Genomic DNA, 981168 nt, shown 5'->3' on the forward strand with positions numbered 1-981168 from the left:
TATTTTTAAAATTGTGTAAGCCAGTCGTTTTCAAACTTTCTTCTGGATAGCTGGAGCTCTGATAGCTCATCCATCTTCAAGCTGAACCACTCTGTTTCATTGTTGTCTCTTGAAGAATATGAAAAAAAATAAGGTTTATAAAATTACTGATTCCTTCGTACACTTAAATGCCATTTATATACCCATAATGTATCGGGTAATGCAGTGGGTGTGAAAAACCAGTGATGCTTAAGAGTGAGGAGATCCCTGCTCATGGGAGGTTATATTCTGGTAGGAGAGGCAGACAGTAAACTTGTAAACAAAATAATAATTAACATAATTTCAGGCCATAGTATGTGCCATAAGACTGTATAGGGAAGAGTACACTGAAAAGATAACCTTTGAACTGAGACTAGGATGAGAATAAAATGCAATCACTGTTAGCTCTAAAATAGCAACAAACTGGCTTTTCTTGAGGAACAGAAATAGCCAGTAGCTGGAGCTTAATGAATGAGCAGGATAGTGGTATGAGATGCCATAACAATTGAAGGCAGTGTTCAGGATATGTAGACAATACTAGTTTTAAGGTTTTTTATTGTTATAATTAAAAATATAAGGAGAAGGAGTCATTAGAGGATCTACGTTGGGAAATGACACAACTCGAGTCACTTTTAAAAATACATCATTCTGACTTGGATGTGGAAAAATGATTGAAAAGGTGCAAGAGTGCAACAAAAGAAACCAGTTAAAAGATGGTGTCATAGTAAGATAATAGTGGCTTAGGCTAGAAGTGTGGCAGTCGAAGTAGAAACAATGAGAAAGGGACAGAAAGGGAATATATGTTTCAGGTAGAGCTGAAATCTTCTTTGTTCCAGACTAGATGTTCAGGATAAGGAAAATGATGATTTGAACAACTGGATGGTTGGTGGACGCCAAATGCTAACATACAGAAGACTAGGGGAAAAAATCAAGAAATCTTTGTGTTTTATTAATTTTCTATTACTGTGTAAAATGTACCACTCACTTAGCAGCTCAAAACAGCACATATTTATGATCTCACAGATTCTGTAAGTCAGCAGTCTTGGGCACAGCTTTGTTGGGTCCTCTATAAGGTTGCAATCAAGAGGTCAGCTGGACTGCATTCTCATCTGGAGGCTTGGCTGGGGAAGAATCTACTTCCAGGCCTACTCAAGTTTTTGATAGAATTCAATTCCTTGTGGCTGTGATTGTGAAGGCCCCAAACTTCTTGCCTTTGGCTGGGAGCCAGCTGAGTGCCTAGAAGTCTCCTGTAGTTCTCAGAGACTGCTTGTGGTTGCTAGAATTATTCACAGTTCCAAGTCATGTAGGATTTCCCACCATGGCTGCTAACTTCGCAAACCAGCAAGGAAAGCATCAGGAGCAACTCTTTTAAGTCTGAAATGACATATCCAATTGCCTTTACTGTATTCTCTTGTTTAGAAGCAAATCACAGGTCCTATCTATACTCAAGGGGAAGGGGCAACAAAAAGACTTAAATACTAGGACATGGGGACCATGTGGGGCTTTGCTGAGTCTCTCCGCTATGTTGCATATTTAATCTTTGAAACTAAACTTCAAACTGAATAAGTAAGTTTTGAAAGCAGGTGAAGGATCAACACAGAAATACAAAAATAGACAAAACCTTTTTGTCTAGAAATAACTAAAACATAAATAGTAATTCTTATAAATTCTAACTACCAGTTGATACTAAAACTTGGTCTCAAATGAACTGTTCTTAACTTATGGCTCAGGAAGCTATGAGCTTTAGGAAATTGCCTTTCAAGACCAAACAAACAAACAAACTCCAAAACCAAAAAAAAAGCCCCACCCCCAAAATGCTGAAAATTGACATCACTAACACTTTCATCCTGATATACTGTTTATAATGGCATGAAATAAGCAACAAAATGGGGGAAAATAGCTATTTATACTTTAATGTGTTATCCAGGTATAATAAGAAAGCTGGAGGTCAATCAGTATTGTCAGTTCACTCCCCACATGTCATCTTTTCTTAAATCTTATTTTCACTCTGCTCATCCCAAGTCAGTTGTTTCCATAGTAGTGCTTAAAGATCACCCAGAGACATGGTCAGTACTGCAGAGGAATTGACAAGAGCATCTGGCAATCTGGTAAACAGATATCTTTAAGGAGGAAATTCTGCAGAGGCACGTGTGAGAGAGAGAGAGAGATGTCTACTCTCTGATGCCAGCTTGACTGACATTGCTGTCTTTTTGCATCTAAAGCATCAGTTACATATGTTCAAAAATAATTGGTACCTGTTTAAGAAATCAAGCACTTGAAAATTTTTTTAAATAAGTAAACTTTCAAAGATTTTTAAAATTATAAATAATTTCAGTATTGGGGAGACCATTAGCTTTGTTAGTGACGTGCAAGAATCGCTTAGAGTGGGAAATACGGCAGTTTGACCTGGATTTAGGGAATGCAGCTAGCTGGTTTATTGCAGATGTCCAGGCATGAGTTGATATGGTTTTGGACAAGTTTGGTAGTGGCAGCAGTGAAAAGAAAAGGATAAGCACCACTGACACTTCACAGAAAAACTGGCAAGACTTATGAGAAACGATAAGAGATAAATGAGAAATTAAGTAAAATGTAGTGTAAGGATTTGATTCTGTTGGTTGAATTAATAAGACTGTCACTGACAGGAGAAAAATTTATATAAGTTTTATACATTATATATTGCTCATATTGTAATTTATATTTTATCATATATTATCTATCATCTTTTGGCTATTCTTATACAATAACAAAACACATGAAAGATGTTTACAGGGAGTGAGTTTGGCATATAATAAGGCTATTTGGTTCTTCTAGACATCATAAAAAGTATATTTGGGTGAAAATTGATTGAAGCTGGTGCAGCCTTTGGCAGCTGAATCTATGTGTATTGTATGCCTGTTTGTGTTGCTGAGAAAGTCACCACAGGAACTAAAATTCTGTGTCAGAGTTCTTAAGTAGAGTTTTTGAGAAGAAACTTTGTAAAAAAGAGAACCAAATAATTTCTGAACTAGTATTATTCAATATTTTGGTGCAACCATTGAAAATGATACTTTATTTCTGAAGCAAATGAATTATGGGTAATTTTCTATTTCCTGTATAATCAACATAACATCAGTTAAAATTCACTAAATTTGATATTAGACTCATACATTTTATACAGAGGTTTCAGTCACTCTGGTTTTTATACCAATGTGTTTGGGGACACTGCAATCTGAGTTGCGTGGAGGTAAAAGAACCTTTGGAATGAGGGTTGATAGTGACTTAATCTCAAAGGCACAGAGAATTTCTGACATGTCGATCACTGATAGCAAGTCTAGATGTGACCAAGAACTTTAGTAGGTCAGAAATATTTGGTAAGTTTATGGTGTCTTTCATTTACAATAACAGATTTCATATAGATAATTCTAGATTTCCAGTTTGTTATATTCTAAGTGAATTCAACTTCTTACTCAGGAATTTACACCACAAGGGTATTCAGTTAACTTTATGTCAAAGAGGAACAAATCCTGGGAAACCCTTTGAATTAGGTGCTTTCTGTTACCCACTTCTAAGAGATTGATTACTTGAGGGACTAAGAGATTAAGTTATTTATCCACAGTGGCAGAGTCAGGGAGTTGTGGAGCTAGCATTTGAACCTGGGTAATTTGGCTTCAACGTCTTTGCCTTTAATCACTTAGAGAATATGATATTTCAAACCTTCATCTAGTCTTAAGATTGTGTAACATATATTTAATTGGAATAGAATCATGTATATGTATTATTGCTGTGGTTTGGGTGAAGTGGAAATACCTTCCATTTAGACCCTAATTTAAATCCTGGTACCAGTTCCCAAGAGTTGTGTGACTTGAGGCAAGTTGCTCATTTCTCTGAGACTTTTCCACATCTACAATATGTGAACAGAACCATGACTTTGAGAAAGTTGATACGATGTTTAAGTGTGATATAACATGTCAAGTGTTTAGTACACGTTTATATTAAGAATATTGGCAATTAGGATTGCTGTTTATCCATCATCTGATTCATGTATCCAAAGGCCTGATTTTGCCCTTTAATCACCTAATGCATCTTATATACGTCCACTTACATAAGTGTCAGCCCTGAAAGTTGGCCTTGCTTTTTGTAGTGCAAGTGCCGGACCTGAATTTTGATTGCTAAGGCATCCACTTCAGAGATGACTATCTCCAATAAGCACATTGCCAGCCACACCTAGATAAAGAGCCAGGTGGTTCCTCACCCCTCCTCCTTTTGCTTTAAAGATCTATTGATTTTAATAACTGACCATTTGGGCAGTTTGCTTTTTATCTTCTTGAGTTTTAAATTCACCAATGAAGAGAGAACCCATTAAATCCTAAGTCCTCACCTTTAACCCCAATAAAAGTAGAACCCCAGGCCCTCTGAGCTTCCCCCCAACCCTCACTCCCTGCCCTGTGACTTTGCTGTGTGGCCACAAGTATGCTGTGTAATTTTCCAGATTTGTAGGTATTAAACGGAAGGAAGATGAGAGATGAGATAATTTTCTCTTTCCTCATCCCTTTTTCCTTCTGCCTGTGAACACCTTCCATTTTGTACAGCTCCTCAGAGCTCCTTTCTACTTGCAAGATGGGATGCTGCCTGGTTCATGAATCATTCATTTAAGCCAATTAGATCTTTAAAATTTAGTCAGTTGAATTTTTTCATTTAACAGAAGATTGCCTGAGTCCATTTTTAAATGTACTCGCTATATCAAATTCATTGACATGTATCAATTTAATTAGCCATTGAGTAAATATTTATAGTGGAGTTTCTATAATGCCAGGTACTCTGCTCAGTAAATTACTACACTTAGGATATAGTAGTAAACAGTTTACCTGGCCCATGCCTTCATGTGAAGTACATTCTCCTGGGAAGATGCACAATTAGATAAATTAGTAAACAATGATGAGTTATATCAAATAAAACTATGAAGTACAATGGAAGTGGGGAATGGAGGAAATTAACTCAAATTGTTAGGTTGGAGAAGGACTCCCTGAGGATTTTACATTTAAACTAGACTTGAAGTATGAGTAAGAGTTAACAAGATGAAGACTGAGGGAAGTCCTTTTCTACAGAGTTTCAAAGGTACTATGAAACTGACATCAAATGGTATAACAGGGAATGATCTTTATCCAAATGATAACTTGGGAAAGTTTTAAACTATATGTCAGAAATTTTGGAAAATTTCTGCCAAATATAATATGAACCTTGTGATTTTCTATGTGTAAAGTGAAAGTTTTCTTGGCGAAAAGTAGAAAGGAACCAGTATACTTCATGGAGTTTAGGTGAAGGATAAATTCAGGGCAGTTGGTGGGTGGACCTTTGGATCTTCTCCACTGGTGCTGGGCTTCCACATCAGGACTTTTCACTTCTACTTTTCATGGAAAGCATTTTAAGTAAGCAATAGCCTTGGCAAATAGTTCTTTAGTAAGCCAGTTCCAGACGGGTTTACTGTCCTAGCTAACTTGGAGCTATCATAGCAGGCAAGGAGAATTAACTTTTAGAAATACATGTAAAATTTCACATGAAAACTGCATCTGCTTAACATTCTTTTTCTATTCTCTAAATACTATTGAGTATCTAATTTGGAAAAAAAATCCTAAAGTAAATCTAATATGGTTTCTTGTCCCTTCATCTGGTTGAACAATATTGAACAAGTACCTTTGTGATCTCTAACAAAACATGGCTCAATTTCTAATCCTGGTCAGACACACATCTCTAAAGAAGATGAGCAAACAGAGAAAATCAATAAATATATATTAAAAATATGATAGGCTTATGGTTGATTTTTTTTTGTTTTGCCCAGTTCTTTTTAAATCTACAGTTAGCAAATACTATTTTAAAAGAACAAAAATACCATTTTCCTAAAATAAACTTTTAACAAGTTTACTTATTTTAATTTTGAAAGATTATCAAAATTCACTAATAGTTCCAGATTTTTTTTCTTCTAAAATTTATTATTGGGTGTCTACAAGGTTCCGGTAAAGACCAATCATTTCCCGGGAAAGGGTAATATGGGAATGTATAGGGTAATCTTTAGGATTAAATTTGCATATAATGGAATAACAAAAAGAACAACATAAGTGACTTAGACAGATGTTCATTTCTCCATCACATAATAAGTAATATTAAAATTTATTTTCCATTATATAAAGTGAATTTGTAATTAAGCAATTCAGGGCTTGCATGGCCTCTCGACAGAGTTGTCGTGGACTCTTGCAGTTCACTAATCTGCATCAGCTCCTCCTCATGATCTGAAATTGTGGCTAGAGCACCAGCCATTATGTCAAAGCTCCAAGCAAGAGGATGAGGGGAAAGAATGAAGAAGGTTATGTCCTTCTGAGCATAATTTCTCATAGTGCCTTTTGACACTTCCACATACAATTCACCAGCCGTATTTAAAAATAAGCAAGGCTGGATACTTAGTTTCAAACATACCCAGTTATAAATCAGATTTCTTATTGCCAAGACAGAAAGCGATAACGAGAACAAAGTAACAGCTTGCCACATAGCAATAAATACATCACTGTCTCTGTTGTATAAAAGCACAGAGTCTAATAAGAATGTTCATATATTTTTTACATTACGGTAATACAATTAGAAGAATGAATATCTGCTGACTGCCCTCCACATGTCAGACACTTGTATTCTCAGTTAATACTTGTATTGTCTTGTGAGATACATAGTATTCTTCTTCTACATAAAACCAAACAGGTGAATATGTAATGGAAGGCCAGTTTGCCTCATCCAGAGTCTGAGAGTTTACTCAGTGTGGTATATGGCTCCCCAGAGAGACTTACTGTTGCTAGTGTTCTAGGATAGATGAGAACTGGCATTGAATGAGGGTAGAATAATACTGATGCATTCTTCTGAGCGTATCAAAAGAGTATGGTTTATCAGAGCTAAGAATTATTCTCCTTTCCAGCTTCTTTTTTGGGTGGTCCAATTGATAAGGTGACTCAAAAGCAAGCAGGACCTATGGATGAGCTAGGATAAGAAAATGGTTGAGGACAACTTGTGAATTTTTATTATATCAGTCAACATGCTGGTAGAGGGGACAGCCTGCCAGAACAGTTTTTCTCAATTTGAGCTGAAAAATCTGATTAAACTTTGACTTCATCATAATGGTACTGAGAGGCTGAGTACGCCCAGCTAACTTGGTGCTGGGGAGAATGGGCCTTTTTAAACCCTCTTATCCAGAGGATGAGTGAAATACAATGCTTATTTTCTGTTCTATTATTTAGAATTCAATTTTAAGTTCATGAATGCCTAGTCATATCTTAGAGAAAATAAAAATGAAAAGGAAAGTTTTATTCCCCCTGGGTCATGTGTCAGACTGTGCTCTATCCGGGGAGATGTTTCTCTCTCTGCTCTCTCCTGGAGAGGCAGCTCTCTTAAATTCCTCACAGCTGACTGCAGACCTGGTACACATCTGCAGGTTGACACCTGAACAGCTGAAGTACTAGCTTTTACACACTGGCCTCCACTTTTCAACAACATACAAATAAAGTGACCAATACATTTCTGTTCACCTCTTTTTCAGTGGTAAAAGTAAGTTCCAGCCAGAGCCAATTACATGTATCAAGCATACCTTTAAGCACATATGGACTATAGAAAAATATTGTTTGCTTAAAGGAAACTTCCTTTTTTATCTGCCATTACTACTTGTGGGACCAAATTAAGTAATCAATTCAGGCAAAACTTTCCAAATTTTTACTTCTATGGGTACGACTTTCACTCTACATGAGATTAAGGCAACTGCTTTCAATATGGCTTTTGCTCCTAGACTGTACATAATAACCCTTCCCACGGCATTGTCAGGTTCTGCAAAGAAGGCACTGTCCTTATCTTGGAGACCATAATAAGCCAGTGGGATTATTTATATGTGAGCACAACACACTGCTGAATTTTTTTTTAAAAGGTGAGCTAAATACAACCAGAGACAAATAGGTAAAACAGTAAAACAAATACAGCACATGAGAAACATGAGAAAAACTAGTGAAGTGAGAATTGGGGTGGCTCCAGTTTATTGGTGAGATTAACTTGGAGTTAATATCTTGCTTGCATGTGGTTAAACACAGGAGAGCTACAGTGCTTAGTCATATGACAATGATTATCTGACCCAACTAAAGATGCATGAATCTTGACCTATTATTTTATACCGATCGAATTAAAACTCAAATACATTGACTGAATTGAAATACACTGACTGTATCACCAGTGGTTTATTTTGTTCATAAGCAGATGTAAGCCAGTTCTTCGAAATTCATGCACACTCTCCCTGGAGCTCTTTTTAATATGTATTACCAAGGTGAAATACAGATGAAGTGTATTTGGAGGAGATAAGCAGGCTCTTGGCCTCATGTGTGATGATGTGCTTTAATGGCTTCAGGGACCACATAGGCTATAAAAGCTACTTTAGAAACTCACTTTTTTTTCCCCTTAGACAATTCACTTGTTCTGGGAGCATTCACCGAGACCACCTCTGGTAATTGCTTCAAAGGACCAAAAGTTGCGGTCAGAACTGTTCTTAGAATGAGTCTTTCTGGTTCCCTGTACTTACAAACATGCTTAAGGGCACTTACTGAATAACCTTTCACTGATGTACACCCTTTCATTACCACCTGGGCTTAGAAGCAAAAGACATAAAGGTGAGAATTATTTCCTTACTGGTTCAGCTCAGCCCTGCAATAGCAGTGGCACTTTGTAGATGGCGTCTATCAGTGGGAGGAAAATTATACCTTAGGTCATTTTAGGCAGAGCAGACCATAAAACGAAACTCTGTAAAATCCTTTGGTTTATAATAGTACCATGTCATAAATTCTCCCTGTGGAGAGACAGCGCTGGTGCCTGCTTTACATTTATAATGTATGCCATGGAACAATGCGCTAAGAATATCCTAATTCAGGAATTATTCTTCCTATATTATTAAAGAAATCACTTAAATGGTTGGGCACATGGGTTTTGCATCTCACTGTGGGAGTCTTACATTGGAAACATACCGCACACACAAATACACACACACACACACACACACGCAAACACTTCAGTAAGGTGTAGCCTATTTTAAAATAAAACCAAAACCAAAACCAAAAAAAAAAAAGTTTCCCAGTTTAGAGAATCCAAATCAGTTTGTCTTGAATGAAGAAATAAGAAAACTATTTTTGGCTTCACAATAAGATTTCCTTCCTTCCTCCCTCCCTCCTTTCTTTTTTTCTTTCTTCCTTCCTTTTTCTCTTCTTCCCTTCCTCCCTTCCTTGTTTCCTTCCTTTCTTTTTCTTTCTCAGTAATTCCTTGTGAATAATTAGGAGGGTTAGATCCTAAGAGTATAAAGATTTGAATGTGCCAAGCCATAAGAGTGGACTCAAGGCAATGGTAAAGGGGCCCAATTTCATACCTTCCTCCGTTTGGCACCTAAGTGATGCAATGTGCATGAAGGCAGGGACCGGACCAAGAAACTCTAAGAGGTTAAGCTTTAGCAGTTCACATCAGCTTTACAGAGGAACTTTGACTTCCATAGGATGTGGACTGGGATTCAGAAATAATTTATCAGCATATCAAGGGCTAGCTGATACATTTACTGTGTATAATACTCTGTGAAACAGTCAGGGCATTTGAGGACTACCCTTCAAAATACACCAATTAAAACTCCATTAGTTACACTAAACTACAGAGGTTAATTACAGATTAATGAGAAATATTCCCTACCATAGGAATCTAAGTTACAGAGTAAGGGAAACAGAGTCAGTATTACGATATGCATACATTCCCATCAGCCCGAATTAGACTTCTGTTATCTATGTCCCTGAAAACTTACTGATCTTGGAAGACTGTTCAAAAACTATCTCGTGTAAAGCTTGCTCCCGTTCTACCATACAGGTTAGTTTCCCTTTTATATTTGTTCTCAAAACACATTGTGTAATTATTTGTTCACATGTTTTCCTCTTCCTCTCAAAGTAGAGAATAGGCTGAAAGGTCATTTGTATTTGTATACCTGGTATTTCATGTGGTTCTCCAATATTATCTGTAGTTTGAGTGAATACATTCCATTTCATCACTTCAAACCTACGAACTCGGTCTGTAAGGAGCAAATTTGTTCAAACTGTCAAGGATTACGGCTGGTTTCATAACCATAATATTTGTCTGAATGCTTGAAATGGGAGAGAAATAACCAAACAATTGTACTACCATGGTTCTCCCCCTTTTTTGTGACCTCCTGTCTCTCTTACTCATCTCTCTCTATAATCAGGAAAAGACTGTGCATTCCTCTTTCTACTGGGAAAATAATCATTTTTATCAACAGTGCAAGTTTCAAATACTCTAGCCGTATTCAAAGCATGACCGTATCGCTCACATGTCTAGGTGTCTGAATGGATCACCAGACAGAACCTGGAGAAGTGAGACTGCCCCCAGTGTATCCCCAGTCTTGGGAAAAGATTTCTTGAAGTGTATTAAATACTTTGGTATCAACACTTTGATTAAAAATGTATTAAAAAATCATGGTCCTGTGTGAGGCCTAGTGATGTACTGGTGAAGATTTAGAGTAATGGTAGAGAAGAGGTATTAAGTATTTGTTTATGGTCCAGTCAGGGCAAGTGATGGTTCTTTGCAGTGTCCAAGTGCAGTCCCTCTGGGTCAGATGCAGGAGCTGTCTCTTCGTGCTCTTTCCTTTCCAATGTGTCATAGCTGGCTAATTTCATATCTGCCACCATGAAAAGAGGTAGCAACACTGTTATTACTCAGAATGTCATACTTTTCAGCACCTGTTTCTGTTGAAACAATATAGATCTGCCGGCTACAACAGTCCCTTAATACCATTTATGTAGTGCTGGTTGCACCATTACTCAGAACACTGCACCATCCATCATACTGCCCAGGGAACTGGCTTCCAATGACTCTCTCCAGGGATGTTACTCTGCTGTTTGAAGATGACCAAATATCAAGTAGAATAACATTTTTCAGTCATGGAATCTTGAGGCTGTGATCACTTCATCCTTAAAATGTAACCTGTTTTCATATACCACTGCCAGCTAAGAGTGCAGGTACAGGGTCTGTGGAGAGGGTGAGAAGTGTGGCCCCATTCAGACAAGGCATGTCCTTCCTTTATATTGCATGTCTTAAGAATAACCCAGGAGAGCACAAAGTCACCATATAAATTGGAAGTAAGAGGATATTGATCAAAAGGTTCCTTTGGCATTAGGAAACAACAGTCATGGAAAGTCATCAAAAAATGAAGTGACAGCTCTTGGAAGACTGACCAACATACGGTGTAAAGCCTGATAAGGGATGGGTGCTAGTGTTGGGTTGGAGGGGGACACGGGGTAAAGGGTGCCTAGGATCACCTCTAACATCTTTGGATACTATAGACCCAGGGTGGCATTATTCTTGGAACACACAGGCAAATCCAGTGTTTGGGACCCATAGGGAGGTTTAAGCCCAAAGTTCTGGGGTGGTAGTTCAGAGTCCTTAACTGTTTCTATGATGAGATTGACAGTCACCCCAAATCAGCATGTCAGCACCAATGTCACAGCCTAATCTCATATGCTGGAGAGGCACTTAATTAGCCAGAGGGAGCAGTTCACTTGCTAGGCTGCCTTCCTAAAAGCAGGACGTGGTGACCTGGCCAGAGGACCCTTGGATGACCCCATAATTTCAAATCCCAGAGCTTCTCAGGTCATCTTAAAGACTCCAGTTTTGGTGAATACAGAGGGTCAGAGAAACCCCACAAATAGAAATATAGACCAAGGTCCTTGTAGGGCCCAGTCTGGGCATGGGTGCTTGGGGTGCCACCAGCCCAGCTTCTCAGAGACACTAGAACAGGATGTAGAAAGTTTTGAAGAAAGCATTCCAAATAGTAGGGGCCACCTGAAAAACGGGGGCTCTTCTCCTGGGTATAAGAGCAGTATTGTGTACAAAATTCTATCTCATCTCTAATTTCCTCCTTACTGAAGCATCTGTCCCCATATTCTCACCTTTCCATGGTCCCCTTCTCGGTTGCACACCATATGAAACTCCTCTGTACCCTCAAAGACCCCCAGCACACGCATGCACGCACGCACACACACACGCACACGCACGCAAACACACACATATATACACCCTTCCTTTCCTTCTCATATACTGTTTCTACAGATCCTGCCTCCTGCTTCTTGCTTTTCACTGTTCATCAGTCTAAAGAAAGGTGAGAAAAAAGCAAACGTGTTTCATATCTGCCTGCACCTAATTTGTTGGTCAGTCACAGAGACAAATGGCCAAGAGAATAAGAAAAAGGGCTATTGAACTGGTTCTTACTCAGGCTAATTATAGGAAAATGGGAAAAATAAAGGATCTTTGAGAGCCTTTTTTTCCCTTTCTTTTTGTTTGTGCTTGTGTGTGTGTGTTAGAAAGAGATAAGGCATGAAACAAGAATAATACACAGAAAAAAAATGATAGAATATTGATAGTCAAAACAACAGAGAACAAATTAATTAGAATTTTTAGGTGCAGGGAATAATTCTCTTGCAAAATGGAGAAAAATAAAAAATACTCCTTTTTTAAAATGTATTTGAATTTCAAAATCCCAAGTATTTAAGTGAAAATGAATAAAGTTTCTTTGAATATGAAAGTATGAGAGAGAGGAAAACACAAATCATGCAATATTATAGGTATATAGGTAAAGGAATAAGATACTACAGATCCTCCAAAGAAGGTCAAGCAACAGAAGAACAACGCCGAGAAGGCCAGAGTAGAAACCTCACTCTAACTTAAAACAGTAGAATCCCAATTTAAAATTAGATTTAGAGATAGCAAACCATCAGAGATTGCAGGGAACAGACTCGATTCGATGTAGTTTCCTGCAATGAGATAGCTGACTAATGGCCACAGCAATCTGAATTAATTAACATCAATTTGTTTTTAATAAAAAGCTTCTGAAGCCCATTTTGATAATGAATGCTGTCTAGAGGAAAATCAAACAGCACTTTCTGATATATGTGGAGCCACAGCTGTACATATTTGACCCCTATTTTACACAGTTGCGCCTCATTGATTTCTTCTGTTAAACCCCAGCCTGAGCACTGAACAATGGCGGCAGTGCTCATACATCTTCCACAGAGACCCAGTCTATGAACTGTAACCCTTCAGCAGGGCCAGGGCGTTCCTGCACCTCCAAACACTGGCTGCCTGTCCTGATGACATATAACCCAGATGCTCTCCTTAAGAGCTAACAATCTAAGAAGTCAGGCTGTGGAATCAGTCTTGATGGATGCAAACAAAAATAAAAGACTTGAGGCAAAGCTAATGTGTAGCTGAGCTTCAGGTAGGTTGGCTTCTACCTGAAATCCACGTAGAGTGGGCTTATTACAAAAGGAGTTCCTGTGTGTAAATGGAATTCAAAATAGGACAGGAAACAGAGACACTTGAATGTGTTACTGTGAATATGGAGTAAAAAAAAAAAAAAGGCTACTTCTATTAAAGGAAAAACTTGTCTGTCAGTATTTCAATGGAAGTTTCCCCAAGACTTTAAGAATAGTAGTTCATCTACTTATGTGAGCTTATTTCTCGTAATGATGGTAGTCGTGACATAGAAATGAATGATTTACATTACTTTTATTGTATCTCACACTGCCTTTTCCATGTGGATTGAGAAGTAACTGCTTCAAAAACTGCAGACAAACCTTTTGTACATGCTTCTCTAACTGAAATGACATGACATGCCTGCTTTCAATACAGGGTGGAGGGGTAAAGCGAAAATACACAAATAAATGAACAAAAAGACATGAGTGAAGAGGAGGCCAGAGGGTTTGGCTTAGAAATTCTGATAACAAAAGGTATGAATTAGTGTGGTCACTGTTGGCTGAGTGATGTGGCCTTTGTTTCTACTGAACACCTAGGGAGAATGACAACCTGGAGTTATGAAAAGCCACCTGAGTACTTTAGAATGGTAACGTGAACAGTCTACCTCATTTGTCTAGGAAATCAGTAGCTAGAGTTCAGGCACTGGTCTCCTTTTACAGGTGGTATGATTACTTTATAAAGGTTTGCACTGTCTATGATTCTCCTTTTGTTTCTGCAGTTTCTGGCCTCTCATTTCAGAAAAGTCCTGATTATTTTAATAGGGTTCCCATTTGCATGAAGAGTTCTTTTAAATGCACTATATATTGATACTAGATCTACTAGTTTAATCAAAAAGTATATTTAATAAAAATAGGTTGTTTATTGCTCTCTGTATTGACTTATATTGGAGTAATAGAGGAATGCCAAATATTATCACATAAAGTAACTTTCTGGAGTGCAGGATATATGACTACCCTATGTCTTTCTTTGATAATTTGTTCCTGGTTGGATCTCCATAAACATTTGTTAACTAAATAAATGCTGTTGACACTTAACAATAGTTAATTACTAAATTTAAAAATTGGCATCACATTTATCCTTGAAGCTAACTGTAATACAGACAAGTTGGAAACAGTCTCCTTACTCCTGGTTGCCATCACTTTCCTCAAATTGAAACTTTTTCCTTTTTTTTTCAAACTTGGGTCTCATGTCAAAATGCTGGTCTGTGTCTTTAGCAAATAAAAAGGGCATTCATATGTAATTTAATTGAGATATTATTAAATAACTTAGTTCCCTAATACTTTGAGACTTATTCTTTATAAGCAATAAGGAAATATGTTTTATAAAATATTACATAAAAAAGGGCTTTTTAAGACATAAATCCTTGTCCTACTTCTCTCATTAATTTACTGTGTGAATTTGAGAAAAGTAATCTGTGTTCCAAATTCTTTAACAATCGAATGAAGAATAATTTGTACTCTAGTACTCCCAGGATCAAGGAACATATAAAAAAACACTTCACAATGCATTAAGAAGCATCCCGTGTAAGTACAGAAATAAGGATTCATGTACAGTTGATGGGAATATAAAATATTTTAATTTGTGGAGAGGCTACATTAGCAAAACAACAATCTTGAAAATATTCTGCAGTTTCACTTCTAGGAATTTACTCTTAAATAAAACTAAGATGTTTATAAATATATATAAGATATATGTGCTATATTATATATAGTTACAGGTTTTATGTATATATAAAGCTAATAAAGATAAATTTACAAATATTAGAAGCATTTCTAAAAATCTAACAATAAAGAATTGTCTGTATATGAATATTTGCCCATATATATGTATATATATGTATGTATGTATATATATATGGCAAAATACTGTGTAATCATTAGCAAACAGGTGCTCAGAAAACATTTTACAAAGTGTTGTTTCTTAGGGTGTTTGTCCATATATTTTTTGAATGGAATTTTTTGCCAACTGTTAAAGACATAAATTTCCAATTCTCCAGTCCTTTTAAAAATGGGAAGCTCTATGAACACCAGACCTTCATTCCTGCGTAGCCACTGCCTCATAGTATTAGTAGCAGTTTTTTTCCTTTTAAATGGTACTTTCACTCCACAATTTACCATAATTAGTCTCAGACACTCTTTGAGGTTCTTGGCCTGGAAACTTTAGGCATTTAGTTTGAGATTTTTCTCCATGTAAATTTTGATAGAAAAAGAGAAAGATACATGTAGCAAAGTGGGTGATAAAACTATAGGAGAATTTGTTTTCTTAGCTTTTTTTGTATGAGTGTGAATGTTTTAAATTTTTTTTCTGCAGTGAACATGAACTATTTAATAAAATAAAGAACCACACAGCTATTAAAGTGTAAAGCTTTCAATAGATGGAATAATTTATTTTGTGTGTGAAGCAGCTTTGCAACAGTCATGATTCCGGTTGCTTCCTTGGTACAACTGTTCAGTCCCCTGGATTAATCTTTCTAAATTACAGCTTTCAAAAAATAACTCCCCTACTAAAAATATTTCAGTGGTTTCTAAGTTACCTTTTCCATCTTCTCTCTTATTGCTCACAAATATTCTAAACCAAATATAGCTCATGCTTTCTTGATTCTATACCTTGTGACTTGACCTTGACAGTACCTCTGACCTCATCTCAGAGTATATACTCCACTTCCTGTGTAACTATGCAGATCCTGCTGATTAAGATAAATATCCACCTTTGAAATAAACTATCTTCACTATTTTAATCTACCAGTATATACATGTCTTCCTCCTGTAAACACTTCACATAATTTAATACCTATAGTAACCATTTAATAAAGTATCTGTATAATGCTTTACTTAGTATATGTGAAATTTTCCATGAGTATACGATTTATTTAACTGAATAAAAGTGTAAATGTTTTGGGAGTAGAGTTTGAGGCTTTGCATCTGAGTTATACAAAACAAGGAAGGACAGTGTTTCCAGAAGAAAAAAAGTAGTCACAAATCACATGTTATAATTAAGCCAGGTTATATAGATTGCTGAAACATATTTATTGCTTTGGACAGTTAAGAAGTGACTTTTGCATGGACAATACCAGATGGACTCTGAGGCCAGTAAAAGATTTGACCATTAAGTATTGTGTTTGAGGAAAAACAAACAAACAAATCTTTGATGTCCAAATGATTACCATTCTACTCAGTATAGTCACTTTAGGTTTGCAAATATTGATTCTAAAGACATTTCTACTGTCAGATCTTTTATTTTTTTAACCACTTCTTTCAAATTGCTCTTAAAAAAATGAAAACTTTACCATAAAAACCAAAAAACAAACAAAAAACTAAGGTTAACTCTAAAAATTCTACCTGTCAGTCAGGGACCTAGTAGGAAAACTCACTCTGAAAGACAAAGTGGGGGATTAAAATGTGCAATTAAGAGATTTTCAAGGTTTGGAAAAGGGCTTCCAGGAAACTGATAAGGGATGGTGCAGGATACCAACTCTTGTCTGTGGTAGCTACATTTGTGAGCAATCAGCAACCCTAAGGCTAAGGCAGAGAGGTCTTAGTTAATGATAGTATAGTTACATGGAGAGGGCTAAGTGAAAGATGCTTTTTCTTTTTCTTTCACCATCCAATCTCCAACTACACACTGATATGTTTAACAGCTAATAACCTTTTAAAATTTTGTTATCCTGTTTGCATATGGAATAAGTAGATAACTTAAGTAATATAGTTGCTGTAATAGCAAATTCATACATTATTTCTAAGATGATATAAAAGGATACATGCTTCAAATAATTGAAAATTTCCACCATCTGAAGGGGAGCAGAATATGCCACCCCAAAATATGCTGCTTTCACATACAGATGATTTGAGCTGATTATTAAAAAAATAAAATTAAAAATTAAAAAAAGGAGAAGCTATGAAAACAGAGAAGTTACCCTTTTATAAAAGATGCATGCATTTCTAAAGTAAATCTGCATTTGTAAGGGTATCTTCCTCTTTGTACCAGGAAGAGAAGGGTGACTGTAAATCTCCAGAAATTCTTACCAGTGAAGAAGGCAACATCTTAAATCTGGCCTGTATAACAGCCTTATGCTTGTTTACTGTTCTCTGCCTGATAATCTCCCATAACTGCCCCCACCCCCCACTTCTTTGTTCTTAGCTAGAGATGGTATTTAAGGTGGTGATTTGGAGCATTTTGGGGAGTTACTCAGTTTTCCTAAGTATCTCCCCTGTATATAGAAGATATACATGTTATTAAACTTCTGTTTGTTTTTATCCTGTTAATTGGTCTTTATTACAGAGGGTCTCAACCAAGAACCTAGAAGGATAGAGTAAAAATAATTTTTCCTTCCTTAAACACCCAATACTCTAAATTTTAAAATGCATACAGGCATGGTGTCTGTAAAATATTAAACTTGTTAAACAAAAGCCAAACCCACCAACCTCCAGAATTTCAGAAAGTGTGTCAGGCTAGTTTGTCTAAATAAGTTTATAGATGACTTATTTTAAAAGCCAATAATGAACTAGTTCACTGTGGTCTGGCCTGTATAAATGCCCACACCCTTGCTGTAGACACCAGAAGGGGACTCCCAGATGTTCTAGTCATGCACTAACACTCTCCCTGCTAATGGCATGAAGATGGAGAGAAACCCCTAACATGGGTGTTATCTTTCCAGGCATCCACAGATAACCAAAGCATCTGCTGCCTTAGCTTTTTGGCAAATGGTGAGAACATACGGTGCATTCACTGGCACAGCCTACATAGCTGAAGAGTAACCCTTGCTAAATCGAAAGCAAAAATCAAGTAAGGGAGTTTTATCCATTGTTTTTCCACTACTTGTGGGTTAAGAAATGTGTACGTGTAGTCTGATTCCACTGAGCCCATCTGGAGAGATGCTCCTTTCCTTCAGTATGTGTCTTTCTAAATGCCCCTAATTACCTCTCTTAAAAAATAGGAAAAATTATTTTTAGATAGAACATTCCACTGTCCATAAGGTAGGATAGTTTTAAATGGGAAAGCCCTGGAAAATCTTATCTAATTAATATATGATAAAGGACTGGATTAGATTAGATTGGACTGGATTAGAAAAATTATTGTCTTGTCACTTTTGTGAATCTATTTATATGTTTGTTGTCAGTATACTTTTTAACTTTGAACTCACTCCTTGAATAAAACAGATGAAAATTATATGTTAAAAATTATAGGAGAAAACAATGCAATTTAAAACTCTTTCATATAAATTTTGTAGTAATGCTTTCAGTTTTAAAAGGAGCCTTCGGGGATATAAACTAGAAATGAACTTTAGCAATTTCTGTTCCCAAGGCTTCTTTCATTTCAGCATTTCCTACTTTCCATCCCCCTGTTTGTCATTCAAGTCTATATTTCAAGGGCATTTTTGCAGAGCTAATGGGGCTCAGCACTCATGTTATTAAAACTGCCTGGTTTTACTTTGCACAGTGTAGGCTCTCCTATCTGTTGCTGTCACTCATGGGAGCCCCCATGTGCTGCAGGAGGCAACACTCTGTAAACAAGGTGTTGCAAGGGTCACTTGCTGTGTTTCCAGTGAGGAAAGTGAAGAAACAGCAGAAAACCAGAGACATACTGTGAGGAACGATACATATGTTGTAAAGTTTAGGTTTGCATGGGGCTTAAACAGAGTAGTTTAACATTCATATCCCCCAAGTTTTCACTTGTCTTTACCAGCGAGAGCACGGCTTCTTCCCTCTGCTGCCTCCTCCACACATTCCCCTTGTTTTCCGAGCACCTAACAACGCAGGCCCAGCACCATGCAGCCAACAAATCACAGAGCTTGCCTGCATTCCGCTATGTATCAAAGTCTCTTAATATGCCAACAAAGTTCTCCAAGGTCAGGAAAGCAGTTTATCAACCTTTTATATAGCTTATAGCAGCAATAAATTTATTCCAGTGTGGGGCCTATGAATATTTCACATGCTCTGTGAGAAAAATTCTTTGGCTTAAGACAGTCGTGTACCCCAGAGTTTGGGCTCAAGAAATCCATTGTTTTCTTCACCACACTTTTATTGCTGTTTAGCTCCCAGTTCATACAAAGCTTTTCAAGGTACTTTCTGTTGCACCTTGCTGTTTAATAGAATTCATTTGAATGAATTTTTCATTTCCCAAAAAATACTTTAATTATTTTGTACACTTTTACTTATTGCTGATTATGTGCTACATTATATTTTTAAAGAAATACAGGATTTTTTTCCCCCTCAAACATCCCATGGAAAATTAGTCTTGTGCTTTGAGTTTCTGTCTATATTTTCTTTCTTTCTTACCGACTAATGTAAGAGGTCCCATTACAATTTAGGATTTAGAAGATTGTAATACAGTCATGTAGAGTCTTTCATCTGCCTTTCAGATTACATGACACTAATGTTTCATATATTTTTCAGATTAGGTAATGTTAATTCTCAGGCATCCTCAAAAATTCTTGTATAATGTCTTCAAATTAGAAAAGAATTATTCCCAGACATGTTTGGAGCAAAAATTTTTTTCAAATGCTAGTAATGAGGAAGGAATGGAAGTAGAAACATTCTACCTATTCAGCCAGCTTCAGAAATTATACACTATCATGCTTCAGGTATGAGTCAAGGTTGTTTGGGGATTAATGGACAAGAAATTAAGTTTTACTCTTTCTATTTCTTTTACATGCACACAGGCCATTTCCATACTCCCTCTCCTCAGGAAATTACTCCCAAATACTTAACTCCTCCAGTCAAGATCTACCAAGTAATATTTGTATGAGTTACTCATTTAAAAAGGTTCTTAATGAATTTGGCTTTAGTGTGAACCCAGCACATTTGAAGGTTATTTTTGTTTTGCTTTGTTTTCCCTTTCATATACAACCCATTCCTCCTGACTATATACTTTGCCCATACTTATGAACTTGTCCTTACACAAAACTTTGTTGTTTTGAACCTGCTGTCAAGTTCCTCACTTGATTTCCTGACAGCTTTTTAATAAAATTTATTTTTCATATTCATGACTTTCCTTCTCAAAAGTGTCATCTTCAGACATGGTCCCTAATATCTGCTCTGAACTTTTGCATCTACCTGATCAGTTCTATGTTTCTGATGTTATATTTTTTAATTCACCGCTTGGTGCTGAAATTGTTGATATGAAGATTAGCTCCTCTCTACATAACTCTTTCCTTTCTTGTTAGATGTACTACCAGCCCACATATCATCTGTGCTCCAACAAGGCTGACTTGGTTTGACCTTGGGACATTATTTGTGTATGAGCTCTCTGAGATTACTTCTCTTTTCCTTTCTTCATAATTTGAACCCCCTGGCAGAGTTACATACAAATAAGGATAAGGAAAAATACATAACTGTTTTCAGTCATACTGTCTCTTCCAATCTGTGAGCAATTATGATTTCTTAAGTGATCAGCTCTCCCTCTCACTCATGCTATCTAACAGGAGACATTAAAAATTAGCAAATTTTTTTTAAAAAATTGATTTATAATACAGTTACACACAAAACATAAATATTTTCTGTAAATTCATACAACACAAACTCATGTGTATAACCACTACACTGTTGTTAAAAAAGAACATCACCAGCACGCCTGAATCTCCTTTCCTGCCCCTCTTCCAGTCATTACACCCTTCTTCTCCAAAGTTAACCTGCCTTTAAAATCACTGTTTAGCTTTTGCCTGTGCTTGAACTTCATATATATGGAATTACCCATCTAGGTTCTGCAGTCGATATGTTTTGTGACAATTAATCCATGTTGTGTAGCTGAACTTTCTTTATTCAGTTTCATTGCTTTATCATTATTCCACTGAATGAACATTTATTTGTTGATTGTAATGTTGATAAATATTTGGGTTGTTTCCAGCTTCTGGCCACTAGAGGTAATGCTGCTAGAGACATTGTTGTGTATGTCTCTTCCTGCATTTCTGCACAAATTTCTGTTAGGTACATACTTAACAGAAGTATGAATAATGGAATTTCTAAGTCTTAAGGAATACATATGCTCAACTTGAAAGTCAAATCATTTTCTAAACTTACAACAATTTACATTCCTGTTGCTTCATAATCTGCACAGACACTTGTTAACTTTAGCTGTTCTGGTGGAACTGTAGGTATCTCATGTGCTTTCAATCTTCATTCCCTAATGATACTAAGGTGAGCATCTATTCATATGTGGATTTATCATTTGGTATACAATAACAGTTAATGTCAATTCAAGTCTGTTTTTGAAATTCTCTTCTTCCATCCTTTAAAAAGTGGTATTAAGGTCTTTAAATATCTTACAGACATGAACATGAGTTTCAAATATCTTCTCTTACTCTGTGAGTTGCCAGAACCTCTTAGTGACATCCTTTGTTGACTAAAATGTATTTATTTTAATGTAGTCAAATTTGAGAATCTTTTCCGCCATGAGCAGTATTGTTTTCCTCATCTTTAAACAATTTATTTCTGTGGTATGGAAATGAAGATCATCTTCTGTAATATCACACAGTAACTCCTGGTTAATACAAAAGAGTAAAAAAGTCTCAAAACTTTGTGAATTTCCAATCTGCCGTCTTTGTTCTAGTGGCTTGTAGTAGTTGAGGAACTGCCAAGACTCATCAGTGTCCAAAAGGAGGATCATAGTCAGCACCTGGGTGAATACTGATTAGAAGCTAGACTCCAGGTGATTTTGAGGCTGGTCTCCCTTATGTGGTAGCTGCAAAAGCTGGAACACCAGAAGTGTGTCTAAGCTCCCCCTGGGAAGGTACTGGTAACTTGATTTTATTGTTCTAGTGTGCCAGAGGGAGAAGGCAAGGGGAATGTCACCAGCCTCCCTAGTCTCTGGGGGAGGACTGCAGCTATCCTCTAGATGTGTGCTAAATTAGAAGTTTGGCCCATTGTCACTGCTTTTATTCAGTGTAGTTTCAGAAGTCCTAGCCACAGCGATCAGAGAAGGAAAAAATAAAAAATAAAAAATAAAAAAATAAAAAGGACTCCAAACTAGAAAAGAAGTAAAACTGTCACTGTTTGTAGATGAGATACTGTACATAGAAAATCCTAAAGACGCTACCAAAAAACTTCTAGAGCTCACCAATGAATTCAGTGAAGTTGCAGGATACAAAATTAATACACATTTCTATTAGATTGTTTTTTATTTCTGTTTATATGTTACAAAGAAAAAATTATGTCTGCTAATATGGTTACATGTCTAGATAACATAAGATGAACTATGAAATATGCTTTAAATTCACGAGAGAAGGATAATGTTCCTAGAAAAAATAAAGAAGCAAGAATAAATAGTTTTCCCGTAGGCTTGAAATTCTCGTAAGTTTTCTATTCACAGTAGCAACAAAACAAATGAGAACCAGTAGAGAGTAGGATTTATGTAGAAAATGACAATTTACTGAACATACAAAAGGAGATTGTAATGAATTCATTCTAATAACTTGTTCTGGAGGAACAGGTTAAATGTGTTTTCCCCACTTTACATTTACATTTATTTTTAATTTTAGAAAAATTGCTTTCAAATATGTTTTAAGTGTTTCGGGAGAGATGCTTTGGTCTTAATTAAAATAATTGAGAAATGAAGAAAGCAAAAAACTTTTTTGAGAAAGAAGGAATAAGGAGGGATAAATTTCAGTGGTTCTTAAAAACCATGTGGGCATGAAACAAGTTTCAAAGAATAAATAGATTTTAAAATAAACTCTGTTAGAAACAAAATATATATTATAAAGGGATTTACAGACACATGCAACTGAGAAACTTAGTTATTTATTTAAAAATAAATGTATGGAATGATATTAAGTAGGAGATATATAACAACAACTCATTTTTACATTATGAAGAACAGCTCTAAACACAAATGAAATGGAATATAGCAGAAATAAGAAGAATTGATATACTCAGCTATATAATACTTTTAAAGTATCTTTAAAATAGTAAGAAATTTAGGTAAACGTATAAGAAAAGAAAACATGCAAATAATATGACAGATATATACTTGCTAACCTTAATATACAAAGACATCTTATGAATTAATAGAAAAAGTGCTTAGACCTCATAAATGGGCAATGAATCATAAGATGTTTTATCAAGGATAATAAAAAATCAATAATCATAAGAAAAGTGTACTTTTCAGTGATAAAGAAAACTTTGTTACTGTAACTCACTTTTTTTCACTTGCAAGTGGGTAAAACTATTTTAAAAATGATAACCAATTTTTATAAATTTGTAGAGAACCAAAAATTGCATATACTCCTGTTGGGAGCATGATATGATACAACAGTTCTGGACACTAATGCAGGAATATCTGTCAAAAGCCTTCGAAACACACACATACTTTTACCTAGTAAGTCTGTATCTATGAATCTTCAGAGCTTTGTTTATCATAGTGAAAATGTCAAAACACAGTAAGGTCCAAAATGTCAAGAATAATGTCTTTATATGAGATTTTTGTATTCTACTTTTCTCTACAAAGAAATTCTATACAATGGACATACATTTTTTTTAATTAGGGAAAATTTAATATTAAATTTCTTGCAAATATTATTATTATGTGAAGCCAAAGAGCAGAGAACATAGGGATAATATATATTTTTAAGCTCCTGATAATAAAGGAGCTTATATGTTAGTAACTTGCTCAAATAACTATTGTGAGAAAAAAAAAAGATACAAAGGATAGAGCAAGCCAGTCTGAGGAAGATAAGTTGACAAAGGGATAGTATAGAGAATATTAAATAACTTGCAAAAACTAGTGTGAAAGATTTTTAAATAAAAATAGAGAAATGATATGTGGAATTCTTCCAAAAGGAGAAAAATTCTAAAAGCCATTAAAATAATAAAAGGATGCTCAATCTCATAAACACTTATGGAAATAAAAAGTAACATGAGAATCCTATTTTATACTCATTAAATTGGCAAATATTTTAAAAGTCTGACAATATCAAGTATTAGAAAGTGTTTGCCTAGTGGGAACACTCATATACTGCCAGTCACCAGTAAAGTATCCAATAATGTTGAACAGGTACATTTTTATAGAGTCTATAAATTCTAAGAAAAATGCAGAGCCTCATACATCTATTCAAATATGTCATTGCAGCTTTTTATGTAATGGTTCCACACTGGAAACCACCCAATATCAAGAATAGAATGAATAAATTGTATTATAGTCTATAGCTGGACTCTATAGAAAATGTTGAATGAAAATTGAGAACTGGAGAAAAATGTATAAATTACCAAGGCTCATATGACGTTTAAGAACATTGGAAGCATGGCTGTCTATTTACAAATCTGTCTCTGTCCATCTGTCATCTATCTATCTTTCTATCATTTAAGAATTCATGAAGTAAAAACGTAAAAAGTGGTCTGAAACAAATCCAATGGAAGGTTGCAATCTGACAAAGTTTTTGAGTGTAGATTTGCAAACGTTTATTCTGTACATGTCCCATACTCTTTTACTTTTATAAAAGAAAGTAAAGGAAATAATAAAGGAGATATCCAGGTGAGGTGTCTTGACCAAGAGTATGACAATATGTAAATACCTACCCAGGTCACAGCATGGCTTCTGGAGACCAACATGAAGTAAATCCCACAGTGCTCTATGGGATTATTGAAAAATCTTAGTCTCATTTAATTTGACAATCTGGATATTAATGATAGATACTAGGGAAACATTTTGTGAAGGATTTGACTCTTACTGAGTATTGTTTATGAGACGATCTCTCAAGTTAGCCAAGCATTCAATCAACCAGCTAGCCTTTTGTTCATTTATTGAGGACTGGTCACGGTAGAAAGAATAGAAGTGGGTTGAAAGAGAGATAGTATGTTGTTCATTTTATTTCAGTTCTTCCTTTAGTGTCTGAATAATAATTATGGTGTTACTTTTTGTGTTCAAGGTGCTATAATAAACAATGCATATGCTTCACCTCTTAATATTCAAATCATTCTATGAAGTACATATGGTCCTATCTTTATTTTATTTATTTCTTTATTTTTATTAAAGTATAATCAGTTTACAATGTGTCAATTTCTGGTGTACAGCACAGTGCTTCAGTCATACATGAACATATATATGTTCATTTTCATATTCTTTTTCACCATAAATTACTGTAAGATACTGAATATAGTTCTCTGCACTATACAGCGTGTACTTGTTGTTTATCTACTCTCTCTAGATCAGTTAGTATCTGCAAATCTCTAATTCCCAATTTATCCCCTCCCCCTGCCCTCCCATGCCCCCAGCCCCTGGTAACCACAAGTTTGTTCTGTGTTTGAGAGTCTCCTTCTGTTTTACAATTAAGTTCATCTTTTTTTTTTTTTTTTGGAGATTCCACATTTAAGTGATATCATATGGTATTTTTTCTTTCTCTTTCTGGCTTACTTCACTTAGAATGACAATCTCCAGGTCCATCCATGTTGCTGCCAATGGCATTATTTTATTCTTTTTTATGGCTGAGTAGTGTTCCATTGTGTAAATGTATTACAAATTCTTTATCCAGTCATCTGTTGATGGACATTTAGGTTATTTCCATATCTTGGCTATTGTAAATAGTGCTGCTATGAACATTGGGGTGCATGTATCTTTTTAAGTTAAGGTTCCCTCTAGATATATGCCCAGGAGTGGAATTGCTGGATCATATGGTAAGTCTATTTTAGTCTTTTGAGGAATCTCCGTACTGTTTTCCATAACGGCTGTACCAAACTAGATTCCCACCAACAGTGAAGGAGAGTTCCCTTTTCTCCACACCCTCTCCAGCAGTTATCATTTGTGGGCTTTTTAATGACTGGTGTGAGGTGATACCTCATTGTAGTTTTGATTTGCATTCTCTGATATTTAGCGATAGTGAACATTTTTCATGTGCCTATTGGACCTTTGTATGTCTTCATTGGAAAATTGCTTGTTTAGGTCTTCTGCCCACTTTTGGATTGGGTTGTTTGTTTTTTCTTATTAAGTTGTATGAGCTATTTGTATATTCTGGAAATTAAGTCCTTGTGAGTCTGTAATTTTTGCAAATATTTTCTCCCATTTTGTAGCTTGTCTTTTTTTCTTATGGTTTCCTTTGCTGTGCAAAAGCTTATAAGTTTAATGAGGTCTCATTTGTTTATTTTTGCTCTTACTTCTATTACTTGGGTAGAATGCCCAAGGAGAACATTGCTGACATTTATGTCAGAGAATATTTCGCCTATGTTTTCTTCTAAGAGGTTTATAGTGTCTTGTCTTATGTTTAAATCTTTAAGCCATTTTGAGTTTATTTTTGTGTATGGTGTGAAGGGAGTATTCTAACTTCATTTATTTACATGCTGCTGTCCAGTTTTCCCAACACCATTTGCTGAAGAGACTGTCTTTACTTCATTGTATATTCTTGTCTCCTTTGTCAAAGGTTACTTGACCAAAAGTTTGTGTATATTTCAGAGCTGTCTGTTCTATTCCATATGTCTGTTTTTGTACCAACACCATGCTGTTTTGATTACTGTAGCTCTGTAGTATTGTCTGAAGTCTGGGAAGGTTATTCCTCTAGCTTCATTCTTTTTCTTCAGTACTGCTTTGGCAATTCTGGGAATTTGATAGGGATGGCATTAAATTTGTAAATTGCTTTTGGTAGTATGGCCATTTTAATAATATTAATTCTTCCAGGCCAAGAACATGGGATATCTTTACATTTCTTTAAGTTATCTTTAATTTCTGTAGTCAGTGTTTTGTACTTCTCCATGTATAAGTCTTTGACTTCCTTGGTCAGAATTATTCCTACGTATTGTATGTTTTTGGATGCAGTTTTCCATGATAAAAATTTTCCTTTAGAGAAATTCAGAGTATATCTTGGTTATACTGCTACTAAGTAGTCTAAATAATATTCAAAACCAGGAAGTCTGACTCTAAAGTTCATTGCTCTTAATAAACATACCATAGTGTCTCAGCCTGAAATATATTTTACAAGAGTAATGAAATAGATAAGAGACAGGAAGGAACTGTAGAGTGTTGCTATCGTGTGTGTGAGATTACATATGGAAAAATACAGGTATTATGATTAAAGTCATATGATTTAATCCTTATTTTTGTTACAATTTCATTAGATTTCAACTTCTGGGATCTTTCCTATTTATTAAAATCTGCTCACATTATTACTGTTGTTGACCAGAAGATAGAGAACAATGGATCTCATCTTTGCTAATCCTATTACATAGTTGACATATAAACCACAAACTATTCTCATCAGAGCTAAGGGATAGGGAGTGTAATGGGGAATTGAGTCCAAGTTAACGATGCAATATGAAAATAATTCAGTACCAAAATCCCAGTAATGGGTCAACTAACCCATTATCAAAAGAGAATATTTGCCATTCTGATTTAAAAGTGCATTGTCTCCAGAAAACTGACATGGGTAATGCTTTCCAAAATAAGGACACAGAGACAAAAACCCATACTCTATTACCAGAGATGTGTGTGGTAGCCTTGGACTTTATATTTCCAATTTGCCCACTGACCTAACACCACGGAGCAAAGAGTAAGACATTAACAAAGTGAAATGGCTCATTAAGCACTCACATAATCCCTTGGCAGTGTTAAAATCTTGCCATTTACTGTGTCATTGCCTAGTGTTTCCCTTATCGGCAAGGAGGGCCATAGAGAGTGGACCCAGCGGAAAGGAGTGTGGACGGTCCTGCACCATTAACTTCAGCTCACTGAATCAGTCCATCATATAAATGTGGCCCTATCTAAACAGAAAAATTCATAACATGATATATTTCTTCTCTATCTAGAGAGGAACAAAGTGAAGTAACAGCTGAAGGAGCAGACACCATAATTCCTTGTTACATCAGTGTTCTTTTTTTTCATATTTTACAAATAAAGTAAAAAATGTAACATGGGGAACACTAAGGAAGATTCAGTTAGGCCTTTGAGGGCTATCAAAGAAAGTAAAATGACAGTTTTTCTAATCACTTAATTTTACAAGAGGAAGAATCTCATTAGCTGAAAAGCATAAGAATGTATTTTAAGAGAAAGATAATACTAAAGTGTGATCTAAGAAATATAACTTCTTGGCAAGTTAGATGTACTGGACACATAGCTTAGATGTAGCAAAATGGAAAACTGCTGTTTTCTGCAAAGGCAGGCATGTCCAGAAAATCTGTAAAAGTAATGATCATCAATAAAGTTACATTTAAAAAATGATACTTTGCATTGTTAAAATAATCTTGATAAATTTCTCAGGATATGTTACATTAAGCAAATTTCAACAACCATGAACAAGATCAAAGACTTACATTGTTAACTATATACCAGGCACTACTCTATACCTTGGAAATATTCAAGAAGAGGAATTTAAGGCAGAGAGAGAGAAGCACTTTTTTCAGAGTTACCCAGTTACAAGTAATGTTGCCAGAACGCCCATCAAATCTTTACACTCTTCTACTATGTTAGAGATCAGTGGAAGTTTTCACATGGTAACTATTTTAGGCTTGCAGGCCATAAAGTTCACTGTTGCAACTACTTAACTCCTCTGATTAGGAGCAGTTTCCAGCCACCACTGTCAAAACAAGTGTCATCATCAGTTTTGTGTAACTAGATTTATCTTAATTACTTACAAAATCTTGATATAATCAGCAAATCCCTCAAAAATTTCCTCAAGATAACCTGCCATTTTGATAGTAAATATTTTCTGTGAGATAGAAACAGGAATTTAGTATTACCTTGATCATGACAGAAGAACATAAGGTTTAGCTGCAAATTTTTAACAGGACTTTGCCAGGCAGTAGAAGAAGAAGGGTGGAATCAGTGTACCTTGTGTACTGGTATCCTACAGGTAGAAGAAAGAATGAAACACCAGTTCTTCCTTAGTAGGATCTTCAGCAGATCAAAGAAGGAGCCTTTTACCCGGCATAATCAGAGCTACTCAGCAACAGCAAAACTTGTGAATTTGAGAGATGCTCAGTTTCATTTCATTTATAGAAAAGAAGAGATGCTGCTTATTGCATAGAGGAGGTGTTGTTAAGACCATGATACTAATTAAGGGAATTTATTCTTTATTTGAGTAAGTTATCTTTAAAAAAAAAACTGTTATTCCAAGTAGTTTTTTTGAGAACTCTGGCTTGTGGCATCTAAGTGATTATGTCATCAGTGATGGCTGAGACAACTACTCTTAGATTGTTGAAAATAAAAGGCACATTTATATTTTTTGAATTTTATAAATTATTTTTAAATCAACACCTCATTCAAAAAAAAAAGAATGTATATAAAGCACAGTCATGACAATTACAATAGTAAAATTAAAAAGCCTCACACATCATTGCCCACCTTTGCAGCAGAACGTTGCTAAGGTACTTAACGCCTGACCATCCTTTTCTGAATCAGTCTCTTTCTCTCTCCCCACTTCCCTGCCAGAGCAACCACTAAACTGAGTATTTTCTTTATTCCTCTCTTACTTTTCTTTATTGTAGTGGTTTTCAATCTTGGCTGCACATTGAAATTACCTAAGGAGCTTGGAAAAGTACTGATGCTTGGGATCCACCCTAAGAGCCTCTGATTTTATTGGTAGAGTACAGCCTTCATATCCTGGAGCTAACTGATAGGATAATATTATTTTCCATGTACAGCCTTAGCTCATGAGAGTTTTATGTAAGGGGTAGTCAGCATTGTAAGATTCTGTCAACGTGCCTCAGATTCCATTATGAAAAGAATAATGCTGAGGACATGATGCAGTTAGCCCCAAACTCCTCCTCTTTCAAACAAGACTGCATGACAAATCAGGATTCCTGTTTATCCTCTTTACCTCCCATTTTTCTTCCAAAGTTCCTATTGCTTCTTATTACTTAGTTGTTATCAATATTGAGCATGGAGCATCGGGGAATGGGAAAGCTGACTGGGAGAGCGGGTTGCCTGTGGAGGAAAGTAGCAGCACACGAGCCCATCAGGTAGGAGGAGAACAGTGAATGCAGGCTCTTTAAGCCATGCGCAAAGGACTGGATGGACTCAGGCAGAAGACAGTGATAAAGACGGTGTCAGGGTCTTCCAGTCAAAGACCACCAGGACAATTGAAAAGCTCAGTTTCTTGCCGCAGTAGGGGATGGAGAGGCACTCACATGGGGAAGTCTCAGTAAGGGATGTTAAGAAAAGCCTATGATAGAGTTGGGTAGGCAATCTGGGGGGTTTATGGAAGTAGAAGTTCACTCTAGATGGGGTGCTATCAGAAAGAGGGGCAGTTCTATGATTGGGTATCTCAGTAAATTTTGTCAATAAGGAATGTAGACTAGAGCATGGACAAAGCTGTCATTGGTGATGAAGCAGTCACTCATTTTAGCTGAAACAGAGATGGCGTGGGTTTTGTGTCTTACACAGCGACCATGTTTTATTTACTTTATAATGGTCCCAGAGTGACTCTGTCTGATGTTTATGCTCTTGAAGCTTGTTTATGTCCAATTGGAAAAACATATGGCCCCACTGTGAGCATCAGACCATTCCCTGGAGATGAAGGTTGCTTTTTTTTTTGTTTCACCAAATTGATCAGATTAATGATTTAACTTGCAGAAATGTGGAGAATGGTTTGGACCAAGAAAAGACTAAAAGCAGAGAGACCAGGCGAGAAATTATATGAACAGGGATTAAAATCTCTTAGAGGGCCAGAGCTGTAGAGCTGTTTAACATTATAAAGACTCTAATTTCAGGGACTGTGTGAGAGACAATTGATGTTTTAATGTGATGTAGTAACAAGATCATTCATTAATTTATTCACAGTATTCAATAAAGTTTTCATTAAACACTGGCAATGTCAAGAATTTATGGATTCTGAGGAATTAAAATAGAAAGCTGACCTTTTTGAAATTGGGTTATTAAATATTTCTCATTTTAACCATGTTTCACACTCTAGCTAAGTATCTTAAATAAAACATGGTTTATGTGTATATTTATCTGTAAAATGGTAAATGAAATGTTCACTTAATGCATGAGCACTTCAGTAGCATGGGGATATTTTTAGAAGTTCATTGTAAGAAGCTAAGACATTTAAAAATAGGAAAAAGACCATTCAGTTTAATAGAGCTGCTTTTCATCAAAGATATTAAATGTATTTTTCACATGGCAAATTAAGTGAACTGTTACACTGGGCCATTTTGATACTATCTCGCTGTTGTAAAATAAAAAGCCTAAATGTATTGCCTAGGTTAAAACAGTCAAACTTTACAAATTTTATGCTTAACAGAATTTAGAAACTTGATTGCTACAGTTCATTTATTGCAGAAGATTTTAAGAGAAAAGCGTCAACTCCCACACTCTTAATATTTATCTGTCATTGAACCATTTAAAGAAGTCAGATTCTATACATTGATTAAAACATTAACTTTAAAATATACAGAAAAATTCCTTAAATGTGGGAGTATAAGGGTGAGTAAAGATCAGTGAAGCCTGAATGCTCTTCTTGAGAAGCTCCTAAAACTCCAAATATTGGCTATAAACAGCATTTGTAGTTTTATAAAACAATTGGGAAACACCTAGAAATCAAAATGATCTGGGTTTTTTTTCCTGTCCATTCCAAATTTTTGGCAATGTGTTAATAATGTAAAAATTTTGGTGTAATATTTTCCCTTTTTATACTCACATTAATCAGAATTTACCAAATACAATTTACCAAATAAGGATTTGCAGTGTTAAGATGGCATCTAAAAATAAGAAATTCATAAGACCTATAGAAGCAGCAGTTGTGGTTTTGGTAATATTTTTGCCAAATGAAGTGGTCAAATAGTCAGGTATTCAGTTGCTAAAATAAAAAAATAAATAGAGACCAGCCTTGAACATTTCCCCATGCAGACAAAACCAGGTTAGTCATATAAAGTTTAATTTGGTTTATTTCGTAAGGCAAACTTGACCTGAGTTATTTCTTGTTTATGCCTCTGGAAATCATAAGTAATCTTAAATTGTTTCTCAAAGCTGATATGAGGTAACCACAAAAAATTCCCTACCATTTAAGAAAATTCGAAAGAATAGTCACTGCCTGTTCACTTTGGAAGCTGCTTTGTAACAATACACCCCTGAACCTCATTCCCCGTTTTGGTGTGGGTGCTTCTGGGTCTAGAACTGTCACTTTGGTATGTGCATGATAAACTTTTACTAACTTTTACAACTTTGGTTTCATTGGCTTTACTTTGGCGACTTTAAAACTTTTGACACATGAAATTCTGACCTAATACATAGAAAAGATAATAATATTTCTTCCATATGCTCTTTATTTCCTGCTGATCTTTTGTTCATCTCTCCCAGTCACTCTGTCTCCCTGCTTCTCTGTTTTACTCTTTTACTTTTTTTTTTTCTGTGACTTTATTTCTGTCTCTTTTTTTCTTTGAAATTTTCTGTCTTTATTTGTCCCTAATTTATGTCTCTCTTTATGTGACTCCCCCATCTGCTCACTCTCTACCCATCTCTCTCCCTAGGAAAATATTTTAAAATCCATTCACACCCTCAGGAGATATCCCATGCCCTCAGCTAAGACATCTCATTTACTACATTTTACAGATCCTGGTTATTTTACATTGTAAACAGAAGGACTTCTCAATTCTAGTAGGAAAATGGCAGCTACCTAAACTGGAATATTTCCATACATCCTTCTCTAGATAATAAAGAAGAGGGAAAAAAACAAAACCAAAAACCTACCCATGCATGCCTCAGACCTACAATATGACTAGGAAACAAAATATTGCAAAATTGAGTTTGCGTGCAAGTAGTGAAATGCACAGCTCACTGCCATAGAGCCAGCTAGCTGCATAGCCCTATCAGAACCAAACATCCCAGCAGACTCAGTGAGGTGGAGAATGCAGGCCAGCACTGAGCAGGAGGGATGCAGAAAATAGGGGAAATAATGAAACAGCATCACAGCCCTGGAGGAATTAAAAGGAAGGTGACAGAGGTTTTGGACAAGATCAGAGGTTTCAGTCTCCGGAAGGCTTTGCTTCAGGAGAAGTTCAAGGAAGGGGAAATACAAGCCACATACAAGATAAAAAGAAAACTATCCCTGTGGCAAACTAACTGATTCAGACAATGGATGTTAAACCACTGGGTTAAAAGAATGGTTACACAGTCTCAGAGTACTTCCCCGTAGGTTAAATGTTCAGTAACAAAGGGAGAAGTGTCTTTACAGTACACAGTCCAGTGGAAACCACGTTAACCAAGCGATCACTATTTTCATGACCACTAAAAGGACAAAATGAGGGAGATCTGATGCTCTAAGGAAGACATGTGTCATTTTGTGGCATTCCTGCCAAAAATGTTCAACCTGAATCTAATCCTGACAAAGTAATCAGACAAATACAAACTGAGGAAAATTTTCCGTAACACTTGGCCTGGTGTCCAGAAAGATAAAGAGACTCTTCTAGATTGAAGAAGACTTAAGAGACATTAAAAAATAAATTTAAATATTGATTACAGTATTTTTTCTCAATGTTAAATTTGTTGAATTTGATCATTTTATTTGGTTCAGTAAATTCCGATCTAATACAAGATAAAAATAACAATAACATATTTCTTCTGTTTGCTCTTTTAATTTCCCTCCTTGTTCTGTGTTTTAGAGATGAAGGGCTGTGATACCTACCAGTTACTTCAGCTGGCTCACAAAGTAATAGTAATATTAACAATCTGTAGTCTAAATGAAGGCTATATAGCTCTTCAGTGTGTTATTATAAGTTTTTTGGATTTAGCATTTAAAAAAATTAGAAGTTAAAGAGTGCAAATCTGTGAATATGTGTATTAATTATACCTGTTACAGTTAGAAAAAAGTTAAATCGCTATAAATAAGACCTGTATGTTTTTGTATATATCTTATTTGTGTTTATGAGTAAGAGCTTTAACATTACTTACGTTTAGAGATGGAATATAGTTAGGTAGGTAGGTAGATAGATAGGCAGATGATAGATAATTGTATAGCATTGTTGTATTTGTTGCACTAAACATGTATTACTGTTTAACTTGAAAAGTGCTTAACAAAAATATTAAAATTTAGAAATAAAATAAAGATCTTAAAACTTAATAACAAAATTAAAAATCATCCTGGAAGCAGTTGAACTAAATGATGAAAATTAAATAATGTAAGTAATAGATTTCTTCCAGGATGCAACAAAAAAAGTTATAAAAAAAATGAAAATGATCAAAGAAACACTGAAAAGAGAATGGAAAAGAATAAAAATGTGCCCCATTTATGTTATAAGGAAAGGACACAACTGAATAAAATTCAAACTAATCAAAGAGGACATAAGAGAACTTCCCTGAGGTAAATATAATTTTGAATATATAGATATATTACATTCTAGAGTGAATCAATAAAAAGAAATAAATATAAAAAATCCTGGAACTCTTGTTCTTAACCTCATCTATACAATCTTCCCATTAGAGAAAAACAGAAAATGTCACATAAATAAGCCATTAGTATAAATGGATTTTTTTTTCATATTTTGATTGGCTTTCACATAATCAATGGAGGAGGAATTATCCTCCCCATAAGCCTTCTGAATATACCACACTGAAAATAGCTCAGACAAATAAAATCCCAACTATCTTTGCCTCAGGGTGAAAGCACCTGCCAGTAGGGGCCCAGGTTTGAGGGCATCGTACTCGGCTCAGGGTTACACAGTTCTGATCTCAAGTGGGGCTTTTCAGGTGTGGCATTTGCTTTCTGCTCAGACAGGGCGCCAGTCACTCAGCTGGAGTACTACCTTTTACGATTATAACATTTGGCTCTATCTGTCTCATTGTTTTTAAAGGATTTTTATAAAGTAATAACCCTGAGAACCAGAAATGTCCTTTGTATGTAATATACAGTCTTAGTTATGTAGTTTTACCTAGTCCTGTTTTCTGTCTTAAGACAAATGATAACCGATCACATATTTGAAAACTTCTTGAGGCTCCTTTAGCCTTCTAGCTCCAGGTTTTTAGTCTTTCATCATGTGCCTCTCTGTCCAAACTGTATACATTGTGGGGTATTTTAAGACAAAATAAACAATTGCCTCACCATATCTACAAACACCAAAAACCCTTGTTCAACCATTACTGGGAATTTTTTTTAATGTCGTAACTTTCCATAAGCTGAAATAAAAATGGAAAACAGAAATGGGTTTAAATTCTGAGACTGAAAGGATCTCTTAGCCTCAAATTACAGATTAGAGATGGAGGCGGTCCTGAAAATATAGAGATAAGGGTCTCCATCTATTGTATTTAAAAAAGAAAACAAAAACAAAGGATTTGTTCAGGGGAAAAAAAAGCTGAGAGTCATGTGTGTCCTTCTCATTCTTTTACCACTTTATGCTTCGGATTCTTATCAGATGATTATAACCTCATCTCCCTTCAATATGCAGCCATTTCTAAGGATTCAATGAAAGTGGACAGTGAAAATCATAAAAGTGAAAAGAATGAGACACCATTTCATTTATTCCCCTTCCTAGATTTATTTCACACAAATTTCCTCTAGAGTGTTCATAAGGGCCTTTGGCAGAAATACAAAACTCTTAGGAGAGCCGTAGTGCTTTTCTAAATCTCCACCACGGTATTCATAAGCAATTTTCTATGTGAGCACAGACTATTTACCGTCTGTTGTTTTCCAGTTTTCAAGTTAAAATTTAATTACCACTGCAACTTAAGTTTACTTTTCTCAGTTCTTCCCCTCTATTCTTTCTGGTGTTTTACACAGAGGCTTGGTAATTTAAGATGAACACCCACACCTAATTAAGAGAAACCACCAATTAATATAAAAATCTTTTCATAATAATATGCTTTTTTGAAAAAATGCTTTACTGGACATAACTGATACACAATAAACTGCACATTTATAAAGTGCAAATTTTGATATATTTTGACATATGTATACATCTGGAAAAGCACCACCGTAATCCAGATGAGGAGCATATTTATCATCCTCAAAAGTTTATTTATGCCTCATCACAATCCCTCTCTTCATAACTCCCCTGTCCTGCTCCACTCCTGGGCAGCTGCTGATCTTCTGTCACCACAGATCAAGTTGTATTTTGTAGTTTCATATAAGTGGAATCATACACTGTGTATTATTTTCCTGTCCTTCACTTGGCTTAATTATTGTCAGATTCACAAACAGTATTGCATATATCAATATTTTAGCCCCTTTTACTGTTGAGTGGTATCCCATTGTATGAACATACACAGTTTTTAATCCATTTGACTCAATGCAGTTAGGTTTTTCCTAGTTGTTGGCTCTTACAATAGATGTGCTTTGAACATATGTGTGGGTATTTATATACATGTAGTTTTATTTCTTGTAGGCATATATCTAGAAGTGGAGTGATTTGATCATGTGGCAGGTTTAATCTTGAATTTTTTCAGAAATTGTCAGACTGTTTTCAAAAAGATTATGCCTTTTTACATTCCCACTAGCAGTGTATGAGCATTCCAGCTGTTTTTACACCCTTACCAACAATTGGTATGGTTAAGTCTTTTTAATTTGATCTAATTCTAATATGCTTGTGGAGTTGTCTCATTTGGGTTTCAATTTGTATTTCCTAATAATTAATAATCTTGAAGATTTTTTCATGTGCTTATTTTCTGTCCATTTTTTGATGAAATATCTGTTTAGAACTTTTGCCAATCTCTATAAAAACATTAATTTGTTTTCCCATTATTGAATTGTGAAAAATCTTTATATGTTATGGATATAAATCCTATGCAAGATCTATGATTTGCAAATTTTTTTTTTCAGCATTTGGCTAGTCTTTTCATTCTCTTAACTGTTTTAAGTTTTTAATCTTGAGTAAAAATTTTAATCTCAATGAAGTCCAACTTATCTTTTGTGTGTGTGCAGATCATGCCATTGTTGTTGTAGATAAGATGTCATGGCTGTGTTCATTCATTTCTGAAATCTCTATTTTGTTTCCCTGATCAATTTAAATATCACACTTTTTTTGTGTGTGTGTATATATATATATATTTTTTAATTGAAATATAGTCAGTTTACAATGTTGTTTCAATTTCTGGTGTACAGCATAATGCTTCAGTCATATATGAACATACATGTATTCATTTTCATGTTCTTTTTCACCATAAGTTATTACAAGATATTGAATATGGTTCCCTGTGCTATACAGTAGTAACTTGTTTATCTATTTTATATATAGTAGTTAGTATCTGCAAATCTCAAACTCATGGTTTAGTCCTTCCTCCCCCTTCCCTCCCTTCCTCTTTTGGTAACCATAAGATTTTTTATGCCTGAGTCTGTTTCTGTTTTATAAATAAGGTCATTTGTATCATTTTTTTTTTTTAGATTTCACATGTAAGTGATATCATATGGTATTTTTCTTTCTCTTTCTGGCTTACTTCTCTTAGAATGACAATCTCCAGGTCCATCCATGTTCCTATAAATGGCATTATTATTTTTTTTATGGCTGAGTAGCATTACATTGTATAAATATATTACAAATTCTTTATCCAGTCATCTGTCAGTGGACATTTAGGTTGTTTCCATGTCTTGGCTATTGTATATAGTCCTGCTATGAACGTTGGGGTGCATGTATCTTTTTAAATTAAGGTTCCCTCTGGATATATGCCCAGGAGTGGGATTACTAGATTATATGGTAAACCTATTTAGTCTTTTGAGGAATCTCCATACTGTTTTCCATAATGGCTACACCTAACTACATTCCTACCAAGAGTATAGGAGAGTTCCCTTTTCTCCATACCTTCTCTAGCATTTGTCATTGGTGGACTTGTGAATGATGGCCATTCTGACTGGTGTGAGGTGATACCTCATTGTTTTGATTTGCCTTTCTCTGAGTTCTCAGAAACTGATCTAGTAAGCATTCCATCTTCTTCAATATTCTGGACATGTTTGACAGAATTTGTACTATTTCATTCTTAAGTATTTAATAGAATTCAGTAAAGAAGTCATCTGAGCTTGGCATTCTATTTGTGAGACTGTTTTTAACTACCAATTCAATTACTTTATGGTATGGGGCTTGTCAGGTTATCTATTTCTTCTTGAGTGAGCTTGGTTTGTCTCTGAATAAATTTGTCCATATCATCTAACATACCAAGCTATTTGCCTGCAGTATTAATATTTTCCTGTTATACTGTTAATATGTATGGAATCTGTAGTGATGCCATCTACATCATTCTTGGTATTGTGATTCTTCCTTTCTGACAAGGCTGACTAATATTTTAAGTTTATGCATCTTCTTAAAGAACTAGTTTTTAGTTTAATGGATTTTTTTCTTTTGCTCTTTTCTGTTTTCTTATTCCTTGCTTTTCTCATTGATCTTTATTATTTTCTTCCTTTTGATTACTTTGTGCAATGACTGGAGGTTTATGTTCCCCCACCTCCAGTTCATATATTGAAGACCTAACCTCAGCATAATGGTATTAGAAAGTGAGCCCTTTGGGAGGTCATGAGGGTGGAGCACTCATAAATGGGATTAATGCCTTTATAAAAAGGATTCTCTAGGGCTCTCATACCTTCTTTCCACCATGTGAGGAAACAATGAGGAGATGGTTGTCTCACTTATAAAATTACACTTACATGTGGCCACTTGAAGTTATTTCACAGTTCAATTCATGCTCTGTTCATTTTTCTCTCTCTCCCTCTGAGTTTCATTTTAATAGTTTGTCTTCCTATGTCTTTAGATTCTCAAATGATTTCTCCTTAACTATCTAATCTGCCATTAATCTCATTCAATGCATTTTTTTTAAAAAGTTGGAAGAGTTATGAAGTTCTACTTAGAAATTTTTAACTTTGTAAAAAACTTTAAAGAACATACCTTCCGTGTTTCTAATTAAAATAATGATCTTCATATTCTTGTCTCCTAATCCTATCACTATGTTATTTCTGGGCCGGACTCAATTGATTTTGTTTAACCTAATTATGGGCCATACTTCTCTGCTTCTTTGCAAGTCTACTGATTTTTTTTTCTAATTGAATGCCAGTCATTCTGAATTTTACATTGTTTTGTGCTATATATTTTGATATTATTATAAATAAGCTTGAGTATTGTTCTGGAGCAAAGTTTCTTGGAAGTAGTGTGACCCTTCTGGATTTTGCTTTAAGATATTTTAGGAGCAGTAAGAGTAGAGTTTAGGCCTAATTTTTCCCTACTATTAATTCGAGACCCTTCACACCTTCTTAGTAGTATACTCAGTGCCTTCTGAATTGTGGGATTTTCAGTCTGGCTGGTAGGAATAGGTGCTGTTCCTAGCCTTTTATTATTAGTCCAGGCACCACTTTTACAGGTGGTTTTCTTTTTCCTTTGTCCTCAGTTCGTGTCCTCACATGAACTGATGAGCCTATCAGTATTCTATTGAATACATGAAGGAGATTGGAGTTCACTGTGCAGCTGTCACCTCTCTGCTACTCTGTCTAATGAATTCTGTCCACCTGTTTTTCCCACACTCTCAGCTCTTGCTCCTCTGCTCCTTGAGCCTGCTGGTTCCTCCTTTTGCTGGTGCCTGGAAACTCTAAGGCATTAAGCGGTGGCAATTGTAGGACTTAGCTTCTTTGTTTCCTATTTCTCATGGATCACTGTCCTCATTGCCTGATACCCAACGTCTTGAAACCATTTTTTCATTTACCTTACCCAGTTTTTTAGTGGTTTCAAGTGAGGATCTATCTGATCTCTGTTACTCTCCTTTGGCAGGACTTGAAAGTGTTCTTGCTCCCTGTCATTTCCTATGTCTTTGAATGGACTGCAGGAAAATTTTTTTCTGACCTGGAGGTTGATGGTGAGCAGGTAGCTGAGGGAAGCGCCTGGCCAGTGCCCACAATTCCCACCCTCTATCCCTGATGTCCTCATGCAGGCTGTAAAAGACAGATAATGTCTCACATGGCAGAGGCTGCTGTCAGGATGCTATTTTGCTTTAAGAGTAGCAGTTCAGAGAACACTGCCCTAAGCCACTTTGCACAGATAAAAGTCAGACACAAGAATATGGATGTTGCACTGAGGCTTAATTAATTTCAGATGCTTGTTCATTTACTAAACGTTTACTTTGATAAATCAATTGAGAGTGTCTGTGGAATATAAACTCAAGGAAAGCCTTCGGAACCAAATCTTTGAAAGAGATTTAAAATCTTTTAAAAATATCTCGTGATGTCAAATATCTCACAAGTGAGTCTGGCCCTTTACCGTAGACTAAGGATTACAGAAATTTGGAGTTTTCATCAGTTGTGTTTGTTGATGCAATCTTTTCCTAGAACATGATTCTCTCAGAATTTTGTGCACAATATTCAAGTTTTCCCTTTAGAAAATATTAAGGAATCAATAATTAAAATGGCACATGTCAAGAACCAGTGAAAAGTAGTTTTAAAAGGTTGGATTATTTTCTTGGGAATAAAGTGAGGAGCTCTACGTGTGTTAGCTCTAACTAACTTTAAGCTATTATTTTAATGATGTAATGGGAATATTGAAACTTCCTCTGTGTTTTCCATTGTTTTTGTGATGAACCAATAAGCTAAGGAAGGCTAATATTCTTTGTAATTATACCATTATTAATGCATACAACATAAGCTTTTATTGTTTTCAAAATCCTATATTCTTTTTGTTTTAGACATCGCATTTGGCAAACATCAAAGCCCAACTGGAGACTATTTCTTTTTTTTTTTCTTTCCTTTTTTTTTTTCCCACAATCTAGGTAGTTAGATTTATTTATGATGCAAGAGGGATTTATTAATAGGTTCTTTCCATATGATGGTACCCAAATATTATTAAATGAGATAATTTAAACAGTAATTTCTCTGTCAGTTGAGAGCATTTAGTCCCAGCCTCTCAGGATAATTTAACATCATTGAACATGATTTATTCCTTAAAAAAACACCATTTTCCCTTGGTTTCCTTGACACCATAACATCTTCCTCATGGATTGCTTTGTCTAAGTCTAATTTGACAGGTACTGTATTCTGCCCACGTGTTAAATGTTACAGTTTGTATGAACTTCATTCTGAATGATCTTCTTTGTATACTCTATATTCTCTTGGCTTAAAATGTAATTCTCAACTCCAAAATTTGTCCTGCAGCTGAGACTTTCATTTAAAAAATTCAAACTCTTGTATCTAATCTTCTATAAAATCTGATCATGCCACTTTTTTTTTTTTGCCTACAGGTTTTCAATGGCTTCCCACTGCTCTTAGAATAAAATCCAAACATTTTTCATCACTTATCTATTGCCACATAACTAATAGCCCCAAATTTAGAGTCTCAAAAATTACTACTATATCTCATAATTCTGATAGTTTACTGGGTGGTTCTTCTAACGGTCTTACCTGCTCTCATCCATGTAGCTATGATCTGCTGGATGAGAAAGTCCAATCTAATCTTCCTCATGTGTCTGGGCCTGTGGTGCTGGCTGTCTGAATGAGTGCCTGGCTTCTTCTCCAGGTTGGCATCTCATCTGCCAATAGCAGTATGGCCACAGGGAGACAAGGTTCATTGGGAGCCACTATAATAGCATTCTGTCACACTCCTTAATTAGGTTAGGATAGGCTGTTATTAGCAATAAATTCCTCAAATTCAATGGCACAATAAAATAAAAATTATGTAACTACTTTGTGAGGGAATTTGGATTAAACAGGTAATCTGACTCTAAAACTAAAGGTTTTCTTTCTGAGAAATTCCTTACCTCATTCCTTTCTTGCTGGCACTAACCTGCTCAGCAGTACAAGGTCAGTTGCCTAGACTTCACCTTTGATTTGCCAAAGGAAGTGGCTGGCAAATGTTTCTGGCTTTGTTTATTGGGTTGGGGAAACCTGTAGCTCAGTTATTATAAACTACATAAGATAAAACTAATTGAATTCATTTTTTTCTTTTTTTATTGAAGTATAGTCAGTTACAATGTGTCAATTTCTGATGTACAGCACAATGTCCCAGTCATGCATATATATACATATATTCATTTTCATATTCTTTTTCATTAAAGGTTATTACAAGATACTGAATATAGTTCCCTGTGCTATACAGAATAAATTTGTTTTTCTAATCAATTTTTACATATAGTGGCTAACGTTTGCAAATCTCAAACTCCCCAATATATCCTTTTCCACTTTACACTGTCACATAAAGCTAATCAGTGCTTATATTTGCTTTGCTGATAATCCAGTCTTCAATACAAGAGAGGGAAGTATACATGTATAGAACCAAAGAATTCTGGTAGGAATTGTATAATGCTAACTCAGATTAATAATGTGAATATCAGTTCATTTAAAAATATTCTTCATTTTGTCTACTAAAATGGCCTAGAAACAATGTCACCATAAGAAACCCTGACAAATCAAATGATTATAAATAAACATTTTCCATTTTTGCTATAAGAAATCATGTCTAGGACATGGTTGAACTTGGAGTATCTGAAATATCTTACTGATGGAAAGTAAGAACATTTTCCAAGATTCATGAAACATAAACACAAAATGATCTCCTTAAGCAGAAATCTGTGATAATTTGAATACTCAGAGTAGAATAACAGTAGTTGATAATTAAATACATAAAATCTGTAAGATGCCATGAATCCATAATAATGCACAAAAGAGAAAATTCATAAGGTGTTCTCAAAGTAGAGTGATAAAATAGAATGAAGAATCTTTTTACTCATTTATTATATTGATGGAGACTATAGAAATTAGTAAATGTTAAAGAAGCTGCACAACTGTTATAATGACATATATCACATTTTATTTTTTATGTATTAAATTAGCCAGCTTTTTAAGGCTTTTGCTAGATTAGGTCTCCTTCTGGTTCACCTCCACTTCACCTAACTGTGTTTTAAGGCCCGTAGGACTTGGCAGGTCAAAGCTTGATCTTTCTTTCTCCAGCAACATAGGACCATTAAAAATTCAGCACAAGGGTCATGTCTGTGTGCCTTCCCAACTCCTGGACCTTGGCCTCGTAGTACCCAGCTGTCTCTGTAGCTGTCTGCTTTCTTCAGCTGGATGTTTTTAGTAATTCACATGACTGTTATTTGTATTATTGGTAGATGTATTGGTATGCTATACGTGAGCCCATCACAGGCAGAAGAAAAATGAGTGACATATTATTTATAAATGTTTTACGTTTTTCAGCTATTATTTTTTCAGTATTTTTTTTCTTCTATGTTGATGAATAAGACAAACTATAAACTTTTTTTTTCCATACTGTATTTATCCAATTTTAAAGCTCTGGTGGAAATTCTTCTGAGGTGAAAAAAGCTTTCTGCTTGTCATGTTTCCAGGGCTCACATCCCAAGGAGCATCCTCTTCTACACTCAGCTCTGACTCTGGTTGTGGGACATCAGCAGTTGCGGTGCTGTAACCGCACTGGCTTATGCCTGATGCCACAGTTGGTGCTTCAGTGCACAGGGTCCATGGAACTCTTCCACATCTGTGCACAGCGCTTGCTGTCATTTCCGAGTTAGCTGTGACTGAGATTGGAGAAGGAACTTCCAGTGCTTGTGCATCGTCAGGCCTATAGATTTGTTTATCTTCCTCTGAAGATGAAGTTGTGTTTGTACAGGATATACATTTTTATTTTAAAGCTGGGATATAATTCTTCTGCTAATACTATCAATATAGTCTATTTGGTGTTGTCTAGGACAGGCTAATATGTTGACTTACACTCAGCTTGTAGGCTATTATTTTTCATTGGGAGAAAGGAAAGCCCTTTCTTTGCTCACAATCTAAATGTCTCACTTGATTGGTGATTTGGGCATTGATTATATGAAGAGCTACTGACCCTGATTCTTAATTTTGTTTACACTGGCATAGACATGTTACAGTATCACTAGTTCTTTATGCATTTACTCTGTGCATTTTCCACTGAACTCACTAGAAGATTCTAAGCTAATAAAATGTTCCTATGAACTACCCTTTTCTAGGCTTCCATAACCATTGGAAGCACTCATGTGAACCAGCTGTAAGAGAAGTTTGTGAATTTTCTTTGTAATTCTGTTATATCTTTGTTATAATTATTCATATTTTTGTTATGGTAACAAAATACCCTCCTTCAGTGGACTTCTATAGACTTTATGTGAACCAATAGCAAAAGAAATCTTCTTGCTCCATGAGTTTGCAAAGTTGGACAACTGGAATTTAATATAATATAATGTTCATTTGAATACAGAACCTAATGAATGAATGTCCAAAAGGAGACTGGCCTAAAAACAGCAAGACTCTTTGGTTGTATGGCAACAATCAGGGAACTACTTTCTGGCTACAAATACTTTAAGAATGATATTTTGACCAGATCCCGAGGGAGGTCATGCAGCAAAGTCAACATGCTTTTATTTGCTCAAGGAAAACATACCCTGGGGTGTGTTTTATGGTAAACACCACTTTATATACTAGTGTATGAGGAGCTTCATTACCAGAGTGAGTCTTCTTAACCAGTGTGAAATAGCAAAATTCAGTCTCTGCTTGGGTAGAGCTGTGCAAATAGATCAAAGAGGAAATTATCTAGAATAGGAAATAGTATCTCTCTTGCTCTCTGCCTTTACCTCCATGGATCATGCAGAAAAATAATTGCATAGGAGCGTATTTCATACTGTGAAGATGCTTTCTGGGTACAATTATTTCAGAAAGGAAGCTGGGTCTTGGCATTGTGTGCATAGAACACTCTTACATCTTGAGAGCAACATTTCAACACAATGAGGGGACTCCAAAAAAGCCCCCCCCTTACAATTCAGAATTAAAATGTGTGCTCAAAAATATGAAGTAACCTTCCAGACAGAAATGAAAAATTTCCACAGAAGTGTCTATGTGTTTGGACCTATGCTCTCAATCAGTAGGGTCAAGGGATTCAAGACTGTGCATGTCTGCTTGAGATGCTCCATTTTTCAAATTAGGCAAATCTGTTTGCTTGTACACTATGCACACAGTGAAGCGCTTGGTTGAAGCTCACATAAATGGGTGGTTTACTGTGTTTCTATGATGGGAGGTCTGTTCTCATGTCCTGGATCACCATCATAAGTTCCTCAGCAAAATTTTCAGTCATGCTGTTTATTCTGGTACTGTACGGTATTTTCTTCATTTTCCCAGATCTTCTCATTCTAAATTGTCTGATTCTTTTTCTGAATTTTCCCGTAAGCTGTTGCCACTCTCCTCATATTTACTCAGCTGTTTGAGTTTCTGACTCTGTATTTCACCAGATTCTTTTTCAAGGGATAAAATATCACTGCACTGCATTCCATTAAGTTTGTGAGGTTCATTTCTACTTAAGTCATTGTCATGAGATTTACTGATAGGTGATCGTAGATCTTCACAGTTGTCAGTCTTTTGCTCTGCATTCCTCTCTTACGTCGTTTGCTTCTTTTTAAATTTTATAATCTCTGACAAAATTTCTGATTTGGGCCCATGCTGTCATATTAGAGAAAATTATCAGTCATCACGCACTGAAAATTAATTACCTACACTCCTCTTGAGGTCTGTTTATCCTCTGTATTTCTACCCAGAGTAGGTATAGTTGCTATCTGCAGCAAGCTCTGTGGGCAAAGGGACCATGGTATTACAATATGCTACTGCAGTAAAATGTGCTTTTTTCAATAGTTCATATAAATTATGCAAGCAGTGTTGATCAGGATTGTAACTATGTTGATAGTGAGAAGTGACTGGGTTCAAAGGATATTTTGGAAACAAAACTGACATTTTAATGATAGGTTGGATTTGGAGTATAGGGGAAAACTAAAGAGACAGAGATGCCTAAGGCTGTTTGGCCTGAACACTTGACAGAATAAAGTCACCATTTCAGAGATAGGCAGATTGTAGGAAGAGGAGGCTTAGGGGTGGAGACCAAAAGTTTCATTTTGGAGGTTTAAGTGTGAGATGCTTACAGTCCCTTAAATAAGAGGGCACAACACTCTCTTTTCTGAGTATAGGTAGAATACAGTTAAGGAACTCTGTCTTTGAGTACATTACTCAATGGGTAAATGGATATACTCAATAGGTTCGTGAAGATATTGATAGTCATGACCTTAAAGTGTAATTATGTTGGGGAAAAACCCCTTTAGAGATGCTTCTGATTGACTATTAGTTATCCTTCAGTTTGTTTTTCTTCTTTGAAATTTAAACACAAATTAAATAATTAAATGTGACAATCCTAAAGCATGTTTAGAAAGTATTTATAAAATTGCATCCATTTATTCCTTTTGATATGAGCATAGAGAGACTGTTGAAATGATAGTCAGTAAATGCCAACAGTTATATCCTAGTGGTAGAAATATGTGATTTATTTATGTGTTTATTTTTATTTGATTAAAAAAGCTTATCTGTATTTTTTGCAGTTTTATCTTTTACAGTAAAAATATTTTTCTTACAATAGCACTATGTATACTAAAATGTAGAGGAAAGAACACAATTGCTAAAACATACTTTAACTAGAAATTATGATGTCTTCACGGGATTTGAGCAAAAGAGAGAGCTTGGATAATCACCAAACATGCAGCATCCAGGCTCCTCGCCGTCTCTCTGGGAGACAACCTCTCTCCAGGTAGGAAGTAAGCACTGAGAATAGTCATAGCCTTTAAGAGAAGAGAATTTTCAAAATAATTATAATAACCTTTCCATTTGTCCACATAGAAAAATATACAGCTAAAACAACAGAATAGCCCAGACCAAAGGATTAGGACCAAGATAGAACAATGTCAGCAGTTGATAATTAATTCAAAAAAGGACTGAGAAGGAGCAGCTACTAAAGCATAAGAAAAACTGGAATTCAGTGGAGTGAGAATTTTCTATTAAATGTGGTAGGCTGGTCCTTTTCCATTCCAAATGAACAGAAATCCTGGGTAAACATGACAAACAGACAAAAAGTAGTAAGAATTCCCAAGTGCCAAAGACTGAGCATGGTAGTACTTACGGATAAATGACTCACAGGATACCTAGTCCTGTGGTCTTAAAACTGGATGGTAGGGTTGAAATGTCCATGTGGGGCGGGTGATGGTATGTCTGGTCTGTTCAAGTCACAAGCTGGAACTTACCTTTCTGACTTAAGTGCTCATCCACAAAGAACCACCTAACTTGTTCAGTGTGCTGGAAAACAACATTCACTAGCCCAGGGCAGAAGTGAACAAAAATGAACTTAAATTCTATATAGCTAAACTACTGTTTGAGGACGAGAGTGAAATGCTGACATACAAACCTTCCTAATCATTGGAAACTTACTGTATATTTACTTCTGAGTATCAAGAATTTCTTTCTGTGCTTTGCCACTTCACATCGGATTCTCATTTGCTTTTGCTGTGTCTTTATTTTTTTCCTTTTCTAGCACATGTATGCCTTAGTGCCAAGCTGCTTCCTTGCTAGTTACACCCTGCAGTTGAAAGTGAGCCAGCCGCTAGTTGGAGTATTTCTGCCTCATTGTGCCGACAAGGCAGCGTGAACTGTTCCACTGTTCCATTCAACTGCTGGTCTCATAAACCCCCTTAGCAAGAAGCTATCACAGACTGACGGGAAAACCTTTTTTAATGTTTGGATCTCAATGCTGTACTCTGTCCTTCTGCTCTGTTTCCTTCTCCCACATCTCCTTCAGTTTGTAGACCTTTTGATAGTAGCTAAAGCATCACTGGGAAGTGTGCTTCCACCTCCCCTGCTGTTCTGCAAGGTTGAACGGGGAGAACCCAGGGGTACTTCCCATTCAGAGAATGTCTCGCCCACCCTGGATCTTATCACTTCAGAGGTCATTAGTAGAGCCTTTCAAGGTTGAAAATTGCTTTTAGCTGAGTCTGTATCCTTCCTGGTTTTGAGGAACTCTATGTCAGTTTCATGTGTTATCCCAATTTCCTTGTTGGGTAGATATTCTTTATGATCAGGGGTTTAGATTTGGATTATTTCTTTTTAGAGTTTGATTCTTTTTTTAATATTTAATAAGGCTCAGGGGGATGGGAGTGGATTAAAAATACCTTCATTCAAAGCAGGCTTTTTTTCATTTGATATATTTTTATACCCTGATTAATTTTCAAAGGGCAGTATTATCTCAGCTAGTGAGTCTCAAAATTAAGTAACAGTTGAAAAATTATTAATAGCTAGGTTTGTTCAGTGCTTACTGTGTGCCAGTCATTTATTAACTGCTTTACCTCATTTAATCCTTAAAAATTCTAATAGCATCACTATGCCAATTTCACATCTGTAGAAATGTAAGATGATGTGATGATTTAGTGGAACTCTCACTGCCAGCAGATTGCCAAACTGTGATTTGAACCTTTACAGTGTTACAGTATAGATTGTATTGTAACCTTAATGCTCCTTTTTCATGATTCAAGGAACTGTATCTATAATTGCCTTAAGTTAGATGGGCATTCTTAAATCTCAAAATAAAATGAGTGTAAAGGATTTTAATTAATGGAAAAAAGGATGTTGGAAGACTAAGATATAGATATAGGAAAATCAAAGTAACCATCCCACATCAGCCCCGTATCACCCCTGGAGTTATGTCCCTGCTTCCTTTCTACGACTCATTGTTAACGAGAATAGCTAACAGTCAGAAATGAGTGAGTCCTCATTTATATTTCAACTCTCTAGAGTTTGGAGAGGAACTCTCCAACACAGATCTGCTGTTGACAAGGTTGGAAAAATTATACTATAAATTTGCTTCTTAGGTAGTGAGTGGAAAATTAAGAAAGGATTAAGCTAAGTAAATATAACAATAAAAGACAAGGACTTTAAATTCTTTCTTATTACAGTAAAATCTCATTAATTCAAAATAATCCAGATTTCATAATGATTTGCATTCATGCTCTATTAAAGCTTACCTTTATTTTTAAATTAGAAGAATTGCTAAGCAAATTAACTTTTTAAATTGGCTTGTAGCATTTCGTGATGCTTAATTTAATAGGCTATTTTCAGGTACGCTAATGCTGTGCTTTAAACGGAAGTAACACTGCTCATTTTCTGGTCATGATAGCTGCTGTGTCAGAACCTCTACTTCTCTGAACTTTGCGCTCCATTTGTTTAAATCCCTCCATGTATGTGATAGTGAAACAAACAATGCTGTCTCCTTGGAAATATGTAATCTAAGGTTTTTATTGACTCAGGAAATTTTAGTTTCAAGTGTTTTACATTCTACAATGAGATTAACATGCAATAATTTTCCTCTCTACAAGAGAACAGTCCTCACATTATAAAGATTTTACTTAATGATCAGTTCTGTTTCGGTGCAGCACAGTATAGTCTCTTATTGAAGCCTAGATGACTTCAACTGATGTACTTACTTATCAGGAACAGAGTTCTGAGTACAGGTATTTCTGCAGGAAGGGATGAAGCAGGCAAGAGGGAGGAGGATAATTTTGTAAACTTCCACTTGGCTGTCTGAAACATAAACATGTTTTGGAACCAGTAATCCAGATAGGGGCTTCTATGTAGATGTTAATCATAATCATATAAATCAGAACATTTGGATACTAGGTACACCTGTGTCACTTACAAGCTATGGAACCTTGGGTAAATCACTTCATCAACTGAGTTTTTAGCTTTTTCATCTCATCTAATTACCAAGAGCATCAAACTAAAAATGCATATTTAAAATTTCTATAATGTTAATTTGTCACTTCTAAAAAGTGAAAGTGTTGATGTTTTAACCCATGAACTAGAAAAGAAGAATTAATCCCATCATTTCAAACTTTTATACTCAGAAAAATCTGGGGCAACTTCCAACTTCTATATTCTGTAGCCTGCTTGATGGTGCAACTGGTCTCCACGCTCCACTTGATAAGCAAAATGCATGTTAGGCTCATTCTGCTTAGTTACTTTTTAAAAAAATCTGTCAAAAGACCACTTCATTACTAATGATTTGTATCCCTACTAAAGCGTAGTCATGCTTAGAATATTGCTATAGTGTATTGACAAAGCATTTTATTGCTGCCAGTGTGCTAATTGAAACTCTTTATACTACAGTTAAGTAAAACAAAATTGAATAAATCTAGCATAGCAACTTGACCAATAAAACTTCCCATATATTGCTGCCTTTCAAATTCATGCAATTAAAACATAGCAGAAAGTTAGGAAATTATCTGCATAATGTGAAAAAAATGTTTAGTGAATAATTTCATAGCTGCCCATGCTATTTTGGATGGTATATGTGATTACTATCTGAGATTCAGACTCATAGAAATATCTTAATTCAGAATTATAAAATATATACTTTTTATATTTTTAATATTTTGGGTCAGAAATATACATATGTTTACTCAAGAACTGTTAATTGAGCATATATGGTTCAGGAGGATGTGGCAGTAAGCAAAGTGTATCAAGTCCTTATTCTCATGGATCTGATGAGGTTATAACCAGGAGGAGTTACAGAAACATAATAAAATGCAACTTCACAAGGACTATGATACGGGAAGACTTTGGGAGGACAGAAAGGAGCATTTACTTAATCATGTCTAGTAGGAGAATAAAAGTACAGAGAAGCAATTGGCCAACAAGTCAAGAATTGACCTCTATAAATGGACACTTGAAGGAGAAGTGGTTAACAGTAGAGGAGGAAGTGGGGAGAACGTTGAAAACAAAGGAAAGAATGTGCATAAAGATCCAAGGAAAGCTTGGTGCATTCAAGGACTTGACAAAGGAGAAGTAAATTTAGATTTTAATAGGTGAGAGCTCAAGTTGGGAGAGTTGAGCCTGAGCCAGACTTAGAAATATCCACTTATATAAGGTTGGCATTTTCTAAGCAAAGTAGAAGGTGGAGTATAGCTATTACAGTAATAAAGATGAGCTCTCAACGGTGTGAAAATTAAATAACTAACCAGTATTTTTTTCCTAACTAAATCCAAAAGGAAGAGAATTAACTTATAATAAATAGTATCAGTATAAGCAACCCACTGAAATAAGGACTGAGGCTGGCGAAACAACGGTTACACTCATAAACAAATACTAAGGGGTAACTTGTGGGAAACTATTGCATGGGGACATTCAGACTAGCTTGAGCTTCCTAGTACCCAAACTAAACACAGGAGTATGAGTTGAGTGTTCAGTAAAGAGCACAGACATGCCCCTTAGCACTGGATGCCAAGATGCATCGAGCAATATAAAGTAGAATTGAATTGAAATGCTGTACTTCTATATTTTACAGAAATAGGAGACACTGAAAAATGTGGTCTGTTTTTAGACTGAAACTGATAAAAAGGCAGAAATCATTTTGCTGTCCATTTGTTATGTGACCTTTGATTATAGTAAAGTTACAGAAAGTGACCATATTTTTTGAAACTTCTCTGCTAGGAGCTAGAATAATCCACTTGTACAGATTTCCTGTTGGAGAGATTTGATACTGGACTTTTGTTAGGTAATGGAAAAGAACTTGTTTTTTTCTATTCTGATTGCCATTTTAAATCATACACAAATGAATTGCCTTAAGGGATGACAAGCCTCCAACAGAAAATGCCTGTTTGCAGTGGACTGTTAAGAAGAAAAGTGGGGCTAGGGATGAAGCAGCCCACCGGATGTGAAAATCATCCTCACCTAGCCTAGTACAAATTAATGCACCTTAAATAAATAAACAGTATTTGTCAAAGTTACTATTTATTTTATTTTATTTATTTATTTATTGCCAGTGCGGAGCACTGTTTATCCACCCCCAGGCTTTTTTTAATTTTTATAAGATAAATAAACATTGTGTTCTGACTATGATTTAGACTATGAGCACTGAGACATCAAGAGCTGTACTAACAGCAGTTTGAATTTAGAACCCTAATCTCTCAATGGGATTTAAGAGAGGCCCCAAAATTCCGCGTCCATGAGGTAAAACTGCTATTCCTCTCCCACATGCCCCCCACCCCATAAGGAGTTTCTTGCCAAAAAGCCCACTCAAAGTAAGCAATTCATAATTCAACTGATCCCCACCTTCTACTAAGTGACCATTATCGGTACTTATCTCCACATGATGTACGTGCTCATTTCCTCAGTGCTGAGCAGAATTCCAAGGCATTAAGTTACCCACCCAACTCAGACATGTAATCCCATATATGTCTGAACTCTCACTTTACCACCTCTATTGCCCACCTCAACCTCCACTCTCACTTCTGTGAACTCTTCCCTTCACTACCCTCGAATCCATTTATTCCACCATTATTTATAGAGTATGGCCCAGAGGCAAATTTCCCTCCTGAATTCACTGTCCCTCTCTCTCTGAGATCCACAATCTCAGTCGTCTTCTCAGACCTTTACTATCCCTCCTCCTTCCCCACTTTCAGTTGGATATCTTGCTTCCTATTTCACTGAGAAAATAAAAGTATCTTTACATGTTCAAAATTAACAACTAGGTACATATGTACCTATATGTTCTTTCTGTCACAATGGGTGACCATGCCAAGGACAGCTCCTCCACCTGTGTACCTGATCCATTCACATCTCCTTCATAGAAGGTTTTTGCTCCAGTATATATGCTATTCTTTCTCCATCATCAATGTATTCTTCTCTACTGAGTGTATTTCCATTGTAATATAAACAGGCTATAAGAACTCCCAACTTAAAAATAATTATCATCCATTTTGCCTAATTTTTTTACCACTTTAATTGAACCCACAGTTCTTACAGCATCTGTATCATCTGTTTCACTTCATAAAAGCTTCTCTCAATTTAATTTTTAGACCTCACACTCCCCTAGCATTTTTCATGATGTTGTGGTCACAATTTCTTAAAATACCTGGTTGACTCCTCTTCTTTTCAGAACTCATTCTGAACGGCCCCAGGAAATAGTCCCCTAAATCTCCTCTTTTCTCCATCTTTATTCTCTCCTTAAGTGGTATCTCTGAGTTCATAACTTTAAATATCACTTTATGTTAACTTCCCAATTTTTATTTCCGTATCTGGCCGCTCCCTTAATCTCTAAATTGTATATCCAATTGCCAACTAGAAATACTTTCTTGGAGGCTTAATAGACACTTTAAATATCCAAAATGTTAACTCTTAGTTTAATTCCTACCCAAATTTGTTTCTTCCTCAACATTTCCCTATCAATTGTGTTGCCCAAACCAAAAGCAGAGGTAATGTTTTTTATTTACCAGCTCTTCTTCTCAGAAAATTCTATCAACCATAATGTTAAAAAAAAAAATATCCTCAATCAAGCCATTTGTCACTTGGTGACTATTACCAGAGCCCAGGTCATTATCATCTCACACCTGGACCACTCACTATGTTAGCCTCTCATTTCCTGCTTTCAGAACCTAGTCTCAACACAACATTTTTTCCAAAATATCATATTATAAAAAATGTAAACAACAAGAACATAGAATGATAAAAGGAAGCTTTGTGTATTCACACTCATCTTAACTAAAAGGAAAAAATACATTTCATCAGGTACTTTATGTTAAGGAAATAGAACATTGTAATTTTGAACATCCAACAATATATTCTTTCCTTATCCCCTTTCCCTCCATTCCCAACTGGATAAAAACTGGTTTAATATATTAAATTATTAGATACATATTTACGTAGCCATAACATATGATAGTTTTATACATGTTTTGAAGTTTTATATAAATTATATTACACTTATATACTATATACCTTTGGCAACTCACACTTTTTTTTGTACTTAAAAATATCTTACTTTTGAATATTTATCTATAGTGTTATTTATAGTTCTCTCTCATTTATCTTAAATGCTGTATAGTATTCTATGAATATACCATAATTTACTTGTTCATTCTCTTATTGATAGACATGGTTTTGTATATTTGTTTTTGATATTTAAGACTGCTGCAACATATACTCTTTTATGTATGTGACAAGAGGACATTTAAAAGTTTTAGATACTGTCACATTGTTGTAAAAAATGGTTGTATCAATCTCTATTCCACCTGCAGAGCAGGAGGCTGCCTTACTTAAAATCTTTATATATGCCAATATGATGTGTATGCGATAGCACCCAGTGTAGTATTATCAAGGTTACAGACAGGGTAAAGGCAATGTTTTGATTGAGCAGTTAAATAGAAACTATAAGAAAGAAAACAGAGGCAAATACTAGGAGTACAAATGCAAAGGCACACACAGAGTAGGACCCACAATAAAATCAAGATAAAGGAGAGCAAACTTAAAATGTTCCTGTTAACACTGATGAAACTATGTGAGAATGAGGGGGAAGTCCAGTGCCAGAGTAAGTGAAGTCTTTTGGCAACAAGAAAAGAAGAGATATGTGTTTTTCTGTTGTCTGTGCTAATTTTTTTAAAATGTACAGTTAATTACTAGTGAAGTTCAATCCAAATTTTAATTGGCTTTTTGTTTTTCCTCTTTTTGTAAAGGCGTTTTCATGTCTCTGGCCCATTTTTAACTGTGGGGCTTCAATTGTGACAGTATTCCTTATATACGTATCATAAATTATTTCCCAAGTTGTTGCTATATATTTGCATTTTTTTTTACAAACTTCATATAGAAATGTTTTTTGTAGTCAAATTTTTTCAGTCTTTATATTTTTCTTTCTTTAACATTATGTTTATAAAATTCTCCCATAGGGAAAGATAAGATAAATGGACACGCATTTTCTTCTACTAGTTGCAGGCTTGTATACTTTCATGAGTATTATTTAGCTACACCAAGCCAGCAACCTAAAGCAATAAACATTTATTACTCACAGAGACACAGCGACACAGCTTAGCTTGGTTCTCTGGCTCCGAGTCTGTCACACAGCAGTGACCATGGTGCCAGCCAGGGCTCTGTGTGTCTCACATTCCCAACTGTGCTCATTCATTCTTTCAGCACATTTTTATTAACATCTACACTCCTAAATATATAAATTTGAACAAGATGAATATAGGCTCTGCCCCGTGAAGCCCATCAAACTTTTCTGCTTGTAAGTCGATTCACCTGATACTTTCTCTCGGCTTTATTTGTTGTATACTTATAGCCAGTACCAAGCTCTTCTTTCAAAATGCTCTATTTTAGAGAACACTTACTTTCTTACAGGAATTTGTAATGTAACTATACATCCCCTCAAATATCCTAATGATTTTAGTCTTTTATAACAGACTTGACTTTGTACACAGCAGTTTACATCATAGAAGTTTATATCATATCAATAAAAGCTTTTCTATCAGCCTTATTACTAAATCTTAATATTTACTAATTCCAAGAGTTACTCAAATAATACTTCTGAAATCGCCAATCATATCAAATACAAATATTATTACTTTAATCCTTTTCTTTAGTTATTATACATTGTAAGAATGATTATTTTGTTAATTACTATACTTGAGAATATCAAGTGATACCACAGTTAGTATTTTTGTGTTTCTAAAATTGACATTAGGTAGAGGCAATAATTGTTATAAATGCTACCCACTAGGCTCTCATAGATGTTTTAAAAATAAAATAAAAACCTTTCTAGAAATGGTTATTTTCCAAATACTTTTTTCATGTTTTTAGAGATAATTCATAATGTCAAAAATCCATCAACAAAATAGCATAATTAATTTCATGGATTTCCAAATGTTAAACAACAATCTCCATATCTTAAAAATAAACACCATTTGTAATGATGTTATTATTTTAGTATAGTCCTAAGTTAGTTTTTGCTATTTTAAATTTTAAATTTTATTTTTAAGTGAGATTGGCTTAGAGTTCTGCTTTCTACTATTCTCGCTAATTTTGTTACATTTTGTTGGCTTAAAACATGAACTTTAAAAAATCCGTATTTTTCTATGCTTTTGAACACTTAAAATATAATAGAAGAGAACGGGTTCTTTAACTCCTGAAGGAAAACTGGCATTGCTTAGGAAGTAGTTCTTTGATGTAATTTTCAAGGTCTTCCGTACTGCAGGCTTTAGGTGTTCTAATTCATAGACTAGTTTTGTTCATTTATATTTCACAGGAAAATCATTTATGTTTTCTAGATTTTTAAATATATTATAGCATATAGCCTGGAGATTATTTTAACATATTTTAAAAATCTTTCACATATCTGTGTTTATCTTCTTCTTTTCAATTGTTTTTCTTTTGAAAAAACCTTATTTCCAGTATTATCTCTACGTTTTTATGTCTAGATTATACCTACTAGGTTTATGTGGATGGTATCAAAGAAAACCTTAAAATATCTTAACCAATAAGTACTTAAGCTTCCCTGTTCCCTGATTAGTTTCTGCTACTTAGAGTCTTAATTTCTCCTTTTCGCTTCCTTTGGCACTCTACATCTAATTTGTTGAGCTAACTACTTAGTTTATTATTTTTCTTTTACTTGCAAAACTGTGGGAACATTTTAGGCACACCACATTTTCTGCCAAGTACAATATTGGCTGAATACCATAAAAGAAAACACAGTATTTATGCTGTAATTATTTTCTAAATAGACTATACTCACACTTTTAATTACCATTTTAACCCAAGATTTAAGGAAATATTCTTTATTTTCCAAGTTCTTAAATTTTAAAATGTTATTATGTCTAGTTTTACAGTTAGGTGGTCATAGAGTATGACCTCTGCAGTTTCTACTTAGAAAATGTATTGAGCATTTATTTCTTTGTGGCCTGAAAAATAATACAATTTTGTAAGTGTTCCACAGACACCAAGGAATAAAGAATATCTTCAGCTTAGAGAATACAAACTTGAATGTATAATTATTAAGTCAATAATGTTAATTATGTTATTCTAATCTTCTAAATTAGGTTTAAATATTTTGGGGTTTGTGGCAGCTTTACATGGCAGTGCATTTAAAGAGATTAAAAGATTGAAAGTGACATAAAACAAATCAGCTTTAATAACTATGCCCTCACCATTACATTTGAGCAGTGCTGTCCCATACTGAGCAAATCTGATTATAACCATCACTGAGACTGTTGAGTGCTTAGGATGTGACAGGTACAACAGCTCCATGTGATTCACATGCATTTAATCTGTGCACAACACACCTGTGAGCTAAGTAGTATTACTAGCTCTGTTTTAAAGATGAAAAATGAGGCACAGAGGTTAAGCATAGTTGTCTACAAATATGAATAGTGTAATAATCGTATTACTTATTATTTTTGCTAAAACAGTTATTTAGGTGAGTGATAACTGAAGAAATACGTTATTGTACTTTTTGGAAAACGAAAATATAATTCATTCATTCACTTTTTAATACGTCACACATTTGTTGAGTGCTTATTATGTGCCAGGCATTGTTTTAGGCCCTAAAGACACAAAGTTAATACAAAAGTAGCCCCATCATACAGAAAGAATATAAAGGAGAAACTGCTGCTTCAACTTACTAGGGTTGTTGAGAATGGGATTTGCAATTGAGAAGGCAGAACTGTGATAACAGAATTTCCTCCTTTGCGTCCACTCCTTTTTAGAATACCAAACTAAGGTTACCTCTCTGTCTCTGTCTCTCTCTCACACACACACACGTCTTCTTGACTGTCTTTCAAGCAATTGTTGAGTGGGTCATGTGTAAACTGAACCAAGTAATTTTTTTTTCAATAAACATCAGTAGTCTCAGGTAGCTAAGGGTGAATGGAGGATTTGTGTCTCCTTGCAAAACTTCACTACTGGGTGGTGCTTTACAAAGTAACCATATTCTGCCAAACATACACACGTTTATTAGCAACAGGTATGCATTCATAAACCGGTTTTTCTATTCTCAGGGTTTACCTAGTCTCTTTCTACACTCAGGGAGGTGTACCCTGAGATTAGTACTGTGATCTTCTAAGGGCATAGTCAGCTGACATGGGTCATGAAAGAGTTCTCCACAAAATGAAAGTCCGTGGGACCATGTAGGGATGCACAGGACCAAACAGAGAATTTAACTGCTGCTCCGTAGCTCCTAGCTGTCAGATGGTACAAAGGTGTTGGCACCTATTTTGCTAAAGAAAAGTATTTCTAACATCTGTATACTAATTAAAAACAAAAACAAACACTCCTTCCTCACCATCAAATCTCTGGTTCCCATTTCAAGGACAATATTTCAAATGTTTCTATAACCCATGTTTGCATTGTGGATCCCAAATTTTCTTCAAATGCTGAGTACCCCTAAGGTATAGGTAGTCGGCTTCCACTCCCAGAAATCATGTCTGTAATGGCACATGCTGAAGTAATTATCATATGGACAGTCTAACTAGAATCAGTTTCATGCCATCCTCAGCTTTCTGTTGGCTAGTATAATTATCCAACCAGTGTGACAGGAAAATGGATAAACTTTCTCCAGCAGTTCAAAGGATTATATTATCAATTTCAATAAGAAGAGGAGAGAACATAACAGGCTTCTCTACCTTTTTGATTAGCAACAACAGTTTTTCAGAAAAACTATTTTCTTAATAAGAAAATTAGGAAAAACTGTTGGAAACTCTCCATGTTGAAACTTATACGATAAATTTATAATGCAAAATTATGAACGGAGGTGAATGGCAGGAAAACAGCAATAAATTATCTGTGTGTGGAAGTCTACACAGAGAAATATTTACTACAATCCAGAAGAGACATGTTTCAAATGAACATTCCTTTAGCAATATTCTAAGGATGTGCATGACAACTCCAGTGCCATGCTTCAAGAGAGGTGCAGTGATAGCAAGAAATTTAAAGTGAAAAAGGAGAATAGTTTTACATGACTTTGGCTGATTTTTCATTGTCCCTTTTTTTGCCTTTGAAATCATATAAACACATTGACAGGGGCCTCTGGAGTCTTGGGAAGGGTTCATGTAAATGAGGCGTCCTGACATTTAATATTTATATTTTCATAGTAAATGTACCTATGCCTCAATGAAGTATTTATAATGTTATCTAGCTATTTTGCTCTATGTAGTCTTTGATATAAACTTTACTGCTGAAATCATGTTTAAATATTTGTATTATCCATGGAAATACAAGAAAAATAATTATTTAGTTGTAGGTATTTAGTATACATATACTTAAGAGTGTAACTATAACTTCCCACGTGCACAGAGTATGAAATGTGCATTTTCTTTCTTTTCAGTTTCCACACTAGGTATTATGCAGTTTGTAATCCAATGAGCAGGCAACAAATATTGACAGAATAACTAAATGGAAAAAGTAACTGGAAGGAAATTTTCTAAAGACATTTGTGTAACACCCATAACAAGCTGTGGTTTGTAGCAGGGTTTTAATAGATTTTCTGCTTTCAGTGAACTCACTCGTTCCATTTGCCCAGTGTACATGCTATTCATTTAGAGAACTATATTCAGAATTAGTTTCGTAACCTGTAACTAGCTCCAGTTTTTGTTTTTTTTTTTTAATGAACGAGAAAAGCTTCTGTTTGGGGGATTCGATCTCCTTTCTTTCCCTACCTCATCTAAAGCTAAGTATAGTTGAGGAAAATGGTCTCTGTTCTTTAGAGAAATGTTTTATCACATTTTAAATGTTGCCATTTATGAAGCTACATAAAAACATATAAGAAGGTTTCAGTTAAAATGCTGATCTTAGGTGTAAATAATTTTACTGGGGGTTTCTTATTCAGAACATGACAAATGAAAGTGAATGGCAGGAAGACGGCAGTAACTTGATTGTATGTGACAGTGTACACAAAAATGTTCTGTATCAAAAAGAAAGAAATTCTGGAGTCTAGAATTCTGAAATCAAGGAGTTGGGAGGGTTGGTTCCTTCTGAGAGCTGTGAGGGAGAATTACTTCCACGCCTCTACTAGCTTCTGGAAGCTTAGGGTTTCTCGATGTAAATAAGAATTGTGTTTTACACTGACATCCTAATGACTTCATCTTGATCATATGCAAATGCCGTATTTCCAATTAAGGTTGCATTTACACGTACTGGGAGTTAAACACTGATGTCTGTTGTGGGAGACAGAATTTAGCCTATAATACCATGTAGCTTCTTCGGCCAATGACATGTAGGTGGAATCACCAGTATGCCAGCTAGCTGCAACCCTAATCACATAAAGGTTCTCATGTGCTCGTACTTTGTTACATGTCTTTCACTGCCATGAGAAGCATACAGGTTACTGTTCTCGGAAAGAAAATGAAAGGAGAATGAGGAAGACAAAGACACCTCAGCCACCACAACCTGAAACAGCTACATGACCACACTCAGCCTAGATCAACTGAATCACAGCTATTTTGCAGATGTGTGAACAAATATTTTAAACTACTTAGTTTGAGGACGGTTTGTGATGCTGCAACTTTTAGCAATAGCTGACCAATAGAGTTGAAATTTGCTGTGGTGGTTTGTCTTTCAGTGACAGAGACTTTATCTGTAGAGCTGTCATTCAGATGGAATGGTTTTTCATTCCTAGAACAGCCCTGCCATCTTGAGTCATCATAGCCAGAATATTTTTACATGAATTTCTGCAAAAGAAGACCTGAGTATTACCTGTAAGCTAGAAAGCCAAACACAACTGCATTATGTACTCCATCTACTGAAAGGAAACAACCATAGAGTGACACAGTAATACCCAAAGATGCTCTCCTCCGTAGCGATGACTGACAGCTCCGATACATGAAATAATAGATTTAAGTCTGGTATGCAACTGAATCTAAATGTGAATTTATATTATCACCTATGAAAACTTCAATCTAATTACAGTTTTCAGTCTGTTACTAAAATAGGAGAACGGAGAAACACACTTTTTTTGTGTGTGTTTCAATAGAACATCGCATTGTCATTATCTGGTTATTTAACTATCTTGGTTGTCATGTCATTTTGGTCAATGTATTTTCTTTTAATTTTCTAGAGTTATTGTAAAAGTTGTCTCCTGTTTTCCTCTTCACCTTGAAGGTGAAGAGACTCCCTCAGTGGAACAGTTCTCTGTAGCTGATTTTTATTTTTGTTTTCTAATCTTCATTTGTTTCTCATTAGTTTGAGGAGATTTGAAAGGCATAAGAAATCACTATGTATTTCCTAAATGTCAGTAAAGAGATTTTACATTTTACCCTAATGATTTGGGGAACATTTAAAAATTTCACTCTTGTCTAACTTAGCCCCAGTCACCTGGGTATAGGAAAGTCACATTATCATAGAAAGCCAAGGCTCTGAAACCTGTATTTCTATAAAGACACTAAAGAAACAAGTAGAATCACAGAAAAGAGGATGGTGGGTAACAGCCATGACATAGAAAGTGTATTTTATGAAAAAATCTGTATTGGATTTGCTTTGTTTAAAAAGACTAATCATTTCTATAACTGAACAGAAAATAGTATCACTTAATTTAGCAAATATTTGTCATATACCAATTTTTCTATATTATACTTGTCATTATTAACATTCAAAACTATCAGCAAATTAAAGAACAAGCACTTTCCAAGACATTTTGCAAAGCAAAATTAGATGCAAATGGCAGCATGTTTAGTTAAGTTTCAATCCCATAAACATTGATTTTTTAAAACAAGTCCCTCAGGCCATCCCTAGTATGTAGGCATTCAGCCTGGCAAGGTCTCTCCAAAATTTTATACAAATCAGCAAATTAAGAAAATTAGGAAGCAAATAACTTGGTTTTCTATAGTTCAAGACATTATTTCATATATCAGGCAAAAAAATTAAACAGCTGAGCTTAAAGTTTGGCAGGCACTCAGCCCTTAATCTCGAACATTTACTATATTTAAAACATAAATTAAATTTCTTGCATCTGGATACATTATGAGAAACTGGATGGAATCCTAATGTAACTTCTCTGGGAACAAATGAATTCCCCAACCAACTAAATCAGCCAAATGATTTTTTTCATAGATTTATCTTTGTTAATAAGGCAAGACAAGCATTTTCCAAGTGTAGTGTAGTATTTTTTGCTACACATTTTTCTCCTCCTACTTCTTACTCTTGACTACACAGCACATGCATAAGCACTGAAGTTCTTATAGGGAAAAGCTTTATCTTTATTTAATAAATAGACTCCTAGAATATTCACAAAGCCAAACCTCAGCATGCACTCTAGAACCTGGGACAACCTCGTATCTCTCTGACAGATAACAGAACAGAAAAATATCACAATTTTATCGAACATTTATCATATACTGATTTTTCTATACTAAATTTATCATTGTTAACACTCAAAACTATCAGCAAATTAAGAACAAGCACTTTTCCAAGATATTTTGCAAAGCAAAGTTAGATGCAACAACTTACTGATAAGGATGCACTACAAGAGCAGATAAAGCACAGTAAGCAAGTGTAAGACCAGGGTTCCACTAACTAGCTAACATGCAAGAATGTCTTCTACATATCTCTGGAACTGAAAAATAATTTTCAAAACATTCAGCAGGTTTTGTTTTTGCATCAGATTGCACAATGGGGCTATCAGTACCCTTGAAAAAATAGCTAAGAAATTAAGTAAGATACCATTTCCTCCCATTAGACTCACAAATAAAAATACAATACTGTATAAAAAAGCATTTAAATAAATAGCTACAATTAAGCAATGATTGTGGCAATATACATAGTAGTGTTGCTATCATAATGTTTAAGTAAAATAAAGGATGTTAGACTTTTATGTGCTACTTACATATGTGATTCCAGTTATAGTAACAGATCTTAGTAAAATAAGTGTGGATATGTACAGTTAGAGCTGCAGAGATGTCCATTGAGGACATCATATATCTAATGAAGGAAAACTGCAGACAATCTAAAACCACAACCATAATGAGTTGATTCAGAAAGCCATAAAATTACACAAGAAACTAGCTTTAAAATATAGAGAACAGAAGTTTTTCCGAACTTATTTAGCACTTGTATTTTTCCCCCAAATGAATGTATGTAGTGCTCAATTCTCTAACCATGAGGAGTAAGACACCCAAGGATGCTACTTCATTTTTTCCTCCCATAAATAGTATTCCATGAAGTAATAACTGCTGTGGGACCTAGGTGCACCCTGGAAGTCTTTTGGGGAACCACGGCTACAGAAAAGTATTTAATAGGTTTAAATTTGTTTAAAACATGTGGCTAATAAATAAAACGCAAGTTACAAAAGACAAACACATAAATATCTGTAGGAAAAAGACTAATGTGCATACTAAAAATTCGTAATAGGAATTATCTTTTAGAGATGACTTTTTCTCCCCTGCATAGTCTGTTCTCTCAGAAGTGTCACCTTCTCAGGTAGGCCTTCCCAAACAAGCCTATTTATAATTTGACTATAATTTTACTCTTGGATGAAAATCATTGTAAATATTTTCTTAGTTGTTTGGGAATTATAAATTAGAATTGCATAACTATCTAAGAAATACAATGCTGGGCCATTGGTCTCAAGATCCCTGTGAGGCAGGAGTAAAACTTTTCCACTGATGATGAAAAAGAACACATGTTAAAAGTCAGCCATATAGAAAGTTATCATTTTTAATAATTAGAGTGGCCATATATCTGAATTTCTACATTACAGTCCAAAGACACAAATCAGTTAGAAAAGCATTAGCATCTGTTCTAAGTTAATAGTTATTTTAAGAAGATGGTGTTTTGAAACCTAGTCATTTCAAGTTAAGGCAAAGGACGTTGCACGAGACCATCATTTCTACTCAAACAATGAGAAAAAATTTTTTTTTCCAGCAAACATTTTTAAACTATTGTAGATGTAAAAAATCTAAATGAACTAAATTCCAAAGAAGTACGAGCCTTCTTAGGTGAGAAAAGAACAATGACCTCTTTTTTTTTAACCCTGGGAGCCATATGGAAAGAGTCAGCACTAGTATAGGGGAGAGGGAAAAAGCCATAACTCTTATCTGTCATATATCTTAATTAAGGTTGACTTTATTTGATGATAAATATAAGGTCAACTTCAATTAAAATATATGCATCTTTTATAGAAGATAGACTTTTGCAGAAAGGTAGGAAAAATTGCTATCAAAGAAAAAAAACTTGTTTACAGGTTAGGAAATTGAGCTCTAGTCAGAGATCTGGAGACAACTAATGCTCTGAAGGGCATATCAACTTATTTGAGCTTGATGTCTTTGCCTATGAAATGACAGGGTTACACTGATTATTAAGGAATCATCCAACTTAACAATAGGTAGTTCAGTGATCTACAGAGCAGTTAGTTAATAGCCAACAACCACAAATACGTGAACAAGCTTTATGTAAAATATATAGTTTCTTTCCCATACTAACATCAGTTAGAAACCACTCCTAAGAACTAGTCATATTTTTTCCCCTAAAATGTAGCATGAAATGAAAATAAAATATACTAAGAACCTCTAAATCAGTGTTTCCTAGATCGTATCAAATTGTAAATCAGCATTTTTCAAAATTCAGGAATAAAGCTCAAAAATAATTGGCCACCACTATGATACAGACAATTTGATAGGAAAAGGAACCTTTAGAAACAAGAAAAGAAATCATTCTTAACAGTAGTCAAGGGTGATGGGAAACACGGCTGTAGAAAGTACTCATGATGAAAAATGGACGATGGTCCACAAGGTCAAACTGAAACCATAAAAGAGGAAAAGCTCAACCTGGAGCAGTTCGCTGCAACGTAAAGCCTTAAATACATGTAAACAGTTAGAGATAGATCTGCAATGTAAAGAGCAGAGCCAAAGGGAAGTAGCATCCAAAAACCAAGGGTTTGAAATCGCTATACTAAGAGTCAAGATTGGATGCAGTGTTGCATCCGGTATTTGATGACTTCCTGATCCCGTGAACAGCTTCCCCGTATCATCTTTGATTACAAACAACTAATGTGATAACGTGACGTATCTCATTATCTGATACAACCTATGACTGTGATAGCTAAACAAATAACTTTTCAAAACTTCCTGCCAGAACTTTAGTGCACAAATCATATTCTAATTCCTACTCAGCTAAGATTCTTTTAAAAAAGCAGAAGTAGGAGACTTTTCCCTTCTTTTAATAATTCAAGTAAGCTTAGAGTCAAGTTGAAGTCAAGGAAGACTTTGTGATAGATATCTTAAAATTTCTGAAATACTTATTAGGTTATTTTATTAAGGGTAAATATATAATAAAGGATTGGTATCAAAGTGAACGAGAACTTCCAATTAGCTACTGTGTTATTCTCATATCTCTTCTGTAACAGATTCAGAAAATGTTCCTGAAACTACGATTCCTTGTGATTCTAAATTAAGAAGATCAGTAAATAATTACGAACAATGTGGTCAATAATAAGACTACTAGATGACAAATGCAGTACTGGGAAGCTTAATGCTGTGACTAATGAGCTGTGGAAAAATTTTATAAGAACTCCTCTTTTAATGGTTCAGAATTATGCTAAACTAACCTGAATTTGTACTTTGGGAAGAAGACAAGATACAGAAATGTAAAGAGCACAAAATGAAAGTGTGAGAGCATAACAAGGCACCTGCAGAAAGGTCAGCCACAGGGTCTTGAAAAACTCTCCAGTAAATTTAAAAGCAGCTTTTCATGTCGTGGACATGGGGGACTTTTCTCACTGAGGAGCCCCCAATTACAGTACAGACTCAAGGACTGACGGAAATCTTCATGTTCAGATGAAGTTTGGAGTCATTCATATTTCAGCCCTAAGACAAATAAAACAAACCCTTTGACTATGCTGTCATCCAGTCATTTTTGCCTATTTTAATTCAGTTAGCCACCAACGTCCTGATTTTGTTGTTATGGAAGATTGGTGGTTTGTAGTCTGAAAAACTATGGTTCATAACCACAGTTTATCCATGTTTTCTTTCAATTTCTAGGTAAAAATGATCTGAGTAAGACTCTGATGCCTCTAACTGGTGACAGGAATTGGAAAGTTTCCAGAGTTTCACCTCATACTGTTATGGCATCACATTAATCTCCACAGTAAACAAAACACACATACACAGCAGGACTTCGGCATTACCAAGTGAGCGGATTTATCTTATTAAATTATTTTATCATTTTCAGTCATAAAATTAATTGGTATAGGCATTCAAGTATATGATTTTAAAACACTAAAAATATCAGTTATTCCCCAATTAATCTATAAAATCAGTGCAATCCAATACCATTACAATCCAGGTTTTTTCTGTAGATATTGATAACTTGATATTAGATTTTATATACAAAGTTAAAGTACTTAGAATTGCTAAACAAATTTTGAAAGAGAACAAAATTAGAGAATTTGTTACCTGATTTTAATGACTAGTATAATAATTGAATATCTATTAAATTATGGGCCAATTCCTGTGGTGCCTTGGTTTTATATGGCCTAAGAGCTAAGAATGGTTTTTACATTTGAAAGAGTTGTAAAAATAAACAAAGAATAATATACAACGTGGCCCCTAAAGTGTAAAATATTTATTATCTTGCTTTTTACAAAAAATTAGCCAACTTTTGGCATAGAGCATCAAGTGGTCATCCTGCAGAAAGTAACAGCAGAAATATTTAATAGTCTGTCATTTAGGGAATTACTTTTGTGTATGGCTTACTCTCTTTGAAATGTAAAAATCCAGACATGGCAACCAAAATGGTCTGACCTGAATAAGCTTAATACATGCTTTCCAGTGAGGCAAAAAGCAGAGGAAAGAGTTCTTAGGCAACGGAATAAAAGCTGGATATGTTTTGTAAAAGAGTATTTTGAACACTGGAGTGAGAGGTCCTTATAATCTTAGACATGCTGACCGAAGTGACACATTTTACATTTGGGGGCTTGTGAGAGCCCTGGAGAGTTGAAGTCCCAGGTTACTTCATCAGGGACATAGTTATACGAGAAGGAAGGAACTGAGCAGACAGAGAACAGAAGGCAAATGTCACAAGAAAATCAACTTTGGTGAGGGCGGATGTACAATTTGTTGAACTAGTTTCATACTTCCCTAGAAAAAAATATTTTAAATTTACTCCCCAAACTATCCTTAATTTGAGATTTTTGGTTAAAAGCAGTTTATCCCTAAATTACCAAAATTCCCTCCATACTCCATAAGCAAAAAGCAAACAAATAAAAAAAAACTTTGTATCTTCTTTCTATGCATAAAAATCAGTGATACTGGATCTATGCAAAGCTGGTGACAATGTTGAAACTTGTAGAATTTTGTCTTTTCTACTTTCCATTAGGTAATGTGAGTCCAGGCCTGAATCAATCCCACCCTGAGTTCGTACAGGCAGGGCTTTACGGATGTCTGAGGATCCTGAGGTCTTACTTTGTCATGCCTTACAACCCTAAAAACAGTGATAACAGTGACATTAGTAAGAACTGTTCCAACATATTTTATTTCCTCACCCTCTCTTTATGGTGAATATTTTTCACGTTGACATGAGTTTTGTTATAAAGAGAAGTGAGAATCAGGTGTTCAAGGCCAAAAGGAATGCTGCTTTGGTCAAGCAGGAAGGGAATTGGTTTGACTTTGCTCCAAGCAGGCAATTAAGGGATGATGAATTAGAATCTCCTCAAAGTGGGAACCTTATTACTCTCAGACATGTCATGCACTCTGAAGTGTAAAATGCCTGATCATAAATAATAATGTCACTAATTGTGTTTAAAAAAAACAAACCTGAAAACAAATACTGTTGCTATGTGTAAGTGGCATCACTGATTGGAAAAAACTCATCTCAAATTTTCTTACTGTGGTCGTAAGCACATAATTTTACTCCTAAAATACTAAAATACAAGTGGAGGAACATGACATCATACTAAATGTTTTAGTATCTGTTGCTTTATCCAAAACTTCTAATATACTCCAAACATTTCTGTCATCTGACATATGGATCACAGTAACTTACTAAAAAATCAAATTGACTACATTAATATTTGAGTTAAACTCAAAAAAGCCTAGTGGAAATTTGTACAAGTATGATATGAATATAGGTTATTATGAGATTTGATATTCATTATGGTCATAAGCTGTGTTAATACACTACAGTATGCATATCCTAGGTATTGACTAAATCAATAAATGATTAATGTTTACAACAGATACAAATGTTTATAAAATTAGTAATTTTGTTCATGTTGCTAGAATAAAAATTTTTCTGTTACATCTCAGCCACATTTTTGTCAAATGATAATATGAGTTTAATAAAAAATTACATTTATTAAGTTTTCATTCTTATCCACATAATATAACCTTTGAAATTTGTTCTTTCCAAATTTAGGATGCCATTTTATTCACAAATGATACACTGACAGTAGTCAGTAGATACTCTGGAAGGTTTGTATCTGTGACATTAAAACTTGAGTAAATTTTTAAAAGACATTCTTCTCAGCTTTATTGAGATCTAATTGACATTTAACATTGTGCAAGTTTAAGGTGCATATGTGTAGGATTTGATTGACATATATATTGCAAAATGATACCATGATAGCACCAGCTAACATCTCCAACATCTCATCCCCACATAAAGGCTCGCTGAGATTAAAAAAAAAAAAAAACAATCTCCATCATAGCTTATTTGAGAAAATTTTGTTTTCTATCTTGATGGAGAATTTGCTATGTTAATGCTATAACACAATAATTACACAGTAATAGGAGAAGCACCTTTGTCTTATTCCTCTATCCCAGCAAATATAAAGCTTATGTGTTTTGAGTAATCACGTTTAAACTTCAGGACCACCATTCTAGGCATGTATTACTTTTGGAACGTTAGTGATGAAAAGCTTGAGACTTACACATGTTCAGTAACTAGCCAAGTTCACTAAGGAGTGGCAAAGCTTAGATGCCAGTCTACTCTAGCTGACTCAAAAGTCTGTACTTTTTAAACTGCTTAATACCAAGTCTAATTTAGAGAACCATTTAGAAAACACTTTCAAGCCTGACGACCAGCCAGGGTTACCTTTCCTTTCTATATATTCTTATTCTTGAGACTTTCAAGTTTTACATCCAAGCAGATCACCTTCTTGTGACCTGCCTTTCTCTAAACGTACTGTACAATCTATTAGGTTTCCATTTTAGTTACCTGTACACTAAGGCTACGAGCTAGACATTTTGACTAGACTTGGGTATTACCATAGTCCTTAGTTGCCCATTAGCTGATAATCTCTTACTTTGAGAGGTGATCAGTCTCATTTCTTGTATATATATTTTTTGAGTACACAGGGCAGCTTGCTCTGCCTCATGCATTAACTATATAGTTACAAGAGGTAAAGCAACAGATAATAGAAAGAACATAGACTTTAATCACGATTTCAAATTAAACTGGCAGTTTTTTAGTGCTCACAATACCTATCTGATTGTGAGAGAGCTACTAAACCCCTCTGAGTGCTTCTTTTATCATCCCTAAAGTGTGGATAATCCTATTAAACTCAGAGTTACTATGAGGATTAAATTAGAAATATACGAGTCTAGCACAGTCTTCAACATATACTTGTAGCTAATGCAGTATACCCAGAGTGAAAAATACCCTGCTCCCAGGTTGGTTGAGAAGATGGAAAATCATATATGGGCCTGACACAGAGAAAGTGTTCTCTAAATGGTAGCTCTCACGGTTTAAGAGCCATCTCTTACCAATTCCTTAGTCAACTGTCACCTGGGGCTAAACGATTTGAAAAATTTCAGTCATGCAATAGGCAGATTTCAAGTACCAGCACTACTGCAAGAGTGTGCTTACCCTCACAGAGGAATTGCCTGCAAGGAACACACAGTACAATTTCATTATATCCATTAAATATACAGTGGATATATAATTATATATATTAATAATTATGTATATTTACATACAAGTTACATATAAGTAACTGTAGTACTGTACTATGACTGAAGTGCTAAAATAGTGTTTTGAGATAAGAAAAGGGTTACTGCTTTAGAAAAGCTTGAGTATCATCCCTTAAGTTCATAAAAAATTATGAAATTCTATAAATTAGTTTTAGTTAATAGTATTTGATGGTTAGGATTTTATGTTTTGTTTTTGCAGTTTTCCTTCTAACATAATTAGAATGATTCATACATTCTGGCAGCGTTGTCTGTGTAATGGTACACATACACACATCTGTATACAAAGAGAATAATCTATTGGCAAAACACATCTTCAGCTGTCTTTTGTTTGATTTGTATTTGCTTTCAGGCTTAAAACTTAATTCAGTTTTATGTGTTCAATTTCTAAGTCTTCTTAAGAAGGACAAAAAATAAATACTCCATAACTTCATATTTTACCATAGTGTGTATGCTCCTTCTTGGTATATTAAACATTTTAACACATTAATGGTTTTCTTCTGCCTCCTCTTATAGAAGTGCAGATACATTTAGGGAATATTGTACATTGGAAGTAAAAATAATAAAAATAGAACCCAGGTAGTTAGTAAAGAAGTCCTGTGTAGAAGATTCAGGTCAAGTAACAGAATAACTGTGGATCTTTCTTTCATAAAAAACCAAGTATATTTATCAGGTGTTCACTTTAGTAGAATTAGGTGTGTGTTTAAAGTCATTTTATATTCTAAATCCTTTTTTGCTGTAGAATATAAGTGGTGGAAATGTGACAGCTATGCTAACTGAGGATGACAATAGGGTAAAGGACAAGGAAAAAGCCTTTTGTAATTTAATTTTAAATGGTACCATCATTTATTTTCAGATGGCATTCAATTTTCGATACATTCACTTTAAAATGCATTACTGTTTAGGTTTCAATGTTATGGTAATTTTGGAGTTGACTTAGCTTTTCTCAGAGTCACAGATATGAGGCATATTAATGCACATGAGTTCCAGATGACAAATGGTGCTTGAAGTTTCCATGTCTGCTAATTCATTTTTGATTATAACATGGATGTCTCCTGAAATATAAATGGCATTTGCCTAACCAAACGGTCATCTGATTTGAACATATGATGTGCTGCTTCACTGATGTTTGAACTTTGGAGTCATTTCAAATTCATTGATACTAGTGGTTATAAAGGCCATGTTCCCTGACTCAGAATGAAATAAACTAAGAGACTGTTTCATCTGCTTCTCAGGGACAATGTTCCTTTAATCTGTTTCATTTATGAAAAGTATTTGGAATTAATTTAGCACTAACCTTTGCAATCAGAGGATGTTTCTCATTACTTACATTTTCAAAACCAAATTTAAATAGTCCAGATTGTATTTTGTGTCAAAGGATTCCAACTACATTAGTTGTCATGATTTTAGTTTTTGACAAAAAATAATTGGCAGCTATTAATATCCATTAAAAAAATGACAACCATTCAAGGTAAACTTAAATTTTAAAAGTAGATTCAGTTTTTTCCTTAACTATCTAAATCATCTTGAGATTGAGAAAAGAAATGGTAAAAGTTGTATAACTATTTTTATACCTTAAATTATTTTCAAGTATTTAGAAATTTCTTACACATTTTGAAAATTACTACTGTATCTACTAAAATTAAAACGGTCAAAAATATTTGAAAAATTTCCTTAAAAAAATCATACTTCTTGAAATTCTTACTGCATTCTAATTTTCTTAACTGTCTTAAGTGCCTTCATGAGTGTTAGTGTGCCATCAAACACCATCACACTATGAATTCACAAAGATTCAGTGATGTGCCTGAAACAAGGCTGGACTATGAAAAGTGGTCTCTTGAGATCTTAAAAACTGACTAAATGTCAATTTGCTTTTTATTATCACCATGATTCTAAACAATCAAAGATACATTATTCCTCCTTGGAATAGTCTTTTGTTTGTATACCCTCTAACTCTTTGCTGAGTTGAGTTGAATTTTACTAAAACACTTTAAGCTTCAGCATATTTTACTACTTATATTTAGAAAATGTTCTCTTCTATGAGGAAGTTAATTTGAAGAAATTCTAGTGATATAGTTAACTATCATACATAGGGACTTGGCTACGTACAGTTGTTTTGAAATAAAAATGATAGTCTGATGGTTATATGGAAATAGAACTTAAGCAGATTGAATTTTATTATTATACAGACTATCTGAAATGTTTATTTGTGTTAGATTTCCTGGAATCTGTTGAGAAATTCTGTTTTTTAAATTATACAAATAGATAGCAATGTCTTAAATATATCTGTTGAATCACATGAAAGAAACTTTTGAAATTAAGGTTTATAAGAAATATTCTTCAATAAAGTATGAACTGAGGCTGACAAATTGGTTAAAATAATTGAAAGAAATATGCAAAAACTATCCTTTTGACAAAGTCCTTGATGAACTGACATAAATTAAGGCTCTTAAACAGCAACTTGAACATTGTTACTTATTACTATAGGAGATCAATATTTTAAGTATAACTTATTTTTGAAAAATAGATTTATGGTATTAAAATATTAATCTTCATTTTCCTTTTTTGTACAGTAATGTTTATTTTTATTGGCATAATTATATATAAAGTAAAATATAATAAGTTTCACTCTTTTCTGCCCACTATTGTTCATTTCCTCGTATAACTAAAAATAATTTCTGTAGAGGCGAAACTGCCAAAAAATTATTTTCTACAGGAAAATATGTCTGGTACACTATTGATGGAAATGTAAAAAAAAAAAAGTCTGGAAAAATATGTATAAATAAAACTAATTCAGCAACTTGCTTAGAAGAAGTATATACCTGCCAGACTTTGTGTGTGTGTGCATTTCAAATGCATTGCAAATCCTGTGTGGACTATTGTTTTTTTAAAATATATCTGTAGGTGAAAAAAACTTAAGTGAGGGAAAGAGGTAAGAGCCCCTTAGCAACAATTCTCTAATTTGTTCAGCAATATTCTGCTAACTTTTATGACCTGTTACTAGTTTTATATTGCTAATAAATCAACAATTACATTTTTTATTTTTTTAAACTTCATTACATTTGAGGGGAAAGGTAATTAGGTTTGTTTATTTATTTATTTTAATGGAGGTACTGGGGATTGAACACAGGACCTTGTGCATGCTAAGCACGCATTCTACCACTGAGCTATACCCTCCCACTTCATTAACATTATTTTAACACTATGAATTTTAAGTTTCCTCACACTTGCCCCTGTTTAGGTGGTAGTAGAATGGACATAATATTATGTGGCGAAGAAAAAGCGTATTTTACATTGAAAAGATGACAATTCAAATCCAGATTTCAAGTAAGTGGAAACAAGGTAAGTATACTGTCTAAACTGTAAAACTGAATTAATATTACTCTGTACAAGTTTGCTATGAGATAATGTATAAGAAGGTACTAATATATAGAAGTACATTTGAATTCCTTTTCTTTAAAGGATTACCATATTTATCTGATATTTTGACATTTAAATATATACTTATTAAATCATTGTGTTTCATTGTAACATATTTTACTGAGGTCATATATGGAGAATTACTTTTGGTTACAGTTAAATATTGATGCTATTTTCCCTAAGAAGTTAGAAACAAACATTTTTATCCATTCTCAACAATATCAATAAATCAGAAAACAAATTTCTATATTCTAGTAGATAAAGCAAGGAAACTCCTATGTCTGAAAGTATGTAGTTTCCATATGTTTACACTCTAAATATCATTTAGGAAATGAATAATAATAATGGAAATTAGCTTCTGAATGTAGTCTGTTAAACTGAGATACAAAAAATGCCTGATGATATAAATCTACAACATTTACATGAAGCTACCTATATGAAATATTTTTCAAAGGTTCTTACGAGCTCTCCTGAGCAAGCACTGAGCTCCCTATAAATAGCAGGCATTGTAACAGGTGCCTAGTACTCACACATAAAGAAGAAACTACAGTACTCAGATATCTGCAATCTGCTGAAAGGGTCATTTTAAAAGGCATCATCATCAACCACAACAAAAGCAAGAAAGGTAAAAACAACGTAAGTCCAGACCATAGATCATTCAAGGAAAGTAACTTGATGGTAGTGACCATAAGAGATTATTACATATCAAATTTGCATTCAAGAGAAATATTTATGTATTTATCATGTTGAAAAATATATTAACCTTCAAAAAGTGAACCTGGTTAAAGAAGCAATAGTTGTCTGTTAAATCAAATGTAACAGGGTAGATACTGGTTATTCTTCCAGAAAAGAATGTGAAGGTTGAAGAAGTTGATAGCAATGGCTTATTGAAATTGCATTTCAAAGATAATTCTGATTTGGAAAGGTAAAAGTAACAGATCTTTTAGCTATATAGCATAGAAAAAGGATTTGCTCACAGTCTATTTTTCTATGCATAGGATGAGATTTGATGTGACAGCTCATGTGTTATGGTTTTGTTAGATATAATAAGTATGGAATATTTGAAAATTGACAACATTTGTTAATAAAAAGTAGGGCAGATAAGCTAACTATAAAACAAATTCAGTCAAAATATATTGGGTTTTTATATTGGGGAAGCTCTGCAAAAGTTGGAAGTAGTCTAAAATCTAATATTACAAACCTTGTCTTTCAACGTCAGTTCAGGTTAGAAGATATATTTTACCAAATACATTCCAAGCACACATTTGTTTGAAAATTAGACTATAAGATAAATTTAATGTAGCTAACACTACTGCTCTTGATTTATGAGTGCATACTAAAAAGTTAGTTCCTTTTAGGGAAATTATTCCAAGCTTTGCAAGTTGCCTACCTATTTTGCAATTAGTTTAATTTCCATTGAAGGGGGGAGGATATAGCTCAAATGATAAAGCGCATGCTTAGCATGAGTGAGGCCCTGGGTTCAATCCCCAGTACCTCATTTAAAAAAAATAGTAGTTAAATAAATAAACCTGATTACCTCCAGCCCCTCAAAAAAAATAAATAAATAACTCTACAACTTTGTCCCTTTGTCATGCAAAAATTATAAAATGCACTCAGTAAATTAGTAGCCTTGTTTCTGACAAGAAAAGTTAAATTTTCCAGGTCCCCGTAAATGCTTCTAAATGTGTTATTTTGTACACAATGTAAAGATAAGTAATAAATCTAAGTGTTCTGTATAAAACTTCCTGACATATTCCATTATTTTATGCAGTTTGATAGGTAAACTTTTAATAGTCATCCTTGAATGTTTATGTTAAGAGAAATATATAGCAACCATTTTTAGGGGGAGAAGATCAGAGAGCAGACTGTTGATTTAAACTATATTTAAAACAAACAAATACACAGATTTGATTAGGAAACAATCCATTTACGATTTCATTTGGACCAGTCTCCTGATAGTCTGAGAATTTTTGTGGTCCCATTGACACTGCAACTGCTTAATCTTTTCTGAATCTCCTTCAGAATCTCAGACATACCTGTTCCTGCTTCTGTGGCATTTAAGGTAACTAGTGCTTATTTTTTAACCATTTGTAGAATAATTAGTTTATGACAAAAATATAACTACAAACACATGTCATTTTCCTTTGTTTCTCCATCTTTTGACTTACACATGTGTTTGGTTGATTGATTTTTATTGTATTTTTAAAATATATTTATATTTACTCCTTAAAGAAGTATGTGAAGGTACACTGTTTTGAAGAGGCTAAAGTATTTTTGGCTTGTTTTGTGTTTTTTTGCTATTGCTGCTGCTGTTTTCTTTTAGTGTTTGCCCAACTTTATTTTCCATTTTTTTCTGATAAGAGGATCTCCCCTTACAGGAGAAAGAACCACTCTCCAATTACATGTGTTTATGGGGATGATGATTTTCTAGCCACAGGTATGGACACAAAAACCCTGAAGGTCCTTGGATTAATATGGATGTTGGGTAAAAGAGAGTCTTGTTTTCCTCTGGGATCTTTGAGGTAAGCTTAAAGTTCTTGGTGCCCTTGTTGCCCCAACCTGGGGGACATGTATATCCAACAAAGAGAATGACAGAACCTAGTAATGATGGAGATTGAGAGGGAGAGAGAGGAAGAGAGAGAGTAACACCCACTGAGGCTTCTGTGTCGCTTAACCGAATTTGGGTTTGAGTTTTTGGTTTCTGTTATTTCAAACAACAACAATAAAAATAGTTTAACATAGCTACTTTTTAATAATATTGCACCTATATACATGTTTTACAGGTGTACGTACCACATACGTGCAGCACGCACCTCCTTATTTCCTTGCTTCCATGAACAATAGCTTATCCTAAAGGATCATTATATTGTTAGAGGAACTAAGTGTCTTTATCTTATATACTTTAGAAACATTGTGATCCCTTTTATAATATATATGGAATATTTATGTAGTGTATATAAATGTATATATAGAGACAGATAAAACACATGAGATCTATCTATATCCATCTATATGTATATAACTGAACTACCCTCTTGCTTCCAAAGCATTTCAGTTGATTGACAGATCTACTACAGGAGTTATTGCCTTCTTTCTTGTATTGGTGTTGTTTATAGACGTGTTTACATATAGATTTCAAATTCCTTGGGTAAAACCTTTCTTATATGAGGCACCCAGGGCAAGACTACAAATGAAGGCACCAATACTAAATACTTAGAAATCATGAATCAAGCTAACCTTCTATTAAATAAAGCATGTTTTAGCCTCCTAAGTAGGTCACTATATATTTGTAATGAACTGGAAGGCCAAATATTAAGTAACAAGTATAGGATTGCCAGTGAACATTAGAAAACTGGAATTAAAAAAAAATGCTGCTACTCGTGAGTAATAAACTATCCCTTTTCTTTGATCCATGAATCCTTTATCTTCTGACGGCTTCTCTGAAACTGAGGCAGGCTCACCTGTTAGCTTCCAGGTAGGGTAAAATTCAAACTCTGGACATGGAGCAGATTGGTGTGTGTGCTAAATGACATATATATTTGCTAAATGGCTGTAGAAATTATTTTCTTACCACAATGATCTATTATTTAAGGCATTAGGTACTAACTTAAACATTTCTTTGCTTTTTTTAATTTTGTCTGTTTTTTGGATAGTGTAGTACAGATATAAATATTTTCATTAAATAAAAAGTAAAACCATCATGGGTAAGATAAGAAACTTGCCCAGTGTTACATGAGGAATATATAGAATCTGGATTGTCTTAGTCTCTGAATACCTCCAATATCATGAAGTATCAGCAAATCTACCAATAACGCAAGTTATAACTAAGATCACTGTAATTTGACAATAACTTACATGCTAGGTACAAAGAGAAAGCTAGAAGAAAAAATGTCACTCAAAATATTTACATCAACAGCATTAGAGCATATTTATTCGCCATTAGCAGTTATAAAGAAAGCACTTTGATGAAAGGATATTTAAGTCCTTTCTCAACATTATAGATAATAAAGCACTTTATTTGCAAATAGCACACACTCTGGAAATCATGTTACTGGCTACATAACAAAATTCAATTAGTTACTTTATTCTCTGCTGGACACCATTAGTTTCTACTGAATGAACTCTCATATGTACTGGCACCTTCAAACACATGCTTCTGTGAATGCATACTGAAATAATTAAAAAGTACTGCTTAATGCGTATTTAGTGGAAACTCTGTACATTAAAACTATATAAAATTATTAGAAGAATAGGAAAACACACCTTATCTCTGATTTTAGAGATTTTTTCCTCCTGCAGGCATATTAAATTCAGTGTTGCTGATAAAGGTTTCATACATTTTTCTTTTTGTGATTTGAGCACAAAATGTGTATTTCAGTGACGCTTTCCCTCTCTGTTATGTGACCTTGGCCAAACTAACAGTCTTCCTCTCATGCTTAGTTTTGGATGAAGCTTAGAGTTGGCATTCACTGAATGGCATTTGATTGGCTGGAAAATGATATGTATGCCTTTAAAATGCTAAGATACCAAGAGTACTAAAACAATTTTTGTGATTTTAATATTTAGTCTCCAAAATGTATTTAATTTTGTTACTTGAAATGATCCTAACATGAAAGTCCTCACTATAATTATAGTTTGGCTCTGATCTTGTTATGAACAACACTTTTGTATATACAGTAAACACAGCATGAGAAAACACAGAGCCAGCACTCTGTCCTAAACTCAGTGGACATAAATCTGATGTCCTAACACTACATACTGTGGTTTGAATGGTACAAATCATCCCATCAACCTTCCAGGCCATAATCCTTCTCACTCGCTTCTACTTGACTTGGTTGAGTTCCCTTGATACCAGAACAAGATAAAAAGATTCTACCAAAAACAAACAAACAAAAAACACAAGGCCAATATCTTTGATGATTATACCGGTAAAAATTCTCAACAAAATATTAACAAACTGAATCCAATAACACATAAAAAAGATCATACACTATAATCAATCTGGATTCACCCCAAGGACACAAGGATGGCTTAACATGCAAATCAATCGACGTGATACACCACATCAACAAAAGAAAGGACAAAAATCATATTATCATCTCAGTAGATGCAGAAGAAGCATCTATTGATAAAATTCAACGTCCATTCATGATAAAGATTTTAAAAAAAAGAAAAAAACTGTTACCAATACATGTAAAGGCAACATATCCCAAACAAATGAACGCTATTTATGACAAACATAATAATCAATGGTAGTAAGCTGAAAGCCTTCCTGCTAAAATTTGGAACTGGACAAGGATACCCACTCTTACCACTTCTATTCAACATTGCATTGGAAGTCCTAGTCCTGGCAGTCAGACAAAAAGAAATAAAAGGGATCCAAATTAGAAGAGAAGAGGTAAAATTGTCACTATGTACAGATGACATAATACTATCTATAGAAAACCCTAAAGATTGAATACAAACACTACTACAGCTGATAAACAAATTCAGCAAGGTAGGAGGATACAGGGTTAACATAGAGAAATCTCTTATTTCTTTATGGTAACAATGGAATATCAGAAAAGGAAAGTTTAATAAAATCCCTTTTCAAATTGCATCAAAAAAAGTACTTAGGAATAAGTCTGACCAAAGGACTGAAATACTTATACACAGAGAACTATAAAATACTAAGGTAATTAAAGACAACTAAAAGAAATGGAAAGATATCCCATGCTCTTAGATTGGAAGAATCAGTATCGTTAAAATGGCCATACCGCCCAAGGCAATCTACAGATTTAATGTGTTCCCTATCAAGTTTCCCTGTACGTTTTTTTATAGAACTAGAACAAACAATCCTAAAATTTATATGGAATCACCAAAGATAACAAATTGCCATGGTAATACTGAAGAAAAAGAATGAAGCTGGAGGCATAACCCTCCCAGATTTCAGACAATACTACAGAGCTACAGTAATCAAAACATCATGTTATTGACACAAAAACAGACATATGGAACAGAATAGAGAGCCCAGAAATAAACCTACACACTTACAGTCAATTAATCTTTGACAAAGAAGACAAGAATATACAAAGGAGAAAAGATAGTCACTTCAGCAAGTGGTGTTGGGAAGGCTGGACAGCCACATGTACATCAATGAACTTAGAACACTCCTTCACATCATACACAAAAATGAACTCAAAATAGCTTAACAGCTTAAACATAAGACAATGCACCATAAACCTCCTAGAAGAGAACATAGGCAAAACATTTTCTCATATAAATTTTAGCAATGTCCTCCTAGGGCAGTCTACCAAGACAATCTACAAAAGGGGAGGAAATATTTGCAAAAGATGTGACTGACAGGCCTTAACTTCTAGAATATAGAAACAGTTCATACAAATCAATTACAAAAAGAAACGACCCAGTCAGAAAATGGGCAGACAATCTAAACAAACAATTCTCCAATGACAACATAGAAATGCCAAATAGGCACATAAAAAATGGTAAAAACCCTAATTATCAGAGAAATGCAAGTCTCAAAACTACAATGAGGTATCATCTCACACCACTCAGAATGGCCATCATTCAAAAGTCCACAATTGATAAATGCTGGAAAGGGTGTGGAGAAGCTGGTGGGAATGTAGTTTGGTACAACCATTATGGAAAACAGTATCGGGATTCCTTAAAAGACTTAAAATAGACTTACAGTATGATCTAGCAATCTCATTCCTGGGCATGTATCTGTAGGAAACTCTAATTCAAAAAGATACATGCACCCCAATGTTCATAGCAGCACTACTGACAACAGCCAGGTCTGCTGATACATGACTGGATAAAGAAGTTGTGGTATATATATAATGGAATACTACTCGTCCATAAAAAAGTATAAAATAATGCAATTTTCTGCAACATGGATGACCTGGAGATTGTCATACTAAGTGCAGTAAAGCAGAAAGAGAAAGACAAATCATCTAAAAACAGGACACAAACTTATTTACAAAACAGAAACAGACTCACAGACATAGAAAACAAACTTATGGTTACCCAAGGGGAAAGGGGGTTGGGAGGGATAAATTAAGAGTTCAGGATTTGCAGATACTAACTACTATATATAAAATAGATGAACAGCAAGGTCCTACTATATAGCACAGGGAACTATATTTAATACCTTTTAATATCCTATATTGAAAAGAATATGAAAAGGAATATATATGTATGTACAACTGAATCATTATGCTGTACACCAGAAATTAAAACATTATAAACCCACTATACTTCAATAACAATATGTAAATAAATACATAAATAAACAAAAGTAAGGCAGCAATCTCTGTACATCCCAAACAACTTAAGAATACGATGGCATTCAATAAGCAATCAAGCTTAGGTAAATTCTGGTTTCATACCAACATCAGCCAAAGCCAAAAAGTGAGGGAGCCAGTTTTAAGCAGGATTTCTTATGATGCTATGAAACCATCAACTGTGTTTCATCAACCCTACCTCTCAATCCTCCTCAAAAAGAGGAGGTTGAAGGCGTAAAAATTTCTTAAAAGAGAGTAGTCAGCATTCTACTGCTCATCTCTCCGATTGATTCTTAGACATTTGGTGGGTTGTGGGTTTCTCTCTCACCTTAATCTGTGTCGGAAGGGTTTAGGGAGAACACCACCCAGAAGACCCCCTTGGAGAGATTGGCATGTATCTTCTTGAGTAAGGAAAATAAAAGGAATGTTATCTAACTTGCTTTAAAATCCCAAGGTCTGAGAGAGGCTGGTTCAAGTGACCTGCCTGAGAACAAGAAGATAAAGTATGGCATGGAAGCTTCCCTTTCAGAGCATGTTTGGACAAAAGTGTGAGTTTCCTGTGATTCAGATTCGGACTCACGAGGCAGTCCAAAACACCTTCGTGGATAGGCAGATTCAAGGCCATGGTTTCTGGTGCTACAGTTGGTGCCCCACAAAGAGGCTCAAGCTAGCTCACTCCCCTAATCACATACCTGCCAGATGTCCAGGCCTTCCTCCACACCCATAACTAAAACTGAGTGACGGTTGTGTACCCAGGACTCACCCACAGTCTTACCCAGTGTCCTTCCTGGAAGCTCTTATAATTACTCAGGAAATTGTTCCTTGTAATTTGCAAAATAATGTATTAACTGATAGTGGAGCGCTGTCTGAATGAAGTAGCCTTAGATAAAAGTGTATCCCCAGGAGCAAGGGGCCGACAGGGTCGTGCTAAGTCACCCCTTGGATAAGGCTTCATCTGAAACTAGGCACCTGAGATGGAACATTCCATTATTTAGGGGTGTCTAAAAAAAGAGAAAATGAAAGGGAGGGAAAAAAGGGGGGGGGGAGGGGAGAACACCTTTTGAGTGAAAGAGCCAGTGCATGAATATTCTCCCAGAGGATGCCAACACTGGTTTACAGCAGTGTAAGCCATGTAAGGTTTGATTTTTCACATCTCTCTCTCTCCTGCCCTTCTCCTTGGACTCAACTCCAGAGTGGAGAATGTAGTAGCTGCAGCTGAAAGATGCCTGTGGCTGGGAGAAGGGAGCAAAGAGACCTCCACCACCCCTTCCCTACTGCAAGCTTGGATTCTGACTGTGCATACCGTGGAGATGGGAGGAAAGCTCGTTGAAGAAGGTCTGAATGACATGAATACGTGTATCTTAGATTAGACTTTTTAATACCTTAGAAAGTGAGACTAATTAATACCCGTAAATCATGGAGTAACCTATGAGATCTGCCCAAGATTTTATCAAGGAATAGGAAAGAACAAGCCTTCAGAATGTGTTCCAAGAGAATAAATGTGAGAACAAACAAAATTATTTTTTGTTCTCAATCCACTAAGTTCAATAAATACATCAAATCCACCAACATAATTTCTATCAGTTGCTTCTTTCTTCTAAAACTGCTAAGCCTTTTTTATGGGTTTGCTTTGATTTCCCGAATAAACTTGAATTAGTTTTGAAAGTGCACTTTTTAATTCTCCAACCATGAAGTCTATCAGATAATAGCTAAAAACAATTAAAAAATACTTTAATTTTGTTTACTTGATATTATGTCAATTAGAATCTTTATCAACAGGCCAGTCCTATTGCACATGTACACTGTAATAGTTGGTCTCCTCAGAATGATGTGGTGACCTCAAAAGATCTTTTGTTACTATTAAAATGATGTCAAACTATATTCAGAATTATTTTAGAAAAAAGACACTAATGAACTCATCTACAAAATCAGAAACAGACTCACAGACATAGTAAACAATCTTACAGTTACTGGGGGAGAAGTGGTGAAGGGATAAATTGGAAATTCGAGATTTGTAAATATTAACTACTATATATAAAAATATATTAAAAAACAAATTTCTTCTGTATAGCACAGGGAACTATATGCAGTATCTTGTAGTAACCTTTAATGAAACAGAATGTGAAAATGAATATATATATGTATATGTATGAAACATTATGCTGTACACCAGAAACGGACACACTGTAACTGACTATACTTGTTTAAAAAAAGGATTATTTTGGTGTTAAGTGTTTCTTATTGTATTATTAAAAAAAGAGAAAATGCATGTAATGTATGTGGTTATGATAACTGTATTTCCCAAATCCCAAATCAAGAAATGTGATCTGACAAATGGTTTTTGGGCTGCATCCACATTGTTACCAGTTTAGTGTTTCTGACTGAATGCCTTTGGTCTAAAGAGCTGACAGAGGGAATATTAAAAATATGAAGTGTACAGGGAATATATCTGAATTATGTAGGGTAGATCACTTTAAGCGGATGGCATGACACTATCCATGAATAACAGAACCTTAGCTTGCTTTTCTTGCCTCTGCCTTTTTAGGGCTTTTTTAAAATCTGAGTCAGTTTGAGGGAAAACCTCCATTAGATATTACATTAACCAGTTTGTTTGCCTATTGACATTAAATCCCCTGGCATATTGCTAGATACAGAAACTTTGTACCACATCGTTCATTCAAAATTCTGTAACATGAAGGATGTAGGCCAGTTGGGGTAATCATATTTCCAGGTCTTGTTAATGCACAATTATTTAGCATTTTAATTCAAGTAATTTTCATTGGATAGAGATCAGTTATTTTCCTTTGTTTTGTGCTTATTTTCAAGTACTGTCATTCAGTATTTGTGTGTTCCATTCTTCCATTACTGTACTCCAGCTCAGAAAAGGAGACGGGGATAGTTTGGATCACTAGATCAAGCATTATCACAGTTCTTAATTATGTTTTGAAATGATTCCAAATGGCAGTATTCATCTAAGAGTAAACCAGGCATTACAGTGAAAGAGGTGTGAAATAGCCATATGAACACTCCTGATTCTGGTTCATTTTTCAGTTTACTAATAAGAACATCATTAACAAGAAAGCAGCAGGTTTTTTTTTTTTTCCAGTTGAAAATAATTACTGGAATACTCCAGCATCTATGTAAAATATCAAAAGTCATGGACTGAGAACGAAATACATCTGTATATATCTATACATTAAAAAGTAGTCAAACCTAATTTCAACCAATGAACACATGACTGAGTAAGGGGAATAAAATGCTCTTCATTAGTTATAAATTGAGAGTTTGGCCAAAGAAAAAGAAAAGTTCCAAGGCATAATGGACATTCTTACTTGACAGATACCCACTACCGTACTACAAATGAATCATCCAAAGGGAACACTCTGTCATTTAATGGTTTCCCTCTTAGATGTTTTCACTAATTTCATCAGAGTTTCTTAAATGTCTTGTTTTAAGGTCTGAGTATCTAGGTTAACTGTCATTCATTTTTATTATAGAACAACTTAAGTTCATATAATATTTTTTATCTTGCTTAGGGGGACTCACTAAACACAGCATTCCTATGATTTTTTTTTTAATGTCCTCAAGCATTACTTGGCAGTATAAGCTAAAATATAAGAAGTCAGTTTGGCTCAAGTTTGGATAGGGCTCTCCCCGCCCCCATGTCAAGAAAAAATACAACCCACAGTTTAGGTATTAATCCTGGCTGAATTTTTGTTTGTGATTTGTTAATAATACAAAGTAATACTTCACTAATTAAGGAAATATTAATTAATAAAATGTACCTCTTAGGAGCAATGCAAATTATAGTAAAAGGAATACAGCTGAAACACAAAAACATAAATGTTTAAATAGTCCCACAGAATGAGTTCCAAATAACGTAAGCTTATAATTTAAAAAGCCCTAAGGAAATGAAACCATTATGAATAAAAATCATCCTGTGTGTGGGGGTTGGAAACTCTCAGTAGAAAGAGACCTGCAAAGATGATATATATTAGAATTAAAATGTTTGTTTCATGTTTAAAGAAATAAAGGATATATTACTAATATAATGGGGTTCCCCTCTCACCTGGGATAAAGCTGGAAAAGAGTATTGCTCCTACTATAACAACAGGAAAATAAACTGTATCAACTATAAAATTACTATGTTTTCATTCCATCGAAGAGCTAAGTTTAAATTCCCAGAGCAGAGAAGTCCAAATTGGTGAAACAGAATACATGGCAAGAGAATGCAGCTCCAGCAGGTAAGAGGAAGTTAGAATTTCGTCACATTGTTAATAAGATGAATGTGGGCTAGCCCAACAGTATAGAATCCTTGCGGGCCTCAGATGCAAGGGAATTTTCACTCAGTTGGTGGCTGTCTGTGGACCTCCACTGAATGCTCGCAAGAAAGCTTATGCAAGTCCGAGAAACTGGAGAAAGCCTCCTGTGGGTGGTACAGGCACACAGGAGGAAATCACTGATCACTACAGGAAGGCCATGAAGGGGCCTGCCTGGATATGAAACACTGAAGGGGCTGCCTTGGTGCTCACTACCTGCCCTCGCCAATCCCTATGCTCACCTTCACCCTTAGGATGTATGCTTGGTCCACAGCCCATCCCCTGCCACCCCCAGAGACTACACCTCCAGTGGGAGGAGAAGGCAGCTCACCTGGGAATGGTGTCAGTACCAGCCATTAGTATCACAAAAATCATCTCTGATGTCACATCTCTCAATAGCACCTTTGAAGTATTATCAGCCCACTTTATAGATGTGGAGGTGAAACTCAGAGCATTATAGTCACTTGCAGCTAGCTGAGTGGCAGGACAGGGGACTGACCACAGACCTTCCAGGCTCCCAGAGCAGTCACCATTCCACTAACTCCACTCAAACACACCACGGCAAGATACTGTTTTCTGTGTATCAGATTGGCAGTGTTCAACAAGTGTGGGGACACTGAGGTGGCACAAGTGTCAGGAAGCAGGCACTGAGGTTAGAGTGTAAATTGATACATCTTGTGAGAAGAACTGGGCACATCTATCCACAGTTGGTAGGTGCATACAGTGGAATTAAATAGGCACAAAGCCACTCATTGCATGGACACTTGAAATAGCAGAAGGCTGGAAACCACCTAGGCATCCATCCACTGGGAACTGGTCAAATAAGTAAGCAATGGAGAAGCCATGCAGTAGAAACCTTAAAGACACTAGGGGAAGAACAGCAAGTCCTGTCACTCTCAAGGCACAGGCAGATACCTATTATTGCTACAGGAAAGGAAGCAGAAACAAACCTGTTCTCCTGGGGAAACGGCAGGAGGAGTTCAGCACAGTGTTCTATGCCAATAGCATTAGAGACTCAGCACCATAGAAGGAACACCTTTCCCTCGTGGCTGAAGTGTAGAGACTTGCTCTCACGGGGAGGAGGTGCACAAGTGGTGAGAAAACTACAAAGCCCAGGCACAGGGCTGACCTGAGATGGATACTGGACCAGGGCAAAAGGGAATGGCCTCTGCTGTCTGTCCCGCTGCCCAGCAAGCTGTAAGTGACAAGCACTAACGTTCTTCCTTGGGGAAGGAGCAAGAGTCTTCTCTTAAGAAAGACCCTCTGTGTTGCAGTTGGGCAAGGATGGCTGAAAACTGAAGTTGAAACAGAAACATAGTTTAAAAAAAAAAAAAAAAAACAACCCTCTGGTAGCTTAGCTCCCACCCTAAAGACAAAAAATCATTTGAGCAATTTGAATTCTGTTCTGCACTAAGGGTAGCAACAGCAACCACACAACGTATATTTAGCTCAATTCCCAACCGGATGACTCGTCACTTTAAACCAACATGCTCACAAAAGAGCCAAGCCCATTTCCAGGAATAAGTCCAAATTATCTAGGTATCTACTATTCACATGACACCTAATAGTCAATTTAAAAAATGTTATACACAGTAAAGAAAAAAGAACTTTTAGTTTGCTAAGATTTTTTTTTAATCAGAAATGGATTTGGACTTTTGAATAAATTTTTCGTTTATCTATTAAGATGATCATGTGTCTTTTGTTTTAGTTTAATACAGTCAGTTGCACTCATTTTCAAATTGATAAGAGAACCTTGAATTCCTAAAATAAAATCTACTTCGTCATGAGTATTATATTTATATATTGCAGGATTCAACTTAGTAAATTTTTTGCTTAGAATTTTTGCATCTAAATTCATAAACAACATCGGTCTTTTCTTTACATGTGATAGCTTTGATCATATGTTTTTACTGACCTCAGAGAATGAGTTCAGGACTGTTTTCTCCCCTTCCATTATTTGGAAGGAATTATGGATTTTGGTATCATTTCTTTTTTAAATGTTTAGAAGAAGTTATCTATGAAGCATTTGAGCCTGAGGTACTTTTTTGTTTGTTTTTGTTTTATGAAAGGTTTTAAACAGAAATTCAACTTCTTCAATAAATATTGACTGATTTAGTATTCTAATTCTTCTTGAGTACAGTGATAAACTGATAACAATGTGCATCATTTAAGAACTTTGCTATTTCATTAAAATTGCCATGTTTATGCCATAAAGTAGATCATAATAGTATCATACCTTTAACATCTGTCAGTCAGTCACCTTCTCAGAATTGATAGGGATATTCAGGGCCTTCTCTATTATTTTTCCTTATCAATCTTGCTAGAGTTGAACAGTTTTGTAGATCTTTTCAAAAAAAAAAACCAGCTCTTGAACTTATTTTCTCTTTTTTTCATTTAAAAACAGCTTTTGTGTCCTCACTAATGCAATACATTTTAATATTAATCCTTGCTTTTGACCTACCTCACAGTGATTCACCTGGAATCATCTAAGCCAATGAACATAAAATTCCTCAGCATTCTGTTGTATGTAAATTTTGGTTTGGGTTGCTTTTAAAAGTTTTTTAATTGCATTTTTTGCACAAAAATTAATATGTGACCTGTAGCTGGCACTTCATTTTGATGAATTAACGAATGCATATACCAGAAAACAAACATGAATGTTTCTGTTTTTACAGGTAATATGGCAGAGTAGACTCACTGGTTATTATATGCATCCTTTTAATTTCTCTTTACATATTCTTAGAAAGGTAAATAGGAACACAACACCTTTCAGAGTTTTCTGAAGGACAAACCAAACGTGTGTTCCATGTATTACCTCACACCGCAGGGCGAAGGGGGACTGCGGGGTGGCTGCAGCAGTTTGCTTTCTGGCTTGCACACAGGCAGCCTGTTTAGACTGTTGCTCTGGGCTATCCCAAGTGCCTTTGCCAATGTGAGCTGGAGAGACTTGCCATCAGCGGTGGTCATGACTAATGTACACCTGCACTACTGGCCTAGCATCTCCTCTTAATTAGTTTTGTCTGTTTTATGGTTCAGTAATTAAACAAATTGTTATAAGTCACTAAAAAATGGAAGCCAAGAAGCCCATTTCTACAGCTGGCAGCCTGACACATTAGAAGCTGAATCACTAAAATGCTTTGTCAGGGCCAAATTCTTTTTTATCATTTTCCTAACAATTACAAATGAGAGGGTGGGTAGAAGTGGCATGCTGGGGGCTGTAAGAATTCTTTTATGACTGATCCCCCCACCCCCAGAAATATATTTGTTATAGTGGCTGAGTTGCATGGGAATGGATTAGGATAACCCATCTTTTTAAGCAGGGACAAATCTTTAAATCAGTGATACTTGCTGCTACTAAAGAGATTTAAATAGTCAGAATTAGTCTGGTTACTTTCTCCAGAGAATTATCCGATAAGGAAAAGAGGGTTGCATTCTATTCTTTGTCAAGTCTCTAGAGAACAGACCATCTTTGTATGAGCTTTTACCCACTGCTGTGAATGAAATTCTTCCTATGCTGTTCTCTTTCTCTTACCTTAAATAAAGACCTTAACACTAACAAACAGGCACATCCTTCAGACACACAGATGCCCAGCTCTATACAAAGCAATACAGCTTCCTCCCGAATTCAGATGCTGTTTCTAAAACCATTCAATTTTTATTCTCAGTTTTCTACACCTTAAAGTTAATAGTCACCTGTATTATGTGCATAAAAGTATAAGAGAAAAATATTTGTATGGACAAGAAGTGGTACTATTTGGCAAATCACAACTATAATGAGATATTATCTCATACCAGCCAGAACGGCAATCAATCATTAAAAATCTACAAATAGCAAAGGCTGGAGAGGGTGTGGAGAAAAGGGACTCCTCCTACACCATTGATGGGAATATAGTTTGGTGAAGCCACAATGGAAAACAGTATGGAGATTCCTTAAAAAACTAAAACTAAAAACCTAACCACATGATCCATCAATCTCACTCCTGGGCATGTATACAGAGAAAATTCTAGTTGGAAAATATACATGCACCCCACTCTTCACAGCAGCACTATTTACAAAAACCAAGAAATGGAAACAACTTGAATGTCCATCAACAGGTGAATGGATAAAGAAGATTTAGTATATGTACACAATGGAATACTATTCAGCCATAAAAAAGAATGAAATAATGCTATCTGCAGCAACATGGGTGGACCTAGAGATTATCATACTAAGTGAAGTAAGTCAGAGGAAGACAAATACTATATGATTTTACTTATCTGTGGAGTCTAAAATATGACCCAAATGAACTTACTTAAGAAACAGAAACAGACTCACAGACCTAAGAAAAAAAAAAAAAACACTTATGGTTACCAAAGGGGAAAGGCAGTGGGGAAGGGCTAAATTAGGAGTCTGGGATTAACAAATGCAAATTACTATATATGAAATAGATAAATAATAAAGTCCTACTGCATAGCACAGGGAACTACAGCCAATATCCTACAATAAACCTTAATGGAAAAGAATATGAAAAATAATGTATATATATGTATAACTGAATCAATTTGCTGTACACCGGAAACTAACATGACATTGTAAATTAATTATATTTCAATAAAAAAGAAAAGGAATAGATACTACTTTCTCTTTACTATGCTGAGTAGGAAAATTTTAATGGGACTTATGGATTTGTTTGTTGTAAATTATGTATTTTTCTGAGAATTAAAGTAACACATTGTTTAGTTTTAAAAATTGGAAAATATATAATTGAAAAAAATAAACATTCAAAATCCCACTCTGGAACATCAGATAACTTCTCAGCAAATACTTATTTTGTTTTTCCTTAGAGTATACCTCCTGTACCACTGAGTTTGGGCTTGGCCATGAATTTCCCTTTGCCTGGAATGTGGGAAGAAATAGCAGTTTGAATGTGGGCAGAAGTGCTAGTTAAAGCTTTCAGAGGCTTACACTCTTGTATTCCAGATGTCCACCATGGCCTGGCCATGCCTCAAACCAGCCCTTCAGTCTGGGTTCCAGAATGAGAGACATGCAAAGCAGACCTGTAGAAAATGCTGATGTGATCCAAGCCAGATCTAGCCAAGCTCCAGCTAGATTCTTTTTGAGCCTGAGATAAATGTCTCTTATTATAAGTCTGGGAGATCTGAGGTTTCCTGTTACACAGCAAAGTTGATATATATACCCACCTTTCCGTGGAGATTTTATGTATGTACAGACACATACACACCCATACGTACATACATACAGTCTCCATATTTTCTTCCAGACATCCACTGTTTCTTATCTTTCTCAGTATGTGTGTATGTATAAAACAGTATGTGTCAGGCTATATATAGGTTATATAAATATACTCTTTGTATGTGGACATATGAATAGAGTAAATCACATACACACACACAGATTTAAAATAGATCTGTCAAAGCTATGAACTGATTCTAGTCTGCCTGGAACTTTCCTGGTCTTAGCATTAGAAGTTCCCTGTCCTGGGACAATCTTCTGTCTCAGGTACAAGAGGACTGTTATACCCTACTTTTTACTTTTTTTACTTAAAAAATCCACTTTTCTAGTTTAATAGCTCTTGAGCAAAAACCTTTCAAATTCATTGAATGTTCTTACTAGTTTGATAATAATTTCATAGTACCCCTAGCATAGGAACATATTAAACACCTGATTTAACCAATCACCTAGTGTTAGACATTTGTTATTTTTGTCATTTTTTTCTTATAAATTTAAAAGGATTTATTTCAAACTCTTTGATTCAGTTGTGGGTTATTTTTTCTTATTTTACTATTAGTCATAACAGAATTTTATAATTTGAAAGACTAAATTATTTTGTGAATATAACAGCCTAACTTAAAATATTTTAGTAGAAGATAAAATGTTTTGAAGCAATAGCATTGTTATAATTTATATCTCAATACAGTTTTACTCAAATTATATACATAGCAAAGAGAATCTAATAGACTCAAAAGCCATTGAGCCTCTCATGTTCTTTCTACTCAATATGTAAGTCTTAGTACCTACTCTAGTTGAACTTTCAAAACAAATGTATAAACAAAATATGCACATCTGAGAAATAAATTTACCATATTAAAATATGGGACATGTAAAGGATGATGCTGATATTAAGAGGTACATGATTTTTGAGGAAACAAACAATGTAGTTAAGTGTTTTTAAGCAAAGCTTCCTCAAGAAGATAGAATATGAAGTTAAAGAAACAAGAGACATGATATCTGAATTTACTTTCTATTTTTAAAATTATTTATATGATGCAAAGTGAAATTAGAACTCTCTGTAGTAAAATTCGTATGGGATGAAGCAATAGGGGAGTATGTTTGAGAGAGAAAGCATCTGAGCTAGATCTCTAAGTCTTTTTCAGATGTGGTGAACAAGCCATTTACATCTCCAGTATCTACAAATAAAATAATAAATTAATAAATAAAAATGGTGAAGTTTCTGAGATAAATTTAGCATGTTTTTAAGAAGAAACAGTTCATGAAGATATCCTGACATAATAATATTTAAATTAGACCTCTAAAAAGCCTTGTCAAATACTGGGTTAAAAGGTTTATATTTAAACCATAATTCCACTTTTGAATCTCTTCTTCATTAAATTTCTAAAATGCATATTATGTTTTAGACATACTGTTTCGTTCTTTTTAGTATCAGTAAAAGTGCTGATATATTTTGATATACAGTAGTAAAATGGCAGATTTTTTAAAGTCCAATTACTGGAACAGTCTTATGAAAATCTGGTGTTCCCTTTCATGGCATTACAAACGACACCAAATACAGCAGTAAACAGTACCTTGCCAGATCTTACTAGGAGATGCAAGAATTAGACATTAGAGATAAAATGCTATACTGCATGGAAAACAAAACAAAATAATACTCCTTTTTATCTTATCCATAGCAACTGTCATAGACAGGTGGGTGTTGACCATAACAAGAATGAAATCACTCCCAAACATACAATTTAAGTAAACCAAACAGCTAGTCGTATAACACTTAAAGGTGTCACATGTGTTTCAAGAAGAAAAAATATCCTGTACAGAATACTTTCTAGATCAGGCTGAAGATTTATTAGTCAGCCTCCAGTACCTTGAGAGCAATTCAATTTGTCAGAGCTCAATATCATTGCCATTTCCCACAGAATCTTGAGTTTTAAATCAAGGCCAATATTGCAACTAACCTTGGAGGGAAAACACAATTTATAGTATTGCTGTAAGGCCCATGTCTCAAAGGGATTTAAGTCATTTGAATAATCCATTCTTTTTTTTCTCTAGAGATGTAAAAAGAAGACAGCTACAAGTATGTTAAACATTATACGTAATGATACTACATGAGTAGCAAGAGTGTTCAATGGAATAAGTTATGTTTTAAGCTTATTAAATTTTGGGTTTAAATAAGGAAAAAATGTGTACATATAAAGTACTTTTGTTATTGCTGAAGGTGTTATTTAAATTTGTTTACCTACTCAAATTTATGGGAAGGCCATCATTCAAGGAGTATCTTAAAACAACCAACCAAAAATATACATGGGGGAGGTCAAAGAGACGTGAGTGGCTGGAAGAGGGGCATATCTTACTGTTATTCTGAAAAATGTAATACATTAAAGATTGATTTATTTATGTTAGGCATTTTATACACTGGTAGAAGTTTGGTCTTAAGCTCCTTTTTCATATACTCCAAAGAATTAGACAGATTGGGGCATTATACAGATTACAAAGAAAATGTAATTATGCATTTGTCTTAGTTATTCAGATTGTTTAAGTCAATTATACTTAAGATCTGAGTTTTCTAGTTTACTGTGTACCTATATGAATTTTTAAAAAGTTTCATTAAAAAAAGTAAGATTTAGAAGGCAGTCATTTATGCTTAAAATATTCAGTGACCAGTTTAATGCTCCTTCCTATTTTTTCCCTCTCCTTCACTCATTTTCCCTTTCCCTCACTCCCGCATCCCTGGGTTTGCACTGTATTGGTCAGCTCAGGCTGCCATAACCGAATACCATAGACTGGGTCACCCAAACAATAGAAATTTATTTTCTCTCAGTTCTGGAGCCTGGGAGTCTAAGATCAGGGGCCAGCACGGTCAGGTTCTGGTGAGAGCTCTCTTGCTGACTTGCGGACTACAGCCCTCACACTGTGCCCTCACATGGTGTCTCTTCCACTTCTGGTAAGAGTACCAGTTCGATCAGATGAGGACTCCACCCTTATAATCTCATTTAACTTGAATCACCTCCTTAAAGACCCTATCTCCAATACAGTCACGCCGGGGGTTAAAGCTTCAGCATATGAATTTTGAATGGACACAAGTCAGTCCATAGTACATACCTTAAGAAATATTGACACAAAAATATTTGCCTCAAAATCTGCTTCCTTGGAACCAAAACTAAGATTGGATTCCTTCAAAATATATTTGAGCACTCTTACATGGTATATACTGGTAATAATAATTCTGTAATATTCAGACATGCATATATATAAAAATAATAAAATTTGGTTCTTTAATAAATCATTACAGTTAGCTCAAAACATCATTTTTTTCTCTCAACCATTTTTCTTTGATGCTACTTCTCTTCCCACTACTGACTTAACATTTTGCTCTTCTTGGCATTCGCTTTCTCAGAGTAATATCAAAACTTTTTAATTGTCCCATTTATCTCCTCTGATTCTCTCTTAAACCTCCTCCCATCAGAACTTCAGTCCACTACTATACTGATACTGTTTTTCTTTTTCATCCACTGCGATAGATGTTCTTCAGCATCTCTGCCATCAGTTCCTTGTTTCCGGTACAAGCATGCCGCCCCTCACGTTAATAGGGGGAGTCTACCTCAACTACCCCTGAGTCTGGGCTCCCCTTAGTTAATTATTTCATCAGTAGCATGTAGCAGAAGTGACATGTTGAGACTCCTGAGACTGTACTGTAAGAAGGCTTGCTGCTTCTGCCTAAATCTCCGGGATAATTTTCCTTAGGGTGTTGCCTCTGTAAGCAGTCTTCATGATCAGAGGCACCTCAGCCAGATGAGGAGGTGACAAATAAAACTGCCCTAACAAATTGCTACAACCTTAGAATCTTAAAACAGAATAATTATCTTTCAGGTCAGATTTCTGGAATCTATCTGCCTGAGCTAATATCAAAGTGCTGGCAGGGCTACACTTTCTACTGGAGACTCTAGGGGAGAATCCATTTCCTTGCCGTTGCCAGTTTCTAGAGGTCACTTGCATTCCCTGACAGGTGGCCCCCTTCCTTGACCTGCAAAGCCAGTAATGACTGTTTCCTTCCTCACATCACTTCAGTTCATATTGAGTTTTCTGCTTTCCTCTTCTGCATTTAAGGACCTCCGTGATTACATTGGTTTCAGTGGGAAATTTTCCCTACCTTAAGATCAAGTGATTAGCAGCTTTAATTCCATCTACTGCCCCTTTAAATCATAGTTAATGTTCCCATCTTTGGGAGGTCACTTTTTTGCCTGCCACACAGCCCAGCCTGAGCATCAAGGTGACAGTCAGCATCGACTGTTAGTCATGTGAGTGATCCGTCAGAGATGTTCAGACCATTCGGGCTTTCAGATGACTACAGTTCCAACTTATACCTTACTGCAACTGCTTGACAGACCCCAAGTGGGGATCACCCAACAGGGATGAGTCAACACACAGAACCAGAAGACATAACAATAAATTCACGTTTTAAGGCCTGAATTTTAGGATGGTTTGCTATGCCACAGTTCATAGTGGAAACCTCATCTTGCTAACTGAACAGTTTTCTTGCTCCTTATTTTCCTTGAGCTGTCAATCAGCACCATTTGACAGAGTTGGGAACTCCTTATTTTTTGGTATACTTTCTCTGCTTGACTTCTAGCACATCACACACTTCTACGATTTCTTTTACCTTGTTGGTTGTTTTCTCAGTCTCCTTTGCTATTTCTTCCTCTTCTATCTAACCTCAATAATGTTGGAGTGATCTAGTGCTCTGTCTGTATCACTCTTATGTATCTGCATTCCATCCTTTGGTAACATCAGTCTCAAAGACTTAGATACTAACCATATGCCATCTCCCTGTTTATGCCTCCTGTCCAGAATTACCTGCAAGATGATACTGATACATCTAATGGACTACATGACATCTCCACTTGGGTATGAATTACCATCTCAAACTTTACATCTCCAAAACTCCCTCTGAATCTGCCTCTAAACTTGTCCCATGCACAGCCTTCCTTATCTTCACTGTAGGCAAATCCATTCTTCCAGCTGCTCAGGGCATGTGCCAAGTAATCACCCCTTTTCTCTCATATTTCACACTCAAAACAGAAATCTACCAGGAGTTATGAAAGGGAGATAGATAGCTGATTGGTTATGTACGGTTTCTTCACGTTCCTGCCTCTGAATGACACACAACACTTCTACTCAAAGCCAATTGATTAGAGCTAATCATCTTCACCTGCAAAATGTTGGCAAATGTGGAGGAGTAGATGGATTATTTGGGAACCACCACTGTCCCTAGCATAACTTCTTTACAGTCTACATAAAGAACTATAATACACAAATCTCACATATTGTTTCCCTTAGTTTTCCCTCATACTCTGAATTTGGAGAGTAGGTACTGCTGTCCCTGAGGAATATTTAAATGATTAAAATGAAGTTCAAGGTCTTTTGCCAGTAAGTTGTAGAATCATGCATGCATCCTTGCCCTCTGATTTTTAGGTCAACGTGTCTTCTCATATGATACACAGAAGCACATAATTACTTACAGCTCTTGAAGTTAAGTAAACTCCTTTATGACATTTTCCATTCCCAAAAAATAACATGGTTTTATAAGATTTCCAGTGGGTTTATGGCTATCCTGTAGTTTTTGCCTCTCTTTTTACATGCTACTGCCTATAACAGAGGCAAACACGTAGTCTTACTGTTCCCAGAGAGCTCAGTACTGTACACATATATTTGAGCCCTGTCCCCAGTTTTACCAACGTGCTCAGATCCTAAGTGTCATGTATGCTGACAGTGCCTTGGGGAAAAGTTACGATGACTATGAGTAGACATACTTTCATAAAGAACTCAGGAGATTTCATTATACTGGTATAATGAACACGCTCATTCCTAAAAATAAAAATGTCCACAGCACCTTTACTCTTCTATGCGTATGAGCACATCTCCATCCATGATGACAACTGCTACATCACTCATGGAATATACATTTGGCTTCTGGCACACAGGAGTCAGTGTGACTGTTGCAGAATTATTTCTCATTCACAGAAGGACCATATGTGCATATCTTACCACTAAATACCAGAACTTAGCATGCTGCTTAGCACAGAGTAGGCACTCAATAAACTATGTTGACTGAATTAATAAAACAATGAAAATATTAAGCAAAATTTTACTATATGGTAAAAAACCAAGGCACTCATAAAAGCAGAATTATCAGAACAAAGAGTAATCCTCTAAGATATACCACTTATTAACTACATGATCCCAAACGGTAACCTGCCCTACCTGCATAACACCTCACGTAAGGCTGACGTGAGGATTAGGTGAATGATGCATCCACATCACCTAGCTTGTGCCTGCCACACTGGAAGAATTCAATACACGTTTTAAAACAAAAATGGACAGCATCAACAGTAAAGAAATAGATTTTAGAAATTTCATTGGAAAGGAAGGCTAAGAGATATTTTCCTAAATTGTTTATCCTAAAACCTTGAAAAAATAATATTTGTAAGAAATACGCTGTCTTTGCAAGAAATGCCAGCTCATACGTTTATGAGTACACCAAACTTTGCTAGGTTCTCTGTCCTAGACCCTGTCAGTAAACAATGAAAAAGAAAAAGTACAACATACTCAAAATATTTGAACTTGATAGCACGCTCATCATGAGCTCTATTAACTTCACAAATTCTACAAGTATGTGGCATGCACGCTATTAATTTTTTTTGACATACTGCTCATATGCCAGAGATTATGAAGTGTTTTTCACAAACACTGAGGACTGAAGTAGCCCTTTCTCTTTTTATATAAGCATTGCTTATAGACTCTGTTTTTATTCTTAGGAAAAACTAGACACATACCTGTTATTCCAGGGCTCTGGGCAGTGTTCAGAGGAGCACCAGGCTTCTTCCCACATTCTCAGCTTAACATGTATCCATCTCCTGGATCTGGGGAAAAAGAAAAAAAAAAAAAAAAGGACTGATTTTAGTTTCAGTCATCGTGGAAGATAGACTGTAACATGTAAAATTTGATCATTTAAAAAATAAAATTTAGCCTTTTGTGTGTGTGTGTGATTTCTGCCCTCATTCCCTGGTTTACTTTGAGGTGCTTTCCTTCTCCTTCCTCAGTTTTTTTTCCTTATTAGTTCTTCCCAGAGTATGAACACATCCATCCTCTCCCAGCCTTCATAAGCTCTCCCTGAACCTTTTCTTCTTTATTCAAGCCTCTTGAAAATATCCTACACATGCTAGCTTCTTTTACTCATCTTCTGTTTCTCCCTCCCCAATTAGCATCTTAAAAGATCCCTAGCTAAGATCATGGGAACAAAAAGGGGGAAGAACTGTTTTGAAAATAAAGGCTGTTTTACAACCGTGTTAAATACCACGGAGAGGACAACAAATGGATGCTGTTGATACATAAAGAAAATAAAACAAGACTTGACCTTTCATAGTCTCCCCAATAATGTCACTGCCATTGGTGACATCTGTCCCCTTTATCCATATCATTGCTAGCATTAAATTTCTGAAATGAAAATCTTCAAATATCAACACGATGACACTTTTCAATAGTTCTCTTAACCTGCGAATTGGAGTCTGATCTTAATCTTGAGGATAAGCCCTCAAGATTTCAATAAAATATCTTACCACATGCCCCTATCAACAGGTAACAGGAGAGTCAAATTCCTCCTTGCTCTCTGCATGCATCAGGTGATTTTATGCTATGGCTTGGGAGGGTCTAGAAACCCGCTCAGATCCTCTTCTAACTGGTAAGACACTTTTCCATCATTAACAATCTTCCTTAGAGATCACTGACTCTGCATAATCTCCTGACTCTCTAGACAAATTTATTTATCTGCTTCTCTTTCTAGTCATTCACCTTACTTCTGCTGTGGTATGAGTACTTTTATAATAATAATTTGTTAACTTATTTTTCTCTGCACTGCAGTGTAAGCCACCTCCAGGCAAGGAATGTATGTTTCTTCCTGTGTGCTGAGGATACAAAATGACTGATAGAATCACTGTGTTCAATAGATGCTGATCCTGAAATAAAAGATAGCATATGGCTCTTTTCTTATAATGTTTAAATTATTTTACATTCTCTAATTTACTATTTGTGAGTGCAAGACGGTTGGAGTAAAAATGGTGTGGCATGGGGTCCTAGGTGAATAATATAAGGTCAGATTGTTTACATGCTTTGGTCTCTGGCCCCTCATTTGCTACACACATATATAGATTTTTTATGTCACAGTTGTGTTATACCAGTAACTTCCTTGCATGATATATCCCACTGCGTATGCAGCAGGCGCTCAGTAGCTGCTACTACTTATGTCCTACCAAGTGTTTTGCCTCTATAGTCACTACTGGTTTTCTTTGTAAATGAAAATGCCTTTAATACAAAAAGGACTGGATAATACTAAATTAAAAAAATGATAATTTTTATTCACATTAAATGCTAAAAACCCTCTATATTGGGCAAGGAATCCAAGAACTCTGCATTTCTAAGATCTGTGAAAGCCAGAGCATCAGCCTTGTGGGCCAGTCAGCTTGTTCTGTGTGTACAGGCATTTGTTTTGGAAAGATTCACAACGAGGTAATTACCTATTCACTTTAACAGTCTTGGCTGTAGCTACCAGTGAATCAATGTAAATTAATGTAGCAGATCAAGTTTTTTTTTTTTCCTTTTAGTTAGTTTTCTTCTAAAACAGTGAAAGATAATGAGTAACAAAAGATGAAAGCACAAACATACACACACATATATAAAGGAAAACAGTTCATCTTCTCACACTAAATATGCAGTAAATGATGCAAAACACAAAATACACTTCGCACAGTATTTCTCCCCGACATCAAATTTAGAAATAAATCCAAGATATGACTTAAGACTATGAATTTGGCTAGATTTTAATGCTAGAATAAGAAACCTATGGTCTGGGAAAATTTCCAACCTTAGTGAACATAACTAGAAGTAGCTTTCTTTTCTCTCTGGTTTTTATTTCAGAAGCACGCTGCCTTCTTAGAGCCACAGTCATGGTATCCAACTCCTTGAATTAAACACACATTAGAGACTCTTGAGAAGTCACAGACGATGGATCACCTGAGATCAAGAATGCAAGAAGATACTTCCCAATGAAATCTACCCTTAACGGTAATATTAAAGCACATCATCATTCTCCTGATGTTCAGAGTAAAATGAAGTGTACTCTTATTACCTTGCAGAGTTCATTCTGGCATGATATCATTATGAATTAAGGTATTAGCCATCAGTTTTGGCGATAATAAATGAAAAGAACTACAGGCAGTTTCACTCTTCCACCAATATATAAAAACAAAAAAAAAAAGTAAAGCAGTCTGCAGTTAGGCAGTATTTATCTGTACCAATACATAATGTTCAAGTCACTCATGGAGGACAGAATTGCCCTTTCACACAACTATGGAAACAAATGAGAAATCCAACAACAAAAACAGTGTTCCTTTTCACAAGTGTAGTTGCTTTGTGAAATATCAAGCGAACACGCTGGTAAAAGTCAGTAGATTCATAAATAAAAAATAATGTATTATTGATAGAGATGAGGCTTTTTCACTTTGGACAATGTATCTGAATTGTAATCAGTAATGCTGTTTACTATCAAAATCATCTCAGATTTGTACATCCAAAATATAAATAATGAAATATGCACATCTTTCCACAAAAATCAAAATAAACTCTACAACAGCTCCAAAACATTAGAAAGGATACAGAACTCTGTAATTTGCTATTATATATATATATATATGATAATTAACTGGCTTTTAGAAATTCACTTAAATCTTTAGGAAACATATTCTACATACATATTCGAATATTATGCATGAATATAAAGAAATCATGTAATGTACACCCACATGCCCATTACCTCAATTAGATGTTACCTCTTCTGTTACTTTAAAAAAAAAAAAAAGTTTTTTGATGGCAGCAATCTCCTGGTCCCTATTACTGTTAGAGGCCTAATTTTCTATCTATAAATGTATTAATAAGCAAGTCAAAATTGGATGTATCATGCTACAATTACTGTCAAAATTTAAATACCTATATATTCTCTGTGATGGCAATAAAAGGACTTACAGGAAAGGAAAAAAAGAAAGAAACATTGACCTGTTAGCAATAGTATCTCCTACTCAGGGACATAATTTGGGGGCAGGGGGAGGTGCCCAAATATCCTATTATGTGTAACATTAAATGGTAAGCTTTCTGACAGAAACAAGTTCTCCATCAATTTCATCTTTCATAGTTAAACAGCTTCTTATTTGATGTCTGAGAATAATTAGATATTAGAAAGACATTCAAACGTGCCTTTGACAACTTCAAAATAGGCTTTGATCTTTCAAATCAAGATGTCCTATTAACAGTTCGAAATGTGGTTCCAAGTTTAAGTTATTCTTCCTATAGAATATATAAAGGAAATTTTTGATAAAAATAGAAAAAATGATACATTTAACTAATAAAATGTAGCTATGCCAGCAGATACACCAATAGTTTTCACCCAGATGTCTGATACTCTATGAACTGCAGAACCAAATATATAGAGATTCTAACCAAATTCTAAAGCTATTTCTTAAAGATTAAATCAATGTTATTCTCATCATAGTGAGAGATATTACATAATTCTTCATGGTCCCTATGATAAATAGAAGGGAAATATTTTATTAAGTTTTGAAACAACATTTGGTGTTTTTTGGTGTTTTGTATCTGCACCACCCTCCTCTAGGCCAAAAACTCAGGAAATCATAGTAAATTGCAGTAAATCAAAGGTTTATAGCAGTTCAGTGAGAAGTAACTTATTTTAAAAAATAGTGAACCCTGGTCATGTCTATTTTAATTTAAGTTCATTATGACAATAAGCTTGGGAAACTAATAGGGCAAATAATTTGATATATGTAAAGTATGTGAGATTGATTTGTTTCTTTAACTATTAGAATGGTTTTATTTTTAAATCAGGGCATTTCACGATTATAGCTCCCATGTAAGAGTCTACCTGATAGTGGATACTGAAGTCTGTGCACATCTAAATGGACTGTTCATTTAATTTCTGTACAATTTAAATATTTAGCAAAATGCTGAAGAAAAGATAAACTGTTCCTGTGATACTCACATGCAATCCCTTCAGACAAATGTTCTAAAGACTCACAGTTACTCCCTATAATTACTAATGGTCCTCTGAAAAATTAGGAGGAAACATTCTGGTAACGCTCCTAGTTCTACCTGTGCTGAAGCCCCATCAAGAAAGTGTTCTGAGCATTCATTAAAATATATGGACATTTATATCAGTGAGGAATAGGTTCAAGTGCTTATAACAATAAGAAGTTGAATTAAACACACTAGAATTTATTCTCTCACATTAAAATGAAAACAAAACAAACATCACCAAACAAAAAAAATAATAAAAAGCCCCAGCAACAACAATAAAAAAATAAGGCATCCTAAGATGATATGAAAGCTCCATAAAGTCATTTAACTGCTCTCTGCTAGGCTGACTTGCACACTCAAGGTCAGAGCACACACTACTATACACGGACAGTACAGCCACCATGTTCCATTCTTCCAGACAAAGAGAAGGGAGGGAGAGCAATCCAGGTGTGCTCAACAACTGGGTCAGCACTGTTAATCAGCCTTCCTAGGAGTTCCATGTAGCATTTCTGCTTACAAGTCCTCGGCCAGAACTAAATCTCATTGTCACCTCGAGCTGCAAAGGAGGTTGGGAAATACAGACTAAGATACGTGTCCAGGTGAAAAACGGGGCTCTTTTACAAAATAAATGGGAGAAATTTGATTTGGGGTATAAAATTATGAGTCAGCCACAAGTTACTACTAGATCTACATCTGGGCCAGTTCAGCTTTCCAGATCAGGTTCATAGGTGTCTTCTCAGCATCTAATAACCTGTAAACTGAATGGTAACTCATCTGGTTCAACCTCACTCATTTCACATTGATGGACAAGGAGCAATACTGCTCATTAAAACTCCTTTCTATATGAGGGGTAAAGAGGTAGTGTTTAGCAGTCGCTGGTTCCTGGCCACCAACAATTAGGTCACCCTAAACATAACTTATGTGCTTAGAACCAGTTTCGCGCTCCAGAATGCTATTCCTTGTACATTACCCCCTTTGTCATATCAAAACTGGAGTGTGGATTCTAACTTTAACTGCTAATCCTCTCCTGATGCAGGGCACCAAGACAAGCTTCTGCAGGCTAGGATTGGAGTTTCTTTTATAATACAGTTTCCTCAAAGAAATTAATAAACTCAGGGTCTGTATTATTTTTGTCAATATGTGTTTGAATAACTACAAATTCTATCAGGCAGTAATTTTTTAAGCTTAATGTCTCAGATCTTTACTTACTATCTTCAGGGCTTTCCCTATCCATCTCTCATCATTTACTGGCCAATGCCACAAAGTGTTCTTAAATAATAGGCTCTGTCTTTACCAGTAGGCTCATCACTTTGTACAATGAAGCACAAATTTTCTCTGTTGAGACTGCATTTTCTAAATCTGCCAAGCTCCAAATTACAGCACTCTAAGTCTCATATTACAAATTCTTTTTATAGAAATTATGTTTGGATGTTTTCTTCCATTTTTTGTTTTGTTTGAAATATCTTTTTTTTGCCCCCTTGGGCTAGAAATAAATAACAGTTGTATGCAGAGAAGGGTGAGAAGTTTCAGTGGCTTATAATTTCTTAAATCAAGAGCACCCTCTTCTCTTGATTTAATACATTAAGTTTCTTTAGCATATGTGTTATTTTACAGAGAGAAGAGGGGTTGCATCATTCAGTTCTTGTTTCTTTTTTTTTTTTTTTCCTTCACCACCCAGATTCAAAGGGCCATCTCTGCCTTCCAAATTACTTCTCTCTTCCTGAGGAGCATTGCTTTATCAGACTGCCACCTCTGATCTCTTTCCATCTCAAACCCCTTTTGATTCTCTCATACAGGCGTCAGCAAACTATAACCCAGGAGCTAAATCCAGCCCACTGCCTGAATGGGTAAATCACATGTTTTGGGGACATAAACACGCTTATTTATTTATGTATTATCTAAGACTGTGTTCATGCTACAAGGACAAAATTGAGTAGCACCCCAGAGACTGTTACGGACTGCAAAACCTAATATAATTACTATGGGGTCCTTTCCACAAAAACGCTGGCAACCCCTGCCATGGTCGCTAATGCTCTGAATCTACCAGTCTCAGAACTATTTAATGTATTTCTCAACTAAGTAGGTAAATTAGTTTGCTGGGCTGCTGTTGGAATCAAGTAACTTTTCCAGTTGCTTGTCATGAGTTTGGCATTTTATAAAGCTGTATAAGAATAGTGATGTGTATGTGTTGGCTTTTGATTATTTTGGATGGAATAGAATGGCTTTTCTTTTTGAAGAACAAAACCTAGAGCAATTTAGAGGTTTGAGGACACCTATTAGCCTTTATCTGCCAGTTAATTACTCTTCACGTTAAACTGCTGCTCTTCCTGGGACAGTTAATCAAACTGAACCAAATGTTGCCGGATTTGCATGTTAATAATTATAAGATCACACAAAGTTGAATGATTGGTGCAATGTAATTTGCAAACAGATATGAGCAGAGCACTACAAATGATTTCCTGGGAAAACTGTCAACAGCCTATGCCTTCCGAGTACTTAAAGTTCGATTATGATTTTCAGGAAATATATAGATTCTTTCTTTATGTTTCCTTACAGGATATTTCTAAGGAACTTCTAAAGAAAGAATCTTTCTTAGTTTATAATACAATAGACAAAACAAACAAACACATACACATAAAAAAAAATAAAACAAAAAATAAAGCCAGATAAAACATTGAAAAATGTTACTCAATTAATTTCCACCTAAATTTTTTATTTTGTATAGAATGTCTTTTTTCTCTTTGTGTTATGCAAATATAATTGCTGATTAACAGGCATAGTGGTTAATAGGTTAGAATTAAAATGCTGAACTTAAATAAATCATATGAAAGTTAACTATACTTAGCTTACAATACAGTTTATACAATTTCTTAACCAGAATTACATTAAATATTGTGCCTCATCATCAATCTACTTTTCAATGCCTAGAAAATTCTAACATAATATTAGGTAATATTGGTATTATTGAAGACCTATTGAAATGAAGGAAGCAATTTAATAATGTGCTACATGCTCTTGGATCTGTAACTGTGAAAGTAAAAACAATTAGAAGCTTAAATTTTGTTTTGGGAAGTCACTTAGCATACTATAAAAATCCTTATAAATTAAATGTCAAAAGTGTGTTCTCAGTCTCATATCACTGATGCACAGACTTACTTTCTTAACTTCTACAATTTACTATTAGGCTTTTCCACTGTATTTGGTAATCTGACTAAACTTTACATAGTTTTTGCTGTCATTTGAGCAAAACAACATCTTTAAAGCATTTGTTTTTCTTTTCTTACTTTCAGTTGGGAATTAAGCCCCTGTGTGTTGTCATTTCTCTTTATTCATGCATAGAGCTTTTTTTTTTCTGTGTAACTATTCAAGCAGTCAGTACAAAGTGCCATAAGGGCAGAGTATCAGTAACAGGATCAAACAGAGGAAGCAATACTACTCTATACATACACACACACATTTCTGCTTGCTCCCCACCGTTTCTCAACAGTTGTGCTATTTTAAAAATCAGGAACTCGTTGTGTGTGCGTGCGTGCGTGCGTGTGTGTGTAGGGAGAAGAGACTTTATTACATTAGTGGACTAACTCAGTACTGTGATTGATTTTTACACCTGTTTGTTGGTCTTTGGTATCATCCATATAGGCTGGCAAAGACCTTGAAAGCATTTAAATTCTATTATGCTTATAACATAAAACAGTGGTTAATTTTTAAAAATAAATAAAATATTTAAACTAAAACCAAAAGAATAAAAACTAAAGAAGGTAATGTCAGAATGACTGTAATTTCTATCTCAGGTTGGATTATTTTATCATGCTTATAGCACATATTATAATGTTAGAAAAATTAAAGATTAATTTTTGAAAGATAAATACATAAAATATTGAAGCACTGGCTTTCTCATCACTTATCAATTTAATAAACATTTATTTGGAATATAGTTTATAAATGCTGTGTTAGAAATTGGGCATTCCTTGGGACTTTATAAGAGCTCTGTCTTCAGAAAACCTGATATCTATTTGGAAGACACATATAAATAAAATAATTATGCCTTCTTATTAGTGGTGCAAAGGGAAAAAACAACCCTATAGTAGAGAATAATGAACTGCCTGTTTGAAGAGACCTGCATTTGGCAGAAATGGCCAGACTCTGGTACTCCTGCCATCCACAGTCATTGTCTGGGGCTGCCTGGGAAGAATTCTGAGCTAAAAGGCTGAAGCAGGTCTTGAAGGCACTAAGGCTGAAGACTGTCAGCTAATTTCATTCCTTGCAGCTAAATGGCAATTTCTTTCTTGAAGAGAGATCTGAGTGGCATATTTCCATGACTGCTATAAGTTAAAAGTTGCATATGAAAATCTTAAAGCTGCTTAGATTCTGAGCAGTACAGAAACAGAAAAGTGTCACTTGGATTTGGCAATATTGAGGTCTCTAATGAATTAAAAGGGATTTTAAAGAGTGATGTGTAAGAACTATTTAAATGATGGACTGGAATGGGTCGAAGAGTATATGAGAATTGTCAATTTTAGTAAGAAATTTGGAAATAGCATGATATAGAAGGGAACAAAGAAATTACATAGGATTTGTTTACTGAAGAAAGGATGTTTCCAATTTAAATTTTTTGTATGATTTTATGAGATAACAAAGAATTTGTGGATTTCAATGGGATTAATTTAGTAGAGAAGAAATGAATGAAGATGAAGTTTATAAGGAAAATCATCAAAAATATAAGAACCATTCAGAGACAATAGAGAATTAGGCTCAGGACTGAAATGGAAAGAACAGAAATTTGATAAGCAGAAATGCTTCTTTTATTATAATGTGGAGAAAGAGAAGTTGGGTACTTTTGCAAGTAAAAAAGTAGATTTGTTGGTGGAAGGATAAGGGAGTTTCAGATTTCTGGCTTATATTTTCTCAATGGATTATGACAGAGAAAGTCATCACAGAAAGTAGGAAAGCAAGCGTAAGAGTAGAGAACAATTGGTTTTTCAGGCAATGTTATGTGAACCACATAAAAACTCTGAACACAAGTAACATATAAGGCTGACTTTGCAAGGCAGTGTAAACAGGAAGTGAGAGAGGAACTGAATTTTCAAGGGTGTGACTAAAATGATGGACAATACATTACAATTAATGTTTCTTGAAGTCAAAGAATTTTAGTCGTGTATGTACTGGAACAACTCATATGAAAGGATAGGAGATGGTTGGTGTAAAGGGTAAAACATTCAAAATAGAGATTTTTAGAAAAGATTCACTTTCTGGCATAAAACTGGAAGTGGTATGGGCAAAACTGTCAGAAATAAATACACCAAGGAGTGGAGAAGTCAGGGAACTGAGGGATCACTTGCCAAGATGATAGGAGTAGGCACTAAAGTAACAATTGTTATACAGGGGCTAAAATCTTTAAGAAACCAAGTAGAATGGCTAGAAGATTAGAATGCCAAGGGTCATGGCCTGTCAGGACGGATAGATGGTATCCATATACTCTGAGGAACAGGATTGATTTCTTTCATTTCCTTCCCCTCTTGCTCCCCAGGCAAGAGGTGAAGAAACTGAATGCAAAGTCAAATGGGGAACCAGAAGGTCACCAACCTCATCTTACATTTGCTTACAGCTCAGTGTCAAGTTTATGAGGTCACTGATATTTGGATAAGCTTCAAAAAGTGATGGTGGTGAAAACAAGGACAGGAAAAAATGTCTAGATCTAGTCTTTATAAGAAAAAAGACACTAGCATGTTTTGCTGAGCCATCAAATTTTAGAGGTTATTTAGTCTATATCCTTAATTTCACACAAGAGAAAACCAAAGATTGTATAAATTAAGAGACTTTCTCAATCTCATGCAACTTGTCCCTGGGCAAGTCTGGACTAACCCAGGTTTCTGACTCCCAGTTCATATCCCTTCCCCTCGGCAGGTCTGTTCTCCAGTAAGAAGGATTTTCCAGGTACAGCATATGTACTAGACTAACTTCAGGATATACAGTAAAGTTTATTCTATCATAAATCTTTAAGAAGCAAGAAGTAATTCTCTTTCAGTATGAAGAATATTTAGGATTCTTATTTATAAGGATTCTCGACAATGAGGAAATAGTGACAGCTCTAGCATGCATCCTTTCATTTGAACAAAAGCATTTTTTAAATTCTAAAATTCCATAACATTTCTACAATTTGATGCTAGTAAAGCAATAGCATCACCAAACTGTCATTAATACAACCTCAAGGAGAGTGTCTTTGCAGCAAGTTGTTTTAACAGTTTTATCTCCACCTGAAAAGGTTTTTTTTTTTCCTTGATAAAAGTAACTGGGAAGAAAACACAATGTTCTTATTTTTGGTTTAGAGACTGATCACAGCAGTGCTACATCTATAAATAAGCTTCTATGAGAGTCCCAGAAGTCCTGCCACAAGTCCACTGTCACAGTTTATTGGCTAATCAGCAAAGAATTGAAATCTTGATTGGCTTTATTTGTTGGCTGATTGAAACACTGAGATAGGAAGTAGTGGACAGATTAATTAATTTGTGCTGGGGAATCCAAAGTTAATCTAAAAAATACTGTCACTTTGACTGATGGCTGTGTGAGAGAAGAAGCCTTTAAAATCCACCATGAATCGTCACTCTACGGGCACATAAATACAAAGTTTTGTCTATTTAACTGATTGAATTCTACTGAACGATACAGAATACTAATGTTTCTGTGTGCATCACAATTACCACATGTTTTAAAAGTGGCCTACACAGGACCAAGAAGAATGGACAAAGAATATTAATAAAAACAAACAATTGAATCTTTGAACATTATCATGTTCAAGAAATAGGAATTACCACTTTACTAACCTATTATCTATGCAGTTTTTTGATGAGCTTTTTAACCTGATTGTCAAAATAATTTATTTTACAAATTTGTAGTATATTCTAATTATAAATCTACAATTGCAAGATAGCATTTTTTTCTAAAAGAACCAGAATAAGGTTTTTATACTTATACAGTCTTTGAGAAAAGCAAAGAAAAAGGAACACCTAATATTATTAGCATTAAAAAATCTTTGTGAAATGTAACTGACATACAGTAAATAGAGCATATTTAAAGTATACAAATAGAAAAGTTTTGACATATGCATACACCTGAGAAATTCTAACCATCAGGGTAAATAACACATTATTATCTTTAAAAATTTCCTCATATCCCATTTCAGTTCCTCGCTTTTCCTGCTCCCTGGTCCCACTGGATTTCAGGCAAACACTGATGTGATTTATGCAATTTTCTAGAATTTTATGTAAGTATAATTATAGGGTATGTGTTTTTGTTTTTTTTTTTTTGGTCTGGCTTCTTTCACTCAGCATAATTATTTTGAAATATATAAATGTTGCTGCATATAAAAGATTTATTATGTTTTATTATTGAAATAACATTCCATTGTATGAATATGCCATAATTTGTTCACATGTTAAGGGGCAGTAAGGTTGTTTCCAATTTTGGCATATTTCAAATAAAGCTCCTATGAACATCTGTGCACAAGTCTTTATATGGACTGATGCTTTTATTTCTTTGGGGTAACTAGGAGTAATGTGAATGGATTACACAACAAATGTTATCTTTAACTTAAAAAGAAAAACTGCCAAACTTTTTTGCAAAGTATTCCATTTTATTTTCCATGTATATATGGGCAGTATAACAGAATTCTAGTTCTTCCACATCCTCACCAACACCTGCCATAGTCTATCTTTTTAATTTTAGCCTTTCTACTAGGTATGAGTAAAGTCTTACTGTGTTTGTAATATGTGTTTCCTTAATGACTTATGTTGTTATGCATCTTTTCATATGTTTATTTTTCATTTACTTATCTGATGAAAAATATCTGTTCAAACCTTTCTTTTTTTGAAGTAGTGGAGTTTTAGAAGTTCTTTATCTATTCTGTACATAATTACTTTATCAGATGTTTGATTAGCAAACATTTTCTTCTAGTCTGTGGCTTGTCTTTTCATTTACTTGTTACTTGTTTTTCTATTTGCCCCACCAGTTCTTTGTTCCCTTTTTCCTCTTTTTACCTTCTTTGGATTAAGTATTGCTCACAATTTCATTTTAACTTCTTTATTGGTGCAAAAGCTATAACTCATTATGCTGCTAATTGAGTGCTTGTTTTAGCATTTACTGCAGACATTTTTACTTGATCAGAGTCTACTTTCAAGTGATATGATGCGGGATGCAGCAAAAGTAGTCCTAAGAGGGAAGTTCATAGTGATACAGGCCTTACTCAGAAAATAAGAACAATCTCAAGTAAACAACCGAACCTATCACCTAAAAGAATTAGAAAAAGAAGAACAGACAAAACCTAAAGTTATCAGAAGGAAGGAAATAATAGAGATCAAGGAGGAAATAGATAAAATAGAGATTTAAAAACAATAGAAAAAAAGAATGAAATCAATAGCTGGTTTTTTGAAAGAGTAAACAAAATTGACAAACCTCTGGCCAGGCTTACCAAGAAGAAAAGAGCGATACCTCAAAGAAACAAAATAAGAAAGAAAAATGGGAAAATTACAACCAATACTACAGAAATACAAAAATACATAAGAGAATGCTATGAAGAACTATATGGAAACAAATTGGACAACCTAGAAGAAATGGACACGTTTCTGGAAACATACAGTCCACCAAGACTATTTCAAGAAGAAATAGACTACTTGAACAGTCTGATTACTAGAAATGAAATAGAATCAGCAATAAAAAACCTCTCTACCACCAAAGCCCTGGCCTAGGTGGTTTCACTGGGGAATTCTACCAACCATACAAAGAAGAACTCATACCAATTCTCAAACTCTTTCAAAAGATTGAAAAGGAGGGAATACTCCCAAACTCATTCTATGAAGCCACCATCACCCTGATACCAAAACCAGACAAAGGCACTACCAAAAAAGAAAGTTACAGGCCAATATCATTGATGAACATTGATGCAAAAATCCTCAACTAAATACTAGCAAACAGAATCCAACAGCACATAAAAAAGATCATATACCATGATTAAGTTGGATTCATCCCAGGGACAGACACAAGGATGGTTCAACATATGCAAATCAATCAATGTGATACACCACATCCACAAAAGAAAGGACAAAACCACATGAACATCTCAGTAGATGCAGAAAAAGCATATGATAAAATTCAACACCCGTTTATGATTAAAAAAAAAAACTTGTACCAAAGTGGGCATAGAGGGAACATACCAAATGATATGATGTCACAGTCTACGTGGTAGGCAAACTTTACACTAGCATACTTTCCTTTCATACCTTCTGTTTGGTGCTGGAGTTTTCAAGCAAGTTGCTTTTACACGTATTGCAAGTTGCACAGTAAATTGTTATTTTTGTTTAAACAGTTGATTATAATTTAAAGATACTGAAATAAGATGAAAAATACCTAATTTATTTACCCACATAGTTACCATTTACTGTGTTCTTCATTTTTTATATAGATCCATATTACCTATGACATCATTTTTCCTGTCTGACCAAGTTCCGTTATTCTTTCTTGTAATGTGGATCTGCTAGTAATTCTCTCAACTTTTGTGTGTCTCAAAGTGTCTTTGCTTTATCTTTCCTTTGCATATTTTTGCTGAATATGGAATTCTGAGTTAACAGTTTTGTTTCTTTCTTTATTTTAAAGATTTTAGTTATCTGCTTTTTCACTTGCATTATTTCTATTAACAAATCTTCTGTTGTACTTATTTTGTCTTTGGTTTAAGGTTTTCTGTTCATTCCTGTTTTGGGGCATGTAGGTTATGATGTGTCTTGATAAAATTTTCTTCATGTACCTTACCTTGAGTTTTGTTGACCTTCTTCAATCTGTGGGTTTATGGTTTTCATTATATTTAGAATTATTTTTGCCATTATTTCTTCAAATGTTTTTTCCTGTCTCCTCTACATTCTTCCAGGCTTCCAACCTGACACACAGATTAGTTGTTCATTTTTTTCCCTATATTTAATTTAGATAGTTTGCATTGCTATATTGTCGCTTTTACTATCATTTTCTTTTATAATATCAAATCTGCAAATAATTCCATCCAATGTAATTCTCAGCTCAAAGATTTTTTTCAATTCTAGAAGTTTAATTTGAATCTTTCTTTCCAACTGTCAACATCTCTACTTATCTCTTTTATAATATGGACTGCAGTTATACTATTTAATGTTTTTTTTCTACTAATTCTAACATCGGTATCAGTTCTATGTGGGTTTCAGTGAATTGTTTCCTCTCATTATGTCATATTTTTCTGTTTCTTTGGATGCTTCTCGTCTATGGATATCAGGTATTGTAAACTGAACCATGTTGGGAGATGGATATTTGTGTATTCCATATACACACACACACACACACATATATATTTATAGTATATTATGCCTAGATTAGCTATATGTATTATTACCTTTGTTCAGGGATGCACTTAATTTACTGGTTAAGAAAAAAGGGGGGGTGATTTGTTAAGCAGAAACAGAGCATCATTTTATCTAGTCACTCCTTACTTACTGAAGCAAGAGCCTTCCTGGGACTCTAGCCAATTCTTTGTGAGTTTTGACATGTTCTAGTCTAGCTGGTCGAAACAGGTATTACTCCAGCTCCTTTCTGAGTGCTGAGGGTTCTTTTCCATTACCTTTCAGATGATTCTTTCCACATCTTCAGACAGCTGCCTTGTCTGCGGGCTCTGATCCCCCCTGTGCTGCCTGCTACGTCTGGACTCAGCAGAGCTCTGGGATTCTCTTCCTATGTAGCTCTCTTTGCAGATACTTTGTCTTAGAAATTTTAGCCACCTTGACCCTTCATTTTCTGTCTCTCAGGAATTTCTTTCCTTTTTTGTTTTAATTGTCTAATGTCTAGTGCCTTGAACTCTATCATGTTAAATTTCATGTGTTTATTGTTGTGTGTCTGTTTCAGATGAGAAGGTAAACCCAGTCCCTCTTATTTCATCTTGATTGAAGGCAGAAGTCTGTCCTCTTGTACTTTAATGTATCTAAAACACAGATTGTGATTTAGCTTCCAACGGATGAGAAGAAAATCATGTAACAAAAGCTCTGAGCTCTTGAAGACAGTGGTAAGTTAGGATACTTAAGTAAAAAATAAAGCAAAAATGCTATATTAAAACAAACACATTCGTACAAAATGCTTCAGAGCAGGGAAGAAGGACAAAAATAAATCCTCATGAAGACATGATTTGAAAAAAATTTGATTAGATCTATTATGTCACTTGACAAATAATACTGCTTATTTTTTTGACACTGAATTTACGAGAATCAAGAGGATGCCCTGCAGTGAAAGCCACCCTCCTCTCTTATCACTGTGAGTGAGCAGAATCAGTGGCAAACCCATAGGTAGTGAAACAGCACGTTGTATTAGAAATTGTAAACAGCTCTGTATTGTTGAATATAATGTGTAAAATGAAGAATGGTAGAATATTAAACTGATGTTACAGTCAGGTCGGGACCAGAGACCTATGCCAGGAAGACGAGCTTAGGATTTAGCCTAGACACACGAGAATCCAGTGAAGCTGTTTCTTCTGTTTGTGTAATTGTTGAACATTTTACACACACAAAGGAGTATGCAAAAATGTACACCTCAATAACTTTTCACAAAATCCACACCTATATGGAACCCCTTCATAGGTCAAGAAGTTGCAACAGTGCCAGACCCTAAAGCAGCCCTTGAGCCACTACCAGTCATTAACAGGGCAGCCAGTTCAAAAGTTACCCAATAAACTCCCTGGGGGAAATATGTCTACTTGGAGGCCTAGAAGACTGAAACAAGTAGTTATTTTCTTTCTTACATTGCCTTTAACAAAGAGAAAGAAAAGAAACATCACGAAGTAGAAATAAATTCATAGGACATCACAAATGAATGCAAACTGAGACAACTCAAATTTACACCTTTGTGCCACGCTAAATTATTCCATGCAAAAGGTTCATTCTAGCCCTCAGAGACATTTAAAAAAACAAACAGCAAAAACAAGGAGGGTAATAAAGACTTCTTACATTATTGTGCTATAAATACTGAAAATATGTTTCCAAATGTGACAAGAAATATTACGAGCGATTGCAGATGCATAAATGGAGCAAGTGTGATGCTCTTTCCTCAGAGGCACAGATAAAAAAAGACTATTATAAAGCACTACAAAATAATTTCTTTATCCAAAAGCTCTGAAGCAGTTATTAAACCAGCTGTTTTCAAAAGTACACAAATCTGCTAAGTTGCAGTTGGGTAACTGTTAAATGTTAAAGCAGTGAATGATCAGCATGGAGCAGATGGTCTGGGAATGGGTGAGAAAATGGCAATGTTAATACCACCAGACTGAGATGTTCATTTGTGCTGTGGTATGCACAGACTGGGTGAGTAATGAAGGTTCTGTAATAATTGTGTAAATCCCAACATTATTAAATTGATTCAGCCGGGGTTTCTTAATATATGTGAAGCACTTGATGTACTTGGAGAAATACCTCCTCTTTGGCTAAAGCTGTTCTCATTAACTCATACTGCTTTATTTGCGGTGACCTCAGTGTTCCCGTTAAGTAATGAGTGGAATAAGAATTAGAAATCCACTTTCAGTCTAAGTATTAGAGAGGAGGGAAAATGTTAAGAAAAGTGTCAAAGCGTGAGTGTTGCAAGAGATTGGCCCACGGCGTTAATTTACCTATCAAGTTCAGTTAGTGTTTATTTTAGACTATTTAAGAGTTTATAATTAGCCTTGCCCTTTTGGGGTTTGAGAAAGTTGCCTTTCCCCAGTCAATGTTTATTTTACCTGAAAGGGAAGAAATCCATATTAACGTATCTTCTGCTTTTCAGTTTAACCTGGGCATTCCCAGATTTTTACCACAGTATCACATCAGAGATTTGTGAAGAGGCTTTGTGGAAAGCACAATCAACTCCAGCAGTTTTTCTCAACCTGGGCTCTCCTGATAATTGTTTTGGGGGCTGTCCTTTGCAGTGTAAAATGGTTCACAGAATCTCTGGCCTTGACCCACTAATGCCAGTAGAAGCCTTTTCCCCCAAATTGTGACAACCAAGAATATATCCAGATATCTCCCCCTCCTCACTGAGAACCACTAGTCTATAAACCCAAAGGAGCATGTGGCTCATGACCTCTGGTGGAAAAAAAGAAAAGACAGTGAAATGCCATGACAGTGTCAAAAACAGTAGGAATTTTTCATTGAATTTGGTTTTAGGTAAAACACCCGTATACAGAGTCCTGTAAAAAGACTAAAATGCCTAATACAATACTTCAGTATTGGGCTAAAACAGAGAGTGTTTGGATGTCTATGGAACCGTTAGACCCCGAGATCTCTTTCATCTGCCCAAGTATCCAGGTCCCTAGTCCTCCCTAATTCCTACCAAAGGCAAGAGGCTCTCATGCTGAAGACGTTTATCGTGGAGGTTTTATACTCAGTGAAACCAGAACAGGTTAGGGAGGGAGAAACTTTTCTGCAAATAAGGATATAGCCTCCAGTCCAAACATGTTGCTAACTAAACTTAAACTCATGAGGCATAAGAATTTGATTCATCTTGTGGGAAATGGACTATAAAAAGGAGCAATAAAACACCAGTCAACAAGACCTCTATACTGTGGCCCTGTACGAACACCAAGATTATAACATTTTTAATGCATTGCTGTTAAATGAAAGTGGATAGCTAAGGATCACCAGATGTCTGATAAAATCTTTTAACATGAATGACAGAAACAAAAGTAATAAATAGAATAAAGGAAGTCAGAGGAAAGAGGAAACTCAACGAGCAGAAAAAAACTTAGGCAAAAAGTCCTGTATATAATGTTATAGATAAGAGAAGATACTGCATTATGAGACAAAACAAAGTACTATTGAGAAAAAGAAAAACATTGAAGTAATGTAGGTCAAGAGAATTTTCCTAGAAATCAAAGATTAAATTCTAACTTAAAAGTCAATAGTTTGTAGTTCAAATTTGAGGAAATCTCAAAGGAAAAAATTCAGAGAAAAGAGAATGAAAGTAGAGAGTACTTCTGACAAATTTAGCATCAGATTTGTACAGCTCCTCACTCCCCTTGCCCCCACAAAAAAACAGAGAAAAAATGGAGAGGAGGAGTTTATCAAAGAAATAATATGAGGAAAAATTTCCAGAAAACATGAGTTTATAAAGCATGAAGTCTCCAGTACCTAATGCAGGAAAAAAGACCAATATCACTACACTATCATAAAATTAAAATACCATAAATAGAGAGATAATCCTGAAAGTTTTTAGAAATAAAAAAGTGAGATCTATATAAAAGTTCAGAATTCAAGATCAATTCCATAACAAAAAACAATACATATCAGGAAAAAAAATTATTTTAATCTAGAATTCTAAACCCAACCAAATGATGAATCCAATGTAAAATTAGAATAAAGGGATTTCAAGCATATAAATTAAAACAATTGATTTCTCATAATCACTTTTTCAGCAACCTACTGTAAGGTATTTGCTCCTAAAATAAGACAGTCATCTTAGAAAGGAGCTATAAGATCCCCAAAAAAGAGGTGAAGAGAAAGAGGTGAAGGAGATTCCCAGGACAGTATTGAAGGGAAGTCCCAGAATGCTAGCCACTCTTTGGCCCTAGAGATCTAGAAGTTCTAAAGAAGTCACAAGGCTAGGGTTACTACTAAGATGATGAAAAGAGAACATCAGTCTCCTGATGATAAGCAATCAAAGGGACTGATCGACTACTTGAGTTGTTTGACCATACAGGAAGTTTTATATTTGGAAGGTTATAGTATATAACAAATTTGGCCTTGGGATAGAAATAAGCAGAGAACAAGCAAGCAGATGCTAATGAAAGAAGTAATTAGTAACTCTAGGGAAAACAAGCATTTTTAAGAAAAGAAAGGTGAGCTTAGTATGTTAACAGTTGTGTGTTGTATGTTAATAGAAAGGGTGTTGCCTAATACTGTTGGAGGAAAAATAAATTTGTATAGCATTTTTGAAGAACTGCTTATTTAGTAATCATCAAATTATAACATGTGAATACTTTGTCCTAGCAATTCCTCTCCTAAGGAATACAACATATAAAAATATTCTTCAGAAATATCCAGAGTAGAGGCACAAAGATCTTCATGCTAACAAATTAATAATGGTGGGGGGAGAGAGAATTTAAATATGTAAGTATATATTAGTAGTACTACAGAATATTGTATTAGAAAAGAGAAAGAAAAAGTTTTATGTACTAATATGGAATTCTGTCCCTGCTATAAGTGAAAAAATTGTAGACAATGTTATAGTCTTATTTCATCTTTGTAAAATAAATATATATGCCCATGCATGAGTGTGTGTATGCTGTGTTAAGAGTGAGCTTGTATGCATGGATGTGTGATCCAGATGTACCTATACCAGATTGTTTTCAGTGATTATTTCTGAGACTTGGAAATGGGACTTTGCATTTGCACTACTTTTTGGGTAAGAATGTGCTATTTTGGTAATAAAAATTAAGATACAGAAAATCAAGACAAGAAGAAATCATACCATGTGTCTTTGCTTCTGCCAACCATTCTACTTCTCTCCCTATATAATCATTTTCGACAAAGTATAGGAGGGTGCAGAGTGAAATATTTATGTCTAAGATCCATGCAATCTGTTATTTAAAAACTGCAGTTTTCTGGCTATATATAAATGTGTCTTTAGTATATAGAGAAAGGATATACAATTAGGGTCCCTGGTATTTCCACATATGTTAAAAAGGCACATTAAGATACTTAAAATAGCGTGATGGGCTATTTAGAGTCCAGATGATTATATGTTGGGAAACATGTGCATGTTCCACTTCCTAACTAATGGACATTATCATCCAGATGGATCTGGCTATAGATAGAAACATTCTCCTACGTGGTAATCAGTGCCTTTTGATAAAACATAAAATTACTTCTTGGTTGAAATAGTTACCTCAATTCCAGGCAGCTTCAGTCTCTTTCCAAAATATCTTGCCAAAAGAGTAGAGTAAGAAATATGTAAGAAAATTATGTATTTAAGTGAAGCTTCTGTGGAATTTAGAACCTAGCGGCCAGAAAAATGTCTAAGCTGATTAGAAAGCCAATTGCCTGGGGCACCTTTGGAAAGTTACTTTCTATGACATATAGGATGCTGGGTTTTATCCAGATTTTATATATATATATATATATATATATATATATATATCTTACATATTAATAATGAGGAATACCACATTAGTTACACATATGTATATACATAAAACTTTAATTTTGTTTTGCCATGTAATTTAACATATTCACAGTTTCTGGGGCTTAAAACATAGAAATCTTTGGGGAAACTTATTCTGCTTATCACAGAAGGCCTCTCTGATAATATGATATTTAAACAGTGAATGAGAGGAAGTAAGGGGACAAGTCATGTAATTATTAGTGGAAGAACACACCAGGCAAGAAGGTGAAGAAATACAAGAGCTCTGAGGTAGGACTGGGCTTGGCCTGTTCCAGGAATAGTAAGGAGGTCAGTGAGGCTGAAGGAAGGGAACAAAGGGAGTTACAACTGTGGTCCTAGACCAGTGGGTTTGTGGAAGTGCAATCACCGGGGCTGTAAAACAAAGTAGAGACTCGGAATTCTACTCAAGTGGGAGGGGAAGTAATCCAAAGTTTGTGAGCAGAAGAATACCATAAACTGATTTTGGTTTTACATGGTATGAAAAAGTTTATGAGATAAATCAATGTTGATATATATAAAAGGGAATGTAGCAAATTTTAAAAAATAGAATTTAAGGAAAAATATAAACTATGACCACAATAAAAGACTAAAGAAGTCTATTGATAAAGCCCTTCAAGACAATCTAGTCTTAAAACTGTGAATCATATATATATAGACATATGTATACATCTGTATATGTATGCATCATATATACTTATTTCAAAGAGTGAGAAAAATATACAATCCACAATAACTGGAAGACTGACATGTTTTGAATATTGACAGAATAACAAAAAATTTCAAATTTAAGATACGTAAGTATTAAGTAATAGAATTTAAAAAGCCTGTTAAATAGATAATAACATGTTGGAATCAATAAATAAGGAATGAACATTTATTTCAAACATACACACATACACATATAAAGACATGATAGGAAATAACATGTGCACCAAGATAAAAGTTTATGTATGTGTGTGTGTGTATAAATTATTCTGGATCTGGGTCTGAAGTTTGTCTACTTTCCAAGAGCACCTTTCTTCTCATGTGGATGTGAACTGTTTTTAGGCCTTTTCGTGCTTTGTGTAGCCTCAGTAAAGCCTGAGAAAGCTACCCCAGTTTCCTCATTACATGTAACTAGGGCTTATTCTTCAATGAAAAACACTATTAATATGTTTTTAAGATACTGGAAGGACAAACATCAATTATATGCTGTTCTGCCAACTTATATAACCAACCTTCTAGATTCTTTATGAAGTACAGAAACAAACAGGAACACTTTGTCCTCATGGAGAATATTATTTAGTCATAAAGAACTAAATAAGCAAACCATGGTGGATGTGAGTGTCCTATAGGAGTGATCAGATACCAACACTCAGTGGTCCTTCAAGATGTGCCTCAGTGAAAAAGCTTTAAGAGATGAACCAACTAAGTGTCTCTACCTCCCCAGCTCCAGGTTATCATGTAGAGCGACTGCTGTCTGTCTTCCCTCCCCTAGTACTCTCCATAGCCTCACGAAGCATCAAGTAGGTAGTTTCTTTTCAGACACTGACTACCTGTATCTTTATAGTATTGTTTTGGCCAAATTATTCTGTTCATATTCAATAAGTCACCTCAGAGGTGGAAGTATCAATACCCTAATGTCTCTTGACAGTCATATTTTCTCTGTCTGAGCTTTGTCTCTGATTACTAGAAGTAAGTCTCATATTCCCTTATCTGTCATTATCTTTTGGTGTAAGACTTAAATCATAATGGGGAAATAATTTTAATGAAGAGGAAGATTAAAATGATGTGGTAGATTAATCAGAAAGTGCCTGCATATAATAAATCAATGTCTAACTACAAAGACTTGCCATAGTTGGAAAAATACTCAGAGATTCTTCTAAAATAGACATCTTACACATTTGAGAAGCACCAAATTGATACAAGTTCTCAAAATTTCAACCAGGAACAATATTTACTCAATATATTAACTACATTACTTAAAGCTGTATTAATATAAAGTAGTATTATTTGTGTATTTCTCTTTTCTTTCCTTACACATGGGTCCAGATGGCTCTGAAAGACTGTAGTTTTTAGGAGTTTTAATAATGTATTCTGACTGCATAATAGAATGTAGTAGGATAGAATCTCTAAATTAAAGTTGTGAGAATATTTTGTGGTAATCTAAAATAGGGGTTATTTTCAGATTTAATTTATATAATTTGAGGCTGAATTTATATGACAGAGAAAAAATTTCAATAAGGCTAGAGTTTCCAGATTATAGTAAAAGCAAGATTTAAAAACCTTACTGAAAAAGTAATAGTTAAGTAAAATAACAACTTAAAACTATGATACCTAGTCATAAATGTTTTTAAACATTTTTAATATGTACTGGTCTCTATGGTAAAAATTAAAATTAAAATAAAAACAAATCATGCTTCTCCTCATAAAACTGACTGCTATTAAAATATAATATTTAAACATGGTGAATGTATGAGTAAATGTTCCCTATTTTATATCTTGTAGCATTATAGGCAGGTAAAAGTTCTCTAGAGTAAAATTTGGCTAAGTATAGTGGACATTATGAATAATTCCAATTTTACAAATTCATTAAAATGAATCAGTCAAACATTTTCAATAAGAACTGGTTGAAAGATGTTAATGAAAAATAGGGAATAACTTAAATCTTCAACATAAAGGGCTGGTAAATTAAAGAATATTCATTAATGGAATTCTAGGAAGCCATAAAAATGCTATTTTGGAAGGATATTTATTTCCAATTTACAGTTTTTATAAAATGTCAAAAAATGTATGACTATTAGCATATATGTAACACATAACATTAAAGATGATGTAAACTTAATCATAACCACAGGAGATTTCTCTAAAGAACATTTGATTTCCTTTTTTTAATATTGTTGTATTTGCATATTTGTAATAAATATAAATAACTATTAATTTTATAATCAGGAAAATATCTTTAAGATATGATTTGATTTTAGAGACTTCTTGGTATTAACATCTTTTGACCTGATAACAAATGCAAATATCCCTAAGTATTTCTACAGCTCAGAATACATCTGTAGTTTTGTATTAACATTTCTATACATTAGGATTATTGATCGACTGTTTATTCTCCCATATGATGTGGAGATAGCATAAAGATTTTTCTAACCATTTAAACTGTATGTATAACAATTTTTTTCTCAGTTTAAGAAAACCACTAGCAAAGCATGTATGTTGCATCTTAACCTCCATATGGATAAACAGACCTTTAAAATTAATAGATAATAAAGTATTAGTACAAGAGTAATATATATTACAAATAATAGGATATAATTTGCAATCCAAGTGAATACATTCAACAAAGATCTGGATTCTTCACCTGACCTCTAAGTTTCCAATAATCTTTCAAGGAACACTGTGCCACTGGAAGATATATCCCTATGGTACTTAATTTCACACCATGTGAATCTCCTACTTTCTCACAGAGAGCCACCTACAGAAATTTGTTTCTCTTGGCAATAACAAAGGTGTGGTAACCCAACCTCAGAGGCAAACAAACCAATCAAAATATATCAGTGAAGAAGATAGTAGGTGAGTATTAGCAATGTTACTAAATAACAAGGTTGACGTCAAATGATATTAACACTTTAAAAAATGCAATTTTATGTTAACTAGACTTATCATGATCATTTTTTAATGTACAGGAATATCAAATCACTATGTTGTGCATCTGAAACTAACAAAGCACTGTAGGTTAATTATACTTCAATTAAAAAATATTTAAAAATCAGTTTTTTATACTTAAAGGCAGTCATAATTTTCAATATGTGAAACCATTGGAGCTTAAAATTCTTATTTTAATGTATAATTAAAACTTGTTTTTAAAACAAAATATTAACTTTAACATGTAGAAAGATAACATTTTTTGTTTTTTTCCTCCAGTATGCCAATATGATTTTTCTTCTAATCAAAGGACTTCCTTTTAAAGAAAACATTAAACATTATTTTCTAATAATGTTTCTTTTTGTATATAGGCCTTGTTTACTTTTTTGTTTTGTTGTCTGGCTTACTCTGTTCTTCACATTTTGTTGACTGGAATTCTCTTTTGTCTTTAAAATTGAGAAGGGATAAGGCCTTTTGCAAATGTTATGTCAACACACAGCAAACAGCCATACAGGGGGAGAAAAGAACAGAGCACCATTTGGTATTGCAGCAATTATCATAAATGTGCATGTGCAACACAGCACACTCCAAATCTAGTTATTAAAATGAGCAACAGAATGAAATTCTATGGTGTTCTGAGACAAAGTTGAAAGAATAACTATTGTCAGCTGCAGCATCATTTATCATTTTTTTCTCAGAATTCTAGTGAAAAATATACAAAATGAAAACAGTTATCACTTTTCTCCAGTAGCGGTTCTGCCCATTTTATCCCAAATGGTAGATGGAAGCTGGTTTATAAACTTACAGTGATCCACTACTTAAAATTCCTTCTAAGAAGACAGATAACGATCGTACCAAAGAATACATAAAGAAAAGGCTATAGACAAATATAATCCTGAATATCAGTGGAAATGAAAAATTAATTTAAAAAACAGCAAGCAGAGTACAGATTTTCATTAAAAGAACCATGCCCTATGAATAATTAAACCTCCCTAAATGTCCAACATTAAGAAAGCATTAATAAAATTCATTGCATTGATTGTATGTTTCTCAGAAGAAAAACAATATGGTCACCTCCACAAAGACAAATAAAGCACATAAAAAAAAGTATTCTTAGTTGAAAAAAAAAGTAAGTAAATAAATCTAAAACTCAACTAGATGAATAATTCCTTTACATTATGTTTAAAAACAGGAAAGAAGAAATAAATGATAGAGGAAATAACTGTGAATAAAAACATATTTGAAATAAATATTACAAGTAAAAAAGATTAACAGTGTGGATACTATCAAGGAAAGCTGGTGTTTCATTATCTATTTCTATAAAATAAATGCTCATGACCAATAAATTATTAGGGTCAAAGAGAACCAAAAATTAATGACTGTTGAAATTTTAAAAACATGAAGTTCTGGGGGAAGGGTATAGCTCAACTGGTAGAGCTCATAATTAGCATGCATGAGGTCCTGGGTTCAATCCCCAGTACCTCCATTAAATAAATAAATAAGTAAAACTAATTCCCTCACCCCTACAAAAATTAAAAACAAAACAAAACAAAAACATGAAGTTCTGACAAAGAAGTCATTATCAAATTTATAGAAATTAATCAGTATTTAATGGGCAATATATTACCTTGAGTAAATGTGTAGAAAGAATATTTTAAAATTATATATTAAAATATATAGACTTATGAATATATACATATATATTCAACAAAAGAGATTAGAAAAGAAAAATACCAAAATCTAAGAAAAAATTTAATGAAATACAAAGGAGTAAACAGAATATAGCAAAAGTTACTTTAAAAAGAGTAAATAAATAGGCAAATATTGAGGTATTTGACCAATAAGAAGTAAAAAGAGAAGTTGGTAAGGAAGATTAGGACAATGAACATTACACAATTAGAAAACTAGGGACATTAAATAATTAGTTACATAACACTGCAAATTTGCCAACAAATTTTACATTTTAAATAAAACTGATGGTTAAAAATACAATTATAGATATTGACTAAACTGAAAAAAAAAATAGACCTAAAAACATTAAGTAAGTATAATCAACACTAAAAAATTTACCTAACTATAGATTTACAAGCAGATTTTATTAAAACTTCAGGTAATGTTAGGTCCTGTATTTAAAATATTCTTACAAAGAAATAGGTTAAAAGGGAACTATATTCCAATACTAATATATCTTTAGCAGAATCAATTATAAATGGTTTAAAAAGAGAATTCATAGACAAATTGTTCTTATTAACAGAATTGCAAAATTCTGATATGAAAAATCCACATAAATACTTAGTAGCTTGTAACAAGATGTATTTCTCACATGATATATTCATCATCATTCACCTGGTCAAATCCTACACATCTCACTCAGATTCAGGTCACTGGAGCAACCATCTCAAACTTTCCCAGTGACCATTGCAGAGGAAAAGAAGAGATGTACAAAGTCTTACAAGTTAAGAGTACCGATCTGAATATCACTTCTACTCACAACTGAATTTCCAGAAGAAGCCATATGAATGTGCCCAAATACAAGTGGGCTCAGAAATATGGTCAGGAAACACACATGGATGTGCACGTGCGCGCGCACACACACACACACACACACACAGGTAAGAGACCTCAATAAAATAAAGATGTTATTTCTTCCTAGTAAGATTCAACCTAAGCATCTGCAGAAAATACTGAGAATAATGTAAAATAAAAGGATTTATGAGTGACCTACTCTTACTACATATTTGAATATATTATTATCTCTGGAAATATCTAGCAAATAATAAAACACAATTACAAATTCAGATATGCAGAAAAATAAGTGGAATGGAATAGAGAGCTCAGAAGTAGATATAAGGAAACAAAGGAATATATGAGAATATAAAGTTGACATTTCAAAGTAGTGGGAAAATATAAGGGCTTTTCAATAGGGATGATATGTTCAGCTTGTCATTTGAAAACAAAGATTAATGCTTTATCACTCCTTGAAAAAATAGACTTCAGATGGATCAGAAGTATATTTTTAATTAAATGAAGTTGTAGAATCATACAAAGTAGAGAAGAGACATTTTTTATAAAAAGTACTATAGTGAAACAGTGGTTCAGGTTCCCACACAGCCAGCAACTAGCCAGTGATCTTGTGCTGCCAAGTCTCTCTAGATCTAGTTCTTGCATCTATAAAATGGACAGATCAAAAATCACTAATTCATATAATTTTGTGAGGACAAAATAGAAAACTCAATGTGCCTTTCATTTACCATAATATCTACCAAAAAGCATTTAATAAAAATAATACTAATTATTAATATTGTAATCACAATTGCATTATTAAAAAGGCATTTCTCATATATGGTCTAGACTTAATTTGTGAAATTGAATTGGGCACAAGTTCCATGACACCTTTCTGGTTAAATAAAAGGTAACTGAATGGAATTACTAGAAGTTTTTTAAAATGTAAAGAGCTTCATTTCATCAATCAGGTCAATGTTCTAAATTAAGCAATTACATATCATTAAATTAGCATTTATGAGATCCAATTAATAATTCATCTCTAACACATTTACTTAAGGTTCTTCGGAATCACTATATTTATTCAGTGAAGAGTGAAATAATTTAATTTGCCAAGCATTCACAGTAAGGGTCATATCACTCTCTTCATTAGAAAGAAGCATTACGTGCAAGCAAACCGAGGTCACTCTGGAGGAGGGAACCTCTTCTCTGTGGAGATTTGTGAGATTTGGAAACTATTTTTTCTAATTCTTCAACCACACACTGTTTGTCTAAGATACAGGTTGTCCACCTGCCTGTTTCCCTTGAGAAAAACTAGAGGATGAAGCCTAATATAGAAACCCTTCGACTTCAGTAATATTTTGAGTATCTTTCCCTGATGAATGCCTTTCTTCATGATTAACTATTAAAAAGCATCAGAAGCTTTATTTTATTGAAATCATTTTCAAGAAGTTCTAAATGTCAGATGCCTTTACGCTGAAATAAACAGCTGTTTGCCATTGAATCACATGTTGCAGATTTAGGAACAGAGAATCACCAAATTGGTACATTTGTGATGTACTTAGATTGATTCTTACTCTGTTATGTGAGAGAAATCTCAACAAATTGAAGATACACAGTTGAAGACATGCCCTAAATCAATGAACGATTTTGGTAATCTCTTCAAGATTGGTCTTTATTAACTGGGAAGAATGAAGTTGTGCTTTAATATTTCTTTCATATAACTTTCAGAAAACATAGCAATTGATGATAGGCCATGGTTTCCTCTTAAGAAAGAAAAATGCTCAAGGGAATTAAAGGCAGTTAATCTTGAGGGAGATGGAACTCAATGTAGCAAGACTGGGTGGGAAGGATGTGCTGGAACATAGAACCAGCTCTATCCAGAGGATTTAGTAGGTTCTTGGGAAAAACATTGCTAAGTTAGGCAGGCAAAACATAAAGGAAGTGTAAAGCACAGTGAACACGTGGTAATTACGGCAAAGGGCAGAGGGAATCCAGGAAGTAGACAGGGGCAGAGAACTCAGTTCCCAGAGAGAGCCCAGCAGGTATGAATTAGGGCCTCAGTCATGAAGGCTGTAGCTTAAGGTTTCCTTTGCAGGGATTGAGACACAAAGAAGTAAGTGTGAGGCCCAGTTATTAGAACCAGAATTCATCACAGTTAGGTGAGAAGCCCAAGAGACAGTGCAGAGACATTAGAATCTGTCAGGCCTACGTTTTTTTAATTATTTGTGTTTTTATTCATACCTATTACTAGGAATTTTTAGACACTTTGGGAAATGCATTGAGGTATGATTACTAAATTATACTTACAGCAACAGAGTTTTATGATTTTCATAATGATGATAATACTTTCATATCTTTCTGATGCAAATAGGAGCAGAGACGTGCAAGAAAAATGGCTTCAATTGAAGGAAAAACATAGTTAGAAAGGCCTGGGAAATATGCAAGAGGAGACAATGAGCAAAGAAGAAAGGTTAATTTCAAGAGACTCATGTTAGCCACATACACAACTTAATGCAATATGTTAATAGTAAGACAGTTTACATGACTTGGAGATAACTCTGAATACATTTTTGAGGAACTTCTCTCTTTTTAGTATGTATCTAATTTGCCATCACAGAAATGTACAGATAAATCCAAGGAGAGAACATTTTCTTTAAGACATGTGCCCTTGATTTTCTTTCAAGTCCACTTACGGTTCTTTTATCTGAGAAGCAATTTATCTGAACAATCTGGATTTCTCATATTCTCAATTTGGATTTTCTCTTTTCAGATCAAAGAGGCAATCTCTAGTTTCACAAAGGTTTCTTGGTTTATCACCTTGATGGACTTTACACTTAATAAATGCTAATCCTCACAAGCTTACAAATAGCTGAACACATAATTACCACCATTACATTTCATTCGGCAGCCGCCACAGTCGGTGTTTGATGTAGCTGACGCTGCTCCCTGGGCAACAAGACTGGCTCTCCTGACTGAAGTCCAGGAGAGAAAGACTGCTACACTGACTCCATTTCACAACCCTGCCCATATCATATCATCCTTACTAAGCAAATAATGTGGATCCTGATTCAAATTTTAAAACTCTGATTCTTGATAAATGCCAACCTCAAAGTGTACACACAAGCTAAGAAAGAAAGGGGTTGGGTAACAGGTAACTTAGGTTGATATTTTCAATTAAAATAGTGATTAAGTAAAACTATGGGGATCTGAAGGTGCTCCTTTCCTGACATACCAGATAAATCTCTTGGTTAGCTGGGTTGTGTTTTGCTATACATAAACTTTTTCTAGTCCATGTAAATGACATGATTCTTTTACACCAGTGCTGTCTCTTTCTGAGGAGGAGGAGGAAGAGAAGGTCAGGAGGAGGAGAAGGAAGAAGAAGCAAACAGGGAGATGAGGTGCACAAATTGATTTTTATTGCTTTCCCTTGACTGAGGATTAAGTCGGAGGCTCTAAAAAAATGACGATCTGGGAAATAAACCCACCATCTCTCAGTGGCCTGCATTTTACTCATTAAAATTAAACTGTGCACATAAAGAAGGATGCTGCTTCCTTTCTGACCCGCATATTAACGTTATAGCCCAATTCCCACATATTCTTTGAAAGCTGATGAATTTTTTAAATGTAAATCGGCGTTCAGAAAGCAACTCATAAGTGAGTCTAAATTGCCAAAATAATCTTTAATTATCTGGGAGAATCTAGCTCAGTATTAAAGGCAATATGCACAACTGAATATTTTCTTTCTTGCCCCTATCTCACTCCTTTTTGACTGGCACATAATTTTAACCTCATAAAGCTTTCTTAGTTATTTTTCCTTTTACAGTCCCTTTGAATTACTGAAATCATAACTTGGTTTAAAAAAGCAAATGAAAAAATATATATATATACATAAATTAGTAATCACATGTAGCCCCACCTGCTTCTTACACCCAGCTAGTGATAGCTTTGTTAATATTTTGGTATATTTATAGCTATTTTAATGGCTATAAACTATTTTATTCTATAGATATATCATAATTATTAAATAGTTAGCCCGCTGTTGGACTTAAGGATTTTGTTTTTACTAGTACAGAAAATCTGTTTCTTTAGTTTTGGCTATCTCTGTAGGACAGATTTCTTAGAGAATGATCACTAGGTCAAAAAGGCTGTGAACTTTTTTAAAAAATTGAAGTCTAGCTTGCATACAAATCTATTTATGCAGTTCAATAACTTTCTATGGATATACTCATGGGAACACCTCTCAGATTGAGACATATATGTTTTGAACTCCCTAAAAACTTCTTTGTACCCCATTTAATTAATAACCGACCAAAACATAGCAACTATTATAAACTTCTAACATCATATATCAGTAGGCTCTGATTTTGAACTTCACATAAATGGAAAAATCATTATGTAATTTTTTGAATCTGGCTTCTTTAACTCAACATGTTGATTTTGAAATGTATCCATATTGTTGGATGTATCAGTTTCTCACTCACCTTTAATGCTGTGTAATATTCCTTTGTGTAGACATGCACTAGTTTATCAGTCTACTGTTGAAAGACATTTGAGTTGTTTCTAGTTGGGGCTGTCAGGAATAAAGTTGCCATAAACATCCTTTTTGTAAGTATTTTGGTAATAGAAGCATTCTTTCTATTTCTCAATGCCCCACAATGGAATTGCTACTTCATAGGGTAGGCTAATAATTAGTTCTAGTAGACATTGTCAAATAGTTCTCCTAAGTGTTTGTACCAAGGGTTTACAGTCCTTTCAGCAGTGTATGAGATGTCCAATTGCTTGACCACCTAACTGACATTTGTTAATGTCTATCTGCCATACTGCCGTGGCACACTGGCATCTTATTACTATTTGAACTAGCTTTTCCCTGATAATAAATCATGTTGAGCACCCTTTCACATATTTGTTAGCCACTTAGATATCTTCTTTGTGAACTTCCTGATAAAACATTTCACCTTCTCTTAAAAGGTGGACATTTTGTCTTTTCCTTATTTTTTCCTTAATCTTTAGTAATTCTTATTATGGAATGCAAGGCACTCTTTCCTTATCACCTTAAGTAGAGGGGGACAGAACATGTGCAGTCTATTTTTGCCTCACACAAACACATGGAGTTGCCCTCCATGAACCAGGATTTCTTTTTCACCAGCTGGCTATGGACATGCTCACACGAGGTCATAGGCATGAGCTGAATGAAAGGTAATAGCGCATTAGAGGCAGGTAACAGGAGTGTCTGGGCTGTATGTTTATCTTTTTGTGAAAATTAAGTGTAATCTCTAGAACCTCTCAGACTCAGCCTCAAATGTGCAATTCAATTGTGCACTGGATTTCTGCTCTCAATTGCTCTTATGACTAGGTTTATCTGATAATAACCAGCTATTTGATAAGCACCTCCAGTCTCGTGATTCCTTAACATTCAATAGTCTGTCACTTGGTCTCCACTAGAGCCCAGTAGCATACCAGGAGCTTCTTTATGCACTGTGGATAATTTTCTTCAAAAGATAGCATGGTTGTGCTCCAGAACTCCAAGGATATGCAGTAGGATTCTGGTATTATGGCTTGCCAGAGTTTCCACAATTTTTATCAACAATGAATACCTTTAGCAAATGAGATCTGCCAGGTTATATGATTCAATGGGTAGGGCCAACTGCACAATAGCCTGAACCTGCTGCACACCTTTCTTTTGCATTGGGACCCACTCCAGACTGGAAAACTTCTGGGTCACTGGAAAAATTAGTTGAAATGATATCTCCAAGTATGTTACATACTTTATCTAAAATCCAAAAGACCTACTAAGTGTTATGCCTCCTTCCTGGTATTTAGACATGCAAGTTACCTTAAATTTGCTATTTTTCTTGGAGAGTTTGTTCTGGAATACCCAAGATCACTGGACCTCTATATTATCCTCATTATGGGAATTCATTACATCTTTTAAGGTTTATCTTCCACTATGTGACACTCAGTATGTCTTACTAGCATAGTCAGAAAAAGTAGACTTCCCTCTTATCAGGGTACAAGTAACATGATGACATTAATTCCATTTGATGTTCTTAAGACTATTCAGACAATCAAGATCCCTGTGACCGTATTGTGAGAGAGACCAAGAAAATTAACTTAGCCCTGGGGTAAGATTATTAATGTATAATGTTGATTGCATTAAGTAAATAAGAATTTCTTCTGATCTTCTTCCCTGACTGGAATTGAAATGAGTACATTTACCAAATCAATAGTCACATACCAAAGTAGAAGCTGTACTGGGTTTGCGCAAGTGAAAAGAAAGTCTGGCACAACAGCTGCATTGGGAGCTATAATTTTTTTTTAACTCTATGAAAACCCACTGCCTTCTGCTATAATCTATTTGGTTTTGAAAGGGACTGGACTAGTGACTTAAAGACTGATGTAGAGCAAAAGCAGTCCTAGGAGGGAAGTTCTTAGCAGTATAGGCCTTCCTCAAAAAACAAGAAAAATCTAAAAAAAAACCCAAAAAACAAAAAACCTAACCTACCACCTAGAAGAATTAGAAAAAGAAGAACAAACAAAACCTAAAATCAGTAGAAAGAAAGAAATAATAAAGATCAGGGAGAAAATAAATAAAATAGAGACTGCAAAAACAGTTTAAAAATCAATCAAACCAAGAGCTGGTTTTCTTTAAAGGGTAAACAAAATTGACAAACTTCCAGCCGGGCTCACCAAGAAGAAAAGAGGGCTCAAATAAAGAAAGTAAGAAATGAAAGAGGAGAATTAAGATGAAATAAAGATCTTTTCAGATGGAAAAAAAAAAAAGAAATAGGAGAGGGAACACTCCTAAATTTATTCTATGAAGCCACCATCATCCTAATACCAAAACCAAACAAAGATATTACCAGAAAAGGAAACTACAGGCCAGTATCTCTGATGAATATCTGCAAAAATCTGCAGCAAAATACTAGCAAACTGAACCCTAACAACACATAAAAAAGATCATACATTACAATCAAATTGGATTCCTCTCAGGCATATAAGAATAGTTCAACATATGCAAATCAATCAATGTGATACACCACATTAACAAAAGAAAGGACAAAAATCACATGATCATCTCAATAGCTACAGAAAAAACATCTGATAAAATTCAATATCCATTCATGATAAAAATTCTTACCAAAGTAGGTACAGAGGGAACATTATCTATTTATGACAAACCCACAGCCAACATAACATTCAGTGGTGAAAAGAAGAAAGCCTTCCCACTAACTACTTCACATTTAGTCTTTTAAGGTACTATTTTATACTTAGTACCTAAGCAATTCACTAAATGATACTTTATTTAGTTTATTTTAAAATAGTTCACATTTGATAAGTTTAGCTGTGTATAACTTAGAGTAGACGTCATCAGACTGGCAAGGAAATTTGGGATATTAAATCTTTAAATCTTAAAATAATTGATGTACTCTTCAGTCTGTCTTTTGTATTAGCTAGCAAGCTTATGAGCAACCTTCCAAATGAATAGTTTTCATTGCTAATGATCCTGTCCAATTTTTTTTAATTTAGTTAATATATATCACTTTCTGCTACTAACAATATATCTCAATTGTGGATGTCCAATTAATTCTAGGCAAAGAATATAATAATGTTAAGAAGACTTAATGATAATACTATGGTTGAGTCTATGAGAATGGTAAAGCATTTTTCATTAGTTGGTTGCAATCATTCCTTCATCTCTATAGTTAGTTTAGGGGAGTGGGGAGTCTGTTACTTTATTATAATATTCCAAATAACCAAGCAGGAGTTTTAAAGGACTACCAGTTATATGGGTGACACTAAAGTTCAATTGAACAGCAATTTATTAAGTGTGCCAGAAATTGAACTAGGAATTGTGGTACAAAGCAATCTGCATGAAGTCACTGTCTTTGACGTGTTAAATCTAACTGATGAGATTTCCATTTCGGAGAAATGGAAGAGATCAAATAAACAGCCCATGTGAGGGGAGGAGGAGAAAAAATACATGTAATTATGTTTATCAGACTATATGAAATCATTGCATAATTTGCACTACTTTCTGTTTGATTCTAAAATGAGATTGGAGTGGGGGAAGGGAAAGTTATTAAAATGGATGAGTTATTACAGTTAAACAAGTATAACTGTCTGTATTCTTCTCTAACTGTATGGATATGCACTCTTTCAAATCTTAATATTCTTTATAAATATGTATATATCTTCTTCTCCCTTTACATTTCAATGTTTCTTATTGTGCTTTGATATGATATTTATATTTCTCTTTGCATATTCACACATTAAAAATAAAAACAAACAACTGTGTATATATTCCTGTATGCTTATGATTCCAGTCATCATAAACATGATACTGTATATTTATTGAAAATAAAGATTAAGCCAGATCTTACTCTTAGGAATAGTGTATTGAAATAATCATGTGTTTAAGAAAACAATTAAAAAATAAAATGTCACAAAAATCCATTTAAGTAACACCTAATTTTAGACAAAATAATCTGATATTGCAAATAATTGGCTTGTAGGTTACTATCTTGTGAAATCACACTGTAACTCAGTATCAGTGAACTCAGCCTCAGAACAAAGAGGAAATTTAAATTCATTTAATTTTTGCAGTCAAATATAGATCTTTTGGGGCAGACTGCCAGCAGTTTCCTTGGGTCAAAGAAAATAAATATTGTGCCACTCCTATCACAAAGACAAAAAACACATCCACTATTTTGAATTCCGTGTCTACTGACTTTTATTCCAGTATTCAAATAAGCAGTATCATCTTCCGGTGGAGAACAAATTCCCCTGCTAATTAGAGTATAAAAATGTGATGGATATAATGCAAAATGTGACCATCTGCATTTCTCAGTCTTGTCTTTCCCAGTTAGAACTCACAGGTGTCTTTTAAACAATGATGAATTAGAAGGAAGGCTCTTTTTTTACTCATTTGTTTGTTAACTACCTTTATGATAATAATGCATTTGCATTTTTAATTTCCTCAGTTGTAAATGAGCACCTCTGAACCACTTCCGAATTATTTTACAATTTTCATGTATTGTTCATTATTCATGCTTTCTATTTACTAAATAAAAATGACTCTTCCTCTGAAGGACATTTGCAATTCTTATTATACCAAACATAGATCATTTGGCTCCATATAAGAAATAAGAAGGAAGAAAAAACATAGGGACATGGCAGATAACAAAAACAATAAAATGGATGAACCTGTTCACCTATACATATAGAACAGAGTGTAGGACAGGGTATATAATCTGTTATATTAGAAATCATGCTTATTAACTTCGAACTGATGATATAAAGCTTTATATTCAACTCATTTTATTTCAGAGACTGGCAATCCATAAATGTGAAGACATTGTTGGCTAGTAGTCAATGCAGATAGGAACCTATGTAAAATATTTTCCTATGGACTATGTACATAATTTAAAAAAACAGTGATATTGCAAAGGATATTGTAAAAGAGCTTATCAGCTGCCTGGTTTACATAAATATGTAATCCACATTAAAAAAATAGGAATAAACCTGACCAAGGAGGTAAAAACTGACATATGAAGAACTATAAAATGTTGATTAAGGAAATTAAATATGATTTAAAGAAAAGGAAAGATATCCCACGCTCCTTGGGTTAGAGGAACTAATATTATCAAAATGGCCATATTACCCAAAGCAATCTAAAGATTTAATGTGTTTCCTATCAAATTACCCAGGACATTTTTCACAAGACAAGAACAAATCATCCTAATATTTATATGGAATCACAAAAAGACCCAGAATTGTCAAAGCAATACTGAAGAAAAAGGACAAAGCTGGAGGCAAACCCTTCCCAGACTTCAGACAATACTACATAGCTACAGTAATCAAAACAGCAAAGTGTTGGCACAAAAAACAGATATATGGATCAATGGAACAGAACAGATAGCCTAGAAAGAAACCAACATACGTACAACTGTCAACTGATCTTTGACAAACTGGGTAAGATTAAACACTGAAGAAAAGACAGTCACTTTGGCAAGCGGTGTTGGGAAAGATGGACAGCTGTATATAAATCAGTGAAGTTAGAACATTCCCTCACACCATACACAAAAATGAACTTAAAATGGCTTAAAGACTTGAACATAAGAGGACACTATAGGCCACCCTGAAGAAAACATAGGCAAAATATTTTCTGACATAAATCTTAGCAATGTTTTCCTAGGGCAGTCTACCCAGGAAATAGAAATAAAAGCAAAAATTAACAAATGGGACCTAATTAAACTTAAAACTTTTGCACAGCAAAATGAAAGGACAGCCTATGGAATGGAAGAAAATATTTGCAAATGATGTGACTGATAAGGCCTTAACTTCCATAATATATAAACAGTTCATATAACTATGTAACAACAACAACAATAACAAAAAACAATCAAAAAATAGGCAGAAGAGCTAAACAAACATTTCTCCAACAAAGACATGCAGATGGCCAATAGGCACATAAAAGAAAGCTCAATATCACTAATTATCAGAGAAATGCAAATCAAAACTACAATGAGGTATCACCTCACACCAGTCAGAATGGCCATCATTAAAAAGCTCATAAACTATAAATGCTGGAGAGGGTGTGGACAAAAGGGAACCCTCCTAGCACTGTCGGTGGAATGTAATTTGGTGCACCACTATGGAAAACAGGATGGAGAGTTGTTAAAAAACTTAGAAAGTTATCATATGGTCTAGCAATCCCATTCCTGTGCATATATCTGGTGGAAAATCTCATTCAAAAAGACACATGCATCCCAATGTCCATAGCAGAACTATTTACAATAGCCAAGACATGGAAACAACCTAAATGTCCATCCACAAATGACTAGTTAAAGAAGATGTTATATTATTTTATATATATATAAATATATACATATACACACACACACGCACACATACACACACACAAATACATACAATGGAATGCTTCTAAGCCATAAAAAGAATAAAATCATATGTCATTTTTAGCAACATAGATGGATCTACAGATTATAATAGTAAGTGAAGTAAGCTCGAAAGAGAAAGAAACACACCAAATAATATCAGTATATGTGAAATCTAAAAAAAATTACACAAATGAACTTATGTACAAAACAGAAACTGACTCACAAACAGAAAACAAACTTATGGTTAACCAGGGTGGAAAGCAGGGATGGATGTACAAATTGGGAGTTCAGGATTTGCAGATACTAACTACTATACATAAAATAGATAAACAATAATGTCATACTGTATAACATGGGGAAATATAGTCAGTACTTTGCAGTAGCTTATAATGAAAAAGAATATGAAAAGGAATATATATGTGTGTATATATAAAACTGAATCAGAAAATTAAAAAATTTTAAGAAGATTGGTAGCTTTCTATGCAAAACAAAAAGAATGAGATTGAAATAAAGGTAAATGTTACTGTTTTTGATGATAGCTTTAACTGACTGGCATTTTTTTACTCACTTTTTTTAATTGAAATGTATTCAATTTATAATGTTAGTTTCAGGTGTATAGCAAAGTGATTCATCTATATATATAGATGTGTGTGTGTATATGTTATATATGTATGTATATACATTTTTCTACATGGACATACACAATTGCTGAGAGGAATACCGCTGTCTTCTTAGGAGAATAATATGACCAAATAAATTTGTATTATATAATAATCCTTGTTGCTCCTTTTCTCTTACTCTCCATGGTATGTCCATATAAGAGTTAAATCCGTCTTCTATAATGGTTGTGTTACTGTAAAAGTTGGTAGTGTTTTCATCAGGCTACTTGAATTAGAAGAAATGTGTAGGTAGGAAATTAGGAACCAAAGAAAGATCAAAGTTGAGTGACTTGTTCTAAGGACCAAAATATGTAAGTCTATTTTAACTCTGGTGGGAAAATAAGTTACTATTTGTATGTAGCTGTTATATGTACTTATTATTATGTAGCTATTATGGGGAAATATTTTTCTGGGCTTATCCGTCAAGAGCCTATTCTTGTCAGCATCCCTTTAGTACAGGAGGATGTATCCAGGTTTTGTGAAGTCTAAAGTTTAAACAATTTGGGGATCTTGCCATAAGAAAAATGATGCAAAACTATGAATATAAAATTAATTTTAAACTTGAATAATTAAAACACAAAAAGAAACTACAAAAAATAGTGTATTTTAAAATCCTGGCAAATACCAGCAAAATCACAAAAGATAGAAAATTATGATCTGTTTATTAATTAATATCCTGGCATACCTCTATAATATGTCTCCAACATTTCTGCCTACATTCTCTTTGTTGTCTTTCCATATTACAATTTTAAAACAGCTTTCTATAGAGAAAAAAGAAAGAAAGTTAGCTTTTTCTCAGGTGATCAGAAAGTGTTTATTATCACTAATATTTTGATAGGTTTTCTCCTTTATCTTTTTGAGTGACAGCATCTGAAACTTCAGTTTCATAGTTAATAACAAATTTGCCTCTGGATATGAAATAGTTATATGGTGTAAGTTAAAATTTAAATATCAAGCCACACCCCAAATTGCAAGTATACTAAAATGTTTTTAGCAATAAACAAGAAGGTAAGTTGTAGATTTAGCTTCTCACCATCCAGTAAAGAATTAAATGTTTATGTGGTACATGGTACATGGTTTAGGATCCCTCTCTTTTTCCCATTTTCCCACTTTCTAACTTTGGACCTTAGGATAGGCAGTAATTAGAAAACATTTGAGGCTAAATGCAGACTCATCGTGGTAACATGTTTAACGTAGTCTAAATTTGAACATATTCATAAACCAAATCATTTCATTACATACTTTTACTTTCCCATGTTGCATATTCTTATTTTGTTAGCATAATTGTCTTTATCTAATTTTTTAAGTTATAACTTTTATACACTATGCTGATTAAGTTTTTTCATGATTTTTCATATTCATATTTTGTGAACAAACATTTCAGAAGTGCTTATGTTGTTTATAAGGAGTATTAATATTTTTATTATTATTTGTTTTGATTTATATTATGCTTTTTGTAACTACTAAACTTCCATACTTAACTAGTTTATTTTGCAACATATAAAGCCTCCACAATAAAATATGTACTCTGCTAGATCCTAAGAATAATGATAAGAATAAATTTCTCATGCTTTTATATTTTTATATTAAGATCTATAGTTATATTAAAACAATTTGTTTTGGGGATTTTCTTTTTTTATAATTCCCACCAGATGGTAATAGTGCATTCAGTTACAGAACACAAATAACCAATTCAACTCAATAATGAAGGACCCTAGGAGAAATGTTAGCAACTTATCCAGTCTTTTATGAGCTATTTTTAATAAGCAAAAAATGCAATTTTAATTTAAAAATAAGAGTTGCAAAACCAATTCTTCATGAGATATTTCAGAAATTATATAAATATTTATAATTAAATGAAAAGAACAAAATACCCATCCATCAGTCTTCCATAGCAGCAATCAATATCAAGTCGATTAAAAAAAAATCTAAGTTGGTAGAGCGACTTTCACTATTGTCATATTGTGAGCCCAGCTCTGTACCTTCTGGCATGAGTCTCAGCTTAGAACAGCTCATATATCCCAACTACCTAAAACAGGGTCAATCACCCTTAATTAATTTGTATGCCTCATCAGTAAGAAGCATCCATTTGATTTATTAATAGGTCTCTGGAGAGCAAATTAGCTTCCTTGGCAGTTCCTGACATGCTTTGAATCACAGTACAAATAGAAATTTCTCTTGCTAACTCTCTTTCTGACTTTGATAAACAAAATCCTTTACAGCCAAATAAAGATTTACACAATAGCATGGATGTGTTGACAACTGCAGAACTGTAGAGATTTAGGTATAATCTAACTCAGCATCAGTGGTGTTTCTATTAAGGAAATGGCAGCCCAAAGAAGGTAAGTGATCTGCATGAGTTTCTGCTGCTAGCTAATGGTAAAATGGTTACAACACCCCAGATTTCTGCACTCTCTGTTTTATGAGAGCCACACCCACCCCTCTCATCATTGTTTTAAGCTAGATTCTTTTAATAAAGTTGACTTGTGACATGCTCCCTAATATCCCGTAAGTATACTTGCCTACTCACTTAGAAGTATAAAAAATTTATATGCCTTGTGAACTTCAGGTACTCAAAAAAATATAACATGAATCTAAAGAATTAATACTATTATTATGACAATAATGACATCTTTCACATAATTTCATTTCTCTAAAGAAAAGTATGGTCATGAAAGGTGATTCAGTACATTTTACTAACTACAAATGCTATACTCATTTACACATTTCCCCCTTCTTTACATTAATGTTCTAAGAGAAGAGACGGAGATACTTTAGTAGTAATGTATTTCTGGTTACGTGAGAGCTACATAAAGTACTGTATCAGGGAAATGGCTCAGTCTTGACTTGTGAGCCTCTAGGACAAAGTTAACCCAGCCAAAGTTAAGGAGTCTATGGGCAAAGGAGCAGACAAAGGTCAGACACTTAAAAAGTTATGTTGTGAGGGGAAGCAAATGAGGAAACTGTAATTGTAGCAGAGTAAAGCAGAGGTGTGGAGGAGGTTTCTGTGGTAAATATTGGGAGAACAATGGACTCCAGCTCTGCCAGCGTTAGGTAAGGCTGGAGAGGTAGCTCTCCATCACATAGGGATATCCAGCTGTATCTGACTGTCATCCCCTCTAACCTGATGCAAGCTCACAGGTTAATGTCTTCATGCCTAGTTTACTGACTCCCCACTGGACTTAGCCACACAGAAATGAAGCTTAATTTTCTCCCAGCAAGATTCAAAGTTATTTTTAGGAATTTTAAAGTTCATTTTCAAAATAATAAAGCAGAGGCACATGGGCACCAAGTTTCTTGCCCAAGGCCATGCAGTGAATTAGTGGTAGTACAGCTATGAGACTTGGGTTTCATTATGCACAGATTACATAAGTGGAATATACCGGAAAATCCACAAGTGGGTTTTGGTGTTTTCTAACTTCAAATTACTAGATCAGTGTTCTAACTAGCAAACACAGGATTTCAGATTTTTTTGGTTTTATTTCCAAAGGAAAAAAAAAATTCAATCCTAATTACATTGTCCACTGTGATTGTGTCTAGAATAAAACATGTCCTGCACTGTCCATCACTTAGTATTTATTAAGTACTTATTCTCTAAATATCCTCAGGCTCTGTTATTGAGGAGACACTTCTGTTTAGTTTACTTTGTAACTATCATCTAGCCCTAATATGAGATGGCACATATTAGGAATTCAATACATTTCAATAAATTCAAAAATTGTATTACTTAACACCTATTAGAATGATTATTATTTTTAAAAAAGATAACAAGTGTTGATGAAGATATGAAGAAAAGGGAACCCTTGTAGTAATGCAAATTGGTACAGCCATTGTAGAAAACAGTGTAGGGTTTCCTAAAAAAATTTAAAATGATCAAGCAATCCTACATCTCAGTATAAGGAAATAAAGAAATGAAATCAGTATCTCACAGCAGTATCTGCACTCCCATGTTCATTGCTGCTTTATTCACAATAACCAAGATATTGAAACAACATAAGTGTCTGTCAACAGATGAATTGATACAGTATATATACATATATTCTGTATCCATATAAAAATTATTTAGTCATGAGAAAGAGGGACAACCTGCCATTTGCAACAACATGGATGGATCTTGATGGTACTATGCTAAATGAGGTAAGTGAGGCCAGGTCAGATACTGTATGATATCACATATATGTGGAATCTAAAAAAGCCACATTCATAAAAACAAAGAGTAAAATGGTGGTTACCAGGGTAGGAGAGCAGGGAGATAAGACAGATGTTGTTTAAGGGTACAAACTTGCAACTTGTAATGAATAAATCCTAGAGATCTAATGTACAATATAGTGAATACAGACAACAATGTTATAATTGTCAAACTTGCTGAGAGGCTAGATCTTAATTTTTTCAATCACTGGAGAGAAATTATAATTATGTGACATGACAGACATTCTAATTATTACTACAAAGGCAACATTTTGCAATATATAAACATATCAAGCCACCATGTTGTATACATTAAATTTATACACTGCTATATGTCAAATATATTTCAATAAAATGACCCTCCTTAAGGAAAACAAAAGAAGCGCATCTAGATGGTGTCTGAGATTCTCAAGCAACCTTTCTAACCTTTATCCCAGTAGCACTGAAACTGTCTTTAAAACCACAATTCAAATGTTGATGACATGGCTTACATATTTCAGTTTTCTTGATTACTAAATGGTTTATAACCCAGATTACTAATTCAACAAAGCTTTATTTTATGTCTACATGTAATACTTCATTTATGTAATTTCCACATAAATTCCCTGAGATAACATTTCACTGATTTCTGCTCAGTTGAATTATCTTCCTTTTCCTTTACTAGTATTGATGAAAATGTTGGAAATGTAATCAATTACCTTTGCACATAGAATTTCTTTAAGAGGTTTGATTTCAAAATATTATATTACACCTTAATTATTCTGTGAAGACTTCATCTGAATTATCAAGAATTCTGGGGTTATTTTAGCCTATAAATCCAATACTCTCCTGTAAGTGTAAAATATTTTCCATTCCCTAGACTGGCATGTGAGTCTTGTAAGGACAACAGTTTTTCTTCTCAGTCTCCTGAGTTTCTCAGCTGTCCTTAGACTAGTGTCTGTGCCGACTTCATTGTCCTTTACTAAATAATTCATATGACCCATCTAGTGCTGACCCCAGCATGTAGCCTGCATGCAGTCTTTGAGTTAGCACGAGTACCCTCTCTGTTCACTGCAGCTGAACTGCCATTCTAACATCTGTGTTATACTCTCCGCCTTGCTTAATCTGTGTTCTGTTTTGTTTCTGGCCTTCTGAGAACACAGAGGCCAAAGCATGTTTGCTGCTTGCTCATCCTAAATGATGCAAAATTCTCACCCTTTTTTTCCAATCAGATAATTTTATTGGTGCCTTTTGTTTCTCTCTTTCTGTGGTTTTCCTTTCTTTCACCAGAAAAATACTGCCAGTTTCTCATCATCTTCCTTTCTCATTAACTGGTTTTCCAACCTTCTTGCTACTCATTCTCTTCTCTTCTACAGGCTCTAAACTTATGTCTATTAATTATTACCTATATTTCAACCATTATTGGAAGTGCTACCTTAAACTGTTATAAGAAGTTCCACCTTCAAAAAATGTGAATTCATGCTCATGTTTAAAATGTAAGAGAGCTAAAGTAAGGTAGAGAACATTTGCAAGACAAAATAGTTTTATATTTCTTAAATTATTTTTGTCAGAACACAGGTACAGTATGTGCTGTAAACACTTTCCTATAACACAATATGCACTGAATTGCCACTTTTATTGCTCACAAATGGAAGAAGGAAATAATAGTGAGAGAATGAAAATTACTGACTGATTGTGTTGATTATATACATTTGCTATAGGGTATTCTACATAGTGTCTAATGGGGAATCCACCCAACCATTTCATTCGATGAAGAGAAAAAAATTATAAAGTTGCCATTTGCAGGATCCTCTAAACTTTTAAAATAGAAATAAATAGATTTTATAAATGTTTTTCTTAACCCCGATAAAATAAAATGTTCCTAGCAGGGTGTCTGGTAACAAACTGTCTTCTGAAATTGCGACAGGACATTCTACATGCCTACTGGCCATTTAATTTAATGGGATTTTTATTAGTGTACACACACTGGTTATTTAAACCACAGGGGTCTTTGCAGGTATAGGCACGAAGAGAAAAGAAAAGAAAAGCCAAAAGCTGCAATTTCAGTTTTTAAAATTAAATACTTACATTTTGTATTCATTTATTTAAATTATATTCCTACTAACTTGTTTTTCCAAAGCATTGGGCAGAATATCACTTTTAAACAGGTGCAAACAAGTACACAATATAAGGGGTTTGTTTTTAAGTCACTCATTTCTTTCAACTCCCAAAGCTGGTATTGCTGTAAACAATTTGTACCTACATTTTCTTTCAACCTGGTAACACACAACTCCAGGTAAACAGAAATAAACTCATGTTTCTAACAGAAGCTTATTTTTTATAAATGTTCCGCTATTTTATTTTCTTATGACTCATAAAATGTCAAAGGTCTGTGTTATGGTTTAATGTCATACGTGTAATTATATTTAATATTCAGATTCTCTGTAATAGAAATTCTGGAATTTTTAAAAATGTGCAATTAGATTCCACTTAGTGTCAACTGAATACGTGTGCTCAGTGAGGCAATCTAAAGAGCCCATATTACCATTAAACCAGCATGTTAGTGAACAAGTTTTCTTTGAATTTTATTCTTTTCTTTTTCACTCTCTTAAAGCTCTGCAAAAATGTTTTATTTGAACTAAGTGTTAAGATCATTAAAGGACTAACTCAGAATATAACTGAAGGTCATTTTTGTGGTGTTATAAATTTTAATTTAAAAGAGTGAAAATGTGTTAAGCAAAATCATTTTATCCTTCTTAGAATTAGGATATATTTCATCACTTTTCAAATTAATTTTTTTTAAATGAGGGGAAAAAAGGAAAAGGAAGGAGAAGAGAAGAATGGTGATGAGGACAATGAGGAGAAGGAGATTTGATTTTGGAAAAGAGATGATTTCTTCTGATTCCAAATCAAGGTTCTCTGCTCTTTTCTAAGTCCCCTTCAAGTTGGGATAGTTGCTGAATATTGGATTTCTTGCTTTGTTTGAGTCATCAGTGTTTCTGCATTAGTTTTGATTCACTGTTTGATGAAACTAGGTTGACACATACCACCCAAACCAAGACACTTTGAAAATTGAAAGCAGTGCAATTTACATTGGGACACAAGATATTAACTAAGATTATCTTGGAAAAACCAAGAGGTATGATCGACCTCAGCTTCAACCATCAAACTTGTGGCTCAGGTCTACCAAAATAATATGATATGCAGTGCTTAAGATCAGATTAAGCAAAATAAAAACTTACTTAACAAATATATGTGACAATATACTATAATAGTTTTAACAAAATATGTGAGAGATGTGATATGAAATAGATTTGAATGATGGGGAGGCTACATACATACAAAGTAAAAGAAGAAAAATTTATAGAAAAAAGTAAACAAAATGAGACATTTAAAGATAGGAAAATTTCATTGTCACTTATTTTTCAAGTTAAAAAGGACTCCCAACCTGTTTCTTTTTAAATAAAATTAATCTTTTCCTTTTTAGAACTGTCACAATAACTTTAAGACTGCTATTATATGGGCCAGTATTAATACCTTCAGTATTCATTACAAGAAGCGAAGAGAAACAGCAGTTCTGAATGAAGTTTGCCCAGGACCCAGGAATAAAAAATGGTAAGTAACTCTCCGACACTTGGTCAGAGGTTTATCTCCTGCATTAATTTACAGAATGTTTTGAGAGCAGTGACCTGTTGCAATTCGTAGGCCTGTCTCCTTGGTTTGAGAGTCAGTGGAGGTAGGGGATGATTAGAAGTCAAATAACTCTTACAGAACTCTGCTCGTCATAAAGACGAACAGTTTGGCTTTATTTCCCTTGTGACTTATCAAATCTATACAAAGCAAAGAGGGAAAGTTTCAACAAAACATCCTAATATTCCAATTAGATTTTTCGGTTTGATTATTAAAAGAAAAGAGGCTACACCCATAACTCAATTCTGAAAAGATCTGATAGAGAGAATTTTACATAAAACAAAATCTGATTGTGTTCTACTTAAAAAGACAGGTACAAAAAATTCTGTATTTGCTCTTTGTTTATAGTCAACTATACATGGTATTTAGCATAACATATGTCTTAGTGTCGAATGTCTTGAGTTCACGCTTTAATCAGGGTAGTTTATTTTTATTGAGCAGAAAACCTAGGAGGTAAAGACACATGATTTTCACTGAAATTGAAGCTTCACTAGTGACTTATTGATTATATGTATTATAGTTAAGTGTTCAGAACAGTATTTGGAAAGTGCACAAAATTGTTATCTAATATTGTGACCACTTAACGGCAACTAAAAATCTAATAAAGGATTTCCTATTTTGCCCAAAATTGAGAAACAGAAGACTAAATTTATCATCCCACCTGCAACTAAAACAAACAAACAAATGAAACCATATGAGACAATGGTTTCAATGCATGGAGTACTAGGCAGTGAAGAATAATGATCACTGATAGAGGGAGGAATGATGTGAATCCTGCACGAGCCCCAGCTACAGAGAGAGTATCCAGGGCAAAATGTAGGACAAAGGGATACAGACAAAGCCCAGTGGAATTGTTGAGTTGAAGAGATGGAATTCAGAGTCCAGAGAGATAAATACTACTAGAGTTTATAAAACAGAACACTGCAAGAAGAGAATTGCAAAGTGAATTCCTGAGATCTGAGCATGGTCCCCTTTGAGTATTTAGGTGAGTGCTGATCAGTTTATATATCTGACAAAATGACCTAATGCTGGGTAAAGAACCACCAAATGGGTTAAAGGCAGCAATCCTAGCTATCATAAAAGAGCTGTAGTTTGTGTGTATCTCCACCAGCTAGACTGGAACTCATAGTTCACAGGCACTGAGTACTCAGAGAATATTCAGAATAGTATTGGTACTCAGAAGAATATTTAGAAGTATTCAAAGTACTGCCCCAGTAATGGGGTGAGGGAAGAGCCATAGACTAAACACTGGTGTGTTCCTACTTCCAGGAAAGGGCAATAACTTAGCTGCAATCCAAAAAAAACTCAAGAATATTTAGAGAAATTTAATATATCAAGAAAATATAAGACTAAATACACAGTGTCTAGAATCCAACAAAAAAGCAATGAGGCATGCAAAGAAGAAGGAAAATATGATCCTTAATGAAGTTCAATCAAAGCCAAACCAGAATTGACACAGAAACAGAGTTAGCAAACCAGACATAGAAACAGTTATTTTAACAGTATTGGACATGTTCAAAAAGCAAAGAAGAGATAGGAATATATTAAAAAGACCAAAATAAAAAATTCAGAGATGAAATGTACAATAATTGAAAAAAATATACTGGATGAGATTAATGGAAGAAAACAGGGAGAAGAAAAGATCAGTTAATATTAAAGTATAGCAATATAAATTATCCAAAATGAAATAAAAAATCAAAACAGAATAATAAAATATGAAAATAGTATCAGTGGACAATGGAACAGAGTCAAACTGCATATAGTTTGCATATATATATGCATATAGTTTGTCACCAAAAGGAGAAAAAAATGAGAGAAAAAATATTTGAAGAATGACTGCATTTTTTCCCCCAAATTTTATGAAAACTATGAAACTCTAAACCCACAGATCCAAGAAGCTCAACACATACAGGATTGTGAAGAAAACTCCAGAAAGGTAACTTATAACCACATCGCTCAAGTGAAGTGATAAAGGAAAAATCTGTCAAGTAGCCAGGGAAAGAAGATGTGTTATGTATAAATGAACAAGGATAAGGGTAACGATAAATTTCTCTTCAGAAACAATAAAAATTGAAAATGAGAAGATAATAGTACAATGTCTTTGAAGTACTAAAATTGCGAAAAACAATCAACCTAGAATTCTATACTCGGCAAATATATTTTTCAAAACACAAGGGCTTAATAAAGATTTTTCTTCAGGCACATAGAAGCTGAATTACTCACAAGCAGATCTGCACCACTGTAAGAAATGTTAAGGAAATGTTAATGATACTGGATGTAAATATAGATCAACATGAAAGAATGAATAAGAACACTGGGAATAGTAACTATATATGTAAATATATCATATGCTCTTACTTAGAGCTCTTTAAAAGATATTTGACTGTTTAGACAAAAATAATAATAATGTAATATGGAAATTATAATATATGTGATTAGAATATTAACAATAGAATAACATCTGGGAGAGTAGAAACTGAAGTATACTATTTAAGATTCTTACACTAAATGGTAAGTGGCTTATTATGACTGGAAGGAAGACTTTAATAATTTAAAGATGTATGATTCAAACCCTAAAGTAGCCCCTAAAATAATAATAAAAAAAAGACAACAAAGATTCATAAATAGAATCATAAAAATAACAAATAAAAGAGAAGACAGAGAAAGGAGAAGGGGAGCAAAGAAAAGATAAAATGAATGAGAAACAACTAACAAGACAGACTTAAATCTAACTCTATTGCTATTCACATTAAATGTAAATGACTTAAAATCCACAATGAAAAAGTACAAATTGGATAAAATAAATAAATATCCAAGTATATGCTACTTATAAAACACACACTTTAATTTTTTTAAAAAATGGTTAAAAGTAAGAAAGTGCAAAAAGATATATCATGCTAACACAGATCAAGAGAAAGGTGAAATGGTTATATTTGTATCAAAGGAAATTTGAGAGCAAAGAATATTATCAGTAACAAAAAAAGGTTATTACATAATGTTAAGAAGGTTAATTCATCAAGATTACATAATAATCTTTAACAAAAATGCATCTACTAGCAGTTTCAAAATAAAGGAATAAAAAATTAAAAGACTGGAAAGGAGATTTTGACAAATTTGCAACTCAAAGACTGTCAGCTTCCTCTCTCAGATGTTGTCTAAAGAATCAGAAAAAAAGGCAAGTAAGACTTAGAAAAAACTATACACCAACTTGACCCATTTGACCTTTTCAAATCACTTAACCCCCAAAACAGAGTTCGTACTCTCTGCAAGTGCAATGGAACACTTAACACAACACATGACATTCTGGTCTATAAAATTAAATGCAATGAATTTAAAGGAATTCATATCTATAAAAGTATGTTTTTTGATCACAAATAAGTTAAATTAGAAATAAATAACAAAATCTCTGAAGAATCTCCAAATATTTGAAAATTAAATAATCATAGGTCAAAAAAGAAATTAGAAAGTATTTTGAACTATACAAAAATGAAAACATGTCATATAAACGCTTGTGGGATGTCAACAAAATAATGTATGTGGGCAAATTTGCAACACTATTGCTGTTAGAAAAGAAGAAAGTTCTTGAAATAATAAACTCAACTTCTACCCTAAGAAGTAAATATTAAAGGGTAAATTAAACACCAAATTGTAAAGAAAATAAAAAATAAGATCAAATTGGGAATCAGTGAAACACAAATCAGAAACCAATAGAGAAGAAAGATTACAGAAGAAATCAACTTTTCTTTTTTCAAATATGACATGGCTGTCTATATAGAAAATTCATGGGAATATATATTTTAAAAGCCACTTGAATAAATACTTGAGTTTAGCAAGTTGTCAGTACCATACAAAATTATTTGTAGTTCTGTACACTAGTAACAAGCAATCATAAATAAAAATAAAAATAACAGTCCTTATACTATCACATAAAATGTATCAAATACTTATACATGAAATCAACAAAAGATGTTCAATACCTGTACACAGAAAATACAATAATAAACATTCCTTAGATAAATTTTGTAAAGCTATGTAATTGAGGAGATAGACCAAATGCTGGGCAGAGAGACTCAATATTGTTATGATTCTAGTAATCACAATTTGATCCACAGATTCACTGCAATGCAAATCAATATCCCTAGCATCCTTTTCAGTTCAAACTGTAAAGACAAGTCTAAAATGCAGATGGAAATTCAAAGGTCCTAGACTAGCCAAAATAACTTTGAAGAAAAACAAAATTAGAGGAATAATGCTGCTTACTTTCAAGGTTTCTTTTTAATGCCAGAATTAAATGTATTAAATGTAGTATTGATGTCAAGATAGGTAAATAGATCAATAGAACACAAAAGTTGAGTCTAAAAGTAGACCCAGGCACATGTGAACAAATCATTTTCAACAAATGTTTAGATATTTCAATGGAGAAAAGATACCAGTCTTCACAATAAATGGTGCTAGAATACTTGGATATTTATAAGTTAAAAAAACAAACAAAACAAAACTTTGATACATAACTTGAGTACATGCAGAAATGAAGTCAAATGGATCATGGACATAAATATAAATTGTAAAACTATAAAGAATTACTTTTAATATTTCTAGTAATAATTCTGGGCTAGGTGAAGATTTCTTAGAGATGTCTTCAGAAGAGTAATCCATAATTGAAACAAAAATGATAAACTGAATATAAAAATTTAATATTTTGCTCTACTAAAGACACTTAAGAAATGAAAATAAAAATAAGCAGACTGGAAAAAAATATCTGCAATGCATATATCTGATATTAGACTTGTGTCCAGAGTGTGTTTAAAAACTCTCAAAACTTAATAAAGTAACAATCCAATACTAACATTGGCAAAATATTTGAATAGATATTTCAACAAAGATAGACAGATAACAAAGAAGCACCTGAAAGATGCTCAACATTATTAGTTGCTAGGGAAACGGGAATTAAAACAAAAATTAGATAACATTTAAAAATACAAAAACTGATCACATGAAGAGTTGGCAAGGATGTGGAAAAACTAGCAGCCTTTTATACTGAGGCTGAGGGTGAAAAATGATGCAACCACTTTGCAACATAGTTTCATACTTCCTTAAACAGTTAAACATAACTTCTACCACATGATCCGTCCAAACCACTCCCGGATTTTTGACCCAAGAGAAATGAAATCAGCTGTCCATACAAACTCTTACACACACATACAAATATGTCTAACAGCTTTATCTTTAGCAGCCAAACCCTAGAAACAAGCTAAATGTCCATTAACAAATGAATGGATAAATAAACTGTGGCATGTCCTTAAAATAGAATGCAACTCAGCAATAAAATGTGAAGATCTTTAGATACTTGCATCAATATGGATCGCAGTAAACTGAGGAAAATAGACTACACAAAGAAGAATACATACTTTTAAATTCCATTTATATAAACTACAAATTTCAAACTTATTTCTAGTGATACAAAGCAGATGAGTGGTTTTCTGGGAAGGCATGAAGGTGCAGGGAGGTGTGGAACTGGAGTTACTATAAAAGAGAGCAAGGAAACTTTTAGAGGAATGTCTATGATTACTATCTTGATTATGAAAATAGCTTCATGTGTGTATACATATGTCCAAAGTAATTAAATTAGACATTTTAAATAAGTATAGCTTATTGTATATTAATTCTACCTAAGCTTCTAAAAACAAAACAAATAATTTGCATCTATTTATATAACATATAAAACACCATATCAAAAAACTCTTCAGTCCCATCTAGAATGCCTCATACTTAGGATTGGCAATGCTGAAGGAAAACAGGACATATGTGTGAAAAAATGTCTTATGACAGTTATCACCTGTAACATTTTTCTTTTAACTAAACTCCTTTAACATAGCTCTCTGAATTGTGTTGACTTTTATTATCAAATAAGCCCTAAAAATGATATTGTTTTTCATTTCAAACTGTGAACTGACAGCTGTTTTGATTAAATTTCTGATTACATCAGCCTTAATAATTTTCAAAATTTTCTGTTATGGAGATACTTTTCAATCTTTATAATTCTTTTGAGGAGAACACAGTGATCTTTCTAGATGCTACTATGTCCAGAAAAGTTTAGACTTCTTTTAGTATATTTCTTAAATTTACCCACTATAAAAACATTGACTGAATAAATCTAAATCTACATATAAATTTTATAGACTTAAGGATTTTTAAACTTACCAAGTTAATTAATTTCAAAAAGAGAAAATGCACAGACTAATAATTAAAGCAAGGAAAATATATAGATTTTGAGTCTCTCTCTTCAAATTTGAATTACAAATAATTTCTTAAGATTTATTTGTGACTTTATTTGTGCTCATGAAGTATGTTCTATGTTCTTCAAAAAGAGGATATTAAAACAATAGCCCAAGGTCAGCTGCCCTGATTAGTTTGGTTGAAAAGAAAGAGGTCATTTTTATAAAGAATAATTACAGTAAATATCCTTATCTTAATCACCATAATGTTAGATTTAAAGGATAGCATTACCCTTTGTCATATAGGTTAACTGTTGTTGAGTTTTATTTTTGAAGTCTTCATATTCTGAAAAGCATACTTTTAAAATGTATGACTAGAAGTCATGAAGAATTCTCTGGTAATGATGATTTTCAACTTGTAGAACACTGACATACTGAAACTTCAATCTACATGTTCACTGAAAAATAGGAACAGCCTCCCTATATCACCTAGTCTTTTGAAATAACTTCCTAACTTTTCTCTCTCCTTTGATTTTTCTTTCCTCTTAAGAGAGCTTCTTTATTTCTCGTCAATATGACCCACTGCAAAATAAAATCTTATCTAGTTTATGTCCTCAAAAATATTCAGTCTGACAAGACAAGAATGTACGTTCTTTAGCATCGGCAAGAAGCCCTTTGAAATGTAAGCCATTTGTACATTTACACCTTATTGTTTACTCAAATAAAACTGAAGAAAATTAATACAGGCATGACATGAATCAGAACAGCTCAAGAAGAAAGGGAAGCCAAGGAGAAAGAAAGTCAGGTAAAGAGGCTTTTCAGTAATCTAGATGAGATGATGACAAACCACGACTGTGGGAACAGTAAAGATTAAAGTTTGCAAACAATTTAGGGGTTATAATTGACTGACATTGTGGGGGATGGGACAGAGTTTATTATGACCACAGAAATTTATCTGAGTGACTGAATGTGTACAAAAAGGAGAAAGTTTGGTATTATGGGGGAAAATCATTTGTCTTAAACATGTGTTTGTTAACTGTGTGTGGCATTTTCAGATTTTTATATTGGCAAGGCCTAGGAATATATGCCAAAATCTTAGAAAAATGGCAAAAGTCAAAAACTCGTAATGGGATTCTTTAGAGGACAGATATTAAGCCAGATAAAGAAAGTGAATTACTCAATTACTCAAGTGAATTTACTTAGCAAATATTTTCAGTCTGAAAGAAGACAACTGAAAAGAGATTCCTAGTGTGAATGGAGGACCAGGAGAAGGAAAAGGAATGGTTAGCGTGCTAGGTTAAAAACCAAGGGTAGCAGAGATAGTTACTGTCCTCCACATATGTCACCAAACAATTCCTTGCAGTTAGATAGGGCCATATGAATAACTCTGGCCAACAGATTCTGAGCAACAGTGACACAAGGAAGTCAGGAGCCAACACGTTTCTTCCTTTGCTCTCTTCCCTTGTCAATGCAACCTGGGAGACCAAATGCTCCAGATGGTGTAGAGTCAAGATAGAAAACTCCCCAAACATCCCACATTAAAACTGGCAGAAGCAAAAATAAATCTGACTATGTTAATTCACTGAGATTTCAGGGTTCATTTTTCACAGAAACATGGCCTATTTTGTCCTGTCTAAAATGACGGGAAATACAAATGTCATACAACCAAGAAAAAAGTGGATTGCAAAAACAGGCAATTATCATACATAAACTAAGCAAAATAAAACCCAATATGAGGCTACTGTAGTGAGCAATCACATGGGAACTGGTGATGTTAGTGTCAATTTTCTGTGATTATCAGACACCAAAGCCAGATAGTTATCAGTTGTAGAATAAAAGGAGAGACACAAGTAATCATAAATTGTTCTTTCAAATATTTGATGATAAAATGAAGGAAAAACAATGGCTGAAGGTGTGCCAAAATAGGTAAATTACACCCACATTTTTGTTAAATTAATATGGGGTTGGAGTGGTTGCAGGGATTTTAAAAATACTCTGAGCAGTGATGTTATTGAAAATGTCATCATTATAGTAACTACATTACTCATATTTATTAATACTCTGACAATAAGAAAATGTACTCTCATATTTTCATATGGAAAAGTAACAGGCATTTCACTAACAAGCGAACAGTAATAACCAATTACTTTGATAAGGATATGGAAATGCTGGCATTTAGAAGTTATTATTGCTGATTTAATTTTAGTTCTAAATCTCATGAATCACTATTTAATAAAAACAAATTTTTCTAAAGTACCTTATTTTTATCACCAGAATTTAGGAAGGCAGAATGCAATTAACTAAGTTGGCATTTTTCCAGTATACTTTTATTTGTATGAAAACAGGTTTAGAATTTTTATATTACCATGAAGTCCTAGTCCTCTGTTTTATGTTTTGTTTTGATCAAGAAATATGGATACTCATGTTACACTACATTTTACATTATATGCTTTAGGCTAAAATTCCATAAAAATTTTCCAGATAAAATAGAACTTTTATATTAGAATTTATTGAGTACCTATTGCTTTTATTAAAAACTACCTGAGTTTACTGAGTAAACTACAATGTGCTTATTTCCACCTTGTTAGAAGAAACAATCTACTAGAAGTTAATTTTGCAGGAAGAAAATTCTATAATAGAACTTCACACAGGGGTTCTAATTGAATTTAGCTGGAGCAAGACTAATGTACTCTTTTAGCAGATCTAACCCCTCACTTTCTTGACTCTAAGGAACATTCCCTTACTATTATTCTGCTCTTGGCCAGGATTTTAAAAGAATGGGAATGGGCATGGATTACAAAACCAGCTTCTGCCTTTCTCCTGGTAGTGTCAGTTTCTAGTAGGGAGGTTAGGTGATTACTGAGGCAGTGACAGAAGTGACTGCCCATGTTCCGTGAGCCCATGATGCCACAAGTAGGTAACAACCATTCTCTGGACAGCTATTTTCCTCTTAAAAGAACCTTTCTAACAAAAAGGGACTACAGAACTGCTTGAGCTCTGCTAGCATAAATAACATCACTGGGGTCAAACTCTTAGAGCTAAACTAGGACAGGTACCATCAATAATCCATGTTTTGTATTTGCACACTGGGGCACTCTATTATGCCCCAACGACAGTTCCCCCGACATACACATTACACGTACATTTGTTCATGTGTTCACACATTAGCCTGGAATCTATTGCCTACCATTTGTGCTAGAAACTGTGCTAAAAATACAAAATGTATTAAGACAGAGTTCCAGCCCTCATTTGTTCACAGTAAAATTGATAGAGACAGATGCACAGAAAAAGGATGAATACAAAATGTAAAATGTAATTGGCACTATGATAGTACTCCATATATGAGGCACAAAAGAGAATGGCATCAACTCAATCTCAAAGGTCAGTAAGTACTTTATAGAAGTGTTTATGAATAAATCTTAAAGTTCCATGCCTACTATGAGGGCCATAGTAGAGGCTAAAGGTAAAGGAGACAGGTAACATGCCATTTTAGGTATGGCTGAAGCAGAATGCAAACAGAAGCAAGTTGAGAGGTAAAGAGCGGGGACTGGGAGTCTGGTTGCCTATGTAGATGAAATGAACATTGATTTATAGTCATTTGAGAGTCAACAAATACACACATGGTTCAAGTAAAAGCTCCAATTCATACAATGTATTATTATCTCTGTCAGTTTGTGAAAAATTACTTCTGTATTTAAAGTACTGTCAACAAAACAATTAAGGAATTAACAGCATGCATGGTAGGAAAAAAATGTGGATTCAGGAATCAGATTGCCTGGGTCCAAATCCAACTATAGCTCCAACTAGCTGTAATATTTGTGCCTGCTTTCTCATTAGTACAATGGAGAGAAATGTAACAGCTAACTCATGGGGCCACTGTAAAGATTATTATGATTTAATATAAAGAACTAAGAAGTATAAATGGAACTTCACTATGTGCTAAATTATATAACCAATAAAAAGGTCTTGGACCATATTTTTGTAAGGTTGATCATTTGTGAAAGAAGCCTATACAGCTAACAAAAGTTCTTGTCTCACTTCCTAAAAAATTCACTTATTACATGCTGAAGCACAGATTCTTTAGCATAGGAAAAAAAATCCTTCAAAACCGAAACCCCATACTTTTACAGCCTCTTCTCTTGCTCCAGTGCAGCTTATAAAAAAGGAATACAAGTATGAAATACATGTATCAGTTATAACTGGATATTTTCCATCCAAAGATAAGTAAAATTAAATTCTCAAGAGTTCAACTCACAAGCTTTCAGAGTTATCATCATTAAAACATGTGTACAGTTAATGCAGTCCCTCTCTAGGATTGCAGATGTGGGGAATTGAATTGAGAACAGTGCCAAAATACCTAGGAAAAGTATCAGCCAATATTTATGGCCCAGCTGCATTAAGAAAGGGCAGCCTGTTCTGTGGAGTAAACTAACAATACAACATTAAGCCCAAATAAATACATGCTCAAAGGAATGCATACCTTAAGGCTACACTATAGGACTGTCATACTGATGAACATATTGTATAAAATGTACAATATCTAATACTTTGATAAGTAATTAATTTCCCATGGAGAGAGCCCAAGATGGACCTGTCTGAGGAAGAACTGGTAATGTAACTGATTTTCATGCATGGTTTTCCTGGTACATTTTATTCATTTAAAGTTATATTTCATAAAATATTTTATATTGTAGTTCACATTATATTTTGGTTAAAAAGAAAAAAATATCACTTAGGAGTATTGGCTGCATATGTGCTAGTAGAAAATTATACTGCAGAAGCTATGATTTTGTGCTTTTTAAAAAATCGAATATGAAATGTTTAAATTATATTATTCAAAGATGATTCATTCAATGGATATTTGTTAAGCAGTTTCTTTTTCCTAGACTTTGTTCTAGGTTGTAGTTATTCAGTGATGAACAAGATTAGTGTTGTTGGCAGGGAGAGTTGTAAGTTCAAAGACCTAAAGGGTTGAGAGGTCTTGCCAGGTTTGAGTGATTGAAGGAAGCAAAGCCTGAAAGAGGAGTATAAAGGTGGATGAGGTAAGGGTCATGCATGAAGAACTTTTTAAGCCTTACTTCGATTTGAATCTTACCCTAAAAGCAATGAGGGAGATGTTAGTGCTCATATTTCCTCCACTCCTTCAAAATCCCACTGAAATGAATTTCTAAATGTGAAAATAAGACTAAAGGAAATGTGTAGTCCTAAACAATGGGAAATGGTGAAATCAAAGTGCCTGCCTGTTTAAGGAGCTTCTGCATATGGAGTAGAATGCATTGTATTATAAGAAGAAACAAGACTGACTAGCCCAGGTTTCAACTCTGAGCTAGAGGGATCATAGAAGCCCATGAGATGTTACGTGTAGGAATTTTTCAAAGTAACTCCAGGCTCCAAGAAGAGATGGAAACATGAGCAGGTCATGGGGCATTTGGTAATATGTGGCTACGAGCAAACTAACACTCTTAGAACTGAACCAGGTGCTTTATCCAGAGCAGGGGCCATCTCCAGACACTGCACCTTCATGTATCAACAGTGACCACTGGCAGAAATTAATGAGTAAAATGGAGAGAGGTGGAGGAAGAAAGAAGGAGCTGGAGCAAAGTAAATCATGCATTGTTGTGGTGGGTTCCTAATAGTCAGTACTGCTAGACAGAGAAGCTGTGCAGTATGTGATGCAACTTTGTGTCATCTGCTATGACAACAGCTGATTCAGGAAGAAGGTTGGGGAGGAAGGCTCAGCACGGGTATTCGTTCCTATTATTTCTTTGTTCTCTCCACTTACAAGGATGCCCTTTTGAACCTGCAGCTCAAAACTGATACCCATAAACTTCCCAGGAGCTTCTGAAGCATTTTCCCCACAAAAGAAAGAATTCCTGCCAACCTGCGCCCCCCTGCCCCTGCCCTGCACCAGGATAAATGTTCTGTAAGATCCCTCAGCCACTTATCTCATCCTAATGATGATTTGCCCTGGTTATTAACCCACAAAACTAACAAATGAGTGTATTTTTGACCTTTAAGGATCCTTCATTTCACCTTTCTTATTTTATAAGTCAGATTAAAGGAATCTCTACTTCTGACATAGCATCAACAGTATTTTTACTCTGTTTTAATCTTATGCCTAAAAGCCCCATGTATTACAATTTATCAATTCCTTAGTGAATGAGAAGTTGACAGAATGTGTCACCATTTCAATAATTATGACTTCTTTTCCTAGAGGACATGAGAGCACAGAAGTAAAGTCAGGAAAGCCTGAAACTTCAAACAATCACCCCCTAGGTATTCCTGTTTTCACGGGCTTGGGAATCATTTTATACTTAATGAATGATTAATAGAAATACAGATGTGTTCTGCTTTGAGAAACTGAGTATATAAAATTCAAATGTTCAGAATAGATGGTCAGTTTCATTATATTTATGGTATGCTTCCTTTAGTGAGCTCCTTTAATGTGTTTAAATTATAATTCAATTTACCAGTAAAATTAGTTTCTCTTAACTTTGGGGATATGTCTATCATGAAAAAGAAAGTGGAAGATATATGATTTGCCTTTGTTTTTCCACATAGAGTATGTTAGAAATGAAAGTAAGAAGCAAATGCCACTAAACTCTGGGTTTTGTTTCGGTTCTTTTTCTACCTTACTGTTAGCTGTATTCACAATGCTGTGTATTAGCTACCCAGGACGTATTTATCTCCTAACTGGAAGTCTGTAGTCTTTGACCAACATTTTCCCACATATGAATAATATCATACACTATCTATCTTTGTGTGACTTATTTCCCTTAGTACAGTGCCCGCAAAGATGCCATCCATGTCGTCACAAATGGTAGGATTTTCTTCTTTCTCATGACTGAAAAATATGATATAGATGTAGCTATCACATCTTCTTTATTCATTCCTACATTAACACATTCCACTTAGGTTGTTTCCATATCTTGGCTATGGTGAATAATGCTGCAGTGAACATGGGGTTATGGATATCTCTTTGAGATTCTGTTTTCATTTCCTTTGGATAAAATACCCAGAAGTGGGACTGTTGGGTCATATGGCCGTTCTAGTTTTAATTTTTTGATGAACCTCCATACTGTTTTCCATAGCAGCTATACCAATTTGCATTTCCATCAACAGTACCCAATGGTTCCCTTTTCTACACATCCCTGCCAACAATTGTTATCTCTTGTCTTTTGTTGAAAGGCATTCTAACAGATGTGAGATGATATATCACTGTGGCTTTGATTTGCATTTCTATGATGATTAGTGATGTGTGGAGTATATTTTTCTATCCCTTCTCTTTGGGCTATGTGTGTCCTTAAAGCTGAAAGAGTAGTATTAATCTACAAATTTATCAATAATTATCACTGGCCATAGCTTATTTATTTTATTCACTTTATTTACCCCTATTCCTAAAATATAAATATGCCTGTTTGGCAGTAAAAGTATAGAGCAAGGATGATAACTCTGTTTTAAAGCATTTGCATTCATAGAAAATACTGTGACTTACAATTATTATTCTAAAAAATAAGATGGTTGTAAACACTAAATGGAATATAAATATGAATTCAATGCTATTCACAGCCAGATTTGAGGTACTTCACCTAAATTAGTAAATGACAACATCACTAAACTCAAGGGTTTCTCTTATAAAAATATTCTCTTTTAAGTATCATAATTTTAATGTATTATTTGCCAAACAGCTTTTGCATTGTTATTTTACTCATGGAGCCCCATTACTACCATTAACTCTATAACAATAGGCAGGTCTTGGGACTTTATAACGTAACTCACAAAAAAAGACATAAGTAATTTCTAGACTAATGAGTTTTAATGACCAGCTTTTCAAGCCATGCTCTCATATATTTCATGGCAGTGCAACTAAACCTTAAATATATTTTTGTATTATTAAATGCTCTGAAACATAAGATATTTACTTGGAAATTTTCAAAATCGTTTTTTTGGAGGGGTTGGTAATTAGGTTTTTAAATTTTTATATATTTATTTATTTATTTTAACAGAGGTACTGGGGACTGAAGCCAGGACCTTCTGCATGCTAAACACACAGTCGTATTCTACTGCGCTATACCGTCCCCCCAGATTCTTTAGACAGATAGATGTATTTCCTTAGCTTCAAAGAGGAAGACATCAAGTAATGAATTATTGCATCATTACCTGTATAATGTGTGGTGATCTAAATGTGCCAAAAGACCCCAAGGCGGCATCTGTGAACCAGAACTCATTACACCTGATTTATCAATGCAAACTGTTGAATGAGCCCAGAACAGACCACACTGCATGAGGTTTACCAAGAAGAGTGAAGGCAACCTTCCTAATTTTTTGACCACTGCATATCCCAGTCTGTACAATAAAATATTAGAACTGTTAAGTATTTAAAGGAAGAGATAAAACTGCCATTACTTGCACACAATGATTGCATACAAAGAAATGCCAAAAGAATGTATAGACAACTTTCACAAATAATAAGGGAACTAATGAGGTGACTGGACACACAATATATAAAAATCAAATATATTCCTATGCATTGCCACATATTAGATGTCTCATAACAACAAAAACTGGCAGTAAATCAGATGAAAATACGTAACATTTCTGAATAGAAATCCTCAGAAATACTACTGTGAAACATTTAAAGGGACCTAAATAAATGACTAAATATACTTCATTCATTCATGAACTGGGAGACTAATATAATACAAGGATGTCAATATGCCAACATTGATTTAGAGAATAAACTGGATTCTTGTCAATATCCTAGCACAATTTGTGGAAGTTGATAAGTTTAAAAATGTATATGGAAGGAAAAGGACCAAGAATCACATAGATAATCTTGCATAAGAAAACTTGAAAGGTCACACACTCTCACCAAGATCTACTAGTGTTAATGGACAATATGTTATTGGCAAACATATTGGAGAAGAGGAGAAGCAAACAGAAAAGGGGACAGAATAGAGACTTCATAAACAGACCCTAACTTTATGGTCACCTGATTATTAAGAAAATTGCTACTGCAAATTAGGATGAGAAGGATGACCACTTAAATAAACAATAATGCAAATACTCCAAATAGAAAAAAATAAAATAAAATTGATTCACATCTGCTACCTCACACCATACATAAAAAATAATTCCAGATAGACTGCAAATTTGAGTGTGAATGGTAAAGCAATAAAGATTACAGAAGATAACACGGCGAATATCTTTATGACCTTACAGGGGGCAAAACAGGTCTCAAAATTCACTAACCATAAAAATAACATATTGATAAATAGGACTGCAATAAAATTAAAAATTTATGTTCAATAAAATTAAAATAACGAAATTAAAACTATGTGTGATATGTATATTGACTTGTATATATGGCACTTACCTCTAATATATAAAGAATACCTACAAATCAATAAGAGAAAGACAACCAATTCATAAAAGATGCTTGGGGTGGAGTGGATAAAACCTAAGCAGGAGTTTTACTAAAGAAGTGTGGTCAATTAGTATATGAAAAAGTGTCAACATAATTAATTAGCATCACTAATAAACAAATTAAACTCATGATATGATAGAAGTATACGCCACCAGAGTGGCAGAATGGTCAAAATGAAAAAGACAGACTAAGTCAAGTACTACATTTTCCAATTCATTAATATCAGTTTTTAAAAATCATATTGTTTTTTCCTGGGTCTCCAGGTTTATCTTATTGCTCCATCTCTAATTACATTTCTTGCACATGTAGTTTAATAACTGTTAATAGTTTTTCTTTCCAAATATTAGCGCTTAAAGCTATACTTCTCAAAGTTTAACTAAATTTTCAATAATTTGAGATGTCTTATTTTCATTTCCTTTCAGTTCTATTTTAAATTTCTACTATGAATTGTTCTTCTTTTTACTCTTTTATGTATGAGTTATTTAGATGTTTACTGTTTAAAGTTTCAAATTCATAGCTAGTTTTCTTAGCATCTTTTATTTTTCTAATTTATTTATATTCAGAAAATATGGCTTACATAATATAGATTGTATGATATAAATTTTTATCAGTGTTACATGTTTGCTTGAGGAGAATCTGAATTCTCTAACTGTTGGTACAATGTTATATCTAAGATACCTAGATTAAGCTTGCTAATTTTTTTGTTTGAATCTTCTAAATCCTTCCTGATGCTCTCAAAAACAGGTAGCTGCGAAAAGCTGGGTCTAACTCCTCCCATTATTGATTTTTCTGCTTCATTTTGTAAATATGATAATTTTGATTTTGAGAATATTTTTGGTGTATACATATTTGGAACCATTATAATTTTTGAAGAAACTGAACTTTATTAACATTATGTATTTATCCCTTATATTTCTTTTACACCTTAAAATCTATCTTAAATTATATTCCATATATATGAATATAAGTGATACATACATGTCTCTATATATATACATACATATACATATGTAAGTTGTATGAGCTGTTTATACATATATATATATGTGTGTGTGTGTGTGTGTGTGTGTATATATATATATATATATTTCTGGAAATTAAGCCCTTGTCAGTCACATCATTTGCAAATATTTTCTTGGAAGTCATCTGGATGTGGTTGAAATGTGAAATACTCAGATTGGGAAAAGGTTGAATTAGGAAATACATTTATCACATTTTCACTTCAGCATGAAAATAAATCTTTCCATTAAGTGAAACCAGCCATATAACTATCTGCTTCCTTTAAGTGGAAAGATACCATAAAATCTAATCTACTTTGCCAAATAGGCTTGCATGAGGCTAAAATAAGCAACAATCTCAAACTGACGAAATACTGAAGTATCACCCATTCAAGCTCAATTTCAAAGAAAACACTGTAAACAATTAAAATTTCTACACACACACAATATTTTCACAGCAAATCTCCATATCTTAGGGTTCAAGTTTTTCCATTCCTCTTCACTGTGGCCATGCACAACTGGTAGTCATATATTCTTAGATGCTTACCTTGACGAGGGAGAAGCTAATGCATAAAAATGTTGACTAGCTCACTGAAGGTCATTTTAGTAGCAGTTCAGCTAGGAAGACACATGGACTCCCCCTCTCTTGCTTGGGACTCAATTTGTGCCACTCATATTCCTCTTATAAAGGCACAGATCATAATCATATTTCAGCTTAAAACTCTACAAGTCATGCTTTCAGTTTACTAGCTCCCTGTCCAGAGGAATCAGATGGAGAAGAGGAAGAATGGTCTCAGGGCCCAGTTTGAAGACTTAACAGCTGACAATCTGACCAAGTCATGAATCAGGTATCATAAATCAAGGTTTACCCCTGTATATCATCCCAACAATTTTCCTATAACACAATATATATATATTTCTATTAATATGAATGACAATCAGAATGCAGCTCACAAGTATTAGAACCAAAATGGGAAGTCTGGTTCAGCTGATTTCAAAACCTGTTTGTTGAGCAGTTTGACACAGTCTCCCTGGGGACTTTGACAGACTTCATAAAACCTGCCTCAGAGTAGACCATGTTGAAGAGACCTCATGTCAGGTTTGCACACCTACTTGACAGCATCCTATCTCAAGCGCCTTCAGTTCTTGGCCTTAGGGTATTGCCTTTCTAGAGGAGCATGCTCAGACAGAGGAATGTGAGAAGTACCAGGGTGTGAATGTACCTAGGCTCAGTCCAACAACAGTGGGCAGATAAATATCACAGGTTTCTTCCTTTTTCAGAGGAGGTAGGCAATCAGTTGTAGTGTTATGAACATGATTACTGTATTCAGAGGCTCTTAATGCAGCTGCTACCATAGTTAGCATATAGAACTTATGCTGTAAGATTCCACTGAACAGGTGATTCTACAAGGAAGGCTTACTAGTGAAGCCTGCAGTGTCAGAGGTAAGATTGCAAGTCATTTTAGGTAAGAGAAAATAATAAGAAGAAAATTCATTGAGTCTAGAATAATCTTTGTTTTTTTTTTTTAAAAAGAATCACCTAAGTGGAGAAAAGAATCTATCTTGAGAAGTAATGAGAGATTAGGCTGAATAGATAAGAACTGTCAGGGAGCAAAATGATAAATTAAAGATTTTAGGATTTGATCTAATGAAACTTATATAATGAATATAGATTCTTGATTAAGGAAGCTCTACTCAGAAAATTATAATGTAAGATTAAACTAATATCTATTTTAAAGAGAAAGGAACCCATAATCAAATCACACCAAAATATATTTTCAAGTATCTACTGTAGTATTTTTAATATATAAAAAGTATATACCATAAATATGACTAAACTTGAAAATCTGCCTACATAGTGACTTATTTTTATAAATAATGCCACTTTAAAAAACTTTAACTTAGTGTTACATGAGGAAGCAATAAGGTAGCCATGGAAATTGTACTTATTCATAAATAATAATGTTTCACCATTTTGGTGGGCAGATGCATCTTGTTAAATAAATACACGACTCTCAAGAAAGTTCTCGAAATACACGAAGAAGACCCTTAAAGGGACCAAAAGTGTAAGGTAGTCATTCTTTGGTATATTGTGTCATCAGTGACCCAATTTATCAGATTCTACATATCATCAGAAAGAAAGATCATTTAAAGAAGGGGGAAAATCAAGAGTGTTGTGCAGCTTTACCATCTGAAACAAATATGATAAGTATATGGATGTTTACAGCAGAGTTTTTAAAAGTTGACTGAGATACTAGAAAATTTTCAGGAATTCTACAATTTGTTACTATAATTTTATTTTGTCACTTTTTTCCCTCTCATTGATTGAATGATTCCTGAAAAAACAGTCCATTTAGAAATTTTTTATTTTAATGAGATATTAAAGTGATATATTAAATAATGCTTCTATTAAAAGTAAAAATGTATCTGCCTTTGCTATATAACAGCTAATATTTTCTATCTTAAGTCAAAATTTAAGTACAGGAAAAAGAATTAACAATGGAATTATAAAGTGTTTTTTTAATGAACAAATGAGGGTAGTCCTAAATATAACTTAGAATACACAATCAACCTCATTTTTTTAAAATTGGGGCACAAATCCTTTGCATAAGGCCAATTCCAGTGGCATTGTACTAGGAATTAGACACTACCATTTAAAAAATTCTTTTGTTTTCTAAATTTTTACATGAATAATTATTAAAATTTTTAGTTACTGAGGAAATTATGATATATATGCTATTATGTAATTATATAACTATAATTTTAATGATAAAGCCAGTGACAGACCAGTGATAGTGACCAGATATGACTAAATATGTTTTATGTCACCATTAGATGAGTCAGAAATCCAAAGTTTCCCCACTATTTTAAAAATAATGGGCTGAAAGCACTAGCATACCCTACCAGCATGGCTATTAGAATATTTCCTAAAATATCTCATCATAAAACATATATAACCCTTACCTGGCATCATTTTAAAAGGAGTAACATTACTTCACCTTGAGATGCTCATAATTAAACAATCTCACATACTATAACTTTCAGTACATCAGAATACAGTTGTAGGATAGACAATAATTCAAAGATTTGTGCCTGACCTGATTGATGTTCTCACCATTACTTTCCAACGCATGCTCAATTTCGATCCAATTTATCTTTTCCATACTTCTATCACACATAAATGAAGAATCTGTATACATTTTTCATATACCTATAAATTATCACGATATAGCAATTTTTTGATACAATTAATCAGTGTAACATAAAGTGAATGGGCTACTATGGGGTCAAATAGTATCCATGATTTTTCAGGGAATGGCACAGGACAAATGACAAAAACTACAAGTTAGTCTTGGTCCTACAACACACTAGGAGTGTTATATTGGAAAATTCAATTAAACTTTAACCTGTAAAATGACCTTGATACATATATTATATTCCTCACATATTGAATGAGATAGCTACATTAATAGAAAGTATGTAAAATATCATGATCATTCTCTGTCTCATGTTTCTCAGACCATCAAATTGCTCAATAATTCAAGCTTTTACTTTGGCCATCATTAGTAGAAGTCACTTAGGGATTCATGATCGCTAGTGTAACAATTATCTGGGTTTCCCTTATGGCTAGGAGGATATTTCCAGGAGGAAATGTAGTAATCTCTTGAAGCAGCATATTTCTGTGTGCATGCTCTTGGCCTTAAAGCAAGAGGAGTCTCTCAGTCACAGTAGACAATCCTAATAAAGTCATTCATTCATTCATTCACTCATTCAACATTAACAGTTGTTTTCCAACTAGGCATTGTGCTAAGTTCAATGGAAATTGAAAGAAATTGGTATTGGTTCTTGTGTAAAATAAATTGAGAATTCATCTAGATCAGGGTCAGCAAGGGTAGGAAACAGAATTCACTCCTACTAGTTAAGATGAAGAAACTTTAAAGGGGGATGCCTACAAAAGTATGACCAAGGTTAAGCAAACACATGAGGGATGGTAAAAGCTCCTGCTACCCATAAGGCTGAAAGAACAAGTTGTGGGAACAGAACTAACATAACTCAAAGAGAACTGGAACCATCTAGAGGAGGGATCACATAACAGGAGCTACTGGTGGGAGGACCTAACTCACACAGATGGGATTGAGGGGGAAATCAGGAGCAGAAAAGAAATAACTTTTTGTTCTTAACTTTCACTCTCCTTTTGATGCCATTAGCTAAGTCCAACCACTTACTATCAGGAGAACCTGGGTGATGCAATCAAGAGAGGTCAGCCTCTAGGGTCTCAGAGTAAAACAAAGAAGGGTAAAAAAAAATGACGGAAGTAGTCAGATAAATAAGACTTTCCAGAGGTCCCATGAAGCCCACTGACTACCACAGACACTATAAGCAACACTGGGTACACTGAGTCATTACGACCAACTGGCAGGGTTGCTTGTACCACAGTACACATCTTCAAAAGAACTCTTCTTCCTTTGAGCCTCTCTCAAAAAGACTTTCCTGTTACTTAATAACTTGATACAAGATTCACACTCAAATGTGACAAATGTTGCTTCTAAAATCCAAAGAGGTCCAATAAAAACTATGCATCTTTTTTTCATGTGAGAGAATCAAGGTACAGAAACTTGCACTTCATTTCAGAAGAAATACTGCAACATGACCTAACCTATGGAACTCTTAGAAATTTCACCAATGTGGAAAGCTGTGGCAGGGCATTTATATCTCACCATATGGCATGTGTGATTCTGATAATCTAGGGATTCTGTATCTAGGGACACGCAACTTTTCACTCATCAGACATAACTAGCAAATTTCCATTCATATAAGGGACTAGCCTAAAATCTTAGGGATGTCAAGACATTTGTGTTTGCTCTGGGCTGTGACACAAAGAGGGAAGGAAACATAGTCTTGAGGCAAGAAAATGAAGACCTACTGTTCTCATAGTCAGGTGAGAGACCATGCTCTGGCATAAGTGTATTAATCAGAATTGAGAAAAAAGGCCACATAATTTATTATAAGCTAAACAAGAACACGTAGAGAGTTACAGGGAGCACTATTAGTAATGAAAGCAGAATACCAGGTGTAACATGGGGCTACCCAAGGCAAACTGGGTTACATGGTTACACATGATTCTGACTTGCAGGACTTTGGATAGAACTTCTAGGGTTTAGGGTGATTTTGTTAAAATATTATCTGTTTGACACACTACAATATATTTTGACATTGAAAGGTATGTTCAATTTACAAGCTGTTCCATATTATAAACAGCAGTTGAATTTACCTTAAAATTATACACCAGTTTTTTAATAGTAACTGACTGGCCCAGTATTTCCTTGATTTTGTGGCTGTATCAGAAATGTGATAAATACAGAACTGTAGTAAAAGTAAGCATTCATACATCTTTGCCTAATAATTCTCATGTTTGTGATGTGCAGATGTTTTTACATGCATAATAGTTCTGGTATTTTTTGCTAAACTCTCACTTTTACACTTCATAATTTCTTTCAGCTCACCAGCTACATGAATGCACCGAAGCATTTTGATGGTATTACAAGTGACCTCTGTATATTTCCCAAGTATTTCAGGAACAATTTCATTGAAATTCAGACCAAAAATGAATGCAATTTACTTTTGCTTAATAATAAGGGATCATCTGGCTTCAGCTGGGTTCCTGTGACAGAACTTAATAAAACATTTGATGAAATCTTGATTAGGCCACACAAAGCATGGTATTTGGGAAACATCAAGTGTGATTTGAGTTTTTATATAACTCTAACCCTGATGTCCCTTGTGCTGAATGAAATAATCAGTTTAAATGTATGTACACTAATGATGTGTTTGTCATGAAAACAGAGCATACAATTCCTTCATCAGTGTGGCGGGGAGGACAACTGATTTAATTCACTGCTGATTTCTAAATATTTTTGTGATGGAATGCTTTTAAGAGCTGTGATATTTTTGAAATGATCTATTGTGTCTAATTTGTATAGTCCATGGATGATAAGCAAGGTTTTACCCTTAGTGGCTTTGTTTTTCTTTATTTTCAGTTTGAGAACTTTGAAAGACAAACAGATAATTGGATGCACAGAGATGAAGCCAAGATGTTTCTTTAAAAAAAGGTAGAAACCTCATTGCTTATGTGCCCTTTAAAAAACTTGATTTCTTCTATTAATAACAGCCATTTACAGCTGGGCTTTTAGTTGCAAAGCATATCCTTACCTCAGAGTTTTTGCATATTTCTGCTCCCTTTCAACCACGTTCAAAAGAAATGAGAGTCTTTGAGAATGTGTACGTATACATGCTTGTCTGTGTGGTTTTGCGTGTAAGTGAAAAGGTATGTATAAGAGACTGAGTGCGTGTTTGGAGAGAAGAGTAGGTGCTCATGTTAGATTAACTGAAATATAGTGATCAGTGAGACTAATAAATGCTTAATGAACTCACAAAACTAATGAGAAGTTTTGTATTTATAGGATATCTTTTTTTTTTCCCCAAAGAATGCCCAATGAGTTTTTCTTGATCTTATGCAGGGAATATTTTCCACTGAATAATAAAACCCATTGTGTTCAAAGAAAAAAAAAACTTACTCTAACAGGATTTATATTTGGTCAAATTATACTTTAATTATAGTTTAACAATTATTTGAGAATAAACTGCAGTCATAAAAATCAATGATAAGAGCACAGAATAAAATTTCATGAGATTATCAATTGATTGACCAATACCTTCTAGGACCTTCTAGGATACTCTACAATGTATCAAAAATATTCTAGCAAACACCTGTTTTTTCCCCCCTAGTGTTCTGTACTCAAACGTCACTATAGAACATTTAAAATATTATAGAAAAAAATCTCTTTAGTTCATGCAATTCAGTATCATAATATAGGAAAGAAGCAACCAGATTTAAATACAGCACAATAATAAGAAGGATAGAAATAAAGTAGTCCACAGATAAATGCCCAGATTAATAAGGATCTCTTTAGCAGACAGTATAATAAAATGAAGTAAATTCTTCAGTGCATTCTGGGTAAAATCCTCTGAATGGAGATGTGGACCCTCAGATTGGAACATCGAGAGAAAATGAGTCATAGGTCCACAGGGAAATATTTATACAATTGATGGCAGGTCATGTGAAGCAGCTACTTCATATTTGATTCCTAAAGCTTATTTTCAAATTAATGTCTCTTTTTATTTGAACCAGCATTATTTATTTTATTATAACTAGTAAGATTTTTTTTTCTTGTAAGATAAGCTTTAACTTACTGTTTTCCCTAATGCAATGTCCTATTGCCCCAACCATTTAATTAGTGGGGTTTTTTTTTTTTTCAATACTATCATAAATGAAGTTCCTTAAACCAAGATAAGAAAAGAAAGCCATAGTCCCCATTAACTCATTGTCTAGCAACCTCCTCAAAATACTGTCATTCAGCAAACTGTCCTGTTGATTTCTCTAAAATTTATGACAAGGTTGTCATTGGTACTATATAGAATGGTCATAAAATTAACTGCTGGTCAAAACTGGCATTGCTCCACAAATTAATTAATCTTTATTAATTTAATTAATAGTTACAAGATTGTAACTATTCATATTGGAGTAGATCACAGAGAGCTGCTTATGTAAAAAACAGCCTAATTGGAAATTAGGTCTAAAATTTGTGATATTTTTCTCTTGACAATGTTTTCTTCAGAGTACACATTTGAAACCACTGCATATTTTCTTTATCCATCTTAACAAAATATGTATATAGCACTTCTCACTCAATTTGCTTGAAAGAGTATCTTTCATCTCGGTTTCAGAAGCTTCTTTGAAATAACTCTCCAGTGGTCCCTTCCTTCATGCACACATGCATGCATGCCTGTATTTTCTATAAGATGATCCCAAGTTTAATATCTGTATTAGATTAAAATCTGATTGGGTATTTTCCTGTCATACAGTAAAAGACAGAGACAGAAAGTTAGGTAATTTATATAACTTCACAAAGTTTCAGCATCTTCACAACCCACTGTGTTCCAGAACATGAGATGCCTCTCCATTTATTCAGGTTTTCTTTCATGTTTTTCAGTAAAATTTTATAGTTACCCTCATATAGGTCTTACATATTTCTTGTTAGCTTTCCCTAGATATCATATGGTTTGCTTTTCCTGTGAATAGATCCTTTCTGTTCATTTGTTTTTAGGACTGGCTATTTTCGTTGTGTTGAACTTCTGCATTTGCGTTTCGTTTGCTTGCTTAGTTGGTTAGTTGACTTTGTGTTCAGCTACCTTACATTTTAATTACTCAATTATTTATTTATATTTACTCAAAATATAAAATTTAAAATGGGACTTTAGTTTTTCTATCTAATTTGTCACTTCCACCACTTCTTACCTCCCAAATCTGCTTCAAAAACCATGTTTTATTAAAAGGTCAATATTATATCATATTGACAGATATTATATCAATATAGACATGAACTTATAAGAACAGAGATTTCAGAAAACTATTTAGGATCATTTTCTGAAATATCTGTGAATCACTATGGGTTCTGTACTGTGCTTGTACTTTCTCCAATTAAAGGTTTTTTGACAGAATTTATTAGAAGCAGAATATATCCACAGCCTAGTTTAAGTCATTTTACCTCATTTTGTCTGTACTTCCTCTCCTTCTGTTTAAGCTCAGGATCCCTGGCTTTTTGCCTGGCAACAAAAACCGGTATAGACAATACTTTTTCCTCATTCTGTCAATCATATTCAGTAATTAATTAATTTAAGTTGTGAAAAATTTGCAACTGTTATCAATGCCACTGCCTTTGGAAGTATGAAATTAGGCAGCAGCAGCAGTCAACTAATTTTTAGAGCTTCAAAAGCTATGACGCTGATGATCCCAGTTCCTAGTCTTGACTTCGTTCATTTAAAAAACTCTTTCTGTGCTCATATTTAAGGCTAAAATTAATTACTCATATCTAATAGAAGGTGGTATAAACACTATGCACACCATTCATATTACTTAGTTTGAAAGCCTTTTATTGTTTTTAAATGATTACTATTTTGTTTTGAAACAAAAATGGATTATAAGAGTGAACATAGCAAAACTTTATCCCATTTTTTGAAAATGTGAGCATGATTCATATATATTTATTTACTTATCTAAACACTGAGTAAAACTTATAGAAAGTATTCATGATGTGCTTTTTTAAACTGTCTAAAATGTCTTATATATGTTTTAGTCTATCACAATTCCCTTTTCCTATTTCCTTACCATAAAAATTAGACTATAAAATTATTTGATAAATATTAGAAATGAAAGTACTAGAATTATTAAATTATTATAAAATTTTTTATCAGAAGATCTTATTTCAATTTTAATTTCACACTGATAAACTCAACTTCTAGGAAGTAGGAATATATTCTATTTTGTCTTATTATTCTATTTTGTGTATTACTATATATATTTTATACACACATGCATATACACACTATATTTATAATTATGTTTAAAAGCCATGTCAAGTAAATTTTAAAAAACTATGAATAGTGACAGATGTTAACCAGACTTACTGTGGTGATTATTTTGTAATATATACAGATGTTAAACCATTATGTTGCCTACCTGAAATTAATATAATGTTATATGTCAATTATACCTCAATGAAAAAGTATTATATATAAATTTTAAAAATCTAAATAGAAAGATTACTTCATTTCTGATTCAATGAAATATAATCAAAATACCAACAGGCTTTTTATGTGTATCTGCTTAAAATTTTGTCTGGAAACTGACCAACTTCAAGTTGATTAAAATTTATATGAAAATGCAAAGAATCTAGAATATTCAAAACACTCTTGGAAAAGGACAAAGTAAGATTTACCCACTTTCAAAACTTACTATAAAGCTATAATAATACAAAGAGATTGACACTGTCATAAAGATAGATGAATATCAATAAAACTAAATATTGTTCTGAAATAGATCAGCCCATATAAGAATAATTTTTGATCTATGTATTAAGACAATTTTATAAGTAAAGGAAAAATTTTTTTAATAAAGCATGCTGAAAAACTGGATATCCATATGGAACAAAAATAATTTTAACCCTTATTTCATTTTACTTGCAAAAATTAATTTGTGATAAATCAGAGTACGAAAATGTAAGAGCTACCACCAATTTATGATAAAAACTCTCACCAAAGTGGGTATAGAGGGAATATATCTCAACATAATAAAAGCTATATATGACAAACCTACAGCCAGCATAGTTCTCAACGGTGAAAGACTCAAAAGCTTCCCACTAAAATCTGGGACAAGACAAGGATGCCCACTATCACCACTCCTATTCAACATAGTCTTAGAAGTCCTAGCCACAGCAATCAGGCAAGAGAGAGAAATAAAAGGGATCCAAATTGGAAAAGAAGTAAAAGTGTCACTATATGCAGATGACATGATACTATACATAGAAAACCCTAAAAGGTCCATACAAAAACTACTAGAAATAATCGAAGAATTCAGCAAGGTAGCAGGTTACAAGATTAACGTTCAAAAATCAGTTGCATTTCTTTACACTAATGATGAATCAACAGAAAAAGAAAGTAAAGAAACAATCCCCTTTAAAATAGCACCCAAAGTAATAAAATACCTAGGAGTAAGTCTAACCAAGGAGGTGAAAGAATTATACACGGAAAATTATAAAACACTGATGAAGAAAATTAAAGAAGACTTTAAAAAATGGAAAGATATCCCATGATCTTGGGTTGGAAGAATCAATATTATTAAAATGGTCACACTGCCCAAGGCAATCTACAGATTTAATGCAATCCCTGTCAAATTACCCAGGACATATTTCACAGAACTAGAACAAACCATAATAAAATTTATATGGAACCACAAAAGACCTAGAATTGCCAAAACACTAGTGAAGAAAAAGAAAGAGGCTGGAGGAATAACTCTCCCAGACTTCAGACAATACTACAGACCTACAGTAAACAAAACAGCATGGTATTGGTACAAAAACAGACATATGGACCAGTGGAATAGAATAGAGAGCCCAGAAATGAACCCACAAACTTTTGGTCAACTAATCTTTGACAAAGGAGGCAAGAATATACAATAGAATAAAGACAGTCTCTTCAGCAAATGGTGTTGGGAAAACTGGACAGCAGCATGTAAAACAATGAAGCTAGAACATTCCCTTACATCATACACAAAAATAAACTCAAAATGGATCAAAGACTTACACATAAGACAAGATACAATAAGCCTCCTAGAAGAAAATAAAGGCAAAACATTATCTCACATACATCTCAAAAATGTTCTCCTAGGGCAGTCTACCAAGCAATAGAAATAAAAGCAAGAAGAAACAAATGGGACCTAATGAAACTTACAAGCTTCTGCACAGCAAAGGAGACCATAAGTAAAACAAGAAGACAACCTACGGAATGGGAGAACATTTTTGCAAATGAAACCGACAAAGGCTTGATCTCCAGAATATATAAGCAGCTCATACAACTTAATAAGAAACAACCGAACAACCCAATCCAAAAATGGGCAAAAGACCTAAATAAGCAATTCTCCAAGGAAGAAATACAAATGATCAATAGGCACATTAAAAAATGCTCAATATCACTAATTATCAGAGAAATGCAAATCAAAACTACAATGAGATATCACTTCATACCAGTCAGAATGACCATCATTCAAAAGTCCACAAATGACAAATGCTGGAGAGGATGTGGAGAAAGGGGAACCCTCTTACACTGCTGGTGGGAATGCAGGTTGGTGCAGCCACTGTGGAAAACAGTATGGAGATTCCTCAAAAGACTAGGAATAGACTTACCATATGACCAGGAATCCCGCTCCTAGGCATATATACAGAAGGAACCCTACTTCAAAATGACACCTGCACCCCAATGTTCATAGCAGCACTATTTACAATAGGCAAGACATGGAAAGAGCCTAAATGTCCATCAACAGATGACTGTATAAAGAAGAAGTGGTATATTTATACAATGGAATACTATTGAGCCGTAAAAACTGACAACATAAAGCCATTTGCAGGAACATGGATGTTCCTGGAGAATGTCATTCTAAGTGAAGTAAGCCAGAAAGAGAAAGAAAAATACCATATGAGATCTCTCATATGTGGAATCTAAAAAACAAAACAAAACATAAATACAAAACAGAAACAGACCTATAGACATAGAATACAGACTTGTGGTTGCCAAGGGGGTGGGGGGTAGGAAGGGACAGACTGGGATTTCAAAACATAGAATAGATAAGCAAGATTATACTGTAAGCACAGGGAAATATATGCAGGATCTTGTGGTAGCTCACAGTGAAAAAAAATGTGACAATGAATATATGTGTGTTCATGTATAACTGAAAAATTGTGCTCTACACTGAAATTTGACACATTGTAAAATAACTATAACTCAATTAAAAAATGTTAAAATAAATAAATAAAATGTAAGAGCTAAATTTATAAAACCTTTAATATAAACCAGAGAAATTTTTTGTGATTTTGGAGTAGGCAAATAATTTTTGAACTAAGATGAAAGTCACTCATGAACAATAAAATTAAAACATAATAATTTTGGACTTCATCAAAATTAAACATTTCTATTCATCAAAAGATACCAATAACAAAATTATCTATCTAATATATAATATCATATACATGTATGTATGTGTATATATATGTATACACACACATACACACAAAACAAATGGTAGAAGTTTATCTCTAGACATATATCTGACAAAAGATTCACATCCAAAGCATACAAGTAACTCCTACAAATCAAAAGTAAAACACAATAGAAGCATTTAATAATGGTGAAGTATTTGTGTAGACACTTCAAGATGAAGGGGGATAAGGCAAGTCGTCCCACAAAAATTTCATCACCATTTTTAGAACTCAGGAAAATGCAAATGAAAACAAGACTGAGAGATCTTTTCACACTTAGTAGAATGGTTAAAATAATGGAAAGAAAAAAACTGATAGTACTAAACTTTTGTGAAGATATAGATCAAATGGACCTAATAGAACTGTGACTAGAAGTGTAACATGGTATAAGCATTTTGGAAAGCTGTTGGATAGTTTATTATTAAGCTAAACATAGTTCCACTATGTGGCCCAGAAATTTCACGTCTATCTATTCACCTCCAAGCTGGAAACAAACTATACATCCATCAATAGGAGAATGTCACTTCACAGAGTTACAATTCAGCAGTAAAAGATATAAAATATTAACACACAAAATAACACTGATGAAGCTTAAGAACATTATGTTGAGCAGAAGAAGTAAAACATAAAATAATACATATGGTTTCTTTAAATATAAATTAGGTACAAGAACTAACAAAATTAAGCTATGAACACAGATATGCAAAGGTCATGATTCATCAAAATGAACACATTAGTTTTGTGCATTTTAAATATAAATTGTACTTCAACCAGTAAGTGTACAGAAGACTAAGGACAAAGTTAACTAACAAGGGAAACAGTGTGGTGAAATGAGACCACCTATATTTGATTGCCAAGAATTGCCAAGTCTTACAAATGCAATGATGAGTGAATAAACATACATAAAAGAACACATGACTTAGGATTTTGTTATATAAATTTGTTTCAAAAAGACAAAATTAATTCATAGTGTTTAGGGATTCGTGTTCATATTGTATAGCTGATAATGGAAAGCAAGAAGGTGATTATCCAAACAGTCAAGAGAGTTACCATATTTTGGAAGAAGTGGGAGAAGCGATCAGGATATTACACGAAGGACCTTTCAGGGTTCTGTCAATGTTCTGTTTTTTCCTTATTTGTTGGTATATTGGTTTTCACTGTGGGATAAAAATATTGAGTGTGGGAAAAAATGGAGAGATGTCCACAAGCCAACCACACAAATGAAAATGTTGAACAGTCTTAATTTTTATTGGATCTTCTAACAAGATGAAATATCATTCTAAAATCAACCTAAAAATAAATAAAATAAAATAAAATAAAATAAAATAAAATAAACCTAATGTGAAAGCTGGACTGGAATACTGGATTAAATGTATTTCTTTAAATAAGATAACATATTGACTACATGGATTTAAATTATTTTCTTCCTCCATCAGATGTAGTGATATATTAATGCTGCATTTAAGACATAGAATAGAAGGGTGTTGGTGGTACTTATATGCCTATTCCAATTATATCTGTTTATCCATAATGATGTACAGGGCAAACTTATGACAAATCAAAAACAAAAACAGAAACCTCTCCATAATATCCATCCATCAGAGACTATACTCAAATAGACATCTGTTTACATACATCACAATTCTTCATATAGATTTAGAGAATTCCAGATGCTTCTGAAATTATATGCTGAATAACAGGTGAAGAACAGCTGCTACCAAAAGGGAAAAAAAAGGAGGCTTGCACATTTATAGAACAGTAGCTGACATGAAACTTTTTGAAGGTTTGCAAGTGTCTAGTAGAGTTTTTAATTAAAAAATCGTGCTTGCCTTTGCACTTTTATGTTCCAAAAAGAACTAATACAGTTAAGAACTGAAATAGTGTAATCCACTCTTGGCAAGATTTACAACCAGTTTTTGAGACCTTAGAGGCTCAAATATTTTAGTCAAGCAGCATTCTGAAACTCTCAACACTGATCTCAGCTTTCAGATTTAGTTACTAGTACATGAAGTACTTGTGCATCTAAGATGTCATTTATCTGGTATAGCCTAAGTGGAAAGAAATTATCACTAAGAGGAAAGAATAAGAATAATTTTGGACTCTGATGCAAATATCAATTCAACACCAGACAGACATCAATTGCAGGTCTTGCAATTCAAGAATCACACCTTAGGAAACATGAATCTAGGGAACGAAGAGAAAACAAAGCTATGTAGTTATAGCAAGGAACACATGGTATGCGGACTGTGTTCTAGAGTGCAATTTGTACCTTTATTGGATTATGTAAAACAACCCCAGAGCTATGCCTAATTATAATCCCAACAACTCAAAAGAAAAGAACACTGGAAACTGCGTTTGTCCTCTAACATTAGCATTAGAATGATCCTTTATCGTGTTCCCTTTTTATGTAATAAAGAAAGGAATCAAACCATTTCAGGCTGTCTCCAGATCCTATTAACCAGTTTCTATATAGTCTCTAAAGTAGACATTGATATTTCTAGGTTTAACTAATTTAAAGAATAAATAATACACACAGGAATATTATTTGTAAAGAAACTCAAAGTATCTATTTCGAGCAGATGGTAATGAATTGGACATTTATTCTTTCTCCATTAACCCCAATTTTCCCATGGAGGTTAAGCACTCCATATTTTAAAGAATAAAGAACATCTGACTGATAAGACAGAATTGTTGAAATAGACTATATTATACTATAGCAAAAGATTATTTACATCAATTGTCTATTTATCAAGATAATTCCACTTCTAAGAGTCTATATGGAGAAACAAAACAAGAGACAATAGTAAAATGTATTCATTTATATGTTCAATTTACAATCATTTGTAATAGCAAATAATAAAAGTAAAACTGGAAAGAACACAAATGTCCAAATAATAGGATTATTTACATAATTAAAATATATAAACACCAAGAGAATATTATGTTGCCATTAGGATTGTACTTTTGAGTAATTTTTAACATGGGGAATTATTTTATCTGTAATAAACATATACATATTTGTATATTCTAGAAAGAAGAATATACAATACAATAATGATAATTATAGCCACAATTTGTGGATCAAAGTATAAACAGTAATTATTTCTTAAATTCACGAATTTTCCATAGATAAACTATAAAGTTTTCCCTAAGTAGCTTGATACTTTGCAGAACTAAAGGAGGATAATTTTTCACCCAGCTTCATGGATTAAGAGCCTGGCAGGGAATCAGTAATTTCTTACTTGTTAAAATACTGTAAATGCCCACTTAGTAAATGTCTTAAAGAGATTAATCAGATTAGCATTCAGAATCTATCACCTTTACGCAGACAAAAACCAAGTTGACATTTTTAGATGAAATTTACTTGAAGAATGAAAAAGTATGTCTTTTGCCTTTTGACTTGTTCAAATTTTTGTTTGTGGGGCTGGTTATTTTGGAATTTAATACATATGAAGAACTGTCGGGTGGGAAGGGATAGACTGGGATTTCAAAATTGTAGAATAGACAAACAAGATTACACTGTATAGCACAGGGAAATATACACAAAATGTTATGATAACTCACAGAGAAAAAAATGTGACAAAGAGTGTGTATATGTCCATGAATGACTGAAAAATTGTGCTGAACACTGGAATTTGACACAACATTGTAAAATGATTATAAATCAATAAAAAATGTTAAAAAAAAAGAACTGTCAATACTCAATAATAAGAATACAAATAATATAGATAGATAAGAGGTGACAAAAGACACTTTTCAAAGGAGGATACATTAAAAATAAGCTAATGAAAAGAAACATTAGCCTTTAGGAAAATTAAAATTAAAATCACAATGAACTATTACTACACATTATAATTAAAAAAAAAAAAAAAGGAACCCTGACAATACCAATATCACGTGTAGGCAAGGATCCAGGGCAACCAGAACTCCTGTACAATCCTTATGAGAATGGAAAATGTTCTGCCAATGACATTTGTAGGTATTTACTCTTAAAAGATTTAAACCTGTGTTTATAGCAACTTCATTTGTAAAATTACCCCCCTCCAAAAAATAAAAATGGAAACACTCCAAAAATTCTTCAATAAGTGAATGCCTAATGTATGGATATAGTACATTCATACTATAGAATATTACATAACAATAAAAGGAAACTGTTACTAACATTCAACAGCACTGACAGATATCAAAGACATTATGCTGACAGAAAGAAGCCAATTTTAAAAGACTGCATGCCATATGATTATGGAAAGAGAAAACTATAACAAGAAAGATGATCAATGGTTGCTAGCATTGAGGATAGAAAAAAAGTGTGATTTTAGCGGGTTAAACAAGTGAGATTTTTGGGGTGATGGAAAGGTTCTATATCCTGTTTGTGGTTGTAGTTACATGTGTCTATATGTGCACTAAAACTTCATATAAACCTTGCCACAGAATCTCAATATCACTGTATATTAATTTAAAAAATTTGTTTACAATAAATATGTAATTTGCCCTAATATGAAGAGTTTCAAGCTTAAAAAAAGAGACTAAGTAAAATGTAAGGATTTAAAAAATATTTACAATAATACAGAGTCAGAAATAATATATAAAAAGCAAAAAGCATTCTAACTGACATTTTTGAGACTCTTTATCAAGTATAATATAAGTGTTCCAAATTAAAGAATACTGGTAATTAAAACTCCTATTAATCAAAAAGGTAGATTATTCATATTGGGTTGTATTTTAATTCAGTAATTTATATGAACATTTATAAATAAATATTATGATAGATGCATAGAATATTTCACTATTTTTAACTTCAATTACTACAGGTATAATAAGCACTCTCACTTTGCAACTCCATACTTGAAAATACAATTTTATGTTGTACTATTTTAATAGAGTTTTCAAATGGATACATATTTAATTTCAGTTGTTTGTTCTCTGAAATCAGACTACTGAAAATATGCTTGATATGTTATTCTCAAGTAATTCTATATTAGTGCTTTGTATTATGTAGATTTTTTAATACTATGCTATAACTGTGTTTTTATGCTATAAAACTCCAGTAATCGTGTATTATGTATGTTTTAGAATTAATATATTTAGCTTTATCTCAAGGGCAAAAATGATATACAATGGTGTTCAATATGAAAACTGCATTAGAGTACTCAGCTGTATTAATGATATTTTTGCAGTGACACTACGCTTCTACAGGATTTTTGAAAGAATGCATACTATATCCTGTGCATTTACATGAATAAATATAGTCTCAGTATATTGTGGGCAGAAACTCTATACATTCACTTTCAAGAGTAATTTTTTGCGATAAAGGAAATAGATTCTTTTTTCCTTTTTTCTTGGTACTGATCCTTTAATTTATGTTGGACATTTTTTCATTATATGTTATCCATTTATGAAAGAGTTGCTTTTCTCAAATGGCCAACTTTAGCAATTTTTCTTTTCCTTTAACTTTCTCTACCCATTCTTTTCTTCATTTAATCAACCAATTTGTTGAGAATCTATTAGGTTCCAAGCAATGTGATAGATACCAGGAGTAAAATAAAGTCACACACAAAATAAATAATTAATACAATAGTCACAAGGATGCATGAAGTGACGCTTATGATTTTCCTTGGCTGTACAACACCAAGCAAATTAAATAAGCACATTTTTATTACATGGTTGAAGGTAAAAAAAAAAAAAGAAGGAAACACTTCACAATTGATTTTCAACAGAAATAACTCTTGAGGAAGTCTCAGAGCAGTAGATTCATTAACCTCCCACATACAATGAAACTATGTAAGTTATATACAAGTCAATAAATGTTTCATCTGGGAGGTAAATGGTTAAAACAGAAACATGAAAACAGGAAAGAAATAAAAAGAGAAGTACAAAGATAACAGGAAATGACAAAATAGAAGATACTGCATAGAAATTGAATGTATTTTTTCCAGGATATCATGTAAGACTTTACATTATAGCATCTGCATCTTTCTATTTATCTGCCAGTCTATAGACCTAACGATAAATACGTATGCAATAGAAAATAAAAGCAACAAAATATTGTTGATTTTAGTCATTTGGAAAGTGTTATATTTTCTGTTAAACATAAAACTAGAAAAGAAAGTGGTGGGCTTGAAAGCATTTTTGAGTATTTTATTTGCCATTCAGCATACTCTTGTGTTCAAATTGCTAAACAGGCTTATAATGCAGTTTCTTAATGTGGACTGTTATTAGCAAATGAAGGGTGGGAAATGAAAACAAGAAGTCATTTATATAAAGTACTTTCTTAAAAGAGTTGTTCTTTTGCAGCTTCATATTTATGGTGGAAAAATTAGAACTCATCTTTGGGCATGTTTTACACCTACAGCCCTTCCTGATTTTGACCTTAGTCCCAGCTAGCAGTTTGGATCAGCTCCATTTCAAATGGGATCCTTTCACACTTCCTTGTTTTAATCACCCTTAGAGTGGAATTGGAAGTGGAATGGGATGTATAATCATTTGGTGATGCCAGTGCTTGCCAGTCTGTCTCATCAGCTTGAGTCCATCTAAGAGACGATTTTGAAGTAAAAAGGGTTACTCTGTTTACCAAGTAAACAGAGGGAGGTAAGCAGTTTTTCCCAGAAATGTAGGCGTGGTTTCTTCCTAGGAGCCTACATACTGGAGAGAGTCGCTGACTGAATTCTCCACAGCAATGTTCCAGGATTCATTTTTAATAAAGTTGTTTATTTCAGAGTATAAGCTCCATATTCGTGCAAAATGCAGAAACCAGCACAGGAGGTTAAAAAAGCTGTTCTGCTGTAATAGTGTAATTCGTTTCTTGGCCATTAAATGAGAATGCTGGGATTTTAATTCCACTATTTGGTTTCCAGCATCTACTATAATTAATTTTCTCTTATTTTGTTGCTATAGAATCAAATGGAAACTAATGAGGTGGAACCCAACGTTGTCAAGGCAGTGATGAGCTTCATCTACGAGGTAGGGAAGCTCCTCCATCTGACAAAATGGCAGATGACTTGAGCGGTTTCTAACAATGCCGGGGTCCTGTGCCTTGTGGCGACGTTCTGCTCGAATTAGACCACCTAGTGATTGCAGTTCCAAACCAAAGCTGTTTTAAATCTTTCACTTGCTTGCTTCTATACTCCTTTGTCAGCTTCATAACATATTAGCTTATTTTGTATGCACTTTCTTTATCTGACTTTTTAAGAACTATAAAGTGTGGGGCACCTTAATAAATGTTTCAGTGTTTCCTGATGCCACTATGTTGATATGTAACAGTGTTTTTAAAATCACTACAAAATGGATTTTATAGATGCTCAATTCTAACTGATGAAAGAAGATTAGAAACCTTTTATAAATGAATCTAAGATATTCAACAATAGGTCATTCTGTTCTTCAGAAGGCACTGAAAGCATGAAACCAAGATAATCCTATTGACTAATTATTGATAGCAAGGAAGAAATTCTTGATTAGGTGGACATGAGAACAATTCAGAACTGCTTATGTTATCTTAAAGCTTGTGAATATCAGAAAAGAAAATGTTAGGCATTGGTGAATTAAGATAGTTTTTGAAATAGATAGTCAAGGCACTGTTAAATTCAAATTTATAAAGAAAAAAATGGTCCAGTAAGAAGGGGATGTTGATATATATACTCCAAAAACTCTCCTGTGAGCTTAGAAAATCTTGAGGTTTAACAATCTTTTTAGAACATCATAAGAAATTGTAATGGGATATTAAGGAAGCCAGCCAGTCTTGTGAAATTTATATTTGAACTAAAATATGCAGGATTAGTAAGGGTTAGGTGGAGTATCATGAAGGAGCTGAGGTAGAAGAGGTGTTCCAGGAAGAAAGCTTTGAAAAAGAAAAGAGCACAAGGACACAGTGTTTTGGAGCAACCTATAGGGAACCAATATGGTGGGAACACAGCTGAAAAAAGAAAGACTTGTACTAAAGGGGGGAAGCAAGGCTAGCAGAGGCAAGACTTAGCAATGTCTCGGTATAGGCAATTCTAAAGATGTGTGGACTTCATACTAAGTGAAATGCAAGCCTTTACAACTTTTAGACAGTGGAATGGCAAGATCAAATCTGAAGTTTACTAAGATTATTCTAACTAGATTCTGAGAAATAGTTGAAAGAGGAGAATGTGGAAAGCATGTTGAAATGAGAGCAGTGAGATAACCATTACAATATCCCGTGTAAGCAAAGGTGATGGTTTTAACTAGAGTAACGATAGTGGGAAGGAAGAGAGAGGAGTGGATGGTGCAGATATTCAGGAGGCCAAAGAAAAATATGATATTAAGGGATAGGATGATGTCTTATCCCACTTTCTTTAGAAAACAGAATATGAGGAAGATTAAGTAGTGACGTTTTATTTCAGAAGTACCGCTACAGTTGTACAATGAAGATAACAAAAAAAGCTAGGGGTGATGAGGTGAGGAAAGACATGAGCCACTGTAAACAGACATAGGAATCTGTTCTGCAAATAGGTCTGACTGACTAGTAAAACTTCTCTAACTGGGTTGCAAAAAGAAACTGCCTCAAGGTATTCCTTAAGAGTGAGGAAGAAGGAGATGTTATCTTCCTGGTTTTATCCCATCTTTTGTTTCACAGTAGCCAAAATCTTCTCCACGTGGAGTTAATCCCCCAGTAATACCAAGGGGAATATAAGGAGATGCCAAATAGTTATGACTAACAGAGTCTCAATCAACAAATTCTCCTTGACCAATGGGGTGAATGACAATACACTTACTGTGATGCACAATAGAGAAGCGTTTCATTTTATGAGGAACAGATGAAGTTCTACACACGTAGAGTCTGATGTAACTATGGGATAGGTGGATTACACCTTGGTTGGATATCAAGGGGAGGGATTAAGAAAGTTTAGAGTTCTGAATCAAGTTGACATGTTGTTGGCAATCACAGCCACGAGTCAGAAGGATGCGCCACCTACTCTTACCCTCCACAAGACCGTCTAAAGTAAGAAGTCAGAAGACTAAGGAAGATAATCCCATACCATGGTTGGTTAGAAAAAAGCATTTGAAAATAGAAGTGAACAGAAAGCTGAAAGAAAACTGTAGCTGTGTCTGATCAGAGAAAAAGAAAGGTGAAAGTGTTCTAATGATGGAGTGATAAGCTGGGCCAAATACTGCTCAAAGATTGAGAAAACTGAATTTCATAACATAGTGGTCACTAAAAGTTTCAGGGAGTTGTAAGGAGTGGTGAGTAATGTAATCCAGATTTGAGTTGTCTGAGTAACAAATGAGAAAGAATCAAATTTAGAACATTCTGACTGAAACGTTATGCTGTATGCCAGAAATTGACACAACACTGTAAACTGACTATATGCCAACTAAAAACACGGAAAAAAAAAGAAATTTTAAAGATGACCAAAGACAACCAGTTAACTAATAGAGTTTGTCTATTTTAATAAGATAGAGACCATAGGAAACAGGAAAAGTGAATACAAAGGGGAATCTGAAAATAAAGAAGGGAGAACTGTAATCAATGGCATTGAGTTTTGGAAAATTGGAAAGAAACATCATTTAAAGCTTTAGACAGGTTATTTATAGAGAGGGAAAGAAATACATCCTTTATTTTTAGTATAAATACATAAGAGAAAGAGACTGGCGATAAATATAGATAGGTATGCCTATTTGGTCCTAATTTCTGATAACTTCTTTTTATTTTATTTTTTTTAAAGCAAGAGTAAAGAGGATCTGATAAAATGATGTAGTGATTTAGATAATGTCTTGAATTTAAAGAAGAGTAGAAATATTTAAAATACTTTTGATAAAGAGAGTGGGGGGATAATCTGAATACAGACAAACATAATTAAAAGGGAAAAAATTAAGGTTAATGTTATGTATTGAATTGCATTCTACTGAATTCTCCCACAAAATTGAGACAGGGTCTTTTAGAGGTAATCACATTAAAATGAGTTCATTAAAGTGGGCTATTGTCTAATACGATTGGTGTTTTGTAAAAGGGAGATTTGGATGAAGAGGCAGAAACGTATATAGGCAAGATGTTGTGAAGAGACACCAGAAGATGATCATCTAGAAGCCAAGTAGAGAGGCCTGGAACTGATCCTTACTGCACAGCCCTGAGAAGTCAGTCTTGTTGACACCTTGATTTTGGATTTGTATGCTTCAGAATCAAGAGCCAATAAACTTCTGTTGTTTAAGCTACCCAACTTGCAGTACATTGTTAAGGCAGCCCTAGCAAACTAACACATTTGATATGCATAAATTTATTATCACCAATCTGCCCAAGGGTGAGACTGTTTTCACAGCACACTAGGACATGCACTATGGATTAATACAGAGTTTGGGTTTTACTAACAGGTTGCAGCAAATTGACAAAGGACAAGAACACTGAGAGTATTGTGAATAGTGAAACATCGGTGCTGTGAGTCATGGAGCAAAACTGAGAAGGGAGGAAAGTAAAGAGTCCTGAAATATGTGGAGGTGGTAAGTCCTAATAGGTCAAAAGAACGATTCTACAAAAGGAGTTTATGATTACAACTCATATCCAACTGTGAATGTAAAAATCAAAGCAAAAAAAAAGTAACAGAATAATTTCTGAAAGGCAAATATAAAGAAAGGAAAACATGGAAAAACTCTTCAAATCCAATTCAAAAGCCACCTCTCCTTTAAAGCCTTCCTGATACTCTTAACAGAGTCAGTCATTCCTTCCTATACGTGTCCTCAAATTACATTCATTCCCTTTTAATCCAACTTTTCAACTTGCAGTATATTTACTCAGATGTGCTCTGTGATGTCATAGTCAGGCATGAATATTTTCTGCCCTATAACATCCAGTATGTGTATTTAATAAATTAGTGACATGATAAAAGACTTTCTAAAAGTGGTATTTAGAACACACAAACAAAAAAGAAAAAGATAATGGAAAGATGGGGTCTGCTATTAAGAACTCATGCTGCAGGTTAGTAGATAGCAGAAAGCAGAATTACTGAACTTCTTTTTTGCCTCTGTCTTTTCTGTCAAGGGGAATGAGCACAGGTCTAACTTTTGGAAGAGGGAATTTAAGCCTGAGATAAGTGAGGAGATAGTAAGAGGCCAGGTAACTGCTCTAAATGAGTTTGTCTCTTGGTTCAAATGAGTTATTTCCCAGAGTACCGAGAAAACTCAAGTGTATTAAACTGTTCTTCATGATATTTGAAGAATTGTAGAGAAAGGAGGAAATTCTGGAAAACTGGAGATAAACACCTCAGTTAAAAAAAACATTAAAGGAACTATAGATTAAAATGACAGGTGTGATTGAGGCAGATGTTAACATGGAAAGGAAACAGCATATGTAACAATCTTGGTGTCTTCAAATTCCATCTTCATTTTTAAGTAACTTTCAACAACTGAGATTTACATTTATTAAAAAAATTCCTTAAAGTTACTTATGGTATATGAATTAGTCATTTGAAAAGCTTACTCTATTTGTTTTTACTTTTTCTCTTATGTGGATAAATGAAGACCATAAAATTTCCATTGTTGTTCTATTTTTTTCTATCTCACTGTATCTACATTTTAAAAGATTAACTAATTGAGAAACAAAAGTTTGGATAATTAAAACATTAAAAACAATAATAAAAATAGTTGCATATGTTCTTAATTTATTTAATGCAATTGAAAAGAATAATAGTGGAGCAGAGACGAGGCCTTAAAAGAAAGTTAATTTTTCAGTTTGCTGTTTAAAATTGGACCACCTTTTCTTATAGAAAATGCTGTCAATACAGTTTAATTTAAACAGCCAGCCCACCTGTTTCTATTATAAATTTCTGAAAGTGGACACAGTACATTGTCTCTAACATCTACTATAGCATACTCTATTCAGCCTTGTGCTCTTCAGCTCATACTATCTTGCTTACTAGAATGTAACCTCTTTGTTAACACATATTCTTAAGACCTCATTGTGTACCCTGTATCTTTTATAGAAAGAAAGAATGAATGAGTGAAATGCAGCATCCCACAAACAGGATCACAAAATTGAAAACTGACAAATAAAAGTGATTCTGTGATGAAACTCTTCAGCTCAGGAGGTCAAGAGTAGATTTCATGTTTCTTTGACCTGTTGCTCTAGCAGAGTAACTGAGCACTCTTACCTCCTGAGAGTAACTGAGAATCCACTAGGGACAAATTTCACTTTCTGGGATTATGGGCTCTATCTGGCATGGAAGATACAAGTGAGTAGGTAGACAATGGGGAGGAATTGTGAGCAAAAGGAAGAAGGGATAAAAGTCATATGAGATCATCTCTAGACAACAACTTTGGTTAAGTGAGTTACCTTGGAAAGTGCAATATGTTTCCTTTCTCAATATTCAACCACACAACTAGGCTTTAAAATCTTATCTCCTATCATTCATCTCCCTATAAAACCACCACAAGATTGTGAACGTGGAGATCTACCCTTTATCTTGTAAATTCATTTAAATCTTTCAAGAAAAGGAAAAAACACAATTAGGGACAACAGTAATGACTTCTAGACATGTCTAATGTAATATTATCAGGAAAACTCCTATCCTTTTGAGGAGCTTTCCCTCATTAGAACCACACTGTATTTCTTGGAGGGTGAGAGACTGGGATGGTTCTGGTGTTCGTTTTTGCTACAGGCTCACTCACAGGCCATTGGCAGGTGGGTAACAGAATCAATGAGTCCTAGGATTTCCGGGGAAGGATCCTAAGTTATAGGATACTGAAAGCCTGGGAAGCTGAATGGGAGAAAAGGAGAGAAATTCTAAGTAATGGCAAGAAGTCAAAAGGTTTCCCAACGAAAAATCCCAATCCCACTTAGTCTTTCAAGCAGTTTAGGGCTTTGCTTCATACAACCCACAGATGCAGGCAAATTTTATTTGCTTCTTTGTTGATTATTTTAAAGTATTCTCTTTTGAGAGATGTCTTAGCAGGATTACATTAGCAGATTATATTAGTGGGATCCAAATATATTTTGAAAGTGGTAAGCACATGTTCATTTTTTGATAACTGATCTTATCAGGGGACAAAAAAATCTCAATAATAAGAAATACATTCTTAGTTCAAACTTATATTTGGATGCACAACCACCATGGCTTCTTGGCAAAGGACTTAACACTTGATTTAAAGCAGATCTGATACCATGCTTATATGAAAGTGTCAGACATGACTTCCTACTTGGCATGATTTTAGAGAGATGGCAAGGCTAATAGTCAACACACCCCCTTGACACTAGCTGGCTGAATTTCAGCAGGATAGCACTGACATTTTTAGGGTTTCGTATCTCCACTACCATGGAAGCTCTACTGGGGAAGATAATGGTAATAATGACTTCAACTTGCATTTTAACTCCACATATTTGCTAATCCTTGCATAAATGAGAGGTGGATTTATACGTATGAGAAAGGTTACATGAAGGAAGTTTATGTGGCAGACAAGTTTTATATGCCACAAAGCAAGAAATGACATAACTACCATTTCAAAACACAAGTTTTCTTTTTATGTGTTGTTTCATTGGACAATTTTCCTGGATCCCAATTTTCAAATCATTAAATAAAATCTAAAACTAGATGTTATAACAATATTTCTCATATGGTTTCCATAAAGACTTAGAGTGCAATGCATTTCCCAGTGCAAAGTAAAAGTTCAGTTAAGAGTAGTTATTTGTAGAATCAAAAATTTCTCTTTTGTGGTCAAGTTCAGTACAGCAGATTTTAGCCTTTGAGGTATACTCTTATACACTTCTTTGAATTAAAATGTTACTTTTGAGAGAGAAAGAAAAGGAAAAAGTAACTTTTCACCAAAATTTTGCTTCTGAGTTTGATGGATTGATGTTTTAAAATAAGCAAAGCTACTGTTGCTTTATATAGCAATAAATGCAGAGCTGTGTAATAACAGCAAGTGTGTCACGCTCCTCTAGAGACTATTTCATAACCACATAAGCCATAAAAACAAATGTTTCTAAAGAGTGAAAATTGCTTAGAAACGTTGTCAGGAGTATATTATTTAAGTAATATAGAAACAAATTCAAGAACAAAGTATTTATTATCCCAGAGTATTTATTCATATAACAGAGTGAAAAGCTGATCATTGTAGAATTTTGACTGTCAACAAAGATTAATGGTATTACGTAATTATGTGACTCAGAAAATACTATTGAATTCACTATTCAACTTGAAGTTAAACATACAGAGCATTGTGAATACTTTTGTTACAAAACAAGATAAAACATTAGAATTTCAAAACTTCCATCTATGGCTGCTGACTGAGCTCATTGACAGGTTTTGTAAATAGGTAATCAGTCTTCTAATTTACACTCTATATGACATAGATGGCAGATCTTATTTTTCCCTTTTCTTTACAGGCATTGCTTTAACCTGAAGGATATTTTGCGGATTGCAATTCAGAAATTCTTTATGACTTCATCTTAGAGTTTTGCTATAATGCTATACTGTATACAGGTAATCAAAAATGTTTGCATACTTTGGATATGAACTAATCAAAATACCCATTAAGCATGCTGACAAGCACACCTGTTATCACTATCAGATTTATTCTCTAATTTTATATGATTACCACAATCAAAAGGTAAAAACAAATGACGATAGCATCATCTTTATAAAGTGTGAGTAATTATTAGTGTAAATAGTATTAGTAGCAGTTATAAAAATAAATTCCCAGGAGTTATATGCTTACCTAACAGTACTGTCATTCATAAACAAGACTTTTTACAGAGGAGTAGTAAGGCCTTTCTATGGATTCTCATTTATTTTCATTGAAGTACACAAAAGGATACTTAAAGATTCTAGACAGTATTACTATCAAACTCCTATCTCCTGCGTTTAGATTTAGAGCTATGAACCATGGACTATTCTTTGGTTCTCCCTTTCCTACTCTACGAAATTATTTGCTTTCATTCTTAACTGTTTCTTTATTTGTATTTATTACAGAAAAGAATCTGTTTGTCTTTGTAGTTTGTTACTGTGTTTCAGATAATTGTTAAAATAATTTTCACATAATGACACTTAGGATAGGACTATAATATTTCTATATGGCTTATTTGCTTGCTCCAACCCCAGACCCTGATAAGCAAAACTAAAAATCATTTCACATATATGTGTCATAAATGATTCTTTGTTTTGGGACTTCTGGGGGATAAAGTGGTATTTTAATCTACTAATAATATGCAGCTCTACATTAAGTGTAGTTAGGCCATATGATAAGTATGGATATTAACTGTACACAAATATTGTGATTTTAACAGAGTGAAAATACCGTGTAGGTTTTATCCTCACCACAATAGTTTTGGCAAATGTTAGTTGCCAATGCACAATAGTGTAGTATAATTTTCTAATGTTTAAGCAAAATAATTAAAATTGAAGAATAGAAATGTTTCTCACATTTCAAATGAAAGAGAAATGTTAATCAACCAGGATAATGCTGAAACTCAGGAATGGATGTAGGGTTGGAGCTGGGAGTAAATGTAATGTAGAAGGAGTGGAATCAGGAAAGAAAGCCAGAAGTGAGAGCAGGAAGTAAGCTGTTCTCAGTAGAGGTGTCAATCAAGAGTGGATTGGAGAAGAAACACTACTTGGTATTATAGTGTGGGTAGAGTCAGGATGGACTGATCACAGAGAAAGCAAATTTCCTGTGGCACCAGAGATGATGGTTCCTCCACTTGGGCCTGTTTCATGAGCAGACCTCCTACAGTCCTCAACTTTTCCAGAATGAATCATTAATGACAGTCATTTTAAGATTTCCTTAGTTTTATTGGGTTCTTGATGCTTTAAATATTTTCTTGAGATTTTTTACCAGAAAATTAAGCAACAGTTAAGATATTTAAGTCCTAGTCAAATTTAATATAGATTCTGAGTTGTTAGGAATAAGGATCAATCATCTTTGATTGTAGGAATATAGATTAAGTTCTAAATTTAAAAACGGTTAAATTTAACCGTGTGAGAAAGCCAAACATTATAGATCAATACAAAACTTCCATTTCCAACAGCACAGACCTCTTCATCTTCATGAACATGACAACAAAATTTATTCATATCAAAATTAAAGGTCACTGAAGTACTTTATGAGCACAGACTGACAACTTCCATCAACACTAACATTTCTAATCCTTTTGTGTTCTTAGAAGTAAGAAAATTTGAGTTTTATGCCTGACATGTCAAATGAAAATATACTACAAAGGAGAAAGGAAACGTTTTGCCAATTATAATGAATTTAACTGATTCTAACGTATGTAATTTTAAATTTAAAATGGGATTGTTGACTAGCAATTCTTTCCATATGAATGAAAAGGATAAACTGAAATTTATAAAACTTCTTTGAAAAGCAAAATAAAATGGTTAATTAAGTACTTGGAATGAGGGGTGAAAAACACAAGGTTTTTGAATAGACAATTTTTCATACTAGGTTTAGAATAGTGGAAGGAAGCTTGTTTGCTATTTTATTTTATTTTATTTTATATTTTAAATTAATGCCTGATGGAATCAGGACATGTTTCAACCAAGATAAAAAATATTTTCCTTTTGTTAGACATCTATATTGCTATTAGCTTAAATTCCAGTTAATATGGAAAAATAAGGGTCTGTTTCTTGCTTTCAGTCCTCATGTGTAATCTGTGAACTGCAAGAATACAACAGTCAGGTACAAGGATATTTGATTATCATGTAGGCAATTTTCATAATTTTATCCCTGTGAAAGTAAATCAATATATAATTTCTCACCACACATTTTGCAAGGTAGATTGCTGAGGGCTCATAAGCTAAGAGTTTGCAGAGGCAAAGATGACTCAGATATGGATTTAATTGGTCAGGTACATGAACCAGGCATTAATATTTTATTTAAACCTACCACTTGATTCTGATGAGCAGTCAGTGGTGAGAACTAGATAAAGCTTTTCATAAAGCTGCTCTATTTTATTTCATTTGCTACCACACTTGAAGACCTTCTCTTCTTTCCTTATTAAAAGAATTTCAGTGTTGGTAAAAAAAAAGGGATATTAAAAGTGATTTTTAAGAAGTTTTCAGTAAGAGTGCTGCCGATGTCTTTGATGAGATTTTAAATTTGAAACAGATAATGAGATGCTATTGCTCATCATCACACAGTAAAAATAAGCTACTAAACCAACTGTTTTTAAATGGTTACATTACCAGAGGAGGTGCTTTTGGCCCATCATGTATGTCATATAATTAGATTCTGAAAGCACCAATAGAATCCCTTTGGAAGGCTGCAGATTTTAATGCCCCAGGAATCTGTTTCCTCAACAACCAACAAAGGACCGAAAAAGAAAGGAAAAGAACTTAACAATATGTGCACTTTCAGAAAACTGCTGGATGCTGGTTCCTCTCAAAACACATGCAAAGCTGTCATTAGTAGTAATAGAAAATACATGTGCATATGGAATTTGAAGAGGATATGCAAAGGTTCTTGAATGTTATGTAACATTTTATATGATGCTTCCTTTACAGCTTTGATTAGCAAAAGTGAGATTCAAATAGAATTGTCAGTTGTAAACACAGTTCATATCCTTAGATATAGAGAAAACAGGGAGAAATTAGAAAGATAAAGTATGAGAATAGTCATATATAAACTGAAATCCTCTGCTGAAATTTTAAAATGTGTGTGGCACTTTATGTTTAGAAATTAAAAGTAATAGGTAATTAATTTATTTTCTGATTCAGATCTACTCAGGGAAACATACAATAAGATACATTTAAACACTCTGTGCCACCACCACACACATTATCCTATTCTATTTAATAATTATATCTGAGGTTTTGTATTTTTTAATATTTATAACTGTTAGTAAATAATGGATAACACTGATATATCAATAAATTAAATTTAATAAATCACTTATTCATAAAATTTCATCAAATCATAACTATGAAACAGATAGTTACTGTGAGCATTGAAGAGTGAAAAAGGACTGCCCTCAATCTTAAAAACAAAAAACATGGTAGGTATTTATGGCTCTGAGAAAAAACAAAACTGGTCCAAAATTTACTAAGAACCTGTTTGTATTTAATTTAAAATATGATGAAGGCATCATACTAAGGGCGAGATATAGTAATAACAACTCTCTCTATATAAATTATGTGTGTGCGTGTGTGTATATATATACATAATTGTATAGGATCACTCCCCAATAAACTAGGTATTTGATATACTCTTTACGTGTATATAGTCTTCAGCAAAATGTTATGCTCAAAAGAATAAATTTCACTTGTAGGAAATTAATATAAATATGTATATGTCTATATGGACTTTTTTCAAATAAAGATCACCCCATTGTGTTAAAATTTCCTTTTGATTATCAAAGAAAGATCTGTATATGATAAAAATTTAGGAAATGTCTCAAGAAAGTATAAAATTAAAAGCTCAACATCTAGATAATATCAACATGTAAGTAATAATGACAATCTATATTTTCCATAAAATATATATTAATTTCTTATGCTGTTAATTAACTTCTTATGCTGTTACATTCTGATTTTCTACTTTATATCATTTTTAATGTGGTATCAGGGCAGTGATCATTTTTTGTTTCTATGTGTAATTTTAATGAATAAGAGTATATTGTGCATGTACATTGTAATCCACTCTTCTAATGTTAGACTTTTATACTGCTTCCAATTTCTGCCATGTGAATAATGCTGCAACAGACAACTCTGTGTCAAAGTAGTTTTCTACATTTTTAGTGATTGCCTTTGTATAGATACCTAGAATCAACATTATTTAATAAAGGGAAATAATTTTGACTGAGCAGTCTTCTATGGATAAGGGGAACCAATGCCACTGGGAACTGACACATTTCTTCTCACTCTACTAGGTTTATCTTACTAGATTTATTATGCCTATCTACTTTGAAATTTTTTTATTCATGGACTATGAACTACTGTATCAGCTCATAGATTAATGGCAATGTTTCTGTGTCAATAAAGTGTGCTTCTACAAATTATTCTTGTAAAACTTCAAATCACATTCTGAAGCTATATGAAAGATAATGGAAATGATCACTATTTCTACTTTGTTATAGATTTTAATTTTCATCAATTAAAATCATCTTACTTACCTCAATAAACACTATTTTCTCATTATTACTGTCAGACTTGCTTCCTATTATTATGTTTGGCTATTTTGTATTTGTCCATGAATTTTAAACATATACATGGACATTTATATGTCAATATTTTTGCCTTTGCTTTAGTTAAAATAGGAAGAATGATAGGATCATATGAAGAATACTTTTCTGAGGCTTACATTTGTCCTCCATGATTATTTTGTGGCAATCCACTGTAGATCATCATTTTTAATAGCCATATACTATTTCATTACTGTTTAGTTTTACTCTTCATTTTTATAAGTACTGTCAAATTAAATTCTATTTCTAATACAATCAGAATAATTTTTCTTTAGGAGAAGCTAAGAGTTTTTATGTTTTAAATTACTTGATGGCTTTCCCTTATTCATGCCTTTATTTTTATGCTATTTATTGTTTCTTGTGGTTTTGTTAGTCAGATAAACTTATTTTTATTAGTTTCTTATTATATACTTAGGTTTATTAGGTATGTACATAATGTATACTTTTGGAATAAAACAGTGATTTTTACACTTCTCTAGCTAAATAAGAATTCAATATCTATCTACCATTTATTAAAAGTTCTAGTATTTGAAATTTTAATTTGGAATATGGCCAGAATTTTATTAGATAATAATTATATTTAAGCTCACACATATTTTCTTCAATTCCTTGTCCTTTATAGTTATTTTACAGGGTTTTACAATGTTTTTAGATGATGTGTATCTAGTTTTAGTCATATTCATAAATATTGTACATATTTAAATATGTACGCAATTGATTTCAAATCTTACAGCAACATTTAAAGTATGGCTTTTTTTGAGTTCTGGATTACCATTTATTTCTTATGATATACAAATGTATTTTATAAACAGAATGATACTAGTTTTCTGAATTCTTGCAAAGTATCGTTCATTATTATGTCTTGATTTACAAAAACTTATCGGAGCTCAAAAGCTGTAGTCAAAAATCTTTGTTCCTTAAAACTTGTAGACTCCACCTTCTTTTTCATTACCATACTGGATAGCCATATTAATTTTACAGTCAATATGATTGCTTTCTTTCTAGGTACTTACACATCATATCGTTAACATTAAAATTATAGACTAGAAATAAATCTGCATCTATTTAAACAATTTTTATTAACTGAAGCTATTATTCTGTTTAGGGTTGTGCTCTCTTTCCCTTTTTTTAACTTAGTATTTTCTTTAATACATCTTAAAGATTTTTTCCATATTATCTGATATCTTTCATAGGCAAACATATAATTTTTAACATGGATCTCTATTTTCTAGTTAAGTTTTTTTTAATTGCTTGTTTAAATTTTTAAAATTTCTTCTTTTCATCTATTACATGAGAGCTTTTCATATTTATCCTCCTTGGCATAGACTTGTTATATTCCTATGATATGTCTCCTTTTACTGCCTTCAATGTATATTTGAATTATTCTGTTATACTTTACTAGTACTTTAATTCTCTCCTTTTAATTTCAGTCATCCATTTATTATATACCTTACTGAGGTTTTTGTGTATGTGAATATGTGCTTGCCAGTTTATAGAAAGTACAGATACTTACACTTTCAAAAAAATAATTTTATTTTTTCTACACTTTTACTGTTTTTCACAATAAAAATATTTTCAAAACTGAAGGTAAAAGACCTGTACTCAGAAAACTATATGCCATGGATGAAAGAAAGTAAAGATGACAAAACAGATGGAAAGATATACTGTGCTCTTGGATTGAAAGAATCAATATTGTTAAAATGACCAAACTACCAAAGGCACCCTACAGATTCAATGCAATCTCTATTAAATTATCAATCACATTTCTCTCAGAACTAGAACAAATAATTTAAAATTTTGCGTGAAAACACAAAAGACCATGAATAACCAAAACAATCTTGAGAAAAAAGAACAGAGCTAGAGGAATCACAATCCCTGATTTCAGACTATACTACAAAGCTACAGTAATCAAAACAATATGGTATTGGCACAAACAGACACATTGGTCAATGGAACAGGATCGAGATCCTGGAAATCAACACACACACTTATGGTTAATTAATCTACAACAAATGAGGCCAGAATAGACATTGGATAAAAGACAGTCTCTTCAATAAGTGGTGTTGGGAAGACTTGACAGCTACATGGAAAAGAATGAAATTAGAACTTTCTCTAATACCATATACAAAAATATACTCAAAATGGATTAAAGACCTAAATATAAGACTGGATACTATAAAATTGCTAGAGGAAAACATAGGCAGAACACTCTTTGATTTAAATTGCAGCAATGTATTTTTGTATTCATCTTTGGGAGAAAATATTTGTAAGTGATATGAACAATAAGGCATTAACATCCAACATATAAAAACAGCTCATACAACTCAATATCAAAAAAAACAAGCAACCCACCCAATTTTAAAATGGACAGAACTAAATGGATATTTTTTCCTGCAGCCTTGCAGATGGCCAATAGGCACATGAAAACATGCTCAACATCACTAATCACCCTGGAAATGCAAATCAAAACCACAATGAGGTATCACCTCACACCTTTCAGAATGACTATCCTCAAAGATTATACAAGTACAAATGTCAGCAAGGATGTGAAGAAAAGGGAACCCTCACACATTGTTGGTGAGAATGTAAATGGGAACAGCCACTGTGGAAAACAGCATAGAGGTTTCTCAAAAAAATTAAAAAATAAAACTAACATATGACCCAGCATTTCCACTCCTGGGTATATATAAAAAAAAGCCCCATTAATTCATAAAGATACGTGCATTTCAATGTTCATAACAACATTATTTACAATTGCTAAGATATGGAAGGAACCTAAGTATCCAACAACAGATGAATGGATAAAGAAGATGTGGTATAAATACACAGTGGAATACTATTCAGCCATAGAAAAGAACAAAATTTTGCCATTTGCAGCAAAGTGGATGAATTTGGAGGGCATATGCTACGTGGAGTATGTCAGACAGAGAAAGACAAATATGTAGGATGTCACTTACATGTGCAATCTAAAAAAATACAACAAACTAGAGAACATAACCAAAAAAAAGAAGCAGACTCACAGATACAGAGAGCTAGTGGTTATTAGTTGGGGGGAGGGGCAACATAGGGATGGGAAGTGGGAGATACAAACTACTGAGTTTAAGATAGGCTCAAAGATGTATTGTATAACACAGGGAATATAGGCAACATTTTGTAATAGCTTTAAATAGAGTGTAACTTTTAAAAATTATGTTTAAAAAAAGAAGGAAAAGGACAGACTAACAAAACCTAAAGCAAATCAACAAAATATTGAATGAAAAAGAAATAAACGGTGCTTCAATTTAACCTAAAAAAACTATGCCCATGTTTTTACTCTGTGCTAATATATGTTAATTAATTAATTTTCATGAATAAAATTTTAAAAATATTAAGCATAAAAAAACTATTTGTTTCAATATCCTAGAAAACACTGCTTTTTTGTTTCTTGCAGAATCTTTTTTTATAGACAAAAGGATTTTCCTATTTTAAAAAATATTATTTTTATTCACCTTTCTCCAAAATACGTTAGTGTAGCTAGAGTCCCTCAGGCAGCTCATCACTGTACACTTACACTCTGTTAGCTCCTCATATTTATAGTCTCATAGTATGTAGCTGTAAGAATGTGATAAGATCATGCCCTAGTCTGTTAGATTTTTTAACAATTCTCAAAGGTCAGATTAAGTGTGAGGATCTTCATCAAGTTACATAGTACACGAAAGAACGGACATTGTGGCATGACTGATCCTGTCTCTTTCCTACCTTAATAGGTTTATAAATTTTCTCGAAATAAAAACACATTAAGAATCTAATGTCCTATAATTTCACTACCTCATCCCAACATAATGATGCATTCTGGAATTTGTATTTTTTGAATAAATAAAAAAGTGAGAAATGAATAGAAAAGGCAACCAGTGGAGAGAAATAGAAGACATATCTCTTGATATCTTCAGAGTATTGTTTGAAATCTGCTGATTTCTGTTGTCTTTTTTCTTTCCAATCATGTTAATGTATTGCCAGTTGTATCTATTAACTGGTAAACCCACTACTTTGTGTGACATTTAAATACAATTAGCTACTTGATTCATAATATGAGGAACCAAAATAGTCATGATTGATTCTTTGCATATGATATAAGAATAGAGTTTCTTCTCATTAAAAAATTCTCATTCTCCGGGTATCATTAGATATATCCTATAATCTGAACAGCTGTCATTTGTCTCTACAGATCCACTCTCCATCCTCGGATTGCATCAAAGATTTGCCTTGTTCTCCAGTGTGACAAACATGAAGCAAAAGAGGGAGGTGCTGAGGCCAATGGAAGAGGGAGTTCTGGGTATTTATTTTCTCAGCTTCCTCCCAAACAGGTGACAATGGGTTTAAAACATCCCTCTTTTAATGGCTACAGCTCCTGTCTGATGGCTTTTACCACACATAAACCCAAGGTTATTGCCCCATCCTTTGCCATTTTGGAAATAACAACCTCAATAAACTGTCCTCAAATTAGCTAATTTGAATGTGTCATAACTTTCTTGCTGTGACCTCAACTGATACACCTTCTTAGAGAGAGAACACACTACCTGAAAATAACATAGACACTACCATTTAGAAGTTATGTGATCTGGTTAACTTGCTTAGCATCATTTAGCCTGTTTCTTTATCTGTAATTATGGTTAATAACATCTACCTATGAAGATGTGAGAAGAAGACATTTGGGACATGGCAGACATAAAATAAATAGTATCTGGTATATACAATTTTTATCTTTCATTGGCCAAAGTAGTCTAGTAATTAAGAATAAAAACAACAGAAAAAAATACATAGAGTTAAAATTCATGAAATACTGTGTAATTGATGCATCCCACTGTATATGGCAAAATTATAAAACTGTTGCTATTTTTCACATACTCATGTATAATTATCTTATATACTGTATCAAAATGGTCTATTGTGCCTGAGATTTCACAATGCATTAAAGATTTTTACTTTCACACAGCATTATCGTCTTCTACTCATTTCCAGGCATGAACCACTTCTGAAGCATTTACTACTCAAAATATCAGCACTATAAATTGGCATTAAGTTCAGTCAATAAATGTAATGTAAACTTAAACATTAACATCAACATGGATTTTATTAAATATGTGTTATAGTTTTATAGGATGCATGAACAAATCTTTGATTTTTCCACTTCTGAGTTTTAATATTGCTGTAGGTGTTAAAGATCTCGTTTATAGCTAATTTTGCTCCTAACATCCTCCCACAATTGTAATCATAAATAACATGTACATAACCACTTCAACCTAAAAATGCTTTGTTAGGGGTGTTTTAAAGAGTGAAATGCACATAGAATGTTTCCATATATAATGCCATCCTTGTAAAATGTATACATTTTGAACACTGTAATAAAAACATTTCCATTTGTTATAAAATGAACATAACATAAAATTATTTATGCATTTTTATGCATAGAAGCATAACAATTATTTAAGAAAAACTGAAAGTTCTTAAAATACTTTCTTCATTTTGGGTAAAAAGTTTAAGGGAGGATTCAAAAGTTAGGATATACTTCATCTACTCAACAAACATTTTAATTCTGTGCCATGAAATGTGCTAAGCATGTATCTTGGACTAATTAATGTTTGAAAATATTTAGGAGACCCATTAAATATCTTTGCCATAAAGCTGGTAATCAAAGTAGCCAGAAATGAAGCCCAGACAGTGTAACTCCAAAAACTACCATCTCAACCACTAAATCACACTTTTACCAAAAATCAGTGCTGCAATTTACTTTTTATAAGATTCCAAAATTAAAATGAAAACATATTCCCCAAATCACACAATACAGTAAACCTAGGTTTACGATATATGTAATATCTATAGAAATGTTCTTAGTATTTTCTTTCAGCTACTGCAAAATAATTATAATTATTTTGATAACCCCAAAGTCTAGTAGTATCTTCTTAGTAGGCAAACAAATTATAATATATTCAGTGTAGTTATGAGGCTAAATGTTTTAATATTTTAATTATTTGAAAATTACAGAATCCACATTTGAAATAATCTTCCACTCTTTATAATATTTATCTAATTAGAATACACATTCCTTGAATATATTTTATAATGGTATATGGCTCTGCAGCTTACGAAACAGAAATATTTTGTTTCAGTGTGACAAAAGGATAATACGCAATGCTAACTGAAATCTTGCCTTTAGTATTTTAAACCTTGGGGCTGAGAAATACCTCATGGGATTTGAAATCATCATGAGAATATATATAATGGCCCATAATTGGGATAGAGTTTTTCTTACACCTGGAAATGGAGAATTCCTACCTTCTTAATCACTGTTAGATTAGATACACTTGAAAAAAAAAAAGTTAAAGAGAAAAAGCATTTCAAAAGAAGATCAGTAGCCTAGATGCTACTAAGAAAATGACATGTCCAGGATTTAAAGTCATTCAAACATGGAAACAACCTAAATGTCCATCAACAGGTGATTGGATAAAGAAGCTGTGGTATACTTATACAATGAAATACTACTCAGCCATAAAAATAACTAAATAATGCCATTTGGAGCAAAATGGATGGAACTGGAGATCATCATTCTAAGTGAAGTAAATCAGAAAAAGAAAGAAAAATACAATATGATATCACTTACATGTGTAATCTAAAAAAACAAACTTATTTGCAAAACATAAAAAGTAGAAAATATAAAAAAATTAAAAACTAACTGTATATCTACTCCCAAAAGATAACTTCTTTAATATCTTTCTTACTCTCAAAATGTCCCAAATTAGAACACACTGTCTTTCTTCTGTTTTCCCTCCTATACAGATCATGACTTCACTCTCCTCATAGCTGCTAAAAAATGGAAATGTAAGCACCAGTCCAAATTTCCTCATTTCCACCCATCCTTAGCATCTAATTAATCACTTATTTCTATAGACACTTACATCTAAATATCTCACTCTTTTTTTTTTAACATCTCTTAATGTCTAAACCTAGAATGATGCAGTCTATTAGCATTGCCTGTAATGAAGAAAAGAGCAGAGTCACCATTTGGATATATTTTTTCATTCTGAACTATATTTTGCTAGATATTTGTAATTCTTGTTTGGACTACAGGTATTTGTTAACGTCATTAATACCAGTAATATTTATTCTTTCTAGTATAACTAAGTACAAATACTTAATATTGAATATGAATAGTTTAATACTATCAATATTTTAAAAAACTTTTTATGTCAATTTTGACAATTTTTTTTTTTAGGAACTGTGGTTGGTTTACATTTAAAAATCAGTCACATTAACAGAATAAAACAGAAAATATATAGTACTATTTCAACAGACACAGGAAGGCATTTGACAAACTCCTATGTATCATAAAAATTATTACCAAATTGGGAATACAAGGAAGTTCTTAATCTGACAGAGCACAATTAAAAAAACAGTAAATTTCATATTTAAAGGGAAAATATAAGTTTTTCCCTAGATAATAAAAATTCCCTGATATAGATATTCCCTGGAGAATAAAAAAATAAAAAAAGATTGTCTGCTATTATCTTTTATATTTTACTGGAGACTGTACACAGAGTAATCAGATAGTCAAAATAAACCAACTTCATATGGACAGGAAATGAAGAGATTTAACAGTCATAATAATAAGCAGAAAACTCTAGGGTCTATGTAGAAAATTCAAATAAATCTATGCATCAACTATTAGAATTAATAATTGGCTATAAGTTTACTAGATAAAAGATCAATACATAAAAATCTATTTATATACTGGGCATAAATCATTAGTAAATATTTTAAAAATGGCTTTTATACTACAATAAAAAAAATTTAAAAACTTAAAAATAAATCTAATGAAGCACATAAGTACTTTACACGGATTGTCGAAGAATATTTTTAAAAGAAATTAAAAACCTTAATAAAGATAAGATATAGCATGTCAGTATTTGTGATGACTTGGTATTATAAAGATACCAATTTTTCCTAAATTAATTTAGAGATTAAATTACTTGCCAGCAGCTTTTTTTTCATGGAAGTTTAGAAAACTAATTTTTAAATTTACATGGAAAAATAACCCATGCAATGTTGAAGAAAGAGTTTGATATAAAATCTTACATAACAGTAAAGTAAAATGAGTACATTAACAGTAATTATGACAGTGTGGCATTAGTACAAGTAGTGTATAAAAGGGAAAAAAAAGAGACCAGTGGAGAGGAAGAAATAGTACAAAAACAGAGACAGGTAGGTAGGCAGTTAGACAGACAGAGGAAGAAATGGTACAAAAACAGAGATAGATAAATAGGTAGGCAGTCAGGTTGATCGATTAATAGACAGACAGACAGACAGATAAAGAGCAGTTGTGGAAGGATAGTTTGTTTTGTAATTGTTCTTGGGTTAACTGATTAGATACCTGAAATAAACCTTGACCTCTTTTTTACACTACTTTGAATATCTGTCCCAGGGGAATTGTTGATCAAAAAGGGGAAAGTGAATAATTATGATTCTAGAATAGGAAATATCTTCTTGACTATGGAGGAGAACTCTTCTTAACTATGAGACAGACTACAAAATATACTAACCATAAGTAAAGTGACTTATGAACTGGACTACATTAGGTATAGGAAATTCTGAAATGAGTAAGCAAAAAATAATTACAATATAAGAAATAATATTAACAAAGATATATATCAATAACCAAAAAAGGAATGATCAAACTTATGTAGCAATCAATCATTTTAAAAGGCAATAGAGATACATACAAGTTATAAAATGATTCTACAAAATTGTAACTGAATTGAATTGAATTTTAATTGAATTGCACTGAATGACTTATACAATCCACAAAGTCCTTATATGGATTTCTGGCCTCAGTATTTCATTTTGATAATCTGGATCTGTTACCATCCCAGACAATATACAAAAAGAAAACAAAAAAGCTATTTGTATTGCTCTTTTAAACTTTACCATTCTAAAATTAGTATACAGTTCTCAGAAGAAATACAGATTCCAATGATAAAAGATGCTACTTATATTAATCATTAAGTTGTACCATTTTTATATTTTAATTTGCCAAAATCTCAACTCAAGAATTGTGTTTTATCTAAGAAGAAAACACATTAGTAAAAATTCTATGTAAATACAAATATTTGAGGCATGGTCTGTAGATTTCTGTATGTCTCTTTCCCAGATATAGTTTTATTTTTCATGTAAAATATGAAAACATTCAATACAAATGTTCTAATAGTATTGACACAAATATAATTAGCATAAGATCATTCAATGAACTAAAAAGTAATAAAGATTTTATGAATGTGCCTAGATTAAACTTTATATTCAATGCCTCACATATTCATAAAATGATATTTCTTCTATTGAACTGCAGTAGTAGAAAGATCCAGCAAAAAAGGGATCAAGTTCATAATGATCCTTACATAGTAATTCAGGACATCAAACTGCAGACTTGTTGCAACAGAATGTAGATTATAAGTAAATGTGGAATGTGCATATAGGTTAGATCTGTTAGTTAAATACATATAGCAACTGGTACATATGAACTACTATAAGTTAAAAAAATTTTTTTTCCTCCTAGTCATCAAAGAAATACTTGAGGAGGGTAATACTATCTTTACCTCAACAAGAGGGATCTGCCGCTTATTTGGGAACTTCCCCAGAATCACAAAACTAATAAATGAGAAAGTTACTTAACTCTGGGGGCTGTGTGATTACAAAGCTATGTAGCAAGTTTAAACATTTTAAAATGTCTGAGTATTTTTGGAGTTTTGCTTATCCAGCTATTTGTATTACTAAAGAAATTAATATAAATTTAACAAACACTGGGTTATTTTGATGACTCTTTGCACTGATCAAATTAACCAGACAACTGGTAAATCCTGGATCAATGTACATGCTGATATGAATACCCATTTTCATCAAAAAGGTACTTTTTTCATTTGACACAAAATAAACATATTGGAGAATGGTATAATTGGAAAAAATGTCAATTTATTGGGAAAGCTTAAGGTAATATGCTAAAACTATACATTTTATTCTCTAAAGTACTATGTATTTTTCCCAGACTTAATTTTTATAATGAATAGTGCAATAAAAAGTATATGTGGTACTTATATTTTATAGTATTTTAACCTATATTTATTCAAAAAGATCACAAAATCTGTGTAAGGAAAGAAGAGGAAAATTCTTTTCACTTTTTCAAAGTTCAGCAAGAAGAGGTCTCAACAGATTGAAAGGCATTGAGAAACAAAAGTGATATACTTTTATTCCAAGTTTTCACTGTTCTTCCAAGCACACTATCTATCTTGTACCAAGGCTTAATTTTACAAAGTTTGTGTTTTTATCTTTTAAAATTTTATTTTGTATTTCAGTCACCTGAGAGAAGTAGGGTTGACATTATCAGGCACAGAAAGAAGCTTACCTGTGCACTGATGGTGTTGAAGTAATTCTTTTTAAGGCTTACAGTACATGATGCCATGTTAAATACTGGATATGGGTGAGTCCATATTGTGGCTTTCTCTCTAGTCTAAAACACGCTTCCTATTTTCCCCACACCTTCATAGTAACAACATAACAAGGCATTTAGCTACCCTCAAGTGGAGCTACTACTCTCCTGTTACATCAGCTACATTCATAAAATCTGCTTAGATTTTTTTTTGTATGTTGATGTGATACGATTTGTTATTGCTCATGTGGAAGGTGGTAGTGGTGATGATCATGGTGGTCAAGTGTAAATGCTGGGTCAGAGAGTCTGAGAAAGAACAACAGGGGTCCCGGTGGTGTCAGCCTACATCTGGGCCACTAGGATAGGGTGTAAATCTTTACAGTTTGAGGGATAAAGACTCGTAAAATTTTTTTTTTTTTTGCTTTTAATGACTGGATAGTATTTTATTGTATGATTTGTACAATTGTGTATATAGTTTTACTAACAGGCATAGAGGCATTTTAAATTGCTTCAGGTAATTAATTATTTTTGTTTTCCATTCTTCTAATCTTCCCTGTGATTGAATGTTGACATCTTTGTTACATTTAAATGTTAAAATAATGAACACTTAAGAATAAGATCTTATAAAATATGTATGCATAGAAATGTATGCATGGAAAAAAACAATATCAAATGTTGAGTCCATTTAGCAATTTTTTTTAAGGAATCATGACTATTTTGTTTGTTCATATGCTATTCTACATTTTTAATATTCCTCAGCAAATCTATGATTTTTAGTCATTATATATTTGATGGATTAATTAATAAAATAACCAAAACTTTATAATATGCAGTGGATTTTTGTTTTAGAAATTGTTAGAATGTCTCTCCATGTCTTTTTTTTTTCTCAGCCTACATTTTGCCTAATATTTGCATTTTATAATAGATTGTTACTCCCTAGGGCTCCCTTCTCATTATCCATCCATTCTTTTTTTTTTTAACATTTTTTATTGATTTATAATCATTTTACAATGTTGTGTCAAATTCCAGTGTTCAGCACAATTTTTCAGTCATTCATGGAAGACTCGTAAAAATTTAACTTGAGATATTTTAGAAGATCCTGGAACAAGCAGAACTTAGGAATGTGAAGTATAGTACAGGATCAACAAAAAAATCTATTTTCTTGACCCAGATTTCAGCACTGTTTTGATGACCCTAAGTTTGGTCAGTAACTGTGGAACCTGGGGTAATACAGCACCATTGGAAGTATGGTTGCTGAGACTACATAGGCTGTGAAAACTGCTGGGGGAAAAAAAAAGCAGCAGGAGGTGCATAAGAAGAGATACAAAGAACATTCTGTGTCATCAGTGGTGTGCTGATTAATGTTCAACAACTGACTTTCAGGGAGGAAAAATGATTTGTAGCATTTGCCAATCCTCATGGTGTAAACATTCCCACCATCAGTGATTTCAAATTACCAACATGAGGTAATTTAACAGAGTCTGGAAAAGGTGGCCACAAACATGTGAATTAGTAAAAACTCACTCAAGCACAGAGGTGCATGCAGTAATTCCAGATTAAATGGTGATAAATAGGGAGCGTTAGTGTATCCACGCTTTTTGGTTAGTCTCAGACACACACTGCAAATGTGTGTGTAAAGTGAACACAGTTTGAGCAATTTGGGTATTCAGGCCATTGCAATTTGACCAAAAACATTGTAACTGGACTCTAGGCAACATCTCAGTTACACTTAATATTTCCTGACATAAAATGTAGTTTGAAATGTTCTAATCTTATCCTTTGGAACTTCAAATCCTATCAGCTCTATTTTCTAAACAAATCTTGGGTCCCCTGCCTGTCTGCTCATTAGCTCAACTTTATGTCCCAAGTACTCGTCATGTCACTGGGAATATAAAGGAATATAATGATGAAAAAGACAGGCAAGGTTCCTGCCCTTATCATTTCTTGCTTCAACTATGACAAACCTTCTGATTTGTTTCACTATATCTACTGTTGTCATTCCATTTTAACACTGTGGCAGATCAATTTTTTTTCCAGACTATAAAAATGATGATCTAGTTCTCCCAATTATATTCCCCAAAAGTCCCTCAAAATTATCCCCTCTCTGTCTTATTCCAATATCTATCCCTACTCTTCCTTACTAAAGTCATGCCTCTTATCTTGTCACTTTTTCAACATCTGATAAATCCAGCTCCCTTGCTTTGCACATAACGTACTTTCTGCTTGAAATGCCTTTCCCATTTCAGACTGGAAAAACCTCACCTTAGAGTTCAAAAAAGATAACCTCCTCTGTAAAGCTTTCTCTGACTTTTCCCAGGAAAAATTAGGTCCTTCTTTTCCTAACCCTACATTCTCAGAGTGCCCTCTCTAACAAAGTACTACACAGCCTCAGAGGACTCCATTCACATAAGAGTCTATGCAATGATTAACGAAGTGATAATCATAACCTATATAAATGGCGAACCATTGCAACATGGCAACCTTGATACTGTATTTTCTCACAAAATGTGAAATCACCATGGAAAGAAATTGTGTCTTGTTCACTTGTAAAACCTACGTATAAACTACCCGGAATCCAATTTTTGTTGAAATGACTTCCTGAACACAAAGAAGTGTGCTTATCAGCCTCTTATATGAATATGTACTTCTAATGATGTGGCCATAAGGACTGATGTGCAACTTATCTCTAATCCACCTCATGCAAGCTCTTAATTTGAAGTGTTTTCAAGTTGTTAAAAAATGACCACATTTTAAGTTGGTTGTAGTTGGTGCTTTATTAACTTCTCACATATCTCTAGATTCGTGTAATTGGCATGTTGTTAAACTACTCCTTGTACCTAGAAGATTTTCATATAGCAACAGACAATAGTCTCTGATGAAGCTTTGATTCACAATTAATTAGAACAGCAAAAGGTTGTGCTTTTGGCTCTGTCCCTTCAGTATGTGATATGACACATATTTGCATTTACTCAGCACAGCTGGTTTTCATGAAAAGAGCACTTGCCCTCAGAATAATTTAAAGCAAATGCAGAATGGCTTCATTCCTAAAAGAAGAAAACCATCCTGCAAAGCAGGTGGCTTAAATGTGTTATGGACAAATAATATTTTCCAAAGGAATAATATTATCCTAAGGAATCTCTTTTAAGAAGCTTTTTCTTATACACCAGTTGAAAATCACATAATAAAAGATAAATATCATGCAAAATTCTCATGTAATTCCATATTATAATATTCTTTGAAATGCAAATTTTATACACTGCAATAAGACCATTCTATAATATTTTATCAGATAAAGTTATTCTAATCAAGGCTATTAATCTATTCTGTTGGAGAAAAAAATCTTGTGGAAATTTAGTGAATATTAATTTTCAAGTGAATTTAAATCTGATTTGAATACATGTATGATATATATATATATAAAATTCTTTAAATCTATAGACTTTCTTGAATTCTCATAATTTTCAGCATTTTATATAAAATTAACATTTTTTCTCAAATATAGTTTATATTTGTGGTTTTGTTTCCGTTAAAACATGAACCTGAGATTTTAACATAATAATTTCATTGCACCATATAATTTGAAGAAACATTCAGATACAAGAAAAATGATGTGTGGGTGTGAAGACATACTTCTACTGAAAATGAACTAAAAATACCTTTGGAGAGTTATAATTTTCCAAAAGCTTTGAATAGTAATCACAGAAGGTTCTAGCATTTCATTCTAATAGTATGTATCATCATTATACCAAACTAGTTTTTTGCCACATATGTTAACATTATGTTTCAATGCACTTGGGCAGTATTAATATTTAGTATTATATAATTCAATTAATTTGGGCAGGTTTAATGTTTAGAATATTACAGTTATTTATATATACCATATACATACTCCTTAATGCAGGAAACTATAAGAAAACATTCGCCTAAAGGCAGTATCGTCTTTGATGATTTCCTTTACTCATAATGCAATAAATTAGAAAGAATAAACTTAACCCTATATCAAATAAAACGTAACCATTATTGAGGAAAAGCCAAAAATTTGTTTAGGATTTTTAACTGATTCTTTGTTTTTTATCTTGTGTATCATTTAAAAGACAATATAAAAATATTATTATGTTTGAATATAGTTTGATGTGACTTTCAGCAGTATTAACATATAACTTGGAATTGCTTGTCTTGCTAAATCTGAATGAATTTATTAAACAAGGTTTCATTGCAGTTCTGCATGTGTGGCCACTTAGCAATGTTAAGTTAAACTGCTGAGGACACTTGACAGCATGGTAAAGTTACTGCCGGGATCTGAATACCTAAGGGAAAATACCACCTTAGAGAGAATCTTCCACTGCTGGGTCACCAAAGGAAGACTAGAAAAGGCAACAAGGTGTCAGAGTTCATCATTTACAGTCCCTGACATCTATCTGCCAATGTCATAGGATACTTGTTTAATTTGCCTAGAGTCTATCCAGGCTTGTCATACCCAATTCCTTTGTCATTTTTTTCAGCTATTTGATTTTAAAGCCCTTGCTTTATTTCACCGTTAGTAGAAAAACACCAACAACACTTCAACATATCCATATGACGCTAATAGGAATGTATACATCCTTATCATTCTCTCCTCCCTTTTAGAATACTTATTTCCCTGTCTTATGAAAAAGAAGCAATTAATCTCTAACTTTCTTTCTAGGTCAGAGCTAGTTATTTTCCAGGTCAGAAGAAGGTCAGCAAATAGCTCTTTGGTACCTACTTCTGTAGTAACTTGGTAGCAAGTCCTTGAGAAAAAGATGTCAATTGCTGATCAACCTGGTTTAATGTGTGTTTGCCTGATTTCAGTAAGAGTTTTAACTCAGTTTTAGAGGAACCTAGACATGAATTCCACTTGAGCAGAGGTGTCCCCTGTCAGAGGTGGAAGGTGGTGAGGCTTTCGCTGAGGTGGCAAGGTGGTTGGCTTAACTAAAGCCCATCTCATGATCAGACATGCACAGAGCAAAGTGAAGAGAGCTGTGTTTTCTTACAGTTTTGCAGGCCAGGCCTAATTTTAAATTAACAGCCTGATGTGTTTTGAAAATATTTGTATGACACAATATTTTAAAATGTGTTCCCACAATATGGTGAGATTTTCTTTTACTCTGAATAGAGTTTCCTGCTAAAAGAAATATTTTAGATGAAAAATATACCCAATCTGTTAAGAGACTGCATATTTACACTGAGCCTGCAAATGTAAAACTGTGTGAAAAACAAGTGGCATTCAGTGTGGACCAGGCCTTTAAGCAGAATGAGTAAGCTGTTTTAAAAATTTTCATCTCCTTGTCTGTAGAGAGAAACATGCACCTAACAGGATATTTATCTCCATATTTATCTTCCCTGATATATACCACTGGTATATTATACATATAATATATAAATTTATTATTTTCAAATGATAATATTATTATATATTTTTGATGTATCCATGATGCTAAATAAATGATAACATGACAAAACACTAGTAAAGCTAAAGTTCTAGGGACAAGGATAAAATAGAGTCTCTTTTTTAAATATACTCTTGGTAAAATGGCTATACTGTCCAAGGCGATCTACAGATTTAATGTGATCCCTATCAAATTACCTATGACATTCTTCCCAGAACTAGAAAAAAAAATCTGAAAATTTATATGGAATCACCAAAGATCCAGAATTACTAAAGCAATACTGAAGAAAAAGAGTGAAGCTAGAGGAATAATCCTCCCAGACTTCAGACAATACTACAGAGCTACAATAATCAAAACAATGTGGCATCTGCAGAAAAACAGACATATGGATCAATGGAACAGAATAGAGAGCCCAGATATAAACCTACAGACCTATGGTCAATTAATTTTTGACAAAAGAGGCAAGAATATACAATGGAGAAAAGACAGTCTATTCAGCAAGTGATGTTGGGAAAACTGGACAGCTGTACACAAATCAATTAAGTTAGAACACTCCCTCAAACCATACACAAAAATAAACTCAAAATGGCTTAGACTTAAATGTAAGACAAGACACTATGTACCTCCCAGAAAAAAACATAGGCAAAATATTCTCTGACATAAATCTTAGCAATATTCTCCTAGGGCAGTCTACCCAGGCAATAGAAATTAAAGCAAAAATAAACAAATTAGATTAATTAATTAAACTAATTAAACTTACAAGCTTTTGCACACAAAGGAAACCATAAGCAAAACAAAATGATAACTTATGGAATGGGAGAAAGTATTTGCAAATGATATGACTGATAAAGGTTTAATTTCCAGAATATATCAATAGCTCATACAACTTAAAATAGAAAACAAACAATCTAATCCAAAAATGAGCAAAGACCTAAACAAGCAATTCCCCAATGAAGACATACAAATGGCCAACAGGCACATGAAAAAATGATCAAAATCACTGATTATCAGAGAAATGCAAATCAAAACTATAATGAGGTATCACCTCACACCAGTCAGAATGGCCATCATTCAAAAATCCATGAATGATAATTGCTGGAGAGGTTCTGGAGAAAAGGGAACCTCCTATACTCTTGGTGAGAATGTAGTTTGGTACAACCTTTATGGAAAACAGTATGGAGATTCCTCAAAACACTGAAAATAGACTTACCATATGATCCAGCAATCCCACTCCTTGGCATATATCCAGAGGAAACTATAATTCAAAAAGATATATGCACCCCAATGTTCATAGCAGCACTATATACAATAGCCAAGACATGGAAGCAACCTAACCATCCATCGACAGATGACTAGATAAAGAAGCTGTCATATATTTATGCAATGGAATACTACTTGGCCATAAAATAGAAAATAATGTCATTTGTAGCAACATAGATGGACCTGGAGATTGTCATTCTAAGTGAAGTAAGCCATAAAGAGAAAGAAAAATACCATATGATATCACTCATATGTCAAATCTAAAAAAAAAAAGAAAAGAAAAAAAGAGGACACTAATGAACTCATCTACAAAACAGAAACAAATTTGCAGACATAGTAAACATCTTATCCTTTCCAGGGAAAAAAGGGGTGGGAAGGGTTAAATTTGGGACTTTGAGATTTGCAAATGTTAACCACTATATATAAAAATAGATAAAACCCAAATTTCTTCTGTATAGCACAGTGAACTATATTCAGTATCATGTAATTACATTTAATGAAAAATAATATGAAAAAAATACATATATACACACACATGACTGGGACATTATGCTGTATACCAGAAATTGACACATTGTAACTGACTCTACTTCAATAATAAAAAAAAAGTATATATACTCTTTGAACCATTCTATATATGTCATGTCAATAAAAAGCTTATGGAGCATCTTTTTATTAATTAAAGAATCAATAATTCCACCAGAATAATTAAATTTAACAGTAGCACATTCTATGGGAGCTGAGAGATATACAGACAGGTAGATAGACAAATATATATAGAATAGATAAATTGATGTGTCTGCATACATACATATATTTATATAATGACTTATATAGACATAAATGTGCTATGATCCAAGCTAATGATAATTTAAATTCTTAAAATCTTTAGAATTAAATAAATGTATTTGATTATTTATACATTTGAATGATATTTTTAAAAAACCACAAGTATCAATTTATAATATTGATCAGTAATATACCCCAAAGAATTTAAAAAGGAGTGTGAGGGGGTGAACGTATGTATGAATGTGAATGTGAATAAAACCTTGGCAAATTTTATGGCACTTTCAAACTGACTTCTTCTCTCTGTTATCTGTGTATATCCACTGACAGGCAAAATGGAAAAAAAAAAACCTCAGATACTTATTGTTGAACATGACTAGAACAAATTGGCATTAAAGTAGGCTGAGACAATAAAGTAAGAATCAAAGATAGTAAGTTAGTGATATCTACTTATAATTATCCAAATCATGATGTAACTGAAGATTACGTATTGCATTAGTTTGTACAGGCTGCCATAACCAAATATCACCAAGTGAGTGGCTTAAATATCAGGAATTTATTTCTGACAGTTCTGGAGACTGGAAAGTCCAAAATTATGTTGCCAGCAGATTCAGTTCTTGGTGAGAGCTCTTTTCCTGACATGCACACAGCTTCCTTCTTACTGTGTCTTCACATGGTAGAGAGAGAGAGAAAACTCTGACCCCTCCCTCCTCTTATAAGGACATTAATATTGGAGGCCCCACCCTCATGACTTCATTTAAACCTAATTATCTCCCAAAGGTTCCACCACTCTACACCATCATATTAGGGCTTAGGGCTTCATCACATGAATTTCACTGTATTTCCAACATTTCATTATTCCAGAAATCTGAATAAATGTTGTAGTAACTGTATAAATATTAAACAACTTTTGGCAATGATGATTTAAGTGGTTTTTATTATCTGTGTTGATTGAAAATTGCACAGTTTTAAAATTATTATCCTTGCTTATATTAAAAGCTACCTCAATCTACTAGCTCATTTCTGTAGCCATTGGGCCACGATATGTATGAACTGGTATATTTGGTAAATCAGGCTGTCAACTTCATCTGTCTAGATCCACAGGACTCAACCACATAGCAATTTTGAAAAAAAAAAACACATTAGACAAATATTTTCAAGTCCCTACTATGTGCAGAGTATTATGATCTGTTCTCAGTGATCGCACCCAATTATTTAACCCACCAAAAATGTAACATTATTCAATTCTCTGAATTCAGATTTAAAAAGGCTCAATTTCAACTTCACTATATTTTCTTGCCCAGATTTCTTCATTTCCTAATAATTTTCTCAAAGGGAAATTTAAAAATATACAGCAAATTGTATAAGTAGGAGTGACAGGGTGAACAGGTTGTGAATTAATACTTAATATATATTTGATTGTCTTAAACTAGGTGTGACATCTGTCTATGTAATATTTACAGATGGGTATCTTTATTAGCCACTAATAAGTCTTTTGCCTTTATTATCCTCTATTGGGATACTAACATCTGCTTAACCTATTTTTAAATGTTTTGTAGTATAAACTCAGTGATACAGTTTTGAAGAAATGTTCACATCCAAAATAAAGAACTTTATTCTTTCAGAAAAGTTTTATTCCTATTATATACATTGAGTTTAATAATGCATTATTCAGTATAGTTCATTAACAAGTGTGATTGATTTAAAAAATGGTAAATGGTAAACTTGGATATAGAATTTATTTTTATAAGATAAAAACATAAAAAAACGAGCAACAAAAGAAAAAATAGCTTGGGCTTTACCAAAATTAAAAACATTTGTGCTTTTAAATAGATTATCAAAAGAGTGAGACAATGACCCACAGAATGTGGGAAAATATCACTAATTATATATTTGATTAGATACTCATATGTGGACTATGTGAAGAGTTCCTACAGCTCAATATTAAAAACACAAATAATCCAATTATAAAATGAACAAAATATCTCAATAAACATTTCTTCAAGGAAAATATACAAATAGCTGATAAGCACATAAGATGCTCAACATCATTACCGTCAACGATATGAAAATCAAAACCACAATCAGATAGCACTTCATACACACTAAGATGGCTAGAATCAAAAAGTCAGATAGTAACAAGTGTTGGAGAAGATATGGAAAAATCAGAACCCTCACACACACTACTAGTGGGAATGTTAAATGATACAACCACTTTGGAAAACAGATGGGCCGTCCCTCAAACAATTAAACACAGAGGTACATTAAGATTCAGCAATTGCCCTCCTAGGTATATACCTAAGATAACTAAAAACAGGGAGTCAATTTTAACAAAACTTGGGCATGATGCATATAGAGGTACTATTCATAATTGCCAAAAGGAACAAACAACCCAAATGTCCATCAATGAACAAACGGATAAACAAAATGAAGTATATTCATACAATGAAACATTATTCGTTTATAAAAAACATTAAGTTTTGATACATCCTACAATTTAGATGAATCTTGAAAATATTATGCTAAGTGAAAGAAGTCAAGCACAAAAACTCACACAGTATATGATCCTATTTATATGAAATGTAGAGAATTGGGAAATCAATAGAGAAAAAGTACATTAGCAGTTGCTAAGGGCTTAGAGGAAAGGAGTGAAGAGAAGAGTGAGCACTAAAGTGTAGGGGGTTTCCTCAAACTGATGAAAACAGTCTAAAATTGACTGTGGTAATTATTGCACATCTTTGTGAATATACTGAAAACCACTGAATTCTACACTTTAAAGGGTTAATTGTATGGCATGTGAATTATCTCTTAATAAATCTGTTAAAAATATTGAAATAAGATTACTTAAAATGTTTTCATACTACTGGCAAAAAAAATAACTTAATATAAAACACAAAAAAATGTATCATCAATCATTCCCTGATTAATATCTTTTGATGTCACTCTTTTGCTCACTTCACAAAACAAAGCCCAGACACAGTAGCATGGCTACCACTTGTTGACCCTTCAACATCCATTTAGCCATGAACAGATACACCCCAGTTTGGCTTCAGGTAACCACCTGGTTATCACCTAGTTCTTTGGTTTTTAGGAGGATGCAGGTCCCATCTCCCATGGTGAGTCACATCTTTGGTTGAGCCGGGCAAGAGAGCTTTAACAGGGAATTACAGAAAATGACTTTCCTTTTTCTTCAAAGAAAATCACTTGATTAACCTGTAAAGGTTGTCCCAGGAGTATAGTGATTTCAATAATACAAAAAAGAAGGCAGGGTCTAGAAAATCATAGAGTAAGCAAACTGAGTGGAACATCCCTGAATCAGGATTTTTTCCCAGCTATCTTAGGATACAAGTATCTTTAATGATTCACACCTATGTGAGTTCACTTTCCTTTCACATTCAGCTAGAAGCAAGAGTTTAGTCTCTACTCTGCAATTCTCTGAATATTCTTGCCATTAGCCTCTAATTCTACTCTTGTTCACGATTCACAGTTCTGAACAAATACTTACCCTTGCACTGTTTTAGGCCCTAACACATCTTGCCTAGCTGGGGACTCCTCATTTCCCATGTGAAAAATTGCTTACTCTGGAAAAGCTTCCAAATACCCATAATGATCATCTCAGTGAACTCTTCCCCTATCCTAGCACTATGCACAGAGTATACTGTCATAGATTTTCCTTTGAGCTCTATCTGTGAATACTCATTCAGCTCTACTTCACTGGTAGAGTGGAAGTGGTAACCATCGCAAGGGCAAAGAGCTATTTTTGTGAATAAGTATTAACTTTTTAGAATAGTGCCTAGCTATTTGTAGACACTGAGAAAACATTTGTTGAAGGAATTGGTAACTGTAAGTGAAATGAATACAATAGCAATTGAGGTTTTTAATTTAGGGTTTTGTTTCCAAAAAAGTCTTTTAAAGTAAACAAAACAATAATGACTTGTCAATAGTTATATATCATACGTTTAATTAGATGAGTTGTCTAAAGTTCAAAAGGCTATGAAACCCCAAGTGCATGTTTAAAAAGAGACTGATAACTTTTGACTATGAATTCATGCTGGCTTACAGTATGTTTATTTAATGTTACATTATAATGAATGGATTGAAAATCTATCTAAAACAAATCTATTGTGAAATATGAAAGCTTAATAAGGGAAATCCTTGAGGACAGTAACTATTTATTTTGCTTTATCCTAGATAGTCAATTGTATTGTGATTAAAATATGGTAAAACACAGTCAATGTTTCAACTGAAGAAAGTCTAAACCAGCAATGCTAGTTAATTATGGAATAATAATATGTCATATTGAGGTCTAAACTTTTTAACAGTCAGGAAAATACGCTAGAAGCAGAAAATATTTAAGGGGTTTGAATTTTTTTACACATTTAAGGACTTAATATGTACATGCTTATAAATGAGTAGAAATACCTCATGTTTACCTTACAGAGTTGGTAAACCAGGGCCTGCTGGTCAAATCTGGCCTACCACCTGTTTCTGTTCAGCCCACAACTAATAAATGTTGAAGTTTTACATGGCTGAAAAATCAAATCTGAATAGTAATCTGTGACACATGAAAATTACATGAAGTTTAAAATTTTATTAGGACACAGCCATACTCATCCTTTAGTCTGTCGTCTGTGGCTACCTCTGTGCTTCTACGGCAAAACTGAGTAGTTCATCAAAGGTTATATAGACCACAAAGCCTAAAATACTTACAGAAAAAGTTTCTTCACCCCCTACTTTAGAGAAATATAAATTACAAGCCACAATTTTCAAAGAACTTCAATAAAGAGGTACATTATTTTGGTGTCAACTGTATTTTGACCTTAACATTATTCAAGACTGCATATTAGGACAAGTAGAAATCTCATCTGGGATTAAGTACCTTTGGAAGAAGTATAATTTGCGTGGTAGGCAAAAGATAGGGTTTTAGTATTAGGAATTTAGGAACTGTGTTGTTTGACTTTAGGGGAGAAAGGGAGAAGGTTGAGTGAGTGGTGCAGGAGTTGTTAACAAATCAGGCTGCAAGACAGTGATGGACATAGAACCTCTAGCTCCCTTTCCATCTGATGCTTTCTTCAAGGGTCCAGATTGAAAATCAGGACTATAATTAAATGAGACAAAGTTGTTTTGTTTTGGGGCAAAGACAGGGTACCAGAACAGTATTACACAGACTTGTCTTCTAATAACTCTATTTTGAGCTACACTGAAAAATATATTTTGCTGTGTTCTCCTAGAGCTAAGTAAGAGGGTGGAAGTGACTGGGGAGATTAAATGATGGATAAGCTATGTATTTAAAAACTCTTTAATGATGTACCTATTTAGATGATATCACCCTCCAAAGCTGATAGGTGATTCTCTTATTCCTCATACTTGAAATTTCTGGCTTTAGTTGAGTTTTAAAGTAAGAGATTCCAGGAGCTGTACTATGGAACTGTTGTTAAATTCTAGGGGATTTAAAGGGACTAGAAAGATGTAAGGGTCTGTTGTGACTAAAATACATTTCTGTTATTCAAGGCAGGCACCAAATCTGTAAAAGTCAAGTTCAAGGAAGTCCATTTTCACCACCATTGATTTTCACTGAAGGCAGACTGTTTTCACCTCATTGATTTTGATGTTGATTGAGTCATGTTCATCTGGTTGGTCAGTATTTGGGAGCTTGTTCATTTTTGATGGGTTAATTTGCCTAGGATCACTGATCGGTTACCTTGATCTAGAGCTACTGTTATTCAACACTTTCTCAGGCCACATATTAAGAAACTTAAAGAGCTATTTAATTGAACAGAATTTAGTTTCCTAAAGAATTTATGTTAAGTCCAAACAATTAAGTTTATTTACCTTTAATTACAAAATGTGGATTACATATTACTCTTTAACCAGATGACATTGTGAGGCCATATAAAACCGACATACATGTTATTCATGTAATAATTCATTTAAAAAACAGGGACTTTAAAAGGAAAAATGACTTCTTCAGAAATGTAAGTTACAAAAGTCACAAAACTGTGATTGACCACTAATGCTTGAAAATGGAAAGCAAACTCTGCAGATAGGACTAACAACATTTAAATAAATATAAAAATCTAAAACTCATGATTCTGCTATTGTCAAATTATCATCATTCATAAACCAGCTTCCCTACCTACTGCATACATAACCTGTCAAACAGAACCTTCCTGTCTAAATGAAAATTTCTCTGTGAATATTAATATGCAGTTCACAGGAGAGCATCTGGCTTATATCTGAGATAATAATTATCTTTTTGTGACACATTTATGAGTTTTTCTTTCATTAATTTTTATCTTGGAAGTTTTCATTGTTCTGGTGGTCTAGTTTTAGAACAAACACCTGCTTTTTACAACTCTTAGATGAATCCTTCAAGATTTTATGCTTAAAACATCTGACAATTCTATATATGATTTTTGAGATTTTGTTATTCCAGCTGAAACTGTCCCATCTATCTTTCCTTTGTTTCCAACTCTTTTATAAAAATATAAATCTATAAGTAATTTAGAATGAATCGTGAAAAAAACCAGAATAAATGGTGAATCAAAATTTGCTTTCTTCTATATCAGCAATGTCCTCCAATTAGCTTTTGTCCCATAAAATGCAAATTGTTTAGATTCCTTATAGAAATGTATCTGAAATCTCCATCAGGTCATGCTATTTTGCACTAAAACTTTCTATAGTGCTGCTGTTTCTGTTATGAGAAGTGACTCATAACACTGGAAACACATTATTATTATTATTTTCATTATCAGTTTAGTTTACCATCTACTTTGTATGTCAAGTAAAATCTAAAATGTGAAACTACATTTTAGCCATAAAAATTACATATTGACTAGTATACTCCTAAAAAGCTAGTCTCTTAACTATCATTAGACATCCAGAGAGACATCATCTTATTTCCAGAATGCTCAGAATTTCAATTATTTCCGTATTATACTTATGCTAGATAGATACAAGGCAATATTTCTGTTATATTACTTCATTTACTGGAAAAGATTTACATTAAAGATTATTTATGTTAAGATTATCTTCTATGTATATGTGTAGACTACATATATACTTAGTTCTGGGAAAGGTAACACCTTTAATTTTAGGTAGCTACAATTCTTTTATGTAGAGAAAGACATGCAAATAGAAAAAAATAATATATGTTAATTGTAAGTAATATCACATGGTTATTTAAATTTACTGTCAGATAAGAATTTTAGGCTATTAATATTATTGATGAGGAGGTTAGTTAGTGTACTATAATATCATAATAAGAACTTCAGATTTTACTCTAACTGAATTGAGAAAACTATTGAAAGATTTTAAGCAGATAGGTACCATGGCTTGACTTGCTGTTTAAAAAAAAAATCACTGTTATTTTAGTTAAGGCAATTATATCATTCCAGATTCTCTATTCAAAAATTCAGAGTCATCTTAGACTTCACTCTCTCAAACCCTACATGCAGTCTCTCAGGAAATTCTGCTAGTTCTTCTTTAAAAATATAGCAAGGATCAAACCATGTATCATTATACCTTTTGCTACCATTCAGATTCTAACCACCCAAATCTCTTAACCTGAATTATCTCAATATTCATCTAATTGATTTCCCTACTTTTTGAAGATGTTATCCTTGAAACTGCATTTGATTGTTAGGTTCTGCTCTTCTAGTTCCCTTCAGAAGGACTTGTGATACTCAAATACTATGTTACTGCCACTGTCTTGGCCCAAGAAGAATGCATTCTTCCTATTTCCTTCATTCTACTCTAAGCTTTCATCTCCAGAATTGAAATAGATCTTGGCCAAGGTAAACAGTTCTACTTTGCCAAATGAAACGCTCAACTCAGACCCTTCTTAATTGGCCAGTAGTGCATTTGCTATGGTCGATCACTCCCTCCTTCCTAAAATGCCTTCTTCAACTTGACACGCAGAACACCATGTTACCTATTTTGGTTTCTTTCCTTGTTTTATAGGGTGCCTCTTCTAAGACTTCTTTGCTTGTTCATCTTTATTTTTCTGAGTTCTAAATGTTTGGGTGCTCTAGAAATCAATTTAAGAGTTGGCATTCTTTTAGCCTACTACTTCCCAAAATAAATGCATCCAATCTCATGACTTCAGCTTTAGTTTTACTCCTTAATTTGACTCTTGTATACCCAATTAACTACTTCCAAAAAGATCTCATGATCTTCTGTCAACAAATCAACTCCTGTGGTCTATCACATCTCAGTAAATATCAACTCCATTCTTCCATTTTTTCATGCAGATTAACGTAAAGTCATCCTTGACTACTGTTTATTTTTCTTCCCATTCCACATACATTCCATTAAAATAGTTTGTTGATCCTATATCCAAAATATAGCCAAAATTTGATCATTTCTCACCACCTCCATGTCCAACCCCTGGGTAAAACTTAAGATATCTTTATGTTCTAGAGTATTCTATCAACACAAATATAATGTTTTTTTTATAATTTAAACTAGGTAATATCACTCCTCTGTTTAAAACATTCTAGTATTTTTTATCTTACTCAGTGAAAAATCCAAAGACTAACATAAGTTATACATCCCTAGATGAACTGGCTCCCTCCTGCCTCCTTGACTTCATCCTCTATCACGTGTTCTCTCTTGTGTTTCAGCCACATTGGCTTTCTAGTGTCCTTAAATACATCAAGTAGGCTTCCATTTTTAGACACTTGTACTTGTTCTGCCACCTTTGGGACATGCTTCCCCCAAAGTCTTCAAAGCTTTCCATCTACTTCCTTCAAGCATCTACTAAAATGTTAATATAAAGACATCTTCATTGGACGCTCTGGAAAAATGAACAGATCCCCAAAACTGAAATTCTTTAATATCCCTGACTCTGCCTTATTTTTTTTCAATCCTTAGCACCAGTTAAATTCTAGACCTTGGCGTGTTTATGTTTATATTCTGACTCCTCATTTTACTGTGTATGATTCATTGGAACTTATGATTTTTGATTTTGCCTAATGTGATATTCCCAGTGCCTAGAACATATCTTGCTCAATGGAAGATGTTTAATAAATATTTTGATAAATATATCTCAACACTTATATTTCATAAATCCTACCTTTTGACAGATTTTTTTCAGGTCTAGTTTTAACAAAATATGAAACTATCACTTTCATTTCAACCCAAGTAGAGGTGGGAAGGGAGAAGGGCACCACTTCTATATTCTCCAAATTTCCCTAAGAAGAGTTAACCAAGATTAACTAACACAAGATAAATACTATCTCTCTCTCTCTGTCTATCACCTATCTATTGGAGAGGAAAAGACCACTTGCATGTCATGGCAAAGGTTTCATAACATGCAACATTCATCTTCTATTTCCTCTCAAATAAAGCATCTGACAGGTGTTGTGTTTCAAATGCAACTTTAAATTTGCCACAGCACAGATGCACTGATGAGAAAATTCTATTCCTCCAAAATGACAAAACACCTTAGAAGTTTTTCATAGGCTCTTTTTTGAACTGCTGTTTCATTTTGTGTGTTTTCAAGTGGGAGTTTAGTGTTCCAGATAGAAACATAAAATCCAGCATAAACAGACACCAATAGGCTTTTATTTATTTGACTATAAAATTCATACAACTGGAGCTTGCACAATTATCATCACAAGCTGTCAGTTTTCAAAATAGTTTATGATGTCATGGTTTTAGGGAAGCAATAACTTTATATTGAATGGTTTTATAAACATTATAAATGTATATGTAAACATTTATAAAATATATGTAAAAGCAATAAATCGTATTCATGGAATTATATGTTTAATTTTGAAGGTCTTTCATAAATCTATGATAGTTTGTAAAGTGACTTTGGGTTTTGAAATTATCTCATTAAAATATTAGTCATATATTTTAATATAATAGATACTAAAGTTAGTATGAGTTTTTAATCTATTCACATAGTCTATGAAGTAAAAAGAATAATTTGGATCTGTTAAGTAACTAGTAACTATCTGGTGGTTTAAGCAGAGACATTATTTTGAATAGGAAAAATCTTAGTCTCAGTTTGTTCGTTTAATTGGTTGAGGATCTCAAGAAACTCTGATTAAACTCAACTGGATTATGTGAATGGAGGAATTTTAACCTTAGATCAGAAATACTTTGCCTAGATGCCTATCTCACTGGGTAACAGGAGTAATAAGAAAATTTAGTATTTACTTAATATTCGTTGGTCAATGTGAATTTAAGGTTTTCAATGTGGGATTCCACTGGAATTAACATTTATTGAAAACTGTAGTTTCTTAAGTAATTTGCATAAAATCTGAGGTGATTGTCAGAGAAACCTTGTAAGGCAGTTTAGTATTACTATCTCATTTAAGATGAGAGGACACAGAGCTTAAATAATGTGTTCACAATTGGTAAGTTTGTAAATGAGGAGCAAGAATTTAAAAATTAATCTGTCTCAAAGTCCAGAGATCCTTTAGTTTAATACTGGAAATCATTACAGTATATCATCTTGGATTTTGCATAGAGTCAGTTGGTAGACAAAAAAAATTTCTGGAAGGGTAACGTTTCTCAAATACTGCAACCATTAAAGCAAGAAAAGGAACAGCACTTAGCTCTTACCCTCCCATTTGTTATCCCATCCTAAAGGACTCGGCACTGCTTTAGTTCCAAAGTGACCCTGCATATACACAGTGCACATTCTGCATAGCCAGACATGGTGATCCTAGCAATCTTTGATGAATCATTCTTATCCAGATTTCTTTATAATCAGTATTTTCAGCGACTTCCTTTCAGTGATTGAGGCATTACCATTGTCAAAATACACACACACACGCATACAAAGCCTTAGGAAGACATTTGAAATGTTTTCCTAGCAGCTTGGGGAAGGTGTTGCATCACTGCTGTGGACTCTCTGCCTCACCTCTGGTTGGACACTGACTCACTCATCTGTATTTCCAATATCTGGCTTAACTGAAAAAAAATGTTGAAATGACATATCATTTCGTGGGGAAGGATCTAAAATTAGTAAGTTTATTTATACCTAGAAAATAAAATTCCCTTCTTTCTGGAGGTGTTTTTTTTTTAAACAAAGTTCAAATAAATGGTAATCAAATATAAAATAAAAGAGTTTTTGTATTTATTTTTCTGTCTGAGCATCTAATTAGGCTCAAACACCTAGAAGTTGGCATGCATATGGTACCTGATCTCACCTTACTGAAGGAGATACATTTCCCACTCCAGGAGCCAGGAAGAAAGCCTTTCCTCTGGCTTTTTTTTTTTCTTTTCCTCTCCTTTCCCACTGGAAACTATTGCATCAGTAACAGAAAACAGGAGAAAGCCTGTTTTGACAGAACTGCTAAGTCTACTTTATAGTTCACTTCCATCCCTTATTTTGTCCTTGTCATTAATTCAATCTGAATGGCTTAGCCACATTTGGAGGGAAACTATCTTCAATCTCTGGATTAAATGAAAGAATAAATGTCAGGTACTCCTCCACATGCCATTATTTTTTTTTCCCTTGCAGCTATCACCTGAATATCTCTTTCCTTTAAAACAATTTAATTTAGAAGTTCTCATAGACATTATATATCGTCAGTATGGACTCTGAGACACAGAAATGACTGTGCAGGGTCACCTCACTCCTCATATGCTCATTCCACGTAAGAAAGTGGGGAATTTTCTCTTACACCTTAGACTTGTGCTACAATTGTGTGGCTGCTTTATTTTCAGTGCAATCAGATTCTGTACACTAATGATACACACGTGCATTTGTTAAATATGAAAACTGGTGCTATACAAAATGATTTTCTGTTTTACACAAGTAAGCAAGAATTATTACCAAAAGAAACTGGATGTACTTAAAGAAGAAAAAATGGTCAGAATGTTTAAATGAGTCTGAACATAAAATATTTTATGGGAGTGTCTGTTTCTTTGTATTATTCCTGGCAATTTTCCCTTCAAGTCACAAAAAAGTAGCCAAGAACACAAAAATATGTGTTTTCTTTAACAAAAATAATGGCACACATTCAGTGATGTGTCATTTATGTCAGCATATGTACAAATAATTAGTTTTCAGAAAATTTTGAATGTCTCTAAAAATTGGCTATATATAATCATATATATATATTATATATATGATTATTATACAATCATTAAAATTGTAGCCACTACATCACCATTATAAATAGTATTAGGCTGACAACTCATGCCTTTTTTGGTAACACAGAAATTGTTTGATTAATACTAGATTAGACTATTAGTTCACTTGGGGCAGTAAATAGACTACAAATTTCTGAAAAGCAGCATCTAAATTGTCAAGAACAATTCTATCTTATTACTAGTAGATATTGTGCTCAATCTTGTATCAGAGGTAATTCTTATATTACTTGCATCTTACTTGCGTTTACTACTTATGTACTCTCATTTCCATTGATACAGTTATATTCACCCTCAGAGATCATGTGGCTCTCCCAGGTCTATCTTGCAAAATCTTAGGAAGACAACATATTCTAACAATTAATTGGTTGGGTAGCTATGTCTACATACGTTGTGTGTGTGTGTGTGTGTGTGTACATGTGTGTGTCTGAGAAACAAAGGAAGATGAAAAGAGAAAGTGTGCAAACTTAAGAGTTTTTCATTTGTCTGAATTTTTAAAGATGCTGTAAAGTTAAATCTTAAAAAATTCAGGAACATTAAGATTAGAAGATTAATTTGATTTATTATTGACAATATTTCCATTGGCTTGTTTTATTTCCTTTCCTATTATGGATGTGTTTTTAAAAAGATTTTATATTTCTACCAACGTCTTCTGCAAACATAATGTTATTGTTCATTTTGCAAAAAGACCCAGGCCTGCTGTGCTACAATAGCACCACATGGTGACCAACTCCTTCTCATGAACAACCCCAGGCCTTGCAGGCTTTGGAATACAAGCCAAGTTCTAGGTCAATGATTTCCTGTTGCTTTATTCTGATCTTGCTGGTACTGATTTCATTTCTTACTGGGCAAGTATCATTCAAAAACAACAACAAAGTCCTTGCCTAGAGGATTTAACACAGATGAACCTAGTTATATGTGCTGTTTTAAAAGAGCTAGCAGACTCTTCACCTTTTGTTATTTAGACTCTCATTTTCACATCAGCTTAGAGTGGTTTACATTATAATTGTACCAGTACAGTCTTGTGTATGTTGAAAATTCATAATCTAAAAGCTTCATGATATAAAAGCATTTTAGACAGATAAAATGCTCTAAGTTTTTAGTACACTCTCACATAGGGCAGAAAAGTAGAAATGAAAATGTAAAAGACCACTAGATAAAGTATCAAAAATGAAATACTATCATGAAGCCATGACTAGACTAAGAATAACATATGCACCAAATAAAAGATATGTTAAAGTCAAATTAAACTTATGGTACCTGGTTATTATATCAAGCTGATAAAAACTGTGAATATTTATTTTAACTGGATGTACATAAGTTGAATATTTTAAAATTTTTTCTTCTATGTAAGATTTAAAAATTTTTTCTATATGGAAACAGAGAAAATGATGAGTACTGTATAAATCCAGATTGGTAAGATTTTATTTTATTTGTTTTTTTTGAAGGAACTTTTTTTTTTAACATTTTTTAACCTTTTTTTTTTTTATTCAGTTATAGTCATTTTACAATGTTGTGTCACCGTATAGCACAGGGAAATATATACAAGATCTTATGGTAGCTCACAGAGAAAAAATGTGACAATGAAGTTACACATGTTCATGTGTAACTGAAAAATTGTGCTCTACACTGGAATTTGACACATTGTAAAATGATTATAAATCAATAAAAATGTAAAAAAAAAACAATGTGTCAAATTCCAGTGTAGAGCACAATTTTTCAGTTATACATGAACACAGATTGGTAAGATTTTATTTTTGCCTGTCTATAATAAAGTAAATTTGAGGGGAAAAAAACCCTCAAATAAATCAAAAAACAAAGAGAAAAATACTCTGGGTGATGAAGCTAACTTATTTGTGTACAATTTGTGTACAGTTTTCAGAATTGTTTTTTCCCTACTAAGATATTTATGGTACTCTTTCATTGATGTTTTATATACAAGATTTAAAAGTACCTTTAGTTTTACCAAAAACAAATGCTAAAAGTTTTAGATAAGCTGCTTGCTTTCAAAAATAATAAAGAATGCAGAAAATGAAAAAGTATTTTATATAGAAGGACACACTGACAATACTAATCAGACTTATTCCTTGTGAAAACTACTTGGTACAAAATATATTTCAAAAGCATCTACGTAATTAGAAATGGTTAAAAACTTAACCAATTACTGTAAACTGTTGGTTAGAATCAAGACACTTTAGTCCTTTAGCAACAATGATCAAAATTTGGGGAAGATAGGGTCTCTGAGGATGGTGGTAATTAGGATGGGTTGTTATAAAGATGCAAGATATTTCTGATTTTTCTGCTTTATTTTTCATGAAACAATATAAACAGTAATTATAACAATTTGCAGTTGCAGAATGCTTCATTATTTACTAAATGCATCACATTTGATACCACATCTAACTATGTCAAATGCTTTTAGACATATCTTACCTATTCCTATTTTAAAAATGAAGAAAAGAAGGCCTATACAGCCAGTAGCTAATGGACAGCAGGGTATTCCAATACCCTGCCCCACGCTCTTTATAGACATTACTTTATATCCTACATCATCTTCCCTTTTTTGCTGATAAACACTATCATAATTATTATTCCAATTTTTAAAGATATTTAGATGCTAATACTAGGCAAAGTGAAAAGAATGTAGTGACAGCAATGATGTGGAATATATATGGTCAAGCATGTTTTTTGAAAATATTTTTTAAAAGCAAGATAACTATTTTTATACAATATATTTTTATGATAACTAAAGAAGATAAAACAGAGTAGGTTCCTACTAAAATTTAGAAGAGAAGTGGATGATTATTTAAATTATTCCATCTTTTCAGAATAGATGACTACTTGATGTTTGGGGGTTATTATAGGAACAATTGTAAAATAGGCAAGCAAAATCATTCAAAACATTGAATGTGTCTTTTTAATACCTATACTTCTTATTATTGATTGCTACTAATTTTTTTTTCATTAAAATTTGGAAGAGGAAAATAGAACACTGTCTTTTACATTTCAATCAGGAATAGTTTGGGAGTTCTCAAAGAGTAAGCAAAGTGCCAGGAATCTACTTTGGCAATCATTTCCTATTGCGAGAGGACTAGTGAAGAAGAACAGAATAGCTGAACTACATCAAGATTGAATTTACTGCTGATAATGCCCTTGCAGTCCTGTCCTATTTTAGACAACTTTCTTGGTTGAAAAGCAAATTTGGAAATCGGCTCAAGGTTAGAAGATTTGAACCTAAAAACTATTCAAAGATTACAACATATTCCACTTTTTGATGAACATTCCATTCAGAAATTTAATTTGTTCAAAACTTGGATTTTAAAATTAAATTGAGAAAATATGGTCAAAACTTTAAAAAAATTGTATCACCACCAACTCTTCAATTCAGTTTTCCTACTAATCTTAAAATTACCTCTTTCAATATAAGCAATGCATCAAGCCAAATATATCAGATCTCTGTAGTGGTTATGAGTGATGAATGTTAAAAGTAATAGCTTTCTGAGATGTTTCTCAGATTTCGTCACCGACTATCTCCAAATTTTCAACATATCTTTCCTCTCTTGGTCCTCAATCCAGGTATACAAATATAATGAACAACAATTTCAAAATTCAAAAGAAAAACTGTTTCACAATTACTTTAAATCTATGCTTCTATACCAAGAATTCAATGAGGCAGAACAATCAGAGATCAGACGGGAAGATTATGTAATACTTGTGGGCCATAATTTCTTTAACTGTAACAAAGGAACAAACAAAAACATCTATGCCAAAGGAGTTCTCCCTTCCTCCCTCCGCTCCTTCTTTTCTCTTTCTCTCTGTGCCTCTTTTTCTCCTTCCTGACCTTTTTTCATTTTCTTTTCTTCACGACACATGTGATAATATAAATGATAATGTTTAGTATAATGCATGTAAATAATATGTCCATGAAATTGCTGTCAAATCTACATATGATTGAAAATGAACCAATTTTTAGACCATTTCCCTGGATTATTATTTTACTGTTAATGAGTTTGTGTATAAAAGTCTTTATCAGACATATAGTTTGCAAGTATTTTCTCTCAGTCTAAGGTTCGTCTTTTTCATTTTCTTAACCATATCTTTGAAACAAAAATCAGTTATAAAGGTAAATGGCTCACTACTAGCTCTCTGGACAAAGCATTCTTTTTTTTCTAGCCTTTATTGTTTTCCCTGAATAAATATTGTCACCATGGGCTGTTGAAAGCTGTTATGTAACAATTCACTCACAATACTCCTAAAAATTTGATGGTTCTTGCAAGCCTATATAAACTGAACCCACAACCCACTGCCTAAAATCTACTATTTAGTAATTAATACTGAACCTCACAAATATTTTAATACTTTAGAAAATAATGATTTATTTTGATTATGGTTCTAAATATATGCTAACTAAATACAAGAATGAATTAACTATTTTAACCTAAATGTTCATCAACAGATGACTGGATAAAGAAGTTGTGATAGATATATATAGAGAGACAGATACACAAGAGAATAATACTCAGTCATAAATGAGAATAAAATAATGCCATTTGCAGCTCCATGGATCGACCTGGAGATTGTCACACTAAGTGAAGTAAGCCAAAGAAAAATTCCATATGATATTACTTATATGTGGAATCCCCCCCAAAAAGGACACAAATGAACTTGTTTACAAAACAAACAGACTCACAGACATAGAAAACGAACTTGTGGTTTTGGGGTGGGGGGAAAGGGAAAGGAGGGGGGATAAAATAGGAGTTTGAGATTTGCAGACACTAACTACTATATATAAAATAGATAAACAACAAGGTCCTATTGTATAGCACAGGGAACGATATACAATACCTAGTAATAGCTTATAATGCAAAAAAAAAATGAAAATCCATATATATATATGTATAACTGAATCACTATGCTGAACGCCAGAAATTAACACAATGTTGTAAATTGACTATACTTCAATAAACAAGAGTAAATGAACTGTTTTAGAGTATATTTTGCAAATGAAAGCAGATATAATTATTTGGGGGAGGGAAGGTAATTAGTTTATTTATTTATTTTAATAGAGGTACTGGGGATTGAACCCAGTATCTCGTGTGTGCCAAGCATACCACTAAGCTACAACCCCCCACCCAGATATAATTATTTGAATAATCTTCCTACAGGTAATTATATAATCAGAAGTGTTTCAAACTACAGTTTTGACCAAACTTTTAAAAGTCATGATCCAATTTCAAGAGCAATGAACTACAGCGCACACATCAGTGGTTCTCAGTATACTCAGTTGTGCAATCACCCACTAATCAAATGTAGATCATCACCACTCCCAAAATAAATCCATACTCCATTATCAGCCATTATTCATCTTGTCTCCTCCAAGCCCTGGCAACTATTGGTCTACTCTGCCTCCCTGGAATTGCCTATTCTAGACATTTCACACAAATGGAAGCATATAGTATATGACCACTTTCTTTCACTTAGCATAATGTTTTCAATGTTCTTACATGCCATATACATCAGTATTTCCTTCCTTTTTTTGATGAAAATATTCCATTAGATAGACATAGATATTTTGTTTATTTACTCATTAGTTAAGCACATTTATGTTGTTTCCACCTTTTGGCAATTGTAACAGTGCTCTTATGAAAACGCATGTATAAATTTTTGCTTCAATACTTGTTTTCAATTATTTTAGGTATATACCTGGGAGTTGAATTTCTAGGTTATGTGCTAACTCTATGTTTAACTTATTGAGAATTGTCAAACAACATTCTGAAGTGGCTGTACTATTCAACAATCCCACTATCAATGTATAAAGACTCAAATTATACTACATTCTTTACACACTTGTTATTATCTTCTTCATGTTAGCTATCATAGAGGGAAACTACAGTTGAAAACATTTTCGTTTTGATTTGCATTTCTCTAATGAATAATGATGCTGAACATCTTTGAATGTGCTTCTTGGCCATTTTTATACTATCTTTAGAAAAATACTTATTTAAATCATTTGCTCATGTTTTAATTGGGTTATTTGACTTTTTAAATTTGAGTTGTGTTATTTATATATTCTAAATACAAACCCTTTATCATATACATGATATGCAAAGAGTTTCTTCCATTCTGTGCGTGGACTTCTCATTTTCTTAAAGGAGTTCTTTAAAGCATAAAAATTTTAAACTTTAATAAGTCCAACTTACCTATTTTTATTCAATTGCTTGTGCAGTTAGTGGCATCTCTAAACAGTCATTACTAAACCCAAGGCAACAGAGATTTATTTCTATATTTCCTTCTAAGACTTTGATTGTTATAACTCTTACATTTAGATCTATGATCCATTTTTAATCTATTTTTGTATTTTGTGAAATAAGGCCCAACATTTTTTCTTTCTAATGTGGATATCCAATTTTCCTGGCACCATTTGTTAAAAATGCAATTCTTTTTTCATTAAATTGTCTTGGTTCTTTCGGTGAAAATGAACTGACCATAAATACAACGGTTATTTTGTGAACTCCAAATTCTATTTCATTGATCTAAATATTTATCTTTATTTCAGTACCACACTGCCTTGATTACCATAGCTTTTGGTAAGTTTTGAAGTTAGAATGTGCAAGTGCTCCACATTTGTTATTTTTCAATATTATTTTGGACCCTTTGCATTTCCACACGAATTTTAAAATCAGCTTATCAATTCTGCAGAAAAAGAAAAGGTGACCAGCATTTTGGTAGGTATTAGATTAAATCAATAGATCACTTTGGAGAGTCCTATGAACATGAGATGTCTTCCCATTTATTTGTCTTCTTTAATTTCATTCAACAGCACTTTGCAGTTTTCAGTGTAGAAATATTGAAGTTCTTTTTAAAAAATTTATTCTTAAATATTTTATCTTTTTGGATGTCATTATATGGAATTTTCTTCTTTTTCACATTATTTATTGCAAATGAATAGATTATATAATTGATTTTTGTATATTGATCTTCTATTTTGCAAACTTGTTGAACTCATTTATTAGTCATAAGTGTTTGTTGGTACATTTCTTAGTATATTCTATATGTAATATCAAGCATTCTGTGAACAGAGAGAGTTTTGCTTCATCCTTTCCAATCTGGATGATTTTCATTCCTTTTTCTTGTATGCCTTTCTGATGGATTGACTCTTTTACACTTTTAAATTTTCTTCCTTGTCTCTAGTAACAATTTTTGCCCTAAGAGGTCTGTCATCTGATATTAGCAGTGCAATTTCACCTCTCTTTAGATTACTATTTGCATAGTACCTTTGTTACATCTTTCAAAGTACTTGTGTTTCTGAATCTGATGTATGTCCACTGTAGACAGTATATGGTTAGATCGTGGCTTCTCCTTCATTCTGCCAATTTCTGCCTTTTGATTGGGGTATTTATACCATTTATATTTAACATAATTAGTGGTGAATTAGAATTTACAATTGTTATCTTTCTAGTTGTTTACTTTAAACCTTAGGTATTTTTTTCCTCATGTCTTCCATTACTACCTTCTTTTTAGTAAATAACACTTTTTGGTGTGACATTTAATTCCCTTATTATTCCTTAGTGTTCCCCCTGAAGATTTCAATTAACTCCTTAACTTAAATCATTATTTCTAGTTAATATCAATTGATTTTTAATAGTATATAGAAATTTTCTCCACTGTAGTTCCATCCATTACTTTCCACCCTTTTTGTGCTATAAATATGGTCAAATTATGTCATTACATATTATAAGCCCATCAGCAAAGTTTTATAGTTATTATCTTATGTAATTTTCTTTTAAATTAGATTAGAAAAGACCTACAACCAAATACATATCCATATTATATTTACATTTACCTGTATAGTTTCCTGTACCAGACTATTTCTTTTGTACACTTGAGTTATTGTTTAGCATCATCATTTCAGGCTGAAATACATCCTTCAGTATTGTCATACAAAAGGCATGCTAGGTATGATTTCTCAGGTTTTTTTTTTTAATCCAGGAATGTATTAATTTTCTCTTCTTTTTTGAAAGGTAGTTTTTCTAGTTATAGGAAACTTTCTTGACAATTTTTCTTTCAGCAATTTATATTTATATTTAAGCTGCCTATCTATGCCCATGTCTAGATACATAGGGATTCTCAGAGAAAGAGGCCAGTTGTGGGGCCACTGCTACTGCAGGTCATTGGGAGGCACAATGGCAAGGAGACTGAGACTAGGAGCAGGCTGAGTAGGTGGGTATGGCACAGCGCCAACACGGCCAGCATAGGTAGGGCAGGAAACTGGGAGATGCTGGAGGAGATGAGAGCAGTGACCATCATGTGGGCACAGAGAGCCTACTCAGCACTTTAAAGATGTCATTCCACTGCATTATGCCTTCCATAGTTTTTAATGAGAAGTTAGCTGTTAATTTTATCAAGGATTCCTTGTATGTAAATAATTAATTTTCTCTTGCTATTTTCACAACTGTCTCTGTAACTTTTGACAGGTTAGCTGTGATATGTCTGGATGTAAATCTTTCTGATTTTTTTCCTACTTGAATTTCATTAAACTTCTTAGATGTGTAGATTAATATCTTTCATCATATTTGAGAAGTTTTTAGATATTATTTCTTCAAATATTTTTACTGTCCTTTTCTCTCTTCCCTCTCCTGTTAATACCATTATGTATATGTTTGTATGCTTACTGGTGTCCCACAGGTCTGCAGTTCTGTTCATTTTACTTTGTTCTCTTTTCTTTCTGTTCTTCAGATTGTGTAATATTAACTGACTTACCAGAAGTTTGCTTATTCTTTCTTCTGCCAGTATAGATATGTTGCTCAGTTCCTGTAATGAATTTTTTATCTTATTTACTGTAATTTTTAATTCCAGAATTTCTTTTTTTTATCATTTTCATTTCTTCATTGGTATTCTCTATTTTGTGAGGTATTATTCTCATATTATCCTTTACTTACTTATAGATGATTTTCTTTAGTTCTTTGAATATATTTACAATGGTTGATTTAAAGTCTTTATCTAGTAAGCCCATTGTCTGGAATTTATTCAGAACAGTTACTATTGACTGATCCTTTTTCCTATGTATGAATTATACCAATTTTCCTGGGTATGCAAAATACCAACTTCCCTATTTTTTTGCATGTCTCATTCTTGTCTTATTTTTCTGGTCAAAAACTGAACATTTTAAATAATACATTGTGACAGCTCTGAAAATCAGATCTCCCCCTCCTATGTTTACTGTTTTTACTATTTGTTTAGTAACTGTTCTGGTCTTGCTCTATAAAGCCTATATCTTTCTCAGATATGCTGACTGATGTTTTAGCTTGGTTTGCTTAGCAGTCAGCTAGTGATTGGTCAAAAATTCCATTTAATTCCTTAATGAAACAAGTCTTTCAGTATTTGTCCAATGTCTCTGTGCATTTGTATTATGGCATGACTTCAATTCTCTACTAGTTTACAATTCTGCTTAGCCTTCACTTCCTGCTTGCATAATGCTTCAAGAGGTTTTTGTGAAACTCCTCTATAGATGTCTCATTACACATTTTTTTCTTTTAAGTTTTTTGATCAACCATTTATTTTCCCCAACTATTACTGCTGCCTTAAACAGTTGAATATGTATATAATTTACACTGATTTTTAAAATTTTTATACTATTTAAAAAAAAATTTGTTGGGGGCATAATTGAACCCAGGCCCTCACACATGCTAAGCATGTAGTCTACCTCTGAGCTATACTCTCCCCTCTTATTTTTATTTTTTGATAATGATTTTGTGGATTAACTATTCTTATAACTTAAGCTCTAAATCATGTCATATAAAGCTCCAAGGAGTTGTCACAAAAGGTGTAGTAGTGGAAACCTCCATATTTTTCATGTTTGGGGAAGCTCCAATCACATTTTGTACCTTCACTAGCTGTTACAATATTGTTTTTCACAACTACTATTGTGAAGCTGCCAGTTTTCAAGCATACATGTTGCTAGAAAGAGGGTTAGGACAACAGGGCAAGGTCAAAGAAAACAAAGCTCACTGTCCTTTTCAAGATTCAGGTATGTTACTTGAATAAACACTCCTTGGACATCTGTAAGCCTTTGGCTAATTTTCTGAGTTCTAAAAAAGTTGATTTTGACATATATGTCAGTGGTCTTGTTATTTTAATAGAGTAGCAGATTTTTGGAGGTCTTCACTCTATCATTCTAAAAGTCCTCTTCTACATTAATGCTTTTGGTTGATGTTTTATATTTTAATTTTTACTTTATTAAACAAATTAGGTCTTACATAAAAACACAAAATTTGTTCCTGCGTAAAAATTAGGTATAGGAGCCTAAAGATCAAGAAACACAATTCCCTACTAGTAATAAATGTCACTTTTAGAGCCCTTAGTACTGCTATAATTTTACATATAAAAAGTAAATTCTAATATAATTTTTATGATGTTTTCAAATTAATAAACTTTTACACATAATAAAATCAATTCATATAACAATACCTAACACATTTATTGAACACTTACTATATCACAGGCATTGTTCTAAGTTCCATAATTCCAATACATTCAACAAATATTTCATCCCTGGCATGTAGAAATTGTATATGCATGATCTCTTGCTCATATACAGCTTACATCTTGTGAAGATAGTAAAATAAATAAGTACATATATGAGCAAGACAAATTGGAATGTCATAAGTAATATTTTGAAAAGGAACAAAAGTATTTTGAGATAGTGAGTAGGGGAAGGGGTACTAATTTAGAATGTTGTCAGGGAAGATCTCTTTGAATGAACATCATTTGGTGTGAGGCATGACGAATAAGGTTGAGAAAGACACATGTATATCAAAGACAGAACATTTCACACCAACAAACCAGGAAAAAACTTGTTTTTGCCAAAAACAAGTTTGCTATATTCACAAAATAGAAAGATGGCCATTGTGGCTGATGCATAGTGAAAGAAAATAAGACTAGAAGTTGAGACGGCAGAAAGGTAGGCAATGACAAATCATGCAGGGTAATAAAAAGTAATTTTATTTTTACTTTAAATACAATGGGAAAAGACAGAAGAATTTTAATCAGGAGCATAATATTATCCAATTTACACTTTGAATGGATATTTCTGGCTGTTTGGTGGTAACACAGTAAGAGAAATTTAAAGCGGAAAAGGGAGTCAACCGAGAAGGCTACTGCAATATCAACTACAACCAATTTCTCTCTGTTGGTTGTAGTAATGGAGAAATTGAGTATATTGTAGAGAATAAGATAAAATATGGATACAGAATAGATAGAACTTTTTGACATATTGAATGGTAAGAAGAAACCATCCAATGTGACTTCTAGGTTTTCACCTGAGCAGCTAAATTGATACTGTTGGCAGTTCTACAAATAAGATAAATAAAGGAAGAGTTGCTTTTGCAGGTAAAATCAAGTTTTCTATTTTGGTCATATTAATTTGAGGTATCTACTGGTAGGACTGGCTGTTTGTGAAACCCAGTATAAAATGAAAATTTGGGGCCTCAGCACATAAATTACTAAGAACTTCAAAATGGTGACAACGAAGCGTTAAACCAAGTATGAGACTTTCCTAAGTACAAGGCTCTGTATAACTGCATACCTAGAATATGCAGTTCACCCCTTCCTTTAGACACTCAAGAAGAGACTTACATCAGGCAATTAGTAGTATGCATATTCATTAGGTCGTGATAGGACTTATCAGAGGAAAGTCATCCAATTCAAGGTGGGCTACTTACACACCACTGGCCAGGTCTGAGGATAAAATTGAGGTTATCAACCTATAATTCTGTAGAAGTTTAAGTGTAAGGATGAAGGAAGACCTTGAAGAGGTGAGAAGTTTTTATAGGATTAGGAATACTTTATCCAACATCGTTGAAGGGAAGGGAAAGAAGTGAACAAGTGTACTGGGAAATTAATAGATTTGAAAATGAAAGATGAGGGAATTTATATCTCTCTTTTCTGAGGAAAAATGAAAACCAATTCATTGGCTGAAAGTGTATGTGTTCTTAAGTACATTTGTACATGAGAGTGGTGTGTGTATGAATGAATTGGATAGAGATTTAATGACCTAGAAGGAGTGAAATGATAGTCTTGGGGCGTGAAAGTGCAAATCAGAGGACACTGGGCATTTAGGATACTGTTGGATGCTTATTTGAGATTTGCGGCAGTTATTTTAAAATGTGACCAGTCAACACACTTGTAAGCTTTTGTTTAGGTTACGGCAGCTGCAGGACAGACATCAAGTAGATGAATCCGGGGAGTGTAAGAAAGGGAGAGTAGGACAAGGGGATTGAGACTGGATGCAAAGAAGTGTTCATGGTGATACATCATGAAAATACAGTGGAGATGCAGTGAGACTGGTTGGAAATAATTAACAAAAATGCCATCATTTTAGTGATGTACCAATTATGGTAAAGATAAAAAATTTGGAAGGTAGGGGTTTCTGAAAGAAGAGGAAGGAGAAACAATTTGGAAAGAGCATTATATACAAGTGTCACCACATCTCTGCCTTAATTACAGATGGTGCATTTGAGAAGGCTCATTGGGAAGGTGTGCAAGGACACAGAGGACCTTAAAACTGGATCTAATTAGTGTATGTTCAGAGTCCCAAGATCTTGATAATGGTGATGATGATGATGAATTGATCCAGGAGGCAAGGAATTCTGCTGATATCTCTCATAAATAGAAATAAGACACAGGGAATAACTCTTTTGATCTATTATAGGTATACTGAGTATGAGCTAAAGCCAAAAGCCCTGGAGTGACTGGTGACAGACATCTCTTGAAGCATGTAGTGAAAGCCAAGGCAATGACTAAATCATGGCCCTCTTTTACTGAATTGACCTGCAATGCTTAAACAGGTAAAAGAAGCATGGAACACAGCAATCTCTATAGGCCTGTAGCTTTAAATCTATGCTATCATTCAAATATTCATACAACTTTCTGAAGTAAATGCTTAATTATTCCTTTTACAGAAAAAGAAACCGTGGCTTAAAATAAATTAGAAAAATCTTGTCCCAAAGTACTCAACAACTGGTGGCAAATCCAGGACTTAAACTCATGTCTTTGACTCTGACATCTTTAATCATCACACAAACTGTTTCCCTTCTGATCTCACATGGGATCTGCAGGACAATACTGGTATGTGGATACAGTATATTTAAAGTATACGCCCCATTTTCCAGGCAGGGAAACTAAGTCAGTTTAGGATAAGTCAATTTCTTAGACATACAGCTCATAATTGATCCAGACAAGAGCTGAACACCTTGCCCAGACCTGTAAGGTGAGATTTTTAAGATTCTAAGTAAACAGTACCTCTTACATAGATCTGTTGTTAAACTGTACTTGTTATAGATTGAATACGGTGTATGAATTTAAACCTCTAATTCAAAGCAAGAAGTAGGAAACTGTCTACTTGTCAATACTTTTGTCTCACAATGCAATAAAGAGAAAGAGTTTAAATGAAAAGCTCCCACAGATTCGAGAGGGTTCATCCGAGTGTAAAAGTGCTGCAGTGACTGAATGTGTTTTATATATTGTAGCATTTTAAGATCTTGCGAGTATTACAAGTAAATGATTTAACTACTTTCAGCTGTCCTGTAAGTTGTTCATAATCACTGATTTTGCTTTTCAGATGAGCATAATAAAGTTCTCAATATAGCTCTTTCAATGGCAACAGCAATGCTGACTCTTCAGTATGAGATGGCTCAGTCACACAGGATATCTTCACATCCAAGCAAAGCAAAAATTAAAAAAAGGAATGAAAGTCCATGCAGTGACAGCCTGGTGTGTCTTTAGTTTCATTTTTTGTTAGACGAAGGTTGCTGAGTTTTTGAAAAGTTAGATGCTTTTAATCAAATTTGTCATGATATCCATGGCTTCTGAATGCAATAATTCTGGTAAAATGACTGTTTTTCAATTTGGCACTTTCTGTAGGTCTGATTTACAAAACAATTCTGATATTGTCAGATTACAATGTTGTGTGCCACGTGAAAAAAATTAACACTATCAATACACCTTCACCAATGGAACTAAGATACCCTTGTATGTGAGAACACCTGTGTCTCATTTTGATCACTAACTAACCTCTCCTAGGAAACTAGAGAAGATAACAAGACAATGTGTAGTGACAGAAGGACTTGGGTCAAGAATAAATCAACTGACCCTGGTCAGTGAATATCCATTTGAAGTTGCCCCACATTCCTGGGTTTAGCTTTCAGTATAGATCAAATAATTCCACATGATAGATAGAAATGTGTTCAAGATAGACAACGTAAAAAGATTATTTTAAAAAATGATTTTAGGGTTTTTTTTTTGGTATATTGCATTTTCATTTTATTGATGGTTTCCTATATGGTACAGAGCTTTTTAGCTTGATGTAGTCTCATTTATTTTTGCTTTGGTTGCATTTGCTTCTGGTGTGAAATCCAAGAAATCATTGCCAAGACCAAAAAGTTATTGTCAAGGAGATTATTCCCTATGTTTTCCTTCATGAACTTTATGGTTTCAGGTCTTATGTTCAACTCTTTAATTCCTTTTGAGGTGACTTTTTTGTATGGTGTTAAGATCCAGCCACATGACAGCATGTGGCTGTCATGTCATAAAAGTAGAGACTATATTTAGTATAGTCCCATTCATTTAATTAATCATTCAGTACAGATATTTAATATATAAATATATACAGTGTATGGACCTTTCACTTCCTTGGTTAAATTTATTCTTAGGTATTTTATTCTTTTTGATGCAACTGTAAATGGAATTGTTTTCTTAAATTCTCCTTCTGATAGTTTGCTGTTAGTGTATAGAAACAGACTAATTTTTGTATGTTGTATATCCTGCAAATTTGATGAATTTGTAAGTTCTAGCAGTTTCTCTGGTTTTAAAGTTTTCCACATACAATATCATGTCATCTGCAAATACAGACAGCTTTATTTCCTCACTTCTGATTTGAATGGCTTTAATTTCTTTTTCTTTACAAAATGCTCTGGCTAGGACTCCCAGTACTATATTAAATTAAAGTGGTGACAGCTGGCTTCTTGTCTTTTTCTTGATCTTAGAAGAAAATTTCAGGTTTTCACCACTGAGTATGAGATTAGCTGTGGGCTTGTCATATATGAACTTTATTATGTTAAGGTATGTTTTCTCTATATCCAGTGTGTTGAGAATTTTTATTATGAAGAGATTTGAATGTTGCCAAATGCCTTTTCTACATTTATTAAAATTATCATATGATTTTTATCCTTCATTTTGTTAATACAGTGCATCACACTGATTGATCAGCAGATGTTGAACCATCCTTGTACTCCTGGAATATTTCATTTGATCCTGTTACATAATCCTTTCAATGTGCCATTGAATTCAGTTTACTAAAATTTTGTTGAGGATTTTTGCAGCTATATTCATGAAGAATATTGGTCTGTAATTTTATCTTGCTGTAGTGTTCTTATCTAGCTTTGGTGTCTTGGTAATGCTGGTCTTGTAAAATGAGTTTGTAACAGTGATGCTATCTACTCCTGGACTTCTCTTTTTTGGGAGTTTTTTGATTACTAATTCAATCTCCTTACTAGTAATTCATCTCCTCTTATTTTCTATGTCTTTGTGATACAGTCTGGAAGGTTGCATGTTTTTAGGAATTTGTTTTTATTCTAGGTTGTCCAATTTGTTGGTGTATAATTGCTTATAGTAGTTTTTCATGACCCTTTATATCTGTGTTATATCAATTATAATGTCTCCTCTTTCATTTCTGATTTTATTTGAGGCCACCTTTTCCTTTTTTGTGGCAAGTCTAGCTAAAGTTTTGTTTATTTTGTCCATTGTTTCAAAAGGCCAGTCCTTAGTTTTATTGATTTCTTCTGTTGTGTTTTTAGTCTCTATTTAGTGTATTTCTGCTCTGATTTTTGTTATTTCCTTTTTTTCCCCACTAACTTTGGGCTTTGTTTTTCCCAAATTTTTAATGTAAACCAACCTATACGAGTCCCATCTTTAAATTTCTTCTACATGATTCTTCTCACTTAACACGAACCTAAAATCTTTAACTTGGCCAAGAAGTTGCTGCATGATACATCATCTGTCAAATTCATCAATCATACATCATATTATTCTCCTCCTTTTTGTTTTGCCAGATTGGTCTCCTTTTAATTCCTTGGCCGTGCATATATTTTTCCCCCTTCATGGTATTCACATATGTAATTTTCTTTGCATAGAATGCTCCTTCTGACCAACTCTTCATAAAATTCAATCGTTTATATTTTTCTGAGGGTCATAACTGACAGATAAATCCAAATTAGATTCCCTAACTGCAAAATCAATTTGGCATTCATAGCATTAAAAATAATAAAGTATCATTTATTACCACTATGAGGAGATCCATAATGTTTGTTTTATTGACCTCTATATACCCATTATATATCACAGTATCTGGCATATAGGGAGAAGACTATAAATATTTACTTGCAGGTGTATATATTTATGTATTAAATATCTGTACTGAATGATTAATTAAATGAATGGAACTATACTAAATATAGTCTCTACTTTCAAAAATTTTAAGTGGTTTATATTGATAAAACACAATAATATGTTGACATCCTAAATATTTAGAATAAGAATAAAATCTTAGTCAAAATAGTTTTTAATAAAACATGACAGGCTCTGAAGATTCAAATATAATCAAAATTTTACATTCAGACATATCTGAACCTAGTAGCTCAAGTAGGTTAATCTATATCTAAAAAAAACTCTTAATACAACTAATTGATTCATGAATATAGTAATGCTACTCACTATGTATATTTAAGTCATTAGGGTCTTCAAAATTAAATTCTAGGAAAATTAGCACACTCAATGAAGTATTTTCAATGTGTGGAGAATGGCCTACCACCAAGCACTAACTTGTTCCTAAATGGATATGGTTGCATCCTCAAAGATGATTAACTTGAATACTTAAAAGTATGTATATTGGTTGGGAGCCAGAAGCTCAAAGGCAACATGGAAAAAGTTATACAAATACTCCATTACTGTCAACAAATAAGACAATTTTGAACCAGAAATAGTACCTTTTTCATTATAGGTTACTACAAGATATTGGATATAGCTGCCTGTGCTATACAGTATAAACTTGTTGTTTATCTATTTTATATATAGTAGTTAGTATATGCAAATCTCAAACTTTCATTTTATCTCTTCCCACTCCCTCCCCACCTCCCCTGGTAACCATGAGTTTTTCTATGTTTGTAAGTTTGTTTCTGTTTTGAATATGAAAAGGAATATATATATATGTATATGTATGACTAAAACAGTATGCTGTACATGAGAAATTGACACATTATAAACTGACTATACTTCAATTAAAAAAGAAAGAAACAGTATCTTTTTTCAAATTACAGACTACTATTCCTAGCACTTATTACAACAAACAAAAAAATACAATCTGTAATGAGCTCACTATGTCCAAGTTTTATGGTACTTAATTTCAATCATTTCTCCCGACATACACTGAAGAAGGTATTACTATAATATCCTTTCTACAGAGAATTGAAGCCAGGGAGATTAAGTAACAATTCCAAGAACACATAGCTAAAGTGACTATTGTGAAGAGAACACAGACATGGGTTATTACGCAAAGGACCCAAAAGAAAGGAAAAAGGACTGAAATCAGGGATTCCTGATTTTTAATGCATTTCTAACCTCTGTACAGTACCAAATTAATACATGCTTCTATAAGGTGTTTATTATTATAAACTGAAGTCTAATATTGTAATTAAAACAAATTATGTTTTTAAAATAATGATGGTATAAAATGCCTATATTTGTTTTCTATTGGAAAAATGCAAATTATACAAATAACACATGTACAGTGTTTAAAATGAAATCATTCAACTCCAACTTATCAGATCAGTGAAGTGCTTGTGGCAGTCTTACCTACCTAGCAAACTTAGATAGACTAAGTACAATATTACTTATATGATCATGTTTGCTAATACATATAACACCTCACTAAATAAGCTATTAAGAAAAATCACTCTCAAATTGTATTCTCAAAAATAATAAAAAGAAAAATCAATTCCAAGACATAAATAGACCATTTTCCAATTAAATGATATTACATCACAGTTATGAAAACAAAACAAGATGTAGAGATTGTTCATTCTTGCTAACTAAATTAAGAAAAAAAAAAACAACTCTAATAGATTTAAGAGTAAGATGTACCACGTTGGGTGGAATAAAGTTTTATTCATTAACATACCAAAGTTTTGACATTGCCTTTTTGCTGTTTCAAAGAAAATACACAGTTTCATAAACACTGTCACATCAGCAGTAGTTTAAAATATATTTGCTTTAGAGATTATTTTGTTCATGAATTTGATGCACAATGGTTGACACAAGAGAAAGTATATTGTCAAAATATTGTCAAATTTGAAAAAAAATCCACTGGACCAAGGATCAAGTGAATTTCACTTAAACACCAGATTTCAGAAAATTGCACCTTGCCATACATTTTTTTTTAACTAGCAGTAAGAATCTGCAGAAGTGATAGCACATAATCTAACTTTCAATGTAGTGTATGTCCTTTACATACTTCTCTTTCTCTCTTTTTTATATAAAGATTCCATTTAAATCAAATATATTATATACATCTTTTCTTTGTGGGTAGCATCTGTTAGTAAGTCACCTCATCTGAAGTTACTTGGTGGATGTGTTTGTGTGTGTGTGGTATATATTCTCTTTTCCTCTCTTCCTTCCATGCTTTCCTTCCTCTCTCTGTTCTTTCTTTTATTTTAGATGTTTCTAACTACAATAAAACTTTCAATTTTTTTCTTCTTTAGATTTCAGCCTTAGTACCTGGTGGTTAAGAGGGCTTCTACTCATACCAGTGAGGAAATGTGGCCATTCTCTTCATTACCTTGTTCACTGATAATATCCTACTTATGCACCAAGTATCAACATTTAAAAATAACTCACAATTACAACTCTGCATTCCATGGCTTTTTTTCTAAGTTGATATTCAAAAATTAGATACACAGATTTTTATCTGCAGTGTCAGAATTGCGAGGTACACCATTTATCAAATGGAAAAAGTAAGGGAAGAGCAATCTGGGCTTTCCTGGGTCTCTTTTTATAGTTCTTCCATTGACTCACTCCTGACCTTCAGCAAATGGAGCTCAGTTGATCTGACTGTAAAACGAGGACAGCCACACTGACCTGTCTTCCAGTGGTGTTACAAGACTCAATAAATCAGAGCCTACAAAGTTCTTTAAGGTTCTCAGATGAATTGTGCTATATAAGGGTGAAATGTCAGAGTAGAAAAACTGCTTGTACCTTTTGTACGTCAGTTATTACCAAATGGGCACTGCAAAATAGTGTCACCTTGCACCTTCATAAAATTATTCTCAATTTCTGAAAGAACACTTAATTCAGACGATTTAAAATAAGATGTTTAATAGATTGTGTTAACCTCAGAAAGCTATTCCTTATCTCAAGTATTCAATAAAATTGTTTTCGCCTTGTTATCTCTGATAACTAACATGAATAAGTCCTTTTAAAACAAATTATGGATTAATAAATGAATTTTATACATTAGCATGTTGTACTGTCTTTGCTTGCTTTTCAGATATGCTATTTGGAGTTGATTAACAACTACAGAGCCTTTGCCAGCCCAGTATATAAGAAGTTGGTTGTGTATTTTTAATCATCTATATTCAGAGTTGAAAATTAATTTTACCCTCCTGTTTTTTTAAACATCTACTGATTAAACTTAAGCAGCTAAACATCTTAGGCATTTAACTTCAATGTTGTGTCCTCCCCTATCAGAGCAAAATTGGGCATTTTCCTATACACAATAGAGGAAAAAAAAGCAATTACTATCAATCAGTGACTAAGCAACAGATTGGAGTATTTAGAAAGACTCATTCATACACAGATTTGCTGCAGTGTTCAGCTCCTCTGATTAGATTCCATAGATTTTAAATTGTAGCTAATTAGGCTGTCATCGGTTCATTAATGGCTCTACTGATTCAGCACTCCCTCACCTGCATGCATATTAAAGCTCATTAGCTCCCTTGTCTAAAATACCACCTGCATTAATTGCTGCCGATGCACCAGGACTCTTCAGAAGGCTCTTCTGACAAGAATTCTACCTGCCTGGAGTGCCCCATGCCCCCTGCAAGCTCTTCAGAGGAGCTCACACATAAAGTTCACGGTGCTGCACACGTGGTGAGGCTGCAGCTGTTGTAAGGGCAGTCAAGCCTGTTTCACGCTTAACAGCAGGATATAAATAATTAGTGATGCCTCTGCTATAGGGCTTAACACAGTCCACTGTATTCCATTCTAAGCTTCTACTAAACCATACCTCGCAACAAAATAAGCTCCCAAGTCCTTTCTTTTGATTCTTGATTCTTTAAGCGGCTTCCACAACATGGTAAGACTAAGCCAGAAGAGAAAGAATACTGTATCTTTCTTTTACTTCATGGTCACTGCCCCTTGTGAATGCAAGATAAGTCACTGAGTAGGACATTTAGAACACTCTAAGTTCAAAGCTGCCTCAGTAAGTTACCAACATCAATTAACCAATTATAATCTCATGTGTTTTAAAATAGCTTTTGTCTATAAAGTCAAAATAGTCTTTCATTTATTTACTTACATTTTATGTTGATTTTTACTCCCTTAAAGTGGCATCTTTGTGGGAAAAAGATGTTGAATTCAGAGTTATCAACAGAAACCCTGATGAGAATTTCAACTACTCACGTTAAGAAAGGAGTGCTACTGAGGGTAAGTTGGCAAAAACCGTGATAGTTTTGAAGTTGGCCAATGATAAAACCAATTCTTATTTTCCAGCTTTTTCATTCTTTAATTCTTTCTCCTCAGTGCTATTGTTTTAATAGCAGGCTTCTACCAACTGCTACTTACTGTTCAGAAAATATTTTTGCGTCTTCCAAAGACACAGGATCTTGGTAATGTCTTTTGATTTGGGAGTGATCTTTTGATTTGGGAGTCTCAATTGCAGGTTCAAAGTGTCAATTAGAAGAATTGTATGATGTCAAGTGCACTGAAAACTATTTTTTCATACTTTGTTTCCAGTTTTTGATAGGTTCAGGGGAGAGGGCATATTTTGTCTCTAAGGCAAAAAAAAATCACCAATAGAGGATATTTGAAAAAAAATGAAAGAAGAGAAATTAAGTGCCTAGTAATTAGAGAGTTTTTGTTGTTGTTGTTGCTGTTGTTTTAATGACAACTCAGTAAAGTGAAAAGCAGTTGGTTATTTTTTGGTAGCTTCTATATGAACACTGACTCTCCTTGTAATAAAACCAGTTGGTAGACACAAACAAATCCTTTTTAAAATTTTGTTTTCTTTTCTCATACTATCTAATGCTTTTAAGGCCAGGTTTGTCAGCGACCATTGATTGCATAGATCACGGGATATTTACTATCTACTTGTATCAAAAGACAAGGCTAAGTCATTTGAACAAGTAACAAAAGTTTGTTCTACAAATGCCCATTTATACTCAAGAGACTGATATATTTGTAAGTTAAATTTTCTTGAGAATTTGAGGATTCTGTAGATTTTTTAGTAGTTTTTTTAATCTGTAAAGAATGTTATTTTCTATAAGGCATATTGAATGATACTGACATTTATTATGAAAAATAAAATTGCCAATCTAATGACCTGTCTAGTGGAAGGAAGATGGAGAAAGGAAAAGGTTACTGGAGAGTATTTCTTTTAACTGTTACTACACATACATTACTGTGTGTTTTCTGTCACTTTTCTATCAACCAGTATCTACCACAATTAAAAAGCATCACCTATGCTACCCAGGGCATGTGCAGACTGTAAAGCTCCAACCTGCTAAAATATAAATGGATACAGTGAACCCAAAACATAAATGAACAATTTTTGAGACCTAGATTCTAGACTGGCATTTTGGATGAAAGTTATAGCAGCTCATAACAATTCTTCAACAGGCAACAAATTACATTGTGCATGGATCTAGGAAATCAACTACCAGCACTTCATTTCATGCTTTACTGTCCTACCTGGAATAATACAAAGAGGTGTCTAAGACCTGCATCACCAACAGCTCTTTCAGAACTGGAGTTCAAAACCTCTTTCAATTTTCAAATTCAAGAAAAAAATATCTTAGTTGCTTCAGGTTTTGAGACATATCTCACCACCTTTGGCTCAATTAGAAACATTTGATGAGGACATACGATGTGCCAGAGATTGCATTAGGTTCTGAATGTGATGCTAGAAATAATACTATATTTATATTATCAGGTAATTATAATTTATAAAAATTAATAATATAAAGTAATTTTATTTCTATATTATATAAAATGTTATATACATATTATGCTATAATTATTACTAATTATGTTGTTAATGTTATAATGAACCATATAAAATTGATTTAGAAAAAAATGATACTTTCATGTACTTCAACTATAAAAAGGGGCCAATAAGCTCATGGCCTGAGAAGAAAAATAATGTCTGACCATGCTTAACATATAGATTGATAAGTATAATTAGAAATAATATTAATCATATGAATGCCACAAAGATAATGAAAGGGTTAACTTTTTTGGAGAACAGGATCCTGGGAGGCTTTACAGAAAAAACAGACCCAGGAACTAGGTTTTTATGGATAAACAGGAGTTCATGATGATAAGAGAAAGAAGACATGTGCAAGGCACAGGGTCATGACATGGTAAGCTTTTTCTGGGTAAACAGACAAATTTGGTATTAACAGAATGTAAGGAGGGAATAGGCATGCAAGTAGGAGACAGATCTTAAGACTTTGAATATCATTTTGTGTTCATCAGTCTAGAACCCTATCCCCAACCCCAAATATGTCCATGATGTGTAAAATACCCACCAAAGATCCTTCAAAGACTACAAGACTACTCAGGTATGCCAAACTACAGGTACAAACATCCACTAATAACAGCTTTCTTTTTATCCTTCCTATTAATCCTGATATGTCTGCAATTTCAGTGGGATTTTTGTCTGTTATATTATTTTACTTGTCACTTACTGAAAGACTGACTTTAGTCTACGATTATATCTGTCTCAAAATGAATAAATCAGTAAAGGAACTAATTATTCATAGAAACAATGCTACAAATGATGGCTAAACTTTCTGAGTTATACCATCAAAAGTAATAAACCCATAATCATTTACTGATTCAACAAATATTTTTGAGCATTTACTGTGTGTAGACAGAGTTCTGATTTTGTCCCTAGACTAGACTGTCAAATTATTTCCTGCATAGGACAGTAAACGCTAGGAAACTTCAGTAAACTAGCTTCTTTGAAATGGCAAAAGAAGGGCTTCAGTGACAGGGGTTTTGAGTGGAGCACACAAAAATTTGCACATATATATTACACATTTTACCTGCCACATGAACTGAAGAGTGAAAGTCTATGTAAATAAATTATAATAATATCTGTACCTAAAACTTATTATCCTTAGTACCAAAAAATAAAACTTTGGAGGCCATCCACAACATTAAGAGAGTCAGATTTGGGATATTCTAAATATGTGCCTTAATATTTTTGAAGGAAAATGTGCTTCTACTAAAGGAAGCATAAGTTAGCTTTAAATCTTACTCTTGATGAAGTAATGTATTAGTTGGTGATGAACAGAGCACAGTATTGATATAAAAGCAAACTGATATACAGTCAACTCTCAAGTACGTGTGAAGATATTCCTGGATATGAAAGTATTATTATGGTCCTCATTTACAATTTCTGATACCACTATATATTAACTCATAAAAGAAACCTTTCATTTAAGTATGAAAAGATATATGAAAGATATTTCTTTTCTGCTATGCATTCATTATACTTCATATATTTCATAGGCAACTTTATTCCACTTTTGAAATACTGACAGCTGCAACTAAGTATGTGATTTATAACAAAATATTTCACTATATACAATCCACATATATTATAAGTCAGAGAATCACTATTTCAAAATTTGTTCAATGTAGAGTAATTGACATCACTCAGATAAAAATGACTGTTATAATATCTCACATATAATAAGTTTTTGCTAAATACCCACAGAATGCATTGTTGAATGACTATGTTAAAGTACTTCACAGGTAATAATACTGAATTTATAGCAGTTAGTGGTTGTATATTCAAAACACAGAAAAAACATGGTGAGTTTGAGCCTGTTAACACTGGCTTCATTATCTCATCCACTTATTCTGCTCTGTTTTTCTTCATAGCATTTGCCATCACCTGACATACAAGTTTTTGTTCATCTGCATATTTTCTGTTTCAACCTACTTTAATGAGTCTATGAAAGCAGAGGCTTTGTCATTTTCTATAGTGCTGTAATCTCCACAGCCCAGTGTTTCATATTGAATATCCATTAGACAAATTGTTGAAGGGATAAATACATAAGTGAGTTTTTAAACTCCCATATGACAGAGCTTGTACAATTCAATCAATGATAAATCATGACAGTGACTCAGTCATGATATCAAAAACTGTAAGAACAAAACTGGGCCTACATCAAAGACTTTCAAATTCCCTTCTTTACTGCGTGAATGTGTGTTTGGCAGGTGAGAGGGATTTAGTTTTATGATTCTGATTAGCAGTAAGCTTCATTGAAATGTTATAACTGCTATTTAAAATGAATGCTTAGATTAGTATTAGATGATCTAGAATCCCAGACTTCACAACTGGCAGCTATTAGGATGAATCTCTGCCTTCCACTTATTAATTAAACTGCTATTTATTTTTTCCATTATTTAGGTACAGTGATTATATAATATTGAAATTATAATTTTACCAAAGAAAAAGTATTTTAATTTACAATAGTTTTTGCAGGTGTAGCATTCTAAAGATTTACTTCTTGTTCTTTATTCAAAAAAGCAGAACTACACTTTTGAAAACCTTTAAGAGATCAGACCTAAAGGACAAGTCTTGGATTCTACAAAAATGTTTGAAATATAATTTAATTAAACAAGAGAACTATGTTTACCATATTCACATTATTATGGACTTTTAAATTCTGTGTATGTATAAGACATATGATAATCTACAGATTACTAATATTGGATACATTCAGAAAAAAATTTTGATCTTAAAAATTCAAATCTCATTCACAAAAGTACTAAAAGGATAAGTCACTGGCAATCAAATTTTTTGATAGTTTGAAGCTACAGGACAACCAAAACACTACATAAACATAAAGACAAAATGATCCACAATATTTTCCATGTCTTTGTAAAACTTTGCTTAATAATTTTAAGCTGACACTGTAGGAAAATGAAGTCAAGCCATGGAATTAAAGCCATAAACTTCATGTGTAACATAAATCTCTCATGTGATTTTAATGATATTAAAGAATTTGTATCATCTATTAAGATGAGAGCTGAGAGCTGATGATGCTTATACATCAGATTTTTAGAAAGAACTAAAACAAAATTTCATTCTTAATAAGGATGACCTAAATATAAAGTGCAATCTCATTGGCAGACTATATTTGGTGAGAGCTTATCTACCATATCTACTCCCAGCTCCATATGAATTAAGTTAGTTCCCAACTATTCTATAATTTGGAAAAATGACCCTAATGTCAATCAGACAGGGTTGTTTCTAAACAGCAGCATGGTGGCAACTGCTAGGCTGACTTGCCTTGTCACACTTCCATAGATACACCTGGCGATAATGAGTACACATGGATTTAGACAGCTTTACCACCTACAGCAAGAGTAAACTATTGGTGTCATCTCCCTGATCCTTAATTCCCATAGAGTAATGTGATAAGGCTCAGGTATATGCAGTGGCATGCATGAAAAAGAGAAACCCTGAGACTAGGAAACCCTGCTATCTTATTGGAAATGCAGGCAAACCTGTTTTTCCTCCTGTTGAGGGGAGGCAATACCTTTATTATATTTAAATGCAATCAAGTATCTTCAGAAAGGGCAGGGAAATATCTTCACCTTTATTACCTTGAATGTCCTGAGGAAATGGGCAGTCTGTTTATCATAATGGAATAAATTTGATCCAGAGGGAGTCTTTGTCTCTACCTTTCCAGGAAGGCCTAAGCAATTGTCTAAGCAATTTTTGAAAAGATAATTCTGGGGCAGATGGTTGGTAATGCCAAAATGTGTATGTGAGAGATTCATGAAGAATTGTCTCCCAATACCTAATAAGGTACTAGAAATAATAAATATTTATATATGGTTGTAACTATACATTATCCAAGACTCTGGAACTATTCTAATGTTTTCCTTACTATAACCAAAGTTTTTTAATTTGTATTTTTTAAAATTTTCTAAATAAGTGAAAATTTGTGGGAGCTTTGTAAGTTTACTTTTCCTCTTTTTTAGTTATTTGCTTTTGCCACCTATGTCAGTGCTAAAAATTTTTTATGTAATTAGAGATCTACACATTACATTTTCTACACATTTTTGTGGCATTGAAGACATAAAAAATGTAGATATCTTTCTTATTTCCTGAGAATGGGAAGCACAATAAAAATTGTTTCAGTAGGGCTGAATTAATGTTGCAATGGGTAAGCCCTCTGCAGTTCCTACTCCATTATACTTCAGAACATAGAAGTCTCACTAACAATTTGTGAATTTTTATAACTTGATAAGCAAAATGCTATCTTGTTTAGTTTATATTTTTAATAAAATTGAGGTTGAATATTTGTGTAGGGATGTGAAGGAAAAACCAGGGTGGTCTAACAAGATCACTCACAAGTCTAGGAATGTGAAGGCGAGGCTTGGCTGGGCTAACAAGATAACTCACAAATCTAAGTACTGGAATACTGATCTGAGTTCTGCTAGACTAACTTGTAAATCTAGGTTAATTAGTGTTGGTTTGCTGTTCATGTTTTTTTGCTAGCCAGCTGGATTTTCAAAGATATATATCTGGCTTTGGAATGTTGGTTTGCTGCCTCCCTGCCTCCACTTTTGTGATAATGATTCTGCTAAAGCTGTTCCATGCCTGTTGGCCGAATACCCCAAGCTTGTACTTTACCCTATAAAACCTCATGCACACGTCTTGGAGGTGCTCAGAGCTTCGGAGCAGAAGCCCCTCTGAGCCCGCCGGCGTAATACATCTGAGTACTCCAACCCTCCGAGTGGTACTTGTTTCTTGGCTGGCCTGTCATTTCCATAACAGGGATATGTATGCATGTGTGTAATAAGTTTGTTTTATATTGTCACATTAGTATAATGTTCCATTTTACTTCTTTTCTTTAAATGCTTAATAAATTCTTCAAGTAAAAGTATTTAAGCCTGAGTTTTTCTTCATGGAAAGATTTTAAATTACCAATTCAATGCCTTTACCTGATGCTGGTATATCCATATTTCTGTTCCTTCTTGAGTCAATTTGTATCTTTATAGAGTTAGCATATTTGATTTATTTAAATTGTTACCATGAAGTTATTCATAATATTCTCTCCTAATTACTTAAAATTATTTAGGCAATTAGTGACATCTCTTGTTTTGTTAATAGTTTTGATAATAGTTATCATATTTTTCCTACTATCAATTTAAGTAAAAGTTTATTACATTTTTATGCTTTCAAAGAACTAACTTTTGGTTTATCTGTCTTTTATGTCATTGATTGTGATCTCTATTATTTCTTTAGTTCTACCTACTTTGTGTTTACTCTGCTCTTTTTCTACCTACTTTATTTTACTTATTTAAAATTTTATTGAAGTATAATTGATGTACAAAATTATGTAGAGCTATAGTTATAAAATATAGTGATTCACAATTTTTAAGTTTATACTTTATTTAGCTATAAAATATTTTCTATGTTCCCTGTGCTGTACAATATATTACTGTAGTTTATTTTATACATAATAGCTTTTCCCTACTATTAAGAGGAAAGTTTGGTTATTGATTTTAAACCTTATTTCCTTTCTAATATAAACATTTAAAGCTATAAATTTCCCTCTAAGTGCTGCTTTATCTACATCATACTAATTTTGACAAATTGCTTTTCTGCTGGGGTATAATTCTGTGTGTTCCCAGAAACCTGTGACTTAGAATATTTATTCATTGCCTTTGAAAATTCTCAAATTGATTTGACATTTATATCCTAGCAGTAATTTTATAACTTACATAATATCCTCCACAAAATTTAAAAAAAAAAGTGAATATGACCAATATTGTAAGCCTCATTTTCACCTTCAATATAAAAAAGTTTATAAAAAAGTCTTATTTGAAAGGGAATGTGACATTCTAGTTTTGATAAAAGCATGATCTTCAAGGAAGAAAAAGAAAAAGGATAAAAGAATACAAGAAAATACTGATGAATGCAGACTTCTGCCACATAAGCCGGCTCCCCAAGAAATTGTACTAATCCATCAGTGTATTTCCCTTTTAAGCCGCTCTAATTATTAGCATAGCAAAGTTTCTCTATACTGCTCTTGAATTTCAGAGAATAAGTCCAAGTTTGAATTTTTCCTTTGATCTTCAGAACAAGGTTAGATTTTGCTTGACCCTCTTACGTATGATTTGAATTTTCTGAAAAGCATATATTATCTCTTTTGCATTCCCCAAGAAAGATTTCATGGTGTCTCTGGCAGGAGGAGAGAAAAGGTAATCACTTTGAAATACACCCAGAGCATTCTCCATAACAAAGACACACTCTCCAGTGTAAACTCATCAGAACTTTGTTACAGAGGCCTGGATAAGGGCAGTATTCTCATTCCCGCCTCCTACAGTCCTGTTTCACGTAAGGGTGAAGATGAACTATACAAGAAGAAACACTTGTGAAGGTCACAAGCCAGACACATGGGCCCACCATAATATTGAGATTTAATTGGAAGATAATAGAGTACCCTCCAACCCCACTCAATGTATACGAATACTTTATCACCCCACCACCAGAGGGCCGGCATTATAACATTAAAATGCAGCTTAAAGAATTAAAAAATGCAGACTCATTCTGAGGAGAAACACTTAGAGAGGGCCAAAGTAAATAGAAAAGACAAAACCAAGAATACTGGAGGAATATAAAACCTCTGGCACCTATAGAAACAGCAAACATTTTTAAAAGCACAACTACTTAATAGAACTTCTCACAGTAGCGGCCTATGTACCTCAGTTCCTACTATGCAATACAAGTGTAGCTTAAAATGAAAAAAAATTATAAGGTATATTAAAAGAAAAAAACTCCACAGTTTAAAGAGAAAAACTGATCATCAGAAAAAGACTAAACTATGACATATATGTGGAAACTATCATACTGGTAGTTAAAAATAACTATGATTAATATGTCAAGGACTATTAAAAAAAGCAGAGAACATCTAAGAACAGATGGGTAATTTAAGCAGAAAGATAGAAATTAAAAGAAAGAATAAGCCAAACTCAAAGTGACACAGAGTAGATTGGTATGTGAGGAAAAAGGGAGATTAAAAAATAGAAAAGAATCAAAAAGAAATGTTAGAAATCAAAAACACTGCAACAGAAATAAGAAATGACTTTGATGGGCACATTGGTAGACTGGGGTGCCAAGAAAATAACTATTCTTTGTGCTTACAAATAAATGAATAGACGCTTCCCAAATTGAATTTTTTTGTTTTAAAAAAATAGTTAAATAAGAACAAAAAATTTCAAGAATTATGGAGAGAACATAACCATAGGAAAATGTAAGGGAACAAACCCCACAAATTTCAGAACTGACTGCCTTCCATCTTAGGATAAGATAGGAAACTCACATAAATATGTGTAAGTTGTTTTTCCTGAAATTCTGAAAGAATATACATGCATAAGAATTTTATAAATGGAGTGAATGGATGACGGATGGTGGGGGACAGGTTTTTCACTGTCAGAATAAGGACATTAAAAACAGGCAAAGAGAGAAAGCTAAAATGATTTATATGGTGATGAACTAAAGCTGGAAACATCAGTATGAACGCATGTTTAGCTTCAAATAAATATATGTTATATTACATATATAAAGTAGATATATAAATAAATTTATATATATACACATATGTATATACATACACAACCTAAATATTTATAGATATCCAAATACACACATGTATTTCCTCTGTCAGGTTAGAGGACCTAGAAACAATGACACTCCAATAGCAACTAGCATATCTAGTGACTGGATTGTGGTTTATAATAAAATTTCTATGAACAGAGACCAAGTCTCTTTGAAGGAATAGCTAATTCTAGGACTAGGGCAGGAAATATATGAATCTGGAGTATGTTTTAGTCTGAGAAAGTAAGAACTACTCAGGAAAAATATAAAGATGGAAGTATGTGGAAAGGAAAGAGTTCCCCATGGTCAAAGATGGAATAATTTGAGCAAAAAAATAAATACCAGTTTACAGCCCAAAATATAAAATAAATATCCATAAGTCTATATTGATTATAATAATAATTAAAATAAGTAAGTTGAGGAAGAATAGACACATCCCTATAGAGAAAACACCCAAGTAATTTATGTAGATATTCCACCCTGTGGAATTTGAAGCACAACTCTTCACCCTTTAAGTATCTGCTGCACATAGTTCTTTCTTTCCAAAGATTAAAACACAGTAAGAAGGAAAAAGAGTAACTGCAATGGAGAAGACTGACAAACACTATTCGGCCAGGAGATTAAGATTAACTTTAACAGAGATAAATAATGTTGAGATTATGTACCCTTGATATGATAGGATGAGTGGCACTTTGTCTCTGTGGGTTTTTTCTCAAAAAAAAACAGTAATTCCTATTTACTTATAAGAAAAACAGAAAAATCCCCACTGAAGCACATTCTACAAAATACCTGATGAGTTTTCCTCAAGCTGTTAAGGTCATCAAAACAAGTAAAGTGTGAAACTTTTGTAGGCCCAAGGGAGCCTAAGAAGACATAAAACTAAATGTGATGTGGTATCCTGAATGGAATTATGGAACATGAAACGGATGTTAGGTAAAAATTAAAGACATATGAATAAAGTATGGAATTAGTTAATAACAATGGATCAAATAGGTTCATTATTTGTGATAAATATATCATACTAATGTAGACTTTAATAATAGAGGAAACAGTGAGGTATACTGGAATTCTCTGTATGATGTTCACAACTTTTTTGTAAATCTAAATTTATTCTAAAATAAAATGTCTACAAAATATAAAGCAAAGGCACCAGAGAAATCTACAAACCAGTAAAAGTCTATGTAAACTGATGTAATTTTGTTTTGTGATTAATTACTCCTCTGTTTTTTGAATTACTGTTAATTTAACATCCTGAATGAAAATATTACTTTATTAAAAAAAATCTTGAAATATGGTAGGGATTTTAGCACAGATAAAAGACATAAAGAAGAAAAACTTAGGGAGCCATTATGAAGCGTATTTATCTACAGTCCACATGGCTTGGTAAAATGATTGGTATTTCTTTTCTCATATAAAAGTAGGAATTTGCATTGGGTTTCAGATAAAACTTTCATCTGTCCAAGTAACTGTTTTTAGTTCAGAATAATGATTAAAGAGCTATGAGTCCGTCTATCTTTTGATCACTAATTTCTTTAACATATTCCATTGAAGCATCCCATTATGCAAGGTAAGTAGAGACAATCAGCTAAAGAATGCAAAGTGTGATACACTTAGCACCAGCCAAGTGTGATACAATAAAAAAGAAACTGAAGAGGGGATTATTGCAACATAAAAGCCTTAAGCAAATATAAACTGAAGACTAATTAGGAACACTCAGCTGAGAATATTAGCATTTTCGAATACTTATACATTTTATCCTTGCAAAAATTGTCTTAAACTCAGTTGTAAAATGACATTGACAGAATAAATGAGAATGATTCAGCAGCCTGTTATGGGAGAGATTAATAGCTTCTGTTCTCAAGCTAATCTTTCTGTAAAAATATAGTGCCTTTAGGTTACCTTAGAAGAAAAGAATTAAATACTTACATGATAGATCTTTGTGCATGTGTGATTCACCAGCTGTACTAATTTCCTATCAATGTTCTCTTTCAGAGAGTGAAAATCTTTGTGTATAACATATACTATGTAGTCAGCTATCTAAATTATGTTAAGGTCGTAAATTAGTTAACATTAAGGGAATTAGAAAGAAAATAACTGTAGACTAAGAGACACTCAAAATCAAGAACCTAGCTGACTTCCAAACTTACAGAAGGCATCCAATACATTCTTATTTAATTTTCATTAACAATCATTCAATAATAAAGCTATGAGAACTAAATTTTTCATTAAGATGTGTATAGAATATCTTAAGGAAAGAACATGTCAAAAAAAAAAACGATTTTAAAACACCATTCTTATTTTTTCTAGATAGAGTTGCAACAGAAATAGAAGACAAATTCTTTGCCATCATGTCTGTATGGGGATATAATGCCCTTCCATTGAAAAAGATTTAATGAGTTAATGAACTTTATCTGTCATTCAACCATAACACAGCAATAAACAATCAGATTATATCTATTCTGAGGGAGTCCAATCAAAACAACCAAAATGAGATAGATCAGAAGTCAACAGGATGGTTCCTAATCAGAGCAAGCAACCTTTCATATAATAGTTAGAAGTCATATATACTGAAAATCAGAATTGCCTGTAAATTTCTTCAAGGCTTCTAAGCACATTTCTGATAACCAAAGATCATATTATCAGCACCAATAACATTCAAAGCACAATTTCTATCTGGAACTGTACTTTTAGGGATTAAAGGTCATTTGCATCTTTACTGCCACTTAAAGAAAGGAAAAAAGTAGAAAAGAATTAACTTTTATAGAGCATCCAATACGTGCTAGGCCTTATGCTAGAGGCATTATATATATAATCATATTTATTCCTTATGAAAGTAATGATATAAATCAAACTCACTTGACAACAAGGAAACAGGACAAATGTAGTAAAATTACATTTTATGGCCACAGAACTGGCAAATAGTAAATAATAAAACTGGCAACAGTAAAGCTGAAATGTAAATGCAGACCTTTTTGACATCTAAGCCTATATATTACAAAAAGACATACACTAATTAATATTTATTAGTTTAACTAGAGTTGAAAGCAGATACATTGGAATCAGTGAGTGATGGTGATTGAAATGCCCTAAACATTGAAAATTAGCTTAGATGAAATCTATTAAGAACTGCAATAGCTCTTATAAAGTAAATCTGCACAAGTCTCCTAAGATACATTCTGGGCTTGCCCCTATCCGTGCAAAGCTGGCAATGCCAGGTTATGTTCTGTTAGATGGAACATCCATTACAGCACTTTCATTGGTGCGCTATATACATTTTCTAAAAGATCTCATTCTGATTGCTCACATTCTATATTTTTCTCAAAGCAAAATGGAGCAAGTAGGATCACTGAATCAGCCATTTTCATAAAGTAAGAAAGTATACACTCCTATATTTTTCTCAACAGTAAAAGGAATATACGTGCACAAATGTATAGTATGCATACACATATAAGCATGTATGTTTATATATACACACATGTGTATGCATGTGTGTAGGTATATATGTATCTACATATAGGATTATCTTTTACTTTGCATTGTGTAGGCCTTTCTTTTGCTAACTGATAATAGAGAATACTTCTCAAAATTTAAAAGATATCTAGAGAAACATTAAAGTCTACCTCACCTTAACATTAAGCCTTAAATGATTTTTCGTTTGTCTTTATCATGTATTCTTAAAAAGAGAAGCTGTTTTAACTTATCACTGACTCCTCTTAGCTGAAGTGCTAATGAACAGATAAATAAAAGATTTCAAAACATACTATTCAAGTAATATATCCCCAAATTGTAGCTCTTTGATTCTTCAAGTGGCAAAATCATTTCTAGAGACCTAGACATATTGTGAACACTTTAATTCAGGATATATATTAGGGATTTAATTTTAATTCAGCAAGAATTCCTGAATCCTTTTTTTTTTTCATTAGGAACACACTGCACAGTACCAAAACATGACATTTGAATGTGCATTATACCTAGATAAAAGTGATTATAAAAACTTGGATAAAGGAAAGATAAGGCCTTGAGAACCCTATTCATTGTGCATAAAGACAGAGAATATACTAAGGGCCAGCCGTAGATCCACAGGTCACTGATTTCAGCATCAATAGCTCACTCTTTTCAGTCAGTAATCACCAGATAACTGCTTCTGATTTAGAAGAAATGGATCGCCATGAGAGATATGGTATGTGGAGAGGGAGGAGATGCTGGGCACCAGTCACCCCAACTGCCTCCACCAAAATTCTGCCTTTCATAATCCTATTCTTCTTCTTCAGCAAGAGCAAATGAACACATAAGCAAAAATGACTGAATATGTAGCAAAACCCAAGTAATTAAAGTGATGCTTTTAATATTCATATATATTATTCTAATAAAAATGTACCTGCTATTTTATAACTAACTTTTATCAGAACTGTAAGAATAATTACTTTCACAGCAATTAAAGATATTTATAGTGGTTAAAGATTGTATTTTGGTAAATTTAAAAACTGATGAACCATGTTTTCAAGAAAAAGAGATGTTCCTTCAAAAATCTATTGGGTATATCATAAACCAACAGATTAAGTAATTGGATCTTTTAATTCAGAATTAAATTGAGTGACACATCACAGGAGGAGCAAATACCTTAGTTTTGATAGATAAACCATTTGTTTATAGCTCCCATTTCCTCACTAAAATCGTTGTTATATATACAGATTGTCTTACTTCCTTCAATAAAGTCTATTACACAGATCTTACTCGAGTTACGATGGAGTTACAGTCCGATAAACCCATTATAAGGTGAAAATACAAGTTGAAAATATATTTAATGTACCTAATGCACAGAATGTCAGAGCTTAGCCTAGTCTACTTTAAACATGGTCAGAACACTAATATTAGCCTACAGCAGGCAAAATCATCTAACAGAAAACCTATTTGATAATAAACTGTTAAACATCTCATGTAACTTATTGAATACTGTACAAAAGTGAAAAACAGAACAGTTGTGTGGGTACAGAACAGTTATGTCTATCAGTTGTTTACTTTCATGATCACATGGCAGACTGGGAGCTATAGCTCACCACCACTATCCAACACCACAAAGAGTAGTGTACCATCACTAGCCCAGGAAAAGATTAAAATTCAAAGTATAGTTTCTACTGAATGCATATGACTTTTGCATTGTAGTAAAGTCAAAAAATTGTATGTTGACCCATCCTGAATCTGGGACCACCTGTACTATACTCCATCTCATCCTCTCCTATCTCCGTGGAGGGAGTCCTCCATGTGTGCCTAGTCACTCCTCGGATCTTCTGTTCTCCTTCTTTTCCTTTCTCAGCTTCTAATCTCAATAATAACCCCTCAGATTCTTAGATTCAGTTGACTCTTACTCCTCAAATAAGTCTGAGAGTTTCTTTTCTAACTTGAATATTGTAATGGCTTTGCCACTTTTCTGCTTATTTTCACAATCCCAGAAGATCAGTTATTCCTCCTCATGACTCCAGTCTTAAGTTATCCTCCCCACCAAAGCACACACAGATGCATGTGCATGCACACACACACAATTATTTTCATGTTTATTAATCTAATACTACTCCAGATTTCAAATTTGGTCCATATTTCTCTATGTTCTGTAGATTCTTTCTCTGAATACTTTAATTTATTCCTAAGGCTTCCACATGTATTCTAAACCCTACAACTATCTCTATTAACTGTATCTAGAAGTCTTATATTTATTAAATTGGACCTTCTCTTTGTACCCCTCCAAATCAGACTTTTTAAGGGGCATTCTTTCTCTCAGTTAATGCTGACACCATTCTACCTAGTCTCAAGGCAGCAGCAACAACATCCCCAGGAACAGCCTCTCCACACATCATGTAATAAAAGTATTCCTAAGGCTGTTTATCTTCTGGAGAGTGGGTGTGTGGAGTGGAGAAGTGACTCAATGATAATGTAGGCACAGAGGAATTCAGCAACTTTTCTACTTAGTGACTTTATCTTTGCTTTCGATTTGATTTTAAAGGTAATAACAAACAACTATTAAGCCTCTATTGTATGTCAGGCATTCTACTGACTGTTACACTGATACATTGTTATTTCATCTTGGCAGTGATTTTGCAGGTTGGATAGTCTAATTTCCCTGGGTAAGGAAACTGAACCAAGGTTAGCCAAGTATCTTGTCCACAGTCACACATGCACTTTTCAAGTGTGAGTTCATTTGCCTCTTAAGACTGTTTTATCCCTACAATATCTGTGTCACCTGTAGCCACCAACGGTAATTTGGGGACTTGAGTTCAAATGCCTGAAACTGGCACCTTGTTCTTATTTAGTTTAGAGAAACTGAACTATAGGAGGTACCATTTAAAAACAGTCCTTTTCATACCACAATAATTTGAAGTTCAATACTTACTGCTGAATCATGAACATTATTCTATGGAAAATCATATCATGAGATTCCATTCATCAACCTTTATGCTTAAGCACTATTATAATAACTGTTATTCATAAAGGAAAAGTGTGTCTGCATCAGTGGAATCTGAAATACAACCATTGGTCCTTGGAATGGTACTACCAAAAGTTAAGAATCGGTTCCAAGCAGATTTGGGTTTGTTTTTGTTCTGTATAGGTGAAGCTTTGGTCTGTTCAATGACTAAGAGCATCTTTTAAGAAGGCAATAGTTTTGGTCCCCAAGAAAAACTGCTTCACACAAAGAAATTCTTGTCTTATAAGTATGTGTGTGTTTTTCTATGCCAAAACCATTTCATAAATACTCTGCACCAGTCCTTGTACATAGAACATTGTGAAATATTTGTGGGACTGCTCTGTCATAAACAACTAAACTACTAAATATGGAAATATGTTCTCTCTCTCTTTTGAGCTTCAACACAGTACAAGGCTATTCTTCCCATTTTAGAGGTAAGAAAACTCAAGTTTAGACGGTCAAAATAATATTCTCAAGGTAAAAATTAGAAGCTCTTAAATAGAAAAGTCAGGATGTGAATATGACTGTAAATACACATCATAATATTGGTGACTCTGTAATGTCAGTTTTGTATGCAAAGGACAGTATGATATTGCTGTCACTCTATAATGTCATATTATGGGTTATAGCAATAAAATTAGTTTATAGCAGTATTTTATTATTGCTCATATATCAGAGTATAGGTTTAAACTATATGGAGACACAAGAGGGTGTTAACAGATAAAGAGCTTCTGAATATAATGCAAAATATCTCTAGGTATTCAACAACTAAAATTGGTCTTTGAATTGTTCCTTCTCAGTGACAATTCAAAATGAAGAACTCATAATAATATTCCAGACAGTTGTCCACATCAGAAAAAAAGTCAAACCCACTAACATTTAGACTTATTAATATTCTAAAAATAACACAAATGGAAACTTTTGGTCTAGATAGAGAGGCCATTGCAGACTAAACTTACAGTTAACACAGTTCTTATTCAACAGAGTTGAATTAAATATTTAATCCTTTCCTTTCATATTTAATCATTTATATTTTCAGTTAAGAATACATGTGAGATTGTAATTATGTAATTTGACATATCTGTGCATTTCTAAATTTTGAGAATTTAGAAAATGAGACTGAATATCCTTGCATATTGAGGTGTGTTTATATTTTTCTGACCTTCGAACATGTTTTCAGTTCTAATGCTTAAATGTGACCAGCAGTTAGTCCACAATTTACTCTAATCATAGATGATCAAGGGAATGAAGTTTAAAAATCAGATACTGTGCATGTGGCAGCTTCTTCTAGCTGCAACTTGCGATGGTTCTACAATAAACACACAATACTTTGACGTGATTGTTGCAGGCCTCCAACTAAGAGTTGCTAACTTAACAAGAAGCTAGCAAATTCTTTGAAAAAGAAGGACTGTGTTTGGATATCTCCTGCTGTGTGAAAAATTTTAACTGCAGTAATTAGCAGCAGGTTTTTCCATCTTCCCATGAGAGGTAGAAGAAAGGAGCCTCTGGGAAGAGAATAGGAAGAAAGCAAAAACTAGAGGGGAACTGTAACAACTGAGCAAGTGCCATGCTGCTTGATCGATGGCCACAATTGTCATAAACATGTTCTATAGTGGGATATCAGAACTTTGTACAGTGAAACACTCTAAACTAAATCCATAAGGTATTCATGAATTAGAAAATAATGTCTCAGCTCTGGGATCTTTATGTTGAAAAAATGATAGGTACAATTAGGCACACATTGATTTAATGCTAAACATTGGAGAGAATGTATTTGTTTATTTGATGATTTTAAATATAGTTTCTGACTTCTGTACAAATCACAGGTTTGATCTATTGGAAATTTTTAAATATAACATCCAGAGCATTTTCTTTTTTAAAGATAATACATCACAAATCAATACTTTAAGATCATAAAAAGAATTTAAACAGTCATTTTAAGAAGTAAATTATTATAAGTATTTTTCTTAAATGTAAATTATTGTAAATGAGCAAAAGGGTTAATAATGCTAAATATTTAAATATATTTTTTGAAATATACCTTAAGTAGATTCTAAAAATGAATGAGACATTTAAGAAATATCTCCAAACTATTAAGAATGTGTACCTGTTTTGTTTTTTGGGTTTTTTTTGCAAGGCTGACTTTGTAAACCTTAATAATCTTTAGTCTGACAGGAATTTGAAATCAGAAAGAAAAAAAATTATCTATCATTTTTGTATCAATTACCTAGACATCCATCCATCTCTCTGTATAAAATCTATGTAAAAGAAGAGTTTACTATGTGAATTATTATCAGTAAAACCACTAGTCCTCAGATTACTATACCTGGAGCAGACATATGTTATAAAAGATAATGAAATTTGTTTTAATTTAAAGAACTTATCCATACACACCAGGTTGAGCTTCATTTCTCAGCAGCATCTATTTTTAGAACAGGAATAAAGGAATAGCCATCATTTATTTTAGCCCCAAATAGTGAGTGTTTCTCAATAAAAGGGAAGATTTTTATAATTTTTTTAAGAAGTGAAATAACCTCCCCAAAACTTCTTGTCAGCACTAAAACTGTGTATACATAAATCCTTTCCAATATTTGAGCAGGAGATTTCATTCTTCTCTAATTCTGCTTAGGATCCACTTTAGTAATACTTTCTGCTTTAGATTAATTACCCTGATCTAATTCATTTAGTGGAGGACAGCTGTGGTACGTGGGTTGCCCACTGATGTATTGTGTTAAATGATGCCCATCTGTCATTGCAGCATATCAGCATGGATTCAGTGTCATTCACTTCATTGGTTCTGCTGAGATGTGAAGTACAGCTACAATGTTTACTACTGTTGTTAATTTAATATCTACACCTTTAATAACCTGACTGCTGTCACTCGCTCAACAATGATACATGATGGCCAGCAAAGAACCAGATAGAAAGCATTAACAGCACAGCAGATCCTCTGGTACAGTTAATTAGAACACTTCTGGGCAAAGTTGTTATTGAGGGCCCTGTAACACATTCCCTTGGGAAATTCTTTACTGAGAAATGAAGTTAAAGGATGCTGTGACAATAGTAATTTTGACAAATTTAATCAGTAATATGTTCTCTTAAAAAGAATTATTTTTAATAGTCATCTTATCTTTTAAAGAGTTCATCATGAACCCTTTATTTTTTCACATTGTTTTGTTCTTATTTTACCCCCACTTGTCAAATTTGCAATAAACGTGTTTCTTTGGCTTTGACTGATGCAAATGTAATACAACAAATCTAATGGGTTGAGTTTGAGGTTTTCTTTCTTGGCTACACTACCTTAATCCAAACTTTGGGGGGAAGATCCAAGGATTACAGAGTATATGTATATTATGTATAATAGTTTTTCTATTTTCAAAGAGTAATTAAATATTATATTTCTATGGCATGTATATGATTGCTTACATAACATGATGAAATGAAAATTAAAAATATATAATATGCATGTTTAAATCCTAAATACATTAAAAGATGATTTTTTAAAATATTTTAAATTATATAAAAAATTGATAGAATGAAAATCTAAACATAGCATATTTTGATTTTAATACTTCTAAAATACTTTAAAAAATAGACTATTAGGCAAAGAACATATAATTTGATTTTTTTGCTTCCTTTTGGCTCTAGTTTTCATATTTTTCCATGTTAACCTGACTTGCTGATTTACATTAATATTCATATTTTAACCTTTCAAAAAATATCAATCTCTTCTCCAAATGTTTCCCTCTACTTTTTTATTTTTAAATTGTAGTGCTCAACACCACTAGTCACCAGGGAAATGCAAACTAAACCACAATGAAGTATTATCTCACACTTTTTAGGATGTCTCCTATCAAAAAGAAGATAAATGTTGGTGCGGATGTGGAAAAAGAAAACCTTTGTATACTGTTGGCTGGAATGCAGATCAGTATAGCCATTATATAAAACATAGGAGGTTCCTTAAAAAATTAAAAATGTAACTGCCATATAATCTCATATAACCACTTCTGGGTATAGATCCAAAGGAAATGAAATCAGTATCTCCAAGAGATATCTGCGCTCCTATGTTCACTGCAGCATTATTCACAATAGCCAAGACAAGATATGAAAACAACATAAATGTCCTTCAACAGATCAATGGACTAAAAAATGTGATACACACACACACACACACACAAAGTGGAATTTTATTCAGCCTTAATAAAAATAAATTCTGCTATTTGTGACAATATGTATGAATCTGTAGGGCATTATTATACTAAGAGAAATAAGCCAGACAAAGAAAGATAAATTGCATAATCTCACTTACTTGTGAAATCTAAAAAAGTTAGAGAGTAGAATGGTAGTTACCAGAGGTTAGAGGGCAGGGAATTTTTTCTTTACGTTGTTTTATGTTAAGCTACATACTTATAAAATGGTGATTGTTTTTTCTGTCATCCTGCATGTTATAGTTGAAACATTTTCTGAACTATCCAGTTGACCATATTGCCAGAAATAGAACTTTCTCCCTTGCTTTTTCAATTGACTAAAATCTCACTCTTATTTTTACTGAAGATGACCTAGGGAATTAATAATGTCATATATCATTTTTTCCTATGGAAAATTATAAAATTCCTTATATCTGACTTACAAAGTTTGAAACTCAATTCATACATAAACTTGGCCCAGCCATAGGTTCAGTAGATCTCCTGAAAAACTATTTTCACAGACACAGTTAAAGAGTATGTTAACATAAAATCTTCTGGGGCTCCGTTGTGAAACTTAATCACCATTTGTGGAAAATGCTTTACACAAACTCCCAGAAATATTTAAGCTTTGCTAAAAAAAAAAAAATTCTTCAATAAGTCCATGCCAGTTATAGGAGGAGGCACTTCTTTTTTAATTGAGTGTTTTTCTCCTGTAGCTGAATGAAATGTCTTATTTACAACAATTCTAGAATAGTGGTAACATATACACAGGATACATTGTAAAGAGAAATGAAGTAATTCCTAGTCTGAAGTAATAACAGTGATGCTTCAATCTCCAATTTCTGTGTTCTATGAAAACAAACCTAAGCTTGATCTAAGTATTTACAGAAGAGCCACTCAACTGAGATTTTCAGGGAGAAGAAAAGCCCAGTCAAAACTGTAGAAGTTAATGAGCAATGAGCTATTTTATTTAACTAGAAACTCCTGATTATTTTTTCTTGAGTTTAAAAATATTACATTTGTTTACACTCTGTACCTCTTGATATCTCATGACCCAAACAAAAGCAAGTAAAAAGAGAGATTTTTTTTGTCCTTCACATTGCTCTAATAGAATGTCTTCGTTCAAACATCAAGGAACACTACTGATGTGTTGCTGTGCGCTAGAGACAAGTCAATCGATTTGCTTTACTGACCTCTAGGCTTTTAATGCTTCATTTTGAACCAAAAAGTAAGAAATGATAATAAAGCAAAATGAAGTATGTCAGAGGAGACTATGTGAAACCAATTCAAACTCCTTCAGGGGCTAAAAAACTCTGTGCATATCGACTTGGAACATTTGCCATTTGAACATGACGAATATTATTTACTGAATTTTCTCAGAAGAATTCAACTGAAGTTATGCTTTAGACATTATATATGTTGAGTATAATCCAAAAAACAATGTCTCACTTAAAACACACATGGTGGGGGTTGTATCTGTGTGTGTGTGATGTTTATAGATAGTTCAGCTCCAGGTCAGTTGACAATGCAATGTGGTACATTATATTTGTTAATTACATAAACTGTGTAAAATGTTCATGTGTGGGATGTAGTGAAGTCATTCGTCTAGGGTTTTGAGGCTGGTTCTAATATTGTTGACTGAATGGTCTCTGTTAAGCTCCTAAATTTTTGTGCCCTAGTTTCATCATCTAAAAAATAAGGATTATCTTACTTACCTCTGAAAAGACAGTTGTGAAAAATTCCATAGAAGAATTCCTACATAGCTCATGGCACAGTATTTAGCACCCAGTGAAGCAGTCAATATATTTAGTATGTAAAATTATTATCATTACTATCATTATTATTATAATACTATAGTGTGATTTTCAGTTTTCCCAATCCCTAACAAAGTCCATTGTTTCTATGAGAAAACTCACTGTAAAATTTAACTTGAGGCTCCAGTCAAGTAGTCACAAGCTTATTGATCTCAGAACCATTAGAGCTGGGATTTAATTCAAGCTCTGACATGGCCTGTGATGTTGCACGCTTTACTTAGCTGTTTGGTATAGGAGATGTGTCCCCTCCACCCACCAATACATTCCAACTTAGCTCTCATCCCTGTGTGTTTATAAAATCCCTAGATAATACTGTGTTTGCTTTCAAAACATTCAAGCTATATACTTACAAACTTAATAAGACATTAGAAGATACAGAAAAGGTAATAAAGGATAAATTTCACGGCACCAATTGTGCCAAACATTTGGCGTACAGCCTCTAGTCAAGACTGTCCGACAGGAAGGATAGCCTGGGTGTAGGGAGTTGGGAGCACTCTTTGTAGGTAGGGGATGTCAGTATTATATTCATATACAGGGCCAGACATAGAATCCTTCAAGTCCCAGGCATCATTTAGTGAAAAAAATATTAACAGTCAGGGCACTATGTTAACTATTCAAGCATCTGAGACACACAGTTAGAATGTATCTGAGTTTTTTCCCCTTCCTACCTCAGGACTCTTTACAACAGCAGTGAGGACAGCACAAGCATCCTAAGTATTTCTAATCCTTAACACTAATAACAGCAACACCTTAACATTATTAAGTGTTTATTATATGCCAAAAACTGTGTAAAGATTTTTATAAACACCCTTTTTAAAAAAATTTCTCAGAACAATTGACAGATTAGGTACTACTGACAACATTTGAAGACTCTAAAACATGGAAACATTGAATGACTTTGTTACGGACTGAGAAACAGCAGTCCTACTCCAGAGACTGAGAGCTTGACTACTGCCTTATAGCACCACTATAATGCTTCCCTTTTGAAATAAAGGAAATGACTTTTGTAGCACTAACTACCACCAACACAACTAAGCTGCCCGCAATTAAAGTGGGAAAGGGATGACTAAATTAGAAAAAAAGGAAGTGGGAAAGGAAGAGAGAGTAGGAAGAGGCTATAGAACCAAATGTCTATTAACTACTGTATAAATTACAATGCTTTTATATAAAAAAAACAATGTTTATTATAATTTATTGGAATTTTCTAATGATAAATCTATATTAAAATTCTGCTTGTTTTTAATGTTTTATTCTTTTAATATGAAATAAATAGGTATATAGGTTATATTTGTTGATCCATTTCTTAAATATACCTGAATCTAAATAAACCTTCCACTGTTCAGGTATAACTGACAAATAAAATTTATGTATATGTAAAATGTACAACTTGATGTTTTGATATACATACACATTGTGAAATAATTACAGCAATCAAGCTAATTAACTTATCTATCACCTCATATGGCCATTCTTTATTTTTCTGTGGTGAGAACACTTAAGATATATTCTCTTAGCAAATTTCAAATATACAATACAATAACTGCAGTCTTTTCTACTTTTTGTGAAGAATTTTATACTTTATTGTAATTGTTAATTTTCTTGATCTGTCTGACTATACATTTTTTCTTAATTTTCACCTTTGCAAATACAAAATCTACCACAAAGAGCATATAGTGTATGCTCAATAAGTTTTTGATGAATATATTAATAGCTGGGAGAACATATATTTATATATATTTAAACCTATCTTATTTTGAATACTTAAAATATTATATAGTTTGGAGTGTCTCCAAAACACAAGTGAAAGCCAACTAGAGAGGTCTTTCTTAGAAATTCAGAATTGAATGATCTCATTAAGTGTTCTGCAAGTAGCAGAAGTCAGCTGTTTATTCCTTTTGTCTGGTATTGTAATCTGCAACAGTAGCAAATTCATATGATTATATTCTTGCCTTCTTTACTTATTTAAAGACTACAATAACATTTGAATAGATGATTGTGGCTTGTTTATTAACCACAGTTCATGGAGATGAATTTGTTCCTTTAAGCTGCTTTAGTTTTGAATGTATTCTAAGGGAAGAAAAGTTAAGAGTTTCTGCTGTAAATAAAGCTGCCTACCAATAAACTGGAACAGCTTACTCTGTTCTATAACTGTTTTCACTTGAGATTATCATTGGGGGCTGAGCCCATCTCACTTCAAAATATATAAATAATTCCTACAAGTTGTCAAAAATATTTGGGAGCTGACTTTAATATCAACATTATCCCTCCAAAAATTAAAATCAATCCAGAATGAAGCAAAAGATAAATTTCCACAACTTATAAGCAAAAATTGAAATAAATTATAATATAATTAAAATTAATTTTTAACAGTAAACTATAGTCACCTATAAATATACAACTTATTGAAGTCTTTTTTTCCCCTGACATTTTAGTAAAACCTAATGAATGTTCGTATAAGCCAAGATCCCCAGGCAGCCAGTACTATACATTATGGTAAAAAGAAAAACAATGGTATCTAATTGGTTATTTTTTAAATAAGTTCTATGTCTGTTTTCCCAAAGATCTACAACATGGTTTCTTCAATAACCATCATGACATTTGGTATTGTTTTACACAAATAAACTTTTCTCACCTCACCACCCACTCATTTCATTCACTTTCCCCTAGTCTCATCCATTTCATTAATCATAATGTTCTTTGAATTCTGAAATTTACATTTCCTTGAGCAAAAGGAAAAAAAACTGAAGAAGCAAAGTCTTCGATGAACCAATTCATCACATTTACTAATATGGGGTTATAGTTTTGAATTCAGACACATATTTCTAGCTTCTACCACTATGCTTTATACATACAACCTATGTCTAAATTCTCATGGTCTCAGAATAAACCATATGTGGATCCATTCTTTGGATATTTTAAAAACTGAACTACCTTGACCACTATAAAAGAAATACTGTATGACAATGTAGGAATAATCTGACTTGGAAATTAAAACTTATGAATCCCATTCTCGGTTGTATTCTATATAATTTATGGATGGGTTACAAGTAAACATGGATCAGTTATAAAACTTCTTTGGGTCACAGTGTCTTCAAAGTAAAATGAAGGAACTAAAGTTTAAAGTAGTATATATTATGTAATAATAAATTTCATGTACCACAAACTTTTATAGAATATACATGCCCTAGAAACAGTCCCATTAGAAGTATAAAGTGTTTTGTAAGCAAGATCACTAGTTTCCATACTTTACTGCATAACAGAATCGAAATTTGTGAGACTAAAAACAATCCTATTATTACTTCTGCCCAATATTTCATATTTTTTAACAGTACAAAGAATTTGTTCTTAAGAGAAGTAACTGTCATTCCTGGACCCTTCTATATATGATATGGTAAGAATTTTATAAGTAATATTGTTTTGCTAATTTTGGTACTTTGGGGGATATTTTTTCCAATTTTGCCCAATGTTACTTAATACATGAATTCGCTTGATACTAGTCTTGAACTTCGTCTTATTTTCAGTTCCTTAGAAGCCGACTATGATACAAGTACCAGTAAGGTAGTGGAGAAAATAAAACAGAAGAAAGGACAATAAAATTTGTAACAGGAGGAATGAGCAAGTGAGCTCAATTTTGTAAGGGAAACTCTGAGTAACTGTAGAGCATGCTTCAGTACTGTCCCACTAATGGGGAAGCAGTGATATTTATTCACTCATCTCTTTTCTCATTGTTGAGGAAACTTGTGGCCGGGGGGAAAAAAAGAGAGAAGACAAATATTATCAGTGTCAGAAATGAGAGGCAACATCATTATACAATCCTACATATATTGGAAGAGTAATAAGAAAATACAAGCACAGCTTTCTGCCAATAAATGTGACTATTTAGATGAAATGGATAAATTCATTAAAAAGACACAAACTACCAAAACTCACTTGAGAAGAAATAGAGGTTAAACAAAAAGTAACATCTCCAATGTTAAGCAGTTGGAGTAGAGGCACAGGAAGGAGAAGTACAGTCAGTAAGTGAAAAGGAGAAGAATATATCAAAGAAATAGAAAAAATCTTTGAAGATACAATGTCAGAAAAGTCAAAAGAGAGGAAATGTTTACAATATGATTAAATATTTCAAGATGTTTAATGGTGACAGTGTTCAGCAAGTTATGGCTGATCTATAGGAGAAAGGTTTCAGTAGAATACTAAAGATAGATACCAAATTACAGCAACTCAAAGAATAAATAAACAGTGGGAGCAGTTGAAACAACAATATACAATTTAAGAAGCATATCTATTAGTTGAAATTTGGAGAAAGTAACTTAAGGGAAATCAGGTTCAAGAAAGTACTTCAATAGTCTATATTCCAGTCATTCAGTATCAATATGGTAATGTTCCTATTGCATATACTATGTGCATGACAATTATACTTATCCAACCAAAACTGAGATACAGTTTCTGAAAAGTAGTATTATTAGTCAATACAGACATCAGAGTCAGTTTGGGAGATATACTATAGGATGAGCCAATGTTTGAATTTTTGCAATAGTCTGAAGATTAATGGGAATAATGAGGTTATTTTGGAATATAAATTGGCCTATAAAACCAAAATCCATAATTGCTATGACTGTGTACATGGTACTTTTCTAGGTGGTAGTGAATCAGCAAAGAATGAAATACTGTCTTTGCCTTCAGGGTCTCACAATATATAGGCAGAAACCTAAACAAATACATACAATATAATGTCTTAAGCACTCCCATACTACTCAGAAACCTGCCTCTGTGGTTCATCAGAAAGAAAAATTAATTTTTCAACAGGGAGTATGTGTAGTTACATATACACGGATGCATGAGTTTATTGAGACTGGGTAGTTGTGATTCCAGGAGGACAAGGTATGTAAATCTGACCTGAAAGCCAAGTGTAAGGATTACTCCTCCAAATAACCAAGTGACATCTGTTTTAAAGAAGTAGAAAATACAACAAAAAAAAATCTTAGACAACCATGGAGATACTTGGAAAGGTGCTTCCGTGAAGAACAAAACAAAAAACAAACTTGCTGAGGTTCCCAGGGACTGCATCTGCTTTTGTAATTGATCACAGATTTTTCTCTTACTTACAAGTATCTGATCTCTTGTCTTGGCTCTAAGAGTGAAATCTAACACACAGCTACTTCTTAGGACTGAAGCAATTATGGCTCATCCTGCTGCCATCTTCACAAAATACCTTGGACTTCCTAATTCATTCATGCTAGATTTGCTTTTATTTTCTTGATATAGTCATGACAATTTACTCCAAACGTCCTCAAATGCATTATAATATTTTTTTAAATTCCGAGACTTCACAATTGCCATTTTCTCTTCATACAATTTGTTTTCACTCAACTCATCCTCCCTTTACCTAGCACATTAGATAGGATGTAGACTTTTCCACAAGTACAGATCAAAGGAGAGATCAACTTAAACAAGATTGAAAGTAATCTTACCAGTTCACAGATGGTATGTCAACTCTTGTCCATGAGGTCATCTGTAGATGTAGACTTCTAACTTGTAGACTTCTCTAAGCCGGAGTGCTGCCACAGAATAGAAGAAAAAGGGAATTACTTTGCATCTTATTACTTGGCTACCATAAGCACATTTCCCTTCACATTTCATTCACAAGGATTTAGGCTATTAGTGACAACTAGCTGCAAAGGACACTAGAAAAGGAGTCTTTATTCTTGGCAATCATGTGTTCAGCTAAAAAATCAAGAGTTTTCTTCCTATGAAAGAGAATAGGAGAAAACACTGGAGCATGGCTAGCTGCCTCAGCCACATTCTATCTTTGGAATATCTGAATATTCAAGTATGTGCCTTTGTACAAACACAGAACACACTCACCCTCCCCTAACCCTTTCCCAAGGAGACTACCACACAAGCCCATTTAGCGACTGCATCACTTCAAAGTCAAGAGTGATGGATAGTCCTCTTTATCAGATGTAAATATTATTCTCATGACCTAGAAAATTATAAAATAAGAGCACTTTGTCTGTCCCCATCATACCAAGATACAACCATGGAGTAGAAATAAGATAAGTACAATAAAAACTCCCATTCAGAAAAAGGAAAAATGGCAAACACAGGAATGACTGATCAACAATAATAAAATCCTATTAGACGATGACTGTGGCAATTCAGTTCTAAGAACAGAATGAGTTCTTTGGTGTGACAATCAGGTAGCCTCTCATTCAGCTCTTTCAGAGGAATTTCCTTATTCATTTTCATCTGTAACCCTCGGTTTTACCTCTAGGAGGTCTTCCCTTATCACTTATCCTCAGTGGATATAGCAGTGTTGGCAACTGAGGGTATATCCTTTGTAAGCCTGCACATTTAGACTAAGTCATACAAGAACACATTTGAAGCCAAGGAGAAACTTATATGTAGAGTTGGCTTTAATAGGTCAACCTTGTGATTTTCTGCAAAAAAATCTTTGGAAGTAAGAATTTTTCTCCCTCAGATTCATGTACATATACCAACACTCAAATATTCTTATTCAGAAATATTTTGAAGCCTAAATACGACATTCCTTTACTTTCTGGCCTCTGTGCTCTGCTCTTTCCCTGTCAACTTAATGAAGGCACCAGGAGGCCACTGGAAACAATAGTCTTAACTGGGACAGCAACACCTTAACCTGATTTTTGTCAATGGTCTGGTTCTCATGGACTGGCAGATAATCTAAGCAGGAAACGGTTGAAAAGCTTTGGGAAACAGGCTTGTCTTCTTTTATGCTACCATTCTGGTTAACAACCACATTAGTTTCAGGACTGTAAGCTGTTGGTTTGTCCATGTGGTTTTATCAAATTACCAGGTTCTAAGTTAATTTAGACGTATCAAGTTAGGTAGTGCTTGAATTTACATTAATTGACTACTACTCACTTCAGTTAAAAATTCAACAGTACTAGCCAGACAGGGATAGATTAAGGACTTTTGAACAAGTGTATTTATATTCTAAGTCTGTTGTTTTTCTAATATAACAGAAATTTGAGAGTATAAACTATGACTACCAAACATGTAGTTTGACTTGTTCATTTTACACATGCACAAACTGACTAGGCTGAGTCTAATTTCAAACTAAAGTCTTCTTATCCTGTGTCTAGTGCAATTTCTATCATAATGCATCACTGCACAATTGTTTGCATAAATAACATTGTCTTGATATGTTTTAAAAATTTTATTGATTATAATGTATGGTTTAAAAACTAATAGGCAGTAAATTTCTGTATTCTGCTGTTTCTGTGGCATATAATATCTTTGATCTCTTAGGATTAAATATATTGAAATAAGAAAAATTATTAAAGGTTAAGAACTGTTTTTCATTATAAATTTTCATTTCACTGTAATGAAAAATGAAAAAGCAGATTAAAACCTGATTTAAAAATTAATCCTTAAATCTCTTCTTCAAGTGATTTTGCTTTTCAATTAATAAGATAAAATTTTAAGATTTCATATTACGTACAATGAGATTTGTGTTATTGTCATGGTCTTTGTTGCAAATAATCTGGGTTTAGTTTACTTTAAAAATGAAAACAATCCTTGAATCTCATTTTAGTAAGAGATTTGATCAGTAGTGATAAATCATTAATCTGTATACTACATGTAGTCACACTGTCTTGCCTTTGGAAATACTATTATATGTATAGGTCTAAGCTAGAAAAAAATGAATAGACAAAAGTAAAAGAATATTTGCAAAGATAGGAATAAAGTTCTAGGGAACCATTGATATTTTGGCAAAATAATTACACTATATACACAGTTCAAGACCTCATTTAATTACCTGCATAAATAATCTTCTACTAGATGCTAAATTTAACCTTTCTAAAACCACTTAAAAACACTGAGTTTCAAGTTCGTAATATGTAGCAAATAAAGAAGTCTGTATAGCATATCTTTTAGAAGATATGCATGAGGGCTTTCTTCTTTTCAGGGAATAGAAACATCATTAACCTTTAGAATAAATGATAGTCATAAATAAATATACAGCAACTCTGTCAGAGATTTATTGATTTTCTCCTATAGGATTAGCACTGTATGGGCAAGGGAGTACGTAATTAGAGAAAAGTTTGTAAAGTAATCCTACCTTCAGTGAGTTTACAATACATTTATGCAGACGTGATCCAAGGCTTGCAAGATACATTAGTTACTGATAATTTTCTAAGTAAGCATAAAGGAGAGAGGAAAGATAAAAAATTTGGAGCTAGACAGAAGGGGGTCTTAATATTGAGTCTTCTGTCTATCAGTTGTATAATTTTCCACAACTAACTTAACCACTGAGTCTTAATTTTCTTACCTATAAATTGAGGACAATGATGCCTATCATTGGGTATTATTTTAAAAGTAAATGTGATATGTTTAGTAGGCAGTAGTTTATGAATATTCAATTAACACAAGCATATAGAGAAGATATTATCAAATAAATGATATGTGCAAAATACAAATAAATTGAGAAAGTAGATAAAAGTCATCTTGTGCTATAATGATGGTATATCCACAGAAGAAACCTAGGGGCAGTTTTCAGTACTTACAACAAACACCTAAGAAGCATTAGGTACTATTATTACCCAAATTTTGCAAAGGAGAGAACTGAATCACAGGGCTTAAAGATCTGCCTTAAGTTGAGTAGCTACAAAGTGAATAGCTGGGGTTTCAACCCAGAAAGAAAGATAAAGAGTTTGAACCCTTAATGAACATGTCATACTGCTTCTTATTTGCATTTGGTAAGTTGAGAAATGGAAATTTCATCATTTTACTTAAAACTGTGTACAATTAGTAAAAGTCATAGAGAAAATTGAAACAAAGAAATAGCAATTTTGAGAAAAGAAAACTGAAAACAAGAGGATTATATTAGTGAAAATATATTAAATTTATTTAAATAAATTCAAATAGGCTGAGCTCACCTATGGAAAGGAAACAAAAAACACTTTAGAATTGATTAAAAGATAAAATTCAACCATATGGTCTCTACAACTTGTATAGTTTGCTGTGAATGATTCAGACAGTTTAAAAGTAAAAGATTAACAATTTTATGGGTTAAATGCAAACAAAAGGATAGACTAATGAGACAATACCAGACAACTCGTCTGTTTCCTGAGACCGAAACCTAGAAACCCTGATGATTACCATTGACTTTGAAGTCTGTTTACTTTGATGAGTCTAGTTTGCATTTCCAGGAGCAGAGCCAGCCTGCTTTTCTCTAAACTGCTTTTCTGGTTCCTTCATGTCATTCCATCTCTGCCAACCAGCTAGTACCTCAGACAGAAATCTGAGAACCAACTTCTTGCCTCCAACTTCTCCTTCACCACCAGTTGCAAATCAGTCCTTAGGTCTTATACCTAAATATCTCCTAAATTCATTATCTTTTCTACACTTCACTCTATTACTATTACATTTCCTTTCAGAAGAATAATGCGACACTGTTTTTAATCAGCCTTTTGGAATCCTTGCTTCTCAGCCATAAACATCCCAGAGCCTATACTTTCATGTCTTCTTTCAGCAGCAACAATAAATAAACGTAAATTAAATGCATACTGTGTGTCAAGCATTCTGCTAGGTATTAGGTCTGTAGGGGAGCGAATTTTGCTACCCTAATCTCTTTGGCACAAGGATTAATTTAGGCTGATTATTTTTAAGGCCCAAAAGACTCAAGAAGAACCTTTGACCTTCCCCCCACTAACTGTCTAAAGAATGTAGATAGAGGACCTGTTCCAGGAAAGGAATTGTCACCACAGGTAACTATAATATGAATTAGGTACTAAACAGGAAGGAATCTAGCAGTCTGTTTACTAAAATTCCTCTCTGTGTCCCATTGTCTCTGCCTGGACAGCAAATGCCTGTTTACCAAACATCTGCTTTTCCATCTTGCCTTTCCATATTGCCTTCCTCCTCTCTGAACTCCCAAACTACTACCTCCAACACACTCATTTGTCTTTAGCTAAAGATGGTATTTAAGGTGAGGGTTTAGGCTATTTTGGCAAGTTACTCAATTTTCCTGGGCCTTCCCCATGTGAACATGTTACTGAACTTTGACTTGATTTTCTCCTCTTAACCTGTCTCATGTCAACTTAATTCAGAAGAACCTAAAAGGATAGGGAAAAAAAAAAGTCTTCCTCCCTGACAGGTCTACAATGATGAATAAGTTATACACAGCGTCTGCCCTCAGAGAGCTTTCAGCCTGATGGGGGAATGTGTGCACACACACACACAGCCTACCACCTTATTTAGGTGTTTAATAAGACTTGACCAAGATGGCCTTAATGTTTCCCTCAGCTTGACTTGCTTTTAGACAGGCTTCTACCTGCCTTGAGACCCATGACTTTTCTTTCATTTTAGGCTGTACAGAATCCAGGTGGCCTAAGGACACAGACTCCTGACCTCCCTTTCCTTGGAGCATTTACTTTAGAAAACTCTGAACTTTTGAGATGTAAATCTTTTTGAAAGCTACTTGCCAGTTTCACAACAGAATACTGTCTTTCTTAAGGATCTGGGAGCCATTCTTTGACTGTTTCACTTTATCAGGTGAAATTTTTGCTTCGACAGAGTTAAGAAAGAAACAACCTGGATTTGCTTTCACTGACCCTTCAGGCGGATGGCTTCCATTCATCCCTTCAGTGTCAATTCATATATCATGTCCTCAGAGAGGCCGCACCTAATTGGTTCATTTTCTTTATACTTATCCTTAGTTGTTAGTATGTATTGATGTGTGCTTACTCATTTAATGCCCTTACCTTTACTACTAGACTGTAACCCGAAGTTTAGCATAACGTCTGGCTCACACCATTATTTGAGTTGAATCAGCACATAACCTCAATAATCTGAGGTTTTAAGATTTCCAGGGATGAAGGAAACTTTCCTCTAACTTTCTAGGTTCTTCTAGCTGGTATGAAAATCAAATTGACATAAGACATATTAATAGGAGAAAATAAAATTTGATTTCATACATGAGAGAAGCCCACATACCTAAGAGGCTTAGAGAAAGAAAGGTAAAATGAGGTGCATATGCCATCCTGAGCAAAAGAATGGGGTAGAAATCTGGGGCTTCAGGGACAAGGGGGTCATTCACAGAATGACCAAAAGATCACATGTTTTGGTAATTAGATGTTTGCCATGCCATATGGATGTTACCACTTAGATAAAATTTCTCTTTGGTAATAACTATTTTCTTGGAAGAAGTCCCCAATTTAAATTCTTCTAGATCCTTAAGGGAGAGGCAGTAAATTCTCTTGAACCCACAGAGTAATCATTGCCTTTAACTCAAAATAATTCTCATGCTAAAGTGACACATGTTGGGCAGGGTTCTTCCTGAACCCTTACAAGACCACTAAATATGACTGATAAGTAGGAGTTATTTATGTAAAGGGCTTAGGGGTGAGATGAGGTGAGAGTGTTATAAGAGGAAACAATATGGGTATATAAACCTAACAGGAATAATGAGCCTGATGCAGTTCAGGAGCTTTGCAATGAACAGTGTGAGCTGCAGACCAGGATAATAAAAAGGAAAGTTTCACCAGATGAGGGTGCTGAGACAGGCTGGGACTAGTCTGCACCATTGGCACAGGTTAGAATGCAACTAGACTAATCTTTCTAAAGCATAAACCTAATTATGCCTTTTCTCTGCTCTCAACATTCAACGGTTTCTCCTTTTCTTCAAAAACCCATGACATGCAAAAGCTTCCATATCCTATTTCTTAACTACATGTCCAGGTTCTTCTGTTACCTTGTCCCTCCTGGATCCAGAACTTAAGTAATACTAAACTGCTTGCCATTCTCCTACTGTGCCAGGCTTTCTAACTCAACCTCTTGACATATTGTTCTTTCCTGAAGTTTACACTTGGCTAATGTCTATCATTATTTTAGAACAAGTGCCAGATATTCCTATAAGATTTCTGAGCCACGCTCCACTGCAGTTAAGTTAAATGGAACTCTCCTGTGCTTTTCAGCACTCATGATGTTTCTATGTTACTCATCACACCATTTTCTACTTAAGGTTTGCCTCTCTCTGCAAACTATGACCTCCTCCCACACTACTATGAACTCTTGACCAGAGGAACAGATATGCGTTAATTGTCCTTGTTTTCCCAATACTTCCCACCATACCTTATACACAGTAGACACTCTAAATATTTAATTGATTAATTTGCTATTGAAATAATGAATGGTTAAGAAAAGGAGTGGCTTCACAAAGGGACAGGGTGAAAAGGCTGCCACCACTTCTATATTGACCGTCTGTTCTACAAGCAAAAACCATTGCCTGATATTTAGATCCTGAGAGAAACCTGTTTTTCTAGCTAATCTGCTGCCCTGTGAGCCAAGTTCAGAGTTGAAATTATCATTTCATATCCAATGCAGCATGCACATAATGCCAGCTATCTAACTTAATAATTCTTGGCTAATAGGATTTGAGTGAGTCATATGGTGACAGATAAAGGGATAGGACCAAGAAGGTAGAATCTAGGAATCTATATTTGCTTTCTTTTGCTGGTGTAACAAGTTACCGCAAACTTAGAGGCTTAAACCAATACAAATGTATTATCTTAAAAAGTCCAAAATGGACCTTACTAGGCCAAAATCATGGTACCTGCAAAGCTGCATTCTTTCTAGAAGCCCTGGAGGGAAATCTGTGTCTTGCCTTGTCCAGGTACAAGAGGCTGCCTGCATTCCTTGGCTTATGGGCACAACACTTGAACCTCTGCTTCCATCATTTGCTCTAACTCTCTTGTTTCCCCTTTTCCCCGAGGACAGTAGCTCACTCAGATACCAAGGATAATCTTACCATCTCAGATCCCTAATCATATATGCAAAGTCTCTTTAACCATGTTTATTAGTTTCCTAGAGCTGTCATAACAAATTACCATTTACTGGGTGACTTGAAACAAAAGAACTGATTTGCTCACAACTCTGGAGACTAGAAGTCTGAAATCAAGGTTTTGTCAGAGTCTTCTTTTTGAAGGCTAAAAGGGAATATCCATTCTATGTCTCTCTCATAGGTCCTGGTGGTTGCCACAAATCCTTGGTGTGCCTTGGCTTGTAGAAATTTCACTCCAATGTCTGCCTTCATTTCATATGGCATTTCCCCCATTTAATATCTATATTAACATGACCATCTGCTATCTGTATGTACTTGTGTCTCTGTTTACTCTTTTTATAGGGATACCAGCATTGGATTAGGGCCCATGCTAATCTAGAATGACCTCATATTAATTAATTACATCTGCAAAGACCCAATCTCCAAAAGAGTTTACATTCTAAGCTTCCAGATGGACATGAATTTTGGGGGACACTATTCAACCCAGGATACTATATAAGGTAACATATTCACACTTTCTGGGGATTAGGATGTGGATATCTTTAATGGGCTATTATTCTGCTTACCACAAAGGCAATATCAAACTGAACACAGAAAGAACATGCCAAGTGTGAGAAGAAGCAAGAAACAATGAACACAGAGAAATCAGAAACATTCAAAGCGAGGGTACAGATGCTAGACAAACAAGACTAAAGCAGGAACATCAAGACTTTTGTAGGGCCAGAAAACATTCTGGCAGCAGAACAGAAGATATCATCATTAGTGGCAAGAATATTCCACTGAGACAACTTGCCTGAGACAGAATGTTTCAACTAGCATAGATAGCTGGCCTAGAAAATCTAGCCCTAATATCTCCGGTTAAATCATGCTACAGATGTAACTTTCCTCCTTCAAAGACCTCTTTGGTTCTCATTAGCTGGCCTGAGTCTATCCCAGCCTTCAGAGGGACCTAGAGAATGTTCTATAATTAAGGTGATCTGAGACATGAAAAATTGGGTAGTCTGGGGATAGGTAGGGGAAACTTCTGTTGTTACCTTGTAATTCTTTTTAAATCTAAAACATGTTTGTTAAATATTACAAATAACAACCTAAGGAGTTAGAATACAGACTTGAGAGAATGTCCACATACCGATATTAACCTCAAGAATCTGGAGTGAAAATTGATGCTTTTAATTACTAAGTGATTTGGAAGAAAGGGGGAGGAGAGGAGGAGGAGAATGACAGGGAGAAGGAATGCAGTGAGGAGGAGGGAGAGGGAGAGAGAAAGCTGAAAGAGGATGAGACTTGACATGAACACCATTATCAGGAAGACCATCTGGGAAGACTAAGAACTGCTTCTACTCCAGCAAGATGACTCTGTTATTTCTTCTCAATATTCACAGCATCAGCACCACAGTCAGCCTAAGAAACCATTGGGACTCATTCCACTATGGCTTACATCCCTGCCTCCAGCAACACAAGAAGCTGAAGTCTCTCCAATCATCCCTCTTCTACCCAAACGTCAAGGTCTAACTTACCCAGTCTTACACCTGCATTTTCACACTTCTGGTGTGTATATGTGAACTGATGCTCTCTGCATAGCTAAATATTCTCTCTTGTTTTTGGATGTTCACTTCAACTACCTGTTCTAACTGAAACTTGGCACTCCACTAAGGACATTGCTCGCCCTGTTTAAAGTAGTGAACGTTCTATCTCACTTATCCCTAGGGCTGAAGGAGGAGTAAATGCCCACTTCTTACTTGTTTTATACCACATCAGTTTGAATCATTCACTTCATGTTTGGACCATGGCTTTTTTTCTTCTTTTAAACTGGGGTAGGGAGAGGAGAGGGATAGAAAGTGGTGGCAATTTCTAAAGTTCTTTATTTTCTTTCTTGATGTCTGTGCCTTATCATATTCTGAATTCTTTCCTAACTCTAAGTTATATGAAATCTTACCTTGAATTGTTATCTTAGAAAACTTTTTATCATAACATTCTTTTGTCCTTCTCTATTTCAATTGGTTACCACTAAATGGTACTGCTTAGCTGTTATCCTAGGATTTCTTTTCTGTAATTTTCTGGATTAGAACCATTATTAACCTGGATCTTACATTCTTTCTTGTTATTTACTCTCATTTGGCTCAAGTACACCATATATTTTAGCACACATCACACATACTGTTTATATGCTATATACCTTTGGTGTGATATATATTAATACATGTAATTATTCCGTATGTACTGTTATGCATGTCAATATGAAAGGACTGTGTCTGATTTTGCTTGTCCATGTCATTGGTAATATTTCTAATTCTACATCAGCATACTTCTATTTTAAAGCTTTATTTTCTAACTTTTGTTTTAAAATACAATAATTAAAATGAATATATTATTATTCAAGCAAGTAACCCAGACATTTAAGCATCCATCCTTTCCCTCCCCCAAAGAGAGGTAAGCCCATAATGCAATTTGCATCACCAAAACTATAAATACACAATAACTACTGTTCACTTAACCTAAAAATGAAAGAATGAATAAAGATTCTTTTACCTAGAGTGAGATATAATTAGAGTAAAAAAATAGAATATAATTATATTTTTATAGCAAGTGTTGTTGAGCTAATCAAGACACATAGTCATTGCTATTGTATTTGTTTGCCCTTAGGCTTTTCACATAGGTCAGGGGATAGTAAACTAGTTATTAATTTTAGCAAAATGTTCAAAGTGTATAACAAATGGCTTAATTTTTCCCTCTGCTCTGTTTATTTTATCTGCAGATGATATATTACTTTGTTGTTCTAGAAATGTCAAAGACAAATTTGAGAATTTTTAAACAGGTTGTATTCTGAATGAACAAATTACTTACGGATATTTGCAATAGAATCAGGAAGGTTGTTCTTTATATATTTAATCAGTAACAACTCTTTAAAATAATTTCTTGGGGTTCAAGTTTTAGGAGGAGAATTTTTTTCCCTACAGAATAGTAGAATCAGTGTTTATAAGACTAGCATTCTTGGGACATTTTTTACAACTATTATATTTGTGAGCTATAAAGAATTTAATAAGTTGAACAAAAGAGGGGCTAGTTCCTATATGACATCAGGGCACTGAGGCTATAGTGAAGGGAGGCATGCATGCCTGGCCTCTTCATCTCCCTACTACTACCTATTGCTACAATAGCACAGTTTGCGCTGTTTCTAAGAATAAAGGCTATTTTGAGGGGAAATACTACACTTTTCCTATATTCATATTATTCCTTTCTTATCTCAGCAGAGTCCTAAAACACAATACAAATCATACTGAACATACATAATGAATTAAGATTAAGGAATTTAGGTAATCAGAAATAAAGTTGGTTGTCTAGGTCAATAAAAAGAAAAAGAAATGACTGTGGTTGAAAAACTGATTTGTCAATGTCCATGTTCTCTTAGAAAAGTGTTGTGTTCCAAATTGGAAGAGAAGAGGTAAAATTGTCACTATATGAGAATGAAATGATACTATATATAGAAAACCCTAAAAATGCCACACAAAAATTACTAGAGCTGATAAAATAATTTGGCAAGGTAGCAGGATACAAGATTAACATACAGAAATCAGTGGCATTTCTTTACACTAACAATGAAATATCAGAAAAGGAAAGTGAAGAAACAATCCCTTTTAAAATTGTATCCAAAAAATAAAATACTTAGGAATAAATTTGGCCAAGGAGGTGAAAAACTTATATACAGAGAACTACAAAACATTGACTAAGGAAATTAAAGATGACTTAAAGAAATGGAAAGATATCCCATGTTCTTGGTCTGGAAGAATCAATATTGTTAAAAGGTCCATACTGCCCAAAACAATCTACAGATTTAACATAATCCCTATCAAATTATCTAGGACATTTTTCACAGAACTAGAACAAATAATTGTAAAATTTATACGGAATCACAGAAGACCCATAATTGCCAAAGAAATAATGAAGAAAAATAATGAAGCTGGAGGAATAACCCTCCCAGACCTCAGACAATATTACAGACCTACAGTAATAAAAAAGCACGGCAATGGGACAAAGACAGACATAAGGATCAATGAAACAGAAGAGAGAGCCCAGAAATAAACCCACAAACTTTTCATCAATTAGTCTTTGACAAAGGAGGCAAGAATGTGCAATCAAGAAAAGACGCTCTTTTCAGCAAGTAGTGCTGGGAAAACTGGACAGCTGCATGTAAATCAATGAAGTTAGAACACTCCCTCACACCATACACAAAAATAAACTCAGAATGGCTTGAAGACTTAAACATAAAACAAAGCACCATAAACCTCTTAGAAGAAAACATAGGCAAAACATTCTCTGACATAAATTTCAACAATGTTCTCTTAGGGCAGTCTACCCAGGCAATAGAAATAAAAGCAAAAATAAACAAATGGGACCTGATTAAACTTACAAGATTTTGTACAGCAAAGGAAACCATAAGCAAAACAAAAAGACAACCTACAGAATGGGAGAAAAAGTTTGGAAAAGATGAGACTGACAAGGACTTAATTTCCAGAATATAGAAACAGCTCATACAACTTAATAAAGAAAAACACATACAACCTAATTCAAAAATGGGCAGAAACCTAAACAAGCAATTCTCCAGTGAAGACATACAAATGACCAATAGGCACATGAAAAAATGCTCAATATCCCTAATGATCAGAAAAATGCAAAACAAAACTACAATGAGGTATCACCTCACACCAGTCAGAATGGCCATCATTCAAAAGTCCACAAATAATAAATGCTGGAGATGGTGTGGAGAAAAGGGAACCCTCCTACATTGTTGGTGGGAATGTAGTTTGGTGCAGCCACCACAGAAAACAGTATGGAGATTCCTCAAAAGACGAAAAATACACATACAATTTGATCTAGCAATCCCACTTCTGGGCATAAATCCAGAGTGAACATTAATTTAAAAAAATACATGCACCCCAATATTCATAGCAGCACTATTTACAATAGCCAAGACATGGAAACAACAGATGACTGGATAAAGAAGCAGTGATATATTTATACAATGGAATACTAGTCAGCCATAAAGAAGAATAAAATAATGCCATTTGTAGCAACATGAGTGGACCTGGAGATTGTCATTCTAAGTGAAGTAAGTCAGAAAGAGAAAGAAAAATACAATATGATAACCACCTATACATGAAATCTTAGAAAAAAAAAAGACAAATGAACATATTTACAAATCAGAAACAGACTCATAGACATAGAAAACAAACTTACGGTTACTGAGGGGGGAGGGTGTGGGAAGGGATACATTGGGAGTTTGGGACTTGCAGATGCTAACTAATATATATAAAATAAATAGCAAGTTTATATTGTATAGCACAGGGAACCATATTTAATATCTTGTAGTAACTTATAGTCAAAAAGAATATGAAAACAAATATATGTATGTTCATGTATTGACAAACTTTATGGTGTACACCCAAAATTGACACACTGTAAACTGACTATACTTCAATAAAATATATATGTATATATATATACAAAAAAAGAGAAAAAAGAATAGAGTTGTGTTGACTTAAAAAAAATGCACAGTATAAGAGTTGTGAGTTTAAGTTTTACTCAGTCTTACTGAGGACTATAGCCCAGGAAATAGTCTCTCAGTACCTCTGAGTTGACTGCTTCTGCTTCATAAGGGAGAAGTCAGTATGTTTATGATTTGGCTAGGGAACTGCAGTCAAGCATACATCTTGGGAAAAGATTACTGCTAGTCACAAAGAACAGGTACCTGAGTTAATGATTTTGGTGCTTTTTCTCTGTATGAGAAGATGCAAGAATCTGGATTCATTAAAATTCTTCCTGAGCTATACATCTAACTACCTCAGGGCCTGTTTTCCCAAAGCACAGAGCACCACATCCTAGATTCCCCTGAGAGTGCACTGCCAGCCAGCAATGGCAATGCCTAATGAATTAATCCTTGTAGACCTGAATGGTGAGCAACATTATTTGTTTTCCAGTTGTGTGGGAGAATATTACTACTTGCTAATTTACCAAAAAATAAAAAATAAAAGAGAGAGAGAGAGAAACACAAACAAATGAAGAAGGATCTTAATTTTGAGGATGACAATAAAAGCATGGATATGACTCTGCGTGTGTACACATGGAAGTGTGTCAAAAATTGTCTTATGAGTATATCATATGTATCTTAGACTCAAAAATGTAATGAATCAAAAAAGTATTTCTCTACGTTCCTGATTCTACTAAAACCATTATCTTCACAACAATTAGCAAATACAGACTTAAAATTTTATTAGTATACCTAGGAATTTTTTTTGATGTATTTCCAAATCTTTTCAAAAAAGGCAAAAACAAGAAAGGAAACTTGTATTCACGCTAATAATAAATAGAGGAGCAGAATCCAAGGAGTAAAGTAACTTCCCCCCTAACTATTGGGTTCTTCTCCCGCAAAAGACAAGTAAAGAATAGAATGTAATTTCTAAAATGGACCCTTTTACAAAGTCACATTGTGTTGCTTGATGACACGTAGTTCCTGATGAGCATTCCAAATTACAAGGTAGTTGCTCAAATAGAGTTTAAACCAAGGGCTTCATTGATACGCTTCCTAAAACAAGGGGCTCTTTTAATTAGAAAAGTCTATGCTGCTTTCTTTCCTGGCAGCATTTCATGAGGGCTCCCACCAGAGAGTTCTCACAGCAGCCAAATGCAGGAAACACACAGAGATTCTGTGCTTTGCACAGTTCTCTCACCCTCCACATTCTCCCTATCTACCAACCTTCCAGAGGACAGAGATCAATGAATGTTTTCCCATTAGATTTCAAATACTCAAGGGAATGTCTCTCTGTTATTTAAAGTGCACAGAATACAATACATATTACTTTATTTTCTCTTTTTATTAGCCTAGAGGCATGTGACACTACTAGCGGCTCACTTGGTCTTTGTTCGCTGTACTCAAGGGAAAGGAAGGATAATTAGCAAACATACTGCTCCATATCAATTATACCTTCCTCCCTTAATCACATTTGATCATTTTGCTCTCTTCACCACAAAAATGCTGACAATTGCATGCATATATGCACATGTGTTGGAATCATCTACATAATCTGCATCTGTCTACCCAGACAGTCTCCCTTATTTGAGCCTTTTCAAGGTCTGTAGCTTGATAGCTCAATCATTACCTGATCCATACATTTTTATATTAATAACATTGGTTCTAGCGATATACTAGTAATGTCTCTGAAATAGCCTGTTACTTCCATGGCAACAATACTGAAATCCCGTATACCCTTTACTCAGTTCCCCTAATGGTTACATCTTGCAATATTATAATACAATTCTCACTCATGACCAGGATACTGACATTGATGCCATCCACCTATCTTATTGAAAAATTTCCTCAGTTTTATTTGTATTTACATGTGTCCACATGTGTATTCAGTTCAACACAATGTTATAATGTGTAGATTTATGTATCTACCACCATAGTCAAGATTCAGAACATTTTTTCCAAAATAAGCATCCCTCATTTTACCCTTTGTTAAGTATACCCACCTTCCTTTCTCACCTCCATCTCCACATCCATAAGCCCTGGATAGCATATTTATTTTCACAATCACATTTTATTTATAATCAGGACTACTGATTTTAATCCTATTACTGATGTAGTTTCATTTTTGAACAGATTTAATGTAAATTTTCATAAATATACACAAACTTAAAAAAAAAAGAAAATTATAATACAGGTGATATGGGGATATGGAAAATACATGGAAAAAACAATGAAGTTTAGGAAATATTGCAAATGGTGATAATGTGAAGATGACAAAAGAACTAGGATGAAGAAATTACTTTAGTCAGAGCACATGATATAAATTCAGGAGCTAGAGCAGCAGTGGTTCTCAGACTTTCATGTAATTAAGCAGATATCAGAATGACCTAAAAGATGCGTTAAACATTGATTGCTATGCCCCACTGCCAGAGTGTCTGACTCAATATGTCTGAAATGGGGTCTCAGAATTTCTATTCCTAAAGAGTTCCCAGGTGATGCTAAGCTGCTAGCCCAGCTTTGAGGACCACTGGTACAAAGAACAGAGCTTATGTTGAAGATGGGGTCTGTGAGGTAGGGCTTTGCATGAAGAAAAATGCCCAGCAGAGGAGTCTCTATTTTATAGACAAAAGTAGAGCCACTGTAGCTTTCAGAGTAGAAAACATGACTGAAAAAGACTTTAGAAAGAAATTATCAAAACTACAGAAACAACGTAGGAGGAGTTAGGAAATTAAATACAGTAGCAAACCATTCAGGTAAGAAATAGATAAAGCCCCAGAATCCTAATTAAAGAGAAGATATTCAATACCTAATCAGAAGGCAGTGGTGGGGAGTGAGGTTTATATTGACCAACTCCTTTTTCCTCATTTCTTAGCTTTTCTGTGTCTTCCTTAGGTCTATTTCCCAATTTCCCCAAAAATAATCTTTTCAGAAGGATACATACCCAAAAACATATTAACCTTTTTAACGGAAAATCATAGCCTGAAGCTAACATCTTGTTGAGAATGACTACTGAAATTCGAGAGGATTGAAACTGTGGTTTGCAATTGTGGTTTGAAAAATAAATATTACCTGGCTTAATTGGCACTTGGGGGTCATGAACTAAGCCTATAAATTCTAAATTCTACATTAGTCATTTTATTTTTCCTGCTCCTTTATCTGTCATTCTTACCTCTGTTTTATTTTTTTTCTAACAAGGTTGTCAAGTAGACAGTTTCTTTCATCAAAACAATTGTAATTTTAAGGGCAAACTACACTACAAAGAAAAAATGTTAGAGATGACACTGCTTTAGAATTTACTGTAGAAAGGTTCTGAAGGGATTTTAAAACACTATGATTTAAAGAAGTGACAACCCATTTTGCTTTCCCTTGTAAATTCAAAGCACAACACAAGCATTTGATCCTCTTCTGACCAAGCTCCTATACATTTAATCTTGTCCAGGATTTCTGAGAGCTCTGGAACACTGATTGGAATACTTGGTTGTGTATCTGAATCAGTTACTGAATTTACATACTGATAGACAAAACCCCCAATTTCCTCCTGTGATATTTTTCTGGGAAAAAGTGATCAAAGAAATTAAGATTTATAAAAGCTGCTTATATCAGAGACAACAGAAAATGAATATAAATTAGACATCACTCAGCAAGAGCTACACCACAAGTGAAGAAAACACAGGGTACATCACTACAGAAATAAACTGTACTGTCTGCCTAAGGTAGTAATAGCTCTCTCTATGCTGTCTATAAAATCCAAACACAAATATCAGCCTGGAATGTCTTCCAGGAGAGCAGTGCCTCATTTCAAATTTAGTTATACAAGTTTGAGAAACTTATCTCAGGGTAAGAAAGACTCAATTTTTCATTGCTGTATAGATAAAACAGAAAGCTATCTAAAAGGCTAGGACTGCTGGGCATAGAAAAACTAACGCAAACTCAAAGAAAGGTATTGCATCTGAAAGTCGGCAAATCTTACAAGGTTGATGGTGGCTGTGAATTGTCTTACTCTGATAATCTAAGATTTGATTTTAGGCTTGCAATAAAAGTGGGCTTTGAAATAATTAAGAGTTTCTTTAGATAACTTTTAGTTGAGTCATGGATACAAAGGGGTAATTTCAGAAGAGAGAAGTAATAGGACAAGGGAACTAAGTCCTATTGTTAACTTTGATTCTGTTCAAATTCTACTAGGTTCAAACACCTACTTGGATACTGGTCATACATTATGGTCAAAAGCTGCTTTTCATGCTTTCTTCATGAGCCAGCTAAAATGTTTTCAAAGAGGAAAGAAACAAAAATATTTGTTTCAGTTTTTTCCCTTTTTGGTAAACTAAAACAATTTGATTTAATGGGCCAGTTTCAGGGATGTTTTGTAAATTTTGAAAATAGAGCATGAAATCTAGGGCTATAAAACAGGATGTAAAGATAGGTGTAAAAGCAGGAAGGGTCAATGCCACATTCCCACAGTTTCCAATCTTTTACCAGAGAAATATCTGTCACAATTGTCAAAACTTATAATTAGCTTAGATTACAGGTAAAAAATGGTCAGCTCTCTTAATGTTAATTCCTTCATTTCCATCGAACTTATTTTGGTTGCTTTCAGTTCTGCACTGTGAATAGCTGTCTCTACTATTTTATTGCTATTGCTTTACTACTTCTGCACCTTTAGGATCTAATGTGTGCTGAGTTTCTAACTCTGGGGTTTGCCACTATATTTATTGGTAAAGAAAAAAAAATCCTCTATTCCTAATTGTGGGTCTCATTTTAATAATAATTAACATAAAATGGCAAAATATCATTTACATTTTCCTGTAATCAAGCATTAGAACTTATAAAGAGCTGGCGTTTACCACATAGATCAGCCTGATTTTTTTATGCAGGGTTTTATTATATTATCCACATTTAAACTGATGTATAAAATAAAAACTTCAATGTGTTAATCTACAATAAGGAATACAGTAGCTAGAAGTTCAGCTATTGGAAACACTTGCTAAATTTGCTTGATAAGCTTGGAATTCAAACAAAGGAGTTATTATTTTGAATTTTTAAATAAGCTGCCATCTAAAAAACAAGTAGATGAGACTGGCTGACTCCAAGGCTAGGCAGCAATCTACAAAATAAGTAGATGAGATTGGTTGACTCCAAGGCTGGGCATATATTTTGTTCTTAGGACCATGCATGGATCTTCCTTCTTAACAATTTGAATGTGCCCACTTGGATCTATCTCAAGGGCCACCACCTTAGTTTAGTCTTTGCTGGTTTCATTTGGCTTATAGTTCTGGTTATCTATTGCTGTAAACAAAAGCACCCTCAAATAGTGGCTTAAAACAATAACATCATCCATTTTGCTCCCAAATCTGAGGTTACAGGGCTCCGCTAGGCAACTGTTCTTGAGATCACACTGAGCTTTAATTAAATGGTGGCTGGGGTAAGGTATTCTTTAAAGGCTTTTTCACTAACACTTCTTGTATTGGGCTGGGACGATTCAAACAGCCAGGACTCCTTAGTAACTCTTTCTGTCTCTATGTGGTCTCACCATGGCTTTTTTTACATAGGCCTGCCACACTTGTTCCATGTATACTATCTTACAGAAAACAAAATATACATGAGACAGAAGCTCTACGTTGACCTCATCCAGAGGAGTAGCACAACTTTTTTCTGGACAGCAGTGACTTTTTTCAACAAATACATTTCCTGTGCAGGGAATGACCAGCCTAGAGAGAAGGCACGCATGAGTAAGTCTCAAAATTTGTCATCATCTCAAGCATTCCCTGGTATGGCCCCAGGAGACAAAATTAAAGTTTCCCAGACTGCAAGGAAGCCAGGAGATCAGGCATTTACACTCGTTTCACATCCAGCTTCTTAAGCAGTTTTACTGCTAGATTTTCCTTCAATTCATATTTCAAATGGAATTGAAAGACATGGGTACAAACAGACCAAGGAACACAGCCAGTCTACCAGCATCAAAGTCAGACACAGTTGTTGACACATGTTTTTGGGCAGGCATCACAGTCTGGTTTATAGTGCTAATAAAAACAACAAAACAACAAACAAAATAACCAACCAAACTAAAAAACAAACAAAAACCAGGCTAAGTGTCACCTACTGAAAGACTTGCACTACTGGAGAGAGAGTCTCTGTCCTTATCAGCAACTTACTGCATCAAAAAGCTGTCAGTCCTCTCTAGTGTCAGGCCATCTCAGACAAGATAGTTTTTAACTTATAAAGGATACAAGTAGAGAGCCAAGATATTTCCCCAAAGGACATGTAGCTACACTGAAAGATGTTGGTTTTCCAATGAAGATATGAGCAAGAGATGGTACAAAAGAGCTTAGGTTTCCTCTTTAATTTCTGTACCATCATTTCAAATGAACATCACTGTATAGATCTTTCACCCCTTGGTTAAACTCATTACTATGTGTTTTGTTCTTTTTGATGCGATTGCATATGGGATTGTTTTCTTATTTTCTGGTAGTTCGCTATTAGGATATAGAAATGAATTTTTGTATGCCAGACTGATTTGTGTGATGGTTAGTTGCATGTGTCAACTTGGCTAGGCTGTTGTACTCAGCTATTCAATCAAACACTACTACAGGTTTTGTTGTGAAAGAATTTTTTAGATGTGGTTAACATGTACAGTTAGTTGACCTCAAGTAAATGAGACTGTTCTTGATAATGCCTCATCTAATCAGTTGAAAGGCCTTAAGAGCAAAACTGAGGTTTCCCTGAAAAATAATAAATTCTTCCTTAAGAGTACAGCTTCAGATCCTTCCCCAGAGTTTCTATATTGTTTGTCTGCCGATTTCAAACTTGCCAGCCCCTACAATGGCTTAAAGTAATTTCTTTGAAAGAAATCTATCTCTATCTATATATCCTACTGGTTCTATTTCTCTGGAGAACCTTGACCGATAGAATTGGTAATAGAGTGATCATATAATTTATCATCCAAACTGGCTCAATTTTGAGTGTGAAAGGGGCACTATTAATAACCATGCCAGGAAACTGGCATAAACCAGAACTTTGCCAGGCAAACCATGATAAAGGGTTCCCCTAGGTAAAATAAATCTTGTTCACTCAAAGCTATAAAATAATCCGACTGAGTAAAGTGGCACTACTGTTCTTTTTTGTTTGTTTGTTTTTAAGGAAATCTAGTTAGTTGTCAGAAGCGTTCTGATCTAAGGTAAAGAAACAAATCACTACAAAATTTGGAGAGAAGCCACCTATTGGCATTATAGAAAGCATTTTCCCCTCTTTTGACCTTTTGTAAAGGTCAAAAGTTTGAAATCCTACAATTACTTTGCATTTGAAAAGTGATGAGTCAAAAGGTAAATCAGAATCTACCCAAACAATGGCAGGCATTTAGACCTGATGGATGGTCTTAATGCACTTATTCAATTAGCTAAATTTTAACCCTCTTCATTGTAACCCTATTCAAATCTGTTTCCTTTGACAAGGATAGGTTTGCTACTAACTGTCTGAGAATCAAGAAAAAAATGATTTTTTGAAACTGAATGCCGTTAGAGCTTCTATTTAATCTGTATTTGTGTCAAGACTGTCAACTGTAAATAACTTTGGCAACTGGGGAATACAGTCTATCATTGCCAATCAGTCTATATCTGCACTTTTTTTTTTTTTTTTGAAACTAGTGAATGTGACTCCAGAATCTTATTGTGGCTCTCAGATGCATTTGACAAAGAATGAGCCACACTGATGGCTAGGACCTCTCCATATCTAACTACCTTTGCCATACTGGTGAAAGTTGTGGCTTGGTATGGTACTGCTAAAATCTCTGATAATAATACTGGAAATTACATGATTACTAGATATTTTTAACTTCATGTGATGCTCAGAAAATCTATTCCCACGTTTTGGAAAATACCAGTGTATACAGCTGATCATTTAATTAAGTAAAAAAAAGTCATACTCTGGACCTTGTCTTCACACTTACTCCTCCTTTTATGCATCCTACACAATGGGGCCATAATGATTGATTGGCAAAAGATCTCTTCTTCTCATGAGAATTTTTAGAAGGAAGCTTAAATACCAAAAAGGCAGAAAGAGCCAGAGAGGCAGAAAGTAAGACAGAGACAGAGAGACAGACAGAGATGGAAAGAGGGACAGAGACAGCCAGCCACATAGAAATACAGAAAGAGTGAAAAGAGTTGGACAAGTTCCCTAGGAAAGTAAGATTGCATTCTATAAGTAAATTTCAATTCAAAAGACTTTCATTAACTATCAAGTGGTAGATAATGCCATCAAATATATTTTATGGTTGCTTTGCTAGATGAAGGAATAATGTCGTATTTAACTGACAGATTAGTTAATATTAAAAAGACACAGAAACAGCTAGTGACATTTCAAAATTTCTTTATATTTTTAGCATATATATGTATATACACATTTTCTAACATAATCCCTCACCTGGTCTCACTTAGAATTTTTACACTTAGGAAAACCAAGTCCACATGGACTAACTGCGTCTAAATAACACTGATAGAAGACATGATATAGAGCTGTGATATTTTCAGATTATTGATGAAATATCAAAATTTTAGGAGACTGCACTGGTTGATCAATAAAATTATCAACTACATAAAAATTGTATCTCAAGGGACCAAACAGAAACAAAAAGCAATGAAATTATAAGACAATAGCAGGCAAAAGAGAATCTGAGGATAATTTAAATCAAATTTGATTAGAACTATAACAACGGACATCAAATGGACATAAAGTTACTGTTTTACTTGAAGTTTCATTTCTAATTTGTTGGTTAGCACTAACACAATGTCCCTAGGGAATCTCCTGCTTTTAAATGGTTTCAACTACTGTACACGCATGTAATTATTTACTCATCCATGTCTCCACATGGCAAGTTAAACAACTGAGAGCTAGCGACAGTTCATTCTTGTCCGATGATCACCCAGCTGTGTGATATTTGGTGAGTAAATCAAAACGTCTGAGTCTTAACATTCTCAAATCTAAAGCAAATATTTAACTATACACTTTCTATGTCCCTAGTATTTAAGAATTATGCCCAGGGAGCACCTAACTAGTTTTAACTGTGCATATTGGTATTCAGGTATGAATGCATAAATATTTTATGTAACAACACAGTTATGAGTATAGAGTTTAAGTGGAATGATCTGGAGTGAGTGATATGCCATCAACTAAGTCATGGTAAATCACAACGGTATTTGATTGATGAAAGGAAAGAGCATGATATAACAAGAATTTTTAAATTACAAGTACAAAAAAGGAAAATATTAAATGATGCCATATGAAATATCTACAAGGAATCTGAATGTAAAAGAGGAGAATTAATTGCTGAACTTCTAAATTTTGTGGTTTTATGGTTTGAGGTCACACTATATAATTGTAATTTTGTATTAGGTTTGGTTAAATTATTAAAAGAGCACTGTCTGAAATTATCTAAATAAAAATTAATACATTTGTATATACATGTTCATGTATGTACATACAGAATATTTAAAACTTTTAAAATCATATTTGAGCAATAATAAAACAAAAGTAAGCTCAAAGCACAGAGAGAGAGAGAGAAAGAGAAACCAAACAATTAGAAAACACTACAAAAACCTAATGAAAAGTTTATAACTATAAATTTGAGAGCAATGTCTATTAAATTGAGGCAAAATAAAAATACTGTAAATATAAAGATTTTATAAATTAATTCTTAATATTACCTATAGCATATTTGTTTTTCCTTTTACATCTTAAAATGAAAACTTCAGTGACCAAGTTGTTTTTTTTTAATCAATTAGTATATAGGGAGAAATGCAATTAAAAAAAGGTAGCCAAAGAGCAAGTTCTCTGAGAAGACTGATAAAATGGGAAAATTGCTGACAAACAACATTACAAAAAAAAAGAGAAAAACAAGACTGTATAATTAACATTAAAAATGCAAAGGAATGTGACTTTATATTTGGAGTAAAGATGTTATAAGAAATATACATAAATCAGTACTTTGAAAATACTTAAGAAATGAATAATTTAAGATAAAATTTAATTGAAAATGATTAGTGAATGGCAGAATATTTTAATATCATGAGAGTCAAAATTTGAAAATTTTGAAAATTTGAAAGAAGTTACAGTACAAAGATAAGTCTAGTTGTATTACTAGAGAATTCTTTCAAACTTTCCAGAAAAAGATCTTATGCTTTTTAAACTGTTGCAGCAAACAGAAATATTTGGAAAGCATACAAGTTCATTTTGTAAAACTAGCATAATGCTAATTTTAAAATTTAATGATAACTGATCCTCATTCCTTCACCCTGTTTCCTTCTCCCAGCTCACACACAAAGCTGTAGACTGATACTACATAGAAAACACAGGAGAACATAGGTTAATAGCTATATAATTTCAGAGGAGAAGATGAGTTTTTGAAGATGTCAATGAAGACAGAAATTATAAAGAAATTTAGAAAACAAAAAAACAGGCATAGAGTGTGATTAATTAAAACACAAATAAAAATTCACCAAAACATTAATTTCAGTATTTGTTAAAGAGTACATATGTTTACTAAAAGTGGGCAAACCTCTTCCACTGCTATTTTATATCCAGCACAGTCGCTCCAAAACACCAAATCACATTTTCTGGCAATTCTCCCCGACATGAAAGCTATCAGAGTATTCAGCAGTGGTTCCAGTTACCAGATGCTTATTGAAATAACCCAGGAGCTTTTAGAAAATAGCTACTTGGGTAATACACAGACTATTCCATTGAAATTTCTGAAGAAGAGATGTAGGTATGTTTTATACTTAATTTAAAGTAAAATTATTTTCATAAGTGTTGGCTGAAGTTTTCTTTAACATTTTTAGAGACGTTAAAAACCATCACTCAATTACTATACAGTCACAAAAGCTGCAGATGCCTGCTTAATATTATATAAGTAAAATGCTTTTCCATTTTTTGGCATCCAAATAACCCTAATCTAGTATTCTACCTTGTAATGTGTGAACGAAAAATACTGCAAACCATATCAGTAAACAAAAGACGCTGAAACCATCAAGTTATCAGTGGGTGCCGCCACCCCTCAGTGAAGACACGCCTGCAGCCCAGCCTTGGGCTTGCAATGTGCCACTTGCAATGTGCACTCTGAGGGGACTCAGAATAAGAAAGGATAGGATACTGGTCCTGGATAGCTAGGTGCTTGTCAAAGGAATGACTTCAGCAAGCCCAAATGTTTGCTTCCTCCCATACATAGAAAAGTGGCTGAATTCTTTAACTTGAGATGCCTGCTTTTCTTTAGTTAGCAGGTAATCTTTTAATGTTCCAACTACCTGGTCTTTGTTATAAAGCTCCTATATATCCTAGCTCCTCCCCTACCTCTTCCGAGCAGTCCCTCAGAGCGGTCATCCCGGGCTCGAAGGGGTTCAAGTCCTCAGAAATGTCCACCAAATAAAACATAACTCTCAACTTTTACGCTGTGCATTTATTTCAGTCAACAATAGATGATGCTAATTTTCATCTGAAATGTATTAAAATAACTTAATTATGTATCTGTTTATTGATGCCTTTTGAAGGAGTGTGGTGGTAAGGGTAGAAAAGAGAAGGGACAAGGTTAATACAGTGAATTTGAATACACATTCAAAATATATTCTGTAATTTCCCTTAATTTATGTCTCTCCTCAAAGTCTATACAGCAGCTGACTTCAAGTACCTCCTTTCTCTGTTCATAATATTCTTGCTTATTAAATTCTCAGAGTGTGACCTACCCAAGCTTTCTGCCCTGCCCTCTTCCTACTGGTTCAGTTCTTTATTGTATGGATCATTGTCAGAGGTTCTTTGAGATTTCCCAATTACTACTTAAGTACCAGAGGAGTACAGAACCTCAAAACCTCCTCAGGTTCTGGGAATAGGAAGAGTGAAAAAACTTATTTTTATTTCTATCACAATTATAAAAGTCATATTTAGTAAAATTGATCACAGTTTCCAATAAAGAATAAAAATTTTATTGTAATGTGACACATTATTTTAAGATAGATTAATGATAACGGAATTGATGTGGTAAAAGCATTACATTATCAAAAAGAATGTTGAATTTTAGTGTTATATTTTAAAGAAATCAAGAATAATTTTTCAAAAAGTAGGGAAACTGGAAGATAAATTTGTAGAAGAGTTGTAAATAGAGGTGCTATGTGTATTTCTCATTGATGACAAAATATATACTTATTTCATTTCTCATAAGCACATTAAAGAGTTTCAACAGTCTGGGTGTTGGGTACAGAAAGACTGATGCCTTCTTTAAGGCAGAAACCATGTATTTTCTTCTTCTGTACTTATATTTACTCCCCATACCACCTAGAGCAGTGTGGACTACAGGTGAGCACTCAATAAACATTTTGAGTGAATGAATAGTACTAATATAGCATACACTAGGAAAAGAGATAAAAGATTATCAAACAGTGACAGAAAGGATTGTCAGGAGTAAGATAGCAATTGATCAGTAGTTGCCAGAAAGCATTCAATATTTTTCCCACAACAACAGAAGAGAACAAACATAGAGAAAGATCAATTTTCCTTTTTATCATGTATTTCTAAAGCAAAGTCTCCATCACTTTTCCCCTCAAATGTGGTAAATGCAAAAGGGCACTTTCACGCTGTTCCTGCATGAGGCAAATTAGCATCTTTACCTATTCAGGTCCCTTCTGCCTCCACTACCTCCCAGTGGCATTACCATAAACAAAGGGAATGTGTGGAAAGACACTTCAAGTGATGCAATCGACTTCAACCTCTGTTGAAACGTACTTTACCATTTGGGCCACATATAGCAATGTATTGAACTTCCTCTTCCAATTTTTTCTTATTTAAAAAGTGGTATCCCTATAACTATGCTTTTTTTTTTTTAAACAGGTACTCTATATATTCAAGACAGCCTTGCTGATTTTACAAACATTATCTGAAAGAAAAAACAGCATTTGTACAATGTATTAGTTGCTGGGAGTATGGATAAGATTTGTCGGAGAGGAAGAAATTATCCTCCACCCTTCTAGGTTCTTCTGGCTGGTTTAAGAATTAAATTTAACATGAGACAGATTAAAAGGAGAAAATAAAATAAAATTGTAGTATCATGTAAACATGGGAGAGATCCAGGAAAACTGACTGGCATGCTAAAATAGCTTAAAACTTCACCTTAGATATCATCTTCAGGTGAAGACAAAACAGGATGTTGGAGGCAATTGTTTGGGACTTCAAAGGGGAGGAAGGCAATTTATATGGGGATGAAAAAAACAGATGTTTGGTAAACAGATGCTTGGTGGGCCATGCAGAGACAATGGGACACAGAGTGCACCCAGATCTCTAGGCCCTGCCAAGTGTTCCTCACCACACCTAGTCCGTATTCACTGAACTGGGCAGCTCTCCTCCAGGAGCAGGCCCTTTATCTAAATTCTTTAGGCAGGTAAGGGAGAGGTAAAAGAAAGATTTTGTGAACGAAAAATACTGCAAACCATATCGGTAAACAAAAATTGCTGAAACCATCAAGTCATCAGCAGCTGCCACCACTCCCCAGTGAAGACAAGCCTGCAGCCCAGCCTCTGCAGCCACTCACACTGGTGCACCCTAAGGGACTCAGAATAAGAAAGGACAGGATACTGGCCCTTGATAGCTAGATGCTTGTGAAAGGAATGAATTCAGTGAGCCTAAATGTTTGCTCCCTCCCATACATAGAAAAGTGCTAAATTCTTTAATTTGAGATGCCTGGTTTTCTTTAGTTAACAAGTAATCTTTTTATGTTCCAACTACCTGTTCTTTGTTGTAAAGCTCCTATATATCCTAGCTCCTCCCCTACCTCTTCCGAGCAGTTCCTCAGAGCGATCTGAGAGGCTGTCATCACAGGGTAGAAGGGGTTCGAGTCCTCAGAAATGTCTGCCAAATAAAACATAACACTCAACTTCTAGGCTGTGTATTTATTTCAGTTGACAACTTCCTAGTCTTCTGTTTCTTACAAATAATCAGCCTAAAATAATCCTCATGCCAAAGAAAGAAATTTTAGGATGGCAAATTTTGTTCCCCCACAGATCGAAGAAGAAAAGAATAGGAAAGAGAAAAAATAATTACTGGGAAGCTGGTCTATAATGAATAAACATTATATACAGTAGGGGAGGAAAACCTTTTCCTTCGTCCATTATAGGTTCTCCAGCTGGTCTAATAATTAAATCAACCTAAGACAGATTAACAAGAGAAAACAAATGTAATTTTGTACATACAGGATCCCCAAAGATATGAGGCTCAAAGATGTGACCAAAGCAGATAGCTCTTACACCTTTTAGGCAAAGAAGCAATGGATTTGTGAAGAATTGACAAAATAAAGTTGTTTGGGTCTCAGGTAGCTAATTAGTGAAGAAGTAACAGGTTTATACAGGCTTCTCAGTCCTGAACTCCCTTTCTCTGGCGAAAAGAACGTCACTACCTCTGGTACAGGGAGGATACTTTTCACCTGTTAGATTTATTTGTTGCTTTCAGAAGGACAAAGGAGGATCAGAGTATCCTTCTTATACTTGCTGTTTCTTAAGTAAAATTAATTCAAAATAATCAATATGCCAAAGTGGCATATTTTGTGGTAGGATATTTTGATCCCCTCATTATATATAAGAGAAAAACAAAATGAAAACAAAAAGGCAGTGGATAACACTACCTTCCCAAAAAAGTTATCTTCCACTGGTTCTTGAGAGAGAAGTAGTATCTAGCACTACAGTGTCGCACATGCTCTCATTTTTTTTTTGAGTTAGACCACAAAGAGATACCTCAAAACAGTAACAACTTAAAGCACATATTTTCCATACACTATCACTTGAAACAGAGTTGAGCATTACATGATTTATACTTTGATTAACAGTGAGCAATAGAACATTCACTCATTCAACAAACATTTTAACTCTTATGCAAAAGCCCTTCCATAGCAAAAGACAAAACACTGCTATATGAAATACCAAAGCAAAGGCCTCCTAATGTGAAGGAAAAGCTGGTCTGGTCTAACAAGCTAACTCACAGGTCTAGGAATGTGAAGGAGAGGCTGGGCTGGGCTAACAAGATAACTCACAAATCTAAGTATTGGAATACTGAGTTCTGCTAGACTAACTTGTAAATCTAGGTTAATTAGTGTTGGTTTGCTATTCATGTTTTTTTGCTAGCCAGCTGGGTTTTCAAAGATACATATCTGGCTTTGGAATGTTGGTTTGCTGCCTCCCAGCCTCCACTTTTATGATGATAATGCTGCTAAAGCTGTTCCATGCCTATTGGCCGAATACCCCAAGCTTGTACTTTACCCTATGAAACCTCATGCGCACGTCTTGGAGGTGCTCAGAGCTTCGGAGCAGAAGCCCCTCAGAGCCCGCCGGCATAATACATCTGAGTACTCCAACCCTCCGTGTGGTGTTTGTTTCTTGACTGGCATGTCGTTTCCGTAACACTAATAGAAAAAGGAGGGAGTGATTAAAACCACATAGATGAGTCAAGGCTAAGGAAAAAAACAGAGTGAAGGGGAGCAGGATATGCCACCCCAAAATATGCCTCTTTAACACAAAGATTATTTTGAGCTGGTTATTTAAACGAACAAAAAACAGCAGACAAGGGAGAAGCTCTGAAAATCAAGTATCCTCTCATGAGAGGCCTTAATATTTATAAAGAAAATCTGCATTTGTAAGGGTGTTTCCTTCTCTGGATTAGGAAGAGGAGAATGTCTAAATCCCTAGAAACTGTTTTCAATGGAGAAGCCTATGACTTAAATCTGCATATGGACCTTATCCTTGTTTACTGTGCTTTAGTTAATACCCTCCCATAACCTTTTTCTCCTACTAAACATCTTTTGTCTTAAGCTGGAGATGATATTTAAGGTGGCAACTGTGACTTGGGCCATTTCAGGGTGTTACTCACTTTTTCCGTGTCTCTCCCAAGTACACAGAGGGTATACATATTATTAAACTTCTATTTATTTTTCTCCTATTAATCTTTCTTTTTCTTATAGGGGGTTCTCAGGCAAGAACCTAGAGGGTAGAGGGAAAATTATTTTCCTTCTCTACAAGAGCTTGTATGCACTGACTTCCCAGGAGGAAGAGGGATTTGACAGGTGACATGAAGCACAGAGGGAGAGAATGAAAGAGGTGAGTAGAAATTCCCAGACTAAGAGAACAGCAGAGAAAGTAGTCAATTGCAACTGGAGTGCAGAGCAGACTGAGTCATTTAGCACTTGTTGCTGGAGATCATTTGATTAAAGCATGAAAGTCAGAGAGGCTGATGTATTGGAGAAAGAGAGTCTGCTTAGGTAATTTTTTCAATAGCCATTAGATAATTCTATCTGAGCGGAGCAAATCTGACCAAGAAACACTCAATTAAAGAGTTGTAACTTAAGATACACTATGTAAACTATTTAGATAATAGTATTAAATCTATATGGAGTGGATTTTATTCATTCATCCAAAACACATCTATTAAATGACTGTCATGTGCCAGGAACTGTGCTCACTAAATTGAGGGGTACAGAAGTGCAAAGACCACCAGTCAAGCAGTGAACATAGGATGAAGCATCAGAGTAAATATAGGGAAGTGTCAGAAGCAGCATCTTATGGTTCTTAGAACTGGGTCAATTTCCCAGATAAATGCAGCCTAATAGCATATGCCCCTAGAGCCTAATGAATAAGATGGTATCTTTTGGGGGGTGGGAGAAGGTAGAGAATAGAGGGGAAAGTTGACAACGTGTAATTTCTTCGTATCGTTTTCCAGCCTAATGACAGGTAGAAAAAGCTTTGGAACAAAGGCTCTAGAGGGTCTTTACTGATTTAATTAAAATTATATGCTCATATTTCTGACATTACATGCCTTTTTTTATTTCTTGATATTCCTTCACAGATAGAAATTAGCACTTGTCACTACAAATCTTCAGCAGTACACAGGCAATTCAGGAACTTTGCCATTTTTGTTTCCTAGTCAGCTCTGTAACCCAACCTAACGTGTGAAGTAACACACAGTTCCTAAGAAGGGGACATTTTAAAGGGAAAAGCAAAGTCCTTAGTCCAAATTCTTTGTGTTTAAACTTAACAGTGTCTTTGAGACAGGGGCTATCTCAGGAGAAACATTTAAGATTTTCAATATCACAAGCAAAGGGTAATAGACAGTTTCAGGATGACAGTGGGTGCGTTATTACTCTGTCCCTCCCCTCCCCTTTCCAACCTTCACCCATCCTTTCCCCTCTAATATTTAGGTTTATACTGCTTTGCTTCTTCTAATTCTCATTTGCAACTGGACATAACCCTAGCCAAATACTATCTGGCAACCAATGTATGTGTGCAATATCTTGGAATTACGCATGTACACACACACACACACTCACAGACATATGCCTCTAAACTAGTGGGATTTTGCAATTTTTTTTTCATCCAGTTCTACAAGAGCTGGAGTTGTTTTCTCCCTGCTTCACTTTTTGATCTGCCTACTTGTACTGAGACCAAGGACTCACCATCAATTCCATGGTTAAGTCAGATTCCTATCAAGACAAAGTCACAAATAAACTACCTTCCCTATTCACCTGTGCCTCTGACTAGCTAGCTAGTAGCTAAAGCTGTAAGCCTCCATTTTCCATACCTAAAAACTTCTTAGATTTGTTACTAAAAATTAATTGGGAAAATGTATAAAATGTATTGATGAGTATGTATGTATCTAGTTCCCATTAAATTCAGTTATTTTTATCATCATCATCAACATTTTCATTGAAAAACTGAGAAAATGAAAACTTAATGAGCAATCCTGCTTCTCATCAAGTTCTTTTTGCCTTTTAACAGCTCACTTTTGGGATATTTTTTATTGTGTTGGGCATTTTCCTAAAATTTGTCCTATAAGTTTCTGGTTTCCAAATTGTGGGCTGAGGTACCCCAGGGGAGCTACAGAGAGCACTCTGCGACATTTTAAGTTTTCAAGAGAAACAGAAACTACTAGTTCATGATCATGGTACATTTCTTTCAATGGCATCATCTCTCTTCAAAGGTCAGATTTTTACTAACTGCTCTCTTAAAAGGCAAGTACAGTGAGAAAAATCAGTGTGGAATAGGAAATAAGGTGGAGAGCTTCAAACTGAATCCAAGTTCCGAGGAGTCGTGCATTGCCTACAAAGTGCACACATGCCAACAGTAAGTAATTTTGGTTATTTAAAAAAGTAATAAAAGTATTTTCTTCTTTCAACTTATGTTTATCAATTTTTGAAACTACTGTTAAGTTGCTGAGATATAAATATGTATTAAGATGCTTGGAACTAATACTCAAACAGAACATTTAAGTGGTTTGCTTATTGACATACAGTTTCCAAGGAAAAATTACTGAGTGACATGTACCAAGAAAATTTGGAATCCCTTGTGGAAATGATCCTCAATCTGGGCTGCTTAACAGCATCATGTGGAGTCATTACAAACCAGTGTAGCCTCACAAGGAGATTCTGCTATACCTGACAATTGAGAACTACCACTGTAAACCATCCATTTACTAGAAGAGAAAACTAGAGAAAAGAAAATCTTCTTTTATAAATAAGTTCTTATTCCAAAGTCAAGCCCATCAAAATTACATTCTCATGAACTCCCAAAACTGACTTCTCACCACTGCTTACCCTCTAATTACCCATTATCTATTTGACTGCAATATTGACTACTATGCTAAAACAGACTTTAAGACTTTAAGAAAAAGGCAGGTCTTTTAGAACACAAATTCTCAAAGTTTAATTATCTTTCTCTAGAGGAAGCTGTTAAAATGCTGATTCCAACTCCCCTTTTTCAGAGATTCTGAAGCAGGTGGTATTAGGAAAACACCTCAGAAAGTCTGGAGTAGAGAATACACGGAAACAATTACCAAGAGCTCCCCAAGAACTTGAAAATAATAAGTACTTCAGGAAATTAAACCACAAAATCAGAATATGATTGATCAGAAATAAATATAAAAGGTCATTTTAAAGTTCAAAAAATTAAGATATTGTTGTAATCTGATATGTTTAATATATTTAAAGAAAATACCCCCAGAAGAAGAATAATTTTTCAGTAGTGGAGGCTTATAAAGCAGTATCTGAAAGTAAGGCACTGCAGTGGTTTGACAGAGGCTAGAGCTGGCTTGTGAGTGCAGGGCTGTGTACATCTCTTCCCAGCCATACATTAACTGATACTGGTAGCTTGAACTTAGCTATGGTGATAACATATACACCACAGAAATTGGCAAACACCACAAGTTAGGATTTTTTTCAAGAGCCAGTTAAACATTTATCAGCAGGCCACTGGATACTCAGAGAAATTACCAAAAAATGACTGAGGAAAGAAATTTCCCCAATGGGCAAGATGGAAAAAGATATATCTACCTAGCACAGCTATCCTTGTGATGACAGACATAAGTCTATACATAAGGTCTGAAGACCTTTAATATTCATATTCTATAAATAATTTCTCTTGCATTATTTTCAAATTTTGATAATTCAGCCTCACATGAAAATTTCTCTTTAAAAGAGTTAACACTGGACCACCTGATGTCTATTCTACTTGATGGCAATATTCCTCAGTGTAAATGAGTATGCTGCAACTTAATTTATTTTACAGTGAGAATTTTGTAATCAGTATTATCAGTTTACATCCAAGAAATCCTGGGTACTGACAATATTGTTTCTACAAAGTGACCCTACAGTCAAGGCTGTCATATAAAGGTACTTCATAACCAGCCAGCCGGCCTTCTCTGAAGACACACTAGCATCAACACATAACTTCCTTCAGAAGCAATCTATCTAAGATGATTAGAGAGCAGAACTTCCTCAGACTAGACCAACTGTACTAGACCAACTTCACAAAAAGTTGTCAGAAATGACAGATTTTCATTTTATCATGTAATATTCACATCTGTTAAATTTGTATTTAAAATCATCTCTTCTCTTTATGGCCATTCTGGGTCCTCACTGGTGGCAAGATAGGCATATGTCTTCAATCACCAGGCAGTGAAAACACAATCAGCAGAAATAAAAATCCATACAAGCTCAAAACTTCAAAGTGACAGGACCTTCCTGATTACTTACTAATTTAGACACTTGAATTTAGATCAGTACTAGAAATATCTCAGGTATAAAATATCTACCCTAAAGGAGCAGAATAACATCATTTGTCTAATTATTTCATCCTAGGGGTTCTACTGATTTGGTAAGAAATGTGAAGCTAAAACTCCCTTGATGATTATCAGATTTATCATGTTCATTACATGAGATTACTACTAAAGATTTTTTTAGAAGAAAATCCATTATAAATCGGGGCTTCATAATAATGTATGATTATGTTTCCAAAGATGACCTCTGGCATGTATCTATAGATCCATACGGATGATTTCTCAGGCCTAATGACTTACCGTCATTGAGACAAATGAAAAAATAATCCTATAAAATTATAATTACTTACTACTTCTTAATCTAGATAGGTTTTTAATGATAATGTTTTATGAAGCTATATTCTTCTGATTCTAATGCACTATTTCAAAACAAACTACTTCAATAGCAAATGAACAAAAATGATTAGTGAGACTAGGAAAGATACACAGAGCATCTAAATAAATGGAGCATTTTCATCAAAACTATTAAATTGATAAATTAGATTAAAATGTCACTACCATTAAACTCTGTTTAATAAATGTCAAATAAATACTTTAGCAGTGTTGTACAGCCTTCATGACTGTTACTATATCTGTTAGGAAAGGCATTACCAATTGTTTTGGCATTTCTGTGTTCTATCTAATAAAAAGATTTACTTTCCACACATGATTATAATTTTCATCCCTGCTGATGAAACCAAATTCTGAATACCACTGGGCAGGAAAACTCTGGGGCCAGGTAAAAAATTTCCTGCTATAGTCTATATATTAATGTCTTTCTATAGATCCTTTCAAGACATACACATACACAAAGATATCCTAGGGTTATTGTTGGGGCTCAGAGCAGGTTGTTCCAAAATATGCCACAAAGGCATATTGATTATTTTGAATTAAAGTTACTTGAGAAACATTCAGTGCAAAAAGGGCAGTCTGATCTTGCTGTCCCCCTGAAAGCAAGAAATAAATTTCCTGTGTGAATGGTACCCTCTCTCTATACCAGGAGGTAGGAAGGCAACCTGATTGCCAGAGACAGGAAATTCTGGGCTGAGAGTCCTGTATAAACAAACCTTGTTACTTCTTTACTAATTACTACCCCAAACCCAAACTCCGTTGAGATTCTTCACTAACACCCAAAGCCTAAGTTTCTTTGTCCTGTGAATTTCTCACAAAGTTACTCTTTGTTTAAAGTGTTTAAAAGCAGCCTGTTTGGGCCACTTTTTAGGTCCAATTTCTATGAGACTTTCATATGTACAAATTAAGTTTGTTTCTCCTGTTAATGTCTTGTGTCAATTTAATTATTAGACCAGCCAAAAGAACTCAAGAGGGATGCCAGGGAGAGATTCCCCCTCCCTGACTCTATTTTTTCAGTACTCTAGATAGAGCATGTGTGTTCAACATCTCAAATCCCCAGAATAATCAATCTATGTAGCAATCTTTGATTCTCAGATCTTCAAGCAAATGGGGATGATTTTGCTCACTGAGGCAGAGCTAAAACCTCAGGTAGGCTTTCAGGAATAAAAACACTAGACATAGGAAGAGGGCAATCTGCTTTAAAAGCTAATGAAATGTCTTTCAGCAGGAATACCTGAAGACTGTGTGGTTTGAACTGCAGAATGTAAACATGAAGGAGATCTGTGTTACTTAAAGGAAGGAGTACCAATCTGCATCCGGGGCTGTACCTGAGAGATGGGTGTTAAATTCTCTCACTATAATTTTGAGTTTGTCTTATCTCCTCTTAGTTATGTCAGTTTTTCCTTTATGCATTTTGAAGCTCTACTATGAGTAGTCTACACATGTATGATTTTATTTCTTGCTCATGAATAGACTGCACATTATCATTATGAAAATTTCCACCTTATCTTTGTAATATTTCTTTCTTGAGACCTGCTATTTCTTATATTTTCATAGCCACAATATATTTCTTATGTATATACTTTGACTAGAGTACTGTATTCCAGCTTTTACATTCAATCTGCCTGCATATTTGTATCCAAAATGCTTCTCTTAGATAGCATATTCATGACCTGCCTCCTCCACCAATCTGACAATACTTTCAATTGGAGTTTGTCTAATATCTTACGATTTGAATTCCATATCTATTTTTATTTCTTTTTGTACTTTACTTCTGTTCTTTTTGTATTTCCCTTCAGGTTAATCAAATATTTTTTAATATTCTATTTTATTTCTCTACCATCATTTTAAAGATGTTATTATATTGTTCCCCTGCATATGTTATTTCTAATGAGATATCAGCAAATCAATTTTGTTAAGCATTTCTCTACATATGATGCATCTTTTTTCTCTAGACACTTCTAAGATTTTTTTTAAATTTTGGTTTTCAGCATAGTGTGCTTAGGTATTGTTTGCTTTTTATACATCTTGTTTATGGCTTTCAGGTTGAATCTGTAGGTTGATGTTTTTCATAAAATTTGGGAAACATTTACCCATTATTTCTTCAAACAATGTTTTTTGCTCCATTCCCTTTCTTCTTTCTGTGACCCCAGTGGCAGATTATTAGATCACTTAATATTATCCCATAAGTAACAAATTTTGATCAGTTTTTTTCCAATCTTAATCTTTTTCTCTTTGTTTTTCAGATTGGATAATTTTATTTAATTTTATATATCTTTATTTCTATACTGTATGGGTATGCCATAAGTTTGTTATCCATTCTTCTTTGATAGACATTTGGGTTGTTTTTAGCTTCTGACTATTGCAAACAAATCTGCTATAAACATTTGTGTACAGAAATTTATGCAGACATAAGCTTTCACTTTCTTTGGATAAATACCTCAGAATGATATGGCTGGGTTTTATTTCAGGTGTATGTTTAACAGTTTAAGGAAGCCTCAAACTGTTGTCCAAACTGGTTCTACGTTTCCCCTTCCAGTTACTCCACAATACTCAGAACTCTCAACTTTTAAATTTAGACTGTTCTAATGGATATACTATGATATCTTGACTAGTAACTTTTAGTTGCTTGAGTAATTTTGTGGGAAAGATTTGAGAAATATCCGGATAGAGGAGAGAGAGTAAATAAATAGAGGACAGAGAGAGAAGGAGAAGAAGAAAACTAGAGAAAGAAAGGGAAACAGAGATCTCCTGCTGGGAAATACGGTCATCATTATCTGCATAGTTCAAATAATTTCTTTTCCACACCACTTCAGGTTTGGATGACAACAGGAGAATTCAGACTTTTTCTATAATTCTTACTATGCAGATGATAGTTTATTTATGTGAAGCCATGGATTAAATGACTAGTTGCCTTTTAGAAATGATCAAAGTAACAGTTTATTCCCTTCCTTAGCCTGAGGGGAAAAAAAAGCTTATTTGCAACCTATTTCTGCTTTCTTGATTGTCCTGAAAATAATAGCAGACCATCCAGGTAAGCTACAGTGTCCAGTAGGCACTAAGTGTTGCCAAAAAAAAAAAAAAAAGTTCCAAGAAAAGGCTAAAATCTGGTTGTTAATAAAAAAAAAAGTATTGTCTCCCCTTTGGCACTACAAAATAGCTAAATGTCTCTTCTCCTTAAAGATAATACATTGTATTTACACAAGTCCAGCATTTTTATCAAAACCTAATTAATGAATATTTATGTTTATGTATTGTTGATACATACTCATGAATTTCTACATTTGGAATGACCTATAATTTATTTTTTATTTCATTATTTAGTGCTCATATTGTCGCATATGTGGTCAGTAGGAGCCTCTGCAAAGTGGCTTCTTTGTCTTTTTGATATGTTCCCATCATTTCCTAAGTAATTCCTTACTTTTCTGCTTAACAATATAGTCTAGGCTCCTTCTGTGTCTTTCTTTTTCCAGTCTTGGAATCAGCCAATTTCCTGAGAAGTACTGCTTTGAGTAACACTTTTGACTGTGTCATGGGATTAGAATAACAGCCTGGAATCCGGAGCTTAGTAAGACAAGGTAACTCTGCTTAAACACTTCATTTTGGATGAGAGCCTTAAAAGACATTTTAAATGTAGGTATTCAATTATTCAACTCTCTGTTACAACAGGGATAAGCGAAATATAAGGTTATCTGCTTAAGATTTTTGTTTTGTTTTGTTTTATCTATTATAGGTATAGAATATATAACAAAATTTATGCTTTTAACCATTTTTAAGTCAATAACTTAGGATTTTTGAATATACATGTATAACTGGGACATTATGCCACACACCAGAAATTAACACATAGTAACTGACTATACTTCAAAAAAAAAAAAAAGAAATTGATTTAAAAAACCAGGATTTTTAAACATATCAAATTGCTTTAAAATTGTATAGATCAGGAGTTGGCTGACTACAGCTCACTCACCAAATTCAGTCAGTCATCTATTTTCATAAATATACTTTCACTGTAACACAGTCATGCTCGTTTATTTACATATTGTCTATGGCTGCAGAGTCAAGTAGTTGCAACAGAGGCCATATGGTCTAGAAAGCCAAAAATATTTTTTATCTGGCTCCTTACAGAAAACTTGCCCACCCTTGGTTTTGAATAAATAAAGTTACTGCTATCACTTAAGAAAATTAAAAGATTGGTATGTTGATAAAAGACTCATAAGCCAGGTCTACCATTAACTGACTGTGACAACTAGAAAAGTCCCATCATTTTTCGGTTATCAGGCTTCCCAAACTACGTACGTTGGATTAAATAATTTCTACAATCCCTTCTAACTTAATCATATATTTATTAGAACATTTAATTATCCAGAGGAGGTTGTTAATACTTCTGGCTTTGCTTAAAGAAGAATAAATTCTTCTTTGTTCTTTAAGTCTTTGGAGATAGAAAAACATTCAATAAATGAAATTTATTTCATTTAAACTGAACACATTGAATAAATAAAAATTTCATAATGCAAACTATTGACATTTAAATTATTCACTGAAGTTTACAACACCAATATGCTAAATACATAATGTTAAAATTTTAACATTCTATAATTAGCATAATTTAAAATAATAAGCTAATCATATCTGTATCTTATACCTTCAGCAGCTCAGCTCTTTACCAAATGCTGTTATAAGTGAAAACAAAGACCTGGCATGTCTAAGGTTTAGAATTACTTCACAGAATCACCCTAGCTCTGGATCAATTTAAACCACACAGATTTGTATTTGGTAAGCTAACAACCAAAATAAGTGAGTTTTATGAAACATGATAAATACAACAAACTGCCCTCTCAGTCATGCTTAGAGTAAAAGACAAAAGGAAGAAAGGAACATTGATGCTATTGAAAGCAGACATATTGTTAAAAAATTTTAAAGAAAGAGAAAACTGGAAACTATGTGGCTATGATCTTATTTTCATGTTTTCTACAATGGAGAATGAAAATGGACTGATTACAGGGAAGATGAAGTCACAACAAGTGAGATAATGGAAAGAAAGTACCTTGCACTTTCATTTAACACAAGTCTTCAGGAATTAATATTCCAAGAGACTAAGGTAACTTCCAGGTGAAACCACAGAAACACTCTTAGTGATGGTGATTTCTTACATATCATGGAAAACAGAAAGGTGACAGAAGATGTGAGAATTTCAAATGTTCTGATTTGCACAGAGAGAATAAGAAAATTCTAAAAATTATAGATCAGAGAACATGTTGTTTTTCCCTGACAAAATGTTAATACATATATACACACATACATAACAAAGTTCCGTATTTATATACACTTAGGAAAGGATGAAGGAAACCATAATCTCTAAGCTTGTCAAGAATATGTTATGGCCAAAAAACTGCATTGAAGTAGAAGATGAGGTTATCAGGAGAGCAAAGGACATTATGTTGCTTATATTCAGAAAGATATAGGGAAATATCTTAGCAGCAAAAGAATGCTTTAAAAAAGGCCTATGTAAACATACACAAAAACTTCTACCACCTACAACTGCAGTTTGCATATTTAGTCTTTTTTTATTCAACAACTAACATGGAAACAAGAAACACGGTAAAGGTTTTGAATAGATGAATAGCCTGCTATTAACCAGAAAATTTTCTAAACACTACTCTTCCGTTATATTAGTGAGTAGATTTGCATTTCTTTGAGTAACATAGAAACTAATACAGAAAACAAACTGCTGTTGACATTTATTGATTCTATTGACTTGAAACATAAAAGTCATCAACAACAAACACAAGACTTTCGAAAGTATGAAAGAACTTATAAAACATTTCCTAAAGCCATGGTATTCTACCAATGAAGAAATTAAGTCTCTATAAGGTAAAAATAAAGCTTGAAATTCCCACAGATACCCAGGCCAACTGGAACCCTGTCTCTATGTCTGTTTCACTTAATCTTTATGTTGAATTTGCCAGTTGGTTAACATAGCTAAACTACAAAGCATAATTAAGCAAAGTAATCGAAATAAACTGCACAGTCACTTTCTTTTTTATATATTCACACATTGAAGAAATTACATCAGTCAAAACAAATAATCTTCCTTCATCTTGTATTTTACTCATCTTACAGTGTGGGGTGGGCAGGGGGGAAATTTTTCTAATTAGTCATCAGACCTGTCTCATCATCAGTAGTAACTAAAGCTGTGCACATATGTCACTAGAAAAATTCCTAGAAAATTATGAAAAAGAGACATGACATAAAATGATTTATTTAAAAATTCTGAATGGTGGTCAATCATTGGACAGAGGGTTGTTCACCACCAGAAACTAAAACTAAGCATCAAAATGTCTGAGATTTTTAATCTTAGGTTTTCCTTTTTGTTGTTTTTTTTTTAAGGCTACTAAACACTCGGGTAAAATTAAAGAAACTAAAGTTAGAAAGTAATCAACACTGTGTTATCTCCTTTAATTGAAAAGGAAAATGCAGTTCTGGTTCAGCAACTGTGGCTTAGAATTTCTTTTAATTCCTCTCCCCACCCCTTTCTTTTCAACAAGGTTCTTCATTTAGCTGGTAGAGATAACTAGTAATGCAAGTTTGAATTAACAAATAAAAAAAGGCATTAATAAAAAAGCACTGCATCCTCATTTCTGATATCAGAGTTTTATTTTTTCTTTATTCAAATCAGAACAAAGGTCTTTTACCCTTTCCATAAATAGGGTCATTATAATGTCTTTGTACATTTTTTAGGGTTACCTAGATATTTTCTTCCCAGTTCATTAGCTTCATAGTAAGTTTTCCTTTTGTTTTATGATTATTCATTTTACCAAAGATCAATGTTTTATCTTCATAGATAGTTTTATAACTTAGGCATTTTAAATATCCCTAGGTTTTGCTTGGTGTTTTTAAGAGAGAGCTTTCCCTTCTATCAATCAACCTCCTATCCTTCTTCCCCACCAAAGGGAAAAGAGAAATCTGGAGAAGAGATGCATGAAGGTCACCACTAAAGAGTCATAAACCATTGCGAATAATGTCAGAACTATAATTTAATTAGTGCCCCATCTGTCACTTTCTGTTTGACGAGCACTAAATGTCCAATTATCATTTAATATCTGCTCTAATCAGTTCTGGCAAATTTTGCAGGCACACAAGAGATGACATTAATAGATGAAAGTGAGGCTACTCTTGCCACATTATCAGGAAGAAATCTTGAACAGCACTGACTTACAATCAGGAAGGTAAGAATTTATTCCAATTAGTGGTAATAACATTCTATATCAGTGATGATGTGGGGCATCTAGAAAATAATTCTCTTTGTTCTCACAAGAAGTTAAGGAAGTAGCCCTACCTATGATTCTTTAGGAATTATTTTATGGATTCTAAAATAAAAATAAAAATACCTATGCAATCAGCCATCCTCCGTGCAATGTCTTTGAAAGCCATCTACTTCTGTGTTAGTCATCATCTCTAGTAAACTAGTTTTTCCACAGACAAAATCATTATTAGGGTACACTGAATCTGTAGGAAATTTTGTAAGTAAAGCCTACATTAGTCTATTTTGGACACTGTCTTCTGTAAAATAGGAACATGATTCAGGAAGAGACTCTCCACTTAAAAATGGTATTACTTCAAATTTTAGCTAATTTATATGATAGAGAAATGAGTAGAAATTTTACAAATTTGTTTCCCACTGCCAAAAAATTTCAACAGCATTCCATTTATGGCTACTATTGACCATTTTGGTTTAACTTTTAAAAACTGGAATTATAACCCAAAGGCTTTTAACTGTTATGAAATTACTAAAGGCATGTAATAATCAATGCATCATTCTTATTAACATTTTCCCTGGTGATTCTTCTCTTTTTTTTTAAGTTGGGGAAAAAATAAATTTTTATTGTTGATTGAAAAGGTGAAAACCATCAAGAAACCCCTCATTTTCCAGAGAATAACTTCAGCAGAAGAGGTTATTTTAGAAATAAAAAACTGAGGTCAAGACAGTTGCTTAACTTGCTTAACACTAGTACCAACAAATAAAGTTTTTTAAATTACTTCTTCCTACAATTTTTTATATTAACTATAAATATCTTTTTAATCAGAATTTAATATACAGTATATATCTCCAAGATAAATAAAACTGCACTCTATTCAATCAACAAAAAATTTTTAAAGATCTATTTTGTCCCTAATGTGCTAGATGCTATAACCATAGAAGAACTGGCTGGGTTAATTTCATCTGGATTCAAAATAGTAAAATTCTGAGTTTGAATTTTTGGGATTATGGACTAGTTGAGTGGCCTGTAATAAAACAAAAATTGCAACAAAACATAGAGTTTTAGATCATACAGATTATCTGTATATAGTCATAAAGTAAAAATTTGATAAATATTTGACACATTTTAACATATGGTCTATTCATTAGTCTTTAGAGACTAATCTTCCTCCAGCCATATCTCTCTTCTTTTGCCCAATAATTTATAAGCTTGAATGAAAAAGAAGCAGCAATGTACACCTGCCTGCCTAAAACTTAATCAATGATAGAAAGCAAATTTTCAAAGAAAACCTCATGTGTCCCCAAATGTAAATGTTTACAATCATATGACATTGTTTCTTCCTTGTAATTTAAAATTCAATTTTTAATTTTTCCTAATACATGTTTTCATAAGTGATCAGTAAAGGCTTTCCTTGCCTAGCTTTTCTCTTTAATGAGAAATATATTTCATAGAAAATTTGGGGCCCAATTTTAATTTTCTTCCTAAATAAAATGACTTGTATCTTCACAAGTGATCCTTCACACAAAGAATCTCTCGGCAAACTGAACTCTGTATGACTCTGGTACTTGCTCGTAAGACAAAGAAAGGTTTTAGACAGGTCTTCTCCAGTGATCAGGACTAAAAAATTAAAATACAGCTCATGGCTTTACACTATATATTAAAACTGTATTTCTACTGGGAAAAATATCACTAATAGATTTATATTCCTGGGATTGAAGCTGAGATTGATATGACTGATTGTGGCTTGACTTCAGGGAAAATCTATCAGGCTGTTGTGCTTATGTTGACTCCTAATTATTCTGCCCACCCCAAAACAGTTAGACTCAAAGTATTTCAAGAACAGAATCTTGCTTTTTGTTATAATGGTAGAAGTTGTAGAAAAAGACTGTACCATTACTGTAGAGGGAGGTGAGTTTTCATTCTGTGCATCTCTACGTGTATTTGTTGACCTATAACTTGTAAAAACCTGCTGAGCTTATGAGTCAGAACTTTTTGGTCACATTTTAAAAGCACTAGCAGGGAGATCCTGAGTCACAACGTAAGAGAGTTCTGCTGGGAAAAATAAATGTAGAATCAAGCAGCAAATTTAAACCCTGAAGTAATCTTTCCCCATGGGAACAGATCACCATATGAGCCCTTTTCTATGAGATGGAATATTATTGATCCAAAATGCCACCTTTACAGTACATGCTTCAAAGAGCAGCTTCAATTTCAAAGAATAGTGTAAGACTCTATTAAAAATGTTTCAAGACTCTTATCCCTATATTAATGAAACATGTTCTATTTTAAGTGTTTGGAGCCAAGAGGCTCATTAACCTAACTCATCACGGTTTGTCTGTTTGTGTTCCTTAACTAAGTAGTTAAACTAGAAATATTTATCCTAGATACCTTGACAAACTACTAGAGGACACTTCCCTAAACAGAAAAAAGGACACAGGCTTCATCTTGGTTTGGAAGTCAATCTGAACACGTCTGGTGTGATGCCAGAAGAAATACCACCTTTAAAAGCAAAGCATAGACCTAAAGACCTAAAGATGATCCCTGTACTAATTTACTCATTAGCTTTTGCACTCAGTTCCCCAGTGTTAACTTTCTGTCCAGTATCAATTTAGCAAATTCGCTTAGCACTAGATGTGTTACTTACAGGAAACTAGACAAAATAGCCATGGTATACGGGAGACGTGCTAACTCCTAGGAGGAGATCATGCGGTCCCTGCTGTCTCTGATTTTGGTGGTTCCACGGACTAGGAACATCCTGGGAGGTATCATGGGGGAAGAGAAGCTTCCAAAGAGTCCACAGCTTTCTAATCAACAATCTTTCATTTCCCTCCTTCTGAAAAGTGCAAAATCACCTCACAATCAGAGGGCATTCACTTCAATTCTCTTCAGGATATTGCATACTAATACTTAGTAATTAAACACATATTTAAATCAAAAATCAAATAACACAGTAGATGAAGTGTTAAGAGAGGGCATTTCTCAATTTTCTAAAGTTCTGTGAATTTTAATTAAGATCTCTGAAAATCTATACAATTCTGTAAATTTATTCTTTTCACTCAATGACTTGAATTTAGAAGGGAAATCCTTAGGGACAGCAGAGAGAACTGGGTGGTCAACCATCTGAAACATTCTTTTTGATAATCTGCAGTCCTAACCTTTCTGCCTTTCAAAACAAACATTTAACTGAATGGAAACAGTGTCATTGTTCTTACTTGTTAACATTCTCTCAAATCCTACATTTCAGGAATTATAACATACATTATTAATTGTAAATGTCTAGATTATAGTTTTCTCCTAATATGACCTGTTATAAGCAAAAAGTCATCAGGACAGACCTGAAGGAGGTGAGTTCAGATACATATTTCACTGTAACAGTAACATTGTTGAATGTAACTGTTATTCTCTTAGTAGGAATTTGAATTAAATCTGAAAGAGGTAATAGAACTTCAGAGGACTAGAACTCAAGCTCACCTTAACTATCTAAAAAGGTTTCCTAGGAGACTGAGTAAATTAAGTTCCTTGTTTAAAATCTAGTATGCATCACTTTGGATTTGTAAACACTAAGCTCTCAAAACCTTGAGTCTCACTGAGTGCCAACATTTATTTCCAAGTTCTTCAGAAAGGCAAAGGTAATTTGACCCATTCATAGAAAGAATTACCAAGAGAGGGAAAACACTGGGAAATTTGTAAGAACATGTATAGTAAATAATATTCCCTTATTAAAATTCAGTAATTCAAAAATTCAACTCTATAGCTACTAAATCACATGGGTAAGAAGAAAATTTTACATTGTTTATGAAAGAAGATAGCTTCTTTATTTTAAGAAAAGAAAACGGAGTTTGGAAAACATTCTGAAAAACAACAATATAGGTGATAATTATGAAAACTTACTTTAAAGAAACACAAGCCCCAATTCTTTTACCATAAATTTAGACTTTCAAATCTAATGTGATTTTATCAGAGTGAAAAACTGTTTACATTGCAAGAAATACAACACTATTATAAATGTAAAAGACATTTTCCATATTAATTTCAATGAATAATGAATTTGAATGTTAAATTTAACATTGAAGGGTAAAAAAATAAAATATATGGGAAATGGATATTGTGCTTTATTAAAGTGTGTATGTGAAGGAAAAGCCAGGCTGGGCTAACAAGATAACTCACAAATTTAAGTATCAGAATACTGATCTCAGTTGTGCTGGACTAACTTGTAAATTTAAGTTAATTAGTGTTGGTTTGTTGATTCCCTGTTCATATTTTTTTTTTTTTTTTTTTTTTGCTAGCCAGCTGGATTTTCAAAGAGATATATCTGGCTTTGAAATGTTGGTTTGCTGCCTCCCTGCCTCCACTTTTGTGATAGTGATGCTGCTAAAGCTGTTCCATGCCTATTGGCCAAATACCCCAAGCTTGTACTTCACCCTATAAAACCTCATGCGCACGTCTTGGAGGCGCTCAGAGTTTCGGAGCAGAAGCCCCTCTGAGCCCGCCAGCGTAATACATCTGAGTACTCCAACCCTCTGAGTGGTGCTTGTTTCTTAGATGGCCTGTTGTTCCCGTAACATTTCTGGAGGCTCCAGCGAGATACAACCATGCTGGCCCCTTGAGCCACTGGGCTGGTGACTCTGGCCGACCGGGGGACGGGACTCCGGCAGCGAATGAGGTGGCGCCGCCTGACAGTATTCTGGGTTCTCCTTCGTGAGGGCAACTCGGCTCCCCGGGGGGCTGGGCTGCAACCAGAGCCAGACTTTGTGGAGGGGCGGACGGACTCACTAGGTGGCTGTCCGGACAAGGTAGGCTCCCCTGGGAGGAATCAGGACCTGTACCAGTGGACAGAAGAGGAGGCGGATCCCCTCCTATAGGAAACAGAATACTGGTATTGGTGGGAGGACTGTTGTTAACCTCTGTGCATGTGTGTGAATGAATGAGCGGCCTGTGAAGCATGCGATCAGGCTTGAGTTTGTAGCTCCACGGCATTCTGCTACGGAGTTTGAGTGAGTCCCAACCTGCGGTTCCCTGGTGACCTCATACGGCTCAGGGCAGTATCGGTGCCTCAGGATCCTGATTGAAGTCAGCAGCTTATACTGACCCGCCAAAGCTAAGAGGCACCTTCGTCCCCGCGAGGGGAGCGGCCAGGCGGACGCAATGAAAACCCTCCCTTGTCTTGTCTGCGACACCAGCACAGGGTGGCTACACTGGGAGGGAAAAGGACACAGCCAGCCAATGAGTCAATGCCCCTGTGCCCTCAGAGGCTAGGATGCTATTTCTTTGAGAAAGTCTCCTACCTGATTCTGTCACAGAACACCGGAGACTTAGTGTTCCCCTACTGAACTGACCCAAGTAGTGCCCCTTCTGCCTAGCCCCAGACCCCCAGGACTCAAGTTTAGATGACGAATTCCTTCAGGACCGGGTTCACTCAGCCTTGGAGGTCCCTTTTCTAGTCCATTTATTTTACCATCCATCGTCAGTCCCACGCCCCTGATACGTTAGTTCAGGATATAGAGAGGATTTAATGAAGAAAGTCCCTGGAACTGCTTGAGGCCTTGAGCTCCAGAGACATCAGCTGTGACTGGAACCCAGACTCCCTGACCAAGTTAGCCTTCAAACAACTCACAGACCCAGCAAGAGAGCAGTCTCTCTGGGAACTCTGGTGTTTTGAAGAGTGAAGAAGGAAAAGATATAAAGGCTACCTTCCCAAACATCTAAAGCAACAAATCTATTATCCTTAAACATCTAAAAAGAATGGGAGGCTCTAAGTCAAAACCCACCACTCTAGACTGCATAATTAAGAATTTCAAAAAGGGGTTCTCAGGAGACTATGGAATTCGAATGACCCCTGGTAGGCTCCGCACTTTGTGTGAGCTTGAATGGCTGGCCTTTGGAGTTGGGTGGCCCTCAGGAGGAACTCTGGACCTAGCAACAGTGTGAGCAGTCTATCAAATAATCACTGGAACCCCAGGCCACCCAGATCAATTCCCTTACACTGACTCCTGGCTGAATATCGCCCAGACTCTACCCCCATGGATTCGGTTCTGCTCAAATGGACCTGGACAATGCAAGATATTAGCAGCTCACCCAGTCCAGGCCAAAAAGACAGACAGAAAAAAGCCTATTTTCCAGGAAAACACAGAAGAAGAGATGTGCCTACCCCCTCCGTATGCCCCCAGGGCACAGACACCTCCAGTCCCACTGGAGACACCACCACCCTCTGTGTCACCACCTCCCCAACCTGAGGACCCAGAGGCAGAGCCCAGCCCCCAGCCTGAGCCTGTGGGAAGGAGACTCCACTCAGCACAAGCCGGGAAGCCAGCACCACCAGCCCTCCAAATGCCGCTGTGGGAGACACAAGGGCCACAGCAAGTTGGGGAAGACAGGACTGTTCAGCCCGAGTACCCCGTACTCTACTACCAACCCTTTAGCACCACAACCTTCTCAATTGGCGCCATCATACTCCTTCCTACTCTGAAAAGCCGCAGGCTATGATTGACCTTGTAGAGTCTATCTTCCATTCTCACCAGCTCACCTGGGAAGATGTCCGCCAGCTGCTTCTGACTCTCTTCAATACAGAGGAGAGGAGACGCATTGTCACTGAAGCACGAAAATGGCTGCAGGGCAGAGCCCCTGGGGACACAATGGATTTTGAGGGGTGGGCCATGACACATGCCCCTGACACCAGACCAGATTGGGACTTTAACACCCAAGAAGGAAGAGGAGCACTGCGTGAGTACCGGGAGGCCATCTTACAAGGGCTAAGAGCGGGAGCCAAGAAGCCAACTAACATGTCTAAAACGACCACGTCACCCAGAGGCCAGACGGAGCCCCCACTAACTTCTATGAGAGACTATGTGAAGCATTCCGAGTCTATGCTCCTTTTGATCCTGAGGCCCAAGAAAACCAGCGGATGGTCAACACTGCCTTTGTAGCCCAATCATACCCAGATATACACCGAAAACTCCAAAAACTGGATGGATTCACAGGGATGAACGCTACACAGCTGCTGGAAGTAGCAAACAAAGTTTTTGTAAACCGAAAACGGGAAGCCCAACGAGAGGCAGACCAGAGAATGAAGCAGAAAGCCACACTCCTTGCAGCAGCCCTGGGGAAAACAAGCCTCAGCCAGAATCCTGCACCAAAGAGGAAAGGATGGAAAGAGAGCATCCCCCTAAAAGGCCTACTTATCAGCTGGAGCCACCAGCTAGTAATCACACTGGACTGGCTGGGATTGACTCAGAATAGGAGAGACCGGGCTCCCTGCCCTTGGGCCCCTGGGAGCCCAAGGTCAAGATGTTTATAGGGGGCCAACCAATGACTTTTATAGTAGACACAGAAGCAGAGTATTCTGTGGTGACCCAACCTGTAGCCCCCCTGACCTAGAAAAAGGCGACTTCTATAGGGGCTACTGGGGACTCAGTTGCCTGCCATTTCTGCCAACCACGATCCTGTCAAGTAGGGGGCCATCTAGTGACACATGAATTTTTATATTTGCCTGAATGCCTGATAGCATTGCTCAGAAGAGACCTTCTGTCTAAATGGGGGGCACAAATTACCTTCGTCCCCGGGAAACAGGCACATCTGACCCTACAGGGAGAGTCTATGATTCTAGCCATCTCAGTTCCCTGAGAAGAAGAGTGGCATCTGTATGAGAGCAGAGAACTCCAAGAAAATCCTAGCAAACTCCTGGAAAACTTTCCATTAGTCTGGGCTGAAAATGGACCGCCACACTTAGCACATAATCAGGCACCACTGGGCGCCATACCCAGACCTCAAACCTGGAGCCAGCCTGGTCAGACAGAAGCAATATCCCATGCCTCGAGAGGCCCACCTAGGAATCCAGAAGCATATACAGCGCCTCCGACAAGAAGGAATCCTGAGTGCAGATCTCCTTGGAACACACCATTGCTCTTGGTAAAAAAAAAAAGCAGAAGGAACAGACTATAGGCCAGTGCAGGACTTACGAAGAGTGAATGAAGTAGTCACTATAATACATCCAGCAGTGCCAAATCCACACACTCTTCTAGGCCTCAATCTGGCAGATGCCAAATGGTTTACATGCCTAGACCTTAAAGACGCTTTCCTCTGTGTTCGACTCTCACCTGCGAGCCAGCCCATATTCGCATTTGAATGGGAGGATCCCCATACAGGAGGAAAAACTCAACTGACATGGACACGTCTCCCCCAAGGCTTTAAAAACTCGCCCACCTTGTTCGGAAAGGCACTAGCCGCAGACCTTGTAAAATTCCCGGGGGAGACATTGAAATGTACTCTGCTCCAGTATGTGGATGACTTGCTGTTAGCCAGCCCCAGTGAAGAGGACTGCTGCAGAGGAACTCGAGCCCTCCTAGGGTTACTCCAAACAACTGGGTACAAGGTCTCGTGGAAAAAGGCCCAGATCTGCAAAAAGACAGTCAAATACCTGACATTTATTATCTCAGAGGGACACCGAGCCCTAGGACCAGACCAGAAACAAATTAGTTCCGCCATACCCAGACCGGAAACAAAAAGAAAACTACGAGAGTTCCTGGGCGCAGCTGGGTTTTGCTGGATCTGGATCCCCAGGTTTTCAAGAATAGCCAAGCCCCTCTACGAAGCAACTGCTGGATCAGGAAAGAAAACCCTCAAATGCGAAACTGAACAAGAAAATGCCTTTAGGCAATTAAAGGAACTACTAACTCAAGGCCCAGCACTAGGCTTACCAGATGTAACACGAGAGTTTAACCTGTTTGTACATGAAAGAGACCAAACTGCTCTTGGAGTCCTAACTCAGAATGTGGGGCCATGGCAGCGCCCTGTGGCCTATTTATCTAAAAGACTGGACCCTGTAGCATCAGGATGGCCACCCTGTTTACGGGCCCTCGCTGCCACAGCCCTCCTGGTCAATGAGGCAGACAGACTCACACTGGGACAGACTTTAAATGTAAAAGTGCCCCATTCTGTGGTGGCCTTGATGAATGGCCCAGGCTACAAATGGACAACTAACACAAGGATGACCCACTACCAGGGGCTTCTATGTGAAAATCCAAGAGTCCGTCTAGAGACTGTGCGAACCTTAAACCCAGCCACATATTTGCCTGAGGGAGAAGGGCAGCCTGACCACAACTGCAAAGAAATCATCGAAGAGGTGTATGTGAGTAGACCTGATCCAACCAACAAGCCCCTGCAAAACCCAAACCTGGAACTTTTCACAGACGGCAGCAGTTACATGCAGGATGGACAATGGCGAGCAGGTTATGCTGTAACAACAACCCGAGAGGTAATAAAGGCAGAGTCCCTTCCCCCAGGATGGTCTGCTCAGCGAGCAGAGATCTGGGCACTGGCCAAGGCACTAAGGGAAGGGAAAAGAAAATGAGCCTATATATACACTGATTCCAAATATGCATCTGCATCCTTGCATGTACATGGAGCCATCTATAAGGAGAGAGGACTTTTGACTGCTAGGGGAAAGGAAATCAAAAACAAAGAAGAAATTTTACAGTTACTGGAGGCAGTATGGAATCTAAAGGAAGTGGCCATTATTCACCGTAAGGGACACCAAAAAAGGAGATGACCCTGTGAGCCAGGGGAACAGGCTGGCTGATCAAAAGGCAAGAGAGGCAGCTGCCTGGGAACACACAGTAATTAAAGTTATGGCAGCACCAGAGCTACCCACTGCCCCAGAATACAGCCATGATGAAAACAAGTGGGCACAGGCCGAACAAGGAAAGAAAGGAAAGGACGGATGGTGGATCTTGACGGATGGAAGGGTTTTCATCCCAGAACAACTAGCTTATCGTATAGTCCAACAACAACACGAGGCCACACATATGGGAAAACCGGCTTTGGAGGCCCTCTTAAAGCGATATTTCCTAATTTCTCGTCTCCCTACTCTGTGCGCATCAGTCTCCCAACGCTGTTCGCTCTGTGCACAAAACAATCCAAAACAAGGGCTCACTGGGCCAGTGAGAATACAATGATGCGGACTGGCTCCTTTCGAAGATTTAGAAGTGGACGTTACTGAACTTGGGCCCAGTAAGGGATATAAGCACCTACTGGTTTTCGTCTGCACCTTCACAGGGTGGGTAAATGCCTACCCCACCAGGACAGAGAAAGCAAGGGAAGTGACAAAGGCTCTCCTTAGGGATGTTATCCCTCGATTTGGAATGCCTGCCTCCATCGGGTCTGACAATGGACCTGCCTTCATGGTAGAAATTGTACAGCAAGTGGCAAAGGGACTGAGCATCCGCTGGAACCTGCACACAGCATACCAGCTTCAAAGCTCAGGGAAGGTAGAACAAACGAACAGAACTCTAAGACAAATGATAGCTAAAATCAGCCAAGAAACCCAGCTCCCCTGGGTGGACATTATACCCCTAGCTCTGTTGCGAATTAGATGCACCCCAAGATTTAATATTGGGTACTCTCCCTTTGAAATACTCTATGGGCAACCGCAACTTTAGTCAGGATGGGAAATCCCACCCCAGAAATAAGAAATTTAGGGCTCCACCAACAACTGTTGGGACTAGGACAAGTACTACAAGAAGTTTGGGGTTGGGTAATAGAGAGAACCCCCATTTCGTTAGGGGTCCAAGTGAATCCCCATAAACCAGGTCACCAAGTATGGGTGAAGGCTTGGAAAAAGGAACCTCTCAAACCAACATGGAAGGGACCATATTTAGTGGTATTAACTACCCCTACAGCTGTTAAAGTTGCAGGAATCATCCGTTGGATCCACCACTCCAGGGTTAAGAGAGCGACTTCACCTCAGACAGAGGGTCCCTAGAAAACTGAGAGTGTCCTGGGAGACCCGCTCAAGACCAAGATCAAGAGGGAACAGAAAAGGATCGACAAGCCCTGCTCTAGCCACACCCAGAAGCTGGCTAGTCAACGCACCGCCAAAGCTTGAGGAAAGCTCAACGCAGCTGTTAAACGTATTTCTTTTGTGCTCCCTTGCCTCTTTGTTTGCTATACTAGACTGCATACTAGCAGTGGGGCTAGCTAGTGCTGCCCCACCTGACTGGAACACAGGCCATAGAATCCTGGTAGCTATTTTATATCTTGTTATAATTAGTGCCATCACTGCAGCATCATGTCTAAGATAATCATAAGGCTGATGTTACTGACACTAATGCCCTCACTCTCCTGGGCTGTACAATGCACCTGCACGGAACCTGGTGACAGGTGGTCCATGTACCGACCTGTATTTTCAGCTTACAGGTGATTTCAGCCACTATCTCCAATGAATAGCAGAAACCCTGAGAACTCTGCAAAATCAGATTGACTCTCTGGCCCAGGTGGTCGTACAAAAAAAACAGGAGGGGTCTGGACCTACTCGCGGCCAAAGAGGGGGGACTATGCCTCTTCCTAAACGAAGAGTGCTGTTTTTATGCCAATCAATCAGGAATTGTCACAGGGATGGTTCAAGAGTTACAAGATGGAGTAGAAAAGAGAAAACATATTTTAGATGAGCCCATGGACATGTCCTGGGGGCTGAACCTCCTTGTTGGCACCGTTCATAGGTCCCTTGCTCCTGATTTTTGCAGTTCTGCTATTTGGGCCCTGTGTCCTAAACTTCCTGACCCGCTTTGTCAATGAGTGGATAGAGGCTATAAAACTTCAGATGCTAGCCTCCAATTATGAGCCCCTATAACAGATAATGATGATGCTTACTCCAACTAGGGTTGTAAAAGCATCAAGAGAGGAGAATGTGAAGGAAAAGCTGGGCTGGGCTAACAAGATAACTCACAAATCTAAGTATCAGAATATGATCTGAGTTCTGCTGGACTACTCATAAATTTAAGTTAATTAGTGTTGGTTTGCTGATTCCCTGTTCATGTTTTTTTTTTTTTTTTTTTGCTAGCCAGCTGGATTTTCAAAGAGATATATCTGGCTTTGAAATGTTGGTTTGCTGCCTCCCTGCCTCCACTTTTGTGATAATAATGCTGCTAAAGCTGTTCCATGCCTGTTGGCCGAATACCCCAAGCTTGTACTTCACCCTATAAAACCTCATGCGCACGTCTTGGAGGTGCTCAGAGTTTTGGAGCAGAAGCCCCTCTGAGCCCGCCGGCGTAATACATCTGAGTACTCCAACCCTCCGAGTGGTGCTTGTTTCTTCACTGGCCTGTCGTTTCCGTCACACATAACTTTAATAAAGTCAATAAAGAAGTAAAAAAAGATTTTTTTCTTTATTATGTTCATCAACAACTACCTTATATGCAATGATGACATACATGTTTTGTAGGAAAACTGAGAAGAGACTGACAGTTTTTGGAAGTGGAAAAAATAACTGAAAAATTGGATTTTTCCCCTCATATTTTTAGTAAGAAGCCTACATTGGTTACTTTTATATTTGTAATATGAAAAAGAAAGTATGAGAACTGTAACAAACTCCTACTGTTACACTTAAGTTTTAAAAAGTTTCCATGAGTTTCAGAAACAATAGGTAGTCTAAGTCTCTTTTTATGACTTTAAATGGATAATACATAAGTGTAATTTTAACATATTTTAATAAGGTAATTTTAAACATATCACTTTAATGAAAGACATGGGGGGGCAGGTAAAATCAACATTTTAAGCTGTACTCAGAATACTCCCAATTAACTTATTTGGGTACAAGTCAGAATTGAATCAATGGTGTGAAAACATGGATATGATTTTAACAGCTAAATGGAATAACTAATTTATCTCTATAAGTATATATTTCCCTGTATATGGAAATATATCTATTCTCCCTGCACAAAATAAACATAATATGACATAGAACTGACACAAAATAGTTTTAAATGATAACAGCTTATTGATATATTAATGACTGTCAGAGCTAGACACTATTCTGGGCACTGGGCATTCAGCAGTAAATGAGAACAAGCCCCTTCCTTCATGATGCTCATAATCAAGGCTCTACTATCAATTCCTATTTGTTCTTTATGTTAAAACATTTTTAGTCACTTATTCTTAACTGGAGCCCACCATAACAATTTATGACATGGGCAGAAATATTTATTTTAAGGCTAATATGATTGCTGTTTATAAACTGATTTACTCTATGCAAATTAATACAGTCAATTTTCCCCCTTCTCAATTAAAGAAATGATTTATTGGAAGGGAGACTAGAATTACTTGCATAAATTCTTTTTCTCTTCATTTTATTTTGCCACAAGGGCAAATTATTTTATATTCAAGAAGCATAAGCCACACAGACAACTCAAACATAATATGAATATATAAAAGAAAATGCACCCAAAGCTCACGTGTGAATTATAAAGGATATGGTAAATTTCATGTTTTGGGTTCCCAATATAGAGGATTATCTTGCTCTTTCTAAAACAACAGGAGGTCTTTCAACTGAATGAAAACAGATAACCATAATCAACCTACCTATTAATAACAGCTGTCAGTCTCAACGTTTTAGGGGAAAATGGCAATGAAGATATAACACATACATATTAAGGGAACTATTTTTGGTTTGGGAACCTGTAATTTTCACGTAACAGTTAAAGCGTGCATCTGTTCTCTTATTTCCAATGAGGGAAAAACATGATCACCATCTGAAACCACTTTAGTGTATTTTCTAAGCAAATATGCTTTTTACCCAATGATAATTCATTAGAATAGGCATAAAATAAAAATGAAAAGAGACACATGGGAATTTACAAATTAAACACTATGGCAAGTTTTCCACTTTCCTACATTAACAAAAGAGCCATTTGTGTGAATGTAGGCCTGCTATTGGTCTGTGAATTTATTACCATGGTCAGGAGTAAGCACTATATCATTAAGAAAAAAAACCTCAAAGCCCACTTCTTGGGAAAAAAAAAAAAAAGTAAATAAAGATATCCTTGTATCCTTTTACTTATCTCAAAGACTCCTTTTTCATTCTTCATTTCCCTGTCTTTTAAACAGCTGTGCCATCATCAAGTAGTACTCATGCGTCCATTTCCCTCTACACATCCTACTCCCAAATCCTTTTAACGCTGTACATCAAAACATACATGGCCAATCTTTCATTCTCTCTGAGTCTTTAAGATGACTGATGTGCTAACAGCATATATCTTTCAGAGGGAGTGTCCTACAGAGCTTGAGAACAGGCTGTGAATTATGTTCATTGTCTGGAATGTGCACAAAGTATCTCATCTTCACTCAAATTATTACATCATTAGTAGAGATGCAAGTAATGTTTTAAATTTCAAACGGTCTACCTGAGGTTAACTTGTGAATTCCACATAAATACTTAGTCCTGCAATCTTGGTTACGAATAGGCAGAAAGTAATGAAGGGGTTGAAAATCGGGGGAAAAAAGAGAACAAATTCCAATATACACCTTGAACAATTGCAATAAGGAGTTACGGTTTCCCAGTTTCCAGTTTACCTTGAGATTTTTTTTAAAATCAATATAATGAAAGTGTATTTGCTCATGTAGAAGGCCCAGTCTGCTGAAAATGGTTTCATAAAAAGACAGTGTAACTGTCTTGATGTCCCCTTCCCCTCCCACATCCACTTTTTAATTAAACATATATATTAAGGTACATAAACATTTTAAATAATGAAGTTAGCATTTCAATAAAATATTTTAAATTGGTCTTACTATAAAGTCAATGAAAAATTTTAAATTATCTAATGTATTATTATAATAGGAAGTTTCCCAGGGGAGGAAGTGATACTAAAGACAAGAATAATTATTATTAATTGAATTATTGACCAATGAAAGCAGACCCAGGACTATCTGAACAAAATACAAAAGAGTAGCAATATAAATATGCCCTCCTGAGAGGAGGTTTTGCCATCCAGAAACACAAAACAAAGGCAAAGCAAGCAAATTCATATTTTTTTCAAAGAGGAAAAGGAGACTGTTTCATAGCTTCAGATTAATTTTGAAGAAAGTCAGCAAGACAATCAAAATATCTCTGAAAATTATCTTAATCTCATTGGTACAGTGTCTCAGAACAAGTACATAGCACTGGAAGATGACATCCAGGCACCCCAAGACTGTATTTCCTCAGGTTATTGACACTCATGGCATTGACACCTTATCACTGCATAGGTTTTCATGGAAGAAAATGTTGCTTTGGGTTGGAAATTTTTAAAAACTCATTTAGTGCCACTAATTTATAGAGGTAAGTATAAAATGGCATACATACATATATAAATAACTAAACTTTCTGTAAATATAAAAGGAAAAACATATGTCCTTAGACATTTCGCAAAGTAGTTTTGTTACTTCTAATATAAACATTGCTCAAAGAATGAGGACCAACACCAAGTGCCAAGAAGTACTCCCATGAGCGCATGTTCTCCACAGTTTTCTGGGGACTTTTTTGTATATTTCCTTGTGTAACACAATCAGAACAAGTAATCAAGAAAAGTTGATATATGAAACTCTTCCCATGATAAAAAAATTAATTTTAGACAAAAATTAAGAAAATGATGATTGCTAAACCATTTGCATTCACAGACTTGTGCGCTACTTGATTATTTGCCAAAGATCTGATATTTTGATTGTATAGAATAAGGACAAATCAACTGAGTATATATAAAATGATAGCTAACAACAATCCACATTTGTTATCTTTAGACATGTTAGATTTCGTAGAATATTCTCATATTTTAGTCTGTAGGGGAAAATGTACATTTTAGGAAATAAAACGTTCATAGCTAGACAGAATTTAAAATAATTTTTTAGTAGAAATCTGGATAAAATATGGAGTCAAATAGCTGTGAGCAATAGTATAGAAAAGAGACTGAATAAATTAGCAAGAAGGCAAAATCAAAAGGAGAAGAGATTGAGTGACTGAAAAAAGAAGGTACTATTAATAGCAAATACCTATGTAGTGCTTGCTGTATGTTAGGTAGTGTTACAGGATTATATGTGTGTGTATACATATATATTCTAACAGCAAACCTATTATGTTCATTTTGCAGTAAGACAATTGAAATATAGAGATAGTTACTAACTACCCATCATTAGCACAGAACTGGATTTGAACCCAGGAAGCTGACTCCTCAGGATGTGATCTTACATGCTATATAATACATCACTTCTCAAGAATGCTATCAAAGAGGATGTATATAAAATAATTTAGAAGACCAAGGAAACACAAAAAATATAAAAAGATTAAATATGATCTTGGGATTAGATACTGAGACAAGAAAAATAGTTCACATTCTTTCTCATAAAGCAATTCTAAAGTTGCATCAGTGTCAAAGAAAGGACAGGCAATTTTGTCCTTTGCCTTTGGAATCCAATTTATGATGTCCAATGCCGTAAATATTCAGCAATAGCTGTGATCTATAAATATTTAATACAAATGAAGTCATAAGTATAACTCAGACTTAATGCTAATTAAAAAATATAAAAAAGATTGGTAGTTACTTTTCCCCCCAAACTTCCAGATGGTGTTTAATCAGTATACGTGACTCTATTTAAGAATAGCATAATTGAAATCATCATTTAAAAGCAACTTGTCAGTTACAGCAAGCAGCACTGGTAAAGATTCTGTGACTTTATCACAGTCCTTTCACTATAATAGTTCTTCTACAATTACCCACTTTACCACCAACTTTGCTGCTGTTGGTTTAATAATTCTAAAACAGTCAGTCTTCAGGCCTTGAGAAAACTTGATACATAAACCACTCAGAGCTTTAAAAAAGCTAGACTTATTTAACTACAAGCTATGTAAGAGGGCTCTAGTCATCTTTTTAACACTCTAATTATGTTAAATAATAATCCCAAAGATAGAAAATCATCTCACAAATAATCTCAAGTGGAAGACATAGAATACATTCAATCAGTTAAACTTCCAAGAACAACTATTAACTGATATCACTAATATAATTACATGTGTTCAACCTAATTGGGCAGAGATTAATGAAGTGTACATTATTTGATTATTAGTTATCCCTGTTCAATTAGGTGTTATGTATGTATGTATATACATATGTATGTGCATACATATGCATGTATATTATAGATTCCCAAAGTTCCAATATCAATCTGATCTCCAGCTGAACTTTTGGAATAATAAACATAAAAAATTAATTCACTAAAATTAATGATAACTTGTTTATAAATTCCAATTAATGTTTATCTATTTGGTTGAGTGAACATTGATTGAATTTTAATGTGCAAGGCTTTATATATGATATAATGTAATGCTAGCTTCAAAAAAACTGGATAGCTCTCCTTTTATAAAAATTTACTTCTATCTCAACCATAACTAAAATCACGAAAATTCTCATTGAAAAAATAAAAGGTTGTAAATTTATAAATGCCCTGATAGAAAACTTTGTGATGTGGCTAAGAAAATGGTGCCTGAGAGTGCTTGAGTTTAAATAAAAGAATCTAGGAATCAACTAATTTGATGACATTATTATACAAATAACAAACTAAAGTCTGGAGAGATTAAGTGATTCCATGAAGTTTTCAAAACCAGTTTTTGATAGAATTGAAACTAAATACCATGCTCACTGAACACAAACATGGCCCTTTAAGATTTCTTCAGACCCAGTTTCTGAAACTTTGGCATTTATAGCCAAAACATGACCTTCCTCCTCTGTAAAATTCAACAATTACATTCCTAAGTTATATGAAAACTGATTTCAACAAAATCTCTGCTTTAGATCAATTTATAGAAGTTTGCACTTTTAAAGATACTAAATAAAATTAGAACCATATATATATACCATGAGACAATCAAAAAGAGGATGCAAGGTGAATTCCATTGAGAAACTAGCACTTTTAAAGTGAGCTAAGACCTATGGTGGTTTTTGAACCTGTGATCTACTGCATGGTCTGGGTACAGATGAACGAAGGGACAGTCCTGTCATAGAGAGACTTTCCAGTTACAAGAATCAATCAGCTGATCTTTAGACAATATGAGCTAATGAAATATATTGGAAGGAGAAAGAAACTCATATATTAAAATAAATTTCTCACCCCACCAATTCTCCCTTACCTTCACCCTAATTTTGCTGAAAAAGATGGCAGTGGGAAGAGAACTAGAAAGCAGTGAAATATCTTGCGTATCATTGCACTGCTTAGGCTACGGCACCCTGCTAGAGTTGAATGTACAAGTGAATTAAAATAATCTGAAACAGTATATCCAACCTATTCCCAGCTCAAAGGGGAAAAGTCAAATGGCAGGGGTGTTGGGATTTTCCATGTGCCTACTGGCCATTTGTATGTCTTCATTGGAGAATTGCTTGTTTAGGTCTTCTGTCCATTTTGGATTTAGAAGGATATTGAAATGAGTTTGAAGTTTTTTCTCTCTACTTTAAGTAAGACATTTTCTCTTAGTTGGGGAAACAACCCTACAGTCTCCTGCCTATGTCCAGTCCCTTGGGAACATTCTTTATTTCCTGGGCCACTTTTCTCAGCCATCTTTCTGTAGGCAACAGCCTTCATCTTTATGAGCATCAGCCTTTGTCTTTGAAGTCAGCACCAATTCTTCCCCTAAAGAGTACAGATTTGAAAAGCTGAAGCAAAATTTTTTAAAAAGTGCTATCCAAAACCCAATAAAATGATTTTGGATGGCGCTTTTTACATTCTACATTTACATTTTAAAAGGGGATTTCATTTACTAGCTGTTGTATGTGGACCATTTACTTGAGTAACTTCTGAGTTCCTGCAAAATGATTGTTAATATTAGGTAAATTCTACTGTGCTTAATCAAAGATTATATTAAAGACTACACATATACTGAAGGTGATAAATAAGTAACTTTTACTAAAGAATTGGCTGTCAGTATCATCATCTCTGTGATTCTGGTCACCATCTTCATTATAATTGCTGCTGTTGTTACTGTTTTTCCTAATCTGGAATGCTTAGTTCTCATTTCCTATTGTTCCATTAAATTTTACATTTTCCAAAAACACGTTCACCACCAACTACCCTCCTCAGACGTACATACAAATCTTTCCAGGAAAGTTTGGGAGTTTTTTGTTATTTCTTTCTATTCTGAATTGTGTAATTTGAATGCAGTTCCAATAATTTTGTTAGTAGTTACACATTTCCTTGAACAATATTTTAATCGTATACTCAGTGTAATTGCACTATGTTTTATCTGTGTTGATAAGTTATGAATTTTTATAGGTACCTGGAAATATCCTTCTAAATTTTTGCTTCTGTCCTCCATGGTATCCATTCACTGATTTATTCATTCAACAAAAATTGCACAAGTGCCTACCATGTGCAATCAACCCTACCAGGTGCTAGAAACACAGACATGAGCAAGACTGGTAAAATCCATGTCTTCATGAAAATAATGGTCTTTTTGTAGTATACATCACTTAAGTTTCATTTTAATTTTAGAATTTATTAAATAGCTTTCTCCTATGTCAAGACTAATTACTATAAACTCCAATGGACTCAGAAACCAAAAAACCATGTTATAACAACTAAAATTGTTTTCATATTTTTCTACAATGATAGCATACATTCTGCACACTGAAGTTACTTCTAAATCATCAAGTGTGCATTTATTTCCATCATCATCATCACTTTTGTTCTACTGAAAATAGTCTTTTGCATACATTTTAGTTATACGCCTTCGGTTTTTCACAAGAAATGAGAATTCATTTATTACCAAAATTCATGAATAAAATGACAATCTAGCCAAATGAAACTATTTTAAAGTACATAGTTTATACAGTAGGCACTGAGTAAGTATTAATTATTGTTGTTAATGGAGCATTTCTACAGACATGCTTATAAGCTTTTGCACAGCAAAGGAAACCATAAGCAAAAAAAAAAAAAAAAAAGACAAGTTACAGAATGGGAGAAAATACTTGCAAAAGATGAGACTGACAAGGGCTTAATTTCCAGAATATATAAATAGCTCATACAACTTAATAAGAAAAAAAAAACAATCAACCCAATCCAAAAATGGACAGAAGACCTAAACAAGCAATTCTCCAATGAAGACATACAAATGGCCAGTAGGCACATGGAAAAATCCTCAGTATCACTAATTATCAGAGAAATGCAGATCAAAACTACAATGAGATATCACTTCACACCAGTCAGAGTGGCCATCATTCAAAAGTCCACAAACAATAAATGCTGGAGATGGTGTAGAAAAGGGAACCCTCCTACATTGTTGGTGGGAATGTAATTTGGTACAGCCATTATGGAAAACAGTATGGAGATTCCTCAAAAACCTAAAAATAGACTTAACATATGATCCAGCAATCCCACTCCTGGGCATATATCTAGAGGGAAACTTAATTAAAAAAGACACATGCACACCAATGTTCATTATTTACAGTAGCCAAGATACGGAAACAACATAAATGTCCAATGACAGATGACTAGCTAAAGAAGCTGTGGTATATTTATACATTGGAATACTACTCAGCCATAAAAAAGAATAAAATAATGCCATTTGCTGCAACATGGATGGACCTGGAGATCATCATTCTAAGTGAAATAAGCCAGAAAGAGAAAGAAAAATGCCGTATCACTTTCATATGGAATCTAAAAAAAAGACACAAAAACTTATTTACAAAACAGAAACAGACTCACAGACATAGAAGACAAACTTACGGTTACTGAGAGGGGAAAGAGGGTGGGAAGGGATAAATTGGGAGTTCTAGATTTTCAGATACTAACTAATATATATAAAATAGATAAACAACAAGTTTATACCATATAGCACAGGGAACTATATTCAATATCTTGTAGTAACCTATGGTGAAAAAATATAAAAACAAATATATGTAGTTCCTACATGACTGAAGTATTGTGCTGTACACCGGAAATTGACACAACATTGTAAACTCACTATACTTCAGTAAAATTTAAAATTTCTACACATACACAAAAATATACTGGAATTTTTAAAAATAAAAGTTGTTTTGAAAGTGGTTCTGAGTTTTATCCATTCTGGCTTACTTATCAGTTTATAGAGAGCCTTATTAGGATATCTAACTTTTTGAAAGTTAAAAGCTGATTTTAGTATAAATTTGTGACTTTAAGAATCTGGTACAGAAATTATTATGGAATTATTTTCTTTATAATAGACATGTTTATCTCTATTATTGTAAGACATATTTTGAAGTTTTTCTCTTTTTGTATGTTAGAGTCAGGCCAACTTTTGCTACCTAAGTTTATGTTCGACGGTATGAAATTGAGATTCAGTAATTTAGCTGGGTTATCAATGAATTATATAGCCAACCCAGATGCTTTGTTACCAAAAATTCATGTGAAGGGTTGCATTATTCAAATCAGTCACAGTTTAGTCATCAACAGTAATCAAATTAATTGGCTAATTGTTAAATCACTACTTTGTTTTGAGCTACAAAGACACATTTAGAGCCTCTCTGCTGCATATTTCAAAGCACTGAGAGTATTTCTAATCTAAGTGGTACCCTAGAGCCAGAAGGACTTATTGCTATCTTAGAGGGTGACCTACATGCTGAGAATAATGTAATTAATAAAAATTCCCTTGAGTTTGAATTGAAAATGTAAAATACTTTGCAATTTCTCTAGAGTCATTGAGATATACATTTTTTTCTGAAATCTTATCTGTACAAAATATTCAGAGCCAAACAGTTCAGAGAGCCATGAAAGTCGTTATAATTAAAAAACTGTGTCTTTTGTTTGTTTTTCCCTTTTGAAAAATTCCAGGACTAACAAGAAAACCTTAATATCCAGATTGTCTTATATGTGACATTTGCTTTCATAAACCATGCAGTTATCAAGAGCTAATCCTGTAGAGAAACTAATCAAGGAAGGTGTTACACAAATGCAAAACATATGATTAAAGAGGGGGAAGGCAAATCTCATGCAAAGAGCTGAATATTATAATAAAATTGCCACTGAATGGAGATGTGAAGACTTCAAGCTCAGTTTAATTAGGCCACTGAGTGGAATCCCCTAAGACCAACAACAATTGAACAGCTAATAATCAGTTTGTTCTTTACTGATTACCAGTTAATCATGTCCCAAACACAATCCTGGTCCCCTCTCTAATTATGAATACATTTTCAGTTCTCTCCTTTAATCTCTACACTTTTTGTGGGTGCACAAATCTAAATCAGCTAGCTGTAAGAGTGCCTAAACCGTTAGTGAGCGCCTTGAAAGGCATTCCTACTATTCAGGAAGTAAATATTTGCATCCTTTTGTGCCGTAGTGGAAAACATTAGCTGATCTAATGAGGGAAAATAGGAGCATAAGAGGCAAGTGCACATCAATGTGGGGCAGATTCTTTCTAAATAAAGATTATTTTTCTTTATGAAGTGCTTGCTTCTTGCAGAAATCTGGAATGTTTTACACACACACACACACAGAGGAAGAAAAAAATTGCCTGTAGTTCTATCATGAAAAGAGAATCACTGATAGTATTTTCATTTATTTTCTTTTTTCATTTATTAAAAAAACCCCTCATGGATATATATATATATATTTGGGGAAGAAATGTGTGTCAATTATGTATTCATATATTTATAAATAATATTACATTATACTACTAAAATTTAACAATATATGCATCCTCTAGATACAGTTCTTAAATATTTAATAACTGCTTAATTTCCTTTAAAGTAGTACAATAATTTATTTTAATAGTTATTAGTCATCATTTAATGTTTCTCTTTTTCATATTATGAGTAATTGTTTCATGCCTTAGAATTTAAAAATCATTTTATATTTATGATTATTTCTGACAGATATGTTGAAAAGAAATGAACTTTGCATTTGTTTAAATTTCCTTCCAAACACCAAAGTTCAGATTAGTATTTTAGCTTTGGGAGCTCAAGTTTTCTATTTGGGTATAAAAATTTCCTTCTGCAGAATTCTATTATTTCTTCTCCATTAAAAAAAAAAAGTCCTTTGAGATCCTTTTAATAGCTCAGCTTCATAGTTTCTGAATTCCATAGCTGCTATCGCTTTCTAGTATTCTAACCTCAACATCCTGCTCATCTTCATTCTGGAAATCGCTTCCATGTGATTACACTTCTTCACTAGTTCAGGCTTTGGTAGTGTCAATGCAGCTACTTAATCCTTGTAAAATAACTGTCAATATCTTTATTGACAACAAGAGCTATCATTTATTTATTGAGTGCCCATCATGTAACAGAAAGTTTATAGCTAATTCCTTTGAGGTAGGTTTTATTGTTATTTTTTCAGGTGAGGAAACTGAGGCTCAGAGAATTAAATTAATTTGCCTGCTTACACCAGCTACTGAACAACGGAATTATGCTGTGAGCCCAAAGCTTAATAAATTCACTGCACGATGTATTCCTTTAGCCTGAGAGGTAACAATACAGCAGCATAGGCAAATGATAAGGCATGGGGAAGTGAAAGTGTGTGGGGGCAGGGAGGAGACAGTGGGGGTGAAGTGGGTTAAGAGGTAAAGGGGCAATAATACAAACTGAGCCAGCAGACTTTGCATATTTGAGTCACCCACCTTTTATTCAAGGTCTGTTCTGCTATGTCCCAGCTCTATAATACTAATTTATTTAATCTTTCTGAGGCTTAGTTTCTTTATCTATAAAATAGAGATTATAAGTACCTTATAGGATTATCATGAGATAATGGGTATAAACTGCTTAGTTCAATACTTAGTACTTAGTAAATCCTCCGTATCTATCATCACCTTTCTCATCCTCATCATCAACATTGATGTCATTTTATAGTCATTACTGTGTCACTGATTTAAAAGTTTCCAAATGCAAAAAAGCCTGCATAAGAAAGTAAATAGGAATGGCTAGAGTTTGCTAGAAAAATAAGTCCAAACTTATGCCAACTAATGCTAAATACCAGAGGACACAAACCCAGAATAGGATAGATTAGATGGAACATGCAGTCCAAAATTCCTGACCTAGCATTTGATGATGGAGTTGAAGAATGGTGTGAACTTAAAAAAAAATCCTACTTTGTTGATAAATGAGATTTGCATAAGTTAATTAAGTTGCACGGAAGGGGGGGTTGTTTGTTTTTTTTAATTTCCTACTGGTTTTGGAAATTCGCTTTCTTAATCTTTTGGAGCTATTTTTTCTCTTGATTCTTCCAAAAAGAAATTCCTGGTGCTTATCAGAGAGATGAATAGGTATTTACTCTGCTATTTTAGTTTGAAAACTGTATAGGGCCACAGAGTGGACACTGTGTTGAACACATGCAGGACGGAGGCACTCATTTCCTCTGCTTCCAGAAGCATTGGAGTTCAGTCCAGAAATTGCCCTCAGCCTAAGGAAGCTGCCTTGCCCAAGGTTATGTCTTCTCCCTGGGCACAGCCTACATCAAATGATTGATCTATGGGGGTGGGAGAAAGTATATGCAAAGACCCAGCCCCTGTGCCTCATTTGGGGCAACTATGAAAGCTCAAAATCTCAGCTCCAAAATTCCCAGTGGGATTGGCTAACACCTGTGCTCCAACTGCCTAAGATATTTACTTCTCCCTCTGTTCAGTTGTTCCCGCACTTCTCACAGATGCTGTTCCCGAGGGGGCTCCCCAATAAAATTCTTGTATACAAATCTCAGCTTGTTTCCTGAAAATCTAACTATGGCAGGTAATTTGAAAAACATAACTTTCATTGTTCATAATCTTACACTTTAAGATAAAGTTACTCATGTTTCTGAGTGTATTGAGGACATTATCTCTGTGAGACTATAAGGGCAAAACAAATTAAAAATACCAGAGGCTTAATTCTCACTGTTGAAAACAAGCGAAGACTTTACATTGCCCCTTTTCTTATAGCATTTACTTTAGAAAACATTAATTTTAAGTCCTTTCCCTGTCTCTTTGAAATGTATGTACAACTTTTCAAAAAGGTAAATATATCTCTTGCCTGACTTAAGCCCAGGAATTTTTTTCTCAAAACCTGGGAGCTATTTCTTTGAAATGCAATCACTTAAGGCAGATAGCATCCCTGTTTCCCAGTTTCTAGGGAGAATGTAGGAGCCTAACTTCAGTAGGTCCCTTGCTCCTAGCTGCAAAACTACTTCCTATCATAAAGATTTGAGAAGTTTCTGTTTCCTTTGGATAAAGCCAATTATCTAACACAGATGTGCACCCCATTACCAAGTGAATTCAGGATGAACTTTGGGCAGTCAAGTCCTTTTCCTTGAGAACTAGCTATTATTTATCTAGAGAACAGATATGCAACGGACTATATTGGCTCAGCTACACAAAAGGGTGAGATTTAATTCTGTTTTTGCCATCTCTTTTACAGACAGGCTGTGATGTGCATCACATTGTGGTTTAATGCTTATTCAGTAAGAACTGTTTTTCTTTCTTGTCTACCTTTGTGGAGAGGTTTTCTGGTTGGGAGGAAACTTTGCTTTTTAATTCTATTTCCTCAACAATACTATAATGATCTTCAATGGAATACGGCAGCATAACAATGTCTGCTGCTATGTCTGAATGAGAGAACGGGCTACAGAAAGCCCTGTAGATATTATAGACCCCGATAAGCCTGAGGCTGGTGGCCTATCCACTATGGTGTTGATTTCCTTTCTATACAGCCTAAATTCTCCAAATATTTCTAATGTTTGTTTCAGAATGAAGTAGGAGTACCGTCTCCAGAAATCCCCATCCGTCAAAATGTTTGTAAGATCTAAAGAGGATGGAGAGGCCTTCAAGTCATCTCATGATGACAGGTTTGTTTATGCAAGGCTTCATATACTAATCGAGAGTCTGTCCTCTCATGGCCATGACAAACAGCACTAAGTAATCACAGTTCTCTATCTTATTGAGCTGGAATGTATCCTCAGAACCATTCCTAATACAGAAGCACAAGCACCTACTACCAATAAATCAGTACTGGCTCTTGAGGTGAAACCTATGTTCCACTCATGATTTACAGGACTTGTCAGCTGGCACCAGAGAAAGTATATAAAGTCTGTAATTCTCAGCTAATTCATGGCAGCAATAGAGATAATGAAGGTACAGTTAGACTGCTTGAGTGAATCACAGAATATTAGACCTGAAAGCAGTGTGCTGGATCCTATACAGAGTGAAATCTTTTGTGTGCATCTCTTTCCAGCTTCACATTCAATGATGTCAAGTACTGACACCATGGAAATCAATTCATATTACTAATCAAAGGTTGTTTTATTTCCTTGTTACTGTTTTCTTGCTTATATGTTTTCTGTAGAGTCAGTTTTCAAGCATACACCAGCACATCATTGGCTGAAAGCTACTTGAGAGTGAGGAACTCTGAGCAAGAGAATGCTAGGACAAAAAAATGCAGTTTCAGGTGGCTAGATTTTACAAATTTGGTAGAATATAGTCAGGTTAAGAGCAGGTTTTCTTTTTGTCACTTTTCCATATCAGCCTTTTTAAAGAATATATAAGAGCTTTCTAGTAATATGACTTTAGTCATCAATAATAAAAATTGAGATTATTATTTAAAATGCAATAGTTAGAATTATTATTAATATTTTAATAAGAAATTCTAACACGTATTGCTTTTATTTTGTTCAACAAACTAGCTACCTTCACACAGATTATCTCAAATCTTTTCATAAAGAATTGTTCAAGTGGTCTTTTAAATCCCATTAGCAATGGAGAAAGTAATTTGCTGAGTAAGGAAGGGAACTGTCTAGTCAGATAGCTAAATAAGCTAGTAGAGGCTGTGGGTTCCAACCTACTCCTGGATCACTATAAATGATTTTTTCTCCCACATCAGGCTCTCGCTTTCTACTTCTTTAGATTACAAAAATACAGAAGAGCATGACATTACTAGAGGAATCTCTTGAAAGAGTAAATAAAAGTATTTGAAAAAAAAATCCTATACAAAACAACACATCTAGCCGTACTTGCTCTTTGATTCTAATGTTGCATATTTTGAACAAACTTTTTCATATACTCAACAAAAGAAGAAACAGTATCTAAAAAGAAAAGGAATAAATAGGAAATATTAAGTAAATAAGCAACACTTAGTAACACTGCATTCTTATTATGTGCTTGGATACTGTGCTAGTTTCTAACATACATTCAACTTTCCACCCATATTTACTGAGCTTCCATTTTGAGTTAGCCATTGTTCTAAGTGCTTAGCTAAAGAGTGAACAAAAATAATTTTAAGCCCCTGTTCCAACAAAGCAAATTTCGTTTTTTTGTTATACTAATACAAGAGCACTGAGGCTGAAGCTTAAGTAAGTTGTTCAAGTTCACAACGTTAGTTATTTGCAGATTCAGAACTGACAGCAAAGATTCTTCACTGATTTCAATGCTCTGATATTGGCAGGAGGAGAGGAAGAGGAACTACTCATCACTGTTATGCTACTTAACACTGTGAAACTACAAAGCCCTAGAAAATGCATATTTAAGTGCAGATCATATTTAAGGATGTACTAATGTTACTTAAAAATAGGAGCCGAGAGAGAAAGAGAGAGAGAGAAGGTATTCTCAAGAGAGTGTGAAAAATTGGTTGCAATTGTCAATTTTTTTAAAAGACAATTTTTTAAAGAAGTTTTACATTCACAACAAAATTGAGAGAAAGGTAAAGAGATTTCCCACATACCTCATGCCTTTACACATACACAAGCTCCCCCATTATCAACATTCTCCACTAAATGATACATTTGTTATAACTGATGAATTTACATTGGTACATCAAAATCACCCCAAGTCCATAGTTTATGTTAAGGTTCACCCTTGGTGCTGTACATTTTGTGGTTTTGGACAACTGTCTAATGACATATTTCCAAAATTATGGTATATTTACAGAGTAGTTTTACTACCATAAAAATCCTCTCTACTCTACCTAGTTATATTTCCTTCACCTCAACCACTGGTAGCCACTGATCTTTTAATGTCCTAGTAAGTTTGCCTTTTAGGGAATGTCATATAGCTGAATAATACAGTATGTAGCCTTTTCAGATTGTCTTCTTTCACTTAGTAATATGCATTTAAGTTTCCTCCATATCTTTTCATGGCTTGATGACTCTTTTTTAGTGCTGAGTAATATTCCACTGTTCAGCTGTACCAGTTTATCCAGACTGAAAAACAACTTGGTTGCTTCCAAGTTCTGGCAATCATGAATAAATCTGTGACAAACATTCAGGTGCAGGTTTTTGTGTGGATCTAAGTTTCCAATTACTATGAATAAATACCAAAAGGTGCTACTGATGGACTATACAGTATGAGTAAGCTTAGTGTTGTAAGAAGTTGTCAAAATGACTTCCAGCATGGCTGTACCATTTTTCATCCCCATCAGCAAAGAATGAGAGTTTCTGCTGCTCCACAGTCTCACAAGCATTTGGTGTTGTCAGTGTGGACTTTGGCCATTCTAACAGGTGTGCAGGTGTGTAGTGTATGTCATTGTTGTTCTAAATTGCATTTCCCTGATGACACAGGATATAGAGCATCTCTACATATGCTAATTTGCCATCTGTATATCTTCCTTGGTGAAGCAACTATTAAAGTCTTGGGGCCACTTCTTAATCAGGTATGACTGTGTTCCAATAAAAATTTATTTATAAAATGAGTAGCAGGCCAGATTTGGGCCTGTAGGCCATAGCTTGTTGACCTATGACCTAGAAGGTACACAATAGAAATTCAGTAATTACCTGATCACATATAATAATCATGTGGCGACAGTTTTTGAACTTTATGTGAATTGAATATAGAATCTCAATAGACAAGGAAATTATCTAAGGAATTAAAATTGCTCCCCATCCACCATAGGCTTTGCATTAAAGAACTGGCTTAATGTACATTTTTTGGAAATAAAATTCCTTTGTAGAACATACAATTTGTTAAAATAATAAAGTGAATGAAAGTGACAGTGCAAGCTTTTTCAGAGATTGCATCTCCCAGAGCAAGTTGTGAGCTTTCAGGCACTTTTTGAAAGCACATAATTACCTCCTGTGTGTCTCCATCATTTGCAGGGCTCCTTTCACTTTAAAGGCTACCTAAGTATTGGGTTAATTATAGAGGAAACACTAGTACAATTCCACTTGTGACTTTTACCCTGTCTTGTTCATTCTACCGACAGCAGTAGGGTAAAAATAGAATAACTTCCCTCATTCACCTTTTTGAACAGAGAAGAGTAGCCAGCCTGAGTTTTATCTATAGGACTAACTAAACTGCAAACAGTTTGTTTTTAACTTTATAAAAATAATGTTCAAGACACATTTTTCCCTGATTTTGCCTATTACACCAGAAAAAATAAAAACCTCCTCTGTATTTCCTCTCATTTCTTCTTCATGCTTTAATAGTTTCACAGTTTACTTCTGGTGGAAGGTAGAATAAATTGCCTGCTCCTTGGACAGTGACTCTTGTTTGAATGGCAATATATCCTCTTCCAGGGAACATGTTGTGTCTATAAAAAGTCCTATAAATGAGGTCAAGGTAATAGAAAACAGTCCACAGATGACACGTTAAAGGAGATGCCTTCTGGTTCTACTTCCTCCCCGTATGGTCAAGAGTGGTCTGAGACAAAGTTGTATAATAAATAAAAATAAAACTTAATTCTTCATTCTCTGCATTCTCAGTATTTGAACTCGTTCACAGAAAGAGGCTTTGGAAATATTTTCCTATTCTGTGGCTATGTGACTTTGGACAAGTTATTCATACTCTAAGCCATAGAATCCCCATCTATAAAATACAGCTAATACTAATAATACATTCTGCATAGTTTCTTTATTTTCTCAGTGACACACTCAGTCTTAAATATCTTCTTTGTGCTGCTGGGTCTGGGAGTCTGTATGTACTCCTGTAATGCCTGTAGCTTTCCTGGGCTTCCCAACCAGGGAGCCAAACAAGTTCTATTAAATATTAACAATAGTGGCAAGAGATAACAAGACAGAAATAAGAGAGAAACTTCCTGTTTCTGACTAATGTTGTTTCTGTTATAATGGCAGTGAGGTTGAGGCAATTTCAGGAGCTTTTCAGAGCTTCCAGGCTTTTTCAAGAAAGAATAACTCTTAGAGAATCCAGGGCCAACCGAAATAGCAGCTCCAAATGCATATTAGCAGGTAGACGTTTATGGGATCCTTTGAATTACTTATCTATTGCTAAGTAACAAAGTATCGCAAACCTGCTCTTCACAGCTAAAACAAGGAACATTTATTATTTCACATAAATAAATGTCAGGAATCTGAAAGTAGTTTAGCTGTGTAGTAGTTCTGCCTCAGTGTCTCTCATCAGATTGTAGGCAAGCTGATGACAAGGCTGCATCACTTGAAGGCTTCACTTAGGTTGGAGAATCCACCTCAATGATGACTCCTTCCCTCAAATGACTGTTGGCTAGGGGTCTCAGTTCCTTATCATATGAACCTTTCCACAAGGCTGCCTGGAAACATGGCAACTGGCTTCCCCCCAGAGCGAGTGAAAAAGAGGGAGTGAGGGACAGAGAGATGCAGAAGTCATGACATCTCTTCTATTCTAGCCCAGAAAGTGACATATTGCACTTTCCTAACAATTTGTTTGGTCACGCAGACCAGTCATCATAATGATACAGCATGAGGAAAGACTGTGCAAGGGCATGAATAGCCCAATTATTAACTGGTTCTCAAAGCCCTTCTAACTTTTTTTTGATACACCCCTCTCTCTCTGTCTCTCTCCACCCCAACTCCTTCTCTCATATCTCAAGGGGTTTCTGTTTTCCGGAACTCCATCCTGTCCCATACTGCTTCTAGTACTTACCAAGAAATTATAATGTGACAGCAAATAATAATCAGGTGGCAAAAACCTGGCTTACCTGGTGACATTGTGAGGGCACTATTACTCTTACTTCAATACAGCAGAAAACATGCATCTTAGCCTTCTGTGATTTCCCTGGAAGAGTTAGATCCTCTCTCCTTTATGACATTCAAACGACTTAATGGTACTTCCATTACAACTCTTAAAGTGTAGTATTAAAATTAATCCACTTACACATCTGCATCCCCATTAAAATTTGATCTTCGTGGAAGGAATCTTACGTTATGTTTCTTTATGTCTACAGTACCTAGCACAGTGTGTGACTCGTAATATGCACTCAGAAAATGAGGAGGTGAGGAATGTGTGGGCTGAGGGTGGGGAGGGAAGGGGAGGGGTGGTGTTTCTAATCCCCTCCTAAATGAAAAAGGAATAGCTGACTTGAAATGTGGAGATCACTTAATGAACCATTTCTGAGAGAGTAATATTTAGACACTTTTAAATCTTTGTACCAAAAAGGGAGGTGGAAATATTTTTCCTTCTGTTCTAAAACTTAAATGTGCCTTTTCAAAATTACTTCAGTATGCAATTATGCTTATAGAAAGATAATTTTTATTTCAGATAGGCAAATAATAAAATGTTGGAGTGAGAGGCAGGCAAAAACAGAACTTAATTTTTAAAATCTTTCTCATAAAGCAACCTGGAGATTGGAGCTCCCTTTGAAACCATTCATCAGTTCTGAAGTACCCCGAGCAAGATGGTGAATAGCAATTGTATGATTAAGGACTGTCTGCTTATCTTTTTTCTTTAAATATCTCCTTTTTATAGGCAACTCAACTCATTCTTTTGTCAAGGAGTGAACACACCATATCAAGAGCCTACTAAGATGTCAGAGAATGTGTGTGTGTGTGTGTGTGTGTGTGTGTGTGTGTGTGTGTGTGTGTGTGTGTTAGAACCCATGGATGCTGGAGGCAGAGAATAGGGATAGAAGTTTGATGAGCACTGTGAAAGAAGTGAAGGAGACATATTCACTATTTAACAAAATCCAGGAAAATGTATCTCCTTCACCCTCAACCTCCAACCTACTGCAACCACATCTAACTTTGAGGAATCAAACTTATACCCAGAACTTTAGCTACAAGGCAATCTGATAAATCTAGTCCTGTTTTTAAGTATTCTAACCTCTGCAGCATTGGAAAGTACACAGAAGGAGGTGGATTTGGACTACAAGTTCCAGCAGCCAGCATCTAGCACACTTCAAATTAAAAATAAAACTTTGTCTAAAATTGTACAATATTAATATTTTGCATTCCATACTCTGATGTTTTGTGTTTTTATCTGGTAACACAACTGTAGTTAATTAACAAGCTTAATTCCTATCTTCACATAGAAGCATATATTTCTAAAGGTAAATTAATTACTCAGGAATAAATATTTATTTCTCTGTGCTAACTCTTAAAATTTTATGTACAACTAGAAAATTAAAATTTTATGCACAACTAGAAGGTCCATATCTGAGTAAGAATTATGAGTAAGAGAATACTCCAAACTTTTATTCAATTGTTTCATAACAAAAGCTTAGCTGAGCACACTGCTGCTAATCTGAAGACCATAATATCCAGCCTCCCTTGCAGCTCCTTCAAAGGAGGGAGTGTGCCCATCTATGCTCTTTATGTATCGACCTGCCTGAAACTTGAACGCGACAATTAGAGCTACCTCTAGTAACCATACTGGATTGTGGACACCAAGATCTAGTCCTGAAGAAAGGTTAACAGTGAGTTAAAGGAGTCTGAGAACCTAATGAGGGAGCACAAAAGACTATCTCTTTTTGTTGTTCTGATATCATCAAATTAAAAGAAGTCCATGATGTTTGAAAGTCAAATCTTGCTTCTGTTCTCAGTCCTTGGCCCAAAGTAAAATTTCTCATATCTGGTAATCCATGGAAGCTAACCCAAACTGGATGCTTGTTGAGGGCTAACCTGTCCATAGGATACTATCTAAAAATCTGTAAGAACTGCCACAAGTCTACACATTAACATCAGCTCACTCATTCACTTATTCACTCACTTGTTCTTTTATTCAGCAACTATATGAAAAGAAAATCAGTATGTCAGACATTGAACTGGGCTGTATTCATTCATATATATTTCAAGCATCCACATAGAAATCTATTACCTCACAAGGTTACAACCATTTCCTGAGCTATCAAGTCAAATATGTAATCTAAGACTGTCATAGGAGCATAGGCAGCATTTCTGTACTATAATGTGAAGGGTTTACGTCTTAAATCTCTGAAGTAGGGATAAAGGAAATGATAGAGAGAGACATGATTCCTATAGTTTCTTTTTAAATTAGCCAGTTGGTATTCTATTACCAGTTATCCTAGTAATAATTATTACTAATATATATTAGTATTACTAATTAGTATTATAATTTAAGATTCAAAGTAGAGTCAGAAATATCTTCACCACCTTATTATCTAAAACCTCAAAATCCTCTTCCACAACTTATCTTTTCTGGGAAAAATCTGTTCCACTGTTATACAATCTCAAAAATGAATGAAGAGTGAAATTCTAAAAGTATGTGGTAAACCCGTGCATCAGTGCAAGGAAAAGTTGGGAAATCATGGAAACAAAGGCTAGCCTGGTGGTAAAGATGGTAGCAGAAAGGGCAGATTTACCCCAAATAATGCAACAGAGAGGAAGAGACAGCCAAAACATTTTTGTATTTGCAAGTGAATTGATGGCTAATTACTGCCCATTTATATATAGTTACTTAATTTCTGCAAAGTAAAACTTGAGGAAGAGGCTTTGATTCTGGGAAAATCCATGTGCTAAGGGTGAGGAGTACTGATTCTTACATTTTTGAAATTAAGAGATGTGAGTATGCATGTATGTGCTTATATGCATTTTGGGGGTCTATGTCTCCCTAAATTATAAAAGCTATCATTACACAGGTATTTTCTGTACTCAAAGTAGGGATGATACAGCCTTCTCTCTCATCTGTGGTGACCTCATGTTAAGATCTTCAGAACTGCACTTAAACTACTTTCGAGGTAAATAATGTTAAAAGCCGAGAAAGAATCCAGGAGATAAATTATCCCCGAGGAGAGTTACAGGAGGCATTACTCTATCATAGAGCTGACAGGTTGCCTCTGTTAACTGGGAATGACATGCAGAAAGAGAGGTTTGCGACACACAGTGAGCCACAGCCCTTGAGGTCGCTGATGCAGGGACAACTTAAGCCTGATGAGACAGAGCCTTTATGTAAGTTCAAAGCTATATCCTCCCAGGATTGCTTTTCATATTGACTGACACCTGAAACATGGGGATCAACACTGGAACTTTGCAGAGATGAAAAAGAAAGGCAGATGGGAAGCAAAATGACAAACTGAATTAGTGGGATATGTCATATATTCAAGCTTCTAGAAGACACAAAACCCTTATAACAAAGGATTATAAATCGTTAGCCCTGAACAGAGGAGATTTATAAAATCGTTATGAGGAGAAATAAATGATGCAATGCAAACAAACATCAGAACACCTACCACACAAGCACTTTCATTCACATTTTAAGGGTGATCTTGCTCTGTCTCTAGGGAGCCTTTATAAAAAAATGCATTTTTTGTGTTTATTTTACCTACTATTTTTGCAGCTTATGGAACAGCTGGTATCCTTTGGTGTCATATAACGCACTACTATTCTATTTACGCTTAATAGACTATAATAAGTCACATAATCATGTCTGAATCCAACAGAGACACAGTAAACTTACCACATACTGAAAAGAGACATAGGACAAAGTATTTGTGAAGAGACAGACATAATAGCTACTGCAAATGGTATCTAAATTTCAACCTGGAATAAAAAGCTATCAACCAAAAATAAAAACAAAAAATTTATTATTAACTTTAACATGAGTGTTCCAAGTTATAATTTTTAAATGGGAATTGTATAAAATGTATGTACACATGCATAGAGAGAAAGGAAAAAAGGAAAAACTACCTATAATATCACTTTGCTTCGAGAGAAACACTGATAATCTTTGTAGTCTTTCTACTATGGTACAATGTAACCAAGTTTATTTAACCAGTCTCTTTGAGTATTTGTTTTTAATTTTTCCCGAATAAACATAAAATTTATGTATTATCTATGTGAAATACCAAAATATCAACACATCAAAATGTATAAAATTTGAAAATTGTTAAAAATAAGAAAAATAGAAACAGTTTTATATGTACTAATTTCAGGTAACACATTATTTAGGATATATTATAGGGGGCGAAGTCATATTAATATATATATACATACATATGCCATTTATGTTGTGTTTACGTGTGCATATATATATGCACTGATAATATACACATACAGTTTTGTAACAAACATGTAATAATTTATATTCTGATTTTTCCCATGTTGATACATGTTCAAAAATGATGTTTAACATCCATATTATGGATGCATTGTAGCATTTAATTAGGTTCTTACTTTTGTACACACTTTAACATTGAGAAGTAACACTTTCATAATCACTAGAAATTCACTAGAATGTGAGCACAAAGAAAACTTGAGTCATGTGTTGTCCACCAGTATATCCCTGGTGTCTGGCAAATACCAGATGTTTAATTATTATTATTATATACTGAATATACTGAATGAGTTAATAATGAATAAATGAATGCTTTGGTTCACAACACTTAATATAAATTCTTTGCTGAAATCTCTAAAAATGTTCTATTGTGCATTTTTTTATATTGTTAATGCAGAATTATTGCAATCAAATAGTAACAACAGTATTTTAACTGTCATTTTTAAAAAGTATTAACCATTTAGATAAATGCAATCAGTGGAAAATGCTGATCTAATGACATATACTCCAATAATAGGTATCATATTTAAGCTGTTTTTCTAAAATATTTTTAGTGTCATTTAATTTTAAAGCAGTTTTAATTAATCTTTGTTTGACAATAACTAAAATTGAGCTTTGTTTCATATTATCTGTTATTGTTTGTATTTATTTCCCCTGATATAAACGTTTGCTTGCTGTTGGCCGATATCTTTGTATTATCATTTGTTTTATATTATTTAGTTTGATGATTCTTTAGTATTTTCTCAAACTAAGAAGAAAAAAGAAATCATTATGTATTTTTTTTAAACATTTACAGTTGCATGTCTTCTTTTTTACTGCAATTTTTTCCTTTGTGTGGACTTTAGAATATCTCTTAATTACACAGCAAAGTAAAAAGGAAAAGATATTAGTATAAAAAGTGACCATTTTCAAATGTATCCTACTTTTTTCTCTACCTTTTTATACACTTCACTGAAATAAGGCTAATATTAGGGACTTGAATAAATTTTCAGGAAAATATTAATATCAGGGAAATTATACACTTTCTATTCTCAGGATCTCTGCCTAGGGTAGTTTTTTTCAGAATAATTCTGTCCACAACCATAATTATTTTCATAAGTGTTAATGTTATTCATCTAAAAGTATATAATCTCTGTTTTTATCATGGGGATATAGATTTATAAAAGTATATCCTAATTCATCAGCTTAAAATGAGTGACAGACCCTATTGTATAAAGAATTCTATCATTCCAGAAGTTAAAAAATTCTGAATACATTTTAAAGAAAACTTTGAACACTGACTAACACATGATTTAGCTACAGCTCAGTTGTTCCTTTCCTCTGTTTAACTTACTTCAATTATGTCACTTGCATTGAGGTAAACAGTTTAATTTATTAAAAATGTCAAACTTCACATTTCATTTCCTTGATTGATTTCAGCTATTTAAAAATTATGGTTTTTGTATTTGTTGCCACATTTTAGCAAATATCACAGCTTGTAGAACTTCCACTCTTTTTGATCTTTATTGTATTTTTTTAACTAAAGCCGAGACACTTTAGTATATGTTACTTTCTTATGCAAATATTTATAATTTTTAAGAGACCAACAAATTGGCTGTGTTGCCTTTAATGACATTTGTTTTCTCCATCTCTGCTTACTGCTCAGTCCTACTTTATTATTGATGACATATTCAGATTAGTCAAAGTGAGCTTTTGTTCTTCTACTCAGAATTTGGGGGATTGAGTAGTATAAGGTGTCTGGAGAAAATACACCAGAATCTATATCCAAATACTTTATGAATGCCAGACACAGAAATTATATTTTCATCACATGGGCTCCAATATCAGCAGAAAAACACAGAGGATATATCTACCTTAGAAATAGAAACTCAAATATTTTTCATTTCATGGCAATAGCTCTGTTCAACCAATAATTTTTTTACGAATAAGAGTATTGGCGTTAATACAGGATTTTGTTCCTCCTAAAAAGAAGTATCATACTTCAGTATGAAGTTGCAACCATAACTCTGTAACTTCATAAACTATTTTTACTTCAAAATACCAGCTTCTTTTCAGCAGACTGTTGTAACTGTTATAAAGTTACCTGCTTCAACAATTTAAACACCACACTATTCACAAAATTTGGCTAATAGTAACAATGATAATATAATGTGCTACTTGTATCCCTAAATAGATCTAAGTCTGATAATGGTGAAGGAAGAGAGGGACTCCACTGTTCATTGTATTTTTATGTGTCCAGTAATTATTAGAACTTTTGGAAGTGGTTGGTTTCATTAGTCTGCCAAGATAATGCTGCCTTTGTAGAAACACCTTTTAAATATTGTTGTTTAGCTGAGACAATCCTGAGACTTCCACTGGCAACATAAAATTACCCTTTATCTTTGATTCATCATTTAGATCATAAATGATTTTTAATGCTCTTCTAAAACATGTTTATCTTCTAGGAAAATTTCTTTGATTAGGGTAAGATTAAAAGATAACTTTTTCCATTGTCTCTCAAAAATTTCCTGTTATTAATATGCCACCTTTTCCAAAATACCAACACTGAAAGGGACTATAGGTCAGTTCACTCACAAGACCCTTTTGAGCCCTTTCCCTGCCCTTGGCTTCTTTACTTGAGAAATAGCAAATGAACAATTTGAATTCCCTGTGTTCCTACAGCTTTCGGGGGTATAAAGATCCATGTGACAAAATCTGGTCAATGATGGAGGCTTAAGTCCCTGTGACCAGATCAGACATCTGCCCTCATTTTTCTCCTGCCTCCTTCCTCTTGTCTGAGATACAGATCTGCTGTATGGAAGGAGAGTAACCAACTTCCACTATGAGAACAAAGGTAACAGGAAGAAAGAGCAGAAAGAAATGTCTGCATCCTTGATGAATATTAAGCAGCTGAATAAACTCTGATCTACCTACTTCTGATCTTTTTATTACAAAAGGAAATAAACTCCTTATATTTTTAAGCTACTTTTTTCAGGTACTTAGAATTACTCACAGAACCCAAATAGAATCCCAGCCAGTGAACTAGCCCTTCTAAAGGGGTAAGAAGATGACAAAAGGGAAAGGAAATAGAGACAAGAGACAGCATCCATGAGAATCTCTGACTTGAACAGAACTATAGATAACTGGATGAGGCCTTAAAAATAGTATCAAGGCCTCTCATTTCAGAAAAGGGGAAATTAATGTCTGCAGTGGTTAGAGAAATCGCCTACATCCTACACAAAAATCAACTCAAAATGGATTAAAGACTTAGACATAAGACCTGTAACTATAAAACTTCTAGAAGAAAACACAGGGGAAAATCTCCTTAACGCCAATACTGGCAATAATTTATTGGATATGACAGCACAGTAAACAACTAAGCAAAAACAGAAGCTTCTGTACAGTAAAATACTAAGAGTGAAGAGGTAATCTGGAACTCCTGTAAGTCCAAAGCAAAAAGCTTCAAAATGAGCCAACTGAAAATTGAGCAAAGGACTTGAATAGACATTTCTCTAAAGAAGTCATACAAATGGCCAATCGATATATGAAAAGATATTCAACATCACTGATTAACAAGGGAATACAAATCAAAAACACAATGAGATAACATCTCACACTTGTTAGGATGGCTATTACCAAAAAACAAAGATAAGTGTTGGTGAGGATGTGGAGAAATTAAAGTCTTTGTACACTGTTGGTGGGAATTTAAAATGGTGTAGCCTCTACGGAAATAGTATGGGAATTGCTTCTGACCTGCCTGATGCTTCAGAATTCAGTGCTCTTAACGTGGCTGCCAAAGCAGGCATCTGCAAACTTTCTCTATGAAGAGCCAAATACTAAATATTTCAGGCTTTGCAGGCCATAAGGTGTCTGCTGTGACTACTCAACTCTGTCCTTGTGGCACTAAAGCCTTGCAGATTTCAAAAGCCAGCAATACTCTGCATATTGCCAGTAACAATACTAAGAGAATGAGTGGAGTTGCATCTCAATGAAACTTCATTTACACAAATAGCTTGCCAGATTTGGCCCGGGGGCTTGGTCTGAGGCATGCAGCTTCTGAGGCTTGCAGCTTCCGAAGCTGTCCCTACCTGAGAGCAAAACTTGCTTTACTCCCACGCTTGTTTGTTTGTTTTTTGTTTGTGTGTTGCTTGCTGAAGATATTTGATGCTGCCACTTTACCTAGGCTGCTGTTTCTGGAGCAGGTGGGCTTTAGATGAGCTACACGGAAATAATCGCAGTAGTGTGTATCCATTTTCACTTTACTTCTGGTTAGCCTTTCTCATTCTGTTCTGATCAACCCCTAAACTGCAACCTTACTCAAATGTTTAAATTCCTCTTGTTGAGGCTCCATGACAGACCACTTCTTGGATTATAGTGCTTTTGTTTTTGTCCTTTCTTTTTACTCTAAGACTTAAAAACAAAGCCCTCCTCTTCCTTCCCTTCTCCCTCTCAGTGATAGGGCAGAGCCCACCACAAATCTCTTCCTTTAACTTTCCTATTGCTGTTACTTCTAGCTCAGCATCTCCCCCCAGAGTTCATTCAGCACATTTTGTGTCAGAGCATTTGTTAGAAAGTATCACTTTTTCAGTTTTGTTTGAGCTGTTCAAGGATCTACATGAAAAGAATCTAGCCTGAGAGGTCGAAATCCCTGCACCCAAAATCACAGAAGCTAGGGCACAACATCAAGGTACATAATAAATACAGAACAGTTTTCAAATGCATTTTGTAATGTTTCTTCTTTTCATTTAACCACAAGGCAATGGTATTTTCAATACCTGAAAAGGCAAAATACATCTTCCCTTGAGATGAGCTATTGATTGGTTTATACTAATGTGCCCACAAGGAAGAATAAAAGGCCCAGAGCAGCTGATACAGGATGAAGGCTCATACCTCCTTACAAAAATGTCTGAAAAAGTTAGCCTTTTCTAGGTTTCAGTATTGTCTTGGATCTCTAATTTAAGCATTCCAACACCAGGGTACCTTGACATCTAGAGAGAGATATAAAATTATCAAGAGCATGTGATAGTATAGGATGCATTCTGAAATGCACCCTGGAAAACTCATTAAATATCCTCCAGTCTTCTCTAATTATCCCAGTGTCCTACCAGGAGTTTCTTGTAACATCATAATAAAAAGGTATTTTTAACTGGCAAATGTTCAAGCTCTCAGCAAATTATTTGGGGGCAAGAATTCCATTTCTTGCTAAATAAAAAGATTTCATGTACAGGAGATTCAACATAAGGTAGCAAAGAGCTTTGATTATTATATTTCAGAGCCTGGGAGTCAAATGTAAAAGCTAAAAGAAAATTCTGTTCCTCTGTGGGAGAACACTCCGCAGAACAAAGACCTTTTACTACCCAGGACTTTTCTGAGTTTTAGATGTTGATTTTCCTCACTTTTCTTTTCAAGATCAGAATGTCTCTATTAGGGCCTTTTAGACAGGAATATCATGCAGAGAACTGAAAGGGCACCACAGACTGAAAAACATGACTTATTGTACATATTATATGCATCGCAATTCATTTAATTATAAAGCTGTTCCAATTCATGTATATTTTGGATTGGGTAACAGTATCTATTTAAAAGCTCTAAAACTGAATAACAAAGGTGAAGACTGAGTCAATCATTTACTTAAAGACCCTGCATTATTGAGCTTTCATTTCTAAATGAGAGAGGAGAAAAAGACAGAGGAGGAACATATAATTTTGTATGTTACTGATTGTGTGTAATAGATGTTTACATACCTATATGTACATATGTACATGCACATACACAAAGACTTATATTTACGGCTCTGTGTTTATATATGTATATGCATATAGATTTGTAAATAAAGCCTTTTCCTAATTTTGTAAAGTCTACGACTTAAACATTCAAAATTTTCTAGTTTAATCAGAACTGCGACAATAGAAATTAATCATATGCTTAAGAAATAGCGGTGCTTTATGGAAGCCTCAAAATCCTGAATATAAGTGACAATTCCAGTTAGGAGTACAGATATATTTTAATTCCTGATGACTGACTTACTGTATTTAAATTTAAATGGAATATGATAAAATACTAAATTTACTCTTTCTTGTAGGAAAGGACAACTATTATCAAGTCTCTGAATTATATTGCATTGTAAGGGTCAGTAATAAGGATGGTGGCAAAATAATACAGTGGAGTGTTAGATTTACTTGTGCCAAACTTCTCTCTCATAAGGAACACCAATGTTTCTGTAAATCATAAACCACTGGAAGCCTCCACTGTCCAAATCAGCATCCCTAGGAGCTAGTGTTGAATGAAAATATGACAGAGGATTCCTAATGATCACTGACTGAATTTAAGAAACTGACACAACTGTCAGCATGTGTGAGATGGGTGTTGCTGTGGCTGCCAAGAAAAATGTCGTCAAGGAAAGAATGACTGTTCATGGTAATGGTAGTACAACAGAGCTAAGGAAGAGACACAATGCAGGCACACACCAAAATGTTCCAGTACATTTGCTCCCAGACAAAAGCAACATCTATGGGCGTTAAGTGTATTTAAACACCTGCAATGAGTCAGAGACCTTGAAGAAGTCAAGGCATCAGGCAGGAGTACAAATAATGTGCCATTAGCCCTATGGAGGAAACCTTACCCTATTTTCACAGAAAAGAATACGTATTTCTTCCTCCCATGTGCAGTGCTTAGTGACAATGAGAAAATAAAGCTCCCCATTTTCATTCTTTGCTTGTAAAACCAGAAGCCTTTTAGAGGAAAGACTATTGGAGCCCACAGAAGCTGCTGCTGGGGAAAAAAAAAACAAGGGTAACGTGCCCAATCAAATGTGAATCCTTCCTATGAAATCAAGAGGTTGACTTGGTTCCCAACCATAATCTAACTGTAGTGAAGGGGAAGATCTGTTTAATACAAGGAAACAAACAACAAAACAGAAGAAGAAATATTATTATGATGGTTAAAACATAAGCTCTGGAACCACACACCTGAGTTGCTATGATGCCGCAGACAAATTACTCAGCATTTCTAATTATCACATTTTACAACTGCAAAATGGGTATAACAGTTAACTAAATCATAGGGATGTTGAGAGAATAAAATAAGTAGATGCATGTAAAGTTTTTAATTAAGCACTTTTAGCATAAATTAGTTTTTAAAAGTTAGCAATTGTTATGACCAGCACTGTTTGCAGAAAATAGTGAATGAGTAGGCCTTTAAAATCACCAATACTCCAATGAAAATAGGAATTTAGGTAACAGTGAAGAAGAGCTCCATGTCTGATGTCTTAATTTGTAACTCAAGTAAATAAAATCACTATCTCAAGTGCTTTCTCACCTTAAATAATTTCCTTATTAATAATAGACTAGATCCAATAGTTTATAGGTGTCAGCTTTTACAAAAGGGTAGTGACAGGGGAAATTATAAAAACAAGTAATGCAGCTCCTATTTCGATATCTCTACATCTCCTCATATATTGATAGGTTGACTGATATTTCTGACACACAATCACACTCCACCACCCTTTCTGCTTCCTTTAAAAAAAAAAAATCTAATTTCCTTTACCTCAAGTTACAATTCAGATTTCACTGACTGACTGTCCTATCGTTATGATTTATGTTCATTTTTAAAAGATATTTTTAAACATCTTCAATCTTTTTCATAACAGTGATATTTTATATTTTTTTAATAATCAACCTAGAAATTCTGTCACCTCCCTTCATGATAACTTCTGTGACTTCTTTCACATGAGAGTCCACTTGTGAGGTCACTTGTGATAAATATCTTATAAAAACGTCATTATGCACTGGAGTAAGCCTTGTATCTAAGGCAAAGCAAGTGTCTCTCTCTTTAGAGGAATTTTTGATTATTGTCTATTTTTTGTGCGTGTGTATTTTGTTATCTCTTTTACCTGCCTCTTTAACACATGTGACCCACCTGGCTTTTGGAGACATGGTCACAAATAATGCATAAAAGAACGGTTAAGTTTTTCTATGAAGGGGTAAGATGTGTCCTCTATTTTCACATTCCCAATAATTTCCAAATATTTCTGTTATCACATCATATAGGAAATGAAGCCTAACATTTCAAGCATATGTCATAGTATCTAGTGGAAAATCTTTGAAGAAGATGGTCAAAAAATCAACTTCAGAAAGATGCTCATTGGCTACTTTCAAAGGTCAAAAAAAAAAAAAAAGAAAAGATGAATTACATTATTTTTAAAACTTTAGCTCTTTGTATATAAAATGAACAAAATGACTGATTTTTCCCAGGACAGTTCTAATTTCAAATATTCTCACTCCTTTCTCATAAGTACACAGTTGTTAGGCTCTGTGCCTTAACCTTGCTTGGGTCTAAATGTCTTGTCAGTATAACTGGGGCTGAGGTCATATGTTATTTTTCTTAACAACACCTTAATATGTAGTTTTTGGTGCCTAGACCACTAAAAGATGTATAATTAAACTCTTTCTTAGTCCACTAATCACCATAAGCAGAATTTTTTGCCATCTTTGGCTCTCTTTCATGTAGACAGAAAAGGAAGCAGGCAGCTTCTTCTTAGTTTCCCCAAAACCTGATGGGAAAAAAAGACAGCAAAGAATTCATGGGATGAAACAGATATAGAAATGTGTATTAGAAAGTCAAAAAGCTATTTGTTGGAGGCACAGAGAGTATTGTCTTGGTTCTGAACAGCTTTGAATTCCTAAGAATGTACCTCGGCACATAAGGTCGAACCGGAGCAGCAACAGCCAGCTCTGCTTCTGAGGACCATCCTACCCCCCAACTCCATTCCATCTAGTTCATTTTCTCTTCTTGGTGAGGGGATGGGTGGAGGGAAGGAGGGGAGAAAAGGTTGCTCTACTTTGAGGCACCAGCCTCTTTACTCAGGTTCCAATTCTCAGCCACTGAGTAAGCTTTAAACAATTATCTGGAAATTGCAGAACTTCTGTTATACTTTTCCATTTCCTAGAATGCTGAGAACTCAGACTTTGTGACATCCAGCCTGTCGAGTGTAACAAAGGCAGGACATATTTGACATGTGAAGAAAAAGCTGCTATATCACAGGCCTACAACAAAGTGAATGAAACCGTAATACAATAACAAGTGTCATATAAGATTAAATGGGACATACATGACCTCAGCTCACTGCTACCTCTGGGCTTGTAAAAGCTGCATGAGAAACATGGAGAAGATTCCATGATTCAAACACAATTGTACGCCTCCAGGAAAACCTTAATTAAATTTCCAGCAACAGGATCCATATTTGCAGAAAATAATCACTCCACCCAGCATTATTTATTTTTATCAAGTGGAACCTGGTTACTGTGTTCTCCTATAGTAGCCTGCCCTAATCATTTATCTGACACACAGTCACTTTAACAGAGTCAGGCGAGGTGTGTTCCTTTCTCCTCAAAGGCAGTCAGCTCTCATCCATGTCAAAGTGTACACTGTCCTCATCAGTAATATGAAAGTCTGCTCAGGCACAGTGATTCGCCGCAGTCATACTCCATCATACTCTATTATGCCAGTACTTCACTTAATCACTGTCAGTCAGGTCTAGCCATTTTCGCTCTTGTCCTACTACCTTCACACTCACATATGTAGCAGCTGTAAGCACCCCATTAATGACAGTCACATTTTTTTCTTAGTTTGTACACATGGCTGAGTGATTTTTTATTCATGGAGAAGCTTCAAATTTCAGGTTTTTTAACTGATTTTTTAACATAAGATTTTTAACATAAGAATCTTCTATCACAAAAGGATCATCAAATTACTTCTTACTTATGCACCAATTAAAAATATGGTTCCTTCCAATAAATTTTCTAAGCAAATTTAAGTGGAAAGTGATATGTTCCCTTTCTCCTGATATAGCTATTGTTTTAAGACCATCTTCCTAATTATCAGAAAAGAGATCAAATCTAAACTACAGTATTATAAACTGTAGCCACATGGTTGGCAGTATATTAGATCTCCAGAACTTATTCATCCTGCTTAACTGAAACTTTGTGCCCTTTGACCAACATCTCCACCCCCAAGCCCCTGGAAACCACCATTGTAATCTCTGCCTTTATGAGTTTGACTTTTTTAGTTTCTACATTTGAGTAAAATCATGCAGTATTTGTCTTTCTTTATTGGGGATTATTTCACTCAGCATAATGAGGTCCAAGTTCATTGATGCTACTGCAAATAAGAGAGTAGATCTTAAGTGTTCTAATCATACATCAAACAAACAATGTAAGGTAATGGATGTGTTTGTTGGCCTGATTATAGTAATCATTTCAGAGTGTATACATATATTAAACATCACATAGTACACTTTAAATATATGCAATTTTAATTTTTTTAAAAAGACTCTCCCCAAAAGGGTGTGTTGTATTTTATACTTCAGAAATGAGTGTTAGCCTATGTCTACACAACCAAGTAAAAATTTTAAAAATGTATAGAGGCAGTATATATTTTTGCTAAACATATATTTACTATTTAATGTGTGCTTCTTAGAGTTCTAAGTAATTTACATGTTTAGTTCACCCTCTGAAGTAGGTGTTAATATTGTCCCAATTGTACAGATGAGGAAGTTAAGGTTCACAGCAGTTAAATGACTAGAGAAAGAATTATATTCAATGCACCTAAGTTTAAACCTCAGCAGTAACATTTACTTTCTGGGTGACTAGGGAAACAAAACTCTCTAAGCTTTAGCTTCCTTCTCTATAGTTAAGAAATAAAAATAAACACCTACAAATACCATTGTGAGAATAAAGTGATTTACCTGCAGTATATCTGATACAAAATAAGCACTCAATAAATAATACATAAAGTGGTCATCATAGTTACAGGAGGTTATAATAAGGGAGACATTTTGTGAGTGGCTCTACACTTACTTACTCCACACCAATTACCATCTTAAATTGACCGTCTCCTCCTAGAACCAGCACTGGGTAAATTTGACCTTAAAGTGTCAGATGTACCCATTTATTCCATATACCTCATGATCAGATGATGAGGTCAGTGCCTTGCTCACTCCCAGATACGGCTTCCAGTAAATGGTTTTCTATATTAAAAATAAAATAAACTTACGAACAACTCCATTCTTCCTTCACAGCTTATACTATCCATTTACACTACCTTCTCTTTTCAATACATTTCCATATTGATCTTCTGATTATTCATTTTATTTTCCATGGTATCTTGCTTACTATCTTCTTTGTCATCCTCTTCCATATTCCTAGTGTCCTTTAATTTTCCAAAACCTTTCTTGTCAACAAATTTGCTTATTCATCTTTAATGACAATCTCATCTACTCTACTTCACTCAAAAATTGTCACATTCTGATTCTAATCTTGAAATCAACAACTCTCATATCCTCACTAGGCATATTTTCCAATGCTTTACATGCAAATTAACTGAAACTCTTTAAGGCCTTGAATTTTTTTGTCCCCCAGTTACACTGAGTCATGTTGCCATTTCCTGGCTTTATTTCCTTCCTTATTCATCACACATTCCATGATCCATCATCGTTACTCTTTTGCAAACACCCTTAACACTCTGACACTTGTGTCGACCCTGCACAGCACCATCTCACAATCCCAAATTGAATGTTGTTGGAGAAATTTCCATGAGACACATTGTTTTAACTATAAATTCATTATCACCAACCACAAGTAAATCCTCAAAGCTGCCAGGCCATCTTGCTAGGCTTTTCCAGACATCTGGATCTTTCATAGTCCTTATCAACTATTTCATGTCTTCATTACTCTCCTCAAATTTTCACCCTCTCCGTTATTCCCTTAGTCTCAATACATTGTCCTCACTTCATAACTCATAGATAAAACAGCCATCCAACTGGCTCCTTCCTCAAATTCCTACCCCAGTCTCTAAGTGTGCCTGCATGTGCACTCAGCTCCTCCTTCTGTATTTTTAAGAGGAAAGAAGCTCCCCTCCACTTCTCGAGAACTACCTTTTTAGTGTGTGATCAGTATTTCTTCTCTTCCCATCTTCTCAGGAGTTTTGTCCCATTAATTATACTTTCTTCATCCAATCTTATCCTTTTTTCTTTATACGGGATACTTTGCATCCCTACTTAAATATGGTCTTATCTTTCCCATAGTCACTTCCAAAACAAAACAAAAACCCTCTTTAAACTGTATGTCATCTTTCCAGTCTTATTTCTACCAGATTTTCTAGGCAAATTCTTGGAATAATTGTTACTTAATAGGGTCTCTTTACATCCTTAACCATTTTTCAGGCTTTGATTCTAATTCCAAATCAGCCTCCAATCCCTAACCCACAAAGACAACTCTGCATTTTAAAATTATATATAAATATGCATATATTTCAACTCTGGTATAATATAACTTCCCAAGAGCATTTGGTGGACCTGCTCACTTGCACCTTATTAAAAACTTCTTCTTGTTGCTTCTATCATCTTTAGTCATTGTATTTTGATCTCTTCCTTCATTAAACAACTGAATGTTGGTGATTCTTTGTCCTGAGCCCTCCCATTTTCTCAACCTCTACTATTTCTTTATGGAATCACATCTATCCCTAACTAGTGACAAGAAACTAACCACCACAAATAGCAAGTCGTTGTAGGCTGTAGGCTCTATGGTTGAGGGGTAAGAATCAAAGCCCAAAAGCTAAAAGCTGCTCCTGCAGAGGGATTCAAACATTGCAGAGTAGTACATTTTCAGAATGATCCACTAATGTGAGATATTTGCATTTTTTAAATCTTTCCCTGAACATTAAGTGTGATTCCATATTTGAGTTTACTAACTGAAAGCTCTAAATCTACTTTTCAAATAAGATTCAAAAAAATCCCCAAACAGTTGATAATGCTTCAAAGCCATTTGACAAGAGGCTTCATTCTAGGAATAAAGATATCTTATTATACTCAGTAATAAAAGGACCTAGAGACTATCAAATATCTAAAGATTATCATAACCATTCAGCTTTCTGACTTGCAAATTTTGGAAAACTGCATGAAACCTTAAGAATAAATTTACAGTCTTTGTGTATGTGTGTATATATGCATATACAGTAGGAAGAAAATGGGTACAATACAAGCACCATTCAATTCTGCTCCTTTTAAAATGTTTTCCTGTTTCAGATTCTTAATTTAATACATATTTTTTAAACTAACGAATGGCTCAGATAATTACAGAAACCAATATGCTTTAGAAATAATTATGTAACATCCAATGACTCATTTTCCAAGAAAGGAAATATGCATTTTAAAAATAATACATAACTGGAGATTTTTTTCCCATGTTGAATCTCAGCCTAAAATCTTAGCTAGGTTGAACCTGTGCTAAAAAAGTGCAAAGGGTCAGTTTGAATTCAACATAAATGCCCTTTCTAGTGAGTTGGTTTAACCTTCCTTAATAATGAAGCTACTATAATTTCATTGTTTAAAGAAGCCACTTCTGCTGTGAATGATATCTTTTTGTACAGCCTAGATACAACCTGAAAGGAGTATGCATTCAGAAATCAGTTTTAATTCTCAATTCTAATCTTAACTCTCATTATCTTTTGCCAGGGTGAGAACTTTAGGGATGCTAAATACTTCATCAAAGGGTCACGAGGTCACACATTTAAATCATCCATCTTAATCTCTTCTCTAACATCTGTAACAACTCATCTCAACCTGGGCACTTCTTGTAAAGATCTAATTTGCAAGAGGCAAAAAATCAATTGCTTACAGTTATCAATTGTCCACTATATGCTAGTAAGTTTGCTATGAGATTTCACATGGGTTATAATAAATGATTTTATAAACAATCTTAATTTCACAAATGATAAATTTGAGGCCCAATGAAGATCACATTACTCCACCAAAGTTATACTGAAGTTAGTAAAATACTGTCATGATGACCTGATCCTAACCCATGCCATCCCCTTCCAACATCAACATTCTTCCCACAAGGCCACATTGTGGTTTTCAACAGTTTGAATTAAGTCTGTACTAGAATAGATTCAAGTATGCTTTATAAGACCACCACCTATTGACCTTATTCTTCACCGTGAAGCAACTTAAAATACTTCCTGCACAGCCAATAGTAACAAATAATCAACCATTTCTTGAAAAGTTCTTTTCTGTCTGACACATTGCTATGATCTTTACAATCTGGACTGACTAGGTTATCATCATTGACCCCATTATTTATTTAAGGTATTATAGTATTTATCTTTTCTTTTAGTCAGACTTTGAGATCAAGTTTATATTCTTCCTATGCTGTTTTTTATATTCACACTTTTCTTAACTGATTGCAGTCTAACATCTGCTTTCACAGTTTAACTCAAATCACTTTATTAAATGTATCACTGATATCTCAAATCAATAAATTCAATAATTTGGTTTTTATTCTGCACATTTGTTGATATTCTTAAATACCTGGTGTTCATACTGATTTGTTTATTTTAAAGTAGTTTATAATCATTCCTAAGACAATGAACAAATGGAGAGATAGCAAACATCAGATGGAGCATTCAGGGAGAAAGGAGAAAATAATGACCAATGGGTTGTGCATATGATCATTGTATCTGCAAAGTATCTTCAAGTCAAGGACTGCTTTAGAGTGGCAATGATTTGTCTGTTCTATTACTCTATAAATTCTTCAAAGATTGGAATCATGCCACAGTCCTTCACCTTGTACATGAAAGGTGCTTGCTAAATATTTGTTGAGCAATCTTCATTTTTTTCCTGCCTTTTCAACATCATTTTGGTTCAATTTTTACTGCATTAAAGTCAATTACATTAAACCAAAATTTACTCTGTACTCAAACTGCTCTTACTCTTTCAGATATCAGCACAAGTTAAAAAATAATGCTGATTTGCCAAGAGACATTTCGGGAGAAAAGTCACATTTTTCAGGCCCTCTCTTCATACCCTACTTTAATCATTATATTATACTTATTCCAAAGCAACTAAATTTCTGAAGATATGAGTCATTGCTTTAGTTTCTTCACTCCTAGAAGTTCCTTGAAGTTCATGAGTGGAATATTTGATTATTATGCAAATAGACATGGATATAAAGCCCTCCAATTTGTGCCCTAATCTGTTTCAATTTCTTAATGCAGTCACTGTCCAGTATATTGGATTATATAGAATTACTACTGCATCTAGTACTTACAGATTCATAGCCTTAGGACAGTTTTCTGTGTCATTTATTAAGGGTGAAAGTAATTAGGAGACAGAATTGATAAAATGGATATGGTTTCTCTGGTTAAATATTCCGAATTTTCCTAAGATGGCTGTGAAACAATCCAATGTGAAACAATCCAGGTGATATGTGTGGTACACAGCTGCCACAAATGATGAAAGTGGCTTTTGTGAGTCTGAATACTAATAGATCTATAGGATGTTCTCATCTCTGTTTCTTCCTTCTACAAACACATACATGCATTTTCCTGTGATACTATTTACTCTGGCACAGAAATATGGCTCTCATTTTATTTTCAGAATGCCATCTTTAAAAGGCAGTGCTTTCCACTTTGGGACACTTAAAAAAATAATTTGTCATTCTAAGAGAAGATGTAGACAGCTGTTAAACATTAGCAACCTTCCTTATTGTTAGAGAATTGAAATATTCAATCCAATGAAGCACTGTTGATATTCCTAAGTTACAGCATGGAATCTAGGAAATATAAATGATTTATGCCTTATCCTGTCTGACTTTACTACAACAGATGTCATGATGGCATATAGTATGGAATAAATTGCCTTAAAATTGAAACAACATACATTTCACGAATCATTCAGGAAATACAACATTTCTATCTAAAAATGGACTGAATGATGAATCAGTTGGAGGATTCTGTTGAAGTATAAAAATATTTTAGAAGTATTTTCAGAATGATACAGTAAGTATCTCCAAAATTTTGCTTCTCCATAAAAAACAACAAGAACACTGGCAAGCACTGTCTACATCAACTTTTCAAACACTGGAAATCAACCAAAGTCTTACAATAATAGTGTGTTTATTCAAGGAAAACAGCTGAACCTCAGAAATAACAAAGCTTGATGGTATTTTAACTTGTCCTATTTCCATTGTTTTCTCCCAGCTCCGTAATGGCCTTGAAGATAGTAGCACTGTAACCATTGTAATACTAGTAGACTAACAGCTAGTTTTTCTCTTAGCCTACAGGAAACAAAATGTGTTTGAAACTCTCCAAAAAGTGCCTACCCAGAGAAATTTTTCATTATTTGACATAGATGGCAGCTATCTGGAAAAATTCTGTTCTCAGAGTTTGTTTTTATTTGATTTGATCCAGAGCTCACTCTGTAAGAAAAGTATTATATTCAGGGTGATTGTTAGAAAAAATATTAACCTTTAAAAAGAAGGAAAATACCCCTATCTTTTTCTTGTCTGATGGCTGTGGCTAGAACTCACAATACTATGTAAAATAGAAGTGTCAAGAGTGGATATTCTTGCCCTGTTCCTGAATTTAGAGAAAAGGCTTTCAGCTTTTCACCTTTGAGTATGATATTAGTCATGTGTTTGTCATATATGGCTGTTATTATGTTGATTATGTTCCCTCTATACCAATTTTGATGACTTTTTATCGTGAATGGATGTTGAACTTTGTCAAATGCTTTTTCTGTGTCTATTGAGAAAATCATGTGATTTTTACCCTTCCTTTTGTTAATGTGGTATATCACACTGAATTATTTGTGAATACTGAAGCATCCTTCCATCCCTAGGATAAACCTCACTTCATTATAATGTATGATCCTCTTTATATATTGTTGAATTCAATTTGCTTATATTTTTTTGAGAATTTTTGCATCATATTCATCACAGATACTAACTTGTAATTTTTTTTTGGGCTATAGTTTCTTTGCCTGGTTTCTATATCAAGCAATGGTGGCCTCATAGAATTAATTTGACAGTGTTCCCTTCTCTACAATTTTTTAAAAAATAGCTCTTTATGTGTTTGGTAGACTTCCTCTATGAAGCCATCAGGTACTAGAGTTTTCTTTTATTACAAATTCATAGTGATTGGTCTGTTCAGATTGTTGGTTTTTCCTGAATCAGTCTTGAAAGACTGTATGTTTCTAGAAATTTATCCATTTTTCTAGGTTGTGCAATTGGTTGGCATTTAACTCTTCACAGTATTCTCTTATGACTTTTTTCTGTATCTCCATGATGCTGTTTGTAATTTTTCCTCTTTAATTTCTAATTTTGTTTATTTGGGTCCTCTTTTTTTCTTGCTGAGCCTGGCTAAACAATTATCAATCACACATCTTTATATTTTTAAAGACTTTTTTCAATATTCTGAGCTTCTTGTATTTTTATATGAATTATGAACTTTAACTTCAGTTGGTATTAAATAGATTAATAGGAATTGCATTAGCTCTGTAAATGGAATTCTCCTCTAACTTTATTTCCCAAGTGTTCATTGATAGTGTGTACAAATACGATTGATTTTTGTATATTAATTTTGTATCTTACAAGTTTCCTGAAATTGCTTTTTAGTTTTTGTGTGTGTGTGTGTGTACATGCACACACTTCGGTTATGTTTTAGTATATACAAGATCATGTCATTGGTGATAAAGATAGTTTTATATTTTTCTTTACAAAATTGGTGTCTTTTATCTCTTTTCCTTGTCTAATTGTACTGGCTAGAAATTCCAATACACTGTTTACAAGAGATGAGAATAGACATCATTACCTTATTTTTTATATAAGAAGGGAAGCTGAATATTTAAGTATGATGTTTAGCTATACATTTTTCCTAGATACTGTATCAAGTTCAGGATGTTCCCTTCAATTTTGAACTTGTTGAATGTCTTATTATGAAGAATGTTGGATTTTGTTGATTTTTTTGATCTGTTGATGTAATCATTTGTATTTTGTTCCTTATTTTATTATGTTGTTGTATTAAATTGATTGACTTTTTATGTGAAAATAAACCTGCATTCCTGAGATAAATCCCACTTGGTCATGGTGTATAACCCTTTTTCTATGTTGCTAAATTCAATTTTTAGTACTTTTTTTGAAAATTTATTGCATCTCTATTTATAATGTGCATTCATCTGTGGTTTTTGAGTGATACTTTTGATTTTGGTATCAGGGTAATACTGACCTCATGAAATGAGTAGGGAAATCTTTTCTATTTTTTTGGAAGAGTTAGTGGATTGGTGTTAATTCTTCCCTAAACATTTGGTGAAATTCACCAGTAAAGTAACATACCCCTGGGCTTATTTTTGTGAAAAAAAATTTTGATGAAATTTTCAGTCTCTTTGCTATATGTCTATTCTGATTTTCTATTTCTTGACTCCATTTTGATAGTTTGTTTTTTTCCTAGGAATTGTCCATTTCATCCAAGTTGTATAATTTGTTGGTATATAATTGGTCATAGTATTCTTTCCTAATCTTTCTAATTTCTGTAAAAGCAGTATTAATACTCTTTCATTCCTGATTTTAGTAATCTATTTTGGTGAGTCTACTTAATGGTTATAAATTTTGTACACCTTTTTAAAGAACCAACTTTTGTCTTGGCTCAATTTCTATATTATTCTATCTATATTTATTTATATTTGCTCTAATCACTATTTTCTTCTTGCTTTGGGTTAATTTGCCTTTTCCCCCTAGATTCTTAAGGTGAAATGTTAAGACAACTAATTTGAGATCATTGTTAGTAAAGGTTTTTATAGCTACAGTGTTCTCTCCCAACACTGCTACATCTTTATCACATAAATTTGGTATGTTGTGCTTTCATTTACATTTATCTCAATATATATTCTAAATTCCCTCATAATTTCTTCCTTGACTCATGGGCTAGGTATGAGTGTGTTAACTTCCAAATATTTCTCTAATTTCCCAAATTTTTTCTTGTTGATTTCTAATTTCATTTCATTATGGTCTAAGAACATGTATTTTTGTGAATTCAATCCCTTTTAAATGTTTTGAGATTTCATATGGTATATCCTGGAGAAAAGCTCCATTTTAACTTGAAAAGAATGGGTGGATCATTGTGTAGATGTCCACTAGGTCTACAACTGCTACTTCATAGTGTTGTTCAAGTCTTACATTTCCCTGCCATTTTGTCTAGTTTTATACTTATTGCTGAAAATGAGGTATTATAGTCTATAACTATTATTGTTGAATTGTGTTCATCTTCTTTCACCTCTGTTTTACTACATGCATTCTGAGGCGCTGTTGTAAGTTTTGTACGTATTTATAGTTATATAGGAGAAAAAATGACTTAGAGACAGCATACACTTATACAGTCTGGTATACTTCAGTTTGAAACTACCTTTACTAGTGTTCTTTATATTATTGTGTGTTTTTGAGTTATTGATAAGTGTCTTTACATTTCAGCCTGAAAGACTCCCCTAAATATTTCTTGTAGGGTAAATCTGCCAGCAAGTAACTCTCTCTTTTTGTTGACCTGAATGATTTAATTTCTCCCTTATTTTTTTAACTGCTTAATTGAGGTATAACTAACATATAATACACTGCACATATGTAAGGTGTACATTTTGGTAAATTTTGATATATGTGTACTACACACCCATGAAACTCTGCCTATAGTCAAAACAATAAACATGCATTTTATATCCCATTATTAAAATTGGTATCATATAAAATATATAAAGTAACAGGTATTAGTGAGAATACTCAGAAATTGGAACCCATACACAGCTGGTGTGATTGTAAAATGGTGCAGCCCCATTGCAAACAGTCTGGCGGTTCCACAAAATGTTAAATACACAGTTACCATATGACACAGAAATTCCATTCACAGGTATATACCCAACATAAATGAAAACATATGCCCACACAAAAATGTATACATAAATATGTTCATAGAAGTATCATTCATAATAGCCAAAAATGTGAAACAACCTGACTACTGAGTGATGAATGGATAAACAAAATGTGGTTTATCTATACTATGGAATATCAGTCAATATTAAAAGGAATGACTCATTGATATATAAATGGATACTACAACATGATGAACCTTAAAAGTATTGTGGTAATTGAAAGAGACAAGCACAAAATATCACATATTGTATGATTCCATTTACACAGATGTCCATAATAGGGAAATCCTTAGGGACTGATAGTACATGAGTGGCTCCCAGGAATTTGGAAGAGGGGAGAACTGAAAGTGATGCTAATGAATTTAGTGATGATGTTAATGTTCTAAAATTAGATAGTGGTAATGGTTGTATATCTCTGTAAATGTACTAAAAATCACAGAATTGTACACTCTAAAAAAGGTGAATTTTATGGTATGTGAATTATATGAATTATATCTCAGGAACATTGTCATAAAACAGCAATTTTTACTCAGCTTCTGAGGCCAAAGGACAAAAATCAGAAGTCATTCAAGATCTCAGAATTTAATTCAGAGCACACTAATTCCAATTATATGTCAAAAATAATGTCCTTAATTATGGAAATAGATCTCTATATTTAGATAGTTCCAATATACACTAGGGATAGAGAAGTGCTTTTAGAATAATTTCTATCAAGGCAACAGATGAAGCTTGCCTCTTTTTTAGAGAATGGAAGATCTCTACCTTAGGCTGGATCAGAAGTTTTAATCGAGTTCACTTAATTGATATGTACATAATCATCCAAACCAATAGGGGACAGAATTTCTGAAGTGAAATAAAAAGTTCCTGAACAATACCTTTACAAACAGACCATACCAAAAGGAGATGATCAAAGTATCTGTTCCATTTAATCAGAAATTTAGGCTGAAATGTCAAGGAAGCATCATATTTTCTTGAAGTGTGAAAACTTCAATTCTCACGCTATTTCTATAACCAAGGAGGCATTTTATTCCATAAATACAAATGCCAACCACTAGGAAAACTGAAAATATCTTTGAAATACATTGACACATATGGCATGGTATACAGAGCTAGGGGGAATTATCCAAATAGTTAAGGGATTGACCACATGACCAGTTGCCTGTCTCTGTAAGTTTGTTTCAAAATTAAAAGATTAATTATTCTCATGATTTAATTTGCTTACAGGTTCCTGGAATTTAAATGCAATGTAAGAATATTTTTTTTCTTCTAAAAAAACTAACTTTGGAGTAAGTCAAAGGACAAACTGCTACCAACTTGAGTTTGAGTTTTCAGTTAAAAGACTTTTTCAGAGGTTTTTCAAGAAAATGCGTTTTTAATGAATCAAGTTCAACTCAAACTTTCACACCTACACACACAAAATCAGAAGGCTCAATTTTTAATTAAATGGGTTCAGAATGTCTATACCTTTATTCTCATTGTCATATGTGGGCCAAGAAATATGAAAATGTAAAATCTTAGAAGTCAGAAAGTAATTTTCTAAAATTAGAAATACTATTTGATTTTCTATTTAATGGAACAAAATATGTTTATAAGCACAAAAGTATACAGTATATATAGACTAGAAGTTTCTCTTGGCACAATGTCACGTAACATACACATGCTAAACTCCAACTATATTGTAGGCACTGGGGATAGAATAACCAAATAACAAAAGAATCTTTGTCCTCCTAGAACTTATAGTCTAGATAGGAGAGGCAAACAATAAGCAAATAAATTTGAAAAATATACGGCACATCACATAGTGTTAATTTTATGGGGAAAATATAGCTAGAGACAGGGATATTAAGTGTTGGGGGAAAGAGACAGACTTTTAAATAGAGCTGTCATGGAAGGCTGCATGAGAGGGTAATATCTGAGAATCAATTAAATGAGTTTTTGGGGAGAAGAGCATTACAGATAGAGTATCAGCAAATGCAAAGGTCCTGGGATGGCAGTATATCTCGCACTTCAGAAGAGCCATAAGGATCAAAACCAAATAAATTATAATGTCACAAATATAATTTCAGAAAAATGTTGCTGAAATACATCTGCATATGTTTGAAGGATATACAAGATCTGTCCCTTTGCCCTAAAATATTAAAATAAAGGCATCTTAATCTACAGTTTGACAAATCATTTACTCAACAAATATTTATTATGCATCCATAATGAATATAAAGTATGTAGTTGTAGATACAAACTTAAAAGTAGGACTGGAGTTCTATTACCATTTATGCTACCAAGTAACTATGTTTTGAATCAGTCAAATAAACTCTGAGTGTCATGAGTCATAAAATAATGCTAGATGTACTCTAAAATTTCTTCTACCTCATACATTACATGAACTGGAAATTCTGAAAATCTATTAACCGTCTTGTCTGACCAGTTAGTGCAGCAGATACAGTGAGTAAGATATTGACATATAAAGTACATTTAGGGACCTGGCTTGGAGAAGAGAGTAAGGACGGGGGAAAGAAGGAAACTAACACTCTGCACATGGTTAAAAACTGATGTCCTGAAAGTGGTGCTGGCAGTAAGGGCTTTGAGGAGTCCAGAGCAAGGAAAGATCACTTGAGGCCAAAGGCACCCTAGTAAGTCTCTATGGAAAGGATCACATTTTATCTTGCACAATGGTGAACTTGGGACAAGTACAAACTTGAGGAAGTGATGCAAGGCAGAGGGAAAGATGAACAAGGCCATGACAGGACAGCAGAGGTCTCAGAGTTGGTGGAGAGGCCTATGGCTGTAATGAGGATAAAGCAGATGTTCAGTTTGCTGAAGGTCTGGAACATGAAAACAAATAATTTGGGCTAAGAGTCCACATGTAAGCGAAGGACAGCTTCTGGAGGTTTTTGAGATGGAAAATATCACGAAAATTTAATTTAAAAAGAACATCTTTGAAGTCAAGGGTCTAAAACAACAAGCCATCAAAACTAAGCAGGAGGTCAAATGGTCATAAATTTGATGTGCAGGACAGATTCTGGGACAAGTATCAAAAAGCATTTTCAGCTGACTATTCGAGGAAAGATAAGATACTCTGGGTATCACTCACTATTTTAGTCTACTGACAAAATAATAAGATAAGAATGTTTGGAATAAAACCTATTTTGGTTTTGAATCAACAACAGTTGGAAATATCTAGCAAGTATTTAGAAATACGGCTGGTCTTAAACAAAAATCATACTAGGATTTTAAAATAACAACAGATATCCTATGTTGACAACCAACTATCTGACATAGCTATACAAGGCACTTACCTATTCCTACACAAAGTCTATTAATTTTCTTTTTTAAAAAGGACTTTGAGGTTTACATAATGATACACCCTACTTATGGTTGCCCTTTGAATAAATAGTGAAAGTAGAATTTGTTCTGACTCAAAGGTCAGCCTCTTCAATGAGACTAAGACTGATAAATATAAAATCTAAATAAATATGTTTACAGAAATCCAAGTGTGCTAAATGTGATGAATCAAGAATTAAATGGTAGGTTTAGAAAATTAGCGGTATTAAATCAAGGAAGTGGGCTTGATCTACAATTTCAAAGGGAAGAACACTGGGCAGCAATTAAGGGGAAGGAAGTTGTTTGGTACATTTAGGATCAGCTGGATGAAGGCTTGCAGATGGTAGAAGGAGTACTGATTGTGAACAGAAGAAAATGCAGAGCCTAACTCTGCTCAAACAATAAAGTTATCTGGTCAAACCTGGGAAAATCCTGCTCCAGACCTTGATCTGACCTGAAAGATGGTAAATTTCATTGGCTTAGAGATACTTCAAGGCCTGGGTAATGACCAGGAGGACATAATTTTAATAACTCATTTTATATTGTTTCAAGCTTAATTTTGATAAATCACTTTTTAAATAATATATCTTTTAATTATAAAAATTTTATGAGTAAAGATAAGTCTATTTCTAAATTTCTTACTCTGCTTCACTAATCTTTAATTTTCATTTTTGCACCACTATCATAAAGCTTGAACTATTTTTCTAAAAGAATAACTTTTGTTTTAACTATTAGATAAATAATACATGTTTATTGTAAAAATAAATCATGGAGTCAAGAAAGCAGTTGGAAACAAAGTAAAAATCATCCAAAATCACACCAGAGGTGTGACTCTTAATATTTCAAAGCCTATGTTTTAAGATTTTTTTTCTATGTACATATATAAACAACTCATGATGAATACAGGAAAAGTAAGTCCCACAAAGATGTAAAATTTTTCCAAAGGGCAGACATCAGCCAATTTTTTGTGTATTTTATTTAAGTTCATTCTGCTAGTTTGGTGCTGTAATCAATTTGCTGATTGGACTAAATGCTTCAATTATGTGCTAAAAAATATTTCCATACCTTAGAACTTATTATATATTATAGAGCCTTTTTTGGCTATAGCTCTCTTGACTTAAATAGGGTGGTCAAACATTAAGTAGAAAAAAAATGTATGTATTATTATGTGACATAAGTAATTACACTGAACCATGAAAATGAAAGCTTCAATTATAGGGGTAATTTACCACTTAATAACAATGGATGCATTAGTTGTAGAACATAGGGGCCTATCATGACAAATGAAAAACTTATTTATAGAAAACATACCTATTGGGTCTCATATTCTTCATCTTAGTGAAATAATCCATATTGAAAATGCCCTGGTAAACCAATTTAGAGACATTATGGCTTAACTCTTGGTAAAAATTAGCTCACTGATTTAGTTAATTAACATTATGATATTAAAATTTAGAATATCACAGTGTGAAGTAAATATTTAGTAAAAGTGGAATGAATGGGAAGGGGTTTTATTAATTCATTCACTGGCCAACATTTATGGAGTTCTTACCATATAGTGTATGCTGTAGTATTAGTGGGATACAGAGTAAAACAACATAACCTTTCAGTTTCACAACTTCACTATACAGAAGGGGTAAAAAGCAAATAAATACTTATAAAACAATGTGGAAGTTCTATTAATAAAAGCATGGGTGGATGTTTACATTTGCCTGGGTTGTTCATGGAATGATGCACCAAGTGGTGACAGCTGAATTGATTTGTGAAGGATGAGTAAAAAGTTATTATTAATGTTATTATTGAAATTTTAATTTTATAAGAAAAAAATTTCAGAGGAGTAAGTGCCACAGATCTTATAACTAATAAACAGGAGAGTTAGAAATAAAAACTTTTTCTATGTTGCAAACATTAGTTATCCCATTATACCCATTAACAGATGCGGAAAAGGAACTGTGGGAATTTGATTGAGATCACATTTTATAGCTGAGTCAGGGCAATGAAGAGCCTTAATGTAGATCTAAAGTTCCCCAATATTACTACTTTTTCTCTAGACACACACAAAAAACCAGAGGAAATACTCAGACACATGAATTTGTATAACTAAATTAATTGTACCAACATTTCAATGTCTGGCTGATATCAAAAGTGGGAGAATAAGCCTTTCTCCATGTGTGTATTTTTGCCCAAATTGTGTCCCAAACTCTGACTAACTTTTGAGCATGTCCACCAAATATAACCAATGTGTTGTCAATAACAGATCTGGCCTATACATCACAGGCCCAGAACTGCCCTGGTTATTGTACTGCAGTGGTCATCTATATGGTCTTAGGCAGGGCAGTCACTTATTACTGAAAATTCAGCCAAAATATATTTAGCATTTACTATGGTACGGAGACCATACAATTTTGGAATATCACAAAACACATAATATAGCTTTTATACTCTTAACATTCTGCCTCCAGTTACTCTGGCACTTTGTCTAAAAATGAAACAAAAACAAAACTAGGCAATTTGTGAGGCTGTTTCCAGTCCTACTATTTTATAATTTATGTATATCAATCTTGCTTCTTAAATTTTGCCTATAATAGAAATGCATCTATGATCAGTAATAAATAAAGGCTGACTAAAAATAATTCTTGGCATACTGTCTTTGAGTCTAGTATTTTATCTGTAAAAGTTATTTTGATAATTTGAAATATCTGTTTTTTTAAAATTCCGTGTGTGTTTACTTAATGGACTCTATATACCTGAAACTGTATGACTGTAACTTTTCATAACACTCAAATGTTGTATTTTTCTTAGACAAGAGTTTCATCTTGTCTGATAGTCTTTTTTGAAATCTGTAAGTATAAAATTAAAACATCAAAGACCTATGAAAATGGTTCTCGGAATTAGAGAAATTTATGTTACATATTTGATAGGATACTAATGAGAACTTTTCTTACTATGTTTGAAATAAATGTATCTTTTCTGTTACTCAACTTTTTTAGTTAAAATGGTATCAAAAATAATCCTGAATGAGGTCCAGAAGAAATGATTTTAAAGTTTATGCCAATCAAAAAAAAAAAAGATAAAGAGGGAATATTTTACAATATAATTACAAGAAAATTAGAAATTTTTGGAACATTAAAAATCAACTAATTTTTATATCTTCATGACCATCTAAAATTTCTTTTCTGATTTCCAAAAACCAGTTCACTAATCTGAGAACTTGATTAACTCTTTCTAGAACTATATAATAAACCATTTAGATGTGAATTGACTACCTATTTCTGAAAACATTGTTTAAATACTGCAGTTCATTTTGGGTCAATTAGAAGTTACTAAACAGTCACATCTCAGGCCACTTACCTTTACAGAACCTATAAAACAGTCACTAAATTTTTTTTAGTTTTTGTTTTGTTTTGTGTCTGTGTATTTCTGTGTAGATATGCTGAATTAAGGGTAAGTCAATAAAAACTAAATTTTTTTTTAACACAGGGCCTTATATATGTGTCTGTGTATACCTCACATATATAGTAAAATAAATAAATTAATCTCTTAAAGATATATGTATGTCACAGGCTTTAATGCTTTTATGGGTGTTCGAGCTTTCTAAAATGAACAAGAATGACTTTTACAAATAATAAGTGATATAAAGCAAAATTAATGTATGCATGTTAGCAGGTTTTAGTTAAGCTCAAATTCATGGTCCTGTCCATAGTCTTTTTCCCTTATGAGAATAATAGCTCTCTGTCTGTCGGTTCAGAATTCCAGATGGTGACTGCAGTAAAGCAGTGCTTTCTCTATTCTACAAAGGCATAGAAGTATAATAATAGTCACCACAGACTGGACAGTAATTCTTTGGACCTATTTGTTATTCCCCAGAAAAAAACCGAGGTTGAAAAAGGTTATATAACTTGTTCATTATCAAAAATCAATAAATATGGGAGTCAGATTTGGATTTCCATCTGTCCAGTAAGGAAGCCCCTACTCTTTCTTTTAGAAGGCTTCTTCCAAAGTAGGAAAGTGTCTTTTCATGTGGTGATGCAGCAGAGGAGAAAGACAAACCCTCTTGCAGGTATAAAAAGCTAGCCTTTGATACTGACTGGCTCATCTCTGCCTAGAAAGATTTTAATACCACAAATTCCTACAAGTTTACTGACTGCAGGCAACCTACTTAACTGAGGCTACCTCTGGAAAGATCCTTTCTACCTCTGTAACTTAAGGAACCATAAGGATGTTCCTAAGATGTGTTGTGCTTATATATGGGGAAATGGGAACGGCATGAATAAGATGGGAGTGCAGTGGAACTGCCTTGATTTCACAGTTTGCTTTTACATTTGTCAGGAAAAACAAACAAAAGAAGAATTTTTTTTCTTCAATACATTTATCAAACAACTAAATTAGGGCATATTGAATAATAAGACAGGCGGCATAGAGAGATAGTCAGTAGACCAACCCTTTCAACCAAGTGATAAATGTTGATAAAAGCAGAGGCTGGGTGTCCATCTGTCAGAAGTACTTTAGAAAAGACTTGTATTGGCTGACCTTCTGGGCCCTTCTACCTCTGAGGTTAAGTCATTCTAATTTAAAAATTTTATTTTCATGAATTTTTTATTTAGGACAAGAAGGAATGTATTTGAGTGCAAATACATTCCAATACATGATACCCATCAATTCCCTACCAAAATGTTCATTTTACATGGTTAGCATTCTTGTTGTCAAAACATAGGTCTGAATTGGGAGGAAGAAAACACATTTTATTTTTAATATGAAACTAAATGTTAAATTTCCTTTGGTTGTTATGAAATACTTTTTATTGCAATAAAGTGACACTGAAAGATCTATCTAAAAATAAAATATGTGACTATAAAATGCATTCATCAGTTATTTTGTCCCTCTTTCATCTTATAATTGCCTGATTTTCCATAAATATGCTAAAAAAGGAACAGAATGGATTAGAATGGATTAGTTGAGCTCAATTTACTTCTCTGGACAAAATCTGAGCAATTAAAGAGATCAATCCTATTTATAATATTTTCTGAGTCCAACATTTCCCAGGTTAGAATGTCTTTCTCTTTTAATCCGTATTACAAAAGTTCCATATATCACTTTATGAATTACGACAGTTTTTAAAATTCCACTAAGTGTACATATATCTCTCATTGTTCTATCACTAAACAAAGTAAGATACATTTAAAAAGCAGCTTTAAAGATAATGAAATTAACCATAAGTCCTCATACTAACTGTAATACTCTGAAACATCTTAGTTGGCATTGTGCTATGATAGAGATAAAGTAAATCAAAGCAGATCTACTCTGAACTATTTCAACCTCAGCACATCAAGTAAAATGGCTACTTGCTCCATAATGTTGTTTATTCTGAAATGTGAAGGATATTTTATATTAAACATCTGCCTGCACATTTCTTCCAAAACTACATTTATCTGAGAAAAAAATTACAAACTTCATTGACAGCATTTTATGACCTTTAAATATATAATATAATAACACTTCCTTTAGACTGACAATAAACCAAACATTCAGCTTTGACATAATTTTCAGAGGGCTTATGTCCTCAGGACCCACAGTGTACTTTATATCAGAGCAAAGAAGTAGAGTGACTGCAACCAATAGGCTCAAAAAGAGGCTCGAGGAGTTTACTTTTTCCCTTTATATATTTAAAAAATTTTAAAAACCATTAATATTTCCCTTGAATTAGAGGTAATTTCAACCTCTTTGCCTGATGCCTTCCATAACCTGGCTCCAATATATGCCTCAAACAAATCACAAATAGCATTTCAAAATCCTTATCTTTTTGAAAATGAGCCGTTCATTTTTCCTCAAGTGTACCTGTCTAGCTTTTGCACTTGTTTCTCACACTGCTTCACTTTCAGCTCCTATGTGTATGCCTTCTTCTACCAAATAAGAACATTCGAAAGGTGGTTATAGGCCATAGCCTTCCTTTTTTAATATAAATCTTATCCATTAAATACTTACAGACTACTGTAGTTTACAATGATGTTTCCATTCTATGTATTCCTATGATCCTACAATGTCTCAGATCTTCACCTCTTTTAGAATTCCAAACTATGAACTTGTTTAAATAGTTTTTAGAATAGCATATATTATATACACACATATATATAAATTTTACATAATAGTAAGTATCATTTACTGTTATACTACCTTATGTCTATATCTGGTATCCTTAAATATACTCTTATTGGTTGTGAGCAGGAATATCTAGTATTTTCTTATATACTTCTTACAGTTTCTAGCCTTCTTTATTGGTTAAATTGACAGCAGAATCTAAGATTTTTAATTCACATCTGGAGAATCAAAGTAAATTTTAGCCCTAAAAAGAAAAGTAATTGGGATCCTCAAACCAGATTTCACTTATCTCTAACTTGTTACCAAGAAAGGAGAGACCCAATATGTAAGAGTGATATCTATGTCTAAAAATCTATGTTGAAAAGATACATTGTCAAACAGAGGGATAATCACAGTTACAGAGGTTCCTTCCAAGAAGCAAGGGGTCAGAGCTCCACATCAGGCTCCCAAGCCTAGAGGCGCTACAGTGAGTCCCAGAACCCCAGAACACCTGACTTTTAGGCCAGTGGGGCGTGTGTATAGGAAAGCATGAGGACTGTAGGAAACAGACTTGCTCTTAAAGGGCACATGCACAATCCCCCATGCTCTGAGATCCAGGGCAGAGACAATAACTTGAGAGAAGTTTGGGCCAGGCCCACTTACTGATCTTGGAGAGCCTCCCAAAGAGGCAGGAGAGAGACCACTGGGACTCCTCAGAGGGACACAGACCATGGCAGCAGTCATTTTGGGGAGCCTGTTTTATAATGAGGTCACTTGTGCTAGCAAGTGCTATTTTGGAGTCCTCCCTCTAGCTTATTAGTACTGGGACTCAGCCTAACCAACCAATTATTTGGTCCCAGTCACAGAATCTCCAAAACAAGCAGCCGATTGTGTAGGGAACCAACCCCAACCATCAATGGGCTCACACAGGCACCCCAGGATGCTACCCAAGAATGCAGTTTTGCCCACCAGTGGCTACTGGCCTCTACACAAAGCAGATCTTGGTAGCCAACCAGACCAGGGACCAGCCCTGCTTACCAACACACCCATGGTAGTTATTTCCATCACAGAAGGCCCACTCAGCCCACAGAGATGGCACTCCTAGAGTACGTAGCTGTGGTGACCAGCTGCTGGACCTGATAGGACATCTACATAAGGCCACTTCTTCAAGATTAGGAAATAAAACTGACCTATATACAAATAAACACAGACAATTAGGTAAAATGAGGGGACAGGAATATTTCTGAAATGAAGGAAGAAAAAACCCCAGAAAAAGAACTAAATGAAAAAGGTACACAACCTACCCAATAAAGAGTTCAAGATAATGACCATAAAGCTGCTCAGTGAACTTCAGAGAAGGATGAAAACAGTGATAAGTTTAACAGTTAGAAAATATAAAGAGGAGCCCAACAGAGCTAAAGAACACAATAAATGAAATTAAAAAAAATGCCAGAAGGAATCAACAGTTGATTAGGTAATGTGGAGGAATGGATATGTAAACCATAAGACACAGAAGTGGAAATCACCCAAGCTGAACAGAAAAAGAAAAAACAATTTGAAAAAGGAGGATGGTTTAAGAGATCTCAGAGACAACATAAAGGGTACTAACATTTGAATTATGGGGGTCCCAGAAACAGAAGAGTGAGAGAGAGAGAGGTACAGAGCTTACTTTAAGAGATAATAGCTGAAAACTTCCCTAAACTGTAGAAAGAAATAGACATCCATGTTTAGGAAGCACAGAGTCCAAACAGGGTCAACCAAGATGTCCAGACCAAGATACATTATAATTAAAACAGCAAAAATTAAAGAGAGAGAATCTTAAAAACAGCAAGAGAAAAGCAATTAGTTACATACAAGGGAACTTCCATAAGACTCTCAGGTAACTTTTCAGCAGAAACTTTGGGGGTCAGAAGGGAGTGGCATAATATATTTCAAGTGATGAAAGAAAAAGAACATTCCATCCAAAAGCAGAAGAATACACATTCAAGTGCACAGGGAACATTCACCAGGATAGATCACATACTAGGTCACATAACAAGTCTCAGTACTAAGTTAAGAAGACAGAAATCATATCAAGCACCTTTTCTGACCACAATGCTAAGAGGCTAGAAATCAACAGCAAGAAAAAAAATTTGCAAAAAATACAAACATATGGAAGTTAAACAATACACAACTGAACAACCAGTGGATCACTGAAGAAACCAAAGAGGAAATAAATAAATTCCTGGAGAATGAAAATGGGAATACAACAATCCAAAATCTATGGGATGCAGCAAAAGTAGTTCTAAGAGGGAAATTTATAGTGATACAAGCCTACCTCAAGAAATAAAGTAAAAGATAATCTACTGTTAGCTTCTGTGCTTTCTTTGGTTATTGCTTTCTTGGATTATGCTTATACTCTGTGTTTTGCTATCAGAAAATGTCTGTGGTCTCTGACTCCCATGATTTCCAGTGATTACAGAAAACGGTTGAAAGAAGTGAACATTGTATGGGTTGATTTGTGTAGCTCTGGAAATAATATATATAAGGCAGAAGACGGACACTGTATTATGTAATAGGAGCAAAGCCTTATTACTATTATCAACCAATTTAAGGTAAATTTAACTAAGGTGACCTAAAGCAGTAACACTCAAGCTTTAACCGGAATAGGAATAGTCTAGGATGCCATGGTTTTTAGATTCAGCTGATCTGGAGAGGCACCTTGGATAAATATGATGAAGGTGTTCCCTGAACTATTCTTTGAAAAACATTCTTAACTCTGGCTAGACATTAAATTAACATGGGACACTTTTAAATATACTATGTTGTGGATCCCACACAGAAGTAAGTAAAACAGAATCACTGGAAATAGGGACTTGGTATTTTTTAAAAGCTCTCTAGGAGGTTTTGATGCCCAATAGAGACGATGCCTAGGATCTGGAACATGCAGACTTCTAAGATCTCACAGTATCAGTGGATTCAATTTTACTCAGAAAATGCTGATTAGAAAAGAAATACACCATTCCAATAAATATGTAACAATAAGTATAAAAAACAACAAAGCAACTCTCATTGCTAAATTACATTGGAATCAGAACAGTCAGAAACAAGAGTGATATTAGTTCCATAGAATGCAAAGCAAAAGGAAGGTTCATATTTGTCTTAAGTCTCAGTCTCTCCTTTATCTAGAGTTGCCTCTGCCAAGCCCTACACATCCCAAGGTCACCTGTTCAACCAGTCATTACTACTGAAGTATGTTGCAGTCAAGCCAAATAGACTAAACAACAGCCTCAGTTGATCACGTAAAAAAGTTACTGAATTTTAGTTACTTGGCAATTCAATAAAATGATAAAATTTAATATTTGGTTGTACTTAAATAGAAAAGGACAGAACTGTAAGCAATGACACATCCTCTTCAAATTCCACGTTATTTTATAGAATCCTACTATTAATTCTTTCTCACATATTAAACTCTCCAAAAGAATAGAAGTGTGTGTGTATGTGGGATACGTGTTTCACAAATACTTACTGGGAATTTGAGATTAATATCACAGATATTATACCTTTCTATGAGGATATAGGATTACTAACAAAGATAATATGTGGAACAGAACATATGGATGTGATCCAATATAATAACCATTATCCAGTAACATTTTGACCATAGCAATATACAGGAGGTAGTTCCTAAGATAAAATTCCCTCTACTTCCTCCACTGTTCTCTTACACATGTATGAACAGATAAAGTCCTGAGTAATACTAAGAAGTATGTATGTTTTTCTTTGCACTTCTTACACATTGTTTTCTAAATACATTCTCTTCTCCTTGAGGAGGAGAAATTATCATTATAAGGAAAATAACAAAAATAGCAGAAAGCTTGAATCAGTAGAAGTTTAGTAGGGAGCTGAGCTGCACCTCAGATCACATTCATCCATGAGTGAATTCACTCATTCAGAAATCATTGATTGGCCCATGGTATGCCAGGAAATGTGTCGGATTCTGGAAAAAAAACCATGGTCTTAACCATTAAAGTGTTTGTATCTTGTGAGTAAGCTAGGCTTGTAATCCTACTGATAAATTGCAAAAGGTAATAAAATCTATAAAGAAAAGTAAAAAGGTGCTCTGAAAGAAATAAAGTGAAATATAAACCAGAATGGCAGCCCCAGAATTTAAATGTTGGTAGAAAAAAATGAATTAACAAGAATAAAGAAAGAAGAAAAAGGAAAAAAATAACAAAGAGAGGTGGGAGAAAAACCAGGAGAGGGAGATGTGGAAAAGAGAACAAAAAAGGTATTCAGATCAAAAGAGTAGGCAACTGTGTTGACAATGTTGGAGAGTCAAGTAAGTTCAAAGTAAAGAAATGTCATAGAGTTTTATGACCTGAAATTTATTGATGGCCATTGATAAGGTCAGTTTCAGTGAAATCATTGATATTGAGGCAATTTACAACAAAATAAGGAGTAAAATATGGAAAGTAGATACGGATGTGTCTTAAAAAGATGAAAAGTATTGATGGATATGTTGAGAAGTTCTACTGTAAAGGAAAGCTTAAATTTGGGGTAAATCCTATAAAAATGTAAAATCACATTTCTTTTGGTTTTATTTAAATGGCAGATATCAGAACAGGCTTTTATGCCCCTGGGAATAATTTATTAAAAAGGGAAATATAAAAGATGCAGAGGAGAAAGACAAGAGGGAACACTAAATAATGTGAAGACAGGTATAACCCAGGCCCTCTGCCTGGATCAGGTCAACACATTCATTATACAAGAAACAGAAAAGATGAATGTCATTTTGAAAAAAAGCAGTGGAATGTGGCCTTGCTTGATTGTTGCAACTTTTGTTGTAACTTTTAAAATCAAGAATGAGGAACAATAAATTACCTGAGAGTCAGGGAGGAAGAAAGAGGAGTGAGAGATTTGAGAAAAGAAGATAAGGAAGAAGGAGTCATATTGAAATGGGAAAGGAAACTCACTAGGAAAATCTGACTAACGTGTAAGGTGAGAACATCAGCTGAAGGAAGGATGAGACAGGGAAACAAAGTTAGATGTTGTAACAGAGTAAAGGTGGTAAGAAATGGTCACTGCTGAGCATGGAAAATCAGACAAACTCTTACACACTGACTTTTCCATTTTAACATGCGATAGGCCAATGATCTACAAGAGTAGTTCTCAGCTGAGATGATTTCCTTCCTCTTCCCACAGTAAACATCTGCCAATGTCTAGGGACATTTTTGTTGTCTCAACTGGGAGAGATTTATTAGCATCTAGTGGATAGAGGTCAGGGATGGTGCTAAATGCTCTACAATGCACATGATGCTCTCTGACCCCAACCAAGAATTATCTGTCAATAGTACCAAGTTAAGAAACCCTAGTCTAAGAAAAGATGACTTCAAAATTTTCTGCTACTGGATGCTAAGATTTTAGTTAAAGAAATTTACCACCTCTAGTCGAGATTTTAGTTTGTTTACAAACCTGTAAATCAAGATGGTTTTCTTAATCCCAAGCTAGACATTTTCTATAGCAATTTAGGTGCAGTTTATTTTATTCTCTGCTCAAAAAATTTTGAAAAGAAGTACTACCTAACACTTTTTTTTAAACACTGTTATAACTATAACTTGTTTAAAGACCCTCTGCTTTTTTATTCATGTGTTTTCCAAAACATAGTTTACTTTGTGATGATAGAGGTTTATATTTTCTACACAAAAGCATTCCCATGACAGTGACTATTACCATAAGTTTGGCAGTATTCCAAAGGCATTCAGAAGGGGTCGAAAAGTTTGTATAGTAGGAAGTAGTTTTATAATGTCAAGGGCAAGAAGAAGGTGTTAGAAATAATGTTACAAATGTTTTCTTTAGAAGTCTAAATACAAATCCCTATAATATAACGTAAGCATTATGGTAAACATTTCTTAAAGCAAGTGTATTCTCTGTTGTAGTTGCCAAAGGAGCTATAATTCATCTTGACTTTGAATAAGAGGCTGCAGCTCTGAATGAGCCAAGAGTTAAGCACAAACAGAATGAAACCATATATTCCTCCTGTTTTGAGAAAATAGTTAAGGGGATGTTCTCAGGGGAATACCCTTAATATCCTAAGTCTGAGCTCTGTATGTAGGTAGGTCAAACCAATCAACACAGAACATGAATTTAAATGGAACAACTGTTCCTGTAAGTTTGAGGTTAAAAAGAGAGAAAATTAAAATGCACACACACTTGAATCACAAAATTATGCTAAAGCTATCTTATTAATAGTAGCAATTAAATTCTATTCCATGAGTCATTTGTTTCAAACACTAAAATCACAGTAATCATGTTCTAGGAAGCTGAAGATTTGCAGGCTTTTTTCCCCAAAGATTACATAGAAATTTTGGTTCCTTAGGATCAAGCAAGACAAGGATCATTTTATGCTTTGAAAACTTAGATAATTTCATTGTAAAAACTTATGAACAGCTTGTCCCTCCCTACATGTAACTAATTGGGATAGAAGTAGATTTTTTTAAAAGTCAAACTTCTACAGAAACTGAATTTTTGCTCATATAGTATTTAAGCCACATTTAAACATTAAAAAATTTGAGATAACTGTAGATACGCATGTGGCTGTAAAAAAAAATACAGAAGTATCCTTTACTTAGTTGCCCTCAATAGTAAAGTCTCTCAACAATATAGTGCAACAACACAGCCAGGAGATTGGCATCAATACAGTCAAGATACAGAATTTTTCTATCACCACAAGTATCACTCATGTTGCTCTTCAGTGGTTACACCCATTTCTGTCCTACTGCTACTTCCTTCTTAACTGGTGACAATCACTAATCTGTTCTCCATTTTTTATGTTTTTGTAATTTCAAGAGTGTTACGTTAATGAACTCATACAGCACAGAACCTTCTGGAGTTCACTTTTTTCACTCAGTATAATTCTCCAGAGATTCATTCCAGTTGCTGCATTTATCAATTCTCTGTTCATTTTTTTTGCTGAGTAGTATTCTATGGTGAGAATATTCTTGTTAATTTGATCATATTCTTGTTGAAGGAAATAGAGATTGTTTGCAGTTTGGGCTGTAATAAAGATAATACTCAGGTACACATTTTTGTGTGAACCTAGTTTTAATTGCTGAGCCATATGATAACTGCATGTGTATTTTTAAAGAAACTGTCAAACTGATTTCCAGAATGGCTTTACCATTCTACATTTCCACAATGTAATGAGCCATATATGAGCGTTCCAGTTTCTCTGATCCTAGCCAACATCTGGTGTTGTCACTGTTTTTCATTTTAGTCGTTCTGATAGGTGGGTAGTGAGAGCTTGTGGTTTTAACCTGCATTTCCCTGATGGCTAATGATTGTGGCCATATTTTCATGTGCTTACATGCCTCCTATATCTTCAAGTGAAATGCCTCTTCACATTTTTTTCTAAATGAATTTTTAAAAAATATTGAGTCTGAGCATTTTTTATTCTTTACATAGTCCACTGTCAGAAATATGGGCTTTGCAAATATTTCTCAGTCTATAGCTTGTATTTCCATCTTCCTGTTTTTCACAGATCAAAAGTTAATTTAAATGAAGTCCAATATACCTATTTTTCCTTACATGGATGATGTTTTCAGTGTCAAGTTTAAGAATTCTTTGCCTAGACCTAGATCCAAAAGAATTCTACTATGATTTTTTTCTAACAGTCTTATAGCTTTAATATTTTATAATTAAGTCCATAAACAATTTGAGTTAATTTCTGTGTAAGATATTAGGTTTAAGATGATGTTTCTTTTTCTTTCTTTCTTTTTTTTCCTGCTTGTGAAAAGCAATCTTTCCTCCACTCAATTGCTTTTAAAACTGTTAAAAACCAAGTGGGTATTTGTCTATCTCTGAGCTCTCCATTCTGTTTCATCGACCTATGTATCTTAACATTCCACAATATACCACATGCTTTGATAAGTAAAGACATATAGAAGTATTAAAATTTAATTACTTTTATTTTAAGTATAGTTGGTTTACAGTTTTTTAATGTGGCAATTGGCCATTTGTATGTATTCATTGGAGATGTTTGTTTAGGTCTTCTACTCTTTTTTGAATTGAGTTGTTTGGGGTTTTTATTATTGAGTTGTATGAGCTGTTTGTATATTCTGGAAATTAAGCCCTTTTCTGTCATATCATTTGCCAATATTTTCTCCCATTCCATAGGTTTTTTGTTTTATTCATGGTTTCCTTTGCTGTGCAAAAGCTAAGTTTAATTAGGTCCCATTTGTTTATTCTTGCTTTTACTTCTATTGTCTCAGTAGATTGCCTAGGAAAACATTGCTACAATTCATATCAGATAATGTTTTACCTATGTTCTCTTCTAGGAAATTTATAGTGTCTTGTCTTATGTTTAAGTCTTTAAGCCATTTTGCTCTATAGTGTGAGGGAGTGTTCTAATTTCATAGATTTATACGCAACTGTCCAGCTTTCCCAATACCACCTGTTGAAGAGGCTGCCTTTTCTCCACTGTATATTCTTTCCTCCTTGGTCAAAGATTAATTAACATAGGTGTGTGTGTTTATTTCTGGGCTATCTATTCTGATCCATTGATCTGTACATCTGTTTTTTGTGCCATGCTGTTTGATTACTGTAGCTCTGTAGTATTGTTTGATGTCTAGGAGGGTTATTCCTTCAGCTTCATTGTTTTTCTTCAGTACTGCTTTGGCAATTCTGGGTATTTTGTGATTCCATATAAATTTTAGGATTATTTGTTCTAATTCTGTGAAAAATGTCCTGGGTAATTTGATAGGCATTACCTTAAATCTTTAGATTACTTTGGGCAGTATGGCCATTTTAACAAATTTTCCTATTCCAAGAGCATGAGATATCTTTCCATTTCTTAAATCATCTTTAATTTTCTTACTCAATCTTTTATAGTTCTCTACATATAAGTCTTTCACCTCCTTGGTCAGGTTTATTTGTAAGTATTTTTTGGATGAAATTTTAAAAAGGATTTTTTTTTACTTTCCTTTTCTGATATTTCATTGTTAGCGTAAACAAATGCAACATATTTCTATACGTTAATATTGTATCTTGATACATTGCTAAATTTGTTTATCAGCTCTAGTAGTTCTGGGGTGGAATCTTTAGGGATTTTTATATGTAATATCATGTCATCCACATATAGTGACAGTTTTACCTCTTCTCTTCCAGTTTGGATCTCTTTATTATTATTTTATTTATTTATGTATTTATTTGTTTGTTTGTTTGTTAATTTTTTGTCTGATTGCTATGGCTAGAACTTCCAAGACTATACTGAACAGAAGTGGTGAGAGTGGGCATCCTTGTCTTGTTCCAGATTTTATTAAGAAGACTTTCAACTTTTCACTGTTGAGTTTTTGAATGTATCTTGACACTCCTGACTGGCCAGAAACCTTTCTGTAGAGAATTCAGTTGATGGCCTTTTGATGTTCCCTTATAAATATCTCTCAGTTTTTCTCTTGCTGCCTTTGGACTCTTTAACTTTGGCCATCTTAATTATGTCTCAGTTTAGGTCTGTTTGGATTCAGCTTGTTTGGGACCCTCTGTGCTTCCTTTACTTGGATGTGTTTTCTTCTTTAGGTTTGAGAAGATTTCAGTCATAATTTCTTCAAATACATTTTCAGTTGTCTTTTTTCTTTCTTTTCCTTCTGGGACCCATATTATGTGTAGATTGGCACATTTTATATTGTCTCATAGGTCCCTTCTATTGCTTTCATTTTTAAAAATTTATTTTTCTGTTTGCTGTTCTGATTTGGTGATTTCCATTATTTTATCTTCTAAATCACTTTTTCGTTCTTCTGCATTATTTAGTCTGCTATTGATCGCCTTTAACGCAGTTTTTATCTCAGCAGTTGTGCTTTCTGATTTTAACTGGTTCCTCTTTATAGGTTCTATTTTCTTTTTGTAGTATTCTGCATTTCTATTGATAGCCTCTCTTATTTCCTTCAGTGATTTTAATATCTCCTTTTTGAACTCAAGTTCTGGTAGACTGCAGAGATCTATTTCATCATGTGTTCTTTCACGGGACTTCACTTGTTCTTTTAATTGGGAGTGGTTCCTCAGCTTCTTCATTTTACTTACATTTCTTCCTCCCTACGAATTTAGGTATAACAGTTATCTACTGTGGTCTTGAAGGTCTGCTTTTATGTGGAAGCATCCCCGTATAGATTGTGTCTCTCATATTTTATTTGTGAGGGCTGTTTTTTGTATGAATGGCTGCCACATCTTTCCTCCTTTTCTGTTGGCTGAATCCTTGATTGGGGGTGTTATTGGAGTTGTGCTGTCCAGAACCTGCACTGAGTGTTGAGTGGGGCCTCTTCTTTGCTCTATGGTTGTCATATCCCTTGTCAGGGACTGGGTCTAACCCCTGGTTGCTGGAGGTAACAGTCCCCAGATCTGTTACTGGGCTGCTATACATAGTAGGTGGGACTAGAGCATTTCTACTGGGAGAGGAGCCACTGGGGTATTCCTCTGGAGTAGATGTCCATTAGGAAGTGCCCTCTGTGGTGTCATCTATCACCCATTATGGGAGTTCACAGAGCTTGTTAACAATGGGGTCTTTATGGCCAGGGAACTTCCTGTGGGCTTGCAGTGACATTGCCCCTCTCCTCCCTTCTTGACAGTATGTTAACAATGGAGACTCTACCCACCAGCTACACCCTGTAGGAAGCATTGCACCCTCCATTCCTGTGTGCCAACAATGGAGCTTTCTATGGCAGACCCAGGCTCTTTTACAGATATCCCCTGCCTCAGCCCTGTACCACACTCCAGCCCCCCAAGGCTGCCTCTGCACAGTCAACCCCAGTCCTCTCCCCAGGTCTGTGCTCTGGAACCCAAGTTTCAGCACCTCATCCTTGCACGCACCAGCTAGCTCGTATCTTAGGCTAGGAACCACGTGGACCTTCTATGCCAGTTTCTCTCCATTGTGTCTGCTGCAAAATGTCTCCCGTGCTCTCCTCCTAGCCTCTGAAGCTCCCCTTATATCCCAACTAACCTCCCCCTTGAAGAGAGGGCTTCCCAGTTTGAGGATGCTTTTCCTCTTTCACCACTCCGTCCCCAAGGTGCAGGTCCTATCCTGATTTCCTCTTTCTTTTTTCTTCTACCAGGTTTTGTGATGATTTTCCTTGTGGTTCCACTTGTCCAAGATCTTCTGTCAGTGTTCAGTAGGTATTCTGTGAGAACTGTTAGACATACAGATGTAGATGTATTTTTGATGTATTTGTGGGAGATGGTGAGCTTTGCATCCTCCTTTTCCACCATCTTGAAGTCCCTCTAATTTAATTTGTAATTTTCATAATAATTTCAGCTATTTTTGTTTCTTTGCTTTTTTATATAAATTTTGGAATAGTTCTCTAAAAAACACTTTGCTTGGAGTTTCAGAGGAACTGTATTAAAACCTGCATATCAACTTGAGGAAAATTAAAATTACTATTTTGAGTTTTCCAACCATGAATAAGTGGCCATTTCTTTAGATCTTTTACTAATTTCAAAAACATTTTGTAGTTTTCAACATACTAGTCCTGTACATGTTTTGTCACATTAATACCTGTTTTTCATTTGTTGAGCTACTATAAATGTTATTGTGTTGTAATTATAATGTTTCTGTCTCTATCTGTTAATTACTAGTATACCCAAGTACAGTTAATTTTTATATGTTGATTTAATATCCTGTGATCTTGCTGAACTCTCTTACTCATTCTAGGACTTTTATTTTTTAATAGATTCTTTGAGATTCTCTACATATACAAAAATGTCATCTGCAAATAGAAAACATTTTATTTTATTTCTGCTTTTCAATATATATGCCTCATCTATCCTTTTCTTGCTTTATTTCACTGCCAGAATATCCCACACTATGTTAAATAAGCATGGTGAGGATAGATGCCCCTGACTTGTCCCTTATATTAGGGAGAAAGTATTTAGTCATTCACCACAATGTTGAATGAAAGGTTTTGTGTGTGTGTGTATATAGAGAGAGAGAAAGAGAGAGAGAGAGACACACAAACACACACATATATAAATATACACACTATATATATATATTTTAACCAATTTGGGAACTCCCCCTGCATTCCTATTTTTCTTAGAATTTTTTATCATGAATAAGTGTTGAATTTTGTCAGATTATTTTCCTGCACTGATTGATATAATCTTGACTTCTCTTTCTAAGTCTATTAATACGATGGATCACAGGACTGACTTTAAAATAATGAGACTTGCATCCCTAAAACAAACCCTACTTGGTCTTGATGTATAAATCTTTTTATACATTGCTAAATTCTATTTGACACTTTTTTTTAAAGGATTTTTTCATTTATGTTCATGACAGATATCTATCTGTAGTTTTTTGTTTGTATTATCTTAATCTGGCTTTGTTATCAGAGCAAAATGAATTGGGAAGTTCCCCTTCTATTTTCTAAAAGATGTTCTGTAGAATTAGAAAGATTTGTGTAGAATTAATCATTTGATAGAATATTTTATTTCTAGTGAAATATTCTGAGCCTGGATATTATTTTATAAATGTTTTCACTGCAAATCTAATTAATAGTTATGGAGTTTTAAAATTACTAATTTTATTTTGGGTAAGTCATGAAACATGTGAGTTTTTAAGGAATTATTCCATTTCATATAAATTGTTAAATTCATGTTTCAAATTGTTTATAATATCTTTTGATTATTATTGTTTATAGTATCCTTTATTATTTTGAAGTCTGCAGAGCCTGTAGAGATAGCCCTTGTTATATTCCTTATATTGGTAATTTGTGTCTTCTTTTTTTGTTAGTCTTACTAGAAGCTTGTCAATTTTATTAATCTTTTCAACTAAACACCTTTTGTTTCACTATGTCTTTACATTTATTTTGTTCTTAATTTAACTGATTTCTTTTTTATTATGTGTTTCCTTCTGCTTCCTTTGAGTTTATTTTGATTTTTTTCTAGATTCTTTTTTTTTATTTTTTTTTACATTTTTTATTGATTCATAATCATTTTACAGTGTTGTGTCAAATTCTAGATTCTTATAATAGAAACTTAGGTTTTTGTTTGAGACTTTCTCTTCTCTAATGTATGCATTTAGAACTATAAATTTCCTTCTTACCAATGTTTAAGCTCTAGCCTACAAAAGTTGATATATTTTCACTTTTATTCAGTTCAATACATTGTTTTATATTCCTAGAAACTGCTTATTTGACCCATGGATTATTTAGAAGTGTAATTTTTAGTTTACAAGTGTTTGGATATATTCCTATAGTCTATTGTTTTTTAAACCACTTTTCTGAGCTATGGCCATACAGAAGGCTGTAATTATTTAATGTATACAACTTGATGAGTTTGGAGATAATTATACACCTATGAAAACATCACCACAATCAATGCCATAAACATATTCAATATATTCAAAAGTTTCTTCCCATCCTCTTCATATTTGTGTGTGATGAGACTACTTAAGATCTACTCTCTTAGTGAATTTTTAAGTATACAATGACAGTATGATTAACTGTAGACACTATGGTATACAGTACATCTCTATGACTTACTCAGCTTGCCTAGCTGAACTTGGTACTCTCTGAATAACACCTTCCTGTTTTGCCTACCCCACAGCCCCTGGTAACCACCATTCTACCCTCTGCTTCTGTGAGTTTGAGTATTTTAGATTCTTCATATACGTAGTCATGCACTATTTGTTAGTCTGTGTCTGGATTATTTCATTTAACTTATTGCCCTTCAGGTTCATCCATGTTGCCACAACTAACAAGATTTCTTTTTTAAGGCTGAATAATATTCCATTGCATTTAACACCACATTTTCTTTATCCATTCCCCCATCAATGGATACTTAGGTTGCTTCAATATCTTGTATATTATTAATAATGCTGTCATGAACATGAAATGCAGGTATCACTCCAAGACCTGATTTCAACTCCTTCAGATATACACCCAGAAATGGCATTGCTAAATATGGTAGTTCTAGTTTTAATTTTTTTTTAAGAAACTCCATGACATCTTCTATAGTGGCTATATCAATTTATATTCTCACCAACATGGTACAGGGGTTCTCTTTTCTTCACACTTTTACCAATGCTTCCACTTTTTTGCTTTTTTGATAAAGTCATCCAAACAAGTGTAAGATGATACTTCACTGGTGTTCTGCCTTGTATTTCCCTGACGATTAGTGATGTTGAGAATCTTTTCATAAACCTGGTGGCCATTTGTATGCTTTCTTTGAAAAAAGTATATCCAAGTGCTTTGTCCATTTTAATAATAATAATAATAGTTATAATATTATTATATTAATAATAATTAATAATATTATAATATTATTAACTATTATTATTATTATTAGCTATTGAGTAACAGGAGTCCCTTATATACAAGGGCATCACATTTTATTATTTCAAACTATACTGCAAAGCTACAGTAATCAAAAAAGTATGATACTAGTATAAAACAGATATATAAACCAACAGAAGAGAATATACAGGCCAGAAATAAACTGATGCATATAAGGTCAACTGATCTTCCACAGGGGTGCCAAGATTACACAATGGAGAAAAGTAATTTCTTCAATGAATGGCATTAGGAAAACTGGATATTCATACGAACGGGAATTAAATTGGACTCTTATACACCAAACACAAAAATCAATTCAAAATGGATTAAAGACTTAAATAAAAGTCCCCAAACTATAAAACTCATAGAAGAAAACAAAGGATAAAAAATTTGACATTGGCCTTAGCAATGATTTCTCAGATAGAGCCAAGCAACAAAAGCAAAAATTAGACAAATAGGATTACATCAAACTAAATGGGTTCTGCATAGCAAAGGAAATAAAGTGAAAAGGCAGTCTACAGAACGATAGAAAATATTTGTAAAGTGAAGATTGTGGAGTAGAATGAAACAGATTAACTCCTCTGGGAACATCAAAATTACAACTGCTTACAGAGCAAATATCAGTGAGAATGACCCGAAGACTAACAGAAAAGATTTGGCCACAACTATAGACATAAAGAAGGAACCACAATGCAGCGTGTAGAAATGCCAAAGATGAGGTGCAGCAAAGAAACATAAACTCAGACTGACAACCTACAATGGGACAAATATCACAATTGTAGAGGTCTTCACCAAGAAGCAAGGGGTCTAAATCCCACATTTTGCTCTCTAGCCCTGGGGTCCTGCATAGGGAAAGGGAGCCGCCAGAATATCTGGCTTTGGAGGCAGTGGAGCTTGCATGTTAGATAGCTGGAGGGATGCAGGAAACAGAGATTCTGCCCTTAAAGGGCATGCACAAAATCTCAAACAATCTGAGTCCCAGTGCAAAGACAGTAATTTGAAAGGATTCTGGGTCATACTCATTTTCTGATCTTAAAAAGCCTCGAGAGGCGGGAGGCAACTGAGACCTCCTGGGGACATAGATGCTGGTGGTAGGCACATTCCAGAGATCGTTCTACCGTGAGGACACTGGTGCTGACAAGTACCATTACAGAGCCCATTTCCTAGACTATTACCCATGGTGGCTTACCTGCCCAACATCAGTTTGGCACCTAGTCCCAGGAAAACACAGGACTACTCAGCCAGCCATGCAGGAACCTGGCCCAGCCCAGCAGCAGGCCAGCAGCCACCACATGAGGCAGACTTTGCAGCCAACCAGAAGGGGGCTAGCCCCCACCTATCAGTGCATCCACAGTAGTCACTCCCACAAGGGCACATGCAACACACATAGAGGGCATCCCTAGAGCATATAGCTCTAGTGACAGCAGGGGAGCATGCTGCTAGGTCCCATACGGTATCTCCTAGATAAGGCCAATTCTCCAAGACTGGGAAATTTATGCAACTTACCTAATATATAGAAATAAATACAGAGAATAAGGCAAAATATAGGAGATAGAAAAATAATTTCATAATAAAGGAAAAAGACAAAACCTCAGAAAAATAACTGAATGATGGGGAAATAAGCAATCTACCCAATAAAGAGTTCCACATAATGATCATAAAGATGCTTGCAAACTCTGGAAAAGAATGGATCATCACAGTAAGAATTTCAACCGAGTTAGAAAATATAAAGAAGAAACAAAGAGAACTGAAGAATGCAATGTCAGAAATAAAAAATACACTGAAAACAAATAGCAGTAGACTAGATGATAAAGAGGAGTGAACCAGTGATCTGGAAGACAGAATAGTGGCAATCACCAAAAACAGAAGAAAGGAAAAAGAATTTTTTAAAATGACCACAGTTTAAGAGTCCTTTGGAACAACATCAAGCATATTAACATTTGCATTATAGAGGTCCTATAAGGAGAAGACAGAAAGAGACACAGAAATTATTCAAATAAATAATAACTGAAAACTTCATTAACCTAGGTAAACAAACAGACAGCCAAGTCCAAGAAGCACAGAAAGTCCCAAACAAGATAAACCCAAAGAAATTCATATCTTGATACATTATAATTGAAATGGCAAAATTAAAGATTAAGAGGAAATCTTAAAAGAAGCAAGAGGAAAGCAACTAGATACATAAAGGGAACTCCCTTAAGACTGCCAGATGACTTTTCAGCAGAAACTTTGTGGGACAGAAGTGAGTGGCCCTATATATTTACTGTGATGTAAGGAAAAAATCTACAACAAGAATATTCTATCCAGCAAGGCTATCATTCAGATTTGAAGGAGTGATAAAGAGGTTTACAGACAATGAAAAGCTAAAAGAAAAAAGCACCATTAAACTAGCTTTACAAGAAATGTTAAAGGGACTTCTCTAAGTCGAAAAGAGAGCACCACAACTAAAAATATGAAAATTACAATAGGAAAAATCTGATTGATAATGGCAAAAATATGGTAAAGGTAGTAGATCAACCACTGATAGAGCCATTAGGAAGGTTAAAAATCAAAAGTAGTAAAATCACCTATATTAACAGTAAGTAGTTAAAGGATATACAAAACAAAAAAATGTAAAATATGGTATCAAAAACAGCAACCATGGGGTGGGAGTGGCGAGGAGAAATGCAGGCCTGTTAGAATTCATTCAAACTTAAGAGATCATCAACTTAAATAATTATATATATAATTAATATTATCTTAATTAGTTCCTCTACATACATCAAAATTATTTTTTCATTTGTTTCAAACATGTTTATAATTTTTGAAGCATATTTATTACAGTTGTTTTAAAGTCTTTTGTAGACAATACCAAAATTTCTGTCATTTTATTGTTGGCATCAATTAATTGTCCTTTATCAATCATTTGTTGATCTGCTTGGTTCTTGGAATGATGAATGAACAATTAGTGGCAACAGTTACTATATTTATAACTTGTAATACAGCAACAGGGATGACTCTTAAAAATATATTGTTGAATGGTGAAATGTAGGAAATAGGTTAAGGTAAAGTACAATACTATTTACATCAAGTAAGAACATATTCAGACAAAATACACATGTTCTAAGAACTTACACAAATAAAAAGCTAAACATTAAGCCCATTAGAATAGCTGTTTGGTAATGATACAGAATGAGGTTTTAAGGGATGTGAAATATGAGAACAAAAAGGAACTAATAGATTAAAAATTGAAATATAACTATCTTTGAAAATAATTAGAACTGGCAACGCAAGAATCTAAAGTATTCTCATTCATCACAATTAGACTTCAATACTATTTATAATGATAGATCAAGAAAGCCTCATGTAAGCATAATATATAGAGATATGAAAGTCACCAACAACTATATGTACTAAAACAAGAACAACTATTAAAAAATAAAATGAGATAGGTGCTGGAGAAGCCCAAGTTTCATTACTGCTGCTTTTAATTATAAGGCTTTTTAAAAGAAATTTTAACTATTTCAATTATTGATCTTATAGATTTTATTTCAGCACATTTGATTTAATTTGGTAAATGGTGCTAATCATATAACTATTACCTGGAGAGCTGTCTGGTGTTAGTAAAGGGCAACACATTACTGAAAGCAAAACCAGAATACTAATTTTACAGGAGGAATTAATTTACCTTAGCAACTCTAAGGTGCTTTGTTGATGCTTAATAAATAATTTAATGTACTATGAGCCATGCCCTTTTTAGGCGCAATGTCACAGCAATGACTAGCAAAGACAGGATTCCTACCCGACTGTCAAAACAATAGCCAGGCTCAAATTATGCAGATTATCAAAATAATTCATGTTCTTTTGCTAGTGATGACCTTTCTGTGTTCTACTAAAGATAACATATCTTATTTAAAAATCCATGCCCATTTTGAGTGGATACAGTGAATTACCCAGTCCTAACTAGTCAAGTGGAACATTTCATTAGGAAAGAACTGTCAACTGTTACATACTAAATGACATTTCATGTTTCACCGTTACTCCAACAATTTCCCGCTTTCCTGCAGTGTTTTATTAGACAGATGCCATCTCTTAAATTGTCAGCAAAAAGGAAACATAAGGACATAATAAAATATACCACAGACTTTTAAAACAAGTGCAAGTCTTTGAATAGGTTAATGTTACAAATTGACTTCAGCTCCCAGAGATTTTGTTGCTGTGTCTTTTTAATACTTATTTTTCTTTCTTATATATTATCATTGACGTTTTAATAAAGTAAATTTACTTAAGGCAAGTCCTCTTTTGTAAAACCTACCATAATTATGAGGGGTGTGTATAGCCTAGTGGTAGAATGTGTGCCTAGCATGCATGACGTCCTGGGTTCAATTCCCAGAACTTTTAATTGAAGGAAGGAAGGAAGGGAGGGAGGGGGAGAGAGGGAGAGGGAGAGAGAGAGAGAGAGAGAGAGAAAGCAAGCCAGCAAGCCAGCAAGAAAGAAAGCAAGCCAGAAAGAAAGCCAGAAAGACAGAAAGAAAAAGTTTGAAATGTACCATAATTAATTTTACTTTAAAGCTGCATTTTCTATGGTGCTATAAAATAACTAATCAAAGAGATGATAATATAAACTTGAGAAGAAAATCTCTTCCTTTGGATAGTGCTTAATGTAGATAAATAGATAAAGCCTATTAGGCCATTCAAACAGATACTATAATATATGCAACACTTTTATCAAAAATACCCAAGTTATTGCATAGGGATATCAACTTAATTTGTGCAAGTTTCTTCCTAAAAATATAGGAAAATACACCCAAAGGCACTGCAAGCAACTACTCAGATGACAGCTTCTAGGACTACTGAAAATGATTAAAGAATAATTTTTGTTTTGACCAGTATGAGATATTGATTACTATATCTGTATTATTATTAGAAACAAAAATAATAAACAAAATATTTTTAAGCATAGATGAGCCAACAAGAAATCATGGAAAATTAAAAGGAAAAGAAAAAGGAGAACCTCAGAGGAATGTTAAGCTGAGCACGGAAGCTGGGATATTGCTAAAGCAAAGGATTATTTTTCAGTATCCACAGTCTCTTGCTGTAAGGAGGGCTGGAGGCAAAGTCCAGAGTTCTCCCCAGGAAGGGAGTCTGACAGATTTTCTGGAGTCTACCTCCTCTACCCATCATAAACTAGGGACCTAAGAAGGCTAAAACATTAATTCAAAATAGTACAGAAAGTAACTTCCCTAACCTCAAAATAAATATCCACAAACATTAGACCTAATAATGACACATTAGAAGTCATCTCTTGTAAAGTTAGAAAAAAACCATGAGAATAACTAACATCAAAAAATTATCTTGGAGATCCTAACCAGTACAACCACATAGTTGAAAGAAATAAGACAAATAAAGAATGGAAAATTGAGTAAAACTGCCAAAATCAAGAGCATCCATAGGAAACATTTTAGAAGTAATGAGAGTTTAGCAAATTTTTGGTTTAGGAGGTTGACAAGCAAAAGATTCTACATGCCAGCAATAACAAATTAGAAAATGTGACTGTTTGGTAGACACCATTCACAATAGCCACAAAAGTTGATAAACCCTCCAGGAATAAACCTAACCCATCTGTATAAGACACTTATGGGGGAAAATATAAAACATTATTAAAGCATAAAAGAGAATGAAAGAAAACCTGAAAAAATGATAGTTTCATATATCTGTGGATTGGAAGATTCCATATTAGAAAAGACGTCAGTTTTCTTTAAATTAGCATATAATGCAATTTTATTCAAATTCCAAACAGGATTTTTAATAAACTCAACACACTGACCCTAAAATTTATATTGTATAATTAAGATCCAATAACAGTTAAGAAATTTGTGGGAAAAAAGAAGAATTTTTTTTACTAAAGCTTAAAGTCATAGTAATTGAAGACACTATGGTATTTTTAGAGAGCTAGACAAATAGATACAAGGAAGAAAATAGCCAAAAAATACACTGGAGCATATATGAGACTTTGGTATGTGATTAGACAAACCTTAAAGTCAGAGGCACTAGGACATTTTATTTTATGAATGGTGTTGGGCAACTGCCTTTTTATAAGAAAATAAGATAAAATAATATCTTCATGTCTCTCCTTTCTCCTCTCTCCTCTTATTTGCCTTCTCCATGCTTAATTGTGGAAACCAAATCTTAAAAGCTATTAAAACTATTAGAAACAAATATAGTGAAATACCTTATTGCTTCAGGGTTGAGAGGGATTTCTCAAACAAGATGTAAAAAGTAGAGTAAAATAATGAGAGATAAGCATATTAGTATTTAAGTTCAGGTATTATTTTCAAAAGAAGGCTTAGCATTCTATTGTTACAAAGTATGGCTGCTGTAAAAATACATCTCATATCACAAATGGCAGGAAGTTTAGTAACTGACCAACAACCCCAGATGCTGCAGTCTAAAATCCATCACCCAGTTCATGAAAGGGCTGCACTTCTTGCCAGCTTCTCCAGCCAATGACTGAGCATTGACGGATACTAGGGCCAATGCTTTCTTGGAGATAGGACATTCTTGGAGATACTGGACTCCAACAAGGACTCATTTGCCTTGAGGACTCCCCACCATTTTTGCCAGAACTTTCTTAAAATTGCTCTACAGTCTAATTTTTTTCCTACTCCATCCTCTTTCTTTCCCTCTTAGCTCCTCTCGAGTAACTACCTGCAAATGGCAACCTGGTTTGACAGATCTCCCAGCTTCCTTTGGCTGTGGGCTCAGTTTTTCCTCACACTTGTGTTCTCCTCTTGCACAACTAATTTCATGTTTGTGTCTGATTCTCAAAGGACATAAATTAACACCCTGGCAAATACCAAGAAACAAAAGCAGAAGTACAAGGAGAATTTTAAAAATGTAATTTAACGTCAATTCTTATCTATAAGATGTAACAGAAAATAAATGTCCACAAATGATCATAGAAGCATAAGCTGCATATTCATGGAAGAAAACCAATTACTATTAAGGTAATCAATCACTTATAGTAGTGGTTGGTCAACTTTTTAAAAAGAATTAGATAGTAAATATTTTTCTTTTCTTCCACCAAGTGGAAAAATTTAGAGTGTTACATAGGTACTTAGAAGCCATTTAAAATTTAACCATTTAAAAATGTAAAAATCATTCTCGTTCCTGGCGAAGAAGAAGAAAAAAAGGGGAGGGGGAAGAGCAGAGGAAAGGGAGTGAGGGGGGAAGATAAAGAGGAAGGACAGATAATTGGCCAGATCTGGACTCTGGGCTGACCCCTGCAGGCCTACTAGAGTGGTGTTCAAAACTTTGGTTATTCCTAAAATAATTTAAAATAATTTTTTCCCTTTGTACATGTTTAGGATGACACCTAAAGTTTTCATCCTAAGTTTCATCACTGAAAAGGATGTAATTACCATCAAAATTGTATTGTACATGTTCTTTAAGTATGTTTTGATTAGAAATTTGAAGCTGCAGCTTTAGTTTATTCAATTTATGGAAAGTGTGTGTCTAATAATCCAAATGACAAAGCTAGTCACAACTGTCTCAAATTCAGACTCGCTTCATGTCAGGAAAAAAAAAAGATGACTTTGATTTTCATTTCAGATATGACGTTAAGCAGGATCACCATTAAACTCAACTCAGTTTTTATTTTTAATCCTAAGTGATTGGCAGGTAAAAAGATGGGTCAATAGATAGATATGTAAATGAGAGGTGGGCAGATGAATAGATAACTGCCAGATAGAGAGGCAGGCACACAAACAGGCAGAAAAAACATTTGCTTTTCTGATTATGTTTCCCTCTTTATGGTGCCCCAGAGATTTTATACCCTGGGATTGTGCCACATAGGATGTGAAATGTGCTGGTAGAAGTTGCCCTTTTCGTCTGTGAGGTTGTAGCAGCAGAGTTCTGAAAAAAGAGGTGGGGGTGGGAAAGCTACAGACTCTCTGCTAGGTCGAATTAGTTTTGGAAAGGGTACATATGGAATTTAAGGATCTGGAGGATAATTTCCTCTAATTCTGTCTTTGCCCAGATATTTCCCACCAATAGTGGTTTATTACCTCCATACTAACAAACACCCTAATTTGAAAATCACTGGTCTAAGATCCCAACTGCTCCGTTTATAACAATAATAGTTGAACATAAGAAGGGTTTGTTGGTGGTAGTGGTGGATTTGAATAAATATCTAACTCCAAGCTTACAGATTTAGGAAATTCTTTGACACTGCACACCTGTTATTTCTCTCCCTCACCTAGTTGCTGCTCTATATAAATACATCAGTAGTAGGAGATTCTCATTGTTCAACCCCCTCTTCTATCAACCTTCTCCAAGGATTGGTCCTTACATTGGGAGATGGCAGACTTCACTTCACTTCACTGGCAGTGCTTGTGATTAAGAGTGAGTGACAGCTTACTAATTGCTTAACATTTTTTCCACACTTAAAAGCTCCAAAGAGGCATAAGACCACTCTGAAGAAACCAGGGATGTCAAAAGAAAGATATGATTTCCCACTTCTTACATGGATTTAAACATTAAAGAGCAAAGTTAAATTAGTATTATTGGAAATGCATTTTTTGTTCTACAAAGGACATCACTGAAAGCATAGTAATGTTTTCATTGAATATAACACAAGTTATCACACGTTGCTTAAAAACTAATAAAAATAAATTACTTCTCATATGAGTACAATAGCACACATTAAGAATGCAGGATGCTTTTCTTGAGTTCTGTTAGAGTTGATATAGCAACTAACTCTCCTCTGAACATTCACTAAGGATCCCTTCTAATGAAATAAACAGGCTTTTAAAACCCTAAAGACCTGAATATAAATGAAAAATGTAAGAAAAAACATTGTCATTGGAGTTACTAACAAAATGCTTTGATAAAATCTACCACTAAAATGTGATAGAACATGACTAGATCACTTCATAGTCTCATTAGCTTAAACAACATTTTACAATGAACAGATGCTTCTACAAAATGCAGTTTGCAGGGAGTACCCAAAACAAACACAACAATTACCACTACTGGTTCTAGGACAGGCAGACAGGTAGTGATACCCAGCATCCCACAGAAACCTGGGTGAGCCTAAGGCTATCATTGCTCTGATTTATTTCTTTTGAAAATAAATTGAATTGTCGGAACACGTACGTGTGCATGTGTACGTATGTGTACCTCATCTCTTTTATGCAAATAATCTAATCTCTAATACTAAGCATTATATACATGCCATATCATATTTAAATACCCTTTATGTATACATTTTATGTACTCTCAGAAAACATGCTTTAGCTGTTTTACTTAATTTAGATTAATGTATACTCTAATAAAAGGACAGCTTATAAACAAATCCCTAGCAGAAAACAACGATTTTTGCCTTTGTATATATTAAAAGGCATGCCTGAGTGGTTTACTGAGATATAAAAGCACATAAAAGCTTTATTAGTGTTTTATTAAGGGACTAGATGCATAAAAAATAAGTGACTTCCCTGGTGCTACTCTATAAATAAAAGGGATCTCTCTGGTAATAAATGATCTGTCTGTTTCTTTTGTGGTCTTGCTTCTCAGTCTTTGATTATAACAAAACCCTTGGCATTGCACTGCAATCAGTACAACACAGATTACAGCCCAATCTCTGTCTCTCGGAGACCTTACTTATCTAGTGGAGAACTTGCATAGGATGAATTATAGTTGTTTTGTTACTTTTAAAGTTCTCCACTCCTGGTCAAACTTGTGTCTCTGAAAATTGTGTTTCTTGGAATGCTTCTTTCGACCAGGCATTGCCTGGGGAAAGGTTATTTGGAATAGGACTTCTCTGGAGACCAGATACATCAATATGCATGTGACACATTAAGCACACTATTCAGAATGTCCATACATACACACACACACACATACACGTCAACTAGAAATTATTAATGCATGAAAATGGAAAATAGGCTCAATAGAAAAAGTCCATTATCTAACAAATGATGTGCTTTTGAAGCACATTAAAATCCTACAAATCTTAACAGGACTGCTTTATTAGAGAACACTTGCTTTGCTTCTGGAATTACTGTTTCAGAGGCAAAGTGTGTCTCATCTCACTTGCGATTTTATAATGAGATTCAAACCAACATTAAAGAGTGGCATATTTGTTTTCTGAAGGATATTCCCCAGGCATTCCTAAAGCCAGGCTGGCTTCCTGTCTGTGTCATTGTTTGCACATTTTGTAAATATCACTTGAGTTTTTCTGTATCCTATCATAAACTCTCAATTTCCAAATGACCTCCCAAATCTACTGCACTACAAATGCTGCTCTCTATCTTGAAAAACACAGCTTTTAGATTTAAAAAAATCCTCTTTAACAAAGGTCACCTAAAAATCATCTTCACAAAGGGGAGACATTCCTACTGTCTATTCTATCTCCATTTTGATTGTGGGCTGCCTGCTGTCTACTTTGCATTTTGTTCTCTAGAAGGCTTATTAATGGGGTCTAGAGGGAGGCTGTCAGAAATGGCAGACTGAATCAAGGGATTTTCCTTCAACATCCAAATGACACACTGAAGCTAGAGAATTAAACAGATGACTAACCAGTGCCCTTTTGTCTAAAGATGAAGGTGGGATTGCCAACTTGCAAACTAATCACTGACATTTCGGTGGATTAAACCATCCTGCTACTGTACTGCTAGTTTATAATCACTACTGCTTTCTTGATCTTAAGTGCCTCAGCAAAAGCCTTCTCAGTTCTTAGAGTCATGTTTGTAGAAACCCTCAACAGAGCTTTTGCTATAAACATTTATCCACCAAGAAGCAGTGCTCTGACACTAACTGAGAAGAAGTGTTGGCTTCTAGGTATTTAATTAAAACATTAAGGGAAAAAGCTTTCGTGTCAACATTCACAAGTATTTTCCTATAGCTGAGGGTTGCTATAATTGAGTTTCCCTGCAAATGCAGCCCTGCCCTCCCCAGCCTTCTCTGAGAGCAGCAATAGCTTGAGGTTCACTTTGCTTCATGCTGTTAGTTGTGGCTTTGAGACTTTGCCCCATGCTGTCGCTTTCCTGATTCTCTCAATCTGGCTGTTAGCTTTAATTTCTAAAATCAAGATTGGATGGCAACAAGGGGCTTTAATGAAGAGTGAAAAAGTCATTTGTTAAACAGCATTAAGAATTCTTATTTGCACTGCTGTATAATGTAGTCAAGCCAAAAGCTTTCTGCTTTTATGAATCACTCAATTTTCTTTACCACATAATTAATAAGGAGAAAGTATTGTAAAGGAACTCAGTTTATCATAACAAATGCTGGCTCTATGTGTAAGTTCTGGGAATGCCACCATTTTCATTTTGAGGTACTGGTGAGAACCACGTATTGTAAAGAAGGACACAGAACAAATCACTTATGGTCATTTGATTGTTGATGACGTTCATATAGTGGAAATATTTAGCTTTCCTTAAAAGTTGCATTTTTTTCAGTGAAAAGATAGTAAAAGGATTTCTAATAATGCCATATTAGTGAACCTCTCTGAAGAGTGTCATTTCTACAAGAACATTTTTAAGCCACGCTGTGCCTTGGACCATTGAATGTAATAAAGGGAGATTGCCCATGCAATTCTCTCCAATGCATCAAGTCAATAGAAAGGAGTTTTATTCCCCTTTCATAAAATGTAAATGTATAGATTTCACAAAACATCTTGAACCAATCAAGATGGTAGTAGCCAAGTGTTGCAGGAAAGATACAAAAGCAGTTGCAGCATCTCTGTTAAACTCATGTTCTATACTGAAGATTGAATTACTGCAGAATTCGGCTTATTTCAGTGATGTCATTTCCTTTGCAGATAACATGGCTACATTTTTTACTTCAACATCGTAATTTAGAATAGTCAAATTTACATAATATGAACAAGTTAACATGTTAATTCAACAAGTACTTATTGAGAACTCATTAAATTGTTAACACTGTACTAAGAACTGGAAATATACAATAATATAAACACATACATAATATCACATAATCCTCAATTTGTAGGAATTACTTTTTTGAAAGAGAAATTTTTTTAACATGGGTGAATATTATGCTGTACTTAGTTTTTGTACAACCCCTAAATATCACACCCACTATAGTTGGTTAAAATGAATCCTAATTTTTCAAGATAATTGGTCCTGGAAATACTCAAGACAGGAGTCTGGAATTGCCTTCCTGGTAGTTGAATAATGAGTTGGTTATTTCCCAGGGACGGTATCAATTTCAATCAAAATGTACCATAAATATTTGTGAAATGTTTAGGGACATGTTAATTAATGCGAACAAAGTTTAAGCTATGCAAGATGAGTTAAGTTCTAGGATCTAATGTACAGTAATGTGACTACAGTTAATGCTACTAGGTTGTACACCTGAAATTTGCTAAGAGGGTACATATTACATGTTCTCACCACACACAACAAAATAAAGGAATGATAACTATGTGAGGTGATGGATATGTTCATTCACTTGATTGTTTTGTATATATACAAACATACATATATGAAACAACCACTACAACCACCATAATAACCACATCTAGTTTCCTAGATTTATCAGGGTACAGCCAGGATAGTCAAGCACTGGAGTAGAACAGTAGATGCTCAAAAATATTTGTGGAATAAATCAATCACTATTTTTTAGTAGTCACAGTAAAAAACTAATCACATTATTATTATTTAAATAGCTGCCTTTCTTCTACAGTACAAAATAACTGTTGATGGACTTGGCAAGAGACAATGTAACTGTTTAATTTTGAAAAAATCTAGAAAAGCCATTGTGGGTTTCTTTACAACAAATCTAAATAGGCAGTAATTGTAGTATCTCAAATTAGTAGCAGGTAAACAACCATTTAATAGGAAACCAATTGATTTGGGGTCCTTTTAATTCACAAGCTGGCATAAATTAGTTTATATGATGTTGTGCTGTCAAATAAGGTTGTAATTTTGACCCAAAAGGTGATTACCTTTTCCCTAGGAAAGCTTACCCTAATAAGAAATTCAACATTGTTTGGATGGAAGAAAGAGAAAACTGTATTTTAATTCATTTACTTTATACAGTCATTCTTCTAAAATATTTAACATGAATTGTATAAACTTCTTAATCAGGTAAAGAAATTTCAGAAGACATGAGAATAATTTGATGGGAAAAAATTGACTGTTCTCAGCTATCTATGAACTCTATAATGTTAACTCTGTTACTTTCAACTCTAATTGAAGAAATCTATGTGAACTGCCCATATAAAGTGATTTTTTTCATTCACTACTAACTTACATCACTTCTCTTGAAGAATTAATTAACCCAAAAAGGCACAGATGGAAAAGAACCCTCCATAATTTACATGTGTAATGTAATTCCCTAGAATGTAATTTTGTACCAGAAAATAGGTAATTTCTCTATTATTGGGAGAATTTTAATAGCTAAAAAGAAATTATGAGTTGTTTTGAATATTATTTGGAAGGCAGCTCCCTTGGAATTACCAAAGCTCTGCCATACCACCCCACTTCCCTATGTATACAATGAATGCTTTATTGCTGTTAATAGTGTTGTTCTTAATAGTTGAAATTGATTCTAGTTCAGCAAATGGAATACAGAGACAAGAATTTCTGAGCATTCCTTGATGGGCTGACGGGATGAGTGCCCATTTTTCACCTATACCCACATTGTAGATTTCCTCCTCACCAACCTGAACTCTGAGGTTATCAAAACAAGAACATCTGCCTCCAGCAAAAGATATATGAAGCACCCCCCCCCTTTTTATTACCCTGCCCTACAAAATGTCTGAAATGGTTTCATTATGTAAGTTATAACCCTGAATTTATTACTTTAAAAGTTCACTTCCTGATTTTTATCCTCTCTTATATGTCTATTGTTTGGTTATCATGATTCCTTCACCTGAAATTACATTGGAATTTCCAAAAAAAATGTAATGGTTAATACATTAAATTGGCCTATAAAAATAGCAAAGTATATATACATATATACAAAGTATATATACATATATACAAACTATATATACCAACATATAACAATATGCATTTTAAAATACAGGTCACTGTATCCAGTTTCATAAACACACATGTATGTTTATGCATACATACTCATGCTGTGCAAGAGCCCCAAAATATTCAAGGTGTTTGCATTTCTCAGAACCATATTTTCCTTGATTGTGTGTTCTAATAATCTTGGTGTCAGTAATTTGAAATCCAGTCATATATCTGATTTGTTAAAATAGCTGTTGCTTTCTAACATTTTCCTCTAAAAGAGGTTTTACTTTTAGGGTTTGGAAATACATTTTTGTGCCCACAATGACTATAAAGGGCACGCTGAAAAGCGTATCTCAGTGGAAGCCCCTCTGCCGGATAGGGACTGCCTAAATGTTTAACGACATTAGCTCCCTGCAAATGACATTCATTTCCTGCATATGCAAATTTTCTTAATGTGAACCCCCCATAACAGGTAGAATGTATAAAGTTAATGAAGCCATGTAATTACAATCACTATGGTGACTGCAGTCCCCTGAGAACAATAATGCGATAATATACGTGAGTTTTGACTATCTTTGGAAACAACAGCTTATAATTCGAAAATAGTAAGGTATTTTCATTATCTTCCTCTAACTCCTAAGGCAAAAGCAGATACAAATAGATTACGCTCTTTAGTAACTGAAAATAAAATGACAAGAGAAAGCAAAAATACAATGTCAGTAATTGTTTATTTTCAACTTTCAATGCGTTCATTTGGCTTCATTTTAAAGTCTTTTCTCCATTTAATCAAAAAAACATCAGGGTCTTTAGATCCAGATTTTTTACTTAAATCCTGATTTTGTTAATCCCAGGGAAGCTACATAACTAGTGTTTACTGCTATTGTGCTAAGATGACATGATTAGGAATTTTAAACTGGGTAACAAAGTCCTCAAATATTTGACAGTGATTTGAGAAGCCTGGGGGTAGGAATGAAAAGATGATTTTAAGGAATTCTTGCTGTGTTGATTTTTAAAATTATAGTTATTTTGTGTTTTCTGAAAGAACAGGAAGCAACTAATAACACAGGTGAAAGTCTACAACTTTACAGGTTTGGCCTGAGCAGTTGCTATGTCCATATTCAGCCAATGTGAAGATGATCATACGGTAATGTATATTTATACTCAAGAGGTTTGGGAGGAAGTATTAGATACATACCATTTCTAATTTTTCCCCATTATTTCACATCCCTATACATTAATTTCCCTAAATACCAAAGAAAGTGTAATTTCTGTCCTTTCATATTACCCAGGAAAATAGAATGTTCCCTGTGAAGACACTGAATCAAACTATACCTGAAACACCATATCATGTTTATGAGTATAACCTACAACTGAACTTCTTTTAAGATATCTACCGTTGGACCTACTGTGACTTTTCACTCACTCTAAATGGAAGGCCCTGCTTAATTAAGCAGCAGGTTTTGGGTAAGAGTTTCTGGCATATGAATATACATTGAGAATACTGTGTTCCTGAAACAGCCAAGAAATATAGTCTCCTGCAAAATGAAAACCTTTCCACTCAGCTTTATGCAATTACATGTTTTAAAAAATTAACAATTTAGAACTGTTTTGAGAACACTGATTGGTTTTCTTAATCTTCCAGATGAAATTCAATACAATCCATTAGAGATGGAAGTAGCCATGGTTAAGCACTGAAAATAATATGTATATTTGCTGTTGTTTCAATAAAAAAAAATTTTAGAGTAGTTTTAAGTTCAAGGCAAAATTAGCAGAAAAGTACAGGGGACTCCCACAAGACTCCTGTCCCCAACACACATACAACCTCCCAGACTATCAATATCCCACACCACAGTGGTACACTTGTTACAATCAATGAACTTATATGACACATTATTATCCTCAGAGTCCAAAATTGACATTAGGGCTATACATTCTTGGTGTTGTACATTCTTTTTGGCTTTGACAAATACACAATCTATCCACCACTGTCGTATTATACAGAAGAGTTTCACTGCCCTAAATATCCTCTGTGCTCCATCTATTCATCCCTCCCTCCCTAATCCCTGGTAGCCCCTGATCTTTTTGCTATCTCCATAGTTCTGCCTTTTCTGGAAAGTCATATAGGAATTATACATCGCATAGCCTTTTCAGATTGTCTTCCTTCACTTACAATGTGCATTTAAGTTTCCTCTATACCTTTTGATGGCTTGAGAGATTATTATCTTTTTTTTTTTAGCACTGAGTAATATTTCATTGTTTGTATTTACCATAGTTTATCTATTCACCTACTGAAGGGCTCTTCTATTGCTTCCATTTTGGAAATTATGAGTAAACCTGCTATAAGATCTGTATGCAGGTTTTTGGATGGATATAAATTATGTATCAAGGAGCAAATAATATACACTTTCACTTGACTAGTATATTTTTGTGATGGTAAGTTTTCATGAATTGGCCTCTGGGTCAGAACAATAGACTTGGGTGATAAAATTGTAATGGATTTAGGCCAATGTTTTAAAAACAAAAAATTTTTAAAATGCTTTTAGCTGATTCACTAATTATTCAAACAAAATGTGTGAAAAATATCAGAAAATATAAAGTAGCTTCAGAGTTGGTATTTGGACATTAGCACAGTTTTTTAAATAGTCTATACCATATTCCTATGGAAAGGAAGTACAAAGTTCCTTTCAATTTCCATGATACCTTACCTTAAGGTGAAATCTGACCTTAAGGTTAAAATACTAGATGTTTTATATTAAGCCAGTCAATTCAATGTTATATGCTTTTGAATAGTGATGATAAAGGAAATATCTATCTATCTACCTACCTATCTATCTATCTATCTATCTATCTATATATCATGGTGTTATGATTTGAACTTTGAAAATTAAAGGAAGTCCCGGAGCAGTCTTGGTTTGACCCTAACACTAGATGGACATTTTGTTTATACAGATGGCAAAAAGCAATGAAATGGTGTTCAACACCATTCAGCATGTACCTGGTGTCTCTGGTCCCTCTCCATCCCCTGTTTAAAACCTACTCTAATCAGTTTTTGCCTTTAAAATTCCATTAGATTGGTTCTTGTCAAAGCCACCAGTGACCTCCACATTGCTAAAATCTAATGCTGATTTCTCAGTTTTAATTCTATATCATTTATCTGCTGTATTTGAAGCAGCTACTGAATTCTGTTATCTTCATTTACTTTCTTTTAGGACAGCATACTTTCTTAGTTTTACTTCTATCTCACTGCTCCTCCTTCTCAGGGTTCTTGTAGAATCCCCCTCATCTACCTCATATTTTTGTGATGGTGTAGCAAGGGAATGTTCTAGCTCTTCTATTTTCACTTGCACTCACTTCCTTGGTGATGTCATCCTGTCTCAAGCCTTCTCTTATATACATGCTATCCATTCCTAGTTTTTTCATCTCTAGCCCAGACCTGTCTCCTGAACTCTATAATTTATTGAATTAATAAGAGTATGTCTTAAATAGTTATTTGTAGAATAGTCATGCGAAGCTTTAAAGAGAACATAACACTGATCTCCTATACCAATTCAAATACTTTGGTTTCATGTAACCAAAAAACAGCCTCAAATTGACTTTGGAAATGTTTTCATCACCACAGGTCAGCTGTATGCAGTAACCTAAGTTTATTATTCCTTACTCACAAACAACACAGGGATAAGCTGTCTCTTTCTCAACTTTTTCACCAAAGGAACCAGGTTTCTTTATGAGTAGGTCATATTAAAGCATATGCTTATCCCTTTACCAAATGCTGTGGCAACTGTGATATAATTAGTAGTGGACCAATTACAGTCCACGCCTAGAAACAGAGTTGAGAAAGTGTTCCATAAATAGAAGAGAATGTAAAACAAGAAGGAATAACATGAAGCTTGAAAGTACTTATGTTTTGAAGGACTGGTTACTAATCAGTATAGTCGGAGCATACACACTGCACGGAAGTTCCTAGTAGGTAATGAAGCTGAAAATATAGTTTAGGACTAGCTTGGAGAGGAAAAAAATGTGTACCACTTTGAAAAATTAAGTTAATGTACTCCAAGCGTCTAACTCTTTGTCTTGGAACTCACAATCATTAGGTCTAAAGATGTGAAGATTAAATATTCTATGATGTCACCTCAAGTAGATATGTGTGCTAACACTGATTTGTTAAAGACTATTGGGGTTTTTTTTGTTTGTTTGTTTTCTTATTGTTCAGTTTTTTTTAACATTTTTTTATTGATTTATAATCATTTTACAATGTTGTGTCAAATTCCAGTGTTTAGCACAATTTTTCAGTCATTCATGGACATATCCACACTCATTGTCACATTTTTTTCTCTGTGAGTTATCATAACATTTTGTGCATATTTCCCTGTGCTATACAGTGTAATCTTGTTTATCTATTCTACAATTTTAAAATCCCAGTCTATCCCTTCCCACCCTCCACACCCCTGGTAACCACAAGTCTGTATTCTCTGTCTGTGAGTCTATTTCTGTCCTGTATACCCCAGTGTTCATAGCATCACTATTTACAATAGCCAAAACATGGAAACAGCCTAAATGTCCATCAACAGGTGACTGGATAAAGAAGATGTGGTATATTTATACAATGGAATTCTACTCAGCCATAAAAACCGACAACATAATGCCATTTGCAGCAACATGCATACTCCTGGAGAATGTCATTCTAAGTGAAGTAAGCCAGAAAGAGAAAGAAAAATACCATATGAGATCGCTCATATGTGGAATCTAAAAAACAAAAACAAAAACAAACAAACAAACAAAGACTATTGGTTTTTTAAATCACCTAAGCAAAGTTTTACAAGGTTTTAAGCCCATTAATAATATATGGTTAATTTTTTTTAATTTTCAAATTTTTAAATAATTATTTAGCCCATTAAATGCTGATTGAATAAAACCTAAATATATTTTTATTAGGAGGTGTAAAGGCCTTTGGAGCCTTGCTAGTCTTCTGAAAAAATTAGAGATCCTATTTACTAAGATTTTACAAACCAGTAGTATCTCCATGAGGTAATAATGCCAATGTTTCCCTAAAAGAATTTTGATAGGTTTAAAGCTTTGCATTTTATTTGAAACTTTCAATAAAAGTTGCAAAATAAGTACTATAAATTTCAGTTTTAGCAAAACTAGAAATTATCCTAATATTTGTCATGACTATACCAGCATCAACCTGGATTTCATCCACTTACAGAAAAAATAAATGGTCAATAAGCTTGAGTTTTTTTTTTTTTTAACTAATCCTGATCTATGAGAGTAATGATCCCAAAGCCACCAATAACATTAAATTGTTAGGGTATTAATGATTATGCATTATTTAAATGATAATCACTTATTATTCATTGTTTTCTTTTTTTTTTAATTTTTTATTGAGTAATAGTCATTTTACAATGTTGTGTCAAATTCCAGTGTAGAGCACAATTTTTCAGTTATACATGAACATAACATATATTCATTGTCAACATTTTTTTTCGCTGTGAGCTACCACAAGATCTTGTATAAATTTCCCTGTGCTATACAGTATAATCTTGCTTATCTATTCTACATTTTAAAATCCCAGTCTGTCTCTTCCCACCCCCTACCCCCTTGGCAACCACAAGTTTGTATTCTATGTCTACGAGTCTGTTTCTGTTTTGTATTTATGTTCTTATTCATTGTTTTCTATTCAAAAGGCTGTTATAGATTTGAATCTAGCTTCTTGTTCCACCGTCCTCCATTAAAAAGAAACCCACAAGTAATGTCTAGATTTCATTTCACACTTTGGCCCTTTCCTCTTTATTTCTGTTTCCTCACTTAAGCTACAATTAAAAGCAGTGACAACTACAACCATCCTCCCACCTCCCCAGAACATAATGAACTAAATGTGTGCTGGGTCATCATAGGAAAAGAAACAGCTCCTCCTCACTATTTCAGGTCTCTGGGATTTGGCTGGGTCACATTTGTTATTGAAGAGCTTGAATTACATCCAGACAGCCAAGCAGTTTGAAGCACCCTTAAATAATTGATAAAATGTTCAGACTCCATACTTTCTTTATTATAGTCATTCAATGTTAAACTGTTGCTGTAAATTCCATCACAGGATCTCTCATTCCCTTTACTATGATTATGTAGAAAGTAACTCTGAGATTCCAGTCAAGTTTATCTCTGAGTAAGTGCTCATATTCTATTTTATTTCAATGTATGACTCCCCAACCACTTAATGCATTTCAATAAAAATATTTATTTTACTATTTCAATAGCAGGCTAGCTCCATGATGTTTCTGGCTGTTCACAATCTGAATAGCACTGAAAACACTATAATGTTACTACTTGCCATTTATAAGCTAAATGTCATTTGCACAACACAGTACTATGACATGATAAAATTGGTTTTTAGAAAAATGTTAGACATCTGAGAGCAAGCTAATATTGTCTGGAATAGGGGTTGGATTATTCTCTGGAATGGGGTACATTAAGAGTTAAATGACCAAGAACTATTTGGAAAAAGAAATTTTCAACTCTCTTTGCCTTATTGAAGGGGAGGATCAGTGCACATACTTGAAAGAATTGTCATCTAAGAAAAGCCTGCAAATGTAATTTCAAAATTTATATGTAAACACCAACTGAAAGTACAGGAGGAAACACTGAAATTGTGTGAAACTATAGATATTGCTGTATTTCAGTTACTCACTCCAGCTTTTAGTTGTGTTTTACAAAGTTAGTCAAAATATTTGGTTTTGCGTCCTTCCTCCCTGCCACTCTTTTATCACTTTTCCCTCCCTCCCTCCTTACCTTCCGTGCTCTCTTCCTGCTTTGATTATTACGATATTGGAAGTCGATAGCAACGCTTAGGTATTTTATTTTTCAAGGTAAAATGTATGTTTTGTATTTAAAACATGTAGAGTATGTACTTTCTACTTTGATGCTTTCCCATCCACCTGTCAAAATCCTAGCTATCCTTCCTTGCTCTAATCTAAAAAGTACAATTTAGGTTAACTACAAAATTGACATATTTTCATGGGAAAATTAGAACAGAAAACAAATAGCATGCTACCTATTCCAAAGAATTCTCCAGCATTCCCTTGGGCAGAAGTAATTTATTTTTCCTCTGAAATTCCACAACCCATTTTTGGATCTTTTTAATGAACCCCTTTACATTTAATTTATATAATGATCATATAAATTCCTATCTACTATTCTAAAACACAGAATAAGGACATGTCTTAATAGCCAGTGATGGCCCACAGTACGTAACATATAAATGAATTCTGATTTTAAACAGAATGCAGTGGCTTTTTATATTCCTTAATATGATTTACAATCATGTATCCAAAGTTAGAGAGACATTTCCCTAAAAATAATAGAGTGGGATGCTGAAAAAGAAAAACCTTCTTCCAAATAAGTAGACAGTAGTATGAACAAGATAATAAGACTAATTCATCAAGAAAAAGAACATGTGATAATGACAAATTTAAGCATTCAGAAACAAAAGACTTGCTACCATGTAAAATCTCCAACTAGTTTTCAGTTTTCACATGACATAGCACTTCACTAAAAATTAACAATCTTAGTCTGCTCCCCAAATGGAAATCTAAACAAAAAGAAAGGCTTGAAAATAAAAATTAATCCTAGAAGCTTGCAATTAAAATTGGAAAGGCATATTGGGAACAAAAGACTAACGCCTGATGGTGGTAAAACCTGTATGTTTGTAGTGTATGTTGTAGGTACAATTAACTGTCAGCCTCAAGTAAGAGCCCAAAAGACAATCAGCACTTGGTATTACTACTTGGTGAAGAGTACTGCCATATACTATTAACAAATAACAGCCAATGTTTCCATGGGCAAAACTAGTAGAGAAGAGAAAGTTGTTAATATCATCATGGTTTACATACTTGAAAATTTAATGCTGAGAATCTGCAGAATGGAGTGCTAAAAAGCATGGGTTTGAAGTCAAATAGACCTTGATACAAACACAGGTTCTGCCCATGTAACTTTGGGCAACTTAACCTAAATGTCTTCACCAGTGAAATCAAAATACTGATTAACATTTTTATTAGGAGAGTATGTAAACTACATAGATAATCACTAAACAAATGATCACTATTATTAGGAGAAATATGACTAACTCCACAAAATATCAGATAAAAATAGGCTCATGCTGTTATTGCAAGCAGTATCCTTGGAATTGCATACAAGGAAGAATTTTCTGATCATGTGGTTAATGAAACACTTCAGGACACAAAAATGAGAGATACAACTTCATATTTAAAAATCACCTCCCACTCCTCCATTTCTGTAATTGGCAGTCATCCCAGATTCTCTAGGGAGGATTGAGTTTGGGGAAAAAAAAAGTTTTCATCAATTCTTAGTGCTGTCAACTAGAATAGAAAAACAAAAACAAAGTGTCAGTGTCAAACTAAGTTTAAGATCAAAATGCTAAGGCTGACTTTAAAAATGCTTTCTACCATATGAATGATTAATTTTATAAAAGAAAAAAAAAAAAGAAAAGAAAATCTTCTGCCCTGAGCACAAAAGAATGTAACCATTACTGAGCTATAAATACCCCAGGCTGCATCGGGGGATAGAGAAGAAAAGGACAGTGAAACTCATGACATCTTTAAAAAGCCCTTTTCTTACAGGGTTCTAAATCAAAAACAGATTATTCACCAAAAGCTTTTTGATACCTTGAAGGGTTTCTTGGCTGTTTCTTTGGAAGCTATCATTCACTAGTTCACACTGATGCAACATTAGCTGTCACTCAGAGATGAACTTAAAATTGCTGCCACATGGATGGAAAATCAGAACCAGGAAGAAAGTGCCTTTGTAAACTCAGAAAACATATTTTCTTTAAAATGGAAAGGCTGACCATGTGATAAACGCTTTTCATATAATGGATAAAACCACTCTCTACTTGAAGAAGTATGCATAAGTCCTCTGAGACCTGCAGCCCTCAGACTTTTTTCCTTAGATCACATGCAAGATTTAACTTTACCAGGTGCCTTCATAGCTCCTACATCTTGCATTTCTCTCCATCTCTCCAATTCTTTTATTTTTATGCTTCAAAAAAGAGCAAGTAAAATAACTTACAAGGTAGAAAATAAGGCTTTGAACAGAGATTAAAAAGGAGCTAGGGGTTATTTGGCAGACATTAGATAGAAAAATGAAGTTTTGAAAAGTGTAAAGCATTTTATGGGTTGATTCCATTTAATTCAACAAATGATGTCGCACACCAAACATGCACATGGCTTTGTGCTAGACATCATAAAAGAATATGAAGAAGAAACAAACACGAATGTGACTTTCAAGGGTCTTTAATGTAGAAAGCACTTATTTTAAAGTATGAAAATGATTTGCAGTTTGTTGTTAATGGCTTAACAGATCTAAAAGCAATTCAGACAGGTTATTTCAGGGCAGGAGTGGGAGTTGTGAGAAACAAATAGTTTTCAATGGTTTTATCACAGAAAGCTGGATGAAGCTTCAGGTACAGCGGTGGCCCTCAAGTAGCACAAAGACAATCTAAGATGAGAGAATGATCACAGGTGATGGATTCTGAGGATACCAAGACTTCAAGATATCTTGGAACATAAGATAAATCAGGAGAAGTTTTGGGAAAGATCTAAAAAGGTAGGTTTGGCATTAAAACTTAGATTTATATGCTAGGCTAGGGAATTTGGATTATAAGAAGCCTTCACAATTTTGAAGCTGTGAAGTTATATGATCAAATGTATAGCTTAAGTAAATGAATAGACTGCCATATAAGCATTGATTAGAGGTAGAAGATATGGTCAAGGCCAATTTGAAGATTATTTGGAATAGGGACTATAAAAAGACAGAAACGAAGAAGCATGGAATGGGGAAGGAGAGGAGGGAATGTATTTTGAAATGGCTTTTGAGGGTATTATTTATAGAGTAGGGAGTAGATTTGAAGGTTATTCCAAAATTTTACGACTAAGTTCCTGCAAGAGAAGCAATTTCTAATAATTAAGGAAGAAATTAGGAATAACAGGACCAGTTTTTTTTTTAACACATTGAGATAGATGGCAAGAATAATTTAAGAATTAGTAGGCTGTTCACTCACTCAGTAAAATTTTGGGAGTGACTCCTAAGCTGTCACACCAGAAATCAGGTATATGAAAATGAATGGACATAAACAAAAATATTTTAAGTTGCTTTATCCAACTTTATCACACAATAATCCCATTTACTAATTGTTGTAATTATTCTAGCATATATTTTGAATTAGACAGTGAAAGCTTCTATTTTTGCATCTAGCCTAGAATTTCAGTAGTTCTATAAAAATATTTGCTTTTGCCTCAAGTTTGAACAGTCACACAAATGTAAACATTGAGGATAAAAGTTAGAAGTGATTACTTTAGGCCTTTATAGTCAATAAAATGTATGATGAACTTTGGGTGTTCAAGACAAGCTGATAGAACTCTGACAAGCATTCTGTTGAAAAATTATGTAATAGGACATAATGACTAATACGTTAGATCCTGGACTGCCCTAAACTTAAAATGCTGATGAACTGAAATTAAGGACAATGAATAGAAAAATATATAATGTTGATCTTTGGTAAGTGGACTTATATATTTGACTAAATATGAACTTCCTTTTAGGGCCTCCACTATGAACTTTCCCAGCATGATTTAATAAAACTGTAGTATGCGAATATACAAACTAGTTTAAGAGTCATTACTTTCATTAAGAATATTACAGTGAATAAATTAACCCAAAACAATAAAACCTGAGCAGTTGATATATGTAAGTCATTTACATCTTGTAGACTCATTTTGGGTAGGGAAGAATAAATGTGTTATGGTGGAGGTTTCATTAGCCCTTGCATTTCAATTGACTTCGAAAGCACACAATAAGAATACAAAAGCAATAAATATCATCCATAAACAAGAGTATCATACAGGGTTGTGGATTTTTTTTTTTAACAAGACATTCTGTGCCATTACACTTTAATAGTCCTGCTGAATTTTCAATATGAAAAAAGCTAAAGAGGCCTGCCGTGGTGCCATCACTGTATTCTGCAGCCATATTTTATCCCGCTTTATTACATCACTCTGCATTCAAAGCTACGTACATGATGATGTCTCATGGGAAATGCCAAAGATGCTGCAGGAAACCTTAAATGTAATATATTAGCATCTTTCTGCATTCTGTTCCTCATGCTAAGGAGCTTGGCTTAGGTGATGTAAAATAAATACTCAGTGTAAGTCACATAATAACAGCATGTCATATCCACTGGATTTGTAAGCCTGAGGATTTGACAGATGCAGGTATTTTAAAGGTGTTTTCATTTAGCATCTTATTAGTATCCTGGTAGATACATACTGAAAGGACCAGCTCACTGCACTCTTAGGAGGAGAACAAAGTCAAAGAGATTTTCCTTTGACAGCTGGCCATGTGCTGCTCTACTTACACTACATCCTTTGGGGGATAAGATTTTTTTTAATCCTGGCCAGATCACTATTATTTTCAGAAAGATGTCTATCTCCTATACCAGAGAAGAATGAAAATTCTAGATTTTAGTGCAGACAATTCTGAGTTATAATCTCACTGGTGGTCCAAAAAAGAGTTCTAGAGATCAAAGAAGAAAGAAAAAGAAAAAGAAAATATTCTCCTTGCAACAAACATTAAGAAACCTTTAAGGTGCTCCTTGAATACAGCAGTTACAAGAAAGGGCCTTTGAAGACACTTTTAGGGATGGAGTGAATTAATACATGGTGATCCCCACTTATCATATTTGATGGTACCTCCAGAATAGAAATTCTCTGGTAGCCTTCTACCATCACGTAATTAAGTACTAGCAGACGTTCAGGGTAAGACTGATAAGCACAATCCTGAAAAATCTCTCAGCTCCCTAGGAAGTTTGTAGTCCAGATTCAATTCAGTTCCTATAACACACCTACACACCTCACCAGGCCCCCCACTTGACAGACTCTCCTCTTCCTTCACCTCTCTGATTTGCCACTTCCTCAGAGAAGTACATCTCGACCATCCTGCCTAAAGTAGCCCCAACTCCCAACTCACTTCCTGTTTTATCACACTGCCTCATCTGCTTCTTTAATAGTATCAAAAGCTGTAGTCATTAGGTTTACAGATTTGTTTCCTTGCTTACTTATGACTCTGACACCAGAATTTTCTCCCAAGAGGGAGGGATCTATCTACATTTCATGACTCTGTACCAGCATTTTGCATACTGCATGGCACATGGTCAGGTGGAAAGAAAGAAAAGAAAGGGAAGGAGTGGAAGGGAAGGAAGGAAGGGGAAGGACAGGAAGGAAGGAAGGGGAAGGACAGGAAGGAAGGGAGGATAGCAAGGAGAAAAGAGCAGCATACTTTTTGTTTGTTTTATTAAACATACTAATTGGCACTAGTGTTTGATGTGGGTTGAATGACAACTTCTTTTGGCCTTATTTTTTAAAAATTTTAAAATAGTAACCAGAGTTGCTTGATCATTACCAAGTCTAAAAGGCACAACTGTGAAGCTCTTTGCAAATGTCCAAGCATAATACACAGAAGTTTGTGATCTATAAAGCTCTAAAGAAACGTCAGGTCTTACTATACACTGAAGTTACTGATTTCTCCACTAAGCATAACTGTACAACTAATGGTTTCAATTTGGTTTTTCCTCCATCCTTAAGCATACTGGATATAAAGAAGTTGAGGAGCATTCTTAAATGTATACAGTGCCTTTATTTAACTGGTTGTTAATACAGTGTTTAAGTTTACTGTTACCACAGGGCAACATAATAACTTACATTTCTGAACAGTTATTATGAGCTAAAACCATTCCACTGTTCTAAGCTCACTGTATCTTCTGTCTCATTTAAGCTTTACAAAATCCTGTAAGGTAACAATGGATTACTCTTATCTATGTTTTACAGTGAATTAATTGAGGCACAGAGAGATTAGGTAACTTGCTCAGGGATCCAATTCAGTAAGACACAAAACCTGGTTTTGAAGAGGATATCTGGCTCCAGGGCCAGCCCTCTTAACCTGGGCTCTGCAAGTAACAATGGCTACAATTTATTAGGTTTTTACTCTGTGCTTACTAGGCACTCTGTTAGTCATTTTAACACAAACACAAGATTTTCTAACAACTAATCTATGTAATATGTACTCTTATTACCTCCATTTTACACAAGAAATTGTTTCAGTTATTGGCCAAAGTCTCCCAACTATGTGAGTGGTGGATATGACATTAAAAACCAAGTCAACCTGAACTCAAACCCACAGGCCTTATATTCACCTGCAATACTGCCTTCCCATGGACTCAAGAGTACCCTCCACCCCTACCTCTAAACATCTCCCTTTGCAAAGGAATATGGGCAACACACACACACATGCACACATTCTCTTTCTCAGATTTCTGCTTGGCTGTTTAGGGACTCACTCGCTTTATAGAACTGGAGAGGAACTCTTCATGGGCACTTTCTATCCTTAGGGTTGGGCTATCATAGGAATACTCTAAAACAATACTTTGCTATTCCTGTACTAACATAATAAAATGCAGAGTTCTGTTTCAGCATATTTTATGTATAACAGAGTCTCATGGTATACAGTATCATAAAACAAAAAGTTATTCCATATTCAAAATCTTCCAGAGTCCGAAACTAAACCCTTCAAGTGTTACAGTTTTCACACGTTTTATCCTCAATGACTGTTGATGGTTATGTCACTAAAGAATTTCACTAATGTCCCTGCTTCCTTAGACAGGCCACTTAACATATCAGCACGACAATCACCTAGTGTACTAAAATCTATAATATTTCTGTCTTTACCTTCTCTTATATCATCAAATAACATTTCTCTTGTTCTCATTGTGCTGGCTCCAAGACATTCTGCATGCACTGTGAAAACAAATTAATTAACTTGCTAAGAATCTTATAATAAGAGAAAACTAGTAAATTGCCCAAAGGAGAGCAGTGTTGGAAATACGACATCATGGGTTAGAAGTGAGGAAAAGGACGGCCAATGCTTTCAGACAGTCAAAGCTCTGTTGATAAGATAAAGGAGAGGCTAATGCACGTGGATTCATGGATTCTTCATTTCACATCTGTAATAATTTTCATAAAGTTACACCTCTGCTATGTGATTGTTAAGAATCAATGGAAACTTGATTTTCACCTCACCTCAACTCTTTAATTAAAAAGCTATGATTCTTATAAAAATTATATAATAAATATGCTGCATATTTTAATTATCTCCTGAAACTGAGCAATCAGATTCCAATGCTTAAATACTTTTCATGGAAAATCTCCACATTTTATTTACTAATTTAACAGGCAAAAACACTCAGCCCTTAAGCATTTTGTATCTGTAAAGACTTTTATAAACATTCAGTTAATCCCCACTACACTCTGGCAGCCAGGTATTAATTACTCCCTTTTTATAGATGTTGAGCATGGGTTGAAGAAAACACCTGTAACTTTCCCCAGACATCAGGAATTAGTTTTGTAAGAGATCTAGAATGTTCTTGAACTTTTGAAAAATAGAGGTTGCATTTTTAAAATAGTATCTCTTGAATACACTACAGGTTAGGCAAAGTGTTTACCATTTTCACAAATGGAATATGAACTGATCTCCTTTAATTTTCACAGGGAGGTAGATTCTTCCCTTTATTGGATGGGAAAATGAAACTCTAAGAGGTTAATTTCCCAAAGTCGTACAGTCAGCTAGTGGCAAAGTTGGAATTCAAATTTGAGTCTGCTAACTTCACAAAGCCCAGGCTCTGAAATCACTACTCACTAATTTCTGTTTTCTTTTGCATCTTTTACACTTAGATGGTAGGACTACACTATCTTCAACCCTCTGGATTAAGCAAAAATTACAATATCAAAAGGAAAGAGTATTTATAGGAGAAACTATTTCCTTTTCCTAAATACATTTTTAAATCACCCTTTTTAGTTTATCCTGCTGGTATTTTTGTTGAGATCACACTAAACATACTGGGTGAATAGACATCTTCATGATTTCCTGTATTTCTCTGCAACAACATAGTATGATTTTCATTTGTTAAAATACCCTTTAATGAGTCTCTATAGTGTTTTTAAAGTTCTCATCATCTAGGTCTTGATCTTTTTTGGTAAGTCCTGGGTAGCACATCTTTCTGTTGCTATTATAAAAAAAAAAATCTTGTTTTTTTTTTTGTTGTTGTTATAGCCTGCAGCTTCTCATTGTTTCAACACATGAAGTCAATTCATGTGAAGGCAACCCTGTGCCTATCTTATTGAATTTTCTTTATTTTTCATAAAAATTCAGTTGATTATCTTCAGTGTTCCAGATAAAGAGTCATATTATTTTCTGATTATGAACATTTAACATATGATTATCTACTTCTTATGTCTCCCTTTCCTTTCTCTTTACTAATTGCATTAGCTGGTAACTCAGAACAATGTTAAATAATAACGGCACAGAGAACATTCTTGTCTTATTCCTTGTTTTAAAGGGAAATATATATATGCTGTAAAAATAACTATATTGTGAAGATGAAGAGACTAGCTAGACTAGAAGGGTAAGAGGTAGAGAAGGTGAATCACATAAAAGTAATTATAAAACTAAATGGGTAAGTTGAAGTAATTGGACACTGTCTTATAAATACAGGAATCCAATGAAAGTTTGTTAGTGGAGAAATGAAGTGAGGTGGCAAAGAGTGATTAAAAAATAGTTAAAGGTGGTGTGAAATATGAGTGGAGATGCAGAATGGAGAATGGAGAGGGGGAACCCAGTAAAATAAATCTAGGAATTTTTTTGAAAAGGTTAAATTTCTAAATTTTAATAGCATATAATATTAAAATTATAAACTATAAAATACTGAGACTCTCTTTTATTTATAATTGGTGAAATCAAGCTATTCAGAAGCATTTAGTAGCACTTCATTCTGTTATCCACTTTTTAGAGGGCTTCCCCTTAAGTAATGGAGGAATTCAGTGATATTAAATTCTTCCCCTAGAATTAAAAGTATAGTTGAGTAAATTCATAAACTGAACTATATTAAGTAATCTAGGACAAGTACCAAAAATGGTACAAAACAAGTGCTCAGAAGAATGAACTAGGAGAGTTGATCAGGAAAGCTCTATGTTTGAGGTTGAATTTGAACATATACTTGAAGAAGAGCGTGGGTTTTGAATGAGGATATGGGTAAGGGATGCTTACGTAGGATAGAATGGTGTCTTAAGACATTGCACTTCTAGCATAAGCAAAGCTGAAGGGAAAATACTGGGCAATAACAAAACCATTTGACAGTAGAAGTTTTTTGTCTGTTTTTTTGTAGAGGAGTAAATCAAAATTACTAAAAAGGTAAATCAGGAATACATGATCCAGAAACTATTTTAATAGCTAAAGAAAGTTTCAGGATTTTTTTCAATGTAAATAGAAACAGAGAGTTTTGGTGGAAAGATACATAATTAGACTATTTTTAATTACTCATTTGGTAACAGGAAGCAAGAAGAACAAATGAGAATAGGAAGAAGCCACTGCCCAGGGCATGACTTTAAAATATTACCTAGGCTTGTTGCCTCTTGTCTCTAGCCAATATCACAGATCTGCAACATCTATTTTCTGTACTTTACATCTATGAATGCAAGTTTTTATTTTTGATTGAGGTATAGCTGATTTACAATATTATATGAATTTCAGGTGTACAACATAGTAACTCAATTTTTAAAGATTATACTGTTTACAGTTATTATAAAATATTGGTTATTTTCCTTGTAGCTTATTTATTTAATACATAATAGTTTGTACCTCTTAATCCCCTGTCCTTATTTTGCACCTTCCCTCTTCCCTCACCCCACTGGTAAACACTACTTTATTCTCTACATCTGTCTACTTCTTCTGTTTTGTTAAAAATGGGTTCTACATATAAGTGACAACAGACAGTATATGTCTTTCTCCATTTGATTTATTTCACTAAGCATAATACCCTCAAAGTCCATCTCTGTTGTTGCAAATGACAAAATTTCATTCTTTTTGTGGCTATGTAATATTCCATTGTGTGTGTATGGGGTGAGTTGGGTGTGTGTGTTGTGTATACACACATATATATTTGACTTCTTTATCCATCCATCTGTTGATAGACACTTACATAGCTTCCATATCTTGGATATTGTAAATAATGCTGCTATGAACATTGGGATCCATACATTTTTTAGAATTAGTGCTTTTCCTTCAGATACATACCCAGGAGTGAAGTTACTGAATCATATGAGAGTTCTACTTTCAGTTTTCTGAGGAATCCCCTACTGTTTTCCACAGTGGCTGCACCAGTTTACATTCTAACCAATGTGCATCAGGGTTCACTTTTCTCTATGTCCTCGCCAACATTTGTTATTTATGCTCTTTTTGATGTCAGCCATTCTGAAAGGTCTTAGCTGGTATCTCACTGTGGCTTGATTTGCATTTCTCTGAGGATTAGTGATGTTGAGCATCTTTTCATGTGCCTGTTGGCCAACAGTATGTCTTCTTTGGAAAAATGTCTATTCAGCAATTCTGCCCATTTTAAATCAGGCTATTTGTTTTTTTGATACCAAGTTGTATTGTATGAGCTGCTTATATATTTTGGATATTAACCCCTTACCAGTCATATCTTTTTGCAAATGATTTTTGCAAATTTTGCAAATTTTCAAATTTTTTCCCATTCAATAGGTTGTCTTTTAATTTTTTTTGATGGTTAACTTTGCTGTGCAAAAGCTTTTAAGTTTTATTAGGTCCCACTTGTTTATTTTTGCTTTTGTTTTCTTTGCCTTAGGAGATGGATTCAAATCAATATTACTATGATTTATGTCAAAGAGTATTCTGTTTATGTTTTCTTCTAGGAGTTATATGATTTCCAGTCTTACAATTAGATTTTTAATCCATTTTGAGTTTATTTTTATATGCTGTGAGAAAATGTTCTAATTTCATTCTTTCACATGTAGCTGTCTAGTTTTCCCACTACTACTTACTGAAGAGACTGCCTTTCCCCATTGTATATTCTTGTCTCCTTTGTTGTAAATCGATTGGCCTTTAGGACATAGGTTTATTTCTGGGCTTTTTATTCTGTTCCATTGAGCTGTGTGTCTGTTGTTGTGCCAGTCCCATACTGTTTTGATTACTGTGCCTTTGTAGTATAGTCTGACATCAGGGAACATGGTAACTCCAGCTTTGTTATTTTTTCTCAGATTGTCTTGGCCAATTATAAGCTCTTACTTTCACATTGCCATGTTTTTATGTGAAGTACTATCTTTATTCAGCTGAATTCTAAAATTAGTAGGTCTCCTGAAGCTTAGCACTAAATGCCTTATTTATAAGGTCTACTCTCTCCCATGCAAGTGGTAGTTTCTTTTCTTTTTAAGGTAAAATCAATATCCCATCATATTTTAACTTGTAAAATCAAACCATGGAGTGTATATTCTGCTGGCACATAAGGTAGAATTGTCACTGAACAAGAATTTATACTCTTAGACATAACTACATTTGTTCAATCAGAGAGGAAAAACAGGAAGCTACTGTCAGAAAGTATATAGTAGCTATAATATGACTACCACATTCCATAAAAATAGTTCTCACATTTTCAGTTTCTTTTGCAAAAATTAAGAATGAAGTAGCAGACTCAGGCTTTTGATCACTAAACCACATAAAAGATGTAAAAGAATTCTCTCTGTAACCCTGGCCAAGTATGTTTGGAAGGTAGAGAAGAGGTGAAGTAGAATTTGGCTTCTCATGACCCCTATATTCTTCTCCTACTATTCTTCCTTCACAAACCCATGATTCATGAAAATGAAGAGCAAATGGCACCAACTTCGTGCACGGAGTCCACACACCCATGGCAACTTGTGCTTGAACTGAGACTCTACTGTGTCCCTATTGTGAACAGAGCAGAGGAGTGACAGTGACTGGGACATGAGTCCCCATGACAATAGGCATAGTTATAAGTAAGTTTGTTTTCCTCTGTCTCCACTGAACATAGTCTATTCACAGTGAAAACCCGAAGTATTAAATGGAAATTTCATTTCTATTTAAGAGAAGCTTTAGATATTTTAAAAAAGAGAAAATGTTCTTCAAAGGCTCCCTTTCTTTGAAATAGACAAAAAGGAAAGGTGAAATTCATCAAAGGACTCTTCAAAGTCATCACAATCTCAGGAAAAGGGGAAAAACGAAAATATGTTCAAAACCATCTTTGTTTCTTCAGAAATATTTTACAAATGAAATCAAGGAGTATTTGTTTAGAGAAATAAAGTCAGATTCACCAGAGAATGAAAATGATACACATGGTTTTTTGTAGAAAAGTGTTCCTCGTAGGAAGTAAACTTACTTTACAGAACATTGAATTTACAGCATTAAGGTAAATAACTATTAAGTTTCAGGAAATGGGCAGCCAGAAATGCAAGAACTTTCTACCTAAAACACGTTATAAGGTATATTACAGAAACATTTAAGGAAACATGACTTTGTTTAGTACAAAGATGTAATAATTCATGGATAGTCTAGAGAAACACACTTACCTTTTAAATACTGAAAGTATCATGAATCAGAGGATACTCATCAACATTTTCAATTCATTTGTGGTGATTTGTGGTCATTTGGCACTACTGGTGTCAGTTTTATGTTGCAGTACAATAAGATAATAGAATTTCACCAATTTTGTTAAAACACATTTCAACTGATAAAGGGATTCCTGCATTCTCAAGGAGTATCTTCTTGACTGAATTTACAAAGAGGGAAACTTACTGAAAGCAAATAATGCATAGGTGGGGTGAAGAGTGTTCAAAGACATCTGACCTACTACATTTAATGTAGGAAAAGCCACACATGTTCTGAGTGTAGAAGGGAATTGGCTATACTCTGCTCAACTTTCTAACGTGGGAAAATGATGTCCTGTCTCATCCAATCCAAACAGTTGTTGAAGGTATTCTTCTCAGGCTTGGGTGTGGAAAAGGAGACTGGAATGCAGGAGGCTATTCTAAATTACAGTTCCACCATCTTTGACTAAAACAGTGTCTGATATTAGATGAAGTGGTGTAAGCAGCATTTACCTACATGAAAAGAACCTGTGTTTCAAATCTTGTTCTGCACTATTTATCTGAGTAATTTCAAGGATGTTATAACTTCTGGAAGCCACAGTTTTCTTCATCTGTGAAATGAGGATAGTCACACTGACCTCTCAGAGTTCTTTTGAGTAGTACTTTGTACTTGGTACTACTTATCAGAAAGTAAAAAATTGAACACAAGTATGCATAAATGCTGTATATACATATATATGCATACACATATACATGGGTATATAATATTATGAACACAAATACATAAGCTATATGGTACTCAGTGTGCTCAAAGGATAAATATTGTGCACATGGGTAGGAACTTGATTTGGTGTTAAATTTATGGGGAATATAGAATTTAAGAAATATCTTTTGGCTCCTTTCTTCAAACAAGTTATATGTACATTACTTTTATTTGCTAACTTAATCTAAATAAAAATTCTAGGTAGTATTATTACCATCCCTGAGTAGTAACCAATAGTAATGGTAGCAGCAACAGTAGTAGTTGTTGTTGGTGCAGTCCAGTAAACAAGACGTGATGTCATATAAAGCTTGTGATCATGAAAACAGGAGCTATTACAAGGGAGAAACTGGCCTATCCATGGATGGTTTGAGTGAAAAAGGAGTAAAAAAATTTTAAAGGCATTTTTACACAGGGAATGAGCATTGGGACTAACCCTACTGGGTCACAAGGTTAAGAAAGAGCTATTTTGAGAAAAATCCATGTTAAGATATAGTGGAATTTGGTATGAGTATCTTGAAATTTACAGCCAAGCATGTATAGTTTTGTTATTATTTATTGGTGACATTACCATTTAAGATTTTTTAAAGTGGCATGAGGCATCCTGCACAAAATCTAACCAAAGAAATCAACAGATAAAAGAAAAGAGCCAGGAATTGTGGAGGACAATAAGGAGGAGTTTTCAATTGTTTATATTCTTACAAAAGAGGGAGAAACTGGTGTGCGTGTACGTGTGTGTGTGTGGAGGGATAAGAAAGTTGATTTTGTAGTGGTATATAGACAAGAATACTGAATTTTAAATGTTTAAAAACTACTTTAAAACATTCTGTCTTCTGAAATTTATTTCACATACATTATCAATAAACTACCAAAAAATATAAAAGGTGGAAGAAGATCCTTCATTGCCAGGGGTGAAAACTAAAGAACACAGGAGCCATAGAATTTGCTCAGTCAGTTGCAAATGTAGCAAATGACAGACATCAAAGTGTAACCCATATCTCCTGCCTCCTAGTAACTTTTACCCCACTACATCATACAATCCCTTGAAGCCATGTGTCATTGTTCCTTTTTCTACATCAGGTAACTTTCTAACTTGCAGTATACTTTCTCTGAGAGGGCTCTTGGAAATTATAGAAATAATAATCACAGAATATTTAAACTTCATGAGAAGTAGAAATGTGCTTTATAAATATTAAATGGCAGGTGACTAGAAGTCCAAAATAGTTTTGCTCTGAACTTTTAGCAATGATTAAACATATCTTTTTAAGAGCTGCTCTTTTGAAATTCTACTTATTTTTAAATCCAGTATTTGGCAATGCCTGCCCTTAGTGTTGCCTTTTGTACTGCCTGCTTCCTCTTACCTATAAAGTTTATGACATTACACTGGCATAAATAAATGTAGGAGATAATATTCTACAATAAAAAAAATAGTTCTAATTGGGAACCACAGAAAGAAAAACAGTGGGAGTGAATATTTTGAGGATATTTTAAATCCAAGAGAGAACTGGCTTGGTTGATTGTTGGGAATAGTCTGTCCATAAGGAAGAGTGACTCCTAATGAGGATGGATGGATTACCTAAGTGTATACGAAACGGCAGTAGCAAGGAAGAAATTGTGATGCATGTAGAGAGCCTTTTCTTTGAATCATGCCCATTTTAAGACTACGTTTGAAGCCAGCAGAAAGCATTCTCCTATGTAGTGTACAATAAGTAAAATGGCATGATGGCAGCAAATATCATCAAGCTGTATGAGGCTAGAAACTGTGAGTTCTTTGTTTTCCAAACAAAAGAATTTTCCACTGTCCAAATGTCTGACTGGCAGACACTGAATCCTTTACTCAGTTGAGAATTTGTCTCACTTTTATAATCAAGATGAATTGATGCAGGATAAGAAAATAATTTTATAGGGGGTATAAAAGGCATTTATGGGGTTGGGTATATTAATAACTAATGATTTTAGTTCAGATTTTATTGTAAACATTTGAGGCAGATAAAGCAAGAAATGTAAGAAAAACATAATTTCTAGCAACCTGCTAGAAGCAATGTAAACACAATTATTTGTTTTTACTTCCCAGTAATTTAAAAGAAAATGTACATAGACATCTAGGAAATATTTAATTCTCAAAATAAATACTGACCTTAATACTTCGCACAGAGAAAAAAAATTACAGAAGACACAAATATTTTTGTCTGTCATGCTATTATGAAAGGATAAGAAATTCTATTTCATTTCCAAGTAACAATAACATCACCTGATGGTTATATGGCACATTTTGTCTAAGAGATCAAAAGGTCAACTCAATGCAAGGTATAACAGGATTTTATCATTAAAATTAATGACATTTCTGGTGGTAAAAATTCAAGAGATAAATAGCATCTGATTTTTGCTGTGTTGGCATAATGCGGGCACTGAGAAAAATTTATAAATTTGTGGTTTTGTGTTTTCAGATTCATAAGTTGATACAGAGAATCATCTGGAAAGTTCTATAGATTATACGTAAATTTTTCATCAGTCAAGTTTGAATCCTAATGGTGAAAAATATGTCAAATATAAAAGGTTCATCTTCAGTTTACTCATTTGAGACCACTTAAAGACTTTGCTTGGATTTGGAAATCTGTGAGGTGGATAAAATTCTAGGAATATAAGAGACAAAAGTACTTATTGCAGTATAATGTGAAATTCTGATGTATTTCATGTGTCATAACATATTTGAAAGAGACTTAGTGCTATGCTGTTAGCAAAGAAGATGGAAGACAAATGGTAAGTTCTATGTTCTTTCTGTAGATGTCACTTACAAGTGATTCTTAGCATTGATTACAACATCATTTTAGATAACATTTTAAAATATAAAAACATACACTCAAAAGCTATTTTATTTAACAACTACCTCCCAGAATTTCAGAGGAAAATGGAACTTAGGAGTCATCTAATATTTTCCCTAATTTTCTAACTAAACTAGAGCACAGAGAAATTAAAGTAACTTTGCCTTAGGTTATGTAATTTAAGCTGCTGGTAGAGCCAGTTCAAAAATCTACGTCTACTGATTCACTTTACTTACATTATTATCAACCATTGATTTAAGAGTAAATTAAAAGTTGTAATCTCTTTCTGTGTGCATTAAAAAGACACAAGTATCAGAAAAATGAAATTTTCAGCATACAACTGTTAGCTTCAGTAATTTCTTAGATGACTGATTTAATTAACTAAATCAGTACTAACACTGCAACTAAAGTTATTGTCACCTGAATAAAATGAACTTCAGGGAGTAATCAGTACCATTCATTCATTAAATCACTATATAGTATGTTTCTACTAAGTGCCAGGCACTGTTCTACGCATTCAGAGTATAAGGGTCGACAAAAATTAACCAGTTCTTATGCAATTAAGTATTTTTAGGGAGGGATGGCACAAAATAAATATGTTCGCTAGTGACAAGTACTTTAGAAAGAAAATTAAACACTGTATAAGGAAGCTAGGACAGGATGGAGTTTCATTTGAGTAGGATGCATAGAAAAGCCCCAGTTTAGAAGCTAAAATTTGATTGGTGAGTGAAGATGCCATGAACAGGAATATTACTGCCAGCAGTAACAGCAAGTGTGAAGACTGTCAGTGGGGAGCATGCCTGGAGTGCTCAAGATAAGAGAGAAAGGTCTACAGCAGTGGAATATGGGAGGGGTTGCTGGTAGAGGAGATGAGAGCAGGGAGGTACAAAAAGCCATGGCTTGGGGAAGACTGTTACACTCCTGAGACCATGGAGATGTCTTAAACTTTTAAAGCCCTCAAAGAGCTGTGAGCAGCCAAATGATCTGATCTATCTTACATTTTTAACAAGATCACTTTGGTTGTTGGGTAGAAGACTGACTTTAGTGGAACAAGGGTAGAAGCAAGAAGATGAATAGGAAGCTACTGCAACAAAGCAGGCAACAGATGATGTTGGCACTGAAGATTATCACACCAAAATTAAGTACTCTGGGAAACCCATTTCCTAAACTATAACCGATCAGTCAGGAAGCAGATGGGTCAACCAAATGGGGTGATTTGAAGAGATCTTAATAAAAGGATTATTTCCAAGGGTGGGCCAAGGTTTAAAATGAATATCAAGGTTTTCTATTAACAAATAGTGTAATACATTGAGGCTAGTCATAACAGGGAAAAAGAACTACTATCTAAGTCTTAAAGGGCAATGGGAGTAAATTATTACTGGAACCTAAAGGGCAGAGCTATACCAAGAGGGCCTCCTGACAGGAGTAACAGCCAAAAGGGCCACAGGTAACTGGTTACAAGTTGGCAGAGAGACACCCAGGGATATAAATACTCCTACATCACTCTCCCCACCTCTCTGATCTCCTGTTGGTACAGTCTGCTGACAAAACCCAACAAGAAACCAGAGGCTAAGAAAATGCCTTGATGTGGCCCATATAGGTTAGATTTTTAAGGACACAGCAGGATGGAGATGAAACTGGAAGCATCATGAGAAGATTAAAAACATTATTGTCCTAACTCATTTCAAGTATACTCACTTATACACTTAACTGTTAAGGACTTACTAGATCTTGTTTAGAGGGAACACATACACACAGAAACTTAAAATATACATATTTCTGGTAATAATTCATGAATCCGACTAACTCATTAAAGTTGTTAATGTGTTCTTATTCTTGGGCAATGATGTATAAAGTTTAAATATTATGGAATTTTTAATGAAATTATTATGTTGGTGAAAAACTGATTTGTGTTTATTCATTTCTATACTATCAAATCAGACATTTAGGAATTATTATCAGGAGTTATTGAACATGTGTTGGGCATTTAAGAGATTTCCCAGAATATAACAACATACTGAATGCACACAAAATTCTACTTATCTTCTTAACCAGTTTATCTTCTTTCTCTCTTATCTTGACCTCATAGTACCTGCAGTCTAAACAAGTATTTCAGATGCTGGAAAACCATCCCATCTGTCAAGATGAGGTAATGTCCCAAGGTGATTCCTACTTTCAGATTAAGTCAAAAGTAAAATTAGAGCCTCCTGGCCCAGCATAGAAAATAGTAACATTACAATAAAAATAAAGGTTATTTATTTACTTTTTACTTTTCAAAGCATTTTCTCATGTAAGAACTCAACTGGTAAGGAAAACATGAATAGTAAAAGATACTTACAAACTTGGCAAAGGCAGTGGAATCTTTGGGTTTTATAGAACATATATCTTGTCAGCAGTCCAAACAAACCAAAAAGCAAGCAAAAAAAAGAGTCTAATACAAGTTCAAATGATTTCACTTACTCAGAAATTACTTACTGCCGCTACAATTCAGTGAAAACTAGAGTGTGAAGTTTCATGGGAGAAGGGTCGTTTTCCCTGCCCTCTCACTTGAATGTTCATATGTTCTTCTGCTGTGATTTGTCAGTGTATTTCCAGCTATTAAGTAAACAACCAGGTGAACAGGAATAGAGAGCCCATCTCACTGATAACTCACCCTAATATGGAGAAAATATATCCTACCTCATGAAATTGTAAGGAATCAATAAAATCTTTAAGTGCTATCACCCTAATATGTCTGACACATATCAAGGACTCAATAAATGCTAGCTATTGTTAGCTGTTATATTAAAATTTGTGCTAATAATGTCAGCCTTAATCTCCCCCTAATGCCCTTACACTTAGGAAAGACTGCATGGTCGTTTCCTCCAAATTCATGAAAAGGGTGAAGAATATTGCTGTTTAGTTGACTCAGCATCAAGAACTGAGAAAGTCATTCATCTTCCTCTACCCATCGCCCAAGACTAGAAGTGCTTACATCTTCTTCCCCTATTTGAGAGTCCTCTTTTCCTCCACCCCAGGACTGGGGAGCAGGGAAGCAATAGCCCCTCGTGCTTGGGGTAAACAGCAATGAGAATTTCACAAACAGCAACAAGAGTCAAAACCATGACTCCCTCATATGCAAAGCTCACAAAAAACTTTGGGTTTTTATCAAGCACTTTGGAATCCTTAGTAGAATCCTCAGTGCAAGTGGAATGGGGTATTACAGGTGATTTAAGCCAATATAGCACCCACCAGTGTCCTGATGCATATAGAGACATTCAATACAATGACAAAGAGTAAAAGACTATGAATGAAAAGGATTTGTTTCATGTGCCAACAAATCATTCAATATCTGTGACCTTCAACAAGCAAGTTAAAGCCTCAGTTTTCTTATTTGCAAAACAGAGGCCATGATGCATTTTCTGTTCTTCTCTCAGTTTATGAGGAGTATTAACTACTCTCTGTGTTCTGCTTCCTTCCCTAAACAATGAAATATGTTCTGGATTCTTCCTTAAAACAAATAATTTGGCAAACAAAAGACAACATTGTCTTACTCCACTTTCTTCTCCAATTCACTGTCAAATTTATTGGTAGGACTATAGTAGCTGCCTCTATTACTTCATCCAATCTTCACTGTCTCACTTACCAGTTACTGCACTCTGTCTTTGACTCTTAACCTCTTCACAAAATCTGTTTCTGTTATGATCACTAATGACTTCTAAATTCCAAGTTCAATGGAGATTTTTCAGTCATTAAGTCAGCAGCAGTCAATACATTTGAACACACCTTACTAAGATTACACTTTTCTTTTGGTACCCTTGATCCAAAATTCAGAGCTCTGCCCTACACTTCCCTTTCTCATACTACAAACTCTGCAGAGATGATAATACCCACTACTCTCACTTCAATTTCCTTACATATAGGTTCTTGGGAAATATCCTGGGATCCAGTGCAGTATCTCCTGCCCTAATGCTCAGTTAGCGTCAGCTGCTGTTGTCTATAGCAAGTGAAACCTATGACTTGTTTCCTGATTTGTCAGGCTAATGGTGCTTACCTAGTCTAATGAGGTAGACTACTACTCTGCCATGTGGTACATTCAGTGGCCTTCAGACACCCAGCTGGGCACCCTCTCTGTAACCTCATGGCATTGTGAATACCATAGAGGCTTAACTGCTCCCCTTCCTTCCCCTTCTTTAGGGCTCTTTTACCCAACAATCTTTGTTGTGAGGTGGTAAGCCAGACCACATACCAGATATCTATTGCCTTCTTCTCTAGGCATAAAGGAAAACCAGAAAGTTCTACAAAAGACTAGGAGTCTGTCTTTGCCCTTTTACAGCTGGGCAAGATACTGCCTTACATACCACCTGAATTACTGTTAGGAAAGCAGGAAACAAACACTTGCTCAGAAACCTGAAAAATTATCTGGTTGTTTCTACTGCTGGAATTATGATGCTGTGGACTGAGCAGGAGAGAAGAAGAGTAAGATGTTTTCATCCTTCATTTTCTGTCTTTGCCTAGCTAGCTCCCCTTTGGCAATGGGAATAGCTACTTTCATTTTCACTTTTGTGAACTTAGAATTTGTTCTCCCCTTCTTTTGGGCCAAGATAGATATAGATATAGGACTAACACAAGTCCCATAGGTCCTTTAGTGCCTGTTGATGAATAAAAACAGGTTAAATGAGAGAACATTAAACATGTTTTCTAACTCTGGGGAAGTGTTAAGACAGGGTAATATGGGCCAATACATTGACCAGCATCAGTGGGCTCTGACTCTGTCCACTTCACCCACCAGACTCTAGGGCAGCATCTGAGAGGAACACACTGCTAATGCTATGACACAAAAGGGTAACCAAGTAAATGTTTTATGCATAAATTCACTAAATCTCCAAAGACAATTTAATTTTAATGACTTTTATTGCAGAAGTTTGAGATATAATAGGATATGATTTCTGATGTCTTTCTGTGGGATTCTGGAATTTGTGTTAAAGATCACTGACAGTTTGGTGATGGCATCTCTAAAATTAAAATTGAGTAGCGATGGTCATGTTTATTTGCCAAAGGCATGGTTGGTGATATAAAAATATGATCTATTTTAGCTGGCTATGCAGCATCTTAATAAATGCACTGACTCATGCTGTGATTTCAGTCACTTGAGATGAGCTTTTTGGATTAAACCCTCTTCCCCCGATTCCAACTCATTTTCTGTCTTATCTTTACTACCTTCTACAAATTTATGTAGACAGCCTGTACAAATGGTGGAAGGAGCATAAAGAAATTTCTTTTTCTTTGTAAATTTGCATTTTGATTTGTGTGATGTTAAAATTGTTCAGAGATGGTTAAAATAGGGAAAGTATCTACCCAGAAGTAAGAACCTGAGTGAAAATGAGAAACAGCTTGGGGTATCCAGCTAAATGGTTTTCTTATAAATAGCTATCGGAATTACTCAGGGAAAAAGAAGATGAAAAAAGATTTAGAAATTAGATATACCAAAGGGTTCTAGAAATTGCTTAAAACAGAATCTTTTCATTCTAAAAGGGAGAAATGAGAAGTGTTAAGAAGGCAATTATCACCTATAGTCTAAATATCAGTTGACTGCATGTGGAAACTAACGGATTTATGAACTATGAAAGTAAACTACAGCTTCTGCAGGGAGTGAAAACATTCATTCATTCAAAAATTATTTATTAAGAATCTGATATGTAATAGGCACTGGGGTTTCAGTGACAAACTATAAACTAGTGAGACACAAAATAAGCAATGAAACACATGGATAAACAAGATACCCCAAGGTTATGATAGGTTCTGTAGGAGAATTAAGCAGATGTTTTGATAGAAAAAACAGATATTCAAAGTGGGAAATCTATTCCAGATAGGATGGTCAGGAAACACCTCTGAGTGTATGACATTCCATTTGTGATCTAAAGAATAAGAAGAGCCATGGAAAAGTTGTCCAGATAGAGGTAAGAGTGGATACAAAGGATCTAAGGCTGGTAAAGCTCCCTATCTTCAAAGACGACAAGAGTACAACCGAAGAAAAAGCTAGGGGGAGTATGATAGATAAACACCCAGACAAGAGCCATATTTTGTAATATCTTATAGATCAGGATAAGGAGTTTTCTATTTTATTCTAACACAACAGAAAGCCATTAAAAAGTTTTAAAAAGGAAAGTGATATGATCTCAACAACCTTTCAGAAAGATTTGTTTTGTGGAGAAGTTAGAAGAAATGGGAAAGTCCTGAGACAAATTAGAAGGCTGGTACAGGAATACAGGCTAAAGATGATTGGGGCTTGGACTAAAGGGGCAGAGGAGACAAAGAAGAGTGGATTGAATGATGTGTACTTTGGAGGTAGAACAAACTTGTCATTGAGTAAAAACAATTTAGAGAGAGAGTAATTACTGACGATTCTTGGCTTGAGCAAGTGATGGTTCCATTATAAAAACAGAACACAGCTTTTATGTAGGGGGGTAATCAGATGATCTAGCTGTTTTTTGTTGTTTTTTTTTTCTTCAATAGAGGGTTTTTACTGCATCTTTAAAATATTACAAATAGGTGTTAGGAATCACTGAGCATCAATCTGTTTCCATAGCTAGACAACTCTTTAGACTTTATTCATCAGCTTGCTGAACTTTCCTTTTTTCAGAGACATAGATATTAACCTCAAATTTTCTGATATTCTTAAATGTTGTGGCTCGCTGAATCAAAACAGCTAAACTTGATGCACATTCAGTGTCCTTTTCTTCAAGAATTAACTCATCTTTCTGGATACTGAGCAAGGAATGCCTTGTCTCATTAGAACTCTTTGGATATGGTTTTCAACCAAGAAATTTCTGATTTCAACAAGAGATAATAAATAATAAGGAATAAATGGGGAATTGGCAGAAATTTCAACTTGTAACAGGAGCCCAGGGTGACACCCTTAACCACATTCTATACATGACTATAAATAGTGCAAAAAGCAGTCAGTTCCTTTCTACTCTTCTACCATTTGTCAATGCTGGAGCCTTTTCTTTTCATTCCAACATGACTGAACTCTACATTGATGTGACTGAAGTTCCTCCACAGAGTTCCTCTGGGATTCTTGAAAATAACTATGCACCCTTTTAGAGTGATGTTAATAGTTCCTGGAACATCAACAGCCTGATGAGAACCATCTTCTTTCTCACAGATGTGGCAAAACCTCAAATGATCTCTTTTGAATGTACTATGTTTGAATTACCCTAAGGGAGATGTCAGGAAAACAGCGGAATACATGTGACTGAAGCTCAGAGAAGAGATCTGGACAGAAGATATGAATCTGTGAGTCATGAGCATGGACGTAAATATTATTTATGGTCACAGGAGTAGGTAAGATTATCTAAGGGCCAGTTGTTAGATACGAAAGGTAAGTCACATGTGTGTAGAAACTAAAAAGTCATTTGAGGCTAAAACCTAAACCGTGAAACCATTTTTGCTAAAGAAATCATCACAAAGGAGCAACACACATTAAATTTGAGTTTTGTTTCTTGATTCATTTATGCCTAAAATTTAGTCATTTCTCACATGATTCAAAGAAAGGTCTGTAATTCTATCATTTTTATACACTACTTTAAAAGAATCACTTAGTATGTTAATGATATTGATGACTTATGCAAATACTTCATTGGAATGGTTACATCTACAAATGACAAAGAGCTGATTAATGAATTTGTTGACAAAGGTATGGCTTAGGTGTTGAATGAAAGAAATAGCTTTCACAAAAACTAGTTTCAGAGTGATGGCTCAGAGCATTATAAAGAAATGGTTATTAGTTTATATGAAAAGTTATGTATTTCACTTGAAACAGTTACTCAAGCAGAAGATGGAGGGTAAATATCTATGTAATAGTCTGGTTTTTTTTTTAATTTGGAGGTTTAAAAAATAAAGACAATTTCAATTAACCATGTGATTCAGGTACTTAAAATAAAATGCAAATTTAAGCTGAGTAGTAATCAGTTTAAAATCTGAGAGACCTGAAATTTAATCCAGGCTATCACTTTGCAGTAATGTATCTTTGGAGTCTTAGTATCTATACCACTTGTCAAACTGTCATAATAACAGTCAAGACACCTGCACCCCAATGTTCATAGCAGCACTATTTACAATAGCCAAAACATGGAAACAGCCTAAATGTCCATCAACAGGTGAATGGATAAAGAAGATGTGGTATATTTATACAATGGAATACTACTCAGCCATAAAAACCGACAACATAATGCCATTTGCAGCAACATGGATGCTCCTGGAGAATGTCATTCTAAGTGAAGTAAGCCAGAAAGAGAAAGAAAAATACCATATGAGATCGCTCATATGTGGAATCTAAAAAACAAAAACAAAAACAAACAAACAAACAAAAACAAAGCATAAATACAGGACAGAAATAGACTCATGGACAGAGAATACAGACTTGTGGTTACCAGGGGGGTAGAGGGTGGGAAGAGATAGACTGGGATTTCAAAATTGTAGAATAGATAAACAAGATTACACTGTATAGCACAGGGAAATACACACAAAATGTTATGATAAATCACAGAGAAAAAAATGTGACAATGAGTGTGTATATGCCCATGAATGACTGAAAAATTGTGCTGAACACTGGAATTTGACACAAAATTGTAAAATGATTATAAATCAATAAAAAATGTTAAAAATAAAATAAAATAAAATCATATACAAAAAAAAGAACATAAAGAGTTTTCCTCAAACATTGTTTGAGGGGATTTTCCCATGTTACTAAACATACTAGAAAATTATTTTAATAGTTGCAAAATGGTTCATTTGTTGAAAGTTCAAAACCATTATTTATCTATTACCCTCTTGCGGGATATTCGGAATCTTTTCATTTTACATTGTTACCATAATTTTTGATTTGTTGTGAATCTTAGACCTTGGTGTCACGAAGAAGCTCTCCCATACCCCTCTAGAGTCTATTCACTTTCCTCTTCTCTTAGAGAATGTTTACATACCCTCTACTCCTTTACCCTTCCATACTTCCCAAACCTCTTCTTTATTTTTCCCCTTATCTTGCTGACCTTGCTTCCTATGCTAAAAAAAAAAAAAAAAAAAAAAAGAGAGAAAGAGAAAAAAGGAAGTAAACAAAAGAAAAATATTCCAAGCTGCTACAGTCAAGTCACTTATTTGTATCTGTGCCTATGCATTCTGTCTTCCCTTCTGTTACTTTGAAACTTTGAACAGCCTGTGCTTTCACTGAAGGACAGACATTCCTTTCACCTGTACACCTGCTCAGACACATCAATCCAGGAATTTTTTTCTTTGTCTTGGACATTAGTGTTTCTCCTCTTGACTAAATTATCCCAATAGCATTCTGCTATTTCTCCTATCTTAAAAAAATTCTCAGTACCACATACTTTTGCTACCATATCTACTCTCATTTAGAGGAAGACTTCTACACAGTTTTCTATACAAGCTTTCTTCAGTTCCTTTCATCCCATTCTCTTGAATCCAGTCCTATCAGGATTTCATCTACATGTCACCAAAACTTCCATCGAAGTTATCATTATCTGCACATTGTTCCAAGCTGTTAATAAATTCTCCACCCTCATCTAATCCACAAGACTAGGAGTGCTAATAGCAACAAGGCTGAGGATGGTCTCTGATATACTCTCCTCATGTGGCATCAAGGATTTTACATGCTCTTCTTTCACAGTTTTTCTAGCTGTTCTTTTTCATTCAGTTTTGCTGGATTTCTAATATCTCATGACCCAAAACCTCCAGCCTCAGTTTTAAACACATTCATGAATTTTATATGCTGAAAATTTCCAAATTTATGTCACCATCTTGGACTTCTGTGCTAAACTCTAGAGTTAGACGTGCAACTTTCTAATACATACATCTGTTGCTATGCGTTGCAGTGTGTTAAGTATTTCAAAGACTAAACTCAACCTGTACCTCCAAACCTGCATTTCTCACAATCTTTCTGAAATCAATACTCAGTCTATCCCATTGCTCAGGCCAAAAAAAAAAAAATCATAATCTGATTACTCTCTTACTCTCATACTTCTCCTCTGTCAGTACATTCATTCTTTTGTTACTTCCTTCAAAATATATGCAATATCTGAACATTTTACATTATCTCCACTACTCCTACCCTGATACAAGCTGCCACTATCACTTACTTGGATTATCATAATAACCTTCTAGGTTCAGGAGTGTGCACGTCCTCCTGCAAAGGATGGGATAGTGCGTGTTTTAGGTACTTCAAGCCATAAGGTCCTACTGAGACTACTTAACTCTTGCCACAATGGGAAAGCTGCCATCAATATGCAATTGAATGAATGTGGCTGTATTCCAATAAAACTTTATTTACTAAAACAGGAAGCTGGCCAGATTTAATCTACAGGCTGCCAACACCTATTCTAGTTTGTCTCCCTGACTCATATATCCCTCCTAATATCTATTCTCAACACGAGGGGCACAATGATCCTTTTGAAATGAAAATCAAATCACATGATGCATCTATTCAAAACTGCTTTTAAATAGATCACTCTAAATACCTGACACACAATAAAAGCCAAAATTCCTAGCATCGGATATCAAGTTTCTAAACAATATGTCTCCTCAACTTTACTCCCTGTAATCCAGCTGCATGATCTTTCTACTGAACTTGCCACATGCACGATGCATCTGTTCTTCCTATGCTCTCTGGAGGACTCGACAGAATCTATGGAATTGCAAAGCTCACTCTGTTTTCCTTAAGTTCCTGATCAAATGTCACATTTTCAGTGAAGTTTTTCTTTCCTATGAAATTACCATCACCCTCCTCCCAACATGCCCCATTTTCTTCTGGTTTTTTTTTTTTTTTCCTTTTTCCCCACCACCAACTGGCATGCTAAAAAGTTGAATGTTTATTTGTTTGGCCCCTCCACCTATTAAATCCCATTAGAATACTGATATATACTTGACGATAAGTTTGTTTTAATTTTTCTCTACTTTATCCCCAGAGTCGAACAATTTCTGGTACATAGTTTGAGACCAATAAATATTTGTTTCATGAAGCATCATAGATTAACACAGGGAAGGCATGAGAGGAGAGCAAGAGGGCACCTTAGCCTAGATGAACAGAAGAGGAATTGCTGTATCACATGACAGAAGGTATTTAAAGCTTCTAATGTAATTTGCCAACTTTTGTCTCTAAAATTTTTACATGAAGTTTTCATATCCTTTATTTCCCCCTGTGTCTCTGTGTTAATTTTCTTGTGTCAACTTGATTGAACTACGGAATGTACAGATAGCCGATAAAACGTTATTTCTGTATGTTTCAAGGAGGGGGTTTTCTATGAGAGATTACCATTTGAACTGGGGAATTAAGTAAAGCATATGGCCCTGCCTAACTGAGCAGGCATCATCCAATTTGTGGTAGGCTCATATAGGGCAAAAGGTAGAGGAAGGGTGAATTTGCTTTTCTCTCTGGTTGACCTGGGACATTCATCTTCTTTTCCCTCAGACATCAGAGCTCCTGATTCTCAGACTTTCTCCGACCAGGACTCACACAACTGGTCTCCCAATTCTCAGGCTTTCAAACTCAGACTGAATCCATCACTGATTTTCCTGGTTCTCCTGCTTGCAGACAGCATACCTTGGGACTTTTCAGCTTCCTTAACTGCATCAGCCAATTCCTATAATAAACCTCTTCTTGTCTATATCTACTATTCTGTTTCTCTGGAGAACCTTGACTAAGATAGTCTCCAAAATGAAAACGGCTATTTAACAAACTTTCAATATTACCCAACAGAACCACGTGATCATATATATACCAATTCCAGTTTACAAACTAATCTCATTTTCTCTTATTACACTCACAAATTACATAGGAAGGTCAAATACTCTACTTAGGATTGAAGAACTTCAGTGACTACTTTAAAGCATTCCATGAATTATAGCACTTATCCCTCTAAATTGTTGGCAACTTCCACTAGACCACCATACTGTTGAGTATACCCAATTAACTTAACTCATAATTTAGTAACTAATTTAACTGGTAATACCCAAGATCTCCCAATTTCAGGTATGAGAAAAGCACAGAGTGAATAAATACATAGATGAATGAATGAAGAGCAGTGCTGGAATCAGGTCTTGGGCTTTCTTACTTCTAGTATGGTCTTCTCTCCACTACAGCATACTTCCTTTATGGTGATTTCACAAATATTTGTTAAGGAGGTAGAAAGATCCCTGGACATCAATTTCAAAAAAACAAAGATAAACAAAAGCCCCACACACTCAAATGCCATTCTAAGTAGACAACAGATAATTCGTGAATTGAAAAGACTAATACATGCAAACCATAGAACTGGTTTCAGAAGGTTATTCTGGAAACAAACACAGCAATAAATTAGTCAGGAGCTGGGTTTGGAAAGATAACCTGGACAGAATAAAGAAGGATTGGTAGATAAATCCCTTCCATGACTCTGTGATAGTAATTCTTAAATGTGGTTAGTTTTGGTTCTTGAACCCTTGGCATCAGTGCTAGACAGGATGTTTGTCAAGCATTCAGAGTTTGTGATCCCCAACCAAATCTCCAATCTGGGAAATCTAACCCTGGAATCTGAATTTTCAAATACTCCTCAGATTTTTATATCCACTTTAGCTTTATAATCAGAGCCGTGCTACTCAAAATGTGTTCTGGAACCAGCAGCAAGGACACCAGCCTGGAATGTGCTTGTGATGATGCATATTCTCAGGCCTCTCCTCAAACCTACGGAATCAGAGTCCACATTTTAACAAGATCCCTGGGTGATCTGAATACAAATTAAAATTTAAGAAGCACTATTCTTGAGAGGATCTTCCTCTAAGCAATGAAACATAAAGGAACTATTATTTCCCCTATTAGCTAGTCCTTCTTTATACTTTCACTTAATCATTCTCCAATGTTACTTTAGAGTCCTACATGGGAACTAGACCATTAATTTTTGTAAGATGGAATTATGTAACACATAAAAACAGAATGTTCGAAGAGGAGAGGACCTTAGAGAGCATCTCCTTGAACTCCTTCATTTTACAGATGCAGAAAAATCAGACCCAGAGAGGTCATCTGGGCTCACAAAGATAACTAATGGTGAAGTCAAGAAAATACTGATTCTGATTTCCTGGCTATTTTTATTATATGCTGCTTCTTTCCAGAAGAATTTTACTCACAATTGGGACTTTACTAAAAATTTGGCCTTTAACTTATATAATTTTTTCAAAGCAAAGTCAAATAGTTAGCATTTAAGAAATCCATTGTGTGAGTCAAACGTGACATCATCCGTCATTCTAAAAAGAAACTAATTACAAAAATGGACTAGGCTCCTCTATAATCAGGAAGATTATTTTTTAATCTAATTCATTTTTCAGGGTAATTACTCAAAATCAATCACTGTCGGTTTATAACAATAATCAGAGAGGAGTTAGAAAATATTGGTGATATTGCAGGGTTCAATTTCTTCCCAAGATAAGAAGATCAAATCAACCCAGCAACTGGGAATTGCATTACAACTATTTCTAAATGGAGTTTAGCTGCATCATTTTACATTCCAGGCCCTTTGGTCTCCAACGTTCAATTTTCTTGTGTGAAAAATATATGCACAGTGGATATAAGATGGTATTTTAGAACTAATTACTGCTCCTTTCAGTTTCCTAAAGGAGGCTTTCTTAGCACAAGCGAATGCCTTCCTTCATTTCTTTCTTTGCTTTTTGTCTAGTCAAAAGGAATGACAAGTAACTCAGTCTTGAATGATTCTCTTTTGAGTGGTGAAAGGGACAAGTAAGAAAGGAATGTGCCCATCAAGCAATAAATACAGTAAATTTACATATTAATGATGATCCACTCATACAGGATTTGTTTCTCAAATAAACAACTTAAACGATTCTGCCTCTCCACCCTAACATGAGTGAAATCATTTAGCATAGTGCCTAACACCGTGGTTCTAAATATTGTTGTTTTTCATAAACCCCAAAATGTAACATTTCCCCCATGTATTAAAGTAGATTTTTAAAGTCCAGTTAATTCTTTCAGAGGAGAGAATATTACATAACTCAAAATGTAACTTTTTACTTCGAAACTGTGAAATAAATCACGATACAAACAGTTTTTAACAGAGGAACCCAATTGAGTGGATTCGTATTATATACTGGGGGAAAAACTGTGCTGATTCATGGTACATCTGATATTATTTTTCTGGCCAAATGCTATTATATAAGAATTTCTTCTTTGATACGGCCGCTTGCTGTTGAAACTGCTGTATCTAAGGGCTAACAGTGACCTCAAATGTCACAAGGAGCTATGCAAGCGCACAGGGTTATCAAGTATTTGTGAGACAGACAGATGACTCAGGTGGTCTAAAATGATTTTAGAGGAATTGATCTTGAGACAAGATTAGAGAGGCATTTGATAATTTTTTTCAGCCTAATCTAAGCCTCAGTTTCATCTCTAAATTGGGGATACAAATACCTGCTTTAGAAGGTTTCCAGAAGGGATGAATATAATGCTGTAGGAAAGGTTTATATCAACTGCATGATCTAAGATACTCAACGTTACTGATTTCCTTCTTCCTTTTCACATGCCAGTCTGGTGACTTCTTGTGTATGATCTTAAAAACAGTTAAAAAAAATATATATGTATAGAATTTGGCAACCTCTATTCAATCCAAGTCAACTTACAAACCGAAGACTAAACCAGCCCTATGAAGAGCAGAGCTGCCACAAAGGGCAGTTAGCAATCAGGAAGAGAGTATCCCTTATGTCTAGCTCTATGCATGCAAATATATTTGGAATTCAGTGAAAAACATGCTGTCAGAAATTTGAATTTAGGAGTCTTAATTGCAAAGAGTAAATGATTACCCACACTTCTATCTTGGCTACAGATTTTTCATACGAAAGCAATGGCTTATTACTTTCTCAGTAGAAAATACCAGACTTTGGAAGTGCAAACTATTTGTAACTTTTCAGTGGTCACCAAAAGTCTCAAATCAAAACCTAGTAAAAGTAGATAAATAAAAGGAAACTGTACAAGTTTGAATTCAGCCATCTTTCTATTTATACACCTGTATTCCACTTAATTTAGCTAAGAGGATACAGTATTCAACTGATAATTTTAGTCAATATAGGCGTTAGAACAATGATTCAGTCAGAGGTTCATACTAGAAAACTTTGCAGCCTACTAAAACAGTGAAAATATATGATTAAAATCTTGGTTGTATGTCTTCTGGCTTGTGTAAATACCATGAATTCAATTAAATAGAACATTTTTTTGTTAGATTTTTCTCTGCTAATAAGAGAGCTTCAACAGGAGACAGTTGAATTTTTAGTATACCACAAAAATCAAACATTTGCTGTAGAATTAAAGACTGGGTTCTTAAGGAACATAGCAATAGTTAAGCCACTGCATGAATGCAGCATGCATGATACCTCTGCTGCATCAAATACTCAGAAGCTTGAAAAATTAGCTACATCATAAATAATGGTTTGATTGTACTATGAAAGTGATCTAATTCATACTAAAAGGATAAAAAAAATAACATTATCATGAAAGAGAAAATGTTGGGAAGGTGGGAATTGGATGAGTTTGCTAGGGCTGTCAATACAAAACACTACAGACTGGGTGGCTTAAACAACAGAAATTTATGTCTCAGAGTTTTGGAGACTTTAGTCCAATATCAAGGTGTCAGCATATTTGGTTTCTCCTGAGGCCTCTTTTCCTGGCTTGCTGATGGCAGGCCTCTTGGTGTGTCCTCACATGGCCTTTCTCTATGTGTATGCATCCCTGGTTCTCGTTCTCTTTTCTTACAAGGACATCAGTCATATTGTATTAGGTCCCTACTGGTCTCATTTTAACTTAATCACCTTTGAAGGTCCTATATGCAAATACAGCTACATGAATTAGGACCACCCAAATAACCTCATTTAAATTTAATTACCTCTTAAAAGGGCTTATCTCTAAATATAGCTAACATCTTTGGTACTGAAGGTTAGAATTTCAATATGCGAATTTGGTCAGCAGGCTAGGGACAAATACAGATACACAATTCAGTTTCTAACAGGAATCTATCTCCTTGTGGCCAGGTTCTGGTCCTGCTGTGAACTTACTGTTACTAACCTGATTATTTTTATGAAGCAGTCAATTAGGGAATTCTTGCATGTTCTGTTACCTATCTACTATTTTGTTATTACTCTTTTAGGTCTTTAGGTTAGGACATAGATGTTATATTTTGTTGGATCTTTTTATTGTGACTAAGAATTTTGTAAAAATCTTTTACTTAGAACAAAGTTAATAGCTGAGCATAAAACTGAACAACACATTTGTCATCCAAGCCTCCTTTAAAATTTTCATTGGAACAAACTGTCAGGTTCAAACAATATAGTAACTCTTTTTTCCCCCCAAATCAAATGATAGAATTAGAAGTGTTGCTACTAGAGAAATGTAATTGTTAAGTGTTATATAAATATAGACTTTGAAAGATTTTCAAAAAGAATCTTTAGTTGGTATTTCAGTACAGATTTAACTTCAAATAACCTGTAAGTCATATTTTGAAATGTGAATCTAATATACAGAATAGTAAATTTATTCAATTCTCCATAATTTTTAACCCTAAAAGGTGAATTTCTGTTTTGCTACTAAGTGAAGAATAGGCTTTAACAAACTTTTCCAATATTTGCTGCCTTTGAAGAAAAAGTAATTTGGATGTTAGATATAGCCCAAGCTATTTTAAATATTTGCATTACCTTAGCTGAGCAAAGCCATAAGGGTAGTTTCATAGAAACTCATGGTATTTTTCTGATCTTCTGTCTGATGCACTAGTTTCAGCCTGATACTATGTCTATAACCTCCTCCTATATGCACATTAGGATGGTACAAGATACCATGTGTACTTCAGAGTTCCCCCTCATGCAAATCTGGGTCCTATTCTTTTAAAGACAAGAAGGGAGTTCTTTTGCCTTTCGGCCCAAGCCACACTGAAAAATTTTTCCTTCAATACTGTTATGTTTTACCACATATTTCACTTTTAAATCTCTATTTCACTCTTTTCCTAACTATTAATAATATTTATTAAAAAATTTAATACAGGAAAATCTCATTCTAAGAACACGGTGATTAACAGTAGAGATTAAGGTTAGAAGGATTTATAAAATGATCACAAATATTGCAAGACAAATAATTCATGATGAGTATGACTCAGTAAACATCCAGTTTTCTGTTTGTTTGTTTTTTTTATTTTTGCCAAGGATCAGGACAGGGAGAATTATTTCATTCTCTTATTTGTAAGTGGTTATTTAGTTGCAAGCAATAGAAACCAACCAAAGAGAGGAGAGGAGAGAATTTTAAGGATGCTAATCAGTTCACACAATTGAAGAGTTTAGTATTCAGTTCTAAGAAAACGACAAAAATCAGGGCAGCTGTAGAGAGTTTAATCTCTTGTAAATTGAGAAGTACAGAGAATGGAAATGCTACTAAAATTGGAATTTGCTAGAGATTACCAGATAATACTAAGATTTATGGCAAAAAACTAAGAAAACAAACATCCCTTAACTAAAATGCTATAAAATAGTCCACTGTTTAGATCACTGGAAGCAAACGATGGAAGATAAAGAGTAAAGATTTACTCCATACAAAGAGTTCTAAAACTAGCATGAATCACCAAGATGACTCAATTTTCCATAATTTTCTTCTAACTTTCAAATCGTACTAAGTGGAAATAAAGTTTTGAAAAAGCTAGTGGCTAAAATGGACTAACCCAGACTTTTATCAGCATTTTAAAGAGTTTTGTTTTTTTTTTAACGAAACCATACAAGACAAAACACAAGATGCAACATTGTTCTCAGCTTCGTCTATGCCATTAAGTCCCATACTTCATTCTTTATAAAGCAAAAGATGTTGATCCAACCAACACTTATCTATTCATGTAGAACACTGAAGTTAGCCAATTATTCATCTACAAACTTTCAACTATTTTATTATACTTAATATTTATACAATGTTATCTAACTCAATGCATATAAAAGTATATATTTATGAAAAATACTACAGAAAATATATTTTATTTGGAAGAAAAAGTACATAATGGGTGACTCTGGGAAGAAATACAGGAAAATGGAATAAGTGGGCCAAAATAATTTAAAAATATAACTGAAAAACATTTTTGAAACTGCAGAGTTGGAATTAAGGACTTATAAAGCAAATCATACAAATATGTTTTTTAAATGTTTTCTTTAGCCTTTTCCATAGTAATACTCAACTTCACAATATAGTAGAGTAATATTTTAAAAGTTTCTGAGAGAAATGACAATAGCACAAGAAGATTTATATATAGGTAACTTGTCTTTCAAAAATATTGTAGCAAAAAGACAGTCTTTAGCAAGCTTTGACATGAGAAACAACATATTGGAAATTATATTTGATGAGAAACTATTAATTAAACTGAAAGATTCTAGAATGGAGATGTGGTAAAAAGATTTTATACACATATAACTACAAAACTAATACTCAAAAAAGGAGAGAATTAAGATTGCATAAATGTAAATAACAAATAAGCAGTACATACCTTGACAATATAAAAATAAAAGTATAATTGAACAGTGTAACAGAAATGGAGGGGAAAGAAAAAAGTCAGATTTTGATATGTAATTTGCAAATACTACTCTTCTATTTTTTTCCCTTGGAAAATGGAACTAAGAGTAACTACTAAGTGTTACTATAGGGGTTAAAAATCATTACTTAAAGGAGATTCCGGGTAGCTGTCCAGGCTAACTTTCTAAGCGATTCACTCTTTTGCACCACCTCATTGTACCCATCTATAATCCAATACCTGCCATGATTAAAGTACTATGTGAGGCAATCTAGACACAGTGGTGAACAAGATAGACTGCACAGAGACATTCAAGGTTTCTCATGAACAGTTAAAATTCTGAATAATAAATCGTGTAATATAAAATTTCTAATGTCCTAATTACCATATTCAGTATATTTCAAAGTTGATTGTGAAAGAATTCAAATGTTTAACCACATTGTTAGTAAACTCATTTGCATCCTTGTATAATTAATTCTGACAATTTTCAGTCATAATTTATTGAAAGCACCAATAAGTTTTTAATGTTTAATTCTAATTCAAATGAGGTTTTGACCTACATCCTCAGGTGTTCCATTTCATTTCTTTCAGAAGACTATGAGTTCATCCATGCTAAAGAAAAATGAGTTGTAAGGTCAAGAGATCCTCATTGCCCAACAACCAATGACTTCCCAATAGAAACCACCACATGTTCTTACTACAACTTAATTACTTTTTGACAAATTCTCCTTGTGTTTCATAAAATAATACATTATTTTAGTTAAGGCAACACATTTTTTTTTTAGAAAAACAGCATACTATATACTTGCTCTGAAAATAATTAATTACCAAATACATAATGTCAAACACAAAAAAACACATTCCCTAGAAATTATCTTTGCTTAATAATGAGTATAAACCATTATCTAATATAGTCTTTAAGGGCTAGATTTTATATTATCTTAAAACTAGGTAATTCTTTAAATAAAAATGTGAAAACTTGAGCTAAATATTTGTAAATCCTCATGCATATAGTAAGAAAATTATGTTTTAAAAGTTTGTCCTAAATATTTAATAATAATAATTTGTCAATTTGATATGATATATCATTCATATAAATGCTTTACTCTATTATTAGAAATTTAGGGAAATAATGTTATTTTCTGCAATTACAATTATCTTCTCTTTCTTTTCATACTGAGTGAGTTTTATTGAGTATGCTTGTAAATATAAAATTCACAGACTAATTCTGAAATGTTATCCCAACAAAGTAAGTTCACTCTTGAGAGAAACTCTGTCAGGATAATAAACTGGTTTTAGTCAAGATGTGAATCCAAGTCATTACGAGAAAGTAACATTCTCCTTGGTTAGCCAAGAAGGTGTTAGAATTGGATAAGCCAATAAAAATTCAAATGTTGTTAGATAAATAGAGAATTGGGAACATGCAAAGCCAACAGTAGAGTGTCTTGTCACACCAGCTAGGTAAGTATTGTAAAGACTAAACCAGCAATAAGATTGCTAAAGAGAAATCTTGACAAAATGTTCCAGCTGAGAAAAAGATGTAGCAACTAGAAAGGAAAGCAGGCAATACAAATTGCCTCTGAAGCAACTTTACTACCTGCAGAAGGAAATGTTTTCACTGCTGTGTCATTTTTACCAGAGGCATAATGTTCATCTTAACAGGGGCATGGCACACTCAAATGCCTCTGCTGGGAACATGATTAGGTAAAGGTTTTCTAAACGTCAAATTCACAGCACATAACAAAATCTTCAAATAGACATTCAAAGATCGTATGATTACCACACATGTAATCTTTACAATTTAACCTGAATATGCAAAAATATTTTCCTGCAACATTTTTGAGAGCATTGATCAGAAACTCTTTTAATAGAAAAACCTAAATAGTTAACAAAAGGCAGTTGGCTAAATTAATTATTGTAAAGCTATGTAATCAGAAGAACTCCTTTGACAAACTCAAGTAAACGGATATATATAGGGACGCAGATAGCTGTTACACATGGTGAAAAAAGCAAGTTGCACAAATGTATATATAACATGAGTATATGAATTTTACATTCATATAATTACACATATATGCTTATTTTATATATATGCTTATATATATATTTGTATGCATAGATTATACATAGATTTTGTGTATAGATATAAATATATATGTTTAGAATAGAATAAATAGGTAGATATTATTCACATGAGGGATTGTTTTTTGCATACTCAGTTTCAGTCTAAGGTCAAGGCAAGATCCAAAACTTTTAACCTTCCCCTAGATATCAAATTAAAGCTTCAGATAACTTTTTACTCAACATACTGTAGACAAATAGAAAAAGGGAAAACATTAAATACAGCATAGACAAATAATTTAATAACCCTCATGGTATAGTATATTTCTGCTCTCTTGCTAAATTCTCTTCCCTATCATTTGTTTCACTGAAGATGAGGATGACAGAGAGAAGACAATCTCTCTCTCTCTTGCTCACTCACACACACAGGTGTGCACATACACACACAAACACACTTACTTTCCTCCCAAGGCTCCTTATTCTTTCCCTCATATCAAGAGTTCATATTTCATAAATGGTTATCTCCTTGGAAAAAAATTAAATTGCAATATAGTCTTTTGTGTATGAATATGCTTCTGTTTTAAAAAAAAATTATTGTATGGTATTCACTAAGTTGTTGACAGCAGTTACAGTAAACTCTGGGGAACAAGCAGGAAGACTCATCATCTATATATTCATACATGCATAGTTTGTTCAAATACTATGCAATAAAAAATAAATGATTTTTATATTTGTTGTATAAAATATTTCAATTTAACGTTTTCACATATCTGTGTTATTCTTATAAGCTTCTATCTGATCTTCTACCTCTAATCTTACCTAAGAAAGCAACCAGCATGATTATTTTTAGTGCAAAACTTAAACTATTGCTCACATTACACTCCTGAGTGAACCTGGTTTGATCTTAGGATAGAGTTCAGCTTTCGTAACAGAACTTACAGGTTTCTTATGAATTGTTGTTAATTACTCTTTTCCTCTGAAACTTCATCTGTTGTCATTCTTTTGTCATATTTTTCTCTAACTTCTTTTAAAGGCTAAATCTTTCTTCTATGATATTTAATAATTTTTTCATTCCTAAAATTTCTCTTTCCCTTTTCTTCCCAATCCTCCTACTTCCTACCTTTTATTCAGTCTTCAGGATTACACTTACACGCCCTTTATTCTATTAATTCTTTCCTGAATTCACAAGTCCCAGTAAGTGCTCCTTGTATGTATTCCTACAGTACAATGGATCTCTATTCTTATCACCCTTGTAACACAATGTTACTTTTAAAAACTTTTCTGTACTATTCATTGGATGCTAAGCTCCCTGAGAAAAGCCATTATATGCATTTTATTCAATGTTACATCTCAAATGCTTGGCACACAGTAGGTGTTAAAATATATGTTTCAATAATGATCCTTAAAACATCTGGTAAGTGAACTGAATGGCTAATCATTATTCATGTAATAAATAATATATCAGACTTGCTCTATCAGCCAAAAAAGGGATAGCTTGTATCATACTAATCTTCCCACCAAGAGCTAAGGTAAACTTAAAAAAATCCAGAAAAATTCCTTTCAAAGCACAGAAGAGCAACTAAAACGCTCAGGATTTCAGAGATAAAGGTCCTAGAGAAAAAAAATGCATTGAAGAGAGCTCTATATTCTCCACTGCTTTTTTCCCTCGGGGAATTCTTTTCTAATTTGCATAGCAGGGCAGAGAGTTCAAACAGAAAGTTGTTGCCTAAAGGACACAGAACCCTCACTGAGTAAGGAAGTCAAAAATTGGAGTTTGAGGCTCCAGTGAAGCAGGAAAGAAGGTAGAAGCTAAGATCATCTTGGAGATAAGGAGACAATAAGATGAAGGTCCATTATTTCACCCAATCTCTTCTCAAGGTATCTGGGGATTCCTAAGCTGCTTACGCACTGAGTAAGTGTTTAAGACAGCTGTTACGCAGCTAAAATGAGATCTTGAAAATATTATAGTGTCAATGAGACAATCTGAAGTTTAAAGCCCACCAAAAAAGACAAGCATTTCTAAATGCTTTTAACTCAGATCCTGGAATCATCTCAATAACTGGTTGAACAAAGAATTTTCCTACAAGGGAAATTAAATTCTATCCTAGCCAGATATAGTTAATTCTCATTATTCAATAATTCCATATTTGCAAATTTGCTTACTCACTAAAGTTTATTTGTAGCCCCCCCAAAATCAATACTTACAATGTTTTCACTGTCATTTGTGGACATGCATAGAGTAGTGAAAGTTTGAGTTGCCAACCTTACATTCTCAGCTGAGGTCAAAGTGACACTCTGCCTTCCTGTTTCAGCTTCCATACTATAAACAAATATGACTTTTGTGGCATATGTAGTGCCAATTTTTTTTTTTGCCATTTTTTGCTCTTTTATGACTTCTGGTTTAAAATAATCTCCAAAGCATAGTGAAGTGCTGTCTAGTGTTCCTAAGTGTAAAAAAGCTAGGTAGATTTGCCTTAGGAAGAATATACACATGCTAGATAAGTTACATTTAGGCATGAGTTACAGTGCTGTTGGCAGTGAAGTCAATGTTAATGAATCAACAATGTATACAAAATAAGGTCTCCTTAAACAGAAATGTACCTAAAACAAGGTTATATATTGATTGAGTCTGAGGATAACATGACCAGAGGCCCCCAGGAACCTAACCTTGTATTTCCCCTAAGAGCACTGGTTCAATATTCACTAATTCAGTGGCTTTATAGAATGTACCCACCAAAAATGGTCAGAATTGACAGTACCGTGATTCAGAAGCCCTAAAATTATTTTATATAAAATATTAAACACTTATTCAAAAATATAAATTAGGCAAGAAAAGGACCAAGAAATTAAAATTCAAAAAATAAAATATAAACACATAGTAAGATGATTAATTTTACAATCATAAAAATGGAAGCCTGACATACAGTATATACAGTTTGATTTTAAATGTGGGGAAAAAAGTGTCCAGTTAGCATTTAGTTAAAAAAAGAAAACAGAAACCATCCTAGTTATTTCATACAAAGTGCAGTTAATAGAGAGAATTAGATACTAAAGTAACAAAAAGGCTTAGAAACAAATAAAAGAAAAACTAGGATACTTGAGAACAGCAAACGTATGAAGGTGACACGATTACTTGGACCAGAAAAATAAAAATAATGCAACTAAGAGTCCAGCAGTCTGTGCTGCTGAGCCTGCTTAAAGAACCACCACCGTGGATGCTACAGGAGAAGCCAAAATACTGAACAACGACTGACAGCAGAGAAGCCTGCAGAAGCCCACCCATGTTGCCATTTTTGGCCAGAACCAGAGCCTTGAACACTCTGCCACTGAGACTAAGAGAGCTCTCACTGCTGCTCTGTATTCAGTGACAATCTCTGTTGATCTACTGAGGGCACTGGAGTGACTGATGTCACCATTTCTCATACTATTGCTGCCCAAGCAGATAGCCAGGTGCCTGCACTTGACTATCTCAGTTATTGCTTCCTGAGACTCTACCAGAAGCAAATAAAAAGAGCCTCTCCCTTTTTTCCAGTTTTCAGTAACATGCCTGGTCTTTCCATTTGGAGAATTTAACTAGAGACGTACTGTCAGCAAGGTCTGTTTAATCTTACTTCTAGTTCCCTGCAATATAGCAGAGAGGCTACAGTGCACAATAACCAGCACAGTCCATCCTACGACACCCATTCAACCAGGAGATTTAATACAGTATTAAAGCATCGGAGAGGCTAGAAAACAAATAAAATGCATAAAATGAGATTATTCACACATTACTATTAATAACTCAGGACACTACTTACTACCCCCAGGTCAGCAGAAGCAACAGTATCATGTTAGCCAGTGCCCACTATCACCAGGCTCTGAAGACTGGAGGAGCTGATTAACTGCATGTGGTGATTAAGGAAAGGGAGGATTCTGGCTCATCCAACCAACAGGATGGAGGTGCTATTCACCGAGATATGTAAAATTAGAGAAATGAACTCAACCCTGCTTTGCAGAAATGTAAAAATCTACACTCCCACTTGGTGCCACAGTGGATCAAGAACCCACAATCATAGAAGAGACACGTATGGACAGAAAGGAAAGGTGAAGAAGGCCAATCAACAATTAACCTGCACAAGGAAAATGCTTTGTTATAAAGAAATACATAAAATAACTAAGCAGTTAACATAGATTAGATTACCAGCAAATCAATATTTTTTGTGTTAATTTGAAATCTATAGCTATTAAAGTTTCCAGAAATACAAATATTAACAAGCATTTAAAAATACTCCAATGACAATGTACATTTATGTACACAATGATACCAAATTCCTTGTAGGCTGACGAAATCAATGTTTGCTGTAGAAATTATAAACAGAACTAACGTGGAAATTTAAATACAAACACTGCAGATCAAGAGGTAATATAAGATACTAAGTGGTTTCACTAGTTAAACTCCATAAGAGTAAATATCTTCAGATAATGATTTAAATCATACTCCTCAACAGCCTGCTCTATGATTTAAATAACTAAAATCAGCAGTTTTCCTACTTATTTGCATTATCTAAAAAGACTTCTTCCTGCTCATAAAAGATGCTTTGAAAGTAGGTCTCACTGACCTTGAATGTCTTCCTAAACTACTCTGTGACACTGGGCACTATCACCATCACTAAGAGGTGACACACCATGTCATGTATATCTTCTCCAGAAGTATTTATTGAAAACCTACCACCTTACTTTGCTCCATGTGCTGATGGTGGCAAAAAAGGAAATACTAGTGAAACTGATAAATCTTTCTGCCCAACAGATATTTCAATCCAGTAGATAATGGTGACTACTATATTCAGAAAACTCAACGGAAACCAGTTTAACTGGACTGTAATATTTGGAGGAGAGTAATGCTAAATGAGGCTGGACAGAGAGATCACATTCCCAGGCAATCATTCATAGCTAAGCGAGCAATACCGACGAGTTTGGTCTCTACCTTAAGAAAGACAGAATGACATTAAAGAATATTGCACTAAGAGTGCTTTGAAGGATCACTTTAACTGCTATGCAGAGAATGGAGTCAATTACGCTTTTGCAAAGGTTAAGTAGAGAAACACTGGTGGATCTGACTTGGACACAGTGTTATGGGCAAGGAGAGAAGTGGGCAGATCTGAAAGACACTGGTGAGTAAAATCAATATAAAGTGTTTATGGAGTGGGTGTGGAGAGTGGTAAAAAGGAGATGGGGACATTGAGTATAATGCCAAATATTAAGGCTAGCAAGAATAAATGCCAAACACTAAAGCAAAATATCACGTATTCCCTTAAATGTGACTTTCTAAAAATTTCCCCTTTTTCCTTGATGGAACTACATGTAACACTTCAAGAATGAATTCTCTAAGCCAATGCTATGGAATTTTATATATTCTAAGGCAGGAGTGTAAGTAGTTCATTCGCGCACTTAAGTATTTTTTCCTCATTTGTTGGCTCTACTAGCCTCCGCAGAAATTTAGCAAGGTTCACATGAGACGCCCCATTGTAACGTATCTATTATATAAAGACCAAAACATTATCCTAATGGTATTTCTGGCTGGTCAGGTCACCATATGGGTGATTAACTGGTGACCATGGCCTTTCTAAGTGCTCTGCAATAGCTGAGCAGTTCTTCAACCAATTGTTTCATAAATGGTCTCAAGCCATCTACACTGAACAGTAGCAGTTCAATAAATTCACATCAGTATGGACAAAGAATCAAGTCTAGGTGATTGACATAAATGAACTGTATGATTTGAAGGAAAATGAAGCACTGATTTTTGAGATTTATTATATGTTTCTCATTGTGCTGAGCATTTTAATTTGTAATTTCTCAAAGTCTGAAAAGTAATTATTTTTGTCCCCCTTCTACTCTTGAAAATTTTACACTTAAAAAGTTAAGCAATATGCCCAAGGTTGTGTGTTTTTCATTTGGGAGAGCCCAGATTCAAACTGATTATCTAAAAAGACTTCTTCCTGCTCATAAAAGATGCTTTTATCACACTGCTTCTTCCACACCTAGACCTCCCTGTCTCACACTGGGCTATACTTTTTCTCACTAGCCAACTCAAATGGTGGTGTTGTAATGAAGATGATGGATCTAAACCTTCATTTGGGAAGGTACATAACACTGAAATTCCCATTATGAACAAAATTGCAAAAGAACTAACTTTTTAAAATACCATGAGTTAAAAATTTTACATGCATTATCTCACTTTCTCTAACAGTTTTATGTGCTTTTGCTATTGTTAAGTCCATTTTATGGATGACAAACTGATACATAAAAAGATGAAGAAACTTACTGAAGCTCTCTTAGCATGTGATAAAACCCAAAGTCAGAAATACTACACATGTTGATGGGGACTGTCTGTATTTGTCTCCTTTTTTTATAATTCTTTCACTATAATAAGTCTTTCATTAAATACTGTTTCTTTTTATTACCCCTTGTCATAGCGTATTATTGTAGTTTCTTGAAAAAAAGAAGAGAGATGTCTTTTTTAAATGCCCAAATGATCACCCATGAACAGGAAATTGGATACTGACCTTTATTGCTCCCAATAAAAACTATGCCAGCATGAGAACTGGGCAACATAACTTCGTCCAATATTTCATTGTTTATATGTATTCTGTATCCATATTTTTATGTAAGTAAATTGACAAGTAGAAATTTCAAAGAAAAAAAGCATTTTATTAAATATTGGAAACAAAACATTCATTGACTCTGGGGTTAGTTAGAAGCCAAAGTATGCTTTAAGTATTAAGTCACAAGTTGAACCCCTGTATACTTAGTAAAGAGGAGAATAATTAAATTATCCTATTAAAGTTAAAAGACTTTTTTGATATAGTTTATCTGATTATGTTACACTTTATTTTGTGCACGTTCTTTAAAGTCTATGTTTCATAGTGACCACAACTTTTTACTATGGTATGGTTAGCTTATTTAAAAAGACATAAAATAGCCAATAGGCACATGAAAAGTTGCACAGCATTGCTAATTAGCAGAGAAATGCTAATCAAAGCTACGATGAGATATCCCCTCACACCAGCCAGAATGGCCATCATTAAGAAGCCTATAAATACCAAATGCTAGAGAGGGTGTGGAGAAAAGGGAACTCTCTTACACTGTTGGTGGAAATGTAAATTGGTGCAGCCACTATGGAGGACTGTAAGGAGGTTCCTCAAAAAACTAAAACAGAGTTGGCTTATGATCCAGCAATCCCACTCCTGGGCATATATCCAGAAAAAAACTGTAATTCAGAAAGATACATGCATTCCAGTGTTCACAGCAGCCCTATTTACAACAGCCAAGACACGGAAGCAACCTAAATGTCAACTGACAGATGAATGGATAAAAAAGATATGGTATCTTTCTACTTCTACATGAAGTAAGTCAGAAAGAGAAAGTCAAATATAATATGATATCACTTATATGCGGAATCTAACATATGATAAACTTATTTATAAAACAGAAACAGACTTAACAGATATAGAAAATAAACATATGGTTACTAAGGGAGAGGGGGGTGGGGAAGGGATAAATTAAGAGTTTGGAATTAGCAAATACAAACTATTATATGTAAAATAGATAAACAGAAGTTCTTATTATATAACACAGGGGACTATATTCAATATCCTGCAATAAACTATAATGGAAAAGGCACACATATATAAGATACAGACATATAGATATAGATATAGTTATAGGTATCTGAATCACTTTGCTATACACCAGAAACTAACACAACATCAGTAAGAACTTCCCTCTTAGGATTGCTTTTGCTGAATCCCACAGATTTTGTGTGGTTGTGTTTTCATTGTCATCTGTCTAAAGATATATATATAGACGTAGAAAACAAACTTATGGTTACCAGGGGTCAAAGAGGGTGGGAAGGGATAAATTGGGAGTTCAAGATTTGCAGATACTACTATATGCAAAAGCGATAAACAAGTTTCCACTGTATAGCACAGGTAACTATATTCAATATCTTGTAGTAACCTATAATGAAAAAGAATATGAAAAGGAATACATGTATGTCTATGTATGACTGAAACATTATACTGTACACCAGAAATTGATAGAACTTTATACACTGACCATACTTCAGTACATTTTTTAAAAACAAGGATAACTAAGGCATAGGATTTTAGCATATGAATGGAAATGGAATGAGAAGTTCATGTGTGTGTGTATGTATGTGTGTATATACACTCCAGAGAGCAATATACATACATTACACACACATAGTACAGATCAAGAATATGATTCAAGTGACTTCTTCAATAAGCTCATAATACGTTACTGAAAAATTGGTGCTGAGAAGATAAAATCACTTATAAAAGAAAGAAAACAATCAAACATGCAAAAATAATTAGATTCCTATCTTATTGCATTAGTTTTTTAGGGCTTTCAAAGCAAAGTATCACAGTTTGGGTAGCTTAAACAACAGAAATAAATTTTCCCACAATTCTAGAGGTACAAAATCAGACCCAGTTGGGTTCTCCTAAGGCCTCTTTCCTTGGCTGGTAGATAGCTGTCTTCTCCCACATATAAGCAATATTTATATAATATTGAAGTAGGTAAAGACTCCCTAAGATTAACAGCAAAAGCACACACCTTAAAGGAAAATATAGAAGGATTTAACTACATAAATATCAAACAGTTTTTATGGAGGAAGAAACTATTAACAAAGTTAAAAGTAAAAGCTTGCAGGAAATAGTTACAGCACAGATAGAGAGGTAGCATAAAATGGAGTTAAGCACACATATTTGAAATTATATGTATACCTTTAATACAAGCCTATCTGTTACTAGCTATGTGACTTTCTACAGATTGTGTGAAATTCTCTCATTCTTTATTCAAGTCTAAAATGGGGATTATAATACAATTTAATAGTTATCAATAAAATTATATATAATAATCTTTGTAGAAAGTTAGCACAATGACTAGCACATAGTATGAATCAATAAACACTGATTTAAAAGGCAAATATTTTATATATGTAATATACATGTAACTGTATAAAATTCTTTTTCAAAGCTAATATGAAAAAAAACAAACACCTCAAGGAAAAATTGGCATCAGACATTAACAGAAAATCTACTGAAGTAGTGCAAATGGTGAAAACCATCAGAAACAATATGCAGCCTCACACTCAGAATAATAAACAGGCCAATACAAGTGGTTTAGAGATGGTTCTAAATTGAACCACATTCATACATTATTAATGGATAATGCCTAGCATAAATAGTCAACAAATAAAAATAGTTCTTACTTTAATAATATTAGGTAATAAATTTAAGCCATATTAATGTTTAAGAAGTTAAGAAAAATAGAATAAAACATACAAATAAACAACATTAAAAGAGAACTAATTTTAAAGGAAACAAATGCATGAAGCAAATGACTAGACAGAATTTAAAAGGAACTCTAAAAAATAGAGCATAAATCAAGACAGTAGAATGACTTATAACAACTCCAAGTTACCATATGTTAAATATTTTAACAGAAGCTCAAAATGGTAATGTAATAAAACATTCCACAGAAGAGGGAGAAGTTTGGTGGGAAAGGAAGAACCAGTTGGAGTCAGTCACCCATATAACTAGAATGAGTTTGTTAAAGTCCCATGTTCTGGAAAGTCCCACTCCTAGGGAAGGTGGACAACCTCAGTTCCTTTCCCCAGCCTCATCCACCCTTTCCCTTGACTCATTCTCCTCTCAGCTCATATTGTCATCACAGGTGCTGTGACTCTATAATTAAAATAGGGTTAAATGTGCCACTTGCAAATGGTACAGATGGCCCAGTCTCTCCCCAGGCTCATCTTCCCCTATGACAACCTTCTCCTTCATATGCTCAAAAATTATCCTGTTTTGGCTTATCGTGAGATGGAAATTACATAACCCATGTGAATGCACTTTAAAGTACAATACAATAGATTTTAACATTATTAATAACTATTTTAAAGGGGCATTTCAAAAAACCCCCCAAAAAACAGCTGACCATTAAAGTTTGAAAGGGTTGTTTAATTAATCAAACTTTTGTAACTCTCACTGATGTTTAACCTCATCATTTGTCTCACAGAAATACAGTATTATCACTCCACTTACAACTGTCTGAAGAACAAGGATGTCAGCCTTCCATAAAGAGACCAGCAGTTCAAGGACCTCAGAAATAGCAGCTGACAAAAAAAGGATAATGAGGCCACAAAACTGCTAATACTCCTATACTGGAAGATGGCGTATAAACTGATTAAGCATCAATGTCTCCTATGGTTTTTATCCAATCAATTAGCAGAAGAAATAAATTACCTTAGAGTAGGAATAGAGAATGGCAGAAAAGGAAAGAAAAGTAAAATATATAAACCCACATCACAACAGCAAGAAGGTTATGATCCAAGCCACTAATCCAGGAGCGCAGGAATTGAGAGTTGTCACTCATAAGAGATCAGAGGAAGAAGGCACCTTAATTACATCACCTAAGCTAGCCTCTTAACTCCCAGACTAGTTCCTCCTCCCCTAAGAAATGCCACTTCCCATTAGCCCCTATGTTTGTTAGTCTGTGTTTTACAGAGTGAAACATCTCACCCAGGAATTTATGAAACAGATTTCTGTCATAAGATTGGATCATAGTAAGCAGACAGGGGTAATATGAAGCTTCAAATAACAGAAAGAGAGCTCATTCTAAATAATTCATAGAAAATATGCCTCCAGACTGAAGAAATATCCCACATGAAATGAACCCACATCAGCACACACTTGTCCTATTTTTATTTTCCACTTTGGCTTGACACCTTACATACACAAAGTCTCTCTGAGATTACTGTGGTTTGGTTGATTGCCAGTTGCTGATATTACATCATTGAAATGAGAACTACATTAACCATGCTTTTGATGTGCCCTGCACAAAGTGGAGATGGCAGAGTATCTCCCTGAATATATGTAGCCTACATCTAGCTGTGACAAGATACAAATGTCTTCTACATTCTGAGCTGCATCACTTGAAGTGTTAATTTTCATGAGCTGAGTTTTTTCTTTAACCAACCAAATTAATTTTCTCAAACACTAAAGTGTAGTTGATAATCTTAATAATATAAAACTCTCCTCATTATTTTTCCAAGTTTAATTTTGGCCTATTTACAGCCCATTTAGATAAAGCAAATTAAAGAGGCCATTTTTTGTGTGTGTGTATGCTAGACTGTACATGAGCATGTAAATGAGGACTAGCTCAGCTAGGGAGGCAATTATTCATATTGAATATGTATTTGTGTCTATATACATATATATATATATATATACACACATATATATAAAAGCATATATACTTTGTTGCCATTTTGCAAATATATACCTGAATTTATTCTTGGGTAGACTCAAGAAGACATTTTTCTTTTAATTTCTCTCAGAAGTAACAAATTGTCTACCTCCAGAATGTTGCTTACCATTACTGGTTGTGGCCTTAGGGACTTTAACTTTATTACCTTTCTGAACTGTACTTCAAAGGAATTAATTAATTGATGCTCTTAGCAGCCTCATCCTGACAAAAACATATGATACTCAAATGTTAAACATGGAACCTCAGATGAAACTGTCAGGAAAAAGCTGAAAGTGGTTATTAATATGGCTTTTGATAAATATCTGCTCAGCCTCACACTGTGCCTCGTCTGTTTTCATCGTGGAAAGTAGTTAATCTGATTGATGAAGATCCTGGTTCAGATTGTCTCCCATGCTGAGTTTAATAACGATACTATTTTTTTCCAAAAAAAATTCTTATTTTCAAGTGGAGAGGTTTGTGCCTTCTCAGTTAATTGTTTTCAGAAGCACAAACTTTAAGCAGGGTCCCTGGCATTCCCTAAGATGGTAGAAGTTCCTAACACATTCCATAAACACAAGAGATGGGACTGGTTTCCAGGCCCTAGCTCTTTGTAAAGTGAGGTTTAATGGGGATGCTGGCAGATACTAATGCTAACCCTCCAGGCATAGAAGATCAAGCCCATCAGGACAAATCAGGCAGCCGGCACAGACAGGCTACAAGCCTTGGCTCGTTACCATTATCCACCATCTCACATGAGCCGTGACTTTTTTTTTTTTTTTAAATCGTAATTCAAACAGTTCCTCTTCTAGATTAAGTACAGTCAGAGCAATGGCTGACAGAACAGAGAATGGGCTGTGCTTCATGGCATTCAGGAGCTAAGTATGGTGGAGCCACTTAAGTTCCCTCTACCCTCCTGAACTGCTAAATGACTTTTTGCTCTTTAACATTAACCTTAATCACTTCACATGAGAGAATGTTTGTTAGGTTTCTTCACTATAAAGTGACTCCATTTTCCCTCCTTTTTACAATGTACTCTTTGTAAGAAATTCATGATGCACTTTCTACACTAAGTAAATGGTGAGTTATGCTTCACTTCCTAGAGGGCTAAGTATCTCCATAAACTACTTGGAATTTTTACGCACTGAAGATTTGTCCATTCCCCTCATTATTTACCCATTCAATCATTTCTTTATGTCAATTCAGATTCATGGATATTTATTTTCTAATTTGTGTTATAAATTAATTATACTTAATTTTTTTTTGCTCATATTTGAGTTTTCACCATTGGGAGATCTTTCAATTGATTCCTGTGTCATTTTGATATCTTTCTGTCATTGTGGATTTTTGCGGGGTTTTTGGGGGAGAGGGTGACACTCTCTTACTTTCTAATCTCTACAAGATGCTCTAGACTTATCTTGCATATTTCCTACCCCACTGCTACAATTAGGCATTTCTCCAAGGAGACCTACTACCATTTTTGGAAACTGGTATTAGAAACCAAGATCTAGATACAAGGATTACTGGAAATTATGGTTTCATTCGAAGTCTCAATTACAAAAAACAATTTGTTGTTGTGTATATCTCAAATAATATCATCTTAAAATAAATTGGAAGTGGGGAGCAACGTGAAACCTTAGGGAAAATTTAAATCTTATATTCCATTGACATGGCAACCCACAAAACCTGTATAAATGTTTCTCCCTGTAACACAACATTTAAAACAATGGAATACTATATCTGGCCAGAAAGAGTATTTTTGAGGTATTATTTTTAGCATTAGACTGTTTTCTTAAATGCAATTTTTAAATGTTACTCTGTACCCTAATTCCAAGTTAACAGAAGAGGTAGGGGGTAAATGGGTAAGGCAGGATGAACATTACTGACTATCAGAGAAATTAAAAACTGAATTAAAGAAACTTGATAATGCTCTTTTAAAATTAAAATCAGTAAATTTAGTTGCATTATAAAGATCCTAAGTTTTACAAAAAAGATAACCATTTGAAAAGCTTTAGTTCAAATTATTTCATAGAAACATACAAAATTCCAATATCCCATCATATTACCTTAAATCTGTGAAGTATAAAATGCGTATCAGTGGCAACAAATTCCTTAGTTTCATCCAGAAAAAAAGGATATCCTTTCCCCAAATCCCAGTCTGTTTAACCAAATGTTAATTCAAGAATAGGTAATTTAACAAGTGATAAAAAAGATCAGATACTTCATTGCAGCAGTCAAAGGAGGTTATTTTTCATTCCGGTTTTCATTCTTCTTTTTTTTTTAACAAAAGTACAGCTGAAGATATACAGAGAAATGCAAATACACAGAATTAGAGACAAATGGTTTTAGAAAGATCTGCAGTATATTTTACCAACACCTAGATAAATACATTGATTGGTAAGGCAGAAAAAGAACCTATGAGGGTATGACTATGAGAAAGAAAAAATAAAATTTTTTCTTTTATTTGAATTAAAACTGTTCCTTTAAAATACTAGTATAAATTTCAGTTCAAAATGTTCTGTGAAGCTTCTTTGACAACTTCAAATGTAAATAGTATATAAATAGTATTATATAATATGCAGCATAACTTGTATCTACTGGTTTTATGCAACTTAGTACACTGAATTATAATTGGGTTCTACATGTCTAGTCCCTCAGTTCGACATAATCTTTCAACAGTGTTTATGAAAAGTTTACTCTATGATGGTTTTAAGTAATGGTTAAGAATAGAGGCTCTGTAATTAAAATGCTATGTTTGGATCCTGAATCCACCACTTACTAAGTGCGTACTGACCTTGGGCAAGTTGATTCACCTTCCTCAGTCTTAATTTCTTCTTGTAAAAAAAAAAGGATATATCAGAATGTGTCATATATATCATTTGTATCATATGATATGTTGTTATCATCTTAGTTCTAGATAAGAAAATGCCCTGTATGTTATGAAGATTCAATGCTAACACCATAGTTACTACCCTCAGTGAGATTTCATTCTAGTGGACAGCAGACAAGTAAAAAGCAACTTTAATATACTGTTACAATAAGAAATACACAAAATGCTATGGACATATGTGAATGGGCAAGTCACGTAGAATTTGGTGATTTAGGGATGTCTGATCCTCATTCCTTTCCTGTTAATAGACAGTTGGACTAGTCGATGTTCAAGGTCTCTTTCAGCCCTCTCTGTATGTAGCCCTGGTGTTATTTCTTCCTTAAAAGTGTGGCAAAATTATCAATGAGCCCATTTAGAGCTAGTGCTTTCTTTTTGGAAGGTTATTAATGTTGTTTCAGTTTTTCTAATAAATGTTTCATCAAATTGTGTATTTCTCTTTGTGTGAGATTTGAGAGATTGTGTCTTTTAAGGGACTTGGTCCAGTTCATCTAGATTATCAAATTGGTGATCATAAAGTTGTTCATAATATTCTATTATTCTTATAATCTCCATGGTATCTGTAGTCATGTCCCCTTTCATTTCTGACATTAGTAATTTGTGTTTTCTTTCTTTTTCCTTCACCTGGCTATAGGCTTTTCAATTTGTTGATTTTTTCAATGAATTAGCTTTTGGTTTTGTTGATTTTCTCTGTTGATTTCCTGTGTTCAACTTCACTGATTTCTGCTTTAATTTTTATTATTTTTCTTCTGCTTTCTTTGGATTTAATTCGCTATTCTTTTTCTAATTTTCTAAGGTGGAAACTCAGATTCTTGCTTTTAGATTTTTCTTCTTCTCTAATATATGTATTCAATGCTATAAATTTGCCTCTAAGCAGTAATTTTACTGCATCTCACAAATTTTAATAAATTGTTTTTTATTTTTAGTCTCAATATTTTAAATTTTCTTTTGAGATTTCTTTGATCCATGTGTTATTGCGAAGTATGTTTTCTAATCTCCACATATTTTTATATTTTCTAGCTATCTTTCTGTTATTACTTTCTAATTTAATTCTAATGTGTTCTGAGAGCACACAATGTCTAATTTCTATTCTCTTAAACTTGTTAAGGCGTGTTTTATGATCCAGAATATTATTTATCTTGGTGAATGTGTTATGTGAGCTTCAAAAGAATGTATATTCTGCTGCTGCTGGATGAAGAAGTCAATACATATCAATTACATCTAGTTGACTGATGGTGCTGCTGAGTTCAACTATGTCCTTACTGATTTTCTGTCTGCTGGATTTGTCCATTTCTGATAGAGAGGTGTTAAAATCTTCAACTGTAGTAGTGAATTAATCAATTTCTCCTTGCAATTCTATCAGTTTTTGCCTCACAAGGTTTGATTCTCTGTTGTTAGAAGCATACACCTTAATGACTTATGTCTTCCTCAAGAACTGAATCTTCTATTATTATGGCAAGTTCCCTTGTACTCTGAGAACTTTCCTTGCTCTGAATCTTCTTTTTCTGAAATGAACATAGCTACTTATGTTTTCTTGTGACTAGTGTTACCAAGGAATATATTTCCCTATTCCTTTAATGTTAATTTGTATGTACAGTTACATTTAAATTGTTTTTCTTATGGACAACATATTGTGGGGTCTTGTTTTTGATCTATTCCAATACCCACTGTATTTTAATTGGTATTGTTAGGCCACTGGCATTTAAAGTGATGACTGATCTAGTTGGATTAGTACCTACCATATTTGTTACTACCTTTATTTGTTGCCCTTGTTCTTCATTCCTACTTTTTGGTCTTCTGCTATATTTCTGCCTCTTGTGGTTTTAACTGAGCATTTGGAAAAATTCCATTTCTTTCCTTGCTTAGCATATTGGATATATTTCCTTTTTTTTTCACCTGTTTTATTAGTTGCCCTAGAGTTTGTAATATGTTTTTACAATTAATTAAAGTCCACTTTCAAATAATACCATACTGCTTCATGGGTAGGGCATGTCACTTATAACAATTCTCTTTTATCACTGCTGTCATTATTAATTTGACATATACATAACCATAAATAAGTTACTATTCACAAGCATAGATAATTGAAATATACTGTTTCTATTATTTTGAACAAATGTTTACCTGTTAGATCAGTTAAGAAAATAAAAATTTCGTAGTTTACTTTTATTTTCTTCTCCAATGCTCTCCTATTTTTATTTAAGTCCAAGTTTCATTTTCCTTCTCTCTTAAAAACTTCTAACATTTCTTAAAAGACAGGTCTACTGGCAACAAATTCCTTCAGTTTTGTCTGGGAAAGTCTTTATTTCTCCCTCACTTTTTTTTTTTTAACATTGAGCTACAGTTGATGTACAATATCTCCTTCACTTCTGAAGAATAATTTCACAGGGTAAAGAATTTTTAATTCTTTAATCTCTCAACACCTTAAATACTGCACTCTACTCTCTTCTTGCTCATACAATTTCTGAAAAGAAGTCACATGCAATTCTTATCTTTACTCCTCTATAGGTAATTTTTTTATCTCCTCCAGCTCCTTTCAAGATTTTTCTTCACCTTTGATTTTCTGTAGTTTTAATTTGACATGCCTAGGTATAGATTTTTTGGCATTTATCCTGCTTCATGTTCTCCGAACTTCCTGGATCTATGGTTTGGTGTGTGACATTAATTTGGGGAAGTTCTCAATCATTATTGCTTCAAATATATCTTCTTTTCCTTTCTGTCTCCTTCTGACACTCCTAGTATACTCATCTACACCATTTGTACTTATCCCACAGTTCTCGTACAGTTATTATAAATATGGTTTTTTTTCAGTTTTTTCCTTTTTACTTTTCAGTTTTAGAAGTTTCTATTGACATATCCTGAAGTTTAGATTCTTTCTTCATCTATGTCCAGTCTACTAATGAGCCCATCAAAGGAATTCTTCATCTCTGTTATAGCGTTTTTGACTTCAGAAAATTTTTATTCTCTCTTAGAATTTCCAACTCTCTGCTTATAGTGCCCATCTACTCTTGCATGTTGTCGACTGTGTCCATTAGAGCCCCTAGTATATTAATCATAGTTGTTTAAATACACATTCTGATAATTCTAACATCCCTGCTTTATCTGAGTCTGCTTCTAATGCTTGCCTTGTCTCTTGAAATCATGGTTTTGGCATGTAGTGTGCCTTGTGATTTTTTTCTTGATAGTCATACATGATGTACTGGATAAAAGGAAATGAGATAAATCGGCCTTTAGTAACACAGTGGGGTTGGGGTTGGGGGGTAGCATTCTACAGCCCATAATTAAGTCTTAGTCTTTGAGAGAGCCTATGCTTCTGAACTGTGAGCTTCACAATTGCTTCTCCAGTTTTTCCTGTCATTTTGTGGGACACGATGACTATAGGTGCTTCACCCACATGAGAAGTTACAGTAGGCTGAAGTGGGTTATTTCTCCTCCCCACACAGAAGGCTAGAATGGGTAGCACTTGGGCATTTCCCTTCTGCCAGATCAGTATGACTCTGATAAAACTTTAGTAGCCTAGACTCTTTAATAGCTTCTCCTGAGGGACGGCTTTTTAAGAAGGATAGGATACTCTGGCATATTTCATATTGGTTCCTTCCCCCCTTCTGCTAGAAGCAAGAGGGAAATTTTCCTCCAGTATTGACCATGAGAACCTGGCATAGCTCCAGGAGGTAAAACTTGCAAGGGCACAGTCAACTCCCAACCACGCCCCCACCCCTATGGCTGGTTTGCCCTGTGGTTTTTACCTAAGTTGTCCACACAGAGCCCCAAGAAGTTATCAACTACAGTTCATATTTTCCTATCCCAGTACTAGTTTCTGGGGAGCTTTCTACTTAAGAGTTTATGCTGCAGCAAGCTGTGATTCTTCGTGTTCCCCCGTCTATCTCTCCAATTTGGTGGGAGTAGTTTGCCCTGTGACCTTATTTTTTGGAATAATCTAAGAGCTGTTGATTTTTCAATGTGTTCAGTTATTTACTTGTTAGTAATGAGTGGCAACTTCTAACCTCCTTACGTGCTGAACTGAAAACGGGAAGGCTACCTTCATTTTTTTGTTAGTCTCTATAAGATAGAATAGAACTGAATTTTTAAAATCCTACCTGGAATCTTTTTTTTTTCTTTTTAACTTTTTGTGATTATTGATACATTTAGATTTATTCTTATCATTTTCTGTATCTTCTCCTTGCTCCTTCTCCCTTTCATTTATTTATATTGATGTATTTATTAATTTTCATTTCACTTTTTCCTCTCCATTTTGAACTTATACTCAATTTCTATTCTTTTGGTGATTTCAGCAGGATATTTAACAAAAGTTTTATTGTTCAGTATCTATACACTCCTCTCAAACAATACAAAAAGACAAATCACTATCTCTTAACAACTTAAGAGATAATGTTATTCAGCATTTTAATTACATCTTTTTTCATACAACACTGTAAATATTAAGCTTTGTTTTTCATGCAAAGCTTATGTGTAACACACACATTAACCAGTTGTTGTGTGCATCATTGATCCTTGCTTCTCAGTCCTTCCAAGTAAGATTAAAATCCTTCTCCCTTAAATATATTCAATAGGGAGAATTTTTGGTATAAGTTCTGTTAGTGTTAAATGCCTTCTATTTCTGTTTGTCTGAAATTGTCTTGATTTTCACCTCTAACTCTCAAAATATAACTATGCTTGTTATGTAATTTTAGGTTAAGGTTATTTTTTATCAGCACACAGAAAATACGATTTACCTGTCTTCTGCTGTGAGTAGTCGGTTGCCAGTTTAATTATAAATAAACTTTTTTTTTAAATCCCTGACTTCTAAGAACTTAAGTTTATCTTGCTGTTCTAAGTCTATAATATGTTTGGGTTTAAGTATCTATTTATCTTGTCTGAAATATTTAAATCCATTGGGACTCCAGAATCTGTTTTGTTGCCTTTGTCATCAATTTTTACTTTCAATATTATCTCTCATATGTTTTATCTGTTCTTTGAATAGATATATATTATACATGCTCATTCTAATTTCAGTGTCTTCTAACCTCTCCTTCACAGTGCCAGTGTGGTGTCAGTGCAGCAGGGTGCCAGAATCATCTTGTGATGAGGGGCGATGCAAGTCATATGTCCAAGGTGTCATTAAAAGTACGGGGATGTATAATCCCAAAATAAGGAGGCAAAAATTGTACTTAAAGATCTCCCCTACCAATATGAGAAGGAGGGGGGTGTGTGTGTATGTATGTGTGTTAAATCATACCTAAAAGGTCATTTCCATAGACAATAAAAAAGTAGCCTTCATTATAGTTAATTCATCAATGTAACCAATCTTAATAAGCAAATTATTATATTATTTGCCTACATTGATTACCATTAATTATGAAACTGGCAAAAATGGACAATTTGTGGATGTCACAGTCTCATTCATTCAAAACAGACAGAAGTTAGGACTCTTTGATCACTGAATTTAGACATTTAGTAAGACTCACCTTCTAAAATTTTCTTAATAAACCATACACTTTTTCTCCTACTGCTTAATTTATGGTATTAGCCTTCTTGAATAATTAGCTATACCAGAAACTGAGATACAAGAAAGGTTTACTCAGTCTCCTTTATTTTTCCAAGCAAGACATCCAGAGACAAAGATGCAATAATTTTTGTAATTTCATGGAAATTTTCAGGGGAAAGTACCAATTTCACGGTGACATCTAGGGGAATGTGATGATTTCATGCAGATTTAATTCCGTCCCTAACCCATCCACAAACTCAGCTCATATGAGTGTAAAAAACAGACAGCTTCCTGTAAAATTTTCAATATTCTACCTACAGAAATGAATAAACAGGTGAAGTAGACAACTGTGAAAGATAGAGAAGTCAATCTTAGAAAAATTATGGAAATAATTATATATTCTTTTAAAGAAAATTTTCCAAAAATACGAATTTAGATTAAAAAATAATTTCAAATCAAATACAATTTCCCATTGGCAATTTTCTAATTTAACTGTGATACCAATTGTGATTGCCAATTTTTCCGTTAGTAACACAAATTGGCATCTGACAACTCAGCTCACAAAATCTAGTAAACATTGACTAACGATGTAATCTAAAAAAAGACGTTCAGTTAATTTTTAAACATGTTGTAGAAATATTATATCATGATAAGATAACTCACAGATCTGTGTAGAAATAGATACAGTTCTGTATGATCTTCATTACTGTATTAGGACATAAACAGCCAAGCTTTTAATTTCAGTCTTTATCCCCAATAAAAATGATAAATCTTCATTAAATCTACTTAAGACAGAGTTCTTTTAACTGCTGACAGCTAATAAAACCAACACACAAAGAAATGATGCAACCGAAACTTAAGAGTCAGTCTGCTTCCTGCATACATATTTTCCTCAAGTCCCCAGTTTAATCTACCCCAGAGCCTATCGTCTTTTGATTCTATTTTAGCTCATTAGAAGACCTCATAAGAATCTTTCCATTTTGGGAAGAGAAGGAAAAAAATGGAATTAAGGGAATAATACAAATATACAAGACAAGACAGTTATTAGTGTTCTTGGAGTCTCCTAACCAGGCTGTAGCCATGAAACCTTCCTTATCTCCCTGTCTTGCACACAATGCACAGCTATTTACACATGAACAAGTATTCATTAAATATTAATTATAAAACAAAGAATTGTGTCTATGACTATAATGTAACGAGAGGTGTCCTGATGATGGAGATCAAAAGTAATACCAAGAAAAAGGTACTGAAAATGACCTCAGTAGAGTAACTATTTTTAAAGTCAGCTAAGATTGTGGAAAAGTTAAAATGACTAATTTAAAGTCTGCTAAAATTGTGAAAAATCTGTATTTTTTTCCAGAAACATAACTCACTGTGAGTATGAGAACAACTTATAATTATAATATTTGCATCTTGACTGTGTTCCTGTGAGTGAAGTTGTACATTTATATCTATACATCTACCCAAACTCAAATTATGTCAAAAATTGTTAACTTAACCATTTTCAGACTTTTATGATAAAATAGAAGCATACTAATGAAAATTCCTAGTGAGTACAACTACTTTGGTTATATTAGTGGTAATGCGAAGTGAATTATAGCAGTTATTCTCCATATAATTCTCTCCTTCCAGTTTAAGTTGGCAAGGCACATTATTTTCTCTGTCATCCCAGTTAGTACTTAAAAAATACCTTATTAACTATGTACTTTTGATTACCAAGGGCGGTGTTTCCAGAACATAGCAAGAAAAAAACAGAGTGGCAAAAATAGAACGTGGGAAGGTAGGCAGGTAGTCAGAGCTAGATTATGCACAGCTCTTCAGCAGGTTAGACTGTATTCTAGAAGCTATGAGAAGTTTATAGCATTGTTTTTATAAGCAGTATTGGGACATACTCTGAATTACATTTTTTTTAACTGAAGTATAGTTTACAATGTGTCAATTTCTGGTGTACAGCATAATATTTCAATCATACATATGCATACATATATTCATTTTCAGATTCTTTTTCATTTTAAGTTACTACAAGATATTTAATATAGTTCCCTGTGCTATACAGAAGAAATCTGCTTTTTAATCTATTTTATATATAGTAGTCAGTATTTGCAAAGCTCAAACTCCCAATTTATCCCTTCCCACCCAGTAAACATACGTTTGTCTACTATGTCTGTGAGTCTGTTTCTGTTTTGTAAGTCAGTTCATTTGTCTTTTTTTAGATTCCATATGTAAGTGATATCATATGATATTTTTCTTTCTCTTTCTGGCTTATTTCACTTAGATTGATGATATTCAGGTCCATTCATGTTGTTGCAAATGGCATTATTTTATTCATCTTTATGACTGCATAGTATTCCATTGTATAAATACACCACAACTTCTTTAACCAGTCATGTGTTGATAGGCATTTAAGTTGTTTCCATGTCTTGGCTATTGTAAATAGTGCTGCTATGAACATTGGGGTACATGTATCTTTTGATAGCCATTAAAATATTTAAAAGTCATAAGAATACACAAATTCATTCAAAGCAAATATAAACAAAACATAAGAGAGATGGTGATAGAACCTTGCAGATCACTTATATTTAAATAATGCATCATGGCTGAAAGCAAGTTTCAGGTTTCTCTCAAGTGCTTATGATAACATCTTCTGTATGCAAATCAATTTATCATGTGATGTAGTGCTAATTAATGTCTCAAGATGCTAAATAGAAAATTGAGGACATTTAGTCCCTTTAATATCTTAAAAACATCTGATAATCAATATATTTAATTATTTCTAAATGTCTCTTTTTCTAGTGTCATCAATAATGGATATTAAATTTTTGTATTTTGGTTGATGTTTCCAAACACATCAGATGGCACCAGTTGCTGGTACCAAATTTTTAAAAAACTGCAACAGTATAAATACAAATCTGGTAAATACACTGACATTATCCATGTGGAAATAGCTATTATGAAAGAGTAACTAATCACTACTGAGTCCAAAAGACAATGAGTGGTTCAGGGCAAGTGTTTCTTATGGTCAGGCTAAATGACTGCCATTTGCATTATTTATTTTCTCTGCACTGCCATGATAATAACAAATCAGAAAATGAACAGGAAGGCTTTAATTTCCTGAGTTTGGCATTGTGGTATTGTAAATAAATATGGATTAAAAAAAAAACTCAAGCAATAGGTGGATAAGGAGGACAACTTGAGGTCATGAGAAAAGACATTACGATAAAAACTATTTCCAGGGTAAAAATTGGAGCTTCTGATTCCAGATAAAGTTATTATATCCCAAATAGTAAAGCTGACTCTAAATGCAAGAAAAGTTGTGTCACTTGATTATACTGACTATACATTACTTTAAAGCAATATTTGATACAATGCAATCCTTATGAAGGCAGCAATCAGTTACTGTTTTGCTCACCACTGTGCTTGGAACTGAATTTAAAAAAAATATTCATTAAATCATTGTAAGACTGAATAAATACATGTATGCATAGAATGCAAAAATTTAGCCATAACACTAAACTCATGCTAAGAAAGATGATCCTATTTTTAAACAAGGAGGCAATAGAGAACCCAAAAAACTAATTCCAGTTGAAACAGTTAATTCACATTCTTTCTCCCCATTCATATCAATATTTCCAAACTTGAAGTTATGCTTCACATTTTATGACTTTCTGGTAAAAATAACATTGACTTGCTTCTCAAATTAATTATATCCTTAAAGTAAAATATAATTTACAACTCTAATGCCTTCTCCTTAAATAGATTGGGTATAATATGTTGTTGACAACAGACACACTTGATTAGACTGTCTGCTTAACTGATAGTGCTGGCTAATATGATCAGTGCTCATAGCTGAAATAGTCAATTATGAAACTGAGGAAGACAAAACGAAGGCCAAGATTTCAGAGTTCTGTTGCAAAGTGAAATAAAAGAATAGTTATTCTGGTGTTTAGATTCTGTTTGAAATGTTACAAGTGGCATTTTCCAACAAAAGATGCAATTAACGTCATTGCTGGCACTGTCATATTGCATCGGAAATACTTCACTGGATGTCTGTCAAAATCAAAGCAGCTGTCACAATTTAACATTAAAAAACTATTTTAAAGAATTTCCTGTACACTGATGTGAAGTCAAACCAGTAATTATACAGATAACAGTCAGAAATTCAGACTAGAAAATTAATATATTTTTGCCCAAAAAATAGTTTTGCTTTACACTTTAAGATTTTTTTTGAAGATGTGACTTTGAAAAAGGAGCAACCCACAAAGCTGGTAATACTATTATGACACTAACTTGCCATTCTAAGGAGCAAAAGGCGTTTTTCCACACTAAGGGTCACCTCAGATCCTGCCATAAAAAAGTAGCATTTTATTCATTAAAGCTTTTCAATCCTTAAGACAATATGTTACTCCTTTCAGTCTCAAGATTATTGGTTTTCTACAGAGACATTCATTTCAGTGATTGAGAAGAGGTAGCATAGATAACTCATAAAGAAAGCAAATGACCTTGCAAATAAAAACAAATCTCAAGGACCTAAGATTGTATATGTTGTAAATTTGTGAAACACAAGTACACAACTTTCTTTTTTCTTTCACTAGTCTGCCAATAAGAAGTTTTTTAACATGAAATCTAAGAGAATATAAATTTATGGATCTTCTTAAAGCTTTCAATTGGGATGACAACTTCTGGAACATAGCCAGCATTTTACAGGTGCCTGTCTGGAGACACTGAAAGATAAATTGTAAATAGACCTGGACCAGAACTTTTGATATGACCTTTAGAGGGTCATTTTACCTTCCTAATTCCACATTCTTTTGCTTTCAAAAGTGGGGCTTTTCCCCTCTTCTTTAATTTAAGCTTTAGAAAAACAAAACATTATATAGATACTAATAATATACTAGTCCAAGGAGATACTGATTTTAAGGTCAGATAAGTATGGGAAGCTTATCTATTTCATCTCCTCATAGATTATAGCATCTTTCATTTAAAGTCAATGTTTAAAGATTTCTTTTTTAATTTGATGAAAGCATGACCATGAACTGTACTTCACTGGTTAGGAATAAATCATCTTCACATCTGTGAGAAGCCTTTTTTCCAAGAATGGTTTGAGAATGTGCCACCCAATTATCTAGGATAGACGTTCTCAAGACTTCTATATTTTACTTAAAGGTGTTTAACTTAAAAGATAATTTACCACCTCCTTGGGTAAACTCAAAGGAGGACTGAGTTGAGTAAACAGGGGAGAAAGTGTTTCTGAGAGTGTTAGGAACCATACGCCCAAACCATGCCTGAGTAGCTCTCTCGGGTTCTGCTTGTTCTGAGGTGAGTGATTTTGTATATTAGCTGAAAGAGCTAAAGGTTGGGCTTTCAATTTCAGGATCCCTAGCACGGAGCTCTGTCGACTAGGTTGGCACTGAAAAAGGAAGGCCATCATTTCTTAAAGACCACTACAGACTCTGCAAGGATCTAAACCTGCAAAGACTCATTACAGCAGGGCACCGGCTTCATCTGTCAGGCAATCTCCCAATGAAATTTTGTTTGACAGTAAGATGAAATGAATATAATAGCCAATAACATGCCAATTGGCTTGAAAGAACCCAAAAGACCCCATTTGAACTATGTAAATTATTCTGTTTTTTGGACAATATAAAAAATTATGCAGGTTTAACAGGGAGAGTTCTGATGTCCTTCTATTAATAAGACAAGTGAGAATTTCCAACTGATTGGAAAAATAAAAGAACTGTCACCAACTGAGTGTCATTTGTGTCTGGGTACAAAGTCATATAATGGTAAATGGGGTGTGGGAGGAGTTCAATTAAATAAAACACTCCAACAAAAAATACTTTAGTTTGGGATGAGGAGCTAAGCTCATGCTTCATTTGAGATTCTGTCTCTTGTTCAATCAAGGAAATTTTTCAACCAACAGTGAAGAGGCAATTGTATATCCAAAGGTAAAACCAATTAACCTCAACTTAAGACCCAACATTTTATACAACTGTAACTCAAAATGGATCAGACCTAAACATAAAATGTAAAATATAAAACGATTAAACTTTAAGAAAAAAAAAAAAGAAAAATCTTTGGGATTTAGAGCTAGACAAAGACTTCTTAAACCTGACACAAAAGCATGACCTACAAAATAAAACTCAATAAACTTGACATCAATAACATTATCAATTTTTGCTTTGCTACAGGCCCTGTTAAAAGGATGAAAATACAAGCTACAGGTCAGAAGAAAATATGTATTTGCAAATCACATATCCAAAAAGGATGAGGATACAGAACATATAACTCCCAAAGCTCAAAAAATATCCAGTTACAAAATGAGAAAATCACTAGCGTAAATGTGAAAAGGTAGAGCCCCCTGGAAAGCAGTTTGACAGTTTCTCTAAAAACTAAGTAGTTACCATATGACCCAGCAATTGTACTTCTGGGCATTTATCCCAGATGAAAGAATAGTTACATTCACAAACATTAAACAAAGTAGTACATAAGTATTTATAGCACCTTATTTGTAACAGCTAATAACTACAATCAGCCCAGATGTCCTTTAACAGGTCCATAGTAGAGAGTACTACTTAGCAATTAAGGAAAAAAAGAACTAAAGATGCACACAATAATTTGAATAAATTAGAAAATTATGATGAGTGAAAAAGTCAATCCCCAAAGGTTGATATTATATATTACAGACTAAATATTTGTATCCCTCCAAAATTCTTATTGAAGCCCTAACTCCCGATGTGATGATGTTTGCAGGGCTAGATAGGATTATGAGGGTGGGGACTTAAACGTTGGGAACAGTTCCCTTTAAGAAGAGATACCAGAAAGCTTGTTTTTACTCTTTCCATAACGTGAGAACACAATTAGAAGGCAGTCTTCTCCAGAAAGAGAGCTCTCACCAGGAAATGAATTGGCCAACACTTTGATCTTGGACTTGCCAGTCTTCAGAACTATGAGAAGATAAATTTTTGTTGTTTAAGCCATCCAACTATTATATTTTGTTACAGCAGCATGAGCAGACCACAACAGTGTATGATTCCATCTATAAGATATTCTTGAAGTGACAAAATTATGGGACTGGAGAACTGATCAGTGGTTGCCAGGGTTTAAGGGTAGGTAGAGGCAAAAGAAAAAGAAAAAAGTGGCTATAAAGTTACAACATAAGGCGCTGTTGCGATAAGAAAATACTTTCTATCTTTGCTCTATCATTGTTAATATCCTGGTTATTGTGTTATGGCTTAGTAAAAATGTTGCTATTGGAGTAAGCAGACTAAAGGGTATATAGGATCTCTCTGTATTGTCTTATAAGTACATGTGAATCCACAATATCTCAAAATAAAAGTTTAATTAAAACTAGCTATAAATCTCAAATTGAGAGAGAGAGAGAGAATAACAGGTTACAGTATTCCCAGCAAGAATCAAAAGATGTAGCTCATCTGGATAAAACTTCTATTACAATAAAGGAGACTCCACCTCCTTTTTATACTTACTGAAGAGAGTAGAATTTAGAAAGGATTTGGTTTGGAGAAAATCCCCTCAAATAAAGAATATTCTTTATTTTCAAGATGAATTGCTTTTTATAATAACCTATCAAGCATCTAAAATGGTGATGAACCCTCACAAGTTGCCAGGGATTTTACTGTTAGCTACATGTTCTCTTTGCTAAAATATTACATATAACAACATTTGTTTTATGGGTTTTGTTAGCCAAAGTAACAATGAGAAAGAAGTTCCTGTGTCATAGACAATTTTTTTGACATAGACAAAAATACACAAAATATTTTCAGATATTATGATAAATAAAAAGGACTTAATTCTACACTTCAGAATTGAAAGTGAACGTCAGTCCTCCTCTAACAAAATAAATAAGTAAGAAAGAAAGTAAATAAATAAATAAATAATAATCAGGAAATTATATGGTTTCCATTGCAGGTATTTATCACTTGTCAAAGGTAGGGAGAGAGAGAAACAGCTGAACTCTTTATTGTTCTGTTTACTATTTCATCCTTTTACCAAGTAAATTTCCATTAAATCTGGGTGTTATGGACTGATTTCACAGCAGGAACACCCAGAAACAGACTTTAGAAAGAATTGTCTTTTTAAAGTGTAAAGGAATCCATGCATTTATTGATTTTCTTGTCTTTCCCTTCAAATCCTTTGAAATATGATCAGAAAAGTGTCTTCATTTTATATACCACAATCTCCTTTTAATAGCTTTTTCTTCACAACAGAGTCAGCACTCTGCCTTCCTAACTAAAGCGGAAAAAGCTGTCTCAGAGGAAAAAATAACAACCAAGTTAAGCCAACTTTAAACCACCATTAAACATGTGAACATTTGAAGGGTCAGGGAAGGGCTGTCTGGTGGCTCAATTCTGTCTCAGATCTAAACGATCTGGTTTATTTATTTATTTTTTTACTCATTTCCTAGGCATTACCCACCTACCCTCATTTTCGTTTTAATTTTCCTACTTCACTTCTTTTTTGTTTTCCATCCTTGACATACCCATGGTATTATATTACCTCCAAGTCCCAGCAACCAGAAGGAATAATCTTCTGAGAATTCATGGAATGTTAGGCCTTTAAAATATTTATGTTTTAACTAGTTCCTGGTTTTTAAATCCCACCAACAAAACTCTTGCCAGAAGATGTCAACCAGCATAATGTGAGGAAACTTTCAGATATGGGAAATATGCTTTCTCACAAAAGCATTTTTGAAATTATTTTTAGACAGCTCTGACAGGTAGAAATAACTTTTTTATGTTTAAGTGAAAATATGTGCCAGATGCCTCTAATTCTAATCTTTAGGGCTATCCAAGATAAATTAATCCTTCTCTTATGTGACAGCCAGCATAATACCTGAAGACAGTAAACATATCTATGCTAAATTTTTCTTTATCATGTCTTGTCCCACTTGATTCTGAAATGGCTTTAGAGTTATTTTGGGTTTTTTTCATTCTGATTTTTACCTGCTGGGTAAGCAATCGTTAGACTATCATCTTTTTAAAGAATGATATCCTTTGGTAAATGTAGTATAATGTATGGATTAAATCTTGGCCCTGGCACTTAGTAACTCCATGGCTTTTCCAAGTAGCCCAGCCTCTTGTTGCCTTAGTGTCTTCATTTGTGAAACACTGAAGATGCAAGTACATACCTCATAAGGTTTTCATGTGGATTAAATGTGTTCATACATGCAAATAATCTAAACAAGGGCTAGTAAATAGTGCTCATTATATGTTAGCTACCATTACCATCATCTCTGATATACTCTTAGAAGAGTTAGAGTTAGGTGAGACATGACAGTCACCACACTTATCCTTCACTCTTCTTTAGTGGAATCTAAGCTCCAATTTGACTTTTTGATTCTTAAATAAGTCATAACTTATTCTTCAAAATGGACTAAGGACCTAACGCTGTGATGTAGAACTTGGTCTTGAAGCAGATATTAAATAGAGTAGAATTACGTTTGGACAGAGCAAAGCCAGGATCTTTCGAATTTAGACACAAGGTGTGTGCTCCTGGGCCATTACCAAGCCTGCCTAGTTGAAGTAGAAAAGAGAAATGGCTGAATAAAGACAGATAATTTTGAAAAGGCCCACTGAAACCAGTCCACTTTTAGAACACTTTGGACTCTGCTACAGTCAGAGTTCCAGGTAGAGCATGGTCCATGTTCACTCTAGGTTTCAGACACACATAGAAGCAGGAAGAAATTGGATACTGGATTAGCAGTAATGCCTAATACATTGCCTCTGGAGTTTTCCATTTTTTAACTAGTGAGCAACCTTTGTTATTTAATTTTGACATTCTTATAACTAAAAAAGAATGAGAGGCCATACAGCAGTGTTAACAAAAAGCATGGGTTTGCCACCAAATGGAACTGAATTCAAGTCCTAGATCTGCCATTTAAGAGCAAGTTATTTAAACTTCCTTATTTCTTCATTTACAAAAATGGAGAGAAAATTTCAAAGGATCATCCTTTGTTCTAAATAGAAGATATGGAGTGGTATTGTTTTTCTAAGGAAAAGACAGAACATCTGAACCGGAAGAGGTGGAGAGAAAATTACCATTTTGGGTTCACATCTACCTTGACAAACAGCTTGTACATAATTTTGACATTCTAATCAGAACTACAGAATGACTATGTAGTGGGCCTATGATGCCATCTATCCCGAAGTCCCCTACAATTAAACATTTTAGTCCCTGGTGGGAGCTGCTTTTATTGAAGTAGGTTCCTATCCTTTGGTCTGTAGGTAATCTTTTAAAATAAATTCTCAAATTTTAAGTGTATGTGTATGTGTGTGTGTATAAATGTACACAGACATATGCACACACACATAATATATATTCTCATATACATACAGTTCTATATCTTCAGAAAATGTTCTGTGATCATGAGTGTGGTGGTATTGCAGGTTCTATGTAATGCGATTCAAAGGAGCATGGACACTATGCTTTTGACAATTTTGCCTAGGGAAAACTTAAATGAACTCATTAATACCTTTCTGGTTCAGTGGTTGGGGAAATTCTCCCCAGAGCTTGGCTACAGCAACCATAGTGTAAGATACTAAATTCTTACCTGAATACGGGCCCTGCCTCTTCCACCACTACCTAACTACATCTGCTTAAATAGTTTTAGGCTGAATTACAGAGTAAGAATAACTCTGTCACAGAGAAAAACTACTTAACAGCAAGGAGAGAGGAAAACCGTTCCATCACATGCTGATCTCTACCTTCTGCAACAGAGAGAACTAGAGTACAAACATGGCTTTAAAATGTGAAATAGAACAGGGAGCTTCCCATCATCACTCCCAGCTCCCACTGGGGTCCTGACAGCCTCACTCAGCCCTGGGGAATGTCCTAATGAGGGGGAGAAGAAAAGCCCTGTTGATGAGATGATCACCGACAAATCACTGTTATTTACAGATGAGGCAAATGCGCCCTTCCCCACCCTGCCAGCTCTTTCTCCCAGCTTTACTTCCTCAGACACACTATTATTAGGAATGACATCTTGGCACAGAAAATGCCAATTCTCTAGTGCTGTAATGACATTTCTGGAAGTGCTGTATAAGAAAATACTCTATAAAACTGTGGTTTAGGGGGCCAGGTCAGTGACTACAGAATAATAGAGATAAAACTCACAAAAGTGGTATGTTATTACATGAAGAAAAATCATCATAACTAAGAACCTGAAACTGGCGTTGATAACCCTTTCTATTTACTTGTCAGGAAACTAGAATAAGATGGGAAGGAAGTCATAGAATGTTATTTCATTCTCTACTCTGGAAAAGAATTCTGGCTATAAACAAGTTGCAATTATGCAGTACTATTTACCAAACACAAAATAATGCAGTGACCCCACACAACACAGATACTTAAATATGAGGATTGTATCATGACATAATTTTTAAAAGGTGATTTTATAACCATATCTATATTTTTACGTAGCTATGTATATAACTCTTTAACCGAAATTTGCTAGTCGTTAGTAAAATAATTTACTAAGTACTTGGCTATATTTTAGGATAGTTGTAGATATTTATATAACACTTTAACTGAAATTTGCTAGTCATTAGTAAAATAATTTACTAAGTACTTGGCTATATTTTAGGATAGTTGTAGATAAACTTAAGCAAGCAAATCCACCTTTTGCATTCTAGAAATTGATGCTTTCAAGTACACTTACATAGAACAATGACTACCATTGGTGCTCTTTTTGTGAAAAAATATGTAAGTTCTAGAATGTATTCATTCCTCATCTTCTGACACTTTGTGATTTTTCTCCAATAACAATGATTTAGATTTAATTTGATTAATGTTAAATTTTAAAATCTAATATTATCAAATTAAATAAATCATAATGCTTAACTATTAATGAGGATTCAAAAGTTAAATAAATCATAAAATTTAAATATTAATGATGAATGAAATGTATAATATATAGAACTCCTTAATACAATGACTATACTTTTTTTTTTTTAACCTTCCAAACATGTTCATTTATTTGCTGTGGAATTTTTTTTTTTTTTTTAACATTTTTTATTGATTTATAATCATTTTACAATGTTGTGTCAAATTCCAGTGTTTAGCACAATTTTTCAGTCATTCATGGACATATACATACTCATTGTCACATTTTTTTCTCTGTGATTTATCATAACATTTTGTGTATATTTCCCTGTGCTATACAGTGTAATCTTTTTATCTATTCTACAATTTTGAAATCCCAGTCTATCCCTATCCCACCCTCTACCCCCCTGGTAACCACAAGTCTGTATTCTCTGTCCATGAGTCTATTTCTGTCCTGTATTTATGCTTTGTTTTTGTTTGTTTGTTTGTTTTTGTTTTTGTTTTTTAGATTCCACATATGAGCGATCTCATATGGTATTTTTCTTTCTCTTTCTGGCTTACTTCACTTAGAATGACATTCTCCAGGAGCATCCATGTTGCTGCAAATAGCATTATGTTGTCAGTTTTTATGGCTGAGTAGTATTCCATTGTATAAATATACCACCTCTTCTTTATCCAGTCACCTGTTGATGGACATTTAGGCTGTTTCCATGTTTTGGCTATTGTAAATAGTGCTGCTATGAACATTGGGGTGCAGGTGTCATCCTGAAGTAGATTTCCTTCTGGATACAAGCCCAGGAGTGGGATTCCTGGGTCATATGGTAAGTCTATTCCTAGTCTTTTGAGGAATCTCCACACTGTTTTCCACAGTGGCTGCACCAAACTGCATTCCCACCAGCAGTGTAGGAGGGTTCCCCTTTCTCCACAGCCTCTCCAGCATTTGTCATTTGTGGATTTTTGAATGACGGCCAGTCTGACTGGTGTGAGGTGATACTTCATTGTAGTTTTGATTTGCATTTCTCTGATAATTAGTGATATTGAGCATTTTTTCATGTGCTTTTTGATCATTTGTATGTCTTCCTTGGAGAATTGCTTGTTTAGGTCTTCTGCCCTTTTTTGGATTGGGTATGACTATACTTTCTCATAAAACAATAGGAAAATCTACAACCTACATAAAACTCTGTACCTTGGCCATGTTCTCATTTCCCTCAGTCAACAATGGAGAACTAGCAGTATCTATAATCATTTTATATATTTTATTTTGAGTGAAGAACCACAAAGGCACAGAATTTCTATTCAACTATATTCTTAGAATCTAATGAACATCAAATAAAACATTCTGCATTTTTCCTAGTATTCTTTTGTGATAGCAGCAATAAGATATTCTGTGTTCACTCACAAAAGGAAAAATGAGAGAGTGATGCATTCACCTAATGGAATATTGGGAAAAATTGTTACTTATATTATACAGGAAGAAATGAAAGGGATTATACCTATTTTGACAAATGGTAATTTTTTAAAATTCTAAAGCAATACAACTATTCTTGAACAAAACAGAAATTCATAAAATAAAAATTAAAGTCTCTCATGATCTTTGGTCACTTCTACATGTCACAGAATAAACGTATCTATCATATTTTAACTAATCCCCATGATGTATACTGATTGTTTTTAATTCTATTTTTACAATACTTTAGTTTTTCTTATTTTAGCAATGTGGTAATCAACATTACTGAACACAAATCTTTGTATACAATGTTAACGTTGAAATATTGAACACCTGGAATTGGAGTTGCTGAGTCAATGAGATTTGTACATTAAGAAATCTTGAGAGACATAAACCAAACTTAAAACAACAAATTTACATAGCCACAAATGGTAGATGAGTCTTTGTTTTCTCAGTTTACTGAAAACTGTATCAAACGTTTTCTCTTTCTTGGCTAAGCTAGTTATTTGAGGGAAAAGAGTGTTTCATTACTTTATATATGTTTAACTAGGGACATTGAGCAGCTTTTTATAAGCTTAGTAGTTTTCTTATTTTGTTTTATATAAATGTTGTCAAATGGTACTTATTGTCCTGTAACTTAGTGTTTTATCCAACTTTTTTTTAAAAGATCAGTATTAAGACTATAGCTCTAGCTCACGTATTTTAACAGCTATATAGTTCATCAAATAAGTATATCATTTTATGTACCTGTTTTCTTACAAATTGACATTTGTGTTTCTCTATTCATCTCTTTAAGACTAAATGAACATTTTTATACATGTTTGTTAAAAGGTATATGAGAGACTCTAGGGCAGTGCTTCTTAAGTTTTAGTGTTCACAGAAATCACCAGGGGATCTTGTTATACTATAGATTCTGATTAAAAATCAGGGTGGGGCCTAAGAGGCTGCATTTCTAACAAATTCCCAGGTGATGCTACTGCTGCTGCTGGTCTAAGGACCTTACTCTGAGTTCCAAGGGTACCATATAACCAGGAAAATGATTGCTATGTACAGCATGCATGCATTTTGAGTTTTACTAAATATTCCTCAAGTGCCCTGTAAAGAGCATGGAGTAATTTTCAATACTAACAGATGTCTAAGAGAATTTCCCCCCTCATTCTCACCAATACCAAGCATTGTGTTACATTCTTCCTTAAAAAATGTGTAGCATGGTATAACTGGGATTTTCTTTCAGTTAACTTAGGCCTATTCTGCAAGTTTTAATTTATTATTTTTGACTCGATCCTATTTTATCCATTTGATTGAATCATACACTGTTAGAAATTAAGTAGTTTCTCTTCATAGAAAACAAGAAATCACTGGTAATGTCTGATGTTTTAACAATAGTTCTATTCAAATCAGTCACTCTAGATACTCATTATGTTTTAATTTACTCCAAAAGATGAACCAATTTCTCCTGCCTGAATTGCATTGCTTGGTAAGTGGTATTAACATGAGTAAAAATAAAAAAGGACATTACTATGTTCAGATGACAACTGTCACCTCAATTATAAGGTGGCATTGCCTTTAGGATACACCATGGTTTCAAAGACATCTAAATGAAAAAAGTGTATTTTAGATTATGGTGGAAAGTAGATTATCCCAACACTACTTATTGAACAAGTAATTATTTTCTACTGACCTGTGGTATCTCTTATCATATTCTAAGATGCATGCATGCTGGGAATTCCTACTCTTTTTCCAATGATCTACCTTTCCATTCCTGCATGAGTAACATACTGTATTATCCATGAGTATATGTCTTGACACCTAGATGGGTGTATCATCACAGTGCTCCTCTTCCATTCTTATTTCCTAGTTTCTTTATCATCTAGGTTCTTCTTAGACATTTACCATTGTCTATGAACTTTTAGATTCAGCTCATCACATTCCGTATGAAAACCATATTGCGTTTTCATAGGAATTATGATGAAAATTTGTCATAAATTGAGAAGAACTGGCCACTTCATAAAATTGAGCCTTCTCATCCATGAATATTTTTCAGGTTATTGTACACAGACTTCAAAAGCTATTTTAATTTTTCTTTCATTGATATTCTACACATACCTTGAAAAAACTATTATCTTATTCTAATTACCTGTCTAGATTCTTTTGGATTTTTTAAGTAGACTTTATAATGTCCTTAACAGTCAACAATCTTATCCCTTCTCTCCTCCATTTCACTCTCCCTCACATATTTTCCTTTAGGTGGTTTCACTACTACCTTTGGTACAACACTGAATGGAAAGAGTGACAACAGGCATCCTTGTCCTGTTTCTGACTTTGTTGAAATGCTTCTAAAAATCATATTAATTGTCTATAATCAAAAACACTTTATCAATTAAAAGTATGCTCTTCTATTCAGAGTTGGCTTAATTTTTTTTATAAATAAGTGTTAAGTTTAATTAATTGTCTTTTGTTTATCTTTTAAAATTATTACTGGGATTTATTATTTAACTATTAACATAGTGGCTTGCATCAATAGATTTTTCAGATATTGGCTCACCTGTTAATTTGTGGAATATGCTCAATTTGGTTAAGATATCTTGTTTTTATAAACAATTTCAATTTGTTAGAAATTTATTTAGGAATTTTCCAACTGTGTTTTTTCATAAAGCTAAGCTATAATTTTAGAATCTAACAAGTTCTTGCAATGTTTTCCTGTCAAAGTACTAGTAATCCAGTGAAAGAAACTGTGGGAGATTTTTCCCTATTATTCTGACAGTTTTCTATATGATAGGCATTGTGTGTATGTGTGTGTGTGTGTGTTTTCATGTTTGAAAATAAGAATTTCTGATTTGGAGTTTTTTGAAAGGAGGTATTTTAGATATTAATTTAACTTATGTAACTATAAAAGTTCTATTTAGATTTATATTACTTACTGAGTTATATTTTCCTGGGAAATTGCCCAGTCCATCTGGGTTTTCAAAGAAACTGACAAAAATGTAGAGGCCATTCCTTCTTATTAACTTTCAGGCTTAAGATATAGTTGACAAATAAATTATAAGATATTTTAACTGTGTATCATGGTAATCTGCTATATGTACACATTGTGAAAAGATTTCACCCATCTAGGTAATTAACACATACATCACCTCACATATTTGTTTACTTTTTGGTGAGAACATTTAAGTCTATTCTTAACAATTTCAATTATAGAATACAATGTGCATCAAAAAGAAAAACATATTTAGGAATAACCTTACTTAAGGAAATAAAAGACTTGTACTTGGAATACTACAAGACACATACAAAAGATATTGATGACACAAACAGAAGGAAAGATATACTGTGTTCTTGGATTGGAAGAATTAATATTGTTAAAATGACCATACTATTCAAGACAATATATAGATTCAATGCAGTCCCTGTGAAAATATCACTGGCATTTTACACAGATCTACAACAAATAATTTTGAAATCTGTACATAGTCACAAAGACCCCAAATAACGCCCCCCCAAAAAAAATCTTGAGAAAGAAGAACAAAGCTAGAGGAATCACGCTGACTTCAGACTATAATACAAAGCTACAGTAATCAAAACAGCATGGTACTGACACAAAAACAGGGACATAGATCAATGGAACAAAAGACACAGCCCAGAAACAAACTCATGAACTTATGGTCAATTAATCTATGACAAAGGAGGCAAGAATATACAATGGAGAAAACAGTCTCTTCAATACGTGGTGCTGGGAAAACTGGACAGCTATATATAAAATAATGAAATTAGAACATTTGCCAAAACCATATACAAAAATAAACTCAAGATGCATTAAAAACCTAAATATAAGACCCGATAAAATAAAACTCCTAGAAGAAAACGTAGGCAGAACATTCCTTGACATAAATTGTAGTAATATTTTTTTGGACTTGTCTCCTAAGGCAAAAGAAATAAAAGCAAAAATAAACAAATGGGACCTAATTAAGTGTAAAAGCTTGTGCACAGCAAAGGAAACCACTGACAAAATGAAAAGACAACCTACTGAATAACAAAAGCTATCTGCAAGTGTTATGACCAATAAGAGGTTAGTGTCCAACATATATAAACAGCTCATACAACTCAACATCATAAAAACAATCTGATTAAAAAATGGGCCACAGAAGTGACGGGGTATCTTTCCTAAGAGGAAATGCAGATGGCCAACAGGTACATGAAAAGATGCTCAACATTGTTAGTCATCAGGGAAATGCAAATAAAAACCACAATAAGATTATAACCTCATACCTCTCAGAATGGCTACCATCAAAAAGAACACAACAAATGTTGGTGACAATGTGGGAAAAAGGGTACACTGTTGATAGGAATGTAAATTGGTACAGCTACTATGGAAAACAGTATGGAGATATATCAAAAAAAGAACAAAAATAGGACTAATAAATGACCAGCAATTCCACTCCTGGGTGTATATATATAGAAAAAACAAAAACACTAATTCAAAAAGATACATGCACCCCAATGTTTATATCAAAATTATCAACAACTGCCAAAATGTGGAAGCAACCTATGTGTCCATCAACAGATGAATGGATAAAGAAGATGTGGTACACACATACATATATTGGACTACTACTCAGCCATAGAAAAGAATGAAATTTTGCCATTTTCAGGAAAATGAATGGACTTGGAGAATATTATGATATGTGATATAAGTCAGACAGGGAAAGACAAGTACTGTGCATCACTGATGTGTGGAACCTAAAAAATACAACAAAGTAGTGAATATAACAAAAAAGAAGCAGACTCACTGATACAGGGGACAAACTAGTGGTTACCGGTGTGGAGAGGAAAGGAGGAGGGGCTGTAAAGGGGGAGGGAGTTAAGAGGTATAAACCATTATATATAAAGTAAGCCACAAGGATATGACACATGAATATAGTCAATATTTTATAATAACTGTAAATGGAATATAACCTCTAAAATTTGTGAATCACTATCTGTACACCTGTAACTTACATAACATGGTAATCAACTATACTTCAATAAAAACTATAGAATGCAATATTATCAACTATATTCACGATGTTTTACATTAGATACTCAGAACTTGTTCATCCTACAGCTGAACATTTGCACCTCTTTCAGTTATTTTTCAATATTATAAATGTAACTGATCATTACTATAGAAATATAGTAGCTTTACTTTTGCTTTTAGTCCACTCCTGTATTCTTGATTCACTTTTTAAGTGTATTTTGAGTCTTTTTCTCAAGGTAAACTCTTTGTTTTTGTTTGAAAATGTTTTTATTTTGAGCTTAAAATTTAATGATAATTGAGTATAGATACTGAAAAAAATAAGTGTATATCATAAAAAGCGCTGTGGACATTATCTACTACTGCTGACTGAGAATGATGAAGGGATAGGACACTATTTACTTTAACTAATATCCTCAAGGAAGAACCATCGATTATGGGCTGATTTACAGAGTTCAGGAGCTAAAAATGCAAAGTTTAAGTATCTTTACAAGCCAAATAGAGAACAGTTACAAAGGCTCAGTTTGGAGCAGGCATTATAGGGCAATGTGAGACTACAGCGGTAACTGTAGCTCAGCCGTTGAGAGTGAACTGAAATGAGGTAAGAGGGTTAGACAGGGCCAAATGATGTAGAAATGTACATCCCAGAGTAAGCAGTTCGTATTTTATTCTAAGGGCCATGGTTAGTTGTTAAAGAGTTTCAACTAGCTGTGATTTGAGATCAACTTGCAATGACATGGAGAATCAATAGTAGGACAAAATACAAAGAAACAAGAGAATTAAAGGTGTGGTAAATTTGGTGGCCTAGAAGGGGGTCAAAGTAGTAGAAATGGAGAGAAAGGGATAAGTTTGTGAAATATTCTTGAGGCAAATATATCCATAATTACTGAGATCAGGAAAGGTAAGAATCAAAGCAACTGGAGGGATGATAGTTTTAAAGATTAGATAAATAAGTATAAAATACCTGACACATAATAGGTATTTAAAACAGTAAATTACAGTTTCATTACTTCTTAATTCATTATGTTCTCCTCTGTAATTTCCATTTTTGTGATGTTTTAACACAAAGAATTACTGCAACAATGTAATTCTTGCCATTTATTAAAATCATGTTTTTCAATGATCAACCCAATTTATAGATCTATGACTGTTAAAAGCACAGAACTTCAAATAATAAAGCATGCCTTCCTGGGAACATTTTATTCTTAGGGAACAATTTGCTCTTTTCCTAGCAAAACCAAGTGTGTATATGACATATAATAAAACTTACTTTTCCCTTCTAATGAAGATTTTGGAGAAAAAAACTTTAATATTCATTTTTGTCATTTTGAATAGAACTTACCTAATTAGCTGAATTATATAGATGTATTTCACTTCTTGCCTGCCCTTGGAATTATTCTCTTACCCCCATTCCACTAATCACCAGCCATTTGAACTTTTTCCAATGCTGGTGTTTTCTATTTTTTTCCTACTCCCATTAGGCAACATTTCACAATGAAAATCTTTGATACAGACATTCTGCCTAATTAATAGTTTGATAAATAGAACAGTCTGGCAGGCGCACACACATACACACATGTAATCTTTGTATTTTTGTGTGGAATTGTTCACTCTATGCTAAGTACATGTGTATTATTCTAATAATATAGCAATATTAAATTACAAAGTAAAGGTTTGGTTTATATTATTTTGTATTTTTTTGCTTTTATTTTTGTTTTTTTTTTTTTTTTGACAGACTGTTAAAAGATAGTATTAGATGTTTTAACATTTGTCATCCACTTTGATTTTTCAGTCCATCCTCAGAATATCACTGAGTATTCTGCTGAAACTGCTTGGGTCCTCATTAACATGCCTCACTGCTGACTCACTTTCTGATAAGGTTCTGTGAGTTTTTAGGATTAAAAGACTTCAGAAACTATTTCTCCAGCAAAGCTATTCTACAGCATTCCCTCTCCAGTATTCCCTCGGTCTGTTCCTTTTTTCTTAAATGTTGTATGTACCACATTTGTATGTGGATGAATGTATGAATATTCATATTCATTAAGAATAAGCTGCCAATATATATTGCTTGATATCTTAGTAGAGTACTGAGTTTTTATTTAATTTGTGAATAGATAATACGTGCACATGACACAAAATTTGAAAGATTCAGAGTACTCACAATAAAACAAATAATATGATTGGTCTCCCTTCCTTCCTTCATTTCCTAAACATCCTTTTCTCTTTTCTGGAGGCAGCCATTGTTATACCTTTCCTGCATCTACATCCAGAAATATTCTATTTATTTACAAACATGTACATGTGTGTGTGTTTGTGCACAGATGCACACATATGAACCCATTTACACATTTGTGTGCATCAGTTAACTACTGCTACATTGTACAGCACCCCAGAATTAGTGGCTTAAAATAACAACCATTTTTTTTACTCAGGATTCTGTTCTCTAGTAATTTGGGCTGGGCTGGCATCACCTTGGTGGTTTTCTGTGTATGTCCTCTGGGCTCGCTCAAAAGGCCACAATCATCAGGAGCTTAAATGGGGCTGAAAAGTCGGAAATGGCCTCACTTCCATTTCTGGCAATTGATGCTGGTGGTCCAGCTGGGCCTTTGTTTCTACATGGTCTCTCATCCTAGAAGGGCCAAGCCTGACTTCTTCATATGGTGGTCTTAGGAAGTCAAGAGGGCAAGAGCAGAATATACAAAGACTTCTGAACCCTAGGCTTGGAATTCAGCTGCATGCTGTTGGTCAAAGTTAGTCACAAAGTCAGCCCAGATTGAAGGGAGGGGGAATAGATGCCACCTTTTCATAAGAGAAGTTTCAAAATATTGTAGATATGCTTTCATAAGCTTGTGTGTGTATACATACACAAACACATCTTCATACAAATGGTAAGATGTCATAAAACTGTTGTACACCTTGCTTGATTCTTTTCTTAACAGTATAACTCAGTAATATCCCTATGTGTATGTATGTATATATATATATATATATATCTTCTTTATTCTTCAGTCATCCATTAGTGTTTCCAGTTTTTTACTATTATAGTCAATGCTGCAATTAATTTCTTATGTTTGCTGCATTTCCACATGTATGAGCTCATCTATAGACTTAGTGGCTATGTGCATTTAAAATTTTGACATATTTGCAAATTGCTTTCTGCTATATGAGTTGAAAAGTGTCATCTCCCCCGAATTCAATACCTCTAGTACCTCAGGATATATCTTTATCTGGTAATAGGGTCACTGCAGATATATTTGTTGATATGAGGTCATACTGGAGTACGGTGGGTTCTTAACCCCGTATGACTGATATCCTTCTAAAAAGGGGAAATTTGGAAACAGACACACATACACACAAATACACACACACAGAAATGCCATGTGAAGATAGGAGTTGTGCTGCCACAGGTGTCTGACAGTGTCAGGGAACTACCAGACGTTAGGAGAAAGGCCTGCAACGAATATCTGCTTAGAGGCTTCAGAGAGATCAAGGCCATGACGATGCCTTGATTTTGGACTTTTGAGACTCCAGAATTGTGACACATTAATTTCTGTTCAAAGCCACCCAGGTTTTTAAAAATACACTTTGTCTCATATCTCAAGTTTTTTCTGCCCTCTTTACAATCCTAAATCTTAGGTATTGCTCCTCATGGAAATAAATAAACACAAACAATTGTGATAAGTTGGGTTCCATCACAAATATGTATGTTTTTGAAATAATACATATACAGTCAAGATAAAGTAGAGTTAATACATTCAGTGTGTCTTCCCACTACCCGTTTTCTTGTGTTCCTTATTAAACTGCTACTGTATTTACACAAATAAATCCACTTTTTAAAGTACAAACTTCTTAGCAACTGCAAATGACAAATTCAATCTGATTTATTATAAAGAAGTTAGAGCTCAAAGTTTTACAGAGTTAGTGTAAAAAGAGCTGGGAAGAATGGCAGATTTCACTCCAGCTCCTAGCTTTTGCTTGTCTGATTCAGCTAAAAGCCAGATTCGTATTTCCTTCTGCTTCCAAAGCATGAATAGTAGGTAGTGGAAAAGATCGATTAAGAAGTTCAAATGGGAAATAAGAAACCTGTTCCAGGACTGCTCTGGGAGAGCTTTGAAGTTCATGGCTGGGGGGGTTACGAGACTACAGATTTAAGCTATTTGTAATGAAAGGAATGGTTTTCATTTTACCAGTTAAGCTAAATTCTTGCCTTTAGAAATAACTTTTCTAGAACTAGTGCCATGGTGTAAGAACTTGACTTTTATTTAGTCTATCATTTGCAGTCTCCCTTGAAGTTAAAAATCAGGAATTTTTAATATTAGATATCTATAAAAAGAAGTTATATCATTAGTTTCCACTATGCCAGGAAGTCAACTTTTTTCTCTCTGATGATATAGGCATTTGAATATATATCAAAGTACATGAATAAGCATCTACTTCATTTCAAAATCATATAAACCCATGTGCATAAGATAATGTTAAACAGTTGCAATGGGGATCTCTTGTAGAACATAAAAATCGTTGGATTTGTAAATTGGAAACCAGAATTTGATTCCTGAGTCCACTCTAGAGTTGTTATGTGACCTTCAGCAAATCACTTCAATTAATCTTCTCCATCTGTAAAATGGAGGTATTAACTGCCTTATTTCTTGCACTGTTTTAAGGATAAACTGGCATCTTTCAGATATATTAAAACTGTTTTGAAAATTACAAATAATGATATGACTGCATGGTTAGACAGCTAATATTAGACTTGACATCTTCATTCTCTAAATCTGCCTCTTTTTGCACCTTGATAAAGTATATCATCCACTCAGTCAGCCAATCCAGAAACCAGGGGTCACACTAGACCCTTCCTTTCCTAGATGCTCTCTCTCCTGAGTGCCCTTTTTCACGCTCTCCCATTGCCAGACATATACTTTCCCTGTTCCTGGTGCTGACTGAATCAACTCAGTCAGCACCCCTGTAACTTAATTAGTAAGCATTTCCTCTGAGAAGTATTTTATGACACTCCAGTCCTATTAGATAAGTGGAAATTTTGGTCTATTTTATCATATGTTTTTCCCTCAATTCCCTGATTTCCTTTTATAATATGCTCTTTGATTTAGGATAGCAACTACCTTTACAGCATTTCTAAGTTGATAATAAAACTGCTATGTTAAATTTGAGAGGCAGAAATAATTAACCTCTTATTGTTACCAGTTTTCACCCTATTAAAGAAAATCTTAATAACCAAATTATATAATTATGTAGTCTATATTCTCCCACCATAATACAATAAAATCAGACATTAGTTTTGGAATACGAACATAAAACCAACTACTAGTACTTCTAAGACTATCCTAAACAAAAATAATTCAAAGATAAAAACTAAAATAAAATATGAAATCAAATAGAAATATAATAATTGAAATTCAGTATATATTTTATGTAGTACTGAGCAAAAAATCTAAATGTTAAGTATATGCATTCTAATAGGTAAATCATAAACTTAATTTTTAAAAATATGAAATAAAATGAAATCATGTAAGTTATAAATAACTAGTAAAATTATAAATTGTTAAAAAAAGAAAATAATAAATATAAATTGTTTTAAAAATCACCAAAGTATATTAAGTGTAGTTGCATTCTAATTAAGCCTGAAAATCTCTATGAAATCAGTGTCATTTATGTAAAAAATTAACAGAAAATTAAGCCAGGGAAAGTACATCTGAAAAGATCGACAACTTAACAAAGTAATTGAGAAAGTTATCCTAAATATTTCCAGAAATCAAAAAAAGATTATTTTCATATTCTGTAAAGAATAAAGTTATTAATGATAAGCCCAATCCTGTAGCATAAATATATACCAAATTACCTTATGTGATATTATTATACATAAAAAGTATTTGCCTATATGAAAAGCAGCTTAACAGCAAACCCATTCCTGACATTTGAACATCTGACTTCCAGTTTTGGGGACTGTCCATACCTGGTTTTGCCCTTCCTACCAACAATCACACAGACAACTTTCTCCTTCAATCCCAGCTGCCTTGAAGCATGACTGTCTGAGTCTTTAGGTGTCTTATGGGACCCAAAATATATATTCTATATCTGCAAATATGCCTACTATGTAAGCTACCCCATCTCCATAATAGTTTCCAAATTTTAAAACACCCATTTGAGTGATATTATAACAAATAATTGTAAATTTCTATTGGGGTCTTTTTAAAATTGAACTATACTTGATTTACAGTGCTGCATTAGTTTTCAGGTGTACAGAAAAGTGATTCAGTTATACATATACAAATATACTTTTTCTGATTCTTTTCCATCACAGGTATTACAAGATATTGAATGTAGTTCCCTGTGCTATACAGTAGGTCCCTGTTTATTATTATATATGTAGTAGTGTGTATATGTTCATTCCAAACTCCTAATTGGTATTTTTTTTGTTTATTCATTTATTCCCTTACTTATTATTTCCAGGCATTATAGCATTATAGAGCCCCACTGTAATGTTCATGAAGAATAAAGTATCAGAAAAGTCCCTGGATGGCAGATATCCCACAGGATGTGTATGGCAATGAGTTCTGAACATTTTCAGTCAAATAAGCCCAGAGTCACTCTACTATCTTTTAAAAAACCAAGCATCTTCTTAGTAAAAATCTTCATACCAAAACTCCACATTAAGTCTGGTAATCTATTCTTTCAAAATAAGCAGATAATTATCAAATAATTAAGATGCTCAAATAATTACCTAACTCAAGTTTGTGTTAGCATCACTGAAAATCAAGACAAAATGTGCCAATTTTGACAAAAGTTGATGTAACATATTAATTGGTGAATAAACTTGAAATAGGACACCAAGACTATAAGTTTTTATGTTGTCCTGACTGACTTACTCATAGGCTGCATTCCTTTACCAATTATGTGCAGTAAACCAGACATAAGAACTCAGTACCTAAATATGAGTCAAACTGCGCATGGAAATTTGTGAGCTCAATTCCAATTGAAATTGATGAGCAGAATTCAGAAAACCATGGAGAAGCTTACACATGAAGAAAGCACCACTATATACACCTGGCTCTTAAACACTAAACTTTTCTCTTTTCAGTGCCAAACTGCCTAATCAAGAAAGGCAAACACTTCACGGGAGGTGAAGGGCAGAATAATGGGGTTAACCCACTAGAGATACAAATCCCATTCCACATACTTTCTTTGCGTGATACAGCAGGCATATAACCCAGGCTTTTATATAGATTGTTAAAGCAAATGAATAGTATATATACCTATACTCTACACTGCTAAACGGTAGTAATTTTGTATCATTTTATAAGGGCATTCAAAAAAACTGTTTCCCGGAAACAGTTCAGTTACAGTAGCTCCTTGGTGCAAATTCCTTAAACATCAGTTTTTAAATTGTTTAAAAAAATCAAATCCTAAATATGAGCAGGTTCTTACAAAAGGCTTTCTCTGTATAAGATACAATCAAAGCAGCATAACACCATCAGTTGGAAATATCTTAGTAGAAAACAAAGCAGACACTCAGATAGCTATATATTATTAATAAATTGAAAGTATGTGTCAAACTCAAATTCCAATAGAACAGGGTAGTCGTAAAGCACAGCACTGATTTTCACCCACAGAAATTGAGAATTCACTTACACATACCATGGGATCTCACATATGCTTGGAAGCTTAATGCTGAATTTAAGATCTGAATAACTGATTATGACATGTCTCTCAGAATTCTAACACCTAAACTTTTGTCCTTCAAACTATTTATTATATCACAAATGCTCCTTTCACCTTATACCAAGATCTCTTTCCTCTGAAGTCCAGATTCTGATACTAAAGGATGGTTTGGTTTGATTATGTCAATCGTACTTATAGCCTAAATCCTATCCCTTCTTTCATCTTCAGACACTGCTGGATTATAAACTGAAAAAAATTGACATTCTATCTCTGTTAACCTTTAGAGATGCTCAAGGAACTATTCCTTGTTTGTGAATCCATCTAATTGCTAATCTATAATCCTTTTAATATGCTGTGCTTTTTGGATTGATCTATTGCCAGCTGACCTAACACTGCCCATAGCTATATTAATCCTATTATTCACATCCTATTACAGAGTATCAGTGAAACTCTTTAATGAATCCTGAAAAGCTTGCTTGCCAGATACCAATATTAAGGATGATTACACATGTGTTCATTCTTTTATTTTTAATTATAAAGCTTCTGATTGTATTAATTATATTCAGTGGGATTCAGAGGTTTTCTTCTCCATAGCAGTGAGCTAACTCTAGGTTTTAGGAAATATCAGTTTCTAAATGTCATTACCATACATATTGTTTTGATCCTTCTCAATGGTAAATAAGTTCACAAGATAAAATGTTGTAGTATACTTTGAGATTAAATTCTGTGGTAAGGTAAATAAAGTGTGTGGGGTATGGTAGAATTAAGTAGGGTTTATCAAGAGTAGATAAAATAGTCTAGAGAAAGGTCTGCATTTTGAGTTCCTGATATATTCACAATACCATTAATCCCCTAACAGGATGGATAAATCTGTCCTGGATGATAAGCCTACTTGTTAAGGGAAGTATATTCTCTATTGAATTAATCACTACATATGAAAATGGAAAGTATCATCAGCCTGAAAAACTATGATACCTTATCATCAGTTTTAGTCTGATGAGTGACTAAAGAGAACAGTTTTTAAAAAAATACAGTGAAATATACTGGCAATGAAATTCTTTTTATTTAAAAAAAATCTGAAAAAGTAGACTTATAGAGAAAAGCACTATTGTTGTTGATGATGATGTTACTGTGTTTCATGAAAGAGTAACCAGATAGGGCTTTATGGTGATTAAAGGTCCTGGGAACTGGAGCTTGTGGTTGGGTAAGTAGTTTGGATCTGCAGAACAGAAGCAAGTGTCTGTATAATCAGAGTCAAACCAGTACCAAGGAGCTATGGATCTTGGAAGTACCCAGAATCTTGACAGTTAAAAGACAAATACGAGCGAGTGTCATCGCAACCTGGCTCTAGAAATCGTCATGTAGAGAAGTTCTAGAATGTAAAGCCACCCTGCCCTCTAATATACACTCATTGTCCCTTTGCCAAACTGTATTGATATGAGTTATATTTAACAAACTGAGTCTTAAGCAAGATTTTACATTGATCTCTCGTCTAGCCGTTGATCATCATAAAATACCACCTCCTTGTTTTCTCCTGAGTATTCCAGTGTGAGAAAAAATAGGATGCCAATAAAATATAGGACATCAGGATAAATTAAGTGGATATATTTTTAAGGATAAGTATGCGTCAAATATTGCATGGCATATACTTAGATAAAACAAAGCACCTATTGTATATCTGAAATTCAAATTCAACTTGGTATTATGTATTTTTATTTACTAAATATGGTACTTCTGAAGAAGAGGCCTGAAAGTTTTGGGGGGAAAGACAGAAGAAACTATATAACAGTACTGCAGGTACTTTAGCTACGATTCTTTCTGTGCTGGCTCAACAATAAGGAAGATGCCTCCGAAGATGTGTCTTTGTGGACAATGACATTAAAATTATCCATCTTAGTGTTTCACCATTTTGGTGGACACTTGCTTTTTTTCTCTCCCTAACTTTACTTTTTAATTTTCACTTTAAAGAAGCGTTATTTAACTCAGCCTTTTGGAACATGATTTTAAAGGAAGACTATATATAAAAGTAAAGCAATATTGAATTAAATGAGACCTTTCTCTGTACAGTGCAATTTTCAAAACAGCAAGAGAGACAGATTTTACACAGTAAAGTAAAAGCATTTAGAACTGAAACTCAAATCAACTAAAATAAATTCACACTTCAATTGTGACCTTCATAGCTCCCTAAATGTATTTTAAACAGTAGGTTGCTTTTCTTTTTATAGTGTGGAGCTGCACGTAATCGTAAAAGAGAACAGCAAATGTATACACAGAGCCAGTTATGTAAGGAACATACCAGGTCCACATTCCACCACCTGCTAGCCCTACTTCTCTCCTGATGTGTTTATAGTAGAACTTGACTTAGAATTTGATGAACAGTACAAAGTTATAGCAAAGTAGACAGATAAATGTGTTTGCATATTCCCAAATCTTACACACACAGTAACTCAAAGTCATTATTTCTGGTAGAAAGAGAACTAAGATATAGTTTAAATTGAGTAGAAATAGTGAGTTTTAATATGAGGTTTGTTTTTTTTTTAACATAATCCAAGAGTTTCACAAAATCCTCTTTTATGGCATTGCTCTTCATTTTATTTAGCAGCCGTTTTGCCAACCCTAGCTTTCTGGAAGTCCTTGATACAAGATTACCTTAAGATAAATATCCAAATATTTGATCTTCTTCTCTCACTCACAGATACGGTGAGATTTTTCCACTTTACTGTTTTCATTCAAATTATTCCTCAACCTTCAGTAATAATAATAATAATAAATGTTTTTCATGGTACATCACTGTAATTTTATGTCTTATTAGTAACTTGTTATTACAGATATCATTAAATTCTATAAAGTTCATAGCATTCTACAGTTATTCGAAAATGTTCAAAATTTTAAAAAAATTTCCAAGGACATTAGAGAAATTTAGAGACAAAGATCAAATATGCACTTGTTAATGAAATCAAAGTATATCCCTGAAAGAGTCATAGTTTGTGTATATTGAAAAACAAAACAAAGCAAGCTAGACTCAATGCAACAGGCAAACAGACAAGTGGTAATGTATTCACTTTATGTATTACAAAGTCAGTGAATAAGACTAATAATAGCAAAATACTTCCCAAAATAAGAACAATTTAGGTCATCTGCTGAAGGACAATTTGTCATTTTTTTAAACCAGTATTCAAAATAAAATTAACATTTTCTTGTACGAAAAAACTACTGAATGGTGAAAAGTAATGTATTTAGAATTCCAGGTTTAAAGTATTTTTCTAATGCTTTTCTATTTTTGTTTTTCTATTTTTTTAATTAAGAAAAATTCACTTCAGCTCAAATGGATAGATCTTGATTATAGAACTCTGAGTTTTGATGTGTATACACTGCAACAACAACCCAAGCAAAATACACAATATTCTGGTCATCACAGAAAACTTTCTTATGCTCTCTTCTAATCAATCCCCAATCACAAATAAATAGTCACTGTTCTATTAAACATATATTAATCTTACATATGTTTAAACTTTATATAAATGGACTCAGTATGTACCTTTTCCCCTCTGGCTTCTCTTAATCAATATGATGTTTCTGAGATTCACCTAGTGGTCGTATCATTGTTTTCCTGAGTGAGTAGTATTTCATTACATGAATATAACATAATTTGCTTCTCCATTCTCTACTTAATGGATATTTGATGCATTTACAGTTTGAAACTATTGTGAATAACACTGCAACAAACATTTGTATACAAATCTTTTGTGACTATGTTTTTATTGCTCTTGAATAAATGATTCAGATCCATAAGGTAGGTGCGTGTTCAAATTTTTAAGAAACAGCCAAACAGCATTTTATCTACTCCATGGTTGGCAAGCATCCTCTTAAAAGGCCACATGTCTCTAACATTTTAGATTTTTTTTTTAAGAGTCACATGTTACAAATAGTTCTGCTAGCACAAAATAAGTCATAGACAATATGTAAGTTAATGGATGTAATAATGTTCCAATAAAATTTTATCTACCAAAACAGATGACCAGTCCAAGGGACATTGTTTGCCAACTTCAAGCTATGCCTTTTAATTAAAGTATTTAATCCCTTGATACTTCATATAATTATTAATGTGGTTATGTTTAGGTTTACCATTTGTTTTATTTCTTCCACTTATACCACTTGGTTCTTGTTTCTTCATTTCTCCTCTCCTGATTGCCTTTGGGTTAACTGAAAAATTTTAGATTTCTTTTGGATATCTTTTAATATTCTATTTAAATTGCTCTGTTTTTTTTTTCACCAAAAAGAAAGAAATCATAGTTTTTAGCTTTAGAATTTCCATGTTTACAGTTTCTATTCCATATATTTACTCAGGATGACTATTACGTCCTTTAAATTCTTTAGTATAGTTTTATTATATATACGCTATTTCATGTATATATATGTATATGTGTGTGTGTGTGTGTGTGTGCGCGCGCACGCGCATATATAGTTTGAAATTCTTGTATGTTAGTTCCAACATTTGAGGCATCTTGTGGTCAGATTCTATTGACTACTTTTTCCCTTGACCTTGAGTCACTCCCACCATTTTTGCATGAAACAATGGTTTGTTTCAAGTTATTTTGGTATGTCAGACATCGTAAATGAAGCATTATAGGAGCTTTGGATTCTTATCTTTCTCTGAAGTGGACAGATTTTCCTTTCAGCAATCTGTCCAATTTATGGCTTGTCTTGCCTTTATACTTTTTTAGAAAGAGTGTCTTGGTTTTGGTTTTATTCTGAAATACAACTTTTCATCCTGAAATTTAGTCACAAATCCTAAAATGTGGTCATTTTAAAGTTTCAGTATAAAACTCATAGTATTTATTACCAAATATCTCATATATGGGCAAATTCACACTGCAATGGGAAGATGTTCAATTTCATGCTCAACTATTCAGCTGTTGTTTTCCCTTGGACTTTAAGATTCTCTTCTAGATATGTATAGGATTTAAGTAGAGTATATTACAGAAGTTTTGGATCCTCCTTTGTGAATCCTTCCCTTTCCTAGTTTCCTCTCTTAATAGCTCCTTTTACAGTCCTGGACTCCATACTTTGAGAATAGAAGCTTTCTTCTTGAGACATATAAACATACCTCACCCAATGCTGTTTGCTTACTTTGGGAATTAGATGTCCTCATTTCTGCTTGCTTGAGTTACTTTTCAATATCTTCAAATACACATTTTAATATTTTTACAGGGATTATAATTGTTATCTCTAGATAGGATAGTCAGTAAAAAGCCATTTCTCCATTTCTTAAACCAAAACTCCAAAGAAACTATTTTTGAATGAATTAAATTAACATTTAACTGTCACTCTGATATCAGTCATTATGACAGGTCATAAAGTTGTAGAGCTGAATCAGACCAGATACTTTATTTGGTGAAGAAAACACACGAGAATTTATAAAAAGCAAATTTATAATCAATGAGATATATGTAAATATTGATAATGGTTTGTTTTTAGTCACATTAGCTGAAAATTTACTAATGTTTTAACATCAAGCACTTGTTTTTATAAAACATGTATAACAAAGGTGTACAAGATATATAGTCACTGTTTAGATTAATCTTACTCTCACTTTTACACCATGTTGGGTGTAATACAAAAGATCAAATCTACAAAGAAAGAAAGCTGGCTCCTTAATTTTGTTGTATAATACTGAAAATTATGTAAATTTGAACATTTTAAAGTGTTTCAAGAAGACACATGACAATACAGAAACAAAACTTAGAAATAAATTTTCATACATATTTAATGAGAATTTCTGTGTACCTGTAAGAGATTATGCTATAATTACTGCAAAATATGAAGTGTCAATAGAGGACTACAGACAGTGTTACACCAACCCAGAAGGGTGGCTGATCAAGTATGTTTCAGTAAGCTTGATAATAAGCTGGTCAGTGAAGCCCTCAAAGAAGGTAACATTAATGCTAAGCAAGCAATCCTGTGAGCAGTCCTTCAGAGTTTGTGATGATAATCTGGAAACGGTTTCCTTGGCTTTCCAATGATGTGTGAAATGTTCCTATTGTACAGGTTCAGTAAAAGATGAGAGAGTAATTTAACTATGGATTCCTTGCAGTTACGACTAGTAAACAGACACAACCACACTATGGAGTCACCTCAAAAGGTAGAAGATAGAGATAAATGTGGCTTTAGGTCTTACTTCTTAAAATTACTCAAAGTGGAAAATATAACATCATCATTGACTATTTTTGTGTGTGCTAGAATTAATTGTGCTGTGTGGTTAGAGGAATGACTTGAATTCCTTAGCTTTCTGAAAAAAAAATCTCACGAGGGAAAACGAATAATGGTTCTAATTTTTGTGGCACTGAAAAAGATCTGTGGCACCTAAATTATCCTAAAAAAGTTATTCTACAAGATGAACAGAATTATGATAAATTTACAATTTAATATTCATTATATAATATATGAAATATTATGGTCTTTATACAAACTTTATTGACAACTGTATTTAACCACCTACTATAATCAATACAATGAACATGATATATTTGTACCTACAACACAGTCCTATTTTTTAAATGATTAAAGATACACAAAATAGTTGTTTCTCTAAGATGTTAGAGAAGCAAGGACAGAAGCAGAAAAATAAGCTAGGATAGCACTGAAATAAGTGGGCAGAAGATGATGCTTGCAATGTCCACGATGGTAGCAATGTTGATTATGGTAAGATGTGGTGAAATGTCAGAAATGTTTTAAATGTAGAGTCAATAGGATATGTTAAAGATTGGATTTTAAAAGTGAGAAATGAAGTTTTTAAGGATGATTCTGAAGTTCTTGAGCTCAGTAATTGGGAAGATGGATTTGTCATTTAATAAGATAGGGAAGGCTTTAGATAAAAAAAGTTTAAAGGAAAAATCCAAAGTTCTGTTTCAAACATGTTACCTTTGAGATTTCAATTAGACATTCAAGTGAAGATGTCAAGCAGGTAATTGGATATAGTAGCCTACAGCTTAGTAAGAGTGCAGAGATAAATAAATGCACATTTATTTATTTTATAAATAGGTAAGTATATAGAGATATATCAAATATAAATGCAGAATATGGAAAATTATATAGGTATCCATAAGGAGCTTTATATTTATTACTTAAATGTATAAACATATGTGCATTTATGTATATCACTCAAAAACTTAAGAGATAGTTCTATCAGTTATCAAAAATATCACCTTTCAGCTTCATCTCCACCTTTGTTTATCATACTTGTAACACCAGCATACTTGTCCCTTCCCAGCTGGTACCTGGAAACACTTCCTTCCGGAAGGTTCTGAAGGGTCCCTGGTGGAGGAGGGGCTTTTATTCCTGGGAATGTGCTCCTCTTGTCAGGTTTCTGCAGTGAGGCAGTAAGAAACACGCAACACCTCTCCCTAACTATTTGACCATGGCCACACATTCTCGAATAAAATCTGGACCTTATCCCTGGGAGAAAGAAGTCCCTTTCCATATTGTTTCTATCTTGGGTGCTCTGTCAGCCTCAGATACCTACATGGCTACTCCTTATATTTGCCTTCCTGTATTCTTTAGTTTGCTTTTCCCCATAGTAAGCAATCCTTTGTTATGTATAATTATTATTTATATTAAACTTTCACTGCTCAAATTGCAATGTGGTTTCTGTGTCCCGATTTGATTTTGCTAATACACTGGTATTATAAAGCCCTGCATCTAAAATAAACAGAGGCTTTGTTGTAACAAAAGAAGTCCAATGATTGAGCTTTGCCTCTCCAACATCTAAGGGTTGAATAGATAAGGAAGACTAAGCAAAAGAATCTGAGAAAAGGATGACAAGATAAAAGAGAGACCAAAAGGAGATGGAAATCCAAGTGCAGGAATGGTTTCAAGGGCAAAGGAATCATCAGTTCTGTCAAATGTAACTGATTAGGTCAAGTAAGAGGCAAACTGAGAATTAAGCATTCCATTTTACAATGTGAGTCATTGTGATCTTGACAGTAATTTCCTTGACTGCTTGGAGAGGACAGCAGATACACACAGGTTTAAGAGGGAATAAGAACAAAGGAATTGACTATTCCAAACATAGATAAATTGTTAAGAGGACCTTCTCAATTATGGGCAGTACTGTAATAGAGTATCAAGTGAAAGGAAAAGCACAGGCTAAAGAGGACTGTTGTAATTGTTACTGTTTATGACTAATGTGAATAATCATTTTGATAGGAAAATTAATGATGCAGGAAGAGAGAGGCAAGGATTACTGTTTCCCAAAATAATTTAGTTAAGATTTGAAATCATTTGAATGGTCATACAAGTTAATGGTGCATTTAGGATTAGAACTCAAGACTCAGGCCAAATCATCGCCTGCTCTAAGAAAATCTTTAATGAATAAGACATTCTAATGTAAAAGTGGTAAAATTAAAATATATACACTTAAACTATGATACAACTTTCTACTAAAAATAGTACTCCCTTCTGGTAAGAGTTATAAACACAAATTATTTCAAAAGAATTTATGAGCTTTTTATCATTGCTTTAGGCATTGTCAGCATTTAAGAATCACTAGCTTTAAGGCTAATAACTATGTATATTACATGTGACACAAATGTGAAAGGAAATACGCATAATTTAGGTGTGTATATCTATATACACACATATGAGTAATGAGTGTTAAAATAACACATACATTTAATGTGGTCTGCGTCTCCATACCATTTAATCACACTATACTTATTACACATGAATTATCTCAAGAGCCGTAGTTAGTTCAAGTGATATAAAGACTAAGAAAACTAGTATGTCTACTGCACTGTTATATTTCCTATTAGTGGACATTACGAGAGTAAAATTTTTTTCTCACTGTGCCACTTCCTTTCATTTCACACAAAGGCATAATTATCAAATATCCATGTTTCTCCTCACCCCAGCCCAGCTACAGAATATATCCACTTCTTCCCTGAAGAGTATTGTTTTGTGTATTATGGACAAAAGTTCATGGTGTTCTGATTGATCTGGGCCAGCACCACTACTGAGTCCCTACTGAGTTCTACTGTGTTGCTCAGTCCTAATATTTTCAAAATTACCATTGTGTGAGGAAATAGCTAATAGTACTTAGAATCAATATGAATACTGTTCTCTCAAGTCATGTGGATCTTCCAAAAGTCCCTTTTATTTTGCTATCTAACAAATACTACCAGTTAAACCATGGGATACTGACAGAAAATAATAATGATACTGATTTCCTCAAGTAAACAGAGTGTTCTGCACCCAGAGAGCATATTAAACTTTTGTCCTACTTTTCCTTTCTAGATGATGTAAAATCTTAGATTCATTTTTTATATCTTTTGTGAAATATGGTAATGCTTTATTTATTGGCAATCTGACTCATTTGATTAATATGCTACAATAAGTACTGCATATGCTGACAAATTCCTAGGCAAGGGTAGCTGATCATTTGTATTTGGCTACATTTTTATTTTTATCAGTCAATTTTTGCATTAATTACAAGGTATTTATACTGATTTATATAAGCCTGTGTCAATATTGCTCAAAGATCTCCTTTGGATTTCTGACATCTTACTCAGCCATGAACCAAATGAAATCATCCATCTGAAAAGTTTAGCTGCTTGAATACCAAACTGTATCTCTCCAAATATCAGTCCCCAAAGAAGCACTCACTAATATAAATATGTATAGATTGCAAGTGACCTTTAATTGTCAGCGTTTGACTGTGTTGGTATTTATTTTTGAATCCCGAAGTCATGTATTACATATAAGATATTGTACCACAAAATAATGTTTTGAGGACATTTACCATGCAGCATCTTTTTTCTTATTAAAAACCATGAAAGGCCTCATACAGAATTCAATACACTAATCCATCTACCATATAATTTTTAAACATCCTATATGCTGCTTTATCATTTTTCACATACAAATATTTTATAGACAGTTTCAGAAACATTGATGGCTGGTTAGTATGAGTTACACTAAACAGCCTGTGAAATATATTATTATGTAACTTTTAGATTAAAAGATGTTTGTAAGTGTTTATGACTATCTGATAGGAGAATTGATCTATCCTAACAAACTTAAACTGCATTATGTTTCACAAAACAGTTAGAACCTTGAGGCAAAGCCATCAATAGAAATAGCAACATTAATCAAAAATGGCTCTACACAATAATTGGAGCTTTAATAAGTGTACTGAAGCAAAACAGTTGGTTAACACTGTACACTCTGTTGAATAAGCAAGCCCATCTTTACATCCGCTCTAATAGAAGGGATCTTCCTCAAAATGATGGACTCTAATCCTTCCTAGGAGCTAAATTTCACCAGCAAATCAGCCTTGCTTTTCTGCTCAATATTTCAATTCAACAATGTGCTGGATGATACAATGAACTCAAGTTTTGCTTTTTTTCCTTAGATGATAAAAAGATCAGACCAGTGAAATTCTTAATTTGTAATATTGTATGTAAACCAGTTATATTTCCTGAATTCATTCTCAAATTGCCAAAATGTATAATTGTTGATTAGTTTCTGTGAAAAGGACACTTTAATTGGAAAATTATGAGGGTATAATTATTACATACATGTTGATCAAACAAAATATGGCAATCTACATTATTGTATAATTTCCAACAAGTTCAATATAAACAAGCATGTTCAACTATATAGATCCTGAGAGATATTATATTGCACTATAATCCACTACTCATTTTTTAAAATAATGTTTGAGGACATTATCTGTACTAGTATTTCAAGGCTTCCAAATGTTCCAAGGTTAAAGTATTAGTCTAATGCTAGATTTCTATTGGTCTCTGAATACAGCTACTCAAATTACTTCATTACCAGCCTCTTCAGTGTCCTTTGATGTCCCATCACTTTCCCGTTTCTAAGCATTTTTTTCCTGTTGTCTCTTTCATATAGCATTCTTACACCATCTTTCCAATTGCCAGATATGTTCATTCTACTCATTTCTCATGAAAAAATTCACTTATGTTGAGATATTCTTCAGTTAGCACAGGCCCAATGCTGAGCGATACACATAACTTTAAGACTATCCATGTTTTCTCTATGTGTAAGCACACACTTACATTTAATACATGAGTGTATCTGCATGGCATTTTTCTATATAAACAATAAGCAGGGTTAATGTCCAAATACATGAAAGAGCTATAAGGAATGTTCATTATTACTGTTTCTTTTATTAATAGCTATATGGCAAAGCATATCTCTCTAATAATCTAAATGCAACCCTAGTATGTTGGAGAAGTGTCATGCTGTGAAATATTGACCAGGATGAGTCCCTTCTGCCAAATGTAAGCCAGCATTATTCACATATTCATATAAATTTTAAGCTGATTATCTCTTACTGAGAGGCAGTAATGAGAGTAATATAGCAGGGAGATCTAAATTAGAACACAGATTTTTTTCTTGACAATAGAAATGCAAATATGATCCTAATTAATAATATGCTAATAGCTCCTCTCTATAGATATTAACTCAAGTCTAGCTTGGACTAATACGTATGCAGTATCTTTACATATTCTTCTCTAATAAATATCTAAGGTTCCCGAAGATAGGAATAAAATCTAATCTACATTGTATAACTTTTTCATAGAAAGAAAGAATGCTGTTCAATTAAGATGTGATTGTAATAATATAACTATGATACTGCTTAAATATAAAATCTCAGACTTTCTTATCAGGTGCTATGTTAGTTGAGGGAAAAAATGGCTGGAAAAACACTTTTAAGTTTTTCGGGCAAAGGGGCCATCAGTTAACTTTTTAGTTACTTGTGAAGCCAGTTATTAATTCACCTAGATTAGTCACTTATGTAATTTCAGAATACTGAGTTTCCAAAGACAATGCACAAAGAGCTTCATTGTCCTATTCTCTGTGTGTGTGAGACAGAAATTATTTACAATAAAATTTTAAAGTGAAAAAGAAGGAAATGCCATTCTTCTGTTATACAGAAATAGATAGGCCTTTTAAAAAAACTCTCTTGGCACAATATAGTTTTTTTATGTCTTTGAAAAGAAGCTAGTATTTACAATGTACGGCTGCTATCTGATTTTCATTCTGTCAAATCTTTCCACACCAGCATCTCCTTCGAAAACATGTAGCTGACAGAGTATAATTAGAACTCATGTCGTCCTAGAAATCCCTAAATAGAAATCTGATATGAGCTCCAAGGTATACCAAGAAAACGACTGCCTGGTGATAGAACTCTGTGCCAGCTTACCAGTTACCAGAGAAGGCAGCAAGAATGAAAACGTGGCAAGGAAAAAATACTCTCTGACAAGACATTTACCAAAGCAAAGAAATCTTAGTAGCATTTCATTTTGTTATGTTACCTATACTACTATAATACAGTGACACTGTTTTCCAAGTCAAAAAAAAACTGGACTAGCAACAAAGCAAAATAAACTGTTTAAGAATGACAACCAATTTAACTCAGAGCGGAGAGCCTCTTCTGTTTGGGGGAATTATAATATTCTCAAATAGTTACTACCTATTCTGATGAAGAATTCAATTCCAAGCACAAGAAGAATTAAAGATCAGTCTTAATAATAGATTTGAATCTGAAATGGAAGACAAAAAATAGGTGAATGGAGTAAAATATGTTAATTTTAGTATTCACATAATATAATATGTTCTTAATGTACTTAGACAAATTGGAAACAACCAACATTAACAGAAAGTAGCAAACGTGGTCAGTGTATGCGTCCAGTTGTTAGTTTACAAGCAGTGATTATTGTAATTCTTGTCATGCATCTATATATAATGAAATACAGCAAAATAAATTAATCTAAAAAAAACAGTATAAAGTGGGCACTGTAGTTGAATTTATTAGCACTCCAGAACCAAAAAGAAATAAATGAGAAACAAGAAGAAATCCATTTTATATATATTCAATTACTAGCACAAGAGAGTTCAATTGAATATGTGGAAAAGTTGCTAGAGCCCTGGGAAAATGTATTCTATTTAACCTGTCAATAGCAAATCCCATCAGCTTAATGGAACTGATGTTCAGGCTTCCAAGCAGATTGAATGACACTGATAAGTCCATTCACAAGGAATGGTCAATGTAAAATATGGTTTTCTTAATAGAAAAGGGCATAATACTGATAATTAAATAAACTTTTCATAATGAAAATGTCACAGATATAGAAGTGCTATGAATCATTCATACTTGACTTGAAGTAAAAGGTGAAAAATGGTACACTCATTTATAGACTTTCCTTTGCCTATTTGGGAAGTCTTATCAATTTAAGTTGTAACCACGGTCATTTTACTCTGTCCTTAAATGCTACAGAAATTGAGTAAATGATAAAGTCATGATAAAATGATGAGTCAGTATGGATAGAACTAATCTTTTAGAGTGCACTTCTCAGTAACTAAGCCAGTATTTCCAGCGATGCCATAGATATTATTTAGTAATAATAGTTACTGAAGCACTCTATCTTATTTCCATTTTTCATTTATTCAGTCAATATTAGCTGCTTGTTTACTAAATGCCAGGCAACACTTAGTTTCTACATATAAAATAATCTATTCAATAAATTATTCTTTAGACAGGGCAATCATTTAAAGTGGGTGTTGAAATGTAGTTATGAGTATTTTGAGGAAGAGCAGAAATTTGGTTATTGCTTCTTAATTTTGGATAAGATTGTTTTTAAATGATAATTCTACAAATATTGATACAGCAAGATGATTTATCTGTCATTCAACTATTGTTCATTTATGCTTGTTAGTGCTTAGATGTTTAAACATTTAACTGAATATTCCATAAAGAAGGGACACGTATTATAATAAGTTCTAAATAGGAGAGCAATCCTCTGTATAGAGGCACTTTTAAATCATTTGTCAACAAAAATAATGTTTAAATAAATCTAACAGAGAAACTTCAGGTTTCCAGAGCTATGAAGTATTATGCAATTTGCTATAACTTGGGAGAAGAAGCCATTCTGGTTGATTTACATCATTATCTGTCTCCTAAAGGCAAAAGGCGGGGGGTAATCCTACTCAGCTGCTTACTGACTATATGACTTCTACTTTCTTAAAGTCTCAGTTCCCTCAATTAAAGTAGAATCTTTTCATCACAGAAAATTTAGGACTAAAGTGAAATAGCTGACCCACAGATGGTAGTCAATGTATGGTAGGGATTTTTCTCTCATGTTTTCAGAATTGGCCTAATTTGTATTGCCTTGAAAACCTTCACGTTGCCTAGAGATGGGAAGCAGAAGCAAAGAGTATCTGCTTTAGTGCAGATGTGGCCTTCTTGGAATTGTTGCATTCTCTACATATAATCAGTAAATGGAGTGTGACTTAAGCCTCCTAGATGGAGGCCATAAGCAAAAGCCACCAGAGTAGAACTCTGATGGTTTCAAATGCTGCATCTGAAACAGCTTCATGTACTTAATAGCTTCTCATCCCTCCCCTACCAACTATATTGCAGAGAAGAGAAACTTATCAACTCCCTGCCATTTTCTTCTTGCTTCTCTATCCATGGTTTCTTTCAATCCAGCTGGGAATAGGTGGTTCTCCTCAAATTAGTCAGTCCTTTCATCTGGACTCTTACTCCTGTTTCCTCCTGTATTTTCTTACTTTTTCTGGCAGATTTGGCCCAAGACTACTAAAAACATTCTGAAATCTGTACCATCTTCCACACAAAATATTCATCAATCCCTGTGAACTCATTCCAACTACTGTTCAACATATTTCCATTTCATATTCACATTCCAACTTCCTGAAAAAGCTCCTTGACTATACAGCCTGGTACCATTTCATCACCTTCCATTCACTCCTAAAATCCCCTCTACTATGGTTTCTTCCTCCCCACCCTGTATTAAAATTGCTTTAGGGAAGATCACCAATAACCTTTATTTTGTTAAATCTAATGAGTGCTAAAATCTAGTAGAGGCTTTTTTGTCCTCATCGTAATCTCTCAGCATTAGTGAAACATAACTGATCTCTTACTTCTTGAAATACTCTTCTCCTTGACTTCCATAGCACAAAATATCCTAGTCTTTTTCTCCATCTCTGGTTTTTCTCACATTTTATAGATGGATCCATCTCTTTTATCTTTAAATGTTGGAATTAGTACACAGCTCCAAAACTCATCTTCATACCTTCTCCCTAAATAATACCAATCATCCTATAGCCTTCAATACCACATCTTTGTTAATGACCTCTTAATTTATATCTCTACATCAGATATCCATTCTGACCTACAAAATCACATAGCCAACCACTTTTGTGTTGTGAATTATCTCTGCCTCATTTTCCTAGTCTTGATTCAATGTCCCAGATTTTCAGTTGGCCCTCCCCTAAGTATGGATTATTGTTCTCCTTTTCCCCTAAACGTCCACACTCATAGATATGCCATTCTAAGTACCACTTTATCAAAACCATAAATAACCTGAGATGCATTTTCCTGTGCTCAAATCTGAGGGCAGATCTGACCTCTCCATGTTCAGCACAAGCTGCTGGGCCTTAGCATTAGACAGACCCCTGAGATCTTTCTTGTCAAACCTGTGGCTCTTCTGGAACTTTGCAAGAGTGCTTTCTTTGTAGCAGTCAGCCCTTGAAGCATCATTCACTAGAAGAGTATTAAGGTTCTTCCTAGTTTAGAACATGGTTGCTTTATCAATAGAGTGAGAGAACAGACATATTGGAGAAAATCTGATTCCTATCTACTAAGCACTCTGAGGGTACTCAAGTATCCAAGGAAAAAGGCTGAGTTGATCTTATGTGTGCATGCTGTACATTTTAATACTCTTCCTTTTCCCTATGTCTATCCAAACTAGCTGCCTAAGACTTCTAACGAAGAGACATGAGGATCTCAAACTTTCTCAGAGTACCCTAAGATTTTGAAATGAAGTCATGTTTTTAAAGTGGAAGTTAATTCTAAGTTAGCTTATGCTTTTTATCCCTAGCGTAGGATAAGTAAGTGTGCAATTGATTTTAATTTAATATTCATGGTGTATTACAGCTGCCAGAGAATATAAGAATTTTTTTAAAGAAAGGAAGGACAGGCTGGACCTAAACTTACCCTTAGAATTATTGCCAGAGTTGCAAGGACACTCCTGAATATCAAAGAGCATGTATATAGGAAATAACTTATAAACAATTTTAAAAGGCAGTGCCTACATCAAACATTCCAAAGCAGCTATGTGCCATGGAGACCTCAGATAGAGCCTTTTCTTTGTCATGGTCTACTTGGTATAAAAATAATGCTACAGTGTCTCCTCATACAAATACCCATCTGAAACATGATTCTCCAGATCTTGGCTGACTCTTCTCTGTTCAAATATCACTTCCTCATAGGGGATTTCCCTGATCACTTAATGAGGCATAGACCCTCTCCCTCCTATAGCATTTATCATTACATAAAATTACCCTATTTATTCATTTGTTTTATTTCTCTCCCTCCATCACAGGAATACACTCAAATATATGCTCCATAAGAACATGGATATTTTCTACATACATCACTATAGCAATCACAGTCATTTCCTACATATATGGATGTATGACACTGACCTGTAGCACTGTATGACACAGAACTACTTAAAAGTGTCCTCATCTAGAGAATGAGTCCAAATCTTACTCTATATGATTGTTAGGAATTCAAATGTAAGTAAAATGTGTGAAAATCGTTTTCTACATACAAAAATAATTAACATGTAAAAACAAACTGCAAAGGCACATTGATCCTACAGTTACATATAAAATGAAAATTGAACAGTCTTACTAAGTGGTACATAGAACCAACATGAAATGAAACTATCTGAATCTCAGTGTGAATCTCTGAGTTCTTGGCTCACAAGGTACAATTTAATGGCTATATTATAAATTTCAAAGTTTTTCTTTTTCTTTTACTTTCCCCACAAGGGCTGTCCCATGTCTCAAGCTCTCCTCCAATCCTTTCCCTTAACCTGCTAACCTGCATACTGCTGTTAAATAAATGAGAAATTAGTGTTGCATCTGGCTGTCACAAATCCTATTGGCTCATTTTACAAAAAGAGTTTTGACACTTAAAATGGCATTTATTCTTCAATCAGGTATAATACTTTTCTATCAGTCTGCAAAAGGGCAGGTACTTTGATGCCAACTTCATTTCATTCTATTTTTAAAATAAAATTTTCTAGAGAAAAGAACATATATGACAGTCTCCCCTTTGATCTTTACATTGACAGTAACTCATTTTTCTCAATAATAAAGTAAGTTGGTTGAAGACACTGAAAAGCAAGTAAGAAGGCTGTAAGAAACACAAAAGAGAAAGTTTATAATGGTGTATTTTGCTCTTGTAAGTGAGTTTTAGTATAAACATCCCAAGTAAGTTTTGCAGATGTTTTACTGCCCCATAGGATTTTAGAGATTGAAAGGATTCAAAGGGATATATGAATATTGAGAAAAGTTTAAGCCATCCTCAAGTGGCTGAGCTGGATAAATAAATCTCAGTTGAGTAGTTTATCAGGTATATCATGGATGATCTCTCAGATCAGGACACATTCAATCTGGCACAAATATCACCTGCCCCTGAAGCCTTACCTGACTTCTGTAAGCAAAATGAAGCACTTTTCCCTTGGTCACATGAACCCTAAAATCTCTCACTTTTCTTAAAAAAAAATCTTAAATATTTTTTCCCCTATTAAACTGAGAACTCCTGGAATGCAGGTTGAATGGTTACTGAATGGCTACAGTTTTCATAATATACATCCATTTTTTTTATGTTGCTATACATGACTGTCTTTATGTGGGTCATTTTTTATCACTACTTCATGTACCCTTGACTATTTTATTTTCTGAGGCCTTATGTTTGTAGACATTTTTCTCTCCTATCTCTACTGTTGTTTGTACCTGCAGCACTATTTATTACTCTTACCTTTAGTTTAATATGCACATGGGAAACACATAGGTTCCCCCTGGATTAAAATAAGACTATGTTGTCACTTCCTAAGCATCTACCTGACTACGACTCTTGGAGAAAGACTTTGTCCCATCTACCTGGATTCTTCTAGCCTTCCTTATCAGCCATTTTTGACATATCTCAGATGGTAATCATCAAGCTTTCACTGAATATTTATTACATTTGGATTTACTTAATAAGTGAGGAAGCTGAGCCACAGAAAGGGTTAAGTAATTTGTTTAGGCCTACACAACTACTACTGGCAAAGTAGAGACCAGCCAAAGCTCTGACAGACTCCCAACTAGGGTCCCTCTCATTACCATTCCTTGGATGAAAGTCATTGTTCTGCTTTACTATTTATCCAACAGTTTAGTTGGACACTATTTTTTAAGAAGCTAATTGTAACTCTTTGTGTATGTTGGGCTACACATATGTTTCATGCTTTAGCCACAGTGATTCTCATTCTGATCTCTGAATGAACCAGTCTTTTCCACCACTAAGTCTTCGCACATGCTTTGCCCTCCACCTGAAATATTCTGATTTACCGCCTTCTCAAGCCCCAACCACAAAATATTTTTCCAGGCTTCCTCTTATTTATCTCTCAAATGTGGACTTAAATGCCACTTCCTGTCTCAAATATGTTTTTTTCCCTCATCAGATTACATACCTATTTGCATTTGTTTAAACGGTTTCCTCACTGAAATACAAAAAATCTTATCTGTATTGTTTACCAATTCATACCTAGAATCTAGCCCAGTGCCTTGTAGCCCCTAAGGTTTGATTCTTGTTATTTTTTTTAAACCAAATGCTGAACCAGCACTATCAAGAATTATGGTTCCCTTTTCCCCAAGATCAACAACAGAGAAACTAAACAGAGGAAACACCAAGCAAAAGAAACTTAAGAGAAATCCATACGTTAATGGGAAAGTTTGGTGCTAGTATCACTTTCACTTGGGGCAGGAGGCAGCCAGAACAGTTGCAGAAGTTTAGGTTGAAAAGTACTTTGAGAGTTCTAGTTTTCCTTATCCCTGCAATTTCCTTAAAACAAACAGTGCTTGTCTCCTAATAGGCAGAGACTCAGAAATACTGCCCAAGCATTTTCACAAGTAAACTAGTGCTATGCAAATGTCCTTTGCCTTGGAGGAACTGTGAAAAAAAAGAGTTATTTCCTGGAAGCAAAGGGAGATGGACAATCAGTATTTACTGAGTATATTTTCTGTGGTAAATAACTGTTATGCTGTCTTTATCTTGTTCAATATTCTTTCCCTTCTTCCCTTGAGAGTAAGCTGGAGTAATCACCATTTTAGAAATAAGTAATCTGAGGCTCAGAAATTAAAGTACTTATCCATATCTCCATGTTACAAGTATATAAAGAGGACATAAACCTATTTATATATAATTCCAAGGCACAAGTCTTTTCTAACACACCAAAATTCTGTTAAGGTACTCAAAGTCACAGTACAATGAATGCATAACGTCACAAATGGTCTGATGTTGTAGAAGTCAAGTATATTAAGTCAATATCCCGTAAGCAAATAACATTTTTGTCAAAATTGGTTTTTGTTTTTGTATTTGACATTGTTCATGAAAATGCTATCATCAATAGACATCACTAGCCAGATTCTCTAGCAATAGAATGTAGGTTATAGAGCCAGATAGGCATGTAATTTACACCTAAAAACTTGCTGTGACTTGAATTATGTTGGAAAAGAAATTATTTCTCTACATCCATAAAATAGTGATATATTTCCATTACCTTGTATTTTCTGAATAGGAGTCTAGCTCTCTGTTATACTGTTTTTTAATAGCACCTAGCAAAAGCAATACTGTAGGCACCACTCAAAACATAACTGGGAACATATGGTTTTAATAGCAATGCAAACAAAATATGCACAGAAGTTAAGAGAAACCAAGACTAGCTACAGAAGAAAACCTCTTTGCTTATTGGGGCTACTTTACGTTTACACATTTTCTTCCTGTCTTGACAAAGACTTAAATATTGAAGAAAATGACCAAATATGGGTGAATTTAAATTTTAAAAGTTGCAGGATTAGAACTTAGTAATTTATAATAGTGATAACATTAATTTAAGAACTGCACACATCCATTTGCTAGAAATTCAGGTGCCCTTTTCTTACTTTTTCTTCTCTTGTCTTCCCTTTTCCCAGAATGACACTGTATGTACTACAATGTGCTGAGGACAGAAAACCATATGATTTTATTTAGTCATTAGCAAATGAGCAATTGTCCACAGTGTGGCCTTGTCATTTCAGATGTCTAAATTTGACTAACATATCAAATTTTCATTTCAGATTGAAAATGAAAAGGGAAGTCAGTGTTCCTATAACATCCCAAGGTATTTAGCCACTTAGTCATTTTTAGAAGAAAGATTCATTTGTAATTGTTAAGGCTACCATTCAAGCTCTATTCACTGCCACCATTTTAAATGACGGTAAGTCACTTGATCCTGACTCTAAAATCCTCAATTAATTTCAACAGCAATTCAGAGTACGTATTTAATACCAGGATCAAGGAGGGTGGATTCTGTTCTCATTTCACAGCATCTTCTTCTCCTATCCGAGGAATCATTTCCCCCAGAGACAACCACCTAGTTAGACTGAAACAGTTGCTGTGAAGGGATGCTTTGCATCAACTTCATTTTAAACTACTAATCAGAAAAACCTAATTAAATGTGTTATTTTCTTCTTCCTCAATTTTGAAAGTAGAAGCTTAAAAAAAATTCTCTCTCACTTGTTTTAATTATCAAGTCCAGTTTTAGTGCAGAGATAAAGTTTGGGTGTTGATTTCCCTGACATCTCAAACTAAAATTTTTAGGTGAAAAAGAAAAAAGAACTATTAGAAACTTAGTTATTTGTAATAAAATTACATTAGCCGTACTTGAGTAGATTGCTTTAGAACTAAGGCTTTGAAACCTGTCACAGGTCTTAAAAATAAAATTGCTTGAGTAGCTGAGGAGAACTGTATTAAAATGCAAATTTCCAGCTGTTAATATTTCTTCAAAAACCAATAATCCCCCAAGGCCACCAATATGTCATAATACTTAATGGAAAAATATCCCTTAAGCAGAATAGCCTTTCTAAGTTGACTTTTGGTTAAACTTAAAATATTATATGATAAAAAAATTAAAATTAAAAAGGAACATAAATACAGGAGGCAACTGAAATGTCGTCTGGTATACAACTTCATGTAAGGGAGGGGAGACCCATCGTATGTCACTAATTTGTGATAAACCCTGCTTGAAGATTAACCATAATAATTGGTAATATAAAGCGGATGCTTCTTCTAAAACCACCCAACAATTACATATTTGTGTTAATTTATTTTATGAAGGTATGTTCCATTTTGGAACTGGTAACAGAATTATTTTTGGCAGCATATACTTATGAGACAGAATGAAAAAAAAACTAGACATAAGAATTAAATAGCTATACTTTTAAAGTAAGATTTCTAGAAGTATTAGAACGCAAAATAGTGGAGTTTTGTGCAGAGTCTATCTTGCTGTCATACTTATGGAATTTGTAAGAAATGAAACTATTTTTAATATTTTTTGATACTTGCTCTATGTTCAAAGAAGCTGAAAGAATTGTGCATTATGTATCTATGTATCTCCTACCTAGGTTCTACAAGTAACATTTTTATTCTTGCTTGGTTACATATAGCATCTTGCATGTTATAATGAAAGATTCTTATTCCAGAATGATTGGTCTTGCATTGGTAAGGGTCTAGCCGATTCACTAATTAACTGAGAGGTTAAAAATGGAAAGATTATCCTTGACATAAAAATTTCTAAAATTCACATTTTAAGTAGTTATATTAGAACAATAGTCACATATGGTTAGGATAATTCAGTCAAATCTCTGATTCAAATATGTCTATGCTATGAATCTATTAAAATAATAACACAAATAAGGCAAATGAATAGATTAATCACATTCTTTAAGACATCTGTGAATTTCTCCTACTCTAGACTAGATCAAGAATTTTCTTTATTTTTTTAGTGTGTTTGATTGAGAAATTAAGTAATTCAATTCATTCCTCTTCAATCCACCAGAGGTAAATACCTCTAAATTTGTCCTGTCATCCAAAGTGCTTTCTGTCATATTAACTGCTGTATTTTTCTCTGAGGTGTTATTCACCTATCAACTAATGGCAACAAGGGGAACTGGTTATAAATGGGAGTATGTGTGTTTGTTTGTGTATGCTGATCAATAAAACCCCACAAATTCATTATGTGCTAGACAACCTCACAGGTGCGGCTGAATGTAAGTGGTCCCAGACTGCAAATAAATGACAAGTTAGTATATAACAAGTAATGTTTTAGATCTGAAAAACTCTGATTAAATAAGGCACAAATGGTGCTTACAGTTTAAAAGAACTATTTGTAAAAGAACTAAAACTTCATTTTATTTAACTCATATTAAACTTGGTCAAATGAACAAGAGTTTTTATATGACACCTCAGATTTACTTAATGCTGAATAGAATGATCTTTAAGACCTGCCTCTTGAAACTACTGGTTCCCCATCCTATTTTTTTAGTCAGAGTTGTGTATGCCTTATACAGTGAGAAAATTAATGACAAAATGAGAATAAGTCAGAAAACATATCACTTTTGATATTTGTATGTCTAATAAGTGGGTCTTTAAAAAATAAACTAGCATTAATATTTGAAAGATTCTTAGTTTGCCAAGATCACTTGAAGAAAATAGTAAATAAAATTAATTATTTTAGAATAATCCCCAGTTCCTAAGATTGAAACCTTGCAAATATGACAGCTATGCTTTCTCATGACTTTCGTACATTAAAAACAATATGGATGTTTAAATGAATCAAAGTAAAAATAAGTGTTTGTGCAGGAAATTAGAGCATAAATAATGCTAAATACTATATTTACTTATATTAACTATATTCTAATGAATTAATGAAGCCCATTAAGCTGCTTCCAATGCTGCAAACTACTGGGGATAGTTCCATGGAGTTGGGAGAATTAGGACAGTTATCTAAATACTCCATATCTCTAACCATGAACTCTTATCACTACTTCTAGTAAATCTACTAGAGCTGCTCTGACATTTCCTGCAATCTTCTACTAAATATACCGCTAAAACCATTTTCCCATTTCTGATTTATTTCAAGAATGAAAAGAAACCTTGAAACAATCCTTGAAAATAAATTAACTTTTCATAGGTTCGGAGAAGGCCCTTCATCTTATAGTATGGATTCTAGTTTCCTTAGAAAATCAGTGTATTACAAAGCCATGTGCTTCCCACAAGAAATGCATTTTAAAGACAAAGACAAAGATAGGTTAAAAGTAAATGACAGAAAAGTTATAACATGTCAACAGTAACAATAAGAAAACTGACATGTGTAAGTTAGTATTAGACAAATTAGGTTTCAAGTCAAAGAATTTTATAAGTGAGTGAGAGGGATTTCATATAATGTTAAAAGGAACAATCACAAGGAAAATAAACACCCTACATGTATATGCACTTAATAAAAAAGCACAAAAATTAGTGAAGCAAAAACAAAGAACACACCAAACAACTGCTAAAAAATCCAACTGTAATGAATCTATTTTTTCAACACACATGTACCACTTGCCAAGATAAATGACATGTTGATCCATAAAGTTGGTCTCAGAAAAGGTCAAATAATTGATATCTTACAAAAATATATTCTCTGAACACAATGCAATTAAAGTAGAAATCAATAAATACTACATACATAGAAAAAAATCCCAAAATGTTATACTCATGAAAAACACTTCTATATAGCCCCTGGGACAAAGGAAAAAAATCAAAAGAAATTTAAAATTTTTCAAAATGAATATAATAAAAGCATGATAAACAAAAATCTGTGGGATGGAATTAGAGCAGCATGTAGACAGAAATTTATGACATTAAAAGTTTGAAATTAATTATCTACATTTCCACCTTAAGAAGCTAGAAGAACAAGAGCAAATTAAATCAAAGTAAATAGAAAGATATTTAATAAAAGATAAATCAAAATAAATTTTAAAATAGTTAATAAGAAGACAAAAAAAGAAAGAAATAGAAACACAGTATGGAGGAAATTACAAAGCCAAAATTTGATTTTTTGAAAACAAAATTGATAAACCACTGGCAAAACCAATCAAGGGGAAAAAAGAGGAAAAACAACCCAATTATCAACATGAGGAAAGAAAATTGGGATCCTACTACAGATCCAACAGACATTAAAAGGATAATAATGGATTGTTTAAAACAAATTAATGTCAATGAATTTGACAACATGAAAATGGAAAAACTGTTTGAAAATCACAACTTACCACAACTAATTCATGGCAAAAAATTGAAAATATCTGTATCTGTTAAAGATATTCTATTTGTAATTTTTATGACCCCCAAAAATAAAATTGGTAACTTTATAGTGGATAAATCTGGAAAATATGCCCTTAACTAACTGATCAAGGTTAGCATCACCAATCATGAGGCAGATTGATATCATGAATCTCCTGATATGATACAATGAGAAAAGTAATTCACTTCTGTGATATCCTTCATCAAAACTCATAACCCAAGTCTGATCATTAGAAAACATATGACAAACCCAAATTGAGGGGCATTCAAAAAAGACCTAACCAGTACAGTTTGAAAGTGCCAAGGTTACTAAAAATGAGGAAAGATTGTAATTGTGTACCAGATTAGAAGGAACTAAGGAGCCAAGATGCTTAAATGCAATGTGGTATCCAGAACTGGATCCTTGAAAAGGATAGGGCATTGCTGGAAAAACTGGTAAAATCCAAGTAAACTTTGCAGTTTAACTGAAATTGTTTTACCAATGTTAACCTCTTAGATTTGATAAAGGTACCCCAAGTATGTAATATATTAACATTAGGGAAAGTTGAGTGAAAGGCATACAGAAATTCTGTTATATCTTTGCAACTCTTTTTATAAATCTAAATGTATTTCAAAATCAAAAGTTCTTAAAAGTCCCATAAAGAAAACTCCACATGCAAAGTGTTTTAATAGTGGGCTATGTTAAGCAAAGAATTAGTACCACTTTACACAAACATTTTCAGAAAACAGAGTATAAATGAACATTTTTCTAAATCATTATTTGAAGTCAGAATACAACTTACACCGAAACCTGAAAAAGAATTTACAAGATAAGAAAAATATACACTAATATTCTTCCTAATCATAGATCTAAAAGTCCTCAACAAAAAATAAGCTATGTATGTAAAAAGGATAATATCCCACAAGCCAGAAGGTTTGTCCCCAGATTGCAAAAAATTAGAATATTTGAAACTCAACTGATGTCACTACCACATTACTAGAAGAGATAAAAAAAATAACATTTAACAATATTTAAAACTAACTTGTGACAGAAACTCTCAGAAAACTAGAAATATGATGAAACTTCTTCAGCTTTACTTATAAAAGGCATGTAAGAAAAAATACAGCTAGAATTACACTTAATTGTGAAATACTGAATGCTTCTTAGTAAGATGAAGAATATGGCAAAACTGTCCAGTCTCTCTACTTCTATTCAATATTGTACTGGAAGCCCTAGCAGTGCACTAAATAAGCCAAAGGAGAAAGAGAAAGGGGTGGGGAGGGAGATGGAGGGGAAGAAGAAAGTAAAAGAAAAAAGAAAAGGAAAAGAATTTTGTTATTAGTTTGGTATATGTCTCATGCTTTCTCTTTCATCTATTCATTTTTTGCTGCTTTTTGTGTATAAAAGATATCCTCTGGTGTACAATCTTCATGCCTCTCTTTTGTTTTTCTATTGCTGCTGTTGTCATTTGTACTATTTTTTAAAGGTATTTTCTTAGTGGTTGCTCCAGGGATTACAATATGCATTTTAATTTGAAAAAGTCTACCTCAGATTCATAATTAATTTTAAAAAGTAGAAACTTTGTTATAGTTGCATTCCTCCTTTCTATTAACATATCTTTAAAGATTATAAACCCAACAAGACTTTCATAATTAATGTACTATGTGACTGTCTTTTTAAGTCAATTAAAAGAAGAAAAAATATTTACACTGGATTGTATTTACCTACATTATTGTTACTTTTACCAGTGCTGTGTATTTTTCTGTGGACTCAAGTTACATTCTGAATCACTTTATTTCAGATTGAGGGCTTCCCTGAGTATTTGCTATAGGTAGTTCTACTAGCAGCAAACCTTCCATTTTTATCTGAGAACGTCTTTTGTTAACCTGCTTTTCTGAATGATAGTTTTTAATAGAATTTCAGGACTTCATACATATGTCATACCACTTTCTTCTAGCCTCTTTTGTTTCTGAAGAGACGTTAACTGTTTATATATTTTTTCCATATGAGGTTATTTGATTTTCCCTTGTTACTTTCAACATTTTCTCATTGTCTTTTGCATTCAACAGTTTGATTATCATGTTTAGGTGTGCCTCTTACTGTGTTTTCCTAGTTGGATCGCATTGAGCTTTTTGGATGTGTAAATTAATATTATTTCTCAAATTTGAGAAGCTGTTAGCTCTTATTTCTTCAAATATATTTTCTGCAGATTTCTCTCTCATCTTCGGGAGCACCTATTACAAGTAGTCAGTACACTTGATGATGTCCCACAGGTCCCTGAAGTCCTATTCATCTTTTTTATTCTTTTTTTTCGTTTACCTTCACCTGATATATTTTCATGTTTTCATATTTCTTTCTGATCAAATCTGCTCTTGGGCTTCTCATTGAAACATTTATTTTAATACTTTCATCTTTCAATTCCAGAATTTCCATTTAGTTTTTTATTAGAATTTAATTTCTTTATTGGTATTATTTACATAATGAGTCATTGTCATACTTTCTTTAAATTCGGTAAAGATGGTTTCCTACCTTTTTCCTGTATATGGGTTATACTTTTCTATTCTTCATGTCTCATAATTATATTGAAAATTGGACATAATAGGTACTATATTGTAAGAACTCTGAATTGATTTTTCTATTGTTGCTGTTTTGTTTTTTGGTTGTATTTTATTTGTTCATTTACTTGTTTACTTGTCAGGACTAATAAAGCAATGTCTGCCTCTTCCACAGTGTTACAGTATTTTTGTTTTTAAGAATGATTTCTTAAGAATTATACCTGGGTCAACATGGCTTCAGCAGTCAGCCAGTAATTGGTAAGAAGATGTGCTTAAACTCTTTGAGGCAGTTAAGATTTTACCCTTTGCTAATGGACCTGTGTGTAGTCTGGGAAATGTTCTCCAACTATTGTCAGTTTACAAGTCTACTCTGGCTTTTACTTTCTGGTATGTGAAGCTACAGTTTCAGTCTGGAACAAATAGATGGCTAAGTCTGTCTCCAGTCTCTCCTGAGTGTGGGCATGGTTTTGCACATGTGCTCAGTCTACCAGACCACCAGGGATACATAGGAGCTCATTAGAAAATATGTCATACTCAGAGATAATACATCAGATTCTGACTCTGCTAGATTTGTTTCCTTTATCTCTTCTGGTTTATGAGGTAGCAACAATCTTAAATATCCCCATTTTCCTGTTTATCTAATTCATGCAGGAAACCATGTGTGTGTATGGGTAGATGGATAATAGATATCTAACATGTATTTGATATTAAATTTTTTATATTATATAAACATTATACCATATATATTTAAATACTGTGGAAAATAACAATCTGTTCGATAAATGGAGCTGGGAAAAATGGAGGCCCATTAAAAAAAAATGAACCTGAATGAGTATCTTAGCCCATCTGCAAAAATTGATTTGGAATATATCATAGAACTAAATTTAAAAAAAAAACTGATTCTGTGACCCATTTAGATCTGTATTCTATGTCCCTTCCTTCCTTCCATCTGGGTTGGCTTGTGACTTTTTTACAACAGATGTGACTGAAATGGTAATTTGTGACTTCTGAGACTAGATCATAAAAAGGGATGCCATTTCTGCCCTGATCACTAACTGGATCTAAAGCCATTATATAAGAAACCCAACTACTCTATGGCCATCATACTTTAAGGAAGTCAAAGCCACAGAGAAATAATGTGTTACAGTCCCAGCTGAGCCCAGTCTTTGAAATATCTCAGGACTTCTGCCAAGCCTCCATGTGTTTTAGCCCCTAGTTGCTCAAGTCACCCCCAGACAGTCTATTCTTCCCAGCTAAGATTGTCAAATATTATAGAGAAGAGACATGATATCATCACCATGCCTTGTCTGAATTCCTGTCCCACAGGATTGATAAGTATAAAACATCATTTTTCTCATGCCATTAGGTTCTGAGATGTTTGTTACCAAGCAATAGGTAACTGAAATATATACATGCACAAACTTCATATTTATAAAAATTTGCTATATATAAAGCACGGGAAGATTGCTCTTTAATTATACTAACACAGAAGCAAATTGCTGATAACTTCAAATTTTCATAACCTGTTCAGACTGAGGAGGTCTATGTCATATTAGAATTTTAAACTTAGCTGCACCGCTTGCCAAGATAAATTATTTTAAAGTAATTTTCTTAAAGCCTGGCAAAGTGCCATAATACCTTAGTTAATTACTTATTTTTTCTCTCAGCCCTAAGAAATTAGTTCTTATAATAAATAGCTAAGAAGTTTTAGGTTTTTTCACCCTCACTTTTATTGGTTTTAGAAAAACCCTAAGATCTTCCAAATCTTTTAAAGAAGCATGAAAATGTTTCCTTATATTTAATCACTAGAGAAAGGAAAAGAAACAATGATCATTATCAGAATTATTCTTGTAGTTTACAGAGTCCATCCATATGAATTTTATTTGTTTTTCATAATGATTAAGTAGAACAAATATTTATTTCCCCATCTTATAGGTGAGTAAGCTGAGGTTCAATGTAATTAAGTGATGAGCCAAGGTGTTAAAACTGTTCAATAACGAAGACAACATTCAATTTTAGGCCTTACTCCAACAACCTTCAGAATGTACCTTACGGTAACTTTAATGTTTTACCACCTTTGTGTCATTGCTTTTGCTACTATTTTTTACTTGTATAAAATCATACAAAGCATTATTATTTAGAAACACCACACTGTACTCACCATAAGATGTGATTTCTAAGAGTTGGAGGAATTAGCACTCATTGAGTACTGACTTTGCGTCAGGAAGTGTGCTAAACTCATATTATCTCCATTTAGGTAATGATAAAATTCATTAACAAGAACGTGTCAAATTTTAGAAATAAGGAAGCACACAAAGCTTTTGTAATTTACTCAGGATCCCACAGGTAGTAACAGGTCAAGTTTGAGTTAAGTCCCAAATCTTATTAAATCCAAAGTTTTCCTCTTTTTCTGTGAAAGTCCTCTGAGAATTACCTGTGTGTCACTTTCACATGTCAACTTGGCTAGGTTACAACCAAACATTAATCTCAGTGTTGTTCTGAAGGTACTTGACAGATGTGATTCAAGTCTCTAACTAGTTGACTTTAAGAGAGATTTATCCCAGATATCAAATATCAAAAGCAGAACAGAGGCTTCCCTGAAGAATCTGGAATTCTACCTGTGGACAGCAGCATCAGCCCATGCATGAGTGTTCCAGCCTGCCCTTCCTAACAACCCGCCCTGTGGGTTCTGGGCTTGCAGAGACAGCACTCACCATTCTATAAGGCAATTCTTTGAAATAAATTGTTAATATGTATCTCCTGCTGATTCTGTTTCTCTGATTAGACCCTGACTAATATATACCCAAACACTTAAATGTTCTGGACCTTACTTTCCTAACATTTATCTTGGTACTAGGAAAAATTTCTTTCTAAAGGTGTTTTACTGCCCACCTCTCTATAGTTTGCTAATCACTCAGTAGGTGCTATTTGCCTATTTAAAGAATCTTCAACAGTATCCTAGATGTTTTAAGAATACATTGGAGATCTTACCTGCTTTTTGCCCCAAAAAGAAAAAGAAAATATAGAAGTGTATAGTATTACCAAGGCCAATGAAAGAGTTTTAGTAAGGAAATAGTACAAAGTATCAGTGAAAATTCAGTTCATTTATAATTACAGAGTGAATTCAAGATTCCTAAATTCTCCTACCTTTGTCATTGTTATTCTACTTGCCATTTAATAATCTTTAATTGTATCATGATACACAAATTGAAAACTGACAAAAGGCCCCAAAAAGGCAAAGAAATTCTTGCAAGTTTTCAAGAGTAGCTAGAATGTTTTCTTTACTCAACAAACATGGGCTTCTGGTTTCTCAGGAAAAAAATTATGGCTGAAGAGTTTAGAAATAAGGGGATGAAAAAGAATGAACAGAAAACGTATTTCCCTTTTTTCTTTACAAGTTCTATAGCTAACTCAGGCCTATAAATAAAGTTCATACCCTACTGCTTTTTTCATGTGTTAGAGCTACTCAGTTACTCGAAGGTTTTATTTATATTTTAGGTTTTGTTTTTTAAGGGGTAGGGATTTTTTCCCCACCTATCTTCAGGTTTCATCTCCAAAGAAAGACTTAGAAAGTGAAGAGTCATCTAATCGATTGTTACAGATGTCTAAATATCCAGAAATACTTTTTTGATTTTGAAGTTATGAAACTGGCCCATCATGATCCCATCAATTACTCTATAATATACGCATAGCAGTTGATAAGATTCTTCACTAAGTGCAGGCTATCACAGTGAATAAGTACATCATATAATCTTTATACAATTTTCCAACACCAGAAATACAGCAAATCTCCCCAAACAGACCTCTAAAATTATAATGCAATTCACTATGAAAGCCTCTAAATCCTAAAGTTGCTTTCAAGCATAGTTTCATGCTGCCAGCTGAGCTGCTGATTTTTCAGCTCTCTCTTATAAAATATTTCTTTTTTCCTGTTTCTGATCCTCTACCTTGCTGGGCAGCCTCATGCCTGGCAGGATTCTTTAGTCTCAAACTAATTGGCAAAAATCCTCCTGGGAAGATGGATTTCCAGCATTTTAACATCTCAGACTATGTCTGTGATCCTGTCTATATAAGGGCTGTTGGACATAAGCAACCCAATGTTCAGTTTGTCAAATGGCATAATTAATGTGAAACTCGATTTTACTGTTTTATTTTTTCCTAGGGCCCCCCCCCCGGTGCTTGCATATTAGCATCAGAGTGAATTTCATTATTTTTCTGAGTTTATTATTATGTTCAGAATACTTAATCTTTTTTATACAATCTAGAATAACATTCTTCCATTTTGCAAATTGTTCTTGCAGAGATTATGTACTCTCAAAGTTATATTAAATACTAGAGCAAGGGATAAAGTTTGCTTTATTCGTAATTAATTCAATTTGCTTATGCATATTTGCTCTGTCTACATGTTTTCTTTTCTCCTCATTCTATGCTTGGTGACACCTCTCAAAAAAGAAATTAGCTCAAAGAAAGGAAAATTAAACGTATGTATGTCAAAATAACTGCTCTGACACTTATGTGTCGATAACCACCTCCCTCCACATACCATATGATTAGCTAATATGTAAATCACACAAAACAGTTCGCAGTATTGAGGGAATGAGAGGTTCTCAGATGCAAAGTATAATTACAGAGTAATAATCATGCTCTTCTGTCACATAGTAGTCCGGGCTGGAACCAAGACTGAGTGAGGAGCTTGACCTAATGGGTCTCACTTGTTTTTAATGTCCTCTCAGTCCTAATGGTCTTCTCTTTAGTTTGCTACTTTTGCAGGAAAAAATTTTATATACCATTCATAACATATTTTAAAGTGACTTTCTGTGTAATTGTAAATCTGTATCTGATATAAATTGGATCTGTAGCTAAGTTTTTTTTATACCAAGCACTCAATAGGTCAATGCTGCCAGCTTTGGAAAGGCGTCCAAAATAACGTCTTCCAAGACAAAATAAAGTCCTGTTTTCATAAAACTTATTTATAGAATATGAATACCAGAAATAAATTCCCTGAAAACAGCTAATCACTTAACTTTTTAACAAATAAACTACAGCTTATTAAGAAAAGTTCTCAAAAAACACTTTAAGGACCTTACACAGAAGCTCAGTTTTCAAAAATCTCAGTGTATACATTGTAAATCTTTGAAAGTGACTTGCAATCAACAGAATACAGAACTTACTTAAAATTAAGTTTTTTAATACTTAATTTTTAATACTTTTAATTTTTAATAGTTTGTTAACATTAGTACAGTTCAAATTTGTTTAATTAATTTGTTAACATAGTATAGTTCAAATTTTCCAAACCATATAGTACAGTAAATGAATTCCAGGTTGCAGATAGAAAGCCTCCAAATAAGATTTTATTTTGGTCTAATTCATAAAACTGTATTTAAAATTTAAATACTTAGAGAAACTACAGTACTCTAGGCCTATAAGATAAATAGGGTTTTAATATCACTTTCAACTGTACAGATTTACATATAATAAATATGCAATAAGTGCATATATGGCTAAATTAATAAAGTTATGATTGTCCTTCAGCAAGAGTCTATTGCATATATGCTTTCCAAAGATTGGCTAGGTTTATCCAAAAATAATTCACATAATTTTATGATGACATCACTATTCCTAGAATTATTTACCCTTACTAATCTGAGTAAGGGCTATAAAAAATAAGGAAAATGAATTTCTGTCATGGAACTATAACAATTGGTAGCTAGAGATGCCTCTTGTTTATTATAATTTAGATATATCTGGAAAATGCTGGTAAATATTGAATATTGCCTAAATATGATTTTATTCAAAGTAATCTATCATGAAAAATAAAGAGATCATTTCATGATAAGATTTCACTGGTATAACTATAAGGTAAACATTATCAATCATTTACTCTTGGCTTAGGTCATTAAAAAGAAGAACAAAATCACTGAACTATTGTTGCTTGAGATAACACTGCTGGAAATTTAAGGGACAGCTAGTTCTTTCATTTTTGTCACTTTCAGGAAGCTATGTTATTTGAACAAAAAACATTTTTTAAAACACTGTTCACACAGCAAAAAACTACCACAATTTAAAAATTGCCATTCACTAATTTCCTGTGGGTATAGCATCTTATATCCAACACCAAAGGCGGGCATCCCAAGAAAAACAAAAACATGCTTGTTCTGTCTGATACTGTGGCTGATTTACTACTTCATGAGGTTTAATTAAAGCCCCACCCCAACCCCTATATCTTAATTTTAAAAATCAAATTGCTTCTCAGTAATTGTTGGTTCTATAATACACTTAATCATTAGTTAAAGCTTATCTATTTCTCAATAAAGGAAGGAAATTTCAGTAAGAAAAGAAGAGTTCAGTACATTTATGTAGTTGCCTGGCAAACACCACTGGCAAGAAAATCTACCACTAAAGCTCATGTTGCTACTCTCCCAAGCCCTTGGGTGTGCAACACAAAGGAAGTAAAGGAAAACAGCAATTTATTCAGATTGTTCCATGTATCTTTGTTCTCTCCCCAAGAAGATAATGTAAAATAGTAAAAGGAAAACCAAGCTGGGAGCTAAGAACTTTGGCTTTAGTTGAAAATAGTGGTTACTATAGTCAAGGAGTGGTCTCAGAGTTGAAGAAACAAGAGATTCTTTATTGCCTAAGGATTTAAGTCTGTACCTCTGGGTACTGGCCCTCGCACTTAATTCAGTTGTATCTTTTGTGATCTAATTTTCACATTTCCTCAATACCTGTAAGTATGCTTTCTAATAAGTCAAATTCTTCTGCAATGCAACCAAGAACTATGAAAGTAAAGGATCAACGAACAATATTAAACATAAGGGACTACAGAACAACCAGTCTTTACTGAAATAAGCCAATTCACTACACCTTGAAAAATACTGATCACTAGCCCAGAAGTTATATAACTTTTATTTCCATAAGTGATGTTTTGGTCATTTTCAGTGCTTCTGGTAAGATTTATATACTTTAAATTACAAACCATCTGATAGCTAAGTTAAAAACTTAGCATCTGACTAGCACCACAGCAATACTCTGAAAACAAGAAGCCCTTAAGTAGTTTTTATAGTCTCCTGGCAGAAGGTGGCCAGTTGTTGAAAGCCAAGGATTCAGAGGTTCCTGTTTCAATCTTGTTCCAGTGGCTCCAAATAGGATTTTAAAGATGTGAGAATAACTGACAGTAACATGGACATTCAGGGTCTCCTAATCTCCTAATTTACTTAATCTATCCTCTTCTCAATCATCTAGAGTAACAACAAGCTAATTTAAAAAGAAAAAAAAAGAGGAGGATAAAGACAACTGAATATTACAGTATTAGCCAACATAAAAAATACACATAGTCATTTGAGAACATGAAAACATGACAACTTAGGGAACAGAAACCTTACCATCACCATAAAGTCAAATTAATTGGTGACCCAGGTAAGAGCAACATGACGAAGACCAACAAGGTGAAGTTGAATTTCCAAAAACTTCATGGTGTCAGGAGCATACGCATTATTTTCAGTTTCTCAGAATATGCAACATTTATGGATTTCTTTGCATTTCCTCAGGAGTTCAACACTGGCAATGGAGTATTTCTGGGCTAAGTATTATCCTCATTTTATTTTACCTCAAATGAATGTATTGGAAATGAACAGGGATAAACAGAATGAAATTGAATTCAAGTTCTTCTGTTGTATCTATCCTCTTGACCAAATTAATTTCTCCCTGATAGTTTTTTGCAAGTTCATGAAATGAAGTACTTAATGTCCACTTTACAAAGCTGTTTATAAGGACTAAATGAGAGACTTTGTGTTAAATATTGGGTGTTGCTCAATAATCTATAATCTGCTGCCACAATTTAAAAATCAATAAAAAATGGAACTACCCTATCATTCAGCAATCCCACTTCTGGATATATATTCAAAGAAGACAAAATCACTATGTCAAAGAGGTATCTTCGCCCCCATGTTAACTGCAGCATTATTCACAATAGCCAAGACATGGAAACAATATAAGCATCCATGCAGAGATGAATAAAGACAACATGACACAGACACATATATATAATAGAATATTATTTGGCCATAAAAAATACAGCAATATTGCCATTTGCAACATGGATGAACTTGAAGGCACTATAGTAAGTGAAATAAGGCAGATAAAGAAAAATACTGAACAACCTCACTTACGTGTGGAATTCTTAAAAGTTGAACTAATGAAAGCAAAAGGCAGACTGGTGGTTTCCAGGGGCTAGGGGGTAAGAGAAATGGGGAGATGTGGGTCAAATGGCACAAATTTTCAATTATAAATTTAAGACGTTCTGGAGATCTAATGCATCAGATGGTGATTATCATTAATAACACTTTATTATATACTTGAAATTTGCTAATAGAGTAGATTTTAAGTGTTCTCATCACAAAAATAAAGTAACAGGAGGTGATAGATGTGGTAAATATTATAGTAATCATTTGTACATAATCATACATACATAAAAACTTCAAGTTGTTCACCTTAAATTTATACAATGTTATCTGTCAATTACACCTCAATAAATATGGAGGAAAAGTGTGTATCTTTTAATTAAACTAACCCCATGGCTCAAAGTACAACTGAGTGAAAACTGACGCTTCATTTGTGACAGATTCAATTCATCTACCACTCAGATTTGGTCAGCCACACATACTCCCAATGCCTTGGCCATTTAATCAAAGGGTGGTCCTGGCCATCATCACCTAGTCCTCATTACTGTCACCCAACTTGTTCAGGCCCCTGAACAATATGCATAAATTAATGCACTCCCTGTAAGGTTATCCATTAAGTTCTTATTTTAGAAGAAGCCTATGTTCTTATATACTAAATAATTCATTCTCCCACCATCACACCCAACTTTTTAATTATGAAACGCTGACAAGAGGGTAGGAAACACCTTATGTGTTCATTTGCTATCATATCCCTTCTTTTAAAAGCTATTCTCATTTTCAAATCTTTGATTATTGTAAAAGCATCTATAATAAAACTATTTCAAATTTTGTATGTGTGTGTGTGTTTTTCACCCTTTTGCCTTTTCCTAACTTTAGCATTACTACATTTATGGCTTCAGAAATATCTGAAAATCCTGAGAACATACAGGATAGCATTAAAAGGTTTAAAGAAACTATACAACTAATAGATGTGCAGTGAAATTTACAGAAATGTGCACTGACATTTTTAGGAGAAGGCCAAATTTCATCTTTTTAATATAATAACTGAGGAATATTAAATAATCTAAATCTCATTCTGCCTGCCTCACACTTGAACTTCCTTCCCATTATCTCAAGTGAATTGTTTGGTGAACTTTTGTCAGGCTCACTCAAGCTCTGCTAATGGTTTACTGATACTTTGATTCAATGTAGCAGATATTTGATCTTTTCTCACATTTTTAAACATCTATTTGAGCCACATGGTATTTGTTTCCATTACTTTTCTCATAATGTGCCTAAGCTTGGATAGTAAAAAGAAAGTATTCGCTCTTGATCATCCCATTAATGGGGACAAGAGAAGGGTGAAGACAATTTAAATTATAGCTAATCACAATGCTATATAGATCTAATTTTTAAAAGTAGTTTAAAGATTATAGTCAAATATAAATAAAGATGGTCTCCTGTGAATTTTATTCAAATGAAATGACCAGATTCTCCATCATCTGACTTTGCCTGCCTTACCCAGCTCATTTCATGGCACTCCCCTCACTTCTCTCCGCATTCATTCTTTGAACATATAGTGTGTCTTCCCGCTTGAAGGCCCATGGACGTGTTTTCAGTTCTGCTGGTACGTTGCACCTATTGCCTTTTCTTTCACATATGAATCACTTCTCCTCTTTCAAAGCTCAAGCCAAACATCAATTCCCCAATGTTGTCTTTCTACAGCTATACATTAGTTAGGCTGTGCAGAGAAACAGAACCAAAAGGATGTGTATATACAAAGAGAAAGATTTATTTTAAGGAATTGGCTCATACAATAGTGGGGGCTGCCAAGTCCAAAATTTGCAAGGCAGTCCAGCCAGCTGGAGATCCAGAGAACTGACGTTGTGATATTGAGTTGGAAGACAATCTGGAGGTAGAATTACTTCTTTCTTCAGGACTTTTGGCTTTTAAAGCTTTCAACTGATTAGATGGGGTCTACCCATATATGGAAGGTATTCTGCTTTATTCAAAGTCTTCTGATTTAAATGTTAATCTTAACTAAACAATACCTTCATAGTAACATCTAGGTTAGTGTTTGACCAAGTATCTGGGTACTGTGGCCTAGCCAAGTTGACATTAGATTAGCCATCACCAATTGACAATTCTTCAGTCACAATTTCACCAAGATCTCCTGTTATATGCTTCTACTCCTGTCATCATTTTTCTCTGTAGCACATATAAAAATTATAGTTCAATGATCCCTTATGTAATTTACTTATATAATGTATTTTTCAATCTCTGAATGCTATCTCCATTAAACCAAAACCCCACTTGTAAGTTGTATAATGTTTATGGATGAATACTCAGTAAATATTCAGTCATCTACTCAGTAAGTTTAATAGTGTCCTCTTGCTAACAGGCACTAAGGATTTAACATTAAAGAAGATATAGTCTCTATCCTCTTTCAGAGCAGTAAGAAAGACAAGTAAACAGGCGATTATAATGCAGTATTGTAAGTGCATCATTTGTTTCTGTGGGAACTTACAGAGAAGGGGCATCAAACCTGACCTGCAGGTTTAGGTAAGGCTCTCAGAGAAAGTGGTATCTAAACAGAGACATCAAGAAATAAAATGATTTAACAAGGCAAGGTGATATGCCAGGGTAAAGCAATCCATAGGTGAAAAAAATACTTGGAATAGTGATAAAATTTGAGAACTCTGTATGGCAGCAGAGTATGTTACGGGTAAACAGAGTGGCAAGAGAGGAAGCTAAAGTGAAAAACTGAAGCTAAAGTACCAGGCTAAAATCAGAGCTGCTAACTAAGTATTAACTACATGCTAAGTTGATTTTTCAAATATCATTTCTTGTTCTGAAGTGGATAAGTAGTATTCCATTTCAATGCTAATACTAATATGGTTAAAATCATAGAACCTTTAAGTGGCTCAGTCATTGTTTGAACCCAATTCAGCCTGATTTCAGAGCCCATGTCCTTTCATTCCCAGTGTCATGCCTGAACAATGCCCGGCTTGGGAAATATTGATTATCGAGTGCTCCCATTCTAATCCTTTACCCTGTCCCAACTATACTTAGCTTTAGGATAGAATAAGATTTCAAACTAGACAGAATGTTACTCTGCTCCAGGACTGAGAATACTTTAATATCTTTATTTCAATGACACCTAAGGAACTAATTACAAGAGCTATGCCAACAACCTCAGTTACAAAATTTATAGCAGATAAACTAAAACATAGAACCCTGGTGAACTTTGCTCTTGGACTGTAATATTAATATTGTCCTGCTTCCTACTAGAGTTCCAATTTTTTATATTCTGACTCTACTTCCTCCATGTGTAGTCCCTTTGACAACTGTATTTGGTAGGGTCACATGAGTGTATTTTTGATTCATTAAAACTGTCAAATATTTGTCTACATTAATACTTTCCATGATTTGTCTACATTAATTTTTTCAGAGTTCAGAACTTTTATTTCACAATCTTAATAAATTTTTTTCATGGTGGTGAAGACTCTCATTGTACCTAGTGAAATAGCTGTAACTTAAATAGTCCCTAAAATTAACCTTAAAGTACTTGCTATATAGGATGATTACAAGTGCTTATGCAAATATATGATTTTAATTCTTAATATTATTCTTATTTAAAACAATTTTTTAAATTTAGTTTTTCAAGTTTTTTAAACAGTCATTTAGTCAACAAAATAATTATCTGACCCATAGCAGTCACTGGACTAAGTAGTGAACACAAAAATACAAAGACATAACTAGTGTCTTTCTAGTGAAAGTTGTTGTACTAAACACATTAATTTATCTTGATCTTTTTCCACATCTCCACTGTAAAAGGCAGTTAAGTCATGTTGGAACCCCAACATGAGAGTACTGGTTGAAACTTTATATAAGGATATATTAGGATCTCCTGTTCTCCTATTCACTTATCAAGAAGTCATGCTAATTCCCCCTCCCTTATACTATCAGTAAAATATAGGCTTTCTTTTTGGAGAAATTAAATATAGAGTTTCAAGATCTGGGAACACCCAGTCACACTAGAAGGTAGGGACAGAGAGGGAATAGCTGTTCTAAAAATAGGGAGGTCAGGTGAAAATCACTATGTTAAATGATGGAACCTCAGATCTACTGACACTTCACAGCTCCACCATCATAAGAAACCCATAAAATACACAATAGGCAGATCTAAGGATTTTCCACAAGCTCCAGGGGAAATCATGATACACACTGACACATGGGAGTCATCCAACAAAGTAGCTAATGCCAATTTAATAAAGCAGATCCATTTTAAAGCCCCAATTCCACAAACACAGGCTTTAATAGAAATATATTATAGCATCCATAAATACGAGTGGTCACAACAAATCATCAAAATACTTGAGTTAAGTATAACAAAATACTTGAGTTAAGTATAAAAGAAAAGGACCAACAGAAAAAAATGTGAGGACTCAAAACTGGGGACAATAAGAAACAGAAGAAAACTCCAAAATGAATTTAAAAGTAATTGGTATGTTTACAGAGAAGATATTGAGGCCAAGAATATAAAAGGGGAGGCTATAAAATATAAACAAAGAATAAGAAAGAAACTAAAGGAAATATAGTGGATGATCTCCATTTTTGACAATGACAAGCTGCATTGTTTTAGATGAATTATATCACTAGAACAACTAGAAAAAACTGGACAATTTATTTTTAAATTCCAGTATATGAGCATCAGAAAGTTCTCTGCATAGCAAAAATTTTCAGGATCAAAAAGCAAAAGAGAAGAGAAATTCAGTTGCTGACCTTGGTAATTCTTTATACTTTTGGACACTGGCTAAATCAAAATAGCAACTGAGATGCTGAGAATCTAAGCACTGTTTTCAGCTGGCTCACAAAAGTAGGAGAGAAAATGGGATTCGGCATCTTCCAAAGAGGAGGGGCCTGATAAATATACTACACTTTGAACTGTAACCATGTAGGGCTACAGTTTAGGAATAAGTGTGAACTAGAAATATACCGGGCAGTGTTCAAAACTGAAATCTAGCATTAAATTACCCCCTGATTACACTGACACAATCTGTGATTACATGTGTCTGTAGCCTAGCTACCTTCCAAAAGAAAAAGTGAATCCTATTTGGATTAATTTTATCAAGAGCTTCAAAATATCTCTATGATTTTCATGTAAAATTTCTGGCATGCCATAAAAAAAGCGAACATTATATATAAAGGTTTGACTGAAAACAGAAAAATTACTGATAGAAACAAACTAAAACCATGTAATGGAATTTTAGGACATTTACTTTAAAAACAGCTATGATTCACCTACTCAAAGAATTAGAAGAAAATAATTTTGAGAAAACTGTAAAGATTCAAATGGAACTTCTAGAACTAAAAAGCACTTAAGAAATATGTAAATTTAGTAGACTGATAGACGTAACTTAAGAGAGAATTTCAAAATGGAAAGCAGATCTAAAAAAAAAATCTACCACAGATAGATGTTTAAAAAGGAAAATAAAAGAGCTTAAAAAATATATGAGATATAGTTAAAAGGTCCAACATTTGTGAAACTGGAATCCCAGAAGGAAAAAGACAAGGCAGAAGCAACATTTGAAGCAATAAAAGCAAAGAATATTCCAAAACTTCTATAATGCCAATAGATTCAAGAATTGCTATGAGCCTTATGTGAGACAAGTAGAAACACATTTTTTAAATAATAAATGTGTTTATCCTTTTAAAACTAAGTTCATTTTTTAAATTAAAAGACTTAGGCATGTCATAGTAAAACTGCTAAAAATTCTAGATATAGAAAATACTATAAAGAGAAACAGAAAAAGACAAAATTGTCAAAGGAGCAAAAATTCAGTAAAAACAATTTCTTAACAGAAGCAGTAGAAGTCAAAAGACAACAGACTGATGTTTCAATGTAGTACAGGTCAAAAAAATGAAGTAAAAAGTATCAACCCATAATTCTATAACTGATAAAAACAGATTTTATGAAGACAAAGATAAAAATTACTTTGCGATAAGAAAAACCTGAGATAATTTATCACCAACTTAAAGTTGCTTAAAATATATTTTTATGAATAAGAACGCTGACCCTCAAAATGCAGGATGTACTAAAAAGCAAGTCAAAGATAAAATCTGTGGGTAAATCAAAACAATTCTTGACTATGTATACAATAACAATAATGCATCATGGTGTCTATTCATTGAATTGCAATGCAAGACAACTTTGGCATTTAAGTCTTAAAATAAATGATACTGAGATGTTTTAACTTCCTTACATTAAAAGTAAGAGTATAATTTATATTAGACTTTCATAAGGCAAAGTTGTACATTATCATCTCTGGGTGCTTATTACTGCTAGCAGGACAACTCAATCATAAGCAAAGTCAAAACAAAATCCTAACTAAATTATTATTGAATTAAATTCAGTGATATAAAAGACACTTACATAATATCACAATGGATTAATTCAAAAAATAAACCTATTGCAAACATAATGCTTACCTGTAAATTACAAAAACCTTTCTCTTTGAGATAAGAAACTAAGATGATAGATCCTCTGTCATTTTTATTCCCTATTCTACTGGAAGTCCTAATTGGTATAATATGGCAAGAATAAAGGAACAATTTTAAAGAACTGGAGAAGAAAAAAATATTTTTTTACTATCCACATACAATATAAACTATATTTGAAATCCCCACAAAAGCTCTAGTTGAATTTTCAGTATTAATTAAACTTTTAAAGGACCACTGAATCCAAGTTCTATTTTAAAACTCAACTGAATTTCTAAATATGGGCAAGCAATATTTAGAAAAACAAAATTCAACATGCCATTTAATATCATTTAAAATATATCATTAAAAACAAAGCAATAAAACTGATAGAGAATGTGTAAGATCTCAACAGAGTAAAATTGTCAAACATTAATGAAAGGAACTAAAGATATCCTCAATAAATGGGATGATATAGATTTTTATGGACTGGAAGATTACATACTTTAATTTTCCACAAATTGATGGATAAACTCAAAGTAACCACAGTTAAAACAGCAGATTTTTAGAAATAAAAGTCAATTCCAAAATATATGTAGAAATTCAAACTCTCAGAAGATGTAAGGAAGAGAATTTACACAATTAGATATAAAGATTTAAAATAATCTACAGAAATTAAAATAGACACAAAGATATAAGTAATACAATAGAGTCCAGAAAAGCCCTACACAAATGAAGGCATGTAATTTATTATAAAGCTGGCACTGTAGTGCAGTGACGAGTGGATGTTCTTTATAATAAATGAGGTAGATTAACTGTAAATCTATGTGAAGGAAAAATTATCAAACTTGGCTGTTACTTCATACTGTAAACAAAAATCAATTCCATATGGATTGTCAGTCTACATAGAAATGCAAAACAAGGATCCTTCAAGATGACAGAAAAAATTTCTTCATGAATTTGAGGCAGTTAAACAATTTTAATGAAGACAAAATAGCACTGAAGTTAGTAGAAACAGATGATAAACTGAACTACATTAAAATTAAGAACTTCTGCTCAACCAAATACTCCATAAAGAGAGAAACAAATCAAACCACGAGTGGCAGAAGATAACTGCAATACATTTAATGGAAAATAACACTGAGAACAGGTAAAAATTCTGATACATCACTAAGAATAAAGTAATTAATCCCATGGAAAAATAAGAAAAGAACTGAAAATTTAATAGCCATGTCAAGAGAGAAGACATGCAAAAAGCCAATAAGTATATGAATAGGTTCTCAACCTCATCAGTCATCAGGGATAAAGAATTTAAAAACATCATTAAGGAAGCATCACACACAAAAACAAAGTCTAAAATTTAAAAGACTGCCAATACCACTTATCTCAAAGGCTGTGGAGCATCTGGACTCTCACACTCTACCAGAAGGAGTGAGAAGTTATGCAGCCATTTTGGAAACACTTCGGCAACATTCACAAAATATAAACACATTTGGACCCAGCAATTCCACTTCTAGAGATGCATCATATATGCATAAAATATACAAATAACAGAAATACTTATAGCAGTATTATTTAAATATCAAACACTGAAACAAAGATTTCAATTGTAGAAATGGATATATAAATTACAATATACTTTGTACAATGTACAATTTTATATACAGCAGTGAAAATAAGCAAGCTACTGCTAGATGGAATAACAATGAATGTATCTCTTGAATAGAATTTTAACACGAAATGAGACAGTATGACCATATGATTTCATTAACATGAAGTTTATTTGGGGGGGATAAATTATTTTTATTCCTCTTTTTTAAATAAAAAGCATATATTGAAAGGGAACTATAGCACGATGTTTTGATAAACACATACATAGTGAAAGTATACTATCAGGCTAACTAACATATCCATCTTCTCACTATTACCTTTGTTGGGGGGGGGATCTGGAGGGGGAGAGATCACCTGAAATCTGGTATAAAATTGGGGCGGAAAGGTAATCTATGGTATTAGAAGTCTGCGTGGTGATTGACTACCTTTGCGAATGAGGGAAGAAATAGTGATTGAAAAGAGGCACAAAAGAGTATAATGGGCATTTCATTTCTTGACTTGGGTAATGGTCACATGCCTTGTGATGATTCTTTAACCCATATAATGGTTTGTGCACTTTCTGCTTTAGCAAATACTGTCGAAAGATCCAAAACAAGAGCAGCAATAAAAATTAAACAAAAGTGCTGGAAACAAGATTGAGAAACTCTTCCAGAAAATGGAAAAGAAAAATAGAAAACACATGAGGATAAGAAAATACAAGTAACAATCCAGAAGGTTCAGCCTCTCAGGATTTCCTGAAGAGAGAACACAGGGAAAGAGAGGAATGTATTTCTAAAATAATATTAAGAGAATAAAGCTTCCCAGAAGAGAGGAAAAAAATTTAATTTTTACCTGGCATTAAGAACAATAAATGAAAATAAACCTGCTCCAGATCACATGATTACAAAATGTCAGATGAATAATAAAGAGAAAATCGCAAAAGACTTCTTGGGGAAGAAAATGATTTATACACAAGATTTGAGAGGCAAAATAGTACTGTGCTTCTCAATAGCAACCCATTAAATCATCCCTCACTTAGGAATGCTCACCCAGTCAAAATTATAAGGTGAGGAATAAAATAAGTATCTTTTTACACACAAAAAAACCCCTATCCTCTTTCTCTAGAGACTAGAGAAAGACATGCAGCTTGTGCCAAGTGAGGGCACACAGCAACATGGAGGAAAACTGAATACCAGACACAGAGCATGGGAGGTCCAACAAGGGGAACAGAATTGGGAAGTCCTACAATGACAACTGGAGAACATCTAGTCCAGACTGGGGCAGAAAGATGGAGGGATTCCAGAGAGATGTCACCAAGAAAACAGGCATGGGGGAAGGCAGAGGGGTAGAATTTTAATACATTTGGATTTGTGTAACAAATGTATAATTTTTATTGAAAATTTGGTTTAAAAAAAAGTGATGATGACATGGAAACCTAAGCCAAAAAAAAAAAGCAATGATTAATTACAGGAAAACTGAACAAAAAACAGAATTATAATCTATAATGTATATTTGAGAAGGAAATATACTTACACAGCTATAATCATGTAAATGTTGAACACTGACTTAAGCTACTGGATACAGAGGACTATAACTTCTCTAAGAAACAGTCAATTTCACTTGGTGATTAAGTAGGAGTAGAAACACATTATTTAGCCATGTGAAGTTGCAAATTTGGGAAAGGAAGGAAATACTGATGATTGGATCAAATATCTACTTTCCTTTACAGGAAAAGAAAAAATTATATTATTAAAGATAAGTATATTATAAAATACAATATACATGCATTACTTTGATACAATAAGAATAATCTTAAAATAAGACATTGTCCCTGCTCTCAAGTTGCCCACAATTTTGCTTATATCTCTGAGCTTCAGTCTTTACAAATATTAAAATATCATTAACATGAAAAATATTTAATATCACCAAACATCATAGATGTTTCCAGATATTCACTTAATAAACTTCCCAATCTGAGTTTATCTCTGAGATGGTGTACCTGCAATTCAGAGTAGCCACCTCCAGATGGTGGCGATGTCTTGCTTTCTAGTTATCCAGGTATGACACTATAAATATATACTTTGTTCCTTAATTTAAAATAGTTTCCCTACTTATTTTAATGAATGTGGGATTTTGAATTCCATTTATTCCAGAGCAATGAGGATTCAGATGTCATACAGTGACAATCAGCATCAGAATTACTGATGTGAGGAAAAGCCTTATTCATGTTATACCCATCCTCCTACACCCTGTCCCACCACTGTTTGCTCTCTACTTTATGTATTTACCTCACCTGCCTACCCCTAAAGATCATTGCTTTTAGGATTCTTGGCTAAGTATCAAAAAGTAATCCTAGGTTTAGTCTTTTTACTTTCCCCCATTAATGCCACTGTGATGGGACAGTCTTTTTATATCATTAGCTTTATCAAGTTAAGTATCACAATTGTTGTTTCTCTGGAGTATGAGGCATAACTATGCCAGTTGCATCAAACAGTTAGATTTGATTTATGTATCCAGCACAAAGAGGGAAATCCCTGCAACCAGCTTCTTGCTCTCAAGATCAATTACTAATCTATCCTTTCTTCATGCTTGCTTTTCCTCTTTATTCTACTGTTTATATTTATTTAAACTCTGAACTCCAAGTCCTATAAATCGTTCCAATTTTTCCACAGATACAAGGAATTAGTGATTTATAAATAATACAATTCTGTTTTAATCAAAAGATTTTAGTGGAAAAACTAAATGAAGTCAGTCAAAATGTATTGTTTTTATCTCAAGATTCACTTTCAGTGCCACAAGTGTCTGCCTGAGTTGTTTAGTAACCTACAAAGCATTATTTCCCTCTAGCCAGAAATGCTGGCACACAAGTCAACAGCAGTGCTAACAGAATTATCTATGAGGATGGACAAGTTCTGTATCTGCACTGTCCAATGTAGAAGCCATAAGCCACTTAATGGTTATTAAAAACTTAACATGTGAGTAATGCAACTAAGTAATTACATTCTTAATTAAATTTTAATTTAACAGCCACATTTGGCTAGTGGTTATCAGACAATGCAGGTGTATAGATTAAAATCAGTAGGAAAGTAAGTTTTTCCCCAAAGTGTCATCAGGAGAGGAAAACATTGCTCACACTCCTAGTTTAGGGGGCACTACACTATGCATTAACATGGTAAATGTTAAACATGGCCCTTAGAAGGCCTAGTAGGAAAAATTGGTTTGGTTGATTAACCCATCACTTCTCAAATATATTCAGCCAAGGATTGCCCCGTATGAGTTACTACTTTATGTAAATTTTACTCCAGGGAAGAGTTTGGAAAATTCAACTATGGAAGCTGAATCTAAAAATTAGTAATATTTTGTGACAAATACAGTAAGCTCAGAAATATATCTAAAAATAAACTAATTAGGTGGTATGTGGGCTTTAACATCAGACTGCCTAGGTTCAAATTTGGCTCTGGGTGGGGGAGGTGTATAGCTTAGTGGTATACTGCATGCTTAGCATTCAATCCCCAATACCTCCATTTAAAAAAAAAAAAAAGCGGTCTCACTTTGAGTAAGTTGCCTAAACATTCCGTTTCCTCATTCATAAAGGTAAAGGAAGAGGAATACCCATTCAAAAGAATTACTTTGAAAATACATGTTATAATTTACAAATTACTTAGAACTACTGCTGATATATTGAAGTTCTCAATAAATACTAGCCATTATAATAGTCTGCTGTTCCCTGGCATGGTCTTTCATTTATCATTTGATATGGTATCAATGTGCCCATAATAAACATAATTATGTTGTTAGCAACATGGTATCAAAATCAAACACAGCATCAAACAAGTAAAGAAACAATCCCTTTTAAAATCACAACCAAAAAATTAAAACACTTAGGAATAAATCCGACCAAGGAGGTAAAAGACATACCTGGAGAACTAAAAACCATGAATTAAGGAAATTAAAGATGATTTAAAGAAATGGAAAGATAGCGCATGCTCCTGATTGATACTGATAATTTATATTGTTAAAAATGGCCATACTACTCAAAGCAATCTACTGATTTAATGTTATCCCTATCAAATTAACCAGGACATTTTTCACATTACTAGAACAAATCATCCTAAAATTTATATGGGAATCACAAAAAACCCAGAAATGCCAAAGCAATACTGAAGAAAAAGAATCAAGCTGGAGGAATAATTCGTCCAGACATCAGACAATACTACAGAGCTACAATAATCAAAACAGCATGATATAGGCATAAAAACAGACATGGATCAATGGAACAGAATAGAGAGCCCAGAAATAAATCCACACATTTACGGTCACTTAATCTTTGACAAAGGAGGAAAGAATATGCAACTTAGAAAAGACGGTCTCTTCAGCAAGTGGTGTTGGGAAAGCTGGACAGCCGCATGTAAATCAGTGAAGTTAGAACATTTTCTCACACCATACACAAAAATAAACTCAAAGTGGCTTAAAGACTTAAACTTAAGACAAGACACTATAAACCTCCTAGAAGAATACACAGCCAAAATATTCTTACATAAATCTTAGCAATGTTCTCCTAGGGTAGTCTGAAATGATAAAAATTGCTAATTATGAGATAAATGCAAATCAAAATTACAGTGAGCTATCACCTCACACCACTCAGAATGACCATCATTCAAAAGTCCACAAACGATAAATGCTCAAGAGGGTGTGGAGAAAAGGGAATCTCTTATACTGCTCATGGGAATGTAGTTTGGTGCAGCCATTATGAAAAACAGTATGGAGATTCCTCAAAAAACTAAAAATAGACTAAATATATGATCCAACAATCCTACTACTGAGCATATATCCTGAAAAGATAGATGTACCCCAATGTTCATAGCAGCACTATTTACAATAGCCAAGACATGGAAACTACCTAAATGTCCATCGACAGATGACTAGATAAAGCTGTGGTATATTTATACGAGGTACTACTCAACCATAAAAAAAGGATAAAATAATGTCATTTGTTGCAACATGAATGGACCTGGAGATTGTCATTCTAAGTGAAGTAAGCCAGAAAGAGAAAAAAAAACCAAAAAACTGTATGGTACCACTTATATCAAAAAATCTAAAAAAAAAAAACACACAAACTTATTTACAAAACAAACAGATTTGCAGAAATAGAAAACAAACTTATGGTTACCAAGGCGGTGGGATGGGGAGGGACAAACTGGGAGTTCAAAATTTGCAGATACTAACTACTATATATAAAATAGATATACAAGAAGTTTCTACCATATAGCATAGAGAACTATATTTAGTATCCTATAGTAATCTAAAATGAAAAAGAACATGATAAGAAGTCCATGTATGCATATGTATGACTGAAACATTAAGTTGTACACCAGAAATTGACACACTGTAAACTGATTATACTTCAATTTAAAAAATGGGGGGGGGAGCATCATACTAGTTCACTTCACTTTGCTAAGAACACCTGAATTACGTGAAGAACCAAAATTTTTAAATGTTGAAAGAGAAAAAGTTAAAGATTGCTGACAAAGAAATTGTTATGGATAAAGTTGAGAATTTTTTCCTATAGAAGTCTTTAAAGTGAGACCTATAAAAGACTGACTTAAAAACACAACTCGGTCTTCTTACTTTGTCTCTTACATGTGAGGGCACATATAGCAGCTATTTCAGTTTGGGTAGAGAAAACCAAAGTAAAAAAATAACCATCTGAATTTTTTTTCCCCTTTTATCCATAACCCAACCCTCCCAAATGCATTCTAGAAACTGGGATTGCTAGTTTTAGGAAGACCCAAAGTTGTTCTTCCTATTTCATAATCATTGAATTTCACGCTGTTAGGTACACAATGACAGTCCAAAAACTGCTGGCTCTTTATTCTAATAGGCAATTGATAGCAATTTTTAAGAGAAAGCACTAAGGTTTGCGTATCAATTATATTGATATTCAGTCTGGAAGGCAGAATAATTACAGGTTTTTTATATTTTGTTTTGTTTTGTGTTTTTGCCCACTCTACTCTTCTAATGCCTGTCATCTTCTCATAGCCATTGTCTCATGAATAGAGCAATGAGGACAAATAAGAGTGTCTTTTACAAATATCTGTATTTACTTCATTGTATTTATGTGATACTACCGTTACTTGGCTAAGAAGTATCTTTATTAAATTCTCAAATTGAGTGAAGTTAGGTCTTAGATGAACATGTATAAATTTTCTCTCTTTCTAGATCATGGAAAGCCAATATTTAAAGGTACTGCCTCTACAGAAGTGATCAAAAAATCCTGCAGTAAAACAGGCTCCTTTACAATAGTTCTATTCCGAAGACAAACATTCTCAGTGCAAAATCCATTTATAAATATTTTCTATTTAAGTTTTAAAACAAATTATGGACTTCTTAATGACAAAGAGCATATGTTTTGCTTCTTTAAACATGCTTAGCTATTATTTAGAAATAAGCATCTCTTTGAAATTAGAAAACACTAGAGCTACAGGTGCTTCCAAATGCAAAAATCTGCAAAACCGATACACACTCATCAGTACTTGACATTTAATGGAACACTGGTTCTGGGCAAATAGGAGACATGTAAAAATTTATTACTGATAGTTGTCTAACTGTTGGGTTAATAAAAAAAAAAACTAGTTTTCTATGATTACTTCTCAGCCCTCTAAGGTTTTTGTTTTGTTTTATTTTGTTTTTTACTCCTACTTGTGGGAATTCAGCCTGCCTGGTGGGGGAGTTCTGACAAGGGTCTAGTGTTCCAGCTGAATTCACTCATTTGTTTGTTCCGGGTAAGCAAAGCCTGTGTAAGGCTGTCTGAGAATCTGGATTATGACTGTGAGAAGGATATAGCAAAAGGGCATGTTCATTCCCAGTTCATAAGTGTGAAGTAGAGCTATAACTCAGAAGACCACTGGCAAAGATAGAATACAGGTTTTTAAAAAGTAGGCTAAGCATATTATAATTAGATTAGTTCATTCATGCATTAATTTATCTATTAATTCAAAAATAGCAATTAAGCATCTTCTTTCTGCTAGGTATGGATAGAATGGCGAGTAATGTGCACTAAAGGACAAACTATCCACATTTTCTCATTCTAACAATTCATTTAGGTAGTAAATGAAAGAGGTCCGAACAATGCACTTGGCTTCCCTCTCATATATCGGGAAATACAGAATGAGAACTTCCAAGTTAAAATAGACCTTCATCATCCATGCAGACGAGAAAATTTCAAAAAGCTCAAATGCCTTGCTGAAGTACATGTAGCTGAGTCGTTCATTGGTAAATCCTAATTAGATCCCAAGTTTCTTGAGTCTGAATCTAGGACTTTTTCTAGTCTATCACTTTTTCTATAGTCTTCTATGAATAATGACCCTCCAGGTCACTTTTGAATCCTTAAACTAAAGGAATGACTCAGATCAGATAAGAATAGAAGAGTTGTATTTTGACAGAACACTAAATAAGATATTGGTGAGCAGAGGGAACTTTGCTGCATCCTTAAATCACTTCACTTATGCAACTCCATCTGGGCAAAGAGAACCCTGACATGGTAGCTCGTTACTCTAAGTAGCAGTGTAGGGAGAAGAAAAGAAAAATACATGTCTGATTACCTAGCACTGGGCTGTAGAACCGGGATTAGCAAACTTTCTGTGAAGAGCTGGAGAGTGTTTATTTTACACTTTGTGAACTCAACAGTCTCTGTCACCACTGTTCAATGCTGCTGTTGCAGCATGAAAGCAGCCACAAACCTAGTAAGTCAACAAATGTCTTGCCATGTTCCAGTAAAACTTTATTTGTGGACACTGAATTATGAATTTCATGTAACATTCACATGTCGTAAAATATTATTCTTTTAATTTTTGTCAATCATTTAAGAATGTAAAAAATAATTGTCTCACAAACTGCTTCTGCTCTAGAGGAACTTACAAGTAAGTGGGAAAGGCCCTAATTGCAATACAAAGTGTGCACAGAAGACAAAGCAAACTGTTTTATTTGCGTCTATTACTGCAACATCCACTAAGACATTTTCCTTAATAGTACTCAAAACTGCCCCTCAAATAAAGTTTTTAAATTCCTTTTGAAAAAAACACTTCCAGTCTTTGTGATGTGTTACTATAAACTTCAAATGAGAGCTCTTTCTTTTCCTTCCTTTGCTTCATGAGCTAGAAGCTCCAAAATCACTATCCTTGTGATTGAACATGCAGTTTCTACAGTCAAAAGGTATGCTTTTCTTCTCCTGCCCACCCTTAGCTTAAATGGTTCACTATTATACCAATCAGAAGTGTAACAAAAAGTTTCAGTTCTTCCCAAATCTAAAAGAATGATCTGTGGCAAACAGGAAATATCCTTACAAAGTCAAAGAAGGCAATTTGAAAAAAAAATGTAATGAGTTTCAGGTTCATGAAATGTGATATTGACAAGAGCAGAAATGAATTGCTCCTATTTAACTGCAGCCCAGTGCAGAAGAGAGGAGTATAAGCTATGCTCCAACAATGCAGCTGATGCTGGACTCTGAGAGACATACTTTGTTACCACCAAAGTGCTATTAAGGAGACAGACTTACACTGTAAAGTTGCAAGGGGTGAAAGAGAGGAAGAAAGCCTCAATCTATACATCTCAGGGACTTGACAGCACTTGGCTTCTTATAAATCTAAGTTATTAAGTGGCTGAGAAATGTACCACTGGCAGCCAATCTGGGACAACAATGGAAAATGGATAGTCAACAGACAAGATAGACAAGTAAAAGGACCAGATAAGATGCTTGCTCACAGATTCTGAGAGGTAATAAACCCTGCAAATGAGATTTGGGCTGTATCTTTCAGCACCAAGAAACAGCAGATTTTCAACAGAAACTGAATAGCTGCATTATCACCTGCAATTTCCTAAATATGGTTGCATTAGAAGATTTGAATTCTATTGTAAAATGGTCTAGAATTTACTACTTATAATACATGTGCTTAACAAAATCATAATAAAGACACCAAAACAAGACTCAAAGAAAGCTCAACCTTCATGAATTTTGGGAGAAAAATAATAAAAGGAGCACACTGTCACTAAGGGTCAGTGCCAGTATCCATAGTTATTTTATGTTTGAAATAATTCAGGGTCTAGAATAAAAGTTAGAAGGTACAAGATGGGCCATATCTTATCCCACAGATGTGTTTTGATTGGCCCAAACTATGTAGACCAAAGTCTATTTTTAATTTTTAAATTAATTTCCATCTCTTAAAATGTTTTTAATTTTTATATAAAGTCCCATCTCTTAAGAATATGGAGCCCTCTTGGAGAAACAAAAGATATCAGATTCTTATACTGCAAGAATAAGCTGCCATTGATCACATCTGCACAGTTTTCTTAAAACAGAGTTAAGGGAAAAATTAAGTATTTGCTGAACTCATCATCTTTCTATCAAAATTTAAAATAAAAGAAAACGTTACCAAGAGGACCATGACTTCCATGAAAACTGGAAGAATATATACACTTTCTGAGAAGTAAAGACCAGTTCTACATATATAACCTGCCAATAAAACAACACAGAAAGAATACAACTTAGTCAACTATGGATACCATTCCATTTTTTAAGAGTCCCCACAAGCTTCACTCACATATGCTAGTAGGCATTTTATCTTGTAAACCTGTTCTGAAGAGAAATCTATGATGGTTTGGATGAAGAAAACCCAAAGGATAGAAGACTCATTAAACTTCTCACATTTCTCTCCCACAAACCACAGCTGCATTTTATTTCCCAAAATTTTATGTACACTGTTGGCTTTTAAATAATAATTATAAATATAAACACAGAAGCAAATCAGAGGAGTATCTCCCCAAATTTTTGCAGATGTTTCAAAAAGCTGTCTTTTAGCTCCAAGAAGACAGATTTCTGTGAACTAAATAAGATGCATTATGGACTGATATATACTCCTTTTGCTGAGTAAGTCAAAATTGCTAGAATCTCTTCATATGGAGGGAATTAGACTGGAATAACTCTAAGGTCTACATTGTTAGAAAAGTAAAAGGGAAGGGGGAGAAAACATTTACTCCTCATACCATTTCTAAAACTTAATCCTCAAACTATCACAAAGTTAAGTGCCATTAAGAGGGAGGGACAATTCATTTATTCCATTTTACCAAATGCATAATATTTCTAAAAATTAATATTCAAATTCAGTAGCAAGTGCCACACTGGTCTGATCAACAGAAGTGCCCTTATTATACAGTTAATCCACTTGGAAACTAATTGAGACGGTCTGGGATAGGACCTCAGTTAATGCATGTCTTAAAATGCCCCAGGTGATTTTTTATTTTATCACCCAGTTTTAGTAACTACTGAACTATCTTACATTATAGCTATTGTCAAAAATGAATTATATACTTACACTTGTGATCTAAGTTTCTGAACAATGACACAATATAAGAATTTTAGTAAGAATTCCCCCTTCTCTAGACTTAAAGCCCATTCTACTGACACTAGTAGAAAAGAATTATTTGGAATTCATTTTAAGTGTGATTGTTAGCAAAGCTCAATCCTATGAAATGCTCCCTTCATGTCCAGTAAAAGGTTTAATCCTCAAAGTAAAGAATTACAATAGTGATTTTAAAAAAAGCAGTAAGAATAGTACCAAAAACTGAAAGTTAAAATAAAATAACTATCCTTCAAGACTTCATATATGCCACATACAAACATAGACAATGCATACCTATTTGCCTTTCTTAAGCTTTACAATTACCCAGTGAGATCACTATTATTTTTCTCATTTTATAGACAAAGCAACAGAAGCTCGAGGAGATTTAACAATTTACAATTTATTTCTTTTTGATGTAATTTAAAAGGGCTTTTTTTTTTTTTGCTTTCTCTTTCTGATAGTTCATTAGTAGTATATAGAAAAGCAACAGATTTCTGCACATTAATCTTTATCCTGCTACTTTACTGAATTCATTTATTAGTTATAATAGTTTTTTTTGTGGAGATTTGAGGGGTTTTTATGTATAGTATTATGTCTGCAAACAGTGACAGTTTTACTTCTTCCCTTCCAATTTGGATGCCTTTTTTTTCTTTTTGGCTGACTGCTGTGGCTAGGACTTCATGACTATATTAAATAGAAGGGGCAAGAGTGGGAATCCTTACCTTGTTCCGGATTTTAGAAGAAAGGCTTTCAGCTTTTCAGCACTGAGTATGGTGTTATTAGCTATATAGGACTGTCATAATTGACCTTTATTATGTTGAGGTATGTTCCCTCTTTGGTGAGAGTTTTTATCATGAATGGATGTTGAATTTTGTCATATGCCTTTTCTGTGACTACTGAGACGATCATGTGATTTTTATCCATCCTCTCATTAATACAATGTATCAGAATGATTGATTTGCAAATAGTGAACCATCCTTGCATCCCTGGATTAAATCCCACTTGATCCTGGTGTATGAACCTTTTATTTACTGTTGGATTCGGTTTGCCAATATTTCATTGAGGAGTTTTCCATCTATATTCAAAGATACTGGCCTGTAATTTTATGCTTTTGTGGTGTCTTTGGGGTTTTTTTTCTGGTATCAGGTAATGGTGGCCTGGTGGCCTCAAAGAATGAATTTGGGAGTGTTCTATCTTTAATTTTTTGCAGTAGTTTGAGGCACTGGTGCAAAAAGAGACAAAGACATCAATGGAACAGAATAGAGAGCCCAGAAATAAACCCATGTACCTATGGTCAATTAATCTATGACATAGGAGGCAAGAATATATAATGGAGAAAAGATGGTCTCTTCAATAAGCAGTTTTGGGAAGACTGGACAGCTACATGTAGAAGAACAAAATCAGAATATTCTCTAACACCATATACAAAAATAAACTCAAAATGTTATTAAAGACCTAAATGTAAGACTGTAAACCCATAAAATTCCTCAAAGAGACTATAGACAGAGCACTCTGAAGTAAAATGTAACGATATTTTTTTGTATCTGTCACCTAAAACAAAGGAAATAAAAGCAACAATAAACAATTGGGACCTAATTAAACTTAAAAGCTTTTGCACAGCAAAGGACACCATAAACAACCTAAAAAGACAACCTACTTGATGGGAGAAAATATTTTCAAATGATATGATCAACAAGGGGTTAATATCCAAAATACATAAACAGCTCACATAACTCAATACCAAAAAAAAAAAACACCCAAATAAAAAAGGGGACACTTTTTTCTACAGAAGACATACAGATGGCTAACAGACACATGAAAAAATATGCTCATCATCACTAATTATTAAAATACAAAACACCCATGAGTATTACCTCACATCTGTCAGAATGGCTATCATTATAAAGGTCACATATAACAAGTGTTGGTGAGTATGTGGAGAAAAGGGAACCTTTGTACACTGTTGGTGGGAATATAAATTGGTGTAGCCACTATAGAAAACATGAGGTTATTCAAAAAAACTAAACATAGTACCACCATATAACCTAGCAATTCCACACCTGGGTATATACATTCAAAAAAAAAAAAAACCCAAAATGTTAATTCAAAATGTGCCCCAGTGTTCGTAACAGCACTATTTTTAACAGACAAGATATGGAAACAACCCAAGCATCTATCAACAGACAAATGGATAAAGAAGATGTGACAGACATACACAATGGAGTATAATTCAGCCATAAAAAAGAATGAAATTCTGCCATTTGCAACATAAACGGACCTAGAGTATTATACTTACTGAAGTAATTCAGAGGAAGACAAATATTACAGGTTATTATCCCATATATGTGGAATATAATAAATAAAACGAATGTACACAGCAAAACAGAAACATACTCACAGATCTAGGAAACAAACTAGTGTGCATCAGTCAAGAGGGGGATGGAGGGGCAAGACAAGTATGGGGATACGGGATTAAGAGATACAAACTACTATGTATAAAGTAGATAAACAGTAAGAATATATTGTTCACAGAATTACAGCCATTATCTTTGTAATAACTAAGTGGAGTATAACGTATAAAAATACCCTATGTGTACACCTGAATCTAATATAATGTGAATCAACTATACTTTAATAAAAAAAAAAACTTAAAATTTAGATAGTAAGAGATGGACGAAGTTCAATCTCTGATGTCCGAGCGCATGGTCTTACCTGCTTCTCTGAGCATTTCTGGCTAAAAAGAAATGGGCATCTTTACAAACCTAAGTTAGAAACAAGGAGTAGGGAGTGACAGCATTAGAGAGATTCAGGTTCATTAATTTCTATCCCCATTCTCCCCAAATTGCCGTAATTAGACCTTTACCCATGCTGTGTGAGTGAACAGTTTCTCCAGGATGTCAGGCAAGGCAGTAGTAGGCAGCCTGTGGTAGGAATTCCTTTTCGAATGAAAAGTAACCAAATATACGAGAACATTCTTTTTTGTTTCAAGTCCACTTTTTTTCTCTCACTAGCAATATTGAAAAACACTAAGTAGCCCGTGAGTGCACAGATGAAAAAATCTCCATTCTACTTTGTCGCTTTATTTTATCCTCCTCTTTGAGTTATAATGCATTGCAATTTCATCTACAATTTGCATTCCCGTTTTTATAGCAGATCAATTAAAGATAACTGGACAAATGCTTGATTATATTCTGAAAGCCAATTTTAATGTTACTTCCTGATGAGACTCTGATCTTATCAAAGATGCAATCTCTCTCATTTTCCTTTTACTTGGGAGTTTCAAGTGTTGTAAATCAACCAAGAGGTATTTATAACATACATGGAATTCCTTTATCAGTTCTCTATCATGCAAGCTAAATAAATAAGATAATGAAGAACAAACCTGGACAAAATGAGTCACAGAAGTAGAATTCTAGTAACTCCCTGACATTAAATCAAATATGAATTTAATATTAGAAAAAAGCAAGCAAATTTAGTAAATTGCTTTGGCTAACTTAAACATAAAAAATTATATTTCAAAGTTTCCAGAAATATCTCTAAAGTGGGAAGAATATCAACTATTCTAATTAAGAACAGCTTGGCACCTTTTGATACCCTTGTGCTGATAACTCAACTTTCTGTTGTTTTGTGAAATAAGAGAAGATTAAGATAAGAAAGCTAGGCATAGCTGTACGTAGTCAAAAAAGATATGATTTAAAATACCACTTTTGCATTGTTAAAACTCCAAGTACATCGTGGAGCTATGAACAAATCAATATATCCATTTTGAAAGACAATTTTACAAAGTACTTTAAAACTGTGCACACCTTTTGATTCAGATTTTCACATTTAGGGATTTCTCCTGAGAAAAAGTCCCAGCCTCACAGAGATAAAATTCAAAGATGATCATCTTGATTCTGTTCTTAATATACTGATGTCCAACACTTGTTGGACATCAATTAATTGATGATTATAATTTGTTCTCTCCCATTTAGGTATAGGAAACTGTATATGGATTTTTGGCCTAACTCACTCAGGCTCTATGTCCCACTTTTCAATGTTACAAAAATCTTACCATAATGACAAGTTAAACCTATTCACGCTGTGGTGGCTGGCAGGCTGTTTTTGAAAGATTTTCTTTAGAATGTGCCTAAAAGTAGAATTACTGGACCACATAGTATCTGCATCCTCAATTATATTAGATATTGCCAAACTGCTTTCCAGGGGGTTATATAAACTTATATTAACATCATGTATGACAGCTATGACCCTCTCAGGCTTTTTTACTGGAGTTAAAAAGTATCTCATCAATGTCTTATTTTTCATTTTCCTGTTTACCATTAAAAACACACACTTCTTCATATGTTCATTGGACATACAGGTTTCCTTTTCTTTGGACTTTCTCTGTATCTCATGCTTATTTTTCTTTGGGGTTCTCTCCAACTGAATCTAAGAATCTTTATATATCCTGGGTCTTGGTGTTTTGAGGGTGTCATGCATTGCAAACTTCTTTTCCAGTCTCTGGCTTATCTTTTAAATTTTTGTATGTGCCCTTTTCTTGGCTTGAATGTAAACTATTCAATTTGTAACTAAACAACTTATCAGTGCTTTTGGTTTTTGTTAGTTACCTTGTGTTTACTGAGGTTGGAAAATCTGAGGAACTAATCCTCCAAATGTGGGTGTAGAGGTTGAGTTGTACTGGCATCAAAAAGGTACTAAAAATGATTTTTGCAGTATAACAAATACAATAAAATATTTTCTCAGTTTTTATAATCTAAATGCACCTATGTTTTATTTTTTCTTTCTGAATGTTACATGATCTTTGAATATTAGTTTTTTTCTGGGACAAGAAGGGGATTTGGTTTTATTAATGGTAATCTAATTGTAATCAAGGGACTTCTTTTTCCTATAGAACCTAATAAATCTGCTTAGTGTGACTCAACTCTAGAGGTCATGGAGTCAAATAGCAAAACTGGATCTAAAGATAGATGAATAATTTCTTGCTACACAACAATATTTTTAATTATAGAGCTAAGATAATAGTCCGACCTTGTGTGTCAAGCAAGACCTGGGCTGACCAGCAGCAACAACATCTTGATGGAATTCCCTCTTTCATGGTATGGTACTCTGATGCCTGAGCTCAATGGGAAAAAGGGAAAGAAGGGTCCTCCTCTCAAAGTACCTAGCATTGCCCCCAAAAGTAGCAAGCAAGGGCAAATAAAATTTTAAAAGAGGAAACAAAATATGTAAAAATAAAAGTTCTACTTTCCCATCCAAATTATATGAACATCTTTAACAGCAAAATCTAAATGAAAATTATGTGTAACAGTCTTAAAATGTTCATGTACTTATTTCTACTAGAAAGATATTCCATGGGAAAGTATAATGCCTTTGGTATAGAGTTTAACATATAGTAGATTATAGATACTTATCAAAATGATAATTTGCATTTACTCTTACAATGGTTACATATATGACCTAACTTTGATGGGGACTTTGAGATAATTCATGTGAATGTAAGGTTCCACACCCACATTTGGACATCAGTCCTTTGCTCCTCTGTGTTGAGCTTCCAGTTTTTTATATTATGATTTTTCTAGTGCAAATGAACAGATGATATAGATCAAAATAGCCCAAGAATTCACAAGAAAATTAGCAACTCAGCAACCCATGGACAAAAATTTCAACTGAAGAAATGATACAACCTAATGACTATTTCGTGATACTGGTTCTTATGATAAGGAGAGGCAACAGCTAGAATTAGAGATTATACTATGTGGAAAAAAACTTTTACAAGTTGCACTTATATTTCTCAAAAATGTATTAAAACACCCACCACATGCTAGGCACTACCTTCATATTCCGGGTTCTTAAAGTCTATTGAGGAGATAGACAATAAATATTAAAAGTAAGTAATTATGTAATAAGTCAGGTAGTAATAATGTGTGTTATGGGAGGAAGGAGAAGCAGAATAAGAGAGATGGGTTAGCTCTGAAATGAGAGTCTTACATAGAAAAGGGATCTCTCAACAACAAAATATGAACAGAGATATTTGAAATAGACTTAAGGCACTGAATTACTTGATTCTCTGATGCCAGCTGGTGAAGTTTCCCAAGAGACTTATGAGCCAAGCTATGATTACTGTGGGTAGACCCACATCATCAATTTATAAAATTTAACTAGAAGGATTTATAAATGTGTCACTTAAAATAAGCAAACCAGAGTATCTCAAAGTATCCTATAATCATCAAAATATTATAGTAGAATACTTAATGATACTGAAAAATTCAGACTCTAGTGGGAAAGAGAGTTCACTAAGTGATATGAACAGTGTTGATCTACATTTATATAGTCCTATACATAAGCAAAATCGTACGGAAAGATATACCAGACTTTTAATAGCGATATCTTTTAGGGAAAAATGGTGAGTGTTATCGTTTTTATTTTCTTCTGATTTCTGATTCACTGTATTATATTTTAGAATAAAATGGCATAAATAACAAAACCAAATCTATAAAACACTGTATTATAAGAACACATGATAGATCTAGTATTTTGGCACTAAAACTGACTCAAATTTTGTTCCCCATACTAAGAGAAGAATCCCATAGGTCAAATAATGCCAGGTAGCCATAGATTGTGACTGGTTTTAGATCACCAACCTAGGTTTATTTTTTCCTGTTGTTTAATTTTCAAACTGCTTTCACTTATTTGAGTTTGAATGAAATTTACATGATCTAGGTTTATACACTCATATATGAACTGTATGTAAGTTTACATACTTATGTAGAAGCTATAATTATTCACTTTGAAACTCTTAAGACATCCTGATTAGCAAAGCCTGACATTAATAGATTACAACATGCAAAAACAATTCAATAGAGAAGTGGTATTTACCAGTGTTTTTCTTAGCATGTATTCTCCCAGAAGTAGACTGTTGAAGAGTTTAGTGCAAGTAGTTTATTTTGGAGATGATTCCAAGAAATGAATTGAGGAAAATGTGAGAGGGAAGAAAAGAGAACCAATAAAGGATACAATTATCTGGCAGGTTACCACTGTGAGTTACAAGATCTTAACTATGAGGAACACCTCATATAAACCCCAACTTAGAGGGCAAAGAAACTGGTGCACTTATACATCAGCTTTCCTCATAGTAGATTCAGGGCTACTCCCAGAGTTTTACTAATTCTCTGAATTTTTGGTATCCATGGGAAAGGTAAAAAGGAGGGGATATGGGTGGGTTATTGACCTGTACTCCTCTTCATTACAAATTCTTTGAAGGCTCTGTTTACAAATATAGTAGAAATAAAGAAGTGAGAAACTGACATGGAGGGGGTTCAAAATAGAAATGGTTTTATAATTTTCTTAGGATAAGGTTTATGCTTACAATGCACTTTGACATCTCGCCCTCCTATTGAGAAAAAAATGTTCAAATGTTCTTCTTGAATGATGAACGAAAATTTAGTAAGTGGTGTGGGGGACAGAGAAAGTCTTGGGAGAAAACTGAATATTCAGAGGCAAGCCTACAAACACATTAGGAAATGTTTGAAGAGCAGCAAATTGTCCAGTATTAACTGGAGCACTAGATGCCACAGGGAAGATGACGCTGAGAAATAGCCGGGAAAGAGACCTCACAGGACGACTTATACTATGCTAAGGTATTAGCACCTTTTCTAAAGGCAATGGGAGACTATTGAAAGACTTAAGTCAAAATGCAAGCAATTTTAAAGATGCTTATGCTAGGAAATTTGAAGACAAATGGGAGGGAAGAAAGAGAAGCAGCAAATTGGGATGCCAGAAATAATGGTGCTTTGTGCAGATAGTGACAAAAAGAAGAAAATATATGAGTATATTATTTCAAAGATATTTAAGACACAGAAAAATGAAGAAGACGAAAATTTTCTTAAGAAAATAAAACTAGATTTGCCTCCATATACTAAATGAATTAAAAGCAAATGGCAGGCAATAAAACTTCTCTGGTGTAAAATAGACAATTCCTTACAGTTAAGGTTATATATTATGGTATTTTGTACACAAAATATTTTAAATTATTATTTCTTTAACTGAATTGAGGCATGTAATTCAATTTTATAATTGAATTAAAAGGAATAAAATATTCATTAGGAAGCATTTCCCATCAACCACTTGTTCATGCTTAGATCAAACAGATCTAATAATTTATTGTTAAATTCATCAGTTTTCATTAGAAGAGTAATTGTAGTTGGTAAAAGGTAATGGTTACAGCATGTTACACAATTAACACAGTGTGAAATGAACTAAAATGTGTTCTCTTTAGATCATTTTCTGCAAACACCAGATACTGCATTTAGGATATATAAATGTAAGATTTTTCTATACACCATCACTGTGTTAAATCAAATCAAGGCTTATTTCTGTTTCAACAGAAAATTAATGCTGTCATTTAGACATTACAAAAATTGGTAATTTTTAAACAGATTTTTCTGGGCAAATGGAACAAAGCTTGATTTTTGTAAATGATCATGATGTCTGTATAAAAGACCAGAGGAAACAGCCTGGATTCATGTTGACAAACCTGTCTAATACACCAAAACCTAATGTGTGTATTCCAACCCTGAAATCCCAACTCTTTTTTCTATTTTACTATTCTATTTATAAAGTCAACATATGTTTACTTGAAGTATATATGAAATGAAGAATATTAAAAAAACATAATTATTAAAAAGTATATATTTGTCAAAGATTTATTGATAAAATATTGTTATCCAAAATGTACAAAAAACTTAAAACACGACAGTATGAAAACAAATCCGATTTTTAAAATAAGTCAAAGACCTTAACAGATACCTCACCAGAGAAGACATACAGAAGGCAAATAAGCATCTGAAAAGATGCTCTCCATTGTATGTCATCAGGGAAATGCAAATTAAAACAATGAGATGCCATTACACACCTATTAGTATGGCCAAAATCTGGAACAATGACAACACAAAATACTAAGAAGGATGTGGAGCAACAAGAACTCCCATTCATTTCTGGTGGGAATGGAAAATCACACACTCCAGAGGATAGGTTGGTTGTTTCTTACAGATATAAACATACTCTTGCTAAATGATCTACCAATTGCTCTACATGGTATTTACCCCAAGGAGTTAAAAACAGAAGACTTTTTTCATCAAGTTTGGAATGTCATAGGCCTTTATTTGTTCAAATGTTTGTTTGGGGGTTTTTTTGGCTACTCTTTCTGTGAGTCCAATTTCACATATGTAACATGATAGTATCCCAAGGATCACTGAGGCTCTGTTATTTTTTTCTCAGCCTTTCTATTCTCTGTGTTTCATCTTGGATGATGTCTAATGATATGTCTTAATGTTCAGTGGTCATTTATCCTGAAGTTTGTAATCTTCTGTTTAACACCATCCAGTGAAATTTAATTGTACATGGTATTTTTCATTTCTAGAAGCTCCAACTTAATTCTTCTTTACATTTTCATTTTTTAAAAATCTTTTGTGCATAGCTTTTTAAAGGTTTTTCTGACAAGTTTCATCACGTTAGTCATTTCTTCAACTGTTTCTATTGACCAATTTTTTTCTTTTGATTATGGATCACATTTCTTGAAATACATCTAATTTTTGACTGGGCAACTCCTTGTCTCCTTAAATTAGCAAGATTTACAGACTCTGAACGGATTCTCCTTTGTTGCCCTGCCATACAGAAATCACCTCCCGGCAGTAAGCCTGGTCAAAAGCAGGGCCTAACCATTTTCTCTTCTCTCAGGGATCTCAGTTCTGTACTGTCTGGTGTCCAGTATCTGAAAGCAGTGGTTCTATTTTGTTTCCATTTTTCTCCTTTGGTGAAAAAAGTAATACAGTAACAGTTAATCCTCCCTGGCCAGAAGCAAACGTTTACATTTCCTTTCTTAAATTTAGCATTATACAGTAAATATTTTGTCTGTTACATGCGTTAGAACTTGAACCTGACTACAAATAACAGAAAATCTGAACTATAGTGGCTTAACCAAAAAGGAATACTTTTTCACACAAGAAGATCAGAGACAAGTAATGCAATTTTGCATGGAAGGCCCATGATGCCAACACAAACATAGTCTCTTTAGAAGTGATATTACCCTTATTATTGTTGCCTTGTGAAGGAGAAATGGTTGTTGTACCTTTATCTTTGTTTCTGTGTTCCAGGAAATAGAGGGAAAAAGACAGATGGTGATTGTTAGCTGAATCTGCTCCCACATGAAAACTTCTTCTCACATCTAACTGACTAAAATCATTTTACATATCTGCCACTTTGGATAGGGAAAGCATGGAGATGTAGATTTGTTGAAATCTGGAAGACTCTAACATTCCCATATCAAAAGGAAGATCCAGAATCCACACTTTATTAAATATTCTCCAACATTTGTAATATGTGAGTTGTATTTCATAGTATGGAAATACTGTAATTTTAATAATTGATTCCTTGCTATTAAACATTTAGATGCCACTTTAGCTCTAGAGTCTTTTTGTTTAAGAGAGCAACAAGGTAGTTTATATCAACTCACCAAGTATCAGGAAATAAGAAGCCATAGTGGAAGTGCAAAAAAAAAGACCCAGATTTTCCAGGGTTTTTCTTTTCTCACTCTGTTGTTTCCTTATATGCATGATAGAAAATTTCTGTCTTTTATAATAATTTCATTTTGAAAAAATATGATAACCATAAGAATAAACAGTCAATATACTTAATTCTTATCAGGTGAATGCAGATTTTTAAAATCACATCAGTTAAAAAGTCCCAAGCAATTTACAAATACAATAGAGTATATTTTCTACATATGCGCCAAATTGCACAAATATAAATCATAGAGTCAGTGAACCACTGAAGCCAGTAGTTGATATGTAAGTGGCTTACCAATGTAAGCAATTAGTGATCATCCAGAGACGACAAACTCACTGGTATACGTCAGATCTTTAAAGGTTCCGTGAACTGTCTTGTTGACTACGTTTCATTTGTAATGAAAAACTTCAGTGGTGTACAAGTGCATAAAAATCCAGAGACTACAATTCTTCAATGAGAATGAAAGTCCCAAAATCAGGGGGAAAAATAGAATGGGAATTAAATAATTGAATCAATTACAAACACGTATTTTCAGATCTGAGGCTCATCAATCAAAACTAGTTTATTTAGTAATTACTACAAATTCTTCTCTATCCTATAGAGATTTCCTACAGAAGTCAGAGAAAATTGTAGTATTACTTTTCAGTGACTGGTAGAGTACATTTCCTGGCAGCTAAAATAAAATTAGTCAAAGCTTGATGAAGGGACCCTCTAGAGGCTGCAGACATGCTATTTGTAATACTCAAAAAATGCTTAAATACAAATGGAGCACACTGAATTCCATTACACTTGCTCTTGCACATTCAGACTCAGCATTAACACTTGTTGTGGGTCCAATGTCATTTGTGTCTATCTTAATGTGTGCTTAGAACCACAACTTTGTCTCTCACAAACCTCCTTCACTTAAAATTGCTAACCATACACTGAGTATATTTTCAGTCCCTGGCCACCCATAGCAGCCTAATTTAGCTATCACCCCTGACTTAATATAGCCTATCTTTTTACTTGTTTTTCTTATATTTATTGTGATTCTTTAAAATAATCAGAGTGCTGGTTTCAAGGTGAAAGGGTCTGTATTGGAATTGATTGTCACCTAGTGTATATATTCACGGTTAGAACCTGTTGTTCTAAAAATGTGGTAGTTATTTATCAACGTCTAGACTTAAAGGTTACATTTTCGTTGAGATGAAGCCAAAAACTGCCTTTTCTTGTGTTTACCATATAAAGGAGATACTCATGAAACATACTGTTACATGCTAACATTGCTAAGATTGTCAGCATTTATGTGAAACAATGACTGTGTAGTATTTAAGAAGCAATTCCCATATACACTTGTTTAAACTGACTAGTTAGATGAAACCTGTTTTCTACAGTATAGGAAACTTAAGATTTGATGTAGTAAATACCTAAGTTACTTGACTGCACAGAGTTAGGTATTTTTCTATCACTAATACCTGCTTTGTAATCCCTTTGGTAACTATCCTTAGCATGACACATCATGCACACTCTGCTATGGCTCCTCATTTCTCCAGCTTATTTCTTAATGCAACTTCCTCTTATAAAGCTGTTGTCAGTATCATGGTTCTCTTATATGTTTGAGTTTTTCATCACATTGTATCTTCTTCCTGAAATACTCTTCCTTCTCTTGCCTTCCCAAGCCTCATAAAGACCCATTTATCTTTCAATATTCAGGTAAAACTTTACTTTTGTGATGAAGCCTTTTTCGGTTAGCCTATGGCCCATCTTAACAGAATGATTATGTCCTTCTTTGTGTTTTATTAACAACTGAATAAATGTCCCTTGAGTGAATGAATAAATATATAAATAAATCATATTTGGGAGATAGCAGAAACTTAAAATAAGTCTACAGTCCAAATAAATTGAAATTTTTTAATGTAAATGCCTGCTTCCAGGAAGACAGTGGACCTCAAAATTCATTCATGAATTTAGCTATCTTTATATGATAGAACTACGATTTGCGCTGTGTAGATTCAAAATAAATATAGCGTATGACTGCTTTTCCCTAAAAAATTCCAGATGTAATTGGGGAGACTAGATTATGAAGCAGCTATTGTTCATTGTTCCAAAATATCAGCATTATAATGGTTTTTTAAAATATTTTCCTATAAAGGACTGGAACAATATATTCCAAAATTAAGGAATTTTCTGACCCACAGTATTAGTCATTTTGGGGTTTTTTTTTCCTCTGCAATTTCTTATTTTTATAGGATTTCTTCATTAAGTGTGAATTATTTTGTAATATTAAAAATGTAAAAATACATTCTTTATGAAAAAACATAAAGGGAGTTAAAAACACAACTCTAGCAATGCAAATTTTGAACTGGAAACCACAAATTTATAAATAGTATTTGGAAAGGAACTTTGACAATATACCAAGGCACACAAGAACTCGATCACATGTTCTAACCACATTAATTCCCCCTCAAAATAATAAAAGTTATAAAAAGAGAAGAATGTCCATCAGAATGTTACTGACAGTAATTTAATAAATAGATGCAGAACAAATGTCCTAAAATATGTGAAAGATTTAGCAAATAGTAGACTGTAATATTTCATTCTGGTGAACCAACCTGCATTCATTAAAGTAATGAAAACTACAGAAACAGAAAAACATTAAACACAGTGCTAGATCAAAAACAGTATTTATTATAAGCTATAACTACAATATAAAATATGTTAAGATGAAAATATACAAAGTTAAATATCTACAAAGTCACAGAAAGGTGTTGTGTATTCTTCCTTTTTAAAACTTTTAATGTCATAGTTTTGTTATTGTTTTCTCATTTAAACAATGATTTTACATAGAAAGTGAAGGCAAATATATGATGCAAGTAAATTATTTTGTGTGCTGTGTTTTGAACATCATTTTAAAATTCCTTACATATGAGCTATGTTCATGTTCCTTAATGCATAAATCAATGTCACATATCCACTTAATACTAGGTTTAATATTCTATATTGTAATATTGCCTTGTACATGGTGTTAGATTATTTACAGGGTTCCACTTAACTTATGTTTATTCCAAGACTACCTATCAGATATTATATGAGTATATTTCATTTAATTGACACAGTTGACTTCAAGTATAACCACCACCAAATTTCCCTAGGGTATATTTCCTGTCCCCCTTTAAAATATTACTCCATTATCTCCTTTAACTTCACTTTATATCCTGGTTTACTGAATCTTAATCCATTTTCAAATATGAGAGACACTCCACCCCATTGTTAAAAATTCACTCCTTCCTTATATTGTCTGGCTCTTGTTCTTGTTATCTGATAGGAAAGGTAATTTACAGAAATAAAGGGTTGACTATTTTTGAACAAAGTGAGAAAAATCAGAGAAACAATTCCAGGGAAGCAGGATAGCCCTAGAAACATAAGAGACTGAGACTAAGAATATGAGTCTCTCAAAATGTCTCTTGTGGAGCATGTTCCTGTCTAACACCAGATGGATAAAACTGGACAGGATGGCAGGTGAAGGGGGAATTTCCCATTGGGAGAACTGCCTCCCCACTCTCAGAGCAGGTGTACTGAAGCAGAAGAGATCAGAATTTGTTAATAGGACAAGCCAAAAAAGTCAGGAATTTGCAAATTGAACAGGTGAAAATGTAACTGGTGATAATTGAAAGCTAATTATCGTCAGCTAGCAAGTGGCAACCAGGTGTTCTGAGTCACCTAAAAGGCAAAGCAGGGAGGATTGTGAAGCTATTTGCTTTGGCACAGATGAGACAAGCCAGTTTCCTGACTGAGTCTTCAGTATAGGAAAGTGATTAGTGTGTTTACTGATATTATGATTTAGCATGTCTAGGAGCTAGCCGTGAAAGAGCACAGGTTGCAAACTAAAGTAGTTACAGCTTGTGTGTAAGAAGTGCCTTTTATTTTTCTAAACTGGCTTTTTCCAAATGAGTTAAAACCAGAGATATAATAACCACCAAAGCCACATTTATTGGCTGTTGGCCACCCTGGGAGTACAGTGGCTTTACTTTTGAAGCAGTGCTAAACACAAAAAGTTCTAGGGAAAAAAAAGACTTCAGGTCTATTGATATGTTAAGATAAGGAGTATTCCTTCAAGTCATTTTTTGGAAGCTAAAGATTAGATAAATTATGTAAATAAAGAATTTACAACTACCTAGTCCCAAAGCCCATGCTCTTTTATGGTATCATCTTGCTTTTTTCAGTCTTCCTTCCTCAAAACAGTATCAGGGTTCTTTTTCCTCTGCAACTACCTGTAACCATAAGTATTCAAAATTATATAGGCATTTCCAAAATTTTAATATTTATATTCAAGTATAACATTTATATAGAAAAGCACACACATCAAAAAGGTGCTACTCAATGAATGTACACAGGATGAACAGAATATATCCATCTAACTCTAGCCCGCCAACAGACAGAACACTACTAGCAAATCAAACTCCCCTCAGACACTACCTCTTTCCTGTTCAGTAACCAGTGTCCTGATTCCTAACACAAGAGATTTATCCTACCAGGGTTTGAATTTTATATAAACAGAATAGTATGGTTTGTACACTTTTTTTCACCTTCTTTCACTAAATATTATGTTTGAGAGATTTGTCCTTGCTGTTGGATACAGAAATATTTCATTCACATCTACTGTTATACAGTATTCCATTATATTAATAAATCATAATGTCCTTACCTTTGGTAAACACTGGGGTAGGTTCCAGTTTTTGTCTATTACTATCAATGCTGTGAACGTTTTTTTAAAATTTTAACGAACTTACGTATGCATTTCTGATGGTTATGTACCCAGATATGTTACTATTGAGTCATAGGGTTTGGCTAGGTTCAGCTTTATCAGATACTATCAAATGGTTGTCCAAGAGGTATCAACTTGTACCCCCACCAGCAACGCATGAGAGTTTCTATTACTCCACAACCCTGCCAATCCCAAGTAGTATCAGTCATTAAGTTTTAGCCATTCATGGAGATGTGCAGTTGGAGTTTACAGGTTTAATTTACATTTATTTCAGGACTAATGAAACTGAGTGTCTTTTCATGTTATTTTGACCACTTGGAATCCCTTTCGTAATGTACCTGTTCAAGTATTTTGCCCAACTTTGTTTTCTTTTTCTTCTTGATTTATAAGAGACCATTATATATTCTAGATAAGACCTCATTTTTTCAATTGTAATAGTGTAATGACCTTCTTGAATTATCTGGATTCTTTTTTACCACATAATGGTGATGCTTGGTGAAAAAAGTTTTAGTTTTGGAGAAGTGTAATATAGCCTTCCTTTTCTTAGTGTTTACTGCATATGTTTTTGTCCTAAGAAATCTTTGTATATCCAAAAGCCATGAACATGCTCTCTTGTGATTATTTTTAGAAAATTTTTATAGGATTTTTAACTATCTCAGCAGCACTGATGGAAAAGCCTGTCCTTTGCCTGCGGCCTTGGAATTTTGCCTTTCTCATAATCAAGTGTTTACATATGTTTGGTCTGTATTTCTCTCCTTGCCTAAGTAAAATACTTTTGGATTAATATAGCTTATATGTCTTGTAGTATAGACATTTAAATTTTGTGGAAAAATACATATTATGCTAGTTTCTCTAGAACTTTTTAAAGTTTTAACTTTAAAACACGTTTGTATTTTCCCCTGCCTCCATGAAAAATGTGTTGTACTTTCATTTTAAAATTTCAATTGCTTATAGACATGACTCTTTAGTCTTAGACATACACCTTCATATGGTATGCATCAAACTCTGTTGTTAATGTGTGTTTACTTGTCAGTCTTCCCTACTAGACAGTAATTCCATTAGAACAGAGAGCAAGAACTTTGCTATACATTCTATACCTCTAACACTTAGTAAAGGATGACCTTCATAAATATTTATTCAGTGGTTTTAAAACTTTATGCAAAGATATTTTGAGAAAGATTATGTTGCTAAATTATCAAATAGTTTCAAATTATTTATTCAGAAGTACTCATTGAGCCAACTGAATCTAACAATATGTTCAAAGGATCATACACCCTGATCAAGTGGGATTTATTCCAGGGATGCAAGGATTTTTCAGTATGTGCAATTGATGTAACACCATCACACTAGCAAACTGAATACATAAAAACCATAATTATCTCAATAGATGCAGAAAAAGCTTTTGATAAAATTCCACATCAATTTATGATAAAAACTCTTCAGAAAGTGGGCACAGAGTGAACATACGTCAACATAACAAAGGTCACATATGACAAACCTACACCTAAAGTCATACTCAATGGTGAAAAGCTAAAAGCATTTCCTCTAACATCAGGAACAAGAAAACGATGCCCACTCTCGTCACTTTTTTCACATAGTTTTGGAAGGCCTGGCCACAGCAATATGAGAATAAAGAAAAATGAAAGCAATCCAAATCTGAAAAGAAGAAGTAAAACTGTCACTGTCTGCAGATGACAATACTATACATAGAAAATTCTAAAGATGCTACCAGAAAACTACTAGAGCTCATCAGTGAATTTGGTAAAGTTGCTGGATACAAAATTAATATACAGAAATCTGCTGCATTTTTTTACACTAAGAACAAAATATTAGAAAGAACTTAAGGAAACAATTCCATTTACCATCACATCAAAAAGGATAAAATACATAAGAATAAACATACCTAAGGAAGCAAAAGACTTGTACTCTGAAAACTGTAAGATGCTGATGAAAGAAACTGAAGGTGACATAGATGAAAAGATATACCATGTTCTTGGATTGGTAGAGTCAATATTGTTAAAATGATCATACAGATTCAACGCAATCAAATTAACAAATTACCAGTGGCATCTTTCACAGAACTAGGACAAAAAAATTTGCTACACACACACAGGAATATTACTCCCCCATAACAAAGAAATAATGCCATTTGCAGAAACATGGATGGACCTAGAGATTATCATATGAAGTGAAGTAAGTCAGAGAAAGACAACTATCATAATATTACATATATGAGATATGAAAAAATGGTTCAGATGGACCTAGAGATTATCATATGAAGTGAAGTAAGTCAGAGAAAGACAACTATCATAATATTACATATATGAGATATGAAAAAATGGTTCAAATGAACTTACTTATAAAACAGAAATAGACAAAGACATACAAAACAAACTTACAGTTACCAAAGGAGAAGAGGAAGAGTAGAATAAATTAGGATTTGGGGATTAACATATACACACTACTATATACAAAATAGATAAACAACAAGGACCTACTGAATAGCACAAGGAACTATATTCAGTATCTTGTAATAACCTATAATAGAAAAGAATAGATACATAACTGAATCTCTATACTGTATACCTGAAACTAACACAACATTGTAAATCAACCATACTTAAATAAAAAAATAACAAAAAATTAATTACAATGAGATATTCTTTATCCTTTTAGTCCACCTGGGGGAAAAAACAGTACTCTTTGAGGATTGGGCAGTGAGTATGGATAATTTCTTTGAGAAGATGTGCTACAAAAGTGTATTTGTTGTGCTTTTGTTATTTAATGTAACTGGGAATAATCCAGAAGAGAGAAGGAAATTGAAAGCAATTTTTCAAAAAGAGTAAGGAAATAAGCAATAGCATACAATTTCTGAGAAGTCAGATAGTTACTTTGGTCTTAGCTAGGAGGATTTGGCAGGCCAGCTCTTTCATTGTAATATGAGAGTATAATGGGTAGAAGTACAACTAAGTTTGTGAATGAAATCTCTTTTTTCTATCCTTATCCCTTTTTGTCTCTATAAATAGAAAGTAAGATAATATGCGAACACTGAGAGAGTCAAAATGGGAGTGGGACAGCGTACATCACAGATTTCAGAAGAGTGGAGAAATCCTAAACTATCAATATGAAGGGTATGAGAGTTGGCAAGAGACATGTACCAAGATTGCTAAATGATACTAAGAATCAATCTGAAGTTGAAAGTCATGAATTTATAGAAGCAGCCATCTGTTTTATTATAACACTTTCTCCAGGACATTTGTGCTACTTGGGCACAGGTAAAAATAAAACAGACAGTTGGGTTTATCCAGGAATGGGATTCTGTCAGAGAGGTGTAACGAAAGGGAAAAGAAAATTATAATTGAGAGGGGTTTCTTTGATGTGATAGACCTTGTAATTTAAACTGAGTATGAGGGTGGTGAAGAAAGGAGAGAGTTTATGAATTGGGAAATGAGTCAGGGGACCTGTCAAGATCTAAGAACAGGCATCTTGAAAGTTATTAACAAGTAATCTGGAAAGAAAATCTGGGTCAAAAAGTGTATTCTTGAATTAGCAAGTATAGGGTGGAGCACTTGTGGGGCAAAATGTGACTACAGAAGTAAGTTCTTAAGGTGAAGGAAAAGTAGGTAACTGGAAATAAAGAGGTCAACGAATTGACAAGTGAAAGACAGTGGTCAGCTTTCCACACAGATCACAAAACACTCAAATCTGTAGCTCTTTTAGTTCAAGGGGATTGGCCAGTCAGCCTCACTGTTTCTGTAACACTTCAGATGTACCTCTGTAGCACCAAGGGTTTGAAAAAACACTGGTTTAGTGAATGGTCTTATTTTTTAAAACAATAAATTATTTCCCTTATTTTTCTGCCAATGTCAGAGCAGACAATTGTTCAATGGAGAGGGTATCATCTAGGGAATAGCTCCTGAAATAAGACTATATGTCAAACCACAATTACGTAAATCCATTAAAAACTTGTTTGCATATTTTCATTGTTGAGCCACTACTTCAGCCTCAAAATGGTAGTACCTGCCCAGAAGCTCCACTGCTGCTTCACCCAAAGCTAAGTCATGTGAATAGAAGACCATTATCCTTTACCCCTCATTATAATCTTGGATTATCCACAGGGAAAAGAAAATATGCCTGTACCTATAAATCCTCATTCTTTCACACATACTAAAGGGAGTAAAGAAACTCCAGAAAGCTTTTGTTCACATGAAAAGGCACAAAGAGTTAAATTTTACATGATTTGCTTCTAAGGACATTTATATTACTTAAGAAAGCAAAAGCAATATGCTCAAGGTGCAGTTTGTGAAAAGAGTAACACAGCACAAATAGAAACAAGAAAAATAAGCACTTCTGAATTGCTAGCAGAGGGTGAGGAGAGGTTAAGTATCAAGCAGTTTCCAGGAAAGATTCATAGAACTAATTCAGCTTGTTCTGCTTCGGCAGGGGAAAATTCAGGTCCCTGTAACCATACCAATAGTTTGAGAAGAAGAGTGAGTCCTCTTGCCCTGCAGACAGTAGGTCACAGATACGCCAGGTAATGCTGGATTATTTAAGGGTTCATTATCTTCTTCATGAGTTTCCCCTTAGACCTTTGTTCTCTACCTTTTCCTTATTCATGTCCATGTTTTGGTCATTCCACTGCTCATTAGCATCTAAATTAAAGAGTTGGAACTTAGATTAAGTTGAGATTTGTTAGATGCTCTGAGGAAGAAAGGATGGGAGAGTAACAGCAGGTTTAGGAATAAGACTCAGCTAGGGATTCAGAGATGCCCATTATTTTCTTCCTGCCCGCATATGTCCTCCTTGGAGAGCTTTTCCATTCTGAGACCCTCTGCTCTATATCCCCAGTAAGTGGCTCCTGGACCATGTGACCCAGTTCCCTGGCATTAAATTATGGGAGTGGGCTAGTAGTTGACTCAAGATGAATTAATTAGTATGTCTTTCTTTTAATTTTGAAATTGAGTTACAGACAGTTATTTTTATTGGGGTCATGATTAGAAAAACTACACAGAGATGTGATTGGGATCTCTAGTTCACACATAAACAGAGCCACTCTTTGGAGACAGAAGAATTGAAACAGGTACATAGAGAAAAGCAGAGCTAAGAGACCATGCAGGCCTGGAGAAAGATACAGCACAACAACTGACTCTAATTTCTGGTTCTTGTACTTAGCTTGGCTCCCATGCCTGCCAATAATCCCTGACTCCTGAACCTTTCCCAAAACTCGCCTCACTTTATATCTCTTTTCTTTTTAACTAAGTTGAGTTCTGTTCCTCATATCTAAAAAACCCTTTGTATCCAAAAGATTATGACTATAGCACTAAGAAAGCCTGGGCCTCAAACAGTTTTAATGACTTGTTTAAAACAAACTATTTCCATGTTCCAGGAAATGACATTGCATCATATGTGAATTAAAGGGTCACTGAAGATTTTATTCTATGTATATGGAAGGTTGAAAAAGTGTTTTAAGAGGAAAGAATCTGACAGCTCTGTGAGGAATGAATGGGGGAAATGGTCTGAACATTTGATTAATAAAGTTGATCTACTCACAGCACAAAGCAGCTTTAGTTTTGATTTCATAATCAGCTGCACATTTCATTTGGGGAAAAATTTTAATTACTTCATGGAAACAAAAAAAATTAAAGATATACAAGAGATACATGACTGAAGAAGTAAAACTAGTCTACAGAAGCACTAGTGTCATGACCAAAAAATGTAGTCATGTTAACCACCTAGACCAAGACTTGGATCCCAAAAGTGTCCACTTCCTTGCCTCACCACAAGCAGAATCACTATTTCCTTGAACAAGGAGAAAAAGAATCTCTGACCTTTGGTTCCGAATGGTGAATTACGAATGTCATCTACTAGCACTCTAGTATGCCTGTCATACTCCAACATCCACTCTCCACCAGCACCACTGCTCAACTGCCAGTCTCCACAAATCCCTCCATCATTGAGTTCTGCTATCTCTCTCCCTCTCCCTCTTCCTTCCTCTTTCTCACATAGCCACACACTTTGAAGCTAATTTCTTTTATTGGATTATTTTTAGAGATAACAAAGTATATTATCAATACTAATTTTCTTCATGATTCAGTCATTCATCTTAACTTTAGAACAAGGGCCTCTCTACACAAAGGAAATAGAAATAGTTTTTAAATGTTAATGATATTTTTATAAGGAAAAGATAAAGGACAAAAAATCTACTCTTAAGCTTTATAATTCTAACAGTTTAATTAGCAGCAAAAGTAAAAACGCATATCCTGTTTTATTTTGCCCATAGGATGCTGTTATTCTCTCAGAGAGGCAGTTCTGATTGTATTAGCATATCCTGTCAGGTGTCTAAAACCCAAGTCATTACAGAGTTTTCCTAATCTTGGGAAATGCTGCTGCTCATCTTTAATAAGAAGTGCTCTCCCAGGAAATCGACTCCCAGGTGGAGAAATCCAACACTAGATGCAAAGCAGTAATTCTGCTCAAGATGGCCTTGAGATGGAACCCATTCATGGATTTTAGCATCCATGAAATTGGAGGAATAAGCATAATTTGAAAATGGTTTTATTTTCTTTTAGCAAGCAGAATGGTACTTTCTTGCTTTGTTGCTTCTTGAAAGTTTTTGGATCTTCAAGGGGCATTAAAAGCTAGAGAACGGAAAACAAAAACTGCAAGGAATTGCCCAGCTAATGTGTGCCTCAGATGCAAAGTCGAGAAAAAGTAGAACATCTTCAAAGAGTGTAATCAGCTTGAAATGAGTGATAAAAATTCGATTATCTACCAGTGCAAATTTGTGCAACAAATTGCCATCAGCCATGTATGGCTTAGGAACCTATTTGCTACTTTCCAATCACTTTGACTTTAAATATTTTGACCTCAAGAATATTTTTTCAGGTTTGTCTGTGCCTACCAAATATAGTTTTATGCACTATTTATGAACTTCAAGTAAATTCTCTTCCTAACATAATTACCCTTTTAGTATTAAACTTAAATCATTTTAAAGTAATTTTCAAGGTATATTTGTGGGATGATAATTGATGTTTCTTGAAACAAGAAAACATGAAAATAAATAAATGAAATTTCATAGTCAAAAATTTCAGAAAACTGGGTAAGCAAAGGTAAAGAGGTTTCTTTACTGATGGATATCTTAGACTTTATTGGACCAATATGTCTTGTGAGCCTCCATGGTTTTTCAAAGTCATCTGACCATTGAATCTTTTTTCCAGGAGTATTACAAGAGGATACTTTTCTACATTTCCCTAATAAAAGTTGTATTAAGTATGTGTGGCCAAACAGTAATAGTAACACACAACCTCTATTATACTTCACTGGATTTTGCTTCTGTGTTTGTGTTGTTTCACTTCCGTTGCTATTCGAGTATGTTGCAGTAACTTAGGTAGAGCCAATTCTCAACATTATGTCAAGAGACTTCTAACCATATGGTCCAATTATTCAGCCTGGAATTAATAAAGTCAGTAATATTTGAGGGAAATACTAACTTATCATGAGGTCCATTATGACCAGTATTTCCACAGTTCAGCTCCATAGCTTATCTTTAACCCAAATCCACTTTCAAGTTTTTCCAACCAGAATGTGGAGTAAATTCTTTCTAAATAATTATTCTCAATCCAGCCACTCTGTGTATTACCTAGGTTAGAATAATTGATAGGGCTACATTTTGTCCCTAAACCTCTAGAACTTTCAATCTTAAGTCACTCAGTTAGTAGCAAAAACACAACGTAATTCAAAACCACATGAAGTTAATGTTCTCATCTTTCCAGACCTGGTAAAGTCCCTGTAATATCACTACAAAATAACCACTATTTTCTTTCAAAATGTAACAAAATGCAGTTAACTTTTCTGTATTTCACTGGTTTTGTTACTGATTTTTTTCCATTATGGTTTTAACTTTAGAATAGATGGAAACCATAAGAGGCTAGGGCTTTTTATATGTTGTGTTAATCGATGTATCTGAAGTGCCTGTAACAGTTTCTGGCATTTATTAGACAGTATAAAATATTGTTGGGTGAATGAATTAATTTTAGAAAATAAACTCCCTTATCTCTGTGATGTGAGAACCCTCTTCTAACTATTAGAAGTAAAAAAAAAAAAAATCAACAGAGGTAAGGGAGATTGGCTATTCTGATTTTACTCAACATCAGGTAGCTCATTGAGATCCCAGGCTTCTATAATAAATTCTGTCCTTCACAACTATAAATGATATGCCAAGTGGTATCATCTTGCTATTTGAAATACAAATAAAATTGTCTTTTGCCAACCAAATGTGAAGTATCTCAATGTATCTTGGAATTTTGGGAGGTTTACATCCCTCCTAGTAATCACTGCCTTCAAGTTTTCCCATCAATTAGTTCAGCTTGTCTTGCTATCCCATTTATACTGTCCCTTTCCTTCACTAAATCATTCCAACCTGGAAAGCATCTTGATTCCTTTATTTCTCAAAACAGCCCCTGATATAAGGTTATGTCCGCAATTGACTTACTGGAGAGCAGAGTCAATGGATTAAATTTACATCACAGTAGAACATACAAGGATCACTCTGCATTTTAGCTCTTAAAATTCCTTTGGCTACCCAACTACTAGAATGTGCGACTGGACACTCTCTTAGCAAATTCCTGTGCTGTCTTACAAAAGGACACTCAGAAAATAAAATTAAAATATAAAGAAAATTAAATTTAAAAATTACCCTATTGGCCTACCATTCTTTTTGTATATAGGGATCCTTATGCAAAGTCGTTAAACTCTTTAGATGCATTGACAGATAGTACTTTTTCACTTAAAATGTCTTAAACATTTTCAAAATTGTTATATTTTAGTATTTGCACAATAGTCCATTGGTAAATATACTATGATTAATAATTCTCCCATAGATATTTAGCTCCCATCTAATATTCTTCCACTGAAAGTAACACTTTCCTGAGTATGTTTTTAAATTAAATTTGTTCAACATTTAAGACTGTTTCTTTAGGATTCATCTTCAGAATTGAAGTTAACAAGTGCAAAAATATGAACCTTTTTATAGCTCATATTTATTGCCAATTGCTTCTTAAACAGTTGTATTTTTTCACATTATGATGTTTAAAACTTTACTACATCAGCTTTTTTTTATTGTTTGATCTGAACCAAATATTTGCTGCTACCAAGGCTACTGAACTTGAGAATAACAGCTGACACAAAGCCTTTGAGTTTGGCATGAGATCAGTGGAGGCCTCCGAATATGTTTTATCTTCCTCTCTTTGACTGAGATGATCTGCTCTCTCAGAGAGCAGTCACCTTGCAGACTATGTTCCCCAGTTACTAACAAAACATTGTTCTTTAGAATGATGGTCTTTGCTCACTGACATCTTTGCCAAGCTATATGGACTGACACGGTTTTCTTTTGTAAAATATTTCTATCAGCAAAATTATACATATTTAATGTAAAAATCAAAAAGAAAATTCTAAGAAAATTCTTAATTACTTTTAGTGTTCCCAGCTAGCAATAATCTCTTAACATTCAGTACATTTCCTTCTTAAAGTATTAAAACATAAATGTAACTCACACACTGTTGCCACTACCACAACAACCAGGACCATATCTACAAAGAGCCTACAATCCTGAGTTTTTCAGGTAACATCATACAATGAGACTTTCTCATGCCACTAAATACCTTTTGAAAATACAAATTGAAAGAGCATAACATCCAACAGCATGGATTACACCGTAATTTAACAGTTCTGTTATTAGACATTTAACCTTTTTTTTTCATTTTGCATGGTCTTCTTGCCTGATAAAAGTATATGAACATTAATCTTTGTACAGAATTTTGATTATCACCTAAGGATAAACTTAGATGAATTTCTGAGCCAAAATGTATCAGCATTTTTAAAGGATTTCAGTACAGACTTCCTAACAGTCCTTCAAAAGACTTATACCAATATACTCTCCTTGTTCTAAGAGAGACAACTGATGGCAAAGATGGAAAGAGTAAGTAAAAGATTATAAGAAGTTGGGAAGTACTTTATACTAAAAAAAAAAAATACTCACATTAAGTCAATGTTTGCTGACTGCTCATGAAGTAATTTGCAATAATTTTTAAAAAGCATTAAGACTGTCTTTAATTTTTAAAAACTAAAAATAGGCTTAGCATATCATCCAGAAATCCCACTCCTGTGCATATATCCAGAGAGAACTCTAATTTGAAAAGATACATGCACCCCAGTGTTCACAGCAGCACTATATTCAATAGCCTAGACATGGAAGCAACCTAAATGTCCATCAACAGATGACTGGATAAAGAAGCTGTGGTATATTTACAAAACGGAATACTACTCAGTGATCAGACATAGGAAATAATTTTATGGTTACCAGAAAAAAGGAGGTGGGAAGGGATAAATTAGTGAGTTTGAGATTTGCAAATGTTAACCACTATATATAAAAATAGATTAAAAGAACAAATCTAGACCAAAAGATGCTTCTTATAAATTTTTTGTTTCATTTTGAAATTCATTAAAGAGTAAAGCCGCAGCGTGTACTATTTTCTTCCAAGTTGTACCTAATATTATTTCGTAGAATTATTCAGCAAAAGTTTACATAATAAAGATAAGTATCTTGACCTTCATGGACAAAATTACACAATCCATTACAATAAGCAAAGTGAGTATATCTTCAAAATGTGTGAAATACTTCTAACATCTCTAGGATACAATTATATATAAAAACACATGTTTTAGTAAGAAAGCAGTTTTTCTTTTTAAAGAAATTAATAGCAAGGGAACTACTTTTTACCCAGAGCAATACTGAATGGTATAATCAATTCATACAAACTCACTAAGCACATAAGCTATATTCTAAATATTGTACTTACTAAGTTATAGTAAGCGATCAGACGAGTATGCAGTCTGGTGAGACAAGACTACACCAACAACTAAAGGTTCAACAATATAGACCTGTATGTCAAAAGAAATGACTCAGATATAAAAAAAAAAAAACAGGGAAAGAAGAAATCAGGTAGTTTGCATATTTGTTAGTTCAAGTCAATCCTAAATGTCCAAGAATGGAGTGTTTTTAATATTGTGTTTTATAATTTTGAAAAACATTTTCATGTGTATGCCTATCATTCTTATAGCAGTCTGTCTACTATCCCAGATGATGCCACATTCGTCCTTTAGGTATTAACACCTTCATTTCTCACTGAACAAAATATTATGTATTAAAATAATTAATTGTTGCATAAGTTGCAAAAAAGGAAATAGGTGTAGTTTGCTTACTCAGCTTATAGATAATTTATAGCATAATGCATCTTTACTAGTATCATGACCAATGTAGCGTCTTTGCAGAAGGAATAAGAAGGTGAAATGATATACATCAACTATAGCTTTATATTTTTTAAAAAGAGATGCATATTATCAGCACATACCATCTAGATATGTCTGCACATTCACTATTGTAACTATGTACCTACAAAGAGAAATGTGTTATTCCAGTCATCAAGAAAATACGAGTTTTATATAAAATGACAGCTATCTGAATCACATGAGAATAAAAAATCACTTATTACCCACATTTAAATTACTGTCACCAATTCTATGCATGTATGTCCATATCTACCATTCCAATATGGCAGTAGAGACTGATGCCCTAAATGAACACTACTGCTGACTGACTGGGGAATATTAATACGATCTAGGATCATAAACACTGATTAAATCAGAGTCAAGGCAAACTTTGGCTACATCAACCAAGTTGGGCACCTCATCAACTCAAAATTGATCTGATAATGCAACATGCTTCTTCCTTTTCATACTCTGGTTAAGTAGACTAAACCCCAAATCAGCATCCAGGCAGATGATTTATAACAAAACAAAGTAGCTGGTCATATAAAAGCCTCAGGTCTTATTCATTCTCACCTGTTAGATTTTTTTGAGATCAGCTTTAGCTAAGAGTTAATCATATTTTATTTTAATTCAAATAATGTTAAAACAGAGGGCTTTTTAGTAATCAATAACCTATCGTTTTCAGTGTTACTCCAATTAAAAATTTCCGTGTCTACTTACAGTTTTTACACTTCGCAACAAACTCTAAAGCAGATTCTTCTAAACTTGCTTTTATTCCAAGTTTCTAAGCTTGCTCATAATCCAGGCAGTAAAGGTTTAGGAAGTGTGATTAGGCATTACATTCTAAAATGCCACTCACAGTCTTAACCTAAATTGACTGTCTTATTGCAGACGATTTACAGATTTATACATCAATCTTGAAGCCAGACAGTTTCATCTCTGGCTGCAATCCACTTGAGGAGCCTTTAAAAACTACTGATGCATGGGCTCCACCCTCCAGATTTAAGTGGTGTGAGGTGGGGGGTCTCAGTATCTGTGTGTGTGTGTTTTTTTTAAAGCTCCCCAGCTCCACTGTCAAATCTACTATGCAGGTGGTTGAGAACTACTGGTTTAGACTAAAGGTGCATTTCTGGACAAATATGGGCAGTCATTTATGAATGAGTTTGGCTCAAAAGTCTTAAAAGACTATTTGCTTGCTTTTGTGGTAAAGTTAAAATAAACAATACTTTGTTGTCGTTAACATTTTATTTATATTCTCAGGTTAAAAGATATCCTGTGCTACAATCAATAGCACTTAGCATTCATGGACTGTCTACTATGTGTAAAGCACCATACTGGGTTACTTTATAAACTTTAATTTATTTAATCCTTATAACCCTTGGAGGTAAGTATTATCACATCTATTTCACAGATTAGGAATCTGAAACTCGAGAGGTAAAATGATTTACATTAAGTGAAACCGTAACAGCTTAAAAAGCAAATCCATAAAGAACATCTTTCCCAACCTCCCCCTACTTTTCAATTCGACTTCCAATTTCTTGCAAGTGATTCTGGCCTTGTATCTATCTACTAATTGTGGAATCAAGTCCACACATTTCAGAGTGTGTGAACTGTACTCCTCAATTAATTAATATCAAGAATTGAATACTGACCCAATTGTCTGTATTTTGACTTCAAAAAGATTTTAATAATGGGAGAAAACTTTAGGTAAACATCCTCAAAAATTCCTATTAACTAATTTCTTCCCCTCTTGGAGGACTTGAATCCAAAATGAGATGCTTCCTGCCTGATGAAGAACAGTGGAAACAGAGCTATTTGAAGCCATAAATATGCTTTGGAGTGATGGTTTACAGGATTTATTTGTACATAAATCATCTCAGAAACAGTTAAATCCTATGCATTTCCATACACTTTCTCAGCTACCAGTAAATAGCAACGCTGAGCAAAAACACTCATTAAAAAAAAAAAAAGGACCCAAAGTAGTAAAATTCTCTACTATCAACTGATACACAAAATTTGTTCAAAAATAAAAATCTTCCCTCCAGGCTAAATGTTCCACCAGCCTAGCTTCAGCTAAGGGGGGTTGTTTGACCCATAAAATGTCATGCAAATGAAAAGATGAAGCTCTTTTGAGTAAAGCCCTTATCGCTGAAGTTATGAAAATCATGTTCAGAGAGGTTGTATCATCAACTTATTCCCTTCCTGTTTCACAAGAAATAGCTTTTCAGAAATCAGCAGCAGGTTTATGTCTATTTCCTTCACAATCTCCAATAAAGAACCTCTCACATAGTAGTTTTTAATCTACTGGTTAGTGAAAAATACATCAAGCTACATTTTCATCTTCAAATATCAAGTGAAAGAGAACATTTTTAGTATCTGTAAGAGAGAGTGGTATTCTTCTATTCATATCATGTCAGAATTTTTCTAGAAAATTGATGCCACATCAGCACTTTATCACAAAGTTAAAGAAATGAACTGGATTCAGGTTCAAGGAAACCACCTGGCACAAAACATTGTAATGCAATCCTTTTGTATGACTCCAAACTAATTCATCAATCCAGTAAGAGAAAATATATCTCAGTTATTTTGAATAATGTAAGTTTCTTCATATTATTAACATGCTTAAGTTGTTTTTCTTTTCACTTTTCAATTGACTATATTGACCTGTGTACATGGACTTTGCATTGTACTTAATAAGAAATAACACCACAGTGGAAAGGTTAATGGAGCCGGAGTCAGAACACTCAAGTTCAACTTCCAGGTTTTGCTAGAACTGTGCCTTGATCCAATGACATACCCTAACACCTCAATTTCTTCTTCTGTCATATTCTGTTATTAGGGCCAACCTAATATCAGTTGAGAAGACAGCCCTGATAATAAATCACATATAAAGAGTTACAAAATTGAAAGACGCTATTTCCCATAGCATGATCCAAAGAAATTTGGTCCCATGAAGTAGTCTGTGAAAGAAAGGACAGCAGTCAAGTAAGTTTTGAAAATCGTATTTTTATATTTGAATGTTCAATATTTTAAGAAATCTCATGGTCATAGTGAGGAAACCTGTAAAACTTAATTTTTAGCTCAGTATTTCCCAAACTTATTTGACCATGCTACTTTTTGACTGTGAGAACATCACACATCACAATCAGCTCGTCAGTCAAACCTAGGCTCTGCCTTTGGAAAATATCCAGGATCTGATGATTTCTCATTGCCGAAATTGCTATCACTATGGTCTAAATTTGAGCTATCATCATTTCCCATCTACATTAATACAGTAGCTTCACACCTGGCCTCCCTACTGCCACCCTTCCCCCTTCTATTCCATTCTTCACAGTGTAGACAGAGTGGTCCTTTTAAAACGTAAATCACATCACATCAGTCACCTGCTCTAAACCCTCCGCAGTTGCCTTCTGCTTTCATAGGTAAAGTCCAACTCCTGTTTTCTTAGCTCATTTTCTAAGGTTTTTCCAGTGTTCACTCTGTTTCAGCCGCTCAAGTCATTCTGCCTTTCCCTAAATAAGTGCACCAAGCGAGCCCTTGACTCGGGCATTTACAATTGCTTTTCCCTGTCCATGGAATGCTCTTCACCTAGATATCCATGTGACTACCTCCCTCACGTTCTTCAGAGGTCACCAGAGAAGACCCACTTTTCCAAACCACAACCATATAATCATCATCATCATCCTCTATACCTTCTCTCTGCTTCATTTGTCATGGCATTTATTACTACTGGACATACTGTTTTGGTAAGTGCTCTCTTTTTCCACTAGATTCTAAGCCACATGTGGGCAGAGATCTGTTCTGTATTGTTCACTGCTGTATCCTTAGGACCTATATCAGCACATGACACATAGCAGGCATTCCATAAATTTGTGACAAATGAGTAAGTTAATACTTAAGTGAAAAGTTAGGCAGATAGCTCAGTACAACCCCTCCTCGGGCTCCATGTCTCACTCCAAAGGCCCAGAAGGCCTACCTTTGGAAATTTAGGGATTCTTAGAATATACTTGCCAACCATGACACAAATCTCGAAATACTATTTTTTTTTAACAAATATACAACAAGGAGCTCCCAAGAAGAGTGGGGAAAGTATAATTAGAGTGTAAGTGAAAGAGTTTTAAACTTGAAGCCTGATGAGTTAGGTTAAGTTCTACTCCCACAGCGGGGCATTTCCTCTGACAGTGGCCCTATAAGATATCCTAGACATTCTATTCCTTTCAGTGTGTCACTGCTTGGAAATAAGTTCTATATTTATCCATAAACTGTAAAAACATGACTGAAAAGAGAGGAAAAAAGAAATGACTCAAGTTGTGAGCTGAAAACATTACTTATCCTTAACCCTCTTTCCATCTCCTTCATATCTCTATAATTATCCCTCTAATCCAAAACCATTATTCATAAAGGTTATTTAAGCCAACATAAAATTAAAGATTTATATTAGATGGAAACCGTCATAAAGGTCACAGAATCCTCCCTGCATTTTAATAAATTACTTTGTCCTTCAGTATAGGTATCTCTATATTAAAACTTGTCTGTTTCCGAATCAGTGTGCTAGGACTGTACCTTCCACAAAACAGATACCAACACATTCTATCAAATGAATGAAATAATATCTAGTGGATGTTAATTTCAAGTCACATAATCAACTGTGGAACAAATGTAATTTTACCTTTCTATAACTTAATTTTTATTGTAAGCCCAAAGTCTACCATATGGAGAATACTAAAATCTCAGCCAACTGGAACCAATTTCACTCTATCTAGGGGTTTTTCCAGCCTGTTCCCAAGGTTGCATAAAAGTTTCAGCTGGTGTTGGGAAGAGATGTCACCTGATTCTCATTCATCATCAGCCCACACTGGCCTTCCAGACACACATATCTTATCTGGGCTCCAACAGTCAGGTCTGGTTGATTGCTCCTGCAAATTCCTATCCCAACCTCAAGTCCTCATGGGTACATTGGGCTCGTCACTCTTGGATACAAAAGAAAACATTCTGCTGTTTTCGGGACACTTGTTATACCCCATTCCCAGGAACCTTCATACTCCACACAGCTATCTCAACTTAACTGCAAGGCTTGCTGCTTCCCTAGATTCCATCCCAAAGTAGGTGCATTCTATTCTCAGATCCCCGAGCTGGAGAGCACAAGGCTCATTCTCAGAATCACATGGGGACCCATAATCTTGCCTTCCAATACTGAATTCCTTTTCTTCATAGTGCAAAGTAAGGGGCACCTATTCTGAAAGAGAGGAATCAGTGGGGAGGGACTGCTCTGTATAATCTTAAGTTTTTCTGTTATATATGATGTACAGTTTGTGCTCTAATGCTCCAAGGCCTCCCTTTTTAATATATTTAAACTAAAAGACAACAAAACAACAAACAAACTTTTTTGGTCAAACCCACTAGCTCTGCTAAATTTTTAAAACTCAATTTGCAGATGCAGCCGAGTACTAAATGTGGAAAGCTGTAGTTGCCTAAGGAAACCCCAAGTGGTCCAAACAAGTAGATGTGTGTATTGGGGGGGGGGGTAGGGGGGTAGAAACAGCATTTAATTCAAAAGTTCCTGCATAAGTAATATCTGACAAATATTGAATGAATGAAGGAAAAACTTGTGAACTAAGGAAAATTAAGAACTGCATTTGTAAACTCAACTAATCCCTTAGTTTTCATAACTTATACAAAGTTAAATATTATAAATATTATAGTCTTAAACCCGTGTAATTTTAACGATATTTTAGATTTTCCCTAAAATCTGTGGAAAAATGAAAAGGCAGAGCTCAGGCTCAGTTAACAATGGTGAGTTCATAAATTATTCATAAGATGACAGAATTTCAGCATGATCCTACTTAAACCAATGGAGTACAACTTGCCTTCACACATACAGGTTCTCTTAAAGAATATTAATTTTGAACATGAGCAAAAACATGAATAAGAGAAAAAAATAAAACAAGTATCACCAGTATAATCAAAAAGGGCAGGGTACAAGAGACAAAATTATTACGAATTTTTTAATCCCTGTTTTTATGTTTAGAGCCAGGTCCTTAAAAAACGTGGGGAAGTAAAGCAAGAAAGTGGTTTCCAATTTTTTTGTCAGTTTTAAGAACAAGACACGGCAAAAGAAAAACGAAGTACGTCAGAAAAGAGGACTGAGCAATCCTTTCCAATCTCCCCACCCTCTTAAGCTTTATGCATAAAATACCATATATTTTCATATCCCCTCCGGTGGAAAAAAAAAACAATTTAAAGCCTGTAATAGAAGGGCAAAAAAACATATTAAGAAATGACTTAAACAGCTGACCAAAGACCAGATTAAAATTACTCGACTCATTTTTGAGGAAAAACTGAAGCCATGTCCTGAAAGTTCAGGAAAGTTTCAGGATTTCCCTGAACAGAGATTCCGACGCAGGTAATGGGTAATTCAAATTGACATTACAGCTCTATTCCTCCCAGACCTACAACTTTCCTAGTCATCCAGCTCAAAGACCGCTCTGGCCTCACATCAAACTAACTTCACAAAACAAGTGAAAGTTGAGGAACCACACCGGCTGCCATAGCCGGTTGACTTGCCCGCGGAGCAGACTCGGAGGGATCCTGAATTACCCAGAGAAACAGCACACAGGTGCAGAAAAACACAAGGATTCAAGGAACTTTTCACCTCTTTTTCATATAATCATAGTATGTCTCTGTTCATATTAATTGTGCTTATTCTGTATCTAAGTTTTTTCAATGCAATTTGAAAAATTTAAGTATCAGGGAAATAGAGGTAACAGCTGAAAAAGCCAGACTCTCAAGTCATGGAGAAGGGATTTGATGTATTGCCCAGGAGCCGCATTACTTGGGACAAGTTACTTGTCTCCAAGCCTCAGACTCCTCGTTGCCACAGGAGCCCAAAAGACTGTCTACAACCTCCTGGGACACGGACACATGGAAAAGGCTTAGCATACTCAATGGCTCGTCCTTAAGTGTTCACTTATCAGAAACTTGCACCCCTTCCTCTTTTGGGTGAGAAAAGTAGTTACAGTAACAGTTGCTTACCTCTCTTAAAAACGTAGGACAGTCGGTCCCTGACGGCAGCGGATAAAGATCCTGAACTCAGCTCCTCTCGCGGACAAACCGAGTCTACAGCTACATGTGGAACAGTTTTCTCAGGGAAAAATCCAGAATTTGACGGAGCGGAGCCGCTCCTTCAGGTCGGTCAGCTCCTCTCTCCGACAAACCGAGTCTACAGCTACGCGAGGAACAGTTTTCTCAGGGAAAAATCCAGAATCTGACGGAGCGGAGCCGCTCCTTCCGGTCGGGCAAACCAGAGGGAAAGCACATCAAGGCGGGCAGAAAAGCCTGAGACAGTCTCTCCATGGCGACTCAAACTGTGAGGGAACTCAAAACCGGGAGCTCCTCCTCCACGTCCAGCGCACTAACTTCTAAGACCTGCACCTGAGAGACAAGCTCTTAAAAAGCCTCGCTGGGGGGAGGGGGGAGCCTGGCTTGAAAAATCCACGGAGATCCCGCCCACAGCCCACCAGACCCACGGACATTGGCGAACTGAAGAACAGCTTTTAAAGGGCCCGCGCACAGACGACCTGCCACCCAGGTGCCCGCACAGAAGCGGCCCCTTGAAAAGCGGCAGACTTTTGTGAAGAAAGCTCATTTGCTAAATATAAAGCAACTGGACTGAGGACAGAGGCCTGCTGGGATCCTCTCGGGCGCCAAATTCAGTAAAGTAGGAAGGCGCCATGTTTTTGGTTTTGTTTTTTTCCTCATTAAAATCATCAGTAAAACGTATACTGTTTACCCAAACTGATATGAGGTAACCACTAACCAATTCCCTGTAAGTGAAGAAAATTCAAATATAATCAGTCACTGTGAAGAATAAACAGTCCTTGCCTTCTCACTACATACGCTGCTCTATAACAATATACTCCTGAGCCTCATTCCGTGTTTTGGTTTGAGTGCTGCCAGTTTGCAAAGTGTCTCTTTGGTGTGTGCCCAATAAACTTGTATTAATTACTACTTCAGGGATTTATCGGTTCTACTTCTGTTATTTCTTAACTTTTGGCAGGTCATAACATTAAGAGTGGGATCCAAAGAAGAGCTCCAGTGACTGAGACTGGTGAGCAAGCAGGTGCTGGTACCCACAGAATCCGCTGTGGTCACGGCTTTTTTCTAACCCTGGAGTTTGAGGGCAATTCTCTCGTGGGCCCAGGCTTCACTATCTTTGCGTTTTGGTTTTTTGGTGAGGTTTTTTTGTTTGTGTGTTTGTTTTGAGCTCTCTAACCTTATTGTGCCTGCCTTTATTTTCTCTGTTAAAGCTTCTTCATAAGTCCCCCTATTCTGTTTGAAAAGAACATGTGATTCCTTGTGTTTCGAAGCAACTATTAACAGTACCCCTCTTAGTTATAACCTCTCATGGAATCCATAGGTTCCACCTGGTATAAAACTCTTTCTCCTCTTCCCTCAAAAAACTCCTGCTCTCTCTCTGTATATATACCCCTGTGGACCAAGCTCTTGTGCCTTTTTGGAAAATGGGTGCATTTTCTGATAATATGAAATTGTAGTGGCCACTGAGAGGAAACTTTAATTTAGTTTAAAGTTTAACTGAACTTTAATTTATCAAATTTTAACTTGAGGGGCATTCTTGACTAGAGAGAATCTCAAACCTCTCAGAGACAATAGAATGCTGTCTTTGGTATGCAGAAGCTTCTAAAAGACAAAGTGACTTCAAAAATAGTTCTAAAAGCATGAAAAAAATCGTTAGAAAAAAAACTTTCAATAAATGATGCTGGGAAAAGTGGACCACCAAGTTACACCATACATGAAAACTAACTCAAAATAGATTAAAGATTTGAATGTAAAACCCGAAATCGTAAAACTCCTGGTAGAAAACATACGTAGTAAGCTCCTGGACATCAGTCTTGGCGATGATTGTTTGGATCTGACATCCAAAAAGCAAAGCCAAGAAAAACAAAAATAAACAGATGGGACTACATCAGCAAAAAATCTCCCGCACAGCAAAGGAAACCATTTACAAAATGTACTAAATGAGAGAAAATTTTGTAAATTATATATCTGATAAGGGTTTAATATCCAAAATAAGTAAAGAACTCCTACAACTCAGCACAAAAACAATGTTCTGATTTTAAAATGGATAGAAGATCTAAGTAAACATTTTTTTGAAAGAAGACATACAAATACCAACAGGCACATGAAAGATGCTCAGTATCACTAATCATCAGGGAAATGCAAATCCAAATCACAATGAGCTATCCCCTTATACCTGTTTAATGACTATTATCAAAAAGACAAGAAATAACAAGTATTGGCAAGGATGTGGAGAAAAGGGAATCCTTGTGCACTGTTGTGAGGAATGTAAGTTGGTGTAGCCATTATGGAAAACAGCATGGAGGTTCCCCCAAAAGTTAAAAATACAACTACCATATGATCCAGCAATTTCACTTTTGGATATTCATCCAAAGAAACCAAGATACCAACTCAAAAAGATATATGCACCCCATGTTCATTGCAGCATTATTTATAATAGCCAAGATATGGAAACAAGTGTACATCAATGAATGAATGGCTAAAGAAATTGTTTTATATATTTATATTATATACACACAATTGGCTATTATTCAGCTATAAACATATGAAATCTTGCCATTTGTGACAACAAGGATGACCTTGAGGGCATTATACTAAGTGAAATGTCAGATAAAGACAAATACCATATAATCTCTCTTATATGTGGAATCTTAAAAAAAAGGGGGGGGGGAAGCAACAATAAACCAAGCTCATAGATAAAAAGAACAGATTGGTGGTTGCCAGAGGCAGTGTGTTGGGGGGTGGGGGTGCAAAATGAGTGAAGGGGTGAAAAAGATGCAAACTTCCAGAAATGAACAAATCATGGGGATGCAATGTACAGCATGGCAATTATAGCTAATAATACTGTATTGCATATTTGAAAGTTGCTGAGAGAGTAAATCTTAAAAGCTCTCATCACAAGAAAAAATTTTGTGACTATCTGTGGTGAAGGATGTTATCTAGAATTATTGCAGTGATCATTTTGCAGTATATACAAATATCAAATCATTATATTGCACACTTAAAACTAATATGTTACATGTCAGTTCCACCTCAATTAAAAAAAGTCCATGAAATATTTTCAGCTTGCTTAGGAAACTGGATTTCAGAAGACTAATAAAGTGAATTTTGGCAGTAACAGAAACAATGTAGATTTTTTTTAATACTTACTTGACAGAAGAAGCATTCTAGAACTTTGTAATATTATTTCTTTAGTCACTATCTCAATGACCAAATTTACTCCTGTGTTTGAGTTAAGGAATTAGAACGTAAGAAATCAGTAACATTCTAGTTGTCTATTTAGAGCCCTTTCATAGAATTAAGAAATGAAAATCCAGCACCTGTCAGGTGAGGATAATGTGAACAGAGCTCTGGCTGTATGTCTAATCCACTGGTGAGAATTTGGGAGAATGTACACTTGGCACCTCCAGCAGTAAGAGCCACTACAGCCAATGAAAGAAAGTCTCTAAGCCATCCATTACTTTTGGGACCTTTAGAGTCATCCTACAATCTAGCAGTAATAAAGGGCACATTATAAATGCAGAATTATTAATATTAAACTACTCTTCATCAAATGTGGGACAGTTGGCCTGCTGATTGGCACTAGTAGTCTCCTAATTTTAGGCAATTTCTCTAGACTTTGTTCAAACAAACAAACTGAAAGTAAAACCCTCTTGAGATTTCTGTTCTTTGCCATTCTAGTAAAAATATGTACATGTATTACTTGAAAGTATTTCTGATAGTATTGGATATAAAACTCAATTATACACCACAATTTTAAATTTAAGAAGATTGTTTTCCTTTTGCTCCTGACCCTGAAATCATTCTTTGATGTGCATGGGACTCCTGAGAAAAGCGTGACCTATCACTCAGTTTTTCAGGATTCAATTCTGGCTGGTAAGGTACTCAATTTTTGTCACCTACAAACTAGGTAAAGATTAATCATTCTTATGTAAATTAATCTTTTTACATTTTTATTTTTGAATGCATCTACAGATTTTACTTTTATTTAAATAAAAATGTAAAGATAAAAAACAAATATAAAATAGACTGATAATTGAATAAATAACCAATAAATGTTTGAAACTAGTATATCGGCCAAGTCTTTCAAAAATTAGTAAACACAGCCATTTGAATTTGCTTCATGCTAAAGCTTGGCATTCAGAGTTGATGGTGAAGATGCAAACTGTTTTTCCAAAATGCTGTTTACATTGGTTAAACTGCTTCTTATCTTATGTAAAGCAGTGGGGAATAGGGGAAAGACAAACACTTTCTCAGGCTTCTCATGATTTTTTTTAATCTATTCTGTGCAAAAATATGGCTTACAATTTATTGCCAAAATGTAGGAACCTGAAGATTTCCAGTCCACAGTTTTGAATATACCAAGTATTTCAACTACTTGCAGAATAATCACTTCCAGAACTTTAGTAGTGTACTATTAACAGTTAGACCCCTTCTACTCATGCAGAGAAAACCTCACAAGAGCTAATGGACTCAAAACTGTCCAACTGAAACCATACCATAACAATTCATTGGTTTTTAAATCATAAATAGATAAACCAATAACTTGTATCATTTTTCTTCCATGAGGAAAGAAGCTACAATAATCATTTCATTATAATAATCTCAATTTAACTGAAATGTTTCTGAAAATAACAATAGGTGATGACAAACCAATGCTTGCATCAGATGCTATTTCCACCTTGAAGTTCTTCTTCTGTGTCTCAGCAAAAGTGTGAAAGAATATTTAAGATTCTAGAAAAAGTGATTTCCTTAGTGCAGCTTGAAGTTTATTTCCCCCAAATAACAAGTAATTTTTTAGTATAATTAAAACTTACCTAACCAGTTTGCTGAACAAGTTGGCCTAGTAAAGTTTTTAATCTGGACCTTTGAACCTTCATCTTCCTTCACTCACTTTCTTATCTAAAACAGAAGTATATTGGATACAAATAAATGATCTTTTGAATCAAAGTTCTATATTATCATGACTTTTCTATATTACAGTTGGAGGTGTTGATGATGTAGGAGTTTGGGATAAGTGTGTGCAGTACCAGAGAAAGAGTTCTAAAAGTTTCAACTTTAAAAAATTGAAATCTTTGTTGAGAAATTGCTACATTTTTTGTTTTGTTTTTCTTCTAAAGAAAAACTGCAGGAAAATAATTCAATTTATTGAATATTAGTTAGCTACATCCTGTAAGTTTATAAAAACATAAAAGCCACGTTTCATGAGGAGGTTGGAGAATAAGATAGATAGGTGAAGACTGAAGCATATTTTCATCTCATCTTGAATGTTGGTATACAGAAAGACAGGTCAGACCACACAACGAAAGGCCACTGATCCAATGATCAAAAAAAATTTTTTCCCCTTCTCACTTATTCCTCTTTTTCAAAGAGACAACTAACTCTGAAGTGATCACTTTGATAAATAAACCTCAGAATAACAAGATCTATCTGTGGAAAATATGTTCTGCAGCTAGGACTCAAGACACTCTTACTGTCTGTGCCAGAGAAGTCTCTTCTAACATTAGCTCTAAATTCCATAGCAAATTAATTAATACATTGATATAAATGGTTGTCTAGCTATATTGGAGGATTCTGAGAGATGGACATTTAACAGAATGATGTCTTTGATTGGCAATGGAAGGCTCTCTTTAGTTAAAACAGTCATTGAGTTCTTACTTTAGAACCCTGTGGTATTGGGTTCCCTGTAGTACTTGTATTATTTTCTATATGAAAACATACTTATCTGTATGCAGTATGGACGGGAAATGAGAACAGGTGAGTGTTCTTAATTTGACTTCTTTAGTTCACTTTTGAGACTTTTCATACTCCAATCCCCAATTTAAACATGTGTTATTACCTCACATATTTCTTCTGTTTATTTTGCAGGGATTGTACACAGTAATTATTTTTAAAAATAAAGTTTAATGTCCAAACACAATGCTGTATAGATATGTTGATCCCTTTTGAGATACATAAATTGAATACTGAAGCCTTCCAGTGCTAATGTAATTTTCTCAGTTGAATTGTCATTATGGTAGAATCAAGGAAAGTCAACCACAGTCTTCAGAGAGCTTAGCTTTCTTGTAAGGAAAAAATTACCTTTTTCTCTACCTGCTAAATAAAGATGCTGTACAGGAGGAAAAAAATGTAGTTATAATTAATTTAGAAGACCTCAATTATCTCCTTATGTTCACTGATTTTTGTTATTCTTGAACTAGCATGACAGTAAACCAAAATGTGTGCAATGCTGAATGCCACAACTGTTTCCCAGGCTTGAGACTGAAACTCCTAAGTTGTTTTGACTAGGCAACTAATAGCAATTTAGATAGTTCTGTACAAATTTAGAGACATGAGATGCAAAACCATGACTGTATTTCAGCACATTCTTCTTGTCAGAACCATTTAAATCACCATCTTACACAAGTACATATTGAAACTCAACTTTACGCATTTTATTTTTATGTACATTTCATTTTGTCCAGAAATAAAATATCTAAATACAGACAGACTTTAATGTTGTATATGTATAGCTTTCAACAATACTTGAGCTGAATAAATGCTTTGTACATTAAGTTTGTCTTTTTAATGGAGTTCACAGCTACATTGATAGAATGGATTCCTCATATCCTTTTTTTCTTTTTTTAACCAATAACAAGCAGAGAGACGAGTACAAGTTAATATTAATAAGCAGCTCAAATAACACTTGGTTAAACTATGTACAATACAAACCATTCATACAAATGAAGACTAGAATATTGAATTTGTTACAATATGTGTAGTAAAGATAAGACAGACACTTATAACTTACATGGTGTCTGTCAGGCATTTCCCTTCTTATGTAATGATCAGAACTTATTTTAAGCAGCCTTGGCTGGTCTCGGCTTTGCAAAAGTCCACTGATTGGTGATGAAAGCTGTAATCCAATGTCTGCCCACATGTAAATTCCAAATGTTTGCTCATCTTTACTGAGAACAGGCTCCCTCCAAAGAAAAAAGAGCCATCATGTATCACCTTGAATGTGCCTACCCTATGCTGGAAAAAAGTTACTACACTTGTTTTTTGTGTTAATAAAATAAAGAATACTGAGCTCTAAAGACACATTTTTTTTTCCATTGTAACAAGCATATAATCCTACAGTAGTATTTACCAGTACAGCTACTCCAAGCAGTAGGAATGCATGAGTGGGGATTATTGATTAGCATGTACTCAAGACTTTAAAGGAGATTTCCATAACAGCAAGTGCTAAAAACCATTCACTGTCTAGTTAATCCTTTTGCTTGATGATCGTTTATCCTGAACCATTATGAGTCAGACAATGAAAGCCCTCTCGACAGGAATCATGACAGATGCCAGCTGAAATGTGTATGAGAGTGTTTGTGTACAGCTATGTGTGAGAGCATGTCTTCAGGTGTGGCTTTAGAATCTGTGGTGATTTACAACTATACTGAGAGATGAAGCTGACTGGGTAGAAATTACATCAGATTGTTTTCCACTAGCATATTTGCAGCCAGTTGACGAGAGCAGCAGTGTAGACACATTCCAGGCAACAGATGTGACCTTCTTCTTGAGGTAACAGCCCTGTCATATGACCTTTAATTCCTCAGGCTTCAGTCTCACCCCCACGTTCATCCTCATCCGGAGGGGAAGTAAGGTGTGTCGCTGTGGTAGTTGTAGTCAGGGCACACTTTCTGTACTAGTTTATAATCTGTACTATAAAAGGAAATGTAAATACAGATCACCTTAAAGGGCTTGGAGCAGAGCCAGGATACATGACTTTGGGTCTGCTCCTGGTAACAGGTTTTTGAAGGGTCATAGTTGCAGAGTGTGTTCTTGGTAGCCTTGTCAACTTTTTCATATTCAATGCGACAGTTAAAGGACTTGGAATCTTTGGCATCAATCACGGTTTGTTGTGCCAAGTCGAATTCCACTATTTTCGTGGGGGGAACCAAGCTGACAGATACATTCCCTTGACCGGTGGAATTATGCCTGAAATAAACACTAAATGTCCCATTGCCATGATCTACGATTTTCCCAGTTATCAACAGGTTTAGCTTCACTGTTTTGATATTGGAATGAAAATCACCCCATCCAAACATTTTCTTAAACTTGCCCGTCTTAACAATGGGCCTTCGCTTGGCCCTGGGCCGAGGCTCTTGAAGGTCTGTGGAGTTCCTCAGCCAGTCCCAGAGGTCTTGCTCAGAATAAGGTTCTGGGGTGTCATATCGCAGGTCTAAATCTGTATCATTTTCTTTGCCACGAAAAGTCTGTGACAGGAGTCGGCTGATAGATAAGTCTTTGCTGCTTTCTGTCCATATGTGCTTTAGTGTGGATTTGCTGCTTCCTGATTTTAGAAGTTCTGACTTTCCACCATTTGTTAAATTGGCGCATGTGACCTGAAAATAGAACAGAAAGAAAAGAGCTTACAACTCTGTATCTGAGAACACTCAACACAAAGATCCAAGCCCTTTCCCAGAAGCTGGGAATTATAGTACCTTCAACACCTGGCCAATATTTATTAAGACAAGATAAAATGCCCCTTCTATTTTTATATAATGATGAGAGAGAGAAGGTGTCGACAGATAAAAACCACTAAACATGACTGAAAGACTATGTGGAAACATTGACTCTGATGAGAAAAACACCATCTAACATGAATAAAGCAAAATGAATTCAAACATAGATCAAAATAAAGTAATTATTTCTCAGCCCAAAATCCACACTTTTAAGGTAAAATTTTATACATCATTACGTTACTTTTCTACTTCAAAATTACCATGAACTTTAAAACTATATGGTTCTCAGAAATATGCCTACTGACATTCTATAGACTCTTGGTAGTCCATGCCACAGTCACATAAGAAAAGTTAGTTTTGCAAGGAGACTCTGGGGTATTTTATCTGTAACATATACTATCTTATCTATATTTTATAATATGTTTATTATCACCTATTATTAGCAAGAAACATTGTATAAGATACAATATTTTTCCATTAAGAGACTTAAAATGTGGCCTAGGAAAAGGGACACAAATGAAAACATCTAATACACAATTACTTATAGATACTTATCAATCTAGAGAAGGAAATAACACATGGTCAGTGACAAAGAGGTCATTTCAGGTTGGATTGTGAGAGTCACACTTGAAGACTGTTCTCCTGGGACTCCAGTCTTCCCTCCTTAGGAAGAATTAGATCCTCAAGTAGATCAGGGATTCAGAGGAACCCTAAATTCAACTGATCGGTCAAACATCCAGATCTGTACTTGCCTAATTATATAAGCGTTGTCCCTATCACAGCCCCTATATTTATACCTTAGTACAGAAGAAATGAAAGAAAGAAACATGTATCCACAATGGCCTCATTAACCTAAAGTTAAAGTTGTGATTTCCGATCCTGACATAGAGAGTTCAAGGACAGGCAGGAACACAGCCAAGGACCCCCAGGAACCAAACCAGCCAATGCAGATAAACCCTTAAAGATGTGGACTGAATGTTCTAGCATAAGGCTGCTAAAGGGAGTCACCCACTGCCCATTAAAAAGCCAAATTTCACAATAAACCTCTCTCACTGGGTCTCTCCTCTACAAGTTCTGAGTCCTGTCTGACTACCACTTAGAAGTCACTGTGTTAGGGCAGGCAGATAGGTAGATATGAACAGAGAAAGTAGGGCATAGGGGCCAAATAGCAGGAAAGCATACATCTTATAAACAACTGGGGTCCTTGAGCAGATAAAGGAAAGCAGGAATCTCTGAACTGACAGGAAACCACACACTGTGTGGTGATAATGGTCCTGGAGGCAGATAAAGAAAGGTGGGAAAAGGTGGGAATATCTGGTGTCTGAATATAACCTTTTGCTCATTATGCCCTAATTATGAGAAAATTAGCCTTGCAGATAAGAAGTACCCATCATGCACTGATGCCAGGATACTTTGGATCAAGACTAAATAAGAACAAAAATCTCTCCTCCCCTCAGGAAGGAGAAGCTGGGATGAAAATCAGGGAATAAGAGCCCCAAACCCTGTCCTCTCCAACGAATATTCTGCCCATTCATTTTTACACCCCATACAACCAGCCTGCCAAAGAAATTCAGGAAAGCCACTCAACTGAGTCTGCCCACTCACCCCTAGAGAGCATCCTATCACTTAATAAATCCTCACCTTACTTTCTTGACCTCCATGTCTGGTCTCTGAATTCTTTCTGCTATGAGACAAGAATCTACTCTCCAGTAACAGTTGGACCTTCTAGTCTCCTTCCAAACTGTTCTCAAAATGAAAGGTCATAACTGCAGAGCTTTTAAAATTCAGAACCACCAGAAATCAGAGGTGCGGTTCAGGGACCTCTCTGTAGACTCAGTCATGCAGGCTTCTTGCTTGGATATAACCCTGGCCTTAGAATAACTTTTCACTCAGCTACTTGTGCTAGGAGGACTCCATTTCAACCCCTAAGGAGTAAGAGTACGAACTTCAGAGCTAATTTCCCTGGAATCTACTCTCAGCTCTGCCACTTCCAAGCTGCATTCTCTTGGTCAACACATTTAACCTACCCCTGCCTCAGTTTCCTTTATCTATAAAGCAGGAGTAATAGTGGTGACTACCTCACAGGGCTGCTGGTAAGGACTGAGTGACCTAAGACATGTTAAATCTTTAAAACAGTGGCTGGTACCTGGGCAGAGCTCAATTAAATTTACCTATTATTATGAATCTCAAGCTGATATGTGAAGTTGATAGGTTTCATGATGGGTTTATGTACCATGACTGCCCTCTGAAAAACTAGGACTGAAAAACATTGGGTAGGCTAACACAAAAGCTCCGTTAACTATTTTTGGCTGCTAGTATGGGTCCAGTTGCATCTTCTGTGATCCCCCCAAAATCCTAGGGATGGGATAAGGCCCAGAAACAATGGGCAGATTAAGTCTTACAGAGATGAAATTGAGAAGAAAATATTGTTTGGGGAGGAGGATGATGCATAGAAAGTTTTCTCAAGGGAAAAAATGAAGTTTCCCACTTATTGTCTCTGATAATAAAGCCAGTCTTATCTGGGCAATTTTTCTCTAATATCAAAAGTGTAATCCCAAGTAGTCCCATAGTTAACACTGTATCATTATAATTACAAAACTAGTAGAAACAACTAAATTTTTCCTACTAATTCACCGAAGGAAGTGCATTTCAAAATGTACTAGTTTACTCTAACAGAGTAGCTATAATATAAAATTAAAAACAAACATTAATTGATAACAGTGGTACAGATCTTTTGATTTTGGAGTTTTTGTCTGTGTATTTGTTTGTTTTGTTTCAATGAATTCTAATTGATCAAACATCCAAATCTGTACTTACCTAATTATATAAGCATTGTTCTTATTTGCAGACTCTATATTTATCCTTAATAGAAAAGAAATAAACACATATTCTACTCTCTGGAACTACACAGATAGTTCCTCATTCTTTGGGGGGCAAAAAGAATAAATACAAGCATGCATTTAGCTTTGGCTTTGCACTTGTATCTCAGCATCAGCACAGTTGATCAAGGAGAGGGGCTATAATGAGATGCATCCACGGTGCACTGGCTCATGAAGCGGTAATGAAATTGTCCATAAAAAGAAGTGGAAAGGGACTTAGAGTGCATTTACCAGTGGCACATAGGGAATAAAAGGGGAAAAAATGTGGAAGTCCAGAGATTTTTGAGGAGAAAGAACAAATCTATTCAAAAGTACGCTAAGATTCTGACAGCAGACCAACTCTGATGTTCATGTAGAATAGAAATTTACTTCTAAATTATACTCTCTACAGTTGTAGTGATTACGAGTGTAAGCTCTGGGGTCAGACATCCTGAATCCCAATCCAGGCTGTGATTTTTAACAGCTGTATGTTGTGGACAAGTTGCTTAACTTGTTTACATTACATCTCTGTTTTTTCTTCTAGAGAGAAGAAGAATAATACCCCTTTCCCTCACAGGGCCATTGTGAGAATTAAATAGGACATTCCATTTAAAGCATAAAAGGACGGTACCTGGACACGAGTGTTCAACATTGGTATTTCTAGCTATTATCATCCTCAAATATTTTACCTCTGAATTCCACTGGGTAATATTATATGTAAATGAATAACTTACAATGGGATTTGAGAGAAAATGGTACGTCTATAAGAAAATCTCCCTTTTCCTAACCAGAAACCTAAAACAAACTATAAATATATATATATATATAGTTTGTGTATAAATATATGTATTTATGTGTATATATATGTGTGTGTGTGTATACACTTTTGAAAATGCTCAGGTTAACAAAAGATGAGCTGTTAATGGTTCAACTACCAAATGCAATGAATTTATTTACCTTCAGTGGTGTGATATGAAAGGCTTCCAGTAGTGCCAACAGTCAAGAAAATTCTCTGAAACATCTCAGTTTGGTTACAGAGTCAAAGCAGGTTTTAGCATTAACCATCAATACTGCCTAGAATATTCTTATTCTCTCTTCCTTTCCCTTTCACTTAGGTTAGGAGAGGCGCATGGCAATGTCTAAAAGAGAATATCAATCACAAAAAAAACAGGAAGCCCCGTAGGAAAGTCCCTAGATCTGTTCAGTATAAACAACCCTGATTCATCTTATTTTATTAATTCCATACCTATATAATGAGATTCGGCTAATATTAAGTTAAATAATAGGAATACAAAGGCAAATGAGATGTGTTTCCTGCCTTCAAGATGTTTACAGCCTAACAAGTTAGACTGAAATCTGTTAAGCAAGTAGCAGTGTGTTGTGACTAACACTATGCACAACATCCCTGGAGTCATAGTCAAAGTTAAAAGATAGAGAAGATGTAACAGAAAAGATGATCTTCAGATCTGGGAGATCAAAAAAGAGGTTTAGGATGTCAACAAATAGCAAAGTGGCCAGAGGAGTTCTGAGCAAAAGGAACATACTATGCAAAAGTCAAAAGCTGAGCAGGAACACATTAAATGTAAGAATGGAAAACAGTTTCTTACCACTGAATTTTGGGGAGCAGTGACAGGAGGAAAAAGAGAAGTTGCAAGAGGTCAGTAGAACCTGAAGAAGGTAGGCTAGGGTCAAATTGTGAAGGTTCTAGGGTCAAATTGTGAAGGCATTTAAACTTAACCTTATAGATAATAGGAAATTACTAAATGTTGTCTTGTTTTGCTTTTAAGTAGATCACCCTGGCTCTAAAAGAATTACTGATTGGACGTTGAAAGGTAGGGATAGACCTTGAGGGAACAATTAGTTAAATAACTAATTGCAGTACTTCATTTGAGAAAGTAAGTGAGCCTGAACCAAGGCAGTGGCAGAGAAAAAGAGAAAAAATGGATATAAAAGATATTTCAGAGGTAAGATTAACTCAACTTGATGATTTATTGGCTAAGCAGAAACATGAAAAAGTTGAGAATTAATGAGTTTGCTTGCATCTGTAAGGAATACAAAAGTAATAAGTTAGCTGGAAAATAAAATTAAATCTCAGAGGGGCTTCAGAGGTGGAAGTGCCTCCAAGTCATTCTGATGATGTTATCGAAACAAAGTTGGTAATATCGATCTGAATGTCTGGAGAAATGAGGGAGATGGTGATTTTGATTTTGTAGAATGAGTAGATAATATTATTGAGATAGAGCATGGTGATACAGAAGAAGGCTGGTGATAATAGCTAAGAAATTTCAATGCTGTGAGGACAGGCAGAAGAGAAGCCAGATTTATTAGAGACAGAAGAGGATATTAGGGGAAAAAAACAATATTGTAGAAGCCAAGGAAAGTGGGCAAGAGGGAAGGGGGCACGGGTTAAGATTCAAATTCCATGTAAAAGTATTTTTTAAAAAGTACAAACAATTGAAAAGAAGCCCCTTGACTTTTGAATTCACTTCTAAGGACTTTCTCAAAGCTAGTTTCAGTGGTGGTGAAGAGATGATGCAAGATGAGAAAGAAGAACTGCATCTACTCCTAGATGCAGTCAGGAGTCCTTGGCTTTCTCATTCTATTACATTGCTTTACATCTTAAGAACTTTCACTTTTGAACCACACAAAAGTACACATAAAATTGAAATAGATCTTGAGCCGTACTGAATAAACAATATCATTAAAAAAAGAAACTCTCGCACTCAGAACCCCCTCTACCACTGATTTTACAAATATAATGAAGATAGTTTCCTTTCAAAAGTTACCTAAAGATCCTTGGATTGTCACTGTACTGAGTAATAAAAGAAGTGGTGAAGACTATGGCATAAGATGAGTCCAAAAGAAAAAACTGACAACTTCTAATTAACTCAATTCCAAAAAGGCAAAGCATCAACTTTTTTCTACAAAAAGTAATTTTTCCTGTAACAATAAAAACTACCAAAGATACTTCCTAACTGAATGTAATTTTCCATGTCAAAAGTGGCCAGTGTCCACTACAAAAGAGTTGACTCACTAGTCCAATGATACCACTTCCACAAATTATATGTGCTGTTTATCTAGTGGTTTTAGAAATAGTGAGAATCATAGAGTCAACATTATTAGGTATATGCAGTTTAAAATGTATGCTTCTTTTGAGAACATTCAAAAATAGGTGCAAAGGGACGGGTCATTTTCTTCAGCTGTAAACAAAGACAGGGCTTGGCTCTAAGATGAAAGGAGCCTGTCTGGAGCAGGGGCTGTGTGGGGGGATCAGGGGAAAAGACTCCCACTGGCTGGTGGGAGTGTAAACATAGCAAGAGTTGCTCCACCCTGATTTGCTCTCCTTTCTCAGGGCCATGCTTTCACATTGCTTTCTCCAATATCTTTTCATTACAGGCTTCAATCATAATGCCAATATTACAGGGGAAGGTATATCTGAGTGGAAGACATATGCTTAGCATGCATGAGGTCCTGGGTTCAATCCCCAGTATCTCCATGAAAAAAAAAAAGTAATCCTAATTACCTCCTCCTGCAAAAACAAACAAACAAACAAGTCAATACACTAGCCTTTAAAATCTTGTTGAAAGACATCATTTTTGGAAAATAAACTACTCCTCAACTTCACTGCCACATCAGCTATGCTGCTGGCCTTAAGAGACTTTTTTATAAACATTTTACTCCTTTACATGTACATCTCTAATTAGAGGTGTCTCCAGATGTTTGTGTACCTCTTTTAACAAAAGAGCAATAAGATGCCTTTTAATTTCTACCAACCTGCACATTTACTGTTGATCTATTACTGTTCAATACAAATAATCTCAAGATTACTTTGAAAATCATATATTTATTTCATCAACTGTATGAATATTTTAAGCCAAACGAAAATTTTAGATAACCTGATGCTTAAGCAATATCTCTCATCAGTGAATAACTAATCAACAAAATGGCCTTGCTCTGTGATTACAATTTCATTTTGGCAGTTTTATGATTTGCTATGTTGAATATATATTGCACACAATTAACTGCTATTGGCTAAGGGCTTACTATATTCCAGACATTGTAATTAGCATTTACATATGGCCTCGCATTTCATTTAAACTACACACACACACTCATCCACTCACTCACACACAAACTTTAAGGTCAAATTTGTTATTTCCAACTTGCAGATAGAGATATGGAAGCTCAAAAAAGAACTTGTCCAAGATTATTGCTGATAAGTGAAAGCGCTACTGCTCGGTTACTCAACAGTTCCTTTATTTTTCAAAATCATTTAAATCATGCAATTGTACATTAATATATGCTTATCAAAACATTTGAACATTATAGGCTTTATGAAGTAAAGAATAAAAGCCTATTTTCATCACCAACCTTTGCTCCCTTATAACCCTACCTCTCTCCAAATGTAAAAACTCAAATTTTTGATGTATAGTGTTCCTAAATATTTTCAGCATTTTTTCATGTATAAATATTTTACATAAACAGTGTCATAGTTTATGAATCACATTTTATATTTCTCCAAACCAAGTACATCCAGGTGTATCATCTTTATTAAATGGGAAACAGATTTCTATAATATGAATGTATCATACTCCTGTTTTTTTGTGTACTTTTTGTGATAGATCCGTAATCACTACACTGTTTCACAGCCAGGTTACCTAGAGTTATTTTTTTTAGCCTTAATTCCATTGGTTTTTTCCACTCATTTTTTTTCAGATACCTCACTCCCTCCTCTCTTGAGTTGCATTTTCATTTCTATTGTTGTATAGATCTGTATGATTCTTTTGAGAGTTCATAAGGGATAAACTACCTGAGTTGTCCATGACTAAAAATGCCTTTCCTGGCACTAGGCCTGGCCACTGGGTAGAATAGTTAGTCATCTGTTAATTCATTTCATTCTGTTTATTTTTCTCTCTCCAAAAATTTTAGGATTTTTTTTTTCTATTTCAGGTATTGCAAAATCTCACAAAGTGGGCTACATGTGTTCATGCTTTCTCCAGCCCCTTTCTTGATGAGTTTAAAGAAAAGCATGCAGCTATTTCTAGAAATGTCAGGCTCTTGTTCATAAAGTTCCCCCTAAACGCCTATAACCTCTTTGAGGGATGTTCTTTCTGTATTATGCCATTTTGTAAGTTGGGGGAGGAAGTACTTAGCATAGAGTAAGTACTCAATAAATTACATACATGGTTTATATTCTTACTTACATCTAATTCAATAGTGAAGTTTCATTGATTCTTTAGACACAACCAAGAAAGATTTTGGTGGGACACGCGGCCCACAGAGGTTTTTCTCTTACAAGTTTAGAGCCTGCACTTCATTGACAATCCTTGGAGTGCCTGTATTACATATGATAAGCCAGAGGAAATGGGTTAGTATTTTAATACATCAAAAATACATCATTTCCTTCTGCTACAAAGCAGTGCTCCAGGAACAGCAGTGCTGCATTAACAATGGAAAAGCAGAAAAGGAACTCCATGCCTCTCCCTTAACCTAGTAGTTGCTGGAGGCTGTGTCGCATAGAAACTAAGAAAATGGGCTTTGCAGTCAGAGATCACAGGGCTAAATCCAAATCTGCTACTTCATCACCAATGACCTTAGGGCCACGTTTTCTCCAATTAGAAAATGGAGATGAAAACCCACCTCACTCACTGGGCTTTCGTGAAGATAAAATAAAAATTGTTATATGTAGCACAAATAAAAATATGGAAAATAGTGTGAGTTCATACTTGAGAGCTATTGTGCTTAGCTAGGTTATGAAACCCTGAAGAAAAGGCAAACAAGGCTTTCAGAATGCACAATGCTATTCTAAACCTGTCTTCTTATGGAGACATTACTCCTCTCAAGTGGTCCAAACAGACGGAGATGGAAATCAGAATTAACTGTAACAATTCTGTGGTCATCTTTAGCCAGAGGTGGTGTGGTAGGAGACCACACTGACTATGTTACAATTTAGTGTTGGCAAATGGAGGCAGTAATTGATCTTTAATATGATAACTTTAAGAGAAGACATTCTAATCAGTCATCTTTAGGAACCAGAAACATGGTGCATTTCTCTATCAGTTCGAAGAAATGGCGAAGAATTTTAGGTATATTCCTCCATGAGCTCTCATGATCCCACGCAGGATGGATCACTTCTAACATTAGGGCACCAATTATCCCCTATGTTATTATATTGGAGACTGGTTCTGAGTCATGGGTAATTGAGCTCCTTGCAAGTTTGTGTAAATATACTAACTAGCTTTCCTTTTGATTCTTCCTCCTGTAAGTCCTCTTATGAAAATTATCTTGAAAATGCGTTTGGTTCTTTAACTGCCAGGGGAAAAAAACATGCTTTGTGAAGAGCCATGAACTACTGTTTCTGGCACTGGGAAATAGAATTTTTTATTGTACAAAAATATTATCTCTTCCTTCATGCTCACTTTATAAACATAAAGATATATATATATAAAACATATATATATAATATATATATATATATATAAGTTTTGACATGTAGACACATGAACATTGATGAGAAATTAAAAATTATATTCTACATAGCCCCACTTAACCCACTCTCTCAAAACCCAATTACAGATTACCCTACCCAGGTTTACATTGCAAAAGTTGCTCCTTTTGTAAGTATTTTATATTACTTCCATTTAAAATGTATAACAGCTATCTCATGTGAGGACCTCTGGATGCTTGGTTATAATAATGAACAAAACATTTAAAATAACATTGAAAAACTATTTCTTGGCTGAAACAAAGCCACTTCAGCATTATTTTTCATTATCCATAAAGAGATTTTAATTTGTCAGTAAATCCAAATATCTTTAAGGAAAAGACAAATACTGCATATGTATTAATACCTGGGTTAGACTGAGGGTCTTTCTTTCTGAATTGGAGGCCAATATGAGTGATTGTCCATAATAAGTCTTGCTATGTGGAGGCTTTTAGGAATTTATAGCTTCTTAAAGTCGAAGTTCACATCTATCTAGAATGGACCAAATGAGGAAGGACTGACTCGCCTTCCAGTCCTATTTTCAGCAACCTATGTGTACATATGTTCTTAAATACAGCAGTTGTATATGAGAAACTGAGTAGTAACAATAATTTACTTTATCCAATATAAGCTCCAATTCCTGAGGAAATAATGGCTTTGATTTTTTTTTGAGCCAATATGCCTTCTTAACACACTCTGATTATCCAGATGTTGATCTGGAAAATTTCCAATAGACAGAAGAACTCATTACATAAATGAAGTGATAGAGACCAGCTGAAGGGGAGCACCATCTCTATGCCATTTAGCTCCTGGATTCATTCAAAAATTCCTCTAGGACCTCTTCCTTATCAGGCTACAACTTGTGGACACTACTCAGAGTTTCCCAGATAGACAACAAGCCAGACAGTCAACCCAGAAATACAGAAGAGGGTGCAGATCCTAGAAATACAGTCCCTTCATCCTCCTGTAAAAGTCTCATAAACTGGGAATCTCCAACTACCTAAAGCAGAACAAATCTAATACTCTGAGAAGAGACAAAATCAACAGAGAGAATGGACCCTTCACCCTTTCATCCAAGCTTGTGATGCTGGAGTTTGAGTTCTGTCAAACCTTTTGACATTAAGGAAATACATGTCTTTGGATCATGTCTTGGCCAAAACAACACATGGTCAAGCACATCCAGCCTAGAGCACCAGCCCAACAATGTCTCTTAAGCATAGTTCAAGGAAGAAACAACTCATCCACTGAGGGAACTTCAAAGGCCAGGAGGAAACAATTCCCTGGAAAGCTCTTAAACCAAGCTGTTCTTTTCTAAAGCTCCTCCATTCTTTGAAATTTTTTCCCTCCTTGCAAGATTCCTAGCACTGAGTAAACACACTCTGCCCTCCACAGATCTCTTATCTAGTTATTGTTCGCTTTGGAACCAGCTGTACCTGTTCCTTGAGTCCAGGCCACATTTCTCTTTGGTCTTGCCCCATTCTTTTCCTTTATTCCCAGTTTCTTAAAGCATGGCTGTGGAACCTCCTGCCAAAAGCTAAGTGCTGAGGTAAAAGTATGCTTAGGCAGAGAGGTATCATAAACAAGGGAAAAGATGGCCTCTGGATTTAGGTGCCATGGCTTTAAGTTCATCAGATGTAAAACTAAGTGGTATGACTACATTCAAAAAAAGAAGAAAAAAAGAAAGAAAGACTTGGCACTCTTTGTTGCCAAGGGAATTAAGGGGACAGTTTCACTAAATCAAAGAAGGATGTTCACCCAAAGATTATGGTATAGGAGGAGACGTGTCATGGAGAGAATAGAGCAAACAGAGCCCTAAAGAGACTGAGGATGCTGTTAGAGAAGTCACAATAGAAAGGTTGGATGAAAATATGTGTGCAAGCAGAGCTCTGAGATCCCCTTGATCTCTGATGCACTTTAAAATGACTTATCACAGCATTAGTCTGAACTGCCGTGAACACTGTGGATAGAAGTTATCATAGGAGAACTGAAAGAAAGACAGGCTGTTAGAGTAGAATTCCCTTCCCTGGTGTGTCCCCACACTCACTTATTACCAAACTCTGAGAAGGAGTTTACCCTTTTCAAAAGAGCTGGGTAACACTCTAGCTGCCACTAGAGGGCACAGCTAGGACACCTGACAGCTGTCTATTCCTGGTGCTGAAGTCAGACAGAATTGTGTTACTTAGGGTCCCAGAGCTCTTTGAAAAAAGTAGATGGACCAGGAAGCTTTGTGGTACCTGCTGACTGATGCAGCCCTTGGGATCCACATCTTCTATGAACTGCAGAAACAAAAAGGGAGTTACTGTTGCTCAAGGGACAACTATAGAAACCATTACCAACTAAAGAAGCTGTTGTGAGCCTTTGATTCCTCATAAAGGGTATGTTCAGGGTTTAGGTTCATTTGGAAAATAGTCTAGGTCAGTGCAACACACATCCACACCTCCAGCTACATTATGGCTATTCTTCCCTTTGGCCTCAGAATTCAGATCACATCAGACTTTTTTCTGAGTTCTCTTTCTTCTAACTTCAGGACCTTTGTACCATCTGCTTCCCCATCCTGGAATCCTTCCTACCCATGCTCATTTCCTTAGCCACTACTAATTCTCTAGCTCAGCATAAACGTATTTCCACAGGAATGGTTGTCTCTCTCACAGCACCTTTTACTGTTTGTTCATAAAAGTAATACTATTATCTGTATCTATCCATATCTGTTTATCTATCTTCTTTCCCTGGACTGTTATTTCCATGGTGGGGGGAAGGTCATTCAATGCCTTGGTCACTATTACTACACTTTATAAAATACCAGGTTCCAAGGAGATGCCCTACAAGTATTGGCTGAATGAATAACTGCATGTTTGAATGGAGTGCCTACCCACGCATAATGATATTCCTACACAAATGAGCTTGCTCCAGAAGCAGATAAACAGTTCATTTTCTGGTGTAGATAAACGTGTATATATTGCAAGCCTTCATGGAGACTTTGTGTAATTCTGTACACAAAGGGATGCAAGAGGAAAGGTGGTATTTCTCTAGGAAAGTATGAGTGAGTGGATGCTACAAGTTATTATAACCAGTCAGGAATGTAACATCAAAAATCTCTAAATAAATGTGAGTATTTGCACTGAAATCAAAGTGAAAAGTAAATAAGAGCAAAAATGTCTAGATGTTCATAACTACATTTTGGAGATTCGACAAACATCAGAAAAGCTTAATAAAACAATGAGTATGGTCTCTTGGGTGGCAGGAAAGTTAGCTCCATTGTCTGGATTTTCTTTCCTGAATTTCCAGAAATTTGATGCTAAGACAGTAATGAAAGAAAATGCTGATGGGATTCTAAGAGCAGAGTTTCTTTCAACAAGAGTCTGCCAAACTTTCTAGAGACATTTTTTTTGTACTATTCAAGTGGACACTTGTATTGACAAATAATAATTGCTTTGAAACAGGGAGCTTAGGCATGTGTCAGGATATTTCCTTGCCCATTTGCTTGGAAAATGCAGTAGGGTTTTATAAACGTGGAGCAATATAACGAGTTTTATGGATATGTTTGCAAGGCTCAAAACTGAGCTCTAAAAATGTCCAACAGTACAAATTAAATTGTGATTAAAAAAGTATGAGTCTTAAAGGAATTTTTGGCTTTACTCTAGATTTGATAGAGTATAAATAAACGCAGTAGGACTGTAACATTTTTGCTTTGAATCTATATCACTAAATCCATGACTGTTGAAACTTAGAAGCACAAAACATCTGAAGCTGAAAGGGACCTGGAAAATTATTTCATAACTTAGGAAGCTGAGTCCCACAGAGCTGAAGTAACTCCCCTAAATTTCCCATGGTGGTTAGAGGCTAAGTTAAAAACTGTAGTGAAGGTTTCCTAGTATCCAATCCACTCTTCTTGAGTTCCAAAGTTTCCTTTTATTGAGAGCTGGTACCTTATGTCTCCTTCAGAGTTTACTGAAGCTGAAAATCAGGGCGCCAACTTCAAAATAAGGAACTGGCTTATCTTTGCTAAAGAGTCTCTTGATTTTGTGAAGGCAAGGGATACTATGGAAATTTGCATCATTTGCTAACCCTAAAACAAAGAGGCACTAACCCACGGCACCTCAATTTCAGTTTGGGGTCCCCAGGATTGACGGCATGCCCAAACTTATGTTCAGACCTTCTGAGACTTAAGTCTGAATAGTGACTGCTCTGAAGGAAGAGAGGATCAAAGTGAGGGAACCACTGCCATGAATTTTCCCTTAAGAAAATGATAATATAGATAATATAGATAATATAGATAATTATTCTTTAGTCTCTAAATGAGAAAGTACTTTATACTTGTTTTCAAAAATCTTGTTAATCCTTATTTTCAGAAAATTTATTTTTTAAAAAAGCCAAGTTAAAGCAAAGGTTTGTCAGATTCCTCCTTCAATAAGTCCATCAGTAAGTGTTTGTTAAATAAATACACTTTAAAATTTTTTTAAAGTTAACCTCAGGGAAATCACTGCACTCACTTTAAATCCACCTATGTCTGCTCATTCTAGATAACCTACCTCAGTACTTTATACTCTCTAAAAGATAAAGGCCCTACTATTTTGGAGCCTCCCTCCTGCTATGAGCCTTGAACGTCAGTAATCTGCAAAAGAGAGTACTACAGTAAAGCCAGGGTAACATGCGCTGAAATATACACTGAGGATCATGGCAGAATTGGCAGTGGGGGTGCTGGAATGTGTCCAGTCTTACAAAGCTTATTCCAAGTGTATCACTGATTTGCTTCTAGTCAAAATATTTGTTTCATAATTTGACATAATGTTAAAGGAATGTGCGAGATATTGTTTTTTTTTTCCTTAAAGCAGAGGTTAGTTTTAAACAATCAAGAAATGCATTTATAAGTGAAATTAACTTTTGCTAAGTAACCTTGGTTCTTTAGATAGACTGCAAGCAGGATCAATCTTAATTGGAATCTGCACAGAAAATAGTATTTATATTTATGTATTTTTGTAATTTTAAAATTTTGATATAATTTCCAAATTACAGAAACGTATAAGAAACTTACATATACTCTTTACCCAGATTCACCAATTAATTCCATTTGATCCCATGTTGCTTTATTGCTCTTTTTCATTTATATATATGTATATTTATATATACATGTATATATGTATAGGTTTTTGTATATACATGTGTGTATATATATGTGTGTGTGTTTGAACCATTTTAAGAGTAGGTTGGAGACATCATGCCCATTTACTCTTAAGTTCTAAAGTAATTCTTTAAAATATTGTATTTTCTTACACGAACATAATATAGCTATCAAAATCAAGAAGTTAACTCTAATACTTTACTATAATTTAATCTATAGTCAATATCAAATTGTCCCAACAATACCCTTTATACTTACTAATCTGTCTGGTCCAAAATCTAGTCCAGTGTCATGCATTGCAATTAGTTGTCATGACCCTTCAGCAGCCTTTCTTTCTGTTTCTGTCCTTTACATTTTTGTAAAATACAAAAATTGTAGGCTACTTAATTTGTAAAATGTTCCCCAGTTTGGGTTTGTGTACTGCAAATCACTTTATCATATAGCTGGAGAGTTTTTGACTGACAAAGATGATAGTGGGGAAAGAGTGTTCCTTGATCTGAAAGTAAAGGAAGCAATGCTTTAAGTAGTTGAAGAGAGAATAATATTATTGTACTATGCTAAGTCATAGCCTTGTAAGTCATTTAGACTATTTAATATAATTTTACAGATAATTAATTTGCATTATATATAATTGTTTTACTACTTTTGATAATAAACTCATTTAATTTTGTCATTTTATGGCTCTTTCATTTACATTTTGTTTAAATGAAGCTAATGTTTCAAAAAAAATCTGTTTCTTGAATTAAATAATCAATCTGAGGCTGACATTCCATTGTTTAAATCAGAAGGATTTTCAAAGTAATATTTGCATGGTATTTATTTTTCCATCATATATTGATATGTTATGTGAGTAGACTGAACTCTGCCACCTTCCCAGGGTTTAAGTACCAAAAACCCAATGATAAGATTGCAGAAAACTAAGACCCACTGCCAAAAAGACTTCATTGGAATCACACATCTAGGAAGCAACATTCAGGTTCTGAATGAAAATCCCCGATTGTTCTGCTGTTACCACAACTGTACTATCTAGTGGTATTTAACAAGAGTTTGCATGGTGACTCAGTTCCTTGAATGGGCATGAGCCAACTGACCTTGACCAAATAGTGATATCCTCATGTTTCAACCCTGGACATGGAACTTCAAGTGTAACCTAAATCATCATTCGCCAAAACAGCATACTAGCATATCAATGTTCATTACACACCAGGTGCTCAGATATACAGACACTCAACTATACGTACGAGCAGGTGCTTCATGGTCAAATAACAATTAACTTCAAAGCCATAATCTCTTAAACTTCAATTTCCTCGTGATAAATTAAAGATATAAATACCTTGCCCCAGCATTATTTTGAGAATTAGAGACAATGTGTGTGAATGTTTCTTCTCAATAAATGGAAGATGTTAATAATACTTGCTCTAATTTGGGTTTAAAAAAAATCATCAAGATGGCTATATTGATCCACATGGTTAATTTTGTATAAAAGAATTTAATTTCTATAATTTAAACTCATGTAGAAAAATTGCACATTTTAGGTATCTTGGCTCAGTGGTAGAAACAGGGACTCTGGAGCCAGGCCACAGGCTCACATCCCAGCTCTTAAGGCAGATGCCCTTGTCCATGGGAACTGCCTAAATGGTGACTTTCCAAGTCATTCTGGCAACCAGCATGCTGTTATCTTTTTGAAGTGGTAATACTTGAAACACAATATGATTTTTCACTAATAATCCTAGTTTTAGAATGTGAAATTATGACTTTAAGAGAAACCTGATTTAAATCATAGATTTAAATTTTTTCCCTTTCTTTCTTTCTTTCTTTCTTTGTTTTCTTTTCTTTTCTTTTTCTCTCTTTCCTTCTTTCTTTCTCTCTTTCTTTCTTTCTTTCTTTCTTTCATTTCTTTCTCTTCCTTCCTTCCTCCCTTCCTTTCCTCCTTCCTTTCCTTCCTTCCTTTCCTTCCTTCCTTCCTTCCTTCCTTTCTTCCATCCTTTTCTATGACACAGTTTAGAGAAATAGCACCCAATGTCCCCATCAGAGTTGTACTGTCTAAGCCATGGTATTTTTGATCTGTTCTTTACAGAGCATCCCATTAGAGTTCCAGAGAAACCCTTACTTTCTATTATGTCAATGACACCTTCCTTGGCCTGGAGCCATCATCAGCTCTCATGCAGTGAATCATGAAGCAATATCTCTGTAACTAGGCCAAATAGGCCATGACCTGACAGGCTATAAAGCGGTCATTATCTCCTATTAAATCTGAAATCTGTGCTTTGCATATTTTAAAACAACTATCCAGTTGCGCTATAAAGGTATAACTGCCAAATGAATAATTAGATTTTTAGGAGACTATAAAGAAGACCAAAATGCTTCCCACTGTGCCAAAAACAAAAATCAATTCGGATTTTATTTTCTCTCCTCCCCTGTTTTTAATCCTCACTCTCTGGCAGTCAGACCACAAATATTTCAATAACCAATAAACAGACTTCTGCTGTACAATTTACTGTATAAAACAACGTCTGGGTTGATGTTATACAGTGCCAAAGCATTCTGTGTTGTGCACTGTGGGCCGTTTTCTTGTACAGTTGGGTAGAACACTGTGGATTGTTGGTGCCTAACATTTGCTCTGTTTGGTTGATATAATTACAAAGAGAGTTTTATAAAATGTAAAATGACTGAATGAGCCACTTAAACGTCAAAGCTCAGAAGAGATTTGCTTTTCTGGTTTAAAATTTAAGTGTTTTTTTTTTTTCCTTCTTCTCTCCTCCGTGGAGATGTCTAAGTAACTCATTTCATACAGCTTTAATGGTAGAGATGCAAGGGACTTTAGAAAGATTTGGAGAAGGATTGAAATATAACTATATAAAATATCCTATTAACTCTTGCCCCCTGCTTTACATTTTGAAGAAGATTTTTAACTAAATTCTTGAAGCTCAGTACCTATGATGTCATTAAACATTTTTCACTTCAGTGGATTGTGACTCTGGAAAATTTGCAACTACTCTTTTCATCAGGGGATTAAACTTTCAGGGAATAAATTAAATTGGGTTAAAGTGTCTAACACAGTTTTCAGATGAGTGCTTTATTCAAGCAGCACAGAGACATGTTAACTTTGAAATGAAACTCCAGTTAGGTAAATAACTTTTGTCAAGAACCTATTGCTCAGGTGCTGCACTGCTTTAAGCCGACTTTATTAATATTGGTTTGCAATCTTCAGTTCAGGTGCAGAAAGGAATTTTAAATGCAATTAAAGTTGAGCTAGAAGGCTACGCAACTACGTTTTAATCAAAAGCTGAGTTCAAGCCTGCTTTACATATAATACGTGCAAAGAAAGATCCCCTTTTCACATTAAGTATGACTGCATAAATACTCTGTTTTGAGAGAGCGCAAATGCATTTCAAGGAGAAATGCAAAGGAATAACAGTGCCACATTATAAGAAATGTTATAAGCACGTCAAGAAATATTGTATCAAGAATACATCAATATATTATTAAGTATTAATAGTTATGACTTTTAAAATAAATCCTGAACCGTCAAGTCAAAATGAGTATGTATATGTGTGCATATATGTATATACACACATTTAACATGAGTTTTTTTGTATGTATACAAACATGTATACATACACATGATACAATTTTTAATTTTATGGTTTAACATTTATTAAGAAAATCTAGAATCCATTACTCTAGAAGCCATTTAAAACTAGACATAAATGCTGTAGAAAGCAAACTATTTGTCATTATTCAGTCACATTCACAAGTGGTAGCATAAAACAGAGCAAGAAGTTAGGAAATGAGTATACCCGGTGGCATCCTTAATTCAAGAGAAAGAATGTATCACCCCCAAAGTCATACTTTTATGCTCCTTTAGGAGCCAATGAATGGAAGAAAAGTAGAGGGATAAGATGTAGGAACAGGACAACTTGAGTAAGAGAAGAAATGGCTGCCTTTCCAATCACATTCAAGCAACCACTTTGGCATGTTAAGTGGTTAACAACTATACAACACAAGGATGGTTGCCGGCATTGTCCTGAAGCTCTTTCACTATGCTAGTCAACTCTTTAGGTGCTGGACACTAGAGAGGTGGAGAAATTATCTGGGAGGAAGGGCTAGAGGCTACAGCGGCCACAGTGCCTAGCACAAAAGGAAGGTGTATGGTGGGGGGCCACTCAAATGGCACAGGGTAGTGGCTATTTACCAACTAGTATATAAGTATTTACATATTTAACACTGGTGCATATTAGCTGAATATCCACCTTCTGTTTTTCATCAGTTACCCTTCACCATTCATCAGCCTACAACACAAATACACTTGGTCCTTGAACACCATGGGGGTTGCGGGTGGATCATCAGTGTAACCAAAAATCTCTGTAGAACTTACAGTAGGTCCTCTATGTTTGCAGTTCCTCTGCACCCGTGGCGTCAACTAACCACAGATCAAGTGGTACTGCGGTATTTACTACTGAAAAAAATCTGCATGTACATGGACCTGCAAAGTTCAGACTCATGTTCAAGGGTCAACTGTATATCTCAGTAATATCCATTTAACTCCAAAAGCCAAGGAATTCAGAATGGCTAAAAGGCAATGGAAACACAGAGACACACTTTCTTTACTAGTTACACTTCTGTAATGCATTGGTAGAATTCTTTTGAATTATTGCTATCTGATACAATAAACTGGATCAAAATCTACTCTACTTAATTATAAATTTAATTATAAATTTTCTAAGTAAATATTTTTGTTCAACTGACCTTTTCATGAGATTATATTCGTGCTTTGTTTTTTGTTTTCCATCTTTGTTTTTTTATCCACTAGTCCTAATCCCAGATTTTAGGGTTTAGAAAAATTATATTAGCTAAATTCCCTTCCTTGGTACTTTTACATAGGTAATTATAGATTAAAGTTATATTCAGAGCCTTCTTGAAGGAGAAATGACATGAGAGGGCTTCCTGATATTTTGGGGTGTGTGATGTGGAAACGAGGAAGCAGAAGCCACCTGATGTTCACATAGCTTTGCTACTATGAGGAAAGTTTTAAAGAGTGATCTGAGCTTTTTTAACACCTCCCTGTCTGCTTTTCCCTCTTTGTTGTCTTCACCACATGAACTCCCATCAGTGCTCAGCTCCGTAAGTCACCAGCATCTCAATATGCATATGTCAGTCACATTATATGTGCCCAGCACGAAACATTCTAATCAGATCTCAAGCCCTAGTAATGCTTCTAATTTGGGGACACCTGCTCCCTCACCTCTCACCTCCATTAATTACTCCTATTTCCTCCCCGCACTTGTAGCCTGCTGTATTCTGATTACAAGTCTGCCATTTTTCTGATCTGGAATGTTCTCCTGAAGACACTTACCTAATCTGTGTTACTTTCTTTCTCACGATTTTGAATCATGACTCTATATAACCTTCCCAGATCAATTTATTTGGAATTAAAAACAATAAATTTGGCATTTTTCTTCTTTTCATAACTGATTATAGCAGTCTGAAAAGAAACCTGGCTCAAAAGTTAGAGAGACACAAATTCAAATTCTGGCTCTGCTGCTGTGGGACTGTGAGCATGGCAGCTAACCTCTCTGGGCTTCAGATTCCTCATCTGACAGAATTAGGGACACTTGAGACTATAATCCATAGGGCTGGTACAAGAAGTAAATGTGATGTTTGTGAAGTGTCTGGTACAGGGTAATTATTCAATTCAGAGCTGTTAGTTTTTTAGGGGTCTTTTTAGGTTTTAGTTTAATTTTTAATTTGTGCTTTTCCTCTTTCCCTCATTCTGTTACAGTCTTACCAAAAGGCAGACTACTCATTTAATTCTTTTAACTTCCCAAGGCACAGAGGGAAGAATTCTTCATTCAGTGGGCACTCTACCAATATTGACAGACTTTTCAAAGGAGTTTGGACTGCTCATTTGTCTGAGCAGTTGATTTACTTTGCTATCTTAAAGTGTTATGAAAATGTAGCAGTGTGAAATCTGGTGATATTACAATAGTTACTGACTCAAAGATTTATTATCTAGATGAGATATTTAATGTATGCTTAATTCAGAAAAACAGCCATGAAAAAATGTTGGACATTTTGCTGGGAAAAAAAAATAAAAAGAAGAGAGAGAATCAGTCCTGAAATTAAGCATAGTGAGTTCAACATTACTTTAGGGACACATACTTAATTGTGTTCACTGTTGGTCTAAACATAAAGATACTTGAATCCAGTACCTAACAGGCAATACCAGTGCTATGGCTGCATTAGCACACTTTCAGTAAATCAAACCCCACTTCTCTTTTGTCAAAGAACAACCTTGAGCTTCCAGAAAAAGAAAAATAAAACAAACAAGCAAGCAAGCAAACAAAAAATATGATCAAGTAGAATTTCTGATTGTGAAACCTGAAAGTGAATGGCAGATAATATAAACATAACTACCTCAGGACTGAATGGCACTCAAACCAGTATCCCTGACTTCAGTCCCTCTCTGCTCACATTCACTTTCTATACTGTAACCATACTATTCTTCCCAAAATATACTTTCAACATACCAATTATTTATTCAAAAAAGTCAATGGTTCCCTAATCTCTATCGGACACTACTTAGCTTGGCATTCAGGTTTCTAAAGGATCAGAATCCTCTATCTACCTAAATGTGTCCCCTATTCATTAAAACATACCCCACTCCTTCCCAATTCATTCTCAGCTCCTTCTTGAATTTAAGCTTTTGTTCATTCTGCAAAATATGCACCCCCTACGTGTGCATGCCCCCACACATGTACATACACACACACATCCACACACACTCTCATGCACATACACAATACCCCTTTTCCCACATCCCTACAAAACACGCATACTCCTCAGGCCCAGCAGCAGCCTTGCTCCCTCTCATGAATCATGCCATCCCATGGCGAGCTCCCTTTTCCTGAACATACATAGGCCTCACTGACACTTCACGTGACTCTTTAATAAGGTGACTTAACCATATTTAGTGGGTTTGTCTCAACTGGATTGTGAGCATCTAAAGGGAAAACCCACTGCCTCCATTTCAACTTCTATGCCTGCCTCAATGTCAGGCTCACAGGAAGGATACAGTACATCTTTTGATGGAAAATCATACCACTTTGCATAAGTAAATATATAAGTAAAGTATATACACTGCTGGACTAGCCACACAACAATATTTGACTGATTTCAAGTGAAGACCAAGAAAAGGTGAAGAAAATTAAATATACAAACATCTGGAAGGCTACTGAAGCCAATAAAAAGGAATATCAATAAAGTTTTTGTTTTCATCTCTAGGAATATTGAGTATTGGGGTCACTCGTGTGCAGTCATTATTTGGAAGTGATTCATTCTTCAGTTTTCCTTTTAATGGGAATACTCCTGAGATATGACTTGGAAGTTATTTTGCTTTATCTAAATTTAAAACCGCTGAATACGGGGATATAGCAGAAGGATATAGGAAATAAAATTTATTTTCCATGAAACACAGTAACCCTGCATTATCACAAACCACGTTTGACATGCTTTGTTTAATAACCATGTAGGCAAACATGAAAAGATGTATGTGTTTGGCAGTTGATCACACTTGGCCTTCAATGCCATTTGATTAACAGGTTTCCCCTTGAGCCTGTTTTACTGGGGAAAAAAAATCCTCAAGGTTTAATCTTCAAGTCCTAGAGAAATGTGTCTTTTTAAAATGTAAAATGAGAATTGTAGAAGAAAGAGAATGAACCTCACACGTTAGTAAACCACTCCACCGCCCCCCTCCCCCCACCTTACAAGGAGACTTGATTAACAGATGAAAATCCACCTCAAGATTCCCAGATAGGCAAGGAGGCCCATTTGCCCCAGCTGCCTTGAGACATTTTAACAGCAGGCACTTTGAGCTTTTAATGAAAATCAAGTTGAACAGTGTGGTATCAGGAAGCCGACCAACCTGTTTGTCTGCCAGAATGAACTGCTCAACTTGTGGCACCCTCCTCTTCTAATCAAGAGCTCCAACACCCCCACGAAGTCAGAAAGTCTCAGAATTGTTCTGAAAACCAACACTGATCCTTAAGAGGAAGGCTTTAAAAATATCAATACAGCTACTGCCTAATTATTCAATTCTGTTCAGAGGGCAAAGGAGATTCTCTTTTGACCCCTGCAGTGATTAATTTATGCCCCAAAGCATAAGATTTGATTACCCTTCTCTTAGCATGTGTAACATGTGAGCCTTATTACTGGCCATAAAATTATTCAGCCACCGTCGTCAGTTCAATGGCTTCCTCAGGCAGTAAGTTCAACTGTTTGGCTGCCTGCTGGTAAAGATAGATAGCCTGACATTAGCTCAGAATTTACCTGCTATGTGTTTTATCAACACATGTTTAATGTAAATGACTTCTAAATTCCTAGAAAATTATTGCACCCAGTTTAATAAAAAGAGGAATAGAAAAACAATGCACCCATAAAAGACTTAAAGACTGACAATCACCAGGGTGTTTGCGAAATGGGATGTTTTAATTGAAGTGAATGTTCTGATTTAGTTAGAAATCTTTTGTGTTTCCACTCTTGTCTAAAATCTTTATAAAACACATTAGTCTATGTTTCTGGCTCAGTAAGTACAGTATAGTGTGCTGAGTATAATTACTACTTCTCTGATAACTGTAACCCCCAGAGTATCTCAAGATCTTCATACTGAACATTAATTATGATACTCAGAGGGGTAGGTGGTGAAGAGTGAAGGGTCTAGGTTTGCAATGTGTAAATCGTATAACAAATCCTGGAAATATTCAGGTGTTTGTGTTGATTTTATTTATTTATACCTTACCCCATTCTGCAAAGGATCTGAAGCATTCAATACAATACATAACAATTTTTTAGTTGAAAATATTGGGGCAAAGGGAAAATGTGGATGACATACAAATGAACAAGAGCAAAAGGATAAGGAAGGGACTTTCAAAGAGGCCACCATGCAGTACTCAACAGATACAACATGGGCTACGAGATGTGGCCACTGAAGCAGAGAGGAAAATGGGATCAACCACAAAATTCACAGAGTTCGAAAGATTAAAAAACTATACAAAAATCTGTTATTCTGGAGAAGCACAGGCTTTTTCCTTGATTATGTGTACTCATAATAATCATTGTATTATTATTTATGATAAATAAATTTTACTGTAAAATAATTTTATGAGGAATCTCATAAAAAAGACAACACTGGGTGATGTCTGTGCTTCTCACACTTTAATGTGCATATGGCTCATCAGGGAATCTGGTTAAAAGGCAGATTCTGACTCAGAACATCTACAGTTGGGGTCTGTGATTCTGAATTTCTAATAAGCTCTTGGATAAGGCCAAGGCTGCTGGTCCAGGAACATCATGTTGAATAGCAAGATATAGAGAATATCAACGATATTTTTGTTAGCAGCCCATCGATAATGGGCCTAATTTCCTATAGCATTCTTTATGGGATGCTGATGCTCTATCAATTCAGTAAGTGCAATTCTATGGAAGTAATTTTATGAGCAGAACATAAAAACGTGTTTCCAGGCACACATATCTCTTAATGTCTACTTTGGCCCAAGGCAAAATTTAAAACATCTATACAAGCAAAGAGTGAACAACATATCTTTCTTTATGTCAGCTGAATGAATTAGCTAATGGACATTAAGTTCCTCATATGTGCTGACTTTTCTGAGTGAAGAAAAAAATTAAGAATTCTTGATAGACTGATTTGGTTCTTTGTCACTATAGTGATTCAAAATGTAGGACAAATCCTTTGTAATAGCATGTTCTAAATATTTCCAGTTTCAAATTAATCCAATATAAAATTTGCATATTCATATATACAAATGAATATTAAATTATTTAAAGATTTATGTTTTCTATCCAAGCAAAGTTTCAAGCACTGATCACCTTCAAAAGAAAAGAAAAGCTTTTATCTGCAATATTTAAGCAATTATTCTAATCTATGTAAAAATAAAGTATAAGGAAAGAAAAATTTTAAAGTTAATTATTTCTATAATACAATTTAGTCCTATTTTGAAGCAAATCATGAAACAGTAGAATTATAATGTTAAAAGAAGTCTCCTTTTAGAAAACAAGGAATTGAGGCTCAAGGAGGTTAAGTGACTTTCTCAAGGTCACACAGCTAACAAACCCCAGAGTTAGGTTTTTCACTAAGTCTTTCACACGTCACACTGCTTTACTATCATTATTCAAATTGACCTATAGACCTCCAACATTATGATGATTCAGTATAGTGGGAAAAAAAAAGAAAAAGTAGAAAGAGGGGCATATTACGTTCACTCACTGGATATGTATTGAGAACCACTGACGTGACAGTCATTGATTTGGGAGCCAAGCGGTAGTGTGCAATAATGGATAGCACTTAAAAATCCTCCTGGGATGCACAGTTTAGTAGGAGTAAACGTGCACTTATGTCCTTATAATACAGCCTGGGGAGGACTATGCTACAAATGCATACAAAGTGTTGTCAGGAATTAAAGGAAGTGATACCGTACTTGAGATGGGTTTTGAATGTCGGGTATGTTTTGGCTTGGTAGAATAGAGAAGCTAGGTCAGCCAAAAGCAGAAGCAATTAGAAAAGCACAATGCGATGAGTAATACCAAATAAGTTTAACCATGGGAAATATGGGATGGGAGAGAGTTAAGAGCTAGAGAGAAAGAAATGAAATCAAGGGTACACACAAGTTTCTAGCTTAAATAGTAACAGTCAACCTAACAGAGTAAGTCACAAAAATATCTTAATACTCAACTTTAAGATAATTAAAAGCAATCTGTCTAATATAATCAAACTGCCTCCAGGTGAGTTTCCTCCCACCCCAAATGGGTATGGTGCCATATTGAGGAATATTACTGGCCTTTGCGGTTTTATGTTTGTCACTCAGGACTGGCAGCAATCAGACCCATCTTGGTAAGGGGATGGCCATGTTGTTGAGCCCAGGAATAGCCTCTATTCCTGGGTCCATGGGCCCATTGAGCAAGAAAAAGAGTGGCTGAGGAAAGAAGCAAACTGACAATTAGGACAGGGTCATCTCATTCACATGATTACTCAGAGCCGGTTTTCTGGTAGATGTCCTTTGTTGACCATTCACGTGGAACATCCTCACATTTCTGAATGTTCCAAGAAGATCATGAATTTACTTCAACCAAGCCGAGTACTCTTCACCACTCAATTAGTCATAAGAAGTTCCCCCATGAGGCCTTAGTTATGCATGGTGGTAAGAGTGGTAACACAGTAGGAACGTGTGCAGTAAAAGTCTGGGAGACCTGCTTATGCCTTTTGGATCTGGCTAAGCCTGGCCTCAAACATACTATTCCAACAGTGATAAATTGCTGCTGCACATGCCTATTGAATATCCATTTCATGATGACAGCCAAATTTTCATGGTCACTGGATGGCCCATGGTCAGGTATTCCAACTCTACCAAGGCCTGATAGCCTTCCAGGAACTGTTTTTCAAAAAGATATCTAGAGAAATGGTCATAGCTTTGCTCCAAACCCTAGAGATCATAACTGTGATTCTTCTACAGGGGTTTTTCAGAAGTTTTACAAGCATCTCTATTTCCAGATACATCAAATATTATTGGAAATGATAGGTCATTAGGCTCAAGCGAAAGAGAAGTCTGCACTGCTGTGTTACTAGCTGCAGAGCATTTTCTTGCTATGCCTTGAGTTAGTCAATAAATATGGTGGAGCAGCACACTCAGATGTGGTACATGCTGTCTCTCAAATCCAAATTACCCGACCAAGCTTTGTGTCACCATAATCTTTGAGGACTAAATTAAGGCAGAGAGAAGGAGTATTGATATAACCCTCAAGCAAGACTGTGAAGATGCACTGTCGATCCTGTTAGGTAAAATGCTGATGGTGATCTTTGCAAATTGTTATAGACACAAAAGCATTTTCCAGAGTAACAGCTGTGCACCACATCTAAGGGGCCATGTTGATTTGCTTCAGTAAAGGAACCACATCTGGAACCACAGCTGCAATTGGAATCACTGCCTGATTATATTTAAATAAGCCACAGTAATTCTCTAAGATACTTCCATCTTCTTCAAAGTCCAACCAAATGAATTCACCGATGATATAATGGAAATCACCACCCCTGCATATCTCAAGTTTTTGATAGCGGCATTAGTGTAGTTTTCCTAGGACTGCAGTACCACATAAGGTTTGCCATCCTGGCAGAGATAGACAGTTACAGAAGCTTGCACATGCCCTTCCTGCCAGAATAGCCCTAACTTTGTGAGTCAGAAACCAATGTATGAACTTAGCAGTTGCCCTATAAGTGTGTTCCAAATACGCATACAGATATCAGGGTAATAATCACAGGGTGGCTCCATGAACCCACTGAGGGGATAAGCTTTGTCCACAAGTCCACTTTTTAATCAGGATTGAGACCTCAGGTGGCTTGGTACTTGAACAAACCTGTGAGTACTTCGTAAAGTCCTGTGCTCTAAGTTCCTCATTTGCTTCACCTTAGACCCAGTTCTGTGTCACAAGACCTCCAGTATATCTCCACTTCTACTAATGGATTGTAATATTATTTTGGGTCCCCATGAATTAGCATAAATTTAGAGACAATGTTTTGTAATCCCTAAAAATTCTGAGTGTTTCACTCTCTCAAGTACACAGACGCCCTAGATAGTGGTTGTAGGCCCCCTTGGGGGAAATTTGGAAGAAGATTAAGCATATACTTGTGACAGTGTTTCAGAGTTCATCTTCAGGAGGATTTGGTTGCTAGGTCTGCAAACTGGCTTAATATGAAAACTTGGTGACAGACCAGGACCTGCCATTGTAGTGACTCAAGTCAGGTTTCTGGCTGCCAGACCTCCAGGTTTGTCTTCTTACAGTTTAAATGATATTTTAGTAATGTGCCTATATCTTTTGCTCCTATTAATACCATGACAATTATCTACAACAAAATCCATGCAGACGAATAAATACTCTATGCTACTTTGCCCCAGCTATCTTCCACTAATGCTCTTAACTCTAAAGGTATTGCCACTTGGACCCTGCCCCTTCATAATTCCAACATTAAATTGAGGGAGCCTATTTCAACATCATCATCTCCCATGATCATCTCTGGACAATGATCTCAGGAGTGTTCTACTCTTTAATGTATCTCCAATGTCTAAATTAAAGGAATGTCCTTTGACCTCTCTCTGAAAATATAATATACAGGTGTGGTGGTGGTGGTGGTGGTGATACGGGGAAGACTGATAGTGACAGTCACACAGGATAATCTGTAAAATACCTACCTCTGTATACCTTTTGATTCCTTCTTCATTATTATGCCACAGCTGTTCTGGAATTTCAATCTCACCAAATGTATGCTACCATCAAGTCAAAAATTCAGTGAACTAGCCGAGAAAATTTTTAGAATCACTTCCAACCACACAAACTTAAGACACTAAATCAAGAATTTCTACCAAGTTTATCACATTAACAAGTGCAGTCTTTTCCCGTTATACATTTTACCTTTCAGTTTAAAACTTTAAGGAACTATTCAATATAAATTGGCAAAAACTTACAATTATTCTGGAATATATCTTATACTGGGTAAGATTTTATACTTGCACCTCGCTAGAGTAGTCTGAGATCTGATTCTAGTTATGGTTCTGGAGGCAAGAGGAGGTATTTAGGATGGGTCTTTGGGAGAATGGATATTCCCTTAACAAGGCAAGTGTCTCAGGGTAATTAATTACAGGGACATCAAACAAATGGAGCCTCATGTAACTTTGTATCTGTTTTCAGTGAGGTTCACTCTAAAGCAGAAAAAGAAAAAAGAGAATCTTTTAGGTTTACTACAAATGCTCTCTGGTTCTTCAACAGTGCTTTGAAACAAGGGTTTAAAGCCATGAGTTTGTGCTTTGTTTTCTTTACACTTTCCAGTGTAGTCATAAAAAGCCATTCTACTCCATCGTTTTTGTAGTCATTATCATTACTACACAAGTCAAGTTCAGCATCCATTTGATACCCGCCAACACTTTGCTTCAGCAGACACTGCATTTCAATCAATCACAGGCCCTAATGGTTTAATTAATCTTGTGCCACTGCATACCATAAGCAAGGAGGTCAGCACTACTTTCAAGACAAGTATATAACCAAACCAATGACAGCATATCATCTTTGAGAGTGTTTCTTAGGACCACTCCTGATACTAAGTATACTGTCTATCATGCAGCATTTTGGGAGAAAAACCAAAACCAAACCAAGAATTTCAATAGCGAGCACCTAGCATGGGGAATTGGTTTCACAGATATTGAAGGATTGAAAAAGCACAAAGGGAACACTAAACATAGACAAATAATTATAAAAAGCAGTTACCACCCCTAAGGTTAGAGAAATAGAGGGCAGAGGTTGTGGGTATCAGAATTTAGAAGCTGATAGGAGAGGCTGGGGCCTCAGAGATCTGAATAGAGGCACTGCCCTACTGGTGCTAGTAGTTCTTGAAAGTATGATGAGGCTCGTTCTGGGAGAGCCAAAAGAAGCTTCTATACAACTTCTATTGCTAGGTATATGCTGACAGGAACAGTAAGCAGAATATGGCCCTCCTAATATCCAGCCTCCTCCATTTATCCCCCGTCGGCAGAACCCAACAAGAAGCCACCTGATAAAGAGCAGAACTCTGCAGAGTCCTAGCCCCAGTACAAACCAGAGCATGAAAGGGTAGCTTTAGAGCCAAGAGACAATACCTTGATAACAAGGAGGTATTTACATGCAGAAAACAAAAATCACAGAAAAATTTCATGGGGTCAGGAACTAGGTTTTGGTCTCAGCCATATCACAAACAAATTATAAGAATTCTAGCAGGTAATTTCAACTTTCTGAGCATCAGTTTCGCTTGAAAAAAGTTACTATAACAATACCACCCATGCTTTCCTCCCAGGAGGCCTAATGTAGGTGAAAGCACTTTGAATAAGTACAGAGTGCTATATAATCATAAGCTTGTCTCACTATTATTACCCATACTAAATGGAGCCAGGAAAATAATAGATGAACGAAACTCAAAGATAATCTTAAAATCTCCTTTTAGATGGTTTTATATTCTTTCCCATCTAACCAGTCTTTACCAAGGCACATGCAAAATAGCTCAGTTAGCCCCATGTCTAGCCTTCCATGAAGATGCTAACAAGCAGTAATGTGAATCCAAAGCCAGTACCAGCAGAGAATGACAGGATATGAGGAGCTTAGCTAACTCTCCAAGTGAATGGCCAGTATGAATAACCAAAACATAGGCAAAAATCATTTATATGTAACCTAATTCTCCTGAAAGCTGAATTTGAGGTTTTAACTGCCGCCTACAGAAATAGGGGAAAAAATAAGTAAATAGTAGGTCAACATAAAACAATAAAATTTGGAAGAGAAAGGACTTTCTTTTTACGTTAAGGTCATAAATAATTAATTTGGGAAGGAAATAGTTAATGGGTACATTGGTGCATTTGATTCAATAACTTTGCAAGTTAGGAAACCACAAAATGAAATAATGAAGATTATAGCAGTTGAAGATGCCTATCCAAGACTTTTGGGTAATCACCCACAAGATTTCAGAGTTTCATTCCAGACCAGATAGAATTAACAGACTCGATTGTTATTATTTTAGAATTTTAGCTCTGCTGAATTAAACCGAAGAATCTCTCTAAAAGTATATGAGCACTTATTTATTCAGCCAGCAAATATTTACTATCTTCTTTATAACAATTGCTAGGTTCTAGGATACAAAAGTGAGGAATTGCTCTGATATCTATGCAGATGATGACACACAGACAGTGGTGAGATGTGGGAAAACAATTAACTTTACCTGTAGGCTCTAGAAAAGGATTCTTAAATGTGACATTTAAGCTGAATCTCAAATATTTAAATCAAGTTTGCTATTTAGAAAGTAGTAAAAGGGTAGTAAAGAAAAAGGCAGCTGCATTGCAAAGGCAGAAAGTCATGAAAGGCAGCAACATATCAGGGGACAATAAGAAGCACTGTGTTGTGGGAATTTAGGATGCAAGGGTGGGAGTGGAGGGTACAGGAGCCAACGGAGATGAAACTGGAGAAGAAGTCAGGGCCAATGAATGAGGGGATTTGTTACAATGCTAAGGAGCTTGGACTTAGTTCTATGGGAGCAGGGTCCTAATGCCACCTTTAATAGGGGCGTGAAATGATTTAATATACTGATTTTCACATGATAGCTTCAATACTAGTATCGAATTTGAATTTTATTGCAGAGAAACTGGGTTAAAGAGAATATTGCAGTTGTCTAGGCAACAGACAGGCAGGACCTATGTGCTAAAGCTGTAGGAGCAAGATTGAAGAAGAGGAGTATGGTCTGGAGATATTCCTTATATACACCAATAGGACATGCATCTGAACAAGAAACAAAAGGCTGGAAGACAATTCAGAGATTTTGATATTGGGAGACTAAGAGTTGAGAGAGTGGTGAAATTTTCCTCTCAAATAGGGCAAGAGTCAGCAAACTTTTTCTGTTAAGGGCCAGATAGTTTAGGCTATTTTAAGCCTTTGAAAGCCAGACAGTCTTCATCACAACTACTCATTTCTACTATTATAGCACAAAAGCAGCCACAGGCAATACAGAAACAAATAAGTGTGGCTGTGTCCCAATAAGACATTTTAATGGACATTGAAATTTGAATTTCATCTAGTTTTCACCCATGATGAAATACTATTTTCATTTTCTTTTAAAGGTGTAAAAACTATCCCCACCTTTCTGAAAGGCCATGTAGAAACAGTGGGACAGATCTGGCCTAGGGACCATAAATTGCCAACCTCTACAATAGAGAAAACAAAGGAAGGAACAGCATTCAGGTTAAGTTTAAGGTGTTGTGGGACATCCAGGTGAGGGTGAACAGAAGGCAGGTTTTCAGGGCTGGACCTCAGTAAAGGGAGGTGTCCCAAATGCTATAGAAACACTGCTCTTCATGGTCATAAAGAACCAAAACTACGTAAGAAGGCAAACACAACAGAGAAATGAAAGACGATTATCATACCCTAATGCTGCTCTTAAAGTAACTTTTAATTTCAGGTAAGGCAATATTTGAGGATTTTATATGATCAAACTCAGATACTTATCTCTATAATAGGCAGTTAGAAGCCAAGGCCAAAGAGCTAAAGCATTTATGACAGAACTTATAAAAGTAATGAAAGATGAAAGAGTACAGGAACTGTCCAAGAAGCAAATAATGTTTTATCCTTTATGGGTGAAAGACAGAAATGAGTCTGGATTTAATTTGAGAAAAGGAATTTCATTTGTTACCTGTCAAACACTGATGCAAAAGATAAATAGAAGTCGTAGAAACCTTCTCAGACAATATGGGACACTACTCTACAACATTACTTACGCTTTTTAAGTAACATTCAAACCACTCATAAACAGTCCTAAGGAGGAATAGTTTACAATTCAATTTGGTAAAGAAAGGATGACAGTTTCTCAGGTGCTTCACTCAAGAGCTTTTGGGCACGTGCTGCCCTGCCTTTCACAGGCACAATAATGGAAAGTGAATTTACCTTGAGGTTTTTCTATTTATTTGGTTGAGACTCAGTATCTCTCATCCACATTGGATTTTTAACAGATGAAATATTTCCTAAACCAGGCAATTTGATTCTGTGCAGATAGTAACCACAGGCGGTGTAATTAATTTCTTTTATATCTTTGACACAGTAAGTAAGTGGATCTTTTCTTTCTATCCATAAGACAAAGCCAGACACAAATCACCATGAAGAGCAAGGTGCAGTATGAAGATTAAGAAATCTCCTATGATGTTGTGGATCAAGCTATTCCTTGCCTCACAATAAAAGTGAAATGTTAAAAATCAATTTTTAATACCATGTCAATTTCCAATGCAAAGTGGTCCAAATAGAAGACAGATTTAGTTTTTTAACTTACATTTTCCCCATTGTTAAAACCCTATCAAAAATCCTTTGAAAGAGTAACAAAATATTGTGGATATATTCTCTTGCAACTATCTTTCTTAAATATTGCGAGTTCTTAAAGCATTAAAATTAAAATGCTTTAGTGATAGTCCCTAGAACTATTGCTCACAAAACTGTCATATCTGTTCAAAATTTCTTTTTTATATAAGAATTACTGCCAAGTTAATTCTTTCTCAGTTATCCTTCTACAGAATAACAATATTGTTGGTACTTCATTAAACATTGATACTAAATAGAACATTTTGCTAGGTGGATTTCTATAAAGGGAAAATCAGAGATAAAAACAATAGCTTTTCTAGTAAATAAGGATTAGTTTTAAAATCTCAGAGTAAAAATCTATATGTGTTTTCCATTTGTAATAGTCATGAAGAATTTACCTAACCAAAATGAGAGAAACTTGTGATAAGAGGGAGGTAATTAAAAAAAAAGAAACATATTTTAAAGTTTAAATTAGAAACCATGATAAAACCTAGCCTCTTCTACAAAATGTCCCAACAACTAGAAGTGAAAAAAGCCGCAATCAGGATTTATTCTTCATGTGATGGACCAAACAATTATTATATCTCTTCTTACCCTCCAAATTTAATTATTTTAATCACTAAATTGGTTGAATTAACAAGTTTATTTTATTACCAGCAGAGATGCAGCTTTAAAACACTTTCATTGGGCCAAGAATTTAAGCAGGGCACTACAATGAGTAAACATCTAAAAATAAATCTTTATACTAATGGGTATTATATAATCAACATGGGCTTTGGAGACATTCTGAGCTGGGTTCAAAACCAGCATCCCTGGTTAATTAGCTATGTGTTCTTGGGCAAATTGCATCAATCCAAGAGAACATCAGGTCTAACTCCATCTAGTCTACTATCAGTCAACAGCAGAAACCTAAGCTTCCCAGGTCATCCATCATTACATAGATCTGTGGTTCTCCATTTATCAGACTTAGGGCTTCTTTTAAATAACAATAGTTTATCACTCTGAAATAAAACTCATCAATATGCTAACCTATATATTTTTCAAAAAATCAGTACTATGTCTCATAAGATGTATTTCAATACGTAAATGTATGGGTACTACTATTCTACAAAACACACTGGTATCAGATGCTTGAACTTACGCAAGGGTCATCAATAGGCTGACAATTACAAATGCACATATATACAGACATGAGGTACCAGCCACTTAAATTCTGCAGGTGACACTGCCATCAATGACTTGATTTTCCAAATGTGAACATCTATTAGAAGTACAGTATTTCCTACAATATACAGAATACTTACATTCCTAGAAAATTTAGTGTAGACTAAAACTATGTACAATGATTTGTGTTTATATATAATACATAATTGTAAATAGGTTTTTCACCTCTATGACTTTCCAGTTGGGTGTTCAAAGGTCATGTAAAATGTCAGTGGGAAACTGTGTGATTGTGCAAAGCTCATCCACACATTGTAAGATACCTAGTATCACTGGCTCCAATAGCCTTCTAATGAATTCCTTTTCCCTCCTCTTCTACTCTTGCTCCCTGCAGCACCCTCTCCCCATCAATTCTTCACATAACAGTAAGAGTGATCCTTTAAAAAGTGTTTATCAGACTTTGTTAATTGGGCCAAACCCACCAATGATTTCCTGTCACACTTAAAATGCAATCCAAACTCTTGCACAATCTTCAGGCCCTGAATGATCTGCCTGTAGCCTCTGTGACCTCATTTACCAGACTTATTCATACTTGGTCTTTGTATTTGCAGTTCCTGCTCTATGCAGCACACTCACCTGAGTCTTTCTCTGGCTCCTATACCCTACAAGACTTTTTCACCTGGATGGTGAATTTCCCAAAATGGAAATTTTTTCACCTGCTCCTCAAATCATTATCCTCCCCCTCTTACCAAATGGCACAGCCAGCTGCTCAGGCTAAAATCTTTGATAGTTTTCTCCATTTCGCATTGCCTTTGTCACCTAATCAATGAGTAAGTCCTTTTCTCTTTACCTCTAAAACATATCCTAAATTTATCATAACGACTGCTACTATTTCTGTCTGAGCCACTGGCATCTCTCACCTGTACCATTTCACAGATTGCCTAGTTGGTCATGGTGCTTCTATTCTTATCTCTGTAATCCTTTCTCCAAACAGCAACCAAAGTGATCTTTAAAAAGGATAAAGCAAATCATGTCACTCCCCCATTTCAACCAATCCACCGATACCTTTCACACAAAATAGAACCCAAACTCGGCACTACAGTCCACAAAGGCTTTAATGATCTGGTCCGTTGCCTCATCATTCACTTTTCTTCCACTCACTTTCTACACAGCTGGCCTTCTTTCTGATAAAAGAATAAGTCACACTCATCCTGACCTTAGGACTTTTGCTGCATCCTGGAACTATATGTCTGTAAATTACTGTAACATATATTTGCATGACTGACTTCTTCCTGTTAGTCGGGTGTCAGTTTACAATGTCACATCCCCAGAAAGGCCTTTCCCAACCTACCATGTCTGAAGAACTCCCCCCTTACTTTCTCTCATAATACTTTCCTTTATTTTCACCATATAATTGATTAATATTGGTTTTTTGCATACTTAGTTATTTATTAATGCCTATCCACTGAATGTAAGATCCACGGAAGCAAGAACCTTGAAGAAATCAGCACTAAGTCTATATCCAAAGCCTGAATAGTCATTGCTTAGAGTGAACACTGAAAAAATATTTGTTGAATAACTAAGTGAATGACAAACTACTATGCACAGAATAAACAACAAGGTCCTTCTGTATAGCACAGGGAACTATACCCAATGGCTTGTAGTAACCTATAATGAAAAATAATATATAAATATATATATATGTAAAACTGAATCACTATGCTGCACACCAGAAACTAATACAACATTGTAAATCAACTATACTTCAATAAAAATTAATAAAGAAAGGAGTGGCTCAGTATTCTAACAAGATCTTCCTGGAGAAAATTCTTTAACTTGACGGTTTTCAAACTAGAACATATGCATCACCAGAAAACATGAGTTAGTCTGTCAAAGAGTTCAAGCCCCAGGAAAATGTCATTTCTTCCTAAAATATCAGTTTTATGTTGAAGTATTTAAAACAATATATATTAAAAAGATAAGAATGCATAATGAATTAGAATATAATATTTATGAGTTTTTAATGTAAAACAAGATTTCTGTGAAATTTCATAATGTTACCAGTTGCTTCAGACTATGCTTTCAAATATCCCAATATAAGGTGTCATTCTCCTCAGTTTTAATGAGTATTTAAGTCTACATATTAAAAAAAAAGAGAAACAAAGGAATGACTTCATGTACATTAATTAAGGAAAATAGTTGGGAAGCCCATGTTTAATATTCCATTAAAAATACTCCCAGAGCCTTAAGCAAAGTTTCTCATCGTTCGGTAATTTCCAATATTGAATCATACCATTTGCAAGGTTTTTTTTTTCTTTATGGAAAAGCTTTGAGTGATGCTAGTTCCTGTCAGTGGCAGTAAATGTTAACTACGGCACCAAATACTTAGCGTTTTAGAGGTCAAGCTGTAGGCCAGAACCAAGAAACATCCAAAATCTCTTAACAAGGAAAGCCAGAGTGGTCGCATAGCTCCCTAACTCTCAGGAAACTAAGAGGGAGGGGTGACAGAAATAGCAGTACAGTGAAGTCTGACGATGACAATCTAAGTAAGTGATAAAAAGATGTTTGAGAAGTATTTAGGTCAGCAGTAAATTGTGACTTCCACTAAAGTAATCATGACATCTAGGAAGAAAATATAATCATAATGATCCTAGTTAAAAAAAAAAACTGTATTCTGTAAAATAGTGGGTAATAGCACTTGGCACTGAAAACTGTCTCTGTCAATAACTGTGTGACTTTGACCAAGTTACTAACCTCATCTGTGATATGAACAAAATAATACCTAACTCTTAAGAAGATTGGGGAGATTACATGAGACAGTATATACCACAGAACTAGCACCCACCAAGCACTTAAATTACAGCTACTATTGTTGCAGGATAATGTACCTACCATTATGAAAATTAAAAGTACTCTATTCTAATTCCAGATTTAATATAAAAGGAAGTTTGGTTTAATACTAGCTATGAATATTTCATGGTTTTTTCCTAAAAGAAATGTTTTAATAAAAGTCGATACCCTAGTTCTGCCAGACACCTAAAATGATAGACAATGCTTTTATAAGTCTAAATTGTCCAATATTTGCATCTAAAGTAATAATATATACAGAGATTTTCTTTGCTGGATGAACTGAATAATCAAAATCCTATACTGAAGTATTCACTTTAAACTTAATTTAGCACTTTTTAAAACCAAATTCTCATTTTCTTCAACTTTCTTTCATGGGTATACCTCTAAAAAGTTAGCAAGCTACCTGAAGGCAGACACTATTTTGTGTGACTGTTTTATATGAATTTCTAGTTACATTGTGGTGGAAAATGAGTTGGTATAGGGAGGGGAGTGATATAAATGTTAAAAGTGCCTGACATTTATTACTTATAACATGAAAAAGTCCTCTACTCTTTTCCTGACAGAATGTACAGTAATCAATCATCACTCTACGAAGAAAATAGGTAAATATTATAATGTATTTAAGCAGAAATAAAATATTCAGGATTCAAAGTTTCATGGTTTCTCCAACATGACATGATGCTAGGGGCTAGGTCAAGACTAGATGTTTAAAAGAGCTTTTTTTGCACCATATGGACAGGTTGAGAAATGAAATAACCATGCCAGAAAAATATCATACCAGTGGTTCCTCCAGCACAACTCTGCCGTATTTTCTTTTGGGATATAGAAAGCTCATTTCCCAAAGGAAGCTGTAGTTCTTTGACAAGCACACATGACATGGGTGGCAAGAAACAATTCAACCTCTCCCCACGTGCTCAAAAGGACACTTGAATCATAGCGATAACCTTGCACCTGCACTTGGGAGAGAGAGGAGTCATGAATGTTTTCGAACATCACAAGCACTTTTGTAACATGCAGCTTGAGGATACTCCCACAGGAGTGTATCTGGTTTGCCCCAGAATGCTCCAGGAGTGACAGGTTATCATCAGTGCTCCCATCCATCAGGGCTTACTGGTGGATTCACTGCCAATTTGGTAAACAAGACACTGCTTTTTTTTTCAGAAAATCATTTTTTACAAATGTAATCTTGACATGAACCTTCCATCACAGGGCACTACATTCTCCAAAGATATGTATTTCCAGCTCCATATTGAACTATTACATGAGTAATAAGAACCATGAGTAGAATGACTACCTTATTTGCTGTCCAAACCATAACACTTGAGAGCAAAAAGGGAAACTATTAATAATTATGCCAAACACTAAAGAAGAAATCACACAGGATTCATAGAAAAAAGTTTAAAGCAAATATACCCTTATTTAGGCAAACTTGGAGACTAAAACTTGAACATTGTGCAGAGGAAAAAAAAGATTTTCCACAATGGAGGAGGAGTGGTAATGTGATATAAGAGTTGAAGGAAAGAAAATAGCAGAAAGAAAAAAATATTATTAATTGCCTGCTTTAGGGCAAGCTTTTAAAAAATAAAAACTCCAACAATTACAGTATATATAGTATTGATAACATTTTAGACAACAATCTGTGACATAGATATTAGTCCCATTTTACAGATTAAAAAAAAAACAACCCAAAGTTCCAGAAGGTGAAGTCTCTTGCCAAAGATACATAGATTAAAAAGATGGAACCTGGGTTCAAACATGATGCCAGCTCATTAAATTTTTTCTAAACTCACTACAATTTTATAAATCTCTAATTTATAAACAGCATTACAGCTCCACTTTATAAATGAGGAAACTGAGGCTCAGAGGCTGTGTCCTGTTCAAAGATTCACATATACTATGGAATATGGATTCTTCAAATTCAGGCCTGCCCGAGTCAAGTCAGTGTTCTTAGTACCAACATATTGATTGGGTTTTATTCAGAGATGACGTTTTGTTAGTTTGGTTGGTTGGTTAGTTTTATGTGGATTCCTTTTTTTTTTTTTTTTTTTGGAGGGGAATGGGGGATGGGTCTTTCCCTCTTTTTGTGTAATCTCTGCTTGAGCTCCATTTCCACTCTCATCTTTCCCCCTCTTTGCCCCTCACTTGCCTCTTTTTTTCTCTTTTCCTCAGAGCTTCTTCTAAATGTTCAATTAAGATGTCAGAACTGGGCTTGTCAGAAACCTTAGCTTACAAATTTGTTTCTGTAATATATCCCTCGTATCACTTACAGTCTGTGTTCCTTCTAATTTGTATTTGTCCACATCCTCTTCTTTCTTATGAAATTCATTCAGGATGGGTCATTTCATCCTTCAGATCAACTTATCCACAGCATCCCTTCCTGCCAAACTGGTCTTACTTTCAACTTGTATTGAGAAACTATCTTCTCTAAATAGTATGAAAATCTACAAACCACGTTGTGTACACAAAGATGCAGGGAGGTAGCTAACACAAAGCACTCTCTCACTATGAGCAGATTGAAAGGAATTTTCCCACAGTATCATATGAGACAGTTGAAGTAACACATTCTAGAAAAAAGCATAAGAAAACTAATGAAAGAAGAGGTAGTATAGCAAGGGCACATATAAATCCCATTTGAATTCTTACTTAGGAAGTCCTTTTCTACTAATAAGAAACATACTATGCTCTGATGGTAGTCATTGAGGATTATATTCATGAAGGCTGTATTCTAAAGTCAAATATCCACAAAGCAAGACTTTCCCCATTGTGCTTACTCCTCTCTATTCCAATCACCTGCATCCTAGTGCAAGCTACCACCAGCACTCACTGGTGGTGCAACAGCTTTTCCTTTTTTTTGTATATATGTATATATATTTATTGAAGTATAGTCAGTTTACAATGTTGTGTCAATTTCTGGTGTACAGCATAAGGCTTCAGTCATACATGAACATACGTATATTTGTTTTCATATTCTTTTTCATATAGGTTACTACCAGATATTGACTATAGTTCCCTGTGCTATACAGTATGAACTTACTGTTTATCTATTTTTTATATATTAGTATCTGCAAATCTCAAACTCCCAATTTACCTCTTTCCACTACCTTCCCCCACTGGTAACCAGAAGTTTGTTTTTCATGTCTGTGAGTCTGTTTCTGTTTTGTAAATAAGTTCATTTGTGTCTTTTTGTGTTTTTGGTTTGTTTTTTTTTTTAGATTCCACACATGATGATATCATATAGTATTTTTCTTTCTCTTTCTGCCTTACTTAACTTAGAATGACAATCTCCAGGTCTATCCATGTTGCTGCAAATGGCATTATTTTATTATTTTTATGGCTGAGTAATATTCCATTGTGTGTGTGTGTGTGTGTGTGTGTGTGTATTTTATATATATATACACATATATGTATATATTATATATATATATACACACCACAACTTCTTTATCTAGTCATCTGTCGATGGACAGATTTAGGTTATTTCCATGTCTTGGCTATTATAAATAGTGCTGCTATGTACATTGGGATGCATGTATCTTTTTGAATTAAGATTCCCTCTGGATAATGCCCAGGAGTGGGACTGCTGGATTATATGGTAAATCTTAGTTTTTTGAGGAATCTCCATACTGTTTACATAATGGCTGCACCAAATTACACTCCCACCAACAATGTAGAAGGGTTCCCTTTTCTCTACACCCTCTCCAGCATTTATCATTTGTGGACTTTATAATAATGGCCATTCTGACTGGTGTGAGGTGATACCTCATTGTAGTTTTGATTTGCATTCTCTGGTAATTAGCGATATTGAGCATTAGAATGGTCTCCAGGCTTCCACTCTTGCTCCATAAAGGACCAACATAACCATAAAGGTTAATTCTCCACTCAGCAGCCAGAGTATCTTTTAAAGCTGTTCATTAGATCATGTTACTACTCCCTTAAGCAATACTCTCCCATTATATCCCATAGTATTTAGAATAAAACCTGAATTTCTTATCATGGCTTACAAACCCCAAGAGGACCTTGCAGGCCTTTCCTACCAACTTACCATACTCTCCTCCAGGCCCACTTCAGTCTCTCTGACCTTCTTCCAGTTCCTGGAATGTGCCAGGCTGGTTCTAGCCCTGGGCCCTTTGTACATACTATTCCTGTTAACTGAAATGATGCCTCCCAGACTGTTGTTTGGTCGGTGCCCCTTGTCACTTGAAAGTCACCTCCTCTAAGGAATAACTCTCCCAGACTTCAGACAATACTATAGAGCTACAGTCATCAAGACAGCATGGTATTGGTACCAAAACAGACATATAGACCAATGGAACAGAATAGAGAGCCCAGAAATGAACCCACAAACTTTTGGTCAACTCATCTTCGACAAAGGAGGCAAGAATATACAATGGAATAAAGACAGTCTCTTCAGCAAATGGTGTTGGGAAAACAGGACAGCAGCATGTAAAACAATGAAGCTAGAACACACCCTTACACCATATACAAAAATCAACTCAAAATGGATTAAAGACTTAAACATAAGACAAGATACAATAAACCTCCTAGAGGAAAACATAGGCAAAACATTATCTGACATACATTTCAAAAATTTTCTCCTAGAAGAAATAAAAGCAAGAATAAACAAATGGGACCTAATGAAACTTACAAGTTTCTGCAGAGCAAAGGAAACCAGAAATAAAACAAGAAGAAAACCTACGGAATGGGAGAAAATTTTTGCAAATGAAACCGACAAAGGCTTGATCTCCAAAATATATAAGCAGCTCATACGACTCAATAAGAAAAAAATAAACAACCCAATCCAAAAATGGGCAGAAGACCTTAACAAGCAACTCTCCAAGGAAGACATACAAATGATCAAAAAGCACATGAAAAAATGCTCAATTTCACTAATTATCAGAGAAATGCAAATCAAAACTACAATGAGGTATCACCTCACACCAGTCAGAATGGCCGTCATTCAAAAATCCAAAAATGACAAATGCTGGAGAGGCTGTGGAGAAAGGGGAACCCTCCTACACTGCTGGTGGGAATGCAGTTTGGTGCAGCCACTATGGAAAACAGTATGGAGATTCCTCAGAAGACTAGGAATAGACTTAACATATGACCCAGGAATCCCACTCCTGGGCTTGTACCCAGAAGGAAATCTACTTCAGGACGACACCTGCACCCCAATGTTCATAGCAGCACTATTTACAATAGCCAAAACATGGAAACAACCTAAATCTCCATCAACAGATGACTGGATAAAGAAGATGTGGTATATTTATACAATGGAATACTACTCAGCCATAAAAACCAACAACATAATGCCATTTGCAGCAACATGGATGCTCCTAGAGAATGTCATTCTAAGTGAAGTAAGCCAGAAAGAGAAAGAAAAATACCATATGAGATCGCTCATATGTGGAATCTAAAAAACAAAAACAAACAAACAAACAAAAACAAAGCATAAATACAGGACAGAAATAGACTCACGGACAGAGAATACAGACTTGTGGTTACCGGGGAGGGGGGCGGGGTAGAGGGTGGGAAGGGATAGACTGGGGTTTCAAAATTGTAGAACAGATAAACAAGATTACACTGTATAGCACAGGGAAATATACACAAAATGTTATGATAAATCACAGAGAAAAAAATGTGACAATGAGTGTGTATATGTCCATGAATGACTGAAAAATTGTGCTGAACACTGGAATTTGACACAACACTGTAAAATGATTATGAATCAATAAAAAATGTTAAAAAAAAAAAAAGAAAGTCACCTCCTCTAAAAGACCTTCCTTAATCTAAAGGGCAGCCACTCCATTATTCCCTGACATAAGCCCTTGACACTTTGTGACAGTTTATTTTTTATTTACTTGTTTTGTAGTTGTTTATTGCCTGTATCCCCTACTGACAACATAAATGCCATCAGACTAGAGAACATGTTCATCTTATTCAACACTGTATCCCCAATGCCTAGAGGAACATCTGCTGCATAGCAGGACTCAGAAAGCATTAGTGAACAAAAAACACATTAGTCAGCCAATTTATTTATGAATGTTTGCTTTACCTTTATATGATAATAACAGTAAATAACTTTTTTTGATTTCCACTTTTCAATTTAAAAACATACTTGGTAGCAAATCATAATTACATATGAATTTTTTGAAGTGTGTTTACCAATGTCAAATTGTATAAATTGCTTGATTCTTTTTTGTAGGTGTGATCTCAGAAAACTCTAGAAAGAATTTGCTCAAACTAAAAACTCTTATACATACAAAAAACTAGTGAAGTCTTTAACCTGTACTTTTAGGAGGGCATGACCCTTAATTGGGGCTATGACCAACCTTGGTTAAAGAGGGTTTCTGATAGCATGACACATTTCATGTCCAATTAAAAGACATGAAATCTTGCCTCTAGAAGGTTGTATCCACTCCAAGCTGGGCAATTTTGTATGTTGTATGGTTAGCGCACCATAACTCGAGAGAGTTAAGACTTTGTTGAATGCACAGAACAGGTTGAGTGACCACATTAAATGCTTTCTTATCAATAAAACTTGTTAAAAATTTCACTGGAAAGTTAGTAAGCATTTTTGTTAAAAAATATACCCTATCTTTGAATAAGGCTGGAAATTACTAGGGCTGAGTGAGCCATATGTCACCCCAACCAATTAGAGTTACAGTCAAGTGATTCTCCTAATTGTTAACTAAAAAGAAGTCTCTGGAGGAAAAGAGTAAGTCACTCCTTGAGGAGACCTTATTCAAATCTGGATGGATGGCAAAGGAGCAGTGCAAGAATCTATGAGCACAGAGGTAATGTTTTCAAGAAAGTCGATAAGCTAGGAGCAAGAGGTCAGAGGTGGGTTCAAGCCCACACTGCCCTTGATCGCAGGGAAACTCAAAGTAAAGTATCAGGTCACTGATGTTGACAGGGCTGTCACAGACAGGGCAGTAAAAACATCAATATAAAAGCTAAAATATTGAGAAGCATAAATAACCAAAGTTATTTATTTCCCAAGTATGTAGTTCAAAATTCCAGCCAAGAATGTGTAGCAGGGGAACCACACACAATTTTCATAACCAGAGCTTCCTTGTTCCAAATCCACTCCATCACATTTGATCACATTGATGATTCTTGGCTTAACTAAAACTAATTTTGCCTTTGAACTTCTATGTACCATCAGCATATTCTGTAATGCTTGTTGATCTCTTTAATTCTCTGCACTCATTAGTATTCCCTCTTTCCTTGTTCTGTGTTATATATAATGACATTGAAAACCATTCCTGGTCAATCACCAATATTCACCCAGACTAAAAATATTATTCACAGGTGTCTTCCAAATCAAAGCAACCAAAGTGTGTAGTAATTGGTTTTAAGATGTAAATAAGATGGTGGCAAATGTTAGCCAATATATATAAAAATAGATTTTAAAATGTTCTTCTGTATAGCACAGGAAACTATTTTTAATATCTTGTAATAACCTTCAATGACAAAGAATATGAAAAGAAATATATGTATGTAGACACATGACTGGGGCATTGTGCTATACACCAGAAATTGACACATTGTAACTGACTATACTTCAATTTAAAAATATATATATAAATAAGACAGAAAGGCCATGGCCAGAGAAGAATCAATAGCTCACCAAATTCCCCCGTGCACAGTAGATACATTCCGTTCATTGAATAACAGACTCTCTTTTGCCTCTACTGTCTCCAGTGTTCAAACGAGGTTTCTAAGCAGAGGGAGCCTACTAAACAAGATAATCAGGTCTTAGGTTTAAAGAATAATCTAAATCCTTCACATTCTTCCGGCAGACATTAGCAAGGGACTCAGTTATAATTACCAACTTTGGAAAGCCTGCCACTGGGGGATGAGTATAAACTGCTTTATTAAAATAACCCAATCTTCTTTCTCAAAATACCCACATTATTCTATTGCAAGAGGAAAGAATCTGAGAAAGTGGTGAAGGAAGGGAGAGAAATTCACACTTACCTACTGTTATCAAGCTCTGTTAGTGAGGTGACAATAAGCCCTGATGCATCTGGCACAGTTCTATTTTCTGCCTGTTGTCCCAGTACAATTACTAATCGTAGAATCCCCTTTCACTCAAAAATGTTGCACGTTAGACAATAAATTATATGGTTATCCCATGTGTTAAGCAGCAAGCAGTAAGCTGATGATGGATCCACAGATCAACAGAGAGAGAGAGAGAGAGAGAGAAAGAAAGAGAGTTTTCTCCCTATTCCACCCTTCTCTGTTCCTCAGAGGCTGACCTGTATGAATTGTATTATTATGTTCCTTCTGAGTGAATTTGGCCAATCAAAGGCACTAGCAAGAAATGGGAGGGTGGGACTAAAGAGAAGTCAGGATATTTATTTCCTCATCTCACTCCCTGCCTGCCTATGGTCTAGCTGGTGTGGTCCCTCTACGAAAGCCACAGCTCCAGATGGCTCTCTCCTACAAGCACAGCACTATTTCTGGCATCTGTGAACTCTTCACTCCCACTGCTTCTTCAGATCTAGCCATAGCAATGACTCCCCACTATTGCTAGCCCTAGGATGCTTCATAATACCTTGTAGATGTCCTTTAACCTTGTCTATACCTTTGTAAAATAGTTTCTCCCCTTCATTTCCCATTTGAGTGTTCCCTATGTTTCCTGTCTGGAAGCTGACTGAAAGAATTTTTTTTCTTACTTCATCTATTCAGAAACCCCACATAGTAGAAAGCATGCCCATTCTACTTGTGAAAAAGTTGACTTTCAGGAAAGCTACTTTGTTTTTCCAGCTAGTACATGATAGAAGAGATTCAAATCTGGGTGCCCCTGACTCTGAAACCTATGGGTTATACCCCTGTATTAAATTAGTTAATCTACAGACTCCCTTTCTATATTAGGTAATGAAGGACACAATAAACTCTTTAAAATACCAGTGACTTATGAACATATATTCACTCAACAAATACTTTTGGTCAAGTGACCAGTATGAATTAGGTAATGTGCTAATTAGGAAAAGCACTAGAAGAGGAGGTCAAAACAAAGTCCTCCTTGAATTATCAGGTTTAAATGTGACAATACAGAGCAGTTAAGAGCATCTTTAGAGGGATGTGCTTGAAAGCAATGACCCGATTCTGTAACATTTATTGATTACCTTACAATAAATGAAAATCCTGATTCTTAACTGTGTCCTAACGAGGAAAATTTATCTGCAATCTCAAAGTCAGTTTCTCCATAAGACCATCACATGATAAACTGGATGAGAACAGGACCTATGTTTCTCCTTTTCTAGCATGAGCCTCCCCTCTGTTTTAAGGATGACTATGTCTTCATGACTATAACTTCATAAAGTTAAAAGAAAATAAATCCATTTATCTAATTTTACCTGTGACCTCTTCTTTCCTTAGCTATAATTCCCAGTTCTGTTGAGAAACTTTGGATGTGAGAAACCTGCAGTTAGTTTGGACTAAGGAAAGAAGGACATACAAAATGAGAGCAGAAGCAGCAATGAGTAATATGCAAAGGAATTTATGGCGTATAATGAATCAGTTCCATGACTTACATTAGTGTTATTTTAAAAGTTTACATTTCTATTTATCAAGTTTCTGAATAATGAGTTTTACCCACATTGAGAGCATCAGATCGCAGAGCATCCATCAGCTCATTTTGAAGATACCCTTTTACACACAGATCTCTGCCAGTGTAAGCAGGAGTCCCTGTCCAAGATGCCAGGGAAAAGCAGGTCATAATGCACATTTCATAATGAGTACATTTATTCAAAGAGCCACATCCATTTTCAATCATAAAATATTTATATTTCTTGACATGAAAAGATTTGACTGAGATTCTCTTTACTTACTTTTTTGACATCACATTAACTATGCAGACATTTGTACCATTTGAGAAGAAAAGAATGACACAGCCAAATCGTTCTGATTTCAAAGATGAAGAGAAATGAAATTACATTTATTTGTGTGGAGTCTGACCAATAGACTTGGTTCCAGAAAGAAATATTTTTCAGAATGTGTCAGAAGAGAGGTAGCTATATTAATAATGATGACCCTAGTTGATATTGAACATTTACAGGTAGCAGCACTCAGCCAGATCATGTGCAAATATCATTATATTCCTCCTCAAAAATCTCATCAAGGTTATTATATCAGTTTCACAAATGAAAAAAATGGATGCTCAGTGCAGTTATTTCACTTGCCCATGCTCACTTTACTCCTAAGTAGCAATGCCAGTATTTAAACCCATTTCGCTCTGATTCTGTGTCTGTGTGTTTTGAGGGAAAGAAACACCCAGAGACATACATTTGACAGAAAGAAGAACCATGTTTCTATGCTTAGAAAAATGGGGCTAAAATAATGTTCCACTATAACATGTTTCCCCACCCAAACGTCATGATGACTTTCTACAAGTTTAAATACCAAGGGGGAAAAATAAATTACATTAGATGTAAAATTAGCCTTCCTTGATATTAAAAGATTTGATGAAATTTCAACCCCTGTCTTCACATTTTAGTACTCCTCCTCCACGTAGTCCTCTATCTCCTTGTTTTTCCTTTAGCTACACAAATGCCTCACTCACCTCTATTAGCTCACTGTGGCAGTCCCCTTTCCTATAAAATCCAGAGCTAGCCTTAACATCCTTGAACACCACCACCGAGCCCCGCCTCATCATGGTTTCCCTGCATGGTATCCTCAGAACCTGAGCACTGATGTATCACATAATATGAAATCTACCTAAAGGAGTAGGATGGTGAGGGATAACATGACACAAAGCATAGTTTTAAGTCAAAGAAGGGGGCTTTTTTGAGACTGAGAGTCTTTTATTTAGAACTTCCCAAACTATTCCATCTTGGTAGTGATTTACTTTGTCTTTACGGAAAACTTGGCAACTTCTTGCCCCCGTTTTTTCTTTAAAACAACTTATGGGCAGTAAAATTAGCATAATCTGTTCACCGTAACATGTAAACCAGAATAAAATGCAGCATTCTCAGCCACAAATACAACAGGGGCATTAATAACGTCAGTTCAAGTTTATCATAAAATTAAGCTGATTTGAAGGAATCCAGATTTGAGTTGCATTCTCCTAACACAGCATTTTTTAACATTATTCTCTTCCCTAATTTAAAAAGATTAGCATTAAAAGCACGTGAAAACGCCACTTGTTCCTTTGTCTTTAGATTATTCATGGTGCTAATCATCTTTGGTTTTTCACTTAACAGAGCAGAAAACAATTCTCATATGCACAGTTGCATAAGGAAACTATAGCTTTTCTGTGTGCAGATGACCTTCTCTTCTGTCAGACCTCTCCACTGGTCGGTCCTACAACACAGTCAGGCACTTTCCAATATTATTTTCCCAAAGGTCATACTCAAGTGTAACAAATACACCTGACATTTTCTACATTATTTGCATGTAATTTTCTTATGCCTAAACATACTATGATTTTGAAGAGTACAAATCTAATTTAAATTTTCCTGAACTACCACAGTGAAATGATAACTGTGCTTTTTGAATTTTGACAGCAGTACAGAATTTTCATTAGATGTAAGTAGAAAACACTAAACACATAAGAAATGGAATATATTCTAAATGTAAACTAGAGGCAGGAAGTAGGTATAAAATATCAGGCACATTTGTTAAACTTAAGGTCATACCTAACAAGGAGCTTTAGAAATAGCAAAAAATTACTCTTTTTGATTGGGTTAGAGAGGGTAAACAGCATATTATTTTAAGAAGTCAGGAATGCCCCTCTGCCTCAAACATACCAAATTAGAAAATAACCCCTTTGGGCGTTACAAGCTGTTAAAAGCAAATAAGAATTTTTAAAGGAAACCCACTGAGTTATCAGTTTATTAAACCTTTGTGTGAATGAGTTCAAGAGAATATTATCTGAGAGTGAGTTTTGAAGGGAACAGGCAGAAACTGCTCCTGAGAGAAGAGTCAGGGATCCAGGCAAGAAAGGGAAGAGCAAGGAGTGAGAAGACAGAGTTCTTCCACTTCCAGTTCTGCCCAGAATACACCCAACGCGGGTAGACAAAGCAACACAGTAAATTGGAGTCTTTCAAAACTCGCCTTTCAGATTACCCACACTCCAAATCAAACCCACATGTTATTTTTGATGGAAGATGTTTAAACAATTAACATAGCAAATACATCCCATGGAATATTCTAAATGTCACCAAAGGAGCAAAATTAATAGATTTAAAAGAGGTAGGCTAAGTGGTTGCCAGGGGAATAGGATAAATAACATAGGAAACATTGGACAGTGGAGAAAATGATTTGGAATTTTCTTCATTTGGTGACAAAAGCTGGGTTAGAATTAATGATTAGGTCTGGTCTGTTCTTTAAATACATGCAGCCTCTTCTCGCCATTACAGACCTGTTAGGTCTGCTATGTTGTTAGGAAGGCAATAATGAAGCTCTAAACATCTAGACTCTCTATACTTAGTACCAGGAGGCCTAGATTGTCTCTTTTATTCCAAGAAACAGACTTCTCTTCCAACACACGTACCATCTTGAAACAGACTGAAAGGGTAAGATTAAGAATTAATAAAATCTAAGTATAGCCTGAGGGAAAACAGTCAAGAAAGCAGAGAGACTAAATCTAACCTTTAGCATCCCAGTGTCGCATCTCAAAGGCCAAGTTTTTTCAAAGCCAGGATACCAGTCAAATGTCTTCCTGAAAATAAGCCCTGGTGTGAGGAAACATATACACACGATTGCGGTGATCACAGCTAAAGGCAAAGGTGCCTCGAAGGCAGAAGTAAGAGATTAAAAAGCCCAGAAATGGCCTAATCTGTAGAAAATTGCTACCTGTTAGCCTCATGACAGGTACTATGCATTACAAATTAAACCCAACTTTTCAGCTTATTTCCCAGGGATCTCCTTCACATGTCCTGCACACTAAGCTAAATTATTTACTGTTCTCTAAATATGATCCTGTTCCTTCATCTCTTTGTGTCTGAAATGCTGTTCCCCACAAAATTTATAATTCCAAATCCTACCTGAACTTCAGGATGCAACTCACACGTCATCTTTATAAATATGAGTCACGCCACAAATAAGGTCTCCTAGTCTGAATTCTATGATAATCATTATTTTCTAACATGTTTGTGCTTTTTTGGACATTGTATTTTTCTTATCATTTCTACTAATTTCTAAATTCCTTGGGAGTAAATTTTCACAAATATGTAAATATCACAGGGTCTTGAACATAAATTATGTTAATAAATATTTGTTAAATGAATGAATGACTAGTTAGGATGGTCTATAAGATGAAAATAGATTAGAGACCCAAGAAAAAATGAGTTTTTTTTTATATATGTAACTAAAAGTGCTTTAAGGATTTAGGGGCTATAAATGGTAAACCCCAAAATGATCTTGTCAGTTGTAGCCTCTGACTGGAAGAATGAAAACCCAATTGGTGCACTTATTTCTGCCAATCACTGTATTATTGCAGTCATCTGGCCCATGTGTGTCTGCAAATTCTAAGTTACAATGACAAATATTATACGATGTAGCCCTGTTCTTTTCTATATTAGTAGCTGAGTGAGGAGTATTGCCCAGATTTCTTGAATTGAAATCAAGGGCTCTTTTTGCTCGAACAGGCAGCTTCATGGTAAATCCATCTTGTCTGATGTCTGAAAATATTCAACATCACATTCTAATGACTTGAACTATAAAAAGGTTAATAGTGTGTGCATTCCCTTAAATGGCATATTTTGTGTTACATTCCTGAAGAGGCATCACTCATGCTTTATAAAATGCTACAGTGATTTCTTCTGACTAGTGGTCAATATTTCTGTTTATTCATGCCCAGAGTCTTCTCAGTGAGTACTCATTCCCACTGAGCACTGAAGACATGAAATTATTTTCAATTTTGTATTTGTATGGTGATCTCACTTCTGCTTATATCAAGCGGTAGTTTTGTTTGTTTGTTTCTGATGGTTTAAGAGTGGGAGAGGAAAATCTTGCTTCTTATTTTTATGACATTTATATAGACCAAAGAAATTTGGTAAAGTGAAAGTAATCTCTTGTAATCATTCCAGAGACTTCATTAAATACTAAAATACAATCATTCCAGAGACTTTATTAAACATTAAAATATAATCATTGGGTAATTTTGTTAGTAATGTAAAGAATTTCTAGAGGAGTGTACCCCAAATCCAGTTGTGTATCAGAATCTTTTAGGATGCCTTTTGAAAACACAGATTTCTAATCGGGACCAAAGACCTACAAAGTCAGAATGTATCTCCTAACCACCACACTGGGAATCTGGTCCCAAGGAGCTCCTGATACATAACTCAAAACTTGCACCTCTAATAGATGTCTGAATTAAAAGTGCCACTCCAGTAAACACATGAATAATAAGAAAGCAAAACAGCCTTATTGCTGATATGGAGAAGGTCTTAGTGGTTTGCTTCAAAGATCAAATCAGCCACAGCTTTCCATCAAGGTAAAGTCTAATCCAAAGAAAGGCCCTAACTCTCTTCAATTCTATAAAGGCTGAGAGAGGTGAGGATGCTGCAGAAGAAAAGCCTGAAGCTAGCAGAGGTTAGTTCATGAGGTTTAAGGAAAGAAACCATCTTCATAAAATCAAAGTGCAAGGTGAAGTAGCAAGTGCTGATGTAGAAGCTGCGGCAAGTTATCCAGAAGATCTAGCTGAGATCATTAATGAAGGTGGCTACACTAAACAACAGATTTTCAATAAAGATGAAATAGCCTTATATTGGAAGAAGATATCACCTAGGATTTTCATAGCTAGAGAGGAAAAGTCAATGCCTGCCTTCAAATCTTCAAAGGTCAGGCTGACTCTCTTGTTAGGGTTTAATGCAGCTGGTGATGTTAAGTTGAAGCCAATGAGCATTTATCATTCCAAAAATTCTAGGGCTGTTCAAAATTACGCTAACTCTACTCTTTTTGGTGCTCTATAAATGGACCAAGAAAGCCTGGATAACAGCACATCTGTTTACAACATGGTATACTGAATATATTAAGCCCACAGTTGAGACCTACTGCTCAGAAAAAATTCTTTCAAAATATTACTGCTCACTGACAATGCACCTGGTTACCCAAGAGCTCTGATGGAGGTGGACAATGAGATTAATGTTTTTCATGTCTGCTAACATAATATCCATTCTGCAGCTCATGGATCAAAGAGTAAATTTGACTTTCAAGTCTTATTATTTAAGAAGTATATTCCATAAGGCTATAGCTGACATTGATACTGATCCCCCTGGTGGATCTGGGCAAAGTAAATTAAAAACCTTCTGGAAAGAGAAAAAAAAAAACTTCTGGAAAGGATTCAGCATTCTAGATGCCATTAAGAACATTCCCAATTTATGGAAAGAGGTCAAAATACTACCACTAAAAGGAGTTTAGAAGATGATGACTCCAATCCTCATGGATGACTCTGAGAGATCCAAGACTCCAGTGGAGGAAATAAGTGCAGATGTGGTGGAATTAGCAAGAGAACTTGAATTAGAAGCAAAGCCTGGTATGTGACAAAACTGCTGCAATTTCATGATAAAACTCAAATGGATGAGGAATTGCATCTTATGGATGAGCAAAGAGATGGGTGTTTGAAAAGGAAACTACTCCTGGTGCAGATGGTATGAAAATTATTGAAATGATAACAACAGATTTAGAATATTACATTAACTTTGTTGACAAAGCAGGACTGACTCCAATTTTGAGAGAAGTTCTACTGTGGGTAAAAGACTATCAAATAGTAATGCATGCTACAGAGAAACTGTTTAATGAAAGGAAGAGTCAATCAATGCAGCAAACTTCATTATTGTCTCATTTTAAGAAACTGTCACAGCCACCCCAACCTTCAGTGACCACCATCCTGATCAGTCAGCAGCCATCAACACTGAGGCAAGATCAGAAGCAAAAAGAATACTGCTCTCTGAAGGCTCAGGTGACGGTTACACTTTTTTAGCACTTAGGTATTTTTTAATTAAAGTATCCATTTTTTAAGATATAATGCTATTGCAAACTTAATACACGACAGTGTAATCTAAACTTAACTTTTAAATGCAGTAGGAGACCAAACATTTTATGTAACTTATTTTATTGTGATACTCTCTTTATTGTGGCAGTCTGGAACCAAACCTGGAATATCTCCAAGGTACACATACACCTATTTACGAAAGGTGGTATGATATGGTAGAAATATCTCAAATCTGAAAGTAAAGGGGCTGCTTTTTATTATTACTATAGGTCTGAAACTAATTGACTTGAAAAGGCCACTTAATCCTCTCACAAATATCTATTTAACTACCTAATATATGATATAATAAGAAATATACAGTGTCTTTTGGTATTCAAGGGGACTGGTTCCAGGACCCATCAAAGATAGGAAAATCTGAGGATGTTCAAGTCCCACAGTCAGCCTGCCCTGCACCTCCTCAAGTTGTGCGTCTGCAGATTCAACACCACTCATCATAGCCACAGTACATGATGCCTGGATATGAAGTCCGCAGATACAGAGGGATGACTGTATTTGTTCTTCACCTCTGGTTCCTGGTACAGAGCTCCTAATGTAATACAAAAATTAATATTTGGTTTTTGTTCAGATTACTGGCACAAAGTTTCTAGGACCCTTGGAATTTCCTGGGTGACAGAGGTATTATAGGTTTCTTCTGTTATTTATAGCAAGTCCTTTCCAATTATACCCGAGTTTATGTCAAGGGAGTGACTCCTGGAGGATGGGCATTAGTTACCAGAAGAACCAACCATGTGCATGTGATTCCAGGATTAGAACTTTCACCTCCACCTACCAGACCTCCCAGGAGGGAAAAGGGGTTGGAGATCGAATTCAATCACCAATGGTCAATGATTTAATCAATTGTTCTTACATAACACAACCTCTATAAAAACTCTAAAGGAAGGGGTTCAGAGAGCTACCAGGTTGGTAAATACATGGAAGTGCTGGGAGAGGACAAAGAAGCTCTGCATCCTTGTCCTACCCCTTCTGCAGTCCTTGCCCTATGCTTCTCTTCCATTTGGCACTTCCTGAGTTGTATTCTTTTTAGTAAACCAGTAATAATAAGCCAAGCAGTCTCCTAATTTCTGTGAATCATTCTAGCAAATTATTTAATCTAAGGAAGGGGTTGTGCAAACTCCCAATTTATATTCTGGTGATCAGAAGTCCAGGTGACAACCTGGTGGTTGTGGCTGGCATCTGAAGTGGGGGTCAGTCTTGAAGGACTGAGCCCTTAACCTGTGGAGTCTCCACTAACTCCAAACAGTTAGTGTCAGAGTTGCAATGCATGAAACACCTACACATTTGGTGTCAGAAGTGTTGAGTTCAGAAAAAGAGTTTTTCTTTCACTGATATAAAGGGACTAGACTAGGGCAGCAAAACCTATGAGAAGAACACAGTACTGGACGTTAATAGTACCAGCTCTGTTACTAACCAGCTGTCTGACTTTGAGCAATTCGCTTTACCTTTCAGAACCTCAGTTTGCTCATCTGTAAAATAAGGGATTAAGGCTGTCCCAGTTGAAGTATTCAGAAGGCTGCTGATAGCTTCAGATCATGATAATACTTCTCTAGTACTAACATTCTGTTAAAAATTTCCCTCGTGGATTATGTGGGAGCTGTTTTAGCACTTCTTTACTTATAAAAGATGCTGATAGCAGGTATTTTCAACTGAAGCTACCTCATTAGCAGTGGCAGCTCCAGGTGTTACCTTCATATCAATAACTCTTACAATGATCTCTTGTATTATGTGAATTCTCTCTTTGATTATTGCATGATGATTCTACAATTTTCCTCAGTCACAACTAAATCTCTTGACAAAGTACTTCATTTTTTGAAACATTATCTGTGCCATCTTCCTAATTCTACCAGGAATATATTTTGGTTTTGTTTTGTTTGCAAATACTTTCCTGCCATCAAATGCATTTTACCTAAGTATGTGAGTATGCTACCTACATTTACTCTTGAATCACTTGGGGAAATAATCTATAAGACATGAGATTTGTTTTCCTCACTGAAATCCACAATCTTAGATTATGTGGTTTGGAGGAACAGACTCCCTATCTTTGTAACTTAAGCTGTGGCTGACTATTCATCTGATGTCACAAAGCCCATGTGTTTTCCACACTCCATGCTTTCTGCACATGCTATTCCTTCCATCTGAGACAAATGATCTCTCTCCCCTCTTCACCATGAGCACACCCTTACTGCCTTTAATGCATCTCCATAATCTCCAGTGCCTTTTGAAATGAATTTAACTTCCTTTGGACAGTTACCAACATAGGCAAACCCACAAAAGGCACTGAATGAATGATTTCTGATCTTGGTGATAGTAACCACACCAGGAATGAATACAACTCCATGTATGAGGAAATAATAGATTTTAAATAGCTGATTTGTTTAAATCTTAATGAAGAGATTGCAACAAAAAGAACTGGAAGATTATGTCCACCAAGACAATCCTTCACCCAATTCAGACACATCCGATCAAATACATACTAATCTTAGCCAAAAGACTTTCAACTTACACCAAAAATAATAACAAAAATTAATTTACAACAAATACAAAATAAGACAGAAAATTAAAAACAAGATTTTAACTAATAACAGTTCTTTTATGACTTGAGTATACCTTACTTTACTTTACCTGATAAGTGTTTATTAATTAAACATATTAAATTGATTAAGATAAAATTCTGGTCAATATGTAAGATACACATAAATAAGATGCAGGTCTATTTCATAGAGATTTCTAGTACCTCAGTATCTTGAGAATATATTTGCCTAGTTCATAAAGCTGAAAATTGCAGTGAATTACATTTAAATGTAAATATTTCTTGAACTGTTAGGGGACATTGAGATATCATGGTAAATTAAGTAAAGCAAAGATAAATCTAGAAAGGTGAATAAAAATGAAGGGAGGAGAGTGTTACGAGAATAAAATAGATATAATACTAGAGGCCCAAGCAATTCTGCTATGGGACCACTTTAAGTAAACAAAATGACGACAAAAAGAGAAAATTATTTACTTATTATGAGTAGTTCACGTGCAGACCGCAAACCTAGAGGGAGTGGTGACTGCCTGGAGCTGTAAATGGCAGAAGCAGAAATCAGCACAAAGTGATCCATACCCAGCAGGAGGCCCCATGGAATTGGTGGGAGTCTGCAATTTGGCTGAGAACAGTGGAGTGAGAACAACAAGAGAGGTGGATCCAGGGGAAGCGGCTGTTCCTGGACACGAGCAGTGCTGCCCAGTGGTGCAGGCAGCTCCAACGCAGGCTTCAGTAGACAACAATCAGAGGAAGGTACGATGCTACTGGGGAAAACTACACTGCAGATGCATTGACTCTATATGAGAAACTCCCACAGACTCTCAGAAACACTCAGGAATTGAGAAGGGTCTGTCAGAGAGGCAAAAGGGCAAAGTCCAGGTCCTAAGCAGAAAAAAAGAAAACGAAAAATTTTCCTACTCTGGGGAGAGATGTCATCTTACATATTGGCAATTAGACCAACACCCAGTGGTGGGGTGCATGGAGCCTTTGGGCTGACTGCCAGCATAACCTTCTTTTGTACCTGTAACCTGATGAGTCCTGTTGACCTTTGGGCTACTAAACAATAGTACTAGGAATGTAAGAAACTTAGGAAATCACCTTCTTTAGAAAGTGCTTGAAATAAGGATGCATTTCTTTTTTGGGGGAGGGGGGATTAGGTTTATTTATTTAATCAGTGGAGGTACAGGGAATTGAACCTAGGACCTCATGCTCACTAGGCACACACTCTACCACTGAGCTATACCCTCCTCAAGGATGCATTTCTTCCTCTTCTTCGACAGGTTATCTCTGAAGTTTCCTCCAGCTCCATCACACTAACTCATTCTCTGTGATTATTTTTCACTAGTACCGTATACGACTGAGATGTTTATATTTTCTGACACTAAAGATTATTTTTTATAACAATATAACCTATATCTATTATGCACTAATTCTTTGGGCAACTGTTTGGTACTACGATCTAATTACATTGATTACATAATATGTCGAATTGAGAGTATATTTTACCAATTCATTTTATAAGTTTCAAGTAAACCTTAATTAATTTATAGCCTGGAAAAATGCATGGTTTTGATATTAGTAAAAATGTCTTGTTTTCATAGCTAAATTTATCTTTGGTTTTCTTGCTCTAAATTAAATATATCTGAGTTTCCTTTAAATGTGAAATCTTGTTTCTTTGGGAATCAGAGGTGGAGAGAAAGGTTTATCTCTTCCCTTTTCCGTTTCACAGTTCTGAGATGGGCTATATATGGCCTGGAGCTTTTGTCAGACTTCACATTCTAATACCTTGATCATCTGGTTTTGCGCTATCATAGTTCTTTTCCTCTCTAGGGAATTTCATGTCTGTTGCTGGCATCTGTCCCCTGTGTTTCCCTATAAATGTCTTAGCAAATAATTTATTTAATATCTACTGTTTCTATTAACAAACTAGCACTTTTTCTTTGGTCTGTCATTTTTAAAATGAACTTCTAAGTATCTTTCCATTTAAAAACCTATATAGTTTTTACATTCACACTCTGATAACTTTCTACTCACATGGAACCCAACTAACATGTTTACATGCTAAAGAATCAAGAATTCTAAGGTAATAACTTTAGGAAGTTCTGCCATTATCAATCTGGTTAAATGTAGCATTGGGGATTTCTGCAAAAATTGCCCTCCATAATCATTATCTTAGTTTCTTTAGGTCTCAACACTAGACTGGGAAAAATAAAGTACATTTACAAACCTACTGCTCTCTGATGTCAAGAGAATTCTGATCTGTCAGACAGGACACCACAGATGGCTCTGTTTTAACCTACAGCACTTGTTTAGAGACTGAAAGTTAAATGAGATCCTTAAAATAAATAAAGTATAGACAGCCAATATTTGCTCAAGAACATAAATTTATACTAGGGTTAGTTTTTCTGCATTGGCCCATATACTTTAGAATAACAAGTAAACTTCTATTTGGTTCAGTCTTTTTTCCTTCTTAATCACTTTCATTGTTTTTTTTCTACTCTTGAAAATAATGAGATTTGAAACAACAGAGTATAAAACTACAGATCTCACCACCATATTTTCTTCTGGCCTTAAAGTCCCATATCAAGGAATATCAGATTTATTTAAATAAATCTTTTACCTGTTTAAGCAATTATCCAACACGTGAGAAGCATTGGAACTGTAAAGACACAACCAAGCTCTATATAAATAATTTTTAAAGCACCTCTTGAAATATTGTCACCAGACGCTACTTCTTTTCTTTTTTAGTGATGTAAATGTATATATTCAGAATTTTCTCTATATATTCATGTATTTCCCTGTACCTAGACTTTGCCAGGCAAAGCAATGTTTTAAAAAACCTGTATTTCAATAATATACAAACAAAAGGACTTTATTGTCTAAAAGGTCTTTTCTAACATTTTTTTCCAACCTAAAATAATAATCATAATTTTATAGATGAGGACTGATTTGGGGGGGGGGTCTCAAGTGGATCATTACACAAATGACTTCATTTTTTTTTTGCTACTTACTTTAGCTCACACAACGCAGTTGAGGGACAGAGCTCCAGAACTCTATCCTTTGCTTTGACAGAATATTTTGAACAAGACTTAACGTTTTTAAGCTAGGTCCCTTACAGCACACAATAGACACTCACTAACACACATCTTAAGAATAGGGAGGCATAATTCCTTTTGGTTATTCAATCTGAAAAACTCTTTTTAAAGGCTGTATTTAAAGTACAGAAGCAACTGTTTTGAAATGTTAATACCCAACAGAACTTTACACATATTTTTAACGAAGGCACCTGTGACACTGACCACAGTGGTTAAATTGTTAAATTATTTAGAAAAACATTGAAGACTGTCTCCACAATTCTAGATCTTAGCTCTAGAGCTTGGTTTGTTTACACAGTCAAGCAACATAGAAAACTTTTGAGAATTAGAGGTAGATGGAGACACGAGTGGGAGGCAGTGAGTGACAGAAGAGAGACTAAATGGAAATGTATGTCCTTGACTAACTCACTGGAAGTTAATTTAAAACTTAAAACTGGCCTTTAAAGTACCTGAAAGAGATTCATGGTTATCTACATAAGACCTTCATATCTTTGAATATGTTACTTTTTTCAGGGGATACACCATTACCCTGACACTCATTTACCTGGATAACCCATACTCACATTGTAGAAGGCTCCACAGATGACCAATACCCTACCTGTCCTAGGTGCTCCCTCAGCATCCTGTACTCATCACAACGTACTGAAGTTATCCACTAATTCTGCAATGATCGGTGAGCAACGTGGAAGCAGAGGCTGTGTCCTCTATCTTTATAATCCCAGAACCTTGCCCAGTTCCTGGCACACTATAAATACTCAATATTTGAGTGCTGAATAAATGAATCTTAAGCTTTAGGAAAGGAGAAAGAATGCAAGGAAATTATAATCAGGAGAAGACAGAGAGCACACTGCATATCAATTCATGTTGCTAAATAGAAGGGGACAACTAGAACCATTGTTTATTAAATAGGTGTTGTAGGCCAGGGTATTACATATGTTATCTTAGGCATTTGGAAGTATTCTTAGTCCCATTTTAGAGATGAAAAAACTTACTAAGACAGTAAGTAACTTATTCAATTTTATAGCAAATAAATGGAAGAGTTGGAATTTGAATCTAGGTCTCTCTGACCCCAGAGTTTCTACTCTCTCCTACGTCTGAGACTGGGAAGATTTAGCCTATCCTTGCTTTACTCTATTTTAGGACTTATCCATGCACACTGTGTCCAAAAAACCCTGTCAGTAGTGGCAGAAAAAAGTCAGGACTTCTCTGCCACTAACCTGGCTTAGAAAAATCACATTATTTCATTGGGAGTTGCCTACACTGGTAGGGTTTGGCTATAAGATACCCCTTGAAATACTGGCCTTAGTTTCTAGGTCAATTGTTCCTGATGAGCGTTCGTTCATACCTCATCAGAGTGATGCATGGAATCTCATTAGTTGCCTCCCTTGTGTGACAGGCCTCCAGAGAGCATGATTTATTCTTTGGTGCATGCTGTTGGCTGTCAGCATGATTCACCCAAAATTGAAAAGAACCTGCTTCATTAACGCGGCTACAATCCCACCTCGCTGTCTCTATGGTCACATTTCACCAGTTTGTCGGCTGATCAGCTTCTCCCGGGCTTCTCATCTCTAGCCTTCTGCTCTTGAGAAGCCCAGAGCCCTGGATTCCTTTAGAGTGAGTTTACTTCCCTTTTTGCCTCCAAGCCTCAGACCTTCAGCAGCTCTGCATTTGAAAGCACCCTTGTCTCTTAATAGAGATTGATTTACAAGAATGAAGTTTCTCTTAAAATATGATACATTTTCTGAACACAACAAAATATAACAAAAGTCCACAGAGCAGTAAAACAGCAATAGTCTCAGGAAATGAATATACTTTCAGAGAGACAAAGTGACCCAATAAAGAGTCAAGAATACTCAGTGTGTGTCTTAGGCAAGCCACAAAATCCTTCTAATCTCTAGTTTTCCCATCTGTACAATAGAAATATTAATAACTGCCTTGCAGATTTGCAGCAAGGATTGAATCGAGTATGTGTGCATGTACCAGAAAATTAGATTAGAGTTGCATCCTATGATAAAATAAAAGTGTAATTCATGTTTTCATCATAGATTTATACCTCCTTGAAACAAATCTTTTTTTAGATTTAGGTACAACCCCAATACTGCATCTTGTTTGCAAATGTAAATAGATGATAGATCCTTCCTGTGTCACATGAAGTAGCTTCCCAAACTACAGCTCTTTAACTTCTTTATCAGTGAATAAAGTACTAATACTATTGATCTCCTTATTTTAGCCTCAAATAGTGGACTTTTCCTGTCTCTGAAGATGTTCAGTGTTTAAAACAGCATTAGCCATAAAATAATTCTGGGCAGATTACCAAACACAATCATTTCCAAGGAGCACTATCTCCCTGTACCTAACTATTAGTACTACTGATAATAATAATAGCTCTTAACAAATATAGAGCACTTATGTTTACTAAGCACTGTTGTAATTCCTTTACATGTATTTGTTAAGTTAATTATCACACATGCACACACACACACACGCACACACACAAACTGTATCGCACCGAACTCCTATTATCCTTACACATGAAAGCATGAAGCACGAAGCAGTTAGGTATCCTGCCCAAGGTAACAGCGCTACTAACTGATGGACGTGGACCCTGGTACTCAGCTCTGGAACCCACACTTACTTTGTGGTTGTTTGCCTGATGATATATTTTAAATTTTTTATTTTACTTACTTTTTATTGAGGTATAGTTGATTTATAATATTATTTTAGTTCCAGGTGTACAACATTCAATGTTTATACAGATTATGCTCCATTTAAAGTTATTAAAAACAGAACATAAACTCAGCTTCCATGCTGTACAGCTTCTCTAACTTGGAAAATAGCACATGCAAAACTGACACATGGCTTTCCCAAATAAACGTACATCCTCGATCTACACTTACATTTTCAAGAATATATCCGAAATATTATCTCCATAGGGGCCTCCGGTTTAGGATAATTACTGGAGGATCCATGATCAAATTATATTTGAGAACTCACTGCTATTGTCAGTATTTTTTTGATTTAAAAGCCTGCATCTTAATTGAAACTCTTTGTGTTAATAATACTTGCTTCTTTTTATTTTGAGCTATCCCTTCCAAATATCTTTTGCTTTTATTTATCATGTATTCCTTTTTTAGAGCCAATTCATTTCTCTCTTATCAGGCTTAAAATAATTATATTCAAATTGGCAGTGGGATTTCAACAGGACATATGAAAATAGAACAATGATGCCTAATAATTATTCATTTTGTGTCAGCAACTGTGCTCAGATGTTTTTTAGATACCATCTCATTTTGTACCAACTTTGAGAGGCAGAGATTATTTCACTGTTTCCACATGAAGACATATAACTTGACAAAGTCAATCCTGATCCTAAGCGACAAAGATGTAAACCCAGGTCTGACTGATACAAAATTCATGTGCTTTTCACTCTACCACCTTGTCTTTTCCCTTAACAGCATACAGAGGAAAGAATAGATACTGGGGCTGGAAAAAATAATGTGGAAAGAGATGGCAGAAGAGACCACAGGACAAGAACGGTACAAAATCCTCAAAGCTGAAAAGGGAAAAAAGATCCCTCAAATAACGCACTGAAGTTAGCATGTAATGTTGAAACTACTTGGGTCATCTCTATGAAATAATGTGGAATCTTGGCTTTGAGCCTCATTTTTTATTTCTTCAAAATACAAACTTCTTTTACTAATTGCCTCAACCATCACAGTAGCTGAGCTGTAGAGAGATTAGAAAGCAACTGGACAAGACGATTTAGAATTTCTCTTTGAAGTTCCTTTCTAAAGAGGCAACAGAATGTTTACATTTATTATTTCTTTTATCCTTAAACAATCTCTTCAGGAATGGTGAAAGAATTATGATTTACTCAATAACTTTATGATAGAGCTGGTAACAGACCCAAGTTTTCTAAACAGAAGTGTTTTTTTGAACCAAAGACATCAGAACTATTCAAAACAAGACCTAGAATGACCTCAGAAATCATCACAGAATTGCTCCTTCACTGCAGAAAAGAGCTTAATTAAGGACTTCAGGAATATAAATAGCCATTCTGTTTTTAAAGGCCTTAATGGGAGGTAATTATACAACCTTCCACAGTCCCTCATTCCAGTGCTCTGAAATGTTTCTCTCACTGAAACTGAGGGAAAGCATCAGTATTTTCATTCTTTCTGGCAAATATATGAGAGAGAGTCCCTGAAGCCAAACTCTATTGGCAATCAGAAAAGTGCTTTTAGAATGCACAGGCACAGATCTGTCCAAGAAAGCTTCAGTGGCCAAAGACAGCTGGGTGCTTAATAGGATAAAATCCTTAGTCAAACATATGGTCTTCTCCACACGATAGTACTTTCCTATAATAACTTTCCAAATTTTTTTTCTGTTTCACATAGAAATCAAACTGTTTATTTAAGCAATACAGTACACAAAAATACCATGTGTTATTTATTTAACATATTTGTACAGAAATATTTTGCCACTGTAATACGGCATTTAAAATATGCACATCATTTATTAGAGTGGAATGACATGTATCTGGAATGCCTGGCTTGACTTTGTCCACAGACCAAGGTAGGGCAATTTTTGAGGTATTTCTTGTTAAAGAGCATGATGATGATTCAGGGAGATGGGAACATCAGAGACAGGTCAGAGGTGCTATCAGCTTGGGTGCATCTAACACACTGTATATTGATCTCAAGATTACAAAGCAATCCCAGAGGGGTATGCATACTGAAAGATGTTACAGGACAGAAATCCTTGGAGAAACAGGAACAAAGACACCCTGTCCCCATCCCCTTATACTGAACAATAAAACTCTTCTGTGATGCAGGTACTTCAAGTATCAAAGAGTTGCTCAAATTGCTTTTATATTGTTATATATTATGCATTAGACCCTGTTTTACCACTGACTTCCATTTCGAAGATGACTTTTTTTAACGATACTATCAGGCAGCCTAAAAGTAAGCCGAACAGAATTAATGTTCAAGTGAAACAGTGAATAATGAATTTAAGTGAGATTAAATGGAAGGGAGAGGAATGAAAAGTCAGACAGACCAAAGGAAAGAGGATCAAAGGCAGAGGGACACGCATCCCAGACGCAGCAGCAGTTACTCCAAATGCCAGGAGATGTCATGGGACGGTCATTGCTAACTTTGAAAAGAGCAATTCCAGTACTTATTTATAATAGAAAACGTCCTAAATGCTTAACAACTGGAGATTAAGTTCTGAAATTATGGTACAAAACAAAATACTAAACAATCATTAAAAATCATTGTTCTCAAATAATACACCTGGTTTTCAAATAATACAGACTAGTTTTGTGGACTATCATGTGATCTATCCATGAGAATATTCCATGTACACTTGAAATGAATGTGTATACTGCTGTTTTCAATGAGCTGAGAAAGCTTTCATGGTGTAGAGATGTGCAAAAAGAGTAATAATATCTATTGCTATTAAAATACAATTTCACAACAGTATATATATATGATTATATATACTTACATATATGAAGGTGTATATATCATTTATATTATACACACACACACATATATATATATATATGTCATAGTTTACAAGTATAACCCTCTTCTAAAAGGAAATCAGGATTGGGATGAGGGACTTCAAAAGAGGAGAGCTACCTCCATGAATCAAGACATCAGACACTGGAAGCCTGATTCTTTCTTTGTCTCACAGGGTTAGACTCCCTTCAGCTCAGTTACGTTTGAGAAAGCTAACTTTGGCTCCCCTGGTTAATGAGGCCAGTAACCAATGCACTTTTCATTGGTCTGTAACAGAAGCAGACCTTAGCTATTATTTGTGTGTAATTACATAATAATCAACCTATTGTACATGAAAAAGCCACAGAAGTTTTGAGCAAGAAGGGACTTTGGAATTCATCTACTTTGGGGCCAGAGAAGTAATAATCCTGTGAATTAGACAGATTGTTAAGACTAGAGAGTGTGATGGGACCCAGGGTGTAATGTCAAGTGCTTATTCCCCATAGAAGATTTAAAAAGGAAGATTGTGTATCTTATACCTGCCAAAGGAAAGAGGAGGAAGAATCAGCCAGCAGTCACTATGAGGAACCCTTTACCTCATTTTTACAAGTAAGAAGAATATCTTATATTCCTATACATAAGTGACTTAGTCATTTAATATCTGATTCCCAAGGGCCAAGTTTCTAGCTCTCTGTGCAATCACACCTTGATGCCCTCTGGCCTTGTTGTCAATCTTTTGTAAGCAGCCATTCCATCTCCCAGCACACCAAAATACTGCACCAGTATCAAATCAGAGTATCTCACCCATTCCGTCCATTCTTTAGCATACACTGTACTATAACCACTGAGCATCTTAAATGAGATAAAAACAGTTAACATGGGTGATCTTATTTAGACATTCTTTCACTTGTTTAAAAATGCATAACCTGTACAAAGAGCCCTCAAAATATTAAAAATAAAACTGCCACATGGTCAAGCTATCCCACTACTGGGCATATATCCAAAGGAAATGGAATCAGTATCTTGAAGAAATATCTGTACTCTCACATTTCAGCATTGCTCACAATAGCCAAAACACAGAAACAACCTAAGTGTCTGTCAGCTGATGAATGGATAAAGAAATGTTGCACAAATATACAATGTAATATAATTCAGCCATAAAAAGAAGAAAATCCTGCCATTTGCAACATGGATGAACCTTGAGGGCATTATGCTAAGTTAAATAAGCCAGACAAAGAAGACAAACGCTGTATGATCTCACTTATGCATGAAATCTGAAAAAGAACTCATAGAACTGGAGAGTATATTGGTGGTTACCAGGGACAGAGGATGGGGAAATGGGGAGATGTTGGTCAAAGGGTACAAACTTTCAGTTATAAGATGAATAAGTTCTGAGGATCTAATGTATAACATGGTGATCATAGTCAATAATACTGTATTTTTATGTTAAAATTCATTAAGAGAGTAGATCTTGAGTCCTTACCCCACCAAAAAAGGAAAAGATAACTACTTGAGGTGATGGATGTGTTAATGACCTTGCTTACAGTAATCATTTCACAACAGATAAATATATCAAACTATCACATTGACAGCTTAAATATATACAATTTTAATTTTTCAATCATACCCCTAATAAAGCTGGAAAAAAATGCACGAATTTTTTTGCACCTTCCAAATATTTAATAATTATACACTTATATAAATATTTAGGTAACAGCACTGGCAGCAGCACTAATATTGCAATTGATGGCTTCTGGATACCACTGCAATACTGAATAGCTTTAAAACATTAGTTGTGGGTTAGTGGGAAAAGTATTGAACCTGAAGTCAGACAGCAATGACAAAACCTGTTCTGACAGTTGTAAATTGAATTAAATGACAGGCAACTGCCTGCCTTTCTTTATGGAAATCACAAGGCATTAACAGCATTTAACGCCAGTTACAAGTTTATACAGCAATGTGGACTCAAACGTGGAAACAAATAAAGACTAAGCAGCTTCTCTTGATACGTATATATATATATATATATATATATATATATATATATATATGTAATATCTCAAAAATACACAATAATCATTTAACCTAGAAATACGAGACAAGATGTAAAGCACTTACGAAGTCGTTTTCAAGTTACTGAGCAAGTTCGTAGTTTGAAGCTACCTGAAAAGTCTTATATTTTTATTGATTTAACATGTGTTATTTAATTTACAACTTTAAGTTACGTGTTTACTTTTTTGTACTTGGTCATTAATTCATTAATTCCATTTATATTTTGTTTTTCCTTTGGAGTGCATTTTTAATGCCCTCCTATTTATCTATTAATTATTGCTCAAAGCAGGTGTTAAATCCAACTAGATTGAATTCTTTTGATAAGTCAGGATTTGATGAGCCAAATTGCTATTTAAAAATCAGTAGATGCAGGAGATGCTCACTTGGATATAGGTGTTACTCAGGATGAAAAAAATGACTTTTTATAACCCATCCTCAGTCCTAGCTGTTCTCCATCAATATCATTTGTGTGTTGTAACTTTAAGAGAAATAAAAGTTTCAAATCCATATTGTGAGGATAAAAAAAACTGATGAAATGATCGGAGGTTACAAAATGAAGACACCTCCCTATTCAAAGGTATTCTCAAGTTAACTACTTACTATTCAGACGTGATTTGGAGAGGAAGTAATCACTCTGCTGTCCTTTTCTATGCCACTGAGCACCTTCTTAATCAAAAGAGATTACTCGAGGAAAAAAATCATTCCATCTAAGGTTATGTTCTGTATAATGGTATTGGCCACTTTATTTAAAAAAATATAAGAAACTGATATATAAATTATGCCCTCTAATTTTCATGAAATTGGTATTTCTCTTCATTTGTAAAATTAAGCATTTTTAAGCTGGAAATTTTTGACACACAGAAGATAAACAGGAAAACCAAAAATCAAATGTTTGAGCTTCAAAACTACACTTAAACTGGTTCCTACACTGCATTAAAAAGACATTTGTCTACTTCCAAACTAGTTACTGGAAGGGTTGTGTATCTTTTCCTTGTGTGGTACTGCTGCTTCAACCATACATAAATATTTCACAATTATTCTTGTGCCAAAGAAGCCTTCAATTGTTATTATTGGAAAGGATTTCTATTCTAGTGAGTGGCTTCACTGCTGTTCAATTCATTTTAAATTTACATTTCCTATCCTTGGATGCCAAAAAGTGAGTTTTACATTTGAACTTTATTGATCTAAAAAGTTCAACAAGTTTACCACTGTAATTTTTTTAAATTAAAGCTACTTGCATGTAGGAGAAGTTGTTCTTAATTTTGAGCAGTAGTTGTGTTTCTGCTTAGTGTCTTTCAGAAATTTCACATGTGTTTATGAAATATGTGCCCATCTCTACTCCTGACTAGTTCTGCGACCATTAGACAAATACTCAGCTTTTAAAATCTCATTTTCCTTATCTGTAAAATAGTAACAACAGCAAAACAAATTAGTGCCTATCGAAAGGGTAGTTTTGAGAATTAAAATGAGATAATGCATGTAAAACATTTTCCCAGGACTGACACAACAAATATGGAAACTCAATACTTATTCCGCCATACAAAACTGGAAAGAGAACCAAAATTTAAAAATCCATTAATAGATTTATAAAGAAGAACTGTAAGTTCACTGAAGAATATAAACTCATGGACATATAGAGGGCTTAAGAATATAGTGAGAAAGTGAATAAGACAGACCTCAGTCAAATACTGGCTCTACTGCTTGCAAGCTATCTGATGTTAGTAAATTTAGTTAATTTATTTGAGTCTATTTCCTCATATCTACAATGAGGATTATAATACTTCAATCCATGGAGTAATCAAAGAGAAATGAAATAATGTAAATAAAGCAATTTACTCAGTGTCTATAGCACATGACAAGTATTTTAAATCAACTTTGTATTGATTATTCACTTATTCTACATATATTACTAAGGACATACTGTGTGTTTTCACAATACAAAAGCAAATCATATTTATATATTCATTATCAATTACCCCTACTATTCAAATTATCAGGAATGAGCTAGAAGAGTCCACCTTAGCAACATTTCCTGCATATATATCTACTTTGTACAAACAACCAAGACATAAACTTAAGCTGAAGCCAATTTGTATATATATCATTTAAATTAAGAGCATTCATTCAATAAAAATTTGTCTTACATCTAATTTGTGCCAGCAAATTGCTATGCACTGGAGATACTAGAGATCAAATGCTAGCATCCCCTATGTTTTTTTCCTTATTAGATCCGGTCATCCACTACTAACACACTATAATAGGGAGAATCTGTCAAAATCATTCAGCTGATATTGCTCCAAGCCACTTCTTTCCTATTCACACCCTGAATATCCAAGTCTCCAGCTCAGAGAGACAGAATGAACCACCATGGATGTCTGGAAATGACAAAGCTAACAGAAGTATCTCATCTACATCACCTCTCCTCGAACTCAGTCTTTGGCTAAGCAAAGAGGTGACTTGAGTAGGAATGAAAAGATTGGCAGAGATGAGACCACCATTGCTGTGGCCATTGCCTCATGCTTCACAGACCGTTTTATGGGCCACACAAATCCTTCTATCAACAGCTGGCGGTAGGCTAATTTTCAAAGGAGTGAATTTTTCCTTTGCACCTGAATCTCTCAATGTGACACTATGTGGTAATAAATTTGTATTATATGTTCTTTCAGTATAATATGGTTTCAATGGTGTAAATTCAGATTAAGAATAATAAGATAATCATATTCATTTTGTAACCTTTAAAAAATCAGATCCGTTTCAGAACAGTTGAGCTATAATAAGTTTTTGTCCCTCCTCTCTTTGTCTTTAACTTCAGCTAAAAATCCTTCCTGAATGTCAATTAAAAATGTAAATACTAGTTGGAATCAGACCTTATGAAACCTGTAGTAAGTGACTAACTTGAAAAAAATGAATAGAGTTTGTTTTTGCCAAAAAGAAAACAAAATTCTTGAACACTAATTTTGAATTCTCCCAAAGAGAAATGGACAGTATCCAAAAGCAACCTGAAGAGTTTGCCAAGAGTTAAAGGTAGAGAAACCTTTGATTTCTACTGTCCTACTGGCATTCTAACATCTGAAGGTAGATTTATAGACAAAGAGATGCGAAAAAAAGCAAAGCTATAAAGAAAGCCACCTCTGAACCTCCACTCATCAAATCTAAATAAGGTTAACTAACTGTTGTATTGATATTGCCACTTATAATCTGCATTTTCCTAATGATAATAGTTGACCCTGGCCAGGCAAAAGTATATAGAGGGGAAATAGTCACCTGTATATTATAAGAAATGAAAACAAGAAAACATCCAATGGTACTTCATCTTCCTGATAAAATAAAAAATCTTCTGAAAAGTTCTCCTATCAGTTTATGGGCCTGCTTGACAGTTAAGAAAATTCCCTGAGGAGGTAGACAGGCTGCCCTTCTGCATTTGCAAGGGCAAATGTTCCCCAGAATTGAGAGGAAAGAAATCAAAGTTAAGTATAGATTGTTAGTATAGACTGTACTTAACTGAAAATCCTGCCATCTCTATGATTTAGAAAAACAGTATAACATATTTAAGGGAAATCAGAACCAGGAGCTGAGAGACTGCATGGATGTACATATACCAAAAATGTTTGAAGTCATTTGAGCCAAAGTCTTAAGACCTACTTTACCATAGTGCAAAGCCTCCCACTCCAGAGCTGGCAAGCACTGTAGAAATTGCCCAGTCAAACTCTGTTTTATGGTTGAGGATACAGAGTGACACCACACAGAGCAGCACTGGAGTACAAAGTGGCTTTTTAAATTCTACCACCAAAACAAATATTAAAACGTGTATAGCCTATGAGAATCAGATAAAACTATACTGTAATTCATGTGTACTAAAATGCGTTCAATTAGGAGCATTTATTTTTTCATGAGTGATATTAAAAGATGACTCTAAAGTCAATACCTACTAATATTTTCAGCTAGGCTTTTAGATTTTTACAAGAACACTAATTCTTCTTTGCAATCATAGTCTCCAAACAAAACACTGAAACCTAACAGTTACTTGTATAATTAAGGGGTAGATGGGCAGAGAAGTACATCTAAGCACGTTTTCCCTTAAGTTGTATAAAAAGGATCATTTGTAGACAACAAACTTAGGTACCTATGTGATCATGGGAGAGTAGCTCACTCAAAGTAGAGAGACTATTTGAATGCTGTTCTCTAAACGCAAGCTCCATATGAGCAAAAGTTTGTTCTTCTACTGCTAAACTCTGGTACCTAGAATAAGGCCTGGTACATGGTAGATATTCAAAACATGTCTTAATAAATTAATGTTCTTAGAAACCTCTTGAATTTCTAATAATTGAGGATTAGTATAGTAAATCTTGACATATCCGTGTAACTGAATTTGGACATATACAAAATGTAAATTTTACAGATATACTACTTATTGATATGGAAAGATGTCCATGATGTAGGTTGCTGTCTATGATGTAGACTGAATGAATAAAAAGAGAGGATAAAATCATAGGTTAAGTATGATTCTAGTCATTTCTATACGTAAGATAAATAACGTAAGTAAAGGCTATATTCACATATAAATAACTTGAGGGGGATATATCAAATTGTAACATCAGTTATTTCTGGGTAATGGAGATATAGGTGATTTCTATAGCTTTTTATTATTTTTTATGTTCTATAATACTAATTTATTGCTTTTGGAATTTTTAAATCATTTTTAAATGGAAGCTTAGACCAAAGTATGCTTACATGGAAGGCTCATTTGGTCAAGGAAAGATTGAGACCAAAGCTAGGAGCTCCAGAAAGTGAAAAAGTCCTTCAGAAATAGGTGAAAACTTAAAAAGGGATAAAAGAATTAAAAATCCTCTGGGATTAAACATAAGAAAAAGAGCAGGGAATAGAGTGGGGTGTGAGGATAAATGTTCCTATATTGTTCTGTGTGCCAAAAAAAAAATGCAAAACAAAGTAGGAAAGAGTCTCCAAAAGAAGATTGTACTCATTTTCAGTAAATGAGACTCTAAAAAAGAGGACAAGCTAAATATTTGGACAATAAATTATCCATTACAACCACTTAACAAAAATATATTGAAAAATACTTCTAGTATGCTGTTAGTGATCAAAGAGTTGATGTCACTCTGATTTGGAAGTGTTTTAAAACATTTTCCTTCAAGTATCACAATATATGATAAAGATATTCAGATATGATTTTGAAATGATGAACCAAAGTTAAATGTTCTGAAGTCAGTCATCCAACAGGTTTGCAGGACTAGCAGATAGAAACTACTATATATAAAATAGATTAAAAAAATAAGATCCTACTGTGTAGCACAAGGAGCTATATTCAATAACTTATAATAACCTATAATGAAAAATAACATGAAAAAGCATATATATGTATATATACACATATATACATATAACTGAATCAGTATGCTGTACACCAGAAACTAACACAACTTTGTAAATCAACTATACTTCAATTTAAAAAAAAGGTTTGCAGGCATAAAGGAATTCTATCTGATAACTTAAAATTACAGCACCCCAAAGTAAATCTCATCTTTTGGATAAATCTTCAGTGATTTTTTTCCCCAATGTTTATCCATGTAGTTTAATTTTGTTCATTTTCTTCACAATTGAACTCATAATCAGAACAATGACTGTCTAATTAAAATTAAATATTTGCTGCTTTGGTTTGTCTTAATGGCCTCCACCTCTGTTGCAACAGCACTGTCATTTCTCTTTTTCTAATCATTGCCTATATACTAATGAATAATGACAAGCATATTGTCAAAACTGAACTCATGGATGGAAGAGAATATTGTCATGTGGCAACTAGAAATATTTATTAAATGGCAAAGAGAGCCTACTGTTTTGTAATGTATAGACAGGCAAGTATTTTTAAAGCTAAGTATTAAAAAAGAGGCTGCTATATTCTCATACCTCTGGGAGTAAGTTTAGGTAGCTATTATAGAAACAAAGCTGAAGCATAGAAACTGGCTTGCATCAATGATGAAGGCATTATTAAAGCTCAGACTTCCTATCTTCCTGATTAGCGCTCATTGAAAGAGACTGAGTCTTCAGATCACAAGACAGTCTTTTAAATTTCATAGAAATCTCTTGTGGTAGAGGCTTCTGTAATCGAATCTGCTCTTTCTATGTAGATGAAAATCATCCAGTAAACCTTAATATTTCATTAAGAAATCTTTTAATTTGTCATATTTTCAGCTGATAATTTCATTAGGAAAAGAAGAATAAAAGCAGACTTAGAAGTTTTCAATTAATTTTAATCTCAAGTCTTCAGATAAAGCACTAAGAACAAAAGTCACTGGATAAATTTTTCCTATGTCACTCAAAGACTGTATCTTTTTATTTTTTAAATAAAAAGAAATTAAAATAAAAATTACTCACTGCTTCCTATTTGTATAGCTGTCTAAAAATACCAGCAACATAGCTCCTGAGTGATGAATAGAGTTCACCAGGTAAATGGGTTTCACTAAATGTTACTGTCCAATATCCAGTTCACTCACCACACATCAAAGCTTCTTAGTCCCTCCTTAATTTAAACCCTGCTTACCTGTACAGAGAATAGCAAAGAAAAGGGAAGGAGAGTAAAAGAGCTTCTTTGGAGCTTCTGTTTCTGGAAAGATGGTGGATTAGATATCCCCTACACATCCCTACTACTAAACACCAAAAAAGTTTAAAAGTACAGCTGATTCTGCAAAGAAGTAAGGAAAATACTCATAAGAGAATAATAAAATAAGAGCAAAGTAGAAAATTGTAAGCAATAACAAGCCTTTGGCTACAATAAGGATTTCTGTTAGCCTCAGAAATCTATTTCTAATAACAGCCAATAAGGACAAAAAACAAGGCCTTGGCTCACTTGTAGTAGACTTAGAACCTGGACACATAAAGCTGAAAAAGAGTCTCTCTAAACAGCAACACAATCAGTGAAAAAGTAAATAATAAAATTCACCCTCCAGAAGGCTCTTGGCTGGAGGACTGGACTCCATGCTGCTGAGAGCTGTTCCAGACAGATGCTGCTAGAGGCCCTATTGGAGCAGAGGGTGACTTCCCACTCTTGTCTGTTGGAGACTTGCTGCCAGATCAGAAACCGCGTCTCCTGCTGAGACTTCTCCTTGGAATGGGTCATTACCCTCTTTCCCGAATTTGACTAACCTGTGTTGTATGCTAATTGTGTCCAATAAACTGAATAATTTGTGATTAAAAAAAATCTACTCTCCAAAGGGAGATGGTAAGAAAATATTTTTCCCGGCCTTTTTTTCTGTAAAACTCTGTATGTGTGTGTGTGTAACTATGTGTGTACATGTACAAGCTTGGAGAGGCATGGTGGTTTTTGTCTGTATTAAATAGATGAGTTGAGTGTAAATTTTAAAATAAAAGGGAAAAATAGAATAAGATAAACATTGAATACTAAAAAAGGAAGTAAATGTTTTCAATGTAAAAATCATATGACAAGTAGGAAACACAAAAAAGATAGCAAAAATAAATTTAAGTATATTGGTAATCACATAGAATGTAAACAGACTAAATTCTCTAGTTAAGAGAAAAAGATAATCAGAGAGAATTTTAATTTTTTAAAATCCAGCTTCAGATTGTTTTAAAGAGATTTATATAAAGGTTGAATGAAAAGGACTAGAATATGTATCAATTAAATATCATAAAAAGCAGAGAGTATAAATATATCACAAAGACAGATATTTAAGTCAGAAAAAGCACTGTAGTGAAAAGGGTCCTCATAATAATAATGTTTTAATGCAAGACAAGGATATACCATTTTGAAGCTTGTATGTATTTATCAACATAGCTTTAATTACTTATAAAGGAAAAATTAAGTGAAGTTGACAAATCCACCATCATGGCATTGGCTTTCTGGGTAGGTCCCTCTCAGTAACTGATAGACTAAGTAAACAAAAGAAAAATGAATTAGGTTCAGGTGTTTCCAAGGCAATTTATACATTTGATCTAATAAACATATCTAGAAGTCAAGAAGATAACTACATTTCCACATATTGAAAAATTTAAGCATATTTATAGGTAACTAACGGGTCGGGATAAATTAAGTAAAATGGTCAAATTACTTTAACAAATGTAATTTCCCAAAACTGATGCAAGAACAAAGAGACTTGAGTAATTAAGGAAATTAAATCATTGGTTAAAAATCCTCACATAAGAAAAACACCAGCACTATAGGATATTTCTACTAAAGCTGAAGGAACACATAATTCCAACACCATACAAATGTCACTAGAGACGAAAAAGTAGGGAACACTCACCAAATCATTTAGAGATAACCAAATCAAAATATCTCAAGAAAATAAAATTACAAATTAACTCACTCGTGAATATAGACACAAAACCCCAAACTAAATCCAATAATTATATATACACATATATTCCAGGTATGAAGATTAATTTACCATTATAAAATTTATTAATGCATTTCATCATATTAACACATCTAACAAGAAAAATCATATGATCACCTTAATAGATTAGGAAAAGCATATGGAAAAATTAAATTAATTTATTTGAAACTCATAAATTAGGAATAGAAGAGGATGTCTTGAACTTGATAAAAAATATAATAACAAACTACAATAAAACTTACATTCATATTTTCCTAAAAGCAAGAAAAGAATTTCCCTATTATCATAGCTAAGAAAATGGAAAAAGAAAATGAAATAAGATAGGTTAAATAGGAAAAGAAGAAAGAATATTGTCATTATTCACAGCCTGTAAACAGAGAATGCCTGAAATAATATACAGACATACTGTAAGAATTCTAAGAGTTTAATAAGGTGGCTGGATATGAAATAAATGTAAGAAAAATCAATTGGACTTAAATGTAACAATTGTAAAGAGTTAAAATTGTCTCTAATAAGTTCATTTACAATAAGAAATAAAATAAATAATAATTACCCACTAACATCTAAAAAAATAGCGATCTTCATGAACAAAAAATCTTTGCTGAAAGACATTGAAGATCTTTTTAAAAATAAAGGAACTGACCACATTCATGGACAAGATAATTATATTTAAAAGACGTCAGTTTTTCAAAATTAATTGATTTAATGCATCTCAAAATCATAATACCTGCAGGGTTTTCAAAGTGCTTAACAAGATGATACTAAGGTGCACACAGAAAAGATAAGGCACACTTTCCCTGTAGACATTAGCAATTATTATAAAAATATTATTCATACAACATGGGACAAGCAAAAAGATGACAAGAGACAAACAGAACATAAAGAATTGGACCTGTAAATACTACAGGTAAACAAGATAAATAACCAGTGAAATTGTTGATCAGTAGGAGAATAATGGTGCTGAGAATTCCATACGGAAAAAAAAAAATCCATAAAATCATGTAACTACTTGGTAACATACCCCAGAACTCAATCCACTTGGGTTAACTCAATCCACTTGGGTTAAACATTCAAATATAAGAAATAAAAAATTTTTAACTTTTAGAAGAAAATACAGAAGAATAACTTTAAGGTCTCAAGATAGAGAAAGATTTCTATAAAAAAGACACAAAAGGCACAAACCCTGAAGAAAATAATTTGAAGAAATTCAAAGATGAACCAAAAAGTCAGAAGGAATGTATCAGTTGTATATGCAGTGTTCCTTATATATCATCAAGGAAGGATTGTTATCTAAAATTTATTTTAGTAAATTCCTAGAAATAAATTAAAAAGACAAAAAAAGTTAAAATGTGCAAATAATATCAAGAAGCACATAATAGAAGAAGGAATTTGAATATCCATAATAAATGAAAAGATGCATAAGTTTATTAATAATCAAGAAATTACAAATTAAAAACACAGAAATATAATCTTATATACAACATATTTGCAGAAATTTAAAATTAGCTTCAAAATGTTGCTGAAAGTGTAGAGACTTGCAAACCTTTACAGAGGACTTGTGGGATCTAATAGGTACACACTTTTGGAAAAAAAATAATTTATCTTACAAAATTAAATATATGTATCTCATTCCCCACTCATTCTAATTCTATTCATATAAACTGTAAGAATTCTCTCACATATATATTAGGAGAAAAGCAAGAGATTCATAGTAGTATTGTTTCTAATTTTAAAAGATCTAGAAACCATTCAGATGCTCACCAACAAGATAATAAGCACTATCTTTAATCAGTGGAATACTTTACATCTACAAAAATAACAAATAAATTAGAAGTGCATTTATCAACAGGGATGAATCTCACAAAGAATATATTAAACAAAAGGGTAAGCTGCTAAAGAAGACATTCCACTTATGTCAAGTATAAAAGTATGAAAAATTAGATACAGTGTTTTGAGATATAAATATCTAGGGCAAAATTGTTACTAAAAAAAAGCAAGGGAAAAATTTGCACAAAATTGAAGTTAGAGGTTATCACTTGGAAAGGAGATAGGTATACTGGGCAGTAATATATAGTAAGAACCAATCGTCATTGTACTCTTCTAATTCTTTAACTGGGTAACAATTATTTTATTTCTTATAGTTACATATTCTAGATATTTATGTTTTTTAAAAAGCTTATCTTTTTATTTTTAGTTTTTAAAATTTTTATTGAGTTATAGTCATTTTACAATATTGTGTCAAATCCAGTGTAGAGCACAATTTTTCAGTTATACATGAACATACGTATATCCATTGTTACATTTTTTTTCTGCTATGAGCTACCACAAGATCTTGTATATATTTCCCTGTGCTATACAGTATAATCTTGTTTATCTATTCTATATATGCCTGTTTAAATTGAAGTACGGTCATTTTACAATGTTGTGTCAATTTCTGGTGTGCAGCATAAGGTTTCAGTCACACATATACACTCATCTATTCCTTCTCATAGTCTTTTTCATTATAGGTTACTACAAGATATTTAATATAGTTCCCTGTGATATACAGTAGAAACTTGTTGTTTATCTATTTTATATATAGTAGTATCTATAAATCTCGAACTCCCAATTTATCCCTTCCCACCCCCTTTCCCCACCTGGTAACCCTAAGTTTGTTTTCTATGTTTGTGAGTCTGTTTCTGCTAAAAACCTTATATTTTTAAGAGTGTGACCAGATCAACTCAAGGCAGATTCAGCACAAATAATCTTACAAATTTCAATATTCCTGAGAAAATAGATCCTAAAAAATAATTCATCAATAATGGTGTTCATCAGGAAGAAAGGATGCCATGAATAAGCCAAAAATATAGAAGAATTTCTAGAAGAGAGAATAAAGATGGCTCAAACTAACAGAAACCACCCTGAGGAAACATCAACCCAAAAAGCCTGAGAGAAGGCCATTGCCAAGGTGAGAACCTTTCTTCCCAAAAGAGCTCCAGAGAAATTCCAAGCTCAGAGTCAGCAAATTTAAAGAGCAGGACAGTCGTCAGGACAATTAATTAAAAGACCAACAGTCAAACAGTAGCTGCTGTGCCAATATTGGTCCTCGTTCTCTGAGACAAAAAAAACAAAGTAGCTGGAAACACTAGAATTTGTTTTCCAGAATAAAGGCTTAAGAATTACTTTCCAAACAAAGGAGAATCTTCCCTGAGAGGGATTTTAGCCTAGATATCCAGGCCACAGAGAAAAGAAAACCAAACTTCCACAAAGGGCAGGGAGAAAACCAAATAGTATTGAGGCCCAGAAGCAAACACACCAAATTTCTCTACCCCTAGAGCAAAGACTTCCAGGCTTTTGTTGCCCAGAAACCCCAAAGAAGGCCTTCTATGAGCATACACTATTACTACCAAATATAATGTAATACCAACACAAGACCAAAAGCATTAATGGGATAATATGGATATTTATATTGATAAGAGACATAATCCACAAAGAGTCATAAATATTATAGATCAAACAACATAGTATTCAAAGTTAAAATTCTTAGATATATAAGAAGATATTGTCAAAACTTATAACCAGAGTGAGGAACATTAATAAATTGCTATGCAAAAATAATATAGTAATAAAGTACCCAAAAGTAAAATTTTAGTTATTTTAATAATTAATGGGTTTACATTAACTGTTTGTATAGAGAAATTTTGTATATGGAAGAAACTACACATTATATCAAATGCCCTTTGCAACAATTATAATAAAATCTGGATATGTATTTGGCTAATAAAAAATCTCAGTACATTCACATAAGTGATATTTAAGTAAACTATCCAAATTTTCAGATTTACAAACAAACGCCAGCCAGAAATTTTCTAAAGGCTAACATATAATTTGATAACAAAACAGAAAGAGGAAAACATGAAAAAGACAGCCTCAGTACATCTATTTTGAGAATATTTATGTAAAAATTCAAAAAAATCTACCATCTATCAGTTTCTTTATAAAACAATGCAATATAGCTTCAAATGAATTATCCAAGAATGCAAAACTATACATATATGCATACATATTATTGAAAATTGATGCCAAAGTAGATAAGCAAGAATTTAAAACTTATTACTGATGTTAATCATACTACGCTAGAAAAGAAAGAAAGCTTTCATCACTTGAAAAGTATATGCCCAGACATTCATAGCATAATACTAGGAATATTCCCATTTAAGTCAATAAAAAGAAAAGGATCTCTGGTACTACAGTTACTATTCTCCATTGGTCTAGCCAATGAAATAAAACAAGAAAGAATGAGACTTTAAAACAAAGGCCATAAAGAAAAATAAAGAAGGACATTATATAATGATCAAATGAGCAATAGAAGATGAGGATATTACACGTGTTAACATATATACACCCAATATAGGAGCACCTAAATATATAAAGCAAATACCAACAGACATAAAGGGAGAAATTGATGGGAATACAATAATAGTAGGAGATGTTAGCACCCCACTAACATAATTCAACAGGTCTTCCATACAGAAAATCAGTAAGGCAATGGAGATACTAAAAGACACAATAAAACAGTTGGGTTTGGTTGATATTTTTAGGATATTACAACCCCTCAAAACAGAATATACATTCTTTTCAAGTGCTTCTCTATTCTAGGAACATTCTCTAGGATAGACCACAAAATTGGGCACAAAAGAAGCCTCAATAAATTTAAGATGATAGAAATTATTTCAAGAATCTTTTCTGAACACAATGGCATGAAACTAGAAATCAACCACAGAAAACAAATGACAAAAAATGACAGCATGGAGACTAAACAACATGCTACTAAAAAGCCAATGGGTCAACAATGAAATCAAAGAAATTAAAAAATACTTTAAGACAAACAACAATGAAAACACAACCACACAAAATTTATGGGATGCAGTAAAAGCAATACTAAGAGGAAAGTTCATAGTGATACAGGTCTTCTTCAAAAAACAAGAACAATCTCAAATAAACAACCTAACCAACCACCTAAAAGAATTGGAAAAAGAAGAACAAAACATAAAGTCACCAGAAGGAAAGAAATAATAGCAATCAGGGAAGAAATAAATAATGTAGAGATTATAAAAACAATTAAAAATCAATCAAGAGGTGGTTTTTTGAAAGAGTAACAAAATTGACAAATCTCTGGCCAGGCTCACCAAGAAGAAAAGAGAGAGCACACAAATAAACAAAATAAGAAAGGAGAATGGAGAAATTACAACCAACATCACAACAATACAGAAAATTGTAAGAGAATACTATGAACAACTATATGGCAATAAATTGGACAGCCTAGAAGAAATGGACAAGTTTCTGGAAACATACAGTCTACCAAAACTGAATCAAAAAGAAACGGATTGTTTGAACAGATCAATCACTAGAAGTGAAATAGAATCAGCAATAAAAATCTCCCTGCAAACAAAAGTCCAGGACCAGATGGCTTCCCTGGGGAATTCTATCACACATAAAAAGAAGAGCTCACATATCAATCCTTCTCAAACTCTTCCAAAAGATTAAAGAGGAAGGAATATTCCCAAACTTATTCTAGGAAGCCATCACCACCCTGATACCAAAGCCAGACAAATACACTACCAAAAAAGAAAACATATTATTGATAAACATCTGTGCAAAAACTCTCAACAAAATAATTAGCAAACAGAATTCAACACACAAAAAAGGTTACACACCATGATCAAGTTGGGTTAACCCAGAGACACAAGGATGGTTCAACATATGCAGATCAATCAATGTTATGCACCACATCAACAAAAGAAAGGACAAAAATCACATGATCATCTCAATAGATGCAGAAAAAGCATTTGATAAAATTTAACACCCATTTATGACAAAAAAAAACTCTAACCAAAATGGGTACAGAGGGAACATATCTCAACATAATAAAAACTATTTATGACAAACCTAGAGCCAGCATAATACTCAATGGTGAAAAGTTGAAAGCCTTCCCACTAAATCTGGAACAGGACAAGGACGCCCACTCTCACCACTTCTATTCAACATAGTATTGGAAGTCCTAGACGTAACAATTAGACAAAAAAAAAAAAAAAAAAAAAGAAAAAGAAAAAAAGAAAAGAAATAAAAGGGATCCAAAAATAGAAAATAAAAAATTAAAATTAAAATTAAAAAAGGGATCCAAATGGGAAGAAAAGAGGTAAAACTGTCACTATATGTGGATGACATGATACTTTATATAGAAAACTCTAAAAGCTCCACATAAAAACTACTAGAGCTGATAAAAGAATCTGGCAAGGTAACAGGATATAAGATTAACATATGGAAATCAGTTGCACTTCTTTACACTAACAATGAAATACCAGAAAAGGAAAGCAAAGAAACAATCCCTTTTAAAATCGCATCCAAAAAATAAAATACTTAGGAATAAATCTGAAAGATTTATGTATGGAGAACTACAAAATGCTGACTAAGGAAATTAAAGGTGACTTAAAGAAATGGAAAGATATCCCATGTTCTTGGATTGGAAGAAATAATATTGTTAAAATGGCCATACTACCCAGAGCAATCTACATATTTAATTCCATACCTGTCAAATTACCAAGGACACTTTTCACAGAACTAGAAAAAATAATCCTAAAATTTATATAGAATCACAAAAGACCCAGAATTGCCAAAGCAATACTGAAGAAAAAGAAAGAAGCTGGAAGAATAAATCTTCCAGATTTTAGATAATACTACAGAACTACAGTAATCAAAACAGCATGGTATTGGTACAAAAACATACATATATCAACAGAACAGAATAGAGAACCCAGAAATAAACCCACAGACTTTTGGTCAATTAATCTTTGACAAAGAAGGCAAAAATATATAATGGAATAAAGACAGTCTCTTCAGCAAATGTTGGGAAAGCTAAACAATGAATGAAGTTAGAATATGCCCTCACACTACACACAAAAATAAACTCAAAATTGATTAAAGACCTAAATGTAAGACTGCATACTATAAAATCCTAGAGAAAAACACAGGCAGAACACTCTTTGACATACATTACAGCAATATTTTTTTGGATCTATCTCCTAGAGTAATAGAAATAAAAACAAAATTAAAAAATGGGACCTAATTAAACTTGAAAACTTTGCACAGCAAAGGTACCCATAAATAAAATGAAAGGACAAGATACCCTATGGAATGGGAGAAAACATTTGCTAATGATGTGACCCACAAGGGACTAATCCCAAAATATACAAACAGCTCACACAGCTCAATTTCATAAAAATAAACAACCCAATCAAAAATTGGGCAGAAGATCTTAACAGACATTTCTTCAAAGAAGACATACAGATGGCCAACAAATACATGAAAAGATGCTCAACATCACTAGTTATCCAAGTAATGCAAATTAAAACTACAATGAGATATAATCTCACACCAGGTCAAAGTGGCCATCATTAAAAAGTCTACAAATAATACATGCTGGAGAGTGTGTGGAAAAAAAGGAACCCTCCTACACTGTTGATGGGAGTGCAAATTTGTGCAGCCACTATGGATAAAAGTATGGAGTTTCCTTAAAATCTAAAAATAGAGTTACTGTAGGTCCTAGCAATCCCATTCCTGGGCATATACCCAGAGAAAATTCTAATTCAAAAAGATACAAGCACCCAAATGTTCATAGCAGCACTATTTACATAGCCAAGATATGGCTAAGCAACCTAAATGTCCATCGATAAATGAATGGATAAAGGAAATGTGACATATATCTATATTTATGTCTATATCTACATCTACATACATAGATTTATATATGTACATATATATGCATGTAAATATATATACACATATATATGCATGTAGATATATATACACACACATAAACACAATGGAATACTACTCAGCCATAAAAAATAGTAAAACAATGTCACTGCCTGCAACATGGATGGACCTAGGAATTATCATACTAGGTGAAGTAAGTCAGTCAGTGAAAAACAATTATCATATGATATCACTTACATGTGGAATCTCAAAAAAATGACACAAACAAACTTATTTTAAAAACAGAAAGAGATTCACAGACATAGAAAACAAACTTATGGTTACTTGCGGGGAGGAAGAGGAAGGGATAAATTGGGAGTTTGGGATTTGCAGATATAAACTACTATGTACAGAATAGATAAACAACAAGGTCCTACTGTATAGCACAGGGAACTATATTCAATGGCTTGTAGTAACCTGTAATGAATAAGAATGTAAATATATATATATATATATTCAATTATATATATGTATAAATATATATATATATATAAAAATCTCTATGCTGTACACCAGAAATGAATACAACATTGTAAATCAACTATACTTCAATAAAAAAGGGAATAGAAGAACCCCAAAAGTGTTCATTTATCCAAAAACGTAACTATTTATGAACAATATAATACCACAATCAATCCCTAAATAAGACATCCATTCATTCTACCAATTTTCCTTCTTTAAAGGTTCCTGCTGTAGATTACAACTTCTTAATATCTTATATAATCCCTTGGCTTGCTGATTTATTTAAATAACAATAACACCAGCAATGGCTAATATGCAAACCTCAAGAGTCTTCCTAGCATTAGGCGGACTCTAATTCTCTCCAGAGATTGCTGGTGCACAGTGAATGTGAGCATCTACAGATAGGTGGTCCCTGAGCCTTTTTAAAAAATTTTTACACCCAAGACAAAGAGCTGAGTAGTGCCAATTCAACTTTCTAGCTGTCTGACACGGTTGCCGAGGTGTTTGTTCGCTTTTATTAGTCCATTGTAGATGCTGGCTCTTCTCCCAGATTTTCTGCTTTGTTTTCCCAGAGCCTGTTTGTTTGGACCATCTGCTTCACTAGATCAGCATTCTCCTCTCCAGGTTCTTCATCTCCATCACCACAAGTTGGAGTATTTTCTTTTCATTGTAATGGCCACCTGCACCTTACCCATTTTTATATTCAATTCTCCAATTTTATTCAGCAGACGTTTCATTTTTTGAAAGTTTGTCTTGTTTAATTTGATAATCTAAAATGGGATTTCTAGTCCAGGTATGGTCTGAGCTTGTTCAACTCATTTTTTGAAACCTAGTACCACATTTAAAATAAATTCCTTTGATTTGCTTTATATCATGTCTAGAGGCCCCCTATTAATATATTTACCCAGTCAGATAACTTATTTCTTTTCTGTCTTAAACCACATACCTAACAGTAATACCAATCTCTGTTTCAGCAATAAATTCAATAAAGCTGAAAAGCATGTGCAGCACTGTAGTTGATTCCACAAATTAATAAAGGCTAGAGTAGCACAGAGCCTAAAAGAAGACAGGCACAACACTTAAAGGACAAGGAGCTGTTAGAGCAACAGATCAGTCTGTGGTGAGAGCAGGGTAAGGAGAGACAGTCCAGCCTCACTGGCTGGTACAGGAAATGCATCAATCCCAGCAACAGGCAAGAGGAGGCACATGGGATGTAAGAGGACACGGTTTTAAGGAATTGTAGCTGCACAAAAGACAGAGATTCTGGACATTCCTTGGTTTATGTGTAAAATATGACCACACGTCTATGGTCTGTGCCAGGGCTCTATTCCCTAGAAGGGAAGGGTAGACCAAAGTAGTGCACGAAAGCATTGGAGTACAACACGCAGGGTTGCCAGGGAGAGGAAGCCAGGCTGTTCAACTAGAACTATGAACACAAACTAAAGTTACAGTCATAACATCAAAGTCACACTCCTAATTCTGGAACTTGAAAACCCAGTTGGCAAAGCTGGCCTATTCTTGAAACTTCAATTATTACTCAGATTCTAACATTTCACCTATTGTATGGATCCAATGGCAGAGTCTGATGAATTGAGTCTTCAGTTGGGCCTATGCAGCCCAAATTAAGAGAAGATGAATGATGTAGCTCAGAAAATCAAACAGGTCACTTTAACTGCAGACCTTTTCAAACCTGATGTTGAGGATATAAGCTAGAGGTGGAATGTGTCAACATTAGAACATATGCTCAAATATAAGACTTGCTCTCCATGCCCATGGTAGACATTAGAAATCAATCACAGCATACTTTCCCACTGAATGTATATACATTCTCATCCTCTCCCTTAGCCTGTATTGATGCCACATACTAATTGATTGGAATTGCCATTCAATTGGAAGTGAAATCAATTTGCTATCCTTGATTTGCCCTTTCCTTTTTAATCCTTTGCTGTTAGGTTTTCATGGAAAATTTTAAAGGAATGTCATTATCTCCTATAGGCAGATATAGTTCCTTTACCTATTAATATGGGGACAAAGTGGTTTGAAAACATCAGAGGCACTACTGGAAATTCTGCTGACTGATGAACACTTCTGCAGTCCAAAAAGTATTTTTCAGATCTTATCTGGAAGACAGGTCTACAGATAAATTTCTTTAAATATTCCCATAGTGTCCTGAGTTAAACTTTTGTTTAAAAGGAACACAGAGACAAACACAGGGAGGTTTCACTTACATTTACCCAAATATCCCAAAGGGCTGTGGCTGGAGTTTGGCTATTGAGTGAAAGAGTCTCCTGAGTCTATAAGCTCAAACACAATTCTTTTCAGGGTGTAAATGAAGCTGGGCACAATTAGGCGGAAAACGATATCCTTAAAGGAAAAAGAAAGCCTATGCAGGCTGCAATCCAACTTCAATAAGAAATAAAAAGGAGAAAGAAAAGCCTTACCCTTGGATAAATAAAGTGACCTTCAGTGGGTCTAAGTAAGAAGAATTACTTTTAAGCATAATATTCCTTAGATTCTCTCTCTCAAAGAATAACGCTCTTTAATAAATAAAATATATGATTAATACACATTTTAAAGCTCACTTAATTCAAATAATTGGGCAACCTGTTCAACTGCAATTGCATATATTCTAAACATGACTGAAGCCATTTTTTTAATTGTTAAAAAATCATTTTATCTTTCCATTGGTTAAAGACTTAAGATAAATGTGTTCAAAACACAATTGAGTAGAATGAAATACGATGTCCACAGGGTGTTGATTTCTTTTAATATTTTTCATTTTCTTCTTTAAATACTACAAATATATTTAGACCTAATGTTGCCACAGTCACTCTCCAACATTCTGGCAGATAATTGAGCAATGATTCCTCATCCAAATTATATATCTTGATACGTCTTCATTTTCTTTTTTTATGGCCATGAATTGCTTCTAAGATTTAACAGTGGTCTTGATAATGAGGGAAGTCCCAGAAACCAATTACTAAGATCTTGTAGAATTTAATAGAATAATTCAAATGATGCCCAAGAGATTCAATATATACCAAAAGAAGAAAGGTAGAAAAAGAAACCTGAAAGAAACTCTAAAGTTCTCTTGAGTTCAATAGCTGTCTAACTAAATGGAATGTGATGTGAGATTTTAGGGCAAAAGGCAGCAAAGACTGCTGTGTATTAGTTCTTAAAGAACTGTACCTTCAGCCTGCTAATAGTTGTCATTCCCATAACCTTTGAAGAAATGTGTATAGCACTCAGGCTTCAAATTTCTCTCTACCTCAGTGACAAAGCATTCTTACTATTTGCAGGTCTTACACAGCATTTTAGGTTGTCTCGTAAAAAACTGCCTACTGGTTGACTGGTTCAGACAGATGAGACTTCTAGACTGCTTTTGACAAAAATGGTTACTCTTTTTACAAATTCTCAATATTATAACTATATCCTCAATATATTGTTTGTGCTCCAGTAATATGATGATGAAAGGAAGCAAAAGAGTCATTTCTACACACAGCAGAAAGTTACATAGAAATTAATCACTGTTCAAGTACTTCAAAAGTACCTGGTGAAGGAGTTGGAACTTCTGAATTCTGGAGTTCTCAATACTTATTCTTGGGGAAATTATCAGAGATTTGGACCAAAGATGAATTCTTTGTGTCCACTTGCTTTCCTGTTAGGTAAGCAACTAAATATAAACCCTATCAGTTCCTAGGCCAGTTCCATTTCAAAGAAAATCCCTTAGTGAAGGATAGGCAGATCTCTTTGGAAAGAAATCTTCTGGACAACCTCTAATGCAAATAACTGCAGAAGAAAGATTTCACTCAGAAGAATTTCGTCCCTACTTCTTCGTAAATTAATGCAGATGTGGTTGTATCATGGGCCTGAAACATGCAAGTCTGATAACAAGACAAAACAAACTTTATCATCCAGGAAAAAATAAAGTTATCATAAGGCAGATTTCAGCCAACCATCAGACTCAACTTTCAATCAGAATTGCCCTGTAATAGAATAAACAGCTCTATTATGAAGAGAAATCCCAATTTACAGATACTTTTAAGCAAAGGCTTTTCAATAAATAAGAAAACTGGGCATAGTATATAACTTAGGAGCTTGTATTCATAAGTAAATACTTCACACACAAATATATATATATATATAATATATTGATATATATTTATCTTTAGTACAATTTGACAATTCACTTCTACCTATAGACCAGTTTTTCATTTGCAAAAAGAGGATTCAACTGAAATGGTGATTGTCAAATATGTACATTGTTGTCAGCTCACACAGGCCAGTCTGATGAGTCATAGACGATACAGAAATTACTTTTCCTCAGTTCTTATGGCTAATTGCCTAGAAACTTCTCTTTACAAATTATTGAAGACTATTAAATATTCTTTTGAATGGTTTATTAAATGTTTCTAGTATCTCTGAAGTCCCCAGTTCATAAACAAATGTTGGCTCATTATAGAGCACCCAGAGGATGAAATTAAGTCTTCTATTAAGAAATATGGTTGTCACACAACACTGGGGTACCATGTGTATCTGCTTTCACAGTCACACAATTTTAGGAAAGGAAGATTTGTCCAAAAATCAACAGGAATGACTTGAGTTGACTGCAGCTCGCATTTGCTGTTACTCTTATTTTAATCATATGTTATGACTATATTAACTTCATCATTATTAGCTGAGTCATGTGAGTAGTTTGGCTGCATGAGTAAGGGCATGGATTCATCATTGGTAATGTCTATATAAGTTTATTAATTAGTCTTCCACACACTAGATACATGAATGCATAGCATTTTGAAAAAGAATCATCCCCACATCTATGATCAAGGTGATGTAATATCGCACAGGGTAGTAAAGAATCTTCCCCAAAATATATCTGCCTTGTTTTCTTTTCATCACTATGTACTCAAATCTACTAGAATGCTCATTTAAATAGAGTATGCCTCAAAAATATTCCATATTAAAAAACTTCTAACAAACTGGAAGAATTCTAGAAGCCTTCAGAACCCTACTTTATAATTCCAACTCTACACCATAGAAATGCTCATGCTGGGAAGGAAGATCTGAGGGTGAGCTGAGATAATAAAATGTCAACATATAAGAAGAAAGCTAGTCACACAGCTGCCATCTTTGTGGAGAGTGCATTCTAGTTCAGAAGAAACATGAGGAGTCAAAAACAGATTTCACGCCCCAGTCACTGTTCCAGCTGCTATGTCTGGGAAACAAGGAAGGTCAACACTAGGCCCGTAAGTGATAAAAAATCAAAGCCTGGCACCTAAAGTTACTGATATCCTACTCACCTCAGATAAGCCTCAGAGTAGCCGGAAGTAAGCCTTTCAGAGAAAAAGACCTGAAGACAGAGTTATTGATAGACTGACATATACACAGGTAAACAACAGGATCAGGAACAGTGATATAGAAATAAACAGAAGTAAATTCTAGAAAAAATACTGAGAGAAAATACTATTGGACGAGCTGTGCGGTGTTTTATCACTTAAGTAGTCCTCAAACTAAAATTATTTACATAGTCATCATAAAGAGATTTTCCTAGTTCAATGTATTTATTTTAAATAAAGAGATTAATTAGAAGACAGAAAATTTCAACTATGAATAAATCCCTGATCCCCAGCCACCAGTCCCCACAGAGGAAAAGAAAGGCAAGGCAATTTTCTAGTTTGCCACAGCCATCTGACAGCAGCTCCCCAAATGGCAAATATAAGGTCTCAGAGTTTATGTGACTCTCTAGCTCTTCATCAATGTTGTAGATATCTCACGGTGCACTAAAGAACAGCCTGTAACTTATGCGTGTATAATATAAGAGTGTTCCCTGTCAGACCAGGAGGACATTTGTACTATGAAAGATACAGTACCCATCTTGATCGAGTGCATTTGAAATAATGTAAAGGCATTAAAATTAGAATTATGATTTTCATGTCCTGACAACAGTTGTAAGGTATACCTTGCTTCTAATAAGAGAACACTGGGAAAGAATGGAACTGAATTAAAATGAGTTAATACTTGGAATAGCTAATAATTCACAGCCCTATAAATGTTGACCGTAGAACTTGTGAGTAACTTAACATTGGGGTGACTGCAAACTGTTAAAGTGCTTCTGAGTGGTAATTTCATGTACACACTACTAACAAAACAACAGTTCAAAGCAGAGCAAAGTAATTAAAAGTGAAAAGTTGAAATAGCACTAATTCTATTAATAATAACATGCTGGAAAAAAATCCCTGCATTTGTACTTTCAAACAATAAAATGAAGTCAAATTATGCATAATCTTCAATAGTTTGATTTTGTTTGGCTCATTAACATCTACAGGGAAAAAGACAACTGAAAAACTCAAGACTCATACAAATCAGCTCAATATTTTAAAAGAGATTTGGCATGTTTCTTCGCTGGTAAAAATGACAACTTACTGAGATCATTAATGAATTCTATTACTTATGCTAATAAAATTTTTATAAGTAACATGTCAAACTGTCTAGTTCTACTTGCACTACTTTCTCAAAATATTTGTTTGTTGTTTTTTACTTTGGTCAAATCTTAGAGCACTCATAAGGATGCACCACATTTGGAGCAACATTCAGTACTAGGCACAAAATGCAGCATTTAATGTCCTGAGAACAGTAAGTAACTAAAAAACATTGGACAATTTTAATGCTTCAATTGGCTTTTCATTCAGTATTGGATTGAGTTTAACTCAACTCCTACAATTTTAGAAAATTTCTTAGTAGGACTGACTTGTTATGTGAAGTCTCTTAATGAACACAGGACCTAGCACCACGATGCTACTCCATAATTGAATCTATTATAATAATAGTATGTCAATGTGATGTTACTGAACTACTATCAATAATCCTTACAACGTGAGTTGTTCTGGCAAAGTTAATAATATATTTTTTCCAAGACTGAGGGGTGAAATGTCAGGGAGGGAACTATTCACCAATCCACCCATCTTGGCTTTTTTAGAAGAGTACAACCAAATCAGGCAAAGAGATACATAAATTTAAAGCTATTACATAGGATATTCAGGCCAAGAATATCTAATTCTCTGAGAGGAGAAGTGTTGCAGGACTTAAATTATCCACAGTGACTGCCTAAGCTGATAAATGTACCAGATAATTTCTCAAATCTCTACTGCGTAGCTACAACTGTGTTTAGAGAGTTCCACACACTGCTTTAAATTGACTCATTTGTAATATACTGCAGATGGTACTTCCATTTATTACTGAGTGTTGCTCTGCACTGTATCATAACTTCAGCCTTTGGACAGCAATTTGAACATTTGTCACCAGTGGCCCCTACTTTGTAGACAATACTATGTAGTTATTACCTACCTATATAAAGAGCAGTTTCAGTAATTTCAATGAATTATCCACATAACAGCTTGTAATATTATTTAACACAGCAAAGTTAAAATGAGTTTGCATTATTTTTAAATAGCTCCGAAAGCCCATCCAAAGATTTTAAATGAAATGGTATCTCCCTCAGTTGCACATAAGTCATTATAAACCTTATGTCAAAAAGCATTCATTATGGCTCCTACCAATCCAACTTTTTTTTTAGCACTTATAATTTGGCTACAATTTCCAGAAGTTGTTCTCAGTTCAAGAATAAGCTTACCAGAACTAATTTAATCTATTTTCAATGTCTATGCATCATAATTTTCAAAACACTTAACTTTAAAATCTGGCAACTTCTGTGTATAAAAGGAAAATTTTAAAAAATGTATAATGTTTTGCATTTCTATATTGGATTTTTATAAATATCTGATTAAAATCTTTTCTGTTATCATAAAATTCTACAATAATGTGTATAAAACAATAATGTTTCTCAGAATTGTTTTGGTAATGCAACAGTATTTCTGAAATAGAGTCTTGTAAAAGTGAAGATTTGTTTTTGTTCATTCCTTAGTTCTTTTACTCCCTTTTCCCAAAACAGCACAGAGCTATTAGAATAGTTTACTAGATTTGTCTTAAAAATTTCCAAGACTTAAAATGCATGTGGCCTTGACCAATCTCATTAGCCTAATGATAGTGAGATATATGAGGCTTTAGTCATCTCATCCCATATGGGGTCTGGCTTCAAGGGAAAATGCAGCCATTACAAAATAACCTGGGCAGATAACTGCACCACAGTCTGTTCAAACCAAGGCATCAAATTTCTGCTAAATTTATACATTCCAGTTCCAAACTTAGGTTCTTTGTTTATCCAGAAAACATTGATTTGCATTTCTTTTTTTCCCCTAATCCATCAATCTTTTTGTATACCACTCAAGAGCATACTTTCATCTCCCAGAAGATAATCTATGCATTGTTTTGGCATAGGAATAGAATCATTTCTTTCACACCCTATAATCTGTTCTCTTCCTTTACACTTATACAAAGACGTCTCATTTAATTCAGAGGAAATGAAAGTTCTAGTTTAACTAGTAAATTTCTTTCACTCATATCACCAGAAGTGACATTCTTGCCACTAACTTTCCTCTCTTAAAGGTTTGTTTTGTTGGTTTTGAGCTTTTTTTTTTTCTTTTTCTTTTTCTTTTTCTTTTTTAGGTGTTGCTTTGTTTATGAGGACTCTTCTGACCTTAAATCATCAAGGAACAATGTTTAAGTGCCTCAATGTTCCCTAACTGGTTGAATCACTAAGAACCAAGTACTTGTGTAGAATTTCACTAAAACTCTTGTCTAAAGATAGATGACATCTAACTCTGTAATACAGTAGTGACGTTTTTATTTACACCTTTTCATCTCTCTTCACTGTGATAGGTATTGAGGAAATATTCTCGAGTTGCCAAGTCATCCACATATTCTCCCTTTACATTTCCCTTACTTTGATTTAGGAAAAAAATCATGTTTGTTGTGATAAAAAAATAATAATAACTTATGAACACTTTAATGATTTTGTTTGCCAGATCTTCTCTCATTTTTGGAAATTATTCTCATATATGCCTGAGATAACCTATCCAGTCTAGACATCACTACTTCTTTGTCCTTCTCTTTTTATAAAAATACTTTACACCCATGTTGTGCCTTTCATCTAAAGAACTCAAAGTGGTTCTTTTTCTCTAATATGCCTTTACAGTCTCTAGAGAACCAAAGAGGCTTTTTTTTATTATCATCGTAGCTCTAGCCTTTTTTTAAGGGTGAAATCTGGTCTGGTTGCTAAGAAGCATGGATTTGAATTCACTCTCTAGCAGCTTCTATCCTTTCACTTTTAAAATGGTTATTCTTTTTAATCCATGGAAGTGCATCTGACTATCATTTTAAAAAATCTCCTTTTAAAAGTCAAAACGCAACTCTCTGGAAACCAATGAATCTCATTGCCACGGTATGGTAGGTTCTCCTGCTTCAAGATCTGTAATCATTTCTTCAGTGTCAGTAATAAAATGCCTCAGTAACCTCTCTCAGCCCCTTGGCAATCTGCCTACTAGTGTCAGGCCATTCTCCTCTGCAACCCTACCACTCAAAGAGCCAAGAATGATGGTGCTGCTACCATGGCAATTTGGAACAAGCTTGGAAGTCTTTTCTTTGTTTTATATGAGATCTTAGCTGAAGAATGGACACTGTATAATTAAGAAGCTTAGTTTGTTGCCAACTTCACCTGAGTCCATTTTCCCCTCCCAGATAGACTTTCCTATCTACATATGTCCTTTATTTCCAGTCTAAAAAAGTGGTTCCTTAACCAAAGAATATCCCCTCGTTACCTTGCCCACAGTCACACACGAATACCCAGCTACTCAAAAAATCATTACTGGAATACTAAATGTATGTGAAAATTTGCCTGAGCCTACAATTTTATTCTGCCTTCCAAGTAGGCCAATTCACTCAAATGTGTATTATTCATTTACTATGTGCCAAGCACTGTGGTAGATATTGGAATTCAGTGATTAAGAAAATTCTAGTCTTGTTTTCAAGGAGAACATTGCCTAAGGAAGATAACATACAAAAACACAAATATAAACATGATGACAAGGTATAGTCAGAGGTATTGCAGGATGTGAAGAGAACGTGCAGGGAGGCCCTTCGCTTAGTTGAGGAAGAAAGTGAGGAGGTCAGTAAAGATCAACAGTGAAAGAAAAAGTCTGTGCAAAGGTGTATAGAATAAGCGGGAGCTAAGTAGGCAGAGTGTGGGAAAAAGCAGCCCAGGAATAAGGGAAGCATAAATAGTGGCTTGGAGATGATAAACACTACATTGCAACTGGGGAATTATTAGCTTGCTATTATTAAAGCATAAAATCTGAGTGGAGTATGCCAGTACAAAGAATGAAAGACATTATCATAAACCAGATCATGAAGTGCCGTATGCAGCATTCTGAATTTGCAAAATGGATAATTAAAGAACAGTTTAGTTTTGTAAGACCTGAAGCCTCAAACTTGAGTATAATATTAGCACAAAATACTGGCCAAGTGTGCTAATGAAGCTCATCTTTATCGACCATTGCAAAGAGCCATTTAAAAGAAAAAGATGGAAGCTAAAGTGCTTGGTCAAGGATCGCCCAGGGCAGTGAAAAAGTCAGAGTCAAAGCTGAGTGGCAAGTAACCCTAGAAAGAAGGACCTGGAGTAGGGAAAGTATTAGAAGTTGCCAAAAAAGAAAGCAAACTGCATGCCAATGATTATATTCTTTTGAAAGAGCAGATTTATGGTCTATGAAATTCAGCAAAGTTGTAGGTCGCAACAGAGACTAAGACCCAAAGACATGTAACCCATTATGCATGTCCAACCATGCTGCGTCACATCTACTATGAGGTGAATGTCAGCATTTTCTTTAACAAAAATTTCTTGCTCTTTTCAGGATTGATTTTCCTCATCAGGTTAATGCATCTTCCGTTTGCCAGTGAGATCTGGTGTGCTTAAAGAAAAAGACGTCTCTTAGCAGAAATGTGAAGAGAAGAACAGATCTCCCCAAAACATGAGAAATAACAGCACCTTGCATTTATTTCCTTTACTCCTAAAGCAACAAAAAGAAAAACAGTGACCATATATCACAAATAACAGATTCACAGACCAAAAGAAGATTATGCAACTAATTGAAGGTCATACAGAAAACCAGTCATCTCAAGATTAGAGCCCAGGCCTTTGATTCAATGTTTAAAATCCCCCATTATGTCACTTATCTAATGGAATGTTGTGGATTAATCTACAATTGCACTTTGCCAAAATCCTTCCCAAAAATCTTTAGCTTGACATTGATCTAAGATAACAGATGATGTCTGAATCATATAAAGGATTTGAGACTTTTTATCTCTTTTTGTGATAACCAAGATCTAAAAGTTTTGTTAAGAAAACTGGTTGTGAGCCAGTTTCTGCGCAAGCCTCTGGTAAATGTTCTGAGAAATAGGAAACTGTAGGGTTAAAAGGAGCTGGTAGATTTCTTACGCAACATATTTCTCTTCAGAAGATCTGTAATTCATATATTTTATAGTCTACTTGAGACTGTGTTCCACAGCATTTCTTTTTAGTCACTGAGAGCTCTGGCAGAGGTTAATTGACCAGAGAAGGCATTTATCATTCCAGATTTGTCATTTAAGCAGAATGGTACAATCCACATAATTCTTTTCTGCATATTTGGACCTAATAGGATGTAGAAAGTTTATAGTGGAGTAGGAAAAGATACAGAGTTTTGAGTAGGTCTTCCCTAGCTTCCTACTAGAAATAGCTACTAATGCATAGCAACCTAGTATGACAGGATTTTTTTTAATCTTTGACAGTGGAAATAAAAAAATTAAAATAGTTTTGCAATTTTACCAAGTCACATTTTGTATATATCAAAATATTGTGTGGATATATTTATTGGCTTTTCTAATAATTGATTATCAATCAATGAGTTTGCAAAAAAGTAAAATGTTTCAAATTCTACATATGGTCTCAATGGTCAACACAATTATGGACACAGAGGATTCTCAAAATGACAGCATAATATGGAACTCAGAACAGTCCTGTCTACATACTTTTTTTAAATATAAGGGCCAATAGAATGTGAGTCTTGGAAGAAATATTGTACACTACTTAATCCAATTACTTTCCTAGGGAAATAAAAACTGAAGCCCAGGGAAGTCTATAAGTTAAGAGCCATGACTTGAACCCAGGTTTTTCCATCTCAAAGCTGCCCTAAGATCCATCCTCAACACAGCTTCTCGTCTTCTCGATGTTTCTCCGGTGATTATTGCAATGTCCTCCTGTAAACCTCTAGTCTGAGTTTAAAATAAACTCTTAAATGTCTTAACTTTTAATCTCAAATGCTTCCCCACCCCCCCACCCGACTACCCAGTTTTCTCGACTGTTCTTTATCTTTTTACTTTTATGAACTTCACTTCTCTATAAGATTCCATTCATTCATTTGTCCAGAAAGATTTATGGAGTGCCCACTGCATGTCATGTCCTCATTCGATTTTTCTACAGGACATTAACCTATTTCCTTCTGACTTGGCCTGTTCTGTCTGCTTTGCAGCCACCACTTTTTCTTCCCCTCCCACCTAAATAAAGGCATTCCTCAAGGCTTTTCTCAGTCTTCCTTTTATATACTTCCTTACTCCTAACTTGGAACCCAGTTCCATGACTTCACTCATCATGCTCTGTGACTGAATGACAAAGTGGCATCTCTGGGCCAGCTCTATCTCCTCAGTTTGGGCCAACTTCCTCCAGCACGATTTCACCTGGAAAGCTCAGGTTCATTTAAAACTAAACCTCCTGAAACTGAATACATACTCTCTCCCCAGCCTACTTCCCCTGAAGACTTTCCTGTCTCAATACAAAATGTGAGCACATCCAATCAGCAAGACCTTAATGTCAAGACTCATGCTTAAGAGAGCCCTCTGATGCTCTGGGTGAAACAAATCACCCAGTGTTACCAATTATCCCTGCACATCTGCTCCTTCTTTCCCACTCTTACTGCTTCTGCTTTAGACTCCCAGGCCTGACCTATTTCTCCTTTTTCCCTCTGGCTCAACTATTATTTTAAAAATCTTCAACATACAAAAAATTAAAAGAATAATAACAGTGCTCATCTGCATACTCAAAACTAGATTTCATGATTTTTAACATTATATATATATATATATATTTTTTTTCTTTCTGTATCTATATCAGGATCCAGCTCTAAGTATAGGGATAGAGATAGGGAGGAATGTGGGGCATGGGAATAGGTGAGAATATAGATAGAAACACAAGTCAGATGTAGATACACACACAGACACCATACAGATATACATATACACTATACATATACAGATATTTTGTCAAGCAATTTGAAAGTAAGGGGCAGATATTAAGAGACTTCTCAGCACACATCATTCATCTCTTAAGAATAAGAATTTTCTCTTACATTACCACGATACCATTATCAAAACCAAAAATTAATAATAATCCACTAATATTACCTAAAATACAGTCCACATTCAAGTGTCCCTGCTGATTCCTCACCAAATGGTTTTTATAGCTGGTTTTTTTTTTTTATAAAAACTATGATTCAATCACAATTTACAAGTTGTAGTTGTCCTTAATTATTCTGTTTCTTTCATCTACTTTTCATTTTCCTCCTTCCTGTTTATTATTCATGACAGTTTACTTTGTCTAAGAGAATGGCAGATAACTTGAATTTGTCTAATCGTTTCCTTGAAAAGTATTTATTTTTTTACTTATTCTCCTATTACCTGTCAAGGATTGATCTGTTCCAGTCACTTTCTAATTGGTCCTCTTTATTTCATCTGATTTCCCCAATCTTTAATATACCAAGTTAATCTTTATCTCAACTCTTCTCATGTTTTACTTCCTCTGCTAAAATCCTCCCTGTTTCCAACCCTCTGCACTAACCCCTCCCAACCAGCATTCCTATTGCATCATAAAATCTTAGTTTTCCTTTTAAGACCTCCTTAGGCTGGTCCTGACCCACTTCTGTGGTTTTATCCCTAACTCTTCCCCTACTTAAACCTCGGTTTCAGACAAACTGTTCCCTGGACACACCATGTATTTCCCTGTCTCTCAGCCTTTCCTCTTTCTGATTTCAGGACACTCTCATCTCTTCAAGTCCTACCTTCCAGACTGAGTTCAAATACTTCTTTCATGAAGCTTCTCCACACCACTCCAAATAATTCTCTTCCTCTGAACTCATAGTCCTTAATATTCATATGGTATCATTCATTTGACAATTCATTTGACAATTAGTTAACATACTGCCTCAAAACAGTCATTTGATATTTTCTCATAGATCATGCATTTCTTGTATTATACAAAATTGTTCATGTACTGTTGTATAACTTTCCACCTTGTCCCTCAACCATATTTTTCAGTTCCACTAGCGTACATAGTTCACGCAAAGTTCTTTTTAAGTTGATGCATAATTTTACCTAAAGTAAGTACTCAATAAATATTTGTTATCTTACTCGTTGATAGATTAAAAAAAATACCAGACAAATGAGAATTCCGAATAAAAATTACAGTTTGAAAGAAGATTAACCTCTGTCAAATCATCACTAATATTCAATAATTACTTTGAATTTTTATACTAACTAGTAATAAATCCAAATGCCAATTTCAGAAATGTACTCTTCAGCCAATGATGGCCTAAAGTAATGGGAAAGAACTGAACTTTAAAGGACTTGAGTTCAAGCCACATTTCTGCCCACACTAACTCTATGCCCTAAGGCAAGCCGCTTAAATACTTTCGATCTGTTTTATTGTACATACAATGGGAATGATGACAGTTACCTTGCCAGTTTGTTGGAGAAAAAAAATGAAATAATAATGAAACAAGTACATTAACTCAATCTCCAGCTATTGTGATGTTCTCAATAATTGTTAGTTGAATCTAATTCATGGGATTTCAGTCTCTTGCTTGGAGTCTAGAAGAAACAACAATGAATCTCTTGTTAAAGGAAAGTCTCATAATTAACTATACTTCAATTTTTAAAAAATGAGAGGCTCTTAAAATGCTCAAAATCAAGTCATTCTAAGAATGTGTAGGTAGTAACTCTGTAAATTAAACTCGCCAAAAATATAAAAACACATTGAATCGTGAGAGCACGATTATCAAGTAGCTTGTGCAAAGTAACTGCTTCATTCGTCTTAGAGAGGAGAGAGAATTTCAAGACCAGAGCAACCGCATGAGTTTCAGAGGCAGACTGACCTCAGTTGATTCTGCCTCAAATACTCACAGGCTTGGTAAACAAGTGCAACTCTGTATATGATGTAGACAACAGTAATATCTACCTCAAAAGTGCCATTATGAAGTGAGATAATCCATGTGAAGTGTTTAACCTAATGCCACAGACACAGTAAGTGCTCAGTCAAAGGTTACTATCATGTTGTTGTTTCTCAATACAAACCCTAAGCAAAGAGCCTTTTTTCCAAAGTTGTTATCAAAAGTAACAGATGGAAATTTCCAAGCTGTTTTTTCTCTCACCCTACTCCTCTGCTGCATCCCATCTGTTGAGTCACACCTTCCTTTATCACCATCTTTCCTTTTTGCTGAGTCCTTGCCTGTGCTATGCTTCAGCTCCTGGAAGGACTTCTTCCACTCCACCTCCCCAAACCCTAAAGGTTTGACTTAGCCTTGTCTCTTTCATGGAGATTATCATTTTCAGTCTTTGATGGCCTTGTCCTCCTTTGACGTCCCCAGTGACACTCATATCACATTTACTCATACATTGACTTGTACCTACTTTTCCTTCCACAGTAATGTCTTTTCTACCAACTAAATTACAAGAACTTTGAAGGCAAACATGATGTCTTGTTCCCTAGCCTAGTTCAGTGTCATAACAATAGTTATTTGTTGAATTAATACAGGTAACTGACCATGACAAAAGCACCTTCTGGAAACTCGTAGATTATGTGAGACTTTATACAGTGACAGTTTTTATTCATAGGTTATGAATCATCTTTCCAAAGGTAGAAGAAAAACACGCTTAAGCTGGAAGAGATTAGATCAGATTGGAACACTCAATTCTAAATCTCTCCTGTCTCCACAAGGCCTTTAAAGTGACAAATCAAAAATTTTAACCATTTTTGAAAGAGGGCAGATGGTTTTTTTGTTGTTTGATCAGAAATATATTAGGATTCTTCAGGCTTCAAGTGACAACAACCTAATCCAATTATTTTAAGGAAAGGGGGAATTTATTGGTTCATATAACTCTAAAGTGCAGAATTAGTTTGGGCTGTTTTGACATCAAATGATATCAACAGGGCTCAGTTTATCTCTCAGCTCTCCTCAGTTATAGTCTTGGCTTTAGAAGAAGTCAAGATGGTGGCAGCACCTCCAGTCTGCATGCTTCCTGGTTCAGTTCAGAAGGGTGGCAATATTCTCTTTCCTATAAGTCACAAAGATCGTCTCATGAGATGTGGTTAATTCTGCTTGAATCCTACGACTGCCTTCAAGCCAATCACCAGGGACAGAAGAGACAGTACACAGACCTACTGAGGCCCTCCATCCCACCTGGGTCAGAGGTGGTGTTAGTTGGCTTCCTGTGACCACACAGACTGAGAGTAGGGAAGGGTGGTTCCTTAGAGGGAATGGATACAGGTATCAGAGGGTGGGTGAATGCATAACTGAGGAAACATTTCCAGGACTCATGGCTTCTTATGCACATAGTAATCTTTCAATAAACTCATTCAATGACTTAAACAGGTCTCTCTTCTTCCATTAAATGCCAGGACTGTGGGTCCAAGCTTTTTTTAACATCACAGCATACAGAAAATAATAATAGCTCTGTGACACATTAAGTGCTGAGAGAGTCAGTGTCTGAACACAGCACAGAACTGCCACGTATTGGTGGGAAAGCTCTGCCCAGTAGGCAGCATGAGTTTATGGAAAGATCATTTAATCAAGTGAAGTCTCAAGTCCTGACTTTTAGGTCTAGATTTATCACTTGTTAAAAGTAAGTGAGGCAAGTCTCAATTTCCCAATGTTCTCATTTCCCCATTGGTAAAATAAGGATAATAAAACCTGCTCCACCTACCTCACAGAATTCCTGGGAAAAATTCACATAAAATGTTCCCTGTCAGTGTATTTTGTAAACTACAGAGTGTTATACAAATGTGAGGCATCATTCCTATTTTCTGGTACTCAATTTCCCATTTGAAAAATAAGTTGGAAGATGGGAGATCTCTCCAATACTTTCTTACACTGAGTTTATACTATTATCTCACTTTGCTTCACAGCTGAATGAATCCATAGGGGTCAATGAGATTGCTCGATGTTGTAGATACAATGAACACCATGAGCACGTTGGTCAAACAGGGTTAAGCAGGATATGCAAACTCATTAAATTACTGATCCCATTACTTTAAAACATAACTGAAAGAACACTGAGCATCATTTACCTAAGCAAACATAAACAAAATAAAATCAGGACTAACAAAGAACATAGTAAAGGGTCACAACAGACATATATAAAAGCTGCATCCCCTAAGCAGGGATAAACGTTAAGAGCATAGAAACAAATTACAGAAGTTAAGTGCAGGGGGAGGTGGTGGCAGAAGGGCTAGAAGATTTCAAGGGTAACCTGAACAAGGAGAAAAGACAAGACAAGGACTGCTGCCTCCACCGAGGGCCTGATTCCTACCAAACAGAAATCAGTGCTCTTTCAAAATGCATGCCACTCGGAACTATGCCGTACAGACGTGGCAAATGTAGAAATGTTCACCACAGCAGACACAATCCTAAAATTAAGCTCAAGTTCTTTTGCAAAAAGAGAAAATAACCAGCTTATGCCACAGGAATTCATTGACCACAGCTCTTTTGTTCCTACTAAATTTTTTCTATTAAAAGTGGTAAGATATAATATGAAAAGATTTAAATCTTACAATTTTCCTCTTCTACCAGATTTCTGCTATGAAATATGCATTTGGGAGAAGAGAAGGAAACTGGGTCCAGATAAATTCAACTGAGGTACACATAATTAGACATTGCTTGAAATTCTGGTTAGTGTGTTTAGCATAAATTTATGTTGCACTTGGCATCCTTGCAATTATATATATATTCTTTAAGAAAATAAACCGAGATATTTGATACAGTACAAACCATAATTTCATCTATAAATGTAGCAATGTTCCATTTATTTGTGTGATTATCTAATTAATACTTGTCTCCTCCATAGGTCTATGAGTTACTTGAGGAAAGAGATCTAATCAGTTTTTCCTTCTCCAACATCTAGCAGTGTATAGAAAACAGTTGGTGCACAATAAATACGAAAGAAGGGAGGGAGGGAGGGAGGGAAAACATTGACACAAGAGTTATTTTGCCAATTCTGGTATAATTGCTCCAAAATAATTCAACAATTTGGGGCAAACAGAGTAGGATTTTGTGGGGAAAAAAAATAGATGGAAGGTTATGCCCTACCATTTGAGGAAAGTTTGGATCACCAAGAGACATCAGTAAAAGCTAACTTCTATTGAACACTGACTACATGCCAGGTACTTTATTTAAATTATCTTATTGAATCCTCTCAACAGCCTTAAGGAGTTTGTATTATTACATTTTTCAGATGAACAAATTAGAGAGGTTGGTTACACAGCCAATAAACAGCAGAGCTTCTAGTTCAAACTTTCCTGTTTAGCTACCATGTACACTGCCTCCTGCAGGGACAGTCAATAACACTTTTATTAACGATTTAGCTCCTGCAACCCCATTTCTAAAAATCCATGATGTCAAACAAATAGCAGGGTTCAAATGCAGATGAATTTCTGCCGCACATCTAGTGTGTACATTTCCACCCAACAGAAACAATTCCAATCAGTGTCATATAGTTTCATTTGAAATTTTAATGAGGCATAATAAGTAAAAAGGAGGAAGGAAAGAGAATGGGAAATCAGAGCCACCTAACAGTAGATCTAAGAAATTGTATTTGCTGCAGTACTAAAAGCACAAGACAGACTCTTTCATCTCAAACACCATTTAAAAGGCCTTGGTTTGTTTAATACATTAACAAAGAATATAATTTAATGTCATTTTGAGGCATAGAATAATTCTTATTTCAAAATGTTCAATAAGAACAATAATTGCCACAAAATGAATCTCTCCTTCTGATAAATCTTTAGAGAGAAACAGGAGAAAAGTCAATTTAAAGCTATACTTTGGAATTCATTCATCACAGCTGCATAATGAAACATGGAGTTTCTAAAATATTTATGGAAACTTTCATTATTTAAATATTTTCAGTGAGTTTTATTTTTCCCAAGGAGGAACTTACCTTTTTTCTTAAAAAAAAAAAAGTGTGTGTATATATGTATATGGCTAGAGACAGAGACAGAGATACATATACATGTAGGTATGTATATGTCTATAGATATAAACACATAGATAGCTTCCTCTCATACACACTTGGCAGGAATATAAACTGGTTCCACCCTTTAGAAGGCAATTAAGCATATATTAAATTTTTATAAGTTCATATTTTTGATTCAAAAATACAATATCTACTCACTCATGACTATACAGAAAGATTCAGCTATTAAGTATAGTTATCTTGGTATGGTTTATAGTAACAACAACAAAGACAGAATCTATCTAACAAGAGATGATCAGTCAATAAATTATGGCATTCCAAATCCTGGAATACCATGCAGCCATTAGAAATGATACTATAGAAGCACATTTGTTTACCTGGGACTATATTTAATAGTACACTATTAAGTGAAAACAAACCAATTTAAAATAGTAAGTATAGTATATTTTCACTTTTGTAAAAACATACATATTATACATAAAAATAACATTTAGGACATTAGAACTGAAAAAACAATTATCAAAATAAAATTAGTTGTGTATCAAAGCTGAGATAAGGAATTATTTTATATATGTGTGTTTATAATGTATGTATGTAATATGTATATAACAAATATATATACTTATACACACACACACACACACACACACAGATGATTTTCACAATTTCCCAATGAAAATAATTGGCCAAGGCTGCTTCTGTTTAGAAAGAAAACTACTATGTTAATTTTTAAAGTTGAATCCTTATATCCAGTTACCTTTCAAAAAAATCTATGAGACATGAAGTATATAGACAAAAGTTAAAAGCTTAAGATATTTTAAAAAGATACAGTTAATAAAACAAAACTCACCCAACAATCTCCCTAATTATATATTGAACCATATCATAAATAATGATTGTTTATTCCTTTTTACAAAGACAGCCTGCATTAGCCAGTCATTTTACCTCAACTGTATTTTCCGTAGGTCTTTTAAGCATGTTCAGAGGCTACATCAAGTGACTTTCTATAATAAAAATACCCACTGTGTTCTCACTCAGCTTGTTAAGAAATCAAAGAAAGAAATTAAGTTAGTTTGGCATGATTTGTTTTTGATGAACCCATGTTGCCTCCTAATTATCACATTATTTTCCTCCAGATGTTTGCAAATTGAGTGAGCACAGAGATTCTCTTTGTTGACATGCACCATGAAAGCCCTGGACAATAGACTATGTTTGAAAGCTTTTGAGTTACTGAGTTCGCTAGCATTTAAAATGGAGCTTGTCTGGCTGAAAAAACAAATATGTACATTCTTTAAAACACGACTATAATTATTAAAACTGGCTATGCAAAGGTAATAAGCTAATGATGAAAAAAACACTCTGAATCCTATACACTAAGGAAGACCCAGGATCAACTACTCTTAATCACCCAAACAAATAGAAGGTAGCAGTGGCATGAAAACTCAAACAAAAGATTATATAAACATAGATACACATGTATATAGCTACAGGTAAAACCACACATACATCTGTAATTTGGAAACACACTGATCATCTGTATTGTGGTTTATTTAGTTTATGCAGTTTCATCGCAGCATATAGTCTCCTGGTGCATAATTGAGACCTAACTTTGGGCAAGGTAAACAAAGAAATAAAGCTGCATTTTCCCCCAATACTTTTATCTGTTATCAGCAATAGCAGTGAGTGGACAAAACACTTGCCAAGACTGTTGACCTCTGTGTCTCTTTATCTACAAAGCAAGGTTAATGATACCAGACTGTGAAAAGGGTTTGATAAATGAATAAGACATACTGTGAAGACAGAATACTAACAAAATAAGTAGTAATCTAATATCAAAAAGTCAGTATATAAACATGGAATATTTTAAATATTCTCTTTGAACTGTAATAGAAGTGAAACCAAGAGTTGCTATAAGGCTGCAGAATTGATTGTTTTTTATAAGCTAAGAGATACAAACGCCTATTAATTTACTCTTGGCAAAATTGTCCAAGTCAATATTACTTTTGTAGATTTAATGTGATAGCACTAGAATGCTTATGAACTTACAAGGCAAGGAAAGTTTCCCTTTAGTGCCCCTGTAAGTCCTTACTTTAGCTCCCTTCCTCACAAATATTTTTGAGAGAATGACAAAGAAGCAGGGATTCACCAAAAATCCTTTATTGTAGCCAAATTCCCTGAGCTGGTTGATTATATCATTATAAATATTCAAAAGGAAAAACGAGAAAGAAGAAAGAAAGAAAGGAAGGGAGAAAAGGAGGATGGAAGAAAGAAATGGAAGGAAGAGAAAGGAAAGGGAAGGGAAAGGAAGAGAAAGAAAATAAAGAATAGAAACTCAAACAATGAACATGCCTATAAAATTAACTTCACATACCTACCTACCCTTGTAACACCCTGGATTTCCAGGGAGTCATTCTTGATACTCTTTATTATCTTGAAAACTTCAAGAAATGCACAGTTTTGAAATGTTTGTAAGTGCATCTGGCTTATTCTGAAATCACATTTTCTTCCAGAGTTACATGTGTGCTGGGAACTTCCAGACACTACAAAATAACTCTCTATGTTACTACAGACATTGTAGTACTCAGTCAAACAACAAAGCCCTGCTGGGAAGCAGATGCTGAGTGGTTGGTTAGCTGCATCTACAAGCTAACCAAGGCTCCCATCATCACTGCACCATGAATTTGATGTAAATTCAATTCAATTATAAATTCCAGCATATTATGTGACCACTTGGAATGTTGAAAACATATTTGTTAAATGTGCTACAAGGATTCACTGCCCAGAACATATTCTTAATTTTAATTTCCCTTTTTCAGTATCTTCCTTCACAAAGCCCCACCAAGCATGTAGGATACTCATACTGAATCCTGGTGACTCAGACCCCTCCACTGTGATTCCTTCAACTGATCACTACTAATAGTGATCCACCATGCCTACCAGGTTGCCTTCTTTCCTCTGTCAAGATTCTTGTTTTGTCCATGTCTTTAGAGGTGATTTGTGTAGAGTGGTTGTCCCTCCCACATAACACATTTATTTTTTAAGATACTTTCTGAAGACACAATGATTTAACCCAAAAGAATATGGGAGGAACGGCAAGTCCTTGGGCTAGCTGGAAAAGAGAGATCTGAGGTAAGAGGGACCTCACAGAACCCACCAAATTACATCATGTAGATAACTGTCTGGTCTTTGGTTAAAAAGTTATAAGACATATGATCCAGCAATCCCACTCCTGGGCGTATATCCAGAGGGAACTCTAATTCGAAAAGATACATGCACCCCAATGTTCATAGCAGTTCTATATACAATAGCCAAGACATGGAAGTACCCTAAATGTCCATCACCAGATGACTAGAGAAAGAAGCTGTGGTATATTTATTCAACAGAATACTACTCAGCCATAAAACATAATAAAATAATGCCAATTTTAGCAACATGGATGGACCTAGACATTGTCATTCTAAGTAAGCCAGAAAGAGAAAGAAAAACACTACATGATATCACCTATATGTGGAATCTAAAAAAAGAAAAAAAGAGGACACTAATGAATTCATCTACAAAACAGAAACAGACTCATGGATGCAGTAAACAATCTTATGGTTACTCGGGGGAAGGAGATGGAAACGGATACATTTGGAACTTTGAGATTTACAAATGTTAGCCATTATATATAAAAATAGATATTTTAAAAAATTTCTCTGTATAGCACAGGGAACTATGTTCAATATCTTGTAATAATCTTTAATGAAAAAGAAAATGGAAACAAATATATGTATGTATATGAATGACTGGGACTTTGTGCTGTACACCAGAAATTGATACGTTGTAACTAACTATACTTCACTTTTTAGAAAAGTTATAAGCTATAGGGCCTGTACTCCTTCTAACACATCAAGGGTGATGTAATCATGGGAATGAATATTTAGAAATAGACATTAATAGATTTTTTAGAAGTGGAAAGAATGTTTATAGGTGTATAAAATGGCACTGAAATGAAAATTCCTGCCTAATTCAACCTTCTTGTACCATGGAGAGTGCCTGGATTACATACAGCTGTGTATGTCAAGCTATGCTTTGGTTCATAGATAAGCACTCAGTTCTTTTCAGAAAGTTCAGAGAGAAATATTTGCCATCTTCTTTAATTAGAATCCTCTCTCTTAATGCTGACAACCAAATGTGAAACTGCAACCATACTGTCTCAAAAAGGCTATAAAGTTCAGTTATTTCTGTTAGCTATATTAAAATGAAATGTTATGATTTCCTCAAAGCTATCATTCCAGCAAGCAAATAAATCAAAATTAAACTTCAAGACTCTTGTCATGTCCAACAGCAGTACTTCTAAATCAAACAAGTAAATGTTAATAATGCAACACCTTCTTCACCAAGGAACTTGAAAGCCTGAATGGCAAAAACAACCATCCTCATTTACTTTAGCTGCAAAAATGTTTTTCCCTTACCTAGCATAAAGTAAAAGACAAAGATAGTTTTCCCCTAGAAATTCAAAATCAGAAAATTACAGTCCCTGTTATGATGAATTAATAGAAAAAAATAGCTCTGAGAGCTTGGCAGAAAGTAATATTGAAATTGTATCATGTTGAGCTCATTCTTTGCTCACATAAAATTATGAGACCACTAAAATCTAGGTACACGATGGAGGATTACACAGGTGATAAGGATTTTCCTTTGTAATATTAGTTCAAAGATAACGGTCCAAAAATCAATAATAACATAACTTGGACAATGAAACATCTTTGCCCTTCAGCCCTGCTGAGAGTATCTCAAAGTACTGCAAAGTCACGATCATAGTCTCTTTCCCCCTCACAAGACCTCTTTGCATGTCACCAGCTTTTTGTTATTTGAGGCAATTCCATGAATAACTAAGGCTTGTGTTTCTCTTCCTTCTTCCTCTGGAGCATTGACAATTGTTTAAACTGTTTACTAATTGTTATATTCTCCTTCTATACTGACTAGAGAAGAACTGTAAAGTCCTTATTGATAATGCCTGCCCTAGTTTTACAGTAAAAGGTTGAAGAAACATCAAAAATGATGTTTTTGGTTTTCTTCTTTTTTCTTTCTTAGTTGCTTGAGTATATTGCATTTCTAAGCTTTTCATGGCTTAGTGAGTATGGACATCAACTGAACCTAGAAAGACTGGAAACCCTGAGATGTATCTTAAGACTGATGTATGATTAAATTATGTATATATAATTATACATAAATAAATGTAAATAAGATAATATAGAATTAATAAAATGAAATATACATATGTATATATTTCTCTGGCTCTCATTTTAATGCTTTGCCTAGTTATACAAGTGATTTTTTAAATGTGATCCAGAACTCCCCTAGTATAACTGTCAATCATACAATATGACTCATTGGATTTATGTATAAATTATTAAAATTATTTGTAATCGTTTGCCAGTCATATCACATCAAAGACAGATTTTTATTTGGGGTTCATTTTACCTAAAGTTCGCGGTAGCTTTTTGGTGGGGTAGTTTTGTCATTAGTGACGTGTAATGCGTGAAAAACTTTAAAGTGGCATATCAAAAAGGCCAAACCCCCATACATTTTAAAGGTACAAAAGTGGCTTTTTCACTGGGATAACTTATTCCAGTTTCTGTATTTTAATTCTACCTCTCTCTACTGTCTCATAGTTATAGAAGGTAGAAGTCCCAAATCAAGGTGTTGGCAGGACCATATTCCCTCTGATACTCGGGTAGAATCCTCCTTACACCTTCATAGTTTCTGGTGTCACTGTCAAAGCACTCTTTGTCTTGCAGTTGTATCACTCCAATCTTTGCTTCTGTCACATGGCATTCTCCCTGTGCCTCTTCTCCTCTTATAAGTACACTAGTCATACTGGATTAAGGATTCACTCTATTCTAGTAGGGCTCTGTCTTAATTTATATCAGCAAAGACCCTAGTTCTAAATAAGGTTGCATCACAAGTACCAAGAGTTAGGACCTCAGCATATCTTTTGGGGAACACAATTCAACCCACAAGAGTATCTCATAAAGGAACAGCCAACTATAAATAAAATAAAGTTGTCTAGCAAAATATTCCCAAAGTGTAGTGTCAATACCATTGCACCTAGGTATATGGAATATTCTAAGTATTTTGCTGAAGGATTTATTGGCGAGTTTTGAAAGAGAAGAGCCAAGGTTATTACCAGAGCAAACTGAGTTCTTGTCTTCTTAGGCCATTCTCCTAACAATATGTTGCAGAAGTCTACTGCATTAATAATCAAGGGCAAAATGTGGTATGTGGTAATTATACTGATAACATGATCAGCTAATGAAGTTCATTAGTCTAGTTGATGGAAACAGGGATTTATTGACTTTTTTATTTGTCACTGGTAAATGAGTGCTGTATAGAGAGACATCATCTAGGCAAAGTATGGTATGAAAGAAAATGCATTCTTTCAGCATCTCATTGGTCTTAATTAAATTGTGCTTTTAACTCATTCAAGCTAAAATTATCCAGAGCATGTAAAATTAAAATACCTATTTAAGCAATAATACATACAAGTACTGTATTAATTACAGACACTCCAATCATTTTTACTGAATTTAAAATGAGCCAATGTGATTTCATACTGCTTAGGTTCAAACTTCTTTGAATTAATTTTATTAATATTTATTTTACTCTTTAACTTCTTGGTCCCAGAACAAACCAGAATCAAAGCCCCATGTAAGTGTTCAATAAAATATGTCTCCAGATTATTAAATTTACTTAAAATAGATTATATCCAAAAAATACTGGAAAATACACAATCATTAAAAGTAGCATTCTATTTCTCAAGATAGAAAAATATCTAAAAAAGAGAAAGCAGATCTTCTTCAATATTCCAAGAACCTTCATGTTCTCAAGTCATTACAACTTCCTACCAGCTCTATAACCTCATAGGTTCTTCAAATATTGTCATCAGTATCACATCTTGATTTACATGTACTATTCTATATATATTCACCAATCAATACTTAGACTTGAACTAAGGACCCTATGTCAATATTTCAAGTTTATAATATAATAGAGCCAATTCATTTAACAAGCTTTTGAAAACACTGAGTGTGAGAGGACAACAGTCCTGTACTTCGGCCTATTACAAAAAAAGGGTCAAAAACCATGTCTTAGCTTCCAATGCCTGGCAGGGATTTTATGTTGTGCTCTTCCCAGACTGTTTTCTTGATTCCCATTATGTTGTTAGCTCAGCAGAGGAAAGAGACAGTTTAAAAAATGTCACAGTGGGAAGTATTTTAATATTGAGTGGTAAATCCCCAGAGGCAGAGGCAAATGCAAAATATATCCACATTGTTAACAGTGCCTTTGAAGCAGGGACAAGATTGTTAAAATAAGTGACTTGTATTCTTTCCTTTCCTTGAAGTTGTTTGTGGTTTGGGGTTGTTTGGAGGTGGGGAAAAGAAAAAATATTTTCCTTAAAAGTAATTCTTTTGTATTTTTATATATTTTATGTTGTATCACAGAATATAAAAGCTTTCCGTCTCATGTCCTGTCTATACTTCCTGAAATTAATGAAGTAAAAGAGACACAGAACAAACAGTGATGTTAAATTGAGTATTAAACACCTCAAAAGGTAAGCTTGTCTGTTATACAGTGTTTATTATTGTAGGTCATTGTTATCCCTCCCGCCACAGGAAATCACCAAGAACTATTTTTACATATCAGACACAGAAAGAATTATAAATATTCAAAGATGATCTAATTAATGTTCTAGAATGGCAGATTCTGTCTTTCAAGGGAAAAAGCATGGCCTCATTTTATGCACTGTATTGAAGAAAATAACACAGGTATCCCAAACTGTAGTCTCTGGAGATTAAAATCAAGAATGGGTACTTTTACAGAGCTGGAAGTAAAGATACCAAGATCTTCTGAAACTTTCACACATCCCTTTCTGATGTTTTTGATGCACTTCCTTCCTATCTCATTTGATTGTTATTGTCCTCTCTCCGAAAGATTTAACTTATCTATTTTCAAAAGTGTTTAGGTTTCCGGTATCCATTGTAACTCCTTTGTGGGCAAGATTGGTATTTTGATCTCTGACGCTGAACATCTGCAAACTAAATTTATATGCATGGTAATGACACACAATCATAAAGGACATGAAATAATCTGTCTGTGTTACAACAGATGTCAATTTTTGTTACTTGTTATTACTAAAAGGGGAAATGGAGCTCCTCTCTGTGACAAGTAATGCTGCTTCTAATTCCTAGCAATAAATGCACCTAGAATATGTGCAGAAGTGGCACTCAGCCTGAATATCCATCACTGTTTTGATTGTTTGAAATGCATCTGGTCCCTTTGAGTATATTTACTGTGATTACCCAGTTCAAGCCTTTTCACACTATTGTATGTGTCATCAAATGACAGTAATGAAAAAAACTGCAAAGTTTTAGGACTTTGCCATCTGTTGAGTATTAGCCTTTGCCATTCCCCAACTGGCATTTCAGTGAGCCAAAATTACACAGAAGCTACCCAACAATACTGCATTTTTATATCACCTTTCATTCTCCATACACCAAAGATAAGGCATTCCTTAAACAGTCCTACTAGAATCTAGTAATTAAAAATGAATCTGAATAAACTCACTTGATGTGATTCCAAACGTTAAAGCACAACTATAAAGTCCTAGAAATAAATATGGCATATGCTATGCAGTTCCAAGACTTAGCAGTGATACGTAATGTGACACTTAAGCATCAATCTAAAATGGTAAAAAAATCACAAGTATGTTATTATTTCCATGTTATTTAAATTATTTGGAATGAACCTCTATACCTGTTTTATGTAACGAGTAAATAAGGGGTAAGTTTATTTTAGGCTACAGACTTCTAATTTATCGGGATGCCAGCATTTTCACCATCCACAAATTTGTTAGGAATTGGTATTCACAAATTCAAAGACTGATATTGATTATGCTATTGTCAGCAGTAGTCCATTACATACTAGAGCCTGAGTATAACATCTTCTTTTAAAAAGTATTCAGTATCAATTCTAATCACAAATATGGGGTAGATAGGTAGATAAATACATAGGTAGGTAGGTAGGTAGATAGATAGATAGATAAAATATTAGAGATTCCAAAATGCAAAGGAAAAACAATGAACACAAAGCTCAAACTTTGAAAGTTATGTTTTTCAGTATTGTTGGTTTCAAAGCCCTTTTTGCATAAGTCAATTTTAAACAGACATCTGTGAGAGAAAAGCAGTCTTCTATGGAAAGGAAAAAGGTAATTACATAGTAAGAAAGCAAGAACAGTGCAACTAAAGAAAAAATGCAGATGAAAATTTCTCTAATTGCAACATCTCATACTCCATTTGTACCCCTCTGAGAGTGCTCTTCAGTTTGGGTATATTGTAAGCACTCAAGAAATACTTGTAGAATATAGCTGGAAATTAAAGGACCAGGCTACATTAGAAACAGTTGAGGAGAATGTTGAATCAACAGACATTTAAAAAAATACATGATGTTTTATAACTACTGAATACAAATCTCTCCTCATTACATAGAATGTAGAATTTATTAAACGATCTTAACCAAGAAAATACCAACAACATTGAGGCCAGATTCCAGTTCAGTTTTTAGAAGAAGGTATAGAACCACTCACACTATTTTCATTTGTTTCTCAATTACATGCACTTTGGCTAATACAACATAGCACTACCGTCGCTGCATTTGTCCCATGAGAGAACGATAATTTGGGACATTTATTTTAAAGAATGTAAAATAAGAGATTTCAATAAGAATTTTTTTTCAGACAGATGTAGAGACTAACTTTTCTTGATTAGTTTTTCAGAAAATAAATGAGAAAAGAATGATAAATAACGGAAAAATATAACCAGGTGTGATTTTTTTTTAATTAAAAGAAAAGCCCAACAAACAAAGGAAAAGGGACTGAAGAAACTGAACATTGTGATAGAAAATAAGATGTACCTGCTCCTATTAGGATCCTAGAAAGAGTGAGAAAAGTATGTACCTTTCAATGTCACGTAGAGGGCAATCAAAAAAAAGTAAAATCATTTCTTATCCAAAAGTAGACTTGGAAAGATAATTCTAACCATAATAGGTAAACCCTGAAAAAGTACCATGAATTGTGGAAGAGCTGAGCAAATGACAAAAATGACCAATAAAACCCAAAATAATGAAGGCAGACTTCAGTGGTCTTAAGTAAATGGGTGGTACTTTGCCTGGAGTGTAGCTGATGACACAATTTATTGATCCAACCTTAATGATGATGTGGCCAGCTGAACAGAAAACAAAAATAGTAAGAGCAATAATGTCTCAAAAGTTTATAGTGGCTACTGAGGTCACTAAGAACACACTGTAACACCCACTGCTGCCTGGAATAATGTTTACTTACTGTATTTCTATGCAAAATGCTTTATACTCCTGAATAAGCTTCAAAGTAATGAGCTTATTTCCTTTGAAAATGTTCCAAACAATTTGGACAAGTCATAGCCATTTGGTATTTGACTTGTGCCTGCTCTTATTTGTGGTCAATAACAAATAATTCAATTCAACCAATATCTCTTAGGCATTACCATGTTCTAGGCACCATGCTAGCAGCTGCAAATGACACAAGGGTAAATGGGACTCAAATATTGTTGAGTCTGTACCATTTTTATCCCCAACCAACAGGAACATGATGTTGGAGCTATGAAGGTGGCCCCTGTCCTTATTTGGATTACAGGAGAGTAGAACAAACTGACATTAAACAAGTCATCACAACAAACTATGAGAATGACAATCCCCTCCCTCCAGACTTAAAATCGAATGGACAAAGCAGGCATGCAAACTTAGTGCTAAGGTAAGGCTGACTGAGATGCTTAATAGAGAGAAATGAGTTGTGAAACTGAGTGAAGCAGGGCATTAATTCTAACTGAGGACACTTGGAAGGAAGGAGGATTTGAACAGGCTCAGCAAGATGAATAATGATGGGGGAAGGGCACTTGGGACAAAGGGACCAAGTACCCAAAGCAGCACCTATTCAAATGGCAGAGAGCAGAGGATGGATCAGAACGCTTCAGGGAGACAGTCAGAAAGCCGTGAAGGGTCTTCAAAGTCAAGCCAAGCAACCCGAGACTATTCTACAGGCAAAGGAACACAAATAAAGCTTTCTAAATTAATCAATAATGTGATCAGATCTCTGGTTCAAAAAGAAAATTTTGGAAAGCATTTGCAGACCAACTGAAAAAGCTATTTTAAGTACAGAGAAAAATAGCTAAAAGAACATATATCAAAATATTCACAAAAGTGGTAATTCTGAATGATTAACAACTAATTACCCCTTTGCTTCCTGATATTTTCTGAATGTTTTACAGTGAACATGAATGGTGTTTGTATTTTTAAAAGCAAGTTGTATACTTTCTTGGTAGACTATATCCATCAATATAAGAGTACTATTATTACTATTACATAAGTATAATGAGTTGGAGGCAAAAACAAAAACAAAAACGCTAAAGCCATGTAAGTATTTAACTTTCAGTATTAATTAAGCCAAACTATAGCCATTGGTCTTTGGTCAGGACTTTTACTGAAACTGATGTAAAGCCAAATATTTCCAGCAGCCAGCAAATGATGGCATTTTCCAGAATATCCTGCAGTCTGGTCCTAGAATAGCACTGTGGCTCCTTGAGTTACAGGAAGAAGAACCAGTTGGATCACAAATCTGGGAAGTGAAGGAGTTTCTCATCACAAAGCAGGAAGCACAGATAAGCACAAGGGCACACTGACTTCCTGGGTTTTAGGAAATCAAATCATCATAATATATTCCAGGGTAATAATGTCCCTTTAAAGGACTCAGTCTCCATTTTTAGTACAAGGCAATCTAGATATATCATAGGTGAAGACAAAGATCAGCATTACTTACCTTTCCTAGTACAGTATTACTTACTCTCTACTTGGAGGGGAAAAGGAAAACAGTAAAGGGACTTGTGAGAGGTATCCCGAGGAATGGGTTTCCACACTGAGAACTTTGGTAACTTCAGGTCACTGAATACACCACTCTGGTAACATTATTTTAGTTCTTTTCCCTTAATGTTCTAGAAGTAATTTTGAAAAAAATAATTCTTCTTTTTATATCCTCTCAGTCTGGTTCCTCTATGACCTAACATCATATTTGATTAAAATTCATATACTGAAAAAGAGGTTTGATTATTTTTTAAAGTGAGATTAAAAAAGAAGAAAAAGAAACACTCAAAGGCAAAGAGGAAGAAAGATGGTAACATGACATAAGCTTCAGAAAAGTATGATTACTGTATGGGAAAAAAATATACGTACACACTTTTCCTTTAAGAAATGGAATATTTGCATTTGTATGGAGTCTCCTGAAGAGAATAAAAGCTGTACATTTATATTATGCAATAAAATTTGAATATTCTTCTCTAACAAAAGGTCACACATAAATCATAAGTAGAGTGGAGAAAAGATTCCATAAAGGGAAGTGGCTTAAATTTCAGGACTTCGGTCTGGTCAGTCAGTCCATATAATCCACAAATCTGCTCTCAACATCTGTGTCTGGTCAGTCCACCCCACCCTGGGCAGAAAGAGCCTAAAAGTAGCTGCAGGTCCAGTCAGCAGGGTCTGCAAGCCTGTTTAGGTCAGAACAATGGATCTCGAACCTGTCAAGTGAATGGCATAGGAAGGCAATCTAAAGCCCAGTAACCAGGCCTAAACAGATCAGAAAGGAGAGCCAACACCACAAGAAGCCAAGTGGGTCAAGTACTACATGAGCTGAAGCATAAAGAGGAAATACACTGAGCCTTGCAAAATCCCCTGAGCTGGTTTCTAAATCAGCTGTTTACATCATTTCCCTCAATCACTGGCATGGATTTACTAGGATCCATTAAAAGAGCCGACATAGATAAAAAAAAAAAATAGGCAGAGGCCCCAGGTCAAGAATGTACCAGCGTATTGCAATTGACATTTTCCCAATGATTACTGAATGAATAAATGAAGCCAACTATTAACTTGAAGACCAAGATCATACAAACACATAATTTCTTAGTAAGAGATTTGCAGATGTTCGAAAATACGCTCCACTATGCCACTTTCTCCCTTTCAACTAATATTCCCCATGGATATTTCTCATTCCCTCACTCCTTTGTTCTTTCATTTCTTAAGCTCTTTCTTCAAAATTAACCTATCCTAGTAACTGCTTCATTATTATAATATGAATAAATGATACATAAATAATCATTAAAACTGGAAATTCTATTTATTAATAAACTAACACCAACAACCCTCTCTCCCAAAAAAGATCCCTACCATATGAGGCTCAGATGGGCCAACTAGATATAATAAGGTTGGTTACACACCATTACCAGGTGCTATTACCTGCTCCACTCACAATAGCCTACAGAACTAGTTGAGTAAACTAGGTCTTGATCTCTAACTGTAGAGATGGAAATGACTGAACTTAGTATCTGACAGGCAGATGAGAGAGGAAGGCATTCAAGGCAGAAAGACAAATAGGTGCAAATATTTGCTTGTCAAATAGGTGAAAAGGTGATCCTGAGTTAGAGGGCAGAAAGACATGGAATGGCAGATGTAGGCAGGTACCAGACCATGGTAGGTGTTACATACTAAGACAGGGATCTCAGGCTTTATTGTGTGTGTGGGCAGGGGAGCAATGTAACACTATGGTACTTGACAAGCAGGATGAAACTAGTGAGTTACAAAGCTTACTCTGGTAGCATTATGGAGAACAGGACAAAAATGAATGGGACAGGAAGAAAAGTACAACAGGCAAGAGAAGAATTCTGAAGGCCAGGACAAAAGCAGCGGCAGGGCATGGGTAAGAAGAGGAAATCCTAGAGGGTAACCACGCTTGTGACCACCATGGCATTCCCTCAGCCCAAATGCCGAACTCCAAGCTGCCTGTAAAAGGTCTTCTCACTCTCAACGTTCAGCTCAAAGTTTTCTTCTTCCCTGAAGTCACCTCTTTGAGAACTGTTCCTTTGTTCTCCCACAGACTTTTGTTTGCTCCTCTGTAACATTTGATTTATTCTGCTCTGTATCCGAGTTAGCAGTTTATATGTGTACAGCCTCCATCACACCACGAACTCCTTGAAAGAGGGTCCTTCACTAATTCACCCAGTTACTCCTCTTCACCCAAGAACATCTAGCACGGTGCCTCGCAACATAATAGTTTGGATGAATAAATAAAGCAATTAAAATGCCTTAAAGAAACACTTTGCTGGTTTTTTACATTGCTATAGAGATAACCAAATGCCAGAGCCAAGAGCAGACATAAAATGATACATAGCAATTGGGCTAGCTTTAGAAGATCCAGACTCAGCTACAGAGAAAAAGAGAGTAACTGCTGCAACATGAGATATTTCTTGGTAAGCACTGATACTTGTGTCTTTCTCAAAGTACTTCTCAGTGCATTTCCTGCAAATCATGACAATAGGAACAGAGATTCAAGGGCGTTTTATTTGTAAACTGCAAAAAAAATAAAAAAATAAAAAAAATACTGGCATCATACAAAGATACTTGTGACTCACTGCAAAAAAATTTTTTTTACCTTTCCACTCCCTCCATTCCAACATTAAAATAGAGAAAGAAAATTCCCTGGTTAGGAATAAACACAAGCCCTTAGAGCTCCAGAAAAGTCTAGGTATGAGGGAAAGGGGAAAAAGTGGCAAAGATAACAGCTTCTCTTTTTAAATTACAACTCCACCACCAACGAAGGGAACCATGCCTATTTTCCCCAGTAGTAACCCAAGAGGAGATTGAATACTAAGTTATTCATTAACAACTTATCAGGCATTTTGGATCTCATAATTGAGAAGGGGTGAAACACAAAAGGAGATCCATTTACGGCTACCGGCTTCCTAAGAATTCCTCAGTATTAACACTACTCCTCCTAAATCCCTTTGAGGTTAGCTGTTTAGATGCTGAGAGAAAATAATTGAACAATTTCATGGTGACATTAAACAGCAGCTCATAATTGACCTCAATATGAATAGCAATAAAGATGGAGAGAATGACATATGCTCTATACAGTGAGTGTGGGCAGGATTCAAATCCTAATGCCTTTAACTCCAGCAAGGAAGGAATGCATGAAAAAACTGCTTAATAATTATCCAAAGCCTATTTGCTTTCTATCTCAGAGCTGGACATTTTCATATCACCTCTGCTAATTGACTGCACTGAGATGATAGGATCACTGTCTGCAGCAAAAGAACTCTCAGAGTTGCATTGATCCAGGAATTGACCAATTTGGTAATGCCACTAGTTTCCTAAAAGGGTATTTCAATTGGCCAAACCAAAGTGAAGTGTTGTGCAATTTTCTGTATAATCAGCATTAACAGCAGCTAAAGAAGGACTAGCTTCAACTAGGAAGGCATGGTGTCAAATATAAAGGTTATAGCTACTACTCACCCCTCCCTGGACCCTCCGTTTATATTTTGGATCTGACTGTAGGAGCAGCGCTGGAGGCATTTACTCAGACTGTTTCCATTCTTCCTTAAACAGCTCTGAAGTCTGAATGTGCAAATAAAGAGAGGCTGTTTGGTTTTCAATACTGGGTCCCCTGAGTATCTGTCCCCACAAAATAGATCATTCAGAGTCAGTAGAGTAGCCCCCCTTATCCAGGGGGAATACACTCTGAGATCCCCAGTGGATGGCTGAATCTGCAGATAATACTGAATGTCCTATATACTATTTTTTGTATACATACATACCTATGATAGAGTTTACTTTATAAATTAGGCACAATAAAAGATTAACAACAATAACTAATAATAAAATAGAACAATTATAGCAATATACTATAATAAGTTACATATATATAGTTTCTCTCCCTCTCTCTCAAATATCACATTGTACAAATTCAATGCCTTTTCCATCTTAACTAAGCACTTAGCATGCACTGTGGCTATAATGTCTGCAGTCTGAGGTGCGACAGCAAAACTAGCATAAATTTCCTTTTCCTTCTTCATCATTTCAGCATAGAAGATTCTTCCTTGCTGCAGATCTTGGCAACCTCAGCATACAATTTTTTTCTTATTAAGTCAAGAACTTTCACCTTTTCACTCAAAGGAAGCACTTTAAGCTGCTCTTTGGTATATTCGAATTGCCAGCATCACTACTTTCACGATTTGGGGACATTATTAAGTGAAATAGGGGTTACTTGAACACAAGCATTGCTATAGTGAGACAGTTGATCTGATAACCTAGAGGGCTACTAAGTGACTAACAGGTAGGATGCGCTGGGCAAAGGGATAATTCATATGCCAGACAGGATGGAGCAGCAAGGCCTGAGATTTCACCATGCTACTCAGAATGGCACACAACTTAAAATTTATGAATTGTTTATTTCTGGAATTTTTCACTCAATGTTTTCAGATCGCAGTTTCGGACTGTGAGTAACTGAAGTTGTGGAAAGCAAAACAAAGGGGGGATTACTGTATTTAGAACACTTGCATATTAAAATGTATACTGAAGGAAATTCTAGATAAAAAGGAGATACAAAATATTACCAAAGTGACACAACTAGTAATTGTATAACCACACTCACTATCTTCCCCAACCTGCTCTTGCTCTTTATTCTCTAACACAGATGCTCCACCATCTACCTGCTTGCCACCACAGAGCTGATATTGCCCTTGGTTAGATTCCTATATTTGTCCCCTAACTGGTCTCTCACCCACCCCATTTGCCCACTACAAATGTGTCCACTTAAGCAATCCAGCTAATTAACAAATCTGACGCTTTAATGGCTAAAGCCCCTGACTCCGGCTGAAAAGACCCACCTCTCCTATTTGTTGCCAATCTCTATTCTCATCTCCTGGTCTCTCCACACCTCCCACCCCATTTAACATTTATCATTACTGAACTACTTGTAGCTACACAAACTCTTCTTGCAGTGCCAGGCCTCCCATATTTGCATATACTCTTCCCTCAGCTATGAATGATCACCCCAGCTCTGCCCACTTGGAAAGCTTCTCTTTATCCTCAGTTATTTGGCTAGATGTCACTGGCTTTGTAAATTCCTTCCACAAAGCAACCCCCATAAGCAATATTAGCAGGTCCCCTCCCCTTTTGAGTATTCCTGCATCTTATGCACAGTTCTTTGACTGCATTTATCATTAGCATATTATGAGCACATGCTTCCTGTTCTCTTCCACAAAATGGTGAGCTTTTCAAGTGCTTCTCCTCAAGTAAATCAGGGATGAGAGATATGGGCTCTGGAGCAACCTGGTTTCAAATCCTGGCAGCACTCTTTACCTAACCTCTCTGTGACTCAGTGTCCTCAACTGCAAAATGAGGTTCAGGACAATATATATACCTTAGAGAGCTATCGTGACAATTAGAAAATCCGGTTTCTATAAAGTATAGTCAGTTTTTAATGACTATTATTTATCAGATTGAAAATTCAGTGACATATTTCAGTTCCAGTGAACACGTGGTAAAGATCTAGATATGATAGTTGAACTGGACTGTGGAAACTGACTTAAGGAAAGAAATAATGGTAACGTTCATTCCAATAGAAACACCCTGGCAGTGGTGGATGCTAGGTTTTATAAGCCATTTAAGCAGGAAACATTCTTTCAAGAGCCCTAATACCTACATGTCTTCATTGTAACTCCTTCCAGCACTGCTATTCTGTGTCTTTTCAAACTCTGATTTTCACACACATTCATCCTTCCTAGGGTCTTATTTTTGTATCAAAGCTGTCTTTCTTGTCCTGAACAGAACTTCTTCAAGTAACTTAGAAAGAGCTAGTGAGCTTACTTACTCAGCAGGAAATAACTTCCCAATCTCAGCTTTACTGCTTACCTTGGAAAAAACATAATTTCACTAGTCCTTAACCTTACCTAATTTTATACAAGGAATAATACAAGATCCCTAGAAAAAAAAACCAGAATGTTTAAGTGAATACATACATACACGTTTTGTCTTTACTGTGGATATGCACACTATGAACATGTCAAACTTATATACTGTTTTTTTAAGTTTTGAATGTTAAAACAATACTAATTTCTAAATTAATTCATCTGAGTAACGTAAGTATCATTGAAGTTGTGGTATATATATACCATGGAATACTACTCACCCATAAAAAAGAATAAAATAATGTCATTTGCAACAACATGGATAGAACTGAAAATTGTCATTCTGTGTGAAATAAGCCAGAAAGAGAAAAATACCATATGATATCACTTACATGCGGAATCTAAAAAAGACACAATTGAATTTATTTACAAAAGAGAAACAGACTCACAGACATAGAAACAAATTTATGGTTATCAGGCAGGTGGGGGAGTTGGGATGGGAAGGGATAGGTTGGGGTTTGAGATTTGCAGATACTAACTACTATATATAAAACAGAAAAACAATAAGGCTCTACTGTTACAGGTTTTACTGTTCCCTGTATAGCACATGGAACTGTATTCAGTATCTCATAATAACCTATAATGAAACGGAATATGAAAAGAAATATATTTGTATAACTGAAACATTGTGCTGTACACCAGAAACTAACATAACATTGTAAACTGATCACAATTTTTAAAAAAAATTTTAAATAAAAGAAACTAAGCTCAAGAAAAAAACCAATCTATTACTTTTCTGTACTCAATAACTAACCTTTTAAGAATAGACAGTACTTTGTAAAACTGAACCACAAATGGTTACATGACCCATTAAAAGTGGTGACTGGTAGTCTTTTTTCAATGCTCTTTTCATTAGGACATGAAATTTAAAATTAAAAAAAAAAAAGCACCTTCCTCAAAAATACAAACAACAAAAATACTAAGCTCAACTAAATACACTCTAGAATCTGCAGAGGTAAGTTATACCTTCAAAAAATGTGGTAAGTTCCAGCATTAGAAACTGAATTTTACTAAACACTTTCCAAGCAAACACCTAGCAGATTGTCCTTATCATGTACTCAATTACCAATTTATAACTTACAGTGTTTAATATTAAGATTTCCACAATATAGATTAAACTATGATATCCCCATAGACATATATTTTTAAAATTTTAGGCAATATCACCAAATTATTTCCAAATGGTTGTCATTTTCAGCTTTTTAAATTTTGGTAAACATGATTTTTATACCCATTTTTTTATCAAGTCAAAAATAAATTATTATTTGTAAATACAATCACATTTTAAATGTTCTAAAATTCAGTTCGCACATTCTTTTTGGCAGGGGGAGAAGGAAGGATTTATTATTACTTGTAGCATTAAATATGACACCAGAGATCTCTCCCAGAGTAGTGTCTCCCATGCATTCTTTAAATCTGTATTTATTGTCTTTATTTCTTATTATACTCAAGTTTCTCAAAATGAGAAAAGGCTAAATTCTTAAAATCAAATGCTTATTTATTTATTATTTAGTTACACTTCTTGTTTATACCACAAAAAAACTTACTATCACTACAGATAAAAGTGTGTTTCCAAGAAGATCACGATGGTGTTGTAATTAGAAAATTGAGGCCCAATAATCCACCAGAGTGACCTTGAAATTCTACTTACTGGTGTATAAGTTAAACGTTTGTTTTTGTCAACCTAGGTGGCTTTTAGTCAGGTTCTTGAACTCTTGAGTCTTACCTAGGCTAGCTCATCTTTTGGCTTCTTTGCTTCCTGCCTTGCTAATTAATGGAAATACATACTCAGCCAGCAGCAAATTCAGGAAGTTTATTCCCCATGAAAACCTAATGAAGGCTGTGCCTCCACAAGACAATAATTTGTTTAAATTTGAAAGTGCCAGTTAGAAGCAGCATTGATTCTTTGGAGACACGAGGGCTCCATTGAGTACAATCTTCCTTCACTGGACTACAATAAAGTTCAGTCAACTTCCAAAGAAATATAATTTGCTACCAAGTCTCCCTGAAGAAGATGCCACTGAGGCCAAAGAAACTTCATTTCTCTTCCCTGCAGTCTTTGCTGTCATTTTTGTGGAAATCAGCTGTTGACATCAGAACATACTCACTTAATTTAATTTTTTTCACAGCCTGTCCCACAAACAAGCAAAGAGGAACGTATTTTTGGCTTGAATGGCTGCTTTATAGGCACATAGGCTATGTATGCATCTGGGCTGCTGAGGTACACCGTAGATGAGAAAATATGCTTTCTGTTTCCAGACTTCTAAACAGGGTAACGTGAACTCCCTTCTCCAGCTGTTCAAGGCAGTTATCTTCTCCAGCTGTTTATCGTTTTCAACAATAACATACTTCTGCATGTCTGAAATACGTGAAACTTCAAAACAGCCCTTTCATGTCCCTATCCAAAGCAACCATCGAAACACATTTCCATTTCCTGCAAATACTAGAAAGTGAACAGACTTACTTTGAAACGACCGTAGCTTGTGTGCATGTCATTCCATCTTTACCCTCTTTTACTCACATTTACCATTCAAGCAAATGTGGGGGTGGAGCGGGTGGGTCAGTAAAACAGATGCCTCTAATGGCAGATAATCATTAGGGATCTTAAAAAAGTCCATTCTCAGAGGAACCCTTTTAAAAGAAATTCCCTAAACAAGTGGACTTCAAAATTTGTTGCTGTAGTACTCTCCAAAAGAATTTTGAAACACTGTATCCACTCACACATTTTTAAGTTGGCATCTTAAAATTTTATCATAAGCTGAAATCTTTGTAAAAGATATTTATTCTGCCATGTGAAATATTGTATATCTATTTAAATATACTTTTTACCAACACCTCAGTACTACACATTTGAGGTCTTTTGATTTATAGAAAATGTCTGTGTAACCTTAAAAAATAAAGTGAACATCTCAAGATGTAACTCAATAAAAAGTGACAAAAAGAAAAAAAGTCAGTTCTCGCTTTTAAAATAATCAGCTATATTCTAGATGTTAATACATTCCTGTGACAACCTTGTTACAACTGAATTTTAATTTTAAGGTAACTAAGGAGAGAGATGAAGAGAAAGACAGAGAGACAGCAAGACAGTAAGACTGTCTACCTACATATTATTTAATGATTACAAATCCTTTCAAGAATTGTCCATTTATTTACTCATTTTTTAGGTTTCAAAGCCTCTTACATTCACCTTTAATTGACTCCACAGGCACAATTTCAGAACAAGAAATTAAAGAAATCCCCCATGGTTTAGGGGACTAAAGGGCAATTTATTCTACAAAGGAAGAGAAATCAACTTTTTTTGTGTTTTATAAGATTTGCATGTGAAAACAGATGAAATGACACTAATTCTACAAATGTGACATGAGAGTTGCACCTAGAAATTTAATCATATTTCGTAATTAGTCTTCAGGGCTACATTTTATGGGGCTAAACTATGTTGGCAATAGAAATACGATTGCTATGTATTCCCCCAAATCCTACAGTTTGAAGTCACTTTCAGATAAACTCTTTGTAGGAGAGTTAAGACACTTTTGAATGCCTGCTGCAAGCCCATGATTGCTTTCGAGGGAAATAAGACAAACAGAAGAAAGAGTGTCTTCTCTGAGAAACATGAAATCTGGTTGAGGAGTAAGATTTATACACCAGAAACAATTAGGAAATCATTCCATGAATCTAACAGAATTGTTAGTGCTATGAGGCATTTGGGTTGAAAACATAGAACTTGGAATCTTCCAGACCTGGGATTTAATTCAGGCTATAAATTACTTCTCACTGACCTCAGCTTCCTTGTCAGTTAAATGGGAAAAATCAGGAGGACAGGAATAGGCAAGTGACAGCCCATGGGCCAAATCCTAAGCAGAGCCTGTTTTTGTACGAGCTGTGAGCTAACAGTAGTTTTTTTTAAAAAGTGAGATCAATTTTTTAAAGAATATTTTACAATTATATAAAATTCAAATTTAAGTGTGCAGAAATCAAGTTTTATCACCCAATACAGCCACGTCCATTTATTTACATATTGTACATAGCTGCTTTTTGTTAAAACAGCGAAGTTGAATAGCTGCAACAGAGGCCATGTGTCCGGCAAAGCCTGAACTATTTTCTGTCTGGCCCTTTACAGAAAAATTTGCCAAGACCCTTGTTGTAGAGAACTGAAAGAAATAATACGGATGAAATCATATATAAGCAGATTATGTGTTAATAAACAGTAAATGTTATGAGTGTTTTTGTAAGAATCTATAATTTGAACCAAATGTACAACTTCAAAAACAACATTTTATTTATAGGAAAGATTTATTTGAAGAGATATTATATAAAAACTACATAGTCAATTCCCACTGACACAGTAGCAGAGTTGACACAATGCATAATAAAAATCTTTTAAAATCCAGAACGCACAAAGTACTGCACAGTTTGATCACTAAGTCATTAGTTGATAACCAAAGGTAGACAAGGCTACAAAAGGCATGACTTACCCATCACACGTTGATCACCCACTGTGGATCGGGTGCCCCTGAGGAAACACAACTGTCACCCAGATTGGGCGCCACCATGGCGATCAACGTGTAAAGTAACTGGCCACTAAGGTTCCTTTAAAAATGCAAATGCTGGCATGGTCTAACCTATAACCATGCAAACACATATAGAGACTGTCATGCATGCATGATGGAGACCTGACTGCCAGAAAGGAATCATTACTGTATCATTTGTTCCGTAACACTTGAGTGAGACTCAGCTCTTCAAGCTCTTTTCTACCTTGGGATTCTCACATATGATGTCCCATCTGCTAAGAACACTCTTCATTCTGCTCATCCCAGGCTCTCTCCTTCCCACTCATCAATATCACTTCTTCAGTCACTCCATCCTAGCATCTCCTTTGTTTCCTTCATAGCACATTTATAATTATATATTTAGGGGGCAACTTACTTATGATTATCTGTCTTCTCCATTAGATTCTAAAGTCCAAAAGAAAAGCAATACAGTCTACCTCTCTCATCATTATATACTCAGTTCCTAGAACACTGAAAGGTGACAATTAATGCCTGGTGAATAAATGTTTGTAAGCCTGGAAGTCACCTTTAAAGCACAACTTGTCCTCAAGCATAATAAAGAACAATGGAAGGGATTGGAGGGAGAAAAAGCCATTTTATTCTTTTTTTCAACCCAGAACCAGAAAAACACAAGGTTCACTAGTTATTAGAGAACTTTCAAAATCATCAGCAACAAAAGTATTTTGACTACCTGCTATTTCAAGACACTATTCTAGATATGAGGGAAATGTAACTTTTACAAGCTGAAGTGCTGACTCTCCAGAAGCTTACAGGACAGACACAAAATTCTACTTCAAGGCAGACTTTGGAAATGATAATAATGGAAACACAAAATGTTATAGGGTTAAGGGAGAATATTAATTTTGGCTGGAGAGATATGGAAAGTGTTCTTGGAGGAGATGAGATTCAATCTGAATCTTAAAGCATTGTTAGAACTTCATAGGGCAATTAGGAGGAGCAGCATGTTTTCAGTCCAACTAGAGAAAAGTTTAGGAAAGTACAGAATGTGTTCAGTACCACCTTAGCCATTTTGGTCAACTTAAAAAAATTGATCATTAGGGGAAGGGTATAGCTCAACTGGTAGAGTGCATGCTTTGCATGCATGAGGTCCTGGGTTCTATTCCCAGTATCTCCTCTAAAAATAAATAAATCTAATTGCCTCTCTCCCTGCCACTGCCAAAAAAAGCGATCATTAAAAACGTTTCTAACTACTATACGTAAAATAAACAAGTTTCTTCTGTATAGCACAGAATATAGATCAGTATAACTGGAACTTCTATCCTTTTGCAATCTAAAGCCACAGAAGACTTCTTCAGAAATAGCGTCCATTCACCTCTGGTCACCTTTCAGTTGCCACACAGCTTGCACCAAACATTGCAATCATCAACAGCATCGGTAGTTATTCCTGCTGGTAGAACTCTTCCCAGTTTTACCACAGCAGAACTGGGCACCTCAAACTCCAGTGCAAACTTTGCTTTTCCTGGTTATCCTATTCATGTACCAGCAGGTGTGACACTACAGACTGCATCTGGTCACCTTTATAAAGTCAATGTACCAATTATGGTGACACAGACTTCTGGAAGAGCAAATATTCTTCAGCATCCAATTGAGCAAGTATTTCAGCAGCTTGGGCAGCCTTCAGTAATACAGACCAGTATTCCACAGTTGAACCCATGTTCTCTTCAAGCAACTACTGAAAAATCACAGAGAATGGAAACTGTGCTCCAACAGCCTATGGTTCTCCATTCTGGCACAGTGGAGAGGAAACGTGTAGATAACGCTACCAGTGATACACTTGTACATCCTGGAAATGAGCATAAACTCATGTCCGAAGCTTTAAAGAGTCAGCTGAAAAGCTCTCAGTATATCAGCCTTCCAGGTGTTGTATTTTCTCCACAGGTCTCTCAGACAGATTCTCATGTGGAGCCAGTGCTCAGTGTTTTTGCTGGTATGACTCAAAATCTGCATGGTGGGCCCCTCTCCACAGGCCCTCAGGGGACTCAGCACCAGCACATGCCTGATGGTCAGCTTCATGTTCTCAAAAATAGGATGTGTGGATGTGATTCTGTAAAGCAGCCAAGAGATGCAGAGGAGCCCAGCAGTCTACCTGTCTCAGAGAAGGTAGTTCTATGTTCAACTTAATGGTATTAGTGAATAAACAGTGGCCAGTGGAAAAAAAATATAATGCAATATCTTATAGTAATCTATAATGGAAAAGAATATGAAAATGAATATATGTATGTATTTGTATGACTGAAACATTATGCTGTATGCCAGAAATTGACACAACATTGTAAACTGACTGTACTTCAATAAAAAAAAGACACCTCAAAATAATAATAAAATAAAATAAAAGAAGCCAGTGACACACACACAAAAGGTTGTATCTAGAATCAAACAGTTTGAGTACAAATCCTAATGTGACCATTTACTCTTTCTGTTTCATTAGGAAAATTACTCTCTCTTCAAATCCCAGTTTCCTCATTAGAAAACAGGAATAATAATATTACTTCCCTCAAGTCATTCTTGAGAAGGTCAAATAAAACACATGAAGATAAAACACAATTCTTATCTCATGATAAAAGTTCAACAAATGTTATCTTTCATTTTTCTTACTATCTTTCCTTAGTTCCCTTACGTATGAGAAATACTATCCTGTTCTCTCCTTTCTGCTTTCCTCATGCTATTCTGAACTAAGCTGTTCCCTGGCAGCAAATTAAACATTTCTGAAACTGCATGAGCACTTTAAAGCTCTTGGGGTGCCATTGTGTACAGAAGCAATACCTAATTGAATAGTAGCCTAATAGCCTCAGAAAGCTGCTGCAATTAAAAAAAAAAAGTTGAGTTAAAAATACGAACAGTTCAGGCAGTGAGAGAATGAGCTTCCATGAGGTGCTTTGACATTCTTCCTCAACACCCTTAAAAAAAAAAAACAACCAGCAAAATCTAGCAAAAACCAAAATAAATACACAAATCCAAATTCTTCATCAATTCAACAAAATTGGAGTCAATTACTGTGAAAAGAGGTTTATATCCCTAGGAAAATCATTGATCTCAGGAAGATCTAAGCTAAAATAAATACACCAAGTTAAAAGAATCAATATTTCCAAAAGGTAAAATGTAGAGTCCACTTTTTAGCATCTTTTTATCCCCAATGAACACATTAAGTTTTTGCAAGAAAATGTGACTTTAGTTTCAGAATCTTAAACTACTGCATTATTGGAATAGGGCAGGAGCTGTCCGTCTACGGAAAGAGATGTCTTCCTGATACAAGGGAAGGATCTGATTTTGCCACTAAATCCCAGACATGGGAAGAATTTCTGTTGGGAAATGAGGCAACATCTGAAAACATTTTGGCTATTCAATTGTCTTGTAAGGCTTAGGCGCAGCCTTGACTAGCAGCAGGGGGACTTGCTCTAGAGTTTGGCTAACCATAACTAACACAAGTCTTTGCCTGGTGGCCCTCAGAGGGTCATAGACTCTTTCAGGAAGAAGTGGAGGACTCTGGATGCAGAGTAACCTATCTAAACCCACATCAGCATTTTTCTCTAATGATGCTAGATACCAAGTTTCAGTCGCCCTAAAATGTTAGGACCCAAGCAGATTCTCAACATAGTCAATCTCCAACTATGAAAAGAAAAATGAAACCATAATGTTGAGTCAAGCCTTCAGGTTCACTGCCACTGTCAGAACCTCTCAGAACTTTCCAATAGAACTTTCTGCTATGATGGCAATGTTCCATAGCTGCACTATTCGACAGAGTAGCCTCTAGCCCATGCTATTGGCCACTTGAAATGTGGCTAGTGGAACAGGAACTGAATATTTATCTTACTTAATTTTAAGAAAGTTCAATAGACACTTGTGGCTAGTGGCTACTTATTGGACAGGTTACAGCTGGAACACTAGTCCCACCATCCAATATATTTGTCATTTCCATGAACATATTCTTTAACAGCCATCAGTCAGCCTCAGTTTCATACTTGGTTCAAAATTTAATACTTATTCACCAACTTCTTGTCAGTTCATCATCTTTTCCTTCTTCTGACTCGTTGACCTGTCCTGTTTATGTGGCCCATGCTGCCATTTCCTATCTCTGGAGTCCAGTGTCCAAAGCTGATCTCGTCATCCTCACCTCTGATGGACATGGGCTGATCGACCTACACAGTCCTCAGCTGTCTTCTCCTGGCTACTGATGAGCATAACTATTTTCTCCCTCCTTCACTTTAGGAATCAATACTGTACCCATAAAAAAAATTATAATTTCCAGAAGTTCTGCTATTAAACTTTACACTCTGTGGCTTAATACAATAGAAGTGTCAGGCCTGCCAAACAAAGATAGTTCAGCTCCACCTCTAATTCCCTGATTCCCAGATTCTATTTTAGGCATCTTTTCTCATCTTATACTATAATATTAGTCTCCCTTTTTGACTATTTATCTATATTCTTCTTTCCACAGCCTAGAGCAGAAGAAAAATATTTTAGAAGTTAAAATTTTTTGAAAGGTCAGTTATCCAGATATGAAAGCAGACAAATTTTATTCCACCAGAAACTTGTTTTGAATCTTTTTTCCTGCACTGATAACAACACACCGCTTTATTCTAAATTACAAACCTGAACAGCCTGGATATTTTCCCCATGAATTTCTATATAATGCTAATATGTAAAGGGATAAAGAGAAAGATGATAGCATATATGTAATAAATTGTACATTTATCAAATGTTATTTCTACAATTATAAACAATGAAGTGCTAGAATGCTCTGAACTTCTAAGATCTTAAAATAGCATTTTAACTGCTCCTCCTCTGTTTCTCTATTCTTTAGGCCAAGTGTAGTTTTATAAATATATTTGACACCAATTAGAGGAGAGGGGCTGTTCAGCTTGTTCATCTTGGAGCACACCAGATATATAGAAACAGACTCCCGAGTACCACGCATGTGCCAGGTGACTCCATTCAAAATTGACTGGGCACTTGACCCAAGTCAAACCAATCAGACTTGGTCTCAAGCTAGAACTAAGGGAAGCAAGTCAGTCCTTCTCTGGAGGGCTGTGGGATATGAGACCTGACAGCCTTGAGAAACCATGCTCTCTGCCATGTGGATTACAGTCTACTTTGCAAGGGGAGGCTGACGTGCAGAGAGAAACAGAAATTCAATTCTTCATTTCCTCCTGTCCCAAGACCCAGGTTCCCCTGTAATTTCTTGCTTTACATTAGATGTCCATTAGTTCCAGTTAATTCTCTCTTTTCTGAGTTAGTTCGAGTTATTTTCCTGATACTTGAAATCAAGAGTGTCAATCAATACAATATTTTTTAACAGTTCAAAAAATCCACACCTGAATAAATGCAGCATTGTGGGTAAAATTGGAATTACACAGGCAAACCTAGAAAATTAAAAATGAAGGCTCCCCCAGCCACTACACAAATGAATGTCATATATATATTAAAGTTTATGAGAAACATGGTGCTTGAGATATGACTAGACAAGGAAAAGAAGTATCATTTTGAATTCTCTGACATGTAAATTTTTAATTGTATTTTGAAATTATATATCACTAAAAATAATACAGAATAGAATTTTTAAAGCATGTACAGTATAATCCCATTTTATAAAATTATTTCTGATTATCTATCAATTATTTATCTGCTTATCTATTTATATATTCATAGAGAACTGCCTGAATATTCACAGGCTAACAATGACCCTTTTTTCCTAAGGGCTTTGTTATTACATAGTATTTTACTTTTTTCTTCAAAGTCTTATGAATTAAAATTCTCAGCTTAAATCAATTGACATGTCTTATCCTAAACATGTCACAATGGCTTCTGTGAGAACACATAAGCAAGGGAGAAAACCCAAACCCCTCCAAAACCCTGGTATTGCTCCAACAAGAATGCAAGAGGTTAAAAAAAAGTTTTGATAATTATTACTTTTATTCTAAGATAAATTTCTGACTTAGTTTAAAGTATGTAAAGTTTTTGCTCAATATATATCTATTCATGATTCCCTTAACATGTCATTCATACTGCAGGAATTTGTGGTCATAGTCTTCCATGAATTACTTTCAACCTTTCAAACTTATATCTACCCTTCAAGAATAAACAAAGCTTATTATCTTCCTTGGAATCCCCTCTGACCATCTCAATCTCAGGGATTTCATTTCCTTTCACACATCATAGCCCTTATTGCATTCCAGCAATTGGGCTCTGAATATATGACATAGATTCCATTAATCAAGTTTCTACGAATCAATCCTGAATTCCAAACTAAATTATCTACTCTTTGAAATTGGAAATCATTTTTTTTTGTTTACAAATTTATATATTTACTTATTCTTTCCAAAATGAGTTTCAAGTAACTTATATAAATACATGCAATTCAAATGGGTTAAAAACAAAGGAAAAGATACAGAATTTAGGACAAGGTTAAAGAACAAAAGATAAAGCTAAAGGTAAGATTAACATTTTGACAACAGATACTTCAGCACAGGCACAAAATCCAGTAACAAGGCTTCATACATTTATCACAATTTTTTTTTTACTGAAGTATAGTTGATTTACAATGTTATGTTATTTCTGGTGTACAGCATAGTGATTCATATATATATATATTCCTTTTCATATTCTTGTTCATTTTGCAGAATTCAGTTCTTAAACCCATATGTACTACAGTCTCCCTCCACAATTTGCTCCCCTTCTACTCTCATGCTCTGGGGCTGAAGTACAGTTCCCCAAACAGTGTTTTGGGATCAGAAATTTCAGTGTTTCAAGTTCCTCACTGTTTGGGGATTGAATTTTTATTTTATTTTAGTCAACTAGTTCCACTCCTATCTCATCAACTAAAACAGGGTGTGTCCATTCAGATTTTCTATGTCATTATTTCCCTACCTCTATAGCAAACTCTATATGCCAAATCCTTCCATGATTACTGGTAATGTGACAATATCTATTTCACTCTGAGCTTCCTAAATTATTATACCAAGTATCCTCATGGAAAAATATTTGAAGAAGAATCAGTTTTATGACTCCAGGCAAGTATCTACCTAGCTAGGTCAAGAAATAGTCATTTTCAAAGCTCAATAAAACCCTCCTGATAAAACCGTGGCACTGTCACAAATTGCAAGTTGGCATGAAAAAGAATCTGAACAGTTTGCCAATGCTGACAGTCTGCCTTCCCTGCCCAAACTAAGAGAGTAATACCAACTAATTGCTCCACATATGCAATGCATACTCATCCTTTTATTTTTAAAACACAAAAGAAGCTTCTTGATATGAAACAGTCCAGACAAAGCATATCACATTGCCAGATTGAGGACAAAAATGAAAACAGATTCACAAAACTGATTTAAGATTTAAGGCTTCTTAAACATGAGAAACTTAGATGAAAGAGTGGATGGACTGGAGCGTGGTCTCCTGGTTCCTAAGACCCCCTCTACTAAATCTCACTGTGCCATCAAAACCCTGGTTATGGCTTACCCATGGATGAGCTTATCAAGTTTTATTGAAACAACTAAATTACTTTGGAAGAAATTCTGTGTTTTATGAAAGCCCCAGTTCGAGATCCCTAATGAAGAATTATTTGTAGCAGAAACACAAAATCAAGTGAATTCCTCACCCCTGAGCAGAGCAAGCATGCTCATTTTGACACCAGAAGTAGAGGTGGGCACCAACCAATTAAAGAGACATGCATCTCTTTACATTTTAAAAACACAAAAGAAAGAAGCTTATTGAAGCATAAGTAGTCCAGATGAAGTATCTCATGTTACCAGAAACAGAATGATTTTGCAAAAACAAATTACTGATATTTCCCAATGAAGGGGGAATCTATAAAAACACTGTGTAAACCTATTCTCCAGACTTTGAACACTACTGACATCTCTGATAAAGAACAGCAATCAAAATGCAAAATGATAACACTTCATTTGCTTCGGACATCCTTAAGACAGTTTTGGGGGTTTTTGTTTTTGTTTTTGTTATCTAACATAGAAAGAGACATGGATTGTATTGGTTACCTAACCAATTTCTATCCAGTCACTCTAAAGAAACCAAAATGAGCTAGAGAATATATCATGATCCACAACACAAAGAAATACAAGATTGTGAATAATGAGAAAAGGCCACTGAGATAAACACTAATTTGAAGAGAGCTACCTTTACCATAATAGAATCATGAAATGAACTAGTTGTTAAAAAGATAGACACAGACAGTTTCATACCCTAAGGACAGTCTCCATTCTGATCTCAAAGATTCCACTTGGAATCAGTGGTTAGCGATGTAATAAGTCACAAATGCATTTTGAACAAATCTTCAGAACCCAAAATATGGATTATATTTCCTTATCACTTCATCCCTCTATGAAAGAAATTAATACTTTGTTTTGGGTTAGACTTCTGGGTGTGTATCAGTCTCTCTGTATGAATATTTGGCCCAAATAAGACATCTCATTTATCCTTGATCCTCTTATGAAACCTAAAGTAATAACTTACACATAATAAAAATATGAATGCATATTTGTTAAATCAGGAAAAACTAATTTGTTCTGCTGAGGAAGAAAGTTTGTAAGGAAAGAAGGAAATCTATCCTGTTCTGAGCTCCAACAGTGATTGGGGCACAATGCTATTGATGCTGCAATGTAATCTTCTAATTTTCACAACCAAAAAGGATCTAAGTATGGAGGCTAAGAGCACAGACTCAAGTCCGACTGCCTAGGGTCACATCCTGGCTCCACTTCGCAGCTGTACGAACTTCAGCAAGTTGTTTAATCCCTCTGGGCCTCAGTTTAATCATATATAAAATGGGGGTAATAATAATAACTACCTCACAGACTCGTTATGAATATTCATTGAGTTAATATATGTAAAGTACATAAAGCAGCACCTGATACAGAGTAATAGCTGAAAGAAAAGTCAGCATATTAGCTTATTAACAGTTTAGGGGAACTGAGAGGCTCAGATGTGTTAAATTCCCTGTCCAAGACCATTCTGATTGCATGCCATCAGCAACTGGGATTTTGAACACCTCGTTCCATCTCTGCAGGAGAGCTCCGTGATCAGGCAATGTAGCATGAAATAACTTCCTCACTGCCGCCTCCTAGAGGAGTCCCAACCAGAGATGAAGAAGGAATGGGATGGGGCTACCTGCCTCCTCCTCCATCATGTCTCAAGTCCTGATCACCTGGTAAATGTCTGGGAACCACTGTCACTGCACTTATTGCTCTGACCCCTCCCAGACTTGCTCTTCTATTCCTTGGTTCAATGCCTTCGCAGAAAAAGGGAGTGCAGCATCCTTCACCAGGATAATGCAAATCCCAGTTTTACTGTTGTGCAACACACAACTGAAGCCCTTTGCAGCCCAGTCTCTCCATCTGTAAAATAGGGATAATAACTACAATAACATGTACAAACATGTACAAAATGCTTAGAATCTATTGGATGCTGATCTTACATCATTTAAAATTTACACCAGCATACGGTACAGGTACTGTTAGTATCCAAGCTTTACATATAGGTAAGGAATCCACGGTATGGAGAGGTCATGTAACTTGTTCAAGGCCACACGGCTGATAAATGGCACCACCAGAATTCAAACTCAGACATTCTGATACCAGAGTGTACAAACCACGGCACAATACCTGGCAATACAGTCAGTGCTCTGTGAATGCTAGGTTTCTGTACCCACTGTGAAGTCATAATGAATCTGGATACTGGCAGACAATATAGAAGTCAGTGCGGGCGTCCTCCTCATGCCCTTGTGGGTAAGTACAGCTTCTAGCCTCAGCCTGAACAGATTCCTACACATGACTCTCATGCTTTTCATGGATTGGCCCTGCTTATTCCTCCAGAACCATTTCTCAGCATCTCCATCCCCACCCTTAGTAACACCCTCTCCCAACACCATGATCACTAAACTTCACCCCACCTGCATGAACTTCTCTCAAAACCTTTGTATATATACTACTAGCCAATCATCTCTCCATTCTGGATCTTTTCAACTTATTGCTCTCTCTGTCTAGAACACTCTGCCCAGCTCCATTTCACCTGACTCACTATTACTTAGTTTAAAAGGCATTTCTCTGGTGAGTCTTTTTTGACCCCCTTCTGACCTTCCTCCAAAATAAGCTGTATGTCACTGCTTTGTCCTCCAGCTCCCTGCAATGTCCTAGTAAGGCTCTTAATACCCTAGACTGTAATGGTATATTTCACATCTGTGTTTCCTTTTAGGCCCTAAGCTCTATGAGGACTTTAGCAGGCCACACTTATCATTGTTTCCCCCAGTGCTTGATACATACATGTCTTCAATAAATATTTATGAAAAGGAAAGAAGAAAGGAAATGAGAAAAGAAAAATACAAAATTTTTGCTTTCTCCTGTTTCATCCTAATTCCTCTGTAGACAAAATTTCAATAAATACGGAGCATTCAAGGATGTTACACCAAAAATTTCTATGATTGCAGAGGTAAAAGGTGAACCCTATTTGGTCCTTGAGCACAATTCCTTTTCCTGCTCAAGGGTTTGGCATTTCTCAGAGGTGAAGATACAATCTTCAAACCTCAGAGGACTGGATGGATTGATGGTTAGTTAAACAAACAAATAAACAAACACCTCCAACTCTAAGCGCAATGTTAAGAATGTAAGAATAACTCCATCTGCCAAGTGACAGAACATAAAATACTACACTGATAGAAGGGCTGGAGCTTGAAAGAAAGCGGTTCCCTAAATGGTCTGGAAGGAATTTGATCTGTGGAGAAGCCTAATAGGGCCCAGTATCAAGCACAGCTACTTTTCTCCCTCCCCACAAGAAGGAAAAAAAAAAAAAAGACCAACACCAGTCAGCCTGCATGAATAGAGCAGATTCAGCTTGGATGTCAGGGAACTTCACTCAAATGCCAATCACCAGGATTCTAAGCTATCCAGAGGTTTGGCTGGATCGCTGCCAGTCAGTACTATAACTGATATCTTTTTCTTCAGACATCGCAACATTCAAAAATAAAAGGAAAATGTGTTCAGCTGCTGCCTCTTCAGCAGCTTTGCAATTTTCCAAGGATCAGCCCCTCTCCTACTCTCAGTCCCCTAATCTCCAAGCAAAGTAATAGCTTCTCCTTGCCTAGGGAAGCAGTCTCCAGTTAGTAATTCAAGAATCCTTGGTTCCCTAATCTTTTCCTGCCAGGAATAAATCAATGATGTTTGTTAAATGTAAGACCCCATGTAAAACCCTCTTTCTCTTCTTCTCTTCAGTCTTTCAAGGTGTCATAGACAGTAGAGTGTAAACTCTTAATAATAGCAGACTGTGACTGTCTCCTCTAAACCCCATATTTAATCAGCACTATCTTTCAGCCATACCCATTCTCTAGAGTGTTTGGGAACCCTTCTTTCTTTCTGTGAAAGGGCATAAGCCCAGTCCATACCTTCATGTCCCCCTTCCCCACTGAAACAGGCTACAGGGACTCAGCCTAATTTGTACTCCTTAACTGGCAACCAACACCCATTTTACACTTGTCAGTTCTCAGCCAAAACAGCTGTGGAGTAGCATTGACTCTTCCCAGCCATCTCCACTCACTGCTCCTGATGACAAATAGGTAAGTCATTTTTCAAGATAAAGACATTGTGTCCACTCTCTGTAGATTCTGAAACCATGGACATTCAATGCTGATTAATGCCTGACTCCCTTCTAGAAGCCCCCGAGGGATTTGACAGGGCTGGCTGTAGCTGGACAAGCCTTCAGGCTTTCTAATAGCCAACTCATGATCTATCCCCTGCAATACACGCTGAAGATGCTTCCAGTGATCAGGTGGAACCATCATGTGGATCAAATGAAACCAAGCAGATACAATAAACTACATTCTGAAATCTTGAGTCATAAAACCTGAATTCCATGAGCATTAGACCAACATCCAAGATTCTGGCTCTACTATGATGAGTTATAATTTAAAGTAAGTCTTTCCTTGCCTTCACTGAATCTTAGTTTCCTTCCTCCCTTCTGAAGTAGGTATTTGGTTGCTTGCTCTCTGTCTGTCCAGGATACTGTAATAAAGAGTAACTGCTGTAAAATGTAAGGAGTGGAAAAAAAGCCCGAGTGCGAGTTTTAGTTCAGCCACGCACAACCTTGCACTTCAACTTATTCCCCTTCACTCTTACAAGCATGTGGTACTACATGGTCTAAGGTGATGAAGAGCTGTCTCTTGCCTATTTCTCTAGCACCATAGGGCACCATTTGTTCCTTTCCTTGTCCTGCTTCACCCATACCTGACTTCTTTCAGCTTTTCAAACAGAGCATACTCAACTCTTGACTCAGAGCTTTATTTACTAATAGTTAGCCTCTCCTTTACCTACTACAGTTTTTCCTTAGAAAACTCCCTCAATCTTGTCTCAGCTGAACTATAGCATTTTCAGAGAAACCTTTCTTTATCCTCATATTACGTTGGCTTCCCTCTATTTTATGCTTTCATAGAAACTAGTACTTGAACGTTGGCAGCAAACATGACTCTTGTAATTGTTTAAGTGTTTCTGCCCCCTTCAGTGAAAACAGAGAGATTTTGCCTGACTTGATCTCTGCTGCGACCCCAGTACCTAGCTCATGGACTGGAATATGGTAGATACTCAATTCAAATTTAGTAACTAGCTCCTCTTCTGAAATCCTCACTACTTTCAGAGGGCTATGGTTATAATTTATTGTGTGAAAGCACTTTGTAAACCGCAAAAGTAAATTTCAAACTGCTATAAAAATCTAGGTCACTACTATTATCTATGCATGTTTTGAATTCCAAAAATTTCAAATTGTAACTTCATCTCTATGTGCTGAAGCTGTGATTTGAGCTTTCTCTATTATTCAGTGGGACATGGCTGAGATGAAACATTACCCTCCCCTGCTATAGAAGGAAGTACAATATGACAGCAAGGACCAGTATTAGAATCTTTTGCAGAATAACAAATTACCCATAAAACTTAGTGGCTTAAAACAACAAGACATTTTTATTATTTTTCCCAGTTTTTGTGGGGAAAGAATTTGGGAGTAACTTGGGTGAGTGTTTCTGGCTTGGAGTATCTCGTGAGGTTGCAGTAAGATGTCAGCTGGGACTGCAGTGATCTGAAGGCTTCAGTAGGGCTGAGAGATCCACTTCCAAGGTGGCTCACCCCCATGGCCGACAAGCTGGTACCAAGCAGATGCCTCATTCCCTTCCCACATGGGTCTCTCCACAAAACAGGGTAACTGTCCTCACAACATGGTGACTGATTTTCCCCAGAGTAAGAGATCCAAGGAAACAAGATGGAAGACACAATGCCCTTTAAAAACAAGCCTTCAAAATGGCATGTTGTCACCTCTGTCAAACTCAGTGGATCAAAGAGACAAGCCCCGATTCCCTGCAGGAGGAGACTACAAAAGGGCATGAACACCAGGAGGCAAGGGACATTGGTAGCCATCAAGTCTGGCTCCCACAGACGTTTTGTCCGCCAAAGTCACTAACACAGAGCTTCGTGCACAGTATGTAGTCTAAAATAAATCTTTGAAGGGATCTATGGCTGGAATCATGAATGAACAGATGAACTGGGGGTGGCAAGGAGTGAATGCTACCTACTTTCTGAGGCTAGCAATAGAAAAGTCAGAAGGAATGATAAAGCGGTTAATAAGGCTGCACACACGTACTCCCCAGTCACCACAGCAAAAGATTGTAATGACTGGTTTTGGGAAGAGATGCAAAATAGGAGTCAGTGTTAGTGGAAGAGTGTGCCCTGGAGTAATTCTTCAGTTTCTAAACCTAGTCTTACTTCCTCTTAACCATCTAGCTGAGAACAAAATGTATAGATAAATGGAATTTCCTATTACAAAGAAAAATTTGGTGAAAGGCGTAGAAACTGCCAATTTTTTTCCTGCATTATTCTTGTTATGGAAATTTATAATTTAGTTACCCTCGTGAATGTTATGCAAACACATTAAACAATACAAGGGGGATGTGAGCCTTTAGAATTCTTGACTTATACAAGCAGTACTATAATTATCACTACAAAGTTCCAATAATAACATTATTTGCATTTTCTTTGACACTGTTTTTGGAAAGATTTTCTAAATACTTCAGTAAATATTTGTAAATTATGACCATGAAACAGTAAAGGCCATTCAGAGTAGGAAGGGAACACTGAAGACCAGAATTGATTACTTTAATATTCAAGCTTATTAGTTCACTCCAGAAAAATAGCTCTGACCCTATAGGGATTTTTGATCTAATGATTCCAAGAGCAAAACAGTATTTCAATGAAGAACAACCACCATCCATAAAGGAAGCAAGTCAGAAACCTGGTAGTTATCCTGGACACCTCCTCTCCTTCACCTCCCTTATCCAATTATTAATATCCCCTAGATCCATTCCCTACTCTCTGCTCCCACCACTCTGGATCATTACAATAGCCCCACACAGGTTTCAACACACATACTCTAATGATGCTGATCTGTACTCCCCTTAACAACTAAACTGACCTTTTAAAAAAGATCTACCATATCCCTCACCTTTTCAAAAGTCTTCAATGGCTTTTACATCTTGAATATGGATTAAAGTTTAAACACTGTCAACAGGACCTTCAGAGTCATGTATGATCTGGTCCAGATCTAACTCTCCTGTTTCACCTGACAAGACCCTCCCCTCACACACTCTGCTCCAGCTTTCTCTCAGTCCCAGATACACATCCTCTCACCCCTTTGTTCTGCTGCCTACCTGTCTACAATGTCCATCATTACATTCTTTCTTAAAAGTCACTTCAAGCAAGCCTCCTCTCAGTGGAATGGCCTCAGTGGAAATTAGCTCTTCCTATTATACGCTTCTTAGCACTGTGGTCTCCTTTGTAGCTCTTAACACGGCTGTAATGCTTACTCCTAGAGGGACAAACTGAGTCGTGTTGACATCCCATTTGCTCCGTTCCCCTCACTCTCACCCCAAGGGCACAAACAGTGACTAGCGTTCGTTCTCATCGTTGTGCTTCCAGTGCCCGACCCCAAGCTCAACACAGGGTTGATGTTCACTGTGTGAAGATGGACTGAATAAATGAAAATTTCAAATGCATGCCCAGAATGTAGCTTAGACAGTGGGAAAATATGATGTACTTATTTAAGCAAAATAAAGTAAAAAGCAAAAGCATAATGTGCCTCTTGGTGGGTTACTATCAATGGCTAGAATAATCAGAGATAAAATCTATTTTAGACAATTAGGAAAAAGGGGATCCTAATCCACAATGTAGTTGGAAAGTTTCTGCAGATAGTAAAATCTGTCAAGACCAGCTTGAAATGTAAGTTTGTTGATGGTGGCTCTTCTCCATTTAGAAGGCCTTCAAACATTCAGTAGAAGAGGGAAAGGGGAAAGGAGGAAGAAAATGGAAAATACAATGTGGCAAAACCATACACAATAGATTCACCAGAATTTAGAAAACATTCTTCACTGCTTACATCGAAACTTTTGCTAGCTAACCTTCACTAAATAAGAGCCTATTTCCTTCAAAAGAAAAGCAGGATGATTACCAAATGCCTCACCTTTTGGTAGAATTAAATAAAAAATAGCCAGTGCTTCTCAGAAATACAGGAAAGCATTACAGAAAATTACATTAGGGATATGAGACCTACCCAGATAATGCAAATGGAATAAATATATTCATATTGAAAATATGGAGCTTACAGAACTTAAGTTCTTTCTATAGAATAGTAGCAGACACTCAAGAAAAGAGTGACAGCATTGACTATAGTTAGAAGTAATTTTGTGTACTTTAACTCTTAAAAAGGATTTATATGCTTTCTATTCATTTTAACAAACTCTAAACATGAATTCCAAATTTCTTTTAGGACAGTCACATATAAAACAAAAGAATTTTAATGAGTTTTCTCCCCAAAATACCCATAGGTACAAATCTACATTAAGGATTAATGACCTGTCAGCTTGTACTTAAAGGTGAGAAGAGACATTTCAGTTGTAGGAATTTAAAAATAAAAGAGTCTGGAGTATGAAAACTTATCATTTTTCCCTTTTGTGTCATAAAAAGAACTGACCTGATTTATTCACTTTAAATTGGCCAAAAGAAAAATGTATTAAACGGTTGGCCTTTTAAGCAAAAATTCATTCTGGGCAAAGTTTTATGACAAAATTAGAAAACCTGGTCAGAAGTACTCTTTTCGTCACTTAAATGATAGAGCATTAATGACAGAGTCAAGAATAGTATAAAAGGGAGAGGCTATTTACATTTTAGATTTAACGAAATGTCTCCAATGACTGCGGTAACGTGGAAGGACGGCCTTGTGCTCTCAACCAAGCATGCCTGGTGGTAGGCGCCATAAAGTACTTGAATAGCTATTTCAAGCCATCAATGCAATTTTATCCCTATTTTTTAAAGTCTTATCTATTTCAAGTAAAAGTTAATGCTCAGTTTTGTGATTCATTTACACTTGACGCATGGCCATGCCAGAGCAGCTCTATTTGCGGTACTATGAAACTTTTTTCCCCTTTGAATCGAGAAGTGATGTTATGACAGCAGGAGATAGAATCCAAAGACTGAAAAGATCAAGTTGAATTTGAAACTCAGAACCTTCAGCGTTTCAATAGATTCCAAATGTGGAAGGCTTTGCATTGTCCCAGCCTCAGTGTGTGTGACACAAGGACACCAGGAAAACAGCCCTGGTAAGAATCATGTGACTGTCAGACTCAGACAGTGTCTCGTCTTCCTTTGCGTAGGCATGCTTCATATAAAAGAAGTTAACAGATTTCATCTCTTCCCTTCAAAAAGAGACCATCTCTGTTGGCCAGACTGAGCAACACTAATCTGAGTCTGTACTTGCTCCAGAAAGCATCTGTGTTATGGGAGATAATAAAATCACTCAGTTTTGCCTACAAGATGAAAAATAAAACTAAATATTTGAGTAACTTATTTCTTTATCTTTTCATATAAATATTTAGTGTCGTAGCAAAACCAAGCATTTGGGGAAAAAGAATATACTGCATCATCCTGCTTTTAGGTAGATGATATGTACTGGGATCGACTCTTTTATAGTATTTCTGCTCTTCTAGTCCTGCTCTGAGCTAGGAATGGTTACAGGGCACATCATTAAACAAGAAGGTCCTGGAAACATCTTAAATCCTCAATAAATCTTTATAACACTCTCAGTTCTACATACCACCGCAGTACACATTAAAAGCCTCCTATGACATAGAGTTGACCTAGCACTTTCTACCTTCCAGGTGTTTTATGCAGTCACTGACAGAAGTGTGTAAAAATCAATTTATGTTCAATAAGGTAAATGTCAATGATATCTTTAAACATGATGAGCCAATGGCATAGTTTATTTCCAGACATTCAAATTTTGATAGCTGATGACCTTAAATATTATTTGGGCATGATTCAAAAGTTCAGAGGCATTTAATAACCTATAATTAACTGGAAGAAAGTTCTAAAGTCATGCATGGCATTCTCCTGCTCAGAAGCCTTCTATGGCTCACAACTCCCTGTAGAAGGAAGGTTCATTGCAATAGTTTGGCATTTAAGATCTTGCATAACCTGGTCCTAAATGGTTCTTTTAGCCTGATGTCACCCTTCCATCACTCATGCCTTATACTCCACATAAATCTGATTATTCCTACTGCTGACCACATACCAAACTTTCCCACCTCTGTCCTCCAGGGTTGCCCTTTTATTCTTTCTGTTGACTCTTCCAGTCTAAATTGGGACAATCTACTCAGAAGGCAGTTAGGTAGTATGTGTATCAAGATCATTAATGTTATTTTATACACTTAACCCAGTAATTCTACTTCTAAGTCTTAGAAATAATCAAAAGAACTATAGATTTTTTAAAATGTACAACAATGTATCTTATCATAAAAGGGAAAAAAACTTGGAAGGTACCTAAGAACCCAAATTTAGAGGGTTATATTAAAAATCATTATTCATCCATATTATGAATTATTGGTTAGCTGTTAAATGATGTTAACAGAGAGTTCTTAGTGACAAGAATAAATGTTTAAGACATACATTAAGTGAAATAGCAGGATACAAATTGCATAATATGTACAAAATCAGATAAGACTGGAAGGGAATATATCAAAACAATAATATTGAGATAATATTGAGATAATTCTACATCTTGAGATTTGGGGTAATTTTTTCTGCTGCATTTATAAGCTCTCCTAGCTTTACAAAATTTCTGCATATATTACCTTAATAACCAGAAAAAAACAGCACACTAAAAAGATATTTTAAAAATCATATATTTTAAGATACTCACATGCCACCCTCTGTGAAACTTCTTCAATGAACCTTGATGGAATTAATTTCTTATTTCTCTGTAATCCCATAATACTTTGTACTTCCAACTATTTTTAAATCATTTTCTGCCTAATATAATTATTGAATTTGATTGGGAAGAAAAGACCTAACATAGATCCATATCTTAGAATTTCTAAAAACAGACCCAATTGAAGAGGAGTTTTCTATATATATTAGACAGTACCTGTAATACAGATTTATTTTCACATTGCCTTGCTTAGGAGAAGCACATCTGTCTAATATTAGAATCTCCTTTACAAACCAAGCATCAAGGCTACACTTCCAGCTCTACATCTGCAGTTTGTTTGAAAACTTATGTTTTAATTACAGACTGTCTTCCTACTAAATGCTGTATTAACATTTTGGAACAAGGTGCTAAAATGGATGCAGGGGTTAAAAATATAAACCAGTAATTTTACCATAAGCACAGCAAGAAAAATCATGGCATAATTCTCCTAGCAAGCCTGTTCTGCTATTTTCCTCCAAACTGGATATATAGATGAGTGTATGAATTAGTGTTATAAATTTCTACACAAAGTCTTGCAAATTCTCAGCTTAACTTTTAAACATTAGTATTTGCTACAATTTGCTATCTTTTCAGTATATATATGTATATATATATATATTTATATATACACACACACATATATACATAAGCTAATCTTTATTACACTTAGGATGTTGGAGGGAGTTGCTAGATAAAATAAATGACACTAGTTACATTTCAATTTCAGATAGTGATTCTTTATATATATTATATATATATAATCTCCTATTCAATATTTGGCATAATATTTTTATATTAAAATATTATTCAAGTATATCTTAGATTCAAATTTAACTGGGGGGGTCCTGTATTTTTATTTGCTAAATCTGGCAGCTCTGGGTGGGAGAGTGATTGCATATTTACAGATTCCACAATCTGGCTAAATAACCTCTTAAACCTACCCCTGGGTAGCATTTCATTTAAACCCAGCAGATAGTGAACTCAGATAACTGAATTCTCCACATCCTTCCAAACCAAGTTTAAAAAAGAAAATCCACTAATACTGATGCCAAGGAATCGCCAGGACTCCCTAACCTCTCCAAATTCTGGAGCATGAATTCTTGCCAAGTCTGTACGGGAGAATTACAGACATATTATCAAGCTCTGTTGTGCCTTACACTTTTATTTTTATGCATTTATACTTAACAGAGGAGCCAGAAATATTTGACTTTACAACTTGAAAAATTTTCAGAGCATTTAATGCACACTAGAGAGACAATTCTAATGTGCCTTTGTTCTTTATAGAACAGTTAGAGGGGATATGTCTAGAATTTATCGTTGGATTTTTCCTTCGCATTAAGCTAACTGCTTTCTTCAGATTTTCTTCTTATTAATGTGATTCCATTTTCCTCAGTCTATTTTTTATGGATCTTCTTCTGTGTCCCATAGGCTGCTTAAAATCAGGATGCCATAAAATAAATTCTTTTTCCTCACCTTTGTTCCTCAAACTTCCCCTTTTCCTGTGTTCCCAATCATCCATCTAGAAATCTTAATAAGGAATCACAGATTCATTCTCAATTAATCCTCTTCAACCACCTTGTCCTCAATTTCCATACCTTATCAGCCAACTCTTCCCAGTTTCACATCTTAAATATATCTGTTAATGGTCATTGTTTCTTCTTTCCATCACTACTTGTCCCTGCCTTAGCCTAGGCTCTCAGGGGCTGTCTCCAGACCAGTGTTTCTCACATGCTCACGAATCATCTCCAGATCTTGTTACATGCAAGTTCTGATTGCGTAGATGGGGTGGGGCCCAGGAATTCTTGTTTCTAACAGAATCCTTGGTGATACTGATGCTGCTGGTTCAGGAACCAAACTTTGAATAGCAAGGCCGTAAGTTATTTTTATAGACTGCCAGCAAGTCTTCCTTCTATTCCAACTAGTTGCCACACTGCTGTCACTACACTAGGTAAAATTTTTGTGTGACTCCTTCTGCCTCCTGAATTACCAAGACATTAAGCACCCAGTTTCATGTCCAGTTCCTTTCCACCTCCCAGCCCCCTATTCTAAACTCTGATCCCACTCCACTTCCTTCTGCTCTTGGAACTCTCCTTTCCCACTTTCAGGGCCTTTCCCTAAAATGTCCTTAGGGCAAACTTTCTTGGCCTGAGTGGCTCCTTCTTCCTGCTAAAGTTCACATGTCATACTTATTCTGAAACTTTCCATCACCACACAGCATCAACTCCCAACAACTAATAGGATTATCTGTACCTCCCACAACTGGGTGTATTCACAGATCTCTTCATACACCATCAGCATATGCACCAATGACAATAATACGCAGGACTTATTACGTATGAAGTATTGTTGTATGTATCTTATGTGCAATCCTCATAACAATCCTGTAAGGTAAGTACTAGTCTATCCCCATTTTACAGATCATAAACAAGGCACCAAAGGTGATTTTGCTGAGATCATACAGTTTGTTCGTGCCAGAGCCAGATTTCAAGCCCAGAGAGTCTGATACCAGAGTCTCTCACCATAACCATTGCACCACACTACCTCTATGATACTGGGTTGAACCATATAAAACTGTTGATATTTCACTCTGACATCTGTAAAACAGCAATCTCCTATGATTCAACTTTTTCAATAAATTTGGAACCATTCATGGGAAGATGCCCCATCTTTGTCTCTATAAATATTCCCTGGATTAAGCACAAGTCTGGAACATACCTGACACTTCATCGGTCTTTGTTAAATGAAGCAAAGATAGTAACAGCTCTATATGCTGAGTGAACACATGCTGGGCATCATACCAAGTGTTTCTTACACATTGTCATATTTAAACCTCATTACAACGTGCACTGTGGATACTATCATTTTCATAATATAGATGGTAACTCTGGCTCATAGGTGTTAATGCCTATTGACACACAACCAGTAACATAGCAAAGTAGTACCAAAAGCAGGCCTGTCCTAAGAGACAAGCCGTCAGCCTTCGGAGCTGAGTAGTGTCAGACTTTGAAGAATACCTGTTTTTCTCACCAAGTCAAATATGAGTTTTGGTTTTAAAAATCTTGCATATTCTAAGAAGATAAAGTTCTCTTTGTTATATTATTTTATTCTATTTTTTAATTTGAAAAATACACAAAGATAGAGACAAGAGCATTTACTCTCCCATGGATCCATCACCCAGCTTCAAAAATCATCAACAGTACATTATTCTTGATTTCACCTACTTTCCCACATTTTATTTATGTGTTTGTTTGTAACTGAACTATTTTAAAGTAAGTCCCAAATATCATTTCACATGTAAATTCATCAGTATATATCTCTAACAGGTATCTTAAAATAGCCACAAGACAGTTACCATACTTAACAAAATTAATTAATATTCCTTAATATAATCTAATGCCCAGTCTACGTTTGATTTCTGTGGATGTTAAAAAAATGTCTTCTTACAGTGATGAGTTTGAATTGGGATCCTAGCAATGTCTACTCATTACACTTTGTTTAAATCAATGTTAAATTTCTTTTAATCTATAATGGTTATAATGGTTCTCTCTCCTTTTTTTCCTCAAGCCATTTATTTGTTGAACTGGTAGCTATGTCTAGGGGCCTAATTAAATCCAGGTTTAATAATTTCGGGCAAAAATCTTCATAGATGGGGCTGTATATGTCCTATGACACCAATCAGGATGCATAGGATGTCTGGTGGTCCTAAATTTAGTGAGATTAAGATTAATCAATGGGGTCAAGAATTGTCAGCCTGATCCACTAATTCCAAAAAATTCAACAAAATAGTTTCAGAAATCATTGACCTTCATTTTCAAGGGCTAATATTTTTAGAATTTTTTAAATGATCATTTTTTTTTCTGATTCTGTATTTCCTTTGGCATTTGTAAATTGAAATTCTTATTGATTATCAGCCCCTGTTAGGTTGCTCAGTAAACTGGTCAGGATACAAATGCAAAGATACCAAACTGCATTCAGTATTGGCGACAGATAAAGGTCTTTAGTCTTGGAAATTATTATCCATATAAGGACAAAAGAAAACATCCTCCATCAAAGCATAGTTGACATAGACCTCAAGTACCAGAGGTCTTCAAAGAACATTTGGCACTGATTCAATAAACATTTATCCTGTTAAAAGTAGGATTTTGCTGAGGAAGTGAACGTACTTTTATGCATATGGAAGAGATATTTGATCACCTGTTCACTAACCAAAACATCGCATTTGGAGAGGTACATACACACAAAAGTAGAACCATAGTTAAGAAAATAATACTGTGAAAAGAAACTTAAATAAAAAATATTCTCCTCATCGCATTAACATAGCCTACCCAACAAAATATAGCCTTTTCCTTAAGAAGCCCCATAATAAGCTGCTATGCTGGGTTTGTGTATAAAATATCATCTAAAACATTTGCACAGAGCATCAGATAAAGAAATTCATAGCATCAAGGAGGAGAATGTAGCTAATGAAAGTACATTATTAGTTCTTGTTTACCTATCCATTGACAAAGGAAATTGGGTCCCGAAGAGAAACATACAAGGGAAATTCTAGGCTGAAAGCATTTGAGGAAATTATAGCCCAATATCTTGGTTCACAACCAGTCATAGGTGACAGAAGTCTCTAACATCTGCAGGATATTTTTTAGTTAATATTTACATAATCTTCTCTATTCTATTCACCTGTATTTAAAGAGCTGATGATGAATATAAATTTTAAAGAAATGTTTACCCATCTTTGGAAACAGCATGGGGCATTTGAAAAATCTTTGCTCTGTAATTCAGCTCCTAATTTCCACACGGACACTAATTATCTGATTTTCAACCAATCCTTCCTATAAATATGAAGATATTGGACTAGGTGATGTAAAGCCACTCCCAGCTCAAACTGCCTATGATTTTGTTAAGTGCTACCGAGAGAAAGTACATGATTGAATAGACCGATGAAATCATGCCCAGAGCAACACCAAAAGACCATATGTTCCCCTTGAACTAAACTGTTTAGATCTATTATGAACATCACACTCAACACAGCCTCACTAGCAGAAAACTAACCTCAGAGAGCAGCGAATACAGTTCACCTCAGAGAAATGTGCAGTCTAGTGGCACTGAATACCCAAGACAAAGAGAATAATAGAATCTGAAAAGATCTGATGTAAGTCATAATATTTCAATATTTTGTTTCTTAATTTCACATTTCTCTTTTGAGCTATTCAAAGGATAACGCAGATAAAAATGTCCAAGTTTAGAATAATATAAATTTTGCCTCCTTTATTTTTAAATATATGTCTGGCTCTGAGTAGTCCTACAGAAATAGACCCACTTTAAGGATGGCATGTCATATACACAGGTTATTAGTCACTGAAGGCCCTGCCCATAGCCTCTTCCATGAAGAAATGTCCTGCTCACACTTCCCTGGCATGCTATTTACCAAGAGCCCTGCTGGAGATGATTTGACCAGAGGTGGAAACATGAACCAAATGCAAATAATTCATACTTAGCAACTGGCCTATGAAAGGACTTGTTATTTAAAATAAAACTGGAACAGGGCTCCTCAGGAAATAGTTTCTGGAAAACCCAAAAGAATTTTAACCATCATTTGGGAGAGCTAAAAGCATAGTTAAATTTAGAATCATGAGACTTGGAGTAAGCTGGGAGCATGAAGAACCAGAGACAATCAGTAAAGACAATTAGTAGAGAAGGTATAATAGAGGTAATAGAAAAGCAAAACTTTCATCAGAGATACCTATGTAGGAGAAAAGAAGTAGCCAACTAGTCAAGAGAGGGGCTGGGATTTCTCACGGTGTTGTTACTGAAATTCTGGGCCACGTGAATACTTACTCTAAATATTCTTTTCCTTGAAATAATCTGGGTAAGTAACGGGTCTCATCCACCCAGTTGAGCTTAAGCGAAGGTTTAGTTTGGGATCAGTTCTCATGGTCATACAAAAGAGTCACACAGAAAAGCTTCCAGTGATTCCAAATGGTCAAATGCCTGAGTCATCAGGAGAAGAGATGATGCCAAAGGAACTAGAGAGAATAAAGCTCCCTTGCTGGTCTTGATGGGAGAGTCAGAAAACACATTGCTTTGCTTTCTTGGAAACCAAAGCAGATGAAGAGGAAGCAATAAGGAATGGATTCTCTTGACAGTGAAAACCTTATCTGGCATTATCCCACCTAATTAGGGGTGGTCAAGGCCAATGGAAATTTCAAGACAAATGTTAGCATTTTAAGGCACACAAGGAGTCCTTGATCTCTAAACCAATGAAAGGTGTTAGGCTACCGCAAGATTTGTGGGAGAAAACTGAATCAAAAGAACCACTTTGTTATTTATTTTGTGAACCTACAGTTCACTAGGCTGTGGCCTTAGAAATGTAAATCCACTGTAAAGTTGTTTTTCTCAGAATTCGGTAAAACGCAACAGTGGGCCAAGAGACAACGTCAGCTCATTCCACAAAATATGCGATAGGGGCACCTAAACACACCAACGAGATCTAGAGCCCTTTTATCAGATTTAAGCAGAAAACACGGATTCTGTGTTTCAATTTTTCGGTTGACTTATGCTTTCCTCCATGTTCTTGACTTTAAAAATGCCAAGATCCTATATTGCATGCATGCTTGAAAGATGGGTATAAGAAAAACTCTTTCCAGCCATTTTTCTGGGAAATACTCTTGAGAGAAAAGAAATGAACACTCTATTGACAGCAAAAACACATTTTGCTTGTTTTGAAAGGACACACCCATGATGACAGTGGACTGGAATCTATCCATCTTCTCTCTCCAGGTTTCTGAGAATGACCATAAAGTCTGTGAGAATCATCGTAAGGAAAAACACACCACGTCACATCTGCTTTGAGGTAACATTTTATAAGCCAGAGGTGATCAGACTGAAAAGAGTTCTCCACAAAAGTGTCCTATTTTATCTCTACTGTTTGCCACCTCTGATCCAAAGTTTAACAGGACTCTTGATGTCCACTTTCGGAGAGGACACAGTCCAGAACATAATAGAAGGTGATTCAGGAGGATGACTGCCCATGCCTCCTGGAACTGGCAATGAAAGGTTAAGTAAACAAAGAACAAAATAATTCTGTGCCTTCCTACTCCTTTTATATCCAGCAAAGATTGTCTCAGACTCTGGTTTCTAAAGAGCATGGTCCTCCACACACACTTTATAAGCATGGGAAGCAGTTTACTAGCTCTACTTACTGACATTAAGAACAAAAATGAGTCACACTTCACCTGGATTGAGTTCTGGGCTCAAAGAAAAACATCCTGCCTTAATGACTTGCCAGTCAGCAAAGCATTCAGGTGATGCTTATCCTCTTCCCTCCCTCTTGATTTTCTCTTCCCGTCAGGAGTCTGGAGTAGAAATTCAATCCAGCAGGGAAGCTACAGTGTTTACTAACTGAGATGGCAGCCACAATCCGTCGATCTGAGATATGCCTTCAACTAGGTGATGCCAACTTTCCTTCCAGTTGGCTGTTGCGCACCCACAACCCACGACTGACACAGCTTCTGGCAACAGTTGGGAAGAGCTGTGAGCAATGTCACAAAACCCCAGGGAGAAAGCCAGCAAAATCACATCTTCTGTACAGTCATTCTCAAGCACCAGAGGAGTTCTATTTTTACTAACAGGATCATTTAGAATAGGCATGAAATTAATTTATTGCTACACTGGTTTAAAATATTTACGTTTTTACTATTTTTGCAGTTGGCATGAATATGTTTTGCTAGAAGAGATTAGGATGGGGAGCAGACAATGAACAAGCAAAAACTACACAGCCACATCAGAGCAACTGTTTGGCAAGGTATTGGTATTCTGCTCTAAGGAGCGAGCAGTTATGCATAAAGCAGGAACTAAACCTATAAAAATTTTTGTGCTTTGAACACAGGAATAGGAAGAATGGGGGGGGGCCTAGTTCCATGCAATGGAATTGAGATGGATATTTCCCCTGCCCTTTGCAGAAGTTCTGTCTGGCAGTGAGTAGTTCTGGTATTAACTAACTGAAGACGCATCACTCATTCATTTGTTTTGGCAGTTTGTTTTGCTCCTTTAATTTGAATGGCCCATCAATTGTTAACTAAGCTGTCTCCAGGGTTTATAGTTTGGGCAGGCCAGTTAACCACGATAAAGAGCATTTCTTGAGGAATCTCTGTGAGCATTACTAAGAGAGCATAGTGACTGTGCACTCCAAATAAAGAGATAAAGCATTTGCTGGTGAAGCTTGTCTCAGCCTATGAGGGAGGAATTTCCACGAGGGTAACCCCTGCCCCCAGCCAGAATCACCCCAAGGTAGCTTTACTTCTCCTGAAATCCTTTTTTTCTTTTCCAGCCCTCATACTACGTCTCAATGTTTTTCATTTTTTATTAGTGATAGAAAGTGCTTCCTAAAGTTTCTTCTCAATTCCTTTTGCTTCCTCCCTTCTTATACCATCAATGAAATTGATAACATCAACATAGAATATTTTCATAAGTTAAGCTTTCTGGTCTCCAGATACTATTCACCGGTTCCATTGTCCATTCTAGGAACAAACCAGAAGCATCTATATTCAAATTCCTGATTGAGTGGGCAGTCTTAAAGAGCTCCAATAATTCAAACCCAATAGCTGAATATAATCCTCAAAAAAAAGGTCGATTTTTGCCATAGGCATAGTTTATTCTCTTTTTAACACACAATGTTCTTTTTCTTTCCCTACCTAAATAGTGCTATACACTAAGAAAGCAGCAAACGATTCCAAGGATCCGAAGTTTAGAATGGGAGCAGACAGTTTTCTCTGTGATGTGTGATAGAGAATAGACCTTCTGAAGCTTGCCTAGTCCTGTTTTAGATTCAGAAGTCAATGTTCTATCTTGAGTCAGAAAATTTAACGTTAAAAAAAAAAAGTAGAGATAGGTGTATGTTGGTTGATTAGGATTCATAAATTAATTAAGCATCCACTGGGACCATTTCTAAAACATGATGCTCAAACTGTATTTCACTTTTACTAGCATCTTTTCTGCTTATTCAGGTAACATATGTCATTTTTAAGAACTGGGAAATTCAGGAAAATAGAAAGAAACACATATATATCCTTGATACTCTCAGAGATAAGTGAAGGTATATCTTTCTGGTCTTTTAGAATGTGTGCACATACATACATACATTTTTAAATAAAATTGGGCTTTTCCTAGACATACTATTTGTATATTATGAGCATTCCCAATTATGTTAAGTATTATCCTAATAGTATTCTATCAATTGTATCTATTTTCAAGTTAGTTTTTAATTCCAGTTAACATTCCTCAAAAGCCCAAAATGTTAATCATCAAAGAATACTTCTAAAACTCACATCAAGAAACTAATGGTTTAAGGAAAAGAAAAGACTCATCATTCCACTGTATCCAGAGCTAAATCCAAAATGATGGAGGCAAAAGAAAGTAATTTCATCTTTAAGGAAATTAACCAACATTTAAAAACGGAATACACAGAGGTCCCCTTCTGGGAGATATCCTTTTGCTGGAGTGTGTTTGATAATACTACTTGTATGCCTAGCCTGATTTTTAAGAACCAATCTTCTCCATCTGGCTAGCTGCTCCAACCTCTTCTTAGAAAGGCTCTTATATGTCTTGGGAGGAAGCTGAAGAATAATGGTTACGAATATAATGTTGATCTTGGGCAAGTTTTTTTAAATCTTGCGTGCTTCTAGCTCTTCATCTGCAAAGTGGGGATGAAAATATTCCCTTTCTTATAAAACTGTTACGAGGATCATAAGTCAATGTATATCAAGCACTGAGAATGCTGCCTGGAACACTACAGGTGATCAATAAATGCTTAGTGTCATTATCTGCAACTCTCATTTGGTCGCTTAATCACACATTGTTTGAGGGTTTTGTTTCTTGGCAATTATTTCTATTTTGCCACCTTTGGTAGTTTCACTCTTTGGGCACAACTCTCTTTTTATGTAAATCTCTCTGTTTTTCCTTGCCCAGTGCTCTGCTCTACATTTTGTCTCCTTTCTTCCTGTTGAGAACTCATGGATCTTTATAAAACCTGACTGTGCTATCTAAAAGTCTAAGGCTTTTCACTGTCAGCTTGGAGCTAGGGAGTAGTCTAGCAGAAAAGTCAGCCTCAAAAGATTCCATCTGTAGATCTGTTTCTGCCAAGAGGCTCCCTACACCATGTGACTCGACCCATTTCATAATCTTTGCTTATTTGTTTTCACCCTTGGGCTGAATGTCCCAGGGTGTAGAGGGCCTGTCTCTCAGGTGGCAGTTGAGTTGAAAATAAAACCTACTACTACATTCCCTGCACACTATTCTGATTACTGAAAACAGCCCAGAGGAGTGAGGAGAAATTGAGAGAGAAAGAGAGAGAGAGAGAGAAACTCAGTCATAGGCCTTCCTCATCTCCGCAACTGAGTGTTGCAAGAAGAGGTGAGGAGACCCCACCACACACTTAAGGGCAATTTCCTACACAGCTAGCTCAGCAGTTGTGAGTGGTTCTCCCTCAGCAACCAAATCTCCTTGCTAGAATCATTTTTCTCTTTTAGAGCCTCAAAACACCAAAGCACAAGGAAGCATCGAGTTACAAGTATCAGAGCCCAGCTGAGTCCCTGTGTGTGCATCTGCGTATCCTACTGGGAGAATATATAGGATTCCCGTAGTTATAATTGGCACTGCTGCCCTTCGGCTTAGAATTGCATTACTTGAAAAGCAGAGGGGTTGCTGTTGTACTTATGATCATTAATATTTCAATCCAAAGGGAACTGTTTCCTAAACCCTAGGAGAGGTAACAGAGGTTAGCATGGTGAAACGCAGCCAAAATGCTATAACCTGCAGCCAGATGTGTTACGAATAACAATGAGAGGAAGAAATAATAAAAGTGGATAAGGAGAACAACTTCTAGTGTTAAAAACCTCAGCAAATTGAGGTTTTGTTTAAGTACGTGGGAGCTAAATGCCAGAGAAAAGCCCCCTGACCTAAACAGCTTGCTGAAAGTTGCTGCACATAATTCAGCAACTCTGCCAGGAAAGTTACACACAAAAGGTTGAGAAAATCTGATCCAATAGATCAACTAATGGCCTGGAAGGAAGTTATAGACCCAGACAGCTCATCCCAGACTCCTCTCCCTCTCTTGACGTTCCCTCAGGGCCCCATTGCCTTGGAAAAGGAATTTAACTAACACTTTGCAGAAAGGACAATAAATACTTGCCAACAGCCTACCATTGGAGGGTGCAACAGAAATAATGTAGGTTCAGTGAGCGGCTGTTTCCAAAACGAAAGCATCTCTATGACCTCAAGGTATACTCCCTTGCAGTAGATCACATCAAACACAGTCATACAGATCAGATCACCTTTTGTTCTAGAATTAAGAGTGTGTTCTTTAGAGAGTCAGTGTTCAGCTTCCCCGGTTTCCAAATGTCAGCAGTCTTTGAGGTAACTACTGCCAAGGAGTAAAGTGGGTCCATGGCTATCTTTAGTCTCATAAAATGAGGTTGGGTCTGAGAAGTTAAACTTTACAACTTGTAATCCTCTGATAATGATAAATGTCTACATATGCTGTTTTTTTTTATATGATCTAACTATATATCTATGGAAGTTAAGTGGGTGTTAAGATGTTCAGAAACGAACAATGTCAACCTTTCAATAGAATCCTGTTTTGTAGCTGAGGCATCTAAATGAAATGAAAAGGAGCCCTTCTTTGTCTTCTTAATAAATAATGAATACCTCGAATAAACATGGCAAATACATGGCTCTCCCATTACCATCTCTCCCTCCATGGAAGAAACGGAGGGAATCATCAATCCCGACGATCTTTCATGCCAGCCTGGTTGTAGTTTCAGAAAACCAGTGCTTCCAGCAATCACTACAAATAGGTCAGAGTTGGCAAGCAAGTTGAGAATTGGCCGAGTATGTCACACCCACTTTAAATTGGCATTTTGTAGTCATTGAAATATTTGAGTTTCTATGACTGAACTCTGTCTTCTTAGAGTTACCTTGAAAGAGAATATGAGATAAAATATACAGACCTAAACTGAGAAGGACTACACTTGGCTCTGCTTAGGCACCAGACCCAGCTCAGGCTCTCTATTAACACTGAATGGATTAACTGCATTTACATGAGGAAAATAACTTGTGCATTATATGGACTTACTGCTGGAAGTTAACTTTGGGAACTCAGATAAGAGACAAAGGAAGAAAATATGGCACTCGGCATGCTACTGAACACAGAGATGCAGGCTGGTCCTTTTATGTAGCCACATGTAAACGATTTGGCATATGGATTTCTTTAGGGATTTTTCCTGCCTTTAAAGGGTAGCAGCTACTTGAGAAGGAAATGTTTTTACTGCACTAGTTCTGTGCAACACTCAAATTACCTTTAAAGAAAATAACACCAGATGAAAACCTATTACTGCCAGGTACATTAAACATAGCATATTATGTTTTCCTCCCAGCCCTTAAAGGTATTCTACAAAGCCCTATTCCACAAACCAGGAAAATAGGCTCTGAGGGGAGGGGTCAGTAATTTATCCAAAATTATAAGGATTGCAAAAGAGTCACTGGGAGTTTGACCAAGTCTGTCCCAGGCCCCAAAGCAGGTATGCTCCCAGTGTAACACGCACGCCTCTTTCAGAAGATTTTAAAGGAAGAATTTTACTGATTCTGTTGTAAGATATTTGAGAGTAAGCCTGTCTTGTGAAAAAGGGGATGTCTTACTTTTTTTAACATTTAAGAGTTTAGAGAGTATACTCTTTTATGACTCTGGTAATAACAAAGGACACACACACATGATCAATGCTGTGTAATAACCCCGTGAGCACATGAACTCAAGCCTAGGTTCTTAACCCCTGGATTAACAATGCTGCTATTTCTTGTCTCTTTGTGCTACATTATAATGTCTCACTCTATATGATCACTGAGCAAGAGACAGAAGAATACAAGTTCTAGGGTTAGACCATTTGGATTAGCATCGTGTCTTTGCCATTTAATAGTTGTGACCTGAACGAACTATATTACCTCTTTATATCTCAGTTTCTTCACCTGTAAAATGGGGACAATAATAAGTGTCCAACTCATAAGTTGTGAGAATCAAATGATCATGTATAAACTTTTTGCCCAGTGCCTGGTACAGAGTGATAAATAAATATTAACTATCATCATTAATTGTGAGAAGAGTTCACTATCAATGTGTTTCCTCCCTTGATGCACTGTGACTTTGAATAATTTCATTAGTAAAGCAGCATGACAGACAGTATTTTCCAAATATGGCCAAAATAATATCTCCTATCACATGTGGTCTTCTACACTATGACCATGACACTCCCCGACAAAGGGGTAGAATTTGTGTCTGATAAAGTAAGACATAGCCCTTAACTGACCTGTTAGCGTTTACTTCCTGCCTTTGGAACACACTGTCTTGGAATTCATCTACCATGCTGAAAGGAAGCACAGATAACTTTGCGGAGGTACCCACAAGGAGAGAAACCAGGGCTCCCAGCCAACAGTTGCAGCTGAACTCATAGCCAACAACCAGAGCCAACTTGCCAACCGGATCAGTGAGCAATCAAAGAAGTAGATCCTCCAGAATCTAGAGTCCGTCTAATGCCACATGGAGCAGAGGTAAGCAATTCCTTTGAAGTTCTGCCTTATGGCAGATTATTGTTGTGTCAAGTCACTAAGTTTTGGGATAGTTACGCAGCAGTAGACACTCAGAACACAGCATTTTATATAATCACTCTTATTGCACTTTCCTGGCACTCACTTCTCTAAGTGGGTCCATCATAAAAAGACTTCTTATTATAGAATCTACAACTGTAACATGTGCTCAGTGCCTGCTGCTTGCCAATTACTGGACTGTTCTGGATGGAGGGAGGAGGGAAGAATACATTGTATAAACACATTCATTCCTGCCCTCAGGCAGCAATAGTACGATCGAACTGACAGTACAGTTAGACTTACGCCAGATTTTTGAAGGAGAGCAAAAACATAGCGTAGGTATACCAATGGCAGGCAGAGAATATATTCTGTAAGTTAGAAATGACATACGTGAAGGTTCAAAACCAGTAATGAACAAGTCATAGACAAGACCTGTGAAGGAGACTGCTTAAATTCTAGCAGAGGGTCCTTACCAAGAGAACAAAGAAATGAGGCTGGGGAGATCAGGACAAAGGGTCAACAAATCTCTACTCGAAGCTTTTATAACCTGGTGTGCTTTAGCCTTGGGAGAGTTTTTCTTTTCTCCTTTCAGACAGAAGCCTTCTCTCTAGCTCTCAAAGACAAGCAGCCTGAACAGTGACTTAGGTGCTTCTGTCACATAACGCTTGGTCTCTTTACAAACTGGCTTGCTGTGTTTTACTCAGCAGTCTGTGTCATCTCTTTTGTGGACTCAGGATTGCTCAAAATCTAGCTGTATCTTCTGCCTGGTGTCTTCTGTCAGAGGTGTCTATGTGGATTCCTTATACATCCATCAAAGAGACACACTTCAAAATGGAAACTAACAGCAAAGTGACCATATCAATAAAAGCTGCCCTTAGTTGATTCACAAATGCAGCCACCAGTGGAGTGCTAAGCAGAAAATAACTCCCACTGGACTTCAGTCTATCAGTTGTGTGTCAGTTTTCCCAAACCAGTGGACTGTGTTCACTCCTGACCATTCAGACCGCAGGTTCTTGACACCAGCATACCTGGGTTGCATGCTATCTTTTCATTCAATGCCTTCTATCATGGACCTAGCTTTATCAGAAATGAAGCGAAACTGCAGGGCCCTCCCACACACCATGCATGGGCTAGCCATCCCACTGTCAAGCTTTGGTAGAAAATGGCATCTAGATATGTTCTGATCTACAAGGGACTTAAAGCCCATGTGAATCAGGAAATCATGGCAATATCCCACCAATCTGAGATCCCACTCTGGAATTCTAACGGAATCAAATCAAATTTTAAACTGCAATCAGAAGAGCTGAAGTCTTACTCTTTCTCTCTTTTTTAAAAAAAATCCTTAAAATCTTCCTGCACATACTGTTACAAATCCTATTGTTCTGGTCACCATTTCAAGCAAAGAGCCTTCCTAGGGAATAGGAGGCTTGAAATGGAAAAAGCTAAAGAATCCAAGAAATAGATCAGCCATGTTCTGTTTATTTATAAATGTCAAAGAAGGTATCTCTAGAACCTCTTTCCTTCCCAAATACTATTTTGCTTTCCCTGAATTTTGAAAATGATAAAGGACGTGGAAGCATGAGAAAAAATATAAGTAACATATACTAATAGAATAAGAACTCTTCTATTTTAAGTGTATTTATTTATCACAATTCAGGGTGTTGAGACCTTCTGCTCACTTACCTACCCTCTTCCCAAACATGTGTACAACCCCATAAGCACCACACCCTCAGCTTCAAATCCAGAGACCACTGATGGTCTCATCCTGATGGATGTGAGCTGATCTCACACCATACGGTTCACCTTTCTCCTCCACTGATGAGTGCATCATCTCTCCATTTGGATCACATCTGTCTCATTAGACTGAAGGACTGCCCCTGGCTAGTACTGTATTTTTAGACAACTTCAGCATCACTCTAAATGCCAGCAGGCAAAGACCTAAACAATGACAGTGTGTAAACATTTACATATCCTTTTTTCATTTCCTTCTTGATTTGATAAGCTCCCTGGGTCCCACATCCTATTGGGAATAAGATTTTGGCTCTTCATAAGTTTAGCTCCTATCCTAAACACCTTGTGTATCTTTTAACGCTTTGTGGATCAAAATCACACCCTGGCTATTAATATGACCTTTTCAGCTCTCTAAAGATTCGATACTACATTCCACAGTTATAGCAAAGAATTTCTTCTAAGAAATGTGCTTGGAAATATATTTAAAAGTTTTCTCAGTGCCACAGAAAATCCCAACACTAACCAGAGAACTACGTTATGATATGGAATTATTAATATGACTCAACTGGGGAAGACCAATAGACTTTGGAGACTTTATCAAACAGAACAAAGAATTCAGATGATCATGACTCAGGATGATTGATTCCCTTCTTTGTACATTTTAGCCTGGTGGTTCCTGGTGATTCACTAAGTCCATGGCAATAAGCTGGTTGGAAGATAGAGGAAAAAGAGATTTGGCTGGAGAGATCAATCTGAAGCTGCAACTATGCAAAATTTCTCTGAGTAGCCCCTCTATTCCTATAAAATCAATTCTGGATTAGGACTCAAACCTGGATGTAGTCCTAATAAGCCACATAGTCTTGAAACTGGCCCACACTTCAAGCCAAGGCTATGTCCAGTAGCATTTAATCTAAGAAGCGTTTATTTAGCAATAATCATGTAACAGGCAATTTCTGCTCCAGTACTTAAATATAGAAAAACATTTGATTGTTTCTGTTTTTCTAGCAGATATAATAAGCAAAATAAAGTGCACCATCTCCCTCAGAAAAAAATTTGAGTCCTTATATAAAAAGCTACCAAATTTCCAATCATATGGGCTGTCTTCTTTTTAAGCCCCAATGAGGAAGTAACTTGTTTGTCCACTGGAATCCATTTTCCATTTAGTGCATTAAGGATAGAGAAATAGATTTGCTTGTCCGGGTCTGCCTTTTCCCCTTTCGCCCAGAGTCTGCACAATCTCCAAAGGCAGTTTCACTAAAACTGCCTTGCAGTCTCTAGTCTTTGATAGTAGAGGTCACTTGAGGGGGATCTGATATCCAAGAACTTTCCCCTACTCTTCCATTTTGCAGCTGCACTTAGTTTTTGTTAAATGGCTGCCAGTGTCCTTAAATGGACTTCACACATGATCGTTAATACTGGCATCTTTAAAAAGAAACATTTTTTTCTCCCAGTCTGATTTGCTTAAAATGTATTGCACATGTCCTGAAATGTAATCTCCTGGGCAAAGAGTAAACACAAGCAGTTTTCAATTAAGGGCAGTTGAATGGTGACATTGAAGGAATCGTGGAAATAAATACAATGCACTACTCATACAACAATGAAAAACAAAACAAATTGAATTTTGTTCTGTGAACTCACATTCAATAGAAAAACTTGACAACACAGTATATTTTTAAATCATGTAACTGATTGCCCATTGTAGAGAGAAAACAGTTTAAGAAATCATAACTGTACACTACACAATGTTAATGCTATTTAAAATGCAAAAGCCAGGGAGATAGTTCCACATTACCTGATATTTTCACCATTTACGCACCCTGGAGCAGACATGTTTATCTTTCACCTTGACATCTGATTGCTGTGCTAATGCCATTTAAAACTAGATGGAAGAAAATTATATTCTCCTAAGGAGTTGACCGATTCTTTTCTTTAAAGAAAAAAAAAAGATAGCCATTTTGATTCAAACAAAGTGCTACATAGAAACCTCTGGGCATAAATCACATCAGGCCTCTATAATTTTTGCTTGCTATCGGTTATTGCAGGGATAATTGCATAGGAACACTATTTGTGTAATTGTCAGCAGTAATACTCCTGGACCAAGGACCAAGGCCTCCTGCAGATTTCTACAAATCATTACTCTCCTTACAGTTGCTGGGTTTTTTTCTTTTTCCCCCTGAAGATTACTGGAGTTAAGCCAAATGGAATTGTTGTTCTCAGACTTGGGAAGATTCATTTTAATTTCTGAAAAGTACAGACAAATTTTGCATCTAAGCAAACTTGTGCCCTTTGCTTAAGAAAAGGAGAATCCAGAGGGCGGAGGGTGGGGAACAAAGAGGGAACAAAATGTACATCTTCAAAGCTGCAGATCTACTTGAACAAACTGAAAGCTAATTTGGTGAACAGGGTCAAAGAAGTGATTAGACTGTTTAACCCAAGGGGTTGGACATGGGAAAAGACATTTGACAGTATTTGTACAAGTCTGTTTTCTTGCTCATTTGTTTTCTCTTCTAAGTTGTTGTCATGCAGTATAGGAGTGCAGAAGCAATGGATTATATACTTAGAGTAGTGAAAAAGGCTCAGGAATATATATATACACACACACACACATATATACATACACACACAGACACACAGAATGCATTTCTCTTTTCCAAAATTGTAAACCACAGTTCTGCCCTATTTATAATTTATCACCTTTGTGTAAGATACTATACACATATTATTTGTTCTGACTAAATCTTTCCACATTTCTCATGAAAACAGTGTTAAAGAAGATTGGTAAAGACAAATTTTAAATTCCCATGAAGCTGTTTGATTGGCATTTAGTATGTTTGCTTTCAACAAGTTTGCTCAGACTTTTCAATGTTTTGATCATAACATATAATAGCAAACACTTCTTTAATATTTTAAAACTTAGACAAAGGATGTAAGCAGGAAATTTATTGCAAAAGAGGAAACACAGATGATAAATAAATATTTAAGAAATGGGAACTGAATAGGATATGATGGTTACCCTATTAAAGTAACTAAGACTTTTTTCATAATAATCCTTAATGTTTGTGAGGATTTGATAAAAACAGACATCCTTTTTATACAGCTGATAAAACAAAAATCAGCAAGATGTTTCTGTAAAATAATTTTATAATACATATTAAAGATTTTATTTTAAACTGTACAGTCTGAAAATAAATGCCTACCTTGTGGATGACTATCCTAAAAATAATAAAAATTCAAACAAATATTCACTTATAAAAGTACTTATTATTCAAAAAACAAACATCTGTAAATAACCCAATTGTTCAACATAGGAGCACATCAAATAAGTTATGGTACAATGTGCAATGAGTTATTATCCACTCATACAATGGAGTTTTCAGACCAAAAATTTTAAAACATGTAATGATCTGGGGAAATATTCACATAAAGTGAAATACAAGATTTTAAATTGTAGATGCATATGATTCCATAGTTGTTATCAGTAGAAATATGGATAAGAAGATGCTGATAGTTTCTGAGTAATGGGATTATAAATGATTTTTATTTTCCAATCTGTGTTGGTATGTCAGCTTGTTTTGCATGTAATACGTCTATTAAAGAGCCATTGCTTCTGATATAAATTAATACTCTACTTTCGAAATCTACAAAATACAAAGGGACTATACTTCCCAGTAAATCTAGGGAAGAGTTTGTAGGATTGCCCATGTGTCTTTGCCTCTGGAAAAAGACTTCAGGGATGAAAAATGTAAGCTAACTCTATAACATGGATGCTTGAAACAAAAGTGTTGAATAGTAAGATCCTTTTGGAATGCCATTTTAAAGTATATCATTAATTTTGTTTCAAGTTGGGCTTGCCAGCAAACTTATTACCATAAGCTAGACCCTTGCACCCTCCTTTCACCCTCAAGCATTTCATGTTCTGACACTTCCCTCTGGAATCACTAATTGTCTCCTAGTTACTTCTATCCCCTACAGCCATTGAAGGTTGTCACTGGAAAGACATTCCCTAGTGCTTTAGTTAAGAAACTGAGTCAGTCAAAAGCTTGTACCTATTCCTGCTTTCACTAACATCTCCATGTTGCTTCAGGCAAGTTTTATAACCACTTATTAGCTGGTTTTCCTATTTCAAAATTGGGTTGCATTTGATATCATATTCTTCCTAACTGAGAAACAAAATAAGACATAAATATCACCAGATACAAACTTGGATTCTGTTGTTTCAATTCTTACTATTCAGTGCTTAAGAAACCAACATAACTTAGGAGGAATTTGACAAATAGTTGTAGTTTACAATATTGCTAATTATCAGAGAAATGCAAATCAAAACTACAACGAGGTATCACTTCACTCCAGTCAAAATGAACATCATTAAAAAGTCCACAAACAACAAATGCTGGAGAGGGTGTGGAAAAAAGGGAACCCTCCTACACTTTCACCGGGAATGGAATTTGGTGCAGCCCCTATGGAAAACAGTATGGAGATTCCTCAAAAAACTTTAAATAAACTTACCATATGATCCAGCAACCCCACTCCTGGGCATATATTTGGAGAAAACTCTAATTGTAAAAGACTCATGCACCCCAATGTTCATAGCAGCACTAGTTACAATAGCCAAGACATGGAAGCAACCTAAACGTCCATCAACAGATGATTGTGGTATACATATGTACAATGGAATACTACTCAGCCATCAAAAGAATGAAATAATGCCATTTGCAGCAATATAGATGGACCCAGAGATTATCATACTAAGTGAAGTAAGTCAGACATAGAAAGACATATATCATATAATATAACTTACATGTGGAAGCTAAAAAAATGACACAAATGAACTTATTTACAAAACAGAAACAGACTCAGACTCACAGATACAGAACACAAACTTACAGTTACCAAAAGCAGGAGTGGGGAGGGAGGGATAAATTAGGACCTTAGGGTTAACAGATAGACACTACTATATATAAAATAAACAATGAGGTTCCTACTGGATAGCATATGGAACCATAGGCAATATCTTGTAATAACCTATAACAAAAAAGAAAATATATATGTGTAACTGAATCACTATGCTGTATACCAGAAACTAACACTTAAATTAAAAAAAAAGAAATACTAATAATTTAGTGGTTACAACCACATATTCAAAGTGCACTTCCTGGATGTGAATCCAGCTCTGTCCTTCACTAGCTATATGAGCCTGATAAACTGCACAGTCTCTCTGTGCTTCTATTTCCTCCTCTGTAAAAATAGATTAAATGAGTTAGTTAACGCAATACACACTTAAAACCATTTCTAGTATAGAGCAAATGTTAGCACTTATGATTAGAAAGCTGTAGTGCAAGCCCTGACAGTTGGCTTTTTTTTTCTAATGCAGGTGCTTGATTTAAGTTTTGACTGCTGAGGCATCTGCTTCAAAGGGACATCTGCTTCAGAAATGGCTATCTCAAATAAACACATTTTCAGCCACAGTATTAGATAAAGAGCTAAGGCACACCCCGCCCTTCTTCCCTTCTAGGCTCCCTTATATTAGAGAGCTTGATTGAATTCCAATAACTAACCATTAGGCCACTTGTTTTCTTTTCCCTTTCTGCACTTAAAGTTTCTAATTCCGTGATTTAAATTCACCAATAAAGAGTAAACCCTCAAAATCCTAGGCCCTCACTTCTTGAGCCCCAGTAAAAGTAAAACCCTAAGCATACATGTCTCCTCTCTCTGTCTCTGCAGCCTTACAGTGTGGCCTCAGGTATGCCACGTAATTTCCAGGACCTGTAAATAAAAAGCTTTTCCAAAGTTTTCCAGATAGTTAGTGCTGAGGGCGACTTGCAATCTTAGTAAAAACCACAATGGCCAGTAGAGACACAATGCTGATTATGGATGGGCTAAAACTGGCACAAAATAAAAGCGATGTGTTTTCTTTTTTCCAAGATTATAGACATATTTACAAAATTCCTGGCTACCAAAATGTACAGATAACATGTTGAAGGCTCTGTTTCTAGAAAGTTCCATCTTCCGCAAAGGAAAAAATAACCCAATCGATTGGTTTGTCTTAGGTGTATCTTACTCAAAACAGAATAACACCCTGGAGTTGTTTTATATTAGTTTTTATATTGATAGAGCCTCATTAAATAGGCTTGATACTCAGTATACTTACTCAGAATACAGCCTAGATAAATGAGGAATCCCAAGTAGTTTCGCATGTGGTTATATCTGTCTGCAATGTGCAACCACAGTCCAATAAGAACAGATTTAAAATAATTACATTTCATTTTGGCTCACATCAACCACAAGTTAGCTCAGTACAATTTAATGGAAAGTACATTGCCTTTGCACTTAATGAGGCCACATTTGATAAGAGACTCTGGTGGGATCTGAAATCATAACAATAATGAAATCCAAAGTCTGGATTCTTGGTTCATTAGGCAACAAGACTGGCTCTTCAATATACTTGTTTCCAAACAGAAAAAAAAAAAAGGCTAACTTTTTGATTTTTTCATTTATTTCTTAAGATGCTAGAGAATGACTGGGCTTTTATCTTTCGATTACTAAACAAAGGAGTTCCACAACAGTTTTGACTTAAAGTCATTTTTTCTGAGTATGATGTAGAGTTACCTAAGACTACTTCTATCATAGAATTTTATGACTCAACTATCATTTAAATACTCCATTTACTGATGAGGAAACTGAGGTCCACAAATATAATGGGCTTGCCAATTTCACAAGCTAGTTAGAGTCAAAATACAAGACCAAGTATAACGATGGTAATTGTTAGTATTTATTCAGCAACTTAATGAATCACAATGTTAATTCGTTCAACCCTCAAACAGTCTTATTCAACAAGTGATGAAATATGATGGCACCATAAGTTTAAGTGACTGACCAAAGGTCACACAGTAAGCAGCAGACTGTATTGGGAGCCTAGGAACTCCAACTCCAAAACCATGCTCTCAATCCTTATACAATATTGCCTAGTGAACTGATCTGAAAGTCCTCATGTTAAAGGCAGCATCAGAGGCATATTATGCAATCTGATTGGAAAACCACTAGAAAATATGAATACAGTCATCCCTCGGTATCTGCAGGGGATTGATTCCAGGACCCCCGTGGATAACAAAATCTGCGAGTGCTCAAGTCCCTTATAAATGGCATGGTACAGCTGCGGTACAGTTGGCCTTTGGTGTCTGATCATCAGTTGGTTGAATCCACGGATGCAGATCCCACAGGTAAGGAGGACCGAGTATATCCTTCTGTTTCTACCCCTAGCCTTATACAATCACCCAATAGCCTTCTCAGGAGTTTATAAGCTAACTAAGTCAGAGGGTTTTGATATCTGGAAAAATAACCTGATCGTTAGCCATTACATTCTTCTGGATGCCTCTTAACAGAAAATAGAACTTACGCAGATGCAAATCTTTTTGGAGAGAGACTATCACTTTCGGACAGCTTGCTCCCTGGACCCAGGGCAATGCTAGACAAGGTACCCAAGCAACAATGGACTATATTAGAAGTATTGGTCATTGAGGTTTATAGCAAAGCCCATGAATAGGAAACTTGCTTTTTAATATGAATGTCAGTTTATTGTTATGTGTCTTTAAAACTGTTGCAAATTCCTCATCTGAAATGCTGGGAAAATAAGATTTATATCTCATCTATTCATTCATCCATTTATTATATATCTATTTTGTACAGCTGCCAGGTGTCTGTCACTGAGCTATGTTTAGGAAAAAGTGAGTTTACTGAGACACTAATGAAGCTTGAGTTTCAGGGCCCCTCACTTAAATGAGTCCCTTCAAGGGAAAGGCTGACACTGGAGCATAACAATGTGTTCTCATAATCATGTATCTTCCCAGAATTTGCAAAAGAAAATATTTTAACTATAATTAGTTAAGGCCACTGTCTTTCTCCTCTTGAATTTCCCCTCCCTCTCCCCCTTTCTCTCCTTGTGTACCACGGCATTGGAATAACTGCATGGATTTCTGGCATGTACCTCCACTTAAGGGGAAACTGAGTTGTGAATAGTTACATTTAGTTGGATTTTAATGGGATTTTTTTTGTGGCTTACAGTCACCTCCATGTAGATCTAAGTTCTTGCTAACCATCTCAGTTAAAGAGCATTTCCAGGAGAACTACTTCCCAATGTGCCCACTCATCTGTAGTGATCACCCAGGAGTCCAGCGCCAAGGTCATTTCACAATGTGAAAATGCCCTGCAGCCTCTGACACCAGAATTACATGGGTAAAGAGATACAAAGCTTGAAATGTATAAAGCCAGATATTAATACTACTACTATTATTTTTTAATTTATTAAAATAGAAATGCTCCTAGAGGGTCTAATACTTTAAGCTCTTACTAGCAGTTCACTGAAACCTAGATGAGCTGATGGTAGGGGATGGAAGAGGGATGAGGGGTCACTGGGAAAAGCAGACAAAGACACGTTTGTCCTGATGGAGTTCTGCCTGCTGCTACATTAGTTAGTGGTTTGAGAGCTTTTAATGCATATCAGAATCATCTGGAATTTTTGTAAGGACATGTTTATTCCTGAGCTCTACTCTAGACCTATAGAAACAGAATAGCTGGTGATGAGATCAGGGAACATGCATTTTAAGAAATTCAGGTGATTCCAAAAGAGGTAGTCCATAGATCACATTTGATCTAAAGAGACAAATTTCTAAGAAAAGTATTCCAGTTGAGCAGAAATATCCACAGATACATGCCCAGAGGCCCGACAACCACCAGTGAAGAATATCCCCATCTGGTTTCATTAATGATCTGATGGAACCTACTTCTCTCTGTGTCTGCAGTTTTCTTTCCCACGCTCAGTTGCCCTATGGCATGAGTAAGACACATTAAGATACTCAATTTTGTAAAGGAAGAAAAAACTCCAGGTATGTTTGAGTACTCTTTCAAAGGTTAACGTGTAGATCTTCTTGGCACTTAGACATCTAAACCATTACCCTAACGTGCACAGTCATAATATATATGAAAAAGAAATTTCTGCTTTACTCACTAGTCCAAGAACAAACTTAAACGAGGCATACATAATCATTCACATTTTAATCAGCTTGCATCAAAGAATCCCTGACCTTCTTCTGTTCCAATCTTTAGAGTAAATCAAAAGAGCAACAGCTGATCTCCCTACACACAGTGAGCATTTAGCCCACACGCAAAAAGGTGACTTTTTAAAATTCATCAACATAATTAAACCTAGATATTGACTGTCTGTGTCAGACTTTGGCCAGGAGCTAGTATGAGAGCTTGATGAAACCATATTACAGGTTGACAGTGCTTAGTTGCCACAGAACTAAATAAGAAAAATGATACCAATAGAGTAGGTGTGTAGTCTCTGTTGCATGTTAATAAGGTAATTGAAGTCTAAGCAGTTGATATTTATAATTTCCATATTTAAATTATGAAAATCATCAACATTATAATCACTGAATATTATTTCCTTTGAATATGAAACTACTAATTGACTTAATTGAGTAAAATATTGCTAAGAGCGAATACAGTATTTTGTTTTAGCTAAAGAAGAAAAAATCATTTGGAGGCTAGTATTTTGTTTTAATGTAGTTAGAGGTTTCTATGTATGTCCTCTAAGTAAAATCCCATGTTCAGCTCTAGAAGAGGACAGTTTGTCATGATGACGTTTACACTATTACTTGGAGCATTTCTCTAATGCTATTTTTTTTCTTTCTGCTGAAACATATTTTCTTCTGAGCAATATAAATAATTGGAATTTCTACTAGAGATATGCAGTATACGCAAGTACAAGATCATCTAGCCCAATACCCTTATTATCTGATGAACAAAAATATGCCCAAGATCAGAGAGTGTCCTTGTGACAGAGGCAGGACTGGAACCCAACCTTCCACTCCCCCCATAATGCTTCTATTTCACAAGCCATTCTCTGGGATAAAATTTTCCTTAAATAATATTTCTCTCCCTTTATTTCATATCCTTACTTACACTGAAGAGATGTCTCTCTGACAGCTGTTTGGTAATATGTTGCTCATTCATTAAACTTCAATTCATAATTCCTACCCCGTAAGAGTCAAAAGATGCTGTTTCCTTCAGCACAGCAGCAATGATGAGCAGATATCCATTAAGAAATTATTTCATTAATGTCAAGCTTGACTAAAGTGGTCAAATAGGCTTGTCTAAGCTTCTATATTCAAGGAAAGGAGGGGAAGAATAAGATACTGCATATGATAAAGCATTATATATATTTACATTTTCCAAAAGGTATATCTACATAGTTTTTCCTGACTTTTAAAAAATCTACAAGATAAATGCTTCATGTCTAGAATATGTATATACTGGATTATAGATGATGAAAATCATTTTGTACCGTAACATAATCTTTCACATAAAGAAATAATAGGCACTGTAATGCTGAGGAATAAAATTAAAAGAGGCATAATAAAAATTCATGCAAATAAAAAAGCCACAGAAATCTATCTAAATCATACCATCATATGCCTTAGTAATTTTACTTTATAACATTGCACTGCACTTTTAACTTTTCTGGCCTTTTATTTCCAATATATGTGTATAGGGTCTTCAGAGAGTGATTGCTTCAAATGCAAAGCATCCTCTTATGAAAATCTCTGTCTGGCAAAGATACTGAAAAACCCTTTAAGAGTCTTTCCAAAAATCTAAGAATCCAAAAATCCAAGCACCTACTTCCTTGTCTGTATAAAGCAACGGCTTTCAACTAGGAGCGATTTTGTTTCCCAGAGGACTTGGCGATGTCCAGAGATATTTTTTATTGGTACTGTGGTAAAGGGTGCTATTGGCAACCAGTGAATAGACGCCAGGGATCCTGCTAAAATTCCTACTACACACAGGAAAGGCCCGCAGCAAAATTATCTGATCCCAAATTATCCATATCAAATAAGCTAAAGTAACAGCTGCTGTAAGTTCTTTGGAATGACATGAAGTTTTCAGTCACTTAACTTATTGAGAAATGTGTGTTTAAATCTTGTCTCTGGTGTTACTACGTAGGATTACTGGGCAGATTTCTTAGTAAGAGACCACACGTACAGCAGCAAGAACATGAGGCTTGGGAGCCTGGAGACTTGGCTTCTGTAGATGCAGGTCTCTCACTAATTAACTGTGTGAACTTGGGTAAGTCACTTAACCTCTCATGCCCTCAATTGCTTCATCGAAAAATGAGAGAACAAAGCTAATTCTAGAAATCCCTTCCAGCTCTAAAATTCTATTATTCAAATGAGAAGCCAAATCACAAGTTTAGAAAAAAAGTTAAATTAACATACCTGGCTATAGAATCACTAAAAACAAAAAATCCTGAAGAGTACATACATTAAATGTATGTGTAACTGCACTGCTTCAATAAATTGGTGAGCATTTATTGAGAATTCATTTTATGCTTAGCATTCTACTTGTTGATATAAAGATATAATTAGACATTGTGTATTTCTATGAGTAAACTAGATTGAATTATCGAAATCCATTAAAGAGTCGTTTTTTGTTTTTTGTTTTTTGTTTTTACCTCTGTGATGCAGACCATCACAACAAGTTATCCTGAGCTCTTTGGTATATCTTAGTGCGTTAGGATTTTTGAGGATTTTGCCCAAAACCATTATTATACTCACTCCCAAGTGATTATGATGTATACCATAGTTTAAAATCCACTGATTTAAAAATTAATGAATTAGAGAGTCTGTGTTATACTTCTTTAGTCTTTATTATATATGGAATTCTATAGGAATTCAGAGAAAAAAGTTTGGCATGTCAGAATAGTTGAAGGAAATTCTCTAGCAGATAAGATGGAAGTATAAATAGGTGGGCTTTGGAAAGCAAGATGGAAAGAGCCAGGAAAGGTATCATGTGGAGTTTCAACATGAACAAAGGCTCAGATGTGGGAGTGGATGAGATGTAATTGGGTGTCAATGAAGGGTCTTGTGACAGCAGAACTTGTGTTGAGCAGAAATAAAAAGTAAAGTGAGTTAGTTGTATACATGTATGGGAGAATCAGTTAAAAAGTGTCTATCCCCCACAAAGGACAATCATCAAGAAAAAAATTAGTTCAAAGATGCTTAAATCCTAATTAAGTGTTGTCTGACTGAAATGCATTTCACTGATTTTTAGGCCCTATATTCAATTAGAGAAGAAAATAAAATTACTCCATGCATTAACTCTTCTAGATTTCAAAGTCTCCTAACTCATTTTATTTCTCAAAAGCACATGGTTATTTGCCAAGTAAGTCTTATTTCCCACTAGTACCCACATTATTTTGCCAGTGTAAACTCATACATAAAATGACATTCCTATACTGGCCATTCTATACAGTCTAAAATGACTTTTCCTCTTCAGGGGTGGGAACTGAGACTTTTTTCCCCCTAAAATCCAAGGACACTTTCACTTGAATTGTTGCATAAAATAAATAATTTCATTTGTTAATTTATTAAGTGGACTGTTTTATTGGTTTCTGATTTATTTCCATTGTGGTCAGAGAATATTTTTTTGTGACTTGAATCCTTTTAAATTTATTGAAACTGTTTTATGGCTTAGAATATGATTTCCAATGTCTTCAAAATTGTTGTTTCATACATTTTGACTAACTTTGGCTATTTTTGGTAGAAATGTAAATTCGAGTCATCACTTTATTTTTCCCAGAAGCAGAAGTCCCAGTTCACATAAATTACTTTAAATATATTACCATGCCTAAAAATTACTTGACTTAATCCCATTAATACTACTTGTAAGCCTTCTATGAGAATATCAGCTCTTACTATAATTATGAAACAATAGATTGAGTTTATAATGTAGTTCTCAGTAAGGTCTTAATGGAATCAACTTAAGTAATATTTTTAAATACTGTTTTTCTCAGATTCTGATAAGAACCACCGTCTAAGTCTCCCATGGTACTGGAGACATATTTTGAGTATCCAAGCTGATTCTATGATTACAGTGTGACATCATTCACCTTCTACCTCAAATAAGAATTTCTAGTAATTTGTTTTTAAGAGTATAGGATCTACTAATAAATAAAAATTAATATATGATAGGATGTTATGTTTTCCTAAAAAATATAAAACAAAACAGCAAAATGAGCCTATCAAAATTATCTTTTTGGCTAAGTAAACCGTTATCTAAGATAAAATATAAAGGTTTACTGTCCTGCCTAAATTCATGGTAAGAAATGCCATGTAATTAAAGTCCCTAATGGAAATGCCTGTTATTCATATATTGAATGCTGGGTTCTAAGAGTTATTGAAGATGAGAAAGACTCAGTTCCTGCCCTTCATGAGCTAAATTAAGTGTAATAAAGTAACATAATAAGAAGTGTTATGTCATTTACTTCAAAAAAATTGTAACTTGTATTTATGTTTGATAACATGTATTTGGTAATATTATTAACATAAGCTTATTGAAAAGTAATCAATACAAATGTATTTCCAGCATTAATAATACCTTAAGTTTGTATCTAAATGCCAGAAAAATTATATTGCCCAATACTGCATTTTATAGGCATCCTTATATATAATGTGGGGGAGTTACAGTTCTCAACTACTGTGAGAGCCTTGATAAGCATTTTTTTAAAAAGCTTTATATAAAGTTTACAGATAACTCATATGTATCTCATTTAAGAAACATACAAAAAGTAAAGACAGATGTAGATCATCTCTTTTTTTCTACCTTTTTTAAATCAAAGTAATCATCATTTTAAGTCAAACAGTAAATAAATGCACACAAGAAAAGATAGTGGCCTCCTTCCTACACACCCATCCTATTCTCCTTTTGCCATTTTTCTTTCTAATTTCTTTAATGTTTCTAACTACAATTATTGCTTTTTATTTATTGAGCTTAGATACTATTCTTTGACTTCTTGTCATTTTAGATGAGAATTTAGCTCTCCTTTACCACCACCCTCAACTTCTTTCCTTCCACTCACCTATTTTTTAAGTAGAATGAAGTTACTATTTCTGTTTAAATAATTCTAACTATGTACTATTGTCCATCAAGCCAAATGGTCCAATGATATGTCATTTCCCTTACTATCCATATCTTCTTGAAGATATTTGTCTCATTTACATAGATTTACATGAACTATCACTGATATTTTCGAAACGTTTCCACAGATCTTTCAAACACCAATAATTTTTTTCATGTTCAAACACATTGGATAATTTAAAAATTTTGTTTCTTTACCAGAGAACTCCCTCCAGTGGCCCTCCACCCTATTTAATCCATACCAGTTTCTATCCAGGCCTAAAGGACTGTCATCTTCTAATAACCAAATTGACCTGCTCTGATAATATTTCCCAGGGAAATGTTTGAGTTGACATCTTTGCCAGATTGGCAGTGCCAGACCTTCCAACAAAAATACATGTAATAACTTCTAGGTAGGTAATGTAGAGAACTTCCATCACTAGCAAGTGCGGGTAGGGGTAGGTAATTAGGATAAGTAATATTTATTGACCTTATTCATGCCGCGGACATTACCAAGTATTTGACATACATTACATCATTTATTCTCACTACATCTCTTTGAGAATGGTACCCATTATTATTATCATCCCCATTTTACAGATAAGGAGACTGAGATTCAGTAATGGTCAATAACTTACCTAATGTCACATAATAAAAATACAAGGAACTGGTTTCAAACCTAGATTTTATCTCATCCCTAAGGTAAGTCCATAACCACTTTAGTGCACTGTCTCCATAGAGTATGAAGCATATTCAGCTCTGGTTGCTGGGAGAGAAAACAGGAAGGGCCTAGAAAATAAATCAAAGGCTTCTGCCTCTTAAGGAAACAACTGAGCCCCAGGTCTGCCACTAGCTGATCAGACATCCTTGGGCAAGTCACATGACATCTAACAACAACAATCATTGTGAGAACCAACATTTATTGAACATTTATCCCTAAGCTAGGCACTTTTGCATGTTTTATCTAATTGTAGTTCCACAAGAATCTTTTGATGTAGGTGTTCTTATGGTTATTGCTATTATTGTTGCTATTATTGTCACTTTTAGACTCACTTTATAAGTGGGAAGCATATCTCCAGGTTCTATTTCCCTCACATTTCACATGAGTGAGTTGAATTGATTACCTCTAAATTGTCTCTTTCTAAAAATACACTCCCTTGAAACAATTACATAGTAAAACTTACAAGTGCTTATTGGATTTGCACATCTCAGAGAGAAAAATACCAGTTACAGAGTTTTCAAATGGGAAGAAAGTTTAGAGATCACCTCTAATTACCTCATTTTTCAAATGTAGAAACTGAGGCTCAGAAAAATATTCAATGGAGCTTCTAAAGTCACACAGCTAGTGAAGTCTAGACCTAGATGCGACGATTCTCAGTTTAGTGCTTTTTCTTAAACTGGAAAAGAAAGGGAGATGGCACATTGAAGGAAGGAAGGGAGGGAGGGAGTAAGGAAAGAAGGAGAGAAAAGAAAGAAAAAAGAAAGGAAGGGAGGAAGGAAGGAAGAAGGAAAGAAAGAGAAAAATGGGTGGGAGGGAGGGAAGGAAGGAAAAAAAGAGGCAAAACAGGGAGATAAAGGTAAGCAATGTGGAGCCACTATCTATTCATTCATTCAGCTAATGTAGAGCCCCCAGAAATACAAGGAGTACAAAAGTGAGTGCAAATGTATTCTGTCCTTAGAAGGAGCTCACATTCAAAAACAAAGAAGAATAGGGTAAGGAATTATTTTAACACATAATAACAAATGTAATAATTGGCAGATTTAGTCTGAAAAAGAGAGTTGGATGTATAGTTTGGCACCTAGAATTTAAAGTATCTGTAAAGGAACCCTCCATTTCACTCACTCACCCTCTAAGTGTCATCAACTCAGTAAAGGGCACCACCGTTCAGCCTCAGTTACTCATAGCAAAAATCAGCAGGCACCTTCAGCTCCCTCACACCCTGTATCCAATCCAGAAAATAAATTCTCTTGATTGTATTTCCAAGATACATCTCAAATATGCTCACTTCTCTCCTCCATTCCTACAACTGTAGTCTAAGTCACCCTATTCTCTTGTCTGGGCTACTAATAACAGCTTCCTAAATAGTCTCTCTTCTTCCACTCTGGCCCGCACAATATATTTTCTACCTAGCAAGTGGAATATATTCAAAAATAGGTGAACGAGATGATGTCACTTCCTTTCTTAAGCCTACCAATGATCATAATAGCCTCCTTTCTGTAGTTTACAACTGAGCTTGTTAAGTGGCTTTCTAGACAAACCCAAGAAGATACAACTGGCATCCCTAATCAACTTCAATCTACTAGCAAAAAAGAGCCATTAGTGACTTCAGTGACCAGAATGTTACATGACATGGTTCTTTAGAAGAGCAGACAACAGCAGCAGAAGAGTTCCTTGTTAGTTAGAGTTTCACGGTGCAATAATCTAAATAATGTAAAATCATTTTCTTTTCACCCTAGAATCCACTTACTGTCAGCTATCTTTGCTGCCCTAATATGTAATTAGAACTGAACTTAAAACACTCTGTATTGTTATATGTGTTTATGGATGCGAGTCCAATTCCCCAAATAAGATAAAGTTTTATTTTCTTAAATCTCCACATTTGTAGGGATAGAAGGAAGAAAACTCAAAGGTAAACAGAGATGCATGATCCTAGCATTCTGATAGCTCAGTCAAGTGGGACAGACTGACATCAAACACATACTTACAAATGTGATTACAAAGTGGAAGAATTGAGTGTTTAGGGAGAACTGAAAAGGCAATGCCTATCTGAGCAACGAATCATCTATGTTTGGACTGAAGAATAAATAAAAGTTACCAGAATCACCTGGGCAAAGGGGGAAGCTGGGTGGAACATGGGAGCAAAGGAGAAGCTTCCAGTAGAGGAAGCAACATGGTGGCCATAAGATAAACATGACATGATTCTGCCATCACATATACCTTCATCTGTTCATATCCCACACCTCTGAAAAACTCAGCCTTTTTGCAGAACCATAAATTGATTGAAATGTATTAATAAAATTTTACCTTGTCAAAAAAAGGCCTTGCCTGACTACCCTATCTTAATAAGCACTCCAATCTCTTTCTTCTCACCTTTGTATTTTCTATCCCAATACTTACTACTATTTGAAATTGCAATTAGTTATTTGGGGTCCCTTTTTTCTTTCTTCACCCACTAGACTCTCAGCACCATGGGAGCAGGGTCTTGGTTTGTTCTTATTTCTGTTTTTTCTGTGCTGCAACTCAGTCAGTCCCAGTCACCAAGACAGTGTCAGTACATGTCCTCATGAGAGCTGTATGACAGAATTCCCACTTACCTCATTTCAGTCTCTTTTTCTGTTAATAGCCAAGGGTAGTTAGCAACACATCCTCAAGGGCTTAAATTGGAAAATCTTTCTAATAAATTTTTTCCAAAACTCCCAAGTGGGGCATAACATTCTATTATGTATCTCTGAATTTGTCCTGTTCCCACTGATTATTTTTTTGGTACAGATCTGAAGGTGAAAAGCATCTAAGCTATATTCAAACCCAAATCACAACTACTATAAAATGCATAATTTGATCCAGATAATCTTTGCTGTGAATTTCTATGTCTGTCCACGTCTTAACTTCAGCTAAATATAAGGGATTTCGAAGAATCTGGATGAAAGGCCAATAGTAATCAATGACCCGTGCTCCCTGGAACCCTGCCATTCATATTCATTGATTTAAGCACTTCTAGACATGAAAGTTGATGTAGACAAAGCAAACTGGGTGCTTCACTGGTTATTTTTCTTTTTGTTTGCTTGTTTGCTTTTACTTTTCACACAGATATTTTGTGCCACGACAAGTTCTCAAGACAGACAAAAAATAGCGTACAAGTCAGCCCCAACTTAGTAGGTATAATGGCCTATGTTTTAAATTTTACCCCACCAGTAACTTTGAGCAAATGACACAACCATGCCTTAGTTTCTTCATCAATCTGGGTGAAAATGCCTACCTGACATAGAGCTATGACAGGAATAAAGTGATAAAATAGATGTGAAAACACACCAAATATTTGAGGGTATTACAATTTATAAATGTAAGATACCATTATTGTATCATCTCTTTTTTGGCTTACATGTATAATAGGGTTTTCCTCTCCACATTCTCAAGAACTTACAAGTAATATCTTTTCTCATTTTAGAAACTTTGCTATTATATAAAAGATTATGAAATACCTTAGTTCCAGAGTCTCCTTTCCCATTAGATACCAAGCAACCCTTATTATAAGTAGCTTAACACATCAATGTGGCTGGGAGATTATTATTGGCGTGCAGAATTGTTCCATATAGTCTACAATTTCTTTATACCCAAAAGTTTCCAACCTAGTAGTAAATGGATTGCACTGTGCTATCAAAAAGAAAAATACATTAGCATTCACTTTATTAGAAAATGGAATGTTTCCAGTGGCTCTTCTATGGCCCTGAAAGGTACTAGAGCCTTTTTCATCACATTTCCTTTTGCAACTTGTTGTTTTCATAATTTTTCTCTTTGAAGCACCAGTATCTGTTCAGAATCTAGTATGACCTCTAACTATTTCAAGTGGTAACAAAACAAATACATGAACAGTAGAAAAACTCCATCTATAAAGTGATAGTTTGATCTATAAAATAACACCCATATTGATTTTCCTGTGTTTCCAATGACTTGACTGATGTTGTTTTTCATTAAATTAGTAAGTTTTGGCATTGTGGAAACACAACATGTTGTTAACATTTGCTCAAAATTGGAAATGAATTTTCTTGCTTATTTGTTTATTCTGGGGCTTAGTCTTCTGGTTACCTTAGGTTAATTTTCAAGGTCAGTGAACTGAGGCATACTTCTAACAGAGCTCACAGAGTTTTAAAATATTCCCTCTCTCACCAGCCCCTCCCACCTCCCCTTGGCACCAAAATATTGATCAATTTTTCTCTCAGTGTCCTATGGAGGTGACCAGGATGCATGTCTAGGAGTGAACAGCAGCCTGAAGAAACACAAGAGTAATACTGTGATGTGCTATTTGCAGTTAATTTGCTTTCTTCAGAAGAAAGGAATTTTTTTCTAATTGCAAAGTAATCCTATAAGTTCATCGTGATACAAAATTCAGAAACGGTAAAAATTCTAAAAAAAAGGACAGAAATCATTTACAATTCCACTAGCCATAGCTAAGCCGTAAACAATACTAAATTAACAATTTGGTTTTTAAATGTTCCCTTACTGATTCCTCTTGAGGTGCATTCTGCCTGAGTCAAAAAACCTATGCTGGTTCTTCTGATTTGTCAAATTAAAGTTGATTTTATACAATAGGTGCGCTCCAGTGGAAAATAATAATAGCAGATGAAGTATGTGAGGTTTGACATCACGGAAACCAGGATTCTTGTCTTTGGTCTATCACCTCACTGCTGTGTGACCTCAAACAGATTACTTAATTTCTCTGTGCCTCAGTTTTCTAAACTGTATTAAACAGGCATAATAGCAGTACCTACCTGAGATTTAAAAGAATGAATACATGTAAAGCACTTAGAACAGTGCCCCTCAGACAGTAAGCACTCAGAACATTTTAGCTGCTGGCAGTAGCAACAGTACAATGTATTTATCAGACTCTGAGCTAAATGTTTTACATACATTGCCTCATTTACTCCTACACTAGCCTATAAAGTAGGATTAAATGGTAATGTATCCAGAATACTTTATCATCCATAAGCTTGAATTACAAATGAGAAAATTGAGGTTTAGAAAAAAAATTCATTATCTTGCCCAAGACCATAGAATCTGTGAGTGATGGAGCCTGGATTCTCACCCAGGGCTTGTGGCTGATGACATTATTTTTCTAATTATGGCACTGGGACCACCATCAGTATAATCAGAACCTCTGTAACGAGCCTGAGAATCTGCATATTTAACAAGTTCCCCAGGTGAATTTTAGACCTCAGATGCCGGCCCAAAAACTCTGAAATTTTATTCACAAAACAGGCCCTCAAAAAATATCAAAGGATAATCTTGCCACGGGTGAGATATTGCTCCAAAACAGCCCAAACAGACACAATGTAGAAGCAGGGCTGCAGCAAACATCTGCCTTTTTTCCCACCTAAAGGTGTCTGTTTGCATGTGATTGATTTTTATCTTACACTTGATGGATTGATACATATATTTAATTATATCATGTGTTGTCCCATCAATAGCGCTTTGCAACTATTTTACATTCAGCCTGGGTGCCAGATTGAATTAAATGGGTTTTTTTAAAGCCTATAAAGCAGGAAAATATCTTTCCCTAGTTGGTATTTTTTACATACTGGTTACTAAGAGTCTGTAAGCCAAAACGGGTAGTAAAGTTCATTTGCTAGTGAGGAAGCCAATTTGACTTTTATGGCTATTAATTTTTTATGGTGCACAGAGCAGAATTATTGGTGTTGCTCCTGACTTAGACACCTTTTGTAGCTGCTGGGATTGAGGGCACCTCCATTTGAGAAGCAGTTCTCCTGATTATGTCTAAAAGGACAAACAATCATAGACAAACAGTTTCCAGGTCCTTGTCATAAGATCCATCTATATGCAATGATGTCTACTATGAGCCACTTAGGAAAGGTACTGCTATTGCTTTAAAACTAGATGCGATATATTATCGGATAGGGTAAAAAGCACCTGATTATTTAAGAAAAGTCACTGTCACAGCTGAAGCATCCCCAAAAGATATTAATTCAACATCTTTCTTGTATGCCTACCATGTGTTATGTACTGTTCTACAAATGCAATTGATAGTAGTGAGAAAAGTCAAAAATAGGCCAAAGGATATACTTTCATGGGTCTTATATTCCAAAAGTGATGAGGGAGGCAGATAATAAATACAAATAGACCGGTGAGGAGTTAGTACTTGCTGAGATGGAAAGTAAGGCCAGATAAAGTGTGGAGAGTAAGTAGAGGGAGTTCTATTTTAGACAGGGTGGTGAGGGATGGTATCTCTGATATAAGGCAGCACACTAGTAATTACACCACCCACCTCACTTAGGTAGAAAGAGATGTTTGAGGATTTTTCTACAATGTTGTTGTGTGTGTACAACTGTTGCTTCATTCAATATACAGAGTATACTTATTCCCGCTGCGGCACTTCACACATTGACTTGTTTTGAACGCCACATCACACTTCTGTTGTTGTTCACTCAATAACTTTTGTTTTACTAGTTCAAATTTCCAGGGACTATACCATATAGTAGCTCATAGTTATGGAGCATTTACTAAGGGCAAAGCACTGTGCAGAGTACTTCACATAGCTTTACTGACTGGCAGGGCAGATACTATCATCTCTGCCTCACCAGGAAGAGGTGAGACCCTGATGGGTTACTGAATGTCTGTCACTTTCATCCCCTGCCTTCAGACAAATATACTAGTATTAACCCCATTAATAGATGATGCTTTCACCAAAAGAGTTCATTCAGTCCAAGAAATAGGCTAGTAACTTTATAGTACAAGCTAGATGACTGAATAGATGATCTCTCTAATCAGAGCTTGTCAGGAGGGCTGGGAAAGTGAGCAAGAGCCTGCACAGCTCTTTCCTCTCACCTCACCCACAAGCCCATCTCTCTTGTTGACTCCCCTCATCCCTCATGCCAACCCTGGCCTCAGCCCCATCCAGGCCAATCTCCACTGTTGCCCACTGAATCCCTACAACAGCCCTCTCTCCTGCCCAACCCTCAGAGTAACTCCCCTGTAGCAGATGCCGCTCACCAGAATGGCTGTCCAACTGTTATACATGAAGATCAAAGATTTTACAAATCCACTCTATCTCAGTAGTCTAGTTCATGTTCTCTTAAGGGAGGAAAGAATCTTATAGATCACCCTAGACCAACCTGCACCATTCACAAATGGGACCCAGAGAGAATATAGGATTTATGGTTAATCAGTCCTAAAACCAAACTTGAGTGCAAATTTCCTGCTTTGAGTCAAATGTTCTTTGTTCTCTACTATATTGCTGTTTAGGTCTTAATATTGGAAAACAACAAAGCCTCTAATATTAGTATTTGGGGCATTTGGTACAGATTGATAGAAGAGATTTGCGGGGGGTAACTTTTTGACACTTCTCAACTCACATCCTTTAGTCAGCCAGCTATTCTGCCCACCCATGGGGCAAGTTAATTTCCAACATGCTCTTCATGATGACTGGTTTTCTCTACACCTTGTTGAATGCTGGGCCCAGAGGAAATTTCCTGGACTTTTGCCATTACTTACAGGGTGACTGTGATAAAGAATGAGCTAAAAGAAATCAAGACCATTTTCCTCTACACAATCATATCCTTTTCACAAATAACCAGTTATTATTTCAAAGTGCTCTAATATCACCAACTTACTTTTGACATATCAGCATAATTAACAGTATCTTCATTTTAAAAGTGACAAAACTGTGACACAAAGAACAGATGATCATACAGCTAGCCAGTATAAGAGAGAGACTAGAAATTAAATTCAAAATATTCTTGCTTGATATGAATTATTCTGAACAATTTTTTTGATATAGAAAAAGGAGGAAGTAATAATCAAAACTGCAAACATCCCTGACCGACCACTGAAAATATGCCAGGATATTCCCTTGCTCATTTATACTCACAACATCCCTATAAGGTAGGTATTACTATAATCTTTCATTATACACCTGAAACAATTCAGGCTTAGCAGAATTAAATGATTTGATCAAAGTAATGAATTAATAAAATGCAGGCTGTTTGATCCTTCAGTCCCTACTTAACTAGTACTAGCGGTAAAGCCCTTCTTTACCAGTATGAAAAGTGGGTCATGGCAAATGTAGACCCCCATCATAACCCCTAACTAGTCTCCTGTCTCCAGCATTCTTTCTAAAACATGACCATACTAATGATTGTAAAAGTACTAATCATATCTCCCTCCGCCTTCCCATATATACCATGCCCATTCCCATATATACCTTTCTTATGCTACATCTCCTGCCTTGAATTTCCTCTTTCTTCCTTGTCACAGGCAGAATTTTGCCCCTCTAATGCCACACTCGGAATATGATTCCTTATGTTGCCAAAGGTACTCTGCATACGTAATTAACATTACTAATTAGTGACGTTAAAATAGGGCGATATGGATATTTGAGTGAGCCCAGTGTGACTACAGAAGCCCTGAAAAGCAGTGTTTTTCTTAGCTAATAGCAGAGGAGAAAGTCAGAGAGATCTAAAGCATGAGAAGATTTCATCAAAAAGATTTCAAAGCAAGAGCACAACTCTTGATTTGCTGACGGGGCCACATGTGAAGGAAACAAGGCCCACTCCTACAGCTGCAAGAAGCTGAATTCTGCCAACAACCAGTGAACTTGGAAGAAGATCTCGAATTTCAGATGAGAACTGTAGCGCTAGCTGGTACCTTGAATTTAGCATGGTAACACCCTAAGAATTCAGCCATGCCCTGCTGAACTTCTGACCTACAGACACTGTGAGATAATAAATGGGTGTTTAAACTGCTATATTTGCAATTTGTTACAGCAGCAGTTGAAAAACTGCCTTCTGTCTTACAAGATTCTACTCCTTTTTCAAGGTCCATCTGGGATAGGTAAAATAGATATCTCAACTTTAAAATAAAACTTCAAATATTAAACAAGTATGTGGCAATTTTCCTGATGCCTCTCCTTTCAGTTACTAAACCACTCGCTCTACTCTACAACAAAGTACAAACTTTATGCTTCTTATTGGTAAACTGGAGCTGATCCTTGAAGGAAAAATAAAGGGGACCACTGCAAAAAAGAACATATTTTTCATATGCAAATGAGGCATCATTCCAGACAAAGAGTCTTAAAACAAAGACAATTCAATATGGTCCATGCCTTGCACTTCATCTGTGCAGATTTCATGTTAAAACGAATCATGTGTTTGTGCATGTTGTTTACTTGTGGGATGCAATCTGTTGGAAAAACAAAAGCTTTTCTGCAATCCAAAGTCAGGCCTAAATCCCACCACATCCTCCTAAAATTGTCCAGCCTGTAGCCCCAGGCTGTGTGGGCACTCCCGCCACCTCCAGCTCCCCACAGAGCTGTCCCCACAGCAAGCAGCCCAAGTACAGGGGAGACAAGCACAATCTGTGCTGCTGGTGGTGGCCACCGCCACAGGCCTCCAGGCTCGCCCTTCAGGGAAAGAAGGGCCCTTTGCAAGAAAAGCTTTTGTTTTCTTCCCTCTTGTAGCCTCTGTTTTCTATAAATGAAACTTCTCCTTCACACCACAGCTCCTCTCTCACTCCAAGCATCCAAGCATCAGTCACTGTGCTTTTGGAGCTGCGTCAAAGAACCACCCTTGTGAGTTCTGTCCGCTACAAAGTGAAGACTAAAGCAAACAAACAAAAAATAGAGAGGAAAGCTTTTCCTCCAGGAATCTTTTCACCAAACAATCAGTTAGAAATAGTATGTCATGGGCCATTAATAGTGGATCAAAATCCATCCAGTCAATTCCCTAACTCTCCTACGAAAAAGTGCACTGAGTTGTGTGTATCTCTTGGTCATGTTAAATCACAATGGTTGGGCCTCTAAAGGAGGGATAAATGTGTGTCAAACAGTTTCAGGTTGGGTCTTGCATGAATGACCTATTTGGAGGACATGCCAAAGATTCAGCTCAGTCAGCAAGTCCATTTCCAAGTCCATGGATGCCACAGTCTGTCCATCTGGGGGCTTGTAAAGAAGTCTCATTCAAAAGTGTGGACCACCTGTACTGATTCATGCCAAACTTAGAAACAATTAAGTCCTTGTCTCAACTAATGACATAAGTCCTCCCCTTCTGATTTTGTGGGTCTGACTTATCTTCCATGTTGGGTTGTCAAAGTCATACTTGTTGTTAATAAGGAGACTTGTTTTTTATCAAAAAGGACAAGACTGAAGTGGGAATATCAGTTGCATGTACTGAAGATAAGATCCTAAAGCAACTGAGAGATCATCAGAGCTTCACAGAGACCTCTCCTCCCTGTCTGTTGCCCAGTCACCGTGCATGGATCAGGCTTTCAATTCTACACACTCTGCATGTGAAATGAGGTGTCAGGTCAACATATGGGCCCTGGCAACAATGACCCCAAACGAAATCTCTGCATAATAAGGAGCTGCCACTCAAAATGGCCTCACCTTCTACTACCCAGTGGCCATTACTTCTCCAGCTACTCATAGGAGAGGAGAGGGCTCCTAGGTCTGGTTTAGCTGAATTTCAGGTAGGAGGAAAACTCTATGCACTTTCTATTTGAAATTCTATTGCAAAATGACAGTAGGGGAATTCCTGATGAGATATTACCATCATTGTGGTGCTGGCAGGTATTAGAAGAAGAGCAGAAATTGAAAGCTATGATAGCCCATATTACCCATGCAGAACAATACATTTACCTGTGCCCTACCTCTGCTGAGACATCTCTGCGTTGTCTCTCTAGAGCAAAGGCAGTGCCCAGTCTCACAGGGGGCTGCTTATTTTGGCAAAGAGTAGGGGAATAAGCCAACAAGCCTCCCTGTGATTTCCAAAGGGCAGTTGCCAGGTCTGCATAAGGAAGAGGAGGACGGAGCAGGTGAGCCTCTGAAACAGACCTTGCAGAGTGAGCACTACAGGCAAGTCCTGGCTGATGTGCTCTTTTTAAGAGCTTAGTATCCCCGGAGAAAAAAGCCAGGCTTCAAGAGGATACTGACCGAGGACTACCTGGGTCACTCTACCAGTGCCATAACGACACACAAGCATGGAAACAGCTTTCCTGAATCCTTGACATACTAGAAACACTGGTGTTTCTCACAACCTGAACATTTGGACAGGGGCATGCAGGTCTGCAAAAATACATGGCTAGTGGAGAAGAAGAACAAATCAGGTCCAGACCCATGTAAGGGAGGGGTGAGAGGTGAGGGCCAAAGGAAAGCTGATGAGGCTCCACAACTGGGTCCAGAAACAGCAGTCTAGGTCTAACTCAGCCGTTCCTTTCTGTATTCATTCACGGAACAAGTATTTCTCACATGCCCACTCTGTATCAGGTCTCTCAGAGACCCACGGTACAAACTGGAAAACAAAAGTTCTGACAAACACTGAACTGAGAAAAAATATTTAAGTCAAGGTTCCTCAAATGTATTTTACCCTTAGGATCCTAAAATTTTTCCTTCTAAGAACATTTAGACCATCTCAGAGAATTAGTATTTCCTGGGCTGAGGTTTTAGAAATGCTATTGTAGAGAAAATTGTACTTAATTCTTATTAAAACAAAACAAGGGTATAGTCAAACTTATCAGATCCTTCAGCTGTTTTCATATAATCTTGAGATTTAAAACATATTCTAAGAACTTTAATATACAGGAGTTGGGAGGACCCTGGCTTCAAGATGCAAATACCACAGAGATCAAATAAGCAATATCTTCCAATATTAGGGAATTCTGAGGGTGCCTGCTATAAAGCACCATGTGTGAGAGGCAGCAATAGGCTCCCTGCCTTAACTCTAGAAGGTGTAGGCTCAAGGAGGACATCGAATCAGGCCCAGTGTAGCCACAGGAAGTCCTGGGATAGCACCTTGCCAGTACTTCTGTTAGGTTCATAAATGCAATGATCGTACTGAGTGCCTGTAATCCTCAGACATGAAACTCATCATCTCTTGTAACTCTCACAACTACCATTCCTGCATTATTCCCATCTTACAGGTAAGAAAACTCAAGCCAGTAGAGGAAACTTGACTTGCCTAAAGTCACACAGCTAATGTGTGATTTAAATCCAGGTCCGTCTGCCTCCAAAGCCAATGCTCCATGTCACATTGTAACACTCTCCAAGGGGGAGTCCCACAGGGGCCCAGCAGACACTGCAGAGCCTCCAGGCCTTTGAGCTCAGAGCCTGGTAATCACACTGACCATCAGAAAGTGCACACAGGGCCTGGACCTATGGGTGGAAAGCAACAGTGGATTCAGTTCTGGCCACTAATGGAAGATACAGAATCTGGAGATGGAATTTAGCCTTTAAATAGCAAAATTAGTTTTCTATAACCTAGGAGGAAATTAATCTAAATGACAAAGGAATAAAATTAACAATCACAAAATGCAGACTTGAATTTTAAGTCCCTCACCAGCATCTTCTGTGCTTTAATAGAATAGTGCTGAAGTTGATACAAATTCATAAACATATCTGTCAAAGAATTGTCTGCTCTATAAAATCAATAATGCATACTCAATAAAATAATATTAACTGCATAAAACAAATAAGATCCATTTTCTATGGGACTTGAGCAATGTTTTGGCATAATTAGTCATCACATTCAATTGTATGAACTAACCGATTTACAGGCCCAAACACGGTGCAATGAAAGCACACTTGTGCTGTGAAAACTACGCACCTCTGGAAAACTAGCTCAGCAGAGAATGGGACCAAAGGACAGAGCTAAGTTCAAGCTGGCTTCATTGATTTCACAAGAATGACCTATCGCCCTGAGGTCCTTATTGTCTTTGTTCAATTATAACTTGTCTTCTGATATTCTCTACCCTGAAAGTTAGTAATACATTGCAACCTGAAATTTTGAAACATCATGTCTTAATTAAGAACAATAACTACCTAAATGAGTATAGGTTTCTAGCTTTTCATATTTAATGATAAGGACTTTTGCTTCCTTTCACTCCCCCTCTCCTAGGCGGCCGGGCCAGTGTCCTACACTGAGGCTCTCCCACACACCCACGAAGTGTTGCTTGCAACAGTGTACTACTGCCTTTTTGGAATATCTTTCCTCCTCTCCCCGTCCTTCTCCCATTCAGATCTTCCATATCCTCAAATCACTTCCATGCCCACTGATCTCATCCCTCCTTGTGCAAGGGAAGTCTAGGATTCCCCTATGTTCCAAAGGAACAGGAGAACCGGGTACCGTGAGCCTTCGTACTCTCTACCACGGTGAGCGTGTATCATGTCTCCCAGATAGACTGGGACACATATGCTAACTGGAGTTACACTGCGCTTTGGGTGTTTGGTCGCAAGCTGGCTTGTCTGCTAGGCACTCATCACACACTCCACTAGAATTCTGCCAAAGTTTCTAGAACTGTGCCTCAGATAGAATAGAATCACCTTAGAAAGTATTTATTGATGGATTTAATCTGAAGACTGACAGGGAAAACATCATATCTGATCAAGTTACGTCTCTTCCACAGCCCTTTGCCTCATTTTCTCCCTGCAGAGAAAGTGCACTTACAGGACAAATGAATGTGGCAGGATGTCAGAATTTCTTGTGTCTGTCTCAATCGACTACACATGAATGCCACGATGTTGAAACTTCCCCCTTTGCTGCTTTGTACTCTAGGATGGAAGGAAATCAACAATGATGGATAAGACCCTACTGAGGAGAAAATGAACTGACAAAGCCTGGCAAAAAATATGTTTATGATACAACAGAGCACAACACTTTCCCCCTGAGCTGCCTTCCATAGAAAGACTTAGAGCTGAGACACCGTTATGCCCACTAACAAGTGGGGAAACTGATATCTGAAAAGGTTAAGTTTCTTGGTCATAGTCTAACAGCCACCCAAGAAAAGCCAGGGAATGTACCTGCAAGGTTGCAGGCTTGGAGCTGTTTCTATTAAATTAGATGCTGTTCATTCGTCACTGACAGCTTTGGGGGAAAATGGATCAATAAGCACTTCCCTTTGGGTCACTTTCCTACTGTGTCGGATTTATATCTGCAAATGTTTAAAGAGTTCCCATTTACCTGGGGTTTTATGACTTTGTTATAATTGCCAGAGCTGGGAGAGAGCTGCCTTCCGTCTGGCTTCTTCTCCTGCAGGGAACAGACCAAAAACCATGTCATCTCAATCACAGAACAAAAATTCTTTGAAGGAAAACAAATGCTGCTTTTTTTTTTCTTTCCTTAAAAAGAAATTGTTGAATTGCCTGGAAAAGTCAGACGGTGACTTGCAAAAAAAACCCTTTCTTTTAGGTTGTCTGTCTACTGGCAGGAGAGGATGGATCACTGCAATGGATATGCTGAGTGCCTCATCCAGGTCAGTGTGAGAGAGTGGAGGATTATTCCAGAGTCTCATAACTCCATGGTCAAGCAGCTTTTCAGTCCAGACTTCTCGATTTTAGATTTGGGGTCTAAACAGCCATTCTTTTTATATAATAAAGAATATGTATCACGCATACCTTTGCATAAATAATAGTTGATGAGCATTATCATGAAGATAGCAGGGGAGTAGCACTAGCACATTTACCTCTAGATACTTGACAATGTGGCAATGAGTTTTTAAATGATATTTTCTCATAAATGTTTCCATTTCAACTTATATGTGAATTCATATACAAGTGCATGTCCACCAATATATACTCTTTCATGTTAATAAACAGTGAAAATACACTTTTGTCTGTCCTTTTCTTGTTTTTCTACTGCAACATCCTTCAGCCCATACCTCGCTTTCAGATAATGCACACAAATATGAAAAGGTAAAAGGGGAGAGGGCTGGGGAAGAGAAGAAAGCAGAGGAAAAGGAATGCTGTTTTGCAATTTATCAAGATAGGAGTATTGACAATTCAATTTCATAGCAAAAAAGGCGGTGGATGTGCTTGTTCCATGTGATAACTCTTTCTTTGTGTAGTCTGATCCTTTTCTCTCCTTGGAATCCCCTAGTTCAAATGTGCTTTCAGTTTAAATGTGTTCATTGCCAAAAACAAATAGCATCTGTAATGCTGGGAAAGGTGGCTGCTAACTCCAGCAGCATGGCAAAGCCATTTTGAAGTTGAAGACTGAGTTACAGAATAGGTAACACTTAACTTGCTTTGGAAGGATCTCTGTACAACGGGGCAGATTTAATTAATATCTGTGTCATTTGCTCCACCATTTTTAAAAAAAAAAGTATGTTTTTTGAGTATACTGAACACATTTCCTATAATTTTCCTGACACAATTTATTTTCAAAAACTTGCCCTTGTATACAAAAGTGAAGTTCTAACCACAGCAAAATAATACTTAAAAGTAAACAGTTGGGGGGAGGGTATAGCTCAAGTGGTAGAGCACATGCTTAGCACGCATGAGATCCTGGGTTCCATCTTCAGTACCTCCATTTAAAAAAAATTTTTTTTAACGAGAGTAAATAGATAATACTAATAAGGCTGAGCCATACTGCTCCAAAGCTTGGATTTTCAGAGCAAAGGAAAGGATGATGCAGAGGACACAGATATCAATTAAACACCTCCTCTGAGCAGGCCCTCTGCTACAGGCTTCACACAAAAATTCATAATTCATCACAGAAATCCTGTGAAATTGATATTATCTTCATTTTGAGAGAAAAAAAGGTCAGGAGGCGGGAGGACCTGGGGAGGGAAACACAAAGAACTGAAGAACTTGCCCTATATTCCTCCCAGTGAAAAACGGTTAGGTTTAAGCACAGACTTGTACGGTTTAAAAAATCTGTGGATTAGAAAGAGATACTTGGAGCTAGAAAACAAATGAGTATTTTAAAAATTCTTCTCTGCTCTTACTATCAATATTCTTTCCTCTTTTTTTAAATTGATGAGTTAGGACAGGTACATATGAAAGCACTTTGGAAACAATGAGACATCACAATAACTGTGTTGTTAACGATGCAGACATTTCTTACGCTACTGTTAATTAGGACTACATTCCTTCAACATGTCTGCAAACGTTACACATCCAGTACCCAACTGAGTACTAGGGGTAATGCAAAAGAAGTAAATAAATTGTTTTTCATGTGGAAGAAAATAAATCTGGAGTTTTCCTTGAATTCCATTTTGATCTGTAGCCTTCAGTGATATAGTCAAAATTCAACTTCAATCCAATAGTATTTTGGCACACCTACTATGCACAAGGTACTGTGTCATAATCTAGAGGAGGGCATACCTCAGGCTTGCAAAGTATCACAAATATAGTTACTAAAATTCAGCACCTAAGCATTGCTATTTCCACCTGCCTTTTATCTGTGTGTTTGACAAATATTGCAACGGTGGAAAGATGTTGCTTCAAGGCATCAGACATATGTGAAACTTTCAACTTCTAATACAATTTTGTTTTCCAAAACAACAGTCCCAGGCAGCTCTGTTCATGCCTAACAGTTCTTCAGAAATGTCAAGGATCATCTCTGTAGCCCTCTCTCCAGTGCATATTTTACATCATCTCAAAAAAAAAAAAAAAAAAACACCTGCCAGAAACTGCCTCTACGTAAACGTCCCTCGTAGACTATACAAAAATAAATGTTATTCCTCTCCCTCCTCCCTGAGCCCTGCTCTACGATTCCCATAAACAGAAGCCCAGGCACAGATATGCGTAGAGATCTCTTCTGGGAGGGCTCTGTATTCCGGTGCCATATGTTCCTTTTAAAGAGAAGCAGTCAGAGCACCTCTTTAGTCTGTGTGAGTATCTGTCTGCTTCAAATTCCGAGTCAGATCATCAGCAACACATGTAAAAGCTACTCTGTAAGCTCCACTCCAGACTCTACCTCTCCCTCCCCTGGTCAGGAGGTGAGATCTCACAGAAACAAACCTCACATCTGGGCAGCACTGAATTGTGCCCCCTGGCCTCTGTCCTGCAGCCACGCTGACCTTCACCCACACCACGTTCTCTTTCATCCCAGGCCTTCACGCGTGTCCTTCCCTCTGTTTGCGACTCTTCTCCTCATTCTGACCCTAGAACCTAGGTAGCCTTCGGTTCCCAATTTATAGATGACCCTCCCTCTGAGCCCCTGCATCTGGGTGAAGTAGCTCTCTGCGCCCTGGCAGTACCGGCCTGGCGCCATGCCACTCTTGCTCACTGCTGACTTGCTGTTACACACACTAGTCTATGTGCACGGTGAGGACCAGTGCTGCCTCTGTCTTCTTCACTATTCTGTTCTCGCTGCCTCACACCATCCCTGCACAAAATTGGTGGTCGGTAAATATCTGTGGATTGAATTAATTCATCCACAAATTAATGTTTATTTATAATTTGTTAATTTATGACTTCTTAGATATTAAATAATAAGTCCTATCAGATTTAACCCTAAAGGACAAAACCAGTAAACAAATAAAACCCCTAAGTGACCAAACACAGGATCATCACGGGAAAATACCTGCCTTTTTTCTTTTCCACCTACTCTTCTATACCCTGTTCTATACCGTGGGAATTGGACCTCTGGGCAGTCTTTATGCTTTTGTTTGATAAACAGCTTTATAAATGCATTTGAGTGGGAATAAATGACAAGAGACTCATTCGATCTTTTTTTTACATTCCACAAAAGTTCTAAACTCAAGCAATTCTAGAGTTCTACCACCTCTTGGCAACTGAGCATACGGGCAAGAATAACTTGTATAAAGCTATTCCCTTCTCGGGTGTTGGAATACTTTCCTGAAGAAAAAAATATTATTTTTATTGATCAACTTGATGAAAATCTCAACAGGATCAAGATATTTCTGGTCACCAGATATCTAAAGAGTTTCAAACAATACTTTGTACAAAACAACTGATCTCCTAGTAAGCAAAAACATTATTGGACAGCCCTTTGAGGCTCACTGTAATGCTCTTTGATCTATGTTGGTTTTGTTACTTCAAAGTGGGCAACTGAGCAAACTGTCTTATTTATTTTATTTGGTGGTGGGGGTGCAGGTAATTAGGTTGGTTTGTTTGTTTAAATGGAGGTACTGAGGACTGAACCCAGGACCTTGTGCATGCTAAGCAGTCACTCTAACCACTGAGCTATACTCTCCCCCTCGAAAACTGTCTTAACCAGTTGATTAGCTGATTGGTTTATTGATTGATCATCCCAAAGCCTTAATGTCCAAGAGAGCACCCAGCCAATGACATGAGATACTCAGCAACTAATAAGCAAATCCCAAGTAGACAGAAAATGAGAAATGAGGGGAAAGGAAAGAGTCATAACAGATGATCTAAAAGATGTGTCATGGTAGAAAAGGGGAAGAAGAGATCTTACTAGTGATGGGAAGAAAGTAGTATTAAAGAGGCCTCGAGTACTGGTAGGATTTGAGCAGCTCCCTAAAGATGTCCAAGATTTAAGGAAGCAGAACTTGTATGATAGCACATGGGGTTACAGATGAGAAAACAATAAAAGCAAAGGTTTGGTGGCAGGAAGATAAATGACTAAAACAGAAGGTAGTGAATTGTCTAGCTTGGCGAGAGTACCGTGTGTGTGCATGAGTGTATGAGTGGCTGAGTCAGGTAGCGCAGGGAGGAGGAGGGCAGGGAGTAAGAATGGAAAAGGGGAAGATTTAGAGGAAGACGAGACAATAGAGTAACAAGCAACCCATGGGCCACAGCAGAGGAAAATGTGTATTTTATTCAATTTGTCCATGTCCCATATGTGAGTTTACTGATGTCATTAAAATGCTCGACGTCCTGGTTCTCCCAACTGTTGAAGGGGGAAGACCATAAAACCTACAATAAACACACTTCCTAGCAATGATATGCACCAGGTCTTATCTAAAGCACTCTAGAACGCCTTGGTAAAAAGTTATATGGAGTTCATGAGCTGTGTTTTTTAATACTCTAAGTAGGAATAAAAGCTAATTTTTACTGTAATATATGCATTCCATTTCCTCTCTGTGATAATCAGCTAAAAATGATACATACTCATAAAAGGTTTCTCTTGATTCCCAAGACTGTAAGGAAATTTTATAAACAATGTGTGAGTGAGTCCCTTTAACCAACTGTTCAAATATCCACCATTTAGCTGTGAGATGTAGCATCTCTCCAGGATTGCGTGGCAGGAAATAAAATATTATGCTTTGGAACAGCATACAGAGCCATGTGCCCCACGATCTATCACTCAACAAATATTAATTGATGATGATGAAGCCGAATCACACTGACTAGTGGGAGTTCTGCAGAACTCTTCTCTTATTTATCCCACCTCCCACCTAGACACACATCTGCCCAGAAATGCAGATTTTTTGCCTCACTCAAAATCAGTCCCTGTGGGAAACATTTGCAGCTCGGCTAGATAAGAAACTAGTGAAAAGGGTCATTTTATCTGGCAAGAATTTTGTAAACTCCAAAGCATCTTTCTCTCTTTCCCACTCTTGCTCTCACTATCTCTTGCATGTGTCTGTGTGGGGGAGGGGTTGAGGGAGGCACACATCACTTTCTGCAATGCTCTGATTATTCTGATGTTCCTGGAAAGAGAGAAGAGGCACTAAGCATGCAGCTGCTTCTGTATGGGACAGAGGACGTACAGGCCATATGAATTAAACTGACGGTAAGCATTTAGAAAATAAGACAGTAAGTTTCCTTTAGACTGTGTAATCTGTGTTGTCGTCTCAGTTGAATCACTGAGTTGTGGCAAGGCGAGGTGAGTGGAGGGGTAGGAGGTGGACTGAGGTGGACGATCACCTGAAGTGAAATGGAGCAGGCTGGAACTGGAAATCTCGACATGCTGCCTTGCAGAGTGCTTGTGTGGATCAGAGCTGACCGTGTAAAACACCAAAGAGATGCCAGGTCCTGCCCACCTGGCACGTATACACTACAGCTTTCAAAAAGCCACAGTGATGTGAGCAGCAAGAGGGGAAAGTGAGGTTTTACATACCATCCTGAGGTAGTACCTAGGGATGGATTCCTCTTTTTGGTTTAATAATTTCCCAATACATCAGGCAAAACCCCAAAGTTTGTCTACAGAGGTAGAAAAGCCAAAGACTAATTCCAAATCTGCTATTTACTGTGTAACTTTAGGGATGGTGCTGGACCTCTCTGAGTCATCCTTAGAAATGAGAACAATAATCATTAACTCACAGGTTTTATAAATATTAAAGGCTTAATAAATGCCTGGAGAGGAAAAGTACCTATGAAGGAAAAGCAACACATACCTTCAGTAATACAAGAAACAGAAGAAATTGAGAACAGGCAAGATGTGGAGGGTTGTAGGTTTAACTGTGTACCCCCAAGATCCATAAATATTGAAGTTATAACCCCTGGAATGACAGAATATGCTTTTATTTGGAAATAGGGTCTTTAGAGATGTAATTTGCTAAGATGAAGTCATTAGGATAGGCTCTAATCTGATATGGCTGGTGTCCTTATAAAAAGGGGAAATTTGGACACAGAGATGCACAGAGATGGAAGACAAGGTGAAGAGACACGGGGGAAGATGACCATCTACAAGCTAAGGAGACAGTCCTGGAATAGAGTCTTCCTCACACCTCTTGGAAGGAATCAACCCTGCTGACATCTTGATTTCAGACTTCTGGACCCTAGAACCGTGAGACAATAAATTTTTGTTGTTTAAGCCACCCAGTGTGTGGTCCTGTTATGGCAGCCCTAGGAAACTGGACCACGGCGCAAGGTACAGGCAAGTCAACAAACCATATGACATATGTAGTTCTCTGTGAAATCCTTCATGGTGAGCTCAAAAGGAATTCAAGGGGGTCACATGACTCTTCTCTAATTTTCTCATCCTATCACCCACCATACCTCCAGTTGTCCCCTGTCTCCCAAACCATAATGAAATTCTGTAGCTGCCCAAAGTTATGCATCCCTCACCTGAAATCCTTAGGGACAGACACATTTTGGAATTCAGAAATATCCAGATTTTATAACTATTACAGTGCATGTAGCATTTATTAGGTAAAACTCCCAGCGGGGTAGGGTGATACACCCTATAAACAACGCATTAATATTTCTGCAACTAACTATGTGAATACTGATACTAATGGTGCTAAGTAGGAAATACACGTAGCCCCACATCACTTCAGGTCAGTTTTGTTGACAAATGAATTAAAAATCTTCAGGTTTTAAAGCCTTGGGGGTTTCAGAATGGCAGGTAAGAGACTGAGAACCTATAAATCACTCTATTCCTTCATATCTCTTTGTCTTCTGTTTCCTTCACCTAGAATGCCCTTCTGACATCCTCACCCTTGTAAAATTCCTACGCCATGTTTATATAACTCAATTCAAAGAGCGCCAATCCCAAGAAACCTCCTCTCATTACTTAGGCAGTCGGGCACTTTCCACGCTTCCTTCCATGATATTTTTTACACATGTATCTTGAATATAGCAATTCTCACATTGACTGCATACATCTGCCAAAAGAACACCTTTCTCCAGGTCCTCAGAGATAATGAAGGTCAATGCTATATATCTTTATCTTAATGTAGCACAAAGGGCTACTTGCTAGTAAAGTATTAAGTGTGCCAGAAGTTTCTAACATTTAGCATCTGTAAATGAAAATCAGTGTTTCCGAGAAGGTACTTAGAATTCTGGCTCAGAGTTCGACTAAGCAGTCTGGTTGCCTTGCAATGCTGGTCAACATTGCAAAGCTCCTTTTCTACATAAACACAAGCAAATAGATGGAATTTTGCATTTGGAGAAAAAGCACTTTATTACCAGCACATTATCAGAACTACAAATTGGATGTAGATTGCATTTGTTACCATTATTAAGAAATTACTATCAATTTAACTCTATCGTCATAAAATTACTTTGAGTTACTTGGTTGATCCTTTACTGTGAAGAAATGTGTATTTACATCAAAATTATTTGAGCCGATAGTTTTTACATTACTAGACTAGGAGCATGATTCAAATATTAGCCACTAATCCTTAAGTAAATTCATCAAAACCATCCTCTGACATTTTCTACCACTGGAAAGAGGAAGAGGTGGGGTTGGTAAGACACAGACTCTTTAGCCTCTCCTATGTTCAAAACATTTCAGAACCACTGTCTTAAGTTACTATACTTTTATTTAACCTCCGTGTTCTCACTGCTTGCCATGTAGTGGGCATTTAATAAAAGTCAACTGATTGAATAAATGAGTGTTTTAAAAACCGAAAAGGATCCCCAAAATGTACAGAATTTAGCTCACAACCTCCTCCAAGTATTGCAATGATACACTGGGTTAAGATTATTATGATTCTTGTGCTTCTTAAAATACAGAGGAAATTGCAGTGTTCTCTTGGCTTCCCTTTAATGCTGTATTTGGAGAGGAGCCATGGCAATCCCTCTGGTTCCTTCCTGTCATCTCCTTCAGAAGAGCCAACTCATTTGGGCACTCGGGGGGCTAGTTTGGCAGCTGTCAAGCTCTGGATTATGCATCTCGAGCCCTGGCATCTGCAGCTGTGGTGAGACTCATCTCTAGTGTCTGCCCTGGCTGGGCTCCAAAGGCCAGAGCTGCTGGGGCAGGGTCGCCCATTCCTGGGCTGTCAGAACCTCCTGGTGGCTACTTTCTTTCAGTCAACCTTGATAAAAGGAAATATGCCTTCAATTCAGTCCCTGGCCCATGTCTTATTGAAGCTGCCTGCACTAGACTGAAATTATACCAGAACCTTCAGCAGGGTCCACAAACCTGCTGTGTAAGGATCTGAAGCTAAGAATCTAATCCAGCACCAGAAAAGAAATAACTGTTATTAGTTGTATTATGTTGGTGACAGTGGCATACAGTCTACCAGTTCTCTGGGGCCAAGAGAGTCCAGCAGAGATGGAAAGGTCTTCCTCAAATCCTTTGGGTACAGTGTGTAGCAGCAGCTTTTTTTTTACCCCCTACTATTAGTCTGCTCCTCTCTAGTCTTCATAAAGTGAAGGAGACATTTCAAGGTCTCTGGTTGAATGTGATTGGTCTACACTGTACACAATGGCCGCACACCTGGAAGAAGGGGCAGGGTGCCAGAGGCCATTAGACCCAAGGCCACTTGCAGCAGAAATCTGAAATTAAAGGCTAGGACAACAGTCACAGGCAGGACAGTTTCCACACTTAGGAAGGAAATGCAAAACTGTGGTTGGCAGACTCCACTCCCACATAAGAGTGATGGGCTCTACAGAAAAGGACGTAAACGCTTCAGGAATTAACTCAGAAAGTCACCAACACAAAGCCTGTAATACAGCAAAGATTCATAAATGAGGTATTCATAATGTCCCAATTTGCCTTTTATCTTTAAAGGCTAGAATGACTGTTTAATGCAGTACACAATGCATTATTTCTTCAAGAGATTTGTCTATAATTGGAAATCAAGTCTGATTCATTTTTTGGATTCCAGTTAAAACCAAACTCCACTGTTCTACTTGAAATAAGGTTTGTTTGCACAGTTGAGAACATCTACTGCAGCCTCTCTTTTATTGATCCAAGGTCAAGGGAGCAAAGGTCAGACCAGTACTAGCATACTACAGGTATTTATTTCCCAAGGTCCCATGACAAAATAAATGGAACCTTCCAGTGAAAGGGTACAGAAGTTCAAACTTAAATGAATTGGAGCCAAAAGGCAAGAGATTATTGAGAGACACAACAGCTCCAGCTAGGAGTAACAGGTACCTTAAATTTATATAGTCCCTCACTTTAACCCTATAACATAATATATAAAATAAATATTAATGATGGGTATATATAAATATATACACATATAAACATATGCACATATAAGTACCTTTTAAAGTTATGTATCCCTATATTTTATGAGTATATATTTATATAATTACCCAAAAAGAAGTAGGCTTTCCATCTTTTGTTCCCATACTTCTCACTCTACCTACAACCAAATTTTAATATTTTTTCAATCATCAAACTTCAAAAACTTTCAAAATACTATAACTTTCCCTGTGACCCTATATTTTTAATGGGGTTAATGCTGGAATCGTATGTGCCAAGTGGGAAAAAAAATAACTCCTGGATTCAAGTCCCAGTTCTACCAAAGACAAATGTCCCAAACTCTCTGAGACTCAATTTTGTCACCTGTGAGATGAGAATGATAACTACCTCAACAGAGTAATTGTGACAATTATGTGAAACAATGTTCATGAAAGTATTTCACTTAATATTTGTGTATAGTGACAAACATTAGGAATTACTAATAAGATTATGATTATATTCATCATTGACTTATGAACAGTCATTTCAGGGGCAAAAATAGGCAAAATGTCAAGTTTATGTTTCTCGCCTCCCCAGACTACCCTTATGTCACACCTCAATTTTAGCCCCTCCAGACCCTTTGCTGGGATCCCTTGTATGTAAACACCTTTCACAGCCCTATGTAGGAGCTCTTCTTAGAGTAGTGCCTGGCACACAGTCAGCCTGTCAGGGTCTGTAGTGAGCATCCTAAAGTCTGAGATCAGCTCAGAGCTGGTGATTCTGAAACAGTAAACATCTCGACGGAACCCTTCATTGCAAGATTTAAAAGTATGGAGTTTTCACTAACTCTTTTCTGATGGAGTTTAAAAGAGCTGCCATTAAGCAGATGCTTTCAGAAGAAATAATCATTGCTACTTCTCAGCTACATAATAAAATGTCATCTCCCATATTTCCTCTTCCTCACCATACAAAGGCATTGATGAGACGTTCCCACGCTAGTTTCGCTTTTGTTGGAACATGTGTTCAGTATTCACTGGTGTTAGTGAAGCTCATGGTTACAAACAAGGAAAGAAACTCAGATCATACTGAGTAGACATATCATGCCCAACATTCCTGGTCCCCTATTACTAACTCCCTTCTCCCTCTAATAAAACACAAGATTCTGCCCACAGCATACTCTTAAAAGCTCCCTTACAAATCCCACAGGCTGGAAATGGAGGGAGGACATAATAGGAAAAATCAGATACACCACTACTTTTCTAAGGGTGACTCTAATTACTGTAGACCCTAGGTAAAAGAAAATGTTTGTCCTCAGAGACATAAAAAAGAAAAACAGAAGAGAGAAAAGACACTCTACATATGATACACTCTCTATGACAGGGAACAAGTTGACACTGTCTTTGTAAAATGAACGCACTCCTCCAAAGCAAAGTGTTTATCCTAGACACCACAACATATTTATTAATGTGGAATTAAGCAACTCAAATTATACAAAATGCCTTCCAAATTAATTTCATCTTGCAATATTAAATCAGCATGACTTGGATTTTTCAATAACCCTGTGGAATCAACATTTTAATTTTTAAATAATATATGTGAGCAAGTTTTGTAGTTCATTTTAGGGTGGTAAACAGTGGACTCAGCAGTCATGCACTAATGGATAATATCATTTAAGAGAGACATCAAAATTATGCAAAGTATTGGAATTTTTGTTTCATGCCTATTTCAGGTGAATCTGATTCTAAGACGAGAACACCCACAAATATGGAGCTATTTTTTACAGATATCACTTATTCCAATTGTGTTACAAGACATTGTTTTTTAAGAATCAACTTTCTCTTTTGCCATGGATCCAGTCCCATTATTTCTAAATATCCATCACCTCCCCACATGACAATGAAAACTTTAGAAGACCTTGACTTATCCCTTCCATGGAAGCTTTTGGGGATCAGTGAAAAGCCTACAAATCACTGTACTATGTGTTTATTTATACAACGTACATTGATTGACCCTATATAGCACATGGGGCTAGACACTGGGGTTGTAAAGAGGAACAGATGGAGTCTTTGCCCTCCTGGAACATTCTAGACATTAGACATTTAGAAGAAAGATGTTGAGCAAATACAAGATCTCACAAGTGAAGAACAATTTCTTTTGGTATGGCTTTTACTCTAGCCACAGTGCTCAACCAGTGACAGAGAAATATCTATGCCTCTCTCACCATGTTGAGCTAGGAAGGGACTCTTTAACAGTAAGTATAGCCCTCATTGAATGAATACTTATTGAAATAGAATAATAATTGTGTTCCCTCAAAATTCCTATGTTGAAACCTAGTCCCCAGTGTGACAGTGTTTGGAGGTGCAGCCTTTGAGAGGTGATTAGGTCATAACGGTGGAGCCATCATGAATGGGATTAGTGCCCCAAAAAAGAGACCCCAGAGAGCTCATATGCTTCTCTACCACGTGAGGACACAACAAGAAGACAGCCATCTATGAACCAGGAAGTGGGTCCTGATCACACATCAAATCTGCCAGTGCCTTGATCTTGGACTTCCAAGTCTCCAGAACTGTCAGGAACAGGTTTCTGTTGTTTGCAAGCCACCTAGTCTATTCTATTATAGCAGCCCGAACGGAATAAGACACTTACCGTGCAGCAGGCGCTGTTTAAAGCATTTTGCAGATATTTACGACAGATATTTGCTTCATTTAATTCTGGCAATTACCCTATGAAGGAGGTAACATTATTACCATTTTTATTTTACAGATGAGAATAGCAACGCTTAGGTAAGTCAACATGGCAATGTCACACTATTCATGAAGCAATCAGAATGCTAACCTAAATCAGACACCAAAGAAGCACTAACTCCACATGCCCTTAGCAATCTAAGTTTGTTAGCTGAAAATGTCTAGATTTCTGCTGGGTTGAAACACACCTGTAAATATGCAAGTATTCATCGAATTATAATTTTTGCTTCACAGGTAGAGCAACAACTAAATTAATAACAGGGGAAAAAAGCTAACTCACAATTATCTGAGTATTGTTCCACTGGGGAAAAACAATGTCAGCCATGATTTAAAAATGATATACGGGGAACTGTCCAAACTTGAAATCTAAACACTGGATGGGCACCGGGTGACTAGTAATATGAGATCCACTTAAATCAGCTAGGCAAAGCATAAGGATTCTTTTCAAAGGGTGTTCCTGATTTCGTCATTAATCAGCTTATTCTCTTTTTTCCCTATTGACTAGCCATCTACATCAATAGAACACTCTGGCTGTTCTCAGAGCTTTTTCATTCAGCCTTTAAATTAGCTAACTGCCCAGCCACAAGGCAGGTAGCAATTTATGCCAAACAAATCATGAGGCAGGAGCCACTGAGGAAAGACTGCTTATTTCCCTTCTGCTCTCTCATGAGGAGGGGAGAGTGTGACAAATGCTTGTGGGTTGGTAAGCTGCACTAATTTACAAGCCTGCTGTTATCTTTCTAATGTAACACTCCCTAGAGCAGCTCTGAGGAATGATCTAGTTGAAGCTTTCAGTTTCAATCAATAAACTTGGAAGATTATGAAACATGGGCTCCTCTTTAATACAGTAAAATCCTACCTTTATACCATTGGGGGAGGATTACTATTATAAGTGATATTGAAGTATAAGTTAAAGAAATTAAAACACGAATGAAGATACTGCTTGCCATGTTATATGACCAAAATAGTAATAACCAACATTTGTATAGCTCATTATAGCTCAAGATAGCCACTAAGATGCCTTAAAGGCATCTTCAAATCATCACTATCATCTTCTTGGCTACCATTCATTGACCGTCGTTGGCTACAATTCATTGACAGTCGGGCACAGTTCTAAGTGCTTTACATATGCTCAAGATCCCCCCTTTACCTTTAAACTTTTTGTCCTTGTAATGTTTCATATCCTAGTGAATGAAGTACCACTATTCAATTATCCAAGTCATAAATCTAACAGTCATCCAGACACCACCCTCTCCACTTTCTAAATATAACTTATAGCCAAATCCAATCAACCTCATACTCTAAGTCTATTTCTAATACACCAGCATCACTCTAAGTCTGCCACAGCCCCACCTTAACACATGTCTCTCACTTAAACTGTTGCAATAGAGTCCAAATTGGCCTTCTGACATCCTGTGTTCTCCCTCCACTCCCTATAAATCTTCTTAGTGCAGGCATTGGAAATTGCAAATCTGGTCATGTCACACCCACCTGCCCATGCACTTAACACCTTTCAAGGATTAGGCTCTGAACATTTACAAGGGCTGCAGAGTGTTGCAGGGTCTGAGGCCTGCTCCTTGGTACCACCTTCTCCCGTGAGCTCCTCCAGCTACTCCAGCATTTAATCACATCCTTCCAGTGTACCCTGTACCTTCTGCCACTCTGTTCCCCATTTCTGCCATCTAGAATGCTAGCACCACCATCCCCTTGCTTAGTTAATGCCAGTTCATCTCAAACTTAGGGAAAACTTTCCTGCCTTTCCTGCACAGACTCCTCACTCCCTACTCAAGTCAAATTTCTTTGTTATATATTATGTATATTCATTTTCCCTACTATTTGTTCAGGGAAAGCAGAGATGGTGTCTGTCTTACTCATTAATGTAATTCCTAATTAATTCACTTCCTAGATCATTAATTAAGCAACCAAAGGCAAGTATTCAATGATTAAGTAATTTAACATACTCACAAATTATACTCCAAATACCTTTTCCCATTTAATCTTCACAAGAGCTCTGTAGAAGAGAGCTTAAATAACATAACCCCATTTTTATAAATGAGGTGATTAAGACTCAAAAAGGTCATGTCGCTTGCCCTAGATCTCAGGCCACTGAGTGATGGAGCCAAAGCTCAAACGAGTTTTTTGACTTTCTGGTCCTCCCAAAACACTCTGCTGCCTTCCAAATAAGAGACTGTGTGTACATTGTCACCAAGTGGCATAATGGACTAGGTGATAGATCAACCCAGGCAAAGGCAAAGAGGTAACAATCATCACAACAATAGTTGTACAACTCAGCAAATGTGCTAAAAATATGGGCTTGTCCACTAAGGTAGGTGAAGTTTATGGCATGTAAATTATACTCTGGTAAACTGCCTCTGAAAACCACCACAACTTCTAACCAGTATCTTAGAGTTCAACTGAGAAAGCATTTCAAAAACTGTTAAAGACTTGAACATCTTCTCTAGAGATGAATTTAATATTTCTTTTTTTTTTACATTTTTTATTGATTCATAATCATTTTACAGTGTTGTGTCAAATTCCAGTGTTCAGCACAATTTTTCAGTCATTCATGGACATATACACACTCATTGTCACATTTTTTTCTCTGTGATTTATCATAACATTTTGTGTATATTTCCCTGTGCTATACAGTGTAATCTTGTTTATCTATTCTACAATTTTGAAATCCCAGTCTATCCCTTCCCACCCTCTACCCCCCCCCCCCGGTAACCACAAGTCTGTATTCTCTGTCCATGAGTCTATTTCTGTCCTGTATTTATGCTTTGTTTTTGTTTGTTTTTGTTTTTTAGATTCCACATATGAGCGATCTCATATGGTATTTTTCTTTCTCTTTCTGGCTTACTTCACTTAGAATGACATTCTCTAGGATCATCCATGTTGCTGCAAATGGCATTATGTTGTCGGTTTTTATGGCTGAGTAATATTTCTTAAAGTGATGTCCTCACACCACACGCATAGAATCACGCTATGTACTGTAAAAGTGCAAATGCCTGGGCCCATTTCCAGAACTACTGAATCAAAACTCTGAGATAAGGTGGGATTGGGCACATGCCTCTGGACAGAAAAGCTTCTGGCAAAATGCATACCTGAAACAAACGAAGGGAGCAGGAAACAAAGCTGGAGGGACACTGAACAGCCCCTTAAGCTACAAGAATCGATGCTGGTAGAAGAGAGGAGAGTTAGGGCTGGAAAGCTGTTTAGTTGGGATGATAAGACAGAGGGCTTTGAAGGCTGGACTGAGGGAATGTGCTTTAATACGGTAGTGTCTGAGGGACCACTGGGGATTATGCAGGAGGGTGGTGATGTGATCAGGGCTGCTCTTCATGAAGGCTCATAAATACGGTGCTGGTGTTAAAGGTGAACCGGACCTCTGACTGGCACCAGACCATGTTCATAGTCAAGTAAGAGGTACTATGGGTCTGCACTAGTCTAGTGAAAGGAAAATCAGAAAACAGATGTGGAAGTGTATAGACCTAGAAATGTTTCAGAGAGAATCCACAGACTGCTCCTTCACATTTTCTCCCTCATACACAACAGGAAATGTTGAAAGGGAGTAAGGGAGAAGATTTCAGGTTTGGTTTGGATATTTGATTTCAGAAAAAAACTGAAGAAACATGGAAAACACACAGATGAATAGTTAAAACTTTGTGCTAAAGTTTAAAGATTTTATATAATGACATTATTTCACCAAATTGGACTATAGTGAGTCTTATACACATGAAGCCACCAGATAATGCTGCAAATGCATCACAGGTGAGGAAATAACACAGAGGCTTCCTAGGGGAGTAATTTAGAATAGATGTCAGAGTCCAAATACAGAGTTTCAAACCCTGGCTCTGCCACTTACTACACATGTGGCCCTCCTTGGGCAAGCTGTTTTACCTTTCTTTGCCTCAGTTTCCTCATCTGTAAAATGGGGATAATAGAAGTACCTACTTCACAGAACTATTGAAAGATGTTCCAGGTAACAATTAATTTCCTCAAAGCTCCAATCTTATTTGCCTGCTCTGCACAAATAGAGATGGGCCCTTTAAATATTCTCCTTTGCCAGTTGCATGATGCTAAGTGCCACCCACCGTTAGAGGACAATGGAGAGGCACTAGAGAAGGAAGGGGTTTCCCTCCCAGTTCCAGCTCAGCTCATTCAGCAGGCTCCTGCAGCTTGCAGTCTTTCCAGTATCAGGCTCTTGCAGGGAATGAGTTCTCCAGCACCCAGCCTCTGCAGTGTTCCACAGCCAGCAACACCAGCACCAGCACCAAGCAGCCTCCCCCCAACCCCAGCACTTCCTTGAGCAATATTGAACCTCTTCCCCCAGCACTCCAGAGGATGAGTTTCCAGCAGGTCCCACCAGTGAAGCATCCGGGCATCTCCTCTGCCAGCCAGTGTGCCATGGCCACGCCCTCTCCAATAAGGTCTGGATATTATCCTGGGTAGGGGACCCACTTTCAGATTTATTTCTCCCTTTAGAGCTCTATCTTAGCCTAGAGGCAGTGACAGCCCCTGTGTTTGCTAATCCTATATTTTTTAGAGTTCTCTTTACTTCCTACTAGCCAATCCCTCATTACTCCAATCCCTTGTTACACTTATTAATTCTTTATATTTTACTTTCACTATTCAAATTACTGTGTGGTTTCTGTCTCCTGGTTGAACCCTGACTGATGTAGGAGGATTAATAAAATTGTATTTGTTAAGTGTAAAACAGTGCCTTGTATATAATAAGCACTTTTAAAGTGTTTATTATATTAATCTTTTAATATGAGGGCCAGAAAAAAAAGGAGTAAGTATACTTTTAGATCTAGCATCATATAAATGTTCCCTATAAACTGGTATCCTTGGGGAAAGAATATCTATTTGTTTCCTTCCATTTTATTTACAGCTTTTGCCATTATATGTTTAGTACAATAAAACCTATTGCCTGTTGTACTAGGTAAAGACCAGGCATTTACATTAAATTAGTGACATTAAAAACAAATATTTAGTGAAAGCATATATATTTTAGTGGTTTAATTGGTGGGCAATGTTAGCAATGGCTGGTTGATAAATTGATCTTTAATTTACTAACATCCCCCTATTTCATAAAAAGGCACTTCTATTTAAATGGTTTCCCATATAATGAGATTAAAATGTTTTAAATGTTTATTTTTAATGTACTTTCCTATGTATTTTTTAAAATTTTATATTCATAATGTATTTAGGGAAGGTATTATCCCTATAATTTCTGAGATAGGAAAACTGAAGCTAGAAGAGGTCAAATGACCACCTGCAAGCTTGCAATGCTAATTAGTGACAGATGTGGGAACAAATCTTGGATCTCCCAGTTCTCAGCCAAACATTTTTTTTTCCTTCCACAGTATTATCTCCTCAACAACAATGATCAAGATTAATCTAACTTCAAATGACATCTTGAATTAAATTTTTTCTAAATGTGAAATATTGTAAGACAAGTTCAAAAGAGGCATACAGGCCAGCTTGATGGGTAGACAGGCCTTGGGCCTTACCCTCTGATCCCTGTCTCCACCACTGGTGTCCACAACTTGGGAAGGACTGTGGACACGTGCCTTTAGGGCTCCCTTGTCTCTGTGATGGGAATATGTTAGGTCTCAGCTTGCTGCTCTGATTATGACTTAGGGCCAGAGACACAGACCTTCTGGTTCTCAGTTTCTTCATCTCTAAAATGTTAATGACATATCAGATCATCTGCGAGCTTTCTGCCTCCTTGAAACCTCTATAATCCTAAAACCGTTAAGCCAGTCACAATCTCACTTTCTTCATCTATAAAATGTTCAATTGAACTGGATGTTACATTGACATCCCCCTACTCCTACCAGTGCCCAAGTGCCTTGATTCTAGTACTTGAAATATGACTCCAGAGTTTCAAGACTGTTTTATGTGTTGTTAGGGAAAGCAATTCATCAGAATCACCATGTAATTTTTAAGAATAATTCCATATGCTAGATATCCTGATTCTAAGGGTTAAAGTGGGCCCAGAAATCTGGATTATAAAAGGTCCTGGGTGCCAGGGATTAATTACATGGCTGTGTGAGAGCACCACTACTTCCAGGCACTCAGGCTCACTGTTTTACAGTCATACCTTGTCTAGCACAACTTCTAAAACCTCCAGAAACTGATTATTTGCCATTTCATTACTCAATAACAAATTACAGTTTCTCATTTCGGCATGGTGCACATGAAAAGCCCAACTTCAGTTCAGTGCTGAGAACTGATAGCCGCATTATATTATAAAATTTAGAAATGACAGATCCTTAGTGCTTGAAAGAGCCAGATGACAAAACTCATATTTGTGACAGCTGACAGATTTTTCAAAGCTCTGATAGCAAAAATCAAAAACATACTGAAGATCTCAACTCAAAAACAAGCATCATTAAAGGATTTGGTAAGACAACTTCCATGATCACAGACCAGATCTTTCAAGATCAGAGTCACAGAGGCCTCACCTATGGTATTTACCTTTGACCATTATGTTTTATTGGAGACTTCCTAGAGTTAAGGACAAAGACTCGTATTCAAATTCAGACTTTAACTATGAGCTAGGGAACTGCCACCCACTTACTTAACCTTTAGTCATATGTCTGAAAAACGGTCCAAATGGAGAAAGTCTGCATTAAACTTTTATGATTCTGTGAAAGGTGAGGTTAAGAAAGTAAAATATGTTTGTATTTTGCTATCAGGATTAAAGATAATGCATCAGCTGGTTCCAATGGTTACAGACAGTGTTATTACCAATCTAGTTAAGAAATAAGTTCCTTTCAAAAATTCTTCATTAAAGCAGCAGGCAAAACTGAGCAGTCTAGACAACAGTGTGCTCTTCACAAAAGAGAAGCCTTGTGTTTGGAAACAATAATAGCAAACACTTACTTGTCTGGCACTGTTATAAAGTCCAAAACCCAGCAATTCATTTAATCCTCACAATAGCCACCTAAGACAGGTACCAGGTCTGGATCACAGAGAGGTTAGCAGCCTGCCCAAGGTCACACAGCTAGGAAACACCAGGCTGGGATTCAAACTCAAGCAGTTAGATCCTAAAGGTCTGAGTGTTATATCCTGACTCTTCCCAGCTCAACAAACTTTAAATACTACCCAATCAGGAATTGTTTCTATGAATCAGCAAGTCATCAGTTTTCCAGAGAAACCATAAATAAAGAAATGCAAATGCCTGAATCAGCGCTGCTACCATGAGGGGCTATTTGACAGATGAGAATTGATGCTGTGAATGGAAACAGATTTAAAATGCAAAAATGACCACTACTTAAGTCCATGCTTCCAGAACACTGAGCCTTCTGCCACCTGAGCCTTTTACCATCCTTTTAAGCCCAGACATCAAAAAAAGCCTTGCCTTGTTTTTGCCCTGTTTTGGTTGTAGAATCTTGACCCTTGACCTTTTACCAGTGCAAGTCTGCACATAACAATATCTGGAGACAAGATTTTAACTTACAAATTATAAAAACGACAAAAAGATTTGTTCAGAAACTTGGAACCCACACTCTATTATATAAACATTATTCATTGTATCTTATAGTTCACTGATATCATACAAAGCAAACTGCAAAGGACCTAAAGAGAGTTTTCTGTCTGTGGCTCTTGCTCATGAGGGAAGCGGAGATTGCCTGTAACTAATGAGGCTGCAGAAGGAGTCTCCGCTGGTCTCGTCTTTTCTTCCCTGTGAAGTCCACCAGGGTGGTGTGGGCAGCCGTGGCTAGGCCAGCTGCACAAGTCCACACTCAGAAGTGTGCGACTATGGCAGGGACAGTAACCCCTGTGGACAAATCTTGGAGGGCTGGTTGGGCCTTGCCCCAGCCCAGTGGTACAAGGAACCCAAGTTTTGCTGTTTTGACCTCGTTTCCCCCCAGGCATTAGTACTGATCACAGAACTTGGGGGCATCGATCTCTGTGCAGACCTGAGAGGCCTTGGGAAGGTGCTGATCTATCCACTCACTCATTTGCACCCTATTTTCACAGTGTTTATTTAAGTAGCTCAACAGTTGACCAAACCGTAAGCAACTTAAACTGAATCAAAGTCCCATTCTTGCTAATCTTCAAACCCAGAATGGCCTTTGTGGGCTGGCGAAGCTGCTGGGATCTCTGCTGTTTGCATCAGGGCCCTTATTACCAAGTCATTGTCTTTGCCTGAGCACTTGCTGAAAGTATAGACTTGGAGCCTGTACTGGGGAGTAGCTGCAGAAGACTGTCCTGGCTGGGGGTCTCCTGGGCATTCTGTCTGAGGGGTCTCAGCTGGAAGGAACATTTTTATGCTCAAACAACTTGATTTCTTTTGTAGTGGTGATGATAGGGTTTTTGAGCCCCTTCCTTAATAGTCTCTTCCTGCTTGATGTAGGAACTGAAAAACAACCCTCCACTGGCCCAGTTCAAAGACACTTCCTGTCTCACACCATCAATCATCACCCAGCACCTGGAGGGGGGTTCCCACTAGCATTACTGCCTCATTTTGTCTTGTCTGATATAAGGTTTACACTATATAGAATCTGTTTACTTCCTGCTAAATATTTCCAAGTCCAAACTGCTGGAATGCCAACTACCAAGCATTGTATTCTCATGTTAAACAAAATAGATACCTTCTGATCAGAGATAAAATTCCAAACTCTAAATGAACCCACCCACACACATGCGTCATCTACCCAACCCTAACCTGGACTCTGTTCATACTACTCTTTTGACTGACATTACATGTTCCCCCTTCCCTGGTCTAAATCTTATCACTCTCTCTAACTAAGCTCTGAGAACAACTGGAAAAAGATATCACATTTGATATCTTCCCCTAGAACTTTACACATAATAGCTCCACAAAATAGTATGATCACTGACTGCTGGCAAAACTGAAGTTCATGACACAAAATTATCAGTATCTAAAAAGGCAAAAATCCCACTGTGCTCTGATTTTCCAAAAGAACTGAAAAAAAAGATGTTTCAGTAAGAACAAGCAAAATGAGAAATAATTTTCAATACAGAAAAGAATTTCCACAAATGGAAATTTCAAAAACAGTCAATATTATCCTTAGGTTGCTTTTGGTTTGCAAATATCATTAATCTCATCCAAGGTCATGTCTATATGATAAGCAGAAACATTTTTGAAAGTAGGGGGAAAAACAGGGAGACTGACTAAACCGGTGGTCATTAAGTTACTCTAAATATCCAATCTCAGCCTTGACAAAATCCATCAACCCTATTTTTCTCACTAAAATCACAGCATTTTGCCAAAATTTGACTGATTTCCCCCCTAATTTGGCTGTTGCTTGATATCTTATTAATTAGTAGTAGAAACTGGTTGACAGATGTGATAATGAAAGCTAAATGATCAGCAAACCCCAAAGATACCACTTTCAAAATGAAATTGATGTCCATGTAAATAAGGTACTTGTAATAATAACTTGCATATGTACAGTGCTTCGTGGCTTAAAAAGCTTTTTCAAATATATTAGCTCATTTGATAAAAATATTTTCATAAAATAAGAATAGCAGGGATGATTATCTGATACAGAAGAGGAAACATCTTCTGTATCAGATAATAAACATATATTACAACATATATAGTTGTAATATTACTGCTATAAGGAAACAGGTTAAATTTTTTGTTAGTTACATGTCTCCTTTATGTATATTAAGAGAGGCATTGGTTATTAATTACATTTATTTGAGCATGGTGGGAGAGCACTAACTTTTTTCTTGTGCTACTGTCAAACAGTGTTCTAGGACCAGTGTTCTCAAGGCTTAGCATGCATCCTGATCACCTAAAGGGCTGGAGATTGCTGAACTCCACTGCCCAGAGTTTCTGAGTCAGTAGGTTGTACGGGAGGATTGCATTTCTAACATGTTCTCAGACAACACTGGGATAGAGGGGTGTCTGAGGAACCACGCTTTGAGAACTATTTATCAGGTACTTAAGATAAAAATTCTCTTTTGTCTCCCACTGACCCCAAATGAAAATTTGAGAAGGTCACAAGGCTTTTCTGCTCTCTGTTGGGTTCTTTTAAACTGAAAATACTATTGCTCTAAATTACAAATAATCTCTATTCAGAAAGTAGAGTATCTAGTTTATGATCTTAATCAAAATTCTGAACTTACTTAATCTTAAAACAACTCCCCTCTTTCTCTGCAGGCTCTCTCAAGTGGAAGACAGCAGAGAGGGAAATAGGGGCATGGCTGGTTTGGAGATTTCTCTGCCCTGTGCCCCCCACCTCCCCACTTATACCAGCTCCTCTATGGTTGGTGGAAGGCATCTTGTGATGGGGGAGAAAAGAGAGATAAAGGGTGAAGAAAGCCCTTAGAGGAACTGGTGCTGTTGTAAAAGGCTTCACATGCTCTCAGTCAGGCAGAGTTTGAAACTGACTCTACAGTGGGTCCTCTAGTGGGTTATGTGAGAATCTCAATGCTGCTAGTTATCTGCTATATCTCTGTTCTAACTAACTGCCACCTACTCCTTTGTCAGCCTCTAGAAATCTCGTGTTGACCCTCTAGGTTCTTGCAGGGGGTCCCTTGATCCCTTCAGGAAGCCCTACTGAAGAAACCTACGATCACCCACATTAGCTCTCTCTCCTGTGTTTCACCAGAAATACTACCACATACCTCATCGGACAAATTCCAGGAATACACATCAATCCCACGGTGGCCACTCGGATGTAGCCACAGGCCCCTCTACCATCATCATGCATGTGTAAGCCCTGGTCCTCTAGGTCTTCTCCCAAATGCAAGGAACTCATTTCAGTTTCTCCAATTAGACCTATGAAAATCCCACGAAGCTTGAGGCAAAGGAGATAATATTCAGCCCTCACTCCTTTCTTGGGGTAAGGCAGAGTACAGATCCATAACACACTCTACCTCTCTTCAATTACATCTCGTCACCTCTGTGGGGATATTCTTTTAGATTTACACCAGTGGACTTTGAGAAAAGAAAATCAACCTCATAATGTGTGTAGGCCTCATCTAATTGGTTGAAGGCCTTCAAGGAAACACTAAGGTTTCCAGAACAGGAAGGAATTCTACCTCCAGACTCCTCTGGACTGGAGACTGCAACATCCATCCTTGCCGGAATTTCCAGCCTGGTAACCTACCCTGCAAACTCCAACTTGCCAGTCCCTACAATCACACAAGCCAATTCCTTAAAATAAATACATCTGTAAATCAACTTAGAGAAATATCCGACTGGTTCTGTTTCTCCAGAGAACCCTGACAAATGCATGATGCTTTGTTGAATCTTCTATTTTAACATCCCTTTTTAAACCTCACAAAAATCTATACTATCCTCATTTTACACATGAGAAAATAAAAGTATAAACTTAACCAGGGAGACAGCTTTCAGTGAAGGTATGATTAGGATGTAGCCCTGGGATTTGAACAGGTCTCTCTAACTCCAAGGACCATACTCTCCCCACCACAAAGTATTACCACATGCCCATAAAAGCTGAACCACTAAATAAGTTACATCTCATATGTGGATTCACCCATGAAATTATGTATGCCTAGAACAAGAACAGTTAATTCCATGATTTAAGCTCAAGATAATTTGTCAACTTGATTGAACCAATTGGTTGGCAATTCACAAAGACCAACATTCAGATGATTGACTGCATTTTGCTTGCCTTGTCAAGGTATTTGTGGAAGAAATAAACTTGTAATAATAGTAAAAAGATTTAAGGCAATACTTCTCTGAAATCTTTACTATGTATGATCTTCACTCACTCTATATATCATTATATTGTTAAACATCTATGAAGAAGGTATTCTTAGTTTCATTTAACAAACAAGAAACTGTGGTTCACAGATGTCAAATAAGTTGCACAACAAATAAGTTTAAAGACTAACTTCCTCAACAGTAATATAAAAAAAATAATATCTACCTCAAAAATGGATATGAAGAGAGGGAAGTTGAGTAATACATGTAAAAGGGTTTATCACAGGTTTTAACACATTCTATGTGTTCAATAAACATTAGTTCCTTCTCTTTGCAGAAATAAATACCTACCTAGAGAAATTACACCTACCTGTTTAAAAATTTTATTCTGTTATAAAAATTCAAGCAGGGATTAGAGAACAAAGTGTACCAATATATACCTCCCATGAGCTTGCTGACCACCTATTTCTCAGTAACAGCCTCCAACGCTGGACACAGTAAAAAATCTAAGACACACAGGTATGGCCCTTCCTAATAGAACAATGGTTTTAAAATCAACTAACTGCTTTATTTTTGGATTCTCATGCATATTTAAGCAAACAAAATTAGGACTAAATGCCACATCCTGTTGATCTTATCCAGCAGTACCCTCATGTTATTCCTCATGCCACAAACATGCAGAAATTCTCTCAACTTAAGAGAGAGAGAGTGAGTTCACTTTCATGCACACATGAAGATCTCACCTGCCTAGGAGTGACTTCTTGCAGACTCATGTTCTTCAGCCAAAGAGTGGACCTTGACCTCACTGGAAAGTTTCTTTGACCATATAATCTTTCTGATTGCATATATATGAGCATTTTATTATGTTGATGACCTCAGTGAGCTGAAAATAGGCAATTAATTTTCCTCTAATTTCAAAAGTGGACACTAACTCCAGGTCAAGGTGGGAAAATATATGGCAGTCATATAACAATGAAGTTTATACTGCTCTCTGGATTCCTGCTCAAGGTAAATTAGCCTGAGCTGATTCTTCATTCTATTAGGACACAGTGTTCTTTCTTCACCTAGTACAGACAAATATTTCAGGAGAATATGAGGTTCTGAGGAGAGCAGTAAGCAAAGGCAAAGCACAAAGCAGAATGATCATTTATCATTGACTTCGCTGCCATCTTTTATAGCAAAGTACTAGGTTTGAACCCAAACTTCATTCGGCAGTGTTAAAGTAGCCAGAGCTATAGTATTAAAACTGCAAGTAATTTAAAACACACTCCCTTCCTTGGCTGGTACAGAAGGCTCAGAGGGAGACATTCTTCCAAATAAACTAACCATAATCCCCACAGTATTTAGGAGACATAAAAGCCAATAACATAACCCTAGTGATGACTAAAATCTTCAAGTTCAAAGGGCACAACCCCTTAATCACTGATTTGTCCTGCCTCACAGACACAGTTGAGATAGCAGATTATTCATCACATAGTAACCCAAGATAAGGTCCTGAGTGATCACGGATGAAATAGGAAGGTTTATTCTTTGAAAATGAACTTCCCATGCTCACTGACTCTGATAGATTACATTTTAGAAAAGTATAAAGAAAAGGCCTTTCCTTCTTTTCCTTTCTGTCTCTTTCACTTAGAACACACTGGCTACAAGGGAAATAATCAATAAATAGAGCTTCCAGCCAAACTTAAGGGGATAAACTAGTAAATGCTAAGCTTTGGAGCATTAAGAAGGCTCATTGTGCAGTGTCAGAACCATTTCCATGTCGTTAGCTCTAACTGCTCCCTCCACCAATGGGACCGACTGTCAGGAACAGCATCCGCACGGTTTTGCTTTCCACTCTCAGGCATGACAACAACAACAACAATATGACAGTAATGATGATGATGCCACCTTCCATATGTGCAACTTATTCAAGTACATGGAGTTTACTGACATACCAGTTGATTATATAGCTCCATGAAGGCAGGAATCATGTCTGTCTCATTTAGCGTCATGTCCCTCAAAGTCTGTCAAAATGTCTGGTGCCTGTCAAAAATCCCTGGTTGATAAATGCTTCTTGAATAAATAAACTAAATATCTCCCTTAATCCTCAGAAAATAATGTCTCCTGAAGTGGATTACTGGTTCCATTTCACAGAGACTATAACTGAGAATCCAGGAGGTAAGCAGTGTGCCCAAGGTACACACTATTAAGTGGCTGAGTTGGAAGACAAACTAAGGTATTCTGGTTCCACATTTAACACTCATCCCCTAAAGTGCTGCCAAACTTGATGAGAGCTACACCACGAATAAGGCAAGTAATAAGATTAGCACGTCAAAATGTAGCAATAACTATGCCTCTGAAGAGAATGGCAAAAGGGAAAAAAGCTAAAATTCTAAGGTCAAATCACAATTAAAGTGCACTAAGGAGTCCAGTTCAAGAGATTGGTCATTATTAATCAAATTATAGATCAGCCCCAATAGCCACATATTTTCTTGCACTTGCACTCAAGAGACCCTTTTGTAAAACATTCACAGAAAAAGATCGATACCTCTCTGGAGGTAAGTGGCATAAATTATGTCTCAACATACACACCACAGGAGTTTTACTGTGTGTTGTATACAGTAATTGCATTTTATAGATGGCTGTGGAAGGCTTCAGTCCTCATTGATTTTGATCATAAACTAAAAGGCGACAAAAAGAAAAGAACAGCACTTTAGATGAAGAAGTCAGTCAGCTGAAGCTGCAAGAGAAAACAGAAATTTGGCATGCTGAATGTGATCAATTCACGTTTCTTGGAAAATGAATGTAGATATTTGAGTGCTTTCATTATGGGCCGGTAGCAAGACTTGAACGGTACTATGAGAATCTCTGTTCATCTAATAGTTGGTGGTGGTACCTAGCAGCAGGATTTAGGATGACAGGAAGCCAGCCTAAACTGGAGCCCTGTCTGACTTTCCACATAATGGATGCCATCAGAATGGCTTATGAGCCACATTACCTGAATTTTTGTGTTTTTATTATTGCATTTAATGTGTCTCTGGGATTTACAATCAAAATTAAATGGAGATCATGATGTAATCTGGGACCATCAGTATGTCGCTAACATTTCTAATTTCCAGAAACATATTTTTCGAGCATTTCTCTCTTGATTTCCTTCATTTCTTCATGCCCTTCACAGCAAGCAATTCTGAAGGGATGTTAATGCAGCATAACAACTCTTTACCCTTTTTCAAGGCCAATTTTGCAATATGGGCAAAATGATTGGAAATGGAGTCCTGAAAACACTGAAACCATCTGTCAGGGACTCAGTTAAGAAGATCCACACTGTTTCACAGCCAAGGATGGGGATAAATTATGCCTGGCTGGAAATGTCCAAAGCAAGTGGATTCCCATTCAAGCTGATTAGGATAAATCACAAAAAATTTTATTCCTCATTGCCCGGGTAAAAATCACACTTTCAGATGATGATAAGCCATAAATTACACTGATGAGGAAGAAGCTAAAACAAATGTTTTTTTAAATAACAAGTAATACTTAAAGCAAGTGTCACTAAAAGAAACCACAAGTTTCTGTCAAAATGTCTCTAGACCTATTTACATTCATAGACACAACCATGTGAAATGTTCCTGTGCATTTTGTAAAAATAACCCTGTTAATATTTAATCACAAACTCCAGAAGTACTTGACTAATATTTATTCTTGAAATGTATTCAGTAAAATATTAAAAGAACTGGAGGGTGGGGCCATTGTGATTAAATTATATCACCTGGGATGTCAAGCTTTAGAATAAGTTAAACACTATGCCTCCTTTCTCCCTTAAATATTTATTGCCATTATAAAACTATTGACATCTTACATAGAAAGCAGTGATTCTCACATTTTTCACACAGATTTTTATACTAGTAGTCAAAGTGGTAGTTAAAATGTTCCCACGAATGTTGGAACTGATATACTTCACAGGATGCCAGGCTCTCCCAATTTTAAACATAGTGCCACACAAAATGAATCATCACTTCCACAGTGCTTCACTCACACAAGGTTGAGTGAAAATGAAAAACAGCCTCCTTTCTATAAAAGTAGAAAGTTTGGTTACAAAAGTGCAATTGGTGAGTTAAATGTGTTGGAAATACAGCCTGTGTATATATGAGAACAAACAGTTACTTCCCCTCCCTGAGCTTCAGGCTAAAATATTGGAATAAGTGAATCGAAAAGTTGGTCCAGCAATTTCTGTGCTAATTAGAATACCGTTCATGGACTCTTTTTGTTTCTCTTCATTTTTTTTCATTTAGTCTTAATCTGAAGCACTGCCAGAATAATTTGGTTAATTTCTCTCTAAGCAGCCTTCATGAAGCCCTTTTTATTAACAGAAAAGTGGCTGAGTACATTGTTTGGAGATTTACGGAATTTGAATGCCCAAATCAAGAGCTTATCTTGAGAGAGATGTTCCAAAGAGCAGTATTAAGTCAGTAGGTAACTCAGAAGGAAATCTTCTCAAGGCCGGGTCTCAGGCTTGTGAATTTCTGGCTTTATCAGTGAGGATGTAATAGGACTTGAGAGCTGGAGGAACCAAGGTACGGGCTCAGAGAACGAGATGGAACTTGACTAAGTTAAATTAGGGACCCAATCACCTTGAACCAGATGTCAAGTCAAAATGGGATCCAGCAAAACTACTGAGATGCAGAGAAATTTTCTTGATCCAACCATAAAGCTGGTCCCTGAATCTAGAGCAGATTTAAGATAGAGATTGAGTGTCCAGCTAGGGAACTGGGGGTATGTTGTGGCGGGTCCTTTCAACAAGTCATTCACAACACTAATAGGCATCAGCCTAAGTGGTTTTATAGACCAGAACCCCAAGGCAGAAATATTGAGCTTTTCCTCCTAAATTGGGAGCTCCTGATATTTGACAGACAACTATTTTCAGAGGGGCCACTATTAGCTAAGGGAAGGTTCTCTCTGCACAGGACAGGCATTCATGAATGAATCAACCATTCAAATATAGTAACAGCACCACCCACTCAACTATTAGCCCCAGCTAGACCTCTAGGAGTGCTGTAGGCTCTAACTGTGAAGATGGCTCTTAAAGAACCCAAGAGCAGTACTTGGCACATCATACACAGTCAATAAATTTTAGTTTCTTTCTCCTCCTTCATTATGGTGGTTAGTGGTTTAATGCCCTGAACTATGACATCAGAGTTTTCCTGAACTGGAACAAATGACTACTGACATCACAAAAACTCAGATACCCTTGAATGACAGAGTGTCTTCTATCTGAAAAGGCCATTCACCTTCCAGAAGGTCTCATGTGGAGCACTGAGGGAAGAAAGGAACATCCCACAAACAGACAGGCCAGATCCACTCTAACACAGGGGGTAGGCAGAAGTCACTGCAATTTTACCCTCATCCTTCAGTCCTGGATAATGAGGCTGTCAATCACTTGAAGTCCCTTTAAGCAGGAATTCTATACCCATGTACCTACCATCCATCAGAGCTCCATATGTTATGATTTACAAATTCAAGGAACTCAATAAAATGTCTCTGAAAGGATTGAGTTTGAAGACCCTCCATCAGAATCAACATTGAGAGTTGTGAAAGATTTGATATAGAATTCAGAACAGTTATTGAGGTTGAGTACTCTGCTAAAAGATGAGTTAGTGGACAACTGCATTACAGAACCAATAACATTAGCTATGATTTACTGAGCTCTCACTATTTGTCAGAAAATATATACTGTGCAGTGCAAAAATTATCTCATTTAACCTTCATAATCTCACTTTGAGATGAGTCCTACCACCATGCCCATTTTACAGATGAGGAAACTCAGTCCAGAAGAGGTTAAGTAACTTATCCCAGATCTTACAGCTAGCAGGTGGCAGACCTAGTCAGATGCTGATGCAAATGAATATGTGAAAGAGGTTTAAGTCCTCCAATAACTTTCAGAAGACCAAAATAATCTAAATTAGAATAAGAGACACAAAACAGAATTCTCACTATGTAGCTTCTATAGCTCTGTAAGTGGACACAATTGGAAGGAATGACACAAAACTAAGAGAGGTAAGGTGTGGGTTTCAATCATTTTGATTTCTATGAGAAGAGTAACTTTACTCTCTAAGACTTCCCATTTTGGGGTAGCATTACTTATTTCAGGACAAGCTGAACAGTAAAGCTAGATAAAAAGATCTTTATTTCAAGAAACCTAAAAGTCTTCCACAGTGATTAAAGAGATACAGCACCAATTCACAAGTAGCACTTGACTTACAGAAGTAGAGTTATAAAATGGAAGACAAGAGAGAAGCTATCCAGTGAGGGGTCTACCATCATATGAACCAGTGCACTGATGCTTTTTGAGGAGGAAGAAAAGGAAACCAGTATCAATGAGACACACTACATGCTAGGCACTTAACATATTCATTCAACAAATATATATTGAGCAACTATTACACTTCAGGTACTCTGCAAGGCTCTCAATATACGATAGTAAACAAAATCAACATGGTCCCTGTTGCCATATGCATAATTTCCAGTCAGGGAAAATAGACATTAAACAAATAATCTTTTAAGTAAATATAAATTCCAAAACGTAAAGGCTATGAGTGAGAAATACTAAAGGGCCAGCAATTTAAATAATGAGGGGGGGTCAGGAAAAGCTTGACTAAGGAAATTACATTTAAGTAAAGAACTGAAGAGTAAGTGGGAATTAATCAGATCCAGAAAAACGGAGAAGGCTGTCCGGGTAGAGATAACTGCATACCAAAAGTCCTGAGACAAGGAGAGCATGATGTATGCAGAAAAGGAAAGGTTGGAAAGCCAGGACATTGAGAATAAGGTGGACTAGCACAGGATGAGTTTGGAGAGGCAGGCAGGGGCTAGATCCAGCTTATCACGCATGGATTATCTCATCAATTCAGTGATAGAAGTAGGTCTTTGGTATGTCCGTCTTACAGATGAGGAAACAAAGATTCAGAAAAGTTAGTGGATGGCTCTGCACTCACACAGCAAGTCAGTGGAAGAGTGTGGTCTTATTTTAAGGACCCATCCTTTGAGGGAATGCTCTTTTGTCCTTTCACACCCTGCCCTAGATAATTCCTTTCAAAAGAGGGACTCCTCTGGCAGAGGAGGCCAGCCTTTCTCTGCTCCTGCAGAAGGAGCAAGTTAAGGAGCTGGAAGGTGAATGGGGGTTACCTCAGAGCCTATGCTCTTTCTCTTTCTTAAAGAAGCACACATTCTGTTCTGCTCCTCCACATCTTACACTAGGAGCTACACGATGCCATTTTGCTATCTGTGGCTGATGTGAATTCTGCCTAGTTCTGCTTTCAGAAAGGAAATTCCCTTGCAAGCAGATAAAAAACATACTCTCCAAAATCTGTTTTATCAGAAATAAAGATGGTATTTTAAACTCATCCTCCTGACACCTCTCAATTGGGGAAAGATACTTATAAGGGTATCTTAGATCCCATAATATACATGTAGTTTTAAAATCTAAGGAGTAACTCTTATTCTAAGCATTTTATCCTAGCTAGAGAGGTTGGAAACTGATCTTTATAGCCAGCATCAATGCCAGATAAACACCAATGATGTTTAATCCACAAATGGTCCTGGCAGCTACTGTTCTTGTTTTTATGACATTGATTTGAGCTTATCAACCTTTGCTCCACTCATTTTCACAGAGGAAAATGATCAATACATGAATCCAAAATGTTCTCTTCAGGAAAATAATTTATAGTTACTGTCTCTCATATTCTATCTCTGATGTATTCCTTAAAATGTATTAGCCTGAAGTCAGAAAAAAGTAGGTCTCCTTTTTTTTTAAATACTTTTCAAATTTTAACCACAAAAAAATAAGTTTGCAAAGTGAGAAGTTAAGTTTTTTGAGCCCACTCCCCCACTTAACCAAAATATACCTGGAGTCTAGCCCAGCTCCACCCCATTATGTCCTGAAACAGAATGGAATCTCATAGGACCTGGAGAATAGGGTGGCTCTTTGTGTCACCCTTCTGCGGAAGTGATGAGAAATCAAAATTCCTCTCAAAGGAACTTCTGAGATGCATACGAACAAGACACTCTGGAGGATGAGTTGAGAGACTGTCATCCAGTCTAACTTCACCTTTGGGTTTGGTGTCTTAATAAGTGTACTTCATGCTCCTGATTACCTCACCTGTCATTTTCTCTTGGGTCAGAAGCTTACATATTTTGCAAGTTGCCTAGGTGAGCATCTCTATATCTAAGTATAGCATGGAATGACAGAGGTTAAAGGTCACTGTTGGAGTTGGACTACATTTGGAATGTAATATGAAAGGCGAAAAAGTCCATTTCTGAATTATACAGTATTTTTCCTGGATGAAAAAAAGACCATCACTTTTACTGAGAGAAAAGAAAAAATTAAACACACCTACAGATGCCCACTTTCCTATTACTACTCCCCAGAGTGACAGCTTATTGAACCTTTTTTCATCATTTTTAGAGAAGCTCAGTTATATGACACTTAACCAAGTTCAGGATAAATAACCCAAAAGCAACTTATGAAGTGGTTATGTTGTGTACAGTTTAAAAAGGGGAGGGCTAATTCCATTTCATTATTGCTTTAATTTCTAAAAATTTTTAAATGTATTTTTTAAATCTCTAACTTATTTTCCTTCTTATTTTTTTAAAAGAAAGTCCAAATGCTTTGTAGAACTCACAAATGAGGCCAGAACCTATTCCTTGACAGCTGCCATCACTGAGCCCTGAGTCACACTCATTGCTGTCATCCTGCTTGCTGGTGTAGACTTAGACAAGCTACAGGAAATAAAGCAGACCACAGATTTCAGGCACAAAAATCAAACTATTATGTTAGAACAACCCTAGAACCCTTAAAAAACTAATACAATTCTGATATGTAAGACCCAAGACATAAAGTTGTAATTTGTTGAGCACAGTTTGAAAACTACTGCGACTGCGTGAGACCCATGAGGTAGGGCTGTGTGTTAGTGACCACTGTAACCCAGGCAGCATCATGCCTGGCACAAAGACAACACTAAACAAATTTCTCTGGACCTGAATTTGTTACAGGGAGAGAGTGTGGCAGATTGGAGGCTTAATGAAACAGCTGACTCCATAGACAAGATGGCTCTATGGAGTGTGACAGACATTTCTGATATCCTCTACAGTCCACTTCTTAAAAGAAAACAAAGGAAATGGTGTGTCATTTAGTCTAGCTGCTAACTGTGCTTGCACAGTCATGACTATAAATTTCCAGTGGTTTCTATTAGGAAAAAAATTGATCAAGGCATTGAGAGATTAGCCTTCATTGCAAGGTTGGAATTGCAGAATGTTAAAGTTTGAATGGTTCTTGGAAAACATCTGGTCTAGTGGCTTTCAAATTGTGTTCCAGGGCATCCTAAGGTGCCACAAGGGTGACTCTGGGTCACCTGCAGAAGAGATCAATCAGGCAGGTCTCTGGACATCCCACTCCCATATGATTTAGCACAGCTGTTTTTATATATCTCATTTACATTTCAGGGTTTCATAAAATTTTATTAGCAGTGTAGTTTCAAGTGCTAAAAACAATGCTTAACACCTATTCATCTAATTTGAACTTATTTTACAAATATGGATAGAGATTCCAAACACTCAAGATGTTTAAGCAATTCGTTATAGGATATAAACAAAAACCCAGATATGCTGAATCTTGATCTAGTACTTTTCCCACAGCACTATTAATCCTGGGAATTTTTGGTATATTCTCAAAGTACCTTAAAGTACTTTTTGCAATACATTATGTTGCTAATAGCTTTATTTGTGTCACACTAGGCAGTTTGCAAAGGCATCCATGCCCTTTTGGTTCTGTATATTTACAATAAAATGCAAGATATTCAGAGTGGGTGTGTCATTTATTCTGATGAGGAAAACTAAGTTTCAAAGAGATCAGTGTAGTTGGAGTTAACTGGCAAATGGCAGAGCTGAGACAAGAACACAGTTCTAACCATTCTATCCAAGGCTACATTTATTACAATACTGGGGCAAGGCCAGCTTACCAGTCTCTTGGGCCATTCTACTCAACCGTCACTGAAATACCTCTTACCAAAGATAGGAAACAGGATTCAGCACATAGGCTAACTCACTGATTGACCATATTGACAAGTATTCTGAGGTTGAGTACAGATTCCACAGAAAGGTGTCAGTGACCATAAGCGATGTCAGCCTTTGGCACAGGAAGGAAGAAACAGGGGCCTGTGTGTCAAGTCATCACCATTCTCGATTTAAAATGACAAAAATTCAAAAGATAGAAAAAGGTTGAATTACTAAGACTTAAATCCTGGGCTAGGGCAGTTAGCTTTAAGTTGCATTATCTGCCAGTTTAGGCTTGGGAAACCCAGAAGGGGACCTAAGACCCCCCAAGTCATATAACCAAGAAGTGCCTCCAAATATTACCCTCACCTAAACAATTCCCTGCTAAACACAGAAGTGGGCCTTTGATTGTGTGGGAAATGGACTTTAAAAGGGGAAATGAAACCATCCTCGTTTCACTGAGGCACAATCAAATGGTGTGTTTTGAGCACTGCTGACAGTGACCAGATTCCACAAGCTCATTTGGGAAAGCCAGCGAAGCTCACGGAAACACTCTCCCCTGCAATTTAGCCCCAGCTGTTCAAGCTGAGGCTGCTCTTTAAAGTGAAACAAACTAGTGAAAAAGCTGAAGTTCAGCAGTTTCACTCTGTTGGGCCAAAGCTTCTGCATAGTCCCAGCCCCTGGATTTCGCTACATTGGCCAGATGCTTAGGGCCTCCAGAGCCAGTCTTACAGGGAGCTCTTACAAGTCCACAGGGCTCCACGTGCTTTACGTGCAAGCGAAATGAAGCAGTCGGGGCACCGGGTCCCGGTCAGCCTGGTCTGCAGCACTGAGTCTGGTCTATGCAAAAACTCCAGAGAAACGGAAGTCATCAGGATTCATTTTTAAAAGTAGTTATCAGAGCGAGATAAAGTATTTTTATGGTGGTAGAGGATTTTATGGTTTTCAACTTCATAAATTACATTCCTTCCTCTGAATGCTAACTTCCTCATAGTAAAATGTCTCAAGTTTTGAACAAATTCAAAAGCAACACAATGAGCTCACTCTTTCACCTCTGACCTCTGGGTTTCATTCCATAGTATTTCCTTCATTCCCTGATACTCCCAAAGCCTCAAATTAAAAACTCTTTCCCAACCACCAACAAATGTTTTTATGGAAGTTTTTTGTTTGTTTGTTTCCTCTCCCAAGATATTTCTCTACACATCTGATCACCACTGCATTGGATAAATTGCACCTTTGCAAGTAACTCTCTGATATACACTTCATGGCCTAATGCAAAGAATTTGCCTTCAGCCTCTACAGTTCTCCAGCATTATTTATGAAGCAGTTTATTCTACGTGAGCTCTGCAAAGAAGAAAAAAAATGTTGACTGTGGTAATCATCACTGGTAATTTCTTTTATTTTTTTAGATATTGACTGAAAAGGTAGACCCTGAATGGAACTTCAGGAATCTCCATCAACGCCCATGAAAGAGGCGGCTATAGCTCATCAGGCATGGACATGATGCAGGTGACTCTCATCCCTGAGCACTGATGTACAAATGAAACCTCACTACTTGAGCCTCTCATGTCCTGTTTCTGTCAGTAATTGAAGTGTCTGGAAGATAAAAAGAATCTCACCATGAAATGAAAAAATAATTCCTTTAGAAACATCCATCTTGACACGGACTAAATGTGTGGACCACGATTGCAAACACTTAGTGAATCACTAAGGAAAAAAAGATTTAATTTCTAGGGCTGCTTGTGGAGGAGGGAGAGTTTGGCTTCCGCAGTGTACAAATCTTGGTGACTCATTTTTCTTCTTACAACTCCCAGGTGGCCAAGTTCACACAATGGATGGATAGATTAAATAAAGATCAACTTTCGCTTCTGCAGAGTACAGCTTGCAGTCATTGTTAGCAGCTATTCAGGGAGTGCTAAGGCATAAGTAAGCCACTTAAGGCAGTGGTTTAGTCCACTGGGATTTATTACCCAGCTCCCTGACACCCCAGTGTTAGAAATTCTCACTGATGACGATGAACCTATAAAGTCATACTATTTTCCCTGGAGGCAAATAAAATGCAGAAAAGTGCTGGGTTCCAAAAGAAAATTATGTCTGTTTTGAACCATGTCAAGTCTCTAGAGATTGAGCATACTCTCATGTGAAGATGAATTTGCCCCCTGCTTTAAGAGTCTTTGAACTTTAGGCATTAGTAAGATCTCAGACTATACATATGAGCAGAGGCACAATCACAGGATCTACTTGGGAGAGGGAATACAATTCCCATCCAATCTTATTTTCCTTTTTCGGTTTTTAACTTTTTAATTGTAAAAGAAAAGTACACAAAACTTATGCATAGTTTAACGAGCTATTATAAGGCAGACATCCTGCCACCACCACCTAAGCCAAGATACAGACCTTTGCCAGCCCCTCAGATGCCCTATCCATGTGCACCATCCATATCCCAAACACCATCCTCCTTCCTAAAATAAGCACTATCCCAATTTTTACAACAATCACGTTTTTCTATAAGTATACATTCTTAGACACCACATTTCAGTTTTGCCCATTTTATTAAATCTGATACATTTTTTAAGTCTCTTTTAATCCACAGGTTTCTCAGCTATCCCTTTCCTTGTCTTACAACTTATTATTCAAGGATCTGGGGCATTTGACCTGCAGAGTTTCTCGAAGTCCAGATATTGCTGATAGACACGGCATAGTTACTCTGCCCGGTATATTTCCTGCAAATTGGCAGCTGGATCCAGAATCTCAACTCGGTTTGGGTTCCATGCCTTTGCAAAGACTCTCATTAGTGTGGTCTTCCATCAAAAAGCATTTAATGTCTAGTTATCTCTCTTTTTCCATTAGCAGCTATTGAGGCTTAATGCCTAAATCTGGTCATTCACTCAGGGTTTGTAAAAGGGTGATAGTTAAATTTTATCCATTCCTTTTCATTTACTAGTTAAACATTTTTTCTAAATAAATGCTTCCCTTCATGCACTATTTGGTTTCTCCATGATTCATACTGGAAAGGCAGGATAAATGTTTGAATCTTTCCCTCTACTTATCCATTTTCAAGAAAATGAATCAGTTCTTTAGAATCTTCTGAAGGTAGCCAGGTTTTTTTAAAACACAATTATGTGATTTGACACAACATTGTAAAATGATTATAAATCAATAAAAAATTTAAAAAAAAAACACAATTATGTGTCCATGAATTTAAGCATACTTTTTAGATTTCATTCAACTGCAATTATTATTTCTTTTGAAGCTTCAATTGTCCCAATGGGAAGCTCTTAAAGTTGGTTCCTGAGTTCTTCTGACAAACTCCAGGAGTTTTTGATAGCTCCTAGGTATACAGTATAACAAAACCTTCCAGGTTAATCTTTTGCATTTCCTGCTGCAGACCTAAAATTAGCCAATTCACCAAGTTCCTTAATGAGAAGTATTATTTCAAAGCCACCACAATCTGGATGTTAGGTGTCCCTTACCCATTGGGTTGCTCTTCATTTCAGGCTTCTCCAAGAGGCAGGGATAAGAAGTAGGTAAAGATATAAATATTTATGCACATGCAATACTTCATAAGTTCACAGTGATATTTCCAATTCCAGAATATAGGGGTTTTTTACTCAACCTTTTTAATATTGTACCTATATCTCCTTTCTTCCAAACCAAAAATTATCATTTTCAAAGAACATGGAATCATAGAATGAGAAAATCACATAACATTAACTTTTCCCCTTATTATAGGTATGCATGTCTCAGAATAACAGTACTAGTACAACCACTGCCAATATAAGTAATGAGAACAGTTTTGAAACATTTATTTGCATAAGCTTAGCCTGTGTGTATCCCCATTTTTTTGATGTAGTCTTTTTTTTATTGAAGTATAGTTGATTTACAATGTTGTAGTAGTTTCTGGTGTGCAGCATAGTGTTGTATCCCCATTTTTATAGTTATTCTTTATCTACATTTTATAGAATACAGCTATTTTATAAATACTTTCTCCCTTTTAGCCCTCATTTAGTCTTAGTTCTAGTTAGTAACTACATGTTTAATACTCATCGCTAGTCCTTACAGCAATTCCTGTCCCTCTAATTATTTTCATTGTTTGAAGTTCATTCTCTAGTAGACTCCTTAGAAAAATCTGATGGGAACTATATTATTTGGATCATTGTATGTTAATAACAGTCTGTGCTCTTTATACTTGAAACTCAGTTTGTCTAGCTATAAAAATCTTTGACTTACATTTTTCTTTGAATTTCTTAAAATACGTTACTACATTTTCTTCTGGCAAAAAGCATTGCTGTCAAAAAACTGTGATGATAAGCTAATTTTCTTTCCCTGATAAGTCATGTTCTGTTTTGTCAAGATGCTCAAATGATTTAACTTAATAAATTTTACTGGACTAATCTTGGTATTATGTTCAGGATTTATATTCTCAGCTACATCTTTCAGAGTGTAGTTTCAAACTTTTACTTAATTTCAGGAAAATTTTCTTGAATTTTTTTTTATTTGTTCTGTTCTATTTGTTTACTTCTTCAGGGATTCCTGTTTTATTTATACTGGACTTTTTTCTTTCAAAACTTTTTTACTTCTTTCTTCATTTCTTTATGACCATTAAAATCTTCCTTTTCACTTTATATTTCTTTTAAGGCTGCATCTGTTGCATTGATTTATTTTTATCTATTCTAGTTTATTCTTCATTTCTGAACTGATTCTTCTTTTATTTCTGATTCTTTTCTGAGTTATATTCCCTCATTTCTAAGTATTTTTTATTTTGCTTTGATTGGTCCATGTATTGAACCAGTTTCTTAATGTTTTAGCTTGTTTTTAAATAATATATTACAGTTTTTATATTTTTAACTATGTTTTTCTGATGTTGCTTTGGAGGGGGTGGGAGAAGGGGTAAATTTTTTGCAAGTGCCTACACAAGTTAATGCCTAACTAAATAATTCAACTTAAACTTCAGAGAAATTTCCATCTGCAATGTCTTCTCAATCATCATACATTCAATTTTTTATTCATTCAACAAACATTTAATGAGTACCTACTATATATGCATATGCAATAGGGACTGAATAAGGTAATTAATGATTAATAAGATGAATAATTAATGAGACAGACATTGTCTAAACCATTACAGATTTACAACCTAAGAGAGGAGTCAGAAAATCAAACAGGTAATTATAATCAAGGACTTGAAGGCAACCTACCTCTGTGGTCTAGTTCTCAACCCTCTACCATAACATACATGAGGGACAGAATAGCAATAGGCAACAAGCTAACTAGGCAGTGATGACTGTTTAGCTCAGAAAACACAGTAACTTAAGGAAGCACATCAAACAGTTCTCCACACAATTCTGATACAGCCATCCTCCCTACCACCACCCCTGCAGCAAGAGGTGATTCCTACAAGAATCATTGGTCTATATATTTGATAAAGAGTTAATATCCAAAATACAAAAAGAACTCATACAAGTCAATAGCAAAAAAGAAAACAAATAATCCAATGTAAAATGGGCAAAGACCCTGAACAGACATTAACCCAAGGAAGATATATGAATGGCCAACAGGTACATAAAAAGATGCTTAACATCACTAGTCATCAGGGAAATGTAAATTAAAACCACATGAGATATCACCTCATGCTTGTTAGAATGGCTATCATCAAAAGACAAGAGACAGCAAATGCTGATGTGGTTACAGAGAAAAGGGAAAACCTGTGCACTGTTGGTGTGATTATAATTGGTGCAGCCACTATGAAAAATAGTATGGAGGGTTCTAAAAAGATTACAAATAGAACTACAATATGATCCAGCAATTCCATTTCTGGGAATATATCCAAAGGAAATGAAAGCACTAACTTAAAAAGATATCTGCTCCCCCATGGTCATAGCAGCATTATTTACAATAGCCACAACATGGAAATGGTTAAGTGTCCATTCACTAGATGAATGGATGAAGAAGTTGTGGTATATATATAAAGTGGAATATCATTCAGCCATAAAAAAACAAGGAAATCCCATCATTTGAAACAACATGGATAGACCTTGAAAGCATTATGCTAAGGGAAATAAGTCAGGTAGAGAAAGGCAAATACTGTATGATTTCACTTATATGTGGAATCTAATTTTTTTTAAAAAGACACCAAACTTACAGAAAAAGAGATCAGACTTGGGGTTACCTGAGACAAGGAGAGGTGGAGGAAATTGGAGGAAGGTGGTAAAAAAGGTACAAACTTTCAGTTATAAGACAGGTAAGTATTAGGGATGTAATGTACAACATGCTTACCATAGTTAACACTGCTGTGTGACATATAGGAAAGTTATTAAGAGAGTAGGTCCTAAGAATTCTTATCACAAGGAGAATTTTTTCTTTTCTTTTTACTGTATCTATATATGATAATGGATGTTAACTAAACCTATTGTGGTGATCATTTCACAATAAATGTAAATCAAACCATCATGCTGTACACTTTATAAAAAATCAAGCACTAAAATGCTGTTAAACCTAGAATTATATTAAAATGCCTAGTAAAGACTTGTGATAAAATTAGGCACATTGACATGTTCTTTTTTTTAACTCTATAGTTCTCTCTATCCATAGTATATTAATATGTGTTTCTAGGTAAAAAAAAAAAAAAAAAGCTAGAAAGGAAAGAGAATTACTGCTGTTTCCGCAGTCATCCTTACCCCAAGGAAATATATATTTATTCAGCTGAAGTGGTAACCTATGGCCATCAGTTACCTACAATCTGGCAATAGAATTATTTAAAAAAAACAAAACAAGAAAAGGCAGGTAAGCAAAAGGTGTAGTAATATACCACTGTTTGGGCAAATCAGAGTTTTCCTCTTTTTTTTAAATTGCTAATTGAACTGTGGAATTCTGCTATCCCAGGTCACCTACCAGGGAAGTGCCTTTTTAGAGTTGTACCTCAGACTGTTGTCTCCCTTTTAGAACCCAAAAGGAGAGGAGGAATTCTTCATCCACTCACTCTCCCAATTGCGCAGATACCAGGTATCTGGGGTACTATTTAACATACAGACAAGACCCAAGTCTCATGAAAATGTGACCACATTTGAACTTAGATACTCTCCTTTAGCTAAAATTCCCAGTCAGTCTTCAATTTGAAATAAATTTGTAATCTGCTCCAGAAGTCAGCTTTGGGAACAGCCCTACACTGTTTTTAGATTTTTAATGCAATGATAGATTTATTATATTTATTAGTAGAAAGCATGTTAATATATTTATTAACAGAAAGCATGTCTTTTGTTGACATACTTCATGGCTAAGACAGAAAAACAGCTAATGTATATACAGGATCTTGTGGTGGCTCACAGCAAAAGAGAATGTGACAATGAATATCTGTATGTTCATATATAACTGAGAAATTGTGCTCTACACTGGAATTTGACACAACATTGTAAAATGACTATAACTCAATAAAAAAATGTTTAAAAAACAGCTAATGTGTAGAGTTGCATTTAAGGATGTCAGATCAGAATAAGTTTAATGTAAAAACATGTCAGTAAAAACTAACTAAAATAACACTGTATGTGTCAAATAACATCAAATATGAATCTAGAAATCTTGAAGGGAAAGAAAACAAGTTAAGATTTGAACAATATTAGAAAGGGAAAAGTGAATTTAGTCTTATCTCAGATAAGAAATGATTTAGAGTAATAAGGTTCTGTAGAGACAGCCAAAGGGCCTATCTAAAGTCAGGACATGAAGACACAAATCCAAGTCTGAAAGAATAGAAAAAGATTAGAAAAAGAAGGTAAGTACTTCAGGGAAGAAGGTGATCAGCTGATAGAGAAATAACCAGGATTTCCTCACATGTACGGACAATATTCCAAGTGTTGCTAAAAACAGGCATCATAGTCAGGGATTCATGAAACTCCTTTAAAAGTATACATAGTGTTATGGAAAACAGTATGGAGATACCTCAAAAGACTAAAATAGACTCACCATATGATCCAGCAATCCCACTCCTGCGTATATATTCAGAGGGAACTTTAATTCAAAAAGACACATGCACCCCAAAGTTCACAGCAGCACTATTTACAACAACCAAGACATGGAAACAACCTAAATGTCCATCGGCAGATGACTGGATAAAGAAGTTGTAGTGTATATATAGTGTGTGTATATGTGTGTGTGTGTGTGTGTGTGTGTGTGCGCGCGCGCGCGCACACTGGAATACTACTCAGCCATAAAAAAAATAATGTCATTTGCAGCAACAGGGAGGAATCTGGAGATTGTTATTCTAAGTGAAGTAAGCCAGAAAGAGAAAGAAAAATACCATATGTTATCACTTACATATGGAATCTAAAAAATAAAGACAAACGAACTTACTTACAAAACAGAAACAGACTCACAGACATAGAAAAAAAACTTATGGCTTCCAGGGGAGGAAGAGGGTGGGAAGGGATAAGTTAGGAGTTCGAGATTTGCATATGCTAACTAGTACATATAAAATAAACAACAAGTTTACACTGTATAGCACAGGGAGCTATATTCAATATCTTGTAGTAACATATAGCGAAAAAGAATATGAAAAGGAATATATGTATGATCATGTATGACTGAAGCATTATGCTGTACACCAGAAGTTGACAGAACATTGTAAACTGACTATACTTCAGTAAAAAAATATATATACAACAGCAACAAAAAAGTATACATAATGGAAGAAGAGGATATGAAATCTTTACAACAGAGAAACTAAATATTTTCATATTCACCAAAGGGACTATGAGGCCCCAAAATGTTAACAAACCTTCCAAAGAAGAACTTAAATTGGTCTCAGGATCCACAGAATAATGTTAGTATTGTTTCACACTCACCCCCACTCCTATTGTCCTAAAAGCAAACAAACAAAAATATTCCCAGCTGGCAAGGTGAGTGGCAACTGGACAGTTAGAGCAGGGGTGGAGGAATGGCTATTTGCTGGAATAAAAACAATTAGAGATAAAGGTCATAGAATCCAAATGCCTGATTGAGATAACACTTTAAGTTTTACTTCAATCAAATAGTTCAGCAGTCCCCAATCAATACTTAGATATGTGATATCAGATCCTTCTTATTTTAATGGGGGGAAAGTGGAAAGGAAAGAAGGGGTGGAGAAGTTAAAGGATATTCCCACCAAAGAAGAAACATTTTGAACACTGAATTTGTTCTTAATCCCGTAATAATTACCATGCACTGGGCAGCAGAGGGGGAAGGTGTATGAAGGCAACCAGCTTCATGTAATTCACACATGGTTATTTTTTGGCCTATCTGATTTTTCAGTATGGCTAAGTGCCATTTCTTATAAAGGCACTCCATTCCATGGGTTTCTGTATGATGTAACTGTAAATCACATTCAAATCTGCCTTCATATACCTAATACCAAATCATTCCAAATGATCCATTACTTTTAGACTAAATCTAAATGGTACAACTTTATAGTTTGGTTATGGAACAGGAAGGCTCACATTAAAGGGAAATATCAAAGAAAGCATAAGGTCCCTGAGATTCCCTCTGAGGAGACCAAACAGAAGAGCTTACATGGAGCCTGCGGGGGACAGACCACAACACAGGAATCAGGCTTCACATCCTAGAACTGTCTACACAAGATTTAAACAATTAAAGTTTAGGGATTTCTGAAGAAGAAGTCTAGGAAGGTGGAAACAAAACCAAAGGGAAGTACAGTACAGGAAGAGCATGCCTCATCATCATGAGCACAAGCAAGGATGGCCTCCCATGCGCAGAGGTGATGCCCAGAACCAGGGCTTTGCCAGAGGCATCCCTGCTCTCACAGCTCCTTCTATCCTTATAGTCAGGTCTTGGTTGCATTTACTCTGCTCACCATGGGAGACGGTTCGTAAAAGAACCAGTGTGGTCACAACCCCATAAAGCACTCATCTTGAACTCCAGCTGAGAAGGAAGAAAAAGTCAGCAGAAGGTGGATAATGTACTCAAGACAGAAAAAAGGTACACAACAGTGAGACTGGGAAAAAGAAAAATGAAGAAGTGTGGCCTTGGATAAAGGAAACTAGAAAGAAAAAGGTGAATGATTAGGGCTGGATTGAATAAAACCTGTGAGCTACTATGCCACTGTTGAAATCATGTTTCTAATATATGGAGCGATAGGAGGGAGATGATCACAATATAATGATCAACCACAAAGCAGGTTACAAAGTAGTTTGTAGAATCTACTCATTTTTGTAAATATGTCTAAACATAGGGGGGTTAGTATACTTGTATATGCATTTGGGTGTGAGAGAGAAACGAGTAGAGACAAAGGCCAAAGAGACAGGAAAATACACGCACAAACAAAAAGCTAGTATGAGTTTATTCTGTGTGATAGGATTATGGGTGATTTTCTCCTTGTTTATGCTTCCCTATATTTTCCAATTCTGTGAAATACATAATTATAATAATTAATAAAAATAAAAAAGCTTTACTACTACTTCTTTTTCTGTATCCTTTCTGCCAGCACCCATCTTATGGAGACTTGTGATAAAAATGTTGGTATTGATTGAAGAGAAAGAAAAAAAATTACACCAAGTATGCACAAAAATCATCATGATCCTAAAATTGTCTTTACACACCTGATTCTTAATTCTAACCAAGTCCTCCTGTGTTCCCAGTTACAATAAGGAAAATAAACATCATGAAAGAGAACATGAAACTCAGACTTATGACAAGGCAACAGTTAAAATTCATGAGGGTACATTTTCTGTTAATTGGCTATCCACCATTAAAAACCTGGCTTTTTGATTAAGAATAGTCACAGCAGGCCCGTGCAGATTGGCTAATGAGCTGTCCACTCACTGGAGAGTCCAGCTATTCATCAAGCCCCTGTGTAATTTGAAGGGAGCACAGGATACCTGCAGCAGTTCACGTGGAAAATGAAATCTGAGTAGCCTAGAAAGGGAACATGACATCCTATCCAAGCTTAAAACCTCTGTTCTTTCAGGGTAGATTCACACAGACTAGTCAAATTAGACTGAGACGTTAACTAAATGGAAGGTCTGTCCTTGCAGGGGTTTGGCAACTCGCCTCCTCTCCTAGAAAGCATGCCATTTTAATATCCAGCTCAAGTTGCTGTCTACTGCCTCAGAAGGACTTTGGAATCTAGTAAATAAGAATGTAAGCTTATTTATATAGAAAACACAGCAACAGGAGAAGAAATACTTAAAAAAAAACAGGACTAAAATTTGGTGGAAAGAGACAAGATGTTGGAACTGACAGTATCATATAATAATAAATGATACGGGAAAAAAACCCAGTAAAACAGCAATTATTTAAGTGGGTTTGAATCTGAATCTTCTCACCGAAATGCCAGTTTTAGACTGCAGGAGGTATAAAAGGACACTCAAGCTTAGCAATGTCAGCCAACTGTCATGCTGTCAAGAGTGCAGACAAATAGTCACCATGCGAAAATCAATAGCAGTGGGAAAAAGGCTTTCTTGTACATTTATGATGGATAACACAGCCTGGGTGTAATGCATTGAAACAACTAACTTAGATGATGCAGACTGCTTTGGTCAATGATTTTCAAGCCTTGGTTGGAAACAGCTGCACTGCTAAAGCGTTTACTGTTCTAGGCACTTGACAGCAGCTGTTCCCCTATATCAGAGAATTAATCCAAAGTGTTTCCTGAAAACTCTGGGTATGGTAAAAGAAAGAGTGGAAAGGACCATCAGTTATGCCATTTCTGAATGCCATAAAGTAGCTGTTGGCCACAAATCATTCTCTGCTTCTAGAATTGGAGGGCAGCACATAACACTAACAATAATCTACCCCTTTTAGGTAAGATCCATGAGGTGATGTTTCACTGAGGAGGTAAACTGGCTCTGTTGTTCAACTATGGGAAAACTGGAACATCAGAGCAGTCATGATTTTTCCAAACATCTAGAAGCCTGTGGGAAGGCCAGAACTAGGTACTAAAACCAAGTGAGTTTCCCTTTTTCAGTCCAGGCAGACAGTCCTCCTGTCCCCACTAGGCAAATGCGAATCTACAGTGGCTAAGGGGCTGGTTCCCTCTGCAGCCTAGTTCCACTCTTTACCAGGCTGAGAAGGATGATTTGCAGTCAGTAGTTCCTCCATCTTGGCCTGGTGAGTCCTTCTTCCCACTCCCCTGCCATGGGGGCATGATTCGGATGTGATGTCCCAGCCAGAATCTCTTTCCTACCAGGCTTTGGGGCCACCCATGAGGCTGGCATCCACAGCATTTCCACTCAGCAGAGCCTCTGAGAGCACTGGAGGCACGGATGCAGGAGGCCCAGTGACAGAGACAAAGACCTAGAGAGGGAGAGCCACAGCTTCATACAGGCTCTGACACGGATTCAGGGTGACTTTAGACAAACCATCCAACCCCTCTGTGGCCCAGTCCCTCCTTTATAAAGTAGTGATAATCTTATCTCCCTCACAGGGTCGTTGGGAAATCAAATAAAATCATAAACATGAAAGTACTTTGAAAAATATTCACTCATAAAATTACAGAATTTAGAAGGACCTTAGAGAACATTTAATTTAGTGCTGCCCCTTATTATACAGAGGAGGGAACAGTCCCCAAGTGCTTAAATGACTTGAACAAAGTCAAACAGAAGCATAGCTTCTATACAAGTCAAAGCACAATTATTATAAATTAGTATAGTCTAATGTGATTGTAAACATATTAATAACTTATTTCCCTTTCTTCTTAGCACCATAAAAGATTGCCTATAGAAATAAAAGGAAGTAATCAGGGGAAGCCACCAAGTTTGGAATACATAATAAATGGCATATTGTTATTACATTGCAAACAATATAAAAAATATTATTTATATTCTCCATTTTTATGGCCACACTAGGACAGCAAAAAAAATATAAATGAATAAAAGTAATCCATGATCCCTCTCCCAGGAAAAACATTAGTGTTAACATTATGGTAAATACCATTTACCACGAGATTGTACTCTACATACTGTTTTGTAATCTGCTTTTTTTGAATGAGAAGAATTTAAAATGGTATCCTGTATCTTTCAACTAAGTAACAATGATGAAGCATGTTAATAATGAAAGACATGAAAGAGTAATCGGTTTCATGAGGAAAGGAAACCTCCATAAAGTTCTTGATCTATTCTCCAGGGACTAAAGAATAAATACAGACAACTTAAGAATAAAAAAGTTAAAAAGTGGTTTCTCCAGTTAGTTGAAGGCCATGGACAAATCCGTCCTCCTAATGTTCCATGCTAAGTCAGGACATGTCCTGTACAAGGCAACAAAACGAGATCCTAGGAGAAGTCACGTCTATTGTATTTACAATCTATTTCCAAAGCAACTGTTGACTCAGCATCTCCTACCCTGAGCAGCAAAACTGAGATATTTGTGACTTTTAATATTCATCCTTCTCAACCTTCTGTCCTTCCATCCATCTTCTGAACAAAAGGTCAGTTTTATGAGAATGTATCTTTCATGTTAACAATAGGTCTGTGACCCGGAGTTTTTACTCCTCACAAATCCTTCCTTTCAGCATGAGGGCCCATTTTACTTAAATGCAACCCTTTTGTAGAGTGCTACCTCATGGCCTAATTTCTACCTTAAAGAGTGAAATTCAAGGATGACTATGTCCTATTGTTTATTCTCTTTAGTTCTGAGATTCTAAACTTGGCAATTCCACATAAATCAAATAGCTCCTGAAGTAGCTCTGATTTTTAGATGCAAACCCACGGGAAACCCAAGTGCCAGCATTTTACCTCTGCTCACTACTCAAATGCCCAAAAAAGAAACCCAAGGAGTTTCAAGTAGTTACTCCCTTTCCTGCTCTTGCCCTGACCCCCCAATTTTCTCCCTGAAACAGAATTGTATAAGACCCCATCCCTATGTCCTTGCCATCCTGCCATTTCTTTCTTTTTGACTAAAAAGGTCATTTTTCACCATCCCCAGGGCACAGCCGGTATGGAGGATCAGAGTTCACAATCATCGGCCCTGAAAACATTATACAAAAAAAATTTGCAACAAGGTTTTTATGATTATTACAGGACATTTGAATCAATAGTGTAAAGAGCCATTATAAAAATCCACATGAAAATAAGACTGTGAAATGCATAATCAAGGAGCTTAATGTGGGTGCTTGTTTTAGATTCACCCCTCATCAACCCCAGTACAGGTCTGCCCCTTCCCCAGACACCAGGTCTCTCTTCCTGAGATCTATCTCTATTTCTACTCTGCGTTTTGCTCTACAAAGCTCAAGTTGGCCTTAAATGGCCTAAAATTCAAAAGTGGTTCAGCTTTAAACAAAGCATAAAGTCTGTGAGAATTTTGGAAAAGAGCACACCCTGAGTAGTGAAATGTTTCCCTTTGTAGGAAACCTATTTCCAGATTCAAGATTTATCAATAATGTTAGTCTGTTACTCTTGACCTTATATCAAAAACTTCAACTCCTTAAATCCCTCTCATTCTTAGATAATATTGTACTAACACCACTTACCCACGCATCCAATGACTGGAATCTATATTTTAACCATTTTAGTGGCCAGCATAGGTCTCTGAATGATCTATCTGGTAATGCAAGTACAGCATAAATGGCAAATGCTGGAGTCTTTTCTATAAGACTGGCAGGTTAAGTCACAGCCAACTTGACCCAAAAGTACTTTCAATCAATTAGACTATGCTTGAGGTGGATTTCTATAACACATGCACTTTAACTATTTGAACAAGACTTACAATCTACACTGCATAATGTTTTCAACATTAAGAGGCCAAGCAGCAGGCTGGGCTTTGGAAGCAATCAGAACACAGATGAACCTCAGCTCTTCCAATCATAGGCCAAATGGACTTGAGCAAGCTCAACATCACTGAAGTTTAGCTTCCTCATGTGAAATCAGTGTAATGGTAATGACATTTCACAAAGATTGTTGAATGGACTATCAATAATATATATAAAATACTCGCCATGATGTCTAGCGTTTGGTAGATGCTATACACATGGTAGACTTCTATAGCTAGAAATAACAGTAATGGTGTGTTTTACCTTCAACATAGTATGCATTACAATCCACAATTAGGGGTGTAAAGATCTTTGGGAGCCTTCATAATGAACTAATTCTACTAATTCATAGTTAACTTATTCAAGATAAAATGTAGGTTATCTGATTATCTGATTCTGATTGTTTCCTGAGACCATGCTTTGAAAAAGAAAGAGAAAAGACCAATAGTTTCATGAAAGGATAAGGGGAGAGGGAACCTTACTGGGAAAAAAAGACTTAGAAAAGAAACAACTAGGAACATATTTGTTCTTCTGTACCATTATGTCCTAGATGGTTGTTCTCACAAAACCAAGAGCTCCTAAACTAGCACTGAATTACCCAGTGTCTGGCACTTGATAACTACTCAATAAAAATGGATTGACAAAGATTATATTTATGTCCCTGTGATGATTATCACAGAGAGTCCATGGGTCACTTTAAGAAAAGTCATTTTCAAAGTCTAGATACATTCATTATGCAAGTCTAGCAAAGTCCAAGTCTTAAAATTCCAAAGACTACTGGATCTCAAAAATTCACACTAGTGCTTTTTAAAAAGATTTTAATGTGTTCACCTTTTTCTTTGTATAATACAAAACTCTAAGGAAACCTATGTGATTCTTCTCCATTAATATCTCTTTTTTCTGTAACTTAAAGATACTTGTGACTTAAATATTTACTTTTAGGTATACTTGGAATTCATGAATGAAAAATAAATATTTCAATATAAGCATTTAGTTAAAAACAAGATTATTATAGCAATATCATGGAAGAGAAATCATCTTAAAACCACAGACAAAATATAATAATCTTTTCAAATGAATTATTCCCCTTATATATTTTTCCAGAAACAGGAGGAAATGAAGTAAATCCTCCCAGATGAAATCACTTTTCCAGAATTTCATCTCAGGTAATTTTTCACACTAATACAGTTAGTATTATAGCTCAAATCTAAGAACTGAAATTATCATCACAGAATAACTACTAGGGAAAATATTACAAATAACGGGGAAAAAATTATCTTCAAACGATGAACCGCAAGCAACAAAAAAACTTAACTCAAAGCTTTGAACTTTCTACCTAAGGCCAGTATTATCTTGAGGCTTCCAGGGAAAGTGCACAAGCATAGGTATAGAGAAGCATTCTCTAGCATTCAGGCCATAGTCCCCTGATCAATGGTGACTAATGGTGAAAAACGGAGCAGCAAGACATAGGACATATCCTAGGTTACATGACACAAGTTCACAACCAAAAACCAAGCACAGGAGTTTCTATTCATGGACTACATCTCACAAATAGAATGAGATGCATGAACATAAATAAAGCATGGCTTTTATCTAATGCTCAGCAATTTCAGAGAAGAGGCTTTCAAAAATAAAATGCAAATAGGCCTAATATTTCTGAACTGGTTTTAAATCTTCTTCAATCTCTATAAACTCTTCTGCCTCCCCATTTTAGAAGAAATTCTAAGATCAGATCACTTTTACTTGGCCATTTGCTAAGAGATTTGTCTGGCATCACTTTTAATGCTCTAGTCATCTTCTAGATTTGATTTCATACAGCATCCCATGTTATATACTGGAAGAATTTATGTTTATGATTTATTCTGTAACCTGATATATTTGTTTTTGAAATTTTGGTGAAAGCATATTAAAACATAGTACAAAACCCTTTCCTTACTTATTTTTTCTACTTCATTTAAATGGAGTATGGATGAATCACAATTTCTTTTCTCTTTTTTTATTTTTGTGCAATTTATTTCACAACCAAGTGCTTAATAAACTTTATTAATTAACTGCATACAAGTTACAGGCATCCCTACAGAGTGCAATCAATAACAATGATAGAATTAAATGCCCAAAAAACTTGGACTTGGCCTTAAAATAAATAGCAGTGCTTGGTAATAATTTAGTAGCAGAAAATAGGCATAATATCCAGTAATTCCTTTCTTCCAAGAAAATGTCTATTCATTATTATTCACTTTAAATCAAAAAGTTCCAAATTGAAAATGTTTGCTATCTTGCTGATCACCATATTAACCAACTGGTCCTAATTACACCCTGATACCCATGAACTACCAAGATGCTCTAGCAAGATCTAAAGATGCTAGACTGAAAATTCACACATAGGCTAAAATGCCATGGCAAAAGTTTATGCCATCCCCCAATCTATCCCTCACTTAGCCTATATATCTGCTGTCTCAGGCTCATGCTTTCAGAAAATTAACAACATAAAGAGCAAAAGATATAAGAAAGTCTGCAAGAAAATTAAGGAAACTCAGGAAATTAATATCCTAAGGGGAGCCATAATAAATGCCTAAGTTGAAAATGCCTCAGAACAGATAGGAATCATCTGTAAATCATATGCCATCTATATGCAAATGTGCATGATTATGGCCTTAGGGAGATTCTAAGCGGCCTTATCACCTGATGCTTCTATGGTTCCTCATTTGGCAATATGTAGCTTCTAATACCCTTTCATAGACCTATAAAAGACATTGACCTTTTAAACTAGATCTGAGTTAAATTTGGCCATACTAGAAGAGGCCCAAAGTAGTCACAAATTTCCATATAGAAAAATGTACTCTACAATAGGAAGATTTTGCAGGACTCATATTCAAATAATAAAAAACACTTACTCAACTCTAAGTGTCAGGCAGTGTGCTAAGTGTTTTATATTTCTCTCATTCATATTATTCAGCCTCAAAACAGCCCTAGAGAGTTATTATCTCCATTTTACAATTGTAGAAACCATCACAGTCTAGAAAGATTAAGGAAAGGGTCCCAGATCACATAGCAAATGGCAAAGCTCATATTTGCATCAGTTCTAATGACTCCAGATCCTGGGCTCATTACCACTGCTGTACACCACCTCCAACACACACAACTGGGGGGAAGGGGGGCAGGGAATGGAAAGAGTGATTTTTCAGAACTAAGGAACAAAGGACTAGGACTTGCCATCATAGGACTAAGCATCTCCTAAGTTTTCTGGGTCCAAAACTTTTTTTTTTTAATGGGTAATATGAGTAACATCACAGGAAATCAGATTAAAGGATTTTTCACAACTCATCTTCTTTACTAATATATTAAGTACTAAGAATATGTAAATTCATAATGTCCCTTCAAATCTTTTGCTAGATGTGAGGCTAAAGAAAGATGAAACATCAATATCTCAGAACTCCAGCAAGTGATGCGGGCACCTTTATTCCCCCAGTTGAAGATGTCTACATTTTATTTTTTGTGTGTTCATAAAAACTCATAATTAAAATTGCAAAGAGCAGCTTAATCTCATTTTAGTGCCTCCATACATCACTGGTTCCACTGACCTAATAAAAAGAGCTCATCTTTCCCATATCAATTGATGTACCAAATCACTGATTAGCTAGTGTCCATTTTGTGTACAGACTAGGGTGGTATTTAATACATCAATCCCATTAGCTGCTTAATGCCATTTTCAAGATTTAACAAAACAAATTCAAAAGCCTATTTAACAAACTTCCTGCCAATCTGATGGTCCTGGTCTTGATTTCCTTTAACCCATTAATTCTTTTGTATTTTGTCACCACTTTTCAAGATGTTCACGAAAGTCAGTGTGGGTCAAGAGCAGCCAAAAGTACCAAATCCCCTTTTCACAGCTCCCCATTTTTCACAGATCATTTCATTAGGAATTACCTGAATGAGTTGATGCAAGTCAAGGAATAGGCTCAAATTGCCCCTAAATACCTAAGAACAACCCATTGAAATTGCCCTGTCCACTGGATTAGAGACTTTAGAGTGGATAAGAGAGAGGGAGGGGCTTCTCGCCTCCTTCTTCAAGGATGTGGGCACAGCAGACTCCAGTTTTGTTAATAGCATGCCAACGCTGTCACTTCTGCTCAGGGGGCTGCTGAAATCCCCATGAGAGTCACATTGTGTGACACGAAGCCAGCTATCACTAAGTGAGGTCTAGGGAATAATTAGAACGCAGGCATTTTGACTTTTAAATATTCTACTGTCTTTAAGTGGTTTAAATAATTTCTAAGCAGAAGTGCCGCCGGGGAGAGCAGGGTGTCAGCAGCAGAATGGATGTTGCTGCTAACAGCCAACAGCTGGAAAGGGACTGCAACAATGCCCCCTGCTTTGCAATACTTTCCTGGTATCCTGTGCTACACTGGCTCTGAAGTCTAATAGCACAATATGGGAAATGAGAGCTCATCTATCTACTTGTCAGGGGCACTGCAGGCATTCCACGTACAAGCCTTCCCGGCACGACCTGGGCTGAGCTGGACCATGACCTAAAAAGAAGCCTTTCAGGGGTGAGAGGCCTTTTATGGTAATTAATCCTCCAGGAGGCACAATTCCCAATGTCACCTGAGCACAGAGAAACAAGTAGGAAATTCCACTACTCTAAATTTTGTATATAGATCCCACTGAAAGGGGCTTTATCAGAAATTCTAAAGGAAAACCAAGTGTTTCAGAAAGGATGCCATGATAATTCTCCATATGTTTCAACTGGTTTTCACCCTTGCTTTTCCATCAAACCAAGAACTCCTAGTGTAATTGAAAGATTTTTTTTTTTTTGATTTTGGGAAGACCTCCTGCCTATATATTTTCCTGGTGTCCTTTCTGTTTTAAGTGCCACCATTCCTAGTTAGAGCTTCTTTCCCCTGCCCCCTACCCCCTAGTTCTAGTATCTACATCCACCTCTTAATTGGTCTCTGAATTTCCTTCTCTTATATCTAACCTAGGACATACTGCCAGATTAATTTTCGAAAGTACACTCTGATCACAACCCTCCCTCACTCAAAAACCATCAAAAGTCCAAAGTCTAAACTACTTAGGCTAATGTTAAGGCCCTTCAGAGTATGTATGTAGGAATCCTTGGCAATAAATGGAGCCAGCCCAATGAGCAGTACACTCACTACATGAATTCTCAGGAGACTTCCAGATAACCTATCAAGGATAGTCTTCAAGGATAAGAAAAGAAAATGGCATGGAATACATATGTACTACGTGCCTCTCATTCCACTGAACTCTTTGATGATCATCATTTCATTTTTGCTATCCTAGATTTTAATAAATGAGGAAATTGAGTCTCAACAACTTTCCCAAGTCACCTTAACAGAACTAGGATTATTTGATCTAAGTCTGCTTGACACCTACTTTAAAACAAGTCACATTATTTCAAAAGGCCTCATAGGTGCAAAGTGCTGTTTTCACATAAAGAGGATTCGTTCTGGCCACAAACATGTAAGAATAGCACTTCAAGAACTATCACTTGAAGTGTCCCTCAGGGATGGGTAAGGTTTTAACAGGCAAGTGGTAGGTGTGGAGGGAACAGCCTGAGCACATTTAGGGAGTAGAGAATAGGGCAATTATGGTGAAATATCTGGGAGGTGCTTGGGGTCATGGAGAGGACCAGGACAGTGGGCTAAAAGAGTGGAGGACTTAAATTGCAAAGTGCTTTGAAGGCTTGGCTGAGGATTCTGGACTTCAGCCTGTGGGCAACAGGCACCTATCAAATAATTTTTAAAAGATGCGTAATAACTCATTTGTCTTTTTGAAGAAAAATTACCACAACAATGAGGAGGATGGATTAAAGAGGCAAGAGGTGATTTAAGGAAAGTAGGAAAGCCTTTACCAATGCATATAAAAATGTTTACCGAGAGCTGGGAAGGAAGGAGATTAAAGGGACTGATTATTGAGGTGAAATTGATAAGATCTGGCAGCTGGTCAGATATGGAGGAGGAAGAAGAGGGAAGGGTGAAGAGTGCTGAGAACTGTCAAATCTGATTAGTAAGAAAACAAAGAAGCCACTTCACAGGCAGAGAACAAAGAGGAGAAGCAGGAAAAGGAGATAGGTTCCTGGGAAGATGCTCTTTTAAGTGAAAGAGAGGGATAGAAATATGAATCTGGAACTCCAGAGAAAGGTCCAAAGGACAGAGGAAGAGAGAAAGGTGCTGATGTATAAGAACTAGTAGAAATTATAAAACAACAGTAATAGTCAACATTTATTAATTGCCTATTTTCTGCCAGATACTGTGCAAAACCCCCTTACATTCTCATTTACAGAAACCCTCAGTTTATAGAAGAGAAGACTGAAGTTTAGAAAGCTTAAGTGACTAGCCTAGAAAAGACTGTGTGCAGTCTATGAAAAAAAATGGGTTTATGCACATGAAACGTTCTCAAACTCAGTGAAAATTAAGTAAATGCAAATGGCAAAAATAAGTTCCCACTTTTCATCTATGAAAAAACTGATGATAAAAATCTTGGTGAGAATGTGAGAAATAGTTCTCTCATACACTGTTGGTGGGGACAGAATTTGGGACAAAACTTTTGAAGGACAATTTGGAAATATCTAATGTAATTTTAAATTTACATGCCTTTTGGCCTTATAATTCTGCTTCTAAGGATTTTTAGTATTGGTATATTTGCACATGAAAACATGTAAATGTGTGTGTGTGTGTGTGTGTGTGTGTGTGTGTAAATCCTAATGCTAACAAAGTAATGTGGATCTGTGGGAAATTCAGTGACCTAGGTAATACTATCTACTTCAGATTAATGATACTCCAGAGGCTTTTTTCTTTGATTTTTTTTTCAAGGAGAAGGAGTCAACTTAATGAACATCTTGTGTTGTCTCTGTGGTCTAATAATTTATTGCTTATCTAAGAATTTTGGCATTTTGCAGGTTCCAGAATCCAGACTGGACTCCAGTGTCTTTGTCTTCTAGTCTCCTTAATTCTTTTCATTTACCTTTTCTCTTTTTCTTTTCCTCTTCCTTAGTACCTGGTAGTAGTTGACATTACTCTTTGTTCATTTGGTGTTTAAAAGAAAGAGATGGAAAACTGGAGAGTGAGAAATAGATTTGTGCCAACTAGCAGCTCTTCCTGATCACGTGACTTGAGAGAGGGAGGACGGAGAATTGAAAAATTCAACATTTGGACAGCAAATGCTGGGGGACAGAACCCACTATTCAAATGGTCTCTTCTTTGGCAGCCCAGTGCTGAGACCATCTCCAAACAGCCCTCAGATCCTTGTGTTTTTTCCCATCCCTCTAAATAGACAAGAGCAGTGTAAGCCAGTGATTTGTATTACCTAATATCACAAAGTTCAAGGCACAAAGAGCCAAAAGGAAAGGAAACAGAAGATAAGGGGATGTAACAAGGCCCTACTGTGTCCCAGATACTTTCACATATGTTATTGTATTTATTTCTCACAAAGTCTGGGGAAGTGGTTCCTATAATCTCCCTATTTACAGATGTGGTATCAGAGCCTTGGCTGTTGTTAAGTAATTTTCCCAAAGATAGGCAGCCAATAATTAGGATTGCTGAGATTCAGGCTCAAGTATGTCTGCTCCAAGGCTCATGCTACTTTATTTTCTATCTCCCATTATGCCAGGAGACAAAAACTTTGAGTGCAAGAAGTAAACCTTGCGGGCTTATTTCCCCTAAGCTACTACTCCTCTGGAAATGTCCAATGGTCAATGCTAGGTCTGAAAGTTAGCCTTCCTACTGAAAACCTCCCCGTTGGTCCCATTCTATTACTAATGAAACAGACCTGCTTCAGGAAACTCCTAAGCAAAGTATCACACTAAAAGAAATTAATTTTGCAGTCAAGGCTCTAACGCATAGATTTGTACACTCTAGCTTGAGTTTTTAAAAATTAATTCTTAATGGAATCTAATCCAAAAAAAAAAAACATAGAAAAGAAAAGACAGTCCCTCTTTACCTTCATTTTCCTTTGGAATGGGAAGTCTGGAGCTTTGAGAAAGAATGAATGTAAAAGAACAGAGACACAAAATTGGTATGTATTAAATTTCAGATAAAATTAATAAAAATTTGGCTTCAAATATACAGCCTGAATAAAAAATGATAGATTATGTCATTCTTATATTTAAAAGTAAAACACATATTAAGTTCCTTTTACATTCAGAGAAGCTTTTACTTATCTGAACAATACTGACAAAGGACCTAACATGAAAACAAGAAATATCACACATGGAACTGTAATCTCCAGGAAAACCACCTATTTTATTCAACTTTGTGGGTCACCGTGGCATAGCTCAGTTTGGCTAAGTATCCATATTTTATATACCTCGTGGCTGCTTTCACTTTCAAGGGGTCTTCAGCCCTGTATCATTCATTCATGAATTCATTCATGCAACAAATATTTATTGCCTATCGAGCTCTTTATTGCTCTGATATTCCGTTCACAAAGACTTCATAATGAGATTTATATCTACTACCCAACCTTCCTCTTTCCCACTTAAATTTCCTTTACCTTTTCCACTTCATTTCGATGCATTTGTCTCCCCACCTTCACAGTTCCTTCCAGCCTTGAGCACCCACAGTGGACAAGCTTAATCGACCAGAATCAAAACCGAAGCCATTAGTAGACGAAAGTAGCGCGTGCATTTGCATTCATATTTCTAGTAGGAAGAAGAGGCCAGGGCAGCGCACAATTACACATTTTCCCAAATTAAACTGAAAATGCAGTTGAACGTTTCAAAACTCTGGCACTCAAAGTTGTTTTCACTGTTGATGAAACTGTAATTATACTATTGGGCAATTTAATTAATTTTGTGTTTTATTACAAAAGTCCATGATTCTGCCTAAACAGAGTTAAATTAATGGAATATAAATCGGTTTGTCACAAGAATTTTCATGAAGGGTATTTGGCTTTAATTTGTAAAATTCAGTAGTCTTCACATGATAAAATTAATCATCCTTCTCTCATATCACTTCATCTAGAATTCAGGTAAAAAATGAGTAATTTTATGTTCTCATTAAACACTTTGCGTGCAAAATTCCAAAATTCTTAGATAAGCATTAAATTATTAGACCACAGATACAACAAAAGATGTTCATTAAGTTGACTCCTTCTGCTTGGAAAAAAAATCAAAGAAAAATCATTAATAGGTTAGCATCAAAAAGCTACTATATGGTAAGGGTGCTGTTCTATGTAATTGTAAGTTTATGGATAAGAATGCCCCCAAGACAATAATCAGTTTATAAACTGAATTTAAGAAAAAGAGGGGGTTATTTGCAACTTCTGAACCCTTCCCCAAAATTCCATTTCCATGCCAGAAAGCACCTTTTCAAACAGTTGTGTAAAGTGGTCCTTTCTGTCAAGATTATTTCAACCTGCTAAATGTGCAGTTTCATCCATAATTCCTACTCCACTAAATTATTGTAATATAACTTTCCTTCTTCCCTTCTCTCTCTGTCTCTTTCTCTCCCTCCTTCTCCCTCCCTATCCTTCTCTCCCTCTTCTTTTTTCTCTCTCTTATTTATTGCAGGTTACTCTTCTCAACAACCTTATTAAATAGTTAAACAAACACAATCATCACTTCACAGCTGAGAAAACTGAGATTTGGAGAGCTGAATGACTTTGAGAGCAGTTTAATGTAGGAGAAATACTGAAGAATTTGAAGCCAGGAGTCCAAGATTCTCTCCTTTATTCCCCCTGTAATGAGCTATATGTTCCCGGATTAGTCCCTTCCTCATTCTTCAGCTCATTTTCCTTAGTAAGAAGATGCGACTTGGTATAAATTAACTGTAAAGTGTATTTCAGCTCTAAATTCTAAGGTTTGTCCACCACTGAGAGAATCCAAATTAGAATATTGGTCTTCAATTATTCATCTGGTCCTCTCTCCACTGCTTAAGTCAATAAACCTGAAAGTAAAAGATCCTCCCTACCTCTTTGGAACATCTTTGTTCATCACTTCATATCAACACAATCCAACAGACTATGAAGGAAAAAGGGCAGAGTATATGCAATTTCATTAAACACCAGTTCAGTCAGACCCCTTCATTATTTTTGTGGACCAGCAATTATTTTCATAATTAAAAAAAAATATATCAATTCAATTAAAACAAGTCTCAATGAATTAAATAAACACATTTAGTATGACATCATTAAGAACTGCTCTGGGAATCTGTTCCAAGCATTGTACTAGCTGTCTGACTGAAATTGGTTTAAATAATTCCTAAATTTTTTACAGCTCTGAAAATTTTGATTATTTTAACGTAGAAATGCCTATGTTAGTCTTCAAAGAAACACACATACACAGAGTGGGTAAAAATAGCCTGCACCTAGTCTTTGCCAGAAGGCTGAGAAACAAGGGCAGAAACGGGAGTCCTGTGTGTGGATCCTCACTGAGAGCACAATCCAAAGAGAATGCTGAGGAAATCTAAGCATGAACAATGGGGGAGAGTGCCAGTAGCTATGGGACCTAATGGACCAGTGAAATTGGCTTACCTGCCTTCTGAGGCTCCTTTCAACTCTTTTTGGGAAAAAAAAAATAGCAAGAATTAGAGCAGTGAAAAGCATCCTACCAATGGAAAATATGGTGTGTGACCAGCCCCTTGAATTCTCAATGATGTTAAAAATGTGGCCTCCAGGCCGAGCTGTCATAGGCACCATGATTCTTAGCTACATAGTATGACATTTTCTCCATCCATGTGCCAATACTGACCCAGTGTATACCAGACACAGATTGTATCCGAGGGTTGTTTCTTCCCCCTCATTTAGGAAGAAGCTCTGGAACTTCCTAAGAAAATTACACTACTTGGGCCAGAGAAGTAGAGGTTTGTTCCTTTTGCATCAGTTGCCAACTGTTGCAAAATGGCTACACAGCAAAGGGTATTTCTTTAGTGCCACCAGAAATGAAGTGGAAAACCCAAGAAGGAATGCCTCTTCCATAACTAGAGAGTTTGAAAATACCTCTTAAAAGCCATTTTAAAATGTGAGGAACCCAAAGCTCCCACAAAGTGTTTTTAGAAGCCCATCTGCTGAGCATAAACATTCAATTGAGTTTTGTGGAAATAAGAGATTCTCTGTGCTAGATGTGCAGTGCAGTGTTTGGAAGTATATCTAGGATAACGTGCCACCGTTTGGACAATTTAATACAGTTTGAGGGTTGAAGAGTTTATTTAGACAGTGGTGGGGAGAGTGGTGCAAGTACAGAGTTAGAAATCATTGGCAAAGAAACAAATTGAAAATATAAATCAAAAGCTAAATGTTGTTTTCAGCAAGCTGGACCTTAATAAGTGGATAGATATAAAAGGGCAACCATGGCTTAAATTATAAGTCTCATAAAGCCAAAAATATGCTTCCTTTTGTAGCTAATTTAATATAGCTTTATTAATTTACATGTACAAAGTATGGGAAATAGAAAAATCAACTACTTTTGTTTTTGTTGGTTTTCTGCTCAAAATCAAATAGGCCAGAAAAAAAGTTATATTTTCAAGCCTGTCAAATTCCTTTCTACCATAATTCACTGATCCCTGGTATGTCATGTCTGGCCTGGAAGAGAAGCAGATGTCATTCCAATAAGACCTCTGTTTCCTTGAACCTGCATCTTCATTCATCATTTTTGTCACATGCTGAGCACACACAGCTACTTGGACCAGACTCAAGATCCCACAGCCTCTGTGAATTCTAAAGAGGTGGGCAGATTATTGTATAAAATTGCTCAAACTACAGCAACCTTGGAATCAAGAAATAACAGTGAACAATTACAACAATTACTCATTATTTATTATTCTCAAGCCAGGGATCAATGAGTTAATCAGCTAGCACCAGGATGAACCAGAATTCTTTATCTTTCTTACAAACGTTGTGCTTTTAGGTAAGATTCCCCTAAGTTAGTACATTAGGCTTTCACCTTTGTGTAGACAGGGAGTGGCAAAATAGTATGACATCCTGTGCCTCTTAATTTCTCTTGCTGGCAAAAATGGAAGTCGGCAGATTTAAGTTCTAACTCCAACATGTGTGACCCATTTAACTACCCTGTATCTCAGCTTCACCACTTATAAAATAAATTATCAACACCTAGCTTTCGTTCCTTCCAATTTCAGAGCAGACGTTACATCTAGAAAAGTGCCTGATGATTTTACAAGAACGGTGTGTACCATTTCAAAAATTGTTTGTTTGTTTTTCTGTAAGAGTCAGCAAATAAATGATTGGCAAAGAAACAGCCCTTAGGACACATGGAAAGAAAACCCTGCATCTCATATTTGATTTGGATGAGTGACAAGCTCACCAATGTGTACTGTAACAGGCCACTTTTCATTTTATATGTTAGTGGCTTCCAACAGCATCTGATATTTAATATTGGCCCAAACACTTTTGGAAGAAGTGACAAAAAGTGGATCAGGCAATTTTCTCCCAACTCATGCTCACATATGGCTTGTGAATGTTAAAATTCCAGGCTAGAACATTGCTCAGATTCTGATCCTTTCTGGGAAGTGCCATTCTCTCTGGACACTAAATGGCAACTCGGGCCACAAGGTTGTGCAGATGGCGTACAGAAAGAGGGAAGTCTGTTCTCATTGTGAGCGGAAATGCCCTGGCTTCAAAATAAAGCTTTATCTTTCACCCTTCTGCTAAAGCTATAACAGCCCTGATTTCCATTAAAAGATCCACTCCTTTCCTTTTTCAACAGCACCACAAAGGAAAAGAAGACCAGAGGTTTCTTACCAAGACACAAAATACAGTACATCAGTTTTCTTCATGCATGGAATATTACGCCAGCTGATTAAAGCCTCAGGATTAGACTTTTAAAGTGGACACAAGTTGATCTTTAGTTTAAGCCAAGTCATTTCCTTTTCAGCCCTATACCTCAGTTCTGCAAACACAGCTTTAGTCCTCTTTTGTTAAATTTACAGAGAGGAGAACTAACAATATAATTCACAGAATAATTCAGTGATTCACTTGGGGTCGTATGGAAAGTAATGGTATGGCATACCATTACAAGGTTACTTCTGACAATTTGGGACACAAATATTCAGCCCATCTGGCCCACAGTTCTCTCTACAGTACACGGCAATTCAAATGATGAAATCAGTAGCATAAGCTAGACTTCTAGACTCCATTTTTTAAAAATTGCCCTTATCTTTTGCATTTACCAAAGGAAAAAAGATTTCTACATAATCTTTTCACATCTCCATTCATGTCTCTGAAACACAATTTACCATGAGCACATAAATACAAGGCAGTGGCTCCTAGGAAAGATGAATGGCCCAAGAAGACAGAAATTCATGATTTACAAAAACATATTATGTTGACCAATGAGGATGTGAATTCTGGTTTCAATATTGGGACTCCAGTGAACTCTGACTGCAAGAAATGTTGCTTCATCCTTCTACCTTTACCATGAACCAGCAATGTTTCTCTAGAACCATGTGTCCCCTTTTAAAGGGCCCTTTTGCACACATTTTTAATTTTGAGTATATCATAGATGGAGGGAAGAGAGATACAGCAGAGGTGAGGAAGAGGAACTAGTGGCCAGAATGTATCATCAGAGAATCTTCTATGTCTCTCTGAATGGTCCTAATTCTGCCACTTCCCCAGTCATTAGAAGCCATTCCCTTAGAGTATGAGAATAGAATTAAAGGCTTAGGAAAGATGAAGAACTGTGTAGCAAGGGAAGCATGGTGAGCAATGCAGGGGAGAACTGCTTTGTCCCAGACCTTGTGGTGGCTAAAACCAATCGTCCCCTTTAAACTTTAGGCACCTATGACATAGACAATCATCTGTGATTTCAGCCACATGTCACTGTTTACTGGCAACCTGCCAGGTTACAAAGGCAGTCCTCTAATATTGTCTCTCAAAATTATGTACAAAGCATTTATTAGAAAAATCTTTCACTTTTGGAATTCACTAGTACCAGTATCATGACAGTATTCAAAGCAATTACGATCTCCCCACCTAAGGACATTTAATGAACAAAATACTACATTTTCTTAAAGCAAATGGTTCTCTACAGCTCTGGATTAAGAGCATATTTAGCCATTTAAAATATTTAGCAAAACAACCCCACTGCAAAATGCTCTGTTTAGGATATACAGACATCTTGGAAACCAAGACATTTCCACAAAAATTTTTGCAGTTGTGCATGATTCTTATTTGTTTGGTTGGTTGGACTTTTCCCCCCTTTGGTCTCTTTTCCTGCTAATCAAAATATTTAGAATCATTTTCACATGTTGAGTAACTAAGAAGGCAAGAACTCATGTCAACTGTTCAGCTCACTGAAGAGGGTAATATTTTTGTAATGGTTTATAAATACGGAATAGATACAAATACTGAATTTTTTTCTTTCCCTCTTCCTCTTCCTCTCCCTTCCCCTTACCTCCTAATTCAATGAAAATAAAAAAGTATCTTTAAAAAGAAGTCTGATGATTTCTATCTTTCAGTCCACTTTATTTTCCAGACTGGAGTGAAATTTCTGTCATGTTATATTATTTCTTTCCTTGCTCTTTGACATTGGTCTTGGCAATGATTTTTTGGATACGACACCAAAAGCACAGCAACAAAAGGAAAAATCAACAAGTGGGACTACACTGAAGTAAAAAGCTTCTGCACAGCAAAATTAATAATCAGCAAAATGAGAAGGCAATCTAATTTGCAAACCATATATCTGGTAAGAAGTTAATGTTCAAAATATGTAAGGAACTCATACAATGCAACAGCAAAAAAACAAACAATCTGACTTTAAGATGAACAGAGAATTTGAATAGACATTTTCCCAAAGATATACAAATGGCCAACAAGTACCTGAAAGGTGTTCAACAACACTAATCATCAGGGAAATGCAAATCAAAATCATAGTGAGATATCACCTCATATCTATCAGAATTGTTATTATCAAAAAGAAAAGAGACAAATGATGGTAAGGATGTGGAAAAAAGGGAATTGTGGCACAATCTTGGTGGGAATGTAAATTAGTACAACCACTATGGAAAATAGTATGGAGGTTTTTCAAAAATTAAACATAGAATTACCACATGATCCAGCAATTCCACTTCTGGGTATACATCCAAAAAAGAAAAAGAAATCACTATCTCAAAGAGATATCTCTCTGCACTCCCATGTTCAATGAAGCATTATTCACAGTAGCCAAGACATAAAAACAGCCTAAGTGTCCGTTGACAGATGAACGGAGAAAGAAAATGTGAAATACAGGTATAGATATACACACATATACATACAATGGGAATATTATCTAGCAATAAAAAAAAGAAAATCCTGCCATTTGTGATAGCATGGACTGTGAGGGCATTATGCTAAGTGAAATAAGTCAGACAGAGAAAGGCAAATACTGTATAATCTCACTGATATGTGGAATCTAAAAACATCAAACTCATAGAACGGAGAATAGAATGCTGGTCGCCAGGATGAGGAAGTGGAGAAATGTTTGTCAAAGGGCACAAACTTTCAGTTATAAGATGAATAAGTTCTGGGGATCTAATGTACACCATGGTGACTATAGTTAACAATTGCTATGAGAGTAGAGCTTTAATGTTCTCACCATAACAACAACAATGAAATAGTAATTATATGAGGTGAGGGATGTATTATCCACCCTTATTGTGGTAAATATCTCCCACTACATACATATATAAAATCATCACATTTAAATATACACAATGTTATATGTCAATTATAACTCAATAAATCTGGGAGGAAAAGCTATGAGAGAGAACCAGCTCCAATAGACATTAAATAAAGCTAGACAGCCTTTCTAATTAACATAGTGTGGCACTGGTGCATACAGAGGCAAAACAGATCAACAGAATAGAAATAGATGCAAAGATACTTAGTATGTGATAAAAGCATCATCTCAAAACACTGAAGCAAACATGGGATTTTAAACAAATGATACCAGGATGTCTGGTTAACCATTTGAAAAAATTAGACTAATATTTTACACCATATGCAAAACATAAATTCAAAATGGATCAGGGTTCTAAATGTAAAAGAAAAAAACCACACATGTATGTGCAGGAAGAAAATACGGATGAATTCCTGTATTATCTGGATATAGGCTGAAGTTTTCTAGGACTTAAAATCAACGGACAATAAAAAAGGTTAACACATGCTCACATTAAAGATTTCTTTTTAATTATAAAAGGAAGAAATTTTGACATATGCTAGAACCTGGATGAACCTTGAGGACGTTACGCTATGAGAAATAAGCCAGTTACAAAAGGACAAATACAATACGACTCCACTTATATAAGGAACTTAGAGGAGTCAAATTCAAACAGACAGAAAGTGGAATGGTGGTTGCTCAGCCCTGGAGGGAGGAGAAAATGGGGAATGGCTGTTTAATGGGTATAGAGTTTGTTTTGCAAGATGAAAAGAGTTCTGAAGATTGGTGGCACAACAATGTGAATGTACTTAACACTACTGAACTTTAAAAATGGCTAAGATGGTAAGTTGTATGTATGTATATTTTACCACAATTAAAAAGAAAAGAAAAAAATTTTTTAATTTAACTATCCTTGCCAGAGACCAGCATAAATTAGATTCCTAGGGAATAATTCCTCATGAGATTTCTCCAGAAGAGCAAAATAGGAAGCACACTCATCTCCTGAGCTGTCAAAAGAAGTGATCTGCATTGATGATTCCTACCAAGGAGGATCCATTTAACTTTTGCGAGTGCATTTGCAAAATAGAGGAGACTCTGTGCGGTGGCTGTAGTATCAATGCCCGCAGCCACCGCACCTATCCCCCATTCTTTTTAATGCTTTATCCGGTACCAACAACTACAATCTCATGAAATTTGGAAAAACCAAGACATATCTATAGGATGCCTACTGTAAAAACAGGTCAAGCATTTGAACAGATACATGGAAAATGCTTTCTTCTCCCCTATTCCCACCACATACTGAACGGCTTTGCCTACAAACCTAATTGCTCAAATTACCATCATAAATAATCCCTAAGTAGAAGTATGAAACAGAAATCTATTAAGTCAATATCACATATTTCACATTTCTAGTCTCAAGTCCTTGAAGAGCCTTAAAAAAGGGAGATGTAAAACATGACATGATGGAGGGTCAAGCGTGTCAACGAGGTTCTAGCCCATCAAGAACCAAGATATTAAGCGAGAAAACAATGCCTTTGAGAGAGCCAATAAAATAAACAGAAAATGGAAATAGGAAGATTATTCAATAGGTCCATGGGAGCAGCTGTTTGAAGTTTGTATAAGTGATAGAAACACATCTAGAGGAAGAATGTACCAGAAAGACCGTGTAAGTTTGTCAGCATAGGATTAAGAGAAGCAAATAAGATGATGCATGCACAGCACTGTCAAGGATAGGAAGTCACAAGACAGAAAAAGAGAATCATCGATTCTACTTGGGGTTCTGCCATGGCCTTTTATGAAACAGCCTTAAAGTTTTCCATAAATATACAATGTTCTGATTACTAATTAGACTCCCCAGAGTTACCATATTGAAAGGAATGTGCTCTGAATAGTGTTTCAGATATTCTTCTCACAGGAAAAGGGCATTATGAAAATGATTTGCTGGTTAGATTGAGTCTGTTTTTTTTTTCACTTAAAAAAAATTTTATTGAAGTATAGTCAGTTTACAATGTGCCAGTTTCTGGTGTACAGCATAATGTTTCAGTCATACACACACATACCTAAATTTATTTTCATGTTCTTTTTCATTATAGGTTACTACAAGATATTGAATATAGTTTCCTGTGCTATACAGAAGAAACTTGTCGTATATCTATTTTATATATAGTATTATCTACAAATCTCAAACTCCCAATTTATCCCTTCCCACCCCCTTTCCCTCAGTAACTGTAAGTTTGTTTTCTATGTCTGTGAGTCTGTTTCTGTTTTATAAATAAGTTCACTTGTGTCTTTTTTTACAGATTCCCTATATGAGTAATATCAAGGCATTTTTCTTTCTCTTTCTCACTTACTTCACTCAGTACAACAATCTGCAGGTCCACTCATGTTGCTGCAAATGACAGTATCTTATTCTTTTTTATGGCTGAGTAGTATTCCATTGTGTGTATACATATGTGTGTGTGTATACACATACACATACAGCACAAGTTCTTTATTCAGTCATCTGTCAATGGACATTTAGGTTGCTTCCATGTCTTGGCTATTGTAAATAGTGCTGCTATGAACATTGGGGTGCATATATCTTTTTGAATTAGAGCTCCCTCCAGATATATGCCCAGGATTGGAATTGGTGGATCATATGGTAAGTTTATTTTTAGTTTTTTGAGGAATCTCCATACTGTTTTCATAATGGCTGTACCAAATTACATTCCCACCGACAGTGTAGGAGGGTTTCCTTTTCTCCACACCCTCTCCAGCATGTACTGTTCAGACTTTTTAATGATGTTCATTATTACTGGTGTGAGGTGATACCTCATTGTAGTTTTGATTTGCTTTTTTCTGATAATTAGCAATATTGAGCATTTTTTCATGTGCCTATTGGCCGTCATATGTGGTTAGGGTGAGTCTATTTCTGAGTGTTGACTCTAGAAGCAAAGTTCAGTTTCTGGGCCCTGGACCAAAGCAATTTCTCCTTGCTGATGCCCCCCTGTAGGACCTCTGGGTGGTTAATCAGCTAGACCTTTTCTATCAGCTTTTCCCATCACTATGTAATGCATAATATTTAATTGGAAATGTTACCAAATTTTTAAGTAGAGAGTATGGGATACATTTCATGAAGCACATTATGCTAGTGAACCCTGTTAGCCAAGTTCATGAGGACCCTGAATGCCTAATCAAAAAGGGAGCATAAAAGAAACATGGGAATGACTCTCCTGCCTCTTCGACAATCTTTCATAACCATAAGCCTTCATAAAGGCTTCAATCTTTCTCAGTCACCCCTTTGAAGATTGAGTCGTATATAAGATGACCATATAATTTATCATTCATGCCAAAACCCTTTTGAAAATAAGAGAAAGTATTTTTGATAAAGAAAATAGGCAGAAAAAAAGAAAAAAAGAAAAAAAGGGGGCAGCAGATAGCTCAGTGGTAGAGTGCCTGTCTAGCATGCACAAGGTCCTGGGTTCAATCCCCAGTACCTCCACTTAAAAAATAAGTAAATAAATCTAGTAACCTCTTCCCCTAAAAACAAACAAACAAAGAAACAAAACAAAACAAAAACCAGAAAACAGGCATAAAACAGGACTGTCCCAAGCAAGCAGGGGTGTATTATCATCTTTGTCTTGTAGCATTGGTCACTGAATATCTATGACATATCTACTCAGAGAAAGGACCAATACTCTTCACAATTAAAAGAACAATTAGAAGCTTTTAAAACAGAGTGATCTCAATTCATTATTCAATAAACAAAATAATCTCCCAAAGACAGAAAACCTTGTGATGACATTGGTCTGATTATCTTCCCCCCAAAATTTTCAGCTCAAGGTTAGTAAGAAAAAGGAATTCCTAATGCTGCTGATAAAGCCATCTGTGCTTCGCAAACGGCTGACAGGTACCTCCAGAAGAAGCAATCAAAAGTCATTAACAATCAAAGTCATGACAATTAAATACAAGAACCTAACAGGTTCTTATTATCCAAATTTCAGTGAAAAGAATTCAAACACCCTCTCTCTCAAATAGAAGAGCAGTTACTTTATTAAGTTCATTGGTTGCCCTCTGCTTTGAGAGTTCCCAAACCCCATTTCCTGACTGATCTACAAGGAAAAGGAACACAGATGATCATTAGAATAAGCTTGAGCCCTCAAAATTTTCCAAAGCATATTCTTCTCTCATTGCAGATTTTCAGCCAGACTATGTATTCTGGGAAGATTTGGCATTTTTAAAAGTTCAAAGTTGAAAGTGTACATACTATAAATAAATCTAAAATGAAGTGCTAAAAGGTTTATTTCTGATTTCTTATTTCACAAACTAGGAACTAAGCATAAAAATATTGGGTCATAAGATGCTTTAAAAGTAGATTACTAGAAACTAATAGAACACATTATTATCTATTGAGCCAATGATGGGTCAAACGGCATTTTGAATCCTTGCAGAGAATATGAATACGACCTTCATGTGTACCATTTACAGAAAGCAATTTTATTTACATTTTTAAATCCACATAAAGGTGAAGGATGATACTGCTGCAAAATGGAACATTTAATTTTTTGCCCCAAGGCATAACTAGGCTCTCTCAAGGTCAAATGTAGTACAGGACTGAAATGAAGCCAGACCCTCCACCCTCATCTCATGCCAGAGAGCTTCCACTTTGGGCAGGAGTATCTTGGGTCTACTTTTATTCTTCGGAAATAGAAAATAGACTGAAATATTTTGTAAGCATTTTTCCATTTTATTTTTAAGTCATATATCCAGACAACAGTGAAAATGCCCATGCTAAGCTAGTTTAATGTTTGGGACCACTTTGACTGCAAGGTATTAAGCTAAACAGATTTTTTTAAGTTTCTTAGTTTGTATCAATGTGCCAAGATTTTACTTTTAAAAGAATATGGATTTGCATCTGTCTTTTACATCTGCTCAGCTGTCAGAAACACGGAACTCACAAGAATAAATGCCATGGCAAAAACTAGAGTTTATGCTTCTTGCATGTGGTTACCCCCTTACAAATAAACTCTCCTCTCCCTACCTACCCCTGTCCAGACATGGCAAATAATTCAGAAAACAGCTGTGTGGTTTGTTAGAAGAGATACAGATATTATGGATCATTTTTAACTCCATCACAGATGACTGTAAGGGCTGTGCTTTATGCTCTCGTCTCACTTATTACCTTACCCTGAAGCCCAGGGATCATTTTTCATACTGGTCAGGTCAATAGATGCAGACTTTTTAAAGAGATTGTGTCCCACATGCCATCAGCAGAAGCTAGAGTCACAAGTTATCAATATCAAACTTATATTTGTTACCTTCGTATCCCCTTTTTGATAGGAAGCCCCTCAAGAATAAGAACCAGTTTACAAAACTACTGAATTACAGTAGCTCCAACAGCAATTTTATGCACACTCCAGTTATTCAAATGAGGTCTATCCAGAGGAAGGGGAAAGAAGAACTGAGTAAAGTGGAAAGCAACACAGTTCCTTCTTTCAGAAAGATTTTTAAGTGAAATTCACTTTTCTCCTTCTCCTTTACTTGCACATATACACACACACACACAATATGGTGTTGTAATTATAAGCAGTAGCTCAAGAATTAGACTGTCTGGGACACAATCTTGCCACCTTGCCCAGAACACTCACAATCTCAGTTCCCCAATTGTTTCATCTATAAAATGGGGTATTATTAATGATATGGCTAAGATGGGCATATTAATATATTCATATTAATGATATTACCAGTACCTTAACTGATATTGATAGTACCTATCACCTTATACAGTTATTAAGAGAACTAAATGAAAAAAAAAATTCCCTGCTAAAGTCTTGGCACAGCGCTTAGCTCAGGGTGTAAACAAGAAGGTAGTAGATTTTATCTTTTATAGTCATCTCCACACCTTCTCCACTCTCAAGTCAAATCTAAGACACAAAATACTGTCTCTGTATAGGAACCCCTCTTGTCCACCCAGGACAATGTCTTGGAAGGAGGCATATGATGACCTACAGGAGATATTTTGAGTGGCATATGGGAAGAGTTCTGTGGCTTTTATCCTACCAAACAATTTCATCTAGTACTTCTGGGTAGTTAATGTGCTGCCACAACTAAGCATGTAGCTAGAATGAAAAGCAGCCTTTATCCCCTGGCCAAAGGTCTTTGGACTTTGAAAACCAGTGAGCTGTACATTTTGATTACCTTGTGTGCAAATTTTAAGAGAATTTCAGGTGTTAAAAGAGTAATTAAAAGCAAATGCTGTTCACACATTAATCAATACTTAAAATCAGATCTTAATAAATGTCCATAATGTTTGCCACTTGAAATTAAAACATCACACAAGAAATTTCATTTCAATTAGGCAGTCTGTTCACAGGGCCTGCAGACTTGTCTCTTCATTTCTATAAACATTTGGATAGCTGCTGTAGAAATGGTCATTTTCTTTTGTTTTAATCACAATGCTTACTAGTTACATTAAACACATACGGTTTTCTGGGCAGCACTGGGCAAACTGTACAACAATCAGCCAGCTGCAAGAGGGAAACAAAAGATAGGATTGGTCACAGGGTAGAGCTGTTTCACCCCTGAAACAGCTATGCTGGGAGCATGGGAAAATGGTCCAGAAACCTTTCCCTCCATTTTTTTCTTTACTGCTGGTGGTGACACTGCTATGTGCCAGGCACCTTTCTGAGCACTTTGCAACACATTAACTCAGTTAATCCTCCATAACAACTCTGTGGGGTAGGAGGTATTGTTAGCCCCATTTTACAGGTTAGGTAATTGAGATCTGGGATGTTTAAAAGTTTGCCCAAGGTCACAGAATTAAGAAAATACTCTGTCATTTTCTTCTCTTCTTTTCTCCTAGTAAGTCTTTTATTAACGCCATTTTCCTTAAGAGTTGAAGTGAGAGATCTGAGAAAGAGAGAAAAAGAGAAAGGCCTGGGATGACTGAAAGGGGCCTGTTTTCTCCTGTGGCCACATCTTCATTGGACCAAGAAGTCACCAACTTTCTCATCATAACTATCCTATTCCTACCACAAATTCAGTGTTGACGTTGCACAGGTGCATCATATTATCCACCCAGCTAAAAATAGTGGTCTTTGGGAGGAAATCAGCCATCTTTCCACATGTGGATTTGCTGTTAAAACTTCTCATTTTTTTCACCATTTGTTCAAGGAACACCAGAGGGAAAATCCATCATTCTGAGAGATGTGCAAATGCATCTGGCCACACATTAATTAGAGCTGTTCTAACTTTGAAGGATTTCAGTCAAGAAGAATGCAAGGCAGGATTAAACATCTCAAGCCAAATCATTCTCTTTTCATGCTTCCACACTCCAGAAAAGATTCAGCCCGAGAGCAGAGCTGTAGATCCAAAAGTGGTAGCTCAGCTCGTATGTGCTAATGCCAGATCTGCATTAGTTTGATAATGGTTAGCAATAGTGGCTGCCTCTGGTGCAGCTGTTCATAACTCTGCCTTATTAAACCAAAAGAAATAAGGTTGAATATCTAACATGAGGCCCTCATCACTCAATTACATATTTCTTGTGAAAGTGGCAAAAACTCTGCCATGTTCTGCAGAATTTCGACATCAATAGCAATTAAGTTTCACATCAAGACCAGAGAAATACTACATTGACTATGCATGAATAACTTCTTTTCACATGCAGTGGTTTGCATCTTTCTCTGCATTTAATTCTGTGAAGCAATAAATGATGGTGCCCTGGCACAAAAAAACTATTCACAAATAACTGGGGAAAAAAATGTGAGTAAAGGTATTTCATATTTTCAATTTCAGAGACTGTGTAGTCAGTCAGTCCTATTACCAACACCACAGCCGCTCCAACAACAAAACACAACTCATCGCCCTACAAATCAGTTTTAGAATCAAACCTGGGATTAATTATGGCATTTTCACTGAAATCTTTTCAAACAAAAAATATAATGGATTTCATGAAATCCAACCCATGTTTCTAAGAGTTTTCCATGGAGTATTGAGCAGCATCAGCTATGTCTGTAGATGGCTGGTAGGTTAGGGCATTGTTTCTTATTTAGAGGACATGTTAACACAATAGTCTAGTGGTCATTTTTACAAGGAGAAAAAAAAAAAAGTATGATTATTCCAGGTAAACTTCTAGTGAAGTTGGAGAGAGGGGGAAGAAGGTTTTGAAAATGTCACTATGGTTTTAGGCTCTGTATAATTCTCAGCCCAATAAAGCAGGAGAGAAAAAATGCTTTATTCCCCAAATGAAAATGCATAGTACGGAAAAAAATTCATAGTGGGGCTTATGGCTTATCTTGGAGATCATAAATCAAGTAACAGAATAAAGAGTAATGCTGTCTTTAATATATGTTTGAAGGAAAAAAAGAATGAAAAACTCTTGTTTTTCCAAATGTTGTCCACATTTATGAAAAACAAGAAGTTTATTTTAATAATATCACTATATTCAGAAAGTCTTATTTTTATGAAGTTTGATGCTAAATTAAAACCTCTGTCCATTTTCTTATTCAAAAATGTGTATAAAATATCCAGAGTACATAACTCCAATAGATATAGTGTTGACCATTTTAAACAAAATAATAAAGCATTCTTGGAGGGGTCTTTTTTTCTTTCTCATGTGTGACTTCATCATGACCCGTGAATCCCTTTGTAATCTAGTAAATCAACAAATGCATCTTTCCTAAAATTTTTATTATGTACTTAGATGCTGCCTTGGAATCTTATGATCAGTTTCAAAACTGGTCAAGTACATAAAAGAGGCAGCCTTATGATTAGTACATCAGTGCACAAACAATAAATTTCCATCACATTGTCAAACTCACTCAAAACAATCAAATATTTCACCGAACCATTTACAACTATGGATTGCACACCAAACCTGAATTTATATTCTTCCTATTTTAAATAAATGTGATATTTTACAAGGGCTTCACAAGTAAGAGATTGTGAATGTAAAGCAGTCCATTAATTTTATATAAGCTGTTTTATATACCTGTGGGCCTCTAATAACATTCAGCTACAAGGTTACTAGAAGAATCATTTTCTAAAGTTAGTTCAGAGAGGCTGGCATATACATATATACACATCACTAAAATTCCAGATATCATGCAAGTAGTTTCACTTTACCAAAACTGCTTTCATTCTATAGCTAAAAACACTGGCATAAACAGGACAACAGTGCAGCGTCAAGTACCAGATTTTTATCAAGGAAATGGTACTATAAACCCAAGCTGGAATTTCAAGTCCAACAATTTATGAAAACAAAAGAATTCCCCATTATAATTTTCCATGAAATCCTTCAAAGAGTAGACAGACAGATGTATATCCAGTCTTGTTCTCTCTCTTTCTCTTTCTCTGCATGTGTGTATTTAATCTGTAAATGAAAAAGGCTCTTCTAAGCCAGGAAATTTTCTCCAAACCTTTCTATCATAATTTCTCTGGCAATACACCTATCTAAGAGAAGGAAATCTGTGCCTCCTCACTTTTAGTCTATGGTTTTCAGTTTTATTAAAATTCCTGTTGATTTGCTGCATGATGTCTTTGTGTTAGCTCTGGAAGGCCCAATTATACCATGTGTAAATGTGCACTGTGATGGGTTAGGGGCAGGGAGAGGCAGAAAAACGTAGGGCTCTGCAGCTATTTTCCAGCTAGCTGCTCAGCTTCCTGCATCCTACTGTAACTTTGTCATGTTTAGCCTAGTATATATTCCCAGTGAGTGGCTAGCCTGGCCTTTCTTCCCCACTAAATTAGTACAAGGTGACAAATGTCTTTTTCACTTTATTGGGATCTCTCCTCAAAAAGGCATGAGTGTGGGGTCTGGTCTCATAGAGACAGTCTTTTAGAGTTGAGAAAAGTAAATTAAAAGGACATTTCTGTTAATATCAAAGCAGGCTTATTACTTCAATATAAGCACTTCATTAATTTTCCTTTCTCAGACTGCTGCATAAATATAAATAAAAAGGTCCTCCACCAGATTTATGTTACATATATCTCATGGAGTTTAATTATAAAGCCTCTAAAAATGAAGACGGTGGGAGGAAATGATGCCAGTAGATCACACAGTCGTGGTATTGTGTTGGCTGGCTGTCTCTGCCCGCAAGGAAACAAAAGACACTCAGGTAATCACAATATACCATGAAAGGTTAGGCTCTGAAGAAAAGAAAATCCCAGGGAGAAAGGTATTATTACTTTAGTGACTGGAAGTCCACAATTTTAAATTTTGTTCTCATTAAAGTTATTATAAATGTTTTTGTAATTATGATAATTTTACTGAAATTAAGGAGAAGGGTTTTTTAAGTGCCACACCATATTTTCTCTGAAGCACTGATCTGCTGTAATAGGGACGAGCTGCCAGATGAAAATCAAGCACTCAAAAATATATACACACACCCTCAGTTGACCACACAAATTATGGTATTTCAGGGAGCAAGGAAGACACCAGTACAAGAATACAAACTTCATCCCAGCAGTTAGCTGCCCACCAGGGGTGTCAGGCAACTTCTAAGAGTGAGAAAGACCATGCCAGGGAGTCCAGCTGCAGGAGGAGGAAAAACGTGGAAACACTGTACAATCCAGTAGGCAGAGCTTTAAACAGTTAAGCGACTTCAGTGGATGCAGGTAGGGCCCATTTCCAGTCCTGGAAAACTGCAGCAGGCTGGCCTGCAGGCTAAAGGCCAGCATCTCACCTAGAGCAGGAAGAAGGCCATTCTCACAAGGGCCATTGAGAATACCCTGGAGGCGTTATGCCTAAACCTTCCCTTCCCTTCCTATTCAATTTCTGACCTCTCTTCACCTCCAGGTTTGTTCTCTTCTCACCGGCTTGCGTTTCTCCAAGCTGGCTTCTCACACGGGTTGATGGAGAACTACCTGCTAGATCTCTGCTCCTTTAATACTGTGGGGATTTGCAGAATCGGGTGTGCAGGAAGGATTGACTGTGACGCTAAGGCGAGAGAAAAGGACAGAACTTCCCAGCCAATCTTCGCCTTTGACACAGAGAATCCCTAGGGACAACGTTCGGTATTCTCCGGCTTATTTCCGTACCAAATCAACCGTGTGACCGCCGCCAAGGAGGAACTCCGCGCACTTTAAGTGACCGCAGTGTCCGCTCTAGAGTGCTCCGGCAGGCCCCGCGTGGGTGTACAACAGTAGCCGAAAAAGGGGACGAGGGGAGGGGAAGAGGAGGAGGGACAATGGCTGTGTACTAGTGTTTGAGGGGGGAGGATTGGGGGGGTGTTTGTTTTGCTACGTAAATGAGGAGTACGTTCCCCCACCCCGTCCAGGGTCTAATGATGATAGATTCCACGCTGCATCAGGCCCCACGCCGGAGAGCCTAACCACGGAAAATAATGAGGCTGCATCCCCATTCGTCTGTATTAAAGGCGAGCCAGGCACTTTCGATAGCAAATATATTGATTCCCTTGCCCAGGCCGTGGTTTGTCCTGCTCCCCGTGAATAATTACAGCTCCTTTAGAAATTCATAATAATTAGGATTCATCAACCCACCCCCACCCGCACTGCTTTTTAAAGGAGCGTGACCCTTCTGGTGGTTCGTGCCGTGTTCCCTGGTGGGAGAAATCACTTTTTCCCACTTGGTTTTATTCTTTCGTGACAGTTGATTCCCCTCCTCCTACCTCAGTTTCCTTGTCTGTCAAACGAGGCTTTTAAATTTTTAAATAAACTTACAGCTCTACAGCACCAGATTCACGTTTCTGTTCGGGAGGAGGGGTAGATTTAACGAACTGTGCGAGGGAATGGGGGCAGGCGAGGAGAAACGGAAGAAAAAAGATTCACCTCGCCTCCGGACAAACTCGGTTGGCAATCATGTGACGCCGCAACCAAAGAGGGGGTGAGGGGTAGGGGTGCGAAACATAGCCTCTCACCTCAGAAAACATTGGGGACCTAGCGATCAGAGTTCAGTGCTTCCGGAATGACTGGAAGGGGGAGGCTGGTCGTTACAATCGCGTCCGGGCAGCAGCGAAGTATCTGCGGAAAACGCCCACTTTACTTCCAGAGCGACCCAACCAGCGCCGCCGCTAGGGAGCGAGGCCGAGACGCCGGCACCAGGTTGGGCGGAGCCTGTGGCGCTGTCCGTGGTTCTGAAGAATCGCTCTATGGGCTGGGCTTACCCAGACGCCGGCCATTGCCTCATTCACTCTCAACGCCGCACCCTCTCTCCGGAGAACCGCTGCAGTCCTAACTGCTGCCCCAGGAACATCGAAGCTTGGCGGCGTCGACGAAAAGTTCCCCAGGAGACACACACTGGTGTGAAGACTTGGGGTCCAGATGCTAGAGGGCTGCACCTGTGTCTTCATAAGCCAGTTGGGATTGCTGGAGGTCACCTGAGGCTAAAAGCAGACAATAGAGCGCGTAGCTGCGACGACGGTAACTCACGCTGGGAAACTTCCCCGGGCCCCCGAACACTCCGCGGCTTCGGTCAGAAGACTGAGTTTCCGTAGTCGAGGGTATGAAGCCCACGTTGAAGGAAGTTTCTCGCCTCTAACTGTAGAAGACGTGAAATGGCCTTGAAAATTAATGGGCGAGGAGAGGGTCTGAGACGTAAGGCAGAATGTGTCAGGAGGACGCTCCCTCCCGCCGGTGGGGTGAGGGTGCCCTGCCTCCCTTTGCGTCTTTCGCCGCCGCTGCCTCGGATCCTTCCCGTCAGAATCCATTAGGGTCCGGGGGTGATGGGCGAGGCCTGGCCAGAGTCAGATTCAGCAGGGACAAGCTGAGCCCCCAAGAGCCAGTTTCTAAGGGAACACTCGGTTTTTATAAGCAGCAATTTGTCTTATTGTGGGAGAAAGAAACAGTACAAGAAAAGCCTCACAGTTTTCCATTCTCATGCAGATGAATTGGTGCGCTCCGGCTGCGGCCTGTGTATCCCACCCCTTCCCTATCGTATTTCCTGCTCGAACAAATGAAATACCCTCATTAATTTAAAGGATGTGGGAGAGGGAGAAGGCTTTTTTCTAGCCGCGGTCGGAGAGGCACGTGCTGCACTCTTGCTGCTCCTGGGACCCCACCGCGTGCACTATCCCAACGCCCCCGCTCTGGGCGCCAACTTGCTTTCCAATATCCGGAGCCCCAGACTTGATGCAGAGGAACTTTGTATAACAAAGGGAACCCGAGAAAGGGAATTCTCTTTGCCACACCCCACCCCCGCCAGACCCCACCTCCGTAGTAAACAAAACATACTTGGGAAAGCTGTTTACAGAGGAGGTAATTAGGTTTTCAGCCCGCAGCAGAAACACGGTGAGCTCATTAGAAGTTTAAACAACAGCCAGAAACCCGCGAGGGCAGACTGCAAACTTCGAAAATGCGCAAAAGCGCTCCTGGGCGCGCAGAAGGGCATGAAGAAGCCACCAATATATATCATCTCAATAAAAAGCCACTTTTGGAAAGCTTGCATAGTAATTGAGATGGGCGCTCTTTCCTGATCTGGGCTGGCATTCCCTCATCTCGATCTGACAGAGCCAACTCAGGAAATTGCTGGTAATATTCATCTGGGGAGCACTTTCATTAAACGTAATTCATTCGACTTTCACAATAAATTGAGTGACATCCTTACAGCGGAACCTTTTTATCCTTGATTAAGTGCTTGCCAAGCTTTGGTTCCCAGTTTACTGTCACATTCCTTCAAGCGGAGTCGTCAACATGCCAATCGGCGGCAGAAAAATGCGCGCGCTGTGTTTACCAAGCTCCGGGAGGGGTTAGTGCTGACAGAGAAAAAGAGCTAGTCCAGCACTTGAGTAGCGGATAAATCAAGACCGCAACTTCCTGCAAACACGCCACAGGACTGGCTAGGAGAATGTAGGGGGAGGCGAGGGAGCAGACACGCCTTGCCATACAGCTGCTCCTGGAAGCCGCTGACCCGACGGCGCCCGGGTGGCAGACTCGCCTGCCTGCCTTTATTAATTAAAACAGCGAGGACTGTTAAGGTCTCAGAAAGAAATCTTAAACTCCTAAAGGACGTGGTTGCTTTAAGGGAATTTTCCTGAGTCGAATCAAAACTAGGCATTAAAAAAGAAATCAGAAAGAATGTACACTTCCTAACTGGCCACTTGAGAGCAGGCAAACTTTCAGGGCTTCCATCAGCTTTCCTTATGGGTGAAAGAGTGAAAGAAGAAGGTTATTCCTCATTCTCAGGATTCCCTTTTGATCCTTAATGTCACCATCGCGACAGCCAAACTCAGTGAGGGCTCTTCAGACCCAAAAATTCCAAGCAAGGTTGACAAGTACTGTGGTATTTCAGAACTGGACGAAAACAGGAAGACGTCCTTTTGCCAATGCGTGGCCCCTTCTCCCACACCCCCGATAAAAACCAGAGAAGCCCAAGACAGAAAATTGCTTATTTGAAAAAGCAATATCCAAATGTTTTCATCACTCAAACGCCCTTTTGAAAATATCGTCACCGCTGGTTATTACCCGGACAATACTGTCAATTTCTGTAGTCTGCAGAAAATCTTCCCGCAGACAGAAAAGTGGGACATTGGGCACCTATCTAAAAAAAAAACCAACCAATTTCCCTGCCACCTGGTATATTTTTCACTCAGACAACACTTTCATTAAGGAGGAAACAGCCATCAACAATTCAAAGCCAAATGGAAATCAACTTCACACAAAGAGGAGCCACGAACTTAATGGCTTTCTGGGAAAATATTGCTGAGAAAGTTGGAGCAATTCTGGTTCTCTCCTAATACTGAAAGCAGTGTCCCGGGAGCTATCACTAGAAGGCCCCAGACCACTATAATCTATAATCCTCCTGAAAGTGAGGCAGAAGAACAACCCACCCAAGCGCTTTCCACACACCCAGGAAGCTGCTTTCCTGGTCAATGGAAAGTTGAATATTTCAGGAAAATGCCTGGAATGGTATTTTCAGAGCCCTGGAATACAATGGATTAGAGTGATGAATTCTCAGGGTGTGTTGCTGGGGCATAGGCTCCTTCAAAAATCTAGGTTTGATCCTATATCAGGAAGGCTGATCTAGGGCAGGAGAGTGAGGAAATTCTGTGGGATTGGATAACTTACAGTACTGCCTCCAAGAACTGTAATTAATAGAGAACACTGAATAGCCCCTGTTAGGTAGTTAATGTGCTTTTCTTTTCAGAAATAAGCTGAAACTGATTTAAATGCTCAGTGGGCAGCTGGCTTACTTTTCAAAGGATGGGAAGTACATATACCTAGTGCAAAGAATAGATATTGGTGGTCTCTTTGCTGCTGCTCTTCCCTCAGCTCCCACATTTCTTAACAAGTTACCTGCATAATGAATGGAATGCATCCAAATAGTCTGGCTTCTAACAGTGTAGAGGTAGTATTCCATGGATTTATTAATCATTCTTTAATTTCTATTAAACAATTACTGTTGAATTAATATTTTAAGGATACCCTAAATTTGAGGGAACAAATGACTCAAAATATTTTAAGCCCAAGTTTTAAAAAGAACTTTCCATTTTTGCCAGGATTGATTAAAAAAGCAACCAGATTATTAGCAAATTTATTTCCTAACAGAAATAATGGGAACTAAATTGGAGGGCAAGAGGCCTCTCCTCATTATAACAGACTGTGGATGTATGACTTGACCACAATAACATCATTCAATCTCTTGTTAAAATCTCTGGACTCAAGTCCTGAGTAACTTTTTTGTTAACGTGTCCTGGGAGTGCTCAGTAGACTTCATTCTTGACTCTGAAAATTGCCACAGGTGAGCCCCCAAGCAGGGCACCTCTGGCTTCTGCTGGTAGGTGTCCTCCCTGTGTGCCCATGCTTGTCCTTCAGCTTGTTCCACTGAGAATAACTCAGCTTAGGACCCCTCATTCTTCAGAGAGAGAAACCACATTTCCCTAGTTTATCCAGCGTGTGCTTCAGTTCTGCTAAAATTCTATAGTCTGTTACCCCATTATATCATACTGAAAATATCCTGGAAACAGTCTAGAACTGACAAGAGAACAAAGATTGCAGGACTTTGAAAAAAAAATTTTAACAAGTATTGTTACACCATAGGTTCCTCTCCTGCTGAATTCAGACTTTTAAATCTGCAACTCAACAACATTGAGCAAACAGAAGATTTCCCTGCTTTTTTTAAAAAAATAATTTCCCACTTCCCTGCATTTACGGCTGGAGTTAGCCCTGTGGTGATTTTTGAGTATCCTGGCTAATATGCTTCAGAAGGTAACTTTGCAGACACATTTCTAATTAACTTCCCATTGCAGTACTAAAATAAGCTTCTAGTTTGAAATAGGATGGACCTATTTCTCAATAAACACAAAAAGACTCAAAACCCTCAATCTAGAAGAGGTATTCAACCTAGAAGTACCCTTAGTCAAGAAACATACTTTGAGAACATTCACCTAAAATAAATATAGGCAAGGAACTGAAGGTTAAATACGGAGCATAGAAAATTGTTTTTCATTTTTTAAAAATCATCCCAAATTTGGTATTTAAGGGATTTCTCTATAAGCAGAAGCCTAAATATTTTTGTATAGGAAATACCTAAACAAATCTTGCTCCTTGAACATAATGTGATTACTCCTTGGGAAATAAAAGCAGGATTCAAGGAGCTTAAAGAGAAAGGTGCACTATGATATCAGCTAGAAGGCAATGTAAAAATGGAGTGCCCCTGTCACTTAACTTGTGACGTGAGTCCATAAAGACAAAAAATTACTCATTGAACTCCCTCCTAGCTTATGTCAATTCAAGGGAAAAAATAAAATAAAATAATGGTTCTGCCACTCTGCCTTTTTGGAGTGTAACTTAAACCAGCTCCTGACAACCTGCAGGCATCTACTGTAGTTTCTTGCAAAGGTCTGGGATATTCTGGGGTGTGGCTACAAATGAATGACAAATTCAGTTACTGTATCTGGTATTTAATAAAATAGATGGAGAAAGCAGCTTTGACCACTTCTTGGTCTATTTCACTGCCCGAGAGATTTAATCAAGGGTTTCTTCTTTACTTGCCTAAAACCAACCTGTCCTGACTGCCCAATTCACCCTTCTAAATTCATTTTCATGGTAAAAGTCAGCTTCTTCCTCCTCCAGGAAAACAGCTCGGGATTCTGCGGACAAATAATGATGGGACTACAAACCCTGGAAATATTGCCTTGGGTCACAGCCACCAGCCTTTTGTTTTGGTGGTGCATGTGGCTTCCAATCCCCGACACACAAAACAACTTTAGATCAGAGAGAAAAGAATGGACTTCTAAATCGCCTTCTCTGTTTTATTGTTCACATTTCGTATTGTTTTGAGTGAAATTGGAAAAATTGTCTCCTTTCTCTGTATTGCCAAAAGGCATTCAGGTAATGAAGTCTGTAACTAAACGGTAATTGAATCAGCATAATTTGCACACTGAATGGTTTTCAAATGCTCCCAGTTTACAATTAAAGGAGAATTAATGCGCTTGTTGTTGAGAACGCAGCGCATTAGAATAAATCCAGCACCGTTGTTGTAATGAGTGGAAAACGGTTTAACTGCCAACAAACACATTTAAAATTTAACACAACGTATTGATTTCACTTCTGCTTTTGATAGATTATTTTCTAGACTATCGAAATACTTGCTCCAGGCAATAAACTGCGCCACAGCCGCAAGTTTTTGCCGTGTGTGTGAGAATACTTCAAGGACATAAGAACAGTCCTGAGGTTCAGGTGCTGTGTAAAGGTATGCAGAGGAGAGGAGCAGGAGGGTTTCCTTGGTCAAGGCAATCGTTAATACTTCCCCTCCGTAGCCTTCACTTTGCGGTCCCTCCCCTTCTTTCAATAAACAATTTCTGTATTTCCTCTGGCCAAACTTTCTGTCCTCTGTCTCTAAGCTCTCAATGTCAGTGGGTTTACTGGACACAGGTAGGGGCAAGAATGATTGCAGATGGGAAATGGGAAGGACACTTTTTGCATTCTGTCTGCGTTCTAGCCGGGGAAGGCAGACTTCGGTGACAATCAGAAAGACCGTTCTTTTGGATTGGCTGCCCTGGCTTTCACCTGTTTACCCCAAGGTGTCCTGTAGGCGAGGACACTGATGCGCAGCGCCCTCTGGCGTCCACTGCTGCTATGCTAAGGCAATAAAGGTGCAAAGACAGGCAACGCTGAGGGTTCTTGGATTCAAACTGAAATCCATTACATACTCACACCCTCACAAACATATTCACACATGTTTACATACACATTCATTAACATACACAGAGTTGACACAACTAGCAGCCCTGCAGTCACGTGCACAAGGGCAACGGCTGGCAAATGCTCTCAATTGCAGGAATGGCAATGCTTTTGCTCCCAGGATTGTGGGTTCTGAATCCCTTGGGATTAAGAGAAGGCACTGCCCCCCAACTCCCGTTTACCCAACCACATCAGGTTGCCTCAGTGCTTCTCACCCCTAGTCAGAGCACACAGAACCCTCAGTGTACTCCTGAGACCCAGAGGTGGGCTATAGGGTTCTGCGCACTGAGCACAACTTCACCAGCAGGATAAGATTGTCCATGGCCCTCCCTGAAGCCAGACCAGAGAAACTGCACTGTCTAGGCTCCGCGTGGTGCCCACAGCTACCAATCCACTGCTGCCACAATAAGGTGTTTCCCTCAACACACCCTCCAAACCCCAGTTCCAACAGAGTGTAAAGTCCAGACCCCCAAAAACTCGGCTACAGGAGGACCTGGATGGCGCCTCTGTTCAGAATTCTCTCCCCAGTGACAAAGTCTGCTATAAGGGGCTCAGCACTGGAACTGAGGTTCGGTTATTTGAAAGAAAGGAGAAATTGGGAAGTGCGGTGCGGCATGTTTCCCAGAGCATCTCTGACCTAACTCTACCTGGACGCTTATGGTGCTCCTATCTGACAGTTAAACTTGTCCTGTCTGAACCCTACAAGTCGAACAAAGTAACCTACACTTCTTTTTGTGCCACATCTCCAAGCTGGGGGCTAGGTGGGTGGATTCACTTTCAAAGTCACTGACCTGGGCAGATTCATTGCTTTCCACTCTCCACCTCCATTTCCTTTCGTTTAACTCTGGATAAACTAATGCGAGCTCTCTGTCCTCCACCCCTTCTCTTTTCCATCTCTCCCCATAAAGCGCCCCATCCCACTATCTTCTCGGTTTCTGGATATCTAGGTCGCCCTAGACGTTGTTCAAAATCACGCACAGGAGAGGGGATACTGGAGCAGGAAATGGGGTGGGAACCCCAGAAAATCTCACAGGGATCGGGAGGCCAGCTTGTCAAAGTTGTTCCAACACAGTCGCTTCTAGGAACGCTGCTCTCACTGAACTGGCGGCCTCACCCTCCTCCCGCGCGCCCCCAGTTGCCTGGCCTCGCCACCAGGGTGGGATTGCGGGGGCGCAGGATCGGCAGCGACTTACCAAGTAGATGGTGGGCTGCAGGAGGAGAAGCACGTACCAGCACGCAGCCTGCATCCTCCCGCGTCTCAAACTTCCTCGGCGGTGCCTTCGCTGAGTCTTTGTTCCTTCAAAAACATAGATCCACCTGACATCCACTTTACAGAGCAAGGAGCGCTCTCAGCAGCCTAGATACAAATGAAATTAGACATCCCATGACCACGCGGGCAAGGTTAGGCTTGGCGACCAAGCGGGAAAAGGGGGTCGTGGCGGGAGGGTTGGACCAAAAAAAAAAAAAACTCAAAGAAGGGAGTGGGCAGGAAAAATTGAAAAGCGAGTAAATCCAACGCCGGAAACCCCCCAGCGCGAGGTCCGCAGGCAGACGGGCAGAAGGGTGAGAGGATGAGGTGCTCCTTGTGCCCTGCGCTCCTTAGGTGCGAGTTCCTGGGCCGTGGAGCCAGAAGGTGGCAGGGCACACAGAGCCGCGTGCAGGCTGGTTCAGAGCCCAAACGTCTCCGGCAGAGAGACCTGCTCTAGTGTTTGATGGCCGGGCGGCTGGGACTGAAGGCGGCGGCTGGTTCTTAGCCAGCCCTGGCAGTGCTCTCACACGTACACATCAGCAGAGAGAGATGAAGAAAGAAAGAGAGAGGGAGAGCAAGCTAGAGGGATTGAGCGAGGGGGGCGCTGGAAGATGAAGAGGTAGGTAGAGCTGACCAGGATTAGGTGCCGGGTATCTCCACGCGTTTAGTGGGGGTGGGGGTTGGGGAAAGGGGGTGCAATTTGCATACAGGAAAGTCGGGCTCAGTTTACCCATTCGAGCCTCCTGCACTCACAAAGGTACAAGCGCAAATACACATACTACTTTTTTTCGAGCCAAGGGGCACAGCCAGTCCCTAACTTCTAAAGTGGAAGCCTGCTCTGGTCTGTGAGGGTCACCGGCCAGGCGCACCGTCCCCTAAACGGTGGCTTTCCCCACTGCCCTTTCCTGGTGCCCCACCACCACACCCCAAGGCATCCCCCACCCCAGGACTGTGGAGGAAAAAAGGTACGTACCACACAGAACTGGGGACGAATCCGGCGAGCAGGGACCGCTCTGGATAGACTCCATGGAGAAGCTACTGGGGCCTGGCGTCTCCGGCGCCCCGGACATGCCCTCCCTGGCGCTTCATCTCCACGCTCGAGCGCGGACCGGTCCTTCTGTCTCGTCCAGACTTGCAGAGTCGGCGTTCCAGTGCCCGGGTCGCGCTAAGGACTGGTTCCGCGGGAGCCTAAGCTTAGCACAGTTGGATTCACGGTGCAGGAAACTTAAGAGGCAAGAGAGGGAGGGGGCAGTAGAGGAGTAAATAGAGGAAGAGAGAAAGGGAGGGAGAGAAGAGAATGCGCTGGGCTACTGCGCCGGACGGACCGGGACTACATGCTTTGGCTCTGGGACATGCAGTCCAAGGCTCCCTACTTCCTGAGGCTGCCGAAGGACGGTAAAAATGACTTAAGGGGAGGAGACTGGGCAAGTCCTCAGGACTTGAACTTGAGAGATAAAACACTGCCCTTTCGGAAGAAAAAAAAAAGCCACACAACAGGCGCAAGCACTCCGAGTTTCTGAGGGAGGGGTGGGGTGGCCAAAACCCGAAGGATCCTAGCGCTCTCAGCAGCTGCACCTCTACCAGCGACACTGAGAAGCGCCCGGAGCCACTCAGGAGCGTAGTTGCAGGGTCTGTCCCTGGTCCTGCCTGGCCACTGGGGGACGCTCTGGAGTGCCCTGGGGTTCTTGGCGCCGATGCTGCCGTGATGCTCTCTCCGTAGGTCAGCCGTTCGGCTCGCCTACCTTCCCGACTTGGGCAATTACTTCGGCACGTGGGTAAACGATTCCTCATAGACCAATTAATACCCCATGTAAATGGATCGCGCTCCTAGGCTCTCGGCGTGCTGGGCCCGCCGAGAGAAGTGGCTCCTGCGGTGTTTCTGGTGGCGGCAGTGCCCCTTTCCCGGGGGACGTGAGGAAGACTGCGCTCGCCAGAGGAGTGGCGGGAAGTACAGAGGGGCGGTGCGTAGGGCGGGGATGGGAGCAGGAAGGTGCAGGGCTCCTCCGCTCGCCTTGGGCGCCTACGCGGGGTGCCGCGGACCTGTGGCTGCGAGGCCGGAGACCCGGGCGCTGTGGACCGCCAGCCATTCAGCGCTCGACAGCCGAGAGGACTGGGCGACCTTGCGCGTTCGACTCCTAGCCGCGGGCTGGGCCAAGCGAGAGGAGGGGTGGGCCGCCTGGGAGTGGAGGTGGGGGCGCAATGGGGAATGCTTCAAGCTTTGCTACCTCCCTCCATCCTAACACCTCCTACTCAACCAGCATCTCCCAGTCTCCGCCTCTTCATTCTGACTCTCACTGTCTCTTCTTCAATCTCCACCTTGCTGTCTCTGTCTTTTACTAAAATAGAGATACCTCCTTCCTCTTCTATTTCCTTTCTCTTTCTTTTACTCCTTGCTTGTGCCTCGGCATCTTTCTGCCTCCTTCTGTGTCTCTCAGGATTTCTGACTCTCTCTGCCTCTGTATATCTGTGTCTCTTCCTCACTCACCCTCGCCATTCCCTGTCAAACCTTGTCCTTTTCTTCTCCCTTTCACCCTGTCCAGCGCACAACCCTCAAGCCAGCTTCGCGTATATCCGGTGAGACCCCGGGCCCAGGCCCTCTCATGCGTGCGGGGCCGCCAGCACCTCCTCAGTGACTCCCAGACTCAGACCACAAGTCTGAGTGAGGCTGACTACCTCTCTAAGCCTGCCTTTCACCAGAGCCTGCGAATGATGCACTCTGCAGGATGGCAGTTCTATGTAAGTGTTGCATTGAAATTTATCTTAGGACCCCGAGTTAGTGGCCATCAAAATAGAATCGTGATTTTTAATGAGTCTCGGGAGTCCTTTCCTCGAGCGTGGCTATTGGACACCTCAGGCTTTATCGTTTCTGCTTAGGTCAGTTGGGGCCCAGACACAATGTACCAATGTAAGCTCTACACAAGAGGTCGCAGGAGAGCAAAGGTTGAGTTCCCCTGGGGGAACGCTGGGGAACCCCTCACCCAACAACAGAGAAGTGACAATCAACAGAACCATCCTTTACTAGAGCAAACGCAGGAGGAGCTCTACTGAGACCTTGGCCTGGAATCAGACCTCCAATTTAGAATCCCACTGTAGGACATATCTGCCAGGCACTTTGAGGCCCACACTCTCCCTTCCAAGCTAAAAATAGCTCTTTAAAGAGCAAGCTCTTCTAATCTCATAAGTTGTACTCTGCCTCTGTGACCTCTTAGAATTCATTGGGGCATATGCAGAGTAAGGCTGTGAAGCACATTTTCTAATTGGGACTCTGAAAATGTACTTTAGAAAAAATACACATTTATATATAGCATAGTTGCAATGTTATCTTGGCTATCTTCACTTACCAGGTTTTTCATGCTCATAAAAAGTTACAAAAAGAAAAATAAGCACCCATACCTGAGGCTGAAAGTCCAAGTAGGGCAAAGGAAATTTTGTCTGGTTCCACTCTCTGGGATTTGGGAGGCATCCTAAAATTGATCCCCACTTGTACATTAGCTGCCAGGCTCTCCCCTGCTGGAGTGTGGAGCTGGAGTGAATGTTGCTTGCCCCTACCCACATGCCCAAGTTCAATGCTGTCAGAGCTGAACTTGCATCTGACCTTTGGGAAAAATGAGAAAGAATCAGGCCAGCTTTGGGATAGACTAAGTTCTTTTTCTAAACCTCACTTCAAAAACATTCTGCCTCTAGTGCCATTTAGCCTTTAAAAAAAATTACTGCTTGTGAAATAGAAAGACGATCACAGACCTTAAAATCTCTGTCTGAATGGGACTGATTATTTAAGAAAAGCACCACAGGTACCTAGTAAAGGGAACTGGTCTGACACTTTGTTCTATGACACAGGGTGCCAAAGAGCTTTTTATGGTAATGACCTGAGACCTTCTGTCCTGACATTCAACTCTGATGGATCCTATGAGACATTTGGCCTGGGATATGAAACAGCAGTAGATTGTCATTTTTTGTCTCTTTGTAGGAGTTTTCATCTCCTGTAGTACTCAATCAGAAAAGGACACTAAGCCAAGCAACACTGAAAAACTTACCATTGTTTCTGCTAAACCTTTCCAATATTAGTGACATCATATTGGTGGGGGATGGTGGTAAGGGAGACAAGGATGGCTTGTTCACCCTCCTTCTGTCCTATCATCTACTTTAAAAAGAACTAAAAACAGTAAAGGCATAATTCTCATATATTCCTCTGTTTAGTACCCTACTCTAAAAAGCACTCAGAATTCATCCATAGCCAGCCTTACCAGGATAGAACAAAGGTGTGATTATCCTTAAAGAGTGTAGTCTTCATGCCATTTTTTTCATACTTTAGTCATGTTGAGAATCATTTCAGAAATCATTCTCTAAATTTTGTGTGATGCAACTTAATACCCATATAAACTTAGCAAGAATTACAACCACAGTAAAACACAGTTCTCTGCCCTCAACTTTCCCCCAAGTCTACCTGATCCATTCTGAAATGAATATTATAAAGGAATAGCATATATTTATCTCCAAGAAATATATTTTTAGAAGGATAAAAGTTGGCTGACTTCAAAAGGAAACATTGATACTAAACAATTTTCCTGATAATTAGAACTAGAAAGAATTAAAATTAGAATTCATCTGAAATAAACTGATAATCCTGTTAACTGTAATTAGCTGTTTTGGTTGATTTCTTGTAATTCATTTGTATGATTCTTTTTTCCTGAGGGAGAGAGGGAGGACGGGAGTTGAAAATTTGAATTATCTTGGGCTTGGGGAAAAGAAAGAAAGAGATTAACTTTGAGTTCTATGAAACTCTGCCCTAAAATGAACCTATCTTAAAAATGCATGAATATCATCATCTTTTACCCAAAATCCAAGTAAATACGTTGTTACGAAGCACCTAGCTGTGGCCTTGCTTAAGCTTCAGGCCAAATTATATCATTTTGTACACAGTAAGTTTATTGTACCTATCTTTCCCCTAATAGTGCCAAAAAACTTATAAAGCATGCACTATCCATCTGCCTTGACCTCAGTATTACCTGGTATTTACATGTTGTATGACCTTGGGAAAGTACCTGAAGGTTCCCCTGGCCTCAGAACCTTCCCCTATATAATAAAGAAGTAGAGTTAGATGATATCTAAAGTGCCTTTCAGTTCTAAAATAACTTTTTTCTACTTTTGTATGATTAAATGTGGAGTCAAATCTGGTTTAAAAAACTCACTTCACAAATAACAACTGAATACTGCACTATGATTTTCAAAAATATTGACAGTTTAAAAGAATATATTCTGTTCAGCACATTTCAGATATTTTAAGGTAAGTAAGTGTGTTTGTGGGTTTGAGTCAAGGCCGTTTGGAACATTTCTTCTCTGCGCCATCCTTATATCCTTTCTTCTAGGTCAAAGGTTGGCTCTGTTGTATTAATTACATTATTTTTTCCATACAAATTGTTCCGCACATATTTTTGATGTCACTGATTTATGAGAATCTACACTCAGAGTGGCATCTTTATTATACTTATGAATATTTGTTTAAAAGACCCAAAGCTATTTCCGCTACTTTCACAGCATTCGTGAATGTCACTCAGGACAATTAAGAAACCCCCAGCCCCTCCACACCCAAGCTATTTTGCTACTGGAAGGAAGTATCGTTTGCAAAGTGATTTGATATTATTGAATATAGTAGAACTTGGTTAATAACTATGAGGCATGTGGTGTGCTAAATTACCTTTACAAGAATGCTTTAATAACAAGCTCACTGGAGTAGAGAGAAACAATAGCCATCAAACTTTGGAATTAAAAAAATATATATTAAAGGGAATCAAAAAGCTTTACGTAGAAGGCATTTTCTTTTTTAGAGGTAATTTATATGCTCAGTCTTTGTATCCATATTTCATTTATTCTGCTAGATGAGGACAGAAGGTTCTCAAAGGTAGAGTAGTTTTAATTATACTCACAGACTTTAAAAAGGGGAATGAACACAATAAGAGAAATGGAAGAAAATCAGCATTTAAAAGGCAGTTGAATGTAAAAGATGGGAAGATTGAGGTCAGTGCCCAAAAATCATAATTAAAAATTTTTAAAATACTGTGACTAAGCAAACCTCTGCATTATAATCTAATTACAGAAACTCTTCATGGTGGTCCCTCCAGGAATTATTAATTGACAGTTCCCTAAAGCAGAATTAAAGATAAAGAACTTGATAACCAATGTTCTGTTAACAAAGCGAAATACAGCATATGCTTTCAGCCAGGAAGAACACTGGGACTCTGAACCACGTAGAGATGGAAGAAATTATGAGGAAAATACTGCAAGCTCTGTGGTTGTCTGAAAATCGGAAGGAAGTCTGAAAATGCATATCTCATCTCTATAACTTAAAGTACATGGATATTTTGAAACATCCATTTTTTTCAGCTTTTATTCTGATTTGCCAATATGAAGACAGAATCTTAAAACAAGATGATTTATACAGGCAGGGAGCAAATGGCTCTTTCAGCCCTAAGATCACAATGATAAGAGTGTCCTGGATTAGACACCTTTTAAATAAGAGATATCACAGGGATGCAACAACCCTCTCAATTTCCCTTTTTAACATCAAATTAATGAAAATAACTACACTGGAATTTCACCATGATTAACTTCAAGGGTTATGCCATAAAAATCACATAATATTACATTTTTCTGCTTCTTCTGGTTCTAATAATAAAATGCTTTTGATAAAATTCAAAGCAAAAGGGTTGAACATCAAATTTTCTATTAAACTGGTGGTAATTTCTCTAAGCATCATAGTTTTCAATAGGATAATAATGCCTTCCATTTACTGAGTGCCAGGGACCATATCTTGGATTTTATTTACATTATCCACTGTTTCCCTAGTGATTCTGTGAGCATCAATCTGCAATTTACTTTTAAAAGAAATCTCTTAGGTTACAGAAGATCTCCTTCTTCACTCTGGTTCTCCATGGAGGCAAACTTAAAACTAATCTCAGAGTCACTGGACCATTCATCCCCACTCCCTCCTCCTGTAACTCTCCTGTCTAGTTTAGTCAGTACCACCATCCTCTCTCCAATGCTTCGACTGACCCCCTGACCATTTCTTCTCATATTATCTACATGCTGCTCATCTTCATATACTACACATTGGTGCTTCTCAGGGCTTCAACAGTTACTCTTTTTCTCTTTTCACTCTGATTAGACAATCCTGTCTTTTTCCATAGCTTTATTTATTACTTAACACCCAATAACCAACCAGCTCATAAATCCAGCTCTGATATTTTTCTTGACCCAGCTCTTCAATTGTCTGTATGTCCACTTGGATGTCTTACAGATACTTAGAATTAGCATGCCTAAACTGAACACATTATATCATTACTTTACACACATATCCTGTTAGTTGCTGTGACAGATTCAGGAGTTCTCAATTTATAACACGACTAAGCTCATGCCCTTTACCAAGTGACCTCACAGTGAAATGGAGGAATATACCTCCTCATATATGCAAAACTACTTTCTTTCTTCTCTTCCCTTTTTTTCTTTTTTCTCTCCTTACTTCCTAGGAAATGCTTCCTTTGGATACCATTTAATTCTAATCAGAGCCTTCAGGAGGTATAGCATGTTCCTACCTGATCCTCTAGCCTCCTGCAGGAGAATAGCAGACACCAGGAAAGAGCCACATCCTTCAGCATGGGTCTTGAAATGAAAAAATGCATGAGGCCAACGAGAACCTGCCTTGTGATCTGGAAGATAGCCAGCAAAGCTGACTTACAGTCCTGCAGATCCAAGAGTAAGAAATAAATGTTTATTGTTTAACCATCAATATTTTGGGATTACTTTGTTTTACAGCATTATCATACCCAAAGCTGACTAAATGGTGACATCACCACCTTACTGGAAAACCTAAGAATCAGATTTTTTTATGCCTTCTTTTTTTTCCCTACACATTCAAAATAAAAGTACTAGCACCTCTCAGTTTTTCACCTAATTCACACTCATATCTCTCCTCCTTTCTCTGTTCCTGCTCCTGCTACTGACTCAGGCTCATATCATCAGTCATCTTGATCTATGGCAATGGCCTTCTAACTGGTCTCCCCTTTTCAGCATCTACCTCCATACAGATGCCCTCCTCCGTGCCACCTGATAGAGCTAAAACAAAAATGTGTTCACATCACACACTTGTTTAAATATCTTCACAACTTCCCACTGCTTACAGAACCAAGTCAAACTTCTCAGCTCAGCACAGAAGACTGATTTTCAGTTCATCTCTGTCTACTCATCCATCTTCATGTCCTGGTTCCTGGCCCCTGCCTGACTGCATACTTCACACTCATGTTGCAGGATCCTTAGAGCTTCTAACACACAACTGTATGTCTCAATTTGGGGCCTCCACACCTTCTTTCCTTTGCTTTGAATCCTCTCAACTCAGCCTCTATGTGAACTTCTAATCTTCCTACAAACTCTGCTCAGGGGTCACCTTTTATCTTCTGCCCTTTTATCAGAGATCTGTGCATTAAAACATATTTTAATCATTTACATCATGCTGTTTATACATTTATCTTCTCTACTAAACTGTGTCATTCACTTTTGTATCCCTTGCCTTACCTTGAACTAGATTGAACTGAACTTTCAGGCACACTTGGAAAACACAGTGTCCAGAAAACAGCCTAGTGTACCTTCTTGCAAGAGAGCATATCAAAGAGTCTGGAATAACAAAACTTCATCTATGAAGTGCTCAAATAGTGCATAATTGCAAAAAATGTCAGGTAAATCTCAGCCTGGTGAAATGAGCAAAAGGAATAGGACCAGAGTGAAAGGCTCAGGATGAAAGACACAAGTTCTCTCAGCCCAAATGCCCTCAAACACTCTTCTCAGAATCAGGGGCTGATGAGAAATTTGGCCTTAATGAATTACTCAATGACTGACTCATTAACCCCCTTCACTTCCAGGGCCAAGTGTGATGTTGTACCAAAAAGTCCCCAGGTGTTCCTAAATTCTAGTTTCATTCTGCATAAGTACACCCCAAATCCTGAATCCCATTTCAGGACTCTCAGATCCTGCCTATGCCCTCCACCTTCAGCACCAGGTAAAAGAAGAAAGGGGATGGAGAGTTCAGGAAAGGAATATGAACACCATTATCATAACAACCACCAGCTTTGGATCTGGTAAACGGTATTAACAGACCCACAGGAAAACAGGACTCTAGGCTTTATGGCTCTAAGCTTCTGAATGACTCTTCTGGGAGAAAGGAGAACTGTAAGGCCCTTGGTCAAGAAAAATCTTTTTCCAATCACAGTTAAATTCCTGATGTCATAGACACCTGTAGCTCCTGCTTCATGATCTCTGAGATCTGACAAAGCATCCCTGAATCCTATTTCCATCCTTTCATTGATAAGACTCTAAAGTAACCTGTAGCCTACATTAAATGAATTCAGTGGACTTTCTCAATTTTCATATCATCAATTCTCCACCAAACTATCCTTTCCAGGTTTCTTTCTAACCTGTCTAAAAGTTTCTTCTTGTCTCCTATGCTGGTTCCTCAGACCAACTTTCCCCAGGCTGTCAATATTCTATTTTTTAAGCCCTCCCCTTTGACCTAAATGGCAGCTTAACATCTTCAGCTACCAGAGGGCATTGTCATTCAAATGTCTACTGTTGCCCGACACTCAATATGTAAGAGTGACCTCACCAATACTCCCAACACCTGTCCAGCTCACAAACAAAGTCCTATTCACAGCTACCCTAATTTCATTAGTGGCACCCAAACTTTCTTTGCATACAGCCTTTAAACCTTAGAATCAGCTCTCATTGTTTTTCTGTGTATTTCATAGGTCAGTCACACGTATTATCTCATCAAGCCTTCTGTCGGAATATTTTAAGCAGACTGTGGGTCAAATTCCTGCTCCTCATTTTGACCTTCAGTTACCTTCATGCAATGGCTCTACCCAAAATGTATCTTTTAGTATTTTCTTATATAGCCCTCTGTTTTAGTCTGGATAATTTACTAACCATTTCCTGAAAAGAAGTCACTTATTTTTACATGCCATTTTAATTATGGTGGTGTCCTTGTGTGGAAATTCCTGCTCCAACCCAATGGCTTTTCTTTTCTCTGAAACTAACCAAGAAAGACCCCTAATCTCATCTTTTGGTGCTTGCTGCTTTAATACATAGTTACTCCAGATCTTAGGCTTATCATCTGTACCTCAACATCAGGACCAGTCTTGTACTATCTATTGGATGCAAACATTGTACTTGTATATACTTTCCACTTAAAAAAAATCTTAGACCAAGCTTAGCATTTTTAGTTTTCTGTTATTCTATCTGTCAGATAGCACTTTCAGAATCAATGAAAAATCAATTGAGAAGCAAAATATAGGCACACATGAAGACATTTAGTGAAGGACTAATATATGTTAGCATGAGCAAATAAATGGATGGATGGATGGATGAAAAGGCTTTATACTGCAAAATTATTTCACACATCATACATTATCTCCTTTAATCTCCTCAAGAGCCATGAGATAAGAGTAGTATATATTTTCTAAAACTATGTAGTCTTAAAGAGGTTGACCTGCCCAAGGTTATTCCAGGACCCTAGAACCCAAATCTCTGGATCTAGACTTCACTCCTTTCTTATTTCCATCATAGTTGCTTCCTGAATAAAAATATAAAACCACTTGAACTCTAGTTCAAAGTTGTTTTCTAAGCCTTTTCATTTAGAATTGAAACCTTTTGCTGAATTTGTTTTTCAATGAAATGGTAATTCTTTAATTCTACTTTTTCCTCTCTAATAACATAGGAACCACTAGTTTCACAATTGGTTTGATCATTTACTTAACAAAATATCAACAGAACGGTTCTTTAACAACTTTCTGCTTTTGATCCTTTACATCTTGAAAGCTTGTCAAACTACCACTGACTCAAACAGTAATGATTAACAAATCTTGAGTTTCTGAAAATCAGGATAAAAATGTTCTCCGGGAATAAATTTCCTCTTTGGAGTGGACTGCTTTTTGCCACAAGACCTTCCTCTCAGATTTCTGATCTTAAAACAAAACAAAGAATAGTTTATTAAGCAAGTGCTTTCTGAACCTAATATGAACTGTACACCTCAAATATATTTTAAAAGATGTTCTGTTTACTTCCTCAGTAGGGGAACTCTTGTGGATTTTGAAAGCTTCCTTAACCCTCTTATGTCACTGGGGCACCATTAGAGATCTGAGTGAATAATTACTAACAACTATTCCAACATAATTGAATCCTTCAAGGTTAGCAACAAAAGTCTGGCGATCTTATTTGCATTACTTTTGGTCATGGGCTCTAAGAGAAAAAAAAAAAACTAAGAAAGGAAAGCTATATGGCAACATAATGATGCTATGAAAGAAATACATTCTTTAATGAGATGGACCCACCCGTTATAGCAGTCAAGGAGTTCATTCAGCAGCCCAGGTGCCTTCAGTCTGTAGCTTATAGCCTAAAATCTTTATTTGTTCCAAAACTTGAAGTTACATTGAGATCGTCAAAGGAGTTGTATATAAAACTTGTGCTAATTTTTAATTTTAAAAATTATCTTTGATAAAGAAACACAAATTTGCAATAATACAACTTAAAGTTAACTTAGTAATTATTTTTCTCATTTTATGTCATGGTAAATGGTGAATCTGCAATGTAGAGATGTTGGATTTTAGCTTCTACAACAAAACACAATGAACTATATTTAATATGTGTTAATTTTGTGAAACTGATATTCTAATTGACTAAGATACAAAGATATTTTATCTTTAGACTATGTATTTTTATATTTTCAATCTCAAGTTTACTATTTCTACCTTGTATCTTAGGTTTCAGAATTAATCAATGAGACAGAATCTTTCCAAGTATTGCAGAAGAATTTGACAAATAAGCTGATTGAAAAACTAGATATAAGCCTTCTTTTATCATTTTCAAAGAGTGAACAAAATGTAATGATGATTAACCTTGTGCACTATTTTCTCTTTTCCCACCTCTTGACTTCCAGAAAGTGTATATCTTTCAATGAAAATGGACAAAAATATTCCTCAATGAAATGGTTATAAAATGGATTTTCCTGTTGAGGACTGAAGATGAAACATGAAGATAGACTTATGCAGCAGACATTTTTCATTATTTTTTACAGCGTGGGCAAATGGAGGATGAAGGAACAGCCTTCACCTTTCATCATATGCTCTGCTCTGCTCCAAGATTTACAGTGATCCTTTAAATTAAAAAAAAAAAAAAAACTGCACAAAATAAGGAAAGGAAACCTTGACTATCAAGTATATTTTTACGTGGATAGTTTACAATGAGTTGATGACTGTTAACCAAACTAAGACAATGACTTTGAGGATCAATGAAATTCGAAAATGGGAGCATCCAAAGAAAGGAATATTGTTTCTACAGTGTAGTTTGTTTTGAAAAGTTAATGCCCAGTGAGCACGGCATAAACTCTATTTCACTTGTGATAAAACTGCACTTGAATTTATAGTGAGTGAAGCCATAGTCAGAAGAGAAAGAAATCTGATTATTTGCATCATTTTTAATGTAAAATTTCACACTCCTCTTGATTCTGACAATGGTGTGATTTGTTAAGGGCTCTAATTGTGGTCAATTATTACAGTCCTCTAGCGCCACCTAGTGTTTTCCACATATTGCTGTAGCCCAGCTCACCTACTGAACCAATTTCTTGCAAAGGAACTCGCAAAGGAAATAACATCCCAAATAAAACGAAACAGGAAGATTTCATAGCTTGATTTTGAAACTTTATAGTCAAGGTATTTTTCATTCTTTTCTTTTAGTACTTTTAAATTGCTGAAGGGCTCTTGCCATTTTTGTTGAACTCAAAGTCTTTACACCTTTGGGGTTCATTCCCATTGATAAAAGCCTAGCCTAATCACTATTGATCCTGGTAAACCCATTCAGTTATACGATTGACCTTGTTTTTGACAAAAGATAAGTCACTTCATAACTTACTCTTCTGACCATATCAGAGTTGAGGAGCTACACATGTAAGTGCTGAGTTTACAGAAACAGCCAAGCAAACATGGAAACAAAGGATGATCACCGAATACTAAACTTTTGTGAACTGACTTAAAATTAGTTGAGAACACTCTCAGTTTCTTGTTATTAAGGTAGTGGTCACAAAAGAAGGTTAAGGGGAGTGACAGCTACTCCTCCACAATCTCATTACTAAATTATAATGAAAGAATGTCTCAGAACAAATTATACCACACATAAGACATTTATTAGTCAGCAGCAAGTAAGTACAAAACTATTCAATCTACTTTGTAAGTTTAACAAAAATCCAGATCTCTTCTTTTTAGTGCCCAAAAAACTACTTTGCATGAAAGATTCACTAGAGGCAGATGTGAAAACATCCTTGAGGTATAATTTTGTTGTATTATGATCAACATCAGGCAACCAGAAATCATCCTAAACCAATGGCTGAACACAAAACCACTTAGAGATAAAGCTTTAGGCATTCTTCTTATGGATTAAAGCTATAGATCTCTAATTTTATTTCATCATAATTACTGAAGTAGTTTTGTCATTTGAGAAAAGGTGGTATCAAGAAGAATGATTCACTGCAAGTGTCAAATATGTTAGGTATGTCACAGAATAACCCTAACTAAGAAAAAAAAATCCCCTTGTTCTTCCTGAACATACATGGGAATGAGATGGTGTATATATATATATGTGTCTTGAGAAAATATCCTATTATTCTTGTTCTGGTTTTCTCTTTCTCAAATCTCTTTATCAAAGTAATCCAACAACCAGAAAAATGTCTTTGCTTCTAGATAAGATAGGACTGGGTCAGATAAAAAGCATTGTCTAAGGAAATAGAATTGCAGTCTGGAGCTTTCAAATCCAGGCACACACCAGGCTAATAGACTAGTTTAGTCAGCATATGGAAAAGCCAACATTTCTGTGCAACTCTAGTCAGGTAACAAACGAGGAAGGAGAAAGCTCATCATTTAGGCTTGAATGTCCTTTTCTTCCATTTCCACTCAAATTGATGAATGGAGAAGAATCTAGGTTTCCTGTAAAAGTGCTTCATTTTCTTCATTTACAAAATATGAATGGCACAAGAAATACAACAAAGGCATTTGATGCTCAGAGAGAGATGTGATATCATCCTAATCACAAATAAATATTTCAAAAGGGACATTTGTTTGGTACCAAAGAAAATTAATAATATATTTTTAAATGTATATGTTAATGTTTTATAAATCTTAGCCAAGTTCTCCTAGGGCAGTCTACCCAGGCAATAGAAATAAGAGCAAAAATAAACAAATGGGACCTAATTAAACTTATAAACTTTTGCACAGCAAGGGAAACTAAAACAAAGCAAAAAGACAACATACAGAATGGGAGAAAAGATTTGCAAATGATGCAACTGACAAGGGATTAACTTCCAGAATATACAAACAACTTATACAACTCAATAACAAAAAAACAAACAAACAAATCCAAAAATGGGCAGAAGACCTAAACAAGCAATTCTCCAATGGAGATGGGCAATAGGCACATGAAAAAATGTTCAGTATCACTAATTACAAGAAAAATGCAAATCAGAAGTACAATGAGGTATCACCTCACATCAGTCAGAATGGACATCATTTAAAAGCCCACAAATGATAAATGCTGGAGAGGGTGTGGAGAAAAGGGAACCCTCCTACACTGCTGGTGGGAATGCAGTTTGGTGCAGCCACTGTGGAAAACAGTATGAAGAATCCTTAAAAAACTAAAAATAGACTGACTTATGATCTAGCAATCCTACTCCTGGGTACATATCCAGAGGAAACTCTAATTCAAAAAGATACATGCACCCCAATGTTCATAACAGCACTATTTACAATAGCCAAGATACGGAAACAACCTAAATGTCCATCGACAGATGAATGGATAAAAATGTTGTGGTATATATATACAATGAAATATTACTCAACCATAAAAAAGGATGAAATAATGCCATTTGCAGTAACATGGATGGACCTGCAGATTGTCATACTAAGTAAACCAGAAAGAGAAAGAAAAATACCATATGATACCATTTTTATGTGGAATCTTTAAAAAATGACATGAACTAGTTTACAAAACATAAACAGACTCACAGACATAGAAAACAAAATTATGGTTATCAGGGAGGAAAGGGGGGTGTGGATGGATAAATTGGGAGTCCAGGATTTGTAGATACTAACTACTATACATAAAATAGATAAACAACAAGGTTCTACTAAGTAGCACAGGGAAATATATTCGATATTTGATAATAACCTATAATGAAAAAGAATATGTAAAGGAAAACATATACAAATACATTCATATTTTGAAAAATGATGAGTATCATTTTATGTCAATATAATAGATAATACATCCAAGCTAACATAGTCCTTTCTATAGGTAACTTGCTCCATGTGACTTAAAAGGTGCCATAAGGTTCACATATGCCTAAATATCTCCCCACTCACTCAGTGAAGTGCCACTCCCTTCTTGTCGAATCTCAAATTCTCACTGTAGAGCCAGTGCTGTGATTTAGACAACCTGCCAGAGAAGTAAATGGCCCCACTGCACGGGGGCCCTGCACCACCTCCACGCCCCCTCTCTTCTCAGGCCTCATCTCCTCCCACTCTTCTCCTCCCTCAGATTCTCTTCTCCCGCTGCTGTTCCTCAAAACTAGGGACATCCTCTTCTGTCTCAGGGTCTTTGCAGCTCCCTCTGGCCGGAATGTCCTTCTCCTACAAACCCTCTCTGTCTACTCCCTCATACCTTGGAGTCTTTACTCACAGGTCACCAGTTCCTCCTTCATCCTGAATTCCACCACATGCCCCCACACCCTGCTGCTACACTCTGTCTCCCTTACCCTGCTTCATCATTCTCGATTGCAACCATCACCATCTGACATAGCATTCTTCACATTATTTTTTTTCTATCTTCCTCGATGCCTAACCACCATTCCCTACACTTTCAATCTCCCTAGAACATTGGTGATCAATTTTTTCTATAAAGGGCCAGATAGTAAATTATTTTTTGCTTTGTCGGCCATATTTTTGGCTTTGTCTGTCACAAATTCTCAACTCTGCTATTATAGAGGAAAGAAGCTATTGGCAATATGTCAATAAATAGGTGTGGCCATGTTCCAATAAAACTTTACTTACAAAAGCAAGTGGCAAGTGCTGGATTTGGCCCATGGCTGGTAGTTTGCCACCACTACTCTAGAATAATAAACTCCATTAGGTGAGGGACTTGATTTGCTTTATTCACTGTTTTATCCCCATCACTTTGAAGAGGGTCTGAAACAAAGTAGTTCCTCAATTAATTGTTTGTAGAACAAATTAATGTCCTTGATCAAGTTATCCGTTTCTCATCAGCAACATGAAGTAACAATATCAGCTTTTGGGGTTATCAAAAATAAATAATTCATACCACCAAAAAAGAGAATTATAGAACAATATCACTGATGAACATAGATGCAAAAATCCTTACCAAAATATTAGCAAATAGAATCCAACAACACATAAAACAGATTACACATCATGATCAAGTGGGATTCATCCCAGGGACACAAGGGTGGTTCAACATATGCAAATCAATCAATGTAATACATCACATGAACAAGACAAAGGACAAAAACCACATGATCATCTCAATAGATGCAGAAAAAGCATTCGATAAAATTCAACACCCATTTATAATAAATACTCTCACCAAAGTGGGTATAGAGGAAACATATCTCAACATAATAAAAGCTATATTATGACAAACCTATAGCCAGCATAGTACTCAACAGTGAAAATACAAAACAGAAACAGACTCATAGACATAGAATACAAACTTGTGGTTGCCAGAGGGGCAGGGGGTGGGAAGGGACAGACTGGGATTTCAAAATGTAGAATAGATAAACGAGATTATACTGTATAGCACAGGGAAATGTATACAAGATCTTGTGGAAGCTCACAGCAAAAAAAATTATGACAATGAATATATGTATGTACATGTATAACTGAAAAATTGTGCTGTACACTGGAATTTGACAACATTGTAAAAATGACTATAATTCAATTTAAAAAATGTTTTAAAAAGTATGGTCATTGCTTCCCTAAACTTGAAAATTATTTGAGCAAGAGAAATCATCTATACATTTTGTGGCACCACAACAGGGAGAACTAGGACCACTGGGTAAATATTGCTTGAAAATGAAGTCTGCTTTTTGTAGGGATGCACTTCCTAATCAACCCTGGAGGGCAGAAGCCACACTTATTTTCCTCACCAGTGTACCTTAATGCCCTAGCAGGATGCCTTAAGGAATATAATCAGTGATAACTGAATGAATGATTGGGAATGAAGAGTGAACCATCTAATCTTCAGAGCTGGCCAAAGCTGAAACAGTATCCCTCCATTTGTGGTTTGGCAGGTTCAAGAAGGAACTTTTCAACCACTTGCTTGGGTGCAGCAAAGGTGACATCTCACATATAACTATGATACACTTGTCTCAACTAAAGAACTAACATCAGTGCATTACTATGAACTGAACACTTTGTTCAGATTTCACTAGCTTTTCCACTACTGTCCTTTTTCTGTTCCAGGACCCCATTAAGGATACTAGATAACATTTAGTTGACATGTCTCCTTAGGTATCTCTTGATTGTAACAGTTTCTCAGATTTCCCTTGTTTTGAATGACCTTGACAACTTTGAGGCATATTGTAAATTGTCCATCTATTTGAATTTGTCTAATTCTTCATGATTAGACTGATGTTATGGGTTTGGGGGCTAAAAATCACAAAGGTAAAGTGTCATTTTTAATCACATTATATCAAGGGTACATGCTATCAACATGACTTATCAGTTAACACTGATCACCTGGCTGAGGCAGTGGAGATCAGATTTCTCCACGGTAAAGTTACTCTTTTGCTCCCTTTCCATATTCCTAATTTTTGAAAGCAAGTCACTGCACAGCTCACACTGAGGGGTAGAAGGAACTGAGCTCCACCTCCTGGAGGAGGTAGTATCTGCATAAATTATTTGGAGTTCTGTAAGGAAGATTTGTCTTTTCTCTCTATTTATTTGTTTACCAATTGATCACGTATTTCAGTATGGACTCGGAAGTATGTATTCCATTCTTTAGGTTACAATTCAGTGTTACCATTGCTCATTTTGTTGCTCAAATCCTTCCAACTCTTTCAGGTTGCCTCCTGTGTCTCTTAGACATGCTTCTATCTTTTCGTTTATAGAGCATTTCCTAATTTCTAGCATTGCAAGATGCCCCAGGCTCATTTTGTGTCTTCCTTGCCCCAACCCTAAAATCAGCAATTTCTTCAAGGAGCCCTAGTTCCTTTTATTAGAAAAGAGTATTAGAAACGAAGATCTGTGCTGAGTACGCTTGTTGCTACTGGGGAGGCACTGCTTCTAGGCCCTCTCGGCAGACAACTAGAAATACGCGTGTATGTATACCGAGATGTGTAACTCGGGTTATATATGTCTATAATTATTTCTGTATCTATCCATTTTTATCTATTTTAAGTTAAACACAGTTTCATCGTGATGATTCCATTTCTAATCCAGTATCTCATGGTATCTCTATCCCCTCTTGCCCTCTCCTTGCTTTTTTGTAACTTCCCTCTCCAACTTGGAGAAGTCGGGCTCCCACCATCCACCACCCATGTATTCATTTGTTCAGCTCCAGTATACACGCAGAGCAGTTTCTGAGTTGTTAACCCATATAGCCACCATCTTTAACATCAGACACTTTACATATATATGTTATTACATCTTGTCTTCATGACAACCCATTATATAGATAAGGAGCCCGAAATTAAAACTTTTAAATTACTTGCCCGAGGTCACACATCTACCAAGTCTGGAAAGTAAATCTGAACTCAAGACTGCCTGTTTAAAATGTTAATTATCTTGCTATTTTACATATTGCTTTCCAATATTATTTTTTAAAAGGGAAAATTAGTTTGTAATATACAGTTTGAAAATAAACAGATGCGTGAAGTTTTTATTATAAAAGACACTCAGGTTTATTATAAAAATCTGAAAAAGTTACTTACACAGTTATAATATATGTACAATTTGGTATGCTGTTTTTTCATAAATAACATATGTGCATTTCTACACCTAATGAATACTTTGTATGTATAATTTTTAATGACTACTTAATGTTCCATCCAGTCAGTAGACCATAATGAGCTTAATTAACCATGTCTCTATTGTTGAAAATATAGATAACTCCATGTTCTTTACCAATATAAAAAATCCGGAAATTCATTTTATATCTCCAAGAGATAGAATCACTAGGCCAAGGTGTTTAAGGTTTTCAAAGCACTTTGCCAAATTGCTATCATAGAAAATTGTACTAATTTATTTCTCCCTTACATTATCAAAGTGGTTATTTCACTGCCACATTTTAATATTATTGTTTAAGAGCAATCTCTATGAATGGCCATTAGAATTGAGCCTTATTCTTATCATGACCAACTACAATTTAATTTAACTCAGCGTCCTACTCCCAGTATAAAGTGATTCCAAAAAGAGTTAAGCTCTGAATCTGATTAAACAGTAAAAGCGTGCATGTCACTTGAATTGTAAAATATTATTTTTATTAATAAATCTTCTGAGGGGCTATGCTTCTGCCTCTAAGGCTTAATCTTAGCTTGCCTACCATCCTTAATTAAGAACTCTTGGTAATATCAATAAATCAACTACTGTTTATGTCTGTAGCTGCTGGGCTATCGTGCTCTGATCCTGCTCCAAGCTTATTAAGAGGAGTCCCAGAATCTACGTGTGAACCAAGAGTTATTCAGAGATTGAATAAAAAGTATGTATCCTATAGACTACTATTTTTCCAATATATCTATATATTGTCGTGGAAAAATACAAATTTATTTCAAAGCATTGTTGAATTAATTACAGTTTTTATCATCAAATGTTTTCTCAGAAGATCCTAAAAATACAACTTCTCTTATGGGGATTTTAGAGATTGAAAGCCATTAAAAACATTTCCTCATATTGAAAAATGTTGAAAACCACTTAAATTGGCGTCAGAGTACACGTGAAAATTTGGTGGTGATGGGAAAGGCAGGCACTTACTGGATGCCATTTAAATGGTCCTTCTTTAGCTTGAATTCTACACTGGGTACAAATTTAATTATCTTAGCCCTTTCTGAGAAGTTCAAGTACTCCTCTTTCAATGAGGAATGTTGCAATAGTCTAAAAAAAAGAAGAAATGACAACAGCACCCACATTCAGAGCCAAAATTTTCCTTAAGCCCAAAGTATTTGGGGTGAATGCAAGCACAGCCCAAATCTTCCCTCAGTTATTCTGTGTGTGTACCCAGTCTTGCACTGATCTCAGACATTTTCCACAACTTAGATCAGGGGCTGTGTAGTTGGCCACAGTGTCCAGAGGAATCACAGGGAAGCTGAGCTATCATCAGTTGATGGGGTGGTTTTCTTGGATTTCTTTGTTACCATTTAAGTATCCTCAAAGCCTGAGTGATCATGTTAAGGCAGACACCAGGCAAGAATGAGAAGGCTGATTCTTATAAAGAGAGATGGAAGCGCCGTTACTCAACTCTGCCATAAGACTTTGAAACCTTACATCTTGTTTTGTAGGGAACAGCAGTGAAGCAGGAAATTGCTAATGCAACACATTTGGAAGAAGAGAAGAAACGTGAGGACGCCGAGCAAAAAGGCCAAGATTTTAATACTTACGTAAGGCCCCTGCAACAGAGCTCAAGTGTTCAGAAGTAAGCATTCAAGAAGTGAAATGCCATTTAGTTAACTGTATATATGAGGTAATTTGCTTAAAGGAATCTTACAAACAAAAGAATGGAGTTAATCCATACCATTTAGTCAACAGGCACCATTTTTCCTCACCAGCTTTGACCTGCCATTACTCTTATTTCTAATAAAGCATGGTAGCTATCACATACAACAGGTTATAAACACATTCACAGTTTTAGCATTTTGTAGAACTTACTTCTCAGTAATTTTGTAGAACTGTACTACACACACTGTATCTTTAAATCTTACAAAATCCTAATGTTCAACACACAAGAATTTCCAGAGGATATGTGAATATAAATAGCGTTAAGGGATTCCATTTCCAGATCCTCAACTTTCACATACACTCTTTCTTAAAATGTATTTTCTTAGCTATCACTCAGGTCTTGGTTTCCAGATACCACTTACTAATAAAAGAAACCACGGCTCCTTTACAAATGATTGATTCTAGGGACAAGGCATGGGAAATACAAGAGGAGCCTGCAATATCTTGTAGTCCCAGAAAATAAGAAAGTGGAAAGAAAGAGAGAGAAAGACAGGGAAGAAGGAAGGAAAAAAGGAAAGAAGGAAGGAAGGGAGGGAGGAAGGGAGGAAAAAGAGGGAGAGTTGGAGGGAGGGAAGACAGAAGCATGTCAAAAGGATGCAACCCTTAATAGTTCCCAGTGGCCAAAGCTGAAAGAAATTGAGCAACAAAATAAATAATATTGGTTTATAACCCAAAAAATAAAATAAGCATCTGTGAATCTGTAGTGATATAAACAAATGATTGAATAAATAAATAAATGGAGAAGAGACAATTTTCCTTATATAGTTGCTTGGCTATGAGTGAACTCAAGAAAGAATAAGGGAAACAGAAAATCACCATTAGAAAGCCACAATATTAATTCCTGCAGATAAGAGCCACTGATTTACACTAAAATTAGTAGGCAAAACTTTAATGACAGGCATAGAAAACAAACTTATGCTTACCAGGGGGAAAGGGGGTGGGAAGGGATAAATTGGGAGTTTGAGATTTGCAGATACTAACTACTATATATAAAATAAATAAACAACAAGTGTCTTCTATATACCACAGGGAACTATATTCAATATCTTGCAATAACCTATCATGAAAAAGAATACGAAAATGAATATAGGTATGTAGGTATATGACTGGAACATTATGCTGTACGCCAGAAATTGACACAACATTGTAAACTGACTGTACTTCAATACAAAAAGTCAAAAAACAAAAAAAGAAAAAAAGATAAGATTGTCAACAACAGCCCAGCCTCTCCTAGTGTGATTATTACTCCTTCCAATTTGGGGATAATCTGCCCTGAGAATCAGTTCCTGGGCCCTCTTTGGGGTTCATTTCCACCTCAAAGGGGTTCAGGACAAGCACATAGTTTAGCCTGTGAATTCCTCCATAGATCTAGGCTACTGGCCTGTATGGAAACCCAAGACTCAAGCAGATCATCTAAGCCTTGGATTGATTTTTCCCTCAAACCCTGTTTTATGCTTACAGCACAGTTCCAGAGTGGCCAGACAGACCCACAAAGCATCTAGATCCCGGACTAGTAAACAGATGACAAGATCATGGATATGGATAATCCCTCTAGTCTAATGATTCTCAAAGTACCATCCATAAACTGGTTATCAAAGTCTTTTGAAACCTTGCAGTGACTTAGATTTTTTTTTAATTGTGATAAAATATACATAACATAGAGTTTATCATCTTAAACCATTTTTAGATATACAGTAGTTATATACATTCACATTGTTCACACTGTTGTACAACCAACTTCCAAAACTCTTTTCATCCTTGAAAACTGAAACTGTACTCATTAAACAATTCTCCATTGTCCCCTCACCTGGCAACCACCCTTCCACTTTCTGTATCTATGAGTTTAACTACTTTAGGTACCTCATAGAAGTGTAATCATACAGTGTGTGTCTTTTTATTACTGGCTTGTTTCACTTAGTTCACCCATGTTGAAGCATATATCAGCATTTCCTTCCTATTTAAGGCTAAATGACATTCCATTGTATGTATATACCACATCTTGTCTATCCATTCATCCACTGATGAACACTTTGGTGACTTTCACCTTTTGGCTATTGTGAATAATGCTGCTATGAACATGGGTATACAGATACTTCTTCAAGACCCTGTTTCCAAGTCTTCTGGGTATACCCCAGAACATGGAATTGTTGGATCATATGGTAGTTCTATTTTCAATTTTTTGAGGGACCATCGTGCTCTGCTTCCACAGTAGCTGCACCATTTTACATTCCCACCAACAGTGTACATGGAATCCAATTTCTCCACTTCTTTGCCAATGCATGTTTTCTGGTATTTCAGTTTCTGGTTTTTAGTTGTAATAGTAGCCATCATAATGGGTGTGAGGTTTTCTTTTTATATAATCAAACTAATAAAATCCATTGTGCATGAGACTCGAAGTTCCTTCCCTTGGGTCAACCACAAGTTTCCTGTGTTTTAGTCTCCCTTGCAAAATTGGAATATTCCTTCTCTTCTCATCTTACAGAATAAAAAAAAAATGTTTGCTTCATCTGCATGAGAGGAATGATACACTGAGACTACTTCTGAGGAGATGGCAAGATATTCCTAGGAGTGTGCAGGGGAAGAAGATGAAAATGGGGAGAACAATGTGAAGGAATTAGGAGTCTGTGGGGAACGGAGCAGGAGCTATGAATAAACAGACAGAGAAACTCAGTGTGTGTGAAGTTCACACCTGCCTTAAGGTGAGTAGCCCATAGAAAATGCCAAAATAGCCTAGAGAGAAGTTCACCCTTGCCGCTTCTTGAGAATGGCATGCCTGCTCCAGCCTGCGAGCCCCTGCCTAGTGCTTGCCTCTGAGGGAACGTTCTTCCTCCCATTGTCTGTATGGGTAACTTCCTCCTCTTCTTTAAGTCTTTATTCAAATGTCATCTTCTCTATAAACCAACTTTGATCACCCTATTTATATTTGCAACCTCCATCCCACCCCTGGGATGCTTGATTTCCTCTTACCTACCTTTAATTTTCACGTGTCTCATAGCTTTTATTGACTTCTAACAGACTTTGTGATTTACTTATTGCTCAGTGATTTACTGTTTAATTGCCTCCCTCCCTTCACTAGAATGTAAGCTTCACAAGGGCAGGAATCTTTGTTTTATTCATTGATATACCCCAAAGTTGTAGAATAATGGTTAGCCCATTGTAAGTATTCAATGAATATTTGTTGAATTTAAAAAGGAAGGAAGAAATATGTGAAAGGAAGGAGAAACAAACAAACAAAAAAATAGAGTAATATGTTCCTGGTGCTTCAGTAATGGCCCCCAAATTTCCTAAAGTGAAAAAAAGAGAAACGTGGCTTTATTAAGCATATATGCTAAAATTGCTCATGATGTCAGTGTCTGAGCTCCCTCTGAAAGCAGAGATTGATATAAAGTCTTAAGCACAGCTAGCTAATTTGGAGAATAAGATCCAGGGAGCAGCAGTGAGGAACCAAGGAGAGTGAAACAGAGAAAGAGGAAAGAACACTATAAAGATGCATTACTGAGTCCGTCACTGCTGTAGATGACTCATGACTGATCCTCCTGCGGCCTTCAAAGGAGCCTTAGGAAATGTTAGAACTGTCCACCCAGGGGACAAAAGAGACAGATGTACTTTATCCATTAGCTTCTGTCTCCAGTGGCCAAGGATGACTCCACTTTCAGAGCTTGCATAGAGGTCAAGCTCTTGGCACCAGGAAAGCTCAGAGGCAGGAAGCATGACATACTCAGGATGAGAGGGGAGGTGCCACCAGACAGATATCACTTTCCTGAACAATGCACAGAGCTAGTCACTGAAGTGTGGGTAAGAGGAAAGAGGACATAAAGTGGTTCAGAAGAGGTGACCTACATGAATGCCCAGCACACTCTTGAGGCCACCTTTGTGATCGTGTTTAAGTCTTTCCTTAGCTCAATTCCTTCCACATATTTAATGTTTCCATGTCTTACATTTGCCCTACCTTGAAGCCTGCCTCAAGGAAGAGAATGAAAAGGAAATTGAGATGTGCATGGTTTCCAAAGAAGAAAGTAGGTATGAGGAGGCCCAATGAGAAGATAATTTGTCATTGGGCTAGGAACACTCTAAAGAAGGCAGCAACTGACCCAAAATGAACCAAAATGACTATCACCTTAAATGCTTTAAGGGACTCAAAGCAGAGATCAATGAGTATGACAGATACTTTATGAACAAGTCTTTAAATCTTTCTGGAGGACCAGCAATATCTTCACTCACCCGAATGAAGCAGCAAGTAGACTGGGAAAACTTGATACTGGCAGAGTTGTGGCAAGAGAGGGCTGTGGTAAGCCACCTGCTCCTGACTCACACCAGGTTGTGTAGAGAAATCATTATGCCTGTTTGGGGCCAATAATACCTCCTCACTGATTGTCATTCAGTGTCAGAGATTAGCCCTTTCAGTCACTAATGGGGCCTACAGTACATGGTGTGGGAAGGCAAAGATCCTGAAGGGACACATCCATTTATTCATTCAAGGTCCAGTGAGAACAGGGAGCAGAAGAAGAAACTGAGGCAGAAGGAATAAGTGGTTGAGACTTGGAGAAATCTGACAGGTCAAGTCCAAGGGAGATGAGAAGTTTGACCCTCCAGAATTGTTTAGTTAAAAAAATAAAGGAAGAGGGATGTAAGAAACAAATGGGACTTTAACTAGCAGAACTAAAAACAGTAGAGAAGAAACAGCTAAAGTAAATCACAGTAACAGAGAGAGGGAGACCGCATCATGCTCACACACAGAGTGGAAACCACAGGCACATTTGCTGCCTCAATCCTTGCCCGCCCAGGTGTTAGTCCTTGCAGGAAGCCCTGCCCCATGCCCGCAGGCTGAGTTGGCACCTCTCCTGCATGCCTCTTCTCTCCCAGCCCTCCTCAAGTGGCATGTAATTGACTATTTACTCGTCTGTCTCCTGCCTTAGAGTGTGAACTGCTTGAAAGCAAGGACCTTGGCCCTTCTTTGTATCAGTGTCTAAATCAAAGTAGACTCTCAGAGATTCTCAGAGAATGAATCAATTATTCTTCCCATGAAATGGAGGTATGAAAATAAGTCCAGAAAAGTCAAATACAGAGCAAAGTAGTTGTGGCTAAAGACAAAACAAACAAACAAAAAAAACAAATAACAGAGATACAAAATTCCTATTAAAAATACAGATTCTTTCCAAAATTTATTTTAGGATAGGTTTACTGTTGCTTATTCTTTTAGTTTTTGCTCGTCTGAGAAATTCTTTATCTCTCCTTCTATTTGGGAAGGGTTGGGGGAGGGATAAATTCAGAGTTTGGGATTTGCAGATACAAACTACTATATATAAAATAGATAAACAATAAGGTTCTACTACATAGCACAGGTAACTATATTCAATACCTTTTAATAACCTATAATGAAAAAGAAAATTAAATATATATATACACATAACTGAATCACTATATTGTACACCAGAAACCAATACATTGTAAATCAACTAAACTTCAACAAAAAATTTTTAAATGTCAAGATATTGTGCCTCAGACTTTCTGGCTAACTCTCCAATAATAGTTCCAGGTTTAGAAAGAAACAGTTCTTCCAGGAAATACTTGCCATCAAGTATTTTCTTCAAGTTCTGAATAAACACTATTATTATTTTCAGTTTTCAATTATATGTTCTGAAAAACTTTCAATCAAGAGGAAGAGAAGAATGAAGACAGTTCAGACATGCAAATATTTCTTTGAGACTTCAGTGATTCTGACCCAGCAGTAGGTTTGACAGGAGCCAAAGGAACGTGCACTTTTACAAGTCTCCTAGAACTGCTGATATAGTGATCCATGGACCAACTTTGTGGAATAACTTCTGTACTATTCTGAACTGCAGATAGCAAGCTCTATCGTGACCAACTGTCTTACAGTGATAATTATGTCCAGGGACATACAAGCATCATCTAGAATTTTCATCCATGAGTGTGTCCTCCTGAGGCAGGAGGGGCCAGTAAGCACTGTGACCACATGCAGGGCTATCTGTGTGCATGCCAAGAGGCAGACAAGAAGGGGCAGGCACATCCCTGAGGCACTGCTGAAACAAATGGACGTGGAAGTTAAGTTCCTCACCATGGCAAGTGTGTTTACTTTCTTCAGAGAAAAGGTTGATCATCAACAATAACAAAAAATCAAACATGCTTCATAAGGAACTTGTATTCATTTTCTTGGAAGCACTGAGGAGCTGTCCTCGGGAGGGAGGGACTGGAGGTGGGGATGCACTGGAGGAGTGAAGAGCAGAATGAACCCACAGATGCACATAAGAACAAGGCCCCAGCAGGAGCGAGTACTTTCAGCTTGGAAAGTTTCACTCATGGACTTTATCAAAGCCCCTGACAGTTAAGTAAACCTTGCATACAGGTTTAAGAGAAATGGCCAGGTCCACCATGCAAGGCTGAACAAAAATTTGAAGTAAAACAGAATTATAAAAAAAAAAATCTAGAAATGAAAAGCCTTTCTGTTACTGAATCTGACAGCACCTCCATCCATTGCTGTCTTCCATAACATTGTACATAGAGCATATTTCATAAATTAAAAATATTTATTAAAGTATTTAACTTTTACTTCAAATGTTTAGGCTTACATAAAAGTCACAATAATAGTACAGAAAGGTACCACACACACTTCACCCAGCCTACTCCAATGTTACCATCTTGTGTTAAATGTAATACAATTCCCCAAACCAGGAATAAACATTGATATTATATTATTAGCCAATCTACAGTCCTTATTCAAATCTCAGCAGTGTTCCCACTAATGGCCTTTTTCTGGTCCAGGACCCACTTCAGGATCACACTTTGCATTTAGTCGTCCTTCCTCTTTAGTCTCCTCTGGTCTGGGACAGTCCCCGTGTCTTTGTCTTTTTTATGACTGTGACAATTTTGATGGCCAGTTCTCTTGTAGACTATCCAGGCTAGGTTTGGCATTCCCTCATAATCAGACTGGGGTTATGTATTTGGGGCAAGAATACCACAGAAGTGAGAGTGTGTGCTTCTCACCACATGTATTCTTGAGGGGCTTGAGAAGAAAGCAGAGAAATCAAAACAGGAGTGGGGTAAAGGCCAAGTTTCCTTAGAAGATAAAAAGTTGATGTTTTCAAGGAATAATAGACCATTGACAGAAAAGGAAACATCTTAGGTCAGTAGGAGTGAGGACAGGGTGAAACAGGATCACTCAAACATGGCTGGAGTGAGAATAAATAGGAACAAAAATTTTAAAAAGCAATTTGACAGATACATCACACATCCTAATTTTTTTATAAAACCTTTAACATCAAAACTTTACTTCTGAGACTCTATCCAGGGAAACAAGTGGAAATCTTGCTATTTATCAGTGTCATTTAAAAAATCGAAGAAAAATAACTGAACATCATTATAGTAAACAGCTGGGATTTTTTGCTGCACAACAGCTGAACATCCTTTTGATTTAGTAAAGGGAAATCTCAAGAGGTAAAGAATTTAGGGCTCTATCTCCCACTATGGAAGACAATGTCTTCCATACGGCCAGCAACATAGGCTCGACGAATCAGACACTCACACCTGGAGTTTTGAATATTGAGGGAGTGATGTAAACAACCAGAGGCAGTCAGAAATTAACAACAATTGAGGATGTTTATCTTATAAATTACCAAATTACAACAAGCATTTGAATTCATACATTTACCATGTGTCTTAGGTGAAAATCAGGACAGTCACTAGGAAGTAATTGAGCTTTGAGAATATGTGATGGTATAGACTGAACTGTGTCCCTCCAAAGGTTCTATGTTGAAGCTCTAGCCCCCAATATGATAGTATTTGGAGATGAGCCCTTTGGGAGGTAATTAAGTTTAGATGAGGTCATGAGGGAGGGGCCCTCATGGTGATATTAGTGTCCTTATAGTCTCTTTCTCTCTCTCTCTCTCTCTCTCTCTCTCTCGATCTGTACTATGTGAGGACATAGTGAGAAGGCAGCTATCCACAATCCAGGTAAAAAGCCCTCACCTGGGAACTGAATCAGCCACAACCTTGATTTGGACTTCCAGCCTCCAGTACTGTGAGAAATAAATTTCTAGGATTTTAAGCCACTCAGTCAGTGATGTTTTGCTTTTGCAGCCCAAGCTGGGTAATACATACCAGAAAATTTGGAGAATTTTATGTTCCTTGAAACTTCAACTGCCACTCTGGTCTGATAAAGCTGCCCTACTATACTTGAAGACCTTCTAGTAACCTCATTTGGAGAAATTACTTTGCAAGGAAAAGCCAATTCTCTTTATCCTTCACTTCTCTATAGTTCTAGTCTTATAATTAGAGTCAGATCCCAGAATGTCTTGGGAATACAATTAAAAAGTCAAATGGTTTTGCTGAAGGCTTATACACAAATGAAATTGCTGGATTATATAATTTCATATCAGAAAAATCTTGGAAATGAGTTCTGAAGGTCCTCCGACAAGTGTTCACAGCATGAGTACATTCACCAGAGATTCTGGATTTGATAAACTAATTCAAGCAGCTAGAAGTGGGTTTACTTAGTGTTTAGATGGTTTTCCTTAAACTAGTCATGACAGTGGACAACACAAAATGAAGCTGAGATGCCATTTTAAAAAGCATTCTTAAACAGAAAGATATACAAGAGCTCATGAAATGATACTGGAATAGATTAATCACATCCAACTCATCCACCCCCTACCCTCTATGTCCTTCAAGGGGATCTAACACTTCATTCTCCCAGGCCTTGAGAAATACACTGGTGAGGAGAGTGCTGGCATCTCTGAAAAGCACTTAGGTGGTTTTTACCTAAGTCCGAGACACTGGTGGGAGACACTGCAGTGAAATGGTCTCCCTGACTTCCAAGAGGATGGGAGGATCCTGAGATGACCGAGGCTCTGGAGCACCACTGAACCGCCCCACACAGGGTAAGAGTGGGTACCAAACACAAAGGAGGGCCAGGGTGAAAATCGGAGTGGTTGTCTTGCAGGGCTCTTTGGTAGAGAATGACTGACCGTGAAGTTCATAGAACCAAAATATACAAGTAGATAACCAAAGCGCTTCTTGGTTTGTATAAGCGGCAAGTCTCCAGGCTGATGACCTGAGCAACAAGTGTCAATAATCACAACACCTCACAGACAAAGAGCTCCTTAACTGAATGGGAGGAGGGGGATTTTTGAGGAGGACTTTGCAACCATACAAGCATTTACTGTGAAATTTCCCCCAGCTTTCAAAGGGGGAACTGTGGCACTGGGGACTTTTTGTCACTTGCTAACGCTAACTTAAAATCTTGGCCCCTCAGAGCAAGAACCACTGGAGTTCACCTGTTAGAAAGGGGCTTTCGTAGGTCTGCTGATAAATAGTGATAAATCCTGAACTAAGAGCATATTACAGTAGTCCTGGTGGAACCCCAAACACATCGTGGGTATAATAACCCAATAAATAACTCAATAACACGGGTTATTTCCCCATTTCCCGGATATACCATTGCCAGCTCATTAGCTGGCGTAATCCCCTCCCCTGGCTCCTTGATTTCATTGAAGTGGTGATTCTCAAGTCAATCAGACCCAAGACTGCTTTGAACACTTTTTAAAGCTTGCTTTACTTTCCTGAAATGAAATTCATAGATAATATGAACCAATCTAAACACACAGTTTTAAAAAGATCAGTGGAATGCCTTTCCTGTTGTATGAAAAAGAAATAAAAGTAAATTAATTCGTAATAACATAAAGGAAATGTTTAGGCATGATTGCATTAGCAGTCATAGCAACTGACCCTGAAGTCACAGCACCTCAGTCTGAATTAGTCAGATGCTTGCCCCATACACAGGATCACTGTGAATGTTACAGCCTCCAGTGAAGACTGATATACGTGGGCCACATCAGCAACTCAAGGACCAGAGGCAGCATTGCCACCATTGATATGATGCTGCAAAATGGTGTGCAACTCTTAAATTTTTCCAAGCAAAGGAAGTAAAATCCACTCCCAATTTACATGGTAGTTCTACTCCTGGAAGATTCAAAGAGTGTCAAAACCATGCAAAAATACTTAGTGTCTTTGTGAAAGATGAAGTTAGGTTTTAGGCTGTAGACTATCTGGAGTGGCATTCACAACTCTGTAGGATTAGGATGATTCCTGTAGAGGTCTTGCCTTGCAAACTGCAGGATGACTAACATCCCTGACCCTTGACCACTAAATTCAGTAGCATTGATAAATCATTGTAGCAATCAAATATGTCAAACTCCCAGAATGTCCCTCAGGGTGGTAGCACTCTGGCTGAGATCAAGCTCAGGGGGTGGATGCTGTGACAACAGGAAGGGCCACCTGGAAGCTCTGGCACCCTCCCTCTCTACCACAGTGGTAAATCTCAGGGGTGCGTATCTTCCTCCAAACCTGAAAAACGCAGAGGGGAAGATTCCCACTGGAATTTAAGCTACATGATGGCAGGAAGCTTTGGCTGTTTTGTTCATTTATGTATTTCAAGGGTGTAGAATAGACTTGGCACTTAGTAGGCACTCAAAATACATTTGTAGGGGAAAAATGAATGGAAAATTCCTTTTGATCTTTAAGTTAGTCTGTGCAGAAGACATGTAGGTCTTTGAGAACTTAAGGTAGTGGTAACATGTTAGCTTTCTCAGTTGGTTGCTCTATTTGAAGGTGCCACTCCAGCTGTACTGTTTTTCCTGAAGCAAATAAACACACTTCCTAGGCAACTAGCATGTCGCTTTTAATCTTAAAAATGTGTTTATGTTCTCTCTATCCCTAAAATCAGAAAGGACCTAAAACAGTTTGCTATAATCTGGCAAGGAGCATAGTCTATCTTTACTACCTTCCCTTAAAACTATATAAAATCTCTGGAGGCAGATTTAATCCCCCAAAATTTTGAATGTCACACCCCTCTGAAGGTCATCATCTTTGTCCCCTATATGGATGACATGATGATATGATCTGGAAATCAATATAGAAGTTATCCTAGAAACCTTGGGAATATATCTGCACATCATAGACTGGCATATAAATCCTGTTAAAATATAGGGAACTGCCAAGTGAAGGAATTTGCGGGAAGCCCAATATCAAAATATTCTCTTCAAGGTGATGGGGAAGTTACTATGCAGTAAGCCCCACCAACCACAAAGAAAGGCATAGTGTTCCTTGGGCCCCTTTGGGTACTGAAGGCAGCATTTAAGGATGACAGGGTCAGAAGTGAGAGGTCCATGACCAGGACCCTAAGCGTACTGTGCAGTGTGATCTTGGCTAAATCTTGCCTATCTTAATTCCCCATTTTTCTCATCAGTCCCATAAGCCACCTGAATACTCTTTCAGTTCAATGCTTTTCTGCTTCCATTAGCCAGAGTTAATTTCTCACATCTGCATATGAGAACCCTTATTTGTATGGCCCCTAAATTGGAGAACAGCAAAAATTATAATTACAGTAAGTTCACAAGTATAAAGTAAGTATTTATATAACATTAAGTGAAAATAGCATAAAACAAAATGTTGTATACATAAATGAGTGCAATAGATATAAAAAATGCTTAGAAAAAACTGTAAGGAAATATATCAAAATATTGAGTGGTGTTCTCTGATAATGAGAAATGGAAGCTTTTTCTTCTTCCTTCTATGTCTATTTCCAATTTAGTATAATGAATACCTAATTCATTTATAATAGAAAATGCTTATCTTGTAAAAATCAAGTTAGCAGGAAGATAAATAAAATTTGAAAAGACTCCATATATTAGAAATTGTTAATGTTTTGCAAGCTAAGTTAGAATAAATCCTTTCTAATAAAAAAAATCTGTTAGGATAAATAAATCAATACGGAAAAGTTTGGGGGCTCATTTAAAGTCACATGTAGCATTCCTCTCTGGAGCTGTATTTATTTCTGTCCCTGCTCAGCTCACAGAAATCACTAAAGAGCACCGTGAAAAAAAGAATCATCACAAGGACCTTTCAATGAGAGCCTGGAACCCTGGGATATTATTTTCTTATTGCTGCTGTAAAAGTTACCACAAACTTAGTGCTTAAAACAACTCAAATGTATTATGTTTTGAAAGTCAGAAGTCTGAAACAGGTGTTGCAGAACTGGACTCCTTCAGGAGGTCCTAGGGGAGAAACCTTTTCCTTGCTTTTTCCAGTTTCTAGAGATCACCTTCCTTCCTTGGTTCATAGCCCCTTCCTCACATCAGTCAGACCTCTGCTTTCATCAGCACCTGCCGCCTCCTATAAGGACATTTGTCCTACAGGCCAGTCTATATAATCCAAGAGAATCTCTTTGTCTCAAGATCCTTAACTTAATCTTTTCTGCAAAATCCCTTTTGCCATGTAAAATAACACATGCACAGGTTTCAGGAATTAGGATGTGGATGTCTTTTGGGAGGAGGGCATTATTCTGTCTACCATACTTGCACTTTCAAAACTTCAGTGATGAAATATAGGACTTTCTGGAATCTGAGAAGGGGGTAGGAATCTGAGAAGGGCTATGGTAGGAATCAATCCTTTCAGGGCAGTTTTTCTTGCTGCATTCCCCAGGGCCTGGATGCTGGTCAGAACGTGTCAGAGGTTGCTAAAGGAGCAGAGGTGACCCTCCCAGCCCTCACACAGGGCTTCATAACACTAGAATTTTAAAAAGAGATTAATTGCTGAATTTTTTTAAAAGTTTGAAGACCACTGTGCTCCTTGAGAATGCTTGAACATATTGGAAATTCTTGCTTTGTTGGGGTTTCTTTGCAGTGGACTAGCCTATTTTCCTCACAATAACCACGAGAAAGGAGAGTATTCCACATTTATGTGGTCACCTCTCCCAATAAAAGATTTTATATCTGCCTATCAAAGAAATAAAATGTAAGACATGAGTCATAATGCAATTAACTAGCCATCTTTGGGAAAGGATTAAAAGAAGAAATGATAACTGAACTCTTTTCTGTCACAGCTGTTGCCTAGTATCAGCAATAGTTATATCAGAACAACTGAAGAATCCCCTTTTCACAATTACGTTTGCAACGTATTACTAGTGTATTTACATTGGGGAGATATTTTGTATGTCTTACGTTTCACCGTATGTTTTATTTCAAGGCTATTGTTGCAAGACTTAACATTTGTATAGCAATTCACGATTACAAAATGTTTCCACATACATTATTTAACATATTTAATGGGATAAATATTCACTTTCAACAATATTTTGCTAACATTCTAGCTTAGCACCAGAATAGTATGATGGTAATCATTTAACAATCAGCTTCCCTCTCTATACCCTACCCCACAAAAAAGCCCGGGTTTATAACAACATTGGATTTCCATATAGGAATATTCCCATTGTAGTTGATTTGAATCTAGCAATGCATCTCCGAACAGGGAGTTAGAGATGTGCACAAACAGCTCTTGCAAGTAGACTGAAGTGGGCCCCAGAATGTCACTCCAATTTAGGATTCAAGCTTCCTATTAATGGACTAGGACCATAGTAAGCTTAACTGAAAGGAAAATAATTAGCCGTCGAAGAAACAGCTTTCCCAGGAGTTACAGCATGTGGTTGTGTGCTGCTCTGCCCAGTGGGCCTAGGGTCCTGTTGCTGTTTCTGCGGCCTCTTGTGGCTGCAGTGTGCTTTAACCTCCAGTGGGTAACACTTGTTAGTCTTCTATGGAAGACGGCCCTCAAGCTACTGGATCAGCTTGCTTCCCCCTCATGGGGTGTTAAGCCAGTGACTCACAGAGTGCAGGCTCAAGAAAGCTCAGCTCCCTTATCTCAAGGCTTTCCCTATGGGGTAGACCGAACCCAGTCTCCTCTGGAACCTAACATGGAATCACACCCTTGGTTTGGTGTTTGTCCAGGAAGCCTTTCTTTAGTAAGTCACCCATACCACATTCTCATCTCAGGCTCTGCTTCTGGGGCAGGGACCCAACCTAAGGAACCAATAAGGATGACATCATCAGGTCTTTCCCTCTAGTTTGCCCTGGCTTCAACCCCACTTGCTGAGTGCTTTAATAAAACCATTTTACCAGCAATCAGTGTATGTTTATCTAGAATTTCTGACCAATTATATGAATTCAGTGTATTTACAACAGAATATTTAGTGAGTTGGGGGTAGGGTGGGATGGAGTATCAAATTCTGAAAACTGCGGCCAGGACGTGTTAAACTGTTTGATTAAAATACAGGCAGACCTTGTTTTATTGCACTTCGCTGTACTGCACTTTGCAGACACTGCATGTTTTACATATTGAAGATTTGTGGATACCCTGTGTCAAGCAAGTCTATCTGTGCAAATTTTCCAACAGCATTTGCTCACTTCATGTCTCAGTGTCCCGTTTTGGTAACTGTCATGGTATTTCAAACTTCTTGACTATTATTACATTTGTTATGGAGATCTGCGATAAGTGATCTTTGATGTTACTATTATAATTGTTTTGGGGCACTAGGACCTGTGCCCATATAAGTCAGCAAACTTAATCGATTGTTAAAATGACAATAAAGGATTTAGGATATTACTTAAACTTAATTGATAAAGAAGCAGCAGGGGTTGAGAGGATTGACTTTAATTTTTAAAGAAGTTCTAAGTGGGTAAAATGCTACCAAGCAGTATTGCATGCTACAGAGAAATAGTTTGTGAAAGGAAGAGTTGATCAGTGTGGCAAACCTCACTGTTGCCTTATTTTAAGAAATTGCCACAATCTTCAGTAACCAGCACCCTAATCAGCCAGCAGCCATCAACACTGAGGCAAGATCCTCCACCAGCAAAAAGATTTCAACTCACTGAAGGCTCAGGTGATGATTAGCATTTTTCAGTAATAAATTATTCTTAATTAAGGTATGTACATTGGTTTTTTAGACATAATGCTATTGTACACAGTACACAGTATATGAACTGAGAAACCAAAAATTTCATGTGCCCCACTTTATTGTGATATTTACTTCACTGTGATGGTCTGGAATGGAACCCAGGATATCTCCCAGAACAGAAATGTGAGGAGGTCTTATAGCTGCTTTCTAAAGCTTCTGGCTTCAGGCTGCCTCCAACATAGCTTAGGGCAATCTGGTTGTTCCACTCACTTCCTGAGTTATACCTAATCGTGCGAGCAGCATTTTAGAACATGCACAGTGAGGAAGTTATGTCATAATATGGAGGATCCTGTAAGTAACATAAACTAACTAGATCTTTTCTGGCTGGAAAGAAAAAGGTTTCTCTGCTCTCAGTGGAAAGGATTTAATTTCTTTTGAAATACATCCTGTAACTAAGTGGAAGATCTGTTGTGCTTGTAAAGCTGATGCCAAGTGTACAATCTATAGCAAGAAACCTCTACAATTTACCCATAACAAAGTGAAGGGAAGACAGCTTCTGACTTTCGGAGACTTTTTTGGTTACACACACACACACAAAAGGAAGAAACTAGAAAAATGCTTGTGCTTCCAGATTAAAATATAAAAATCCTACTACCAAGAAATTTTAAAAGGAAGTTCTCTGCAATCAGAAGTGAGAATTTTCTCAGTTGCCTGTTGGTGTACATACTCGACTAAGGTAATATGAATGAAATTGTGTCTTTACTGTTCCAGTCCTAAAACTGAAATAGCGTAAAGTGCACTGGTTGATTGGAAAATGGGAAGACAGACAAAGACCCCTTTAGAGCCTCATCTGTCAGTCTTTCCCTATCCTCTGGAATTGAGAAGGTTAAATTCTCATACAGCTTTGAGAACACTTAATGCAGCTGGAAAATAAAGCAGATGCTGGCAGCAAGGATAAAATATGAATAAGCTGGGAATATTACAGAATTTTATACTCTGTGTTCACACATGAACTATTACTTCAATTATTTTAAAAAGTGCAGTCCAAACAAATTCTCAGGCTACGCATTCTCAGCCACCTTGCAAACTGCTGTCTAAAGATAGCATATAATGGGTTAAATCTTAAGAAGTCTTTTTTATTTTACTGATGTTATCATGGCACCTAATTAAAAAATGTCCTCATTGAAAGGGAAAAAATGATTTCAAAAGAAAAAGGAAAGATATTTAAAGTGCCACAGATTGGAAGTATTTAGCAGAGTACAGAATAAAAATTGTTTAAAATTTTTTAATATTATGCTAACTCTGTACACAATAATGTTAAGAAAAAGAATTGCAGGAGGCTGCCAAGGTCGTAAAAATTAATTAGAGACTTAATTTACATACGACATTACCTATCGAAGCAGATATGACAAAGAGATTGTTAGAGAGTAGTGTGTGTGTGTGTGTGTGTGTGTTTGTGTGTGTGTTCAAACTCTCTGCTCACAGAAAGACAAGCCCAGAGATGAAATAAACGCATGTCACACATATTTTGGGGTTGTGTGGCTTTTTTACCCTCAAGGAAATGCAGCTTTACTGAATTCAGTGCCATAAAAATAGGAAGTAGGTTTCTACATCTATAGTAAGGGAAGAAAGAAAGAGAAAGATGAAACACTTGAAGAGAAGAAAATGTAGTTATGTGGCAATACTATTTGGCCTCAGAAGCAATACATCTATTTCTAAAACACAATAGATTATTTCTTCTCTAGTGCAAAACCCTTAAAGAAGCCTCCTGAATGTTTCATTGAAGCCCACTGTTTATCATTTTGCCCTCAGGAGGTGTATTGTTGGCAATCTAATTGCAATTGTGTTTTTTGTTTGTTTGGTTGCTTGGGGGGTTTTGCTTTCCATTCATTGCATAGATATCCCCCACCTTCCCCTTTCAAGTCCTAATGTTGTTCAGGTTAAAACCTCACTTCATATCTACCACAGCCCTCGCTTGGGAGCCTATGGATAAGTGCTAAGTAGAGCAGGGGGGTGTCGGGAAAATATAGAAGTCTACTTGAAATTGCCTCACAGAGACATAATCTTTGACAGGTGACGGAGTTAGGTCCCCGTAACCCTGTCTGCCTTGGCGCTACAAGGCAGCGCCCAGAGCTGGCACTGCGGCGCTCCCAGCGCTAGACAGAGGAGACGTGTGCGGGAAACACGGAGCAGGAGCGCTGGTTTGGGACTGCGGGTGGCAGGTTGCTGACAGGCTGCATGCAGCCTGACACAAGGCGGCAAAAGACAGAGCAGGGAACTGATAATGAGCCTTTGTTTGCACCGGGAAATGGGCGCCCAGGAAAGGAAGGAAAGGTCAGTGGGTGGAATGCATGGCTGATGGAGCCCCAGAAGGTAAAAGCCGCCGCTCCGCCCCCCCGAGAGGCACCTGCTGGCGGCAAGCAGCAGCAGGGAGCTGGCGGAGCGCGGATTCCCGCACAGCCCGTCTCCCCAAGGAGCGGCGGCCAGAGGCGAGGCGCAGGGTTCCCGGTCCGCGCCACCGGCCGGCGGCTACCGAGAGGGTCAACCTTGACACTTGCAGGCCGCTGAGTCCTGTGGAAGGACCCAGCACCGTTCCTGGGTGTTACTCATTTTACTGAGAGCCTGCAGTGCGGGGATTGTGCTCTGATATTCCTGGGTGCTGAGGATAAAGCTGGAGTTGACGCTTCCTGGCGGGGCTGTGAGGACTCCCACGAAAGCCCTGTAGGCCCCCCACGTTCAAGGCGCTGGGTAAAAGCTAGATCACTGATGAGGAGACCTGAAATGACTCTCAGGTCTGTTTGAGGTGGTTTTAAATTAGATTATGAAAGGACGAGCACGTGAGATCTGAGAAACTCTGAATGGAAGGGTTCACAGCCCGAGGCTGAAACATCGGTGGGAGTTCAGACAAGAAGACCTTGTGTCCTCCAGTCCATGTCACACTGTCTGTACACGCTCTCCCACTTGGTTAAGTCCCTCTCTCTGCAGCTACAGGGAGTGCCATGTCAAACAGGTCTCCCCACCTTCTCCTTGTGTGTCTGTTCTTGACAGGAACCAAAGCCAACATGATTATAAACAGCCTGACAGCTCTATCAAGACAAAGGAACCAATTCTCAACCCGTTCAAAGTACTGAAAACAAATCAGTTTGTAAGATATATGTTTCAGACAGCATTCTAGAAAACAACGTTTTTAAAAACCACATTATGAGATTGTTAGATATCAATGTACACGGAATGAAGGCTGCGTCTTAAAAGTCCTTCATGAATTCTTTTTCTTCTGGTGCACTTGGAGTCAATTTCATAAAGTCAGCCTGTTCACTTAAATTCTTTCAAATACCAGTACTCTAATAAAGGCTTCTATTGCAGACCTACATGGCTTGTTAAGAACTGTCACCATAAAAAAATCACCTCATGGTCTTTGATATTTTCTAAAGTAAAAGAGCAATTAGAATGTAACTCTGGTTTGAGTTTAGCTGGATTCCAATCCAATTAGCTTTATAAATTAGTAGCTCTTTATATCCTAACAGTAGGTGATGTTGTTTAATTAGTCAGTTTATTGGTTCCCATCTTATTTCAGAATTTCACATTCTGATGAGTTACAGAGTTTTAATTGAGTGGATGAACATTCATCTAGAAAACTGTTTTGCTCCAACTTCTCTCAGAACACCATGGTAACATTAGGATTCCCAAGTGTAACAAAATTACAACATTCTATCTCCAGAATTTATCGTATTTATGGTCGGGATCACAAACAAGCTGCCTGTGGCACTCTAGGCCTGCAGATACTTTTTTTTCCTCGTCTTTACTTTTTTCTTTTCCTTTCTTTTCTCTCCATTTCATTTTCTTTTTTTCTTTCTTTCTTTGCCAGGACCATATATATATTTGATTAGTTAACATCAAACCAAGTAAATTCACGCAGACCCCATACTCTGAAGGGCAGAGGCGGTGAAGCTGGGTGGCAGCCGCCCCTTGGAAGCAAACCAGCTGCTCTCCTAGTCTTCTCTGTCCTTAGTAGGCCTGTGCCATTTACTTGGTTTATCTGTCAGGCCCCTGGGGGTAGTTTTAACATTTGCCACTACTTATTCACATACAAGGCCATGCAGTGTTTGTCTGACCTGAAGGCTGTAACTTTCCTAGAATTTTCCACATCTTTGCTGTAGAGATTCTGTAACTAGATTGTTGCAATAACTCTCTCCCCACTTCTTACCAAGTACACTGGGATTAATATTTATTCACCAAATATTAGGATATAAATGCTTTAGTGCCAGCAGACATCAAAATGTCTACAAAATGCCTATGATTGGGGCTAAATATTTAAGGGTAGAAAGTGTTATCTAAAGGAAGAGGAGGAAAGGATGACATTCAGGAAAAAAGAGAGGGAAATGAGTGAGTGAGAAGGAGAAAAGAGAGAAGAAACAACTCAAGGAGGGAGAGACACCCCATCTTGTCCCTCTGGTAGACAGACATCTTCAGTGCCACCCACGGATCCTTCAGGAGCAGTTCAGGGTTCCCAGTGACATCAGTTATCTACCCAGAAGTAAAGTAATACATTGAATAAAAACAGTTGGGGGGTAGGCGAAAGTGAGGGTTAAGCATTTATCTACTAGATAACAAGGTTATGCAATCACTTAGAACATGAGTAGAGATACCCCATTTGTTTCACACAGATCCATTAAGGAAAAGTAGTTCTCCTGAAATAATGTTCATTTCTCTCAAGGTTTTGCTCTTTTGAAGCCCACCTAAAAGCCAGTAACAGACACCAATCTCATCATCTTCTAAACCAACCATTCTGGTGATAGAAAAAAAGCTGGTTTCATTATTTCAGCTTATTCCCGATATTTAATAATAGAAGACATTTTGAGGGCACTAACAGGGTTACTTGTCAGGAACTCCTTTTACATAGGCTAAAAACACGCCAGGAGTGACACTTGAAATTGATCATCCTTTTAGCCATTCTGTCAGGCTTCCGAAAATTAATGAGTGGGCTGCAGAAGGGAAGTGGCTTACCAGAATATCGCACAAATTTGCTGATCTTGACTTGCTGGAATTCTGCTTACCTAACGCAAAGCTGAACACTTCAAATCTCTACGGTGATTATGTTCTACCTAAAGGTTCTCTTGGGTTTCCTCCATTCAATGTTGCCCCCTCCTCAGGCAAGTAACAGTGAGATATAAAAGAAAGCAGCAAAAGTCACTGTCCTTAGCTGATGGAATGACAGGTTTAAACTACAAAATCACGGTACTTACATAAAAATCAAGGCTTCAAATGCTGCATGACATTTATTCAACAATGCTAATTAGGTGAATATGGATGTTCAGATAACCACTTGAGATGCAGTAAGAAACCTACCTGTGTGAGGAAGTATCTTGATCAGGAAAATGATTCTCCCAAAGCCAAGTTCAGCTATTTCACTCCGTAGGAATGACCTCTGCTATTTTTCCAAATATGAGAAACTTGACTTGAGGCTCTGTGGAAGATACATTTTCTGTCCTTAAAATACTACAATTAACTGAATTAAAAAAAAAATTAAGGCTAGCAGGTGACAATAATTAGGGCATTCTCCAAATTATGACAATTGAATAATAAACTTCTCCTATACGTTTCTCAATTCACTTCCCCTATAAACCCTAGATCCTGGCTAAGAGGTCTTAGCCACAAAGCTGACCCATACAACACTGCCGCCTAGTGGGGATTTGAGGAAACTATCAGATCTCATAACTTTTTTTTTCTTCTATGGTTTATAAGGGAACTTGGGCATAAGTTACAATTTTCAATTTTTCTCTTTCACATTCACTGTTTAGTTTTTTAAACTTTTTATGTTTCCCCTAATTCTCTTTAATTCCCGTCCTCTTTTCTGTTTTGAATTCTTACCAAATTCACAGAAAATTTTGACTTGCTTTATTTTCCTTACACCCTTTACTCTCTATTGCTTTTGTAAGTCAAAAAACTTGGTAAGAAAGCAAGTGTCTAGACTTCCATAGAATAATTTTTGCCAACTTCTAAAGCAGTTAAGGTCCCAAAATTATTTTCTGAATACATTTAATAAAGTTGTCTGCTAAGCTTGCTTTCTTCCATTCTTCAATTACCACAATTAAAAAAAATTTAAACACAATTAAGACTGCAGTTAAAATCATAGGCTTTTGTGTTAAACTTTGATTCAGTATTCAGCTCTACCACTTATTAGCTATGCAAACATAAGAAGTTGCTTAAACTTTCTTGTGCCTTAATTTCCTCCTCTGTAAAATGAGCAAAATCATAGTCTTTATAAGAATATTGTGAAAAATCAGTTAATTAATATTTGTAAAGGACTTAAAACACTGCTGACATATATAAAGCTCTAATAATTTATTTTATAGTCAATATTGCAATATTATTTTCTAATGCTTTTTAACTTTAAATATTTGCACTTAACCCATATTTTGGGTTAAATAAACTTTGTGACTTGGCCTGCAGCCATAGCTACCACATATAACATTGTTCCAATTAGAAAATATGTTTAGATTTTTAAAAAATACTCAAACTATTAGAAAACATCTTAGTTATACATTAATAACTATCTGTTCACATTAATTTCACAGAAGCCAAAGAAACAGTAGGGGAGTGAAAAGGATCTGGGTGCAGAAGAGATTAGAAAAGAATATTTTCCTATTTTGTTTGGGTTTTTGGTTAGAATTGGAAATTTTGAGAAGCAGAAAATAGAAAAAGGGAGGATACATTCTAAGTGATGGAAATATGTGCAAAATCTTAGAGGAATGAACAAGTTGAAAGCCTATAATTTTGATAAAGCTCTGCTAAAATAATAATTATACTAATAATGGTTTTAAAAAACCACCTTGGTAGTTCATTTTAGTGGTTCTTGGTATATAAACTCTTTTCTTACATTCTAGAACATAACACTGCTGTCTTCAAATCCAAACTGTGATCTAGATCCAAAAATGAAAGTGGAATGTATTGTCAACACTCTTTTCCCATTTTGGTATTTACAGTGAATGGAAATTGAACATATTAAAAGAGACTTGTCTTCCATTTTTCATAATGCTCTAAACTGAGCACAAGCTGATACAGGAGATCTGAGCAGTGGGGGCGGGTAGCAATTAGCGTATGCATCCATGACAGCAATCAGAATCAGATGCTTAATTTATGGACTCATAGCACATAAAAGAGAAAAAATTCAAGCACTTACTGTAGCTGCTGCTGATTACTGACTATTCATTAAAAAGGTATTTGGCTTGTGCCAATGTAACCTCAATGTTCTTTATGAATAAAAAGTCCATCATGCAGTTTTCCTATAAATTATGCAGCTCCCTGTTCATTTTTCTTCAAAACCCAATGCCCTGCTTCATAATCAAGAGCTGTTTAAAGGTTCCTACAGCCTAGGGGTTGTAGCTAAAATACTGGAATCACACAATTAAAGGAAAGAAAAAACAAATTAAGCCTGCAAAAAGGGATGCTGCCCAAGTCAAATGCTTCCCTTGTGCCCAAGTGAAACTCACTCTGACAAGCAGGGCTAAAACATGTTCCGGTAATTGCTTCCTTTCTCAGCATGCTGAGTAACTGCTTTGCAACTTTGCCCTCCCAGCACACACACATAGAGTTATCATGATGTGATCCCAAAATGATACCTAGAACCAAAGAGCAATGTTTTATAAGTCCTGCAGTTGAGAAGAAAGAGAAAGATTACCAAGAGAATTAATTCAGTTTTCAGTCTAGCAACATCTCAGGCATTCATCCAGAAAGGAGAGAAATACACCCAGAATAACATCAGGGCTTACACTTTACCTTCTCTCTCTATAGGTAGTCCTCACAGCCAAACACAGCACACGCACCCAAATGCTTTGACTTCTGTGTCTACTTCCACAACAAAAACTAGAGAACAGGAGAAATGTCTTGCAGGATCAGACAAATGGCTTATTTCTGGTCGTCTATGAGAGGAATGTTCACCCACTGTCAGAAGAAGGAAGGTTCACTTTGAAACACCCTTGGATTTTCTTTCCTTAATGAAGCTAGTATACACATAATCTTGCTCCTTCTCCCCTCTAAATCCTTCCTGAGTCTATGTGCATTTTCAGCTTGTACCACTTCCTGAAGTTCCAAAATTTATAAACCCTGCTATGATAAATAGTAACTCCTTTGTTTGCCTTAAAACAGCCTCTTTACTGATGGCTGGCACAGTCATAAGCACACAGAAGGTATTTGGGGGGAAATGCATATCAGCTCAAACTGGCTGGATTCGAATTACACCGGTGTGACTGTTAACTGTTAACACATCACCTGATCTACTACCCTTGCCTGGGTGCCTCAGGATGTCAGCGCGAATACTTTGGCTTGGAAGGAAAGACAAGCACATATCTGGTTCTCTTGCTTTTTTAATATTGATTTCAAAAGATATGATATTATATTTTTGGTGATTCCACTGGCTTAGGGGTATGGTTACAGGGACTAACTCTTGCTACTGATAAAGCTGATAGAAACCCTTACCACATGATATAAAGTCATCTGGAAACTAAATGGGCAAGTTTTGCTTCAGTCTGTTCTAACCTCTATGAACTTTTCAATGAAAAACAAGTTGACCATAATCTTTCCTCTGTTTCCTTGATCCTCCGTAGCCATTGAGCCCTCCACATGTCCTGCTGCAGACTACTGAGATATCTCATTGAAATTTTCTCCTTTCTTTCCATGACTGATCAATTAAAACTTTAAACTCAGAAAACTGATTTGGGGTAGGTCATTTGTAAATGTGAAGATTTGGGAGAATGTATGAGAGATAAATTCTAGAACCATCAGGGGAAAATCACCAGGAATCCCAGACTAAATTATTTCTATTCCCAAGCCAAGCCATCTGTCACCAACTGAATGTTGACCTGCATGTAGATGAGCCAATGTCTTGTAAATCAAGTTGAAACTTGAGTTTATACTGAATTTTGTCACTGGTGAGACTATTTTTTTTTTCAGATTTAAAGTAAAGAAATATTTAATAGTTTTTACCCTATAAGAGTAACTACTTTACAGACCCACTACTCTCTAAGTTAAAACTTAGTTAAAGAGACAAAAACTCATACTGCCATATGCATTGATGATTGATTTTCCCCCTTCCTGAAATATCCTATCCCATCCAATGGTTGAATAATAAGATACCTGCTCCTCAGAAATATGGACAACATTTGACACTAATGTTCGTTTTCCCTCTGCTGCTGTCACAGCTTAATGCTCTTATTTGATAGTGGGTCGACCCACTGCTTTGACTTATTCTGATATTTATGTAACAAAGGCTAACCCACCAAGGTCAGTGACTGGGTGTGATCCATCATGCTGCCAATACATCCGCCATGACTGATGGGGAGGATACACTACAGGTTCCCTGAATTCTGCTACTGTTGTAGTTTTGCTTCAGCCGCACCAGGACTGGAGCTCCCAGGAACGGTGCAGTCTCCTCTCCTAATGGCCCACTGACTACAATGGCTCAAGAACTGGCCTGCTGTCTGGGAGCAGCAGGAGAACAGGGTGTGCAAGGCTAGTGTTCTTGTCGACTGAAAAAGTGTGCTGACATGTGTATGACCTAGGACGAGGACCCAAACTGAGTTATCATCCTTTGCTTGAAGGAAAACCAGGATGATTTTTACCCTAATTCATAGCCCCGATAAATAAACACATCCCAAACATTAAAGTGTGAATGATGCGAACAAACTCATTAAAGGAACCTTGAATTATTAGCAAAGTTAGCAATAGATCAGTGACTTTTATATCTAAAAAATGAAAAAAGAGTAACCTTGCTTTTGTAAGTAACATGCATCTCAGAGACATGAAAGAAATCCTAATCCTAGGTCAATAAACACAAAACTCTTGATTCTCAAGCTTTTCTTCCTGGCAAACCTGACAACTCCAACACAGACAGAAGCACAGGCGTCGATTATGGGGAAAATGCAACTGGACCGTGTGTAAACTTCCTCTGCACCGTCTTCTCCTTTTAATCAATAACACACTGAGTCTCCAGCTTCTATTGAATCAGGTTTACAAAGCTTTTTTGTTTTCACCTGTCGCTAAGAAAAATCATTCATGGCATCCTGGATCTGAACTAGTGGAGACCGCCTGAATCAAAAAGGCAAAAATGTTTCCTCCCCAGAGAGGCTGCCAGCTGTCTCATTGATTCAGCGCTGCTCTTGGCGAATTCGGAGGCTACCCTGGCACCAGTTACAGAAAGCACTGGATAATAAGGTACCACAATGCAAACTGTTACCAGGGAGAAACAGAACATCTGGTCTGGAACAAAGGGGACGTCCATTGCTTAGAAGCAGCCTGGCCATCCTCGCCCAAGTGTAAATATGCCAGGGCCTGTCACCTGAAAGAGGGGGCCCCTAGGGCCAAATAAGTGAAGACAAAATAGAAACCGTATGGAAAAAAGGAAATCCTGAGAGAAGTAACATTATTTTCTCATTATTTTGGTCTAAATGTAGAAGGATAGTATCAGCTAGGATGCTCTTTCTAGGAGCTCTATGTTTCTTTATGCAACCAACAATGATAAAAATTGAAATTTTAAAGAGCAGAAATCAGTTGATTTGTGTCTTAATTCTGTGTGCATGTATGGGTGCACATGTGTGTTTAATGGCCGAAAGCTTCTTTTGTCATCTTGCTGTTGTAAGCAGAGCTAATGACTGGCTTCTGTTTGGTAGAAGTATTTTAACTGCCAAGGACCCACGGATGTGGGCAGCGGGTCTGAGGACGGTGAGACGGAGCAGCACCCCTGGTGCCCACCAGGTGCCTTCCACCAAGCTGTGCATCCACCCGGGCAGTGTGGAGTCTTAGGCTGTCCAGTGGCTTTGTAAGATTTGTTGTTTTGTTGCTTTAAGTCCTAAACAACATCTTCAGAAAAGGAGAAGAATTTGACGTCCAATTGCTTGAAAATCCAGATTTTTTTTAAAAAGTCTTACCCTGTTGACAAAGGCCCTGTCACGGTGAGAGTCATTATGCTCTACAGAAGGTTTGTGTACTTCATTCCTTTCCAAAGCCATCTGTCTGAATTTAATTCACTGATAATTTTATCAGTCTCCCCATGCTTTGCCTGAAACCTCTTCATTGCATTTTTTATTCTTCACAGATGTTAACTCTTTGAATGACAGTTTCAATGCATTTAGAATTTTGATGAAGATACACAGTCTCTCTGAAGGATCTCTCCTCAATGCAACCCTGTCCAATTGCCCCATTGCACCAACAGTTGCGCTTTCCAACAAAAGTTGTGCTTCTCCTGTAAAGACAATCTAGATGCCAAACTGTATCCAGGACATTGCTACAGAAGACACCTGCAGTGACACCATCCCAGGCACATTCACTGCCTATCATTTAAGATGCCTTCTTGGAAATTTGAAATTAGAATACATTTTATAGAGATAATTCTAATCTTTCTTCCTTCCTAATATTATCTTTAAGGAAATACAGACTATTAAAAGATACTATAGATCTATTTAAAAATTAACTATTTGAAGGAATTGTTTTTTATTTTAAAATGACCACTTAAAAATACTTTTTAGGTCATGGATAAGTAGCTTATCTTAAGCCTATCATCAAATCATTTGAGATAGTCTGTTACTAGTTTTCAGATTCATTCAGGGAAAAGGTCTTTGTACAGTTGATTTCACATCCTGCTTTTAATTTTGCCCAATAAGCATTTCTAAGCACCTTCACTGAATCAGAGCCCACCACTGTGGGAGATGTGTAAGAAGGTTCACGTGACATCTACTCCCCAGGAGCCTGTGATCTAGTGGGGAAGATGGGACACAGAGCACATTGTGACTGCACAGCGTGCTACACAAGTACAAGCAAGGGAGGGATTTATTTAACCAGAAACATGGGTGCAGACTTCACAGAAGAGATGAGGTTTTACTGGGTGGGGATATGAGGAATAGAGATGAGAATGAGAAATTATCCAGGTACATGGGACAGCATTTGTAAGAGCATGGGTGTGGGATGACATGGAACACATTCTGGGGGCACAAAGGGCATCCATCTGTCTGATCAGAGGGTTATGGGGGAAGACTGGAGATGGCATGCCATTGAAAATTTCCAAGCAAGAATAAAACAATGTGAACTGCACCTTCTAAGATCACAGCAGTCTTCTGTAGGACGAGTCAGGAAGGAAGATACTAAAGACAGAGAAGGAGGGAAAAGGAGGTCCTGAATTAGGGCATTTGGAATGGAATTTAAGGAATTTGTTCAAACACTCCAACCAGATGGGAGAGATGCTCTCAAATCAAAAGAAAGACTCAGATGGGCTGAGCAAAGCAAGTTGACTGAAGTGCTCTTCAGATTTGCCTCTTTTCCAGTTAACTCGTGGTCTCCCAGGTGTCACTACCAGTTCCAAAAGGAACATAAGCCAGCCCTCTTGGGAAGTGTCTTCCTCATATTTGTGATTAATTTTTGACTACTAATTTAGCACTGATACTGTTTCAGGGCAGTTAGAAGGTTCTTGACAGTCATTTTGGGTTTACAGACTCAGAGCTTTCATGGAAGACACCATTCTGAAAGCCTGGTACATGGACAAGATAAAGGCCAAGAGCACAAGGCATTGACTCCATGGAGGTTTAGGTCCAAGGGCATGATAGGTGAGAGTGACAGGAAAGCAAGTATAGTGCCTTAATCAAAGGGTAGTCTTACAGGTGGTACCTACAGATTAAAATGTCAGAAATTATGAAAACTACATTCCTTAAAATTGAGGATGATGATACAGATGATGATGGTAATTAGTGGCCCAATGAGGGACAGTGTGATACAAGAACTAAAGATCCACATCCTCTCAGGATATGTTTTACATTAACTTTCATCAGCCTAGAGAATTACCTGTGACACTGAACCAGGCCCCCAGCCTAGAAAAACTGCATTTAGAGCAAGGTATACAAATGCTTCCCAAGGAGCAACTTAGGGGAGAATTTGGCTTAATGTGGTATGGTAGGGACTAGCTAGTTGTTCATCAAAACCCTTTTCTTTTTCCTCCTAAATACATAGCTAGATTGTATTTCCCAGCCTCTCTGTACATATGTGGGACTCCACAAGTGACTTCTGCCCAACTGCATGTAATCAGAAGTGATATGCTCTAGAGATCAGTCTTAAAAGCTTCCAGCTCAATCCTCCACACTCTCTTTTATTGTCTTCAGATGAAGTAGAGCAGCAGAGGACTCCAAGGCTCTGGGATGATGGGGCCAGTTAAAGGAAAGATTGTGTGAGGCAGAAGTTTCCATCAACCAACGCTAGAATGTAACATGAATGATTACGCTTTCATAAATTGTCCTTGTGTTCAGCCACTGAAGATTTGGGGGTGGTTTGCTACAGAAGTTAACCTACCCTGACTAAGATACATTTGAGACTTTAGAGTCAGACAGACCTAGGTCTATGTTTCAGCTCTGTCATTCCACTAGCTCTGAAAACTTACAAGTTACTTAACTTCTTAGAGCCTCAGTTTTCTTAAACACAAAACCAGTTTTCTTAAACACAAAATAAAACACAGCATTAAATAAAATAAAAGATATGTAAGTCTACTGGCACACTGCCTGGTAACAGAAAGCATGCAATAGCAGACAGTTATCATCATCATCATCATTATCATATATTAATAAATTTTAATAATAAATTAATATACTTTTATATAGGTTAACCTAAAATAAGAAAGAGGAAAAAACAAAATATATAAAACAACAGTTTTCAAGACACTGGCCATCAGTCAATGAAGGACAGTAATCTCTGAAAAACAGGAAATAAATAAAGTGAGCCGCATAATTATCCCAGCTCCCTGGTTTGTGATTTTGTAGGCCACTCTCCAGGGAGGGAGAAACAAAGCAGAGTCCATCAGACTTTCTGAGTTGAGGAGATAAAACTTAGAATCCAGAGAAAACAAGGCAGATGGACTTTACAGGACAAAGGACCAGAAAGTAGAGTCCTACACAAAGAGAGAAGCCTGGAAATCTCCATCGAGTCTTCTTCAAGTACGAATACATTCATTTAAGGAAACTACCTGAGGCCAGTGAATTAGAGGGAATAGTATTCAGTGGTCACACAGGACGAGGATTGCTGCCTGTTATCACCAGTCATGTCGGAAAACCACGCTGTTCATGGGGCATTGGGTAGAGTACTCAGAAGAGTACTGAATTAGATGTGGGGGGATAATTACCCCTAGACTAATTGATGCTCTGGTCAGATCCACCAAATTGTATAAGCAAGACCCAAAAGGTTCAACTGCTTCCAAGTAACTTAACAAGCACAAGAATATTTATAGGAATCTAAAAATATTCAGCAATCAATAAGACAAAATTCACAATGTCTGGCATCCAATTTAAATTAACCAGGAATACAAAAAATCTATAACATACAATACATAAAGAGGAGGTACACCAATTGAAACCAACCCAAATTGAGATCAATGTTAGAAGTAACAAAGAAGAACACTAAAATAATTATTGTAACTGTATTCCATATATTAAAAATGCTAAGTTGAGACAAGAAATATTTTTTTAAAAGCGAGATTCTCTGAAGCCAGAAATTTGGAGCAATCCAACTGGGATGAAAACTCCACTGGCTAAGGATAATAAGAGATCAAATATATCAGAAGAAAAGAATAGTAAGCAGGAAGAAGTAACAATAGAAATTATCCAAAATGAAACACAGAAAGAGACAAGTATTTACAAAAATGAACAGAGCATCAGTGAGCTGTGGGCCAATTTTGAGTGGGAGGGACCCAGGAAATGGCCAAAATGTTTCTTAACTGATGAAAACCATAAACTCACAGATTCAAGAAGCTCAACAAACCCAAAGAACAAGAAATCTGGACTACCAAGATGCATCATAATCAAATTGGTAAAAATTAGTGATAAACAGAAGATCTTCTTAAGAGTATCCTGGGGAGAGGCAGTGAGGACAGGGGAAGGGATAATGTGCTACCTAAAAAAATAAAATACAGTAAAGATAAGAGCAGAATTCTCATCCAAAACAAAGCAAGCAAGAATGGGGCAACATCTTTAAAATACTGAAAGAAAAACGACTGTCAACCTAGAATTCTATACTCAGCAAGAATATTTTGCAAAAATAAAGGCAAAAAGGAGTCTTTCTGAGACATGCAAAAGCTGAAAGTACTTATCACCAGAAGACATGCACTGCAAGAAGTGTAAAATGAAGTCTTTCAGGCTGAATGGAAAACACATGAGACAGAAATATGAATCCATACAAAGGAATGGAGAACACTACAAAAGGTAGCTGCATGGATAAATATAAGATTTATTCTCATTTCTTAGATCAATTTAAAAGAGAATTTACTATTCAAACAAAACTAATAGCAATACATCACTGGGTTTATAACATACACATAAATAAAGTGTATGATAAAAATAGTCCAAAGGCTAGAAGGGGGAAAATGGAGTATGATGATTACAGTATATGAGAGGCTGTGTAATACTGATTCTAAATAAACTATAATAAGTTTAAAATGCATATTTTTATCCCAGATCAATGTATTTTAAAAATGAGATATAGTTTCAGAGCCCATGTAGGAAATAAAACGTTATAAAAATATTTGATTAATCCAAACTGCAATCTACAACTCACTTTCCATGTGATCTCATGCAAGTTATTTCAACCTCTTTTAACTTCAGCTTCCTCATCCCCCATTAAACATACTTAATAATATTAAATTGGGATGAGAAACCAGGCTTTAGGTTAACTGAGGAAAAAAATATATCTTAATAAATTTACATTAAGTTTTATATTACCTGAGCTAGGCATAGTGCTTGATACATATATTTTTATATTTACTAATTTTTTTCTTATACCCTTTCTTGTAAAGTGACTTACTGCCTAGCATATAAGAAGTACTCAATAAATATTTTAAGTGAATCCATTGCAAAGTACCCTATAAAATAATGAAATAGAAGACAATAAGTGTATCAAATCAATTAAATGTAATATATTTCTATTTATAAGCAATGAGTAAAGGGAAAAGTGCACATGTTCAGACAAAAACAAAGTCACACTAAGAATATCTGAAAACAATGAAAGGTAGTGCTCTGTTTCTTTGTCAGCAACATTGGCATAAATATCAAAATCTGCCTTACAAATGTCATTTAAAATACGTGTATCCTCCAATCATTTAAAACTGTCACGAGTTAAGTCCTGACGACCTCAAACATTTGTTCTTCCCAAGTCAGGTAGTCTCTGAGGACTCTCTCTGATCAGTAACAAGTAGAGAAAAGAAAAAGTTAAGAGTCTCCATGTATCATGCACAGATGGCTGTTTAATTAACAGTTACTAAGGCTCTGAAACTGTTTGGCTAAGAAACACTTTAATTTAAATGTTAAGTAGGAGAAAAAGCAAGGGTAATTCATTACTTTCTCTCTAAAAATATGTGTCAAGAAAGTCTTCAGATGTGAGGAATATTTACTGACCTAAAAAGATTCTATTCACCCCTTTCATAATTAAAAATGGCAATCGTCATCAGTTATTAAGCACAAATTCTATCAGGCCCTGAATCAAGTATTCTACATATATTATCTAACTCAAGGATTACAGTTCCATAAACCAAATATTATATATGCATTACCGTTCTATCTATGAGACACTAAAGCTTAGCACGCCTACTGACTTGTCCAGATCCACACATTTAAGTCAGGTCTCTTTACTAAATCCAGGGTCTCTTAAATACATGACCCTACTGCCTCCCTTATATTTATTGTGGAAATGAGGAAATCTGGTATCAGTGAAGAGCATTCACCTTAAAATGTATATAATGTTATGTTCTAACATATCTTAATTGTTTATAATCTAGTTAATTTCAGTATGAATTCCGAGAGGCCTCCAATAATTTGCATTATAAATAGCACTGCTTCTGTCTGTCTCTCTCTCACACACACACACACACACACACACACGGATGAGCACATTTTAGAGTCGGTGTAATGAGTGAAGAGAACACAGGCTTCAAAGTCAGTTAACTTTGGCTCAAATATTGGCTCTACCACTTACAAGCTGCATGACTTTGACAGAATATTTAACTCTCTGTTTCCTGATCTGTAAAATGAGGATAATACAGTTTACCTCATAAAGCTACTCATGGTTTAACTTAGCATTTGTGACAGGTGCTAGCACAGAGACCAGTAAATATTTCATATCCTCTTTCCTCCTACAAAAACTCATAAGCTTTTAAATGAAAGACTCGTACGTACAAAGAAAATGATCTGCTAATTAGGCATTGTCATTTGGTGTGTGGACAGTACTGGAAAGCACAGGTTCTGCTTTGTTCTCTGAATGTCTAAGGGCTGAGTCGGCCTGGTCTCTTCTTGCAGGCTCAGCAGACCACCACCAGGTAGCAGAAGATGTGTGATGAATCCCATGCATGAGGCATCTTGACTGGGGAGAAGAAAGGCATTCCAGAGAAAGCAAATAGGATGGACACTTCCCACAGATGGACACAAGACATAATATAGACAATTCCTACTGTCCATGAGAAGGTAATGCTTAATATCTCTTCCAACTCTTTAGGGCCATAGTTTTACATTTCTCAGGAGAGCTCTGGTTCAGGTTAGAGTCACAACCACACAGATTCAGATTCCAAGGAGCAGTACTAAATTAATGTGGATCAATATTAAACTGAGTATCATAATGAAAAATGGTAGAAACTAATCATAGCACAATGAATTTTTAAAAATTCATCAGTCTCTATAGATATAAAATATATCACACATTTATGTGCTTATATATGTGTGTGTCATTATCATAAATAAATAATATCTCAAGTGGGGTAGAGAAGAAAAAGCTCTTCTTCACAGAAGAATTCTAACTAATAGATATAGAAGGGTTGAAAGAATTAGAAAATCACCACTGGCAAATCACCCTAGTAACTGATTCAGGTAAGAATCAACAATAGGTGCCAAAACATGGGTGAAACATTGTTGAAGAAGGAAATATTCACAAAGTCTGAATATCTCACTCCAACTAATTAGTTACTGATTTCAAAGAGGAAAAAATATGTTTCATAGTGGAAAAATCTGATGGATCCCACCTTAATTAAATGATCAAACTTAACATCACCAATTATAGGACAAAATGACCTAATGTGTCTCTGAATTAAACGTACTAAGAAGAGCACATCACTTTTTAGTATTCCTGAAAAAAAATGTTAAACCTGAGTTATAGTAAAACAATCAGACAAGTCCCAATTAAAGGATAATCTGCAAAATAACTAAACTTGACTCTTCAAAAATGCTCAAAATACAGAAGATCTAAATAGATCATTCTCCAAAGACATCCAGATGGCCAACAGGCACACTGAAAGATGCTCAATATCACTAATTATTAGAGAAATATAAATAAAAACTACAATGAGGTATCACTTCACACCAGTCAGAATGGCCAGCATCAAAAAGTCTATAAATAATAAATGCTGGAGAGGGTGTGGAGAAAAGAGAACCCTCCTACACTGTTGGTAGGAATGTAAATCGGTGCAGCCACTATGGAGAACAGTATGGAGATTCCTTAAAAAACTAAAAATAGAGTTACCATATGATTCAGCAATTCCATTCATGGGCATATATTCAGAGAAAACTCTAATTCAAAAAGATACATGCATCCCAGTGTTCATAGCAGCACTATTCATAATATCCAAGAAGTGGAAATAACTTAAATGCTTCTCAAAGATGAATACACAAAGAAGATGTGGAGTATATCTATACAATGGAATATTACTCAGCCATAAAAGGGAATGAAATAATGTTATTTGCAGCAACATGGATGGACTTAGAGATTATCCTACTAAGTGAAGTAAGTCAGAAAAAGACATATATCATATAATATCACCTATATGTGGAATCTGAAAAAAACGAGACAAATGAACTTATTTACAAAACAGAAATAGTCTCACAGGCATAGAAAACAAACTTACGGTTACCAAAAGGGAAAGGATGGGAGGGATAAATTAGGAGTTTGGGATTAACATATATAAAATAGATAACCAAAAAGGTCCTACTGTATATAGCACAGAGAACTATATTCAATATCTTGTAATAACCTATAATGTAATAGAATTTGAAAAAGAATAGATTTATATGTATGTGTGTGTGTATAATTGAATCATTTTGTTGTACAAATGAAACATTGTAAATCAACTATACTTCAATTTAAAAAAATGAAAAAAAATGCCCCAAATCGGGCTAGGAACTCTCCTAGAAAGACCCTAAAAAAGTATGACAAGTAAATGCAATACATGATCCTTGACTAGATCCTGGATTTTTAAATTTCGGAAAAAAAAATGTAAGCCTATGAAAGACATTATTGGGACAATTGTGAAATTTTGAATATGGACAGCAAATTAGAACTAGATCATAGTGTTATGCTAATGTTAGACATCTTGAATATGATTATAATGTTTGGCTATGTCCATTTCTTAGAATGTCATTTCTTAGAAGACACAGGTTGAAAGGGGAAATGACATGAATCCTGCAAGCCTGCAAGTAACTCTCAAATTGTTCAGGGAAAGAAAAAAAAAGTGTGTGTGCATGTATATAATTTTACATACATATATAATTTCATATACATAGCTAAGGCCAGAGGGAGGAGCCACTTCCTAACATTGGCAAAGTCTACAGTCTAGACCTTTATTCTTTTGATTTGCTTCTCCAGTTGGTGCCAGAGAAGTGATTGTAAGTGCATGTGTAAACCAGTTGTTCTGAGTTCTGGCAGTATGCTCGTTTGTTAAGGCCACATGTGGGCTCCACAGGACAGCAGCATATATTTTTATCTGAATTTATTCTCCAGCTGGAATAAAAGTGGGTCATTAAATCCAAATCTGAGAAAGGTCAGACTTCAGAGCTTCTCTCAGCACCCAACCTGTTCTTCCTTATATTACTACACTTTACAGGGCTCCACCAAGTCTATTTTGAGATTTTTTTTTTTAATGGGGAACTTAGTATGGTGTCTGTGATCCATTGAAATATATTTGCTAAAAGACAGACTCCAATCTGAAGCCCTCCTACTCCCAATGTCCCCTATGCTTGACCCTCAACCTTGTTAAACCTGGGACATATACAGGAATCTGCTAGATGTTGAAAGAAGTAACATGGGCCAGGAAGTTCTGGAGTGGACTTCCCTGTCAGGTTTCTCCTGCCAGGTCTGGACCATCTTTAGGTTCTTCTTTTGTCCAACATACTTGCTCAGCACTGTGCTATTTGTAAAAGTGTATGTATATCTTTCATTACTACATTAACCTGCACCCAAAAAAAAAAAAAACCCACAGGGATTTCGAATGTTTCAGGGTGTCTTAGACAAATTGCCTGATCTCTCTGCATTTCTGTCGCCTCTCCTCAACGATAGCAATTAGAAGTAACTGGTTGAGTTGTCTGGAGAATGAAAATGTGGACTTCCTGCTTGATCAGGAACTCCTAGAGAGTAGGGACTTCTTCAGTCATCTTTGCATCACAACACCAAGGACTTTAAATAGAAGTTTGATGGACGGGTGTACCTGAATGTAAATAGATGCCTCAACAAAGACAATCTTCTGTTCTCATGGTCTAGGGAAGAATATTTTGACTAATAGGTTCTAGAGACATATGTTGTTACAGTTGATGTGAGCAAGTCCATTTTCTTATATCTGTTTGTGCTGCTGTCCTTATACTGAATGGCAACAGTTCTCAGATACAAGAAAATACTGATTTGAGTTTAGAACACACTGCATTGCTGTCTAATTAGATGGTTAAAATGAACAAAGAGGTAAAATTATTATTCAAATACTTTTACATGTTAGGAGAGGGGTCAGCAAACTTTTTCTATAAAAGGCCAGGTAATAAACAGCTAGGCTTTGTAGGCCATGTGGTCTCTGTCACAACTCCCCAGTGGTGTCACTGTAATGGGAAAGCAGCCAGAGACAGTACATAAATCAACAAGCATGACTTTGTTTATGGACACTGAAATTTGAATTTCATATAATTTTCACTTGGCTCAAAATACTGAGTTTTGTTTCACCCATTTTAAAATGTTTCTCTGAGCTAAGACCATATGAAATCAGGCATTTTTGTGTCAGCATATTACTTATTAGGATATTGCCTACACTAAGATACTATATGAATTTTATCAAGCATTTTCACATCAACCTAAAATTCAACTTCTGAAAGTATTGTTAGATATTGAATGGAAATTTATATTTTAAAAAGAGTGAGGACAATCATAAATGCTTTTCCAAAAGGTAAACTTTTTCCAGAAATTTAATGATTTGCCTTTCATTGTTTTCTAATGACAATAAAAATTTCTAAAACTATCAATGAACTGTAAAAATTGTTTTCAGGGTGTGTAGTGATTTAAAATAATGAAATGAGGCATGCTTCAATAGGTCTTAATGGCTTATAGGTACCACTAAGCAGTATATGTATTTATCTACTTTTTACAATGATTCCACCCCCCAGTATTAACAACTTTAGAGCTTCTATACATTTTATTGCAAAATAAATATGTAATTTTTTTCCTTGACATGTAATCATCCCAATTAGGTGTTAAACATAGGCCAACATCAGGAAGAACTTTACAACCCCAGCAAGGCAACTACAGTGTATAAGGAACGCTCATAAAGAAAAAGGGAGCATATAAGATAATTGTTCACCCTGCCTTGCAGATTTGCCCAAATCTTCTAGGCTCTATACCTGTGTCAATATTTTTTAAATGGTTTTGCAAGGGGTGGAGAGAATGGGAGTTATTCATCTAACAAACATTTGCTGAGCTCCTCTTAAATGCCAAAGACTGCTCCAGCATTGGCAAAGCAGTGGTCAGCCAGTCAAGCTCTAGTCTCATAGAGCTTATATTCTAGTAAGGGACAGTAGACAAATAAAGACAAAAAATGTTAGATAATGGTGGGTGCAGTGCAAGGAATTTTAATAGGCTAATGTGACAGAGGATAAACACTGGGAAGTTTGGCTAAACCAGGTCAGTGGAGGCCTCTCAGAGGAGGTGATACTGAAGTTGAGATTTAATGTACAAGAAGAAACTTGCATTAAGAGCAGGCAGAAGTGCATTCCAGGCAGAGGAAACAACTAGTGCAAAGGCCTAAGGTAAGCTGAGTTGGTCTATCTGAGAAACAAAGAGCATCTGTATGGCTAAAGCACAGTGAGTGACACTGAGGTGAGGCGAATTCAGATGGGTAGGCATGGGCCAAGTCAGGCAGGGTTTGGCAAACCAGGTAAGAAGTTTGGATTTCATTCTAAGTGTGGAGGGGCAAGAACGTAAGGAAGGAACCCAGGGAAGTTGTCACTGTAGTCCAGGCCAGAGAGACAGTGGCTCTGACCAGTCCAGTAACAGTGCAGCTGGAGAGCAATGGAGGTGAGAAAGGTAGATCTGGTAGAATAAAGGCAACAGAGAGGTTTTTAAATCCTGTTAGAGGATGAGAGGTGGGAGGAAAGGGAAAGAGGAATCAAGGATGATTCCTCAAGTTCTGGTTTTAGCAACTGGATGGATAAGGTTGTCATTTGCTGAGAAAGCAAGACTAAGGGGAAACAAGTTTTGGATGAGGACAGATCCAGGCTTCTGTTTTGGTCATATTAAATTTGAGATACTGTATTAGTTTCCCAGTGCAGTTATAACAAATTACCACAAACTGGGTGGCTTAAAATGATAGAAATTTATTCTCTCACAGTTGTGGATGCCAGAAGTTCAAAATCAAACTGTGGACAGGGTAATAAATCCTACTTGATTCATTCCAATCCTACTCCTACTGAAAACTAAAAAGAGTTCTTTGATTAAGTGAGAAAATAACATAATGATTAAGAGTAGTTTTTTTTTGTAGGTGGATAGCCTGAATTTAATTTCTAAGGCTGCCACTTGCTAGCAGTGAGAGTTTGGGCAAATTATTTTATTTCTGCATACCTCCATTTCTCCACCAGTAAAGTGAGACTACCTTGCAATTCTGACACTAACTGCTTGGAGTTAGGTGGAACTTCACAAGGACTCAGGCCTCCACAAGACAGTTCTCACTTCAAACACCAACCATAAACTCAGGGGCTCCCAGGCCACCTGCACTTCTGACCAACTGGCTACAAATTTGGGAGTTCCCACTACTAAATTTAATAATTTGCTAACACATCTTATAGAACTCAGGGAAGTGCTATACTATTACAGTTGTATTATAGCAAAAGAATATGACTCAGAACCAGTGAAAAGAAGAAACACATAGGGCATGGTCTGGGAGGATTCCAAACACAAATTTTCCATGTCTTCTCCCTACAGAGACAGGACACATCCTCGGGTTCCCCCAATCTTCAGTGTCCAGAGTTTTCATTAGGGTTTCATTGTGAAGGCATGACTGGCTGCAACACTGGCCACATGGTTGAACTCAATCCCCACCCACCTCAAAGACCTAACCCTCTAATCACATGGTTAGTCTTTCTGGCATAGTCAGCACCTATCTTGAAACTCACTAGGGACCCTCCATGAGTCATCTCATTAGCATCAACTCTCAGGGGCCACCGTGAATAGCAACACTCCTCTCACCGAGAAAATTCCAAGGATTTAGACTCCCTCCCAAGAACCAGGAAAAAGGGTCAGCTAAAGTCTTCGTTATACCACAGGGCTAATGACAAAACCTACCTCGGGGTTGTTTTAAGGATCAAAAGAGCTAATGAATGTAAAGTACCTGAAACACCGCTTGGCACTACAGAAATGTTATCTACTATTCAGTAAGAACTATTAAATCTCATACTCCGGTTATATTTTCCTCCCTAAGAGAGATAGTAGAACTTGACTTTCCCAAATGTAACAGACCCCATAGGAAATTCTTGCAAGGGCTGAACTATGTGTATTTTTCATCTATCTTTTCAAGATCTGTGGCAAGTTCCTATTATCACCATTGTGTACCAAATAGAACATGGTTTTCACACACAACCAAAAAAAAATATTGAGTGACTAGGAGAATTACTAGCAATCCATGCTCCTAATTAAACTTTCCAACCTCATTTTAACAAAACCAATATATATTTCCATGTTTTAATTTTTTGTTTCAACAAATATTTTTTTAGTGCCAGGTACTATGTTAGGTGCTGAGTCTATAGCAGTGAACCAAAGTTATTGATTTCATTGAGCTTATACTACAGTGGGAAATTCAGATAATAATCACATTTTCAAATAGCTATATTTATAATATAAATCTAATATCTATTTAGTATGTCTAACATATATTATAATGGGCATTTAATATATGTAATAACAGTTATATATTGAAAAATAAAGCAGAATGAGGGATAGAGAGTGATGAAGTGTTCTATATTTAATTAGATGTTCAGAGAAGTTTCCACTGAGAAGGTAATATTTAAGGAGAATCTGGAATGAAGTGGTTATACGTCTCCTGACCTGTTTTCTGCTCAGTTTGTGCACCTGCAATTCTCTCCCCTCTGGTCTCTGTACATATAGTTTTTCTTCTTCACCTTTTATCTAGACCAGCTCAACTTGTTTATAGCTGCCCATTTCCTCCATATGTCAAGGTCAGTTTGAAATTCAATGGCGTTCTACACCTAGTCATTTTGAGTCAGCATCAAATTTAATAAAATTGTAATGCCTATATTGACATTTTAAGGATTTTAGTCAGAGAGAGTGCTTAAGAGGGTGATTTTGTGGAAAGGACACAGGGGCCAACTTTAGCAAGGCAGCTGAGTAATCGTTCCCTTGAGAAAGCAGTAGAGTTATTTTTTATTTCTTTTTTATATTCTGCAACTGCAGATTTCAGTTAATATTAAATTACTTATCAGACGGAATTTGGAATATGGTTTTCTTTATATTCCATTTGACTTAACATCATTTCTCTGTGGTGAAGTCTCTTTGCTATAAAAGCTCTTTTTATAGATAATTGAGCTTGAGAGTGAAATCTAGGCATCTTAAGGAAATATAGCTGATTCTCTTTCCAAGGGAAAATAATCCTGGCCTCCTTCCTGAAACCAGCAAAGTATGAGGCAAATGACAGTCCTTGATTTCGATCAAAGATCTAAGACTATTCCCTGACAGTTGGGGGCAGATCACCAAGTGAAAGTCTACTTCATCTGCTCCACTGTCTATTCAAGGCACACAGCACTCAGATAATAAATGATAGACCACTGAAGCCATTAACAAGGAGAAAATGCATTGATAACTTATCTTCTCTTCACAAAAATTCAGCAGAAATATTCATCAAACCCAAATTGTGAAAGGATGCATAGATCAAAGAAAGAAAGGAAGAAGGGAGTGGGGGCGGGGGACACGGAGGGAGAGAAAGACGAAAAGAAAGAGTCATCAGCAAAAAGGGTATTCTCATTTACTCTCAGAAAATAGCACTAGAAACAGATAAACTCCTTAGTTAAAATCACGGAAGGGGTTATGTTCTGCTTTATTACTGGAGAGCAGGGTTGTGCATTACAGACTATTACAAACAGAATCATATGAACAAAGCAGCAGATATATACAATCAAACCGTCTATTGAGGCATGGAACCGCAGAGCAGAAGCAATCACCGTGGAAAGCAGCCTAGTGACAATACAACTTTAAATCCATTTGATAGGCAAACTGTATCAGTTGAAATTTCTCAGGCTGAATGAGTTTGAAACACGTTATCTGTAGAGCAGCCTGTCCCACGATACCACTTTATTTATTCAGATGGAGATTGGAGAATATAGGTAAACATTACAGCTCTAGCCTCAACATGTTTTGTAGATAAATCCTGCACAGTATTTGTTCTCTATGCCTTTGCATAAGGTTCTTTTCCACTGTAAGAAGAAAAGAGTAGGGAGTGAGGGGAACAGTGGAAGTGATATCTTTAAAAGAGACCATGCAGAGAACTGTGAAATAGCAAAATGTGTTTACCATGCAGGCCGTAACAACACTAGAAGGCATTCTGTCATTTAATGTTCCCACTTTAGAGTTTTAAATAGCTGGGAAGTGCTCTAACCTCTTCAAGCAGTCTATCAGACAGTAAGATTCATTATGTCTAAGGGCACCATCTAGCCAGGATACACAGCAAGGTAATGTCACAAAGTGCAGGTCATAAAATACGTATTTGTTTCATGGTTGAATTTTCACATTTTTCCTTTCCTCCATTGGGAACCCTAGTTAGTTTCAGTCGAATGAAGTGTCTAAAATGAAACTAAGGAACAAAATGTTTCTGTGCAAGTACAATAAAAATAATTCTTGAAAGACTCGTGGTTGGAGAAGGTTGGAAATACCTTCTATGGAAAGGATGAGAACAAGAATACAAAATTTACATTCAGTGTAAAAATCTATGACAACTTTTATAAGTGGTCTGCAGATTTTTTTTTTCATTTACTGAAAGGCACAGATGGATTCTCACTAGACAAAGGACTCTGTCTCTTTGCTGTTGATGACTAGGCCACCGTCCACTTTTTGACTTTTTATGGTTAGCCTCAGAACTGTCATGGGGAACATGGGTGTGTCATTTACCATGCTAATATATTACAGTGAGCATATAATGAAGCTCAAGGTCTACTGAAAATCAAGTCTTCTGCCATCTTAGGGCTCAAGGTCTGTTGGGAGTTGAATTCTCCACTATCTTGGTGCTAACTGCTGTGTCATTCCTTGAATGGCTATGTCCTGACCCCTTCCTTCCTGTCTCATTTCCCCCTCAGAGATTTTACTCCCATATTCTTATGGACAAAGGACTATCCTGATGAATGTCTCAACTCTTCTGCTGAAAGTTAAATCCTCTATCTTACCCTCTACCTTATCCATTTCTTTGTTTCCTCATGGAAAAAAATTGCTATTTTAGGTAGGAAAGAGAATACAGTGATCACAGAGATTTCTTTTTCCCCTACAAAGAGGTTGTTCTTGGTGAGTTCACTGACTTGGGGGTGAAATACTACATTGGGAATTTCTTGGTGTGAACAGCATGTTTACTTGTGGAGTGTGCCCCATGCACTCATGTTATGGAAGGAGCTGGAGTCAGGTATGCGATATTGGATTTGGAGCACGTCACAGTCTCCATTAGGTGTTTGTTTTGGTTTTTTTCCATCTACAAAATGAGAACTTTAGATTATAATCTGAGTTCCTTTTCAATGTTTTATGATTTGAGTCTTTATTAAGGAACTTACAATGGTACATAATTTTTTTAGGGTAGGAGTTTTCAGCTAACATTAACTACTCTTTATCAAGGATATGCATTATAACTTTTAATCCTCACAACAATCCTACAAGGTAGTTACTACTATTTTAACATTAAAAAAAATTTTTTTAAGTAAGGAAAAAAGCAAGCCTAGGAAGATTTAATAAAATTCCCAGGGTTTCACAGTTTCGAAGTAGAAGAGGTCTATCAAATCCAGGTCTATCTGATGGCAAAGACAGCTTCTTAACCACAAGGCCATATTACCACCCTTAGGGAATACGAGAGATCCCAGGGCCTCATTTTACATTTGCAACTTGTAGCTAAACAAAGTCAAGTAGCTTGCCCAAGGTCACAGAGCCAAAAGCATCAGAGTTAGAACCTGAGTCCAGATCCACTTTTCCTCTAAGTTTGTATATGTTACCTTATACCACACTGCCTGTTTCCTGAAGCTGTAAAACAGCACATAAGTGAGCAGGAGGTTAGTATGCTCTATTATTCTAATTACCAGATTTAATAAACATAAATTCATGTAACTAGAGAGATCCTAACTGAAGTCCAGGGTAGGTGAATTTTCCCAAGGCAAGAAAAAATAAAACAGACCTGATGAGGACCAAAGGTTAAATTAAAAGGGCTTTAATGCCATCTGCTTCTCTTTCCATCAATTTACAATCAAAATGATATCTAAATTACCATTATTCCCTGCTCCTGCAAATAATCTACATTCAAAAGCATCATGAGTCCAAGATCCATGGAGAGCCTCCCTAGTTTGCACTGACCTTAACAAAAACCGTGAGCCACAGAGAAGCAATTTAAACGGACCACCTCAGCTTCCTGCAGCAGTCTCATTTGTTGCCAAGATGAGCATCTTTTGTAATGGTGAACAGCTTGATGCTTAAAACTTTAGTCAATCTTGAGCCGTCATAAAAAAAAAAAAGCAGCAGCTCCTCTGCACAGAGGGAATATGTACATATATTTTGTCCCATCAAAGATGACTTGAAAAGTCCTCCTCCAATTTGCTTTGAGAAAAAATAGCCTTTAAGCTGAGATTAAGCAGGAAAAAACTCCTGATAAAAGAGAATATTTTTCAAAAACTTGCAAGTGACTGCAAAGCCAGTTAACACAGAAAACCTTGTCACCTTAAGTATGCCATTTGTTATCACACATGCCGGAATACATCTATTCATCTTCTTTTAATTGCTTAGCTGCGCTAGAAACACAAAGCAGCTCACTGGTGCAGAGACTGAGAAAGGGTATTTTGTCATGGAAACTTTGAAAAAACCTTTCAAAGCAGGAGCTCTTCTCTGGTGAAATGAAAACTTCTAGCTGTTTGTTGGGCATTGTATTCAGCTGATAAGTGTCTGGAATAAGAAGCCTTCTCTCTGAGTGGCTTTTGCATATATCATCTGATGCTGGCAGGTGGCTAAGAAAATTCCTACAATTTTCCAAGCCGAGTTTGGAAAAGCAGTAATTTGTTGTTTCTTCCCCTTTTCTTGAAAAATGACAAGTGAGATTATCCCTGAGTCAGCAGGTAAATACCTGGTTACCACTGTGGGTGTATCTGAGACCAGTCTTGAGGCCTTTCTGACCCAATCCTTCCTCTGAAGAATTTTGCTGAAAGTAAATACTGGACATGTATACACATTTTTAAAAAAATGTTGTTCATTTAGCACCTACTCAGTTTTATGAACCAGGTGATTTAACTATGTTATTTCATTGAATCTTTACAGCAACACTAACATCTATTTACAGATATCCCAATTTCACTAATGATGAAACTGGTAGTTTTGTTTTTAATGAGTAACAAAACAGCAAATCAAAGCCAGCCCCCCAAAACCCAGGGCATTTCCAGCATGCCACACTGACTGAACTTGCTCCTTGTTAAACACAGCCCCTAACCTACAGCGTGATGGAGAGCTTGAAAGTGTTTCTTTTTTTAAAAACTCTTTCCATTTGTCAATGCTCTACAAAGAATTATGGGAAAGTTATAATCCAAGTCTTCCAAAAGAGACTGCTGACCCCTGGGGATTTAAGATTACTCCAAAGGGAAACATAGGCACATTTTAAGGAACTCAAGTTTCCTGCTCGGATCCTCAGCTTCTACATACAGTATGTTCTTTCCTAAAACAGATCTGCAGCAGAATACACCTGCAGTTTTATCTATTCAGTTTTCCTTTCCCTACCCCATTTCCTTTTCACAGTCACTCTTTTACCATTTTGCAGAAGAAAAGCACACCTCCTTATGGTGCATTGTTTCCGGGGATAATTTGAAATGTTGCTCTCCAAGAAGCATTCCCGCATTAAGACACCCTAAGTTCCCCTTCCCATGAGACACACACAGAGACACATTTCTTCTCATTAAGAAATAAGTTCTTAATTTTTTTTATGTTTTGCAATAATATGTACAAAAATTTAATGTTTACTTTGGTTTTATAAAGTTTTAGTTAATAAAAATGTTATAATTCCATAGAGGATAACATTTTAACTCAGAACTTTACAAAATTATTTTTTTAAGTAATTTCAATTTATAAACATTTTGGTAGCAGAGAAATGTGATAGGATAATTAATTTTTTAAAACTTTCAAAAATGTATGTATTTCATTGGGATACAATTCTGTTGGGGATGTGAGAAAAAGAACAACGTAAAATGTCTGACTCAAGGAGTTTGTTCTAGTAATTTTAACCAGGTGGTGGTAGAAATCACAGTGGTATTAGCTTCCACTGGATACACTTAACAATGATGAATTTAACAGTTTAATTTTTTAAAACACATAGTTTTAAGCCAGTTCAGGTCTGCACAAAAGAGCGCCATATTGATTTGCTGCTGTTCTTGACAGAGAATGAGGACAGGAACCAGGACATGTGAAGACAAATACCAAAGGTCAATATTCAGACTATAATGAACTCAAGTAGGTTCATATGATTTTCTCTTCTCCAATCCCATTATAGTCATTTCATGAAAAATGCCTTCATAGTATACTGTTTCCTTTTCTTGTCAATATCTTCATCATGTGGGAAGATACCAGCATTTTAATCATTTATTTATTTAAACTTTTTTTGATCATCTTTGTCCCTTGATCGACATTTCCACATCACCTCTTCTCCTCTAGCTACAAGAACTGAGGATAGGAATTGTCAGCAAATTAAGTTACAGATTGTTGGAAAGGTTATTGTGCCAGGAACTGCTATTATCTTTCTGACAAAAATTATAACAAGCACCTGAAAGGTGCAACCAGAATTCATTAATAACCTACCACTCAGAAACAGAGGATACCATAGTGCAGATTTGAGAAACAATAGAAATGGTTGATATTCAAAGAAATGCCATAATTCATGTTCAGAATTGATTTTTCTGGCCTTTTTGCTGAGATTGTCAATAAATGAAATGGCTATTTAATTCAGCAATGGTTGGAGTAATATGGTGCATGTCAACTAAGAAATTAAAAAATGCTTCATCATTCACACCATTACAACTACTTTCCTGAGCTCACAACATAAAGCAACCCATTATACCTTGGAATTCAGTTCAATAAAGGCATAAAGGCATCTCTCAGACATGGAAGATTTTTGTGATAGCATGTTCTCACCTGTGTGCTTTTCTCAAAACGTAGTCAGAAACATACACACATACACACACACACACACATACACACACTGCATTGCAATGAGATGACATGACCCTTGTTGGTAACACATTTCACTTTCTAGCATGTGTCTATAAACTTAGACTTTATGGAAAGATATTATTAGGTGGGAAAAACATTTCAAATATACAGGTCAGTATTTATTGAAAAGTAAGGGTACATATTCTATGACTACAAAAATAATTTTCACCAGCATTTATTGAGTATTATCCACCATGCAGTGTTCATGCTATACATAGCTTATCTCTTAGGGGCCATGACAACACTATAATGTAGATATTCCTATTACTTCCATTTTAAACATATGGAACCCAGAGTTTAAAGGACTAATTAAATTACCCAAAGATTTTTTTGGGCAAATAAGGCACAGAGACCCAACCCAAACCCAGAACTGAAAGCCCTGGATCTCAACCTGCTCTGTTCAATATGGTAGCCATGGCACTTGAAATGTGGCCAGTCAAAATTGAAATGTGTTGTATATATAAAATAAACACAGATTTCAAAGACTTGAAATATAAAAAGAATGTAAATTATCTCGAGTAATTTTAAATTGATCACATGGTGGAAATGACAACATTCTAGATATATTGGATTAAATGTAAAATATTGTTAAATTTATTTATTTTTTTTTTGGTTTTAAATGTAGCCACAAAAATTGTTTATTTATGTATGTAACTCACAATTACAATTCTGTTATAACTCTAATGTCCAACAGTAATGTCCAATTTCTAATCTTAACCATTGGTTATAATACCATCTCTGAACGTATTTATGTATTATGTGTGTGTACATATTTTTTATTCTAAAATAATGTTAAAGTATAAAAGGACATAAAAACATTAGTCTGCATTAGTATGCTCAGGCTGCTATAACAATATATGATAGATTGGATAGCATGAACAACAGAAATTTGTTTTCTCACAGTCTCAGTGACTAGAAGTCTAAGATCAAGGTACCAGCAGGGCTGGTTTCTGGTGAAAGCTCTCTTCCTGTCTTGTGAATGGCCTCTCGCTGCGCTCACACAGCAGAGAGAGAAGAGAGCCAGTGAGCTCCAGTATCTTTCCGTCTGCTTATAAGGGCACTAGTCCTATTGGATTACAGCTTTATTATCTGTATTATGCCCCAAAGGCCCCATCTTCAAATACCATCACATTGGGGTTAGGTCTTCAACCTATGAATTTGGGGAAGAGGGCATGTGACAAAAAATTTAAAAGGCTGTCAATATTAGGCATTTATTTGTAACTTCTGAGTGGCAAGTTGTCCCTGATAAACAGGAAACTCTGGCAGAGACCAGATCACCCAGGTAGCTAGGTGCTCCAAGCTTTTCAGTGCCCCTGGGGAGACTCCAGGCCTCTTGAGCATGATTCTAGTAGCTCTGGAAGTGTGAAGAAATAGAAAGGATTTCTGAAGGGCACAGCATACTGAGGATTCTAGGCAAGAAGCTCAAAGCCAGTGCATGGGCAGACATAAGAACTGACCTTGCTGATCCTTCATGTATTTGAAATAATTATCTCTTTGTATATAAATAAGGGATATTAAAAATACACAAAGGGATACAATTGTGTGTATAATATAATAATATATTATTATTTATATGAAATCTGGTGAAATTTTTGGACTCATTTAACCAATTGTCAAATGACCAAAAAAGCAGCCAGGAGCTATGGACCAAGGTATTTTAGGATAATGGGATGCTAAATACGAGAGAAAGATTAGTTGCAAGCGTTTGATTCTCAACAGATTTCATACCTCCCTCTCTACCCCCATTCCAATAGCCATATCTGCTAGCTGTTGAATAATGAAGTTTAAATTCTCTTGGCCCATTATCATAGCTGCAGTAGCGATCTTTTAACATAGTGCTTGCTCATTCAACTCCTATTATAATTTCCAGTGAAATAAAATATCACAGAGTCATTCAAATTCATAGACTAAAGATATATCTGTAGTGAGAAAGTAAAGTATAGGATAAAATTCATTATCCTGATAAATTGATGAACACAGGCAGTCGCTCTGAATAATTCGGGCAAAAAGAACTTTCCTCTCAATGGTTGGATATTTTTGGCCTGATTTATCCACATAATTGCCTCGGCTCTCCATTTCATTTTGCCCATGTCAACACAACGAAGTCTCCGTACTTGATTTTGAAAGCTTCACTATTTCATGTCACGTTAGCAAGAGAGATACGCATAGCAAATTCTGGATGGGTTCTGTGACAAATGACTTCTATGGTTTGCACGTGTCTCTTCAATGACAGCTGCTGGGAAGAAACATCACCTCCCAGCTGCACAACTTGATCCTTCTCTCCCTTGTGAATTAGGAGGAATTGAATGTTTGGCTTTGAAATGACACTTCACACTCCTCTCATTGAATATCACAATTGTGCCCGGACGCAAGGAGACAAAAACCCCATCATTGGCAACTGATGGGAGAAAAAATAGTCCTCTCATTTCAGAGATAATAAGCACGATGTTCCCCCTGCAGCCTTTCTTCTTAATTCTCCTTATTGTACTTTATTAAATGATGCAGTTTGAAATTAAGGCTCTGGCAACCTTCATGCACACTCTGCATAAACAAGCAAAACAGAAACACAGTTCAAAGAGCAAGTATAAGCCCCTCCCAAAAGCCATCTGCTTTCTTTTTGTTATGAAACTTCAATTCATCAGCAAAACTCTGAAGAAAATATTTATAGCAGAAGTGTAAGCCTGCATTCTGAAGATTCTTTGAGAGAGAACTAACAGAACATTAGAAAACTTGGTTAGATTAAGTCAATTACTAACCCATCTAGAACTAGTTATTTACCTGTTTCATTTACTCATTCAACCTTTTGTTCACCTGTTCACTCATTCAAGAACATTACTTTAAGACCCTCAATGAGCCAGGAACTGTGGCAAATGCCTCTGTTTCCATACCATTAAATGAAGATAATAATTATACCAGCCATGCTAGCCTCTCAAGGTTGCTGAAAGCACTGCTATAAACTTTAAACAAATAAAAGCATTTGTTTTCCACCAATAAGCCACCAGAAGATAGTGCAACAGTCATTTAATTACCTATGCAAAAAAGTTAAATGTTATTATAACTTAAAGGAGATTTTATTTCATATGTCCACTAGCACAAACTTTCTGCTAATCTTCACTTTGGAAAATGTAATAAAATCCTTCCTCTCCCTATTCTTATCCATTGCTCTCTCAAAGGAGGGAAACCAATGATTCAAGCACTATATTCTTAATCACTTGAATAAACATACAAGTAAGTATACCTAAACAATAGTATTGACATAAAATCCAAATTTGCTAAACAAAATGTCACCCTAAACTTCCTTTTCCAATTTTCTTACAGTTCATACCCCTCTAATCTGATGGTAGCTCATAACCATGGCTTATAGTGAAATAAGACAGGACCCTAGAGACTTTTCATGAAGAAAGAAAACTTCATTGTGTTCAACAACCAGGTTGGGGACAAGAGTATCTGTTTCCACAGCATATTCCAGCCCATCTTAACAAATTCAGAAATTGCACCAGTGAGAAGAGACCATAACAAAGAAACCTAAAATGCATAGCAATGGCTTAGCAATTAGACAGAAGGCAGTGAGGAATCCAATGTTGGATCCATTTTATGCAGTGGGGAAACATTTGGTAAAATTACTTCCTGCAGTAATTTGGGAAGCAGATCATATGCTTCTGAGCCCACTGATTAAGGGGGAAAATGTTGAAAGCGAACTATGGCTATATTTGACAAAAGATTATAAGGATGAAATAAGCTCAAACAGAAATGAAAGGAATGGGAATAGTTCAGAAATTTAGGGACTTGCAAATTGAAAAAGTGACTACTTCTAGAGCTCAAACAGTAAAATTTGGGGCCTTAAAAGACTTTGCAACAAAATCACAGTGAAACTTTCCTATTAGATGAAATGACTCAGGACAATGATCACATTAAGTATGTGAATTTCCTGCCTATTGTTCAGACATCCTCAAGTAGCCACCATAAAGTTGACAGAGAAACGCATGGAAGTGAGAAGCAATGAAACAAAGCAGATTGTAGAGCTCTGTCTAGAAAAGAATTTCAGCACATGGAGCTTATTGGAAGCAAATATATCAGAAGCCTACTATGTTTGTGAGAGAACTGTATTGCCAAAGAAACCATGAGTCTGCACTTAAAAAACTATTGATGTTTGAAACTTGCAACTCTTGGGTCCCCCATGTTCCATGAGAAAGTATGTTGCTGAGAAAAAATTGTGCAGCTCCCTAGGAGACCATGTTCCCCAGTACCGACTTCAGAGGTGCTAAGGAGAATAATGGAAAAGAAAGAACATCTCAGAGGGCATAGCTTGCAGCCATGGGGTACAATGGATGAAAGAATAGCTCTCAAGGCTCAGAACCAAGGTCTAACCTAAGAATACACCATCCCCAAGATAGAGAAGCCTTCACCATGTCTTCCTAATGGGATTTCATCATTGCTATGGGTCCCCAATCTTTCCTTTTCCAAGTAGAAATGTGTAATGTGGTTATCCTGCCCCTTTCCACCAATGTATATCCAGTAGAGGTGGGAAATCTATATAATTTTCCTCTCAGTTCATAGGTCATCTGATGAAGAAGAGCTTCACACAGACCTGGAAAAGAGGCTCATGTATTTCATAGAGCTTGATGTAGTGACTGGATTGGACTTTGGGATGTCTCCTCTGAGGCTGGGTTGAGATGTCCTGTGTGTGAGAATAAGGGAGTAATTGGAAATCTGATGACTATAAGGGGAGACAGTGTACAGACTATAGGAGCCTATCAAGTATTAATGAGTTTCTCTACATTTCCAAGCCCGATGCGCCTAAGTGGGATCATGCAACCAGATCATGCCAATGGAAGATTAGCAAAAGAGATATGTAACTTCCCACCTAAATCTTCTCCCGTTCTTTTCTTTTCCCTGATCTGGTGACCTTGGAGACTATGTGATCCAGATGGTGTAGCTACAAGATGGAGAAGGGGTATAGTGATTCTAGTTAATAATACTGTATTATATACTTGAAAGTTGCTAGAAGGAGCAAATCCTAAATGTTCTCATACAAAAAAGAAATGGTTATGATACATGATGAAAGTGTTAACTAATACTATGGTATAAATCATTTTCCAATATGTAAGTGTATCAAATTAACACCGTTGTGTATTTTAAACTTATAATGTTATATGTCAATATCTCAATAAAGCTAGAAAAAAATGGAGAAGAGCATCAGAGTCCGCATGAGGGAGAAATGTGTATCATTTGTGCAGAGGCACTAGGATTCAGGGGTTTGTTTACTATCCCAGCACAGCTTAGATTAGATTAACTAATACATTATTCAATATAAACCCCATCCTCGTTTTTCCGACAAAATTTTTAGCTGGGGCTATGCTGATGACTAAGTTTTTTGTGTGAATGGATGAAGAATGGGTCTGAAGAGGTTCTGTCAGTGTCTGGGTTAAAGTGAACCGAAAATATTCAGGTATTATGTGCAATTAGAAGTGCACATTGCAATGAGAATCAGCTGATAGGTAAGCGACACTTAAGTAACTACCTTGTGGCTCCCAGTGTTCCTCTCTCTGAATACAGGGAGCAGATTTCAAAACAATTGCAATGGGATATCCTAGTTTCATCCCAGGCCAGGATTTGAACACATCTAGGTCTGTATCCTAGAATGGTGTGGCAAACTTCCAGAAGTGTATTTACTGGGAGTACAAAGGAGCCTTCTAAGAAAACATTCATCCTTAGGAAGGAAAGCATTGGGCATGACAACGTTCACCCAACAGCAAAGGCATAATCATTGAAGGGGAAAAGTGTTCTGGGCATAACATGGCATTTTCACTCATTTCTTTCTCTGGCCCAGTCCACTCAGCCCTAGGAAGACAAGGCACTATAAATAAAACCTAAAGTTTATTTCATTCAAACTTCAAGACATTGGGGTGTATTGACACAGCTTTGATAAACATGTAACAGCAAATAGAATAAACAAGGCATTTCTGTAATTTTGTCACCCTTCCCTTGACAAAGCTTTGGCACCTTGGAGTACTTGTTGTTGAAGCCAGAGTGGCAGCTAGTAGAAGGAAGGAGCAACGGCTGCCACCGGTGCAGGGTCAACCCACCCAGCTGGAACAGCAGTAACAGCAGAACTGGTGGTAGGACCCAGTGGGTGCTATTCGGCTGATCATCAGACTTTTCATGAGCACTTATGAAATACTGCCTAAGACATAACCAGAGCCAGAGAGAGAGGACTCAACCAGGAACTGAATTCTTGCGTGAATGAGTAGAGGGCAGAGCCAGAGAAGTCTCGTATATCAGTTAGCTTTTATTGTATAAAAACACCCCAGAATTTATTGGCATAATATAAGAACCACTTATTATTTCTCACAAGCCTAGGGAACTGAGCAGCTCTGGTGACTTGAGCTGGGCTTGGTTTCTCTCATCTGAGCTCACTTGTGTGTCTGTGGTCAACTAACAGGTCAGCTGGGGTGGTCTTTGCTGAAATGATCCGCTTTCCTCCACATGTTTCTTACATACAGCCAGTGAATTTATCCAGGCATGTCCTCATAGTGGAGGCAGGGGTCCAAGATAGAAAAAGGGAGCCAAAGGACACAGAACTTCTTGGGGCCTAGGCTTGGACCTGGAACACCAGCAATCCCCCCCCCCCCATTTTGCAGGTCACAGCAAATCACAAGGCCAGGTCATATTAAGGGCTGCAGGTATAGACTCCATCTCTTGATGGGAAAATTGGCAAAGTCTATTGAGAGGGAGGCAGATACTCAGAGGGAAATGATTGACATCATTTTTGCAATCAATCCACCACATCAGGATTATTGCTTTTATCATGATACTGCTTAGACTTTCCATAAGTTTCCCAGAACTATAAAGTTGGAAGGATCTTAGTAATATTGTTTAAATTTCAACCTCCTAATTTCAGAGAGAAAAAAACCTGAAGCCCAGAAAGGCTATGCAATGTGATGAATTTCCAATAGTTAAAGGAGAACTAGAAATTAATTCTGATTCAGCTCAGAGCTCTTTCCACCACACTGTACTATCCTCTCTTCCAAGGATACCTTTAAGATACAACAAAACTTGGTTTTGTTCTCCATTTTTTAACCCACATTTGCCACGAAATAATTATCTGGAAAAGTACCAACAGTAGCCAGCAAAGACTGCTGGTCTCTTAGCTGTGGTGCCCTCACTGAGGTCCCATCCTGCTCTGCTGGGACTTGTGTTCTGCCCATGAGTATACTGCCCAACCCACCCCAGAGGGTCCCAGAATTTGCCCAACAATGTCCAAATTTCCTGCCAGTTTATGCTCTTCACTGCCCTCACAAACAGCTGCTGATAACCTTCATTTTGCAAATTTCTCTTCCTATTTTGCACAAATAGTTAAAAACTGTAGTTTTTCTCTAAAATCTATTATTACAAACCAGAAAATTGAAAAAGAGTACTTATTTCCCACATCAAAAGATTACAAACCCATGTTAACTGACAAGCTGTTTGAAACCCAGCTATTCCTTCTGTTTTTTTACCCTGAATGAGAGGGACAGATGAAGAGAGAAGATACAGCTTTCTGGCAACAGAATCTTGATCCCTTAAGGGGTTGGAGCCTGAGGGTAGGATCCTGAGTCAAATGCCATCACACTCCTGGGGACAAGAATATGTGGAAGTAACTTGTCACTGAAGAGGCCTGCTGCCTGTACACAGCATGATGGCAGACAGAAAAGCTTCAGATTTTTAGTAATTTTTATGATTCATCTCTGTTTTTATGGGTATCCCAGCATAGTCCACCTCATTAACCATTATAGAGATTTTAATTCTTGAGTTAATCCTGTGTTCATTCATCAGAATGAATATTAATATCTTTCTAATGTAGTTTTTAATTAAATATAGCATCACCATTCTAACACCCCAAAGATCTCAATAGAGTTCGAAAGAGAAGACAGACACTATCACAATAAAAATCAGAAAATTCCGCTCACATTCTTTTCAAAAGGCTGATCACCTATGAAGTAATGAGAATAAATTGTGAGATAATGTAGGACAGATCTAATTAAGATAATGAGCTATGATTATGGACATGATTTTCCAGGGTTAAAGATCTTAACAAAAGGCAATATATGGACATATTTTAAATATCCTCTTTGGTCTACTTACTTATTATATTAGCTATGCCTCTTAAAAAGGAAAATATTCATCAAAAGTAATGACCCTGAGTCTGCTGCAAGTGCAGAGTTTTGGGCTGTTTTGCTATTACTTATGCATTTAATACTCTGACAGATTTTTTTAAAATTTACTTTGTATTTTTGACTGAAACTAATTTTTTTTTATTTTTTAAACCATGGCATTCAAAGGGAAAGAGACATTAGGATCAATGTTCTCTCTGTACCTTGAAAGCTGTATTATGAAGATATTTTGATTTGGCTAGCACAGAATTAAATGGATATTTCGGGAAGGAGCTAATTAGCCTGCCTTCAACAGCAGTGTTAGGCAACCAGGGAAAGGTGTCATTGAGCCTTGTAGGTATGCCTGTGTGCCATCTCTGCTCCTCTCCAAAGACAGAACAACAGCCACTTACTCCTTGGTCAACAGTGGTCAATCAGCAGAAACAAATATTTCCTGAGAAATGCAGAAGGGCTGTAGGAAAACCCTGGAAGGGTCTGATGGCTGAATTACTTGGTAAAGAATCAGCACTGCACTTTGAAAGCCAGGCATTTTGTCTGGTACCCACTAAAGCTGACCGATAGAAGGAACTTAATCTAAGGGGTGCTAAGAGTTCTGCCCCCTAGAGTCAGCCTCACATGTATACCATTCATAGTTGCTGTTACTAGCATCAAGTAGCATTCTATGATGGGTTTACTTTAGAGCAGGGAGCCAGCTCAGCTCATAACCAGCAAGCAAATTGTAACTCTGGCCCTGGGCTTGACTGCAGTGCAGTGGGCTTCTGGGCCCCATTAACTTCCCAGCCTCCAGGACCCTTCAGTGACAGCCTGTGTGGCTACATCAGTGGTGCTTCATTGAAACCTTGAGAACCTAAGGATCTTTGAAAAACCCTGGGCAAAACAAAAAGATGGATGTTTGAAAGGCATAAATGATGCATTTGAAAGCAAAGGAATTGTCAGTTCTCTGGATTTTTATTGAATCTTGATTTTCATTCTTTTCTCTACTCTATATCCTCTCCCTCCCTCTCCTTTTCTCTCTCTCTCTCTGTCTCTGTCTCTCTCTAAATCTACAAACACCATCATGTTCATTTGGTATTGTGGAAAGAATATCTCTATTAAGTCAAAAAACTTGCTTTTCCTATTACTGGCACCAACTCTTCCTAGGTGTGAAGGTCTGAGAAAGTCACTTAACCTCTTTGATCTTCCATTTCCTAAATCTGAAATTAAAAAAAAAACTGTCATTTTGTAGGACTGATGTGAGGACTGAATGAGATGAAATTTAAGCACACTGAAAATTATAAACTTCTAGTCTGCATATTCTGAAAACACAATGCTGTCAGTATGTTCCCACCATGTTAGATAATTTGGGAAGCAAAGCCACTGGATGGAAAGCTTATAATCAGTATTAATTGACATCCTGAAAAAGTGAAATACTGACTTTCAGATTTGGCTTATTTCCAATGCAACCCTCAGGGTCCTTAGGGATCTGAGGATCTGGAAAGAGGCTTGACCACAGGCCCTGCAACAAGAAGTAATGGGACCATCTTTTCCAAGGACCTATATCCATCAAACACATTTTAATAATTTTACTCACACTTTCTCTTTAACACTCATGTTCATCCTATTGATTTTTTTCCCCTCTCTCCTCTCAGGACCCAATATAATAGAGTAGAAAGAGTACTGTGGACTTTGTAGGCTGAGAGACCTGGCTCTGCCACGTAGCAAGGTACTCAGCCCTCTGAGCCTCAGGTTTTTCATCTGTAAAATGGACTCACAGATATGACGGTACCTACTTCAAATGAAAAGCACCTACGGTATAAATGTTAAGTTCCTTCATCTGTACTTCAGTTGTTGGAAATTAGTAGCAGTAGAGCAAATAGGATCCTCTAGAAAAAAAGATTCCAAGTATTATAATTGGGCTCTCCCACCTCCCTATCTGGACTTCTCTCCCGAAAGTTGGCTTTTATTCATCCTAACCTCCTAATCTGGGTGGACCCATGCACCCCCCAGCTGCCTAGTTGCCATCATCCAGTAACTGCAGTTTCCCCCGTATCTTCAAATTAGTTCCTCTCATTTTCTCCAAACCAAAGATCAGTTCTGTTAAATTAGTAATTGCTCTATCTAACATGAGGTTGAGAATGACTGGTATCCATTAAACTACCAAGAGATATGTTTCTTTTAAAATCCACATCCATTGCACTGCCAGGGAGTGGGGTTGGCACTGGCCACAGAGAAGAAAGGGTGAAAGCTGCTTATTCTCCTGAATTTTAGATACAGGTGATGCCTTCCAGAGAGGTACTCTGCCAGCTTCTGAATGATGAATATCCCTCTACCTTTGAGGTCAGTGCCAAACATTCCCACCCTCTATCTGTGCTGTCCACTATCTTTTATCAATGGAGGTATCACCCAGGATCCAGGACCACAAACACAGCAAGTCCGAACTCAACTAATTACCCTCCTTCCCAAACTTGTACTCCCTGTCCTAGTGAGTTAAACCACCATAGCTCTAGTCTGACATCTGGTAGTTATCGTCACATTCCTCTTTACCACAACTCTGTCCCAACTCAAACCCTGGTGTCTGGCAGTGCCTCCCAATTAAACCTCCTTCCTCTAGTATTGCCTCCTCCCATCAGCCCTCAACAGGGCAGAAAGAATGTTCTTTCTAAAGAGCAAATGGAACTATTTTATGCTTCTATGCGGAACGCTTACTTGTGCCCCACATCCAGCCCCCAGCACAGAGGACAACATCCTGTCATCCTCCACCTGTCACCCCCAGTGTGCATCTTCTCCCCCATCTCACCAGTCATGCCGAGTATCACATTTCGTGCTGTGTGTGCAGCTCTGACCTGTTAAACACCTCCAGGTCTGTGCACTTACTTGCCTCTCAAAATGCCTTCTCTTCCCTCCCTGCCTGGTGAACTCCTGTGCATTCTTAGGTGTTTAGCTCCGGGGCATCTCTTTCTGGGCTCTCCCTATGCCTTCCCTACACCCACCCCTACCTTACTCCCTCCATATCCCTCATGTGTCTGTTTTGTAGTGAGTGTCCAGTGCACTTACAATTATTGACCAACTAGTCATGGTAACTTTGAAGAAAAGAACTATGCTTTGGTCAGCTCAGACACTCAGTTTTGTGAGTGTCTGAGGTAACAGTTTATAATATGAAAAAATAATAGTATTTACATGGGTCTTGGGGGTTGTTTCCCTTACTCAGTGCCTAAGTTTCCATTCCTCATCTTCCTCCCTTTCCTCCCCTCCAAATGGAGCTGATTTAATCATGTATAGCAGAAGTATGTCTCTATACATTACAGGGCTTTGATTAAAATGAATGTAATCCAACATTTTGCCTCAAGGTATCCCAATTAAACACAACAGTAATACCTGTCATATGTTGACACTGCACATAGTGTTATTCTAAAGAAACTATAATTTGGGATTTTTTTTCTACCTCTTTGTGCCTTACATTTCTCTAAAGTTTGATTCTCAAGGCGCTATGCCAATGCTTTGTATTGTTTTCATCGCCATTTAAGGTACTTTCATCTGAGAATCATGTCTTTCTTCCTTCTGATGACATCAGTTCAGTCTTCCCGGTTGAAAACCTTTAATTGAGAATACTCTGCAAGAAGTAATAGCAAACAAAAAGTATATCCAGGTTTTATTCAATTTATATTGAAATATCGAGTCAATAGCATAAAATGTGGCTGTAGAACATCTGCTATTTTTTAAGCCCACAAAATTTGTAAATCCTTTTAAGCCAACTAGAAACATAAAGGCATTCTGTTTTCCTCTGACCTCCCTTATTATTTATGTGTATTTACCATCACATGAAACAGAGGGGGCTTTCTTAGGCAGTAGAGTGCAGTATACAAGATCAATTTCATTCAAGGCTTTGCCCATTTAATTAAGTTAATTTCTAGGGGTGGCGGAGGGGAGGGGACACTTTCACAGGTGTGTGCACGAGTGATTTGTGTGTCTGAGGCATTTGTGGCTGTCACCATTGTTATTACATACTCCCTCTTGTTATATTTTTATCTCTCCTACTATAATTTTATTAAAATTGCTTTTATAGCCTAAAAGGATTTTTATGCATTCTGCTATATCACTTTTATGTTGTACTGATGATTATTGATTAAAGACTCATTTCCAATATTTGGTTGCAAAGGGTAAGTTCTAACCAAAAGAGTCCTAATAAGATGGACAATCTTTAGCTTGGATCTCACTTGAAAAACATTAGCTGTGGCAGTTCATCCAGATGTTTTGGTTGTGTGGCATTAGTAACAACTTAAGTCCAACTGTTTTTAACTTTATAGCAGGCAAGTTTTATTGAAAATATTCATTTCCCTTAAAATGCTGCCTCCGATAAGGCTTTAAAACACTTTGTGGGAAATGCGTATATAGTTAAAAACGGTGTTTTCGTAACAGCTAATGAAGAATGTCCAAAGTCCCAGACTCTCAAAGAGCAAAGAAAAGGAAAAGCTGACTCTCCAGTGTTCAAGTGTCCCTGAATCAACTAAAACTGGATGAATGTTGGAACCAGAGACTCCCAGAGGCCTGCAGCCATTTTCACGTGAAAATTTAAATTGATTGCTGACCCTTCAGCCCTATCAGCAGCGAAGGATTTTATATTCTTTTCTTTTTTTGTAGGAAAAAAAATTTAAAGAGGTACTACTTCCTAATGAAATAGGGTATTTTTCAAACAGGGAAAAAGTGAAAGGCAAGGGGAGGAACAACATTTCAAGAAGGCTCAGGCGTGGTACACATCAGGGGTCAGCCCTCTGCTAGGGCAGGCTACTTACCTCAAGGTTTTATATCAGTTTTCAGATGAAACTCACAGGAATATACGTTGTACAGGGAAAACCCAGCCCACAATTACTATAGTTAAAATCTACTATAATGAATACCATTTCAAGTAAGGTCCCTATAGAACAAAGCCATTTCTGTGTGCCAACTATTTGTAGATCTCACTTGGCAAAGGCTGTAAAATAAGCCTTCTCGATAAATGTTATCCCCGGTCCCTGAACAAGTGAAAGGACTTCTCTATTATACCTGCTTGTCAGAACTATACAACTTAGAACTCAATTTTACTTCCTTGAACTGATTTCCGTGTGCCATTATAGTCTCAGGAATTAAAAATGAAAATGGATGCTTGAGACAGAAGCCGCTTTGGGTAAACTCCAATCACTGTGCTTAGCATAGATAAGAAAGAAGTTTCCATGTGCACCCAGTAGTATTCCTTACACCCATCCCCAGTACACAGAGTTCTGCATTTTGGCTTTATCCATAATCACTGCAACCCCAGAGCACAGCCAAAGCCAGCAGGTCATTCTGTCCGCTCCCTTCACCCACAGCTCAACCCTCTTCTCCCAAACAGATGTCGGAATTCAGTCCTTAGGCCCAGCACCCTTTCTCTCCCAAGGCTGCCTTGGAAGAACATCTGATACACCTTTGCTTCGGATAATAGCAGACTTGGTAATCAATACCAATCTTTTCACTGAAGACAAACTGGGAAATGCTGGAAGGAATAGTTTTAAAACAGCTTCTTGAAAATATCAAAGAGCCAACAAGAGAGTGAGGAACAACCAGGCCAAAGGGGAGAGAATCCAGAGATGGTGGGCTGCTTTTGCCTGTTAACATGCATCTATCTGGAAGGAGTACCTGAGATGCTGAGCTGCACAATTGGCAGCAATGCCCACAATTAGATGGCTGGGGAGACAAAGTAAGAGTTCAAGGCCCATCAGAGTGGGTAAGCTTGGTAAACCACCCTCTACTTTAGGTTGAGATCTCAAGTCTCCACCCTTAGAAAAAGGGGAATCCCAAAGAAATAAAGTTGTCATTATTCACAGACACTGTAATTGAGAACATAGAGAATTCAAAAGAAGCTACAAATAACTTATTAGAATTAGTAAGTGAATTTAACAAGGTCACTGGTTATCAGACCAAAATCAGTTGTTGTTCTCTGTACCCAGCATGAAACAACTGGAGAAAGAGGTTTTTGAAACATCATCATCTACAATAGCACCTACAAGTCAAATACTTAGAAACAGATTTAATAAAAGATATATAAGACTTCTACACAGAAAATAAAATATTATTGAAAGAAATTAAATATCTATATAAATAAAAGGATATATCACACCTACTCTCCCCCAAATTAAATTAAACTATATTTTCAGTGCAATTCTAATCAAAATTCCAGCTGTGTGTGTGTGAGTTGACCAACTGATATTCAAGTTCTTATAAATTGCAACAAGCCAAAAATAGCCAAGATAAGCAAAAAGAAGACAAAAATGGAGGATTTACTCTACCAATCACCAGGGCTTATTATACAGCTATAGGAATTAAGCCAGTGTTCTACTAATACAATAATAGACAAATAGATCAATGGAGGGGTAGAGTCCAGAAAAAAACCCATGCATATATGGTCACTTGATTTATGACAAATGTAGAACTGTAGAGCTGTAGGAAAGGGTCGTATTTTCAAAAGATGGTGCTGAGTCAATTGGATATCCATATGGAGAACAATGAAACTTGACCCCTGTTTCACATCATACAAAAAAAAATCAATCCCAGGTGGACTATAGATCTAGATGTGAAAGGTGAGACAATCAAGCATCCCAAAGATAACATAGGAAAACAACTTTGCGACCTTGAGGTAGGCAAAGATTTATTTAACAACACAAAAAAACATTAACCATAAAAGGGAAGATTGATACACTGGGCATCAATAAAATTAACAATTTCTGCTTATCAAAAGACACCACTAATAGAGTGAAAGGCAAGTCACTTGATAAGAGAACATATTTGCAACACCAATAACAGACAAAGGGCTAGTATCTAAATTGCATAAGGAATGCCTGTAAGTCAAGATACCTGTCAGACAAATGGGCAAATGACTTGAACAGACACTTAACAAAAGAGAATATCCGAATGGCCAATAGACCTATGGAAAGATGTTCAACTTTTTAATAATCAGGGAAATGCAAGTTAAAACCACAATAGAATATCCCTACACACCTGCCAGAATGGATACTATTTAAAAGTGACAATACCTAGTGTTTGCAAATATTAAAGCAACTATAATTCTCATACACTGCCTGTGGTAATGTTATTTGGTGGGAGCAGTTTTGAGAACTCTTTGGCATTATCTGTGAAAGTTGCACATATGTGTATGACCCAGAAAAACAACTCCTAAGTTTATACCCAACATAAATCTGAGCATATGCATACCAAACAACTTGCTCAGGATATTTATAGAAACATTACTAATTACCAGAAATAGTAAAACAGTCAAAAATCCATAAGCAATAGAATGGAAAAATAAGTTGTAGTATAGTCATTCAATGAAATATATCGATCTTTTGTTCAATGACTAATTCATTCCTGAAAACACTGCTACTAATGACTCTAATCACTGATTCTAGTGTATAAAGAGGGTTTTCCCACATTACCAAACAATTCTCAGACACCAGCAGGATGTTTTACAACTCAACTTGATTCTGACCCTACCAACCTGGAGCCAGCATCAGATCCCACAGCTTAAGGGCTCAGTCCTACAAGACTGCACCCTTCCCTAACTTCAGTTATCACCTGCACTCTAACTGATTAGCTATAGATTGGAGGTTCCAACGATCCCCTCTTTAGGTTCAGTTAATTTACTAGAAGTGCTTACAGAACTCAAGAGAAACATTTTACTTACTGGAGTACCAGTTTATTATAGAAGGGTATTTCTCAAGAAGAGCCAAATGAAAGAAAGGCATAAGACAAGGTATGGAGAAAGGGTGCAAAGCTTCCATGCCCTCTCAGGGCGCCACTCCCCGCCAGTCTCCATGTGTTCACCAACCCAGAAGCTCTCCCAATCCTGTCCTTTTTTGAGTTTTTAAGGAGACTTCATTACATAGGCATGATTATTAAATCATTGGCCATTGGCCATCTAGTCAATCTCCAGCCCCTCACTCCTCCTCAGTGAGTTGAAACAGTCCAAACCTCCAATCACATAGTTGGTTCTCATGATACCCAGCCCCTATCCTTAGGTGAGGTCCAAAAGTTGCCTCATCAACATAACAAAAGACGCATTTATGGCTCTCATCACTTAGGAAGTTCCCACAGTTTTAAAAGCTTTACCAGGAGAAGTGGAAGAGGACCAAATATCTATTTCTTACAATAAATCACAATATCACAACTGCTAAAGCAAAAATATCAGAACTACAATGAAAACAAACTATTGTAGCCGGCTTTATTCCTTTGATAACTATGTAAGTTTAAAAAGCTAAAGCAAAATATTCAATAAAAAATATTAATGCATTTTATTCCGATCATAAAGACCCAAACAATATCACAGATAGAATATATATCAATTGAATAATGAAAATTAGTTTATATAAGTGAAAAGTAATAGTTAAAAAGTAATTTGCCCATAAAATGTAATGTGATATAAGATTCATTGTATTCATTTTTTCCTTCTTTCTGCATCATTTTTTATAACAACTTTTCAACCTCTTGGAGGTTACAGCTTTTGCATTCAAGCTGCACTTATAAACAAAGTACAGTACAGTACAGTACAGTAAAACAAGATAGGGGGCAAAATAAAGGCTAAACATGAGATTTCTTGGAAGCAAGTGGAAACAGCAGTATGAAGAGTCATGGAAGACACCGATTCTGCCACTGTCTCGTGCCCAATCAAAACCACATTTGGGCTTCATGCAAATATGACATACAATTAGAATTTGTTCTACATGGTATTCTTTGACTAGGAACAATTGTTCAGGATTTTGGTGAATGTGTCTGCCTGAAATCAAATGTTAAAATGCCATTTCCTAAAGGATATTTATTTAGTGTGTTTTAGGGTTGAAAAAGTCTTACTGAATAAAAAGAAGCTGTTCCAATGAAGTGAAATAAATTTTCAAGAGTCATTATAATATAGAGTTGTTAACTGAATAGTCATTAGGTATGGTAAATCAGAACTACAATGAAAACAAACTATTGTAGTCGGCTTTATTCCTTTGATAATTATGTAAGTTTAAAAAGCTAAAGATCTAATGTGTTCTTCGAAACAATAATTAGTACATATTTGTAAACTTAAAAAATGTGTACTATACTGTGTATATATATATATTTACATGCAACATAATGTTTATGTGCAGTCGAACTGTAATTTAAAAAAATTAGTAAACAATGCAAAAAAAAAAGAAAACAAACTATTGCTTCATGCAAGAACATGGATGACTATAAAAATATGTTGTTGAGGCAAAGCCAAATAAAAAAGAATGCATAATGCATTCAAAAGTATATAAAATTCAAACATGCAAAATTAATCTGTTGTGTTAGAAATAAGATTAAAGGATACCTCTGGGGAAGAGAAAAGATATCAAAATTGGGAAGGGCATGAGGATGCCTTCTGAGGCATGGGTAATGTTCTGCTTCTTGATTTAAGTAGTAAAAACCAGGGTATGTTTTTGTGATAATCCGTTCAGCTGCATACTTGTGTTTTGTGCATTTTTCTGTTTGGAAGTCATACTTCACTAAAAATATTTATTTTAAATAATTCTTTAAATATGATTGAAAATAGCAAGAAAAAATCACATATTTAAGGAATAAAACTAATAAAAGATACATAAATCTCTATGGAGTAAACTATGAAACTCTGTTGAGCAAAATGAAAGAAGACCTAAAGAAACAGGGATATCTACTGTGTTCACAGAATCAATGTTATAAAGATTTAATTCTCTTCAAAATGATCTATAGGCTCAACACAATCTCAATCAAAACACCAACAGATCGTGTGTGTGTGTCTGTGTGATTTGACAAGCTGATTCTAAGATTTAGATGGAAGGGCAAAGGTCTAAGAATAGTCTATATTCTAGACATTCCAAAAGGAAAGAACAAGGTGGGAGGATTTTCTCTCCTGAATATCAAAACTTCACATAAAACTAAAGTAATGAAGAGACTGTGATATTGGTGAAAGAATATACAAAACAACCAATGAAACAGAATAGAGAGAACAGAAATAGACCTGTGTATATAAAAATACTTTATGACAAAAGTGACAATGCAGAGCAGTGAGAATGACCATGTTTTTCATAAATGGTGTTTGCACAATTGTGTAAACATATGGGAAAACATGAAATTAGAATCCATCTCACACCACACAAAAAGTCATTTTCACAGTTTTTTTTTTTGAGGGGGGTACTTAGGTTTATTCATTTATTTACTTTCAGAGGAGATACTGGGGATTGAACCCAGGACCTCAGGCATGCTAAGCATGCAATCTACAACTTGAGCTATCCCCTCTCCTTTGTTTTTAAACCTATTATGGACCTAAGTGTGAAAGGCAATATAATAAAGCTTTTAGATAATAATATGGAATATCTTCAGGACTTTGAGATAGAAAATGTTTTATTACAACAAAGGAAAGAAACAATAAAACTTAAAAAGAGAAAAGAAAAACCACCAAAAATCTTAGTAAATTAGATTGTTTTGACTTAAGGACTTCAGTTCATCTAAAAACATCACTAAATGAGTGACAGGCAAGCCACAGGGTGAAGGAAACACTAATTGTAGTACTTACAGTCAATGTAGAACTCATATATTTCTTACAAACCAGTAAGAAAAAGACAACCCACTTAAAAATGCAGGAAAGATTAAAACAGGCACTTAATAGAAGAGGAAATCCAAATGAATAAAAGTAAATGTAGGGAAATATCCCTTCCTCATTATGTAACCTTTGAAATGTAAATTAAATCCATAATGTAATATGACTAAGCTGCCACTGGAATGGCTAAATTTTTAAAAAATTTATAATATCAAGCGTTTATAAGGATGCTTATCAATGAAAACTGTCAAACATTGCTGATGATAGTATAAATTAGTACAAGTGGAAAATAATTTAGCATTACTAGTAAAGTTCAAGATATAAATATTCTATGACCTAGTGTTAAACTCCTAGATATATACCCAACAAAAATGTGTGCCTTTGGGCTCAAATACACGTACAAGAAAAAGTTTATATATAACATCAGTATTCATAGCAACTCCAAAAATTTTTTAAGTGCCCATCGATAGCAGAATAAATTGTGGAATATTATACCTCAAGGATAATTAATGAACCCCAGTACACTTCAGTGTGGATGAATCTCAAAAACATATTGCTGAAAGAAAACAGACACATTAAGAGCATACACTGTGTAATTTCATTTACATGAAGCTAAAAAGTGGATTAAATAAATAAGCCTTATGTATTTAGGAATGCATTCTTCATAGGTAAACCTATAAAGCAAAAAAGAAAGCAGAGAAGCGCTAACTACAAAACTCAGGATAAGGACTGCTTCTGGAGCAGGGAAAGGATTCTGATAAGAAGGAGGCATGCAGGGGCTTCTGAGGAGCAGACAACGTTCTATCTTGATCTGGGTAGTTTTTACGTGACTGTCATTTTACAGTACCTCATTAAACTATACGTATATGCTTTAGGCTTTTTCCTGAATGTACTATATTTCACAAATTTTTAAAAGGGAAAAAAACAAAACAAAACAAAACAAAATCTCAGCATCCAGTATCATCCAGTTTACTTCCCTTCTGTCTTCTCTAATAACAGTCAACGTTGTTTCCTGCTGTTTACTTTCTATAATAGCATGTTTCCACACACAGAAAAATGAAGATGTTTAGGTGCATTGTTTTAAGCACCACCCAGAATGAAACAGCTTGAGGGCAGTAGCTATATTTTTATCTTCCTTAGTATCTTCCAGAGTATCTGTACCCCAGTCAGCCAAGAGTAAGCACCCAGTACTCAAAACATCAAAGGATTTGGACCAACTCAATTTGCAGTTCTACCAACCAGAATGAATCTTTTCTCAGTTAAGGCTGAAACTCCTCTGTCTCCTCTACCCTTTCCATATCAAAAATTTGTAACACACATACACGCAAAGAAATCAACAAATTTATTAATCATAACCAAAAAACAGAACAAATTGAAGCTCTCAAAGGAAAAAGAAACTGAAAAAAGTATAAGTAAATTAATTTCCCTGTATTGTAGTCCACCATCTTTCACTTTCCACGTCAGTCAAGAAAACCTAATTCCATTCTGGGTTTGAGAGAGTAGGAAAGATACGTAGTTCTGTATTTTTACATGGCTTTAATATTCTCTGAAATAAGAGACATCACTGTCTGTGAAATATTTGTGAAATTCTAACAAAAACTGTTGTGACTTTCTGGGAATTAATTCAACAAAGAGTTAGATTATGTTAAAATAAAGATACTTAGGTTGGGATAAAAAGCTGGGTGACCCTTGATTTAAGACCCAGCTGCATCTCTTTAGAGTTGCCTGACATTAGTCAATTTACTCTCTCTCAGCCTCATTGTCCTCAAATTATAAAATGAGGATGCTATTAACCTTCCATGTAGGTTTCTATGGATAGTAGTAACATCATATATACAAAAGGACTTGGTGGATAGAAGTTTCTAGACAAATATTATTTTCTCCCCACCCTCTGCATTTGTTGGAGATTGTGGTGGGGCACCCAGTTTGCAACCCTCATTTCTTCTTCGAGGTAGAGGCTGGTAGATTTGGTAAATCAACTAATAGTACAGATGAAAGAAGCATTTTGAATTCAGGCAAGAAGAAATTCAAGAAAGTGTCAAGTAAAGACACCGAAAATTTACTGTAGAAACCCCAAGAACAGAAAAATCACAAAAAAGTAGAGAGCCTATTATACATAAATAACATATGATATTGATGCATACAATTGTCTGTAAAGACTCATTTGAAAGTCAGACCCTTGAAACATAACTGTTTTCATATCACCCCACTGTAGTGATATTGTGAATTTCTATTTTTATTTTAGTTGTCAGTTAACTATTTAGTCTCAGGAAGATGTCTGAATTGGTTAAATTCCTGCAACCCTATTAATTTATGTAAATCCAACAACCTCAAGATTTTAAGTCAGAACTTTCCTGTAATTCAGCAGTTTAAAAAACTGTCAAAAACTAGTAGATTCAAATGGTCACATTTAAAGACTCTATGTTAATCAAGGAAGTCAACATTAGGAATTGTTCTTATTTCTTCCATGATGTTCCTTCCAGATTTATCAGGTCATCAAATGAAAAAGTAAACCTACCCCATTCCCTAGTGACTTACTACAGTTTCCCCTAAACCAGATGTGAGAACCTCCAACTCTAAGACTGGTTCCACCTTGCTCATTGCGTAGTACTTGTTCTGGTTGGTGGTACTGGAGCCCACATATCACTCCTTGCTAATTCTGCTCATGTAGAATGTCTTTCTTTCTACCTCAGCCACCTCCAAAGTACAGGACCCCCACACTGTCCCTGCCAAGAACCCTTCCAAGTCCTCAGTAATTGCCCTTTTCAACTCCTGCCACATGTATAGTCACACATCATCTTGAATGGCTTGCTGTCATGGGTTTGTCCTATCTCCCTAAGTATATGTAAGTTCTTACAAGATAAGGTTCGAGCTTCCTCCTCAGCCTGTTTTCCCACAGCTTCTATCATAGTTCTCAACATCTAACAGGCCTGTTGAGTGAGAATGGCAGTGTAGGAACAAGAATATCTGCATCAAACAGCCTGCTGCAAAACTACCAAATGTTAAATGCATCTTCATTCACCCTATGCCTCGCCCACAGAACATCAAAACAGGTGCAGGGGGAGAGGGAAGCCCCATTAATATCCTTTGCAGAAGTTCTGTTCTAAATTTTACAAACTGCACGTGTTGATCGTTTCATCTTCCCTTGCCTGGGAGACAAAAAAGGATACTGTTGGTTTCCTCTGTTCCCAGCCGCAGACGGCTAACTGGCATGGGTCTTCTGAGCAGGCTGCCCTCCTTGCCCACTGGTGTCCAGCAGGTTAGAGAGAGAGTGAGGTCAGGGTATGATCTCCGCACCTCCCTCCCTGAGGGGTCCCCACAGGCAGGCTGCATCCTTCCACCAAGGGTCCCAGCAGCCCTCTTCACACAGCCTCAATGTGTCTCCTGGTAACCCCGTCCCCGCCCCCTGAGGCCTCAGCATGGTACCTTTCCACCCTTGTTCTCTATTCCACTATACCCCGGGGGCCCCCTGTACCATGCCTACATATCTACAAAACTCTCTTCAAATTACTCAACTTCAATGGGCTCCTTCCTGTCAGGACCTTGCCTGATACAGATGTTTTAGTTTATGAACTTTATAATTTCAAACTTTATAATATTTATGACACACTTCCTAGTCTATTTAAGTAAATGAGCATACTAATTTATAACGTGCCCTCCTCAATAATTCAGGGTCAGCAGCGGGACTCTCAGAGATGGTAGGATTGTTTATCAGCTCTTACCATTTACACTCGGCTTTACAGACACTACCTCATTTACTCCGCCCTTTGCTCCAAAATAAACCTATGAGATGGGTCTGATAAGTCCATTTTATAGAATCAAGGGAGCACATCTGTTAAATAATAGAACTAGGAATAGCAGCCCAAGTGCCTTGCTACAAAAGATGTCCGTAACTGGTACATAAAATCAGTCCCCTTCCACACCATACTGTTTTAAAGGGCTAGTGACTTGTTTTGAGCTAGTGATTCTTACAGTCCCCACTGTTGCTCCTTCTGAGCTGCAATGATGATTTATGTAACTCCTCCAAAAGATTAAAAATGAATCTGCATCCCTGATACAAATCTGACAGTTACTGCCCTGTCGGTTCACCTGTCTGTGGCAGTCAGCCTTGATTATCTAATTGGCTGCTTATAATCTGCTACAGGCCAAGTGACAGGAGGTGCACCCCTAATGAAGTTGTAAAATAAGAGTAACAGTTTCTTGAATAAGGGCCTAGGAGATTTTGGAACATGAAATTTGTGAAAGTTATTTTTCATGACTTGACAGTTTTATTTTAGATGGTACTAAACATTTTAATGTGTAATGAAAATCCTATTATTGGGAGCCCAAGCCACATGGCAAGAACACAAGTACAAACACCAGTTTACGGTGTCCCAAATGAGTCTGGCCTTCAAGTCATCCCAATCCAGGTACCAAACATGTGGAAAAAGAAGCCTCCAGGTGACTCCAGTCCCCAGCCATCCAATTACCTCTGGCCATTCATTTCTTCTCTGCTGGGGTCTCAGGCATCATGGAGCAGAAACAAGCCATCCCTACTGCAAACTTCAAACAACAAATTTCATGTATGTAAAAAAGTGGTTTTAGTTTTAGGCCACTAAGGTTTTGGTTGGTTTGTTACACAGCAGTAGGTAACTGAAATATTTACTGTTGGAAATAAAAGAGGAACTGAGATGCTATGCTATAAATTATGGGAAAATAGGAATAATTAAGTTGCCCCAACCAGAGTAATTATATATATAATATTTAATATATAATATATAATTTAATACATGACATATATAATATTTAAATGAAATTATCTGTTAGCAGAAAACTCTGGAAAGCTAGTGGGACCATGTCCTCTTTCCTCCTCCAAGACCATACCTGAATCTTTAATTTTACCATCCAAAGATCAGCATTATGAAAGGACCCAAAGAGTGAAAGATAACAGAATTTACCACTGCTGCAACGTAGGGCAAGAGATAGACAGGAAAAGTGCAGAAAGCACACCTATTAGGAACCCCACCAGACGGCATAATTAATGATTTAAATACCCAATAAAAATAACATTTCCTCCTCTTTAATAAAGAGCTGCATAATGAACTTCCACTCCACCCTAAGGGCCATTACCAACTCTAAAGCAAAATTTTGCTGGGATTCCATTTTTCTATTATTACTAACATTAAAATGGAAGTTGCTTTCTTAAGCCAGTGATGTCCAAATCCTACCTTCTATGATGAGACATAGGTGAGCCTGGTGACAACTTTCAATTAGAAACATCCCCTGGATCTGAGTTAGAAGGAAGGTGCATTCCCAAGGCAGTTCAAATGTATATCACCACCAGGATGGACAGGCAGGGTCCTAGTGCTAATGAGCCAAGAGCATAATTCAGGAAGGTAAGAGCACAGGTCCAATGAATAAAGTAAGGATGAAATGAGAAAACTAGTAGTTGAGTAACTGCATCAGAGTGATGTGCAGAACAAGACGAGATGTAACATGTGCTCTCACCCTTTTAATGGGGCACAGGTCCCTGATAGTGTTGGGGGGAAACTGGTGAAAGGTGATAATTGGGGTCAAACTCCCTATTTGTTCTGCTTTGTGAAATAACCATCAGCATAGCCCCAGGCAGATACCAGAGGTGATATGAAAGGAGGTGACATCCAAAGCAAAAAAAAACAGAGGAGATGACTTCTAGGCAGAGGGATGGCAAGAGCAAAGGCCCTGAGGCAGGAGATGCCCAGTGTTCAAGGAAGAGCAAGCAGACCAGTAGGGCTGGAGAAGAGAGAAGAGCAACAAGAGATGAACACAAAGAGCAAACAAAGGCCAAAAAATGAAGGACCTTGAGGCTATTTTTAAAGACTTGAGCTTTACTCTGGGTGACCACTGGAGAGTTTAGAGGAGATAAATGAAATTATCTAATTCCTTTTTAGCAGGATGAATCCGGGAGCTGTCTTAAGAATAAACTGAAAGGGGCCAAGTTAAAGTACGATGGCCAATCTGGAGGCAATGGAGTAGCAGCAGTGCTACTGCATTATTCTGCCCTCGATACATTGGTGGCTTGGCCTGAGTAGTGGAAGTTTAAGTGGGTGGAATCTGAATATATTTTGAAAGTAAAAACATCAGCATTTGATGCCAGATTAGATGTGAAATGTTCCCCTTTCTTGCATTTTTCTTCTTCAGAGAACTCATCACTTTCTGATGTACTGCACGTTTAACTGCCAATGTTTGTATTGACTCTTCCTCACAAATGAGAGCTCCATGAAGGTAGGGAATTTTTTGGTCCATTTTGTTCACTGCTATACCCCTAATACCAGGTAGGCGGTAGGCACTCAATAGATAGTTAACTAAGTTGATTTGTCTGAAGAATTTTAATAACTTAATTAAGATATTTCATTCTTGTCATATTCATTTTTTTATAGACCTTATTTACTACAGGTTTGATCTCATTATTCCACAGGGAGTCACCACAGTGAATCCACTTTAAATTGATCTACATTATTTAGAAAGTCATCCTAAATTACTTCCACAGTTTGGTAACCCTGTTGCGATAACTGGTATAAACAAACAGCTCTTGATGTGCTAAACATGGAATTAGGTCATTGCTGAGTTCTAATCGACTTGATTTAATTAGCATGGATGTCAGTGAGGCATATTCAGTAAGGCAGATGGTGTAACAACCACTCTTGTGGTGAGGCAATGTGCCTGTTTTCTATTTTGAGCGTATTATCTATTGATGAAGTTGCTTTGATGCAGCCAATCTGATGCCAAGATAACAGGATGAGACCAATCTGAGGGAACCACTCTGAAGCAGGAACATCATGACACTACCTAAAACAAACTGTCAGATTTCCACCTTTCATTTTCTACCAAGGAATGAGCTTCATTCTCTCTTTGAGATTCCAGGAACTGAGGGTGAAGACAAGGTGGGGTCAAGAAAGAACTGAGGGATGGGCTGAAGTTAGGTTGTCTCTTGAAGGACTTGTATGTTTGTCATATTTGCATATCTTTGAAGGGAACATCGATGATTCTAAATGGGATTTCTCTCATTCTCCGATACCTGTATCTTGAATGATCCACACATTGAATCATCTGCTTTTATTTAAATTTCTTTCACCTACTTGGTCAGATTTATTCCTAAGTATTTTATTGTTTTGGATGCAATTTTAAAAGGGATTGTTTCTTTACTTTCTTTTCCTGCTAATTCATTGTTAGTGTAAAGAAATGCAACTGATTTTTGTATGTAAATCTTGTATCCTGCTACCTTGCCGAATTCTTTAAAAGTTTCTTCTGTATAGTACAGGGAACTACATTCAATATCTTGTAATAGCATTTAATGAAAAAAAAGAAAACAAATATATGTATGTATATGCATGACTGGGACATTGTGCTGTACACCAGAAATTGACACACTGTAACTGACTGTATTTCAGTTTAAAAAAAGACATAAAAATATAAATAAATAAATTTCTTTAATTGTTTAATAATGGCATCTTGTTCTATTTTGCAAGTGAAAAGATGGACTGAACTCTGTCTTTACTTTTTTGCAGTGCTTCCTTTTTGTTAGGCCAGCCTCATTTGATTAGGTTTCCACCCAAAGAATTTAAATTGCTTCTTCCCAGAGATAAGGGAAGTGAAGAAGATACCAGGACAAAGCAGATTTCCTAATCTCAGTTTCAGATGCACAGGAAGTCCTCACTTGGATTTCCAATCGTTTTACTTAAGGCTTTCAACTATATTTTGTATGTAACACTGCAGTGAAGTATCATTACACTCCATTTTTACCAAGCTGGTAAAATGTGCCATGAATCAGATTACACATTCCTCAAAGCATGTTAGGTTATGGAGTCTTGAGAGACCATCCCAGCCTTCCTTCCTTCTTTCTTTATCTCCTTCAACTATTTTAAAGAATTTAAATTGCATCTAGGAGGGAAGACCAGAGATAGCATTTTTACGTAATGATTTAATTAAAATGGTACTGACTGAAAAAAATCACACTGCAGACCTATTTAAATAACTCAGGGCACTGGGGGGAAAAAAAAAAAAGCCCTGAAACAGGCAACTACAAGAGGTTAAACCAATTCCTTGTACTCTAATCATGTAAGTTTGGAACTTCCTTAATCCCAGCTAAGTGCTTAAAGAGATTATATTACACCATAGATATTATGCGTTAACCAAGAAGAATGAAATGGCAATAATTCCACCAATGGTAAGACTGTTTTGCAATTTATTCAACAAATATTTATGGAGCAGGCACTGTTCTATACTCTGGGGATACAAAGCTAAACCAGGCAGACAAAGTGCCTGATATCCTGGAGATATCTTGAGAGTGTGGGAGACTGGAGAAAACAAGTAAATAAATCAATATCTAAGATAACTGCAGGCTGTGGCACTGTTCAGAACAATAGGGAAAAAGGAATTGAGTATGACCAGGGGAGAGGGGAGGGATAAGGTGGTCAGGAAAGGTTACACAGAAGAGCCTGAATTGATGAGGAGAGAACTAAACAACGATCTGGAGGAAGAAGAACCCTTGGCCTTGGTAAACCCGGTTTTAAGACGGAAAGCCCGGAAGAAAAGGCCCATATGGCTGAACAGTGAGCAAGGAGAAGAGTCAAAAGTGGCCAGTTTGAAGAGAGAGGCAAGAAAATAAGATAATGTTTTGGAGACTAGTGATAAAGGTGTCTGGATTTTACTTAAAGTGTAATGAGAAGTAATAGGAGTTTTAGTTGTTACATGTTAAAAGCTAAAATAGAGCACTGACTATGATCTTAGACTGTTCTAAGTGCTTTACAAATATGAACTTGTTTAATCCTTTAACAACCCTGTTAGAGGGGTGCTACTACAGCTGACCCTTGAACAACACAGGGCCTAGGGGCACCGACACCCCTGGAAGCCAAAAATCTGCGTATTACTTTACAGTCCGCCCGCCATGTCCAAGGTTCTCCATCTGCAGATTCAACCAACCATGGATCATGTAATATGTATTTATTGAAAAAAAATGCATGTAAGTGGACCCTCACTGTTCAAACCGATGTTGTTCAAGGGTCAACTGTACCATCCCTATTTTACAAATCAGCAAACTGAGGCTCAGAGAGATTTCATCATGTATCATCAAATATGCTTGTATACAGCAGAGCCAGGATTGTAACTAGGACAAACTACCTAATTTATTTTCAAAGTTCACTCTGGCTGCAATGTGGAGGACACAATGCAGGAGGGCCAGAGATGATGGGGGCTTATATGTAAGACTGACAGTGAAAGAGATGAGAACAGTTGTTGTCTCAGTCCATTCTTGTTGCTCTAACAAAGTACCAGTGCTTTTGCTCCTACAGAATGAAGCTTATAATAGTACAGATATAACATCTATAAAATAGGAAACCAGAATTATGTGACCCACAGACCAAGAAGAAATTTTCTTAACCCTTTAGAAGATTAGAGAAACCTTAACCCCATAAGATTACAGAAAATCTGAGGCATATAGTGGAGAAAAAAAATTGTCTTATCTGCATATTCTCTCCAGTTGTCTGAAAGACACACACAGCAGCCTGACTTCACGGTTACTTATGTATCACCTGATCCCTGCACTGCTATCCCAGGAGTATCTACCATAGGCAGGCCCTGAGCTAGCTGTCTGGGGGGCAAAAACAAAGAGGAATTTTCTTATTTGATAAAGAACTTTATTCCTAATTCACAAAATATACCAAAAATAAATCTCAAATGGATTGCAGAATTCCATACAGAAAATTACCAATAATAAAACTAGAAAGCAAAAAAGCTAAATTCTTATCTGATCCCTAGTAGGGACAGTGTTCCTAAACATATGCACAAAAGAAAAGAAAAGAAAAAGATCAATATGCAGAGCTACATGAAAATGTGAAATTCTCTACATAAAAAGAACATTAATTAAGTTAAAAGATGAACAATAAACCAGAATGCAAGAGCTTAAAATAATATGACAGGGGTAAGTAGTTAAAATTCTGAATAAAGCTCTTAGTAAATGAGACTGTATTACTAGCTGTGTGAGTGTGGATGGATCATTTAACCTCATAAACTCGTATTATGTCAAATAGGAATTTTTTTTCAGAAATATTAAATCATTGAAAACTGAAGTAAATGCTACAAAGGCAACAAACAAATTGCTGAAATGGAGAATAGTAAGGGAACCTGCTTAAAAAGGGGGTCAGGGAAGGCCTTTCTGAGAATGGGACATTTGAACTGGGCCTGCAAAAAAGAAAAACAGAAAGCATTCCAGGCAGAGGAAAAACATGTGCCAAAGTCCTTGGATAGAGGAGAATTTTAAAAAGATCAGTGAGGATGGGGTGCAGAAGTGAGGTCAGAAAGGTAAGCAGGGCTTGAAGGTCAGAGTCAAGGACTTTATTGTGTGTAAAATAAGAGGCCCTTAGAGGATTTTAAGCAGAAAGCCGGTATCATCATATTCATTCAGGTAGTCAGTTAACAAGTATGTAGTGACCATCCACCACATGACAGGGACTGTTCAGTGCTGGTACATGCATACCATTGAATATAGGGAGAAACAACAGGCCCTTATGTATGTCACCGTTGTGGGCTCCAGAATTCATCCTCTCCTACACAATATAGGGAGACATGAATGAGGGAACAATATATTTAAAACACAACTGTAAGTCTGTCAAATTTACTTGGACTCCTAAATGCTTAAGAAAATAATCTATTCTGGTTTACTCTCATTGCAGCTGCCGAATTAAGACTCACTGACTCAATGTACAAATGAATAAATGATGGTAAAGCCAACTGCAGCTCTAAATCACAAAGACTATAAATAGGTCTAGCATAGAATGGTTAAGAGTCCCCAGAGTAAATATTTCCTTACAGTCACTTATAAATAATTCAGATTTCTGTTTGCACCACCTGTCAGTGTTCCTGGGGAAACTAAAGTGAATCTATACCTGCCTCTGACTCCCTTTCCTGTTTCATAAGCCACAGTGGACAAGGATAGAAAGGGGAGAGAAGTTCTCTCCACATTCTCTCTTGTTGGATCCATTTTCTGGTCCACAAACATCTCAGAAAAATACACACAGTACTCAAGGCAGGAGGAGCTGAAGAAGGGAACTTAGATAGAGAGGGTCTCACCCTTCCAGGAGTTAAAGCAGTTTGGGTGTGTGGTAAAGACCCCAGACTAGGAGGTCAAAAGACTTGGGTTAGGTTCCTCACTTTGCCTCTTACTCAAGCTTCAGAGAAAGTGTTTTCAACGTGCTAAGACTCGGGTTTCTCATCCTACATCATAGAGAAAGAACAGCAATAGAAAAATTAACAAAAATGATCATTGCAAATAATGTTAAATGCTATGAAAAAAATAAAATGGAACACCACAGCAGAGACTGGGAAAGGTGGGAATTCTGATTCGGCCAGATAGTTTGGAAAAGAATTAAGCTGGAGGGGCTGGTCACTCAGCAGTAGAGGGAATATCAAGATTTTGAGTATCACAAGTTGTGAATATTAAACGTGGAAAGGAATAGTAAGCATTACATAAAAGTGTGCTCGCTAATTCATTCGTGTGTAGAAACTAAGGGTTGTCTGAGAGGAGAGTGGGGATTCAGAAGACAGTGGGGAGGACCTCACCACCATGAAAGGCAAATCAGGAAATAATGACAAAGAAAGTGGAAACTGAGACTTACCCTGCTGCTGACTCTATTTCAACAGGGAGCCCAAACCCAGGCCAGTGTGTTGTCAGTAGCACAGGTTCTAAACCAGAGCTTCAGTAGCTGAGGGACGTCCTTTGGTTTCTGAATTCCTCCTGGTCCACATAGAAGTTGACACAAGAGTAGGAATTGAATAAGAAGAGAATAAATAAGTTGATTTATATTTAAATTTAAACCTTGTTTAAAAAAAAAAAAAAACAAAGGCCTAAAATGGAGTTGCTTCTGTTAAACCCCATGTCACCAAACCAAGACATAATTACAGTTTGTGCTCTACCAGAAATGGAGTCTTAAACCAGTCAGTCAGAATCGTCTATCAGGACTAGTTAGGTAACCTGCCTGACAGACTCTCACCGACCCCCTAAAGGGACCTCACAGTACCCAACCGCCTTTTTGTGTAGTATAACGTCCTGTTCCTGCCCCCTTCCGCTTATAAAATACAGTCTCTCATTTTGTACAGCTCCTCAGAGCTCCTTTCCACCTGCTAGGTGGGCTGCTGCCTGACTCGAACCAATTTTTGCTCGAATAAACTCATTTTTAGGGGGCCTCAGTTTATCTTTTAACAGTCCTGGCTTCAGAAGAGGGCGCTGGAGGGGACCCCGAGGACCCCCAGGAGCAATAAGCAAGTCGGGGAAGGTACCTGTGCGCCCCTTGAGCTCGCCCGCCGCGTCCTCGCGGCCCCTCGAGCCACGGACGAGTCCCTCCCAGCCCTAGCTCTGCTGCTTTTGCGACGGAAGTGTCGGGACTCACCGGAGTGTCCCCTTTTCCGGAGGGGGTCCGGAAACCGGCTGGAGAAGAACTGGTTCCGACTTAGAAAGTGGACCGGGTCCGGGGGTCAGCCGAGGTCCGACCTGGAAACCAGACCGGGTCCGTGTCCAACTTGAGCTGGACTAGTCCAGTGTGAGGCCTCAGGGGAACAAAATTTTGCTTTCAGGCTGAACAAGCAAGTTAACTTTGCCGAAAATAATCTTGAATTACAGTGGCCGCAGCGGAAAACTTTTGACCTAGAAGCTTATCCATTTACGAGGTGCTTCAGAGAAAAAAGGGTCTCTGCCAAACGCTCACCACAATGGGTAGAGCGAACATTATTTTTCCTCCTCTACGGTTCCTGGCGTCCAGGTTAAGAGTCACTGGGACACCCGACTCGCTCCAGAGGCTGTGCACAGGACCCTGGGAAAACTGGCACAAGTGAGCAAAGGGTGAGCATTCTAACCACGTCACCTCCTCAGACTTCTGTCTGGGGTGCCTGGGCAAGAGAGGAAGGTCGCTTTCACGCTGTCCCTTCCCCCCAAAGTGCAGATGGGGCGAGGGGGAATTGTAAGAATTACATATTTGAATTGCGACTTGTGAATTTGCTTTTGGGTACCCGTTGGTTGTTGATCCCTTCTCTTCCAAGGACAGCTAGTGGCCCCGAGTTTGTGTCATTTTTTGTCCTGAGAATCGGGTTGTGGGCCTGGAAAAACATGGCCGGACAAAAACGCGGTTGCACTCCATCTAAGGCTGGGGTCCTGCTGACCACTGGCGGCTCTCAGGGGAATTGCTTTTCTTTCTTGCCCTTTCTTATCTTTAGAAGTGGTTCTGCGAGGGGAGTATCTTTTGTATCCTTTTTAGGATGCCTTTTGCACCTAATGGTTGTTCGATACTGCCAGGAATATTTACTGTTTGTCCCAGCTGAAACCTGACAATTGATTTGAATCGACTTTTGCTCAAATAAACTCTTAAAATTTTTAATAGGCCTCAGTTAATCTTTTAACACCCTGTACTGCAAGCAATTGCCCGGCAGCAGCCTAGTCTGCTTTAGAGAGGCAACTCTAAAGCCAGAGGAAGTTAGAGCTTTTTTTTACAGCTTTGGAAAGAAAATGATTATCAAATTGTGATTCACCGAAAAACATGTTGTTCACTCACCTCCTTAGTCATTTTTTTAAATTCATAATAGAAACAATAAATCAGAGGGACCAAATCTGAACCCTAAGACTTCCAAATGGCCCTTAACCATTCATTGAACAGAAAGGCAGCCATTTTAAAAAACAAGCCTTGGTTTTCGGAGCCCTGGGAAAGCTGGGAAGTGGCTGAAGCCGTCATTAGCATATCCAGCCACCAGATGGCACCATTGGCTTAAGCAAATTTGCTCTACCTTGCTCTAGGCTAATTCATGCAATTTTGGGGTCTCAGAGACCTTAAGTGGCTTTTTACCTGGACAACTGATGAAACTGAGGCTCCAGTTAGTTTAGTATTTACAGAGAAATTAGAACTCAGTCTAACATCTTCAGATTCCCTTTCTAGTGCTTTCTGTTCCATGTATTTTTATTTTTAAAAAATTGAAACTAATTTAATACTGCCCTTTAGGCTAGTAAACTACAACTAAGAAGAATTATATTTAAACAGTTGTCTGCGTCATGGGGCTCAGATGCAGGTAATTGTCTTTGCTCACCTTTTCCATTTTAAAAATGTCACGCTCCTGAGTGTTGCCAGTTGAAACAGATCTTCACAAAGGGAAAGGAAGTAGTGAAGAACTTGCCAATCAGAGTCCAATTAAAATGTATTATTTTTAGGCAGGTGACATTTAAATAGTAGCCCCTAGAAGGCAGTTCATATTTCTGAAATTTAGAAATGACTTTTTCACTATATATGTGTACCCAGGATGACTTTATTCTTTAGTTTCTCTAATTTTGATCAGTATAAAGATTAAACGTTAATGTCTCTTGTCGCTAATCCTTTGGCTTCTCTTTATAGAATAAGAAGTAGCCTTCTATTTACACAAATCCATTTTCTCTCTAATAAGACTGCTTCTGCATCCTCACCTTCATTCAAATATTCCAACAAGCAATTCTTTTACATTTCTGTCTCCTCCTTCCCATTCCTCCAACTTTTACTGCCTTCTCAGGAAGAAAACATCTAATGATTTTATTTCCTAAGGATACCACAAAATATCGTGGAAGTTCCTCACTACATAGAAACCATCATTATTGTTTTTCCCACTACAAATAGAACCAAGGAACAATACATGGTAAGAGCAAGGACCAAAGGGGAAAGCAAAGAAGTGTGTGCAACAAATATTCTATGGGAAAAAAAAATCCCAAAAATTTACTTCTGGTTTCTTTTTATTAAATCACATGATTCTGGCATTGTATTTTTTATAGTTCCATGATTTTTTTAAATTTTTAAAAATTGAAATATAGTTGATTTACAATATTGTTTAGTTTCAGGTGTACAGCAAAGTGATTCAGTTATATTTTTTCAGATTATTTTCCATTGTAGGCTATTACAAGGTATTGAATATAGTTCCCTGTTATACAGTAAATCCTTGTTGCTTATCTATTTTATGTACAGCTGTTTGTATCTGTTAATCCCATATTCCTAATTCATCCTTTTCCTCCCTTTCCTCTTTAGGAACCGTAAGTTTGTTATCTTATGTCTGTTAATCTGTTTTCTGTTTTATATATATATCATCATTTTTATATAGATTTATTATTTTTTAGATTCCACATGTAAGTGATATCATATATTTGTCTTTCTCTGACTTCACTTAGTATATTCTCTAGTTCCATCCGTGTTGCTGCAAATGGCAATATTTCATTGTTTTTTATGGTTGAATAATATTCCACTGTGTATATATGCCCCATCATCTTAAATCAGTCATCTGTTTTTTGGGCTCTTGAGTTGTTTCCATGCCTTGGCCATTGTAAATAGTGCTGCTGTGCACATTTTCGTCTTTTCTGTGTATATGCCCAGGAATGGTATTGCTGGATCATATGGTAGCTCTATTTTTAGTTTTGTAAGGAACCTCCATACTGTTTTCCATAGTGGCTGCCCCAATTTACATTCCTACCAGCAGTGTAAGAGGGTTCCCTTTTCTCCACATCCTCTCCAGCATTTATTACTTGTAGATTTTTTGATGATATGTAGCTCCATGATTTTGCTGCTCTTTTATTTGGCAAACAGGATTATACTCACTATTCAAACAAAATGACAAGGCATTGTATGAGCTAAAGTGAACAAAAATGCATAACTGGTTTATTTAAATTCTAGGAATAATAGTCAATGCATTTGAATAAAACTTGCTGCTAGAAACAGGACATTAAAGATAATTTAAATATATCCAGTGTAATCATTCATTCTAGTTTCATGCACATTAAGTAGCTTTTTATCTCTAAGGTGCCATCAATGGAGCTCTCAGACATTCAAAATACTAGCATTATAGCATTAACACATTTCTGATCAATGAGTTGAGCAATGTAGAATTTATGAAAATATGTATTGCCATTTTCTTTCAAATGAGCTGCATATTACATCCATTAACATGACTGTATTGATCTAATTACCTTATTTTCAGTAGAGTGCAGTTTGGAAATACAAAATTGACAAATGGGAGCCAAATGAGGAGAGGGGGCTTACACAGAAGGTTATAAATTACAAAGCTTCAATAAGGAATATGCTAGAAAATTGCCGTGATGTAGAAACATTAAGTAGTACGCATTTTGTTTTTTGTTTTTTGTTTTTTCAAGAAAGGAAATCTTACATTTTTTAACCATTTTATTTCAGCCAGACTAAACCTGTCAGTGATAGGTAATTTGATCTTCTTTTCAGAGAGGTAGTTTGAATGCACGAAAGTATCTTGCTTATGTTTCACGTGGGCTGGGGGAAGGTCAGATCAGAGCCTGTATCTAGATGTGTACTTGGCTCCTACCCCCAGAGGAGTGGGCCACCTGGAGTACTTGAACATCAGATATTTAAAAGCTTCTTAGGGGCGGGGATGGTGTAGCTCAAGTGGTAGAGCACATGCATGAGGTCTTTGGTTCAACCCCCAGTACCTCCTCCAAAAATAAACCTAATTTCCCCCCAAAAAAAGTTAAAATTAAAATAATAATAAAAAAAAATAAGGCCTAGAACCAAAAATGTTATCCAAAGATTTTACTTTGCAGGTCTGACCTAACACTTGCTTTTTAATACTCTCTTTTGAATATATCATTATATTGCCTTCAAATATTTGGAAGTTTTCTACCACAGGCCCAGCGTAGTGGTTCAGATTACCAACTCGAGAGCAAAGCTTCTTAGGTTCACCTACAGCATAATTAATCTCTCTGTGCTTCAGTTTCTTCACTTGTACAATGGGAACATGTATCACACCCACCTCGTGGTATATTGTGCTTGCTAAACTTAGGTTGTTGACATTCTGCTCCGTAACAAGAATGAGAGCGACATTTAAAAGTGAGTACCAAACTGCCATATGAAGCATTTCAAAGGAAATTTCTGAGAATCTGTGCCATAACTTCTGAACCCTCTGACCCCACTTTGAGACTATGAGGACTGAGAGAGGGAAGGAGAAAGAATGTCTGAAGAGAACACTTTCGAAAGAGCTGATGCCTAGTTAATAGTCTCCACCACCTCACTCTGTTGAGAAGGACGCAGATGGGCCCCCTTGGTGACCCTGAGTGGTACACCCCTGCACTTTGGGGACCCCAGGCCTGCCTTCTGCCGTTGGAAATCCAGAGCACCACTGATGATTGAATAACTGCTCTGGGGGCAGATCCATCTACACTGCCAGAGTTTTTCAGGGTGCAGGACATCAGAGTGTGTTGATTGGAAAAAACACACAACCTGAAAGTTGAGAGTTATGTTTTATTTGGTGAACATTTCTGAGGACTTAAGCCTGGGATGAGGCTTCTCAGATCACTCAGGCACTGCTCCAAAGAGGCAGGAGAGGAACCAGAATATATAGGAGTTTTTGCAACAAAGAACAGGTAGTCGGAACATCAAAAAATTACTGTTAGCTAAAGAAAACCAGACATCTCAAGTTAAAGAATTTAGCGTTTTTCTTTGTATGGGAAGGCACAAAAGTCTGGGCTTATTAAAATCATTCCTTTTATGTGCACCTAAGCGAACTGGGGCCAGTACCCTGTACTTGCATCCTCAGTCTCCTCGGGGCCACCATCGGCGGTGGCTGCAGTGGCTGAGAGCTCGGCAGCAGGCGGCCTTCTTGTCTCCATCCTGAGCTCCCTCCAGCTCACCTATGGGGGCGGCAGTAGTGGCTGAGGCTGATGTCTGCAGTGTCCTTTGTTTACTCATATGGCAGACAATGTTTTCCATTCACAAGTGTTTCCTGTGGACCAGAGGTGGGCAGTGATAAGAGAGAATCTGGCTTAAAGAAGGTTCAGCAAGAGGCTGGAGATGAGGCCAGATGCCTAGGGTCCAAAGCAGAAGGAGCAAGTGGCCACCAAGTGGAGTCCAAGTGGCTCTGCCAGCCAGCAACCAGGGAACTGCAGGAGGAAGGTCCCCCGCAAACAGAATGGCAAAGACTCCACTACAGAGCTCCAGAAGGAAAGAATCGGCTTTAAACCAAAAGGTCCAAGATGAGTAAATAGAGAAAGGCTAATGAGGGCCTCTTTCCAGGGCAGACTGTCAGGGGAAGTGGGCTCTTGCTGGGCTAAGGGTGATTTGCGTGTTAAATCAAGATTAGAGCTTAGTTAGTATCTTGGGCTCCAGAATCTGATTATTGAGTTGAGCCTGGTTCGTGATCTTAACTGACAGTAGGATGATCTATTACTTAAACATGAGCAAAAAAGTCACAGGATCTGGAGAAATTTTCATCCAAGGGCACCCAATGATTACTGGGGCAGGAAAGATGAAAATAAAGATGATTTGATGATCTGATGTTACAGCATGAGTCCTGCACCAGATACATTATATATTTTATTTACATATTATATATATTATATTTATACTTATATAGTGTAGGTATTATGTATTATAAATACAGTTACATGTTATAAATAATATTATAAATTATAAATACATTATAAATATAGAGTATAAATACTATATATAGTATATGTAATATTTATCATGTATAAATATTACATATATATATTTCTAGGGCAAAAGTTTCATTAAATCCCAGGAATTAAGGGGTGATAATGCCCTCAGTTTTACATGCATGTTATTCAAAAGGTGGTCCATGAACCAGCAGCATCAGTATCATTTGGGAGCTTTGTAGAAATGCAGACTCTCAAGCCTCACCTCAGACCTGCTGAATCGGAACCTGGATTTTAACAAGTTCCCCAGGGGTTTCATTTGCACATTAAAATTAGAGAAGTATTGCCTTATACCACTCTGCTGTTCATAAGAGAATCTTCATGAGATTTTAATACCTACTAAATGTGACAACCAGTCCATTGAAGTTCATCATAAAGGACTCATAATAACAATATGTTATAGCATTTTGGCATTTTTCAAAAGTCACTTTATCTCTGTGATATGCACAGTTAACTGGTTAATTTTTAATCTGGTTTAGGTATTTCACCCATGCACTTTGTGCACATGCAACTGGTTAGACAAGTGACAAGAAAACCTAGTTCTAACACCTGGTGTTCCCAGGCCACCTTTCTAATACCAAAGGAAGATTAGATAATTCGGTGTCTGTTATTGGGTCATATACACTCATTAGCTTATCTTTGCAATTTAGTCACAGAGCTTCCAGATTCTGTGGGTAAAAAGTGAGAGACAGCTCTCCAGATAATCGTAGCCTCAGGAAAACTTGCTTGGGTGGCCTTATCAGCAGAAATGGAGACAAATTACCTCCTTTGGCTCTTCACTCCCTTTTACATCAGGCTCTCTCACTTACTGGGAAGCCCCTGGCTACAATCAAGAGGCAAATCACCATCTGAATTTTAGTGGGTAAAACCTGCAAGAACAGGACCTGCAAACATAGGTTTTACTCTAGAGAACCAAATAAAATGGAACTGTTGCTGAACACAACCTCCGTGCCCCACTTACAGAACTGAGACTCAAGGATAGAGTTTTGGATAAAGTAGAAAAGTCAGCTTTGTTTCTTTGTCAGACAAAGGAGGTCGCAATGGGCTAATGCCACTAAGTCTGTAAGTCTGCTGGGGAGAGAAGGCAGGGGGTTTTATACTAAAATTTTAAGAGTTCAAGGGGCAGAGCTAGTTTCCTTAGAGATCACATACAGGGTAACAGATTGTTGCAAAGTTGTTCTTATTTTTGCAGATACAGTGGTCCGCTTCCCTTTGCTGAGTATGAAGTTCACCTCTGGCTTTGGGACTCCGTTAATATTCTTGTGCCTAGAACAAAAGGTACATAGGAAGGGGGTTCATGGAAAAGAGCTCTAGAGAAAAACTTGTCTAGTTTAAAGTCAGGCTGATAAATGCTTTCAGCCTTTTAAGCAGGCTCAGGCTTGTGGTCTCCTGCTGCAGGCTGAGGCCTACAGCTCAAACAACAGGATACAAAGAAACCACAAGGTGTCAAGAGGAGGGCACTGGGAACAAGAAGAGGGCGCTGAGGTCAGGAGCAGGGCACCGAGCATAATCCTTACATGCAGCACCATTGGAGGGGTTGGGCAGATCACCTAAGCCTCCCTCTTCTCCAGCCCAACCATGGTCACAAGAGCATGAGCAAAGCCCTTTAAACCATTTTACAGTTAAGCAGTTACAAACACCATTACAAATATCAGATGGTCACCAATGACAGTAGGGTCCTGCTTGGTTAAAGAACACAGTACCAGAGAGGTACCCAAGACCCCTGCCAGGTGTGAGCAGCATGGACTTAATGGTACATGGAGGATATCAAATCAGTATTTATTGAACGAATAAATAAATCTTTAATAAGTGAAATGAACTAGTCTGGAATTCATATCTTTTAGGTTAATTTGTGTTCCTAAATCCCTATAGTTCCTTGATAAATGAAATCTTATACCATATTTCTTTCTCATTCTTTCTCATGCTTGAACTCACCTTATAACTGTGGGGAGCCCATTTGTTTCAGTAGAACAATATTAAAATCCAGACAAGGCCATTGTCATAAGATCACTAGCTATGGTGTTGAAAGTTTAATCTGGGTTCTACCACTTGAAGGCTCTATAATCTTAGGTAGTGACCTAACTTTCAGAGCCCCTCTATCCTCTCTTTTAAAACAAGACTAGTAATGCCTCCTCTGGAGGATTATTTTGTGATTTAAAGAGGATAACATCTGTGGAAGTTTGCAGCATAGTGCTGGTACATACATTTCTCATTACCTCATCCCCACTCTAGATGCATTGTTCTGGCTTTGCTTAAGTCTTATCCTTGTCCTTACTACATTCACCCTCTGAGGGTAATTTATATTGTCCACTTCCATAAATTGTTCTTAGAGGCAGAGCATAGATTTAGCTTCATTTTTCTACTTTCAAGTTCATGTGTTCCTTCATTCATATATTGTTTGAAATTATCATTTACTGAGTACTTAGCAAGCATCAAATATAATCCCAATATGGCCAACTAGAAATAAGCCTCATTAAGAGAAAATTCTATAATGGGCACCACAGTCAAAATGCTTGCTGCTTGTTCTGCTCTGCATCAAGGGCCACCTATATAGAAGTGCATCCATTTGTGCTGCCAATGGAAATGGATCAATATCAGATATCTCAGGACTGGATACATAAAACTTCTCAGATATAGGTCTCTTCAAAATAAGACATTTGAGTAAAAATGACAGATATATACATCAAGTCATATTTATGTCCATTTTTTTTCATTTTATTTCCTAGGGGAAAAAACCCCTCAAATATTAGACTATCTGATTCAGAATGGGACACCTGTCAACATTTTTAAACTCCATTTGGTGAGAAGTGGCCTTTTCTAACTACCGTGTGAATTCTCCAAGAAGTTGAGCTATAGATGCCATGGTTCTTCCTGAGCAAGAAAGACCATTAAGCATCACACCCGGTAAACACACATGGGATATTTTGTTTAATCCTGCTCAATGATGAGTTGCTTATATTAGGTACTTTTACATTCATAAGCACTTTAAATACTTAAAAGCCACATGGATCGAACTAAGAAAACTAATATTAACAGTCTATAGGGAGCTAGAACACCTTTATAGGTATTGGATTAGAAACAACAATGATTTATCTTGGGTTGCAAATGCAAATGACTTTATAACTTGTGTCTTATGGGGAGGGAAAAAAACTAACTCAAGGAAAAAGATCTAATCTATAAATTTTGTAGTTTCTTTTAATAATAAAGGCAGGAAATGCAAGTGAAAAATGAATCTCAGAAAGAAAGTACACTTTTAAAGATAAACTAGTAAGTCCTAGGAACACCAGTGACCACAAAGATGAATAAACCTAGTTTAGAGAGCAGTTGGAGATTTCGAGGAGAAGATGAAACTTCCTGTTAGAAGAGGGATTGGCAGGAGATCCAACTGGGCAGAAGGTGACAAAACCCGTAAGCGGGGTGCAGGAGTGGAGCCTGGGGCTCCTCTTGGCTTGTGCCTCATCTCTTGGTTCTAGGAAATGAGTGTGCTGGCAACACAGACTATCAAATGTTTAAACAATGTAAACAATGCTCAGAATTGTATCTCATCCTATTCAACTGGCAACAGGTTTTCAAAGTGTTTCCAGTGAGCTTCCCACATCTTAAATCTAGCACAAGTAAGGTGGAGTCCTTCCCCAGGATTCAAGGGAGTTATCTTGCCTCCCCAGCTTTTGGCCAGGATCAGAGCAGGTGTTCTGTAAATATTTGTTCAATGAGGTAGACTGATCTGAACTAGAATTTTGTTTAGACGTTCCTGTATCCCAAGATTTTGGAATTAATTGTGACCTTCTAGCATGTATATCTGTGTGTGTGTTTTCCCTCTAATAGAAATTAAATTAACAACATAAACTTTATTAGAAGGGCCCAATAAAAGTTAATGATAGCTTTTCACATTATTAAAACAAAAGATCCACACAGATAAATGACTAAAATCGTTCTAAAGTATCATTTGAATTTAAATTCTATTTGAAATAATGTAATAAAAGCTAACTGTGAGGCCCAGGTGCCACTCATTTCTCCTTTAGTATTTCCTACCCAGAAAGCAAACATCCAAGTGCAGATCGAAAATAAAGTACAACTTGATAAATCTTGGGAAGTAGCCAATACTCTGAGACACAGTTCTTAAGAAAGCTAGATTGGAGGACATAGTTTGGGCCAGAAGACCTAAGTAATTTTCCTGACTCTTCCACATTGAACTGTCTGTCTCACTTCTTCCATCAGAGGGTGGGTTACTACAGTGCAGTGAGAGGAGAGACCAGTACAAAATTCTTCTGCAGAACCAGGGAAAAGCTAAATGTTCATATTCATTCTCTCTCTTTCTCTCTCTCTCCCCCTCCCTCCTCGCTGTCCCTCCTCCTCCCTATCTCTCTCCCCCTCCTCCTCCCTCTCTCTCTTTCCTTCTCTCTCTCTCCCTCTCTCTCCCTCTCTCCCCCTCCCTCTCTCCCCCCCACTACACACCCACATACACACCCCTTTCCTTATTCTCTTGCTTATCAGACTCACTCTTCTTTTAGCCACTCCGCCCTGCTTTCCCTCCAATACCCAACACCACCTCAGCTGGCTAACTCTGCAGAGTTACAAAGGTTTCTCTGCCACTAAATTGCCATAATCTAAATGGAGACTTCAGTTCTCAAGTCCATTTGACCTTTTAGGTCCAGCATCCACCCTTAACTGACAACTTTTCTGTGGTATTCATATTTCATCAGCTCAGTTCATCTTTATGTGACTAGAGAAGAGTTATCTTGCTCCTGCGTGTGCTAATCTCATAGGAGTACCTGTAAATGAGATTTTAAACAAATGAGTCTAAAATGGTTCTGAAGGGTTTCCCTTATACCACCAAGCAATGCTGGGGATGCCAGCTGAGTTCCCTATAGCTTAACTCAATTCTGAAACTACCTACCTGGGGAGAGCATCAGATTCCACAGGTTAAGACCTCCATCCTACCAGACTGCTCCTCCTCCAATTCAGATGCTGGTTTCAAGTCCGGATTGTTACCTGTGCTTCAGACTAGGCTGAGCCTAAACCAGAGGTAGCCATGACACCCTCTTTGGGTCTGATTAACTTGCCAGAGTGCTCACAGGACTCAGAGAAACATTTTACTTACTAGGTTACCAGTTTATTATAAAAGGAATCACCAGACGGAAGAGATGCACAGGACAAGGTATGGGGGAGGGTGCAGAGCTCCCATGCCCTCCCAGGTGCACCACACTCCCAGCACCTCCAGATGCTCACCAGCCCAGAAGTTCTCCAAACCTGCCCTTTGGGTTTCTGGCAAGGGTTCATTACATGGGCATGATTGATTAAATCACCGGCCATTGGCTATTGATCCAACCTCCAGCCCCTCACCCCTCCCCAGAGGTTGGGGAGTGGGGCCCCCTTGCTTAGGCACTACAGAATTGCTTCATTAACATAACAAAAGACACATTTATCTCTCTCACCATTTAGGAAATTCCAAGGGTTTTAGGAGCTCTATGCCAGAAACAGGGATGAAGACCAAATATATATTTCTTACTATAAGTCACATACATTGCGAGTTATAAAATCCTGGCCAGGTCTGGGTCCAATCAGACAAAATGTGGGCACTGATGGCAACAGAGGCCAAAGTCAGGAACTCCTCTCACAGCTGTTCCAGGACGTCCACGGCATTTAGTTGTGCCATCAGGTATCTTCTGCTCTGCCAATCCTGGCTGAACAGTGTCCACTAATAGCAATGGCTTCCAATTAAGTAAATTATCTGAGCAAAACATCCATTTAAAATTTATGTCCTGTTTCTCCTGATTCTTTCCTCACAGAGTAATCTGTAAAGATCTAAAAGCAAACTTTATTTGAAAGGGGGCAATTTTTAGTGAATGGAATAATTTCAACATGACTGCCATAGTTTTTTCATATATCTAGAGCTTTTTTTTTTTATCATAGATGAAATTACTGATTTGACCAAGTTGGTGTGCAATAAATGATATTAAGTTACAGCTTTTATTCACTTGTGTTTAATTTGCCATTTTAAGTAAAATTATTGCCAATAAAGGTCATCAAATTTTCTGTAACTTTTACAGATCTCAGTGAAATTTTATACATGCACAAAGACCATCTTTATAGATATATGACTTCACTGGGTAGCTTTAGAATGAAAAATACTGATGCATTTATTTAGTAGTCGGGACTCTTAAATCTAGAAACACACTACAGCTCAATGAACTATGCAAGTGAATAAAGATTTAAATCAGAGGAAGAGAGTTTGTGTTTTAAGCATACTTTGTGAGCAGCATTAGAAATAGAATAATAATTTTTAAAAAACCTGCAGTTGAAAAGAAGCACCAACAAATAAACATAACCTAACAGCGTCTGAGCCATGATTGGTGCTCAATGACTGGCTAGGTGAATGGATACGGAGAAGACAACTAACTCAGCTGTGGAGTATGTCAATTTATAGATGAAGAGCTATAGAAAAGCTTTCTGTACAGAGAAGAGATAGAGGAATGTGTTTTTATATTAAAGGATCTCAAAGATGATGAATTATATTCAAGTAGCTGCTGGGAAGATAGAAAAGTAGAGGAAACTCATTTCAGTCGATGTATGAATGTCTTCATTCTCCATTATTGATCTGAAATAATAGGAAATATTACAATCCAAGAACAATGACAGGTTCAATGTATTGAGGAAGAAGGAAATTTTAATTAAGTTTTGCAAACAGAATAAATCTCATTTAAGTATGAGTGCCTCTTCAAAAAGAAATTAATAATAAAAATGCTAATACAAGCTGAATAAAATCAAGGGCATTGAAAAAAATTAAGACAAAAAGACAAAATTAATTTATAAAGACAGATTATTGCAACACAATAAATACCAATAATGCAATAGTAGAGAAACATAACAGGAAGTCAGGAAGGAACTAGTTTCACAGTAATAGATTTACAGAAAGAGAAAATGTCTAAAAGAGTCATTAGGAAATTTCCTGGCATAATGTGGGTTAACAGAAGCTGAATGTGACATTTATTTTATAGAAAATATATATGCCATAGCATGGCCTATGCATTTTAAAGGGTGTATTTAGAGTTGACGTTTGAATTCCTTAAGGAGAGCTAAGTCTAAATTAAGAATTTCAACTTGTGATTTTTAGATTGTGTTTCCAGTAATTAGTATATGAAAGATGAAAGGTCAAGGAAAAAAATAACTTTAAAAAAGCATCTATCTCTCTGTCAAAGTGCTTCATGTTGTTCCAAGTCTTTAAAAACATCTATTAGATGCCACAGCATCAACAAAGATCAAAGAATGATGATGTTATCTTCCTAAGTAAACACCTTTTCTTTTTGATAAAGGAGAAAAAAAAGTAATCATAAAACTCTTCCAAGCTCACTAGAACTCTAAACTTTAAAAATTGGGGAGGGGGATCATTTTCTATGAGGCAAATAATTCAGAAAGTCAGGAATTTTTAAAGGAACATTAATTTATCCATGTCACCATGAATGCAATTGGCTAATTTAATTCTGCAGCAAGCACCATTTCTTTTAAGTGCCTGAAAGAGTTAACGCTACACACACACACACACACACACACACACCCTGCCCCCGCAGGTGCTTACTTTCTGACACACTTGATCTGTTTTCTACAATGCAAACCCAAAATTAACTGGAAAAGAACAAAGTGAAACTGTATCTTCACCTGCAAGAGTAACTCTAAACACAATGACAATCATGCCAGACAAAAGAGATGTAATTTCATATTTACAGTCTAACATGGCTTAAAAATACTTTGAAGTAACTAATCTGAGCATTCAAGGTTAAAGTGTTTCTGGTTGAATTGCTAAACTAGCATTAAAGTAAAATGCATGGTTTTGTTTTGCTTCCGTTTTATTTTTAATGATGTTCAACAAAACATCTATCCAGAACAGCAGCAAATCACACCAGTTGCAGGAGCCGGGCTGTCTCTGCATTTTATGGAGAGTTAAAGGAATGAGGGTCCATGGTGGCATTCTCCCAAGCTCTGACTTTCTCAGTCTTCTAGATTACTCAGTGAACATTTGATAAATCAGTTGATGAGGGAAGGAAGGCAGGGGGGGAGGGACAGACTGAGGGAAGGAAAAAGATGTGTGTGTGTGTGTGTGTGTGTGTGATTTTAAAATGCTTGAACTATCTTAAAAATCACTGGGCAAAACAACCAAAGGTTATATTAATTTTCTAGGGATATAGCTGGCAGGCAGTTCCCCACCTAAAAAATAGACTTCCAACCATTTTTTCTTAAGGCCCTAAATTTATCATACATAACAAGAACTTTACAACCACAATCAGTTTCAGTGTGAATTGTCTGAGTTGCTAGGACTGGCATTTAATTTCACTTAGCAGTATTTCTCAAATGTGATCAACTACTGGCCATGTCATGTCGTGGTTTGCCTGGGATAGTGCTGGTTTGCACCTGTCCTTCCAGAATAATTATTAGTAGCAACTCACTTCACAATCAAAAGTGTCCCGGTTTGGAAAATAATTTACCTACTGTCACTCAACCAAATGACTAACTGCATTTGAAAATTCTGGTTCTTTTTAAAGGTAGAGCTTCCTGGGTTCTACCTTGAACCTAATAAATTATGACCTCTGAGGGGCAGGCCTAGAATATGCATTTTAACAAGCACCCCATAGGTAATTGTTAGGATTACTCAAGTTTGAGAACTACTGCTTTAATATGTGTTAGAGGATATTAGATTCCAATGAGGAGAAAGCTGGAAAGTCCAGTGAATAAAAATAAATAGGAAGAAGTGACTTTATTGAATAATGTACCTAAAGCCACCAACATGTAATTTTATTTATTTGGCAGTTTTCTTTATGACCTGTAGCCACTAGAACATCTACCTGTGTCCTAATTGCAGTGGGGTTAGTGAAACGGTACAGCCATGAGGAAGTAGCCCCAGAGGACTCCATCCGGCTTATGTAGTTACGCGTGTTTTCCTCCTCCGCTTGCCATTACTCCAAGTCTATGTATCTTCATTTCCTGTCCATCTGACACAGTTCTCTCACTAAACCAGCTACACTAGGCTACTGATCACTCCAGATGGCTGTTTTTCATCCCTCCCCATGCCGTCTCCTCTGTGGACCCACATTTTAACTTTAGAAAAATAAATACAATTATTCCACTAATTAATGTTGAGTTGTTTTCCACCAAAGAATTCAGGGAAGAGGGAGGGCAGTGTAACATCATAAAGAAAGAGATTAGCTTGGAAGTCTTCTTTCTCCTTGTAACTTTCTTCTTCACAAATAATTGATGATTTTTTGTTAAAATTAAACAACCACATCAAGGATCGCCCCAAACATAGGTAGTCTTCAGTTTCTGCACGAGTTAACTAGTGTTCTTTGGCTGTGAGGAACATAAAACAACTCTGGCTAAATTGGGCAAGAAAGGAAGATCATGGGAAGGGTTCTGGAGCATTTCATGAAATCCAAGGGAGGAGTGAAGGACAAAGTCTCAAAACGTCAAGAAGTGGGGAGCCTCCAGGGCATCTTGGAGCTTATAGATCTCTCTCTAGAATTTGTCACTAATGTGACTTGGATCTAATGGCTTTCCAACTCTGTCTCACCATTCCAGATGTTAACCACTGAGATGCAGAACGTAATCAGGTGGCAACTCCCAGGCAAATATCTGCAGTCAGGTAGACAGAATCACACAGCACAGATGAAATCTCCTGGGGCCTGTGTCTGTGTGCAAAGGAATAATCTCTCTTAGAAATGAGAAACCACAGTTGACCATACAGCTAACCCAAAGCCATCTGCTACAGTCCACCCTCTGGCTGCCCAGAACATACACATACACACACAATAATTCATATTCTCTCTCTCCCTCTCCCTCTTGAGTACATACATTTTCCCCCTATATCCAGAAAAAAAACACTCATAACCCATGATCCAACCAGTCCTCACATGACTGCAATGGGAGACAACCACAGTCATTTCCAGCCACTGCACACAGAGGTGAGATATTGGCCACCAAGTCCAAGACCTCTGGCTTATGTCCATTCTTCTTCAGGTCTGCCACAATCCCATCCTAGGATTCTACAGCCGACAGACTACATAATAAATTCAACCACCATGTAGATAGTATTATATACCCCAGAAAGAAAGAGGAAAGAAAAGAAAAATATTATTTTAATTATCATTTGAAAAGGAAACTTAAGAATAAATAGCATACTTAGCAAGGAAATACTGGTGCAAGTCCACCATTCTGCTGGCATTCTTAAGAAAGCAACTGACTTATAAGATAGATTCGTTCTCAGCTTGTTTCAAGTCCTCCTGGCTTTCAGCCAACACCACAGCTTGCCAAGGATCTTTGTCCTGATTGCACAAATAATCTAACATATCCAGGTGGCAGTCTCAGCTCCAACTCAATAAAACCTACTTTTTTTTTAACTCTTAGATGAAGCATTCCTCCATTGAGTACTGAATTCCTTAAGCTAAAAAAGTTAAAGAAATAATTGTAAAGAGTTAGAGCAAAAATTTTGAAAATGAAAGAGTAGGTGTAATGAAAGAAGTGCCTTCATCCCTAGGTAGATCCTAGGTGACATCCTGACTGTGCAAACAATATCAAATGTACTGGTCACTGGTTCCGCTCATGGTCTACATTCTACTACACAGTGCACCAATATCACACGGGGCTACTTCTTAAATAGTGTTGTGGCTAAGCTTCCAGTGAAGCCTGCTTTCATCAGGATGATTGGATATCCACACAGCAAGGCCAGGCAGTTAGGAGCCTATTGCCTTGCTTGTTTTGCAATGCAAGTGAGTTCATCAGTCAGAAACCATGTGTGGAATCCTGTGATGCTTTAGAGGTATGTAAGCAGGGAAAGAAAATCCAAATCCAGAAGGACTACTCCAATGATGATAAATGCTGCTCCTCCATGATAAAGGAGCATTCCCAACTCAAAGTAATTTACCTGACACGGTAGTAGACCAGGTCCCCTAGAAGTTCATTGCTAATCACTGTTGCTAACAGTATATGAAAGGAAATTTTTTGGTGAAAGGAAATTTATGTTGTTGAGTCCAAGCATTCTGGCCATGATGGCCATGATGGCCATGAACCAATAGACTAGCTAGAAAAGGAGGATGACTGTCTCCCAAAGGAGTCATTTTGTTCTCCTGGTTATTAAGAACCTCTTCTGCAATGAAAGCCTCTTAGTTCCATAGAACCAATGGTTCTCAAAATTTAAGTGCATCAGAATAACCTAGGGAGACAGATTAAAATCCAGAGTCCTGGAATAGAAAACAAATTTGTGGCTACCAAAGTGGGAAAGGGGAGGGGGAGATAAATTAGGAGTTTGGGATTAGCAGATACACACTGCTTTGTACAAAATAGATAAACAACAAGGTCCTACTGTATAGCGCAAGGAACTATATTCAATACCTTGTAATAACCTACAAGGAAAAGAATATATATATATATATATATATATATATATATATATATATATATATATATATATACATACATACATATATACATTTACATATACACACATATGTATTTATAACTGAATCACTATGCTCTATGTCAGAAACTAACACAACATTGTAAATCAACTATACTTCAATTTTTAAAAATCCAGAGTTTTGGCTCTCAACTCAAAGGTTAATCCACCAGGTCTGGGATGGAGTGTACATTGTTAATGAGCCTCTCAGGTGCTACTTATGCAAGCTAAAGTGTAAGAATCACTGCCCTAGAGAGACAGATTCCAGGCTAGCAGATGAACCATCCAATCTCTTGTTACAGAAACGACAGGCCAGCCAAGAAACAAGCACCACTCAGAGGGTTGGAGTACTCAGATGTATTACGCCGGCGGGCTCAGAGGGGCTTCTGCTCCAAAACTCTGAGCACCTCCAAGACGTGTGCATGAGGTTTTATAGGGTGAAGTACAAGCTTGGGGTATTTGGCCAATAGGCATGGAACAGCTTTAGCAGCATCAATATCACAAAAGTGGAGGCAGGGAGGCAGCAAACCAACATTCCAAAGCCAGATATATATCTTTGAAAATCCAGCTGGCTAGCAAAAAAACATGAACAGCAAACCAACACTAATTAACCTAGATTTACAAGTTAGTCTAGCAGAACTCAGATCAGTATTCCAATACATAGATTTGTGAGTTATCTTGTTAGCCCAGCCCAGCCTCTCCTTCACATTCCTAGACTTGTGACTTATCTTGTTAGACCAGCCCGGTTTTTCCTTCACACCCTGACTTTTTAGAAACGTAAGTAGTAATCATAGCCATTGGGAAGTTTGAGTATATATTAAGAAGGCCATGACATATTTTAAATAAAAATGATAAGATTCGATTAGAATAAAGATTGAATGGTAGTGGCAATATAGAGAGGTACCCATATGGATTTAAATGTTTTTTTAACTATTGTGAAATTGTTTTCTGCTTTACATGAATGAAGAGGTATCTCTGACATTAAAAAAGTAGAACATTTATGACTAAATCTGGTGTATAAAGCAGAAGACCTAAAAAGAAATAGCAAACTCACCATGATTAGCAACAGGGCAACAGAATGATATGTTGATCTTTATAAACTTACAGTTGCTGGAGTCCCACTCCAGACCTACTGAGTCAAAATCTCTGAAGATAAACCCCATCCAAGGAACATTTTGATACACTGTAAGAGCTTAGAACCACTGCTTTAAACCAGGGCCACAAACACACTACTGCCACCTGATAGAAATGTGCCTGAATTGTAGGCATAGCTTTATGAATGAAGGTTTCCTCTGCAAGCTGAATCCAGCAAGCTTAACTTTTGAACTGACAATCACAATTATAATCATTAAAAAAGAAAACATGCAGAAAATATTAAAGTTATTATCTGCACATGTGTAATCTTTACTCAAAATATTTTAAAGCCTAAAATATAACTAGATTTATATAGTTTTATCATTTATAAAATATATTACATGATTAGAGTAACAGTTTAGAATGGCACTTACTGTCCACATTTCACTCATGAAGAAACAGGCTTAGAGACAGTAAATTAGTCTGGTGATTCCCAAACTAGTTTGCATCTTGGAATCAATCACCTGGGGAATGTCAGAAAACACTGATGCCTATGTCATAGCTCTTGAAAATGAGATTTAATTGGCCTTGGGTGTGGCCTGGGTCTTCGAATTTTTAAAAGAGACCCTGTGATTCTAATTTGCAGACAAGTTTGAGAAACACTGAACTACCCCCAAATCACTCAGATGGTAATTCATGAGATTGGAGTTCAGGAATTCTGATGTCATGTTAATGCTTATAGAATTGTGTTTGACGTAAGGACCAAAGATAACCATTAACCTCAACTAATACTTATTAAGTTTCTCAATAGAGCAGTGTTTCCAGATTTCTCTGGCCATAAAAATCACCTGAGTTGGGCATCAAAAATACAGATTCTCAGGACCTTCCTCAGAATTTTCTGATTCAGTAGATTTGGCAAAGGCTGAAAAGGCTGGAGAATGTTTGTGTTTCACAGGTTGTCTTAGTCTGTTTGGAATTCTGTGACAGAATACCATAGACTAGGTGGTTTAGAAACAACAGAAATTTACTTCTGATAGTCTAGAGGCTGGGAATTCCAAGACCAAGGTATTGTCCTGTTTAGTGTCTGGTGAGAGCCCACTTCCTGGTTCACAGATGGTCATCCTCTTGCTGTGTCTTCACAGAGAGGGAGCTCTCTGGGGTCTCCTTCATAAGGGCACTAATCCTGTTCAGGAGGACTTTGCCCTTAAGACCTATTTGCCTCCCAAAGGCTCCACCTCAAAATACCATTACACTGGGAATTAGATTTCAACATACAAATTTGGAAGGATACGAACATTTACAATCTATAGAACAAATGCTTACGTGATTTTTAGGATAAAATATGAGTGGAAGAAACTATAATGAAGAATATCAAGTTATATCAGTATTGTAAAACAATAGTATTGAATGCTAAAATAAGATTTTAAAATTTGGCTAAGAATTAATGGAGAGACTTTACCAAAACAAAGCCAAGAGAAATAGCTGACACCCCACCCTCAGAAGGTCTAGTTGTATGCAAACTATTCATTCATTAGTTAACAAGCTTTCACTAAACTCCTAAGATTGTACATCTAAAGCAGTCTGGCAGATGTGGAAGGGACACACAAGAAGACAGAAACCTTGCCCTCAAAGACCTATGTACATCTCTTATGGAAAAATATGAACTGTTTGAGCTGGGTGTGGGTTATAAGTCCAGTAGCCCTTATTTTCCTAATTGAGAAAGTTTTCATTTAAGATTGCTTCGCAAGACTTTAATGAGAACTCTTAACAGGTATTTGGGAGATGCAGAAAATGTTGTGGCAGCAATTGTGATTGTGATAGGAAGAGGGCCGGGAGGTACTGAGGGAGTCCAGACCAGGAGTTGAAGGACACATACAGTGGAAGTTTGGCCTTGGCAGTTGGAGACAGGGATCATTCTTGGGCGAGTAAGTCCAGGGAGAGGAGGGTGAATGTGAGGGATGGTGAACAAGGGAGGATGAGCAGAAATCAGTGTTGGAAGGTGAGTAAGGCAAATTAGGACTGATAAAGGTTTTGAATTTCTTGATCAGGCATTTGATTATGATGTAACCTTTGGAAGATTTTGTAGTTGGGACTGAAGCCAGACAATCATAATAGAGTTTAACCTCACACTTAAAGGGTAATTCTAAGGCATGGGTTCTGTCTTCTATTACTTTACCCATCATCAACCCCCCATCCCACCATCACCCACCACACCCAAACAATCATACATAAAATCACACACGTGTAATTCTTACCATAAAGTAGATATAAAAATAAGTACTTAAAATACATATATAGTGACTCTAAACTGGCTCAGTATTGGTCTAAATACTAAATAAATAAAATCCTAGATGGAAAGACATTTTTAAATTCAAGGTAAGAAACAGCCAGGTTTGGAAAGACAATGTAAATAAGACTGAGATGGACAGAAAAGCTGAGAGACTAGAAAAGAAACAGTAGTTTCTTGTAGTGAATCATAAATTTATAATGAGTCAGAATTTAACAACAAATTGAGTGCATGAGGTAAACTACCAGAAAGGAATTCAAAACAATTTTGAGGTTTTTCAGCTTGCCTGGACAAATAAGAGAAAGAGCTTGAGGAGGAAGACATGGTTGAGTCATGTCAAGTTAGGTTTTGAACAATCTTTAAATGTTTTTCAAACAGGCAGATTTCTGGGTATAGATTTAGAACATAGAAACCAAATGTAGCTTAGTGATGAAAAAATTTGCTAGAGTTTTATAGGATGTTATCTTATTCTGCTACTTCTTGCTATCATTTTATTAGGAAAAAGCAATAAATTCTTATTGAATAAATGATAAGCCATCCTAGTAGTGATATCCTGAAAGTGAGAGTAAAAATAGAAGACTCTAGATACATATGAAAAGTCAGTTCACAATCCTCCCTTCCCACTCAAATCTGGTCCACCCCGACCCCCAAGGAGGTACAGAGATTCCTAGAACCACCTCTAGCTTTTCCAGCCCCAGTGCCTTCTGTACATGTACATAACGAGCTCAAGATTGTCACCCAGGAATAAAATCACTTCCCATAACTAGCTCAAAATTGTCACCTAGGAATAAAATCACTGGAAAGATGAGGAAACTAAGTAGCCCTTGAGCCAGTGGAAGGGTCTCTCCATCAGGGAGTGTCTAAGCTTTACCCAAGACCTTCACCTGACCCTTACATGACATTTGTCATTGCAGCAGAAGCAGAAGCAGCAGCAGCAGCAGTGCGGAGGAAGCCACAGACTGAGCACTGGAAGGAATCTGAAAGGTTAGTCTTGACATTAGAAACACAGAATATTAAATCAGTAAGGAATTTTAGAAATCATATAACCAATATTTCCAAACATTGTCAAGGGTGAGGATCTCTTCTATTTCTAGGGTCAAAATTTAAATCTTCCTTACTTTTGCCAATTATAAAATACTATATGTACACTGTAAAAAATGCAAGCATTACCACAGAGTATAAGTGAAAATTGAATTTTCCCCCTCCTCCAACCTCAGCCAAGAAGAGATCACTCCCCAGAGACAGCCTCTGTTAACATTTTATTAATATTATTAAAAGCCTATTCTTTTAATGTTATGTATAAAATATTTACTTAAATAGAATCATATTTCACGTGGTGTTGTGCAAGCTGCTATTTTCACTCAAAAAAAAAAAAAAGGAAAACATCTCGACCTCATTCTTTTTAATAGTTTTCAGTGTCTTAATATGTAAATATACCTTAATTTAACTAAACTTTCCTTTAGGACAATTTACTGTTTTCAAAGCTTTATTTTAAACACTGTTGTGATGCGCATCTTCTAATGTTTACTTTTGTACACACACCTAATTATTTCTGTGAGAAAATATCCTAAAACTGGAAATGTGGGGTCACAGGTATGCACAGTTAACATCCTGCATGCATTGCCAAATTGCCCTCCATATTTTAAAGGTGTGTAAAATGTTTGTTTCTAACCTATCAATAGATACATGTGTAAAAAAGTTGTGGTATATATATATATATATATATACACACACACATACATATACACACACACATATATATATATCACGTATATATGAATATTATTTAGCCATAAAAACAAGGAAATCCTATCACTTTCAACAACATGGCTGGATCCCGATGGCAGTATGTTAAGTGAAATAAGTCAGATAGAGAAAGACAAATGCTATATGATCTCACATACATGTGAAATCTGAAAGAAAAAAAAACGTAAAACTACTGAACTTGTAAGAAAAGAGATCAGACTTGTGGTTATCATAGGCAAAGGATGGGAAGAGGGGAAATTGGAGGAGGGTGATCAAAAGGTACAAACTATCAATTGTAGGATAATAAGAACCAGGGATGTAATGTACAACATGATGACTAAAGCTAACACTGCTGTGTGATACATAGGAAAGTTGTCAAGAGAATAGATCCTAAGAGCTCTCATCATGAAGAGAATTTTTTAATTTTTATTGTACCTATATGAAATGATGGATGTTATCTAAAGCTATTATGGTAATCATTTCATTATATATACAAATTAAGCCATCATGCTGTATACCTTAAATTTGTATAGTGATGTATGTCAAGTATTTCTCAATAAAACTGGGGGAAAAAACTTTGTTTCTGTCCTCAGTTTATGAGAGTATGACGTTGTCCATGTCCCATAGCCTCATCAACCCTGAGCACTATGTTTTTCATATTTGCCAATGTGATAAATTAAAGTGTTTTAAGTTGAAATTTTTAAATTGAAAAATGGGTTTTTTTTTTGCACTTTTACTATTCAGTTTCTTTTTTTATGAATTGTCTGTCCTGGTCTTTGCCCACTTTCCAGTTGGAGAGTTTATGAGGAACCCTTCTTCAATATCGAAAAATTCCTAGACTCTTCTCCACAAAATAGTAGTAATACATATCATATAAATTGATCACAAACATACATAATGCAAAGTTACTGTTAACTCATTAATGGAGGGACTTCTCCTTCTGGTTAAGATGAAGTAACAGTGACCAGATGCATGCTCCTACCTGAAATAAGTAAAACAGACAAAATGCCACTCAAATATTAGACATTAGGGGAAAAATTATCTTTCCTTCCTTCCACCCAAGCCCCTGGCAAATGATTTTTCTTTTTACTGTCTCTATAGTTTTGCCTTCTCCAGAATGTCATGTTGTTGGAATCACCGTATGTAACCTTTTTAGACTGGCTTCTTTCACTTAGCGATATACTTTTAAGGTTCCTCCGTGTCTTTTCTTGACAGCAAATTTCTTTTTAATACTGAGTAATAGTCCACTGTGTGGATGTACCACAGTTTATCTATTCACCTATTTAAAGGACATCTTTGTTGCTCCCAGTTTTGAACAATTATGAGTTAAGTTGCTATAAACATTCACGTGCAGGCTTTTGTGTGGACATGTTTTTAACTCATCTGCATAAATACCAAGAAATGCAATTGCAGGGGCGTATGGTAAGGACATGTTTAGTTTTTTTAATTATTTTTTTTTATTGAAGTGTAGTTGATTTACAATGTTAGTTTCAGGTGTGTAGCAAAGCAGCTCAGTTATACATATATGTACATAAATTTCCTTTCCATTATAGGTTATTATAAGAAATTGAATATAATTTCCTGTGCTATATAGTAGGTCCTTATTTATATTTTATATATAGTAGTGTGTATCTGTTAATCCCAAACTCCTAATTTATTCCTCTCCCCCCTTTCCCCTTTGGTCACATAGTTTGTTTTTTATGTCTGTGAGCCTTTTACTGGTTTGTAATTAAAATTTGTATCTTTTTTTAGATTCCACATATAAGTGATATCATATGATATTTGTCTTTCTCTGACTTACTTCACTTAACATGATAATCTCTAAGTCCTTAAAAAACTAAAAATAGACTTACCCTATGACCTGGCAATTCCACTCCTGGGCATATATCCAAAGAAAACTATAATTCGAAAAGACACATGCACCCCAAATTTCATAGGTGCACTATTTACAATAGCCAAGACATGGAAGCAACCTGAGTGTCAATCGACAGATGATTGGAATACTACTCAGCCTTAAAAAGAATGAAATAATGGCACTTGAAGCAACATGGAACATACTCAGTTTTAAAAGAATCTACCGGGTTATCTTCCAAAGTGGCTGTATCATTTTGCATTTGCACCAGCAGTGAATGAGAATTCTGTTTGCTCCACATCCTCGCCAGTATTTGGTGTTTTTCAGTGTTTTGGATTCTAGTGGGTATGCAGTGGTATCTCATTGTTTTAATTTGCAGTTCCTTAATGAAGTACAATACTGAGCATCTTTTTATATGCTTATTTGCTATGTGTATATCATCTTTTGTGAGATGTCTGTTCAGAATTTCTGCCCAATTTATACAAATTGGGTTATTCAGTTTCTTATTGTTGTGTTTAAAGATTTATTTGTATATATTTAGAAAACAGTAGTTTATCATATATTTGGGAGGGCATAATTAGGTTTATTTATTCATTTATTTTAAGGGAGGTAGTGGGGATTGAACCCAGGACTTTGGGCATGCTAAGCCTGCACTCTACCACTGCGGTATACCCTCCCGCATATATATATATATTTTTTTTCTTTTTAATATTTTACCCCAATCTGTGGCTTGTCTTCTCATTCTCTTGGCAGTGTCTTTTGCAGAGCAGAAGTTTTTAATTTTAATGAAGACTATTTATCCTTTTTTTATTCTTTCAAGGATTTTGACTTTGATGTTATAGCTAAGAAGTCATCATCAAACCCAAGTTTATCTACATTTTTCTTATCTTATCTTCTAGAAATTTAGTATCTTTTTGCTTTATGTTTAGGTCTATGATCCATTTTGAGTTAATTTTTGCAAAAGGTATAATGTCTCTGTATCCAGATGGCATTTTTTGGAGTGTGGATGTCCAGTGTTCCAGTACCGTTTGTTGAAAAGACTCCTTTCTCCATTGAATTGCTTGCATTTCTTTGTCAAAGATCAGATAACTATATCTCCAAGTGTCCATTTCTAGGCTCTCTATTCTGTTCCATTGATTTGTCTATTCTTCTGTGAGTATCACACATCTTAATTAGTGTAGCTTTATAGTAAGTCTTGAAGTCAGGTAATGTCAGTCCTTTAACTTTGTTCCTTTTCAACAATATTGTGTTGGCTATTCTGGGTGTGGCTGAGGTTTTTCACAGTTTGATTAAAACTATAAACCTACAGCTCCAAGAAGCTCAACAAACCCAAAAATATAAGAAAAAACAATACCAAGGGCATCATAATCAAACTTCTTAAAACTAATGATAAAGAAAAAACTCTTAAAAAGCAGCATGAGGAAAAAAAGACGCAGAAGACCAAAGATAAGGATGACAGAAGATTTTGCATCTGAAACAGTGCAGACTAGAAGCAACATTGGGACACCTTTGAAATGCTGGGGACAAAAATCAACGTAGAGTTATCAGTGAAAAAAATATTAAAAAGCGAAATAGACTTTTTCAGATATGCAAAGCTGGAGGAATCATCACCAACATAGCATTTCAAGAGTTCATTAATGACTTTAAATAAATTTTGTTTTATAACCACACTGTATATATTTCAAAATTAGTCTCTATTTGTCAAACAGGTGTTTTGCCTGCAGACACTGGTTTGTGATTAGAATCTCATGATCCTTTGTATAACCCCAAAGATCATCACAGTCCTGTGACTCATGGATTGAGAATCATTGTTTTAAAATATAAACTTCATGATAAAGGAACATCTAACCCAACATCATGGGGAAGGTAGATAAATTAGGATAAAAGCTGGGCTATAATAATATCCAAAAACGCAGTGGTTGAAACAATATTGAACTTCATTTCCTTCTCATAAAACAATTCACTCAAGAGGACCAGGGCAGTACAGCATATCAGACAGTTAGGGATCCAGGCTCCTTGCCATCCTCAAAATATTGCCCTCACCTGCAGGGCGATAGTGATCCAACCAGTGGGAAAGGGGGAAGGCAAAGGTGAGGGTGTGTTTCTTTCAAGGGGATGACCCAAAAGTTATATGCATATCTTGCAGTCATATCCTGTTGGCCAGAACCTGGTCACAAAGCCACTCCCTGCAGTAAAGGGAGCTAGAAAATACAGCCTTTGGCTGGGCAAAATGTGCTCAACTGAAACTTTTATTACTGTAGAAAAAAAAAAGGAATAATAAATACTGAGAAATGATTAACAGTCTCTGCCAAAGCAATTTAGGGATGGAGTTAAAAGTAGAAGAGGAAAAGTGCATCTGACTGGGAGTTAGAAAATACCGGTTATGGCTCTAATTCAGCCTCTTACTCCATGATGAAACCAAATGTTTGCCTCGCGCTTTACCTGGATGACCCTTACTATTTGCACCTAAGTTCTTAGTGATTC

General features: G+C 35.5%; 1 protein-coding gene, 1 non-coding gene and 2 pseudogenes across 12 annotated transcripts; 2 read left to right on the forward strand and 2 right to left on the reverse strand.

Moving 5' to 3' along the window:
* Positions 1–45249: 45249 nt before the first annotated feature.
* NXPH1 (neurexophilin 1) lies at positions 45250–954171 on the reverse strand. 11 transcript variants are annotated; one of them, XR_012074464.1, is made up of 9 exons: positions 703844–703924; positions 586244–586897; positions 583340–583424; positions 439561–439699; positions 269129–269215; positions 96785–96871; positions 49468–49564; positions 46631–46779; positions 45250–45744 (listed from the first exon to the last, which is right to left on the reverse strand). XR_012074464.1 is itself a non-coding variant. In XM_072964922.1 (7 exons), the coding sequence occupies exons 6-7, from the start codon at positions 856816–856818 to the stop codon at positions 586136–586138; spliced, it is 816 nt and encodes a 271-aa protein (XP_072821023.1). In that variant the 5' UTR covers positions 856819–856928; positions 857794–858044; positions 864410–864556; positions 897717–897834; positions 953453–953571; positions 954114–954171; the 3' UTR covers positions 584935–586135. The 11 variants fall into 11 exon arrangements, 3 of the variants coding, with proteins under 3 accessions (XP_072821023.1, XP_006207660.1, XP_072821022.1); XR_012074465.1 differs by having other exon boundaries at positions 45561–45619; XM_072964922.1 differs by lacking the exons at positions 45250–45744; positions 46631–46779; positions 49468–49564; ... (3 more) ...; positions 583340–583424; positions 703844–703924 and adding exons at positions 856765–856928; positions 857794–858044; positions 864410–864556; ... (1 more) ...; positions 953453–953571; positions 954114–954171 and having other exon boundaries at positions 584935–586897.
* On the reverse strand, positions 431705–498807 carry LOC116281265 (large ribosomal subunit protein uL6-like; annotated as a pseudogene).
* On the forward strand, positions 710848–713009 carry LOC116281273 (TFIIA-alpha and beta-like factor pseudogene; annotated as a pseudogene).
* On the forward strand, positions 711907–711981 carry TRNAA-UGC (transfer RNA alanine (anticodon UGC)). The gene has a single exon. It is a non-coding gene; the product is annotated as a tRNA-Ala (tRNA).
* Positions 954172–981168: the final 26997 nt, after the last annotated feature.

The sequence above is a fragment of the Vicugna pacos genome, chromosome 7 (assembly GCF_048564905.1).
Source record: "Vicugna pacos chromosome 7, VicPac4, whole genome shotgun sequence".
Lineage (NCBI taxonomy): Eukaryota > Metazoa > Chordata > Mammalia > Artiodactyla > Camelidae > Vicugna > Vicugna pacos.

Coding starts and splice junctions, on each gene's coding strand:
- NXPH1 (XM_072964921.1), bottom strand. CDS start 703,903: ATGCCTCCAGCGCTGCTCCTACAGTCAGATCCAAAATATAAACGGAGG. Junction 586,898..703,843: donor AACGGAGGGTCCAGGGAGGG/GTGAGTAGTAGC, acceptor TTCTATTTTCAG/GTCACATGCGCCAATTTAAC.